Consider the following 1,146,319-nt stretch of genomic DNA (forward strand, 5'->3'; position numbering starts at 1 on the left):
CATCCTGAATTTAGCAACACAAAGAACACCACAGATAAGAGCTCCTGGAAGCTCTAACTATTTCACATAATATTGCTGTTTTCAGTCACTGGGAAAGAAAGTAGGCTATCTATCCTGCCAATTAAGACAGCCATTGGAAAAAGAAGTACTATCCTATTGAATTGTCTCTAACCTATTATAAAGCAGTTGAGTACATGAAATAGCACTAGGCATGCTAAACTATGTAACTATTCTACAAATTGTAGTATTGGAAGGGAAGATCTCAAGAGAAGGAGATACAGAATTTAAAGGATTATAGCAATCTTCCCTAACCCTTCCAGAAGATTATCAATTCATATTTTATTTTAGTTATCTAATATACCTGTATAAGATCACTTCTCAGTAGTTTTCATTCAAGGCTGGAAGTCCAAGATTTCCTGCCTTTCCTCATGACTCAGACCTCCAGCACTCAGATTTATCTTTGTTTCTATTCTCTGGACCACTTTCTTTGGGTTGTGGGGGCGAAACCCATGCAGGGGCCTCACGGTAGCATGGTGGTTAGCATCAATGCTTCACAGCTCCAGGGTCCCAGGTTCGATTCCCGGCTGGGTCACTGTCTGTGTGGAGTCTGCATGTCCTCCCCGTGTGTGCGTGGGTTTCCTCCGGGTGCTCCGGTTTCCTCCCATAGTCCAAAGATGTGCGGGTTAGGTGGATTGGCCATGCTAAATTCCCCGTAAGGTTAATGGGGGGATTTTTGGGTAATGGGTATAGGGTGGATACGTGGGTTTAAGTAGGGTGATCATTGCTCGGCACAACATCGAGGGCCGAAGGGCCTGTTCTGTGCTGTACTGTTCTATGTTCTATGTTCTAAACACAGGGAGAATGTGCAAACTCCACACGGACAGCGACCCAGAGCCGGGATCGAACCTGGGACCTCGACGCCGTGTGGCAACAGGGCTAACCCACTGCGACACCGTGCTGCCCTGTAATCCATGTCTGACCAGAACCTGTTTAAGCGGGATTTCCTCTGACTCACACTATACTGATTAGTCTCTATATCTTCCTTTAATTATTTTCTTCTTTCATTATGGTTCATATGGGTGGCACAGTAGCACAGTGTGTAGCACTGTTGCTTCACAGCGCTAGGGTCCCAGGTTCGATTTGCGTCTTGGGTCACTGTCTGTGTGGAGTCTGCATGTTCTCCCTGTGTCTGTGTGAGTTTCCTCTGGGTGCTCCAGTTTCCTCCCAAAAGTGCCGAAAGACGTGTTTGTCAGGTGAATTGGACATTCTGAATTTTCCCTCCGTGTACCCGAACAGGCGACGGAATGTGGCGGCTAGGGGCTTTTCACAGTAACTTCATTACAGTGTTACTGTAAGCCTACATGTGACAATAAAGATTATTATTATTATTATGACTGGAATGAACAAGATGAATCCAGCTCAGCTTTGAATTCAATGATTTGATACTTTGCTGGTTGTATTTCATTCAATTGGCAGCATCGCTATTTCTGAAAATGTGAACCGACTGACTTGTTTTAAGAATAGAAAAACAAATGAACATGTAAATTATGTCATTCAGACCCTTGAGCCTCATCTACCATTTGATAAAGTCATGTTTAATCTGGTTGTGGCCTCAACTCCACTTTCCTGTCTTGGTTTCAGAACGTTTGGCTCCCTTGTCAGCAAAGAGTCTACCTAATTCAGCCTTAAAAATCTAAAATGATTCTGCCTTCACTGCTCTCCGAGGAAGAGAATTCTATGGGTTAACGACTCTCTGAGAGAAAAAAAATTCTCCACATCTCCAACTGAAATGGAAAACCCCTTTGTTTTAGACTGTGCCACCTAGTTCTAGGGGGGGATTTTCCATGCCCCCTCCCGTGGCGTGTTTCTCAGCGGTGGGAGATGGTCCACCATTGGCTGGCAGCGGGATCTTCTGGTCCTGCCACTACCAATGGGATTTCCCATCAAATCCACCCTCCGCTGCCAGGAAACCAGCGGCGGAGGTTTGACCCGACGGGACTGGAAGTTCTCACTTGCGCGAACAGTCGGAAAATCCCACAGTTCAAAGATGTGCGGGTTAGGTGAAATGAAAAATGAAATGAAAATCGCTTATTGTCACGAGTAGGCTTCAATTAAGTTACTGTGAAAAGCCCCTATTCCGGTACCTGTCCAGGGATCGAACCATGCTGCTGGCCTGCTTGGTCTGCTTTAAAAGCCAGCGATTTAGCCCAGTGAGCTAAACATGCCCCTGGTTGGATTAGCCTTGCTAAATTGCCCCTTAGTGTCCAAAGGTTAGATGGGGTTATGGGGATAGGATGGGGGCATGGCCTTGGGTAGGATATTCTTTCGGAGTGTCAGTGCAGACTTTATGGACTGAATGGCTTTCTTCTGCACTGCAGTGATTCCATAAACACAAATTTTTAAAAATCAGATGTTACAAGGACAGTGACAGCAAAATGCCCTGGGTGATTTTAAAATCATTTGACCACATTCTAAATTAAAACATACAAGCTTTTTTGGTGGCGTAGTGGTATTGTCGCTGGACTAGAAAGCCAGAGTCTCAGGATAATGATCTGGGGACCCGGGTTTGAATACCACCATGGCAGTTGATGAAATTTAAACTCAATAAAATATCTTGAATTTAAAAAGTCCAATGGCAACTGTCATAATATCCACTCATGTATATAATGAGATGCAGACAGGCAGTGATTGACACATAGGATGACCAATAAGCACACAACACAGTACAGCCAATCACCAGACAGGACACTACCACTATAAAGCCAGAGGGCACTAGGTTTCCCGCTCTCTCGGGACCCAGCTACTGAGACAGTCAGAGTCCACGAGTTAGCAAGTGCAAACACCATGCGGTAGCTAGTAAGTCTGGTCAGGCTACTACAAGGTCACCAGTCAGATCAGTATAGTGTCGACCCACAGCTGAATATGTATAGCAGTTCCATAGTTGAATAAAATAGTGTTGGATCTTCTCCAGTGTAGACGTCTGATTCTAACTTCCCTGCATTGAGTGCAGTCCACATCGAACCAACCTGCCTAACACATCAGTAACCATGAATCGATTGTAGTAAAAACCGATCTGGTTCACTAATGTCCTTTGGGGGACAAAATATGCCATCCTTACCTGGTCTGGCCGACATGTGATTCCAGGTCCACAGCAAGATGGTTGACTCTTAAATGCCCTCTAAAATGGCCTAGCAAGCCACTCAGTTATATTCAACAGCTACAAAAACACACATGAAACATGAACTCTTGTCTTGTGTAGGAATTTGTTAAATCCCTTCTGGAAATCTAATCTAATCTACATCCTCTTTATTCATGTTCCTTGTTACTTCTTCAAATAATTCTGAAAACAAGTTAGTCAAACACAATTTCCCTTTCACAACACCATGCTTACTCTGCCTGATTGTATTAATATTTTCTCAGTTTGCCACTACAGCCTACTTAATAATATATTCAAGCAATTTCCCTAAATAGATCTTAACCAAACACCCTGTGGTTTCCTGCTTTCTGTCGCCCTCCATTCTTGAAAAAGGGAATTATATTCACTATTTTCCAATCTGATGAGACCTTTTCAAAATATAGGGAATTTTAGCAAATTAAAACCAATAGAGCTACTATCTCAGCAGCCATTTCTTTAAGATTCTAGGATGAACTCAATCACTACCTGATGCCTTGTCAGCCTTTATTTCTAATAATTGCTCAGTATTCTTTGCCTGGTGATTGTAATTGTTTTAAGTTCTTTCCTCCCTTTCATCTCTTGATTTACAATTATTTCTCGTATGTTATCTGCGCCTTCGACATTGAAGATAAACATATAATACTAGTTCAATGCTTCCACCATTTCCTTATTTCCCATTATTAATTCCCCAGTCTTCCTTAGGTGGAGATGCCGGCGTTGGACTGGGGGGGGGGGGGGGGGGGGCACAGTAAGAAGTCTCACAACACTAGGTTAAAGTCTAGTCTAACAGTACCATCACCTGACGAAGGAGCAGCGCTCTGAAAGCTTCTGATTTCAAATAAACCTGTTAGACTTCTCACCATCTCTTGAGGATCAACATTAAATTTCTCCCTTGTTCTTATTTTTTCATGATGTGGAGATGCCGGCATTGGACTGGGGTGAGCACAGTAAGAAGTCTTACAACACCAGGTTAAAGTCCAACATGTTTGTTTCAAACACTAGCTTTCGGAGCACCGCTCCTTCCTCGGGTGAATTCTTTGCTGTTCAGTTATTCTTTATTGTTTTTAGATTCTGTCCAATCTTCTGATCTGCCACTAATCTTCGCACAGTTGGACACTTTTTCTTTCAATTTTATATTATTTTTAACTTAATTAGTCAGAAATGATACATCCATCCCTCAGAGTCTGGAATGTATCTTTGCTGAATGTTCTGAAAAGTATCTCCTTAAATTTCTTCCGCTGCATCTCTATTTGTCTATCCCTTAACCTAATTTCTCAGTGCACTATCGCCAGCTCTGTCTTCATACCCCAATAATTGCCCTTATTTAAGTTTAAAATACTATTCTTAGATCGACTCCTCTATTCCTCAAAATTAATGTGGTATTCAATCATGTTATGATCACTGCTGCCTAGTCACATTTACAATTAGGCCATTAATTAACCCAGTAATATTTGACATTTCCAGGCCTAGATTAGTCTGCTTTGGGTTTCATTGGCTAGTTTTTGAGAAAGGCATCAATGCCTTCCTTCTCATGGTCAGCCATGGCTCAGGGGTAACACATTCACCTTTAGTCAAAGGTTGTGAGTTCAAGCCCCAATTGAGAGGTTTAAGCACATAATCGACTGATACTTCAGCAGAATACTGTAGGAGTATTGCACAGTGAGTTGAGTCGTATTATAGATGAAACATTAAACCAAGGCCCCAACTGGTCTCTCTTGTGGATGTAGAAAACTCCATGACACTATTCCTAAGAAGAGTAGTGAAGGTCTCCACTGTGTCCTGCACAATATTTGTTTCTCTGCCAACACCACAGGAAAAAAAAGAATACCTAGTCATTATCACATTACTGTTTGCTTTTGAAAATAGACTGCCATGTGTCCTATATTACAACAGTGACTACATTTAAAAGTGCTTTGGCTTAATAAGGGCTTTGGAAGTTCCTGAAGTTGTGAAAAGTACCATATAAATGCGAGTATCATTGCTTTCTCATTATTGCAAAAGCAGCTGGGCAAAACTGATCATACAAATAATCACATAAATAATCAGATCAGCAGGTACTTCAAATACCTTAGGCATATACGCAAAAACTGTAAAGTATAACCAGAAATCTGCATTGATAAAACTGGTATAACTTGCTTAAAATATTTACAAGCACGAAAATTGATTCTGCAAACTCATTGCTTAGGTTAGAGTGCCGTGCTTGTAAAATAATGAGGCAAAAGAACTCCCATAACAATAAAATTGCCAAAGATTTAGAATACCAGGGACCAACATGCCCATTGCAATGTTTTTGTATCGGAGTTTTTCAATATATGGCACCCTACATATTTTGCATGATTGCTTCAAACAGGAGCGGTTTATTTAACACGAAACAGGGCTTACCTTATAGGTTGCGGAGCAGCCATGAATGCACATAGTTTAGTGGGAACATTGCCAAGCACAAGATATTTACTCACTATCTTCAGTTGATCAATAAACAATTTTCAGCAATTATTACATTCCGACAGCAACATTGCCAGTGCACATTTACTTCACAAATATATCTTTTCCTCAAGCTCATTATTATTTTTATCTTTGCCAATACAATTTATAACAACATCCACAGAGTTTGCTTTGTAAACAATGATGTAATCCCAGTTCTGGTTAACAACAGAAACACAACCCACCTGGGATAGTTGTTTCTCATTCATTTGCTTCAGAAAATGTATGGTTTTTGATGTATAAGTATTATACAATTTTATTATCTGGTAACCACACCTCAAAATGCCAACAATTTATCGGAATAATCCAAAGGCAAAGCAACTTACCTTGAGCCTCCAAATAAATCCTGGTTTCAAATAAGCAAGAGACAGCTTTGGTTACAAAAAGGTAGCTTAACAAGTCTTGTCTTGTCAACAATATTGAAATTGTCGACAACGAATGTTCAAAGCAACAGCAAATATTGTGCAAGCCTTCATAGACCATATTTAAAGACTGTCTAAAATATAATCCTCATCAAGCCGTTACAAATGCCTGAGGTCTCTTGGACAAGAGTCAAGGATCTTTCTTTCTGTTTCTATTGTTAAATTAAAGCAAACATGATGAGTTTATGTCTTAGCTGGGGATTATTGCTAAAATGGGCCAAAACTATCTTTTTGATACCAATTTGATGAATATTTTTGCGAGCTGGAGGCTAATTGTAGGCACGTTTTAAATAAAATGTTTGAAGTTGTTGAAGCAAGAGAGGAAATTGCTGAGGCCTTGACAGAAATCTTTGGATCCTCACTGTCTTCAGGTGATGTCCCGGAGGACTGGAGAATAGCCAATGTTGTTTCTTTGTTTAAGAAGGGTAGCAAGGATAATCCAGAGAACTACAGGCCGGTGAGCCTTACGTCAGCGGTAGGGAAATTACTGGAGAATTCTTAGAGACAGGATCTACTCCCATTTGGAAGCGTATTAACGAGAGGCAGGACGGTTTTGTGAAGGGGAGGACATGTCTCACTAACTTGATAGAGTTTTTCAAGGAGGTCACAAAGATGATTGATGCAGGTAGGGCAGTGGATGTTGTCTATATGGACTTCAGTAAGACCTTTGACAAGGTCCCTCATGGCAGACTGGTACAAAAGGTGAAGTCACACGAGATCAGGGGTGAGTTGGCAAGATGGATACAGAACTGGCTAGATCATAAAAGACAAAGAGTAGCAGTGGAAGGGTGCTTTTCTGATTGGCGGGCTGTGACTAGTGGTGTTCCGCAGGTTGGTGGAATTGCGGTTAGCGATGATGACTGACAGAGGATACAACAGGATTTAGATAATTTGAGACTTGGGCAGCAAGATGGCAGATGGAGTTTAATCCGGAAAAATGTGAGGTAATGCATTTTGGAAGACCAATACAGGTACGGAATATACAGTGAATTTGGAACCCTCATGAGTATTGGATTGGATTTGATTGGATTGAATTTGTTTATTGTCACGTGTACCGAGGTACAGTGAAAAGTATTTTTCTGTGAGCAGCTCAACAGATTATTAAGTACATGGTAAGGAAATAAAAGAAAATACATAGTTGGGCAACACAAGATATACAATGTAACTACATGAGCACTGGCATCGGTTGAAGCATACAGGGTGTAGTGTTAATGAGGTCAGTCCATAAGAGGGTCATTTAGCAGTCTGGTGACAGTGGGGAAGAAGCTGTTTTTGAGTCTGTTCGTCCATGTTCTCAGACTTCTGAATCTCCTGCCCGATGGAAGAAGTTGGAAGAGTGAGTAAGCCGGACGGGAGGGATCCTTGATTATGCTGCCCGCTTTCCCCCGGCAGCGGGAGGTGTAGATGGAGTCCATGGATGGGAGGCAGGTTTGTGTGATGGACTGGGCAGTATTCACGATCTCTCTGAAGTTTCTTGCGGTCCTGGGCCGAGCAGTTGCCATACCAGGCTGTGATGCAGCCCGATAGGATGCTTTCTATGGTGCATCTGTAAAAGTTGGTAAGGGTTAATGTGGACATGCCAAATTTCCTTAGTTTCCTGAGGAAGTATAGGCGCTGTTGTGCTTTCTTGGTGGTAGCGTCAACGTCGGTCGACCAGGACAGATTTTTGGAGATGTGCACCCCTAGGAATTTGAAACTGCTAACCATCTCCACCTCGGCCCCGCTGATGCTGACAGGGGTGTGAACAGTACTTTGCTTCCTGGAGTCAATGACCAGCTCTTTAGTTTTGCTGGCATTGAGGGAGAGATTGTTGTCGCTACACCACTCCACTAGGTTCTCTACCTCCCTCCTGTTTTCGGACTCGTCGTTATTTGAGATCTGGCCCACTATGGTCGTATCATCAGCAAACTTGTAGATAGAGTTGGAGCCAAGTTTTTCCATGCAGTTGTGTGTGTACAGGGAGTAGAGTAGGGGGCTAAGTACGCATCCTTGCGGGACCCTGGTATTGAGGACTATTGTGGAGGAGGTGTTGTTGTTCATTCTTACTGATTGTAGTCTGCTGGTCAGAATATCGAGGATCCAGTTGCAGAGTGGAGAGTCAAGTCCTAGGTTTTGAAGCTTTGATATGAGCTTGTCTGGGATTATGGTGTTGAAGGCGGAGCTGTAGTCAATACATAGGAGTCTGATGTAGGAGTCCTTGTTTTCGAGATGCTCTAGGGATGAGTGTAGGGCCAGGGAAATGGCGTCTGATGTGGACCGGTTGCAACGGTATGCGAATAGCAGTGGATCAAGGCGTTCTGGGAGTATGGAGGTGATGCACTTCATGATCAACCTCTCGAAGCACTTCATTACGACTGAAGTCAGGGCCACCGGATGGTAGTCATTGAGGCACGTTGCCTGGTTCTTCTTTGGTACCGTTATGATGGTGGTCTTCTCGAAGCAGGAGGGCACCTCGGAGTGTAGTAGGGACAGGTTAAAGATGTCTGTGAATACCTCTGCCAGATGGTTCACGCAGGCTCTGAGTGCATGACCAGGGATCCCATCCGGGCCCGTTGCCTTCCGAGGTTTCACTTTCAGGAAGGCCGATCTAACTTCGGAAGCTGTGATGGTGGGTATGGGTGAATTATGGGCTGCTGGGGCACTCGACAGCGGATTGTTGATTACCTGCTCGAACCGAGCATAGAATGCATTGAGTTCACTGGGGAGGGGTGCGCTGCTGCCAGAGATACTGCTCGGCTTCGCTTTGTTGCCCGTTATGTTGTTTAGTCCTTGCCACAACCGCCGAGTCTGTCTGTGACTCTAACTTGGTTTGATATTCTCTCTTGGCATCTCGGATAATTGACAGTCAGAGAGATCTTGCTGTACAGGTCCACAGTTCACTGGAAGGGGCAAGACATGTGGAGAAGGTAGTCAAGAAGGCATTGTAGCCACTGTAGCCACCTAAAATGGACACTGAACTAAACAAAATGGAGAATCGCTAAGACTGCAGGGAAAAACAGTTTAGCCAAGGCAAGCAGCCTGCAAACACTCATTAGCATTTTGCAAGCAGCAAAACCAGTTTCTGGCCAGGTGGAAGATCTCAAACCAAAGGTGATAATGGCAGAACGTTTTACATACTAATGAGGCAGTCCAGATCTAGGCACACACAATGGCAACATTTGGGTTTGAATAAGATACTTGAGTGGATGTCCAGACAGAGCGGCACCAGAAGTATCCACTATAGAAACCGCCCCCACCATCGAGAAAGACCCTCACATTGGAGGAATTCAAAAGATATCGATTGGAAGCGATCCAATCGATACCTGAAGGTAAAGCCCGCCCAGGAAAAGGCAAGGACATTGGGGACCCCTATAAAAGTAGACCCCCACACATGGTCCTGTCTGTTGTTTCGTGCTCCGGCTTTGACCAAGACCTTGAACGTGTATCCTGACTCCAGCCGTTGAGCACCAGCCGCCGAACCGTAAGTGCCAATACGACGCTCGCTACACGAACCAAGCCCGCTAGACCCCCAGTGACCAGCACGCTTTCTGAAGGTTGCAGACCAAGACCGGGATGAGGGCCTCGCTCCCTGACCTTGCCTGTTCCTGTGTAGTTAAGTATTCTGATTGCTTAGTTTAGTCATAGCTTAGTCCCTTAGTGTGTGCATGCGTATTTATTATAATTGTATAATAAATATTGATCGTTTGGAACTTACTAATCGGTGTATCGTTTTATTACTTTGAACCTGACCTTGAGATATTTGTGAGTTGTCTATACGGCAACTGGCGATTCCTGAGCTGAAAGATACATAGACAGAGCCTAGTGGTGTTAAGCACACGGCCTTTAACAGAGGCAAGTTAATACACCCCAATAAACGCGTTTTACACCCATAGCAAAACGTGCAACAGCATATGGCATGCTTGCCTTCATTGGCTGTGACATTCAGTGTAAGAATTGGAAATTCATGTTGCAGCTGTATAGAACCTTAGTTAGGCCACACTTGGAGTATAGTGTTCAATTTTGGTCGCCACACTACCAGAAGGATATGGAGGCTTTAGAGAGGGTGCAGAAGAGATTTACCAGGATGTTGCCTGGTATGGAGGGCACTAGCTATGAGGAGAAGTTGAATAAACTTGGTTTGTTCTCACTGGAACGAAGGCGGTTGATGGGCGACCTGAAAGAGGTCTACAAAATTATGAGGGGCATAGACAGAGTGGATAGTCAGAGGGATCAATTACTAGGGGGCATAGGTTTAAGGTGTGAGGGGCAAGGTTTAGAGGAGATGTACGAGGTAAGTTTTTTACACAGAGGGTAGAGGGTGCCTGGAACTCGCTGCCGGAGGAGGCAGTGGAAGCAGCGACGATAGTGACGTTTCAGGGGCATCTTGACAAATACATGAATAGGATGGGAATAGAGGGATACGGACCCCGGAAGTGTAGAAGATTTTAGTTTGGATGGGCAGCATGGTCAACGCAGGCTTGGTCGGCCGAAGGGCCTGTTCCTGTGCTGAACTTTTCTTTGTTCTTCGTTCTTTGTTCTTTGTAACTACTTGCACCACTTTGACAATATAACTCTGTTCAATTAAGGTTTGTCTGGAGTCCGATAATGTATCACATACTCACCCAGGTGGAACGGCAACTACAGATTGAGCAGGGAAGGATGCAAAGGGGTCAGAGTTGGGGCAAGAAGGTCATTAATAGGTTAGAGCTAGGAGAGATTGGACAACGATGTTTAGGGGGCAAGTCAAAGGAAGCATAAATGGTAGTGCAAAGGACTAAAGGAGGTTCTGATGGGGCAAGGGCAAGGGAGCAGGACTAATTGGATAACTCGTTTGAGATGGATTGAATGGTCTGCTTCTGTGCTCACAAAGGGTTTTTGTTTTGCTAAAAATTAGATTTTTATATGGTAATATTCCCATATTTCAGACCAATAAATATTTGGACACAAGTTCCAACAAACAATTTCAATACAAACCGTTAATTGACTCAGCCCTGCCTCTGGGGAAAGCAGGGAGCAGAATCTAATTCTGACGAGTAGAGACTGCCCTTGTGTTATATTATGATAGTTTGTTATGAATTACATAAGCCTGGGAACAGTTTCATTGGCATATAATATGGATGCACTGGTAGTAATCTTCAAAGAATCCTTAAATTCTGGAAAATTCCTAGAGGATTAGAAAATTATACAAAAAATGGAAGGACCAGTTGATGTAATAAATTTGCATTTCCAAAAAGCTTTCTACACAAAAGACTGCTCAATAAAAGCAAATTACTGCGGATGCTGGAATCTGAAAGAAAAACGGAAAATACTGGGCATTATTGGCCGGTTTGATAGTATTTGTAGAGAGAAAAGGGAGCTATTGTTTTGAGTCTGGATGACGCTTTATCAAAGCTAGAGAGAACTAGAGATCAGGGGCGAAATTCTCCGACCCCCAGCAGGGTCGGAGAATCGCCCGGGGCCGCCGAAAATCCCGCCCCCGCCAATTCCCAGGTGCGGAGAATTTCTGAGCGGCGAGCCCCCTGCGGCAATTCTCCGGCCCGCGATGGGCCGAAGTCCCGCCGCTGGGAGGCCTCTCCCGCCGGCGAGGTTTGAACCACCTCTGGTGGCGGCGGGATCGGTGGTGCGAGCGGGCCCCCGGGGTCCTAGGGGGGGCACTGAACGATCGCACCCCGGGGGATGCCCCCACGGTGGCCAGGCTCGTGATCGGGGCCCACCAATCGGCAGGTGGGCCAGTGCCGTGGGGGCTCTCTTTCCCTTCCGCCGCCGCCATGGCCTCCACCATGGCAGACGCGGAAGAGAATCTCCCAGCGCGTATGCGCCGGGGCGTCACCACCGGTGCATGCGCGAACCTGTCGAAGGCCTTTCGGCCAGCCCCGGTGCCAGGCGCCGGGCGTCAAAGGCCGCTGGTGCCGGTTTTGGCACCAGTCAGCGTGGTGTCAACGGCTCCGGCGCGGGCCTAGCCCCTCAATGTGAGGGCTTAGCCCCCAAAGGTACGGAGAATTCCACACGTTTGGGGGGGCCCGACGCCGGAGTGGTTGGCACCACTCCGCTACGCCGGGACCCCCTGCCCCGCCGGGGAGGGGAACAATGGTGAGAGAAAAACTGATCAATGGAAGAAATGAAAATAAAAATTAAAAATAAGTCTGGAAGGCTGTAATGTGTTTAATCGGAAGATGCGGTGCTGTTCCTCAAGTTTGCGCTGGGCATCACTCAAACATTGAGGCCCGTCACGCCAACATTGAGGGCATTTAAAAGTTTATTGGATAAGCATATGGATGATAATGGCATAGTGTAGGTTAGATGGCCTTTAGTTTTTGACTTCCCATGTCGGTGCAACATCGTGGGCCGAAGGGCCTGTACTGCGCTGTATCGTTCTATGTTCTATGTTCTATTGCAGCAGGCCAAGGATGGACATGTGGATGTGAGAGCATGAGGGGAAGATGTGTTTGGTGATGTAATCATGCTAGATTTGGCAGAACTGGCGGAGGATGATTATTTGAATGTGGAGGCTGGTGGGGTGAAAAGTGAGGACAAGGGGGACTCTATCCTAGGGGAAGAGAGGGGGTGAGCGCAGAAGTGCGGGAGATGGGTCGGACACGGTTGAGTACCCTGTCAACCACAGTGGATGGGAAACCACGATTAAGGAAGAATGAATACATGTCAGCAGGCGGAGCTGTAGTTGAGGTAGCTGTGGGAGTCGGTGGGTTTGTAATAGAACATAGAACATAGAACAGTACAGCACAGAACAAGCCCTTCGGCCCTCAATGTTGTGCCGAGCCATGATCACCCTACTCAAACCCACATATCCACCCTATACCCGTAACCCAACAACCCCCCCCTTAACCTTACACTTATTAGGACACTACGGGCAATTTAGCATGGCCAATCCACCTAACCCGCACATCTTTGGACTGTGGGAGGAAACCGGAGCACCCGGAGGAAACCCACGCACACAGGGGGAGGACGTGCAGACTCCACACAGACAGTGACCCAGCCGGGAATCGAACCTGGGACCCTGGAGCTGTGAAGCATTTATGCTAAGCATAATGGATATTAGTGGACAGTCTCTCCCCAGAAATTGAAATACAAAGGTCAAGGAAGGGACGTGTCAGAGATGGATCATGTGAAGGTGATAGAGGGGTGGAAATTGGAAACAAAATTAATAAATTTTACCAGGGTCCAGACACTCAGTACATGATGGCACTGAAAGAGTCATCGATGTACCGATAAAAGAGTTGTGGAATGGAGCCAGAGTAGGACTGGAACAAGTAATGTTCTACATACCCTAAAAAGAGACAGGCAAAACGGGGACCCATGCGGGTACCCATAGCCACACCTTTGGTTTGGAGCAAATGAGACATGTTAAAACAGAAATTGTTCAGTGAGAGCACAAGTTACGTGCCAGCCAATGAACAACCACCTGGCCTTAGTGTCAACAAAGAAATGGAAAGAGGTGGGACATAGGCTATGACAGGTCAGCAGTCACCAGCACGTAGATGCTATCGGGCAGTTCAAAGGGTTGCCAGCGGTATGCTTGAGGGCAGTGGAGGGCTGTGTCAAAGGATGCATCAATTGGATCAACTGGACAACGAGAAGCCAGAGTTGGGATTGGCGAGCATTTGATGGACACTCTTTCAGCATTGTGTGCAGGTAGGAGTTTGGCTGGTATGGGGGAAGGTGTGTGCGTGTGTGTGTCGGGGCATGTGGGTGTGGTGTGTGTCATCGTTCCTTGCAGCCACCAGTCCAGAGGGCATGGTCATGAAAAGGGCTTTATAAATCAAATAATTCTTTCTTTCAGGAATGATTTAATTACACAGAGAATAGTTAGAATGTGAAAGTCACTAGGTGGGATTCTCCGGCCCCCAGCTGTGCATTTCACGGCGGCAGGAGACGGCGCGCCATTCACTGGCAGCGGGATTCTCTTCTACCACCGCTGTCAATGGGAATTCCTGATGTCCATCAATAGAGTTACAGTGAGCTTTGCACACGAGCAGTGGGAGAGACCATGGGCGAAATTCTCCGACCCCACGCAGGGTCGGAGAATCGGCTGGCGGCGGCGTTATTCCCGCTCCCGCCGGGTTTTTAAATCCCCGACCGGCCAAAAACCGGCGTTGTGCAAATCCCGCCGGCAGCCTCTGAGAACAGCTGGCGCCGGCGGGATTTCATTATAATTTTAGTTTCACCAAATCTCCGGCCCAGATGGGCCACGGGTCACGTCGGCGAAAAACAAAGTACCTTTAAAATGGCGTAAACCATTGATGATGGCGTTTGTGGGGTGGTGGGGTGGTGGGGGGAGAGTACCGGCGTTTGTGGGGGGGGGGGGGGAGGGGGAGAGAGAGAGAGTCCCGGCCGGCGTTGGGGGGGGGGGTCCCGGCGTGGGGGGGGGGGTCCCGGCGTGGGGGGGGGGGGGGTCCCGGCGGTGAGAGAGGGGGGGGTGCCGGCATTGAGAGAGAGGGGGGGCGGCGTTGGAGGGGGGTAGGGGTGGTGGGTGCGGCGTTGGAGGGGAGTAGGGGTGGTGGGGGCGGCGTCAACGCACCGTCGCCCCCCCCTCTGCATGCCGCTGCCCCCACCCCACCACCCCTACCCCCCCACCACCCCTACCCCCCCTCCTCACCACCCCTACCCCCTCCTCACCACCCCTACCCCTCCCTCTGAAGGCCGGTACCCACGCATCCCCCCCTCCCTCTGAAGACCGGTACCCACACCCCCCCCACTCCCTCTGAAGGCCGGTACCCACACCCCCCCCCCCCTCCCTCTGAGGGCCGGTACCCACACCCCCCCCCCCTCCCTCTGAAGGCCGGTACACATACCCCCCCTCCTCCTCTGAAGGCCGGTACCCACACCCCTCTCCCTCCCTCTGAAGGCCGGTACCCACACCCCCCCCCTCCCTCTGAAGGCCGGTACCCACACCCCCCCTCCCTCTGAAGGCCTGTACCCACAGCCCCCTCCCTCTGAAGGCCGGTACCCACACCCCCCTCCCTCCCTCTGAAGGCCGGTACCCACACCCCCCCCTCCCTCTGAAGGCCGGTACCCACACACCCCCCCCTCCCTCTGAAGGCCGGTACCCACCCCCCCTCCGAAGGCCGGTACCCACACCCCCTCCCCACGCCGGTACCCACACACACCCCCCTCTCTCCTCCTCCCCCACTTCCTTCCTCCTCCCCCCTTCCTTCCTCCTCCCCCCCTTCGTTCCTCCCTCCTCCCCCCTCCTTCCTCCTCCCCCCTTCCTTCCTCCCCCCCTTCCTTCCTCCTCCCCCCTTCCTTCCTCCTCCCCCCTTCCTTCCTCCTCCCCCCCTTCCTTCCTCCTCCCCCCCTTCCTCCTTCCCCCCTTCCTTCCTCCTCCTCCCCCTTCCTTCCTCCTCCCCCCTTCCTTCCTCCTCCCCCCTTCCTTCCTCCTCCCCCCCTTCCTTCCTCCTCCCCCCTTCCTTCCTCCCTCCTCCCCCCCTTCCTTCCTCCTCCTCCCCACCTTCCTTCCTCCTCCTCCCCCCCACCTTCCTTCCTCCTCCTCCCCCCACCTTCCTTCCTCCTCCTCCCCCCCCACCTTCCTTTCTCCTCCTCCCCCCCACCTTCCTTCCTCCTCCTCCCCCCTCCACCTTCCTTCCTCCTCCTCCCCCCCACCTTCCTTCCTCCTCCCCCCCCACCTTCCTTCCTCCTCCTCTCCCCCACCTTCCTTCCTCCTCCTCTCCCCACGCCGGTACCCGTCCTCTCTCTCTCAAAGCGCCACTTCTGCAGCGCATTAAAATGACGCGTATCGCGTCGGTCTGATGCTGGCCCCTCCGGGAACGGAGATTAGCGGCCTAAAAGAAGGCCCCGACGACGGAGTCATCTGCACCACTTTTGCTCGCCGGAAATCGGCGTCACGACGGTCCGCGGAGAATTTCGCCCCATACCTGGAGTGAGACGCAGCCAAAGTGAGTTTGAAACTCAGGGGGCGCGATTCTCCGACCCCCATGCCGGGTGGGAGAATCGCGGGAGTGCCGGGCGATTCCCGCCATGCCGCCCTGGCACCCGCACGCGATTCTCCCAATCCCCCCAAAAAGGCGTGTCGCGTTTTACGGCAGGCCGCTCGGAGAATCGCCGCTCTCCGTTTCTAACGGTTGAGCGGTGATTCTCCGGCCCGGATGGGCCGGGCGGCCTGCCAATCCGACCGGTTCACGCCGGCGCCAACCACACCTGGTCGCTGCCGGTGTGAACAGCGTGCGACCGCTGCGTGTGGGTCTTGTGGGGGTGGGGGGGGTGGAGGGCGGATCGAGCACCAGGGGGGTGCTCAGGAGGGGTCTGGCCCACGATCGGTGCCCACCGATCGTCGGGCCAGCATCTCTGAAAGACTAACTCTTTTCCCTCTGCCGCCCCGCAAGATCAATCCTCCATGTCTTGCGGGGCGGCAGAGGGGAAGACAGCAACCGCCGGCCGTGTCATTCAGGCTGCGCCGCTTTGACGCGGGCACCAAGGCCCGGCGCACAAAATTGATGCGCCGCCACTCCTAGCCCCATGGGGGTGGGAGAATAGGGGGCGAGGAGCGGCATCCGACGCTGGAGCGAAACCCTTTGGGAGAATCGCGCCCAGGGAATTTGAAACAGAGTGAGAATTTGGTGCAGAGTGGAAAGAGATGCTCGAAGGGTAAGCAGTGGGTAAGGTCAGTAAGTGGTTGCAACTTTTATCACTTACAGTTTAAAAATACTTCTTGTGGTTTATAATCTGTAACGGCTATAATTGGTGGTAACGAGGACAAGGGAAGAGGGGCCCCAGAGAGTTGGATATAATCCAATATGAAGCATCTTCCAAATCTTTAATTTAAAGGGGTAAGTCATGGCAGGAGAGCTCAAAGCCTTGATTTATTTCTCTTGCTTCATGTGGGAAGCTGGGAACATTTTCCGTGCCCGGGACCAGCAGATGTGCAGGGTGCCTCTCGCCACAGCACCTGGAAGTCTGGGTGTCGGAGCTGGAGTGTTAGCTCGGGACACTGTCGAGCATCCGCGAGGCAGAGAGTGTCATCGATAGCACGTATAGAGAGGTGGTCGCACCACAGCTTCAGACTCCACAGGCAGGAAGGCAATGGGTGACCACCAGGCAGAGCAAGAGAGCTAGGCAGGCAGTGCACCAAACTCCTGTGGCCATTCCCCTGAAAACAGACATGCCACTTTGGCTACTGTTGAGGGGAATGACCTCTCAAGGGAAAACAGCAGCAGCCAAATTCACTGTACCACGGTTCGTCCTGCGGCAGAGGGGAGGAATAAAAAGTGCGGGAATGTAATAGTTATAGGGGATTCAATTGTAACAGGAATAGATAGGTGTTTCTGTGGCTTCAAACAATACTCCAGGATGGTATGTTGCCTCCCTGGTGCTAGGGTCAAGGATGTCTCGGAGCAGGTGCAGGACATTCTGGAGGGGGAAGATGAACAACCAGTGGTCATGGAACACATTGGTACCAACAACATATGTAAAAAAAGGATAAGGTCCTAAAAGCAGAATAGAGGAAGTTAGGAAGGAAGATGATTTGAATTTGATTTATAGCTTTAGCTACAAGTGAGACAATCACCAGGCAGGAATGTTCCCTTCCAGTCAGGGAAAACTTCAGCAGCGAAGGGCATTCAGCCTCTGATCTTCAGATAACCGTTCTCCAAGGCAGCCTTCAGGACACACGACAACGCAGAATCGCCGAACAGAAACTGATAGCCAAGTCCTGCACGCATGAGTATGGCCTCAATGCGAATTCATGTTTCACTACATTTAATTACATTTAACCCACCACCATTTGGCCTAGGCTTGCAAAATCTATCAACTGTCCTGGCTTGAGACAATTCACACCCCTTTAACCTATGATCATCCCTCTCTCCAGTCGCACCATCTGGCCTTGTAAAGATTTAATTACCTGCAAAGAGTCGCATTCAAAGTATCATCTTACATCATTGGCTTTGTCTTTATATGCTGTATTTGTGTAACCTCCTCTTCATTCACCTGATGAAGGAGCTGTGTTCCTAAAGCTAGTGATTCCAAATAAGCCTGTTGGATTTTAATCTGGTGTTGTGAGCCCACCCCAGTCCAATGCTTGTATCTCCAATCATGGCTACCATCGATACCGCAAACTGCCGGCTCAAAGTGGAGAGGATCTCGAAGAAGATCGCGCATATAGACACTGACATCGGGGGCGCGATTCTCCCAGACAGGGAGAAATCGTAAGGCTGGCGTCAAAACCGGGCGGGTTTAACCCCAGCCTCCCCCTCCCCGACCGGGAACCGATTCTGGTCCCCGGTCGGGGCTAGTATGCCGCGGCCGTGAACTCCGGCATCGCGGGCTTAATGAATTTCGTTAAGCCCGCTTGCCAGAGTTTGCGACGGCTGACGTGTCGCATGACGTCAGCCGCGCATGCGCGGATTGGAATACTCCAACCCGCGCATGCGCGGATGACGTCATCGCGCATTTGCGCGAAACCCGCGCATGCGCAGTCCGGGATGCCCCTTAGCCGGCCCGCGAATTAATACAGCGGGGCGGCGGAAGGACAAAGAGTGCGCAGGAATCGGGCCCGCTGCCCGCGATCGGTGCCCACCGATCGCGGGCCCATGGCACCCTTGGCACGGCCGTGGTACTGCCGTGCCAATCGGTGCCATGGTTGCCAAGATCGGGACTTTACGCCCGTTTTTACGAACGGCCAGACCAGGTGTGTTTGCCGTTCGTAAAAACGGCCATAAAGGGCTTGGAATTCGGCCCATCGGCCAGCTGAGAATCGCTGCTCGCCGTAAAAAAACGGCGGCAGCGATTCGTGTCGAGAGTCGGGCGTGGGGGAGGGAGAATAGCGGGAGGGCGTCGGACTAGCGTGGCCGTAAAAATTTACGACCCCCGCTATTCTCCGCACCGTCGTGAGTGCGGAGAATTGCGCCCCAAGTTTCTACAAAGATGCAAGAATGCAGACAAGATCTCGGAAGGAATACAAACCACACACCCACTGAAGTCAGACTGCGCTGTGAGACTCTGCCGTCGCACCTCTCTCACAGTCCTCAACCACCTCGTGCACCAGCTCTACAGCAGACGCTGCAACCTGGAAACCGAGATAGAGTTCATATTCTCATCTTGCGCTCAGGACGCAGCAGACCAGCTGCGGGACACTGCCAAGCAGATGAGACAACAGTACTACACCCCTATATGCACACCAAGAACTGGAAGCTTGAGAAATTCGGCAGCACATCACTTTGAGTCCTTTGTAGCCTCAAGCCAATGGAAAAACCAAAACAGGTGTACATATTGTCAAATAATTGTTGAGGAAATCAATGGACAGCCAGTCTGAACCATATCTCGTGCTAGTAAGTTACAGATTGTCGCCATTGTCACATGGTAGATTGCCAGCAGAGTTACTCATGAACAGAACCACTCTTCCATACTTGGTAAAGACGGAGGAGAATGCAGAAAATGCAAAACATTAAGGCAAAATAAAAGTAGAACTTTAACACCTCTGAGTAGTGATGTCATTATGAGAGTAGAAGATTCGGGCAATTGATCAGGAAAAGCCATTGTACTTGAAGAAGTAGCACCTCTTTCCTACAATGTACAGATAGAGGAAAGGTTGGTTTTATGAAGAAATCGTCACGCACTCTTGAAAACCAGAGAAGACTTTCACAACAACATGATGGATGACAAATCAATGTCAGAATCAACATTAGCTGCAGTTTCAGATAGTTCAGATAGTTCCCGAGCATGAGAATGTCATGGAGAACAAGTTCTGAGCAGCAAGGTCAAACTTTGAGAAGATCAACCAGAGTCAGAAGAAAACCTGATCGACTCAAGTTGTAGATTTGGACTATTTGGACATACAATGCTTGCTGTTCTTGTGTGTATATATATTTGTTAAACCAGTTTTCAAAATTCAAAGAAAAAACTAATACTGATAGACTCATAGGCTCATGTAAAAATGCTGATAATAATGTATTCATTTCTTTCATCAAAGGAAAGGGGGTGAGGTGATATCATGGTTGTGTTGTAATTCACTGAATGACCACTAGGAGTCTCATTAGCAAATAAGTGAATGTTAGAATCAGGTGGCCTCTCAGACTGGCTGGAGGAAGCTGGAGAGAGGTTGCTTGTGCTTGGTCTTACTGTTATTCATCTGCTGTTTTGCATACAGTTTACCCACAGTTAATGTTCATAAATTGTTTATAGCTTTAGCTACAAGTGTTATTGTACTATAAATCAGGCCATTTGTCAAGAACACTATAGATACCATAAGGATGTTTCCACTTGTGGGAGAGAATAAAATCATGAAGGGTTTTCATAGAGTAAATAAGGAGAACTAGCTTCCAGCAGCAGAAGGAGTGTTAACAAGAGGACATAGAAGTAAGATAATTGGCAAAATAAGAGGCAAAGTGAGGTGCAATTATTTTACATAGTGAGTAGTTATAATCTAGAATTCAATACTTGAAGGAATAGATTCAACAGTAGCTTTGAAAAGGAAATTGGATGATAATTGAAGAGGAATAATTTGCAGGGCTGTGGAGAAAGAACTGGGGAGTGGGATAAAGTAGAATTGGCACAAGGGGCCAAATGGCCTCCTTCAGTGTTGCATCGTTTTATAATTCAATGATTTCTTTACTTTCCATTACAGTCTGTGTCCAATTTTAATGGGTATATATTTGCCTTTCTGATTTCCTTTCTCTTCATATCTTTTTAAAAGCTTTTGCTGTTAGCTTTGATATGTCTTGCAAGGTTTTGTTTCACTTTTGCATCTCTTATGAGATTTGGGTAATGTTTTGAGGTTTTATCAGCTCTTGATGTCCACTGGATTTCCATTTTTCCTTTTATTTAATCCCTTTCTTTAAGTTTGATACCATCTATCACTTAATTTGTTGACCACTGTGGGTGTAACCAAGGTGATTGGATGGGATGAGAGGCAAAAGAGTGCTGGCTACGTGGAGCATGGTAGGTGTGGAACCAAGTTAGAATACTGAGGTGTCTCATTAAGAACATATGTTAGAGGATGGAATGGACAAGAGTGGTGAAAATTGAAAATAAATAAAAGACATGAAGAAGAGACCATACACCATAATCATAGTCACAAAACATGCTTTTAGTGATTATGGGCAGAGCACTCTTGGGCAAGGTGAAAATTAAATTGAAGACATCCAAAGATGGAGCAATGTGCATGGAGCACACTGACTTCTAGATTAACGGAACAATAGATATTTGTGCCAGTTACAGAGTGCTAATTATTTTGACTTAGGTGGGGAGGTAATGACAGCAATGTGTATGATGATTGGCAGAACTAATAAGGTAGACCCATTGGCAATGTCAATGTGAATTCAGCCAAGTAGAGGTAACATTGGGGTGAGGAGTAAAGTTGGGAGAGGATCAGGGGTTCAAGAGATGTGTCTGATGAAGTCAATGAGTTTGGTAAAAGCTTGGAGGAGCCACAAAGTGATATGGGTTGGAACAAAGTCATTGGAAGCTTCGGGAATGTCTGATACAAAGGAAAAGAGAGAGAGGAATTGTTTGAACAGCTATTCTGTTGTTCATGATTTTTGAGAGGGGGAAATCCATGATCTGCTTATATTTGATGCTGGAGCAAAATATAGGGCTGTACGAGGAAGTAGATCACAGCTTGTCATTAAAAAATGAAAACAAGGATTGTGTTCACCCTTCAGGAGTAATCATAAGTGATGAAATCATAGAATTTACAGTGCAGAAGGAAGCCACTCGGCCCATCGAGTCTGCACCCTACCCGAGGTCAACACCTCCACCCTATCCCCATAACCCAGTAACCCCACCCAACACTAAAGGCAATTTTGGACACTAAGGGCAATTCTTCATGGCCAATCCACCTAACCAATTTTAATGGGTTGAAGGAGAGGTGTTGCTTTAGCTGGTTCATGTTGTGTTTGGTCCCTTATACTTTATGATGAACTCACCAAACACTTTGATCTGACCAAACCAAGAACCTTTAATTGTGTATCATGTGGTAGGATGACAATCTCATACATAGCAAGCTATCATGTAGTCTTGCTACTCCTCTGGAACTTACATCTTGTGCTGACCAATTACATGTACATCTTATTACCCTCTCACTCTTGTTCTGTAGATGGCCGGATGCGCCTCTCTTTATATACAAGTCCCAGGTCACATGACCTTGGTCTTGAGACTGCATGGTGTGTCTGTACCACCACCTGCTGGTTGGTATTCTCAAACCATCCAACTATGATATGGCCCAAAGGCAGATCATAGAATCACAGAATTTACAGTGCAGAAGGAGGCCATTCAGCCCATTGAGTCTGCACCGGCCCTTGCAAAGAGCACCCTACATAAGCCCATACCACCATCCTATCCCCGTAACCCAGTAACCTCATCTAACCTTTTGGACACGAAGGGCAATTTAACATGTCCAATCCACCTAACCTGCGCATCTTTGGACTGTGGGAGGAAACCGGAGCACCCGAAGGAAACCCATGCAGACATGGGGAGAAAGTGCAGACTCCACACAGACAGTGACCCAAGCTGGGAATTGAACCAGAGACCCTGGAGCTGTACAGCAACTGTTCTAACCACTGTGCTAACGTGCTGCCCTTGAGTTGAGTAACCACAGTTCAGTAATTCTGGAAGTAAAGAACCAAACCAGTCATGCAGCAGCTTCACTCCAGCCTGTAGTCTGAAGGATTATGGAGATTAAAATGTACAACAAGTGCATGAGGAAGTAAGGCTTACTCCCCAGTCCAATATAACATGTTATCATTCTGCAATGTTTTTCTGTCTACCTTGCCATCCATATCTCTAAGTAAATGACTTTTTCAAAAACATTATATTCCATTGGCCAGCTAATCAGTTTCCAAGAAGTTTTCAAAATTGGTAGCCTCAGTTTTCAACTAAAACAGGTCCTTATTTCAATAAAAGTTGCAAGATCCTGCTGCATGTCAGGTGATATTAAATATAGGGTGACCCAACCCAAAAACATTCTCCTCTCAAAGTCCTTGGGTGCAATTCTCCCAAAAGGAGACAAACATCTGACGCCGTAGTGAAACCCGGAGGGCGAAATTCTCCGCACCTGCGGAAAGTCTAAAACCGTCGTAAAAATCGGGAGCGTTTTACGACGGCCGCGAAGGCTTCATTTCCCGACGGATTCACTTCCTGGAAATGGGCTAGTAGCGCGGCCGCGTCAATTACGTGCGTGATGACGACGGAACGCGACGACGACACGAACACGCCCACGTGACGCCGCCCGACGCCGTAAAAATGCGCGGGCGACCACAGAATCTGTCGGGCAGGATGTCAGAGCCGAGGAGAGCTGCTCCTCGCTTTGTTGATGCAGACGTCGAGGCGCTGCTCGATGCCGTGGAGCAGAGGAGGGGCATCATCCACCCGCGGAGAGGGCATCACCAACCTGCCAGCGCGGTACGCCAGGCCTGGCGTGACGTGGCTGCTGCCATCAGTGCTGTGGGGCAGACCCCTCGCTCTACAGAGCAATGCAGGAAAAGCTACACAACCTCACCAGGGCTGCCAGGGTAAGTGCCATGAGGGTGCCCCCTAGTCACAACCATCCCTCCCCCTTAACTTAAGCACCCCCCCCCCCCCCCCGGCACGGGATGGGGGGGGGGGGAGAGGGATTGGGGCAGAGTTATTTGAGGATGGTTCATAAAGTTGTCGCAGACCCAGCGCTCTGGCCCCGAGGAGAGATGCAATCGTCTTATGACAACTTGCCCCCCACAAACTGTGCCAGTATCTGAACGGACTGCCGATACCTACCGTTTTGTAATGATCTACCTATGTTCCCTCCCCCAACAGGCCAAGGCCGCTCATAACCACCGTGAGCGGCACAAGACTGGAGGGGGTTCGCCCAACCTGCACCCCCTCAGCACCTTTGAACAGAGGGCCCTGGACCTTGTTGTGGGGGCCTGCCACCCGCGATATCGCGCAATGCGAGGTTGGCGGAACTGCAGCAAGTGAGACAACCCTCCCTGACAAACACTCACCCCTCCCCCATCCTCTGTCCCTTCACACACCCTGCCCACTGGGACACCTCCCCCATCCTCTGTCCCTTCACAAACCCTGCCCACTGGGACCGTCCAGCGGCCTGCCGAGCAAATCGAAATAACCCGTCTCATTCCCTTCCCTAGGACGTGATGCCGAATGACCAGGGCCGTCTGCCTCCAGACGGAGACAGGAATCTGCCCCCACCTCACCCGGGGCCTCGCAACAGAGGGTGCCCGATCAGCGGGCAGCCCCATCCGCCCCAACCCAATCTGCGGACCAGGACGCACAGAGGGTTCGAAGTCCACCACCACCAGAAATGGCCAGGGACAACCCTCCTGTCGCTGAGCAGCCCCACACCCTGGAGGAGGCCCTAAACATTGAGAGCGTCGGGCTTGCGGCACTGCTTTCTCCCACCACATCCATCATCCCAGAGCCACACACCCCGGCGGGCCAATTTAGTGATGAGTCTCCTGGGGCACAGTCTGGTTGGCACATCACAGCTGAGCAGGTACAGCAGGTGGAGGTCGGAGCAACAGAGGGCCCGGACTCGCGGAGGCCAGACCAGGCCCAGGATGCAGCTGGCTCCCAGACGTTTTCTGAGTTCCTGGAGTTTATCAACCCACCCGCACAGCCGATGCCTCAGGAAACCCAGGGAAACAATGGCGGGAGGAGGGCTGCCTTCCTGGCTCTGCAGACGCTGTTAGAGGAGTCGAACCGCGTCCAAGAGCAGGGAGTGGTGCCGCTCATGGCAGAGACCCAGTCCGACACCGCACGGATGGCATCCGCGGTGGAGGCAATGGGTCAGGTTATGCAAGACGTTGGGGTTAATGTGCACTCATCATCCTCGGCCCTGGACAGGGTTGCCCTCTCACAGGCAGCAATGTGCCAGAGCCAAAACGACATTGCCGGCGCCCTGCGGTCCATGGCCGAGTCTCAGCAGGTCATGGCCCAGTCCCAGCAGTCGATAGCACAGTCCCAGCAGTCGATAGCACAGTCGCAGCAGTCGGTCGCGGAGACCATCAACCGCCTGACACATGTGCTGGATGGCGTCGTGCACACACAGGTTGAGATCGCACAGTCCCTGGCGGGAATGTCTAACTCCCTGGACTCCGTCTCTGCAAACCTTCGGATCCTGGTGGATACCGTTACAGGCCTCCAGGACTGGCAGCGCCAGGTGTTGGTGGTGCGACGTGGCACCTCCCCGCTCGCACCTCTGTCCCAAAGTGAGGCCCGGGGGCCACCGGGCTCCCTGAGGGAGGAGGAGGTTTCGGGGCCCGTCCCATTAACTCCATCACGGGACGTCCCGGAATTCTCGGCCTCCCCCCGTCCCATCCCTGGTGCATCGGGTGGGCAGCAGGCAGAGCAGGGTGGCACAATGTCACCCGAGACGCCCGCAGAGCAGCCTGGCCCATCAAGGCCTGGTCGCCCCAGGAAACGCTTAGCCAAGGAGAAACGAGTCGAGGGGGGCGACTCGCAGCAATCCTCCTCCACTCCTGCTGTATCATCTGGGGATTCACTTAGACGTAGTGGTAGGGCCCGTAAGGCAACTAAGATAGACACTGAGTAAGTTGGCACGGGTGAAGGGCACAGTTTAGTTGTAGGGGCTAGGGCACCTGCAAATAATTGTTAATATTAAACGCACTGTTCCACCTTACTTGTAATACCGTGTGATTGTTCCACAGCCACAGGAATCGTGATGGTGACCGAGTGTCGCTGGGGGTGATGGGTGGTGAAACCTCGGTGCCGGGTGTGCAGTCCCTGCCCCTACCCCCCTCCCACAGCTAGCCCACGCGGGCACGTGATGGAGTGTCAGTGACAAACTCAGCGGCCACCAAGATGGATGGTTCAGCTATTGCCATGGGTCAGACTCTCTCTAACGATTCTGAGCTCACAGCTCTTCGCAGAGCGGGCTGTCATCATTCCACATGGCACTGATCACACCCGCTGACACAGCCATCAATGTTGTGCCATTCCGTCTGTACCCAGTGATAAGCGTCATGTCGAAGTGGAGCAGTGTACATTGAGGGGGGGAGGGTTGTGGTGGTGGCAGTTGTGTGGTGACCCTCTGCATGACTAGCGATGCAGGTGGTGGTTTGGTGTTAATCGGGGACGTCACATGCGATACGTTAACCGTGTTGCCACCAGGGCGTCGCGTGCCCGCCGTCCTTGCCGGGTCCGTCGTGCCGCCTCCTGGACATCACCAGCACCTGGGTCGTGTCTGCGTTCTGCGCCCGCCACTCCGCCAGCCTCCTCCTCCTCCTCCCTCGCCGCCTCCTCCTCCTCCTCCTCCTCCTCTGTGCTGGCACCACTGCCACAAGCTTCTCCCTCCGCCTCCTGCAGCAGGTCATCTCCCCTCTGCATCGCGATGTTGTGCAGCGCACAGCAGACCACTACAATGCAAGCGACCCTGTCGGCCTGGTACTGCAGGGCCCCTCCGGAGCGGTCCAGGCACCTGAATCTCATCTTCAGGAGGCCAAGGCAGCGCTCCACCACACCCCTGGTTGCTGCATGGGCCTCGTTGTATCGTGTTTCTGCATTGGTCTGAGGCCTCCGTATAGGCGTCATCAGCCAAGACCTCAGCGGATAATCCCTGGCGCCTAGCAACCAGCCCCTCAGCTGGGGGGGACGTCCCTCAAACATCGCAGGGATGAACGGCTGCGCTAGTATGTAGGAGTCATGCACACTCCCTGGGAACCTTGCACAGACGTTCATGAACCTCATGTGGGGGTCGCATACCACCTGGACATTAATGGAGTATGTCCCCCTTCTGTTTGTGAACACTTCCTTGTCCACAGCAGGCGGGCGCATGGGGACGTGAACACAGTCGATTGACCCCTGAACCCTCGGTATCCCGGCCACACTGGCAAATCCACGGGCTCGTGAGTCTTGACTTGCTTGGTCCTCGGGAAAGGTGATGTAGCGGTCCGCGATGGCATAGAGGGCGTCGGTCACATCCCGGATGCACCTGCGCACCGATGACTGGGAGATCCCGGAGACGTCCCCGCTCGTAGACTGGAAGGAGCCGGTCGCATAGAAGTTCAGAGCGACCGTCACCTTGATGGCAACCGGGATCGCGTGTCCTCCCCCCGTTCCACGTGGGGCAAGGTGCAACAGGAGTTGGCAGATATGTATCACCGTCTGCCTACTCAGCCGGAGTCTTCTCCTGCAGGTGATGTCCGGCATTGTTAGGAAAGAGACCCGGACACGGTACACCCTCGGCTTTGGTCGTCGCCTCTGGCGCCGTGGCTGCACCCTCACTCTCTCCTCTTCCTCTTCCTCCTCCTCCTCCTCCTCCTCCTCCGCCCCCCCCCCCCATGCTGCTCGACGACTGGCAACTCCTCGGCCCTTCCCTCTGCTGCTGCAGCTGGCCCTGCAGCCACTGCGGGTTGTGGGTGTGGATGCTGCTGCATCTCCAAATCCAGTAGAGCGGCCCCAACCACTGCGCAGAACATAGCCGTTCTGTTCCCATGCATCGTGCTAACCTACAGAAGGGTGGTGGGAGGCAGAGAAACGGGACATGTTAGACGGACGTTAGTCGACACCTCGGCAGCCGCCAGCCATGGGATACCAGTGTGTCCCGGTGGCCTGGTCGCGCTGCTGACACGCGGTCAGCCTAACCCCTGGTCACTTTCTGCATCCAACGGCCAGTAAACTATGGCCTCCTCACGGGTGCGTCAGTGGTCTGTGTCCGGAAGCCACAGGGGAACCAGCGGCCGTGTCCTCGTCACCTGCACACCATGGCATGGTGGCAGACATTTTGTTACGGGCTTGGACGGCTCACTCTCTACCTAACCCCCCCCTCCGTCGCCCCCCACTGCCCCCTCCGTCGCCCCCCACTGCCTCCTCCGTCGCCCCCCACTACCCCCTCCGTCTCCCCCACTGCCCCCTCCGTCGCCCCCCACTGCCTTCCCCCGTCTCCCCCACTGCCTCCCCCGTCGCCCCCACTGCCTCCCCCGTCTCCCCCACTGCCTCCCCCGTCTCCCCCACTGCCTCCCCGTCTCCCCCCCACTGCCCCCTCCGTCTCCCCCACTGCCTCCCCCGTCTCCCCCACTGCCTCCCCCGTCTCCCCCACTGCCTCCCCCGTCTCCCCCCCACTGCCCCCTCCGTCTCCCCCACTGCCTCCCCCATCTCCCCCACTGCCTCCCCCGTCTCCCCCACTGCCTCCCCCGTCGCCCCCACTGCCTCCCCCGTCTCCCCCACTGCCTCCCCCGTCTCCCCCACTGCCCCCCCCGTCTCCCCCCCACTGCCCCCATTCTGGACCCCCTCCCGTTCCCAGGGATGCCTTCCCCGTTGTGGCCAGACTCGAGCGGTGCGCTGAACGGTGCGCTGAGCGGTGCGCAGAGTGGTGCCCTGACCTCCTCCAAGCAGTCGTCAGCCAGGCCGACTGGTTGACGAATTTAAAAAGCAGGTGTGTTTCACGACGTCCAAACAGGGCGCCATGACGTCGGGACTTCGGCCCATCCGGGCCGGTGAATAGCGGGGGGGCTCTCAGTGGCGATTCTGGTCGTGTCAGGGGCGGGAAGGAGGCGTCTGTCGGGAAACGCGACTCCGACAATTTGCGGGGTTCGGAGAATAGCGGGAGGGCGTCGGAACAGCGTCGCCGTAAAAATTTCCGACGCCCGCTATTCTCCGAACCGTCGTGAGTCCGGAGAATCGCGCCCGGAGTGTTTCACTCCGGCGTCGGAGGCCGTTAGGAGGCGCAGGTTAGGTGGATTGGACATGTTAAATTGCCCTATTCCCCCCCCCCCCCCCGGGGGGCTAGGAGTGGCGGCGCGTGAATTCTGAGCGCCCAGCCTTGACGCTTGCGGCGCGCCAGGAATGACGCGGCCGGCAGCGCCTAAGTGACATCAGCTGCACATGCGCAGGTTGGCCGGCGCCAACCCATGCATGTGCGGTTGCCGTTTTCCCCTCCGCTGCCCCGCAAGACATGGCGGCTTGATCGTGTGGGGCGGTGGAGGGAAAAGAGTGCGTCTTTTAGAGACGCCGGCCCGACGATCGGTGGGCACTGATCGCGGGCCAGACATCTCCTGAGCATGCCCGTGGTGCTCGATCCTTCCTCCGCCCCCCACAGGCCCCACACACAGCGGTCGCGCGCTGTTCACGCCGGCAGCAACCAGGTGTAGTTGGCGCCGGCATGAACCGGTCGGGTTCGGCAGGCCGCTCGGCCCATCCGGGCCGGAGAATCGCCGGTTGCCGTGAGAAACGGCGAGCGGCGATTCTCTGAGCGGCGTGTCACAAAACGCGACACGCCATTTTGGGGGGGTGGGAGAATCGCGAGGGGTGCCAGGGCGGCGTGGCGTGATTCACCCGGCCCTCCCGCGATTCTCCCACCCAGCGTGGGGTGCGGAGAATCGCGCCCCATATACAAGGTAACATGAATCACATGGCAGTTCTTAAAGGAGCTGCTACAGGCCAATTTGAAAATCAGATCAAAACCTGAGATTTATGATACCATACAAATAACGGCAGCATAGTGATTAACGCTTTTGCTTCACAGCTCCAGGGTCCCAGGTTCGATTCCTGGCTTGGATCACTGTCTGTGTGGAGTTTGCACGTTCTCCCCGTGTCTGCGTGGGTTTCCTCCGTGTGCTCTGGTTTCCTCCCACAAGTCCAGGAAGACGCGCTTATTAGGTAAATTGGACATTCTGAATTCTCCCTCAGTGCACCTGAACAGGCGCCGGAGTGTGGCGACAAGGGGCTTTTCACAGTAATTTCATTGCAGTGTTAATGTAAGTGTACTTGTGACACTAATAAAGATTATTATTATAAAACCAGAAAATGCTGGATAAACTCAGCAGGTCTGGCGGCATCTGTGGAGAGAGAAACAGAATTAATCTTTCTATTCCATATGACCCTTCGACCTGTGAAAGAGTCAGATGGACTCGAAACGTTAACTCTGTTTCTCTCCACAGGTGCTGCCAGACCTGCTGAGTTAATCCAGCATTTTATGTTTTCATTTCAGCTTTCCAGCATCCCCGGTGTTTTGCTTTTACCTGAGCTTTCTAAGATGTTTTGGGACTGTCTTTTAATTTAGGATTTAAAAAAATGAAGGGGAATGTGTGAAGTCTGAATAACAGATCTGAGTCATGAGGCTGGTAAAGATTGAAGGGCAGCCCAGGTTGTTTTGCTGGAATAAAAGGTGTTTTTAGACAATGGAAAAAGCAACTGTGATGATGATGGTTGGACTGCTCATCACCCAAGTCCCAGGAAGGTGTTGAGAATGTCAGGTTGTAAATAAACATGCTTTAAATTGTCATTTACTTCCAAGATAAAAGAGAATTGGAGTCTCAATATCAACTAATGAGCATTTCCACCTTGGTATAAGGGCCATGTGATTCATGTTACCTTGTATATGGACTTTGAGAGGGGAATGTTTTTGAAGATATCACTGAAACTCCCAGACGCAGACAGTCTGCCAGATCTGAGGGAGAAGAAGCAGCTGGAGACCAGAAGTCTCTTTGGTTCACCATGCAGGAATGTGGGTGGGAGCTTGCTCTCAGATTGAAAAGACCAAATTCATGAGGAGTTAAACCAAGGCTGAAGAATTTGCCTAGCTTGTGCTGGAGGGAGAATCACCAAGAAAAACCCTCATTGTCAAAGTCAGATCTGGGGACAAAAGTTACGTGGTTGGAAAGGGAAAGAAATAGAAATAAACCCTCAAAAGCATCACGATAGCACAGCGGTTAGCACTTTTGCTTCACAGCGCCAGAGTTCCAGGTTCGACCCCCGGCTTGGGTCACTGCCTGTGGGGGTCTGCACGTTCTCCCCGTGTCTGTGTGGGTTATCTCCGGGTGCTCCGGTTTCCTCCCACAAGTCCCGAAAGACATTGGACAGAATTGGACATGCTGAATTCTTCCTCTATGTACCTGAACAGGTGCCAGAATGTGGCGACTAGGGTCTTTTCACAGTGTTCATAATAATAATAATAATCTTCTTTTGTCACACGTATGAAGTTACTGTGAAAAGCCCCTAGTCACCACATTCTGGCGCCTGTTCAAGAATTGAACCCGCGCTACAAAGATTGTGTTTAACCATAAGTGCGTTTGGCCGATTTGTTACAGTAAAAGTCTTCAAATGTGAAAGTTGCTGCATCATCCTTCCACACATCAACTGGATGTTCAAATATCTTTTTTAATGATAATGGCTTTTACGAGGATTGTACAAGCTTCAGTGCCATGGATTGCTTTGTAGTCAGGAGAAGACTTTCGGTGGAACCTTTCATCTTTTGGGCAGCACAGTCGCACAGTGGTTAGCACTGTTGCTTCACAGTGCCCGAGACCCAGGTTCGATTACCGGCTTGGGTCCCTGTCTGTGTGGAGTCTGCACCTTCTCCCCGTGTCTGCGTGGGTTTCCTCTGGGTGCTCTGTTTTCCTCCCACAAGTCCTGAAAGATGTGCATGTTGGGTGAATTGGGTAGTCTGAATTCTCCCTCAATGTTCCTGAACAGGCGCCGGTGGCAACTAGGGAATTTTCACAGTAACTTCATTGCAGTGTTAATATAAGCCTCGTGTTACCAATAAAGATTATTATTATAAGAATTCCTGGCCTCCAAAATACTTTGCCACCCATTGCCGACAGCTAACTGGCAATCCAGCCCACTACCCCAGGATGGTCTCCTCCTTGCTTGAGGTTTAATTTCCTGAACAGCTCCACACAGGAGCCATTGGATTTTATTGAGCAGTTGCGGCTCCTCAAACAAATTTCAATGAAGTATGACAATGGTAATGGTCGCGGTTTCTCGAGAGTGTCATCGGGCGGATGGTGCAAGCATTCACCAACCGGCCACCCAATGTGCGCTATAATTGAAAACTGGCCGTATTGTTTTGTTAAACCACTGACAAATTGTCAATATAAAAACATCATGTTGGAGAGGAGATGTGGTTGCTACTTTAGGGTCAGTAATGACCACAATATTGGAACAAAACATTATAGCTGTTTTAATGAAATTGAAGCTTTCAGCAGCAGAATGGTAGCACTTATTTTACAAAGTATTTTAGCAGTCAACTGGGGCTCTTCTGTGGTTTTTGGTGAATACAGACTTCTGTTTCTGAGCTTGCTTCTGTTCTAATTATACTCTTGGGGGGGTGAGTCACCAACTTTGTACGTTCTCAGGCCAACATGTCAGTCTTTAATTGTTTGTCTGCTCTAGTGTTTAAATAACAAATTGGCACTGTTTAAATGAGCGATTGGTCTCAGAGTTGAATGCTGTTTTGTTGTTGGTGCCTGAGTCAAATCAACATTTCCCCAAGTAGTAAAAGCAAAATACCGCGGATGCTGGAAATCTGAAATAAAAGTAGAAAATGCTGGAAAAACTCCACGGGTCTGGCACCATCTGCAAGGAGAGAAACAGAGATAATGGTTCAAGTCTGTATGACTACTTAGTCATACCAACTAGAAACGCTAACTCTGTTCCTCTCTCCATCTTTGCTGCCGAGCTGATGAATTTACCCGACACTTTCTGTTTTTTATTGTCCAAATAAATTTACAATAACCTCTTTTGCATTTTAAAAATTATTTTGTGGGATTTTGGGGCCAGTGACAAAGACAGCATTTGCAGCCCAACTCTAAGTGGTATTGAGAAGGTAATGCTAAGCTTCCTTCTTGAACCACTGCAGCCCATCTGGTGCAGATACACCCATATTGCTGCTGGGAAGAGAATTCCAGGACTTGATCTCATTACAGTGAAGGAATTGCAATATAATTCTTAGTGAAACTGGCATGTGGCTTGGAGAGGAACTTGCAGAAGATGGTGCTCCCATCTATCCAGCTGTCGGCATCCTTTGAGATGGGATAGGTCACAGGTTGGAAGGAGCTGTCGAAGGCGCCTTGATGAATTACTACAGTGCATCTTGTATTTAGTGCATATGCATCCAGGATGGAAGAAGTGAGTATTTAAGGTGGTGGGTAGGGTGCTGATCAGGTGGGCTGCTTTGTCCTGGATGGTATTGAGATTCTTGAGTATTGTTGGGGTTGAATTCATTCAAGCAATTGAAGAGCATCCAATCATTCTCCTGACTTGTGCCTCACAGATGGAGGACAGGCTCTGGCGAGTCAAAATGTGAGTTACATAGCTCAGAATTACCAGCCTCTGACCTGCTCTAGAAGCTACAGTATTAATATAGAGCAGCACGGTGGCACAGTAGTTAGCACAGTCGTTTCACAGCTTGAGGGTTCAATTCCCAGCTTGGTCACGATCTGTGCAGAGTCTGCACTTTCTCCCAGTGTCTGCATGTGCTTCCTCTGGGTGCTCCGGTTTCCTCCCACAGTCCAAAGATGTGCAGGTTAGGTGGGTTGGCCATGCTAAATTGCCCTTAATGTCCAAAAAGGTGTGGTGGGGTAATTAGGTTACTGGGTTACTGGGATAGGGTGGAGGTGTGGGCGTGGGTAGGGTGCTCTTTCTATGGGCTGGTGCAGCTTCAATGAGCTGAATAGCCTCCTTCTGCACTGTAAATTCTATGATTCTATGATGCTATGAATATGGTTGGTTCAATTCAGTTTCTGGTCAGTCGCTGAATTCCCCGATTATCAACTGCTGAGTGGGGACCTGTCCAGGATCTCACAAAGTTCAGTGCACAGCTGCATCGTGCCCTCACGGAGGCCCTTTATGCACAGTCAACGCAATACATCCACTTCAATGTGGACCCAGCCCACCAGGATGCCCGGGCAGCTGGGTTCGCCGACGCCGACGGTATGCCCAGGTCCAGGGGGTGATTAAGGATGCATCAAAAACAGAAAATACTGGACTATCTCAGCATGTCTGACAGCATCTGTGGAGAGAAAAGGGAGCTAACGTTTTGAGTCTGGATGACTTGTTGTCAAAGACCAGGGATGCAAGTCCCTGCAGATGAGAGGCCGCTCCACAAACCGAAAGGGGTTCCACTCGATGAATGTGCAGCTGATATGTGACCACGAACTGCTCACCATGCATGTCTGTGCCCGGGCAATGTAAACATTGTCCTTCATCCTGGTACATTCAATGATTCCGGTCATGTTCGAGATGCCCCCCTGGCTGGGGGTTTGGCTCCTTGTTGACAGGAGTTACCCACTGAGGACGTGGTTGATGACACCTATCTGGAGACCACAGACTGACACCGAGTCCCACTAGAATGATGCCCATGCAGCGACCAGGGGCGTGTTCGAGCAGTGCTCGGCCTCCTGAAGATGCGGTTCAGATGCCTGGATCACTTTGGGAGGATTGCCTGCATTATGATGATGACCTGCTGCGTCCTCTAGAACATCGGGCAGCAGGGGGCTGACGTGCTGGAGGACAAGGATCAATGTCAGGCCTCGTCCTACGAGGAGGATGCGGGGAAGGTGAGGATGGGCAGGACATGGGAGCCAGACAGGCACGGGAGGCCGCATGACATGTGTGCCAGGGCCAACACACATGGGACACTCTGACTGCCTGCAGGTTCACCGACTTGGGGTGATTGCCCAGGGCACGGACACTGCATCCCATACCCACAGCATCCCCGCGGGCTCCTCCCCCACCCTGGCCACACACCCCCACCACACCCACCTGCAACCCTCTCCATGATACATATCGGCCGCAGCACTACGTGGGTGCAGGCCCTGGGTTGGCAGTAACAGGGACTCTGGTCCATGGGATGGATGATGATGACAGCCCGCTCTTGCGAAGGACACTGATACTCTGCATCATTTTACAATGTCTGACTCCAGACCACGGTCACAGTTTCCTCCATTTGCCTGAGTGATCCCTGCCAGCGAGCTGGCCATTCCAGCACATGGTACGGTCCCATCAAATCCCTGGGCTGGTGGTGATGGGGACGGTGTATGTGTGTGTGGGGGGGGGGGGGGATCCCAGCCCACCCCACCACAATGTCTCCCCTTCCCCCCTCCCTCCACGCCCCCTCTCTGACCAGACCAGATCAGCCCACCCCTCATGCCCATCAGACAGAGCACCGAGGCAGGTTGTAACAGTGTTAACAAGTGTTTAATATGCACAGATATATACAGATATGTGCCCTCGCCCCTAAAACTAAACTGTGCCCTGCATCCATGCCAATTTAATTGGTATCTAAGTTTCTGGCATTAGGGGCCCTAATGCTAGGATGAGTTGGGTCCCCAGATGGTACAGGTGGCCTGCTGTGATTCCTGCCCTGTGACCTGGGTCCCCATTGGTGGCTGTCTTCTGGGATGACCGGGTTTGGATGGGCCCGGCTGCTGCTCGGGTGTTCCAGGTGGCGTGGTGCTGCCCTGTTCTGCCCGCTGCCAATCAGATGCACCAGGGACAGGAGTGAGGGAGTCTAGGCTGCTGCATTGTTCCGACACCTCCCCTGCGGGAGTCACCGGCATGGGGCCCATCACCTCCTCCTTCCTCGGAGTGCTCGCTGGCCTTCAGCTACTCCATGGGACGGAGGTGCGAGTGGAGCTATCCCCTGAGGCTCCCCCACCACTTGGTGCTGACAGGCCAGACGCCCGCTCTGGTCTCGACCAGGGTCAGGATGCTCGCGGCCATGGAGCACAGGGACCATCGCCTTCTGGGACTTGCTACATAACGCTGTGACTGTGCCACCATCATCTGGATCTGTGTTACATCAGCCAGCGACTGCACCATCATGCTCTGGAACTGGGCCACCCCCCTCTGTGTCAGCAGATGTTCCCAGCCATGGCCTGCTGTGACTGGGCCATGCACAGGAGTGCCGCTGCAATGTCAAAGTGACTCTGGTACATGGTTGCCTTAGAGATGGCAGCCCTGTCCTGGGTCTTGGCCAGTGCCTGCACAGAATGCCCCAGATCTTGGACATGCTAACCCATAACCAGAATTCTCGCCCCCAATGCCTCCAACATGGACGCCACCTCTGCAATGTTGGCCTTGGTGGCACGCATAGTCAGCACCACCTCTTGCTCCTCCAACTGCGCCTGCAGATGCTGGATACTTGCCGCCAACCCCTCATGCAGTCCCTAGCTCTGCGACTCCACTATGGATTGGACTCTCCGTTCCAGAAGCCTGAAACCCATCTAGATGGCAGTTAGTCCCTGAGGTCGGGCCGCCCTCCGACCATCCGCCCCTCGAGTGTTCCTACCTCCACCTGATATACCAGAGCATGTATATGGTGCGCACCAGAGGGTGTCCCAGGACCCTCCTCACTAAAATGCCCAACCGAAGTGAGTGGCCCTGGGTTAGTGGAGGGTGTTGGAGATAACTGTGACGATAAGTCTGTGTCATCCCTGGACTCAGGCTCCGGGGTGTCCTGGGTCGTGTTGAGGGCTGCCGTCTGTGCTGCTCTCCTCATCGCTGCTTGGCGCACGGGAGGCTCAAGCTGTGGCACTGGCTGGGGGCGGGGGACACCAGAAGGACCCGCACCGTCACCAGCAGGTCCTGCAAGACACAAGACAAGTTGCATGATTAGACCGCAGACCGGCGGGGGGGGGGGGGGGGGGGGGGGGGGGGGGGAGAGAGAGGGTAGTGGGTGTGAGGGTGAGTGTGATGTGGAGATGTGGGTTGGGGTGAAGGTGAGGGTGGGGATGTTGTGGGAGTGAGGGTGGGAATGGTGTGGGGGTGAGGGTGGTATGGGGGGGGAGAGGTTGACACACATGGCATGGGAAACTCAACTCAGCGGAGTTTCACTTCCTCGCCCATGGCCGACCTCCACCTCGGCCACTTCCCTTTCCTCTGAGCCGCCGATCATGACCAGGGCCCTGTGCTCAGCTGCAGGTCCGATGGTCCCCCTCCAGTTTTCTCCCACTCCCGGCGGTTATGGGCAGCCTTCTCCTGGGTGGGAGGTGTGGGGGGGGGGGGGGGGGGGGGGGTGGAGAGAGAGAGAGAGGGGGAGAGAGAGAACAGAAAACAACAGTCCAACGCATGGAGCCCAGGGGCTGGGTAGTTGGTGACCCCAGTGCCCAGGGCACCTGACCATGGCGGCCCGTATGGGTGCCGGTATGTGGTGCAAGGTGGGGATTCAGACACCCTCCGAGTTTGGGGGGTATGGATGTGTGGCATGAGGGTTGGTGCCAGGGGCATTGTGCTGCCTATTCATCCTGGCCGCACTAAGGAGGTTGTGCATTTTCTATGGCATTGCAGGCGGGCCACTCTGTACTCCAGTCCGGATGGTGTTGCTCATAATGCTTACCGTCGTTGCCACCTATACCCAGGCATGGAGAACGGCGGTGGCTGGCAGCCTCCTTCCCGGGCCAGAGTACAGAGAGGCCCGTCTCTCCTCCACCGCGTCCAAGAGGGTCTCGAGCTCGGTGTCAGTGAAACACAGTCTTGTTGGCTGGGATGGTGTGTGTGGGGAGTGCAGTGGGCATATGCGGCTGCAACTTGTCAGCCTACTTAGTGTCAATCGCGAATCCAGCGAATCCTACACCGTTTCTCATTGGATTTGATTGTGTTCCACATGGGGCTGGTGCTAGCCCCTTAACAGTGGCAGAATCGGTCCAGGTTGTCACCAGTTTTGCTGTCATGGAAGTCCATGAATCCTGCCCCGATGTCAAAACTTTGTCTCAGCAATGGAGAATCCAGCTGAGTATCTGTGAGCAGGTTATTGCAGTACAAATGTGCCTTGGTAAAACTGTTTACAACACTTTCCATGCCTTTGCTGATGATCGACAGGAGGTTGATGAAGCAGTACTTAGTCAAAATTGGATTTGTCCTGCTTTTTAGTTAGGACATACCCGAATAATTTTCCACATTGTTGGATAGATGCCAGTGTTGTAGTTGTACTGGCTAGGGGCTAGCTTGGCTATCGGTGCTGTTAGTTCTGGAACATAAGTCTGCAGTACTGTTGCCGGGATGTTATCATGGCCCATATCCAGTGCCTTCAGCTGAGAGACCAAACGCAGACTGGGTGATCGCTTTGCTGAGCACCTTCGGCCTGTGCGTGCAGTAGCACAGTGGGTACCAATGTTGTTCCACAGCTCCAGGTTCGATTCCCAACTTGGGTCACTGTCTGTGTGGAGTCTGCACGTTCTCCCCGTTTTTGCGTGGGTTTCCTCCGGGCGCTCCGGTTTCCTCCCATAAGTCCCGAAAGACGTGCTGTTAGGTAAGTTGGACATTCTGAATTTTCCCTCTGTGTACCCGAACAGGCGCTGGAATGTGGCGACTATGGGTTTTTCGCAGTAACTTCACTGCAGTGTTAATGTAAGCCTACTTGTGACAATAAAGATGACTTTATTTTCAGGATCCTGACCTTACCGTTGCTTGCCATTTTAACACAAGCCCATGCCCACATGTCCGTCCTTGGCCTGCTGCAATGTTCCAGTGAAGCTCAACGCTAACTGGAGGAACAACATCTCATCTTCTGGTTAGGCACGCTACAGCCTCTGGTCTCAACATCGAATTCAACAACTTCAGATGATTAGCTCTACCCCATCTTGGCCCCTTTGTTTTCATTCCATTTCATTTTAATTGTCTTTTACCATTTTGTTCTTCCTTGTCTTTCTTTATATATATTTACCCCCCATCTTATCCCCTTTCCTTACCTTTTCTCCCCTTTGCTCCCCCTTTCCCTCCCCCCACATCTACATCTGTCACAGGTTACCCTCTGATGTTAGTTTCTCTGCTGTTTGGCCTTTCATACCTTTTGTTCTCTCTGCGGACTGCCATTAGCACTCTTTCCCTTGGTTTCTGTGGCTATTAGTACTCTGTTCCCTTGGTTTCTAATGCTTAGATGAGTGTCATGTCCAGTAACGGCATGGTATTGTTTGAACTTTCATATATTCCTTTTAAACATTGGACGCAAACAAGCGGTTAAGATGGCTGCTGAAAATCATGTGACTTCTAGCATTTGGACTATGCACTGTATCAAGTCTCTGTTGAATACCAAATTAATCATAGACATAGGTGTTAGTACCTCACAGTTATTTGTGGAATTCAGACATCTCATTGTTTAAGGATGGACCAACATCTGACAAATATGGAGCTTCCAGTCTGCCTTTCTCCGTGTTTAATATCGGATAAAAGGAAGGTTCAAACTCAATGGCCACTATTACATTCCTATTGCATCATAATGGCATCCCCTATCCAAACCAGTGGACTTCAAAAGTGGTAACCCAGTACTCATGTAATCAAATCTGTTTTCAGTGCACCCTTATTACGCTGGGAACCAGCACGTCCATCAGGCCCGCCAGTCATCAGCCAGATAGAGAAGCCAACTCTAAAACTAGCTGCAAGTCATTAAGCAGCCAAAGTAGAGTTTGCCTGAGAAATAACTCCTAGATATTCAACTACAAGAAACATCACAACCTCCTGTGAACCCCACTTCCATTTTAAATCATTAAATGCATTTAAGAAAACACAGGCTTTTTGCATGGGAGACTGTAAATCGTAAATCAGAAACCTCAGTAATAGTAATCTGTAAAAGTGCATTATCTTTATCTTCACTATGTGTGCATGTGTATGAATGTGTGTACATGAATGTGTGTGTATAAGTGTCTGTATATGTGCATGTATGTCTGTGTGTATATGTGCATATATCGATGTACGTGTGTGTATGAGTGTGCATGTGTGCATGTGCTTGGCTGTGTGCATGTGTGTGTGAGTGAATGCATGTGTTTATGCGTGAGACTGAATCTGTGATTTTGCATTAATTGGGTGAAAGTATGTGCGAATAACCAACTTCTTTATTTTAAACTCACCAAAGCTTGCTGCTAAATTATTTAATTGGAATAAACAATCCAAGGATAAGAAAATACATCTCTTTCCATAAGTAACATACTGATTATGAGCGGTAAGAAAGCACATACATTTTGTCCATGACAATGAGCTAGGCCAAACATCAATGCGAACAAAAGATCCCTGGATCGTTCTGTCTGAAAGGCAGCAAGGATGGATTAAATTGGGTCTGAATGATTAAAATAAAGAAAGTTTTTCCAAATACTCTGGGTTTAATTTGACTCTGTGGGGAAATTTAAACCACAATTCAAATACATGAAGGATACATAAAGCTAAGGATTTGCTCTCACGACCCAACTGATAAAATATTTTTTTTTCTTTCAGATAGGACATCTGGTGGAGGTGAGTCAAGTCTCTTGAAGAAAATTGAATGAAGAAGTATTGTGGATATTGGATCAGAGAGACATAACAAAAAAAAAAAGTAAATCGTTTTGACCCTGAAATTCATGAGCAGGGACGAACCCGCTATAATATAAATGAAGAGATTTCCAGAATGTTCCCATGAATGGTTGCCAGGTTGTGTGTTATCTGTGTCCTCTTTTACCTCAAGAATCCTGTAGAAGCTCATCCCATTCTGAGGTCCCTGGGAGGATGGGATGGGAGTGTCAAAACAGAAGCTCCTTATGCCAGCTGTGTAGAACGGGTCACGTCCATGAGCATTGTTCCCTAACATATAGTTTGGTGAGGGGCCTGCTATGACTCCGGTTCAACTGAGCACCTGCTTGAAGGAGGAAATTCACTACAGGACATTGTCATAACCAACTGTTGGGATTCAGTAAAATGTGAATATTCTCAGTGCTTCTTTTTCTTTTAGTGGGTATTACAATCCAATGTAGAATAGGGCATTTAGTTTCAAAGTTAGCAAATGCCTCCCAGAGTAAACTGCATATTTTAATTTCATAATTGAATATCATTGGCTGCCTGTGAAAGTGGGACAGATCTGTTGTCTGGGGCTGGAAAGTCAGGTGAAACCTAGTACTGTTAGAATTCTATCCCATATTTACCCTTTGTGAGAAATTCCTTCGAGGGGACGAGCAAGACTTAAAGCTAGGGTTCTGCCAGGTGGAATGGTAGGCCTAACATACGATGAACGTCTGAGGATCGTGGGATTATATTCGTTGGAGTTTAGGAGGTTGAGGGGAGATCTAATAGAAACGTACAAGATAATGAATGGCTTGGATAGGATGGACGTAGGGAAGTTGTTTCCATTAGCAGGGGAGACTAGGACGCGGGGGCACAGCCTTAGAATAAAAGGGAGTTACTTTAGAACAGAGATGAGGAGAAATTTCTTCAGCCAGAGAGTGGTAGGTCTGTGGAATTCATTGCCACAGAGGGCGGTGGAGGCCGGGACATTGAGTGTCTTTAAGACAGAAATTGATAAATTCTTGATTTCTCGAGGAATTAAGGGCTATGGGGAGAGAGCGGGTAAATGGAGTTGAAATCAACCATGATTGAATGGTGGAGTGGACTCGATGGGCCGAATGGCCTTACTTCCACTCCTATGTCTTATGGTCTTATGGTCTTATATTCTCGAGGAGTTTCCGGGAGCAGGTGAGAATATCTCCATTATGCTTTCAGTGGAACATTTAACAGGCCAAGAGTCCTGCTGAAACTCTAGCCAACAACCCCAAGGCTTTGGAAGGCAAATATAGTTGGTTGCAGGTCAATAGGGGCTGTTTAGCACACTGGGCTAAATCGCTGGCTTTGAAAACAGACCAAGGCAGGCCAGCAGCACGGTTCGATTCCCGTAACAGCCTCCCCAAACAAGTGATGGAATGTGGCAACTAGGGGCATTTCACAGTAACTTCATTCAAGCCACTTGTGACAATAAGTGATTTTCATTTCATTTTCATATTTATCCCTCAATTAAGTATACCCTCTCCTTTCTACCTTTATGCTAATTTTGTATTGGTCTATATTGGATAATAAAGAATGAAAAAAGTAGAGAACAGCAAAATTTAAATTTAAAAGAGACAGTCAGAAGGACAACAGGACTGGCAATGTAAGCAAAGTGTTTAATGTTTTTATATGATATAAAATTGTGTTTAGGTACTTTGATGTCTGTATTGTGTTATTATTGGAATGCTGGCATGACTTTCATCCTCTTTGAGCAGGATTTTTAAAAAGATATTCTGGTAGCCGAGAATAATTTTCTCAGAACCATAAGATAGTTTGAAGGTTATTATGCTCAACATCCATTTTGTTTTAATTGTAGTTCTGTGAAACATCGTGGGATGTTGTTCTACATTAAATGTACGTTATAAATTCAAACTGTTGTTGCTGTCAAAAGAAAATTGATTATAAGCAACTACTTAATTAACTTCAAATGTGCGAATCTTCATATTTTATTACATTACATTTTCTCAGAGATCAATGTGCAAGCTTTACCAACTAATCTCCTCTATTGCCACATAAGATTCCTTGAATTGTACTGCATTTTCTCCCCCTTACCCAATTTTGATCGCTTGCCTATTCCCAGACATCTATCCATCTGCCCACATTGTGTTAACACAACTCAAAGGTATATGGATTTGAGATAATAGAGCCACAATTATGGGGTTTCTGCCCACGTGTGAGGATACAGACCTAGGCCGGGATTCTCCCCTACCCGGTGGGGCGGGGGGTCCCAGCGGGACGAAGCGATGTGAATTTGCCACACCTTTAGGGGCTAGGCCCACGCCGGAGTAGTTCCCGCTCCGCCGGCCGGCGCGAACGGCCTTTGGTCGGAGAATTCCGCCCCTAGTTCCAAACTCAGAGACAGGGATCATTAGCTGGGGTGGGTTGTCAATGCTCACAGGGATGCTTTAGCAACACCCACCCTGATCCACCTTAATAAGGCAGAGTGACCCAGATCTCCTCTTCCTGAGGTCCACCAGAAACCTTCTGGGCTAAAGAAGAAATACATTTTGCACGACTTCAGCTCAGAAGTGAGCCACTCTGCCTCTTCAAAAAGAAATACTTTCATTTTATATAGCACCTTTCATGATCACCTCAAAGTGCTTCAAATCACTGAAGTATTTTTAAAGTAGAGCCACAGCTGGAATGTTGTAAACTATGGCAGCCAACTTTCACACAGCGATGTGGCAACGATGGATAATCTGCTTATCTGATATCAACTGAGGGATAAATATTGACCTGGGATCAATTGCCTTTGCCTTCCAAAGCTTTGGCATGTTGGCTAGAGGTTCAGCAAGACGCATGGCCTGTTAAATGTTTTGTTCAAAGCATAATGGAAATATTCCCAGCTCCTCCTGAAAATCCTCTAGAATATCCACCTGACAGAACCCTAACTTTAAGCCCTGCTCGTCCCCTAGAAGGAATTTCTCATAAAGGGGTACACTTGGGTTGGAATCCTAACAGAACTAGGTTTCACTGACTTTCCTGCCCCCAACTATAGATTTGTCCCACTTTTGCTCTAGAATGTCAGATTTAACTTCCCTAGTGAGCACTGAACTCAAATTTATAACTGTAATAAACAATTGCTCTCTGAGTTATCTCTCGGAACTGAAGCTGAAAATGTTTGAAAGATTGATACAGGCTGAATTACATTTTACAACATTGAGCCCCTTGTGTTGATCTGGCTTCAGAAGTGTTATTGTTACCAGAATTATCAGTGGGGTGAAGCCCCGTGATAAATCATGCATGCTTCAAATGGAACATGGCAACACAGACAATCAGGTCACTGGCAAAATAAAATCAGATCAAACAGACGAAAAGGTTGTTTATAAACCTTCCGGATGGGTACGATCCCATATCTCTCATTCCTCCCTCACTTATTTCATGGGAGCAAATGTCTTGTTTTCTCCTCTCCTTTTTCAACATCTCTTTCCTCCCTGAAAGAACTCTCAGCTCCCTGCAGTGAGAAAGAAAGCATTCAACAATCATTCGGCTCCACCTTAACTCCGGGACATGAAAGGAACTTACCTTTATACAGTCTTAAAGATCTTAAGTTGCCATGCTGTGTGGAGCAAAGTCGGATGACTGGAGGTGCTGCCAATCATCTGTTTTACTCATAGTTCAACATTCTACAGTACCGGTATTTACTTTATTTTTAAAATCTGTTTAAGGTTATCCCTGTATCAGATAAAAGTAAGGTTCTATCCTGCATATGAACTCTACAGAGCAATAAATCCCTTTGTACATTTCCAACCTATACACAGTTTATATTCTTAAACACTGTACACTTTTGCTTTTCTTTCCCACCTTTTCTCCCCTGTTCTCCTGAGGCACTGATGCTGGTTGGAGTGTGGTTTGTTAAGAACATTGCCCAAGTAGCCATTCTTCATGCATGAACTTCAACAGTCACTGTCAACTATACAACAGTGAAGGTTTCACAGCCAAGCCTGATCATCTCCTTGCCTGATCGTACTGTTCACAAGCTACTAGGCAGCAATATTGAACCTGATTTTTTTTTTCCTTTCAAAGTCCCTTTGCGCTGAGGCCAGTTGTAACACATCAATTGCCGTCCTTCTCTAAATCAGCCCCGACAGGGAATGAAGTGGAATGGGATATCATGGGAAATGTGTCTGCATCTTGCGGTGAGGCTTACCACCGATTTACTGAACCCACCTCAATCTTCCTGTGTGACTGGCTGCCTTTCCCAACCTGCTGCTTGCAAATGTCAGTGGAGAGCAAAGTGCGATTCCACAGACAATTTCTCTGCACCATCCACGCCAGTCGCTTCCTAAAATTGTTATGTCAATGGTGGCGGTCGGCGGAATTGTACCAGGCCCTTCGAGGCAGGTTCGGAGGAGTGGTGGTGAGAAAAATTAGAGGAGAATGCGTCATGCCAGTTAACCGGCATGTTCCCAGGGCTGGGCTGAGTCCAATGTCAGTATCCCACATGGCAAAAGCAGGAAGCTGTATCGTTAGGCAAATTATGGCAATTTTCTACCGAAATTCCCAACATGGCATAAGCTCCATGCTGTGTCGTCACCTTGGGCTCAACTCCAGGGCCAGCATTTTACATCCCTGTCCCTGTGTGTCGTCACTGGGCAGATGCGATGGGACATTTAAATTGCTGTTTACTTTGGCAGGACCATCATATCCCGCTGTGCAGGAGAACCCGTAAAATCCTGGCCCAGAGTTTTTGGCAGGGTTTACTCCCTGAGCCTTCAACTCTCCTATGCCAGCCACAAGGAATTGGCGCTATTTCCCCATACATGGGAGTATGGCTCATGAGTGCCAGGCCATGTCGACATGCCTGCATATGAAAAGAAAAATCATTGGAAATATTCAGGAGACCAGGCAGCATCTGTGGAGAGAAACGTTTAGGTTGATGACCTTTCATCAGAACAGAAGAAAGAAATGTAAAAATGTATATGCTAGAAGAAGGGACAAGAGGCAGGTAGAACAAAAGGGAAGGTCTGTGAGAAGGTAATGGGCAGGGGGAATTAAAGAACAAAATATTTTTTTAAAGTTCATTTACGGGATGTGGGCATCGCTGGCTAGGCTAACATTTATTGCCCATCCCTGGTTGCCCTTCAGAAGGTGGTGCTGAGCTTCTTTCTTGAACTGCTCAAATCCCTGAAGTGTAGGTACACCCACAGTGCTGTTAGGGAGGGAGTTCCAAGAATTTGACCCAGTGACAGTGAAGGAATGGCAATATATTTCCAAATCAGGATGGTGAGTGACTTGGAGGGGAACCTCCAGGTGGTGGTGTTCGCAGGTATCTGCTGCCTTTGTCCTCCTAGATGGTAGTAGCCGTGGGTTTGGAAGGGGCTGCCTAAGGAACCTTGATGAATTCCATTTTGTAGATGGCACGCATGGCAAAAGCCAACAACAGTGATAATAGATATAATAAAGGGATAAGGTGTGAATGTCTATATTGCAAACTTTGAATGTAACATGATGGGATAAAGGAAAAAACAAGCCAACCGTCTCTCTCTACTGATGTGGCATGGCCTGCTGAGTATTTATTTTAGCTTTCTGGTGCCTACAATATTTTGCTTTGCTTTACTGAACACACTGCTTGTCTGGAGGCCAAACCTTCTCCTAGTTCCCTTGAAGCACCTTAGCACGGGTCTGCGAGGGACCAGGAGCGGAATTCTCCGACCCCCCGGGTCGCCGGTCGGCGGGCCCCCCCGGCGATTCTCCGGCCCGCGATGGGCCGAAGTCCCACCGCTGATAGGCCAATCCCACCGGCGGGAATCAAAACACCTCTGGTGCCGGCGGGATTGGCGGCGCGGGCGAGCTCCGGGGTTCTGGGGGGTGGCGGGGGGCGATCTGACCCCAGGGGGTGCCCCCACGGTGGCCTGGCCCACGATCGGGGCCCACCGATCGGCGGGCGGGCCTGTGCCGTGGGGGCACTCTTTTTTTCTTCCCCACCATGGCCTTCACAATGGCGGGGGTGGAAGAGACCCCCTCCCCTACGCATGCGCCGGTATCGTGTCAGCAGCCGCTGACGCACCTGCGCATGAGCGGACTTCCGCTGGCCGGCTAAGGCCTTTTGGCCCAGCTGGCGTGGCACCAAAGGCCGTTCGCGCCGGTCGGTGAAGTGAGAACCACTCCGCCGCGGGCCTAGCCCCTCAACGTGAGGGCTTGGCCCCTAAAAGTGCGGAGAATTCCGCACCTTTGGGGAGGCCCGACGCCGGAGTGATTGACGCCACTCCAATACATGGGACCCCCCGCCCCGCCGGGTAGGGGAGAATCCCGGCCCAGGTTTCTGTGTGTCATCATGAAGAAACTGATTCTTTGTTGGATTTTGGTTTATTGTCACGTGTACCGAGGTACAGTGAAAAGTATTGTTCTGCGTACAGTCCAGACAGATTGTTCCATACATGAAAAACGTAGGACATATGACAGATACACAATATAAATACATAGACATCGGGTGAAGCATATGGAGTGTAGTGCTCCTCAGTAGAGAAGATGTGTGAAGAGATCAGTTCAGTCCATAACAGGGCCATTCAGGAGTCTGGCAACAGCAGGGAAGAAGCTGTTTTTCAATGTTAGTGCGTGTCATCAGACTTTTGCGTCTTCTGCCCGATGGAAGAGGTTGGAAGTGAAAATAACCCGGGTGGGAGGGGTCTTTGATTATGCTGCCTGCTTTCTCAAGGCAGCAGGAGGTGAAGATAGAGTCAATGGATAGGAGGTGGGTTTGCGTGATGGACTGGGCTGTGTTCACGATGGGGTCTCCCACCTGCAACAACTTATTTTCTGGTGGCGGAGGTGGTTCACCATTGGCTGCTTAGGGGATCTTCCGGCCCTGACTATATCGCCGTTGTTTTGCGTGGCTGGCCCCTCCAGCCATTATGGAACCCGCCGTAAAGAGGTTTGTCTTCGGAGGGATTGGAAAATACCACAGTTGGCCCTAAAATCCCACCATTTCACTTTTTGGCATTGCCGCCAGCCAGTGATACAGGCTGAAAATGAAAGCTCTCTTCACCCCCATTACATGGCTGCATTACATCAAATTGATGGACACACTGAGGTTACTAGTTCAGTACTATATGACTATTGCTCCCATTATATGCATTCTGATAAAAAAAATATAATAAGCCTCTTGAGAATGCAAGTCCTTTCTGTTTAATGAAACATTCAAACGTTTTTACTTCGTGATAGTTTCTTCTGTATTCCTCACAAAAATCAATTCTGGTAGAACCGGTTTCCCCTTAGATTGAGTTATCCAGTGTATACTCAAGGATGTGTAATAACATCATAATTTGAGCACTTTAATGTTTTTTCTCACAATCCACACTTAATGTCACTGGTTTACAACCATATGTGGCTAAAGGCCACATCCATCCGCTTACAAACTTCAGTTTTACACTCTTTACGAGTCCCTAGCCTTTCCAAATTGTTTCCAGCCCGGTCACCTGGCTTCTTGCCATCTCAATGAAACTTTCATTTGCTTGCTGCCTTGACCCTTCTCTGTGCTTTCTCTTCATAAAATGGATGCCTTGTTCTACTTTTGTACCACTCATTCTAATCGTTGAAACTATTGTTCATTACCTTGACTGATTTTATGCTTGTTCAATGTAGACAACAATCAACAATTTTATCATAATTTTTAGCGATCTTTAACATTTGTTACAACACAGTTGTTAGAACTAGGTATGTTTCAGTGAATGGGAATAAGGCAGCAAGGATGGGGAACTGATTAAAGGACAGAAAACAGTTAGTGCTTAATTGCTGTTTTGTGAACTGGATAGGTGTTAACTTCAGTGCCCCCACCCCGTACTGACTCCCACAAGAGTCTTTGAAACTATGGATTTCCAAATTAATATAAAATAGTTGAATTTGGTTGTTGGGGACGCAATAACAAACGTTTTGGACAATACAATGTAACTAACCGCGAACATCTTCAGGAAGATATAACCAAGCGAATAGATTAGACAGACAGCTGTCAGTTGAAATTTAATATAAGGAAATATGAGTGATACTTTTTGTGAAGCAGAGTAAGGAGAAGAAATATACACTAAATAAGAACACTTTAAAGTGAGAGGGTAAGTTAATGAAGTTGTTTAAACAATGTTGTTGTGTGGCCCTCATGGAACCGATATAACACAGAAGGGGGCCATTCGGCCTATCTTGTCTATGCTGACCCAAAGATACCCAGGTGTCCTAACCCTATCTTCTTACGCAGAGCCTATAGTCTTACAGTTTACAGCACTTGAAGTGTAGATCCAGGTACTTTTTAGGAACTTTGCTTCCACCATCTACTCAGGCAGCGAATTTCAGACACTGACCAGCTTCTGCATGAAAATATTTTTCCTTATAACCCCTCTAATCTTTCTGCCACTTAGTTTGAATCTATGACCCCTGGTTTTTGAACTTTCTGCCAAGTGAAATAAGTTCCTCCTGTCTACTCTATCTCTACCACTCACAATTTTGTATACCTCAATCATGTCACCCCTCAGCCTTCTCTGTTCCAAGGAAATCAACCCTAAACTCTCCAATGTCTCCTCATAGCTACAATTCTCCAGTCCTAGCAACATTCTAGTAAATCTTCTCTGCACGCTTTCCAGAACAATTATGTCCTTCCTGTAATATGGTGACCAGAACTGTGCACAATATTCCAGTTGTGGCCTCACTAGTGTCTTGTACAGTTTTAACATTATATCCCTGCATTTGTATTCTATTCCTCTGCCAATGAAGGAGAGCCTTCTTTACTATCTTATCTACCTGTACTGCTACCTTTAGGGACCTGTGCACATGCACACCAAATCTCTCACTTCCTTTACTTCTTTCAGTATATTCCCATTTATTGTGTGTTCTCTTTTACTGTTTGACCTCCCTAAATGCATTACCTCACACACTTATCAGAGTTGAACTCCATCTGTCACTTTCCTGCCCACTCCACCAACCCACCTATATCATTTTGGAGCTTACAGCTATTCCCTCCATGGCCAGTTTTTGTGTCATCTGCATATTTCCCAATCATGCCTCCCATGTTCAAGTCCAAATTGTTAATGTATAAAACAAACAGCAGGGGTCCCAATGCCGAGCCCTGCGGAACACCACTTGAAACAGCTTTCCATTCGCAAGGGCAGTCATCGAACATTACTCTTTGTTTCCTGTTACTGAGATAAATTTGGATCCAATTCACCATATCACCCTGTATCCCATAGGCTTTTACCTTGTCAAAGGCCTTACTAAAATCCAATGACCTACCCTTAACAAAGCCATGCTGACTATCCCTGACTAGTCCATGCCTTTCTAAGTGACAGTTGTTTATCTGATCTCTCAGGATTGATTCTAACAATTTGCCCACCACTGAAGTAAGACTAACTGGCTTATAATGGTTTGACAGTTCCTTCATTTCCTTCTTAAACAATGGGACCACATTTGCATTTTTCCAGTCCTTCAGCACCTCCCTTTTATCTAAGGACGATTGAAAAACAATCTGCAGAGCATCTGCTATTTCCACCCTGACTTCCTTCAATATCCTGGGAAACAATCCATCTGGCCCTGGCGACTTAGCCACTTTCAAGGATTCCAACACCTCTAACACTTCCTCTCTTGTAATGATTATTTTATGCAATTTCACACTGCTCCTCTTGGATTACTATATCCCCATCATCCCTTTCCTTTGTGAATACGGAGACAAATAATTTGTTTAAAACTCTTCCCATATCCTCTGCTTCTTCACACAAGTTCCCTTATTCATCTCTGATATGTCCCACTTTTCCCTTAACCAATCTTTTGCTCTTTATATACCGGTAAAAAATCTTTGAGTTTTCTTAAACCTTGCTTACTAATACTTTTTCATGCCCCCTCAGTACTTTCTATACTCCTCTAGGCTATCTGAAGCGTTGAGTTTTTTGTAACTATCAGAAGCTTTCTTTTTCTGTTTAATCTTCCCTCTATTTTTCGAGACAACCATGGTGGTCTAGATTTGGTAGTGCCATTCTTATTTTTGATGGGGAAATGTCTGCTTTGTATCCTAAGGATCTCACTTATGAGTGCTTCCCACTGATTTATCCTTTAGCAGTCTTGTCCAGTCCATCTCAGCCAAATCACTTCACAGTTTTGTAAAATTTGCTTTCACAGTTAAAAACTTTAACTCCTGATTTATCTCTGTCCTTTTCCATGATAATACTAAATTGAACTGAATATCCCGATATGGTCGCCCACTGTCACTTCACCCACTTGTTCATCTTCATTTCCAAAGACTAAATTCAGAATTGTGTCACCTCTTTTTGGGCTTGACATGTATTGTTTAAAAAAACCTGGTCACAGCGATTAGTTTTTCACTATCAATGCCCCTTATAATGTTTGAAACCCAGTTGATATGGGATAGTTAAAGTCTCCGATTATCATTGCCCTCTTATGCCTACAGGCAGAAACGTTTCTGTATATATCTTCTATTTCCCTCTCATTATTTGGGGGTCATTAGTGTAATCCTAGTAGTGTGACTGCCCATTTTTTACTACTAAGTTCAACGCATGAAGCCTCATTTGTTAACCCATTTAGTATATCATCCCTTCTCACAACTGTAATTGGTTCTTTAACCAATAGTGCTACCCCTCCTTTTTTGTCACCCACTCTATCCTGCCTGAAAACTCTATATCCAGGATATTGAGCTGCTTGTTTTGCCCATCCTTTAGCAAGGTTTCCGTTATGGCAATGACATCCTGCTGCCATGTATCTAACCGTGTCCTTCGTTCATCTGCCTTAGAATCATAGAATCCCTACACTGTAGAACGAGGCCATTCAACACATTGGGTACGATTCTCCGCCCCCCACGCTGGGTGGGAGAATAGCGGGAGGGCCTCCCGACATTTCTCACACCCTCCCGCTATTCTCTCCCCCCCCCCCACGCCCGACCTACGCCACGAATCACCGCTCGCTGTTTTTTACGGCGAGCAGCGATTCTCCGAGGCCGATGGGCCGAGCGGCCGGGCCTTCACGCCCGTTTCAACACGGCAGCAAACACACCTGCTCGCTGCCGTCGTGAAACGGGCGCCAGATGCCCGTTTGGGGCATCCGGGGGCCCGATTGGCACAGCAGTACCACGGCCGTGCCAAGGGGGGGCATAGGCCCTCTTTTCCCTCCACTGCCCAGCAAGTTCAAGCTGCCACATCTTGTGGGGCGGCTGAGGGAAAAGACGCCAACTGCGCATGCGCGGGTTGGCGTTGTCCAACCTGCGCATGGGCGGCTGACGTCATCGGCCGCGTCAGCCGGCGTGACGCTTGACGTGCGGCCTTGACGACTGTCGTCAAGGCCGTGCCACCGTGACGCATGGGGCCGCGCTCCTTGCCCCGCCTGGGGGGGAGAATCGGCCCCCAGAAGCGGGCGTGAAGGCTGCTGTGGGTCACGGCCTGTCCCACGGCAGCCTTTACGATTCTCCGCATTTGCAGAGAATCTCGCCCATTGAGTCTGCACTGACCATTCAAAAGAGCACCCTACCTAGGCCCACGCCCCCACACTAACCCCATAAGCCCACCTAGCCTTTGGACACTAAGGGGCAATTTAGCATGGCCAATCCACCTAGCCTGCAGACCTTTGGATTGTGGGAGGAAACCAGAGCACTCGGAGGAAACCCATACAGACACAGGGAGAACGTGCAAACTCCACACAGTCACCCGAGGCTGGAATTGAACCTGGATCCCTGGCACTGTGAGGCAGCAATGCTAACCACTGTGCCACCATGCCACCCCTCCACCCCCACCCTGTGCCTTGCTTGTGTTAGTACTTGCATTGAAGTATAAACAGTTCAACCCCGTCAATTTCCTTTGTTGAATGCTTTTTAACCCTTGTTTCTTTTGATGTGCAATAAAGCAAGTGAATAAAGCACAGTGAATGAAGATTCCATCTTCTGACTAGGGTGAATCTTTCATTTACCTGCAGGCAATACAATCTGACTCTACTGACATTACAACAATGGTTGTAAGATATCAAATGGATTCTCTCCTCATCCCTTTTTTCTTAAAGTGTTTTAGAAAGGATTTTTACATACGAACATAAGAACTAGGAGCAGGAGTAGGCCATCTGGCCCCTCGAGCCTGCTCCACCATTCAATGAGATCATGGCTGATCTTTTGTGGACTTAGCTCCACTTTCCGGCCCGAACACCAAAACCCTTAATCCCTTTATTCTTCAAAAAACTATCTATCTTTACCTTAAAAACATTTAATGAAGGAGCCTCAACTGCTTCAGTGGGCAAGGAATTCCATGGATTCACAACCCTTTGGGTGAAGAAGTTCCTCCTAAACTCAGTCCTAAATCTACTTCCCCTTATTTTGAGGCTATGCCCCCTAGTTCTGCTTTCACCCGCCAGTGGAAACAACCTGACCGCATTTATCCTATCTATTTCCTTCATAATTTAATATGTTTCTATAAGATCCCCCCTCATCCTTCTAAATTCCAACAAGTACAGTCCCAGTCTATTCAACCTCTCCTCATAATCCAACCACTTCAGCTCTGGTATTAACCTAGTGAATCTCCTCTGCACACCGTCCAGTGCCAGTACGTCCTTTCTCAAGTAAGGAGACCAAAACTGAACACAATACTCCAGGTGTGGCTTCACTAACACCTTATACAATTGCAGCATAACCTCCCTAGTCTTAAACTCCATCCTTCAGACAATGAAGGACAAAATTCCATTTGCCTTCCTAATCACCTGTTGCACCTGTAAACCAACTTTCTGTGACTCAGGCACTAGCACACCCAGGTCTCTCTGCACAGCAGCATGCTTTAATATTTTATCGTTTAAATACCAGTTTAAATACTGGTCTCAACCAACCGGTCGAGAGGCACATGACTGACCAGGGCCAATGGTAAGCCGGTGTTCTGCACCAATGGCAGACAGCTATGCTAATCATACCAGCACATTCACCCCTTGCGGAGAAAGAAGTCGGGGGGGGGGGAGAACTGGTGGTATGAGTAGTAAGGAGAAACAAAAATGTATCCTTGGCTTCCCACTGGCCCAGACATTTAGCAACAGTACATAATATCCATACAAGGTCCATGGTGGTGTTGAAGTTAAATGGACTCGATCAGCCTTCTTGTTGCCCGTGACGTCCTGGCAGACCGCCGCAGGGGAGTTGGTGATGTTGGTTCAGCCGATGGTGGTAGTTCAGCTGATGTCCTGGACTCCGGGGGCGACGGTCCTTGAACTGTCTCCGTACCCCGGGCTGGTGGTGGAGACACCATGGATGGGGAAGGGGTGGCCTGGGTGGGGTGCTGGGGGAAAAGGGGCAGGGGGGTGGTCTGTGGTGAAGGGGGGAAGGCCACACGCCGGCGGGTGCCAGATCCCGGAAGGAGACCGTGTCCTGCCGACCGTTGGGGTACTCCACGTACACATACTGCGGGTTAGCGTGGAGTAACTGGACTTGTTCCACCAACGGGTTGGACTCGTGCACCCGCACATGCTTCCGGAGCAAGATGGGTCTGGGGGCAGCCAGCGACGTTGGGAGAGGGGATCCGGAGGACGACTTCCTGGGGAAAACAAGAAGACGTTCATGAGGTGTCTGATTAGTTGCGGTACAGAGGAGTGAGCGGATGGAATGTAGGGCATCGGGGATAACCTCTTGCCATCGGGAAATAGGGGGATCTCTGGACCGGAGGGCCAGGAGGATGGTCTTCCAGATGGTACCATTCTCCCGTTCGACCTGTCCGTTACCCCGGGGGTTATAGCTGCTAGAGGCAATGCCCCTGCTGAGCAGGAATTGACGCAGCTCGTCGCTCATAAAGGAGGACCCCCGATCGCTATGTATGTATGCGAGGTAGCCGAACAGGGAGAAGATGGAGAAGAGGGCTTTAATGATGGTCGATGTGGTCATGTCGGGGCAGGGAATGGCGAAGGGGAAGCGGGAGTATTCATCGATCACCGTCAGGAAGTAAATGTTGTGATTGCTAGAGGGAAGGGGCCCCTTGAAGTCTATGCTGAGACGTTCAAAGGGGCGGGATGCTTTGATCAGATGTGCGCGCTCGAGGCGGTAGAAGTGCGGTTTGCACTCTGCGCAGATGTGGCAGTCACGGGTTACTGTCTTGACTTCCTCGATGGAATAGGGCAGGTTGCGGGTCTTTATGAAATGATATAAACGGGTCACCCCTGGATGGCAGAGGTCCACGTGGACCGCGTGGAACGGAGGCGGTCTATCTGCGCGCTGGTGCAGGTACCGCGGGACAGGGCATCAGGAGGCTCATTGAGCTTCCCAGGACGATACAAGATATTGTACTTGTACGTGGACAACTCGATCCGCCACCGCAAGATCTTGTCATTCTTAATCTTGCCCTTCTGTGCATTATCGAACATGATGGCTACTGACCGTTGGTCTGTGAGGAGGGTAAACTTCCTGCCGGCCAAATAGTGCCTCCAATGTCGCACAGCTTCGACTATGGCCTGGGCTTCCTTTTCCACTGAGGAGTGGCGGAGTTCGGAAGCCTGGAGGGTTCTGGAGAAGAAGGCCACGGGTCTGTCTGCTTGGTTCAGGGTGTCCGCCAGAGCTACTTCTGATGCATCACTCTCGACCTGGAAGGGGAGGGACTCGTCGATGGCGCGCATCGTGGCCTTTGCGATGTCCGCTTTGGTGCGGCTAAAGGCCTGGCAGGCCTCTGTCGACGGCAGGAAGGTCGTGGTTTGAATGAGGGGACGGGCCTTGTCAGCGTAGTTGGGAACCCATTGGGCGTAGTAAGCGAAGAAACCCAGGCGGCGTTTGAGGGATTTAAGGGTATTGGGGAGAGGTAGTTCCATCAGGGGGCGCATGCGTTCGGGGTCAGGGCCTATCACTCCGTTACGCACTACGTAGCCGAGGATGGCTAGACAGTCGGTGCTAAACACGCACTTATCCTTATTGTAAGTTAGGTTAAGGAGTTTTGCGGTTTGGAGGATTTTTCAGAGGTTGGTGTCATGGTCCTGCTGGTCGTAGCCGCAGATGGTGACATTATCGAGATACGGGAAGGTAGCCCGTAATCCGTACTTGTCGACCATTCGGTCCATCTCCCATTGGAAGACCGAGACCCCATTGATGGTCTGGCTGTAGTCGATGACCATCCGTTTTTTCTCCCCAGTCCAGACCACCAGCCCTTGGGCTCGCTAGGGACTGTTGCTGGCCTCGATGACCGCTTCCTTCAGCAACCTATGGACCTCGGACCTGATGAAGGTCCGGTCCTGGGCGCTGTACCGTCTGCTCCGGGTCGCGACGGGTTTGCAATCGGGGGTGAGATTAGCAAACAAGGAGGGGGGGTCCACTTTGAGGGACGCGAGGCTGCAGACAGTGAGGGGGGGTATAGGGCCGCCGAATTGGAAGGTCAAGCTCTGCAGGTTGCACTGGAAGTCCAGTCCTAGGAGTGCCGGTGCGCAAAGGTCGGGGAGGAGAAGGAGTTTATAATTTTTTAAAACCTTCCCCTGGACCGTAAGGTCCTTGATGCAGCACCCGGTGATGCGGACGGAGTGTGAACCTGAGGCTAACCCGATTTTATGTTTTACAGGGTGGACAGGGAGCGCGCAGTGTCTTACCGTGTCAGGGTGTACGAAGCTTTCCGTGCTCCCAGAGTCCAGCAGGCAGTCCGCCTTGTGCCCGTTGAGGTGGATTTGCGTTGTCGTCTTGGCGAGCGTGCGTGGACGTGACTGGTCGAGCTGAATGGCCGCGAGCCGTGGAGAAGATCCATAGTCATCGTCGTCGGCCGAGTAGGTGCTGGCAGGACCTTGTGTGCCAGTCCAGGATGGCGGCCCCCAGGACCCGCACGTGGAGTCGGGGCCCCAAGATGGCGGCGCCCAGGACCCGCACGTGGGGTCGGGGCCCCAAGATGGCGGCGCCCAGGACCCGCAAGTGGAGTCGGGGTCCCAAGATGGCGGCGCCCAGGACCCGCACGTGGTGTCCGGGGCCCAAGATGGCGGCGCCCGCAGGACCCTCGTGGTTGCTGTGGGCGGGGTTAGCGGTGCCGGCGGGCCGATCGCAGCGGCTGAGAGTTGGGGCAGAGAGGCGCGCAGGCCAGACGCAGGGGCCCGGGGGCGGGGGGGGGGGAGATTGACGTGGTGCGCTGGAAGGGCCCGGAATGGCCCGGAGGAGGAGATCCCCGGTCGCTGCATGGCACAGCAGCGACCGATTTGGCCTGGCAGACCGTCGAAAAATGGCTCTTCTTCCCGCAGCTCTTACAAAGGGCGGAGAGGGCCGGGCAGCGCGGACGGGGGTGTTTGGCAAGCCCACAGAAATAGCAGCGGGGCCCCGCGGACTTGTCGGGGCGTCCCGCGGCACAGGCCTGAGGGGGACCGGGAGTGGTGGATGGCGGTGGGGAAGCGTGCCAGGAGGCCCAGGGCGCTGCAGTGCGGCTGGGGACATAGTCGCGGACGTTTAAGTCGGCGACCTCCAGGGAGGTGGAGAGAGTCCGTGCCTCAGTTAGGCTGAGGTCGTCTTTTTCCAGCATCCACTGGCGGATTGCGGCGGACTGCATCCCAGCTAAGTAAGCATCTCTGATTAAAAGTTCCATGTGCTCAGTGGCTGAAACTTCGAGGCAGGCGCAATTCCTCCCCAGGACAGCGAGGGCCCGGTAAATATAATCTGAGGACTCACCGGGGAACTGTTGTCTGGTAGCCAGCAGATGTCGGGTGTACACTCGGTTTACCGGCTTAAGAAATTGTCCTTTTAGCGTATCCATGGCCACGTCATATTCCTTTTCTTCCTCTATCATCGCGTAGGCCGCCGTGCCCACGCTGGAATGGAGAATATGAAGTTTCTGTGCCATGGTGGGAGGGCTGCTTGCGGTCGCCAGATAGCTATCGAAACACGCCAGCCAATGCTTGATGATTGCCGATGCGTTCGGAGTTTGCGGGCTGATGCAGAGGCAGTCGGGCTTGATCCGGAGCTCCATCTTCAAATTTCTAATATATTAAATTGATGTACCATCAATTGAACGTGAGACGAGTTGCTGAACAAAATTATGGCTTTAATATACTAGATGTTAAGCCCTGAGGTCGATTCCAGTAGAAGGACGACTGCCGGGAGTACTGGGTATTTATACCCTGCCCTGGAGGCGGGGTTAACTCAGCCTCACAACCAATCGGGGAGCTGTCACATGACTGGTCTCAACCAACCGGTCGAGAGTCACATGACCGACCAGGGCCAATGGTAAGCCGGTGTTCTGCACCAATGGCAGGCAGCTATGCTAATCATACCACCACAGTCCCCAACTCCAAATCATCTATGTAAATTGTGAACAATTGTGGGCCCAACACGGATCCCTGAGGGACACCACTAGCTACTAATTGCCAACCAGATAAACACCCATTAATCCCCACTCTTTGCTTTCTATTGATTAACCAATCCTCTGTCCATGCTACTACTTTATCCTTAATGCCATGCATCTTTATCTTATGCAGCAACCTTTTGTGTGGCACCTTGTCAAAGGCTTTCTGGAAATCCAGATATACCACATCCATTGGCTCTCTGTTATCTACCGCACTGGTAATGTCCTCAAAACATTCCACTAAATTAGTTAGGCAAGACCTGCCCTTTATGAACCCATGCTGCGTCTGCCCAATGGGACAATTTATATCCAGATGTCTCGCTATTTCTTCCTTGATGATAGTTTCCAGCATCTTCCCTACTACCAAAGTTAAGCTCACTGGCCTATAATTACCCGCTCTCTGCCTACCTTCTTTTTTAAACAGTGGTGTCACGTTTGCTAATTTCCAATCCACCGGGACCACCCCAGAGTCTAGTGAATTTTGGTAAATTATCACTAGTGCATCTGCAATTTCCCTAGCCATCTCTTTCAGCCCCATTAGCTTGCCCATCACTACCTCCTTAGTGTTGCTTTCAATCCCTTCTTTACTGAGGTAGAACAAAAAAAAATGCTTCATACTTATGTCAGACCTTTCATATTCTCAGGATAGCCCGAAGTGCCTTGCAGAGAATTTATTACTTTTGAAATGCAGCTACAGTTTTAAGGTAGCTGAAAATGGACAAAATTGGTGTGAAGCCAACAAAGAGGTAATTGATTAGTTCATTGTTGTTGGCTGATGGATAAATATTAGTCAGAACAATAACAGATCCGGTCTGCTCCTTTTTGAATGGGACCATGGAATCTTTTGCATCTGCAAGGTAAGAGAGAGGCAAAAATAGACATTGGACCACTAGAAAATGTGGCTGGAGAAGTAATAATAGGAAACAATGAAATGGCAGATGAACTGAATAGTTACTTTGTATCAGTCTTCACGATGGAAGACACCAGTGGGATGCCAGAGCTCCGGGAGAACCAGGGGGCAGAGGTGAATGCAGTGATCATTACTAAGGAGAAGGTTCTGGGGAAACCCAAAGGTCTGAAGGTGGATAAGTCACCTGGACTGGATGAACTACACCCCAGGGTCCTAAAAGAGATAGCTGAGGAAATTGTGGAGGCATTAGTGATGATCTTTCAGGAATCACTGGAGGCAGGAATGGTCCCAGATGACTGGAAGGTGGCTAATGTAACACCACTGTTTAAGAAGGGAGGGAGGCAGAAGACGAGAAATTATAGGCCGGTTAAGCCTGACTTCGGCCATTGGTAAGATTTTAGAGTCTGTTATTAAAGATGAGATTGTGGAGCACTTGGAAGTACATGGTAAAATAGGACTGAGTCAGCACAGCTTTGTCAAAGGGAGGTTGTGTCTAACACATCTGTTAGAGTTCTTTGAGGAGGTAACAAGGAAGTTAGACAAAGGAGAACCAGTGGATGTGATTTATTTAGATTTCCAGAAGGCCTTTGACAAGGTGCCGCATAGGAGACTGTTAAATAAGTTAAGAGCTCATGGTGTTCAAGGTAAGATCCTAGCATGAAAAATGAAATGAAATGAAAATTGCTTATTGTCACGAGTAGGCTTCAATGAAGTTACTGTAAAAAGCCCCTAGTCGCCACATTACGGCGCCTGTCCCTGGAGGCTGGTACGGGAATCGAACCGTGCTGCTGGCTTGTTTAGTCTGCTTTAAAAGCCAGCGATTTAGCTGAGTGAGCTAAACCAGCATGGATAGAGAATTGGCTGACTGGCAGAAGGCAGAGAGTGGGGAAAAAGGGGTCTTTTGCAGGATAGCAGCCGGTGACTAGTGGTGTGCCTCAGGGGTCTGTGCTCGGACCACAACTTTTCACAATATACATTAATGATCTGGAAGAAGGAACTAAAGGCACTGTTGCTAAATTTGCAGATGTTACAAAGATCTGAAGAGGGACAGGTAGTATTGAGAAAGCAAGGGGGCTGCAGAAAGACTTGGACAAGCTAGGAGAGTGGGCAATGAAGTGGCAAATGAAATACAATGTGGAAAAGTGTGAGGTTATGCACTTTGGAAGGAGGAATTTAGGCATAGGCTATTTTCTAAATGGGGACATGCTTCAGAAAGCAGAAACACAAAGGGACTTGGGAATCTTTGTTCACGATTCTCTTCAGGTTAATGTGCAAGTTCAGTTGGCAGTTAAGAAGGCAAATGCAATGTTAGCATTCATGTCAGGAGGGCTAGAATACAAGACCACGGATGTACTTCTGATGCTGTATGCAGATTTGGGCCCCGTATCTAAGGAAGGACGTGCTGGCCTTGGAAAGGGTCCAGACGAGGTTCACAAGAATGATCCATGGAATGAAGAACTTGTCGTTTGATGAATGTTTGAGGACTATGGGTCTACACTCGTTGGAGTTTAGAAGGATGAGGGGGATCTTATTGAAACTTACAAGATACTGCGAGGCCTGGATAGTGTGGATGTGGAGAGGATGTTTCGACCTGCAGGTAAAACTAGAACCAGAAGGTACCATCTCAGACAAAAGGGATGATCCTTTAAAATGAGGAGGAATTTCTTCAGCCAGAGGGTGGTGAATCTGTGGAACTCTTTGCTGCAGAAAGCTGTGGAGGCCAATTCACTGAGTGTTTTTAAGACAGAGATAGATAGGTTCTTGATTAATAAGGGCACCAGGGGTTATGGGGAGAAGGCAGGAGAATGGGGATGAGAAAACATCAGCCAAGATTGCATGGCGGAGCAGATTCGATGGGCCAAGTGGCCTAATTCTGCTCCTATGTCTTATGGTATTATGGTCCATTGCCTGAAAAGGAAAGCCAGCCTTTCCTTTAGCGTCTTATTGGAAAAGACGGCAACTCCAGCATTACAGCATCCATTGGCACTGTGTAGAAGCATCAATCTCGATGGTACCAATGAGCCAAGTCGACAGCCTGGGCCATCATGGTTCATGAATCTTACACCTATCCACTTGGCTTTGATTTGAATTTTGGAAAATTTTGGTCTGAGTAGAGGAAGATAGGAAAAATTAGTATTAAGCTAGATTATCAGGGCAGCACGGTTTGATCCCGGCTCTGGGTCACTGTCTGTGTGGAGTTTGCACATTCTCCCTGTGTTTGCGTGAGTTTCGCCCTCACAACCCAAAGATGTGCAGGGTAGCTGGATTGGCCATGCTAAATTGCCCCTTAATTGGAAAAAATGAATTGGATACTCTACATTTGAAAAAAAAGCTAGATGTCAAATCCATCTGCTTTTATGTTTCCTTTCTTGGGGTTAGGTCCTAGGAAGCTGAAGACAATATTAAATGCATTTACATTGGTCATTAAATAGATGTGAATTCAATATTTTTATTTGTTTGCTATGTAAATTATATCATTAGCATTTCACACTAACATCAGCATCTCATGCATGATAATGTGGTCGACACATGAGAACATCACCAATTGGAAATTCTCCTCCAAGTCACTCACCATCCTGACTTGCAAGTATATCATCATTCCTTCACTGTCGCTAGGCCAAAATCCTGGAACTCCCTCCCTAATAGCACTGTGGGTGTATCTACACCACAGGGACTGCAGCAGTTCAAGAGCTGGAAGCTCACCATCACATTCTCAAGGGCAATTAGGGATGGGTACTAAATACTGGCCTAGCCAATGATGCCCACATCCTGTAAATGAATATTAAAAAACCTTGGTGTACAGCACACAATTTCAACATTTGCAGATGATACAAAGCTTGGAAGCATTGTGAACAGCGGGGAGAATAGTGCAGAACTTCAAAAGGGCATAGACAGGTTGGTGGAATAGACAGACAAGTGGCAGGTGGAATTTACTGAAGGGATGTGCAAAGTTATTCATTTTGGTAGGAAGAACAGAGACAATATAAAATAAAGAGCACAATTCGAAAGAGAGTCCAGGAGCAGAGGGAACTGTGCTAAAATCATTGAAGGTGGCAGGACAGATTGAGATCAATCAATCACACAGCATCCTACCATTTAATAATAGAGGCATAGATTCCAAAAGCAAGAAGCTTATGTTGAACTTGTATAGAACAATATTTCAACATTAGCTGGAGTATTGTTTCCAGATTGGTGCCACACTTTGGGAATAATATGAAAAGCATTAGGGAGGATACATAAAAGATTAATAGAATGATTCCAAGGATGAAGAATTTCAATTACATGTACAGATTGGAAAGGTTGGGACTGTTCTTCTTTACAAAGAGAATGAAGAGAGGAGATTTGACAGAGGTATTCAAAATTATGAGGGGTCTGGACAGAGTATAAACTGTTCCCATTGGTGGAAAGATGGAGAACGCAAGGGCACGGATTTAAGGTTATTGGCAAGAGAAGCAATGGAGTTATGAGGAGAAATCTTTTCACACAGATAGTGATTGGGATCTGGAATGCACTGTCTGAGATGTGTGATGAAAGCATGCACAATTCAGACATTTTAGAGGGAATTGGATTATTATCTGAAAAGGAGGAATGTGTAAGGCTTTGGGGAGAAAGCTGGGAGTGACACTAGGTAAATTGTTCCTTCGGAGAGCAGGCAGAGGCAAGATGGTTTGAATGGCTTTCTTCTTGTGCTGTAACCATTCTGAAATTCTGTTGTCTCCGACAGCCTGCCATTATAAATTAGCATTTTTTCAGGCTGCATTTATTTTTAATATAACTCACCTCAAAGTAATTTGTTCACATGCTGGCAGTCTCTTGGATATTGGTGACCCTGATAGTGTTTCTTTGGAGTGATATGTGCACATACCAGACGTTTCAAGGGCCCATGAGAGCAATCAGAAAGGGATAAACTGATTTTGCTCTCATGAGAAACATATTAGGCAGCTCATGGCTGTACAGGAGATCACCGAGCATTGTACGGCTCAGAGGAAATCTACTTATAATAATTTCATCAGTTTTCATAAAGCTTCTGGTCTAATGCCCCATGCATCCTTCATGTAGGATGCTGTGGTCGCCCAAAGTTTGGTCCTATCCAGCTTCACTATCCATGAAAGAGCAAGTGGGAGATTCACTCGAACTATTGCTCCTGAAAAGGTAATAAAGCAATGTTGTCCAATGTCACTCTGCCTTTTGGATGGCAACAAGTAGGCTGAGCTTTCCTGAAATGTGTTCCGTGTTATAGATGACATTGTGTTGATGAAAGACATACATCAGGATCGTGTACGTTTCATTTGTCATCAATCCTGGCTTCAAAAACATGATGTTGGGAAGTGCACAAAATAAAATGTCAAAAACAAAACTTTCCTGCGGGAGAGAGCATGCCTTCTAGGTCCCCATAAATCAGTCTTACAACACCAGGTTAAGGTCCAACAGGTTTGTTTCAAATGGCTAGCTTTTGGAGCACTGCTCCTTCCTCAGGTGTCTCCACATCAAATATATAAATGTTATACCATTAGTGTTCACAGCCCCTTCCAGAAATTTCTGCATTCATCGGTCCAAAAAAGACATTTCTGAAACACTTAATTTTTTTTTCAAGTTCAGTACAGCTGATGACATATTGGCTAAAGCCACATAACAGTTCATGACAACTTCAGGCCCTATGGCACTCCCATATTTTCTCCCACTTTTCCCATACGCATTTAGTGAGGTCATTAAGTTTCAGTTTTCAAAGAAAGCAAACTGAATTGTGGAATGTGCTCCCAAACCAATCTTAAAAATCCCAAAGTCCATTAATAATAGAAAGCAATTTAATGTCTTCAGTTGCCTTGAAAAATGACTTTTGTCACCGGCCTTCGTTTGAGTGAATTAATCAGTTGTATGTTTGCTTTTTTAAAAAAATATTTTATTAGGGCATTTATAATTTTTAACAACAATTTTCAAGAGGAAAAACAACAAAGCAAATAACACCCAACCAATTAACAACCACACCCAGCCAATATCCCCCTATCCCACTATCTATTTCCCACCTCAATCAACACCCCCCCCCCCACCCCACCCCCCACTTTCCCTTTTTGTATCTGCTGACAGCTTAATTTTCTCCAAAGAAGTCACTAAACGGCTGCCACCTCCAGGTGAACCTTAACATGGATCCCCTCAGGGCGAACTTGATCTTCTCAAGCCTGAGAAATTCGTCCATGTCACTTTCACATACCCCCGAGTTTGGGGGCTCCGAGTCCCTCTATGCCAATCAGATTAGTCTCCGGGCTACCAGGGAGGCAAAAGCCAAAATATCAGCCTCTCTCGCCCCCTGAAATCCCGGATCTTACGACCTTTAATACCGTGGACATTGCATCGGCAAATCATTGCCAGTATCCCCTAAGCTTTGGATATGCCCAAAACATGTGGCCATGATTCGCGGGCCCTCCCACACACCGTCCAAACCTATCCTCCACCCTTTCACGGAACCTATTCATACAGGCCACAGTCACATACACTCTGTGGACCACATTAAATTGTATTAGGCTGAGCCTGACACATGACGAGGATGTGTTAACCCTACTCAAGGCATCCTCCCACAATCCCACCTCTAATTCCTTGCCCAACTCTTCCTCCCATTTTCCCTTTACCTCCCCTATTGGTGTTCCCTCCCATTCCATGAGCTCTTTATAAATTTCTGAGACTTTCCCCTCCCACTCCCATTTTCAACACTATCTTGTCCTACATCCCTGGGGCGGTAGGGGCAGAAAGATCCAAACCTGGCTCCGTGCAAAGTCCCTCACCTGCAGGTATCGGAACCCATTCCCACCAGGCAGTTCAAACTCCTCCTCCAAGCACAGAAAGCTGCCGACCACAAACAAGTCCCCAAACCGTTCGATCCCAGCCCGCTGCCACCTCCAAAAACCCCCATCCAGCACCCCCAGTGCAAACCGGTGATTGCCACAAATTGGTGCCCACACTGATGCTCCCTCCACTCCCATGTGCTTCTTCCACTGTCCCCATACCCTCAAAGCTGCCGCTACCACCTTGCTTGTGGAGTACCGAGCTGGCGCGAATGGCAGAGGTGCCGTTACCAGTATCCCTAAAATTCTGCCCCTACATGTCGCCTCCACCTGCTCCCACGTATGTTTGCTTTTAAGTTATCAACTCTTTGGAAGCTATGTCAGCTATTTGGAAGTTGTTCTTTAGTTTTTACAATATTTGCAGCTTTTTGTCATCTGTTCGATTTTTAAGTTCCTGCTCGGACGTAAAACTGACATTCAGAACAGCTTCCTGTACAGAAACCAGTAAAATCAAGTTAAATGAAAATTGAGTAGATTCTATAAAATATTTCTAATCAACAAAGCCTGTTGTGTGCCCACATTGTAAGTTGTAAATCTTTCCAGTCATTTCCAAATTTTTGGAGTATATCAAGGCTGTGGATTCAGTACAGAAGGGATTCACTAAGATGTCCTGCTGTTAACACCTCAATAATGAATTCCAGCATTTTACCACTGACAGGTGTTAGGCTAACAGATCTATAGTTTCCTGAATCCTGTCTTGGTGATACATTTTCAGCTTTCCAATTTCTAATGCTGATTTGTAAAATTTTCCCAATCTTCTGCCCCATGACTAACCTTTACAGAATTGTATTTCTTTTCTTTCAATTGTACACCATCCTTAATTTCCTTAGTTAGCCATTCGAAAGTGCATCCTTCTCATAGAGTGTTTGGCTGAATTTTTCTGCAGAGCGATCTGATTGGCTAGCAGCTTGTGCAGTCACAGCAGTGCTGGAAGAGAGCAATGGGTACTGCTGGGCCTGCAAGAAGGTCCACGGAGAAGTGTCTTTGACACTGGACAAGGAGAGCTTGGGCTTTCGTACGCGGGGCCAGATCCGGCACTCTAGGAAGGTAGGGGCTAGGTTCTGGAAGCCAGGCAAGGAGGCTCAAAATGGAGGGGTTACAATCTCAGAGGGATGTCCCTGATGCAAACAGAACACCTCTCAAAGGAGGTATCTAACCTCCCCTTCCTTCCCGCCCTTTCTCCAAAGGAGAAAAAACAACCTTCCCACTCTCACCTACCTTCCATTTCCCAGCATATTATGACAGTAAAGATGGATTGAGGCCCTTAGTTGCCACTTTGGGCAGTTAAAGGCCTCAATAAGCCTAAGGGTGGTCGGCCCACCTTGTACCCTATCTAATACCTCCCCTATTATGGGAACCAGGGTGGGAGTGGGTGGAAAAGAGGTGGACAACCTCTTTTATTTTATGTGCTCCACCACCAAACACGACCAGGGGTTGGGAGATGGGGACTGTAAAATTCCATCCTTAATTTCTCAATGGAATATATTTTTGTTGAAAGTTATGAAACATCTTAAATGTCTGTTGCCTCATCTCTGTTGTCTTACCTTTTAACCTATTTTCCTGGTTTACTTTAGCCAAATTTTTTTTTGTCCCCTTGTAATTGTCTTTATTTAAGTTTAGGATACTAGTTTCAGAGTCAAATTTCTCACTCTCAAACTGAATGTGAACTTCTATCATATTATGGACACTCCTAGCTAGAAGAACCTTTAATATGAGTCATTCATTAATATGCATAGAAGGGTGATTAACAAAATTGAGGCTGAAGGACTAGGAGTACCAAGGTCCAATTGGTTAAAAAGTTGGCTTAAGGACAAAAAACAGCAAATTGTGGTAAATGGTTATTTTTCACACTGGAGGATGGTAGACAGTGGTGTTCCCCAGGGGTCAGTGCTTGAAGCACTACGGCTTTTGCTACATGTATACATGTAAATGACATGGATCTTAGAATAGAGAGTAAAATCTCCCAATAATAACAAATATGGAGGAATGGCAAACAGTGAGGATGACATGAATTGACTGCAATGTGAACTAGATAGGCTAGCAGAATGGGCAGACAAGTGGCAGATGGAATTTAATGCAGAGAAGTGTGATTTGATGCATTTTGGCAGAGGAGAGATGGAGAGGCTCTATACCTGAATGGCGCTGTTCATAGATCATAGCATTTACAGTGCAGAAGGAGGCCATTCATCCCATCGAGTCTGCACCGGCCCATGGAAAGATCACCCTATCTAAGCACACATCTCTACCCTATCCCCGTAACCCAGTAACCCCAGGACACAAAGGGCAATTTAGCATGGCCAATCCACCTAACTTGCACATCTTTGGACTGTGGGAGAAAACCAAAGCACCCGGAGGAAACCCACACAGACATGGAGAGGACGTGCAGTCTCCACACAGACAGTGACCCAAGCTGGGAATCGAACCTGGTATTCTGGAGCTGTGAAGCAATTGTGCTAACCACTCTGCTACTGTGCAGTTCTGAAATATGTGCAGGAATGAAGGAACCTGTGGGTACTGATGTGTTGGGCAGGCTGGATCGATGTGGACTGCACTTGATGCAGTGTAGTGAGAGACAGACTTCCAACACTTGATGAGATGCAATACGATTTTATTTAACATCTAAATTATTATACATGTTCAACTGTGGATTGACACTATGCTGACTTGACTGGTGACCTGATGCTAGCCTGACCAGACTTACTAGCTACCACGTGGTGTTTGCACTGGCTAGCTCATGAGCTCTGACTGTCTCAGAGACTGGGTCCCGAGAGAGTGGGAAAACTGGTGCCCTCAGGCTTTATAGTGGTCGTGTCCTGTCTGGTGATTGGCTGCTCTGTTCTGTGTGCTTACTGGTCATCCTGTGTGTCAATCACTGCCTGTCTGCACTCAATTATATACATAGATACTATGACAGGTACATGTGCATTGATTTCTGAAGGTTGTCAGATATATTGAGAGACTGGTCAGCAAAATATATGGGACACTGGGCCTCTAAAATGGAGATATTGAGTACAAATACAGGGAAGTTATCCTGAATATATATTACACTCTAGATAGGCCCCAACTAGAGTATTGTGCCCAGTTCTGAACACCACATTTTAGAAAGGTTGTGAGGGTCCTTGAGGGAGTTCAGCACTTGCTGCAGGCGCAAATCCCATAATGGCTGCTAAATCACACGAAGGCCAAAAAAGGGATTAGCGCCAACAAGAATCCCGACGTGATCTTCCTCACTCCCCTGCCAATGACATGATCAGATTCATGCCCATGAAGGAGGTGAACCAGATTAACATATTTTATTATAACTTAAAATATGACTAGCAGGCTTAATGCAGCTATTCCCACCACCATCGTATGATCCCACTCACCCGGCATGATGTCACGCCAACACGAATATCTACTGGTTTTCAGAAACAAAAACCAGTCGTGGTGACCTCACCAGAGGTGCACAGTGAGGTATAGCCTGCAGGTGGTGTGGAACATTGCCTCCCTGGCACTGCTCCTTGCAGTACCAACATGGCTGTGCCAGGGTAGCAGTGCTTAGATAGGGCCCCCTGGAGAGCCCCATGGGGGGGGGGGGTCCCTTATGTGTGGGTGGAGGTTGATGCTTGTGAGGAGGGCATTAGTTGGGAGGTCCCAGTGAATGGGAAGGAGGGCCACCCTAATCCAAAGGTGGGAGGGGCTTGTTCGATACTTGTGGGAGCCATATTAGGCCTGAGCCTGTGAAGGGGTGTGGGGACGGTGCCAGTGACAAGGAGGGGGAGTGGTGCCTGTGATGAGGAGGGTCAGTGGTTCCTGAGATGAGGAGGGGAAATGGTTCCTGTGATGAGGAGGGGGAGTGGTGGCTGTGAGGGGAATGGGGAGTGGTGCCTGTGATGAGGAGGGAGATGGTTCCTGGGATGAGGAGGGGGAGTGGTGGCTGAGATGGGGGTGGGGAGTGGTGCCTGTGATGAGGAGGGGAGTGGTGCCTTTGATGAGGAGGGAGAGTGGTTCCTGTGATGGGGATGAGGAGTGATGTCTGTGATGAGGAGGGGGAGTGGTTCCTGTGATGAGGAGGGAGAGTGGTTCCTGTGATGGGGATGGGGAGTGATGTCTGTGATGAGGAGGGGGAGTGGTTCCTGTGATGAGGAGGGGGAGTGGTTCCTGTGATGAGGAGGGGTGGTGCCAATGATTATGAGGGGGGTGGTTCCAGTGATGAGGCGGGGTGGTGCCAGTGACGAGGAAGAATACTGGAATTGCAGAGGTGTCGCTCATGAACCTGCTGTTCTCTCTTTGAGTTCATCCTCCAACCTCTGCAATTCTGCCATTGCAGCTGCCTGTTTGCAGCCTGCCCAGACTGCTGCTTTCTTGCTGAGATGGTGCAGTCTACAATTGAGTCTCTGTGGCGCAGAGCTGCTGGAGGGGATCCTCTATAACTTTCTGAGGTTTGATCTACTGAGACTCATGACCTTCCACCTGCTGCTGCAGCAACTGGGATAGCACATGTAAGAGCACAAGGACAGGCAAAGGTGCAAAGAAGACAGGTGCTAAGGGAAAACACAAGGTGATTAATTGACATATATATGCAATTTGGAATTCCAGTGGCGACATGTAGGAGGAGGTCACACGTTGGATGGCTCCTGCTTGAGGCTTGATTTTTTTAGAATTTAATGCCCGGTTCCAGGCAGAAACGATGACCGAGGTGATGGCGTTAGAACTTGAAAAACAGTTTGCAAAGCACATGGAGGTGATGAGGAAGGAGATGATGGCAGCATTGAAGGTGCTGGTGGAGGAGGCGATTGCTCCGGTGAAGGCGGCGGTGTCGAGGACACCGGCCAAGGTGCGAGACCAGGGGGAGAAACTGAAGGGAGTGGAGGACACCTTGTCGCAACACAGCAATCATCTCACCTCGATGGGTGAGGAGCTGCAGAAGGTGTTGGAAGCCTAAGTGGAGGACCTGGAAAACAGATCTCGGCAACAAAATCTGAGGGTGGTGGGTCTGCCTGTAGGGGTGGAAGGCTCAAGGCCGATGGAGTATTTTGCCAGGATGTTGGTGGAGCTGTTGGTAGAGGGGGAAGATCCTTCCAGGTATGAAGTGGACGGGCTCATAGGGCATGGAGGCCTAAATCAAAGGCGAATGAGCCGCCAAGAGCAGTGATTGTTTACTTCCGTAGGTACCGTGTGAAGGAGAAGGTCCTGTGCTGGGCAAAGCAGAAGCAGGAGGTGCAGTGGGCTGGAGCTGGTATACGTATATACCAGGACTTTACTGTGGAGTTGGCGAGGAGGCAGGCGGCCTTCAGCACTGCATAACATAAGGGTGCAGTTTGGCATAATGTTCCAGCTAAGTTGAGGGTGACCTCAACTCCAAAGACTTTTATTTTAAGACGTTGGAAGCGGCGGAAGCATTTGTGAAGGCAGAAGGACTGGGGCAGAAGTGAGAAATGGGACTGAGGATTGATCTTGGACTGAAGGTGGCGGGGGGGGGGGGGGGGGGGGGGGGGTTGGAGGAGTATATGTAGCTCTATTTTTCACTGCATGATGTTATATGTGTTAAATGAGTTGAGGTTGCCTATTCGGACAAGGTAGGAGTCGGAATTTTCGTTTACAATGATGGCTCTTTGGGGTTTGTGTTTACACTGGGGTTGTGTGCTGAAGGGAATTTCTTTGTTTTCCTGGGACTGGGTTTGGGGGGTGAGAGGGAATTGGAGTTGAGTGGGAACTGGGCAGGGGCCTCCACGCTGGCTAGCTCAAGCTGGCCAGTGAATGGGAGCGTGGTGGGGGGAGAGCCTGCGGTTTTGATGGGCCTCAAGGTGTGAAACGTTGGGGGAGGGGATCGATACTGGGTGAGGTGTTTTCGAGAGGAAGTGGATGGGAGGATTCTGGGAGGGGGAGGGGCTCGATGATGGGTGAGAAACCCCCTGGTTAGGATAGTTATGGGGGACAAGGTTATGCAGGAGGCGGAGGAGGCGTCAGTAGAGGAGCTGAAAGCTAAGTGGGAGGGGGAACTGGGGGAACAGATCGAAGACGGGACATGGGCTGATGCCCTGGAGAGGGTTAATTCTTCCTCCTCGTGTGCGCGGCTTAGTCTCATCCAATTCAAGGTGCTGCACCGGGCCCACATGACTGGGACGAGGATGAGTAGGTTCTTTGGGGGTGAAGACAGGTGTGTCAGGTGCTCGGGGAGTCCAGCGAACCATGCCCATATGTTCTGGGCATGCCCGGCACTGGAGGAGTTCTGGAAGGGGGTGGCGAGGACGGTGTCGAGGGTGGTGGGATCCAGGGTCAAGCCAGGATGGGGACTCGTGATTTTTGGGGTTGGTGTGGAGCCGGGAGTGCAGGAGGCGAAAGAGGCCGGTGTGCTGGCCTTTGCGTCCCTAGTAGCCCGGAAAAGGATCTTGCTACAATGGAAGGATGCAAGGCCCCCAAGCGTGGAGACCTGGATCAATGACATGGCGGGTTTCATTAAGCTAGAGAAGATCAAATTCGCCCTGAGAGGGTCGGTACAAGGGTTCTTTAGGCGGTGGCAACCTTTTCTCGACTTTCTGGCTCAACGATAGGGTACGGGGACAGTAGCAGCAGCAACCCGGGGGGGGGGGGGGGGGGGGGTGGGGGGGGAAGGGGGAGGGAAAAGGTGTGGGGGGGGGCGGACGATGACTATGTTTGTTTATTTAATTTAAATTTATTTTTAAGTTCTTCTGTTGTTCATTAGGGTTGGGGGGGGGTGGGGGATGGGATACATGCGTCGATACGGTCTGGGGGTGATACAGTTATTATGGGTTATTTTGTTGCATTTCATTGTTTGTCGTTACGTTTTATATTTTCTGTAAAAAATTCCAATAAAAATTATATTTTTTAAAAAAAGGATAGTTATGGGGAATATGAGGGGTTTTGCAGGCTAGAGGTTTTCAGTGTCACCTCGAGGATAGTGTTCGTCAACTTGGAACTAGGGCCCCTAGAAGGCACTTTCGGGGGGGCCGATCGGCCCGGACAGCAGGCGGGTGTGGGGGCAGAGGTTGTTAACCTTCGCCGAGATAATTGCCCAGAGCGGGGGCCTGTTTCGGTGGAGGTCAGCTTCTCCATCCTGTGACACGGCTTGGGGGGGCCCTACTTGAAGTTCACAATTCATGGGAGCTGTTTATTATGCACTTCCGAGAATTGGTCACCATTGAGAATTAGGTGGGGGTTGGGTTCGGCGGTATTGCTGTCTTTGGTCACACTGTTTATGGATTGATTGTTAATTTGTGTTTTTTACCTGGATTGTATGGGTGGGTGTTTTGGTCGGTATATTGAGGGGGGTGCGGTTTGTGTGTGGGGAATTGTTATTGTATTTGTTTTTGTTTGTTTTTTCTTAGGTTGTTTATTGATGAAAATTAGGAAAATGAGGAGAATAAAAAGATTTTTTTTTAAATGTATGCAATTTGACCTGATTTGGCCAGGATACAGACAGATACAGGCTGAGTCTTCGTCATTCATGGTGGGAATCACACATTCTGAATTCTTTGGCTGTGGGAGGAGGGGAGCATCATACACTCCAATTAAGTTAAATGATTGTGATTCTTAGAGACATTTCAAAAGAAAACATACAGGATGTAAAGACATTTAGTGTCATAAGCAACCTGACCAGCTGTAAACCACATGTCCAGTATAAAAGTGGACACTGGCCAATGGTTTTTGAGTGGGGAATTAGAACATAAGAACGAGGAGCAGGAGTAGGAAAGTCAGCCATTCGTGCTCACTCCGCCATTTAATATGATCTTGGCAGATCTCCTCTCGGCCTTTACTTCACTTTCCTGCCCATTTTCCATATCCCTTAAGCCCATTACTAATTAAAAATCTGTCTATGTCCTCCTTAAATTTACACAAACTCCCGGCATCCACTGCACTCTGGGGTAGTGAATTCCACAGATTCACAACACTTTGAGGGTTGTTATTACTGCTACCTAATGTAAATCTGAACCTGAAAAGAATAGAACAGTGGCCGTGATTCCCCGTCGGCCGATGCCAAATCAGGGAACGCAATTGGGCGTAGAATCGGTTCCATCGCCGAAATCGCAGCAGGCGACAATTTCACGCCAAATCGCAATTCTCCGTCGCCTCAACAGCTGTGTTAATGCGTTCCAGATCGCACGTACAGTAAACGCTGTTGGCGTATCATTAGTGGGCCCAATCCGGTATTCTCTAGAGCCTCCGCGATTCGCCAGCTCAAATGGGCCAAATTCCCAACGGCGAGGTTCCATAAGACATGGTGCTAAATAGCTGGCTTTTAAAGCAGACCATGGCAGGCCAGCAGCATGGGTTCAATTCCCGAACCAGCCTGCCCAAACAGGCGGTGGAATGTGGCGACTAGGGACTTTTCACAGTAACTTCATTTGAAGCCTACTTGTGACAATAAGTGATTTTCATTTTTTTCATTTCAGATATTGAAGCAGAAGTAGGCCACTAGGCCCATCGAGTCTGCTCTGCCATTCAATCATGGCTGATCCCCATTCTCCTGCCTTCTTCCCATAACCCCTGATCCCCTTATTAATCAAGAACCTATCTATCTCTGTCTTAAAGACACTCAGTGATAACGTCTTGCCGCAATTTCTGATTATTTTTCAATGCCTACCGATTTTCCTGCCAAAGGCGTTTTTCACAGAGATTGAGGGAAGGATTACTTCATTCATATGGGGAGGGTAGGACATATGGCCAGAGTTAGAAAGGTGTTGCTACAGAGGGGAAGGGAGGCAGGGGGTTTAGGTCTTCCGAACCTGATGTATTACTACTGGGCGGCGAATGTGGAGAAGGTGCGGAGCTGGGTTAGAGGGGTTGATTCCCAGTAGGTCAGAATGGAGGAGAGTTTGTGCAGGGGGTCGGGATTGAAAGCACTAGGAGCAGCGACGCTCTCGATAGCCCCGGGGAAATACTCAGGAAGTCCGGTAATAATAGCTTCTTTGAGAATTTGGAGGCAGTTTCGCCACTACTTCAGGTTGGGCAGGGACAAGGGAAATGCTGATTCGGGGGAACCACAGATTTGAGCCAGGGAGGTGAAATCAATCATAAAAATCATAGAATTTACAATGCAGAAGGAGGCCATTTGGCCCATCGAGTCTGCACCGGCTCTTTGAAGGAGCACCCTACCCAAGCCCTCAACTCCACCCTATCCCCATAATTCAGGGCAGCACGGTAGCATTGTGGATAGCACAATCGCTTCACAGCTCCAGGGTCCCAGGTTCGATTCAGGCTTGGGTCACTGTCTGTGCGGAGTCTGCACATCCTCCCCGTGTGTGCGTGGGTTTCCTCCGGGTACTCCGGTTTCCTCCCACAGTCCAAAGATGTGCAGGTTAGGTGGATTGAACATGCTAAATTGCCCTTAGTGTCCAAAATTGCCCTTAGTGTTGGGTGGGGTTACTGGGTTATGGGGATAGGGTGGAGGTGTTGACCTTGGGTAGGATGCTCTTTCCAAGAGCCGGTGCAGACTCGATGGGCCGAATGACCTCCTTCTGCACTGTAAATTCTATGTAACCCAGTAACCCACCCAACATGAAGGGCAATTTTGGACACTAAGGGCATTTAGCGTGGCCAATCTACCTAACCTGCACATTTTTGGACTGTGGGAGGAAACCGGAGCACCCAGAGGAAATCCACGCACACATGGGGAGAACGTGCAGACTCTGCACAGACAGTGACCCAAGCCGGAAATCGAACCCAGGACCCTGGAGCTGTGAAGCAATTGTGCTAACCACTATGCTAACGGGTGGGATGGAAATTTTCGGAAAAGACACTCAGTAATTTGGCCTCCACAGCTTTCTGCGGCAAAGATTTCTACAGGTTCACCACCCTCTGGCTGAAGAAATTCCTCCTCATCTCTTTTGAAAGATCGTCCCTTTAGTCTGAGATGATGTTCTCTGGTTCTAGTTTTTCCTACAAGTGGAAACATTCTCTCCACGTCCACTCTACCCAGGCCCCGCAGTATCCTGTAAGTTTCAATATGATCCCCCCCTCATCCTTCTATACTTCAATGAGTACAGACCCAGAGTCCTCAACCGTTCCTCATATGACAAGCTGCTCATTCCAGGGATCATTCTTGTGAACCTCCTCTGGACCCTTTCCAAGGCCAGCACATCCTTCCTTACATACGGAGCCCAAAACCGCTCAGAATAATTCAAATGGGGTCTGACCACAGCTTTATACAGCCTCAGAAGTACATCCCTGGTCTTGTATTCTAGCCCTCCTGACATGAATGCTAACATTGCATTTGCCTTCCTAACTTCCGACTGAACCTGCATGTTAACCTCAAGAGAATCGTGAACAAGGACTCCCAAGTCCCTTTGTGCTTCTGATTTCCTGAGCATTTCCCCATTTAGAAAATAGTCCATGCCTAAATTCCTCCTTCCAAAGTGCATAACCTCACACTTTTCCACATTGTATTTCATCTGCCACTTAGCCCATTCTCCTAGCTTGTCCAAATCCATCTGTAGCTTCCTCAGAAATCCATGCTTCCTCAATACTACCTATCCGTCTACAGATCTTTGTATCATCTGCAAATTTAGCAACAGTGCCTTTAGTTCCTTGTTCCAAATCATTAATGTATATTGTGAAAAGTTGTGCTCCCAGCACGGACTCCTGAGGCACACCACTAGTCACCGACTGCCATCCTGAAAAATACCCCTTTATCCCCATACTCTGCCTTCTGCCAATCAGCCAATTCCGTTATCCATGCCAGGATCTTACCCTTAACACTATTGGCTCTTAACTTATTAAACAATCTCTTATGCAGACCTTGTCAAAGGCCTTCAGGAAATCTAAATAAATCACATCCATCATAAATCATAGTCCACTGGTTTTCCTCTGTCAAACTTCCTTGTTACCTCCTCAAAGAACTCTCACAGGTTCATTTGTGCTTTTAAAAATTGTGAAACAAGCGCGTCGCTGCTGAGGGAGAGAGAGCGGGTACGGAAAGTGTCCAACATCACCATAATTTGCTCACAGTTGTGCCACTGGCCAGTGGATTTCTGCCAGGGGCAGTAGTGGGGGGTGGCCAGGATGTGGGCTGTGGGGTCAGGGTGATCAGGCACGGAACACCATTCCCGCAGCCTGCAAGGCAGCCATGCAGTGCGCACGGCGCTGACTGCTCACTGTGAATTTAGGGCCAGGGGTCGTATGGGTCATCCCCAGGCCACTCCCCAGCTGCCCTCTGGCCCCAGCTGACACATCAGCGGAATAGGATCGCTCCAGCGCAACGACTGCCAACTTGTTGGCTGGGGTGGTGGGTGTGGGGAGTGCAGTGTGTGTATCAGCTGCAGCTGGTCAGCCTTCTGTGTCAAACATGAATCTGGTGAAACTGGCACCGTTTTTAGTGGAATTGATTGTGTTACATGTGGTGCCCATGCTAGCCCCTTAACAGTCACTTAATCGGTACAGATGCAGCGCCAGTTTTTCTGTCATGGAAGTCCATGAATCCTGCCTGGGGTCAACACATAGTCTCAGGAATGGAGAATCCAGGGTCCTGGTCATTGTTTGTTGTCTGTAATGGTTTTCCTGTAGATTCATTAATTCAGGTTCTCTGCTGTTCCAGAAATACAGCACAGGGGCCTACTGCAGAATGAAGGCATTGTGACTACTGCTGGGCATTAACCTGATGATTCATTACTAGTGCTAATCTATCAGTTGAATTTTAAGAGACCAGAAACCCTTTTGGCTCTGGCATATGACAGTAACGACATACAGCATCCGAAAAACAATGCACATGGAATCAATGACACCCTGAACCATGTAGAATCCTGCAATCCCAGTAAAGCCATGTGCTCTGTCTGTCTGCTGTCACCATAGTTATATTTTTGGTGACCTCCAATGCAACAATGGACAACAAACAAAAATGTTGCATATATTTCCAGTTCCAGCATAGGAGGAGTCAGCCACATAAAGGTTCATCATCACAGTCACAGGCGATGAGGTTGTACTTGTGGTTGCAGCAGGCAGCAGATTTTTTCTTTTATTCTCCTTGGGATGTAAGCATCACTCAAGTGGCCAGTATTTACCTTTAATGAAGCTAAGATGTCTCACACATTTCACCTTGCTGAGATTCAAGTCGGAGCATTGCTCCCTGCCTCCTGCTGAGAGCCCTTTTCCCCTTGTCCCTTTCCCAATATCTTGCTGTGCTCCAAGTGGCTCGGATCATTCTCCAAACCACACTGTATTCTAAGGGGAATACCTACCCATGCCGCCTATGTATAACTGGTTTGTGCAGTAACCTTGGTCAGCCAGAAGTCCTTCGGCACCGCCATTCTCTGTAGTCGTCTGCAATTAGCAAGAACAACGGGAAACATCAAACCTTTGCGAACAGCCAGAAGCAATGAACCACCAACTAACCTGTAAATAGTTGGCGTTCCCTTTCAATAGTGCTTGTGTGATCCTTCCTTTATTTAACACGTGTTGGGCTGTGGAGGCTAAGAGAAGGCGTCGGCTGACGGGTTGAGCTACAGAATGGCATTGCTTGATTGATGCTATCATCTGCCTGCTCGGCATACTTCCAGCAGTGTTAGCTGCACCCTCACCAGTCTGACATCTGGTACAATTTGCAGCAGAAATGTGGGTATATATCAGACTCTGTTTTCATCCCCAGATTCCATCAGCAATGCCCAAACAACTGATCCCAGCTTGTGTGCTATGATACCCCAATAATTCTAAGAGGTGGATGAATATCTAGTTAAGAACCAAAATGAAAGCCATAAGGACAGGTTTATCTTCAATTGATGCAATATCCAATGGCATGTGATGTTTTCAGTGCTGCTGGAACAACAGACATGCTATCTGTCAAGAACATCTGGCCAAGTTTGAATAATGAACCTGTAAGTGAAGATAGATAATGTAGGCTTTTATTAAAACCACTTTCGGAGGGAAGGAAACTATTTCAGACTTCTATATCAGAAGATTTGATCAAAGAGATTGCAGGTGGCTGGTGGAAAAATGGGCCAAATGACCTTCTCATTTTATAATCACTTATTATCTTCACAGGGAAAGATGTGAAAAAGAACAATATTGGGTAACTGTCCAATTACTTCTCCAGCACAGTGCTCTCCTGCTTTCGATGTTGGGATTCGGGATTAGCACAATTTTCCCTTGTGGATCACTGCTCCAGGAGCATCAATAAGGTGCAATATAAACCAAAGATTGGATGAAAGCCAATTAATGCAGTAAATTACAATCACACTGCAGGCCAATCAGCTGAGATGGCTATCCAGAAGTGGTTCTAATTGGTAAACTATTGATCAGTAAAAATCAGAATTTACTGTCAGAACTGGATGGGTTCGAGGATGTATGAAGAGGTACTGGAGGCCAATGATAATGGGGAGGTTCGAGTGGGGACGATCTGGGAGGCATTGAAGGCGGTGATTAGAGGGGAGTTGATCTCCATCCGAGCCCATAGGGGGAGTTGGTGAGAGTGAATAGGAGATACGCGGAGGCTCCGGAGGAGGGATTGCTGGGGGAGCGGCGTAGTCTTCAGGCCAAGTTCGACTTACTGACCACCAGAAAGGCAGAAGCTCAATGGAGGAAGGCACAGGGAGCGGTTTATGAATATGGGGAGAAGGCGAGTAGGATGCTGGCGCATCAGCTCCGTAAGTGGGACGCGGCCAGGGAGATTGGTGGAGTTAAGGATAGGGGAGGGAATGTGGTGCGAAGGGGGGGCAGACATCAATGGGATCTTCACAGGGACTTTTACGGGGAATTGTATCGGTCTGAACCCCCAGCGAGGGGAATGGGACGCTTCTTGGACTGGCTGAGATTCCCGAAGGTGGAGGAGGGGCAGGTGGAGGGACTGGGGGCGCCGATTGAGCTGGAGGAGCTGGTCAAAGGGATAGGGAGCATGCGGTCGGGGAAGGCGCCGGGGCCGGATGGGTTCCCGGTCGAATTCTATAAAATGTATGCAGACCTGCTGGGTACCCTGTTGGTTAGGACCTTCATCGAGGCCAGGGAGGGGGGTGCTTTGCCCCCGACTATGTCCCGGGCGCTGATTTCCTTGATCCTTAAGCGGGACAAGGACCCCCCACAGTGTGGGTCATACAGGCCGATCTCGCTGTTAAATGTAGACGCCAAGCTGGTGGCGAAGATCTTGGCCACAAGGATAGAGGACTGTGTGCCGTGGGTCATCCACGAGGACCAGACAGTGTTCGTGAAGGAAAGGCAGCTGAACACCAACATCCGGAGGCTCTTGAATGTCATTATGATGCCAGCGGTAGCGGGGGAAGCGGAGATAGTGGTGGCTCTAGACGCGGAGAAGGCCTTTGATAGGGTTGAGTGGGGGTACTTGTGGGAGGTGCTGGAAAGGTTTGGGTTTAGGGAGGGGTTTGTCAGATGGATGAGGTTGTTATATGAGGCCCCTATGGCGAGCGTGGCCACGAATAAGAGGAGATTGGAGTACTTTCGGTTATACCGAGGGACGAGGCAGGGGTGTCCCTTGTCCCCCTTGCTCTTTGCGTTGGCGATCGAACCCCTGGCCATGGCGTTGAGGAAGACGAGGAACTGGAGGGGACTGGTGCGGGGTGGGGAGGAGCACCGAGTGTCGCTTTATGCGGATGACTTATTGCGCTGGCAGGTGATGAACGGCCCGATGAAGTCCCCGACGAACAGGGGTCCTGAGGCGCCGTCCAAGATGGCGCCAAAGATGGCGGCATCCACGGGACGCACTTGGCGGGCGTAGTTAAAGATGGCCGCGCCCAAGGGTCGCACATGGTCTGCTGGGAGGAAGATGGCGGTGCCCACGGGCCGCACGTGTTCTGCTGGGGGGAAGATAGCGGCATCCACGGGCCACACGTGGTCTGCGGGTACGGAAACGGCGGCGCCCACAGGTCGCACGTGGGGGGTGCAGGAACAATGGGCCTGGGTACAGCGGCGATCAACCGGGCCTGACACACGGCAGCAAAATGTCCCTTTCCGCAGGCCTTGCAGGTTGCTCCGCACCGGGCAGCGTTGTTGGAGGTGCTTTGTCTGCCCGCAGAAATAGCACTTGGGCCCCCCTGCGGTTGGCTGGCTGTCGCACGGCGCAGGCTTGGGGTTGGCTGGGGGCGGCCGCTGATGGGACCCACGGTGTCCATGAGGGCGCTGTGCGGTCGGGGGCATATGACTGCGTTGCGGGAGGCTACCGTTAATGAATTCGATAGTTGCCTGGTCGCCGCGAGGTCAAGCATACCCCCTTCTAATAGGCGCTGACTGATGTATGCCAACTGCATGCCCATAACGAAAGCATCTATGTCGAAAAGGAGGCCCAAGCCATCGTAGAAGCTGTGCGGCATTGGAGGCATTACCTGGCCGGCAGGTCGGTTGCCTTCATGTTCAATAATACACAGTGGGGCAAGATCAAAAATGATAAAATCTTAAGGTGGAGGATCAAGCTTTCCACCTACAATTACGAGATTTTGTATCGCCCCGGTAAGCTCAATGAACTCCCCGATGCCCTATCCCGAGGTACATGTGCCAGCGCACGAGTGGACTGACTTCTGGCCCTACATGACGGCTTCTGTCACCCAGGGGTCACCCGGCTCTTTTACTTCATAAAGGCCCGCAATCTGCCCTACTCTTGAGCCCATCGATCTTTACCGTCGTCTACGCGTTTGAGAGGTTGTGCGGCCGGGACTGGTCAAGCATGATGGAGGCGATTTGTGGTACCTGTTGGTAGGCCCCGGGCTGGCCGGCGGCGGTGGCAGGTGATGAACGGCCCGATGAAGTCCCCGACGAGCAGGGGGCATATGCCGTGCAGTCGGGGGCGTATGATTGTGCGTTGCGGGAGGCTACCGCTAATGAATTCGATAGTTGCCTGGTCGCCGCGAGGTCAAGCATACCCCCTTCTAATTAAGAGTTCTGTGTGTTCAACGACCGAAACTGCCAGAAACCGTCTAATGACTCAGCGGGAAGTTGTTGCCGCGTGGACTGGAGGTGCCTGGCGTAGAGTTTGTTGATCGGCCGGATGTAGTTTCCTTTCAGAAGCGCCATGGCTTCAGTGTAGTTGGGCGCGTCCCGGATAAGGGGAAAAATATTGGAGCTCACCCTTGAGTACAGGATCTGGAGTTTCTGTGCTTCTGTGGGCTGCTCTGTAGCTGATCCGATGTATGCTTCAAAACAAGCTAGCCAATGGGTGAAGGCCGACGTGGTGTTGTCTGCTTGAGGGTGCAGCTGCAGGCAATCTGGCTTGATGCGTAGTTCCATCATTGTAAAATCTCTGCTTAATAAATTGATGCACTATCAATTATGACGAGACGAGAGTAGAGAGTAATCAAAGCTTTATTAAGCAGAGATGTGTTGCCTCCTGCAGCTGCTGCCGCAATGTGCTGCAGCTCGGTGAGCACACACATTTACACTAACAGTGGTGACTACCACACATGTTACAACAGTCAAAGGTGACTTTTTCTGAACACAGAATAGAGTTGGTCACCCACTAGCACATCAGTTCAGGTGCCAGTCTGCTTCCTGGTTTATTTTCCAGGCATATGACTCCTCCCATAACCTCAGTACCGACCCCTCTGATATTAATCTGACCTTCACTTCCTAGTATCGTAACCTCCTACAAATCCGATCCCTCTTCGGGTGGCTCAACAATGGCAAACTTCCTAAATAATTTAGACATCCCTTCTGTAGATGTGTACAGTAGTGAAGACTTCAACAGCCCCTCCCCTAGATGAGAAATTGTAACAAATTGTAGGATTGATGCAAAGTGGCAAAGCATAATGCCCCGACAGCTTCCCGATTGATTTTTTAAAAATATATTTTTATCGATCACTTTTTAATGAATGCAATAACAAACCATAAAGCAAAACAACCAATGAAAAACAACAGCATCAGCGCAAAGCCCCTCCCCCCACTTAACAGTTGACAGTGACGAGCTCTTTAAAGAACACAATAAACGGCCGCCATCTTTTGCCGAACCCCTCACTTGCACCCGATAACGTATATATAATTTTCTCAAGATGCAAAGACTCCATGAGATCACCCAGCCCCACCTGGGCACTAGGTGGAGAAGCTGACTTCCACTCCAACAGAATCCTGCTGCGAGCGATCAATGAGGTGAAGACAAAGACATCCGTGCCCATACCCATCTGCAAGTCCGGCAGGTCTGACACCCCAAATATGATCGCTAGGGGACTGGGCTAAAAATCCATCTGTAAAATCTCCGACATGGTACTGAAGAAGGAGACCCAAATTCTCACCAGCTCAGGATGCGCCTAGACCATGTGTACATGGTCTGCCGGGTTCGCCCCACAGCGCTGACACTTATCTTCCACTTACTTAAATACCCGACTCAACCAGCCCTAGTTAACTGTCCCGAGTGTACCATTTTCAGCTGTATCAAAGAACAAAGAACAGAGAAAAGTCCAGCGCAGGAACAGGCCATTCGGCCCTCCAAGCCTGTGCCAACCATGCTGCCCGTCTAAAATGAAATCTTCTACACTTCCTGAGTCTGTATCCCTCTATTCCCATCCTATTCATGTATTTGTCAAGATGCCCTTTAAACGTCACTATCGTCCCTGCTTCCACCACATCCTTTGGCTGCGGGTTCCAGGCACCCACTACCCTCTGTGTAAAAAAACTTGCCTCGTACATCTCCTCTAAACCTTGCCCCTCGCACCTTAATCCTGTGCCCCTTAGTAATTGACTCCTCTACCCTGGGAAAAAGTCTCTAACTACCCACCCTGTCTATGCCCCTCATAATTTTGTTGATGAGCCAGTCTTGTGCGTGAAGAAGTGGTGTTCACCCTTTGCAATGCCTTAGACCATACCTCCTCCTCCAATTCCACCCCAATTCCTCCTCCCACTTGGTGTTAATCCCCACCAGGGCTGCAGTATCCTCTGTCATCCACCCATAAATTCCTGAGATACTCCCTTCTTCCAGTACCGCGAGTGTCAAAACCTATTACAACAGTGAGGATGGCAGCGCTCCTGGAAACAACGGAGAAACCTCCCTCGCAAAGTCCTACACCTGAAGACATCAAAAACTTTCTGCTTGTGAAAACTCAAACTTCTCTGACAGCTCCCCAAGCCTCGCAAATCATCCCCCCAGAAACAAGTTCCCCACGCCTTCTACTCCCTTATCCACCCAGTGCCGAAACCTGGCATCCAGTCTTGCCGGTTCAAGCATTCGGCCCATCGAGTCTGCACCGGCTCTTAGAAAGAGCACCCTACCCAGGCCCACATCTCCACCCTATCCCCATAACCTAGTAACCCCACCCAACACTAAGGGCAATTTTAGACACTAAGGGCAATTAGCCTGGCCAATCCACCTAACCTGCACATCTTTTGACACGATTGTCATAAATCGGTGCCCGCTTCAGCATCCTTCCAAATTTAAAATGCAGAAATTGACACCAAATTTCCCTTGATTTTTTAAAATAAAATTAGAGTATCTAATTAATTTTTTCCAATTAAGGGGCAATTTAGCGTGGCCAATACACCTAGCCTGCACATCTTTGGGTTCTGGGGGCAAAACCCATGCAAACACAGGGAGAATGTGGAAACTCCACACGGACAGTGACCCAGAGACGGGATTGAATCTGGGACCTCGGCACCATGAGGCAGCTATGCTAACCATTGCGTCACCATGCTGCCCCCCCCCCTCCCCCCCGTTGAAAAGTTCTTTGCTCAACTTGCACCCTGCCTGCTAGATAAGTTCAATGACTCATTGTCTCATGGGTCTCTCTCCCCTACATAAACTCAAGCCTCCATTTCACATATTCTCAAAAAAGACAGGGACCCGGAAGAGTGCGGCTCTTATCAGTTTATCGCTCTCCTAAATACAGATGTAAAATTCCTAGCCACGGTGTCGGCACACAGTTTGAAGCCATGCCTCACTGACATAATCTCTGAGGACCAAACTGGATTCATAAAGGGTCGCCAATTATCCGCACACGTACGCTGTCTCCTCAACATCATACTTTTCCCAGATGGCTAAACTGCCCCTGAGGTGGATGTCTCTCTAGAAGTAGAGAAGGCTTTTGACCGAGTGGAATGGGAGTACGTGTTTACAATCTTGGGGAGGTTTGGGTTTGGCCGGGGAGGCATGTGGAGCAGTGGTTCGCACTGGGACTGCAGCGCTGAGGACCCGGGTTCAAATCCTGGGTCACTGTCCGTGTGGAGTTTGCACATTCTCCCCATGTCTGCGTGGGTTTCACGCCCACAACCCAAAGATGCGCTGGTTAGGTGGATTGGCCACGCTAAATTGCCTTTTAATTGGAAAAGAAAAATAATTGGCTACTCTAAATTTTTTTTAAAAAGAAAAAAATAGGTTTGGATTTGGCCAAAAATCTATCTCATGGATGCGCCACCTCCCCCACCACAAGTGTTCACACTAACTCCTTGCTTTCAGAGTACTTTCCCCTGTGCAGGGGAACCTGTCAGAGATGTCCCCTGTCCCCACTGCTTGTCACTTTAGCAATAGAATCCCTATCAATAACCCTGAAGTCGGCCATGCTGCTGCAGGGCATCCTTTGAGCTGGTGCGGAACGTCATGTATCCTTACAAGCGGATGACCTCCTTTTATCTATTGCAAACCCTGCTCCCGGTGTCAACGACATAACAAACATTCTCAGCACCTTTGGCACTTTTTCCGGCTATAAACTAAACATTAACAGAAATTTGCCTTCTATACATTTCCCTCAGATGTATAAAATTCCGAGAGGCATGAACAGGTTGGACTCAGTTCCCCTCAGTTGAAAGGTCAATAACAAGGGGCCATATTTTTAAGGTGAATTAGAGGGGAATTGAGAAAAGCATTGTTCGCCCAGAGGGTGGTGAGAATCTGGATTGCACTACCTGGGAGAGTAGTTGAGGCAGGAAACTTCACAATCTTTAAAAAGTATTTGGGTGAGCACCTGAAATGTCATAACATTCAAGGCAATGGGCAAAGTGCTGGGAAGTGGGATTAGTGTAGATTAGATTAGTTTTTTTGTCGATGCAGGTTCTGCCATGGTAAATAAGGAAATATTCTCATTCATCTGGACGTGCAGAGCAATACTTCAGAATGAGAGATGAGTTGGTGGCTCAGCTCTTCCTAATTTATCGTATTATTATTGGGTGGCCAATATCCAGAGAATCCAGATGCAGTGTCATTCAAGTCCGATCTGGTGACTTATGGAGGCACATTCCCACTGCTCTTCCTCTCTCTCTGCCTTGGTCAGTGCTCAACACTCCTTTTCCTCCTTGAAATTCACTTTCAGAATATGGAAACAATTTCATCAGTGATTTAATCTTTCCGCTCTTCCCTACTGGGCCCTATTTGCAATAACCACTTGTTTTTCCCCGCCATTCTCGACTTGCCGTTTTCCTTGTGGAGGTGGAAGGGGCTCACGCATTTTGCGGACCTGTTTGAAGATGGAAATTTTGCCAGTTTCAGCGATCTCACGGACAAATTTAATTTACCTGAATTTAGTCTCCATCGCTATTTTCAAGTCCATGGTTACACCCGCGTGTGCTTTTCACCCTTCCCTCAACCACCCATGATTACATTGTTGGAGAGGATTCTGTCTGTGCCCCAAACCAGAAGGGGTTCTATCTCAAGGCTGTATGATCTTATGATATCCTCCAGGCCCCCCAGAAAGTGAGAAGGGATTGGGAGGCTTAGCTTGTGCTCATGGGTGACAGGTGGGAGGAGGCCCTGTCTCGGGTCAACTCCACGTCCCCCTGTGCTCAGTTAAGCTTCATGCAATTTAAAGTTCTGCACACAATTCCCTTCACCAAAACCCGAATTAGCGGATCTTCCCCCAATACAGACAAGTAATGCAACAGATGCTTGCTCGGTCCCACTTTCCACATCCAAAGGTTCTGGTCCTCTCCAAAGCTGTTCAGCTCCTGGTCATCTTTTTTGACACCCGTTCCAATATTCTCAGCGCCGGCCCTAGGGTTGCTGGCGCCCCGGGCAAGTTGAACTTTGGCGCCCTTGGGGGGGGGGGCAGGGCCGAGGGCCGGGGGGGGGCGGGGGGGGCCGAGGGGTGGGGGGGGGCGGGGCCGAGGGGCGGGGGGTGGGGACGAGGGGCGGGGGGGCGGGGGGGGCGGGGCCGAGGGGCGTGGGGGCGGGGCTGAGCGGCGGGGGGGGCCGAGGGGGGGGCGGACCCGCAGGGGGGGCGGACCCGAGGGGGGGGCGGGGGGGTGGACCCGAGGGGAGGGCGGACCCGAGGGGGGGGCGGGGGAGGGCGGACCCGAGGGGGGGGCGGGGGAGGGCGGACCCGAGGGGGGGGCGGGGAGTGCGTACCCGAGGGGGGGCGGGGGAGGGCGGACCCGAGGGGGGGGCGGACCCGAGGGGGGGGGGCGGGGAGGAGCGGACTGAGCGGGGGGGCGGACCGAGCGGGGCGGACCGGGGGGGGGGGCGGACCGAGCGGGGGCGCCTTGGGGGAGGGCGGCCACCGCGCATGCGCTGGTTGGCACCGGCCCAACTGCGCATGCGCGGGACCTGAGTCTCTGGCGCCCCCCGGCACATGGCGCCCCGGGCAACTGCCCGAGTTGCCGGTGCCTTGAGCCGGCCCTGAATATTCTGGATACTAACCTGCAACCCTGTCCTTGAACAGCCACATTCGGAATCTCACCTACACCAACTTGTCTCACTAAGATTGAAGGAGACGTTGTCACATTTGCTTCATTAAGAGCTCGCAGGCATATTATATTAGCCTGGAAATCCCCCAAGCCATCCAGTGCTCCAACCTGGTGAGAAGACTCAATGTCCTTTTTATATCTGGAGATGTTCAGCCGAGAATTTGTTTTGTAGATAGCAACCATTTGTCTCTTCCTTTTTCAAGGAGTTGATTGCTGTTGACTGCTAAGATTACTGTTTTCTTTTTGGATAATTTTGTGTGTACGTTGGGGCGGGGGGTGGGGGGGATGGGAGTTCAATTTAGGAAAATGTATTGCGCCATGTTTCCCTGCTCCCTTCCCATTTGAAAATCAATAAAAAGATTATTTTTAAAAAATGGCTGGCAGGCTGCCGATTTTGTCACCCGTACCGCTATCCTGTATTATGTGGGTGAGCTCAGGGTGGGAAAGTGGTGGGATCGCCACTCACCCTATTCTATGTGACCCTCTGCCACAGGAAACATCAGGGGCATATAAATTACAGCTCCATATCTGTTCATATCTGCACCCTTGGACTTAAGGGAAAAAAGATGAGGAGCGGGATTCTGCCATAATCGGCGGGGCTGGCATATCCAGCGGGAAGGTGTGGCGTGAACTACTCCGGCGTCGGGCCGTCCCTTCAGGTGTAGACCGGCTCCGGAGTGGTTTGCGCCGCAGCAGCCAGCGGCGAAGGGGCTTGGCATCACGCCAACTGACGCTGAAGGGCCTCCGCCGGCCGGCGCAAGTTGGCGCATGCGCGGGAGCGCCAGCGTGTGCTGGAGTCATCCCAGCGCATGAGCGGGAGGGTTCATGTCCGCATCGGCCATGGCGGAGGACCACAGCGGCCGATGCGGAGGAATAGAGTGCCCCCGCGACACAGGCCCGCCCGTGGATCGGTGGGCTCTGATTGCGGGCCAGGCCCCGTGAGGGCACCTCCTGGGGCCAGATCCTCCCGCCTCCCCCCCTCCCCCCCGAGAACCCCAGAGGCCGCCCCCGCCGCCAGGTCCCGCCGGTAAGGACCTACACTAATTTACGCTGGCGGGACTGGCAAAAATTGGGTGGCCACTCGGCCCATCGCGGGCCGGAGAATTGGTGGGGGGGGCCACTTCCAGCGACCGCCGACCGGCGCGGCGCGATTCCCGGCCCGCCAAATCCCCGGCGCCGGAGAATCCGGCAGCCGGCGGGGCGGGATTCACGCCACCCACGGCGATTCTCCGACCCAGCGGGGGTCAGAGAATCCTGCCCGAGGAGTCTACTGAGGAGAATAAATAAATAAATAGTTTCAAGAAGGAGACAGATATATTTCTGATATTAATAAAATGGGTTAATGGGATATGGGCAACAGGTGAGGAGGTGGATCTGAGACCAGGAAGTGATCAGCCGTGACTTGAATGAATGGCGGAACAGGCTCGAAGGGCTGAATTGCCTACTTCTGCTCCTAATTCCTATGTTCCTGTGGGAGAGTAATGGGTTTAATGGAGGCGAGGCCAACAAAGGTAAAGGTGAGGTGCAGAAAATGTCTTGATGAACAGAGGTGTGAAATGTCATGATACATCGTTATTATTTTACACAACATATCAAATTATTATTTAATGAGAGATGTGGTTGAAGCGTGTTGCAGCATTTTTCATCACAATTAGCAGCATGGCAAGTAAGGGACATCAAACCGGTTCAAGTTCAATCACTAAATCTGTCCCCATTTTGGCGTGTCATTTTTACCAAGGTTGGACGTTCAGTACAGACATGATACACAGATGAAAGATTAATAGCATGGCAAGTAGAATCTGTGTCCAATGTACATACATTGAAAAAAGTCTATCTTCAGTCATTTTCTGGGATGCTATTCAGGATTTGATCTCTGGCTCTTTTCAATGTTTGAAGGCCTGTTTATTCATCTGAACAGTTCACCTTATTTTGCTGCCGAAACGATTCATTTTTAGCCAGCATGTACTAAAGCCAGCATTCTCTGGCAACAATTTAGTAGGTAAGTCGACATCACGAGACTGACCTCAGCTTGGAAACCTCACCTCTGAGGCTTGGAAACATTTAGAATGGAAAAAAAATAATTCTTGACACATAGGCGGCTTTTCTGAGGTTGAGGCAACAGAACCTACACTGTGCTTCCCAGTAAGTTCAGTAAGCTGAACTTTGCTGTTACCTCACACTATTTTGTCACAAACCTAGAATGTAAGCGTATTCCTTTCTCTTCAACTCTTAACATTGCAAAGCCGAAGGAGGAAAAACAAGATGAATGATATGATAGGAGTTCTCCTCGTACAGTTTCTTTGTTCATCTCGGATGTAAGTGTATGAAAGTTAGGTTCAAATCCCCCAAAACATTTGTGTCAATTTTCCAAATTATTGTTCCTGAAAAGTAAAAGAATCTGACACTTCAAACAAAGTGTGCAGAATTAAAACCATGTGTTGTTATCACAAAGGCTTTGTGACCTACATTATCCAGACTCCTCAGGGTTATAAAGTGATTACAGATTTGTTCACAGTATATCCAAATTGTCCTACTTTCCCTGCTTTTGCCTTTCTGTTTGCAAACTTCATTGAAAACAATGAGAGATGAGAAAAGCAGTGTACTGTTACAATAGCTGGGATGGTAACTTGATACTGCTGTAGATATGGGTTCAGACTTTAGGGCAATATACAAGTTTCTCTGCCATACTGTAATGGCTTCTTTATAGTTACCATTCAACCTGGTAGGTAAAAGTGAAACAAAACCTGCACCGAGCCAAATGAAACTGTAAAACAATTTATAAGATGCCTTTAGGGTTATGTATTTTCCAAAACTTGTAAAGCTACATGGCTCCTACAAGCATCTGTAACACAGATTTGCATCAAACTGTTATTGGTTTACTTTAGGTTTTGTATGTCCATTACCCATTTGGCGATTACAGCCATTTTCCCCCTCCCTTCCCCCCTACATTAATACTGTTTGCTTTTCTCTGCCGACTGGGAAGGCTTCCCCATGCTGCAGAGCAAATGTACTTCCTGAGTCACCAATAGCAGCCAAGCCCTTTGTCAGGGGAGTGACCATATAAACTGATAATCCAAGCCAACGCAAATTTGGCCATTGCAAGTTGGCCCAGCCAGACCTCTTTGTAAAATGGTTTCATTTGAGTGTTGTTTATAAGAGACGGCACAGTCCATTTTGCTTAAAGCCGGATATCAACATTGTCGGTACAGCAGGAATAAGAAAAGTTTGTACTATGCCCATCCCAATATTCCTCAGCATGCAATCCTGTGAGTTAACAATAGGGATTGTGCTGCCTGGTACCCATACACATTGATCTTGCTAGAGTTCGTGGGGTCAGTAGAAGAGCACCTAATTGGACAGGCAGGCACATATTCCACATCGTAAGGACATTGCAAAATATGGCCAAAGTCTATGGCTGGAATTTTCCATTCTGGAGTCTAACTTTGGAGGCCGGAGTGGAAGCAGGAATGGTTTCTGCTGGGAAGTGGGCGGGGGTGCGATGTCTGGCCATGCACGATCTAGCGCTGGTCAGCTCGTCATATTTGCAACCATGAGGAGCACAACAAATCTGGCAGCAGGGGCAAGCAGGAAGTCACTGCCCCCACGTTAATAATAATTATTAATAATAATAATCTTTATTCTCACAAGTAGGCTTACATTAACACTGCAAGTCACCCCGTGGGGTTGAAGGTCCAAGCGCCATATTTAAAGGGCACCCAGAGAGCCATTTACTTACTGCAAGCCAGGAGTTGTATCAACCAAAATGTCCAGAGAAGATGATGTGTGGCTCCATGGTTTTTTAAAAATTAATTTACAGGATGTGGATATCGCTGGTTAGGCCAGCAGTTATCATCCACTCCTAATTGTCTTTGAGAAGTTGGTGGTAAGCTGCCTTCTTGAACCGATGCAGTCCCTGAGGCGTAGGTACATCCACAGTGATGTTAGGGAAGGAGTTCCAGGATTTTGAGCCAGTGACAGTGAAGGAACGATGATATATTTCCAAGGCAGCGCAAGCAAGTGGCTTGGAGGAGAATTTTCAGGTGGTATGTTTACTGCCCTTGCCCTTCCAGGTGGCAGTCGTCGTGGGTTTGGAAGGTGCTGCCTTAGGAGCCCTGGTGAATTCCTGAAGAGCAACTTGTACATGGTGTACATGGCTGTCATGTGTCAGTGGTGCAGAGAGTGAATGTTTACGGATGGGGGCTCCTTTGTCCTGGATGGTGTTGAGCTTGTTGAGCGTTACTACAGCTATACTCAGTGGGGAGTATTCCATCATGCTCGTGACTTGTGCCTTGTGGAGGGTGGACAGTGTTTGGAGAGTCAGGAGGTGAGTCACTCGCGACAGGATTCCTAACCTGTTCTTGTATCCATGTTATTTATATGGCTAGTCCAGTTTAATTTCTGGTCAGTGGAAGCCGCCAGGATATTCATAGCAAAGCCTCCCTGCAGATTCTCCTCCACGCCATCCAAGAAAGGCAGGAGTATCTGTATTCCATGGATGGTAGCAGGAGGCCTTCTCTCCTGATCACAGTGGCCTGGGCGGATGTTGTTATGAAGGTTGGCACCTGTGGGACCACAGGAGAATTGCCCAACAGGGTAAAAGGGTAAATAATGTGCTGCTCTCTCCACCAGAGTAAGCGGTACCATCTACTCACTGATAAGTGATACTCATAAGGGCATCAGGCAGTGTAAATGTGTAAGGGCACAGGAATATCAGACGGCTTTCAGTATGAGTTGCTGGATTCTGCAGCAGATAGGACATGTGCACTGAATGTCGGCCAGCCACTTCACGCTGTCAATGTTCTATCAGTCGCAGGACATCCTGCTTATTATTCACTTACCGGGGTGGGGGAGGACTCAGGAGCTGTCATTGGCATGCTTGCTCCTAAACTGCTCATGCACCCATAGGATGATCTTTCTGTCTTTCTGCAGACATGATCACTTGTAACAGGAGGGAGTGGTAAGGCTGGAGCTGGCCTGACTGACATCAGAATCCTTGCCCCTTTCTAGGAGGAGGTTGCTGAGCATTCCAGAGAGGAGCAGGACTGTGCCTGCCCTGAAAGAAAGCTAGGATGTGTCAGAATTCACAGAGGAAGCACTGTCACTGCATTCACCTGCACCATCCATCAGTGCAGATGTATTCACCTCAGTGGATTAAGATCCTGCAGCAGGCTTAGAATCACAATTTGGTGAGTACATCACTGACACAAGCCTGCAGAGGAGAGGGGAACTGACACCCCAGGTCCCAGGACAGCTGGAAACCAGGCCCCTGCTCAGCCCCATGCCGATGACCAGCATCTGAGCTTGGCCAAATGAGGCCTGATGAAGATTCAGAGACAGGCAAGGAACACTATAGAAGCTGTTTCAGGGTTGTAAGAGTGAAGCTCTGAACTGTCTTCTGAACAATTGAAAACCAGAGGCTCCCTTCATGTCTGGAAGAAGCTGTGATAGGTGTGTCCAATCATTTCTGGCTATCCTTGGTGATTTGACATTTTGAGCTAACTTGCGTTTAAGGCTGAAAGTAAGGAGGACACGGGCAAGTTAGCTTTGACTGCATGAGGGATTGAGTGAAGGATTAAATCATAGAATCCCTACAGTGCAGTAGGAGGCCATTTGGCCCATCGGGTCTGCCACAGCTCTCCGAAAGAGCTCCCCATCTGGGCACATGACCACACCCTATCCCCGTAACCCTACCTAACCTTTGGACATGAAGGGGCAATTTAGCATGGCCAATCCACCTAACCTGCACATCTTTGGACTGTGGGAGGAAACCGGAGCACCCAGAGGAAACCCATGCAGTCACAGGGAGAATTTGCGCACACCCGAGGTCGCAATCGAACCTGGATCCCTGGCGCTGTAAGGCAACAGTGTTAACCACTGTGCCACCGTGCCGTGGGATTCTGAGTGGAGATAAAAAAAGGTGTGTGTGCAGTTGACTAAAGTCTTTGTGAGACCTCACATGGAGATTTGATTGGTCTGCCTATCTCCTGATCAAGGTGCTGGACTTGATTGAAGGATCTGTCCCCAGGCATTAATTGGAAATATCTTACTTTTCCCCATGTTGAGCTGATACCCCAAAGAGAGACCAACTTCTCCGAAATCCCCATGATCCTGTCAAAAGTCCAAAATATACAGCAGGAGATCATCCACATACAAAGAACTCAGTGCCCCCCCCCCCCCCCCCCCTCAATACCCCTCCACCCCTCGAGACCCTAAATGTCATGGCCAAGGGCTCAATTGCCAGGACAAAGTGCATTGGGGAGAACAGACAGCCCGGCTTGCCCCCTGGTGCAAACCCAAAATACTCCGAGCTGACTTTGTTAGTCTGAACACACACCTTAGGTGCCTTATACACCAGCCAAACCCAGTCCACCAAACTCAAACCGCCCCAACACCTTGAATAGGTATGCCTACATCACCCAATCAAAACCTTTCTCCGTGACCATCGTCACAATCACTTCCACTTCTCGGCCCATCTCGAGCATCATAATTACATTCAGTAACTTCAGACATTTATCCACAGCTGCTGCCATTTCATAAATCCCTTCTGTCCTCACCTACCACCCCTGGCACACAATCCTCTATCCACACCGCCAGTGTGGTTTTCTTTGTGTTGCTTATTTCAGGATGGTCGGCGTAGTGTTCACAAAGACCACAAAATAGCTTTAACTTAAACAAAGCTATGAATTTATTACCACCGCTAACTTGGATTCGACATGTACTCCTAAAGAATACACAGTTGATCAATAACATCTAAACTACACTCATCTACAGCTAACCTCACTATTGATATAAACTATGATCAGCAGTCACTTACACTATCTGTACTTCTGACTATCACTAGCTAACTCCTGCACACTTAGCATCACTGTCTTATATAGTTGTAAATGTAGCTCACTCTAGTGGCTGCTCTTGACACTACATTAACCCTTGCAGTTCTGACAGCTATGATAATACCACAGCCAGTACCGAATAGGCGCTGGAATGTGGCGACTAGGAGCTTTTCACAGTAACTTCACTGAAGCCTACTCGTGACAATAATCAATTATTATTATTATTATTATTCACCAACAGCTTTGCATCTACATTCAACAATGAAATCGGGCAGTTTGACCCACATTGCTCCAGGTCCTTGTTTTTCTTTAAGATGAGTGACATTGAAGCCTGAGACAAGGTGGAAGAAAGCTCTCCCCTCATCATTGACTCATTATACATCTCGACTAACAGGGCCCCCAGTTCCAACCCAAACATCTTGTAGAACTCGTTAGGAACTCATCCGGACCCGGGTTGTCTCTGTCTCCATTGACCCCACACAATCTTTACCTCCCTCAGCCCGACTGGAGACCCCAGTCCCTGCACCTTCCACCACCCTTGAGAACACAAGCCCATCCAAAAATCATCTCATACCCTCACAATCACTGGAGGCTCTGAGTTATACAATTCCCAGTAAAAAGCTTTGAATACCCCATTACCTCCTCCGACTCTGTTACCATTGTACTGCCGCCATCTCTTATCCTCTCAATTTCCTTCACTGCTGCCTGCTTCCTCAACTGATGTGCAAGCACCCTGTTGGCTTTCTCCCCATACTGCACCCCTGGTTGTGCGCAGTTGTCTCACCGCCTTTCTCGTGGACACAAGCCCAAACTCCATCTGGAGCTTCTGTCTCTCCTTCAGCAGTATATCTGGTCAACCTTCAAAATGACCTCCTTCAACCCCAACCTTTCAGCTCGCTTCCCCCTCTGTTTGTGCGCCTGGATCGAGATAAATACCCGCCTTACAACCGTCTTCAGCGCCTCCCACAATGTGGATGCGGAAACTTCCCCTGTCTTATTCTGCTCCACGTAGTTCTGGATAGCCACCCCAATCTTTTCACAAACCTTCTCACCCACCATTAACCCCACCTCCAACCTCCACTGTGGCCATTGGGGCTCCCTTTCCCACCCACAACCCACCCAATGCAGCATGTGGTCAGGCACCATGATCACCGAACACTCCAATCCAACCACTCCCACCAACAGCGCCTTGTCCAAGTCAAAGAAGCCAATCCAGGAATACAGCCGGTGGACGTTTGAGAAGTACAAAAATTCCTTTGTCCCTCAAACCGCCATGGGTCTTCTCCTGCCATGCGTTCCATTAACCCCAACAGCTGCTTTACCATGGCTGACACTTTCAGGGCCCTGGGACACAACAGGTCCGACCTAGGGTCCATATTAAACCCTATTAAACACACCCACACATAATCAGCAGGTGCATGTCCGGGTCCGTAATATTTGCCAAAACCCACCTCAAAAAATTTCAATCGTCCCAATTTGGCACACACACATTCACCAGCACCAGCCCCCCACTCACCATCACCCCCACCCCAGGCAGCTCGGCCAGTGTCCGGCCCGACATCCGCAGTCGTGCCTCTCCATGTCCTACCTCCTGTATCTCCCTCATCGGCCACAATGCCGGTTTCACGATTTTTAAAAGCACAAGTGAACCTCGCCATCAGGAATTCAGCCCATTGGAGGTGGAGAATCGTGGAGGCCCCAGAGGCCCCGCTAATGATATGCAAATAGTATTTACTGCATCTGCGTTCTGGAACGCATTGCGCCACTGTCGAGGTGATGGAGAATTGCGATTTGGCGTGAAATCGGCGCCTGCCGTGATTTCGCCATTGGAACTGATTGTCTGCCCAATCGAGTTTCCCAATTTAGGCGTCGGCCGACAGAAAATCCCGGCCATTATATCCTGAAATATACAATTCCCAGTCCTGATTTTTTTCTACTATGACGTTTGTCCCAACATGGACCATGACACTTCCATTTCCAAGTTCCTCTGCAGCTACCATGAGTTATTCCTTACTCTGGCACCTGATAGGCAACCCATCCATTCGAGATTCATGGCCTTGGCTGCAGAGGATGGATCTATCCCCCTAATTATAGAGTCCCCTGTTATTGCCACATTTCTATTCTGTTCTTCTGTGCATCTCCACTCTTCACAGCTTTCTGAGCCACAATGCTTTTGTGTTCATTGCGGCTGGCTTCCCTACAGTGTTTCTCCTTGTCCTTCTGGGGAGCAAGTCCATAGTACGTGTTGAATAATTGGATAGTGCCATCAAGTCCTCCTTTCCAACCATTCCTGAATCATCACTACGTGGCTCCCTATCAGTCACGCCCTCCCTTTCCTGAACCAGGGGTGTGACTATATTCTGGATAGAACTGCCCAGAAACTCCAGAAAAGGCTGAGAAATTGTCGTGGCGCCAGGTGGCACAGGGGTGTTCCACATAGTTATGGTGGCCTACCAGCATCTGTGACATCCCTCTCCAAAAATTAAATATCCTCTCCGTGCTCAGCTCCCTGCTCAGCACAACGCGTGCCATCCTCCCACAGCTATCAAGATGTAGTAATGTTCATATTTCACAAAGTTTGTAGTGAGATTAACTCCAGAGATTATCAAACGTTCCACAGATGGCTTATTGGGAGCTTCGGGGCAATTCAACAACCTTGTGGGGAGCCCTGATTACATGGATTGCAGGTTGAAGAAACTGGGGTACAAAGTTGGGCTTCGTCTTTATACCACAATCCCACTTGGCTTAGTTACGAAATGATACTAGACCACCCAAACAGGCTGCAACCTTTGAATCTTTTTCAATGGGTACCTTTCATATTTATGGGCTCACCCAACAGCTGAAAAACAAAATTTTGGCGGTTTCTTTTGCATCCAGACTAAATATTCAACAGAAGGATATAATTGTGTAAGATGATAATCCATCATTCAACAATACACAAGTGTTTTAACTTAGTACACTTAAACTAGTAGTAACTGAAAAAATTGCAACTGATGTCCTGAAGCTTCTCATTTTGCAACATATATTGCATCATGAGGTTAGATAATTACAACCAGGATAGTTTTGTTCCTTTCAGACTGATCTTTTGGGATAATTCAGTAATTCTATCCCTGAAGGTTGCAGCCGCAGATTAAAGGGGCTTGTTTCCCAATTTCTCTTCCTCCCTTTAGCTACCATGATAAAATGAATGCATGAAGAATGGGATTTTTTGCTTTATATGAAAGAAACATTCAAATGTTTGCTGGCGAATGGGATTGGAATTGGCAGATCAGGTGCCTTTCATGCAGCAGTGCAAACTCGATGGGCCGAAGGGCCTGCCTTTTCTGCACTGTATTTTTCTATGATTCTGTGAAATTAAACAGAAAAAAACCTTCATCCAACATCAAAACAATCCTTTCTTGCAGTGTCTGTATTTGTTTTTCAGATTGAGTTTTCAAAATAGTTATTTATTCTTCCCTTTAGGTTTGTTCTTTTGAATTCCCAGCCTGATAACTTTTAACCCCAGAAATATCTTTCACAGTGAATCCTGCGGATTCTCCATGTAGCCCTGTGATTCTCCCTGGGTTTCCTCCGGGAGCTCCGGTTTCTTCCCACAAGTCCTGAAAGACGTGCTGTTAGGTCGATTGGACATTCTGAATTCTCCCTCAGTGTACCCGAACAGGCACCAGAGTGTGGCGGCTCGGTTATTTTCACAGTAACTTCATTGCAGTGTTAATTTAAGCCTACTTGTGACAGTAATAAAGATTATTATTATTAGCTCAAGCGAGGCAAATCTTCCCACTTCATTTTAAGCCCTCATGAATAAAATCTTTTCCATCCAAATGCAAGCTCCCACTTGTGTAACTGTGCAGGGAACATGGAGACATGCTGCCTTTATCTGCTCCATCACTGTCTCTCTCAATGTTAGTAAGGTATTTGTTTTGGTATAGACAAGAGTTGAAATGATTGTTTGGGCAGGCTAGTTCTGGACTTAACAGTTCCAAATTATTCCAAACGATCAAGTTTATTTTACTTAGCGTTACTTGATTCCTGCTGCTCAATGGTACTCACAAATTATGTAAACGCGCTGGCTATTTTCTTTACTTCTTCCATATTTTAGACAGCAGAATAAGTTAATATTAATTCCTTGAAATGCAAGTTCGATAGATTTCGTTCAGTAAATAATGTTTTGAGATACAGTATCACAGATAACATCTGTAGCATGCTTCAGAGGAAAGGGTGGCTTTGGTCATAGGATTCTCAAAGCTTACAACCAGTGAACATCCATCCTGTCTTTTGTAGAAATCATGATAGAGTTGATGGGATTAGTCAACAATTCCATTGTCATTGTATCATAGGATGTCCAGGATAGTAAAAGGTAAATTTGATGTATTGTGGTTTATGTTCATACATATAAACATACACAGAAAATAGAAACAGAAGTAGGCTGTTTGGCCCTTCAAGCCTGCTCCGCCATTCATTATGATCATGGCTGATCATCAAATTTAATATCCTGATCCCGCCTTCCCCTCTACACCCCAAGATCGATATCATAGAATCATAGAATCCCAGCAATGTAAAGCTTAGATTTGACCCACTGGTTGTGGAATCACTTAGCTCTATTATTTATTGCTTCTGCTGTTTGGCATGCAAGCAGTTCAGGGTTGTAGCTTCACCAGATTAACACCTCATTTTTAGGCATGCCTGGTGTTAATCTTGGCATGCTCTCCTGCAATATTCATTGAACCAGGTTTGCTCTCCTGGCTTGCTGGTAATGGTAGAATGGGGGATATCCATGAGGTTACATATTGTGGTTGGGCACAAATCTGCTGCTGCTAATGGCCTATAGTGTCTCATGGTTACCCAACCTTGACTTGATGCCATGAGACTTCATGGGGTCCGGAGTTGATGTTGAGGATTCCCTCACAACTATATACCACTGTGCTGCCACCTCTGTTGGCTCTGTATTGCTGGCAGAACAGGGCATACCCAGGGATTGTGATGATGATGTCTGTGAGACAGTACTCCCAACTTTGGCACTGACCCCGAGATGTTCGTAAGGAGTACTTTGCAGGGTCGACAAGGCTGAGTTTGCCATTGTCGTTTCCTGCCCTCACTTTGAACTAGTGTCTCCTCGTAATTGACCCGACAACTAAGGGGAACAGCTGTTCCCTAACCACCCTGTCCATGCCCCTCATATCTATTGTCTCGGCTGTATAATTTATAACAAACTGTCAGCTCTTTTAAAAAATGAACAGAGAGTCTTTAAACTTGGCTTCCAGAAGTAACATGGCTTCTCTTGTGGATTCCAACTACTTGCAACAAGATACGTGAAAACCTTCAACAATATAATTGAATCTCCTAAAATGTGTGAAAAGGAAAAGGAAATAGGAATATTTCTTCAAAAGCCTTCAATGCTTTCAACTTCTTTGCATTGTAGAACAATGACTAGTGTAAATTAATATAGCGCCATTTTGAGCACTATAAAACGACTGCAAGAAGCCATTTGGATGTGACAATTTTGAAAGACACGACCAACAGACAGCTTTCAGCTGAAACACATGCAATTGCTGGGGTTCCCTGTCACCTAGAGCTACAGAAGAAGGTGCGCAAAAGAAAAATATCCCAATTCTGCAAAAGAAAAGTGAGGCAGTAGGAATCTTCAAATGTGGTACCTGCAGAATCCATACAGAAAGGAGACCTACACTCACTCCCCAAAGCTCTGACCTGCTGAGTCCACCTATACAGGCAACCTCCAGGCAGTCAACTATAGAAGCCATTGCAGCTGCCTTATCTGACTTCAAATTTCAAACCCTTTACTTAGGAAAGAAGGAATTCAAAGCAATGAGCCCGCAGCAGTATTTTACAGAAACTGACTTGAAATCTCATCTTTAAGTATCTTTATCTGCTTTTGATCTTTGTGTCTGTATTTTCTTGTTAATATTTCAGCAATAGTCTGTATAATAAACCAACCTTTATCTTGTTTACGAAGCTTGCCTGCCAGCTTATTTTTAAACTGAGCCATTCATAAATTAAAAGGATTAAATCATAAACACACACATATTCTGAGCTCACGGACTGTTTTAAGGAAATGCCATTATGTGATTGTGAGATTCCCTCCTAGTACAAACACTTGCTAATTAAGTTAAATATATATATAATATATATACATACACACAAATATTTCTCATTATCAGTGAGCTTAAGTCTCAGATTCACAAAGCCAAGGGCTAGACACTCTGAAACACAACAATGTGAGATGGGGCTGCTTTTGATGTTTAACCAGCTGAAACCATACAACTTGCCAGACCTGTTTCCTACAGAACTAGGGTCACCCTATCGACACACACATCCACACAGCATTTTCCGGAACCGAGTTAGAGGTTTCTTTCCACGTGCTTTGTGTATACTCTGAATAGATTTTTTTGTGATGGGGAAATCGATACTCCTGGGGATTGTAGGGACAGAATATACTGCAATAGTGATATTGGACCACGTGCCACATTGTGTGAATGTGTGACTGGGGCCAAGTTGAGCCCAGCAGCCCCAGTGGAGGTTAGATTGGGCGCTCCTGGCGGATAAGAGGTTTTGTGAGAAGACAGCCTCAGGCATAGAGAGGTATGTAGAGTTTAACCAGAATGGGGAAGTTCCGCCTTCCACATTTTGGGAAGCACTGCAGGCAGTGATCAGAGGGGAGGTAATTTTGCATAGGGCCCACAGGGACAAGGTTGGAAGGGTGGAAAGACAGAGGTTGGTTGATTCTATTCTGGAGGTGGACCGAAAGTACTCAGCAGCCCCAACGGAAGAGCTGTTAGCGGAGAGAAAAAGGTTGCAGGTGGAGCTCGTTATGGTTTCGCCAATGAAGGCGGTGAACCAGCTGCGTCTCTCATAGGGTGTATTTTACGAGTATGGGGAGAAGACCAGCCATCTGTTCACTCACCAGTTGAGATGACAGGTGGTTACATAAGAGGTACCGAGGTTAAGGCCAAGTGGCGAGGGCTGGTGACAGCACCGGACAAATTCAATGGACATTTCAGGCATTTTATCGGGGGCTGGACAAGTCCGAACCCCTGGCGGAGGTTTCGGAGATGGGGCAATCCTTAGATGTGCTGGACTTCACGGTGGTGGAGAGGGCAAGGGGACAAGGCTTGGAGGCACATTGAAGATTGCAGGAGATAATGGAATACATTGGATCTATGAAATCAGGGAAGGCATCGGGTTTGGATGGTTTTCTGGTGGAATTTTATAAGAAATTTGCAGCTTCACTGGCACCACATTTATTGGGGATGTACAATGATTCTTTGATGCAGGGAGAATTTCTGGCCACACTATTGCAGGCATCCATCTCGCTGATCATAAAGAAGGATAAGGGTCCTGTGGAATGTGAGGCTTACAGGCCCATATCCTTGCTGAACACCAATGTGAAGGTGTTAACAAAGGCATTGGCGAGGAGCCTGGATGGGTGGCTTACCGAGATGGTCGCCAAAGATCAGACTGGCTTTGTCAAGGGGCGATGGTTGTCAATTAATATTAGGCACCTTTGAATGTCGTCATGGCCCCATCTAGTGGGAGGGTGCCAGAAGTAATCATCTCTATGGATGCAAAGAAGGGATACCGTTTGGAGGGGCTGGTGCTGCCAAACTCAATGTATCACTACTGGGGGGGAATGTAGAAAGGTGCGGCAGTGGTGGAGCGGGGGGGGGGGGGGGGGGGGGGGCAGGGACGGGTAGGGGAAAATGGAGGAGGTTTCCAGAGTTGGAGGGTGTTTAAAGACACTGGTCACTGCCCCTCTCCCGCTTTCCTCGGCCAGGTATACAGCGAGCCCGGTAGGGGTGACATCCCTTAAAATTAGGAATCAGCTTAGGTGGCAGTTCAGATTGGGGGCATGTTGGTATTGTTGCCAATCTGGGGAAACCATAGATTTGCACCATCAGGGATAGACACAACTTTTAGGATCTGGAAGAGGGACGGGGCCGAGGATCAGGAATCAGTTTGTGGAGGTTAGGTTCAGGGGGCTTGGAGCAGTTAAAGGAGAACTACCAGCTCCCAAGGGGGTGCAAGTTTAGATATATGCGAGTGAGGGACCTTGTTTGCAAAGAATTCCCTTCAATCCCTCAGCTGCCGAGTCACACCTTGACGCACATATTGATTGTTACCATGCGATACACGGTAGCAAAGTGATTAGCACTGTTGCTTCACAGCACCAGGGTCCCAGGTTCAATGCCTGGCTTGGGACACTGTCAGTGCAGAGTCAGCACGTTCTCCCCGTGTCTGTGTGGGTTTCCTCTGGGTGCTCCAGTTTCCTCCCACAAGTCTTGAAAGACATGCTGTTAGGTGAATTGGACATTCTGAATTCTCCCTATGTGTACCTGAACAGGTGATGGAGTGTGGTGACTGGGGAATTTTCACAGTAACTTCATTGCAGTGTTAATGTAAGCCGACTTGTGACAATAATAAAGATTATTATTCTTATGATGCGCTAGGGGAAGGGAAGGTTTCATATATATATATGGGTGGTTGCAGGATAGAGGGAAGGCACCATTAGCAGCAATAAAGGGGAAGTGGGAGAAGGAGCTGGGAATGGCACTGAGGGGAGGGGCCTGAAGTGAAATATTGCATTAGGGAACTCGATCTCCTCCAGTGCCAGGATGAGCCTGATATATTTCAAAGTTGTGCACTGGGCTCGCATGACGAGAGCGCATATGAGTGGGGTTTTCCCTGATATGGAGAATAGGTGTGAGAGGTGCTCAAGCGGACCAGCGAATCACGTTCATATGTTTTGGGCCTGCCTAAAACTGGTCGAGTTCTGGGCATCGGTGTTTGAAACTATGTCGGTGATTGTGGGGGTAAGGCTGGAGCCGTGCCCACTGGTGGCAATGTTTGGTGTATCAGAGCTGTCAGAGCTGCTGGTGGGGAAGGGGCCGATGTTGTGGCCTTTGCCTCTCTGATTGCCCGGTGACGAATCCTACTTGGATGGAGGTCGGTTGTGCCACCCTCGGCTTCAGCGAGGTTGAGGGACTTGGCAACGTTCCTGCAACCGGAAAAAAATTAAGTATACCCTTTGGAGTTCGTAGGAAGGGTTTCACTCAACGTGGAGGGCGTTCATCGCTGTCTTTAAAGATCGGTTTGCCGGCAACAACTAAAGACAGATAGGGTAGAGGAGGGGGGGAGGCGGGGTGGACTGGGGGTTTGCTTTGGTGTTATAACTAGTTCGTTTCCAAAGATATAAAAATGCCAAACTGTTAGTAATATGGTTGCGAGTATTTTATATGATTGTGGAATTTTTTGTATTGTTTCAAATAAAATATATATTTTTTAAAAGATGTTTCTTCCTTCCGAATACATGAACAAATAAGAAGTCTTACAGCAACCAGGTTAAAGTCCAACAGGTTTGTTTTGAATCACTAGCTTTCGGAGTGCAGCTCCTCCATCAAGAAGGAGCAGTGCTCCGAAAGCTAGTGATTTGAAACACACCTGTTGGACTTGAACCTGGTGTTATAAGACTTCTTACTGCGCCCACCACAGTCCAACACCGGCACCTTCACATCATAAACAAATAAGCTTGGCTGATAAGTCTTCAACAATGCCCTCTAATAGCTCGTCTTAATTCAGCTATCAGCTTAACAAATTTGTGTGTTGATATGTTGATGAGCTATATCATAGTTGGATGGTGTGCGACCTCCAACCAGCAGGTGGTGGTACAAGCACACCATGCAGTCTCCAGACCAAGGTCATGTGACTTGGGACCCGGCTATAAAGGTAGACACATCCGGCCATCTAGAGAAGAAGATTGAGAGGGTAATAAGACATACATGTAATTGGTCAGTGCTAGGTGTAAATTCCAGAGAAGCAAGACTCCATGATAACGTGCTCAGTATCAGATTGCATTTTACCACACGAGACACAATAAAAGGATCCTGGTTTTTTGAACATATTGAAGTGTTTGGTGAGTTACTTCATAATGTACAAGGGACCAAACACGACATGGTACCACTAGTGCTGAAGACTTTAAGTTGGCAATGGCAGTGACAACATTAGACTTTCGGCTTGAAGACCGGTCTGGTGAACTGCAACCTGAGGTGACCCAATGCATAATAAAATACTGATGCTCGAGATGGACAGACTGAGGGCCCCCTACCAGCTTCAGATATCCGGTAACGTAGGTGAGAACTAGTGTCTGTTCAAACAGCAATTCGAACTTTATGTTTCGGCCGTGGGCCTATAGCCCCAGCCTGATGAAAGGCGAATCACGTTGCTGCTAACATTGACTGGTTTACAAGCGCTCGAGCTGTATAACTCGTTTGTCTTTGAACGTGAGGGACCAAACACAACAATTTGCATCAGGATTTTGGCTTGGGTCCAAGTTTTCATTGTCAGGCAATCTTGGAGTTATCTCAACAGGAGAAAGGGACGCCACTTATCTGAGATAAATGTAAAGAATTCTATTGCATTATGTGAGGGTGAAGAGGGGAGTTCCACCACTTTTTCCACCTGACATATATTTCTCAACCTACACAACTAAAACACTTTAACTGGTTATTTATCAGATTCTTATTTGCAGAATCTTTCTGCACAGTGGTTTCTCTCATAGCACCAGGGACCCGGATTCAATTCCGGCCTTGGGTGACTGTCTGTGTGGAGTTTTCGCTTTCTCCCCTTGTCTGCGCGAGTTTGCTTCGGTTTCCTCCCACAGTCCAAAGATGTGCAGGTTAGCTGGATTGGCCTTGCTTAATTGTCCATTAGTGTCCAGGATGCTTAGGTTAAGTGGGTTTTGAGGATAGGGCACGGGAGTGGGCCTAGGTATGATGCTCTTTCCGAGGGTCAGTGCAGACTTGAAGGGCGAAATGGCCTCCTTCTATGCTGTAGGCATCTACGATTCTACAATTCCCTACATTATAAAATGAGAATGCTTCACACATGCTTCAGTAGCAGTGAAGCAATTTGGAATGTCTTGAGGTTGCAAAAGACGCTATGTAAATGCAAGTTCCTTCTTATTCAACAAGCCATAGAATATGCAGCAGCATAAAGCAGGGCTGCATCCTGGTGTCAACTTGCTTTGACATATTTTTCTCCATGCTACTCCTATACATTTCTTAGTGACTCAAATGAGAGTGTCCACCTGCATGCCAGAGCTGAAGGCAAACTGCTCAAAGTGGCAAGACTGCACGCCAAGACCAAAGTGTGTAATGCCCTAGCCCATAAGTAGCTGTTTGCTGATGATGCCGTAGTGGCATCCCATATCGAAAGTCACTTGCAAAAGCTTGCAGATTGGATTTCCTGGGCCTGCAAGAGCTTTGGATTGACAATCAGCATCAAGTTGACCGAAGTTATGGGCTAGGAAGTAGAGATGTCACCTTCAATCAGCATTGACAACTTCACTGAAGAGGTAACCTACACTGGATCAACAATTACCAGTAACCTGCCCCTTGAAGCTGAAATCAGCACCAGGATTGCCAAGGCTGTAACAGTCATGTTGAAGTTGTAAAGTAGAGTGTGGACCAACAGCAAAGTAATCGAAAATACAAAGATCTGTGTGTATCAGTACTGTGTTCTCAGCACCCTCTTTTCCAGTAGCAAGGCATGGACAATGTATGCAAGCCAAGGACAGCAGCTGAGCAGCTCACACCTCCGCTGCTCAGACAAATCTTGGGCATCTCCTGGCAAGATAGAGTGCTGAACATGAAAGTACACCAGCATTCTGCATGTTTACCCTCTTGATTCAGCGGCGACTCTGATGGATGGGTCATATGAAAGGATGGTGGCTGCATCAGGAAGGACATGCTTTATGGTGAGCCTGGTATCAGCATGAGGTCAACAGGTTGCCCCTGTCTGCAATAAATGGTGAGACTTCAAGTTAACCGAGATTGGAGTTGTGCATGGGGAATCCTCACTGCCGACTGGAGTGCCTGCAGACACGCAGTCAGGAAAGACAAGTAAAAAACAGGGGGAAAAATAAATTACCCTATGACGGAAAAGAGATTCCGCCGGATGGAAAACAACATCAGTCAACCTAAGACCAACGCTATTCATCTATGCCAGCTGTGTAAGGAACAGCATGGTGGAGGCAGGTTAAATTGAAGCATTCAAACAGCCATAACTAAAGCTAGTCTCAGTATTGGTGATCATCAATTGTTGTAAAAACCCATCTGGTTCACTAATGTCCTTTACGGAAGGAAATCTGCCATCCTTACCTGGTCTGGCCTACAAGTAACTCCAGATCCACAGCAATGTGGTTAACTCTTAAATACCCTCTGAAATGACCTAGCCAGCCACTCAGTTCCAGGGCAATTAGGGATGGGAACCAAATTCTGGCCTTGCCAGAGACACCTACATCCCATGAACGAGTAAAGAAAAAAATTCAGAAGGGAATTAGTTACCTGAAAAGAAACAATGTGCAGGGTTATGGGGTGATGGTGGCACGAGGTGAATTTCTCATTCAGAGAGTCAATCAGACATGGTGGGCTGAATGGCCTCCTTCTTTGCTGTAAAAATTCTGTGATTCCATACAAAGTTGACATTCAATTTAGGTGCAGTCCATCGCCACCTGAGATATACAGATGGCCAACGAACTAATTATAAATCCGTTTGCATGCTGCATTTTCAAATCTTCATTTATGATATATGTGCATCACTGGCTAGGCCAGCATTTATTGTCCATCCCATTCGGGTGGTGGTGAACTGCCTTCTTGAACTGCTGAAATCTCTGAGGTTTAGTCACACCCACAGTGCTGTTAAGGAGGTAGTTCCAGGACTTTGACCCAGTGACAGTAAAGGAACATCAAAATATTTCCAAGTCAGGAGGGTGAGTGACTCGAGGGGAACTTCCAGGTGGTGAGATTCCCAGATATCTGCTGCCCTTTCCTTCTGGATGATAGTGGCCATGGGTTCGGAAGGTGCTGCCGAAGAAACTTTGGTGAGATCCTACAGTGCATCTTGTAGATGGTACACCCTGCTGCTACTGTGACTCGATGGTGGAAAGGGTATTAATCAAGTGGTATATTTCGTCATGGATGGTGTCAGGCTAATTGAATATTATTGGAGCTGCACTCACCCAGGAAAGTGGAATATTCTGCCACATTGTTGACTTGTGACTGAAACATTGTGGACAGACTTTCTAGAGTCAGGAGGTGAGTTACTGGCTGCAGGATTTCATGTGACTGCTTAATACACAGCACAAACCCAGCACCATGCTGTTAGAAAAATGTGCCAAATTATTTTTCTATAGACCAGCTGGGTTTATACTTTCTTGGCCAAGGAGACCATTCCAGGAACATAAGATTGGCAGAGGGAAGGATTGGAATTTGGGGCAAGACACAATTCCGCTTAATCCCAACCTCCTTTTGTTCACTCAATGTAAAATTTCAATATGGAAAAGAGACATCGTCCCTCCTTGTCCACCCCTACCTTCATGTTGATGCTACAAGATAATGCTGAACCAGAGAGATGGGTAGCATGGTGACGCAGCGGTTAGCACTGCTGCCTATGGAGCTGAGGACCCGGGTTCGATCCCGGCCCCAGGTCACTGTCTGTGTGGAGTTTGCACATTCTCCCCGTGCTGCCTGTGTGGGTTTCACCCCCCACAATGCATGGATGTGCAGGATTGGCCATACTGAATTGATCTTTAATTGGAAAAAAATAATTGGGTACTCTAAATTTCTTTTTTTTTAAATCATAGATCGTAGAATTTTAGATCATAGAATTTACAGTGCAGAAGGAGGCCATTTGGCCCATCAAGTCTGCACCTGCTCCTGGAAAGAGCACCCTACCCAAGGTTAACACCTCCACCCCATCCCCATAACCCAGTAACCCCACCCAACACTAAGGGCAATTTTGGACACAAAGGGCAATTTATCATGGCCAATCCGCCTAACCCGCACATCTTTGGACTGTGCGAGGAAACCGGAGCACCCGGAGGAAACCCACGCACACACAGGGAGGATGTGCAGACTCCGCACAGACAGTGACCCAAGCCTGAATCGAACCTGGGACCTTGGAGCTGTGAAGCGATTGTGCTATCCACAATGCTACCGTGCTGCATGATCCAGTCATTCTTGTGTTCCATGATGCAAGTACAGCTCTTAATACCACTTCATGGATAATGATGTTTACCAATGAATGAAATAATTTCTCACAAAATTGCTGGTTCCTAATTCTTGCTTCTTTCTAAAAACAAGCCTGTGAACTCCAGCCAGTCAGGTGCCCAAAGTGCAGCACACAGAGCATTTTAAATGCCCTGAGAACCCAATGCCTCATGTAACTCAAACAATACCCGAATCTGGAATCGAGTTAGGGTGGGACCAGGCCATTTAAGGATGGCAAAGGTCCTATTAAAAGTTAAGTTTGAGAAAATCTTAAAGACCTGCACTTACATGGTAAAGTGTCTATTGACTTTACATTCAGTTTGAACGTCCTCTATACAGAATAACTCTGTGCCTATTATCCCCATATTCACAATAAAATTCAACTAATTCAGACATAACACACAATGGTGCCTAACAGGAAACAAAGATTCCTAAGATACATGTTACGCATTTGACTGCTTCAAGACTCTTGTAATTGATAGTAATGAATGTATTCACAGTCAAACTGGACTTGACACTGTCAACTGCTACCTCATGAAGAGAACACTTCATAAAGTAGCAGTGTTTAATCTGCTGAATAACTGACGTGGAGTCATTCATGGAGTTTTTTGTATGTTATACTGGCTTCTGCATTTCTCTCGATTTTTTTTGTGAAAGAACAAGTATAATATTTAGGATTCCCCTTCACCCTAGCTAGGTAGGCGGTGAGGAGGGAGTGTGGGGGTTTGGGGGTGGGGAGTAGGCACCATCGGGATTGGGGGTTGTAAAACACATTAAACACCTTTTTGCACAACCATTATGATGCCTCAGTCATTTTATTCTGCAATGTGGGCTGACCCCTGAACCCTTTCCCATCTTTCCAGGCATCCCCCCTTCCCCGTGGCACTCATCCACCCTCCGGCCGTGGACATGGCCACAGAACTGCGTCCCATCCCCTGGGTGCTCGGATGTTGGCTGCTGGGTGTGTGGTGTTGCTTCCTGCAGTGTTAAGGCACAGTGTTCATGCATCAAGGTGTGATGGGTTGCTAGGCAATGACTCCAGCATGTTCCATGGCCTGCCCACCCAAGGGGATCCACTTGGGTTGTGTGAAGTGCTCACTTAACCACAATTGCGAATTCCCTATTAGCGATAGCCTTCAGCCACAAGGCCAGAGGCTTCAGCACTTGCTGGGGGTTATGGGTGGTTGTTGGGGCAGACAGGCAGGAGCAAGAGTTGCCCCAGGAGCAGGCACACACGATCCAGAGGTTGGTGTGATGTTGCCTTGAGTAGTTGCCCACCGGTTGCCCAATGCCTCCCCCCCCACCCTCCACTGGTGGCCCACCCCTGCAGAGGGTCCTCCACCCTCAGCCGAGGGTCTCCCAATCCCCACCAAGCAGCACCCCTGGGCTCTTTGCCTGTGAGAAAAGATGGCTTGCTCCCCACAGAAGCCCCTCCGCCAGGTTCACGTTTTTCAAAAGGAGTACTAATCGGTGCCAGCATGACTACCAGCTGGGGAGGCCGTTGAATGGCAGGAAGCCACTGGATATGCGGTGGCTCCTGTTAATTGTACGGCAATGTGGCTTAAGTGGTGATAATTTGTTTGTTGCCACGCAACGGCAAGATCCCTGCTTCACCTATGGGAGCAGACCGGGTTGCATTGCAAACTATCTGTCGCCTGGTGCGGTTCTTGTTCTTGGCCTCTCCTACTATTCACTGACCTAATTTCGCTTGAGCGAGAGCATAACGAGGCTGGAGAATTGTGCCCTACACATCTGCCAGCATATTCAAAGGGAGAAATAGAGTTAATGGCCAGAATTCTCTGTTTCAGAGACGATGGGCTGGATTCTCCAATTTTGAGGCTATGTCCGGGGCATGTGTCTAATATCATGACCAAAAGGTCGGCGGCGCCCCTGCAGAGGGCAGCAGAGCAGAGCTTCTGATTGGCTGTTCCGGGGAGATTTGCATACGTGCAGTGCGGTCAGCGTAAGTTGAAGGTGGTTTGTGAAGGGGCTGTTCTCGAGTGACAGCTTTACCCGAAACACTACTTACGTAGTGTCTCCCACCCATCCTCCTCCTCTAACCAAAAAAAAAGCTCTGTCCGTTGGATTGCTAAACTAACAAGTGGTTTATTTTTATTTTTCAGTAGCTGGGAAGTTAGTTCTGTGGGAATGGAGGCTAGGGCAGTTGAATGTTCCTCCTGCAGAATGTGGGAGGAAAGGGTCACCTCTAGTGTCCCTTCTGACTACATCTGCGGGAAGTGCACCCAACTCCATCTCCTCGAGAGCCGCATTAGGGACCTGGAGCTGGAGCTGGATGAACTTTGGATTATTCGGGAGGCGGAGGAGATTATTGAGAGGAGTTATAGGGAGGTAGTCACACCTCAGGTAAAAGAAAAAAGTAGATGGGTTACCGTCAGGGGAGGGAGAGGGAACCGGCAGGCAGTGCAGGGATCCCCTGTGGTCGTTCCCCTCTATAACAAGTATACCGTTTTGGATACTGTTGCGGGGGACGACTTACCAGGGGTAAGCAATAGGGCGCAGGTCTCTGGCACAGAGTCTGTCCCTGTTGCTCAGAAGGGAAGGGAGAAGAGGAACAGAGCACTTGTCATTGGGGACTCCATAGTTAGAGGAACAGACTGGAGGTTCTGTGGGAACGAAAGAGACTCACGGTTGGTGTGTTGCCTCCCAGGTGCCAGGGTTCGTGATGTCTCTGATCGTGTTTTTGGGATCCTTAAGGGGGAGGGGGAGCAGCCCCAAGTCGTGGTCCACATAGGTACCAACGACATAGGTAGGAAGAGAGATGGGGATTTGAGACATAAATTCAGGGAGCTAGGGTGGAAGCTGAGAGCTAGAACAAACAGAGTTGTTATCTCTGGGTTGTTACCCGTGCCACGTGCTAGCGAAGTGAGAATAAGGAGAGAGAGGAGTTGAACACGTGGCTACAGGGATGGTGCAGGAGGGATGGTTTTGGTTTCCTGGATAATTGGGGCTCATTCTGGGGTAGGTGGGACCTCTACAAACAGGATGGTCTTCACCTGAACCAGAGGGGTACCAATATCCTGGGGGGGAGATTTGCTAGTGCTCTTCGGGGGGGGGGTTTAAACTAATTCAGCAGGGGGATGGGGACCTAAATTGTAGTCCCAGTGTACAGGATGTTGAGAGTAGTCAGGTCAGGGATAGGGTTAAAAGTTCGAAAGAGGGCACCGGCAAGCAGGACGCTGGTTTGAAGTGTGTCTACTTCAACGCCAGGAGCATCCGGAATAAGGTGGGTGAGCTTGTAGCATGGGTTGGTACCTGGGATCTCGATGTTGTGGCGATTTCGGAGACATGGGTAGAGCAGGGACAGGAATGGTTGTTGCAGGTTCCAGGATTTAGATGTTTCTGTAAGAACAGAGAAGATGGTAAAAGAGGGGGGGGGGGGGGGGGGGGGGGTGTGGCATTGTTAATCAAGGAAAGTATTACTGCAAAGAGATATGGACATGTGGTTGTATGCTAGCTTCCACGTGCTCCTGGATACAGGGACTGCTGCTTCCCACACCCAGTATGGAGGTCCAGAGCAGCTACCAGCAGTAAGACGGTTGGAAAGCAGGTTGGTGCTCCTCAACTGCTCTCACAATGCAGATTTGACCTGCAGTTGCATTCACACCGGCCCAGCCCATTGCATTATGCCCCCCATCCCCCGCCCCCCCCCCCTCCCCCAACATCTCAGATAGAGAAATGGTAACTGTGGCTCAGTTGATGACACCCCAGCAATTGAATCACAAGTTTCCAGGTTCAAGTCCCACTTCCAGAGATTGAACACAAAAGTCAAGTTCAGTATGAAGTTCCATTGCAGTGCTGAGGAACTAAACCAAGGTCCCATTGGCCTGTCGGATGGATGTAAAAGTACCCATGGTACTATTTTGAAGAAGAGCAGGTGAGCTATCCCTGGTGTCCTGACCAATATTTATCCCACAAGCAACATCAGAAAAAAAGATTAGCATGGCCATTATCACATTACTGCTTGTGGGAGTTTGCTGTTTGCTACCTTTCCTACATTACAACAGCGACTTCACTTAAAAACATTTCATTGGCTGCAAAGCACCTTGAGATGTCTGGTAGTCATGAAAAGCACCGAATAAATTTATTCCTTTTATCAGATTCCACATGGCCTCAGAAATACCTCGAAGCCATGATTCATATTACTCTCCAGTTTGTCATTCAAAGCCTCAAATGCAGATGTTTCAGCTTCCATTAAAGTGGAAGCACTATCTGGTTCCTCACTTCTCCTTGCCAATGGAACCTACTACATATTCCACTCAAGCACCTCCGTCTCTAGTCGTTCTAACAATGTTTTCATCCCCCATGCAATGTTGTTGCTGAGCGCTGCAGAATATTCTGACATTAAGCTCCCTCGAGCCGGGTGGCGTGGTGGAGCAATGGTTAGCACTGCTGAGGACCCGGGTTCGATCCCGCCCCCAGGTCACTGTTCACGCAGAGTTTGTACATTCTCCCCATGCCTGCGTGAGTTTCACCCCCACAACCCAAAGATGTGCAGGGGAGGTGGATTGGCCACACTAAATTGCCCCTTAATTGGAAAAAAATGAATTGGGTTGTCTAATTTTTAAAAAAAATTAAGCTCCCTCGAACCTCAATATCTGGTTAATAGGTGAGCGGAGCGGCCACAAGATAAAAGGGGCTCCCGCAGGACAACGAAGTCGGGGCTTTTTTCAGGGGGTCTCCGCAACGGGAGGAGGCGGGAAGGGAAAAAAAATTAATAGTCCCGCGAAATCGGTGGCAGGGGAACTGGGCCCTCAGCAGCGGAGGGATCCGGCGGTGGCAGCAGCGGCAACAAACACTGCCCCCCCCCCCCCCACACCCCCCAACAGCACCAGAGCGCAGGGCAGGACCGGAGCAGCGACCCGGACCGAAGCGGGGCCGAGCATGCAGAGAGGAGGGAGCGGAGGAGCGGCCAATGACCCAACCCCCCCCCCCCCCCCCCCCCCCCCCAAGCGGGAGAACGCAGGGTGCGACGAGCGGCGGCCCGGACCAAGCAACAGGGACAGAGCAGCGAGGACAGCAGCGGGGACCCACCCCCCCCCCCCCCAACTGGCAGTGACCACCACGGGGCAAGAATAAAGAGGCCTCTCTCCCTCTCTCTCTCGACCTTGTGTGAGTGAGGGAAAAGGAAGGAAAAAAGAACTATTGCAAAAGCAAAACTCTGAAAAGAAAACTTTTGAAGAGAGGGGAGTGGGGGGGAAAAAATATTATTATTTTTCTTTTTGCACTCTTTTTTTCTCACCCAAAACAAGCCCACCTGAGAAGAGTTTTATAAAAGAGAAAAAATAAAGTGGTAAAGGAGAGAAGGGAGAAGAGAAGAAAAAGGGAAGAAACAAAAAAAAAATAGGGGGCGGAAAAGGAAAACAAGGGGAAAAGAAAAGAAGGAAGGGAAAGGGAGAAAAAATGCCAGAAGGGAGCCAAAGCAGAGGGAGAAGGGGCACCAAAGGCAAACGGGGCAATGGGCGAGCCAGTTCAGACGAGCGAATCAGCACACGAAGCGGCAGAATAGAAGTATCGCCGCATCAAATTGAGCTGGATAGACAGGTGCATTCTCCCCCGGGGCCAGGAGGGAGCTGGGACTGGAAGGCAGCCTTTACCTAGGCGCTGAGGGAGCATCAGCAGGTAAACAAGGCAGAGGCAAAGGCAGACATAGAGGCCGCAGTGCAGGCAGCAGTGGCCAAGGCCCTGACAGAGGTGCAGCAGGCCCTGGCCAGAGCAGAGGAGGAATTGGATGCCCAAGGGGAGAAACTGGAAGCCCATGAGCCGACCATTAAGGAGCTGGAGAAAGCGGCGACTGACATGAGCGACCGGGTCACGGCCCCGGAGAGGGAGGTGATGAGACTGGGCACAACACAGGGGAGCCTGAAGGGCAGAGTAGACGACCGGGAAAACCGCTCGAGAAGGCAAAATGTCAGGATAGTGGGCCTGCCAGAGGGGATCGAGGGTAGAAACCCCACAGCATACGTGGCCGAGATGCTGGGCAACTTAGTCGGGAGGAAAACCTTTCCTAACCCACCAGAAATGGACAGAGCACATCGGTCGCTGCGCCCGAAGCCCAAGGCAGGGGAACAACCGAGAGCAGTCATTGCTAAACTGCACCGGTACCAGGATAGGGAAACAATCCTGCGCTAGGCCAGGAAGAATAGAGCCTGCAAATGAGAAGGACACGCCTTTAGAATTTACGAGGGTATTGGGGCAGATCTAGCCAGGAGACGGGCAGAGTTCAATAGAGCGAAAGCAGCTCTTCACAGGAGCAATGTGTGTTTTGGTATGCTGTACCCAGCGAAACTCTGGGTCACATACCAAGAAAGAGAATACTTCTTTACAGCCCCCGCTGAGGCAAACAAGTTTGTCGAGGAACACGGGCTGGAAAACCACCAGCAAGGGTAGGGATGAGGGCCCCCTGGTAAGAGGCAACAACACGCCGACGGGGGGGGGGGGGGGGGGGGGGGGGGGGAGAAGGTGAGGCAATGCCAGGCCCCCCCACCACAGCAAGAGCACCCTGAACAAAGAGCAAACCACTGCCCGAGGGACCGCTCCAGGTGGGAGGCCAGTCCCCCGCATGAGGGAACGAGAGTATTGGAGAAGGGAGACCAGGAGACCAAGCGAGAGGGGTGCAGGGTAGGATGGGGGAAGAGCGGTCAGAAAACCGCAGAGGCCAGGCAGGGGAGAAGCGAGACAGTAACTCCCGAGAGGGGGGGCCACCGTACTAGCACGAAAGCTAGCGCCGGGGGCACGCAACAAAGCAGGGCCGCGGCACACCCCCAACAGGGGGGAAGGCGTCAGGCAGGGGATGGGGGGACCACCCATCAGAGTCGGGAGAGCAAACGGGGACAGGAACAGGGGAAAGAGGGGCAAAGGAGGGGTTTACGGGGGAGGAAGGAAAAGGGAAAGGCCGGGGGCGGGGGGTACACAGGAGGCGAGAGACCGGGGAGGGGGCATGCAGGGAAGGAGGGACAAACAAGGCTAGAAAAGGAACAGGGCTACAAAGTGCCACAACCAAGGGCTCGAAACAAGGAACCACTGCAAGCACCCACCCAGTACGGCCTCTGGGCGAAGGGAGACCCCAGAGTGCAGGGGACTACCCGCGTGGCAGATGCACAGTGGGCGGCCATGGCGGGAGCACCCGGGGCAAAGGGAAACCCCGGAGCGCAGGGACCCAACCGCATGGAGAGAGCAGCGACGGCGGCCATCCTGGACGGCCCCCTAACAAAGGGAAACCCCGGAGGGCAGGGGCGCGACCACCAGATAAGTATGGTTAATCCCACAGGAGTGAGGGGACAGAAGCCCCCCACCAGGATAGTCACCTGGAACGTAAGAGGACTCAACGGCCCAGTGAAGAGATCTAGAGTCCTCACCCACCTCAGAAATATGAGGGCCGACATAGTCTTCCTCCAAGAGACGCACCTGAAGGAACAGGACCGACTGCGGGTAAGAAAGGGCTGGGTGGGACAAACCTACCATTCCTGCTATGGGACAAGGTCCAGGGGGGTGGCGATCCTGATTGGCAAGAGGACGATGTTTAGGGTGACAAAGACGGTTACAGACCCAGGGGGGCGGTATGTCATGGTCAGCGGGGCCCTGGATGGGGCACCGGTAGTACTAGTTAATGTGTACGCGCCCAACTGGGACGACACGAGCTTCATCAAGAAGACCATGGCAGAAATCCCGGACATAGCGACGCACCGACTAATCATGGGGGGGGGGGGGGACTTCAACTGTGTACAGGATCCAAAGACAGACAGATCAAACCCCAAAACGGGGAAAACCTCAAGCATGGCAAGGGAACTCAGTCACTTTATGGAGCAGATGGGAGTAGTGGACCCCTGAAGGTTCGCCCACCCAGGGGAGAAGGAATTCTCCTTCTTCTCCCCAGTACACAACGTATACACCAGAATTGACTTCTTTGTGGTGGGGAAAACGGTGCTTCCAGGGATAGACAAAGTGGAACACTCCGCAATTGTGATATCAGACCACGCTCCACATTACATGGCCGTGTGCGGCTGGAGACGGGCAGGGCCCAACGCCCCCCATGGAGGTTGGACGGTGCCTTACTAGCTGACAAGGACTTCAACGAAAGGATAGTGCGGGCCATAGCAGAGTACACGGAGAACAACCAGAACAGGGAGGTCTCACCCTCCACGTTCTGGGAAGCGCTAAAGGCCGTACTAAGAGGGGAAATCATCGCTTTCAAAGCGCGAAGATAGGGAGGAAAGGGTGGCTAGGCAGCAGCTGGTCGACTCCATACTGGAGGTAGACCGTAAATACTCCGGGGCCCCGACCGTAGAGCTCCTGGCGGAGTGGAAAGAGCTACAAAGGAACTTTGACCTGCTCTCCACCAGAAAAGCAGTGCACCAACTCCGCCAGGTGCGTGGGACCCTGTACGAACACGGAGACAAAGCCAGTCGCCTATTAGCACAGGCCTCAATCTCGCTGATACCTAAGAAAGACAATGACCCAACAGAATGTGGGTCATACAGACCCATCTCACTGCTGGAACGCAGATGCCAAAATACTGGCCAAAATCCCAGCCAAAAGGCTAGAAGACTGTGTACCTCAGGTGGTCACAGAGGACCAGACGGGCTTCATCAAAGGTAGACAGCTTACCTCGAACATCAGGCGCCTGCTGAACGTGATAATGACCCCCTCCGGGGAGAGAACACAAGAGGTGATCGTCTTCCTAGATGCAGAAAAGGCCATCGACAGAGTCGAATGGAAATACCTCATAGAGGTACTGGAGCGGTTCGGGCTTGGAACAGGGTTCACCTCCTGGGTAAAGCTCCTATACAGCGCTCCCATGGCGAGCGAACGGACCAACAATACCAACTCCCAATACTTCCAACTGCACAGGGGCACCAGACAAGGATGCCCACTGTCCCTGCTGCTGTTCGCCCTAACGATCGAACCACTAGCAATCGCACTCAGAGCAGCAAAAAGCTGGAGGGGGATCCGAAGGGGAGGCAGAGAGCACAGAGTGTCACTCTACACAGATGACCGGCTCCTCTACATTTCGGACCCACACAGCAGCATGGACGGAATCATCGCGCTCCTGAAAAAGTTTGGAGCCTTCTCGGGCTACAAACTCAACATGAGCAAAAGCGAGATCTTCCCAGTACACCCACAAGTGGGGGGTGGGGGGGCAGCACTAAAGGGGCTGCCGCTTAAACAAGCCCGACACAAATTCCGCTACCTGGGGATCCAAATAGCCCATGACTGGAAAGGGATCCACAAATGGAACCTCACCAGTCTGACGGTGGAAATAAAAAAGGATCTGCAAAGGTGGAACACACTCCCACTCTCCCTCGCAGGGAGAGTCCAGACGATCAAAATGAACGTACTGCCCAGGTTCCTCTTCCTGTTTAGATCCATTCCAATCTACATCCCCAAGGCCTTTTTCAAAGCGCTGGACAAACTAATCATGGCGTCCGTATGGGGGGGGGGGGGGGAAGCTAGGATCCCAAAGAAGGTCCTACAAAAAACAAAATCCAGAGGGGGGGCTAGCCTTCCCAAACCTACAATTCTACCACTGGGCGGCGACGGCCGAGCGAATAAGGGGATGTATCAAGGAGGCAGAGGCCGAGTGGGTGCGCATCGAGGAGGCCTCCTACGTTGGGACCTCCCTCCGGGCCCTCGCCATGGCAGCACTCCCATCCCCACCCAAAAAACACTCCAGCAGCCCGGTGGTGATAGCCACCCTCCAATCCTGGAACCAACTGCGGCAGCAATTTGGCCTGACCAAAATGTCGGACAAAGCTCCCATCTGCAACAACCATAGGTTCACACCAGCACTGACTGACACCACCTTCAAAAGGTGGGGGCAGGACGGAGGGACACTGACAGTCAGGGACCTATACACGGACGGCAGGATCGCAACACTGGACGAACTGACAGAGACATTTCAACTAGCCAGGGGGAACGAGCTAAGGTATCTGCAGCTTAAAAACTTCCTACGAAAGGAGACAAGGACGTACCCACAACCGCCACGACAGACACTACTGGAAGAACTACTGGACGCAAGCATATTAGACAAAGGAAACTGTAGTGACATGTATGACCGACTGATAGAAAGGGCCGACACCGTACTGGACGCAACAAGAAAGAAATGGGAGGACGACCTGGGGATTGAGATAGGGTGGGGACTCGGGAGCGAAGAACTGCATAGGGTCAATTCCACTGCCACGTGCACAAGGCTCAGCCTGACGCAGCTAAAAGTGGTACATAGAGCCCACTTAACGAGAAACCGTATGAGTAGGTTCTTCCCGGAGGTGGAGGATAGATATGAACGGTGCCAAGTAGGCCCGGCCAACCACGCCCACATGTTCTGGTCTTGCCCCAGACTTGTGGAGTACTGGACAGCCTTCTTTGAGGCAATGTCCAAAGTGGTGGGGGTGAGGGTGGAGCCATGCCCGAAAGTGGCGGTCTTCGGGGTCTCGTACCAGCCAGATCTATTCCTGGGGAGGAGGGCGGTCTCCCTTGCCTTTGCCTCCCTGATTGCCCGCCGTAGAATCCTGTTTGGCTGGAGGTCAGCAGCACCACCCAGAGCTGCAGACTGGCTGGCTGTCTGACCTCTCGGAATCTCTCCAAATGGAGAAAATCAAATTCGCCATCCGAGGGTCAGACGACGGCTTCCACAGAAAGTGGGAACCATTCACGCGACTGTTCCGGGACCTGATTGTGGCCAACGAACAAGAGGAAGAATAGCCAGGTAGCCAAGAATCAGGGGAAAGTAGTCAAGAATCAGGGAAAAGTAGCCAAGGCATGAAAGGGAGAGATAGACCGGGAGGGAGGGAGGGGGGGGGGGGGGGGGGGGGGGGGAGAGAGAGAGAGAGAGACAGTTTAACCTGAGGAAAGAAAGGCGAACCGTGGGGGGGAGGGTGGGGGGGAAGAGAGGATAACCAGCGAGGTGGGGGGGGGGGGGGCAGGGAAATGGGAGCTGGAAGGAAGGCACGGGATACCAAAACGAGCATGACATCTCCAGGAGCGGGGAACGAGGAAAATAAAGACGGAGGATGGGAGGAGTGGCAGAAGCGGAGGCGAGCGCGAGACGGCAGCGAGATCCGTCCAGGAGAAGCAGGCGACAACAACACGAAACACAGCCAAGTATCGCACACTGTAATTATCTCCCCGGCACCCAAATGTATATTTGCCTCCCCAATCCCCCCTCCCCGGCAAACAGTCGCCTACTTACGTGTTGTAAATAATTTTGCCAGGTGTACAGAGCTGCCGCTGTCGAGCTGGTGCACAATACCCCACCAGTTATTCTATTTTATTTTTTATTGTATTTTTTTTTTACTATGTACTATTTTCTTCTCTTTGGTATGTTTGGGTGTGCCCTTCTCTTCTATATATGTGTGTATATGTTTCTTATCCTGTGTACATAACGGTAATTATACCTTGTTCAAAAACCCAATAAAAAAAACATTTATTAAAAAATGTCTGGTTAATACATCCCATGCAGAGTCCTCATATTCCTCTGGTGCTCCACCTGCCTGTTTGTACAAGAGAGATAAGAACTCTACCCCTTTTTGAAAAAAAAATTAAGACTCAAGATTTACAAATGGACAAAGCTGGTTAAAATTTGCCATTCAGAAACTGAACATTTAAACATTTCGCAGAGAAGGCTAAACTGAATCCAAAGTTTTTTGCACGACAAATAACCCAAACCCCTATGTATATTTTGAATATATTATTTCCTGATATGTTTCCAATTCTGGCGAAAAGACGCTGACCTGAAACGTTAACTGTTTATTTTGCCACAGACGCTGCCTGATCTGCTGAACATTTTAAAGCATTTTCTACTTTTGTTTTGGATTTCCAGAATCCACAGTGTTTTGTTTTTGTAATAGAGACTATTAGTTGCTTTGGTCTGTAAGTGTCTGTCCTGCGTTTACGATCTACTTTGGCATCAGACTGCAAAATACAGAAAGTAAGTTGCTGCAACTGGGAAAATTATTCACCCTTTGGCTTTTAACATTCTGCCTTTGCAGCATTACATACGTGCTCATGATTTTCATCAATCATTTGTATTTTAGACCAGATTTCGTAAAGTGCTGCATTTAGTGCTTTGGTTTCAGATTTCCAGCATTTCTACTCTCTTTACTTTTTATGTCCTTCACTGGTTAATGTGTTCTTTATTCAAATGACAAATTGATTTTCTGTCGATGTGAATTTGGACTGTGTCATAATTTAAATCATTCCTCTTTCGATCACGTGGGACTCTTTAAAAATTGGAAAAAATGTGTCAGCACCACTTTGAATACTCTGCGTGTTTATTTACGTTGTATCGGGTGTTGTACAACGGGCTTTAGTATTATATATTATACAGCTGGCATCCCACAATAATTGGTCATTGTTAGAATGGTTGGTGGTTCAATCATTTAATGGCTCTGCAAGTTTCCTTTAACGTGCTGGTTCAAGGCATTGCCTGGGCCACATTAACTCAAATACAGTGAAAATAATAATAATAACTTTAAACACAATGGCTAAATTCTCCGGTCGCTGCAATTCACTTTTCCCGCCAGCAGCACATCCACGCCCGCAGGCTTCCCGCTGGCGTGTGGTGGTTACAATGGGAAATCCCATTGACAAGTAGCGGGAAAATAGAATCCAGCCGCCGGTGAACGGCACGCGGCCGAGACGCACACGGCTGGGGAGCGGAGAATCCAGCCCAATGTGACTAAGCAGATAGCCATCTCTCTCTGCAGTTCACGATTGTGTAAAAGTTTTAACCTTGCTGCTGAAACATTGGAGCTTTCTTTTAAAAGACTCAACAGGTATCAGAGAAACACATAAATTAGTTCCCTTAAGGAAAGCCAGACTAATAAGGGAAACAATACAAATTACTTAATCCCAGCCATCTGCTTCATCATTGAAGCATTAATTTGTCATGGATAAATTAATTTCCTTTCTCTATGTTGTATAAACATGCTCTCCAATGTCGAAGAATCACTCAAACTGGAGCCTCAGGACTTTCTGTTATGGTACAGTACAGATAATCTAATTGCTGCAATGTTACATTTTGGCAAAGGCAGCTTCACAGGCGCACAGGATTCTGAGCTGGAGAACCATTACAAATGCCTGAAACAAAAGCGACAGCAAAAGTTTACATATTTATTATATACGTGCACACATACATATATATATATGTGAAAACTGTTTCCTGCACGGGGAGAGCAGCAGGGTTCTAATAGATTCAGTATTTAATTCAACCTAAGCTCGAGTTCACCATTGGGGAATAAAAGGGACTTTATTATTAAAACATGGCTTGTAATTCATTAACAGGAAAGTTCAAGTTAACACTGCTTCTAAAAGCAGTTCCATAAAGCAGCATTTCCTTCAAATGCACTAAATAGACAATTATGTGAAAACCGATACAAAGTACAAGAAAGGGCTCTTTAACCATCTGAGTTTGCTTAACATATATTCACATAAAATGATTTTAATAGGTGCCAATAGATCAGATTCCATGGAATTGTCCGAACCTGCCAAGCAGTATAATGAATGGGGCGTCGGAAAGGAGGGTTTGTTTTGTTTTTCTTTTTTCATTTAAAGAAGTGTGACTGGAAGCAGATATTGGGGTCACCCATCAAATTGTTTCCTGTTAGTGACCTGGAAAGATTAACATTTGTAATGTTTTCTGTCTGACACCTCTCTGGCTACGGGCTCTACTTCCTGCTAAACTCATGTCCTGAATGCACCCATGTGTATAATAATTCTGTCAGTTCAGCAGTGGCAATCATTGGTGTAATGACTTTGTCAAGTTCCAGGTGCTGGATGATGGTGATATTTGTTGCATCATGAAAGTGACCCACTGCACTTTAGCCTGAAGAACTGATGCTGCGGAGGAGGCGGCAGGGAAGAAGAAAAAAACACAATGGCACTGAAATACTTTGGGTCTAGCTCTGCCAGCAGATATGCTGCTGATGTGTGGCAGAACAATGCGAGTCTACCACTTTTAGCCCCCACTACACCCCCCCCCCCCCCCCCCCCCCCCCCCCCCAATCTCACCACTGATACCACCCCCGGCAATACAGAAGTTCATGGAGAGGTCACTTCAATTAAATGGCAGTGAGAACCCAGAAGGAAAAAAACAGGGATCCGGCTTCGATCCTAGCCCCGGATCATTGTCCGTGTGGAGTTTGCACATTCTCCCACCGTTTGCGTGGGTCTCACCCCCGCAACACAAAGATGTGCAAGCGAGGAGAATTGGCCACTCTAAATTGCCCCCTTAATTATTCTTTGACTTTTCTCACGTTCATACCTTTGGTCGTTTCTCTTGTTTTGTGATATCACTATGTCAGTTCCCCTTTGAACCTTGCAATCGACAGAGAAAATGCTGAAATGATTCAGCAAATCAGGCAGCATCTGTGGAGAGAGAAATGGAGTTAACGTTCCAAACCATAGAACTTTCTTCAGACAGAAGAAAAATCTGGAGGTTCTGAAGAATGGTCCTGAAATGTTAATTCTGTTTCTCTCTCCACAGTTGCTGCCAGGCTTTCCAGCATTTTCTGTTTCTATTTCAGACTTCTCGCATCAGCAGTATTTTCCTTTTGATAAAGCCTCCTTTGAATTTCTATGTACTTCCTCTATGTTTCCTTCTAAGCTGCAGGATTGTCATTTTCCAGGCTTTTTTACTTGCCTGCATCCTAATTGTGCAGAAGATACCTCAGTCGGGTCTATAAATTTAGTGTCTGTTTTTTGGACACTAACGAGCCTCTAAGCCACAAGCATGGTGGGCAGGAAGAACGCATGCATCTCCAACCTCTATTTCTTTCTCTCTGAAATTACCTGGGAAGTCATAGCGACGCTAATGGTAACGTTCTCTTCATTGTCCCTTCACTGGATGGCTCTTTGAACCATTCTGGCTTGATGGCAATGAGGCCCAAGGCCTATTATTGGTGGCACCTCGGGCCTCACCAGTCAGGCCTCACTGGCTTTTATGCTTCTTTGCACACCAGCCAATGACTTGCCCTTCATTTTTAAAAAATGGGCAGAAGATCATTGACTGGGAAGAGCATAAGTGAAAAATTCCAGCCAACACATCGCCTCTTGTTTAAACTCATTTTCCTCCCCCCATGTAAAGCTTTCAAAGTTCAAGTTTGGAATTCTTTGCTCATACATTCCTGATTTAAATGTTTTTCTATCAGACTCTGTCTGATTGAATAATCTTCACAAAGGGTATTGCCACTCTTTTGGGAGTACAGTAGTAAGCCATTAATTCCTGCAGTAGGCAGCAACTGGCTACACTGATAATTATATTGTACATGCGCCAAGGCTTCTGCTTCAGGGCAATCTTTGCAAATCAGTTTTCTGACTTCAAGTACTTTATTTTAGGGCTGTGCGTGGGAGGTCAGGATTTTTCAAGCTTGCTGTGTCTGGAATGAACCAGCAAAAGTGCTTTCGTAGAAGCGTGAGAGAAATTCAGTGAATATGGCTGACGTGGCCATTTTCACGCCTCTTAGTGACTATTGGTAAGGTATGCAGATTACCATCCTGTAAATTATTTTCCTTATTTAGCATTGCATATGCGCAATTTACCAGTGTTCGTTCAATGTAATACAGGCAATACAGAAAGGTTGTGCTACCTGCTTATTTGAATGATTGCTGAATGCTGGCAGCATTAATTACACTGTTCATAATGATGCACGAATCAGAAAAGGGTCCAACATTGTAACTGCCAAGCTCCCCTTGAAGCTAGCCTGAACTTTTAAAAGGCAGCTTTCCATTATAATGCAGGTGTCCATTTAAGGGCTAGTGGGTTAGAGCCGAGGTGCTGGCAGTTGTGGAGGAATTTAATCTCTATTACGGTGAAATATGCCACACTGTGGGCCAGTGCAAGTTGCACTGGAGGTCCTGGTGGAGAGCTGGACGATGAAAGGCCATTGACCTGATTCATTAACTCTGTTTGTCTCTGCACAGATGCTCCCAGACTTGCTGAGTATTTCCAGCATTTTCCGTTTCAATTCATACGTCTCACCTCATCCTCACGGACCTAGCACTACTACAAGTCTCACACCCACATCTCACAGCTTGCAGACAATGGCAGCTATTCAACCATGGCAGCCACATCAGCTAAACAGGTTACACAACACCCACCAATACACTTTCCTCTCACTCACAGGATGAAATGGCACAAAGTCAGAGGCAACAGGAGTAAGCCAGAAGAGGTTTAGTGTGCCTACATGTTCTAACCCCATGGCAGAGAAGAGCAGGCATGTTCAGGGAGCCCATGGTCAGTGGCAGGGTTGAAACCAGCCAAGATAATGATATCCTTAGAGCATGGGATCTGCATGTGGACAGTCACTGGACACAAGTGGGCTGCAACCAGGGCAGGGGCAAGAAGAGCACCACTGCTGCCAGCTCACCAAAGGGTAGGGTTGCACACCAGTCCTGCTGTGGAGGATATTGAAGAGCATGGGGCAACCTAAAGAAGACTATCGGTGCGTATGCACAATTAAATGCCTGGTACATTGGCACACCTGTCAGAAAGCCTGCCATCAATGTCAAGGAGCACAGACATTGCAGAATCGCCGAGCAGAAACTTATAGCCAAGTTCCGCACACGTGAGTGCGGCCTCAACCGGGACCTTGGATTCATGTCGCATTACGTTCATCCCCCACCATCTGGCCTGGGCTTGCGAAATCCTACCAACTGTCCTGGCTTGAGACAATTCACACCTCTTTAACCTGGGGTTACCCCTATCTCTGGATCTGTAAAGACTTATTTAACTGCAAATGTTCGCATTCTAAGCATTGTCTGGCATCTTTGAATTTGTCTATATATATGTTTCTGGTACATACCTCTTAATTCACCTGAGGAAGGAGCAGTGCTCTGAAAGCTAGTGTTTGAAACAAACATGTTGGACTTTAACCTGGTGTTGTAAGACTTCTTACTGTGCTCACCGCACAGCAACGCCGGCATCTCCACACCATTCCAGCATAGAGGTAGTGATTAACTCTATCAGACCCAACCATGATGTCGCAAGATGTTACCGTTCCTTCACTGTCACTGTGTCAAAATTCTGGAACACCCTACTTAAAAGTGGTGTGGTGCACCACAAAGACTCTAGAGATTCATGAAGTGGTTCACCACCACCTTCTCAAGGGCAATTAGGGATGGGCAATAAATGTTGGTCTTACAATGCCCACAACCCACAAATTGACAAGGATTGCTAAGGTGCCTCCCAGAGAGCACAAACCAGCTGTCCTCTCTGTTGCAAGGGTGTTTTTTTTTAAGAAAAAAGATACAGGGTGGGAATTAGCAGCGGTTCATGCCAGCGCACAGGTTTCCCAGCAACCAGTGGTGCAGTCAAAGGGAAATCATGTTGACAATGGTGGGACTGGAAGATCCCGCTGGTGAGCAGCCTCCGCTACCTAAAAACATGCGGCAGGTTGGTGGGTAAATCCTGCCCACAAATTTCAAATGCCTCTTTTTCTGGCTAGATTTTACTGACCTGTAATCCCATTGAGACAATGGAAGGACTGCCAGACAGCAGAATATATAACATACATTATGCCCAATTGGGATGAAAAGGAACAGACTATCAAGCCCCCGGGAAGCGCAAAATATCCCGGGCGGAATTCTCCGTTGCCCGACACCAATATTGTAATTGGCGATCGGGTGGAGAATCCATCCTGATGCCCAAATCGAGGCCGGCACCGGTTTGACATCAGTCAGTCATGCTCTGCCCCCTCGGATGTGGCGTAATCACGTCACGCGCTGAACGCCATTGCAACGGTGTTGGGGCATCTTCGGCAGGCGTTCCCACGATGCTCCGCCCCCGATGGGCCACAATGTGGAATCACAGTAGTGAGACCAGCCGAAAGACAGTTAACTGTACATTTTGATTGTATATTTTCCCTGCAAACTAAAAAAGTTATTTAGCTCTATTCTTGAATTCTACCATCTATACTAGTGTGCGTGTGCGTGTGTGTGTGTGGCCCAATGAATATGTATGATGTGTGAATAAGAGTTACGATTTACCTTGTTTTTGTTTAATTTGGGAAGAAGAGTCAATAAACCTATCTCATTCTTTGATTTAAACTCCAAAAACCTGTCTGACCAATTCTTTATAATCTGTAAGCATACATATTGCAGCATCTGCAGTCCTGATGAAGCACATCCTCACTAAATTCACAACTAAATCCTGTTTGTGGAGTGGTAAATCAGGAGAGGCATTTTTTGTTCCTCCTCATGTAGTCGTCACATCTCTCACTAAAATAGAATTCATCTTTCCAACACTGCCAGTGCCCTTGCTATTGTTTGTCAGCCCACCCTATTCAAACAATCACAATTGGAAAATGGGCCTTCTCATTTTGTCAGGTACTTTGAAGATCAGCCTTGATTCATTGGGTCACAATCATCTCAGAGTAAGAAGGTTGTGGGTTCAAGATTCACTCCAGAGACTTGAGCACAGAAATCATCTAGGCTAACACTCCATTGCAGTACCAATTGGAATGCTGTAGTGTTGTGTTGGATTTATTGTTGGGTCCTTTAAGAAATCAACTAATACATTGGTAGGAAATAAAATGATTTTTAGAAATACTCAGCCTGCAAAAAGTCTAATCAATGTCTGGACGATGAGTGAACTGTTGAACCCTTAAGGTCATAGATACTAACCATGTTTCGATGAATATTCCACGTAGGATATACCTAAAGAAACAATATATGGATATGCCATTGTACTCAAGACATATTTAGCAAAATTGAAACTCTCAAGTAACATTGAAAGACTATTGACTAGTCATGACATAAAGGCTTTAACCGTGAGAAAGCGCGTGGGAAATTGTACTGTGTCAGGGAAATATTGATTGATCTTGAGTAAGTGATTAATGTTTAATTAACTAATCACCTGTTGAGTGATTGACAACTTTCTGAATGAATCCCGGGGGGGAGGGGGGGGGGGTGTCTCAGCTCAGAGTTAGAACCAATGAAAACAAGTAAGGGACTAAACCACAGATAAGGATTTCCTTAAGAATATCATAGTTTGATTAATTTTTGAGCAGAATTCTAGCCTTCCAGAATTCTTGAAGCATATGTTGAAATTACTTTTATTTCAAAGTATTCTCTTTACATTTTTCTTGTGTTTATGTTTTAATGCTTTTTTGCTATGTCTTGACAAGTTTATGTATTATTTTGATCTAAGTTTTGATTCAGTTCTTATGCAAGTATATTATGTGAATATTTAGTAATAAAATAGTGTTTTGGACTTCTCCAAATAACCGGACTGGTTACCTTATTTGAGGAGAAAAATAAAAGATCCTACATGTTGGAAGGGCAGTCTCTTAAATGAGAAAATAAGCCAAAGTCTCACCTGCTCTCCCGTGCAAACGTAAAGATATCCCATGGCACCATCTTGAAGAAGAACAGGCAGGGTTGTTAACCATATTGTGATGAATGGAGAATTTTTTTAAATACAGATTGTTTTATATATATAAGAACATAAGAACTAGGAGCATGAGTAAGCCACATGGCCCCTTCTGCATGCACCGCCATTCAATGAGATCATGGCTGATCTTTTGTGGACTCAGCTCCAATTTCCGGCCCGAACACCATAACCCTTAATCCCTTTATTCTTCAAAAAACTATCTATCTTTATCTTAAAAACATTTAATGACGGAACCTCAACTGAATCACTGGGCAAGGAATTCCATAGATTCACAACCCTTTGGGTGAAGAAGTTCCTCCAAAACTCAGTCCTATATATACTTTGCCTTATTTTGAGGCTATGCCCCCTAGTTCTGCTTTCACCCGCCAGTGGTGTTGACCTTGGGTAGGGTGCTCTTTCCAGGAGCCAGTGCAGACTCGATGGGCTGAATGGCCTCCTTCTGCACTGTAAATTCTATGATAATCACAAGCTGGAAATAGGACTTGACCAGGTTAACGTCTTGTGTCAGGGGCTGGTTGAATGTGGCACTGGATAGTGTGTCCACAGTTGTTTGAAGAGTGCCCTGGATGTACATAGTCAGCATGAGATGCAAGTGGAATGTCTGCCTCTATGATCACTTTCAGCCCAACAGTGTGGTCAGGTAACGTATTGCAAACCCACATGACTGCAAGAACCTCTTTTTGCACAATTACATACATCTCTGTGTCTGATAGCGTCTTAAATAACTCATGTACTGGTCAACAACCATCCAACTGATGGAACAGAGTTGCCCTTAATTCTGTTGATGACGGGTCCGCTGCAATTGTGTTTGGCAGGGATAGATCACAATAAGCCAGGATATCTCATGAGAGCAGCATGTCTTTGATTTGATGGAATGCTCACACCAGGGGCAGGATTCCCCAACCCCCGCCGGTCAGAGAATCACCGGGGGCCGGCGTGAATCCCGCCCCCGCCGTCTCCCAAAGTCTCCAGCACCAGAGATTCGGCGGGGGCGGGAATCGAGCTGCGCCTGTCGGCAGGTCCTCCCCTGCGAATCTCCAGCCCACGATGGGCCGAAGTCCCGCTGCTGTCATGCCGGTCCCACCGGTGGGAATCAAACCACCTACCTTACCGGCGGGACCAGGCGGCGCGAGCGGGCTCCGGGGTCCTGGGGGGGGGCACGGGCCAATCTGGCCCCGGGGGGTGCCCCTACGGTGGCCTGGCCCGCGATTGGGGCCCACCGATCGGCGGGCGGGCCTGTGCCATGGTGGCACTCTTTTCCTTCCGCATTCACCATAGTCTTCATGATGGCGGACGTGGAAGTGACCCCCTCCCCTGCGCGGGAATGACGTCAGCAGCCGCTGACGCTCCGGCGCATGCGTGGAATTCCGCCGGCTGCTGAAGTCCCTTCGGCCCCAGCTGGCGTGGTGCCAAAGGCCGTTCCTGCCGGTCGGCGGGGTGCCAACCACTCCGACGTGGGCCTAGCCCCTCAAGGTTGGGGCTTGGCCCCCAAAGGTGCGGATAATCTGCACCTTTGGGGCGGCCCGACCTGGAGTGGTTCACGCCACTCCATCCCGCTGGGACCCCCCCCGCCCCGCTGGGTAGGGGAGAATCCCGGCCCTGGTGTGCATCCCAACACCTTTGGCCTTTTCCAGTAGGTGTCACCGGAGATCCGTGATTTGTGCTGAGTTCGGCAAGAATTTCACGAGCAGGTTTACTATGCTCAGGAACCCTTGGACATTCACTGATCATCGTAATTTTAAGACCATAAAACATAGGATCAGATGTAGGCCATTCAGCCCATCAGGTCTCCTCCAGCAATCAATGGGATCATGACGGGTCTGATATGATAATCCTCAATTCCACTTTCCGCCTTATCCCCATAACCCTTGATTCCCTTACTGATCAAAACTCTGCCCATCTCAGCCTTCAACATCCTTAATGACCCAACCTCTACTGCCTTCTGTGGTATAGAATTTCACAAATTCAATACCATTTGTGAGAAGAAATTCCTCCTCATGTCTGTCTTAAATAGGTGACCCTTACTCTTTGATTATGGCCTCTTGGTCCAGACTCTCCCACAAGGGCAAATAACCTCTCAGCATCTACCCTATCAAACCCCCTGTGAATCCTATATGTCACATTAAGGCCACTTCTCATTGGTCTCAACTCCAATGAGTACAGGCCCAGCCTACTCAATTTCTTCTCATAAAAAATCCCTCCATACCCTCGATTAACTTAATTAACCTTTTCATTGCTTGCAATGTCAGTATATCTTTCCTTAGATATGGGCACCAAAACTGTTCACAGTATTCCAGGTGTTGCCTAACTAGTAACTTGTATAATTTTAGCAAGACTTCCCTATTTCTAGACTCCATTTCCTTTGAAATACAGGCCAACATTCCATTTGCCTTCGCAATTACCTGTTGAGCTTGCATGCTCGCATTTTGTGACGTGTTTACGAGGACCCCCAAATCCCTTTGTGCTGCAGTTTTCTGCAGTCTTTCTCAATTTAAATAATATTCAATTCCTTTATTCTTCCTACCAAAGTGCATAACTTCACATTTTCTTACAGTATATTCCATCTGAGGAGTTATCTCCCACTCACTTAATCGGTCTACATCCAATTTGTAGATTTTTTCTATCATCCTCACCACTTGCCTTCCCACCTATTTTTGTGTCATCTGCAAACTTGGCAATAGTATTAATATATGTTATAAATAATTGTTGCCCCAGCAGTGATCCTTTGGCACTCCATTAGTTTCAGGTTGCCATCCTGAAAATCCTCCTCTTGTCTTCATGGAATCATAGAATCCCTACAATACATAGAACATAGAACATAGAACAGTACAGCACAGAACAGGCCCTTCGGCCCTCAATGTTGTGCCGAGCCATGATCACCCTACTCAAACCCACGTATCCACCCTATACCCGTAACCCAACAACCCCCCCCTTAACCTTACTTTTTATTAGGACACTACGGGCAATTTAGCATGGCCAATCCACCTAACCTGCACATCTTTGGACTGTGGGAGGAAACCGGAGCACCCGGAGGAAACCCACGCACACAGGGGGAGGACGTGCAGACTCCACACAGACAGTGACCCAGCCGGGAATTGAACCTGGGACCCTGGAGCTGTGAAGCATTTATGCTAACCACCATGCTACCCTGCTGCCCCCTGCTACAGAAGGAAGCCATTCAGCCCATTGAGTCTGCACCGACCCTTAGGAAGAGCACCCTACCTACTCGCCCCCACCCCACCTCCATATGCCCACCTAACCTTTTGGACATTAAGTAGCAATTTAGCATGGCCAGTCCAGCTAACCTGCACATATTTGGACTGTGGGAGGAAACTGGAGCACCCGAAGGAAACCCAGGCAGACACGGGGAGAGCGTGCAGACTCCGCACAGTCACCCAAGGCCAGAATCAAACCTGGGTCCCTAGCGCAGTGGGGCAACAGTGCTCACCATTGTGCTACCATGCTTCAATCAGTTAGCCAATCCTCTATCCGTGCTAATATATTATCCCCAACACCATCGACTCTTAACTTATAAAGTTGGATTTTGTGCGGGACCTCACCGAATACTTTTTTGAAATCCAAATATATTACATCTACAGGTTCCCAATTAACTATTCAGTTCATTACCACCTCAAAAAATTCTATTACATTTGTCAGGCATGATTTCCCCTTCATGAAGCCATGCTGACACTGCTTGGTTACAGGATGTATTTCTAAATGTTCTGCTATTACAACCTTTATAATAGACTCTAACATTTTCCCAATAACAGATGTTAAGCTAACAGGCCTATAGTTACCTATTTTTTGTCTCCCTCCCTGTTTGAATAAGGGTGTTACATTAACAGCTTTCCGATCCTCTCGGATTTTAGATTACTGGTGGATGACTACCAGTGCATCCACTATCTCTGTAGCTACTTCCTTTAACATACTGGGATCCAACCCATCAGGTCCCGGGGGCTTATCGGCATTTAGCTCCATTAGTTTCCCTAGTACTTTTTTTCTCATGATTGTTATTGTATTTATTTCATCCCCCCGTCTGCCCCATGATCATTTAGTATTTTTAGAATGTTTTATAACCCCTACGAGACCTACGGGGAGAATCCAATCGATCTCCCCATGGGGCTTGTGTAATACAAGCTCCCACGGTGAGGGGTGGAGGCTCAACAGCGGGTCTCGTTAATTCCCTGAGATAAAAGCTAGCCCAGAAGGGGGCCGGCATCTTCGGATGGGCCCAGCTAGGATGAGGTGTGCATTTCACCGCTGTGCGGTCTTCCTGTGAATAAGGAAAATTTACTTGAACTTAACTTTTCGGGACTTCACATTGATTACCATACTGGCGATGAGGTCAAAACGGAACTACAGGTGGTGCTGCTGAACATTCAGACCATGGCTGCATCTCACCACAGAGGAGCAAGTTTAGCACTGGTTCAAAAATGCCGCTCGGCACTTTTGACGCAAGTATAGAAGACTGGGCTCAGTATGCTGAGCGAATGTGTTATTTTTTCAGGGTGACCGCCAGAAGGTGATTCTCCTGACCACGTGCGGGGCTCCCACTTTTAGTGTCATAAAGAGCATATACAACCCTGCAGCCCCAGACTGTAAGACGTTTGACGAGTTGGGGTGGCACTAGTGATGGACCACTATGATCTCAAACCGTTGATCATTGTACAAAAATATCAGTTCAATATGGCCAAGAGAACCCCAGGAGAGTCCGTTACTGAGTTTCTAGCACACCTACGTAAGCTGGCTAAGCACTGCAGTTATAGACCATACCTAGAGGAGACGTTAAAGGACCGCCTTGTGTGCAAAGTTAGCAACATGGCGACCCAGCGGAAATTGCTGGCTGCTCCATCTTTGGACCTGAAAAGGGCCGTTGAAATCTCCCTCTCGCCGGAAAGCGCAGAGAAAGGAGTCCAGGAGCTCCAGGGTGCATCAGAGATGGAGGTGACTAGCGTAGGACACCCCCTATTCAGACAAGTGGTGCCCCAGAGGACAAAGCCTCTGGGACCCAGGCCTTGCATGAACAGCGTCGGGGCTCGGCCCATTGGCCAAGGGCCACTGCAACCTGTCTCCCCTGAACCACTGAGTGTCATCGAGAGCACCCTCCAAAGGTTTTCACGGGTGGGGGGTTTACTTGGATGATGTCCTGATCACCGGATTCACCGAAAAGGAGCATCTGAGCAACTAGAGGAATATCTCTGCTGATTTTCACGCAAAAGCGGTCACGTAGTTAAGAGTACCGAGGGACGGCTTGCACCCAATGGAGGAGAAGCTGCTGCCAATCAAACAAGTTCCAATACCTGAGAATGTGACCAAATTTGTTTTTTAATTCATTGACAGGATGTGGGTGCTGCTGGTTACGCCAGCATTTATTGCCCATTCCCAGTTGCTCTTCAGGAGGTGGAGAGTTGCTTTCTTGAACCGCTGCAGACCCTGAGGTGTAGGTACACCCAGTATGCTGTTAGGGAGAGAGTTCTAGGATTTTGACCCAGTGACAGTGAAGGAACAGTGATATATTTCCAAGTTGGGTTGGTGAGTGACTTGGAGGGGAATCTCCAGGTGGTGGGGTTTCCAGATATCTGCTGCTCTTGTCCTTCTGGATGGTAGTGGTCGAGGTTTTGGAAGCCAGGGAAGGAACCTTGGCGAGTTCCTGCAGTGCATCCTGTAGATGGTAAACACGACTGCCACTGTTCGTTGGTAGTGGAGGTTGGAATGTTTGTGGGTGGGGTAGTAATCAAGCGGGCTGCTTTTTTCTGGATGGTGTCGAAGTTTTTGAGTGTTGTTGGAGCTGCACTCATCCAGGCAATGGAGAGTATTCCATTAAACTCCTGACTAGAGCCTTGTAATTGGTGGAAAGGCTTTTGGAGAGTCAGGAGGTGAGTTACGTGCGGTAGGGTTCCTAGGCTTTGACCTGCCCTGGTAGCCACAGTATTAATATGGCAAAACCAGTTCAGTTTCTGATCAATGGTAACCCCCCATATTGTTGATTTTGGAGGATTCAGCAATGGAAATGGCATTGAATGTTAAGGGGAGATGGTTAGACCCTCTCTTGTAGGAGATGGTCCTTACCTGGCACTTTGTGGCATGAATGTAACTTGCCACTTATCAGCCCAAGCCTAGATATTGTCCAGGTCTTGCTGCATTTGGACAAGGACTGTTTCATTATCCAAGATGTGGAGATGCCGGCGCTGGACTGGTGTGAGCACAGTAAGAAGTCTCACAACACCAGGGTAAAGTACAACAGGTTTATTTGAAATCACAAGCTTTCAAAGGGCTTCTCCTTCAAAATCTTTCCTCGAAGCATTGTTATTGCTCGTCCTGGTGTGACTCTTCCATTTCATTGAAGGCTTTTTGTGTGAAAATTCACTGGTGATCCTCTGTATGTTTATAGGGTTTTGATCTGCACATTTTCCTGAACTGGTCCAGCCTTTTACACTGGAAGCATCCTGCTGTGCCCGCAGAGCACTTGCTGGGATTTTCCATTCTAGACCTTAATCCGGTGGAGGGCGCCGGAAGTCAGAGGATCTCCTACAGCAGACCTTAGCCGGAAAACCGGCTGAATTGTGCAAAGTTGGCCTCATAATTATGTAGTCAGGAGTTTCTTGATGAACAGCGCGGCACATTAGGCAGAAGTAGTGCAATATTTAAAGGCGCCATGACAGCTACTCATTCATTGTGCCAGGACTTTGGACCTTGACATGGCTGCCAGTAAACAGGAAACACCAGCCTCAAGGTTCAGCGACGTGTCGCTGGACACACTATTGCTAGTGGTGGAGGGCAAGATGGACGTTCTTTTTCTGAGGGATGGGAAGAGGAAGCCCAACCACCTCACCACACCTCCATGGGAGGAAGGCGTCAGAGTGGTCACTGCCAATTCCATTCAGACCATCCTGCAATGTCGGAAAAGAATGTATAACCAAATCCAGTGAACACACTGGTCCCGATACCCACCTCATTGAATGGAAATGGACCACCAGCTGAGCTGCCCATGCATAAAAGCCCTTCACAAGGTGCTTCGGTTTTGCCTCATGGCCCACGACAGTCTATGTGGTCTGCTGGTGAGGAGTCAAACATGGGATGCTGACCAACCCACAGGAAAGACACAAATCTTGGGCTTGGGGGTGTGGTTGGCAGAGAGGGCAACTCCAGATGCTGTTGCCTTTTCTCTGTTGTCCTTGTCCTTGTTGTCCTTTGGGGGAAGCACGATAGCATAGTGGTTAGCACACTTGCAACTCCAGCATCCCAGGTTTGATTCCCGCCTTGGGTCACTGTCTGTGCGGATTCTGCATTTTCTCCCCGTGTGCGCGTAGGTTTCCTCCGGGTGCTCTGGTTTCCTCCCACAGTCCAAAGATGTGCAGGTTAGTTGGATTGGCCATGATAAAGTGCCCTTAGTGTCCAAAAAGGTGATGTGGGGTTATTGGGTTATGGGGCTAGGGTGGAGGCACGGGCTTAAGTAGGGTGCGCTTTCCAGGAGCCGGTGCAGACTCGATGGGCCGAATGGCCTCCTTCTGCACTGTAAATTCTATGATTGTCCTTCCAGCTGCTGGAGCTTGTGGGTCTGGAGTACCTTTGCCGAAGTACCTTTGTGGTTCAGCAATTCATCTGGCTCATACAGTTGCCAATCGGTTGGTGGTGCTCACAAACCATCTTCTATCTTTACGCAGGACAGCACACATCAGGTGCAAGAGGGAGAAGATGGTTGGGGGGGGGGGGGGGCATGCCTGATGTCTGCCCCCGCACGTGGCATGAAGAGCGGGCTGCCGAACTAGCAGGGGAGGACCGTGACCATGCATGTGTCAAATCCCCCAAGTGAGGAAGCTTAACCTCTGCACATTAGAACCTAAGGGTGAGGCTATGTGAATTGCAGGAGGCAGCCCATGTAGCTATTCATTCTCTACTCTTTCAATGACATGTGCCAGCAGGAAGGAGGTGAGACCAGACCCCAATCCTGAGCCAATCCCCAATCTGCAGAGGACAAAGGACACTGATGACAAATTCTCTCTTGCAGAGCCATTACAGCATTGCCCTGGACCATCTCCCATCCCAGAGACACTCAATCCAATGGGTCATTCATCTAGTAAAAGCAGCGTCTCACTCTCATGATCACATCATGGACATATGTCCACAGGAAAAGGAGGCAGAGATAGCTAAGGTCCCTAGCATTCAGTGGACTCCCTCCCTGATGAGCCCACTAGAGTCACCCACCCTTATCCTGACCACCCCCCAGATCCGCTTACATCTCGATGTCCCATCAAACAATCCACACCTGCCCTTCACCTTCCCACCTAACCACATCCCAGTGTTCTCCTTTAACTGGTAATGTTTCCTCCTATTACCAGACTCCTCAGTGTGCACCCCAGGACTCCACCATTAGAACCGACCCCTCCCTCTAAACCCTCACAGCCTCACTGTGTCCTACTTCCCACTCCTTTTCCCCCTCATCTCCCCCACTTCAATCCTCACTCTCCCCCACTTCCCCCTCACTGTCCTCCACTTCTCTCCTCACCGTTCCTCACTTCCCCCCACAGTGTCCTCTGCTTCCCCCGTTTCTATCCTCTGGTTACCCCTCAATGTCCTTCGCTTCCCCCCTCATTGGCCTCTGCTTCCCCCTCACCGACCCCTGCTTCCCCGCTCACCGACCTCTGCTTCCCCCTCACTGTCCTCTGCTTCCCCCCCCTGTATTCCATTTCCCTCCACACTGTCCTCCGCTTCCCCCACACTGTCCTCTGCTTCCTCCACACTGTCCTCTGCTTCGCCCCTCACTGTCCCCCAATTCTCTCCTCACTGTACCTGGATTTCGGCACTCACTGTCCCCACATCCCCTTCTCTGTCCCCCACTTCCCCGCTCACTATCCCCCCTCACTGTTCCCCACTTCTACCCTCACTTCCCCACTTCTTCCCCTCACTGTCCTTCGCTTCCCCCCTCATTGTCCTCTGCTTCCCCCCTTACCGACCTCTGCTTCCTCCCTCACTGACCTCTGCTTCCCCCTCATTGACCTCTGCTTCCCCCCCGTATTCTATTTCCCTCCACACTGTCCTCCGCTTCCCCCTCACTGTCCTCTGCTTCCCCCTCACTGTCCTCTGCTTCCCCCTCTGTATTCCATTTCCCTCCACACTGTCCTCTGCTTCCCCCTCACTGTCCTCTGCTTCGCACCTCACTGTCCCCCAATTCTCTCCTCACTGTACCTGGATTTCGCCACTCACTGTCCCCCACATCCCCTTCTCTGTCCCCCACTTCCCTGCTCACTATCCCCCCTCACTGTTCCCCATTTCTCCCCTCACTTCCCCACTTCTCCCCTCACTGTCACCGGTTTTCCGCGCTCATTATTTCCCACTTCATCCCTCACTGCCCTCACGTCTCGCCCCACTGTTTCATCCTTCAGCACCCCCATCCCACTGTCTCCCATTTTCACAGCCCGTGCACCATCTCCCGGTCCCTTCCATCACACAACTCCCCCTCCCCCACCCCCAAGGCTTCATTGTTACATTTACACCCCCCCCCACCCCCGGCATCATGCCCCTCTACCCCCCATCCCAGCATACCAAGCCTCCCCCTTGAATTGTCCTCTGTTCCCCTCCTCGTGCAACAGCAACTCCCGACCCATCCACTGAGATCTATACAGATCTGTAAATAAATAAAAAGTTTTTGCCAGTAACAGTCTATGGTACCATTCTCATAGTAACAGACAAATCATAACGAATCCCTATCTAGACTCCAAACTCAAAACCAAATATGATGGCAGTGGACAAAGTGTAAAGACCCAGAAAAACACCAAGAGAAGATTATAGACCTGAAAAACCACCAAAACCTTGATGACTCACCTGAGAATGGAACATCACAAGTGACAGTGAAGGAACGGTGATATATTTCCAAGTCAGAATATTGCGTGATTTGGAGGGAAACCTCCAGGTGGTGGTGTTCTCATGTATATGCTGTCCTTGGAGGGAGTGAACATTTGTGGAACGGGTGTCAATCAAGCGGGCTGCTTTATCCTGGATGATGTCGAGCCTCTTGAGTGTTGCTGGAGCTGCATTCATCCAGGCAGGTGGAGAGTATTCCATCACAATCTAAAGCTATATTATTGAAGCAGCAACACACCCAGAGCTGACAGGAAGCATTGAGTCCATAGTGCCTCTATTAGAACTGTTTCAAAGTGATGAAGGCCTGCAACAGGCTCAACACTGGGACAATTAGAAGAAGAGGTTCTCCAGATACAGAATAGTTTAAGATTTGCCTAAGAAGGATCAGAAGGATTAGGTGAATACATTACACAAGAGCAGATGGTGTTATTGCAAGACAGGACATCAATGAGGCTTTGAGTTCAGATGAAGAAATCCTTCAGGCATTTGGTTCATGCTTCAGTGTTGAGTAAGTCATTGAGTGAGCAAAATTTACCAAGAGGAGGCAAAAACTGAATGAACCTTGGGATTTATTTATAAATGACCTGTACAGGCCCTTGGAAAATTGTAACTATTGGATTCTCAAAGATGAATTAATACACAATCATACACTAGTTAGGAGTCTTGGCTAAAACCCTATCAGGTCTTTTGCAAATAAAAGAAAATTTATCTCTTACACAGGCAGTACAAATTGCACAAAAGACCAAGCTTAGGAAGCGAAACAGAATGGTTGTTCATCTCCATTGGGGGAATAAATAAATGAAGCCATCAACATATCAGATCAAAAAGTGAAAGCACAGTGAGGCAAAAATCCATAGAATTGGGAAAAGTCAGTTGAAACACCATCTTGAAATGCTCTTGAAATGGCAGGAAAATCCTGCAGAAACAGGAAGAATGCCCATCGGGGGAGCTGAGTGCCACAACTGAGGGAAGATAGGACATGTTAAAATAATCTGGAGGTCCAAAGCTCCTATAGCTCATCGGAAGTAGGAGATAGCAAGAAACCAAGTAAAATCCAACAAGCGGTAGAGCCACGGAGCTTTCCGAGGAGAAATTCATGAACCAGAAAAGAATACTGGAGGATCCAATTAGAAGCTGATAGTCACTTCACAGACTTGGAGTTAGATATTGGTGCAGGTGTTTGAATATTATCTGATGAAGTGAAATGGCCTAAAAAATATCAAGTTATAGCCATCCTCCATCCAGCTGTAAAGTGCAGGAGGGACTCCTTCTACTTCTTTCGAAATCAATCACTAACGAGTATGATTATCCACCTGAGAAATACCCGTGTTACTGGTCATGGGTTCTTTGGGTCCTTGGATGGATGATGAGCCCAATCCTCGTGCTGCATTTTTGACCGCACATTTGGTAGGTGTTTCTAGATGGTGACATTGGTCTTTGGACTCTCGATCGCTGGTATTCCTTTCTCAGCCTCCTTTTCCAGGCCTCCTCTTACCTTCAAATGTCCTCAAAGAATTGTGTCCCTTCAGTCAGGAAGTTCCTCCAAGTAGGTCTCTTCCTCCAAGTAAGGGTCTCCCAGGCATTGGCATCGATGTTGCACTTCTTGATGTAAGCCTTCAGGCTGTCTTTGAGGTGCTTCTTTTGTCCCCCTCTCATTTGGGAGCCTTCCATGAATTACAAAAAGAAGATTTACTTTGGCAGTCAGGACTCTAACATCCTGAGCACATGGCCAATCCAACAGAGTATGTTTCGAATGATCATGGCCTCGATGCTGGTGCTCTTGGCTCCTTCAAGGACATTGATATTAGATTGCCTGTCTGCCCAGGCGATGCAAAGAATCAGTCTCAGACAGTGTTGATGGTATCTCTCCAGGGCCTTCAGGTGGCATCTGTATGTAGTCCAAGTTTCTGAGCCGTATAGAAGAATTGGGAGAATGACTGCCTTGTACACATGTATCTTGGTACCAACAGTCGTCAAAGACTGTCATCCTTAGGTGTCTGAAGGAGATGCTCATAGATTGGATGTTGGATATCTGCATCAATACCAGCCTTAGAGGAGAGGTGGCTCCCAGGTATGGTGAGGACTGTTGCCGACACCTTGTTCTGGAGGAGTTGGAGGTTGTTGGTGAATTTCTCTGGACAGCCGGCCTTTGACAGGATCTTCTGTAGAACGTCCAGACTGACTGAATGAAAAGCCTCGATCAGATCAATGAAGGACATGTATAGTGGTTGATGTCGTCGAGCAATGAAAATCATGTCCACTGTTCCACAGCTTAGTTGGAAGCCACACTGGCTTTCTGGAAGGATTTCCTTATAGATTGGGAGGAGATGGGTAGCGAAGATGTGTGCAATGATCTTTCCAGGGATGGAGAATAGAGAGACTCCTCAGCAGTTGCCACAGTCCGCTTTGTCTCTTTTCTTGAAGGTGGTGGCAATGACAGTATCCCTGACATCAGCACAAATATATTCTCTGTCCCAGATTTTCAGCAACAGCCGATGGAGATGATGGGGGTCTATTCTCCTCCAAGTTTGAACATCTCCGCTGGGATCCCATATACTCCTGTGGCTTTTCCACTCTTCATGTGTTAATGGTGGCTTCAACTTCGTCCGCTCTTGTGAAGTCCAAGGTCATCTTTGATGGGGAGTTGGGGGATTTCCTCGAACACGGTTTAGGAGTTCTTTGAAGCAGTCTCTTCATCGAAGGCTGATGTTTTCTTTGTCTCTCAACAGGTTTCCACCCTTACTCTGCACCGGTTTGAAGCCCAGGGTATTGGGTCCATGTATTGCCTTGGTGGCACTGAAGAAACCCCAAGTGTCATGCTTGTTGGTGAGGATTGCAGCTTCTTAGCTTTCTCAGATTTCGCTAGTTCTCCTTTGCGCCTCCGCCTTGGCTAATTGATGAGCCCTCCTCTTTGCATTGCTGGTTATGCCAGTTTGCCAGGCATGGAGAGCTTTCCTCGGCTTTTCGATAAGGTCTTGGCATGATCGTTCTCGTCAAACCAGTCTTGATATTTCTTGGTCTTGTAGCCAATGATTCTTCGCAGCTTGAGATGATGGCTGCCTCCAATTTTCCGACACTCCAATAAAATAGAGCGGCATGGTAGCACAGTGGTTAGCACTGTGGCTTCACAGTGACAGGAACCCGGGTTTGATTCCTGGCTTGGGTCACTGTGCAGAGTCTGCACATTCTCCCCATTTCTTGGTGGGTTTCCTCAGAGTGCTCTAGTTTCCTCCCACAAGTCCTGAAAGACGTGCTTGTTAGGTGAATTGGAGATTTTGAATTCTCCCTCTGTGTACCCGAACAGGCGCCGGAATGTGATGACTCGGGGATTTTCACAGTAACTTTATTGCAGTGTTAATGTAAGCATACTTGTGACACCAATCAAGATTATTATGGACATTTTGCAGATTTTGGAGAAGGCAACATTGGAAGCTCACCAGCTTGCTTGGCTCCTGGCAGGGTCACCCATGACGGTAATGTCAGAGGAGAGGAACCAAACAAAGCCCAATCCAAAACAAGTCCACAATGGCAGATCAGGCGGAAGAGTCTCATAGGGCTGGATTCTCCTCTTTTGGGGCTATGTCCAGAGAATCGGTGGCGTTTTACGTGGGAAAAATTGGCGCGGTCCCAGCACCGAACCTCCAACTAGTGAGGGGCTAGCAGCCACGCCACGTACAACGCACGGCCTTCCCAATATAAATGCCTGGAGAATTGCCAAATCCATGACCGTGCATGTGCACGGCACTGACCTGTAGCGGTTGCGCCGTACAACACAGCGCCTGCCGTGCGCGGACCCGACCTGCCAGATAGTGGCCCCCTGGCCACTCCTCGCCACCCCGGGCCACCCCCCCCCCACCCCCCAGACCCCCCCCACCCCCCAGACCCCCCAGTCCTCATCAAAGCCCCCCCCCCCCCCCCCCCCCCGGCCAGCAGCACGGCTCCCGCCCGACTGTTGGCAGTGCTGGACACGGTCCGCAGCCGTCAAACCGGGTTCCCGATCACTGGGACCATGAGTCAACTGCGCAGTCGAGAACTCGGCCCATTGTGGGGGGAGCATCGGGGAGAGCCCTCAGGTAACATCTTGAGGCCGTCCCAATGGCTTGTGGCGTGCTCCTCGATTATGCGATTTTGGAAGGAAAGGGAGCATCCGAAATCAGGCGCCACCCCCCTATCCCATTGTAAAAGGGATTCTCTGGGTTGGCGGTTGGGGGGGAGGAGTATCGGTACCTTATTGCCGCCAACACCTCATGCCAGATATCTTGGTTGAGCAACATGAAGGGAAACCCACATTTTACATTCAGTGCCATGAAGCCAAATGCCTTTAAACACTCATATTTTACTAATTAGAGCATTAATGCAGTTGCGGAAAACAGGGAGGCTCCATGGGGAATAAAATCACACAGAGATGGTGGCAAAGGTTAACATCAAGGATATTGAAATATGTCACATTGCTGCCATTTCCGGAGAAGGCTTATACAAATAACGGCAGTGTTCGCCTAATGTTGCCACATCTGCTACTTATGCTGTAGTTCAATCACCTTCACTGCATTACTGGTACTTACTGTGCTGCTTCTTCCCCTTAGCAGCCAGCAGCATTGAAACACCCTCAAGTATAAAAAGGCAGAATCTGCTCAGTTATTTATTTCAAAAGAGGAAAACCACCTCTGTATTCTCCTGTTAGCAGCTTCCAGTTCACTTCTCCAACAAAGCAATGTGATTCTTCCACTAACAAACCAGCAAAAAAGCGCTCCCTGAATTTATTCTTTGGACAGTGAACATTTTCTGGTAAAATTAAAGAGGCAATTGCATTACAGCAATGTCATATGAATTGAGGGTGTTGCTGCGATTGTCCAAACCCATTAAATTTTGCTCTGCAAATTTTATTTGCTGAGCAGGAGCTCCCACTTCAGGGAGGTAAATTTAATTTTGTGCTGATGCCTGTCTGCACAAATGGCCCATGTGATACTGAAAACAATTTCCGATAGTAAAAAGGGGACAGTGGTTAATTATTATCACTGTAGTTTGGGGAGACCGAACAAGCCTGGCCAGCTTTCACAATTCCATAGCTCCAGAATTATTCTCCCATTTTAGCTATTATCATCTAATCATGCATTTAGCATGATGTATTTGTCTTTTTTAATCATAAACAAGCTTCTGGTCCTTTTTTTAAGGACCAGGCTCCTCTTAGCTTCACTGAAATGCAAGTGTTTAAAATGTTTTCTTGTATTTTTAAACAGCTTCCAGATACCTGTTTAAGGACTGCTGGTTAGGCTAATGTTGATCTGGGATGACTGGGCATGTTGATGACTGTTTTCAACCCGTCTACTAACACGAACCACTGTTAGGACACTGATTTGATGTACAATTTGAGTGCCCTGATATATCCATAAGTCCCAGTTTGACAACCAGTGCATTTCCAGGGAAAATTGGGCTCCAGAAATCATGACCTGTACTTGATCCTTCCAATGATGATGGAACATCCAAAGAGTGTGCATGATAATGTCGATTTCTCCCTCTATTGGGAAAATTCAACTTTGTGGAGAGTCGAGATGAATTGGGATTAGTTTCCCTGGAGAGGATTAAATGGAAACTTGATGTAAGTGTTCAAAATTATGAAGGGTTTGGATACAGTAGAAAGGGAAAACCTGATTTGACCAGCGGAAGGGTCGCTAGCCAGTGGATATGGATTTGAGATGATTGGCAAAAAAACTCTAATTGGTGAGTGACAATTTTTTTTTATTTGCAGTGCTTAGTTATGCATTGGAGAACATGGCTTGAAAAGGTGGTGGAAGCAGATTCAATGTACTAACATTACAAAGGGAATTTTAAAAATATAAAATAAATATTTGCATTCACAACCACCAGATGACTCAGATTAAGTACTTCTTGAAGTGTAGTCACTGGTGCATTGTACGAAACGGGACAACCGCTATGCACATAGCCAACTGCCACAGACTGCTATGCGATAATGACCAGGTAATCTTTTTACAATGTGGATTGAGGGAAAAACAAAGGCGAAAATTGAACAGCTACAGGGTAAGAGAGGGCAGTGGGACTAATCAGAGAGCTGATTCAGAGAGCTGGCAAAAATATATATATAGATAAATAGAAGATAGGAGCAGGAGAAGGTCTTTTTGCCCTTCGAGCCTACTCCGCCATTCATCACGATCATGGCTGATCATCCAACTCAACAGCCTAATTCTGCTTTCTCCCCATAGCCTTTGATCCCATTCTCCGCAAGTGCTATATCTAGTGGACTCTTGAATATATTCAATGTTTTAGCATCAACTATTTCCTGTGGTAATGAATTCCACAGGCTCACCACACTTTGGGTGAAGAAATGTCTCCTTATATCTGTCTGAAATGGTTTACCCTGAATCATCTGACAGTGACCCCTGGTTCTGGACAAACCCATCATTGGTAACATCTTCCCTGCATCTACCCTGTCTCGTCCCATTAGAATTTTATAAGTCTCTATGTGATCCCTCCTCATTCGTCTGAACTCCAGCAAGAACAATCCTAACCTAGTCAATCTCTCCTCATATGACAGCCCTGCCATCCATGGAATCAGTCTGGTAAACCTTCGCTGCACTTCCTCGAGAGCAAGAATATCCTTCCTCAGAGAAGGATACCAAAACTGCACACAATACTCCAGGTGTGGCCTCACCAAGGCCATGTATAATTGCAGCAAAACGTCCCTGCTTCTATACTCGAAACCTCTCGCCATGAAGGCCAACATACTATTAGCCTTCTTTACCGCCTGTTGCACCTGCATGCTTACCTTCAGCAACTGGTGCACAAGGACACCGAGCACCCGCTGCACACTTCCCTCTCCCAATTTACAACCATTCAGGTAGTAATATGCCTTCCTGTTTTTGCTTCCAAAGTGAATAACCTCACACTTATCCAAATTATACTGCATCTGCCATTGATTTGCCCACTTGCCCAACCTGTCCAGACCATGCTGTAGGATCGCTGCATCCTCGTCACAGTTCACCCTCCCACCCAACTTGGTATCGTCTGCAAACGTTGAGATGTGACATTTTGTTCCCTCATCCAAATCATTATTATATATTGTGAATAGCTGGGGTCCCAACACCGATCCCTGTGGTACCCCACTAGTTACTGCCTGCCAATTTGAAAAGGACCCATTAATCCCTACTCTTTGTTTCCTCTCTGCCAACCAGTTTTCTATCCACCTCAATACAGTTCCTCCAATACCATGCGCTTTAATTTTGCATAATAATCTCTTATGCAGGACTTTGTCAAACGCCTTCTAAAAGTCCAAATATACCACATCGACTGGCTCCCCCTTGTCAACTGTACTGGTGACATCTTCAAAGAATTCCAACAGATTTGTCAAGCATTATTTTCCCATAATAAATCCATGCTGACTCTGACTGATCGTGCCACTGCTTTCTAAATGTTCCGCTACAAAGTCCTTGATAATGGATTCAAGAATTTTCCCCACTACCGATGTCAGGCTTACTGGTCTATAATTCCCTGCTTTCACTCTACCTCCCTTTGAATATTGGAGTGACATTAGCTACCCTCCAATCTGCAGGGACAGTTCCAGAGTCTATAGAATCCCGGAAGATGACCACCAATGCATCCACTATTTCCAGAGCCACCACCTTAAGCACTCTGGGATGCAGATTCTCAGGCCCTGGGGATTTATCTGCTTTCAATCCCATCAATTTTCCCAGCACAATTTCTCTACTAATGTTGATCTCAATCAGTTCTTCCCTCTCATTAAAACTTTCATTCTCCAACATTTCTGGTATCTGATTTCTGTCCTCTTTTGTGAAGACAGAACCAAAGTATGTATTCAATTGCTCAGCCATTTCTTTGTCCCTTATTATGCATTCCCCTGTTTCTGTCTGTTCGGGGGGCTACATTTCTTTTTACCAATCCCTTTCTCTTCACGTATCTATATCTTAGTGTCAGTCTTTCTGTTCTCTGCAAGCTTCCTTTTGTACTGTACTTTCCCCTTCTTAATCAATCCTTCATCCTTCTTTGCTGAATTCTAAATAGCTCCCAATACTCAGACCTATTATTTTTCTTGGTCAATCTGTATGCTTCTTCCTTGGATTGGATACTATTTTTAATTTCCTTTGTAAGCCATGGTTTGGCCCTCTTACCCCCTTTGCTTTTGTGCAAGACAGGAATGAACAGGTTCTGTAGTTCCCCCACGCGTTCCTTGAATGTTTACCATTGCCAATCCACTTCCATCCCTTTAAGTAACTCTTCCCAATCTATCAAAGCCAACTCACGCCTCATATCTTCATAGTTCCCTTTATTAAAATTCAGCACCCTTGTCTCCGAATCAACTACTTCACTCTCCATCTTGATAAAAAATTCTATCATGTTATGGCCACTCACCCCCAAGGGGTCTCGTACAGCCAGATTGGCAATGATCCCCTTCTCATTACACAGTGCCCAGTCTAAGATGGCCAGCTCTTTAATTGGTTCCTCAACATATTGGTCAAGAAAACCATTCCATATACACTCCAGGAATCCCTCCTCTACGGCATTGTGGCTAATTTGATTTGCCCAATCTATGTGAAATAAGACGGGTTGAATTACCTCTTTCTGTGCATCACCATTCTCAGAATTTCTGAGATCCAACAATTTTACATTCCGAGTGAGCAGCCACATTCAATCAGTCCTCAGAGTTGTAGCCCTGTTCCTAGCCCATATTAGTTTTGTTTGTTGCTGGGTTGTTGGGTGGTTGGGGTGAGTGGGGAGATGGGCACTGCCTCGGGTCTCTACCCTTGCATTTTTGAAGTTGACCAGAACAAAGGCAATAACTCTAATAATATTCCAATGAATATTATTCCTCAAGAAAGAAAAGATAATAGGTTGTGGGAAGGCAAGGTTAAATTTTGAGTTCAAAGAAACAGATACATTTGGAAAATAATAGTAATAATCTTTATTGTCACAAGTGGGCTTACATTAACAGCGCAATTAAGTTATTGTGAAAAGCACCGAGTCACCACATTCCGGCGCCTGTTCGGGTACACAGAGGGAGAATTTAGAATGTCCAAATTACCTAACAGCACATCTTTTGGGGCTTCAGGGAGTAAACCAGAGCACCCAGAGGAAACCCATGCAGACACGGGGAGAACGTGCAGACTCCGCACAGTGACCCAAGCCGGGAATCGAACCTGGAACCCTGGTGCTGTGAAGCAACAGTGCTAACCACAGTGCTAGCATGGAATGCACTGCCTTTAAGAGTGGCAGTGGAAGAGTAAATAGCAATTTTGAAAGGAAAATAGGGTAGATACTTGAATAGTAAATAAATTACAGGACTGCCGGGAAAGAGCAGCGGAATGGGACTAATTGGATAGATTTTTCAAAGGGATGTACACGATAAGCTGAATGGCCTCCTTCTGTGCTGTATGATTCTTTGATTCGGGTTTCAATGTAGGACTAGGCACAACATTTTTGTGGCTAGATATAATTTGGAAAATTCACAGAACTATTGCTGAATTCAGCCGGATTCAGACCTCTGCTGCAGGATTTCCAAGATGAAAGTTTAGTTACATTTTTCATACCTTCAATGTATTGCTGTTGGCTGAACCAAAGTGTTGCACACTTCAATAAGAAATGTTCTCCAGGAGTGTGATAACAGCTGGAAGCCTAACAATTCTTACATTTATTTTTTTATTGAAAAACACATAAAACAGCAAGTTTCATATGAGTGATGACCTCTCCTCAGAAAACTGTGAGCTCCCAGGGCTTGATTCCAATTTTCAGTTATAGTGTAGCGGGGGCTTGCGTTCCCTGTGAAATGTGAGCTGCCTGATCCAGTCAGGAGTCACTCAGCTAGGTGATTGTAAATCTACCTGATATGTAGCACATGGATTCAATTCAAATCAGCTAGATGCAAATTGAAATAGTCACATTCATGTAAAGGGAGTAGCTGCCTCACTCATTTTTGGAACTGAATAAATCAATATGTTCCCATGTGTAACACTTTCACTGAAAACACGACCCAGAGTTTAAAAGGTTATGCATCCAGACACCCCCTTATTCTATTTTTTCCGTAAATTTAGAGTACCCAATTCTTGTTTTTTCTAATTAAGGGGTGGTTTAGCATGGACAATCCACTTACCCTGCACATCTTTGGGTTGTGGGGGTGTGACCCACGGAGGCACGGGGACAATATGCAAACTCCACAAGGCCAGTGACCCGGGGCCGGGATTGAACCCGGGACATCAGTATCGTCCCTGTCTACTCAACCTCTCCTCGTAATCCAACCCCTTCAGCTCTGGGATTAACCTAGTGAATCTCCTCTGCACACCCTCCAGTGCCAGTACATCATTTCTCAAGTAAGAAGATCAAAACTGAACACAATACTCCAGGTGTGGCCTCACCAACACCTTATACAATTGCAGCATAACCTCCCTAGTCTTAAACTCCATCCCTCTAGCAATGAAGGACAAAATTCCATTTGCCTTCTTAATCACCTGTTGCACCTGTAAACCAACCTTTTGCGACTCATGCACTAGCACACCCGGGTCTCTCTGCACAGCAGCATGTTTTAATATTTTATCATTTAAATATAATCGCTTTTGCTGTTATTCCTACCAAAATGGATAACCTCACATTTGTCAACATTGTATTCTATCTGTCAGACCCTAGCCCATTCACTTAACCTACCCAAATCCCTCTGCAGACATCCGGTATCCTCTGCACTTTTTGCTTTACCACTCACCTTAGAGTCATCTGCAAACTTGGACACATTGCTCTTGGTCCCCAACTCCAAATCATCGATGTAACTTGTGAACAATTGTGGGCCCAACCCTGATCCCTGAGGGACACCACAAACTACTGATTGCCAACCAGAGAAACACCCATTAATCCCCACTCTTTGCCGTCTATTAATTAACCAATCCTCTATCCTTTCTACTACTTTACCCTTAATGCCATGCATCTTTATCTTATGCAGCAACCTTTTGTGTGGCACCTTGTCAAAGGCTTTTTGGAAATCCAGATATACCACATCTCCCCGTGGGTGATGGCTCCCTGTTATCTACTGCTCTGGTAATGTTCTCAAAAAATTCCCCTAAATTAGTTAGACCTGCCCTTTATGAACCCATGCTGCGTCTGCCCAATGGGACAATTTCTATCCAGATGCCTCGCTATTTCTTCATTGATGATAGATTCCAGCATCTTCCCCACTACCGAAGTTAAGCTCACTGGCCTATACTCCTTTTTTAAACAGTGGTGTCACGTTTGCTAATTTCCAATCCACCAGGACCACCCCAGAGCCTAGTGAATTTTGGTAAATTATCACTAGTGCATTTGCAATTTCCCTAGCCATCTCTTTTAGCACTCTGGGATGCATTCCATCAGGGCCAGGAGACTTGTCTACCTTTAGCTTGCCCATCACTACCTCCTTCGTGATAACAATCATCTCAAGGTCCTCACCTGTCATAGCCTCATTTCTATCAGTCACTGGCATGTTATTTGTGTCTTCCACTGTGAAGACCGACCCAAAAAACCTGTTCAGTTCCTCAGCCATTTCCTCATCTCCCATTATTAAATCTCCCTTCTCAGCCTCGAAAGGACCAATATTTACCTTAGCCACTCTTTTTTGTTTTATATATTTGTAAAAACTTTTACTATCTGTTTTTATATTCTGAGAAAGTTTACTCTCATAATCTATCTTACTCTTCTTTATAGCTATTTTAGTCGCTTTCTGTTGCCCCCTAAATATTTCCCAGTCCTCCAGTCTCCACTAATCTTTGCCACTTTGTATGCTTTTTCCTTCAATTTGATACTCTCCCTTATTTCCTTAGATATCCACGGTCGATTTTCCCTCTTTCTACCGTCCTTCCTTTTTGTTGGTATAAACCTTTGCTGAGCGCTGTGAAAAATTGCTTGGAAGGTTCTCCACTGTTCCTCAACTGTTTTACCATAAAGTCTTTGCTCCCAGTCTACCTTAGCTAGCTCTTCTCTCACCCATTGTAATCTCCTTTGTTTAAGCACAAAACGCGAGTATTTTATTTTACCTTCTCACCCTCCATCTGTATTTTAAATTCCACCATATTGTGATTGCTCCTTCTGAGAGGATCCCTAACTATGAGATCATTAATCAATCCTAGCTCATTACACAGGACCAGATCTAGGACTGCGTGTTCCCTCGGAGGTTCCATTACATACCGTTCCAGGAAACTATCATGGATACATTCAATAAACTCCTCCTCGAGGCTGCCTTGACCGACCTGGTTAAACCAATCATCATGTAGATTAAAATCCCCATGATAACCGCTGTACCATTTCTACGTGCATCAGTTATTTCTTTGTTTATTGCCTGCCCCACCATAATGTTACTATTAGGTGGCCTATAGACGACTCCTGTCAGTGATTTTTTCGCCTTACTATTCCTGATTTCCACCAAAATGGATTCAACCTTATCCTCCATAGCACCGATGTCATCCCTTACTATTGCCCGGATGTCATCCTTAATTAACAGAGCTACACCACCTCCCTTACCATCCACTCTGTCCTTCTGAATAGTTTGATACCCTCGGATATTTAACTCCCAGTCGTGACCATCCTTGTTTCTGCAATGGCCACTAAATCATAGTCATTCATGATGATTTGCATCATCAACTCATTTACCTTATTCTGAATACTACGAGCATTCAGGTAAAGTACACTTATGTTGGCTTTTATACCTCTGTTTTGAATCTTAACACCTCGATCAGTAACCTCTCCTAAGTTATATTTCCTCTTAACTTTTCTCCTAATTTTCCTTGTCGTTGAACCCATATCTTCATGTAACAACCTGCCACGTCATTTACCATTTATGTTTTTACTTCCCGTTTTATTCCTTTTAGTATTACTGAGCCTATTCACTGAGCTCCCCTCAGTCACTGTACCCTGTACTGTGGCCCTTTTTGATTTTTGACTCTGACTTCTCTGCCTTACACTTTCCCCCTTACTGCCTTTTGTTTCTGTCCCTGTTTAACGACCTTCTGACTTCCTGCATTGGTTCCCATCCCCCTGCCACATTAGTTTAAATCATCCCCAACAGCTCTAGCAAACCCCCCCCCCCCCCAGGACATTGGTTCCTGTCCTGTCCACGTGCAGACCGTCCGGTCTGTACTCGTCCCATCTCCCACAGAACCAGTTCCAATGCCCCAGGAATTTGAATCCATCCCTCTTGCACCATCTCTCGAGCCACGCATTCATCCTATCTATCTTGACATTCCTACTCTGACTAGCTCGTGGCACAGTTAGCAATCCTGAGATGCTACTTTTTAGTTTAACTCCCTGAATTCAGCTTGTAAGACCACATCCCGTAAAATAAAGTGTATAATTCTAAATGGGGTACAGGAGCAGTGAGGACTGGATGTATATGTGCAAAAATTATTGAAGGTGGCAGGAGAGGCTGAGAGTGCAGTTAATAAAGCAAACAGCAACTAGGCTTCCTTAATAGGTGCATGGACTATAAAAGCAAGGTAGTAACATTAAAATTTCATAAGACATTGGTACATCCTCAACTGAAGTATTGTATCCGCTACCGGGCACTACACTTTAGGAAATAGGACAGAATTAGAGAAAATGCAGAAAAGATTCACAAAAATGATCCCAAGGGCTGATGAACTTCAAATAGATTGGAGAAGTTTGGACTATTTTCTTTAAATAAGAGAAGACTGAGAGCAAAGTTGAGAGAGGTATTCAAAATCATGAGGGGCATGGACAGAGTAGATAGGGGAAAAGATTTTTCCAATGGTTTCCAATGGTGGAAGGATCAAGGAAAAGAGGAGACAGATTTAGGGTTATTGGTAAAAGGAGCGATGAAAATATGGGGAAAAAAATGATTTCACGCAGCGAGTGGTTAGGATCTGGAATGCACTACCTGAGAGTGTGGTGGAGGCAGGTTCAATTGAGGCTTGCAAAAAGGAATTGAATTGTGATCTGAAAAGATAAAGTGTGCAGGGATACAGGGAGAAGGCAGAGGAATAGCATGAAGTAAGTTACTCCAAGGGAGAGCCAGTGCTGACATGATCAGCCGATTGACCTCCTTCAGCGCTGTAACAATTCTGTGATTCTGTTATCGTGCCAAGGCTACCTTGGCAGTCCCTTTAAAACCCATGACCTTTATCAACTAGAAGAACCAGGCCAGTAGGAACATGGAAAAAGATACCTCTTGCAAGTTCCCCTTCAAGCCAGACGTCATTATGACTTGGAACTACATTGCCATTCCTTCACTGTCTCTGGGGCAATTCCACCTCACCGCCACCTTCTCAAGGACATTAGTGATGGACAGTAAATTCTGACCTTTTCTGTCTCATTCATATTCCAGGGCATGGTTACAATTGCATACTGCTATGTTTTGCCACATACTATTAAATAAACTCAATAAACTAGCCTTCACAACTCAAGTTCAGCAACCTTCTCAATTTTGGTTACTGGTTAATCATTGCCATCTGATTTGCATTGGGAAAATAATTCAGGAAAAGACAAAATATGTATAATCACAGAATTTATCGTGCAGAAGGAGGCCATTCGGCCCATTGAGTCTGCACTGGCCCATGGAAATAGCACCCCACTGAAGCCCAAACCTCCACCCTATTCCCAGCAACCCCACCCAACCCTTTTGGGCACGAAGGGGAATTTAGGCTGGCCAATCCACCTAACCTGCATATCTTTGGACTGTGGGAGGAAACCAGAGCACCCGGAGGAAACCCAGACAGACACGGGAGAAAGTGCAAACTCCACACAGACAGTGACCCAAGCCGGGAATCGAACCTAGGACCCTGGAGCTGTGAAGCGACAGTGCTAACCACTATGCTGCCATGCCGCCCAATCAATAATGATTGTGAAGTATACAAAAGTAACTTCTATTTCTAAGTGCAGAATGATAAAGGAATAGGAACAGTTTTAAGTTCATGCCCAAACTTTGAAATGGTGCACCCAAAACTCAAAATCAGATCATATTAGATATAGCAAGAATTGCAATGCGGCGGGATTCTCCGTCCCGCCGAACCCGTTTTCTGATGCGGCGCACCCCTGCCGGCAACGGGATTCTCGGTCCCGATATCTGGCCAATGGGGTTGCCCATTGTGGGCACCCCCATGCTGTCAGGAAATCCATGGGCGTGAGTGCGCTGCCGGCAAAACAGAGGTTCCCGCCGATGGAAAACCCATGGCTTTAACACTGAACTTTGGGACATTCCACTGCATACCTCTCTCCAGTCAGAAAGAAAATCAGTTAACATCATCAGTAAAGAACAATCAGGTCAGTCAGACATAATTAACAGCACTCTTCCACCACTCTGATATTCAAGAAGGAATGAAAGATTGTGGTCAGAACTTCGAAAAAAAATTAATTTAGGGGATGTGGGCGTCTCTGGTTAGCCAGCATGTATTGCCCATCCCTAGTTGCCCTTCAGAAGGTTGTGGTGTGTTGCCTCTATGAACTGCTGCAGTCCTTGAGGTGTAGTATACCACTGTGCTATTAGGGGGGGAGTTCCACGATGTTGCTCCAGCGACAGTGAAGAAACAGCAATATATTTCCAAGTCGTGGTGGTGAGTGACTTTGAAGTATCTGCTGCTCTTATCCTTCCAGATGGTAATAGTCATGGGTTTAGACGGTGCGGTCTAAGCAACCTTGGTGAGTTACTGCAATGGAAGTGAAGGGTGTAGATTACACAGAATGACACGGGTTGACCCTGATGTATTACATCGGGCCCATGACGAGTGGTGAGATAAAATATATGGAGATGTCATCCACATTTTCAAAATCAGCAATTGACATACATATGAATTCTCTGCTCCCCATAACATTTCCGACAGCTCGTGGGCAGGCGGGTGGGTGGAGAGAAATCCACCCATTGGATTTTACCTGCCCCTCCTGCCGCTTCAAATCAACCAGTGGGAAGCATAAAATCCATCCTTATTTACTTCTGGGAGTTTATGTGTGGCATCTTGCAATTATCCTCACATCACTGTGCAGGGATGCCTGCAGTGGGCAGGAGAGTCCGCTGCCGCCGTTGTTATTTATGCTGGCGAATACCCTTCGGGGCTTGGCCGAGTGGCAAGGGATTGTGAGGGGGACAGAGAGAATCGGGTCTCGTTGTATGCAGACAACCTGCTGTTTGTGTCGGACTCGCTGGAGAGTACGGGCAGAATTATGGGCCTGCTGGAGAGTTTGAGGCCTTCTCCGGATATAAGCTGAACGTAGGGAAGAGCAAGGTGTTCCAAGTTAATGCAGCGGGGTGGGGTGGCAAGAGAGCGGTTTACGTATTTTGGGATTCAGGTGACGCATTGTGGGCCATGGTGCACAGGTTAAACTTGACAGCATTAGTAGAGGAGGTTAAGGGGATCTCAAGAGGTGGGAAGCTTTGCACTTGTCTTTGGCAGGGAGGGTGCAGGTAGTAAAGATGAATATGCTGCCAAGGTTCCTGTTCGCCTTTCTGACCCTCCCAATCTTTCTTCCTCAGGCCTTCTTCCAGAGGATGAAGACACTGACTTTCGAGTTTATATGGGCAGGGAAGGTACCGAGGGTGAAGAGGACTCTGCTCCAGAGGCAGGGACAGAAAGGGGGGTTGGCGCTCCTGACCTTATCTTCGGGGTGGGGGGGGGGGGGGGGGGGGAATCAGATTGGAGGAGGAGTTTATCAGGGGTTCTAGATTGAGGGCCCTAGTGACCGTCAGCCCCGAAGAAATATACGGGGAGTCCGTGGTGCAGTCGACTATCACGATATGGAACTAGGTGAGGAAGCATTTTAAGTTGGATAAAATGTCGGTGCAGACGCCACTGTGTGGGAACCACAGCTTTAAGCTGGGGGGATGGATGGGATGTATGGGAAGTGGAGGGAGAGACAGAAGACCATAAGGCCATATGACATATTTTCCCCATTCCCCCTGTGCCAACTCATCCAAAAGCAAACCTCCAACCGTCACCCTTTGGCTTACCTCCTCCATGCCAACTCGGACAGTTACCTGACAGGTTTGATACCTCCTGAATAGATTTGACTGGGTTTGACACCTGGACAGGTAACAGTTCTTTGGCAGCTGGACAACTCTTTTACAGATTGACATTTCCAATGAGTTTGTGTGCAAAAGGTATAGAATCATATTCACTTTTAACAATCCCACAGGGTACCCTACATTTCACAAATAAGACCATAAGACATAGGAGCAGAATTAGGCCACTCGGCCCATCAAGTCTGCTCCGCCATTCAATCATGGCCGATATTTTCTCATCCCCATTCTCCTGCCTTCTCTCCATAACCCCATATCCTCTTATTTATCAATAACCTATCTATCTCTGTCTTAAAGACACTCAGTGATTTGGCCTCCACAGCCTTCTGCAGCAAAGAGTTTCACAGATTCACCACCCTCTGGCTGAAGAAATTCCTCCTCATCTCTGTTTTAAAGTTTTTAGTCTGAGATGGTGTTCTCTGGTTCTAGTTTCTCCTACAAGTGGAAACATCCTCTCCACATCCACTCTATCCAGGCCTCGCAGTATCCTGTAAGTTTCAATAAGATTCCCCCTCATTCTTCTAAACTCCAACGAGTACAGACCCAGAGTCCTCAACCGTTCCTCATACGACAAGTTCTTCATTCCAGGGATCATTCTTGTGAACCTCCTCTGGACCCTTCCAAGGCCAGCACATCCTTCCTCAGATACAGGGTCCTAAACTGCTCATAATACTCCAAATGGGGTCTGACCAGAGCCTTATACAGCCTCAGAAGTACCTCTCTGGTCTTGTATTCTAGCCCTCTTGACATGAATGCTAACATTGCATTTGTCTTCTTAACTGCCGACTGAACCTGCACGTTAACCTGAAGAGAATCGTGAATAAGGATCCCAAGTCCCTTTGTGCTTCTGCTTTCTGAAGCATTTCCCCATTTAGAAAAAAGTCTATGCTTACATTCCTCCTTCCAAAGTGCATAACCTTAAACTTTTCCACATTGTATTTCATTTGACACTTAATTGGCCACTTTCCTAGTTTGTCCAAATCCTTCCGCAGCTCCCTTGTTTCTTCAATACTACCTGTCCCTCTACAGATCTTTGTATCATCTGAAAACTTAGCAACAGTGCCTTCAGTTCCTTCTTCCAGATCATTAATGTATATTGTGAAAAGTTGTGGTCCCAGACCCCTGAGGCACAGCACTAGTCACCGGCTGCCATCCTGAAAAAGACCCCTTTATTCCCACTCCCTGCCTTCTGCCAGTCAGCCAATCCTCTATCCATGCCAGGATCTTACCCCAAACACCATGGGCTTTTAACTTATTTAACAGTCTCCTATGCTGCACCTTGTCAAAGGCCTTCTGGAAATCTAAATAAATCTTGTCGACTGGTTCTCCTTTGTCTACCTTCCTTATATTATGGGAGGGAAGGTTTGTGGGGCTTGGCGAGCTGCAGGAGAGGTTTGAGCTGCCAAGGGATAGCGAATTTAGGTGAATATGGCACTTTGCGCAAAAGGAGTAGCGGACATTCGCCCAGTTACTGGAGTACATGTTGTTGGCACAACCGCTGCTCTCTGACAATTTGGGGGAGAATAGGATTGGGGACATATACAGGTAGTTGGGGGAGCAGGGCAAGGCACTGGTGGTGAGGATAAAGCATAAGTGGGAGGAGGGAGTTGGGAAGGATGGGGACTCTGATATGAGGTGATACGTTAGATAAGCTTGGCTCAGTTTAAGGTGGTGCACAGGGTGCACAAGACTCAGGCGAGGATGAGTGGGTTCTTCCAGGGGATAACCGATGGTGTGAGAATGGCGGGCGGAGGCAGTTGTGCAGTTGTGAGAAGCTGGAGAGCTTTTGGGAGGCTTGGAACGTTATCCAGGACAGTGGGGGCTGAGGTCAGCCCGGACTCAGCTGGCGATCTTTGGGGTATCGGAGGAGCCGGAGCTGCTGGAGGGGAAGGGGGCTGATGTCATGGCCTTCGCCTCTGTTTGCCCGGTGAAGGATCCTGTTGACTTGGAGGTTGGATATGCTACTGAGGGTGGTGGCCTGTCTGGGGTACTTGTACGACTTTCTCTGGCTGGACAAGATTAAGATTGAGTTGAGGGGGGTCAGAAGAGGGTTTTGAGGTACGGTGGAGGCTGTTCATGACTTTATTTGACGAGCTGTTAGCCGCGAGGTGGGGCGGGGGCGGGGGAAGTTGAGGGGAGGGACTGAAAGCGGGAAAACTGCACAAACTGTAAACTATGATTTGATGGACTGTGTATCATGTTGATGTCAAGTATGTTTAGAATAAAATCTGATTTTTTATAAAACCTCACATCACTGCATCAAGAGCATCAACCAGAAACATATCACTGAACTGATGTATACTGATCAGGCCTCTAGAACTAGATGTTTCAGGCCATTCCTGAACTCCCTATGTGCAAGGTCTCGTAGACAGCATGCATGTGCCCCATCTCACTCTGCATCTTCAAGGATGGATACTTGCCAATGAAAGGATACCCACTGAAAAGAAGGCTTCTGATTCTAGTGAGGAACCCAAGCACTGAGGCAGAAGAACATCCATAACATGAGCCAGACTGAAACAAGAGTGGCCTTTGAGCAGATTATTGATCTTGACAAAATGAGATTCATGTGCTTCGATTTAATATACCCCTGTCTCCTGGATAATGGTGGTGTGCTGCACTTGACACAATCATGTGCTGTGGAGTGGGGAGGCCCTGGCTGCTGCAGGCATGGCGGAGCACAAGGCAAACCCAGACAACGAGAAAGATGCTGAAGCCATAGCACCCTGATGGGCATGTGGGGCTGGATTCTCCATTTTTGAGGTTATGTCCCCAAGCCGGCGTGGGAACGGTAGCGTTTTACGACTGAAAGTCCAGCGTAAAACGGCCACCGATCCTCCATTTGGTGGGGGGCTAGCAGCCGAGCAGCTTAGGGCACCCAGCTCACAGCTGCTGATAAGGCCCAGAGAATTGCTGGGACAAGTGCATGGCGGTGGCCTGCAGCGGCAGCGCTGTGCAACATGGCGCCGGCCACTCGCGGACCCGGCCTGCAAAATAGTGCTCCAGCTTTGGCCGGCTCACAAGCCTTGGATCTCCCCCCAAAAGTGCCCCCAGCCCGCGACAAAGTCCCCCCTGCCCGCGGATCGACACTCCCCCGACTGTGGCGGCGTTGGACTGTGTCCGCTGAGTTCTCTGCAACGCCGAGTTCCCGACGGATGAAAGCACATGTGACTAACGCCGTCGGGAGCTCAGCTGGTTGGAGGCGGAGCATCGGGGGATGGGCCTCAGCCGCTTTGGAGGAGGCGGGGCATCGCGAGAGCGGCGCCGCCTCCGATTTGGTCAGAAACAGGTATCCTCCGGCTGATCACCAAATGCGATTTCGGCGTTGGCGACCAGAGAATCACACCCGTGGAGTCACATTGAGGACATAAAGGTACAGGCATAAATGAGGCTTGCGAGTGAAAAATACTCATGTGCTTCAGCTGTTTCTTCCCACATCAGCTATCCAGCCAAATAAAGATCTACATCACATTCCACCAGGTAACATGCCTCAATGACTGCCGCTCAAGAGGTTGGTCATGAAGTGCATCAATTCCATACTCCCAGAATGCCCAGATCCACTGCAATACCACCGCAACCGGTCCACAGCAGATGCCATTTCCCTGGCCCTACACTCATCCCTAGAGCATCTCGACAAAAAGGAGTCCTACATCAGACTCCTATTTATTGACTACAGCTCCGCCTTCAACACCATAATCCCAGCCAAGTTCATAGCAAAGCTCTAAAACCTAGGAAATGCCTCCTCACTCTGCAACTGGTTCCTTGACTTTCTGACCCACAGAGCACAATCAGTAAGAATAAACTACAACATCTCCTCCACAATAGTCCTCAATACTGGAGCCCCGCAAGGCTGCGTACTTAGACCCCTACTATACTCCCTCTACACACATGGCCATGTGGCAAAATTTGGTTCCAACTCCATCTACAAGTTTGCTGACAATATGACCATAGTGACGAGTCCGAATACAGGAGGGAGATAAAGAACCTAGTGGAGTGGTGTAACAACAACAATCTATCCCTCAATGCATGCAAAACTAAAGAGCTGGTCATTGACTTCAGGAAGCAAAGTACTGTACACACCCCTGTCAGCATCAACGGAGGCGAGGTAGAGATGGTTGACAGCTTCAAATTCCGAGGAGTGCACATCAACAAAAATCTGTGCTGGTCCACCCACGTCAATGCTACTGCCTAGAAAGCAGAACAGTGCCTATACTTTCTCAGGAAACCAAGGGAATTCGACATGTCCACACTCACTCTTACCAACTTTTACAGATGCACCATAGAAAGTATCCTATCTGGCTGCATCACAGTTTGGTATGGCAACTGCTCGGCCCAGGACCGCAAGAAACTTCAGAGAGTCATGAACACAGCCCAGTCCATCACACGAACCTGCCTCCCATCCATTGGATTTGAATGGATTTGTTTATTGTTTCTATCTACACCTCCCGCTGCCTTGGGAAAGCGGGCAGCATAATCAAAGACCTCTCCCACCCGGCTAACTCACTCTTCCAACTTCTTCCATCGGGCAGGAGATACAAAAGCCTGAATCCAAGCACAAACAGATTCAAAAACAACTTCTTCCTTGCTGTTACCAGACTCCTAAATGACCCTGTTATGGACTGACCTGATTAATACTACACTCCTGTATGCTTCACCTGATGCCCATTTCTGTGTATTTATATTGTGCACCTTGTGTTGTCCTTTTATGTATTTACTTTTTATTTTATTTTATTTTCATGTACTAAATTATCTGTTTTAGCTGCTCGCAGATAAATACTTTTTACTGTACCTCGGTCCATGTGACAATAAACAAATCCAAATCCATCACTAAAACCAATCACCTCCATTATAAATCCGGGCTCCCTCAGCCACTTACAACTGATGTTCCTGCAATGTGAAAATGGTGAACACACACGTCATACTTACTCCCAGCCAGCCCATAACTTGACTCATTTCATTCATTCAGCACCAGAGGACCACTAGCACTGGATGGGAATGTATAGAACCAAATCAGACATTTTTTACATTAAGCATCACACACACACAAAATCATTAACTGTCAAATCACTCATGAGGACCAATTGTATCTTGTGTTTTTTCTTAAATCATTTACATGTACACCTATGTGGGGCGCCCCTTCACTGCTAGCTGTGGTAGTGGCTAGCTGCCAGCTTTGCTACCCCGTGACCTGGGATGACCTTGGCATCTGTCTTCTAGCTGCCTGAGCATGGTAGCACAAATAGATATCACTGTGGCTTCACAGTGCCAGGGTCCCAGGTTCAATTTCCCGTTGGGTCACCGTGTGTGCGGATTCTGCACATTCTCCCCATGTGTGCGTGGGTTTCCTCCGGATGCTCCGGTTTCTTCCCACAGTCCAAAGACGTGCAGGTTAGATGGATTGGCCATGATAAATTGCCCTTAGTGACCAAAAATGTTAGGAGGGGTTATTGGATTACGGGGATAGGGTGGAAGTGGGTCGGTGCAGACTCGATGGGCTAAATGGCCCCCTTCTGCACTGTATGTTCTAAGTTCTAAGAGCCTGGCAGGACTCCTGCTTGGATGTGTCACAGCAACTTGAGGTTCTGCCTTCACTGACAGAGGCTGAGGAGCTCCTGTCCAAAGATGAAGCATCCTGAGAGTAGCCCGCAGATCAGACACAGATGTGCACCTGAAACTCTTGTGTCAGGTACACTTGTACCTTTCTGGAGATCTCAAAGGACGAGGACTTGATTGAGTCTCCAGGCACCTCGCCCTGACCGCCCTGACCACCCCACCACTTCTAACCTTGACTTTGCTCCCTTGCGTCAAGGTGACGGTATGGAGGTCTTAGGGCATATCCAGCGTGCAATACCTGCTCTGCTGAATCTTATTGTCCAGGAGAGTCATCAATCGCTCGATGGAGGAGACTATCCATACAGAAGAGAGGAAGCTTGCAGTAGTCCTGATCTTAATGGACACATCAACTGTCCGAGTCAAGGTATGGATGCCCTCTGACAGCTCAGTCAGTTATCACGCACTTCACATTGTATGACCAGTATCTGCTATCTTATGTATGACTACAGAGTTACATCATTATTCTGCAGTTTAACATGGTTGTGGCCTTTCATAGGAGAAGTGGACTGGAGGAGAACATATATGGATGACTACAGAGTCACATCTTCACTCTGAGGTTTAACATGGTTCTTTCATAGGAAAAGTAGACTGGAGTAGAACATATAGGGAGTCATCACTGAACCATGGGGACACCCTGGAATCTGGTAGGTAGTTTTCTACTGTGGTTTTCCCACAAATGGATGGATCATTGGTGGCAGATGTGATGAATGTAGGAATTTCAGATATATTGTGTGATGTATGCAGTAAGGGTTAAAAGCCTATGTTTGTGTGCTAGTTTGCTGCAGTACTGCTTTAAAAAATCCTGGTTTGCAAGACTTCTGGGCTTTTTGGAACCAGAGGTGCAATTAACGTATCGTAAAAGTTTGGGCTAATGTACTTTTATTTACCCCTGTGGGGTAGTTAATTAGAAACATTTTGTTCAGCTAAGTAAGCTGATGTAGTTAAAGGGAGAAGCCAGGGGATGAAGCAGTTGGGTGTTGAGTTTTCAGTTTACTTTTTAGCTGAGAAGGTGTTTGAAGAAATACAGCCAGAGATTCTGCATTATTCTGACAGGGTATCAGGTATTTTTCTTTAAGGCACTCAAAATATCCCTCTTTCTCAGAGTGGAGTATTCAAGACATCTCTTTACAGCAAGTATTCCTGAATGCTAACTGTGTATAAAAGTGGATTGGGATCTAAGATGGTTTTGCTGTTTGAGTGGAAATAAAGATCTGCAGTTAATTCTGTGACTGTGCTGGTTAGATTGTTTAAGGGGTAATTGCAAGCTATTTTCTTGACTGATGTTAAAGCTATTTTAATAATGTGCTAATAACAATTTTAAAAAATATCCCATATCACTATTTTGCGCAAAATCACTCATGGAGTGAGGTATCCTTTTTTCACAGTCTTACAAAATTAGAATAAAATATAGAGATTTCTGTCCAGTATCCTAGCCACTGTTGGGATCTGGTGTGGATCGTAATACAGAATACTGGAGAGAATCACTGATCGCTGAATGCTGGAGATATCTTTGCTATATGGAGGCTGGAGAGGGTCATTGCTGTCTGGATGCTGGAGAGGGTCTTTGCTATATGGAGGCTGGAGAGGGTCATTGCTGTCTGGATGCTGGAGAGGGTCATTGCTATCTGGATGCTGGAGAGAGTCACTGGTATCTGGATACTGGTGAGGGTCGCTGGTATCTGGATGCTGGAGAGAGTCACTGGTATCTGGATGCTGGAGAGGGTCATTGCTGTCTGGATGCTGGAGAGAGTCATTGCTGTCTGGATGCTGGAGAGGGTCATTGCTGTCTGGATGCTGGAGAGGGTCATTGCTGTCTGGATGCTGGAGAGAGTCACTGGTATCTGGATGCTGGAGAGGGTCATTGCTATCTGGATGCTGGAGAGGGTCATTGCTGTCTGGATGCTGGAGAGGGTCATTGCTGTCTGGATGCTGGAGAGAGTCACTGGTATCTGGATGCTGGAGAGGGTCATTGCTGTCTGGATGCTGGAGAGAAGCATTGCTGTCTGGATGCTGGAGAGAGTCACTGGTATCTGGATGCTGGAGAGGGTCATTGCTGTCTGGATGCTGGAGAGAAGCATTGCTGTCTGGATGCTGGAGAGAGTCACTGGTATCTGGATGCTGGAGAGGGTCATTGCTGTCTGGATGCTGGAGAGAAGCATTGCTGTCTGGATGTTGGAGAGAGTCACTGGTATCTGGATGCTGGAGAGGGTCACTGGTATCTGGATGCTGGAGAGGGTCACTAGTATCTGGATGCTGGAGAGGGTCATTGCTGTCTGGATGCTGGAGAGAGTCACTGGTATCTGTACGCTGGGGAGGGTCACTGGTATCTGGATGCTGGAGAGAGTCACTGGTATCTGGATGCTGGAGAGGGTCATTGCTATCTGGATGCTGGAGAGAGTCATTGCTGTCTGGATGCTGGAGAGGGTCATTGCTGTCTGAATGCTGGAGATATCTTTGCTATATGGAGGCTGGAGAGGGTCATTGCTGTCTGGATGCTGGAGAGGGTCTTTGCTATATGGAGGCTGGAGAGGGTCATTGCTGTCTGGATGCTGGAGAGGGTCATTGCTATCTGGATGCTGGAGAGAGTCACTGGTATCTGGATACTGGTGAGGGTCGCTGGTATCTGGATGCTGGAGAGAGTCACTGGTATCTGGATGCTGGAGAGGGTCATTGCTGTCTGGATGCTGGAGAGAGTCATAGCTGTCTGGATGCTGGAGAGGGTCATTGCTGTCTGGATGCTGGAGAGAGTCACTGGTATCTGGATGCTGGAGAGGGTCATTGCTATCTGGATGCTGGAGAGGGTCATTGCTGTCTGGATGCTGGAGAGAGTCATTGCTATCTGGATACTGGAGAGAGTCACTGGTATCTGGATGCTGGAGAGGGTCATTGCTGTCTGGATGCTGGAGAAAAGCATTGCTGTCTGGATGCTGGAGAGAGTCACCGGTATCTGGATGCTGGAGAGGGTCATTGCTGTCTGGATGCTGGAGAGAAGCATTGCTGTCTGGATGCTGGAGAGAGTCACTGGTATCTGGATGCTGGAGAGGGTCATTGCTGTCTGGATGCTGGAGAGAGTCACTGGTATCTGGATGCTGGAGAGGGTCATTGCTGTCTGGATGCTGGAGAGAAGCATTGCTGTCTGGATGCTGGAGAGAGTCACTGGTATCTGGATGCTGGAGAGGGTCACTGGTATCTGGATGCTGGAGAGGGTCACTGGTATCTGGATGCTGGAGAGGGTCATTGCTGTCTGGATGCTGGAGAGAGTCACTGGTATCTGTACGCTGGGGATGGTCACTGGTATCTGGATGCTGTAGAGGGTCACTGGTATCTGGATGCTGGAGAGGGTCATTGCTGTCTGGATGCTGGAGAGGGTCATTGCTATCTGGATGTTGGAAAGGGTCACTGGTATCTGGATGCTGGAGAGGGTCATTGCTATCTGGATGCTGGAGAGGGTCATTGCTATCTGGATACTGGAGAGAGTCACTGGTATCTGGATGCTGGAGAGGGTCATTGCTGTCTGGATGCTGGAGAGAGTCATTGCTATCTGGATGCTGGAGAGGGTCATTGCTATCTGGATGCTGGAGAGGGTCATTGCTGTCTGGATGCTGGAGAGGGTCATTGCTGTCTGGATGCTGGAGAGAGTCACTGGTATCTGGATGCTGGAGAGAGTCACTGGTATCTGGATGCTGGAGAAGGTCACTGGTATCTGGATTCTGGAGAGGGTCATTGCTGTCTGGGTGCTGGAGAAGGTCACTGGTATCTGGACGCTGGAGAGGGTCATTGCTATCTGGATGCTGGAGAGGGTCATTGCTATCTGGATGCTGGAGAGAGTCACTGGTATCTGGATGCTGGAGAGGGTCACTGGTATCTGGATGCTGGAGAAGGTCACTGGTATCTGGATGCTGGAGAGGGTCATTGCTATCTGGATACTGGAGAAGGTCACTGGTATCTGGATGCTGGAGAGGGTCATTGCTATCTGGATGCTGGAGAAGGTCACTGGTATCTGGATGCTGGAGAGGGTCATTGCTATCTGGATACTGGTGAGGGTCGCTGGTATCTGGATGCTGGAGAGGGTCACTGATAGCTGGATGCTGGAGAGGATCATTGCTATCTGGATGCTGAAGAGAGTCACTGGTATCTGGATGCTGGAGAAGGTCACTGGTATCTGGATGCTGGAGAGAGTCACTGGTATCTGGATGCTGGAGAGGGTCATTGCTATCTGGATGCTGGAGAAGGTCACTGGTATCTGGATGCTGGAGAGGGTCATTGTTATCTGGGTGCTGGAGAGAGTCATTGCTATCTGGATGCTGGAGAAGGTCACTGGTATCTGGATGCTGCAGAGGGCCATTGCTATCTGGATGCTGCAGAGGGTCATTGCTATCTGGATGCTGCAGAGGGTCGCTGGTATCTGGATGCTGGAGAAGGTGATTGGTATCTGGATGCTACAGAGAGTCACTGATAGCTGGATGCTGGAGAGGGTCACTGGTATCTGGACGCTGGAGAGGGTCATTGCTATCTGGATGCTGGAGAGGGTCACTGGTATCTGGACGCTGGAGAGGGTCATTGCTATCTGGATGCTGGAGAGGGTCATTGCTATCTGGATGCTGGAGAGGGTCACTGGTATCTGGATGCTGGAGAGGGTCATTGCTATCTGGATGCTGGAGAGGGTCACTGGTGTCTGGATGCTGGAGAGGGTCATTGCTATCTGGATGCTGGAGAGGGTCGCTAGTATCTGGATGCTGGGGAGGGTCACTGGTATCTGGATGCTGGAGAAGGTCATTGGTATCTGGATGCTGGAGAGGGTCACTGGTATCTGGATGCTGGAGAAGGTCATTGGTAGCTGGATGCTGGAGAGTGTCACTGATAGCTGGATGCTGGTGAGGGTCACTGGTATCTGGATGCTGGAGAGAGTCACTGGTATCTGGATGCTGGAGAGGGTCGCTGGTAGCTTGATACTGGAGAGGGTCACTGGTATCTGGATCTGGAGAAGGTCATTGGTAGCTGGATGCTGGAGAAGGTCATTGGTAGCTGGATGCTGGAGAGGGTCACTGGTATCTGGATGCTGGAGAAGGTCATTGGTAGCTGGATGCTGGAGAGGGTCACTGGTATCTGGATGCTGGAGAAGGTCATTGGTAGCTGGATGCTGGAGAGGGTCATTGATAGCTGGATGCTGGAGAGAGTCATTGGTATCTGGATGCTGGAGAAGGTCATTGATAGCTGGATGCTGAAGAGGGTCATTGATAGCTGGATGCTGGAGAAGGTCACTGATAGCTGGAAGCTAGAGAAGTCCATTAGTAACTCAACGCTTGCAGACTGAGTCTTAAAAGGAGCTTGCTGGGTGAATTGTTGTGAAAAACTGTTATGTAAATGAGGACTCTGGCGGCTGGTGTTTCTTTACAAGATGGGATCATTCAAATCTCAAAAATATTCCCGCATTGGTTGGAATACAAGTCTACAGAAGCTAGGTATCCTTCAGCACCTCACCAGATAATCTATTCTTAATGTGGTCTATTCAAATAAGGATAGGCGATATAATGACAGAGCATCACAATCACATCAAAAAGTGAAGCATTGAATATAACTCAGAAAACAGGTTACTGTTGATCAGCTCCCTAATCCAGACATCCAGAACACAGTTACCACCTCAATCAAGGTTAACTAGCTCATTACAGATTTGGGATTAAACCTCAGGACTTTTCCAGTTGGTAAGGCTCAGTTCCACATTGGCTAGTGAATTTGCCTGCTCAGGGAGCACAACCAAGTAAATAAAATATAAAGTGACATTTTAGGCATGTGGGCTGGTTCCAACACCCTGAATGTTACATTGGCAACAATGCTTTGCAGTTGGGAAGTTTTCAGAGACTTTCAAAGCAGGTTGAATTTTATTCCCTGGAATATAGTCAAATGCACAATTAATTTGTGTACTTTTCTACTTCAGCGTTAGAAAGTATTCCATATTATATGCTATGGATATTCAATATTTCACTAGCAGTTGAAACACTTCTTTAGAAATCAACAGCAATTATTTGCTTGTGGGTGTGATTTTCTGTCTCCATGCTGTGAGAACAAGCCTACATCTCCAACAATGTCTATTAGAAGCAGAGACACAGCTTTTTGACAAATGGTGGAAAAACCTTGGGGAGTGTAGGCCAAAGGGTCTGACAGCTCATCTTTGACAGATAAAGCTTAATTTCCAGAGTCCTTTTAGTGTCATGGGAGTGTACCTTTAAGAAATGGGTGTTTATCAAGTAGCTGCAGTGATGTCCGTGTGTGGGTCAAGCTGGCTGTCTGTCTTTCACTTTCGTTTGAGCTGGGTGCCACAGTGCGCTTTGGTTTCATTTTCAGAGTTGGAGAGCTGCATTAAAAGCAAGCAGCTTTAAAAGGATCTCTCTCTCTCTACAAGCTAAAGAATGTCTTCAGCTCATTGATGATTCAAAGTAATACCTGTTTTCGTAGAGAATTTAAAACCGGCTGTCATTGTTTTAAAAGATTTTGGGCGGAATTCACCCCCCCCCCCCCCCAACACACCGGGTGGGTGAATCGCCGGGGCGCTGCGCGAGTCCCACCACGCTGCCCCGGCACCTGCACGCAATTCTCCCATTCCCCCCCAAACCGCCGCGGCGAGATTCACGGCTGGCTGCTGGGAGAATCGCCGCTCGCCGTTTGTAATGGGCGAGCGGTGATCCTCCAGCCCGGATGGGCCGAGTGGCCTGCCCAATACGACGGGTTCCCGCCGGCGCCATCCACACCTGGTCGCTGCCGACGGGAACAGCGCGGGAACGCTGGGGGGACGGACTGTGGAGGGGGGAGGGGTGATCCAGCACCGGGGGGTGGCCTCAAAAGGGGTCTGGCCCGCGATCAGTGCCCACCGATCGGAGGGCCGGCCTCTCTGAAGGAGGAACACCTTTCCTCCGCCGCCCCGCAAGATCCATCCCACAATATTGCAGGTCGGCCGCGAGAGGACGGCAACCACGCATGCGCGGGGTTGGCGCCGGCCACCTGCGCACAGCGTGGGTGTCGTAATTTTAATTTACGCGACGCCAGGGCCCGGCGCGCTGAAATGATGCGGCCCTGCTCCTAGACCCAGGGATGGAGAATAGGGGCGGGGAGCGACCTCCGACGCCGGAGTGAAACACTCCGGGTTTTACTCCGGTGTCGGGACTTAGTCTCTCGATGGGAGAAATTTGTGCTTTAAACTTACGGATGTGTTTGGGAAGTTATTAAGGGTTTTCTATAGAGTATTGTATCAGTGGAGTTACGTGTGTTGGTAGTGTGATTAACTGTTTACTGTGCGTTTATAACTGTTAATTGGATTCATAGAATAAACATTGTTTTGGTTTAAAAATACTTTAGATCTCTGTTGCATCACACCTGTAAAGTGGGCCCTTATGCTCCCCATAACCAAAATCTGTTAAAAGTTGTGGGTCAGGTGAATTCCATGATATACTTTGGGGTTCTCTAAACCCTGGCCCATAATATTAGATAAGTCGATATTTAGTTCTTTCTCTTTCCAGCATTTCAATTTTTTCAGTTTTTCAGTGTATTTTTCATTGCCAAGGTGCTCCTCTTCAACTTCCATCTGAAGGCTCTGCATAGTTTCTTCAGACTGCTTGCTGAGACTTGACAGCTCCCAATTCAATTGTTCTCCCCCCCCCGACAAATCCAATATGCTGCACATCTTTGGGTCGTGGGGGTGAGACCCACGCAGAAACGGAGAGAATGTGCAAACTCCACACGGACAGTGACCCGGGGCTGGCACGAACCCGGGTCCCACAGTACCGTCTATTATATCTCAGTTTATAAGTATTCCACTGCTTAGTTTCTTCTAGAAACTTCTTCAATCTTGAATTTTTCACACTCAATTCTTCATTGGACTTCTTATACGTGTTCTTAGTTTCTAGTTGGTTTTTCATAGAATTCAGCTTGTTCTCCATTGTCTTCTCCTTCTTAATTCTCCTTCTTCCCAACTTAATTTGTAAATTCTTGGAACTTTTTGCCATGTTTGCTGTCAGCCATTTTCTCTGTTATTTTAAATGGGCGATTTTGAGCCTGTGTAAGCTGGCAGTGAGAACGGTGAAGCTGGCATAAAATTCAGCGAGAATTGGAACATGTGATTCTCTCCAAAGGTAATACAATTTCTAATTTTCCAGGTTCCTCACCGGTGACATGATGATATTCTGCTCTTCTTATTGAGCCGTTCCTCAGAGTCGAGGATGACTTCTTTCCACTCTGGGGAGGTGGGTTCTGCAGTGGCTGAATAGACCAATCCTGGATCCTCAAATACTGCCGCAGGTTTGGGAGGTGGTGTTTGATGAGGTGGGTGGAACACTCTGGATTCTGTGCTCTCTTTTCACTGTTTATGCTTGGCCTCCGCGTCCTCCACCTTGTGATGCTTGAGGTGAATGGTGCCTTCGCGGATGCTTGTTCTCCAGTTTGTGCATTCTAAGGCAAGCAATTCCCACATGTCGATGGGGATGTTGCATTTATTTAGGGAGGCTTTCAGAGTGTCCTTGTAGCATTTCCTCTGCCCTCCCAGTGATCGCTTGCCATTGTGGATCTCGGAGTAGAACACTTGTTTCGGGGGTATTGTGTCAGGCTTGCGAACAATGTTGCCCACCCATTGATTTAAGGTGTCTGCTGTACATTGTCCATGTTTATGGTGCATACAGGAGGGCAGGGACCGAGGCTGCTCTGTCAACCATGAGCTTGGTGCTGAATTTGAGGTTCTACGGTGTCCGAAATCTAGACTGGTGTTTTGGAGTCAATGCTGGATTTCATCGTCAATATCTGCTTGCGCCGAGAGGAGGTTCCCGAGATATGGGAAATGATTCACATTGTCCAGGGTCTCAACTTGGATCTCGATGGTTGGGGGGCAGCTTTGTGTGGCAGGTGTGGGCTGGTAGAGAACCTTTGTTTTACAGATGTTTAGTCTTGGGTCTATTCTTTCATATGCCTTGCAGAATGTGTCACCGATGGTTTGTAGCTCAGCTTCTGAATGTGCGCACACACAGGCATTGCTTGCATATTGCAGACAGTCATAGAGGTTGGGGTGATCTTGGTTCTGGCCTGGAGGTGTTAGCAATTGAACAGTTTCTTGCTTGTCTGGTACGTTAGTTCCACTCCAAAGGAGAGCTTCAGGGTGTTGTGATGGAATGTTGCTGTGAGGAAGATGGAGAATAGCATTGGCGCGATGACGCAGCCGTATTTGACTCCAATTTGCACATATATTGGGTCTGCGGTGTTTCCGTTGGTGAAGATCATGACTTGCATGTCATTGTGGAACAGGCGGAGAATGGAGACAAATTTCTGCAGGCAGCCGAATTTGAGGAGGCTCCACAATCCCTCATGGTTGCTAGAGTCGCAGGCACTTCAGAAATTAAAGAAAGCCATGTACAGAGGTTGATGCTACTCCCTGGACTTTTCCTCGATTTTTGTGAGTGCTGAAGATCATGTCCATGGAGCCTCTTGATGGGTGGAAGCCACATTGAGACTCAGGGAGGACTGCTTCAGCCACTGGGTGGAGAAGGTTGAGGAGCATTCCTGCAATGACCCTTCCCGTGGCAGAGAGTAGGGAAATCCCTCTGTAATTTCCTCATTCGGACCTTTGTCCTTTCTTGAGGGTGGTCACAATTAAGGCGTCTCTGAGATCACCCGGTATATTCTCTTCCTTCCAGACAAAGGTGATGAGGTTGTGGATTCTTGTCAAGAGTGCCTCTCCGCCGTTTGTCAATACAGCTGCAGGGATTCTATCTGCGCCAGAGGCCTTGACATTTTCCAGCTATCAGATGACTTTTTCAACCTCACGACGAGCTGGGATTGTGGTGGGATGATGGCGAGGAATGGGGAGAATGTAGGCCCGAGTCCTACCAGGTCAGATGGTAATGAAGTCTGGCATGAGTCAGATTTGAATTTATGCTGGGATGTGAGGAGCAAATGATCTACTGGGGGGTGGCAGGGGAATGGGGTTGGAGGTGGTGGAAACAGAGGGCGCCATGATAAGTGTGAAGAATCTGTGAGGTGGCTAGGTGAGAGATCATTGTGAAGGTGCGAACAGTGTGTGAAGATGTGCAGCGGTATACACTAGAAGGCAGACTTACCCTGGTGTATGAAAAGGGCAATCTATCTTCTTCCGGCACTGTTGCACTGTCCTCTTATTCAGCGAGCTGGCACGCACTATTGCGGCCACTGCATCCCAGGCAGAAGTGGTGACCTTGTTTTATGGACATCTGTGGGAACGCGGGTAGAGGATGTCATGCCTGTGCTCCACACTACCCAGGAGTTTGGTAAGGTCTCTCCAAAAATCTTGGTGCTGTCTTCCTGGTGGCCCTCCCCCAACTGGTCTTAGGACAAGTACTGGAAAGCTGTTTAAAAGGAGTGCCCCACTGATTACAGAGATTACATTTTCCCGTAGTAAATGAATCAGAGGCAAGCCATCAGAGCGGGGCGTGAATCACGTGGGTATATAAAAATTGTTTCTCAAGAGGATGAATATTCGAAGAGTTTTCCCGCTCTCAGCGTTAGCGGGATTCTCACAGGTTGTCTCACCGGAACCGACACTTTGAAGAAACATGGTAAGATTCCACCCAATGTCTCCTCTGGAGCTTTATTTATTTTTGCTGATTATTTTTTTAAGTACTTCCTTTGCTGATCCCTCTTTATGTTCAATTTCTATCTTCTTTTGGAAGTCTTTAATTTATGCATTTCTTCCGAGGGCAATGTCCATCATGGTCTTACTGGATTCACAAATGGAACCTTCAGTTCTACTTGTCTTAATTTCAGCCAAACAGTTCTTTGCCAATTTTACTTCCCAAATAATTTTTGCAGGATTATTATCTTTCATTTAGTTTGGCTTTTCCATTTTCTAATGCTTTATGTTTTAGTGTTGGGTTCGTTTTCCTGTCTCATTTCTGGCTCTTCTTTTTCTTTTGTTGCCCTTCCTTTGGGGTCTGTCATTGCCGTTATTCTGGGGTCTTTTGTGACCTCCTCTTTAAGGACTTTGTTGCCTGTGGACCACTTTTGAGAGTTGCCCTCTATTACTAGTTGAGTGACATTACTAATAGACCACTATGTCCTCCCCCCAGGAGGACATGAACAAATTTGCAAAATGGGGAAATAATCGGTCGATAAAATTCAACACAGATAAATGTGAGGTAATACATTTTAGTACGAAGATTAGGGAGGTCACATGTTACTTGGAAGGGCAGCACGGTAGTATTGTGGATAGCACAATTGCTTCACAGCTACAGGGTCCCAGGTTCGATTCTGGCTTGGGTCACTGTCTGTGCGGAGTCTGCACATCCTCCCCATGTGTGCGTGGGTTTCCTCCGGGTGCTCCGGTTTCCTCCCACAGTCCAAAGATGTGCAGGTTAGGTGGATTGGCCATGATAAATTGCCCTTAGTGTCCAAAATTTCCCTTAATGTTGGGTGGGGTTACTGCGTTATGGGGATAGGGTGGAGGTGTTTACCTTGGGTAGGGTGCTCTTTCCAAGAGCCGGTGCAGACTCGATGGGCCGAATGGCCTCCTTCTGCACTGTAAATTCTAATTGGAAGGTCCAAGTCCAGGTGGGTTTGGGGAAATATCTGTTTTTATTCTTTCATTGGATGTGGGTGGCATAGGCAAGACCAGCACCTGTTACCCATTCCTAATGGTGCTTGAGAAGTTGGTGGTGAACCGTCCTCTCGATATGTTGTGATCCATCAGGTTTGTCTTTTTTGTTGTGGTTTGGTATAACTGTGTGGTTGCCAGGCCATTTCAGAAGGCAGCTCAGAGCCAACCACATAGCTGTGGGTTTGGAGCCACATGTAGACCAGGATGACTGATTTCCTTCCCCAAAGAACATTTGTGAACCAGATGGGTTTTTACAGAAATTTCTGATAATTTTATTCCCACCATTATTGAGCCTAGCTTATTTGATACCTGTAAGAAGTCTTACAACACCAGGTTAAAGTCCAACATGTTTGTTTCAAACACTAGCTTTCGGAGCACTGCTCCTTCCTCAGTGCTCCGAAAGTTAGTGTTTGAAACAAACATGTTGGACTTTAACCTGGTGTTGTAAGACTTCTTACTATGCTCACCCCAGTCCAACACCGGCATCTCCACATCATATTTGATACCTGGTTTATGAAATAATTTAATTTGCTGGCTAATTAGAAATTCCACCAGTTTTCCAAGTGGGATTTGAACCTGTGCCCCTAGCGTATTAGTCTAGGACTCTGGATTGCTAGTCCAGGGGTGATATCATCATCTTCCTAATATCTCAGAGTGCAAATGCTGAAAATTGTGTCACGGACTAGCAAGACCATAAGAAAAGCAAACCAAACATTCGGCTTTAATACTGGGCGAATGGAATTGAAAAGTAGGGAAGTTATGCTCAATCTGTATCGAACTTTGATTCGACCACACTGAGAGTTCTGACTACAGTTCTGCTTCCTAATTATATGAAGAGTATAGGGGGACTGAAGATTACAAGGACGATACCAAAAATGTGTGGTTATAAATATCAAGGCTGGGTCTCCTTTCTTGATAAAAGAAGGCCGAGGGGGAGACCTAATGAAGTCTTTAAGATTATGAAAGGTTTTGAATGGATAGGGAAATAATGTTTCCCCTTGCAGGGAACAGCATAATTAGAGACGATTAACGCAAGATTGTCACCAAGAAAACCAATAGGGAATTCAAAAGAAACTTCTTTGCTCAAAGAGTGGCGAGAATGTGGAAGCAATGGTTGAAGTGAATAGTATAGATGCATCTAAAGGGAATTCGAAACAGATTTGAAGGATAAGGGATGAGGGATGATTATGTTGGTAAATTTAGATCAGGAAAGCTGTGAGGAGGTCTATGCATCTGAGTAAATTAAAAAAATTAGACTTTGCGACAGACGCGCGTTGCTGCCCTAGATTGTAGTGTCTCTTCTGAGACAGAACTAATTATATATCATCTAATTTCTTTGACTAATTATCTCTAATCAACTCAAATTAGTGATTATGGTGTCTAATTAGACTGGAGTATGAATAATTATAGGTTTAATTATACAAGTTGAACTTTCTATACTTAAAATTCCAGTGCACTCTTGGAGTGGGGAGTTGGGAACAAAAGAGGCAATTAAGGAATTTGTAACTACTTGGAAATCAGTAGTGCATGATTAAATATCTCAGATTCCTTCTGAGAGACCTGACTTACTTCCCCATGCTGATCTTAAAGAAAGATCTTTAATTAGTTTGCTTTATAAAGTACTGGTTAAAGACTTACTTGTCTCTCAATAGTTTTATTGGACATTTGCATCTATTGGCGTAGACTAGATTATCGTAAAACTATTTCGGAGGCGGCATTATTTTTCTGTTGCCTGAAGAACAGTGATTGAAGATGTGCATTTCCCCTATGAGTGCAGTAAACTCAGACTGTTTTCTATCTTGTTGCTTGAAGCCAATAAAACCTTAAACACAGAGTCATAGAATTGCACAGCACAAAAGGAGGCCATTTGGCCTTTCGTCCCTCTGCCGGCTCTTTAAAAGAGCTAATCAATTAGTTCCATTCCCGTGCTTTTTCCAGAGAGCCCTGCAATTCTATTTCCATTTTCGTGGAAATATTCAATTCTCTTATGAAAGCTATTATTGAATCTCTGTCCAAAGCTTTCAGGAAGTGCTTTTCAGGTCTTAACAACACCCATACTATTAAGTTTCAAGTTGTTATCCCTACAGCAGATCTCCATTTAGGGTGCTTTTTTTTGTGAGGAAGAGGGAATTATGCTCGCTAAAGTGATTTAGAAGGTAGTATGGCAAAGTCTCACTTGAAATGCTAGACGGACATAACAGTAACTATACATTAAATAAAATCATTGCTCGACAAAGCGTATGAGATGGTTCTAAGAAACACAATAAGGCATTATATAAATGAGATATTTTTTAATTTTTAAATCTCTCACATACTCCCAATAATTCATATTTTCACTTCAAACTTCCAGTCTTTCTCAGTTTGATGTTTTGTTTTTTTCTCCAGTAGCTTGTTGCATTTTGCTGCCAGTTTTTTAAAAAAGAGATGAAAGAGAAACACATGCTTCAGATGGGCTAGTCAATTATTATTAAGTATTTAGTAAGATGCACATATTTTAAAAATATCATGCCTAAATGAAAACCTCGGATTTTTAATCCCATGCTCCCGAAATTCCAGTCTGTCATCTGACACACAGTTCTTGCTGTATATGCTACAAGAGGGTGAGAAAATGGCATGAAACCTGGTGACATTGGATTCCACATTATTCAAAGGAAATTTCGATGGGGTGAGGGTTTTGGGAGGCACACATGAATCTACCGCCTGCTTCCCTCACATCAAGGGGCTGCGGCTAGGAGAATCTTTACACTTCCTTGGGAAAATTTTACTTAGCTCACCTCCTGATAGGTCCAACAAAGTCGATGCAAATAGCAAATTTGTAAGTTACAGAATTGGACCGCTATATTTCTGCAGAGGTCCTTTCAGACTTTCTATTTTGCCCCTGATCAGTTATACAATGAAAAACTGTTACTATTAGCTGATGAAACAAGGACTGGAGACATAGGTTTAAGGTTTTGAGCAAGTGACATGGGGTGGATGGGAGGAGGAAATTATATATACAGTTATCAATTCTGACTAGAAAGGCGTTTTACAGCCAGATATCAGGGAGTTGGAATTGACCAATTGTCAATTTCTGCCTGTTTTACTTGTGGGATAGGAACTATGGGTCCTTTCCAGCTGTTTATTTGAAAAAAAAACTCCAAATACTGAGGGTGAGAAGGATGAGACTAACACATACTTGCTAAATTGCCAACCTGAACAAGAGGGAAAGTCTTTAATTTGGCAGCATGTAATACTTGTGAATGGACATGCTGTTCCTGCCTCAAGAACATAAATCAGTTATTTTATCTTTTCATTGAAAAAACCCACTAAACCACATGCACCAGAGCTGAATGATGCCCTTTTTAAATACCCATCATTTAACTTAATGGAAAATGAGCTTTTCAACTCAGTCAGATGGTAACCACAAGTAAATGTCAAGAAGTCAGCACTTGTAGAAAGTCTCCCTCGTTCTTCAATGTATTTCTGTGAGTTCCAGAAGTGTCTCTTATAAATTAGCCATTGCTTCTTTTATCCCACAGGCTGTTAAGTCCCTGCACTTTATGGTCACATGAAAAAGAACGGATCTACGAAGTGCTGTGGAAAATAAACTAAGGGAAAGTGAAATTTCGAATTGGAATATTTTTCAACATTGAATACAGCCCAGTTGGATTACACACAATATATAGCTTATTTCTAGGCTTGTTTAGAATCATAGCCTGCACCCACCCTCTGAAAGAGCACCCTATTGCTCGATTGGGATCAAGGGTTATGAGGAGAAAGCAGGATTAGGCTATTGAATTGGATGATCACCCATGATCATGACAAAAGATTTGAAGAGCCAAATGACTGCCTCCTGCTCCTATCTTCTATGTTTATATGTTTCCTACTGAGGTGCACACCCCCACTCTATCCTCATAACCCCACCTAAACATTTGGACATTATGGGGCAATTTAGCATGGCCAGTCCACCTAACCTGCACATCTTTGGACTGTAGCAGGAAACTGGAGCACCCGGAGGAAACCCACGCAGATACGTCAAGAACATATAAACGCCACAGTCACCCAAGGCCGGAATTTAACCCAGGTCTCTGGTGCTGTGAGGCAGCAGTGCTAACCACTGTGCCACTGTGCCGCCTCTATTTAAATATTTGCTACATTACAGAGACATAGTATGGTCTTTCTGATCGTCAGATTGTTTTATGCTAAAATATATCCCCACTGCTGGCGGGGGGGGGGGGCTTCGGAGAGGGCTGGGGAGTCTGGTGGGGGGTGGTGAGTGGGGGTCCAGGGGGACACTATTTGGCTGGCCGGGTCCGTGCACGGCCGGCGCCGTGTTGTACGGTGCGACCGCTGCATGCGCGGCCACGGACCCGGCAATTCTCCGACAATTTATGTCGGAAATGCCGCGGGTTTTTCTAGACGCAACTGCTAGCCCCCCACCGGGCGGAGCATCAGCGCGGCATCAGGGCGCAAACCTTTTCATTGTAAAACCAGACACTTCCCACAGACATAGCCTCAAAATCGGAGAATCCAGCCCTCTGGCTCTTCATCCACATCATGAATACAGATCAGAATTAGTTCAGGCTGTGCCACTCCTCTAGCTGCAGTTTGCCAACCTGAAAATTATTCAGACTTTCATAGACATAGAACAGTACAGCACAGAAACAGGCCCTTCGGACCTCGATGTTTGTGCCGGAGCAATGATCACCCCACTCAAACCCAGTATCCACCCTATACCCGTAACCCACAACTCCCCCCTTAACCTATTATAGGACACTACGGGCAATTTAGCATGGCCAATCCACCTAACCCGCACATCTTTGGACTGTGGGAGGAAACCGGAGCACCCGGAGGAAGCCCACGCACACACGGGGAGGACGTGCAGACTCCACACAGACAGTGACCCCAGCCGGGAATCGAACCTGGGACCCTGGAGCTGTGAAGCATTTTATGCCTAACCCACCATGCTGCCCAAACTTTCTTCTCTGTTAGTTAGCCAATCCTCCATCCATGTTAATATATAGTCCCCAATGCCATGAGCTTCTATCTTTTATATGATATCCTATCAAATGTCTTTTGGAAATCCAAATATATGACATTTCCTGGTTCTCCTTTATTCACCTGCTCAACACCTCTTCAAAAGAGACATTTGTCAATTTCTGCCAACACAAAAAAAATGTTTACAAAGATGTTATTGTTTCTTTGCATTCTCTGGTTAATACAAATCTAACTCAACATATTTTAGTTAAGAAATGTGATCAAGTAAACATATCAATATTGTTTATATTTCTCAGTGACTAGCTTGATGGGAATGTGGGAGGAAATCCTGGAAGTGTGAGATTTTGCTCTTCCAATTTGAGTCTTATTTTATAATACTGGAATTTTGTTAATGGATCAAAGTCATGCATTTATTTTTCTTCTCTCCCCTGCTGAAAGCACTGGGTCATGCTTGTATATGTTTCACTGAGTAATAGCAGGCTTCCTGAATATTTTCAGAGTGGGTATTCTTTATGCTCAAGTGTCAACGATGAAGAGTATTAATAACCAAAGCCTGGAAAACATGCAAGGGCTAACTTAATATTCCCAGTGGGGAGCGATGCAGATTGAAGAATCAGGGCTTTATCTCTTAAGTTACAGTCCCTGCAACTTTCCAACTGGGAGCATACAATCACAGATTTAACCAAGCCAGTCTCTAGTTATTCAACAATAGCATATAAAAACTGAATGTGAATGTTTTACTGGATAGACTGTCAATAACAGATTCAACTCCAAACAAACTAACTGATCAAAATTATTCCGCAAGATGAATGCCATGAAGGTCAAACACTTTGCTTTTCCAGATAGGGTCTCTAATGCTCAGTAACTCTACACACTTCAGTCAGATAAAAGGTGTTGCTATGGGAATCCACATGGGGTCCAGTTATTTCTATCTTTTTTGTAGATGTAGAACACTGATCCAGCTTTCCCAGGCCCTGAAATGACCTCTCCTTCTATTACATTTGATGATGGTTGGTGCTGTTTCCTGTGCTTAATCCCAATTGAAAAATTACCGGAGCTCCCCTTTGCTACTCCCACACCTCATCTTTAGATCTCTGATTCTTTCATTCCTTTTCTAAACTTTCACTTCACCATTTCTGGAAATGGATTTTTGATAGTCACGTAATATAAGTCCCACCTTTCTCCCAGTTTCGCAGTATCCAATCATTCTGATAATTCTACTTTCTCCACTGGAGCTTCTCAAATGGTCTTCTGGAACCTCACCCAAATTGTAAATCATCTATAATCATGATAGCTTTGACATATCTGTCTCATTCTCCACTACAACACCCTTTTCTTCGCCTTGCATTCTCCACATTAACTTCATCAAGCACATTTTACGCCTACTTTCCAGAGACTATTTTGTCTGGGATATCCTTATTTATTCTTCTATCCCCCTCACATCCAGGTTCCTTTGCCATTAGTACTTTACTCTACACCCAACTGCTGTTCCCCTCCCCTTTCACAGACTAACATCCAAAAACCCAAGCATTTCTCCCACGGGTAAATAATTTACATGTATATCTTCTTCTCTGATATAATGGGTTGGATTTTCTCATTCTGGAGAAGAGGTGCTCCTGCCGGAGTAGAATCGCTCATGGTCCCTGCTGGCACTAGGAGCGGTGTCCTTGAGCGATTCAGTCCCAATCTCTGTGTACATTTATGCATGGAGGGAAGCTTGCAGAATTCTTTGGGAAACACGGTATCGGGCTGCCATTTTGAGCAGCCGGCCCAATATTGAGGTCCGGTTCTTGGACCCCACCTCACCATAATGCAAATTCTTGCTCCCCCACCTTCTGACAAGTAGAAGCATCCTCTCCAACCCCCCCACCCCCCCACCACAGCACGCATGCATGATGGTGACCCACCCAACCCCCCATAAATCCCCCATCAAATACGTCCCAGCCCCGTCAGAGCCCACTACAAATCTCCCATCAAATACATTAATGGAGAACAGATTACAAAAGCAAGGTTACAGTAGGCGTCAAAGGCTTTTAATTGAATGTTACATTTTTGGAGATTTTTTTTAAAGTAAAAACTTTGGACGCTCATCAATGTACGCAAAAATTGTGATGATGCAGGTCTGTTACAGTTTATTTGAATCCATTCATTTTTCTTGCTGGCTCTGCTTCAGCTTGTAGTGAACTTCTGGTAGATTCCTCAAGCGTTCAGCAGCCTGCAGGTTAAAGAATGATTCGGTTACAGCAAGTAATGATTAAAATGACACAATAGATTAATTAAAGTGCAATTTAGGGACTGACAGGAGATTATGAACATAATACTGCTGGAAAATCATTTTGCCACCTGCTCCAGTAACATCTGTCAGGTGTAGATTATGTGCAGCCAGTAATTTGTGAGTCTAATATGGTAACGTTTTCAAATCTATGCCTAATCTCCTCAGCCTTTCATCTATCCAGGTGTCTGTAGGTGACTGTGATGTGTACAACACAGGTCACAATGTATGGCAGAAGCTCGAGACTGCAGGCACTACTTGAAGCATTATTACAGTATCTGCTACAAGGCTTGCTGACAGTAGTAATGAAAATAGAGAGGAGCATCACACACTATTGTGTAATTTCCAGGCTGCCTCCTCTGATTCCACTAGTTAACTCTTCCTAATTTGATACCATCTATAAATTTGATTGCTTTGCAGTTTTGAGTCCAAGTCATTGATGAAAATTAGAAACAGGAGTGGACCCAGCATTGATCTTTGGGATTTATCACTTTACTTTCCGCTTCTCATTAAAACTCCATAGAATTCATAGAATCCCTACAGTGCACCAATCCTCCAAATGAGCACACTACCTAGACCCACTATCCCCGCAATCGTGCTCATCGATCTTGGTCAATCCACCTGACCTGCTTATCTTTGGACAATGGGAGGAAACCGGAGCACCCGGAGGAAACCCACGCAGGCAAGGGGACAAAGTGCAAACTCCACACAGTCACTCAAGGCCAAAATCAAACCCGGGTCCCTGGCGCTGAGGCAGGAGTGCTAACCACTGTGACACTGTGCCACCCTGTAATAAGTATTTTTAGCTTTCACCTCTTCTGTCAACTCATTATTGACACCCTCTCCACAAGTTGAAGTTTAACTATCAAATTGTTGTTTAGAATGTTGTCAAATGCCTTTGGATTTCGAGGTGCAATATGCTGAGTGGCTTATCTGTTGCACTGCTTTCTCGGAGGAAGGCGAGGAAATAGATCAGAAAGAAACACCTTCTTCCAAATCCCTGTTCACTGACATTCCATTTCACTAGTGGGTGGGATTTTCCAGTCCCATCGACAGTGGCGACTGTCAGAGGATGTGAACAATGGGAAACACCGTTGACAGCGGCAGAACCAGAAAATCCCGCAAATGGTGGGCCGCTTCCACCGCTGCAAAACATGGCACAGGGGTGGAAATTCTACCCATTATTTTACATGGGATTGAAGTAAGATTAATGGGTATGTGGCTGCCCATACCCCACACACAGGCTGGAATAAATACTGCCCCATATTAGAATGGTTTTGAGCCCTTTTAATTTGTCTACAGTCTTCACCTAATTGATATCAATCTTACCGACTCTTATTTCAAACTTTTTTTTCAATTCATTTATAAGATATGGAGGTTGCTAGGAAGGCCAGAATTTACTGTTCATCTCCATTGGCCCTCGAGAAGATGCTACTGAGCTACCTTTTTGTAGGGCTGCAGTCACAGAGACCAGGACATTTCATCTCCTGGTGGATGCAGCAAGCTATTTATATCTATTATATCTCTAATCATGGATCGTAATATCCTGCCGGGCAGGAGAGACTGCAAAATCCTGGCCATGGTGCAGGTATCCCCACAGTTTTGTTGGGTAGGGAGTTCCGCATTTTGATGATGAAGGGGAATGACATATTTCAAAGTCATGATGATGAGCTGGCTTCTTGAACCGCTACAGTCCATGTGGTGTGGGCACGTCCACAGTGCTGTTAGGAAGGGAGCTCCTGGACTTTGGCCCAGTGACAGTGAAGGGATTGCGATGTAGTTTAAAGTCCGGATGATGTGAGGCTTGGAGGGAAACCTCCATGCATGTTCCCATGCACCTGCTGCATGTGTTCTTCTGGGTGGAAGAGGTCATGGGTTTGGAAGGTGCTGTCAAAGGAGCCTTGTTGAATTGCTGCAGTTGTATGGGTCCTTCCTGTTCATCCCCTTATTCCCCTTTCTTATACTTTGCTGTTATCATTTTGATCCATGGATGATTCAGACATGTATCTTTAAGTCAAGCAGGATGGAGAATAAGGAATTCGGACGTTACAGGAGAGAACACTCTGCTGGTTTGAATAAGATACCTCAAACTTTTTGGTACGAGAGAAAGAGATAGGGTGGTACTTGGTTTGATTGATTGACTGGTGGCCAACAAATTGGCCAAAAGGCTGCACTCTGCCTGGTAATAGGTGGTGCCGGGATCCTATCCCAGTCGGTGGTTCTGAGAGACCTCATGGAGCGGTTAAGTCCTAGACACACAAAGACAAGGACCTGCTTTCTCTCTCTCCAGGAATGCTGTGGATGTTTTATTTCTGAAGCTGCAAATAACCTGTATGAATGAATCTACAGAGAAACCATTGCAGGCTACAAACAAAGACAAGGACCTGCCCTCTCGCTCTCCAGAAAGGCTGTGAGTGCAGTATTTCTGAAACTACAGAGACCTGAATGAATCGACGATAAAAAGCTTAAACTGAAAGCAAAGGTTGAACAGTATGATGAATGGAGGATTTTAGGAATATTGGCTTCTAAATATTGGCACAATTTAAGAGTTAAAAGCCTGGTATTATAGTGTGCTTGACTGCAGTGGTCAATTTTTTCTTTAAAAAGGTTTGGTTTTGTAAAGGCATGGGAGCTTTTAGGAGCCAGGTGGTGAAACTGATGAAAGGAATGTGGTTTTTCAGTCTGGGCTAAAGCACTGTGGTTTGAAAGGGGAATATCCCTGGCGAATCATGTACTTTCAGTCTGCAGAGTTAATTTGCATTTCAGCTTGGGGAGTTGATGTTGTTTTTTAGTGTAGCCAAGTGATGCAGACAGTCAATTTTGTGGAGGAGGCTTTGGAGAGAAAAGAGATGAAGTCTGATCTGTCTGACACTGAGCCCACAATTCCCTCAGCAGGATAGTTAGAAACGAGTAATAATATTTTAAGCAGAGCACCCTTGTCTAGGGATAAGGAAGAGACTGAAACACACCAGGTTTTTGAAGATAATCAGCCAGTCTGACGGGTTCTAATAGGAGACAAATCTGCTTTATAAAACAAGTATTACTCTATGCTACTAAGATAGATCGAGGGCTGTATGTTTATTTTCTTTTTGTTTCAATGGACATTGAGTCACAGTGTTTAAGAGGTAGTTGTAACATGTTCTTTTCAAGTGTGAAGTTAAAATTTTAATATTGTATTCATAATAAAGTTTTGTTTTAAAAATACTAAAGCCCAGTTTCTTCATGCAATCACTTCTGGAATGAATTATTCCTTCCACACTGTCTTACAAATAAACTAAATATAGCAGTTTTGATCAAGTACCCTTCTCAGATTGTAAAAGAGGAGAAAGATTCCATAAACAGCCACTTGAAACAAAGCCTCTATTCCCTTTTACTTATGATTTTCACCCCACCCCCCCGTGATGTTTGTCTTGTGTCTGTGTGTATAGGGATAATAGTTATCCAGTTGTATTTGCTGCATATTTCATTATAGTTCTTGTTATTAATAAAATGAATTGTGTTTCAACTTACAAGCCTGGTGGCTGTAATTATTAGGCAGCAAGGGTCAAAGACTTTGGGTATTTTTCTAAGAATTATTGGTTAATTCACTTGTGTTATGACTCCGGGCCAAGTGGGGCTTGAATTCACCGCACACTAGCCCAGGGTGTTGCAACACAGCACATCTAAGCATCAATACTGGAGGGATTAAATATTTAAAGTGGTGGATAGGTGACAATCAAGCCGATTGCTTTGTCTTGGACGGTGTTAAGCTTATTGAATGTTCCTGGACCTGTATTCATCCAGGCAAATAGAGAATATATCATCACACTCCTGACTTGTGCCTTGTAAATGGCAGAGAGGCTTTAGGAGTCAAAAGGCAGGAACCTAGTTCTCAAGTCTTCCTTTGTAAATACTTAAAGAAGCAAGCACTGAAACATTTTGCTCAGATAGAAGCCAATCTGCATCTTTTATGTTTTGTGCATCATCACTGACAGTCTCTTACTGTTTCGAGGCCAGTACACTCCACAGGAAGAGAAAATGAAAGTGGACAGTTATGCTTATTTCAGTGTATATTCTGCGATGTGACTGTTAATGTATACAAAGTGAACTCTGTGCTCATTCTCACCTGTTCAGCTGTCAAATCTCTTTGGGCCTGCGCTAGCAGCTCATACCCCACCATGAATTTCCTGATTGTTGCAGACCGCAACAATGGTGGATAGTAGTGAGCATGGAGCTGCCAATGGGAATTGTCATCAAGAATGGACTGTCCAGTAGGGGCTCCTGTTGAAATATAATTGTATTATTAACACAACAATGGCAAGTACTGTATATCAAGGTGTGATCTAGTACAACTCGACATTTCTAAATCGCAAACCACCAAACTGTGGCTCAAGTGAGATTAACAAGTTAGTGTCAAATTAATAACCATTTTATGCTGCATCCCCATGTCCATTTGGAATTACAGTGAACTGCAACAAAATGATTTATTTTAATAATACACCAGGCATCATTTTTTAAAATAAAATTAGAGTACCCAATTCAAAAGAGAAAATGCTGGAAAATCTCAGTAAGTCTGGCAGCATCTGTAGGGAGAGAAAAGAGCTAACGTTTCGAGTCGTATGACTCTTTGTCAAAGCTTTGTGTTATGACTTTGTCAAAGTCATAGGACTCGAAACGTTAGCTCTTTTCTCTCCCTACAGATCCTGCCAGACTTGCTGAGATTTTCCAGCATTTTCTCTTTTGTTTCAGATTCCAGCATCCGCAGTAATTTGCTTTTATAGAGTACCCAATTTTTTTTTTCCAATTAAGGGGCAATTTAGCGTGGCCAATCCACCTAACCTGCACATCTTTGGGTTGTTGGGACGAAACGCACGCAGACACGGGGAGAATGTGCAAACTCCACACAAACAGTGACCCAGGGCCGGGATTTGAACCCGGGTCCTCAGCGCCGCAATCCTAGTGCTAACCACTGCGCCACGTGCCCCCCCAACAGCCATCATTTTTAAAGTCAGTAAGTATTGGTGTTCTCTCAGTGGTAGGACATTGTTTTATAAATATTAATCTATATGTTCATCTTGAATCTAAATAACTCATCCTCCCTGCTTCATTGGGAAGCTATGGACTGACTTTAAAAGTAGGGCAGGTGCACAGCAGAAAGGGGGAATGACAAGTGTGTGTGGACCTGCTAGGGTAAGGCTGGGACCATTTTAACCCATTGGTTTTCAATATCATCTCCAAAGACTGACTCTCATCTATGCAGGAGTGGAATTTAGTCCATTGCCGGGGACAATTCCTCTGGGTGCCCAGTCCTAAGATGTAAGGAAGCCTGTGGCAAAGGAGATCTGTACTTTGCTGAGCCTCCTTTGGTTCTGAAACAATCCTGCAGACAATTTTCCACCTTGCATTCAGCACTGTGGTCGGCATTTTCCATTCTGGAGACTAAGTGCCGTAACAGGTGGGAAAGACGATGTGATTCCCACTGGGCAGCAAACGGATCGATGAACCTGTGTGATCTTCCACTTTTTAGTTAATTAATTATGCATAGCGAGGAACTTGGCGAGTCTCGTGGTGGAGCAGGCAGGGGTTCCCTCACCCCGCCATTACTCCATGAGATCTAGGACCCATTCACCTTATCGAAACGGCACCTGGGCAGACATACACTCACTGTAAGCCAGGTGTTGTGTCGTGCAGGTACTCCATGGCGCCTAAAATGCCCTAGTCCTCTGTTTCATCATTCAGTAAGGCCACCCTGGGGATTCTCCTCCAGACTGCCAGGAAAAGCTTCTCGGGATATGAGGAGTGGTTGAAGAATCTGAGTCTGGACTCGATGGAGTTTAGAAGGATTGGGGGGGGGGGGGGGGGGGGGGGGATCCCATTGACACTTACAGAATACGGAGAGGCCTAGATAGAGTGAACGTGGAAAGCATGTTTCCACTAGTAGGAGAAACCAGAACCTGAGGGCACAGCCTCTGACTGAAGGGACGATCCATTAATACTGAGATGAGGAGGAATTTTTGCAGCCAGAGGGTGGTGAATCTGTAGAACTCATTGCCACAGAAGGCTGTAGAGGCCAAATCACAGTGTCTTTAAGACAGAGATATCTAGGTTCTTGATTAATAAGGGGAACAGCGGGTATGGGGAGAAGGCAGAGGAGAATGGGGATGAGAAACATATCAGTCATGATTGAATGGCTGAGCAGACTCAATGGGCGAAATGGCTGTATTCTGCTCGTATGTCTTATTGTAAGCAGGAGGCCCTCCCACCTGTCCATGTTGGCTTGGGAGGAGGTCGCGAGGGAGGTCAGCACGCATGGCAAAACAAAAGGGCCACAATGTAGTGCAGGAAAAGGAGGAACGATCTGCTGCGCTCTGCCAGAGTGAGTGAAGCTTTTACTCACTCAAATTCACACTCTCATAAGGGCATCAGGTAGTCAAAGTGTCGAGAGGCCACACATGACCAACATATGGGGCATCAGCAGCGAATGTCCGCCAGCCACTTCAACATTGCCATCATGTGTAAGATTCTGCACAAAGAGTATCTTAATACCTTATTGGCAAGTGCTCAGCATGCACAACAGACATAGATGCTTCTAAACTGTTCTGTTATCTTGGAAGTAGGCAGTCCCCGAGTTGAGGACATACTGGACCGAAGGTGGAAGAGTCCGTCCATGTTTTGTCTGATGTAGTGGTTCCAGCAGCGAGCTCCATAAAGTCTCCATAGGAAGGGTGGTGGCCATCTTGAAAACCCCGCCCAGCATTTTCTGCTGGATTTGTGCTCAGACCTGCATTCTGTCACAGCTGTCACTGAACAGAGAGACCTTGTCCCACCCGAGACTGGAACCACAACATATGTGCCATGCAGTGCCCTCTAAAATGGCCCATTTAGCCCCAGGACAGCACTTCAATATGCCCCAAGAGCATGGCCTTAGCCTCAGGACAGTCTCTGACCCTTCCTTGGACAGTCGTAAAACTCTTTCCCCGGAACAATTTTTCACTACTCCACTCTGTTACATGACCACACCATATTCCTATCCCATTCACACCTCTCCTTTCTTGTTCCCCCACCCGCCCCCAGTCCAGCCTCCATCAACACACCCCCCCAACTCGACATCCCTGCCACCCCCCACCTCTCCTCTAGTGCTTCGCCCACAATGCCCAGTCAAGCTTCCGTCTCACCCCTATCTACTGGACTTGCCTCCTGTGTCTAGTGTGATGAATGAAGGGATTTGTTAAATATGTTATTTCATAGCTTGCTGTAGTAATGTTATTCATAACCTTGGGTTCAAACGCATACAGGCTGTATGTCCACTCAAGCTGTAATTAAGGTGTCATAAAAGGTGAAGTAATCACTGATTTTAACTATTTACTTGTTTACAGAGAGATGGCTAATGCAATATTGTTTTGATTGCTAGAGGTTCCCAGGGGTTTAAATGATTTGAGACATTGTATTTAGTCCTAGCTAAGTAGGTCATGGGACATTTTAATAATAATAATCTTTTTTAGTGTCACAAGTAGGCTTACATTAACATTGCAATGATGTTACTGTGAAAATCACCTCATCACCACACTATGGCGCTTGTTCAGGTACACGGAGGGAGGATTCTGAACGTTCAATTCACCTTACAAACACATCTTTTGGGACATGTGGGAGGAAACCGGAGATCCCGGAAGAAACCCACGCAGACGCAGGGAGAACGTGCAGACACAGACAGTGACCCAAGCCGGGAATCAAACCCGGGTCCCTGGCCCTGTGAAGTTAACCACTGTCCAACTGGGATACAGATGATGCAATTAATCAGAGGAACCAAGACTGTCTGAAGTTTTGCAGTCTGTTGCAAAAATTTTAAATTGAACAACACTTGGTCATAGGATTCTAGTCTGACAAGACAGGATTTTCAGGTTGTTCCTGAAAGGTCTCTCTCCAAAGGTCTGCACAGAGAACAGCAAGTAACCTGATTTGTTAACTTTATTTATCAGTGGATTTTGAACTGTATTTTGTTGTTTCGTTGGAAAATATATAGTGGCAGGTGTAGATAGTGAGGTGAAGATTTTTTTCCTTTTATTTAAGAACTGTTTAGCTGTTTATTTGATGTTAATGTGTAAATTCTGTGTTTACATTAAAGTTTATTTTAACATAAAAGAGTCATCGCTCCAGGGGTGAAGTATCCTTTCCTCACAATTTTATAAATTTCAAATTGTTTGGGGTCTGGTCCGGCATCCTAACACCAGCCTTGGTGGAGCCTGTGCTGCAGGCACCTGGTTTTTTTAATAATAATCTTTATTATTGTCACAAGCAGGCTTACATTCACACTGCAATGTTGTTACTGTGAAAATCCCCTTGTCGCCACACTATGGCGCCTGTTCGGGGACACTGAGGGAGAATTCACAATGTCCTATTCATCTAACAGCACGTCTTTTGGGACTTGTGGGAGGAAAGCAGAGCACCCGGAGGAAACCCACACAGACACGGGGAGAACGTGCAGACTCCGCAGACAGTGACCCAAGTCGAGAATTGAACCTAGGTCCCTGGCGCTGTGAAGCAACAGTGCTAACTACTGTGCTACCATCCCACCAGTCTTAAAAGAAGGCAAAAGCAACGTCTACTGAGTTCCAGGTCCTGGAGGAATAGAAGCTCGCCAAATGCACGTCACTTAGAAGTTGGGAAACAGGCCATTCTAAATAACCGCTGGTGGGGCACTTAACTTGGAGGGGGTGTGTAATTCCCTTGAACTGGCCTTTTAATAGCATGTATGAGATGCAAATGTGGTTCCCAACATAGATCATCGGGAAACTCGACCTGCCTTTGACCTGCCATCAAAGTCAGGAGAACAAAATTCCAAATTAATATTCCACTGGCGAGAAACAGACTTTCCCAATCGTGTCAAAGCCCGCCACCATTCCCACCGCCATGAGTGAGTCGCGCAACCTTGTGTTAAAATCGTGCCAGGATCCAAACAAAGTCAGCAGACCCCAATCATCTGTGGTGAACGCCTCACATTCTTTCGGAAACCTGGGAGTTAAACTGGTCTTGGGCAAGACCAGCTCAACCCCCTCCTCATTCTCATCAGCCACAGGGGAATAAAGTCAAGGTTTCTTCATACATTGTAGGGGGCAAACATTTAAAAAAATTCAACTTTCAAACAATTCCACATTCGCCTCTGTGGAACTGAATAGCAGAGGCCAAATTAACTGATGAACATTGTAATAAATCAAGAAGGGAAACACTGTGTAAACACTCAAATCCCTGATCAGCAGAATAGCCTGGGCTAATGTGAAGTAGTTTATGTATTACTGTATATTACTTTACCCAAATGAACGCTATATCCATTTCCAATTGAGAATAGAACCACATTTCCTAAATTGAACTGTCAGACATTGAACAGTGAGTGTTACAGCCACCACCCACCTCAATCATTTCCTTCCAAGAAAAACCTGTGGCAGTCCTAGAACTGCACCAAGCATTCTAACTCTCTTAAAATCTTAAATACGAACAGAAGGTAAATCAGGAACTAAATAAAGTAAGTTTTAGCTATAGTTCCAGTTTTTTCAATCCTTTTATCCACTCCACGGGCGGCAGGGTATTACAGTGGTTAGCACTGTTGCTTAACAGTGCCAGGGTCCCAGGTTCGATTCTGGCTTGGGTCACTGTCCGTACGGAGTCTGCACGCTCTCCCTGTGTCTACGCGGGTTTCCTCCGGGTGCTCCGGTTTCCTCCCACAAGTCCCTAAAGACGTGCTGTTAGGTGAATTGGACATTCTGAATTCTCCCTCAGTGTACCCAAACAGGCGCTGTAGTGTGGCGACTCGGAGCTTTTCTCAGTAACTTCATTGCAGTGTTAATGTAAGCCTACTTGTGACAATAAAGATTATTATTATGGTCCTCAAACAGCAGTCTAATCCTAGATCAGGGTATTAAAAGTCCCTTCTTATTTAATGAATATTTAACTGATCAATTTACTTGGTACATCTCACATGGCAGCCTGCTTCATATTAGAAAATTGACATGTTTTAAACATTTTTGGATCACGGATTTCAATCGTTGTGTAGTGTTTGAGGCATCTATTTCTTTGTGAATTGTAACATAATGGAAGTCTGCACTCACACAGATCATAACAAGATTTCTTTAACCTTACCATGCCACCCCATAGAGTAGGGAAAAGAGACTTCAAATAGATTGTCATATTTTGTCAAGAGTCTTTTCATAATGGAAGCAAGACCTAAAAAAAAGGATCATATGAAAGTAATTAGTTCAAATAATAGATCTCCATCTGCAACATTTTGACATGAAATAAGGCAAGTAAAAGCCTCATTGGATCATTTGTGTAATTCCCCCTTCCCAAATCAAGTAATTGGATTTGGGAGACTCACTTATAGCTGGAAGTTAGTTCCTTTAATTGCCTCACAAGAAGTTAAGACCAACTGCTTTTACACAAGTTTCTGCCCATTTTAACTCGATGCAATGTCATGAGAATCATTGTATCTCCTAACACCAACTTGAAAGCATCCTAGCGATCTTCAAGTGTATTCATATGTGTCAGGCAACAGGATAGGGGTTTCTCAACAGCCTGCACAAGAACATGCACCCTTTGCGATTTCAGCACCACCAAATGCAGCCAGACTAAAATTATTTCTGCTAACTAGAGAGAGTCCAGGGCGAGAAGTGTAAAAATCAGACCCTTCAGGAGTGAAATTAGGGATCACCTCTTCACACACAGGGCAGCAGAAGTTTGGAACTCTCTTCCACAAATGGCAATTAAATCTAGATCAATTGAGGACCTTAAAACTGAGATGTTAGATTTTTTCTAACCAAAGGTCTTAAGAGAAATGAGACAAGGGTGGGGATATGGAGTTAGATCCCAGATCAGCCATGAATAACAGACTAGGATTGAGAGGTTAAATGGCCTACATCTGTTCCCGAACCATTGTGCACGTAAGAAGGTTCCACAAACAGCAGGCGGCTGGAGTCACACCTGGGGTTTTTGGATAAATCGTTTCAGTCTAGGATGCTGCTGCATGGGTTTCTCATGGTAGTGTCCCAGGTTCAGACATCTTCAACTATTTCACCTCCCCTCCATCATAAGGCTATAACTGGGAATGTTCACTGACGATTACTGTGTTTGGTTCCATTTGCCATTTCTCAACTAATTAAACAGACTGCACCAACATCCAGCAAGGCCTAGACACATTTAGGCTTGGGGTGACAGCAAATGGCAAGTTTCATTTGCACCATACAAGTGCAATGACCATATCCAACAAGTGTTCCAACCGGGATGGGAGAAGTGTGCATATTATCTGGCACCACTACTTCAGAGGTTATACCATTAGTTTTCAAGTTTAATGTACTCACCACCAAAACGGTCAATTGTTTGCCTTTACTGTTGATACCCAGAATAAAAGGGGCTTTATTCAGGCTTCTTTCAATAAACTCAGCATCATTCATTTCTTAGAAAGCAAAGCTTTTTAACAAGTTGCAAGAATTGGCCAATTGTTACCTGGGATTATAACTATCCATCTCTTCTTAAAACTTCCCCAGAACACACACACAGACAAATAATTAACACATAAGTCACTCCTGCAGAGATGGGCGGTTAGAAGAACTTCAGAATGAGCAGGTGGAGGGTCTGGGGGCGCCAGTTGAACTGGAGGGGCTGGTTAATGCGATGGGGAGCATGCAGTCAGGGAAGGCACCGGGACCCGATAGGTTCCCGGTTGAATATTACAAGAAGTTTTCAGACCAGCTGGGCCCGCTGCTAGTGAGGACCTTGAATGAGGCAAGGGAGGGGAGGGCTTTGCCCCCGACAATGTCCAGGGCATTGATCACATTGATTCTGAAGCGGGATATGGACCCCCTCCAATGTGGATCATATAGGCCGATTTCGCTCCTCAATGTGGATATGAAACTGCTGGCCAAGATATTGGCTAGGAGGGTGGAGGACGTGGTGCCACAGGTTATTCACGAGGATCAAACGGGTTTTGTGAAGGGGAGGCAGTTGAACGTTAATGTGCGGAGACTTCTCAATGTCATAATGATGCCGGCGGTGGACGGGGAGGCGGAGATAGTGGCGTCGATGGATGTGGAGAAGGCCTTTGAAAGGGTGGAGTAGGGATACCTTTGGGAGGTTTTGAAGAGGTTCGGGTTTGGTGAGGGATTTATTAGGTGGGTGAGGCTGTTGTATGATGCCCCGGTGGCAAGTATGGTGACGAATGGGAGGAGGTCGGAGAACTTTCGATTGTACCGGGGGACGAGGCAGGGGTGCCCCCTGTCTCCCCTGCTGTTTGCGTTGGCGATCAAACCCCTGGCCATGGCGCTGAGTTTGTAAAGAAACAGTTTTCCTAACGCAAGGAAATCTAACTACTGCCCTGACATTCAATAGCATCACCATCGCTGAAACCCTGGGGGTTATTGCTGACCAGATACTATACCAACCACCAAAATGCCATGCCTACCAGAGAAGTTCAGAGGCTGGGTATTCTGTGTCGGATAACTCACCTCCTAGTCCCCAAAGCCTTTCCCTCATTTAAAAATTACAAGTCGAGAGTGTAATGGAAAGCTCTCCATTTGTGCGGATGGATAAAGGTCCAACAACACTCAAATAGCCAGGACAAAGCAATCCACTTAGTCAGCAACATTCCCTTCCTTCACCATTGGCATAACATGGCAGCAGTGTATCATCTACAAGATGCACGCAGCAACTCAGTAAGGCTCCTTCTTCAGCACCTTCAAAACTCACAAAGTCTGTCACCTGGAAGGTCAAGGGCAGCAAGTGCATGGGAACAGCATCACCTTTAAGTCCAAAGATAGAACATAGAACAGTACAGCACAGAACAGGCCCTTCGGCCCTCAATGTTGTGCCGAGCCATGATCACCCTACTCAAACCCACGTATCCACCCTATACCCGTAACCCAACAACCCCCACCCCCCCTTAACCTTACTTTTATTAGGTCACTACGGGCAATTTAGCATGGCCAATCCACCTAACCCGCACATCTTTGGACTGTGGGAGGAAACCGGAGCACCCGGAGGAAACCCACGCACACAGGGGGAGGACGTGCAGACTCCACACAGACAGTGACCCAGCCGGGAATCGAACCTGGGACCCTGGAGCTGTGAAGCATTTATGCTAACCACCATGCTACCCTGCTGCCCAATATGCAGGTTCAGTAGATTGACCATGCTAAATTGACCCTGAGTGTCCAAAAGGTTAGGTGGGGTTACTGGGGTATGTGTATGGGGTGAGGGAGTGGGCCTAGGTCGGTGCTCTTTCAGAGGGTCGGTGCAGACTCGATGGGCCGAATGGGCTCCTTCTGCACTGTAGGGATTCTGTGACCCCCCCGCCAAGTTGCACACCATCCTGGCTTAGAGCCATATCGCCGTTCCATCATTGTCACTGGATCAAAATCCTTAAACTGACTAGCTAACAGGACTGTGGGTATATCTACTTTGCATGGACGGAGACAGTTCAAGGCACCTCATCACCACCTTGTCAAGGGCAAGAAGGAGTGGCTATTAATGTCGGTTTTGCCAGTGATTCCTGTATCCTGTAAATTAATATTTTAAAAGACTAAGCAATCTGTTTCTTTGTGGTCTTGTTTGAGAAAGGAGAGTTGGCCAGGACACGGGATGAATTCCTCTGCTTGTTGTTCATACATTGTGAGCACAATCATGGTATGCCATGATTTTATTGGTACTATATGAAAGGAGGCATGCCAGGGTAATCAATAAAGTTTGCCAGTTACTAATAAGACTGTTAAATGTTATTTGGATTAGTAAAAACAAGCTTAACGTTAGCTTAAGACTCAGAAAATGCAAACCTTGCAGCTAAGTAACATACTAATTATACCAAAAATAACACCACTATTGGAGGATAAATTAGATTATTTGTACATTGTCACTATCTCCATTGCAAAGCAGATATTGGGTTACAAATGGCCACCATCTGGCGCAGTGGTAGCACTGCAGTCTTACGGTGCCGAGTTCCCAGGTTCGATCCCGGCTCTGGGTCACTGTCCATAAGACCATAAGACATAGGAGCGGAAGTAAGGCCATTCGGCCCATCGAGTCCTCTCCACCATTCAATCATGGTTGATTTCAACTCCATTTACCCGCTCTTTCCCCATAGCCCTTAATTCCTCGAGAAATCAAGAATTTATCAATTTCTGTCTTAAAGACACTCAATGTCCCGGCCTCCACCGCCCTCTGTGGCAATGAATTCCACAGACCTACCACTCTCTGGCTGAAGAAATTTCTCCTCATCTCTGTTCTAAAGTGACTCCCTTTTATTCTAAGGCTGTGCCCCCGCGTCCTAGTCTCCCCTGCTAATGGAAACAACTTCCCTACGTCCATCCTATCCAAGCCATTCATTATCTTGTAAGTTTCTATTAGATCTCCCCTCAACCTCCTAAACTCCAATGAATATAATCCCACGATCCTCAGACGTTCATCGTATGTTAGGCCTACCATTCCTGGGATCATCCGTGTGAATCTCCGCTGGACCCGCTCCAGTGCCAGTATGTCCTTCCTGAGGTGTGGGGCCCAAAATTGCTCATAGTATTCTAAATGGGGCCTAACTAGTGCTTTATAAAGCCTCAGAAGTACATCCCTGCTTTTATATTCCAAGCCTCTTGAGATAAATGACAACATTACATTTGCTTTCTTAATTACGGACTCAACCTGCAAGTTTACCTTTAGAGAATCCTGGACTAGGACTCCCAAGTCCCTTTGCACTTTAGCATTATGAATTTTGTCACCGTTTAGAAAATAGTCCATGCCTCTATTCTTTTTTCCAAAGTGCAAGACCTCGCACTTGCCCACGTTGAATTTCATCAGCCACTTCTTGGACCATTCTCCTAAACTGTCTAGATCTTTCTGCAGCCTCCCCACCTCCTCAATACTACCTGCATTGAACCTCTGCACTGTGTCCTCAATTACTCCCAGAAACTCCTGCCATTGCTGTTCTACTGTCTTTCCCACTAGGCTCTGCTTCCAGTCGATTTTCGTCAGTTCCTCCCTCATGCGCCTGTAATTACCTTTATTTAACTGTAAAACCTTTACATCTGATTCAACCTTCCTTCTTTCAAATTGCAGACTGAATTCTACCATATTATGATCACTGCTTCCTAAGTGTTCCCTGACTTTAAGATCTTTTATCAATTCTGGCTCATTACATAACACTAAGTCCAGAATAGCCTGTTCCCTCGTGGGCTCCATCACAAGCTGTTCCAAAAAGCCATCCTGTAAACATTCAATGAATTCCCTTTCTTTGGGTCCACTGGCAACATTATTTACCCAGTCCACCTGCATATTGAAGTCCCCCATGATCACTGTGACCTTGCCTTTCTGACATGCCCTTTCTATTTCGTGGTGCATTTTGTGCCCCTGGTCCTGACCACTGTCAGGAGGCCTGTACATAACTCCCATTATGGTTTTTTTTGCCTTTGTGGTTCCTCAACTCTACCCACACAGACTCCACATCGTCTGACCCTATGTCGTTTAGTGCTATTGATTTAATTTCATTTCTAATTAACAAGGCAACCCCGCCCCCTCTACCCACCTCTCTGTCTTTTCGATAGGTTGTAAATCCCTGGATGTTTAACTGCCAGTCCTGAACCCCCTGCAACCATGTCTCTGTGATGCCTACCACATCATACCTGCCAGTCACAATCTGGGCCACAAGCTCATCTACCTTGTTCCGTACACTGCGGGCATTTAAATATAGCACCTTTAATTCCCTATTGACTGTCCCTTTTTGTTTTCTTAGTGTGGTGGACCTTGGTTTACTGAGCCTTTCCATACACTGTGTCATATTTTGTGAGATGGGGACTATCGTAACCTCTCCTGAGCTCTGTCTTTTCGTGATTTTTTGTAATCCTAAGCAGCTACGCTTCCCACTGATTCCTTCACCTCTTGGTTCCCTGACTTTCCCTTCCCCCCCAAGCTCTAGTTTAAAGTCCTATTGACCACCCTATTTACTCTTTTCGCCAGAACACTGGTCCCAGCTCGGTTCAGGTGGAGACCATCCCAACGGTATAGGTCCCCCCTGTCCCAAAACTGATGCCAGTGTCCCATGAAAAGGAACCCCTCTTTCCCACACCACTCTTTCAGCCACGTGTTAACTTCCCTTATTCTTGCCTCCCTATGCCAATTTGCACGTGGCTCGGGCAGTAATCCGGAGATTATGACCCTTGAGGACCTGTTTTTTAATTTGAATCCTAACTCTTTATAATCTCTAAACAGGTCCTCTTTCCTAGACTTGCCTAAGTTGTTGGTACCGACATGGACCACAACAACTGGATCCTCCCCCTCCCTCTCCAATATCCTTTCAAGCCGGTCAGAGATGTCCCGCACCCTAGCACCGGGCAGGCAACATACCATGCGGGACCCTCTATCCTGCTCACAAAGGATACTATCTATCCCTCTGATAATAGAATCCCCTACAACTACAACTTGCCTATTTACTTCCTCCCCTTGAATGGCCTGCTGAACCATGGTGCCTTGGTCAGCTGACTCATCCTTCCTGCAGCCCTGTTCGCCATCCACACAGGGAGCAAGTGCCTCGTACCTGTTGGACAGTGTCAAGGGCTGAGGCTCCTGAGTTCCTGACTGCTGGTTCCCTTTACCTGCCTGACTTGCAGTCACACCCTGCTGTCCCTGGCCACTGGCAGAATTTAAACTATTTACTCTGACAGGTGTGACTGCCTCCTGAAACAAAGTGTCCAGGTAAGCCTCCCCCTCCCGGATGTGCCTCAGTGTGTGAAGCTCAGACTCCAGCTCATCAACTCTGAGCCGGAGTTCTTCGAGCAGCCAACACTTACTGCAGATGTGGTCGCTGCAGCTCGCAATGGGATCTGTCAGCTCCCACATCAAGCAGCTTAAGCACATCACCTGACCAGCCATCTCTAATTAATTAATTTGTTTAATTTAAGTTTACGAGTTTTAAATTTGGGGCAGATTGGTTATCAACCAATCAGATCACAGCTTCTCTCTGATGTCACGTTTGAAAAAAACTGTCACTCAAGAACAGCCCCTTCACAAACCACCTTCAACTTACGCTGACCGCACTGCACGTATGCAAATGTCCCCGGAACAGCCAATCAGAAGCTCTGCTCTGCTGCCCTCTGCTGGATGCTTGACTTCCGTCGAACTCCTCGGGTCACTGATGCAGGTGCACCTTCAACTTACGCTGACCGCACTGCACGTATGCAAATGTCCCGGAACAGCCAATCAGAAGCTCTGCTCTGCTGCCCTCTGCTGGATGCTTGACTTCCGTCGAACTCCTCGGGTCACTGATGCAGGTGCACCTTCAACTTACGCTGACCGCACTGCACGTATGCAAATGTCCCCGGAACAGCCAATCAGAAGCTCTGCTTTGCTGCCCTCTGCCCTCTCCGTGTGCAGTTTGCACATTCTCCCCATGTTTGCGTGGGTTTTGCCCCCACAACCCAAAGATGTGCAGGGTAGGTGGATTGGCCACGCTAAATTGCCCCTTAATTGGAAAAAACAAATTGGGTACTCTAAATTTTTTTAAAAAGAAAAAACAAATGGCCACCATTGCTGTAATCACTGACCTACAATGGCTCCCAAACCAGCAAAGCCTCAATTTTCAAATTTCCATCCTTATTTTCTAATTCCTCCATGGCCTCACCCCTGCCTATATCTGTTACCACCTCCAATTCTCACCCTCTGAGATCTCTGTGCTCCTGCTTGTCTAGCCTCTTGAGCATCCTCCAATTTCAATCACTCTATTATTGCTGTGCCTTTAACTGTTAAGGCTCCTCGCTCTGAAATTTCCTTCCCAAACCTCTGTACCTCACCAACTTTTCCTCCTCCTTTAAGAAGCCCCTTAACATCCGGTTCTTGACCAAATTTTTAGCCACCTATCCTAATATCTCCTTACATGGCACCTGGTCAAATTCTCTTCAATAATGGCCTCCGTTAAGAACCCTGGGATATTCTATTTCTTTAAATGCGCAGCATAAAAGCAAGAATACATAAGGAAAGCAGCAAATTCTTATAATGACCCATGACAGTCACATTATAAAGCAAACTAAACTTTAATTCTGCTTTTGGTATTGGATTGTATTCATTAACAAAATTTACATTCTGCAAAATATATTAAAAAGAGGCAGTTTAGCCAACTCTACTAGAACATTTTTATTATTCCTTGTTTCATAGATTTATGCAATTAACTAAAAGCAATGAAAAGTTTGCGCATTAGGTTTCTTTACCCCCTCCCCCCCCCCCCCCCTCCCCGCACCCACACACACACACACACACACACACACACACACACACACAAAAAGTGGCTCATCTTGAGTTGGCCCTATGCTCAGGGTGTCATCCTAAAGATCTGGTTGAAATCAGAAATTCCCAACACTGGCAACAACTCACAAGCATATATCCTATGACTTTCATTACATCATCTTACATCAAAAAAAATCCAAAATGCAGCACTGCTTTGTCAGTTAGCTGGAGAGTTCATTGCATATCCAGAAAGAAGTATTTCACGGTCATGGGTATTGGGTGCGTGTCACTATGTCAAGGATGGTAAGTACACAACAATGATTTTATAGTATGTAGGGTTCAATTAATTTATGTACATTGGTTACTCATGCCTTTGTGTCTTAACTCGCTTCATGTTTTTATTTTGCTCCCATCGTAATGCAATATATTACAAAATGTTCCAACCCAAGTTAAGGAATTAATTTTAGCTGCAAGTATCACTGGAAAGACACTAACTATACAATTAACTCCTTTAACCTACTTCACCTTATGAGAAACTCTTATTTACAAGTGACGTTTTTTATATGCACAAGAAATAAAAATAACTTTCTTACTGTCTCTTTCTTTATCAGACAAGTCTTGTAAACGAAGAATGTGTCTTCTTGGAAGAAGTAAAGTCTGAAAAGGCCACATCGCCCAATATGGTACAACGACCAGCCAATCTTCATTTTCAACCACAATACGTTCCTTCAAAGCCAAAAAAGAATTAAAAAAGCATTAAGGATTGTTTATTTCACTCAAACCACATAATTACAATTGGGCAGTTATAGGCCCATCATAGATTACTAACTTTCACTGGGAACATTAAAGAGGCAGAATTACATCCATGTGAGCATCTTTCCCATTTGCAAATTTAAAGGAGGTTGAACTTCAATTGTGAGGTCATTAACCCTTACATTACCTGCATATTTCCAGCCACTGACTGCAGCTGAGCCAGAATTGACTTTCTATTTGAATGCACTGAATTTCTGTTCCACGTGCTCACAGTCACCAAAATCACAAACTTCTACCTGTGATATCACCCTTCGCCACTCATTTGATGCACAAACGACAAAATGAATTCTCACCTCGAATGTGCCAATTCAGCCTTCGACCGACCGAGGAAAAGAGTATTTGAGGTTCAGGATCTTAAAGCCAAGACTAAAGTCATTGTTACCAGGCAACAATGATCTCCTGCTTCGCTATGCTTCAGGTTTGGATGATCTACAGCAGGCACCTCAAAGCACTGGAAAAGTACCAAGAGTGGTGCTTTAGCAAGATCCTACCTGTCGGCTGGAAAGAAAAGTGGTTCAACAGCAGCCCCCTCTCCCAAGCCAACTTGCCCAGCTTGAATGCTCTAATCACACAAAATCCAGCTCCGTTGGGCAGGACACATCATTCATAGGCCTAGGACCTGAATCCCAAAGCAACTTTTCCACTCAGAACTTTGTTGTGGCAGGAGACTCCCTGAGGAAAGCGAGAAAGCTTTATGGATGTCCTCAAAGCAATCCTGAAGAGCTCAAACACACCCGTCAACTCATGACAGACCCTGGCTCATGGGCCACCAAAATGGAGAAGGCTCAGTCAGGAAGGTACCAAACACCTCAAGGGAATTCATTGGGAATGTGCAAAGGTGAAGTCATGGTGTCAGATGGAATGCACAAATCTCCAAACAATCCACCTACCCCTGACCTTGCATGTGGCAGAGTCCGTACATCACACATTGAACTTATTGACCATCTCAGAACTCACTGAATTGGAATGGAATGAAGTCATCCTTGATCCCAAAGCACTGGCTAAGCACTAGCTAAGCACCCAACTACTTGAGAATTCTCCAACCCAACATTAGATCTACCACTCTCCATAAATTTCAGTTCATCCATAGCCCTGATCTATATCCCAATCAACCATCATCACCTCTATGCTAGCTAACATACAATAACTCCCTGTATAGTAATGTCACAGATTTAAAATTCCTGCCCCTTTATCGCTGTCGCTCCATGACCTAGCCCTTCTCTGGGCGTGATTCAGTGGACATGCTGCACCCGAAGGGCAGCTCACCGCGATGCAGCATGGCTGATAAAAGCTGGGAGACGCCGCTCCCGGGATCTACCCGGCTTACAACGGCTCGTGAGATCTAATGCATATTAAAGCAAAATAGCTAGTCTCACTTTAACGTGCAGATTCCTGAGTTATTTGAGGCGTGGGATCAATCTCCCTCGTCTCAGAGGTCTCGGGCAAGCACCATTCAGTATTGGTTTCCAGAAACAAGGGCCAAATGGAATGGCACTCGTGGGGGGTCTCCCAGGGGGTTCGGGGGCCCAAAGGTGCATGCCTTTTGGGCAGGGTGTCACCCTGGCACTGCTGGTGCCACCCAGGCACTGCCAGCCTGGTACCCTGACAGTGCCATCTGGGTGCTAGCCTAGCACTGCCGAGGTGCTATGTTGGCATTTTTTGCGCGGGTGCGATTGGGTCAGGGATGCCTCGTGTAGGTGTTGGGGGTGTGGGGGGGGGGGGGGGGGGGGGGGGGAAGGGGTGGTGGTGGAGGCAGGGACCTTCTCATAGTTGGGGCTAGTGGAGGGGGGGGGAATTGGGGTCGCTTCAGGAGCCTCAGAGATCGGGACGTAATTTTAAAATGGCATGTCGATCTCTCACTACACTGAGGAGTTCCGGCGAGCGGACCTCCTGAGTATACAAAACAAGGCTATATACTGCCTCAGCTGCACGTTCCCCTTTGAGGTTCCTTGTCTAATGTGAATTGTGTTTTACAGCCTTGTGTTTCTCGGCACTGCGAATGCCGGGAAACAGCTAAACGCGCTCACTATGAGACTTTGTTCCCATTTGGTTAAATCGCAGCCGCTAACTCGTCCTCTAATCTTTCAATCCCCCAAAATGCTACATTCCTTCCAATTCTGAGGCATTGCTGATTTTCTTCAGTTTCACTGGCAGCTGAATCTTTTAAATGTCTTGGCTCTATGCTCTGGGAATTCCCTCCCTAAACCACTCTTCCTCATCCAACTCCATGAAGACGCTCTCTTTAAAACCTATCTCTTTGTCACTGGTTCCAAATCTCCTTGCATGGCTCGGTGTCAAATTCTGCCTGATTACACTGTTATAAGAGCCTTGGGACATTTCGCTATGTTAAATGCAATTTGCTGCTGTTGATGCAAAGAGAGTATTTTTCTCTTCCTCACTCAGTCATGTGTACAGAAATAAGTGGAACATCCTGCAAACAGCAGAATTGGGGAAAGCATCTAAAAATAAATAATGAATGACCCTCAATCTCGTCCTCTTCTAGCACTAGCACATCAAGGAATTAATCATGAAATTCCTCTGAGTGAATAAAAAAAACACAACAGTTTAAAATAGTTTTAATTTTGTAAATTAAGGGGAGAGAAACATCTTGAAACACAAACTAAACACTATTAACAAGCTCTCTCAGGAGCTTGCAATATGGCTTCTCGAGTTATTATGGTGTACAAGTCGACGCATTTCAACTTAATTAAGAGGAAGACATTTCACATGAATTTAGGGAAATGGACTACAATGCTAAGTGTAAACACAGAGGGCGCGATTCTCCCAAAACGGGAGAAATCGTAAAGCTGGAACCGATTCTGGTCCCCGGTCGGGGCTAGCAGCCCGACGCCGTAGGCTCCGGCATGACGGGCTTAACGAATATCGTTAAGCCCGCTTGCCGGAGTTAGCGCCGGCTGACGCGTCATATGACGTCAGCCGCGCATGCGCGGATTGGAAGACTCCAACCCGCGCATGCGCGGATGACGTCATCGCGTATTTGCGCGAAACCCGCGCATGCGCGGGCCGCGTTGCCCCTCAGCCGCCCCGCGAATGGATACTGCGGGGCGGCGGAAGGAGAAAGAATGCGCGGGCATCGGGCCCGCTGCCCGCGATCGGTGCCCACCGATCGCGGGCCCATGGCACCCTTGGCACGGCCGTGGTACTGCCGTGCCAATCGGTGCCATGGTTATGAAAAGCGAGTTTGTGACGCCGTTTTTACGAACGGCCAGACCAGGTGTGTTTGCCGTTCGTAAAAACGGCGTAAAGGGCTGGGACTTCGGCCCATCGAACAGCTGTGAATCGCTGCCGGCCGTAAAAAAACGGTGGCAGCGATTCGGGTCGGGAGTTGGGCGGGGGGTGGGGGAGAATAGCGGGAGGGCGGGAAAAATGTCGGGAAGGCCCTCCCGCTATTCTCCGACCCGTCGTGGGGGTCGGAGAATTTCGTCCAGAGGCTTCAGAATACTGCTGACCTGATCAAACGGGTATCAGAAGTCTGCACAGTCACCCAGCTGGGATTTTCCTGAAATTGGACAATTAATGGCTAGAGGGTGGGCTTGTCATCTAATTAAGAATGGCAAGTGGACTCGGAAAGCTGAAGGGCCACCAGGAGTGAAGAGACACTAGAATACAAAAAAAAAGGCACCAGGCTGTTATTTCAGGTAAGTGAGAGAGGGAAAATTCACTTGGTGCCCACACCATCAGGGCCTAAACATCCATGGTTTAGGGAGGCAATTCCCAGAGCATAGAGCTGAGACATTTAAAAGATTCAGCTGCCAGTGAAACTGAAGAAAATCAGCATGTCCTCAGAATTGGAAGAAATGTAGCATTTTGGGGGATTGTAGGATTAGAGGAGGAGTTAGCGGGTGCGATTTAACTAAATGGACATCAGAATTCACAGATAATCTATGCAACAGAAAAAACTAAATGGACATCAGAATTCACAGATACTCTATGCAACAGAAAAAATTTCTTGGACTTGCACCCAAATGATGGACAACTTTTCAGCTACCTGTTCGGGGCTACATTGAAACCTGGGTCTCCAGCAGTGATTAGCAGTCTGTGACACAAGCTGTTACCGGACAGCAGGTGGCACAGTGATTAGCACTGCTGCCTCACAGCTTCAGGGGCCTGGGTTCAATTCCGGCCTCGGGTGACTGCCTCTGTGGAGTTTGCACTTTCTTCCCGTGCCTGCGTGGGTTTCCTCCAGGTGCTCCAGTTTCCTCCCACAGTCCAAAGATGTGCATGTTAGGTGGACGGGCCATGCTAAATTGCCCCTTGGTATCCAAAAGGTTGAGTGGGGTTACTGGGTTACGGGGATAGGGTGGACGCATGGGCTTAAGTAGGGTGCACTTTCCAAGGGCCAGTGCAGACTCGATGGGCCGAATGGCCTCCTTCTGCGCTGTAAATTCCATGACTCAAACAGCTCAACAAGGCCACATAATTCCTGGACAATTGGCGTTTGAAGGGAACTTGAAATGATCGACAATTTGGAAATCCAGCTCATTCATAAAAAGGACCATCAAAAGAGCCTATTTGAATGAAATTAATAATAATAATCTTTATTAGTGTCACAATTAGACTTACATTAACACTGCAATGAAGTTACTGTGAAAATCCCCTCGTCGCCACACTCCGGCGCATGTTCGGGTACCCAGAGGGAGAACTCAATTGTCCAAATCGCCTAACAGCACGTCTTTCGGAACTTGTGGGAGGAAGTTGGAGCACCCGGAGGAAACCCACGCAGACACGGGGAGAACTTGCAGACTCCTCACAGACAGCGACCCAAGTGGGAATCAAACCCGTGATGCTGGCGCTGTGCTCCGTGCCGCAATGGTTTCTACCATGTAAAATGCAGCGATATGAAGACAATCAAAACTGCTTCTGAGGCACCGTTGAAATGTATTTTTAAATAATTGATCACAGTAGATATCCATGAAAATAGAAAGCTACATAAAAATCATGGTTCAAATGCATAATTATTAAAAATAATTATTTCTAGCTAATGATGACAGCACCGCACAACTTAAATAATAATCTATCCGCTGTGCCTTCACTGAAAAGATTTAAAAGATAGTGAAAAGGCACCTAACAGCTTCAAACAAATGGGCCGGGATTCTCCGTTACCCACAGGTGCGATCAGGAATCCTGATCCAGTCAAGGAAAAATGGGTTTAGCGCCATTGTGAAGATTTGATCACCTACTGACATCCTCAGCATGCTACCCACCTCCCGTTGGTATGAGGATGCAAAGCAAGCATTTAAGTAAATTTTAATGTCATTAATGGGCTCGAACCCAGAGTCTCTCACCCCCATTATGCTCCCACCTGAAAAGCGGGAAATTCACCAGGTGGGCTTTGATGCCCAAGCTTGGCCCTCGTGCAGTGGACTCCGGAGGTGGGCCAAGTGGGTTAGAGCATAACTGAGGTGCCCTGACCAACTTCCAATGGAAGGTCCCCCTCCCCCCCATAATGCAAATACTGCCCCCCCCCAACCCTGCTGACAAGTAGGGACATCCTACTTCCCCCACTGTGAAAAAGAAGTGAAAGCACTTATCTCCTTTTAATGTGGTGAGGACCTGTCAATCATAGCAAGAGTGTTTACAAACATTGTGGTTAGCATCAATGGAGGGTACATGAGATGATTTCAACCGTGAAAGATAATAAAAAACAAACTCCCTAAGCAGCTGTGTCTGGACCAATAAAACAATCAATCACTAACTAGTGAAATGTATTGCTGTGTGAAATTGAATGGTAGTTTTGCAGTTCAAAGGCTGACAAGGTATTTGAAGCCTTTGAAGAGTACCTGGCTTTCGAAGAAGCTTCTGACACTTGTCACAGCTGTTGTTTTAAACACTTTTGTCAGAGGCAGCAGATGTTCGGGAAAGGTAAGCAAAAATGCAGTGATTCAGCTTTCAGGCAGGCGTGACTGATGGGGGTGTCTTTTGGGAAGGGGGCGGGTCGGTCTCTGATGGGGGAAGGAGGAAGAATGTGGGTGTCTGATGGAGGGGGTATTTTGAGGGGTCTCGGTTGGTGTATCGAGATGGGGGGTCTGCTGGGGGTGTGGTCTCTTCGGGGGGGGGGTGGTCAGATCACCCGCATGGTGTGTGGGTGGGTGGTGACCCTTATTCGTTATTGGAGGGGAGGGCTGCCCCTACTGGTCAGTGGGGGGGGGGGGGGGAACACCAGAATTTGCTTTGTGGGTGGGAGCGGGGCATGCCACCAGACCATGGTATCTGGCCACGCAATCAAAATGGCGGCCCGATACCGGATTCCACCAGAAACCGTCAAGCCGTCCCACATGCACGACTTACCAAGGTAAAGGCGAGTGATTCGCATTCCGGGTCCCGCTCCAAGCACCAGTGGAGACCAGTAGCGATTCTCCGATAGTGGGAGCACTTAGACTCCCAAACAGAGAATTCCTGGCTGTGGTCTCTGTTAGAGAGTCAGCAACGCTGGAGCAATTACTTTCTTGGTGGAATTTTATTTTCAAAGTTATATACCAAGATCATGTTTGTCAAGATAATTATCCTCAGTGCCTTAAAAATTTTCATTTAAAAAAAGTTAAACGATATTGATATCTCAGAAACTTTTCAATGCTCATAATTATAGAGATATATAGCATTAAAGGGGGAAGGGTTATGACACAAATAGGGCAACTTGGCTCAGAAATTCAGCCACTTTCAGTGAACAATTACATTTTAAATCATTGTGAATTTTATTGTAGCAGGCCCACGCAATACAACTAAAATATGTCAGCACCCAAAATGTATCTACTTATATTACAAAATCACAGACTATGGAGATGTCACAATAATTCTTCACCACATGATGAACAGATGCAAGAATAATTAAAATGCATTTGCATTAAAGTTTCATCAAAGAAACAAAATGGTGCCAAGTTGTTGGGGGGAGGATTGTCGATCGTCCTTAAATTGACCAAAATAAAAACAGGAAGGCGCATGTTATGTTTCTGCTGGTAGGAAATCTGTCAAAATCATTAAAGTGGTGGAAGGAGGGCATCAGCTGTACTATTTCAAACAAAACCTTTGGTAATGGTTCCCACAGTTTAAAATCAAGAACCTAAAATGACTCAGTCAGATAAGAGATCAAAAGTGAAAAGCAGTCTGCATGCATGTGTTGTTAGCAGATTTGGTATTTTCCAGCATCTTAGGGTCAAGCAGGTTACAAGTACTGACTTGCAGTGGTGTTTGTTTCTTGTCTCAACATACATTCTTTGGTCGCTTTTGACAACTTAAAGACCACTACACATTTCACAGAAATGGGATAAAAATGTAATTCTTCTTTACTGAAGATTAGCTTGACTCTTTCTCTGCTGGCGGAAAGATAATTTATTGACTCATGATAAGCTGCCTCATGCATCGGTAGGCACGGAAGCTACTTAATCTAAAACAACGAATGTCAGCACTAAACATTTACAGATTAGATATTTCATGGACGCCGTTACCTGTAGGACTTTTAAATTAGCGCACTCCCTTCTGTTTGGTCCACATCTGAAAGCGACAGTGTGAAACTCTCTTGATACTTCCCTTCCTCAACAATACAACTTCACCACTTACTACAGAGGATGAACTCATAATCTGAATAATTCTTATTCTCTGTGAGCAATATAAAATTAAATTACACCCTGCAGAATTAAATAGAAAAATAGAAAATGTTGGAAATGTACTATTCATTGATCAGCATTTGTCACTACTTGCACTAATCCAGCTTTTACCATATCAAAATATGTTAAAATGCTTTAGACAATGTATTATTTGTTGAAATGCAATGACTGTTATGAAGTCAACTCATGGTTTCCAACTAAATCATCTCCATCTCCATTTCAGGCAAACAAAGGCTCCGGGCCAGGAAATTTTAACAACATAATCGGCAGGTTGTGTAGAAATTTCCTGCAAATCGCTTTTGTAATCTTCCGGCCATTCACGCCAGTGGGATCTTTGGTTTCGCCGACAGCCAACCCCCACTGGAAGTTCCCTGGAGGCAGGGATGCAAACAACGGGAGACCCTGTTGATAGAGGTGGGACCAAAAGATCCCGCCGCAGACTAACGTCAGACGCCTCCGCCACCATAAAACACCGTATAATCCGGCCCATTGAAATGCAAAATCCAGCAGAAATGCTGAAGAAAAAGCAATTATGGCACTTTTTCAATTTTTAAAACAAGATTTTGATGCCACAAAAATGTAGATACAAAAAATACCTTGCCGGTCTCAATGTGGAGAGGTAAAAGTTATTGGCAAAGAGAAATCATCCAAAAAACACCAGAAATATAATTTGGATACTGTTGCACAGAATATTTTAGGTGTAACTTTGTAGTCTGTTCAGAACTGGTGTAAATTTAGAATATTAGTGTACAATGCACTTTTACATGGGGATGGGACATTGTTGGCTGAGAGTGTCAGTTAAGATTTCACGGAATCGTTACGAACAAAAGTGCAGAAATTTGAAAGCAGTGTACAAATCAGATACAGGTCAGAATTTCCTCAGTATTTTGCGCCAAAAATCTGCATTTCACCGTGCTCTTAATTTTTTCAGCATCTTAAAGTTTTCAAGTAATTCCAGGTCGCCCTGTCTGTGTGAATTTCAGTGATATGGTTTGGAGATACCCAGCTGGCTTAAAAAGGAAACTAGTTTCTTGAACAGATGCAAGGCATTAAAATCTTTGAACTTCTTATAAATGTTATAACTGTATTGTTGTTCACCCAAGTAAATACTTGGGTGAAATCGTCTTCTGCACCTTTGAGTGATTGCCATTTTAAGTTGAAAAATGTATACAATCCCAAAGGCCATTAACAAATCAGCATTCTCCACCTAAAATTCCATATTCTTAAATGAGTTGATTAATTTTTGACTTTGTTACCGAAACATTGCAGCTCTTTTCAGAAGGAAATAAAATATCCGAAAGGAAGTTTAGATTTCTCTGAAATGTGTGCCTTCAGTTCCTTGTTGTCAGAAGCAAAGGAGTTGAAGCTGAACAAATGCAAGTTTTTCTTCATGTTTTTCCACACAATCCATACTAACTGAGCCAATGCCACGAATGGCATGCGCCTCTTCTATATCATAACTATATTACATTAAATAATAAATATTATTTTCCTGTAAAAAAAATGATCTAATTTAGTGGATCGGATTACATCCACGTTAGCTGATTCAGTGAGAAGACCATGATCCAATTACAGAAGTAATCTGTCCATTTCAATTAGCAATTGATTTCTGATTGAGCACAGGCTTGTAATAGACCAGCACTTCGGCTACTAAATCTGGACTTCACATCAGTTGGTAACTAATTTATTGTGAAGGAAGTTAGGGTCAAATTAGTGTCAAATAATTTATCAATGTAGCAATGGCACACAAGCACTTCCTATTTATTTTTTAAAAAGGAAGGACACCCTTTACATGTACACATGAGTGCCCTCACCATCAGAAAATATCTAGAAGCTGCAGAAGCGTACCTCGGAATATAAGGCAGCATTTTGCAGACAGTGCAGAAAATAAAGAGCAGAGGTCCCTCACAGCAAGCTGTCCACTGAGGGTGAAAAACATTAAAAGGTTGGTTTTCACAAGAGGAGATGAGGAAACAGAGTTCCAAGCAATCCAGGGAAGAATCTTCATGCACTGCCTACTCGCCAGTTATAAAGTGAAGTTGGTTTAACACCCAAGAGAAAATCACCTGCATGGTGACCCAAAGCAGTTGGAGATGGGTGAATAAACATTCAGGTTTTCGTTCAGCATAGACATTTGTATATATTTTTTAAAATAGTAGAAACAAAACACGGTCCAAACAAAAGGCTTACGACAGACGATTACTGCATTTCACACTTAGTCAAAATGAACACATGCAGGGAGGCACCATCTGAAGTGACCCATGACAAAAGCCTAGAAACAGGAAAGGCATGGTGAGCAGAACAATTTACAAACATACTAAAATTACTGAGCAAAATGCTCTTGTTCCTGGAATGAAAGTCACTACACAATTGAGCTCTATTCATTCTCTTAGCCTCTTTATTATAACTGTAAATAAAGTGAAGGAAATGTACACGTAAAGTCACACCTAACAAAATAAAGACAGATTTTAAGTATGAATAGCATTTTATCAAGACATTAAAACCAACCTTTTTTTGAGATTCTAACTTGGCATACTCCAACAGCATTGGCATCCGGTGGGTGTTGTAATGGTCCCGTTGTGTCTGATCAGCTATTCTTGGCTCATTGGGAAGAAAAGTACTTGCCCATACCTGAAAGATGTAAAAATAATTCTTCTGTGAAACCAAACAACAGATCTGAAATATGTTAGCTTGTGAAGGTGTCTGAAGACAAACAGAACCAACTAATTTGATCACTGACATTTAGATTCTTCATATAAATACACAATAACCACCTCACCATTCTAATCCCATTTTCTAGCACTTGGTCCATAGCCTTGTATGCCTTGGGATCACAAGTACACATCTAAATACTTCTTAAATGTTATGTGGGTCTCTGTCTCCACCACCCTCTCAGGCAGCGACTTCCAGACTCCCACCACCCTCTGGATAAAATCATTTTTCATCACATCCCTCTAAACCTCCTGCCATTTAGCTTAAATTTGTGACCCACTGTTATTGACCCCTCTACCAAGGGGAAACATTTGTTCCTATCTACTCTATCAATGCTCCTCATAGTTCTATACATCTCAATTATGCACCCCTCAGTCTCCTCTGCTCCAAGGAAAATAATTCAAGTCTATCCAATCTCTCTTCATAACTAACACTCTGCAGCCCGGTAAACATCCTGGTAAATGTCCTTTGCACCCTTTCCAGTACTATCACATCCCTCCTATAATGTGGATTCCAGAACTGCACTCAATACTCTCGGCCAACCTAACATTTATACAGTTCCAGCATAACCTCCCTGCTCTTAAACTCTATGCCTCGGTAATAAAGACAAGTATACCATATGCCATCTTAACCACTGTATCCACCTGCTCTGCTACCTTAAGGGACCAGTGTACATGCACACCAAGGTCCCTCTGATCCTCGGTGCTTCCCAGGGTCCTGTCGTTTATCATGTATTCCCTTGCCTTGTTTGTCCTGCCCAAGTGCATCACCTCACACTTATCCAGATTGAAATCCATTTGTCACTGATCAGCCCATCTGACCAGTCGTCTATATCCTCCTGCAATCTAAGGCTATCCGCCTCACTATTTACCACCCCACCAATTTTCTTAACATCCACAAACTCACTGATTAACCTTCCTACATTCATATCTAAATCATTTATATAAATCACAAGCATCAAGCGTCCCAATACTGATCCCTGCAGGACCCCACTGGACATAGGCTTCCAGTCAGAAAAACACCCCTCGACCATCAACCCATTCAGCCAATTCGCCAAATTTTCTTGGATCCCATGGGCTTTTACCTTTACTATCAGTCTCCCATGTGGGAACTTATTAAAAGCCTTGCTGAAATTCAAGTAGACCACATCAAATGCAGGAGGACACACCTGGAGTATTGTGTGCAGTTTTAGTCTCCTCATCTGAGGATGGATGTTGCAGCTATGGAGGGAGTGCAGCGGAGGTTTACCAAGCTGATTTCTGGGATGGCGGGATTGTCATATGAGGAGAGACTAAAACAGTTAGGATTATATTCACTGGAGTTTAGAAGAGTGAGGGGGAATCTCATAGAAACTGATAAAATTCTAACAGGATTAGACCGGGTAGATTCAGAAAGAATGTTCCCAATGGTGGGGGAGTCCAAAACTAGGGGTTCATAGCTTGAGGATAAGAGGTAAACCTTTTAGGACTGAGGTGAGGAGAAATTTCTTCCCCAGAATGGTGAATCTGTGGAATTCACTGCCACAAAAAGTAGTTGAGGCGAAACATTGTGTCATTTCAAGAAGGAATTAGATATAGCTCTTGGATCTAAAGGAATCAAAGGATATGGGGGGGAAGGCGGGATCAGGGTATTGAACTTGAGGATCAGACATGATCATAATGAATGGCAGAGCAGGCTCGAGAGGCCGAATGGCCTCCCCCTTCTTCTATTTTCTATGTATTTTTTGATGTATAGAGCTGTGCCAGAAATTATCAGCACTCCAGCTATGGCGATAAATTCCCAAATGGTAATTTTCCAGTCAGATTATAACATGATCGAGACCCGGGTGGTGGGTGGGATTTCCCGCTCCCGTTTCCAGGAGCAGGATCGGCGGTGGGCATGGGACAATCCACTTTGAGTCCTAAAACAGGATTCCCCATTCCGATTATCCCTGCAGCCCCCCCCCCCCCCCCCCGCCCCACCCCACCAATGTCGCTGTGGGAAACCTGACATTGGACCTCAGAAACGCCATTTGAATGTATTTCAATCTAATTATCAGGCCTTTACGCCTGATAGTACCCCACCCAGTTTGATTGTCCTTCACGTTGGTTTAAGGGCACGCCAAAGTGAATCACGACAGGTCCCCCCACAACATGCACCTGCTCAGAACAACCCCACGATGTGCGCAGCTGAGTATATCCTCCAGAGTTGAGGGTCATTTCGGAGCCTTACCCTGGCACGGCCTCCCTCCCCCCGCATTGCCTGCGGGGGAGGTGGGGGTTGTTCCGTGAGGGGTGGCTATTCTATTTTTATTTTTTAAAGTGCGCTCTGATCTTGTAAAAATTAAGTTGCTGGTGGGGTGGGTTCTGATTGAGATCAACCTTTTTTTAAGTAAGCCCCGAACCGATGGCTTCCATGCCATTTTTCCCACCTGCTGTGCCACTGTGCCAAACAAAAATTAGAAGATTTGATCCCAAATCATTGTCACATCTTGTCATCCAGCTTTATCTGCAGAGAATTGACAGGGTCTGAATATTTCAGATGGTGGGATTTTCCTTCCCGCCATCTGGAGAGTCTGCAAGGAACATACCCCTGCTGACTCCTACTGCCGCATAGACATTTCATGCATGAAGGAGTGTTTATTGGCAGCAGGCATGATTTCCACCCCTCACGCGGGAGGAAATCTTGTCTTAGGTAACTAGTGGCCAATCTGATTGGCCAGCAGCTCTCTAGTCCCTGCAGTGGCAGGAGCTGCAATGGGCAGAAGAGGAAGTGCTTCAACAGGCCGGAGCCTAAATCCCGGGAGCAGACAGCAAGGTAAGTTCTGGGGGTTCCAGCGTAGGCCTGAGGCGGAGTGGAACTTGGGCGTTTGGGGTTTCGGGAGAGAGGGCGGGGTGGGGGGAAATGGAGTCCAGCAGCCACCGGACCTTAAGGGGATGGAGCCCAAAGTCACCTCCTCTTCCTCCCAAGATCTAAAATCATTCATTTTCGGGCTTCCCCCATGCCAGTAACCCCTCCCATTGTTGCATTATAGGTTCAATTGACATTTCAATGGTGAGATCTTGAGACTTATGCTTAAAAAAGAATCATATATCATTCAACTTTGAGGCAGCACGGTGGCCCAGTGCTTAGCACTTCTGCCTCACGGTGCCGAGGACCCTGGTTCGATCCCTGATCACTGTCTGTGTAGAGTTTGCACATTCTCCTTGTGCCTCCATGGATCTCACCCCGACAAACCAAGGATGTGCAGGCTACGGAGACTGGCCACACTAAACTGTTCCTTTATTGGAAAAAAATCTAAATTTATTTTAAAAATGAAGGAAGCCATTCGGCCTATTGAGTCTGCACCGACCCTCTGAAAGAGCACCCTACTTAGGCACATTGCCCCGCTTATCCCTGTAACCCCACTCAAACTGCACATCAATGGACACTAAGGGACAATTTAGCGTGGCCAGCACATCTTTGACTGTGGGAGGAAACTGGAGGACCCGGAGGAAACCCACGCAGACACTTGGAGAATGTGCAAATTCCACACAGGCAATCAGCCAAGGTCGGAATTGAACCCTGGTCCCTGGCACTGTGAGGCAGCAGTGCTAACCACGGGGTATATGTGACCCTATACATCATACGATGGGCAGTGCTATTCCCTAGTCTCCCGAGCACTATTACGTAACATGCAGGCACACACACCATACAACACCCACCAGTCTAAAAAAATGCGGCTGGGCAGGAAACTGCCCTTAAGTGGCCAATTATTGGCCACTTAAGGACCTCAACAGGGGCAAGTGTGGGAGGCCCATCTGAAATCCTGCCCTCTCCAGTGCAAAATTGCTGCGAGGTCAGGGCAGACTGAAACCCAGAGGGAGTCAATTTCTTCAAATTCACGCTACTTTTACTTCAACCCGGCCTGAAAACCAGACCGTGGGCAGCGTGAAATTCAGGCCATTTGGCTGTGAGAGGATATACACTTAATTTTTAAAGAAAGCAGGTTAAAATGCCAGCGGGAGTGGTGGTATAAAACAAATCGTACAATTAAGAAAGACTAGAACATTACTTGAAGAAAATAATTTATTTGAAGAAAATAATTTATTTGCAGACATAATCTTTTATTAATTTTGTTGTTTTATATTTTCCTTCAACATCCTGTTAAATTTACTTCGATGAATTCTACAGCTTCTTTCCTCAGAAACTTAACACTAACCCAAAAAGGTTACACGTGGATCTGTTAAATTAAACTAGAGACTTTGAAGTAAGTAATTTCCTATGTATGATGATATCCAGGTGCACTCAGAGTCTGTGCCAACATGCAGATATCCAGGTGCATCACACGCACACTATGCGGGATCTGCATTTAATTTCAGGAGAATGAGTACATATTCCCCTGCAATGGAATTACCATAGCCCTTTCACACCAGCAGATCTAGTCAAATCATGACTCACTTTCTCACATGGAGAGAAAAATAACAGTGAAGAATTGTAATTTTCAGGGTGGGGAGATTTTCTCGGTTTCTCATCAAGACCATAAAAATGGAATATGTTTCTATTTGTCAGTCTATGCAGGACTATTTCTGTTCCTTTATTAATTTTAATGGAATCTGGCATTTCAGATTTGCCCAAGTGTCAATCTTGGATGACACCAAGACTGGTATTTAAGTAAGTTGTCTAGAGGTAGAGACTCTATAGGGATATGGGCAGGTTAAGTGAATGGGCAAAAATTTGGCAGATGGAGTATCATGTGGGCAAATGTGACCTTGTCCACTTTGGCAGAGAGAATAGAAAAGCAGCATATTACTTCAATGAAGAGAGATTTCTGAACTCAGTGCTACAGTGGGATCTGGGTATCCTGGTCTTCTTTGGCGATCACTCGCTAATGTGTATGATTGCCCACCTGGGAAACTCTGTGTCACTGGTTATGGGTTCTGTGGGTCCTTGTGTGGCTGATGATCAGACAGTCGCCTCTCCAACCGCACACTTGGCAGGTGTTTCCAGGAGGTAGGATTGGTCCTCAAGATCACTGGCAGTCCTTCCTCAGGCTTCTTAGAGGTCGTCGACGAAGATTTGCTTTGATAGTCGGGACTCTGGCAGCCTAAGCATGTGTCTGGCCCAGCAGAGCTGGTTTTGGATGATCATGGCCTCGATGCTGGTGCTGTCATCCGCATACTGCATCCGCATACTGCAGTGCCACAAGCGATGTCAGTGGTGTTTCCTTCTTGGGTTTCAATCAGTTGAGGTTGGAAAGTATTTCATCCATCCTGTAGACAATGCTCACTCCACTGGGAAACTTGCTCTTGACAAGGTGGAGGCTGGCAGCGATGAAGATGGAGAAAAAGGGTAGGGGCTATCACACATCCCTGCTGGACTCCAGTATTGACCTCGAAGATTTCTGTCTTTTTTCATTGGTGAGGACTGTCGCTGACATCTGACCGTAGAGGAGTCAGAGGATGTTGATGAATTTCTCTGGACAATCGTTCTCGACAGGGTCTCCCATAGCCCTTCCCGGTTGAGTTAAAAGCCTTGGTCCGATCGATGAAGGCCATGTCGAGTTGCTCCTGGGATTTCTCTTGAAGTTGTCAAGCAGTAAAAATCATATCCATTGTTCCACAGTTTGGCCAGAAGCCACACAGGCTTTCCGGAAGAATCTCTTCAGAGACTGGAAGAAAGCGGCTATCGAGGATTTGGCAATACCTTCCCGGCGATGAAGAGTAGAGAGATTCCTCGGTAGTTCCCACAGTCCGCTTTGTCCCCTTTCTTGAAGATAGTGACGATGAAGGCATCCCTGAGGTCATAAAGGACTGCTTCTGTGACCCAGGTTTTCAGGAGCAGCTGATGGAGATGACTGGTGATCTTTTCCCACCCACTCATGCAGCTTTTCTGTTCTTTATGTGTTTAATGGCGGCTTTGACTTCATCCACGCTTGATGGGAGTCCAAGATCATCTTTGATGGGGAACTGAGGGATTTCCTCGAACACATCCTCACCTATGATTGTATCATGGTTTAGGAGGTTTGAAGTGCATCAAAGGCTCATGTTTTCTTTATCTCCAAAAGGATTCCGTCCTTACTCCGTACTTGTATGAGGCCTAGGATGTTGGATCCATATGTTGCCTTAGTGGCACTGAAGAAGTCCTGGGTGGTATGCTTGTCAGCGAGGAGTTGCAGCTCCTTTGCTTTCTCAGTCCACTATTGGTTCTGGATTTCTCTAGTTCTGCTGATGCTGTTTTGCCAGGCGCGGAGAGCTTTCCTCTTTTTGTCGATGAGGTCTTGGATGGTGTGGTCGTTATCGGCCAACCGGTCTTGATGTTTCGTGGTCTTGTAGCCGACGGATTCTTCACAGCTCAAGATGATGACGGTCTTCGGCTTTTTCCAGTTTTCCTCCGCTCCATTAGAATGAACATTTTAGAGATTTTGGGGAAGACATTGTTGGACGTTCACTCACATGCTTGGCTCTTCAAGCTGCTCAACGTTGATCTTTTTTCTGAGTTGTTTCTTCATCTTCCACTGCCTCTGGTGAAGTTTGATAGACCTGGAGGAGTGGACGAGCCAGGGATCATTGTAATGAGGGCATCCTTTTGGTCTCGGGAGCAGACGATGACGTAGTCAATCATGTGCCAGTGCTTTGATTGTGGATGCCTCCAGAAAGTCTTGAACCTGTCTTTTTGGCGGAACAGTGTGTTGGAGATGACAAGCTGGTGTTCCGTGCATTTGCCGAGTAGGAAAACACTGTTAAAGTTCCAATTCCCAACTCCTTCCTTTCTGATGGTTCCTTTCCAGAGATGGCAGTCTTTTCCCACCCTGGCACTGAAGTCCCTAACGAGGATGATCATATCTTCCTGAAGAATGTTGGAGTAAAAACTTTCTTTGGAATCATCATTAGCACCAAGGATTGGGGCGTAGGCACTCACAACTGTTACTTGCTGATTCTTGGTGTCCTGGTCCATGAATCATGAAAGGTTAGTCTGCAGACCAGCAAGTGATTGGGTAGGCACATGAATTGTTGGCACTAACTGCAAGGGGAATGGAATATAAAAGTAGGGAGGTTTTATATAGAATATATAGAACAGTACAGCACAGAACAGGCCCTTCGGCCCTCGATGTTGTGCCCAGCAATGATCACCCTACTCAAACCCACGTTTCCACCCTATACCCGTAACCCAACAACCCCCCCCCCCTTACTTTTTAGGACACTACGGGCAATTTAGCATGGCCAATCCACCTAACCACGCACATCTTTGGACTGTGGGAGGAAACCGGAGCACCCGGAGGAAACCCACGCACACACGGAGAGGACGTGCAGACTCCGCACAGACAGTGACCCAGCCGGGAATCGAACCTGGGACCCTGGAGCTGTGAAGCATTTATGCTAACCACCATGCTACCGTGCTGCCCATATTTTGCAGCAGCTGTACAGAGTTTTGTGTGCCCACATCTAAAATACAGTGTACAGTTTTGGTCTCCTTATTTGAAAAATATATAATTGCGTTAGAAGCAGTTCAGCTAAGGTTCACTTGAATAATCCCTGGGATGGGGGCTTATCTTGTGAAGAAAGCTGGAACAGGTTGGGCCCATACCCATTGGTGTTTAAAAGAATGAGAAGTGATCTTATTGAAGCATATAGCATTACTTCCGGTGGCGGCCATGGAGTGAGTGTTCGCACATTTGGTGGCTCCCACTCGTGGCGCTTTTCTTGGACCTTTTCACCGGTTAACAGGTGTATGAGAGGCGGAAAAAAGGTGCAGAAGGGTGAGTGGAAGAGACTGACCCTCTGGTGTATGGAGCTGAGGGCCAGAAGCGGTCGTAAAAAAGGGAATCAGTCGGTTGGAGCTGATGCGGCGCCTGCAACGCACTTAGAGATGGCGGAGGGGCAGGGAGCAACCCTGCTGGCTCAGCGGTCAATGGACCAGCTGGTGAGCTCCTTGAACGGGAAGTTCACCCAGCAACGGAAGGAGAGTCTGGAGGACCTGGCCCAGGGAGTGGATTCGATCAGAGCAGTGGTCGATCGCGTGGAAACAAAGCTGGCGGCACAGGGTCAGGTGATCCAGAAGATGGAGGAGGTGGTGGAGGAACATGAGGAGCAGTTCGCCTGGATGGGGCTGATGCGGGACCAGCAGGGTCGGCTACAGGAGAAGGTTGAAGACCTGGAAAACCGGTCACACAGGCAGAACATAAGGATCGTGGGCCTGCTGGAGGGGAGTGAAGGAGCCAATGATGACGTGTTTGTGCGGAGGATGCTGGAGAAGCTGCTCTGAGAGGATGTGTTTGCACAGCCTTTGGAGGTGGATCGAGCGCACAGCGTGCTAATGAGGAAGCCCCAGGGAAACGAGCCGCCGAGGACAATGGTGGTGCGGTTGCACCGGTTCCTGGACAAGGGGTAAATTATGCCGTTCAAGGTGGTGGGAGGGAGCTATCGATATTTGGGTATCCAGGTGGCGCGGGAATGGGAGCAGCTGCATAAACTGAATTTGCATCGGCTGGTTGATCAGATAGGGAGGACTTTCAGAGGTGGAATGCGCTCCCTTTGTCATTGGCGAGGTGGGTTCCGACAGTTAAAATGACGGTCCTCCCAAGGTTTTTGTTTGTTTTTCAGAGCCTCCCAATTTTTATCCCCAATGCGTCCTTCAAAAAAGTGAATGCAGTGATCTCGGGATTTGTTTGGGCAGGTAAAACCTGTGGGTGAAAAAAGTGCTGCTGGAGCGGGGGCGTGGGGGACTGGCTCTTCCGAATTTAATTAATTACTACTGGGCAGTGAATATTGCGATGGTCATGTAATGGGTAATGGGGGAGGGGTCAGTGAGGGAGCGGGTGGAGACTGCATCATGTAAGGATGAACATTGATAACGGCACCTCTGCCATTCCCGCTGGCTCGGTGCCCCACAAGCCCGGTAGTAGTGGCAGCCCTGAGGGTGTGGGGACAATACAGGCAGCACATAGAGTTAGAGAGGTGGTTGGTGCTGCACCGATATGTGATAACCACCGGTTCTCTCTGGGAGGGCTGGACGTGAGGGTTTAGGAGGTATCAGCGGGTAGGGATTGAGAGATTTGGGGATTTCTTTATTGATGAGGGTTTCCCGAGCCTGGAGGAGGAGCTTTGAGTTGCCAGGAGCAATGGGTTTCGGTATCTGCAGATGAGGGATTTTGTGCGGAGGCAGGTTTCGACCTTCCCGCGCCTGCCGCCCCAGGGGCTACAGAATAAAGTGGTGTCGAGAACAGGAGTAGGAGAGGGGAATGTCGCAGTGATCTATAAGGAACTGATGTAGTGGGAAGGAGCCCCGATAGGGGAGGTGGAGAACGTGGGAAGATCTGGGTGGGGAGTTGGGTCCAGGTTATGGGAGGAGTCCCTGAGGAGTGTTAATGCATCTCGTTGTGCGCCAGGCTCAGCCTGATACAGTTTAAGGTGGTCCACAGGGCACAGATGACTGTGGCCTGGTTGAGCAGGTTATTTGAGGAGGTGGAGGATAGATGAGGGCGCTGTGCAGAGGGTCCTGCGAACCATGTCCATATGTTTTGAACATGTCCAAGGCTGAGGGGTTTCTGGCAGGGATTTGCTGATGTCATGTCAGATGTCTTACAAGTGAGGCTGGTGCTGAGACCAGAGGAGGCGATCTTTGGTGTGTCGGAAGACCCAGGAGGCCAGGGGGTGAGAGAGGCTGACGTCCTGGCCTTTGCCTCCCTGGTGGCCCAGAGACGGAAATTACTAGGATGGAGGGACTCAGAACCCCCAAAGTCTGGGGGTATGGGTTAGCGACAAGGCAGGGATTCTCAGACTTGCAAAAATTTAATTCACCTTCAGGGGTTTGTTGCAGGGGTTTGCTCGGAGGTGGCAGCTGTTCATCGAGAAAAATTACACTGTCAGCGGGGGGCGGGGAGAGACATGGGTGCGATGAGTAAGGGCAGGAGAACCAACAGAAGGGTGGCTGGGGAAGATGGCACTGTTTGTGTAAGCCATGTTGGCTGGGGTTTGTTGGTCATATTGTTGTGTTTTTGTTTTTGTTGAAATTTGATGTTGAAAATTGTTAAAATAAAATATTTTCTAAAAAAAAAAAGAAATACATAAGTTCGTGAGGGGATTTAATAGAATGGATACTGGGGGACATGGTTTAAGAATAAGAGGCCTCCCTATTGAGATGGAAGTGAGGAGAATTCTCAGAGGGTCATTAGCCAACGGAATTCTCTTTTCTAAAACATAGTCCAGGTTGGATCAATGAACTTATTCAAGGCAGAGTTGGACAAATTTTTAATAGACAAGGGAGTCAAGAGTTACCGGGAGGGGGTGAGGGTGGGGGCAGACAGGAAAGTGGACTTGAGACCACAACCAGGTAATCCGTGATCTTATTGAATGGCGGAGAAGATTCAAAGGGCTGAATGGCTTATTCCTACTCCTCAGTCTTCTGACTTGGTTCTCGGCTGGTAAATAGGTTTCCAGCACTGGGTAGTCCCAGATCAGCAGTATACTGGTCCATAGTAGTGAGCCCATTGAAATCAATGGAGTCACACTAGAGTGTCTGCAGCTTCTCCTGCAGTTCACATCATTGGAAACCCAAGTGGGCTCCAGAGACTACAGACCAAAATGATCCAAAACAGCAGGTCTTTGAAGCAATAACAAGACTGTTTGAAGATAAGTTGATTACTGTCAGACCAACACTAAGAAAATACTTTGAACAGAATGTACTCCTCCTCCTCCAAGATTATATTTACAGAGATTCAGCAAATAGTTCACAAAAATAGATTCTTTCATAGGGGACTATTGAAAAACTTGTTTAAAAAGTTTCTTTACAGAGCAGACCAACAGTCAACACAAACCTTGGTTCCATACCTTGTTTGAACCCTTTTGGTACATATTCTGTTCCCCTCTACATTTTCCGGTTGTTTTTTTCGCTGCCTGTTTACAGAAGTAGAAAACAACCCAAAAAAACTCTGCTTACAGCCTTAATTGTTTCCAAAATAATCACATCTATTTCCAATGTCATGGTGAAGTGGCCCATCAAAAATGAACCAATTTCTCTCTTCCAAAAGCTCACTCATTTGCTGTTTATTTCCAGCTATCCTTCTTTTCACTGCTTAAACATATTTTGGATTGTTCTCAAATATTCATAGTTACTCATTTTTCTCATTTCACTGCAATTCCTATTTCTGTTCAGTCTTTGCTGTGTTATTCTTTTGCTTCATTCCCTCCGCATTTTACTTGCTATCCTAATTAATTTTTGTATCATTTATTGATATTTTTGCATTGTTTTTTTAGTTCCCTTTCTCTCTCTTTTCAACTCTCCAAAGGGAACAAATCACTGAACACGGCACAAAAACACAATGACTGCTGAAATTCTTAAAATGTCATAAAGAATATACATAACAATCAATACAGCCACTGGATTACTTTAGTGGAACATCAGACACAACAGGACACAGCCTCCAGTTAAACAACGGAAAGACCAAAACCATCTTTGGCTCTTGTTGCTGACTCTATCGGCGGAAATGTCCCATCCCACCTGTGGCAGGTTTTGGTGATGGGCAGGAGCGAAGAATCTAGCAGGAGCCAAAAGATCAGACACCCACCGGCGTAAAATCACACTGCAAATCTCCCAATGATGGGTTAATGGCAGGTCAGTCTTCCTGCTGGCTAGTGGCATGAACACCATTTGCATTAATTTGCGTTTCATGAATGCTCATTAAAACAGTTGCCCACTGGCATCCCGTCAGATTTTCCAAACTTGCGTCCAGCCAGAGTGACGTGCACAAGTTAGTCTTCAGTTCGCAAGCGATTTTGAGGTCAATGCAACAGGAGAAGTGCTGCTCCTGATGCGCTGTTCACTACTCTGCACTCTGACGAGATAGACTGGCTCTTGCCCTCTATGTCGAACTGGTCTGCATGGACAGCACTGTGCTGCTGGACCCATGGACCCTCCTATGTCACCAAGTCAGCTCAGTACAGCGCCTGGGGTTGGGGAGTACAGGGGTCTCCTACCCCCAGGTGCCACACACCAGTGTATATCTGGACAGGACTGTGCTGCGGGCCTCATGTAGTCACGACAGCAAAGGTCAGACGTTCGATCAGGGGAGTGCAAGGTGAGCCTGACGAAGACAAATGGGGTAATATGGAAAAAGGGTTATGCAAAGAAGGGTGGGGGGATGGGCCATGATTCATGATGGCAGGCAGTGTGGCAAGGAGATGGATGAAGAAGATGAACAATGAAAGGCAGAGGGAAGACCACAAACAAGGGAGTCAAAGTGATACCATATTCTTTATTGGAAGGGAATGCATGAAGACTCCAGGTGGAGTGGTAGAAGTCCAAGTGAGGCATGGACACCTCGCAGGTGATGGACTCAAGATTCTCCAAAACTATTCTGTCTGCATCCTGTTCTGTGATAAACTTCGTGGCAGAATAGTAGCACAGTGGTTAGCACAGTTGCTTCACAGGCCCAGGGTCCCAGATTCCCGGCTTGGGTCACTGTATGTGCGGAGTCTGCACGTTCTCCCCGTGTCTGGGTTTCATCCGGGTGCTCCGGTTTCCTCCCACAGTCCAAAGATGTGCAGGTTAAGTGGATTGGCCATGCTAAATTGCCCTTAGTGTCCAAAAATGTTGGGTGGGGTTTCTGGGTAATGGGTATAGGTTCGAAGTTTGGGCTTAAGTGGGGTGCTCTTTCCAAGGGCCGGTGCAGACTCGACGGGCCGAGTGGTCTCCTTCTGCACTGTAAATTCTATGATTCATGAGCTTATAATTCCCAATTTAGAAAACGTACACTGGTTTCCAGTCCAATCAGTCCATCACCTCACAATCTCCATAACTCGATCCAACACAAGCCACAATAATCCTATGACTCGAGCTTTTACTCCTCCCCCTTTCTTTCCTCCAGTAGATGTGTCTTTGGTCACCTCGGCCCCAGGCTCTGGAAATCGCTAACTAAACTCCTCCCATTCCTCCTCCCAGCATCTCCAGAACCTCTGACAATTGGCAGCAGGGTAGCATGGTGGGCAGCAGGGTAGCATGGTGGTTAGCATAAATGCTTCACAGCTCCAAGGTCCCAGGTTCGATTCCCGGCTGGGTCACTGTCTGTGTGGAGTCTGCACGTCCTCCCCCTGTGTGCGTGGGTTTCCTCCGGGTGCTCCGGTTTCCTCCCACAGTCCAAAGATGTGCGGGTTAGGTGGATTGGCCATGCTAAATTACCCGTAGTGTCCTAATAAATGTAAGGTTAAGGGGGGGGGGGGTTGTTGGGTTACGGGTATAGGGTGGATACGTGGGTTTGAGTAGGGTGATCATGGCTCGGCACAACATTGAGGGCCGAAGGGCCTGTTCTGTGCTGTACTGTTCTATGTTCTAATTTTTCAGTTGCTCTCGTCTGAGATTTCATTCCTTGGCTTGCGGTCTATTTTCCCTACATCTCTGAAGTGCCTGAACACTTTGAGCACGATTTAAAAAAAAAGAAAGTGTAGTTTTGGGCATGAATAGCAGGGTGTTTCTCGGAACCCGCAGCACCGAGAATGATCCCGCTATTAAACGGGACTCTGGGGGGGTTTTTTGGCTTCGGTTGGGAAATACTCCTTCTGAGACCGCACTTACCTCATTTTAAATGTCACCCCAATCTCAGGACCCGTCCACCATGGCCTCCGGACACCCCACAACTTACCTTTTGGAGGCTCCTCGAGCCTCCCTCACTTCTCAGGGCACCATTTTTAAATGAGCCGTTAAATATATTAATCTGGACCTCACTCAGCGAGGGCGAGATCCCGATCACAACGTCTCGCGAGATCTCGCAAGGCATTCTGAGTGTTGCAAATCTCTCGAGACGCCTCTCGTGAGATTTAAGGCCTCATTGTGTCACCAAGTCGGGTGCGACTAGGCTGTTCGATCGTGCCCAAGATCTAAGTTCCCGTTTGCTATATGAATGCAACATGTCAATGTTGTAAGGGCATTATATCCCCTTTTAATAACCTCCAATTGATTCTGCATCTTTGGCTTTCTGCTGTAGTACATTCGATAGTCTCAGAACCTTTTAAGTGAAGGCTTTTGTTTGGCATTTGCTTTTAATCCATTTGGTTCCAATGTTAAGCGTTTAGAACATAGAACAGTACAGCACAGAACAGGCCCTTCGGCCCTCGATGTTGTGCCGAGCCATGATCACCCTACTCAAACCCACGTATCCACCCTATACCCGTAACCCAACAACCCCCCACCCCTTAACCTTACTTTTTAGGACACTACGGGCAATTTAGCATGGCCAATCCACCTAACCCGCACATCTTTGGACTGTGGGAGGAAACCGGAGCACCCGGAGGAAACCCACGCACACACAGGGAGGACATGCAGACTCCGCACAGACAGTGACCCAGCCGGGAATCGAACCTGGGACCCTGGAGCTGTGAAGCATTTATGCTAACCACCATGCTACCGTGCTGCCCACTGTGTCGCCATGTTCTCGGTTCCTTTGCCCGGTAGATGATCATTCTGTCATTCTGGCCGCAGCAATGAAAGCTCACAGGAAGTCCTTCTTTTATCTGTACGTGACTTCAGAGCATGGGAATTCCAAAAGAAGTTAAGAGTGTAGCCTTCCTCAGTCACTCAAGCAGGTCAGTTCAATTAGTCTGAGGAAGGGAAATAGCACACAGGCTCCCTCTGGTGTGTGAAGCAATCACTGTCCACTACGCTTTAAAATATAAAAGGCCTTCACATTTTTAGACTTTGTTTTATTCACTTATGGGAAATGGGCATCATTTGTGGGACACGGTCAGCATTTATTGTTCTTCCCTATTGGCCTTTGCAAAGGCAGTGGCGGTTCAAGAAGAAATTTCACCGCCACTTAAAAGAGTTTCAATTGACGTGAGGATGGGTGTACCACCTTGCTCACTGGCCATTAAATCACAGCCAGGTCAGGGGCAGGCAGATAGGCAGTGAGAAAAGGACCCATGGGGCTTCACAGCAACCCCCCCACAAGCCTACTTGCCGGGGATTGTAAAATTACATCACTAGCAAAAGTACATTTATTGTCAAATCCTAATTTCCCCAAGGTGATGGTGTGAGACCTTTCCCTTGAACAACTGGAGTCCTTGTACTGATAACAAATCTATCTGAAAAGCTTAATAATAAAAATGACAGACACTAAGCAAAACACAGGCGATTTTGTTCATTCCTTTGAATAACTGAAAACCAACTGATTAAAAATGGTTTTAGAGTGGTTTCCCACAAAAACAAATCAGTAAACCATTTTTTTTGCATGATTATTTCTGTTCATAAATTGTTTGGAAATTCTACATTGGCTACATTTGTTTATCCTGTGTTACACATTACTGTATATATGTTACTCCATTATGTTTCTTGGAGCTCACCGCTTGTTCCATTGCTGTTTTTTTCCATCTCTAAATCTATAATTCAACATCAAGGAGATGGTGATTACAGAGAATAGTAACTTCCGAAATAGAAGCTTTATGGCTTTCAGCATTGGGATCATACTGCCACCTAGTGATTAAACTATGAACCATAAAAACTGTGGGCTGGATTCTCCACAGCCCCGTACCGAAATCGTGTTTGGCGCGAGGGCAGAGAATCAACTTTCGCACCAAAACCGGATCCGGCATGGTTCTAACCACCTATTGCCGTTTGGCAACCTCGCGTGGTGGCTGCGGACTCAGTCCGTGGGCGCTCTGGTGGGGGGGGGCGGGGGGATCGGGCACCGGGGGGGGGGGGGGGGGGGTGGAGGAGGAGGGTGGCGTCCCTTAGGGAGCCTTATGGCGGCCAGGGGACAGATCGGGCCGGGCGGATCTTCGTGCGTGCAGCCAATCAGGGGGGGCCTACATTTTCCAGCTGCCTCCACGGTCCGGGTCTGCCGATGGAAGAGGTTGCAAAAGAGAATATCCCGGGTGGGAGAGGTCTTTGATTATGCTGCCAGCTTTCCCAAAACAGTGGGAGCTGCAGATAAGAGACAATGGATGGGAGGTAGAGTCCGGTGTTGGATTGGGACTCGGCCCGGCCGCTGGAGGCTGCCGCCGTGCGCTTGCGCGGACTCCAGACCGGAAGTGCGGGGGTCCGTATCCGCTGTTAAAGCTGCGAGAATCATTCCGGGTCCCTGCTAACCCCCTGAAGGTGAGTGAATTTGCTTTTATTTTTTTTGAAGAAACTTGGGAGTGAAACGCCAGCGTTTTCACACCAGCGTGGGGACATAGCCCCATTTTGGGAGAATCCAGCCCTGTATACAAGGTCCTACCGATTTATATAGACTAAATAAGTCAAATTTACACAGAGCAGCGGACATTAAATATGAAGCAGGGGACAAGGAGAAACTTGGTGCCGGAAGTGCAAAGTGTGTGTACAGCTACATGTGTGACCGTGAAGGGAATTGAAAGCACTCAAGAGAATATTGAAATAATTTACCAAGGAATGGAGAGTCAACAAAACCTGGAGAGGGTAGGGTGATCAGAGTATGGGAACTGAATAGACCGGGATGCTGCCTTTTGTCATTTCAATGAATGGTCATCTGTGGAGGGTTGAGACAGCAAGGTCGGCAAAGTGAGCATTCAGGAAGCTGAGACTCAAGGTGATAAGAGGCGTAGACTCAGGTTTTAACAGCAGTAAGGAAAGGTACGGACAGAGTTGGGCAAAATTGCAAACATAGATAAAGCACTTATGGTAACAACGATTATGAAGTAGTGCGCCCACCATCCCAGATTTGACTTCAGAAATTCGGCATGTCCACATTGACTCTTACCAATTTGTACAGATGCCCCATAGAAAGCATCCAATTTGACTGCATCATAGACCGGTATGGCAACTGCTCAGCCCAAGACCGTAAGAAACTACAGAGAGTGGTGAACACAGCCCAGTCCAACTGCCTCCCATGAATTGACTCTATCTACAGCTCCCACTGTTTAGGGAAAGCGGGCAGCATAATCAAACACCCTTCCCACCCGGGATATTCTCTCTTGCAACCTCTTCCATCGGGCATGATATATAAAAGTCTGAGAACAGGCACTAACAGGTTCAAAAAATCCTTCTTCCCCACTGTTACCAGACTCCCGAATGACCCGATTATGGACTGAACTGATCCCTCCACCCATCTTCTCTACTGAGTAGCACTGCACTTTGTATACTTCAACCGATGTCTGTGTCTATGAATTTATATTGTGTGTTTCTGCATGGCTTATGTTTTGGATGTATGGAACAATGTGCCTGAACAATACTTTTCACTGTACCTCGGTACACGTGACAATAAATCTAAATCAAATCAAATAACTCAATACATTGAGATGCTGCATCTCCTGACAAACTGACCACTGGGGATGATGCTGAAGTTATGATCAGTGGAGCTTTATATCTCACTTATTGCTGCTGTAATATTTAAGTGCTCTCATTACCTCTGTGAAATAGAGATCCCAAAAGGAGTATGAAGAAAACTTGCATGCAGTACCGAAGCTCAAAGGGGCTTATTTCAGAAGAGATCTGATGCTTTTGTCTTTCACGGCCCATCTGCAGCTCAGACATGCTTTTGTAACCTCTAACTTTGACTTCAGTTTCAGAACAAAATGATGGAAAATGGGATTAGGCAGGTGACTCGCTTTGCAGCCGGAGCAGACGCGATGGGCACAGTGGCCCACCATTGCTGGATATGTCTTCAGCTGTCTAGGATACGAGATCTGGGTCCCGCTCCCTAAACCTCTTCAATTCTCTTCTATCTCTTTGGACAAGCTTTTGGTCATTCGTCCTCAGATTTCCTTACGAAGCTCAGTTTCCAATTTCATCTGATAACGTTTCTGAAAAACTGCTGTACAAGTGAGTGTATTGAGATGGAGTGATAAAGTGGAATGTGGGCCCAGAAAAATGGATAAAGGTGAGACCAATGGAATAAAGGAATGACAGGCTTGGTAAGTAAGTAAATACATTGTAGCTTATCAGATCACAAAATTGAAGAAAATTGAAACTTGCACTAATTTATTATTCCATGCAGAAGCTTTGGGTGGAATTCCTGCCCAAAATGGAATGGAATGGAATTTGTTCACATAGCCACTACACAGACGTACATCAATCCACTGCAACAGGGAACATTGCAAACCATTAGTAGCACACACAGCCGCCGTTCTTCATCAATGCCATTGAATAATGCCTTAAATGTAGCGGCCCTCAGCACTGTCTGCCCAGGTGAATCAGGCTAAGGCACTACATGAACAAATTACTCCCCCAAAGCCTATTACCTAAGTTTTCTTTAGAAGGATAATTATAAACATCCTATAAAGGAAAATAATTTACATCTGTTAAATCCTCAAAAAAGATGTCAACATTTTACATCTCTTCTCAATGTCAAGTACTCTCAGGTCAGATATTGATTAATCACGGAGTCATGTTTTCTACAACTTCCTCCAATGGCAAGTGATTAAAGATGCTGCCTGGTTTAGATCAACAAGCCTTAATTCCATTTCCCAGGCTCTGTTGGGGCACTGCAATGACCCCTGGTGCCCCAGGAATGGCAACAATAAGAAACACCTCTCAGCACTTGTGGTTAAGACATACGCATAAAGAATAGCCACCTGAAAAATGTGTGTTAAACCTAACCTGAGAAAAGAACCCTTCTCTGTACGCCAGCAGTACTTTCATTTCTAATGCACTCATTTTTGTGGCATCTAAAAGGCACACCAGTGTGGATACATTTCAAGTTTCAGGCCATTTATTTATTCACTCAAGGGATATGTGCTTCGCTGGATAGGTCAGAATTCATTTCCCATCCTGACTGTCCTTGAGATGGTGATGGTGAGATAGTGATCTTGAACCGCTGCAGCTCATGTGGTGTAGGTATATCCACTGTGCTGTTAGGGAGCGAGTTCTGGGAATTTGACCCATCAACAGTGAAGGAACGGCGATATATTTCCAAGTCAGGATGGTGAGGCTTGGAGGGGAATTTTCAGGTGGTGGGGTTCCCATGTGACAGTTACCCGTGTCCTTTTAGGTAATAGTGGCCATGGGTTTGGAAGGTGCTGTTTAAGGAGACTTGGCAAGTTCTTGCAGAGCATTTTGTAGATGGTACACACTGTTGCTACTGTGCGTTAGTGGTGGAGGGAGTGGATGTCAAAGGTGGGATGGGGTGCTAAATAAGCAAGCTGCTTCCTGGTTTGTGTCAAGCTTCTTGGGTGTTGTTGGAGCTGCATTTATCTAAGCAAGGAGAGAGCATTCCATCTTACTCCTGACTTCTGCCTTATAAATTTTGGACAGGCTTTGAGGAGTCAGGAGGTGGCTTACTCGCTGTACGATTCCGAGCCTCTGACCTGCTCTTGTAGCCACAGTATTTATAAAGCTCGTCCAGTTCAGTCTCTGGTCAATGGTAACGTCCAGGAGGTTGATAGTGGGGAAATTCAGCTATGGTAATGCCATTGCATGTAAAGGAACAAAGGTTAGTGTGGTGAATGAGAGTCACACGGTATTATAATCTGTTCCAAGTATATATATGTATCAATATTGTAAGTGCAGTTGCACTACCTGACCACCAGGGGGAGTAGCTCTGGGAGTACTCGAGAGTTTGTACTGGGCTCCCCCCTTGGCTCCGCCCAGATCTCCTCCCCCTGGAGCTGCTGTATAAAGATCCGTGCCACAGGGTCAGCCAGCCAGTTCACCGAAAGTTCAAAGGCTAACAGGCTGGCTCGGGGAAACCGCTATTCTAATCCTACAAGCACGTGTCCGTAGAATTGATGGTTCCATCAATTTAATATACTTACGAAACAGTCGAAGTAAATCATGGAAGCAGCCCTCAAGCCCGGACGCCTAGAACTCGACCCGCAGGATGCAGAGGCTAAAGAAATTTTTTCCCACTGGCTGAGATGTTTTAAGGCCTAACTGGCAGAAGCCAGCACCACTGGAACAACGGAGGAACAAAAACTCAGCCTACTTCACGCGAGGGTAAGCCACAGAATCTCCACACAGCTAAATCCGGCCGGTTCTTACACCGCAGCGCTGGCGATATTGGACAAAATGTACGTTAGGCCCATTAACGAGGTTTATGCACGCCACATGTTTACAATTCGCCGTCAGCGGCCTACAGAAACGCTAGCCGAATTTGTACGGGAACTGAACAACATTTCTAATGACTGTAATTATCAAGTCGTTACCGCGGCTGAACATAGGGAGCTTGCTGTGCGGGACGTTTTCATAGTGGGCCTTAGATCTAACTATGTGCGCCAAAGACTGCTAGAAAAGGGGGCCCAGGACTTAGATACTAATGTGGAGGCTGCTACCACTATGGAAGTCTCCTTCCGCAGCCTCACATCGTTTCCTGCGGACCCCGTGACCTCACCGTGGACCCCCGACTAACAATCCCCCAGGCCCGTGCCACACGGCCCCCCGGCTACCGCGCTGCCGAAGCCAGTTACTCTGCTGCCCCAGCCAGCTACTCAGCTGCTCCTGCCAGCTACTCAGCTGCCCCAGCCTGCCATTTCTGTTGCCAAAGCCAGCACCCGCGGCAGCACTGCCCAGCCCGATCCGCGACCTGCAGCAGCTGCGGGAAGAAAGGCCACTATGCCAGAGTGTGCCTCGCGAAAAGGGCCCCAATTTCTAACTCCCCAGTAGAGAGAACAAATCGCTCCCAACACCAGCGGGCCCGCGTACCCGAAACGCTGCGGCCTACGCCTCGACTCCACCCCCTCCTGCCACGTGCGATCCATGGGGGCCGCCATCTTGGCAAAACCCCCACCATGCGGCCGTCCACGTGCGATTCATGGGGGCCGCCATCTTGGACGCCATCTTCCTCGCCGCTCACCACGTGCGATCCACGGGCCCCATTTGCATCTCCATGCTCAGAAAGCTCATCTGAAGACTACGGCATCCCCGGGCACACATCTCGCGGCCCGCAACTCAGCGCAGCGATCCTGCATCAAGCTCGCCAGAACGTACCGGCATCTACTTGACCGGACGTCCACTCGGAAGACTACGACTTTCCCGGGTACTCATCACGCAGCCCGTAACTCAACGCGGTCACCCTAGATCAATCCCGCCCCAAGCACCTACGAAGTTCGATGGCAGAGGTCCAGATCAACGGGTACAGCACGCCATGCCTCTTTGACTCCGGGAGCACCGAGAGCTTTATACACCCAGAGCTGGTAAGACGCTGTTCGCTTCCTATTTTTCCTGTGAGCCAAACTATCGCCCTCGCTTCGTGTTCCCACTCAGTCCAAATCCAAGGACGCACCGTCGCTACGCTCACAATTCGAGGCGCTAGTTATTCAAAATTTTAACTTTATGTCCTGCCTGACCTCTGCGCGCCACTCTTATTAGGCCTGGATTTCCAGTGCAACCTCAAGAGCCTCACCCTCAGCTTCGGCGGGCCCCTGCCCCCACTCACTATCTGCAGCCTAGCCACGCTGCGCATCTCCCCCCCTCCTCTCTTCGCCAATCTCACTCCAGATTGCAAACCAGTAGCTACTCGCAGCAGGCGATACAGCCTACAGGATAGGGTCTTTATCCGATCGGAGGTCCGACGGCTGCTCAGTGAGGGGATCATAGAGGCCAGTAATAGTCCCTGGAGAGCGCAGGTGGTGGTCGTCAAGACCGGGGAAAAAATTTGCATGGTCGTCGACTATAGCCAGACCATAAATCGCTTTACGCTCCTAGACGCGTATCCCCTCCCCAAAATTGCAGACATGGTTAACCAGATCGCCCAATATCGGCTATTTTCCACGGTGGATCTGAAGTCTGCATACCGCCAGCGCCCAATCCGCCCGGAGGACCGCCACTACACGGCGTTTGAGGCCGATGGCCGCCTCTTCCATTTCCTCCGGGTTCCCTTCGGCGTTACGAACGGGGTTTCGGTGTTCCAACGAGCAATGGACCGAATGGTAGACCAGTACGGGCTGCGGGCCACATTTCCGTATCTGGACAATGTTACCATCTGTGGCTATGACCAGCAGGACCACGACGCCAACCTCTACCGTTTTCTCCAGACGGCACGGAAATTAAACCTCACTTATAAGGAGAAATGTGTTTTAGCACAGACTGGCCATCCTCGGCTACGTCGTGGAGAACGGAGTCCTGGGCCCAGACCCGGACCGCATGCACCCCCTCTTAGAACTCCCCCTCCCTCAAACGGTGCTTGGGGTTCTTCTCATACTACGCCCAGTGGGTCCCTCAATATGCGGACAAAGCCCGCCCACTCTTTTAAGGCCACACGATTTCCCCTGTCTGCTGAGGCGCGCCAGGCCTTCAGCTGCATCAAGGAGGACATTGCCAAAGCAGCCATGCGGGCGGTGGATGAATCCACTCCTTTTCAGGTTGAGAGCGACGCCTCAGGAGGTAGCTCTAGCAGCCACTTTAAATCAGGCAGGGAGGCCTGTTGCATTTTTCTCCCGTACCCTATCTGCTTCAGAACTCTGACACTCCTCTGTCGAGAAGGAAGCACAAGCCATCGTGGAGGCTGTTCGTCACTGGAGGCACTACCTCAGAGGTAGGAGGTTCACCCTCATCACCAACCAACGATCGGTTGCCTTTATGTTTGACAACTCGCAAAGGGGCAAAATAAAAAATGATAAAATCCTTCGGTGGAGGATCGAACTCGCCACCTATAGTTACGATATTAAATATCAACCGGGGAAGCTCAACGAGCCCTCGGATGCCCTATCCCGCGGGACATGCACCAGCGCGCAGATCAGCCGTCTGAAAGCCATCCATGTTGACCTCTGCCATCCAGGGGTCACCCGGCTCGCCCACTACATCAGAGCCCGAAACCTGCCTTTCTCCAACGAGGAGGTAAAAGCGGTCACCAGGCCCGATCTGTGCACAGTGCAAACCGCACTTCTATAGACCAGACAGGGCCCACCTGGTCAAGGCTTCTCGGCCCTTTGAACGCCTTGCGATCGATTTCATGGGGCCACTCCCCTCCATTAACAAGAACATTTATTTCCTCAACATTATCGATGAGTTCTCCCGATTCCCTTTTGCCATTCCCTGCCCCGACATGACCTCCCACACAGTCATTAGGGCCCTGCATAGTGTCTTCACCCTGTTCGGTTACCCCAGCTACGTGCACAGCGACCGCGGTTTGTCCTTTATGAGCGACGAGCTGCGTCAGTACCTGCTCGACAAGGGCATCGCCTCGAGCAGGACTACCAGCTACAACCCCAGGGGGAACGGGCAGGTGGAGAGGGAGAACGCGACGGTCTGGAAGACCGTCCTACTGACCCTCCGGTCTAGAAAACTCCACGTCTCCCAATGGCAAGAAGTCCTCCCAGAAGCGCTCCACGCAATCAGATCCCTCCTCTGTACAGCGACAAATCAAACCCCTCACGAGCGGCTCTTCATTTTTTCTAGGGGCACTACCACGGGGGTCTCACTTCCGGCGAGGCTGAGGACACCAGGCCCGGTTATCCTGAGGAAGCACGTCAGGGGGCACAAAACTGACCCCCTTGTTGAAAAGGTGCGCCTCCTCCATTCCAACCCCCAGTACGCATTTGTGGAGTTCCCGGGCGGTCGCCAGGACACAGTATCCCTTCGGGACCTGGCACCCGCTGGATCCAGCCCCCCCCCCACCCCCACTGAGGAACCCCTTACCCCATTCCCTATGCTGCCACCCCCTCGCGCCCCCGATCCCGCAAGCTCGCCCCACCGGTTCCACGCACCAGCACCAGCCCGCCCCCAGCGCCCCCAGTCTCCGGTCGAGCCAGAGGTGTATGAAGTTTGGACGATACCCGCCCCGGAGTCTGCCATCGTACCCCAGCTCTCAACACCCACCCAGCCACCACAAGAGGCTCCAACCCCGGTGCTCCGCAGATCGAAACGAACAATTCGTCCACCGGACAGACTAACTCTGTGAGCCACCACCCCTGCCGGACTCGAATTTTTTCACAGGGGGTGAATGTGGTGAATGAGATTCACACGGTATTATAAACTGTTCCAAGTATATATATGTATCAATATTGTAAGTGCAGTTGCACTACCTGACCACCAGGGGGAGTAGCTCTGGGAGTACTCGAGAGTTTGTACTGGGCTCCCCCCTTGACTCCGCCCAGAACTCCTCCCCCTGGAGCTGCTGTATAAAGATCCGTGCCACAGGGTCAGCCAGCCAGTTCACCGAACGTTCAACGGCTAACAGGCTGGCTCTGTTGTAAGTATATTAAAACCGCTATTCTAATCCTACAAGCACGTGTCCGTAGAATTGATGGTTCCACCAGTTAGATTCTCTCTTGTTGGAGTAATTGCCTGTCACTTGTGTGGTGAAAATGTTGCTTCCACTTGGTCAGCCCAAGCCTGGATACTGTCCAGGTCTTGCTGCACTTGAACATGGACTGCTTCATTATCTAAGGAGCTGCGAATGGGTCTGAGCATTGTGCAGTCATCCGCAAACATCCCCACTTTTGACCTTATGATGGAAGGAAAATTATTGATGAAGCAGCTGAAGAAGTTTGAGCCGAGGACACTACCCTGAGGAACTCCTGCAGTGATGTCCTTGAGTTGAGATCAGTCACCTCCAACCAGCACAACCATCTTCATCTGTGCTGGGTTTCACTCCAACCAGTGGAGAGTTCCTTTGATTACCACGGACTCCAGTTTTACCAGGGTTTTGGCCATACTCGGTCAAATGTGACCTTGATGTCAAGGGCAGTCATTCTCAATTCACCTCTGGAGTTCAGCCCTTCTGCCCATTAGTGAGGTCAGGAGCGGAGTGGTCCTGGTGAAACCCAAACTGAGTGTCAGTGAGCAGGTTATTGCTAAGCAAGTGCCGCTTGGTAAGTTCTGTTGATGACCCATTCCATAATTTTACTGATAATCGAGAGTAGATTGATGAAACAGTAATGGTTGGGTTGGACTTGTCCTTTTTTGTGTCCACAGGGCATGCCTGGTCAATTTTCCATGTTGCTGAGTAAATGCCAGTGTTGTAGCTGTACTGGAACAACTTGGCTAGGGATGCAGCGAGTTCTGGAACACAAGTCCTCAGTACTATTGCCAGAATGTTGTCAGGACCATAGCCTTTGCAGTATCCAGTGCCTTCAGCTGTTCCTTGATATAACATGGAGCGAGTCAAATTGGCTGGAGTCTGAAATCTATGATGCTTGCGACGACAACATAGAGCATACAGTGCAGAAGGAGGCCATTTGGCCCATCGAGTCTGCACCGACCCACTTAAACCCTCACTTCCACCCTATCCCCGTAACCCAATAATTGGTCATGAAGGGCAATTGATTATGGCCAATCCACCGAACCTGCATGTCTTTGGACTGTGGAGGAAACCGGAGCATCCGGAGGAAACCGACGCAGACACAGGAAGAACGTGCAGACTCCGAACAGACAGTGACCCAGTGGGAAATCGAACCTGGGACCCTGGCGCTGTGAAGCCACAGTGCTAACCACTTGTACTACCGTGCTGCCCGACAACTCGACACTACTGGCTGCAGGTTGTAGACTTATCTTTTGCACTAATTTTCTGGGCTTCCCCATCATTAGGGACAGGGATATTTGTGGATAATTTGTCCACCACCTTTCCCGACTGCAGAGCTTAGATCTGATCACCGGTGTTGTGGAATTGCTTACTTGCTTTTGCTTGCTGTTTATGCTTTTTGGCATGCAAGTAGTTCTGTACAAGGTCTGTGCAGTGGTCTGTCTTACTGATATGGTTATGGACAGGTGCATCTGTGGCCAGCAGGCTGAGAATGAAGTGAAGCATGTTTTTGCCTCTTGTTGGTTCCCTCAGACACTGTCAGGTAGCTATGTCCTTTAGGACTCAACCTGCTCGGTCAATAGTGGTGCTACTGAGCCACTCTTTGATGGATATTGAAGTTCCCCCATCCACAGCACATTCTTTGTCCTTGCCACTTGATGGCGTACTGATTATTCAATCAAGGTGGGGACAGTACATATTAATCAGCAGGAAGTTTCCTTGCCGATGTTTGATCTCGGCTGAGGCTTTGGCCATTCGGCAATTGTACTGAGTGCTACTCCAGAACCTGCCGCATCCTAAGGCAGCTCCCATATTACTAAATACTATATACAAGACCTAGTGGGACAGGACTAGGGGATGGTGACATCTGGAACTTTGTATTGATTCCATGAGTACGAACTGTCTGTGAAACAGCTCTCCTAATTTTGGCAGAACATAGAACATAGAACATTACAGCGCAGTACAGGCCCTTCGGCTCACGATGTTGCACCGTCCTGTGAAACCACTCTAAAGTCCCTCTACACTATTCCCTTATCGTCCATATGCCTATCCAATGACCATTTGAATGCGTTTAGTGTTGGCGAGTCCACTACTGTTGCAGGCAGGGCATTCCACGCCCTTACTACTCTCTGAGTAAAGAACCTACCTCTGACATCTGTCCTATATCTATCTCCCCTCAATTTAAAGCTATGTCCCCTCGTGCTGGACATCACCATCCGAGGAAAAAGGATCTCTATGTCCGCCCTATCTAATCCTCTGATCATCTTGTATGCCTCAATTAAGTCCCCTCTTAACCTTCTTCTCTCTAACGAAAACAGCCTCAAGTCCTTCAGCCTTTCCCCATATGATCTTCCCTCCATACCAGGCAACATTCATGTAAATCTCCTCTGTGCCCTTTCCAATGCTTCCACATCCTTCTTATAATGTGGCGACCAGAACTGCACACAATACTCCAAATGCGGCCGCACCAGAGTTTAGTACAACTGCAACATGACCTCATGGCTCCAAAACTCAATTCCTCTACCAATAAAAGCTAACGCACCGTACGCCTTCTTAACAACCCTCTCAACCTGGGTGGCAACTTTCAGGGATCTATGGACATGGACACCGAGATCTCTCTGCTCGTCCACACTACCAAGAATCTTACCATTAGCCCAGTACTCTGCCTTCCTGTTATTCCTTCCAAAATGAATCACCTCACACTTTTCTGCATTAAACTCCATTTGCCACCTGTCAGCCCAGCTCTGCAGCTTATCTATGTCCCTCTGTAACTTGTAACATCCTTCTGCGCTGTCTACAACTTCACTGAATTTAGTGTCATCTGCAAATTTACTCACCCATCCTTCTACGCTCTCCTCCAGGTCATTTATAAAAATGACAAACAGCAACGGCCCCAAAACAGATCCTTGTGGCACACCACTAGTAACTGGACACCAATTAGAGCATTTCCCATCAACCACCATTCTTTGTCTTCTATCAGCTAGCCAATTTCTGATCCAAACTGCTAAATCGCCCTGAATCCCATGCCTCTGTATTTTCTGCAATAGCCTACCGTGGGGAACCTTATCAAACGCTTTACTGAAATCCATATACACCACATCAACTGCTTTACCCTCATCCACCTGTTTGGTCACCTTCTCTAAGAACTCAATGAGGTTTGTGAGGCACGACCTACCCTTCACAAAACCATGTTGACTATCTCTAATCAAATTATTCCTTTCCAGATGATTATACATCCTATCTCTTATAAACCTTTCCAAGACTTTTCCCACAACAGAAGTAAGGCTCACTGGTCTATAGTTACCAGGGTTATCTCTACTCCCCTTCTTGAACAAGGGGACAACATTTGCTATCCTCCAGTCTTCTGGCACTATTCCTTTCGACAAAGATGACTTAAAGATCAAAGCCAAAGGCTCAGCAATCTCCTCCCTAGCTTCCCAGAGAATCCTAGGATAAATCCCATCCGGCCCAGGGGACTTATCTATTTTCACACTTTCCAGAATCGCTAACACCTCCTCCTTATGAACCTCAAGCCCTTCTAGTCCAGTAGCCTGTATCTCAGTATTCTCCTCGACAACATTGTCTTTTTCCTGTGTGAATACTGACGAAAAATACTCATTTAGCACCTCTCCTATCTCCTCGGACTCTACGCACAACTTCCCACTACTGTCCTTGACTGGCCCTACTCTTACCTTAGTCATTCTTTTATTCCTAACATACCTATAGAAAGCTTTAGGGTTATCCTTGATCCTACCTGCCAAAGACTTCTCATGTCCTCGCTTGGCTCTTCTTAGCTCTCTCTTTAGAGCCTTCCTAGCTAACTTGTAACTCTCAAGCGACCCAACTGAACCATCACGTCTCATCTTCACATAAGCCTCCTTCTTCCTCTTGACAAGTGTTTCAACTGCTTTAGTAACCCATGGTTCCCTCACTCGACCACTTCCTCCCTACCTAACAGGTACATACTTATCAAGGACACGCAATAGCTGTTCCTTGAACATGCTCCACATTTCCATTATGTCCATCCCCTGCAGTTTTCCTCTCCAGACGATGCATCCTAAGTCTTGCCTCATCGCATCATAATTGCCTTTCCCCCAGCAATAACTCTTGCCCTGCGGTTTATACCTATCCCTTTCCATCGCTAAAGTAAACGTAATCGAATTGTGGTCACTATCACCAAAATGCTCACCTACCTCCAAATCTAACACCTGTCCTGGTTCATTACCCAGTACCAAATCCAATATGGCCTTGCCTCTTGTTGGTTTATCTACATACTGCAGCAGGAAACCCTCCTGCACACATTGGACAAAAACGGATCCATCTAAAGTACTCGAACTATAGTGTTTCCAGTCAATATTTGGAAAGTTAAAGTCCCCCATAACAACTACCCAGTTATTTTCGCTCCTATCCAGAATCATCTTTGCAATCCTTTCCTCTACATCTCTGGAACTTTTCGGAGGCCTATAGATAAGCCCTAACAGGGTGACCTCTCCTTTCCTGTTTCTTAACTCAGCCCATACTACCTCAGTATTCGAGTCCTCACCAAATGTCCTGTCAGCCACCGTAATACTGTCCTTGACTAACAATGCCACCCCTCCCCCTCTCTTACCACCTTCCCTGAGCTTACTGAAATATCTAAACCCCGGCACCTGCAACAACCATTCCTCACCCTGCTCTATCCGTGTCTCCGAAATGGCCACAACATCGAAGTCCCAGGTACTAACCCATGCCACAAGCTCACCCACCTTATTCCGGATGCTCCTGGCATTGCAGTAGATGCACTTTAGACCACCTTCCTTCCTGCCGGTACACTCCTGCAACTTTGAAATCTTACTCATGACCTCACTGCTCTCAGCTTCTTGTGTACTGGAGCTACAATTCAGGTTCCCAATCCCCTGCTGAACTAGTTTAAACCCTCCCGAAGAGCATTAGCAAACCTCCCCCCGAGGATATTAGTACCCCTCTGGTCCAGGTGTAGACCATCCCGTTTGTAGAGGTCCCACCTACCCCAGAATGAGCCCCAATTGTCCAGGAATCTGAAACCCTCCCTCCTGCACCATCCCTGCAGCCACGTGTTCAACTGCTCTCTCTCCCTATTCCTCGACTCGCTAGCATGTGGCATGGGTAACAACCCAGAGATAATAACTCTGTTTGTTCTAGCTCTAAGTTTCCACCCTAGCTCCCTGAATTCCTGCCTTACATCCCTATCCCTTTTCCTACCTATGTCGTTGGTACCTATGTGGACCACGACTTGGGGCTGCTCCCCCTCCCCCTTAAGGGGCCTCACGGTAGCATGGTGGTTAGCATCAATGCTTCACAGCTCCAGGGTCCCAGGTTCGATTCCCGGCTGGGTCACTGTCTGTGTGGAGTCTGCACGTCCTCCCCGTGTGTGCGTGGGTTTCCTCCGGGTGCTCCGGTTTCCTCTCACAGTCCAAAGATGTGCGGGTTAGGTGGATTGGCCATGCTAAATTGCCCGTAGTGTAAGGTTAATGGGGGGATTGTTGGGTTATGGGTATACGGGTTACGTGGGTTTAAATAGGGTGATCATTGTTCGGCACAACATCGAGGGCCGAAGGGCCTATTCTGTGCTGTACTGTTCTATGTTAAGGATCCCGAAAACACGATCTGAGACATTGCTGACCCTGGCACCTGGAAGGCAACACACCAACCTCGAGTCTCTCTCGTTCCCACAGAATCTCCTATCTATCTCCCTAACTATGGAGTCGCCAATGACTAATGTTCTACTCCTTTCCCCCCTTCCTTTCTGAGCAACCGGGACAGACTCTGTGCCAGAAACCTGTACCCCATGGCTGACCCCTGGTAAGCCCCCCCCCCCCCAACAGTGTCCAAAGCGGTATACCTGTTACTAAGGGGAACGACCACAGGGGATCCCTGTACTGACTGCTTACCCCCAGCCCCTCTCACCGTCACCCATCTATCTTTATTCTTTGGCGTAACTACCTCCCTGAAGCTTCTATCTATGACCCCCTCTGCCTCCTGAATGATCCGAAGTTCATCCAGCTCCAGCTCCAGTTCCCTAACACGGTTTTTGAGGAGCTGGAGTTGGGTGCACTTCCCACAGATGAAATCAGCAGGGACACTGACGGTGTCCCTCACCTCAAACATTCTGCAGGAGGAGCATTGTACTGCCTTCCCTGACATCACCTCTAGATTTAAAAAAAACAAGAAAAAGAAAAAGAAAGGAAGAGCTTACCTGATATTCCCTCAAACCCTTAGGTTAGAGGAGGTGGAAGGGTGGGGGACACTGCAAGTGTAGTGTCTCGGATTTAGCAACCACCCAACTTGTTACAGGCACTCACCTTCCCGACAGGCCTCTGCTCCCGCCGAAAATCTGGAGGCCGCTCCCGCTTGGAAGGGAAGCAGATTTAAAGGCACTCACTCACCTTCCTGACAGGCCTCTGCTCCCGCTTCCCAACGACCGTGGGATTTTTTTGGTTAGAGGAGGAGGTGGGGGGGGAAACACTGAGGAAGTGTTTCGGGTTTAACTGTCACTTGACAACAGCCCCTCCACAAACAACCTTCAAATTAGGCTGACCGCACTGCACGTATGCAAATTTCCCCGGAACAGCCAATCAGTAGCTCTGCTCTGCTGCCCTCTGCTGGATGCTTGCTTTCACTCGAACTCCTCGGGTCTCTTTCGCAGGTACACCTTCAAATTAGGCTGACCGCACTGCACGTATGCAGATTTCCCCAGAACAGCCAATCAGTAGCTCTGCTCTGCTGCCCTCTGCTGGCAGAAGCCCCCAGGACCCGGGGACTTTGCAGGGTTGACAGCACTGAGCTCTCCATTGCCGTTTCCACTGCCTAGGTCTCCTTTGAGACTTTTTAGCAGACTGACATTGAGTGGCTTGCAAAATCGTTTCAGAGGGTCTGGGGTCACATGTACACCAACTAGTAAACATTAGAAAACCAATGTTGTTTTACAACAATCGACAAAATCATCATCAGACTGCCGTGGTGTGACTTAAACCCGGGTCTCCAGGGCTCTGGGCTACGAGTCTGGTCGTAATACTGTCTCCCTGCCTCCCTGTGGTAGGATTTCTACACCTGCAAAGGGGGTTTCGTTTCATCCCATCAAATTGGGATGGATTCCATGGATGAAAGTGCATTGTGCTAACCCACAGTAAACTCCTCTTCCAACGATCAGACCACTCTGAAGATAAGCAAATGCATTCATTTGAAATGTCTCCACATAATTAGGACAAATGATTTTTCACCTTGTAATGTCCCTTGATAAATTCCAAAAATGTCTCGACTTACCACAGTGGCACTTGGGCAGTAAATGATAAAATATACTAACGTTGGATTTTGATGGATATGAACAATAACAAATCACTTGAACTCCATGAATTTACTATATATGTACAAGAATATAAATAGAAAGAATAATCTCCCACAATTGTTCCGATCACTTAAGATAAAAGGATGATTGCAATCAGCTAAGTAGAAGAAAAAAAGATACTTGCATTCATATAACACCTTTTACAATCTCAGAATGTCCCAAAATGCCTTACGGTCAACAAGGTCATTTTGGAGTGCAGTCGTTGTTGTCATGTAGGAAATGAGGCAGCCAATTTGTGCACAGCAAGCTCCCACAAATAACACTGTGACAATGGCTAGGTAATATGTTTTTGTAATGTCGATTGAGAGATAAATATTGGTCAGGCCACCAGAGATAACTCCCCTGCTCTTCTTCAAAATATTGCCACGGGATCTTTTATAGCCACTTGAGACATCATGTTGGTCCTTGATGTAATATCTGATCAGACAATGCAGAACTCCCCGAATAAAGCCAAAAGAGTGGCGGATTTTTGTAGTCAAGTCTCTGGAATGGGGGTCGAACCCACAGTCTTCTGACCCAGACTTGAATTCTGCCCACTGAGCCACGGCTGACAACTATTAGCTATCAAAATAATCAAGAGCAGTAATCTTCTAGGAACACTATCATCTCAATATTCCCCTTCAAGACTTGGACACACATCACTATTACCATTCCTGCACTGTCACTGGAGGAGAATTCGAGAATTCCCAGTTTAACACCACTGAGAATTACCATCGACACAAGGATTGTTAATGCTTCAAAGAGAAGATCCACCACCACCACTGCCTGTGGTAGTTGAGTCGGAAAAACATTAGGGACCGTCAAGCGGCTATTGGATAGGTACATGGATTACGGTAGAATGATGGGGTGTAGATTAATTTGTTCTTAATCTTGGACAACAGTTCGGCACAACATCGTGGGCCGAAGGGCCTGTTCTGTGCTGTATTTTCTATGTTCTATGTTCACCACCACCTTCTCTGTGCAACTAGAGATGGCAATACTTCCAGCCTTTCCAGCATTACCCATATTCCAAAAACTAAAAGAAATCCAAATGGTACAGTTTTTCACACTGCAGGCAGTTACTAAATTACAGCACAAGAGCATTGAAATCCCATAAATCGCTACATTTAAGGGGAAACTGGTTTCAGTCACTATTTCTTTGTACTAAAACAGAATGTTGAATCTTTTCTTATTCAAACAATGCCAAGGACCCGGGTTCGATTCCCGGCTTGGTCACTGTCTGTGCGGAATCTGCACGTTCTTCCTGTGTTTGTGTGGCTTTCCTCCAGATGCTCCAGTTTCCTCCCACAAGTCCGGAAAGACACGCTGTTAGGTGAATTGGACATTCTGAATTCTCCCTCTGTGTACCCGAACAGGTGCCGGAATGTGGCTAGCGGGGGCTTTTCACAGTAACTTGATTGCAGTGTTAATGTAAGCCTACTTATGACACTAATAGAAATCAATATTATTTTGGAATCAAACAGGGTTAACACACTTCATGACCCTAATGAAAGGTGCATGATGCATAAATACCTTCTGAAGAGCAACTAGGGATGGGCAATAAATGCTGGCCTAGCCAGTGATGTCCACATCCCGTAAATACGAGGTTCACAATTTGTACTAGGCCTTACCTGACAATGCGGGTGAGGGTTTGAACATCCCATCATAGCACCTTTATTTTCAAAAATCTGAAATCAAAATATTGACCAATTCTGTGAAAAACAGTGACAACAAATCAGTTACCATTTCATTAAAGTTACATCTGCGACGCATGCAAGTATTCTTTTCAGCTGTTTTTTCTCAGACATAAAGAACTGGATCAGAAAAAAATGTGCTCCTAAGAATATTTGGTGTTGTTAAATCAGGTTTTGGTTCCTGATCATTTCTACAAGGATCCTGCAGCCATTTTTGAAGCCCCTCAAGCTGCCCTGAATTGGTGAAAATGCAGGCCCTAGTTCTTACTGAAGATTTTATTGCTTTAGTGGTGCATCTCCTCCATTGCAATCTTAATTCCTCAATATTGTTTCACTCAAGTAGTTGCTATTCAGCAGTTTCTGGGGGTGCAATCTAGCGGCCCTGTTAGCCGTGGGCGCAAATCGCATAATGGTCACTAAATCCTGCAAGTGAACAAAACTGGGATTTTCACTGGCCCCTCACCGGTGACGTAATCAGGTTCATGTCCAGCATGGATGCAAACCTGATTTCCATAGATTTAAATACATTTTAATACAACTAATCGGGCTTGATGCTGTAGCATCCGCCCATGACGTATCCTTCCCCTCCCCCCTCCTCTGTTAAGCAATGGGTTAAGAGACATTGCAATTAGTTGTCTCATTTATGTAAAGTGTCCAATGATTGACATTGATATGTAAAGGGGCTTCAGGTGGCCTCTGGGTCTTGTGATGTGTAGGGTTTTGTGCAGAGTCACTTGGAACAAATAAAAAGTGTGTTGGTGAAAAAGGAGCAGAACTTTTGCCTCTTCATACCACAGCATCTAATACGTCTAACATCCTCTCCCCAGCTGGCAATGTGATCCTTGCCAGCACTTCTGACATTGCATAGGGTGCTGGTAAATTGGGCAAAAAAAGGCGTCTGTGGAGCCAGCGAGTTTCACACAGCTTTTCTCGCCTGCTCCAACACAAATGTGCAATTCTGGGAAAATTGCACTTTGGATCTCACCAACTTACTGATTGATACCAGTCAGCATCCAAAGTAAAAATTCACAGCCCTAGCCCGGCAATTTCATTAGAACCTCAGCAATACAAAACAAAATGCCAAATAACTTTGGCTCAGGTGATTTATGTACCATCTAAACTATGTAAAAACTTTGAAAAGTCATTTTATTTTTCTTTGCCGCTCCAGCTTCATGGCTGTTGGTAAATGTTATGCCTGGTTATAAGAAAAAGATTGCATTTATGTGGTATCTTTTATGACCTTAGGATGTACCAAAGTGCTTTCCAACTAATGAAATACTTTTGAAGAGTACTTTTGCACGATTGTAATATGCTCATATAGTATTCTTTTTTTTGAAAATATTTTATTAAGGCATGTATAATTTTAACAATTTTCAAGAGGAAAAAATAAAGCAAATAACACCCAACCAACCAACAATCAATCCCAGCTGACATGGCTTACATACACAATTCCCTAATCTCCCTTTCCCACCAACTTTTTCCCTCATCAACCAGCTTCCCATGCCTCCCTCTTTCCCTTTACCCCCATTGTTTCTGCTGACAACTTAATTTTCTCCGGAGAAGTCACTTCCGGGCGAAACCTCGCATCGATTCCCTCAGGGCAAACTTGATCTTCTCAAGCCTGGGAAAACCGGCCATGTCACTAACCAATACCCCTGATTTTGGGGGTTCTGAGTCCCTCCACACCAATAAGATCCATCTCCGAGCTACCATGGAGGCAAAGGCCAAAACATCAGCCTCTCTTGCCCCCTGAACTCCCGGGTCTTCCAACACACCAAAAATCGTCACCTCTGGACTCGGAACCACCATTACCTTCAATACTTTTGACATGACATCAGCAAATCCCTGCCAAAATCCCCGAAGCCTCGGACATGATTCGAGGGCCCTCCCGCACACCACCCACACCTATCCTCCACCCCTTCAAAGAATCTGCTCATACGGGCCACAGTCATATGCGCCATGTGGACCACCTTAATTGTATCAGGCTGAGCCTGGCACACGATGAGGACGTGTCAACTATGTTCAGGCACCCTCCCACAACCCCGCCTCTAATTCCCAGCCCAATTTTTCTTCCCACTTTCGCTTCATCTCCCCTACAGCAGCCCCCTACCTTTCCATGAGCTCTTTATAAATTTCCAAGATCTTCCCCTCCCCCACTCCCATTTTCTTTTTTTTTTTTAATAAACGTTTTATTGAGGTATTTTCTTTGGCAGTTTAACAACAACAAAATCCCCAAAATAAATAACAAGAAAAGAAAAAAGTATATACATAGTGCAAATTCCGCCGCACTCTTCTACAGGTCCTGCCATTTCTTACCCCCTCTACTCTACACTAACCTAACTTACCCCCCTACGCTACACTCACCTAACCCCCCCTCCCTTCTGCTGAAGTTTAATTCTCTGCGAGGAAGTCGACGAATGGTTGCCACGTCCGGGCTAACCCTAACAGAGACCCTCTCATAGCAAACTTAATTTTTTCCAGACAGAAGCCTGCCATGTCTGAAAGTCAGGTCTCCGATTTCGGGGGCTTTGGGTCCCTCCATGCCAGCAATATGTGCCTCCGGGCAACCAGGGAAGCAAAGGCCAGAACATCTGCCTTTTTCTTCTCTTATATTCCCGGATCCTGCGATACCCCAAAAATCGCCACCTCCGGACTCATTGCCACCCTCGTATTTAATACCGTGGACATGGTGTCGGTAAACCCCTGCCAAAATCCCCTCAGTTTTGGACATGTCCAAAACATGTGGACATGGTTCGCTGGCCACCCCGCACACTTTATACATCTGTCCTCCACCCCAAAGAATCTGCTCATACGGGCCACAGTCATATGCGCCATATGGACCACCTTAATTGTATCAGGCTGAGCCTGGCACATGACGAGGACATGTCAACTCTGTTCAGGGCATCCTCTCAGAACCCCGCCTCTAATTGCCTGCCCAATTCTTCTTCCCACCTTCGCTTCACCTCCCCTACCGGGGCCCCCTCCCATTCCACAAACTCTTTATAAATTTCCGAGATCTCCCGTCCCCCACTCCCATTTTCGACAGTACCTCGGCCTGTATCCCCTAGGGTGGCAGGTGCGTAAAGGTCGAAACCTGTATCTGGGCAAAGTCCCTCGCCTGCAGGTAACTGACCACATTCGCACAGGGCCGCTCAAACTCCTCCTGCAAATCCTCCAAGCACGGAAAGCTGCCATCAATAAACAGGTCCTCAAACCGCTCGATCCCCGCTCGCTGCCACCTCCGAAACCCCCCATCCAGCCCCCCCATGTGCAAACTGATGGTTGCCACAAATAGGTGTCCATACCGATGCCCCCTCCACTCCCATATGCTTCCGCCACTGTCCCCACACCCTCAAGGCACTACTAGCACAGGACTTGTGGAGTACCAAGCCGGCGAGAACGGCAGAGGTGCCGTTACCAGTGCCCGTAAACTTGTGCCCCTAAATGAGGCTGCCTCCACCCGCTCCCACACCAACCCCTCCCCCACTACCCATTTACGAACCATTGCTATGTTCGCCACCCAGTGGTTCTGAAATTCGGTGGGGCCAGCCAGCCCCCTCCCCTCGACCCCACTCCAGAAGCACCGTCTTTACCTGCGGGGCTTTACCTGCCCACACAAACCCCAAAATCACCGCATTCACCCTCTTAAAGAAAGCCTTGGGGATAAAAATAGGCAGACACTGAAATACAAACAAAAACCTTGGGAGAACCACCATCTTTACCGTCTGCACCCTCCCCGCCAGTGACAACGGGAGCGTGCCCACCTTCTGAAGTTCCCCCTTCATCTGCTCCACCCATCGAGCCAAATTCAGCTTGTGTAGCTGTTCCCACTCTCGAGCCACCTGGATACCCAAATATTGAAAGCTCCCTCCCATCACCTTAAACTACATCTTCCCCAATCTCCTCTCTTGTCCCCTTGCTTGGATGACAAAGATCTCACTCTTGCCCATATTCAATTTGTACCCCGAAAACCGGCCAAATTCCCCTAGGATCCCCATAATCTCTCCAGTCCCCCCCCTTAGCAGGTTAGAAATATACAAAAGTAGGTCGTCTGCGTATAGCGAGACCCTGTGCTCCACCCCACCTGTACTATCTCCTCCCAGTCCTTTGACGTTCTCAGCGCCATCTCTAATGGCTCTATGGCCAAGGCAAACAACAGTGGGGAGAGCGGTCATCCCAACCTCGTCCCCCGGTGCAACCTGAAATAATCCAAGCTCACGCTCACCACCGGTGCCTGGTATAGCAACCGGACCCAGTCCAAAAAACCCTGCCCAAACCGACCCAGGACTTCCAACAAATACTCCCACTCCACCCGATCAAAGGCCTTTTCCGCATCCATGGCGACCAGAACCTCCACCTCCCTCCCTCGGAGGTCATCATTATCACATTCAGCAGCCTTCTAATGTTCACTGCTAAATGCCTTCCTTCACAAACCCCATCTGGTCCTCCCCTATCACGCTTGGTACACAATCATCTATTCTCGAGGCCAAGATCTTGGCCAATAGTTTGGCATCTACATTTAGAAAGGAGATTGGCCTGTACGATCCACATTTCTCCGGTCCTTATCCCACTTCAGGATGAGAGAAATCGAAGCCTGTGGTATGATTGGAGGGGGTATCCCTCGCTCACTAGCCTCATTAAACGCCCTTACCAGCAGGGGCCCCAGCACTCCAGAAAACATTTTATAGAACTCCACTGGGTACCCATCCGGTTACGGGGCCTTGCCCAACTGTATCACCTCCAGCCCCTCCACCACTTCCACCAGTCCAATTGGGGTCCCTAGACCCTCCACCAGCTCTTCTTCCACCCTCGGAACGGAAACTCCTGTCCTTCCAAAAACCGCCTCATCCCCTCCACCCTGGCCGGGACTTCCGACTCATATAACCTACAGTAAAAGTCCCTAAACGTCCCGTTCACCCTCACCGGGTCCAAGATCGTATTACCCCTCTGTCCTTCACTTTCCCAATCTCCCTCGTCACCCACCGTTTCCTTAGCTGGTGTGCTAGCATCCTACTAGTCTTCTCCCCATATTCGTACACCAACACCCCCCCCCCCCCCCCCCCCCCCCCCCCCCACCCCCTCTCAACTGCCCCACTGCCCTCCCTGTAGATAGCAACCCAAACTCCATTTGCAGCCTCTGCCGCTCCTTCAACAACCCCACCTCCGGGGCCTCTGAGTACTTCCTGTCTACCTGAAGAATCTCCTTCACGAACCTATCCATCTCTGCCCGGTCTGCCTTCTCCCTGTGTGCCCCTATCGATATAAACTTCCCTCTCACCGCTGCCTTCAACGCTTCCCAAAGAGCTGCTGAAACCTCCCCTGTATCGTTTACCTCCACATACCTCCAAATGGCTTCCCTCACTGGCTCACCCATCTCTTCCTCCGCTAACAGCCCTATATCCAACCTCCAGTGCGGGCGTTGGCCCACCCTCTTACTCACCCATAAGTTCACCCACTGCGGGGCATGATCCAACACCACTATTGCCGAGTACTCAATGTCCACCACCCCCGTCAACAACGTCCTGTGCATAACAGAAAAGTCAATTCGGGAGTACACTTTGTGTACATGGAAAATAAATGAGTACTCTTTCGCTCTCAAACCTCCATGGATCCACCCCCTCATGTGTTCCATAAACCCCTTTAGTTCCGTCGCAGCCGCCGACACCATCCCTGTCCTCGAAGTCAACCATTCCAGCCTTGGGTTTATAACCACATTAAAGTCCCACCCCCCCATAATCAGCCGTTGCCAGTCCAGATCAGGGATCTTCCCCAATACCCACCTCATGAACTCTAAATCGTCCTAGTTCGGTGCATAAATGTTCACCAGCACCACCGGCATCCCTCCTGCTCTCCGCTCACCATAACTTATCTGCCCCCCGAGCCCACCACTATACTTCCCACTTCAAACGCCACCCGCTTCTTAATCAGAAACACCACCCCCCCTTGTTTTGGAGTCTAATCCTGAATGGAATACCTGCCTTACCCACCCCTTCCTCAGCCTAGTTTGATCCACCACCCTCAAGTGTGTCTCCTGTATCTTTGCCACATCCTCCTTTAAGCTTTTCAAATGTGCAAACACATGGGCCCTCTTGACTGGCTCAGCCAACCGTCTCACATTCCATGTGATCAGCCTGGTCAGGGGGCACCCCGCTCCCCCTCCCCCCTCCCGATCAACCATAATCCTTCCTGAGCCAGCCTCCTGCCCGCGTCCTGCACCTCCTCAGGCCCGCTGCCATCGACCCTCCACATGTCCCCTTTCAACAACCCCTCCCCCGTCAGCAGTCTACCCCACCTCCCCGCCCCACCCCATAACAAAATAACAATCCCAACCCCCATCAACACACCAACCACCTGCTCACCTCCCACTGCCCTTCCGTGAACTTGCCTGCCCAACTAGCCTGGTAGCCCCCACCCATGGCGTCTAACATCCTAACTCCCACTGTTTTCCCCCCCCACCCCCTCAATCATTCTCCCAGTGCAAACTTTACAATCCCCACCAAACATAAAGAAAAGAGGAACCCACCAACCCTCATCAAGAACTAAACAAACCCAGAACAGCACAACGGGCCCTAACCCAGTGCAAAAGTGGTTCATACAAACCAGAGAAAAATCCAAAATACAAACAGGAACATCTCCTCCAGAGTTCAATGTCCTCCTTCGCCTGCCAGTCCATTGTCTCTCACAAATTACATCGTTGCCTCTGGCGACCCATATGTTCCCCACAAGCGCGCTGGGTATAACATGCCGAACTTCACCCCCTTCTTAAATGAGGGCCGTCTTCACCTTGTTGAAGCTCGCCCTCCTTTTGGCCAGCTCTGCACGCAGGTCCTGATTAACGCGCAGCTCACTGCCTTCCCAAGTACAGCGCCTCATCCACCTGGCCCACCTCAAAATCCGCTCCTAATCCAGGAACTGGTGCAGGACCACCACCATCTTCCTCGGCGGCTCATTCCCTTGCGGCTTCCTCGTCAGTGCCCTGTGCACCAGATCTACCTCCTGGGGCCGAGCAAATGCCCTTCACCCAGAAGCTCCCCGGACATCCGCACCACATATGCGCTGGCGTCCACTCCCTTGCTGCCCTCCGGCAGGCCGACAATCCTGACGTTCTGCCTGCGCGATCTATTCTCCAGGTGTTCCACCTTCTCCTACAGCCTCCTTTGTTGATCTTGCGTCAACCCCATCTCCGCTGCCATCAAGGCGAGCTGCTCCTCATACTCCCCTGCCGCCTCCTCCACCTGCTGGATCGCCTGGCCCTGGGCCTCTAACCTCATTTCCATGCGGTCAATCCCCACCTTTATCGTGTGCACCATGCTGGCCAAGTCCTCCAAGTTCTCCTTCCTCAGCTGGGCAAATGTCTTGTGGAGGAAGCCCACTAGCTGATCCATCGACCACTGGGCGGGCAAGGTCGGGCCCTGACTCTTCACCATCCTCCCCTGTGTCGCAGGCACCACACCAACCTTCGACCGTTGTTCTCTCCTTTTTCGACAACCTCTGGCCCACAAATCCATACACCGGTGGGATATTCTCTTTTTCCAGCCCTCCTGCATCTTTTACAGACTCTCAGCTTCGTCTTTAGCTGGGGAAAAGGTCCAAAAAGTTCAACACGAGTGGGAGCCATCAAATGTGCGACCACTTACACCATGGCCGCCACCGGAAGTCTATGCTCATATGGTATTAAGTGATGAAAGAAAGTATCATGTGATGTAAGCTATTGTAGTACACTCGGTGTATTGTAGTCTACTATTGTTTGATGCCGATTACAACTCTCATGATGTATCACTAACAAACAACGTTGAAAACCCTAACAGCCAACAGCCAGCTTAAAATTCTAAGTCAATCCCCATGCTCCTCACGATTAGGCCATGGGAAGGACAAAGCATGAAATAACCACTTTCTCTCAGGATTTTGTATGTTTTTGTGGCCATGTCATTTCCAGCTACTTACACTAACCTGACTGAAGCAGCAAGCTGAGAATGGAGAAACAAAATTATTAAATCAATTGCATTAGTTGACATTGTGGTAGTTACTATCTTGGAGTTATCCAATTGCACAATTTTGCTGAATACTTGCTTCTCATTGCTATATTATTTACACAGACGATTTCCTTTGGCTAATATATGTAAGCCATTAAGATTTTAGAGCACAATCAAAGAACAAAGAAAGTACATCACAGGAACAGGCCCTTCGGCCCTCCAAGCCTGCCCGCCTAACCTAAAACCTTCAACACTTCCGGGGTTCGTATCCCTAATCAGTTTAGATAATAAATAAATTACCTATCCATTTAATTTCCCACAAGACCCCCTTGACATATTTCTACACTTCATAACCCCGAATCACATTTGCCGAATCAAACATGTCTGGTTCCTTTTAAAGCACTTCACTTTCTAGTTTCACCAACTTTGCTGGTAGTCTATTCTTTCTAACTGACAAAAGCTTGCTTGCATTGTAATTTTCTTTCCACCATCAGATTGACAAGGTGTCAAGCCTGTTGAAAGTTTGAACAGCAAGAATTTCTACTTGCATAGCGCATTGAACAGAGTAACTGTCACAGTCGCTTTACAGGAGCGGTATCAAACAAAATTTTGACATAGAGCTTTGCAAGGAAATCTTAGGATAGGTAGCCAAAAACTTGATCAAACATGCAGGCTTTCAGGAGTTTCTTAAAAGGAGGCGAGATAGAGACGATGGAGGTTCTTAACTGAACAATCATTCTGTTGCTCGGGGGAAAACAGTACATGAAACAAGAATGGAGAAACACATTAAAAGGGGTGCAGAAGAACACTGGCATATCTACATATTTTCTTAAAATAAATTTAGGAGTACTCAAATCTTTTTTTCCATTTAAGGGGCAATTTCGCATGGCCAATCCACCATTGCGCCACCGTGACGCCTGCTGCATATTTACTTAAAACAGTGAAATTAATGGCTTTCTGCCTCTGCTCACCTGTACCCATTGATATTTTGATCCTAGTTCTACCATGAGTTCCGCCCACTTGTCAATCACGGCTCTGATTTCTGGAATGGACATCAACGGCAGGGTGATGTCGGAATGTGGATGGAAGCACATGACCTTACTGAAAGAGAATATGCAACTGAGTACGGGACACAAAACTATAATTAAAGAACTGTACCATCCCTGTAATGTGCAGCACTTAATTACTGCAAGACAATTATTGCAATACCAGGCCGAATTGGGCGTCTAACAGTTCACTTCTGCGATATCCTGAAATTGCTGAAGGATAAGCTAAGGCTCCTTCAAAAGGCACCTTCCAATTTCATGACTTCTATCACCTAGAATGGTCAGGGCAGCGGACACATGGGAGCACTACCACCTGCAAGCTCCTCTATAGACCACACACCATTCTGACTTGGAACTATATCGCTGTTCCAGCACTGTCACTAGGTCAAAATCATTCCTAACAGCATTGTGGGTGGTACCTACACCACATTATCTGCAGTGGTTCCAGAAGGCAGTCCACTACCACCATCTCAGGGGTGATTAAGGGTGGGCAACAAATGTGGGTCTTATCAGCAATGTTCTCGTCCTGTGAACAAATAACATTTGTCAACAAAAGGGGCAATTTTACAAATCCATACTCCCTATAATGAGTTCTCCCACCAGGAGTGAATATCAGGAATTTGATTAAATCCTTAATTTTTTTCTGAACATTTTCCAATCTGCTGACCAGCCATTAACCTTTGTGGCACTGTTAAGCTTTTTTCTATTTAATACCGTCTTTAACTCCCCCACTTTCCCAGTCCGGCAGATCAGATGGCCTGCATCTTCGGATCTTAAAAGAAGAGTTGGAAGAGATAGTGGATCAGTAAAGGAATCAAGGCTGGAGGGGGGAGCGAGGCGGGGGAGGGGTGTCAGGCAGGAAAGTGAAATTAAGACAGCAATCAGATCAGCCATTATCTCATTGAATTGAATGGTAGAGCAGGCTTGAGGGCCCAATGGTCTACTACTGCTCCTACTTCTATTTTATGTTTTAAAGGTCTTATAATAATAATCTTTATTGTCACAAGTAGGCTTACATTAACACTGCAATGAAGTTACTGTGAAAAGACCCTAGCCACCACATTCCGGCGTTTGTTCGGGTACACAGAGGGAGAATTCAGAATGTCCAAACTACCTAACAGCACGTCTTTTGGGACTTGTGGGAGGAAACCGCAGCACCCGGAGGAAACCCGCGCAGACACGGGGAGAACGTGCAGACTCCGCACAGATAGTGACCCAAGCTGGGAATTGAACCTGGAACCCTGGCGCTGTGAAATGATAGTGCTAACCACTGTGCTACCATGCCGCACAAGGGGAGGAAGGTGACAATTATTGGCATCTAGTCTGGCAGCATAGGAGGAAGTATGGGTGGTCCAGCTGGACATAACTGGCATGCATTTGAAAGCTGGCATATGCGAGGAAGCTGACCCCATGTTTTCAAACGATGTGGCATGTTGCTGGACAGCATGTAGAAGAGGATGAAGAGCAACAAAGAACAGGGGCTGGATTCTCCGCTGTCGGGATTCTCCGTTGCACCAGCAGCCCGAGGATTTCCTGACTGCGTGGGGCTGCCCATAATGGGAAACTCTGTGGGCCGGCTGGCGAGACGGAGAATCCCGGGGGCGCACCGCACCAGAAATCTGGTACAGCGGGACGGAGAATCCCGCCCCAGATCTTTAAAGGACTCTGCCATGATGAAGAAGAGTTGGCAGGAAAGCCATTGCAAGAGATGTTCTCCAGAGAATTAGTTTGGAACCAATTAAGGTCAGTCCTAAGGATTGCAGGTGCCAGTAGAAGCCGGTGGGGTCAACAATGTCAAAGGTTGAGGAGGGATGTACCAGTTACAGTTCCTTATGACTTTAGTTAGGCCTGTTTTAAGGCTGTTGGGAGGGAAGGAACTGCTTTGTAACAATCTAGCTATTGCGCTGGAAGGTGGGGTCCTTGAGGTTGCAAATCTGATCTTGCAGAAACTGAGTTGCAGAAACACATTTGACAACACTTTTAAAGGACTCAAAGAACAAAGAGATGTTGGATTTTATTTGGCGGGAGGATGTTTTAAAGGTGGTGCAATGATGGCATTTTTGGGTAGGAAAAACCTGTTGATTTATCGTGCCTGTCCGACACTATGATGCCCAGACATTTCTTCCTTAACCCAACCTCCCCCCACAATACCATGTCACAAACAACCTGGGGATGGCAGAGGTGGGATTATTGTGTGTGTACCTAAGAATTTGGGGCAAGAGGGAGTTTGTTACCATTAACTGATTAACATGTTAACAGACAAAAAGATCAGATTTGCAACCTCAAGGACCCCAACTTCCAGCGCAATAGCTAGATTAGGTATTTGGCATGTTTGCCTTCATCCACCAGGGCATTGAGTACAAGAGTTGGTAGGTCATGTTAGGCCACATTTGAAATATTGCGTGCAGTTCTGGTTGGTAAACTACCAGAAGGATGTGGATGCTTTGGAGAGAGTGCAAAGAAGGTTTACCAGGATGCTGCCTGGTCCGAAGGGTGTTAGCCATGATGAGAGAATTGTTTTTGTTGTAAAGACGGAGACTGAGGGGAGACCTGATTGAGTTCTACAAAATTATGAGAGGTATGGACAGGGTGAATAGTCAGAAGCTTTTTCCCAGGATGGAAGACTCAATTACAAGGGTGGTCCAGTATGGGTTCAAGGTAAGAGGGGGAAAGTTTTGGGGAGATGTGCAAGGAAAGTTTTTCACGCAGATGGTGGTGAGTGCCTGGAACACGTTGCCAATTGAGGTGGTGGAGGCAGGCACGATAGCAACGTTTAAGATGTATCTTGATAGATACATGAACGGCCGGGGAATGGAGGGATACAGATCGTTTGGGCAATAAGTAGTCTGGATCGGCGCAGGCTTGGTGGGCCGAAGGGCCTGTTCCTGTGCTGTTATGTTCTTTATTCATAAACTACTCCAAAAGCAGAGAGGTTGGATTAAACATATATAGAGAGCACTCTCATGAGCACTGTCCACTGTCTGGTCACCATACTATAAAAGGGACATAGGAGGATTGGGCAAAATACAAGCAAGATTTACATGCATAGTACCAGAATTAAGGGAATACAACTGTTAGGAAAGACTGGGTGAGTTTCTCCAGTTCCACAGCCACGTCTTTCTCAGTGGTGTGCCATCCGCTGGCGGTGGGATTCTATACTATCACCGCTTGTCAACGGGATTTCCCAATGAAGCCATCCCACGTCACCGGGAAACCCGCAGGTAGGGATTAATTTCTGGCAGAAACAGAGAATCCAAAGTGCTGAAGAATTCCTGTCACTGTATAGGCATTGCCCTTTTCTCTAGGACAGAGAAAAGCTGAGAGATGGGCTGAAAGAGGTCCTTAATTTTCTGAAGGTCTTTGCTAAGGAAGTATTAGAAAAGGATTTTTCCATGTGTGAGCTCCTCGGGATGGCTGAGGAGGGGAGGTGCTACTAGCCATAAACATACAATGGTCATTGGTAAATCTGGAATGGAATTCAGAAGACACGCCCTCACTCAAAGCGGTGAGAATGTGGATCTCAGGTCCATATCAAGTGATGACTGAAGGTCGGACGGACAGAAGGAAGGAAGGCAAAGCAAGGGAGGGCAAGGTAAGGAAAGGCAATGGAGGGCGAAGCATGGAAAGAAAGAAGTCACACCTAAAGAATAATAATAATCTTTATTATTGTCACAAATAGGCTTACATTAACACTGCAATGAAGTTACTGTGAAAATCCCCTACTCGCCACACTCTGGCGTCTGTTCGTGAATGTCCAATTCACCTAAGAGCACGTCTTTCGGGACTTGTGGGAGGAAACTGGAGCACCCGGAGGAAACCCACGCAGACTCAGGGGAATGTGCAGACACTCACCCAAACCGGTAATCGAACCTGGAATCCTGGAGCTGAGAAGCAACAGTGCTAACCATTGTGCTATCGTGTCGTCCATAAATGGACATGCTTCAAATTCATGGTACAAAAATGCTGATCTTCATTACAAAAGAATCAAGGATGTTTTACAGTTCAATAACTGACACTAACAATTCAGTAACTGAAGTCAGATTGGTTGTCAACTATGTTCCATGATGTACAGAGGGAACCTTCTGGAGAATTCTCTGTCATTCTCTATCCTTTTTGTCCACTAATTCAAAACACAACTACCTTGTTTAAAAGAAGCTAAAACAGTCAAAGACACAAATTTTACATTGATACTATATATATTCACAGCATCTCCACTTTATAGATTCTCATAGAATAGGTATTTACCAAACTCCTCTAGCAGCTTTTGTTTGAAACAGCGGGTGCTCACTGAGACCTATGGGTTTAAAAGAAAGTAAGGTATTATTTAAAAGAAAGGAGCAGAATCCAAGGAAATCATTTATATTGAGTATTTAGATTACTTTAATAACATTGTGACCCACCCATTACATAGACCCCCACCAGAGACCCACTCATTAGAGAGACCCTCACCAGAGACCCACCCATTAGAGAGACCCCCACCAGAGACCCACCCATTAGAGATCCCCACCAGAGGCCCACCCATTACAGAGACCCCCACCAGAGACCCCCCACCAAAGACCCACCCATTACAGAGACCTCCACCAGAGACCCCTCCGATAAGAGAGACCCCCATCAGAGACGTCCTCCCTATTACAGAGGCCCGCTGCCTGGAAGCTAGAGAGCAGTCCAGACAGAAACAGTGAAAGCATCACTGCTTTAAAACTCACCTGTGCCCTACACCTGCTGGTTCAGGCAGAGAAAGCAGCAGTTGTAAATTCCCAAAAAGCAAAATCCACATCAGCTGTGTTTAACCCCCCCCCCCATCCCCCCCCCCCCATTCCCCCCCTCCCCCCCCCCCCAGATCTTTGATCTGCAAGACTTTTTGACTCACATCAATGTGAAATTGGTTTTACTAGACTGTGATTGACATCTTGCATGCAGCCAGCTGTCCAGATTGTTTAATTTCAATTCCCTTCACCCTTCAATGGATTTCAAGTACCCAGCTGTGAAACTAACCGCCATGTTTCTAAACATCCAGCTATGATTGATAGCTCTTGGACTACATCAAAAGCAGTGAAGTGCTCTCACTTCCTCTTTTACTTTGCAGAAAAGCATTTGCATCTTCCCATTGGCACGGGCTGCAGATCTCGATACCGCCGCCAGCAGGTGTCTGGAGCATCTGAATGGGATTGGCGCTGATGACGCTGGATTATCCACTGCATTGGAAACTGCTACTGGCGCCGGGCGGTGAAGAATCCAGCTAGTGATATCAATGTAAGATATTCCGTTCTTTCTCTCTCTCTGACTGTGCCCCTTTCCCTCTTATCTCCTACAAAGAAGACCTGAAACCCGAGTCAGAGCTCGGAAGCAATTATTTTGCCGATTGTTGTTGATCAAGGATGGCAGGCTGTCAGAATCTGAGATTATAAGGGAGACTTTGAGAAGAGGAGCTTGGAGGGACCTTCGATCTAAGATCCAATGGAAAATGCAGGAAGAACTGAGCAAGACCTTGACCAGTTTGAAACTGAACATTGAGCTGTATTATCCACCAGTACTGGTAAATCAGAAAACTGGGGCAACAAGGCTGATGATTGGGACTGGATTCAGATGGAGAGCGACCAATGTTAGGATGGAGGACGAGGAGCAACGTTTGGATTCTGTAGCTGTACACGTGGAAAACATGGCAGGCCATTAGCATTGTATTCCGCAACTAACGCTAGGATGGAGGTGAGAACTATTCTTTGGTCTGGCACTGAGAAATCAGGGCTCGTGTTTATTGCTGGGAGAGCTGTGATCTACCTAACAACACAAAGATATATGGTAATGTGAGAAAACACCTCCAGGTGATTAACAATAAAATTCCAAATGCAAATACAAAATCATTTAAACCATAGAAAGATTTTAGAAACATTACAGTAGGTGAGAATAAGATGGAGTTTGAAGTACCTGGGTCTGGAGCATCTGGTTGTAGGCTTGGGAAGTCATTATCAAACACATAAGTACTTTCGTACTCTGAGTTCACCTTTACAATGTGAAATGAAACAAGAAATTATTCTCTGACATATCTACATTAAGCATCATTCAAATGATCAACTTTATAATGAATGTTTCCTTTGGGAGGTCAAATGCAAACCTTCCATCAGACGATATGATTTAGAGGAGCTGTGTCACCATGCAACATTAAATAGAGTGATAGCAGTTACAGGAATTACTGAGAGTTCTATTTCTGTAAACGTTTGAAGCTTTGAAAAAAATCTTGTAAAGTTAATCACACAAATGTACGAATGTTTAAGAAAGTCCTGCCTGCCTTGGGCTGCAATCCAATCCAGGCCAGCAGTCCTTCAATGCTTGGCACTGCCATTGACAAATGTGGCTGGTAATGCACAAAGCCCAGGCCCAAGATCAGCAAGGCACCTAAGCCACAGGTGGTGATGGGGGAGGGGAATTATGGGTTGCAGTTCTTGCAAGGTGGGGGGGGGGGGGGGGGGGGGGGGGGGGGGGGGGGGAGAGCAGCAGCAAGGACAAGGGTGTGAATCTCAATAATTCCCACCAATCTCTGCCTCTCGATGCCAGATCTCTCGACCAGACACTGAGTCTAGCCACGGGCTATTTCCCTCGAATCTCACAAGAAGCCCAATACGGAATTTGTGCTGCCGAGATTTTGGTTGGTAATCATAGAATTTACAGTGCAGAAGGAGGCCATTCGGCCCATCAAGTCTGCACCGGCCCTTACAAAGAGCACAAAAATCAAGCCCACGTTTCTACCCTATCCCTGTAACCCAGCAAGGGAGGGCAAGGCAAGGAAAGAAAGAAGTCACACCTAAAGAATAATAATAATTATTATCACAAGTATTATCACAAGTAGGCTTACATTAACACTGCACTTACTGTGAAAATCCCCTAGTCGCCACACTCCAGCGCCTGTTCGTGAATGTCCAATTCACCTAACAGCACATTATTCGGGACTTGTGGGAGGAAACCTAAACCCACGCAGACACGGGGAGAACATGCAGACTCTGCACAGACAGTGACCCAAGCCGGGAATCAAACCTGGGATCCTCGAGCTGTGAAGCAATTGTGCTTACATTATGTTACCGTGCTGCCCTGCAATGATCCCTGTGCCCCTCCCCCCCTCCGACGATGCGATCAGGTCACGTGCAGGAAAGGTGCGGGCCTGGTTAGCATATTTTATCATAAATTTGAATGTAATTGTAGAACTTAACGCTACTACTTCAGCTCTCACTATACCGCCCCACTCAGCCGGCATGACGTCATGCCGGCATGAATCACTACTGCTTTTCAAAAGTGAAAACCAGTCGTGATCAGCACTCTGGGGGCACACAGCTAAGTATAGCCCCAGGTGGTGAGGGATATGCCCTCTGGGAAGCCCCACTGGGGGGGGTTCCTCTTACGCGTGGGGTGAGGAAACAAAGAGGACATGACCCAGTGCGGGGTTGGGGGGCTGGTCTGGGGACGGATGCCCTGATGCTTATGGAGGGGGGTCTTCCGTGGTCAATTTGCCATCACTGTAACAGTCCACTCAATCGCAGCAGTGGAAACAATTATTGTTTTTATCTTTTAAATTTAGAGTACCCAATTATTATTTTTTCCAATTAAGGGGCAATTTAGCGTGGCCAATCCACCTACCCTGCACATCTTTGGGTTGTGGGGGCGAAACCCATGCAAATACGGGGAGAATGTGAAAACTGCACATGGACAGTGACCCAGAGCCGGGATCGAACCTGGGACCCCGGCGCCGTGAGGCAGCAGTGCTAACCACTGCGCCACCGTGCTGCCCCCAGGAAACAATTATAATAACTTCCAGACTACCTGTTGAAATAATAGTCCTATGTAAACTAATTTCAAAGAGGCAGGACGGCAGTCATAGTGACCAAGGACCTAATCCTGCTCTATGACCGATACTTCAATGTGGAAAACATGAAAAGCATGTCAGGTACTAGGGTTCATCTCAACCAAGTTTATTAACTACTAACACTAATTTAAATATCATATGCGCGCCATCTATACATTACCTCTCCATTTGCCCTTGTTGCTCCAGGACAGAGAGGGTTAGTGGGATCATGACGTGCAATGTTCACCTCTGTGGGTTTCTCAACCTGTCCCTTCCAAGGACGTTTCATCCGGTGAGCAGAGACCAGGATCCACTCATCACGGAGAGGATTGTAGCGGATGTGCTGGTGTTCTTGTTTTAGAAACAAATTGAAAATGGTGATAACTACATTATTTATTTATTTCTCCTTGCTGACAACTAATTATTATTGCACGGCCAGTGCTTTCAGAATGCTGCTAATAATTTTATTTTTAATATTAATTCCGTAGTAAAAATGTTACTGGTAGTCGTTTGTTCACATTTTTTAGTTTCACATTCTACAAAAGTTTTAGAATTGTTCTTTTACTTCTGCTACGGTTAGAGTCACAAGAAACACAAAATAAGAACCAACTGTTGCTCAAGTCAGAAGCGTTTGTTCACCTATTTTACTTTTCAATATCAGTTCCAAAACTTGTGATTAGTGTTTTATACCGGGAATTAATTTTAGCTTTGGCCTAATCACATTCAGTTTAGTTGTAGATTTTGTAAGAATTTTAACTTTTCTCTCGGAGTAGTTAGTAGTGATGGATGTTCTTTTCAGGTAGAATATGGAGGTGACTGTTTGACCCTGAACTTAGTTTCTGATCCTTTTTCCTCTCCATCACTATACCTGCAACTTCCACCTCTAATGTAGTCCATCTCCACCCCACCCAGCTCATCTGCTGCTGAAGTGCCTATCTATGCTTTGTTACCTTTAGACATGACTATCTGAATGCTCTCCTTGCTGACTTTCCAGCTTGTTCTCTTCATAAATGTCAGCTGAACAAAAGCTTTGCTGCCTGTACCCTAACTCACACTGCACATCACCCTTTGTCAAAGCTTTGACAGTCATCGGACTCGAAACGTTAGCTCTTTTCTCTACCTACAGATGCTGCCAGGCTTGCTGAGATTTTCCAGCATTTTCACTTTCGTTTGTTTGCTGAGGTAGGTTGGCCCCTGCTTTCATGCTCACTTTCAAATCCCTTCATTGCCTCATCTCTCCCTTTCTCTGTAACTTCCTCCAGCCCTCCAGTCTTTGTAAGGTCTCAGCACTCTTCAGTTCTGGTCCTTTGCACATTCTCAAATATAATCACTTCACCATTGATGGCCATGCCTCCAGTTGTCTAGGCCTTAAGTTCTGGTGTTCCCTCCCTAAACTTCTTTACCTCTTTGCCTCTCTACCTTCAAGGTGCACCTTCAAACTGATCTCTTTAACTAAGCAACTGGCGATATGTTCTAGTCACATCTCTTTATGTGGTTTGCAGAGAAATTATATTGGATAATCACTCCTCTGAAGTGCCCTCGAGACGTTTTACTATGTTAAAGGCACTGTGTAATTTTTAATTGTCGTTGCTGTAACTACAGGACTTTCCCCTCTTATAATATATTCTGACTGCAACAGATCACTCTTGCTAAATGATACTAGAGGGTTGTTAATAAGTTCACCTAGGTTTGATGAGAAAGCACAACAGAACTTCCGCAGGAAACTAAGGATATGGGGCATTTCCACATGGACTTTTACCAACTTTTTACAGATGCACCATGGAAAGCATCCTATCTGGTTGCATCACAGCCTGGTTTGGCAACTGCTCGGCCCAAATCCGCAAGAAACTTCAGAGACATGAACACAGCCCGGTCCATCATACGAACTCGCCCCCGTCTACTGACTGTCTACACCTCCCACTGCCTTGGGAAAGCGGGCAGCATAATCAAAGATCCCTCCCACCCGGATTATTCTCTTTCAACCTCTTCCATAGGGCAGGAGATACAAAAGTCTGAGAACAGGCACTAACAGGTTCAAAAACAACTTCTTCCCCACTGTTTCCAGAATCCTGAATTACCCTTTTATAGACCGAACTGATCTCTTCACACATTTTCTCTATTGAGTAGTAGTGCACTCCGTATGCTTCACTCGATACCTGGGTCTATGCATTTACATTGTATATTTATGTATATCCTATGTTTTCTCATGTATGGAATGATCTGTCTGGACTGTACGCAGAACAATACTTTTCACTGTACCTCAGTACACGTGACAATAAATCAAATTAAGACAGAGAGTTCTAATAATCTCTTACAATAATCTTTATTTGTGTCACAAGTGGCAACATTGGAGTTGACTTATCAAATTCAGAAGTGTCAGAACAATAGACTGGCATGGTTGAGTGAAATTCTGCATTCTGCTCAGGAATCCCAGTGTAGCAAATAACGTTGAAAACTAGTAGGACAATCATAAATTCAACAGTTACAGCAGTGGTAGGGGATGGGTTGGAAACTCTACAAAGTTATCTTAAAACACACATTATATCCCTCGTAATATTGAGCTTGCATGATCAGTAAATTAAAAAGTAATGCAACAGGGCTGTCACATCTCAAAGATATTAACCGATTTATGCAAATTAACTGGGCTATGGTGAGAGGGGACAGACGACAGAACGGCAGAGCATGGGGGATGGAACATGAACAGATTCTTGACATTCTTGAGCCACATTGTGTAACACAATCACATATCAGGCACTTGCAAATGGTTTCTTTCAGCATAGAGCATATTAATCATATCATTGAAATAGGGGAAGGGGTTGATCGACTTTAATATTCGCGATATCCGTTCTTGACACTCCACGTTACAAACTTTCGTATTTTGGCTTATTGTCCTGTTAGCTCCCTTTAAACAAAGCTACTCAAGTTGGGGGGGGGGGGGGGGGGGACGTGTTCGTGCATTACCTTATCCAATTGTGCAACAGTGAAATGTAAGGTCTCATTCTTTCCGCTTTTAAATTCAGCACCTTATTTTTTAACTTTCCCTGTCTCTTTATTTTATCTTTCTTAATCTAATTTTACTTTCCACTTTCTTTGTTCCTCTTTCTGTTCCTCGCTTTTAACACAAAATCAACCCATTCTAAAATTAACACCACTTTCTCAACCCTGGTACTTTTTATTTAACAAGCCTTTAGATTGGTTAGGGAGATGCTCTCCTCATTGGGACCCAGGTGCCTGTTGTCAGCTTCCAGAAACTTGGCACACAAAAATGTTAAAAACGTAACTGTGTTCAAGGGTTAAGTAAACGTGATGCTTTTTGCTACAGCAAATTTTACATCCAAATCAGCAAACAAAAGTTCCAAGTAAACAGGCTAAACTGGAAAAAGCACAAGCAACACAAACCCCAAATAAATTGGTCACAGCAGAAATAACTCATCTCTGCATAATGGCAGCTTCTGCTTTTCCAGTAGAGTAAGTAAATCTTTATGTAAGTTACCACTGGGCTCGAAAAGCTCCTTGCTAGTGACGTGAGGCTCCATACGAATTCTTACACTGTCAATCACCGACCCCTCCCCTGCAGATTCTCTGGAGATCGGTTACCGCAGAGCCAGATTCGTGTGATATTTATGGAATTCGTTTCATTGCAAGCAATGGTAACGATTGTTTAAAAAACTATGCAAAAGGAACTCGTCTCCAGCTTTTGTCATAAAGACTTTTAAACCTACTTCCCAGGGTGATTTTTTTTCACCTACTGATCAGGCCAACCATAACTAAACCCTTAATAAATCGGATCTCAACCCTCTTTACTTTTACTCCCCATGTACACAAATGACTAAAATCTAAAAGTCGAGGTTGTTAAAAAAAAATCAATAAAGTTAATGAGCTGATAGCCTTTAGAATTAGAGGGCCAGAGTATAGAGATAGAGTTACAGATGTGGTCTATCCCTGGTGTACATCTGGAATACTTTGCACAGTTCTTGTCGCCCACGCCTTAGAGAGAATATATTAATTCGTCTGGGAGATACATCAGAATGCAATCAAAAATCCAAGGATTGGATCATGAGGAAAGGTGGAATGATTTTATTTTGAGGTTTTCAGGATTCTGAAAGGAATTAGCGTAGATATAAGACAAAAAACTTAGCTGGCTGGGAATTCTAGGCCACGGGACATTCAGAAAATAAATTAGGAAAGACTTTTCATTGCAAAGAGTGGGAGACATGTAGTACTCTCTCCCACAAAGACAGCTCAATTAGAAGTTCTAAAATTAAGACCAACTTTTTTTTTACTGAAAAATGGTTTTACTCATTCCTACCTTTTCAGTCTGCTATGACTGAAAAGGTAGGAATGAGTAAAACCATAGGGGTTGAAAACTAAAAGCTGATTATTTTAAATTAAAAACAAAACTGTGCTGGAAATAATCAACATGTGTAGTGGCATCATCTGTGGGGGAACAAACAGAGTTAACATTTCCGGTCTATGACCTTCCCGCCTCAACACTGCTCTACATTTCTTGATGAGTCTTCGAAGTCTGGCTTTATGCAGAGTGCAGAGTTCCTCTTAGAGTTTGTCACAGCGCTGTGGAGTGGGGTTTGGGCAGGACATTCCCCTTTTTAGGACACTGGCTGTAGCATAGTACGTTTAAGAACCCAGTGTAAAATGTGAGTGAATGGATGACGAGGTGAGTGCAACAATAGAAAGGACAGAAATCCTACAGTGCACGAGGCCGTTCGGTCCATCGAGTCTGCACCGACCCTCCGAAAGAGCACCCTACCTTGGCCTACTCCCCGGCAACCCCGTACATTGATCACGGCCAATCTTCGCCTACCTAACCTGCACATCTTTGGACTGTGGGAGGAAACCTAAGCACCCAGAGGAAACCCACGCAGACAAGAGGAGAACGTGCAAACTCCACAGAGACAGTCACCCGAGGCTGAAATCGAACCCGGGTCTCTGGTGCTGTGAGGCAACAGTGCTAACAACGGCCACCCTGCCGTCCCAGTGGAATTTCTGTTAAAGCTGGGCTTCGAAGACCTGGCAAGAAGTGTGGAGCAGTGTTGAGACAGGGGGAAAGTTTGAATGAAATGGCATTTGGATGATGACTACAGCGTCTTGAAATATTCAATCATATCCAGGTGGGTGAGCTAAGTGTGTGAGTGGGTAGGGTGGTGAGGCAGTAGGTGGATGAGATGGTCGATGGGTAGGGTGGCAGGTGAATGAGATGGCAGATGGAGGATGTGGTAGCTAGGTGGATGAATGGTAATTGGGGGTTGAGGGGGATATCTAGGTGGTCAGGGGACCAAAGGTGATGCTTGGGCGTAGTAATGCATGGGGTGGAATGCTGAGTATTCAGCTCAGTACATCAAACATATCCAAAGTCTCTGACTCGAAGTCTGTCGGAAACATTTGCAGAGGTTCTTGGGGAGAAGGATATTTTTTGTAATAAATTTTATCTTGATCTTAAAGTTACAAAGCCACTGCGCAGATTTTAGTCCATCTCATTGTTTGCTCCCCAAACCAATTGAAATTGAATCCAATGCAAGGTCTCCACAAGAGAGACACACAATCTAAGATGACAAGAAAAGGCATTGCATCTCATTTTGGGCTTGAATCTGACACATGATCCATCAAAAGTTGATCTTCAAGAGTAATTCCTACAGGGGTCAACACTTCAGGACTTCTCGAGAATCTCAATGCACATCTTAGGTTGTATGGCCAGTCTTCCATAATAAGGAGACTGAAACATTTCCAGCATTTTTTTTGTTTTCATTTTAGATTTCCAGGATCTGCAGAATTTCGCTTTTCTTTGAGATCAGTGGGGGTGATAGATGTACAGGATAGGAAGCAACCGGCTGAACTCTGCAACAGTTGAGTTAAGTTTTACAGCTCCAAGCAGTAGAACATTCATGCTTGCCCTGAAACGGATGGTGCTTGAAATAATTATCGTCAAGCCTAGTTGCGCTCTTTGTGATGAGAGAATCTCGGAATAGCTTGCAGTCGGCCTCATGATCAACCCCCTGGTTCCGCTCCCGGACTATCTACCGCGTTGATTGGGCGGGGAGGGGGCGGGGCAGTTAGGGAAGCCTCGGGATCCAATTGGTGGATTGCGCGGTCCGTCAGGGAAAGAGGGCGGGACTTCCGGCGGGTGAGACTGCGCCTTGGGCAGTAGGCTATTTGGTCGGTCGGTTGGTTGGTTAAGGGTGGGGGTGACGAGAAGAGGAAACTCTTATGCAGCTGGTGGGCGGATCGCAAAGTCTGTGCACAGAGTCGGGCCGGGTGTAGTGTGTCAACAGCTGTCCGAGGCGCCCCGCTCTCCGACCCCGCTGTGTTGTCCGGGGCGCCCCGCTGACCATGAAGCTCGCGATGTGCCGCACCGTTGCTCTGGTGACCCTGGCCGTGCTAGGGGTCTGGATGTTCCGCGCGTGGCTCAGCAGCAAGCAGCACGTGTTCAGCCAGGAAGAAGTGGCCAAGCTGGCGAAGCAGTATTCAGGTATGTTATTAATAAAGCTGCTGACTGCACGCAGCAAGCTGTGGGTGTGTGTGAGAGAGAGAGAGAGAGAGAGACGGTAGCACAGTGCTTTGCACAATTGCTTCACAGCGCCAGGATCCCAGGTTCGATTCCCTGCTGGGTCACTGTCTGTACGGAGTCTGCACGTTTCTCCCCGTGTGTGCGTGGGTTTCCTCCGGATGCTCCGGTTTCCCCCCACAGTCCAAAGCTGTGCAGATTAGGTGGATTGCCCTTAGTGTCCAAAATTGCCCTTTGTGTTAGGTGGGGTTACTGAGTGTGGGTTTGGGTAGGGTGCTCTTTCGAAGAGCCGGTGCAGACTCGGTGGGCCGAATGGCCTCCTTCGGCAGTGTAAATTCTATGAAAAACCTGAGACTGCGGCTGCATAAAAAACCCACGTTCCCTGTCTGTTCAAGCTGCATTGACAGTTCAAAAATCAGGACCACTCCAATTACTATTTTGCCAATCTACTTTATCATCATAAAAAATAGCAACAAAATATTGCGGACGCTGGAAGTCTGAAATAAAAAAAGAAAATGCAGGCAGCCCTGGCAGCATCTGTGGGGAGAGGGAACAGTTAACTTTTCCAGTCGGCATGACTTCTTCAGAGCCTTTACCACCAGCTGAGGACTGCAGGTATCCATCCCTGACAATGCAATATCAGCAATAACCTGTTCAATGTTCAGTTTAGATTCTGTAGAGGCCATTCAGCTCCAGACTTTGTTACAACTTTGATACAAATGTGGACAAAAGAGCTCAATTCCAAAATGATAGGTGCTGTCCTTGGGGATCAAGTGCTTGTTTCATAGCTCTGTTGTCCCTGAGATTAAGTCCCATTGCAGACTCTTATGTATACAAAGCCAGGCTAAATTTCCAGCGCAGTATTCAAGAAGTGTCTTTTTAGTCGAGATGTTAAACTGAGGTCCCACCTGCCCCTCAGTTCCTTGACTTTGGAGAAGGGTAGCAGAGAAACTGATTATTTGATCATTATCTTATTGCTGCTTGTTAGTACAAGATAGAATAAATACAATAGCAAGAAATTATCTTGGATTAGAAGATGTAGAATCCATATGAGTGCAGACAAGAAATAACAAGGGGGAAAAGACACTGGTGGGTGTAGTCTACAGGTCCCCCAACAGTAGCTATACTGTAGAACGAAGAGTAATTTGGGAGATAATAAAGGCAGCACTTTAATCATGGGTGATTAATCTTTATGTAGATTGGGAAAATCAAATTGGCATAGGTAGCCATGAGGAATAATTCATAGTGTATTCAGGACAGTGCCTCATTACACAGATTTACCTCCCCACTGCCACTTTTGACCCCTCCACTCCAGCATTTGGCTTACAACTTCCTGCTGGTTACTGTCAGAGGCACTTCTAGCTGGTCTCCCATCTTCTACTCTCCATAAACCTGAGGTTATCTAAAACTCAGCCTGTATCCTAACTCGCACCTTGTCCCTTTCAGCCATCAAACACGTGCTTACTGACCCACATTGGCTCCTGGTCTGACCAACTTCAATTTTAAACATTTTCATCCCTTTGTTTTCGATCCTTCCATGGCCTTACATACTCACTGTCTCTGTAACCACCTCCAGCCCTGCTACCCTCTTGGGATCATTACACTTATCCAACTTGCCTCTTGTGCATTTCTAATTTTAATTAATATTGACAACTGTATCTTCCTTAACCCTGTAATTCCCTCCCCAAGTGTCTCTTTTCTTTTTTTGAGATACTCCTTTAAAGCCTTTGACCAATATTCTGGTCACCTGCCCTTATTTGACTTAGCAAATTTTGTACATGCTTAAATATCTGGGGTTGTTTTCCTATGTTTAAAAAATATATTTATTTTATTCCAAACAATACATAAAATTGCACAAACAAGACACACTCCTATATTACAAACAGTTTGTCATTTTTTATAAGCTAATTATAACCCCAAGGCACCCCCCCACTCCCTTATTTGCTGGCGCCAAACAGACCCTTAAAGACAGTGACGAACAGCCTCCACCTTGAGTGAAGCCCTTCCTCAGACCCACAAAGGGCATACTTTATTCTTTCTAGTCACAGGAACTCTGACATGCCTCCCAAACACTCTGAAGTCCTGGGTGGCACTGCCAACCACCATCCAAGTCTATTCATTGGCAGGTAATCAGAGAGGTGAAGGCCAAGACATCGGTCCCCTTCCCTCCAGCAGCTCAGGCAAATCCAACACCCCAAAAATTGCCACCAATTGGCATGGCTCCAGCTTCGCCCTCACGATCATCAACATGGTCTCAAAGACTGAGGCCCAGAAGCGACCAGGTTTGGGCAGGGCAGGACCAGAGCAGATGTGAGTGATTCGCTGGCCCCCTTAAAAAAAACTCTTGCGTTCATCATCCACATCTAGGAAGAACCCACTCATGCGAGCTTGGGTCATGTGAGCCCATGGGGAACTTTAAATTGTATCAGGCTTGGCCTGGCACAAGAGGAAGTAGAGTTCACCTGATAGTGTCTCATTCAGCCTCCATCCCCCCCACTTCCAGGACCAGGCTAATTTCTTTCTCCCACTTACACTTTATTGTTTCTGATGGAGCCATCCTCATCTCCAGCAACCACCCATATATATCTGAGAATCCTCCCTTCTCCCAGCTCCTCTCATGATAAAAACCTGTCCATCAGTGTGTGACTCTGCAACCCGGGAAGTGAAGGGAGCCCTTCGCAAGCAAAGTCCCGCACCTGCATATATCTAAACTCGCTGCCCGGGAGTTAGTATTTTTCCTTCAACTCCTCCAGTCCTATGAAGCTACCCTCCACAAACGCATCCCTAATCCTATCGACCGCCTCCCACTTCCAAATCCTATAAATCGCACCTATCCCCGACAATGCAAATCTGTGGTTACCACAGGTTGGTGGCATGGTGGCACAGCGGTTAACACTGTTGCTTCACAGTGCCAGTTCGATTCCCAGCTTGGGTCACAGTCTGTACGGAGTCTGCACATTCTCCCCGTGTCTGTGTAGGTTTCCTCTGGGTAATCTGGTTTCTTCCCACAAGTCCCGAAATACATGCTTGTTAGGTGTTTTGGATATTCTGAATTCTCCCTCAGTGTGACGACTGAAGGTTTTTCACAGTAATTTCATTGCAGTGTTAATGTAAGTCTACTTGTGACACTAATGAGGATTATTATTGTTACATGCCCCCCAATCCGAATGCCGCCTAACTGATTCCAAATTTTAAGTGGTGCCATCCTTACCAGGGTTCAATATTGAGTGCAACAACTTGCCTCGTGCCCCTGTACAGTCAGAAATATCCTAATATCACCATATTTGTCCTAACATTAATTTGTTCACTTAAATTGATACTGTTGGTCTGTTTCCAAGTACTTGGCATTTTGTGCATCTCCCAAGAACAGCACAAAAGGACTGCAGGGGAAGATTGATAATTCACTCAAGCACCAACATTTCATTACTTATGGAATCATAAATATGATCCTGTTCCATCTAATCTGGCACGGTAGCACAGTGGTTAGCGCTGTTGCTTCATGCCACTGGGGACCCGGGTCCGATTCCCGGCTTGGGTTGCTGTTTGTGGAGAGTCTGCACGTTCTTGTGTGGGAGGAAACAGGGCCACCCGGAGAAAACCCACAAGTCCCAAAGGACGTGTTTGTTAGGTGAATTGGACATTCTGAATTCTTTCAAGTTTCCCTGAACAGTCGTAGTGTGGCGACTGGGGGATTTTCACAGTAATGTCATTGCAGTGTTAATGTAAGCCTACTTGGGACACTAATAAAGATTATTTTTATTAAATATTCCTGTGCAGGGTATGCTAATGAAATGTGAGTAGCGCACTTGGAATATAGCACATTTTTGGTTTTGCATTTATTTATCTTTTTCTATGCGAGCAAGCAGGTAGCATTTTCAATTTCATAGAATTTACAGTGCTGAAGGAGGTAATTTGGCCCATCAACTCTACACCGGCCCTTGGAAAGAGAACCCTATCAAGCCCATGCTTCCACCCTAACCCAGTAACCCCACTTAACCTTTTGGACACTTGAGGGCAATTCAGCATGGCCAATCCACCTAACCCGCACATCTTTGGACTGTGGGAGGAAACCGGAGCACCCGGAGGAAACCCACGCAGACATGGGGAGACCGTGCAGAATCTGCACAGATAGTGATCCAAGCTGGGAATTGAACCTGGGAACCTGGAGCTGTGAAGCAACAGTGTTAACCACTGTGCTACCGTGTTGCCCCCCACAACATGGGGTATGACCAATGTTGAACCTTATTTTATTTGCAGTGTCACGGGGTTTTTTTTAATGGTTGATGCAGTCTCTGCATTGAGAGGAAATATCAACTGATCGGAACTTGAAATTATACTTGAAAATAAAATAGACAATGTTATAATTTCAATTAAACAATAAAAAATGCACAAGTAGTGTTCAATAGCAATTGGCAGTTTTAGCCAAATATTTATAATAAAAATTATCAGTGCACAAATTAGTGTTCAGTTAATTTTTTTCTAATAATGACAATTGCAGATTTAGTAAACTAAAGATTGACATTATCCTGGAAACCTCGTGTTAAAGATAATGGAAATTTCTGTCCTATTTTTGGTTGTGTTTCTGTGCAAATCGTACTTTGCTCTATGCCATCCTAATTTGTAAAGGATCTGAAGGGCTTCAGTATTCCAGTAATAAAACAATTAGGTAATGTTGACTCTTTACTTTTGAACAAAAATACACGCACTTAATGGTCCATGAATTCAATATCTAGGGTGCATTGAACGTTTCAAACAGTTAGTCAGCAGTTGGTTAGATTGACTCTTCCAAAATAGCCTCATGGTCTATTTAAAGTGCCAATTTTCTTGAGTACATAATTGTGAGCAAAGCTTTTTCTGTATTTAAGTAGTGGAAATAAAAGCCATCGCTATCTTTGGGAAGTGCCGATGAATTTCTGGTTGTGTGCTTCTAACACTTTGGTCAGCTTATAAATTGTAATGTTTTTATTATTTTACAGGATGTGAGTGTTTGTTGGCTTGGCTAATATTTATTGTTCTTAATTTTGTTTTTATTCATTCATGGGACGTGGGTGTCGCAGGCTGTGCCAGCATTTATTGCCCATCCCGAAATGCCCTTGAGGGGGTAGTTAAGAGTCAACCATATTGCTGTGGGTCTGGAGTCATATGTAGGCCAGACCAGGCAAGGATGGCAGATGTGTAGGTTCGAGGGGAACTTGAAGGTGGTTGTGTTCCTATGTATCTGCTGCCCTTGTCAGAGGCCACGACATGGAAGTGCTGTCCAAGGAGCCTTGACGAGTTGCTGCAATGTGCTTTTTATGTGGCATACCCTGCTGCCACTGTATTGATGTTGTCTGGGGTGCCAGTGAAGTGGGCTGCTTTTTCGTGGATGGTGTCGAGCTTTTGAGTATTATTGGAGTTGCACTCATCCAGGTAATTGGAGAGTATTCCATTGCACTCCTGACTTGTGCCTTGTAGATAGTGGACAGGGTTCTGGGAGCGGGTGAGGGGGGGGGGGGGTCCAGGAGATGGGTTAATCGCCTCTGACCTGCTCTTATAGCCACAGTATTTATATGGTTGGTCCAGTTCAGTTTCTGGTCATTGGGATTTAGTAAGGCAATGCCATTGAATATCAAGGGAAGATGGTTCGGTGTTCTCATTGGAGATAGTAATTGTCTGGCATTTGTGTGTGGTTCAAATGACACTTGCCACTTAACAGCCCAATTCTAAATATTGTCCAAATCTTGCTGCATATGGACATGTACTGCTCCAGTATAGAAGGAGTCTTCCCATTGATTCCAGTTTTGCGGGGGCTCTTTGATGTCATACTTTATCAAATGCTGCCTTGATGTCGAGGGCAGTCACTCTCAACTCCATCTTAAGTTCTGTTCTTTTGTCCATGTTTGGACCAAAGCTGTAATGAGATTAGGAGCTGAGTGTCCCAACATTTTACATAATGTTTATCCACAGCCTTTTTTTTTTTCTCTCAAAATGACCTCTTGTGCCTTCTCCGACCAAGTTGTCTTTGCTTTTTAAATTCTCTGCCAGACCACATTGGCAACCTATCAATTACTTACTGCTTAATAACAGTTAACTGCAGCACACCATGAGAATACAACGATAGTAACTGCAATCCAGGAAGGCACTTCAACTGGTTCTCTGATAGTGTGCCTGGAGCAAGTAATGAAAATTTGAGTAAGGAATAGTGCGAATATTTATGCAGCACCTAATTTGCTTAACCACAATAGAACATAGAACAGTACAGCACAGAACAGGCCCTTCGGCCCTCGATGTTGTGCCGAGCAATGATCACCCTACTCAAACCCACGTATCCACCCTATACCCGTAACCCAACAACCCCCCCCTTAACCTTTTTTTTTTTTTAGGACACTACGGGCAATTTAGCATGGCCAATCCACCTAACCCGCACATCTTTGGACTGTGGGAGGAAACCGGAGCACCCGGAGGAAACCCACGCACACACGGGGAGGACGTGCAGACTCCACACAGACAGTGACCCAGCCAGGAATCGAACCTGGGACCCTGGAGCTGTGAAGCATTTACGCTAACCACCATGCTACCGTGCTGCCCAATTGCAGCAACATCTGAGCAACATCAGGTGTTGCCTCACCTGCAGATATTCACATATGAGTAATTTATTTATAGTAACCTAATGTACTATGTGTCAGTGACTGAAACAAAGCCCTGCATCTTTTTTCAGAATTGTGCAGTAAATTACTGAAAGTGAGAAATGCTTTAATGAAAGACGTTTATTGGAAACAGATTTTTTGAATCATAGAAATGTAAAATTGTGCTCTATTTCAGGTCTTAATCATGAGCAAGCATTCACCAAAGTTGTGGTTGAGTTGAGAAAAAAGTACCCTGGTCACATACTTCCAGATGAGGACCTGCAGTGGATCTTCGTGAATGCTGGTGGCTGGATGGGTTCCATGTGCCTTTTGCATGCATCCTTAACTGAATATGTGATGCTCTTTGGAACAGCAGTGGACACTGGGGGACATTCAGGTATTGTATGATTCTTTACTCAGTTGCATTATGTTGGGAAAATTAAAAATAAAATTTCGGTATTGGGTTTCTAGTTTGAGAATTTTATTATTATACATGAAAATTAACTTGTATTAAAATAATGATGGAAAGGGCAGCATGCAGTGGTTAGCACTGCTGCTTCATGGTGCTGAGGTCCCAGGTGCGATTCCAGCTCTGAGTCACTGTCCGTATGGAGTTTGCACATTCTCTTCATGTTTGCATGAATTTCGCCCCCACAACCCAAAGATGTGCAGGGTAGGTAGATTGGGCATGCTAAATAGTCCCTTAATTGGAAAAAATGAATTGGGTACTCTTTTAAAAAAAAAAAAAAAAAAAAAATATTGATTGACATCCTTCCATCCGTGAGAGATGCAGCATCAGAATTTGGTGAGGTCAGTTGAAATCAGCTGCACATCTTTGATGGCTGAACAAGTGGGTTCTGGAAAGGCAAAGCCTGCAGAAGTTGCCCCTTTTCTGGTGATGCCGGCAGATAATCTTAATTGTCACAAGTAGGCTTACATTAACACTGCAACAAAGTTACTGTGAAAAGCCCCTAGTCGCCACATTCAGGGGCCTGTTTGGATACACAGTGGGAGAATTCAGAATGTCCAAATTACCTAACAACTCGTCTTTTGGGACTTGTGGGAGGAAACCGAAACACTCGGAGGAAATCCACATAGCCAAGGGGAGAATGTGCAGACTCCGCACAGACAGTGACTCAAGCTGGGAATCTAACCTGGGACCCTGGCTCTGTGAAGCAACAGTGCTAACCACTGTGCTACTGTGCCGCCCACTCTGCTAACATTAAACTGGCATCTGCTTTGGAGCTTTAGCAGCAGCATGTCATCATGGTGGCAAATTCCTGCCCACTGTTTGTGTCACAATTAGAGATTCACATTTGCTGTGATTGATGTTGAGACCTTTGAATTGGAGCCCTTGGTAGGGGCTATCTCCCTGTATAACATATCCATTGGGGATGCAGCCATCCTGTTCGTATGCCCAAACCAGTGAAGCTGTCTATACTTGATTAGCGCTAGCATGGTTTCCCTAGAAAGGGCCACGCCATTGGTGACTTTTTGTCTTTCCAAGTGATGCAGTGGATATGTCATAAATACCGGAGATGGAAATTATTGAGCCTTTATTTTTGGTATACGTAGGTTGTCGAGGCTTCCCTGCTACACAGCAGTAAGCTGAGGGTACAGGTCTTGTACATAAGCATCTTACTATCAGATGGGAAGCTCCTCAACATATCAAGACTGAAAGCCAAGAGTGGCATGTGCTGATCAGAGAACCTCTGTATGTTGATGATGAACCTGGATCACCTGTCCTACGCTTGTCGTGTTCTCCCCTCCCCAATCAACGTCAGGAACTCTATTTATGGGACAGAGTTGTGTCCCTGCCTGTGATTTTAAAAAGTAGTAAAGCAAACTGAAAGCTATTGAGCTGCAGTGAGATAAAAGATGAAAGAGATAAAATAGGTCTGAGGATACCCTGAGGATACGTATTCTATTCCTGTCCAGGTCAATCAGATCTGACAAAGTAATTGCATTAAAAACTTAAAGTTTCCAGGAGTTAAGGTGAGTAGATGAGCCATACAGAGATTATCATAGAATTTACAGTGCAGAAGGAGGCCATTCGGCCCATCGAGTCTGCACCAGCTCTTGGAAAGAGCACCCTACCCAAGGTCAACACCTCCACCCTATCCCCAAAACTCAGTAACCCCACCCAACACTAAGGGCAATTTTGGACACGAAGGGCAATTTATCATGGCCAACCCACCTAACCTGCACATCTTTGGACCGTGGGAGGAAACCCACGCACACATGGGGAGGATATGCAGACTCCGCACAGACAGTGACCCAAACCGGAATCGAACCTGGGACCCTGGAGCTGTGAAGCAATTGTGCTATCCACAATGCTACTGTGCTGCCGTACATTTGTATTTAAGTAGATGACCTTACTCAACATGGTTGGGGTGCTTCAATTGCAGCACAATGGTTACTACTGCTGCCTCATAGCACCATGGACCCGAGTTTGATTCTGTCCTTGTCCTTCTGTCAATGTGGAGTTCTCCTGTGTCTGCATGGGTTTCTTCCGGGTGGTCCGCTTTCCTCCCACAGTTCAAAGATGTGCAGTTTAGGTGGAGTTACAGGGATAGAGCAAGGAATGGGCCTATTTAAGGTGTTCTTTCGAAGGGTCTGTGCAGACTTGATGGGCCGAATGCCCTCCTGTACTGTGGGGATTGTATGGAAATGGTTTTTGTTCTGTTGGACGGAAATCAGCGAATGTGATTGCTATTCTTTATTGCTGTCCAGGCACATTTGGTGGAAATCAAACTGGATGTTGCATAAATAACTGATCGAGTTTAGTTGTGATAGTCCCACAATCAAATTAAACCCTATTTCTAGAGTTGCATGAATAAAGGACCCTTGAGCAAGATGCTGGAGGGTGTCTGTGAAATCATATCACAATAAGTAGCATTACATTTGGGGGACCATATTGTCAAATAAGTGAAGATATAAGGTAATGAGCTAGAATTGTTAAAAATTGCACACAGAAGGTCATTGTGTTTATTCAGCTGCTGTCTCTTTAACTGGAAGTGTCTACTCTCCCGTGCCCTTTCTCTTCCTTTCTTTTCTTTCCAAATATTGTCATATTCAATGATATAATTTCTGTTTCATTCTTCTAATAAAGGATTTCATATACTAAAACTCCTCATTAAATATATGCATGATTATCATTAAAATTCTTTCTTGGAACATCTTACATTAAATGTGCAGTAGAAATTCCTGTTCTCCAAGCTTCATAGTTCTCTGCATCTAATGCACCTGCATTCATTTCCCTATCCTGCTCAGTTGTTTCTTGTTCTACAGTCTGTCCAAATAATTTATGATAGGAAGCAGAATTTTCAGACGCATCTTTGAGACACACAATTATCCATGTCCCATCATTTCTTTTAATTGCCCCTACTCTTTTTCTTTGTCCTTTCAATATCACCCACAAGTCCAAAATCATCCTGGAGAGTAATTACAATCTCTGCTTTCTTTTCTCCTATCAAACCTAGCCTTAAACTCCTGCCACCTGTCACTTTCTAACATCATCTCGGGTGCTCAGAACCACCTTTGGAGACCATCCACTCTGCTTCCTCAGCTCTTGGCCACTCCTGTATCTTATCTTATCCGCAAGTCTAGCTTGGCCTCATTCCCAACCTTCATTTCTGTCACCATGTGTTAGCTGACATTGCAAATCAAGTCTCTTCTTGGCACTGTCCTTTTCGTTACAAACTACCTTCATAATTCAACTCCTGAAAAAAAAAATCACTGAGCCTCTCTGGATTACCTCCCTGCCATCCGTAAACCCCTTAGAGTTTAAAGGGATGAGTTTCCTCTCTCTCTTTAGAGTGAGTTTAGGAATATACTTTTCAAATCTCAACAACTTTTTATACAGTGCCAGTAACATAGCAAAATGTCCCAAAGTACTTCATCTGCAAATTGGTCTGAATATACTTTTCTGCCAACGTTCTGATTTCAGATTCTGTTTGCCTTCCGATAACCACTTGGGGGCAAGCACAGAGATGTGAATTATTAAGACAAGGCAAAGCCCGTTAAGCCCCAAAAATACATGTATTTTCATTTTAATAGACTCTTGGCCTGGTATTTGGCAACATAAAGAAGCCAATTACACGACTGTCAATCCCAATTCTCTGTTTCGATTAATTTTATAATCACCTCTAAACTTAAGATGGAGGAGTAGGCACTCAATTTTCAGGGACTATCATCTAGCTCAAGGTGACTTCTTTGATTGCAAGATGTTTACCTTTCTATAATATTATACAACCAGCTAGTTCCCCTCCATTGTCCCTCTGATTCGGACAATGAGTCAAATGGAAAGTATGAAGAAAATTTGCGGTTTTTGTGGTGCTGGACTTTAATATATTTGTCGTCTTGTACAATGTTTATTTAATGTTGTGTTTCATGTGTTTTTCACGTTTGAAAGAGAGATGAGGCTGTTGTAAAATTGCAGCTTGTTGACCCCACACCTTTTCTTGCAAATACTTATCACTTATTTTTACATGAAATTTCAGGTCGGTACTGGGCTGAAGTGTCCGACACTATTATCTCAGGAACTTTTCAGCAGTGGAAAGAAGGGACAACTAAAAGTGATATATTTTACCCAGGTTAGTTTTTCACGATATAGGGAAGCACTTGTCCCCGTACCATCATTGCAATTACAGTGAGTGTTCTGTTGATCTTTCCTAACCGCATATGTATTTGGCAGTGTGCAACATAAAAGTTTTCTTCATCCCGCACAAAGACAATTTGATAAATGGCCTCTTGGTGCGATTATTCTATGATTCTACATTAATTGTGATACCCTGGAATCAAAAAATAATACTGCGCTGCTATTCAGTCCCTTGTTCATTTGCTGACTATCCAATTAGTTGCATTCCTTTGCTCGTTCTCCAGGATTGTACAACTGTTCCTTTTTAATTCAACTCTGGTTCTTCTGCCAAGCATAATCAGGCCAACAACAACTTACATTTACATAGCAAAAATATGTTGGCGCGTCACGAGTGATTATCAAACAAAATTTGATGAATCCAAATAAGGAAATTAGAACGTATACTCAGCCAAAGAGAGTTGGCTCTTTGGTACCAATGAGGTTGCAATGCAAACCAGAAAAGCGCAAGATTTCCAGAATTGGAGGAACGCCGGAATCTTGGTGGATTATAGGGTGTGTGGGGTTTACAGAGGGAAGGAATACATGGAAATATATTCATAGATTAATTATTTCAAACAGCACTTGAAGAAAATAAACTTGCAGAACTACAGGATTGACTGGATTGCTCTACAAAGAGATGGGATAAGCCGAATGACTGTCAGTATCATAATAACTGTTAGAATGGGTAATCATGAAGAACTTTGTTGCCTAGGTAAAGTGGAAAGGCAGTAAGAAGGAATATATTTTATAAAGGCAGTCCTTTCTTCCTCTTTTCCCATGTTATACAGGATTGCCGCAATGCTCTTTGATCACTCCTTCATAACAACCATCATGTTTAGATTTGGCAAGTCATTTCACTGTCATCTGACCTTGCTGTCACTAATCCTACACATTTATCCAGGCAAGGGACCAGCACCAATTGACATTGGCTTGCTTGCATCAGTAGCTGGATTCTTTCACAGCCAACTTGAGGTCTTCTGGGAGAGCAACCCACTGAGCTGCTTTTCTAAAGGCAATACAGAACTGTATTTTTAGTTCATAATTTGGCTTCAACACTGTTCAGGATAGTTAAAGTTTTTAAACTTTGTGCTTTCAGCACGGCAGAACAAGAACTTGATCAACAAATCCTTTCAGTAACGCAAAACTAAGTTATTAGTAAAGGAACCTCATGAAATTTTTCTGGACGATACCTTGCGAACCAGTCTTCTACAGTAATGTTTTCCCCCAATTCCAGTTTAGGCTTGTCAGATACTGTAACTGATTTGACTCCAGGTTTTTTTTTTTGCTAACTCCAATGTTAGACCATAAGACCGTACGACATAGGAGCAGAATTAGGCCACTCGGCCCATCGAGTCTGTTCCTCCATTCAATCATGGCTGATATTTTTCTCATCCCCATCCTCCTACTTGCTCCCCATAACCCTGGAGGGCATGTCTTACAAAGAAAGGTTGAGGGAGCTAGGGCTTTTCTCGCCGGAGCAGAGAAGGAAGAGAGGTGACTTGATAGAGGTGTACAAGGTGATGCGAGGCATGGGTAGAGTGGATAGCCAGAGACTTTTCCCCAGGGCGGAAATGGCTGTCACGAGGGGACATAGCTTTGTGATTGGAGAAAGGTATAGGGGAGATGTCAGAGGTAGGTTCTTTACACAGCGAGTGGTGGGTGCGTGGAATGCACTGCCAGCACAAGTGGTGGAGTCTGAATCATTAGGGACATTTAAGCGACTCTTGGACAGGCACATGGACAGCAGTAAATTGAAGGGTTGTAGGTTAGGTTGATCTTGGGTTAGGATAAATGGTTGGCACAGCATCGTGGGCCGAAGGGCCTGTACTATGCTGTACTGTTCTATGTTCTAACCACTGATCCCCTTATTAATCAAGAACCTATTTATCTCTGTGATTTGGCCTCCACAGCCTTCTGCGGCAAAGTTTCACAGATTCACCACCCTCTGGCTGAAGAAATTCATCCTCGTCTCTGTTTTAAAGGATCGTCCCTTTAGTCTGAGATTTAGTCTGAGATTATGCCCTCTGCTTCTAGTTTTTCTGACAAATGGAAACATCCTCTCCACGTCTAGTCTATCTAGGCCTCGCAGTATCCACTAAGTTTCAATAAGATCCACCTCATCCTTCTAAACTCCAACAAGTACAGACCCAGAGTCCTCAACCATTCCAGTCCTCTTCATTCCAGGGATCATTCTTATGAACCTCCTATGGACCCTTTCCAAGGCCAGCACATCCTTTCATACAGGGCCCAAAACTGCTCACCTTATACAGCCTCAGAAGTACTTCCCTGATCTTGTATTCTAGCCCTCTCAACATGAATGCTAACATTGCATTTGCCTTCCTAACTACCAACTGAACCTTAAGAGAATCGTGAACAAGGGCTCCCAAGTCCCTTTCTGCTTCTAATTTCCTAATCATCTCCATTTAGAAAATAGTCTTTGCCTCCATTTTTCCTTCCAAAGTGCATAACCTCATACTCCATCTGTCACTTCATTGCCCACTCTCCTAGCCTGTCCAAGTCCTTCTGCAGCCCGCCTGATTCCTCAATACAACCTGTCCCTCTACAGATCTTTGTATCATCTGCAAACTTAGCAACAGTGCCTTCAGTTCCTTCTGCCAAATCATTAATGTATATTGGAAAAAGTTGTGGTCCCCGCACAGACCCCTGAGGCACACCACTAGTCATTGCTGCCATCCTGAAAAAGACCCTTTTATGCCCACTCTCTGCCTTCTGCCAGTCAGCCAATCCTCTATCCATGCCAGGATCTTATCCTTAACACCATGGGCTCTTATTTAACAGTCTCCTTTGCGGCACCTTGTCAAAGGCCATCTGGAAATATACACTAGTTCTCCTTTGTCAGACATTACCTCCCCTTGATGAAGCCGCGCAATTTTATCATGCACTTCCAAGTACTTCGCGATTTCATCGTTAATAATGGACTCTAAAATCTTACCAATGACTGAAGTCACGCTAATGGCCTATAATTTCCTGTCTTCTCTCTTCCTGCCTCCCGTGATTCCTGAAAGATCACCACCAATGCCTCCTCAATCTCCTCAGCTCTCTTTTAGAACATTGGAGTGTAGTCCATCTGGTCCAGGTGATTCGTTCACCTTCAGACCTTTCAGTTACCCCAGAACCTTCTCCTTAGTAATGGTCACTGCATTCACCTCTGCCCCCTGATTCGCCTGGAGCTCTGGCATTCCACTGGTGAATTCCACCGTGAAGATTGATGGAAAGTAACTTTTCAATTCCTCTGCCATTTCTTTGTTTCGTATTATTCTCCAGCCACATTTTCCAGTGGTCCAATGTCTATTTTTGCCTCTCTCATACCTTTATTATATTGAAAAAATTATCTTCCTTTATATTACTAGCTAGCTTGCACTCTTATTTCATCAGACCCCACTTTTGCTTTTTTAGTTCTCCTCTGCTCACTTTTAAAGGCTTCCCAATTCTCTGGCTTCCCACTAATCCTCACCACTTTGTCTGCTTTTTCTTTTGCTTTTATGCTGTCCTTGACTTCCCTCGTCAGCCATGGATGCCTTGTCCTCACCTTAGCATGTTTCCTCCTCCTTGGGATGAATTTCTGTTGTGCCTCCCGAACAACCCTGAAAAACTCCTTCCATTGCTGTTCCACTGTCTTCCCTGCTAGGCTCCTTTTCCAATCAACTCTGGCCAGCTCCTCCCTCATGTCTTTGCAGCTAGCCTCATTTAATTGTAATACCGTTACATCTGATTGCAGCTTCTCCCTCTCAAACTGCAGGGTAAATTATATCACGTTGTGGTCACTGCTCCCTAAGGGTTCCTTCACCATAAGTTCTCTAATCAAGTCTGCCTCATTACACATCACCAAATCCAGAATTGGCTGTTCCCTAGTAGGCTCTGTCACAAGCTGCTCCAAAAAATCATCTCTTAGACATTCTACAAATTTCTTGGGATCCACTACCAACCTGATTTTCCCAGTCCACCTGCATATTGAAGTCCCCCATGATTATTGTAATATTGCCTTTTTTACATCCATTTTTATCTCCTGATTTATTTTTTGTCCCACATCCTGATTATTGCTAGGGCGCCTGTACATAACTCCCATTAGGGTCTTTGTACCTTTGCGATTCCTCAATTCTACCCACAGAGATTCCATGCCTTCTGATCCTATATCACTCCTTGCTATCGATTTAACTTCATTCCTTACTAACAAAGCAACCCCGCCCCCATTGCCCATCTGCCTGTCCTTTCGATAGGACACATATCCTTGCATATTTAGATCCCAGCCCCGATCACCTTGCAACAACATCTCTGTGATGCCCACAACATCGTAGCGGCCACCTTCAATGTGCGCAACAAGCTCATTTACCTTGTTCCGTATATTGGATTGGATTTGTTTATTGTCACGTGTACCGAGGTACAGTGAAAGTATTTTCTGCGAGCAGCTCAACAGATCATTAAGTAGATGGGAAGAAAAGGGAATTAAAAAAAATACATAATAGGGCAACACAAGGTATACAATGTAACTACATAAGAATTTTTTTTAAAAAATGTTTTTTATTGAGTTTTCATATTTTATATCCAACAAATTACAAATTATTAGAAAAAAAACACGCAAAAATGAACATGTATATTTACAGGTAAGCATCTTCATAATAACAACTGTGGCCGCCCCCTTTAGCCAGCATACATATTTTACATTCCCCAATATGGCCGAGGCACATGTTTATAGGCATTTATTTACAGTTTGGTTTTGGGCCTTAGCTTGCCATCAAACCCCCATAACTAACCCGTAGCCCTCTTTTCCCCCCCCCCGGCTACCTTCCCCCGTCCCCCGATTCCTGTCCATTTTCCCCTGATTCTTGGCCACCCGACTATTCCTCCTCTTGTTCGTTGGCCACAAACAGGTCCCGGAGCAATTGCATGAATGGCTCCCACGTCTGTGGAAGCCGTCGTCTGACCCTCGGATGGCGAATTTGATTTTCTCCATTTGGAGAGATTCCGAGAGGTCGGACAGCCAGTCTGCAGCTCTGGGCAGTGCTGCTGACCGCCAGCCAAACAGGATTCTACGGCGGGCGATCAGGGAGGCAAAGGCAAGGACGTCCGCCCTCCTCCCCGGGAATAGATCTGGCTGGTCTGAAACCCCGAAGACCGCCACTATCGGGCATGGCTCCACCCTCACCCCCACCACTTTGGACATAGCCTCGAAGAAGGCTGTCCAGTACTCCACAAGTCTGGGGCAAGACCAGAACATGTGGGCGTGGTTGGCCGGGCCTCTTTGGCACCGTTCACATCTGTCCTCCACCTCCAGGAAGAACCTACTCCTACGGTTTCTTGTTAAGTGGGCTCTATGTACCACTTTTAGTTGCGTCAGGTTGAGCCTTGCGCACGTGGAGGTGGAGTTGACCCTATGCAGTGCTTCGCTCCAGAGGCCCCACCCTATCTCAATCCCCAGGTCGTCCTCCCATTTCATTCTTGTTGCGTCCAGTACGGTGTCGTCCCTTTCTACCAGTCGGTCATACATGTCGCTACAGTTCCCTTTCTCTAGGATACTTGCGTCCAGTAGGTCTTCCAGTAGTGTCTGTCGTGGCGGTTGTGGGTATGTCCTTGTCTCCTTTCGTAAGAAGTTTTTGAGCTGCAGGTACCGTAGCTCGTTCCCCCCCGGCTAGCCGAAATTTCTCTGTCAGTTCGTCCAGTGTTGCGATCCTGTCGTCCGTGTATAGGTCCCTGACTGTCAGTGTCTCCCCGTCCTGCCTCCACCTTTTGAAGGTGGCATCAGTCAGTGCTGGTGTGAACCTATGGTTGTTGCAGATGGGAGCCTTGTCCGACATTTTGGTCAGGCCAAATTGCTGCCGCAGTTGGTTCCAGGATTGGAGGGTGGCTGTCACCACTGGGCTGCTGGAGTGTTGTTTGGGTGGGGTTGGGAGTGCTGCCGTGGCGAGGGCCCGGAGGGAGGTCCCCATGCAGGAGGCCTCCTCCGCACGCACCCACTCTGCTTCTGGCTCCTGGATCCATCCCCTTACTCGCTCGGCTGTTGCCGCCCAGTGGTAGAATTGTAGGTTTGGGAGGGCTAGCCCCCCCCCCCCCTGGATTTTGTTTTTTGTAGAACCTTCTTTGGGATCCTAGCATTTTTACCCCCCCCCCCCCCCCCCCCCCCCCCCCCCATACGAACGCCATGATAAGTTTGTCCAGCGCTTTGAAAAAGGCCTTGGGGATGTAGATCGGAATGGATCTAAACAGGAAGAGGAACCTGGGCAGTACGTTCATTTTGATCGTCTGGACTCTCCCCGTGAGGGAGAGTGGAAGTTGTTCCATCTTTGAAGGTCCTTTTTTACTTCCTCCGTCAGGCTGATGAGGTTCCATTTGTGGATCCCTTTCCAGTCATGGGCTATTTGGATCCTCAGGTAGCGGAATTTGTGTCGGGCTTGTTTGAACGGCAGCCCCTTTAGTGCTGCCCCCCCTTTGCGGGTGTACTGGAAAGATCTCGCTTTTGCTCATGTTGAGTTTGTAGCCCGAGAAGGCTCCAAACTCTTTCAGGAGCGCGATGATTCCGTCCATGCTGCTTTGTAGGTCCGAGATGTAGAGGAGCAGATCATCTGGATAGAGTGAGACTCTGTGCTCTATGGATCCCCGTCCAATTTTTTGCTGCCCTGAGCACGATTGCTAATGCGAACAGCAGCGGGGACAGTGGGCATCCTTGTCTGGTGCCCCTGTGCAGCTGGAAGTATTGGGAGTTGGTATTGTTGGTCCGTACACTCGCCATGGGAGCGTTGTATAGGAGCTTTACCCAAGCGGTGAACCCTGTTCCAATCCCGAACCGCTCTAGTACCTCCTATGAGGTATTTCCATTCGACTCTGTCGAAGGCCTTTTCTGCGTCCAGGGAGACGATCACCTCTTGTGTTCTCTCCCCGGAGGGGGTTATTATCACGTTCAGCAGGCGCCTGGTGTTCGAGGTAAGCTGTCTACCTTTGACGAGGCCCGTCTGGTCCTCTGTGACCACCTCAGGTACACAGTCTTCTAGCCTTTTGGCTAGGATTTTGGCCAGTATTTTGGCGTCTGCGTTCAGCAGAGATATGGGTCGTATGACCCACATTCCGTTGGGTCTTTGTCTTTCTTAGGTATCAGCGAGATTGAGGCCTGTGCTAACGTGGGTGGCAGTGTGCCCCTAGCTAGCGAGTCTGTGAACATCTCCCACAGGTGCGGGGCCAGCGCGGTCGTGAATTTTTTGTAGAAGTCCGCCGGGAATCCGTCCGGTCCCGGCGCCTTCCCCGTCTGCATGGACCTAATGCTGTCCATGATCTCTCCCGAGTGCTAGTGCTTCCAGGTCCAGTTTTCTGCCCTCTCCCACGACTGGTATGTCCAGTCCATCAAGGAACCGGTTCATCCCAGCCTTCCCCGTTGGGGGCTCTGAGGTGTACAGCTCTTGGTAGAAGGCCTTGAAGGTTTTGTTAATCCTCTCTGGTTCTGTTTCCAACGTGCCTCGAGTACCCCTGATTTGCGCAATTTCTCTGGTGGCTGCCTGCTTTCTCAGCTGTGTGCCAACAGGCGGCTGGCTTTGTCTCCGTGTTCGTACAGGGTCCCGCGCGCCTGGCGGAGTTGGTGCACTGCTTTCCTGGTGGAGAGCAGGTCAAAGTTCCTTTGTAGTTCTTTTCTCTCCGCCAGGAGCTCTACGGTCGGGTCATCGGAGTATTTACGGTCTACCTCCAGTATGGAGTCGACCAGCTTCTGCCTAGCCACCCTTTCCTCCCTATCTCTTTGCGCTTTGAAGGCAATGATTTCCCCTCTCAGTCCGGCCTTAAGTGCTTCCCAGAACGTGGAGGATGAGCCCTCCCCGTTTTGGTTGTTCTCCGTGTACTCTGCTAAGGCCTGCGCTATCCTTTTGCTGAAGGCCTTGTCAGCTAGTAAGGCACCGTCCAACCTCCATGTGGGGCGCTGGGCCCTTCCCGTCTCTAGCCGCACGTCCATGTAGTGTGGAGCGTGGTCTGATATCACAATTGCGGAGTATTCCACTTTGTCTATCCCTGGAAGCACCGTTTTCCACACCACAAAGAAGTCAATTCTGGTGTACACGTTGTGTACTGGGGAGAAGGAGAATTCTTTCTCCCCCAGGTGGGCGAACCTCCAGGGGTCCTCTGCTCCATAAAGTGACTGAGTTCCCTTGCCATGCTTGAGGTTTTCCCTGTTTTGGGGTTTGATCTGTCCGTCTTTGGATCCTGTACACAGTTGAAGGTCTCCCCCCCCCCCCCCCCCCCCCCCCCCATGATTAGTTGATGCGTCGCTATGTCCGGGATTTCTGCCATGGTCTTTTTGATGAAACCCGTGTCGTCCCAGTTGGGCGCGTACACGTTGACTAGAACTACCGGTGCCCCATCCAGGGTCCCGCTGACCATGACATACCGCCTCCCTGGGTCTGTAACCGTCTTTGTCGCCCTAAACATTGTCCTCTTGCCGATCAGGATCGCCACCCCCCCTGGCCCTTGTCCCATAGCAGGAATGGTAGGTTTGTCCCACCCAACCCTTTCTTACCCGCAGTTGGTCCTGCTCCCTCAGGTGCGTCTCTTGGAGGAAGACTATGTCGGCCCTCATGTTTCTGAGGTGGGTGAGGACTCTAGATCTCTTCACTGGGCCGTTAAGTCCCCTTGCGTTCCAGGTGATTATCCTGGTGGAGGGCTTCTGCCCCCTCGTTCCTGTGGGATTAACCATACTTATCTGGTGGACGCGCCCCTGCCCTCCGAGGTTTCCTCTTGTCCAGGGGGCACCCGCCATGGCCGTCCACTGTGTGTCCGCCACGCGGGTAGTCCCCTGCACTCTGGTGGCCCCCTTCGCCCACAGACCGTACTGGGTGGGTGCTTGCAGCGCTTCCTTGTTTCGAGCCCTTGGTTGTGGCACTTTGTAGCCCTGTTCCTTTTTTGGCCTCTTTTGTCCCTTTGTCCCTGCATTTCTCCCCCCCCCCCCCCCGCCCCCCCCGGTCTCTCGCTCCCTGTGTGCCCCCCCACCACCCCGATCTCTCCCTTTTCCCTCCTCCCCCATGTACCCCTCCTTTGCCCCTCTATCCCCTATTCCTGTCCCCGTTTGCTCTCCCGACTTTGGTGGGTGATCTCCCCCCCCCCCCCCCTCCCCTGCCTGGCGCCTTCCCCCCTGTTGGGGGTGCGCTGCGGCCCTGCTTTGTTGCGTGCCCCCGGCGCTAGCTTTCCTGCTAGTACGGTGGCTCCCCTCTCGGGGGTTGTTGTCTCGCTTCTCCTTTGCCTGGCCTCTAAGGTTTTCTGCCCGCTCTTCCCCCATCCTACCCTGCACCCCTCTCGCCTGCTCTCCCTTCTCCAATACTCTCGTTCCCTCGTGCTGGGGCCTGGCCTCCCACCTGGAGCGGTCCCTTGGGCAGTGGGTTGTTTTTTGTTCTGGGTGTTCCTGCCGGGAAGGGGGGGGGGGGGCTGGCATTGCCTCGCCCCTCCCCACCCCCCACCCCCGTCGGCGTGTCGTTGCCCTTGCCAGGGGCCCCTCGTCCCTACCCCCCTGGTATTTTTCCAGCCCGTGCTCCTCGACGAACCTATTCGCCTCAGCAGGGGCTGTAAAGAAATATTCCTTGTTTTGGTATGTGACCCAGAGTTTCGCTGGGGACAGCATACCAAAACGCACTCTGCTCCTGTAGAGAGCTGCTTTCGCTCTGTTGAACTCAGCCCGTCTCTTAGTTATGTCTGCTCCAAGATCCTCATAGATTCGTATCGTGTGCCCTTCCCATTTGCAGGTTCTATTTTCCTCGGCCCAGCGCAGGATTGTCTCCCTATCGCGGTACCGGTGAAGTTTGGCTATGACTGCTCGGTTGTTTCCCTGACTTGGGCTTCGGGCGCAGCAACCGATGTGCTCTGTCCATTTCCGGTGGGATGTGGAAAGTGTTCCTCCCCACTAAGTTGCCCAGCATCTCAGCCACGTATGCTGTGGGGTTTCTACCCTCGGTCCCCTCTGGCTGGCCCACTATCCTAACATTTTGCCTTCTCGAGTTGTTTTCCTGGTCATCTACCCTGCCCTTCAGGTTCCCCTGTGTTGCGCCCAGTCTTGCCACTTCCCTCTCCAGGGCCGTGACCCGGTCGCTTATGTCGGTCGCTGCTTTCTCCAGCTCTTTAATGGTTGCCTCATGGGCTTCCAGTTTCTCCCCTTGGGCATCCACTTTCTCCTCCAATCTGGTCAGAGCCTGCTGCACCCCTGACATGGCCCTGGCCACTGCTGCCTGTGCTGCGGCCTCTGCGTCTGCTTTCACCTCTGCCTTGATTGCCTGCAGCTGTTCCCGCAGCACCTCGGTAAAGGCTGCCTTCCAATTCCAGCCCCCCTCTAGCCCCAGGGGAGAGGGCACCTGTCTGTCCGGCTCTTTTTGATGCGGCGATACATCCGTCCCGCCGCTTCGTGTGCTGATTTGCTCGCCTGAGCTGGCTTGCCCTTTGTCCCATCTGCTTCTGGTGCCCCCTCTCCCTTGGCTCCCTTCTGCCGTTTTTTTCTCCCCCTTCCCTTTCATCTTTTCTTCTCCCCTTGTTTTTCTTTTTCCCCCCCTTTTCCGCACCCTATTTTTATTTATTTTTTTACTTTTTATTTATTTTTTGTCTCTTCCTTTCCCCCCCTCTCTTCCCTTCTTTCCTTTACCACTTTATTTTATTTATTTATTTGTTAATTATTTTCCTCCCCCCCCCCCCCTCTTTTATGCAACTCCTCTCAGGTGGGCTTACTTTTGATGGGAGAGAGTGTAAAAAGAGAGAAAATAGTATATATACCCCTCACCCCTCTCTCTTTACAGTTTTTTTAAAAAATAAAAGTCCTTTTTTTTTCTCCCCCCTCCCTTTCTCCTCACTCACCCAGGAGAGAGAGCGAGAGGCTTTTGCCCAGTCCCTTTGTCCTTGCCTCGTGGTGGTCGCTGCCGGTTGGGGGGGGGGGGGGGGGGGGGGGGTTGGGTCGGTCCCCGCTGCTCAGACCCCGCTGCTCCTTTCAGGCTGCCGCACTTCGCACCCCGCGTCCTCCCGGTGGGGGTGGTTAGGTTGCTGGTCGCTGCCGCCGGCTGGGCCCCGCTTCGGTCCAGGCCGCTGCCGCACCGCTCTTGGCCGGGGGGGGGGGGGGGGGGGGGGGACCTGCCGCCGCCGCCGAACCGCTCCTGCTGCTGCCGAACCGCTCCTGCTTCCGCCGAGCCGCTCCTGCTGCCGCCGCCGAGGATCCTCCGCCGACAGGTTTGTTGGGGGGGGGGGGGCATCCCTTCCCTTCCCTTCCCTTCCCTTCCCTTCCCTTCCCTTCCCTTCCCTTCCCTTCCCTTCCCTGCTCTTTGCCGCTGCGGAGAGAAAGGCCCCGACTTCGTTACCTTGCGGGAGCCCCTCTCCGTGCGACCGCTCCGCTTGCCGACCGGAAGTGTTCTCCTCACAAGAAATTTAGAACGAGTAGAAGTTAAGTAAAAAGTGGATCTGTTGGGAAGAGCTCAGAGAGTCGCCTCGCTCCGGCGCCATCTTCTTTTCACGCTACTGTGCGCATTTAGGTACAACACCCTTGATCCTGCATTGACCACCTCCCTGCTCACACTTGTCACCTTTTTTGCTGTGCCTGAGGGTGATGTTGTTCTCTTATTTTGGTTCTCTATTTTCCCTTCAGTCATTACACCTTGTAAGCTCCCATTCTGGTTCCCCCCCTCTTGCCATACTAGTTTAAATCCTCCCAGCCAGGATATTGGTGCCCCTCCAGTTTAGATGCAACCTTAGGTCCTACCTGTCCGAGAAGAGATCACAATGGTCCAGAAATCTGAAACCCTCCCTCCTACACCACCAGTTTAGCCACATCTTTAGCTGCACTATCCTCCTATTTCTAGCCTCACTGGCACGTGGCACAGGGATTCATCCTGAGATTACAACCCTAGAGGTCCTGCTTTTTAGCTTACTGCCTGAACTCCTTCTGCAGGACCTCATCAATCTTCCTGCCTATGTTCTTAGTACCTATGTGTACTACGACCTCTGGCTGTTCACCCTCCCCCATCAGGATGTCCTCTGTTCATTCAGAGACATCCTTGACCCTGGCACCAGGGAGGCAGCATACCATCCTGGAGTCTCTTTCAGATCCACAAAAGTGCCTATCTGCCCCTTTAACTCTTGTTCTCCTGCACTTTGCCCTCCCCTGCTGAGCAACAGAGCCAGTTGTGATGCCACTGTTCTGGCTGCTGTTGTTTTCCCCTGATAGGCTGTCCCCGTCAACAGTATCCAAAACGGTATACCTGTTGCTGTCTTATTGATTCATCTGACCGGTGGGTTTAATCCACAAAGGAAATAATTGTTTCAACTTTGAGAAGGAAAATGTAGATGGAGAATTCTGCAAGAAGGTAGCAAGGTACAGTGAAAAATATTTTTCTGCGTGCAGCTCAAACAGATTATTCCATACATGAAAAGAAAATACATAATAGGGCAAACATAAAATACACAATGTAAATATCAGGCATCAAGTGAAGCATACAGGAGTAGTACTCGGTAGAGAAGATGTGTGAAGAGATCAGATCAGTCCATGAGATGATTAAACTTAAGCATTGCTCTATCATAGAGAACCCTGATGTAAATGGAGATGTCCATTTCAACTTGGTAAGTTACCCCAGCTCAGGCATTTTCAGGATTTCAGCTCCCTGCTGATAAGTTGTCTATGCTGTCTGGGATACTCTAGTATAGTGGTTAAGCTATGGGCCTATTTTGAGGTCCAGATTAATATTCCAGAGAACATGAGTTAAAATCCCAACACAGCAACTTGAGAATTTGAAAATAAAAACATTGCTAAAAGTGTCCCTGAAGAGCTGGATTGTCATGACAATCCAACTGGCTCATTAATGTCCTTTGAGGAAGGAAACCTGACAACCTCATCATCTAGGCCTGTATGTGACTCCAGTCCTTTGCCCACCTGTTTAACTCTTAACTTCCCTCTCCTCTGCTGCATGCAGTGGTTCAGCACAGAAATCTCATGACAAATACAGATGGACAATAAATATCAGTGATGCCTGCAATAAATCTTAAGAAAGAAGTTGAAGGCCTTTCATGCTGTCTAGATAAGGCACAGCCAAATCTGAACACCAAGATCTATTAATGTCAGCAATTCACAACTGGGAGAAAACCACTTCACTGGGATGGGAATGCATCTAAGTTAAGTGAGTTGGAATCAAAAGTTGGCAGACAGTGGCTGAACAAAGGCCACAAAGAAGAAGTGTCGCACCAATGTCAAGATATGTTCCCTTGAAGAGGAAAGGTAGGACAAATAAACCTAGAGTGCCTTTGATGACGAGAGAGATGAAGATGAAAAGGAAGAAGTGCATGTATGACAGATGCTCGGTTTTAAAAATACAATGGAGAATTAGGCTGAATATAGAAGACCAAGAGGGAAAGTTGCAGAAACTAATAAGAAAAGCAAGAGGATAGCATGGAAAGAGACTGACAACTCATTAAATGGAATTCCAAAGTCTATTTTAAGCACATATATAATAAAAAGGTGGCAAAAGAATGGCGTTGATTCAAAATTAAAAGACGGGACTAGCACATGGAGATAGGAGAAATAGCAGAGGTATTAAATGAGTACTTTGCATCTGCTTTTACAAAAGAAGACAATGCTACCCAGACTGTGGTGAGAGGTGATAACTGGTACACTAGAAGAATGTACAATTGAGAAGATGGTGGTATTAGAAAGGCTGTCTTAAAATTGATACGGTACCAGGACCGGATGCGATGCATCCAAGGGTACTGAGGGAAGCGAGAGTGGAAATTGCAGAGGTGCTAGTGATGATCTTCCAGTCTTCTTAGACACCTGGGGTGCTACCAGAGACAAGGCAGCATGGTAGCACAAGTGATTAACACAGTGACTTCACAGCGCCAGGGTCCCAGGTTCGATTCGCAGCTGTGTCCCTGTCTATGCAGAGTCTGCACGTTCTCCTCGTGTCTGCGTGGGTTTCCTCCGGATGCTCCGGTTTCCTCCCACAGTCCAAAGACGTGCAGGTTAGGTGGATTGGCCATGATAAATTGCCCTTAGTGACCAAAAAACGTTAGGAGGGGTTATTGGGTTGCGGGGATAGGGAGGAAGTGAGGGCTTAAGTGGGTCGGTGCAGACTCGATGGGCTGAATAGCACTGCTGCCTACGCGCTGAGGACCTGTGTTCGATCCCGCCCTTGGTCCATGTGGAGTTTTCACATTTTCCCCATGTCTGCTAGGGTTTCCCCCCCAGAACCCAAAGATGTGCAGGTTAGGCCCCTATTGGAAAAATATAATTTGAGTACTCTAACTTTTTTAATTTATAAACAAAAAAAAAGTAATCGAAGATGACAGCACATGTTGAGAGTGGTTAATAATGCATTTAGTTTCTTGGGTTTTAATTGGCGCATTGAGTGCAAGAGGAAGGAGATCATGTTAAACTTGTATAATATACTAGAGGCCTCATTTAGAGTACTGTGTCCAGTTCTGAGCGCATACTAGAGGAAGGATATGAAGGTATTGGAGAGAGTGCAGAGGAGATTCACAAAAATGATTCCAGGTATAAAGAGCTGTAGCTATGAGGATAGATCGGGGAGGTTGGGACTGTTTTCCTTGGAGAAAAGAAAGCTGAGAGGAGATTTGATAGAGGTATTCAGGATCCTGAGGAGTATGGATAGGATAAATAGTGAAAAATTGTTACCACTCAAGGGAGCATCAAGAACCAGAGGGCACAAATACAGAAATAATTGGCAAAAGAAGTAAAAGTGATGTGAAAAGAAAATCATTCAGAGCTTGGGCAGACTTTCTGAGAGCATGGTGGAGGTAGGTTCAGTCGAGGTATTCAAAAGGGAATTGGATTGCTTTTGGAAAAGTGAGATGTGCAAGGTTACGGGAATAAGAAAGGGGAGTGGGATGAGGTAGAATACTCTTTCAGAGAGCCAGTACAGATGTGATTTGGTGAGCGGCCACCTGCACTGTAAAGCATTTGTATATAAATTTGTGATAAATTAAAATGTTATTAAGAATTTTCACTTCTGGCAGAGCACATCATCTGCCCCTTGTAGTCAATGGGCTGATATCAGACCAGTTTTACAATGGCAGGCAATCAATCTGCTCTATGTACTCCATAAAGATAGAATCATAGAATTTACAGTGCAGCACATTCGGCCCATGAGTCTGCACCGGCCCTTGGAAAGAGCACAAGCCCACATGTCCACTCTATCCCCGTAACCCCATCTAACCATTTTTGGACACCAAGGGCAATTTAGCATAGTCAACCCACCTAACCACATCTTTGGACTGTGGAGGAAACCGGAGCACATGGAGGAAACCCACACAGACACGGGGAGAACGTGCAGACTCCGCACAGAGAGTGACCCAAGCTGGGAATCAAAACTGGGAACCTGGAGCTGTGAAGCAACTGTGCTACCCTGCTGCCCCTATAGAATGCTTGGACACTCTTAATTATGGCCATGACTAATTTTGACCTATGCCAACCAATACAAAATCTCCAGATTTGCTGTTTCAAATGAAGGACGACACCAGATTCAAAGTGGGTTGTCTGTTCATCCTTGATATTGGCCGAAGAATTCTGCTCAGCCGGTCTAAACTAGTTTCTTTTTTTTTTTCGTATTCCTGCAGGTGACACTATAATCCATTCTATAGGCGAAGCCACATCTGTTCGCTGGAGTGCTGGAACTTGGATGGTTGAATATGGCCGAGGCTTCATTCCGTCCATGTTGGGATTTGCACTGTCCGATACAATCTTCAGTACACAGGATTTTCTTACTCTTTACTATACAATAGCTGTCTATGCAAAAGCACTTATTTTAGAAGCCAATACTTACCTCGCAGGCGCTGGGTTCTTTTGAAGCTCACAGGAGAGCCTTCTGTAGTGTAAACACGTCTGTTGGTGTCTATTTGACGTCAGTGTATATCACCAAAAGGCTGAAAATTATGTTCATGTTCCTCAACCCCTGAAACGTCACTTTTTTTTATATGCCACAACAATTTTTCAGACACAATTCCGACCTTTTATGTACTCTAAATTGAGCATCATTTCCAAGTCTTATGTAAAAGACAAAATCTAAAGTATGGAATAATAGATCTTCAACTGTTTGCATAATCTCACTGTGATGTCAATTTAGCTATGTGTTTTGATGCTTCTTTTATAACTAGTTTGAATGGTAATTTGAGAAGTCCAGGGCTACAAACATTTGTTAACCCCCGGAGGTGAATTTTGTGTTACTTAAATCTAAACCTGAAGGTAAAACTCGTTCCTTTTTGGGTTCAGCTGGGCATCTGGATGTTTAATTCTACAAATTGAAACTATTGAAGCAGGCAGATTTACAGATCTATTACTAGGTTAGATTGTTAATGGGGTTTAATTATTTAATTTTGTGTCAACTATATACAAACTCATTTTAATGTCACTATTTTCCACATCATGTTTGAATTTTTAATATTTTTATAAACAATCACTTATGGCAGCTTGAGCTGTGATAAGGTGCATAATGTGAATATCTTTAGATACAAAAAAATGTCACTGGTCTTTTAATTTATTTGAATCGGATTGGAGTTGTAGGCATTTTATGGAATTTCAGGATCCCAAACTGGTCAGACGCATTTCTCATATTGGTCCTGGCAGTCAATAGGAGCCCAGCTTCATCTAATGTTCATTCGGGCGAATGCCTTACTCTTCCACTGGTGCATTCCGATCTCTCCAGTGCTGAACACTGTTCCAAACACACACACACACCTCCGCCCCCAATTAAACCTCCAAACTGCCCAATTTTAATAAAAGCAAAATACTGTTGATGCTGGAGATCTGAAATAAAAACCAAATGCTGTAAAAATTCAGCAGGTCTGGCAACATCTGTGGAGAGAAACAAAGTTAACATTCAAGCGCTCGTGCGGTTGTTCTTTCTTGTTTGTAGTGTGAGGTGTCAGCCTCTGTTCAACCAATAAATGGGAAAGCTTAACAAAATCCCTAAGTAATGTGTGTGTTATGGCTTTTGAGGGTGGGGGTCTGTGTCCAAATTAATCTTCATCTAAACAGTAAAACCTGTCTAAAATATGCTGCTTCTGGTTTGGGGCCAATTTAATATAAAATTTATTTTACTTCGGGAATCCTCAGTACTGCATGCCTCAACTTGGGACAACGGTGTAATAATTCAACTGTAATTTTTATTCGATTGGGATATTTATCTTAAAACACGGATCAAACATTTAGATAACAGCGCATGGATTGTAGTGGTGTATGGATATATTTTTTAAGCACCATCTTCGTTAACAAAAACAGAAGTCTTAAACTGTTAAACAAAATTAACTGTACTTTACATGAAATTTACAGCTGATTCTTAAATTGTAACTACACTTGACCTTGCTGCTGTTTGGTTATTTTTGAACCTCAAAAGGTGTCCTCCAGCCTTCTACTAGTAATCCTACAAAAGGTCATCACCGACAATGTTAACCTGTTTTGCTTCCAACATCGACCTGTTGTGCACTTCCTGTGTTTTCTGTTTTAATTTATCATTAACTTCAACTGCTCTTTTGACACTTTGGCTTTGATTTTTAAAGTGGTCTTGGATTGGTGCACAAGGGTGTTCTTGGCCAGTGACCAATATGGCATGCTGAGGCGCAAAGAGATTTGATTTTCTATGCCTTATTTACATATTCAGGGTTTGGTGTGTCCGTAAGCCTGGTGGGTATCCATGCCTGGCTGGTAGTGGGAGCAAAAATTCAGACTACAGGCTAATTGCCACTGGGATCCACAAACGTTCCCCCATGCCCTAATAGGTAATGATGGGGACGGTCCATGGTTTGCACGATGGAAGAGTGGGGTGGAAACCTGGAGCAAGAGAGGTCCAAGATTTCCTGTGTCCTAGCTCACAGGAAACTTCATAATTAAAGTAATTAAAACATGCCATTTCTGACCCTTGATCCATTTGGCAGAAGATTTGGCCTGGCTGGGATGGCAAGGTTGTTTCGGCCTGTGGTTAAAATGGCAGGGTTGGGTCTTGACGATTTTCTTGGGACCCAACTTGCATATTTCAAAAGAACCCCACCAGCATAATTTTGTAATGGGTTCTGTGAGGCAGGGAGTTGACATTGAAGCCTTTGTGTCTTCTCTGATAGTAAAGAACTCTTTCCCTCTTGTCTGCTACTGAGCAGTGCAGACAAAATAGTGCTGCTACTGGAAGCAAATTCAGAAGATGTGTTGTGTATGGAATAGAGTTCATGTCCTACAATTATGGAATATAATTATTGCACTAATTTATATACATATAGCAGAACTCTGGAATTCTCCTAAGTCAGTCAAATTATTTGAAGTTGAGTTCTTTTCTGGGAATGTTCAGTGGAATGTTTAGGATTTTTGGCTGTTCTCTATTTTACTTTGTACTTGGTATAAAGGAGTGGAAGAAAGGTGGACAGCACGGTTGTGCAGTGGTTAGCACTGCTGCCTCACAGCACTATGGACCTAGGTTCAATCCCGGCCCTGGATTACTGTCCGTCTGCATTGGTCTCACTCCAACAACCCAAAAATTTGCAGAGTAGGTGGATTGGCCATGCTAAGTTGCCCCTTTAATTGGAAAAAAATAATTGGGTACTCTAATTTTATTTTTTTTTAAAAGAAAGATAACTGAAATGTGATCTATCTTTGTGACTTCTGATCTAGCGATGGCACTTGCTTGTTAACCAAACATTATTTTTGTAAATATTCTTCAATTATTTAAATAACTTGTTGTTCCAGTCTTATTTTTATTTGAAGTAAACTGATATATTAATGCCTGAAATAAATAATGAATGTTGGGTATAAGTGACCTTTCAGTAACTGTTATTTGCATTGCCTTGTAGTCCTACTCTTTGAGGACTGTAATAAGATTACTGTTTTAGTAAGCAAAGCTAGAATGCTGTTGTGATCTCTCTCTTCCACACACCCCCCCCCCCCCCCCCCCCCCCCCAAAGTATATTGGAAGTACTGTATCGGAAGTGGTCAATTTACTCTCATTCCAATCCATTTAAAATGTACAGGAAACCACTTCTGTAAATGGCTTATTATAGAAAGCAAGGGATATCCTAAATCTTTCCTTTATTGGGATATTTATTTGAGGTAGTTCTATTAATACGAGCTTTAAAAGAATGAGTCACCTATCACCTCATTTCACAATATATTAACTCTGGCAGCTGGATCTGTACATAACCCTAACCAAGTTTCTGTAACGGTCTCATCTAATGACAAGTGGAATAAATTTAGAGTACCCAATTATTTTTTCCAATGAAGGGGCAATTTAACGTAGCCAATCTACCTATCCTGCACATCTTTGGGTTGTGGGGGTGAAACCCAGGCAGACACGGGGAGAATGCGCAAACTCCTCACGGACAGTGACCCAGGGCCGGGATTCAAACCCGGGTCCTCAGTGCCGTAGGCAGCAATGTTAACCACTGTGCCGTCCACTATAGTTGGCACATCTGACCTGAAGAGATTGGGGAAATGAGGGATGCACTTTGAAGCTCTGCATCAATATTTGGCCACTAGATTTTGACCTACTAAAGCTGCAATAACTGTACAGTTGATTGTTTATTTAGCATTAATTTGGTTGTTTTTAAAAGATATTTCTGTTCCAGTTCATATTTTAAAAAATATTGCTAAAGGAATTCAGTACTATGGTGATTACTCAAACATCTTTCCTGAACTTTGAATAGGGTTGCATCCAATGCCACGTAATTCATTAATTTTATGCACTGCCCCTAAAGTTTTATATTCTAAAGTTTGCATATGGAAGGTTTTTGATGCCTTAACATTAAAAACATGACTCCTTAAGCTTACCTATGTAACTGCATGTGAGGGCTGTTTACAATATGATATCCTTCTGCACAGTTGGCTATACAGTGAATGTATTCAAATCATTGGCTTTGACTTGAAGCTTTTAATGTGTTGTTTGAAGCTTATTTGAACTTCAAAAATTGTTAAAAGTAGAAAAATGTTGTCATTGATTATGTAAAGTGCCACAACGAGCCTTACCCAATTATTTATTAACATATTCTACTCTCAAAGTTGTCATATTTTAGCATACTGCAAATCAGTTTGTCTTAAATTTGAATTCGAACTATTTATGTATTTAACAGGCAAGCTTTGAAATTAAATATATAATCTGCTTTAATAAATGCGTCTTGATCACCGTGTTCTGTGAAGTAACAATGCTTACCACTGTGCTACTGAATATGGTGGAATACTCGCACACAGCCCTAGGGTGCAACTGCAACATTATAGAAGACCCACACCAACCAAGATAGAATTGGTGCTCCTACTGTACTTGATATCCACAATTCAAGCACATATGATCCACAGGGGCCACTGCAGCAACTCACCAAGTGTACTTTGATCAGAGGCCTCCTCTCCTTGACTTCTATCAGTGAGCAGGATGAGCGAAATGATGTGGGGAATACTATCAGTTTCCAGCCATGTTTAACCTGATTTGGACATATACAAACCATTAACTTTCATTGTTGCTTGGTCAGTATTATGGAATTATCTACCTAATATTAGGATCCAGCACCAGACCCTAATTTCTGTTGGGATACTGGACGAGAAACCCCAAACAATTTATAAAACAGGGAAAGATACTCACTCCAGGAGTGATGACTGACCAACAGGTATCTTTTATGTTAAAACAAACTTTAAACACAGAATTAACCACATTGAGATCAAAGAAATAATTAACAGTTAAACAGTTCAATAAAATGAAAAATGTTAACTCACTGCATCTGCCATTATTGCGATCCTGGACCAGGCTCCCAACAGTTGCTAGGATACCAGACATCAACCCCAATATTTTATTTAATTTGAAAGAGTGTCAGGAAAGGATCTTCGCTCCAGGAATGATTTCACATGCAAACAGGGAACCAGTATATTAAAACAAACTATTTTTAACATAGTATTAATAAATTTAAGCATATAAATACAAACAGCTTTGAATTACCTGTTACACAATGGTAATTCTCAATTACACAATAATCCTTAACTGCTGTCTTTGAGTGTGATTCTTCGGAAAGATTTATAAGCATGGTAGCAAGCGGAAATGGCTGCCGCTTCCCAGTGCATGTTCTGGAAAGGCTGGCAATGCTATTCAACGTTAATTGGTCCACCTGCTGCTAACAAGGGCAAACATGCTTTAAGGAACATTTGCTCAGCCAGCTCGCATCAATGGGGCCGAGCAGAAAGGCCCCAAGATTCCAGGATGCAGATCTGGGGAGGCTCCCAGACACAGTGGACGCCAGGAGGGATGTCCTGTTTCCCCCCCAGAGGGTCAGCCATCAGGCAGCCAATGTTTCCTGGGATGAGGTGGCAGCGGCTATGAACGCTGGGAGTGTGGCCTGCAGTGTCGGAAAAAGGTTAACGACCTATACCAGGCAGCATGAGTCAGTAGACACCAACCTTGCAACATTTCTGCTCCATGCAAGCATCCACCCCCAACTCTCCATGCAACCTTAACTCCCACCCCCAACCCTTTTGTCATGCACCACTCCCCTCATCATTGTAAACCACGCATCTGGATAATGATGCCCTTTTTGTGCCTCCTCGAGAAAAGCTCTTCCAAAATCGCTGAGAGCGGGCCCAGACTGGTGATGGTATGCCGGACATAAGAATCCTCACCCCCTTCGAGGAGCAGACCATGGAAGTGACTGGTGTGACTGAGGACAGAACGGTCACCAATGCAGAGGATGGCAGATGCCACAGAGGTGAATACCCCCCCCCCTCCCCTGAGTTATTGCCTTACTGACTGACCCATCCCTCCCACTGGCCATATGTCTATTCTCCTGCAGGTTCTCCAGCCGATGGTGCTGGCCCAACCCGGTTGGCACACTCTCCAGCCTCCAAGGAAAACACCTTGGAGGAAAGCTTCGAGTAAGACACCATAATAGTCGCGGCACAGTTAAATCTGGGCAAAGTGGTCGACCAAATGAAAAGGGATTTCCACAGATGGGACATGCTCCCGCTGACGCTGGTGCGTCATGGTGAAGATGATGGTCCTCCCAAGACTGCTTCTCTTTTTTCAATGACTTCCTATTTTTGACCCAAAGGCTCTTTTTCAGAAAAATAAATGCGCCGATTACAGGTTTTGTATGGGTGGGGAAAGTCCCGAGAGTAAAGACGGCACTTCTGGAACGGGGTTGCGTGGGGGGTGGGCCTGGCCCTCCCGAGCTTTATTAATTATTACTGGGCGGCTAACATATCGATGGTCAGATAGTGGGGGAAGAGGTCAGCTTGGGAGCGAGTGGAAGCGGCATCGTATAAGGGCACGAGTTTGGTGGCTTTACTAAGGGTGTGGGGGCAATGGAGGGAACACATGGGATTAGAGGGGGCGTCAGTGTGGTCTTTGATCTGGAACAATCACCAGTTTATCCCGGGGAGGCTGAATGGGGGCTTCAGGATATGGCAGCAGGCAGGGATCGAAAGATTTGGGGATTTATTTATCCAGGAGGGGTTTCCGACCTTGGAGGCACTCGAGGAGGAGTTTGAGTTACCAGGTGGGAATGGGTTTCGATATCTTCAGGTCCGGGATTTTGTCCGGAGGCAGGTTACAAACTTCCCTCGCCTCCCCCTGAGGAGACTGCAGGATAAGGTGATGTCAAAAACTGGGGTTGGAGAAGGGAGGACTTTGGAGATATACAAGGAGTTAATGGAGTGGGAAGGGGCCCCGACCAGGGAGGTGAAACAGAGATGGGAAGAGAGCTGGAAATGGAAAAGTGGGAAAAAGCCTCGAAGAGTTAATTCATCCTCATCCTGTGCCAGACTTAGCCTGTTCCAGTTCAAAGTGGTCCACAGGGCTCACATGACAGTAGCCCGGATGAGTAGGTTCTTTGAGAAGGTGGAGGATAGGTGTGGGGGTAGTCCGGCTAACCATGTGAATATATTCTGACCATGTCCGAAGTTGAGGGGATTCTGGCAGGGATTTGCAGACGCTATGTCAGAAGTCATGGAAGGGAGGGTAACCCCGAGTCCAGAACTAGCAATATTTGGGGTATCGGATGATCTAGGGTCCATGGGGGGGGGGGGGGGGGGTGGAGGCCGATGTCCTGGCCTTCTCCTCCCTGGTGGCCCGGAGATGGATTTTGCTGGGATAGAGGGACTCGGAGCCCCCAAAGTCAGGTGAGTGGGTCAGCGATATGGCAGGGTCTCTCAGCCTGGAAAAAAAATCAAGTTCGCCTTGAACCTCAGGGGTTCGCCCAAAGATGGCAACCGTTCACCAAAGAAAATTAAACGTCAGCACTGGGGTGGGGGGGAATAAAGGGGGAAGACAAAAGGCGGCATGGCAGTGTTAAATAAGGACAGGGAACTCAGTATACGGGTAGCTAGGAAATAAGGCGCGGGCAGTTAGGGACATTGTGTTTTTTTGGGGGGGTTCTTTTTTTAATATATATATATATATATACATGTGTCAACCCACGTGACTGTTTTAAGAAATGTTAATGTGTTAAACTGAAAATTTTAAATGTTTCAATAAAATATTTTCTAAAAAAAAGTGGCACAGCTGTCAGCCCCAACCTCCACCAGCACAGATACACTCATAGCGGTGGGAAATGTTAGTGGTCAGGTTTCTGGGCCACATTCTGGTGAGCACCTCACTGTTGCTGATGTCCCAGACAATACAAAGCAATCAGATGTCTGCAGGATCCCAGGACCCAGCTGGATCCCAGCCTGATGCTGAGCCTGTGGAAGAGGTCATCCCAGAGCTGATGGAGACATTAGGGTGCGGCCGGCATATTTAGAGGGAGATGTTAGCGACACTCCAGCAGATCCATAGCTGCTTGGGGAGTCCCAGAGGCTACGGGCACAGGAGGTGTCGCCAGCAATGGGTGGCACCGAGGCCAACACTGCTTGGATGGCGACTGCAGTGGACAGCCTGGTGCACGACATCACCAGCACTAGTGAAGGTGTCCAAGGTGCCGCACAGTTGGTGACGGCTATGTCTGAGGGTTTTGGCAGAATATCCGACTCGCTGGGGGATGTCACCCAATATCAGGCTGACCTTTCTAAGGTTTTGTGGGACATGTCCTGTTCTCAGATGGGAATGGCCGAGGCGCTGCAGAGCTTGTCCCAGTTGCAGGTGGGCATTGCCAAGGCACTGCAGTGCATGTCCATATCACTGAGGGGCGATGCTGAGGGTGTCGAAAAAATGGTGCAGACCATAGGTAACCACCAGGGCTGGCAGAATCAGTTGATGCAGGGGCAGCCGGGACTCGAACCAGCTGCCCCTCTGTCCCAAGGTGAACCCCAGCGTCCTATGGGCACCAAGCGGGAGGAGGGAGTGCTGGGTGCTAACCCGGACCCGTCCCATGGAGTGGCGACGGTGGCCGTCAGCTCCCCCAATTTCCACCCCTCTGATGAAGCCGTATCTCACAGCCAGCACCAGGGACAGGGCGTCACGGCTGTGTATGTGCCACCAACACGTGAGCCAGGGCCCTCCAGCCTCAGAGCCCCCAGAGGACGGCCACCAGGGGCATTGAAGGCCACGGGATGAAGTAAGCAGCTGGTTGCTTCCATCTCTGATGCGCATCCTGGGGACATACCTAGACGAAGCGGTAGAGCTAGGAAGGCAAAGCACATCGAGGATCACTGAGGGCACCGGGGGAGGGGGGATGGGATGGGAGGGTGGCATCGGGAGAGTATTCACAATAAACATCTTTGTACACAACCAGTATGTCTCTGTCACTTTATTCCGCAATGCGGGCCGACCTCCGACCCTTGGCCCATCTCTCCAGGCATCCCCTCCTCCCATGGCACTCACTCAGCCATTGGTCCCGGAGATGTGTCCCATTCCCTGGGTGTTCGGATTTTGGTTGCTGCATGTGTGGTGTTCCCTCCCATAGTGTTCAAGCACGGTGTTCATGCATCAAGGTATGATTGGGATCCTAGGTAATGATTCCCACATGTTACATGGCCCGCCCACCCACGGATGTGGGTTTTGGAGAGGGTGCAGAGGAGGTTTACCAGGATGCCTGGTCTGAAGGGTGTTAGCTATGTAAGAGGCTAAATAGACTTGGACGGTGTTCATTAGAACAATGGAGGTTGGGGGGTGACCTGATAGAGGTCTAAAAGATTATGAGGAGCATGGATAGAGTGGATGGACAGGCACTCATTCCCAGGGTGGAGGGGTCAGTCACCAGGTGGCATAGGTGTAAGGACCGTGGGACAAAGTTTAGAAGAGATATGCGAGGCAGTTCTTTTACAAAGAGGGTGGTGAGTGCCTGAAACATGTTGCCAGGGGAGGTTGTGGAAGCAGATACATTGATTGCGTTCAAAAGGCGTTTCGACAAATACATGGATAGGATGGGTATAGAGGGATACGGTACTAGAAAGTGCTGAGGGTTTTGGCCAAGGGTGGTTGATGACCGGTGCAGGCCTTGGGGGGGGTGAAGGGCCTGTTCCTGTGCTATGTTGTTCTTTGTTCTATCCCAGTACCCTCTGTCCTTGTATGATTCCAGCATCCACAGCACTTCTCTTATTTTGGATAGACTGAGTTTGGTTTTCTTTGAAACATGGAAGGCTAAGTTTAGATTTTCCACCAGCAAAAAGATCAGAAATTCGGGGCATAGATTTCAATGAACTGCTAGGATTAGAAGGAAGTTGAAGGAATTATTTTTTCACCCAAAGGATGTGGGGGGCTGGAGCTCATTGGCTGAAAGGGCATTTGCAAAGGTTCTAACCTACAGCGCTGCAAACAGAGCTGGAAAGTGCACTCTGGTGAATGGCTTGTTTTTGGTCAGCAGAGACACGATGGGCTAAGTGGCCGCATTCTGTGCTGAGATTTTCTGTTACTAGTATTTTATTTTTTGTACCTGTCCACCAGGCTCTAAATCAGTCTGTTCCCCCAGTTCCTTATTTCCACCAATTTATCCTTTATACCCAGGGATGACCTCACACTTTCCCACATTGGAGTCCATCTGCCTGTTTTCAGTTCTTCGTTACCGTGAAGACAGGCTTGTACGAGAAACCTGGTGATGCACCGTCAATTACCACAAAGACGAGAATAGTGGAACAATCGAGGCTTTATTGAGCAAGATGTTGTGCCTCCTGTAGCTGGAACCAGAATGGCTGCAGCATCGGAGAGCACACACTTTTCTACGCCGCCTGCTGGGCGGAGTCAGCAGGCAGGGATTTACCGTTGTTCCCTTAATATACGGGCAGTGCCGTAATATATATAATATGCCACCAGTGGTGACTACCACACCTGGTTCCTATACTTTCAGGAGTGCTGGACCTAACTGTAGCATGTATTGCCAGTTTTTATACTCTATGCCCCGTCCAATGAAGGCAAGCATTCCGCATGTTTTCTTGACTACCTTGTCCACTTGTGTTGCCATTTACGGCATATTTCCCCTCTATATTTTGCTCACTGCCTCTGTTGTTCGTAGTATACATAACCGATTTGGAGGAAAATGTAGTTGGTCTGATTCGTAAGTTCGCAGATGACACCAAGTTTGGTGGAGTGTGTGTGTGGAGGCACAACATCTTGCTCAATACAGCACAGATCACTGTGGAACACCATTAGTCACAACCTTCCATTCAGAAAACACCCTTCTACTGCTACCCTTTGCCTTCTGTGACCGAGCCAGTTCTGTATCCACCTTGCCAGCTCACCTCTGATCCCATGTGACTTCACCTTTTGTACCAGTCTGCAATGAGTTACCTTGTCAATGGCTTTACTGAAGTCCATGTAAACATCCACTTCGCTCCCCTCATCAATCATCTTTGTCACCTCAAAAAACTCGATCAAGTTAGTGAGGCACGACCTCCCCTTCACAAAAGCATGCCGTCCATCGCTAATGAGTCCATTTGTTTTCAAATGGTTATATATCATGTCCCTGAGAATTCTCTCCAATAATTTACCTACTACCGACATGAGGCTCACCGGCCTGTTTCCTGGATTATCCCTGGTACCTTCCTTAAACAGCGGTACCACATTAGCTATTTCCAGTCCTCTGGGATCTCACCTGTAGCCAATGAGGATGCAAAGATGTCAGTCAAGGCCCAGCAATTTCCTCCCTTGCTTCCCTCAGAATTCTGGGGTAAATCCCAAATGGCCCAGGAGACTTATCTACCTGAATGTTTTTGACCCAGACTGTCCACACATCCTCCCCAAGAATCATCTTCCACAAAGTGCTTTTCTTTGGTAAACACTGATGCAAAGTATTCATTTAGTACCTCGCCCATTTCCTCTGGCTCAATACATAGATTCCCCCCACTGTCCTTAAGTGGTCCAATCCTTTCCCTGGCCACCCTCTTGCTTTTTACATATGAATAAAAAGCTTTGGGATTCACCTTAAACCTAACTCAGCAGGGTTGGCAGCATCTGTCAGGCGAGAAACTGAGTCAGCATTTCGAGCCCATGGAATTTGAACCCCAGGGGCTGGATTGACTCTTTATAAGAACTGAAAGGAGGTAAAATATAGAAACTGCAATGAAAAGCAGCAGCTTTAAGAACAAAAGGCCTCATGAGAGAGGAAGGGAGGTGTTTTGCAACAAGGCGACAGATGTATAGAATATAAAAAAAGGGTAGTTTAGATGGAGGAGAAAAGTCAAAATGTAAAGTTATCAAACTCACTGTTGAGTCCCGAGGGCTGCAAATTGCCCAACCGAAAGAAGGGATTCTGCTCTTCCAGCTTGCGCTGGGCTGCACTGGAGCATTTACAGAGATGACCTCACACTTTCCCACATTGGAGCCCATCTGCCTGTTTTCAGTCCTTCGTTACCATGTGCGACAAACCTGTTTCCTATACTTTTAGGAGTACTGTGGGTGCACTGCCTGTGTGTGACGTAGCGGTTAGCACTGCTGCCTCACAGTTCCAGGGACCTGAGTCCAAATCCAGCCTCGGGTGAGTGTCTGTGTGAAGTCTGCACTTTCTCCCCGTGTCTGTGTGGGTTTCCTCCGGGTACTCCGGTTCCCTCCCACAGTCCAAAGATGTGTAGGTTAGGTGGAATGCCCACTGTGAACTTAGTGCTATAGGTCATATGGATTTTCCCCCTGGCCACCCCGTAGGTACCCTCTGGTCCCAGCCAGTGCATCAATGGGATGAGCATGCTCCAGCCTCTTGAGAGTCAATCCCGACCCCAGTGAATCCGACACCGTTTTTCATTGGAATAAGTCGTGGTCTACATGACGCCAGTGCTAGCCCATTAACGGTTCCTGAATTGCTCCAGGAGCAGCGCCAATTTTGCTGCCATAGGAGTCCACCGATTCTGTCCCGGCATCAACACTTAGTCTCTGAAACAGAGAATCCGCCCATGGGACAGGATTCTCCATCCACCATTTTCTGCAATGGCGTGCCCCTGCCTGCAGCGGGATCTTCCATCCCGGAAGCCGGCCAATGGGATTTCCCATTGTGGGAACCCCGATGCCGTCGGGAAATCTATGGGTGTGAGTGTGCTGCCAGCAAAGGGGAGGATGCCGCCGACGGAGAATCCTGCCCATGGTCTTTTCCATCTGAGCGCAAGCATCCTAGAGATTTTTGGCCAAAATCCCAGATTTTTGGGAAGGGGAATGTACAGAGGCAAGTTTATCAGAGTGAAAAATTGATAAAGTTCATGGTTGGGAATTTGGTTCATGTAGTAAGTAACAATCAATTTTTTCTTCATGCTTAAATTAAGAGTCAAGTTCTGATATAGAACTTTTAACCTTCAAGTAAGAAGCTTATCTTACCCAGTGCACTTAATTATCACGTGAACCAAATTCCCATCTATGCACTCTGTCTACATCTCACTCAAGGTTAAATTTAGATTAAGAGTTAACTCACTTGAAATGTAAAAGTTCTATGCCAGAACTTGACTCTTCATTTAAATCACAGAGGGAAAGATGTGCTTCTTTTTCTACTTTTTTTGGCCCCCAGCGGTTGATGAGTTTTCCTGACTCCAAGCTAGGATCAGAGGTAATCATCTCTGGATTAGGAGGCAAACCATCAGTGAAGGGAGACTTTGGCTTGAATAACACAGAGACCAAGTAAGTCTATTTGGGAATTTAGTTCAAAGTGGAAATTTGGTGTATAGGGGCGAAGGGGTGCTTTCAGTAAAGTTTACTGCAAGAAGTAAAGGTGTTGAGTGAAGAGTTTGGTGAGGAATGGGGAGGTGCTTTTCTCTTCTGCACTTTATCAACTTCCAGTATTTGACTTCACGGTGCAGCTGAAAGGAGCAGGTAAGTTTTACCAGTATTGTAAATACGGTATTGTTTTGTCAGTATTGTAATGTTTACCAGAAGTAGCAAAACCTATTGAGAAGTGTAGGCTTTACTAATTATCAATTAATTAGCAATTATTAATGAATTGGGACATATTGGAGGTGGCAGGGCAGGTGATGTGGGAGCTTCTGGAACCCGTGTGATCCAGGGCAAAACACATCTGCAGTTAGTGTTTGTGACTGCAGGAACTTCAACCCCGCGCTATTGAGTTGGAGGCTGAGCTGCAGACACTGCAGCACAACAAGGAGGGGGAAAGTTACCACTAAACTTTACCACTAAACTTTAAGGCCTCCTGGTTTTGTCAGTGTTAAGGGACCGGAGGGTGTGACTGCAAGTGAGGCAGGTAAGCAGACCGAGAGGGCAGGAAAGCAGGAGTTTCAGTCTTTGCAATTTTCCAACAGGTTTGAGATTTTTTTCAGCTTGTTTGAATGAGAGTGGGGTTGCACTGTTGATGAGCTGGCTAGCCATAGCACCATGGTACAGGAGACCATTCAAATGGGAGGAATTACAAAGAATATAGTAGCAGTAAGGGACAGTGTACTCAGAGGAATTCACACCACTCTCTGCGGCAAAGAGCGTGAGTCGAGGTGGATTTGTTTACTATCCGTACCAGGGTTCAGGCCTTCTGCTCAGGGATGGAGTGGAGCTTGCAGTCAGAAAGGTAGGATCCAGTCATTGTGGTCCATGTAGGTACACAGGCAGGACAAAGAAGGAGGTTCTACATAGCCATTATGTTGAGCTTGGCACGAAATTAAGAGGCAGAACCTCAAAGGTCATAATCTCAGTATTTCTATTGAGCCACATATAAATCGGCATAGGATAAATCAGATCAGGAAATATGAAGATCACTAGACCAAATGTAATAGGAACAGGAAGAGGCTGTTCACCGCTGGAGCCAGCTCTGCCATTTAATAGAATCATGGTCGATCCGACATTCGTACCTTGTGTTGCCCTATTATGTATTTTCTTTTATTTCCTTTTCTTTTCATGTACTTAATGATCTGTTGAGCTGCTCGCAGAAAAATACTTTTCACTGTACCTTGGTACACGTGGCAATAACCAAAAATCCAAATCCAAATCCATTCCTCACGTCCAATTCCTGCCCTTTACCTGTAACCCTTGATTCCCTTATTGATCAAGAATCTATCTATCTCAGTCTTAAATATACACAAGGACTCTGCCCCCCATGTCTCTCTGTAGCAAGGAGTTCCAAAGATTCACAACAGATGGCCGTAGTGAGAAGTGACAGAGAAGGAGCCTGGGAAGTCAGCTCGTTCACCACAACTGAGAAGGAATCATGGAGGAGGACCTGGTGCCCAACAGGAGGAAGGGCATCCAAAAGAGGGCGGTAGTGAGAAGTGACTGACGAGTACCCAGTGTCAAAGGACAGTAAATCCCCCAACATTATATTGCTGCAGTGTTTCCATCCTTAACTCCTCCTCAAACCAAAAGGAGAGAGAGAGAGACAGAGACCGGCTGTTAGATAATTGTTTGTGGCTTAGAAACAGCAGAGCCTCAGCAGTGTGCATCATCTTGATCAGAAAAGATCGCAGGGCCTCTGGGAAAGCTTGCGAAATGTGTGATATGTGAGATGTGGGAGGTTTTGGATCCACAAGACATCCAGGACAGTTATATCTGCAAGGAGTGCCAGAGGGTAGCAGTCCTTGAACAACATGTGGCTGATGCGCACCATAGAAAAGGGAAAGAGATTTCTGGAACAGTCATACCAGAGGGTAGTCATTCCACATCATAATAGGCAGGGGAGGAGGAGTGTAGGGATGGCAGGAGAGTGTGTGACCTTTCATCAAAAGATCCAGGACCAGCACTTCGGGTTGGTGGCAGGGTCAATGGAAATGCCGATTCGTGGGAACCATAGATTTGAGCCAGGGAAGTGGGATGGAAATTTTCGGAGATGGGAGGAGAAAGGAATTAGGACACAAAAGGATTTGTTTCTTGGGGGTCGACTTGCAGGATTGAAGGAGCTGGGAGCGAAGTATGGGCTGGAGCAGGGGGAAATATTTAGATACTTGCAGGTTCGAGATTTTGCCAGTAAGGAGATACAGAGCTTCCCAGTAGAGCCGGCGTCCATATTGCTGGAGGAGGTGGTGACGACAGGGGGACTGGAGGAGGGGGTAGTATCAGCGGTTTACAGGGATATTTTGAAAGAGGAGAAGGCGCTGCTGGAAGTGATCAAGGCAACGTGGGAGGAAGAGTTGGGAGAAGGTATGAGGGAGGGATTCTGGTGTGAGGTGCTCCGGAGGATGAACACCTCCACCTCGTGTGCAAGGTTGGGGCTGATACAGCCGAAGGTGGTATACAGAGCACACCTCACAAGGGCAAGGATGAGCCAGCTCTTTGAGGGGGTAGAAGATGTATGTGAACGTTGCGGGGGTGGGAGGGGCACAAACCACAATCATATTTTTTGGACCTGTCCAAAGCTGGAGGATTACTGGAAGAAGGTTTTTAGGGTAATCTCTAAAGTGGTGCACGTGAAACTGGTCCAGGGCCCTCGGGAGGCCTTATCCGGGGTGTCGAACCAGCTGGGGTTGGAAACGTGTGTGGAGACAGATGTTGTAGTCTTCGCATCGTTGATCGCCCGAAGGCGGATCCTGTTAGGGTGGAGATCAACCTCTCCACCCTGTGCCCTGGCGTGGCAGGGGGACCTGCTGGAATTCTTGACTCTTGAGGTCAAATTTGAACTGAGAGGAAGGATGGAGGGGTTCTACAATTCATGGGTGTTATTCATTATGCACTTTTGAGAATTGGATTACATCGAACATTGGTGGGGGGGGGGGGGGGGTGGGCATGGAGGTTTGGGGGCAAGGGGACTGTATGTGTTAATAGTGACTATGGATGACTCCTAATTCCCTTTTGTCATTTGTTTATGTGAACATGCGGGATAATGTTTGGGGGTTTGGTGGGAAGATTGGATCGTTGTTATTGATATGGTGATTGACATTACATTCGTTACTGATTGTTGTTTAATGTTGGGTGCAAATGTGGGAGAAAATGTGAAAAAGGAGATTAAAAATATATTTTTTTAAAAAAGCTCCAGGAAACCCAGTACTCCTTGGAGCTACATAATCGGTGTGAAATTTTAGATGTCTTTGAAGTGAGCAACACGACTGAATCAGGCGTAGATAACTCAAGGGAAAACCATCGTACCATCGTAGAAGCTACTCAAGAAAAAGAAAGGGAGGCCAGTAGGCAGATTAGAAAATTATAGTAGTGGCTGACTTAATTGTTTGAGGGATTGACATTCCAGTTTGCTGTGAGGATCATGAGTCCCGTTTGGTCTGTTGGCTTCTGGGTGCAAGGGCTCTGGATATAATGGATTGGCTGGACAAACTTCTGGAAAGGCAGGGGAAACAACTAGAGGTTGTAGTCCACGCGGGAACCATGAACATAAGCAGGAACAGTTTCAGGGAATAGGTTGAAACGTAGGACCTCCAGGGTAGTAATCTCAGAAATACTACCGGTGCCACGAGCTTCACCGTTTAGGTAAAGGCAAGTGAGAGAGGTAAATGTATGTCTTCAGATGGTGTAGAAAGCAGGGGTTTAGATTTTTGGGACATTGAGGTCAGTTTTGGGAAAGGGAAAAGCTGTTTAAAAGTGATGGGCTTCATTGAGCCAAAATGGAACCTATCTCCTGGCTGACAGAGTAAATAGTGTAGTGGGGTGGATTTAAACTTGTAAGGTGGTCAACTAATGGCTAGTTTCAGAAGTCCAAGTGAGGGTAAAAAAGAGATGTTGGGTAACAGCAAAAAGGAAATGAGGGAAGGCTTGAGTGTTGACAGTGAACAAAGAAATGGTCACCGCTCAAAGTGCAAGAAAGATATAATGACAGGGTTCAATTGTATGTATGGAAATGCATGGAGTATAGTGAACAAAATTGGGGAACTGGAAACAGAAATTGTTCTTGCAACACATGGCATAGTAGCATTGACAGAAATGTGGCTCAAGCCAGAACAGGACTGGATACTTAAAATCCCGGGTTATAAAGGTTTTAGTAGCAATAGGGCGGGTAAAAAGGGAGGAGGTGTAGCAGAATTGGTCAAAGATAGTATCATAGCCCTTGAACGAGATGCAGTTCCTGAATTAAAATCTATTGGTTGGAGGTGAGAAACAGGAAGGGAGCGATGGCCTTATTTGGTATTTATTATTGATCTGCAAATAATGGGGGATTATAGAATTTACAGTGCAGAAGGAGGCCATTCGGCCCATCGAGTCTGCACCGGCACTTACAAACAGAAGCCTACTGAAGCCCACGTATTTACCCTATCCCCATAATCCAGTAATCCCCATGTAACATTTTTTGGACACTAAGGGTAATTTAGCATGGCCAATCCACCTAACGTGCACATCTTTGGACTGTGGGAGGAAACCGGAGCACCCGAAGGAAACCAACGCAGACACGGGGATACTCCGCACAGACAGGGACCCAGCGGGGAATCGAACCTGGGACCCTGGAGCTGTGAAGCAACTGTGCTGACCATTCTGCTACCATGCTGCCCACGGGAAAAAGTGAAAGAGAGCATTTGTAGGTATATTTTGGAAACATGCAGGGCAAGTAGGGTTGTGATAGTTGGAGATTTCAATTACCCTAAACTGGACTGGGAAAAGGGTAGAACCTTTCTGGAACAGTACATTTACAGTCCTACCAGGGAGCAAGCTGTTCTGGATCTGGTCCTGGGAAATGAGGCAGTGCATGTGGAGAACGTCAAAATGGGAGGAGTAGTTGGGAAATAGCGATCATAGTATAATATGATTCAATATGAATTTGGAAAAGGATAGAAATCAGTCACGGATTAAGATCCCAGACTGGAAAAGGGCAAATTTTAGAGGTCCAAAAGTTGAACTGGAGCAGGTTGATTGGAAATACATTTTGGTGGATGAAACAGTGGATGAAAAATGGGAGACTATTAAAGAAGAGATGAAACAGGTACATGTTAGGTACGTACCCTGAGAAATAAATATGGGGTATCCAAAGCTAGAGTATTCTGGATGACTTAAGAATATTGATGATAAAACAAGGAAGAAAAAGAGGCACATGATGCATGTTGGAATAATAATAGCAATAAAAATCAGGATGAGTATCTCAAATGCAGGATGGAGGCTAAGGCTGGAGTATGGAAGGCTAAGAGGGATGGCAAACAAATAACAAAATATTCTTCAAACATATTAATGGTAAAAGATTAGTGAAGGATAGAGTGGAGCCCATAAGGGACAAGCAGGATAAACTGCTCACTGAAGCGGAGGGTATATTCGTAGTACTAAATGAGCACTTTGCTTCTGTCTTTACCAAATTAGAAGATGGTGACAATGGCCCAGTTGTAAATGTGTGGGTGTTGAGCAACTGAACTGTATAGTGATAGATAAAGAAAAGGTGCTAAACATGCTGGCAGCACTCCAGATAGAAAAGTCACCAGGCCCGGATGGGATGCATCCAAGATTGCATAGAGAGGTAAGGGAGCAAATTCCAGAGCTGTTGACAGACATTTTCCAGGCCTCTATGAACACAGGATTAGTCCCGGGAGACTGGAGGATTGCATATGTGATGCCATTGTTTAAGAAAGGAGCAAAGGATAACCCAGGAAACTACAGAACTGTCAGCTTGACATCAACAATGGGAAAACTGATGGAGACTGAATACTGGATGAGATAAATATACACTTAGAGAAAGATAAGTTAATTCCAGACAGTCAAAATGGCTTTGTCAAGTGCAGGTCATGTCTGACTAATTTAATTGAGTTCTTTGACGAGGTGACACAGGCAGTTGATGAAGGTAGTGCTGTGGATGTTGTATATTTGGACTTTCAGAAAGCATTTGATACGGTGACACATGACACAGGTTGGTTAGCAAATTAAAAATGTTTGGGATTGATGCGTCCTTGGCAGCATGGATGAGAAGGTGGCTAAGAGATAGGAAACAAGAGGGTAGGTATAGATGGGCATTTCTCAGACAGAAGACGAGTTGAAAGTGATGTTCCCCAGGGCTGGGGCCCTTGCTTTTTCTGATTTATATAAACAATTTAGAGTGGGTGTTGAGGGCAAAATCTCTAAACTTGCAGATGATATTAAGCTGGGAGAATAGTGCATTGTGGGGATGAGGTTGAGTGACTTCAGAGGTACATTGACAAGTTGGCCAAATGGACAGACACCTGGTAGATGAACTTCAATGTGGCAAAATGTGAAGGAATGCATTTTGGTAGAAGAAACATGGGAAAACAATGTAGACTCAATGGTACAACTTTGGGGGGTTGTTGCTCGTTCTGGTCAGCGTACTTTACACTCAATTGGCTCTGTTTTATTACCTTGCTCTAGAGTCGCCAGGTATCTTTATGATACCACCACGAGGTTCAAGTTCAAGTGCTGATCAATAACTCAATACACCAGTTAGTAAGGTTCAAATCAAAACACATTTATTATATACACAGTCAATCGCTACTCATGCATAAATACTACAAAACTAGACTACTTCTACCACTAAAGGCCAATACTTATCTTTTGGAAAAGGAACCCACTGGGTCAGTGAACAAAGGCCCCTTGTTTAATCCTGAGACTGCAGGCTTCCAGGTGGTACGGACTAAGGGTCAGGAGCGCCTACCTCGTAGCGTGCGTTGACTGGACACTTACTTGGGTGGTGCAGCTGCAAGGCAGTTCAGGGTCAAGTGTTGTTTCGGTCTGCTGCGGGACCCTGCCGAGAAGTCTATCAAGAGAAACTGCCAAGAGACCGAATTGAACTTGGGACCTGTCTTTTATAAGCCCCAGGGGCTTCTCGCCCTTTTGGGCGGACCCCATACCTGACTCCAATCGATTGGATCACGTACCAATCGATCGGTTTGAATTCCCCAATGCTGAGGCTGTTTCCTGATCGCTGGGCGGTCCTTGGGTGCTCGTTAGCCTCTTTTATCTTGGACTCCTGCTGGCGCCGAGAAGTCTGGTTTTACCTCGATTATCCTAACTGTTGCTATTGTGCCTGGGAATCGCTCATTAATATTCAGATTGCTGGTTTCAATGCTCTCTGCTTTCTGCGAGTCGAATATACAGGAAAACTTTGCAAACTACTTGCTTCTCTGAGCCTGTCCATTTTTCCCTGCGTTCTTTGCGAATCTCCATTTTGAACTCGGCAAGTGGCCAACCCAGGTGGCTACAGGGTACAGGAGCGGAGGGACCTTGGGGTTCAAGTGCATAATTCTTTGAAGGTGACCAGGCTAGTTGAAACAGTTGTCCAGAAGGCTAATCATCTTGGGTTTATAAATAGAGGCACAGAGTATAAAAGCAAGGAAATGATGCTACACTTCTACAAATCATTGGTCAGACCACATTTGGAGTATTGTGTTCAGTTCCAGGCACCTTATTTAAGGAAGGATGTTAAAGCCCTGGAGAGAGTGCACAGGAGATTTATTTGAATGATACCAGGAATGAGGAATTTTAGATACAAGGAAAGATTGAAGAAATTGGGCTTGTTCTCCTTGGAGCAGAGAGGATTAAGTGGCGACATTATTAAGGTGTTCAAAATTCTGAACAATTTTGACAGGGTAAAGACGGATATTCTGTATCCACTAATTGGTATGTCAGTGACTAAGGGATTACAATGTCAAGATGGTGAGCAAGGGAGCTAGGAGTGAGATGAGGAGAAACTTCTTCACTCAAAGAGTTGTTGTGGTTTAAAATGTGCTGCCTGGGAGAGTGCTGGCAATGGATTCCATAGGAGGTTTCAAAAGAGAGCTTATACTTGGAAGTGATGAATCTAGAGGGCTACGGAGATATGGCTGGAGAATGGGACTAGCTAGGTAGCTCTTTTGGAAGCAGGTGCAGACACGATGGGCTGAATGGCTTCCTTCTGTGCTGTAAATAACAAACAAACAAACAACAAATAAACTCCTTATGAAATACTTTGCATGTATTAAATGTATTTAATATTATTCATAGGGTATGGTTACTGGACAAGCCTGATATTCATGCAACTAAGCCAACGTTGTCTACCTCAGACACTGCAGTAAAGGATGTCCTGAGGCATGGTACATTGGTCATTGCGCGACAATCGCCAGGCAGGAATGTTCCCTTCCAGTCTGGGAAGACTTGAGCAGTTAAGGGCATTCAGCCTCTGATCTTGCGGCCTTTAGGACACACAAAGCAGAATCGCCTATAGAAACTGATGGCCAAGTTCCGCACGCATGAGTACGGTCTCAGCCGGGATCTTGGATTCATGTCTCACTACATTAACCCCCTACCAACTGTCCTGGCTTGAGACAATTTGCATCTCTTTAACCTCTGACAATCCCTCTCTACAGTCACACCGTCTGGACCTGTAAAGACTTATTTACCTGCAAAGACTGGCAATCAAAGTATCATATTGCATCATTGGCTTTGTCTCTATATGCTGCATTTGTGTAACCTACCTCTTCACTCACCTGATGGAGCTACGTTCGGGAAAGCTCGTGATTCCAAATAAACCTGTTAGACTTTAACCTGGGTGTTGTCAGACTTCATACTGTGCTCACCCTAGTCCAACACCAGCAGCTGGACATTATGACACTAAATGGAGGATCGCGTTAAAGGGGAGGGAAGTGGAGGGAGGGAACTCAAAACATCCCTCCAAAAAACTGTCGGCAGAAGTGGAAAACTCAGTTCAAAGTCATCAAATCAATTTTATAAAAGGGAACCCCCCCCCCCCCCTCCCCCACCCTCGTGGAGGCAAATCTTCCACAATTCAATATTTTTGGGAGGTTATAGAAAGTGATTTTAATTTGTCAGGCGCGCAGTGCCCTGGATCACGAAATGGTTTAGAAGTTGGGATGAGAATGAAGTGTCTGCCCTCACCCCCGGATAGCTGCTGCAAGTTGCCCCCCCCCCCCCCCACCACCCGGGTTGGAGACTCGGATGTCGGTCTGGGATTCCCCTGCAGACAGACAGCAGACAGGGCGGGGGCGCTCCTCAGCGAAGCCTCCTCTTTAGGCGGGAGGCGAAGCGGACTCCACAGCCCCGGCGGAGAAATAGCCGCTGAGTGGGATGGAGGAGGAGGATGTTCCGCTGAGAGGGATGGAGGAGGGGGATGGAGGCGGCGCCCGTGGGGAGGTCGGTAGATGCGCTGAACACGGCAAGAAGCTGGCCTATTTCTGCAGGCCGGACAAACAGAGAGTGTGCAGCAAGTGTGCCATAGTGGGCCCACACCGCGGGCACACGGTGGTGCCGGTGGAAGAAGCGCTGAGCGAATTGAAGGTAAGGTGGATGCAGACGGAGGACCCGAGTTTGTTCAGTGAGACCCCGTGCATCGTTTTGAACTCTAACAGATTCCTCCTGCCACCCAGCAGATTCCTCCTGCCACCCAGCAGATTTCCTCCTGCCACCCAGCAGATTCTTCCTGCCACCCAGCAGATTCTTCCTGCCACCCAGCAGATTCCTCCTGCCACCCAGCAGATTCTTCCTGCCACCCAGCAGATTCTTCCTGTCACCCAGCAGATTCATCTAGCCACCCAGCAGATTCCTCCCCCTGCCCAGTAGATTTTCTCCTGCCACCCAGGACATTCCTCCTGCCACCCAGCAGATTCCTCCTCCTGCCCAGCAGATTTTCTCCTGCCATCCAGGACATTCCTCCTGCCACCCAGCAGATTACTCCTGCCACCCAGCAGATTCCTCCAGCCACCCAGCAGATTCTTCCTGCCACCCAAGACAATCCTCCTGCCACCCAGGTCATTCCTCCTGCCACCCAGCAGATTCCACCAGCCACCCAGCAGATTCCTCCTGGCACCCAGTAGATTCCTCCTGCCACCCAACAGATTCCTCCTGCCACCGAGCAGATTCCCACTGCCACCCAGCAGATTACTCCTGCCACCCAAGACATTCCTCTAGGCTCCCAGCAGATTCCTCCTGCCACCCAGCAGATTACTCCTGCCACCCAAGACATTCCTCCAGCCAACAACAGATTCCTCCTGCCACCCAGCAGATTTCCTGCTGCCACCCAGCAGATTTCCTCCTGCCACCCAGCAGATTCCTCCTGCCACCCAGCAGATTCCTCCTGCCACCCAGCAGATTTCCTGCTGCCACCCAGCAGATTCCTCCTGCCACCCAGCAGATTCCACCTGCCACCCAGCAGATTCCTCCTGCCACCCAGCAGATTCCTCCTGCCACCCAGGAGATGTAGACAGTTCTAGAAAGGCTCCATTCATTTCCCATTCCTGGATTTCCTGAGAAGGTCGTCGTGGACCTGCTTCCTGGACCATTCACAGTCATCATGACATGTCAGGGCGCTCCCGTGACGTTAAATAGGGAACTTTGACTCTGATGCAGGTGGAATTGATCAATCTAGATATTTTTTTAAAAAGTATTTTATTATAAAAATGTGTAAAAACAAACACAGTACCACATACAACAATACACCTCACAACCTCACAATCCACAGTTTGTACAGTTTTTTCCCTTTTACGTACCCTTCTCCCCCCCCCCACCTTCCGCAACATTGTCATGAAGAATCCCACCCTGAAGCCCTCCGCTGACCCCCTCAATTCCAATTTGATCTTTTCCAACCGAAAAAAGTCATACAAGTCCCCCCAGCCAGGCCGCCACCCTCGACGGCGTATCCAACATCCAATTCAGCAAGATCCTTTGGGCAGATAGAGAGGCGATGGCCACAACATCGGCCCCCTTCTCCTCCAGCAGCTCCAGCATTTCCGATACCACCGTTGGGTCCAGCCCAAAGTTAGGCTCGGCCTGACCTCCACCCCCAGAATATTAGATAATATCCCAAATACCACTACCCAATAACTCTCCAGTTTCTCGCAATCCCAGAACTTGTGCCCTCGCCCACACTTCTCGCACTCATCAACCACTTCTTGGAAGAACCCACTCATCCTCGCCTGGGTCATATCACCTTGAACTGAATCAAGCTCATCCTCGAGGTTGATTTCACCTTACGCATCGCTTCGCACCACAGTCCCCAGCCTATTTTCTCCCTCCCCCAACTCCTCCTCCCATTTGTTCTTGATCCTCACCACTTAGACCCCCCGTTACCCAACCACCCATATATGTCTCCAATCCTACCCTCTCTCGACCCATCTGAGAGCAGTAGTTGCTCCAATGGGGTATACCCGGCAACCTGGGAAACGTCCTCCACTCCTTTTCGTGCCTGCATGTATTTAAATTCACTCCCCCTAAGCAACTCAAATCTGTCTCGCAACTCACCCAGATATGCAAATTTCCCTTCCAGATACAAGTCCCACAGCCTCACCAGCCCTGCCTCCCTCCACTTCCCATACATCCCATCCATCTCCCCTGGCTTAAACAGTGGTTCCCGCACAGTCGTGTCAACACCGACATCCCCTCCAACTTGAAGTGTCTCCGCAGCTGATTCACATCCTAACCATCGACTGTACCATCAGATTCTCTGTACACTTCCTCGGGGTTATTGGTAGCGGAGCTGTCACCATAGCCTGAGACTGGATCCCTACAGGATTCCTCCTCCATCTTGACCCACCCCACATGTACCTCCCTAAACCATGACCTTTTTCTGTCTCTGCCTCTGTAACAGGGCCTTCTGTACCCTTGGCACGTTCTCCACCCATATAAAGTCCAAAATCACTGTCTCCAATTTCCAGAAGATGGTCTTCCGTAGAAAGATGGGGAGGGTCTGGAAAACGAGCAGGAACCCTGGCAGCACATTTATTTTTACAACCTGCACCCTCCCTGCCAGTCTCAAGTGTAATGTACCCCATCTCTTAAAATCCCCCCCAATCTCCTCCACCAAATTGTCAAATTCCACCTGTGCATCGTAGCCCATTCCCTCGTGACCTGATTCCCCAAGTACCTGAACCTTTCCCTAGCTACCTTAGATAGCAACATTCCTAAGTTGGCCCCCTGCCGCATTCACCAGAAATACCTCGCTCTTCCCGAAGGTCCCGAACCTCTCCAATATTCCAATCATCCTGCCCATACTCTGCAACGGCTCCGACACGAACAACAAGTCGTCTGCGTACAACGGCACCCTGTGCCCCCTGCTCCCCCTCAATCCTTTGCCACTCTACCAACTCCCAAAGGGCCATCGCCAGCATGAACAACAATGGCGACAACGGACATCCCTGTCTCATTCCTCTATGCAGCACAAAACTGCGTGAACTCAGCCCGTTTGTACATACATTTGCAACCGGAGCTACATGTAGCAAGCGCACCCACGTCACAAACTTCTGGCCAAACCCAAACTTACCCAAGATCTCAAATAAATACCTCCACTCCACCCGATCAAAAGCCTTCTCTGCATCTATAGAAACAAGACCTCCAGCACCCTCCCCACTGTCGGAGTCATAACCTCATTCAACAGTCTCCTGATGTTACTGGAGAGTTGCCTACCCTTTACAAAACCCATTTGATCCTCAGCAACCACCCCTGGCATGCATCCCTCCATCCTCACCACTACCAATGTAGCCAGCACTTTCACATCTGTGTTCAATAGCGAAACGGGCTGATTCGACCCACATTCCCAATGGATCCTTCCCGTTCTTCAGGATTAGCGTAATCAACGCCTGTGTGTGTCTCTGGCAGCTCCCCCTTTTCCAACGCCTCACTAAACATCCTCAACAAATGCAGTGCCAACTCTGTTGTGAACACCTTATAAAACTCCAGCAGAAAGCCATTCGGCCCTGGAGCCTTCTCAACTTCATCCCCCTAATGCTGTCAATCACTTCCTTCAGCCCTGGTGGCTCCTCCAATGATTGCCCCTTCTCTTCCTCCAACCTTGGAAACTCCAATCCATCCAGGAATCGTCCCAAAATTCCATTCTCTCCGCCCTGTACAGCTTCTCGTAGTACGATCAATTACACAAAGACGAGAGTTGAATGCAATCGAGGCTTTAATACACTAAGATGTGTGGCCTCCTACAGCAGCTGGCGAAATGATTGCTGTACAGGGAGCACACATATTTATACTCCGCCTACTAGGCGGAGCCACCAGGCAGGGAACTACCCCCGTACCTGTAGTACAGGGCCTTACCACAAATCACCTAATATATATATCAGTGGTGACTACCACATTCACCCCCTGTTAAAATTGAGTCCGAATGGAGTGCAGTGATTCGGGGAGGACTTCCTGCCAGCGGGAGGCCGGTAGATTTCTGGACCGTAGGGCCAGCTGGATGGCCCTCCAGACTGTCCCATTCTCCCTCTCCACCTGCCCGTTGCCCCGGGGGTTAAAGCTGGTTGTCCTGCTCGAGACGATACCCTTGTTGAGCAGGAACTGACGCAGCTCATCGCTCATGAATGAAGATCCCCTGTCGCTGGGTACGTAGGCGAGGAAGCCGAACAGAGCGAAGGTGGTGTTGAGGGCTTTGATGACAGTGGTAGACGTCATATCAGGGCATGGGATGGCGAAGGGGAATCTGGAGTACTCATCGACCACATTGAGGAAGTACGTGTTACGGTTGGTGGAGGGGAGATCCCCTTTGAAGTCCACGCTGACGCGTTCAAAGGGGCGAGAGGCCTTCACGAGGCGCACACGGTCTGGCCGGTAGAAGTGCAGTTTGCACTCCGCACAGACCTGGCAGTCTCTGGTGGTTGCCCTGGCTTCCTCGACGGAGTAGGACAGATTGCGAAGTGGTACAAACGTGTGACTCCCAGGTGACAAAGATTGTCGTGCAGAGTCCGGAGTCGGTCCACCTGTGCACTGGCACATGTACCTCAGGATAGGGCATTGGGGGGATCGTTGAGCTGACTGGGGCGATACAAAATCTTCTTAGTTGTAGGTGGGGAGCTCGATCCTCCACCTCAAGATTTTATCGTTTTTGATCTTGCCCCGCTGTGTGTTGAACATGAAAGCTACTGACCGTTGGTCAGTGAGGAGAGTGACTATCCTGCCGGCCAGGTAATGCCTCCAATGCCGCTCAGCTTTAACGATGGCTTGGGCCTCTTTTTCGACGTCGGGGTGCCGAATTTCGGAGGCATGAAGGGTTCGTGAAAAGAATGCCACGGGCCTGCCTGCCTGGTAAAGGGTGGCAGCTGGAGCGACGTCTGATGCGTCGCTCTCGACTTGAAATGGTAATGTCTTGTCGACTGCGTGCATCGCGGCCTTGGCGATGTCGGTCTTAATACGGTTGAAGGCCTGGTGAGCCTCGGCCGTTAGGGGAAAAAGAGTGGATTGGATGAATGGGCGGGCCTTGTCCGCATAATTGGGACCCACTGGGCATAGTAAGAAAAGAACCCCAGGCAACATTTGGGGGCTTTGGGGCAGTGGGGGAGGGGGAGTTCCATGAGGGGGCGCGTGCACCCCAGAATTCCGTTCTGGACCACATAGCCCAGGATGGCTAAGCAGTTCGAGCTGAACACACACCTCTCCTTGTTGTAAGTTAGATTGAGGGGAGTGGCGGTGCGGAGAAATTTGGCACAGTTGGCGTCATGGTCCTGCTGATCGTGGCCGCAGATGATGGCATTGTCAAGGTACAGGAAGGTGGCCCGCAGCCTGTACGGTTGACCATTCGGTCCATCTCCAGTTGGAAAACCGAGACCCCATTGGTGACGCCGAAGGGATCCCTGAGAAAGTGGTAGAGGCGGCCATCTGCCTCCGAGACTGTGTATGGGCGGTCCGCCTTACGGATGAGGAGCTGGTGGTAGGCGGATTTTAGGTCCACAGTTGAGAAGACCCGGTACTGTGCAATCTGATTGACCATATCAGATATGCGTGGGAGGGGGAACGCATCGAGCTGCGTATACCTATTGATGGTCTGGCTGTAGTCCACGACCATTCTGTGTTTCTCCCCAGTTTTCACCACTACCACTTGGGCTCTCCAGGGGCTGTTGCTGGCTTCGATGATGCCTTCCCGAAGCAGCTGCTGGACTTCGGACCTGATGAAGGTCCTGTCCTGAGCGCTGTACAGTCTGCCCCTGGTGGCGACGGGTTTGCAATCTGGGGTTAAGTTTGCAAATAGGGAAGGTGGGTCGACCTTTAGAGTCGCAAGGCCGCACACAGTAAGGGGTGGTAGGGGCCCACCGAATTTCAATGTTAGGCTCTGGAGGTTGCACTGGAAGTCCAGGCCGAGTAGTAAGGCAGCGCAGAGGTTGGAGAGGACGTAGAGGCGGAAGCCGGTAAACTCCACGGCCTGGGCAGTGAGAGTGGCGATGCAGTACCCCCGGATCGCCATGGAGTGGGACCCAGAGGCCAGGGAGATTCTCTGATTGGTAGGGTGCACCGCGAGGGAGCAGTGCCTTACCGTATCGGGATGTATGAAACTCCCGGTGCTCCCGGAGACCAGCAGACAGGAGATCTTTTGCCCATCGATTTTCACGTTTGTCGAGGCGGTTGCTGGGTTGTGTGGGTGAGACTGGTCAATCGTGACCGAGGCGAGACGCAGCTGGTCATCGATGGCGGCAGATGATGGGGTGCCCGGGGGGCATGGGGCCAGGTACGATGGCGGCGCCCACAGGCTGCACGTGGTCCGAGGAGGGGAAGATGGCGGCACCCACTGGCCATATGATGGGGGGGTCGGAACAATAGCGGCGATTGAGAGGGCCTGGCACACCGCAGCGAAGTGCCCCTTCTTGCCGCAGGCCTTACAAAGGGCGCTCCGGGCCGGGCAGCGTTGTCAGGGGTGTTTTGGTTGCCCACAGAAGTAACATCTGGGTCCCCCTGGTTGGTTGGCGGGCGTGCGGCAGTGGCATGGGGTTGGCTGAGTGAGGTCCCCGATGGGGCAGCCGTCTGCGGAGTCCACGATGCGTAGGAGGGGGCCGCGCGGCCGGGGGTGTAGGCCTGGATGTTGCGCGAGGCGATCGTCAGTGAGAGTGCAAGCTTTTTGGTTGCCGCGAGGTTGAGCGTGGCCCCTTCTAAAAGGCGCTGCCGGATTTAATCTGACCCGTAACAAAAGCGTCCCTTATAAGCAAGTTCGAGTGTTCCGTGGCCGTGACAGCCTGACAGTCACAGTCTCTGACTAGGAGGATTAGAGCACGCCAGAAATCTTCTACTAACTCACCAGGGAGTTGACTACGAGTGGAGAGGATGTGTCTGGCGTAAAGCGTGTTAGTCCGCTGAGCGTAGTTTTCTTTCAGTAGCGCCATGGCGTCGTCGTAGGTCGGCACGTCCTGGTTAAGCAGAAAGACGTTGGAGCTCAGCCGCGTGTAGAGGATCTGAATCTTCTGAGCTTCAGGAATTGGGAGTAGCGCAGCCACGATGTATGCTTCGAAACAGGCTAGCCAATGTTGAAAGTCCTTTTTGGCGTTGTCTGACTGTGGATCCAGCTGCAGGCGATCCGGCTTGATGCGGAGGTCCATCTTCTGAAAACTTTGGTGTATTAAATTGATGCATGATCAATTGCACAAAGACGAGAGTTGAATGCAATCGAGGCTTTAATACACTAAGATGTGTGGCCTCCTACAGCAGCTGGCGAAATGGCTGCTGTACGGGGAGCACACATATTTATACTCTGCCTACTGGACAGAGCCAGCAGGTAGGGAACTACCCCCGTACCTGTAGTACAGGGCCGATTCACAAATTACCTAATATATATATCAGTGGTGACTACCACACCCCCGAAACCCCTCAATTATATTCCCCGGCTATGACACTACCTTCCCCTTTCAGTTCGCACCTTTAAAATTTCCCCAGACATAGCCTGCCTCCTCAGCATACGGCTTGCCTTCATTCCATATTCATATTGCACACCCCTCGCACTCTGTAGCTGCCCCACTGCCTTTCCCATTATCATCCTATCAAACTGCCCTGCAACCTCTTCCTCTCCGTCAACAACTCTTTAGTGGGGTTCTGCCCTCCTCAACTATCTCATCCAACAACCTCCATACTCCTTCCTCTGCCTCTTATCTCTGTGCACCTTGAACAAGATAATCTCCCCTTTGAGCACCACCTCCAATGCCTCCCAAAACGTAACTAACGACACCTCCCTATTCTGGTTAATCTCCACGTATTCCCCACACGGCGACCTCGCCTTTTCACAAAACCCCTTCCCTGCCAGCAGGCCCGAATCTAGCCTCCATCCCGGCCTTTGTACCTTTCCCGCACTAAGCCAATGCAGCGCATGATCGGATATCACAATCCCTGCATACTCTGCCCCCATCACCTCCAACAACACCACTTGGCTCACCACGAAAGAAAATAAATTCTCGAGTACACCTCATACACGTGTTTGATGAACGAGTACCCCCCCCCCCGCCGCCCCGGGTTCTTAAACCTCAACAGATCTACCATTCCCATACACTCAATAAACCCTCCCAACTCCTTCCCCATCCTCCCCCTTCCTATTGACTTGGGGCTGGACCTGTCCACACTCTCTTCCATCACGCAGTTAAAATCTCTACCCATAATCGATTGGTGCGAATCCAGGTCCGGGATTGCCCCCAACAAACCCCTCACACACCCAACATCATCCCAATTTGGCGCACATAGGTTGACCGGCACCACTGGCATCCTCTCTCCAGCACCCCACTCACAATCACATACCTTCCCCCAGGTCCCACACTTCCTTGGACCCACAAAATGGCAACCTGCGCAACTTCGAGTGAAATACTTGTCCCACCCATCCATTCCTTCCTCAACCTAACCTGGTCCTTCACCCAGTGGTGAGTCTCCTGTAAAAAGATCACCTCTTAATCGGCCCAGATGTACCAAGTTACAATTCTTACTGGGGGCTTACGCCTCCACTCCCCCTTATCGTCTGCCGTCATCCCCCTCAGGCTCTGGCTCCTATAATACCACCCTAAATCAGGCCCATCCAGGATGGCCCCCCATTCCGTCCATGACCACGCTCAGTCTCCAACTCTGCCACATTGTAATTCCCCCCGCCCTCACCTGGCCACCTCCCGTGGTCTGCACCCCCACCTCGCCTCCATTCACCAGCATTACCGGCCAGCGTGGCAGCTCCCGCTCGGAGGTCCTTCGAAGGTCCCTCTCGTAGGTTCACCATACACACCCCTTACCCGAAAGAGAAATCGCAAATCGACCCCTCCAAAAAGAAAAAACACCGCAGACAACACGGGGTGTTGGGGGGAGGGCGGGGGGGGGGGGTACCCCCTGTTATGGGCCAGGGTTTAGAGAACCCCAAAGTGTATCATGAAGTTCACCTGACCCATAACGTTTAATAGATTGTGGTTATTGGGAGCACACGGGCCTACCTTACAGGTGTGATGCACCAGAGATCCACAGGACTTTTAAATTAAAACAATGTTTGTTTATGAAACTATTTAACACCCAAAAACCATAACCTCCAACCTTTGCATATACATCTCCCCCATTTCACACAAACTCTCAGTTCTCCCCCAGGTTATGGTCCCTTATAAAATCATTGGCTTCTTCTGGCATTTCAAAATAGTACTCCCGGCCTTTAAAAGTGTCCACAAGTTTGCCAGATACAACACCCCAAACCGAATCTTCGTTCCGTACAATACCACCTTGGCCTTGTTGAATCCTGCACGCCTATTTGCCAGCTCTGCACCAATATCTTGATATATTTGAACACGATTCCCCCTCCCATACACAGTTTAGCTTCAATCCAGCTCACCGTAGAATCTTCTCCCCTGCCCACCTCTGGGCCTTTTCCAGGACCCCCTCGTCCATCAACCCGGCAGCATCCTTGAAGCATATTTTATGGTGCTCATTCCTTCCACACCCTCTGGCGGCCCCACAATCTTCAGGTTCTGCCGGTACCTGTTTTCCTGCTCCTCCACCTTCACCCTCAACAACTTGCACAGGCCCTCCACCTCTGCCCCCAAGGACACGATCCAATCGCTCTGGGCGGATACCACCTTCTGCACCTCTCGTATCTTCACCCCTTCTTCATCAAGGCACTTCTCTACACAGTCCATCGATCCTCGCAGAGGTGCAACTGCTCCCTCAATAGCCTTCGAAAGGTCACCATGCATCTCCTTCCTTTGCTGGTGAAATTTGTCTTTAATGAAGGCCATCAACGGTTCCATCTAGGCCTTCCCCATTGGTGACAACCCTTCCAACTCTGCCATTCTCGCAATTGTTGCTGCTCCACAAATCCCCTCCAATTCCGTAGCCAGGTCTTTAACTGTTTTTTGCCGGTTCTGGCAGCCAGTAGACATGCCAATCTTGGAGAGAACCTCTCCCTCTACACCGGCACCATTTTCCTGCCGGAGGTACACCGCTAACGGGTATAAAGTGTCCAAACCAACGCCTTTGAGAAGGAGCTGCCCTGTGTGCGACCACTCACTCCATGGCTGCCATCGGAAGTCTCAATATAGATATTTTTATGTCATAATGACTTAGTTGACGGTAGGACCACACCAGAAAAGACAGTGGCACACTGGTAAAAGTCCTTGGGCTAATAATCCAGAGACCCAACTACTGCTCTTGGAACATGGGTTCACCGGCAGCAGCTGAAGAAATTTAAATTCAGTTAATAAATCTGGAATGTAAAGCTAATCTCGGTAATGGTGATCTACTATCAACAACTGTTATTTTGAACAAAAAAACTAGTTTTTAGATGTGGTCCGCTAATGTTCTTTTCGGGAAGGAAATATGCCATCCTGGCCTGGTCTGGGCTACATGCAACTCCAGACCCACAGCAATGTTGTTGACTCTTCACTGCCCTCTGAAATGGCCCAGTAAGTCATTCAGCTCAAGGGCAATTAGGATGGGTAGCAAATGTTTGCCCAGCCAGTGACACATGCTTGTTGGTAATGTTCTTCCCCAGCAGAATTTTCATGCATTTTTTGTGTTTCAAACAGGAACTGTTGTCTGCACACTTGATCGAGTTAGAAGCAGAGAGTTCGGAGCAGACCTCAAGATTCGAAGATATTGAGCGCAACATGACAGCAGCCCAAGTAAGCAATTCTGGGTGCGCACAGATATTTATCTCCAAACTCCCCTTTGCACTGGTTCCATGGGTGTACCCTTCATTACCTTACAGGCCCCACCTTCTCAGCCTTGCTTCTCAGCTGAGATCAGTGGTGATCCTCAGGTTAAATCGCCATCCATCAGGCGCTCCCCCTCAAAGGGGAAAGCAGCCTATGGTCATTTGCGATCATGGCAACTTTACCGTACCCTACACTTCTTCATATGAACCCAGCCAACGAGTAGCAGCAGGATATTTGATTTTACAAGGTTATATTAGGATTGAAACAAAAACAGAAAATACTGGACGATCCCAGCAGGCCTGACAGCATCTGTTCAGAGAGAAGGGAATTAATGTTTTGAGTCTGGATGACTCTTTGTCAAAGCATTTTAGAGCTGAGTTTGACACACACTTTCCTGCAATGATTTGGACCAGGAATTCTGCCTAACCTTTTCTCCTCTTCCCCAGGGGCACTTCAATAACATTCTACCTCTTGAACCCAGCAGATATTATCTAAATTAATAAAGAGTAAGGAACCTAGCTAATCTATCTGACACCAGATGGGACATTCAGGCACCATGTTGTGGAAGAGGGTTTATCACATTATTTGTACCTATGGAGAGGGGCAGGAAATGTGATTCAGTAAATGATGGGTTACTGAGACATTGAGATCAGATTCAGTGGCTAGTTGTACTAATTCGCTAGTTGTGCACGAGCCCCTCAGACCAAGCCTAAATTGTGAATTGTTATCTTCCTCTGTTCCAGGAAGAAGCTGAGAAACTCCAGCAGCAAGTGCAAGAAGATTTTGCCACTTTGCGGAGCTTCCTAGATTCTGAGGAGAAGGTTTTGATGGTGTGGATAGACACTGAGAAACAGCACGCCCTGCAGGAGTTGGAAAGGCTAAAAGCAGAATGCTTGCAGAGGACTAAGCACTTGAGTTTGCTGGTGGGCCCCCTCAAGGCAGTGCTGCAGACCACCGACCTGAGTGACGTATTGAAGGTAACCCATTATGAGCCCAAGGGCGGATGCCTGTTTATTTTTCCTGCCCTTTTTTTAAAAAATCCATTCACTACAAGAAATGAAACAAAATGCTTTTGATTTTTCTGCATCTATTAATTTAGCAGCAGACATTGCATCTGTAATGTGCTGTCCCTGGGAATGGGAGAGGCCAGGGAAGGAGAGGAAGAGCCCAGCTAGGTATATCCTCTGATATCAGAATTTGGCTTGAACATAACCTTATTTCCCATTCAAGAGGTGAAGTTCAACATCTGGCACCCTGTACTGGCAGAGAAAGGATGCCTTTGCCGCCCCTGAATTTGAGCCCAAATCTCGGATGTTGTGCGAACAATATCCTATCCAGGATGTGTAGCATTCTGATTTGGACATTTACAACCATCGCTGGGTTAATAATTTCCCATCAATGCCATTGTGGGAGCACCTTCACCACAAGGAAGTCTGAATTTTAAGGCGGAGGACACCATCTTGTCACAGGAAGAAATGCAACTGAGCCACAATTGCCCCCAAACCTTTATTAATAAAAAAAAATGAGAACAAGATTTGACTCTTCCACCTCATCAGAGGGATGAGATTTTCATTCTGTATTGGCAGTCACTGATGCTGAGAGCTTTCAACCTTTGTGTTCTGTATCAGTCAGTTGCTTCTCCTGGGTGGTTGCCGGGGAAATGGTGCAGTCACCTGGGCTTTTTCACAATTCCACTCTCAGTTCTCTCAATTTATTTTCTTCTTGTTTCAGGTGCTGAACATTTCCTCTGATGGGTGAGATTAAAGCGTAATCGCTGCATTTTGTTTCATTTCAGTTTATGCCTTTATCTTTTCACCTGCCTTTCTTTCTGTTTTTATCTGTCATGTACCACTCTGCCTCCCCCCTCACTTATTTTCCGACTCTCTCTGTCTATTTCGGTGTCCTTGCTCACTTACACAGTCGCTTTATCTGTCCTTCTAACTCTTTTTGCCTCAGTTTCTCCGTGCATCTCAGGGAAGCTGTTCCCATGTTTTCTGCAACATTAATCAGCTAATTGTTTCATTACAGTCCTTGTGAAACAGTGAATGAGCCCATTGTGCGTTTTGAGGCTGAGAAATTTTGTGGTCCACTGCAATACAAAGTTTGGAAGAGGATGTTTCAAATAATTCTGACAGGTAATTAAATATATTTTTTAAGTATTTGTATTCCAAATGTTCAACTTTTTACATTTTACAACAATGAACCCACCCAACACATTAAACACGCCCCCCCCCCCCCCCCCCCCCCCCCCCCCCCCCTTCATCCAAATCTCCCCCGGCCGCTAGGGCAAATTTCACCTTCTCCAGGGCTAAGAACCTGGACAGGTTCCCCCGCCACGCTGAAGCATAGGGGGGAACAGCTGACCTCCACACCAACAGGACCCGCCTGTGAGCAATCAGTGAGGCAAAGACTAAAATATCTGCCTCCGTGCCTGTCTGGAACTCCAGCAGGTCCAATACCCCGAATATGGCTTCCAGAGGACCAGGTTCCTCGTCTACATGCTGGAAACCACACTCCAAAACCTTTCCAACTTCGGTCATGACCAGAACATATGCACCTGATTTGCAGGACCTCTCCCACACCTCTCACAGATATCCTCCACCCCCTCAAGCAGCCGGCTCATCTTGACTTTGTCAGGTGCGCCCTGTACACCACCTTTAGCTGTATCAACCCCAGCCTTGCGCACTAAGTCGAGGCATTCACCCTCCGAAGCACCTCACACCACAGTCCCTCTTCCAGTGCCGCCCACCATGGATACCTTACTGTCCTCCAAAATCTTCCCAGAAATCGCGAAGAAGACACCCCCCACCACTGCTGACACCTCCAACAATGAAAAGGCAGGTGCTATCAGGAAGGTCAGGAAAACCTCCCTGAGAACGGCACCTGCATGTACTGGAAATGCCTCCCGTGCATTCCAAACTTCTCATTCAGCTCTCCAAGCTTACAAACCGCCCTCCCAGCAACAGATCCTTCATCCACCTGATCCTCCTATCCCCGGTCCTCGCATCCATCCTCCTCGGCTCAAATCCGTGATTTGCCCCGATCGGCATCCCCCCGACCCAGCTCCCAACCTAAAATGTTGCCGATCCTGCCTCCAAATCTTCAGCGTGTCCACCACCACCAGACTCACCAAATTCTTCCCTGGAGCCATCAGGAGTGGCATCCACATCAGCGCCCGACCCTCTACATGAACCCGCCTCCATCTTTATCCACAAAGCCCCTGCCTCCCTATTCTATCCCTGAACCTTCTCTGCATTCGCTGCCCAACAATAGTACATCAGATTTGGGAAGCCTACCCCCCATATGACTGCTGTCCCCTCTGAAGCGCCATCTTCCCTGTCCATACAAATGAAGAGATCAGCTTGTACATCCCCTTGAAAAATGCGTGAGGCTAAAAGACCGGCAAGCACTTGATGTACCATCAATTGGACTCGTAACACGATGAAGATCCAAACTGTGGCTTTAATCTGCTAGTTGTTAGCCCGGTGGTCGACTACAGAGAAAGGCCGACCGCCGGGAACTTTGGGTACTTATACCCCGCCTCGGAGGCGGGGTCTACTTGCCTCTCGACCAATTGGTGAGCAGTCACATGACTAGTCCCGGCCAATCGGACGAGAGGCACATGACCAGCCAGACCCAATGGGAAACCCATGCTCTGCACCAATGGCAGTGCTCACATTCATACCACCACAGCACTGAAACAAAAACAAAAATCGCCCTAGAATGTTCATCTTCACTGCCTGTACCTGGCCCGCCAACGACAGAGGAAGATTATCCAAGCTCGACAAATCAGCCTCCACCCTCCCCACCAAGCTAGAGAAATTCAACTTCCGAAGACCTGCATTGTTCCGGGCCCCTGCATCCCCGGATACCTGAAGTGAGATGTTGCCACACGGAATGGTAACCACCCCCCACCCTGGCTTCCGCCCCTGGAGAGGAAACCACAAAATACTAACTTTTCCCCAAATTCAACTTGTACCCTGAAAATGCCCCAAATCTTTGCAGCGAACCCATTATATACCCCACCGAGGAGCCCAACTCCAAAATATATGACAACAAATTGTCCACGTTGAATGATACCCTATGTTCCACCGACCCGCAACCCCCCCCCCCCCCCCCCCCCCCCCCCCCCGACTATCCCCTTCCACAACTCCAAGCCTCTCATCACAAGGGCCCAATCTACAACAAAAACAGAAGGGACACATGTGGCACCCCTGCTTCGTTTCCCCAGTGCAATGAAAAATTAAATAATGTTTGGGCAGCGCAGTGACACGGTAATTAGCACTGCTGCCTCACAACACCAAGGGCCCAGGTTCGACCCTAGCCCCGGGCCACTGTCTGTGTAGGGTTTGCACATTCTCCCCATCTGTGTGGGTCTCACTCGCATCACCCAAAGATGTGCAGAGTAGGTGGAATGGCCACACTAAATTGCCCCTTAATTGGAAAAAGACACTAAATTGGGCACTTTAAATATTTTTTAAAAAAAATTTCTCCCACTTTCATCTCAGATTCTAATAGGACGAATGTGAAGGCAGCCTTTGACCAGATTCCCATTTGTTTTTTCTGTCTGATGTTTGCTGACCGATTTCTGTTGTGCTTTTATTTTCCATTCAGTGCCTGAAACTTACACCTTTGACCATTCAACTGCTCACCCTCACCTTGAAATCTCAACAAACCGACGGTCAGTGATTCCTCGCCATGAAGCTTTGCCAGTTGATTACACAGATGGCCGATTTGACGGCTGCCTTTGTGTTCTTGGCGCTGAGGCAATTTCGATGGGGAAACACTACTGGGAAGTGACCGTCAACAAGAAGTCCAAATGGGACCTTGGAGTTGCTTACAGCTCTGTAACCCGGCATGGGAATATTATCTACCGGCCTAGCAGAGGCTTCTGGTGTTTGACATTGCGTGATGGCTATCGTTATGAGGTCTGTGATGAGCATGACATCCAACTGGAAGTCCAGCACAAACCACACCGTATTGGTATCTATGTGGATTATGAGGGTGGGTTGGTGTCATTCTTCAATGCTGAGATGATGCAAATACTCCACGTCTTTCGAACTCGTTTCACAGATCAGCTTCTGCCTCTGTACAGCCCATGTTCAATGGAGGAGGCGGTCCCGGGTGACCAGCGGCTCACCATTTTCAAATTAAATGTGTGATATCAATGAGGCGCGTATTCCCTGTTTTGTGCTGTCAGGCTTGATCTCTAAAGAGAGTCTCACTACTCATTGTTCATGGATATTGGTCCCAAATAAAGGTTTGTTTTAATTTTGCATATCTCTGTTCCTTCTCCCCTGTGTTGATGCTCGTATTAGTGTGTGATCAGGAAGGTTTTGCTTCCCCCACAGTCCCAGCTGACTGTACAGTGACACATTGGTTAGCAGTGCTACCTCATCGTGCCAGGAACCTGGGTTCAGTTCCAACTTTCGGTGACTCTGTGTGGAGTTTGCACCTTCTGTCTATGTTTGCGTGTGTTTCCTCCCATAGTCTAAAGATGTGCAGATTAGGTGGATTGTCCATGATCAATGCACGGGGTTATGGGCATAGGGTGGGGAGTGGGGATAGGTAGAGTGGTCAGTGCAGAATCGATGGGCTAAATGGTCTCCTGCACTTAGGGATTCTATGAAATGTCATTCTTTACATTCTGAATGCTTCATCTCGGCAGTCCATTCTTCATGTGAGCCAATCTGGTAATTGATCACTGGGTATTTAACAATGGAAGTAATAACTCTCAAGCTGAGTCTTATCCTCATATGCTCACTTTTCTGTTGGTACCCCTGGTTAGTGATCAGGAGCAAATCACTGCCATTAACCCAGGAGCACTGCAGATGGTATTCATGATACAGTCTCATGGGGATTAGTTAACTTAACACAAATTGGGTATGGAACCTAGATCATTCCTTTCCTGGGACACTTAAGATCACAGCAGGCAGGGAAGTTACCAACAAAGAGTGGGGACCCAGAGCACGACTTCAGAGAACAGATGTCACAACGGTACATTGGCTTAAGCATCTGATGGAAAGAAGGGCGGACACAGTAATAACTAGTTGAATGATGTCCAGAGCGTGAGACAGAGTGGTGTGGTTGACTGTCTTGTTGCGCAAATGGACTTGGTGGTGGAAAGCTGAAATTAAAATGCAACTTCCCCTTCCCTATGCCATAGTTTGAGGAACCGGTTCATGAAAGGCAAACAACGTGGACTTGAATTTAACCAGCAGTGGTGAACAATGTGCCCAAACATGAACATGGGACTTTGAGATTAGACAGAGACTCACTTCCTCAACAATTGCACTTCTCGCGCACTCACACACACACACACACCCAACCACCACCACACAGCCACGTGAACAAAACTCACAGAGTTAAATTCCATTGCTGGGATCAGCTAATTCAGCAAAAACAGACTGTTTATTAACCAACTGTAACTAGTTAACCAGACTCTTAACAATAATTCGCAAAACGCAATTAAAGGCACAATTTATTAATGCAACTATGGTTTAGTTAATAACAAGAAGCGGAAGTCACACAATGAGCACACAATTCAGTGAGGCAGCTCTGCTGGGGAAATAGGTGGTTCTGCAATTGGAGGGGTCAGTAACTGGTAGGAGACGGTGGGATTGTTTCTTGGAGGGCTGGTAACTTTGGTGTCTGTTGACACAACAAACCCTGAAAACATTTGATGGGCGGTATGTATTCCTGTAATTGTTAAAACTGGTTTCAGCCACATCCGGAGGGAAAATTATTCAGGGAGACCTGGTTAACCAGATTAATCTGGTGTTGTAAGACTTCTTACTATATTCAGCAAGAATAATACCTATGCAGTGGTTCGCTGAGGTAAAATGTACAAATGTGTACAGTGGCTGCCGACAGATTTGGCGTAAACTATGACAGCACTCCTTAGTCATTGTTAGATTAACTTGGTGAACACCTGTGGGACCAAGCACCAGCAGAGACCAGCAATTTCAGGAAAGGAGAGAAGGAAATTTGCAAAGGTCTAATCTAAAAGAATGGATCAAGATACCACTTTTTAAAATTCCATATGTCAAAACAGCTGGTCATGCAATCATATTTATGAATGGAAGTTTACAGTCACTATAAAAAAATCACCCACATTAATTGGAAGTGCTCCATCACATGGCCACGGTGAACACTATCAGATCCTGTCCGGTGTATGTGCATTTGGGTGTGGTATTGGTGGAGGGAAGGGGTTGGGGGACAGGGTTAGTTTACTGACAGTGTCTACAGATTTTTCTTTGTTTTGTCTTGCTGATGGGCTTGGTGGCCATCTTGGGTGGAATTGGTGCCTGTGCTCTCTGTAGTTGTTGGTTGAACCCTCCTGGTGGAAATAGCTGACTCTGGATCGAGGGGGAGTGTGGTTGGGAGGCTCCCAATTTGGTTGGTCACCTGGAATGTAAGGACCCAATGAAAAGGTCAAGGGCATTTTCTCGCCTTAAAAGTTTGAATGCTGGGCAGCACGGTGGTGCAGTGGTTAGCATTGCTGTCTCACGGTGCCGAGGTCCCAGGTTCGATCCTGGCTCTGGGTCACTGTCTGTGTGGAGTTTGCACATTCTCCCTGTGTTTGCGTGGGTTTCACCCCCACAACCCAGAGATGTGCAGGGTAGGTGAATTGGCCACACTAAATTGCCCCTTAATTGGAAAAAAAGAATTGCGTACTCCAAATTTATTTTTTAAAAGTTTGAATGCTGATGTGGTGTTTTTGCAGGATGTTCAAAAGGGACCAGACAATGTTGCAGAAGAGGTGGGTGTTGTGGTATTATCATACATGAAGGTAATGCAAGGGTTAATGAAATTATACAGACAGCCACTAGAGTCCCATAACTATGTAAGGGATGACGCTGAGCCTTGGGGTGAGAAGGTGGAGAGATGATAGAAAGATAATAGTTCAATCTGGTTGTGAGTTAGATGTAGAGAAGAATAGTTTCTGTGTTATGAATCAACTATTTGTTTCTTCGGGATGAGTGTTGAACCCAGTTAAGTTAAGTAGTGTTAGTGAAATAGTTTTGTTTGTCAACAAGACTCGTTCTTTGGATCTACACTTCGGGTCAAACCATAAGGGTGAAGCAAAACAGAGAACAACACATGGTACCAGGTATGTTGCCTAAAAACTAGAATACAGGTAGATTAGAAAGAATAGCATAAACGGACGAGAAGATTGAAAGAAGCAATCAATCCTCTACACCTGAAGAAAATCCGAGCAGAAAGACCTATTGAGAGATGGAGAGTCAACGGAGACCGGATCATCTCCGCACAGATGGTAAATTATGTAAAAACTGGGTGTTCTTCAAACAGCAGTTTGAATTTTTTCTTAATGCTGCCATGCTTGAAAATGTCTCAGAACAAAGGAAATTCACACTGCTCTTAAATTTGGCTGGACCTCTGGCTGCAAAGCTGTATCACTTATTCTATTTTGAGAATGAGGATGAGAGTGGGTCAAGTATTTCACTTGGGTTTTGACGTTAAGGCCCGTGGAGGGGGGGGGATTTTTCATCAATGAAAGGGTCAATATTCAGCCTCTAAGACCTTGGCGGATCCTAATGGCAGACATGTGATTGTTAGTGGGTCCAGGGCAAGCACCTCGGTCATCTTAGTTAATGTCTAGCTGCCAAATTTGGACGATATTTTTTTAACAGGTTGCTAGTCTCCATTCTGAATTGAATTTGCATCAGCTAATCTTGTGGGGTGGCTTAAACTGTTCCAGATCCGAGGTTGACACACTCCAGGCCCAAATTTCTGACCCCATCAGGTGTGACAAAAACATTGTTGGTTTTCATGGAGCAGATGGGGGGGGAGGGGGGAGCAGATGGGGGGGGGGGGGGGGGGGGGGGGGGGGTTAGCAGATCCATGGTGTTTTTTGCACAGGGGGAATAAAGATTTTTCTTTCTTTTCCCCATGCCCATCAGGTTTACTCACGTATTGACATTTTGTGATGGGTGAAGAGGGCAGGGTATTCGGCGATTGTGATTTCTGATCATGCACCACATCTTGTGGATTTTGTGCTAGAGTCAGGTCCCTCCCAACACCCGCCATGGAGATTGGATATGGCATTGGCGGACAAAAGATTTTGTGGACACATGTCCTCCGCCATTGGGTAATATATTAAATTTAATAAAAGTAAGTCTATCTCACCTTCTACGTTTGGGAAGCCCTTAAGGTGGTCATCAGGAGGGAGATGATTTCCTACAAAGCACTGTGAGGGTGGAGCGGCAGAGGTTGGTGGGGTCTATCATTGAGGTAGACCATCAGTACTCACTTGCCCCTATTTCCTGCAAGTAGGAAGAAGCAGCAGGCCCAATTTGAATTACTATCAACTGGTAAGGCAGTGAGCCAGCTGCAACATTCAAGAGAGGCATTTTATGAGAACAGGGAGGCCAGTCGCCTTTTAACATATAAGGGCAGGTGGAAGTTTGGTTTCCTCTCCACCTATAGGCGACGTGACTTTTCATAGAATCCACAGTGCAGAAGGAGGCCATTTGGCCCACTGAGTCTGAAAGAGTACCTTACCTAGGCCACGCCTCCACCCTATCCCCGTAACACCACCAAACCTTTTGGAAACAGGGACAAATTTACATGGCCAATCCGCCGAACCTGCACTTCAAAAGAGCTTTGTGTATCTTTGTGATCACTATACCTTCCATCCTGGAAACCCCTCACAAAGATCACCACATGGTACCAGGTCATGTATTCCCGAAAAGCAAGCAGTAAGAAAGAATAAAAGATATAAGCGCCTAGTTGAGGCCATACTCGTGTGCGGAACTTGGCTATAAGTTTCAGCTCGGTGATTCTGCATTGTCTCACATCCTGAAGACTGCCTTGGAGAAAGTTTACCCGAAGATCAGAGGCTGAATGCCCTTGACTGCTGAAGTGTTCCACGACTGGAAGGGAACATTCCTGCCTGGTGATTGTCACATGCTGTCCGTTCATCCGTTGTCACAGCGTCTGCATTGTCTCGTCAATGTACCACGCCTCAGGACATCCATTCCTGCAGCGTATGAGGTAGACAACATTGGCCGAGTCGCATGAATATGTACCGCTTACCTGGTGAGTGGTGTTCACACGTGTAATGGTGGTACCCATGTCGATGATCTGGCACGTCTTTCAGAGATTGCCATGGCAGGGTTGTATGGTGTCATGGTCGCTGTTCTGAAGGCTGGGTAGTTTGCTGCAAACAATGGTTTGTTTGAGGTTGCGCTGTTGTTTCAAATGGAGTTTGGATTCATGTTGCATTACTTTAATCCCCCATCACCTGTCCTGGCTTGAGACAATTCACACCTCTTTAACCTGGGATTACCCCTCTCTCTGGATCAGTAAAGACTTAATTACTTGCAAATTCTCGTATTCAAAGTATTGTCTTGCATCTTTGACTTTGTCTATATGTATGTTTCTGGAACCTACCTCTTCATTCACCTGAGAAAGGAGCAGTGCTCCGAAAGCTAGTGATTTGAAACAAACCTGTTGGACTTTAACCTGGTGTTGTAAGACTTCTTACTGTAACATTAAGAAGGTCTACAAGATGTAAGAAACCTCCAAATAGATTACATTTGTAAATCTGTAAATCTCACATTCGCTCTATAATTGTTGACATGCTGTAGAATACTGCAAGCAAGTACATGTATAGCCAATCAACCTGGTATGAAATAAAAACTGGAAGTTTTTTTTCTCAAAGAAAGGGGGATGTGACATTATACCAATTTACAGCATGTGAAGGGTAAATGTCATGTTAAGCCTAGTCACTGGAGGGAGATAAGGGACAGAACTATAAATTGCACTGGCTCTTGGGCTTGGGGAAGAGATCATGGGCTGGATTCTCCGCAGCCATTTCCGTGCCAAAATCGTGAAACGCGATCGGCTGGAGAATAGGCTCTGCTGCCGAAATTGGCTTTGACGCCGGTTTGCCGCCGATTTCCAATTCTACGGACCCCCAAAGATGACGGAATCGTGGTGCCCGCTGCACAGTCCGGAGAACCGCATTAGGTGCCACGACGACTGATTCTCTGGGGGCTGAGCAATTCTGCAGCCCAGATGCCCGAAGTCCTGATCATGGTTCTAATCATGTATAAAAATTTGTGAAGTTGTCGTGCTGGCTGATGCAGCGGCTGGAGGAGGTAGGAGTTGGCGTGGGGGGACTGCGGGCTCCTGTAATGGCCACCTGCCGTGCTCTCTGCAGGGGTGGGGGGGGGGGATGACATGACAGGGCGGTGCCCACACCACATGTGCCATTATGGTGGCCATCTTGTTGGCCACCCACTCTGGCCCCCTGGATGAACGCAGGGCTAACGGGCGCATGAACAAGACGAGGAGGAGGAGGTGGTAGTGGTGGTGTCAAGGAGGTGCTGATGAGGTGTACCAGCACCGCATGTTCTTTCAGGAACCCCCGGACCGGGCATGCAGGAGGAGGCTGCAGATGAGCCGGGAAACCATCGCCCATATCTGCTACATAATGGCACACCGGCCACTGCGTGGGACAGGGGGAGGACACCTGCTACCAGTGGCCATCAAGATGACGGTCGCCCTCAACCTCTACTCCACGAGGTAGTTCCAGTCGGCAAGTGGGAACCTGTCCGGCATCTCGCAGGCATCGGTGCACAGGTGCATCCGCGCCAAGACGGATCCAGTTCCCCGTAGACTGCACCCACCAAGATGCCAGGGCAACAGGGTTCGCTGCCGTCGCCGGGATTCCCCAGGAACAGGGGGTCATCAATGGGGTGCACACCGCCCTGCGTGCACTGGCGGATAACAGGCCGATGTTCACAAACAGGAAGAATTACCATTCCATGAACGTACAGGTGGTCTGTGACCACCAGATGAAGATCCTAGCCCAGTACCCGGGCAGTGTGCATGACTTGTTTATCTTGGCTTAATCATTCATCACAGACGTGTTCGAGGGACACTGTGTTTGCTGAACATAACATTAACTCTTCACATGCTGTACATTTGCACAATGTCACACCAAGCAGAGGCAAAGACGAGGATATCTGTCTTCAGCCCTGTGTGCAGCAACAGCGAGTCTGATACCCCGAAAATGGTCATCAGCGGACAAGACTCGAGATCGACATTAAGAATCTCTGACATAGTGTTGAAGAAGGAGATTCAAAAGCTTAATAACTTGGAACACGACCAGCTGTGGGGCTGGTTGCTGGGCGACAGGGGTTACCCATTGCGGTCGTGGATGCTGACGCCTATATGGAGGCCACGGAGCGACGTGGAGAACTGCTACAATGATGCCCATTGAGCGACCAGGGGTGTGGTGAAGAGGTGCTTTGGGGCACTGAAGATGTGCTTCAGGTGCCTGGACCGCTCTGGAGGGGCCCTCCAGTACGAAGCAAGGAGGGTCGACCACATAGTTGTGGTCTGCTGCGTCCTGCACAACATCGCGCAGCAGAGAGGTGATGTGCTGGAGGAGGATGAGGGGCAAGGGCAGGCCTCATCAGATGATGAGGAGGAGGGGAAGAGGGTCAATGGGTGGGATGTGACGCTGGGCATGGATGAGAGGCTGCGCTATACCACCAGCAGGCGCAGTGAGCATGGGGCGCTTTGATCGACGCACGTTTCTCCAACTGGGGGGTTGCTGGGCAGGGGCACGGACAACAAATTACCGCAACCCCTCACAACCAACCACTCTCACCTCCCACAACACCAAACAAATTCACCTCCCCACCACCAAACACACTCACTTCCCACACCACCAAACCACCCGCATGCACACCACCCCTCCATTATATACACACCTGCGGCACAACGAGCTGGGGCACTGGGTTGCCAGAGACAGAGGGTCTGGTCCATGGGATGGAGGATGATGACAGCCGCTCTGCGATGAGCTCCGAGCTCCACATCGTTAGACAATGTCTGGCTCCTGCCCACAGTAGCATCTTCCACCTCGGTGATCCCTGCATGCGAGCTGGCCGTCCATCACATGGTCACGTTAGATCGCTGGGGACAGGGTGATGGGGATGTCCGGGGATGTGAGGGATGGGGGGGTTGCACGGCGCACATACTGGGCCTCATTCTTCCACCATCCTTCAGCCACAGTGGCCATCACTTACCGACCCACCCCCGCATCCATTAGACAGAGCACACAGGCTTACATCGGTGAAAACATGTATTTAATGTGTATAGGTATATACAGTCTGTGCCCTAGCCCCTATAAGTAAACTGTGCCCTGCACCCCTGCACCCGTGCCAACTTAACTTGTGTCTATCTTTCTGACCTTACGGGTCCTGTCACTATGCCTAGCTGGTTCCCCAGACGGTATAGTAGGGGTGGAGATGGACTGCTGTGACCCCTGACCCGCGACAAGAATCCTCGTTAGCCACGTTTCCTGGGGCGGCACAGCCTGGATGTGGCCGGACGCTCCTCGGGCGTGCCGGCTGGCATGCTGCCACGCTGCTCTGCCCGCTGCCCACCAGATGCACCAGGGACGGTAGGGGGAGGGGGGGAGTCCAAGGTGCAGCGCTGTTCCAGAACCTCCCCTGCAGGAGACATCACCACGGTCCCCAGCACCTCCTCATCCCTCAATGTGCCCGATGGCCCCCGGGCTCCTCCATCGGAAGGGGGTGTGAATGGAGCCAAACCCCGAGGCCCCTCTGACACCTGGCACTGCCAGTCCAGGAGGCCTGCTCTGGTATTAACCAAGGGCTGAACGTTAGTGGCCATGGAGCTCAGGTAGTGGGCATCCCTGTGATGCTGGCCATCACCTGGGCAATGGCACCAATGCTCTCAGCCATGGCCTGCTGAGACTGGGCCATGGCCTGATGAGAATGGACCACAATGCGGAGCGCCGCTGCATTCTGCAGCTGGTTCTGGCATTTGGCTGCCTCTGAGTGGGCAGCCATGGCCCCCGCCTGCTCCAGGCCTTGCATAACCTGACCCATATCTGACACCTTCTCCCCCAGTGCCTCCACCGCGGACCCCACTCATGCGGTTTTGGCCTGGGTGGCGCACATGACCGGCACCACTCACTCGGAGCAACGGCTCCTGCAGGCGGTTGGGCTCCCACCTGCATCTGCAGGTGCTGGAAGCCGGCTGTCATCACCTTCTCTGGTCTCTGGGTCGCTGACTGCACCTGATCTATGGGTGGGACTGGATATTCCAGGAGCCAGGGACCCATCTGGGCGGCAGCTGGCCATTGGGGCCAGGCTGCTCCGACCATCCAGCCCCTCGGCTGCTCCCACCTCCACCTGCTGAAACGGAGCGACTGTGTGGTGCGCACCAGTAAATGTCCCAGAAGCCTCCTCACTAAAGAGCCCAGCAAAGGTGGAGGGTGTTTGGGATAGCAGTGACGGAAAGTCCAAGTCCTCACCAGACCCAAAGTCCGGCATCTCCTGTGTCGTGTTGTGCTGTGTGTCTGCCTCCTGTGTGTTGGTTTCCTGTGTGTCTGTCTCATCTGTGTTTGTCCCCTGTGTCGTGGTGTGCTCTGTGTCTGTCCCCTGCATTTCCGTCCCCTGGTCGTGGTGTCGTGGCTCGTCTCGGCCGGAGGGCTGTTGTTCCGGCTGCCCTCCCCGTCAGTGCTTGGGTCCCTGGGGGAGCACCGGCCCTGGCACTGGCTGAGGGCAGGGTGCGCCGGCTGGGCCAGGACCATCGGCGGCTGGTCCTGCAAGACACAAGATAGCATGTATGGTTAGACAGATGGACGGGTGAATGTGGTGATATAACCACTGTAGATATGTGTGCTTGCAGTAGGGGGATGTATGGCCGTACCTGTAATACAGGTTTCTCCGGTAAGCCCCTGCCAGCTAGCTCTGCCCACAGGGAGCTTGTGTATAAATATGCGCTAGCTTCACTGAGATACTATTCTACAGCCGCCGCCGGAGGAATAGCATTTCACAGCAATAAAGCCTCTCTTGTACTTCACTCGAGTCTTTGTGTACAATTGTTAGCGCCACAGGGTGATGGGGGGTGAGGGGCTGGACTGAGTGAGGGAGGGGGTCTGGGCTGGGATCGAACGCAGGACCTCGGCATCGTGAGGCAGCAGTGTTAACCACTGTGCCACCTAGCCATCCTACAACTTGCATTTATTTATTTTCTGACAAATTTAGAGTACCCAATTGTTTTTTTTTCCAATTAAGGGGCAATCTAGTGCGGTCAATCCACCTAACCTGCACATCTTTGGGTTGTGGGGGTGAAACCAACACAGACACAGGGAGAATGTGCAAACTCCACACGACAGTAACCCAGGGCTGGGATTCGAACCTGGGTCTTCAGTGCTGTAGGTAGCAGTGCTAACCACTGTGCCACGTGCCGCCCTTACAGCTTGTATTTATAACGTGATGAAATGTCCTAAGGTGCATCATCGGGGACTTATTAAACAAAGAATGACACTGATCCACATAAGGATATTAAGAAAAATAACTAAAGGTTTAGTCAAAGAGAAAGGTTTTAAGGAGTGTTATAATGACACGGAGGAGACTGACACAGTAAACGTAAGATAGATTATTTTACAAGTATTTACAATCATAGATCATAGAATTTACAGTGCAGAAGGAGGCCATTCGGCCCATCGAGTCTGCACCAGCTCCTGGAAAGAGCACCCCACCCAATGTCTACACCTCCACCCTAACCCCACAACCCAGTAACTCCACCCAACACTAAGGGTAATTTTGGACACCAATGGAAATTTAGCATGACCAATGCACCTAACCTGCACATCTTTGGACTGTGGGAGGAAACTGGAGCACCCAGAGGAAGCCCACGCACACACGGGGAGAATGAGCAGACTCCGCACAGACAGTGACCCAAGCCGGGAATCGAACCTGGGACCCAGGAGCTGTGAAGCAATTGTGCAAACCACTATGCTACCGTGCTGCCCACTGGTTTGCATAACGCAGCATCTCACTCCAAGTGCAATTGTAGCTGGGAGGGCTTATCTCACCCTGATCGGGGCCTGCTTTTAACCTTTTCTCATAATGAGCCCCAGGTGGTAGGCCTCTGCCTCCTACCCAGGGAGCTCATACTCCACGAGTCCCATGGGGGGATCAATGAAGTTTTCCCATGGTCCTTGTGGAGGTTACGACAGTTATAAAGGAGGAAAGCGAGGCACAGAGGGAGGGTGTTTCAGGGTTTGGAACCTAGACATCTGAAAGCACAGCCACCAATGGGGAATCAATTAAAATTTGGGATACACAAGAAGCCAGATTTAGAGGAATCCAGATATCTGGGAGGGTTGTGAAGTTGGACGCAAACAAAGACAGGGAAGGGTGAGGCTATTTGAAAACAAGGATGAGAATGATGAGATCATTTGATTTAAGGTGTTGATTAAGAGATAGCAAAAACACAAGAATTTGGAGTAGGGGTAGACCATTCAGCTCGTCAAGCCTGCTCTGCGATTTAATAAGATTTGATTGTGGCCTCAATTCCACCACCATTCGGCCATGACCCTTGACTCCCACGTCAATCAAAAATCTATCTAACTCTTTGTTATAATTTATTTTGGGGGGGGAGAGTTCATTTCTTGTTTTGTTTTGGTGTGGAAACACACCTTGTTTGTTTTAAATTGCGGGGAGAAAATTTGTTATTGTTATTGTTATTAAAAAACTTGAATAAAAATTATTTTAAAAATAAAAATCTATCTAACTCTTCCTGGAATATATTCAAATAACCAAATATATTCAATGACACAGCCTGTGCCGCACACTGGAGATTAACAAAAATTTTAGTTCATAATGATGTAAGCAGGATGCTACAAGCAAATGTAAAGAAAGACACAACCTGCTTTGGGTTAGTGATCTTGCTGCCAGCTCAGTAGAGCAGGTTAAGATTAGGAATGGTCAGTCCTTGGTATTTTTGGGCAGGCAAGTAACCTGAGTGACTTTAACTGCGGACCTCCCCAGTTTCCACTGGGGTGGGGTCGGGTTAAATCAGCTCATTTATTTTTGCAGTCCTTACATTTGTTTAGTTGGCATTTCACCAGCAGATGGCATCCTTGTCCTGTTAGAAGCTTCAAATCTATTACTCGTAAAACCAGCATTCAGAAGACATTTTTAAAAAGCAGTTTTCTCAGGAATCCTTCAATCAGCTCCAACTTTGGGAGAAGATTGGTGGAAACCCTGGAAAATCCATATACATGGGGTTTCAGCTGGTCTGCCAAATTTACAATGGCTGATCAGAAGAATTCTTTTTTTAAATCTTTTAAACCTTTATTATTGTCACAAGTAGGCTTACATCAACACTGCAATGAAGTGACTGAAAATCCCCCAGTCGCCACACTCCGGCGCCTGTTCGGGTACACGGAGGGTGAATTCAGAATGTCCAATTCACCTAACAGCACGTCTTTCGGGACTTGTGGGAGGAAACTGGCGCACCCGGAGGAAACCCAGGCAGACACGGGGAGAATGTGCAGACACAGCACAGACAGTGACCTAGGCCAGGATTCGAACCTGGAACCCTGGAGCTGTGAAGCAATAGTGCTAGCCACTGTGCTGCTGTGCACCCGCCTCCCAGCACTCCACCCTTGCTCCCCACCGCCAACCCGACCCCACCTCCCAAGGAAATTCCCAGTGATGGGGTTTTGTTCTTCCAGATTGGCCATTATCCTAATTTGTTAACCTCATGTTTTCAAAGCCTGCCAATACTGGCCAACACGTTTGATTTGCCATTGTATTTGTTGCTTTTAATTTCTCAAGAAAATGATGGACTTTGTATGAAGTATGCCAGAAAGGAACTCTTGTAATCATTTCTCACAATTTACTGTTTCCTTTTTTTCCAAGATGACTGGTTTCATTATGACATCCACTACTTCCTGACTGCAAGCACCCGATGAGCTGGCTCGAATTCAAGCCACCTCTATGAGGGCAGTTAAGGATTGGATTCTGCACTCATCACTCAATGGGCAGACAGTCCCAATGAGTTAATCTGTGTCACTAACAGACTAAACCAGCATTGTTTAAAGATTCAGATGAGTAATCATACAGCTGGTAAAAGTACTGTGTACTTTACCCTTTCCCATTTAAGTGCACTGTATATGCCACATGCTTAAATAGAACCAGAAAGTCACAGCATTCAGAGTGACGGACACCGTTTAGTGCCAGCACCTTGTTTTTTAAATTATTTATAAGCTTTTATAAAGTACTTGTTGCAGTTTATTGTGCTTTTTTTAATGTACAGTTTGGAAAAGAATTGTGAATTGTGAAAATCTGCAATGAAAATAGCAAATAGAAATGAACAGTATCTGAAAGAGAAAGAAAGATTACAGTTTAAATTGGATTAGTTTGTTGATGTGTCTCATCCAGAATGCGAATCTAGCTACACTGTCAGATTTGGAAATTTTATACTGGAATTATGTCACTCGGCCAGTACACCAGAGGCTTGGATGAATAATAATAACACATATTCAAATTCTATCATGGCATTTTGAGAATTTGAATTCAGTTCATGTACAACCACGAATAGCAGTAAGTGTGACAGGTCACATAAAGTCAAACTCTTTCAGGGTGCGGGGAGGTGCTTTGCATGGAGGCAGTGGCCCCCAATCCCAGCTTAAACGTTGGGGCTCGCCCACTTCTGCAAGCCCATTTTGGATTGACCAGTTGGGCATGTATAGCCCGTCAACCTATTGCTTAACTTGGATTGTGACTTTGCTGTCTATTAAGGAAGAGTTCCTGCCTCCAGAAGCTGGTAGCTAATCAGATGGCTGGTAGCACTCCAGACCCAGCAGATAGACTGGGAGAGAGGGGTACTACTGGGACTAGAGGCAGTCCCTAACAAAGAGGAGTCACTATGGCAGGTTCTCCAAGTAAGTCTGGGATTTCAATGAGGCCAGGCTGGCTGGCACTGGTGAAGTGGGCAGGGTTGAGTTTAGTGGAACAGTGATGGGGAACACACTGGGGAAGGGGAGCCTGACGGGGTGTGGCGGGGGGAGGGAACTACCTTGGGAGGGATGACAGGCTGCCTGAACAGTTCACAGTCCCCCGAGCTGGCAATAGGACCGCTAGGTGCTTAATTGGCCTGGGAACTTGGCATGTTGGTAAAACAACAGCAGTGAAGGGAGGAAGCCCATGGATGTGGGTGCCAAGGGTCAAGTAGCGGTGGTGATAAGCAATAGGCACAACCCCAAAATGGTTCCAGATTTCTGCCTCAGTCCTGGGGATTGCAGGGTGGGGGCTGCGGGAGTGCTGCTGCGTAAAGCTTCACCTACTACATTCTTCAGGAAAGGAAATCTCCTACCAGTGGCTCAAGTAGAGGGCCTACCATCTGCTACTCAGAGCAATTATAGTTAAGAAATAAACGCTGGTGCCCACATCTCGAGAATGATTTTAATGTTTAAATTTTGGATTGACCTGTTGGACATTTACAAATTAAAAGAAGACTTTGGGTGGGATGTTTTAGCGTCGCCCACCAACGAGGATCATCTGGTCAAACCGAATGTCAGGGGACTTTTGATGGGCGACCGAATCTCCCGTAGTGAATCTCGCCACGACTGAGCTGAAAATTCCCGCCTTTGTTGCTTTACTCAGATATCGGAATTAGGACAGTTCAGAGAAACGTCTCATCCAAGGTGCTGAATAATCTAAGCGCCATTCATTTTACACCAAAAAAACCTTCTGAAACGTCTCTGTGAATTACTAATACGCATTAATTAAGTAAAATCACAACAGCTTCATTTAAACTTTTGCCAATTTCCTCCCTTTTACCTCTTCTCCGAAAATGATTTGACTCCAGCCTGGGATATAAATACATTTATGCTGTATAACTTGCCCAAGTGATCATTTACTCACATATAAGCTTTGATAATGATTGTCAGCAATTTAGTCCATCATCATCAATAATATTGCAGCCAAGCTCCCATCCTCTCCTCAACCAACATGAACAAATATGCCCTACCAAAGTGAGTTGCTGAATAATGGTATGGAGCAGAGATCCTGAGCACTTTTTCTTTCTCTGAGCTAGAAATGCTGATTGTAGCCATTCATTCCGTGGCCCAGGCATAGCTAAGATTGGATAACTGTCACGATTGGAAATTGAAATTGTACACCCAACCCAGTGAGTCATTGGGCGAGACGCATTGTTTTTTTCTTACATTTTAATCTTCTGCTCTAAAGTGCAAAAACTATTCTTTTCGCCCGAAACTATTACTGCAACCCGAGATGCTTGTAAATGTCAGTGGTGCCTGCAGCTAGGCCATAATAGTTAAAGCTGTGGATCTGTTAAAGCTGTAGAGAAAGAGTTGTGACAGTCCCATAAGTGCTGAGTATTACAGTTTCTATACAAATATACTTTTCTTTTAGTGCTTAGTGTGTAATTTTTCTTTGTAAACTAAATTGTAACTGAAAAAAGGCCATCGATATCAAGCTTCAGTCTCACTGTACTACACGTGACAGGCAGGAACTTTAATAATTGGGATCTGATGTCTGCTCTTTTAAGCTCTCCATCTTCTTTTTTAAACCTCGGAGGATTTTTTTTCCCAATCTGCTTGCAATAAAATCTTCTTTGACAGTACAAACTTTTTTTTCTATATATATTTATGTAGCACCTTATGTGATATTTCAGGGTGTTTCAAGATGAATTACTTTTGAAATATAGACACTGTTAGGCCGATAAATATGGAGTCAATCTATCCACAGCAAGATACCACAAACAGCACATGAAGCGATCAATTATCTATTTTTTGTAGCTGTTTTTGAGGTACAATCATAAAGCTCCATCAAATAGTGCCACTGGCTTGTTTATGTTCACCTGAACTGGCAGACTTTGATTTAATCTTCCAACAATGCAACACATCTTCAGTGTTGTATTGATGTGTCAACGTGGATTATGTTCTCAAGTCCTGGAAATGTCACATTTAGCCCCAAGAAGAGCCATCACTAAGGCCTCCTATTTCCACCTCCATAACATCACCTGACTTCAGCCTTGTCTCAGCTCATCTGTTCCTGAAATCCTCATTCAGTTCTTTGTTACTTCCAGACTCAATTATTCCAAGGTACACCTGGTCAGCCTCTGACATTTTACCCCCGTACACTTGATGTTGTCCCAGTCACTGCTACCCCTGTCCTAACTCACACCAAGTCCTGTTCATCTATCACTCCTGTGCTTGCTGAACCACTTTGACTCTCAGTCAGTTAATGCCTCAATTTTCAAACTCCCATTCTTGTGTCAGATCCCTTCATGGGCTCACCCCTCCCTATCTCTGTAATCTCCTCCAGCTCACAGCCCTCCGACACATTTGCGTTTATCTGAATCCAGCCTCTTGAGGATCCCTGATTTTAACTGGTGGCCATGCCTTTAGTTGCCGAGGCCCTAAGCTCTGGAACTTACTCCCTAAACGTTTCTGTCTCTCTACTTCTCTTTTTCACTTTAAGATGCTCCTTAAAATGTACTTATTTGACCAAGAGTTTGGTCATTTGGCCCATTAGCACCTTATTCATACAAACATCCATATGAATTAGGAGCAGGAGAAGGCCATTTGGCCTCTCGAGCCTGCTCCGCCATTCAATAAGATCATGGTTGATTTTATTGCAACCTCAACTCCGCTTCCCACCTACCGATAACCTTTCACCCTCTTGTTAATCAAGAATCTAAGTAGCTCTATCTTAAAAATATTCAAAGATTCTGCTCCCATTGCCGCTTGAGGAAGAGTGTTCCAGAGACTTGTGACCCTGTGAGAGAAAATAATTCACCTCATTTGTTTTAAATGGGTGACCCCTACTTTTAAACGGTGACCCCTCGTTCTGGATTCTCTCAGAAGGGGAAACATCTTTTCTACATCCAACCTGTCAATGTCCCACGATGTCTAATATGTCCTGTGAAGTGCCTTGAGATGTTTTATTATTTTAAAGGTGCTATATAATTTTAAGTTGTTGTTGTTGAAATCCAATCAAGGATCCCACTCAGATCCATAACTTGCCTTTCTCTTTCGTGTGTCAAATGACCCATGGTATAAATCTAATGTTCACATTTTTAATATGTATCCAAACAACAGCTTGTAGCTAATTCAAATGTTATACTCTCCATTTCAGTGAAAGGATCTCAAATCCTGAAGATTCATAAGGTGATTTACAAGTATATATTTTTTTCTCCCACGAGCCCTGTTGTTTAGTTTAAGATTAATAATTCTGCTCTAAGTTTCTACACAGGAGATCGATGTGATAATCCTGGAAATGGATTTTGTGGCACACATGAAAAATTGAACAGTTGTATTGAAAGAGGACAATTAAAAAAATAAAACAGTGACGTGAACAAGAAATTCAAGCATCATAACGCTTGTAAGCAAAGTTTAAGTGGTTTATAACAGATGTCTGATACATAAGGTGAGATTGGGGTACAGTAATATTTGGGATGGCAGTAAGGTGAACTTCCAATCTGATCTGTTTCCATTATTCCAGTATCTTCCATCCATTTAACACATGTAACATTCACACAATGCATTTTTATTTAACACTTTCTACAGCAGTAACTGGATTTCACAGTACTGAATTGTTTGTAAAACAATTATGGTTTTGGGAAGACCCATCTGTGGTCATGAAATGCACGACATAAATGAAAATCCTTCTTTATATCGGATTTTTGACATTGAGAAATATCCCACAGTATTTCTCAAATTAGGATAAGGAGAATTAATTGGGAAAGCTCAGAACGTATGACTACATGGTTTGTAAAGAGCAAGTGTCGTGATTAGATTTTCAAAATGAGTGAAAAGGGAGTGAAAGATACACAGTTAAGCAGATAGTAGGACCTAGGCAACTGAAAGATTTACTACCGATGGAAGGGCAAAGTGAGAGGGATAGACAACAGGTGAGTCCATGGAATAGACTTTGCAGGAAAGGATTTGGTGCTGCTGCTGATTGCAGTGGTAGGGCGAGGAAGAGCCAGGAAGGGACTTATAAACAATAACAAAGCTTTTGAATTGGTGACTTGGGGAACAGGATGCAACATAGGTCAATGCAGATGGCAATAATGATCATGCACGTCACAGTGCGGCTGAGAATACCCATGGCAGTTTTTGACAAGTTGGAGATTATGGAGGATGCAGCCAGCATTGGGAATCTAGGGGTGGTGAAGACAGCTTTCAGCGTCAGAGTAGCAGTGACAGAGATGAAGGTAGGCGTACTTCCCAAGGTACAAAGAAGCAGTTCTGTTGAAGGATAGCATATGGAGGTCAATTTGCTGCTCATGGTGGGTCAAGATTATGAATGGTCAGGTTCAGCCTGAGAGAGTGACAGAGGCGGGCGGGAGCATCAGTGCCAAATGAGTAAGATTCCCAAAGATAACTGCTCTGTCTTTCCAATATTGAGGTAAAGGAAGTGGTGGCTTATCTAAGACAAAGTTAGACAAGCAACCCAGGACAGAGGCAGTTAAGTGGGGAGGTGGTGTCGTAGTGGTATTGTTACTGGACTAGTAATCCAGAGACCCAGGGTTTCTCTACGGACCTGGATTTGTATTCCACCACTGCAGATGGTAGAACTTTAATTAAATAAAAATCTGGAATTAGAAGTCTAACGATGACCGTGAAACCATTGTCAATTGTTGTGAAAACCCATCTGGTTCACTCATACCCTTTCAGGAAGGAAATCTTCCATCCTTACCAGGCCTGGCCTACGTGTAAATCCAGACCCAGAGCAATGTTATTGACTCTAAAATGACCGTTGAAATGGCCCAGCAAGCCGCTCAGCTGTTTTCCACCATGAAAAAGGTCTCAAAGGAATGAAGCGGATGGACCATCCAGCATTGGCATAGGCACTGGAAATGTCAACAGCAAAACCAGCCCTGTCAACGCTGCAAAGTCCTCCTTACTAACATCTGGGGCTTGTGCAAAAACTGAGAGAGCTGTCTCGCAGACTAGTCAAGCAATAGCTGGATATAGTCATTCCCACGGAAAATACCTGTACCATCACTATCACAGACCCAGCAGAGGTGGTTGCAGAGTGTGATACAGTTAAGAGGGAGTTATCCTGAGAGGCATCGACACCGGACCCATGAAGTCTCACACCATCAGGTCAAACATGGGCAAGGAAACCTCCCACTGTTCACCACCTATCAACATCATCCACCCTATCCCCCCCTACCCCAGCTGATTAATCAGTACTCTTCCATGTTGAATACCACATGGAAGAAACACTGAGGGTGGCAAATGCAGGGAATGTGCTCTTCAGTGTCCATCACCAAGAGTAGCTCGGTATCGCCTCGACTGACTAAACTGGTCAAGTCGTAAAGGACATAACTGCTAGATTGGGACTGCAGCAGGTGGTGATGGACCAACAAGAGGGAAAAACATACTTGACTCATCCTCACCAATCTGCCAGCCACAGATGCATTTGTCCACTTTTGTATCGGTAGGAGTGACCACCGCACAGTCTTTATGGGTCCCATCTCCACTTAGAGGATAACTTCCATCATGCTATGTGGCACTGCCACCATGCTAAAAGGGATAGATTCAGAACAGATCTACCAACTCAAGACTGGGCATCCATGAGGTGCTGTGGGCCATCAGCAGCAGCAGAATTGTACTCGACCACAATCTGCATCCTCATGGCCCAGCATATCCCCCATATGATTGCAATCTAACATTACTACCACAGCAGGGGATCAACTCTGGTTCAATGATGAGTGCAGAAGGGCATACTGGAAGCACCAATAGGCATGCCTAAAAATGAGGTGTCAAACTGGTGAAGCTACAACACAGAATTATTTGCACGCCAAACAGAATAAGCAGCCAGCGATATACAGAGCGAAGAGATCTAACTACCAACAAATCATTTCCAAGTTCTGCAGTCCTGCCTCATCTGGTGGACAACTAAACAACTCACCAGAGGAGGAGGCTCCTCAAAAACACCCATTCTCAATGATGGAGGAGCCCAGCACATCTATGCAAAAGATAAGCCATTTGCTACAATCTTCAACCAGATGTGATGGATGATTCATCTTACCCTCTTCTGGAGGTCACCAGCATCATAGATGCGCGTCTTCAGCAAATTTGATTAACTCCACGCAATTTCAAGAAATGGCTGAAGGCACTGTATACTGCATAGGCTATGAGCCCTGACCATATCGCAGCAATAGTACTGTTGCTCGTTCTGGGTGAGTGTGCTTAACACTCAATTTGGCTCTGGTTTGTTTATTAGCTTTGGAGTCGCCAGGTATCGTTAAAATACCGCCACAAGTTTCAAGGTCAAGTTCAAAGCAATAAATCCATACACCAGTTAGTAAGTTCAAACAAGACACGTTTATTATATTACAGTAATCTACCAATCATGCATATAAAACTATAAGGCTAGGCTAATCCTACCACTAATAGGCCAAATACTTATCTGGATAAGGGGACTGCCGGATCAGGGAACAACGGCCTCTAGCTTTGTCCCGGGTCCGCAGGCTTCCAGTAGTCATGGACTAAAGGGGGTCAGGAGTGTCTACTCTCGTAGCATTCGTTGTATGACACTTACGTGTTGGCAGCTGCTGTCCAGACCTCTCCTCCTCAAGGTTCTTCTGCTGCAACGGTGTTCTGCTGGGAGGGCTGGCTGGTCAAGGAGAGGCTGGCAGAGAGAGAGAGCTGGGGTCGGGGTCTCTGTCTTATACCTCTCTCAGGGTCTGGGTGGACCCTCTATTCACTCGCAATCGATTGGGTCTCTTCCCAATCGATTGATTTGAATTCCCCAATAACGGGGCAGTTCCTCGATCCCTGGGCGGTTCTTGGGACTTATTGTTTTGGACTTCTTTTGGTGCCGAAAAGTCTGGCCTTCCATTTAATGTATCGATTTGTGTTAACTTGTTTCCATTGTACCTGGGAATCGCCCAGTATCGCCTCATTAGTATGCTAACTTGTTTTCTTTCACAGTGCTGTCTGGTTTCTGCAGTAGCTAGAATACACAAGTGCTTTGCAAGCTGCTTGCTTTTGCAACATGTCCATTTTCCCTGCATTCCTTGCAATCTTCCATTTTGTGTTGGGCAGTGGTCACCCCAGGTGGCTACAGTACTCAAGAAATTGCTGCACCCATAGAAAGCTGGTTCAAACATGGACAGAAGAACTGAACTTCAATGGGGAGGTGAGAATTACTGCCATTTAGATCAACAGTCTATTAAGCAGAACTTGCTCAGGAATAGTATGCTACCCGATGCTCAGTTTGGGTTCTGCTAGGGCCACCCAGCTTCTGACCACATTAAACCCTCGGATCAAACATGGATAGAGTAACTGAACTCCAGAGGAAGGTGCGTGTGACTGCCCTTGACACCAACGTCACATTTGACCAGGTATGGCATCAAGGAGCCCTAGCAAAACTGGAATCAATGGGAATCGGGGAAACCTCTCTGCTGGTTGGAGTCAGACCTGGCACAAAGGAAGATGGCTGTGGTGGTTGGAGGTCAATCATCTCAGCTCCAGGACATCACTGCAGGAGTTCCTCAGGGTAGTGTCTGAGTCCCAACCATCTTCAGATGCTTCATCAATAACCTTCCTTACATCATAAGGTCAGATGGAAGGGGCTGGTTTAGCACAGTGCTGGCTTGTAATGCAGAACAATGCCAGCAGCGTGGGTTCAATTCCTGTACGGGCCTCCCCTAACAGGTGCCGGAATGTGGCGTCTAGCGGCTTTTCACAGTAACTTCATAGGAGCCTAGTCGTGATTAAAATAAAAATAATAATAATTATTATAATAATTATTATTATTATAGATGTGGGAATGTTTGCAGATGACTGCACAATGTTCAGCACCATTCACAACTCCTCAGATAATGAAGCAGTCCATGTCCAAATGCAGCAAAACCTGGACAATATCTAGGCTTGGGTTGACAATTGGCAACTAATATTTGCACCACACAAGTGCCAGGCAATGACTATAGGTGGCCATAGAACCCCTACAGGAGAAGAGGCCTTTCAGCCCATAGTCTACACCAACCCTCTGAAATAGCAGCCCACCCAGGCCCATTCGCCTGCACTATCCCCACAACCCTTTAACCCCATCTAATCTTTGAACACTAAAGGGCAATTTAGCATAGCAATCCATCTAACCTACACATCTTTGGACTGTGGGAGGAAGCTGGATAACCCCGAGGAAACTCACACAGACATGTGGAGAACATGCAAACTACACCCAGACAGTCACCCAAATTGAACCTGGGTCCATGGTGCTAACCATGTGCAACCTTCACATCTTCAACCAGAAAGAATCTAACCATCACCCTTGACATACAATGGCATTACTATGTGACGCACGATCAATCACTACCGAAGCGAGATTGTAGGGTGGGGATCCAGTGGGGGCCAGATCCCGGAGGGAGACCATGTCTTGTTGGCCGTCGGGGTCCGCCACATAGGCATACTGGGGGTTAGCATGGAGGAGATGTACCCTCTTGACTAGTGGGTCTGACTTGTGGGCCCGTACGTGTTTGCAGAGTAGGACAGGTCCGGGGGCTGCCAGCCATGTTGGGAGCGAGGTCCCTGAGGAGGACTTCCTGGGGAAGGTAAGGAGACGTTCATGAAGTGTTTTGTTGGTAGTAGTGCACAGCAGTGATCGGATGGAGTGAAGTGCATCGGGGAGGACCTCCTGCCATCAGGACACTGGGAGCTTCTTGGACCGTAGGGCCAGTAGGACGGCCTTCCAGACCGTCCCGTTCTCCCTCTCTACTTGCCCGTTTCCCCGGGGGTTGTAACTGGTCGTCCTGCTGGAGGCAATCCCCTTGCTAAGCAGGAATTGACACAGCTCGTCACTCATGAAGGAGGACCCCCCATCACTATGGATGTAGGCGGGGAAACCAAACAGAGTAAAGATGCTGTGGAGGGCTTTAATGACGGTGGCAGCCATCATGTCGGGGCAGGGGATGGTGAAAGGGAACCGGGAGTACTCATCAATCATGTTTAAGAAATACGTGTTGCGGTCGGTGGAGGGAAGGGGCCCTTTGAAATCCCCGCTGAGGTGTTCTCTGGGGCGGGAAGCCTTCACCAGATGCGCTTTCTCTGGCATCTAGAATTGCGACTTGCACTCCACGCAGATTTAGGTGTGCGGAGTGCATTTTTGTAGATGTAGTGCCAATCAAGGGGGCTGCTTCAGCCTGGATGGTATAAGGTTTTTGAGTGTTGCTGGAACTGTACTCACCCAGGCAAGTGGAGAGTATTCCTGATTTGTGCCTTGTGGATTGTGGACATCTTTGGAGAGGCAGGAGGTGAGTTACTTGCCTCGACGTCGGTACTCATTAACGGGCACAAGACATCCTGCTTGATCGACTCTAGGAGCACGGAGAGATTCATCCATCCCAATACGGTGAGACACTGCTCTCTCGCTGTACACCCGATTAAACAAAAGATCTCCCTGGCCTCTGTGTCCCACTCTGTGGAGATCCGGGGGTACTACATAGCCAACCTCACGGTCCAGGACATGGAGTGCAATAACTTCCGACTCTACGCCCTCCCCCATCTCTGCGCTGCCACACTCCTGGGACTGGACTTCCAGTGTCACCTGCAAAGTTTAACGTTCAAATTCGGCGGCCCCATACCACCCCCCCCCCCCCCCCCCCCCACTGTCTGTGGTCTCGCGACCCTCAAGGTTGACCCGCCTTCCCTGTTTGCAAACCTTACCCCCGATTGCAAACCCGTCGCCACCAGGAGCAGACGGTCCAGTGCACTGGACCGTCTGCTCCTGGTGGCGACGGGTTTGCAATCGGGGGTAAGGTTTGCAAACAGGGAAGGCGGGTCGACCTTGAGGGTCACAAGACCAGAGAAAGTGGGGGGGGGGGGGGGGGGGGGGGGGTATGGGGCCGCCGAATTTGAACGTTAAACTTTGCAGGTGACACTGGAAGTCCAGTCCCAGGAGAGATGGGGGGGAGGGCGCAGAGTCGGAAGTTATTGCACTCCATGTCCTGGACCGTGAGGTTGGCTATGTAGTACCCCTGGATCTCCACAGAGTGGGACACAGAGGCCAGGGAGATCTTTTGTTTAATCGGGTGTACAGCGAGAGAGCAGTGTCTCACCGTATTGGGATGGATGAATCTCTCCATGCTCCCAGAGTCGATCAAGCAGGATGTCTTGTGCCCGTTAATGAGTACCGACGTTGAGGCAAGTAACTCACCTCCTGCCTCTCCAAAGATGTCCACAATCCACAAGGCACAAATCAGGAATACTCTCCACTTGCCAGGGTGAGTACAGTTCCAGCAACACTCAAAAACCTTATACCATCCAGGATGAAGCAGCCCCCTTGATTGGCACTACATCTACAAAAATGCACTCCGCACACCACCAACATAAAGTGGCACCCATGTCTACCATCTCCAAGATGCACTGCACGAACTCACCAAAGTTCCTCAGGCAGCTCCTTCCAAACCCATAATCACTACTATATAGAAGGACAAGGGCAGCAGATATTTGGGGAAAATCACCACCTGGAGGATTGCCTCCAAGTCACTCATTATCCTGACTTGGAAATATATCGCCGTTCTGTAGCCACCTGGGTTGGCCACTTCCTCACACAAAATGGAAGAACGCAAAGGTTACAGGGAAAAATGGACAGTTGCAAAGAGACAAGCAGTTTGCAGAATCCCATGTGTATTCTGGCTGCTAAAGAAACCAGACAGCATTGTAACTACCAAGTTTGCATATTAATGAAGCGATTCCCGGTGATTTCCGGGCACAATGGACACAACAGTTAACTGCAATTGCTACATTCTATAGAAGGTCAGTCTTCTCGGCGCCAAAGGGAGTCTGAAACAATAAACCCCAAGGACCGCCCAGTGATCAAGGAACAGCCCCGTTATTGGGGAAATTCAAATCAATCGATTGGGAAGAGACCCAATCGATTGCAAGTTTATAGAGGGTCCGCCCAGAAGGGCGCGAAGCCCCTGGGACCTATCAAAGTCAGGTCCCAGGACTGATTCTTTCTTCTTGACCAGCCGGCCCTCCCAGCAGAACACCTTTGCAGCAGAAGACCTTGACCAAGAGAAGGAGAGGCCTGGTCAGCAGCCGCCATCAAGTAAGTGTCATACAACGCACGCTACGAGAGTAGACACTCCTGACCCCTTTAGTCCACACCAACTGGGAAACCTGCGGACCCAGTGCAGAGCAAGAGGCATTGTTCCCTGATCCGGCAGTTCCCTTATTCCAGATAAGTATTGGCCTATTGGTGGTAGGAATAGTTTAGTCTTAGTATTATATGCATGAGTAGTAAATAACTGTGCTATAATAAATGTCTTGTTTTGAACTTACTAACTTTTGTATTGAGTCAATGATCTGAACTTGAACCTGAGCCCTGTCGCGGTATCGTAACGATACCTGGCAACTCCAGAGCTAAATAATAAACAGAGCCAACTGAGTGCAAAGCACACTCACCCAGAACGAGCAACATTTAGTGGCGACTCTGGTGGGATTCGACTAGAAGTGGCCCCCACACTCCGAGCGAACCCAGCAATTTGAATCAGAAAACCAATTGGAACAAGGAAAAACCACAAGTGTTCAAATAGTTCACATCAATCCTCATAATTCAGAAGTGTGTTTTTGCATGCGTAACTAACAGGGTTATAAGGTAAAACCGAGACATTTTTGTTGCGACAAATTGTCGGGAGTTTATACTTTGGAAAATAGCGAAAACCGTACCCGTATTGTATAACACCGCCTTAGCATCACTTGTTCTAAATTTAAGCGAGAGCATTGAGAAAGAGATGGTCATGCAGGCAATGGAACGCCTCATGCACCCCCAAGAGTTTGTGGTCACAGCGACCAGCAGAGTAGGTCAGTGTCCCGTTTGGGAACAAGAGATCAGGAAGTACCTCAAAGGGAAAGGATGGTCCCTTTGGAGCAAATTCTGTTCGAATGAGGAATCAGGCCCCGGGAATATAGGACATACTTGGTGGGAGGACCTGAGCGCAATTCACAAAAGGAATCTAGGTAAAGCACGTAAGCCGATGGCAATTGTGTCCTGCTTGGCACAATTGCGAGGCACAGAGGAGGTCGTCAGGACGCTCCGAGCAGAATTAGAGGAAAGGCATCGCATGAGTAAAGTGGATGTCAGTGATATAGAGAGAGAGAATTTAGAATTAAGAAAGAAGTTGGCAGATAAGGATAGAGAGGTCGATGATGCCAAGAGGGCACACCAGTCTTGTCTAGCCCATCTGAGCAGCTCCCAGGTACAATACGAAAAAGCCTATCAGGATGTGCAGCAAAAACCTTTGGAACGCAATTAGAGGAAGAGAATGGCCCAGATTGGCAGGAGTTAAGCGAGACAGCGCAGCGATATGTTCAGGGAACATGTGCGCTAGAAACGCAGCAGAAAAAGAAAGCGCCCCAACCCCCCAGAGATCAGATAGCACCCACACCAATGAACCCAGTCACCACCCAAAGGAAAGCAACCACAGACGGCGCACCCGAGATCACCTACACCACCCCCTTAACCGTGACCCAATTAAGGGACGCCTGCGCAAAAGTCACACCGTTCCTCCCCAGTTCGGACACCCACCATTTCTTTGCGATGGTAAAACAGCAGGTGACCATGTACGGCCTGGACGAAAGAGAGCATGTTAAGCTCACGGTCTTGTGGTTAGACACGTCCGTGGTAGCAGCCCTCCCCGACCCACAATACATTGGAGGAGGTACCTTAGAGCAGATGCATACCGCGATACTGGATGCAATCGGGTACAATAGAGGAGACCCCGTTGAAGGCCTGAACCGGTGTCGGCAGAAAAAGACCGAGCACCCCACAGCGTTTGCAGGATGGCTGTGGATTCATTTCACCACAGTTTTCGGTGGATTGGATCACGCTCACCTATCCGCAGAGGACATGGCCAAATGGACCCGCACCGTTATCTCCCACGCCACAGATGCAGGTCAGAAAGCCTGTTCTAATTATGACCCCACAGAAGAGGCACATAATGAAAAGTGGGTACTTAAGAGATTGTCCCATGCTTGGGAGCAATCTGTCCACGGCAAGGCAACATTTAAGAACCCCGAAAAAGCTCAAGCTGCAGCAGATATTCAGGCAGTGAGAGCGCAACAAAACCCCGCATGGGTAAATGAGGGAAAGAGCAACCCCCCACAGAAGTCACAGGAATGTTTTAACTGCAGTTAGGGCATTTTGCTAGGGAATGCAATGCACCACAAAAATCTCAGAGAGGCCAGCAGACGGGCACTCTGAACAGGAACAGAGCGAAGCCTATTCGCAGCATTGGGATGCAGTCAGGGCAGACCAATGTGGACGGAACAAACTGACGGTGTTCGGGCTCCCCCACTTGGGTCTGTGACACCCTCTGGGACAGATCCGGACGACCGGTAGTCACAGCGAAAATTCGGGGACAGCCCATAGAGTTACTCTGGGACACAGGAGGGTCCCGCATGACCATTAATCGGATGTAAAGTAAACCCCAGAAAGGCCCAGATATTGGAGAATAAAGTGATGTATTTGGGAACTATCATCACGCACGGCAAACGCGAAATCGAGTACAAAAGAATTGACTCGATCACCAAATTGCCCCTTCCACAGAACGTTTCAGCCCTCCGGTCATTTTTAGGACTAGTCGGTTACTGTCGGAACCATATCAATGGTTTTGTGACATTAGCAGTCCCACTTTCAGACCTCCTTAAGAAAGGGGCCCCCTGGGAATGGCTTCCGCAGCATACAGAGGCTGTGGACGATTTAAAGAAAGCCCTTAGCGCAGCCCCTGCACTCCAAGTTCCAGACCCGCTTTCCCCCTATGCAATTGAGATAGCAAGCACAGATCTGACCCTCTCGGCCGTGCTCCTTCAGGAACGGCACGTGCAGCTACGACCAGTGGCTTATGCCTCCAGACTTTTAGACCCAGTAGAGCAAGGATTTTCATCCTGCAAAAGGAACCTACTTGCAGTATTCTTATATAGAAGGACAAGGGCAGCAGATATTTGGGGAACATCATCACCTGGAGGATTGCCTCCAAGTCACTCATTATCCTGACTTGGAAATATATCGCCGTTCCTTCATTGTCACTGGGTCAAAATCATGGAACTCCCTCCCTAACAGCACCTGAAAATCAGCCAGGTACCAGCCTCCTGTACCAGCCTCCCTGAAAAGACACCGGAATGTGGCGACTAGGGACTAATTTCATTTGAAGGCTGCTTGTGACAATAAGCGATTTTCATTTCATTTTCATTTTTCATTTCCATCACTGCAAGTCATCTTTTTGGATGAATGCTAAACACACCAATGTCAACCTCTCTATTTATTTTAATGAAGACATTAGCATTTTTACACAAAATAAGCTAATGTTTCTATTAAAATAATGGAGAATGGAATATGTTAAGAATTTATACCTTGCCAGTTATTCTATTTTATTTTTTATTGTATTTTGTTTTCTTACTATTTACTATTTTCTTTCTTTGGTATGTTTGGGTGTGCATTTCTCTTCTATATATGTGTATATATATATGTTTCTTATCCTGTGTACATAATGGTAAATATACTTTGTTCAAAAACCCAATAAAAAACATTTATTTAAAAAAAAAAGAATTTGTACCATAAGTATATGTGTGTGCAGCTGGATGTAAATCGCTGTATAGTGAATGAGTAGTTTTGTGACCAGTAAATTAATAGACAATAAGATAATTATATACCAGGACATCCTCAGGGATAATCAACACTTGTACAGTGAACAATTCAAATTAAATAGAGGCCGGGTCCCAAGCTGAACTTGTTCCACTACTTACTTGATCTTCTGTTTGCAAACAAAAGATCTACAGATCAAAAAGGAAGCTAGGAGCTAACTTGGGATGAATCATCATTCATTACACTTTGGAATGTTACAAGATAATGAAACAACTCCCAGTACTTTACACGCAACATCTGTAACGTGTAACATCTGCAATACTGACTTCTTTGTTTTGTAAAACAGATGTTTTATCACTTCAGTCTCTTTCCAAGGCTGCAGTCAGCCTCTGATGCCATGTCCAAGTGGCCATTGTTTAAAGTCATAGCTGGGATCATTTTCATCAGTGGGAGGAGTATCACATGTGAAACCTGTTCTGTTTTTGCCAAGTTTTCCCCACACATACACACAAATAAACTCAATCAAATGCACTTCATGCCTGCATGAATAGCCATGCCTAAATGCAGATGCACACATATGCACACATCCATTCCATCAGCTACCGAACGCTGCCTTTTCTAATTGAACCACTAGACAAGTCCTTCGCTGCACTTTTCTAAAGGTGACTCAGAAAAATATTGAAACCTCAAAAAAAAGATGTAAACTGCCAAATTTGCAATGTTGCATTGATTAAACATTAATGTTCTCGTGGTACAATAATGACAGTTCAAAAAACTAACAGAAGAGTACTGAGCTATCCTCCTCTCTGTAGGATTTTAAATTCTAAAATATTATGGGCCAGATCTTCCAGATAATTGGAGACTCAAGATGAGAGTTGGGATCAAACAGACGTCCAACACGTTGACCTCTGTGGGACCTGCCAGGGTAGTTTAAACGTTGAATGGGCCATTCCACAGCTTCCCGGACCCGCAATGAATGCCTCTGACTCTGAGTTCCAATTTAATTACCTGCATAATTACCCTGGAAATGTTAGATAGGAACATCTGAGTCTAACTCTCGTGAAACTATTGATCTGACCCCCCCCCCAATCACTCACACTGACAACCCCCAGCCTCCCTATCGATCTCCAATTACCCCTCTGATCTCCCGAACAATACCCTTTGACACCCCCCTGTTCTTTCCTAACCAAAGCCCCCGACCCAACCCAATAAGCCCCCCCAGCCAACACTGCAACTAGACCTGACTACCCTCCCAATTCCAACCACCGGACTATGCCCACCACCTGACAACTGTAGTTCATGAAAGAATCTAACTAGACCCCTATCTGACCAACCCTCTCAACCAAATTCACCCATCGATCCACTCACCCATCAAGCCACTTCACCCACCCACCACTGCCACCTCATCTGTTTCCCACCCCATCACTGCCCTACCCAGCTACTACCCTACTTACTGGCCATTTCACGCATCTCCAAACCTGACCAGCTAGTACCCGACCTACTGGCCTCCTCACTCACCTGCCAGCTCACCCACCTGCCACCCTACGCTCCTACCACCCTACTAACCTTCCACCCTACCACTGGCCACCTCATCCACCTGCCACCTCATCCACCTTCCACCCTACCATTTATCTGACCCACCTTACTAACCTACATGGAGTCCCCAGGGGAGGATCTACTCAGGGAGAGGCAAAGACGACAGGCAGAACTGGGGGCCCTACCCACGAGTAGGGCCGTGGAACAGCTTAGGAAGGTGAGGGGTGCGGTGTACGAGCATGGGGAAAAGGCCAGCAGATTGTTAGCGCAGCAACTCAGGAAGAGGGAGGCGGCCACGGAGATAAGTAGAGTGATGGATGGGGAGGGGTGCAGAGTGGAGGACCCGGCAGGATTGAATAAGGTATTCTGGGACTTCTATAGCAAACTGTACACTTCGGAGCCCCCGGAAGAGCCGGAGGAGATGAAAAGGTTTCTGGACGGGTTAACATTCCCAACAGTAGGTGGGGGGCGAGTGGATTAGCTGGGGGCCCCGATTAGAGTGGAGGAGGTATTGGGGGGCATAAAGGCCATGCAGTCGGGGAAAGCCCCGGGGCCGGATGGATACCCAGTAGAGTTTTATAGGAAGTTCTCTGAGTTAGTGGGTCCGGTCTTGGCGAGGGTTTTTATGAGGCAAGGGACAGAGGGACCCTGCCGCCGCCGATGTTGCAAGCCACTATATCACTGATATTGAAGCAGGGTAAGGACCCGGAAGCGTGCGGGTCATACAGGCCAATCTCCCTGATCAACGTAGATGCCAAGCTCCTTGCAAAGTTACTGGCGGTCAGAATTGAGGACTGCGTACCGGAGGTAAACTGGGTTCGTGAAAGGCAGGCAGCTGTCGGCCAACTTGAGAAGATTACTTAATGTGATAATGATGCCCCCGACAGGCAGGGAGGTGGAGGTAGTGGTGCCGATGGATGCCGAGAAGGCCTTCGACCGGGTGGAGTGGGGCTATCTATGGGAGGTGCTCGGACGGTTTTGGCTCGGGGAGGGACTGGTGAATTGGATCAGGCTATCGTATCAGGCCCCAAAGGCCAGCGTCAGGACAAACAGAGAAGTGTCAGAGTATTTTACACTATACCGCAGGACCAGACAGGGCTGTCCACTCTCCCCGCTGCTGTTTGCACTGGCCATAGAGCCGCTGGCGATTGCGCTGAGAGCCGCAAAGGGATGGAAGGGGATGGTTAGGGGCGGGGTGGAACATAGGGTCTCTCTCTATGCGGACGACCTGCTCCTGTACGTGTCGGACCCATTGGCCGGGATGGAAAGTATACTGGAAACATTGAGGAAGTTCGGCCAGTTCTCAGGGTACAAATTAAATATGGCCAAGAGTGAAATGTTTGTGGTGCAGGCAAGGGGCCAGGAGAACAGATTGAGAGGGCTACCATTTAGGCTGGTTGAGGAAAATTTCCAGTACTTGGGGATCCAGGTGGCGCGAGACTGGGGCAGGCTCCATAAGTTAAATATGGCCAGGGTGGTGGAGCAAATGAAGGGAGAGTTTCGGAGATGGGATGCACTCCCGCTGTCGCTGGCAGGGAGGGTGCAGACTGTAAAGATGACAATCCTCCCTAGATTCCTCTTCATTTTTCAGTACCTCCCGATCTTTATCCCACAGTCCTTCTTCAAAAGGGTTAACAAGGTGATCATGAGCTTTGTCTGGTCGGGAAATCCCCGCAGGTGAAGAAGGCGATGCTTGAGAGGAGCAGCAGCGAGGGAGGGCTGGCATTGCTGAGTCTGATTAACTATTACTGGGAGGCTAACATCGCTATGATAAGGAAGCGGATGGTGGGTATGGGGTCTCTCTGGGAGCAGATGGAGGCGGCCTCGTGCAGGGGCACCAGCTTGGCAGCCCTGGTCACGGCTCCTCTACCGCTGCCGCCGGCCAGGTACTCCACCAGTCCGGTAGTGGCGGCGTCCCTGTGGATATGGGGCCAGTGGAGGAGGCATGTAGGGGAGGTGGGGGCGTCTGTCTGGGCGCCAATCTGCGACAACCATCGGTTTGCCCCCGGGAGTATGGATGGGGGGTTTCGAGCATGGCGGCGAGCAGGGGTGGGGAGGGTGGGTGATATGTTCCTGGAGGGGAGCTTTGCAAGTCTGAGGAGCTGGGTCTGGTCTTGTAAGGGGAAATGATTTCAGGTACCTGCAGTTGAGGGACTTTGTCCGTAGACAGGTCCCATCCTTCCCACGCCTCCCCCCAATGGGGATCCAAGCCAAAATAGTCTCTAGGGGGGAAGGCGGGGAGGGTAGAGTCTCTGATATTTATAAGGTGCCCATGAAGGGGGAAGGATCCCAGACGGAGGAACTGAAACTCAAATGGGAGGAGGAGCTAGGCGGGGAAATTGAGGACGGGCTGTGGGCGGAAACCCTGAGTAGGGTTAATTCGACCGCAACATGTGCCAGGCTCGGTCTGATTCAGTTTAAGGTTGTTCACCGGGCCCACATGACGGTGGCTCGGATGAGCAAATTCTTTGGGGTAGAGGACAAATGCGCTAGGTGCGCAGGAGGACACGCACACGTGTTTTGGGCATGTCCGACGCTTAGGGGCTACTGGGAGGGATTTGCGGGGATCATGTCCCGGGTACTAAAATCAAGGGTGACGATGGGTCCAGGGGTGGCAATCTTTGGGGTTTCGGAGGACCCGGGAGTCCAGGGTGAGAAAGAGGCCGATGTTTTGGCCTTTGCTTCCCTGATAGCCCGTTGACGAATATTATTGACATGGAGGGACTCAAAGCCCCCGAAGACTGAGTTGTGGCTTTCGGACATGTCGAGTTTTCTGGGTATGGAAAAGATTAAGTTCGCCTTGAGGGGATCTGTACAGGGGTCGCCCGAAGGTGGCAACCATTTATTGACTTCTTTGCGGGAGAGTGAGCATCAGCAGGGGGGGTGGTGGGGGAGGGGGTGGGGGCTGGGGGTGGGGAGGTTAGAGTAGAGTGGAGTAGGAGGGATAAATTGGCGGGAAGTGCCGATGGCAGAGGAGCGGGCTTGTGCAGTATGTTACGATTTAAGTATTGATTGTACGTGGATGTTTGCACATTTTTGCCTTTTTTGCTTTCTTTCTGTTGATGTCTGTAACTGTTTACAAAGCCAAAAACTACCTCAATAAAACTGTTAAAAAAAAAACAATCTAGTCGTGTGTGCAACTTAGTGGATGAGGTTCAAGATCATTCAAAAGACAGCTAAACTACTACTGCAAGAGCTCAAGATAGTTGTCTTGTCAATGCAGGGTGATCAACAATGTTTTTAGGCAAATCCAAAACTTGAAGGTCATGAAATTAAAAATGGAAATGAATACGGACACAGCAGTATCGCTGATACCTGAGACAATTTATCATCAAAAGTTGAAGTATCTGCCTTTAAAACTGTCAAATGCGAACCTAAGGATGTCAGAAGAGGTTGTAACATTAAAATAATGCATTATGGTGAAAGTAGAAGCAAATGGGCAGGCGCCGAAGTTGAATCCTCACATTGTCCATGGAATTTTTCCTGCTCTATTTGACAGAGCATGGTTGGCTAAGATTACTGGGAAACAATCAATAATTAGTGGATTCAAAGAGCAACTTGCAACAACTTCTGAAGAAGTATGAGAAGGTGTTCGAAGATTCACTAAGCTCTGTGACTGACGTTGAACTATACCTAAAAATCAAGCCAGATAGCACAAACAAATGTCTCAATACTCGAACCATACCATATGCCACTAAAGTTGGTGAAGAACTAGAATGATTAGTCAGGACAGGAATCAGCGAACCTATTGTTACAAGTGACTGAGTGACACCAACCATTCCTATATTAAAACGGGATGGTTCAGTGAGAATTTATGGAGATTTTAAAACTACTATTAACCCAGTTTTATGATCAGATCATCATTCACGTCATCCCTAAATTCCTTGGTCATTATGCTTTAAGGAGAGGAACAACTGATAGCATTTGCTTCATGCAGTCTTACCAGGGCGTAAATGAATTATGCTCAACTAGTAAAAGAAGCTTTGAGCATTGTTTACAAAGTAAGAAGATTCCAGTATTACCTTCATGGGAGTAATTTTACCCGTTTGATGGATCATCGATCCTTGAGGCCGTGTAAAGTATACATTCCTGGAAGCCAGTAGATTGCAAAGATGGTCATTGATATTGTCAGCACACACTTATGGGCCGGAATTCTCTGTCTGTTGCGCTTCACTTTTCCAGCTGGCAGCGGGATATCCCATTTACAAGCGGTGGGAGTAGAGAATCCCACCTCCAGTGAATGGCGCACTGTTGAGAAACACGCTGGGAACCGGAGAATCCAGCCTATGATATCCAGTATCGCAAGTCCGATCAGCATGCAAATATTGGCGCTTTATCATGATTTCCGTTACAAATCACGCATGACCCAGAAGAAAATATTGCCAATATTTTGTATTTCTCACTCGTGGAAAGCTTGCCTGTGGCTTAATCTCAAGTTCAAAGATATACAAGAACCAATCCAGTGATGGGAAGGTGATGGGCCTGGTCCAAAAAAACTCACTTGAGTTCTATTATAGAGAATCCATGTGATTATTCCCCTGTGTTTGCATAGTAGAGTCCTTGACCAACTGCACGAGGGAAATCCTAGTGATGAGGGTGAAGGAATTGACACAAACTTAATTCTGGTGGCCAGGATTAGATGCTCAAACTGAAGAGAAGGTTGGGCAATGTCAATCTTATGCAAAACTAAGGAACACTCCACCATTGCAACCATTACATCCATGGGAATGGTTGACTTAGCCATTGCGGAGAATACACACCGATTATGCTGGTCCACTGGAGGGTCACATGTTCTCAAAGTAGCCAGAAATTGTGATATTGAAGTCAATGATGCTGAGCAGACCATTGAGCGCACCATTATCACTGACCATCTGCTCTGGTGTTTGAAATCTAGTTTTGCCTAGTTTTGAAATGAAATGAAATGAAATGAAAATCGCTTATTGTCACAAGTAGGCTTCAATGAAGTTACTGTGAAAAGCCCCTAGTCGCCACATTCCGGTGCCTTCCCGTACCAGCCTCCCCGGACAGGCGCCGGAATGTGGCGACTAGGGGCTTTTCACAGTAACTTCATTGAAGCCTACTTGTGACAATAAGCGATTTTCATTTCATTTCATTTCATTTCAAAACTAGGCAAAACTAGATTTCAAACACCAGAGCAGATGGTCAGTGATAATGGTGCGCAGTTTACTTCAAAGGAGTTTGAGGTGAGCGACAGTTCCATGCTGGAAATAATTGGCTCCAAGCTTTGCAGAATGCCTTGTGCTGGTTAGGTGCTGGAACTCCTCCACTTTTCTTGACTCTCTGGCAGGTTTTCCAATGCATTTCATTCTGCATGCCAACCAGCCTTCTACTACTGTCGGCTCCTCCACTGAAGTGCTCTGCTGCAGAGCACGTGAAATGTTGCCCTTTGGCAAGCAGGCAGCTGCTCTAACCTTACCCTGGCTGCAGCCAACTTATGCCCAGTGCCTCACCAGATACAGATCCTGCCTCTGATTTATTGTCGAAGATGTGTGCAGTGTCAGTATCTACGTTGTAGCTGTGAACGTGAAATTAATTGATTGTGTATCTTCACCGTCATTCTCTTCTTGGTCTTCTTCCACTGCCTGACCAGATTGCACTTCTTGGATATCCCCCACAGTCCAAGGATGTGCAGGTTGGGTGGATTGGCCATGCTAAATTGCCCGTTAGTGTCCAATAAAAAAGGTAAGGTAGGGTTACGGGAATACAGCAGGGCCTGGGTAGGGTGCTCTTTCGGAGGGTCGGTGCAGACTTGATGGGCCGAAAGGCCTCTTTCTGCACTGTAGTGATTATATGATTCTATGAATGGAAACTCACAAGTAGTCTAGTTCAGGAACACCAAATTCCACCAAAAAGGAATAGGCATCCACTACAGTGACGGTCTTATTGAATTATATATATACATAACATCTCGCGTGATTTTGTTTTGTATAAATATTAATTGTTGTTGTTGCACTAATGAAGTAAAGGGGGAGGGGTTATGTGTATCTGGGAATACGTTCCTGCTGGCTCTGTGTCACGTGATGTGCAGTGATGTCAGCAGAGTGTTTGCACGGGCTTGGTGCAGATCACCATCTTGATTGTATGAGCAGCACCCTAAATAAACCTCTTATTGTGGTTTACAAGAATCCAAAGTGTGGGCACCTCCATACCTTATCTCTTTGTGGCAACAAAGAAATATAACATTCTCCTATCAGGATCTTATGTGGTATCTTACAGGTTTGTTTTTTCTAAGTGCTAATTCTAATGGATTCATATCTGTATCACAGGCCTCTCTTTTATTGCTGACACACAGGCCCTGATAAAGGGGCTGGTTTAGCACAGGGCTAAATCGTTGGCTTTGAAAGCAGACCAAGGCAGGCCAGCAGCATGGTTCAATTCCCGTACCAGCCTCCCCGAACAGGCGCCGGAATGTGGCAACTAGGGGCTTTTCGCAGTAACTTCATTTGAAGCCTACTCGTGACATTAAGCGATTTTCTTTTTTCATTTTCACATTTACAGGAAAGCGGGGAGTGTTCAGGCGAGGCCAAAACTGGATAAAGAACCCAGCAAACCAGGTGATGCAGCGGTCCTGCCAAAATTAAAGTCTTGATTCCATTAATAGATTCAATTATGTTTCCTGCCTGGTAGCAAGCCACATGGACAGCCTGTCTGGGTGGTAGATAAATCCACTAGAGGCACAGGGCCGCAGTCTGAAACCCTTGCTGATTGATGGAAATCATGAAGGTGGAGGGAAATGGAGCTGGTAAGAATGGTTGACAAGTGATGTGGAAGAGCTAGAGAGATTGGGATGTAGTTGGGAGGGGGAGAGTTTTCTGCAATTGGCAATGCCAGAGATGAGGGGTAGTTGGGGAAGTGGGAGTGAGGGGGTGGGGATGTGGCTTTGTTTTTGGTGGAGTTATTATACATGTCAGTAATGAATTATTCACATTTACCATGATATTAGAATTACACATCCAGTCAGAGATGGCCTTTCAATGAAACACACAGTGCTGCAGTGCAGGGCCAATGGGGGGGCTCCTTGTGGAGAGGTGACTGTTGTGGTAGAAACACAATGGGAACACCAATCAGAGCCTTGGTAGCTATAAATTTGCTGATAGGCTCATTCAAATTTATTGAACCGATCATCAGACAATACAGTACAACATCAGGCTCTGATTGGTGGACTCCCCTTTAGAGTGGGAAAATAGTTTGCCAGACTTTGAGAGGTCGTGGAGACTTAGAGCAGTTCAGGACTGGATCTCCTGAATTGGTGTTTCTGAACTGAAGGTGCACAGCAACAGCCAGGCTTCTAGCATTCGGTCTGGTGGGCAGCATGTGAGTCGAGGGGAGCAGCTGGGGAATTCCGGGTGGACAGGTGGATGGGCAGACAGGCAGGTAGGCGGTGGGTGGGTTCAGAAGGGCATTGGCACCATTGGCGACAGGACTCAATATCATTGGGGGCAGGGCTCAACATCACTAGGGGATAGATAAAATTTATAGTGCAGAAGGAGGCTATTCGGCCCATCAAGTCTGCACCAGCTCTTGGAAAGAGCACCCTACCCAAGCCCACACTTCCACCTTATCCCCATAGTCCGGTAACCCCACCCAACACTAAAGGCAATTTTGGACACGAAGGACAATTTATCATGGCCAATCCACCTAACCTGCACATCTTTGGACTGTGGGAGGAAACCAGAGTACCCGGAAGAAACCCAGGCACACACGGGGAGAACGTGCAGACTCCGCACAGACAGTGACCCAAGCCGGGAATCGAACCTGGGACCCTGGAGCTGTGAAGCAATTGTGCTAACCACTGCACTACCATGCTGCCCAAGGATGGAGCATGACGTGGGGCCCCCACAAATTGGGGGCCTCCCAAAAGCTTAAGTCAGCCTTTGCATCCAGTGATACACAGCTCAGTGTGGTGCAACCCATATAGAAATATAGAGAAATGCAGCACAGAACAGGCCCTTCGGCCCACGATGTTGCGCCGAACTTTTGTCCGAGGTTAATCATAGAATTTTGGACAATTTTTCATGGCCAATCCACCCAACCTGCACATCTTTGGACTGTGGGAGGAAACCGGAGTACCCGGAGGAAACCCACGCAGTCACGGGGAGGATGTGCAGACTCCACACAGACAGCGACCCAAGTCAAAATCAAACTTGGGACCCTGGAGCTGTGAAGCAATTGTGCTATCCACAATGCTACCGTGCTGCCCTTAAGAAGTTAACCCACACTCCATTATTCTACCCTAATCCATGTACCTATCCAATAGCCGTTTGAAGGTCCCTAACTTTTCCGACTCAACTACTTCCACAGGCAGTGCATTCCATGCCCCCACTACTCTCTGGGTAAAGAACCTACCTCTGACATCCCCTCTATATCTTCCATCATTTATCTTAAATTTATGTCCACTTGTAATGGTGTGTTCCACCCGGGGAAAAAGTCTCTGACTGTCTACTCTATCTATGATTCCCCTAATCATCTTATAAACCTCTATCAAGTCGCCCCTCATCCTTCTCCGTTCTAATGAGAAAAGGCCTAGCACCCTCAACCTTTCCTCGTATGACCTACTCTCCATTCCAGGCAACATCCTGGTAAATCTCCTTTGCACCTTTTCCAAAGCTTCCACATCCTTCCTAAAATGAGGTGACCAGAACTGCACACAGTACTCCAAATGTGGCCTGACCAAGGTTTTGTACAGCTGCATCATCACCTCACAGCTCTTAAATTCAATCCCTCTGCTAATGAACGCGAGCACACCATAGCCCTTCTTCACAGCTCTATCCACTTGAGTGGCAACTTTCAAAGATCTATGAACATAGACCCCCAAGATCTCTCTGCTCCTCCACATTGCCAAGAACCCTATCGTTAACCCTGTATTCCGCATTCATATTTGTCCTTCCAAAATGGACAACCTCACACTTTTCAGGGTTACTACATCTGCCACTTCTCAGCCCAGCTCTGCATTCTATCTATGTCTCTTTGCAGCCGACAACAGCCCTCCTCACTATCCACAACTCCACCAATCTTTGTATCATCTGCAAATGTACTGACCCACCCTTCAACTCCCTCGTCCAAGTCGTTAATGAAAATCACAAACAGCAGAGGACCCAGAACTGATCCCTGCGGTACGCCACAGATAACTGGGCTCCAGGCTGAATATTTGCCATCCACCACCACTCTCTGTCTTCTGTCAGTTAGCCAGTTTGTTATCCAACTGGCCAAATTTCCCACTATCCCATGCCTCCTTACTTTCTGCATAAGCCTACCATGGAATGGAAATGGAAATCGCTTATTGTCACGAGTAGGCTTCAATGAAGTTACTGTGAAAAGCCCCTAGTCGCCACATTCCGGCACCTGTCCGGGGAGGCTGGTACGGGAATCGAACCGTGCTGCTGGCCTGCTTGGTCTGCTTTAAAAGCCAGCAATTTAGCTGAGTGAGCTAAACCAGCTCACTGGTTTAGGGGATAAGGGGAACCTTATCAAATGCCTTACTAAAATCCATGTACACTACATCCACTGCTTTACCTTCATCCACATGCTTGATCACCTCCTCAAAGAAGTCAATAAGACTTGTAAGGCAAGACCTACCCCTCACAAATCCGTGCTGACTATCCCTAATCAAGCAATGCCTTTCCAGATGCTCAGAAATCCTATCCCTCAGTACCCTTTCCATTACCTTGCCTACCACCGAAGTAAGACTAACTGGCCTGTAATTCCCAGGGTTATCCCTATTCCCTTTTTTGAACAGGGGCACGACATTCGCCACTCTCCAATCCTCTGGTACCACCCCTGTTGACAGCGAGGACGAAAAGATCATTGCCAACGGCGCTGCAATTTCATTTCTTGCTTCCCATAGAATCCTTGGATATATCCCGTCAGGCCCGGGGGACTTGTCTATCCTCAAGTTTTTCAAAACATGCAACACATCTTCCTTCCTGACAAGTATCTCCTCAAGCTTATCAGTCTGCTTCACGCTGTCCTCTCCAACAAAATGGCCCCTCTCGTTTGTAAATACTGAAGAAAAATACTTGTTCAAGACCTCTCCTATCTCTTCAGACTCAATACACAATCTCCCGCTACTGTCCTTAATCGGACCGACCCTCGCTCTAGTCATTCTCATATTTCTCACATATGTGTAAAAGGCCTTGGGGTTTTCCTTGATCCTACCCGCCAAAGATTTTTCATGCCCTCTCTTAGCTCTCCTAATCCCTTTCTTCAGTTCCCTCCTGGCTATCTTGTATCCCTCCAGCGCCCTGTCTGAACCTTGTTTCTTCAGCCTTACATAAGTCTCCTTCTTCCTCTTAACAAGACATTCAACCTCTCTTGTCAACCATGGTTCCCTCACTCGACCATCTCTTCCCTGCCTGACAGGGACATACATATCAAAGACACCTTTATCAAGGACACCTTGGAAAGACACCACTGTCTTAATGACTCCTCTGGTTCAGTGTCAAACCTTTTCTGATCATACTCCCATAAAGCACCTTGACTTATTCTACAACGTTAAAGGTGCTCTATAACAAGTTCCACATTTCACTTGTGTCCTTCCCTGACAGCCCATGTTCCCAACTTCTGCACTTCAATTCTTGTCTGACAGCATTGTATTTACCCTTCCCCCAATTATAAACCTTGCCCTGTTGCCCTGATATAGATCAGGAAAAGAAAATGAATTGAATGTATGTAGTGCCGGTAACATCCTCAAGATGTCCCAATGCACTTTACAGCCTATGATTTCCCTCAGAACTATAATGTCTGCTATAGTGTAGGAAAAAGCAGCAATTAATTTGTGTTCTGCTATGTCCCACAAACAGCAATTAGATGTTTGAGTAGTTAAGCTATTCTTGGCACTGTTGGCTGAGGAACAAATGTTGGCCCGAGCAACCATAGAATTTTCCAGCAATCAGCTGCAAATCATTCCCTGACATGCCATCAATGACTTCGGGCTTACTGGCTATGAACATTCCTATTGAAAGTTGCTGCTGGCATACTCAGAGGCTCCAAACTGAATCAAGCCTAGCATAAAGTTTATATATTCTAAAACAAAACAGATCCCTGGAGTGATTTTGAGGGAGTAATCTCGTCTCGTGGTTCAGATGACAATTCCAAGCCTGTTTTGTGATACCATCTTTCGATCTTGATTCGCATACCCCCATATATGTATTATTCTTATTTGATTTGCGGCACAATTCACAAACCTGATAAAATGAATCAAACTGTTTTCAGTGTAAACATGACTACTGTTCTATGCAAATTCATCACAGAGGGATTTCCATATGATTCAAATTGGCAGTAACATTCTCAAGTGCTTATTTTTTTGGACCTATTATATCAGACTCTGTTTGCAGCATACAGATAAATGTACATTTTCAGCCTCAGTGGAAAGATACATACAATGTGAAATACGTGTTTTTTCTCTCCAATGTTTTCCTTATGCTTCTACAAATTTTGACTCCTGCCCTGTTGGTGCCTTGTCCAAGTACATGTTAGTTGTCTGCGTGCTTAAGTTGTGAGCATCAGCAGGCCACTCTTCCGGTACAATTTTTCAGCTTCATTCTGCTCAGATCTGACATACATGCTTCCCACAGGAGTTAATCGAGAGCGATCAAGAACATGAGCCTTAGCTCCTCTTCCCAAGTCCTGGTAGAATCCATAGAATTCCCACAGTGCATTCAGCCCATTGAGTCCGCACCGACCCTCCAAAAGAGGCTTTGGCCCATGCTCCTGCCCTATCCCTGTAATACCACACATTGATCATGGCCAATCCACCTAACCTGCACATCTTTGGATAATAAGGGCAATTTTCCTTTTTGTAGCATGGCCAATCCACCTAACCTGCACATCTTTGGACTGTGGGAGGAAACCGGAGCATCTGGAGGAAACCCACACAGACAGAGGGAGAACCTGCAAACTCCACACAGTCACCCCAGGCCAGAATCGAACCTAGGTCCCTGGCACTATGAGGACTCCCTATCACAGTCCAGACTAATTCAACACATGAAATTGAGGTTATCCTGTTATATGGGATAAAGGAAGGATTCATGTATTCCTAGCAGGAAAGTTGGACTCAAAGGGAGTGGATGGAGACAGGTGCAGCCTAAATGCCCAACCTATGTTTCCTTTGAACACAGCTCCAAGCTGGGAGCACCAAATCTGGAAACTTATCTTTATTTGGACTTTTGTTCAAATCCTTCATTGACCTCATCCCTTCCCTATCTTTCCAACCTCTTCCAGTCCTATAAACCCTTCAAGAATTTGGCTCTTCTTCAATTTGCGCCTCTTCGACATCCCTGATTTACACTGTGTTGCTATTGGTGCTGTGCCTTAAGCCATCTAGACCAAAAGCTATGTAATTCCGCCCACCCACACCCTCCCCCCCCACCCCCCCCAACCCCCCCCCCCCCACCCCCCACAAAATAACTTCACGTCTTCTCTTTCTTTACTCCTTTAAGATGCCTATTAACAGTAGTAGAGGTGAGAAACATCAAGCCAGAAAGTGGGATTAATGTAGATTTAGTTTTGTTTTGTCGGTGTGGACTCGATGGGCTAAAATGCCTCTTCTGTATGACATCTGACTATGACTCTAACACTTACCTGACTAGGATTTTGACCACTGTCTTAATGACTCCTCTGGTTCAGTGTCAAACCTTTTCTGATCATACTCCCATAAAGCACCTTGACTTATTCTACAACGTTAAAGGTGCTCTATAAATTTAAATTATTGCAGATGCAACATATCACTGTAGTTCTTATTTTGTGAACCATTTTAGGAGTTTTAATTATGTAAATGAGACTTTCTAGCTTTCACTCGACAATGCAAGATGCTACTTGTCTTTCCTTTATTCTTTTCATGGGTTGAGAGTGTCACTGGCAAGGCCATCAGTTGTGGCCTATCCCTAATTGCCTTTGCACTGAGTAGCTTGCTAGGCACCTAAGAGGACAGTTAAGAGTCAACCACATCGCTGTGAACCTGACGTCGCATGTCGGCCAGACCAGGTAAGCATGGCTGATTTCTCCTCCATGAAGGACTTTAGAACATACAGTGCAGAAGGAGGCCATTCGGCCCATCGAGTCTGCACCGACCCACTTAAGCCCTCACTTCCACCCTATCCCCATAACCCAATAACCCTTCCTAACCTTTTTGGACACTAAGTGCAATTTAGCTTGGCCAATCCATCTAACCCGCACTTCTTTGGACTGTGGGAGGAAACCAGAGCACCCGGAGGAAACCCACGCAGACACAGGGAGAACATGCAGATTCCGCACGGACAGTGACCCAGCAGGGAATCGAACCTGGCGCTGTGAAGCCACAGTGCTATCCATTTGTGCTACCATGCTGCCCGAAAGTGAACCAGATGGGTTTTTATGACAATCAATGATAGTTTCCTGGTCACCATTACCGAGACTAGTTTTATATTCCAGACTTATTAAGTGAGTTTGAATTCCACCAGCTACCAGTGGTGGGATTTGAACCCACGTCCCCAGAGCAATTGATTGGGTCTTTGGATTACTAGTCTTTTCATTCTCACTATGCCATTGTCTCCCTTATATGTCCAGCTGGAACATACTATTATAACAATTTTTACAGATGCACCATAGAAAGCATCCTATCAGGCTGCATGACAGCCTGGTATGGCAACTGCTCGGACCAGGACCGCAAGAAACTCCAGAGTCGTGAACTCAGCCAAGTCCATCACATGAAACCGCCTCCCATCCACTGACTCTGTCTACACCTCCCGCTGCCTCGGGAAAGCGGGCCGCATAATCAAAGACCCCTCCCACCCTGGTTATTCTCTCTTCCAACCTCTTCCATTGGGCAGGAAATACAAAAGTCTGAGAACACGCACTAACAGGTTCAAAAACAGCTTCTTCCCCACTGCTTTCAAACGCCTTAATGACCCGCTTATGGACTGAACTGATCCCTCTACACATCTTCTCTACTAAGTAGTGCTGCATTTAGTATGCTTCCCCCGATGCCTGTGTTGATGTATTTACATTGTGTATTTATCGTATGTCCTATGTTTTTCATGTATGGAACGATCTGTCTGGACTGTACGCAGGACAATACTTTTCACTGTACCTCAGTACACGATGTGGCCATCTGGGATGGCCACTTACAAAGGGAAATATGGCCACTTGCAAAGAATCACGGGAAATATGGCCAATGCAGGATCCAGACGAACTCAGAGCTTAAGTGTATATTTGCCACTAGATAACCAGACACGATCGAAACCCCCAGCCAATTTGCATTCTAATGGCCCATTTCCCCAGAACAAAAGACTTGTACTCAGGTATCAGATACAGATAGACTCATCGGTGCCACTCCCTTTACCCAGGAAGCCCAAACAGCCAAGGTCAACGACCGATCAGTACACGCCCAGCCATCAAGGCACCCGCCCCATTATTGGCTAAAATTATTAGGTCCAAAGCTAAGGACCGCCCAAAAGAGCGCAAAACCCCCGAAGGAGAAAAAGATACTCTGCCATGTGTTCAGTCTCTCTTGGCCCCGGTTTACGCCTAAAACCTATTGCAGCACCGTGACCAGAAGCAAGTTCAAGACCAACGATCGCTACCAGACGGATGAGCCCAGCAGAAACAAAGTCACTTCTCCAGACCCAGCCACGCAAGATCTGAACAAAGGCCTGTTCCTCTGCATAAAGCCAGGTGCATGAAGTTAAGTGCAGGTTGGTGTAGTGTTAGGTGTAATTTAGCTTGTCGTGTTTTATGTTGCATGTCGAAGTAATTCTTGTGTGTAAATAAACTATCATTGAACTTGAACTAACTAACTGGTTGTTTGGTCTTGTGGTGGTATAATTTGATACCTGGCGACTCTGAAAAGCAATATCATCATTAATAACTGTCATATCAGTATCCAGTTAAAAGAGCAACATTATTGGCATCTCCGGTGCGAATTGGCAACAACGTGTCAATAAATCTAAATCTAAATAAATTTAAATCTAATATCAATCAATGTATTCTTTAAAATAAATCTCATTGATTTATAGGACTATTACTTAACAACAATAAAATTCCATAGCACTATAGAGAAGCAATATCCCATTGATATGAATGTCTGAGTCAAATGATCTCTTTCACTACACAACTATAATCTCCATCACTGCATAACTATAATTGATATGTGTAATATCGTGGAGGTGGATTACAGATATATACTTGCCTTCTCACAAAGGCATTTAAAATAGTCAAAAGGCTGAACAGCAATGACTGAAATTTCATTGTGAAGGTGTATCAATCAGAAAGGAAGTGCAGTATTCTTTCTGATTACAGAAAACATCACTAAGTACAATTTTTAATCTTTACATTGCACATTGTTTATATACAGTACTAAAATGTGATTATTCAGGAATCCAAGAAGCTATGAGCTGCAACATGTTATGCCTTTTGTTTGCAAAACTATTCATTGAAATGTTTAAAGATTACATGGAACAGTATTTTGCGGCAGTAAGAGCGCTGTTTCATTGAGTTGTGGGATATTGTTTTGTACCTGTTGTCATGATATGCAAACATACAACCAATGAACACTCAGAATAGGACACAACCAATGGGCAGTCAGGACACTCAGAGGTGGCATCACCACAAGGGGGCATGACATAAGCACTATAAAAGGGATGAGGCACTCACACCCTGCCTCTTTCCACAGACAGACATCTTGAGAGTTAGTTGATCAGCAGCATCACACCCCAGCACGTGGCTTAGAACAAGCCGGTACAGTTAGACTGAGTTACTACAGTTAGATTAGCAGAGAGTCAAACTCATTTGAGAACTATGTTAATAGTTCAATAAACACGTTGAAATAATTTCAGAGTCTGGAGCATCCTTTAGTTAAGACTGCATCAAGTAGCAGCCTGTGTTATCCGAAGCAGCATAACACAACACCTGTGGTGTGCCACACGTAAGTTCTTGATTTTGACTTGATCATCACTTGGAGATGGAACAGTGTCAGATTTCCAGCATTTGCTGCTTTTTTTAAATCATAGAATCATAGAATTTACAGTGCAGAATGAGGCCATTCAGCCCATCGAGTCTCCACCGGCCCTTACAATCCACGTATCTACCCTATCCCCGTAACCCAGTAGCCCCCACTTAACCTTTTTGGACACTAAGGACAATTTAGCATGGTCAATCCACCTAACCCGCACATTTTTGGATTGTGGGAGGAACCCACGCAGACACGGGGAGAATGTGCAGACTCCGCACACACAGTGACCCAGCCGGGAATCAAACCTGGGACCCTGGAGCTGTGAAGTAATTGTGCTAACCACTATGCTATTGTGCTGCCCCTACCTGGTTTATCAGCATAAAAAACTCCAAAGTACACGCACAAATCATTCAAAGAGTGATGTCTGTCTGATTTAACACCATGCCATAAAATTATTTAATTGTCCTTAATCTCTTATTTTTTCCAGCCTCTTGTAATATTAATGATCGCAAATGGATCCACTATTCATTAATATGTATGCTAAGTATGTACTGTATATACAGACTGCTTTATTCACCCACACTATCTATGTAACCACTTTTGTAAGAAAGCGCAGATTATTTCCCTGTAATTTTGCACTTCTGATTTCAGTCACTCTTTGTGTTCTCGCACCTGGAATATCACAAGTTATTATTCTTCGTTACCGCCGACCTCCCTCACCTGTGCACTCAGCTCATCATGACCTGAAGCTAAAACTGTTTTTATGAGTTGAAAAATAACAGATGGTGAGTGAGCGAATGAATTACAAATGTGTACGGAATCCATTCATGCTTCATTTGAAACTTGAATATGTATGAGTGGAGGAAGCAAGAACAACACGGACCACCTACACATCCGTAGGTCACATGAATATTATAGTCTATATGGACAAGTATGAGCTGATTGAAGAGATATATGGAGAATAGCTAATTAAGGTTTTCTTTTAGATACATGTGGATAAGGGAGTGCATAAAAATGTTATCCCTATAGACCTACAGAAGGCATTTGATAATGGTCCACAGAAATGTTTCTTTCAGCAAAAATGAAAGTGCATAGAATTAGATGTAATGTTGAGAATTGGATTGGATTGGATTTGTTTATTGTCACGTGTACCGAGGTACAGTGAAAAGTATTTTTCTGTGGGCAGTTCAACAGATCATTAAGTACATGAAAAGAAAAGGAAATAAAAGAAAATACATAATAGGGCAACACAAGGTACACAATGTAACTACGTAAGCACCAGCATCGGATGAAGCATACAGGGTGTAGTGTTAATGAGGTCAGTCCATAAGAGGATTGTTTAGGAGTCTGGTAACAGTGGGGAAGAAACTGTTTTTGAGTCTGTTCGTGTGTGTTCTCAGACTTCTGTATCTCCTGCCCGATGGAAGAAGTTGGAAGAGTGAGTAAGCCGGGTGGGAGGGGTCTTTGATTATGTTGCCCGCTTTCCCCAGGCAGCGGCAGGTGTGGATGGAGTCAATGGATGGGAGGCAGGTTTGTGTGACGGACTGGGCGTGTTCACTACTCTCTGAAGTTTCTTGCGGTCCTGGGCTGCGACGTTGCCATACCAGGCTGTGATGCAGCCGGATAGGATGCTTTCTATGGTGCATCTCTAGAAGTTGGTAAGCGTTAATGTGGACATGCCGAATTTCCTTAGTTTCCTGAGGAAATATAGGCGCTGTTGTGCTTCCTTGGTGGTAGCGTCGACGTGGGTGGACCAGGATTTTTGGAGATGTGCACCCCTAGGAATTTGAAACTACTAGCCATCCCCACCTCGGCCCTGCTGATGCTGACAGGGGTGTGTACAGTACTTTGCTTCCTGAAGTCAATGACCAGCTCTTCAGTTTTGCTGGCATTGAGGAAGTGATTGTTGTCGCTGCACCACTCCACTAGGTTCTCTATCTCCCTCCAGTATTCTGACTCGTCGTTATTTGAGATCCGGCCCACTATGGTGGTATCATCAGCAAACTTGTAGATGGAATTGGAACCAAATTTTGCCACGCAGTCATGTGTGTACAGGGAATAGAGTAGGGGGGTAAGTACGCTGCCTTGTGGGGCCCCGGTATTGAGTACTATTGTGGAGGAGGTGTTGCTGTTTATTCTCACTGATTGTGGTCTGTGGGTCAGAAAGTCGAGGATCCAATTGCAGAGTGAGGAGCCAAATCCTAGGTTTTGCAGCTTTGATATGAGCTTGGCTGGGATTATGGTGTTGAAGGCAGAGCTGTAGTCAATAGATAGGAGTCTGATGTCGGAATCCTTGTTGTCGAGATGCTCTAGGGAAGAGTGCAGGGCCAGGGAAATGGCGTGTGCTGTGGACCGGTTGCGGCGGTAACGGTATGCGAATTGCAGTGGACCAAGGCGTTCTGGGAGTATGGATCTGATGCGCTTCATGACCAACCTTTCGAAGCACTTCATTATGACTCAACTGAAGTCAGGACCACTGGACAGTAGTCAGAGGTAGTAGAGGGCCGGGTAGGTAATGAGTTAGGAGATAGAAAGTAGGAACATAAAATACTGTTTTCCAGTGGATCTGGTAAGTGATGTTTCGTAGGGACATAGGGACTTGTATGGGGCCTCGGCTTCTATCCTGCATGTTAATAATTTGGATGAAATAAGCAGATTTTGCACATGACATTAGTTAGAATCATAGAATCATAGAACTTACAGTGCAGAAGGAGGCTTAGAACTTAGAACAGTACAGCACAGAACAGGCCCTTCGGCCCTCAATGTTGTGCCGAGCAATGATCACCCTACTCAAACCCACGTATCCCCCTATACCCCTAACCCAACAACCCCCCCCCCCCTTAACCTTACTTTTTAGGACACTATGGGCAATTTATCACAGCCAATCCACCTAACCCGCACATCTTTGGCTGTGGGAGGAAACCGGAGCACCCGGAGGAAACCCACGCACACACGGGGAGGACGTGCAGACTCCGCACAGACAGTGACCCAGCCGGGAATCGAACCTGGGACCCTGGAGCTGTGAAGCATTTATGCTAACCACCATGCTACCGTGCTGGCTATTCAGCCAATCGAGTATGCACCGTTCCCTGGAAAGAGCACCCCAGCTAAGCCCCACGCCGCCATCCTATCCCCTTTATCCCCGTAACCCAGTAAGCCCACCTAACAATTTTGGACATGGGGGGGGCAATTTAGAATGGCCATTTCACCTAACCTTCACATCTTTAGACTGTGGGAGGAAACCGGAGCACCCGGAGGAAACCCACACACACACCGGGAGAACATGCAGACGCCACACGGACAGTGACCCAAGCCGGGAATCGAACCTGGGACTCTGGAGCTGTGAAGCAACAGTGCTACCCACTGAGCTACCATGCTACTTGTGTTAGGAGGCATGATAAGTTGAATGGAGAGGAGCAGAAAATTACAAAAGAATATTGGCAGAATAAGTGAATGGGCAAAGCTATTGCAGTGGTCTTCGATGTCGGGAAGAGTGAAGTCAGCATCTTTGGATCTGAAAAAGGTAAATCAGAACATGTTCTTAATGATTGAGAGAGTCGGAGCCATGGATCAGCAAAGGGATTTCACCATCTATGTACAGACATCATGAAAAGCAAGTGCACAGAGGCAAAATGTAATCAAAGGACAAAGAGAATGTTAGTCTTTCTCCAGAGGGAGTTGGAATGCAACAGTGAGAATGTAATGCTTCAATTGCACTCACGCCTTGGTCAGACCCCACTTGGAACAATGCATTTGGGCACTGAACCTTAGCTAAGGGATATTGGCTTTGGAAAAGGTACAATGCAAATTCATCAGAAGGTTATCAGGGTTTCGAAGGTTATATTGTGCAGATAAGGCACAAATTATCTTGAGTTCAGAAAGTTGAAAAGTAAACTAATTGATGTGTTTGAAATGATAAAGACGTTTGATAGGGTAAATGCAGACTGAGAAACTATTTGCTCTGGTGTGGGAATCCAGAGGATGTCACAATTGTTAAACAAGAAGTCATCATTGAAAATAATTACATAAATGGTGATGGAAACTTGTGGATGCGTTTCAGCACGCCAAAGTTAAAGTCCGGTTTTGGGCGAGATCGTATTCAATGGCACTTTGTGCCAAAATGTAACCCTCACGAGAACCTTGACATTACTGGCTCCCTTGCCATCTGACTCACCTGACCCATGCCTCAGCTGCTCGCCGCTGACAGGGGGGGAGCTGCTTTTAAGCACGCCCTCACTACTTACTCCCAGTCAACACACAAGCATGGCAGCGTGCAGAACTGCTCCTCGCTCTGAGGATGGCAATCTCACAAGGCTTCTCGACGCTGTTCCCCGGAGATGGTCCAAAAACAAGCAGCAGGGCCATCAGTGCTGCCTGGCAGGCAGTGGCAGCGACTGTCAGTTCAGGCAGCATGACCCGAAGAACCACAGTCCAATGTAGAAAGAAGACCAACAAACTCCAACAAGCAGCAAGGGTAAGTTACCGCCTCTCTCCTGGCATCAGTTCCGCCTGCCACACCTCAAATTTCCAAACCATCCCACCCCCGCAATTCACTGGCTGACACCTTACACCCTCCCCACATCCGATTTTTGTGCTTGTTCCTCAGAACCCTCAGCACAACCCTTTGATGTCAAAGTATGGTGCCCACACATGCCATTTGCTATGAACCGCCCTGACCCATCAAGCATGTGGCTTTGAGGGGTTGCCTGAGGAGAGAGCAGTCACCGAAAGCGAGGTTGGTATGCATCGCAGAGCTGAGGCTCACTGAGTTAAATCGCTAGTTTTTAAAGCAGACCAAGCAGGCCAGCAGCACGGTTCGATTCCCGTACCAGCCTCCCCAGACAGGTGCCGGAATGTGGCGACTAGGGGCTTTTCACAGTAACTTCATTGAAGCCTACTTGTGACAATAAGCGATTTTCATTTCATTTCATCCCATTGACTTGTCTCAAGTGAGTTGTTCATGTCAGATAAATGATCCTTCCCTCTCACTGACCACATGTCCATTGTCTCAGAGGATCTCCATCTGGTGAGGCTGGGCCATCCAGAGTCTTACACCCCTACCACCCAAGAGAAAACCTTGGAAGGGAGCTCCGAGGGGACCACTGGTGAAGTGTCACAGCTATCACCCGCACCTTCCAACAGCCCAGAGACACACACAGTGGTGGGCCATATTAGTGCACAGGCTTCTGGGGTAAAATCTGGTGAGCACCGCAGAGTTGCTGATGCACATAAGGTAGAGGCAGGAACATCCAAGGGAGACAGCAGTCGGAGATCTGCTGGATCCCAGATCACAGCTGGGCCACAGTCAGATGCCGCGCCTCTGGACAAGATTCTCCTTGAGCTGATGCAGATGATAGGATGTTGCCATGAAGTTCAGGATGGGGTGTCAGTCACATTTCAGTGACTGCAAGGCTGATTGGAGGAATCCCAAAGGCTTCAGGCACAACAGATGGTGCCGCCAATGTGGGCACCAAGGCCAACACTGCCAAGGTGGTGACTGCAGTGGAAAACCTGGAGCACAATGTCCGCATCTTGAGTGGTTGCAGCCAACGCATGGCTCTGTCTGTGATGACCATGGCTGAGGGCCTCGACATCATGTCCCAGTCACTGAGGAATGTGCCCCAGACACAGTGGACATTGCCGAGGCACTCCAGAACATGGCCCAGTCACTGAGGAGCGTCACTGAGGGTGTCAAAACCATGGTGCAGACAATGGGGAGCCTCCAGGACTGGCAGTGCCAGGTGACTCAAATGCTTCTGGAGCTCACTCCAGCTGGGATCCCATGGAGTCCCCCAGGGCTCTCCGGGCACCAGCAGGGAGGAGGAAGCGCTGGAGGCCAACCTGGGGCCTGCCACCAAGGAGACTACATGATCTTCAGTTTTCTGAATTCCCCCTCCTGACATCAGCGTATCTCAAGGGCAGCAGGCACAGCAGGGTCGCACAGCGACACATGTGACAGCAGTACATTTGCCAGGGCTGATGGACACCGCATCATCCTTTGAGAATTTGGTCCTACTCTCATGTCAGACCCTCATCACAACCTGTCCTCCATCCTTCAGCTCCTCCTTGGGCTTGTCATCCAGCTCCTCTTTGTCCACCTTCTTCATCTCAAACGAGGCCGCATGTCCCTCCGCTTTCCTCTCCTCCAGTATATTGCCTTGTTGCTGTGCCAGATTCTGGAGGGCGCAACAGACCACCACAAAGCGGGACATCCTCTGAGGGTGTATTGCAGGACACAGTCAGAGCGACCAAAGCAGCGGAACCGCATTTCCAGCAGGTCAGTGCATCGCTCAATGAAAGCATGGGTGGAAATGTGGTCCTCATTATGGCGGATCTCCGCCTCAATCTCAGGACTCTGCACTAGTGTCATCAGCCATGTCCTCACGAGCCAATCTGTCATCCTCGGGTGCTCCTCGAAAATATCCGGAATCTCCGAGTACCCCAGGATGTAGCTGGCATGCACCTTCCAGAATAACGGGCACACGTGTGCATGATCCTGAGTTAGTGGTCGCAGAAGATTTAAGCATTTAGGGAATGGAGCCCCTTCCTGTTAACATAGGGCATTCCCTGAGGCCCCGGTCCTTGCACTGCGACATGAGTGCCATCGATCGTCCCTTGGACATCCCGCCGATGGCAGCATATCCTGCAGCCTAGGCACCTTGGTGGGCCTGTCCAGCTCCAAGGTGATACAGTTGGATGCCCGGGCATCTGTGTGGAGTTTGCACTTTCTCCAGTTGCTCCGGTTTCCTACGACAATTCAAGGATGTGCAGGTAAGGTGTATTGACCGTGCTAAAAGATTGCCCCTTAATGTCCAAAGATGTGCTGGGTAGGTGGGGTTATGGGGTTACTGAGATACGATGAGGGATTGGGCTAAATGGCCTCCTTCTGCACTGCAGGTATTCTATGAATTCTATGAATATAGAGCATCCGTCATCCCCTTGGATTCACTTATGCGTGGAAGATTTGGATATGCCACAGGTCCCAGCTCAAGCCCTGTCTCTTTTAGCTAATATCCGCAGTTCAGGAATTTGGCTCTTTGAGATCATGGAAGTGTCTTCCTGTTCACTTGTTGGTGGTACATCTTGAGAAACTAACTCAGTATCTGTCTCTGTTGGTATGATGATTCTGTAGTGATAGATTCAGTAATTGCTGCAGTCGTAGATCTCAGTTCTGGTGTATCACTGTCCATACTCTCCAATGTGAATATTTCTGGTAAAGACCATGTACATTCACTTTGTGAAACAAATAACTGGTCAGCGCGTTAATGCCTAACTTGTTCATTGTCTGTTTGAACTGTGTAAGATATCGGAACTTTCTTGGCAAGAATGATGGTTGGAGTCCATTTTCCACTTGCAGTATAATTTCTATAATTTCTAGCCAGAACACGTTCCTTTACAGTTAAAGACTCCACTCTTGATAATTCTCCAGCCCTACAGATTTAACATGGCTGAAAGAACCCTGATAGAATTCCTGTCCAGGCTCAGGAAACTGGCGGAATACTATGAATATGGGAAATCCCTTCCTGAAATGCTACAAGACCAATTCGTATGCAGGATAAACAACGCCACGACACTGAGAAAGCTACTCGAAGAACCCACTCTCGGCCTTAAAAGAGCCAAACAGCTGGCGATGTCCCTGGATAATTTCGAGAAAGGAGCCCAGGACTTTCAAGGGTCAATGGACAGTTGCATGCTCAGTGTTAGGCAACCCCCATATAGAAGTACCAGTTTCCCCATCGAGAACACTCATATGCCTCACCTACCGCCTGTTCACCACTTAGTCATGACACCCAAGAATATGGATTGGCGGCCAAGAAATCCCAGAATATTAGGGAAGTTTCCAGAGGATTTCATGGCATTGCTGCAAAGCTGCTGTACATGTGGCTGGAGGACAGGCCTACGGCAAGGCTGCCAGAATCGACAGTATGCGTGCTGCCCAGGCCGGAAGCCAAAGCCACCTCAGTCCCAGGCCTTACAAATCCACCAGCCTGGACAGGACAAAATGACACAGTTGAACTGTATCACTGACCTTAACGTTTCCCCAAATAAAATCAAACTCCAGGTCAAAGGTCACTCCCTGGAAATGGAGGTGGACAGAGGAGCTGCAGTCTCCATTATTGGGGAATCAACATTCAGGTGCCTCTGAATGGGGATCGTACCCCTGGGTCTGTGCAGCATCAAGGTGGGTTGCCCACATATGGGGGGGGGGGAGAAATCTCTACGGATTGTAGGAGGAACTGTGGCCCCAGTTACCCATGGGCAATAAACAGTCCGACTCCCTCTGATAGTCATATGAGGACCAGGGCCTAGTCTTCTGGGCAGAGACTGACTCCAACGGACGCGCTTGGATTGGGGACATTTTCAAAATGGGGACTGGCGGTCTATAAGAGGTTATCGGAAAATGCCCCAAGGACGGCCTCAGAAAAATCATGGGAGCATGGGCAAAAATCTATGTCCTACCTAAATATTCAGGACATGACCAGTTCCCTATGCTTTGCTCACCAAGGTGGAGACCAATCTCAAGATGTCAAGAGAGTTTTGGCATCTACTCCTGGTGAAATTTGTGGAATGGCCCACAAGGCCACTCAGTCCTCAAGTCCGACAAGTCGATTCACCTTTGTGGAGGCTATAATTGTCAACAGAGCCTCCTGTCTGGACCGGCATCCCATCGAAGACCTCTATGCAAGACCACCTGGAGACCAAGCTTGTTATGAGCAACGCGCATCTTCAGCTAGAGCTCGATAAGGGGCTGGTTTAGCTCACAAGGCTAAATTGCTGGCTTTTAAAGCAGACCAAGCAGGCTAGCAGCACGGTTCGATTCCCGTACCAGCCTCCCCGGATAGGCGCCGGAATGTGGCGACTAGGGGCTTTTCACAGTAACTTCATTGAAGCCTACTCGTGACAATAAGCGATTTTCTATTTCTATTTCTATTTTTCTATAAGGCTTCCAGAAAATATGTAACTATCAATATCCATAAGGATTTGTATAAATACACCCGCCTGCCTTTTGGAGTCTTGTTGGCGTGCACCATTTTCCAGCAGAAAATGGAAAATATCTTTCAAGGGCTGCCTAAGATGGCAGTGTACAAAGATGATGAGTTAATCAGAGGAGCCATTTGGAATATTGTGTATAATTCTGGTCGCCACACTACCAGAAGGATGTGGATACTTTGGAGAGGATACCAAAGTGATTTACTCGGATGTTGCCTGGTATGGAGGGCATTAACTATGAGGAGAGGTTAGATAAACTCGGTTCGTTCTCACGTCTGTTCCCCACCTAACCTTTTGGAACAACGGAGTTTGAGAGGCAACCTGATAAAGGTTTACAAGATTATGAGTGACATGGACAGAATGGATAGTCAGATGCTCTTTCCTAGGGTAGGAGAGTCAAGTACTAGGGGACATAGGTTTAAAGTGCGTGGGAAAAGTTTGGAACAGATATGTGATGCACGTTTTTTACACAGGGTGGTAACTATATGGAGCACGCTGTCTGGGGAGGTAGTGGAAGCAGGAACAAATGCGGCATTTAAGATCATTTAGACAAATATATGAATAGGGTGGGAATGGAACGATACGGACTCCGTAAGTGCAGATGGTTTTAGTTCAGATACCATGGTGGGCGCAGGCTTGGAGGGCCGAAGGGCCTGCTCCTGTGCTGTATTGTTCTTTGTTCTTTGAGCCACCGATAAAAAAACAACTTGCACAACTGGAAGAGGTCCTTTGACCATTCTGTAACACGGGCGTCTACCTCAAGCAGAAAAAGTGTGTGATCTAGGCAGCCAAGGTAACATACATCAGGTACCACATTGATAAAGACAGCCTGCACCCTGTAGCTGACAAATGAAGGCCATAAAAGGGGCAGGTCTTGTACTGTGGGGGAAGGTAACTCTCCAAGGAACTTTGGATACAACTCCCTTAAAGAGTATTCACTTGGCTCACTGCAAGATCCACTGTGTCAAGGCCACGCTTTGTCAAGGAATGCACCAATTCTCATCCATGTGATGCCCAGCCCAGAAGACCAGAGAATCACGGGGGCCCAAGAATATGATGCTCGGCCCATTAATAGGATGCAAATGGATCTAAATTATCCATTTGCATCCTCCCACTGGCACGGGGTGCGAACCTTGATCCCAATGCCAGCAGGGGACCAATTCATCGGAAGGGGTTCGGTGCCGTTTTCTACCTGCTGCTGTTAGTGGAGTTTCCAATACAGGAGCGAATCCAACCCCTTATCTTTCTGAAATTTTGCTCATTGGCTTTTTGTGTGAGAACAAAATGGATATGTGGCCCCAAGTTCGGGCAAAGAACAAATAACAAAGAAAAGTGCAGCACAAGAACAAGCCCTTTGGCGTTCCGAGCCTGCGCTGACCATGCTGCCCGTCTAACCTAAAACATTTTATATTTCTGGGGCTCATATCCCTCTTTTACCATCCTATTCATGTATTTGTGAAGACAACCCTTAAACGTCACCATCGTACCTGCTTCCACCACCTTCTCTGACAGTACGTACCAGCCACTCAATACCCTCAGTGTAAACAAACTTCCCTCGCACATCTCCTCTAATTTTTGCCCCTCACACCTTAAATCTATGACACTTGTAATTGCATTATGTAGGGGGTACCATGGATAGATGATTGGTTAGTTAACAGGAAGCAAAGAATAGGGATTTATTGATCATTTTGGGGTAGGCAGGCTGTAACTAATGGAGTGTCAGAGGGATCAATGTTGGGTCCTCAACTATTTACAATCTTTATCAATGATGGGTAGAAAAGAATGTTGTGAAAAGGACATGGGAAGTTTCAAATAGATATAGATAGATTAAGTAAGTGGGTAAAAATTGGCAGATGAATATATTGTGGGATAATGTGACCTTATCTACTTTGGCAGGAAGAATAAAAGAGCTGCATATTATTTAAATGGAGAGAGAGTGCAGAACCTGCTCGTACAGAGGGGTTTGTCTACCCAGGTACATGAATCACAAAATGCGCGTATTTGGGTGCAGCAAGTAATTAGAAAGGTCAATGGAAAGGTGTCGTGTATTACAAGAGAATAGTATATAAAAGTAAGGATGCTTTACTGCAGTTGTACAGGGCATTGGTGACACTACATCTGGGGTACTGTGCACAGGTTTAGTCTCCTTACTTAAGAAAGGATATAATTGCACTCGAAGCAGTTCAGAGAAGATTCATTTCGCTGATTCCTGGGATGAAGGGGTTATCGTGTGAGGAAAAGTCAGACAAGTTAGGCTGGCATCCATTGGAGTTTGGAAGGATGGGAGGTGATCTTACTGAAATCTTAGTAAGGTCCTGAGCGGATTTGATGTTTCCCCTAATTGGAGAGACTAGAACACAGTTTAAAAATAAGGAGTCTCCTGTTTAATGTGTAGATGAGGAGAATTTATTTCTCTCAGAGCGTCATTAGTATATGAATTCTGTGCCCTGGAGAGTGGTAAAGGCAGGTTTATTGAATATTTTGAAGGCTGAATGAGATATTCCTTTATTGTTTGATAAAGGAGTCAAAGGGTATAGGGGGTAGGCAGGAAGGTTGAGTTGAGACCTAGAGCAGATCAGCCATGATTTTATTAAATGGAAGAGTAGGTTCAATGGGATGAGCGGTCTAGTTCTACTTCTGATATGTTTGTTTATATTGGTGCCTATGTTCAATTCACTCCAGGTAATATCAAGAAATAGCTAAAGGCATTGAATAAAGAAAAGGCTGTGGGCCTTGACAACATCTCAATTGTTGTAGAACTTGCAACCTAGAGAAAGTCATGTCCCAATTCTATGCTGTACCAGAAAAACTGCAACACTGGCATCTACCTGACAATGTAGAAAATTGCACAGGTAATTCCTGTCCTCTAAAAGATGGCCACTCCAATCAGAAAAATGCACTCTCGATCATCAGCAAAGTAATGGAATATGGTGTCGACAGTGCTATCAAAGAGCACTTACACCATGTACTCAGCAATAACATGCTCACTGATACTCAGTTTGTACTTTGACAGGGCCACTGGACTCCTTGTTATAGCCTTCGTCCAAACATTGAAGAAATAGCTGAATTCAGAGATGAGACGAGAGTAAGTACACTTGATATTAAGGCATCATTTGACCGAGTGCCAGCAGAACTGAAGCCAAAAGGAATTAGGGGAAAACTCTCCCCTGGTTGTAGTCATACCTAGCACAATGAAAGTTAGGTATGATTATTGGAGTCCAGTCATTTTAGCCCTATGACCTTGCTGCCAGAATTCTTCAGAATAGTGTCTTAGGCCCAACCACCTTAATAATAATAATCTTTATTAGTTTAGAAGTAGGCTTACATTAACACTGCAATGAAGTTACTGTGAAAATCCCCTAGTCGCCACACTCCAGCGCATGTTCGGATACTCTGAGGAAGAATTCAGAATTCGCCTAACAAGCACGTCTTTCGGGACTTGTGGGAGGAAACCCACGCAGACAGAGGGAAAACGTGAAGACTCCACACAAACAGTGACCCACGCCGGGAATCAAACCTGGGTCCCTGGCACTGTCAAAGCAACTGTGCTAACCACTGTGCTACTGTGCCGCCCCTCAGCTACTTCAGCAATGATCTTCCACCCCATATGTTGATGTCAAAAGCAGTCATTCTTATCTCACTTCTGGAGTTCAGTTTTTTTTGTCCATATTTGGAGGTCTGGATTTATATGGGCCCAGTGGAACACAAGCTGAGCATCAGTGAGCAGGTTATTGCTCAGTGAATGCCTCTTGATAGCACTGCAAATGATACCTTCCATCACTTTGCTGATGATCAAGATCAAACTGTTGGGCAGTAATTGTTGGATTTGATTTGTCCTGTTTTTTTTCAGACAGGGCAATTCTGGGTGATTTTCTACAATGTCAGGTAAATGCTAATGTTGCAGTTTGGCTAGGGGTACGGCTAGGTCTGGAATACACGTCTTCAGTATGACAACTGGAATGCTGTTTGGACCCATAGTCTTTCCCATATCCAGTACGTTCAGCCATTACTTGGTATCGCATGGACCAAATCAAATTGTCTGAAGACTGGTGTCTGTGATAATGGCTACCTCAGGACAAAATGATGATCCACTCAGCACCTCTGGCTGAAGGTGAGGAATGCACAGCTTTGATCGGCCTCACTGGTTGTGGGATCGCTGAACTCTGTTTATTGATTAACTATTATAACATTCATTTGGCATTTTTCTACAATGAAGGTGCTATATAACTAAAAATATGAATGGTTATAGTCGTTGTAATTATAGTTAGAAAAACAGTTGGCTAGAAATGCTTAACATTCCACTCCACTGTCAGAAACACAGGAGATGGGCGCCTATATCAACACCGGCAATCCAGAGGTAACCCCCTTCAAACATGGGGGCATTTTGATAACGTACCCTGCTCTCCATCAAGGAAAGCAAGCTTGTCTGCCCAAAGAGGTAATTATCTCAAATTTTCTTCCTTGCTACTCCTTTATTGGTGCTCTCAGTATCCATTTACTGCTTGAGTATTGGCAAAATGGGAACTCTGTAAGGCCCTGTATGGAAAGTATACTGCTTCAAGCAGGCTACTGGCCTTGACAGAAGGTATAACTGGCGAGATTTCTGGAGAAGCCTGGGATCCAATTCATCCTCCTCTCAAAGTGAGGTTACGCATGATGGAAGTAGGAGACATTTGCCCATTCCCTCTCCATCAAAATTTCTCCTGAGAGCGAGAAAGATGGGGAAACACTGCTGACGCGGGTTCCAGCTGAAATATCTTGCCTCTCCCCTCTCACGATACCAGATTTCTACCTTCAAAATGTTTGGCTTTCTAGACCACTGTGTGCAGCATGCACTTTCTGCCGATCACACTTCTTGCTAGTTATTGGATTTGCCTGTCACGCTTCAAGCATCACACTCAACTTTCAGTGCCACAACTCAAACAAGAAATATAAGAAACAAGAGTCACTTTACACAAGAACTAAAATAACTGTAACATCTGAATGGCCTTACCAGTCACATTTATAAAAAGACAGAGTTATGACCTGCAGCTTGAAGAATAATTAAGCAGTTACCTCATTCAGTATTTACTTAACAGTAATTAATATTTATGGCTGTAACATGTGACACAGTTTCACCTTAGCCTCAGGCCATCGCAGTTTGCATTACATGATATAATGTTCCTGTCATTATAAAACAGCATATCATCTGAAATAAGTAATGTGCATATTTACTTTTTCTGGGATTGAAAAAGGGGTGACCACTTGGTGCACACCCTGCAAGATTTGCCTCTCCATTGAGTCAAAGAGTTAAAATCTACTCAGGCAAGAATTTGGATAGCACGTGCCTGCTTATGAAAACAGGGAGCAGGCAACAATCCCTGCAATGAACAGCTAGGCCCAATTAGATTCAATGGAGAGCTGTGGAGACATGCTACGTGTGGCCTGGTAGTTTTCTGGCAAAGGGAACATCATTTCTGGTCACTGCAATGATGTCAGTCACCCTTAGGTAGGTCCTGTGATAGGAAGGAGTCTATCAGGGTGCAACAGGGTGCTGTCAAGGGCAGCACGGTAGCATGGTGGTTAGCATTGTGGCTTCAAAGCGCCTGGTTCGATTCCCCGCTGGGTCATTGTCTGTGCAGAGTCTGCACGTTCTCCCTGTGTCTGCGTGAGTTTTCTTCTGGTGCTCCGGTTTCCTCCCACAGTCCAAAGACATGCAGGTTAGGTGGATTGGCCATGCTAAATTGCCCTTAGTGTCCTAAACCATTAGGAGGGGTTATTGGGTTAGGGGAATAGGGTGGAAGTGAGGGCTTAACTGGGTTGGTGCAGATTCGATGGGCCAAATGTCCTCCTTCTGCACTGCATGTTCAATGTCTGCAGAGCTGCTTCTTTGGCTCAGATCGGAATTCTTTAAGAAGCTTATGTTTTTGGTGGTGTTCTCCAGGGGTCCCTTTAAAACCCATTGGTGAGGTTCCTTATAAACCTATTTATCCTAGAGCAGACTCAGAACCAGCAGTATTCAAGGCAACCCAGTTTCAGGGAGGAGTCCTAGAACAGGTATTATGTTTCCCATTAACAACCTAACAATTGCTCTCGGCACCTGTCTGCATTTCCTTAAAAATAAACAGGCTCCATGGTTTTAGCATGTGCTGATCGGATACAGGCCACCCCACTATTAATTTGCTATGCTTTATGCCAGCTTTAACCCTAAAATAGTGACATGTATATATCAATTCCTACCTTCATGCTCTAAGCATTTCATTTCAAACTAGTGACTTATGGTAGCATAATGTAGGAGCAAGATGGGCATGAGGTGGCTCTCACTAGGATACTCCACTTTTAGCCCTTCCCGCTTAGTTTCAGGGGATATTTTTGTTCAGAAAGCCACATATTTAATGGGATAAAGAACCTACATAGGGGAAATGTCCATATATCCCAGCGGAAAAAAGCTGAAAGTAGAAGTTTGTTGACCCAGTTGGAGACTCTCAGGGCTCGTTGGTGGTAAAAATGGTGGAAGGAGCCTCTAGGACTCTGGCCATTCCACTAACGGCAAAACTACTTACGAGCACCTTGGCACCAGAATTTGACAAACATGGCGGGTTCTACTGGGGGGCTTCTGCAAATCAGTGGAAGAGTCCTTGGCTGCCATCCTCTTGATGTTGGAGAGGACCAACCAAATGGGAAAGGTGCATAGAGTCACGATACAAGGCATGGAGGTGGCCCTTTTGAGGCATTGTAACCAGATTTCCTCTCTGGAAGCAGAGATATCTCTGATGGCCAATGCAAATAATGCGCTGAAGACCAAAGCGAATGATTTGGAAAATCGTTCCTCAGGCACAACATCCGAAATGTGTGGCTGCCGGAGGGGGTTGAAGGCCCAACTACCAGAGTATTTTACAAAGATGTTTGTGTAGGTGGTGGGGGAGGGTGGACTCACGCCCCCTCCCGAGTTGGACAAAACCCTCCGGATACTCCAACAGAAGCCTCCTCCTGACGAACCATTGCGAGCAGTAACCATGACGTTTCACAGCTTCAAAGAAAAAGAGCAAGTCCTGAGATGAGCAAGGGAGCATTGCGACTATAAATGGGAAGGCTGCTCCATTAGGTTTTGCTAGGATGTGTGAGCTGGTGAAGAAGCTGGCTGCATCCAACAAATCCAAGATCACTCTGTACAAAAGCAGAGTCCAGTTTGGGGTGGTGAACCCAGTGCGGCTAAGAGTGACTTTTGAGGGAAAATACTTTTTTTTTAAATTTAGAGTACCCAATTCATTTTTTTTCCAATTAAGGGACAATTTCGCATGGCCAATCCACCTACCCTGAACATCTTTGGGTTTAGGGGGTGAAACCCATGCAAACATGGGGAGAATGTGCAAACTCCACATGGACAGTGACCCAGAGCAGGGATTGAACCTGGGACCTTGGCACCGTGAGGCAAAAAGGTTAACCCACTGCACCACTGTGCTGCCCCCGGAAAATACTTTTTTAATGCACCGGGGGAGGAGATTTCTTTAATGAAGAAGCATGTGTTGGGCATGAGGTGATTGAGGTATATTTGGACATTGGGGCTGGACATGTTGGATATGTGGGGGTGGCACCTTTTTACCTTGCCAGATCTAGATTTTGCTATCTGGGAATGCGGATGGCCCACGACTGGGCCTTTCTTCATAAACTAAATTATACTCGTCTGGTTAATGGGGTCAAATCTGACTTGCTGAAGTGCGATAACCTGACCCTGTCCTTAGCGAGCTGGGTTCAGACTATTAAAATGAATGTGCTTCTGAGAGTTTTGTTTCTTTTTCAATGTCTCCCCACTTTTCTCCTCAAGTCCGCCTTTGTAAAAGTTAACAAATTAGTTTCCCTCATTTATTTGGGTGGGTAAGACCCCAAGGACCAAAAGGTCATTCTTCTGGAGACATAGGCAATTAGGAGGCTTGGCTTTGCCCAATTTATTGTTTTACTATTGGGAAGCCAATATTCAGAGGGTACTGTTGTGGTTCAGTGATCTGGGTTCCATATGGGGACAAATGGAGGCGCGTTCCTGTAAAGGTTCTAACCTTGGCACCACATTGCTACCCATTCTCTCTGGTCAGCTTTTCCCTGAATCTGGTAGTGGTGTCAACTATGAGAATGCAGTTCAGACAGCATTTTAAACTCAGTTCCATGTCTTTGCTGGCTCCTATCTGCAGCAATCACCTTTTTTTGACAGCAGGTTTGGACTCGATATTTAGGTCATGGGAGGGGAAGGGTTTGGAGAGACTTGGAGATCTGTTCATAGCGGGAAGGTTTGCCAGCTTTAAGGAGCTGTCGGAGAAATGTCAACTCCCTTGTTCCAGTCTTTTCAGATAATTTCAGATTCACAATTTTTCACATAATGCTTTTCCCTCTTTCTCCTTGGCACCGCCGTCCTCCCTGTTGAAGAGGATTTTGTCTTTGGCCGGGTCTGGTGGGGGGGCTGCTTTGTGCATATATGGCCAGATCCTATCAGTGAGGTTGACTCTGTTAAATGGGGTAAATGTGAAATGGGAGGTTGAGTTGGATCTTATTCTGGATGATGAGGTATGGAGCGAGGCACTTCACAGGACTCCACATATGCTCGGCTTAGACTCATCCAATTCAACGTGGTGCACAGGTTTCATCTGATTAAAGTGAGGATGAGCTGCTTCTTCTCTGGGGTGGAGGACAGGTGCGAGAGTTGTTCTTAGGTCCGGCTAACGACACCTGGTCTTGTCCCAAGTTAATAAGCTTTTGGGTCACTTTCTTCACCACCATAACAGAGATACTCAATGTTGATTTGGAACCATGTCCGCTGGTAACAAGACTTGCCGGTGGTCCAGGCGTGAATGAAGGCGGATGTCCTTGCTTTTGCCTCCTTAATAGCCCGTAAAGGGATTCTGCTTGGGTGGAGGAATCCTAAGGAGCTAGTCACCATCAGTTATTAAGGGATGTAGTTAAGTTCTGTGGGGTTACGTTAATTTGTGTATTTGTTTGTTTGTCTTCCTCTTTGATATTGTAACTTGGTTAATTGTTTTATATTATTTTATTTATCATGAAAATAACTTAATAAACATATTTTGAAGAAAAACATTGCATTTCAAACTGTCACAATTTGCCACAGAGGCAAAAACATCTTCAAATGTTTAATTCTTTAGATCTACAGCCAGAAATGTTCATCCCTTTAATTGACCTCTGGAGTTTCGGAGACACTACATGTGCCGACACCTCTGCACACGAGCACCGGAACGGACAGTAGTTCAACTCAAATTCATCTTCACAGCTAAACATCACAACTGCATTCCAGATTGCCCATCAGTAATGTTACAAGAGCTCTGCCAATGTCTCGTGAAAGATATGTATGAACGATTTCCAGATTTGGCTTCCGATAATGATTAGAAACTGTCTGAATTTCGCTGTTTCGCTGGCTGACGATTTCACCTGAAACCCATAGGTATCTCCGCACAGCCTGAGATCTGTTCTAAGGATTCCCTTTCATTTTGATTAAAGTCTTTGCCTCCTTTACTGACTCGTGAAAATGACATGAGACTCGGCCGCTTGGGTACAAACAGATCTCTGGTACAGGATTCAAATAATTATAATTATTCTTTTATACCTGAGCATAAGTGGTGAGAATCAGCAGAAAAAACAACCAGGAGGGGCGGGGGGGGGGGGGGGGGGTGCATGCAGCACAGCCAACATGATCTTGCCTCAATGTGATGTCCGCACTCATTGACTTTCCAGCAGGGGTCACTGGATGTCAATCAGGACTGGAAATCCTGGCTGACATTGTTTTCCCCCTTCCCACCAGATGTTGGGAGGCAGGGACTTTTATTGCTGTTTGACTGAGGGAAGTGAGCACAACCCAGGAATCTAACGGGCCGCCCCTGTGCTAGCCCAACGCTGGGTTAGTCCATTTACAGGGCGATTCATCAGTGAGGGCCTAAATATTCGCTACATGTCTACATGCTTTGCACAACACGCATTGGTAATGTAGATACCCTGCATAACAGGATGTATTATCATGCTTAGACTGTCACAACACACTCCGATTTCGTTACTAAAATCATGCCAAAATATATGTCTAATCTACACACACACACACAACAACATCTATGAAAATAAACGAATCCAAAGCTATTTGTATAGATTTCCCATCAAGCCGGGATCACATCCTAGACCACATCTGGCATTATTTGTATCAATAGTTACGCCCTGTCTTTCTCCCCCTCCATATTTATTTATTTGTATCCGACTGTGTTTAATGTACACGCCTCAATGCAAATACACACTCAGCATAAACTCTGCTTGGATTAATTACTGAGGCAGCAGCGAAACTTGTTGCGTAATGGGTTTTTTTAATGCTCTGTTCGTGGCTGCGAGTGGTTTATTAATGTTTAACATACATGTCATCTGTGGGACAAATAAACAAATCTCCAGCTACGGCTATTTTGCGGGGAGGAGGGGGAGTCGATGGCCATTTCGCTCTTGCGTTGGTTTCTGTCAGAGAAAGCCATCTGCTTTCTCTATTTATGAACTGTCTGGATGTTTGATGTTTAAATATCTCAGCCCCCTTCACCCAGCGATCTCGCACTTTACAAGTTCCAACCTCACCCAATGCTCTCGGTGTAAGTTTCCCATATGGTGAGGGATCAATAGGTCTTGCGGCTGTCACAACACAGTGACTTCCCCACTCTCCCCTCCATCGACACTCCCATAAATATATATATGTTCACTATCAGTCTTCCTGGGTCTCCTATCTCAGGGGCAGCCTATGTATAGAAAATCTATAATGAGGGTCCAACATTAAAGGAGTCCAACTCTCGCGGTGCTCATTTCTACCCTTGCCATAGGCTGTTGTCCACATCGTTTTAAATAAAACCGGGGCGTGGAGGGGGAGAGATTGTTCTTTAGGCTCCTTTTCCAGTATGACTCTTCTTCTACTTTCGACAGACAGTCCTTACTTTATCTGGTGTCAAGTTTGTGCGGAACCATTATCACCTCTGAATAGGGGCAGTTGCACATCCGCTGAATTGACCACACCAAAACAACAACAACAACACAAGAAATAAAACTCCACATTGAATCTGTGCGGATTCCAGGGATACCTGAGGTTTCCTGTCCACTGGGATAGGGGAGGGAGAGAGGTGTGTCCACACTGGAGGTGGGAGCCCGGGTGGCAATGCAACCTCCTCCCCCCTCCCCCCCCCCCCGCCGCAACTCACTGTGTTAGACTGCTGTCTATTCTATTTATCAACAAATTGACGTCTATTTAGCAAATGGGAGCAGAGGTCTGCCTCTGTCAGACCAGGTTACGCAAGCGCCCCAGCGCTTTCGAGCCACTTGTTGCAATTCCAGGGCGATATTTAATGGGTTGGCAGTAAATATGCGTGTGTGATATCTGCCCAGCTGTATGTTTCGATGCATGTTGCATGTTGTGAAAGGAAGGCAGCGAGTCCCCAGCGGGATTGGATCGGGAATATCGAAATCAAAAAGGCAAATCTGGACTGTGCGAAGGGAATGACTCATGTGGATTACGAGCGAGGAAAGTAAAGCATTGCAAGAAACACACACACACACAAAAAGAAATAGATCATGGTTGACAACGCGACTATAGTGGCTAAAGCAACATTGGTGAGGGTGCTTTTTTTAAAAGAATAATTTCTATGTAATATATACATTTTCTCTCTCTCTCTCTCTCTCTCGTTCTCTGGTCTCAGGTCGCCTGGAGGCGTAACTCGGCAGCCCTCCCTCTCTCTGTAAATATTTTAATCAGGTTTGGCGGTGGGGGGAAGCGATTTTTACAGAGATAAAGTGTTGCTAAACAGGAGTCGTGACAGGATCTGCAACTCGTCAAAGAAGGGGAGAGAGACACAGAGAGAGAGAGCAAGAAAATGAAAGGGGAGATTGTTTAATCTGGGAAAAGAACAAGCGATTGGATTTTTAAAAAATAGATAAATACAGATAAAACAGGAGGCAGGACTTCAGAAAAATAAGCACTAAAGCCGATCGACAGATAAAAGACGGGCGATTGTTGGGGTTTGCTCCGTGTGTTGAGTTTTGTTTCTCTCGCGAAGGTAAATTCTACATTCTTAAAAGAAACATTTTTTAAAAAGTCAGCGACGATAAAAACTTGTGATGAAAGATCGCTGGACACAGAGTGAGAAAGTGTGGACACGGTGGGCAGCGAGCTGAATAAATGAATGAATGAATGAAAGAAAGAAAGAGGGGAAAGTGCATGTTTGCCCCCTCAAAAGAATCATTAACCCCCCCAGGCACATGTTAAAAGGAAGTTTTCAGGGGATCCAACTAATCCGACCTTTATCCGGTTTTGTTTTTCGAACCAGGAGGTGGATGGGCTTCGATTAAGTTATAGGAAATGCATTAAATGTAACGTGGAGGGCTGGCTGGGTGGGTAGGAGGGAGGGGGCAGGCTAGCCTTTGACTATTTGGCAAGAATCGCAACAGCTTTTGCTGAGGCTATGTCTGCTGGTTGCAAAAAGATCACCGGGGGAGATCTAGCAGTTTGGTAAGAGTTTTTGTTTTGGGAAAAAAAAGGGAATGATACTTCCTGTAGCCGGGGAGAGCGAAATCCCAATGTAACCCCATTCTGGGATTCGGAGATCGGACCTTCCATTTCCAAACGACGATCTGTATCCTGTAATTCATTAGTGAGACACTGTGGTCTGTAGTTTCTGCAGAGCTCAGTCCTGGAAGTGTGTTTTTTTTTGGGGGGGGGGGGGGGGGGGGGGAGGGAGCAGGTTGCAATATGCTGGAGTCACTGTTTTTGAAGACCATGTTCATTGAGGCGTTAGGATCAGGTAATATTTAATTGAGTTTATTACGAAGAGTATTGGTTTTCGTTGCAGAGTGCGTACCAGCGAATAACAGTCAAACACACTCAATCGTTTACCATCAAATATTTGGGGCTACTTTTGGAACCCCCGCCTTCCACCTCCCCCCCCCCCCCCCCCCCCCCCCCAAAAAAAATAAATGAACTCTTTCTTTGCCAGAAGAAATCACAGCCATAACGATTGGGAATCGATTGTCCGCGAGTTGCGTTCAGAGAATGAATTGGTCTTATTTCGTGTTGGATTGAAGGGAGTGATCTGCCGGCGTTTGCATGCAATCTTTTCCACAACTGAGATTGATATGTAAGAACGTGTGACCCTGGGAGAACGCCACCGGTTTGGGTTTTCTTCAACACAAAAATGGTGCATATTAAAGTTTTATCGAACGCTTGAGGATTTTTGAAAGTGTATTTATGGAATAACTCTTTGAGATTTTAGTTTCCAATCTCAGAGATAAATGCAATCGAGTTCTGCCATTCTGATAAGTTAACTATTCATTAAAGTTCAACTTAGTTTCCTTTCTTTGAGTGTATTGCAGTTTGGGGTTTAAAAAGAAAATTAAAAAAACAGCAGGGGTTGCTGTGAATTGCTTTTAAATACAGGTTGCGGGCGAAGTTTGGTGAAAGTTGTGTGCATGACTTTTGTTTTTGTTTTACTTTGTACCAGCACCAGGGTTTAGGAGCCTCTAATGGACTCAGCCTGATCTCTTCTGGAAGTGCACACTACCAGGCTCCTCAGGGCATGAAGCTGGAAGCGGTGATGGAAAACCTGCAGAGGCAACAGCAGGCCAGGCTGGAGCTGGAGGAGAGGCAGAGGAAAGAGAGGGAGAGAGATGTGATCCGAGCCGGAGGTGACAGCCAGCAGCAGCAACAAGCCATGACCGCAGCCGTCCACCAGCACCTGGCAGCAGCCCAGCAAGCAGCCGCCCTGGCAGCGGTCCGAGCCGCCGCCATGGCCGGATTAGGAGACGCCGGCCTCGGGTCGAGCGGGGCCCACCGGCCGCTGATCGCAGCGCAGCGCCGCCGCCTCCCGTCCGCCCTCTCCGACTCCGAGGAGGAGGAGCTGCGGCGCGATCCGGAGCCCGGGGTGGACATGGGGGGAGAGCTGGCAGAGGAGGGGGACGAAGAGGAGGAGGAGGAGGAAGAGGAGGAGGAGGAGGAAGAAGAGGAGGAAGGGATGGAGGACAGTCAGCTCCACCGCCCTGCCGGGATGCCAGCCCCCGGGCACACTCTCAAAGGGACCCCAGTCCAGCTCTCCAGGTTCGGCCAACATCACTACCACCTCCCCGGCCAATCTCACTCCCCAGCCGGGATCCCCCAGCAGGCGCAGTCCCAGCAGCAGGAATGGACCTATGAGGAGCAGTTCAAACAGGTAGGCGAACCTTTGCCCTCCACTTTGTGCTGTGTTTTGACCTGTGAGTCGCCTCATGCAAGGGGCACGAGTGTCTGTGGGCACCGAGGATCCACCTCAACTGGCAACTTCCTGGAATGTGACTGGCTGTTGGGGTGTGTTTGTATTGGGCCATTGCCGGGATCTATATATGCACCCCAACACCCTCCTTATTCGAGATTATATCGTGTTTTATTGTGGGTGAACTGGCCCTCGAGTAAGCGAATATCTAAGCTCGTGCTTTTTGCTGACAGTATTTTTGATACAAGTCATATCCCAATTTTGGACAATTTAGTTTTAAAGTGGTGTATCTGCAATTGGAAGAGATGGACAAACGTTGACATGTAGATATAACAATTAAAGTGTGTATATTAATTGCACTTGTAGACTGGGAGTGCAGACCAATGACTTTAAACTGCCTGTAGTTTGTGCTGTATCATGTTACTTTATACCAAAGCTAATAGAGGCTAATAGAGTACAGGTAAAATGTCTGTATCATGTACTTGCAACAGGCATTTTCCCTTTATTTCATGTTTCCTTTCACTTGAACCAGCTTATATCATTGAATGTTTGCTATTGAGGACAGTGTCAAAAGAATGTTATGCCCTCCAAAATAAAGCTCATTGTCAAATGCAAACATTTTTCACTGAAAAGTCAAACTAAGTTGCAGTTAATTTTCTGCCTTTGAGTTTCTGTCACCAGAAGTCCATAGTGCACATTGCAAAAAACATTCCCTCTCTTCTGTGCCGCCGTGTTGATCAAGTGGGAGATCTGTGGCAATAAGAACGTGCCACTTCTACCATGATAGTTTCAATGTTATTTGTGGTGACTTCACATTCAATCTTTAACACTTTACCTCCTGCACATTAGAACAGGAATCAACATTTTCATCTTTTGCTACTGCTCAGGGGAGTGGGGATATTGCAGACTTACTGTTAAAACAAACCATTTGATTTATGATGCATAACAGTCAGGTTATCTGAAAGTGATACCCCCAAGTTCAACCTGAGTTTGGTCAAGAAAGGTGAGGGTCACTTCTGACTGAATTGGAAGGAAGTCTGAAGGAAGTGACTCAGATATCCATTGTTATTTCATAACAGTGAAAGTGTGAATTCACCAGACAGTTTGTGTCAATTTGTTGAAGCTTCCTTGATGGCCCAGCAAATTTATTCAGAGCAAGAGGGCTCCAGGTCTTTGCTAAATTTGTTTGTCTCAGCCATTGTGCAGTTTAGTGTGTTACATTCTTTACAGTAACCCTCAGCTAAGAAAGGGATGATTGGCCAGGAATCCAGGAAACTGTTGATGGAATTATACATACGTGGACATTGTATGAGGACAGAATAGGGTGGCTGTCATGCTTTACTCAGCCAAGTGGACTACCAACAGTGTCAATGCTTGCACATGAATATTACAACTTGAATGAGGTGCCAGAGGGTGATGATGTCGGTGGAACTCTTGCACAACAAAGAATCATCATTTACAGAGGAGTAGGGAAGGGATGGCATTATCTTTTAAAAAACACAAATGTATTTTTCTCGATCTTAATCTTGTAGTTTTGAATTTCATTCAGCATTTTAAACAAAATGTTTCATGTTGTGGACAAATCCAAGGTGGTTTAATGTTACATTACATAAAGCCTGTGCCTGGATTACTGCTTGCGGTCTATAAAACATGTTAAAGGAGATTGTATCCTAATATTATGATGGAATCAGTTCAACCAGACCTTCAACTACTTGCAACATTTTCATCCATACAGTACAGCCCAGTAAGCTGGAATATGCTAACCTTTCAGAATGGATGCATGCTGAAGCCCAAATGTGTGCAACCTGAATATATATAAATCACTTTTGTCCGTCGGATTTTATCATTCCCTGACTCCTTTGCATTTCTGCATGTCAGCCTATTTTATACACAAGTATAGCTAGATGCTACCTTTGTTCTTGTTTGTACAACGCAGCTTTACGTAATTCTCAACAGTTTTCTGATGATTCTGCTACTTCCACATAATACATATTACCCAGTAATCGTGATGTAAGTTAGTCACCTGTAAACCAACCGAAGTTCACTGAAAATAGTGGTGTGGTTGAGAAACTTAAATACACGGGCATATATGCCAAATATCAAAGAATGTCTGTGTGCCAAGTAATAACACCCCAATCTATTAGTTGTGATCGCTGAGAAAACAAAGCAGTTCCAGCAGGTCACCAATTGTGGTTCGTCACGTCAGAAGCAAAATGTAGATTTTGGAAAGCTGAAATCAAAAAAAAGAAAAGTAAATGCTAGTAATAATCAGAAGATCAGTGGAGAGAGGAACATAATTAACATTTCAGGTCAATTACTTTTCATCAGAATTTATACTGTAGTCTGTATGTATTAATGAAACAGATGCATTTCAATAACTTTTGAGTGTACTTGTTATCAGTCAATGTTAATGCAGTTAACTTACAAGAGATTTACTGCATTAAGGAGTTAAGTTAAATTAAGAACAATTGGCGTGAATTTTTTATTTGCATTTTGTGACACCAGTCCAGATCAGCTTCAAAGCAAGACTAGATTGGAAGTGAGATGATCTCAAATGAATTTCAAATGAGAAGTGAAAATTTCCTTTGACCAATTCATTCAGTTCGAGGTGCTTTGTAAAAATATGTTATACTTGCAGGAAAGTGTTACCCAATCATATATATAAACGTGATTCATAATAGTATATGTGAAATCCCTGCTATTTTATTCAAATTTGCTTTAATTCATCTTTGCATTCATTTTTGTATATCTCAATTTATAATGTAAAATCGGAATTTTTATGATCTTCAAAAGTACTTCACTTGGATAAGACAAAACAGTAACCCATAATACCATAAATGGATGTTGTGGCAATTATACAAGTTGCCAGTGGCTACATAGAACACACACATGCTTGGGATTGAAGGAGTCAATTGAAAAATTACATACATCTAACAAAAACAGCAGTCTGGCTCTGTGTCTGCTTACTGCACCTTGTGCTCTTAAGCCTTATGCATCAGAAAGTCAAAGCTTTGATTCTCGGTCTGCACCATGATAGGTGAAGCTTAAGTGCAGCAAATGTCTTCAGTGGGCTGTTGGGGGGAAATATCCAGGGTTTCTGTTTCTGATCGCTATCCAGTGACCCATACTGCAAAACAATGATTGGACACCAGATCAAGAAAGGGTTGGAATCGGTTGTAGTAGCCCCCCCAGCCCATAAACAAATTGGGTGCTGAAGCTGTCACAAGTGATCTGTAGAGATGGCAACATGAACAAGGTATCTGAGGATGCTTGAACTATAGCTCAGTGAGAGTCTCGGGCAGCACGGTGGCACAGTGGCTTAGCCCTGTAGCCTCACGGCGCCAAGGTCCCAGGTTCGATCCCAGCTCTGGGTCACTGTCCGTGTGGAGTTTGCACAATCTCCCTGTGTTTGCATGGGTTTTGCCCCCACAACCCAAAGATGTGCAGTAGGCTAGGTGGATTGGCCACGCTAAATTGCCCCTTAATTGAAAAAATGAATTGGGCACACTAAATTTATTTTATAAATAAATAAGTGAGAGTCTCTAGGACAACGGGGGTGAAAAGCCAATAAAATAACATTAGGTAAATAAAAACAATTCCACTTTACCTTGCATGTTTCGGGGCTACGAGGACCAATGATTTAAAGGGGATTGTGATTTTAAAAAATGCGACACAAAGATTTAAATAAATATGCATTTGAATTAATTACGGGTTTCCCATTTCATCTTTTATATTACTAGGCAAATAAAGAATGACGACTAAGGCCGTTAACCATAGCCATCAAAAAATGGTTTCCAGCAGTGTGGAACTACTTTCCCATCTGCTTCTAATTTGCAAAGTACCAGGTATCAATTATAGGCTGAGCTTAATTTGACATGGAAAATGGAAGCACTAACAATCTCTGATCATTAGTATTATTTTGCAATACTTTTCCTCCTGACCTCTCCTTAGTATGCATTGTTCATCAGGCTCATTTGGAATTGCTTAAGATTACATGTGAACTGTTGCTTAAAAGTGAGCATAGCAAGAGGGTAATTGTTAACAGAAGTTTGGCTTTTGCGCACACGTATCTACTCCTTGTATTGGGAACAAGATTTTACATTCAGTGTTGGGTGTTGGGTCTGCAGAGTACAAGATAAGGACTGTTTGTAAATTACACATTATAAGTAATTGACCCAAGGGAAGTAGGAGAAGAAAGTGGATTGATTGTATTGTATTCATTCCCTTTTTATTGGGCAACACAGTTAGTGCTTAGAGATATCAGTACATGTATATATATTATATATATATATTGAACAAAATTACAAGTTCTGGATTGAAGTCAGTCACATTGATGGAGCAAGCCCAGTGTCACGATGTGTTGGCTCGGTGATTTTATTCCCTTACGTTTTGTCCCTCCTTTCTTAAAAGTACTGAAATTCGATGGACCATTCTCCATCGGCTGCAGTTGCATTATGTTACCTTGCCCAAGTGACCATTCTTATTGTGTGAGCCTTAATTGTGCATGTTGGTAAACAAATTGACTGTGTGGGTGTAGAGGATAGAGAGGAGGGGGTGCTGCGCAACCAGAAGAATGTAAGCAGCTCCACATCAAATTTCATCGCATATCCAAATACATCAAATAGTAAGCAAGGTGTCATTTCTGGAAATCATGAAATAAAAGCTGAAAAAGCCAAAAAACTCGCAGCAGGTTATTGGGCTTCTTTGAACAGAACAGACAAGTAGAGGTCCTGTGGCTGATATTTCCTCTTCCTAGCCCGGGGTCGCTGTGGCCCATTATGATTTTCGAACGGATACCCAACTGAGAAAAATGAATTGCAAGGCCTTTCTACTCCAAGCTGAGTCTGTGAGCAATTAAAGTGCACTTGAAGAAGTTGACTGTTTCTGATTCAAACAGGGTAAAATGGCATAGAGATGTTGTGACAAAGGCATTATGTTACATTAATTTTGACAGTGGATGCATCACCCACAGAGCGGCTATTGCTGATATTGTGGCTGCAGTTTAATCACTTCACCATTGGTGGCCATGGTTTCAGTTGTCTGGGCCCTAAACTCGGGAATTAGATCCCAAAGCCTCGCCACCTCTCTTTCCTCCTTTTAAGACATTCCTTAAAACCTACTTCTTTGACAAAGCTTTTGGTCATTTCCCTCATGGCTCCTTCTGTTGCTTGGTGTAATTTTATTATTTTCATCCAACTTTATCAATGCAAATTGCTGTTATTGTAAGAAATAAGGTAAGAAATAAGAGCAGGAGCAGTCGATTCAGTCCCTCGACCCAGCCCTGCCATTCGATAAGATCATGGCTGATTGCATAGTGGCCTCAACAGCACTTTCCGCACCAACCCTCTTAACCCCTGACTCCCTTGTAGATTAAAACTCTGCCTCATTCAGAACTGAATACATTTATTGACCCAACCTCCACTGCTCTCTGAGGTAGAGAATTTCTAAGATTAACAACACCCTGAGAGAGGAAATTTCTCCTGATCTCTGTCTTAAATGAGAGACCCCTTATCCTGAAATTGTGCCCCCCAGTACTTGATTCCTCCATGGTGAGAAACATTTTCTCAGCAACCACTTTGTCAGCCCTCTCAGAATCTTATACAATTAATCGGCCTTTTATCTTGTTATGAATGCTTTGTGCATTCAGATTTTAAAAACCCCAGCTTAAAAATCCCTGAACAGGACCTCTATCTTGATATGGCCTATGTCATTGGTAATCACATGGGTTAAGTCAATTGGACCCTTCCCTTCCTACTCCAAGTTCCTCTCCAACACTGAGAAGACATCTTCCTGCGGGCATCGGCTAGGCGGCACAGCCTTCAGGACTCAATGCTGTAGAGAACAGTATCAATGCCCTGAACTGTACAGTCCCTTACAACCACTATATTCCTTTTACTCCCCAAACTTGAATGGCCACATCCCATGGTGTTGTGGTCAGTTTCCACCTCCTCCTTGCAATCCCAGCTCTCGTCCACACAAGCTGCATAAACTTCATACCTATTGGACAACTGCAAGGGTCGGGGTGCCTCCAGCATTGCCTTCTAGACCCCCATACCTGTCCCTGACCACGGACTAAATCCGATGTGTCTATCTGCAGGGGAATGACTGCCTCCTGGAACAAGGTGTCCAGGTAACCTTCCCCCTCACTGATGCATCACAGTATCCAAAGCTCAGACTCTGGGCAGAAATCCCTCAAGCTGCAGACATTTACTGCAAATGTGGTTACTGTGGATCAAACTAACGTCCACCAGATCCCACATGTTACTGCTGCAGCACATTGCCTGCCTTGCCATGTCTATTTTATTCTGCTTAACTAATTAGAGTTTCACATTTTAATATAATATTTATGATTATTTGTAGTTATAATTCATTGTTTCATTTTTAAGCTACAACTATAATCTCCTCAGCCCTAGTTTATACTACTGTCCCAGTTCAGAGAAACAAAAGTATAAATCTCAACAACATAGTGGTGGCACAGTGGTTAGCACTGCTGCCTCACAGCACCAGGGACCCAGGTTCAATTCTGACTTCATGTGACTGTGTGAAGTTTGCACTTTCTCCCCATGTCAGCAAGGTTTTGCCCCGGGTGTTCTGGTTTCTTCCCACAATCCAAAGGTGTACACGTTAGGTGGATTTGCCGTGCTAAATTGCCCCTTAAGTGTCCAATGGTTCGGTGGGGATAGGGCACGGGATTGGGTCTAGGTAGGGTGCTCTTTCAGAGGGTCGGTGCAGATGCGATGGGCCAAATGGCCTCCTTCTGCACTGTAGGAATTCTATGATTCTATACCTGTTCACCTACTTGCTGCCTCAAGACCACACCTCTCAGGTCTCGCTGTCCCCCATTATCCCACTCAGACTGTTCCTTGTCTTGTTAAAAGCCAGAACAGCACCTCTTCCTTCAACACATGTAGTCTCTCACTCACCAAAATCCCGGCTTAAATGCTGTATTGAAGTTGATTTGGCCTCCATGCTACCTCCTCTGAATGGGATATGCAGCATCTTCAGTGTACACTGGGATGAAGCACTTCAGCAAGGCCCTTGCTATTCATCGCTTCCTGCTGAACTATGGGTATTCTCTCATTGCTTTTGAAAGAGGAGACAGGGACAAAAGTTGGCACAAAACTCAAAATGAAAATAGATAATAAGAATATTGGAATAAATTGGGGTTTGGCACCAACAGTGTGTTGTTTAAATTAAAACTGCTCCCATAACACAGCTACAAATACATATTTGTCCTGAATTTAGTCTCAATCCAATGTTTTCCTAGCTGACCTCGCTTCTTCCATCATCTATAAATATCAGGTCATCCAAAATTCTGCTACCATTATCCTATCCCACACCAAGCCCTATTTATCCATCACAATAATGCTGCTGAGCTGAGAGGCTGCCGTTACTTCTGACCAATTTCAGGGAATTGTAGGGAGCTGATGTCTGTGACTGAAGCTTCTTATTCTCCAGCTGAGTCCAGTGTTACTGACATCCGGTTTTGTGTCTGAGTATCAGGATGCGGATGACCAAATGAAGATTTTCTTTTAAGCCATTTACAAAGCCCTCGCAGCCAGAAAATGGCCATAAATGGTGACTCCTAGGCAACTGTGCATAAATGTGCCCAGTTCCATATCTGTTTAGTGGTGAATCGACCTCGCAGTATCAAAGCGATTCCATTTAATTCTACCAGCAGACTTTGGCATTGCTGCAGAACCAATTTAGAAAGCAGTTGTGCAACATGTTGTAAGAAAGATTGACCCATCTCTGATCAATAAATATAAAAAAGGTATTAAATCTGAGTAATCTACCTCTGTTTTGAATGCTGGTGTAAACATACTTCGGAAGTTACACGCAGATTTAAACAGTTTCATTCCGTTAACGGAGATTTTTAGTGAGATGTTTTTAACATTTTCAAATAGTACTCTCTTTAATTCCAGAAAAGCAGCAGACTTAACCAATCTGTCTTGACTGGGCTATGCTGAGCTTTGTTTTCTTTCAAATCGTACTTGGAGAGTAAACACATGCAACTAGTTCTCTGTGCCCACATAACTAAAACTTACTGTGAAATTGTGGTACCATATTTTTGTGTGTGATTGATTCCGCTGTCAGTCCTGGTTCAGGGATCTGCTGCTATTTGCCCTCCTCTAGCATTTCTCACAGATATCTCTATCTCAGTGTTTTATATCACAGGAGAAAAGAACTAGAAAAGAATAAAATGGAGAGGGTCGGGATGGATGGATGAAACAAAAGCCATGGTTGGACAGCTTATAGGGGGCACCAAAAACATGACTGAGGTGGAGGGTCCAAAGGCTTGTTTATGGAAATGTTGGGATATAGGCAGATAGAACATGGTCAAGATGGGGGTGACAAAAGCCAAAGCTGAGTGCTTTTTTGTTAGCTATAGCAAAAAGTCTGAAAGTGGAGAGAGTTATCAATATTGCTTCACAGTACAGAAGTGGCTGAAGAGATTGCCTCCAATGATGGAATGGAAGATGTGGTGGTAAGGAGAAGCCCAGTGTTAAAGCCAACGGATAATTTCTTTGGCCACATAAGATCGGAGATGATCGCTCAGGTTGGGTGGGGTGTGAGGCCATAATAAAATTTGAATATCAGGGTGAGATTTCAAAGTTAACTTGCTGGGACATGGGTAGCCACTGGAGCTCCGGTAACATTGGAATGAGGGAAGTTGAGGGGATCGTGTGCAGTGCGGCACATGGGATGAGACATTTTGAATGTGTAGAAGCTTGTGTAGGGAACCCAGTTTGGGAACATGAGAAAAGTTGAGTGTTGAGGTAACGAAGGCGTGGACTTTTATTTCAATGGATGGGGTAGTGGTGGTGGCAGGGGGGTAACAGTGAAAATTGCAGTCTTACAAATGGAACACTGTTGGAAAATGAGCGGAACACAAGTTTCCTTGTCTCACGGTCAACCTGATTTGGCAGATGAAGGTAAATGGAGTCAAGAACAGTGATGTTGGTGGCAGTCAAGAACTGGCTCCAGTTTCAGCAATATTAGGTTAGACAAAATGTTTGTGCATTCAGGTCTTGATGGACAGGCAGTTGAAGAATATAGCAGGAGCTTTTGGATGCATGGAGGAGGCATATAGAGATATTCTTGCCAGCTGCAATAAATGATGTTGTCCATAGCTAGTGTATAAACAATGAAGAGAAGAGACCCAAGGATAAACCACTGATCAGATGGTGCTTGTGACATAGAGCGTAATGCCTTCAACTTCAGAGAAAGGAAGTTATTTTGAAAGGCCCTGTAAATATGGTGGGGTCTGCACTGGAGGGAAACCATTTGGGGGCCAACTGCTGGGATTTCTGCATGTAAGTGTTGGGGCCTATATAATATTTAGTGCACCAATGATTTGTAAGCCCCTTTCGATAATAAAAATAATATGTGATCCTCTTTGTGGTAGCAAAGAGAGTCAGTCATCCTTGATTGATCTTCTGTGCACACACAGGGAGGGGGCCACAGATAGAGCAAGTGACATGTTTTCCTAAAGATGACATCCCAAACGATTCCCAAGGATGAAAGATGACGGTCTGGATTCTCCGCCCCGCTGTGCCACATTTCTGTTTCAGCACGCCAGCGGGATGCTCCATTACGCCGGCTGTTCAATGGGATTTCCCATTGTGGGGCAGCACCACGCTGTCGGGAAACCCCTGGGCTACTAGCAAAACGGAGAATACCGCTGGCGGAGAATCCAGCCCAGGATCTTTCACCAAAGGTAGAGGAGTCTAGAACTAGAGGGCATAGGTTTAAGGTGAAAGGGGAGAGATACAGAAGAGGCCAGAGGGGAAATTTCTTCATACAGAGGGTGGTGAGCATTTGGAATGGTCTGCCAGAGGCAGTGGTAGAGGGGGGTACAATCTTTTCTTTTAAAAAGCAGTTACATGGGCAGGGTGGGTCTCGAGGGATATGGGGCAAATGCAGTCATGTGGGACTAGCTTAGTGATAGAAACTGGGTGATATGGAAAAGCTTACTTATTCTAAGTAAAGTGAAGGGTCATCAAGGAAATCAACAATAAGTGTTGGATGGTGACTGGGTGGGGGCGCATGTCACAAACAAACACAATTTTCACCTTGTACCTACAAACTCTGCCTTTTATGGTAGATGATCAGGGTTGGGACTGCTGAATGTTTTTCTTCACACTCAGAGACACTAAAACCAATTGTATTGAGCCCCCTATGACCATCAGAAGCAATTGTACTGGTGCCTCACCAGTCTTTACAGCTTGGTTCTATATCAGACATTTACCACTGATCTGACTTGATTCGTAGCACGGTAGCACAAGTGGCTAGCACTGTGGCTTCACAGCACCAGGGTCACAGGTTCAATTCCCCACTGGGTCACTGTCTGTGCAGAGTCTGCACGTTCTCCCCATGTCTGCGTGGGTTTCCTCCGGGTGCCCCGGTTTCCTCCCATAGTCCAAAGATGTGCAGGTTAGGTGGATTGGCCATGCTAAATTGCCCTTGGTGTCCAAAAGGTTAGGAGGGGTTATTGGGTTACGGGGATAGGGTGGAAGTGAGGGCTTAAGTGGGTCGGTGCAGACTCAATGGGCCGAATGGCCTCCTTCTGCACTGTATGTTCTATGTTGGCAGATTTTGGCTTTGTTTAAATGGCACTGCAGCTCCTTACCCAAAATGGCTGTTGTCAAGCAGCTTTCCGGATTCGAGCTGGCCTCAATAACGAGCTACAGAGGCTGCCGGGCCAGCAGTATAGAAAGTGCGTTGGGTTGGCAGGGATGGTGAAGACAGGGTGGTAATGGGCCCGATTGTTTTTGTGGACCTGGAGTCTTCTGCTCCTCTCCTGCCCAAAGAAAATATAATTTAACACTGATCTTTTTAGGACCTCAGTGACTTCATTACCAGTGAGACTGATCAGAGTGCATTCAACACAGGCCCCATCCTATTCTGGCCAGAAATTAGGAGAGTCCGATATCTCGTTACACGTCTTTGTGTCAAATTTTGTATTAAATTGCTTCTCAAAAATGCCTTGGGATGTTTTATTATGTTAAAGACACTTAATAAGTGCAAGATGTCATTAATTGTTTTTGATATATATCACAGGACTCCAGTTTCAATATTAAAAGGGACCTAACACTTGAAACAGGCGGGTATGTCAGCCACCCAGCGGTAGGCCCCCGTTAAAGTGTCAGTGGGCAGAATGTCAATGTTAATGTAGCGATAAACCCACAAATTCCAGACCATTACTGCCCTATTAAGTGCTGACATCAGCAAGTTATACTTGACCCCAGCCATCAAGGGGACTGTACCCAAGATATTCAAAGGATCTGTGTGGTCAGGAATTTTGTTTGTAAAACAAAGGCCTGAGTTCATAACCGTGCCAACATGATGACATCCTCACTGAGTGTTGATATCTTCAGTTCAACCAATTCCCATGTGCTGAAGCAAAGCTTCTGAGGAACCGAGAATTACAGGGAACAGGAAAAACAGCAATTTGATCTCTATTGACAAAATTTGATGCCAGATATTCCAGGCTGGTGTAAACACCAACACTTCCAGCTGCTGAATGATTGCAGGGGTTGCATTAGAACTTGGTTAGAGTTTTGATTCAGGTTGGGACACATGCACTTTTCGTGTTGTGATGTCCTCAATGGTTAACAATAGCGAGTCGTAAGAGATTAGAAGCAGTAAATGAAAGCACTGAAATGACCTGGGAAATGAATTTGGACAGAATCACTCCACCGTGAGAAGATTCAGACAAGCACTACTTATTGGCAAGAAAATAGGAAATAGGGTTGGGAAATGTTCTGATCCGGCTCGCAGCCAAAAAAATTAGATCTCAAGATGTCTTATTTTTATTACTTTCTGATAAGAGGGCAGTAATAGAAATAACATATGCTTACATAAACATACGAACTTAAGAACTAGAAGCAGGGGAGTAGGCAATTGAGCCCCTTGAGCCTGCTCTGCCATTCAATACGAACATGGTTGATCTCACCACATATGCACATACCTGCCCGCTCCCCATAACCACTCATCTGCTACTAATTAGAAACCTGTTTGGGGGGGGGCTCACGTGATGTGAGCGTAGGAATGGGGTCGCTCATCTGTTAATCCTTTTTTTGTCCTGGTGCACAATGTATAATTGTTTAACCCCGGTATGCATGATCTGTGCTATGTTCCTGGAAGATCCTGGCTAGACTTTGGTGATGGGGAGCAGAGTTAAGGCAAGAAAATCCTTGTTCGATTGGAGTGGTTGGAGGAGGCCAGCGTGGGTCCCAGATCGCAGTGGCCATTTCGCTGATGGGGGGGGGCCTATACCATGGCGATTGAGATGATGATGTGGAGATGCCGGCGTTGGACTGGGGTGGGCACAGTAAGAAGTCTTACAACACCAGATTAAAGTCCAACAGGTTTGTTTCAAACACTAGCTTTCGGAGCACTGCACACCTGAGGTTTGAGATGATGGCTGCCATCATCTAAATATGTGGTGTAATCCTTGCCTTTACAATGAAGGAGTACTTCTTTTTCGGCACCCTTCGCTATAGTGAGGGTGGAGGGTGTAGTGGGGGAAATGGGGGTGGTGGGTGTAGTGGCGGCAGTGGGGGTAGTGGGTCTGGTGGGTGTAGTGGGGGCAGTGGGGTGGTGGATGGAGTGGGGGCAGTGGGGGTGGTAGGTGTAGTGGGGGCAGTGGGGTGGTGGGTGTAGTGGGGGCAGTGGGGGTGGTAGGTGTAGTGGGGTAGTGGGGTGGTGGGGGTGGTGGGTGTAGTGGGTGCAGTGGGGGTGGTGGGTGTATTGGGGGTAGTGGGGGTGGTAGGGGCAGTGGGGGTGGTGGGTGTAGTGGGGGCCGTGGGGGTGGTGGGGGCAGTGGGGGTGGTGGCGGCAGTGGGGTAGTGGGTGTAGTGGGGGCAGTGGGGGCAGTGAGGGTGGTGGGCGCAGTGGGGGTGGTGGGTGTAGTGGGGACAGTGGGGGTAGTGGGTGTACTGGGGCAGTGGGGTGGTGGGTGTACTGGGGCAGTGGAGTGGTGGGTGTAGTGGGGGCAGTGGGTGTACTGGGGAAGTGGGGGTGGTGGGTGTAGTGGGGACAGTAGGGGTGGTGGGTGTAGTGGGGTAGTGGGGGTAGTAGGTGTACTGGGGCAGTGGAGTGGTGGGTGTAGTGGGGTAGTGGGTGTAGTGGGGCAGTGGGAGTGGTGGGTGCAGAGGGGACAGTGGGAGTGGTGGGTGTAGTGGGGGCAGTGAGGGTTGTGGGCGCAGTGGGGGTGGTGGGTGTAGTGGGGGCAGTGGTGGTGGTGGGTGTAGTGGGGGCAGTGGGGTGGTTGGTGTAGTGAGGTGGTGGGTGTAGTGGGGGTGGTGGGTGTAGTGGGGTGGTGGGTGTAGTGGAGGCAGGTTTAGGCTGTTTTAGCTCACTGGGCTAAATCGCTGGCTTTTAAAGCAGACCAAGCAGGCCAGCAGCACGGTTCGATTCCCGTACCAGCCTCCCTGGACAGGTGCTGGAATGTGGCAACTAGGGGCTTTTCACAGTAACTTCATTGAAGCCTACTCGTGACAATAAGCGATTTTCATTTCATGGTGTACTGGGGACAATGGGGTGGTGGGTGTAGTGGGGGCAGTGGTGGATTGCAGATGTTTCCCAGGGAATCCACAAATTAATGTGAAAGTCATGATGAACTGGGCTTGGTGTGAGTCCTGAGTGAAGTGCAAAGTTCGCCAAACGTTATATTATGGTTAGGCCAACTGTGCAATGAGAAGCACAACGTTTCTGTTATCAGTTAATAATCACTTTCTTCATTAAAGCACCATTGACATGCAGTGCTTTTAGATACTGTTATGATTTAGATGGGGGAGTGTGGCTGTGACCCGAATCAATTTGAAAAAGGGTCCTCCAACCAAAATACTTTGAGAACTACTGTCTTAGAGAAGTGTAGCATTGGAGAAATGGGGAACCTAACCTCTGATGGACAGTATAAGAGGACGGTGTGTTCTTATGACCAAAACATTTTGTGAGAACCTATCAGTTAAAACCCAACAGTTCTGGAATAACAGGATGCATTGCTTAATGGAAGGCGCAGAAGTCTTTACACGGAGCCTGGTTCATGTGTGGAATTCTCTGTTGCAAGCAGTCGTTAGATAGAGTTCGTAAATTCTTTTCAATGTGGATCAGTTGCTTGAGAAAGAGAAATATTAAAGGAAATGGGAAGACGCAGGAGATTGGAATGAGCCTATTAGAACCACAAATGTGGAGGCTATTTGTTTCATCTCCTCTGTGCTGCCTCTTTTCTCGCACCATCCAAATGAATGCCACTGCCTTGTTCTCTTTCCTTCTTCAAATGTTCATCCACTTTTCCAAGTGTCCTGCGCACATTTCATGCTGGAACATTCCTCTGCAGAAAGAAACTCCTCATACTTCTCACTCCCCTACAGGAAAGGGATTCAATGTCAGTGGGACAACCTTCACGAAGGCCAGGGGGGGAAAATCACTGATTGATCTCCCCATGGACTTCGTAGAATATGAGTTCCTATGGTGAGTGATGGAGGCCTGCCCAATTGGGGCTCACCAACCGGGCCTTAAATATTGACCCCCAGACCTGAACATGCAGTTCCCGATAGTCCTGGGCTGGAACATTTGTTTTGTACACCATGGCTGCGTGCTGAGAAAGTGTGGAGTGAAGGCTTGTGCTCGCACCTGTAATACATACGCAACAATTATTGATTAATAAAGGGATCAGGGGTTATGGGGAGAAGGCAGGAGAATGGGGATTAGAAAATATCAGCCATGGTTGAATGGCAGAGCAGACTCAATGGGCCGAGTGGCCTAATTCTGCTCCTGTGTCTTATGGTCTTTAGGTCTTATAGTATGTAAATAATGCCACTGAGTGCTGGGGTCTATGGCTGCAGAGTTTAAGTTGAGCAGGTGCTATTTTTTAATCTCTGTGCTACTGGAGGCACAGTGTCAGTGCTGGAAAATAATATGATTGCTGGAGCGAGCTGCCAAAGCCAACTGTTTGTTTGGCTGAGTGGAGGATGAGCATCTTACTTGCTCTCATGACTCACCACTACAGATTTTGTATTCCTGACGTGCATTCTCTACCAACACTGGGACAATCCGTGGTTGCCCTTGTGCTTGTTTATGGGATGTGCTAGTGACCTGGAAACAGCCCCTGCAATGTAAATGGGGTGAATTCCACAGCCTCAGTGAGTTGAAGCCTACTGAACAAAGTGAATCTGAATGGTAGAGGCTGGTCAGTATTGTTCAGTTATATCTGAGAAAGTAATGGGCTGATTGTGAGGGTGTTGTCGAAATTTCTTTCTGTTTAACTTCACTGTTGTACTCTCTCACTCATGGCCTCTCTAATTGTCCGAAAGCAGCAAAGAATGACCCTTTGTCAGATGTAATTAGCCCCACGCTGTGATGCTACGTGGTGGAGCCCTGTTGAAATTGTACCGAAGTAAATAATCACATTAGGACCCCTCCCCCTTTCTGACTTGCCTTTGACATAGATCCTAATATCTCAGGTATCAGCCATCAGTCACTGCATGCCCACATCAAGAAGAGCTTCATCTTGGTACATATGTTTTGGGGCACTATTTTCTCATATATCAAGATTACCGGACAAGCTTAATCTCAGTACATATGTTCAGTAGCTAACATTTTCTCAGATGCAGCATCCTTAGTTACCAAGGTCAGAACCCACAGTGAGATTTTAGGCCTCAATAGTTCTGCTTGTCCTTTATTCAGTTTGGAACACAATATACAAATTAACTAACATGAGAACTGTATGCAGATTTAAAACTTCAACTATTTGGTTGGGTGTTGAAAATGGGGGTGTGTGTTGCCTTTTTTTATTTGTTCTTAGGACAGGGATGATGTTGGCAAAGCTACATTTACTGTTCAGCCCTAGTTTCCTGGAGAAGGTGGTGTAAGCCTTCCTCTTGAACTGGTGTAATCTTTATTCACATTGTATTCCTACAATGGTGTCACATAGGAAATTTGATGAACCTTCCCCAAATGGGGAAATATTTCCCATAGAGTGTTAGAATGGTGGCAGCTTTCATTGTAACTACCTGTACCACAGATAATTGCTACATGTGCATCTGATTCCACCAGCCAACCTATCTAAATAATGTTCTTGAGGGTATTCATGTTTGCAAATGGTTTTTATCTTGAACAAGTTTCTTCCTTTGCAAAGATACTGATCCTTTCAATATAAGGATGTTGTATTACACCCTGCTGAATGGAAAGGGAGTTTTTTTAAGGTTTATGTGGGAGTAATGTGACCATTTATAAAAGTGATGTGAAATTGGAACTCTTGATAATCCACTATTGATTATCACTTGTGGAGAGATTACCTCACAATCCGTAACCCCTCATTGTGGATATCAGTGCTCATTTATCACACAGGCCATCACTGTCAGTCACGGCTCCTGCTTTAAAAAAAAGTCACAAAGGAAATTAAATCTGCCTCAGAACGTATTTCATTTAACTTCTACTCGAAATGCATGCTCTTCAATATGAGTTCCGTAAGCAGTTGGTTTCAGTTTCCAGTTTCATTCTAACACACTTCCAGGGAGAGGGATAATATAGAAGCTGGGTATAGCTCTATCTCCTACACCTCCACAACTTCACTCAGCTCAACCTCAGGAGAATACCCCTTTACACCAACGTGACAGTTTTCCATCTTTCACTCGGGTCATCTTCAGAGACGTTGATCATTTATTAACAATATTATTTATGTTGTGGATTCATGAAAATTTAGAACTGGATTGAAGCTGCCAAGCTTATTCCATACAAAAGCCATGAAAGCAGCAAATTAGCTACAATTTGGACTGGATATGACTTAGATCCTGCAGGTGAAAGGCCCGCCATTTGTATTTTATAAAATGTTTCCAGTTGATTGGGTGATTTGAATATTGTAATGCTGTGCTGAAGTTTGTGACCTTGAATTTAAAGTTTGATTTTCAGGTCTGTGTCCTGGAAGGGGAGAGGGGCACATACCTTCTGGTCCAATCATCCGGGAGGTGTGCCAATTAAGAACTCATCTCACAGTCAATTAAGGGGGGTGGTTGGCTGCGGAGGTGGGAATGCAATGCAAAGAGAAGCCTTTGCTTCATCTGCAATGACAGTATTGCGGGGGTGAATGACACCCATGAGGGTGCAATAAAATGAATGCAAAAGGAAGCCCACCCCCCACCACCACCGATCGTAGGATTCTGATGGTAAATGCGACCATTCTCGTTTCACTCTGGGGGGTATGCTATTTTCAGTACTTATTGATAAGATTAGCATCCTGTAAACATTCGCAAGTATATATTATTACAATTCCATCCTTAGGTTACAGCTGTCATGGAATTAAAATTCCTTACTCTATCAGATGTGTTACTGAGTCCTCATTTTGTTCTATACATTGACAGTAATTGTATAGCTGCTGTACTAAATGCCTGTTCATGTGCATCTGTCATGTTCAAAGTGGTTTCCACTTAAGTTGCATAAAATAATGCAATAGAAGGCTTATCAATAGATTGATTATCCTCAGTAACAAATACATTGCTATTTCAATTTAAAAACTTGCACATGGTTACTTTACTGCAATGAAGTAATATTTACAGTGTGGTTGAAAAGGTTGGAGTTCAACCATTGGCTCAATATATTTACAGTGCATGAAATTGTGTGGTGAAAAGAAGGTAAGGACATGCATCTGATTTGTTGAAAGGAGAGAATCTGAATCTTGACGCACAGCACGTAGTGTATTTTACCTCACAGTTTCAGAGTTTTAACTCTCTCCACAGCCCCACCAGGCCAGCTGCACTGTTCCAAATTATATTTAGGGTGGCACGGTGGCACAATGGTTAGCACTACTGTCTCACAGCGTCAGGGACCTGGATTCGATTCCAGGTTTGGGTGACTGCCTGTGTGGAGTTTGTACTTTCTCCCCATGTCTGCACGGGTTTCCTCCGGATGCTTCGATTTCCTCCCACCGTCCAAAGGCTTGCGGGTTAGGTGGATTGGCCATGATAAATTGCACCTTAGTGTCCAGGGATGTGCAACTTAGATTATGAGGATACGGCGGGGTGGACGGGGGAGTGGGCCTGGTGGGGTGTTCCTTCGGAGGATCGGTGCAAACTCTGTGGACCGAATGGCTCCCTTCTGCACTGTAGGGATTCTATGATTTAAGGTGTCAATGTTCAGATATTTTCAGTGAATTATGGCAAAGAAGCAGCATCATTCCCAGCTCTCTATCTGTGGAATTCTATTATTCTGTGTTTGGGATCAAGCTATTGCCTATGCTGTTCATCAATTTACTTCAAGGCTCCATGAGTACTTTTTTGATATTTAATTCCGCATTGTGCATGCGACCAAGACTGGGCCATGACTATTTGTTCTATTCTGCATTACCATTAGAGGAGGGCTGAGCAGTTTGTTTCCGTGGCGTGGTGCAGCCTGAGCTGGGTCTTAACTGTATAATGTGATCCTGTACCTGTGACTTATATTTTCTGGCCACAGACCATCCCCATTGGCAGAGGAGGTCCATGTAGACTTGCAATTTGACGGATAACGTATTGGAGGCTCTGAGTGAATGGGTTGACTGCCGGAAAAAATGGTATCAGGGCACCTATAATGTTTGTTATTGGTGCTGCAGCACCACATATGGTGAAATGAAACATCGTGATCTTTAAAGGCACCAGGGACATCAGGAAAATCTATCCTGAGGCCTGGGATATTTATCTAGGGAGTATCTGATGAAAAAATGAAAAATGAAAAATGAAAATCGCTTATTGTCACGAGTAGGCTTCAATGAAGTTACTGTGAAAAGTCACCACATTCCGGCGCCTGTCCGGGGAGGCTGGTACGGCAATCGAACCGTGCTGCTGCCCTGCCATGGTCTGCTTTAAAAGCCAGCGATTTAGCCCAGTGAGCTAAGCCAGCCCCTGGTCTTTACAGTACGGAAAGATCCCAGGTTTGAGAACTGCGGTACCCTTGGAATAAGGAGGGGAAGGGCCAGCCAGTTTTTCCCAGCCAGTTCACTGTTTGGCACGCTGCTTTGGAAACATGGGTTCATGTGCATGTGAGTGTGAGTGTGAGTGTGCAAAGTATTTCTGGGACCAAGTTTAGTTTTGGTGTCTGCTGAAGTCGAATAGCCTGTCAATATTTACTGTCAAGCCTTACACATAAGTGATTGTCATTTGAGTGAGGTACCAGAAAGGTGCCTGACACCCATGCAGCTGTAGCTCTGCAAGTTGTCAAGGGGGGACAGATGAGAGACGGCAATGGCATTTGAAATGTTTTAAGAGAATCACTAAATATGTTTAATCAAGACCATATGATACATTATAGGTGTTAACATTTCTCTCTCCCTTTATATGGCACTGTGCCATATAATATGTGGCATAGTTTTATCACCACTATTAATAAAAGTTGTAAATAAAAATACCACTTGGAAAAAGATATGGAGTAATAATCAACGAAAGATATTAATTTCATTATTGCAACATTAAAACGTTTCATATTCCTCAATGGGTCAGCATATTTAATGTAATTAAATGTCAAATTGCTGATTAGAACATAACATTACGGGGTACCTTAAATTGGAACTGAGATCAGAATCGTTTTACAAGCTGGAAATGATGCCATCTGATACTACTTGCATCTGCTAGATACCAGATGCTTGGTGTCTAATATCCTCTATCTTAAACAGAGTTGACAGATACACGGTCCTACAGCACATTTAGAATGAAGCAACTCAGAATGCACTCTGATTTGTGTTTGGGGTATTTACTCACTTCCTCAGTGTGTTAGCAAACGTCCTTACCATTTGCAATCTCTTGCTTCCGTGGCTGCACCTTTTAGATTGTGAGCTGCAAACCAACTACAAACGACAAGTCAGCAAGTACATGTCTGCTTAATATGAACTGCTGGCCAGAAATACTACGGGAAACTGAGTGAAATGGGATTCAAAATTGGGGCGGCATGGTGGCATAGTGGTTAGCACTGCTGCCTCACAGGGAGACGGATTCAATTCCAGCTTTGGATGACTGTGTGAAGTTTGCACATTCTTCCAGTGTCTGCGTTGGGTTTAATCCGGGTGCTCCAGTTTCCTCCCACAGTTCAAAGATGTGCCGTTGAGGTGGAGTGGCTATGGTAAATTGTCCTTTATTGTCGAAAGATGTGCAGGTTAGGTGGGTGCGGGGTTATAGGAATAGTGCAGGGAAGTGGGTCTAGGTCAGATGATCTTTCAGAGGGTTGGTGCAGACTCAATGGGCTGAATGGCCTCATTCCACACTGTAGGAATTCTATGAAAATTGAGCACCTTTGTCTGCCATTGCATTCCCGTTCTGCAGCTGGTATAACCCAGCCGGTAGTTGCCTGATGCAGTTAGGAAGCTCATTAACATACGATTATGTAGCACAATGGTTAGCACAGTTGCTTCACAGCTCCAGGGTCCCAGGTTCGATTCCCGGCTTGGGTCACGGTCTGTGCGGAGTCTACACGTTCTCCCCGTGTCTGCATGGGTTTCCTCCGGGTGCTCCGGTTTCCTCCCATAGTCCAATAATGTGCTGTTAGGTGGATTGACCGTGCTAAATTGCGTTCAGTGTCCAAAAAGGTTGGGTGGGGTTACTGGGTTACGGGATAGGGTGGTGGTGTGGGCTTTGGTGGGGTGCTATTTCCAAGGACCAGTGCAGACGCGATGGGCCGAATGGCATTCTTCGAGACTGTAAAATCTATGATTCTATGATGAAGATTATAGCCCTATGACTTACAGATGAAAATAGCATTTTAATGTCCTCTTCAGCAGAGTTCCCATTATGGATACCCTGCTCAGTAAAATCTGATGGACAAGAAGCTGAGGCCCTAAAAGTAAACTTACCTTTGTGGGGCCAGGAAAAGCAGGATCGCACAGACTTTGGGTCTCTGCTGCCCCTTTCCCATCTTATCTAGATGCCAGTCACAGGCATCAGGCTAGTTGACTTTCTAATGCCTGTTTTGGGAATAAGAAAAAGTTTTCTGGTAGGTAGTAAATGAGACAGCATCAAACATATCTTCCACGGAGACAGGTAGTCTGTGTGATGCCATCGGTTTCCTGCACACTCCTGTTGCCCCGGCAAAGGTTTTAACTTTTGAGCAGGATTATATTAAGTAATATTGAGTTTAAGGTCATCAGTCCGTGTCATCTGCACTGTTCCCAAAGAAGCCAGAATGAGTTGATGACTAGCGAAATGATTAAGAGCCACTGGAAAGTAAATAATCAGAAAAAAGTGTTGTTGAAGTCAAATAACATTTCTGAAATCAAATTGTACGTTCCTGATCAGAAACAAAGTACCAGATAGAATGTGGCCACTGCCACACAGAGTAGGAGAGAATGGCACCCCAGGCATCCACTGCGCATCTCCTACTGTTGACTTAATTATATTGCTTGGAGCGTAGAAGTGGGCTCCCACCTGCCCTCTTAAGCTGCGGCTTTCTTTAGCAAGGGAAGGTTAAATATGAATGGTGAAAAATAAACTTGCAACATTAATAAAAAAGCTGCAGTCAGGGAAGTATTGCGAGACAGAGAGCTGGAATGTGGAAGCTTAGTTAAAAATAGCCCAACAGCTTTTGATAAAATAATAGCCCTGGTGAAAAAAAACTCAATGGGAAACCTCCATGGTGAATTGTAGACAACTGAACAGAGTTTGGGAAAGTTGTGAATTTTCTAAGGAGTAAATCGCAAACATCTGTTCGATCTTAAAAGGCTGTCATTTTCTTTCCACCGATTTTCATCTAACTTTGTTTCTTCCCTTTCATTTTGGTTTCTCTTATCTTGTTTTCTCTTAATTTACCTAGCGATAAGGCTTCTAACCTTACCTCTGAAAGCATTAGTGAGTTACTTGACAAAAAAGGACATTGCAGCCAAGCTCTCTCATGTCTTCGCCCAACTTCTACACTTTTGCAACGGATGGTCTGTTCTTTTTCTCGTTTAGCCCAAACATTGAGGTCAAATTACACCAGAACACTTCCAGGACATAGGCAGTGTTAATTTAAATGAATAACTCAGCTCAGACTAATGCCTTCATCTGTTTGGCCCACACTAAATGACCAAGCCATCAGGAACATAAGCTTTTAATTGTCTTTGAAGCTTCAGCCAACTTTTGAAAAGATTATTTTATTAAAATTATTCATACACAAGCCTTGCGAAGCCTGCGACTGCCCGGTTGCAGTATTTCTGATAGGAATTCTAATTCCTGTCGCTCCAATGGGAATTCTAATTTTGTTTCTCCCAAAAGTAACAACCCAGCTGCCCTTTAGATGTCAAATCAGGACCAATGGAGTAATGCATTCCAAGTGCATCCTAATGGTACATTTTTCCAAAATGACATACAAAGGCAGCATATTAACAGATGTGATCTATAAGAGAACTGGAGGCCTGTACCTCATAAACATGATCATCTTACCAGGCAGAGCTTGGAAATCTCAATGTATTATGCCACCCGTGAGCTGCATACTATTAACTCTTTAGGGTCTCTAATGTGACATTTATTGGCAGTTCAGGATTTAATTTCTTGACAAGATTTTAGTCAGCAGTTTCTTTTTTTACCCACTTGGTTACAGCACTGACCAAGTGGGACTGTTGGTCCTCAGCGGAAGCTCGAGAGGTTCCCCTTTGCTATTCTGCACCTCTGAAAGTCTTCAACTTGCTAATTCTGAAGAACTGTCTAGCCTACGAAACCATGACTAATAATCCTACAGCACAGAAGGAGGCCATTTAGCCCATCATGCCTGCGCTGGTTTCCTGAAAGCGCTATCCATTTAGACCCAATCCCCTTCTCTTTCTCCATAGCCTTGCACATTAGTCCTTTTCAAGTATTTATAACTGTCCCTTTGAATCTGATTTCACAATCCTTTCAGCCAATGCATTCCAGATCATCAGAATTCACTGCATAAAGGAAACTCTCATTTGGTTGGAATTTAAGTCCTCTGGTTGCTGACACTTCTTCAGTGTATTATTCTGTTCTTATTTATTCTATCTAAAGCTACCATAATTTTGAAGCCCTTTATTTAATCGCACCTTAACCTTCTCTACTCCAAGGAGAACAATTCCAGCTTCTCTCTTCCTTCCTCAGAACTGATATAATTCTGGTAAATTTATTTTGCACCATCTCCTGGTGAAGGGATTTTCAGGGAGTGTTTGGAAGCAATGGGATGCTCATTCATGGATTTAAATCTCTTTATTTTCTGTTTTTTATCATCAGACCAGGAAGAGCATAGCTTTTACATCAAGGAGTATCTCTTTGTAACTATTTGACTTTCAATGTGATGCATCAGGAAAGACAAAATGATAACTCGCAAAGAAATACACATGGAGTAACAGGTGCCAGGAAATCTGTTTGAAGAATGCACCAACCAAGGAGTGCAGATGATATCATAAATCACAAAAGTGTAACTTGAGCAGGGCACCAATGTCATCGGAAACCCAAGAGCCTGTTATAGTCTTGCACATAGAACTATTTTTCAAAAAAATAATATATGCATTTTTTCTCCCTCTCTCAGCATTCATTTATAATATTTTACAGAGTTGTGATAGTGTTAACGTTTTTATCTAACTGTGTGCAAATGTCAATATTAGGCTCTCAGTATTGTACAATCGATTGTGAAAATGATTGAGTATATTGTGTATTTGCAGTGCTAAGTGTCTTGGGGTATTTTTCTACATGAAAGGCAGGATATAAATATAAATTGTAATTGTTATTGTAGAAGTGACTCAAATACATTATGGGATTGATCCAATGTATTGTGAGATTGGATCAGTGTATTGTTGGATTGATTTCAACATTGTAGAATTGACTCAGTGTATGATTGTTTCATTTTAGTGCTGGATTGCCTCAGTATATTCTTGCAATAATGAGAGGGTTTTATTCATTAGTAAGATTAACAATGTAGGAAATAAACTTGAAACATTTAATTTTTCCCACCCAAGATTGTATTACAGCACCATATTTGTTCTCAGGACATTGTCAATTAATATACTGCCATTGAAGTATTTCTGTAGAGCAGTCATTATTGTAGCATACAAAATGCAGTGGGCAATTGCCATACCAAGGTGTGTTGCAGCCGGATAGGATGCTCTCTGGAGACATCTGTGAGAGTCGATGCAGACATGCCAAATTTCTTTAGCTTCCGTAGGAAGTCGAGGCATTGTTGGGCTTTCTTAACTGTTGCATCAATGTGAGTGGACGAGGACAGTCTGTTGGTGATGGTGATCCCCAGGAACTTAAAGCTATCAACCATCTTCACTTCAGAGCCATTGATGCAGACAGGGGAGTGTGTCATACTACACTTCCTGAAGTCGATGATCAGTTCCTTGGTTTTGCTGACATTGAGGGAGAGGATGTTTTCGGTACACAATGCAACCAAGTGATCTATCTGTAGTCTGACTCACTGTTGTTTGAGATACAGTCCACCATAGTCATATCATCCACAAACTTACAGATGGAATTGGAGTTATATCTTTTCACACAGTCGTGTGTATAGAGAGTATAGTAGAGGACTGAGCACACGACCTTGCGGGGCCCCGATGTTGATGATTATTGTGGAAGAGGTGCTGTTACCTATCCTGACAGATTGAGGTCTGTTGGTGAGGAAGTCAAGGATCCAACTACACAATGAGAGGCCAAGTGCAAGATTGCAGTTTGGTTATTAGTCTTGTCGGGATAATGGTGTTCAAGGTGGAGCTATCATCGATAAACAGCAGTCTGACGTAGGTGTCCTTGTTGTCGTTGTGTTCGAGTGTTGATTGTAGAGCCAGGGAGATAGAACCTGCTATGGACCTGTTGCGGCAATAGGCAAACTGTAAAGGATCGAGACCGCCTGGGAAGCTGGTGTTGATCTGTCTCATGACTAGCCGCACAAAGTATTTCATGATGACAGATTCAGGGCCACCGGTCGGTAGTCGTTGAGGCAGGCTACCTTGTTCTTCTTTGGTACTGGTATTATGATGGTCTTCTTGAAGGAGGTGGGAACCTCAGAGCGGAGAAGTGAGGTGTTGAAGATCTCTGTGAATACTCGCCAGCTGATCTGCGCAGGCACTGAGTGCTCACCCAGGGACTCTGTCGGGTCCTGTCACTTTCCACAGGTTCACTTTCTTTTTAAAAAAATTTAGAATACCCAATTATTTTTTTCCCAATTAAGGCACAATTTTAGCATGACCAATCCACCTAACCTGCACATCTTTGGATTGTGTGAAACCCATGCAGACATGGGGAGAATGTGCAAACTCCACATGGACAGTGATCCAGGGCCGTGATTCGAACCCGGGTCCTCAGCGCCACAGTCCCAGTGCTATCCACTGTGCCAAATGCTGCCCTGGCATGTTCACTTTCAAGAACACAGCTCTTACCTCTGAGGCTGTAATAGTGGATATGCATGTATCCAGGGCTGTTGGGGTGGTGGCACTGATGTATTGGTTGACTGTTCAAGCAGGCATAGAACTTGTTCAGTTTATTGGGGAGGGATGCTCCAGCGCCAGAGATTCTGCCTGGCCTTGCTTTGTAGCCTGTGATCTTGTGTAAGCCTTGCCATAGACGTTGTGGGTTTGTGTCATTGGCCTGGAACTCTAGTTTGGTCCGGTATTGTCTTTTAGCATCCCTGATGGCACCTAATTGAGGCGCCCTCAAGATGTGGGTATGAATCTTACTTAATGTAGCCAGGCACAATGCAGGTGGGAGGTGACCGCCTTGGACCATGAAGCAACCAGAAAAGAAGCCCAGCCTCCACCCAAAAAGCCATTGGAGGCAGGTACTGTTTCGCTGGCGATGGGAGTACGGGGGCATGGGTTGGGGGGTGGGGGGTGCAATCCTGCCAACACCATTAAAATTCCTGCATTGTGGTTGAAATAGCTATTGGCTAATTTATGGAATTAATTGGTTTCCCCCCTTCCCAGTCAGCAGGCCACTACCGTTCCTGCTTCGGGGGACATTCATGCGTGCCATGGTGGTGAGAAGATATTGAACTTCCTTCCCAATATTTTCTGCTAACCATTTACCAGTCCTCCTGCCTCCTCACTCATCTCCTGAGGGCTGCTAAATTTCAACCTCCACCAATGAGGCACTCCCTCCGTACTGTACTGAAATATCAGCATAGACAAGATGATGTGTGGGACTTTCTGGCCATTATCACCAGCGGGACGTTCCAATGCTGCCGAAGGTGCAGCCCACCGAGGGGTGGATTCAATGGAAAATCCCATCGACAGCACTGGGACCAGAAGATCCTGTCGCCGACCAACGTGGCCTGCCTCCTGGCACTGAGAAGTACAGCATGGAGTGAGGGGGGGGGTACAAAAATTGCCCCCCCCCGCCGCATCCTGAAATCTCTGACAGTGCTGTACTCGCTTAGCACTGAAATGCTAGTCTACATGATGTGATTAGGTCTAGGATCCATGACTTTCTTACTAAATGCTATGATTGAACCAAAGTTGATGAACTTAAAGCTGCTCTAAGTTATTTCTTGCTTTTATTGAGAATTATTTCCACTAGTTAGCAGGAAATTACCAGTTTACTGCATGGTTATCCAATGTGGTTGCACTAAATTGGACAATCTCGTTAAATGTGAAAAGTGTTCCAAATTTCAATATCTTTTGCATGTTGCAGTGTTTGCATGTTGCAGGGGCTGTTTAGCACACTTGGCTAAATCGCTGGCTTTGAAAGCAGACCAAGCAGGCCAGCAGCACGGTTCGATTCCTGTAACAGCCTCCCCGAACAGGCACCGGAATGTGGCGACTAGGGGCTTTTCACAGTAACTTCATTGAAGTCTACTCGTGACAATAAGCGATTTTCATTTTCATTTCATTCTTAACTTCAGTCCTGAAAGGTTTGGCTCTAATATTTAGGCTGTTCTCTAGTCCTGGATTCCCGAGCGAACTCATTGAGGTCAGGATTTTCCAGCATTTCACGCTGGCAGGATCTTCCACTTCTACTGACAGTGCACCCGAGCCATGGGATTCCAGGTGCCATGGGGAGCATTCAACGGGAAATCCCATTGACAACAGTGGGACCAGAAGATCTTGGCGCCAGCCAATTTTGGGCCACTTTCGCGAAATACACGAGTTGCATGGAAAATTCCTCCCAGAATTTCAATCTAGAATGATCATTTCCCTCAATATGTTGGAAACTTCAATCTATTCAGCTCCTAATCATCTAAATTCTGGGGAATACAACCCGATTCTGTGTAATTTTTCTTCATTATATAACCCTCTGAGTCCAGCTATCATTCTGCTAAATCTATGCTTCAGTCCCTTCAAAGCCATCTTCCTAAGGTGCGGTTCCCAGACCTGAATTAAATACTCCAGATGTGGTGTAACCAGGGGTTTATGTAGCTAAATAATTACTTATCTCCCCTTATATTCTAGTTGTCTAGATATAAAGGCCAATATTCCATTCGCATTTTGATTTTTTTTCCATTCCTGTCCATTTCATTTTAATAGGCCCCTATGTCTCTGTTGGCCTTCACTGCTTCTTGTTTTTCAACATTTAAAATCTGTTTTATTCTTCTTGGGTTCAAACTGCATGACCTTGCACAAGGCTGAATTTTGTAATTTCATACTTTCATCTACGCGCTTACAATGCCACCTATCTTTGTGTCATCTGCAAACTTCGACATCCTGCCATCTAAGTTATTAATAAATATACTGAATAGCTGAGGTCTCAAACACAGATCCTGGTGGGACACCACTAGTTACATCTGGCCAATTAGAGTGCCCTCCCTATTATCCCTACGCTCTGTTTCCCAGCCAGGACAATAGGTTGTCTGCACTTCCATGAGATTCAACTGTAGCTAGTATTCTCTTATGAGAGGCTTTATCAAATGCCTCCTAAAAGTCCACATAAATAAAATCCAAAGGTATTGCCTTGCCCACTACTGCAGCCATCTATTCAAAGAATTGTCAGGATTGTCAGGAATTACCTACCCTTTTCAAAGATTGGTAAGACTTGTGGGACCTGTTTATTAACCACTCAAAACCCACACACTTGCACAGTTAAAATCTGGCCCAGTAATTGCTGACAGTCTCAATACAGGTAATCTTCCCATTGTCATCATCAGGGAATGTATGCATCATTGACGGGATAGATTAAAAAAAAGTGGGTAAAGGGAAAAAGTTTAATTGAGTATCAATTCATCTATAGATTTTGTAGAATGTTTTTGCCATTTCCCTTTATCAACAAGTCCAAAAATGAAAAAAAGTATTTTTATGTTCTTCTACATTGCAACAGTGACTTCACTTCAAAAGTTCTCCTTTGGTTTTTGAAGCGCTTTGGGACATTCTGAAACCATAAGAGGGGCTATATAAGTGCAAGTTTTTGTTTTTTCCTTCATAATTTCATCAGAGTGGTGTAATGTCACCATGACTTTCACGTGAAGCAATTTTAGTCACTTCAAAGTATTCATTTTCATATCCTCAGTGATTTCTATTTATCACATTTTCACATCAATTGTGGTACAATTGTCAGCACTGTTATCATTTGCCAAACAAAACTGAAATTATGCGCACATTTTAATGAAAATAAATGAAACGTTTTGAATGATAGAGGAACTATTTATTTTAATTGTGAGCAAAGGGGTTTGTTAAAATGTTGCATCTATTGCAGTACTATAAACACTGGAGTAAGTTGCTTCTATGCAGAGACAACAGATTTATTTTATGAGTGGGCCTATCCTTGCAAGACAAAGAATAATGGGACTACTCAATCTAGACTTCTTTAAATGTTCAGTTTTAAAAATAAAGCTCGAATGAAGGTGCGATGATAGTTACCTGAGTCTCTTCAGCAACATTCAGCTTATTTATTCTTAGTAGCTCCAGAATCTAGCAGTAAAGCATTGGGGCTCCATCCTGGGAAATGTGCCTGATCTCCGTAGCTCTAGCGTAAAGTACTAGACTTCTATCCAGAGGAATCAAGTATTAATCCCTGAGCAGCCTGAGGCTTAAACTTGGAGATGTTTATGGCAAAGATTTTGACATCCTTTTCTAAAATCCTTATCCAGAAGTGAATTAAAAGACAACTCTTCATTGGGCCAACTCCCATTCCCACTCAGCTAACCTGTAAGCACCTTTTTATTTTGTTTTCACAATGATGTCAGCCGAGGAGCAGTTCATTCTGTTAACATTCTTTTAAATGTTTGTTTTAAGTCATTTCCTCTTTTCTCTCCTGGAAGTGCTGACTCTGCTAGGGTGGGTGGGGGAAATGTGGTAACCTGAGACCAGGTCAACTCTGATTCCTTGCCCAAGTGTTCAATCCAGACAGTGAGCAACAGCAAATGTTTGAGGTCTCACAGCCAAGCATGAGAATGTCCTCACCTGATATCCTGTCAATTATTGCAAATAGAATCGGCAACCTTGGGTGATATCTCCCCTCAATAGCCAAAGGTGCTGAGGTCAGTTGTTGTCTCCTGCCCGGCCCATTTGGTGAAGGTTACACAGTAGGGAACTTGGAACCTTTCTGACCTCCATGCTTCAGTTTCACAATGAACAATTGGGAGTACAGTAATAACATTGCTTTTAAAGAATTTTAAAGGGACAATCTTCATACAATAGGAAACAAACTGCTGCCATGAAAGGGTATACTTCATGAATGTACATTGCTCAATGTCCAGTACTCCAAAAGGTGTTCCTAGGATGTGCTGCTTCATGGTCTGGTAACATATAATGGAGATTTGAGCAAGGTAGTCATAAAATCGTTCATCAAATCTGGCCTTTACAATTCAGCCACGATACGAAGGCAGTTGTAGTTTGTGCAGCATAGTTAGTTAAATCCCAGAATTGCACAAGATGTCAACACAGCAAAATTATGGACCGGATTTTTAAAAAATTCATTTATGAGATGTGGGCATCACTGGTTAGACCAGCATTTATTGCCTTTCCCTAGTTGCCCTTCAGAAGGTGGTGGTGAGTTGCCTTCTTGAACCGCTGAACTCATTGAGGCGTAGATACACCCACTGTGCAGTTAGGAAGAGAGTTTCAGGATTTTACCCATCGACGGGGAAGGAACGGCAGCGATATATTTCCAAGTCAGGGTGGTGTGGTTCCCAGGTATCTTCTGCTCTTGCGCTTCTAAATGGTAGTGGCCATGGTGTTTGGATTCTCTGTTCCTGAGTCTAAATGCTCCCACCAACGGAGAATCAGGACATTATTGTACTGCCGCTAGGAGCTCCAGGGAGGTGTGATTCAATCAATGCAAATGGGCCAGCACGCTGCCCACGTGCATCCCACCCGAGTCTGAATTCCCCAGGCATGTAATTTGCTGGGGCCGGGATCCCCATTGTGAGCATGCCAAGCTGGAGCAGCCCTTCAGCTCTCTACTCACCCCAGACTCTCATTCCTGCCAAGGAGACAGCTACTAAAGGACCTGCACCACACTTCCATGATGCAGACATCCATAGGATGTTGGACGCCATTGAGGAGAGGACGGACACTCTTTCTCAGGGTGGGGTAGAGACTATTGTTGTGAATAAAGCCTGGATGAAGTGGGAGGTGCAGTGAGTGCTGGCACCTTCACCAAGAGGACCGGCATGTAATGCAGGAAGAAGATGAATAACCTCTTTGGAATGGTTTGGGCGAGTAACCACCTGGATGACCCTGCTATCATTCCTGTCCTTGACCCCTTATATCTGCCCCCAAACCCTTCTCTGCCTGGAGCACTCCGCCTATCAGCATGCCCTCAGAAACCCACCTCGATTGATTGATTGATATTTATTGTCACATGCACTGAAGTACAGTGAAAAGTATGTTTCTGCAGCCAAGGTAACGTACACAATCCGTATATAGTAGACAAAAGAATAATTGACTGAGTACATTGACAAATGGTGCATCAAAAAATAGTGATTGGTTACAATGCGGAACAAGGGCTAAACAAGCAATACATGAGCAAGTAACCACATTCAGTAACCCCTAAAACATGCCAGGCCCTCTGGCCAGATTCCTTACTCACATACGCCACTAGCTAGAAACACCTCCCATAAAACTGGCATGCTGGCAATGCACTATGTCCTTTCTGTGTCTCCAAGAATATATGGGCCTCAATTGAAGGGAGCGCTGGAAGATAGGCGGGAGCATACCCGACATACGGTCCAGACCCCCTTTGAAGGGAAAGTCGTGGAACCCATGGGGGAGGCTGAGGAGTGAGCAGTGGCTGGCATGGAGTATGGCATGTGCCGAAGAAGTGAGAGTCCAGTGCAACTTTATCCCGATGTTCTTTCTCAAGTAAGTCTTTCATCTCCCACAGCTCGGACCTTCCAAGAGTTGACCCATGTCCTTCGTCTTCCAGGATGCCTATCAGATGAGAACTGGCTGCCCGGGGTCATGGCCCTCCCCTCCAGACCTTCAGAACAACCCTGGAGCAGACGTCTGGGTAACCACCACCAGTCTGATTTGCCTTGTACTGTTGTCCCACCGGTCGGAAGGTTGTGCTATGGCTGGGTCTTGAGCTGGTACAATTGGAGGTGGAGGGGGTTCAGGGCATTGGACCCATGGATGCCCCAGAGGTATCCACCCTGATCGAGAAGTCACAGGCCAAGGGAGACGCAGTGTGAGACTCCTAGTATGGCAGCATGCCCAGTCTATGAGCCCAAAGCTTGCTCCATCATGCCCTGCTGCCCCCCCCCTGCCAAATAATGAGGTGTCCCACTTTACCGCCAGGGATCACCTGGGCAGATGTATCAAAAAGACAGGAGTCAGACTTTGTCACACAATGAGGAGCACCAGAGCTTATCTCACAGAGGATGGTCATCACCATCCTCTGTCCTGTAGACAAAACTCCCTGATACGGCCAACCTATGCCCAAAATCCTGTTGTAATGCTGAGATGACCCTGGGAGGGGAGAGCGGGAAGGGGGAGTTCTGGTCGTGGGAAGGAGTGAAAGACTAAGGGGAAGTTGGGGTGAATGGCTCAGGGGAAGATAGAGTGAAATGTTGAGGTGAAGGTGGGGTGAAAGGCTAAGGGGAAAATGGGGTGAAAGGCTAAGCGAAAGGTGTGGGTCAAAGGGTAAAGGGAAGATGGAGTGAAATGCTAAGGGGAAGATGGGGTAAAAGACTATGCGGACGGTGGGGTGAAAGGCATTGGGGAGGATGGGTGAAAGGTTGAGGTGAAGGTGGGGTGAAAGGCTAAAGTGAAGATGGGTTGAAAGGCTAAGGTGTGGGTGGGGGGGGGGGGGTCATGGGACAGAAGGGACTGAAGGCAAGGGGGTGGGAGCAATGGCAATGGAGCTGCTGGTATTTTGGTCTCCTAGTAGGTGAATCGGGAGCTGATCAGATTCTTCCTGGTTCGATGGCTCTAAAGGACTTGTTCGAAGGCCCGTTGAGTCAGCTCCCGGCCCTCTCCTGACTCATCCTGAACATCGTCCTCGTCTTCCTTGTCTGACAAGGCCTGCCATTCTTTACCCTCCTCCAGGATGCCTCCCCATTGCTGTTTAATGTTGTGCAGACAGTGCAGGCCACCATGATGTGCGTAACTCTCTGGGGCTGTATTGAAGAGCCCCGTCAGAGTGCTCCAGGCAGCAGAAGTACATCTTCAACAGCCTGATGCACCGCTTAATGATGCTCCTGATTGATGAGTGAGCATTGTGAATATGCCTCTCTGCCTCGGTCTGCTGCATCTGCACGGATGTCATCAGCCATGACCTCAGTGCCTTGTCACCGACTAGCCAACCCCTCACCCGAGGGAGGCGCCTCAAACTTGCTTGACATCCACCAAGTGCACTAAGATGTATGTATCATGTATGCTGTCTGGGTATCATACACAGACATGCATGATGTGAAGATGGTGATCACCAAAATAAATAATTAAAGAGCCCCAAAAAAGCAAAAAGGAACCAACAAAAACAGCAAACAGGAAAAAAGGATACCAGGGAGGACAATGCCTCCGGACAGTGTACATCAGTCCCCAGCCCCCCCAGTCCTCAGTTCGAGTCCAGCTTCTCTGCCTGGACGAAGGCCCAGGCATCCTCCGGGGAGTCAAAGTAGAGCTGGCGATCTTTATAAGTGACCCAGAGGCGTGCCGGCTGTAACAGGCCGAACTTCACCCCCTTCTTGTGAAGCACTGCCTTTGTCCGATTAAAACCAGCCCTTCTCTTCGCCACCTCCGCACTCCAGTCCTGATAAATCCGGATCTCTGCATTCTCCCACCTGCTGCTCCTCTCCTTCTTCGCCCATCTCAGCACACACTCACGGTCAACGAAGCGGTGAAAACGGACCAGCACCGCCCTTGGCGGCTCGTTCAGCCTGGGCTTCCTCAGCAGCACTCGATGGGCACCCTCCAGCTCCAAGGGCCCTTGGAAGGACCCCGCGCCCATTAACGAATTCAGCATCAAGGCCACATAGGCCCCCAAGTCCGAACCTTCCAGCCCCATCCGGGAGGCCCAGGATCCACAAGTTCTTCCGGCGGAAGCGGTTCTCCATCTCCTCCATCCTCGCTTGCCATTTCTTGTGAAGTGCCTCGTGCGACTCCACCTTCACTGCCAGGCCTAGGATTTCATCCTCGTTTTCCGAGGCCTTTTGCCGTACCTCGCGGATCTCTGCGCCCTGAGCCGTCTGAGTCGGCATAAGCTTGTCCAATGAGGCCTTAAGCGGTTCCAGGAGCTCAGCTTTCAGCTCTCTGAAACAGCGCTGAAGCAGCTCCTGCTGCTCCTGCGCCCACTGTTGCCACGCTGCCGGTTCCCCGCCCGCCGCCATCTTGTTTTTCCTGCCTTGCACCTTTCTCTGCTCCAAAGCCGATTGTTTTGACCGCCCCGCTCCTGGTCCAGTCCATCCACCGGCAGATGATCGCAGCAAATGTGTTCCCCCACCGGGAACAGTCCAACCAGCGCCGCTACGGGCCCTTAAAAGAGCCCAAAAGACCGAAAAAATCGGGAGCCACCGAACGTGCGGCTTAGCTCCGCATCACAGCAACCGGAAGTCGAAGATGGTGATCACACACCAACTGCATATTCTGGGAGTGGAACCCTTCCTGTTAATGAAGGGCACGCCCTGTCGAGCTGGTGCTCTGAGGGCTAATAACTCACTGGACCTGGGGCATGCCAACTTTGGCAGAAAATCCAGTAGCCCGGGTATCCTGATGAGCCTAGTCCAGGTTAAAATGGATGTACAATAAGAAGTCTTACAACACCTGGTTAAAGTTCACCTGTTGGACTTTAACCTGGTGTTGGAAGACTTCAAACTGTGCTCACCCCCAGTTCAACGCCGGCATCTCCACATCAAAGTGGATGCAGGTAGCTGCCTGGATGCATATGGCATCCATCACATCTCGGATCCATCTGTGCGCAGACATTTGCGAAATCCCACACATGTCCGCGCTCAAGCCCGGAAACGAGTCAGAGGCATAGGAGTTGAGGGCAGCTGTCAATGTGACGACCACTGGGAGTGGGTTTCCTCCTCCTAGACCCCGCTCTGCCAGGTCCGTAACCATCTGGTGGCAAACGGTATCCTTGGTGAGGTGGAATCAACAGCAGCTTATATGATCCGGCAACGTCTTGAAGGACCAGCGCCAACAGTACCCTCTCCCTCGGCCTGGTGGGCGACCGACACTTGAGCCTCACTGGCTGCTGTTCCGGGACAGGCTCCTTTCCTACAAGGTCTTCCCTGGGTTGGCCCTGGCACTCTTCCCACCCTGTATCCGCACAGCAACAGCGGCCAGGTCGAGAGCTAGCATGGCAGGCTAAGTTCCAAATTCCATTCTGTGCAGGGGAAGAGACAGAGACAGTCAGCAAGGTGAGGCTTCCCCTGACCATCCAAATCCCCCAAATTACATCGCCACCTGAGTTTGACTGCTTAGCTTCCCCACCATTACACCCCTTTCCCTTCTGGATCATAGACTTGACTCTGCAGCCTTGTCGCCATCAGTGCCTTGCACCCAATCCTTGATGTGGAAGTCTCTATCCTCATCACTCATCCCTGCCAACTGGGGTGCCTTGGCTGCCACAACAGGTGTTAGCATTGGGTTCTGTGGGCCCTATCCTGGTTCTCCTTGTGGGGTCCACTGTGGGTGTCCTCATTGAGTGAGCCTTGTGCCTTCCTGCCTGAACACTGGCAGCTGATAGTGTGGTGGAGACGTTCACTCTGTTTTACGGCAGGTTTACGGCTCTATGCTATGAGACTGATGTATAGGCACATCCTACAGATGGGAGTCACTGAGGGTCCCTTTGCTGGGAGCTTGGCTGCAGTCCCTAACCCCCTGCTCCCACTCAAAGGCCATGGTGCCAGGATACTGTTTGTAATCAAGTCCTACCCATGTGAGTCCCGGCTGGGAGGGGTGGAGCATAATGGGGGGGCGGGGCGTTGAAGATTCAGTCTTCCTGCCCGTTAATCGCATTCAAATGAATACAGAGGAGATGTTTACATATTCCCTCTGGCATGGACATGGATTCTGCTGTGGCCAGCAGGGCAGGATGCCGCCCCATGCCAATCTCATTATGGGCCGATGTGGAATTCCCCCCCCAATCGTGATTCCCGATCTTAGCAGCAGGGAATGGAGAATATAATAATTATAATCATTATTATTGTCACAAGTAGGTTTACATTAACACTGCAATGAAGTTACTGTGAAAATTGCCGACTCGCCACATTCCGGCGCCTGTTTGAGTACAAAGAGGGAGAAATCAGAATGTCCAATTCACCTAACAGCACGTCTTTCGAGACTTGTGGGAGGAAACCGGAGCACCTGGAGGAAACCCATGCAGACACGGGGAGAACGTGCAGACTCTGCACAGACAGTGACCCAAGCCGGGAATCGAACCTGGGGCCCTAGTGCTGTGAAGCAACAGTGCTACCCACTGTGCTACCATGCTATCGGCCTATATGTCTCAGAGAGCGTTCTTGCACAAATAAAAGTTTAATATCCCCCTTGGACCAAACATGATGAATGCACTTTAATAAATTGAGGAAAGAAGCAGTGGGTTCTCAGTGTCTCAGGTTTGTAAACTCACGTCAGCAGCCAGTTGACAGTTTCTATTTAGGAGCTGAATGAGAAGTATCAGGGTCTGTCATGTATAATTTAATTCACAGATGTACACAAGTGCATTTGGCGTTAAGATCAGATTTCTGGCCTTTAGATTCCTGACCTGTGTTGTCATTTATAGAAAATCTCTCTGTTCACCCTAACCCACAGATCATTGTTCCATGCAGGAATGAAAGCGCCTTTAATTTCCTTCATGGCCTTAAATTAGCTGAGAATGGCAGCTTGTAACTGTGGCTGGAAAAAGCTTAAATAATAAAAAACTTGCCATGTTAATCTTCACCTCACAAAGCAAAATGCTATTTCGCTTTACAGCAATTTGAGTTCCGTTTTCCCTCAGTTTCAGGTTTACCGCAGGGAGTTCTGTCCAATGTCAAGTGAGTAAACAATGGGTTTCCTTGGTACCAGAGAACCATACCGGGCCTTGGATTCCTCTGTGTTTCCAGAGACAAATCGGGAGCATAGATAAATGTTTGCCGCCAGTGTCACATATGTTGCATTTGCCATTTTAGTTCTGCTCACATACTGCACCCCCCCCCCCCCCCCCCCTCCATGACCCCATCTCCTGTGACCTTTTCTCATCAGTAGAACATGCTGAACTTCCCTCTGATATCAGGAATGGCCCATGACCAGAAGCAGAAAACTGTAAGCACGTGCTTGCGCAGCGGCGCTAAAATCTGCCCTGAGGTAGAAACAGGGCAACTTTGATGTCAAAGGAACTGTTACATATTATTGGACTGTGTGTATTGGACGGGTGAACATTGTGGAATGTATCTTCCTTTAAACAAGTGTTTGCTGCTATGTTTTCTATGCAGGTGATCATACAGCGCAAAGTCTTCAAGAACGTTTACAATACTGTTGGCAGAGTTAATACCATTTTGTTGTAAAATAAGCCATTGCATGACTGGGAATTTGTTTTGATTCTTCATGAAGCTAGTATGGTACTTTATTGCTTATAACTATATGCACTATTTTATAACTTTGATCAGTCATGAAAAGGGTAAAAACTCAGACATGAACCAACAATCAAGCATATCATGTAATGTAAAATGCAACAGGAACATTTGGACATAGAACATAGGACTTAGGAGCAGGACCCTTCAAACCTGCTCCTCCATTCGAGAAGATTATGCCTGATCCATTCGATAAGATTATGGTTGATCTGACTGTAGTCACAACTCCACCTCCCTGACTGCGTCCCCCCTCCCTCCCCAATAACCCTCTCTTGTCTATCAAAAATCTATCTAACTCAATCTGAAAGATAGAAAATAGGAGTAGGATTAGGTCATTTGGCCTTTGAGCGTGCTCAGCTATTCATTATGGTCATGGTTGATCATTCAACTCAATAACCTGTTCTTGCTTCCCCCCGCGCCGCCCCAGCCCCCACAATATCCTTTGATTCCCTTTGCCCAAGAGCCGTATTTAACTGTTTCTGGTGCGGCGCCCCCCTGTCGGCAGCAGGATCCTCCATCGCGCCAGCCAGCCAATGGAGTTTCCCATTGCGGGCACCCCCACGCCACCAGGAAATTTGCGGGCGTGAATGTTCTGCCAGCGAAGCGGAGGATCCCACCGACAGAGTATCCAGCCCACAATGTTTTGGCCTCAACTGCTTTCTCTAGAACATAGAACAGTACAGCACAGAACAGGCCCTTGAATTCCACTGGCTCACCTCTCTGCGTGAAGAAATTTCTCCTTATCTCAGTCTTAAATGGATTAGCCCGTATCCTTAGATTGTGGCCCTTGGTTCTGGACTCCTTCGCCATCGGGAACATCCTTCCTGCATCTATCCTCTCTAGTCCTGTTAGAATTTTATAGGTTTCTATGAGATCCCCACTCATTCTTACAAACTCCAGCAAATATAATCCTAATCGACTCAATCTCTCCTTACTCATCAGTCTCACCCTCACCATCACAGGAATCAGTCAAGTAAACTTCAGTGTACACCCTTTAAATCAAGAGCATCCTTCCTTAGATAAGGAGATCAAAAGTGCTCATGATATTCCCGTACCAGCCTCCCCGGACAGGTGCCAGAATGTGGCGACTAGGGGCTTTTCACAGTAACTTCATTGAAGCCTACTCGTGACAATAAGCGATTTTCATTTCATTTCATATTCCAGGTGTGGTCTCGCCAAGGCCTTGTATAATTGCAGCAAGCCATCCTTACATTTGTACTCGAATCCTCTCACTATAAAGGCCAACATACCATTTGCCTTCTTTACCGCCTGCTGCACCTGCATGCTTACCTTCAGCGGCTGGTATACGTGGACTCCCAGGTCTTGTTGCACATTCCCCTCTCTCAATTGATAACCATTCAGATAATAATCTGCCTTCTTGTTTTAGCTTGGAAAAAGACCCATTTATTGCTACTCTTTGGTTTCTGTCTGTCAACCAGTTTTCTATCCACCTCAATACACTACCCCCAAACTCATACGCTTTAATTTTTCATGCTAATCTCTTATGTGGGTTTTTATTGAAAGTCTTCTGAAAGTCCAAATAAACCACGTTCACTAGCTCCCCATATCAACTCTACTGGTTACATCCTCGAAGAATTCTCATAGATTTCCCTTTTGTAAATCTATGCTGACTCCATCTGATCCTGCCACTGTTTTCCAAGTGCTCTGCCATGAAATCTTTTATAATGGGCTCCAACATTTTCTTCGCTAGCGACGCCAGGTTGACTGGGCTATAATTCCCGGTTTTCTCTCTACTTCCTTTTTAAAATAGTGGGCTTACATTAGCTACCCTCCAGAATCTATAGAATCTTAGAAGATGACCAAGTTTACTTTCATGCTTTGTTTTCATCTTCTTTTGTCCATAAGACCATAAACTCCAATTGGTAAAAACCCAACCAGTTCAACATTTCTTCATTAGATAACCCCTTCATCCCAGGAACTAGTCCAGTGAACCTTTTCTGAACTGCTTCTAATGCAGTATATCCTTTTTCAAATAAGGAGACCAAAACTACCCATGGTATTCCAGATGTGGTCCCAGCAAGGCCCTACACAGTCCAGCTGCAGTAAAACCTCCTCCCTATTTTTATATTCCATTCCCCTCACATTAAATGTCAACATTCCACTTGCCTACCTAATCACTTGCTGCAGCTGCATACTAACTTTTTGTGATCCATATACAAGGACACCCAGATCCCTCTGTACCAACAGGGTTTGCAATCTGTCTCTCTTTAAATAGTATACTGCTTTTCTGTTCTCCCTACCAAAGTGGACAAGTTCACATTTTCTCACATTATACTCTCCATATGCTAATTTCCCTCCCACTCATTCAACCTATCTATATCCCTTTGCAGACATTTTTGGCAGAATTCTCCCATTTTGATATGAAGTGCCATGGCCAGGGTGGGAACGTGGAGTGTTTCCTGTTGTGGTGACCGGGGGGAAAACATGCCAAATTGTATGGCCCAACCTCATTAATTATGCAACTTAATTAAGTGGCAGAGCAGTCCTGGATGACGTGTCGTCTGTCGTTGTGTCCAGGTGCCATATTGAAAAGGCACCCAACATCACTAACCCACTATTGAAGAAAGAAGGTTGGCTTCTTAACACTGAAGATGGGTCTCCAGGATCATTCTGAGGCTGGAAATGGACCCCCTCCAGGACGCCGAATCTAGAAGGTCCACCTGCAGGTGCACCTGCCTATCAACCGCTTTGGTGTTCCGGGATTGCCAGAGGCCTCCATCCTGAACTCTGGAGGCAGCCCGAAGCATTGTTCAGATGAATCCCAACATCTGCACTCCACATTGTATCAAATGTGTTTCACACCAGTGTGTTTCCCGCTGACATTGTGGAGAATCCGCCTGGATTCTCCCTTCTGGGGACTAAGTCCTCACGCCAGTGGGAAAACTGGCTCCAACCACTCCGGCGTCAACAGCCACCAAAAGTAAGGAATTCTCTGAACTTCCAAATTCTCTGAACCTTTGAACTAGGCGGATGCCAGAGGGGTTGGCGGCGCTCTAGTCGGCGCCGAAGGGACAGTGCGAGTTTGCGCATGTGCGGACCGGCCAGCGTATTTCTGCGCATGCGTAGGGGTTCCCTTCTCCGCGCCAGCTCCGGGCAATATGGCGGAGCCCTACAGGAGCCCGGCGCGGAGGAAAGAAGCCCTCCCACGGAACAAGCCTGCCCGCAGATCGGTGGGCCCTGATCGTGGACCAGGCCACCGTGGGGACCCCCCCCCCAGGGTCAGATCCCCCCGCACCCTCTGAGGACCGCCCCCGCATACTCACCTGCTAGGTCCCGCCGTGGTGAGGTGAGTAATTCACGCCGGCGGGACTGGCCAAAAATGGACGGCCGCTCGGCCCATTGAGGTCCAGAGAATCCCAAGTCATTGTTATATATTTTAAATAATTGAGGTCCCACTCCATTGGTCACAGCTTACAAACCTGAAAAAGACCTGTTTATCCATATTCTCTATTTCCTGTCAGCTCACTAATTCTTTATCGCTATGAATATGTTAACCCTGACACCATGAACTCTTATTTGGTGTAGTAAGCTATGACATGGCACCTTATCAAATTCCTTCTGGAAATCCAAGTACCCACCACATCTACAGGTTCCCCTTTAACCAACTTGCCTGTTCCTTGACTTTTTCTGATCCCATTATGATTTTCTAAGTATCCTGTTAGAAGCTCTTTAATAATGGATTCCAGAATTTTCCCTCCGTCAGGCTAACTGAACTATAGATTTCTGCATTCTGTTTCCCTCCTTTCTTGAATAAAGGTGTTACATTTGCTACTTTTCAATCCGCTGGGATCTTTCCAGAATCCAAGGAATTTTGGAATATGATAACCAATACTTTATTATCTCTGCTGCCACATCTTTTAAGACCCTAGGATGCAAGCATTATCTGCCGACAGATCTAACGGTTTTTCCAGTAGCTTTTCCTTGGCATTGTTGATTGTTTTAAGTTCAACCCTTCCTTTCACCTCTTGATTTTCAACTATCTTTCAGAAGTTTTTTACAGTGAAGACAGACCAAGCTCTGACATTTCCTTGTTTCCATATCAATTCCTTTGACCCACTCTCTGGTGGACCAACACTAACTTAGTTAATTTTGTCTGGTTGAGTACTTGTAGAAACTCTTACTTTTTATATTTTGTGTTCGCTTCCTCTCCTATTCTAATTTCTCCTCCTTTATTTAGTTTTCAGTTATTCTTTGCTGGTTCTTTAATTTGCTCAATCCCTTGAACAACCATTAACCGTTGCCAATTTGTTTAATGTTTCAATTTGATTTTGCTTTTCTTATCTTCCTTATTTAACCACAGATGATGCTTTCTTCTCCGAACATTTTTCTTTCTCACTGGGATAAATCCTTGCTGAGAGTTATTAAATATCTCCTGTCAATTATGCCACTATTTTCCTCGTCCACTTTAGTCCAATCTATCTTCATATCCTTATAATTACCTTTCATTAGGTTTAAAACTTTAGTCTTAGACCCACACCTCACACTTTCAAATTCTATCATTTTATGATTGTTATCACCAAGTGGCTCCTTTACTATGAAGCTATGGATTAACCTTGTATCATTGCACATTACTTGGTCTCGAACAACCTGCTCTCTGTTGGTGCTGGTGCATATTTATCGATGGAATTGGCCCGAACATACTTTATGAATTAATTTTTCAGGCTGCCTTTGCCAATCTTGATTTGCCCAGTACCTTTTTTACCCATCCTGTTTATTTCTTCACGTATCTACTGCGAACAGGCCGACAAACTGCCTCTGCAAGAGTCCTCTTAACTTTCCTATTTCTTATCTCTACCCAAACTGATTCTACACCTTGCTCTTTCAAGCTCACATCACCGCTCATTACTGTACTAAGTCATCCTTAATTAACAGGCTATACCACCACCTTTTCCTTGCTTCCTATATTTTTGAAATGCCAAATACCATTTGTATTCAGGTCCAAGCCTTGGTCATCCTACAACCATGTCACTGTGATGGCTATCAGGTCATACATAGTTATTTCCATTAGTGTTAATAATTCAACCTTTAACTCTGACATTTTACCATTTTTATAATTTCTCGCCTTATTTGCTGTTGCTCTCTAAGTTGTACTCTCTGTCCTTTCCTGCCACACTCTAGTTATCACTACCCAAACCACTACCCTACTATATTACTTTGTCATTTCTGCTTATTTACTGCATCGCCCTTCACATGATCTCTTCCCCTCACCGTTTAGTTTAAAACCCTCTCTACTGCCCTATTTATACAACTCACCATAACACTGGCTCCAGCATGGTTCAGGTAGCTCCCACTTTCCCAATATTGGTGCCAGTGCCCCATGAATCAAAAACAATTTATTCCACACTAGGCCATCTCCCCAATTTTATTTGCCCTATGCCAATTTGCTTGTGGCTCAGGTAGTAATCCAGATATTATTATCTTTGAGGTTCTATGTTCTTTCAACGATCTGTCTGGACTGGATGCAGAACAATACTTTTCATTGTACCTCTGTACATGTGACAATAAACCCAAATCCAAATCCAAATCCAATCTCCTTTTTAACTTGGTCCCTGGCTGCACATCATCCCAAAGCAGAATCCCTTTTGTAGTCCTATCTACGTAATTGGTATCCACGAGAACCACGACAACTGGATCAATGAGAACAAAGAACAATACAGCACAGGAACAGACCCTTCGGCCCTCCAAGCCTGCACAGACCATGATACCTGCCTAAACTAAAACTGTATGCACTTACCGAGTCCGTATCCTTCCATTCCCACCCTATTCATATATTTGTCTAGGTGCCCCTAGAATGCCCCTATCGTACCTGCTCCCACCACCTTCCAGGCAGGGTTCCATATATTCACCTCTGTGTAAAAAAACCTGCCTCGCACATCTGTTTTAAACTTTTCCCCACGCACTTTAAACCTATGTCCCCCTCGTACTTGACTCTCCTACCCGAGGAAAGAGCATCTGACTATCCACTCTGTCCATGCCACTTATAACCTTATAGACCTCTATCAGGTCGCCTCTCAACCTCCGTCGTTCCAGTGAGAACAGACCGAGTTTAAATAAACTCTCCTGATAGCTAATTCCCTCCATACCAGGCAACATCCTCGTAAACCGCTTCTGTACCCTCTCCAAAGCATCCACATCCTTCTGGTAGTGTGGCGACCAGAATTGTACACAATATTCCTAATGAGGCCTAACTAAGGTCCTGTACAGCTGCAACATGAATTGCCAATTTTGATATTTAATGCCCCGACTGATGAAGGCCATCATGCCGCATGCCTTCTTGACCATATGCGTTGTCACTTTCAGTGATCGGACATGCATGCCCAGATCTCTCTGCCTGTCAGTCCTTTTAGAGTTCTACCAATAATTGCATAATTCCTACATGCATTGGGCCTTCTAAAGTGCATTACCTCACACTTGTCCGGATTGAACTCCATCTACTATTTCTCCACTCAAGACTCCAACCAGTTTACATCCTACTGTATCCTCTGACAATCCTCTTCACTATACGCAACTCCACCAATTTTTGTATCGTCTGCGAACTTACTAATTAGACCAGCTACAATTTCTTCCAAATCATTTATATACTCCACGAACAACGAAGGCCCCAGAACATCGTGGGCCGAAGGGCCTGTTCTGTGCTGTATTTCTCTATCTAACTGATCCCTGTGGAACACCGCTAGTTACAGCCTTCCATTCAGAAAACATCCTTCTACTGCTACCCTCTGACTTTTGTGCCCAAGCCAGTTCTGTATCCCACTTGCCAGCTCTCCTCTGATCCCAAGTGACTTCACCTTTTGTACCAATCTACCAGGAGGTACCTTGTCAAAGGTTTTTCTGCAGTCCATGTAGACAACATCTACTGCCTTTCCCTCATCTATCATATTTGTTAATTCCTCGAAAAACGCGATCAAATTAGTGAGGCACGACTCCCACTGCAAGTTCCTTTCCATCCCTAAGCAGGCGTCCTGAACTCTGGCACCGGGCAGGCAACACAGCCATCTGGACTCCTGCTGTAAGCTGCAGAGAGCTGTGCATATCCTCTTGACTATACCACCCCTTACTGCCATTACATTCTATTCACTCCCCCAACTTGAATGGCTACTTGTACCACAGTACCATGGTCAGTTTGTTCATTCAATTTGCAATCTTAATCTTAACATGTTTTTAGTCACTTCAAATCAGTGAGCAGTCATGATCGTTGCAGTAAAAAGCACATGGTTACTTTGAGTGGTGCACATGGAACACAAGGCTGTTTAAAGTCTTGTCTTCTATAATGAGAACAGGAATAATCATTTATCTGATGGTAAGGGATCCACTGGGGAAGAGTAATTGTAACATGATTGAATTTCGCATTGAGTTTGAGAGTGACATACTTAAGTCTGAAATTTAATTATTAAACTGAAATAAACCAGTTACATAGGTACGAAGCTGAGTAGGCTAAGGCAGATTGTGAAATTCATAATTATCAATATATATACCATTGAGAAGGAAAATAGCAAGGAAGTCTTGTACAGTCGCACATGGTTTTGCTGAGACTGTACCTGGTGACTGGTCCACAGTTTTGCTTTCTGTATCTCAGGAAGGATATACAGGGTGTAACTAGATGCAGCAACGTTCAGTAGATTGACTTCAGGGATGAGATGGTTGTCTTATGAGGAGAGATTTAGTGGAATTGGTCACTATCTGTGCGGAGTCTGCACAATCTCCCCATGCCTGCGTGGGTTTCCTCCGGGTGCTCCGGTTTCCTCTCACATGTCCCAAAAGACGTTCTGTTAGGTCATTTGAACATTCTGAATTTTACCTCTGTGTACACGAACAGGTGCTGGAAAATGGTGACTAGGGGATTTTCACAGTAACTTCATTGCAGTGTTAATGTAAGCCTACTTGTGACAATAAAGATTATTATTATATTATCTGGAGTTAAGAAGAATAAGAGTGTATCTCATGAAACATGTAAGGTTCTGAAAGGGCTTAACAGAGTAAATGCTGGGAGTTTGTTTCCCCTGACTGGTGAGTTTAGTGCTATGGGGCATAGTCGCAGCAGAAAGTCCCGTGCTCATAATTGCCAAAGCAGTTAAAATGTCATGTAACAACATAGGAAATACAACCATGAGTTGGCCACATGTCCCCGAGAGCATGCGGCACAATTCAATAAGGACATGACTAATCTTTGAACTAAACTCACTGTGCCATCATATCTATATCCTTTGATGACCTTTGGGGCCAGACGTTTATCGATCTCAACAACTGAGGATCCACAGTTATCTGTAGTCCAAAATTCCAAAGATTCAGTCATGTAAATGTAGAAATTTCTCGTAATCTCTGTCCGACATTACTGCTGTTGAAAAGTCCATGAGAACTCCAATTATCCAGACCAAGCCCATTATTTGTATCTCACTGTTCCCACTCCTCGCTTGCCAAGGCCCCTTTATCCTCTCCCCTGCCAGGTATTTTGCTATCCTTAAATCTTTCAGTCTCTTTATCTCCCACCCATCATTTGAAAGCATACTGACAACCCATCTCTTTGACCAAATATTTATTTAAATTTAGATTTATTTATCATGAATGTATTTTATTACAAACATGTATCAAAACAGGTTACAGTGAATAAACGCCCCGGGAAACATACTTCCCAACAATCAACTTTACAGTCTGCACAGTATTCTCCCTCCCCCCCCCCCCCCCCCCCCCCCCCCCCCCCCCTCCTCGCCCTGTAACAAACAGCCCCTCAAGCACGGTCACAAACATCCCCCACCTTTCCTCAAATCCCCCTGAAGAGCCCCTTAACTCATACTTAATCTTCTCTAACCGCAGGAAGGCGTGAATACAGATCACCCAACCAAGCCGCTACCCCCGGTGGCGATACTGACCGCCATGCCAGCAAAATTTGCTGCCGTGCAATCAGAGAGCAGAAGGCCACAGCATCAGTTTTCCTCCTCTCCATGAGCTCCGGCTTTTCTGAAACCCCAAATATCACCACCAAAGGGTGCGGGTCCACTCCCTCCTCCACTATCCTGGCTAAGACCATGAACACTCACGCCCAGAACCTTCCCAATTTTTCGCAACCCCAAAACATGTGCCCTTGATTCGTTGGCCCCCACCCACACCTCTCACACTCATCTGCTACCCCCTGAAAGAACCCACTCATTCTCGCCCACATCATATGCACCCTGTGCACCACCATAAACTGTATCAGGCTCATCCTTATACAAGAGAGGTCCCATTGCATATTCCCCAATTGATCTCCACTCCCAACTCTGCTTCCCATTTCTCCTTGATCTTCACCACCTGCTCACCTCCCTGCTCCCCCAGCCACTTGTATATAGCCCCAATTCTTCTCTCCCCTCCTACATCCGGAAGCAGCAGTCGCTCCAGACCTGGCAACCGAGGGATCCCCCTCCAGACATTTCGCGCAATGTCCACAACCTGCAGATACCTGAACTCACACCCCCTCGGCAGCTCTACCCTCTCCCTTAGCTCCTCCAAACTGGCGAACCCTTCCTCCAAAGACAGCTCCCTCACCTTGACCAGCCCCCCTTCCCTCCACCTCCTGCATACACTATCCATCCCCTCCGGCTCAAACCCATGATTCTCATACAGTGGCTTTAGCACCGACATCCCTTATCCCTGATTCCATATCTTCACCGTGGACCTACTCGGAGCTATTGGCAATGCTGCCGTTATCATAGCCCTCAAACTAGACCCCTTACAAGATTACTCCTCCAACCTAACCCACTCTACCCCTTCAACCTAACCTACTCTACGCAGAGGGTGGTGGGTGCCTGGGACGCATTGCCGGTGGAGGTGGTAGAGGCGGGCACGATAGCATCATTTAAGATGTATCTAGACAGATACAGGAATGGGCAGGGAGCAGAGGGATACAGATCCGTCGAAAATAGGCGACAGTTTTAGATAGAGGATCTGGATCGGTGCAGGCTTGGAGGGCCGAAGGGTCTGTTCCTGTGCTGTCATTTTTCTTTGTTCTTTGTTCTCCTTCCCACCACCACTGCACCTTTTCCACATTCGCCGCCCAATAATAATGAAGCAAGTTAAGCAACACCAATCCCCCCCCTGCTGCCTCTGCCTCTGCAGCAGGAATATTCATTTTCACCACTTGGACCCTTCCCGCCAACGTTACGTGCAGTGTATCCCACCTCTTAAGATTGTCCCTGGCCTCCTTCACCAGCTTCGTTAAGTTCCACGTATGGAGCCCCGTCTATTCCCTCGCTACCTGAATCCCCAAGTACCTAAACCTATCCCTCGCTACCATAAATGGCATCGCCCCTAAGTTAGCCCGCTGTGCCTGCTCATTCACCGGGAAAACCTTGCTTTCCCCAACAATCAGTTTGTGCCCCAAGAACCCTCCAAACCTCCCAGCAGGCCCATAATCCTTTCCCATACTCTCCAACGGATCTGAAACATACAGCAAGAGGTCACCAACATAGAGTGATACCCAATGCTCCCTCTGTCCCCTCACAATCCCCACCCACTCCGCCCACCCCCTGAGAGCCATCGCCAATGGCTCTATGATTTAAATTTATTTATTGTCACATATGCTGAGGTACAGTGAAAAGTATTGTTCTGCGTACAGTCCAGGCAGATCATTCCATACATGAAAAACATAGACATATGATAAATACACAATGTAAATACATGGACATAATAATAATCTTACAAGTAGACTTACATTAACACTACAATGACGTTAATGTGAAAATCCCCTAGTGGCCACACTCTGGCGCTTGTTCGGGTACACTGAAGTAGAACATAGAACAGTAGAACATAGAACAGTAGAACATAGAACAGTACAGCACAGAACAGAACAGGCCCTTCGGCCCTCAATGTTGTGCCAAGCCATGATCACCCTACTCAAACCCACGTATCCACCCTATACCCGTAACCCAACAACCCCCCCCTCCCTTAACCTTACTTTTATTAGGACACTACGGGCAATTTAGCATGGCCAATCCACCTAACCCGCACATCTTTGGACTGCGGGAGGAAACCGGAGCACCCGAAGGAAACCCACGCACACAGGGGGAGGACGTGCAGACTCCACACAGACAGTGACCCAGCCGGGAATCGAACCTGGGACCCTGGAGCTGTGAAGCATTTATGCTAACCACCATGCTACCCTGCTGCCCCGTAGAATTCAGAATCTCCAATTTACCTAACAGCATATCTTTCGGGTCTTGTGGGAGGAAACTGGAGAAAATCCATGCAAACACGGGGAGAACGTGCAGACTTCATACAGACAGTGACCCAAGCCGGGAATTGAACCTGGGACCCTGGTGCTGTGAAGCAATGGTGCAGCTACCATGCTGCATAGGCATCGGGTGAAGCGTACGGAGTATAGTGCTTCAGCAGTAGAAAAGATGCGTAGAGAGACCAGTTCAGTCCATAAGATGGCCATGCAGGAGTCTGGTAACAGTGGGGAAGAAGTTGTTTTTGAATCTGTTGATGCATGTTCTCAGACTTTTGTATCTTCTACCCAATGGAAGAGGTTGATAGAGAGAATAACCTGAGCAGGAGGAATCTTTGATTATGCTGCCCTCTTTACCAAGGCAGTGGGAGGTGCAGACAGAGTCAATGGATGGGAGATGGGTTTGTGTGATGGATTGGGATGTGTTCATGACTCTGTAATTTCTTACGGTCTTGGGCCGAGCAGTTGCCATACCAGGCTCTGGTGTAGCCGGAAAGGATGCTTTCTATGGTGCATCTGTAAAAGTTGGTAAGAATCAATGTGGACATGCTGAATTTCCTTAGTTTCCTGAGGATATATAGGCGCTGTTTTGCTTTCTAGGTTGTAGCAACGACATGGGTGGACAAGGACTGATTGTTGGTGATGCGTACACCTCGGAATTTTAAGCGGTCAACCATCTCCACCTCAGCACCATTGATGCAGACAGGGGTGTGGACGATACTTCTCTTCCTGAAGTCAATGACCAGGGGCAGGATTCTCCGACCCTCCCGCCGGGTTGGAGAATCGCCGGGGACCAGCGTGAATCCCACCCCCGCCAGCTGCCGAATTCTCCGGCACGGGTATTTGGCGGGGGCGGAAATCGCACCCGGCTAGTCGGTGGCCGCTGGCAGCCCCCCCCCCCCCCCCCCCCCCGGCAATTCTCCGGCCCACGATGGGTGGAGTGTCCGCCCGTTCTATGCCGGTCCCGCCGGCGTAAATTGGAGTTGGTCCCTTACAGGCGGGACCTGGCAGCGCGGTCGGGCTCTGGGATTCTTGGGTGGTCGCGAAGGGATCTTGTCCCGGGAGGTGCCCCCACAGTGGCCTGCCTCTGCAATGGCCGGCGTGAAGATGAACCCCCTGCGCATGCACAGGGATGACGTCAGCAGCCACTGACGCTTCTGCGTATGTGCGGACGCGCGGCGGCCGGCGGAGTCCCTTCGGCCCCGGCTGGCGGGGCGCCAGAGGCCTTCCACGCCGGCCGGCAGGGCGCAAACCACTCAGGCGCTGTCCTAGCCCCTGAAGGTGCGGATGATTTCGCACCTTTGGGGTGGCCCAACGCCGGAGTGGTTCCCGCCACTCCACTGCACCGTTTCTGCCCGCCCCGCCGATTCCTGGAGAATCCTGCCCCTTATCTGCCCTATTCCTGACTCAGCATACCTTTTCCTATTGCCTTACTGTCTGGGTCCTTAAATGTTTGTTTACATTGAAGGTATATGTTACTATGTAAATGCAAGTTCCCAAACTGGACCTGGGCCCTCGGGAGACTATATTCGGGGTGTCGGACCAGCCGGGGTTGGAAACAGGAAACATGTTGTAGCCTTCGCCTTGTTGATCGCCCGAAGGCGGATCAACCTCTCCACCCTGTGCCCTGGCGTGGTGGGGGGACCTGCTGGAATTCTTGACTATTGAAAAGGTCAAATTTTACCCCGCAAGTCTGGGGTAAGACCAGAACATGTGGTCATGGTTGGCCGGGCCTCCTTGGCACCATTCTCATCTCTCCTCCACCTCCGCGAAGAACCTACTCATACGAGTTCTTGTTAAGTGGGCTCTTGTGCGCTGATGTGCCAAATACATCTGTCTGGACAATCCTCAGCTTGGAATGTAAAAGTCACCATAGACCCAGATGACCACAGGCTGCATTCCCCTTTGAGATTTAACCCCCTTTGTTGGTTTAACCTGAGGATCACCACAGCTCAGGCGAGGATGAGAAGGTGGAGCCTTCATGAATATCCACATTCAGTACGTGAACTGAACCCACCCTGCTGGCCTCACTGCATCATGAAAGAGCTATCCAGCTAACTGAGCTAAACTGGCCAATTGAACTAAACTCAGCTTGTAGATGGTTTGTGGGTTCAATATCTTGGGCTGGATTCTCCGTTTTTGGGACGAAGTCCCCACGCCGTTGTGAAAGCTGTGGTCTTTTATGCAAAGAAAGCTGGTGTCAAAAGGCCACAGATTCACCATTTTGTTGGGGGCTAGCAGGCAGCAGTCATAGAGATCGCAGCTCCAGCTGCCGATACGGCCCCCAGCACGTCCGGGTCAGAGGCTGCGCAATGTGCACAGTGGCATCCTGCAGCGGCCAGGCCGTGCTCCATAGCGGACTCAGCCCATCGACCTGGACCGGCAAAATAGTTCCCCGCATCGGTCACCGCATGCCCCGGACCGCCCGCCCACATTGTGCCCAGTCCCGAATGAAGCTCCCCTCTGCCTGCTAATCGGCCCTCCCCCAACTGTGGTGGCCCTGATCTGAGTCCGCAGTTGCCATGCGAGCGTCCCGGACGGTGAGACCACAGGAGTCCCACGCTGTCGGGAATTTGGCCGGTCGGCAACGGAGCATTGCGGGGCGGGCCTCAGGCAACGGCCTGAGGCAGTGGATACTAGTGAGTACACCGATATTTGCGGCCGGAGAATTTAATAACTGCCGCCGCTCCTGATTTCGGTGCCAAAACGGTTATCCGCCCCGTCGCCGAATGCGATTTCAGCGTCGGGGAGCGGAGAATCCAGCCCCCTGTCTTTCAATAATAATCAACATAAGTAAGGAGCGGGCCAAATCATGTTCATATAGTCATGCACAATCCCATCTAGACATACAGTTTGAAAAGAATAAACATGATTTGGAACAATTTAAAAATGGCCAAAAATGAACAGAAAAGCATTTTGCTTCATGATAATGAAAGACTCAAATAGTGGGAGACACCAGTTAGAAATGAGGAAGGAAGTCAAGCAGAACCGTTTCACCAAAAGTTAATATGGTTGTGGTATAAATTACAGGAAAGGCCTGGAGTAGGCAATGTAAATGGATTGTACAAAGAATCAAATCTAATTCTGTAGGAAAGCAATTGAGGGACATGGTGAGGAGTTACATAATATTGCATAGTATTTACAGCATAATAACCAGGCCTTTGGCCCATGCCAGTAATTATACTCCTCATGAGCTTTCTCCCACCTTTATTCATCTAAATATCCTTTTGTTTTCTTCTCCTCTCATGCATTAATCTAGCTTCCCCTAAATGCATCCATGCTTCTCACCTCAGCTAGTCATGTGGTGGCGAGTTCCACGTACTAAATCAAGACATTTCTCCTGAATTCCCTGTTGGAATTATGAGGAACTTCTATCCATGGCTCTGGTTGGCAATGGTTTCATGGTTATCATTAATTCCAGATTTTTATTGAATTCAAATTTCACCATCTGCAGTGGCAGGATTTGAACCTGGGTCCCCAGAACATTGTCCAAGCTCTCTGACTTACTAGCCGAGTGGCTGTAACACTACACCACCAGCTCTCCTAATCTAATGGCTGCAGTCCAAGACGAACTACACACATGGAGATCATGAATTAAAAACTCAACTGTACCAAGTTGTGAAATTGAATTCAAACAATGAGGAAATTTGTGGCTCAACACCAAAAGAGTGTTTTCTTGAAAGCTGTTGGATTTTTACAAAAAACTGTAGACTCATTAATGTTCTTTTAGACAAGGGAAGTTCTCACTCTGCCTGGTTTAACTTTCATGCGGTTTCAGTCCTGCACGATGCAGTCATCCTCAACTCTCCTCCATGAGAAATAAATTCTGACTTGCCAGTATTACATACATCTCAGGAGCAAATAGAAATTGAAATTCTGTCTTTGCAGAAGCTCCTCACAGAAGGCGCTTCCTGTTTCTAATTAGACCAATTCAGATCTGGTCTGATTTATCTCTTTTACCAAGTTGCAATCAATCCCTGACTTCATACAAATGCTCTGCCTACAAGTGAAGCTGATAGCAGACACAGAACAGACAATGGAAGATAGCTCATCCTTCAGGAGTTAGAGCTCCTGAACCCATGGATTGAGCTGGTCACATTGGCTGGTGGGGGGGGGGAAGAATGTGTAAAATTGGGCGCCAATGAATGGCCACTCAACAGCCACCTCCCACCGTTACTGGAAACATACCCATAGCAGTGGTGGCTGGCATCAAGTGTCCAAGAGACCAGGTAAAAAGCTGGGCTCAGCCGAAAGCAAGAAGCTAAACATTCCAAAGCTTAATGTTACTAAGTCATTCAGCTGAAAAGATCCTAATTTGATGACTGAATGCTCATCTGCACCTGCTTTAATGAGACTAGAACAGGAATTAATAACATGAAGCAAGTGGCAATTTATAGCTGGGAGAGGTTACAATGTAGGCCCTCATCTATTACTGATTTCCTTCAAGCAGATCTTATTTCTAAGCATTTTGTGATTCTCAGGAACCTTCCTGTTCTGCATGATTCCCTGATATGATGGCTCGGTGGTTAGCACTGCTGCTTCACAGCACCAGGGATCCGAGCTTGGGTGCCTGACTGTGTGGAGTTTGCATGTTCTCTCCGTGTTTGCATGGTTTTCCTTCAGGTGTTCCGGTTTCCTCCCACAGTCCAAAGATGTGCAGGTTTGGTAGATTGGACATGCTAAATTGCTCCTTAATGTTCAAAGATGTGCAGGTTCGGTGGGGTTTCGGGGATAGGGGCGGGGGTTGGGTGGGGCAGTGGATAAGGGTAGAGTGCTCTTTCAGAGGGTCGGTGCAGATTTGATGGGCCATATGGTCTCCTCCTGCACTGTAGGGATTCTATGATATTGAAGAATCATTTTGTGCTCTAGTATATAAATGGGGCCTCTTTCCAATCTTAAATGTTTCATTTTTATTTGGCTTGATGGGACAGACTGAATTTTTGACCTGTGGATCCTAGCTGACCAAATACAGACATGCAAATACAAAGTGTACATCATTCATAAACACGACACCCAGAAATGTTTGGGCTTTCACACTAAAATGTGACTATTTAATTTTAAAATTCTAGCAACAAAAAGAGTGGTGAGGGACTATTCCAGAAAATTGTAACCTTAGATGTTCCCAATAGTACTGAAATTCAAATTGTAAAAATGTCCAGACTTTACTGAGAGGCAACTCGACTGTGCAACTTTTAATGTACATATGAAGATATAACTAATATATGGGGCTCTGAGGCATTGGGGTTTCTGCAAGGGAGGTGCGTTATACTTAAAGGTAATGATGACGGTAAGGGTGCTGTAAGTGTGCTGATAGTGAGTGTGTGCATTGATGATAAGAGTGTGTGTGTGTATATATGCGTGTGTATCTTTGGGAGAGTGTGGGGACGCGATTCCCCGCTCCCCACGAGGCGTGGGAGAATCGCGGGAGGGCCCCCCCGACAGAATTCACGCCCCCCTAGCGCCCCCCGCGATTCTCCCCCCCCCCCCCCCCCCGCCGGCTCGGAAGAATTGCCGCTCGCCGTTTTTCACGGCGAACAGCGATTCTCCGACCCGGATGGGCCGAGCGGCCTGCCGTTCGCGAGCGTTTCAAGACGGCGGCAACCACACCTGGTCGCTGCTGTTGTGAAACGGGTGAGAAATGCCGTTTGTGGCTTGTGGGGGGGAGTACAGGGGAAAGAGCACCACGACTGTGCTCGGGAGGGGACAGGCCCATGATCGGTGCCCACTGATCGTCGGGCCGGCGTCTCAATTGGACGCACTATTTCCCCTCCGCCACCCCGCAAGATCAAGCCGCCATGTCTTGCAGGGCGGCTGAGGGGAAAGACGGTCACCGCGCATGCGCGGGTTCGAGCTGTCAGCGTTGTGACGCCAGCCGCGCATGCACGGGTTGGAGCCGGACAACCTGCGCATGTGCGGCTGACGTCATTAGGTGCTCCGGCCACGTCATTCTCAGCGCGACGCCCCCGCGGGTGAGATTTACGGAGCGCCGCTCCTAGCCCTGCTGGGAGGGGAGAATAGGGGGCGAGGAGCGGCCTCCGAGGCCGTCGTGAAACTCGGCCGAGTTCACGATGGCCCTCTCGATTTTTCCCGGGAGCGGAGAATTCCGCACTATATCTTTGTACAGATGGTGGATGAGTCTGTGTGTGCATCTGTGGGAGATAGTGTATTTACATGTGTGCGTTTGTATATGTGCTGACACTCAGAGAAGGTATATGCTTATGCGGAGTGCGTAATCTTGTATGTGTTGCTGTTGGGAGTACTGTATATGAGTGATGGTGGGAGTACTATGTGTGTGTTGATGTTCGGAGTACTTTGTGTCTGTGTTGGTAGTAATGTGAGTGTTTTGATGTTGGGAGTACTGTGTGTTGCTGTTGGGAGTATTGTGTGTGTTGCTGTTGGGAGTATTGTGTGTGTTGCTGTTGGGAGTATTGTGTGTGTTGATATTGGGGTACTGTGGCTGTGTGTGTTGATGTTGGGAGTACTGTGTGTGTGTGTTGATGTTGGGAGTAATTTGTGTGTGTTGCTGTTCGGAGTACATTGTGTGTGTTGCTGTTGGGAGTACTGTGTGCGTATGTTGATATTGGGAATACAGTGTGTGTGTGTGTATGTGTGTGTTAACGTTGGGAGCATGTGTGTGTGTATTGCTGTATGGAACTACTATGTGTGTGTTAATGTTGGGAGTAGTGTGGCTGTGTGTGTTGATGTTGGGGTACTGTGGGTGTCTGTTGATATTGGGGTACTGTGGCTGTGTGTGTTGATGTTGGGAGTACTGTGGGTGTTGCTGTTGGGAGTATTGTGTGTGTTGATGTTGGGAGTACTGTGTGTGTGTGTGTTGATGTTGGGAGTAATTTGTGTGCGTTGCTGTTCGGAGTACATTGTGTGTGTTGCTGTTGGGAGTACTGTGTGTGTGTGTTGATGTTGGGAATACAGTGTGTGTGTGTGTATGTGTGTGTTAATGTTGGGAGTATGTGTGTGTGTATTGCTGTATGGAACTATTATGTGTGTGTTGATGTTGGGGTACTGTGGGTGTGTGTTGGGGTACTGTGGCTGTGTGTGTTGATGTTGGGAGTACTGTATGTGTATTGATGAGGGGAGTACTATGTGTGTGTGTTGATATTAGGAGTGTTGTGGGTGTGTGTTGATGTTCAAAGTACTATGTGTGTGTTGATGTTGGGAGTGTTATGTGACCGTGTGTGTTGGTGGTATTGTGTGTGTGTGTGTGTGTGTTGGTGTTGGGAGTATGTGTGTGTGGCTTTTGGGAGTACTATGGGTGTGTGTTGATGTTGGGGTACTGTGGGTGTGCATGTTGATGTTGGGAATACTGTGCGTGTATTTTGCTGTTGGGAGTACTGTGTGTGTGTTGCTGTTGGGAGTACTGTGTGTGTGTTGATGTTGGGAGTACTGTGAGTGTGTTGATGTTGGGAGTACTGTGGGTGGGTGTGTTGATGTTGGGAGTACTGTGGGTGGGTGTGTTGATGTTGGGAGTGCTGTGGGTGGGTGTGTTGATGTTGGGAGTACTGTGGGTGGGTGTGTTGATGTTGGAAGTACTGTGGGTGGGTGTGTTGATGTTAGGAGTACTGTGGGTGGGTGTGTTGATGTTGGGAGTACTGTGGGTGGGTGTGTTGATGTTGGGAGTACTGTGGGTGGGTGTGTTGATGTTGGAAGTACTGTGAGTGTATTTTGCTGTTGGGAGCACTGTGTGTGTGTTGATGTTGGGAGTACTGCGGATGTGTGTGTGTGTTGATGTTGGGAGTATTGAGAGTGCGATTTGTTGTTGGGAGTACTATGTGTGTGTTGATATTGGGAGTACTGTGTGTGTGTTGATGGGAGTATTGTGAATGTATATTAATGTTGGAGTACTATGTGTATTGATGTTGGGAGTACTGTGTGTGTGTGTGTTGATGCTGGGAGTACTGTGAGTGTATTTTGCTGTTGGGAGTACTGTGTTTGTGTGTTGATATTGGGAGTACTGTGGGTGCGTGTGTGTGTTGATGCTGTGAGTACTGTGAATATGTTTTGTTGTTGGGAGTACTGTGTGTGTGTTGGTGTTAGGAGTACTGTGAGTGCATTTTGCTGTTGGGAGTACTATGGGTGTGATTTGATGTTGGGAGTACTGTGTGTGTGTTGGTGTTAGGAGTACTGTGTGTTGTGTTGATGTTGCGTGTACTGTGTATGTGTTGATATTGGGAGTACTTCATGTGTGTGTTGATTTCGGGAGTACTGTGCTGTGTGCGTGTGTGTGTTGATGTTGGGAATACTGTGTGTGTTCCTTTTAGGAGTATTGTGGGTGTATGTGTTGATGTCGGGGTACTGTGGGTATGTGTGTTGATGTTGGGAATACGATGTGTGTTGATGTTGGGAGTATTGTGTGTGATTGTGTGTGTGTTGATGCTAGGAGTACTATGAGTGTATTTTCCTGTTGGGAGTACATTTTGTGTGTGTTGATGTTGGGAGTACTGTGGGTGGGTGTGCTGATGTTAAAAGTACTGTGGGTGTGTGTGTGTGTGTTGATGTTGGGAGTATTGAGAGTGCGATTTGTTGTTGGGAGTACTGTGTGTGTGCGTTGATGTTAGGGATACTGTGAGTGCATTTTGCTGTTGGGAGTACTGTGGATGTGTGTTGATATTGGGAGTACTGTGTGTGTGTTGATGGAAGTATTGTGAATGTATATTAATGTTGGAGTACTGTGTGAGTGTGTGTGCTGATGTTGGGAGTACTGTCGATGTGTGTGTGTGTGTTGATGTTGGGAGGACTGTGGGTGGGTGTGTTGATGTCAGAAGTACTGTGGGTGCCTTTTGCTGTTGCGAGTACAATGAGTGTGTTGATGTTAGGAATACTCTGTGTGTTTGTTGATGGGAGTACTGCGAATGTATATTAATGTTGGCGTACTGTGTGTGTGTTGATATTGGGAGTACTTTGTGTGTGTTCCTGTTGGGAGTACTATGGGTGTGTGTGTTGATGTTGGGAGTACTGTGTGTGTTGATGTTGGGTGTATTGTGTGTGAGTACTGTGAGTGTATTTTGCTGTTGGGAGTACTGTGGGTGGGTGTGTTTGATTGGGAGTACTGTGGGTGTGGGTTGATGTTGGGAGTACTGTGTGTGTGTTGATGTTGAGAGTACTGTGTGTTGTGTTGATGTTGGGAGTACTGTGGGTGTATTTTGCTGTTGGGAGTATTGAGAGTGGGTGTGTTTGGTTGGGAGTACTGTGGGTGTGTGTTGATGTTGGGAGTACTGTGTGTGTGTTGATGTTGAGAGTACTATGTGTTGTGTTGATGTTTCAAGTACTGTGTGTGTTGATGTTGAGAGTACTGTGTGTTGTGTTGATGTTTAAAGTACTGTGTGTGTTGATGTTGGGAGTACTGTTGGTGTGTGTGTTTATGTTGGGAGTACTGTGTGTGTGTTGATACTGGGAGTATTTCATGTGTGTGTTGATGTTGGGAGTACTTTGTGTGTGTTGATGTTGGGAGTACTGTGAATGTGTGTTAATGTGAGTACTGTGTGTGCTGATGTTGGGAGTACTCTGTGAGTGATGATGTTGGAAGTACTGAGCATTTGTTAATGTTGGGAGTACTGTGTGTGTGTTGCTGTTGGGAGTACTGTGTGTGTTGATATTGGGAGTACTTTGTGTGTGCTATTGTAGGATGTATTGTGTGTTTGCTGATCATAGAAGAGTGCATATGTGTTGATGGTGGATGTGTTATGATGGCAGGCAAGTGCAGACATTTGTGCTGATAGTGGACTATGCATGCATGCCTGTGTGTGTGCATATGTTTGTTGATGGTGAAATAGTTTATGAGCAGGATTTTCCTTGCCTCTGTGGCATGTCAATGGGATTTCCCGTTGATCAACCCTCTGCTGCTGTGGAAGTGCGGGGATGGGGGGGGTGTCATAGTCGGCGGTTCGGAATCCCACCGGCGCAAATGGCCGAAAAATCCCGCCCTATATGTTTGTGCTGACATGTGGTAGGTGTGTTTTGTGTGTGTGTGTGCAGGTAGGGGGAGCAGTGTGTGTGCAGTTTAAGCAATTATCACTGGTCACTGCCTCTGGATCATGAAGAGTAAGAGATGTTTCTGTTGTCATTTTGAAACTAGATGATGCCAAAATTGGGAAGTGTTCCTGTTTCCAAATGACATATCATAAAGATATTCTCACACCCGTAACCTGTCAAACCAGAGAAAATTTGAATGAAGTACAAGTTGTGCCCTGGGTTATTGGGTAACCAAATGCTGTAAACAAGAAACAAGAATGTTGAATTTTGTTATTTGAATGCCATTTAAACAGTTGAAATCATGAAATATTTTTTATCTTTTAAGTTACACTCATTTTCTATTTCATATAACATCTGGGGAGAGGTAAGTGGCTGATGGGGTGGGGCAGAGGGTCAGGTCAAGATCAGGTTTGACCCTGGTGCTCTCCTAGCAGTGAATAATCTCCCTAAATTCAAGAGAGGATTTGCTCCTTGACCGTGGTGATGAGGGCAATCGCTAATGCAACACCAACAACTTGCATTTATAACACGCCTTTAATGTCATAAAATGTTCTGACACACTTCACAGGAGAGATTGTCAAGCCACCCCAATTCCCTGTAAAACCATGACAATACATCCCTACTTTTTATTCTATTCCTCTTGGATTAAATTACAACATTCCATTTACCTTTTTAACCAGCACGTTATTTTGTGTTTAAGTCAGAAATGACGACATTTGCAGTCCTTTCAGTTATTTATTCATGAAATTTCTGTGTCACTGGCTAAGCCAGCATTTATTGTTTATCTCTAATTGCTCTCCAGAAGGTGATGCCAAGCTGAGTTCTGAATGGCTGCAGTTCATTTAGTGTACATACATCCACAGTATTGATAGGTACGGAGCTCTGCTTCTGCTGCATTGGAAGCCGAGACATTAGCCTTTAAACATGGTCAGTTCCATAAATGATGGTGAGCAACAGTTCCATGCTGGAAGTAATTGGTTCAAAGCTTTGCAGAAAGCCATGTGCTAGTTAGATGCTGGGACTCTTCCACTCTTCTTGACTCTCTGGCAGGTTTCCCAATGCATCAAGCATTTCATTCTGCATGCCAACCAGCCTTCTACTACTGCAGGCTCCCCCACTGAAGTACTCTGCTGCAGAGCACGTGAAATGTTGCCCTTTGGCACGCAGGCAGCTGCTGTAACCCTGCCCTGGCTGCAGTCAACTTATGCCCAATGCCTCACCAGATGCAGACCCTGCCTCTGATTTATTGTCGAAGATGTGTGCAGTGTCAGTAACTGTGAAATCATAAAATTTATTGTGACACTGCTTCCAGATTCTCAAGACTAGATTCCTGACATTGAGCTCAATGGCTATTTGTTCTCACTGTTGTGGAGGGCTTCCTAGCCTCCTACGGATGTAAGATATCTTTCCTCCTTTCCCACCAAGAGCTCCAGTGCAGAGTTGGAAAAACTGGGTGCCTGTTCTCCCATGTTCAGCAATTCTTCTGTCATTCCCAGCCCACACAAGATGCGCAGTACATGCTCCAGCCACAATACACCCGCTATTTGAGAAGTATATGCTAGCATTAAGCAGAGCAGGTTGGCTTTTTGTGCCACCTACCATCAATTTGTGCAACATAATGGTTAGCACTGTTGCTTCACAGCGCCAGGGTCCCAGGTTTGATTCCCGCTTGGGTCACTGTCTGCATGGAGTCTGCACTTTCTCCCCGTGTCTGCGTGGGTTTCCTCTGGGTGCTCCGGTTTCCTCGCACATGTCTTGAAAGATGTGCTTGTTAGGTGATTTGGACATTCTTAATTCTCCCTCAGTGTACCCGAACAGCTGCTGGAGTGTGGCGACTAGGGGATTTTCACAGTAACTTCATTGCATTGTTAATGTAAGCCTACTTGTGACACCAATAAAGATTATAATAATTATTTTGGTCTTCCTGCTGACATGTGTAGCCAATCAACAGCACACTTTGTGCTGGTTACACACAGAAATCATTATCATTATAATCATTATTCATATGAGAAGGCAGTACAAAGATGTTCTGTTATCTGTTCTCGAGATCCCAGCACCCATTTTCATGGGTGATCTAATTTAGCCTCCATTGTGCATTTCATAAGATGTACATCTTGGGTAGAGTCTATGAAACAAGGGTACTTGAGAACGATATCAGCAGATTCTGTAGCATTTTGCACTGACCGTTCGATTTTCACTGGCTTCAAAGGACTCTATGAACCACATACAACAAGTAGAAGCCACAAAACATATAAAGCATGATTGTGAGTAGGATTCAAATCTAAATTATCAGCTTACCAGTCCAGAGCAACTTTAGTGCCCCAATCACCACTTGACTGAAATTAGCTAATTCAGCACAGGCCAGGGATCAAACGGTGCACCTTCCTGTCCAGTGTGACCCAACTCCACCCAAAATAATGAATGCATTTATTATCTGGGCCACGGGAGCAGCCTGCACTATGATCCCGGTATGATAATGTGGGAGATTAGTGATTGAGCACTTGGCAAACACATCTGAAATTGCACACTTTACTATAATAGCAGGCACTTAGCAATCCATGGTGTGATTTTAGGTCCTGTTTGGAAGGCATTGGTAATAATGGAATTAATTGCTACTTTTTTTCAGCAACTGCCTTTAAAAAAGTAATTGGAATCATAGAAATCCTAATGCTGTAAACTGCCCTTTTCTTATAAAGGTTCATATTCATATTTGCCTGAAAGTCAGAGAACACAAAGAAAGGCTCTTCTTAACCTTTGGTAATGTTCAATGTGCTAACAACTGCCACTAATATCCTTTGCACATCCACACACACGTATCTGTGGTTAATAAAGTCTGTCAGGCTGATGAGAAGTCCACAAATGAAATAAATGTATCTATTGTGTATTTAAAGCAATGGTCAGTCTGGTGGCATGACAGCTAGCTCATAGACCTACTCAAGAAGTCAAATGATCTTATAATTGAAGGGATGTAACTACAGATTAATGTCAAGTTGTGCAGCACAATTAGAGAGCTGATCAGGGCAAAACCTTCTGCAATATATAAAACGCTTATATATTCTCTTGAAGCTACATATGTTGGACAAGAGACCTAAGTAAACAAAGCCATATGGAGTGTAATAATTTAATGTAAAGCGTGGGATTGAGGCAAACAAAGCCATCCTGCCTGGATACAAGCAGCATTCTCCTTTAGCAATTCCCTATTTCCATTGCAAATTCCTCACAAATGTGTTGATGGGTTGTGTGCCAAAGTGTTCAAGGATTAGGGATTTGTTGCCACATTTTTAAAGAAATATAGATAACAGCTGCATTTGAGTTTGCGGCATTTAATTTTGATCCCTTCACTCTAGTAAATACTTTGAAAGCAAAACTTCCTTTTTGATGTTTGACACACAGCACAGTGGGGATGAACATGATGTCTGGGCCGGAAATCAGGACCAGTCTGACTTACGTTTGCTGGATCGGGCTAAGAGTCCTTGTGAAATCTCAGAATTCTCCCTTCCATAAAACAAAACGTCCAAATGTTCATGCGATGGATCTAGCCTCCAGTTCAACGTGCTAAGGTCAATTCAGGTCAAACCAAATGAAGACTGTTTCACACATCTGCACAGCAGGCCTGCTGTTCGAATATCAGTTACATTTGCCTCTTGTGGAATGTCCAAACTTTACTGTTTTTCTTCTGTCATTTTTGCTGGAAAATTGAATATTTGAGATGATTATTAAATTGTTGAGAAATTTGTGGAAACTTCAAGTCAACTTGCTCCATTGCGCCTAGGTACAGATCAGCGTTGATTAAGAGAAGGAAAGATTTGCATTTATATAGCACCTTTTTCATGACCATAGGATGCCTCAAAGCTCGTTACAACCAATGAAGTACTTTTCAAGTGTCGTCACTGTTGTAATGTAGGGCAAGCAAGGGGCAGTATATTCTCAGCAAATTTCCACAAACAGCAATGCCACAGGTAATCTGCATTGTGTGACGCTGACATTAGGGGTAAATATTGGCCTGGACACCAGGGCCAGGATTCTACAACGCCTCCTGGTGGATGCAATAGGCCACTTAAATTGCTGTTTACTTTGTCGGGACAGTAATAGATCGCCGGGAGGAAGGGGCCATGAAATCCTGGCCCAGGGATAACATAGCATCACGAAAGTATTTTAGATCTGGCCAAGCAGAGAGATGGGGGCCTCGGTTTAGTCTCTCTTGTGAATAAGAGCACCTCCAACATTGCACTGTTCCCTTGGTCTGACACTGGAGTGTCAGTCTTGATTTTTGTGCTCAAATCCTGGAGTGGGACTTGAAACCAGAACCTTGGGTGGTATTCTCCACCAGCGTGATTCTCTATTTTGCCGGTGCCCCAATCTCTGTGAAGCTGGGCTTGTCAGTGTGATTGGTCCCCCGCCCATCCCAAATGGCAGCGCAATACATACCTCTCTTTTTAAAAATGGCAAAGTGTGGAAACCCCGTTGACCGGCCGGCGTAATGGAGAATCCCGCCTGCGGGTAGAGGCTGAAAAGTGGTGTGGCGGGTGGAGAATCCAGTCATTTATGACTCAGAAATAAGAGTGCCACCAACTGAGCCACAGCTGACACCAGAGCGCGGGATGGGTCACCTGTGACATGTGTGACAGGGAATTTAACTGTGTTTCCAATGTCTGGATTTTGGTGTCCTTCAGAGATTAAAGGGGAATCACATAAGAGTGCCAATTTTCTACTTGTGGATGCCAAAGAAGCAGGACCTTTCCAGGGAATAATTTAAATTTCCTGCACCAGGACCTGCACTCTCAGCATAAATCAATGCCCCTGGTGGGCATCCAGGGAAACTGGGGCATTGTAAGGTTGGCACTGACAGGGTGACATGGAGCAGTGCCAAGGGGCGGGGTATGGAGTGGCCGGGACACCATGTGGGCAGGGCCTGAGGGAGGCATGAAGGGGCGGGTCATGAAAGGCCACCCCTTGGGAGGGCTGTTATGCTGGCAATCAATAGTCAGGGAGCAGGGGAGGGGAGAGGGTGGGGGGAGGACAGATAAAGCCGGCGATCAATGTTCCGGGTGGGGGAAAATTTCACTTTGAGTTTGTGCGCCCCCGTCTTTGTGAAGCTGGGCTTACCAGCGCGATTGGACTCCACCCATCCCAATGGCAGTGCAAAACATGCCTCTCTTCATAAAAATGGCAAAGTTTGGGAAGATCTCTTCGGGAAAGCTACCTGTTTCTCTGGCCACCAGTTTTCTGACTGAAGCTGATACACTGCCATTTTGGGGGGAAATTCATAGAACATAGAACATAGAATGATACAGCGCAGTACAGGCCCTTCGGCCCATGATGTTGCACCGACATGGGAAGTCAAAAACTAAAGGCCATCTAACCTACACTATGCCATTATCATCCATATGCTTATCCAATAAATTTTTAAATGCCCTCAATGTTGGCGAGTTCACTACTGTTGCAGGTAGGGCATTCCACAGCCTCACCACTCTTTGCGTAAAAAACCTACCTCTGACATCTGTCCTATATCTATTACCCCTCAATTTAAGGCTATGTCCCCTCGTGCTAGCCACCTCCATCCGCGGGAGAAGGCTCTCACTGTCCACCCTATCTAACCCTCTGATCATTTTGTATGCCTCTATTAAGCCACCTCTTAACCTGCTTCTCTCTAACGAGAACAACCTCAAGTCTATCAGCCTTTCCTCATAAGATTTTTCCTCCATACCAGGCAACATCCTGGTAAATCTCCTCTGCACCCGTTCCAAAGCTTCCACGTCCTTCCTATAATGAGGCGACCAGAACTGTACGCAATACTCCAAATGCGGCCATACCAGAGTTTTGTACAGCTGCAACATGACGTCATGGCTCCGGTACTCAATCCCTCTACCAATAAAGGCCAACACACCATAGGCCTTCACAACCCTATCAACCTGGGTGGCAACTTTCAGGGATCTATGTGCATGGACACCGAGATCCCTCTGCTCATCCACACTTCCAAGAATTTTACCATTAGCCAAATATTCCGCATTCCTGTTTTTCTTTCCAAAGTGAATCACCTCACACTTCTCTACATTAAACTCCATTTGCCACCTCTCAGCCCAGCTCTGCAGCTTATCTATGTCCCTCTGTAACCTGCAACATCCTTCCACACTGTCTACAACTCCATCGACTTTAGTGTCGTCTGCAAATTTACTCACCCAACCTTCTGTGCCCTCCTCTAGGTCATTTATAAAAATGACAAACAGCAACGGCCCCAGAACAGATCCTTGTGGTACGCCACTAGTAACTGAACTCCATTCTGAACATTTGCCATCAACCACCACCCTCTGTCTTCTTTCAACTAGCCAATTTCTGATCCACATCTCTAAATCACCCTCAATCCCCAGCCTCCGTATTTTCTGCAATAGCCGACCGTGGGGAACCTTATCAAACGCTTTACTGAAATCCATATACACCACATCAACTGCTCTACCCTCGTCTACCTGTTCAGTCACCTTCTCAAAGAACTCGATAAGGTTTGTGAGGCATGACCTACCCTTCACAAAACCATGCTGACTATCCCTAATCATATTATTCCTATCGAGATGATTATAAATCGTATCTCTTATAATCCTCTCCAAGACTTTACCCACAACAGACGTGAGGCTCACCGGCCTATAGTTACCGGGGTTATCTCTACTCCCCTTCTTGAACAAAGGGACCACATTTGCTACCCTCCAGTTCTCTGGCACTATTCCTGTAGCCAATGATGACATAAAAATCAAAGCCAAAGGCTCAGCAATCTCTTCCCTGGCTTCCCAGAGAATCCTAGGATAAATCCCATCAGGCCCCGGGGACTTATCTATTTTTACCTTGTCCAGAATTGCCAACACTTCTTCCCTACACACCTCAATGCCATCTATTCTAATAGCCTGGGTCTCAGCATTCTCCTCCACAACATTATCTTTTTCCTGAGTGAATACTGACGAAAAGTATTCATTTAGTATCTCGCTTATCTCCTCAGCCTCCACACACAACTTCCCACCACTGTCCTTGACTGGCCCTACTCTTACCCTAGTCATTCTTTTATTCCTGACATACCTATAGAAAGCTTTTGGGTTTTCCTTGATACTACCTGCCAAAGACTTCTCATGTCCCCTCCTTGCTCGTCTCAGCTCTCTCTTTAGATCCTTCCTCGCTTCCTTGTAACTATCAAGCGCCCCAACTGAAACTTCACGCCTCATCTTCACATAGGCCTCCTTCTTCCTCTTAACAAGAGATTCCACTTCTTTGGTAAACCACGGTTCCCTCGCTCGACCCCTTCCTCCCTGCCTGACTGGTACGTACTTATCAAGAACATGCAATAGGTGTTCCTTGAACAAGCTCCACATATCCAGTGTGCCCAACCCTTGCAGCCGACTTCTCCAACCAACACATCCTAAGTCATGTCTAATGGCATCATAATTGCCCTTCCCCCAGCTATAACTCTTGCCCTGCGGGGTATACTTATCCCTTTCCATCACTAACGTAAAGGTCACTGAATTGTGGTCACTGTTTCCAAAGTGCTCACCTACCTCCAGATCTAACACCTGGCCTGGTTCATTACCCAAAACCAAATCCAATGTGGCCTCGCCTCTTGTTGGCCTGTCAACATATTGTGTCAGGAAACCCTCCTACACACATTGTACAAAGAACGACCCATCTAATGTACTCGAACTATATCTTTTCCAGTCAATATTTGGAAAGTTAAAGTCTCCCATAACAACTACCCTGTTACTTTCGCTCTTTTCCAGAATCATCTTCGCCATCCTTTCCTCAACATCTCTAGAACTATTAGGTGGCCTATAGAAAACTCCCAGCAGTGTGACCTCTCCTTTCCTGTTTCTAACCTCAGACCATACTACCTCGGAAGAAGAGTCTCCATCTAGCATCCTTTCCGCCACCATAATACTGTCCTTGACTAGCAGCGCCACACCTCCCCCTCTTTTGCCCCCTTCTCTGAGCTTACTAAAACACCTAAACCCCGGAACCTGCAACAACCATTCCTGTCCCTGCTCTATCCATGTCTCTGAAATGGCCACAACATCGAAGTCCCAGGTACCAACCCATGCTGCCAGTTCCCCTACCTTATTTCGTATACTCCTGGTTTTGAAGTAGACACACTTCAAACCAAGTACCTGAACACTGCCACTCTCCTGCGAAGTCAAATCTGTGCTCCTGACCTCTATACTCTCAATCTCCCGTACCCCAAAACTACAATCCAGGTTCCCATGCCCCTGCTGAATTAGTTTAAACCCCCCCAAAGAGCACTAACAAATCTCCCCCCCAGGATATTGGTGCCCCTCAGGTTCAGATGTAGACCATCCTGTCTATAGAGGTCCCACCTTCCCCAGAAAGAGCCCCAGTTATCCAGAAATCTGAATCCCTCCCGCCTGCACCATCCCTGTAGCCACGTGTTTAATTGCTCTCTCTCCCTATTCCTCGTCTCACTATCACGTGGCATGGGCAACAACCCAGAGATAACAACTCTGTTTGTTCTCGCTCTGAGCTTCCATCCTAGCTCCCTAAAGGCCTGCCTGACATCCTTGTCCCCTTTCCTACCTATGTCGTTAGTGCCAATGTGGACTACGACTTGGGGCTGCTCCCCCTCCCCCTTAAGGACCCGGAAAACACGATCCGAGACATCACGTACCCTTGCACCTGGGAGGCAACATACCAAACGTGAGTCTCTCTCGCTCCCACAAAATCTCCTATCTGTGCCCGTGACTATTGAGTCCCCAATTACTAATGCTCTGCTCCTCTCCCCCCTTCCTTTCTGAGCAACAGGGACAGACTCCGTGCCAGAGGCCCGTACCCCATGGCTTACCCCTGGTTGTTGGGAAATCAAGGGCTGGAGGGCATAGACTAAAACGTAGAATCAGATCTTACGAGTGAAAATAAGCAAAGCCTCTGCACATGAAGAATAGTAGAAATTCAAAACTTTCTTCCACAAATGGCAATTGATGTTAGGTCAATTATTACTTCACAAATTTTCAATCTTTGTCTTTGAGAATAGTAAGGAGTCAGCCACATAGCTCTGGTCTGGAGTCAAATGTAAGCCAAAGTAGGTAAGGAGGGCAGATTTCCTTCCATGTAGGATATTACTGAACCAGATTGTTTTCACAAAGATCAATGATAGTTTTGTGTTAACCATTACTGAGACTAGATTTCAATTCCAGATTTTCTTAATTGAATTTATTTTAAATTCCACCAACTGCCTTCATGGCATTTGAAGCCATAATCCCCAAAGTAATATTAGTTTGATAACATTACCACTATACAACCGTGACTAGTAAGGTTAATCCCATGACAGTGAAAGAAAGACAATTTAGTTCCAAGTCAGTATGGGTGTGTGGCTTGGACTAGGTGGTGTTCCAATGCAGTTGCTGCCCTTGTCCTTCCAGGTGGTAGAGGTCCAGGTTTAGAAGATGGTTTTGAAGGTGCTTGGGTGAGCTGCTGCATTTCATCTTGCATATAATACACACTAATGCCACTGCAGCTGCGTTAGAGGGTTTAGAAGACAGGGAAGGGACCTAGAATCACTACAGTGCACAAGGAGGCCATTCAGCTCATCCAGTCTGCACCAACCATCTGAAAGTGCGCTCTACCTAGGGCCTCACCCCCTCCCTTTCCCCGTAATGGTCAATTCACCCAAATTGCACAGCCTGCACATCATTGGACACTAAGGGGCAATTTAGGAAGGCCAATCCACCTGCAGATCCTTGGGCTGTGGGAGGAAACCAGAGCACCCAGAGGAAACCCATGCAGACATGGGGAGAACGTGCAAACTCCAAACAGACAGTCACCTAAGGCCGGAATTGAACCTGGCACTGTGAGACAGCAGTGTTAACCATTTTGCCACCCTACTGTTTAAGCTGATGGCTTCTTGAGTTTTGTTGGAGCTGCACACATCCTTGCAAGTGGAGAGAGTATGTCTTCACACTCCTGACCTGTGCATTCAATAGATGGCAGACAGGCTTTTTTGGGGGGGTTGGGGTGTCTGGTGGTGGGTTATTTGCCTCAGGACCCTCAGGCTCTTGTGGTAATATGCATCACTGTAAATACTCAACGGATTAATGTAAATACACGTAGATTAGCTAGACACTAGAGGGAGCACCAGAGACATGACACACAGACATTCAACCAATAGGTCAGTAAGATAGGACACGACCAATGGGCATTCAAGATACACACAGAGGTGACACTACCACAGGAGGGCATTACACCAACCCATATAAAAGGACACAGCACATATGATCTTCTTCTTTCCAGTGGAGACACTCAGCGAGTACACAGGGTTGATTTGAAACACATCACACCCACCACGTGGATTGCAGCAGACTGGTTCGTCAGTCTGAGTAGCTATAGAAAGATTAACAGGAGAGTCGAATCCAAGTAGGAGAATTGTTAACAGTTTAAGGGGCTGGTTTAGCTCACTGGGCTAAATCGCTGGCTTTTAAAGCAGACCAAGCAGGCCAGCAGCACGGTTCGATTCCCGTACCAGCCTCCCCGGACAGGCGCCGGAATGTGGCGACTAGGGGCTTTTCACAGTATCTTCATTGAAGCATACTCGTGACAATAAGTTATTTTCATTTTTCATTTCATAAAGTTATCTCCAAGTCTAAACATTCCTTTGTCAGAGTGCACATCAAGGAAGCAGCTTATGCTACGTCAAGAGCATAACAAAACAGCTCTGACCTGCTTTTGTAGCCACAGTATTTATATGGCTGCTTCCGTTCAGTTTTGGTTCATCCACAGGATGTTGATAGTGGGGATTCAGCAATGGTATTGCTATGAATGTCAAGCATAGATGGCTCGATTCTCTTTTGTTGAAGGTTATCATTGTCTGTCACATATGTGGTGTGAATGTTACTTGTGACGTATAAGTGCATACTAAAATGTTGTCCTGATATTGCTGCATATTTCCATGGACTGCATCAGTATCTGAGGAATGATGAATGTTGCTGAACATTTCTTCAGCGAACATTTAAGATGGAAGAAAGTTCATTGATTGTTGGGCCGAGGGTACTATCTACCCTGATGAACTCCTGCGGTGATCTCCTGGGACTGAGATGGTGGTTGTCCATTTTCCTTGCTTCTAGGTATGACTCCAAATAGTGGAGAGTTTCCCCGCTGATTCACATTGACTCCAATTTTGCCAAGACTCTTTGATGCTATACTCATTCAGATGTTACCTTGACATCAAGGGCAGTTGCTTTCACCTCACTTCTTCAGTTCAGCTATTTTGTCTATGATTGGCCCAAGGATTTGATGAAATCATGAGCCAAGTGGCCCTGGTAGAATCCAAACTGAGCAGGTTTGCATACACCAACAATCCCACATCTGGGGCGAAATTCTACGACCCCACGCAGGGTCGGAGAATCGGCCGGCGGCGGCGTTATTCCTGCTCCCGCCGGGTTTTGAATTTTCCGAGCAGCCAAAAACCGGCGTTGTGCAAATCCCGCCGGCAGCCTCTGAGAACAGCTGGCGCCGGCGGGATGTAATTTAATTTTTAATGTCAACAAATCTCCGGCCCGAATGGGCCGAAGTCCCGCCAACATGGCCACGGGTCACGTCGGCGAAAATCACAGTAGGTTTATAACGGCGTCAACCATTGATGATGGTTGACGCCGTTCAGTAACCTACATTGAGTGCGGGGGTAGCGGCGTTGGGGAGGGGTGGATTGGGGGGGGGTTGCGGCGTTGAGAGGGGGGGTTGCGGTGTTGAGAAGGGGAGAGGTTGCGCCTTTGACGGGGGGGTTGCGGCGTTGACAGGGGGGGTTGCGGCGTTGAGATGGGGGTTGCGGCGTTGAGGGGGGGGTTGCGGCGTTGAGGGGGGTGTTTGCGGCGTTGAGGGGAGGAGGAGAGGGGGGAGAGGGGGGAGGAGAGGAGAGGGGGGAGGGGGAGAGGGGGAGGGGAGGAGAGGGGGGAGGGGAGGAGGGAGGGGGAGGAGGAGGGGGAGGGGAGGAGGAAGGGGGAGTTGCGGCGTTGAGAGGGGGTTGCGGCATTGATGGGGGGGTTGCGGCGTTGGGGGGGGTTGCGGTGTTTGGGGGGGGTTGCGGCGTTGAGAGGGAGGGTTGCGGCATTGAGAGGGGGGATTGCGGCGTTGAGGGGGGGGGTTGCGGCGTTGAGGGGTACCGGCGTTGAGAGAGGGGGGTGGTACCGGCGGCGTTGAGAGGGGGGGGGTACCGGCGTTGGAGGGGGGTAGGGGTGGTGAGGGGGTAGGGGTGGTGAGGGGGTAGGGGCGTTGGAGGGGGTAAGGGCGTGGAGGGGGTAGGGGGGGGGGGGGGGGGGGTTGGGGGTAGGGGCAGCGGCGTGCAGAGGTGGGACGACGGATGCCCGGGCCAACGCACACGCCCCCGCACCTCGCCCCCCCTGCACGACGCTGCCCCCCCTACCCCAACCCCCCTCACCACCCCTACCCCCCCCCAACCCCCCTACCCCCCTCACCACCCCTACCTCCCCACCACCCCTACCCCCCTCCAACGCCGTACCCCCCCCCCTCTCCTCCTCAACGCCGTTACCACCCCCCTCTTCTCAACGCCGGTAACCCTCTCAACGCCGCAAAACCCCCCCTCAACGCCGCAATCCCCCTCTCAATGCCGCAACCCTCCCTCTCAAAACGCCGCAACCCCCCCAACACCGCAACCCCCCCCCAACCCGCAACCCCCCCTCAATGCCGCAACCCCCTCTCAAACGCCGCAACTCCCCTCTCCCTGCCCTCTTCCCCTCCTCCTCCCCCTCCCTCCTCCCCTCCCACCTCTCCTCCCCTCCCCCTCTCCTCCTCCCCCTCTCCTCCCCTCCTCTCCTCCCCCTCTCCCCCCTCTCCTCCTCCCCTCTCTCCTCCCCCCTCTCCCCCCCCTCTCCTCCCCCCCTCTCTCCTCCCCCCCTCTCTCCTCTCCCCCCCTCCCCCCCTCTCCTCCCCCCCCCCCCCTCCTCCTCCTCTCAACGCCGGTAACCTTCCCCTCTCTCTCAACGCGCCACTTCCGCAGCGGGTGAAACTGACGTGTATCGCGTCAGTCCGCTGCTGGCCCTTTCGGGAATGGAGATTAACGGCTTAAAAGAAGGCCCCGACGCCAGAGTCATCCGCACCGCTTTTGCCTGCCGGAAATGGGCGTCACGCAGGTCTTCGGAGAATTTCGCCCCTGATCTTCATTTTATCATTAACAATCGTGGCCACAATGCAAATATGAAAGCTAACACAAAATAAACACTCCAAACCAAATTTCTAAATTATATTGCGCCATTTTAAAAATAAATTTAGAGTGCCCAATTCATTTTTTTCCAATTAAGGGGCAATTTAGCGTGGCCAATCCACCTACCCTGCATATCTTTGGGTTGTGGGGGCGAAACCCACGCAGACACAGGGAGAATGTACAAACTCCACACGGACAGTGACCCAGAGCCGGGATCAAACCTGGGACCTCGGCCCCGTGAGGAAGCAGGGCTAACCCACTACACCACCGTGCTGCCCGTATTGTGCGATTTTACATACAACGTCTAGTTGACGTTGTGCGTTCCCTTAGTGGCTGTCTTCCATGTGCTTTTGCCTGTCCAAGTGCTCCCATGAAACCCTGTTCCAGTGGCTGCAGCCACTAGCCAGTAGTGGAAGGCTAGGCTTTCAGTGTTGTAGACTGCGGATGACCTTGGAGGACAACCTCCTCCAGCTGTTGCTCTAAAAGGCCTGACAGCAAACTTCACAATTGCTGTCATGCAACAATCAGGAAGGTGCTGCCTACGCTTTAAGACATATCATGTGCATGACGGCATGGTAGCACAGTGGTTAGTACAGCTGCCTCACAGCGCGAGGACCCTGGGTCCAATTCTGGCCTTGGGTGACTGGATGGAGTTTGTACGTTCTCCTCGGGTCTGTGTGGCTCTGGTTTCCTCCCACAGTCCAAAGATGTGTGGGTTGGGAGGATTGTCTATGCTAAATTGCCCTTAGTGTGCAAAGGTTAGGCGGGGTTATGGGGATAGGGTGGGGGACTGGGGGTAGGATGACCTTTCAGAGGTTGGCACAAACTCAATGGGCTGAATGACCTCCTGCACTGTAGGGATTCTATGAATAAAAATGAAATCTGAGGGGTATTGGCTCCAAGCATTGTGCAAAGCCCTGTGCCAATTGGTGCCAGACTCCTCCATATTCATTGATTGCAGACTTTCTGGCAGGCTTCCCAATGCACTAAAATTTAATTATGCATAGCCATCAGTGTTCATCTGTAGGCCATCCCATTGAAGAGCTCATTTGAGTCCTTTGTAATGGAACTCGTGTACGATTTACCCTCTAACAAGCTGGAACCTGTGTTATACTTGCTCCCTGCCTTGTCTAGTGTAGCATCATGTGTAGATTCCTCCCCTATGCTGTTCTTTAGATTATGCGCAGTATCTGTAGATGTGAAACCAAGTTACGGTGCATCTTCATTATCATTGTCTTCTTCTGTGCCTCCACTGTTTGGCAAGGTTGCACTACTTCGGTATCCGAAAGGAGAAGGCATCAAGGGTGAAATGTTGGTGTGGAGAGAGAGGGAAGTCAAGAGGTAAATGCTGACACCACCTGCAGGATGTAAATCAGAAGAGTGTGTGAAATGAAGAAAAGGTGGGATGTGAGAATTAGGTACAATGATGCCATCATCTTCAATGATTTCAGCCCTGCCATTGGCTACATCCTCAGCAATGTCCTTTTGCCAAATGGCAGCATCATTTCTGTTATTGGAGTTGGAGCGCTGAGGCATTCCTCTGCTGCCACTTGTTCTACACCATTTCACCCTGTTCGAGTCAGAGAAGTGTGCTGATGAGTATGGTGAAATTTGTTTGGTTTATGTAGCTGTCATGGTTGAATAGTTTTTTTTAATAAATTTAGATTACCCAATTATTTTTTCCAATTAAGGGGCAATTTAGCGTGGCCAATCCACCTACTCTGCACATTTTTGGGTTGTGGGGGCGAAACCCACGCAGACACGGGGAGAATGTGCAAACTCCACACGGACAGTGACCCAGAGCCGGGATCGAACCTGGGACCTCAGCGCCGTGAGGCGGTTGTGCTAACCACTAGGCCACCGTGCTGCCCCATGGTTGAGTAGTTGACTGAATGTCCCAGGTATAAGATGTGGGTGTAAGGTTTCCAGCAGTGCTGGCAGTGGACCATTTAAATGTAAGATATAGGCTGGTTTTGTCACCCCTACCTCCCTTCACCAAAATGTTTGAAGACAGGTTCAGAGGGAATGATGATGATATCAACAAGATCCTGACCAGTTAGTAAACTCAAAACTGAGACACAGCCTTTTCTTGCTGAGCCATATTATTGATTTTGTTCAGTGTCAACACTCCCCATCCATGTCCAGTGTCCCAGTTATCCCCTATGTATATGTGCTTGAATATACACGACCTGTTTCCTTTAGCAACATGATTGACATTAACTGCAATAAGTCTCATAAAATGTAGGACTTATCACTTGAAGTGAACGGTACAGTGGTCCAATTGAAGTTAGATACTGGTGTCGAAGCCAATTTAATCAGCATGACTGATTTTAAAAATCTAATATGTGGGACTTCGCCTGCCTGGCTCCTTCACACTTACCCCAACCTGGCTCCCATTTTACAGGGGGCCAGTGGCGATGGAGGTCGGTCAGCCTACTCTTGGGTTTGTGAGTCCCTTAGTAGCCAATTTCATGGCCATCAAAGTGCCTCATCCCACTCTCATCACTATCTGCGGAACGGGGAGGTCTACACCGGTCAGGGTGCCCAGCTGGTGTTGGATTCCCATCAGAGGAATCCCTCCAGGGTAATACCACTCCTTTAACCCTCCCCCTCTAGTCACTTTATCACAGTCGTCCAGCACACCTCACTACTGCCCCCACCCCTCCCTCCTGACTGTGATCTACCAGCTTGGCATTGTTGATACCCCAGACTTACCTGAAGTCCAGCCTCTATCAACTACCTAAGATGGGACTTACTCTCCCGACGAAGGAAAAGTCTTGCCCTGAGCCAATTAACAACCCTCCAAGGTAAATCCGCTGCAAGGCAGCCCGTTTTGGTGGGTGGGCTCCCGATTGATATATTATTTGGCGGACGCGGAGAATATGTTTCCCCATATGGTCCTGCCCTGTGAGTCCTGATTGATAGAGATGTTTATTGGGTGAGCAATGGGAGTGAGCAGCGTCTGAGATTAATAGAGTTGGCAGGGTGTGGCATTTTAAGATGCACTCACTGACTTTGACTGCCTTTATGAAAACACTGAACTTCATGTGGCACTGTTTTCTTGTCCTCTGGGCTTGACCTCTTGCCTTAACATTCATGTGGGCAGCACAATAGCACAGTGGTTAGCACAGTGGTAGCACAGTGGTTAGCACAGCTGCTGCACAGCTCCAGGGTCCCAGGGTCGATTCCCGGCTTGGGTCACTGTCTGTGCAGAGTTTGCACTTTCTCCCCGTGTCTGCGTGAGTTTCCTCTGGGTGCTCTGGTTTCCTCCTACAGTCCAAAGATGTGCAGGTTAGGTGGATTGGCCATGCTAAATTGCTCTTCGTGTCCAAAAAGATGTGGTGGGATTACTGGGTTACGGGGATAGGGTGGAGATGTGGACTTGTGTAGGGTGCTCTTTCCAAGGGCCGGTGCAGACTCGATGGTCCGAACGGCCTTCTTCTGCACTGTTAATTCTATGATTCTATAATTCTATGAATCACGGCTTTCCATTTCCATTGCCTGCTAAGCAATTGAGTCTCCCCTCCCTCCCTTTACATTTACAGGGTCCAGAACGTGTCTCCTCCTTTCCATCTTCTCTACCAATGTCTCCAATACTACACCTGAGAACCGCTCTTACGTTTTGTCATTCGTCAATGTCAGGGTTACTGCATGTGTGACAAGCAGCACCTGCTCCTGCCATGGTGCATCTTCCCTGTAAGTGGGGCAGGCTAGCTTTAAGCAGTGTTAGCCATTCACTCAACTGGTTCCTTGCTGATGCTTCCAGCCATCCTGTAGTGTAGTTCATGTTGCTGGTGGGATGCTTAGGTAATTGAAACAAGCAGACAGCACGGTAGCATTGTGGATAGCACAAATGCTTCACAGCTCCAGGATCCCAGGTTCGATTCCGGCTTGGGTCACTGTCTGTTCGGAGTCTGCACATCCTCCCCGTGTGTGCATGGGTTTCCTCCGGGTGTTCCGGTTTCCTCCCACTGTCCAAAGATGTGCGGGTTAGGTGGATTGGCCATGATAAATTGCCCTTAGTGTCCAAAATTGCCCTTAGTGTTGGGTGGGGTTACTGGGTTATGGGGATAGGGTGGAGGTGTTGATCTTAGGTAGGGTGCTCTTTCCGGGAGCCGGTGCAGACTCGATGGGCCGAATGGCCTTCTTCTGCACTGTAAATTCTATGTAAATTTGGCAAGTGTGTCTACCTCACAATCACCAGGCAAGGGCTAATTGCACATCACAATCCCCATACATTTTTTTTGGCAGGGGCGGGGGAGGGGGGGGGGGGGGGGGGGGGTGCCATTTAGAGCCCCCAGTCTTTACCAACAATAAGTTTGATACAACCAGCCCAGATGGATAGTAGTAGAGTGGGTGAATCTTTAGTTATGTAGAGCAGAAGCACTCTTTGCTGGACTAGATCCAGTCAGCCAGTCAATCCATTGGCATCTGTCCAGTGCTTGTATCTCACTTTACTTGCCGTGTGGTTTTAAAGATTACAGGGCTGGTGTTTTGTATAACAACCTGTCTGCCTGGCATACTGCCTGAGCCTTAATCCAGCTGGCAGCCTATTAGCCCAGAATTAACAGTGCAAATGTGATTTCGGCACACTCAGAAATTATTGGAAGATATTTTTGAGTTGCTGACCCATCTTTGATTGTGCAATGCGTGCCAATGTTCCGTACTTAAAAAACAGCATTTATCTTCTGCCCCTGATTTGAAGCAAGTTTGTTTTCCGATCTCCTGAGAGCAGCCCTTTAAAGACTAACTAAGGAACATTACAACATGTGAGAAACTGCCACTTTTCCTCTGCCACTTTTGCAACGTAAATGAGGTATTGATATTCTCATTCATAACTAAGGATAAAATAGTTGGGCGATTGACCAGATGCTGTCTGAGCTCAAACAATCAGACGACGGGGGGAATCGGTCCCTCACTCTTGGCGGGAAATGTGGTGGGCGGACAATGCCGTGGGAAGTGTAAACTTGTGTTCCCGACAGCTGGAATCAATGGCTGCATCTTGCGGTCCTGCCCGACCGTCATGGTGGGATAAGGGCGAATCCTGCCAGTCGGGATGCTCTTGTCCATCCCATTGTCAGGAATTAACCCCACTGACGCCAGTCTGAAACACATCCTTGGATGCTGGAAGTTCACGTGCCGCAGTGTGTGGCTGGAGCTTCGATCATGTGGATCCTCCAGCTGCAGGTGGTTCCGGGATGTAGATCCTCCGGCTGCAGGTGGTTCCGGGATGTGGATCCTCCGGCTGCAGGTGGTTCCGGGATGTGGATCCTCCGGCTGCAGGAGTTTCCCGGATGTGGATCCTCCGGCTGCAGGTGTTTCGGGGATGTGGATCCTCTAGCTGCAGGAGTTTCCCGGATGTGGATCCTCCGGCTGCAGGTGGTTCCGGGATATGGATGCTCCGGCTGCAGGTGTTTCCGGGATATGGATCCTCCGACTGCAGGTGTTTCCGGATGTGGATCCTCCGGCTGCAGGTGGTTCCGGGATGTGGATCCTCCGGCTGCAGGTGGTTCCCGGGTGTGGATCCTCCGGCTGCAGGTGGTTCCGGGATGTGGATCCTCCGGCTGCAGGTGGTTCCGGGATGTGGATCCTCCGGCTGCAGGTGGTTCCCGGATGTGGATCCTCCGGCTGCAGGTGGTTCCGGGATGTGGATCCTCCGACTGCAGGAGTTTCCCGGATGTGGACCCTCCGGATGCAGGTGTTTCCGGGATGTGGATCCCGGCTCTGGGTCAGTGTCCGTGCGGAGTTTGCATATTCTCCCCGTGTCTGCATGGTTTTCATCCCCACAACCCAAAGATGTGCAAAGTTGAACACGCTAAATTGCCCCTTAATTGGAAAAAAAAAATGAATTGAGATGTGGATCCTCCGGCTGCAGGTGGTTCTGGGATGTGGATCCTCTGGCTGCAGGTTGTTCCGGGATGTGGATCCTCCAGCTGCACAGCTGCAGGTGTTTCCGGGATGTGGATCCTCCGGCTGCAGGTGTTTCCCGGATGTGGATATTTGAATTGCAGGTGGACGGCTGAATGAGGTACTGTTGGGCGATGTTAATCTCTGTTGAGTGGTAGTGGATGGGTAGATAGGTAGGAGAATAATGGAGGGGTAGGGACATTGCGGAGGCCTAGAAGGGGGAAGAGGAGGTAGTGGGTGGTAGGAGAAAAGGTTGGATGCAGGAGAGTTGTGGAATATGTGAAGCAGTTTAAGGAATGGGAGGGTGGGAATGGATGCTTTTCAGTATGGACAGTTGGGCGGGTGGGGTGTGTGTGGAGGTGTGAATGGACAGTAACATGAACTACAGATGTGAATGGACAGTGGGTGTGTGTAGGTGAGAATGGACAGTAGCATGATGTGCAGGTGCGAATGGACAGTGGGGATGTGTGCGGAGGTGTGAATGGACAGCTTGGGGGTGTGCAGCTGTGAGCAAGCAGTGAGAGATGTGTAGGTGTGAATGGACAATGAGGGGATGTGCAGGTGTGAACAGACAGTGAGGGGATGTGCAGGTGTGAATGGACAGTGGGGATGTGTGCGTAGGTGTGAATGGACAGCTTGGGGGTGTGCAGCTGTGAGCAAGCAGTGAGAGATGTGTAGGTGTGAATGGACAATGAGGGGATGTGCAGGTGTGAAGAGACAGTGAGGGGATGTGCAGGTCTGAACTGACAGTGAGGGGATGTGCAGGTGTGAACGGCCAGTGAGGGGATGTACAGGTCTGAACGGACAGTGAGGGGATGTGCAGGTGTGACTGGACAGTGAGGGGATGTGCAGGTGTGAACGGACAATGAGGGGATGTGCAGGTGTGAACGGACAGTGAGGGGATGTGCAGGTGTGAACGGCCAGTGAGGGGATGTGCAGGTCTGAACTGACAGTGAGGGGATGTGCAGGTCTGAACTGACAGTGAAGGGATGTGCAGGTGTGAACGGACAGTGAAGGGATGCGCAGGTCTGAACTGACAGTGAAGGGATGTGCGGGTGTGACTGGACAGTGAGGGGATGTGCAGGTCTGAACTGACAGTGAGGGGATATGCAGGTGTGAATGGCCAGTGAGGGGATGTGCAGGTGTGAACGGACAGTGGGGTATGTACAGGTGTGAATGGACAGTGGGGACGTGCAGGTGTGAACAGACAGTGGGGGATGTGCAGGTGTGAACAGGCAGTTTTGTGGGTGTAGGTGTGAGTAAACATAGAAGTGCAGGTGTGAACCGGCAGTCAGGGATGTGCAGGCGTAAATGATCAGGGTGAGATGTGCAGGTGTGAACAGACACTTTGGGGATGGTCAGTTGTGAATGGACAGTTGGGAGATGTGCATTGTGAATGAACAGTTGGAGGAAGTGAAGGTGTGAATGGACAGTTGGAGGATGTGAAGGTGTGAATGGACAGTTGGGGGATGTGCAGGTGTGAACGGACAGTGGGGAATGTGTAGGTGTGAATGGACAGTGAGGGGATGTGCAAGTGTGAATGGACAGGAAGAGATGTGCAGGTGTGAATGGACAATACGGGGTGTGCAGGTGTGAACAGACAGTGGGGGATATGCAGGTTTTAACAGATAGTGTGGAGATGTGCAGATGTGAACGGAATGTAGGAGATGTGCAGGTGTGAACAGACAGTGGGGGGGGGGGGTCTGGAGGTGTGAACAGGCAGCAAGGTGGGGGATGTGCTGGTGTGAACGGGCAGTGTGGGGATTTGCAGGTGTGAACGAACAGACAATCGGGGATGTGCAGATGTGAAAGGCCAGTTGGGGGGATGTGCAGGTGTGAGCAGACAGTGGAGGATGTGCAGATGTGAAAGGCCAGTTGGGGGGATGTGCAGGTGTGAGCAGACAGTGGAGGATGTGCAGATGTGAATAGCCAGTGGGGGATGTACAAGTGTGAACAGATGGTGGCGGTGTTGGAGGTGTGAGGAAACATAGAGAGCAGTGCAGGTGTGAACGGGCAGTAGTGGATATGCAGGTGTAAACGATCAGGGTGTGATGTGCAGGTGTGGTCAGACACTTTGGGGATGGTCAGGTGTGAATGGACAGTGGGGATGTGCAGGTGTGAACAGACAATCGGGGATGTGCAGATGTGAAAGGCAGTTGGGGGGGTTTGCAGGTGTGAACGGACAGTGGGGGGTATGTAGCTGTGACGGACGGGAAGGGTTGTGCAGGTGTAAAAGGCCAGTTGTGAGGATGTGCAGGTGTGAATGGACAGTGGGAGGATGTGCAGCTGTGAACAGATAATCGGGGATGTGCAGATGTGAAAGGCAGTTGGGGGGGTTTGCAGGTGTGAACGGACAGTGGGGGGTATGTAGCTGTGACGGACGGGAAGTGTTGTGCAGGTGTAAAAGGCCAGTTGCGAGGATGTGCAGGTGTGAATGGACAGTGGGAGGATGTGCAGCTGTGAACAGATAATCGGGGATGTGCAGATGTGAAAGACCAGTTGGTGGAAGTGCAGGTGGTAACGGGCAGTGGGGGGGATGTGCAGGTGTGAACAGGCAGTGGGGGATGCATAGGTGCGAATGGAAAGAGAAGGAAGTGCAGTTGCGAATGGACAGTAGGGGAGGTGCAGGTGCGAACGGACAGTGGGAATGTGCAACTGTGAACGGACAGTGGGGGATGTGCCAGTGTGAACGGACAGTGAGGGGATGTGCAGGTGTGAATGGACAGTTGGGAGATTTGCAGGTGTGAACAGACAGTGGGGGAATGTGCAGCTGTGAATGGACAGTAGGGGATGGGTATGTACACGTGTGAATGGACAGTGGGGGATGTGAAGGTGTGAATGGACAGTGGGGGATGGGTATGTACACGTGTGAATGGACAGTGGAGGATGTGAAGGTGTGAACGGACAGTGGGGGAATGTGCAGCTGTGAATGGACAGTGGGGGATGGGTATGTACACGTGTGAATGGACAGTGGGGGATGTGAAGGTGTGAATGGACAGTGGGGGATGGGTATGTACACGTGTGAATGGACAGTGGAGGATGTGAAGGTGTGAATGGACAGTGGGGGGATGCGCAGGTGTGAATGAACAGTGGGGGATGTGGAGGTGTGAACGGACACTTGGGGAAGTGCAAGTGTGAACAGGCAGTGGGGGATGTACCGGTGTGAATGGACAGAGAGGGAAGTGCAGGTGTGAACAGACAGTGGGTGATCTGCAGGTGTGAACGGACAGTGGTGGAGGTGCAGGTGTGAATGGACAACGGGAAATGTGCAGGTGTGAACGAAAAGTGGGGGATGTGCAGGTGTGAAGGGGCATTCGGAAGATGTGCAAGTGTGAACGGAAAGTGGGGGATGTGCAGGTGTGAAGGGACAGAGGGAAAATTGCTTGTGTGAGGGAACAGTGGAGAATGTGCAACTGTGAGTGGACACTGGGGTGGGGAATGTGCAGGTGTGAATGGGCAATGGGATATGTGCAGATGTGAATGGACAGTGGGAAACGTGCAGGTGTGCACAGACAATGGGATATGTGCAGGTGTGAATGGACAGTGGTGGTGGTACAGGTGTGACTGGACAGTGGGGGGATGTGCCGGTGTGAACAGACAGTGGGAAATGTGCAGGTGTGAATGCACAGTGGGGGGATGTGCAGGTGTGAATGGACAGTGAGGGGATGTGTCGGTGTGAACGGACAGTGGGGAATGTGTAGGTATGAACGGACAATGTGGGATTTGCAGGTGTTAATGGACAAAGGGGGACGTGCTGGTGTGAATGGACAGTGTGGGATTTGCAGGTGTGAATGGACAGTGTGGGATTTGCAGGCGTTAACGGACAGTGGGGGACGTGCTGGTGTGAACAGACAATGGGGGATATGGAGGTGTTAACGGACAGTGGGGAGATGTGCAGGTGCGAATGGACGATGGTGGATGTGCAGGTGTGAATGGAAGGTGGTGGAGGTGCAGGTGTGAACGGACAGTGACAGGATGTGCAAGTGTGAATGGAAGGTGGTGGAGGTGCAGGTGTGAACGGACAGTGACAGGATGTGCAAGTGTGAACAGTGGGAGGGTGTGCAGGGGTGAACAGACAGTGGGGGCTGTGCAGGTGTGAACGGACTGTGAACGGTTGTGCAGGTGTGAACTGACAGTGGGGGGATGTGCAGGTGTGAACTGACAGTGAGGGGATGTGCAGCTGTGAATCGACAGTGGGGGAGGTGCAGGTGTGAACGGACAGTGAGGAGAAATGTAGGTGTGAACGGACAGTGGGGTTTGTGCAGGTGTGAACGGACAGTGGGGGATGTGCTGGTGTAAACGGACTGTGGTGGATGTGAAGGTGTGAACCGACAGTGGGGCAGTGCAGGTGTGAACGGACTATGGAGGCTGTGAGGGTGTGAACGGACAGTGGAGGATGTGCAGGTGTGAATGGACAGTGGGGGGATGTGCAGGTGTGCAAATACAGTGAGAAATTTGCAGGTGTGAACGGCCAGTGGGGGAGGTGCAGGTGTGAACAGGCAGTTGGGGATGTGCAGGTGTGAACGGACTGTGGAAATTCACAGGTGTCAATGGGCAGTTTGGGGATGTGAAGGTGTGAACAGGCAATGGTGGATGTATCGGTGTGAATGGACAGAGAGGGAAGTGCAGGTGTGAATGGACAGTGGGGGGATGGGAAGGTGTGAATGGACAGTTGGGGGGATGTGCAGGTGTGAATGGTCACTTAGGGAAGTGCAGGTGTGAACGGGCAGCCGGGGATGAGCAGGTGTGAACGGGCAGTGGGGGATGTATCGGTGTGAATGGACAGAGAGGGGAGTGCAGGTGTGAACAGACAGTGGAGGATGTGCAGGTGTGAATGGACAGTGGTGGAGGTGCAGGTGTGAATGGACAGTGGGGGAGTGCAGGTGTGAATGGACAGTGGAGGATGTGCAGGTGTGAATGGACAGTGGTGGAGGTGCAGGTGTGAATGGACAACGGGAAATGTGCAGGCATTTGTGAAAAGTGAGGGATGTGCAGGTGTGAAGGGGCATTCGGGAGATGTGCAAGTGTGAATGGAAAGTGGGGGATGTGCAGGTGTGAACAGACAATGGGATATGCACAGGTGTGAATGGACAGTGGTGGTGGTACAGGTGTGACTTGACAGTGGGGGGTTGTGCCGGTGTGAACAGACAGTGGGAAATGTGCAGGTATGAATGCACAGTGGGGGGATGTGCAGTTGTGAATGGACAGTGAGGGGAGGTGTGAACAGACTGTGGGGGATGTGCAGCTGTGAACGGACAGTGAGGGGATCTGCAAGTGTGAACGGACAGTGTGGGGCCGTGCAAGTGTGAACGGACAGTGCGGGATGTGGAAGTGTGAATGGACAGTGGGGAATGTGCAGGTGTGAACGGACAGTGCGGGATGTGGAAGTGTGAATGGACAGTGGGGAATGTGCAGGTGTGAACGGACAGTGCGGGATGTGGAAGTGTGAATGGACAGTGGGGAATGTGCAGGTGTTAACGGACAGTGGGGGGATGTGCAGGTGTGAACAGACAGTGTGGGGACGTGCAAGTGTGAACGGACAGTGCGGGATGTGGAAGTGTGAATGGACAGTGGGGAATGTGCAGGTGTTAACGGACAGTGGGGGATATGGAGGTGTTAACAGACAATGTGGGATTTGCAGGCGTTAACGGACAGTGGGGGACGTGCTGGTGTGAACAGACAATGGGGGCTATGGAGGTGTGAACGGACAGTGGGGAATGTGCAGGTGTTTTTTTTCGTTTTGTTCTTTTTTTGGAATATGCAGGTGTTAACGGACAGTGGGGGACGTGCTGGTGTGAACAGATTATGGGGAATATGGAGGTGTGAACGAACAGTGTGGGATTTGCAGGCGTTAACGGACAGTGGGGGACGTGCTGGTGTGAACAGATTATGGGGAATATGGAGGTGTGAACGGACAGTGTGGGATTTGCAGGCGTTAACGGACAATGGTGGAGGTGCAGGCGTGAATGGACAACGGGAAATGTGCAGGCGTGAGCGAAAAGTGAGGGATGTGCAGGTGTGAAGGGACATTCGGGAGATGTGCAAGTGTGAACGGACAGGTTGGGATTTGCAGGTGTTAACGGACAGTGGGGGGATGTGCAGGTGTGAACGGACAGTGGGGGGTGTGTAGGCTGTGAATGGACAGTGGGGTATGTACAGGTGTGAACGGACAGTGGGGGGTGTGTAGGTTGTGAATGGATAGTGGGGTATGTACAGGTGCGAACGGACAGTGGAGGATGTGTAGGCTGTGAATGGACAGTGGGGTATGTACAGGTGTGAACGGACAGTGGGGTATGTACAGGTGTGAACGGACAGTGGGGGGTGTGTAGGTGTGAACGGACAGTGGGGGGGTGTGTAGGTGTGAACGGACACTGGGGGATGTACAGGTGTGAACGAACAGTGTGGGATTTGCTGGTTTGAACAGACAGTGAGGGATGTACAGGTGTGAACGGACACTGGGGGATTTGCAGGTGTGAATGGACAGTGTGGGATTTGCAGGTGTGAATGGACAGTGTGGGATTTGCAGGCGTTAACGGACAGTGGGGGACGTGCTGGTGTGAATGGATAGTGGAGGCTGTGCAGGTGTGAACAGGCAGTTAGGGATGTGTGTGAACGGACTGTGGGGGATGTGCAGGTGTAAATGGGCAGTGGGGGGTGTGCAGGTGTGAACGGAAAGTAGGAGATGTGCAGGTGTGAATGGATAGTGGGGTATGTACAGGTGTGAACGGACAGTGGGGGATGTGTAGGTGTGAACGGACACTGGGGGATGTACAGGTGTGAACGGACAGTGGGGGATGTGCAGGTGCGAATGGACAGTGGGGTTGTGCAGGTGCGAACGGACAGTGGGGTTGTGCAGGTGTGAATGGACCATGGGGGATGTGCGCGTGTGACCGGACAGTGGGGAATGTGCATGTGTGACAGACCACGGGGGAGCTGCAGGTGCAGTAGGGTGGCATGCAGCTGTTAACAGACAGTGGGGGTATGCAGCTGTGAACGGACACTAGGGGGTGATGTGCATGTGTGAACGGAAAGTGGTTGTGTGAGCAGTTGGGGGTGTTGGGACTGTAGGTATGAATAGTCAGAGGGGTTTATGCAGATGTGAACGGAGAATGGGTGGTATTCACAGGTGTGAATGGACAGTGGTGGGGCATGCACTTCACAGGTGCGAACAGAGAGTGGTGGCGGTGGGATTCACCGGTGTGAATGGATAGTGCTGGGGCGTATGATTCACAGGTGTGAACGGACGTTGTGGGGTTGGGATCCACCAGTGTGAATGGATAGTTCTGGGGCGTATGATTCACAGGTGTGAACGGACCGTTGTGGGGTTGGGATCCACCAGTGTGAATGGATAGTTCTGGGGCGTATGATTCACAGGTGTGAACGGACCGTTGTGGGGTTGGGATCCACCGGTGTGAATGGATAGTGCTGGGGCGTATGATTCACAGGTGTGAACGGACCGTTGTGGGGGTGGGATTCACCGGTGTGAATGGATAGAACTGGGGCGTATGATTCACAGGTGTGAACGGACCGTTGTGGGGGTGGAATTCACCGGTGTGAATGGACAGTGGAGGAGAATTTGCAGATGTGAACGGGTCCTATGAACATTGAGTGGCTTTGCATGCCACTGCATTCCCATTCTGCAGCAGGTATAACCTAGCCAATATTTGCCAGTGGTTGAGGCATTTGCCTGATGCAGTCAGGGAGCTCATTAACATGTGATATTTAGAGTCTTATGACTTGCAGATGAAAATAGCATTTTAAAAACATTTAGAGTTAATTGTTTTCCAGTTAAGGGGTAAATTTAACACGGCCAATCCACCTTCCCTGCACATGGGCTGTGGGGGTGAGACCCATGCAGACACGGAGAGAATGTGCAAACCCCACACGGACAGTGACCCGTGGCTGAGATCAAACCTGGGTCCTCAACGGCGCAAGGTAGCAGTGCTAACCACTGTGCCACTGCGCCGCCATACTGAGTGAATTGTGGCTAGGAAAGGATGATGAGGGTTAAAGTGGGCAGTAGACGGCGGTGGGGTGAAATTTCAGCAATGATGGGAGAAGGAACGCTGGCAGTTGTTGAAGTGGATCTTACATAGAACTTACAGTGCAGAAGGAGGCCATATGGCCCATCGAGTCTGCACCGACCCACTTAAGCCCCACTTCCTCCCAATCTCCGTAACCTACCCTATCCCCTCCTATTCTTTTTGGTCACAAAGGGCAATTTATCATGGCCAATCCACCTAACCTGCACATCTTTGGACTGTGGGAGGAAACCGGAGCACCCGGAGGAAACCCACGCAGACACGGGGAGAACGTGCAGACTCCGCACAGACAGTGACCCAGCAGGATCTCACCTGGACAACTGAAGGGAAACCCCAGCATGTAATACTTACAATTAACCCCAGCATGTAGTCATGACAATGCTCGGACATTGGACCTTGTCAAGGGCAAAGGCTCAGCGTGCACAGGGGACTAATTGCACATGGCTCACAGGGTCTTTGGCAAATACGTTTGCCTCCCTGCACAAGAATGATTCTGGGGGACATAGGTCCAGCCTGGGCTGTCCCCTGAAGATGGGGGGTGCGTGGGGTGCTCACACAGTTAATTTTTCTTTTATGGGATGTGTGACTAGCTGAGCCAGCATTTATTGCCCATCCCTAATTGCCGTTGGATTGAGTGGTTTCCTCGGCCATTTAAGAGTAACTGCTATGGGTCTGGAGTCACATGTAGGCCAGATCAGGTAAGGGCAGAACATTTCTTTGCCTAAAGGACGTTAATGGACCAGATGGGTTTTTACAACAATCGACAATGGTTTCATGATCATCATTAGACTTTCAATTACAGATTTATAAAATAATTAAATTCAAAAACCATCTGCCTCGATGGGATTTGATCTGTGTTTTTGGATTAATAGTCCAGTGACAATACCGCCGCACCACTGCATCCTCTCAATGAGTAAGAATCAAAATGAAACTTTTCAAAGTGAAAGTGAAGCACCCTCCAGAAAGGTGAGCTGATGTGCATTGAAGGAATAGACACAAGGAGGAATGGAAGCTCCTGCACTTGCTCATGTTCTCAATGCCAGGCACCCCATCCTTTCGACCACAATGTGAGCTCTGTGTGACAGAGTCTGTACCTGCTACACTGTCATCTCTGTACCTGCAGACCAGATGGACTGCAGCATGACAATGAGGTATCAGCACTTCACGTTGAGAAGCCCTTTATGTTTGGGCAGCAGCAGTAGTAACCTGCCCACTGAGGCCCATCACCCAGTCCCCACTCTGTGAGGTAAGTTGGAGCAGTAGAAGGTTCACTTACCCTGGCGGCACAGGTGCATCCTTTTCCTGCACTGGAAAGGAGGGGAAGGTTGATTATTCAAACAACATCTGCACATTCTTTTTTTGTAGGCCCTTAAATTGGAGTTATACTGTTAAGAGACAGTCTTTAACTGCTTTTTCTTAGATTCTCAGTGGCCAGCTACTGATGCATGTCTCATTCTGCATCAAAGTCAGCGTGTCAAATTTGCTGTGACTGACAGCCTGAAACCCCCAAAAGCTGGTGGCTTCACTGAATATACAGGTAGATGAAGACACAGCAGGTTGAATTAACACTTAAAAAAGTAAACTTAAATTTGGCACAGCATCTTAATTAAGGCCATAAAGCTTATGCTCTTGAACTGTTTTTAAAACAGTCGATATTTAAAGGTGTATGGTCAGTGCGCACATAAATCCTGCAGGACAGAAGAGCCACTCCAATAAGTTTAATGATGTCTATTCGAATACGTGATACTTACTAATACATAAATGTAAAAGCAGCACTTAGACTTGTCAATTGCTGAGTACTACCTGTGCCTTTCTCACCCACAACTCCCTGATTGAACCATTCTAGTCAGGCTTCTGCCCCTCCCATTGCATGGAAACTAACCTAATCAAAGTCACAGTCAACATTCTGTAACTGTTATCCTGATGTCTTATCCCTCTTCTTTTCTGTGAATAATATATCACCTTTCGAACAGCCGAACCCTCTCCAAACCTCATGGACGCGATTCAGTGACCTCATTGCACCCGGTGCGAATCCAAGCACAACAGGTGAATCGCGCATGAGCTCCAAATCGGGCTTCCCGCCGGTCACAAAATCTTATGCAATAACCTCCCTCCCTCTGCCCGATGAGACCCCAAGGCGAGATCCAGATCTGAATATTTAAATAAACCTTAAATACCTGGGCACCAGATTCACCTGGTGCCCGGGACTCACTGGGAGACCTTGCCAGGCGCCATTTAGTACTGGTCCACACAAACGTGGACCAGATGTAATGGCACCTCCTCTGGTGTCTCCCAATCCATTGGAGACCGCAGGGTGGTCGGGGACAGGGCAGGATGGCATCCTGGTACTTCCGCAGTAAATGGGCCCCTTGGCACTGCCAGTTTGACACCCTGGCAGTGTCCCAGCACACTGGCATTGCCAAGGTTCCCGGGTGGCACAGCCAGTGTGCTAGAGGCACTGCCAGGGTGCCAGACTGGCACTGCTAGGGTGTCCAGGTGCCAAGTCGCATTCCCTGGGGTCGAGCCGAGGGGGCAAGCCAGGTAAAGGAGGGGTGAGGGGAGATTCCCAAGTTTAGTCCCAAGGTTGGGGGGGAGAGGGGGGTTCAAATGTGGGGGTGGCGGGGTAGATCGGGGTAGCCTTCCAAAATGGCGACATGCTCGCCAGCAGCAAATCCCTCTAAGTGCAGCCTTGGCGGAGAGAAACCTTCCCAGGCCGAGAAAAAGGCAAAGCGCCGTTGGATAGCGGAGTGATTTCTCGGCGCTCCAGCCGTCAAGAAGCACCCCGCTAAACTGAGCCATTACAGAGACTTTATCTTGAGTCCGCTGAATCGCGCCCCTTGTCTCCAGGTCAGTGGGAATAACTTTGCTTGATCCCACACCTAATTACCCAATCTCAGTGCAGCAACTCCAATAACAGGCTCTTTTTTTCATGCAAATGCTATTATCTTTGAAATCACATGAGAAACTCTCCTTGCTGTTGTCCTTTTTTCTCATCAACATGCTAGGCCTTTCTCCTAATTTATATGTTAAAATTAATGATTCTGGGATTTCCGACCCAATTCCCCATGCCCCCAATTTTCAGCAGGTTACGAGTGCGGCCTCCTGACCTGAAGCAGGCAGTACTCTGCATTCTAAATCTGGCTGGCTCCTTTTTGGGGATAGGCATGTCCTAGTCCTCTGCTTTTTCATGGCGTTGGGTTGAGGTTTAAAGGACTCATGATTCCGAGGTGGTGTTAACCATATTCGGATGAGAGAACCTTTCGAAAGGTAAGTTCCCAATTTCTTACCCATGCCCCCCATGTCGTGCTATGCACCCCACCCACAACTCATGACCCCCTATTCCCTCCATACGAAGCTAGCCCCGCTATACGGCCTCCATGACCATCACACGTTCCAAGCCAAGCTATGGCACTTCCAGTCACCCACTATATAATCTGTATAGGACCAATTACCCCAATATTGACAATAGGATGTGTTAAAAAGGTTTTTAATAATTTGTAAATTCATTCATAACTTTCCGCTTTCTGAAAATAACTCCTTGTCAAACATCTGGACTCTTTAAAGTATCAATAGCAGGAATGGCTAGCACTTGAAATCTCTTTATCTTGTGTAAATAAACATTGTGCAATTGACAGAAATCAGAGACTAAAACTGTCAGTGAAGCAATGTTTCCCCGACAGATTTTTCAATACTCTAATGCCTGGATTCTCAGCCAAAAATGCACAATGAAGTTTTGTTGAGTGCATTTTCTGCGATCGGTGGAAGTGAAAGCAGTTTCTTTTCAAGAAAGTGGGAAGTTATGAATGAATGTTTGTTTTTTAAAAGTTTTTAAACACATTCTATTGGCACAATAGCATTCATTGGTCCCATACAGGGTATAAAGTGAATTAACGGGCATGGGACTGCCATAGCTTGGCATGGAGTATTTGTGGGGCCATGGGTGGAGAGAAATGGTTTTACATGGAGAGTATAAAGGCCCATGGGGATATGAGTGGGGGCATGAAGTGGCATGGATAGGGCTTGTGCAGTGTGTGGCAGGTGAGGGGGAGGCATGATGAGGGCCTTTCTGTTTCTATTATAACTAGGATGAAATCTCAGAGCACCACAGGAGGCCTTTGAACAATCCACCTCTGCACCCGGCAACATCTGTGACTGCCTCCAAACTCTTTTCGGCGTGGTGGGCCTGACTGCTGTTAGCATCTGCTCCCCTTGGATCACAATTCAGTTTTTGCTGACACTTTCTCCCAAGACAAATTGCACTGAGCTGGGAAATTTCCCAACTCCCGCGACCTGCTTCAAAAATGGAAATCCAGCCCTAAGTCTTGGATGAGACACACATCCTGCAGAAAAATATTGAGAACGCCACCACCATCATCAGTGGTCTCTCCTTGTCATCGATTACATCCACCCCTCTGTGGTTCAAACCCCCCCCCCCCCCCCCCCCCCCCCCCCCACCCCCAGCCTTAGTCTTCAAGCTCAAAATTCCTCTAATTCTGGTCTCTTATGCTACTTCTTATCTTCACCGCATTGGCAGCTCTGCCTTTAGATTTTTATTTCCCATGCTCTGGAATTCCCTCCCTAAACCCCTCGACCTCCCTCTTAATACTTAAGACCCACATTTTGATCAAATCTTTAGATGCCCCTCTTAATTTTGCTTTGGCATTTTTACACTTCAGTGGTACATCATCTTTCAACCTTTGTTTTCTATATTAATGCTGCTATGCAAGTTAAAATTGCTGCTGCTGTTGGCTAAATGCTGCACTAGGGCTCCACCAGAAAACCTCTGCTCCCTAGCTTAACTTAACTGGGACGTGAGGATGCCGGCATTGGACTGGTGTGGGCACAGTAAGAAGTCTTACAACACCAGCTTAAAGTCCAACAGGTTTATTTGAATTCACTAGCTTTCGGAGCACAGGTCCTTCATGAGGTGAGTGAAGAGGTGGGTTCCACAAACACATATATAAACAAAGTCAATGACACAAGATGATACTTTGAATGCGAGTCTTTGCAGGTAATTAAGTCTTTACAGGTCCATACGGTGTGACTAGAGAGAGGGATAATCACAGGTTAAAGAGGTGTGAATTGTCTCAAGGCTGGACATGAATCCAAGGTCCCTTGACTGCATTCAGTCTCTGATCTTCAGGTAAACGTTCTCCAAGGTGGCCTTCAGGATGCACGACAATGCAGAATCACTGAGCAGAAACTGATAGCCAAGTTCCGCACGCATGAGTACTGCCTCAACCGGGACCTTGCATTCATGTCTTACTACATTCACCCCCCACTATCTGGCCTGGGCTTGTGGAATCCAACCAACTGTCCTGGCTTGAGACACCACATCTCTTTAACCTGTGATCACCCTTCTCTCCAGTCACATCACCTGGACCTGTAAAAACTTAATTACCTGCAAAGACTTGCATTCAAAGTATCATCTTGCATCACTGACTTTGTTTATATATGTGTTTGTGGAACCCACCTCTTCGCTCACCTCATGAAGGAGCTGCGCTCTGAAAGCTAGTGATTCTAAATAAACCTGTTGGACTTTAACCTGGTAGTATAAGACTTCTTACTGTAACTTAACTGGGGTAGCAATATGTTGGTGACGGTTCTGGTTGATTATCAATGTGCGGCAAGCACTAAATCTAACAGTGTACACATGGGGCGAGGCCAGGAGTGTTTGTTCCAGCTCCAAAAATGGCTACTGAGTAATTTACTGGGGGTGGCAGCTGCCCATTGAGAGTGTGAGTTGCCAGCAACAAAGGAAAGAAGCGCAGGTAATATTGGTGGAGAAAAATTACATTCATACATCATCATGAGCATTGGCCTGGTTAAGTTTCTATTTTATGCACAATGATACTCCATCTCTTTAAAAATGTTCCCAAAGATTTAGAAGTGTAGCCAGCTTTTGAAAGTCATAATTGACCCCGCCTCCACCACTCAGAGTCACTCTGGACCCTAACTGACAGGTTGAAGGCTGAGTAGCACAGATCAGGAAACTGCAATCCAAAAATGGCAGTAAGAAAAGGCATCATGGACGTGTTTGATGATGAGTGAGGAGACATGGAACTCTTATAAGAAAGGGTTCCAGTCATTCCTTAAAGCCAATCAGACAACAGCAGACCTGCGTACTGAGACCATTCTCAGCTCAGTTGGGAGGAAAACATTCATGTTGCTGCAGAATTTAGTACACCCAGCTAAACCTGGAGACAAGTCATATGATGAGTTAATGACATTTCTTTCCCTGCCCACTATTAATAGCTGAAAGCTTTGTAACAAACAAGTTTGCCTCTGGATGAAAGATTGCAAGGATGCTTACCAAAATGTCAAAACATACTATAGGAATCGGAATTATTGGTCCATTGTAACCCAAAACTGAAGCTGCAGCTTGCTGGCAATTGTCTCTCATATGATGCCTTCAGACAAAGAGCGACCAATAGCATTTGCTTCCAGGAGGTTGACTAGCACTGAGTCCAACTATGCTCAACTTGAGAAAGAAACTCTCAGCATTATTTTTGATATTTAAAGATTCAACCATTATATATTTGGCCGTCAATTTACTCTATTGACCGACCATCATCCCATAACAATTTTTGGACTGTATAAAGGGATCCCTTCGCTCACTGCTAGTCGATTACAATGTTGGACGTTAATCTTATCAGCACATGATTATGTCATTGACTATTGTAGGCCTGAGAAGCACACAAACTCACACGCTTTGTCAAGACTGCTGCTGCAAGATCAACAAGACCAAAAAGTTAAGCACAAATCTGATGAACACTTAACTGTTCCATGTGGAAAGTGTTCCGGTAACATCTGTCAGGTTTGAACATTTACCTGAACAGATTTGGTGATGGTTAAGATGTCGGACATGAATCAGAAAGGCACTCTAACACAAGAGCACAGGAAGAATCTAGGCCTTAAATCCCTTTTTACCAGGCATCTTGAGTTGGCAGAACAAAATGGAGTTTTGTTGTCGGGTATTGGAGTACTCATTCCGCTGTGTCTACGAAGTAGAATCGTGGAACATCTGCACGTGGACCATCCTGGTGTAGTTAGAATGAATGTGGAGATGCCGGCGTTGGACTGGGGTGAGCACAGTAAGAAGTCTTACAACACCAGGTTAAAGTCCAACAGGTTTGTTTCAAACACAAGCTTTCGGAGCACTGCTCCTTCCTCAGGTCCTGAGGAAGGAGCAGTGCTCCGAAAAGCATGTGTTTGAAACAAACCTGTTGGACTTTAACCTGGTGTTGTAAGACTTCTTACTAGTTAGAATGAAAGAATTGGTGAGAAGCCACTTCTGGTGGCCCGGATGGGATGTGCAAACAGAGGAAAAGGTGGGGTTATGCTCATCCTGCGCTGCGCTGCGTTGAGAAATTCACCTTTTCATCCTTGGGAATGGCATTTCAGGCCATGGCAAAGAATCCATGTCAATTATGCAGGACCAGTCAAAGGACACATGTTTTTGGTCTTGGTTGATACACATTCAAAGTGGCTGGAGGTTGCCATCATGAATTCGACAACTACAGAACAGACCATAGAATGGATTGATGAGGTATTTGCAAGGTTCAGGTGACCTGAGCAACTCGTGAGTGATAACAGTACTCAGTGCAAAGCAGCCGAATTCGAAGACTACCTGTGTGGAATCTGCCATATCAATTCTGCCCCCTACTATCCAACTACCAATGGTTTAGCTGAATGTTTTGTACCATCCCTCAAACATGCAGTGAACGTTTCGAGTGTTAACGGCTGTCAACGTAAACGTGGCATTAGAGAAACACTGTGCATTCTACAACACAAAGCTCACGGCTATACTGATATCAAAAAGGAAAGTACGCACACAGTTCAACATTTTGCCTGCCCCTTCAACTTCAGTGACAATCAGGCAACAACATCAGATACAAGTGGCTAGAAGGGAACAACATTCCAAAAGATGAGTCTTTGACCATGGGGAGTGTGTTATTGTGAAAATTACACCTCAGGTGAAAAATGGACTCCAGCAATTGTATTAGCCAAAATAGCTCCAAATTCATATGCTGTATAATCTGATGATGAACAATTTTGGTGTCGGCATGCTGGCCAATTATTGTCTGAGAGTACAGATGTTTTCACCACAGAATATTAACAGTGACATGTGTTGGTCGTTCTGGGTGAGTGTGCTTAACACTCAATTTGGTTCTGTTTCTTACTTAGCTCTGGAGTCGCCAGGTGTCGTTAAGACACCGCCACAAGCTTCAAGGTGAAGTTCAAAGCAATAAAACCATACAACAAATAGTAAGTCCAAACAACTGAGTATTATAATAACTACCAATGCACACGCTAAAGGGATTAAACTTATTCCTACCGCTAAATAAACTAATACTTATCTCGAAGGAACTGCTGGGTCAGGGAACAAGGCCTCTTGCTCTGCTCTGGTCTGCAGACTTCAGGTTGGTATAAGTTAAAAGGGGTCAGGAGTGCTTATCTCTGGTAGCGATCGTTGTGAGGCACTTACTTGTTGGCGGCTGCTGTCCGAACCCTCTCCTCTCTCTCGTTCGAGATCTTCTTGGCAAAAGCTGATCCACGGAGGAGTGTTGGTCAAAGAGAGAGAAGGGCTGGAGGGCTGGATCAGAAGACTGAACAATGTGTGGGGCCTGTCTTTTATAGGTCCCAGGGGATCCGCACCCCTTTGGGCGGACTCCCTTACCTGCTTGGAATCGATTGGGTCTCTTCCCAATCGATATGTTTGAACCCCCCAATCATGGGGCAGTTCCTCGGTCACTGGGGCGGTTCTTGGGACTTATTGTTTTGGACTTCTCTGGCGCCGAAAGGTCTGGCCTTCCATTCAATGTATCGATCTGTGTTTAACTTGTTTCCATTGTATCTGGGGATCGCCCGGTATCGCCTCATTAGTATGTTAACTGGTTTCTTTTCACAGTGTTGTCTGGTTTCTGCAGCAGTCAAAACTGATTTCTGCAGCCGTCCCAATATACAAGCGCTTTGCAAGCTGCTTGCTTTACAACATGTCCATTTTCCCTGCATTCCTTGCAATCTTCCATTTTGTGTTGGGCAGTGGCCACCCCAGGTGGCTACACATGCCCGACTTGAGGACTACAACTGCCAAACTTACTGAACCTATTACAACAGAATCATCCGCACAACCAGAGACAGTTCCTGAGTTGGTTTCACCAGATGTAACACCGACCAGTGTACAGGAAGATACTCCTAGTGCCCTTGAGAGCCAAGTTCCTGAACGGCATGTTCTGCCAAAACGAGACAGACGTCCACCCAAGAGACTGTCTTGCTCGTGTACATGTGTACCCGTAACGTAACAGTGTTAATTATGGCATAGTGTGTTGGATCTGTGTTAAAGTGTTTGATTAAGTAAAAATGTTGGGGGCACTAAAGGAGAAAAGAGGGAAGAGTGTTATGTATCCGAGTAATACCATTGTCACATGTTAAGCAATTACATTGTCAGAGCATTTCGCTATGATACACAAACTTGATGTGGGCCACCTCTGATTCTTTCTCTCTGTGGCTACAACAAAGAATATAACAATGGAAATAACAAGAATCATCACCAACTATTGCCACCCAAACAAATTGGATCGAGGTGATGATCTGAGATTATTGAACTCAGTATTTTGTCTGGTATTTTGTAAAGTGCACAATTAAAAGATGAGGGGTTGGATTCTCTGTCAGTGGGATCCTTCCTTTCGCCGGCAGCACACTCATGCCCGGGGTATTTCCCAACGGTGTGGGGGTGCCCACAATGGGAAACCCCAATGGCCGGCTGGCGGGACAGAAGATCCTGCTGCCGGCAGGGACGTGCCACACCGGAAAACGGGTGTGGCGGGACGGAGAATCCCACCCCACGTTCCTCCTGCTTACAATGAGTTTTCTTATAACAGTGAAGTAGGCTGAGGACAGAGAGGGCAGATTGGGAGTTAAAATGAGGAATAAAATTATTGGCGACAGGAAGCTGGGGTCACACTTGCAAAATGAATAGAATGTTTTGCAAAGTGGTCAGCTCAGTTGACGTAGGGAAGAGAAGAGTCAGGTTTTGGAAATTAAGGTGAAAAAGAAAGATTTGTATTTATACAGAGCATTTCACGATGACAGGATATACCAAAGTGCTTCACGGCCAATAAAGCTTCTCCTGTGGCTCTTGTGAGCTATCTAACAGGCAACTGAGTCATTCAGATCAGCGGTATTTAAGATTTGATTGCTGGTTTCATTGAACTAGCTGATCTTAGCTGTACTTTAGCAGGGGGTGTTCATTGTGTTTACTGGTCCTGGGATCAACCAGGCTCTCATCTCCAGATCATCATGCACTGATGTCTGCTGGAATGTGCATTTCTGTCCTCATAACTTGTGTGATGGTAAAGCCTGCCATTAGTTAGTGTCTGGTCTTAGAAATGACGAGTGCGCCTGCAGTATTATAATTCAGCAAGAATAATTGCCTTTAGCAAATCGAAGTGTAAATTCGGAAGAGGCAGGAAACTGAGGCATTGAGTATTAAACAGGATACTTGACGTTTTCTTGGTGAACGGGATAATTAAGGTCATTTTTTTTTCTTCAGGCCCTTGAATGTGCTGCAACACAGAGGCTTTGAATGATAATATTTATCTAAGAGCTTGCTGCTGACTAATTTACAATGGCAGGCTAAACCCTAATTACAAGATGCATTAGATTATGAAGCTGCCCACTCTGTATTTGAGATCCGCCTGCTCCTGCTGTTCTAGCTGATATCAGGGAGTGTGACTGTCAGAAAGAAGAAACTGATGGGTCAGAGAGGTTAAATTGAACAAATCCGGTCATTGACTTTCTGTCTTCTTCACCATCGACTAATATCATTATCCAGAAAACGCAGGTCCAGTGACTTGTTTGTTGCGTGGGTGATGGTGGTGGTGTTGGTGGTGGAAGGGCTGAAAGAGGAGGGGGAGGGGAAGGTCGGACATGTTTCCAAAACAGACCTCCCACTGAGCACCTTTTTTTCCCTGAACTATTGTTGAGTGGCTGACTCTGGGGCCAAGGATCAGGAAGCCTTTGGTACAGTGTGGACTTGAAAATGACTGAAAACAAACAAAGGCTTAGTGGCCTGATCGCCGGAGACAGGGAGTGGGCATGTCAGCGAGCATTTGTAAAAAACATTGGGTCTGAAGAGGATTATTGCACATGCAAGGAGATGCAAAATTGGTTCAATTAGATATTTTTATCTGTTATAATTCATTTTGTGAACTCCCGGCAATGGTTTGTCTACTTAAATTACCTGTTTTTTTTGTAGGGCGTGATATAGTTGTTGGCTGCCCTCATGATTGACCCTAGTTAGTGACAGCCTCCATCCAACATATTACACCATGGAACAAAGCACAACCGAGTCACAGTAAACCATCAACATCCTTGGAAATATACTTTACCATAGCAATCAGAGAGTAAATAGGAGCAGATAAAGGCAAAATGTTGTGGTTGCTGGAACCTGAAACAAAAAACAGAAAATGCTGGAAAAACTCAGCAGGTCTGGTAGCATCCATGGAGAGAGAAAATAGAGTTATTGTTTTTAGAAAATATTTTATTCAGGCATTTATACTTTTAACACTTTTAAGCAGGAGAGAAAACATTACCAGTGATTTTGATTCACAGCAGATTCCTGGTTGACTTCTTCCACTCACCAATCCAGTAGCATTTAGGCCAATAATGACACCCTAATCGAGTGCCTGACTGAGATTGTGTAATTCTGCAAGGACCAGGAAGTGAATCTGCAACTTTATGGATTCTAGCGTTTGGCATTCGGAGCTCATTCACTGACTCCAGTATTATTCCCAATTTAGATTACTCAAAAGGCACAAGACTTCATTTCTTTGTCATTAGGGGCAGCATGGTAGCATGGTGGTTAGCATAAATGCTTCACAGCTCCAGGGTCCCAGGTTCAGTTCCCGGCTGGGTCACTGTCTGTGCGGAGTCTGCACGTCCTCCCTGTGTGTGCGTGGGTTTCCTCCGGGTGCTCCGGTTTCCTCCCACAGTCCAAAGATGTGCGGGTTAGGTGGATTGGCCATGCTAAATTGCCCGCAGTGTCCTAAAAAGTAAGGTTAGAGGGGGGGTTAAGGTTAAGGTTGGGTTACGGGTATAGGGTGGATACGTGGGTTTGAGTGGGGTGATCATTGCTCGGCACAACATCGAGGGCCGAAGGGCCTGTTCTGTGCTGTACTGTTCTATGTTCTATGTTCTATTATTTAGAAGCGGCAGTTTCAGTGCCTGAAGAGTTGCTTTTATGAGGGAGGTTGTATCTGAGTCAAAGGGCTCACACAGATGTAGGAAAAGTGCTATGTGGGAATGACTTCAAAGCCTCCAAATGATCCAAGGTGTTCAGATGATCCCCGAAAGAAAACCAGATCTTGAGTGGTTTATGAATGTCACCTAAACCCTGAGGTCAGGTCACAGTTTTTCTTAATCCCTTCAATCTCTTATTCTGAAAGCTGACATCATTTTTGTTGTTATTTGCAGTGGACAAAATTCCAAATCTTACAACATTCCAGTGTTTCCAAGAATGGATGAATTACATTCAGGTGTTATACTTGCTTTCTTGATGTCATTCAGGTCAATTTACAAGAAAATATTTTGTGTAAATTACAGAAATGCCATGTGGAGTGCATGTCTATCTATGTCTGCCTCTGTCTATCTGCTTTATCATATCATTCAGATCCTCTTTATTATAACGGATATATCTCTCTTCATAACCAACCCATTCTTTATTTCAAGTTGAGGGTCTGCTGGTATCAATCTGGGGCCTAAAATGTTCAGGATGGCAAATGCTGGCATCCCTACCAACAACGACGGGCCCGCTGCCATTTGATGCTCAATTGAGTCTTGATTGGTAGCAGGCGGAAATTCCATCCATGCATGGTCAGAAGTCCCACGTGGGAGACCTGTCGGCCAGTCCGATTGGCCGACAGCTCTCCAACCCATTCAGGCAGAGCATTCCAGTGGCTGGAATGTGTACTTCAGTGCCATGCCTGAGACTAAGTCCCAGGACTGCAGTTCTGGTAGGTACCTGGGGTGGGGGGGGGGTTAGGGAATGTCCTGGAGTGTCGTGAAGGGGTCGATCTCGCTGTAGGGGGGAGGGAAGGCCGTAGATCTCTGGTCCCTGAGGGAGGGTAGCCCTAGACTGAAGGGGTGTTCTGATTGAGATCCGCCCCCCTTCCCCTTCTGTTTTATGTTTTCACCCTCAGTCATTGGGAACCCAGCAGCCTAAAAACTAAGGCTGGGTGGGAAAAGGCCCTTAAGTAGCCACTTAAGGCTCACTTAAGGACCTTAATAGGAGCATGGGCAGGCTTCCTCTCTAAGGCCCTGCCTACCCCACTGTGAAGTTTTGCCTGGGCTCCCCCAACTCCCCACCTCAGAATCTGTTTGGAGGGAGTGTAAAATTCTGGACTTAAAACTTTAAATCTCAAAAGTTATTTTTTGCTCCCTCACCCACTATCTGCTGCCCACATCACCCTAGCCGCCGCCAACTTTCACCACCATAAGGACTGTGTTGCTAGTGGTGCATCTGTCTGGTATGTTAGAGCGCAGTAACACAAGGATGGATTTTGCAGACTCACGCCGGTTTAATTGAAGCTGGGCAATTTGTAAAATAAAATGGGTGCCCTGCCTGCCGCCTTCCTCCTCATCCCAATCCGTCTTCCATATTAGCGTAGGCGGGGAAGGCGTCAGACAGCCTATTAATGGCCATTCATAGGTCTCAGTCTTTCGTCCAACATATATTACATGTGGCTGGGAAAAACAGAGGTTAGGCAGACAGCCCAGCAGCTTTCCCTGCGTGGGCTCTCTGGCCTCTAAAACATGCCGACCCCCAAACAATGCTTCATCCCCTCGGTTAGATCTTCCAGCCAAACCCATCCAAAATCTCTGGAATTACCTAAAGCCAGAGATCTGGACCCTTTTGCAGGACTGCTTCAAGTCCGAGCAGTGGCCACTACTCGGTTGTAACTACAGAACTGCCACCAAATCAGGTGGGCAGGTTGACCACAGACCTTTCAGTCATGGGAGTGGGAAGGTTGCCGATAGTGGAAAGAGGTAATTACAGTCTTGGTAAAATTCGGCCCATAGCGTGTAGGCATTTCCATGTAATTCCTACACGTTGAGTTACGAGGCTGAGTTGGGTAATCTTGGAGGAGGATGTTTGTTCACCTCCAGAGTTACTGACATACAGAAGTATTGGCAAAGTTCAGGTACTCATTCTACCCTTCAGGGTGTTATCTGATTGTGGATTGAATTTCATATGTAAAGGTGCTAGAACCCAGACACAGCTGATTCACCTGAGGAAGGAGCAGTGCTCTGAAAACTAGTGTTTGAAACAAACCTGTTGGACTTTAACCTGGTGTTGTAATAATAGCCAGTATTCTTACAATAGCCAGTATTCATGTGTGAGGCTACATTAAGCAAGATTTGGTTTGGGCCCATGTCAGACTCCTTAGATAAACAGTATTGTGCATTGGGATAAAGGTGTTTGTGCTCAGCTGAAAGCAACAAGTGACTGGTCTGAAATTATAGAGCAGACCAACATTATTATCATTCTTCAGTATCATTCAATGTCATTTCATTAAACCACACCAAGCCTCTGCTTTCACTGTGACAGTCTTCCTGTAATAACAATACAAGACCCACGGGGATGACCCAATTGACCTCCCAGTGGGACTTGTAGAATATGAGCTCCCCTGCTGATGGAAATCAACCCTTAAACGCCGGTCTGGATTGCGACCAGCAGGATTAGTAATTCCAGTTGGGATTCACGTGCTCTATGTCGCGTTGTGGCCTTTCCTTTTGTCGAGAAAATAAACCTATGTTTGGAACACCTTCTCAGGTCTCCTGAAGATTTTATACTTCCCCCCTCTGGTTTAGCTCACTCGGCTAAATCGCTGGCCTTTAAAGCAGACCAAGCAGGCCAGCAGCACGGTTCGATTCCCGTACCAGCCTCCCCGGACAGGCGCCGGAATGTGGCGACTAGGGGCTTTTCACAGTAACTTCGTTGAAGCCTACTCGTGACAATAAGCGATTTTCATTTCATTTTCATTTCTTCATCAGTCACGTAAATTCACTCTCACACATAGAACAAGGGAATCCCTACTATTCATCAAGTCCAAGGTATTTACTTGATTTTCAGTCTTAAGGTGGATGTTTCCTCCAGTTTCTTCTAGTTGTGCTTCATTTGAATATAAAACACACTCTGCTCATGCGAGGTGCAGTGTGCGGCTACGGTACCTTCCATCTCTGCACTCTGAGTCCGAAATGGTCTTCAGTGACCAACTTGCAAGCAGGTCATCTGCTTGTGTGCAGCCAGCATCATTGTTCCCATCATGAGCAACAGCAAGAAACCACAACAACCAACAAACAATACCATCGCAGAAGCACAACCAGAAAAAAACAAGGATGAGTCAAAGAAACAGATATCACAAATGGTTAATTGGTCAAAGTGGCAGGCAGTTAGGAAGGTATGAAGGAGGAGAAAAACTGAAGAAGTTGAGGGTCTTTTTAAGTGAGCGAATTCCAGAGCATCAGACTTAGATAGCTGAAGGCATCGCGTCCAACGGTGGAATAAAGAGGATGAAGGATGCAAAAGGTGACAGTGATAGAGGAAGGCAATGATCTGGGAAATTGAATGGCTGGAGGAGGCCATTGGTATAGAGAAAGAGACAATGGCATGGAGGCATTTAAATTCAGTGATGAGAACAGTAAATTGGAGGCATTTAGAACCAGAAACAAAATGTTCGTCCAAACTCGCCATTGTAGCCAGAGATCCAAATGGCATCCTGATCTCCGAAGTCCCCAAAAGAATCCCAACCTCCTCCCCAGCCCAAACGCAATATGAGAGTGTACCCCCAACACCCACGCCAGGCAATCCTGCCAAATCGCACAAGTGCTGAAAATGCCAGCTTGGTAGTGCCAACCTGGTACCCTGGTGCTGCCCATGTCAGCTGGCAGGCTGGCATTGCCAGGGTATCCAGGTGGCACCAGCTGTGTCAGGGCAACATCCTGCCCAAAGGGCATGCGGCTGGGGGCCTCCGATCCCCTTGGACACCCCCACGAGTGCCGTTCTGTCTGGTCCTCGCTTGCCCGAAATCTCTGAGGTGAAGGGAATGAACCCCAAAGCCTCAGGTATCTCGGGAATCTGCACATTAGATTTGGGCTTTCTGCCTTGCTCTAATATGCAGATTTGCGGGATTCACCTCGCAATGTCTTGCAAGATTGGATTGAATCTTGTGAGATATTGCGAGCTGGGTGGATGCCAGGAATGTGCACTCATGGCTTTCAATGGCCATGCTGCGCCGTGGCGAGCTGCTTTTCGGGCACAGCGTGGCTGTAGGAACACGCCCTTTAGCTTTATCTACCCTGTCTTTTTCTGTTAATATTTTAAAAAATTAGAGTACTCAATAATTTATTTATTTTTCCAATTAAGGGGCAATTTAGCCTGGCAAATCCACCTACCCTGCACATCTTTTGGGTTGTTGGGGTGAAACCCACGCAGACACAGGGAGAAATTCCTGTTAATATCTTGAAAATTTTGATCAGATCACCTCCTAACCTTCTAAATTCTAGCAAAAAAAGGCCTAATTTGTGTAATCTCTCCTCGTAATTTAACCCCTGCAGTCCAGGTATCATTTTAGTAAACGGTACAAGCAAAAGGAAACACCCTGCTAAACGTGCCCAAAATGGGCCTGTGTTTTCACCCATTAGATTCCACCCAGAAAGGTTAGCATTCCATGAGCCTTTTTGATTTTTTTCCACACATGTTTGCTGCATTTTAAAGATCTATGCAGCTGATCCCCAAGTCTCTTTGGACATCGACTGTACTGAACCCCTTCGCATTTAGAAAGTGCCATGCTCTGTCCTTTTTTTTGTCCAAAATGGATAACCTCACACTTGAATTCCACCTGCCACAATTTTGCCCAATAATAAATAACAGCTGTACAGCCGGACTGATTTGCAACTGATTTTTGATTACATTTTTGCCATTTGGACTTGGACTCGAGGGAACCAAGCCATGGGGAATGATCTGGATGAGAGAGTGGAAATAGCTTTGAAAATAAAAATTGGTACAACTGGCCGCTGTCTTGGATTAAAACTTGGACTCAGTGATTAAGACATATTCGGGCCTGAGATTAAACATCACTCTACTATAGAAAGAAAAAGACTGCATTTATTTCACAGCTTTCAAGATCTAAGGGCATCCCAAAGCACATTACAGCTAATTGAGTACAGTTAGTGTGCAATGTTGCCAATTCGGCTCGGAGACGGCAATAATGTTGCTCTTTTAACTGGATACTAATATGACAATTATTAATGATGATATTGCCTTCAGAGTCGCCAGGTATCAGATGATACCACTTCAAGGTTTTGCCGGATATCGATCAAAGACCCAACAACCAGTTAGTTAGTTCAAGTTCAATGATAGTTTATTTACACAAGAATTACTTCGACATGCAACATAAAACACTACAAGCTAAATTACACCTAACACTACAACAACCTGTACTTAACTTCAGGCACCCGGCTTTATGCAGAGGAACAGGCCTTTGTTCGGACCTTGCGTGGCTGGGTCTGCAGAAGTGACCTAATTTCTGCTGGGCTCATCCGTCTGGTAGCGATCGTTGGTCTTGAACTTGCTTTTGGTCGTGATGCTGCAATTGGTTTTGGGCACAAGCCGGGGCCAAGAGAGACCGAGCGCCGGGGCCAAGAGAGACTGAACACATGGCAGTGTCTCTTTTTATCCTTCGGGGGTTTTGCGCGCTTTTGGGAGGTCCTTAGCTTTGGACCCAATAATTCGGCAGGCTTCGATTACTGCCTTAGATTTTGGCCAATAAAGGGGCGGGTACCTTGATGGCTGGACGTGTCCTGAGCAGTCATTGACCTTGGCTTTTTGGGATTCCTGGGTGAAGGGAGTGGCACTGATGAGCCTGTATCTGTATCTGATACCTGAGTACAAGTCTTTTGTTCTGGGGAAATGGGCCATTAGACTGCAAATCAGCACGGTAGCCTTGTGGATAGCACAGTTGCTTCACAGCTCCAGGGTCCCAGGTTCGATTCCGGCTTGAGTCACTGTCTGTGCGGAGTCTGCACATCCTCCCCGTGTGTGCGTGGGTTTCCTTCGGGTGCTCCAGTTTCCTCCCACAGTCCAAAGATGTGCAGGTTAGGTGGATTGGCCATGTTAAGTTGCCCTTAGTGTCCAAAATTGCCTTAGTGTTGGGTGGGGTTACTGGGTTATGGGGATAGGGTGGAGGTGTTGACCTTGGGTAGGGTGCTCTTTCCAAGAGCCGGTGCAGACTCGATGGGCCGAATGGCCTCCTTCTGCACTGTAAATTCTATGATAATCAGTTCTATGAAATCGGCTGGGGGTTTTGATAGTGTCTGGTTATCTAGTGGCAAATATACACTTAAACTCTGAGTTGATCTGGATCCTGCATTGGCCATATTTCCCTTGATTCTTTGCAAGTGGCCATGTTTCCCTTTGTAAGTGGCCATCCCAGATGGCTACAGTGATCATCATGATAAACTAAGTGTTGTGTCTACAATAGCTTCAGTTCTCTTTCCATTTGATGTTAAACTATTTCAACACCATTTATGCACTTTGCATGCTTCTCTATTTTTCATACACCCAATATGTTATATTTACTGATACTGTATTTTACTGGTCCACTTACATATTGAATCTGAATACAGCTTGCACTTTATCAGCTGGCTGTTCAGATTAAATTTCTCTGTCGCTTTTAGTTTAATATTCATCGTAAATCTTGGGTTGACAGATGTGAAATGACATGTTTTTAAGAACTTACTTTAAATATTTCCAGTGAGGAACACACAATATCGCAAAGAGCTTGTTCCCCTAATGTTGGGCATGTGATCAGGTCAGCAGTTTACTCCAGAGATTGAGGCCTTTGGAGGGAATCCTGTTCTTTTTTAACCAGCTTTCTTGAAACCAGAAATGAGTGGTTAACCATGTGCTTCCTTTAACATCCATCACAAGGCTGTCTGGTTTGGAGCCGTGTACGTGAAAGGGAATGACAGCGAGCATTAAGCAGCTGCTGACGGCGTGATTGTGAAAACCACTGTGGCATTACCTTGACAAGCATCCCAGTCCATTCTCATCATTGCATCAGGCACTTCCTGAATCAGGAGAATTAGATTGATTCAGTGAGTTGCTGAATAGCACATTACATTTTCTGTGTCTGCACAGAACTTGAAAATACCTAAGAAGTTGAATATTGGCAAATCAATTCAGAAGTCAGTAACTGTACAGGAAAGGGTTATGTTCTTTGTTGCAGCCACAAAGAGAAAGAATCAGAGGTGGCACACATCGAGTTTATATAATATTGTGCTGGGGGTTTATTTATAAGATGCTGCTCAAACAATGGTGAACTCCACAACAGACTGCAAAATGCTCCGATGGTGTCATTGTGTAACACATGGCATTACACCAGCCAATGATGTTACTCTGTTACATAACACTCATCCTTCTTTACTCCTTTAGTGTTCCTGGCATTTTAATTTAAACAAACACTTCAATACAGATCCAACACATTATACCATAACTAACATTGTTACGTTACGGATGCATGTGTACATTAGTAAGACCGTCTCTTGGGTGGATGGCTCTCGTTTTGGCAGAGGTCGATATTCAGGAACTTGGCTCTTAGGGGTACTGGAATGTCATCCTCTACTCTGGTCGGCGTGACAATGAACTGTCTCTGGTTGTGTGGATGATTCTGCCATAACAGGTTCCATAATCCCGGGAGGTGTAGTCCTCAATTTTGGCATGTCCCTGTCCATTCTCTCTGTGGTGAAAACATCTGGCACCAAATCTGTACTCGCACTACGTGCAGACAATAATTGGTCACTGTGCCAACCCAAATTTGTTCATCGTCAGTTTGCACAGTATATGAAATTACACCTATATTGGCTAAAAACAATTGCTGGAGTCCATTTTTAGCTTGTGGTGTAGTTTCCTGCAAGGATACGTGCGCCACGGTCAAAGACTCCGGTTTTAGAATGTTGTTCCCTTCTAGCCACTTGCATCTGATGTTGTAGCCTGACGATCTGACGTTGATGGGTGAGCAGGTAGACTCGCAGCGCAAGAGCAGACTAGCTGTTTCTGTGCCTTGCTATCAATGCCCGGGCAGTGGCAGAGTCGCAGGCCTGCAGGTTCGTATTCCATAGCCTGTTTCAGTGCCTCCTACGCAGTCTCAGCAACTCTATCCACTACAATGGTCAGTGTGTTGAAAAATTTGATCCTCCATTTGAAGTAAGCCCCCAGTAACTCACAGTTGTTCAATATTCCTTTTCTCTTTTTGAAAACCCTTTTACTGGCACTAGCGGTTGTCATGAACAACCAGATGATTCGACAATGCCCGCTACAAACTGTGCGGTGTCCAAGTATTCACTTGTGAGTTAGTTTTACTTGCCAACGATTTTGCCTTGGATTACAACGATATTTCTTCCGACTACAATCTCAATTGTGTATGGGCGTGGATACCCGTCAATGATTCCATCATCTGGCTTGTATCTGAGGTGGCACATGTCGAGTTTGTATAGGGCGGAGAGGGCCTAAACAGGCTGGCAAAGTGGCACAGCCTCCTGGGTATATGTCCTCAAGGCCTCATTAGATGGTTATAATGGCAGATATTTCAATTTCTGATGGTATATCGATTCAAGTATAATTGATATAGCACGGTAGCACAGTGGTTAGCATAGTTACTTAAAAGCTCCAGGGTCCCAGGTTCGATTCCCGGCTTGGGTCACTGTCTGTGTGGAATCTGCACGTTCTCCCCATGTCTGCGTGGTCCTCCTCTGGGTGCTCCAGTTTCCTCCCACAGTCCAAAGATTTGCTCTGTTGAGCTGCTTGCAGAAAAATACTTTTCACTGTATCTTTGTAGACGTGACAATAAACAAAATCCTAATCCTAAAATGTGCAGGTTAGGTGGATTGGCCATGCTAAATTGCCCTTAGTGTCCAAAAAATAGCTTAAGTAGGGTTACTGGGTTATGAGGTTACGGGGATAGGGTGGACGAATGGGCTTGGGTAGGGTGCTCTTTCCAAGGGCCGGTGCAGACTCGATGGCCCGAATGGCCTCCTTCTGCACTGTAAATTCTATGAAATTCGATGATATCCACTTCCATCTTAATGGAATGCCCATTTAATTTTTCCAGTTCTATACTATCATCCACTAAGTATTTATAAATGAACATGCCTGTTAACTGGCACATGGTAGACTTTATTGGTGATCCATTGGTAAATAGATTACTTGGTACATGAAATAGGAAAATCTCAACATCAATGTCTGGTCTGTGTTGAGTTTTGTAATCTTATCCTGGTACAAGTGAAGGCGCTACAGTTAGCTCAGACTCCCTAAGGCGGAGAGGCAAAAGCTCTGCCAAGATTCCTTTTGCTGATCATTACTGAATGCCTTCTACTAGAAAGCGTGCATACCTAAACATCGGGTGATGGCCGGATCAGATTTTTCGTGATGATCCCTATGGATTGAAAAGACTGTTAATGATTAGAATCCAGGCCCCTGTGCTGGCACATTGGAACATACCCAGCACAAGACATACTGAGCTGTGTCATGCTGTCTGCTGAACATATTAGAGTGTGGGGTAACGAATAACTTTGCAGAATGCTTCACATTTTGACAGTCTTCTATTATGCTGCAAAACATCTCAGGCCTCTGTGATAGCTTAGTATATTAATCTGGTAGCTGTTGCTTTATATTGGCATTTGTTTATCTTGGATTCCAAGAGACAGCCATCAGTGTGCCAGCTCCCAACGGTTGCAATAGTAAATCCACACACTAATTCCAGTGGCAAAATTGCGGATCGAGTATTTTTGCAAGTGTACAATTTTACGATCTGTAGAAGGCAGGCAGATTAGCAGTGCAAGTGGCAGGAACAAAGCCCACTTTTCACGCAGTCAGGTGGTGAACCAGCGTGTGGTTCGGGTCGGGAATGGATGGTGAGGGTGAACGAACCACTCTCTGAAAGCACTGCAGCCTTTATGGTAAAGGTACTCCCATTCTTCTGTTAGGTAGGGAGTTCCAGGATATTGAAGCGGTAATGATGAAGGAACAGCGATATGATTTATGCTAAATTGCCCGTAGTGTCCTAATTAAAGTAAGGTTAAGGGGGGGTTGTTGGGTTACGGGTATAGGGTGGATACGTGGGTTTGAGTAGGGTGATCATGGCTCGGCACAACATTGAGGGCCGAAGGGCCTGTTCTGTGCTGTACTGTTCTATGTACTCTTCTATCTAAAACTTGCAGATGCCAGTTTGTCCATGAGCTGCCCATGTCCTTCCAGGTTGTAGAAGACAGAGATTTCTGAGATGCTGTCAAAGAAGGCAAGGTGAGTTATTAATGCAGTGCATCTTGTAGATAGAACACAATGCAGGCATGGAGTGTCGATGGTGGAGGGAGTGAATGTTGAAGAGAGAAGAAGGGCTAGCAATCAGGCAGGCTGTCTTGTCCTAGGTGGTGTCGAACCTCTAGAGTGTTGATGGAACTGCACTCATTCAGGCAAGTGGAGAGTATTCCATGACACTCCTGACTTGTGCCTTGTACAGGATAGATTTTGGTGAGTCAGGAGAGGAATTCCTCGCCACAGGATTCCTAGCATCTGACCTGCTGTTGTAGCGATGGTATTTACATACCTGGTCCAGTTCAGTTTCTGGTCAGCGCTCAGTCCCAGTATGTCGATAATAGGGAATTCAGTGACGGTAATGGGAGGCACGGTAGCACAATGGTTAGCACTATTGCTTCATAGAGCCAGGGTCACAGGTTCGATTCCCGGCTTGGGTCACTGTCTGTGCCGAGTCTGCACGTTCTCTCTGTGTCTGTGTGGGTTTCCTCCGGGTGCTCCAGTTTCCTCCCCCAAGTCCTGAAAGACGTGCTGTTAGGTAATTTGGACATTCTGAATTCTCCCTCCATGTACCCGAACAGGCGCCAGAATGTGGCGACTGGGGGCTTTTCATGGTAACTTTATTGCAGTATTAATGTAAGTCTACTTGTGACAATAAAGATGATTGTTATTGAATGTCAAGGGGAGATGGTTAGACTATCTTTGGAGGTGGTAATTTCCTGACACTTGTGTGGTACTTGCCACTTATCAGCCCATGTCTCAATTTTGTATATGTCTTGCTGAATTAATTCATGAATTGCTGCATTATCTCAGGAGTTGCAGATGGAACTGAACATTGTGAAAACATTAAAGGATGCCCCCACTTCTGACTTTATGTTGGAAGAAAGGTAGTTGATGAAGCTGCAAAAGATAGTTGAACAAAGAACATTATCCTGTGGAACTCCTGCAGTGATGTCTTGGGACATGATTGACCCCCAACTACCACAACCATCTTTCTTTGCTCGAAGTATATAACTCCAATCAGTGGAGAGTTTTCCCCCTGATTCCCATTGACACCAATTTTACCAGGGTTCCTTGATGCCATACCAGGTCACATACTGCCTTGATGTCAAGGGCAGTCACTCTCACCTCACCTCTGCAATTCAACTCTTTTTTTGTGTGTTTAAAGCAGGTTTGTTATGGTCAGAATCCAAATTGAGCATCCATAGGCAGGTTATAGCTGAGTAAATGCTCCTTGATAGAACTGTCATCGACACCTTCCATCACTTTTCTGATGGTGGAGAGAAGACTGATGTGGTGGTAATTGCCTGGATAGGTTTTGTGCTGTCTTTTGTGAACAGGATTTATCTGGGCAATTTTCCATTTTGTCAGATAGATGCCAGTGTTGTAGCTAATCTGGAGCAGCTTACCTCGAGGCATGCTTGATCCGGAGAACAGGTTATCAGCACGATAGCTGGGATGTATCGGAGTCCATAGCCTTTCCTGTTTCTACTGTGCTCGGGCATTTTGTGATATTGCATGAAGTGAATCAAATTGGTTGGAGATTGGATTCTTTGATGGTCAGGGCCTCAAATCTGCTCAGCACTTCTGGCTGAAATTATTTCAAATGTTTTAGCCTTGACCTTTGCACTCACTGGGGATAGTGGGTGTTAAGGCATCCACTATCCGATTAGCCATGATCACATTAAATGTCGGGACAGGCTCGCTGGACTGAATGGCCTGTTCCTATATTCCTATGTTTCTATCGCTGGACTTGGCCATTGTTGACAGTGGAGATAAGAAAATAAGAACTAGGAGCAGGAGTAGGCCACCTGGCCCCTCGAGTCTGCTCCACCGTTCAATAAGATCATGGCTGATCTTTTTGTGGACCCAGCTCCATTTAGCTGTCCACTCACCGTAATCTTTTATTCCTTTACTGTTCAAAAATCAATCTACCTTTGCCTTAAAGACATTTAACGAGGTTGCTTCAACTGCTTCATTAGGCAGGGAATTCCACAGGTTCACAACCCTTTGGATGAAGAAATTCCCCCTCAACTCAACCCTAAATCTGCTCCCCCTTATTTTGAGGATAGGCACCCTAATTCATGGATAATTTTCCTTTCGTTATTTGTTGAATTGTCCCTCACCATTCATGTCTGGACGTGACAGGACCGCAGAGCTATCTGACCCATTGGTTTGGGAATTGCTTACCGCTGGTTCAGCTCAGTTGACTGGACAGCTGGTTTGTGATACAGAACATGGCCAACAGCGCAGGTTCAATTCCCGTGCCGGCTGAGGTTATTCATGACGACCCTGCCTTCTCAACCTTGCCCCTCAAGGTGTGATGATCCTCAGGTTAAATCACCACCAGTCAGCTCTCGCCCTCAAAGGTGGAAAGCAGCCTATGGTCATCGGGACTATGATGAATTTACTATAGCATAGTAGCTGCTTCTGTTGTATAGTATGCATAGTCTCCCGTACTGTAGCACCTCATTATTAGGTGTGACAGGTGCTGTTCCTAATATAGATAAGAACCAACTGTTACATGTAGAACCATCTGGAGAATTACTGAGCAGGTCACTGGTTTAATCTCTAATCTGCTGCATGAGTAGACCTAAGGCTACAATGCCATGTGTGGGTATGGTATAGTGGAGGGAGGGAAGTGGCCTTGATGCCTCTTCAATGTTACTATTTGGTGACTTTTCAAAAGAATTTGTGTCTATACTGGTGATGGGAATCATTATTTTGCTTAACGCTTCCCATTTTTGCATAAACTGCTCACATTAACAATTAAGGTTTCTGAAAGAAGGATGGTCATTTGGGTGAGGTACCAGATGACACTGCTTGCCATTGAACCATATTCAGCAAGAAATCAATGCAATCATTTGATCACGGGGAAAACTTGGGGAAAATGTGTTAAACTTTGTGGCAGAAAACTTCTATCCAATGCTTCACTGGAAAATTCAACATCACATGTGGCTGGACGGTTGATATGCGTTCTGTCTGCTTTTTGGATTGAAAATGGGTCCACAGGAGCCAGGTGGCCTACTCCTGCTCCTAGTTCTTATTTTCTTATCTCCACTGTCAACAATGGACTAGAAGTGGGTCTGTCTGTAAGATGCCTTCTTAAAGTATTCTGGACCTGTTCTGGAGAAAGGAAAGAGGATTTAAATCTGTTTATGTATCAGGAACCTCTTCTGGCGCAAAACTGACTGAAGTTCAGATTTTTGTGGGGGTGAACTTGTAATTGGAGAAGGTTTCCTGTACAATTAGAGACACTAGGGGCAGCAGTGGAGATGGGTCAGATTAAGACATCCAAAGTAGCCAACAGTGAGGCTGCTGGTTGTCCCGAGGGAGAGAATTGTGATTTGTCTCCCACTGCAGCTCATGGAGCTGGAGACCGGACATTCATGAGGAACAGGCGGCAGGTCCTCCTCCGAGCATGGCAGTAGAAGACAGCAGGAGTGTCATCTCCCTCTGCCTCGATTCCCTCCTCTCTTACCTCCTGCATTACTCTCCCCACAATTAGCTGTCTACTGTCCTTAAGGTCCACACCTCTCTCTCTAGGGCTGTCTTATGGTGAGCGCAGCAGACCATCAGTGACTTCGACCCTTTCAGGAAAGTATTGGAGGACACATCCACTCCAGTCACCGTGTCCAGTGCCCTTAGAATGTACGATGCCCAATCAGTTGTGAATCATTTGTACTGCATGGGAAAGGAGGACATCTGTTAATTGGGTGTTGCACCAGTGGGCAGTGGTCTGTGAGATGCTACAAACGTCCACACTGAAGAGGGTGCAGATGGCAATGACCATCAATCTAGAGAGTATCCTTTGGCACTGGTTCTCAGTCTACTGCAGTATCTTTGTGTCTGCCTGTAAATCCAGGGTCCTATTTCCCTCTCCTTCGTACCTCTCACCCCTTCTGGTCTCCTGATACCTGACGTTGTGCCCTTGCTGAGCAGGCAGCAGGTCTTCATCTCCAATGGCCTAGATTTCCGAGGGTGCAGCACCCATTTCCAGCTGTACCTTTTCTGGTAACAGGTGGAGCCCACTGCTCTGATGCCTGCATAATGCCAGATGATGCAAAAACTAGAAAAGGTCTTAATTTGAACTCCACCCCTGACCTGTGAAGGGTGTTGCAACTTTGACTTTAAAGTGATAAGCCCTTTCAGCATTCACTTACTTCCACAAACCTTCCTGTCTCCATGACTTGCCCCCAAACTAGTCCAGCTGGTCTGAGGCAGACATCTCCTAAATGCTTGCTGCCTCCAGCAAATTGAAAAAGCTTTACAGAGATGGGCTTTTAACAAGCCTTTATGTTAATTTACCAGGCTGGTGGAGCAGATGGAGGAGGAATTTAAAAGGTGGGACATGGTGCCGCTATCGTTGGCGGGTAGAGTGCAGTCCGTCAAAATGACGGTTCTCCCGAGGTTCTTGTTCCTTTTTCAGTGTTTGCCCATCTTTATCCCTAGGGCCTTTTTTAGAAGGGTGACTAGCAGCATCATGAGCTTTGTTTGGGCGCATGGGACCCCGAGGGTGAAGAGGGTCTTCTTGGAGCGGGGTAGAGATGGGGGGGGGGGGGGGCTGGCGTTACCCAATCTCTCGGGGTATTATTGGGCGGCCAATGTGTCGATGGTGCGCAAGTGGGTAATGGAGGGGGAGGGGGCAGCATGGAAACGGATGGAGAGGGCGTCCTGTGGAGATACAAGCCTGGGGGCCCTGGTAACGGCGCCGTGGCCGCTCCCTCCTACGAGGTATATCACGAGTCTGGTGGTGGCGGCTACCCTCAAGATTTGGGGGCAGTGGAGGCGACATAGGGGAGAAGTGGGGGGCTCGATGGAGGCTCCGTTAAGGGGGAACCATAGGTTCGTCCCGGGGAACATTGATGGGGGATTTCAGGGTTGGCACAGAGCGGGCATCAGACAGCTGAGGGACCTGTTTATTGATGGGAGGTTTGCGAGCCTGGGGGAGTTGGAGGAGAAATTTGGGTTCCCCCGGGGAACATGTTCAGGTATCTGCAGGTAAAGGCATTTGCTAGGCGGCAGGTGGAGGGATTCCCTTCGCTTCCCGCGAAGGGGGTGAGCGACAGGGTGCTTTCGGGGTCTGGGTCGGAGAGGGGAAGATATCTGATACCTACAAGGTTATGCAGGAGGCGGAGGAGGTGTCAGTAGAGGAGCTGAAAGCTAAGTGGGAGGGGGAACTGGGGGAACAGATCGAAGACGGGACATGGGCTGATGCTCTGGAGAGGGTTAATTCTTCCTCCTCTTGTGCGCGGGCTGCACCCGGCCCACATGACTGGGACGAGGATGAGTAGGTTCTTTGGGGGTGAAGACAGGTGTGTCAGGTGCTCGGGGAGTCCAGCGAACCATGCCCATATGTTCTGGGCATGCCCAGCACTGGAGGAGTTCTGGGAAGGTGCTGGCGAGGACGGTGTCGAGGGTGGTGAGATCCAGGGTCAAGCCAGGATGGGGACTCGCGATTTTTGGGGTTGGGGTGGAGCCGGGAGTGCAGGAGGCGAAAGAGGCCGGTGTGCTGGCCTTTGCGTCCCTAGTAGCCCGGCGAAGGATCTTGCTACAATGGAAGGATGCGAGGCCCCCAAGCGTGGAGACCTGGATCAATGACATGGCGGGTTTCATTAAGCTAGAGAAGATCAAATTCGCCCTGAGAGGGTCGGTACAAGGGTTCTTTAGGCGGTGGCAACCTTTTCTCGACTTTCTGGCTCAACGATAGGGTACTGGGACAGTAGTAGCAGCAACCCGGGGGGGAGGGGAGGGGGGGGCGGACAATGACTATGTTTGTTTATTTAATTTAAATTTATTTTAAAGTTCTTTTGTTGTTCATTGGGGTTGGGGGGGGGGGTGGGGGGATGTGATACATGCGTCGATACGGTCTGGGGGTGTTACAGTTATTATGGGTTATTTTGTTGCATTTCATTGTTTGTCGTTATGTTTCATATTTTCTGTAAAAAATTCCAATAAAAATTATATTAAAAAAAAACAAGCCTTTATGTAACATAATTGTCTTCAACAAAAGGGCAAAGTAGCAACTCCATGCTATACCACCCGTCCCCTATCTACCCGGCCCTCATTAAACTGTCCGGAATGGAGGTGTGATGCTTGAATGCACAAAGTCATGACCATTTTATCCAGCTGCCCACCTCCAATCTGTGAGGATATATCTGTGCGTTCCTTGCTGTGGAGAGAGTGAGTGATGCAGGGTGCTGTGAGGTGCTGATTTAATGGGAAATTGAGACCTCTAGTTGACATTAACTATAGGATTAGGAGAAAAGGAATGCTCCCTAAAATGTTTACCTCCCAGTAAAACGTATTTTGTTTACAACCTGATCAGCACTTTGATATCCATTTTACATTGTCCTTACTACTGTTTTAAAGAGAGACTGCTAGAACTGTATAGGTGCACAGTTGCTGTTTGTGGTGACCCTATGCCCTGCCATGAAAACATTGTAAATGAGAAGTGGCAATCCTATCCCATTGCTCGGAAAATATTTTGAATAAATAGCTGATTAACACCAGCAGTACAGTGTACATTTTGCATCAAGCAAGAAAACAAAATGCTGTCTAACAAGCAACAATCGAAAGTTTGCAATATTAGAAGCTAACTACGAGATCACATTACATTCCCTATGTGTAAGATTGACTGCTGTTGTCATAGCAAAACCGTTTGGAGAATTTGCTACCCTGCCACCCACCCGAACAGGCATTTCTCCCTCTTCCTTTCCTGGCGTTTTCTATGATATAATTCTGTAGGTGCTGACACTAATCCAGTATCTTGCCCAAATCACTGCAGACAATTAATGTCGGCAGACTGCGCCCCAAACCCAACCCTGGCTTTCCCTGATTGGACAGCACGGTTAGCACTGTTGCTTCACAACTCCAGGGTCCCAGGTTCGATTCCTGGCTTGGGTCATTGTCTGCGTGGAGTCTGCGAATTCTCCCGTGTCTGCGTGGGTTTCCTCCGGGTCCTCCGGTTTCCTTTCACAAGTCCTGAAAGACGTGCTGTTAGGTAATTTGGACATTCTGAATTCTCCCTCTGTGTACACAAACAGGTGCCGGAAAGTGGCGACTCGGGGCTTTGCACAGTAACTTCATTGCAGTGTTAATGTAAACCAACTTGTGACAATAAAGATTACTATTATTATGAGCACACTTTTTGTTCTGGGAGTCACTAGGTAGCGATCAGAAGTGAGAATTCTGGGCAACTTAATTCTCATCCTTATGTTGCTGAAACCAATTCTTATCAGGGCCACAATAATTCCATCTAAGGGGAGTGAATTCAGAGCAGGAGGTGACCTATTCTGGGGCCCTTGCAGCATTCAACTCACTACTGTGGCATTAACTCAACCATGAGCCTTTCTCGGGGATTTTTGAAACATGATTTTACAAAGAAAAAATTGACAGCTAATTATGAAAAGCAGTTGTGTAACCTCCTCCTGCAAAGCCCATGGGTCCATCACTGTAGTTCTGACGCAAGAGCCCAAAAGATCTTTTGTCCTGTTGTGCTTACTCATTACTTTTGCATCTTCCCAGTCTCTTTTTTTCTTATGGGCCTTCCATTGATACCCTATTTGATCAAATTTATCTCCCTTTGTTCTCGACAAAAGCATATTGTAATAATGCAACTGTTGCTTTATAATTAGATAAAAAAGCCACTGTACTGCTGCTGTACAGAAACCGTGTAGTCAGTGAGATTAAGCCAAAAAGCTACATTTGCATAACTATGCCGTTCTAGAAGGCTCTTATTGGTGTGAATAATAATGTTGCTTTGAGTACGGCTGCTGTACATGAGTGCTTACATTGGCTATTTATTGTGTCCTGTCGCTTGTGTAATTTTATTGATATTGCAATTATAAGCCACAGATGAATGGGCTGATAAGTTCTTGCCATTGTTTGTAATCTTTGAGGCCTTTCAGGCTTTAGATTTCAAAACTATGAATTAAAAATTGTTTTCAAAGATGCCCAAGTCTGTGCTTCCAAGGGTGGAAGCACAGACTGAAGAAAATACATTTTTAAAGTGACTAATAAACTGCCTGATAGCTCAGCTGGCCCCTTTGTTGTCTCATAAGGGTTACAGAATGAAAAGGCTGCAACTTTGATCCTTGGTCTTCGGTGAGTTAGCTGATCTCAGTCAAGATTGTGCTAGAAATGGTCCAAAATTAAACAAGGCAATGTCTCTATCTAATGAACTCCCCTCCTAACCATTTCCTGGAAAGTGCAGGTGAGATGGATGACCAGTGCGAAGAGATCATGTTCAACTCTGAAGCTATCCATAGTAATGTTTTCGCAATACCCCTGACTAAGGCAGAGAACAGGTAAACAATGAGTGCAGCATGGTGGCACAGTGGTTAGCTCAGTTGCTTCACAGCTCCAGGATCCCAAGTTCGATTCCCCGTTTGGGTCACTGTCTGTGCAGAATCTGCACTTTCTCCCTGTGTCTGCGTGGGTTTCGTCTCGGTGCTCTGGTTTCCTCCTACAGTCCACAGATGTGCAGGTTAGGTGGATTGGCCATGATAAATTGCCCTGAGTGTCCAAAAAGTTTAGGTTGGATTACGGGAATAGGCTGGAGGCGTGGGCTTAAGTAGGGTGCTCTTTCCAAGGGCCGCTGCAGATTCGATGGGCCAAATGGCCTCCTTCTGCACTGTAAATTCCTCACAATTCTACAAAATTAGTGATCAAGACTTGGAAGCGGTAAGGTTTTGCCCTGGGATTATCATTGACCAGAAACTGAACTAGATGAGCCATATAAATACTATGGCTACAAGAGCAGGTCAGAGGCTAGAAATCCTACAATGAGTAACTCACCTCCTGACTCCCTAACGCCTTTCCACTGTCTACAACGCACAAGTCAGAGGTGTGATGGAATACTCTCCACTTGTCTATATGAGTGCAGTTCCGACACTACTCAAGAAGCTTGACACCATCCAGGAAAAGCAGCCCGCTGGCACCCCTTCCACAAATAATCTCTCCCTCGACCACCAACACACAGTAGCAGCCGTGTGTACCATCAACAAGATGCAGTGCAGGAACTCACTAAGCCTCCTTAGGCAGCACTTTGCCCAGCCCAATCACTTCCATCCAGAAGGGCAAGGCAGCAGACAAATGGGAACACCATCATCTGGAAGTTCCCGCCAAGGCCACTCACAGTCCTGACTTAGAAACATATTGTCATTCCATCATTATCACTGGGTCTTGGAAATCCCTCCAGAACAGCAGTAGCAGCGTACCTACACCACATGGACTGTAGTAGTTCAAGAATTCAGCTCACTACCACCTTCTGAAAGGTAATTAGGGGTGGGTAATAAATGCTGGCCCACCCGGCGATGCCCACATCCCATGAATGAACTTTTAAAAATTGTCGTGGTCATAGTTGGTAGGTTTGGAATTGATGAGTGGGATGAAGTGAATGAAAAGAGGAAACCAGTAATCAGAAGAGATTTAATCATACAACATTACATGAATGTCAAACTCACTAGGAATTAATCGCTTAGCATGCGGAGAGAAGGGAGGTGATTGACTTCAAACATGTTACTTTGATACTTGGGAGAATGTTGGAGAATTATTTTCAATTAAGTCCTTCATGAGATGTGAGCATCACTTGAACGGTAAGCATTTGTTGCCCATCCCTAATTTCCCTTGAACAAAGTGGCTTTCTTGACCACTTCAGGGGGTAGTTAAGAGTCTGGATATGGAGTTGCATGTAGGCCAGACTGGGTAAGGATGGCCGATTTCCTCTTTAAAAGACATTAGTGAACCTGATGGGTTTTTACAACAATCAATGATAGTTTCACAGTCACTATTCCTAAGACAAACTTTATATTCCAGAGTCTTCTGTTAATTGAATTTAAATATCACAAGCTGACATGTGAACTCCCATTCCCCAGAACATTAGCTTTGGAACATTTAGGTCCAGTGATATTACCAGTATGCTACTGTTTCCCAAGAATAAGAACCACAAAGGAGAAGAGAGGGTAAGATTATCAAAATGACAATGAACATAGAACATACTGTGCAGAAGGAGGCCATTCGGCTCATCGAGTCTGCATCGACCCATTAAGCCCTCACTTCCACCCTATCCCCGTCACCCAATAACCCCTCCTAACCTTTTTTGGTCACTAAAGGCAATTTAGCATGGCCAATGCACCTAACCTGCACGTCTTTGGACTGTGGGAGGAAATCGGAGCACCCGGAGGAAACCCACGCAGACACGGGGAGAACGTACAGACTCCACACAGACAGTGACCCAGCAGGGAATTGAACCTGGGACTCTTGCGCTGTGAAGCCACAGTGCTATCCACTTGTGCTACAGTGCTGCAAGTATCAGAAGACCAGGGATAAAGGTGGGAACTGGAGGAGAGAGTCAGGTCACATGGGATGGCATGTGGTGCTGGGGCCAGGAAGACCAATGAGTAAATTGTGCAGCCAGGCTGGGTGACCTGAGTCCTGAGGAATGAATGACATTAATAGGTCAGGTTTCTCTCTGATTCCAAGCTGTCAACATTCTTAGGACCCACATTGGTGTTTCCAACTTCAGCTGTGTGATTGTAGGGAAACTCTGAATGGAAATGATGAGAATTAGTAGTGGGGAAACTCAAATGCAATATATTGCAGTGATTTTTAGCATACCGTTGCTCCCTGGGTATAACCAGTTTAACAAAATGTTCTCCTTCCCCACTTTCTATTCTGTTATTGAATATATTCAAGAGGAGGCTAGATATAGCACTTGGGCAGAATGGGATTAAAGTCTATGTGGAGAAAGCAGGATTAGGTTATTGAGTTGGATGATCAGCCGTGATTGCGATGAATGGCGGAGCAGGCTCGAAGGGCCAAAAGGCCTCCTCCTGCTCCTATTTTCTATGTATCTATGTCCTATGTTCGCCATGAGTCAGGGGAGCATACCAGTGACTGAAAAGGGGGGGTTGACGGGTTTGTCTACTTTGTCAGTGGTTTACTAAAAACTGCATTAACTTTAAGTTCCCAATCATTATTTTTTACTTCTACAAAAGTAGCCAAATGTGTTTCATAATCAAGTTAAAATTAATGAAGTAACCTACTGTGTGCAGTCAAAAGTACTACACTCAAGGGCTACTGGCATGGTATCCGCTTTCATTTCCTTTTCATTTCATGGACGAGGATGTTCAGTTTTATAAACATGAAAATACAAATGAGTGCTGTAGAATTGTTAACGTAACTTGCAAGAGTCAATTTTCAGGATGTTTTGAATTTTTCCAAATGGTGTGAATTGAACTTCAGCCTGACAACCTCCTCCTGTAACAGCGATGTCAGCTAGAATAGTAATGATGATGGATTCTCCCATCATTTCTCCAGATGAGTGATCATAAAAGAGGCCAATTGTTCACGTCTAGCTTGGCGTAGTCTCATATGTGATGTTAAGCCAATTCTTGATTTGCAGATCCAATTGCAAACATTTCATATGAAGGCAATGATGGCCAGTACAGCGGTACAGAGACAGGGGCGGGATTCCGCACCTTCAGGGGCTAGGCCCGCCCCGGAGTGGTTTGTGTCCTGCCGGCCAGCGGGGAAGGGGCTTGGCACCACGCCAACCAGCGCCGAAGGGCCTCCGCTGGCCGGTGCGAGTTGGCGCATGCGCGGGGGCGCCATGGTGTGCTGCCGTCATCCCAGCGGAGGCGCGGGAGGGTTCGTCTCCGCATCAGCCATGGCGGAGGACCACAGCGGCCGATGCGGAGGAATAGAGTGCCACCATGGCACAGGCATGCCCGCGGATCGGTTGGCCCCGATCGCGGGCCAGGCCACCGTGAGGGCACCTCCCGGGGCCAGATCCCTCTGCGCCCCCCAAGAGCCCCGAAAGCTGCCCGTGCCGCCAGGTCACGCCGGTAAGGACCTACTCTAATTTATGCCGGCAGGACTGGCAAACAAACGGGCGGCCACTCGGCCCATTGCGGGCCAGAGAATCACCGGGGGGGGGGGGCCACCGCCAGCGGCCGCAGACCGGTGCGGGATTCCCGCTCCCCGCCAAATCTCCAGCGCCGGAAAATTCGCCCCCCAGCGATTCTCCGACCCGGCAGGGGGTCGGAGAAACCCGCCCAAGGTTGCAAAGTGACCACTGCTGAAACCTCAAAGTTAGGGGTATTTGACATTTTGATAGAACGAAAGGAAAAGAAGATGCGGTAGCTGTGTTAATAGCAGCACAGTAGCACAGTGGTTGGCACTGTTGCTTCCTGAAGGCAGTGGGCGGGCGACAATGCAGAAGCACCGAGCAGAAACTTATAGCTAATTTCCACACACATGAGTACGGCCTCAACCGAGACCGTGGATTCATGTCGCATTACATTCACCCCCCACCATGTGGCCTGGGCTTGCAAAATTCTACCGACTGTCCTGGCTTGAGACAATTCACACCTTCTTTAACTTGTGATTATTCCTCTCTCCAGTGGCTCTGTCTGAACCTGTCGACTTAATTACCTGCAAAGACCAGCATTCAAAGTATCGTCTTGCATTTTTGACTTTGTCTATATATATGTTTCTGGAACCCACCTCTTCATTCACCTGAGGAAGGAGCAGTGCTCCGAAAGCTAGTGAATCGAAACAAACCTATTGGACTTTAACCTGGTGTTGTAAGATTTCTTACTGTGCAATTGTACAGGACATTGGTGAGACTGTGGCTGGATTGCTTAAAACAGTTTTAGTCTCTTAATAAGGTAGAATATTGCATTTTGGTATGTGGGACTCCTCCATTCAAACCACATGGACAACACAATGAAGCTGAGTTCTGGTGAACCTGCTCTTGATGTCCGTCTGCGGCATCTTGCCAAGAGTTTTGTCGTGTCACTTGGTGTTGTAGATAGATCTTAAGCAATGAAAAATAATAGTGGCAGCTGCTTAAAGAGATAATAACTCACGTTATGTAGAAACTTATTGCAAAGTTTTAAAAATAAATCTGATGGTATCTCCTCTGCCCAATGGTTCCGCATTTTAAATGTATTATCAGGTAGGTTCCAGCTATCATACCTCATCTGTACCAAGTTTAGAGTAGAAAACGTAACAGTTGTCTTCAACCCTCAGAGACTGTGAAGGGAAAAGAGAAGCCAGGTGTTCTGTTTCTGATTATTAGTCATCGATCTCCATTTGAAAAAAAAACTTTACGTGGATGTCAGGGCAGAGGGATTTCCAAATACGTTCCCACATTTCCACATAACTTATGTGCAGATTTATTTGAGCTGAAGCAGTCAGGTGGCAAATTGTAACCTCCCTCCATCCATTCATGCCCGACTACAGCACCAAAAAATGCCAACTCCAAATCATCAGCATCCTGGGGTCACCACTTGCCAGAAGCTAATCGGACCAGCTATATCCACACGTGGCAACAAGATGTGACCTCCTGACCTCTCCAAGCCTTTCCACATTCTATAATCCTTGCATTAGAAGTGTGATGGATTACTCACAATTCATCTGGATGACTGCAACAACATAAAAAGCTTGACATAATTCAGCATTATCAGCCCATTTCATTGGTATCAATGCCATTGGACAGAACTCACCTGACCCTGGAGTGATAAGTTTGGAATGGTGGGGCGGAATCCCGTTGGCATGGCTTCCCAATCCATTTCCACCACCAGAATACAAATTAGCTGCCTAAACCAGGCCCCTGCATATACCTATATTGTTGGTGCCTATATGCACTAAGTGTAAGGGCTGGATTCTCCGCCGGTGGGATGCTCCATTTTGCCGGCAGCCAGGGGAGTTCCCGACGGCGTGGGGCTGCCCCACAATGGGAAACCCCATTGTCCAGCCGGCGTAACGGAGAACCCCGCCGCGTGCTGAAACAGAAATATGGCGGGGCGGAGAATCCAGCCCAATGTTTCCCACTTAGTGTTGGAGTAGTTGGATTTCATTTTGGACAGAGATTTTAAAACAAGTGCAATTGGTTTGCCTTTTTGTAATATGCATGCTCCAAGACTTTTCTGTGCGACATCTATCTCCAGGTTAGTTGTCCCCCGAGGATCGCAGATTTGCAAAGTTGATGCTTCTGATGACTGTCTCAGTGTTTCAAAAGGTTTGGCGGCTTTCTTTCCCCAAGAAAGCAACATTTCTCAACATTTCCCTTCGTGATGAAGATTTTTGTGTGGAATTGAATATCTATGGAGACAAGAAAGTACATCTTCAAAGAGTTATCTAACGAATTGGTATGGCCTTAATGTCTTCTATTTTACTTGGATCAGGACATTTGCCAGTACTGGGATAAATATAACCAAAGAAATTGATCTGTTGTATGTTGATATCCCATTTCAGACTGTTGAACACCAATCCTTCATAATGTGCCATATGCATTAACAAGTGCAGATTATGGTCACATTCTTGCTTTGTTCTTCCCATCGCAGCTACATCAACTGTGATGCAAATGCATCCTGGCACAGTACATGTTGCAGTCCATGTGAACTTGAAAGAGATCCTGGCTAACAGATAGCCTGAAAATAAGTAATTGAAAACAGATTTGTCCATACAGGGTACGAAATGTATGAAGCTCTTGGGACTTTTCTGCGAAATACACTGACCAATAGCAATACTTGGCGTCAAGATTCGAGAAGAATTTTGCCCCTGCGTTATTTTGTCTCTGCGTTACCTATTGAAATGTGAGTATTTTGTAAGGACAACAAAACAAAGGCATATTTAAACGGCGTGGATCGAGGTATACTCAAAATGAACCCTCCTTCTTTATTTTTAAAAATGTTTTCAAATTAAGTGGCAATTTAGCATGGCCAATCCATCTTTTGGGTTGTGGGGGCTGAGACGCATGCAGACATGGGGAGAATGTGCAAATTCCACACGGACAGTGACCCGGGGCCAGGATCAAACCCAGGTCTTCAGCGCCATGAGGCACCAGTACTAACCACTGCACCGCCATGCCACCCTTCTATCCTTCTTTATAACATGTGATTAAGCTGCACCAATTTATATGCCCTTGTACTCTCCTAATAATTTAACCTTTCTCCATTTTGTCTAGTTCAACCTTCAGTTTGTCTTGTACATGGATTGCTTGTCTGATTCAGATCCACCTGAATCAAGAGTATCTACATACACTGCTCAAGCATGTTGAAGTTGGATAGTAGATATGTTGCATTCCAATTCAAACTGGGGAATTTTGGGGGAATTTTGCCAGAATCCTTTTGAACTTCTTCTGTAGATCCTGGTATGGGCATCACTGCTGATGCTTTCACCCACTTTACCGAAGCTCTGCCAGAGAAGATGAGTTGTGGTGGGAACGTAGAATGGAGTAATGGCGTCTTTACCTTTTATTCAAATTATTGTTCATCAATCCCAAAGCCACCTGATCGAACTGCAACCTACTCTGGCTCAATATTTATGATTTCTGTCGCTCCCTTGCTCGTTATTGGGCCACACGCATCTTTCCCAACTGAGCTAATCGGATCTGGCCTTTGCATTATGCTGTCCCACTCAGAGAACTGTTATATGCGCTGCAATCTCAACACGAGGGATCCGTCTGCTTACCAGATCTTTACTTCGGTACTCGCTTTGTACTGTGTCACCAAAGCTTTTCTCATAGTCAGCATAGTATGTTTTGAACAAAACGTTTAGGGTCTTCTCATGCCACGTCGCACAACCTACGGTTGCTCACCATGTTGTACCTGTGTTAAATCTTGCTGCCACCTGTCTTTTGACCGCTGAACACCATGTCATGTTAATACAATAATGCAATATCTTGGGCCGATTTATTGTACAAGACACAAGGCACGAATTGTCCAGAAGGGATTGGGTAAATATAAGAACATAAGAACTAGGAGCAAGAGTAGGCCATCTGGCCCCTTGAGCCTGCTCCGCCATTCAGTGAGATCATGGCTGATCTTTTGTGGACTCAGCTCCACTTTCCGGCCCAAACACCATAACCCTTAATCTCTTTATTCTTCAAAAAACTATCTATCTTTATCTTAAAAACATTTAATGAAGGAGTCTCAACTGCTTCACTGGGCAAGGAATTCCATAGATTCACAACCCTTTGGGTGAAGAAGTTCCTCCTAAACACAGTCCTAAATCTACTTCCCCTTATTTTGAGGCTATGACCCCTAGTTCTGCTTTCACCAGCCAGTGGAAACAACCTTCCCACATCTATCCTATCTATTCCCTTCATAATTTTTTAAAAAAATATTTTTATTCTCCTCCTTTTTCATAATTATTCTCCCGAATTTACACCCACCAACAACAAACAATAACCAACAACAAATATCTCAAACCCCATAACAATAACAACGATCCAATCCTCCCAGACATCAGCCCGCATGTTACCATAAACAAATGACAAAAAAGGAATCACGTATTACCCATAGCCATCTTTAACATACATAGCCCCCCTCCCACCCCCCCAACCCACCCACCCATCCCCCCCAACTAATGTTCGATGTTATCCAGTTCTTGAAAGTCCATAATAAATAGTGCCCATGACTTGTAGAACCCCTCCGAGCTTCCCTTCAGTTCGAACTTAACCGTCTCAAGTGTCAAGTATTCCAACAGGTCCCCTCGCCACGCCAGCATACAGGGTGGAGAGGCCGCACTCCATTCCAGCAGGCTTCGCCTTCGGGCGATCAGCGAGGCGAAGGCTACGATATCTGCCTCCGCACCCGTTTCCAACCCTGACTGGTCAGCCACCCGAATATGGCCTCCCGGGGACCCGGGTCCAATTTCACATGCACCACCTTGGAAATTACCCTAAACACCTCCTTCCAGTGCTCCCCTAGCTTTGGACAGGACCAAAACATATGAACGTGATTAGCGGGGGGCCCCCCTCAACGTTCACACACATCTTCTACCCCTTCAAAGAATCGGCTCATCCTCGCCCTCGTGAGGTGTGCCCAGTATACCACCTTCAGCTGTGTCAGCCCCAACCTTGCACACGAGGTGGAGGCATTCACTCTCCGGAGCACCTCACACCAGACCCCCTCCTCTATAACCTCTCCCAACTCTTCCTCCCACTTTGCTTTGATCCTCTCGAGTGGTGCCTTATCCCTTTCCAACATAGTTCCGTATTCCGCTGACACCGTCCCCTTCCTCAGTCCCCTTGCCGCCAGCACCTCCTCCAACAATGTGGAGGCTGGTTCCTCCAGGAAGCACTGTATCTCCTTCCTGGCAAAGTCCCGAACCTGCATATATCTAAACACTTCTCCCTGTTCCAGCGCATACTTCGCTTCCAGCTCCCTCAATCCTGCAAATCGACCCCGAAGAAACAAATCTTTTAGGGTCTTAATCCCCTTCTCTTCCCATTTCCGAAAGCTTCCGTCCCACCTCCCTGGCTATTCCTTTCATAATTTTATATATTTCTATAAGATCTCCCCTCATCCTTCTAAATTCCTACGAGTACAGTCCCAGTTTACTCAACCTCTCCTCATAATCCAACCCCTTCAGCTCTGGGATTAACCCTGTGAATCTCCACTGCACACCCCTCAGCACCAGTAAGTCCTTTCTCAGATAAGGAGACCAAAACTGAACACAATACTCCAGGTGTGGACTCACCAATACCTTACACAACTGCGGCATAACCTCCCTAGTCTTAAACTCCATCCCTCTAGCAATGAAGGACAAAATTCCATTCGCCTTCTTAATCGCCTGTTGCATCTGTAAACCAACTTTTTGTGACACATGCACCAGCACACCCAGGTCTCTCTGTACAGCAGCATGTTTAAATATTTTATCATTTAAAATAACAATCCCTTTTGCTGTTATTCCTACCAAAATGGAAAACCTAACATTTGTCAACATTGTATTCCGTCTGCCAGACCCTAGCCCATTCACTTAACCAAATCCCTCTGCAGACCTCTGGTATCCTCTGCACTTTTTGCTTTACCACTCATCTTAGTGTCGTCTGCAAACTTGGACACATTGTCCTTGGTCCCCAACTCCAAATCATCTATGTAAATTGTGAACAATTGTGGGCCCAACACGGATCCCTGAGGGACACCACTAGCTACTGATTGCCAACCAGAGAAACACCCATTAATCCCCACTCTGCTTTCTATTAATTAACCAATCCTCTATCCATGCTACTACTTTACCCTTAATGCCATGCATCTTCATCTGATGCAGCAACCTTTTGTGTGGCACCTTGTCAAAGGCTTTCTGGAAATCCAGATGTACCACATCCATTGGCTCCCCGTTATCTACTGCTCTGGTAATGTCCTCAAAAAATTCCACTAAATTAGTTAGGCATGATCTGCCCTTTATGAACCCATGCTGCGTCTGCCCAATGGGACAATTTCTATCCAGATGCTTCGCTATTTCTTCCTTGATGATAGATTCCAGCATCTTCGCTACTACCGAAGTTAAGCTCACTGGCCTATAATTACCCGCTTTCTGCCTATCTCCTTTTTTAAACAGTGGCATCATGTTTGCTAATTTCCAAACCACCGGGACCACCACAGAGTCTCGTGAATTTCGGTAAATTATCACTAGTGCATTTGCAATTTTCCTAGCCATCTCTTTCAGCACTCTGGGATGCATTCCATTAGGGCCAGGAGACTTGTCTACCTTTAGCCCCATTAGCTTGCCCATCATTACCTCCTTAGTGATAACAATCATCTCAAGGTCCTCATCTGTCATAGCCTAATTTTCATCAGTCACTGGCATGTTATTTGTGTCTTCTACAGTGAAGACCGACCCAAAAAACCTGTTCAGTTCCTCAGCCATTTCCTCTTCTCTCATTATTAAAACTCCCTTCTCATCCTCTAAAGGACCAATATTTACCTTAGCCACTTTTTTTTGCTTTATATATTTGTAAAAACTTTTGCTGTCTGCTTTTATATTCTGAGCAAGTTTACTCTCATACTCTATCTTACTCTTCTTTATAGCTTTTTTAGTAGCTTTCTGTTGCCCCTTATATATTTCCCAGTCCTCTAGTCTCCCACCAATCTTTGCCACTTTGTATGCCTTTTCCTTCAATTTGATACTCTCCCTTTTTCCTTAGATATCCACGGTCGATTTTCCCTCTTTCTACTGTCCTTCCTTTTTGTTGTTATAACCATTTGCTGAGCACCATGAAAAATCACTTGGAAGGTTCTCCACTGTTCCTCAACTGTTTCACCATAAAATCTTTGCTCCCAGTCTACCTTAGCTAGGTCTTTTCTCATCCCATTGTAATCTCCTTTGTTTAAGCACAAAACACTAGTGTTTGATTTTACCTTCTCACCCTCCATCTGTATTTTAAATTCCACCATGTTGTGGTCGCTCCTTCTGAGAGGATCCCTAACTATGAGATCATTAATCAATCCTGTCTCATTACACAGGACCAGATCTAGGACCACTTGTTCCCTTGTAGGTTCCATTACATACTGCTCAAGGAAACTATCATGGATACATTCTATAAACTCCTCCTCAAGGCTGCCTTGATCGACCTGGTTAAACCAATCGACATGCAGATTAAAATCCCCCATGATAACTGCTGTACCATTTCCACATGCATCAGTTATTTCTTTGTTTATTGCTTGCCCCACCATAATGTTACTATTTGGTGGCCTATAGACTACTCCTGTCAGTGACTTTTTCGCCTTGCTATTCCTGATTTCCACCCAAATGGATTCAACCTTATCCTCCATAACACCAATATCATCCCTTAACATTGTCCGGATGTCATCCTTAAATAACAGAGCTACACCACCTCCCTTACCATCCACTCTGTCCTTCCGAATAGTTTGATACCCTTGGATATTTAACTCCCAGTCGTGACCATCCTTTAACCAGGTTTCAGTAATGGCCACTAAATCATAGTCATTCACGATGATTTGCGCCATCAACTCATTCCGAATACTAGGAGCATTCAGGTAAAGTACACTTATGTTGGCTTTTATACCTCTGTTTTGAATCTTAACACCTCAATCAGTAACTTCCCCAAGTTATATTTCCTCTTACCTATTCTCCTAATTTTCCTTGTCGTTGAACCCATATCTTCATGTAACAACCTGCCGCGTCGCATACCATTTATGTTTTTACTTCCTATTTTATTCCTTTTATTATTACTGGGCCTATTCACTGAGCTCCCCTCAGTCACTGTACCCTGTACTGTGGCACTTTTTGATTTTTGACTATAGCTTCGCTGGCTTACACTTTCCCCCTTACTGCCTTTTGTTTCTGTCTCTGTTTTACTACCTTCTGACTTCCTGCATTGGTTCACATCCCCCTGCCACATTTGTTTAAACCCTCCCCAACAGTTCTAGCAAACACCCCCACGAGGACATCGGTTCCAGTACCGCCCAGGTGCAGACCGTCCGGTTTGTACTGGTCGCACCTCCCCCCAGAACTGGTTCCAATGCCCCGGGAATTTGAATCCCTCCCTCTTGCACCATCTCTCGAGCCACGCATTCATCCTATCTATCCTGAGATTCCTACTCTGACGAGCTCGTGGCACAGGTAGCAATCCTAAGATTACTACCTTTGAGGTCCTACTTTTTAGTTTAACTCCTAACTCCCTGAATTCAGCTTGTAAGACCTTGTCCCATTTTTTACCTATATTGTTGGTCCCAATGTGCACCGCGACAGTTGGCTGTTCACCCCCCCCCCCCCCCCCCCCCACCCAGAATGTCCTGCTGCCGCTCCGAGACATCCTTGACCCTTGCACCAGGGGGGCAACATATTATCCTGGAGTCTCGATTGCATCCGCAGAACCGCCTGTCTATTCCCCTTACGATTGAGTCCCCTATCACTATAGTCCCGCCATTCTTCTTCCTGCCCTGCTGCACAGCAGAGTCAGCCATGGTGCCATGAACCTGACTGCTGCTGCCTTCCCCTGGTGAGCCATCTCCCTCAACAGTATCCAAAGCGGTATATCTGTTTTGCAGGGAGATGACCGCAGGGGACACCTGCACTGCCTTCCTACTCTTGCTCTGCCTTTTGGTCACCCATTTTCTATCTCCCTCTTTCACCTGCGGTGTGACCAACTCGCTAAACGCGCTATTCATGACGTCCTCAGCATTGCGGATGCTCCTAAGTGAGTCCATCCGCAGCTCCAGAGCCGTCAAGCGGTCTAACAAGAGCTGCAGCTGGACACACTTCTTGCATGTGAAGGAGACAGGGACAGTCGACGTGTCCCTGAGCTCCCACATCACACACGAGGAGCATGACACGGGTTTGGGATCTCCTGCCATGTCATGGGTTTATTTATTAATGATGTGGAGATGCCGGCGTTGGACTGGGGTGAGCATAGTAAGAAGTCTTACAACCTGATGTAAGACTTCTTACTTTATTTATTAAGACTCGGCACCTGAGAGCAGCTATACATAGGTCTAAAACTTGAAGATATCAGAGCTGTGTGTGTGCGCTCTGCTCAAAGCGAAAATTAACCTAAGACTGGATCACGTGACACATTCCCCTTCTAGTGATGTCATGTTGGCAACTCTTAAAGGCATATTAGCGAACCCAGTTGAGCCATTATTACAACCCAGCAACTTCATGGTCACATTTTTTTCTATTTGTTCATGGGATGTGGGCGTCGCAGGCTGTGCTCGCATTTATTGCCCATCTCTAATTGCCCTTAAGGGGCAGTTAAGTGCCGAACCCTAACCCATTGCTGTGGGTCTGGAGTCACATGTAGACCAGGCCATCTGCCTGGGATGGCAGGAACGTAGGTTTCCTTCCCTGAAGGACATTAGTGAACCAGGTGGGTTATTCTGATAATCTACAAAGATTTCATGGTCATTATTAAACATTTTTAATTCCAGATTTTTGTTGAATTCAGCTTTCATCAAGTGCAGTGGCAGGATTTGAACCTGGATCGCCAGAGCGTTACTCTGGGTCACTTGTCCAGTGGCCATACCGCCACCTCCAACCCTCCCCACTTTGACTGGAACTGGCTTTTCTGTTGTTGTAGAAAACTGAATTCAAATCCACAAATTGTCCGAATGCAATTCTCAGCTTTACAGCAGATTCTCTATGTTATTAGTACAGACCTCAGGATTACCAGTCCAGCAACATAGGTGGTTGCGGTGTGTTACAGATCACTCAGGGATTCCACATTGCGTGGCAACATGCACTTTTACCTGCACGTTGCAATTTGAAGCTTTGAATTGTAATGGGATGGTGAGTCCAAAACTTTCCTTCTTTCACATGACTGACCAGGAATCTCTCTCACTCTTACCACCTGCCATTAATGTATGCTCCCACACTAAAATTATGCATGTGAAAATCAACCTTGCGCATCATCACAGGTACTTTTCGGGCAGCACGGTGGCACAGTGGGTTAGCCCTGCTGCCTCATGGCGCCGAGGTCCCAGGTTCGATCGCGGCTCTGGGTAACTGTTGGTGTGGAGTTTGCACATTCTCCCCGTACTTTTGTGGGTTTCGACCCACAACCCAAAAATGTGTGGGGTAGATGGATTGGCCAAGCTAAATTGCCCCTTAATTGGAAGAAGAAACTGAATTGGGTACTCTAAATTAAAAAAAAAATCACAGGTACTTTTCAACCAATTCATCACCTCTGGCTGCCAGTCCTGAGCAAATATTATCCCTCAGCTGCACATCATGGTGACAATTACAACAGACAAGTAGCTGGAGAGGATCTACTCTAATCCATGCCTGCCCTTAGCCAATGACCACCGCAACCCACCAGCGGTATGTTTTCTTGCACATTTGGTTTAATCCACCGCACCGAGGAATAACAGCTGATGATCTATGGCTAAATCTCGAAATCTCCTGCCCCTTCCTTACCTTAAATCTATGCCCCCTGGCTATTGATCGCTCTGTTAAGGGGAAAGGTACTTTCCTATCTATCCTATCTATATCACTCATAATTGTGTACATCTCAATCTCGTCCCCCTCAGCCGTCTCCCCTCTAAGGAAAACAACCTCAGCCTAACCAGTCTCTCGTATAGCTGAAATACTCAAACCCAGGCAACATCCTCGTGAATTTCCTCTGCCACTTCTCTAGTGCAATCACATTCTTCCTTTAGTGTGGTGACCAGACATGCATTCAATACTCTAGCTGTGGCCTAACAAGCCTTTTTTTCAGCTCCAGCACAACCTTCCTGCTCTTATATTCTATGCCGAAATCAAATAAAGCCAAGTATCCCACATGCCTTCTTAACCACCTTATCTACCTGTTCTGCCGTCAGAGATCTTCAGATATGCACCCCAGGGTCCCTCTGGTCCTCTGTACTTCCTGGCATCCTACTGTTCATTGTATATTCCCTTGTCATGTTTGTCCTCCTAAAATGCATCACCTCACACTTTTCAAGATTAATTTCCATTTGCCACTGTTCTGCCCATCTAACCAACCTATCTATATCATCCTGTATTCTCAGACTTTCCACCTCGCTGTTTACCACACCACCAATTTTCATGTCATCTGCGGACTTAGTGATCATGCCCCTCCACATTCACATCCAGATCATTAGTGTATAGGCAAGGGACCCAGCACCGATCCCTACAGAACATCACTAGGCACAGGCTTCCAGTCACAAAAACAACCTTCGGACATCACCCTCTGCTCCTGCAATGAAGCCAATTTTGGATCCAATTTGTCAAATTGCCCTGGATCCCATGGGCTTCTACCTTCTAGATCATTCTCCCATGCGGAATCTTGTCAAAATCCTCATTGCACACCTAGTCATCCCCTCGAAAAATTAAATCAACCCAATTTGTTAGACAAGGCTGCATGGGCCATTTTAAACCATTTCTGGACTAGCCAAGGCCTCTGTGCTGCTAGCCAACATCAGTGGGATTGCCAAGACCATCCAGGCTGCAGCTGTGGTGCAGTCGAAATACTGACTTACATTGTCAGGGAGTGTCCGCTGACTAAACTTGAAGGTAGGCTTGCAAACTCCATCTATTCACTTCTAGCCTGCCTCTTTGAATATGCACATGCTAAATAAATATGAATGCATTTTCCATGGCTCTCAAACCATCGAGAGTGACTTAAATATGAAGCTTCTGGCTTAAGTTCAGAAGCTCCCTGCTGCTCCACATTAATGGAAGTGCTATGCTTTATTTTTGGCTTCCTTTGGTAGCTGAGGAAGATTCTATGCATAAGTGTTGACAACAACCACAACCAGGGGCTGGTTTAGCACATTGGGTTAAATAGCTGGCTTGTAATACAGAACAAGGCAGCAGTGCGGTTTGAATTCCCGTACCGGCCTCCCCGAACAGGCTCCGGAATGTGGCGACTGGGGGCTTTTCACAGTAACTTCATTGAAGCCTACTTGTGACAATAAGTTATTATTATTAACTAATTTTTAAAGTGCAAAGGGATGATTTTCAAGACGTTTCAAAGCTTAATCTCTTTGAATTCCTTAGCTCTACCTGTACTTGTATACTTTTGTGGAGCCGAAAAACCCCATCCTGAAATTGTGGTAGGGTGAATCTTAAGCCCTTGATAATATTCCAGTGTATGAGAAACTTTCTGGCTAGCCATTATAGGCTACTGGTGCCTCGTAAAATTAACAGCCTGTCGCTTTAGTGGAAACAATTATTTTGCCGACAGTGCTTGGGAGAGTCGTCTCCAAAGAAAATCTCAGTGCAACCTGTGGCCTCAGTGTAGCATAATAATTTGATATTTGCATTGTTGTACTGAAAGGACTGAGTCAGCATTGGGAAGAAATGGCCTTGGAGGGTTCATGTTTTAATGGTGTGGTTTTTGCAAAACCTGTATATCGCTGTCAGTCACTTATCCAGTATGTGATGTGTTGGCTTGCTGATAGCCCTTTGCACTCTTCTACTCAGTTCTTTCTTTTTTTGAAGGCATCAGCATTTTGCCAGTTTTGTGACTGCTGAGTAGCATTGTGATCCCAGTCGTTGGCTGCTGGAATTAAACCAGTCACCGGTTTAACTATCAGTGACATCTGGCTATTGTTTAGCATTCATGCAGGTCACTGAGCATGCCTAATGGAAGGGGATGGGCCCCTGCTCGGAGTCACCTGATAACTGTGCCTTTTTAAAGAAAGATGCTTTTAATGGAAAGTTGACACCTGTTTGGACAAAGGCCGGTTGGCCTGCCTTGGCACTTAGGGTTGATGTTTTGCAGTGGCCAGTGTAACTCGAGTACTGTGAGGGCATTCTGCATTTAAACATTAACCCTTTAATCCTTTGAAGACAGCAATGCTGTTTTTATGCCACAAACAATAACAATACAAGATTTAAGAGTTTCCCATTTTCTTCAGGGTACTGTAGGGGTGTGGCCCCATTCAGTCTGCCACTTTGTTCTCATGGTGTTGGGTTATATAGAGTTACAGTCTCACTGTGAGAAGAACAACAACCAGGGTGTTCTCAACAAGCGCTCCTGTCCGCCGCTTGCACTCAGCCCCACTCGTGGAGCATAAAGCAGCTTATCTCAGAACTCTAACCATACCTTTATGTATTTTTTTCTAATACATGCATCTATCCTTTTCTTTCTTCCTCTTTAACCAAAGCTGTTACCAATCTGGTTTTGAGATAGTTGGCCATAAAATTCTAAAATGTAAACTGCATACACACACACACAAAAAAAAATCTGGATTTTTAGATGGGATTCTATTTTGCATTCCTCCTTACGGTCAAATAGTGTATAGACATTAGCAAATCTTCTGTAAAACAAACACGCCTAGGCTCCCTCCTTAATCTCACCCCAGTCTGGGTTTGGATGTTTGCAAATTTCTGAAAACCTATTTTTTTCAGACTACCACACATGTTCAAAGACTGATAACACCTGCTAAAGAGCAGCAAAGCAACAGTAGTGGTGGGAACTCATGGTATTCAGAACAAAGGCAGGTTTTTACTTGATTGGTAGCATAACTCAGGATAATTGGGAGATAGCTTTGTTCTTCCAGAGGAGTGGGAAAGCATCTATTTCAAACCTGTTTTACTGTCACAGCAGGTAAATGATTACACATTTGTAATAATAGCTGGTGTTTATTTAATAATTGTTCCTGGATTGTTAATTTTGTCATGGACAGTTCAACACTTTGTTCTATAATGGCTTGTAACATCCTTAATGATATGTAGCTGTATGTACTTTTGCATTTGTAACTGAGCTACATAGACTAGGAAGATTTGAGTTTTGACATTCGCCTGTGGTGAATGTGCTGCTCCCATGAAGGGTGACATCCTGATGGGCACTACAATTGGCCTCTGCCCCTAAGCTAAAGAGTTGGAAGAAAACACGCTCCTTGGGCGGCACAGTAGCACAATGGTTAGCACTGTGTCTTCACAGCACCAGGAACCTGGGTTTGATTCCTGGCTAGGGTCACTGTTTGTGCGGAGTCTACACATTCTCCCTGTGTCTGCGTGGGTTTCCTCTGGGTGCTCCGTTTTCCTCCCACAAGTCTCAGAATACATGCTTCTCCCTTAGTGTACCCGAACAGTGTGGCAACTAGGGGATTTTCATAATAACTTCATTGCAGTAGAAGCCTAATTGTGACACTAATAAAGATTATTAATAATCCTAATACATTGCTTCTGCTGGAAAGTGCATGAGTATGGATAAAAGTTGACTCAATCACTGTGCTCGAGTTCAACATGTTACTGTTTAAATGATGCTGGTTCATATGCTGAGCTCAGATATGTATAGTGTCTTAAGATGTCAGCCTGTTCCATCTTAACATTTTGCCTCTTGGACAAACTTTGCTGAATGCAAATAAGGGTGCTTATAAAAAGAAGTTCACCTAATTTTAGCATGCAGAAAAAGATCTCAGCCATGACACTGGTCATTTTCTGGCATGTACTGACATTGGATGAGCTTACTTACCTTTGGCATTTGCAACATTCAAACAGGACTCTGATCGCGTTGCACGTGCAAGAAAAATTGTTGGGCTTAAGCCTGCACGAATGCTCAACCGTAAATAGGCAGTCAGATGAACCAGAGTGAAATGACAGCAAGTTCCTGTGCTTTATGATTCTGGTGGTGAGATTATTTTTTGCCTCTGTGGGAATCTTTCAGCAATTCAGTGATGAGAAATTCGGGGTATGTGAAGTATGTGATGTATGTGCAATATCAAGAGTCCACTACATTGAGATACTACACAAAGTAATTACTATGGGAGGTGTAATTACATTGCAGCAAACTGGGAAGCCAAGAATGTTGTAGCTTAATTTTGTGATAATCGGGTAAGCCTTCATCTTCCCACCCCTTAAACCTTGCTTTACTTGGAACGTTGACCCTCTTTGCTTGCTGACCTATGTTGGCTTCCAGCTAAGCACTGCCTCGATTTTAAAATTCTCACCTTTATTTTCAACTCCTGCCCTGGCCTCGCCCCTCCCTACCTCTTCTGCCTGCTAACCCTCTGAAAGGTCTGTGCTGCTCTAATTCTGGCCTCTTGAGCAGCCCCAATTTCAATTGCTCCATGACTGGTGGTTGTGTTTTCAGCTGCCTCAGCCAGAAGCTCTGGAATACTTCCGCACCTTTCCTTCCTCCTTTACGACTGAGAATGAGGGCAACTTTGGCAATTAAGGCCTCATTTACTGCCCAACCACATGTGCCTTCAGAGGTTGGTAATGATCTTTCTCTTCAAATAATTGTTTTCATAACAGATGGTTTGTGTGTAGATCATGTGGGCCAGATCAAGCATCTTAGACATAGGTGAGCCAATTCAGCCTTTATGACAAATGCAAATTAAAAGAAAGAAAGACTTACATTTATAAATTCCTCTTCATGAGTTCCGGGAACCCCAAAGTGCTTTACAGCCACTGAAGTACTTTTGAAGTGTATTCACAGTTGTAATTAGGAAACGCCACAACCGGTCTTCCACAAACAGCAATGAGATAATGACCAGTTTTTTTAAATGTTGAATAAGGGATAAATGTTTGCCAGAACACCAGGGATAACTCCCCTCCTCTTCTGCTTTAATGCATCATCTGAAAGTCAGCCTCCATTCTTGTGCGCAAGTCTGAGAGTAGGAATTGAACCCACAACTTTAGATTTAGAAATGGGTCTGCCAACCAACTGAGCCAGGGTTGACCTCCAGCGGAATAAATGAGACAGATTAGCTCAGAAAATTGAAGCGAAGCATTGCAAAACTAGAGAGAGAGCATCACAGGCATATGGAGAAAGTGATTGGAAAAACAGAGCAAGTGCAAACAAGAGAAAGAATCAAGATCAGCAGTGACAGAGTTACAAGAGAGAGAGATTTTACTTTTGTTCATGAGCAATGCCATTCCCTATATGTGTATTGCTTCACTGCAATCTACAATTAAGTGAAGAGGAAGCAGCAGTAATTATGGCATTAACTGCATTTGTAGATTATGTACATTGGACAATGGGGCTGGGATTGGATGATAGGCCAGCGCCGGGTCGAAGAATTGCCGGTGATGGCGGAAATTCGCGCCACGCCGTTCCAATGCCGGGACGCGATTTTCTGGCAAAATCCACGTGGCAATTCTCCGCGATCAAGCGGCAGAGTTCCTGCCGAGTTCCGCCAGCGTGGTTCACACATGGTACCACCCGGCGGGTGCTCGATCCCGCAGCCGCTGTGGCTGTCCTGGTGGGGGTGGGGGGGGGGTGTTGGGATCAGACTCCGGGGGGGGGGGGGGGGGGGGGGCCTCCACGACGGCCAGGCCCGTGATTGGGGGCTTCTGACCCTCTTCCACGCTGGGCCGCTGTGTTGCTACGGCATGTTGCACGTGCTGGCGTGGAAACGGCCACCACGTGCATGCGCCGGTGCGAAAACGCCCAGTTCCGGACATCACAGTCCTCACCTCTGATGAGGAAGGGCTCTGGGGATGAGGAACAGGTCCAGGTCAGAAATTTATGTTTCGAGGCAGTTTAAAAATCTGAGGGCAGATACAATAGGAAATATGAGATGCTGTAGTTGGATAAATTTTAATTTTATTAGTGAAAGAAGAAAGCATTTATATAGGGCTATTTCTGATATTCCAAATGCTTAACAACCAACAAAATACTTTTGAAATATACTCACTATTGTACTGCAGGAAACACAGCAACCAATGTGCACACCGGAAGGTAGCACAAACTGCTTTGCATTAATGGCTAATCTGTTTTTGTCTTGATGATTGAGGGATAAATATTGGTCAAGATACTGGGGATAACTCTTCTGCTCTTTTTTGGAAGAGATCTAATAGCACTATTAAGTACTGCTTAACATCTGGGCCAGAATTCTCCAGCCGTTTATTGGCGGCGGAATTCTCAGCTCCCGCTGGCAGCCCATCCCTATCCGTGGGTTTCCCGGTGGCATGGGATGGTTTCAATGGGAATCCCCATTGACAGCAGCAGGAACAGAGAATCCCGTCACCACCTCCTGAGAAACACGTGACTGGGAGGATGGAGAATTCTACCCCTGATTTGAAAGAGGAAGACAGTTTACTGACGAGACACCAATTGTCACTAATTAAGGACAATCTTTGAAAAATGGTGCCTGCAACAGTGCAGCACTCCCTCCGTACGCCACTGGAATGTCAGCCTAGATTTTATGCTCAAGTCTTCAGTGGGCCTTGAGGCACACCTCAATTGAAGGAGCAGTTTATTTGAGAAATTGAGGAGAAAGAAGAGGACAGCATTCAGAAAAGAAGTAGCTCGGGCAGCACAGTGATACAGTGGTTAGCACTGCTGCCTATCAACACAGAGGTCCCAGGTTCGACTGACCGTGTGGAGTTTTCACATTCTCCCCGTGTTTGCGTGTGTTTCGCCCCCACAAACCAAAGATGTGGAGATGCCGGCGTTGGGCTGGGGTGAGCACAATAAGAAGTCTTACAACACCAGGTTAAAGTCCAACAGGTTTATTTCAAACACTAGCTTTCGGAGCACTGCTCCTTCCTCAGGTGAACCTCACCTCACCTGAGGAAGGAGCAGTGCTCTGAAAGCTAGTGTTTGAAACAAACCTGTTGGACTTTAACCTGGTGTTGTAAGACTTCTTACTGTACAAACCAAAGATGTGCAGGCTAGGTGGATTGGCCATGTTAAATTGCCCCTTAATTCGAAAAAATGAATTGGGTACTCTAAATTTTTTTAAAAGGGGCAGCACGGTGGCGCAGTGGTTCGCTTTTTTCCCTCACGGAGCCGAGGTCCCAGGTTTGATCCTAGCTCTGGGTCACTGTCCGTGTGGAGTTTGCACATTCTCCCCGTGTTTGCGTGCGTTTCACCCCCACAATCCAAAGATGTGCAGGCTAGGTGGATTGGCCACGCTAAATTGCCCTTTAATTGGAAAAAAAATTAATTGGATACACTAAATTTATAAAAAGAAAAGAAAAGAAGTAACTGAAATATTATTGATAAAATTAGAGACAGACGAGTTTGAAGCTAAGAGTTGAGAGTTGGATTAGACTACAGATACTTGAACCGTTCCCTCATTTTTCAAGAAAAAATCTCTGAATTCCTAATGCTGGTGCTTCTTTAAGGAAAACTTCAAATCTAGTTTATCTTTATGGCTTGTTCATTTACCAGGATTTTATTTGCAACAAACAATATTTTACAGCCATATAATTGTCAGTTATAAAAGTTAATGATTGTGGTATGAAACTGTGCTGAGGCTGTGCATGTCAAGGGGTTTATAATCTGGGTGGACACAAGAATAGGATGATGGACAATAAACTTTAAGGAATTTTACCTCGTGGCTCATTTGGGGAAAGAATTTGCTGAGCTTACCTACTTTTTCTGCCTGGCCGCAGTGAATGTTTAATGTCACCCTCTTCCTGTGCAGGCTGATGTGTGTTTCCAAGGCAAAGCGTATTAATGCACATTACAAATGCTGCCAATGTTAGGTGGCAGGAGGGAGTGGAGGTGACCTGCCACCTCCAGAGGCTGACTATAAACATGGCAAAGTAGTCAACTGTCTTCCTCCTTAGCTGGAGCTGGCAGGTGAGTTTAAAGAGCAGGGTGTTGTAAAATGCAGAGGAAGATAGCTGCAACAAAGTGATAGTTTGGTTTGCACTGTGATAACTCACATTGCTGGAGCACTGCTGTTGATGCTGCTTTAACCTCAGCAGCAGTGCTATAATGTGAGACTGCCCGGCCACTGCTTGGGGAGAGGTGGAGTGCCAAAATTAACATGTGTAGAATGGGCATCCTTTGTCGTGAATTTAAAACTCCTGGAATCACTTGAGAAACTGTTGAATTCTACAATAGAGAATGATAGGGTGAAATGGCCGTTATCATCTATAATTGTCTTGTGATTTGGTGCACTGAGAGGTGAATATGGACCAGCTGCTGCCACCATTTTTCTTGCTGCAGGCAGACTGACAGCTGGCAGTGCAAGTCGTCAGTCCAATATTCTTATCACCGATCTACAAAACCTTGGCAGCCTTTGGAAAAGGCCCAGAAAGCAGAGCAAGGGTTGTGATCAAGGGTTTCGTTTAACTTTGTCTCCCAAAGGATGAGGGCAAAAAAAGCCTCCAACTCCAGAAGGTTCTTCATGTTGCACAGTTGCACAGTATGCACTAGCAGTTAATAAACCACAGCCAGGAGGCTATTCTTACCCAAACAAATGCTCAGAATCTGCTTTACCCAAGAGAAGAGGCAGGATTGAGGATATGGAGGTGCATAGGTATGTTCAATTGTGGAGTGTGGAAAATTTGGGGGAATCATAAATGACAGTGAAATGCACATGCTCAAACGTTCCAGCAAGGGTCATGACTGCTTTCTTAATAAAAGAACATCGAAGGAAGAGTCTAAATTCAATTGCGACCAAGTGATGAGTGAGGTGATTTCAGGTAGGGAAATGGTAAAGGCTCTACAGAAGATCTCAGTACTCCTCGTTTAAGGAGTGTGGATTCTGTAAGTAGAACGTAGAACTGTACAGCACAGTACAGGCCCTTCGGCCCACGATAAGTGTCCCTTTTCTTTTCAGTGAGCCCTTCTGGACACACATCTTGGATTAGGGCAGATTGAGCTTGTCTGGAGCCCCACATGGTGGAATAGCTGGCAAACACAGTCATGGCTTGCGCATGAGTGATCGCCATTTAGGTGAGGTATTTGAAGTTAATAAACATGCAGTGCACGTATTAAGGAGGACAGGGGATAAAGGAAAGATTTTAAAACTGCAGGGAAAGAGAAAAACTTTAAAAAAGGAATCACTACCTATCACATTTTAGTCATGAGTCTGCTCAAGACAAATTACTATGTAGTATGTCTAATTTCTTAGCCAGTTTATTGCAAGCTGTGTGACATGAATAAATTGGGTTTATCATTGAAGTTGGGATATGATGTTTGTATAAACAAGAAGAAATGTTCACAAAGTTCAAACCTTTGAGTTTTCTATCCAGTGTGCAATGATCTTACATTAACTCATGAAGAAGGACTGCACGTGTTATTTAGTGGAAGCAAAGTCTGTTAAGGCCTTCGAGTTTCTTTCTTAACTGACCCAACAAGCTTCTTCTTTCAGCAGGCACTATATACTAAAGCACAAACAAAAATAGCAAACAAATAAGACCATAAGACCATAAGACATAGGAGTGGAAGTAAGGCCATTCGGCCCATCGAGTCCACTCCGCCATTCAATCATGGCTGATGGGCATTTCAACTCCACCTACCAACATTCTCCCCGTAGCCCTTAATTCCTCGCGACATCAAGAATTTATCTATCTCTGCCTTGAAGCCATTTAGCGTCCCGGCCTCCACTGCACTCCGCGGCAATGAATTCCACAGGCCCACCACTCTCTGGCTGAAGAAATGTCTCCGCATTTCTGTTCTGAATTTACCCCCTCTAATTCTAAGGCTGTGCCCACGGGTCCTCGTCTCCTCGCCTAACGGAAACAGTTTCTTTGCGTCCACCCTTTCTAAGCCATGTATTATCTTGTAAGTTTCTATTAGATCTCCCCTTAACCTTCTAAACTCCAATGAATACAATCCCAGAATCCTCAGCCGTTCATCATATGTTAGACCCGCCATTCCAGGGATCATCCATGTGAATCTCCGCTGGACACGCTCCAGTGCCAGTATGTCCTTCCTGAGATGTGGGGCCCAAAACTGGACACAGTACTCCAAATGGGGCCTAACCAGAGCCTTATAAAGGCTCAGTAGCACATCGCTGCTTTTATATTCCAACCCTCTTGAGATAAATGACAACATTGCATTCGCTTTCTTAATCACAGATTCAACCTGCATGTTTACCTTTAGGGAATCCTCGACTAGCACTCCCAGATCCCTTTGTACTTTGGCATTATGAATTTTCTCACCGTTTAGAAAGTAGTCTATGCTTGGATTCTTTTTTCCAAAGTGCAAGACCTCACATTTTCTCACGTTGAATTGCATCAGCCATTTCCTGCACCACTCTCCCAAACTGTCTAGATCCTTCTGCAGCCTGATATGTGTGCTATTTAGATTAAAGCACATATCACCTTAATATAAATCTTTGCTTTTATTCCCCAGCCTATGCTGAGCTAAGTAACCCAGCAGAGATGGCTCTAAGAGGAAGATGGTAGAAGTGAATCGGTGGACCTGTGGGAATTGCTATTGATCTCGAGTCCCTTATCCAACGTTCCTGATCATGGCCTCCGTCCACCGTTTTTCTCTTTAGTCTCACAATCGAGGGGAATTCACCTTCACATTTGCTTGCTGCTGAGCAACTGTTGCATATAAGACTGAAAAGTCTGAGACATTTTAATTCATTAATTGCTGCCCTTATACAGAAACTTGTGATTAATTCCGCTGTCATCATACCTTCATTATACATTTCTCCGGTGATTTTCTACCTTTGTCCATCCATAACCTTCTATGACTTTGTCCTTTTTCTGGCAAAGTCATAGTTTCTACTTAATCTCCTGGAAAGGGGCGGGGGGGTGGGTGGGGTGGGGGGGCTGCTCTGGGGAAAGCGGGTTGGAGGCTATTTAATTATTGCAGCTCTCTCAATACAATTTAAATTCTGAACTTAGCATGAAGAAATGCCTAGATTGGGTTGTTAATGATAACCATCATTCACATAGAGTTCAAAGTGCATAAAATATCTTGGGTTGATCAGTGTTGCCTACATTTGATGTTTGCCTTCGAATGGACTCTATGACTTCAAGGTCAGCAGTAAGGTCAGCTCAAAGGACACACAGGCCTCTGAAAAACTGACTTCCTATCTGTGGACTGACAGAGAAATCTGGGCAGAGGGGGAATGAATGAATCAGATATAAACCTGTTTTTTCCCCAGTTTCTCGCAATATGTTCTGGTCTCTTCTTTAAGCAACCTATGGAGACAATCAAGGCATCTTGCAAAATTAGGGTTGGAATCATCTTTCTCAAGTAGTGTTACCCAGTGTGGCATCGCCGAAATCTGCCATCAAATAGTCAGTGAGTCGGAAAACACTGCTCATGGCTGAATGACCACAACTCTCTACCGGTGATGGGGGCTGGGGGGGGGGGGGGGGGGGGGGAATTGGTGAACTATCAACTTTATAGTGCACAGATACACAGAATGGTTAAGATAAACTATTAAAACGTTTTGTTTTTATCTCGGATTAGAGAAGGAAAAAATTTGCGAGAGTTGGAAAACTCGAGAATGATCTTCACAAACCTCGTTGATAGTGGGGGTGACAGGTTTAAAGCTACATTAGTTCAGCAGGTCAGCAGCTTTGCTTATTTCATCCTTCTTTGTGGCTGGATGGCAATGCTTTATACATAGGGAGGACGGTGTCTGTATTCTTATAAATGCTACTTCATCAGGAGCACTACCCCAAGCAGGTCAGTAATGGGCATTTGGCCCTCTGAGTGCATCCCTCTCTATCAACCTAACTCTCCAATTGCATTTTTAATGGTCTCCATAATGTTGCTACCTCGCGCGATGGATTATTTCAAATGCGTATTGCGCTTTAAAGACATTGGGTCCTTAGGTTGCTTGCGCTAGACAAAAGGCGTAAAATGATTGCCGTTCTAGTTTGGAGTGCCAGTAGAGAGAGTTGTAAGCGTTGCCCTAAATTTGTCTTCGGAACTTATTGGGAACAAATGCAGTGCATCTCAACAGTCCTTGCACCCTTTTAGATTCATCAATCTCAAATGGGAAGCAAGCCCGCATGTAAGTTCAGCAAGGGAGGGGAGAGACAAACAAAAGGAGGAAACCGTGGGTCAGTGATGGACATCAGTATTAATGTAGAGGCAGGAGGTTTCATTACAGGTATCAAGCAGTCACTGTTTGGACTACCGTAGAGTTTTAACAAATGATATGTACATTCATTGGCTGACTAGGCCAGTATCTATTGCCCATCCCTAATTGCTCTTGAGAAGATAGTGGTAAGCTGTTTTCTTGAACCGCTATAGTCCATGTGGTATAGGTGCTCTCACAGTTGGCAAGGGCGTTCCAGGATTTTGATGCAGCAACAGTGAAGGAATGGCGATCTAGTTTACATGCAGGATTTGTGGCTTGGAGGGAAACTTGCAGGTGCTGGTGGGCCTCAGCAGGATCCTGGTCTCCAGCAGTCCTCCGAGCATCAGTAACCTTGGCTGTCACTGCCTCCTCTTGCTGTGCAGCTGGATCTGTATTGTGCTGACCAGCTTGGTGACCCTAAACCTGCTCAAGAACTAAGTCCCACCGAGGAGTATATCCCTGCACTGATGGCGGGTGTAGGTGAACGCAATGAAGGTCCTACATCTTGTGGGTCCCCAGCATCATCGTTTGTGTTATATGGGGGCTGGTGCTGATGGGCTGGCTGGTTGTGCCCATCAACCTTTTCTTTCTGGTGGCTGTACTAGAGAGAAGGGATAATTAGTGATCGGCTGGAGGATCACCTACATTAAATAGCACTCAGTTTTGCCGAGTGGATGGACCTTCACTGGTTTGTTGAGAGACACTGACCATGCCTTCGGTGCAGGAACATTCTGTGTTCTTGCTGGCCAGCTCTGCACAGGGGTTGAATAGCCTGAACTCTGGCATTCCCTCTCCTCTCTGAGATTCCTCCCTGTTTTTGTGGGCGATCTGGTGCTGTGTAGGCAGTGTGGACAGACTATGAGCAGGATGGATGCTGGAGCAGATGATAAGCATGCCTGTATATTGTGTGTGATATGTGCTCCTATGCAAGGGCTGAGGACACGGTTTGTGTGGCACGATGGCACAGTGTTTAGCACTGCAGCCTCACATCACCAGGGACCCAGATTCAATTCCATCCTTGGGTCACTGTCTGTGTGGAGTTTGCATGTTCTCCCAGTGTCTGCGTGAGTTTCCTCCAGGTGCTCCAGTTTTCTCCAACAGTCCAAAGGTATGTAGCTTAGGTGGATTGGCCATGCTAAAAAAATGTCCCTTAGTGTCCAAAGATGTGTAGGTTAGGTTAAGGGGTTATTGAAAGAGGAAGGGGGAGTGGGTGAAGTGTTCTTTCAGAGCGTCGGTGCAGACTTGATGGGCCGAATGGCCTCCTTCTGCACTGTGAGAATTCTACGAATTCTATGTTCTCATGCATAGCTACTCTTGTGGGCAGCAGAGTCATGGGTTTGGAAGATGTTGTCAAAGAAATCTTGTTACGTGGCTGCTGTGCAACTTGTAGATAGAACATAGAACAGTACAGCACAGTGCAGGTCCTTCAGCCCACGATGTTGTGCCGACCATTTATCCTAATCTAAGATCAACCTAACCTACACCCCTTCAATTTACTGCTGTCCATGTGCCTGTCTAACAGTTGCTTAAATGTCCCTCATGACTGACTCCACCACTCTCTGTGTAAAGAACCTACCTCTGACATCCCCCCTATACCTTCCTCCAATTACCTTAGAATATGTCCGCTCATGACAGCCATTTCCACCCTGGGGAAAAGTCTCTGGGTATCCACTCTATCCATGCCTCTCATCACCTTGCACACCTCTATCAAGTCACCTCTCTTCCTTCTTCACTCCAGTGAGAAAAGCCTTAGCTCCCTCAACCTTTCTTCATAAGACATGCCCTCCAGTCCAGGCAGCATCCTGGTACCCTCTCCAAAGCATCCACATCCGATGCTACGCACTGTTGCCATTATGCTTCAGGGGTGGAGGGAGTGAATGTTTAAGGTGGTGCATGGGTGTGAATCAAGCAGGTTGCTTTCATAGGGCTGGTGTTGAGCTTCTCAGTGTTGTTCATGGTTAAGTGTTTTTGGGGCTGCATTCATCTAGGCACATGGAGAGTGAAGTGTTGAGCAGTGTAGACTTGCGAAGCTAAAATATGCCACCAACATATGGGCCTCACTGTAGCATGGTGGTTAGCATCAATGCTTCACAGCTCCAGGGTCCCAGGTTCGATTCCCGGCTGGGTCACTGTCTGTGTGGAGTCTGCACGTCCTCCCAGTGTGTGCGTGGGTTTCCTCCGGGTGCTCCGGTTTCCTCCCACAGTCCAAAGATGTGCGGGTTAGGTGGATTGGCCATGCTAAATTGCCCGTAGTGTAAGGTTAATGGGGGGATTGTTGGGTTACGGGTATACGGGTTACGTGGGATTAAGTAGGGTGATCATTGCGCGGCACAACATTGAGGGCCGAAGGGCCTGTTCTGTGCTGTACTGTTCTATGTTCTATGTTCTAACACTGAAGAAGGTTTAACTCTATTTTATTAGCTATTTATAAAATAATAGACATACGAGAACTGTGGGTTTAAACAATGCTAGTTTAACTAGAGACCTGTGCCTGTCCGAACCAGTTGAATCTCTCCACACGTGGTGTGAGTCTGTACTAAACCTGATGAGCTCTTGTGCTTCTGAGAGGCAACATCCAGAATGAGTTGGAAAAGTGATGCCCTCTGCCTTTATAGTGTGTGTGTTCTAACTGCTGATTGGCTGTGGTGTTTGTGCATATTGATTGGTCCTAGTGTATGTCCCTCAGTATGTGTCTGCACCGTGATATACTGGTGTATATTATGACAGAGAATATTCCATAACACTTATTATTTGAGCCTAGTAGATGGTCGACACACTTTGGGGAGTCAGGAAGTTAGTGGCTCACTAACTTGTAGCCACAGTATTTATATGGCCGCCCCAGTTCAATTTCTTGTCAATGGTAGCCCCCAGGATGTTGTTAGTGGGAATTGAGTAATGGTAATGCCATTGAATGTCAATTGTAGATGGTTAGATTCTTTCTCATTAGAGACTTTCATTATATGGCATGCATGTCACTTGCTACTTATTAGTCAAAGCCTTGATGTTATTCAGGTTTTGCTTCATCTGGACACAATGTGTCAGAGTCTGAAGAATCACTATGGTGCTGAATATTGTGCAATCATCAGTACCCATCACCACTTCTGACCACATGATGGAGTAAAGATCATTGAAGGGTAGCATGGTGGCACAGTGGTTAGCACCATTGCCTCACAGCTCCAGGGACCCGGGTTCAATTCCGGCCCTGTGTGACTGCCGTGTGGAGTTTGCACATTCTCCCTTGTCTGTGTGGGTGTCCTCTGGGTGCTCCAGTTTCCTCCCACAGTCCAAAATGTACAGGTTAGTTGGGGTTCCAGGGCAAGGGGGGTGGTCCCAGATAGGGCATTCTTTCAGAGGGTCAGTACAGACTCAATGGGCCATGTGGCCTCCTTCTGCACTGTAGGGATTCTATGAAGTAGCTGAGGATGGAAAGGGAGACACTGGTGAAAGTGTGCAAATAATTTCCAGTACTGAGAGTGTATACAGCTGTTTTCTAGCTAAGTTTAAGGTTGATGTGTATACTTGATAGAAGTCTTTAAGATTATGAGAGAATTTAATTGGGCAGTCCTAGAGAAGACATTTCAAGTGTGGGACAGGAAAGCCAAAACTAAGGGCCATAAATCTAAGGTAATTATGAATAATTCCAGCAGACAATTTACCCATAGAATGGAACTGACTAGAACGAGGAGTAGTTGAGGAAAATAGAATAGATGTATTTAAGAATCTAGATAAACACTTGAGTGAGAGAAAAGTAGAAGATATTTTAATGGGGTTAGATGAAGAATGGCTCATGTGAAGCATAAACATCAGCAGGGACCTGTTGGACAGAATGGTCTTTTTCGGTGCTGCAATTCCTATGTAATGCTCTGTAATATCATGACATCTCTCCCGCTGAGACTCAGTGTCCACTTCCTTACAGACTATGATGGCGTCTTGTTGTAGTATCTTGGAGATGTACCTACATTAAATTGCTGGGCTGTGTTCTCTGCCCCATGACGCCGGCAGCACGATCAGGTGGAGAAATCAAGGTTCGTGGCAGGTGTTGAAAGGACCTCTATGCTCGGTGCTCCCGGGTTTCAGGGAGGTCCATCTATCTAGGTGATCTCTCTGAGGGGTCTCCCTAGTCAGGGGCTCTCGATGTGAGGTCCCACAATTCAAGGGGTCTCGGGGGGGGAGGGGGGGGTCTCCCTATCCATATCTCTGTGGGATTCCCTTTACTTAGGGGGTCTCTGGGGGATGTCCCTCTATGGGGTCTCGGGGGGTGTTCCCCTATTCAGAGAGTCATCGGTGGCATGGGCAGGTCGGGTCACACCTGTACTTGGGGGAAATGGCAGCACCCCTAAAATCCAGAGGTGGGGGGCATGCAAGGGGGTCTGCTTTGATGTGGGAGGGGCGCTGTAGGGGGCTGCTTTGCGATGCTGGGTGGGGGGAGGGGGGGGGGGGGGAGTGGGATCTCCCTATCGGGTCTCCTGCTCAAAGTAGCGGCCCGATAGCAGGGCTCCCTCACCTCGCATTCTTTGCCATGCAAACATTTTCATGGCAGGGGTTGGCCGCCTTTAGCTCAGTGGGCTAGACAGCTGGTTTATAAGGCAGAACAAAGCCAGCAGCACAGGTTCACTAGAATGTGGCGACTAGGGGCTTTTCACAGTAACTCCATTGCAGTGTTAATGTAAGCCTACTTGTGACAATAAAAACATTATTTATTTATTTATACTGAATTGCTTCCTGATGCAGTTCTAATTAACCCCCGGTAGGAGAACATATTCTCCCTAATGGAGAATCCTAGCCGCTATCTTAATCCAAATTGTTATTTTTAATCCCAATATTCCGTTTGCTTACGAAATAGTGTCATGGACCAGGGTTTAGAGAACCCCAAAGTGTATCATGGAGTTTACCTGACCCACAACTTTTAATAGATTGTGGTATGGGGAGCACACGGCCCAATCTACAGGTGTGGTAGAGTAGAAATGGAAAAGTATTTTTTAAAGCAAAACAATGTTTATTCTATGAACTCAAGTTAACCTTTTTAAAATATACAGTGAACATCTCAGCAACCATTAATTCAAATACAACCCCCAAAGAATACAACACTAAGTAATCCTGAAGCTGTTCTTTTAACACCCATAACACTTTTTAAAAACTTTAAACAGAAGTACATCAGGTTAAAGTCACTACTTAGAGCAGTTATTAGTTTTAAATCACCAAAGGATCGATTTACAGTCTTTAGATTAGAGAGAGAGAGACTAATACCCTTTCTGGCTGTGACTGCAGCTATCCAGGTCTGAAAACGAAACTAAAACACACCCTGCAGCAAACAGCCTGAAACAAAAGTACAAAACTGATGGACAGCCCAGTTCCACCCACACTCTGACATCACTGATAAACACCATTTCTTAAAGGTACATGTCTTAAACACCTATTTCTTAAAGGTACTCTCACATGACTATAGTTTCTCAACATTGGGAAGATGGGTCCATTGTTGCTCCCAGTCCCTTTTCTAAGTCTAAGTGGGGTAGCACGGTGGCACAGTGGTTAGCACTGTTCTCTAACAGTGCCAGGGACACAGGTTCAATTCCCACCTCAGGTGACTGTGTGGAGTTTGCATGTTCTCCCCGTGTCTGCTTGGGTTTCCTCCGGGTGCTAAATTTCCTTCCACAATTCAGAGATGTGCAAGTTAGGTGGATAGGCCAAGCTAAATTGCCCCTTAGTGTCCAAAGGTTAGGTGGGGTTACAGGGTTGCGAGCAGTGGACCTAGGTAGAGTGCTCTTTCAGAGGGTAGGTGCAGACTCGATTAACCGAATGGCCTCCTTCTGCATTGTAGGGATTCTATGATTCTTCCTGTGCTCATTCTGTTTCCTTCATGTTTTAGCTATGCCGCTTCTTCCTTCAAAAGGTATACAATAGTCAGTATTACATTTCATTTGTTGTTTGTCTGCTCACTTGCATAACAGTTCGCAATACTCCTGTAAATTATTAGCTACTTTGACTACTCCCTATTTTAGTTTTGTCTGTAAATTTAACAAGCTTACAATTATTTTGGAGATTAAGATCATGGCCGGGATTCTCCCCTACCCGACAGGGCGGGGTGTCCCGGCGTGTTGGAGTGGTGTGAACCACTCCGGCGTCGGGCCGCCCCAAAGGTGCGGAAGTCTCTGCACCTTTAGGGGCCAAGCCCTCACATTGAGGGGCTAGGCCAGCGCCGGAGTGGTTCCCACTCGGCCGGCTGGCGTGAATGGCCTTTGGCACCACGGCAGCCAGGGCCGAAAGGACTTCACCGGTCGACGTAATTCCGCGCATGCGCCGGAGCGTTCGCAGCTGCTGACGTCATACCGGCACATATGCAGCGGAGGGGGTCTCTTCCGCCTCAGCCATGGTGAAGACCATGGCGAAGGCGGAAGAAAAAGAGTGCCCCCACGGCACAGGCCTGCCCGCCGATCGGTGGACCCCGTTCGCGGGCCAGGCCACCTTGGGGGCACCCCCCTGGGGTCAGATCCCCCCCCCCCCAGGACCCCGGCGCCCACCCGTGCCGCCAATCCCGCCGGTAAGAGAGGTGGTTTAATCTACGCCGACGGGAGAGGCCAGACAGCGACGGGACTTCGGTCCATTGCGGGCCGGAGAATCGCCGCGGGGGACCCACCGAAACGCCGACCCAGCGGGAGGGTCAGAGAACCCCGCCCCTTTTATCCGGACATGAAATAACTGTACTTGTTAAGTACTCTTTAGGTGATTTTAATTGAAGGATTTTCCAAGACCAGTCCAGTTAGTACAGCTTCTGTCATTTGCTCTCCTGCTTTTAGTTTTGTGGCTTGCACTGGCAGAGCTGAACATTGCTGTCAAATGGAGACGTATTTTCTTTATCAGTGAAAACATTGTTTAACAGCTGCACACTTTCACTTCCATGCATTCCATTATTGCAGTTGTGTATTCATACAGTCACACTTGCATGGGTCCCCAATGCGGTTGAGAACCTGTTACTCTATAGTATGCATCACAGAGTGGGAGGCATATGAAGATAACTTGTTATCTTTGTGTCATTGGCAGGAATCTGGTGGAATGGATCAACCCTTACAAAACATGCCCAATTTTCATTCCATTTTGTTTTTACATTCGTCATAGAATTCCTGCAGTGCAGAAAGATACCATTTGGCCCATCGAGTCTATACTGACTCTCTGAAAGAGCATGCCACCAAGGCCCACTCCCCTCCCCAATCCCAGTAACCCCATAGCCCCAACTAACCACCCCACCTCGAAGAACACTGAGCAACACCCTGTGCCCAGCCTACATCACACTACCTGCATGTGTATGACTAGCAAAAGCAATTTGCATTTATGTAGCACCTTTAATGTAGTGAATCATTCCAAGTTGCTTTGCATGAGTGTTAACAGCAAAATTTGACATAAAAATATAGAATCCGGACAGTGCAGAAGGAGGCCATTTGGCCCATCTAGTCTGCACCGACCCTCTGAACTCTACACAGGCCCATTCCCCCACCCTGTCCCCATAATCCCATCTAACCCTTGGACACAATTTGAGCATGGCCAGTCCACATCACCTCACATTTTTGGACATTGCGTGGAAACCGGAGCACCCGGAGGAAACCCACACAAGCACAGGGAGATTGTGAATGGTGACAGAGTGGTTAGCACTGCTCCGTTTCCTTTCACAGTCCAAAGATGTGCAGGTTAAGTGGATTGACCAGGTTAAATTGCCCCTTAGTGTCCAAAAGGTTAGGTGGAGTTACCGGATTAAGGGGATAGGTGAGCCTCGGTGGGGTGCTGTTTCAGAGGGTCAGTGTAGATTCGATGGGCCAATTAGCCTCCTTCTGCACTGTAGCGATTCTATGATTCTATGATTCCACACAGTCACATAAGATCGGAATCAAACCTGGGTCCCTGGCGCTGTGAGGCAGCAGTGCCAACCACTGTGCCACCTTATCGTCCCATATATGGAAATAATAGAATAATAGTAGAATAATAAAACATGATGAATGAGTTCAAATATGATGAGCATTTTAAAGGCGGAGAGAGTGAGGTAGAGAGTTGAAGAGATTTAGGAATAGGTAGCTGAGGGCATGGCTGTCAGTGGGAGAACAATTAAAATAGGATTGCACGAGAGAACAGAATTGGAGGAGTGCAGGTTTGTAGAGCAGGAGGTGATATAGATAGGGAGGGAGAAGGCCATGGAGGGATTTCCAAACACGGGTGATGACTTTAAAATGGAAGTGTGCTGGTCTTGGAGCCATTTGTAGACCACAAACGAGTCCGGACCGAATAGTTGGAGGAAAACCTGGTTTATTAGCACGCACTAGTATGTGCAATATACGCCAGAGCCCAACCGGGTCTGAACTGTTGGTACCATACCTGGCCGACTTAATGTAGGCCGGAGATTTCTACCCGTTCGTTGGCGGTGGGATTCTCTGGTCCTGCCGGCAGAGCACACCGCGCACCCCGCCCCCCCCGCCCCCTCCCCCCCACCCAGTGGATTTCCCAGCTGCGTTGGATGGCTTCAATGGGAATTCCCATTGACAGCGGGGAGGATCCTGCCGCCAGTGAACGGAACACCGCCTGCCACCACCAAGAAATATGTGGCTGGGAGGCCGGGAAATCCAGTCCTCCAACTAAATGTTCCCCTCCTGGAAAATATTTGGCTGCAATGTGAAGAAATCTTCTTTTTCTCTCCAGTCTGTGTCTTTTCATGACACTTAAGCACAGAGGGAGTCACAAGGGCTTTGTCACATTGATCATATTTGAAAGTTTCTTCACTGTGTATCAATGGATGTCTCTGCATGGAAAAGGAAGTCCAAAACAAAGCCTTAAACAACTTGCACTGGAATGGTCTCTTTGGCGTGTGTCTTTTCATTGTTCCTGTACATATTTCTGTGAGCAAATCATTATATGCTGATATATATCATAGAATCCCTGCAGTGCAGCTCGTCATTTGGCCTTTCGAGTTTGCACTAACCCTCTGATTTTCACAGTAACTTCATAGCAGTGTTAATGTAAGCCTACTTGTGACAATAATAAAGATTATTATTATTAGAAAGATAACCCATCTAGGCCTCATCCCTGCTCTAACTCCGTAACCCAACTAGTCTTTGGAAACTAAGGGGCAATTTACCACAGCAAATCCACCTAACCTGCACATCCTTCGCACTGTGGGAGGAAACCAGAGCACCCGGAGGAAACTCACGCAGACACGGGGAGAAATTGCAAACTCCACCCAAGGCCGGAATTGAACCCTGCTCCCTGATGCTTGAGGCAAACGTGCTAACCACTGTACCACTGTGTTGCCCATCTACTGTGGCACATTACGTTTGGACCGCCATGGCCTTTCCAGGGTTAAATCTTTTAAATTGGTCAGATATTAGTGCATTTTTGTGCTAAATTCACATGTAGAAGCCAATTGCTGCAATGCTGCCACATATTGTTTGATGGGCTCACTGTTTCTTTGGGATCTTTGATGGAATGCATGTCAATCAAACATCGTACTTCTTCGGCCTGAAGTAATGTTTGAGAGCACTTACTGGCTTGTCAAATGTACACATATCGTCTTTGAGCTGCTCGAATATTGACTAGCCTTCTTCCCTGAGACAAGGTACGAATATCTCTTTCTTACAGACAGCTGCTATATCAAACTCTCCATCCCTGTAGTAAACAAGTAGATCTTGAACCCCAAAATCCATCACTCCCACAACATGAGAGGGAATCCAGGCGATGAAATAAATGGTTTTGGAGCTGTAAAAGAACCTATTCGCAACAATCCTTATTGCCACTTTAGTTATGTTTTCACCAGTTTGCTGTATGTCTTCGGTGTCTGAATTGTCTTCATATAAGGCAGAGATGACACCAATTCCAAAACTACAATAGGTTTATTTACAATACTTTAAAACATCTCAGATCTGTCAGCATTTTGTACACACAAATTATCTCAGCCCAGAGTCTCCCATCTTTTTGGAACTTTATTCATTTTCTTAGATCACTACCTCCACCTGTGTGCTTCAGTAATCCAGCATAGTGAACATGGATCATCGAACTGACTAACATATTCAAACACAGATCAATCAAACCATTGAACAGGATAAAATGGATACGGTTGGATGCTCATGTCAAGGGGCAAAAATGATGGCACAGTTATGAACAGTCTACTTCTGCCTTAAACAATTGCCAGGAAGAGGGAAGGAGTGGGGCAGGGGTTGGGGGGGGGGGGGGAGTGGGGGAGTTGTGGAAGATTGCAATCTATGCAGGGGACTAAGACAATGGGCTGGTTTCTCCCAAAATAAGGCTATGTCCCCCACGCTGGTGCAAAAACGCTGGTGTTGCACTCTCCAGTTTCTGGCAAAAAATAAAAGGGGATTCATTTACCTGCAGGGGGCTAGCGGGGACCCGTCGTGAAGCTTGCAGCTTTAGCTGCGGATACGGGCCCCCGCGGACCAACATGGACAATGTAGGCCTCCCCGATCGGCCGCACGCCGCTGCATTGGACCGGCCAGCCGGCAGCCCATAAGGCTCCCCCCGGCACTCGATGTCCCTGCCCCACACCAGAGCGGCCATTGACTGAGTCCACAGCCACCGCACAAGAGTCCCGAACGGCCATACCACATTAGTTCCACGCTGCTCTGAACTCGGCCGGTCAGGAGTGGAGTATCGCTGGGATGGCCTCTGGCATTGGCCCCCAGCCGCGTGGCATAATCCGCGGACGAGCGATTCTCAGGCCTGGAGAATCACGGGAGCGGTGCCGAGCCCGATTCGGTCGGGAACTTCGATTCACCGCCCCCCGTGCCAAATGCGATTTCGGTGCGCAGCTGCGGAGAATCCAGCCCAATGATTTGGTCTTCCCAATATTTGGTTGGATGGAATTGCTGCTCATTCAGTATTGGGTTGCAGACATTTAGCAAGCCAAATTAGAGACCGAGCATTATGCGAGTAATGCCATTTTAAAAATTATTGCATGACAAACAAGTTTCTAACATGAGAAGCATTCAACAACTTGTAATCTCCAGCACTAAAGATATGCAATTGCAGGTGTGAAAGATACGAGAGGTTGTGAGATTACTTCCCATGGCTTCTGTCACTTATGCTGCTCCTAGTTAAAGATGTACTGCTCGAGGGCAGCATGGTGGCGCAGTGGATAGCACTGCTGCCTCACGGCGCTGAGGTCCCAGGTTTGATCCTGGCTCTGGGTCACTGTCCGTGTGGAGTTTGCACATTCTCCCTGTGTTTGCATGGGTTTCACCCCCACAACCCAAAGATGTGCAGGCTGGGATTATTTGGCCACGCTAAATTGCCACTTAATTGGAAAAATTTAATTGGGTACTCTAAATTTATTTTAAAAAGACGTACTGCTCTGGCCTGGACACGATAACTATCATCATAGTTATTGTAGAATCATAGAATTATCATAGCATTTACATTGCAGAAGGAGGACATTTGGCCCATCGAATCTGAACCGGCCCTTGGAAAGAGCACCTTATCCAAGCCCACACCTCCACACTATCCCCATAACACAGTAACCCCACCTAACCTTTTTTGACACTAAGCGCAATTTAACATGGCAAATATGAGCTCATTTTGACTGTCAGACTGTGGACTGCCTTATCTTGACACTCTTCATCATGTGGCCATAACTGATTAATTTACCTTATCTCCTGGGTGATAGCCTGCACTACGGGTGTTCGCATTTCACCCAGGATTCTCAATGGAAAGAACATCTATATGGTGATAATTCACTGCTATTCATTGGAAACATTATCACCAGAAATTCTTTGTGAGATTTTTTTGATCAACTGCAGGAACTCTGGTAGAAAATTGGCAGAAATCCCAGTTACACATTTATTCAAAAACTCTGTCACTCTTCTGTGGAAGTTATGACGATCATTCAGGAAAGCCCTGGAGGAAACTCCCAAAGCACGATATGTTAGGATGAATTAATTAATATTTTCTGGAGCCAGGTGGTAAGAAACAAAAATAAAGAAAATCAAGGATAGCTCTGTTCATGACTCAAATGTTTTCCAACCTATTTATCTTTTTTGAAGTCAAATCACTATTGTAATTTGGGATTCAAATTATACACGGTAAGCTGCTATATAAAAGAATGTGCTAATGACCAGGTAATTTGTTATTAGCAGAATTTGATATTGGTCAGGGAGCTGGAAAAATACCAAATATCCTTAAATATCCACTCGAGAGGGCAGATAAGAACTCACTTTAGCATTCAAGGATGGTGGGTGTGATTTACCTACCACATAACACCAGAATTTGAACCGGACGTGGCAGTGGATCCCGACAAAGGCCTCTTCCAGGATTCCCAACGGTTGTTATGTCTCATGAGATCGAAGGAGATCTGGATCCCACCGACAATGCGCGGGATTGCAGACTTAATTGCAGACTTAACTCTGCTGATACCAGATCGAACCGGCTGCCAGGATCTACCGTCCTCACTGAGGAGATGCCAGCTGGCCCAATTTAGCACTGGCCCCACAAATGGGGATCAGGCGGAATGGCACTTGGCGGGGGAGGTCTCCCAGATGATTGAACTGCCCCGGGTAGTTGGTATCTGGGCATGTTGGCACCCTGGCATTACCAGGATGCCCATGTGGCACTGCCAAGCTGGCATCCCCTCAATCGCCCCCTGCCCCCTCACCGGGTGTTGACAGTGGCCAGTTCCTTGAAATACATGACAAATGGCTGCCATCTTATGTAAAACCTGCCAATCAAACCTCTCAAAATACATTTAATTTTCTCAAGGTACAAAAACTCCATGAGATCCCCCAGTCACCCCGAGGCGCAGGGTGGAGAAGCTGACCTCCACTCCAACAGAACCCACCTCCGAGCAATTAGCATGGTGAAGGCCCAGATATCTGCCCCCGCATCCAATCTAGCCAGTTCAAACATGTGCTTACCCCTAATCGGAGGCATCTTCAACTCTCTCCCCTTAAAGTGCTGCTGTAATTGCCTCCATATTTTTTATGTGGCCACCACCACATTGCCTGAAAATTGTCCTGGAGCAAATGGCAGCAGCGCCGTCCTTAACGCCTGCAGCCCTGTCCCCTTACATGACCTGGCCTTAACCCTTATCCAGACGTCCTCCCGATCCCCGTACCAGCCCAACACCTTCTCCACGTTCACCGCCCGGTAATAATACATCAGGCTTGGCAGTGCCAAACCGCCAGACTGCTGGTCCCTCTGTAGGACCCTTTTCCGAATCCTTGCCACCTTACCCGCCCATATAAATGACGGGATCAAAATTTCCACCCCCACAAATAACGCCTTTGGTAGAAACATCCGAAGGCACTGGTATAGAAACAAAAACAATGACAAAATATTCATCTTCACCGGTTGCACTCGCCCAGAAAGGGACAGAGAAAGACTGCCCCACTTCTGTAAATCCGTCTTAACCTTACTCACTCAACTCGTAAAATGTAGCTTCCAATCCTGAGCCACCTGAATCCCTGAGTACCTAAAATGAGAGCTCGTCAAACAAGACGGCAATACCCTCAAGTTAATCCCCCCGGCAGAGTGACCCTCGGGACTCGGGATTAGGGTCTTCCAAATACTTCCCACCCACGTCCAATATCTTATTCGCCAACCGCTAACGCTCCTGCTTTTTTCCAAATTCAATTTGTACCCGGAGAAAGCCCCTAACCGTCTAAACAGGCCCCATTATGTCCCCCATTGCGGGTCCGTAATGCACAACAAATGATCATCAGCATAAAGCGACATACTATGCTCCTCCCCTTCCCTCATTATCCCCTTCCATTTATCCGAACTTCTCAAAGCAATGGCCAATGGCTCAATCACTAATGTGAATAGGAGGGGGGGGGGGGGGGGGGGAGAGGGCACCCATGCCTTGTTTTCCTATTCAACTGAAAATAACCTGAGCTAACATTCATCCGAACACTAACCCTTGGTTCCTTGTCCAACAGTTTGACCTACAACACAATCTTAGGCCCTATCCTAATGCCACAAACAAGTGCCCCCATTGTACCCTGTGAAAAGCCTTTTCAGCATTTAATGCCACTGTCACCTCGTGTTCCATTCCCCCCCCCCCCCCCCCCCCCCCCGCCGTCTCCCCTCCTGTGCCTGAGACAGGACCATGTTCAGTAGGCACCACAGATTGAAAGATAATCGCCTACCCTCGACAAAATGCCATTTGATCCTCCCCGACTACCTGCGGGAGACACCACTTCAACCTGAGTACTAGCACCTTCACCAGAATCTTTGTATCCGCATTTACAAATGAAATTAGCTGGTATGACCCACTGCCCATCGGGTCCTTGTCCTTATTCAGAAAAAATGAAATGGACGCCTGATTCATTGTCTCCGAGAGCGACCCTCAGGCCACTGATTCCTCAGGAATGGCACCAATCGGTCTGCAAACCTATATAATTACACCGGAAACCCATCTGGCCCCGGTGACTTCCTCAATTGCATACTCCTGAATTCCTCCACCCTTCCCCCCACAATGACTCCTCCAACTTATCTCAGTCTTCCTCTCTACCCTGGAACACTCCAAAAACTCCACAGTGTCCGCATCATCCACCAACGGCTCTGAACTCTACCACTTCTATAAAACGCTTCAAAGCCTCTGATCATCTTCTCCAGTGCCAAAAACAGCCCCACCCTCCCAAGCCCCTTGAACCTGGTTAATTTCCCGGGAAGCCGCCGACTGCCTCAACTGGCATGGCAGCAGATGGCTGGCCTTCTCCCCGTACTCATAAACTGTTCCCTTCGCCCATCTCAACTGCCACACCATCTTATCCGTGGACACCAGATCAAATTGTGCCTGCAACAGCTTCCTACTGGACAGAAACTCGGGACTAGGGTCTTCCAAATACTTCCCACCCACCTCCAATATCTTATTCGCCAACCCCTAACGTTCCTCCCTTGCTTCCCGATCCACCTGTGCCTTGTGTGTAATCACTTCCCCCTCAGCACCACCTCTAGGGCCTCAATACTACTGAGGGTGAAACATCCTCATTCTTGTTAAACCCTATGTATTCATCCAACATTCTGACCATCCACAAAAACCCAGGTCCGCTAGCAGCCCCACATCCAAACTTCATGCCGGACAATGGGCCCGCCCCCTCTCCAAAGCCACCTCCACCAGGTATGGAGCATGGTCGGTAATCACAATCGGCGAATACTCCGCTTTCCTCACCCCCGGTAACAACGACCTCCCCATTATTAAAAAATCAAACTGAAAGTAGATTGTGTGCACCAGCGAGTTAATAGAGAACTCTGACTCTGTTTTTTGGTTAGATCATAGAATTTACAGTGCAGAAGGAGGCCCATCGAGTCTGCGCCGGCCCCTGGAAAGAGCACCCTCCCTAAGCCCATACTTTCACCCTATTCCCACATCTCCACCCTATCCCCGTAACTCCACCTGACCTTTTTTGGACCCTAAGGGCAATTTAGCATGGTCAATCCACCTAACCTGCACATCTTTGTGGGAGGAAACCGGAGCACCCGGAGGAAACCCACTCAAACACGGGGGGGAAAGTGCAGAGTCCGCACAGACAGTGACCCAAGCCGGGAATCGAACCTGGGAACTTGGAGCTGTGAAGCACCTGTGCTAACCACTGTGCTACCGTGCTGCCTGAGATCACACCCAACAGTATAGCAATACTGAACTGTTCTTCTCGACCATGTGTTCAGGTCCCTGGAATGGAACTTGAAGCTACAGCCTTCTGATTCAGCTGATAACACAATCATTACTATGGCTGACTTGTACAACCCATGTGAATGTAAATTCCGCCGTTCCTCCAAAAGCCAAAGCTAAAATTGACCTAATTAGTCACAACATCACTAGGAAAACTGTCGGTTCTCAAAAGTGTCAATTTAAAGCTACAAATGCAGCCTAATTAAAGGCTCCTTAACTGAGAGAATTCTTGAAACTTTTAAACATAGCATTTTCAAGCAGCATAAACTGAATTTTAAGCGACCATATAATAAAAATTATTATTTATAACAAACGTACAACAGGTTGGGCCAGGTTGCAGGCCCAGTTGTCATGGTAATGTTTGGGGGAGAATCTTTCTGATTCTATGTTAGGGATAGGTCAGTTAAATTGACTTAATACTGGAGCAGTGTATCGATTTGAAGAATTGCTCCTGAGAAACAAAGGTAATGTTTTAATAATTTTTAGCTGAGTCCTGAAATAAAAGAATATAAGAAAAATATTGAAAAAAATGAACAGCTGCAAACCATGTACAATTTATCCCACAGTGATTCATGAGGTATTATGATTATGGGTTGAATCTAATGCCCAGAACAATGGTGCATTCCATCAGCCAGAAGGTCGGGAGAAACCCCACCGTGGCCATTTTTGGAAGCACGAAAGGCATTAAATTTCAATCAGACAGTTAACTGAGTTTCAGTGCCTTTAAAGGTGAAGAGGGCTGGCAGATCTTCAGTCCCAGAAGGATCACTGGGAGCAGCAGCCTTGGAGGAATTCAGGTAAGTGGAGTTGTGCTTAACAGGGCTACTTTAGGCAGGAAGAAAGGAAGGGAGGAAGGAATTGACGAGGTGCCTTTCATGACCTCAAGACATTTCAAAATGGTTCACAACCTTCTGAAATTATTTTCAAATGCTGTCCCCAATGCTGTGTGCAAAAATGTGAATATCAAGGTGATCTGTTTCAGTGATGTTAGTGGAGGGACAAGAAACCAGGATTTAGCCCATTCTGATCACCACCTATCTGGCAACACTTCCATCACATGGACTGCAGTGGTTCAAGAGGATTCACCACCTTTTCAGAGTATCACAGGATGGGCATTAAATGTCTGAGACTCCTGAATCCCAAGAGTGAATTTATTTAGAAAGAAACCGATAATAACATACAGATAGTTAACAAAATCAAGAGTTGCAACTGAATATGAAGCTTATTAACAATATTTGTTGGCCCTTTCAATTAGTCCTTCCATTTTGAATGAAGTATTGTTTGCATAGAGAGCTGCAGCATTTGTAGAATTCATTTAGAAATCGATGTTTTAGTACATCAGGTAATAGAAACAGAGACCTCCAAACTCAATAAATGCCTGGCCCTCGATATCATGGCTTTTTCTGGCACCTGGAATTTGTTTTAATCAGTTTTGTGTGATTGTATATTTGTCTGTGAAGTGCAATTCCTGCTCTGGCTGCTATTGCAAGACAAAATGAAATAATAAGTTGATGCAGTGCCCCAGCAGCTTAGTGCATGGGAGCATTAGGTGATGTGCTAGTCAACCGAAAAGACCAGAAAGCAAAAATGTGCTTGCAGTGGGCCTCAGTCCTCGGACGTAAAAAATACAAAATAAAGAATTGCAGTTATATAACAGTTTTGACAAGCTTGGGATGTTTCAAAGTACTTTACAGCCTCTTCAGTAGTAACTAGTGTTATGTAGAAAACATGGCAGCTAATTTGCGCACAGCAAGGTCCCAGAGAGAGCAATGATGTAAATGATCAATAATTTACTTTTTGGTAGTTTTGGGCAAAGGATAATTACTGGCCATTACAGTAGGAAGAACTCCTGTGCTGACATTACTTTTTTCACTATGTAAGGAGATATACTGATGAGTGTTGTGAAGAATGTGAGGTTTTATAAGATGATTATGTTTTAAACTGTCTCTTTTAATTTCAGGCAAAATAGAGTACTGGAGAGGGACATGTGATATCCTACTAGCTCTGCCTGATGATAAAATTATATAATCTGGCTCTGATGGGGACTGGGGGCCGAGGTTAAGCTCTCAAGGGAGTCGACAGCTCTTGTGAACAACAGGGGAAAAGGCAGTTCTCTGTTAGTCACCAGGCAGAATGCAGGTGGGAGTACATTGAAGAGCTGGAACCTGGGGAAATTTAAGGCTGCAGCAAGATTCACCCTACTGTAGTTGGGCGAAGGTGTCGCTGGAGTGGGTCTTACTGCTGAAAGTTGGTTTTAAGAAAATGATTTTTGACAGGGACGGATATTAGGAGTCAATGGAATTGGGGGAGTGGGGGGGGGGGGGGGCGTGCAAAGTGAGCCTTTTGTAGGCTGGGAGTAACTTTGGACTGGTTTGTGTAAAGAAATTCCATGAAACAATATGGGGTCCAGAATCAATGTTGAGGCAACAACATTGTATACTACTGTGCTGCCACCTCAGCTGGGTCTCTCCTGCCAGTGGGGCAGGACACACTCAGGGTTAGTGATGGTGGTGCCTGGGACATTATCTGTAATGTATGATACCTTCAGCGTGACTATGTCAGGCTGTTGCTTGACTAGTCTGTGGGACAACTCGCCCAATGTTGGCACAAGCCCCCAACACAACAGCTCTGAGTTTGTTCTAATTTGGAGCTTTTGTTATGCCCAGATAAAGAGATAGTTTGTCAAATGTTTGCCAAGACAGATAACCTTGATTTGTCATTTTTAGTATTTCCTCCACCTCCGGAAAATATGTAATATAAGGTGGGGAGAGGTTTCGCTATTGTTGCATCATTCTTATGTAATTTGTATGATCAAATACCCCTCCCTATTTATGCTCAGGCCACCCCCGTAAAATAGAAAAGGGCGTGCTTACACATGCCAAAAGCATGACGGGAGAATTAAATTAGAAGTTTAGTAACATTTTTGTCCACTTCACGAAATATCTATAAATATAAAATCCTTCACGTAGCAAAGTGCTTCCCAGACTACTTTCAAACATGGCTCCATGTTAACACCTAAAAATGAATGTGCCTCCAGACACCGACATAAACATAGTAGCAATAAAGCAAAAGAGCAATCTTCAGTGCTGTTCTTAAATGATGATTTGTTCCCTTCTCTTTCCACCACAAGGTTCACCCCAAAAGGTTTTTTTAATAATTTGTTTGCCATTTCAGTGAGTGTATAACTGTTTAAATGCTGCAACAATGAAAGACATGCACTGACAGGTTTTCTTGTAATTTTAAAAGAAAAGAGATTAGTATTTATTCCACATAACACCCGAGCTACATAAAAATAATGTTAATGCCCTAACTCTCTCAAAAATGCATTCAAGAATTCACACATGAAAATGAAAATCGCTTATTGTCACGAGTAGGCTTCAATGAAGTTACTGTGAAAGGCCCCTAGTCGCCACATTCCGGCGCCTGTCCGGGGAGGCTGGTACGGGAATCGAACACTGCTGCTGGCCTGCTTGGTCTGCTTTAAAAGCCAGCCCAGTGAGCTAAACCAGCCCCAAGACATGCAAGTAAGTTACAAAGTGCGAGGGTAGATTAAATTGCTGAAGGGCCCAAAAAATGTAAATCGTATAACATACGAACTAGGAGCAGGAATAGGCCGCGCAGTCCCTTGATTGTGTCCCTGATACAGATTGTGTAGACTGATGATGGCTTACATGGTTTGAGTCTGGGCCTGATGGCTTTTCTAGATTCTGCACCGAGACGATTTGAAGATGTCAACGGACCGTTTCTGGAGTCAGGAGCTGCTAGATAGATGTTTAAGGTGCTGCCTGTGGTGTGTGGCTTGTCAAAAAAAGACAGGACAAATCAAATTTGTTGTAAAACTGGAGAGAAAGAGTGCCAACTTATAATAACTTAGGGTCTTTTTTGGTCTCATTCCAACTGACCTGGACAGAAGCAGTTTCTTAAAACACAAAGGTAGCTTGCTCATCACATGATCTCTTCTCACAAACTGGCTAGTTACCTAAACACGGTCATAGAAAGCTGGTTCCAAGTCCAGTGTTTAAAAATTATTAGATTCTCTCGTCGCTGGAGTTGCTTTCTCAACAGGGGTCCATTGTCTAAAATGATTGCGTCTAATGTCTTGGTCCACATCTAGCGGAATATAATGTCCAGATGTTTTGTCAGTGATTCAGGAGATGGGTCATTCAGACTTGTCCAAGCTGATTCTGGTAGGCTACCTCTAGACGGCCAAGCTCCTTGCTGATTTTTAATTTGTAGGCAATCACTCTGCGAATATTTGGCCATCTTGGAAGCTGTCTTTAAATCACTTAAAAAGCTGTTGTTCAGACATTATATAAACTTTTATTGCAGTTCATAATTATTAAAACTTGCGTTTTATGGATCAACTTAGAATAAATACATCATTTTAAAGTATTTTGTAAAAATGCAAATATTTTACTTAGTCACCAATACTTACTTCAGTTGAGCCGCTCCATCTCATGACCCTTGGCCAGGAAGCAGCAGGTACTGTTGTTGTTAGCATTTGTATTCAGCCTAACTGATCTGTAGCCATATCACACCAAGGTTCCCTAAAGGGCATCTAGTCATTATTGATTTTAAAGTGAGATGAGTCAAATCACATACATACATACACGCAGAAACACACACACACAGACAAAGACACAGATATACACACAAAGACACACTTACACACTTACGACCTTCTCTGACCCCCACATATGCTCCTCTCAAGACCCTACACATGCCCTATATAAGCCTATCTCTTACCCCTATGTGCCCTATAAACGCCCCCCCCCCCCCTTCTGACCCAAATGAATGACAAAAGTTAGAATGCAGGTACAGCAAGTGACTAGGAAGGCAAATGGATTGTTGTCCTTTATTGAAAGGGAATGAAGTAGGGAAGTCTTGCTGCAACTGTCCACAGCATTGGTGAGACCACACCTGGAGCACAGTGAATGATTTTTGCCTCCTTATTTAAGGAGGGCTATACTTGTATTGAAAATATTCAGAGAAGCTCCACTGGGTTGATTCCTGGGATGAATAGGTTGTTCCATGAGGAAAGGTTCACCAGATTGGGCCAATATTAGTAGAGACCACCATATTGCTGTCTTTTCAGTCAATGAAAATTCCTCTCTGAAAATCAAAATAGATGAATAATCATAAGTTTTAAACATGGGGAATAGATTTCAAATGTCTGAATAGAGTTGGGGCCGAGAGACTGTTCCCGCTGGTTGGGGAACCTAAAAACCAAGGGCACAGTCTCAAGATAACCATCAATCATTTAGGACTGAGATGAGGAGAAACTACTTCTGTCAACGGTTTATGAGTTGAAGATTGTGGATGTCCCATTGTTGAATGCCGTTAAGGCTAGTGTAGACAGATTTTTGGTCTCTTAGGGAATCAAGGGATGGGGAGTGGACGGAACAATATAGTCGAAGCCCGAGATCAGCTACGATTGCATTCAATGGCGGAGCAAGCTCGACAGGTAATATCGACCATTCCTGTTCATATTTCTTGAGTTGCATCCCAACCCCTCCCCCCAACAGATTGTTTTGCGGCGGCCAAGCCAGCCAGCCATTTGCCGGCGGTTGGACTTTCCGGTCCCGCTGCTGTCAATGTGGTTCACCGTTGTTTGCACCCTCTGCTGTCAGAGAAGAACCCGTGGGGATGGGGGGGGGGGGGGGGGGGGGAACAAGCAAGTTAAATCGATAGAACTGTAAAATAACAAGAAAGGAGCGAAGAAGAGAAAAGCATTTTTTTAGCACTTTATCAAACCTCCCAGGAAGGGATTTTCCAATTTTTTTCAAAGGATATTCTCCGGCCACTCCCGCTTGGCGATCGGAAATTTGTGCCCGAGGTCAATGGATGTTTACATGGTCCGCATCCCGACTCCTGCCAGCACAGTCATCGGGAATGTTGTCATATATTGAGACCTCTCCAAAAAAAAATTTTCCTACGTGTTTCACACGTGCTCGTGGTGGCATGTCTCCGATTCATATATTGAAATACTGTCTAGATTGGCTCACCAGGAAGCTTCAGGGAGCTAATTAGTCATCTAGCTTCCCCTTGTGGCAGGCAAGGCGTACCCAATGCATGTGAAGACTTTACAGTCAGCTTCATCGTTAGATGGCATCCTCATCCCCACAGCTATCATGGGTTGTGGATTAAACAAGCCTTCCAACTGGAACAGCCAGACAATCCAGTTTCCCCATTCCCGGCGGATTTTGAGCTCACGTCGCTAATCTAGCTGATGGCTAATGTGGGCTGAAATACACCCCCAGTGGAGTGTCTTGAAAGTGTAGTGATTTTATTATGCTCAAAGCAAGACTGCATAAATAGTAGCAACTGAACAATTCAGTTGACCTTAGTGGTGCTGGCCATGGGAGGAATGCTGGCTGTAACGCTATTCTTCAAAAAGTGCCATGGGATTTAAAACATCTAAATGAACAAGCAGACTGGGACTTTGTTCAATGTCCCATCAGAAGGACATGTCTCCAAACATGTCGCACTGTGCCTCAGGGAAAAGAAAAGGATGACAGGGTAAAGTTCTGTTACTTAAAAAAGTTTTTCATTTATACTTACACTTTAATATAATAGTTTGGGGTTCATATTAATGTAATATAGTTCCTGATGTTTGATTAAATTTATTCTGGCCATGTTTATTTCAGTGTCACAATAATTGAACTGAAGAAATGAGCCAGTCAGCCTAAGAAGACAGATGTTGAAAAAATGAAAAATGAAAATCGCTTATTGTCACGAGTAGGCTTCAATGAAGTTACTGTGAAAAGCCCCTAGTCGCCACATTCCGGCGCCTGTCCGGGGAGGCTGTCAGTTTAAGGGCTAACATTTGTGTTCATATTCTCAAAGGGTTAATATGATCGTGGTTACATCCAATGATTCTGTGACAAACAATCACAAGGTGCAATGAATAAACAGAAACCCAAGTTGCTGTTTAATGATGTGTGTGAATTATCCACATGCAACACAGCGAATACTAATTATGTTGGATTGAACTGGATATATCAGAGTTTGTTAAAAATTAAACAAGGGGATGAAGGAAGGGCTCACGTACCGGAGGTATGACTTTGTGTTTAGATGTAAAGGATCTCAGTCATTAAGTTCACATGAATAAAAATACTGGTATAAGAGTGCATAAAGTATAGATCACATTTAAAAGTCGTTGGTGAATAGTATGGCTCAGGGCAGAATAACTGTCTAATTTAACAATTTATAAAGTGGTTTTGAGTTAGGCCTCCCTACCCTTTTCGATTTTCACTCCCCGCTCACAAGACACTGACATGTGCTGAGCGACAGTTCATCGATCAGTGGGTGCCCTACAGTACACCAACAAGGTTGTTTTTCTGAAGTGGCAAGCTATTTGAACATAGGGGGCATCACACCTGAGGCCTTTATCTGAAACACTCAGCTCCTGACCTCATTACAGACATGGTCCAAACAAAAAAAATCTGAACTCAAGAGTTGAGATGAGAGGGACTGCTCTAGATGTCAACACAGCATTTGGCGTCAAGGAGTCCTAGCAAAACTGAAGTCAATCGGAATAAATGGGAAAACTTTCCTCTGCTTGGAGAGCCAATACTGACTTGGAACTATATTATTGTTCCTTTATTGTCAAGGGTTAAAGACGCAGAACTCACATCCTAAAGGCATTGTGGATGTACCTACACCACATGGACTGCAGCGGTGTGAGAACGGAGCTCACCGCTACCGTCTCAAGGACAGTTAGGGATGAGCAATAAATGTTGGCCTAGCCAGTGGCACCCATATCCTGTGTAAGAATATAAAAACTTACGCATGATAGTGATCAGCTGCAGGAACCTCGAATAAATGTTTGTCTCCCCTTAATCCAGTGGAATTAGATTCATTGACAGTGCAGCTACCACCAACCCAGATCAGCTAACTTGGAGCAAACTTGGCAATCTAAGCCGAGTCCTTCCTTGTCTGCATAGCTTGGTCCCATTCTACTAACTGACTGAGCTTACACAAAACAAACAAAACAAAATATCATCTGTTAGCAAGACTGTCAAGTTCTGAAAATGTTTGCAATGGAATAAACCCTTGCTTCCAAGTTTGTTTCTAAGTTTCAGCACAGAAACGGCTCTGCGACCCATCGCCTCTGCACCAGTCAAAAACAACCACCTAACTGTTCCAATCCCATTTTCCAGCACTTGGTCCATAACCTTTTATGCCTTGGGATCGCAAGTGCACATCTAAATATTTCTTAACTGTTATGAGGGCCTCTGCCTCCACCACCCTTTCAGGCAGCGAGTTCCAAACTCCCACCATCCTCTGGGTAAAAAGGTTCTTCCTCATATCCCCTCTAAACCTCCTGCCTCCTACCTTAAATCTATGCCCCTAACATAGGACATAGAACATAGAACATTACAGCGCAGTACAGGCCCTTCGGCCCTCGATGCTGCGCCAACCTGTGAAACCCCTCTAAAGCCCATCTACACTATTCCCTTATCGTCCATATGCCTATCCAATGACCATTTGAATGCGTTTAGTGTTGGCGAGTCCACTACTGTTGCAGGCAGGGCATTCCACGCCCTGACTATTCTCTAAGTAAAGAACCTACCTCTGACATCTGTCCTATATCTATCCCCCCTCAATTTAAAGCTATAAATGCCCCTGGTCATTGATCCCTCCACCAAGGAGGAAAAATTATTTCTGTCTATCTATGTTCCTCAAAATGTTATAGATCTCAATCATGTCCCACCTCTCCTGCTCCAAGGAAAACAATCCCAGTCTATCCAATCTCTGGCATGTTGCAGTACTGAGTCATTTTTTTTGGTTAAATAATTTTTATTCAAATTTTTCAACTACAAATTTTCTCCCGACAATAAAATAAACAGAGTATAAAAATAAACAGAAAGAACCCCCCCACCCCAATACAAAGCAATAAATTAATAACAACACAAAAAAAAAGAAAGTAGCAGACAAACAGTCGCAAAAACAAACCCCCTTAACAGATCCCTAACCCCCCTCCGGGGTTGCTGCTGAGAATGACCACCCTCTAACCCTCCGCCAGAAAATCGAGAAAGGGCTGCCACCGCCGGAAGAACCCTTGTACCGACCCCCTCAGGGAAACTTGACCTTCTCCAGCCTGATTAACCCAGCCATGTCATTAACCCAGGCCTCCGGGCTCGGGGGCTTCATGTCCCTCCACTGCAAAAGAATCCTACGCCGGGCTACTAGAGATGCAAAGGCCAGAATGCCGGTCTCTCTCGCCTCCTGCACTCCCGGCTCCGATGCTACCCGAAATATCGTGAGCCCCCAGCCCGGTTCCACCCTGGAGCCGACCACCTTGGACAGGGTCCCCGCCACTCTATTCCAGAACCCCTCCAATGCCGGACACGCCCAGAACATGTGGTATGGTTCGCCGGGCCCCCCGAGCACCTCCCACGTCTGTCCTCCCCCCCCCAAAGAACCGGTTCATCCTGGCCCCAGTCATGTGCGCCCTATGCAGCACTTTCAGCTGTATCAAGCTGAGCCGTGCGCAAGAAGAGGACGAATTCACCCTCCCCAGTGCGTCCGCCCACGTCCCCTCATCGATCTCCTCCCCTAGCTCCACCTCCCACTTCGCTTTCAGCCCTTCCACCGAGGCCTCCTCTTCCTCCTGCATCACCTGATTAATTGCCGAGATCCTACCCTCGCCGACCCATGTCCCCGAGAGCACCCTATCCTGCCATCCCCTAGGCGGCAACAGCGGGAACTCCGCCACCTGCCGCTTAACAAACGCCCTAATCTGCATATATCTAAAATTGTAGACCCCACTTCCCCTCCAACTCCTCTAAAGTTGCAAACTTCCCATCGAGGAAAAGGTCCCCCATCCGCCTGATGCCTGCCCTATGCCAACTCAAAAACCCACCATCAATTCTCCCTGGTGCAAAAGCAGTGATTGCCCCGTATTGGGGCCCACACTGAGGCCTTCACTGCCCCCCTATGCCGCCTCCACTGTCCCCAAATTTTGAGGGAAGCCACCACTACTGGACTCGTAGAGTACCTTGACGGGGGAGTGGGAGCGGGGCCGTCACCAGCGCCTCCAAAGTTGTGCCCACGCAGGACGCCGCCTCCAACCTCTTCCATGCGGCACCCTCCCCCTCCATCACCCACCTATGGATCATTGCCACATTTGCAGCCCAGTAGTATCCACACAAGTTGGGCAACGCCAACCCACCTATCTCCCTGCCTCGTTCTAGGAATACCCTCCTCACCCTCGGGGTCTTGCGCGCCCACACGAACCCCAGAATACTCCTGTTGACCCTCCTAAAAAAGCCTTCGGGATCGATATGGGGAGGCACTGGAAGAGAAACAAGAACCTCGGGAGCACTGTCATCTTAACTGACTGGACCTTACCCGCCAAAGACAGTGGCAACGCGTCCCACCTCCTGAACTCTTCCATCTGTTCCACCAACCTCGAAAAATTTAGCCTATGCAGGGCCCCCCAGCTCCTAGCTATCTGGACCCCAAGATATCTAAAGCTCCTCACCGCCCTCTTCAATGGGAGCTCTCCTATCTCCCTCTTCTGGTCCCCCGGGTGCAGCACGAACAGCACACTCTTCCCCACGTTGAGCTTATAGTCCGAAAAATCCCCAAACTCCCCAAGTATCTTCAGCACCTCTGGCATCCCCTCCGCCGGATCCACAATGTACAGCAGTAAATCATCCGCGAACAGCGACAATCGGTGCTCCCCCCCCCCCCCCCCCCCCCCCCCCCCCCGCACAATCCCCCTCCAGTTCTTCGAGTCCCTCAGTGCCATGGCCAAGGGCTCAATCACTAACGCAAAGAGCAGGGGGGACAAGGGGCACCCCTGCCTCGTCCACTGGGACAGCCAAATGTCTTCCGACCTCCTCCCATTCATCACCACGCTCGCTACCGGGGCACTATACAGCAGCCTCACCCAGCTAATGAATCCCTCACCAAACCCAAATCTCCTCAACACTTCCCACAGGTAGCTCCACTCCACTCTATCGAAAGCTTTCTCCACATCCATCGATGCTACTATTTCTGCCTCCCCATCCGCGGACGCCATCATCATAACATTGAGTAGCCGCCGCAGTCTCCCCTTCACAAACCCCGTTTGGTCCTCGTTTTACAACATCTTCCACCCTCCTGGACAGTATCTTGGCCAACAACTTTGCATCCACGTTGAGGAGCGAGATTGGCCTATAGGACCCACATTGGAGGGGGTCCTTATCCCGCTTCAGGATTAGTAAGATTATTGCTCTAGACATCGTCGGGGGCAAGGCCCCCCACCCTCGCCTCATTCAGGGTCCTCACAAGCAGCGGGCCCAGCAGATCTGAAAATTTCTTTTAAAACTCCACCGGGAACCCATCAGGCCCCGGTGCTTTCCCGGTCTGCATGCTCCCCAGCGCCTCTATCAGCTCCTACAACTCGATTGGGGCCCCCAGACCCTCCACCCGCTCCACCTCCTCCACTCTTGGGAACTCCAGCTTATCCAGAAAGCGGTCCATCCCGCCCACCTCCCTAGGGGGCACCGACCAGTACAGCCCCTCGTAAAAGGATCTGAACACCCCATTAATGTCCCTACCACTCCGAACCAGGTTCACTCCTGCTTCTGTGGCTCCTCCTATCTCTCTCGCTGCCTCCCGCTTCCGGAGCTGGTGGGCCAGCATCTGGCTTGCCTTCTCCCCGTACTCATATACCGCCCCCTGCGCCCTCCTCCACTACGCCTCCGCTTTCCGGGTGGTTAGTATATCAAACTCCACTTGGAGACTGCCACACCTCCTCAAAAGCCCCTCCTCCGGGACATCCGCATACCTCCTGTCCACCCGTACCATTTCTTCTACCAACGTCTCCTTCTCAACCCTCTCTCCCCTCTCCCTGTGCGGGGGGGTCGTAGAATCCTGCCCCGCGTGTATAATGAGCTCCTGGTCAAAGCCTGTCAGTTCCCCCGCATATGGGTTATGTTATGATGATCATAACATTGATCGTGATGGATTGAGTAGATCGTCAAGCTAGCTGCATAAACTGGATAAGTAAAAGCACAAATTAAAAACTGATGTCAAATACGAGATCTGGTGACGAGATGCATACAAGTAAACTAAATTCTGCAAGAGCCACAAGGACGTTCGCTACTTACAGACGAGACAGTGCAATCTCAAGTCCAGCGCTGGGGAGAGATTGACCCAAGGGAGTCCCTCAGTGATTCTCTTCTTTCAGAATAAACAAACTACATTTCTTTTCCTTCCTATTTAACAGCTGTCTAGGATGTATTAGGGTGAAAACCTAATCTAACTGCTCTTGGTTGCTGGTCTGCACATAAACTCTCTGTTTCCCAGAGAACTGAAATTGTTTTAAGTCAATTTCATGCTGTGAACAAAATGAATTCCGCGAAGAAAATCACACTGAAAGGTAAATGTAACTGATCAGCCCACTCCAACACGTACCACATTACATGACTCCATCCTCACACACATTGAGTTTCATAGCATTACATGGAATATACAGTTCTGCAACAGGACTTCTGTCTGAACCAGCCCATTGCAAAATGTGGATAGTATATTGAGATGGATGGAAAACTGGTTGTTGGCAGACAGGAAACAAAGAGTAAGAATAAGCCACTTTTTTTCCAAATGGCAGGCTTTGACTAGTGGGGATTGATACTGGGACCCCAGCTATTCACAGTGTATATTCATGATATAAATGAGAGAATTAAATGTAATATCTCCAAATTTGCAGATGACACAAAGCGGAAGGGGGCGGGGGCCGGGGGGAGTGGGGGGGGGGGGGGGGGGGGGGGGCTGAGATGTGAGGAGGATGAAGAGATGCTTCAGTGTGATTTAGAGTTGAGTGAGAGGGCAAATGAATGGCAGATGTTGTATAATGTGGATAAATGTGAGGTTTTCCACTTCAGTAGCAAAAAAGGGCAGAATGGTTATAGATTCAGGAAGAGGAATATGCAATGAGAGCTGGGTGTCCTTATACACAATCGCTGAGAGTAAGCATGCAGTTGCAGCAGGCAGCTAAGAAGGCAAATGGTATGTTGGATTTGAGTACAGGAGCAGGGATGTATTATAGAATCATAGAATTTACAGTGCAGAAGGAGGCCGTTCAGCCCATCAAGTCTGCACCGGCTCTTGGAAAGAACGCCCTACTTTAGCCCACGGCTCCACACTACCTCCGCAACCCAGTAACCCCACCTACCTTTTTGGACACTAAGGGCAATTTAGCATGGCCAATCCACCTAACCTGCACATCTTCGGGACTGTGGGTGGAAACCAGAGCACCCAGAGGAAACCCACGCAGACACGGGGAGAACGTGCAGACCCCACATAGACAATGACCCAAGCTGGAATCGAAACTAGGACCCTGGAGCTGTGAAGCAACTGTTCTAACCATGGTGCTACCGTGCTGCCCTAACTGTCTTGTTGCAATTATACAGGACCTTGCTGAGACCACACCTGGAATATTGTGTGAAGTTTGGTCTCCTTATTTGAGGAAGGATATTCTAGCTATAGAGGGAGTGCAGTGAAGGTTACCAGACTGATTCAAACGATGGTGGGACTGATGTATGAAGAGAGATTGAATCGGTTAGGATTATGTTTGCTGGAGTTTGGAAGAATGAAGGGGGATCTCAAAAAAATCTATAAAATTCTCACAGGATTAGACAGGGTAGATGCAGGAAAGATGTTTCTGATGGCGAGGGAGTCCAGAACCAGAGGTCACAGTCTAAGGATACGGGGTAAACACATTTAGGACTGAAATGAGGATACATTTTTTCACCCAGAGAGTGATGGGCCTGTGGAATTCTCTCCCACAGAAAGCAGTTGTCCAAAACATTGTGGGCGACATTCTCTAATCCCGCGGCAGAGTGTCAACGCCATCGTAAACGCCGTCGCATTTTACGACGACGTGAACGGGTTGACCCGACGACTAATTCTGTCCCGCAAAAGGGGCCAGCATGGCACTGGAGCAGTTCACGCCTTTCCAGCTGCTGATCCCGGCGTGAACTGGGCGCCGCAGAATCCGCGCATGCGCAGTGGCACCGCCGCCAACATGTGCATGCACAGTGGCTTCCTTCAACATGCCTGCCCTGACGCAACATGGCGCAGGACTACAGGGACTGGTGCGGAGGAAAGGAGGACCCCAGCCAGAGAGGCCGGCCCGCCGATCGGTGGGCCCTGATCACGGACCAGGCCTCATCGGAGGCCACCCCCTGGGGGTCGGAATCCTCTCCCTCCCTCCCCCAGAGGCCGCTCCCCGACCCTTCCACGCCGAGGTCCCACGGCTGAGAGCAGGTGTGGATGGCGCCAGCGGGACTCGGCGTTTTTATGATGGCCGCTTGGCCCATTCCGGGCCGAGAATTGGAGGGCCGGCTGCCTATGGCAGCCCCTGACCGGCGCCGCGCCAACCCCGGCAGCTCCATTGGCACCCCAACCACGGCGGCGCCAATGGTGCCGATTCTCCGCTCTGCAGAGAATCGCGTGCCGGTGTCGAGGTGGCGTGGCGCGATTCGTGCCGGTCACAGGGATTCTTCGGCCCGGCCCCGGGCAGAGAGAACCTTTTCAAGAAGGAGCTCTTGGGGTGAAAGGGACCAAAAGAATGGGATTAGGCTATTCAGTTGAATGATCATCCATGATCATAATGAATATCGGTGCAGGCTCGAAGGGCTAAATGGCCTCCTCCTACTCCACACACACACACACACACACACACACAGATACACAATTCAAGTTTAGGCAAATTAATCTACTTTTCAATTACATCACTTTTGCTCTTGAGTTTTTTTTAACAGCCTTATTAACCTGCGCCACTATACTGTTCATGATTTCAGTGTTTGCATTGGTGAACCTATTGTTCCTCTATCATTTCAATTCTTATTTTACCCCGTCAAGGCTGTGAGTCTCTATCGTTGAAGGGATCTGGTGACTAGTTTGCAGACAGCGCTTCCCGTGTCCCCCCCAGCTAGGCTTGTGGCGACATAACCACCAAAGGAGTGCCCTTTTAGAGTGGCAACTGGAAAGTAGGTGGGAGCAGGTCAATTCACAGATTCAGCACAGGAGGTGACTGTGAGGTCCCTGGTGGCATCACATTAGGTGTCAGAATGCATGGGGGACTCAACCCTGAAGACGAGTGAAATTGGAATTAAACCCCACACTCAGGTAGCACGTTGAACACAAGATGGCTGGAAGATCAAGGCCACTGCTTATAGAAGTCTGGCTGTCAGATATAAGTGTATGGGTGACTGGTTGGTCAGGATGGAAGGCTTGTTTAATCCACAGCCCATGAGAGCTGGGGGAATGAAGGTGCCCTTTAAGGATGAAGTTGATTGCAAATTTCAGTCTTCACATGCACCAGGTGAACCTCATCTGCCACAAGGGGAAGTCAGTTGCCGAATCAGCTCCCTGACTCTTACTTAACGAGTTAAATGTGCTAATTTAGTCAGCATTGCAATACATGTGTGTGCCACTGACTGATGCCCAATTGTTAATCCCTTTAATCACATTTTGATTTGATGTTTTAATGTTTCATTTGTTATTTGATTTTCTTGAAGACAGGTTTTCTTTAAGGGGCTGCCCTACTACACTGTACCTCCGATTATTCAATTTAGTTTAATTGGTTTAAACCCAAAGGGGAAAGAGGGTGAGGCCACTGTCAGGACTCCTCATTGCTTACTTTGATGTTCCCATCCTTTCGGCTTTTGATTCGGGAGAATCGTGGAGCCAATCAAGCTGGCAATTCTTTTGATTGCAAGCAAACAGCAGCAGCAACATTGATGTGCTCCTGCATGCGCCCAGGACCAACATCCTGCAAAGGAGGGGAAGGCTGGACCTACTGTGAGCAGGGCCACAAATGGTGGAGCTTCGGAGGAGACACTACCGGCCATGGGTATTCCTCCACAGAACTTCCTACCACCAGATGTCAGAGATCCAGTGTTGGAGGAGACTGCGTCTGTCCCGGAAGATGGTGGACAACTTGTGCCATGTGATGCAAGAGTTGGCATCACATGGACTCGGTGGTCACCCTGCGCAGGAGGAGGAGGAAGGGCTTCAGACGATGGTGAGGCCCGCAGGGCTAGAGATGCCCTCATAGCCTCTCGGTGTGGGATGTAACAACCTCTCCCACCATGGAGTCTGACATCCACTCACTACTGTGGTGCCTGAGGGAGGTCACCATGATAGTGGCTACATTCCTGTGCAGGGCACTAAAGCGGTTGGCTGGACACTGTAGGAGAATGATGATGACTTGCAGTGAGGACACAGCAATGCTCCTCTCGTCCTCGGTGAAATATCATACTCCTGCCTGACAGAGAGCTGTACGCGACCTGCCAACGTACAGGCTTATCTTGGGGCCCAGAGAGGCTGGATGACACATATCAGCTGCTGCTGCTTCCTCCGAGTTCAGCGTTTCTGGTGATTTTCTCCACCTACTGATGAGATGGACAGACTCTCTACACGTTTTCAGTCTTTGGCATCCTCGTCACTAGAGAATGCTGGAATATACGAGAGGTCTGAGCATTGGTGTTGGCCAGGATGGGGCGGAGGAGGACTGTTTGGTCTGTTTGGTCAAGCACCGGCGCGGCTTTACTGCATCGTCAGTGTGGGAAGTGGGAGAGATATAGCATTGCCATTGTCACACTGCAGAGGGATGAAGTGCCAAGTTTGCACAGGGGTTTGTGGCGCATGGCTCCATGACAGGACATTGTGGGATAACAGCATGGGTCAGCAGTTATTTTTAATGTTTTAAAAAAGATTTGGAGTACCCAATTATTACATGCCAAGTGTGGGAAGCCATGAATTGGTTGGGAGAGAGATGGGCATGGAAGTGTGATAGGTGTGAAGGGGTGCAGCGGCAGACATGAGGAGACAGGTTTATCTTGGCTGCACAAAGAAGGTCATCCATCTTTTTCAGTACTGTACCCCCATCCTCTTACGGAGAAAGCTGGCGGTAACCATCGTGCCGTCAGCCTCCCAGACAGGGTGGTGACCTTGCTTGCTGGGCGTCTAGCCGATTGCGGCAGAGGATGTCACGTCTCTGCTCTACACCATCCAGAAGTTTAGTGAGGGCTCCCTCCGTGAAACATGGTCCTGTCTTCTGGGCAGCCATCTCCCCAACTGGACTTATAACACCTGCTGGGGAGGCATTTAAAAGGAGCTGGTTGCAGAGATTAAGTTTTCCCAGGGCGAGCAAATCAGGGGCAAGCTGCCCCAAACGTGGTGTGAATCACGTGGAAAAAAAATTCTGTGGAAGAGGTGAATATACAGTGAATTTTCACACCATCAACAGGATTCTCCCTGGTTTTCTTGCTGGGACCACCGATGCCGTGAAAAATTATTGGAAAATTCCACCCAATATGGCATTAAGCAATATTTGATGTGCCAACACTGATCTTACCTGAGCATTGTATTTGCATTTTATAAAGGCAATTTTTTTCGTTTTATGGGATGTGTTCTTCACTGGCAAGGCCAGCATTCATTGCTCATCCCTACTTGCCCTTTAGAAGGAGGTGCTGAGTGGTCTTCATGAACCACTGCAGTCCATTTGGTAGCGGTACATCCACATTGCTGCTGGAAAGGGGTTTTGAACCCACCACAGGGAAGGAACGCTGATATACTCCAAGCTGGGATGCTGTGTGCCTTGCAGGGGAACTTGCACGTGATGGTGTTCCCAAGTGTCTGCTGCCCTTGTATTTCTAGCTAGTAGAGTTTGCGAGTTTGGAAGGTGCTGTCAAAGGAGTCTTGATGAACTGTTGGAGTGGATCTTGTAGGTGGTACACACTGCTGCCACTGTGCACCAGCGGTGTAGGGATTGAAGTTGGTGGATGGGGTGCTTCACTCTGGATGATGTAGAGCTCAAGTCTCGTTGGAGGTCCATACACCCAGGCAAGCTTAGGTGTAAAAAAATAAAGGCAATTGAAAAATTTTAGTCCAGTCCTTAAACCATGTGTTGGTAAACTAAGGAAAGTAATATAAAAATCAGGATATTCAATCCTTTTCCAAGGTTTTGAATGTTTTGCCACTTTGGCGCCTTCCATCATCTACACATTGAAACAGTCACCACGATGGTTGTCCTTCTCCCGCATGAAGCAGCTCACTTAAGTTACCTCAAATTCTAAACTGCATTTCTAAACTGTTTTAATAACAGTTACATGTGCAACAAAGTTGGCCACTGACCATGTTGTACTTTGTAACCTTGCTATGTCCACATATTGGTCAAATTAATTCACCAAGAGAGCAAACCTTGATTTGTCACTTCTAGTATTTTCTCCACCTCTGGAAAATATGTCAATGAGGTGGGGAGAGGCTTAGCTATTGTTACATCATTCTTATGTAACTTTTATGATTAATTACCCCTCCTTATTTAAGCTCAGTTCACTTGTGCACAATATAAAAAGGAGTGCTGACAGCATGCCAAAAGCATGATAGGAGAATTAAATTAGAATTTGTATTAGATTTTTGTCCACTTCACAATATGTTTGCAAATATAAAATCCTTCAGGTAGCACAATGCTTCCCAGAACATTTTCAGATGTGACCCCATTTTAACAGTTGAAAATTAATGTAAGTTCAGACACCAACATAAAGCAAAAGTAGCATGGTAACACTCAGTATATAATTATTAGTAAAGTCGCCATAGTCCCAGATGACCATAGGCTGCTTTCCCCTTTGAGAGGGAGTTCTGACTGGTGGTGATTTAACCTGAGGATCACCACACCTCAGGCAAGGGGCAAGGTTGAGAAAGTGGGGCTTCATGAATAATCGCAGCCTACGGGAATTGAACCCTCGCTGATGGCCCCACAGCACAAACCAGCCTTCCAGCCAACTGAGCGAAAAAACCCCCTTGAAATTATTAAAGTCTATGTGTTATAGATAAACACACAATATTATAGGATTATAGTAATTGCCATCGAGGGAGTGTTCAAAACACGGTTCAATGAGCTGATAATCAGCTTAGAAATCCTTCCGCCTCGACCCCACTATTACCCAACTAAAAAGAACTTATTACATAAGTAAATCAGTGTTACAACATATTACACAAGTACGTCAGTTGTACAGACTTTGAATAATGCTGAACAGAGATATCTGTTGCCAAAACATTTAGTCTTGCACCCATCAGGACGAATTTCAAAGGAAAGGCAAAGTATCTAAACAAAAATGATCAACAGAAAAAAGCAAGTCATTCCATGCTACTATCGTGCAGTAGCTACGTCAGTGGCATTTTCTATTGACGGGATGCTCAAACGTCAAAAAAAATGTTTAGCCTACTACGCTTTGAGAAATGTCATGTATGAATTTCAATGTCAGTGTGATGACAGGTGTGTAGGCCGAACATCCCAATGATTGGATATGTTGCTTCAGTTGTTCATAATAAACAGACTACAGACCGTACTCAAGCAGCCTGAACTTGCAATACCCAAATGAAACATCTCCTGTTCGATGTGATTATGTGATTGACCAACACTTGCTGAACAAACCTGAGTGTGCTATTGGCTACCAATTGAAGATTATCAGTCGAGCTTGCAATGTGGCTCATGTATGTTTGCTCGAAGTGGAATGCATTCATTTGCAGGGATCTGTTCTCTGCAAACAAAAGGAATATGTTCAGGCCATATGCCTTTTTACAATTACTCAGGAGCCATGGGAGCCCATAATTCCCGTGAAAATGCTGAGACCAATTGGCGTTGACTTGATAATCAATCAGTGCAACTGGGGCTGATTTAGCACACTGGACTAAATCGCTGGCTTTTAAAGCAGACCAAAGCAGGCCAGCAGCACAGTTTGATTCCCGTACCAGCCTGCCCGGACAGGCGCCGGAATGTGGCGGCTAGGGGCTTTTGAAAATGAAATGAAATGAAAAATGAAAATGAAATGAAGATCGCTTATTGTCACGAGTAGGCTTCAATGAAGTTACTGTGAAAAGCCCCTAGTCGCCACATTCCGGCGCCTGTCCGGGGAGGCTGGTACGGGAATCGAACTGTGCTGCTGGCCTGCCTTGGTCTGTAGTACAGTAACTTTTCACAGTAACTTCATTGAAGCCTACTCGTGACAATAAGCGATTTTCATTTCAACTCCCATAGTACAAATCTTTGCGATTGTTTGAAATTTGTCATTCTTGTCTTTGTTGTAATGAGTAATGAAGTGCCTTCAGAAGCATGTCTCTCTTTTGAGTAAAAATGTGAGTTTCTACAGTACTCGGTAAAAATGTTTTTATTTTATGTACTCATCAGTATAATACTTCTTCGGAGCTGCACAAGCTGATGGCCCTCGCCCATGAAGCAGCAGTTACTATTGATTTGCATTTGTATTCAGCATTACTGAACTTCAGCAATATCAGACCAAAGTTCCCTTAAGGCCGTCTTGATATCATTGATTATAATGGAGGGCAAGTTGGCTAAACTTTTAATTTTCCACTGAAGATTTCAGCCTGTTTCCTCACATCAACCCCCCCCCCCCCCCCCCCCCCCCCCCCCACACACACACACACACTGTAATCAGCCCCTCTCACACACTTTAATCAGCTCCTCTTTCCCCATGCACACAGACTGTGATCAGTCCCTCTCCCCCTCCACAAACTCGGTCATCAACCACTCTCCCCCACAAGCACTGTGATCATCACCTCTCCTCCACACACTCTGTAATCTCCCCCCCCCCCCCGCCCCCCACGCATGCAGACTGTAATCAGCTTCTGTCTTCCACCAGTGCACACACTGTAACCAGCGCCAACCTCTTCTCTTACAACCCCTCTACACACACAGCCTGATGGCCCAAATCCCAGCCGGAGCCTGAACCAGTGTGCACCCATGTCCCTGCAGGTGCCATTTCTAAATGGTGTTGAGAAGAATAAAACCCCAAGTTCAAGAGCTGAGGAAGGCAAGGGTTGGCTGGACACCACCTGAGCACCAGTGTGGGGTGCAGTCGCTGAGGAAGGCAAGCTCACCCCCCCCCCCCCCCCACAGTCGCTGCTTTTGTGACCCCAAGTGGGGTCATGGCCCAGATTTTGGGAACCACAAAAGTAGCACGTGCTTGTCACACTGGAGATTACATATGTTGGTGTGTTAAGATTATGAGAAAAAGAAAGCCAATAATTTCCAGCTGGTTGCATGTGACCTGTTGCTGTGCAAATGTCTACAAACATCCCTCGCCAGCAACAATTAACCTCTGATTGACCTGAGTCTTTAAAAGGCTTCAAGTAATACAGTTCTCCCTCAGTAGCAGAATAATACTTTGTGAAATCTTGTCCTGATGGTCATCATTTCACTTACTGTTACTATTACTATGAGGGATCACACGCATGTATTTTTCTGTCATGATAATTCTAGAAATTGCTATTAGCACCAGCTGAGCAGCAATCTTATTTGTAGCTTTTTTTGAAAATGGGCAGTTGAACCATACATGTTCAAAAGATAACAAGAAACAGGAGCAGGAGTTGGCCATTCAGCCCATTGAGCCTATTCTCCTCTCAATAAGATCATGCTTTATCTGAATGTGGCCTTAACTGCATTTCCTGCTTGTCTTCCATCATCCTTCATGCACTTGCCAATGAAACATTTTTCTAAGTTAGCCTTGAATATGATGATCCCTGGAATGGCGGGTCTAACATATGATGAACGGCTGAGGATCCTGGGATTGTTTTCATTGGAGTTTAGAAGGTTAAGGGGAGATCTAATAGAAACTTACAAGATAATACATGGCTTAGAAAGGGTGGACGCAAATAAACTGTTTCCGTTAGGCGAGGAGACGAGGACCCGTGGGCACAGCCTTAGAATTAGAGGGGGTAAATTCAGAACAGAAATGCGGAGACATTTCTTCAGCCAGAGAGTGGTGGGCCTGTGGAATTCATTGCCGCGGAGTGCAGTGGAGGCCGGGACGCTAAATGGCTTCAAGGCAGAGATAGATAAATTCTTGATGTCGCGAGGAATTAAGGGCTACGGGGAGAATGCTGGTAGGTGGAGTTGAAATGCCCATCAGCCATGATTGAATGGCGGAGTGGACTCGATGGGCCGAATGGCCTTACTTCCACTCCTATGTCTTATGGTCTTATGGTCTTATAAATTCAATGGGCCCATCTGCCACTGCTCTCTATGGAAGGGAATTCCAAAGACTAACTATCCTTCGAGAGATGAAATTGCTCCTCATTTTTGTCTTCAACCCTTATTTTTAAACCTTTTCCCCTTGTTCTAGATTCCCCCATGAAATGGCATAATTTCCTAAGATCTACGCAGTTAAATACCCAGAGAATCTTAGATGTTTCAATTGAATCACATTTCATCCTTCTAAATTCCATTGAGTATAGACCCAATCTGCTCAACCTTTCTCTATCCCAGGAATCAACCCCTTCATCGCAGGAATCAGCCTGGTGAACATCTTCATTGAATGCCAAGGGGTGGTTAGGCTGTCTTGTTGGAGGTAATCCTTCCTTTAAACATGTATGGTGCATATTCAACAGCCCAAGCCTGGATATCATACAGCTGTTACAACATGCATGCATGGACTACTTCATTATCGAAGGAATTACAGATTGAGTTGAATAATAATAATAATTATTATTATTTGTGTCATAAGAAGGCTTACATTACACTTCAATGATGTTACTGTACAATGCAATCATCATTCCTCTGACCTGAGAATGGAAGCAACGGGCGGGATTCTCTCAGCCCAGGACGGGGCCGGAGAATCCCCGCGACCGGCGCAATTCGAGCCATGCCGTCCCGACGCCGGGACGTGATTCTCCGCAGAGCGGAGAATCGGCGCTACTGGCGCCGGGGTGGTTGGTGTGGCGAGCGGTCTCCCCGCCGATTCTCGACCCGGGATGGGCCGAGTGGCCATCGTAAAAATCCCGAGTCCTGCCGGCGCCGTTCACACCTGCTCTCAGCCAGCGGGACCTCGGTGTTGAAGGGTCCGGGGGCGGCCTGTGGGAGGGTGGGGGGGGAGGGGGATGTCCGACCCCAGGGGGGCCTCCGATGTGGCCTGGCCTGCGATTGGGGCCCACCGATCGGTGGGCCGGCCTCACTGGCTGGGGGCCTCCTTTCTTCCACGCCAGCCCCTATACTCTACGCCATATAGCGTCAAGGCCGGCATGTTGAAAGGAGCCACTGCGCATGCGTGCGTTGGCGCCGGTGCTACTGCACATGCGCAGACCACGTGGCGCCCAGTTCACGCCAGGATTAGCAGCTGGAGCGGCGTGGTCCACTCCATTGACGTGCTGGCCCCCTGTAGGGGCCAGAATTGCTGATCCTGAGGCCGTCTTGACGCCATCGAGAAACGCGACGGCGTTTCCGACGGTGTCAACACTTAGCCTCAGGATCACAGAACTCCGCCCAACGTGTTTGATAGGCAGTTGAAGATAGCTGGGTCTAGGACGATGAGCTGTGGGCTCATGAAGTAAAACCCAGGAATTGAGATGATTGGCCATCAATAACAATAACCATTTTCCTTTTTTTTATCAGATACAACACCATCACTGCAGAGTTTTCATCCAATCCCTATTGAGTTCAATTTTATTAGCGCTCCTTCATACCTTGCAGTCAAGGGTAAGAGCCCTCAGCTATTCAATTTGTGTCTATGCTTGGAACAAGGCTGTAATGAACTCTCGGGCCAAGCATTACTGCTAGAACAAATCTTGAGCATTGCCGAGCAAGTTCTTCTTGAGAGATGATTTTTACTTGATAACACTGTTGATCGACTCCTTCCATGACTGGGACTATGTTGATAAGACAGTAATTTGACTGTTTGGATTTATCCTGCTTTTCTGTGGGCAATTTCCAAATCATCGGGTTGTAATTGTACTAGAATAGCTGAGGTGGATGGTGCGTTATTTCTGGAGCACAGATCTTCAGCACTACAGCTGAGATGCTATCAAAACTAATAGACATTGCTGTGTCCAGTGCATTCATCCATTATTTGATATGGCATGGTGAATCAAATTGGCTGATTAATGCCATTTGTGATGGTGGGAATGTGGGAATCACATGAGGCAGACATTTGTGGCCTGAATATACTTTAACCTTGTCTTGTGAATTCATGTCTGTGCTGCGCCGTTGAGAGCAGGGGTGTTCTACTGTTGGATGATTAATTGACCACCACTATTTTTTTTTAAAATAATTTTTATTCAAGTTTTTCAACAACAAATTTTCTCCCCACAGTTAAAGTAGACAAGGTGTGGTTCTACACCGAAACAAGAAAAGAACTCCCCCCCCCCACCAAAACAGAATAATAAATAATAACAAACAACAATACAAGAAAGAAGAAAATAACAAGCCCACCGTCGCAAAAACAAACCCCCTTAACCAGCCCTGAACCCCCCCCCCCCCCCGTACCTCCCCCCCCCAGGTTGCTGCTGAGACTGACCACCCTCTACCCCTTCGTCAGGAAATCAAGAAAGGGCTGTCACCACCGAAATAACCCCTGTACCCTGTACCGACCCCCTCAGGGCAAACTTAACCTTCTCCAGCTTGATAAACCCAGCCATGTCGTTGGCCTCCGAACTCAGCCCAGGCCTCCGAACTCGGGGGCCGCGTATCCCTCCACTGTAACAGAATCCTGCGCCGGGCTACTAGAGACGCAAAGGCCAGAATGCCGGCCTCTCTCGCCTCCTGCACTCCCGGCTCCGAAGCTACCCCAAAGATCGCGAGCCCCCAGCCCGGCCTAACCCTAGACATGACCACTTCAGACAAAGTCCCCTCCACTCCCTTCCAAAACCCCTCCAAGGCCGGACATGCCCAAAACATATGGGTGTGGTTCGCTGGGCCTCAATTGACCACCACTATTGATGTAAAAGCGAAATACTGTCGATGCTGGAGATCTGAAATAAAAATATAATGTTTCGGAACAATCAGCAGCTCTGGCAGCATTCGTGAAGAAAGAAAAACAGTTAATATAACAGTATTAAATGCTGGCCTAGCCAGCAACGCCCACATCCCAAGAAAAAGACTATTTCTTGGAGTGCCCTAGGAGTGCAGGGCCTTGTAGAGTTCCGTTCTAGTGGGATTGCTCACATTCTGTGTCCAAGTGAATGGTGAGAAAGTGAAAAATAATATCCTAACAATAATAGTCATAATTTCACTAATGAATTTTAGATCTCCTTATTCAAATGTTTAAATAAATACAGTATGTCAGAATTTAAAATAATCACAGGGCGCCATGGTAGTACAGTGGTTAGCACTGCTGCCTGACAGCTCCAGGAACCCGGGTTCAATTCCCGCCTCCGATGGCTGGCTGTGTGGACTTTGCACATTTTCCATGTGCCTGCGTGGGTTTCCTCCGGGTGCTGCGGTTTCCACCCACGGTCCAAAGATATGCAGATTAGGTGGGTTGGCCATGCTAATATTGTCCAAAAAGGTTCGGTGGGGTTACGGGGATAGGGGCGGGGGTTGGGCCTCAGTAGGGTGCTCTATCGGAGCAAAGGCTAGTGCAGACACGATGGCCAAATGGCCTCCTTTTGCAGTGTAGGGATTCTATGATTCTATGAGTCCTTCTTCGGAATGGGTTCCAAAGATGAGTCTCATTAGGCTTGAAACATTAACACTATTTCTCTCTCCACAGATTCTACCAGAGTACGTTCTGTTTTTATACCATGATTTGTGACTGGATGTAGCAGGGCTGCAGAGCTCTAATCTGATCCATTGGTTGTAGAATTACTCAATTCTGTCTAGCATGCTGTTAACGCTGCTAAGCATACATGTAGTGCTGTGTTCAAAGCTCATTGAACCAAAGTTGATCATTCAGCCTAATAGTAATCGAGGACTGATAGATATTAAGGTCCCTCACCCAGAGTATATTCTGTGCCATGTTTAGCCTGAGTGCTTTCTCCAAGTAGTGGTGGTGGTAGTGAAGTAGTCCTGATTCAGTGAATTAGATATCAATCGGAAGTCCACCCCTGGAGATGGAAAGAGAGGGAGAAGTTTAAAAAGGAAAGGGGAGAGTGAGTATGGGACCATTTATAGGATGGGATGAAGATACATGTGACACTTAGATAATGGAATAAGGACAGCAATTTCTATTGATGCTAAAAACCTGTGATCCTGTTCTGCTACCACTCAGTTACTTCTTTTCCTTTTGGAATTCATGTGGTCAGGAAATAAGTAAACAATGAGTGGATGACTCGACGAGTATCAGTGCAGCTGGGACACCCACAGTTGTGCTGTAGCACTGACAGGTCTGGCAGAAAAAACATCAAACAGAAGGGGATTGGCTCTTTTGCTCTTCCTTCTAACAACTGATCTTTGTTTTGCCAAACATACTGGAAACAACCTTGTGGGCCACACTCCTATCTTCATCAAACTTGCCTGCTTCTTTACAGGCCTACAGTATGTTGAGGCTACCAGAGAATTCTGGTGGGTGCCAGCTTACCAGAAACAGCTGGAAGAAATTCTTGAGTCGTTCTCCTTGCCTCAGCAAATTCCCAAGACTTTTTGGAATAGCAAGAACACCCAACGTAAATGATCCATGCATCAAAATCTACACTTCCTTACCCTAATTAGAACCTCAAATTCACCACAAACGTCGATCATGGATTTTCAAGGCCCAAGTGTCAGTAGGCTGTTTGACTATAGGGAGCATCACAGTGAAGTCTAATTCAGTCATTACATGTAGACTTCCTGCAAGTATAACAAAGGGAAGAGAATAACTAGGGAAAGAGTTAGGCCCATTAGGGACCAAGGGGGCAATCTGTGGGTGGAGCTGGAGGACATTGGTAGGGTGTTGAATGAATATTTCACATCCATCTTCACCCAAGAGAATGAAGATGTAGGGATGGAACTCGGGGAGAGGGACTATGAGGTTCTTGAGCAAATTGACAGAGGGAGTGACAAGGGGCGGGATTCTCTGAAAATGGGGCTATGTCCCCACGCCGGTGGGAAACCCGTGCCAACGACTCCTGCATCAATGGCTCCCCAAGGTGAGGAATTCTCACCTTTCTAGAGGGCTAGGTTGTCGCCGGAGTCGTCCCTGCTGCTCCATCCAGCACTCCGGCGCGAGTTTGCGTGTGCGCGGAACGGGCGGTGTGATCTTGCGCATGCGCGGAACAGGCGGCGTATTTCCACGCATGCGCGGACCAGCCGCTGTATTTCCGCACATGCACGGTTCTCTTCTCTGCGCCGGCTCTCAGGCAATATGGCGGAGCCCGACAGGGACCCGGTGCGGAGGAAAGAAGGCCCCCACGGAAACAGCCCACCTGCAGGATTGGTAGGCCTCGATCGCGGGCCAGGCCGCCGTTTGGGCCCCTGCCAGGTCTCGCCGTGCATGAGGTGAGTAATTCACGCAGACGGGACAAGCCAAAACTGGGCGGCCATTCAGCCCATCGGGGCCCGGGAAATCACCAGGGGGCCGGTGTCAATGGCCCCCGACCGGCCTGGCGGGAATTCCGCTGGCCCCTGAAATACGGCGCTGGAAAACAGGGCATCAGGGTGGTGGGGTGGGATTCGCGCCTCGCCCCCGGGGTTTCTCCGTCCCGGTGGGGGGGTCGGAGAATCCCAGCCAAGGTATTTGAGGTGTTGGCAGGCTTAAAAGTGGATGAATCTCCAGGTCCGGATGAATTGTGTCCCAGGCTGCAGTGGGAGGCGAGGGACAAAATTGCAGAGGCTGTGAACCAAGTTTTTTATTTCTCTCTGGCCATGGCAGAGGTGCCAGAGCACTGGAGAATAGCTAATGTGGTCCCACTATTTAAGAAGAATTGTAGAGCTAAGCCAGGGAACTACAGACCAGTGAGTCTCATGTCAGTGATAGGGAAACTATTGGAGAAATTTTGAAGGGCAGAATCGATCTCCACTTGAAGTGGCAAGGTTTGGTCAGGGATAGTCAGCATGGCTTTGTCAGAGGGAGGTCATGTCTAAAAAATGTGATTAATTTTTTTGTGGCGGTGACCAGCTGTGTATATGAGGGTAATGCTGTTGATGCTGTTTGTATGGAACTCAGCAAAGCCTTTGACAAGGTCCCACATGGACAACTTATAAAGGAGGCAAATGCATATGGGATACAGGGCAATTTGTGAAAAAGGCATATGGGACACTTACCTTTATCAATCGAGGCATAGTTCGCAAAAGCAGGGAGGTCCTGTTGGAGTTGTATAGAATTTTGGTATGGCTACAGTTGGAGTGTGCCGTTCTGGTTGCCACATTATAAGAATGATGTGATTGCATTGGAGGGGGTGCAGAGGAGATTCACCAGGATGTTGCCTGGGATGGAAAATTTAAGCTTTACAGCTCCATGGTCCCAGGTTCGATTCCGGGCTTGGGTCACTGTCTGTGCGGAGCCTGCACATTCTCCCTGTGTCTGCATCGGTTTCCTCCGGGTGCTCCGGTTTCCTCCCACAAGTCCGAAAGGCGTGCTTGTTAGGTGAATTGGACATTCTGAATTCTCCACTCTGTGTACCCATACAGGTGCAGGAACGTGGTGACTAGGGGCTTTTCACAGTAACTTCATTGCAGTGTTTCTGTAAGCCTATTTGGGACAATAAAGATTATTTTTAAAAAAAGGTTGGATAGGCTTGGGTTGTTTTCGCTGGAACAGAGAAGATTGATCGAGCTGTACAAGATTATGAGGGACATGGACAGTGTGGGCAGCTGTTCCCCTTAGTTGTCCTCTTAGGTCAGTCACGAGGAGACACAAGTTCAAGGTGAGAGGCAGGAAGTTTAGTGGGATTGTGAGGAAAAGCTTTTTTACCCGGGGTTGGTGATAATCTAGTATGCACTGCCTGGGAGGGTGGTAAAGGTGGGTGGTGGGTTGCCTCGCATCCTTTAAAAAGAACCTGGATGAGCACTTGGCATTTGATTTGATTTGATTTATTGTCACATGTACCGAAGTACAGTGAGAAGTATTTTTCTGCCTACATAGTACGTATATAGAAGACAAAAAGAATAATCAACAGAGAACATTGACAAATGGTACATCGACAAACAGTGATTGGTTACAGTGAGGAACAAGGGGCCAAACAAATACATGATCAAGAGCAGCGTAGGGTGTTGTTCTTACAGGGAACAGATCAGTCCGAGGGAGAGTCGTCGAGGCGTCTTGTAGCTGTTGGGAAGAAGCTGTTCCTATGTCTGGATGTGTGGATCTTCAGAATGTTATGACTGTCATAACATTCAAAGCTATGGACCAAATGCTGGTAAATAGCATTAGGTAGGTAGGTCAGGTGTTTTTCACGTGTCAGTCCAGACTCGATGGGCTGAAGGGCCTCTTCTGCACTCTGTGATTCTGTGAACAGTGAAGTCGATTGTGCTGTCCTTGCCAACCTTACACCTATGATCATTTAAATCTGCCCAGAGAACTGTATTCCTGTAAGTTGTCATATCTTGAGGAAAAAAGGAAGTGAGGGTAGAAAATTGGAAGTAAAAAGGCTAGCGTAGAGAGGTAGCTTTCCCAGTGTTATTCTCCTGATACACTATTTGCTTTAGCAGTTAACAACTCTTTGGAGACAAGCTATCTTTATATAAATTGTGTTTTGTTGGCATTCAGACCCAGCTCTGACAGCTCATCCAGGACTGGCAGACTTCCAAGAGAGTATGTACACCAGGACAAGGGCTATTTGTTTCTGCTTTGTAACTAAATACCACTGCACTTACTAATAAGTATAAATAGACAATCATTTTCTAACAGGTTATTTGACCCTATTTGTTACTGTATCTTGTAGTCTATGAAACAAAAAAACTTGGTTGAAATCTACCTTGGTTTTTGCTTTTATTACTTACAATTTTATTTGTGGGTTTGAATTCATCAAAATGTTCCCAAAAGTGAACATTGAGCCTTCCCACTTTTTGGTGAAGTATTTTTTTTCTTTCCCAGGACATGAAACTAAAATGCCTTTGGTTCATTCTGAACATGTTCTTCCCTGACCAGTTTGCGATTGATCTCATTTTCTCTCCACTTCTTTTCAGTTTACTCCCCAGAGCACAGTCCCAAAGCCATCAGTTAATTGACAGACATTCTGCTCTTCCACTGTTAGTCTTGCTGTAAAAGGTTATCCCTTGGTGAATGAGATGTAACCTGGATTTTAATACTCTCACCGCCCCTGCAAAACTAACTTTATATTTGCGGAACGTCAAATTTCTCTATTTTGATTTTAAAAATCCACACATTTTAAAAATATTTGAAAGGATGTTTTTAATATTTTCATTTTTATCTTAATCCAATCGCTGTGATTTATTTTGCCATCTGAAAATTTAAATGGAAAAAATAAAGGCTATCCAATGCTTTTAACTTTGCGTTTTGTCGTGAGATTACTGTGATTGTCAGCCTGTCCTGCCCGGTGACATCACTGACGCTGGACACCTTACAATCCCCTTGATTTGACTTGGCACCAGATGTAATCTGCCAATGGGGAAGGGGCAAACTACGTCATGAGCTTTGGGGAAGTTTTCTTTGATGTCAGTGGTGAGAACTGCATCTGCACTGCTGATGGTAAAGTCCAGTCCATTATACTGATAACATGCTTAACATAGCCTCAGAGGAGCAGCTTCTGGTTGCACCATTTTGACTTCTCCTGACTTTTATTGTTTTCGCATTTAGTTAATTTTTCACTCAATCTGGAAATAGATAACTACAATGGCGATTACTGGTATGCTCATAGAATTTCAGTGCAGAAGGAGGTCATTCTGTCCATCGAGTCTGCACCGGCCCTTGGAAAGAGCACCCAACCTAAGCCCATACCCCCACCCTATCCCTGTAACCCAGTAACTCCACCTAAACATTTTTGGATACTAAGGGCAATTTAGCACGGTCAATCTGCCTAACCTGCACATCTTTGGACTGTGGGAGGAAACCGGAGCACCCGGAGGAAACCCATGCAGACAAGGGGAGAAAGTGCAAACTCTGCACAGACTCTGACCCAAGCCGGGAATCAATCCTGGGATCCTGGATCTGTGAAACAACTGCACTAACCACTGTGCTTTAAGATGGGGGACAAAATCCCAAGGAGCTTCTCAGGATCATCATCTTACAGTATGATGCGAGACTGAAGAACCACATAAGGAACTGTTAGAACAGATGACCAAAAGTTTGAGAAAAGCTGTAGGTCTTAAGGAGCGTTATAAAGGAAGGAAGAGAGGTAGAGATATAGGGGGGTTTATGGAGGAAATTCCAGGTTTAGCGCCTTGGCAGCTGATGGCATAATTTAAAACCAGGAATGCTTGGGAGGAAAGAAAGGGATGAGTGCAGATATCCGGAGGATGTAGGGGTTGGAGAGGATTACAGAGAAAAGGAAAGGCAGAGCCACAGAGGGATTTGAAAACAAATATGAGAATTTTTAAAGTCAAGGCATTGCTAAACTTAAGTGAGTGTGGTCGATGAACACAAGAAAGTGATGCATGAATGGGAATTGGTGTGAGTTAGAACATGGACAGCAGAGTTTTGGATGACTTCAAGTTGACAAATGTGGAAGGTGAGGAAGTCAACATTGGTCTTGAGGTAGTAGACAAGGGTTTCTGCAGCAATGGACAATGCTGGAACAGATTCAGGTGATATTATAGAGTTGGCTATAGCAATGGGGTATTGACATGGCTGAAAGCTCATGCCAGATTTGGCATCAAGGTTAAAAACAACCTGGTTCATCTTCAGAGACCTGTTTGGGAGTGGTGTCAGTGCATAGAGAACAGAGGTTGTACCACTGATTGAATGCAGGGGCATTGGTTTTTCCAATATTTAGCTGTAGGAAATTTCTGCTGATCCATTATTGGACGTTGGACAAGCAGTCTGACAAAGTATGGACTGTGGAGGGATCGAGCTGGTGCTCATTATATTACACTGTAGTTCATAACAATACATACAGCCAGGATAGTTCATTTCATGCCTATTACTTCCAAACATCCTAGGGAATGGACATGATATTGACTATATATGCTTGTAATATTTTAGAATGATAGAGCAGAGTAGGAGACCATTTAGCCCATTGTGCCTGTGTTGGATGAATTTCAATAGGAATGAAAATTTGGAGAGGCGTCTAATAAGCGGCTGAGCTGATATTGCACTTTTTATGTATAGTCAAAATTACCCTAAATCTCTTTCATTGGGAATTTACCTTTGGCATTTAAATCATTGGTGGAAATAATTATACTTGAATCCATTACTGAATATATTCTTTCTCTGGTTGATAACTGAAACTTTCCCATATTCTCTTTGGGCTCTGAAGATTTCCTCTATTATTAACTTGAAGGTGGTCCCAAAGTACCCGACTGCCACTTCGCACCTCATTTGACTCGACACCCTTCATGTGTGAACTTTGGCTGTGATCGACAGGAGGCTGTTCACCAAAGAGGATAAAACAACCAAATTGATACTGTGCTCGCCCAAAACTGCATGCATTCACTTTTCAGTCGGCATCAGTGGGTGGCTGCTTTCTACACCAAACCCGTTCAGATGATGGTACTTTGGCCAACCATTAGAATCTGCCCAATCAGGATCGATTGCTAAGCCATTAGGCGAGCTGCACAAACATCAGAGATGGCTCAGAAGAGTCAAACTTGTTTCCCGATATCTATTTTTCTGTTCATTTAAATTGTAACTAATATGTTATAAACAGGATGTTGAAAATAACAGAGAGTGAATTGAAACATTCCTAACACTGTACCCGGTTAGCTGGCTAACCTTGAACATTTGGCTAGCCCTTTTAAAGGCGACTGCAGCTGACATCGGAGTATGACCTGACTGGCCTTAAGCTGCCAAAAAAACGCTCCCACTAATTCCTTTTGAATATATTTCCAGTGGTTACTAAGTAGCTAAGGTTTTAATTACCGTGACCAATATATTCCATTACTCCAGCAATTGCCCTGTGTATCTGATTGTTCTTACTTTTGGGGGTTTTTAGAATGTGAAGCTGCCTCATCTGAACAGATGACCTTGCAACTCTCATGCTGGTACAGGATGTCAATGTTGACCCCTTGCCCTTGAGCAGTAATGTAACTCTCTTCCTCCTCCCACTGCCTTTATACAGTTACACTGCTGTCGATTGTTATTTTATTTGCACCAGCAAGCAATTTTCTTTGTTTATATTCCATATTATAAACCATCCATGTCTGAAAAGAAAGGCTGGGGAATGGCTTCGAAGTCCTTGCCACTCTGACTCCGCAGGAGTGATTCCACAACCATTGCCTCAGTTTGGAAGTGATACTCAGAAGGAACCCATTTCAGCAAACCACAGGAACCCAGCCTGCAATTTTCCATCCACTAATGTGCAGCTAATCACAAGATCCATTTAACTCGCAATGAAATCCCACAAACAGCAACTAGATCAACGGCTGACTAATTTATTTTGACTGAAAGAGGAATGTTGCTTCTTCTCGAGGTGCATTGGCATCACAGACTGAAATCCATAGTCTGCCAACATTTACGTGCTTGCTGAACCGGGCATGACCTGCTGAAATGGTCATCCTGATAATGCAAACCTCTAAATGGAAATAATCTAAAGATGGGAGTCGAAGAAAACATTTCTAATTAGAATTGACAGGGTTTGAGGTTATAAGGAACTTGTGGAGGTTTCCTACGGGTTCTCCGGTTTCCTCCCACAAGTCCTGAAAGACATGCCGTTAGGTGAATTGGACATTCTGAATTCTCCCTCTGTGTACCTGAACAGGTGCCGGAGTGTGGCAACTAGCGGATTTTCACAGTAACTTCATTGCAGTGTTAATGTAAGCCTACTTTTGACAATAAAGATCATTATTAATTGGAATTATTAGTCTGCATGTGAAGACCGGTCAGCGTATTCTGGCGCATGCGCAGGGGGTTGTCTTCTCAGCCATGGCGGAGCCCTACAGGGGCTGGCGTGGAAGGAAGGGGTGCCTCCCAGAGTTGGATCCCCCCCCGAGGACCGCACCAGCAGACTTACCTGCCAGGTCCCGCCGTGTGGGACCATGTCTAATCCACGCCGACAGGACTGGCCAGAAACGGTCAGCCGCTCGGCCCATCGGGGCCAGGAGAATTGCCAGGGGGGATGCTGCCAATGGCCCCCGACCGGCGTGGCGTGAATCGCGTCCCCACCCTAAAACTGGCAGCGGAGAATACGGCAGCTGGCGTCGGGGCGGGATTCGGGTCGCCCCCCGGATTCTCCAACCCGGCGGTGGGTCGGAGAATCGCGCTGACAAGCTTTGCAACTCTCACTTATATTATCAAAATTTGAGTTAACACCAAATTGGGAATTACAGTTTATATTATGTTAGTGAGGTAAGTGGGATCAGGCCAGTTCTCCAGGCCTCCCCATCCGCTTGGAAATGGAACACACTATTATATCCAATAAGAAACACAGCACAGAGATAATAATAATAATCGTTTATTGTCACAGGTAGGCTTCAATGAAGTTACTGTGAAAAGCCCCGTGTCGCCACATTCTGGCGCCTGTTTGGGGATGCTGGTACAGGAATGGTGAAACCCCTTTAAATGAAACAAATGAGTTTGAGAGATAAGCAGTTTAGACATTGAAACTATAGGTCCATTCACATGGTCTTAAATAGACTAGTGGCAAAATGCCCAAATTCAGTTTGTGCCCCGTGTAAATATAACATTGGTTGTCGAGAGGGTATTGGGTACATAACAAAACTTATAGTTATCACGTTTATTTAAATAAAGATAAACTATTTTGTTAGATAACAAAAATCTTCATCAAACACGCATTTCCATTTCCAAATCCAGTTGCTAGTTGACAACGTTAACAAATACTAACAAATAAAATGAGCTGGCAGAATATGCATTTTAATACATAGGGGCTTGTGCTTAAAATAAAATTGGATTATTGTATCTGTGAATGGTGAAATTAGTCACCATATAAACAGGCAATGTGGAGAACATAATGGTGATTGGTAACACTGAACTAGGAATCTAAAACTAGACATCTTCATCCTTGCTGGCAATCTCGCCTGCCAAGTTGGAAAATTACCCCTTAGAGCCAGTGCTAACATATTCCCTGATTGCTGTTGTTCTCAATATTGGAGAAGACATCAAAATATCATGGCTTCCACTGCAGCCTCAACTGAGAGTAAATGTTGGGTCTGATGTCAAGGGAAAAGAGGTTGCCCCACGGCTCCCTTGCCATGGGGTGAAATTAGGACCTTTAACCTTTGTGTCTTAAAGCCTACCAGGAGGTTCTGAGTAGCAGGATTGCACTGATTATGCGTGTTGTTCTCCCGGGCTTTGGATCTCTGTGACCCACTGTCTACTGCCATTTTCATGCGCTGGTGGGGCTGGTGGGCAGCTGACCTTGAAGGAGCCAGAGGGAGGAAAATTCTGGTTTAGATGGTGGAGTGCCAGTAGGCCACATCTTAATGTTCACTCATTCTTGGCTGAGATCCCATCTGATTTCCAGCATAGCTGCTCTGCTACCTGAATTTCTAAACCGAGGTGACAAACACACCTTCAGGCCATTGCTCTGCTATCCATGCCAGTATTGCTGTGAATGGAGTATGTAACCATGGAACTGCTTTCAGAGCAGCACCTTGCTGTAACTTTGGGTGTGAGGAGTAAGGAGCAGCCTAGCCGAAGATCTTTTAAAAAAATGCACCCATGATACTGGTCCCTTAATGGTGGCCCTATAATCCGGGCCTGTTAGGGTGTGGTTTCTGGAATAGAACGAGGGATTGGGCCTATGTGGTGTGGTCATTCAAAGCGTCGGTGCAGACTTGAAGGGCCGAATGGCCTCCTTCTGCACTGTAGACCATGAAAGCAGTCAGTCTTTTTTGGTCTGATCATTGTTTGAATTCAGTCTTGTGGGGCCCACATATAGCCCTGTACTGCAAGAATATATGTGTCGGGAACTTCCGGTGGCTGTGATGGATCAGTAAGCCACACATCTGGGAGCTCCCGTTTTAAAGAGATTTTTCGGCTCTTTTGAGAGCCCAAAACGGAAATTTTTCGACGTCTCCCGGTGGGGGAAGGTGTGCTGAACGACTTTCCCTGCAGTCCATGACTCGAACTCGGAGTGGAAAGGGGGAAAAAACAGCAGCAGCTCCTCAGAAAAAACGGGGGAAGGGATCCAAGATGGCCGCCGACAGAGCTCCAGAGCAATGGAGACTCTGGGCCCAGGAACAACAAACTGATCTCCTGCGCTGCTTTAAAGAATTCAAGGGTGAAGTACTGAGCTCTCTGCAGGAAACGAACAGAAGGCTGTCAGAGATTCAGTCCACCCAGGGTGCTGCCATCAAGAAGTTGCAGACGCAGGCCATTGAACGAGAGGAGGAGGCCGTGGTCCTCGTGAGTAAGGTGGAGGGGCACGAAGCACTCCACAAGAAGTGGCAGGAACGCTTTGAGGAGCTGGATCACCGCATGAGGCGGAAAAACCTGCGGATCTTGGGCCTTGCAGAGGGGCTGGAGGGATCGGACCTGACAGCCTATGTGGCTGTAATGCTGAATTCGCTAGTGGGGGCCGGATCTCTCCATCTGCCCTTGGAGCTGGAGGGAGCGCACAGGGTGCTGGCCAGGAGGCCCAAGGAAGATGAACCCCCGCGTGCGGTGCTGGTGAGGTTCCACCGGTTCAGTGATCGGGAGTGCGTGCTGCGCTGGGCCAAGAAGGTGAAGAGCAGCAATTGGGAGAATGGGGTAGTGCGGATCTACCAGGACTGGAGTGCGGAGGTGGCTAAGCGGCGGTCCGGATTTAATCGGACGAAAGACGTGCTTTATAGAAAAAAGATAAAGTTCGGAATGTTGCCGCCCGCGCGCCTGTGGGTAACTTATTCGGACCGGCATTATTATTTCGATTCCCCGGAGGAGGCGTGGGCCTTAGTGCGGACGGAGAAACTGGACTTGAACTAGGGGTTGGGGGTGGCGAGGTCGGCTGTAAGATATTAGTGCTGGATTCTGCTGTTGCTGTGTTCTCTTTTTCTTCTGTTGTTTTCTTCTTGTTTTAGTACTTTTGCAATTTTGATATGGTTATTTACGGAGGGGTTGTTCTGCTATGTTTTTGTTTTTGTGCTGTGGGACATTGTCTGGGCTGTGTATCTTGAGGGGAGGGTCGGGGGGGTATTTTGTATTCTATGCCGGAGTGGGGGTATGGAGTGGGGCTGATATTTGGGAGCTGCGTTAGAAGGGTGTGGTGGGGCAGTGCAAAAGCGCGGGCTTTCCTCTGGTTTCCCGTGCTGCGGGGCTGGGGGGTGGAGATGGTGACGGGGAGGCGGGGCCTTAACTGGTTCTTCCCCGCGCTGGAGCGGTGCCAGGAGGAGGGATAGATTGGGGGATGATCCCACTTCGGGAGGGGTCGGGCTATTGGCGGGAGTTTCCGGGGTCAGCAGAAGTTAGCTGACCCACGGAAGTACAATGGAGGACGGTTCACGGCTGGGAGGGTTCCTAGCCTGGGGGGGAAGGGAGGGGGGGGAAAGGGGAATACCAGGTTGCTGCTGGTAGGGTCAAGAAGGAGCTGGGGGGGGCTGGGGGGACAGAGGTGAGGGGTTGTCGCTATGGGGACGGGGTCGAGCAGGGGGTGCTGGCCTGGGGCGGGCAGTCAACGGGCTATGGCTAGCCGACGGGGGAGGGGGGCGGGACGCCCTCTGATCCGGTTGGTCACCTGGAATGTGAGAGGGTTGAATGGGCCGGTGAAGCGGTCGAGGGTACTGGCTCACCTGAAGGGGCTAAAGGCGGATGTGGCAATGCTTCAGGAGACCCACCTGAGGGTGGCGGACCAGGTCCGCCTGAGGAAGGGATGGGTGGGGCAGGTTTTCCACTCGGGGTTGGATGTGAGGAACCGGGGAGTGGCGATTCTGGTGGGGAAAAATGTGTTGTTTGAGGCATCGGAGGTGGTGGCGGATAAGGGGGGTAGGTATGTGATGGTTAGGGGCAGGCTACAAGGAGAGAAGGTGGTACTGGCTAGTGTGTATGCCCCAAATTGGGACGATGCGGGCTTTATGAGGCGTATGTTGGGACGGATCCCGGATCTGGAGGCGGGAGGTCTGATCATAGGGGGGGACTTTAATACGGTGTTGGATCCTTCACTGGATCGGTCCAGCTCTAGGACGGGTAGGAGGCCGGCGGCGGCCAAGGTACTGAGAGGGTTTATGGACCAGATGGGTGGGGTGGATCCATGGTGGTTTGTAAGGCCGAGGGCACGCGAGTACTCTTTCTTCTCCCACGTACATAGGGTCTACTCTCGGATAGATTTCTTCGTGGTGAGTAGGGGACTGATTCCGAGAGTGGAGGAGGCCGAGTATTCGGCCATTGCAATCTCCGACCACGCTCCGCATTGGATAGAGTTGGAGATGGGAGAGGTGCGAGACCAACGTCCGTTGTGGCGGTTGGATGTGGGGTTGTTGGCGGAGGAGGAGGTGTGTAGGAGGGTCCGGGCAAGTATTGAGGGGTACCTTGAGGTGAATGATACGGGGGAGGTTCAGGTGGGGATGGTCTGGGAAGCCCTGAAGGCAGTAATTCGTGGGGAGCTGATATCCATCCGGGCACACAGGGAGAGGAGCGAGAGGAGTGAGAGGGATAGACTGGTGGGAAAGATGCTGGAGGTGGACAGGAGGTATGCAGAGGCACCAGAGGAGGGACTGTTGGGGGAGAGGCGCAGCCTGCAGGCTAAATTTGATTTGCTGACCACTAGAAAGGCGGAGGCACAGTGGAGGAAGGCACAAGGGGCAGTGTACGAACATGGTGAAAAGGCGAGTAGGATGCTGGCTCATCAGCTCCGCAAGCGGGATGCGGCTAAGGAGATTGCTGGAGTGAGAGATAAGAATAGGAATGTGGTGCGGAAGGGGGTAGAGGTGAATGAGGTCTTCAAGGATTTTTACGGGGAACTGTACCGGTCGGAGCCAACGGGGGAGAGGAGGGGAATGGAGAGGTTCCTTGACGGGCTTTCTTTCCCGAAGGTGCAGGAGGAGAAGGTGGAGGGGTTGGGTGCGCCGATTGAGCTGGAGGAGCTAGTTAAGGGGATCGGGCAGATGCAGTCAGGGAAGGCACCGGGGCCGGATGGGTTCCCGGTGGAATTTTATAAAAAGTTTGTGGATCTAGTGGGCCCCTTGCTGGTGCGAACACTCAATGAAGCGTGGGAGGGGGGGACTTTGCCCCCGACGATGTCACGGGCGCTGATCTCGTTAATTTTAAAGAAGGACAAGGACCCCCAGCAGTGTGGTTCATACAGGCCCATATCTCTCCTCAACGTGGACGCTAAGGTGCTGGCAAAAATCCTGGCCACCAGGATAGAGGACTGTGTGCCAGGGGTTGTGCACGAGGACCAGACAGGTTTTGTGAAGGGAAGGCAGCTGAACACGAATGTGCAGAGATTGCTGAATGTCATTATGATGCCGGCGATTGAGGGGGAGGCAGAGATAGTGGTGGCACTGGATGCGGAGAAGGCCTTCGATAGAGTGGAGTGGGGGTACCTATGGGAGGTGTTGGGGAGGTTTGGATTTGGTGAAGGGTTCATTAGATGGGTAAGGCTGTTATATGAGGCCCCGATGGCGTGCGTGGCTACGAATAGGAGGAGGTCGGAGTACTTCCGGCTTTACCGAGGGACCAGGCAGGGTTGCCCCTTGTCCCCCTTGTTGTTTGCACTGGCAATCGAGCCGCTGGCGATGGCATTGAGAGATTCAGAGAGGTGGAGAGGCTTGGTGCGAGGTGGAGAGGAACATAGGGTGTCGTTGTATGCCGACGACCTGTTACTGTATGTGGCGGACCCGGTGGGAGGGATGCCGGGAGTGATGGAGTTACTAGCCGAGTTTGGGACCTTCTCAGGTTATAAATTAAATTTAGGCAAGAGCGAGGTGTTTGTGGTGCACCCTGGAGACCAGGAGGAAGGAATTGGTAGGCTCCCGCTTAGGCGGGCAGGGGAGAGCTTTAGGTACCTGGGGGTGCAAGTGGCCAGGGACTGGGGGACTCTCCACAAGCATAACTTTACCAGGCTGGTAGATCAGATGGAGGAGGAGTTCAGGAGGTGGGACATGCTGCCATTGTCGTTGGCGGGGAGGGTGCAGTCCGTCAAAATGACAGTGCTTCCGAGGTTCTTGTTCCTTTTTCAGTGCCTGCCCATATTTATCCCCAGGGCCTTCTTTAAGAGAGTGACTAGCAGTATTCTGAGTTTTGTGTGGGCACATGGGACTCCGAGAGTGAGGAGGGTGTTCCTGGAGCGAGGAAGGGATGGAGGTGGGCTAGCACTACCCAACCTTCTGGGGTACTATTGGGCAGCCAATGTGTCAATGGTGCGTAAATGGGTGATGGAGGGGGGAGGGGCGGCGTGGAAAGAATGGAGATGGCGTCATGTAGAGGTACGAGCCTGGGTGCCATGGTAACGGCACCGTTGCCGCTCTCCCCTAAGAGGTTTACCACGAGCCCGGTGGTGGCGGCGACCCTAAGAATCTGGGAACAATGGAGACGGCATCGGGGGGAAACAGGGGCCTCGATGGAGGCTCCACTGGGTGGCAACCATCGGTTCATCCTGGGGAACACGGATGGGGGATTCAGGGGGTGGCAAAGGGCGGGCATCAGCAAATTGAGGGACCTGTTTATTGGCGGGAGGTTTGCGGGCCTGGGGGAACTGGAAGATAAATTTGGCCTTCCCCAGGGGAACATGTTCAGATACCTGCAGGTAAAGGCGTTTGCTAGGCGACAGGTAGAGGGATTCCCTTTGCTGCCCTCGCAGGGGGCGATGGACAGAGTGCTTTCGGGGGTGTGGGTAGGAGAGGGGAAGGTGTCTGACATCTATAAGGTAATGCAGGAGGTGGAGGAGTCGTCAGTGGAGGAGCTGAAGGCTAAATGGGAGGAGGAACTCGGGGAGCAGATAGAGGACGGGACTTGGGCGGATGCCTTGGACAGAGTCAACTCTTCCTCCTCATGTGCGAGGCTTAGTCTCATCCAATTTAAGGTGCTGCACCGGGCCCACATGTCCGGGACTAGGATGAGTAGGTTCTTCGGGGGTGAGGACAGGTGCACCAGATGTTCGGGGAGTCCTGCGAACCACGCCCATATGTTCTGGGCATGCCCAGCACTGGAAGAATTCTGGAAGGGGGTTGGCGGGGACGGTGTCGAGGGTGGTTGGATCCAGGGTCAAACCAGGGTGGGGACTCGCGATTTTTGGAGTTGCGGTAGAGCCGGGAGTGCAGGAGGCGAAAGAGGCCGGTGTCCTGGCCTTTGCGTCCCTAGTAGCCCGTCGAAGGATTCTGTTACAATGGAAGGATGCAAGGCCCCCAAGTGTGGAGACCTGGATCAGTGACATGGCGGGATTTATAAAATTGGAAAAGGTCAAATTTGCCCTGAGAGGATCAATACAAGGGTTCTATAAACGATGGCAGCCTTTTTTGGACTTCCTGGCTCAAAGATAGGTAACTGGGTCAATAGCAGCAGCAACCCGGGGGGGGGGGGGGGGGGGGGTGCATTATTGTAGTGTTTATTCTGTAACTTTATAGTGTGTTAATATGTGTTGTTGTTAAAATGCTGGGTTGTTCATGGGGATGGGGCGAATGTATATGATTGTTAATATTATTGTTATTTTCGGTATTTTACTAAGGTGCGTCAATGTTGTATAAAATCAAAATTTCTCAATAAAAATGATTTAAAAAAAAAAAAAAGAATATATGTGTCGTACAATACATCCACCGCAGACCATGCCAGAGGCATGAATGGTGGGATGTCTATGGAATCCCATCATTAATGCTCCAAATTGATGCCAGGAATAGTATAAGGTGGCTGGAACAAATATCTGTCCCCACCATAACCACCTTGGCTTTAACTCAAAGATCAGTTTACCTGCAGCGGATGAGAAGGTAGCTCACCCTTCCTTAACACAAACTGCAGACAGGAGCTGAGAAAGCGACATACACCAGATCTCCATAAGCCATACAGCACCAGATGTGAGCAAATTGTCAGCTCCTGCCTGCAGTGCAGTGTGTACTTTGGAAGCATTCCAATAATAAGTTTGGTTTGTTGCCAAGTGCCCTGTTATTCATATGGAGGAAAATTGCCTGTGACACTGATATAATTTTTACATGATTTGATATGACCTGAGGTTGTAATGAGTGATGGTATTGATCGGGTGTGTTTAATTGCTTCTCTTTCTCAGACTTCATTGTGTACTGAATAACCAATTGCTGCTGTCACTTCAACACTGTAAATATTTTACAGTTATTAATGCTACTTTTCTACTTTAAGACATTACTCAGTTTAAAACATATGAAATGTTTCCCCCTTGTTTCCTGCAGCCGCCAGCTCATGGTTCTAGTACCGTTTTGCAGTCACAGAGAGATTTATAATACTTTGCCAAAGTGGCCCACTCTTCATATATGAGCCTTATGAGTGTTGACACCACACCTTGGCTCCTGAATTTAATCCCAGAGGATGCTATCATTTGGCAGGAAGAATCTTGTGAAGCTCCTGGGTGTGGGAAATAAGATGGGTGGGGCACATAATTGAATGCGAGGCAAAATATTAGCTTCCCACTGGTGGGATGAAAGTTGGGTATGAAGTTGTCGGTGAATGCATTGAGATGGTTTAGCGACCATGAAGGGGAAAGGCTGACTGAAGGAGAGAGGGATGTAGGGAGGGAGGGAGGTGTACCGCCCTCTGAAGACTCATGGGGGACAGAAGGAGGACGCTAGGCTACACAAGGCAGGTCAATGTCTACAGATGGTGGGTCTAGCATGAATTATGGAGAGATCAAGGGTCAGGGAAGGCCAGTGATGAGCCTGCGAATTAAGGGCAGGTTATGGATGATAGAGCGAAGGTCAAAGATGACAGATGGCAGGTCGAGGTAACATGGGGCAGTTCCACTATGTTGGATGGCTGGCTGATGGTGATGAGAGATTCTCTAAGGTGAACGATAGTTGGTCAAAGGTGATGGAAGTCGGTTGAGGAGTCACCGAAGGCCGGGCAAGGACGATGGGGCGATGTGCCAGGCATGCCCAAGACATCCTCAGTGCAATCAGATTCCAGCCAGAATGAGGCCTCTTGATCTCCTCACTGTCCCTTTGTAAATGCCAGCAAATCCAAGGATTACAAACCCCTCACAAACAGCCAGACTGATGTGACTGGATGATAAGGAGTGGATGCCTATCTGGCAGCCGTTTAAAGATCGCTGAGGTGAGGGCGATGCTGGTAACTTCCTACTGACTTCCTGCTTGTTCTTGTTGCATATGCAGCCCTCTCTCCTGCATACCTGTTTGACTCGCTGCTGCATGATTATGTGAGGCCAGCTGCTCTGCCTCTGAGCGCAGGTTGCTCACTTCCGGTCATGCCGTCAGGACGCTTGATGGGAGAATAAGATTCTGCCCAGTGTTACACAGGCATTGTTATCATAATATTGCAGACTGGTTATAGAATAGAAGGAGGCCATGTGACCCTGAGTGTCAGTGCTAGCTCTCTGAAGGAGCAATGTAACTAGAGCCTATCTCTACCTTCTCTCTATGGCCCTGTGCATTCTTCCTTTTTAGATTATAACACAGTTCCCTCTTGAATGCCTCGATTGGCCCTGCTCTCACCACCCTGTCAGGCAGTGGATTCCAGAACCTAACCATTTGCAGCATAAAAAAAGGTTTCTCCTCATGTTGCCATTGCTTCTTTTGCCAGTTACCTTAAATCTGTGCCTTCCGGTTCCTGATCCTTTCACCAGTGGGAACAGTTTCTTCTTGCTTTTGTACTCCATTCCCATAAGAATAAAGCCAAGGATACTGTGAACTTTATGAACCATTTTCGCAACCTGTGCTGCCACCTTCAATGGTTTGTGCACATATGCACCCAGATCATCTGGTCCTGCACGAATGTACACACATACGAATAGATGAACAAGGAACAAATCTGTTCCACCATTTAATCAGATCATGACTAATCTGATAGTAACCTCACATCTGCATCCCCCTACCCCCAGTAAGCTATCACCCCTTTGCTTACTAAGAATCTATCCACCACTACCTTAAAAATAGTCAAAGACTCTGCTTACACCGCTTTGTCAGCAAGACAGTTCAAAAAATTCACGACTCTGAGTGAAAAAAGTTCACCTCATCTCTGTTTTAAATGGGCGAACCCTTATTTTTGAACACTGATCCCGAGTTCTAGATTCTCCCGCAAGAGGAAAATCATTTCCACATCCAACCTGAGACCCCTCAGGATCTTACATGTTTCAATAAAGTCAACTCTTACTCTTTTAAACTCCGGCAGATATATCCTAGCTTGTCCAGTCTTTCCTCATAGGCCAGCTGACCCATTCCAGGTATTAGTCTGGTAAACCTTCTCTGAACTGCTTGCAATGCATTTACATCCTTCCTTAAATAAGGTGACCAATACAGTACACAATACTCCTCATGTGGTCTCACTAGTGCCCTTACAACTGAAGCTTATCCTCCCTACTTTTATAATCAATTCCTCTCGCAATAATTGATAACATTCTATTAACCTTCCTGATTAGTTGAAGGGCAATTAGGGATGGACAAGAAATGCTGGCCTAGCTACCGATGTCCACATCCTGCAAATAATTTTTTTAAAACCTGAATACTAGTCTCTTGTGATCCATGTACTTGGACATCCAGATCCCTTTGCACCTCAGAGTTCTGCAATCTCTCACCATCTAGACAATATGCTTCTTTTTTTCATTCTTCCTGCACCCCCTTTAGAATTGGACCTTCTTTTTATATTCTCCCTCCGCATTCTTTCTACGAAAGCGAATCATGTTTTACTGCATTAAATTTCATCTGCCATTTGTCTATCCATCCCACCAGCCTGTCAATGTCCTTTTGGAGTTTGATACTATCCTCCTCACAGTTCATTTATATCAGGAAGAGCTGGAATACGAACACCGATCTCTGAAGAACTCAACAAGAAACATTCCTCTAGTCCAAAAAATGTCCATTAACCAGTACTCGGTTTCCTGTCACTCAGCCAATTTGGTATCCATGTTGCTACTGTCCTTTTATTTCAAGAGCCATAAATTTCCTCACAAATCTTATTGTGCGCCACTTTTTCAATTGCCTTTTGGAAGTCCATGTACACCACATCAACAACATTACCTCAACATCAACCTTCTCCGTTACCTCACCAAAAAACTGAAGCAATTTAGTTGAACAAGATTTGTCCTTAAGGAATCCATACTGGCTTTCCTTAATTAACCCACATTTAATTTGGCCACAAATTGTTGTTTCCATAAGCTTTCTCACCTCTGAGGTTAAACATACATGACTGTAATTGCCGGGCTTATCTTCACACTCATTTTGGAACAAGGGTGTAGCACTTGCAATTCTTAGTCCTTTGGCACCCCACCCCGAGCGTCAGGAACATTGGGAAATTATGGACAGTGTCTCTTCAATTTCCACTCTCTCTTCCCTGAATATCTTTGGATGCATCTCATCCACTCCTGGTCTTATCAACCTTAAGTACAGACAAACAGCCCATCTAGTACCTCCTCCTTAAGAAGTATAACCCTTCATGTGTCTGGATTACCTCCTTTTTCATCATGACCTGTGCACCAACTTCTTCCTTGGTGAAGACAGTTGCAAAGTATCCATTTAATACCCCAGCCATGCCCCCCTGCCTCCATGTGTAATTCCCCATTTTAATCGTTAATTGGACCTCCTCTTACAGCCCTTTTACTATTTATATGCCGATAGAAGGTGCTTAGTTTCCCTTTTATCTTTGCTGTCAGTCTCTTTTTATTCTCTCCCTTTGCTTCTCTAAAGTGCTTCCTCCCATTCCCTCTGAACCTTCTTTGTTCAATCTGGTTCTCCAATATATTATCCACCGGATGTCTGTTATAAGCACACTTTTTCTTCTTGACCTTGATCTCTACCTCTTTTATTACCCAGGGAGCTCATGATTTGTTTGCGTACCTTTCCCCTTTGTGGGAATGTACCTTGACTGTATTTAAACTATCTCATCTTTAAAGAGATTTGGTTACAAATTTTCCTGCCAACATTTGATTCCAATTTATCTGGGTCAAATCCATTCTTATTATTATTCCCGCACGTGATTGTCAATTATCCTTTCCCACAATCCGTCTCCATCTTCTGATATGATGATCACTGTCCCTAAATATTATCCTACTAATATTTAAAAAAATAAATTTAGGGTATCCAATTATTTTTTTCAATTAAGGGGCAATTTAGCCCGACCAATTCACCTAGCCTGCACATCTTTAGGTTGTGGGAGTGAGATCCACGCAAACATGGGGAGAATGTGCAAATTCCACAAGGACAGTGATCTGGGGCCAGGATCGAACCCAGGACCTCAGCGGCGTGAAGCAGCAATGCTAACCACTGAGCCAATGTGCCGCCCATATCCTACTGATACTTAATGCAGATGGCCCAACTCAACCTCAAGAACCAGGCCCAGCAGTGTCTCCTTTCTCATTGGACTGGAAACGCACTGTTGTAGAAACTTCTACAGGATATCTTGCCCCTCTCTGTCCTTTACACTCCTACTATCCCAGCCTATATTCAGACAATGTCTGTCTCCAATTACAATGACCCTATAGTTCTTGCACCTCTCTGTAATTTTCTTGCAAATTTGTTCCTCTTTTTCTTTCCCAATAGCTGGTGGCCTATGTACTACATCGAGCAATGTAATTACAGCTTTTGTTTCTTAGCATTAGCCTAATAAATTATGTCCTTGATCCCTCTGGGGCATCTTCTCCCTCCATCATTGCAATGTTCTTCTTCATCAATACGGGCACCTCTCCCCTTTTTCTTCCTTCCCTATCATTCCTGAACACCTCTATATCCAGGAATATCTAAAACCCAGTCCTGCCCTTTTTGAGCCAGGTCACTGTTCTTGTCATGACGCATATTTCCACATGGCAATCGGTGCCTGTAGCTCATCAATCCTATTTTCCACACTCTGCATTCACGTCGTGCACAGTTTTAGACTTTATTACTTCCCCCCTTACTCTGAACTCACAAAATCACCTATTATCAATGAGGATTATTGGAATACAATCCAGGCTGTTTTAGCCGTCCCCTCTATAGGTTAGGAGCTTAATGTGTGATCTGTATTGTCCCAACTGCCACCCTAACCAAGATTAATTAACTCAGTGGAGATCATTATGAGATCTTTTGCTTTGACTCACCTTGTGTTGAAGAGACTGGCAAAGTTTGTAACATTTGCCAGTACTCTTTATAAATGTTACTTTGAATCAGGTTGAGGATAACCCAAGTTATGTTGGGGTAAAATTTCCCTCCATGTGGTTTTCAGTTGGCTGTTTACTTCACAGTGATGGAGCAGGTGCAGTCCATTGGGAAACAAATGGCCTGGGTCCCAGCCCGTGGTAATATCGGGCATTTTGGCTTCACAAAAAATGATCATCAACTCATTATCTCATTACTGTTCGTGGGAACGTGCTGTGCACAAATTAGCTGACATATTTCCCACGTTAAAAGGGTGGCTACATTTCAGTAATACTTAATTGACCATAAAACACTTTGGAATGTCGTGAGGCAATCAACTTTGCTATATAAATGCAAGTCTTTCCTTTCTTTCTTTTTAATTTCCAACATAAAATAAACTGGCAACACCCCACTACCTTTGGTGACAATGAAGAATGGCCACTTGGGGTGGGATATGGGAAGATTGTTGGAAATAGTATGTACGTACAACAAAAATGACTTTAGGGGATGAGAGTAGAAAATTAGGGGAGAATTAAGCATGCTGGATGAAATAAAGTGTATTTGAGGCGGAGGGTGCATTGCAAAGTTTTTTTTTAAATTTAAATTACCCAATTATTTTTTCCAATTAAGGGGCAATTTAGTGTAGCCAATCCACCTACTCAGCACATCTTTGGGTTGTGGGGGCGAAACCCACGCAGACACGGGGAGAATGTGCAAACTCCACACAGATAGTGACCCAGAGCCGGGATCGAACCTGGGACCTCAGCGCCGTGAGGCAGCTGTGCTAACCACTAGGCCACCGTGCTGCCCTGTGCATTGCAAAGTTAACGTGCGCCTGCCCAAAGTTTCTAAAGACCATGCCATCCTGTTTATCTTAGTCCTATTGAATATGGAGTTCCAAAGGAAATGAAAGGATTCAGTATTTAAACATAAATAGTCTATTGTATTTTGCTGCATACTTGGTATCGCTAATCTGCTGGGAAAGTATGAAATGATTACAACAACCGCAGTAAAGGTCATCAAAGGGGAATGATGCTGAAATAGGAAGGTTAAATGATTATGATTATCTGTTACAGGGAAGGGTGTGACACAAAAGGCAGTTTGGGACAGAAAGTATCATTACTTCAGCAGAGTACTTTTCACCAATTACAGTGAAAAGGAAACCAATCATATCTATCCAGACACCTCTGCTGGAGAAACCTATGAATAGTTTGTCGCTACCTACAAAACAACAGTAACAACAAAAAATGCACATTTCACATTGTAAAATGCCCCAGGGAACTTTACAAGGGTGTAATCAGACATTGTAAAACAGACAGATTTCAGGAGGAAACTTCGGAATATTGGGCTGAGGCAAATTAAGGCATTGCTGCAATAGTGGAGTGATTAAAATTAGGAATGCACAAGAGGCCAGAGTTGAAGGTGTGCTGAAGTCGAGGAAATTTGTAGATTTGGAAGAAAATACAGAAATCAGGAGGGCACGTTCATGAAGGGATTTGAACATAATTCAAGCATTGTCAGGCTGAGAGCACAGGTTAGCGAGCACAGGGGTAATGGGTGAACTCAACAGTGTGTGTTAAGATCCATATGGCAGAGATTTGGAGCTAAGTTTCTGGAGGGTTGAAAATGGGGATGTTGGGCAGGACAACCTTGGAATAGTCGCAAAGTAACAGACAGATGGACGAGGGTTTCAGCAGTAGAAAGACTGAGGCAGGGGAAGGACGTTTAAAAGCCTCACCATCATTTGCAAAACTCAGTTCAAGAGTGTGATGAAATGCTCACTACTTACCTGAATGGGTAGAGCCACAACACTAAGCTATAGGGAACACTGAAGCAAGTCACCAAACCTTCTTCCACAGCACCTCCCAGGCCTGTATCCTCTGCTATTGAGAAGGTTAAGTGCAGTAATGTCATTGGAACAGTATTGCCTTCCAGTTCTCCTCCAAGTCACACAGCATCCTGACTTAGATTAAATTCAAACGCACTAACGCAACCATGACTGGCTATTCAGCAAGGACTACAGATTGAATTTAGGATGTTACAAATCTCTTTGTAGAAAATACAGATAGTTTGATAGATTAAAGGAGGAGATTACAAAGAAGGATATAGGCCGGAAATATCCGAGCCCGCGCCGGGTCGCAGAATCGCGGGAGCTCGGACCCACAGCCGCGGTGGCCGTCCTGGTTGGGGGGGGGGGGGATCAGACTCCGGGGGGCTGGAGACTCCACAGCGTCCAGGCCTGCGATCGGGGGATCCCGATTGGCAGGTACCCGCGATCTGGAGGGGGCCTACCTCCTTTCGCCCGGGCCCGCTGTAGGGCTCAGCCATGTTGTGCAGCACGGAAACCGCCACCACGCGCATGTGCCATGCGGAGACAGCCGCCGCGCGTATGCGTTGGTGCAGCCCCTGAGGGCCGCTGAATCGCTGGGCCAGGAGGCCCGTTGATACCGGCATGCACCACTCCGGTGTTTATGCCGGCGTCAACACTTCGGCGGAATTTCGGAGAGTCCCGGCCAGAGATGAATTTTATGCTCCACTGAATAACGGTAGCACAGTGGGTAGCACTGTAGCTTCTCAGCGCCAGGGTCCCAGGTTCGATTCCCACTGTCACTGTCTGTATGGAGTCTGCATGTTCTCCCAGAGTCTGCGTGGGTTTCCTCCGGGTGCTCCAGTTTCCTCTCACAAGTCCCGAAAGACCTACTGTTAGGTAATTTGGACATTCTGAATTCTCCCTCTGTGTACACGAACAGGCTCTGGAATGTGGCAATTAGGGGCTTTTCACAGTAACTTCATTGCAGTGTTAAAGCAAGCCTACTTGTGACAATAATAAAGATTAATAGTATTATTACCATATGGTAATACTATCCAGCAGAGGGCAGCAGAGCAGAGCTGCTGATTGGCTGTTCCGGGGAGATTTGCATACGTGCAGTGCGGTCAGCGTAAGTTGAAGGTGGTTTGTGAAGGGGCTGTTCTCGAGTGACAGCTTTACCCGAAACACTACTTACGTAGTGTCTCCCACCCATCCTCCTCCTCCAACCAAAAAAATGTTCTGTCCGTTGGATTGCTAAACTAACAAGTTTTTTATTTTTATTTTTCAGTAGTTGGGAAGTTAGTTCAGTGGGAATGGAGGCTCGGGCAGTTGAATGTTCCTCCTGTAGAATGTGGGAGGAAAGGGTCACCTCTAGTGTCCCTGCTGACTACATCTGCGGGAAGTGCACCCAACTCCAGCTCCTCAAGAGCCGCGTTAGGGACCTGGAGCTGGAGCTTTATGAACTTCGGATCATTCGGGAGGCGGAGGAGGTTATTGAGAGGAGTTTTAGGGAGGTAGTCACACCTCAGGTAAAAGAAGAAGGTAGATGGGTTACCGTCAGGGGAGGGAGAGGGAACCGGCAGGCAGTGCAGGGATCCCCTGTGGTCGTTCCCCTCTATAACAAGTATACCGTTTTGGATACTGTTGCGGGGGACGACTTACCAGGGGTAAGCAATAGGGCACAGGTCTCTGGCACAGAGTCTGTCCCTGTTGCTCAGAAGGGAAGGGAGAAGAGGAACAGAGCACTTGTCATTGGGGACTCCATAGTTAGAGGAACAGACAGGAGGTTCTGTGGGAACGAAAGAGACTCACGGTTGGTGTGTTGCCTCCCAGGTGCCAGGGTTCGTGATGTCTCTGATTGTGTTTTTGGGATCCTTAAGGGGGAGGGGGAGCAGCCCCAAGTTGTGGTCCACATAGGTACCAACGACATAGGTAGGAAGAGAGATGGGGGATTTGAGACAGAAATTCAGGGAGTAGGGTGGAAGCTGAGAGCTAGAACAAACAGTTGTTATCTCTGGGTTGTTACCCGTGCCACGTGCTAGCGAAGTGAGAAATAAGGAGAGAGAGGAGTTGAACACGTGGCTACAGGGATGGTGCAGGAGGGAGGGTTTTGGTTTCCTGGATAATTGGGGCTCATTCTGGGGTAGGTGGGACCTCTACAAACAGGATGGTCTTCACCTGAACCAGAGGGGTACCAATATCCTGGGGGGGAGATTTGCTAGTGCTCTTCGGGGGGGTTTAAACTAATTCAGCAGGGGGATGGGAACCTAAATTGTAGTCCCAGTATACAGGATGTTGAGAGTAGTGAGGTCAGGGATAGGGTTAAATGTTCGAAAGAGGGCACCGGCAAGCAAGACGCTGGTTTGAAGTGTGTCTACTTCAACGCCAGGAGCATCCGGAATAAGGTGGGTGAGCTTGCAGCATGGGTTGGTACCTGGGATCTCGATGTTGTGGCGATTTCGGAGACATGGGTAGAGCAGGGACAGGAATGGTTGTTGCAGGTTCCAGGATTTAGATGTTTCTGTAAGAACAGAGAAGATGGTAAAAGAGGGGTGTGGGGTGTGGCATTGTTAATCAAGGAAAGTATTACGACGGTAGAAAGGACGTTTGAGGACTCGTCTACTGAGGTAGTATGGGCCGAGGTTAGGAACAGGAGAGGAGAGGTCACCCTGTTGGGAGTTGTCTATAGACCTCCGAATAGTTCCAGAGATGTAGAGGAAAGGATTGCAAAGATGATTCTCGACAGGAGCGAGAGTAACAGGGTAGTTGTTATGGGGGACTTTAACTTTCCAAATATTGACTGGAAATACTATAGTTCGAGTACTATAGATGGGTCAGTTTTTGTACAGTGTGTGCAGGAGGGTTTTCTGACACAGTATGTAGACAGGCCAACAAGGGGCGAGGCCACATTGGATTTGGTACTGGGTAATGAACCCGGCCAGGTGTTAGATTTAGATGTAGGTGAGCACTTTGGTGATAGTGATCACAACTCGGTTATGTTTACTTTAGCAATGGGCAGGGATAGGTATATACCGCAAGGCAAGAATTATAGCTGGAGGAAAGGCAATTATGATTCTATTCGGCAAGATTTAGGATGTATAGGATGGGGAAGGAAACTGCAGGGGATGGGTACAATCGAAATGTGGAGCTTTTTCAAGGAACAGCTACTGCGTGTCCTTGATAAGTATGTACCTGTCAGGCAGGGAGGAAGTTGTCGAGCAAGGGAACCGTGGTTTACTAAGGAAGTTGAAGCACTTGTCAAGAGGAAGAAGAAGGCTTATGTTAGGATGAGACATGAAGGCTCAGTTAGGGCACTTGAGAGTTACAAGTTAGCCAGGAAGGACCTAAAGGGAGAGTTAAGAAGAGCGAGGAGAGGACACGAAAAGTCATTGGCGGATAGGATCAAGGAAAACCCTAAGGCTTTCTATAGGTATATCAGGAACAAAAGAATGACTAGAGTAAGATTAGGGCCAATCAAGGATAGTAGTGGAAAGTTGTGTGTGGAATCAGAGGAGATAGGGGAAGCGTTAAATGGATATTTTTCGTCAGTGTTTACACTGGAGAAAGACAATGTTGTCAAGGAGAACACTCAGGTTCAGTCGACTAGGCTAGATGGAATTGAGGTTCAAAAGGAGGAGGTGTTAGCAATTTTGGAAAATGTCAAAATAGATAAGTCCCCTGGGCCAGATGGGATTTATCCTAGGATTCTCTGGGAAGCCAGGGAGGAGATTGCAGAGCCATTGTCCTTGATCTTTATGTCGTCTTTGTCGACAGGAATAGTGCTGGAAGACTGGAGGATAGCAAATGTTGTCCCCTTGTTCAAGAAGTGGAGTAGAGACAATCCTGGTAATTATAGACCTGTGAGCCTTACTTCGGTTGTGGGTAAAATGTTGGAAAAGGTTATAAGAGATAGGGTTTATAATCATCTTGAAAAGAACAAGTTGATTAGCGATAGTCAACACGGTTTTGTGAAGGGTAGGTCATGCCTCACAAACCTTATTGAGTTTTTTGAGAAGGTGACCAAACAGGTGGATCAGGGTAAAGCGGTTGATGTGGTGTATATGGATTTCAGTAAGGCGTTTGATAAGGTTCCCCACGGTAGGCTATTGCAGAAAATAAGGAAGTATGGGATTGAAGGTGATTTAGCGGTTTGGATCAGTAATTGGCTAGCTGAAAGAAGACCGAGGGTGGTAGTTGATGGCAAATGTTCATCCTGGAGTTCAGTCACTAGTGGTGTACCTCAAGGATCTGTTTTGGGGCCACTGCTGTTTGTCATTTTTATAGATGACCTGGAAGAGGGTGTAGAAGGATGGGTTAGTAAATTTGCAGATGACACGAAGGTCGGTGGAGTTGTGGATAGTGCTGAAGGATGTTATAGGATACAGAGGGACATAGATAAGCTGCAGAGCTGGGCTGAGAGGTGGCAGATAGAGTTTAATGCGGAAAAGTGTGAGGTGGTTCACTTTGGAAGGAGTAACAGGAATGCAGAGTACTGGGCGAATGGCAAGATTCTTGGTAGTGTAGCTGAACAGAGAGATCTCGGCATCCAGGTACATAAATCCCTGAAAGTTGCCACCCAGGTTAATAGGGCTGTTAAGAAGGCATATGGTGTGCTAGCCTTTATCAGCAGGGGGATTGAGTTTCGGAGCCACAAGGTCATGCTGCAGCTCTACATAACTCTGGTGCGGCCGCACCTGGAGTACTGCGTGCAGTTCTGGTCACCACATTATAGGAAGGATGTGGAAGCTTTGGAAAGGGTTCAGAGGAGATTTACTAGGATGTTGCCTGGTCTGGAGGGAAGGTCTTACGAGGAAAGGCTCAGGGACTTGAGGTTGTTTTCGTTAGAGAGGAGAAGGCTGAGAGGTGACTTAATAGAGACATATAAGATAGTCAGAGGGTTAGATAGGGTGGACAGTGAGAGTCTTTTTCCTCGGACGGTGATGACCAACACGAGGGGACATAGCTTTAAATTGAGGGGTGATAGATTTAGGACAGATGTCAGAGGCAGTTTCTTTACTCAGAGAGTAGTAGGGGTGTGGAACGCCCTGCCTGCAACAGTAGTAGACTCGCCAACTTTAAGGGCATTTAAGTGGTCACTGGATAGACATATGGATGAAAATGGAATAGTGTAGGTCAGATAGGCTTCAGATGGTTTCACAGGTCGGCGCAACATCGAGGGCCGAAGGGCCCGTACTGCGCTGTAGTGTTCTATGTTCTATGGTTTCTGAGGCGAGGGGAATAGCATAAAATTGAATGGGTGGGATTTCCCACCCACCCTCCCAGGGACCCACCTTCACAAACCCAGACGTAATTTTACACTTGGGTGGGCAGGATCTCGGGCGGCAAACCCGCCCATTCACCTATTAACGCCAATTAAGGGCTTTATCCCATCCTGCCTCAATTTCTAGACTGATAGGATCGGGTGCACGTTGGGTGGGAAAATAAAATTTTCCTCATCTCAGGCAGGAAGGGGGTGGCGCCTCACATTGAACGCCCCCTCAGAATTGGAGCGCCCTCTCTCCGGGAAGTTGGAGCTCTGGGACAACTTCTCCCATGGCCTATCCCCTGACGCCACGATCATCCCTACCCTCGTGGCCACCCTTGGCACATACCTTTCATCCCAGGTAGAGCACTGCGTTACTGCTTCTGGCCACTGGAGCGCTGTGCCTGGCCGGGTTAAAGAACTGAGAGATCTCGCGCTTTGGGTAACTCCAGTGCAAACGCATTTGAGAAAGTGGCAATTAAAATGCCACTAAAATATGCAAATCTGGATCTCACCCATCGGGGGGGGGGGGGGGGGGGGGGGGGGGGGGGGGGGGGGGGGGGGGGGGGGGGGGGGGGGGGGGGGGTCCAGATCGGCATGCCGATCGTATTGGTCGTATTGGTCACAACGAGCCTGTTAGATTGCGCCCAGTTGTTTTATTGTATTGTTAAGCATTGTTCAATGGGTAATTGTAAGTTGGTTTCTTGTATGAAGTTGAAGTTATTTTAATCCTATGTTAGTAATAAAGTTTATTTTAATTTCCATATCCCTATTTGTTCACTCCTGGAGCGAAGAATCATTTCCTCACTGTCTAATACATTAAATTAATTATTGGGGTTTCTCTCCAATATCCTAAGAAATGTTGGGGTCAGTTCTGGGATCGTAATTTCAAAAATTATATATTACCCTTGGAGAGAACAGATCATTGACTCATCCAACTAATATTAAGCTTAAAATAGGATATTCTGCAGACATGTGCTTGTAATTCCCTGCATTCAGAAGGTTCAGGGGTGAAAACATTGAAGTGCTTAAAATTATAAAGGGGTTTGATAGGTTAGAGAACTGTTACGCCTGGTAAAATAATCTAGGAGAACAATAAATTGTATAAAGTGCTGTTAGCAGAGTAAAATGTCCCCAGGTGCTTGGTAGGAGTGCTATCAAACAGAGTTTGACATTAAACCACAGAAGGAAATATTAGGACAGATGACATATTGTGCAAACAGGCATAATGTTAAAATTATACTATGGGCGTGATTTATCAGCTGTGTTGCGCTCTCCCTCAAGTGCAACGCGGCCAGTAGATCCCAGGTGAGGCCTCCTGCAAGCTTCCATGGAGCCTTTGGGCCCCACGGCATATACCCAAGTGCAGCGAGGCATCGGAATCCGAATCCCACCCAAACAGGGCTTGACCAAATGGCACGCCCTACCTAGGTTTTAAACCCAAGTAGGCAAGCGTACCCAATATCTACCAGCCTTTCCAAGGAGGCTGCAGCCAGGCACTGCTCAGTATTGGTCGACACAGACGTTAACCAGGCAGAACGGCACCCGGGGGGGGGGGGTCCCCTGGGGGGGGGCTAGTGATAATGCAGAATGGCTTCCTGGCCCTCCCCCTGTATTGCAGGTACCTTGGCATTGCCCAGCTGGAACCTTAGTACTGCCAAGATGGCAGGAGCACTGGCAGGATGCCAGGGTGGCAGTGCAAGGGTGCATTGGTACCAGGGTAGCACTGCCAAGGGTCAGGACCCAAGGGAGGTCATGCCCATGAAAGGAAAGTGGGGGGTAAGTAGGGGTCTCTGGGAGGCTGGATGGGTGATGGATGGGGGTCCAGTTAGTAGGTGTGCGGCCCCAGGCAACTCCATAGCGGGGTGTCCTCACTTGGGGAGGTATGGGGTAGTGCCTTTGTGTGTGTGGGGGGGGGGGGGGGGGGGGGTGACATTGCCCATGGGTGGGAGGTGAGAGAGACCCACAAGCTCACTTCAAGATCGGACCACCCTTTCAAATTGGCGGCTTGATCACTGAGTTCAGCTCCCCAATGCTGAAAAAAACTCTAAGGACGGGATTTACCAATCACCCTGCCACGTGTTTTACGGTGGCAGAGGCAGCCCACCAGCGGGACCTACAAACCCCGCCATTGTCAAGGCGATTTCCCAATGACAGCACCCCTCGTCACCGGGAAACCCGTGCGCTGGCATGGGACTGGAATGTCCTGCTGGTGTAAACAGCCGGTAAATCCCACACTAGTGAGAAACTCTCCAGGGCCCCAAAAAAGTGACTAAGGACGGGATTTACCGGGTGTTCACGTGGTGGGAAATTCCTGTCCCACGCCATGCACGGGTTTCCTGGTGACGAGAGGTGCTGACAACACAAAATCCTGTTGACAACGGCGAGACCAGTAGGTCCCACTGGTGGGCCACCTCCCCTGCTGAAAAACATATGGCGACGTGGTTGGTGAATCCCACGGGAAGTGGGATAAAACCTCTGTTATTGAAACCATGAATGGCGGTCTCTGACGACACATTTAATTTGTAAAGCTGATTTCCGAATGGGGGCCTTTTCCATCAGCATTTCAAAGACTGTCATTGTTATTAAATGGCTCATTAGTTCTGTGCATAGTGCATACTGGATGGGTTGGCAAGGAGTGGCATGGGAGCATGGAGAGAACATGGAGGGCATGGGAACATGGAAGTGGCATGCAGAGCATGGTGGGACCATGAGTGGGTGGGGGGGTGAGGGCTGGGGGGGGGGGGGGGGGGGGCACAACAACCTTCAATACAACTGAGCAAAGTTCCAGAGAACCTAGGTGACCTCGGCATTTGCCCACCACTGTGGCCACAACTGAACTGCTCCCAGGGTCACCTTGATCCCGCCCCGCCTACCCCGAACTAAAATAACACTGGGAAGAGAAGACTCGACGGGCCAATTGACCTACTTCTGCTTCTCCGGGACAGACCGCTCAGGAGAGATGTTCAGAAGCACTTCTTCATGCAAAGGGTGGAAGAGGTTTGGAACTCTCTCCCACTAACAGCAGTTGAAGCTGGAAGAGTTGTTAATTTTAAATTTGAGATAGATATATTGTTGTTAAGCAAAGATATTAAGTTAAGAGATGTGGGCCAAAGGCAGGTAGAGGGAGTTAGGTCATGGATCAGTCATGATCTCATTGAATTGTGGGACAGGCTCGAGGCGCTGAATGGCCTACTCCTGTTCCTATGTTCCTCTGATCGTATGGTTGTCATTTATACAGAGAACGATGTTCCGCATTGGGAAATTTCCCAACTTGAGCTTCCTGCCTCATTTGCAACACTCTGGCCCTTTGTTGTCAAACTTAATTGTGGCGACCAGTATTGATAGTGTGTGATTGAAAAATGAAAGGGAGAGAGTAGAAGACATCTCCTGAGATAAGAGGGAAAATGTCAATATTGTAAAGAGGCTCATTGTGTGTCTTCTCTTTTCCATCATTAATGCCTGGAATCACCCCAAACTCTTCCTTTTTTCCCCTCAATGTTTGCAACATACATTATGGTTCAGTTGGGAACACTCATTCCTCCATATCACAAGATTGCGCCTTTAAGTCCCATACCAGGACTTAAGCTTAAAAATCAAGGCTGAAATTCCAGTGCAGTGCTGAGAGAGTGCCGTACTGTCAGAGGGTCAGTACTGAGAGAGTGCCGCACTGTCAGAGAGTCAGTACTGAGAGAGTGCCGCACTGTCAGAGGGTCAGTACTGAGAGAGTGCTGCACTGTCAGAGGGTCAGTACTGAGAGAGTGCCGTACTGTCAGAGGGTCAGTACTGAGAGAGTGCCGCACTGTCAGAGGGTCAGTACTGAGAGAGTGCCGTACTGTCAGAGGGTCAGTACTGAGAGAGTGCCGTACTGTCAGAGGGTCAGTACTGAGAGAGTGCCGCACTGTCAGAGGGTCAGTACTGAGAGAGTGCTGCACTGTCAGAGGGTCAGTACTGAGAGAGTGCCTTACTGTCAGAGGGTCAGTACTGAGAGAGTGCCGTACTGTCAGAGGGTCAGTACTGAGAGAGTGCCGCACTGTCAGAGGGTCAGTACTGAGAGAGTGCCGTACTGTCAGAGGGTCAGTACTGAGAGAGTGCCGCACTGTCAGAGGGTCAGTACTGAGAGAGTGCCGTACTGTCAGAGGGTCAGTACTGAGAGAGTGCCGCACTGTCAGAGGGTCAGTACTGAGAGAGTGCCGCACTGTCAGAGGGTCAGTACTGAGAGAGTGCCGTACTGTCAGAGGGTCAGTACTGAGAGAGTGCCGCACTGTCAGAGGGTCAGTACTGAGAGAGTGCCGCACTGTCAGAGGGTCAGTACTGAGAGAGTGCCGCACTGTCAGAGGGTCAGTACTGAGAGAGTGCCGTACTGTCAGAGGGTCAGTACTGAGAGAGTGCCGTACTGTCAGAGGGTCAGTACTGAGAGAGTGCCGTACTGTCAGAGGGTCAATACTGAGAGAGTGCCGCACTGTCAGAGGGTCAGTACTGAGAGAGTGCCGCACTGTCAGAGGGTCAGTACTGAGAGAGTGCCGCACTGTCAGAGGGTCAGTACTGAGAGAGTGCCGCACTGTCAGAGGGTCAGTACTGAGAGAGTGCCGTACTGTCAGAGGGTCAATACTGAGAGAGTGCCGCACTGTCAGAGGGTCAGTACTGAGAGAGTGCCGCACTGTCAGAGGGTCAGTACTGAGAGAGTGCCGCACTGTCAGAGGGTCAGTACTGAGAGAGTGCCGTACTGTCAGAGGGTCAGTACTGAGAGAGTGCCGTACTGTCAGAGGTGCTGCCTTTTGGATAAGACATTAAACTAAGTCTCCATTTGCCTGCACGGGTGGGTGTAAAAGAACCCATGACACTATTTCACAGAAGAGTAGGGGAGTTATATCTAAGGTTTTGGCCAATATTTATTCTTTGCTTATTATTAAATTGCTGGTTGTGTGGGCGCTTGCTGTGTGCAAATTGGCTGCTGGATTTCCCATGTTACAAGAAGGACCACACTTCCAAAGTGCTTGATCAGTTGTAAAGTGCTTTGAGAGTTCTGGGGCTGGTTTCTCCGCACCCTGACGCCAAATTCCCGTCTGGCACAGGGGCGGAGAATCCAGTTCCACGCATGGAATCGGAACCGGCGGCAGTTCCTCGATTCTCCGTCCTCCGAGAAGCGACGTTCCTGGGGAGTAAGCCGCGCTGCGTATCCCCTACCTGCGGCCATTGCCAGAGGCCCCTCCAGTATTTTCCGCCTCCAACCCGCCGAAGTCCCAATGGCGTGGACCACTCATGGTCCTGCCATTCAGGATACTTGGGTGGCCGGCTGCGGAATCCGACCGTGGTTGCCATGGTCGGGGGCGGGCCGATCGGAGGACGGGGGGGGGGGGGGGGTCATATGGGACCTAGGTATTTTCGAGCGGGCGGTTTGGTCGGGCACTTGGCCGATCGGGGGCACTATTTGCGCGGTCCAGCTCCGCGGTCTGAGTCCGCAGTGGAGTACGGTCCCTGCTAGCCCCCTGCAGGGCTGTGAATATGTGGCCTTTTGATGCCAGTTTTTCTGGCATAAAAGGCCACAGTTTTCACGACAGAGTGGGGGCATAGTCCATGAAACGAAGAATCCAGACCCTGGTCATCATGAAAATGCAAGCCTTTTCTTAAATCCTTAATGATCTTAAAAAATATCAGCTGAATTAGTGCTGTGATTCTACAGGATATTATTTACAGTGCATTTGTTAATATAATTGAATAAAATCCTCATGTACATTCATCCAACCAGATCATTCACCTACTTAATTTAGTGACTTCCTTAAACTAGCAAACATGGGAATTTTACAAAAGCAAGAGAACCAGTATGGTTAAACGTTCCTTGTAGCCCAATCTCAAAGCATTGAGAGTTTTACCAAGTTTAGGATGGGTGTGTGCATATGGGTGTGTATGAGTGAATGCTGGTATACACATCTTATCCTAATCACCTTGTAAAATGAAAAGAAAATCTGTATGTTTAGGAAGCTAAAGTATCCATCTCTCCTTATAATCTGCTGACAGACTTTTGATGAACTTCTCTTTTATTGTTTGACTTTTAAAAAAAAAACCAAATCAGGAGGGGGGGAAAAAAAGCTTTGCATTATAACCAGCAGACACATGGGAGTTAGTCACGTCATTGGGAACACGTGTAAAGACTATCAATCACTAAAAGAATGTCTGAAGCCTCCCAGGAGAGACCAGACAAACCAGCCAGCATTTATTGGGAGGGTGGGGTGGGACAAGGAGACAAAAGCTTGGCTTTCAAAGTGCAATTGTTAATAAAACATTTTTGAAACATTGCATTCCTTAAAGAGACAGCATAGCTCAGTTGGCATAAAAGGGCTGTAGCTTGACCTCTCCTGTTGTGCCTATTCAGTAGCCACAAATACTACACTGATCCTCAGTGCTTCTTTGTCTGTGTGACTGCTACCCCCCACTGACTTAGCTTTTTAAAACGTTGCTAAACCTTTTCCTATTTTCTCTGCACCATATCCACGGAATGTACATTCTACTCAAATTAACAAAGTGATGCAATCAGAAAGCTAAAGTTGTTTCCAAGAGCCATTTTGTTAAAAGGACAGTGCAGTGGATCCCTCTCACTATCTGTTTAGCAGCTAGATTAAGCGATGAAGAATGAAAAGTCTCTGTGTCAGAAATATGTTTGAACGTCGGCACATTACCGCTTTTCAGGCTACATAGATCATAGATCATAGAATTTACAGTGCAGAAGGAGGCCATTCGGCCCATCGAGTCTGCACCGGCTCCTGGAAAGAGAACCCTACCCAAGGTTAACACCTCCACCCTATCCCCATAACCCAGTAACCCCACCCAACACTAAGGGCCACTAAGGGTAATTTATCGTGGCCAATCCACCTAACCTGCACATCTTTGGACTGTGGGAGGAAACCGGAGCATGACCTGCATAAAACCGGAAACCAAGGATTTGGGGAGTTCATTGATGGCAGTATTAGCAGCGCACTCTGGTGGGATCGACCCCTCCGCATAAATCATTGGGGAATGTTAAACACGAGTTACAAACCAAGCCATTTAAATTCACCTTTTCTGGGACCTTTTTCGCTGGTTTAATGGTAAATTCACCAGATTGGACCCTCCTGCAAAACTAGCCATGGTCAAAATGGTGACATTCCGCTGACTGTGCTGCTTTCAGAACTTTCTTCAAATGGCGTTCATCTCCGTAGATATGGAGACACTAGTCGGCACTTTTAACAGTAATTTTAACAAAAAATACTTCATTTACTAAGAAATTGACGAGTGCACACCAATGAAATTATTAAACTGGGGTAGTTTTTAGGTTCTTTTAAGTGATTTTGAATCAAGTTAATCGCAAGTGGTGGAATAGATAATCTTATCAAAAATGTTTATTACTGCATGGATATTCATCCATGTTCAGCTGCACTAATAAAACCGCACCTGATTACCACTCTTAACATACATTGATGATTTTTTTATTGCAAAGAGAAATTAAATAAATTATTGTGATCTATTATGCTGCCCAATTGCGCTGATTAATTGTAGATTTTGGGTGCGATTGAATGGCCACAATGTACCCGAAAAGCAGCTTGCTGCACGCAGCATGTCCGATTGAATCCGGAAAACTCCGCTCTCGGGATCTACCTGGCTCGCAACGCCTCATGAGATCTAATCCAGTCATTTTCAAACCCAGAGTCGTGGCCCTGGCATTCTGATCGTGGGGCCATGCATTGCGGTGATCCCCATCGTGGTGATCCCCATCGTGGTGATCCCCATCGTGGTGATCCCCATCGCGGTGATCCCCATCGCGGTGATCCCCATCGCGGTGATCCCCATCGCGGTGATCCCCATCGTGTTTTCATGCATCGCGGTGATCCCCATCGTGTTTTCATGCATCGCGGTGATCCCCATCGTGTGGCCATGCATCACGGTGATCCCCATCGTGGGGGCCATGCATCACGGTGATCCCCATCGTGTTTTCATGCATCGCGGTGATCCCCATCGTGTGGCCATGCATCACGGTGATCCCCATCATGGGGCCATGCATCACGGTGATCCCCATCATGGGGCCATGCATCGCGGTGATTCCCATCGTGGGGCCATGCATCGTGGTGATCCCCATCGTGTGGCCATGCATCGTGGTGATCCCCATCGTATGGCCATGCATCGCGGTGATCCCCATCGTGGGGCCATGCATCGCGGTGATCCCCATCATGGGGCCATGCATCACGGTGATCCCCATCGTGTTTTCATGCATCGCGGTGATCCCCATCGTGGGGCCATGCATCGCGGTGATCCCCATCGTGGGGCCATGCATCGCGGTGATTCCCATCATGGGGCCATGCATCACGGTGATCCCCATCGTGTTTTCATGCATCGCGGTGATCCCATCGTGGGGCCATGCATCGCGGTGATCCCCATCATGTGGCCATGCATTGTGGTGATCCCCATTGTGGGGCCATGCATTGTGGTGATCCCCATCTTGGGGCCATGCACTGCGGTAATCCCCATCATGGGGCTATGCATCGCGATGATCCCCATCGTGGGGCCATGTATCATAGCATTTCCCGATCCCCCAAGTATTGCCCATTACGCGACCAGCTTTTAGAAATGCTGGCCGTGACCGCCTTGCAAAATGCTAGCCATTCCGCACATGTGTGCTCCCTCAGTAGTGCGCAGCCCCGGAGCCCAGAGGGACAGAATGCCTCCTCGTGACATCAGTGCGCTGACCCAGGAGCAGATTTTTTTATATCACTGGAATCTTCCTGCCTGTTGCGGCAGTAGAGAGCAGGTCATGCGTCCAGAACACTAATGTCACTTTTTGTGGGCGCAAGAGAGATTACTCCATTTTGTAGCTGCCAACAGTGCTGGTGTGAACTCCAGAGCCTCTGGTGAACAACCCATGAAGAAGAAGCTGAAAACAGGAACAAAGCAGGATAAAGATGATTACTTGAGGTCTGGGTTTATTAATTTTGCAACTGTAAGTATGATTTCAAAGTTCATGTGTATTATATGCACGGAAGCATTGGCAAATGAAAGTTTAAAACCCTCAAAACTTCAAAGACACTTGAAGACTAAGCATGGTGAGTTTGAGGATAGACCTCTTGATTTTTTTCATTGGATGCAGTGAGATCTTAAATCATCAGTTGAAGTCCTGAGCAGAAATGTAATATTATTGAATAACAATGCAAGTGAGGACCAAGCAGGCTCACCTGTAAAATTAAAGGTGAGTGAAAATGGTGGGTCACGAAGGGCGGCCCGTGTGGTCGCGAAGGTTGGTTGGCGTGGGTCCTGAAGAATGGCCGGTTCATAAAACTGCGTTCCGGGCAAAAATGTTTGCAAAATACTGATCTAACGTGATCTTGCATGGGCGGGGTCACTTTTTAGCAAATCTGCATATTAAAGCGAGACAGCTAGTCTCACTTTCATGTGCAGATTCCCTGGTTCCCTGATGTGTGGGATCAATCCCCTTCGCTTCGGAGACCTCGGGCGAGCACCTTTCTGTACTGGTCTCCACAAAAGGGGACCAGACAGAACAGCATTCGTAGGGGTATCAGTCCGGCCCCGTGGGTCCCGTGTGGGTTACAACACATTACTTCTTGCTAGATTACTGGAAGCATTGGGATCTCACTGTGACTCCAACCTAAAAGCAAGGGGCTGAGGCATTTAAGTGTTGGTATCATTGGATTTGATTTGATTTATTGCCAGATGTACCGAAGTACCGTGAAAAGTATTTTTCTGCGGCCAAGGTAATGTACACAGTACGTACATAGTAGACAAAAAGAATAACTAACAGAGAACATTGACAAATGGTACATTGACAAACAGTGATTGGTTACAGTGTGGAACAAGGGGCCAAACAAAGCAAACACACGAGCAAAAGCAGCATAGGGCATTGTGAATAGTGTTCTTATAGGGAACAGATCAGTCCGAGGGAGAGTTTAGTAGCTGTAGGAAAGAAGCTGTTCCTATGTCTAGATATGCGGGTCTTCAGACTTCTGTACCTTCTGCCTGATGGAAGGGCCTGGAAGAAGGTAATGACTGGGTGGGAGGGATCTTTGATAATGCTGTCTGCCTTCCTGAGGCAGCGAGAGGTGTAGACAGAATCAATGTGGGGGTGGCAAGCTTGTTTGATACAATCATATCCCATGCTTATCCCAAAGACCTTGCTGTCTCATTGGCAGTTTTCCCACCTATGAAAATACTTCGACATAAATGTATTCGATGTAAAGTACTTTCAGATGTCCAGAGGACCCGACATCAAGAAAACAAATTATTTTTTTGTTCGTCACTACATCAGCAGCCACAACCTTTTCAATGCCAGTGTTGTAAAGTCAATGGACTAGTATCATCAGGTGGTTTGGCAGGTTTCTGTAGCATGAGTAACATTGGAATGGCAATGAAATGTCTGTCACTGCGCCCAGCCCAGCCCACCACAGTAGTGGCCAGGAGTGCAGCTCTCACAACACAGGCCATTTGCCTGAAAAGATCTTGAACAGCCATTTCAGAAGCCCAGGTGCTAACTATCAAACAACTGCACAAAAATAAACTGCTCAACCGTACAGTTGTTCGCCTATAACTCTCGATATAGGAATTCTCAAAACAATCTAAACAGGATACATTTCACAGGCTGAGGGAGATGGCTTCAGCTGTGGTTCAATTGGTAGCACTCCCGCCTCTGAATCGGAAGGTTGCATCTTTATGGTGCCACTTTAGAGACCTGAGCACATAATCTAGCCTGACACTGCAGCGCAGTACAGCACGAATGCTGCACATTCAGAGGCACCGTCTTTCGGATCAGAGTTTAAATTAAGGCCACCCCTGCCATCACAGGTAATGTTGCCTGCATTGCATTTGTGGTGTAAAGTACTTTGGGCTGGTTTAATATTGTGAAAGACACTATCTAAATGTAAGCTCTTTCCTTCATTCAAAACCAAGAGTTATAACAGTGAAAATATGGTAAAATTGCTCTTCTGAAGCCCCAGGCAGGATTCTCCGTTGCCCGACTCCGATATTGTAATCGCCGAGCATAGAATCATCATAGAATTTACAGTGCAGAAGGAGGCCATTCAGCCCATCGAGTCTGCACCGGCTCTTGGAAAGAGCACCCTATCCAAGCCCACACATCCACCCTATCTCCATAACCCAGTAACCCCACCCAACACTAAGGGCAATTTTGGACACTAAGGGCAATTTAGCATGGCCAATCCACCTAACCTGCACATCTTTGGACTGTGGGAGGAAACTGGAGCACCTGGAGGAAACCCACGGAGGAGAACGTGGAGACTCCGCACAGACAGTGACCCAAGCCAGGAATTGAACCTGGGACCCTGGAGCTCTGAAGCAATTGTGCCAACCACTATGCTACCGTGCTGCCCTGTGATCCGGCGGAGACTCCCTATTTACGATTGAATCGAGGGCGTCGCCAGTTTTCAGATGCTCCACCCCCTGTAAAACAGCATAATCGAGGAGTACACCATTGGGACAGCCTCAGGACGTTACCTGAAGGCTCTCCCCCAACGCTCCGCCCCCCAATGTGCCTAGTTCCCGACGACACAGGACACGTGAGCTCTCACTTTTCGTGTACCCGGTGTGGCGGCTGCGGACTGTGTCCAGCGGCGCCACAGTCGGGCGGGACCCATGCTGCTGGCCGGTGGCATCTTTGGCGAGGGTTGGGGGCACTGGTGGGGGATGGCCTGGGGGTGGCAAGGGGGTGTCCAGGGGAGGCGCTATCTGGCAGGGTGGGTACATGCGCGGCCGCGCCACGTTGTACGGCATGACCGCTGCAGATCGTCGCGTGTGTATGTGCGGCCACGGACCCAGCAATTGTCCAGGCGTTTATATCGGGAAGGCCGTTCATTTTATGTGGTGCGGCTACTAGTCCCTCACCGCTCGCAGAACCGTTGCTGGGGCCTCGCCGATTTTTTAGTTGGAAAAACGACACTTCCTCTGCACATAGTCTCAAAACCGGAGAATCCAGCTCCCTATCTTTCTGTATTAAAGTGTCTGTCTGAATCTGTCCAATGTTTAAAGGGACAACAGTAGAACTTTGATTACAGTACCATCTAAAGAGATCCATCAAAGATGCTAAAAGACAGTACCGGACCAAGCTCGAGTCCCAGGCTAGCAAGAAGGACCCCCACCGGCTATGGCACAATCTGCAAGACATAACGTGCTACAAGATAAAGACATATAAAATCGCCAGCTCCAACGCACCCCTTCTTGAAGAGTTCCACGCATTCTATGCCCGCTTTGCGCAAGAGGTCAGCGAGAGCGAGCCCTCCACCCCAAAAGCCTTGGATGAACTTGTATCTGAGGTCACCATTACAGATGTCAGAATAGCCTTCTTGAAGGTCAACCCACGGAAAGCCACTGGCCCGATGGGGTACCCGGGTGAGCACTCAGTTCTTACCCGGATCCGTTGGCGGGGTATTCGCAGACATCTTCAACCTCTCTTTGCAACAATCTGAGCTCCCTATCTGCTTCAAGAAGATGACTATCATCCCTGTACCAAAGAAAAGCCAAGTAGCGTGCCTTAATGACTATAGTCCAGTGGCTCTGACATCCATCATTATGAAGTGCTTCGAAAGGTTACTCATGGCACGAATCAACTCCAGCCTCCCCGATTACCTTGGTCCAGTACAGTTCGTCTACCGCTGCAACAGGTCCACAGCAGATGCCACCTCCCTGACCCTGCACTCAACACTGGAACACCGAGACAACAAAGGTACCTATGTCAGACTCCTATTTATCGACAACAGCTCAGCCTTCAGCACCATTATTCCTAGGAAACTCATCTCCAAATTCCGTGGCCTGGGAGTTGGCTCCTCCCTCTGTGACTGGATCCTGAACTTCCTAACCCACAGGCCATAATCAGTGAGGGTAGGCAACAACACCTCCTCCACGATCCTCCTCAGCACCGATGCCCGACAAGGCTGTGTTCTCAGCCCCCGACTATACTCCTTATACACCTATGACTGTGTGGTCAAATTCCCTTCCAACTCAATTTTCGAATTTGCTGATGACACCACCGTAGTGGGTCGGATCTCAAACATTGACGAGACAGAGTATAGGAATGAGATAGAGAATCTGGTGAACTGGTGCGACAACAATAATCTCTCCCGCAATGTCAACAAAACAAAGGAGATTATCATCGACTTCAGGAAGCAAAGTGGAGAACATGCCCCTGTCTACATCAATGGGAACGAAGTAGAAAGGGTTGAGAGCTTCAAGTTTTTAGGTGTCCAGATCATCAACAACCTGTCCTGGTCCCCTCATGCCGACACTATAGTTAAGAAAACCCACCAGTGACTCTACTTTCTCAGAAGACTAAGGAAATTTGGCATGTCAGCTATTGCTCTCACCAACTTTTACAGTTGCACCAGAGAAAGCATTCTTTCTGGTTGTATCACAGCTTGGTATGGAGCCTGCTCTGCCCAAGACCGCAGGAAACTACAAAAGGTCGTGAATGTAGCCCAGTCCATCACGCAAACCAGCCTCCCATCCATCGACTGTCTACAATTCCTGCTGCCTCAGAAAGGCAGCCAGCATAATTAAGGACCCTAACACCCCTGACGTACTCTCTTCCATCTTTTTCCATCAGGAAAAAGATGCAAAAGTTTGAGCTCACGTACCAACCGACTCAAGAACAGCTTCTTCCCTGATGCAAGACTTTTGAATGGACTTACCTCGTATTGCCGTGGGCAGCACGGTAGCACAGTGGGTAGCACTGTTGCTTCACAGGGCCAGGGTCCCTGGTTCGATTCCCGGCTTGGGTCACTGTCTGTGCGGAGTCTGCACGTTCTCCCCGTGTCTGCGTGGGTTTCCTCCGGGTGCTCCGGTTTCTTTCCACAAGTCCCGAAAGGTGTGCTGTTTGATGAATTGGACATTCTGAATTCTCCCTCTGTGTACACGAACAGGCGCCGGAATGTGGCGACTCGGGGCTTTTCACAATAACTTCATTGCACTGTTAATGTAAGCCTACTTGTGACAATAAAAATTATTATTATTAAGTTGATCTTTTCCCTACACCACAGCTATAACTGTAACATTACATTCTGCAGTCTCTTCTTCCTTCCCTATGTATGGCATGCGTTGTCTGCAGAGCATGCAAGAAACAATACTTTTCACTGTATACTAATACATGTGCAAGTTAATAATCAAATCAAATCAATTCAAATCACATCTCACTTTATATGAACATGCCATGGTGGATCAGTGATGAAATGTGCGGCCTGTTATGAAACTAAATCGTACTGACCACATCAATTCCAGCCCCTGTTCTTGCCCTGTTCGTAGTTGTTAGCTGGGGCTTGATTCTCCTCTGCCCATGGCCAATAGCAGAGTTCCTGATGTGGTGGAGAATCCAGCACCTTCCAAAAAAACAGGATTCCCGTTCCGATTCTCCAGTTCCCCTCTGGCGGTAGCATCGAGGTTTGTGCCCTGTGCCAGCAGGAGGATGCAAATAGGTCAAATTGACCCATTTGCATCCTATTAACAGGTGGGGCACTGGATTCCACAAATCTCCGGTCCTCTGGGCCGTGATTCATGTGGCAAGAATCGCTGCAGGTATTTGCCAGCATGGCCGTGGCGCGGCAGACCTCTTTTAGGGAGTTGCCCCAAAGTCCTTGGGAGGAACCTTTCCCCAACCCCACTAGACACTTTCTCTGAGGAAAGCACTTACCTTACCTTTGCGGTGGTCCAATAGCTGTCAATCATAGCTAGATGTTTATACACATTGTAGTTAGTTTTATAGCTGGCCATTTGAAATCCACAGAAGCGTGAAGGGATTAAACAATCCAGACAGCTTGGTGTGCGAGAGCTGTCAATCACAGCCTAGCAAAGTCAATTTCACATTTGATTGGACTGAAAGCCTTGCAGATCAATGATCTGAGAGAGTTTAAACCCAGCTGATGTGGTTTTCCCTTTCTATGGATTTCCAGCTGCTGCTTTCTCAACCTGAGCCAGCAGATGCATTGCACAGGTGACTTTTAAAGCCATGGGGCTGGATTCTCCTCAGTCCTGCACCAAAATTGCGTTTGGCGTAGGGGAGGAGAATCAACTTTCACGGCAAATTCAGGCTCGGCGCTGGTCCAGCGATTCTCCACTACCTGAGAATCAGCGTGTTCTCGGAGTACTCCATGTGGCTGTCGGTCCATTGCCAGAGTCCTGCCCAGCGTTCCTCCGCTCCCAACTGGCCGACAGCGTCGTTCTAACCACCTATTGCTGTTCAGGAACCTCGCGTAGCATCGACGGACTCGGTCCGCGGCCGCCCTGGTGGGGGGCGGGGGGATCGGGCACCAGGACGGGGAGGGGGGGGCCTTATGGGCGGCCGGGGATCTGATCAGGCTGGTTGGATCTTCCAGCATGCGACCGATCAGGAGGGCCTACATTTTCCAGCTGCCTCTGTGATCTGAGTCCGCCATGGCGCTCGGCGTGGCCGCTGGAGGCCGCCCCCATGCGCATGCGCGGACTCGAAAGTGGAAGTGCGGGGGCCCGTATCCGCAGCTAAAGCTGCATGTATCACTCTGAGTCCCTGCTAGCCCCATGCAGGTGAGTGAATTAGCTTATCTTTTTGTTAGGAAACTCCGGGGTGTGAGGACATGGCCCCATTTTGGGAGAATCCAGCCCATGATTTTTGTGAACATGCATCCATAATTATTTTCCGAGTAAAAGACATTACAGGGGTAGGTAGTGGTTCAAGAATGCTAGAACCGCCTGTTACATGGTTGCAGGTCTCACGTTATTGAGTACTTAATAGTATTGATCCTTGTATGCTGGTCCTTGTTCCTTAGTGTTAGCTGCTTGCTTGGTGCACTATTTTCCTTTGGGCTGGCGGTTTAGGGCCAATGATGTTGCTACCTGTTTTGAGTAAAACTGCACCACATTTAGTAGTTTTTGTGTATTATTTTTTTTACAGACTATTCAAACACCTGGAGATTGGGAATTATGCTAAAATCTGTTTTCATTCAATTAATTCAATCAAGCAAATGGCTTAGTTACAAGACACACTCCTGCGGAATTTGAGGAGCTGTTATCTTTCAGATGAAATATTAAACCAAATCTTCTCTCTTTGGTGGATATAAACAATTCCACAGCATTAAGAGCAGTGGAGTTATCTATGGTGTCCTTGTGTTTTAGGTTTTCTTTCTAATGACTGCAGTTGGAGTCTTTTGGTTATAAAAGACTTATGGTCCCTCATGGCAGACTGGTACAAAAGGTGAAGTCACACGGGATCAGGGGTGAGCTGGCAAGGTGGATACAGAACTGGCTAGGTCATAGAAGGCAGAGAGTAGCAATGGAAGGGTGCTTTTCTGATTGGAGGGCTGTGACTAGTGGTGTTCTGCAGGGATCAGTGCTGGGACCTTTGCTGTTCGTAGTATATATAAACGATTTGGAGGAAAACATAACTGGTCTGATTAGTAAGTTTACGGACGACACAAAGGTTGGTGGAATTGCGGATAGCGATGAGGACTGTCAGAGGATACAGCAGGATATACATCGTTTGGAGACTTGGGCAGAGAGATGGCAGATGGAGTTTGATACGGACAAATGTGAGGTAATGCATTTTGGAAGGTCTAATACAGGTAGGGAATATACAGTGAATGGTAGAACCCTCAAGAGTATTGACAGTCAGAGAGATCTCGGTGTACATGTCCACAGGACACTGAAAGGGGCAACTCAGGTGGAGAAAGTAGTCAAGAAGGCATACGGCATGATTGCCTTCATTGGCCGGGGCATTAAGTATAAAAATTGGCAAGTCATGTTGCAGCTGTATAGAGCCTTATTTAGGCCACACTTGGAGTATAGTGTTCAACTTTGGTCGCCACACTACCAGAAGGATGTGAAGGCTTTAGAGAGGGTGCTAAAGAGATTTATCAAGATGTTGCCTGGTATGGAGGGCATTAGCTATGATGAGAGATTAAATAAACTCGGTTTGTTCTCACTGGAATGATGGAGGTTGAGGGGCGACCTGATAGAGGTCTACAAAATTATGAGGGGCAGAGATAGAGTGGATAGTCAGAGACTTTTTCCCAGGGTAGAGGGGTCAATTACTGTCGTGATCTGCACATCTGCACATACACCAGGGACTACAGCACAGATCTAACAGCCACAGCATCACTAGAGGGTAGCATCAGAGACGGGTATAAAGGGTCTGACCCAAGGGAGGATCTGCCTTTTTTAGAAGCACAGGGCTAGTGAGCAGCAGCACACACAAAGACAGCTCAGCATAGGCAGTTTACCTTAGCTTCACTGGTGATACCTCTTGACTGTATTACATCTAGTTGAGCTCTGGAAACAGACAAACCCTCTGAATAAAGTATTTGTGTTAACTGAAAGTCTACAATCTTTATTCAGACTTCAGAGAATGACATATGGTACCAAGAATGATTTCAGCAAGCTAGCTAGACACCAGCAAGAGAAGAGAACTTAAACTAGACATTCGACCAAAGAAGGCCTCGCAGCATTTGGACCCTTCGGATACCAATTGGCACGATGGACCCAATCCAAGCTCCACGCCTGCTCAAGACCACTGGTAATCTGCATTCCAATTGGCAACTCTTTATACAACAGTTCAATCTATATCTAGAAGCTAAGGATCTGACCTCAACGACTGATGCTAGAAAGATAGCCTTGCTCTTATCCCTGGCAGGGCCGCAGGCATTAGAAATATCTAATTCCATTACCTACCTGGAAGGAGAGGACAAGGGCAAGCTGGAAATAATCATCAAAAAATTTGAAACCCACTGTCAATCTGAAGTCAATGGGTTATTTGAAAGATTCAAGTTCACCTGGCAGTTTTGTGACTGATTTAAACTTACTAGCTCAGTCCAGAAACTTTGAAAACCTCCGTGACTCCCTCATCAGAGACCAGATAGTCAATGACATATCTGATGAGGGACCCAGAAAATCTTTATTAAAACGAAAAGACCTAACCCTAGAAACGGCCATGCAAAGATGCTCTACACATGAAAAAAGAAAAGAAGAGGATGAGGAATTTACTTACCAGGACCAAGGCCTTCACCACAAGGTTGAGCCCGTCAAAGTGGGGGCCCAGGCTTCCAGAAGATGCTTCTCTATGGGCAATCCCGCGCGCGCGAACCTGGATGCAGGCCACACGCATGCGCACTTCTCCCGGAAATTCGACACGGAAGAAGGACCTACTACGCATGCGCGAGCGTGGAGGGACAGCGTCATGACGTGTCCCCGCTGGGACTTCGGCCCATTGCGGGCCAGAGAATCGCTGGGGGAGCCCGCCGACCGGCGCAACACAATTCCCGCCCCCGCCAAATCTCCAGCGCCGGAGAATTCAGCAGCCGGCGGGGGCGGGATTCACGCCGTCCCCTGAAGGGGGAATCCTCCGCACCTTCATGGGCTAGGCCGGCGCCGGCGTGGTTTGCGCGCACCAGCCGGCGGGGAAGGGGCTTGGCGCCGAAGGGCCTCCGCTGCCCAGCGCGAGTTGGCTCAAGTGTGGGAGCACCAGCGTGTGTTGGCGTCATCCCAGCGCATGGGCGGGGTTTTCATCTTTGCTTCGGCCATCGCGGAGGACCACAGCGGCCGATGCGGAAGAATAGAGTGCCCCCACGGCACAAGCCCGCCCGCGTATCGGGCGGCCCCGATCATGGGCCAGACCAACGTGAGGGCACCTCCCGGGGCCAGATACTCCCGCGCCACCCCGAGGACCCTGGAATCCTCCCGTGCATCGAGGTCCTGTCGGCAAATACCTGGTGTAATATACGCCAGGGGGCTGGTCGGAAATGGGTGGCCACTCGGCCCATCGTGGGCCGGAGAATTGCTGGGGGGGGGGCCGATACCAGTGGCCGCCGACCGGCGCAGCGCGATACATGCCCCCGCCAACTTACCGGCGCCCGGGAATTCGGCAGCCGGCGGGGGTGGGATTCATGCCACCTCCAAGGCGATTCTCCGACCCGACGGGGGGGGGCCAGAGAATTCCGCCCTAGTAATTTCAAATTCTAGGAGAAGAAACACTTCAAAACACCCCGATTAAGAAATTGGCCCTGTTTCCAGCCCTTGCATTTTGCCTCAGAGGTGTTTCAATACAATACTACAAACTTTGCTTTCCCTGTGAAAGTGATTCCAGCCATGCATGATTATCTGCACCTTAAATTATGAAAGAATGTGTCCCACTGCACCTTTAGTCTAATTCCTTGGTCTGAATCCTCCGCTGTCGGGATTCTCCGTTGCGCCAGCACCCCGGGGATTTACCGACGGCATGGGGCTGCCCACGATGGGAAATCCCATTGGCTGGCTGGCTACCCAGAGAATCCCGGAAGTGCGCCGTACCAGAAATCTGATGTGGTGGGATGGAGAATCCCGCCCCTTGTCTTTGCACGTCATAAATCTATTCTGAGGGTTCAGACGGGAATCTCCTGCTGCGTTCGCCTGGTGATTGGAGAATCCTGCCCGAGATCAATGGTTTTTCTATTGTCGCCCGTGGCGTTCTTGCGGCGGGCAGGGCAGATGAATCCGCCTGGCCCTCCCATTCGCACCCAGGCACTTTGGCACTGCCAGCCTGGCACCTCAGCACTGCCACCTAGGCACCCTGGCAGTGCCAGCCCACCAGGGTGGCACTGGTGGGTTGGCAGGGACACTGCAAGGGAGTCAGGCTGGCAATGCCAAGGTGCAGGTTTCCCATGCCAGGGATCAGGCCCAGGACGGTGCCTTGCCCTGTATGATGGAGTGAAGAGGGCTTGAGGACCCCATAAAACATAAATTGTGTACAATGGAGGGGGCCGGAGGGGTGGTGGGGTGGCTGAAGGGGGTCGGAAGTTAGGGACGGCATTTTAAAATGGCACTCTGATCTGCAAATACGCTTCCTGCACTGGCAAGTGCAGGAAATAAGGAAAGGGCGGCCTCTGTTTTTGACCTGTTAAATTGCGCCCGATGTTTCAATTGTTGGGATTGTGGTGATATGCATCACTATAAATACACAAGGGGTTAATGTAAATACACATAGACTAGATAGACACTAGAGGGAGCACCAGAGACATGACATACAGACATTCAACCAATAGGTCAGTAAGCTAGGACACAACCAATAGGCATTCACGATACACACAGAGGTGACACTACCACAGGACGGCATTACACCAACCCATATAAAAGGACACAGCGCACATGCTCAGCCTCTTTCCAGTGGAGACTCTCAGTGAGTACAAACGGATGATTTGAAACACATCACACCCACCACGTGGATTGTAGCAGACTGGTTCGTCAGTCTGAGTAGCTATAGCAGGATTAACAGGAGAGTCGAATCCAAGCAGGAGAATTGTTAATAGTTTAATAAATGTGTTAAAGCTATCTCCAAGTCTGACCTTCCTTTGTCAGAGTGCATATCAAGGAAGCAGCTTATGCTACGTCAAGAGCATAACAAAACAGGGATCACACCTGGAGTAACGATTTAATGAACCAGGACTGTTTTCCATTTTCTCTTTCATCCGAAATTAGGGTTAGGGTTAGGGTTAGGAGTAAGTTTGTGGGAAGCAGGGTAGCATAGTGATTAGCACAATTGCTTCACAGCTCCAGGGTCCCTGGTTCGATTCCTAGCTTGGGTCACTGTTTGTGTGGAGTCTGCACTTTCTCCCCGTGCATGCGTGGGTTTCCTCCGGGCGCTCCGGTTTCCTCCCACAGTCCAAAGATGTGTAGGTTAGGTGGACTGGCCACGCTAAATTGCCCTTGGTGTCCAAAATTGCCCTTAGTGTTGGGCACGGTAACTGGGTTATGGGGATAGAGTAGAGGTGTGCTGTTGGGAAGGGTGCTCTTTCCAAGAGCCGGTGCAGACTCGATGGGACCAATGGCTTCCTTCTGCACAGTAAATTCTATGAAATCAATGCTACTCAGGAGTAACCATTTTCTATTATATATTTGTTTAACTTGAGGAGTAAATTGCCCTTAGTGTCCAAAATTGCCCTTAGTGTTGGGTGGGGTTACTGGGTTATGGAGATAGGGTGGAGTTGTTGACCTAGGGTGGGGTGCTCTTTCCAAGAGCCGGTGCAGACTCGATGGGCTGAATGGCCTCCTTCTGCACTGCAAATTCTATGATTCTATGAAAACACTGGTGGTCCATCCAATCCCATTGTGTAGAAAATGGGAAGTACCTCATTTTCACTCATGTAACATGATGCTGGACTAAAAATAACCCATCTGTAGATTATGCAGTGTCAGCAGTATTTTCAGAAGTACTGGAGGAGAGAGAATTTTGCTGTATGGTGGCAGTACGGCACTTTTGGCAGTAACTGCAACTAGGTGACCGAATTTGGCCATGTGCACTGGTACGGTATCGTTCATATTCTCAGAATTCTCATTGGTCATTTCCAGTGCTGCATTACCGAAACAAAAAGCTCTCATGGACTCCTCCAACAGCTAGAAATCAATTGTTTAACTTTTGTTAAAAGTTTGCCTCAGTTTCTGGTGCAAAAACGTAACGATGCAGATAAGGAAGTCAAAGCCTCACTCTGCAGTGGAATTCACTGATCCCCTGTCACAGTGAGTCAAACCGATCAAAATGGTCCCAAGTTTGAATCCTGTTTCTGCTGGGTTAGCTGATTTCATCTGGGGCATTGGTTCGAGTGTTACAATGGGTCTCAATGCACGTTCGTACGGGTGGGTGATTCGGAGGCTGGGGGAGGGGGAGTTGGGTGGGTATGGACACAACAGGGATAGCGAGAAAGAAATCAGCCAGGGTTCCTACTTATTCAGTATCCAGTGGATCCTGTGGAAATTGAACTTATGTGATGCTCAGGCAATGACAGGCTCACACGGAGTATTGGGGGGGGGGGGGGGGGGGCACTGTTGTGGGATGAAGAGAGGATGCCATGTAATAAAAACAGAAAATGCTGGAAAAAATGCAGGATTAACATTTTGAGACCAATATGACTTTTCTTCAGAACTGGAGGAGGGCGGCATGGTAGCACAATGGTTAACATTGTTACTTCACAACGCCAGACGTTCTCCCCATGTCTGCGTGGGTTTCCTCCGGGTGCTCTGGTTTCCTCCCACAAGTCCCAAAAGACGTGCTTGTGAGGTGAATTGGACATTCTGAATTCTCCCTCTGTGTGTACCCGAACAGGCGCCGGAATGTAGTGACTAGGGGCTTTTGACAGTAAATTCATTGCAGTGTTAATGTAAGCCTACTTGTGACAATAACCTGTTCATGCTGCAGTGAATACCGTTTGGCTGAGCGTCAAATTCTCCGTCCTGGCTGACAGCGGTGGTGGGGCGAACTTGGATCGGAGAATCCCAGTTGATATATTTTTATTTGTCTGCTAAATTAATTGATAACATTTACATTTTTAATTAATTCACAGAATGCAAATATTATTGTATTGAACATCCCCAATTACCTTGAGAGGTGGTGTTGAGATGGTTTCTTGACCTGTTGCAGTCCATGTTGTGCAGGCACTCCAACTGTGCTGTAAGGGAGGGCGTTCCAGAATTTCAACCCAGTAATGATGAAGGAATGAGAATATATTTCCAAGTCAGGATGTTCTTTGACTTGGAGGGGAGCTTGCAGGTGTTTCCATGCGCCTGCAGCATGGAACCAGGTGCAGAGCTCATGTTTTTTGAGGTGCTGTGAAAGAAGTCTTGTTGAGTTGCTGCAGAGCAGTAAAGTAAAGTAAAGTAAAAAGCAAAGTCACCATAGTCTGCTTTCCCCTTTGAAGGGGAGAGCTGACTGGTGATGAATGAACCTGAGGATCACCACCTCTCAGGCGACGGGCAAGGTTGAGAAGGTGGAATCTCAGCTGGTACAGGAATTGAACCCATACTTTTGGCTTTGCATCACAAACCAGCTGTCCAGCCAACTGAGCTAAACTGACTCCATCTTGTAGATGGTGCACACGGCAGCACTGATACAAGGGTAGGGGATGGTGTGAATGTTTAAAGAGGTGAAAGGGGTGCCAATCAAATGGGCTACTTTATCCTGATGCCAAGCTTCTTGAGCACTGTTGGAGCTGTACTTATCCAGACAAGTCTGGTACACAACCGAATTGTGCCTTGTGCACAGGTTTTGGGGAATTAGGAGATGTGTTACTTGCTGCAGAATTTCCAGCCTCTTACCTGCTCTTGCAGCCACAGTTTTTCTGCGTCTGGTCTAGTTAGGCCTCTGGTCAGTGGTAACCCTCAGGATGATGATAGTAGGGCTTTCAGCAATGGTAATGCTGTTGAATGTCAAGAGAAGGTGGTTAGATTCTTTCTAGTTGGAGATGATCATTGTCTGTTGTTGGTGGGGCATGATTGTTACTTTTATATAGATTATATAGAACAGTACAGCACAGAACAGGCCCTTCGGCCCTCGATGTTGTGCCGAGCAGTGATCACCCTACTCAAACCCACGTATCCACCCTATACCTGTAACCCAACAACCCCCCCCCCCCCCCCCTTAACCTTACTTTTTTGGACACTACGGGCAATTTAGCATGGCCAATCCACCTAACCCGCACATCTTTGGACTGTGGGAGGAAACCGGAGCACCCGGAGGAAACCCACGCACACACCGGGAGGACGTGCAGACTCCACACAGACAGTGACCCAGCCAGGAACTGAACCTGGGACCCTGGAGCTGTGAAGCATTTATGCTAACCACCATGCTACCGTGCTGCCCCAGTGACAAGTTACTTGTCACTTATCAGTGCAATCTGAATGTTGTCCAAATCTTGTGTGTGGGCATTACTTCGGGAATTGTGAATGAAAATTAAAATTTCGATATCACCAGTGAACAATCCGACTTCTGAATTTATATTGGAGGGAAGGTCATTGATGAAACAGCTGAATATGGTGGGGCCAAGACCCTAGAGTGATGTCCCGGGACTGAGATGATTGATCTCCAAAATCACAACATATTGGTTTGTACTAGGTGAGACACCAGCCAATGAAGTGTTACCCCCTGATTCCCATTGACTTTAATTTTGCTGGGGCTCCTTAATGCCGCACTAGGTCAAATATTGCCTTGATGTCTAGGGTAGTGACTCTCATCGGACTGAGTGTAGAAGATTTTAGTTTAGACGGGCAGCATGGTCGGCACGGGCTTGGAGGGCCGAAGGGTCTGTTCCTGTGCTGTACTTTTCTTTGTTCTTTGTTCTTTGTTCTGGAATTTAACTCTTTTGTTCAAGTTTGGTCCAAGACTTTAATGAGGTCGGGAGCCAAGTGGTCCTGGCTGAACCTAAACTGATCATCGCCGAGCAGGTTATTGATGAGAAAATGCAACTTGATAGCACTGCCAATGACATTATCACTTTATTGATGATTGAGAGCAGACTCATGGGCTGCTAGTTGACTAAGTTGGAATTTGTCCCTTTTTGCGGATATGTCACACTTCGGCAATTTTCAACATTCTTGGGTAAGATGCCAGTATTGAAGTTGTAACAAAACAGTTTGGCTCGGGGCGTGACTAGTTCTGGAATACAAATCTTCAAGCACTACAACTGGGATGTTGTCAGGGCCTTTGCTATATCCAATGGGTTTAGCTGTTTCTTGATTTCACATGGAGTAAGTGAAATTGGAAGACTGATGTGGAGACCTCAGGAGGAGGCCAGTTGTATTGTCCACTGAGCATTTCTGGCTGAAGTTAATTGCCTTGTTTTTTGCACTCAGTGCTGTGTTCCTCTTATCATTGAGAATGGGGATGCTCATACAGCCTCCTTAACCTGTTGTTTAATTGTCCATCACCATTCACCACTGAATGTAGCAGAACTGCAGAGCTTTGACCTGATCCATAGATTGTGCAATTACTTGGCTGCTTCTGCTGTTAAGCGTGTATGTAAACATGCATTGTTTCTTCAACAGATTGACATCTCATTTTTAGTCATACCTGCTGCTGCTCTTGGAATACCCTCATACATTCCGTACTGAACCAGGGTTGGTCCTCTGCTATTTGATAATGGTGGAGTGAGGAATATGCCAAGACATGAGGTTACATATGGTTTTGGAATGCAATTCTGCTCCTGATGATGACCTTAAAATGCCCAGTTTTAAGCTGCTCGCTGTGTTCTGAATCTACCCCTTTTAGTGGTACTGCCACACAGCCGTGTGTTGGGTGTCCTTAATGTGAAGTCTGAACTTTTTATCTATGAACACTCCATGCACAATTTAACATATGAATGATTATCTTTCTATACCATATTGACTAAAAATACATAATGCACAGGGTTCTCCTGGTATTTCTATCACTTTAACTTCAATAAAAAATTGATTTTCAATTCAAATGCAGTAGCCAAATCAACAATACCGATCAAACTATGCTGAAAATTACAATTCCAGTGTTTGTACCTTCACAGTGATTTGACCAGACCTGAAACACAAATGTATCTTCTGGCAAAGATACTATCGTGTTTTCTGATGAGCAGGTTTCTGAGGGTGGAAATTGTTTGCAAGGTAGTAAGAGGCAGTTTTCCTGGTGTAGCTACAAGCTCACAAGAAAAAGGCATCATTGTAGTTTAATTTGATTTTACATGCTGTGCAATATTTTTTTGTTTCTAATTAACTGACACAAGGGGTTATGGAGGAGGCCCAACCCAAAGTGGTTCATTAGTGCTTTTTTCATCTCTTCTTGTATTGCATGTTGTGGGAGCTGAAGCAATTAATTTAGATCTTGGGACCAAGACCGCTGGAGTAGAATTGCTCCTGGTCTCCACTGGCACTAGGAGTGGGACTCAGTTTGTGATTCGCTTTCCTTTGCCATGGTGGCATTCCATTGGAATCCCAATATTGAGCCGCCATTTTGAACAGGCGGTCCAATACCGAGGTCTGGCGGCAGGCCCTCCTGCCCCATTACACAAATTATGCCCCGCCACCTCTGCTAACAAGTAGGAGCACCTTCCAACCCGCTCCAACCCCCCCCCCCCCAGGAATAACTGATTACCTTCCCACAACACGCATGAATGAGGGTGACCATCCCCCCACCATCAGGCCTCCCCCCCCGACCCCCATCAGAGACCTCCCATCAGACCTCCCCATTAGAGCTACCTGCCAAGAAAACTGAAGAGCAGTAGGTTGAAAAATCATTGCATTTTTGCTTACCCTTTCCTAACATCTGCTGCCTCAGACAGAGGTGTTCAAAGCAACCACTGTTGCAAGTGTCAGAGGCTACCTGGAAACCCTAATTTACTTAAAATGGCTTGAAATCTCTTGACAGCCTTTGAAATGCAGATCTTCCATTCAGCAGCTAAGTACTTTGATTTCCTTTTTTCACAGCTGCCTTCAATGTGGTGAGGGGCTGTAAACTATAGCAAGTGTTTCTAAACATTGTGGTTAACATCAAAGCAGAGTAATGGGATGTATTAAAGGGTGAAGGGAAAGATCACTGAACAAACCATCAAGCAGCTATCTCTGGAGTGATAGAATTGTTAATCACTGGCTAATACAATGTATTGATGTGTGAAATTGAATGGAAGATCACATTTCAAAGGCTGTCAAGGGATGTCAAGTCCTTTGAAGTGCATTGGGCTTTCCAAGAAGCCTTTGGCACTTGTAACAGCTCCTGCTTTGAACATTTCTGTCTGAGGCAGCAAATATTAGGAAAGGGTATGTTCGGGCGGAATGGGGGTGGGGGCTGTGGTCTCTGATGTGGGGGTCTCTGTTGGGTGGGCCTAATGGGGGTCTCTGTTGGAGATGTGTAATGGGAGCTCTGATGGGGTCCGTGTGAGTCTGATGGGTTCTCTGAAGGGGGTCTCTGATGGGGGTCTGATGGTGAGTTTCTGTTGGCAGTTTGATGGGGAAGTCTGATGAAGGGGACTCTGTTGTGGATCCAATGAGGGGGTCTCTGTTCATGCTCTCTGTTCAGGTCTCAGATGGGGGTCTGATGGGAAGCCACTCTTGGGAGTCTGATTGGGGAGGTCTCTTTTGGGGGGGCCTCCATTGGGGGGGTATGTGTTGGGGGTCGGATGGGAGATCAGACTGATGGGGGTTCTGATGGAGTGTCTGATGAGGGGATCTCTGGGTCTCTGTTGGGGGCCTGATGTGTGGATCTGATGGTAGGGGGTCTGATGGGGGGCTGGGGAGGCAAAATCGGTGATGTGGTTGGTCCCTTTGATGGACTTTAGGGACCACTTATGTTCAACACTTATTCCCTTGACCACTGTGGGGTCTACCGAACCAGGGCCACGCTTAGAAATGCTTGGACCTGTGCACACACGCATGAATCCTGGGCTGGGATATCATGGGGGCATGGAGAATCTAGCTTCCAGCCCATTAATCATATGCAAATGGGTTCAAGTGATCCATTTGCATTCTCCTGCCAGCACGGGGCATGTAGCTTGGCACCGCCGCCATCGGGGACTGGAGCGTTAAATGACCCCAATCCTATTATTAGCCCAACGCTTGAATCTCCGCCAGATCGGGAACCCCACTATTGGCAGCAGGTAGCGGAGAATCCACCCCCGAATGATTACAGGATACATTCCCACCAACTGCAGATCAGTACATATCCTTTGAAATTGTGTTGGGTTTCCTGCACTGATTTTTCAACCCGGAGACCTTTATGATCCGTATGATTTGGTGTCACACCGTGCAATGCATCATCATTGGCGTAATTTTCCTCCAATTTTGGCCTGCTATGCATCCCCAGTTATAATTGCTCCACCATTGCTGGCTATTTCTTCGGTTGCCGAGGCCCCAGGCTCAGGAATTCCCTTCCTGCACTCTCTCGTTTTCCCCTTTCTCAGAACATATCTCTTTGATCAAGATTTTGGCCATCTGACCTAATGTCCTTCGTGGTTTGGCCTCATATTATGTTTTGTACAGCTTCTGTGAAGTACCTTGGGATGTTTCACTATGTTAACGGAGCTATATAAATATAAGTTTTTGTTGTTGGGGTTTGCTTCACAGGAACAGTTAGACAATGAAAACATTTTAGCTGCACCGAGGATGTTCCCATAATGAGGCTTCCATTTGTAACTGGGGAGATTGCTGCACCTTTTATTTGTCTGTTTACATAAGGAACAAGGGCCATGTCATGAATAATGTAACAAAGCTGGGACTTTCATTCCGTTGTTTGATTCAGAAAAAACAGACCCTGGAATGAGAGGAAAAGACCAGTTAATGGGTTAGCGATTTACACATTATTCGTTGAGTTTGAAGCAAAGATTTCCATCTCAGATTGTTCCATTCCAATAAACTTCTGCGCACCAATAAAATCTAATTCTGCAAAGTCACAGGATTGTTGAACTGAAGTGAGTGACCAGAAAATTCAGGTAACTGCAATATGGAATGCAAGACAACAAGTTTACGGCGGGGGTAGGTGGTGATGGGCAGGTAGGGTGTGAGGATGTTGGGTGGAGGTTGAATGCAGAAATTGCACTTTCAAATCAATGGCAATGAGCTGAAACTAACTTTTCTGTTTCTGTTTTTGTTCTATCTTTCTAATTTAGAAAGTTTGATAATTCATCCGTCCTGAGCTTAACAACTGGAATTGAATCTCGGCATTGCATTATGTAAGATATGTCCTCTGTAACGGGGACAGTTAGCACTATTTGTTCTTGGGATAGTGGCATCACTTTCCAGGCCAGCATTTGTTGCCCATCCCTAATTGCCTTTGAGAAGGTAGTGGGTCGACCGTTTTCTTTAACCTCTGCAGTCTGTATAGTGTAGGTACACCCAGAGTCCTGTCAGGAAGGCAGTTTCAGGATCTTAACCCAGTGACAGTGCAGAAACAAGGATATGGTTCCAAGTCAGGATGGTGAGTGGCTTGGAGGGGGGCCTTGCAGGTGGAGGTTTACATAGGATTATATATGGTAGATGGCACTGAAACAGGCCATTTCCCCAACCAGTATCTATTGGGGCTGATTTAGCTCACTTGGCTAGACAGCTGGTTCGTGATGCAGAGCAAGGCCAGCAGCATGGGTTCAATTCCAGTATCGGCTGAGGTTATTCATGAAGGCCCAGCCTTCTCAATTTTGCCTCTCGCCTGAGGTGTGGTGATCCTCAGGTTAAATCACCACCAGTCAGCTCTCACCTTCAAAGGGGAAAACAGCATATGGTCTCTGGGACTATGGCGACTTTACCATCTGTTGGTGTTTATGCCCCAATTGAGCTGCCTCCAATCTTTCCTCATCTAAATCTATCATCATAACCATCTCTTCCCTGCCCCCTTATATGATTGTAAGACTTCATTTTACATGCATCCATATTAGTCACTCCAACCACTCCTTGTGGGAGTGATGCGAGTTCTGACTTTTTAACCACTCTTTTGGATAAAGAAGTTTCTTCAGAATTCCCTACTGAATTTCTTGCTATCTTATATTGATGTCATCATGGAATAATAGAATTCCTACAGTGCAGAAGGAGGCCTTTCAGCCCATCGAGACTGCATTGACGGTGCAGACTCGATAGGCCGAATGGACTCCTTCTGCACTGTAAATTCTCTGATCCTCGTAAATTAACCTCCACACCTGGACACTAAGGGGTAATTTAACACGGCCAATCTGCCTAACCTGCACATCTTTGGACTGTGGGAGGAAAGCGGAGCACCTGGAGGAAACCCACGCAGACACGGGGAGAATGTGCAAGCTCCACACAGTAACCCGAGGTTGGAATTGAACCCGGGTCCCTGGCACTGTGAGGCAGCAGTGTTAATAATTGTGCCACCATGCCCTCCTGAATTTATGTGCCACTCCACAAGTGGAAACATTCTCTCAATGTCTTTCATAATTTTACCAAACCCACCAAATCTTGATATGTGGGCCTTGTGTAGCTGGCAGTAGCTCCAGCATAAGTTGCTGCATTCTCTGAGGATTTCACGTAGTTTGGTGACATTGAATCATGAATGTTGATAGAACATAGAACATAGAACAGTACAGCACAGAACAGGCCCTTCGGCCCTCAATGTTGTGCCGAGCCATGATCACCCTACGTATCCACCCTATACCCATAACCCAACAACCCCCCCCTTAACCTTACTTTTATTAGGACACTACGGGCAATTCAGCATGGCCAATCCACCTAACCCGCACATCTTTGGACTGTGGGAGGAAACCGGAGCACCCGGAGGAAACCCACGCACACAGGGGGAGGACGTGCAGACTCCACACAGACAGTGACCCAGCCGGGAATCGAACCTGGGACCCTGGAGCTGTGAAGCATTTATGCTAACCACCATGCTACCCTGCTGCCCATTGATCTCAGATCATGCTGATCTCAGCATGCTGATCTCAGATCCTTTCAAATAGGTAGGTTTCTGATTCTGATTACCAATGTAATTTATTCGACAGAGTCACTGGCTTGTCAAGAATAATAAGCCAATCAGAAACAAATTTAGTGAAATGGAGGATAAAATGAAATGAAAATGAAAATCGCTTATTGTCACGAGTAGGCTTCATTGAAGTTACTGTGAAAAGCCCCTAGTTGCCACATTCCGGCGCCTGTCCGGGGAGGCTGGTACGGGAATCAAACCGTGCTGTTGGCCTGCTTGGTCTGCTTTAAAAGCCAGCGATTTAGCTCAGTGAGCTAAACCAGCTAAACCAGTGAGCGAAACACACGACAATAAAAAGTGAATGAGGAAAGTTATTGAAAAGGAAGAAGTTGTCTGGAAGATCTATTGTCATTAACAATCTTTGTACTCCACTAAGAACAATATAAAAGTAGCTATTGAATCTTCACATGATGAATTTTTCTCCTCTAACTATATTTCCATAAAGAGCAAATAAGTAGAAGTCTAGGGTGTCCAGTAGTGAAGAAGGGAAAGGAGGAAGATAACATGCTGATCCAGATGCTCGTGATCCAGTGTAAAAGGTATCATTATTTCAATGAAGCTATGCATTCTTATTCAGTTCATTCCACCCGAATAATATTACTCCTTCAGAGGCATAGGGCACAATTTAATGGAAATAGAAGCGTCCCATCTTTGATGCATTTAGTGGGATGTTTCCCAGCACTTCCCCGATATTGAACGGGCCTCGGAGCGGAACGCCCACCAAGCTCGCCAGTGCAGAAATCGATTGGAGCACCATTTTCAAATGGCGCCCTGATGTCTCGATCCCCCTCCCCCCATGCCCCTACTACCAGTTAGGGTCTTCAAGTCCCTGCACTCTACCTCATCAAGGCAGGACGCCACCGGGTCTGATCGCTGGCGGGGGCAAGATGCCACCTGGACATCTTGATACTGCCAGCCTGGCACCTTAGAATTGCCCCTGACACCCTGGCAGTGCCACCTGGGTACCCTGACATTGCCATGGTGGCACTAGGGTGGCACTGCCAGGTTGTCAGGCTGACAGTGCCACGGTTCCCGGGTGGCAGCGGGAGTCCAAGGGTACCACTCTGCCCAGAGTCACACCACCTGGTGGCTCCCAATTGTCTTGGAGATCTCCCAGGTGCCGTTATGCCTGGTCCATGTTTGTGAAAACCAGTGCTAAATGGGGAGGTCTCCGATGCAAGGCCGTTCAATCCTGCGTCTTAGGTAACTGTGGCACAGGCATATTTAAGTGAGCCGTCACGCCCGACGCGGGACATGATGAGGCCCGTAAATCTCAAGAGAGGCGAGATTTATGATGCTCATTGTGCCTTGCGAAATCCCGTTAGATCTCGCGAGGCATAATGAGCGTCGTAAATCTCGCCTCTCTTGAGATTTACCGGCCTCGTCGTTTCCGCGGCGGGCATGACGAGGTCGGTAGATCACACCCATAGCTTTGATTTTACTTTAATTTTCATTCACTTTTCTTCCTCTCCAGATGGAATGACTCCCATAGAGTTCTGATGCATTTGCAGTCCCCAACAATCCATTCCATAAGTGGTCATCCTACTTGTGTGCACTCAGATAGTGAGAGGTTGCAGAACATATGAATCGGCAGAATGTCACAACTGATATTGTTGCGGACTTAATCCGTTTCTCCAGTGTTGGTTGACCAACTTCCTGAAACTGCCACTGAGATAGATAGCACCGTGTGGCACCTTCAGAACATAGACTGCAGCAATTCAAGAAGGTGGCTTATCACTACCTTCTCAACGGCAGTCAAGGATAGGCAATAAATGCTCACCTTGCTCACAATACCTTTATCGCGAGCAAGAATAAAACATGGGGCACGATTTAACCAAATGAGAACTATGCCCCATAGTGAGCGTGTTTCACCGTGTGTTTCCTGGGGCTTGCAGCGCCAAGAAACACAACACTATCTAACCTGATTTGGGTTAGATACAGGGCTACAGCGGGCAATGCGCAGCCAAGGCTGCACTTAGTCCCATTTCCTACACTGAGGAGCCCCGCCCGCCGACACACCTCAGTGCAGGGAGTGATTGAGACGCCACTTTTAAATCGTATCCTGATCTCTTGAGCAACCGATGAAACCCCAAGCCCCAATTCACTGTAAGGGTGGTCACCCCTGTCATAATATACGCCAGTATATGATGGTGCAGACACACAAACTGATAGACATACAGTAGGACCAATCAACATGCATAACACTGCAGCCAATCACCAGTTAGAGCACACTCACTATAAAGACAGAGGGCATCAGTTTTCCCGCTCATTCAGGATGCAGCCTTTCAGAAGGACAGAGCTTACAGTTCACAGCACAGATCCTCACCATGTGCTGAGTGATTAGACTGGTTAGGATAGGCACAGGTCTTTAGTTAATCTAACATTGTGTTAACCCACAGTAAGAGTATGTTCAACAGTTTATAGTTTAATAAAATAGTGTTGTACTATTTTAAGTGTCGGTGGCCTGTATGTGTTCCACGGATCCAGAGCACCCAACACATCAACCCCCTCAGCCCTCGCCCCAACCCCACCCCCCCACCCCACCCGCACCCTCACCCCCTCACCTACACAGGGCACTCCCCGCCTGATCACGTGTTTTATTTTGTCCTGATGGATGTGATAAGATCGCTTCTCTAGCCCCTTAATAACTTATGTATAATTTACAAGTCAAATAACTGTAATTCCTTTTGCACTAAATCATGTAAAATGGGGGACGTTTTCAGTTAGAATTGCTAGGGGGCAGGTCAAAAAGGGTGGGTAAACTGCCAGGCGTGCAGAATTACTGAAGAAATAAAGGGGGAAATAGTCGGCAAAACTGTGCAAAGAAATGCTAGCTTGGCAACTTGGCAGTATTTGCCTGGCAGTGCTCCTGCCAGCTGGCAGTGCCAGCCAGGCACCATAGCAGTGCCAGGCTGGCACCAAGGTTGCACTGCCAGGGTGCCAGGTTGGCAGTACCAACATGCTCAGATGGCACCAGCAGTGCCAGGGTACCACTCTGCTCAGAGGGCATGCACCTGGGGGCTCTGATACCCTGGGAGTCCCCCACGAGTGCCTTTCCATTTGTGGAGACCAGTACTCAATGGCGCTCACCCGAGGTCTCCAAGGCAAACGGGATAGATCCCAACGCCTTGATTACCTCAGGGAACTACATATTAGAGTGAGACTAGCTGTCTCTCCCTAATATGCCAAAAAGTGATCCCACCCACAATGGGCAGGCTTCGTATTGCGATGTCTCGCGGAATCGCATTAGATCCCACGAGGCGTGGCGAGATGGGTAGATCCCTGGAGCCGGGTCTCCCGTTATTTACCGCCCATGTTGCACCACGATAGCTGCTTTTCGGGTACATCATGGCTGGCAGATCGCGCCCATGGTGTTCTGACAAGCTCTGAATTCAGTAGGAAGGCTTGCTCCTGAAGCAGGCACTCGGGTTGATATTTCCTTCCCCTTTATTTCAAGGATACTCTGGCCAACTATAGTCCTGCCAAAACTGAAATTCGTTAACTCATTGCTGGCGCATCTCAAATTAACATCTCAACCAAAAGACAGATTAACCTGATGTCACGTTAATCACGTGACGTCACTGGCTAACAAGATTCTGATTATAGGGCAGCACGGTGGGGCAGTGGTTAGCCCCGTAGCCTCACAGCGCTGAGGTCCCAGGTTCGATCCCGGCTCTGGGTTACTGTCCATGTGGAGTTCGCACATTCTCCCCGTGTCTGCGTGGGTTTCGCCCCCACAACCCAAAAATGTGCAGGGTAGGTGGATTGGCCACGCTAAATTGCCCCTTAATTGGAAAAAATGAATTGGGTACTCTAAATTTATTTTTAAAAAGAAAAAAAAAAGATTCTGATTATTGTTGCATGCTGGTCACTTGACACCACAGATCAGCCAGATTGTAACATTGGTTATCACTAATCATGTGACACAATGGATTAAATACATTATTGGAAGCAACATCTGACGTACATTTTGCCGACTATAATAGCTCCCCTTTTATTCCTTCAGTAATTCTGCACGCCTGGCAGTTTACCCACCCTTTTTGACCTGCCCCCTAGCAATTCTAACTGAAAACGTCCCTCATTTTACATGATTTAGTGCAAAAAGAATTACAGTTATTTGACTTGTAAATTATACATAAGTTATTAAGGGGCTAGAGAAGCGATCTTATCACATCCATCAGGACAAAATAAAACAATGCCATTTCTCAGTTTAAGGTCATAAACACACACATGTTCTCTCAGGTTTATTCAGCCACAACATTCACCCAAAGGATGGTCCCTGCATTATCTTTATCCTTCATTATAACAGTGACAACGATTTATTTTACAAGTTAACGAGCATAACCTTCTAAACACAGCTGTATCTGACTAAATTGAGAGCTGCAGGAGGCAGGAACTATTTGACACTCACCGATAAAGCGGGAAACAAGCTGTAACTATGCATTATTGATGGCAAAGCGACATAAAGAAATTGCTTTTGATCGTCATGTATAATTCATGACAGCACATGGTGATTTCTCTACTTCCACCTCCATTTTCTTAGATAAAAGACTTTCTCATTCACCATTCATTCCCCACCTCCACTACATCATCCACTATAAAAATAGCGTAATTATATATTAATGAGATAATACTCTTATATGAACTTATCTACCCTTTCAGCAGCAGCAAAGGACCTGTCAGGCCGCTCAAGGCCTCTGGTTAGTGAGATCTGAGGTATTCTTTTATGGGAACACTCGTGTAAAATGTTGCAACTGGGATATATAATGAGAGTACTGGGCATATGTGACATTTCTCTGTTGCAACGTAAGGGGCAGGGGGGCGTTTAAAAAAAAATGTTATTAAAGAGAATAATGTACACCTGGGAGTGATTACCAGGCAGGAATCTAATTGAGGGTTTGAATGGTTTCTATAGCGAATAATGGATACCTAGGGGTGATTATTGGCCAGGAAGGGTTCAGCTGACATAGAGCAAATTATGCATGGCTGTGAGTGACTGCTAGTCAGGAATCTAATAAAAAGGTTCATATAACACCATAAATCTTGATGGAAGTGAAACCTGAAGAATTTTCTCTCTGGTTCCCTGTACCCTGAATTTAAATGAACACCTCAGAATCACTCTGCACAAATTCATCCCACAGTTTAGCATTGGCGTCGGGAAGGGTTTCGCTGCATTTGTTTTTTTAGTTAGCTTCCTGTGGCAGAGGCAGTGTGAAAACTGTCCGGTGCATCTCTCGCTCTGTGCTGATAATCACAGAAAATGTAATCAATGACGCAGGATCATTACAGGGCTTTATTGAGAAATGATCTGCTGTTGGTCACCAGGATGATGCATGTTCAGTGTGTGTAACACGAGAATACTATTGCAGCTGTAGTTTGTTTCCCCAGATAAAATCTGTCACAAGGGAAATCGTACAGTACTCTGTAAAACTTAAATCTGTCAGCTTTGTAATCCTTCAGGCTTTCCCAACGAGATATTTGTTAATAGCATTTAACAGTGGAGTAGATTTATCAGTAGATCAATACTTGCAAAGAAAATTAGACATAAAAAAGGAAATACACTGATTAAAAAATAGGAGGCAGCCATAAATCACAGGACGCTCCTCATAGTCAATCTGAAGTATTCCTTCTTTGTATTTGCAATTCTGTTTCACTAAGATACTTTCAAAATACAGCTGTTCCGCCCCCCAGCCCCAGCACGTTCCAATCTTCTCCTCCCTCTTACAGGCACTGATTTATGCTGAGGTTTCTGTAAGCCTTCCATCTATGAGCCCAGGCCGCCAGTTGTTCCAACAGGAGGAGTGGGGTTCATTTTGCAGCTGGGTTATCCTATCTGCACCGAAAGACTGGGCACATGCAGCAGATAGTCTTTCACAGTGAACAGGGAAGGAAACTCCGGCTGGCCTTTTCTCACTCACGCAGGGCCACGAGACCAACTAGCACCTCAATTATCATCCCAGTTGAGGATTAGCTAACTCAGAACGCATCAGCGGTTTGAGCGTCCTCATCTCTTACAGCTCTGCTGTAAACTGGGAAGTGCTATTCCCATGAATTAATTCAGGGAGGTACCAGCCCCCACACTCTCATTCTTGCCCAGAAAATCACAGGTGTTCATGCAGTGTAAGACGGTCACTATTGATCAGGTTTAATTTTGATCTAGTATTTCAGGCACTCCAGTTGTGCTGTGTAGTTGTCGTATATCAGTAATAATCTCAGTCGTCAGGAATTACCTTTAAGATCGAACAACACAAACCATTGCATTTAATCTGTACAGTCTTCAAACTTGGCAGAAGGAATGCATTAAAGCACCTGTGATAAGATGTTCAACAATTGGAATCTTGTCATTACAGCTGTTACATAACAAAATGGTACTAACCTGTAATTTATGATGTCTTTTGTACTATGATTGATTCAATTCAGGTGTTACTTATGATTGGTTCTCTTGTTTGACAGCCATCCTGTAGAGATAGGACATGTTAGAATTCTAAAATAAAAGTGGAAAATGCCAGGAACGAAAGCTGGTCAATTGCCATCCAGAAAGACTAGCATTTTTTAATGGATCACCTGCAAAGGAAATGCAAGTAAGTTATTACTAACCCAGCGGTCAAGAATTTTTGCAGTATAAGTAGTACAGACGCAGTGCAAGTCAACGAGAATTGGAGCATTGCCAAAGAGAAATCAGCCAAGATCTAGCTGTGCCCAGGGTATAGAGTTATGAAAGGAGCCTGTTTAGGGCACAAATGCTGTCTGACACATCATGACATGGAAGGAGATAGAGTAGTGGGTGGGGGGGGGGGGGGGGGGGGGGGGGGGGGGGATCTCTATGCAGAACATCTTTCCATAATGCTGTCACTTGGGTGTGAGGATGAATCATGCGGTATAGGTGCTCAGCCGCAAAGGAGGGGCTTACATGGAAGCTCAGGTCTTAGCTGGAAATCCAATCAAAGTGTTGGCTCCATTTGTAATATTAGTCCCCTTTTAAAGCAAGTCAATTCGTACATTAGACAATTGTAGAATCTTTGAGCACAGAATGAGACCATTCTGCTTGTTATGTCTGTGCTAACTATTTGAAAGAGCAATCCAGCTTCATCCCACATGCTGCTTTTCCCCTCCTTTAATCATGTAATTCCTCATCCTGATGCATCTGTCCAGCTCCCTCTTCAAATTATTTATGGCATCGTCACTATCTTTTCAGTTAGAATGTTCCAGAATCCAAACACTTTCTGAGTGAAAACATTTCTTGTCATCTTCCCTCCAGATATTTTGCAGATGAATTTGAATTCATGTCCACTAGTTATTCACAGAAGGACTAACTGCTGTATCAAAACCTTGAACCAAGTCGCCTCTTAACTGTCTTTCTTCCAAAGAGAACAACCCTAACTTATCTTACCTCTCCTCAAATCTGAAGGCCAGGATTTTGCACCCGCATTTGCCATGGGTGCCAACGGTGACATGAGCGAAAAATCCCTCATGAGACCAAAAGCGAGATTCTCGTCAGCGAGGTCTCGCGATGTGATCATCCCCTCCACCTGCCATTCCCGCAATGAAGTTCCTGCCCAGGAAGATCAGAAACATCATTTACGTACATTAAAATGTCATTCCTTTCCCATTGTTCATAACCCCACATTGGGATTTCCTCCTTCGTTGATGAGACATTGTGAGATTGGTGAGGTTTGCAACAGGTCTGGCAATGTGAACCAGGCAAAGAAACCACACAGGGGCGGAAAGATAAATATAGCCCCCAGGGGGAAGAAGGTCATGCCCTGGAATTGTTTGGGCACTGGCCCATGGCACTGCTCCCTGGCACTGCCTCCTGTACACCGCTTTTCTCACCTGGTCCAGCACTTGAAAGAAAAAATGAAAAATTCCACCCGAGGTCTCTCATTCATGGTGACGTCTAGTAATCCTCCTCTGTAACCTTTCTACGGCCATTGCATCTTTCCTGAAATGTCCACGAAACATTCCAGTTCAGCCCAAACCAGTTATTTGTAAAGTTCCAGAATGAACTCTTTACTTTTAAGTTCTGTTCCTCTGATTACGAAGCCAAGGTCAATTGGACATTCTGAATTCCCCCTCTGTGTACCTGAGCAGATGCTGGAATGTGGTGACTAGGGGCTTTTCACAGTAACTTCATCGCAGTGTTAATGTAAGCCTACTTGTGACAAAAACGATTATTATTATCAATTACCCAACATACTTTTTTTAACCACCTTACACTGCTGCTTTTAAGGAATTGTGTACAAGAACACTAAGGTGTTCTAACCACAAAATGGTGCCATTTATAATCCATGACCTTTTGATATATCGGTCCTCCCAAACTGCATCATTTAATGCTTTTTCACACTGAATTTCATCTGCATGTTTGTGGCACCTTCCTATCATGCAGAGGGTGGCACGGTGGCTCAGTGGTAAGCATTGCTGCCTCACAGGGATAGGAATCCAGGTTCGATTCCAACCTTGGGTGACTGTGTGGAGTTTGCACTTTCCCCCCATGTATGCGCGAGTTTCTTCCGGGGCTCTGGTTTCCTCCCACAGTCCAAAGATGTGCAGGTTAGGTGGATTGACCATGTTAAACTATCCCTAAGTGTCCAAAGGTTAGGTGGGGTTACAGGGATAGGGTGGGGGATTGGGTCTAGTGAGGGTTCTCTTTCGGAGAATCAGTGCAATGGGCCAAATGGCCTCTTCCTGCAATGTAGGATTCTATTATTCTATATGCCATCTTGAAGCTAGCAACTATCCTCATTGCGATTTATTTCTGTACCATGTTTCGTATGGCAATGTTTCACTGTTTTATTTTAGCTGCCTTTCTTTTCCCATTGCTGTCCCGATGCCATGCATCATTTATAAAATACATTCCTGGGATTTGGGAATTGTTGAGCAGGCTGGCATTTATTACTAAGCTCTGGATTCCCTTGAGGAGCTGGTACTGAGTCTCCTTCTCAAATTGCTGGAACTTGTGATTTCTTCGACATTGCTCCAAGCTCTTTGTTATTGCTGATCTGTAACTGGCTGGTAGGAAATAAACAAAAGTAATGGGGTGTGATTCACTCTCCTGTATTCTCCCCATACTTCATGGTGCACTGTTTCCCCGCTCGTTGAGATTGTGGGAGAAAGGTTTGCTCTTGTAGTGCCACTTCAGGTCATGCAGACTTGTGTCTGTAGTGATATAATTGAAGAAAGCCACACATCGACTGGACACTTAATGATCCACGGTCCTGTCAGCCCCGAGGGAATCAGTATCCTCTCTGCCTCATTGCTTGAAGCAGTGCCATGTGAACACATTTTTCCCCACTGTAATTCCAGCTGAACTTTGTGTGGGTGGTAGATAGCGCAATTGTGCGCCCGCTTGAAGTCCGTGCTGACATAAATGGGACGGTGAAGTCAACAATGCAATTTGAAAGCAGTGTTGCCTGGAATACACCGTGAAGTACCCATTGTCTCCTTTCCCTCCTTGATGGTACACTGCAAATGACAAAGCTATGATGTTGGCACATTTGTCCAAGAAGGCTGCAGGGCATCCAATTCAGACTACAAAGACAGCACAGGTTTCTGCAGAAAGTTTTCTCCAAAAACAAAGCAGGTGAAATCCAGGACACTACGTTCTGCGATATGTCATTGTGACTGTAGTGAGCTATGTTCACGGGACTATCGCTGGTCTGTATGTACCTTCCTCTGATATCAGGAAATTAAAGCCAAACATGTGCTTTGGAACTGACTGTTTAAACATAAGATGACAATTTTGATAAGGTGTACGGTCTTGCACAGGTGCTTTGAATTCAGTCGAGTATGCCCCAGGACATCGCAGCAGGATCCCTCAGAGTAGTGACCCGGGCTGAACCATCTTCAGCTGCTTCCCTCCAGCTTCTTGATGATTGCACAAATTACAAGCCTGTTCAAAACTCGTAAGATACTGAAGCAGTTGGTGCCGCATGCAGCAAGACCTGGACAACATTCATTCCAAATAAATGCCAGACAATGGCCATCTCCAACAAGAAAGAGTAGCCACCTCTTCTTGACATTACCTTCATCTAATCCCCAATATCAACATCCTGGAAGGTCAAGAGTGGTCAAAAACCGAACAGAAACAGACATATTAATATGCAAGAACAGGTCAGGGTTTGGACATTCTAAGAGATGTAACAATATATTAATCAAATACCCTGGGCTGGATTCTCCGAGACATCATGCCAAAACCGTGAAACGTGATCGGCCGGAGAATCGGCTCCGACGTTGAAATCGGGCTTGACGCCGGTTTCGCGCTGATTTTGGATTCTCTGGACCCCCAACCAACAGAATCGCAGCTCTCGACACCCCGATTCTCCGGGGCCTCAGCAATTCTGTGGCCCAGATGGGCCGATTTCCCGAAGCCGTGGTTCTAACCACCTATAAAAAATCGTGATACCGGCATGTTGCTTGAGGCGGCTGAGAGAGGAGGTAGGAGTTGGCGTGGGGGGAGTGCGGCCTCCCGTAATGGACACTGGCTGTGCTTTCTGCAGGGGGGGGCGGCGACGAGGGCCCTGCATTCTGCGGGGGGGGGGGGGGGGGGGGGGGGGGGGCGTGTCGAGGGCCCTACCAGGATCTGGGGGGAGGGGGGGAACAGGCCAAGCAGTCAGGAAGCCCACAACATGACACGGTGGTGCCCACGCAATGAGCGCCTTTATGGCGGCCATCTTGTTGGCCACCCACCTGGGTGCTGTGTAAACACAGTGTTAACGGCCTTATGGGTGGATGCCGCCCCCCTCCCTGGCCACCCCACCGTGGTGAACACCCAGGGCCACACTGACGGCAGCCCCCGGTGAGGGCAGTACCATCAAGCGGTGGCCCTGGCAGAATGGACGGGCTCAAGGAGCGGGGGCTCCGACAGGGTGGGGGTTGGGGGGCATGCGTGGCTGGGGTGCGCGGTGCCAAGCGGGGGCGACCATGTAACCCATGGTACCTGGTTGTGCACGGATGTATGCATCATGATGACATGTTTTCCCCTCGCCCTCTGCAGAGTATCATGTTTGTTATCCACCCAGCGATGTTGGCCGTCGTGGCGGGGTCGCTGCCCTGCATGCAACCCTATGGCAGCATCAGCGCAGGTGGCACAGAGAGGAGTCGGCGGCTGCACCAGAGGAGCTGGTCGCAGAGGGGCAGGTGGCAGCCGCTCAGGAGGAGGTAGAGGAACAGGATGAGGAGGAGGAGGAAGTGGAGGAACAAGACAAAGAGGAGGGGGAGGAAGTGATGGTGGTGCCAAGGATGCGCCGAATGAGGCCCCGCGTGTACCGGTGTCACATGTCCTTTGAGGAACTCCCGGACCAGGCATGCAGGAGGTGACTGCGGATGAGCCGGGCGACTGCCGGACTCATCTGCCACATGATGGCACACCTGGCACCGCGTGTGAGTGGGGGAGGACATCTGCTACCGGTGGCCGTCAAGGTAATGGTCGCCCTGAATGTTTATGCCACGGGGTGTTCCAGTCGCCGAGTGGGGACCTGTCTGACATCTCACAGGCATCGGCGCACAGATGCATCCGTGCCGTCACTGACATCCTGCATGCCCTGGCGGAGTGCTACATCCAGTTCCCTGTGGACCGCGCCCACCAGGATGGCCAGGCAGCGGGCTTCACAGCTGTCGCCAGGATGCCCCGGGTCCAGGGGGTAACTGATGGGGTGCATATCGCCCTACGGCCACCGGCGGATAACAGACTGCTGTTCACCAACTGAAGGGGGCACCATTCAATGAACATTCAGGTGGTCTGTAACCACCAGATGAGGATCCTGCACGTCTGCACCCGATACCCAGGCAGCATGCATGACTTCTTCATACTGGCCCAATCTGTGATCCCCGGCATGTTCGAGGGCACCCCCCATGGCTGCGGGGCTGGTTGCTGGGCGATAGGGGTGACCCGTTGTGATCGTGGATGATGACGCCTATGCAGAGGCCACAGAGCATCGCGGAGCACTGCTACAATGGTGCCCATTGTGGTCGAGCGGTGCTTTGGGGTCCTGAAGATGCGCTTCAGGTACCTGGACCGCTCTGGAGAGGCCCTCCAGTACAAAGCTTGGCGGGTCGGCCGATCGTTGTGGTTTGCTGCGTCGTCCACAATATAGCCCAGCAGAGGGATGATGTGCTGGAGGGGGATGGGGAGCAAGGGCAGGCCTCGTCAGACGAGGAGGATGAGGAGGACAATATATATGTCTGCTGCACAACGAGCTGGGGGCACTGGGTTGGCGGTGACAGCCATGGGATGGAGGATGATGACAGCCCACTCTGCGATGAGTTCCGAGCTCCATATGGTTAGACAATGACTGACTCATGCCCACAGTAGCACCTTCCACCTGGGTGATCCTTGGATGCGAGCTGGCCGTCCATCACACGGTCCTGTCGAATAGTGGAGGAGAGGGTGATGGGGACTGTCGGAGGAAGGGGGAAGCTGCACTGCCAACCCACTGTACACCCCTCACCCACACTGGCCATCACAGACTGCCCCACCACCACACCCATCAGACAGAGCACAGAGGCAGGTTTGAACGGTGATAACAGGTGTTTAATGTGAAGAGGTATATTCAGCCAGTGCCCTAGCCCCTGTAACTAAACTGTGCCCTGCACCTGTGCCAACCTAACTAGTGTCTAACTTTCTGGCCTTACGGGCCCTAACTATGTTCAGATGGTACAGCAGGAGTGGAGGTGGACTACTATGACTACTGCCCTGCGTCTAGGCTCCCCGTTGGTGTTCGTCTCCTCAGGTGGACTGGCCTGGATGGGGCCAGCTGCTCCTCAGACGTCCCTGGTGGCATGGCACTGCCCTGTTCTGCCCGCTGCCCACGAGATGCACCAGGCACAGGAGGTAGTAAGCCCGAGATACTGCGGTGTTCCGGGACCTCCCCTGCAGGAGTCACCGGCACAGACGTCAGCATCTCCTCCTCCCTCGGGGTGCCCGGTAGCCCCGGGCATCCCCATGGAACGGGAGTGCGAGCGGAGCCAACCCCCAAGGCCCTCCCCGACACCTGGCGCTGCCCATCCTGGATGCTCGCTCTGGTATCGACCAGGGTCTGTATGTTTACGCCCATGGAGCACAGGGAGTGGGCCATCTCCCTCTGGGACTGCACCATCTTCCTCTGGTTCTGTGCGACGTGGCCAGCACCTAGGCAATGGCGCCGATGCTCTCAGCAATGGCCTGCTGTGACTGGGCCACGCTGAAGAGTGCTGCTGCAATCTGCAGCTGGCTCTGGCGCATGGTTGCCTTGCATAACCTGACCCATGTCCGACACCGTCGTCCCCATTGCCTCCACCGCACAAGCTGCCTGTGCGGTTTTGACCTGGGTGACCGGCACCACTTCCAGCTCCTGCAGGCGGTTGGACTCCTTCACCTGCGTCTGCAGGTGCTGGAAGCCGGCTATCATCCCCCCCTCTAGTCCCTGGGTCTCTGACTGCATCTGAACTATGGGTTGGACTGGATCTTCCAGGAGCCCAGGATCCGTATCGGTGGCAGATGGTTGCTGGGGCTGGGCTGCCTTCCGACCGTCCGGCCCCTCGGCTACTCCTACCTCCACCTGATGTCCCCTGGGTTGTGGTCGCCTGTGTGTCTGTCCCCTGTATGTCTGTCTCCTGTGTGTCTGTCCCCTGTATGTCTGTCCCCTGTGTCGTAGTCCCTTGTATGTCTGTCCCCTGTGTCTTGTTCTCCTGGTTCGTCTCGGGCAGAGGGCCGGTGTTCCAGCTGCTCTCCCCGTTGGTGCTTGGGGTCCTGGGGGGCACTGATCCTGACACTGGCTGGAACGGGAGGCCCCAGATGAGCCGGGTCCATCGCCAGCTGTAATACACAAGACAGCATTTATGGTTAGACAGGGGAGTTGTTGATATTGGGTACTCACGCTCGCTGCCCTGAGGTGGTTGTGCAGCTTTTTTCTGCGCTGGTCTGCAGTCCCGGCCACCACCCTGACGGCGCTGACGGCATCTGTTATCTCTTTCCAGGCACGGCGAACTATGGCACCTGCTGTACTCTGGTCCGGGGTACAACACCAGCCTCCTCTCTTCCACGGCATGCAGGAGGGTCTCCAGTTCACCCTCCCAAAAACGTGGCGCTGCTGTCCTGACGTCCATCTTGCCTGTGACGCTGTGCGTGGGGGGGGGGGGGGGGGGCAATAATTAAGTTTAGCCACAGCGTCGCGTCAATAATGGAACCGGCGAATCAGCCGCCGGGCCCTTGGGCGTTGCACGATGCGTCCGTGCTGGCCCCTTGTGGGTCATTGAATAGCTCCACCTAGGGGCCCGATGTCGCTGTCGTGAAACTCCACGGTTTTCACGACGGCGTCAACACTTAGTCTCATTTTGGGAGAATCCAGCCCCCTATACTTGGCTGGACAAACAGCTTCAACAAGTCAAAAATTTCAACACCGTTCAAAAGCAGCCTATTTGATTGCCATTCCAATTACCATGCGTGATACCGTGGCTCCTTTAAGCGGGCAGGCTCAACAGACCACGTGACCGGCTCGGGACCAATCGGCTGCGAGAGCATGAACCCTGACCAATAGGGAACATGCGCAGGGCCCTGCGAGCAAAGCCACGGGCAGTATGGACCCTGGAGCTGCAGTGTTTAGACCTGTTACATTGAGTTCTGTGTCTGTTACGTATCTGCCTTTGCCTTTTATCAATAAACCCCTTGTTAACTACTGGAAGCCTCCTGTGTATGTCTCCAGCCACCACACCATGCCAACGTTAACGTTCACTCTCCCCACCACGGTAGCATTGTGTACTATCTGCGAGATGCGCCGCAATGATTCAGTGAGGCTTCTTCAATTGCACCTCCTGAACTGGTCAGCTAGAAAGGCAATGGCACCAAACGCATGGGAACACCGCCATCTGCAAATCACAAACAATCATGACTTGGAAATGTATCGCCATTCCTTCGTCACCAAAATCCTGAAATAAACCTAATTGAGAGAATTTGCGAGCACATTCACCACAAATACAGCAGTGGTTCAGGTAAACGGCTTGTCACCACCTCCTCAAGAGCAGTTATTGATGGGCAATAAATGCTGGCTTTTCAGTGAAGCCAAAATCCCGTGAATGAATAAAAGAAAGATATTATTACTGGTTATTTGAATGTGCGATTGACTGCGACATGGAAGTTGCTTGAGGCTAACGGTGCATGCTGGCTGCAATTTGCATTAAATATTGATTGCATTCGCTGTCAGGAAGCTAATGCCCTGCAGTCCCTGATACTTGGTGAACAGTCTTGACCGTTTAGTCCATCAGGGCTCATTAGAAGGTGGAAAGTCTGTAACACTGAGCTGATCGATAGCTGTCTTTTGGGCTTTAGGAAGATTGGGTCAGTAAAAAAAAAAAATCAATTTTCACTTTATTGATTTTAAAGATACATACCATCAAAAAGAAGAATTAAGCATCAATTTAGCTGATGCTAAAAAAGCCAGACATAAAGATGTATCATGAATCGGCATCATAGATTTCTTGTGTACATCTTTATTTTCCCTTTTTCAACATCACAGTGCAAACAATGTCTTCAGTATCATTTGCATAAGATTAATATCCAAATGGTTGTCATGGTATGATCTGCGTGGCTAGGTATATTTTTCTTTGCACTCAGTCACCCAGATCTAATTCTCTTTCATTCAGAGGATTTTCAATATGGCTGCTAAGTTTACAGAACCGAAATTGAGCTCACTGCAGCCGGAGACAATGCACCCAAAGTGAGCGAATAATAAAACCTGAGGGGAAGCAATCTCAAGATTTCAAATTGTTGAGCTGGAGAGAAGTGCAAAATAGGAGAGAAGGGATGGGGAAGGTGGGCAATCGCAGCTGAAGAGGCAGGTTCGGACCCACAATTTGAGTTAAAGCTTAGGATTGGTAAAATAATTTGAAGGCTTTGTTTCCAGAGTGGAGCCTTGCCTGTACTGAGGAAATCATGGTCATGATATGGTAGCTCTATTTTTGACATGGCATTCACTCACTACCAGTGAAGCTCTGCATCAGGAGTGCGTCCTCACAAAACAACCCTGGAAAGCCCCAATTGTGCGAAGGTGTCAAAAATGGGTGCGAGTTGCCCCATGGAACCAGCTCATCTGTTATCCCAAATCTAAAAGGCCTTAGCAGACCTTGGTCTGCTCTACACTTGGCTAAGAAGTATAAAACCGGCAAAACTTTAAAATTATGTTGTTCCCTAATATTGCTGCTGGGCTTCTTCAGGGGAGTGTCCCAGCCCCAACCATCTTCAGCTGCTTCATCAATGATCTTTCCTCCAGCATAAAGTCAGAAGTGGGATGTTCACTGATGATTGTACAGAGGTCAGTCCCATCTCGACTTCTCAGGCACTGAGGTAGTCTGTGTCCATTAACATTAAGACCAGGGCAACATTCAGGTTTGGGCTGATAATTGGCAAGCGACATTTGCACCATATAAGTGCGGGTTAATGACCAGCAACAATAACAGAGAATCAATTTTCCCTTCGGCATTTAACAGGATTACCATCAACATCCTGGGGTTACCATTGATCAGAAACTGAACTGAACCCCACCACATAAATACCGTGGCTGCAAGAGCAAGTCAGAGGCTGGGAATTCAGACGTGAGTAACTCTTAAGTCACCAAAGTCTGCCCATAAGGCACAAGTCATGAGTGTGTCAGGAGTGAACCTTATCACCAGCCAGGACAAAACACCTGCTTGATTGGCACTCCATCCACCACTTAATTCATTCACTCCCTCCACAACCAGCACACCGTGGCTCTGGTGTGTACCATATCAAGATGCACCAAGGCTCCTTCAAAAACATCTTCCAAACTGGTGACTTCTATCACCTCAAAGGACATGGGCAGCTGCTATATGGGAACACCACCATATGCAAACTCCCTTCCAACTCACACACTACCCTGACTTGGATATAACACCATTCTTTTGCCATGAGTGGATGAAAACTCTCTCCCGAAGAGCAGTATGGCTATACTTGCTCCACAAGAGCTGCAACTTTCGAGAAGATGACCGTCACCTTCTCAAGGATAATGAGGGACAGCTAATAAATGCTGGCTTTGCCAATGATGCCTGCATCTGATGAATGAATAATAAAACAAACAGGATGTTGTGGCAAAAGAGGTGCATTATCTCATCATAGTAGCACGATGGGCAATACTACTTACTTTGCTAAAGACTTGGAGATCATGCTGTAGATTCTGCATCACAAGAGCAGAACCGATTTGAGACCGGTGATCCAGTAAAATGGTAGGTATCAGTGACATGGCGGGAAGTTATCAACACCACTGCTACAGTCACTCAGGTGCCTTGCACCTTACTGAAAATGAAGCTTATTGGTTTCAGAAGGCAGGAAAAAGTAAGGGTTACTGTCACGTTTGCATATATTTCTCTGGGGCATTAACAAGTATGGGGAAAACTTAAGCTGGATATAACTTTGTCTGCTACCAGGGAGGTATTATTTAAACGATTCTACATCATTATTTCCATTTTGACACAGTCTGTCCTTAAGGTAACTCTGAGTGGAAAAATTTTCTTGCAGGCATGCCAACAGCTGAGAAACAGCAAACATGGTCAGGCTTCCAGGGTGAAAACTTCACCGAATGTGAAGGGGTTTCTTACTAGCAACGTGGCTGCAGAGATTAGCTCTTCTCCCCAGTGTTTCTCCTTCCAAAGATGTGGATATCATCAACCTCTGCACAATGAATTAATTGTGGTTGCTTACTGTTTAATGATGTGGAGATGCCAGCGTTGTACTGGGGTGGGCACAATAAGAAGTCTTACAACACCAGATTAAAGTCCAACAGGTTTGTTTGGAATCACTAGCTTTCGGAACGTAGCTCCTTTGTCACCTGATGAAGGAGCTATGCTCCGAAAGCTAGTGATTCCAAACAAGGCTGTTGGACTTTAACCTGATGTTGTAAGACCTCTTCCTGTTTAATAAAAGCAAATTACTGCGGATGCTGGAATCTGAAACGAAAGGGAAAATGCTGGCAAATCTCAGCAAGTCTGGCAGCATCTGTAGGGAGAGAAAAGAGCTAAAGTTTCGAGTCCGATGACTCTTTGTCAAAGCTAACAGACAGAGAAAGTGGGAAATATTTATACTGTGGAGTGAGAATGAAAGATGAGTCATAGCCACAGAAACCCAGGGAAACCGGGTGCTAATGGCAGTCCCCAGAGAGGACAAAAGATGTGAAAGGTCAAACAGCAGGGAAACTAACATCAGAGGATGAACTGTAGGTGTGGGGGGAGGGGAAGGGGAAGCAAAGAGGAGAAAGGTGCAGGAAAGAAAGAAATGGTAAAAGACAGTTAAAATGAAATGAAAACAAATGGTTCGAGGTGGGGCTGATCATCTGAAGTTGTTGAATTCGATGTTCAGGCCGGAAGGCTGTAGTGTGCCTAACCGGAAGATGAGATGTTGTTCCTCCAGTTTGCGTTGTGCTTCACTGGAACATTGCAGCAGGCCAAGAACAGACATGTGGGCATGGGAGCAGGGTCTTTTGTTAAAAACAGGTCTTCCTGTTTAATGGTCATTGCTGTGCCTGATGATATTTCTGCATCTAGATAGCACCTAAACATTAATTGAGTACAAATCCTGTCGCTTTATGTTGGCTACGGGCAGCACGGTAGCATTGTGGATAGCACAATCGCTTCACAGCTCCAGGGTCCCATGTTCGATTCCAGCTTGGGTCACTGTCTGTGCGGAGTCTGCACATCCTCCCCGTGTGTGCGTGGGTTTCCTCCGGGTGCTCCGGTTTCCTCCCACAGTCCAAAAGATGTGCAGTTTAGGTGGATTGGCCATGATAAATTGCCCTTAGTGTCTTAAATTGCCCTTAGTGTTGGGTGGGGTTATAGGGTTATGCGGTTAATGGGTTATGGGGATAGGGTGGAGTTGTTGACCTTGGGTAGGGTGCTCTTTCCGGGAGCCGGTCCAGACTCGATGGGCTGAATAGCCTCCTTCTGCACTGTAAATTCTGTGAATTAACATGAAGAGCGCTGATGTCCCCATAGTTGCCATCTTTTGATGGTTTTCAAACAATGTTTTACCACCAGTCAATATAGCTACTGCCACTTATGAAGATAAATGGCTTGAATACATTCAGTGAACCGCCTCATGTGCAATAAAAGAGCCATACTTGTTCCAGATGTCTGCGACAATCGTGCAGAAGATTGTACAACATTGTCTCATGAATTGGAGGCAGCACATCAGGGTATCTCTGACATGTTCAAGTATACATGGTGTTGATCTGCAAATGTGCGTATGTAGACAAAAGACCTCAGTTGTTATTGCACCTGCATTTGCTGTGCCCTCACAAACTCACCATCCTCACTAAAACCATTTGGGAGGGAGGCAGATCCCAAAGGAAAATCCATCTCAGCACTTTGTAAGGTGTTGTTGAAATGGCAACAGCAAGTTACTGAGAATAATGAAAGAAATCATTAGACCTTACTGCTGCTCCAGATGACAGCATGGACTGGGGAATGAAGCTGGTGCTTTTCTGATCTGTCGGGATCAGCTACTCTGTTGTATAAAACCGCTGAACCATTGAGAATGCTGATTCTTGCTTTCTTATGTCCTTAAATAAACCTTTTCTAACAGATCTGCACCTTGGAGGATTGCAATGGTTGAATGTCTTCTGAGATATTTTCTACATCTACACAACAGGAGTCAGTTTGGCCGATGGTTATACAACTAAATTATTAATTGCAACCTAGTGCTACAAGCTCATTATTTCTTAATGTAATTTCATTTTGCTTCTCTAAAGTTCAAATTAATAAAAGGTTATTTTGAAACTAATAATGGATCGATTGCATGCAGAAGTGCAATAATATATAGCTGGGAGAGATAGCAGAGTAATTGTCAGATTCAACAAGGGTTACATGGTTGTTAGTTCCCCGAGAGAGTTCAGGGTTCTTTAGGATTCCCACGGCAAAGGGTGGATGAATAATATGTTGCAATGGAATTATCCCTGAGGCACTCAGGAAATCCCTCCCTTTTTGGCAAATCCGCATATTAGAGTGAGACAGGTAGCCTCACTCTAATGTGCAGATTCCAAAGGTACCTGAGACTTTGGGATTCATCTCCTTTGCCTTGGAGACTTTGGGTGAATGCTGTTCAGCACTGGTCCCCACAAATAGGGACCAGGTGGAATAGCACTCAAAAAGGTCTCCAGGTGATCGGAGGCTTCATGCTTTGTGCCTTTTTGGCAGGGATGTGCCCTGGCACTGCTGGTGTCACCTGGGCAATCTGGCAGTGCCAACCTGGCACACTGACAGTGTCACCTGGGCACCTTGGAGATTGGAAATGGTGTTCTGATCTCTCGCTACACTGGGGAGTTCCGGCGAGTGGAGCTCCACGCTGTACAAAATGGGGCTATGTGTGACCTCGGCTGCGCGATCCCCAATCTGGCCCCTTAGGGGCTGGTTTAGCACAGGGCTAAATTGCTGGCTTTGAAATCAGACCAAGGCAGGCCAGCAGTACGGTTCAATTCCTGTACCAGCCTCCCCAAACAGGTGCTGGAATATGGCGACTAATGGGCTTGTCACAGTAACTTAATTTGAAGCCTACGTGTGACAATAAGTCATTTTTCATTTTTAAAATTTCATTATACAATGTGAGTCGCATTGAATAACCATGGGCTGAATTCTCCGGCATCGGGATTCTTGGCGAAACGGAGAATCCGGATAGCGCGCTGAACCAGAAATCGGGTGAGGCGGGATGGAGAAACCCGCCCCATATGTTTCTTGGCACTGCGAGCGCCAGAAAACATGTGGCTAAAGGTGCTCGCTCGGGGACTTTGTTCCCTTTTGGGAGAATCGTGCCAGAGTCTCTGTACCGACATCCTAGTTTGTGGTTATAAGAGATGACTAATAGGCTTCACTTATTAACTTAACCTTAATCCATATGACATAGCTGTTCACTGCATTCTGTGTACATCGCTCTTGTTTTATTTACACTGGTCGATATTTCTGAGTAGTAATGAAAATTACTTTTTCCTTTGTGATGAACTGCTTCTGCCAGTTCCAGTGGAAGTATTTGAAATAGTTTCTGGATCTCACCTCCCATTGCTGAAAGACCACCGTCAATGGTCCTTAAGATGGGTGATGGGTCCCCTCACTTGTTCGCATACATTTTATTTATTATGCAAACTAAAGTAGTATCTACAAAACTAAAGTACTTGAAATAAAAACAGAGAACAAATTCCAGCTGTTTGTTTTCTGTTCTTATTAAAATTGAGTCACACTTTAAAGGTGCGTTTCTCCATTATTCTCGTAAAAGATTCAATGACACCAACCAAATTATTGGAAAAATCATGGCTTGTGCCCATACCTAGAAAATATATCTTACTATCCTTATCTCTTGCTTGTCCTCCAGTGGGAAATTAATCTCTTATGATTTTGCTCTATTTTTTTATCACATTCAATAGATTGGATCTGTTTGATTTGAAAATTGTAACAAATTAAAATTTCTTTTTATTCCACATTGGCTTTTTACCCTTTTTACTTCCCTCTCCCTTACACTTATCTCAGGAATAGATTGACACCGTGCTGTTCTACCATTCCACAGACACCAGGATTCATTCGAGAGGTCTTTATTCTGTGTGAACATTGTCAGGGAATATGAGCAGGCAATTTGAACATATGAACAATGTTAAGTCTGATTCAGCCCAAAAGGTGATGCCCACAAATATGCACATCGAGCCACAGGCACCTGATTTAAATTAGGGCCCGGACGTTTGTTGCCAGGATCAGGTTGGAACCGAATGGGGTGGGGCGGTATGGTACCGCTGTGCCACGTGCGGCCAAGGCCCACCTCCACAAGGGTGGTAGGCAGAAAAGTGAAGTTGCCCACGTTGATAATGGCGCGCATTTAGGCAAGAGTTCACTTTCTGAGGTCTCAAATGTACTGTTGGGGTGGGGCGTTGTCGGGTGCTGTGTAAAGCTGAACTGCTTCAGCTTGTCGGAAACGAGATTGGCCACTTGGGGGAAATTTATTTGAATGGAGAAGTGGAAGTTTTGAAAAATATCTATTCCACAGCAATGAGATTTTAATAACATGAACATTTTCACACATTATCCCAGGTTCTATCTGTTCTGGCTAATTTGAATAATCGAGCACTTTCATTTTTTTAAACTATTCACAAATCGCAGCCACAACAATGCTTGGGAGTTGGCCCCGAATGTGGCCATCTTCCCAGGTGTGCCACCTCAATTCCCATTCCCTCAACCACCACTAATTGGCCACTGCTCCCAATCCACACCAATTTGTTCCTCACCCGACCAAAATCTGAAGCTTTGCCTGCTTCCTGTCAGTGGGGTTTTGTCTCCGGGAGATGAGCCCACCTCCGGAATCCTCTCTCCTCAGCCAGGATCTGGCCCTCGGAGCAAAAACCCAGCCAATCTTAATCTCATGGCTGATGCACTGAAGCCCCTACTATTTAGATTGGCTAATTTAACAGAGACTGGAGATTAAATCTTGGGCCTTGCAGATCTGTAATATTAAACAATTTACTGAATTACTCAGTCTTCAGGGAAACTGCAAAGTTTATTTCAAACAATACTTTATGCCGCTGACTTGCTTTCATAAAGTACGTCAATTCTATCTGGCTGCCAGTCCATTTGCCCTGAAAAACAAGGCAGATGGCAGATAATTAAAATAAAACACCCTCGGGCTATCTGAGGGCTGCCTGACCTGATTTGTAAGTGGACCTCAAGATGATCAGCCAAAACGCCCACCTGCAACTGGACACGGAAGCCTTATTAAAATATCGGTGCAAATTAATTCTGTCTGTCGTTATTTAAATCAGAGATCAAAGCTAGTAAGAGGATCCTGACACAATTCATGGTGATCATTCCCCTGGATATAGACCACCTATCGTTACAGATGCATGTGTCATCAAGAAGCCCTCCAAAAAACTGAAGTCAATGGATATCAGCACAAAGGAAGACGATTATGGTTGTTGGAGGTCAATCATCTGAATCCCAGAAATGCAGGAGTCCCTCAGGGTAGTGTCCTCAGCTCAATCATCTTCAGTTGCGTCATCAATGACCTTCACTCCAGCATAAGGTCAGAAGTGAGGAATGCTCACTGATGATTGAAGAAGATTGCACTATCTGCAAGTCCTCAGATACTGAAGCACTCCGCGTCCATATGCAAGACCTGACAATATTCAGGCTTGGATTGAGGCAAATAACATGTGCGCCACACAAGTACCAGGCAATGCTTATCAATAACAAGAGAGTATCGAACTATCTCCTTTTGACATTTAATGGCATTACCATAACTGAAACCCCATTATCAACATTGACCATTGACCAGACACTAAACGGGATCAACCATATAAAAACTGTAGGTACAAGAGCAGGTCAGACGCTGGGAAATCTGCAGAGAATAGCTGACCCCCTGACTCCGCAAAGCTTGTCCACCATTTACAAGGCACAAGTCAGGAGTGTGATGGAATATTCTCCCCCTTCACTGCACTCCCTCTATAGCTAGAACATCCTTCCTCAGATAAGGAGACCAAAATTGCACACAATATTCAGGTGTGGCCTCACCAAGGCCCTGTATAATTGCAGCAAGACATCCCTGCTCCTGGACTCTAATCCTCTCGCAGTGAAGGCCAACATACCAAATTACCCCCTGCTATACCTGCATGCTTACCTTCAGCGACTGGTATACGAGGACACACAGGTCTCATAGCACGTTCTCGTCTCCTTATATATGGCCATTCAGATAATAGTCTGCCTTCTTGCTTTTGCTCCCAAAGTGGATAACCTTGCATTTATCCAAATTATACGGCATCTGCCATTCATTTGCCCACTCACTCAACTTGTCCAAATCACACTGAAGGAACTCTGCATCCTCCTCACAGCTCACCCTCCCACCCAACTTGGTGTCATCTGCAAATTTGGGGGTATGACATTTTGTTCCCTCATCTAAATCATTAATATATGTTGTGAATAGCTGGGGTCCTAGCACCGATCCCTGCGTTGCCCCACTAGTCACTGCCTGCCAATTTGAAAAAGACCTGGGGCGCGATTCTCCGCTGCCCATGACGGGTCGGAGAATAGCGGGAGGGCGTCCCCGACATTTTTCATGCCCTCCCGCTGTTCCCCCCACCCCCCACGGCCGCCCCACGACACGAATCGCTGCTCGCTGTTTTTCCGGCGAACAGCGATTCACCCCAGGCCGATGGGCCGAGTTCCCAGGCCTTTATGGCCGTTTTTACGGCAGCAAACACACCTGCTTGCTGCCGTCGTAAAAACGGCCGCAACATGCCCGTTCTGGGCATCCATGGCCCCGATTGGCACGGCAGTACCACGGACGCACTCTTTCTCCCTCCGCCGCCCCGTAGGATCAGTCTGCGGGGCGGCCGAGGGAGATGACGGCTCCGCGCATGCGCGGGTTGGAGCCGTCCAACCCGCGCATGCGCGGCTGACGACATCGTGCACATCAGCCGACGTGACACTTGGCGTGCGGACTTAGCGATGGTCGCTAAGGCCGCGATGCCGTGCTTCACGGGGCCCCGCTGCTAGCTCCGCCCAGGGGGGAGAATCGAGTCCCGGGAGGGGGTGCGGAGGCTGCCGTGAAACACGGCCAGTTTCACGGCAGCCTTTACGATTCTCCGCATTTGCGCAGAATCTCGCCCCTGTTAATTCCTTCTCTTTGTTTCCTTTCTGCCAACCAGTTTTCTATCCATTTCAATACACTACCCCCAATCCCATGCATTTTAATTTTACTTGCTAATCTTTTATGCCGGACTTTGTCAAAAGCCTTCTAAAAGTCCAAATCCACTGGCTACCCTTCATTAATTCTACTAGTTACATCTCGAAGAATTCCAGTAGATTTGTCAAGCATGATTTACCCTTCATAAATCCATGCTGACTCTGTCCGATCCTGCAACTATTTTCCAAGTGCTCTGCTGGGAAAATCTTTGTTAATTGATTCTAGAATTTTCCCCACTACAGTTGTCTTCACCAGTCTTTTTCTCTTCATGCACCTATAGAAACATTTATAGTCAGTTTTTATGTTTCCTGCAAGCTTATTTTTGTACTCTTTTTCCCTTCTTAATCAATCCATTGGTCTTTCTTTGCTGAATTCTAAACAGCTCCCAATCCTCAGAACTGTTGTTTGCCTCGGCCAATTTGCATTCTACTTCCCTAGATCAAATAGTATCCTTAATTTCCCTTGTAAACCATGGATTGGCCACCTTTCCCATTTTACTTTTGTGCCAGACAGGAATAAACAATTGTTGCCATTCCTAATGTCCTCTTTGAATGTTTGCCATTGTCTATCCACTGTCATCCTTTAAGTAATATTCCCCAATTGATCATAGTCAACTCATGCCTCATTGTATCACAGTTTCCTTTGTTAAGATTCAGGACCCTAGTCTCAGAATCAACTACTTCACTCTCCACCTTGATGTAAAATTCTGGCATATTATGGTCGCTCATCCCCAAGGGGTCACGCCAATGATTCTGTTCTTTTTACACAGTACCCAATCTAGGATGGCCTGTTCTCTAGTTGGCTTCTCAACATATTGATCCAGAAAACCTTCCCGCAGACACTCCAAGAATTCCTCCTCTACGGCATTGTGGCTAATTTGATTTTCCCATCTATATACAGATTAAAATCAGCCATATTTACAGTTATTCCTTTATCACATTCATCTCCAATTTCCTGTTTAATGCTATTCCCAACAATATCACTGCAGTTTGCGGGTCTTTATATGATGCCCACTATCTTTTTTTGCCCCTTGTTGTTTCTCAGTTCTACCCATACAGATTCCACATTGTTAGGGCTAATGTCCTCCCTCACTATTGTGTTAATTTCCTCCTTGACCAGCAATGCAACCCTATCGCCTTTTCCTTTTTGTCTATCGTTCCTAAATACTGAATACCCCTGGACATTTAATTCCTATCCCTGGTCACTCTGCAGCCATGTCTCTGTAATCCCAGTTATATCACATCCATTCACCTTTATTTGTGCAAATAGTTCATCCACTTTATTGCGAATGCTCCACGCGATGAGGCACAAAGCCTTGAAGAGTGTTTTTTAACAGTACTAGTCCTGCTCCCAATATTTTTCACTGTGGCCCTGTTAAAATCTGGCTCTTGGTTTATCTGCCTATCACCTTTCTTATTATCTTTCTGTCTTTTTCTTTTGTCCTTATTTCCCCCCCTTGACTCCTTGCAAAGGTTCCCATCCCCCTGCCATATTAAAAACCCTCCCCAACCACTCGGGCAAATACTCCCCTGAGGGTATCAGTTCCGATCCTGCCCTGGTGTATGTAACTCATCCAGTTTGTACTGGTCCCACCTCCCCCAGACCGGTCCCAGTGCCCCAGGAATCGGAAATACTCCCCTCCCACCATTTCGTCAGCCACATATTTACAAAGAATAAAGAACAAAGAAAAGTACAGCAAGGGAACAGGACTTTGGCCTTCCAAGCCAGCGCCGACCATGCTGCCCATCTAAAATAAAATCTTCTACACTTCTGGCATCTGTATCCCTCTATTCCCATCCTATTCATGTATTTGTCAAGATGCCCCTTAAACGTCACTATCTCCCCTGCTTCCACTCTCTCCTCTGGCAGCGAGTTCCAGGCACCCACTACCCTCTGTGTAAAACACTTGCATCGTACATCTCCTCTAAGTCTTGCCCCTTGCACCTTCAACCTATGCTCTCCTAATAATTGACCCCTCTACCCTGGGAAAAAGCCTCTGACTATCTACTCTGTCTATGCCCCTCATAATTTTGCAGACCTCTATCAGGTCACCCTTCAACCTCCTTCGTTCCAGTGAGAACAAACCAAGATTATTCAACCTCTCCTCATAACTAATGCCCTCCATACCAGGCAACATCCTGGTAAACCTCTTCTGCACCCTCTCTAAAGCCTCCACATCCTTCTGGTAATGTGGCGACCAGAATTGAACACTATACTCCAAGTGTGGCCTAACTAAGGTTCTATACAGCTGCAACATGACTTGCCAATGTATTTGGGGTGGAAAATAAATGCTGCCCTATCCAGCGACACCCACATCCGATGAATGAATTTAAAAAAATTGTCCACTCACTGGTCTTCCTCCCCAAGTTGCCTTAATTCATCCAACCCCCCCCCCCCCCCCCCCCCCCCCCCCTCCAACTTCCGCCTGCCACTCATTGAGGAAATAATCTGGCTTGATCTAATGAAGGATCAATCTGATTTCCTGTGAATTGGCTAGCTACCTGTGAGCACTTATTGAGCATTGGCTGCTCGGCAATCACAGTCAATGAAGCCAACACTGAAAATAGTTTCTGCCCCTCGTGCCATTCAGTGGGTTTCATCCACTGTTTTCCAGATGGGCACCATAAATGATGGTATGCCCAGTAACCTTGTCAATCAGCTCCCAAATATGTGTATCCAAGGTGGATCTTTGAGGGACTTGAGGAACAATACATGTCTTTCCTGTGCTTTGAGAGCCAATATTCTTGAGGGGCTGCTACTTGAACATCTTCTCATGTGTGCAACCAATCCACTTACCTCCTTGCTACCCTTAGTGAGGATAGCCTTGGTCTCTATTTGGTCAATTTAATCAGCATTGCGGACATTCCCCTACTCCCACGTGCTGTTCAAATTGACAGCAAACATTACATGAAAGGATTACTCGGGGTTTTGGTTCCTGACATACAATAAAACATGTTCAAGAATCTTCAAACTACGCTATCCAGTGACCCTCATGGTGTTTGTGTTCTCCTGATACGATGTGTATACTCTGTCCCAACTTATATAAGCCCAGCAAAGGTAGAGAAATCCTTCAAGTGTGCTTTAGATATTACTGTTTAGCCAGATGAAACTGTGCCGTTTACCATCACAGAGTTATATTTTTCACAGCTTATCTGGGCAGGTGAATCCTAACTACCAACAAAATGACTTGCAATGCTGTCAAAAGCAAACAGAAAGATTCAAGTTCAGAGTAATAGATCTACCCTTGCATGTATTACTCCTGAGTGAGCACGGCTAATCAGTTATCTTTGGGAACACCCTCGGTCTGATTGAGGGTTACTGAATCCAGGTGATCCAAAATAACTTTTGTTTTTTTCATATATTTGGGATCTCTGTGTCACTGGCTAAGCTAGCATCTATATTGCTGTAGTAATCCAGGAGACACAGCCTTGAAGGTTAACTTATGTTTATTTACAACTACGAAGTAAAACCACTACAATAGCGTACAACAACAGCTGGCCCCGCCCAGGGTTACCAGATTAGCCAGTCCAGGTTCGGGCTGGCATTTAAAGGGCTGAGTTAACAAGTCCCAGCCTCCGCCCGTTACCAGGGAAACTCTTACTCCACGAGCCCCATGGGTCGATCTATTATTGATTCCTTGTGGTCCTCATGGGGATTATCACATCCCCACGAACTCCCAACCCCCTCCCCCCACCAGCCAATTGTGAATGTTCTCCCTTGCTCCCATGACGATGGGGCTTTCTCTGCCCCTTTGCATGTGATCATGTGTCTACCGGATGTTGGGCCAGGTCGGGCGGTCTAGAAGGTGGGGGATCATTTCTTCTGCGATGAGCGTCGTAGGGCTGCTCCTAGTAGCAGTGACAGTGACTTCTGCCGATGGTTCTGTCACCTCCATTTCTATTTCGGAGCCTGAAACCTCATTGTCTTGCTGACTGACTCTCGGGTCCAGTATGGGTTGCATGGCCTGTCTGGATGCTGGTACGAAGAACGTTACATAGAACATAGAACAGTACAGCACAGTACAGGCCCTCTGGGCCACGATGTTTTGCCGACCATTTATCCTAATCTAAGATCAACCTAACCTACACCCCATCAATTTACTGCTGTCCATGTACTTGTCCAAGAGTCGCTTAAATGTCTTTGATGACTCTGACACCATCTCTGCTGGCAGTGCATTCCACGCACCCACCACTCTCTGTGTAAAGAACCCACCCCTGACATCTCCCCTACACCTTCCTCCAATCACCTTAAAATTATGTCCCCTTGTGACAGCCATTTCTGCCCTGGGGAAAAGTCTCTGGCTATCCATTAAAAAGTACTGATTCTCCAGGAGTAGTTTCCTCAGTGGAAGAGTCCTTGCTTCTGAGGTGGTCTACATGCTTTCTTGAGGTCTTCTCACTGGTTTTGATCTTGTATCAGGCCCCGTTTTCACTATTATGATCCCCGGGATCCAAGGGGAGCCGTCTCTGAAGTTACGAACGTGGATGGTGTCTGCTGTCATGGTTTTTTTTTTCTGGGTCTCTTGCTTTGACTCTGCTTTCTGTCATAAGTTAGGGAACATTAAGCTGCATCTGGTCCAGCAGTACTACTCCTTTTGTTTTATATGTCATGGTCCTATAATTAAAAGGGAACCCCATGCTAGTTTTACCTCGAGCAAGCCTTTTGTTTCCCTTTTTTACGCTGCTCAATCTAAATGGATGGACATGCATCGGATGGCCTTCACTAGTTCCAGAGCCACCGTGGAGAGAGACTCTGACAGTCATTTGTCACCCAAGGAATACCGATTAAGATCCTCGTAACGGAAAATGGGACCCTGTACATCAGTAGGGAATTCTAGGTGTTTATGAAGACTAATAAAATGAATCATATCTATATGGCACCATGTCACCTATCTTCCAATAGCCTAGCTGAACGGGCAGTCCAAACATTTAAGAGCAATGTAAAAAAGTAAAAAAAGGCTTACTCGAAATAAAACTAGCACGGTTCCTTTTGTTTTTATAAATGTTTTTTATTGGATTTTTGCACAGAGTATATTTTGCCGTTATGCACGGTTCCTTTTTAATTATAGGACCATGACATATACAACAAAAGGAGTGGCACCTCTGGCGAGATAACATACCTCTGGAGCCGCATCGACAAGGATGGCCTACACCCCATTGAAGACAAGCTAAAGGCCATAAAAGTTGCCTGACACCAAGAAACATACCATTGGGAGTGGTGTATGGGAAAGGGATTTCAAACATGATGTCGCCTCTGGGGACTGGGGGAAAGGTCTACAGCATAACATAAATGGTTGGAGAGATCAGGAGTTGATTGCCAGGGGAAGGGCACGGAAGCTCAAGAGTTATTTTTGGAGCTAGGAGGAAAGCTTAAATATTAAAAGACCTCAACTAGCCCCCTGTGGATGGCCATTACGCTGCTAAAAACCTGGTAGTCAAAGTAATGGCAACTTTGAGAGCATGGGGGTCATGTCAGGTAATCGGTGACTGCTATTTTAACCCATGTATCCCAGTGTCATGTAGCATTGAGGGTTAAAATGGATCTCTATGTAACTTTTAGGAGTATTATTATTGAAATTTACAACTTAAGTACTTCAATAGGATATAAAATATATGCAATGTGACGTATAAATGGGTTTTCGCACAGCTATAGCAGGATTTCAGGACTAAAATGTGCTTCCCTGATGACTCAGTTGCAAAATTCACTGCACTCCGGGGCAGGTGTCTTTGTTGTATAAAAACTTCATTGAAGTCAGTGGAAGTAAAAGTTAAGGGAAGAGTAAATGGCCTGGCAATTCACTCTCAGCTGTTTTATACAAGTGCACAAAGTGAACATCTTCATTGTGAAATTGTGATCCAAACCAAGCAGCTCCCAGGTGGGACTGCGCTGAGTTGACTGATTTTCACTACAACTAACCTCGATGGAAGGGAGACTTGGTCAGAGATTGTACTCATTGCGATTCTTCATGGTTAATACATGTATGAGAATAATAGGTAACATCACGATTGAGGCTGTCATGTTGTATTCCATGTCTGCTGACCTCACACATAAAGGATAATAACCAGGGTAATGTACCAAGCCAAAGCCGAGGAGGGGAAAAGGTAAAAATTAGATGGCAGAAAAACCTAAGTGAAATGCAATAATATTAAACCCAAGGCTCTCTTAACAGAAACATTGTCGCTCATTGTTTGGAAATAGAAACTGAATTGTTTCAGCCTGGAAGCCCTACAGAGATTACCATGAATAAATAATGTTCTTTGGTTCTGTGCTCTCTCTAATTTATCCTTTTGACATTTGGTATTTAGAATTGGGGCAGAAATAGACAGAGGCTTACAGCCAAGCAAATTCAGTCCTTGTAGGCCCATCAATTTTAGCCAGTTAATCCTTGTCATAAAGGTCCTCTTTGGGAATGTCCTTTGATAGTTGTGATTGTTCTCTCATAACAAGCAATGTGCACTATGATAGAAGCAGTGGTATTTGGACAACTGACCTGATTTCAAACATGAATATGTGAAACAGACTACTAGCATGCTCAGATTGTTCACCTCATGTACAGTGTGTGAACTGTTTCCTTCGCACAAAATGCTTGAAATGCACAGGGAGGGGCTAAAACCGATACCTGAATAGCGGAACCCTTCAACGTTATTGATGGTGAATCCAACCTGAAAAGTTAAAATGCTGTTTTCATTCCAGTGTTTGCGGGTTTCTATTACAGGACTCAAGCATTCTTGTTTCCTTTTACCTCTTTCAATCACTGTTGCAATGCTTCACTGCCGGTGGATGGAAAACCGAACTGGACAAAGGCACTGTCTGGAAAATAGGCCAGATGATCTGACTCATGAATAATGTCGTAAATAATAGGGTGGTAGGCTTCCCCTGCCCATGACTCGCTTCATAGTTATTTGTAACTTCCTGTGATCAGGTTCTGGTGAATTAGGAGCTTGTACTGGAAGAGGCTGCCTGTGAATTTAAAGTAGCAAAAACATTGCCCCCCCCCCCCCCCCCCAGCCCAAGCTGTAGTAAATGCTTAAGAAGGAATTTACAAGGGCAGTTTATATTGGTGAGAAGATGTTGTTGTTTAACCATCTTTCCTTGTGTACCAGTTTTTTCTCTCTCTGCAGCAAGGAACAGCTGTGCAACACATGGTTTGATTTGCAGCAAAATTTAATTTGGGCCTTATAATCTGCAGCGACTAAAAACCCTGTCAGGCTGCGAGTTGTAAATTTTACCTTTCTCAGGCAATTTAGCAGCTTGTCAAGGCTATACGGTGCTTATTATTTTAGTAGCCATGGTAACTAAATGTTTTTGTCTCTGGCACTTAAAACTTTGACCCTAAAGCAGAGGGTGCCCACCCTGAAGAAGTTAGAATTGAACTGGACTTGTATGTCCACTGATAAAGAGGGGGGTTGGGAGCACTTACAGACGTAATTCAGTATTCTTCACCGATTAACATTATAGCTGCAGAATGCCACAACTTTGTTAACAATAACATTTTTGAAATACTACGTTTTAGCCACCCTCCTGGATTATTACATAAAGGCATCACTCAGTGCAGTATTGAGCCACATAGAGCTTCAAGTTGCTTTGATCAGCCTTAGCACCCTCTGGTCTAGGCAAGAAATCAGCCAGGGCTCTTAGTATTAACAAACAACAGGCGTTGATGGTAGGTTTGGTTGTGTCAGCAATTTGCTGCTCCACTCCCACCATAGTCTACCAGACTGACGAGGTAGCCATGGATCACGTATGAAGATTGACACTTGCAAGAGGGAACAGGTGGGTTGCCAACATCCGTTGGAACAGAGGTAGAGAGAAAAACATAAATTCAATATTAAACACTGAACTCAGCTTTCCCACTGAAAGCATTCCATATTATTTCATTTCATTTTAAACTGGATGAAGACATCAGCCTCATGTTGTTATTCTGATATAAACACCAATTGCCCACATGGGATTGTGGAAACATGTTGTGGATTCATTTATTTTGAATGCACATGAGAACACTCATACAATGATAGAAGACTTGAAGACATCAGCAGCAGAGCTGTGTGAGTGCGCTTTGCTCAGAGGCAAAAGTGAAAATAAGATTGGATTGCCGGACACAATTCTGTTCTAGTGATGTCATGCTGCTATCCTTTGAAGGCATATTACAACACCCCACTTTCTTTTTAAAGATACTTTTCCCCTTCCAGAGAAGGATAACTATTTACAATACATGTTCATGTTTAGTTACCATTACGTAAGTGCAGAGAGAACTGATGAAGCAATGAGTCTCTGAAGCAGGGATTTTCAAACTTTTTTTTTGACCAGGACCCACTTTTACTAACTGGCAGCCCTTCGTGACCCACGGCAGCTGACTTAGTGACAAACACCATGGGTGAAATTCTCCCCTACCCGGCGGGGCGGGGGATCCCGGCGTAGCGGAGTGGCACCAACCACTCCGGCGTCGGGCCTCCCCAAAGGTGCGGAATTCTCCGCACCTTTAGAGGCTAGGCCCGCGCCGGAGTGGCTCCCGCTCCGCCGACTGGCGGCTACGGCCTTTGGCGCTATGGCGGCTGACGTCGGGGCTGGCCGAAAGGCATTCGCCGGCCGGCATGAGTCCGTGCATGATCCGGAGCACCGCTGACGTCACCACCGGCGCATGCACGGTAGGGGGGGTCTCTTCCGCCTCCGGCATGGTGGAGGCCGTGGCGGCGGGGGACGAAAAAGAGTGCCCCCATGGCACTGGCCCGCCCGCCGATTGGTGGGCCCGATCGTGGGCCAGGCCACCGTGGGGGCACCGCCCGGGGTCCGATCGTCCCGCGCCCCCCCCAGGACCCCGGGGGGGGGGGGGGCGCTTGCACCGCCAATCCCGCCGTCACAGAGGTGGTTTAAACCACGTTGGCGGGATTGTCCTGTCAGCGGCAGGAATTCGGGCCATCGCGGGCCGGAGAATCGCTGCGGGGAGCACGCCGACCGGCGGGGCGTGATTTCTGGCCACGGCGGGGGTGGGAATTACGCGGCCCCGGGCAATTCCCCGACCCTGCGGGAGGACGGAGAATTCCACCCCATGTTTTCTTACCTTTTATGTGAAAGGGGAGCCTGCTTGGTCCTCGATCTCACTTGAATCAGGTGCAAAGGACGAGAGGACAATGCACAGGTGCAGACTTCAGTCAGTTCCAATGTGCCGTCTTAATCTTTAAGTAACGGAGAATCCAACCTTGCACATGTATTCATTATGAAGGCAATAGTAACAAAATATGCATTTTACTCAGCGCTGGAAACTCCTGGGAGATGCTACACCAGAATGCTGAGTCTCATGGGCTTTGGCATGTTTTTAATGTGGTATCATAGGTGAGCTACAGCAGCATAATCTTTTAATTTGGAGTCAGCTCTAAGTTAATAACTGACTCTGGGGTCTCAAGTTCAAAAATAACTTTTCACCCACCACTTCTCTTTCAAAATCTGAAATGTCTCCTCTCATTTGTCAGTACTTCCCTGCATATAATACACATGGGCTTTGTATCCTTATTTGCATTGACACAATTGACAAAACCATACTTCCTGAAATCCTCTTTTTACTGCTTTATTCCCGAGTTAGGTTTCTTCTTTGTAGGTTGTTAATCAGAAGCCCTGGGGCTGTGTGCAGAGCAAATACTAGTACTGACCTGTCCTGCCCTGGACTCTCCTGATCAGCAATGTCCAGCAGATTCTGTTGTGAGATCCTGCCCAATAGGTAAACTGCCTATTTGAGTCTCTGGCTGTCTCTTCCTTTTAAGAAACCCATTCATCTTTACAGTTCACTTGCCTTGCTTGCCAGAAGCTAGAAAATAGAACCAACATTGTTCCGTGATTTGACGCCAAAAGCACATACTTGGAGGGCGCTTAATTTCAAGTGTATGGCAGTTGCCGCCATTCTCTTTTTCTTGTTTGAAATAAGTATTTTATTTTGGACACGTAGACACCAGACATCCCAACATAACCAATAGTGAAGAACATTATTTCAGCTGGTATCACAATCTAGCTTCAAAATTCCATTATTTTTCTAGAATGCAATTTCATTATAATTGATGTCAAAATACTGAATTTCTTCAAGATAGCAATTTTGAGACATGACACAGAACTTCATTGCTCAAGAAGGTACAACACTGAAGCCTGCATTCGCCACACATTATGCTCTCCTGCACGAATACCAAAATGAGCTATACACTTTTCAGGGTTCATGTCATTTTACACCAAAGTTTGGTTGACATCACAATAAGGGAGTCCATCTCAGTAGAGACAGGCACTTATTTACAAAATTTGACTTCCAATACTAAAATAAAACGTAAAAAGCTGTGGACAAAACTCCTGAGAATAACCAGGTTGACTGCCATTTCTGAGCCTGGAGTGGGATGGGGACAGGGGAAGGGATGACATTCTTAGATCCTGTTCCTGGTTGCCTTTGCGATCTTGTCCTAGACATGTCATTCACATAGATGTTTAGAGTTCAGCGAGTTGGAAACAGGTGGTGTTAATGCCAGAAGATGAAGCAGACACACTGGGCGGGATTCTCCGACCTCCCGCCGGGTCGAAGAATCGCCGGGGGGGCAGCGTGAATCCCACACCCGCCGGCTGCCGAATTCTCCGGCACCGGAGATTTGGCGGGGGCGGGAATCGCGCCACGCCGGTCGGCGGCCGCTCGCAGTGGCCCCCCACCCTCCCGGCGATTCTCTGGCCTGCGATGGGCCGAAATCCCGCTGGTTCTATGCCAGTCCCGCCGGCGTAAATTAGGCTAGGTCCCTTACTGGCGGGACCTGGCGGCGCGGGCAGGCTCCGATGTTCTGGGGTGGGTGCGGGGCGATCAGGCCCCGGGGAGTGCCCCCACGGTGGCCTGGCCCGTGATCGGGGCCCACCGATCCGTGGGCGGGCCTGTGCCTTGGGGGCACTGTTTTCCTACGCGTCGGCCTTGACAGCCTCCGCGATGGCCGACGAGTAGGTGAACCCCCCTGTGCATGCGTGGGGATGACGTCAGCGTGGACCCGCGCCGGCTGGCGGAGTCCCTTCAGCCCTGGCTGGCGTGGCGCCAAAGGCCTTCCACGCTGGCAGCCTGCGCACAAACTACTCCGGCGCCGGCTTGGCCCCTGAAGGTGCGGTGGATTCCGCACCTTTGGGGCGGACTGAAGCCAGAGTGGTTCACGCCATTCCATCCCGCCGGGACCCCCTGCCCCGCCGGATATGGGAGAATCCCACCCGTAATCTTAGCAGTCAGATTAAATGGGCTGCTTGTCCTGCCTGGACACTTCTTTGTGGCTTGCCAGTCAAATGGTAAAACAGCAAACTGGGTGTGCGGCCCCGAAATTTTAAATTAAACTGTTCAATAGTTTTAGGTCATATAAACTTCCTTCGCCACATTTACTTCAAAAATAGATGTTTATCCAATGTCTGGAATTTACTATGTTTTCAGAACCGATAATATCTCAGTCATTATGGGTTGAAAGGGGTGTCATTATGTTGAGGGTCTTGTGTTTGGAAAGCCATTGTCTCAGCAGAACCATGGATTCCTCAAGCAAGGTTGGCTTATCAAATGCAATTGGCCTTCCTGTAGCTCTCTTTGAAATGAGTCTGACCAGTCACAGGTTGTCTGTTAATAGATCTTTAGACATAACAAGGTGTGACAATTAACAAAACTGAGAACAGAATTATTTTATTCTGGAGATAACTTCCAGACTGAGGGTCAACTCTCTTAATTGTTTTTGATTGGCAGAAAAGTCCAGTTTAAAATAAGACATAGCAATAAGGATGACGTTTTAAAATCTATACGATGTTGGACTTGAGGTGTTGCCATGGCTTTAATATCCTCTATTTTACTTGGATTGGGGCATTTGCCAACACTGAGATAAATAGATAGATAGATAGATAGAACAGTACAGCACAGAACAGGCCCTTCGGCCCTCGATGTTGTGCCGAACAATGATCACCCTACTCAATCCCACGTATCCACCCTATACCCGTAACCCAACAACCCCCCCCCCCCTTAACCTTACTTTTAAGGACACTACGGGCAATTCAGCATGGCCAATCCACCTAACCCGCACATCTTTGGACTGTGGGAGGAAACCGGAGCACCCGGAGGAAACCCACGCACACACGGGGAGGACGTGCAGACTCCGCACAGACAGTGACCCAGCCGGGAATCGAACCTGGGACCCTGGAGCTGTGAAGCATTTATGCTAACCACCATGCTACCGTGCTGCCCATAATGGAACTGAAGGAATTGACTTGCTGCACATTTATGTCACATTTCAGACTGATAGTCACCAGCCCTTTATTACATGCCTTTTGCATCAATAAGTGCAGATTATGGTCATGTTCTTGCTTTGCCCTTCCCACAACAGTGATTCAGTGCATCCTGGCACAATACATGTAATGCAGTCCATGCGAGCTTGAAAGAAATCCTTGCTAACAGATAGCCTGAAAGGGAGTAATTGAAAACACTGTAATCCAAACAGTGTATGAAATATAGTAAGCTCTTGGAATTTCTCCATGAGATGTACTGACCAGTAGCCATGCTTGTCATCAAGCTTCAAGAAGAATTTTGCATATGAAAATATTGGATTTATCCCTAACACAGATATTTTGTGAGGACAACCTTTCAAAGCTGTGTTTAAAAGTAATAGATTGAGGCATATTCTCAATTATGTCTTTTATGATACATGTAATTGAGTTGCACCAATATGTGTACTCATTTGTTCTGCGAATGATTCCATCTTGCTCCATTTTGCCTGGTTCAAACTTCAATTTGTCTTGTAAGTGGATACTGCACTTTAATGGTGGAACAATTGATAGATTTGCATTCTCCTGCAAGCATAATGTTGCAGCTCACTTGAAACTGGTAATTTTGACAAAACCTTCAGAATATTTTGATGTTAGGTCCTGAACTGAGGTAATAAGAGCAGTTTCTGAGGTTGATCGGCCATTTAAGATCTGGTTGATTCCATATATTATCGCCAATGAAATGTCATGGCATGCTGGTAGACCTGTGATCGACCTGGAGAACATTGGTGACACCCACTCTACACATTCACTCTAGGATTATGGATCCTGCACATGCAAGTCATGAACCATTATATGCTGACGATTGTGCAGTCGTGGGTTTGTCATGGCATTCCATGTCTGTGGCTACATCTCTTTTAGAATTTGCAGGGGTAACATGTTGGCATTGCCCTGGGGCCAATCTTGGCCAATGACATTCTTCAGGCAGATAATTTGAATCTTGGCAAACATTTCAGTGTGATGGCACCTATATTTTCCATAAGACTGACAGTGAGAAACTCGTATTTGTCACTCATTATCTCATTGTGCATATTGTCATTTGCTTGTTTGCCAATAGCCATGTGTATATGTTTTTGACAGGATACTAAATGATCAAGGGCGGTATTCTCCCAACGGGAGTCTAAGTGCCGACGCCGGAGTAAAAACAGTGTTTTACTCCAGCGTTGGCGGCCGTTCCCAGATCTTTATTCTCCCCCCTCCGTGGGGCTAGCAGGGGCGTTGCACAATTTACGGCGGTGGGGCCTTGGTGTAGCGTCAGAGACCCGGCGCTGCGTAAAAGACGTGGCTCCTTGGTTCACACGCATGCGCAGCTGGGTCAGCACCAACTAGCTCATGCGCGGTAACCTCGCGGAGCGCTCCGGCCCCTCACCAACATGGCGCCGGAGTTCTGGGGCTGGCCGCGCAAGGAAGTAGGCCCGGGGGGGGGGGGGGGGGCAGGGAGGCTGGCCCATCGATCGGTGAGTACCGATCGCGGGCCAGACCCCATCGGAGCCCCCCCCCCCCGTACGGAGCGCCCCTCCCCCCCCACCCACAGGCCGCCCCCCTCCCAAGCCTATGCGACGAGTACCCGCCGGCAGTGACCAGGTGTGGACGGCGCCAGTGGGACTAGGCAGTTTACGCACGGCCGCTCGGCCCATCCGGGCCGGAGAATCGCCGCTTGAGGCAATTCTCCGAGCGGCCCGGCGCGATTCTCGCGGCGCTGGTATCGGGGGGAGGGGTGGGAGAATCGCGTGTGGGGGTCGGGGCGTGATTTGCACGGTGCCCTAGCAATTCTCCCACCCGGCCGGGGGGGTGGGGGGGGGGGGGGGGTGGAGAATACCGCCCATGATTATTTTGCTTGAAACAACCTGGAATGTATGGTATGTTGGTATCAGTGTCATGGTCTTTGTAGCTATATCAACCTTTGTTCTAGTGCACTATTGCTGCCACACCTCCTAGGTTTGGGTATTCTGGTGAGTGCACTAACAATTGGGGTGAGAGGCTTTGTTAACCTGCGAGGATTGGTTCATTGATTCATGAGTATTTCTTTGATGCTATGCATTTTGGGCTTGTTGAGCAGATTTGCTGTAATGCTTCCTTGGGAGAGGATGTAATCACCAATTTAAAAATTCTGCCACACTATGTAGTCTTTTCTTTGCATCTGCTGACAAAGTTGCCGATGGATTCTGTAGATTGTTGTCAAAGTGACAGAACTCTAGTCAGTGAATACGGACATTTAACCTGATTCTGAACTAATCTTTCAATGTAGTCTAAATCTTTTGGGGATCTTTCAGCTCTTTTTCTTTAATCCTAATATAGTCATCCTGTGTAGATGTTCATTCCCAAATGCTAGATGAATTTTTATGTCTTGCTTGTCTGGTTCAGATAACCTGAATCAAGGAACCATAGCTTGTTAGCTTTGTATGCTGTTTGAACATTTTGAATTTGGATAGTAGGTCAGCTGCATCCCAATTCAAACTGGAGAATTTTGTCAGCATTCTGGAAATATTCCTTTGACCTTCCTTCTCCTATAATACCTGGGGTAAGTGTTACCGTGGCCGAGTGCTGTCGAATGCTGTTTCGTAGCTCCGCCAGTTACAAGCGCAACGTTCCCTGGCCCAAATTTCATGACTCTTTTTTGAACTCTCCCCTTTGTTCTATCCATCAGGTCCACACTCTGGTCACTCATCTTTCCTGACTGAGGTAACTTGCTAATGGTTCTCTCGATGCATTGCCCCGCTCACTGAGCTGAAATGCAACGCTCTGCAATTGCACCATAGAATCATAGAAGCTAGGGATCCATCTGCTTACCAGCTCTTTATTTCAGCACAAACTTGGTGCTATGTTTCTAAAACTTATGCCCACAGTCACACAGCGACTTCAGTGCAATTGACCAAACTGTCGAGGGTCTCCTGATGCCATTTAGCACAAACGCAGGCTGTTTCCCATGTTGTACCTGTACTGAATCTTGCTGCCACCTGTCTCACCGCCGCTCATCACCATGTTGTGTTATTGTAATGATATAATACCTTGGGCTTATTTTCTGTACAAGGCACCAATCATTCATAAGGGATTGGGGAAACATGTTGTGGGTTCATTTATTTAGACTAGGCCCGTTTACACACAGGAATAAAATTTGAGCACTGTTTGTGCTCGCTGCTCAATGCAAAAGTGAAACTAAGGCTGGATCACATGATACACTTCCCATATGAAGTCATACCATTATCCCATAAAGGCATATTACAACAATCCCAAGCTATTTGTTTGTCACCTCAGAATGATTCGGGTAAATTGCACCCGAAAATGATTCCATAGCCTCTTCCAATATTGATTGTGCAACTTGCTATAGGAACATTTTACTCTGCCTGGTTAACACATTTTCAACCATACTTCTAATTTGATTAGTTTGTGCCATGAAGTTTTGTGGAAAGTGGAAACACCAGAAAGCAAAATCTGTCCCATGCAAGGTAGAAGTAAACCTTCAGTTTAGAACTTTGATATGCTTCGGTGTCAACACAAAAAAAATTATTTTAAAACTTTTTAAATTGTCAAGAACAAAGTTTTGTGATGTGACCATATAAAGAAAACTACGAGGAGATAGATTTAGTGCAGCAGCATTCAACAAACATATTTGTCTGTTCCAAACTACATTTTGTTCTGATCATTTTGTGATAATGTGTTGTTCAATACATATTCTATTTCTCAACACTCATGTGCCATACTTACCTTATGTTTAATTACTTATCTATCCCAAAATATTTTTGAAAATTATCTTATCAAATTAGTATTTGAATAAATTAGCATATTCGCTTTCACTGTCTCTCTATGGAGCTTATTCCATAATTTTACTACTTCTGTGAAATACAGTAATGGGTGGAATCTTGGTTCCTCTAACCCATGGCAGGTTTGGTGGTTGGTAATTAAGCCCATAGCGGGAAGGCCTGTGGACAGCCTCTCCATCCTGCCACAAATTGAGACCTTTGAGTGTGCTTGTCTGCTCCATGGGGAATCCCTTGTCCAAAGGTGTTTTGTGCCTGATTGAGGTACCCAGCATCCCTTGCCTTTGTTGTTGACTCCCCTGTATCCCCACTGTCATAATATAAACATCAGTATATGATGGTGCAGAGACACACACTGACTGACACACTGCAAGACCAATCAACACACATAACACAGCAGCCAATCATCAGTTAGGGCACGGTCACTATAAAACAAGAGGGCACTAGTTTTCCCACTCATTCGGGATGCAGCCTCTGAGACAGACAGAGTCCGCAATCAGTAGCATGAACATCCACCATGTGCTAGCAGTATAGGCTGGTCAGGTTAGGCATAGGTCTTCAATCAATCTATCACATTGTCGACCCACAGTGCAAGTATGTTCAACAGCTCCTAGTTAAACAAAATAGAGTTGTACTATTACAAGTGTTGGTAGCCTGTCGTTGTTACTGCTAAGGTAAGCGCAGTCTCCACTGATCCAGAATACCCAACATATCACCCACTACACCATGACCCCCACCCCGTGAATCCTTCCCGCCATCATTTCTGCTCTGGCTTCTGACGCCTGGATGGATGTATTTCCAGCAGCAGCCACACATTCCCTGGTAGCACTTCCATTTAAAATTGCTGCCTGCCTCTTACCAGATGCAGATGGGACTTCTGTCCTGGGGTTCAAAACCTGGGTAAATGTCTGCCACTGGCATGTCAATTCGCTTATTGGCATGTAGTACTAGTGAGTATTCCTGGAAAGAGGCAGCAGGGAAGACTCACCAGCTCTCCAGTGGTGACCAAGATTTCTGTTGCCTAGGCTCAAGATCCTACACAATATTTCTTGATTATCCATTTGCAGCACAGTTCATGTCCTCTACTTCTAATGTTCTGGGTAAAAACAATTGCAGAAATCTCACCTCCTTTTCCGACAGAACCATTGTTGTTAGGTGAGAAGTGGGTGTGCTGTGAATCACATGATTCAGCAGGGTCATTTGAAATTCAAATTGAGTTTAAATATATCCCATTTTGGCTGTTCCAAGCGACTTAATTTGCAATGTAATGTAGGAAGCATGTATTGATGGAGTAAATATGCCAGCTTTTCAAGGGCAGGTAAGGTCTAAGTATCATGATCTAAACATTTTTGAAATCCCCAGCCCTTTAAACATGAGAAAACAGACTGAAGCCGATATGTAAAGTAAAAGACAAATGTTCTGATGAACTGCTTTGATTGACAGGCCATCTGGTGTAGATTAAAAAATACATTTCCACCTGCTCGTCAGTTTCAATTGAGTTCTTTGCTGACATTTCCCAGGGGTTGTTATTACTGCTAAAGCCATTATGAATGGCCGGTTGAGTTTCTAAAGCTCCAAACACACTTATCTGAGCAGGGAGTGCAGGAGGCTGAGTTCATAACTTAATTAACAACAAAAAGAGGATAACCGGCGATTATCTGTATTTATAGTGGTTATGAAATGGAAGTTTTTTTGTGACAGGCTGAACAGTTAAGTGGGTGTAAAATCTTTCAATGACTATCAGAAAGCGGAGTTTTCATTTATTACCAAGTGTGAGTGAGATGTCTATCAGATTTTTAAAAGTTTATTTTTCTTTCATCTCCACATGACTTCCAAGGTGGATACAATGTGAGTGGCTATGGAGATGGCATGGCAGTATGAGATGGGTTTGAGTGCACATGGGGATACGAGGTGGCATGAGTCTCTGGAAGCCTGGCATTCCTGGAGCTACCATTGGTAATGTAAGAGGTTCTGGTGCCAACCCAGAATGCACTTCATAATTATGAGGAAAGGCTTCATCTTGGCTCTCTGCCTCATTTCCTCAACTGTAGGTGTTGGCTAACTCACTATAATAGTGCCTGAAGATAGCTGGAACTGGGACATGCCTGAATTGGAAAGTCTGCAGGGATCCCAATTATTAAACAGGCCAATGGGACAGTTTGGTACAACCATTTCTCTCCTGGGCACTTCCTCCTCATCCTGAAAATAACCTGAACCACCTTTGTTTTTTGGCTGCACTCCCATTTCTGCCTCCATTTCCGCTCCTGCATGCAGACAGCGCAAATAACCCATGACAGAAAGATTGCAAGATTCTATGTTATGACAGATGCAGTGCCTATTAGGTCCACAATGAATAATCCACTGATAAAATTTAATACCATGCATTATCCATTGAAAATCACAAGATAGTCATAGAATGTGGGAGCTCACTAATCTATGGTGGTTAGATATGCGTCAGGGTACAAGGAATGCCATCTGAGTGACTGTGAAGCTTCTAAGTATCAAGATAGAGCTGATGTGACAGTTCTTTTTCTTTAAACTTGGTTCCGCTTTGTTTCAGCTTTGGTCCAGCAAGGAAGGTGCAGCATACTGCAGAAAAAAACTGTCGGAGAACTGCTCCAAAATATAAGCATGGTCAAGGGTACAATGCACTTAACAACTAAATAAGATGAAAGCCAAATTGTTTCAATTCAGCCAGAGATGGAATAGCTACCTTGCAAGAAACGGTGGGCACTGAATACACAGGCTGACACGTTTATACAGGCAATTTTGGAGTTTGCTTAAGGAGTGATGGTAATCGTCTTGGAAAACAATTGTGTTTGGGACAAGTTATTTTCCGGAAACAGAGAAGACTGTTGCATTGAACTGTGCCATGGAACAATTTTCCACATGACTGCTTTCTATTATTACTTGGACTAGTACGATTGGCGCAGTGCCGGGGACTGAAGCTTATTTGTGAACAATCAGGGCTGAGGATGTCTTAATGATAAGCTCTAATGTGCGATCGGGTGACAATCATTTGACTCATTTGGCATGTTTTCAGCAGTGGCAAGTTCTCCAGTACTTTTTGAGCCTGAAGGGCAAATTTGTTTGAAGTTGCATAAGAACAATGAAGGAGCAAAGACTGTTTCAAATGTAATTCAGTGTAGAGACGTATTGGTGGTAGAAGGGAATCCTGTTTGACCCCGCCATGGATCTCGAAGGATTCAGATGTTGGCCTGTCACAGCTGACCTTACACATCATGTTGTCTTGGAAAGATGAGATCACACTGAGCAGCTTCAGTGGGCAAACAGTTTTCTCCAGAAGCTTAAATAGACCACTCCAGTTCACATGGTTGAATGCTATGGTGAGATTGATGAAGGCAATACATAGTGGTATTTTATATTCATGGCATTTCTCTTGAGCTACCAGACTGAGAAGTTCATGTGAATTATAAATCCTCGAGTTCTGAAAGCATACTGGAATTCATGTTCAGTCACGAACTGCAGCCTGACAGGACAACACGGGCATCTACTTTTCTATGATGCTTAGCAGCTGATGCCTCGATAGTTGTTGCCCCAGTTGTACAGGGCCACAGTCCTGCCTCATGCATTTTATGGGTTATTGCCCCTATTCTCCAGCGAAGATGGAGAGATTCATACAGATGAACTTATATATGGGTGGCACAGTGGCACAATGGTTAGCATTGCTACCTCACAGCTCCAGGGACCCAGATTCCGTTCCAGCCCTGGGTGACTGTTTGTGTGGAGTTTACACGTTCTCCCCGTAGATTTGTTGGTTTCATCCGCGCGCTCCGGTTTCCTCCCACAGTCCAAAGATGTGCATGTTAGGAGGGTTGGCTATACTAAATTGCCCCTTAGTGTCCAAAGGGGCTGGTTTAGCACACTGGGCTAAATCACTGGCTTTTAAAGCTGACCAAGGCAGGCCAGCAGCACCGTTCAATTCCCGGACCAGCCTCCCCGAACAGGCACCGGAATGTGGTGGCAAGGGGCTTTTCACAGTAACTTCATTGAAGTCTACTCGTGACAATAAGCGATTTTCATTTCATTTTATTTTCAAGATGTGCAAGTTTGGTTGAGTTGTGGGGATGGGGCGGGGGAGTGGGCCTGGGTTGGGGTGCTCTTTCGGAGGGTTGGTGCAGACCCGATAGGCCAAATAGCCTCCTTCTGTACTGTGGGGATTCTGTGTATTTTATATATTTCAGTGTTGCAGGAGTGCCAGTTTCCTGTGCTTGATGAGTTCAGGTGGCATAGCATCATTACATGGAGCTTTGCCCATAGAAAGTGAGTCAATGGTTTTGCTAAACTCTTCTACTATATGTTCAATATCCAGCTCTGTCATGTTCGGGAGGCTCTTTATAGCGTCTAGACATTCCTCGGTAACAGTATTCTTCCTAGAGTATAACAGCCATCTGTCCAACTGTCCACTATGGTTAGTGATGACCTATCCTGCTATTGTTTTCAGCCAAGCCATTTTCTTTGCTGATGGACCTGTTGCCTTTTTTGATCCCATCAATAATACCCCTAGCATTTCCTGACGTATGAATATTCCAGCAAAGATGTAACAATGCGCACCACCTCATAGTCTGTTGGACTTTGCTTCAATTCCAATATCTCCTTGTGTCACCATTGGAATATACAATCGAGTCACTAAATAGTTCCACCTGGCCTGTCAAAGGAGATGTAGAGTAGAGGTAGGCTAAGTGGGTAAATTGTGATAAAAATTGTCTTTGCACATTTGGGATCAACTCAGATTCATCACAATTTTGCACTAACGCCAACAATAGGTCTAATTAGAAAGAGAGCACTTTAGCTGAAATACTCATCAGCTGCATAAATCTTTACAATGAAATTTGTTGCTTAGTCACTGTTTGTGTGGAGTTTGCATGTTTTCCCCGTGTATCTGCGTGGATCTCAGCCCCAATGAAATTTGTTGCTCAGTTGAATCTCAGTATATTTTGACTGTCAGTTTATCGGTCAATGCCAATTTTAATTTTTCATGGTGGTTAAATATGTGAAGGTAATAGTAGCAAATTCAAAGATAACAGTAGTGTCGCAGAGGTTTGTATATCCCCCATGTTTATATCCCTCAAAAACCGATTCAATTTCCTTTTGAAATCATAGATGTTCCTTCAGCAACTAGTGTTTATGTTCCAAGTGAGCTAACTCCACCCTTTGCCATTGAACCCTATCAGCAAAACAATCTATTCGTTTCTTCTTTATGTGCTTAATGCCATTGGCCTCACCGACTTCTTTTTTGTTTAAAAATTTAGAGTACCGAATTCTTTTTTTCCAATTAAGGGGCAATTTAGCGTGGCCAATCCACCTACCCTGCCCATCTTTGGGTTGTGGGGATGAGATCCACGCAGACACATGGGGAAAACGTGCAAACTCCACACAAACAGTGACCTGGAGCCGGGATCCAACCCAGGTCCTTGGCACTGTGAGGAGCAGTGCTTCTTCAAAAGTTGAAGTCACACAGGATCAGAGGTAATCTGGCAAGATGGATGCAGAACTGGCTAGGTCATAGAAGGCAGAGAGTAGCAATGGAAGGGTGCTTTTCGGATTGGAGGGTTGTGACTAGTGGTGTTCCGCAGGGATCAGAGCTGGGATCTTTGCTGTTCGTAGTATATATCGATGAGTTGGAGGAAAATCTAACTGGTCTGATTAGTAAGTTTGCAGACGACACAAAGGTTGGTGGAATTGCGGATAGCGATGAGGACTACTAGAGGATACAGCAGGACTTAGATAATTTGGAGACTTGGGTGGAGAGATGGCAGATGGAGTTTAATCCGGACAAATGTGAGGTAATGCATTTTGGAAGGTCTAATACAGGTAGGGAATACACAGTGAATGGTAGAACCCTCAAGAGTATTGACAGTCAGAGAGATCTAGGTGTACAGGTCCAAAGGTCACTGAAAGGGGCAACACAGGCGGAGAAGGTAGTCAAGAAGGCATACGGCATGCTTGCCTTCATTGGCCGGGGCATTGAGTATAAGAATTAGCAAGTAATGTTGCAGCTGTACAGAACCTTAGTTAGGCCACACTTGGAGTATAGTGTTCAATTCTGATTGCCACACTACCAGAAGGATGTGGAGGCTTTAGAGAGGGTGCAGAAGAGATTTACCAAGATGTTGCCTGGCATGGAGGGCATTAGATATGAGGAAAGGTTGAATAAACTTGGTTTGTTCTCACTGGAACAACGGAGATTGAGGAGCGACCTCATAGAGGTCGACAAAATTATGAGGGGCATAGATAGAGTGGATCGTCAGAGGCTTTTCCCCAGGGTAGAAGGGTCAATTACTAGGAAGCATAGGTTGAAGGTGCGAGGGGCAAGGTTTAGAGGATATGTAAGAGGCAAGTTTTTTTACACAGAGGGAAGTGGTTGCCTGGAACTCACTGCCGGAGGAGGTGGTGGAAGCAGGGATGATAATGACATTTACGGGCATCTTGACAATTACATGAATAGGATGGGAATAGAGGGATATGGACCCCGGAAGTGTAGAAGATATTAGTTTCGCCGGGCAGCATGGTTGGCGCAGGCTTGGAGGACTGAAGGGCCTGTTTCTGTGCTGTACTTTTCTTTGTTCTTCGGTTTTTGTTCTGGTAGCAGTTTCTCATTCTAATCATTCCCGGTAAATAAAATTCTCCTTTATTCCCTATTGGATTTATCTTTTATATTTGTGGCCCCTAGCTTTGGATTCCGCCACCAGTTGTTCATTCTTTCTGAGCTATAACTTCATGAATCCTGATACTTTTCTTGGACCTTACAAAAGTGGCTATGCTTTATATGTGAGCGTAGATATTGGGCGGGATTTTCCACTCCCCGCTATGTGTTTCATGGCAGAGGGAAACGGTCCACCATTGGCCAGCAGTGGGAAACAGGATTTCCCATTTTATATACCCACGCCAGCGGAAAACCTGGGGTGATGATTCTGGATAGGAGCGAAAGTAACAGGGTAGTTGTTCTGGGAAACTTTAACTTTCCAAATATTGACTGGAAACACTATAGTTCAAGTAATTTAAATGGGTCCGTTTTTGTCCAATGTTTGCAGGAGGGTTTCTTGATGCAGCATGTAGATAGGCCAACAAGAGGCGAGGCCGTATTGGATTTGGTACTGGGTAATGACTCAGGACAGGTGTTAGATTTGGAGGTAGGTGAGCACTTTGGTGATACTGACCACAATTCGATTACGTTTCCTTTAGCGATGGAAAGGGAAGTGGTCGAGCGAGGGAACCATGGGTTACTAAAGCAGTTGAAACACTTGTCAAGAGGAAGAAGGAGGCTTATGTAAAGATGCGACGTGATGGTTCAGTTAGGGCGCTTGAGAGTTGCAAGTTAGCTAGGAAGGCTCTAAAGAGAGAGCTAAGAAGAGCCAGGCGAGGACACGAGAAGACTTTGGCAGGTAGGATCAAGGATAACCCTAAAGCTTTCTATAGATATGTCAAGAATAAAAGAATGACTAAGGTAAGAGTAGGGCCAGTCAAGGACCGTAGTGGGAAGTTGTGGGTGGAGTCCGAGGAGATAGGAGAGGTGCTAAATAAGTTGTTGAGGAGAATACTGAGATACAGGCTACTAGACTAGAAGGGCTTGAGGTTCATAAGGAGGAGGTGTTAGCAATTCTGTAAAGTGTGAAAATAGATAAGTCACCTGGGCCGGATGGGATTTATCCTAGGATTCTCTGGGAAGCTAGGGAGTAGATTTCTGAGCCTTTGGCTTTGATCTTTAAGTCATCTTTGTCTAAACGAATAGTGCCAGAAGACTGGAGGATAGCAAATGTTGTCCCCTTGTTCAAGAACGGGAGTAGAGATAATCCCGGTAACTATAGACCAGTGAGCCTTACTTCTGTTGCGGGAAAAGTCTTGGAAAGGTTTATAAGAGATAGGATGTATAATCACCTGGAAAGGAATAATTTTATTAGAGATAGTCAACATGGTTTTGTGATGGGTAGGTCACGCCTCACAAACCTCATTGTGTTCTTCGAGAAGGTGACCAAACAGGTGGATGAGGGTAAAGCAGTTGATGTGGTATATATGGATTTCAGTAAAGCGTTTGATAAGGTTCCCCATGGTAGGCTATTGCAGAAAATACAGAGGCATGGGATTGAGGGTGATTTAGCAGTTTGGATCAGAAATTGGCTAGCTGATAGAAGACAAAGGGTGGTGGTTGATGGGAAATGTTCTGACTGGTGTCCAGTTACTAGTGGTGTTCCACAAGGATCTGTTTTGGGGCCGCTGCTGTTTGTCATTTTTATAAATGATCTGGAGGAGGGCGTAGAAGGATGTGTGAGTAAATTGGGCAGAGAGATGGAGTTTGATACGGACAAATGTGAGGTAATGCATTTTGGAAGATCTAATACAGGTAGGAAATATACAGTGAATGGTAGAACCCTCAAGAGTATTGACAGTCAGGGCAGCACGGTGGCCTAGTGGTTAGCACAGCTGCCTCACGGCGCTGAGGTCCCAGGTTCTATCCCGGCTCTGGGTCACTGTCCGTGTGGAGTTTGCACGTTCTCCCCGTGTCTGCGTGGGTTTCGCCCCCACAACCCAAAAATGTGCAGAGTAGGTGGATTGGCCATGCTAAATTGCCCCTTAATTGGAAAAAATAATTGGCTAATCTAAATTTATTAAAAAAAAAGAAAAAAAAAGAGTATTGACAGTCAGAAAGATCTAGGTGTACAGGCCCACAGGTCACCGAAAGGGGCAACACAGGTGGAGAAGGTAGTCAAGAAGGCATACAGCATGCTTACCTTCATTGGCCGGGGCATTGAGTATAAAAATTGGCAAATCATGTTGCAGCTGTATAGAACCTTAGTTAGGCCACACTTGGAGTATAGTGTTCAATTCTGATCGCCACATTAGGGTGCATCACACTTAAACCTCAACTTCTACTCAGCCAGTGCCCGAACAATAGCTCTTTGCAGTCGGGATTACTGAATAGCAATCTGGAGTGGATTTCTTTTTTTTTAATAGTTTTTATTGAAAAATTTTGTATTTATATAACAACGAACAGCAATAAAATACCAACAATAACAATAACAGTCATAAACATTCGCCCAACCTCAATGAACAACAAAACATATTAACAACAAATTAAATTAACACAATATTACGTTAAATAACCATAGAAAAAATAGAAAAAATAAAGAACACCCTCCTTTCCCCCCTCCCCCTCCCCTTCCCTCCTCCCTTCCCCCCTCCCTCCCCCTTTCCCCCCTCCCTTCCCCCCTTCCCCCTTCCCCCCTTCCTTCCCCCTTCCCCCTTCCCCCCCTTCTCCCCCTTTCCCCCCTCCCCCCTCCCTCCCCCCTTCCCCCTCCCCCCTCTCTCCCCCCTTCCCCCTCCCTCTTCCCCCCTTTCCCCCCTCCCCTTCCCCCCTCCCTCTTCCCCCTCCCTCTTCCCCCTTCCCCCCTTCCCCCTCCCCCCTTCCCCCTCCCCTTCCCCCTTCCCCCCCTCCCCCCACTCCTTCCCCCCCTCCCCCCTCCTTCCCCCCTCCCCACTCTTCCCCCCCCCCCCTCTTCTCGAGACATTAATGATGATCTTTCAGGAATCCTTGGAGGCAGGAAGGGTCCCAGAGGACTGGAAGGTGGCTAATGTAACACCACTGTTTAAGAAGGGAGGGAGGCAGAAGACAGGAAATTATCGGCCGGTTAGCCTGACTTCGGTCATTGATTTTAAGATTTTAAGAGTCTGTTATTAAAGATGAGATTGTGAAGTACTTGGAAGTGCATGGTAAAATAGGACTGAGTCAGTACGTCTTTGTCAAAGGGAGGTCATGTCTGACAAATTTGTTAGAGTTCTTTGAGGAGGTAACAAGGAAGTTAGACAAAGAAGAACCAGTGGATGTGATTTATTTAGATTTCCAGAAGGCCTTTGACAAGGTGCCGCATAGAGACTGTTAAATAAATTCAGGGTAAGACCTGGCATGGATAGAGGATTGGCTGACTGGCAGAAGGCAGAGAGTCGGGATAAAGGAGTCTTTTTCAGGATGGCAGCCAGTGACTAGTGGTATGTCTCATGGGTCTGTGCTGGGACCATAACTTTTTACAATATACATTAATTATCTGGAAGTAGGTACTGAAGGCACTGTTGCTAAGTTTGCAGGTGATACAAAGATCTGTAGAGGGATAGGTAGTAGTGGGGAAGCAAGGGGGCTGCAGATAGACTTGGACAAGCTAGGAGAGTGGGCAATGAAGTGGCAAATGAAATACAATGTGGAAAAGTGTGAGGCTATGCACTTTGGAAGGAGGAGTTTAGGCATAGACTATTTCCTAAATGGGGAAATGCTTTGGGAAGCAGAAGCACAAAGGGACTTGGGAGTCGTTAAGGCTCATTAACCCCATTTGTAGTATTGTGAGCAGTTTTGGGCCCCGTATCTGAGGAAGGATGTGCTGGCCTTGGAAAGGGTCTAGAGAAGGTTCACAAGAATGATCGCTGGAATGAAGAACTTGTCATATGAGGAATGTTTGAGGATTCTGGGTCTGTACTCGTTGGAGTTTAGAAGGATGAGAGGGGATCTTATTGAAACTTACAAGATGCTGCGAGGCCTGGATAGAGTGGACGTGGAGAGAATGTTTCCACTTGTAGGAAAAACTAGAACCAGAGGACACCATCTCAGACTAAAGGGACAATCCTTTAAAACAGAGATGAGGAGGAATTTCTTCAACCAGAGGGTGGTGAATCTGTGGAGCTCTTTGTTGCAGAAGGCTGTGGAGGCCAAATCACTGAGTGTCTTTAAGACAGAGATAGATAGGTTCTTGATTAATAAGGGCATCAGGGGTTATGGGGAGAAGGCAGGAGAATGGGAATGAGAAAATATCAGCCATGATTGAATGGCGGAACAGACTAGTTGGGCCGAGTGGCCTAATTCTGCTTCAATGTTTTATGGTCTTAAGTAAGAACAGATTCATGTTTGGAAAAGATGTGGATCTGTATCCTAGAATTTTCAAAATATTTACATTGGGATATAGAATGAGTTTAGAATAGTGTTGGTTATTTGATTTGGAATGTTGTTGATTGTTTTAGAATGTTGTGGATTGTTTCAGCTGCTGTGGTTGAATTTGTCACTGTTTGTCAAAATGTGAGCAGAGTTTTCAGAGCAGGTTGTTAGATATGGCTTAATCTGAAGCGTTCACAGTGAGATGGAAATTCTTATTAAAAAGACTTTTTGTTAGCTTTGCAGTTACCGAGCATCAACCAGACAGGGAGATATGAAGCAAAAATTGCATAAATGTAATAATGTTGAGTTAAAACAACATGATGGAGATATGCTCTATATTAAGTGTCCTCTTCACTTATTTAACACTGTTGTAATTCCCTTGACTGAGATCTTCCAGCTCAATATTGGAACTTGCACTCAGGACGTTCTGGTCAGTGTGGATCAGCTGCACGTAGTCTTTAATATCCAAGTTATTAAAGAACCTCTTGAATACATGTATATTTTGCTACACTACCACAAGTATATTGTCCTTTAGGTGAACAAGTTTCACTTGATTTAATTCTTCCTCTTTTTTTGCCTAATTTTTAAGCCGCAGCTATTGATGTTCATCCCATTCCTGATAGTGCACAGCTTGTCGAGATCAATTTAATCACAGCCGTTATCATCTTGAAAATTGCAATAACTTATTGCAAACACACCCTGTAATACTCCGTCTACCAGTCACATAATTGATAATATGGATTTACTTGTGTTATAAATGCTTATAATGTGAACAGTATTCTCTCCTGGTGATCATCTATCAATTATTGCTTCATAAAGTCATAACTCTTAATCATTCAGTGAGGGCAGCAACATACTTTGCCAACCTGAATCGTCATGGCCATTAATATCTGTTCAGGGAAAATAAAGAATAAAACTTCACCATGGCTTAATTGTAGATTTCACAAAAATAGTCTCTACTATGGTGTGTTTAGAATGTGATAACAGATGCTCTTGCAATATATAGCATCTTATCTCCCAAGATAAGATTAAAACCTGGTCATGACTGCAGCTCACCACCACCTTCTGAAGGGCAACTAGAGAGGGGCCATAAAAACTGGCCAGCAACGCCAACATCCCGTAAATGAATTTTTAAAAAGTTCCCCCCAGGCATTATTATACAAGAATCAGAGACAGGTCTGAACAATAATTATTGGTTATTCCATACTTTACAAATAAAAAAGTGACCCATATTACAATGGAATCATTTTGCATCTATCTCAGCCCAGTTCATATTACACCTAAAGGTAGATCTCATACCCTTGGGTATGAAGGTTCATGCCCCACTCCAGGACCTGAGTACACAATCTACCTGACTGACAGCTCTGAAGATGTGTTGTATTGTTTGGATACTGCTTTCAGGATGAAATGTTATTTTTTTTTTAAATTTAGAGCACCCAATTAATTTTTTTTCAAATTAAGGGGCGATTTAGCGAGGTCAATCCATCTAACCTGCACATCTTTGGGTTGTGGGGGTGAAATCCACACAGACGCGGGGAGAATGTGCAAACTCCACACGGACAGTGACCCGGGGCTGGGATTGAACCTGGATCCTCAGTGCCGTCGGCAGCAGTGCTAACCACTGCACCACCATGCTGCCCAGGATGAAATGTTCAATCAATAGGCTACCTGTTTAGTTAAATGTACTATTTGAAGAAGAACACGCTCATCAGTGATGGCCAGGAGGGAGGGCACCAGTGGTGGTCAGGATGGCAAGTAACAGCAACAATCAGCAGGGGTGAGGGTGGCAGCAAATTATTTTCTACCATCAGAAGAGACTAAATTAATAGATTGGTTGAGGAGGGTGAATGGGATGGGATGTGAGGGAGGGTGGCGAGGTGGTGGTTGGAGGGAATTGAGGTCATGATGCAAGGCAAATGGTGCTGGTGTTGTGGTGCATAGTTTTAATCTGTTGTCATGCTCTTCCCATAGCTAAATATTTTTAACAAACTTATCTTTTTTGGTGCTGACATGCAGTAGTTCCTTCAAGGACACACGAGAGATAGGAGCAGGAGTAGACCATAAGGCCCATTGAGTCTGCCACACCATTCAAGATCTCCGGCTTAAAATCCAGTTTCCAGCTTGTTTCCCATTTCCCTTAATTCTCTGAGAGATCAAAAATCTGTCTCAGCCTTAAATGTGTTCAATGATGGAGCATTCACAATCCTCTGGGATGGATCATTCCAAAGCATCACAGCCCTTTGAGAGAAGAGATTATCTCTCATTCCAGTCCCAAGATGAAGCCAGGCAGGCAGGGAAGCTTTCTGATTTGCCATTGGGAGGCCACCTCCAGGCAGATATACTGTTGCATGACGCCTCCAGTGACTTGTTGGACAACTGGTAAAATTACCATCAGCCTCTATCAATCGGCCATAATAGGCTTTTAACAAGGTCAACTGGCTACTCGCTGCTTGCGGCAGGTAGCTGTGTTGCCCCACCCCCTCATCCGTCCAGGAAAATGGTCAGGGGGAAAGGGGGGGCGGGATGAAGCTGGAAAAACAGGATGCTGAACAACAGCGTGAACCTATATGTCCGCCCAGCTTCATGCCCATCTCTGTCAGTCCCTAAAAGTTCAGCCCTATGATTCTATCTATCGTGGGTTGAATTTATATGTATTTGTCAAATCCAGATGATGAATTTAGTAGCCTATATGAACACCATGAGCATTATACTGTTGCCGCCTTAGGCTGTTCATTTCACTTCAAATTATGGGAGATGCTCTAATTTTCCAGATTATCCGGGGGAGACCACAACAAGGGAACATACTCTTCAAACTGGGCCATTTAAGGTTGTTGTCAGGAATCAACTGTCACATAAAGGATGATGTAAATCTGGAACTCTCTCAATAAAGCTGTTGAGGAATTGAAATTGAATTCTTCAAAACTGAGGTTGATAAGATTTTTGTTGGGCAAGGGTTATTATGAGTTCTGGAACTAAGATGCACTGATGGAGTGAAGACATAGCTCAGCCAAGATCTAACTGAAATGCAGAATAAACTCAGGGAACCGAAAGGCCTAATCTTGTGCCTATGTTGTACTAAAAAGAAGTTAATAACCAGCCAAACTTCCCATGTTTTATCGTTTAACTATTGACTCAAGTATGCATGTGTGAAAATTAGAAGTAGGTAGGTTCAGATTAATTAGTGAAGGACCCCAGTCTGTCAACAGGCTCACACCTGAAGATCAACCCTTTGGGGATGAAGAAGTTTTGGTAGGCTGTCATCAGTCACAAAATATCATCCAAATAGGAGTTATCACCCTCAGGGGAACAAGAGATAACATTCCATGAATAAGGGAAACCGAACATTTTGTCCTTTTATTCTCAAATGTGAAAGAAACTGACTGAAGCAGCAGTGGAGGATGGGGGTGGGGGCTGCGTGAGGAATCTTCCATGATGGTTTTGAGGTGTAACTTTTCAACTTCCTGACCAAAACATCGATGCTTGGTTCAGCTGAGAGCTGAACTCCTAGCAATCTCTGCTTTACCACACAGTACCTGAAGGAAATGGAGAGCTGAACTCCTGGCAATCTCTGCTTTACCGCACAGTACCTGAAGGAAATGGAGAGCTGAACTCCTGGCAATCTCTGCTTTACCACACAGTACCTGAAGGAAATGGAGAGCTGAACTCCTGGCAATCTCTGCTTTACCACACAGTACCTGAAGGAAATGGAGAGCTGAACTCCTGGCAATCTCTGCTTTACCACAGAGTACCTGAAGGAAATGGAGAGCTGAACTCCTGGCAATCTCTCCTTTACCGCACAGTACCTGAAGGAAACATGTTACATCAGTAACAAACAGGAAAATAAAGGATAACATTATACAGAGGAAATTTTACAGTTCACTTTTTAACAGAAAGGCTGAATAATACATAGAATTGCCTTTGTGAAAATTAACCATCCCAGTAAATGAGGCTGTAGGGAGCAGGAGACTGTAATTTCCATTGATGATTTATAACATGTGTAATTTTGCAATTAGAATTGACAGTAAGGAATTAAGTTGAGCAGCAAGCAAAAATATTCTCAGACAAATTATAAAATAATGAGGATAACCGGATCCTGGGGTGAAGCATTTTCTCCTGTGGATAGTTTGCTCTCTCCAGAACCATCCACATTTGAGTGACCAATTTGAATTCTGCTCCTCTAGGGTCTAACTGCTGTTGTAATGTAGTAAAACACTTAGTGCTGCCAATACAGCATCAACTCATTGCCACTTAATCCAGCCTATCAACTCAAGTACCCACAAAGCCTATTACTAGAGCTGTTTCATCAAGTGTGTTGCTTCATGTTAGCTTATACATCTCATTATGTCAGCTCCCTCGCTATAGCTTCTGGCTGAGAATTGAACCAAGACCTGGCAAGCAGCCATTTGGCTCAGTACCAGCTGGAAGTACGCTATACTCTAATTAACTCCATGCTCCTGAGCATCCTCTGAGGCTGTGTGGGCTTGTTTTGATAATACCATGAGCACTGAGTGGCAAATGCTTGGGTTAGGGAAGATTAATACTGCAGTCGATATTGTACATCATTTTCAGTGGAATACATGATTGTGCGGGAAGTTCGATAGCCTTCCTTATACTAATTACAGTCACCAAAATCAATTTTGTTTGAGATTTTTATAATATTAATTGTTATCCCATGGTGTTATTTCAGTAATTTGGAGGATATACTATTAACAAGGAAAGGATAATTATATTGCACAACACGGAGTGTATCAGGCTGCTGCTAAAGTATAATTGTGTGTAAATGCTGTGTCCTTTTATGGGCTTAGAATCTAATTACTATGCCTTTCGGAGAGGAGTTGGAAGCTAATTGCTTTTTTGCAGATTCTGAGGTCAATTAGAGGTCAGAATAAACTATCACGAGATAGCTGGCTTGTTTTTAATACTTTTCATTACAAAATGTGACACCTAAAACACACTGAATGGATTTCACAATTTTAATATATGCTGGTGGATCTGCTGCAGCATTGCTTATAGTTAGATTACCAGTTACGTTGGATTTGTGTCTCATTAAGTGCTCAAAGTCCAATGGTTGTTAAGTACACACAAGTTCAAATCAAGCAGTGCTTAATCGTTGATTGATCAGGGAACTTGACAGATTAAAAAATGCTAGTAAAGTGCAGTCTATTGGTCAGAAGAATCCACCTTTTGGGAGTTGTCTTTTCTGTGTTTTAAGTGTGATTGCGAATGCTAATCGAGGACAGCTTTTTAAAAATTAATTTCTCTTAGTGACCAAGGTAGAGCCATGGTAATTAGGAGCAGATGTAGGCAATTCAGCCCCTCGAGCCTGCTTCGCCATTCAATCAGATCATGGCTGATCTCTATCTGGTCTCAAATCCACCTTCCTACCAGTTCCCCGTATCCCTTTAACCTATTTTTAACATTAGAAATGTTTCTATCTTCTTTCTGAAACCATTAAATGACTCAGACTCCATCGCACTATGGGGCAGCAAGCTCCACAAATTCACCACCCTCTGCGAGATGTAGTTCCTCCTCTTCTCAGTTCTAAATCTACCGCCACTCAAACTATATCTGTGACTGAAGTCCTGAAGATCTGACTCATGCTTCGCTCATCCTAAAGAATTGTTTGTCAGGTGGAGCCTAAAACTAGCCTTTAAAACTCACCTGCTAAACAAGTAGGGTACCTAAAGCCTGTGCGCACAGCTGAAGAATAGCCCAGCTTCATTAGTGTTGGTTATTTTGCAGGTAGCCTTGAGATGTAGGACATTGGTGCCTGGAATTGAGTCTTGTTCTGTCCATTTTATACCCATGAAGCGGTACAAGGTACGGTAGTACAGCGGTTAGCACTGTTGCTTCACAGCTCCAGGATCCCAGGTTCGATTCCAGGTTTGGGTAATTGGCTGTGCGGTGTCTGCACTTTCTCCCCATGAGTGCGTGGGTTTCCTCTGAGTGCTCCGGTATCCTCCCACAGTCCAAAGATGTGCAGGTTAGGTAGATTGACCATGCTAAATGGCCTTTAGTGTCCAAAAAGGTTCGATTGGGTATGGAGATAGGGTGGAGGTGTGGGCTTCTGGGGTGCCCTTAGGTTTTTTTGAGGAGATGGAGGACAGGTGTGGGCGCCGTGGGGGAAGTCCTGCAAATCATCTGCACATGTTCTGGGCGTGTCCGAGGTTGAGGGGCTTTTTGGCAGGGATTTGCGGACGTCATGTCTGAGGTCCTGCAAGGGAGGGTGACTCTGAGTCCGAGGCGCTATTTGGAGTATCGGAAGATGCAGGAGCCCAGGGGGGAGAGAGGCCAATGTTTTGGCCTTTGATTCCCTGGTGGCCCGGAGACGGATTCTGCTGGGATGAAGGGACTTGGAGCCCCTAAAGTCGGGGGTATAGGTAAGCAATATGGAGGGGTTTCTCAGGTTGGAGAAAATCAAATTCACCTTAAGGGGTTTGTGACAAGGGTTTGCTCGTAGTTGGCAGCCGTTCATCGACTTATTTAAGGAAAATTAGTCTGTCAGCAATGGGGGATTGGTGGGGGAGAAAGGGGGGAGGCATGGAAATGATGAATAAGGGTAGGAAAACCAATGAAGGGAGGGCCGTGAGACCGAGTGTTTATATAGACCAAGTTGGTTCGGGTCTGTGTTTGGGGTGGATGGCTATGTTATTGTGGTTTTTTTTGTCTTTGTTGGATTTTTCCTTCTAAAAGTGTTAAAATTATAAATGCCATAATAAAATATTTTCTAAAGTAATTCACAGGTCACAAATGACAACTACGTGGATTAGTAGGTTTTTTGAGGGAGTAGAGGATGATGTGGCCGCTGCATGGAGAGGCCCGCAAATCATGCCCACATGGTTTGGGCATGTCGAAAGCTAAAGGGGTTCTGGCAGGGGTTTGCAGACGTAATGTCCGAGGTGTTGGGGATAAAGGTGGGCCTGAGTCCGGAGGTAGCGATATTTGGGGTGTTGGAAGATCCGGGGGTGCAGGGTGGCGAGAGGCCGACGTTTTGGTCTTTGCGTCTCTGATAGCCCGGAGATGGATTTTGCTTGGATGGAAGGACTCGGAGCCACCGAAAGCGGGGATGTGGGTGAGTGACCTGGCAGAATTCCTGAGGCTGGTGAAGGTCAAGTTCGTCCTGAGGGGGTCAGTTAATGGGTTCGCTCAGAGGTGGAAGCTGTGCATTGGCTTCTTCACGGTGATTGAGCAGTCAGCAAAAGGGGAGGAGGTAAGGGGTAAAGCAGAAGAGGGCATGGTTTGGGAGCGGGGGCGGGGGGAGTGGTGTTGATTATTTATAATGTTGTATAATTTTATTTCTACTCCTGTTTGATTTTTTTAATGAAAATGCCTGAATAAAATATTTTTAAAAAAGTAGGGTGCTCTTTCCAAGGGCCAGTGCAGACTCGATGGGCCGAATGTAACTGTAAATTCTATGAATTCTATGAAGGTCCAATTTCTACTGCCGTATCTCCGCCACCATTTGTTATTGTATCATGAATGCTTGAATGGACATTTGTAATTAAAGGGCCAGGGTAAGGTATCTCGCAAATAATTATTTTGTGTTTCATTTTATTTGCAAATATTAGTTTAAACTCTTGGACCTAGGTTGCAATATATCCCTCATTAAATCACCAGAACTGGAGAGGAGCAAGTTTGGACAGTAATATTTTAGATAAGATTTCTTTAAAAGAGAATGGTGCTTGGTCAATGTTGGTTTTGGTGTGGGGATTGTTGGGCTGAAAAATGGAGCAGATGGCAGGTATTTGTCCAAGCTCCTAATAAAAAGAATGTTAGGTTTGGGATTACAGTGTATTGCATGATGCATAATCCTTTAATTTTAAATATTAAATTGATGTTAAGCTAATTGGCAAAGAGCAAGAGCTGAGAGTAGGTGATTTTATTTTTTTTAACATACTGACTTAGTGGTCAGCCTGAAAGGCGTATGAAAGGTGATGCGATAAAAACGTTCCAAAGGGAATTGGGTGTACCCTTGAAGGGCAAAAATATGCATTGCTGGGAAAGGCAAAGAAGAAAGGGAAAGATAGTGGCACTAATTGGTTCGCTCTTGCAAAGATCTGGTGGAGGCATAATGAGCCACTTGTCCTCTTTCTGGCCTGTATCATTCTATGATTCTGTGGCAATTTGCCACTTTGGTGAACCTCTATATAAAATTATACAGTCATGCTCTTTCGAATAAACTGGGAGTAAACATGACAATGTTGCTGGTCAGCTGGCCAAAAGTAAATTCTTGAATATTGCTTCTTGTTCATGCAAATCAATGACTGCTTTGTGTTCCAAAAATGCACTCAACATTATTCCCACATTTCTGGGTACAATCTGCTGGCCGTGTCCTGCCCGAACGGGGACGCGACACCGTCGGTGGATGCCGGGAGAGGCCTCTTCTGGGATTTACCCGACTCGCCATGCCTTGCGAGATCTAACGGGGTCTCACGAGACGCCGCGATCTGGATGCCACCCATTGTGGGTGGGATCAGTATTTGGCAAAGCTGCATATTAGAGTCAGTAGCTAGTCTTGCTGTAATATGCAGCTCACCTGATCTACCTTCGGCCTTGGGATCTAATCCCTTTGCCTTGGAGACCCGAGGTGAATGTTGTTTACTTTTGGTACCCACAAACAGGGACCGGGCAGAACGGCACTTGAGGGCGTCTCCCAGGGGATTAGGATTGCCCAGGTGGTTAGCCTATGGGCAGGGTGGCACCCTGGTGCTCACAAGGTGCCCTGGTGGCCCTGTCTGACTGGCAGTCCCAGGCTGGCATTGTACCTGTTCTAGGAATTGGTCCTGGGGCTGCCTTGCCCGTGTGAGGTGGGGTGCCGGGGGTGGGGGCCCGAGGACCTCCTTAGAGGTGAGTGGGGTTTCATGGGGGTCGAGAGATTGAGATACCATTTAAAAATGGAAGTCCGCTCTCCTTCTGCACTGTGAAGAATAGGCGAGTGGAGCTCCTCAGTGCAGGAAATGGGACTAAGTTCAGCCTCTGTGGGGCATTCCCCACTGAGGCTGCAGATCGCAACAGAGTCCCATTCGATAGCATGGTCTTTCTCGGTGCTGCAGTTACCAGCAAACACCTGGCTAAACGCGTTCGACTCAGGACTCTGTTACAGTTTAGTTAGATGGTGCCCTATATCTTTGAATTAGGTTTGTTTTTATGAATGTAATGAATCACCACCATTTTGAACCAGTGGAAACTGCTCTCTGTAGGTAAGGTTTGATGGCAAATAACGTATCAGGTTACAAAGTAATACGAATAAAAGTTTTACATTTCAGGTCAACGATTGTGTTAGAATGGTCAGAAAAGTTTTCTCTCTTTAATTTTATGCACAGAGTTAAATTTGTAAGCAACTAGGCCTCTGTTTAGAAGTTAATGTTAAGTCTGACCGTATGATGATTTCCCCTTTTGAATTGGAGGAGGCAAATAAGAGATGACTGCAAAGAAACATATAGGATACAAAATTGAATGGAAAATGTTCTCTCCCGTGACTGAACAGCTCCAATGCCTCGGGATATACATGAAAACTAGCCAGTTGGACAACGTAGCAGAGTGCAGCCAACTCCCGCAGAAGCACGTCCCAGCACCTTAAGGAGAGGAAGCAAATAAATCAAACCCATGTTCGAACATTGATATTTGGCTATTTCAGCATTCAAACCCCAAACCTTTACTTCTCAGATATTCAATCCCTTTACAGATCCAGGCCTGGTTTTTAATTGAACTGAAGTTAGACCCTAGTCCAGAGAATGAAAATCTAATTTTCACCATGATGTTTTCTGCCCTTCTGTGCATTAGTGCATTTCCTTTCTGTAACAGTATCTCACCATCTCTTTAGCTCACCGAACATCTTCATAAAGCTTTCAGGTCAAATCTTGACATACTGCAAAGCTGAGATTGGAGAAAAAGAATGGCATTCTGAAATTTAGCTATTTGTGTTGAAATGTCATGCCAATCCCGATAATTGTTCCTCATGAATGGTTTTTTATAACCTTAGCATTCCCACAACCTGGACTCCAAGAGAAGCCTCATGTAAAAGTGTCCTGAGTTCAACCTTGACACAACAGTAAATTGTTTTTAGCAGCCTTTGCACTGGTTTCCTTGCTCCGATTCACCGGCACTCAGTATAAACAGTGCTAAAGATTCCCTTTTTAAAATGTAAACGATGTTAGTTGCAAATCAAGTTCCCATAATCCTTTCATTCATTCAGTTAGTTCACAAAAGGTCATCCACAAAACAAGCCACCACCAAGATTAATTCATTATTATTGTGAGTTTACACTAATTGCACTTGCATGTATGCTCTGACTATGAAGCTGATTCTTTTGGCTGCAATGATGCTTGCGCTTCAAATTTACTGAGGAACTAACTATTTTATCCCAGTACAACAAGCAAATGATTCAGTGTATTTTTTAGAAATCATTTTTCCGTCATTTAGAATCAGGTTTATTAAGTAATTACATGGTAGCACAGTAGTTAGCACTATTACTTCACAGCTCCAGGGACCCGGGTATGACTCCCGGCTTGGTTCCCTGGCTGTGTGGAGTCAGCACGTTCTCCTCGTGTCTGCATTGGTTTCCTCCAGGTGCTCCGGTTTCCACCCACAAGTCCCAATAGATCGTGGGTGGGATTCCCCCTTCTGGGGACTAAGTCCCAACACCCGCCAGAAAACGGGTGAGAATCACTCCGGACTTTTTCCTCGAAGGTCCGGGGTGATTCTCTGTTTTCAAGGGGGCTAGCAGGGCCCTGGCGTGTGTTCCACAGCACCAGCTGCTGACGGGGCCCTGCAGTTAGGCTCGTGCGGCCGCGCATGTGCATGGCGGCCGGCCACGAGTCCATGCATGCGCACAGCAACCGGCCGCGGGTCCGCGCATGCGCGTGGCAACTGTCCTCGCGCCGGCCCCCGCGCAACATGCCAAAGCCCTACAGGGTCCCGGCGCAGAGGAACATAGGACCCCCCCGGAATGACGCGCCCATCGATCGGTAGCCCCCGACCGCGGGCCTGGCCACCGTGGAGACCCCCCTGGAGTCGGATTCCCTCACCCCCCCAACCACCAGGATGGCCCCCTTAGCCAGAACGCCAAGGTCCCGCCGGGTGGATTGGCACTATAATTTAAAATGTTTCTTTCTTTAATGATAAAACCATTAATCAAACTCAATCTATCTATTTATTTTTTTCTTCTTGAGTTTATGGCTCAAAGGCAGGTCTGATCCACAGCCTCCACCACAGGTAGGGCAAAGAGGCAAGTTCCAAATCCACCCCAGCTGGAACAGGTTGAAACCCATGATGTTGGCACAAATCTGATACACACTGGCCATCCAGCCAGCTGGCCCCTCTCTGGAGTCCAAGTTACTATGGCAATGTACACTTTTACATGCATGTTGTAGCCTGGAGCCATGGATAGCAACAGTAGAGGCTCCAATTTCTTTCCATCACATGGCTGACCAGGAATCTTTCACACTCTGACCACCTGCCACTGGCAAATGTTGGAAGGAATCACAAATTGATACTCAACCTGTTTGGCCACTTATGAACTCAACCTTCCTTGGCCATCAAGACCTGGAGTGGAACTTGAACCTGGAGCTTCTGGTTCAGAGGTAGGGACACTACACACTGCGCCACAAGACCACCTTTCAACCTATCACTCTGAGATATATTAAGCAATATTATTTCAAGCAAATTTTTTTTACAAATCTGTAAAATGCTGCCCGGTTGCATTGGTTCAAGGCAGATTTCGCATTTTGTGACATGTAAGTGAGTTTGAGTGGAAACCCGAGGAAAAAACACTTCTCAAAAAGAATGCAATTTGTTGCTGGATTGCCTGTGTGCACCAAAAACAGAAGTTCTTACGGTACTGAACTAATTGTAGAATCTCTACAGTGCATAAGGAGGCCATTCTGTCCATCGAGTTTGCACTGATCCACTCCGCCCTACACCCCTATCCTGACTTGCACATCCCTGGACACGAAGGGGCATGATGAATCCACCGAACCTGTATAACAGTTGGGGTTCGAGAAAGAAAACTATCAGTTTTGCAGTTTATTATTTGTTGCTAATTAAAAATCCAGTTGCATCTCAAAATCCTGTATTGGAATTTAATTTTATATTCATCTCCTAAAACCTTATTTTGTCATGGCTCTCATTTGCTTTTTTTTCTAATTTTTCATAAGAATGTAAGTTCAGAAGAAATAATAGCAGGAGTAGACCATTCGGCCCCTCGAGCCTGCTCCACCAGCCAATAAGAACATATCTGATCGAATGTGGCCTTAACTCCGCTTGACTGCTTGTTGCTCCTAGTCTATCAAAAATTTGTCTAACTCAGCCTTGAATATAATCAATGACCCAGCCTGCACTGCTTTCTGGGAAGGGAATTTCGCAGGCCAGCAACGGCAGCTTTTTGAGGGTCATCATATTGCTGTTTGCAGGAACTTGCTGTATGAAAATTGGCTGCAGCATTTCTCTATGTTACATTCGTAACTTCACTTTATTAGCTGGAAAGAGATTTGAGCTGCTCCAAGGTTGTGAAAGACACTCTATAAGTGCAAGTCTTTCTTTTCCCTTTTGCTTACTCGGTGCGTCAGCTGTGGCTCACTTGTAGGTAGCACTCTTACCGTTGAGACAAAAAGTTCTGGTTCAAACCCCACTCCTGGGCTTGAACACAAAAATCTAGGCTGTCACTCCAGTGCAATACTGAGGGAGGGCTGCACTGTCAGCGGTGCTGTTTTTCAGATGAGATGCTAAACTGAGCTCCCACCTGCCTTTTTGGATGGATGTGAAAGATGCTGTGGCACTAATTTAACATACACGCCGGCAGCCGGAATCTCCCTCTCCTGTCGCTGAGTAGGAAAAGGAACAGCATTGTGAGATGATCAACACCAAGTACTCCTCAAATTCATACACAATTCCCGGTTGGCCACATCTCGCCATTTCTTCCCAGGAATTCAAATTCTATATATATTGTGAAGTCACCATTGGCACAAGGAGTGCCCCATTCCATAGATACAGTCCACCATCACCATCACACAGCAATCATGGTTGATTAATTAATGCTACCTTACCAGTGTCATGCACATTCAGAGAAGGATTTTGTGAACAGCCATTGCAATACAGAATATTGGGCTTTCCTCTATTAGATTACATGGCTTTGGAGTGCATCCAACATTACCCATTGCTTTTTATTATATCCGGGAGCACATGCAACTTTACAGTGTGTCCATAGAACGGTACTGATTTGGAAAGCTGTGCTGGAGTGTATTGTTCATGATTACATCTGTTGCATCAGGTTGTCCTGGAATACATCTAGTTAAATGTATTCCAGCTTGAATTGAATACAATGCTCTGGAGAGTGTTCAGCACATCATATTTGGCTTGGGATGAACCTATTGAAAGATAAATGGGTATCAGTTTCCATTAAACACAAAGGACGCTGACAATTGGCCACGCCAGTCAAAACAGTGCAGTATGGTGTATATAGTGTGTATTGGGGAATAATTGACCTGAAACATAAAACTTCACTGTAATTCTGAATTTACATGTTAGCAGGTAGCTTCCATAGGTTAGTTCACAAAGCTGATGAAGGGAAAATACATTATCATAAGATAATTAAATGAAGATTGTTCATTTGTTTTTCCATTTTTTCCCTCCTCCTCCCCACCTGAAGATACTGACACTCTTATTGAGATGTGGCTCCAAGGGAACTGCCAACTGTCCAAAACCTTCATCTAATTAATCATGTTTCCTAACTATGGGCAGCCATGCTCAATGCTATCTTAATCCATCCTCCCTGTGCCCTTTCAGCAAGTGTCATGCAAAGCTGTCTATTGGGAGCTTTATCTAATTTTTCCCGTCCTTAACTCAGGGAAGCTGCCACATTTGAACTCAGCTAACTCATGGTAACCTAAAGATTGAACTTGTAACCTCACTTCACGTTGACCTCCCCAACCCCACGTCAGAATTATTTCCCTTTGTTAACCTCACCTGGGGTAGTTCTAAGGATGTCCAGCATTATTTGATACCTTATCTCCAATCGTATGTCAAAGTCAGCCTGCAGTTAGATTATTGGGGAGTCACACCCAAAGCATAGTCCTGTCTTGACTGCCATTCACACACGCACAGGCAAATACTTCCCAGCTGGAATCCTGACTGATTTTTCCCACCGTAGCCTGGGATACAGGCCGATTGCTACTCTGATTAATGACAGCTAATATTTACATCCTGGGATGCTTTTACATTACAGTGGGCTTTGGGCCTTGAGAGAGAAGCCAATGTTCTTATATATTTACAACTAATTAGTTCTGTGTATGCATGATCAGCTTGCACTATTTTGTTGAATACACATGCACAAATGTACATATACTGATGTCCTGATGCCATGACATTTGGATCACAATGTGAATTCCACCTGCAGCTGTCACAGCTTACATTATCCATTGGTATTGCAGAAAGCAGTGACACGTTAATAGACACAGGAAAAACAGAGGCCTCCATGTTAAGTAGTTGTGGCATCAGCGTGTGCGGGTTCTCCGGTTGCCGGAGAATCGCGACCCGGCGTCGGAGCGGCGTGGCAGGAATTCCCGCATCACCGGCTATTCTCCGACCCGGCGCGGGCTCAGAGAATCCCGGCCCTAGACTTTGACCTGTTCTAGTAGGCACAGTATTAATATGGCTAGTCCAGTTCAGGTTCTGCTCAATAGTAACCGCCAGGACGTTGATTGTGGGGGATTCAGCGATGGTAAATCCATTGACTGTCCTGGGCCCATTAAATAAATCTGCTTGTGCCATCCTGTGCAATCTCTTTCGTCCAGGACCAACCTGCCAACTGGCTCAACGTAGCAGCTTGCTGAATTCCTCAATCCCAGAATCGGTGTGCTGCAGCTGGACAACCGTTCGGTGCCCAGAGCTCATTTAAATAAGCTTTGAAGCTGACATTGATGAATGGCTTGCTATGCACAGGAGGTCAGGCAGCGAAAAAAAGGTTAATGTTTCATTGGAATGGTGACTACATACAATGGGCGAATTTTTTGCCCGTGTTCGCCCGGCGACCAAAGAATCTCGCCCGAGGTCAATGGACTACTCCATGAAATGAAATGAAAATCGCTTATTGTCACGAGTAGGCTTCAATGAAGTTACTATGAAAAGCCCCTAGTCGCCACATTCCGGCGCCTGTCCGGGGAGGCTGCATCTCGCCCGTGACGTTCTTGCAATGGTCGGGGCAGAAGAATCCATCTCAATTTATAGTTAAGAGGCATCTGGTTTAAGAGTGATTGCAGGATGCATATCCTTGGGGTTTATTCTCTTGTGGTTAGCACTGCTGCTACATAGTGCCAGGGACCCGGTTCAATTCCGGCCTCGGGTGTGGAGTTGCACTTCCTCCGGGTGTTCCATTTTCCTCCCACAATCCAAAGATGTGCAGGTCAGGTGGATTAGTCATGCTAAATTGCCCCTTCATGTTCAATGGGTTAGGTGGGGTTATAGGGTTGTGGGGATAGGGCTGGGGGGCTCTTTTAAGGGATTGGTACAAACTTGATGGGCCAAATGGCCTCCTTCTACACTGTAGGGATTCGATGATTCTATGATTTACAGACATGCTCATCACATTGATATAAGCTTTGGCTCGGTGGTTGTATTTCTCTAAATCACAAGAAAGATTTTCTCTTATGTAGCAGCTTTCACATTCTCTGGACACCCCAAGGAGCTTTCCGTCCAGTGAAATACTTCTGTAGTGCAATTGCTGTTGTATTATTGGGAAACACAACACGCACAGCCAGTTCCCACAAATAGCCATGAGATTAATGACCAACTCATTGTTATTGGTGATGTTAATTGAGGGATGCACGTTGTCACAACATTGGGAGAATTTGCCAGCTCTGTTTCAGAAATTGCCGATTTGTACTGCCCACCTGAGGGGGGATACAAGACTTCTGTTTAACATCTCATACGAAAGACAGTGTAACACACCCTCAGTATTGTACTGAAGTTTCAGTCCAGATCATGCACCCAGGTCTCTGAAGCAAACCCACAACCCAAGTGAGTGGCCAGAGTACTACCGCAGCACCAGCTCTCCGGTTTTGCTTAGCATTTCTTGCAAACTGCAAAGTTCAAACTGCATATTTACTTGCAACAAAAATCTGCGATTTTATTTCTTGTCATCAAGTTTGATTTTTTTAATGTTTTAGAATGTGGCAGGAGTTGAGAGAGACACCCATTGATGTAGTTAATGTGAGTTTACTCCAGCTCCCACCCAGTTAATCTCTGATACTTTAATATAATTGTGTTAGCTGGGCCCCCAAGGGGCAATCCTTTGCAGGCCACAAGACCCACTCAGGGCCTATTGCATGGGAGCATGCGAATCCGATCAATGGGGAAAAAGTGTGGGGCCCTGGGAGCAGGGGCCTAGGCAGTGTGGACCCAGGGATTCTGAAGTAAAGTTCTGAATGAGTTACCTCTGTGCCTGTATGTAGTTAGACCTCATTGTTGTTTCCAATAAACCTCTTCATTATACAAGGAGCCACCTCGGTGATACCTTGCACTATTACAATAATGGTATTTAATAGAGTTCTGTTTAGTAGAATATATACCAGTTAATGGGCATCCTGTAACTGACAACTGTTTGTTGGAAAAAGATTGTTAGATATTGATGAGTTCACTTGTTTTTTAGAATTTATTCAAAGGGAGTGTCTGGATAAAGGAAATATTTTGCTTATCATGATGTGTCCCAATTTAAAAGTTTCTGTTTTATTACAAATTACATTACATTTTTTTCAGATTACATTTATGAGCTGCAAGTATCTTGGCAATCTATTGGTTACTAAGGTGAAGGTCTAATCAAATTGAATTCTGCAAGCTTAATGCTATTTGCTGCAAGCTCATCAGTTTATTAAACACTGTTGAAGCATTTTGTTGGTGACTGTCTAAAATAATTACTAGAATTATTGACTTATAAGGAAATATTAAGAATGTTGAACTTATGAACCAAGCAAACAGGGAAAGGTTGAATAGAAGGGAATTCAGATAAAACTGAAAGATTGGGTATTCTGTAAAGAGAAGCCTCTCTCACATCTACCATCACTTCAATCGGGAGTGTGATGCATTATGCAGAGCATGTCTTTATGGGTGCAATACAACAACACTCAAAAGACTTGACACCATTCAGGACAGAATATTTTGCTTGATCTGTGTCCCTGATACTTGACTCATTATTCATTCTTCCACCACCAGCGCTGTGTGGCTGCAGTATTTATGAGTCAAGTCACCAAGCTAACTTAAGGAGCACATCAATAAGCAGAATATTGTACAGTGAAAAGTATTGTTCTGCGTACAATCTAGGCAGATAGTTCCATGCATGAAAAAACATAGGACCTACGATAAATACACAATGTAAATACATAGACATCGACATCAGGTGAAGCATGCGGAGTGTAGAGCTACAACAGTAGAGAAGATGTGTAGAGAGATCAGTTCAGTCCATAAGAGGGCCATTCAGGAGTCTGGTAACAGTGGGGAAGAAGCTTTTCTTGAACCTATTAGTGCGTGTTCTCAGACTTTTGTATCTTTTGCCCGATTGAAGAGGTTGGAAGTGAGACTAACCCGGGTGAGAGGTGTCTTTGAATATGCAACCAACTTTCGGAAATGAAAACAGAAAATACTGGATATGTTCAGGAAGTCAGGCTTCCAGTACGGTATACAGTAATTGTACTTCCTGCATTCCATCCTTATCTCTTCTCCTCCCTTCCAGAATCCTTACTTTATGCCCTTGTGTGGTGCAGCACCTACAACAAGAGCTGCTGGATAGAAACTCCCAGTCTCCATTTTCTCAGGACAGCTAGAGATGAACAAAATGGAAGAAAATTATCAAGGAAATCCCATGTAGTGTGCAGTTTAAATGATCTAAAGCGACAATTGTGACAAAAGAGTTAGGGATTGACAGAAAGATCTAAAAGAGTGCTTATGACAGATGCCAGGTGAACAATGCAAACAGGAACCAAGCTGAATGTAGAAGGTTCAGAGGGGATGTGGCAAAGTAAATAAGAGATGCTGAGAGATATTATGAAAAGAGACTGGAAGCTACCATTAAAGGGAATCCACAAGTCCTCTAGAAGCCCCATAAATAGTGAAAGGATGGTAAAATGGGAAGTGGGGCTGATTAGACTCCAAAAAGGGAATTTCTGGTTGAGGTATTAAATGAATTGCATCTGTCTTTACCAAGGAAGAAGATGTTGTCAAGTCATGGTGAAAGAAGAGGTAGTCCAGGCACCAAAAGGGTTTAAAATTGATTAGGAGGAGGTATTAGATAGGCTGCCTATAACTTAAAGTTGATATAGCAGTAGGACTGGGTGAGGTACATCTAAGGATACTGAGAGATGGGAGAGAGTAGCAACTGAGGAAGCACTGGCCATATTTTTTCAGTCTTCCTTGGGTTCAGGTGATGCCAAAGGACTGGAAATTGCAAACGTTACACTGTTGTTCAAAAATGGGTGTTAAGCTAAGCCCAACAACTATAGTCAAGTTGTGAGCAAATCTTTGGGGTAGAGGACAAGTTCACATGTTTTGGGCATGTCCTAAGCTTAGGGGTACTGGGAGGGATTTGCGGGGATCATGTCCCGGGTGCTAAAAACAAGGGTGGTGATGAGTCCAGGGGTGGCAATTTTCGGGTTTCAGAAGACCAGGGAGTCCAGGGGGAGAAAGAGGCCGATGTTCTGGCCTTTGCTTCCCTAATAGCCCGGCGACGAATACTGCTGGCATGGAGGGACTCAAAACCCCCAAAGACCGAACTATGGCTTTCGGACATGTCAAGTTTTCTGGGTATGGAAAAAATTAAGTTCGCCTTGAGGGGATCTGTACTGGGGTTCGCACAAAGGTGGCAACCATTCATCGACTTCTTCGCGGGAGAGTGAACATCAGCGGGGGGGGGGGGGGGGGGAGGGAGGGAGGAGGAAGAGGGGGGAGATTAGAGTAGAGTAGGAGGGATAAATAGGCGGGTAGTGTCTATGGGAGAGGAACGGGCATGTGCAGTATGGTTTGATTGAAGTATTGGTTTTACGTTGATGTTTGCACATTTTTGTTATCTGTAACTGTTTACAATGCCGAAAAATACCTCAATAAAATTGTTTGTTAAAAAAAAACTATAGTCAAGTTGGTTTAACTTCACTGGAGGGGGAGCTTCTAGAAACAATAATTGTGGGCAAATTTAGATTTGTTAAGTGAAAATTATGTTCAACTAACTTGCTGGAGTTTTTTGAAGAGGCAACAGAGAGGGTTGATGAGGGTAAGGATCCTGTTGTGGTGTACATGGACTTTCAAAAGGTGTTTGATATAATTCTGCACAAAATACCAAAATACTTGTGAGTAAAGCTCATGGAATAAAAGGAACAATAGCAATATGGATGCAAAACTGCCGAGTGACGGAAAACGAGGAGTAGTGGTTAATGTATGATTTTTGGACTGTAGGAAGGTTTGTGATGGAGTTTCCAGGGCTCATTGTTGGAACCCTTCCTTCTCCTGATATTAATTAAAGCACCAGACATTGATGTTCACAGCACAACTTCAAACTTTACATGCAATATAAAACTTGGAAACATTTGTGAAATGTGAGGAGTATAGACTTCAAAAGTCTATACAGGTTAGTGTAATGGATGGACACGTGGCAGACAAAATTCAAAGCAGAGAAGTGTGAAGTTATTCATTTTGGTAGGAATAACACGGAGAGACAATGGGCGATATTTCCTCCAATATTGGCAAAGGCCGATGTCAGGCGGGAAAAGCAGTCTTAAGGCCGCCGATGGCAATGGCGGCTCTTGCTGCCACATAATGTGGGGCTTTGACATAAAAGAATACAGGCAGAGGTTCCATGTCGTATTGCTGGCAGGCGCCTCAGATTTGCCCACCCTTCCAACAACTCAGCGAATCGACGATCCTGGCACCATAATTAAAGGCCACCCGAGCATACAGCCAGCACACCAGGAAACAATCCTTACCCAAGTATAGCATGGCACCCCTGGCATCAAAGTGCTATTACCTTGACACCACCTGGCATTGCTCTGGCACCCTCTGGCATTACCTTGGTACCTCCTGACCATACCCTAGCAGAACCCTCTCCTCCCGACCACAGTACTCACCTCCAAGCAAGCTCTGGAGTACTACTCGCCAGATGCTTGCCTTCTAATACCAGGCACACTTCACGTCATTCTGACATCACGCCGCTGTGGATGGACCTTTTGATGTGGGGGTATGATTCCAGCATGTAGTCCTGATAATGATATGTAAATTTATTACAGAGAGGTTGAATGGCAGAAAACACAGCCCTCAGGTGAGGGGGGAATGGACAGTCTCTTCCTGTTTTTATGTCGACATGAAATGCGACTTTAGCCTTCTCATGATATTTTCCATTCTCGTCATCAAACTCGCTTGATTATTGTTGGGGCGTGGCCATTGAATCTCAAGAGAAATCCCTCGCGAGATTTGCGATGCTTGAAATGTCTTGTGACATTCAACGGAATCTCACAAGGTGTGGCGATTTGGATCTCACTCTCACTGGTCAAGATCCATACGTACGTGTTTAAATGATCCATTTAAATATGCATTTGCCGGATTCACCCAGGGCCCGGGATTCACCAACCTCCCAGTGTGGCCTTAACCAGATGTCATTTGGTACTGGTTCCCAAAGTCGTGAACCAGTTATGATGACACCTAGATGACACTTGTTGGGGAGTTGAGGCCCCTAGGTGGCTTGGGACAGGGCAAGGTGGCACCACTGACACTCCCCCTGACACATGGTCACCTTGGCACTGCTAGACTGGCACCTTGGTACTGCCACCGTGTCACTGCCAGAGGCACCACAAGGTTCGCAGTGCCACAATGCCCAGGTTGCCCGTGGCAGAGGACATGCCCTGTGGGGGGGTGGGGGGAGGGCTTGCCCATAAGTGCTGGGGTGTGGGGGGGCTTGAGGATGCTGTAAGTGGTAAGTTGTGTGAAATGAAGAGGGTCCTGAGGCTCTGGTGGGGCACTGAAGTGTTCGAAACATTGGCCTGCCTTTAAAAATGGCGCCCTGATCCACGAGTAGCTGAGCTCACCAGTGCAGGAAAGAACTTAAAGAGTAGCCTTGATGGGGAATCATTCGCTAAGGCCATAAAGACTGGCAAAGTGACCGTGAATGGGATCTTTCCATTATTGAAACAAGTCCGCTGAGTCACAGCCATTGGGCGAGATTCTCCGCAAATGCGGAGAATCGTAAAGGCTGCCGTGGGACAGGCCGTGACCCACGGCAGCCTTCACGCCCACTGCCGGGGCGGATTCTCCCCCCCGGGCGGGGCTAGGAGCACAGCCCCGTGCGTCACGGTGGCGCGGCCTTGACGACGGTCGTCAAGGCTGCACGTCAAGCGTCACGCCAGCTGACGTGGCCAATGACGTCGGCCACGCATGCGCAGGTTGGATAACGCCAAAGCGCGCATGCGCAGTTGCCGTCTTTTCCCTCAGCCGCCCCGCAAGACGTGGCGGCTTGATCTTGTGGGGCGGCGGAGGGAAAAGTGTACGTCCGTTACGGACGCATGGCCCCCTTGGCTCGGCCGTGGTACTGCCGTGTTAATTGGGCCCCCAGATGCCCCAAACGGGCATCTGGCGCCTGTTTCATGACGGCAGCAAGCAGATGTGTTTGCTGCCGTGTTGAAACGGGCGTGAAGGCCCGGCTGCTCGGCCCATCGGCCTCGGAGAATCGCTGCTCGCTGTAAAAAACGGCGAGCGGCGATTCGTGGCGTGGGTCGGGCGTGGGGGGGGAGAATAGCAGGAGGGCGTGAAATATGTCGGGAGGCCCTCCCGTTATTCTCCCACCCAGCGTGGGGGGCAGAGAATCGCGCCCATAGTATCCTAGGCTTTGTTAATATGGGCATAGACTACAAATAGAAGGGAATAAAAGAAGGATGTTATGTTAAACTTTCCCTAACTAGAGTAGAACATCCAGCTTTGCGCACCATACTTTAGGAAAAATGTTCAGGCATTAGAGAAAGTCCAGAAAAGATTCACAAGAATGGTTCCGGAGTTAGGAACTTCAGTTACACAGATAGATTGGAGAAGAAAAAATTGAGAGGAGATTTGATAGAGAAATTTTTAAAAACATTTTCTTTCAGGGCACTTTGTTTTCACTGCTGCCCAGCCCTAATTGCCCTTCATTTTGGTTTACTAGGTCATTTCATAGGGCAGTTGCGAGTCAACCACATTGTTGTTGGTCTACAGTCTTGTGTAGGCCGCACCAGATAGGGATTGCAGATTCCGTGCCCCTAAAGGACATTAGTGAACCAGATGTTTTTTTAAAGTGAATTTAGAGTACCCAATTCATTTCTTCCAATTAAGGGGCTATTTAGCATGGCCAATCCACATACCATGCACATCTTTGGGATGTGGGGGTGAAACACGGGGAAAATGTGCAAACTCCACACAGACAGTGACCCAGAGCTGGGATCAAACCTGGAACCTCGGCGCTGTGAGGCTGCAGTGCTAACCACTGCACCACCGTGTTGCCCCCCCCAGATGGGTTTTTATGACAATCGATGATATTTTAATGGTCACTATTACTCAGACTAGCTTTATATTTTTTATTTTTTTATAAATTGAATTCAAATTTCACCAGATGGCATGGTGGGGCTTGAACTCTTGACCCCAGAACCATAGTTGAGGTCCCAGAATCACTAACCCAGTGACATTACCAATACACCACCATCTTCCCTAAATTCAAAGTCATGAGGCGTCTGGAAAAATTCGGGAAAAAGTGGGTACAGTGGGCGCGACTGGAAAATCACGTCCATGATCTTCTTAGATAGCCCTTGAAGACAGGGGTTAAGTAACTTTCTTCCATCCTGGTTCTGTGCATTTCAATATGGCTAATAAATTCTGATGCACCATCTGTGGACTCTACCTCTCCTTTAAAAGGTGGAGATGCAGGTTAAGCTATCCTATGCAAGAATAGGGTCTTAGTGGTGCATGTCAAATAATTTAAAAATATTATTTGCTGCAGGAGAGCCTGAGGATCAATGCATTGCCAATCCTCACATCTATGCTCTTGTTTTATTTAACCTACGTTTCCAGAGCCTCTGAGCACCTTGGTGCACAAGACCAACTCTGCAAATTTAACAATCTGCAGCAGGAAGGCATTAATCTGACTGATCTACTTGCTTATATTTTCATGGATTTTCTTGGCAGGTTGAGATGTTTATATTTATGATAATACTCTTGACTGTAAGGCAGAGGATTGTGGGTTCAAATCCCACTTGTGAACATGAGCATACAAACTGAGCTGACACTCAAGTGCAGTCCTGAGGAAGCCTCCAGTACCAGGCCTGTTGTCAGTTGGATAAGCTGTTTAACGGTTTGCCTGTTCTAGTTCATTTTAAGAGAACATGGAGTTCTCTGGGCTAATTATCCTCACTCGATCAAAATTGCCCCAAAAACTAGTTACTCTTCCTTCTTCTCATTGCTTTTAGTCTTATCTTAATTTACTGTTTTCCTAGTTCACGTGCTTAAGTACAAATGTGTGAAAACACATTTGCCTGCATAACTTATTTCATTCTATGAAACACATCCTAGAGACATGAGGGTAGATTTTCTGGCACCTTCCTCCTCGGGAATCATCGCTGGCGGGATGGAAAATTTAACAGACATTTAAAGGTCCGTTGACCTTCCGGTCATGGAAGTGGGCGCGACTGGAAAATCACGTCCATGATCTTCTTAGATAGCCCTTGAAGACAGGGCCACCCTGGTTCTGTGCATTTCAATATGGCTAATAAATTCTGATGCACCATCTGTGGACTCTACTTCATGTTGGGTATGTGGTGTTTGAAGGGGCGGCCAAGTGAGTACCTTTAGGGTCGGTGCACTCCTTTCACTCACTAGATTTGGTCTCCATACACTCCTGCCTAAGTTCCTCAAGGTGCTCGATGACTCCTCAAATGCACCTCCACTTTGGGTGGTTGCAGATCAGGGATTCCCACGAAATGATGGGAATGTTGCATCTTTAGGGATGCTTTGAGAACATATTGAAATCTGTTGCTGTAACAAAATGTGGAGGAAAGCACATGTTTCCAGAACCTGGAGACGAGTATGCAAACAGTGTACCCACCCACCAGAGCTGACTCTGGGTGATTACTGCCTTGATGCTGGGAATATTGGCTTGGGAGAGGATGATAACATTAGATTGCCTATGGTACCAACCAGTTTGAACGTTTTTACAGAGAGTGGGCTGAGTTTTATGAGGTGATTTGGAACCCACGATTGGGGTAAGATGCAGATCCTGAGCCCACGGAGGTCAGTAGTGGGGCCTCCTTATGACATTTTTACCAACGGCGGCCTCGTAATTAGCTGCCCGTTGGCAGCATCCAATTAAGAATGGTGGGTAAAATGCTGAAGCTCTGGTCCAATCACATCCAGTAGCTGTGAAGCCTCAGCAGTGCCACTGGGAGAGGTAGTCACTGCTGAGAAATGCAGGCGATCCTGACAGCTAGGCAGTCAAGAAATGAAATAATTTCACGGGAACGAGTGTCTGAGGGGAGACCCCTCTGGGGAGGCCACTTCTCTGCTTGAGGCCCTTTCTTTGTTCCATCAACCATCATCCCCCCCCACCCCGGCTGCCAATGGGATGCCCCCTCCATTTAGCTTGGTGGCATCCCCGTGCGGCGGAGCATAGGAGAGTGTGCAAAATGCCAACGACAACATAAAATGACCCCTTAAGGACCGTTTGATTATATAAATCAGCTGCCCACTCCTTGCTGGAAAAATGTTCCGATGGCCGAAGGGTTTTGAGGAGCTGATCTGACCCACTCCCTGCACTTCCTAACCCGCCTCCAAGGGACTGGTAATATCCTGACCAGTATTTACCCACTGCATTGAGGTGCTTTCTGTAGGTTGATTGCTTCTTGGGAGCATGTAGAAGTATGGAGATTGTTGCTGCCTTGTAAAACGTCCCCTCAGTCCTGGGCTTGAGATCCTGGTCCCCAAATACTCCTACCCTCAGTTGGCCCATATTTTGAGCTGGCACAATGAAAATGATGGTGAACTCTGTCTTCGTTGACAGGAGACTCGCACGATACGGAAAGTGGTCACATTTTCCAGGCTTTCAGCAGGGCCGAGAGACAAGAAAATATATTATTTCAGCACAAGTCTTTGCGAGTAATTTTCACTCTTGGCTTTAGTGTAAAGTGGCCAATATCAGATCAATACATTGACTTAAATTGAAATGAAAATCAAGAGAGATGTATTAGGATAGCTGAGTTAATATTACCCATTTTACTCACCTCCTTTATTGTTAAGAACTCTTCAAACTATGTAATAGTTTTTAGAGAGTGGTGTGTGCCGAGGTTCAAGGTAATGTATTGGCACTGTTGCTTTTACAGCTTGAATATGGGAAAGCTGTGTGTGGCTGCACCAAGCAAATGATTGCAATTGCCTGAGACATTTCACACAGAGGAGAGTTAACCTATAGGGTATTATGTCTCACAGAGAATGGACCTCTGAACACTCTCCAACAGCACATAGACCTAATGCACTAAGCTGTGCAATTAGAAACCTCAGAGAGATTTTTGAAGGGCCTACGCTAAGTGAATGATTTTAATTGTGAGCTGCATTGTGACAGGGTTTGCCGTGTGTCTGCTAATGGCCGTACGACATGGCACAGCAGGCATGATTTTTAAAAAACGTTTGTTTACTGGATGTGGGCGTCGCTGGTTAGGTAGCATTTATTGCCCATCCCTAGTTGCTCGTCAGAAAGTGGTGGTGAATTGCCTTCTTGAACCACTGCAGTTCCTGAGGTGTAGGTGCACCCAGGTGGCACGGTAGGACAGTGGTTAGCACTGTTGCTTCACAGTGACAGGGACCCGGGTTCGGTTCCCGGCTTGGGTCACTGTCTGTGCGGTCTCTGCTTTCTTCCGGTGTCTGCGTGGGTATCCTCCGGGTGCTCCAGTTTCCTCCCACAAGTCGTGAAAGACATACCTGTCAGGTAATTTGGACATTCTGAATTCTCCCTCAGTGTACCAGAACAGTTGCCGGATTGTGGCGACTAGGGTCTTTTCACAGTAACGTCTTTTCAGTGTCAATGTAAGCCTTCTTGTGACAGTAATAAAGATTTTTTTTAAAGTGCTCTGAGGGAGGGAGTTCAAGGATTTTTGACCCACTGCAGTGAATGATCGACAGTATATCTCCAAGTCAGGACGGTGAGTGACTTGGAGGCGAAACCTCAGGTGGCGAACATCTCAGGTATCTGCTGCTATTGTCCTTCTAGATGACAGTGGTCATGGGTTTGGAAGGTGTTGTCTAAGGAACTTTGGTGAGTTCCGACAGTGCATCTTGTAAATGGTGCCTACTGCTGCCACTCACTGTTCGTTGGTGGTGGAACGAGTGAATGTTTTTGGAAGGGGAAGCAATCAAGCAGGTCACTTTGTCCTGGATGGTGTCGAGCTTCTTGTATATTGTTGGAGCTGCACTCATCCAGGCAAATGGAGAGTATTCCATTACACTCCTGACTTGTGCCTTGTAGATGGTGGACAGGCTTTGCGGGGGTCAGGAGGTGAGTTACTCTCCGTAGGATTCCTAGCCTTTGACCTTCTCTGGTAGCCAAAGTATTAATATGGCTAGTCCAGTTCAGTTTCTGATAAATGCTAATCCCCAAGATGTTGATTATGGGTGATTCAGCAATGGTAATGCAATTGAATGTCAAGTGGCGATGGTTAGATCCTCTCTTGTAGGAGATGGTCATTGCATGACACTTGTGTGGCACAAATGTAACTTGCCACTTGTCAGCCCAAGCCTGGATATTGTCCAGGTCTTGCTGTATTTGGACTTGGACTTCTTCATTATCTGAGAAGTCGCAAATGTTGCTGAACATCGTGCAGTCATCTGCGAACATCCCCACTTCTGACCTTGTGATGGAAGGGAGGTCATTGATGAAGCAGCTGAAGATGGTGGAGCCTAGGACTCTGTCCTGAGGAACTCCTGCAGTGATGCCCTGGAGCTGAGATGATTGACCTCCAACCACGATAACCATCTTCCTTTGTGCCAGGTATGACTTCAACCAGCAGAGAGTTTCCCCCCTGATTCCAGTTTAGCTCGGACTCCTTGATGCCATATTCAGTCAAATGCTGCTTTGATGTCAAGGGCAGTCACTCTCACCTCACCTCTGGCATTCAGCTCTTTTGTCCATGTTTGAACCAAGGCTGTAATGAGGTCAGGAGCTGAGTGACCTTGGTGGATCCCAAACTGTGCAGGTTTTTGTTGAATAAATGCCGCTTGATAGCGCCGTTGATTACTCCTTCCATCACTTTGCTGATGGTGGAGAGTAGACATAGGGCAGTAATTGTCTCAGTTGGATTTGTCCTGTTTCTTTTGTACAGGTCACTACCACATTTCCAGGTAGATGCCAAGATTGTAGGTGTACTGGAACAGCTTGGCTAGGGGTGCGGCAATTTCTGGAGAACAGATCTTCAATACCACAAAATTGCCGGAATATTGTCAGGGCCCATAACCTTTGCTCTATCCAGTGCCTTCAGCCATTTCTTGATGTCATATGGAGTGAATCAAATTGGCTGAAGACTGACATCTGTGATGCTGGGGACCTCCGGAGGAGACCGAGAAACTTCTGGCTGAAGATTGTTGTGAATGCTTCAGCCTTGTCGTTTGCACAGATATGTTGGGCGCGTCCATCGTTGATGGATATTGAAGTCCAGGGTATATTCTTCACCCTTGCCACCCTCAGTTCTTCCTCCAAGTGGTGTTCAACATGGAGATGTACTGTTGCATCAGCTGATTGTGCATAGTCTGTGCTAATCAGCAGGAGGTTTCCTTGCCCATGTTTAACCTGAAGCCATGAGACCTCATGGGGTCCAGAGTCGATGTTAAGGACCCCCACGGCAACTCCCTTCTGACTGTATAACACTTCAGTACAGCAGTGCCACCCGCCCCAATAGCCTTGGACACACTCGTACCGACTATTACACTCTTGGAGGTAAGTGCTGCATTCTTGAATGTAAACCCGCGGAAAGTGACGGGTTCCGATGGAATCCCTGGGTGAGCACTCAGTGCCTGCGCTGACCAGCTGGTGAGTGTATTCGCAGATATCTTCAACACCTCACTTCTCCGCTCCGAGATCCTTACCTGCTTCAAGAAGACCACCATAATACCAGTACCAAAGAAAAACAAGGTAGTGTGCTTCAACGACTATCAATCTGTTATCATGAAATGCTTCGAGTGGCTGGTCATGGGACGGATCAAAACCAGCCTTCCAGATGGTCTCAATCCATTGCAGTTCGCCTACCGCGGCAACCGATCCACAGCAGATGCTATCTCTCTGGCCCTACAATCAACTCTTTAACGTCCTGACATCAAGGACACCTACATCAGACTGCTGTTCATAGTCTCAGCTCCGCCTTCAACACATTATCCCAACAAGACTAATAACCAAACTCTGCAACCTTGGACCTGACCCCTCCCTGCGCAGCTGGATCCTCGACTTCCTCACCAACTGACCGCAATCTGTCAGGAGATAGTGTTGAGGACTCCACAATAGTCCTCAACACCTGGACCCCGCAAGGATGTGTGCTCAGTCCTCTACTGTACTCCCTATACACACATGACTGTGTGGCAAGATTCAACTTCAATTCAATCTCTAAGTTTGCGGATGATATGACTGTGGTGGGCCGTATCTCAAACGATGATGAATCAGACTAGAGAAGGGAGATAGATCACTTGGTTGCACGGTGTACTGAAAACAACCTCTCTCTAAATGTTGGAAAGACCAAGGAACTGATCATCGACTTCAGGAAGCGTAGCATGACACCCCCCCCCACCCCCTCCCGCCCCCAGCCCCCCAGTCTACATCAATGGCTCTGAAGTAGAGAAGGTTAATAGCTTGATGCTCCTGGGGGCCTGGGGGGTCACCATTACCAACAGTCTGTCTTGGTCCACCCACGTTGATACAACAGTCAAGAAAGCCCAAAAACATCTCTACTTCCTACGGAAGCTAAAGAAATTCAGCCTGCCTGCATCGACTCTGACAAACTTCTACAGATGTGCGATAGAGAGCACCCTATCCGGCTGCATTACAGCTTGGTATGGCAACTGCTCGGCCCAAGATCGCAAGAAACTACAGAGTGTGGTGACCTCAGCCCAACGCAGCACACAAGCTTGCCACCCTCCCATTGATTCTGTCTACACCTCCTACTGCCTCAGGAAGGCAGACAGCATTGTCAGAGACCCCTCCCACCCAGGCTTTGCCCTCTTCCAGACCCTTCCATCAGGCAGAAGATACAGAAGTCTGAAGACCCGCACATCCAGACATAGGAACAGCTTCTTCCCCACAGCTACTAGACTCCTCAACGACTCTCCCTTGAACTGATCTGTTCCCTGTAAGAACACTATTTAGGACACCTTATGCTACTTTTGTTTGGCCTTGTTCTGCACTGTAACCAATCACTATTTATTGATGTACCATTGTCAATGTACTCTGTCGATTATTCTTTTGTCTACTATGTACGTACTGTGTACATTTCCTTGGCCTCAGAAAAATACTTTTCACTGTACTTCGATACATGTGACAATAAATATCAATCAATCTATGCCACTACCTCTGCTGCGGCTGTCTTGCCAGTGGGATAGGACATACCCAGGAATGGCAATAGCGGTGTCTGGGACATTGTCTGTAGGGTATGATTCTGCGAGTATGATGATGTCAAGCTGTTGCTTGACTAGTCTGCTCTCCTAACTTTGGCATAAGACCCCAGATGTTAGTAAGGAGGACTTTGCAGGGTCGACAGGGCTGGGTTTCTGCTGCCTGGGTCGATGCCGGGTGGTCCGTCCAGTTTCATTCCTTTTTCATGTTTTCATAGCGGTTGAATATAACTGAGTGACTTTAAGAGTCAACCACATTGCTGTGGGTCTGGAGTCACATGTCGGTCAGGTCAGGTAAGGATCGCAGATTTTCTTCCACAAAGGACATTAGTGAACCGGATGTTTTTTTCCGACAATGGTTTCATGGTCATCACTAGATTTTTAATTCCAGATATTTTATTAAGTTTAAATTCCACCCGGGTCTCCAGATTATTACTCTGGGTCTCTGGATTGCTAGCCCAGCGACAATACCACTATGTCACTGCCTCCCCAGTGCATTGAGGTGACCTGTTGTTAATTGGGAACCAACAGCCCAAGGAATTCTTCAACTTTTCGCATACAGATCACCATTTCTTCCGTGTTCTATGTTATCATGAAAATGTAGCTTTGAATTAAAGCCACTTCCTCAGATAGAAAAGCAGCAGATTAATGACCCCATTACAACTTTGCACTGTGTCATTTTCAGCCTTTGTACTGGGGTTGGAGGTACAGGTTTATAAGTATCACCTTTGATTGACAAGTCCTAGCTCACTTAAAACAGAATTAAGTGCTTTCCAATCACCTCCCTTCACTTTGAGTAATTTTGAAGAGATCAGTTGGAAATTGACAGCACTTAACTCTGTTTGAAGTGGTTGATGTTTATAAGCATTGGTTGGAGCACTTCAGAGTTACTCAAGCATGAGGGACGATGAATGGAACAAAGGTGACAGCTCGGTGTGTGTGGAACCTGTCAAACACGGCCTAGTAAGGGAAATGAATGAATGGCTTGCAGCTCAAGGATCTGAAGAGTTTAAACGCAGCTCACTGCTTTTCTCTTTCCAGGATTTGACACGAGGGCGGGATTCTCTGCCAGCAGGATTCTCCATTTTGCCGGCGCCTGGGGGTTTCCCCACGGGGTGGGGCTGCCCCACAATGGGAAACCCATTGACCGGCCGGCGTAATGGAGAATCCTTCCGGTGGGTCGAGGCTGAAAATTAGCATGGGGGGGGGGGGGGGGGAGGAGAATCCAGCCCAAGGTGCTTCCTTTGTCTGAGCCAGTAGGTACATTGCCCCGGGATTGTTACAACAGTACCTATTTTCACTGCCTCTGTCTGAACTGCTCTAAGAACCATTTGCATGTGCCCGCTGGCAGGGGGCACAAACCTTGGTCCAGACCCCAGCGGGCAGGCGCCAATCCTGTTTTTTTCACTAACGCAGGATTCTCTGCCTCACCGGGAACTCTGCTACTGGCGGCGCAAGATGGAGAATTTTTCCCAATGTTAATAAAATCACATTAAGTAGATGTCATCTTTTGATGTTAATTGGTTCTGCCTCATGAACTGAAGCGGAAAATATTAAATAGTGGCATACTGAATTTGCTGTTTGATATAACTTTTCCCTCCTGCAATATTTAAACTGAAGTATTTAATAATGTAACTAAGGAAATGGTCACAGCCACAAAGAATATCTGTAGACCTTATTCACTGGAGAGTTCTGGAACAAGGTTGAAGCCTCTGAAGATGCTGCTTAGCCAAATGAACATGGAGGATTTATTTCCATTGATTGCCTCCCCCCATGGTGGCATGTATTGCTTTTGTGTCTGTAAAAATAATAGCCTGGAAATTGCAGTGAGTAATGTTATCATACAAGTGCTTAATGGAACTTATATCAAATGCCTCTCTCCAGTTTAACAGGAACATTAACCTATGGGTCAGTGGTTCACTTAAAATAGCATAGAGCAAATTTTGCTACAAGCATAATAAGTGTTTATTCCGTAACATCAATGATTGCATTTTGCCAAACTGTAATTTTATGTAAAAAGACACCATGGAGCTTTGCTGGAGGCAAGCAGGAAGAACAGAACTTGGGTCCCAGTATCCAAAATTGTATTTTCAGTCTGTGTTGGTATCCAGCCAAGTTACATGATTAGAGAACAACCTTGTAATTCCTACTTAGGAAGATAAAGGGTGTCTGTGCTGTCAAAATGTGAAAGAAAATTATACATCTTTCAAGTTATACCGTGATCTCTTGTCACCTTTGCACATGACTTAAATCTCTTTGAGGGCCTCTTACAAAGGCTCCGTTAGTAAATGCACCTCTCAATATGGTACTCAGCAATGTTAGCCAAGTACGTAGCAGAAATGATTCCCCCAATCTTCACTGAATTCTCAGTCAATGTCTGGAGTAGGATTTGTCTGTAGTGCCTCAAGAGTCAAATGAAGTCCAGCTAGTTTCCCAAACTCTCCCCCTGCCAATACTGTGAGTATACATGTACCACATGGGCTACAGTGCATCACTACGTTCTCAAGGGCAATTCGGGACCAGAACGGCAAATTTAAAAAGTGAGTTACCACCATATTTATAAAGAAAAATTTCTTCTGGTTTTCAATTACAAATGCTGCACGCAGTTCTGTAGATTGTGTACAGAGGAATTTACTTCTGTATTTGTGCCTCTTTATTCGATAGATGTGTGGAAATGCCTGGAATTCTTGTCACTTTCTGGTGGAATTTCTTAATCAGCAGTGAATAGGAATGAGGCAGAAATTCCAATATTTACTGTTGTTGGCGAGGGGTTAGCTTGCAAATAAAGCAGAGACATTCTGACTTGGGATTTGAGATTACCCCCAATTCATTAAACTTGGAATCTTGTCAACTGATCAAATAGAGATCAATGCGGGCTGAATTCAAACTATGTTACAGAAGAAAACAAAGTTGAATTGTGAGAGCTAAATGGTTTAGGGATTATGCCATGCAATTGTTCCAGAGCTCAGTTCAGATGGATGGAATAAAGCTCCCCCTTTTTATGGTGGTTGTAAATATCAGCCTCAGGCGCTTCACACAGGGCAGCACGGTTAGCACTGTTGCTTCACAGCATCAGAGTCCCAAGTTCGCTTTCCAGCTTGGGTCACTGTCTGAGTGGAGTCTGCACGTTCTCCACGTGTCTGCGTGGGTTTCCTCCGAGTGCTCTGGTTTCCTCGCACAAGTCGTGAAAGACGTGCTGTTAGGTGAATTGGACATTCTGCATGCTCCCTCTATGTACCCGAACAGGTGCCGGAGTGTGGTGACTAGGGGATTTTCACAGTAACTTAATTGAAGTGTTAATGTAAGCCTACTTGTGACACTATTAAAGATTATTATTATTACTATGACATATTTTGTACCGAGTAGTGCTATACTCTGTATGCTTCACCCGATGTCTGTGCCTATGTATTTACATTTTGTATTTATGTATGTCCCATGTTTTTTCATGTATGGAATGATCTGTCTGAGCTGTTTGCAGAACAATACTTTTCACTGTACCTTGATACACGTGACAATAAATCAAATCCTAGCCAATAAATCAACTCCAGGGTATGCATCTGCAGCCTAAAGTTAATATGGTTGCAAATTGGTTGTTTTTTTTACTGGCACATCATTTTTTTGCACTAATATGTTCCTACCAACTGGGAAAGTGAGCAAAAGCTAACACACCAATTCTAAAACAGTAACACTAGCCAGAATCCTTTGCAGACGATGGGGTCTCATCAGCGCTGGCTGCAGACCTGGCGAGAGTACCACCTTATCGCTTCCCGAGAAGGCCTGTTGAATTAAAGCCCACTCAGGCACTAACAGTAGGTTACTCCTCAGGATTAAGGACCCTGGAGCAGAGGTGCCGCCCACCAAGAGTTACCAGCTGGCTAGTGGCTGACAGCTGTATTGAACACCAGTGCCATTGGGGAGACAGTGACTGCCACAGGTGGAACAGCCAACCTAGGCCTAGTATCATTGCTGGATCTCAGACCACAGGTGAGTGATGTGGGAGAGTCATGAGGAAGGGGAATCAGCAGCCAGGGCAAGTAGCTGGCTCTTGGCAGCCCTGCCCCCCCGCCCCTTCCAAATATGGGATCACGTGTTCAGGCACAGAGTGCCTTTGAACAAGTGACCCACTCTTCCCTGGAGCCCGAAAGCAACCTTGCATGGGTTTTCTTGGTCATTTTCCCCACATAGTGAGCCCCCCCTGTTACTAGATTGATACCAGTGCCCGGAGAAGGACACCCCTAAGTAGAAATTAATTATCCATTTAGTTAATTGGTGGTGGTGCAGGAGCGCCATCCACACTCGTCTGGCAACAGATGTAATCGGATTGGGGATGAGAAGGTGGCGAGGTCCCCACCTACCACATTCCCATCTGATTAAATGACTCCGCTCCCCTACTATCAAACTTAAAATGGGGGAGGGCAGAAGGTTCTAGCCCCTACCTCAACAAAGCCACTGACAGATAACAAGCAGCCTAAATGAAAGCCTTCAGACATAGAAGACAAGGGGCGGGATTCTGTGATCCTGAGGCTAAGTGTTGCCACCGTCGGAAACGACGTTGTGTTTCTCGACGGCGTCAACACGGCCTCAGGATCAGCAATTCTGGCCCCTACAGGGGGCAGCAAGGCACTGGTGTGGTTCGTGCCACTCCAGCTGCTGATCCCGGTGTCAACTGGGCGCCGCGGGATCCGTGCATGTACAGTTGCACCGGCGCCAACGGCACATGCGCGGTGGTACCGGCAGCAATGTGCGCATGCTCAGTGGCTCCCTTCAACGCATCGGTTCCGATACAACACGGCTAGGGCTACAGGGGCCGGCGCGGAGGAAAGGAGGCACCCAGCCAGAGAGGCCGACCCGCCGAATGGTGGGCCCCGACCGCGGGCCAGGCCACATCGGAGGCCCCGCCGGGGTCGGACCCCACCTCCCCCCCGCCACAGGCAGCCCTTGACCCTTGCACGCCAAGTTCCCGCCAGCTGAGAGCAGGTGTGGACCACGCCGGCAGAACTCGGCTTTTTTACGACGGGCCGAGAATCGGCGGGGGGGGGGGGGGGGGGGGGCCTGCATAGAGCGGCCCCCACCGGCACCACACCAGCTACGTTGGCGCCAATGGCGCCGTTTCTATGCTCTGCGGAGAATCACGTGCCGCCACCGGGACAACGTGGCACGATTCGCGTCAGTCACGGGGATTCTCCGGCCCGGCCCTGGGCTGAGAGAATCCCACCCCACGATTGAGAGAAAGTGCAACGAGATACAGGTTTGGCAAAAATTAAATTGCAAGTATATACTTCCACAGGACAAGAAATGCAAGGAATTGTGATAGGAGTGGAATTAGAAAATGAAAGAAAGCAGGTGTGACGCTAAAGGTGGGAGATTTATATTTTAATGGATGTGGAGATTGGCTGTCTCAAAGAAAATTGTTTTCTGGCACGATCCGGTGTAACTTCTGGCACATTAAAGCCCATCATTATTCTTGGTGTAAAATTGCAGGAAATGCATCACCCAAAAATCCTGCTCTTGGATAATTGTGGCTTGAATGTTAATTGCCACATGTTAGCCAAGCCTAGATATTGTCCAGGTCTTAAACATAGAACATAGAACAGTACAGCACAGAACAGGCCCTTCGGCCCTTGATGTTGTGCCGAGCCATGATCACCCTACTCAAACCCACGTATCCACCCTATGCCCGTAACCCAACAACCCCCCCCCCCCTTAACCTTACTTTTTAGGACACTACGGGCAATTTAGCATGGCCAATCCACCTAACCCGCACATCTTTGGACTGTGGGAGGAAACCGGAGCACCCGGAGGAAACCCACGCACACACGGGGAGGACGTGCAGAATCCGCACAGACAGTGACTCAGCCGGGAATCGAACCTGGGACCCTGGAGCTGTGAAGCATTTATGCTAACCACCATGCTACCGTGCTGCCTTGCTGCATTTCGACATGGACTGATTTAGCATCCATGGACTTGCGAATGGTGCTGAACATTGTGCAATCAACAGAGAACATCCCTTCTTCTGACCTTATGATAGCAGGAAGATCGTTGATGAAGCAGCTGAAGATGGTTGAAACTAGGACACTACCTTGAGAAACTCGATCTATATCTTTGATTTAGATATGGGTACCAAATGTAATATTTCCAAGTTAGCCGATGACACAAAACTAGGTGGGAATGTGGGCTGTGAAGAGGATGCAAAGAGGCTTCAAGGGGATTTGAATAATGAGTGGGCAATAACATGGCAGATGGAATATGAATGCAAAGTGTGAAGTTATCCACTTTGGTTAAAAAAGCCAGAAATGCAGAGTATTTCTATGGATGGCAGGGTGGCACTGCTGCCTCACAGCTCCAGGGGCCCGGGTTCAATTCCGGCCTTGAGTGACTGTCTGTGTGGAGTTTGCACTTTCTCCCCGTGTCTGCGTGGGTTTCCTCCCACAGTGATCATTGTTCGGCACAACATTAAGGGCCGAAGGGCCTGTTCTGTGCTGTACTGTTCTATCTATCTATCTGTCCAAAGAAGTGCAGGTTAGGTGGATTGGCCATGATAAAATTGCCCCTTAGTGTCCAGCAGTTGGGGGGGAGTTAAGTGGTTATGGGGATAGGGCGGGGGAGTGGGCCTAGGTAGAGTGCTCTTTTGGAGCGATGGTGCAGACTTGATGGGCCGAATGGCGCTGTAAGGATTCTATTTCTTAAATAGTGAGAGATTGACAACTGTTGATATCCAAAGGGAGTTGGATGACCATCTTAATGAGTCATAAAAAGCTAACATGCAGATGCAGCAAACAGTTAGGAAGGTAAATGGTATGTTGGTCTTCATTGCAAAAGGATTTAAGTACAGGACTAAGGAAGTCTTGTTGCAAGTATAGATAGCGCCTTGGAGTGTCTGCGCCTGGAATATTGTGTACAGTTTGGGTCTTCTTACTGATGGATATACTTTCCATAGAGAGAGGTTCACCAGACTAATCCATGTGATGGCAGGGTTATCCTACGAGGAGAGGTTGAGAGATTGGACTTGTATTCTCTGGAGTTTAGAAGAATGAGAGGCAATCCCATTGAAGCAGACAAAATTCCTAAGGGGCTCGACAGGGTAGGTGCAGGAACGATGTTGCACTGGCTGGAGCATCTAGAAGCAGTCTCAGAATAAGGGGCAGGCCATTTGTAACTGAGATGAGGAGGAATTACGTCACACAGCTGGGCAGCAGGGTAGCATGGTGGTTAGCATAAATGCTTCACAGCTCCAGGGTCCCAGGTTCGATTCCCGGCTGGGTCACTGTCTGTGTGGAGTCTGCACGTCCTCCCTCTGTGTGCGTGGGTTTCCTCCGGGTGCTCCGGTTTCCTCCCACAGTCCAAAGATGTGCGGATTAGGTAGATTGGCCATGCTAAATTGCCCGTAGTGTCCTTAAAAGTAAGGTTAAGGGGGGAGGGGTTGTTGGGTTACGGGTATAGGGTGGATACGTGGGTTTGAGTAGGGTGATCATAGCTCGGCACAACATTGAGGGCCGAAGGGCCTGTTCTGTGCTGTACTGTTCTATGTTCTATGTTCTACAGGGTGGTGAATCTTTGGAAATCTTTACCCCGAGTTAGAGGCTCAGTCATTAAGTATGTTGAAGGCAGAGATCGATAGATTTCTAGATTGTAAAGATATCAAAAGATATAGAAGATTGCGCAGGAATGTGGCATTGAAGTAGATGATCAGCCATGATCATTTGGTTCAAGGGGCCAAATGGCTTACTCCTGCTCCGGTTTGCTATGTTCCTACCTTAAATAGCCTGTTCTGCAGTCAGTTTCTGAATAGAATAAGAAAACAATTCTGTATGGCCTCCACACTCCAATTGAAAATTTGAATGCCCAGTCTGTACGAAGATTAAAGGCCCCTGGTTTATGCTCTGCCTACACTACAATTACTATTAGGGGGCTTAGCAACAACTCACACCTGACCTTGTTTCTTAGTTCCACCCAAACTGTTTCTATTTCTTCTTTTTCTGAGCTCAGGTCCTTTTTTTCTACTGTCTTTGTTATCAGGACTTACTCTCCTCCTTTTTCATGTTGTTTGTCTCATTTAAATGTCAAGTATGCTGAGAGCATAGGAGCAAGAGTAGGCCTCAATTTAGTCCTCAACTTTGGTCCGTAGCAAGGTGGATGAGCAATGAGATTCAACAACAGCCTTGTTAACAGTAATTAAATGAGGTCAGCTGGAGTTTTCTAGACTGCCTGATCCAGTTTCTCGAACAGGCAGGGGGCAGTTTAATTGCCTGGAATTGAGCACCCAGTGTCAGGCCAGAATAAGTGTGGGTGTGGTAGTGGACAGCACTTCAGGCAGGACTAGAGACCTTCCTTCCCTGGCTGTAGAAACAGCTGAAGACCCCCTTGTAGAGGGATTCTGCCCCCACGGTAGGGGCCTGGCTGCATGCACTATTGTTATTTAAAATTTCCCCAAAAATGGAAGGTCCCTATTTACGTGTCTTCTGTCTTACCATCCATTGCTCAACCATTCTTTGAGAACCCATCCAACACCTTAATTGTCAGGAACTTGTCTCCACACTCAGGACCTGTGTGTCCTTGTACACCAGTCACTGAAGGTAAGCATGCAAGTGCAGCAGCTGGTAAAGGAGGCAAATGGTATGTTGGCCTTCATAGCGAGAACACTCGAGTGCAGGAGCAGGGATGTCTTGCTGCAATTATACAGTGCATTGGTGAAACTACACCTGAAATGAAATGAAAATTGGTTATTATCACGATTAGGCTTCAATGAAGTTACTGTGAAAAGCCCCTAGTCACCACATTCCGGCACCTGTTCGGGGTGGCTGGTACGGGAATTGAACCGTGCTGCTGGCCTGCCTTGGTCTGCTTTAAAAGCCAGCGATTTAGCCCAGTGTGCTAAACCAGCCCCTAGCTAAATTGTGTGCAGTTTTGACCTCGTTATCCGAGGAAGGATGTTCTTGCTACAGAGGGAGTGCAGCGAAGGTTTACCAGACTGATTCCTGGGATGGCAGGACTGACGTATGAGGAGAGATTGGGTCAATTTGGATTATATTTATTGGAGTTGAGAAGAATGAGGGGGAATCTCATAGAAATCTACAAAATTCTAACAGGACTTGACAGGGTCAAGAAGGATGTTCCCAATGGCAGGGGTGTCCAGAACCAGAGGTCACAGTCTAGAATACAGGGTAAACCATTTGGGACAGAGATGAGAAATTTCTTCACCCAGAGAGTGGCGAACCAGTGGAATTTCTACCACAGAAAGCAGTTGAGGCCAAAACATTGAATGCTTTTAAGAATGAATTAGATACAGCTCTTGGGGCTAAAGGGATCAAAGGATATGGGGGAAAAGTGGGAACGGGCTACTGAATTGGGTAATCAGCCATGATCATAATGAATGGGAAAGCAGGTTCAAAGGGCCAAATTACCTACTCTTGCTCCTATTTTCTATGTGTCTATGCCAATTAAGGGGGTGCCTCCGTGAAAATCCCAATGTGATTATTTTCCCCGGGGTGCAGGTTTGGGATGGGAAAACAATCCAAATTCAGGCCCCCCGAGAGAAAATCGAACCCACAACCACCGGAGAACAGGAGTGACGCACATAAAAGCCAGCTGTTTCTGTAATAGCATCAATTGAGATATCCAGATAAACATGGAGATAGAAGCAGCTACCAATCATTGTTTGCTCATTAAATTGCATTTTCACGTTTATCTGTGACAGAAGCTTATTAACTTGTATAGAATTTTAATAACTGTCTTGAGTCAATTTTGGTGTCAAAATCAATGAGTGTTATGTGTGCCCGATAACCCAGGAAGAGGACCCTAAATTACTGAATTATTAAATAAATTACGAAATAAATAAGGTCCCAAATTTAGACTGAAAGGAAGGATCCTCTGCAGCTTTTCAATATTAACCATGTGAGGGTAATTGCTAATTACTAACACACAATATCAGATCCAGTGTTGTTTAATGTATCTCTTGCTGGATATGTATGGTGCTCTTTTATTGGTGGGTAGTTCCTGCTTTTATAAACATATTGGAACATGTGATTTAATTTCTTGATGAGCTGGTGGCAGCTGTTATTTGTAGCTCACTGTGAGCAGTGTGTCAAATACTTTGAAAAAAAATTTAAATTAAGGGGCAATTTAGCGTAGCCAATCCACTTACTCTGCACATTTTTGGGTTGTGGGGATGAGACCCACGCAGACCCAGAGAGAATGTGCAAACTGCACAGGGACAGTGACCCAGGTTCGGGATCGAACCAGTGTCATGAGACAGTGGTGCTATCCACTGCGCCATCGTGCTGCCCCTGCATTATGTCAAATGCAAAGTTCATACAGTTAGTTTAAGTAACAGTGTTGAAAAGAATTATTTCTGTCACAATGCATTGGTAAGTTTTAAGCATTCATTTCATTCTGCAAATGTTAATGGGTTATTCAGGAATAAATTAGAAAATGTATAATTTAAGTTTATTGGTCTGAGTAATTTATAACCTGCAGCACTGAAGGCATAAGTGGCATAAAATTATGAAAATGTTTTATTGATGCTTCCCTCCCATACCCACAAGACAAGTTGTAGTTTTGTTGTTTAAACGGGATTGGGGCAGGGGAAGGGTGGGTGGAGTGGTGTAGTGCTGCCCTCTGCTCTCGGACAAAATTCAGGTGTGAGTGAGGCCTACTTAACATGTTGCAGTTGCAAACCAATTATATCACCAGCACTGCAATGCAATTTTATCTCCAGGAATCCAGGGGCTAATCTAGCAAGGGGCAATCTAAGAGTGGCCAGAAGGTATCCTCTTTGAGAACATCTTTTCAGCTGATGGGAAAAGGAGGGCTCCGCAAGGAATCCTGAATGCTCCCTAGCTCCAGGCCTCTCTCTCCCACCCTGCAATGGAATCTTTTGGTGACCCACTCCCCCACCACCATTCTGTTTGGTGCTTGCTGGAGTCTGGCCCCTATCACAATTCCTGCAGCTGCTCATTAACCTTGACACAGGTCGTTCAGCACTATTTAACTGAAGCTGAAAGCTGGTTAAAAGAAATTGAGCTCCACTATCCAAACACCATCCATTTTGGCCCACGAACCTCTGATTTCCACCTGAGGTTAAAGCAAGAGATCGAAGCAGTTTGGTGTGGCTGTGCTTTTCCAGAGGTCACCAATAAGGGCTTCAGACTTCCAAATGTTTAATTGTTGGAAACTCTGGCTCATCAACGGTTTAATTTTAAATTTTCATCTTTGAAAGTATACTCGCTCTTTTGTTGACAAATGTGGCAGCCTATTTGTGGACAGCCAGGCTCCACAAAAACAAATGAGAGCGATGTCCACTTAACCAGTTTTGATGATGTTGGTTGAGGGATGCATGTTGGACAGTGCCCTCACTGTGGGATCTCTCAGATAGTGCATGAGACCTTTGATGTCAATTTAAAGGATAGATGGGAAGCACTTGCATGTGTAATGGAAGCGACTCTGTAGAACAGCACCTTAGCATGAATCAGAGTAATCCAGTTCTATTGCTTTGCTATCCTTGCAAGCCACCAATCTTCTACCCTCCATAAACATGTGACCGTCCAAAATCTGGCTGCTGATATCCTAACCAAGCCACCCTCATCCATTACACCCTGTGCCTGCTGACATACCTGACATGCCAACGCCTCAATGTTGAAATGGTAACTTGTGTGTTTAAATCCTACCATGGCCTTGCTCTTTCGTATCCCTGTACCTCCAGAGCCATCTGAGAACTCCTGTGTTCCTCCAGCTCTGGCCTCTTTCCCATCATGCACTTCCTTTGCCTCACCATTGGCAGCCATCCTTCAACAGGCTGACACCTGAACACTAGAATTTGATCCCAAAACCTAGCAGCTTTTCCACGTTCCCTTCTTTAAGACCCTCCCTAAAACCTACCCTTTTTACCAAGAACCCTAATATCTCCTGTTTTGGCTCAATGTTAACTGTTATATAATTATGCTCCTGCGGAACACCTTAAGGTGATTCCCTGCATCATTGGCACTATACGAGTATAAGTTGCTGTCTTCTGGAGAGGAGAGGAACAAACTTTGGGATAAAGCTCAAATCCCAATGAGCACATAACGGTGCTGACATTGTTACCTTTCCTGCTGCAGCTTTCTTACACTTTAAATTTGCTGTGAATCAGCTGCTGAACTCCTGTAAATAGCTGTGCGCATGAAATGCAGTTAGTATGCAATCCAAGCTTGAGATTTTAAGGAAATATTCTCCGTTGTGAAGAACAAGTAACTCTGCATACCATACATACATAGGCCTGTGGCGGTTCAACTCTAAGTTTGTCGTAAGGATGAAGCTGCAATGCCAATGTGAAAAGAGCCATAAATTCAGTAGCTTGTGATATTTACAGACGAGTCTGGCTGTTCTACTCAAACTATAAAACCACTTTCAGTTCTGAGGTCATTACATAATACAATTACACTAATATTGGATCAGGTCCAGTAACTCTGGAAGTTGGCCAGTATACACAGCTATTAGAATAGTGAACAGTCAGAAAGTCAATAAATCTCTCTCAATGATAACAATTTTGATTGGTTTTCGCACATGATGGTGCAACAAAAAAGATAATCTCCAGTTTCATTTATTTTGTTGTGTTGTTCCCATTCCTGTTCATAGCATCCTGTATCTGTCGGATGTGCCTGGGCTTTTGCAAAGTCTGCAGTCTTTTCGAAACACTGCGTGACGTCTCGAGTCGTCTATCGTTCCTGGAGTGCTTTGTATGCCGTGTCCAACACTTGTTATATAAAGAGACAAGATTGCTTCATTGCCTCAAATAACCTTTACAGGCATTTCTTTAATTTGGCTGCAGATAGAATATTATGTTCCATTTTGGCTGCCATACATTTGGAGAGGATATCAAGACCATGCTGCGGTTGAAGTTCAACCAGAAAAAAAAAGTTTTTTTCACCAACAAGTTAAAAAAACAACTGAAGATGATACAGGGCGGCATAGTGATGCAGTGGTTCGCATTGCTGCCTACGTGCCGAGAATCCGGGTTCGATCCCGGCCCCGGGTCACTGTCTGGGTGGGGTTTACATATTCTCCCCATGTCTGCGTGAGTTTTACCCCCTCAACCCAAAGATGTGCTGGGTAGGTGGATTGGCCACACTAAATTGCCCCTTAATTGCAAAAGAAAATAGTTGGATACTCTAAATTTTGAAAAAAAGATGATTGGCAGGATTCTTCGGAAACCGGCGGGGCGGGTAACTCTGGCACGAAGGTTTGGCATGAACCACTCCGGCGTTGGGCCGCCCCGAATCCTCCGCACCTTCAGGGGTTAGGCCGGTGCCGGAGTGGTTTGCACCGCGTCAGCCGGCGCAGAAGGGGCTTGGCGCCACGTCAACCGGTGCCGAAGGGCCTCCGACTGGCGCGAGTTGGCGATGCGCGGGAGTGCCAGCATGTGCTGGCGTCATCCCAGCGCATGCGTAGGGGTGTTCATTTCCACGCTGTCCATTGCGGACCGTTACAGCGGCCAGCGCAGAGGAATAGAGTGCCCCCATGGCACAGGCCTGCCCGTGGATTGGTGGGCTCTGATTGTGGGCCAGGCCACCATGGGGGCCCCCCTGGGGCCAGATCCCCCCCGCACCCCCCCAAGGGCCCCGGAGGCCGCCAGTAAGTACCTGTCGTAACATACGCCGGCGGGACCCGCCGAAAACGGGCGGCCACTTGGCCGGAGAATCGCCAGAGGGGGGGGGGGGCACTACCAGTGGCTGCCAACCGGCGTGACGTGAGAATTCGGCAGCAGGCGGGGGCGGGTTTCACGCTGTCCCCCCCCCCCCCCCCCCCCCCCCCCTCCGACCCGGTGGGTGTTCGGAGAATGCCGCCGCATATGTTGATTGGTGGTCAAACAGTGTTCACCAATATGTATGGCAAAGGATCATTTTGATTGCAAGTAGCTTAAGAAAAAGGTGGGATGGTTTCAATTTGTCTGATTGTTGCCATGGTTGTGAGTACATTTTTTTGCTGTAGTTCAGGGCTCGTCTTTCGTGCCTTCATTTGTGGAAATGTGGTTACCAAGGAAACATTAGTTATTTGGTGCAGTTCATAGGCAAGAGGATAAAACAGCTGTCCTCCATTTCAGTATTTAGATTGTTCTACAATACCCATATAAGGAATGAAAGTAGATGTGTGAAAACTAGCTGTTAAAGTTGTTTTTTCATTGACTGAGGTGTGCAATTATGATTCTGAGATTAAGAGTGGTAGTAGATACCAACACTATAATTTCCTCTGGAAACTTCGAATGTGATACCAGTCAAAAAATAGAAAGTAGGATGGGGTTTTGCAGGTATGCAAGAATGGGAAACATCGTGGACTGGGTCACTAAGTTAGATGGTAGTTGAAATTTAGTTTCTCGAAGGTGGGCTTGAATTTAGAGAATAACTCAGTGGCAGGTTGGACCTCATGTCATCAGTCTTTGATTCCTATTTTTAATATACTTACATGCTAGGTATACTCATTTTATTTAAACTTTTGTAATTACATGCGGTGACTGGAGATATACACTGGAGGCTTCCAGTAGTAAACAGGAGGAGTTTAAAAATAATAATCTTTATTAGTGTCACAAGTAGGCTTACATTAACACTGCAATAAAGTTGCTGTGAAAATTCCCCAGTCGCCACACTCTGGCGCCTGTTCGGGTACAAGGAAGGAGAATTCAGAATCCAAACAGCACGGGCGCGATTCTCCGCAAATCCGGCGTGCCGTGAAGGCTGGCGTGAAACTGGCCGTGTTTCACGCCAGCCTCGGAGCTCCGTCCAGGGACACGATTTCCCCCCCCCCCCCCCCCCCCCCCCCCCGGGCGGGGCTAGTATCAGGGCCGGGGGAATCACGGCGACACGGAGTTAGCGAACGTCGCTAACTCCGCCCGCCAAGAGTCACGGTGGCTGACGCGCACGATGACGTCAGCCGCGCATGCGCAGGTCGGACGGCTCCAACCCACGCATGCGCGGATGACGTCATCACGCAGACGCGTCAAACCCGCGCATGCGCGGGCCATCATGCCCCTCAGCCGCCCCGCGGACTGATCCTGCGGGGCGGCGGAAGAACAAATAGTACGCGGGTATTGGACCCGCTGCCCGTGATCGGGGCCCACTGATCGCAGGCCCATGCCACATGGTGCGGCCGTGCCAATCGGTGCCATGGTTGTCCGGGATGGGCACTTTGCGGCCGTTTTCACGAACGCTGAAAGCAGGTGTGATCGGCCGTAAACTCCGCAGTATTCGGCCCATCGTCCTGCGGAGAATCGCTGTTCGGCGTAAAAAACGGCGAGCAGCGATTCGTGTCGGGGGCAGCCGGAGGGGGGGGGGAGGATAGCGGGAGGCCGTGAAAATTGTTGGGAAGTCCCTCCCGCTATTCTCCGACCCGTCGTGGGCAGCGGAGAATCGCGCCCGTGGTCTTTCAGGACTTGTGGGAGAAAACTGGAGAGCCTGGAGAAAACCCACGCAGACACGGGGAGAACATGCAGACTCTGCACATAAAGTGACCCAAGCTAGGAATCGAACCCGGGACCCTGGCACCGTGAAGCAACAGTGCTAACCACTGTGCTGCCATGATGAAAAGCAACGGTAGTTAGATAATAGGCACAGAACACTATACAACAGATCTTTGCACTTCAGCACCCTGGTCGACACTGTGTGGGATCCTGCTCCCAGGGCCCCGCACAAACTCCCCATTGGCCAGGGTTTGCATGCTTCTATGTGATTTGCCCTGAGCTGGTCACATGGTCTCTGGAGTCCATCCTCTTAAAGGGGCCATGCTACCACACTTCATAGTAAAGTAATCGGTGCACAAGAATTCTGGGGCACCTGGTTCACGTTTGTTTAATGCTGGCCTTCAGCAGTAAGCCTTATACACGATTCCCCAGAAGGGAACAAAGTCCCCTAGCGAGCGCGTTTAGCCGCATGTTTCACGGCACTCGCAATGCCGAGAAACACATGGCTCTTCAACGCGACTCGCGCTGTATAAGGGGCTTGAACGGAGAATGCGAAGTCGGAACTCCCCAGTGTAGCGAGAGAACAGGACGCCATTTTAAATGGCATCCCGATCTCCGAGGCCCCCAAAATGATCTACGATCTCCCCCTCCCAGCCCGATCGCACTATGGGAGGGTCCCAACGCTCCTCCCCCCCCCCCCCCCCCAATACCCACACCAGTACCCCCTCCCGGATCAAATTCCCGCATTAAATGCCAGCTTGGCACCTTGGCAGTGCCAACCTGGTACCTTGGCAGTGCAAGGCTGGCACACAGGTGGCACCTCCATGGTACCAGGCTGGTATTGCCAATGGCCTCTGCTCCCCTGGGAGATCCCTCTTTGTGGGGACCAGTGCTGAACGATGTTCACCTGAGGTCTCTGAGGCGAAGGGGATGGATCCCAAAACAGGGCCCCGACCAAATGGCCGGCCGATCATTGGGCATCGAATAAGAGCCTAATTACTTTGCATTTGCTGATAGGCTCATTTTAAGCCTACTGGCAGGCAAAGTAGAGCAAAATCAGACTCTGATTGGTGAGTCTGAAAGAGTGGGAAAAGACTGGCCCAAACCATATGAATAGTTACCCTGAGGCGGGCGCTTGCAAGCTGGTTTGTGACTCGACCCAGAGCAGACCAGCAACAGTCACTATGAGGTGGGCTCAGCCGCCAAGGGGAGCAGCAGGTGAGACGAGTAAGCGACTCCACCCAGGACTGAGGGCAGGCCAGCAACAGCAAGGCGCCAAAGCCACTGTGAGGTGTCATGAGAATGTCACTTTAAGAAATGTTTGTCTGGTCAAGTTACTGCAGTGGTGTCCGAGTTTGGGTGGAGCTGGGCTGTCTGTCAGCTTTTAGTTTCACTTTGAGAAAAGCTTGGTTGTGTCTGTGTTTTTTGGTTTCATTTTAGTGTTGGAGCTGCAGCCAGCCAAAGAATGTGTAATGTTGATCCTTCTGCCATGTAAAGACTAGGGCGAGATTCTCCGCAAATGCGGAGAATCGTAAAGGCTGCCGTGGGACAGGCCGTGACCCATGGCAGCCTTTACGGCCACATCCGGGGTCGATTTCCCCCTGGGCAGGGCTAGGAGCGTGGCCCCGTGCGTCACGGCGGCCTTGACGAAGGACGTCAAGGCCACACGTCAAGCATCACGGTGGCTGACGTGGCCGATGACGTCAGCCGCACATGCGCAGGTTGGACAACGCCAACCTGCGCATGTGCAGTTGGCGTCTTTCTCCTTTGCCGCCTGGCAAGACGTGGTGGCTTGATCTTGCTGGGCGGTGGAGGGGAAAGAGTGCGTCTGTTTTGGACGCTGGCCTGATGATCGGTGGGCACCAATCGCGGGCCTGTCCCCTGCCGAGCACAGTCGTGGTGCTCACGTGCCAATCGGGCCTCTAGATGCCCCAAACAGGCATCTGGCGCCCATTTCACGATGGCAGCGAGCAGGTGTGTTTGCTGCCTTGTTGAAATGGGCATGAAGGCCCGGCCACTCGGCCCATCGGCCTCGGAGAATCGCCGCTCGCCGTAAAAATTGGCGAGCAGCGATTCGTGGCGTGGGGCGGTGGGGGGGAGAATAGCGGGAGGGTGTGAAAAATGTCGGGAAGCCCTCCCGCTATTCTTCCACCCGGCGTGGGGGGCGGAGAATCCCGCCCTAGCTCTTGATCATTTGGTAAATTCAGAGTGATAACTGTTCTCAGTAGTGAATTTAAACTTTATGCGCTTCTGTTAAAATGTTTATCATATGGATGTTAAAGGCAAAGTTTAAGGATTACTTAGTGTTGTATTCTTTGGGGGTTGTATTCGAATTGATGGTTGCTAAGATGTTCACTGTAATTTTTAAAAAAGGTTAACTGAGTTCATCGAATAAACATTATTTTGCTTTAAAAAATACTTTTCGATTTCTGCTGTATCACACCTGTAGAGTAGGCCATGTGCTCCCCATACCACAATCTATTAACAGCCGTGGGTCAGGTGAACTCCATGATACACTTTGGGGTTCTCTAAACCCTGGCCCATAACAGAGGCGAGGTGATTTGCCGAGTGGAGCAAGCGAGGTGAGCAGGCGACTCGACCCAAGGCAGATCAACAAAAGCGAGGCTAAAATCAAGCCATGGTGAGGTGAGGTCAATAGCTGAGCAGATGAGGTGAGCAGGTTTGAAACTCTATCCAGGGCAGACCAGCAACAGCAAGGCATAAGGCGAACACCCCAATTCAAACCTTATCCACGAGGAGATGGCAAGTGAGGCAAGAGGATGACTTGAAGATCCCAAGTGAGCGAGATTGTGTGAATGGGACAGTGTGAGGGATGGAGTGATATTGTGAGACAATTGGCATGGGGGGGGGGGGGGGGGAAGAGTGTGACGGTATGGGGGAAGGAAAGTGTGCAAGGGGTTTAGGTTGCAGGCTTGCAGGGAGGGAGAGTGTGTGAGGATCGGGTTGAATTTTGGAGGCAGAGTTTGTGATGAGGATGGTGGTCCATGGACAGAGAGAGTTTGTTAGGTGGAGTAGGGAGGGGCATGAGGTTGGGAGGGGGGGGGGGGGGGGGGGGGGGGGGGGGAAGGCGCCCCCCGAAATGAAGGTGAGTGCTGGGTCCCACGAACTGTAAATCCGTCTCTGACCTATCAAGTGAAACCTATCAAGTGAAACCTAATGCCCATGCCTGCATCTCCATCACACAGATATAAATTATTGATGCCCCCATAAGATACCCTTTAGATGCAACTCAAGTGGATCAGAGCAGGTTGTTCAACCATTTCCTGCACTGTACCCAGGTTCAGCTATGGACTCCATGCTTGTCTCCTCATTCAGGCTGCCTTGGTGTATCAGGAGGATCTCCTATTGCCATCTGCAGAAAGAGCTGCTCCTGTATAGACAAGTGCTGAATAGAACCCGGTCGAGATCTCCAAACTGAGGCCGTTTGATCACGCGTCGTGGGTAACTGCAGCGCCGACATATTCAAGTGAGCCTAACTGCTCATTTCAATATGCAAATCTGTTTCACGCATCACTGAGGGCAAGATCCTGATCGCGATGCCTCGTGAGACATTGATTTAACCTGAGTCTCACTACACCTCAGGCGAGGGGCAAGGTTAAGAAGGCAGAGCGTAACGAGCATTGTAAATCTCACGAGAGGTGTCTTGTGAGATTTTCTGGCCCATCGTGTCCCGAATTGGGTGCGATGAGGCTGTTACACCATGCCCCCTATGTTCATTCACATTTTATCTATTAGCTCCCCTGGCGGTTTGGATGATAATTACACTGCTGGAATTAGCTGTGACCGAACAGATCAGGAAAATCCCAATGTCCAAGTTCGCTGTTTGTACTGAGTCCTCTGATCAGCAGGAAGGAGGCCGGAATGGGCGTGAGCAGTTCTGGGCTACAGAAGGGTCAGATCAGCAGGTTTGTGATTGCTATCCTGTATGTGCAGATAATGGCCAGTAGATGAGGTTTGACCATGATCTGACCCATTGTTAAATCATTGCCAACGTTGAAATGTCTGGACCATGCCTAAAGAGTGGGCACTCAAGACGCCTGGGCTCATGGAACCTTGCTGCAGTATCAGCCAGAGCTTTGACAAGATGCAAGGTAGGAAGCTTAAATGGAGGAGGTCGGGCAGCAGCAACTAAAAATAAAAAACCAACAACTCCACCACTTAATCCTTCCACATTTTACATGGAGACCACGGTTACAATAGAAAATAAAGTTGCCTGTGTTGGAGAAAGTGAAATTGTGGCATTTAACTCATTTGCTAAACATGAAGCAGACAAGTTTAGCCTTTGCACTATTTACTTCTATAGAAAACAGGATATGCCAAAGTCAGGCTTCTCAGGGCAAGGCATAGATTTCCCGTTCCTTTGATAGTCATTGACTGAATATTTTGAGAGGCAATACAAAAAGACTGTTATATCGCCGCAGTTTTAGTTTGGATTCTTGGAGACTGAGTCAAATCCCAGAATCTACAACACTAAATGGGTCTTCCATATCGTGTGTGCGAAATCATAGGCTGGAAATTTCTTTTGAGTGACACCTACCTGGCTGCCATACCGTAGCCAACTTTGGTGTACAAATGAACATATGAACATAGAAGCTGGATTAGGCCTTTGGTCTTTCAAGCAAGCCTGGCCATTTGATAAGATCATGGTTGATCTGGTAGTGGTCTCAACTTCAATTTCCTTTCTGCCCCCCATAACCCTCGACTCCTTTGGGATAGAATTCCTTCCACACTTCCGGTGAAGTTATGGTGGGGGCGAGGCAGAGAGCAGCCCTGAAGAAATTTCTGGCCCCAGATTCAAAAATAAATCTTTGGCTATCAGTGGTCCCGGTACAGAATCTTGTACAATGGGGATGCACATTGAGATTCTTCACACAATTTGTGGCCAGTCATTTTCCAGTGAATCTAAGGAATGCAGCTTACAGTCTGAGATGTTTTGAGCAAAATAAATAAATGAATTGATTATATTAATGTAAAATTGATACATTAAATTGAATATCCTTTTAATCTCTATTGCCTCAAACATTGTAATTTAAAAACACTTCCTAAAATGGATCATGGTAACTTTCTGTAACGCAGAAGGTAAAATCTTCTTTGCCGGCGGGATTCTCCGTTCAGCCGGCAACGCACCCATGCCAGTGGGTTTCCCAGCAGTGTGGGGTGGCCACAGTGAGAAATTACATTGGCCGGAACGGAGAATCCCACTGCCGGCGACAACATGCCGCCGAGGATCACGCGTCTGGGGATGTGGCGAATTCACCACAACTGAAAAACATTCACATTGTTTAAGAGACACAAATGAGGGAGTCTTAACACCCGGGCAGTGGACTGTGTGGGCCAGCTCCCTGGCAAGTGTTAGGAGAGGCCTAGACCATTTAAAAGTCTGGCCCGTATTAACATAGATGCATTGAGCCACCCTCGTGAAATAGATTTCCAGAAGTAGCTCACTGTGTTCCAGCTGATGAATATCTGGGGTGGTGGGGGTGGGGAGGGGCTGACATGAGGGTGTGGGGGAAGAGGGGTAGGGGTGGGAGAGCCTGGAGGCTGACCAGGCAGCACGTAGGTACATTGTTGAGGGAGTGGTGAGGTTTTCGCAAATACAGATAGTGGCGGAGCCTGGTAGCTGGACTGCTCATCGTGGGGCCCCCAGAGAATGCTCCTGCTCCTCCAGAATGCGCAAAGATAAATTTTGCACTTAGCTTTTCAGGGACGTCTGCTGCTTGCTTCTACCAAACTGACTGTCCGTGTCAGTTGCTCCATTCAGCTCAGTTGGCTGGACAGCTGGTTTGTGATTCAGAGGGAGGCCAACAGCGTGGGTTCAGGCTACCGGCTGAGACTATTCATATGGGCCCTGCCTTCTTAACCTTGCCCCTCGCCTGAGGTGTAGTGATTCTCAGGTTAAATCACCACCAGTCAGCTACCCCCTCAAAGGGGAAAGCAGCCTATGGTTATCTGGGACTATAATGACTTTGTCTGCTTAAAATTCCTTAGGTCCCCGATCTAATTCATAGGACCTCAATTTACATATTATATTGCAGACTCTCTCGCCAAGGTAAAGCCTCAACCACCCAGCAAAACTGTGGTGGAGGCAGTGGCATCGTGGTCAGTCGTTGGACTAGTAATCCAGAGATCCAGAATAATGATCTGTGGACCTGGGTTGTAATCCCACCATGGCAGGTGATGGTATTTAAACTCCATAAAATATCTGGAATTAAAAAGTCTAATAATGACCATGAATCGATTGTCGGAAAACTCCATCTGGTTCACTAATGTCCTTTAGGGAAGGAAATTTACCACCTTACCTGGTCTGGCCTACATGTGTCTCCAGATCCACAGCAATGTGGTTGACACTAAACTGCCCCCTCAGGGGCAATTAGGGATGGGCAATAAATGCTGGCACAGCCTGCGACACCCACAACCCATAAAGTAATTTTTAAAAACTGGTTATGGAGAAGGGAGCACAGCAGTACAGTTTCTGCTTGCATTTCAGCTCTTTTTCTCGTTGATTATTGCTGGATACAGGGAGTTAAGTTTTTTCCGATAAAACAAGAAATTCCCTGGAACCATTCCCACTCTGGTAACTTTGCCAGAATTGCAGCGGAAACCTTATTATGCACCTTTATTTTGCAGACTACGAAATGTTGTACCCTTTTGATATAGACTAAATTTGTGTTACCATTAATGTTCATAAATCCCAAGCTGTTTTTGAATCCTATGTGATTGAGACAAAGATAAGCTTTTCCTTCATGTTGTTCTTGCCTTCAACCTTTGGCATGGTTGATCACACTATCTTCCTCCAAGGCCTCTTCACTGTCGTCCAGCTGGGTGGGATTGCTCTCACCTGGTTTCAGTCTTATCTAATTGTAGCCAGATATTCACTTGCAATGACTTTCTTCTTGCTCCCATGCCATTACTCCTGGTGACCCCCAAAGATTGATCCTTGACCCTTCCCCTCCTATTTCCCATCTACATACTACCCCTGGGTGACATCATCTGAAAGCACAATACAGTATTAGTTTTCACATTTGGGGCTGATGACACCACCTCCACCTCTTCATTACCTCCTTTGACTCCTCCACTTGCTACATTATCGGAGCGGTAATCTAACATCCAGCACTGGATAAGCAGAAATTTTCTTCCAATTACATCTTAAGAATACTGAAGCTGTTGCTTTCAGTCTTGGCTCCAGACTTCTTGGGCTGAATTCTCCGCCGCCGGGATTCTCCGTTTTGCCGGCAGCCCGGGGGTATCCCGACGGCGTGGGGCTGCCTCACAATGGGAAACCTCATTGACCAGCCGGCGAAACGGAGAATCGTGATGCGGCAGGATGGAGAAACCTGACCCATTTCTCTTCCATCCCTTTCTCTGGTAACAGTCTGAGATTGAGCATGGTCTTCTCAACCTTTGATGTCACCTTTGACCCTGAGGTAAGTGTCTGAACAAATATTCACACCACTGTTAGGACTGCCAATTCCCACCTTTGAAATATTGCCCCTTTTGCCCCTTGTCTCAGCTCATCTGTTACTGAAACCCTCCTCCATACTCTTGGTTGCTCTGGACGTGACTACTCTAATCTAGGGAATTCACTGGTCGCTGAACCGCATTGGCTTCCGGTCGAGCAACAGCTTGATTTTAAAATCTTTCCATGACCTTGTCTCCTTCCAACTCTGTAATCTCCTTCAGCCCCATTATCCTCCATGATATCTGAGCTTCTATAATTCTGATCCCCTCAGCTTCCCCAATTTTAATCGCTGCACCATTGGTGACCATGTCTTCAGCTGTCCTGATTCTAAGCTCACACCCTCCCTCAACCTCTTCATTGCTCTATCTCGTTTTTATCCTTTAAAACAATCCTTAAACTGACCAAATATTGCCCTATCTGGCTCAAGATGTATTTTTTTTTTCTATTGTTTGTGTGAAGAGCCTCGGGGCATACTATTTAAATATAAGGTAAAAACATGCAAATATATGAGCTAGGAGCAGGAGTAGGCAGGAGCCTGTACCATCATTCAATAAGACCATGACTCATCTGATTTAACCTCAACTTCACATTCCTGCCCATTTCTGATAACCTTTCAACCCCTTGCTCATCAAGAATCTATAGTTCTGCCATAAAAATATTCAAGGGGCGGGATTCACCGTTCCCTGATGACGATTTTGTAATCGGCGATCGTGCGGGGAATCCCTCTGATGCCGAAATCGGGGGCGGCGCCTGTTTGATGCAGGTTTTGCACCCTCCGTCCCCTCTGAAATGGTGTCATTGCATTGCGTGGCGTGCACCTTGGAAGAGCATTAGCGTGTCACCTGAAGGCTCTCCACCGATGCTCCACCCCCCGGTGGGCCGAGTTCCTGACTGTGCGGTAGACGTGTGGTCTCAACGGTCAGGAACCCGACGTGACGGCTGCGGACTGGGTCCAACGCCGCCCCAGTCGGGCAGGAGCCGTGCTACTGGCAGGGGTGGGCGGGGGCTTCTGGAGGGATTGGCGGGGGGTGGCCAGGGGGTGGCCAAGGACTGGCAGGTCGCGTCAGCGCCATGTTTTGCAGCACGAACGCGGCAGGTCGTTGCCGTGCGCATACGCGGCCACAGACCCGGCCATTCTCCAGCTGTTTTTATCGGGGAGCTAGGAGTTTTAGGTGGCACGGCTGCTGTCCCCTCACCGGTAGCAGGATTGGCGAGGGGTAGGCACCGATTTCTTTGGCGTAAAAAGAAAAAATTCTCCTTATCTGTCTTAAACAGGTGACTGCTCTTGATCATCAGCAAAGAGATGGAAGGTGTCGTTGACGGTGCTACCAAGTGGCACTTACTCAGCAATAATCACCTCATTACCATATAGTTTGAGTTCCGCCATGTCCACTCATTATAGCTTTGGTCCAAATATGGACAAAAGAGCAGGATTCAAGAGGTGAGAGTGTCTGCCCTTGATATAAAGGCAGTATTGACCGAATGTGGTTTCAAGGAGCCCTGGCAAAACTGGAGTAAATGAGAATCAGGGGGAAACTGTCCACTGGTTGGAGTCATACCTAGCACAGAGGAAGATGGTTGTGCTTGTTGGGGACCAATCATCACAGTCCCAGGACATCACGGCAGCAATTCCTCAGGGCCAGAGTCCTCGGCCCAAACAACTTCAGCTACTTCACCAATGACCTTACTTTCAGCATAAGGTCAGAGATGGGAATGTTTGCAGATGATTGATCAATTGAACAAAGTTCAGCTACCACTTGTGACCCCTCAAATCCTGAACCATGCTGTTTAGTTATAAGTAACATTCACCCCACACAAATGCCATCTTCAACAAGAGGGAATCTTCCACTATCAATATCCTGGGGGTTACCATTGACCGGAAACTGAACTGGACCAACCAGATAAATACTGTGACTGCAAGGTCAGAAACTGGGAAGTCAGTGGCAGCTCACTTCCTGGCTCCTAAAAGACTCTCCATCATCCACAGGACATAAGTCGGGATTATGTTGGAATATTCTCTATTTGCCTGGATATGTGCTTCAACAGCACCCAGGAAACTCAGCAGCAACTGCAGCTACCCACCAAGGCTCCTTCAACTGTTCCTTCCAAACCTAAATCTACTACCTAAACAAATAAGGATAGCAGATGCATGGGAACACCAACACTTCCAAGTTTCTCTCCAAACTGCACACCATTCTGTCTTGGAATGACATCTCTGTTCCTTCACAGTCGGATAACAATCGGATAAATCACTGTCTGCGGTATTAGCATGTGGCCTGGATTCTCAGTCCATTCTAGAGACTCGGTGGGCGGAATTGTCTCTTCTGGGAACTAAGCCCGCCGGAAAACGGGCGGGAATCACTTGGGACTTTTTCCTAGAAAGTCTGGGGTGACTGTCCGTCTTCAAGGGGACCAGCAGGGACGAGGCATGTGTCCCACAACTCCTGCTGCCGGCGGTGCCCTGCTGTCACGCCTGCACAGCCACACATGCATACGGTGGCCGGCCGCGGGTCCACGCACGTGCGGTGTGGCCACCTTTGCGCCGGCCCCCGCGCAACATGGCGCCGCCCTATAGGGGCCCGGCACGGAGGAACATAGCACCCCCCCCCCCCCCCACAATGAGCACGCCAGCCAATCGGTAGCCACCGATGGTGGGCCTGGCCACCATGGAGGCCGCCCAGGAGTCGGATCCCCCCCCCCCCCCCACCCCCCTCCAGGACTGCCCCCGCAGCCAGAACGCTGAGGTCTCACCATGTGGGACCACATGTGAACCATGTAGGTGGGACTCAGTGGAACTCGGCGGGCACTTGGCCTGTCGAGCGAGGAGAATCGCCACGGCGGCAGCTTTCAACGGCCCCTGACCGGCGGCGCGTTGATCATGCATGCACATCTGGCGGCAATTCTCCGGTTGCCGGAGAATCGCATGCCGCCATGGGAGCCTATTTTGGGTAATTTTCCACCCCCCCCCCCCCCCCCCCCCCCCCCCCCCCTGCTGGGTGCAATTTCAGCGCAGAGGGTTGGAGAATCCCGCCTGGTGCTCCTGCTGGCGGAGAATCGCTACTGGTCTCCGCTGATGCTCGGAGCAGCCACCAGGTGCAAGTCCCTCACCTTCACCATGCTCATTTACGCCTAGCGGAGAGCTTGCCAGATCCAAGAATTCTGGCATCGGGCTGCCATTTTGAGTGGGCGGCACAATACCGAGGTCAGGGGACATTCATCCCCACAGCGCAAAACCTGTACCCCCCCCACCCCTCACTGACAAGTAGGAACATCCTTCCCCCCAATCCGGGAATATCAATCACACACCCCATAGTATGCAGGCATGACGGTGATCCAAAGCCCCTCCACCAACTGCCCCGTCGACCCCCCCTATCAAAGATGCCCAACAGAGACCCCCATCAGACCCCCCATCAGAGACCCCCAACAGTGACCCCGAATCAGAACCCCCATCAGGTCCCCAACTGAGACACCCCAACAGAACCTCCATCAGAGACTCCCTTCAGAGACCCCCTTCAGTCACCTCTGTCTGAAAGCTGAAGAGCAGTCCGGGCAATGGAGTGAAAAATCACTGCATTTTTACTTACCCTTCCCTGACTCTTGCTGCCTCCGATAAAAATGTTTAAAGCAGCAGCTGTTAGAAATGTCGGTGGCTTCTTCGAAAGCCAAGTACACTTCAAAGGGCTTCAAATTCCTTGACAACCTTTGAAATGCAGATCTTCCATTCACATAGCAATATATTGCATCAGCTAGTGATTGACAGTTTTATTACTTCAGAGACCAGTGTTTTGTGGATTGTTGAACTATCTATCCCTTCATGTGTGAATGGACCTCAAGTATCCTGCTTTGAGACTAACGACAATGTTTATAAACACTCTTGTTCCTCACAACATTAAAAGCAGCTAAGTGCTTTCTGCTGTGAAAAAGAGGATGTGAAAGCACTTAGCTGTGGAGGTCGGTGCATAACAGGAGGGGGGGGGGGGGGAAATCAGTCTTCCAGATCGTTAAATCAATTTGAAATGGATGCCTGAGCAATGCAATGGGTGCCAAACTGGTATTGGACATCGCTAATTGGCTTTACTCTATTTTAATAGACTTGGTAACCTTCTTTGGCAGTATCTTCCAAACCCACGCTCTCTACTGCCTAGAAGTACCAGGACAAGGGTAGCAAGCAAATGGGAACACCATCGCCTACAAATTCCCCTCCAGGTCTCACACCAACCCAACCTGGGAATATATTGATGTCCCTTGATCTGTACTTAACAGCACTGTGGGTGTATCAACACCATGCAGACTGCTACGCTTCGGAAAGTGGCTGACCACCAACTTCTCAAGGGAAACTGGGTGGCTAGAATATTCCATGAATGAATGAAGTAAACCCTCTCCATTTGAAGTCAGTTGACCCCTTTGCTGAAATACTAGACAGAGGGCACTACAGAGTGCTGCTGAAATCAGCAACAGGAATTTCTCGGCTAACAGTTTATAGAAGTTAGTCATTGCTTTTTAACATTGTGACAAAAAGAAGTGGGCGGAATTCTCCGCTCCCCACGCGGCGTGGGAGAATCGCGGGAGGGCGTCCCGACATTTTTTGCGCCCCCAGCGATTCCGTGCGGATGACCTCACAAATGTGCCATTTTGCGGGTCATTTCTGGCGCGACAAGGCCGCGGCCGTGAAAGACGGAGGCCCGCTACTAGCCCCCTGGGTGTGGGTGAATTAGGTGCGGGGAGCGGGCCCCGAGGCCGTAGTGAACCTCAGCCGATTTCACAGCGGCAATCCCGATTTTTATCGGGAGCGGAAAATACCGCCCAGTGTCCCTGTTTAAAGTTAAACTACCAGCTTCATTAGGGGCTGTTTAGCACACTGGGCTAAATCGCTGGCTTTGAAAGCAGACCAAGGCAGGCCAGCAGCACGGTTCAATTCCCGTACCAGCCTCCCCGAACAGGAGCCGGAATGTGGCGACTAGGGGCTTTTCACAGTAACTTCATTTAAAGCCTACTTGTGACAATAAGCGATTTTCATTTTTTTTTTCATTTCATTTAATTATGTCACAGTCATCAAAGAGTTAAAAAAAAGTTTCACTCATGGTTGCTTTGTCATCCAAGCAGTTAGCTCGAGGGAGGGATTGAGCCATTAGATTCAAATACAAACATACTGGGTGATTTATTCAGATATGTGTCTGATTGGCATTTTTTTTTACATTTAGCAAACCGTTATTTAAATAATTGCTTGAGTCTAGTTACTGTTTTCAGGGAGATTTATTGGACTGTATTTTTTTTGAATCAATGAATTCAATTTGGAGCCTTTGAATGGAGGTTGTCTGATTGGAACCTCTGCAGAGAATAAGATAAAGTGGATAACTTCTGTAAGTGGTGCGGAAAACTACAAAAAACAGCAACATAAAGAGTAGATTATGGTTATGGTTTTCGCCCTAGAGTTATGAATAATTTATTATTTTTGACTGTATGAGAAGCTAGCTTTGAATAACTTCTACGATACATATATATGATGTGACTGATGCCGCTCTTGTATTGGTTGAAGAGTTTGGAAGATAAAACAGAAAACAAAGCCCAGGGTAATTCCTGGATCCAAATGGACCCAAGTCAAGGTTGTGAATTTCCATTTTCCTCTCCTGGCAATAACCACAACCCTTTAATGAACCGGCAAACTTTCAATTCCATTAATTTCAATGGGACAAAAATCAAGCAGCCTCTATAGCATTATTCAATCCATAGCCCAGGCAGCAGAGATGAAAGTTTATCCCAGTGGGTTATTCACTTTGGGACATGTGGACACAACATTCTCTTACACAGAGTTATTTTTAGATAGTATCAAATGCATTGTCTTTTTAGAAAAAGGTTTATTTTTGTTCATTATCCTGACTTACCCGGATATTGGGGCAATTCCAAACATTTGTGAGGATATAGGTATGGGATGGGGCTAAACTTGTAGCTAATTCAGAAATACGGAAATCAAAAATATACTGAGTAAAAGGGTAAGATGGCCGATAAGAGAGCCAGCATGAACGTAAATGGCCAAATGGTTTCCTTCTGTGCTCTAACTGTTTATGATTTGAGGAAATATTTTGCTTCTGTGCGATAAATTCCAAGTGATTCTATGTAAAGCTCATTGGGATGTCCTTGGAAAGTTGCAACCGTGAAATCATTCTTTCCTTCCGAATCAGCGTAGCAGGATTTGGATACTGTGGTCAACTACAAACAAAACTGCACCATGATGAAATTATACCTGATGGGTGCTATGAAGGCACAAACTCTGAAAGGTGAGAGGAATTTCCTGGACAATTTAGCCAACACCAGTACTAAGAGATCTCAGAGAGTGTAATGAGTGGAAAACATGTTGCCTTAACAAAGTTTACATATCTCTTTTGCAGGAAAGATAATTTGAGACTCTTTAACTGAGGCTATTTCAGTCCTGCAATCATTTGCAGAGTTGGATAGCTCAGGTGGCTGGATGACTGGTTTGTGATATGGAGCGACGCCAACAATGCGGTTCAATTCCCATACCATTGAAGTTTTGAAGAATGAGGGGCCACATCATTGGAACATATGAGGTCCTGAAGAGACTTGACAGGGTGGATGTTGAGACGCTGTTTCCCCCGGGGGGAAGACGAGAACCAGGTCACACAGTTTAAAATTAAAGGGCGGAATTTACCGAGCAACCCGCCATGCTTTTCACAGTGGAAGGAGTCAGCCCACTAGCGGGTTCATCTGGTGCCACCGTTTATCAACCAGGTTCCCATTCGATGCATCTCTGGCTGCCGGGAAAGCCGCGCCAGGGTTGCACTGTCAGCGGGAACGGAGGATCCCGTCGGTGTGAACGGTTGGAAAATCACATCCCAAGTGTCTCCCATTTAAGATGGAGATGATGAGAATTTTTTCTCTCAGAGGGTCACGATTCTGTGGAACCCTCTTCCCTTCAGAGTGCTGGAGGCAGAGTTATTTTTTTAACACCAGATTAACGTCCAACAGGTTTGTTTCAAATCACTAGCTTTCGGAGCATTGCTCCTTCCTCAGGTGAATGATGAGGTGGGTTCCAGAAACATATATAGACAAAGTCAAAGATGCAATATGATACTTTGAATGCAAGTATTTGCAGGTAATTAAGTCTATCGGTCCAGACGGAGCAACTGGAGAGAGGGATAATCATAGGTTAAAGAGGTGTGAGTTGTCTCAAGCCAGGACAGTTGGTAGGATTATGCAAGCCCAGGCCAGATGGTGGGGGAATGAATGCAATGCAACATGAATCCAAGGTCCCGGTTGAGGCCCTACTCACGTGTGCGGAACTTGGCTATAAGTTTCTGTTCGGCGATTCTGCATTGTCGCAGCATCCTGAAGGCAGCCTTGGAGAACGCTGAACCAAAGATCAGAGGCTGAATGCCCTTGACTTCGGAAGTGTTCCCCAACTGGAAGGGAACATTCCTGCTTGGCGATTGTCGCATGATGTCCATTCATCCATTGTTGCAGCGTCTGTATGGTCTCGCCAATTTACTACGCTTCAGGCCATCCTTTCTTGGAGCGTATGAGGTAGACAACGTTGGCCGAGTCACACGAGTATGTACCACCCCCCAGGTACGTGGTACATACACGTGCAACTCGGCCAACATCGTCTACCATGAGGGGCCAAATGGCCAATTCCTGCTCCTAATTCGTACGTTCATGTGTAAAACCGAACAACCTAATTTTGTACTTCTAATGCATTTATGCAAATGGCATGAAATATTGGGTGCAATTGAACGGCCTCGTCACCCCTGACTCGGTGATCTTGCAAGACTTACAACACTCAGGATGCCTGTCTGCCGAGATCTCGCAAGACATCACGCTCTGGATGCAGATTTCCATACATAAGTGCTTCATTCAAATATATCTGCACCAGAGTATCTCAGGATTGAATGCCCATGCCTAGGAAACCTCACTGTGGCGTTGTTTCGCACTGGTTTCCACAAATGTGGGCCAGGCATAACAGCACTTGAGAGAGGTCTCCCAGGCAATCGGAGGTCCCCAGGTGGTTGGGCTCTGAGCAGGGTGGCACCCTGGCACCCCTTATGCCACCTGGGAATCTTGACACTGCCTGCCTGGCATATTGACAGCATCATCCTGGCAGGGTGTCAAGCGGCAATGCCAAGGTGCCAGGTTATCTATGCCAGGGATCGGGCCCAGGGGCGTCCTGCCCTTACGAAATGTGGTGAGGAGAGGCTCGAGGACCCCCTAACAGTACGTTGGGGGAGAGCTAAAGTTGTCAGTGCAGGAAATGAATGTAAGTGCAGCCTTGCTGCGGCGTTCCACACAGAGGTCCCCCCCACCCCTCCCTCCCAAAAAAACAAAGTCCTGTTTGATAATGGCGTCATTCTTGGTGCTGCAGGCTCCGAGAAACTCCCGACTATTCACGCCCAAAATGGGACTCTGTTTCCCCCCCCGTTAAATCGCACCCATTGTTTCTTTTAAAATCCATTTGAATTGTTTGCTTTCTTGCCACCCTCCTTTATTTTAAATCCCATTCTGTCCTGAGTATATAATGTGGTTTTGTTATCCTTCTTGAAACACAATAATTTGATTAAATAAAAAACAAACTTTACAGTTGACGTCTGGAGGAAATGTCAATGTTTCCCATGTCCAGCTAGTTAGAGTTTCCTCTGTCATCTGGAACCTCACGCTCTGTCATTTAGGGTCTGATGTGACGCTTCCTGTTAAAGGCAACAGCTGGAGGAGATGTACAATAAAACTCCTACTTTTAACTTCACAATGTTTTGTTTAAGTTTATGATGGGAACATTGTAAAGCAGGAGTCTGTTTTATTATTTAAATACAATTGTATGTGCAAGTTATTTTTAACATGTGTTCATTATTTCTGTCTTCTATTTTTACTATTTAAAAAAAGCTGTGTAGGAGGCTGTTGTATCCACATGTCCTATAGTGAATAACCCACTGGAGTAAACATTCATCTACAGTGCCTAGGTTGTAATCCAGCAAAGTGGATTAAATAATGCAAAAGAAAAGCTGCTTCATTTTTGTCGCATGGAAATTAATAAAAATAAAACTCAGGCAGGTTCATTAAAGGGTTTGATTATTACCGGAGATGAAAATGAAAATTTACAACCTCGAGTATTTGTTCATCCCAGGGGAATGATTGGTTTTTGTGTGCCTCCTTTTAAAGTGCTTTTACATGTGGTGTTTCTATAGTTCGATTCAGGGAGAAGTAACATCCGTGCACCAACACTGGCTCGGTCCCTTATCACGACAGCAGAATCACATTTTTATGATTCTATAATTCAGCAGTTGGAATAATAAAACTTGGATAAGTCATGGTTTGGCATGCTGCGAACTTCAATCCATTCTATATTGTGTCATTCTGTAGTCCCTCTTTACCCCTTTTAGAATTGAAGAAGAAATGTGCAAGGACAAGAAGTGAAATGTCATATTACTCCAGTGTCACCCTCGGCGTGCATGTACTCCTCCTGCAAGCCCTAACAATGAGCTGGGCCTGTTGTAGTGAACACTGTCTGGTGGTGATTGGTTTTGCTTTGATGAAACTGCAGAACTGGTTGCATTTGTGCAGCGTCCAGCCTGTTTGTTCGAAAATTTATACAAAGCAATGCAATTAACTTTAGAAAGATCGCACTGCAAACTTTAATGCCCCTGAGTGCATAATGGAATGTCAGTGCTCCACCCACGTGTTCTGTCCAGGAGCACCAAAGACCAAAATGTCTAATAAAAGCAGGCTGTCAATTACAAACTAGGTTCTCTTCAACAAAAGTAAAGTTAATATCCAAAATAAAAACAGAAACTGAGGAATCTCTCCCCAGCTTACTCGTTTCAAATTTATCTTCCGCTTGTTTCTCACGTTCATCGATCAGTTTGGTGTCCAATTGCTGCCACCTCATTATATCAGAGTAACAAATCAACTTTATCAAACGCACTATAAACTGAGGTACTGGTCCTCGGTCTAAGAATACAGGATTTTACCACACATTTGGTCAGCAAACAGCCTATTTACCAGCGGAGATTGCAAACCAGCCGTAGGAACAATTTCACTGTTCTGTTCGAAGAACACAATAACAAGCATGGGATAGAGCATACACAGTCGATACCATCGTAGACTCTAGCCAATCATTTAATCTCCTGTAGAGTACATTCTACATAAATTTTTCCTGGCTCTCAAAGGAAATCAAGCATTCATCCATCCTCATATTTCCACTATTCAACCAGACCTACTGCCCTCTGCACACAACATTCCATCTCCCAGCACTAGAAACAGGAACTTGCATCGTGCCAATGGAGTATTTCATCATTTCTCTTTCTACCCTTCCCAATAAACTCTGATCCTATTCCCCATTAGATATTTATCCAGTTCCTCTTAATCCCATGTGTATTGCTGCAGGCATTCCTTGTGAATCAATATTCAAAAAAAGACATTTGTTTAAAGGTACATTCTTGAAAATTGTCTTGAAACTTAGAATTGAGCATGTAACTGTGAAATAATGCCGAAACTAAATGGCGAGGGACAGCAGCCCCAAACAATTGGATTCAGACTGGAAGCTGCGAATGGAAATGCAAATGAGTGTTTTACAGTTTGTGATCTAATTAGGCACCTTGTCTAATCAACTAATTAAAGAACACAGGTCATTAAACTCCTTCAGTGTTTAGTGGCGATGTCAGTAATTACCTGGTGGGATTGCAGAGAGGCTTATCTGCACAGTTTTAAATTAATGATGTTTCCAGTTCTCTTGTTTATGCAATGCATGCTTAATCCATCCACCGGAAAACCAACAACAAGCAGCAGGTGCAGGACCAGCAGTTCAACAGTGAATGTGATATTGCAGCCAAGTGGAGGGTGGGAGGGAGATTTGATTAATATATGGAAACATACAGAAAGACCGGATTTCTCAAAGCAGTGGTATCAGCAATACAGCTTGTTTTTTAAAAAAATGCTGGGTTAACAAATGCACAGCTTGGTGTGGTGGAGGCATTGAAAGCAGCTAGGTCCCAGGCTTAGCCCTTTGACTGTGATGAAGGAAATGATTCCACCTCGACCATGATATTCCCAGATTCAATCCCATCTAGGCACTGAGATATCTGATGCCGAGCAGCAGAGTAGCAGGTACACGATAATTTCCACTCAATGTCATGTGAGCGAGGAGCGATGAAAAAGTTGGCAGGATTCCTATTCCCAATCATTATTCACTGATTCCATCAGGAACATGTGTGAATATGGATGTTTCGAATGCATCTGCAGGTTTCCAATTACATAGGCAGATGTCATTGTAGCTGCTCAGTGCTGGAAAATAGGAGAAAATAATAAATACAAATGAAATGTTAAAAAAAAAACCCCAATGGGCTGGATTCTCCAATTTTGAGGCTATGTGTCTAATCTTACGACCAAAAAGTCAACGCCGCCCCCGCACCGATGCTCCGCCCGGTGGGGGTCTAGCAGCAGCGCAACGTAAGCCTTTACCTGCAGGTACGGATAGAGAATTGCCTGGTCTGTGACCGTACCGTACAACATGGCGCCGGCCGTGTGCAGACCCAGCCTGCCAGATAGTGCCCCCCGTAACCTCCCTTGACACCCCCGGACCACCCCCCACCCGTCCCCATAGCGCCCACCAAAGCCCCCCCTGGGACAGCGGAATGGCTCTTCCCCCCCCCCCCCCCCCGCAAGGTTCCCGTAAACTGTGAGCATATGCCATCGGGAAGTCGGCTATATCAGGGGTAGAGTCTCGGGCAGGGCGTCCTGAGGTCGTTCCATGGCGTGCGGCGTATTCAGCAGTGATGCCATTTTTGAGAAGGTGGAGCATCTGAAAGACATTGCCGCCCCCAATGTCGGTGTCAAAACGGATTCTCTGGCCAGTCGACAAATGTGATTTTGGCATCGGCGCGGAAGGGGCTTGGCGCCACACCAACCGGCGCCGAAGGGCATCCAATTGCCGGCGCGGGTTGGCGCATGTGCGCGAGTGCCAGCGTGTGCTGGCATCATCCCAAACCATGCGCAGGGGGGGTTATCTCTGCGCGGCCATCGCGGAGGTCCACAGCAGCCGACGCAGAGGAATAGAATGCTCCATGGCATAGGCCCACCCGCGGATCGGTGTCCCCAATCGCAGGCCAAGCCACTGTGGGGTCAGCTCCTGGGGCCAGATCCCCCCACGCCCCCCCCGAGAACCCCGGAAGCCGCCCGCACAGCCAGGTCCCGCCAATAAGTACCTGTTACAATTTACGCCGGTGGGACCGGCCTAAAATGGGCAGCCACTCGGCCCATCACGGGCTGGAGAATCACCGGGGGGCGGGGGGGCCGCTGCCAGCAGCTGCCGACTGGTGTGGCGTGATTCCCGACCTGCCAAATCCCCGGCGCCGGAGAATTCAGCAGCCGGGGGGGCAGGATTACACTGCCCCCTGGTGATTCTCCGACCCAGCGGGGGGGTCGGAGAATCCCGCCCCTTGTCTTTTGTTAAGACATTAAACCAAGGCCACGTCTGCCTGTTTGGGTGGATGTAAAAGATCCCATGGTACTATTTCAAAGATGAGCCGGGAGTGATAACTGGTGTCCTGATTAGGTTTTATCCCTCAATCAGCATCACAAGAATAGATTATTTGATCATTATCCCATTGTTTGTGGCTTTGTGCATATTGGCTGCCACATTTCCTACATTGCATTACATTCAAATTAAATGCTGTCTGGATGGAAAACCTCAGTCGACTTGGTGTCAAAACAAAGAACATAATTTTATGCCGCTGTTCAGAGAGACTTGGGTGTGCTAGTGCATGAGTCACAGAAGGTTGGTTTACAAGTGCAACAGGTGATTAAGAAGGCAAATGGAATTTTGTCCTTCATTGCTAGAGGGATGGAGTTTAAGACTAGGGAGGTTATGTTGCAATTGTATAAGGTGTTAGTGCGGCCACACCTGGAGTATTGTGTTCAGTTTTGGTCTCCTTACTTGAGAAAGGACGTACTGGCGCTGGAGGGTGTGCAGAGGAGATTCACTAGGTTAATCCCAGAGCTGAAGGGGTTGGATTATGAGGAGAGGTTGAGTAGACTGGGACTGTACTTGTTGGAATTTAGAAGGATGAGGGGGGATCTTATAGAAACATTTAAAATTATGAAGGGAATAGATAGGATAGATGCGGGCAGGTTGTTTCCACTGGCGGGTGACAGCAGAACTAGGGGGCATAGCCTCAAAATAAGGGGAAGTAGATTTAGGACTGAGTTTAGGAGGAACTTCTTCACCCAAAGGGTTGTGAATCTATGGAATTCCTTGCCCAGTGAAGCAGTTGAGGCTCCTTCATTACATGTTTTTAAGGTAAAGATAGATAGTTTTTTGAAGAATAAAGGGATTAAGGGTTATGGTGTTCGGGCCGGAAAGTGGAGCTGAGTCCACAAAAGATCAGCCATGATCTAATTGAATGGCGGAGCAGGCTCGAGGGGCCAGATGGCCTACTCCTGCTCCTAGTTCTTATGTTCTTATGTTCTTAAAACTAAACTGACCACCATAGATACAAATGACGTACAGTTTGTGGATGAATACATTGTTATTACCCACACAACATCAGATTCACAAGCCACACTTTTACCTCTTCAATTCTGCAAACAAAACCTCAGCCTGTCTTTGCATGTTGCCAAAACAACACTCATATCAATCCACACCTGGTCAGCTAAATATTCCTTCTCCCATATTTATTGAAGGAGAGACTCTGGAACATGTTGTGCACTTCCCATATCTTAGCAGCCGCCTCTCTCAAAAGGTCTTCATTGATGAGGATATCCAACACTGGATCATCTGGACCAGCTCAGCCTTCTACAAGCTATGACGGAGCTCCTCAGTGCAGGAAAAGATTGCAACACCATTTTTAAATGGAACCCCAATTTCTCGGTTCCCCAAAGTTGTCCTTGGACCCTCCCACATCCCAACTCACCTGGTCCTCCCCACCCCCTCACCCCACTTCTTCCTGGCAGGCCAGTCGTGAGCCCGATCCCCAGCATGGGCAAAATGCCAGCTTGGCACCTTGGCACTACCAGTCTGTCACCCTGGAAGTGCTCCTGCCAGCCTGCCACATGGGCACTGAGTGCCAGGCTTGCAGCCCCAAAGTTCTTGAGTGACTTCAGCAATGGCAGAGTGCCCAGATACTAGCCACCCGGGGGCCTTCAATTGCCTGGGAGACCCCACCAAGTGCCGTCCTGCCTGGTCCTCATTTGTGGAGACCAGTGCTAAATGGCGCCTGGCTGGGTCTCCTCAGCAAGACCAGCAAATCCCGGGAGCCGGTTCGATGTGGCGTCGGCAGAGAAAGCTCACTTAACTTTGCAAGTCTGGGTCCCGCTATTGTGGGCGGGATCCATATCACAACGTCTCGCAAGATCTCGTAAGACCTCACGAGATGTAACGATTGTTGGGTTGTCCGGAAGAGGCCACGGTGGCACAATGGTTAGCACTGCTGCCTCATTGCGCCAGGCACCCAGGTTCAATTTCAGCCTTACGTGACTGCCTGTGTGGAATTTGCAATTTATCCTTGTGTCTGTGTGGGTTTCTTCCAGGTGCTCTGGTTTCCTCCCACAGTCCAAAGATGTGCAGGTTAGGTTGGATTGGCCATGCTAAAATTGCCCCTTACTGTCAAATGGCAGGTTAGGTGGGGTTATGGGGATCGGGTGAGGCAGTGAGCCTAGGTAGGGTACTCTTTCAGAAGGTCGGTACAGAGTCAATAAGCTAAATAGCCTCCTTCTACAGTGTGGCAATTCTATTCTATTTTAAGGCATCTCTCGGATCTGCCAACCGCGTCCCATCCCGATTCCGGCAGGATGCGGCCGATACGTTTTATTAACAAAGATTCCTGACTGCCAACAGACGTCCTTGTGTACAGAGCAATCGTCGTCAATACGATCCTGTTCATCAGTGAGATCTGGATTATTTATCAGCGACACATGAGTGTGAGAGAGAAATTTCATCAGCAAAGCCTCTGCCTCCTCCTTTGGATTCATTGTGAGGACTATTGAACAAGCACTAGTGCCCTTCCACAAGCTTTCAGGCAAAAAGTGTAAAATCAACTACAATGGACTGGACAGTGGAAACTCTCTCCCCCACCAGGTCCTATTTTCGGAACTACCAACTGGTCAACGTTCCAAGGGATTGTGGTGTTCTTTCCCTGGTGGTCTAGTGGTTAGGATTCAGCGCTTTTACCGCCGCAGGCCAGGTTCAATTCCCAGCCAGGGAATGACGCTTTCTGGGAGGCACGGCAGCACAGTGGTTAGCACCGTTGCTTCACAGCATCAGGGTCCCAGGTTCGATTCTGATTCCCTGTGTCTGCGTGGGTTTCCTCCGGGTACTACAGTTTCCTCCCAGAAGTGCCATTAGGTAATTTGGACATTCTGAATTCTCCCTCTGTGTATCCGAACAGGCACTGCAATGTGGCGACGAAGGGAATTTCACAGTAACTTCATTGCAGTGTTAATGTAAGCTTACTTGTGACAATAGAACATAGAACAGTACAGCACAGAACAGGCCCTTCGGCCCTTGATGTTGTGCCGAGCAATGATCACCCTACTCAAACCCACGTATCCACCCTATACCCATAAACCCCCCCCCCCAGAGCTAACATTCATTACATTACGTAATATAAGCTAGACCATTTACTCCTATAGCAAGTAATAATCTATTAAACTACAATCTACACTATACTAATACTTGTCTCATGCACTCTGTTTTTAGTTGTACTCTGCTCTCTCCTGCACTTTCCCAGAAGCCTGAGAGTCAGTCCTTTTTATAGGTCTGTTCCCAGCTCCATCTAGTGGTCAATAATGATATTACATTAACCCTTTATATACTAGACATTCTACATAATTTTACAGGGATGACAAAGAAAGTGCTTCAAAGGGATTCCGAAGATCTCTTGAAGCACGACAGGGAAAATCTTGCTGCCTATTGTTCAGAATGGCAGCAATCTGCTTATCAAGCTGCATCACGCTTTGCATTGCAACATTTCAATGATGAGGCAGAGCAGCACAAAACAGGGCACCCTGCCCTGTGCCCAAATATTTTCGACAGGTAGAGAATTGGCCTCTTCGGTCTCCTGAAGTTCCGTGGCAGAAACCCGTGACTTTGAGTAGACATCACCCTTGAATCGAGGGGCAGTCCATATGGCGACATTACTGACTACACTTCAAAAGTACTTTGTTGGCTGTAAAATGCTTTGAGACATCAGATTGATTTCAATGTATAGATGAGGGTGTTTTTTTCTTTTATTAATATGGGCATCACTGGCAAGGCTAGCATTTGTTGCCCATCCCTAATTGCCTTTGAACCGAGGGTAGTTAAGAGTCAACTACATTGCTGTGGGTCTGGAGGCACGCATAGGCCAGACCAAGTAAGGAAGGCATATTTCCTTCCCTAAAGCACATTAGCGAACTAGATGGGTTTTTGCAAAAATCGATTGGACTTGTAATTCCCGATGTTTATTGAATTTAAATTCATCATCTGATCCATAGAATCATAGTATTTACAGTACAGAAGAAGGCCATTCAGCCCTTCGAGTCCGTACCAGCCCTTGGAAAGAACTCCCTGCCCAACCCACGACTCCACCCTACCCTTTAACCTAATAACCCCACCTAACCTTTTTGGGACACTAAGGGGCAATTTAGCATGGCCAATCCTCCTACCGTGCACATCTTTGGACTGTGGGAGGAAACTGGAGCACCCGGGGGAAACCCACACAGACACGGGGAGAAAATGCAAACTCCACACAGACAGTCACCCGAGGTCGGAATCGAACCCTGGTGCTGTGAGGCAGCAGTGCTAACCACTGTGCCACCATGCCGCTCTTACTGTCATCTGCTGTGGTGGAATTCAAACCCGTGTTCCCAGAGCAGTACCTTGGGCCTCTGGGTTGTTCATCCAGTGACAGTACCACAATGTCACCGCCTCTCTACCTTGGAGTAGGCTGCCTGGCTTTTGTCATCTCCAAGAACAGGACATGTGTCCTGTGAATCCTTGAACACCTATGAGAATATTCAGAAGAAGGAAAAAGAATGAGGTATAAACAGATACACATTTAAAAAAGCATTTTGTTAAATCAATTTTTATAGGAATTTCAAACCGTGGGGGCCCAGTTCTGCACTGTAAAGAAAGGCTTTGCAATACTTGCATCAGGACTGTCCCAGTGACCTCAAATAATATATAATAAGCTTTTGTTACTGTGGTCACAACTTAAATATCAGTTGCCTTACGAATGTCAGATGTGCTTAGATATATGTATTTCACAGAGAAATTATGTTGTACAATTCTTCCACCAAGCCCCTGAGTAATGTCCATTATTGAACTGTTTGAGTTCCAAGATTGATGAGGCCTAATACACTACTAACTATTCACTTATTATCTCTGGGGCCTGATTTCTGGTGCCCTGCTTTTCAGAAGGTCATTCCTGTTTTTTTCAATCGCATTGATTGCATGGCATATTTAGTGATGTCCTTTCACCACTGTAGATGGCACTTTACAAAGATAACATCTGACATGGGCGGAATTTTAAACTTATTCTTGCTTACATTATGGGGATGTCACCAACCAGGCAAAAAAATAAGGACCACTGATCGGCAAGCCTCTACAGGCAAACTACATTGGGGAAAGTCATATAGCATTGTGACGTCCCATTTCAATATCCTCCTCATTCAGTAATATCTAAATCTGAACCACGGGGTAGAATTTAATATAAGTTTTGGAATCCTAGCCCGGTGACTGGAAAGCCAGCAAGAGTCCCACATCACCTATGTTTGGGATGGCCTGTCATATTAAGTGCCAGCAGCAAGCCTTTCCCAGGATCAAGGACCTGAGTGTTTAAATTCCTCCACCCGTTCCCCTCCCCACACCACCACACCCCACAAGCTACTGGCCAATCAGAGTTTGGCAGCTGTGCTTTGCTTGACAGTGCCACCAGAGAGGCAGAGGCTGATTGCGCCCAACCAAGGCCCTGGAGTACCAAGGGACCTAGGCCACAGTTGAGTTGGTCACTGAGGGGGGCGGAGTCGTGGGTGGGGGTCATGGGGGATAGGGCCGACAGAAAGGGAAGAGGGATGTCTTCCCAGTGCTGGGTCCCTCAACGTTAGGTCCCACTGAGGACCTGGCAAGGAGGGTTCTACATCCCCTCACCTTCCTTCAGGTGTGCCCCATTCGTCCCCCCCCAACCCAACCCTGGTGCCTACAAGCAGTCCACTTGATTGGCATGCCATCTATTGCCTTAAACATTCACTTGCGTCATTACTGGTGCATAGTGCCAGCAGTGGGAACCATATGCAAGATGTACATTGGCAATTTATCAACCCTCTTTCGACAACACCTACCAGTGTGCAACCACTACCACCTAGAAGAACAATAGCAGGTGAGACATGGGAACACCACCCCCTGCAAGTTCCCCATCTCACTTGGAATTAAATTCTAGTTTGTTTGCTGTCGTTGGGTCAAAATCCAGGAACACCCTCCCTAACAGCACCGTGGGTGTACTTACAGCACATGAACTGCAGTATGTGGTTCAGTACCACCTTCTCAAGGGCAATTAGGGATGGGAAATAAATGTTGACCTAGCCAGTGATGCCCACATCTCGTGAAAGAATACATTTAAACAAGCACCAACAGGACGTTTTTGGAGGATTTCCCTCATGCTAAGTCCACTGACTGCTGTTGGGTGAATACCTTCAGTGACAGGATGAGATCTTTAAGTGGAGATTCTTGCGGCTGCATGGTGGGAAGGCCAGCCATGAGCCTTCCTGCTCTGGACCTAATAAGGACAGAGGTAGGAAGATAGAGGTGTCTCCACCTCCCACCCGATTGAATGCACCCGCCCCTATACCGGCCACCAAACTCACCTTGGAGAAGAGCATTAAATTACACAATATTGCCTGTGGCTATTCCAATAAAACAGAATATTAACGTAGTGTGCCTATTGCTCTTAGTCAAAGTTGCACCCACATTATTCACTCGACCATCAGGAATTTACATTTAAGAGCACAAATAAAGGGCAGCACGGTGGTGCAGTGGTTAGCACTGCTGCCCCTCAGCGCCGAGGACCCGGGTTCGATCACAGTCCGTGAGCAGTTTGCAAATTCTTCCCGTGTCTGCATGGGTCTCAGTCCCACAACCCAAAAAGATGCGTAGGGCAGGTGGATTGGCCATGCTAAATTGCCCCTTAATTGGAAAAAAATAATTGGGTATTCCAAATTTATAGAAAAAAAAGCACAAATGATGTCATTCACTGAATGTTTTTATCAACACCAGCCTTGGATATGAGTGCAGTGTCGGACGCAGACCGAGGAAGAATCATTGGGCTGGGTTCTCCGATTTCCAGACTAAGTGCTGACACCGGCATGTGAACAGTGGCGTTGTACGCCAGAAAAAATGGCACAACAGCTGCACCGATCCAGGGATCAGTGAGGGGCTAGCAGCTTTGCCAGGTAAAGCGCCCGGCTCCCACGCTGGAGAATGGCCGGGTCCATGGCTGCGCATGCGCACGGTGGCGGTCTGCAGCGGCCGCGCGGTGCAACATGGCACCGGCTGCTACGCGGATCCAGCCTGCCAAATAATGACCCCCAGTAACACCCCTCGCCACCCTGGGCCACCTCGCACCAGTCCCCCCAGCCTTGCCGAAGCCCCCCCTGCCAGCTCCCCCCCCCCCCCCCCCCCCCGTCGACTGTGGCGGCGTTGGACACAGTCTGCAGCCGCCACGCGAGGTTGACTAAAAAATAGCATAAGTGTTCTGCACCGTCAGGGGTTAAGCATCGGAGGAGTTTCTTCAGCCAGAGGATGGTGAATCTGTGAAACTCTTTGCTGCAGAAGGCTGTGGAGGTCAAATCACTGAGTATCTTTAAGACAGAGATAAATAGTTTTTTGATCAATAAGGGGATCAGGGGTTATGGGGAGAAGGCAGGAGAATGGGGATGAGAAAAATTTCAGCCATGTTTGAATGACGGAGCAGACTCGATGGGACGAGTGGCCTAATTCTGCTCCTATGTCTTATGGTCTCATGGTCTTATGGGAGGGCCTCAGGTGACATCCTGAGGCCATCCCGATGGCATGCGTTTTTGAAGGGGTGGCGCATCGCATAAACAGCGCCGCCCCCAATTTCAGCACAAACGGGAATTCTCCGGCTGAACGCCAAACGTGATTTTGGCGCCGGCGATCAGAGAATCCCGCCCCATGTCTGTCAATGGATGAGTACTTTGGGTAAAAGGATTTATGTGACTCAGAATTTCACAAGCACCATTAACAACAGAGTTCTTGATATTAAATACCAGTAATCATATGAATGTGTTAAATCTACTTACTGTGCTTCAGGGGTTCATTTGTCTTTGCACAAATGTTCCACAAAAGTATATTAGCACATGTCAAACATGATACGTTTGTTAATTAACCTGTTACATGAAGCTGATTAGATACATTTCTGTAAATTTAAAGTTACTTGTAAACCATGATCGAATCAAATGCTTGAGATTGAATAGGCTGAGTTGTACACCACTCCCCCTCCTCACACCCACTACCCCCATATCCATAGGTTATTTTGAGTAAATTTTATTCAGTTGAAATTAATAAAAGGAATCACTTTTTGTTTCACTTATTTAGGGGAAGATGGTGGCCAAGTGGTAATGTCACAGGACAAGTAATCAAGAGGCAGCGCCGGCCCTAGGGTTGCTGGCGCCCGGGCAAGCTGAACTTTGGCGCCCTTGGGGGGGGGCGGGGCCGAGGGGGGCGGGGCCGAGAGGGGGGCGAGAGAGGGGGGCGGGGCTGAGAGGGGGGGGGCCGAGAGAGGGGGGCGGGGCCGAGAGGGGGAGGACCCGGGGGGGGGACCCGAGAGGGGGGCGGGGGAACGGACCCGAGGGGGGGGGGGGCGGGGGGGGAGCGGACCGAGCGGGGGGGCGGACCGAGGGGGCGGGCGGACCGGGGGCGGGGCGGACCGAGGGGGCGGACCGAGGGGGGGGGGCGCCCTGGGGGAGGGCGGCCACCGCGCATGCGCTGGTTGGCACCGGCCCAACTGCGCATGCGCGGGACCCGAGTCTCTGGCGCCCCCTAGCACATGGCGCCCCGGGCGACTGCCCGAGTTGCCGGTGCCTTGAGCCGGCCCTGTCAAGAGGCCCAGGTTAATGCTGTGGGTACATGGGTCTATGGTAGCGGGTAGAATTTAAGTTCAGTTAATAAAACCTAGAATTCTAAAGCTAGTCTCAGTTCGGGTGACCATGGAACTCATTGATTGTCATTAAAAACCCATCAGGGAAGGAAATCTGCCGTCCTTTCCTGGTCTGGCCTTCATGTGACTCATACCCACAGTAATAACTGATCCTCTGAAATGGCCTAACAAGCACTCAGTTCAAGTGTAACTAGAGCTAGGCCATAACTACTGGCCTTACCGGCGACACCCATATCTCATGAACAAATACATTTTTCCTGAATGTTAGCAGAAAAATAAATATCAATAATCTGGTGAAAATAAATTGATCTGACTGCATTATTCAAGCAGTAAAGTTATGTTAAATATATTGGGCCAAATCCTCCAGTCCCTGAATCATCGGCGATGGTGCAGAAGTCTGATGTGCAGACCCACATGGGAATAGCCCAGGAAGTTTAATCTTCTGTTGGGTAATTCCCCTGTTCTCCGGGACCCTCCACAATTGTCTCTGACTCTGTTAGACTCAGAGACTTAGGGCATTTCCTCAGCACTTACCTCGATAGTTATCCAGGAAATGTTAGCCAGATTAAAACATAGTCTAACACCTGGGTCCTCGACTTACGCCTGACCACCTTCAACCTGACTATCTCCCCGACCATCCGATTACTCCTTGGTCCCAGACCTCCCTGCCCCCAGGCCCAACCAGGCTGAATAAGAACCCCCTCTACCTGCCAACCATCCAACTACACCATCTGACCAGAAGGACTGAACATCCATCCCAGTCACCCAACTAGACCCTCAACGAGACCTGATGTGACTTGCCTCAGTCTTCACATTCCTAATGTGTCTCCAATGCATGAAAAGACTGCGTCAATTTTAGTAAATGCAGAATCCACTGGATGAGTAGTGATCTGCTCTTATCTAATAAGATCAGTGTGAGACACTGGGCTTTATTATTATAGAATGGGTGAGCTGGCAATCTTGAATGAGCACTCAGGAACCTGGAACCTTTTCACTAAAGGTAAAGGACCATGGGGGGACACGGTGGATATGGCAGTGTGTGGGACGATTTTTGGAGGACCAAGAGGAATGTGCAAGCTATTCTGGCCCCAATGGAAATCACATTAAGAAATGTTTTCCTACACGTTTCTAGAACATTTTTCACCAGTTTCTTTAAGAGACACAAGTTGACGACTCCATGCTTGGTTGTTTCCACAACTGTTTCAGGACTTTTATATAGATATGTTAATGAGGCTTCTCTGAGTTTTGAACAGGAGTGCAGGCTGCCGAAATTGGAAACTTGCTTGAAATTCACCTCTGGTGGAAAGTGTCTGGCAGGTGAGCAATGAATTCTTTCATCTTGCTGTCACTCCATTCTCACAGTGTGGTGAGACAGAAGCACCCCCCCCCCCAAGCTATTTTATCTCAGAAGATAGAACAGTTGAATCTGCTGTTGGTTTCCCATCTTGATTTTCTCTCTGTATTTCCCAGAGCACTACTGACTCCATTTCTTCTGCAGTGTTTCAGACAAGTGGGCTACATTTCATGTGTAAGCCTGGATGGTAAGCTTCGCTTTGTTAGTCTGATTGTGGGAGGAAAAGAGGTTCAAATTCAATCATACAATATATATACAAATACTTTCCAGCTAGAGTGACTGAGGATCAGTTCTGTAGCCTTGCTGACTCCATAACGCACTACCACATAGGGCCATACATTCACCAATGGAGATATCAGGGGTGCTAATTCTCTTCAAATCATTCAGGACTATAAGTAAAAGTAAAGTCCCCATAGTACCAGAGGACCATTGGCTGCTTTCTGCTTTGAGGGGGAGTGATGGCTGGCAGTGAGTTAACATGAGGGTCACCACACCTCGGGGAGGGGCAAGATTGAGAAGGCGGGGCCTTCATGAATAACCTCAGCCGGTACGGGAATTGAACCCGCTATGAGAACAGTATAACGTATTAAAGAGACGGTGCCTTTTTCCCTTTTTGAAATGAATCATTAGATAGTGAAAATAAAGTACAGCATGTCACTCTGGAAATGACAGATGTGAGATTATTTCTGCTGTCCTCTGGCCAAAAACACATGCTGAACTTGAAAGCTCAAAAGACTTTGACAAGATCCAACAAATTGTACACAATTCTCAAGGAGATTGGTGTCCAATTAATTCCTGACCAGATCTGGCAGAGAAATTTAAAAAAACAATGAACTTTATTTGAATAATGTGAAAAGCAAATTACACAGAAGGGAAGATCTCCTTTGTGGAATATGTGTAACAAAATTATAAACCTGTTTTGAAAGAACAGTTCTTAATTTTTGCCAGTTGTGATCAACAATTTCAGTAACTGGTAATAGCACAGAGAAACAACAATGATAAAAACTTGTATTTATATCGCACATTAATGTCATGAAACATCCCAGGGTGCTTCATATGTATAGTGAGAAAAGTTGATACCGAGCCACATAAGGAGACAAGAGAATAGGTGACCAAGAGCTTGATCAAATATGTAGGTTTTAAGGAATATTTCTTCAAGGAGAGGGAGGTAGCAAAGCAGAGATTGTTGAGACACAGAGAAGTAGATGACTTACTTTATTATTAGTGAAATGCAGCAGTAGATTTTCAATTTAGTGTCTTGGTGTAAAACTGGTGCTGAGAATTTCTGACCATTTCAGAAAATTGGATAGTGTTTATAACTGGCAACTAATCAGCAATGTTTCTACATTGCAACAATGACTACACTTCAAAAGTAAAGAGCATTGAAACATTCTGTGGTTGTGAAAAACACTGTATAAATACGAGTCTTTCCCTTTCATGCAAAATTTCCTTCAGCACAACAACTTGGAAACCTATCCCACATTTCTTTCCAGATCAATGTGGTGAAACTCAAATATTTGCATTCATTAGTTCATAGGTTGGAAACTCCAGTTCCAGATAAACTTTGGGCCTCCGATGTATGCGCCAGCGAGGAAACGGCCACACAGACGTAGTTTGGGCTTTTTACTCTCTTCAAGCTGGGTTCTGGACCTGCATGTCTGCACAGAAGAAAGAAAGAGAGAAAAGTGCAAAACGGCAAGCCAGATGACCTGGAAGAGAGCGTCATTATTAAATAGATGTCTCAAGACCAGGACATAGAATCGGGACAGGTGTCAAATGGTAGTCCTAAGCAAGGGATAAAGGACATAGGTCCAGCTAAGTCAGGTTAAAAGAAAGGGACAGAGAAATAGGCTGCAAATTCAAGAAATAGCTACAGGAAGCAGGCTTTCAGTAAAGTAGACCCAAGAGGAGCCCTGAAGATCTAAGAAGGTAGCCCAAAGGCTGGTGATTCTGTGCTGCTGGCCTGTGGGGCAAAGATACTGCTTTGGAGTAGTGATGTTCTGTTTGGCATGGCCACAGATTTGAGATCGTGTTTGGAAGGTGAACCTTGACTGCACTCGGAGATCCAGGATAAAGGAATCTCAGAAGGTGAGACTGACACCATGCGAGGTGGGTCGTCGTTGAAGCCGGCCAAGTGAAAGTAATGTTGGAGAGAATTTCAAGGCAAGGTTTTCAAATGTGAGATCGGAAGCCTCAGTAAGATTAGTTGGCTCACAATGTGACAATTATCTGAATGGGTTGTTGAGAAATCTATGGAATCTGTTTTGGTCACATCTGCCATCCATTGTAGTGTGATGTGTCTGGCCACAGTTCACCTGTTAATTCACATATACACTTAGAGTGTTAGAGTTTAAGATAATCTTGTGAATGGTTTTAACTTTCTGAACTTGTATACTCACGTTTCTTTTTGTTTGTCCCAAACCCATGTCATTTTGTGACTTTACTCACCGGGAATGCAATATGAACCTCAAACTTTATCTACTGGAAACAAAGGTTATTAGTCCCTAATAGGGGTTGTATTCGTTGGTCCTCCAGGCACGTGTTTTTCGATGAGGTGCCACTACTTATCATCATAACGGAGAGATTCAATTAATCAGGAATGAAGGGTGGCATGGTAGCACAGTGGTTAGCACTGTTCCTTCACAGCGCCAGGGTCCCAGGTTCGATTCCCAATTTGGGTCACTGTCTATGCGGAGTCTGCACGTTCTCCTCGTGTCTGCGTGCGTTTCCTCCGGGTGCTCTGCATTCCTCCCACAAGTCCCGAAAGACGTTCTGTTAGGTGAATTGACATTCTGAATTCTCCGGGCGCGATTTTACCGAGTTACGAAAACTCGGGAAGCTGGCATCAAAAACGGGCGCGTTTGACGCCAGCCTCCGCCCCCCCCCCCCCCCCCCCCCCCCCCCCCGACCGGGAACCGATTCATCTCCCCAGTCGGGGCTAGCATCGCGCGGTCGTGAACTCCAGCATCGCGAGCTTAACGAATTTCGTTAAGCCCGCTAGCCAAAGTTAGCGACGGCTGACGCGTCAGATGACGTCAGCCGCGCATGCGCGGATTGGACGACTCCAACCCGCGTATGCGCGGATGACGTCATCACGCATATGCGTGAAACCCGCGCATGCGCGGGCCGTTATGCCCCGCAGAAGCCAGCGTGTCCGTAAAAATTTACGTCACCCGCTATTCTCCGAATTTTCGTGAGAGCGGAGAATTGCGCCCTCCCTCTATGTACCTGAACAGGCGCCGGAATGTGGCGACTTGGAGCTTTTCACAGTAACTTCATTGCAGTGTTAATGTAAGCCTACTTGTGACAATAATAAAGAATATTATTATTATCCGCTGGTGGAGGGATTCCTTCTTCCTGCTGTTTGTCATTGGGATTTTCCATTGAAGCACCCCAGACTGCTGGGAATCCCAAGAGTGGGGGCGCACCACCAGTGGGAAAGGAGAATCCCAACAGGTGGAAAATTCCAGCCCATGGGTGGGTTCAACAAAGAACAAAGAGCAAAAAATGTACAGCACAGGAACAGGCCCTTCGGCCCTCCAAGCCCATGCCTACCATGCTGCCCAACTAAACTACAATCTTCTACACTTCCTAGGTCCGTATCCCTCTATTCCCATCCTATTCATGTATTTGTAAAGATGCCCCTTAACTGTCACTATCGTACCTGCTTCCACCACCTCCTTTGGCAACGAGTTCCAGGCACCCACTACCCTCTGTGTAAAAACTTGCCTCGTACATCTCCTCTAAACCTTGCCCGTCATACCTTAAACCTATGCCCTCTCGTAATTGACCCCTCTATCCTGGGAAAAAGTCTCTGACTCTGTCTATGTCCCTCATAATTTTGTAGACCTCTATCAGGTCGCCTTCAACCTCCGTCATTCCAGTGAGAACGAACTGAGTTTATTCAACCTCTCATCACAGTTAATGGCCTCCATACCAGGCATCATCCTGGTAAATCTCTTCTGCACCCTCTCTAAAGCCTCCACATCCTTGTGGTAGTGTAGCGACCAGAATTAAACACTATACTCCAAGTGGCCAAGTTTCTCCCGGTGCAGCATGCCGTCGGGATTCTCCGTTTCGCCGGCTGGGGTTTCACATTGTGAGGCAGGAAAGCCCGGGCTACCAGCAAAGCGGAGAATCCTGACGGCGGAGAATTCAACCCCATATCTCTCTCCACGGCACTTGATCTGGCTAAAGATATGGGCGGGATTCTCCAACCCCCTCCCCCCCGCCGGTTCAGAGAATCGCCGGGGGGCGGCGTGAATCGCGTCCCTCCAGCTGCCGAATTCTCCAGCGCCGGGGATTTGGCGGGGGCAGGAATCGCACCACGCCAGTCAGGGGGTGTTGGCAACGACCCCCCCCGGCGATTCTCCGGCCCACGATGGGCCGAGTTGCTGTCCGTGTTCGGCCAATCCCGCCGGCGTAAATCACAACAGGTACTTACCGGCAGGACCTGGCTCTGCGGGCGGCCTCCAGGGTCCTCGGGGGGACGCGGGGGATCTGGCCCCGGCGGGTGCTCCCACGGTGGCCTGGCCCACGATCGGGGCCCACCGAGCCGCGGGCAGGCCTGTGCTGTGGCGGCACTCTATTCCTCCGTGTCGGCTGCTGTACCAATCCGTGATGGCCGACGCGGAGATTAACCCCCTTGTGCATGCGCTGGGATGACGCCAGCACATGCTGGCGCTCCCGCGCATGTGTCAACCCACGCCGGCCGGCGGAGGCCCTTCGGTGCCCGTTGGCGTGGCGCCAACCCCTTCCGTGCCAGCTGGCACAGTGCAAACCATTCCGGGGCCATCCTCGGCCCTGAATGTGCGGAGGAATCCACACCTTCGGGGTGGCCCAATGCCGGATTGGTTCACGCCACTCCTTCGCGCCGGAGTTGCCCGCCCTGCCGGTTTTCGCAGAATCCTGCCACATAACAGTAAGTACGTCAACTAATTGTTTCATGAGTATGATTAAGCCTCTCAACTGTTGATGACACAAATAAAAACTGGGTGCTTGTCCCGGGTATCTGAGCCCATGTAAGGCTGGTTACCGCCTTCAGGAAAGAGGGAAGGATAGAGAGGGGAGAACATTGGCAGGAAAAAAAAAGGAGAAAAAATATTGAAAAGGGTAAGTAAAACAAAAAGAAATGCAACAGTCGAAAAATATTGCTAGTGTTGGCAACGTGATTCTCTGAGGGTACTGAAAAATCTATGAAATGGTCTGGTGAGATAGTAATAAATTGCATTTTGAGCATTTGATTTATTAGAGTTAGCGATTAAAAATTACATTAAATTAAATGAAATAATTTAAGTTAAATTTTAAAAATTAGCAGCACCCTCGCATCTGAGTCAGAAGGTCAAGCATTCAAGACTAAATTTAGAGATTTAAGCACAATCCAGGCTGACACTGCCGTGCAGTACGAAGAGTGCTTCACTGCCAACAGTGTTGTCTTCAGATATGTTAATCTAAGGCCCATCTGCCCTCTTAGATTAATGTAAAAGATTGCAGGAGAGAAAGTGAATGCTTTTGGTGTCCTGGCTAATATTTATCCTTCAATCAACATCACTTATACAGACTATGTGCTTTATAACCCTTAGTTACTTGTGCGCACATTGGTTGCCATGCTTACGTTTCCAATAGTGACAACATTTAAAAAAAAACTTAATTATCTATAAAGCACTTTGATCGCATCCCGATGGCATCAAAGTTACTATACAAATGCAAGTTCTTTCTCACTTCTAATTCATACCTTTAATTTCGACAGTTATAAGCTTCAGTATTTATGCATGCGTTAAGCTTCGGTAGTTTTATCACAGCTTTTCTCTGTGGATTATTTTACAGCTTTAACTGAGAGGATTTGGCAAGGTGCCCATCGCTGTCAGCAGGGAGGGTCATAGGTCAAGGCATGCAGTAAAGTAAGCTGTGACATATAAATTGCTGTTTGACAGAATGACTGTGTAAAGTGACTCCTTGACTGTTTTACTGTTGGTTAGTGGGCATTTCTGGTTTTAACAAGGCAGGAACTAGAAAACAGGCTCCTGTGCCTTTAACAGTTTTCTTTAACTGAGCAAATACATTGTGTCTGTTGTAGTAACTTTATACATGGTCTTATTGTGAGTCACTGAACACTGGGGAGGTCCCACCAGATTGGAAACAAACTCATTAGTACCGACATTCAAAGATGATGGCAGGTCAATTCCAGGAAGCTTATTAGTTTTACGTCAATATTTGGTCAAATAATGGAATAATTTGGATCAAACAATAGAATCATTAGCAAGTGCTAGCTAATAGAAGGAAAAGGTCTTGTCAATCACTCCCAGCAATATAGAAAGTGGATTATGGTAAGCTATGTGATATGGTTGCCTCGATTTCATGATTAGCACTATTTAAAGATCAGCATTAACCTGTTCAGAAGTGATTTCAAATTGCTGCTAAAACTGAGCCTTTATAAAAACCTACTACCAGCAAGCTATTGACGGTACTCGTCAGAAATGTTATAAATAAAAGGAAAGCCTGAAAATGGATAAGATAATTTGAAAAATGGAAATAATGGGCAGATGTCAGGGGTATAGGAGGTTGGAAGGGTGGTTGGGGGTGGGGGTAGCTGTTGAGGTAGAATGTAGAACTCATAATATTCTGAATCAGAAACACAATGCAAAGTCATCAACCTCATGGATACCAGACTAGGAGGCAGATTATGTTAGGCGAGATTCCCACTGATCTACTGAAAAAGCAGCTGAAATGTGTAAAAGAATTAAATTGAAAATTGATGTAAATACCGTATATTGGAAGAAAAAATGTGTTCGATACTTTATGATCTGCTATGAAATTGCTAAAGGTGAGATCGAAAGACTAGAGTGTTAGGAGCCTTGGCATTTGCCATGTTTAAGCAATAATTAACAAAGGAAAGTGATTTATGAACAATCCTGCCAATATGTAGACTACTGTGGAAATTTTAAAAAGTGCTCAATTACTACTCACCTGTTACACACCATTGTATAATGTGACATTCATATTTCTGCTTCGATATCGACTTCTTAACTCTGTGCCTTATTTTACAAATAATACATCAATGGATGTTTTCAGAAAAGCAGACAAGGAAGATATCAGGTGCACCCTTGCTGGAGAGTTTAATTTGTTTTGGTAGAGCTATGCTTCTTATATTGATGTCAAATTTCTTCATACACTGGTTTAACACAGTTCTTAATATATTAAAAATTAAGTTAATAATCATGGTGGGAGGATATATGTATTTTTAATCTTAATCTTTATTATTGTCACTCGTTTAACACTGCAATGAAGTTATTGTGAAAAGCCTCTAGTTGCCATATTCCGGCTCCTGTTCGGGTACACAGAGGGAGAATTCAGAATGTCCAATTCACCTAACAGCACGTCTTTCAGGACTTGTGGAGGAAACCGGAGCGCTCGGAGGAAACCCATGCAGACACTGAGAGAAAATGCAGACTCAGTACAGACAGTGACCAAGCAGGAATCAAACCTGGGATTGTAGCGTGTTAAGCAACAGTGCAAACCACTGCCAGTTTTTCCACATTATAAAGGAAATTGGGCAGCATAGTAGCATAGTGGTTAGCACAGTTGCTTCACAGTCCCAGGTTCAATACCCGGCTTGGGTCACCGTGCAGAGTCTGCACATTCTCTCCGTGTCCGCATGGGTTTCCTCCCAGTCCTCCGATTTCCTCCCACAAGTCCCGAAAGACGTGCTACTAGGTAATTTGGACATTCTGAATTCTCCCTCTGTACCAGAACAGGCACCGTGTTCATTGAAGTGTTAATGTAAGCCTACTTGCAACAATAAAGATTATTATAGAAAGAGGCAGAAGACCTCCAATTGGTTGTAAACAGGTTGAACTACTTCCATATGCTTCAAACATTTGCTGTCATATGTAAGAAGCTGCTCTTTATTCATTCTAACATATAATCAACGAGAAAATGACCTTCTAACACTCGGTTTGATTATACTCTCCCCCTCCTCTTCCTTTTCATATATTTTCTTTATCCCAATATTTTTAATTATTAACAGTGGGAGTTCTACTGGTTTTTAGTGTACACAACATCAGAGCCAAAGGCTTAAAAAGCTGCACTAAGTTGCCATTAAGCGTGTGGTAAAAAATATGCTTTGAAGGGAATTCTAGTCAAAGAACTCCCTTAAATGAATAAGGAATGGTGCGAGGTTGGAATTAATGCCACCACTCTTGCTTTTGTTGCAGAATGTAAGATATTATAATGCCAACACCCTGTCAAAACAAACCTTCATGTCAAAAAACCAGACCACATGTTACATTCTGTTGACAACCTTCTCTTGACAATCTCTCCACTAACAAATCCGTGGGTGTATAGGTGTCCATTGAAGAATTTATGAACTGAAACAGCAATAACCAAATGTGAGCCGTTCGCACCAAAAATGCAGCTTTCTAATAAATTAGCAATCTGAGCTGGCCCTGAAGGGGCTTTTAAATATTCAAGATCTGAAAAATCAGCACAAATCCATTCTCCTCCATTTCTACAGTGGGATTCAAAACACTTTGATGGAAGAAAAGAAAGAGAAAGTTTGATTTTATAGCATACCTGTTGTAAATTCGGATGTATCTAAGCTGGCTGCAGCCAGTAAAATCGTTTTTTTTAAATGTGGCCACCACTGGTCTGTAGACAAACCCAGTGACCGATTTGTGGACAAGAGAGGATGAATAACAGCAATGAGATAAAGAACAGGAGGTGAGGTGGTTTTCAGATGTGTGTGTATTAACTGGCAGCGGGTGGTGTGTTGGCAGTGATCGCCCGGAGGGGACAGTCCAAATTTTGCATGTAACTGGCGTTCTGCCGGCATACACAGCACACTCTGCATGGGCAGCTTGCCAGATTGGAAGCAGATGATCAGGTTTTGTGGCCGCCCGTAAAGGGATTGCAGCTTTAGCTTCCAGGAAGATGAATGTCAAGAACGTGGAGCTGCGTTTCTGTGGGGCGACATGAGTACAGAACCTACAGCAGCTTGAGTTCCATTCAGGTCGAAGTGAGTAGACCTAGCTGCCAGGAAGACATGAGGCAAAGGCTACTCTGCCCTTATGAGATAGTGGGTGTTGGGAAAATTCCTGTCTTTGCACACCTGCCTTAGGAGAAAGTGCCTGTAAGACAGCATCTTAATTTCCAGGGGTGGGAGAGGGCTGCAGTCTGGTCAGCCAACCCAAGAAAGCGGCCAGAGGCAGCCACAGATTTTGCAGACTGCCAAGGAGGGCTGTTTAAAAGACTTATCTTGTTGTTATAGGACTTTATTCCACTTATAATTAAAAATGGAAGACTCACTAGCCCTTACCACTCACAGCCCCTCACTCTCCACACAATCCCTATTCCTTAACCATGCCCCTTAATGCCCCTCCACCCACTCCATATTGCCCCTTATTCCCCCAATTCTAGGCTGTGCTCCCCCCAACTGCCCCCTCTTGTTCCGAGGCCAAGCAATACCACTCCCCACATGCCCCTTCATGGGTCCTTATGCCCCCTATGCTAAGTTTGCCACTTCCATGCCGAGTGACTGTATAGAAGCAATGAAACCATTTGTGGCAAAAAGATGTGCCAAAAAAGCTTTAAAATTAAATAATTAATTCATAACTTTCCACAAAGTAAAAAAACTACTTTTACTACAGGGTAATATAAGTGGCAATCAGCTAGACCTTTAAAAGTATCAATAGCAGATACTGCAAGGACTTAAACACCTGAGCCCCAGGGGAATCATTGCTTGATTGACATCTCTATCTCTCTGATATCCGCTGTCAATCCCACAATGTTTATTTACACAAAATTAAGCGGTTTGCTGTACTTTAATGGATGCCTGGGCTCTCAACCCAGGGTGCATAAAGAGGCTTGGTAGTGAACGCAGAAATCCATTAATCTGCTGAAACATCTCTGGGTGGGTCGAGGTGCATAGCTTGGCACAGGGGGCATGATGGGTCATGAGGGATGGCTGGAGGGACAAAGCTTGGCATATGGGGCACAATGGACCATGAAGGGTGGTTGTAGGGGCATAGCTTTGCATAGAGGGCATGAGGGACCATTCGAAAGTTTCACACCTTTTGATAAATATTCTGCTTTTTTATTCTTACGACCAAAGTGAATAACCTCACACTTCCCCACATTATACTACATCTGTCATTTTGTTGCCAACTCACGTAATCTGATTTTGTCTCTTTGCTGTCTCTCTGTGTTGTCCCCACAGTGTATCCACCTAGCTTTGCATAATCAGCAAACTTAGATACATTACTCTGTCCTTCATCTAAGATATTAATAATATAGATTCCAAATAACTGAGGCGTCTTCACTGAATCTTTCAGCCCTCCACTATTCACATACAGCCAACCTGAAAATGTCTCTTTTCAGTCCACTCTTTGCCACCTGTCCATTCGCCAATCCGCTAATTATGCCAATACATCATCCACCAAAGTCCATGAGCCCTTATCTTGCCTATTACTCTTTTGTGTGGCAGCTTATCAAATTGGAAACCCAGTTATACAACTGGTAAACTAAATCCAGGCATACTGGTCCCCTTTTATCTACCCTTCTACAGTAAGTTCCATCCACAAAAAAACTTTCAATAAATTTGTCAAACAGGATGTAAAACCGTGTTGATTTTTTTCGAATCATACTATACTTTTTAAAGTGCCTTGTTAAGACTTCCTTGGTAATTGCTTCTGACATTTTCCCAATGACTTATGGCTAACTGACCTGCCGTCCTCTGTTTTCTCCTTCCGTCCTTCATTGAAAAGTGGTATTCCATTTACCACCTTCCAAATCACCTGGAGTTTGTGATGGATTGGAATGGATTTGTTTATTGTACCGAGGTACAGTGAAAAGTATTTTTCTGCAAGCAGCTCAACAGATCATTCAGTACATGGGAAGAAAAGGGAATTAAACAAAATTCAAGAAAATACAAGAAAATACATAATAGGGCAACACAAGATATACAATGTAACTACATAAGCATTCGCATCGGATGAAGCATACAGGGTGTAGTGTTAATGATGTCAGTCAATAAGAGGGTCATTTAGGAGTCTGGTGACAGTGGGGAAGAAGCTGTTTTTGAGTCTGTTCGTGCGTGTTCTCAGACTTCTGTATCTCCTGCCCGATGGAAGAAGTTGGAAGAGTGAGTAAGCCGGGTGGGAGGGATCCTTGATTATGCTGTCCGCTTTCCCCAGGCAGCGGGAGGTGTAGGTGGAGTCCATGGATGGAAGGCAGGTTCATGTGATGGACTGGGCGGTATTCGCGACTCTCTGAAGTTCCTTGTGGTCCTGGGCCGAGCAGTTGCCATACCAGGCTGTGATGCAGCCCAATAGGATGCTTTCTATGGTGCATCTGTAAAAGTTGGTAAGGGTTAATGTGGACATGCCGAATTTCCTTAGTTTCCTGAGGAAGTATAGGCGCTGTTGTGCTTTCTTGGTGATAGCGTCGACGTGAGTGGACCAGGACAGATCTTTGGTGATGTGCACCCCTAGGAATTTGAAACTACTAACTATCTCCACCTCGGCCCCATTGGTGCTGACAGGGGTGCGTACAGTACTTTGCTTCCTGAAGTCAATGACCAGCTCGTTAGTTTTGCTGGCATTGAGGGAGAGATTGTTGTCGTTACACCACTCCACCAGGTTCTCTATCTCCCTCCTGTATTCGGACTCGTCGTTATTCGAGATCTGGCTCACTATGGTCGTATCGTCAGCAAATTTGTAGATGGAGTTGGAACCAAGTTTTGCCACGCAGTCGTGTGTGTACAGGGAGTAAAGTAGGGGGCTAAGTACGCAGCCTTGCAGGGCACCAGTATTGAGGACTATTGTGGAGGAGGTGTTGGTGTTCATTCTTACTGATTGTGGTCTGTTGGTCAGAAAATCGAGGATCCAGTTGCAGAGTGGAGAGCCAAGTCCTAGGTTTTGGAGCTTTGGTATGAGCTTGGCTGGGATTATGGTGTTGAAGGCGGAGCTGTAGTCAATAAATAGGAGTCTGATGTAGGAGTCCTTGTTTTCGAGATGCTCTAAGGATGAGTGTAGGGCCAGGGAAATGGCATCTGATGTGGAACGGTTGCGACGGTATGCGAATTGAAGTGGGTCAAGGCGTTCCGGGAGTATGGAGGTGATGCGCTTCATGATCAGCCTCTCGAAGCACTTCATTACAACTGACGTCAGGGCCACTGGGCGGTAGTCATTGAGGCATGTTGCCTGGTTCTTCTTTGGTACCGGTATGATGGTGGTCTTCTTGAAGCAGGTGGGGACCTCGGAGTGGAGTAGGGATAGGTTAAAGATGTCTGTGAATACCTCTGTCAGCTGGTCTGCGCAGGCTCTGAGTGCACGACCAGGGATCCCGCCCGGGCCCGTCGCCTTCCGTGGGTACACTTTCAGGAAGGCTGATCTGACTTCGGAAGCTGTGTTGGTGGGTATGGGTGAATTATGGGCTACTGGGGCACTCAACAGCGGATTGTTGGTTACCTGCTCGAACCGAGCATAGAATGCATTAAGTTCATCGGGGAGGGGTGCGCTACTGCCAGAGATTCGGCTCGGCTTCGCTTTGTAGCCCGTTATGTTGTTTAGTCCTTGCCACAACCGCCGAGAGCCGGGAACGACGACACTTTCACATCTCAGTTGAAGAGTGATGCCAGTAAGGGCGGCATGGTAGCACAGTGGGTAGAACTGTTGCTTCACAGCTCCAGGGTCCCAGGTTCGATTCCTGGCTTGGGTCACTGTGCAGAGTCTGCACATTCTCCCCATGTCTGCGCGGGTTTCCTCCGGATGCTCCGGTTTCCTCCCACAAGCCTTGAAAGATGTGCTGTTAGGTCATTTGGACATTCTGAATTCTCTCTGTGTGTATCTAAACAGGTGCCGGAATGTGGTGACCAGGGACTTTTCACAGTGACTTCATTGCAGTGTTAATGGAAGCCTACTTGTGACAATAATGATTATTATTATTATGTAATGGCCATTCGGGTTGCCAACTCTGGTTGAACATATTCAGCAGATGTCAACATGTGCCCTGCTATTGGTTAGCTGCCATACCCACGTTAACACTGAACTGATGTACAAAGTTAAAGGACTCACCTTTACCAGATTGGATGATTCTTGCTAATTGGTCACCCAGCCTTTTGGCCTATCTCCCAATATTTTCATAACTTGTGAACAAAAGGGTTCAAAGATTGTTTTGATTGGATGGCAATTTTTTATTGCACTGATAATTTTTCTTTTCACAGCAGTGTCCTGTGAGTAGTCTTTAGTTCTTGTGGACTACGAGGGTTCCCAAGTCTAATATCCATCAGCAAAGCTACAGTCTGCATCTCCAAAGTATTCTCACTCCTCTGGCTAAAGGAAACTGAATGGAGATTAAGAGCCCACGGGATCAAAACAATGTATGCCACTGAAAATCTCCTCTCCCCCCCAAATCAATGTTCTTCTGTAGATCACAGGCAGTCTCACTGTTCAGAATTAATCTGCATCAGGTATAACTTTTAGGTTCAGAATGTGATGCGAACTGGAGCTTATTTTCATTTATTTTATCTTTCAGCTTTACGAATTGGATGATGATCCGAAGAGGAAGGAATTTCTGGATGATCTATTCAGTTTTATGCAAAAAAGGGGTGAGTACAGCCGGAGGAAGCTAAATCTGTGCATGTGTGTGTATCTGTGTTATCTATGTCTATGTGTGTTTGTGTCTTTTTCTTATTCTGTGATTACGTGGACTCGATTTAATGATTCCACACGATTGGTTTTAGAGGTGGAGGGGCAAGTTAAATTCCATGGTCAAGCTGTAAGCTGCTTATCTGCCTCTCTTGCCACCAACGCAGTTTACATAGCGTGATGGGCTCTTTGTCGGATGGCCTGCCCACCAGCAGCCCAACTGAAGCCCTTAATTGGCAATTAATTCCCATTCAAGGGCCTAAGACCATCGCCGGTGGCATTTAGGCATTTAAGAGACCCATGCCAAGTGGCCAGCCTGGCCACTTTGCTTGAGTGAGCTGGTGGTGAGCAGGGATGTATCCCTCCCGAGCCCATCTGAAATCCTCCCCATCCTCCAAGTTGTAACTCCCACAACCCCCCACCAGCTTGCCTTCCCCCAAGGAACTCTCAAATTCAAGGCACTTCTGGATTGTCACAGTGCTAATCCCACTGTTCCCCTGGTTGGGGCTGTTTTATCTCAGCCACGTTCATTTTAGTATTTTTGGTGGGCCTTTGGTGAAACTCAAGCTTGGGTCAGGAAGCCTGCTTCAGGGAAGTGAGGAAAATTGGCGGCAATTGAATCATGATTTGCCGAAATTACGAGAAAATCAGTGGGTGAAATTCTCCGCCTTGTGACGCCGCAAACGCTAACCACAATTGGGCGAGGAATCAGGCATCTGCCCAAAATCGAAGTTTGCGCCCGGCGCCAACTCGGGCGCCATGCTCTGCCCTTGCTGCTAGCGATAACTATATTTGTGCCCCATGCCAATGGTGGCATGCAAAACCGGCTTTTGCACGTATTCAAATATGATTAGTGGGTTGGACACAGTATGCTCCGCCTTTCCCCGATGCCCCGCTCCTCTCAGGCGGAGGTATCATGGACGTGAATTATTGCAAGTATTTACAAATGTGGACTGGTCATCATGGCTGCAGAGGGGCAGTGAGAGGCTAAAATACATTCAAAAACTATTGAAAACTGTTGGGCCTACTGGAGGATTGCTGCCCAGGCCGGCGACAGTAGCATGTCTTGACTTGGTGCCAAGCCTCTGGATTTGGGGTTCTTCCCTCAGGATCGGGGTGGCCTGGCTGAGATCACCGTTGCTGCAGTCTGTCTTTTAAATGTGCCTCTTTGGTGCAACTTACAGGGTCCTAGCTGCTCACACTGCTGAGTGCTGCTAGTGCCCTTTAAATGCTCAGAAGGCCTCTGGTCTTCTGGGAACCCACCCAGGCCACCCCTCTGGACACCCCCATACCCCAACCCTATCACCAAGGGCCAAGCACAATCAGGGGCCCACCAGCTGTTGGCACTACCCAGCAGCGCTGCTCCACTGCAAAGGAAGCAGGGGATCAGCAGAACTCACCCCAACCAGAGGACACAATCCAGCACCATGGCCTTTGGAACCCTCCCTGTTTCTTTGCCCCTCTCAGGGCAGGGGACTCACCAGTGATCCCCACCCCTCCAGATCAGCAATTGTCTTCTCCTGGTGAGACTGGCAGCGCTGAATGCCTCTGCCACCCACATCCCAAGCAAGAGTGAAGGCTTGCATCTGAGGTCCAGCCTGGGGCAGAGGGTGTCCCTCCCCTTCGTACTTGTAGTGAATATATTACTGCTACCATTCGCCATTGTATTACATTACATTACATTGTATTATGTTGATGCCCTTGTGGTCTCCGCCTATGGCTCCGCCACTCAGTACAGAGCGGTCGCAGGCAGGCACAGTTCCCGCTGATTAAAGCCATTGTTCACTTCAACTCTCCGTCTCATGTGAATTGATGGTTGCATTAGCACTGGCATGGAAATGTGGGTCCACCTCGGACCCGTGACCTTGGGTGCAGGTGTTCTCTTCATGGTAGCTGCTGTGAGTGTGTGGTAAGTGGAGCGCTTAAAAACAGCTCCCGCTGCTAGTCTCTTTGGCACTAACTCTGGCCCCAACGGTTAGAACGCCCGCTGGGCCGGGAATTGCTCGGAATTACCATTAGCATGTCCTGAATTGCTCCCCGAATAGCACCCCGAAAGGGAACGTGAACCGCACGCAATTCAGTCCCGGCGTCAACACTTAGGGCGGAATGCACCGGCTGACCACGCTGGCGGGATATTCCGGTCCCACCGAGGGCACACAGGTTTCCTGGCGTTGAGGGGTGCAGTCAATGAGAAATCCCGTTCACAATGGCGGGACAAGAAAATCCTGCTGGCAGGCCGGCTCCTCCACAGAAAAACATGCAGTGGGTTGGGTAAATCCCGCCCTTAGTCTCCCAAACGGAGAATTTTGTCCAGTGTAATTAATCTGCTTTTGAAGTTTAAACCTTGCTCCTTCAGGCGAAATCCAATTATAAAAATGGAATCGAATACTATTACTTTGTTTTAAAAACGTATTGACTTGTTTGTTGATTAACTTAAGATTCTAGTCTTATTGAGGACCTCTGTGTGGCATTGCAATATGAAAGTTTAGCATTAAGATGTTAAATGTATTAAAAAATTGTCAACAGCAGATTATCTGCATGGTGAGAACTTCATTCAAATGTAATGTGTGGGCGTATGTGCTTGTGTGTGATGATCTCACACACCTGAGCCACTGTGAGAGCTTATCATTTGTAATAAAGAGTGCAGAATGAGCTTAATTATTTTGTACAGAAGAAAAGTTTCAGACAAAATGCCCTTTAGTAATGGTTACAGCAAATTGATTTTGTTTCTCTGGTAAGAGATAGAAAAGTATGTTTTTCTTTCTGTTTGGCCTCTCACCTTCTGAAAGCAACACCTGTCTCGTTGCTGAGATAAAACTTTCAGCGCACTGGCTTCCATTAAAGTTCCCTTCATGTAGCTCCCCAAGTATTACTCCTTCTGTGCTGTGTACCTCTATTGTTCTTCCATCCATCTTCCATCTAGCAGTTGAGCTCGAGACAGTGATCAATTAGGATTTCTACTGCTAACCATTATCACCAATGCCTGATCTACTGGACATGTCCAGCATTTTATTATGCTAACCACTGTGCTACCAATTGTGTGCCACCCTTAGTTGCAATCAATTTCATTTTTAAAAAATGTGTTTAATTGTAAACATGTATCAAAACAGGTCACAGCATATAAACACCCCGGGAAACATTCTTCCCAGCGTTCAATTATAGGGCGGGATTCTCCCGCAACTGGCCGGATGGCCCGACTCCGGCGCCAAGAGCGGCTCGAAGCATTCCGGTGTCGGGCTAACTGGAAGGTGCGGAATCCTCCGCACTTCCGGGGGCTAGGCCAGCAGCGGAGGGGTTGGCGCTGCGCCAACTGTTGGTGAAGGGCCGGCGTGAGTTGGCGCATGCGCAGAACCGCTGGCGTGGTTCCACACATGCGCAGACCAGCCGGTGTGTTCCTGCACATGCGCAGTCAGATTCTGCTCCGCGTCAGCCATGGTGGAGTCCTACAGAGACCAGCGTGGAAGGAAAGAGTGCCCCCAAGGCACAGGCCCGCCTGCAGATTGGTGGGCCCCGATCGTGGGCCAGGTCACCGTGGGGGCCCTGTCACCCCCCCCCCCCCCCCCCCCCCCCCCCCGAGGACTCACCTAGCCGGCCTACAAGTCAGGTCCCGCCGTGATGGACTACAGGGCTGGCCAGTAAATGATGGCCGCCCGGCTCATTGGGACCCGGAGAATTGCCGGGGCGGCTGCTGCCAATGGCCCCCGACCAGCGCAGCGTAAACCCCACTCCTGCCCGAAAACTGGCGCCGGAGAATACGGCAGCCGGCATCGGAGTGGCGGGGCAGGATTTGCGCCGTCCGCCGGGGATTCTCCGACCCGGCGGGGGCTCAGAAAATCCCACCCATACAGTCTGTACAACCAATTTTTCTGATGTACAGCCCCTGTGACTCAGTGATATCCTGCACTAGTGAGTCCTGCAAATGGTCAGCCACTTCACATTTTCAAACTATCCCTCTGCTCAAGCTGCCAAGTATTGCCTTTTCAGTAGCCATGTTATAGACAGCAGAATCCAGAAACCCGTTTAACTTTCATTCTGTAAAGTAGAAATACAGAGATTCTCTTTTGAAACAATTGTACCTCAGTTAAAATACACTGATCAGAGATGGTGCACAAGATGGACTCCACATCATAAGACTAGGGTTTCCTGTACTATCACTATCTCCTGTTGAGCTACACCTCAAAACTGAACTCTACCAACTTTCAAAGTCCTCTGGCCTCACATAGCTTGGGAGTTAACTAATGCACATGGTCTTAAAATTCAACTTTTTTTTTTTTCTTTTTTTTTAAAATAATTTTTATTGGAATTTTTTACAGAAAATATAACAAAAAGTATAGCAAAAAGCAGTAATATGCAACTAACAGCCCCATAACACCCACAATTCCCCCCATACCGTAACATCACATGTATCACATTCCCCCACCCCCCCCCCAAACAAGAGAACTTAACCATAAATTAAAATTAGATAAATCAAATTTAAATAAAATAAGCTAACATAATCAACGACCCCACCCCCCCCGGGTTGCCGCTGCTACTGTCCCAGTACCCTATCGTTGAGCCAGAAAGTCGAGGAAAGGTTGCCACCGTTTAAAGAACCCTTGCACCGATCCTCTCAGGGCGAATTTAACCTTCTCAAGCTTAATGAAGCCCGCCATGTCATTGATCCAGGTCTCCACGCTTGGGGGCCTCGCGTCCTTCCATTGTAGCAAAATCCTTCGCCGGGCTACTAGGGACGCAAAGGCCAGCACACCGGCCTCTTTCGCCTCCTGCACTCCCGGCTCTACCCCAACCCCAAAGATCGCGAGTCCCCATCCTGGCTTGACCCTGGATCCCACCACCCTTGACACCGTCCTCGCCACCCCCTTCCAGAACTCCTCCAATGCCGGGCATGCCCCGAACATATGGGCATGGTTCGCTGGACTCCCCAAGCACCTGGCACACCTATCTTCACCCCCAAAGAACCTACTCATCCTCGTCCCAGTCATGTGGGCCCTATGCAGCACCTTGAATTGGATGAGGCTAAGCCGCGCACACGAGGAGGAAGAATTTACCCTCTCCAGGGCATCAGCCCATGTCCCATCTTCGATCTGTTCCCCCAGTTCCCCCTCCCACTTCGTTTTCAGCTCCTCTACTGACGCCTCTTCCACCTCCTGCATAACCTTGTAGATATCGGATATCTTCCCCTCCCCGACCCAGACCCCCGAGAGCACCCTGTCACTCACCCCCTTCGCGGGGAGCGCAGGGAATCCCTCCACCTGCCGTCTAGCAAATGCCTTTACCTGCAGATATGTAAACATGTTTCCCGGCGGGAGCCCAAATTTCTCTTCCAACTCCCCCAGGCTTGCAAACCTTCCGTCGATAAACAGGTCCTTCAGCTGTCTAATGCCCGCTCTATACCATCCCCGAAATCCCCCATCCATGTTCCCCGGGACGAACCTATGGTTCCCCCTTAACGGAGCCTCCATCGAGCCCCCCACTTCTCCCCTATGTCACCTCCACTGCCCCCAAATCTTGAGGGTAGCCGCCACCACCGGACTCGTGGTATACCTCGTGGGAGGGAGCGGCCACGGCGCCGTTACCAGGGCCCCCAGGCTTGTATCCCCACAGGACGCTCTCTCCATCCGTTTCCATGCTGCCCCCTCCCCCTCCATCACCCACTTACGCACCATCGATACGTTGGCCGCCCAGTAGTACCCCGAGAGGTTGGGCAACGCCAGCCCCCCCCCATCCCTACTCCGCTCCAAGAAGACCCTCTTCACCCTCGGGGTGCCATGCGCCCAAACAAATCCCATGATGCTGCTGGTCACCCTTTTAAAAAAGGCCCTAGGGATAAAGATGGGCAAGCACTGGAAGAGGAACAAGAACCTCGGGAGAACCGTCATTTTGACGGATTGCACTCTGCCCGCCAGCGATAGCGGCACCATGTCCCACCTTTTAAATTCCTCCTCCATCTATTCCACTAGTCTGGTGAAGTTAAGCTTATGAAGAGCCCCCCAACTCCTGGCCACCTGCACCCCCAGGTACCTGAAACTCTTCACTGCCCTCCTGAAGGGGAGCCTCCCAATTCCCTCCTCCTGATCTCCCGGGTGCACTACAAATACCTCGCTCTTTCCTAAGTTCAGCTTATAGCCCGAGAACCCCCAAATTCCGCTAACAGTTCCATCACCCCCGGCATTCCCCTCTCTGGGTCCGCCACATATAACAGCAGGTCGTCCGCATACAGCGATACCCGGTGCTCCTCCCCCCCCCCCGCACCAGACCCCTCCACTTCCCTGACTCCCTCAACGCCATGGCCAGCGGTTCAATCGCCAGTGCAAAGAGCAGGGGGGACAGGGGACACCCCTGCCTGGTCCCACGATAAAGCCTAAAATACTCCGATCTCCTTCCATTAGTGACTACACTCGCCATCGGAGCCGCGTAAAGCAGCCTCACCCATTTGATGAATCCCTCCCCAAATCCAAACCTCTCCAGCACCTCCCATAGGTACCCCCACTCAACTCTATCAAACGCCTTCTCTGCATCCAGCGCCACCACTATCTTTAAAATTCAACTTAAGACCTTTTTGATCAGCATGGTCTCCGATCGTTGCAATTCACTTTTCCTGCCAACAGTGCACCACTGCCCATGGGTTTCCCGGTGGTGTGGGGTGATTCCAATGGGAAATTCCATTCACAAACGGCGGAAAGATAGAATCCCACCGCCAGCGAACGGCGCATGGTCGAAAAACATGCGGCTGGGAGGACAGGGAATCCAGCCAGCCCCATATCTCAGAGGGTCTTCATCTTAGGCAGTGGAGCTCTCAGGAGAGTAGCATTAGCATTTCAACTATTTGTAAAATTCCACTTTAAATTGCAGAGTCTCTAAAATATAAACAAGTAAAACTGCTTCAATGCCTTCCATGTCAGTTAAGTATGTCTTATTCCTCTCCATTTACTGTCCATAACCTAGCAGCTACTTGGGAGAGGATGATCCCAATCATTTTTTTGTGGAATTAATTCATTTTCATCAGACACTTTACTGCACCATTTTCCAGTTTAATGTTTCTTCCTTAGGACCTCGAAACAGTCTCAGACCTGCACTCAAATCATCAGGGTATTCAAATCAAAACTCAAAGTCATATCATCAATACTTCAGACATACCTCATTGCTTTTCAAATAGTCTTTTTTTAAAAAGAAAACCAAAATGTCTGAATGTAGTTTGGTGTTCATCACTGATATCGGCCACTCTCCATTCCTTTTCCATGTCTTTTCGCGTAAAACAGCAACAGCTTTTATTTCTTGAAAACCAATTTATTACAAGAGGAAATGTATAATGTTTTATAATAACATAAAACATACGACTCTAAGCTACCTAAGGAGGTATTTGGTCAGATGACCAACGACTTGGTTAAAATGGTAGAGTTTAAGGAGTGTAGAGAAACAAGAAAGGGAGATAGAGAAGTAATTCCAGAGATCAGGGCTTGAAGACAGCTGAAGGCACAGCCGCCAATGATGGAGCATTTAAAATTGGAAATACTCAAAAGGTTAGATGAGTGCAGGTATCTCAGAGGGTTGTGGAGCTGGAAGGTATTACAGAAATAGGGACAAGTGAAGCCATGCAGCCATTTGAAAACAAGGCGTTGCATGGTCGAGACCAAAGGTTGGTGAGCCCAGGAGTAATAAGTGAAAGTACCTGGAGGTATTGTCACTGGACTAGTAAACTAGAGACCCAGGGTAATGCTCTGGGGACCTGGGTTCAAATCCCAGCACTGCAGATCTTGAAAATTGATTTCAATAAAAATCTGGAATTAAAAGCCATTGTTGATTGTTGTAAGAACCTATCTGGTCCGCTAATATCCTTTAGGGAAGGAAATCTGTTATTCTTACCTGATCTGGCCTAAATGTGACTCCAGACCCACAGCAATGTTGTTGACTCTTAACTGCCCCTTCAAAGGCAATTAGGGATGGGCAATGAATGCTGACCCAATCTGCGACGGCCACATCCATGAAGAATAAAAGAAAACCTGGGGCGGAATTCTCCGCTCCAGCGCGGCATCGGGAAGGCCGTCGTGAACTCGGCCGAGTTTCACAATGGCCTCTGAGGCATCTCCTCGCACCCTATTCACCCCCCCCCCCCCCAAGGGGGCTAGGAGCGGTGCTCCGTACATCTCGGCCGCCGGGCCTTGACGCTTGCGTCAAGGCGGCACGCCGAGAATGACGTGACGGCGGCGCCTAACTGACGTCAGCCGAGCATGCGCAGGTTGGCCGGCTCCAACCCGCGCATGCGCGGTTGCCGTATTCCCCTCCGCTGCCCCGCAAGACGTGGCGGCTTGATCGTGCAGGGCGGTGGAGGGGAAAGAGTGCGTCTCTTGGAGACGCCGGCCCGACGATCGGTGGGCACCGATCGCGGGCCAGACCCTCCCGAATACGGCCGTGGCGTTCACTCCCCTCTCCGCCCCCCCCCCCCCCCCACAAGCCACAAACAAAGCTTTGGCGCCATGTTCACGACGGCAGCGACCAGGTGTGGTTGCCGCTGGCGTGAACAGGTCGGGAACGGTAGGCCGCTCGGCCCATCCGGGCGGGAGAAGCGCCGGTCGTCGTGAAAAACGTGCAGGTTAGGTGGATTGGCCATGATAAAGTGCCCTTAGTGACCAAAAAGGTTAGGAGGGGTTATTCGGTTACGGGGATAGGGTGGAAGTGAGGGCTTAAAGTGGGTCGGTGCAGACTCGATGGGCCGAATGGTCTCCTTCTGCACTGTATGTCCTATGTTCTATTTCCTTAACTGGTGTCTTCCTTTCTAATCTTAGGTGTCTCAATGCTCCATCTAGGTAGGTCCCCGGGCAGTGCATCAGAAGTGGAAGCGGCCTGTTGCATTCTCCGCTCTGTTACCTGGGTCCCCTTTGGTGGCTGTCCTCTGGAATGACCGGGCCTGAATGGGCCCGGCAGTCTTCTGGATGTCAAAGGTGGCATGGTGCTACCCTGTTCTGCCCGCTGCCCATCGGATGCAACAGGCACAGGTGGGGAGGGGGATTCAGAGCTGCTGTGTTGTTCCAGCACTTCCACTGCTGGCATCACTGGCACAGGCCCCATCACCCCCTCCTCCCTCTGGGTGCCCGGTGGCCCCCAGAGTGCTGCTTGGGATGGGGGTGCGGGCTCCACCATCACCTGCTGCTGCCTGCCATGCAGGCATGCTCTAGTCTTGACCAGGCTTTCGATGCTCACGGCCATGGAGGACAGAGATTATGCCACATCCCTCTAGAATTGTGCCAGGTCCTTCTGTGAGCGACTCAGGCTGTGACTGGGCCAAGCTCTGGAGCGCACAGCAATGTCTATGTGGCTCTGGTACATGGCTGTTTGTGATGGGGCTGCCCTGTCCTGTCCATCAGCCAGGCATTGAACATCCTCACCCATAGCCGTGGCATTCATACCCCGTCATATAGTCCCTGGACCTGCGCCTGCATCTCCAACACAGAAGCGCTGGTCCTGTCTGGATGGCAGCTGGTTGCTGGGATCGGACCAGCTTCGACCGTCCGCCCCCTACGGGGGTTCCTACCTCCAGCTGATATACCTCTGCATGTGTGCGGTGCGCACCAGATAATGTCACAGGAACCTCTTCACTAAAATGTCCAATTGAGGTGAGTGTCTGGGGGATGGTGGAAGGTGTTGTAGACAGCAGTGCCGTGAAGTCGGTGTTGTCCCCGGCTATGTGCTCTGGGTGGGTTGCAGGGTTGCAGCAGGGGCAAGGGTCCCTGGATAGTACTGCCTCGTTGTCAGGCGAGTCGCGGGATGAGGTGAAGGATGAGGGACACCAACCGGTTCTACCTTGTTGGGAGGTGACGCTGCAAAACACAAGTCAAGACGCATGGTGAGATCATGGGTGGCCCTAGTGTGAGGGGAAGAGGTGACTCAAATGCCATGGCGACCTCGCAATGCATTGGTGGTTCACTTTGTTGTCCCATGCTGTCCTCCGCCTCTGTGACTGCCCGTACTGCCACCTTGCTGACCAGGTCCATCACCCTCTGCTCCGTGACAGTGAGGGGCCTTAGGTTTGGCAGACCCCCAATGGTCTTCTCCAGCTCCTGCTGGTTGTCAACTGCCTTCTCCTGGGGGGATTGATAATGGATAGTGTGAGACACGTAGACACGGGCACCACAGAGGGTCCGCAGGTGCTGGCCTGCTTGAGTAGAGCACCCAGCCATGGCAGGTGGTATGGGTGTTGGCATGTGACACAGGGTGGGGCACACATGGATTACCGGCAGATGGGGTTCGATCACCCGCTGTGGGTGGTGGGGCATAACAGCATGTGGGACAGGGATGGTGCCAGGGACACCCTGAGGAGGTAATGCAGCTTCTTTCTGCACTGCTGTCCGGTCCTCACGATGGGACCCACGCGCTAACAGCCTATGCTACCTCTGCCCAGACCCGGTTGACGTTGGCGGGTGGTAGCCTTCTTCCCACCCCAGAGAACAGGGTGTCCCATTTCTCCTCCACGGCATCCAGCAATATCTCCAGCTCTGCGCCTGAAAAACCTCGGGACTGCTCTCCAAGGTGCCATCTTGTTGGCTGGAATGACAGTGTGGGTAGTGGAGTGGAGTGCTTATCTTCTGCTGTGGCTTGTCAGGCTCTTGAGTCCCATTGACGACCCCAGCAAATCACACGCCGGCGTGCGATGGAATTGCAGTGGCTCCACGTGGTGCAGGTGCTGGCCCATTAGCCAGTCCTGAATGGCTCCAGCAGTCACACCCCCATCGGGACCATGAAACACCCACCATTCAGTCCCAGCGTCTTTGTCCCAGTCCCTTTGACTTGGACTGTTGCCAGAGAGAGAGATGGAGCCATTGGCTCAGGCACACCGTTTGGAGCAGGGATTGAAAACAATATTTTCTTTCTTCCCAATATTTAATTGGAGGAAATTTCTGTTCATCCAGCACTTCTGGGCTAACAGCTAGGCTTTTGGTGAATATTCAAAATTTTCAGTGAGTACTGGCAGTTGCACATGGTGCAGTCCATTCAATTGTGGAGGATATTGCAACCAAGTTACATCCTGCTTTTGTGCAACTTCCACACATTGCATTGGAGGTAAATCAGACAGGAGGGTTTCTGTTGAATAAGATGTGCTTACATAGATCTGATAACTGTGTGGTAAAGAAAAGTTGCTCGGCTTGAACGAGAGGTGCACCAGAAGCGTGGGATAATGCAACTGCAGAACTTCTCAACGTTTAAAATACCTGAAACAAGAAGCAGGAGTAAATAAACAAATTTCTTCTCTGACATGCAATAAAAACATCACTGATGATGGGGACAGCTATTGTGTTTTGGAACAACATCATTAAATAGCTGCAAATTTGATTGCACTTTCCACTTCCTGAGTCTGAAAGTCTTTTTCCCAGCTATTTCACATGAGTTTTAATTGTAAAGCCTATAAGGACTCTGCCTGCTCCGTGTTTGTCTAATCTTTTCTGTTCAAATACTGCTGGAGGGCAGGCTCAGAGCAGAGAGGAAGGTGACATCCTGGCATTATGTTCCACTGGCAAGGTGTAATTAATTTTCAGTTTTATGGAGCTCAGGACAGATTTGCTCCTTTTCCCACAGATTAAGCATTTGCTCCTTCTGAATCCCTCACCCTATAACAGTGATGTTAGACTTAACCCAGTGAAACCTGCAGCTCTGACCAAGTGGACTGACTTATAAACAGGAGTTGTCAGAATATTAAAAGATGAAAATCAATTAAAATATCGGCTTCTCTGGAAAATTATAATGGAACTTTTTTTTGTGTTTGCGGATCAATATTGCTCGTTGCTCTTCAGCCTTCATTGTACTGCTGATAGGGCAGACAACCAGCTTAAATCCAAGGTCAGAGCAAAGGGTGACGATCCGACAAATTCCGAGGGAGGATATTTAAATATTGCCATTTTTAGCTTGTCTGAAGTAGATCTAAGAATGCTATTGTTTTTTTAAAATATAAATTTAGAGTACCCAATTCCTTTTTTCGCAATTAGGAGGCAATTCAGTGTGGACAATTCACCTACCCAGCACATCTTTGGGTTGTGCGGGTGGGACACATGCAGACACGGGGAGAATGTGCAAACTTCACACGGACCGTGACCCAGGCCCAGTATCGAGGTAGCAGTGCTAACCATTAAGAATTGTTAAAAGAATGAGTGAAACTTTTATTAATCTGGGCGCATGCCTTTCCCTGCTGGCGGAAGAGATCCCGATAGGTCAGCAATATGAAAATTACATGGCTGGGCAACGTGTGATCGCTGAGAACTCACCCAACTGTGGCCAAAATTAAAATGCCTACTCTGAAAGCAAGTGATGTTGGTAGCAGCATTTGACTTGAAGGCAGGGAAGAAAAGCATCTCCTAACTTGAGGTTTGTCCCATCTCTGGGGTGCTACCTCGGAGGCATGTGAGTGCCATAATTACCAGACAAAATAAAAGCAAAATAATGCGAATGCTAGAAATGGAACCACAGAACCAGTGAATTCCTACAGCACAGAATGAGCCCATTCTGCCCATTGAGTCTGTACTGACCCTCTGAAAGAGCACTCTACCTAGGACCACTCCCCCGCCCTATCCCTGTAACACAATAGCCTCACCTAACCGGCACATCGTTGGACACTAAGGGGCAATTTAGAATGGCCAAATCTGAACTAAAAACAGAAAATGCTGGAAATATTCAACAGGTCAAGCAGCATCCATGAAGAGAGAAAAAGGGTTAATAGCCCTAATATTTACTGGAGTGGAATTTTCAAGTCGGTGGTGGGAGGAGTCCTGAGCAGGTAAATATTGTGGAATTTTAACTCCGCAGTGTGGGTGTTTTTTTAAATTTATGGAATTGGGAGTTGGGATCAAGAGATAGGGTCAGTGGGTTGGTGATTGTGATGGGAAGTTGGCGATGATGGTGGGATGGTCACTGGTCATGGGGGATGCAAGTCAGTCATAGGAGTAGAGTGTTGATTATTGTGAGCGACACAGTGATAGTGAGTGGGGGGAGGAGTGGGGTCAGTGATGTAGGGGTATATTAGTGATAAGAATGATGGCGATTGTCAGGGTTATTGATGGCAGAATGGTTACTGACTGTGGAAGAGGGTTAATGATCATGGGGCAAACCATTGATGGGGCATCATCATTGATATCAATGGATGTTGGTGATGATTTGGAGATGGGTCAGTGATCACAGATGCTTAATAATCACAGGGAATGGGCACAGTGATGGTGAATTAGAGTCAGTAATGTCAGGGAGTTGGGTGATTACGAGGGATAGTTTAGTGACTACATCCTACTCGATCCCCCCTCACAGGACAATCCTGTCATCGCAAGAACCAATCTAATGAACATTTGTTGAACTCCCTCGAAGGCATGTATCATTCCTTAGGTACAAAAGCCAAAACTGTGTACAGAAATCATCGTGTGGTCTCACCATAGCTCTGTATAATTCCAGCCATACCTACTTATTCTTTAAGTACTAAATTCAACCCCTTTGCAATGAAGGCCAAAATGCCATTTGCTCTCCTAATTATTTGCTGTACCTACATTTTAACATTCTGCGTTTCATGTACAAGGAGTCCCAAATTCCTTTGAACATTAATATTTAATAATTCCTCACCATTTAACATATTCTTCTTCCCAAAGTCAATAACCTCACATTTTCGCACATTATATTCTATTTGGCATCTTGTATTCACTCATTTGACCTATCCATATCCTCTTGCAGACTTCTTGTGAATGCCTCGCAGCTTTATATCCACCAAACTTTGTATCAACAGTAAGCTTGGATACGTAACACTCAGTCCCTTCATCTATTTCATTAATATACATTGTAAATAGCTGAGGACCCAGCACTGATCCTTGTGACACCTCACTGGCAACAGCCTGCCAACCTGCAAATGATCTATTTATTTCTACTCTCAATATCCTGTCCATTAACCAATCCTCTACCGTTGCCACTACATTGCCCATAACATCATGAGCCTGTGTGTAACAGCCATTCATGTGGCCCCTGATCAAATACCTTTTCAACATCCAAATATACTAAATCTACTGGTTCTCCTTTATCTACTCTGCTAGTTATATCTTTAAAAGCTTCAATTAAGACCATAAGACCATAAGACATAGGAGTGGAAGTAAGTTCCATTCGGCCCATCAAGTCCACTCCGCCATTCAATCATGGCTGATGGGCATTTCAACTCCACCTACCAGCATTCTCCCCGTAGCCCTTAATTCCTCACGACATCAAGAATTTATCTATCTCTGCCTTGAAGCCATTTAGCGTCCCGGCCTCCACTGCACACCGCGGCAATGAATTCCACAGGCCCACCACTCTCTGGCTGAAGAAATGTCTCCGCATTTCTGTTCTGAATTTACCCCCTCTAATTCTAAGGCTGTGCCCACGGGTCCTCGTCTCCTCGCCTAACGGAAACAGTTTCCTTGCGTCCACCCTTTCTAAGCCATGTATTATCTTGTAAGTTTCTATTAGATCTCCCCTTAACCTTCTAAACTCCAATGAATACAATCCCAGGATCCTCAGCCGTTCATCATATGTTAGACCCGCCATTCCAGGGATCAGCCGTGTGAATCTCCGCTGGACACGCTCCAGTGCCAGTATGACCTTCCTGAGATGTGGGGCCCAAAACTGGACACAGTACTCCAAATGGGGCCTAACCAGAGCCTTATAAAGGCTCAGTAGCACATCGCTGCTTTTATATTCCAACCCTCTTGAGATAAATGACAACATTGCATTCGCTTTCTTAATCACAGATTCAACCTGCATGTTTACCTTTAGGGAATCCTCGACTAGCACTCCCAGATCCCTTTGTACTTTGGCATTATGAATTTTCTCACCGTTTAGAAAGTAGTCTATGCTTGGATTCTTTTTTCCAAAGTGCAAGACCTCACATTTTCTCACGTTGAATTGCATCAGCCATTTCCTGCACCACTCTCCCAAACTGTCTAGATCCTTCTGCAGCCTCCCCACTTCCTCAGCACTACCTGCCTGACCACCTAACTTCGTATCATTGGCAAACTTCGCTAGAATGCCCCCAGTCCCTTCAGCCAGATCATTAATATATATGGTGAACAGTTGTGGGCCCAACACTGAACCCTGTGGGACACCGCTGGTCACCGGCTGCCATTCCGAAAAAGACCCTTTTATCCCAACTCTCTGCCTTCTGTCAGACAGCCAATCCTCAACCCATGCCAGTAGCTCACCTCGAACACCATGGGCCCTCACCTTACTCAGCAGCCTCCTGTGTGGCACCTTATCAAAGGCCTTTTGGAAATTCAGATAGACCACATCCACTGGGTTTCCCTGGTCTAACCTACTTGTCACCTCCTCAAAGAATTCTAACAGGTTCGTCAGGCATGACCTCCCCTTACTAAATCCATGTTGACTTGTTCTAATCCGACCCTGCTCTTCCAAGAATTTAGAAATGTCATCCTTAACGATCGATTCTAGAATTTTACCAACAACCGAGGTTAGGCTAATTGGCCAATTGATTCATCAAAAGTGATTTTTCTTCTATAAACCAATTTGACTGTGCTTAATCATATTACAATTTTCTAATTGTCAGGTTACCTGTTTCTTAATAATAGATTCTAGAATTTTCACAATGACCGATGTCAGACTCACATTGTTCCTTATTTCCTCTCTTCTTCCTTTTTTGAATAGCCGTCCTGTATTTGCTACTTTCCAATCCTTAGGAACTATTCCAAAATCTGAGGAATTTTGGAGGATCATAACCAATGCAGTCTCTTCCTCTGCAATCATCCCTTTTAAAACCTTTGGTGGTTAGTCATTGGGTTCTGGTGATCTGTTGGCTTTCACGCCCTTTATTTTTCCTGAACCTTTTCCTTACTAATATTATTTACTTCAATTCATTACTCCATTAGACCTATAGTTTTCCACTATTTTAGGTTTCTTTGTGTCTTTTGCTGTAAAGTGGGAATATTTCTTTAACATCACTGCCATTTCCTTATTCCAAAATTTGTCTTTGCTACTTTTAGAAGCTTTTGAAACTTGTTTTTATATTTCTTGCTGATGTAACTTAATTTTCTATTTTCTCCCTCGTTATCAATTTTTTGGTCATCCTTTGCTGGTTTCTAAACCTTTCCCAATCTTTGGGTTTACGCTACAATGTGGAAATATTATAACCCCCTTCTTTTCATATAGCAGCATCTCTTTAGATAGCCATGGATAGACCATTTTTCCTGTGGAGTTTTCAATGCCGTTTCTCAGCGGGATATGCATTTATTGAGAATTATGTAATTTTTTTTACATACTTTGTTTATCTACTGTCATCTTTTATTCGAATTTCCAAATTCACTTTAGCCAGCTCACACAACATGCCAACGTAATTGGCTTTTTTAAAGTTTTAGATTTGTCCTTTAGCATATCACTCTAAAACTTGATACAAATTCAATCATTTTACAATAACTCTTCCCCAAAGGATAATTCAGTGCTCAACTTATCACCTGGGAACAGATTGTTCACCCACACCCAATCCCACTTCTGTTAACATTGTCAGGCTCAAGGCAGGTTGGATTCTGGTTTGAGATTTTATAAGTTTTAACATCATACCTGATTCAAAGCCATATATTTCTGCAGGTTAAGATTATACCTGTCGTGTTATTGACCCTGGGGTAACACGTACTGCAACTGGATGCAGTTAGACTGGAAAGCAGACACCAAACTTAGACGTTGGTTCAATACGATTTATTGAACTTATGTAACAAGGCACACAGCCTGCTGTGGGTTGACACTCTACTACTCTAAGTATGCTAACTCTAACTAACTGGACCAGACTAGCTCTAAGCCACGTGTAGAAGGTGCGAACTGATATATATACCCTGACTGTCTCTACAGTTGTCACCAGTGGAAAGAGGCGGAGTTCTCATGCCTTGTGTGTTTTATAGTAAGAAGCCCCCCCTCTAGTGTTCTGTCTAGTGATTGGTTGTGTTCTGTCCTGTGTGTTGATTGGCTAACCTGGGTGTCTGACACTGTCTGTCTTTACCTCATGATGTGCAGGAGCGCATATTATGACATTCCCCCCTTTTTTTTAAATGTTGTCATTTTCTTAGAGTATATACGACATATGTACAGATATAACTGTTTACAATGAGTGAATGCATATGAACATGTAAGGTGTCGAGCGTGCAGATACAGAACAATATGTACAAAATAAATGTCTATAAGTCCAATCTCTGGGGTTGGCGTCAGATCCTTGTCGATCGCCTGAGAGGTGGAGGTGGGGATGACGGCGCCTTGACAGGCAGGATTGTAGCCAGACTTGTGGCCTCATGGTGCGAGGTTTCCGGAAAAGGCATAACGACAGCTGGAAAAGTGAGATTCGGTGGTGGGCCTGAAGTTTGCGCAGTGCCCTTCTGTTGCGCCTGACAATGGAGCCATCAGCCATGCGAACGACGAACGACCTGGGAGCAGCCTGTCGAACAACAACAGCTGGAGCGGACCAGTCTCCATCAGGTAACTTGATGCGAACAGCATCTTCCAGAGAGAGCTCAGGCAAATCAGTAGCATGAGCATCGTATGTCAGCTTTTGCCGGTTTCTGAGTTGCTGCACCTTTTGCAGCACCGGGAGGTGATCCAGGTCTGGTAAATGAATGGCCGGAACAGTCGTCCGCAGGTCTCGGTTCATAAGGAGTGCTGGAGACATACCGGTGGACAGAGGGGTTGCCCTGTACGCCAACAGCGCAAGGTTAAAGTCAGAAGCTGAGTCCGCAGCCTTGCAGAGCAATTGCTTGACGATATGGACCCCTTTTTCAACCTTCCCGTTAGATTGCGGGTAAAGCGGGCTGGAGGTAATGAGCATTGCGAAGTTGGACCACTCTTGGCTGTGGAAGCAGGGACCGTTATCGCTCATGACAGTGAGCGGAATACCATGCCTGGCAAATGTCTCCTTGCAGGCCTTGATGACTGTCCTTGATCGGACAGTTCCACCACTTCCGGGTAGCTTAAAAAGTAATCGATGATGAGCACATAGTCACGCCCATTGGCGTGAAAAAGGTCGATTCCCACCTTAGACCACGGAGAGGTCATGATCTCGTGTTGCTGGAGTGTTTCTTTGGGCTGAGCAGGCTGGAAACGCTGGCAGGTTGCACAATTGAGGACCATGTTGGATATGTCCTGATTGATTCCAGGCCAATAGACTGCCTGCAGGGCCCTGCACCTGCATTTCTCGATACCAAGGTGTCCCTCGTGGATGTTTGAGCACTAAGCTCTGGAGGCTGCGAGGAATAACGATACGATCTAGCTTGAGGAGGATCCCTTCGACAACTGTTAGGTTGTCCTTGACATTAAAGAACTGGGCGCATTGCCCTTTCTGCCAACCATTTGCAAAATGATGTATGACCTGCTGCAGAAGAGGGTCCTTGGCAGTCTCTTCTCGAATGCTGACCACTCTTTCATCTGGGCCAGGAGGATGCTGGCACACAGTTGCACCTGTGCCTCAATTTGGCAGATGAAGTCGACCTGTTCACAGGGCGAGGTGATGGCATGCGACAATGATTAGCTCTTTGCCTGGTGTGTAAACCAACTCGAAATCATACCTGCGGAGTCGAAGGAGAATGCGCTGAAACCTGGGCGTCATGTAATTCAAGTGCTTGTGAATGATATGGACTAAGGGTCTGTGGTCAGTCTCTACTGTGAAAGTTGGTCGACGTAGTCATGTAACTTTACAATGCCGGTTAGGAGGCCCAGGCACTCTTTTTCTATCTGAGCATACCTCTGCTCAGTGGGCGCTATGGCCCTTGATGCGTAAGCCACTGGAGCCCAGGACGAGGAGTCATCCTTCTGGAGGAGCACTGCACCAATGCCGTCCTGGCTGGCGTCCGTGGAGATTTCCGTCTCCCTCTCCGGGTCAAAGAACGCTAGTACCGGAGCAGTGGTGAGCTTTGCCTTTAACTCGAGTCAATCTGCTTGATGTGTGGGTAGCCACTGGAAGGCAGTTGACTTCTTCACCAGATGCCTGAGAGCCGTGGTGTGTGATGCGAGGTTGGGAATTAACTTTCCCAAAAAGTTAACCATACCGAGGAAGCGTAGTACCGCCTTCTTGTCTTCCGGGGTCTTCATGGTGTTGATGGCCTTGACTTTGTCCGAGCCTGGTTGCACACCCTGCTGGGATATCTGATCGCTCAAAAACTTAATTGGTGACATGCCAAAGGAGCACTTGGCCTTGTTCAACTTGAGGCCATTGGCATGGATGCGTCAAAAGACTTGTTTGAGGCGAGATGTGTTTCCTCTGGGGTCGTGGACCATATGGTTACATCATCTATGTCGACCCGCACACTCTCAATACCCTTCAGCATCTGTTCCATGATCCTGTGGAAGATATGTGAGGCTGAAATAATACCGAATGGCATATGGTTGTAACAGTACCTTCCGAAAGGTGTATTAAACATGCAGAACTTCCTGCTGGACTCGTCCAGTTGTATTTGCCAGAAACCACGCGATGTATCTAGCTTCGTGAAGAATTTGGTGTGTGCCATCTCACTGGTTCGCTCCTCCCGCTTTGGGATCAGGTAGTGTTCCCGCATTATGTTCCGGTTAAGATCTTTGGGATCTATACATATGCACAACTCTCCTGAGGCTTCTTCACACAGACCAACCGAGCTGACCCAGTGAGTCGGTTCCGTAACATTAGAGATTATGCCCTGGTCTTGGAGTTCCAGCAGCTGCGCCTTTAAACGTTCCTTCAGAGGAGCCGGCACCCGGCATGGTGCATGGATCACAGGCGTGGCATCAGGCCTGAGCAAGATTTTGTAGCGGTATGGCAGTGTACCCATCCTACTGAACACATCAGGTATTGTGACAGGATTTTGTCAATGTTAGCCTGAAGATTTACATTGGCAGAGGACATGGCATGTACACGCGGCACGAGATTGGGTAGCTTGCATGCATGGGCACCAAGCAGGGATGCCTTGTCAGGCTTGACAATTTTGAATCACAGTGTGTCATTGATGGTCTTGTTGGAGACATGCAGGTGACAAGACCCTAATGCAGTAATGGCATTGCCATTATAATCAAGAAGCTGGCAGGCCAGCAGAAGAATTTTTAGTCGCCTTTTACATAAGAACATAAGAACTAGGAGCAGGAGTAGGCCATCTGGTCCCTCGAGCCTGCTCCGCCATTCAATGAGATCATGGCTGATCTTTTGTGGACTCAGCTCCACAACTGCGATCAAGATCTGCTTGAGATATGAGATTGGCTGAAGCACCAGTGTCCAACTTGAAATGGATGCTGCATTGGTTAACGTAAACGACAGCACGCCATTTATCCACAGAATCCACATTGAGGATAGATAGGCGTGGTGCTGAATTTGAGGAGGCCTTGTCACACGTAGTAATGATGCCCACACGATATGAGGACTCCAGGCAGTCGTCCTCTGGATCCGTGGTGCTGCCAGGATCAGAATCCAGCAGCCCGTAGTGCACACATCTAACGCGTTTGCGTTGGAACTGGGATCTTCGGGTCACGACTGGTGGTGCAGACCTGCACAAGGCTGCATAATGTCCAGGCTTTCCACAATTTAAACATTGTCTGCCTCTTGCAGGGCATTTCCGCTTTAAGTGGGCAGTGCCACAGTTTGGGCACGTCATGATGTTGATGTTGTCATGCTCAGTGTGGTCTTCAGCCGCTTCGTTCTCCCGTCCGTGGTGCGCATGCGTGGGACTCCGGGAAAAGCGCGCGAAATGGCAGCCTTCAACGATACCAAGACGCCGCACCCGGGCGATGGTCTGTACATTCTCTGCCTCATGGGAGGCAAGTTTCATAGAATTTGCAGTGCAGAAGGAGGCCATTCGGCCCATCGGGTCTGCACTGGCTCTTGGAAAGAGCACCCTACCCAAGGTCAATACCTCCACCCTATCCCCATAACCCAGTAACCCCACCCAACACTAAGGGCAGTGTTGGTCCTGTTCTGCCAATTTAAGGTGGGAATAGCGACTTTACGCCTGTTCATGCACTTTACACGTCTCAATAGCGACTGGCAGGGTCATATTTTTTATTTTTCAGAGCTGTCCCGCAGGGCGTCGGAGTGGACCCCAAACACGATCTGATCCCTGATGAGGGAATCAGCGGTGTCACCATAGTCGCAGGACTGTGCTAATATATGGAGATGAGTTAGAAAGGATTGGTAAGGCTCATCCTTACCCTGATGGCGTTGCTGGAAGACAGAGCGCTCAAACCTCTCGTTCGTTTCGACTTCAAGGTGACTGTTGAATTTGGCTAAAAGGTCTTGAATTTGGTCTTGTCCTCACCGTCGGCAAAAGTGAGTGAGTTGAAAATTCGGATGGCTTGGTCCCCCGCAGTCGATAGGAGCAGCGCGATTTTTCTGGCATCGGATGCACCCTCAGGCCTGAGGCCTCAATGTAGAGACTGAACTTCTGCTTGAAGACCCTCCAGTTGGCACCGAGATTGCCGGAGATCCGTAGCTGTGGAGGGGCCTGGATCTTCTCCATGCCGCTGGAAGGCACTCGCTGGTCGTCACTGAATTATTCAAGGTAAATTACTTAGATGAAGTAGACTCCTGGTATCATGTCGTGTTATTGACCCTGGGGTAACACGGACTGCAACTGGATGCAGTTAGACTGGAAAGCAGGCATCAAACTTAGACGTTGGTTCAATATTATTTATTGAACTTCTGTAACAAGGCACACAGCTTGCTGTGGGTTGACACTCTACTACTCTAAGTATGCTAACTCTAACTAACTAGACTAGACTAGCTCTGAGCCACGTGTAGAAGGTGTGAACTGATGTATACACCCTGACTGTCATTGCAGTTGTCACCAGTGGAAAGAGGCGAAGTGCTGATACCTCATGTGTTTTATATTAGGAAGCCCCCCCTCTAGTGTTCTGTCTAGTGATTGTTTGTGTTCTGTCCTGTGTGTTGATTGGCTAACCTAGGAGCCTATCACTGCCTGTCTTTGCCTCATGATGTGCAGAGTGCATATTATGACAATATCCAAGCTTTGAGGTTGGTGAACCTTCGGTTGAGCTGCTATTGATAACCAGTGCAGTTCTACCAGAAAGGTATCAACTTGAAATGTTAACTTTATCTCTCCACCAATGCTGCCTGACCAGCTGACTTTTTCCGGCAGTTTCCGTTCCTATTTGTGACATATAATCAGACCTTTCTGGCTACTGTAATTGCGTTGATAATGATTATATTTTACTATCTTCTTCTTTGGAATCAGTAGTGGATATTCCAAAAATCAGCAATAGTGTGGGAAGGAAAGTTCTCACCTTCTTTTGAATGAAGGCCAAGCTAGAAGAGGACCTATATCCAATGCAAAGCACGCATACGTTCATAAGATATAGGAGCAGAATTGTGCCATTTCACCCATTGAGTCTGCTCTGCTATTCGCCCGTGACTGATCAAATCCTGGCCTTAACTTCATCGTCGTGCCTGTTCTCCATAAACCTTCAACCCATTACCAATTAAAAACCTATCTAATTCCTCCTTAAATTTACTCACTGTCCCAGCATCCACCCCACTCTGAGGGTAACTGAACTGTAGCCTTACTCCTCATCTGAGCTAACATTTTCATAAGGGGAGGAAATTGGGGAATATAAATATATATGAAAATGTAATCATCACTTCCTGAAACACAATTACTGCTTTCAGATTGATGATTTACCTGTTAACACTTCCAGATGAGTTATGCTCACAGGCATTCAAAAGAAGTAGCAATATGAATAGTAATATTTATAAGTGTCCCTTTGACCTTTCGGAGTGAGAGCATAACATCTTCCTGTTATTCTGCTTCCATTGATTCACTCCTCACAGGTACAGGGTTCAAAGAGGCAGCAACAGAAGTATTGCAAAGCCAAGAATTTCCATGTGATGGCCCTTGGTCTCAAAGGGAGGGAGCAATAATTTCATGAAATTGTTAATAATTTTGTGTACCTTCGGGTGCAAAGAATTTATTTTCTAGGAGAAATGTACCGTACATCATAGGTCTGAAATAAGCTGCGTACCAGAATGGGTCAATATGGCAAGTAAAAAGGGTATTGTAAATCAAACCAATCCTGCCCCAGCTGTCTCCTCACATGTTTATTTTGCAGCATAAGCTAATGGATAGCAATCTGGAATTGGAACATTTACCTCCCAAGTTTAGGGTCGGCAAGGACAATAGTAGTCGCACCATAATTGCTGCCCTAACTGAAATGAGCTAGTTTAGCACAGGATAAAAATTTAATTGTGGGCACGTATTAGTACAATGCGCTAGTTATTGTACTTCCACATTTAAGATTTGGAGGAAATCTAAGTCAAATTGATGTAACAAATAGGTCTTCTGGTTGTTTCTGTAGTATCAGGATCTGGCATATGTAGGACTAACATGGCACTGAATACAGAACCACCCATACAGTGATGTAAGAGAGCACGTGATCCACAACTAGGAGTCAGTCTAGCGTTGGACAGAGCTTTGTGCACAAGTAAGCATGGAGACAGCTCCTAGCTTGAACCCTTGACTGTATATATGTACATCGTTTTTGTAGTTAATAAATACATAAAGTTAACCTATTTAAGACTGTGAAGACATTATTAGGTCCCACCTACATTAAGACTACCTTTCACCCAATTTCCTGTAATGATCCTGTAGGATTTTGCAGATGGTGGCCAGATGGTGGGGAGTGAATGTAATGTGACATGAGTCATGAATATGGTCAGAACATTGTCTGTTGTGCACAGCTGAAGGGACATGCAACTCCCTCTTCTCATGCAGTATAATTTTCTGCTCGCTTTAAATTTGGCATTCTTGTGAATCTATTCTGATGCACAGTGGCCAGCATTGCTGCCTTATGGCGCTGATGACCCGGGTTCAATCCTGGCCCTGGGTCACTGTCCGTGTGGAGTTTGCACATTCTCCCATGTCTGCATGGATCTCACCCCACAGCCCAAAAGATGTGCAGGGGTATTGCACATCTGTGAAAGAAGGGCATTCAGCCTCTGATTTCTGGGTAAGCGTTCTCCAAGGCGGCCTTCAGGACGCGCACCAACCCAAAATCGCCGAACAGAAACTTATAGCCACGTTCCGCACACATGAGTACGGCCTCGACCGGGACCTTGGATTCATGTCGCATTGCATTCAACCCCCACCATCTGGCCTGGGCTTGCGAAATCCTACCAACTGTCCTGGCTTGAGACAATTCACACCTCTTTACCCTGAGGTTACTCCTATCTCTGGATCTGTAAAGACTTAATTACCTGCAAATGCTCGCAATCAAAGCATTGTCTTGCATCTTTGAATTTGTCGAAATAGATGTTTCTGGAACATACGTCTTCATTCACCTGAGGAAGGAGCAGTGCTCCGAAAGCTTTGAGACAGACCTGTTGAACTTTAACCTGGTGTTGTAAGACTTCTTACTATCTCCCAGATCGCTCTGCTTCCTTCTCGAATTACAGCCTCCTGAGAATCTCCAAAACTAATCACTCCCCCGGTGATAGCTGCACCTTCAGCTGCTAAGGCTCTAAACTGTGGACTCTTTAAACTTCCCTTCCTCTCTTCACCACTTTAAGACACTCATGAAAACATAACTCTTTGAGCAAGTCTTTGGTCATCAGAATGTCTCTTTATGTGACCCAATATCAAATTATTTTCTGATAATGCTGCTATGTAGTGCCTTGAGATGTTTTATTGCATCAAAGGTTCTATAAATATGCAAGTTGTTTTGTGACAGCCTTACTCTGGTATTATGCAATACTTTCATATAACAAATGCTTCCTCCTCTGATTTACTCCGAAGAAGGAGTTATAAATGTGAGTGTCTTGTTATGATTGAAATTTCCTTGCTTATCCTCAATGGTAGTACACAAACAATTGCTTTAACAGACATATTGAACCTTAAAACAACTGTGGTGTTATTTTTATGCATTCATGGGATGTGGGCATTGCTAGCAATTATGGGTAGTTATTGCCCATTCCTAATTACCGTCGAGTAGGTGATGGTGAATCACCTTCATGAACCAGGGAAATTCATGAGGTGTAGGTACACATTCCAGTTCAGGGAGGAGTTCCAGGAATTTCACCCAGCGGCAGTGAATCCATAGAATCCCAACAGTGCAGAACGAGGCCGTTTGGTCCATCCAGTCTGCACTCCTCTGCTGAAACAGCACTCTACCTAGGCCTAACCCCACAATCCCGTGCATTGATCATGGCCAATCCACCTAACCTGCACATCTTTGGACTGAGGGAGGAAACTGGAGCACCCGGAGGAAACTCACGCAGACACGGGGAGAACGTGCAGACTCTGCACATACAGTGACCCAAGCCGGGAATCGAACCTGGCGCTGTGAGGCGGCAGTGCTATCCGCTATAGGAATGGTCGATATAGTTCCAAGCCAGAATGATGTATGGCTTGGAAGGGAACTTGCAGGTGATAGTTTCCCATGAGCATGATGCCCTTATCTTCGAGGTCAGGGGTCGTCAACTCATGAATCCAAAGCCAGATCTGTAGCATCTCATTTGCGGCTGTCAAGCTTTGCCAGTTTGTTTGCATTGTCACGAAAAAAGGATAAAATAAAATGAAGTCAAGAAAAGTAAAACTGTATTTTTACTGTGGGGAGAAAAGGCTAATCTAAACACCTATATAAATATGCAGCAGATCTGAAAGAAAAATAAAAAATTCATGCACAAAACATGATGATTCAAAATTAGGTCTATTTTATTTTTGTTTGTTCTATCAATAAATACATTTTTAATACATGCATTTTATTTATCATATATGTAAATTATGTATTCTGCCATGTGTTTGGTTTAGAAATGTCTTGTGTTTCACGATATTTTTATTTTAGGTAATTTTTAAAAATTAAAAACGCTCTTCATGTTAAAAAGGTTGGCACAATAGGTGAATCTTGGAAGAGACCCAAATTGGGCTCGCGCCGGGCGCCAGACGATCGCGAGTCACCCTTGCTGGGTGTGATCCAGATAAAGATATTTAAATGAGCCACGATGCTCATTTAAATATCCTGACTCTGTATTCACCCAGTGCCCAGGAGTCAACGACTGCAGCGAGGCCTCAATAGGGCGCCGTTTAGCACTGGTTTCCACAATCGTGGACCAGGCGGCTGGCACCTTGGGGGGTCTTGCAGACCATTAGAGCCCCCAGGGTGATTGAGGACAGGGCATGGTAGTACACTGGCACACCCCCTTGTACCTGGGCACCTTGGTAAAGGCGCCCTGGCAGCATAAACCAGGGGCTGGTTTAGCTCACTGGGCTAAATCGCTGGCTTTTAAAGCAGACCAAGCAGGCCAGCAGCATGGTTCGATTCCCGTACCAGCCTCCGCGGACAGGCGCCGGAATGTGGCAACTAGGGGCTTTTCATAGTAACTTCATTGAAGCCTACTCGTGACAATAAAGCGATTTTCATTTTCATCACCCAGGCACCCTGCCAGGTCAGCACTGTCAGGGTGCCAGGTTGGTACTACCAAGGGTCAGGGCCTGGGAGGCCATTAACATGAAAGGGGGATGAAGCAAGGTCTCAGGGGGCCAAAGAAAGGTTGGGGGTTTGACGGAGGGGCAATCCTGAAAATGTGGGGTCCTGAAAGCGGGAGGTGTAGAAATAGGGGCAGCCATTCAAAATGGCACCCCAATCTGTGAAGAACCTGCCCCGCTTGCGAGCTGAACTCCCCAATGCAGGATATTTGTCTAAGTGTGGCCTCGACAGGGAGAAACTCCCCAAGGCCCCCCAAAAAGCTAAGTGGTGTTGAATAGTGGTGTCAATCTCAACACTGCTGCCACTGAGAAACGTCCTTCCAAATGTGCCTAAAACTGGACTCTGAAATGTTTTGTGTGAATCGTGCCCCATATGTTTGGAAGATATTATGTGGGGAGCCACTCTGCAGTGCACCTTATAGATGTTCCACAGTCATGGTCCAGTGGATAATGCTCTTACCATTAAGGAGGAAGATTGTGGGTTCCCATCCCATTCCATGCCTTGAGTACAAAAAAATAATCAAAGCTGGAAATCCAATACAGAACAAGCAAAACAAGAATTCAAAAAAGTTTTGCCAAAGTGGATTAAAACTTTTCTGAGTTTCGAATCATTGAGCGTACAGACCAGAAGACGTGGGAGCAAAAGTAGGCCATTTGGCCCATCGAGTCTGCTTTGCCATTCACTGCAATCATGCCTCATCTGATATAATCCTCAACTCCACTTTCCCGCATTATCCCCGTAACCCTTGATTTCCTTACTGAATAAAAATCTGTCTGTCTCAGCCTTGAAATGGGCCCAGCCTCCACAGCTCTCTGTGGCAAAACATTCCACAGATTCAGAACCCTCTGAGAAAAGGAATTCCTTCTCACCTCTGTCTTAAATGGGTGACTCTTTACTCTGAGATTATGCCCTCTGGTTATCGACTCTCCCACAAGGAAAAACAATTTCTCAGCATCTACCCTGTCAAACCCCTGAGAATCCTATTTTTCTCAATAGGGTTGCCTCTCATTCTTCTAAACTCCAATGAATACAGGCCCAACCTACTCATCCTCTTCTCAGAAGAAAATTCCTGCACACCCGGGAATAACCTCGTGAACCTTCTCTGGACTGCCTCAAATGCCAGTATATCTTTCCTTGGATAAGTGGGCCAAAACTGTTCACAGTATTCGCGGTGTGGTCTAATTAGTGCCTTGTATACTGTTAGCGACACTTCCCTATTTTTATACTCCAATCCCTTTGAAATAAAGGCTGACATTTCATTTGCCTTCCTGATTAGAGCCAGACCTTTCAGTAGTGAAATTAGGGAATAGTTCTACACTCAATGTGATAGAAGTTTGGAACTTTTTTCCACAAGCAGTAATTGATGCTCGATCAATTGTTAATTTTAAACCTGAGAGTTGTTCTGTGCTGTACTGTTCTATGATAGATCTTTAAGGTGTTAAGCAACCACTGGACCATGACTCTTAACTGCTTCTGAAATGGCCCAGCAAGCCACTCAGTTCAGAGGCAAATATGGATGGGCAACAAATGCTTCCATCCACATCCCATGAAAGAACAAAGAAAAAGTGGGATTGAGGTGGGTATTTGGAGTTAGGATCACAGATCAGCCACGATCTGATTAAACAGCCTTGAGGGACTAAACATGCTAATCTTGTTCCTATGTTCATATGAGTCCAACACCTTGCTATCTTCACACGAAAGCTAATCAATAAGATTGTTGTGTATGAAGATTGTTTACTGCATGCGTACAAAAGAGAATAAATAAGCCTAATATCTGTACATTCTCAGTGTACAAGAATGATTGTCAACCTGTTCGTCAGTGAACACAGAATGTGAGTCACAGCTCTGTGGCTGTAAGGGGAGGGGGGGAAGGGCAGCAGGAGGAGGGGTGTTATTTATCAAACCCACAAATGACACACTAATGAACAATAAATTGACAGCCATTCTGTCAGACACAGTGATTGTTTAGTGTTCTGGAATTTTCTGGGTCAGTTCCTGAGATCCATATATCACCAGGAACAACGCAAGAAAAAATGGTCTATGATAAAATAACAAACTGTGAGTGCAGGATGTGATAAAAGAAAGCCGTGCAGGCACAGAGAGAAACCACGAGACTATGCTCATTGCTGAGGAAGCAAGCAGAAGAGGCCCATTTGATATAACAAGGCAGTGCGAAGAAAGGAAGTCATAAATGTAACCGTGCGACATTATTTCAATTGAGAGACTGTAGATCTCCATTCCTTAGCCTGTTAAAGCTTGTTTCAGATAATTAAAGGATGTAAATATGCATGGGAAAGGAGCTGGAGTTAGCCATTCATAGCAGCTGCAGTCTCTGATAAACATCTTTTGTGTCTCAATTGATATATAGTCAGGAGTTATCTTAATAATATGCCTTTGTGGTATTGTTTTGAGGACTGGTAACATAGGAGGTGACACATATAAGTCTTAATAGATGTGAGACTTCAATTTACTTTAAAAAAAATCTTCACTGCTTGCTTCATTGTAGAACAGCAAGACCCTGTAAGCCTGTGACAGCAAAAGTTTGAACAGTAAACAGTGCAGCAGCATGATCCTTGCTTAGACATAGAACATAGAACAGTACAGCACAGAACAGGCCCTTCGGCCCTCGATGTTGTGCCGAGCCATGATCACCCTACTCATGAAAATCAAACCTTAATTATTGCAGTAGATAAGAATTCTATTTCATGTTAGTTTGGCATAAAAATTGCGGTGTTTACAGCAAAAACCTTAAAGGGAGCATGTTGTAGCTCTAGAAGCAAATCAATAAATCAAGTGAATTTTCTTTCTATTTTCAGACAATTTAAGATGTGGGCCGGGATTCTCCAATTCCACGGCCAAGTTCTGACGCCGGCGTGAAAAGCGGCGCGAGCCACTCCGGCGTCAACGGGCCTCAAGTGGCAGGTATCTACCCCCTCCTGGGGGCTTGCACGGTGCCGAAATGGTGTCTGAAGCTCCGGCGCCTAAATGCCTGCGCATCATGGCCGGTGTGAGTCCACGCATGCGACCATGGTCAGCATGAGTTTGCACATGCGTGCCACGCCGGCGCGAGTTCGCGCATGCGAGTGGGTTCCCATCTCCGCGCCGGCCCCGGGCAATATGGCGGAGCCCTACAGGGGCCGGCGCGGAGGAACATAGGCCCCCACCGAACTAATACGTAACCCACGCCGGCGGGGCTCGGCCGGTCGAGGCCTGGAGAATCGCCGAGGGGGACCGCTTTCAACGGCCCCCGACCGGCACGGCGGCGATCCCGCGGGTGCCCGAAAATCGGCGAGCCGGTGTCGGGGCGGCGTGGCGCGATTCTCACAGCCCCTGGCGGTTCCCCAACCCGGGGACAAGTTAGAGATTCCTGGCCCTGATGTAAAAAGGGTATAAGAATAAATGAGACGCCGGGAATAATTTCTGTAAACTGTGTGCCTTTAAGGTGCTTTATAAAAGTTCCCTCCCTCTTTCTGACCTTCCCCACAATGGAGGCAGCAAGATCGCCTCTGAGTTCTCCAACAATAATGTTAGTTTCTGCTTCCACCGCAACCACCAATTAGCCACCATTACAAAACCACTCCTGAACTTAGCTTGCTTCCGGCCTCAGGCCGCCACACCCCCTAATTACAGGCTGACCTAAATCAAACCAGCTGCATCGGGATGCTTGCAACTTTTCCAGATCAATTTAATTGTAGCTGGGCCCTCCAAATGGCTCCAACCTCATTCCTGGAATGGGAAGACCGTCACTGCATTCTGCCAGTTCAGTTGCACAAAAATGAAGATTGATCTCAGTTGCTCCCTGAGTAGAGCGAATGGAAGACTCCTTACTCTTCATTGTTTCATTCTCAGTGAGCAGTGGCCAAAGTTCCTGGATTTTGAAATTGTGAAAATTCCCATGAGTTAAATTACAAAAACATGTAAGCGGCATTTAAGAAAATAAACCTTTCCATGAACATTCTTTGAAGTCAGCTGCATTATTTTTGTAGCAGCATCTCAAAGCTTCATGGTGCTGTCATAGAAAACAAATATTATAATTGTCAAATAATCCATGGATTAGTAGGATTGACCACCGCCCCCAGATCCATGGATCCATCAGCTGAAATGATGTGAATCCTGTATATAGGATATTGTACCTCAACCTTGACCTGAGTATTGCATCCTTTTCTGGATGTGGCACTTTGTGGTGAAGACATTGGAGAGAATGCAGAAAAGATCCACAAGATTGGTGAAGATGTTCAGTTATGAAAGTAGATTGGAGATGTTAGGACAGGTTTCATTGGAGAACAGGAGGCTGAGAGGAGATTTGATAGAGGACTTCAAAATCACAAGGGTCTGGGCAGATTAGATAGGGGGAATTTTTCCCACTCTTGAAAGGATGGAGAATTAGAGGGCATAGATTTAAAATAATTGGTAAAAGAAGCAAAAGGAGGAAAAACCTTTACCTGCGAGTGGTTAGGCTCTGGAACTAGGAGCAGGATCTTGATGAGGCTGCAGAGCTTCCCAGAAGGAAGAATCAATAAAACTTGGAAAATGACAGATATTGGTCCAAACTGTTCTTGTGTACAATAAAATGGAATTCCGTTTCGGACCAGTGCTTGTCATTTCTGCATTTTACTGTTTTTTTGCTTCTGGGAGGCAAGAGACCTGCATTGTGTCTTTTCAGCAAAGCCCTCCAAGCCACAAGACAGTCAGGCAGTGACGAGGCCAGCAACGGGCCTTCCCCTGGAATCCAGAACCTGGGGGCGGTGGTCAATCCTACTAATCAGAGCCTGGTAGCATTTGTGCTCAGCAGCGCCACAGGGGAGGTAATGGCTGCCGCAGGAAAAACACCTACTGAAGTCCTAGGATCACGGAGCCGCCAAAGCCAAAGGAAGGTGATGCGGGATATGGGTGAGTGTGGGAAGGGGGGGGGGGGGGGGGGGGGGGTTGTGGGTGGGATATTGTGGTGGCGTTTGTAAGGTGGTGATCACAGGGAGAGGGTTGTAGGGGGTTAGCAGTAAGACAGGAGGATGGCTTCCCAATGTTGAGTCCCTCGATCAAGCACAGGATGCCTTTGATAGAGGGAATCTCTCTGGAGGTGACAAGCTGACTGCACGGTTTTTGTTGCCATGCATGCAGTAAGACAAAAGGCCTACCTGCAGTTGAATTAATACCCATAGTTGTGGGGTGTGGCCCTTCAGTGGTCATTAATTGCCACTTAATGACCTTGAAAGGCGGCAGGGCAAGAAGATCAACAATTGGCCTGCCTGCCCAGAACTTAATTTGGGTGGAATGGAAATATGGCGTTCACGCATTCCACTGTCCTTCCTAATTACAGTCCCTTCCCACCTCCAAGCTTGCCACCAGTGAGAGGAGAAGATTCCACTTCTTCCACTTTTGGTCTTTTTCAATCCTTAGTTGAAGCACAGGGGCTAATTATAGCTTTCCAAATGCAGCACCAGCTGACATCAGCCGACTTATCAGAGATCTGGAATTGTAAAGGATGCATATGCAGGATTGCAGAACAATCCCAACCCACGTACAGTAAAACGCATGTGCAGACACACCTAGCGCCTACTGATGAAGCCGTGCTACTCTCCAGCTCTCCAGCTCCTCCAGGCACAGTGTTACAGTGTCTGGAAGAGGTACTGCAACAACATGCCTATAATTAAGTGTAGGAAGCTGGGGTGAAGGTAAGGGTCTCAGGGAGGTAGAGGGTAGGTCTGGGAGTCACAAGGTGGGGGGGGGGGGGAAGATTTGGGGTTCCAATGGATAGGCTGGTGTGGGAAGGAGGTCAGAGGTGTCTAGGCCTTGAGTATAGGATGCCCCTAGCCAGAAGGAGGCTTCTGATGGTCCAAAGAAATAGGTTTAATCACTGTTTTAGTGGAGTTCTCTGAACTAACCACAGAAGACTCAGGGACAGGTTACAATTGGTTATTCATGATTCATGCACAGAGAGCACTACCCCAGAGAAAAGTCCAGGGTAGCACTCTCCTCTAGTACAGCACTCAACCAATACAGTGTGGATTATTGTTCAACCTTTTACTTTTATTTGATTCTTGGACACAGTGGTCAGAGGGAGTAAAATTAACTGTCTTAAGGTTCATTTCTCTATGGAGTATGTGTCAGTGCCGCGATCATTTAAAAATATTCTCTTACCATTCAGACCATATAAACCATTTCATGTCACGCTGTTTGTCAAGTAGCTGAGCAAGTCTGAGAGTCTTTCTGCAGTGCGGCTATGCATTTACCTTGTATGTTAGTTCATTCAAAAGTTACAAACCACTTCTTCACTCTCACATGAAAGTTCCAATTCTTGGGCAGCACGGTAGCATGGTGGTTAGCATAAATGCTTCACAGCTCCAGGGTCCCAGGATCGATTCCCGGCTGGGTCACTGTCTGTGCGGAGTCTGCACGTCCTCCCCGTGTGTGATGGGTTTCCGGTTTCCGGTTTCCTCCCACAGTCCAAAGATGTGCGGGTTAGGTGGATTGGCCATGCTAAATTGCCCGTAGTGTCCTAAAAAGTAAGGTTAAGGGGGGGGGGGGGTTGTTGGGTTACGGGTATAGGGTGGATACGTGGGTTTGAGTAGGGTGATCATTGCTCGGCACAACATCGAGGGCCGAAGGGCCTGTTCTGTGCTGTACTGTTCTATGTTCTAATTCCACTTTAATCCTCTGTTGGAATCTTACAATCGTAATCCATCTTTGTATCTGGGGGAGGTTAATCAGGGCTATCGGGGTTGTGCTGTGTATTTTACCAATCAAATTCACCGTCCTGGTTTCGAATGAGTTTAAAAGGGTGCCGGACTCAATAGTTCTTCCAGAATCTTCTCAGAAAATCAAAAGGGGGTCTCTGTCTCAGGATATTTGCTTATTTGCCCCTGTATCGTGCCAATGTCTTAGGTTTGGCCAGATTATCAAATTCAGTTCTCTGATGAAGATCCAACTGAAGCTGGAAATGAGAAGTGGCTACTTAAGGGCCTTAATTAAGATAATGGCGGGCTTCCCCCCTAAGACCCTGCCAGCCCCAGAGTAAAATTGGTTCCAGTTTGGGAGGGTTCCCAGAAGGAATGCCATCCATGTATTTTCACGCTCCCCCAGACTCAAAACTGCGGTGGTGGGGAGCATAAAATATTGGCCTATGATTCCATGACTTTATGGAGGGTTTAACAGATTTTGTGGGAATGAACTTGTGGTATGACGGCCAGCTGGACCAGCAGCAGCGGGAGAGTCCTATTTATGGTCTTGTAGTTAGTCGTGAGTAGTGGACAGGCACTACAGGCAATACCGGAAAGCAAAGTCTCAGTAATGAAAGGAACATGGGAAAACTGCTCTGCTGATGCAGGGTCTGTATGTTTAGCACTAAAACATTCAAGTGCCTTTATCTGTGAAGTAAAATAAGGAATCCTTGTGCCAAATTATAAACCTCACAATGGTCTTGCCCTAATTAACTCTGCAATTTCCTTCAAGCCCTTCAAACGCTGATCTCGTCCTTGTTGGTTGCAGAACTTTCAGCTTCCCAGGTCTAGTTCTGTGCAGCTTCCTTCACAAACATTCTCCACTTCATCAGCTCTGTCAAAATCTCTTCAACCATGCATTTAGCAAGCTCTCTTACTTTGTCTGTTACAGCATGATCCATTCTTGCCTATGTGAAATGTCCTGAATTAGTTTAGATGTTAATGGTACTATACAAATACAGACTTTTGTTATCATTAAGGCTATGAAGGGAGCTAAACCATAGCTGTTTAAGTGGAGGAATTTATTAACAATTGAAAAGTTACTCATAACGTGTTAGTTTGATGATTCAAAATTCACTGTCAAGTCATTCTGTCATTGAAACAGAAGAGTTTCTTCCTTCTTACCGTTTGTGTCAGGAATTTACTGAAATAAATGAGGAAAAAATCCTTGCACAGACCTGTTTTGCTGTCAAGAGGATTTGAACCGTCATAAATATTGTTCCTCAGTTGGGTAAGACATTGAAAATTTCATGATGCTTTGTTGCCCAGGAAGCACTTCTCTTTATTTCCTTCAAGCAGATTGACAACATAATTGTGATTGCAGATAATACCTTCTCCTTCATGTACCATGCTCGAAGAAGGCAGTGATAGCCAAGAACTTCCATTAGATTGGTCAATGATTACACTTGGCTTAATACTGTAGTGGTTTGTTGTTACCTTTGGCAGTATGGATAATCAGGAAACTCTCCCAATCTTAATGAAAATATTTGTATTGGTAAGAATTACAGACTGATTGTCAACCTATTTGATTATATTACATGTGATTCCATACAAACTTTGAACAACATTGTCATAAAGCATTTCTTCCATGATTTTTTCTTTGTTTACTGTTGTATGCCTCCATGGGGTGCGGACATCAGTGGCAAGGCCAGCGTTTGGTGGCTATATCTAATTGCCTTTGAGAAGGTGGTGTTGAACTAACATTTTGAACTGTTGCGGTACGTGTGATGTAGGTACACTCACCCTGCTGTTTGAAGGGGATCTTGTCTGTACAACTGAGTGGCTTGATGCACCATCTCAAAGGGCAGCTAAGAGCCAAAGTGGGGGTGGAGTTGCAGGTAGACCGGACCAGGTAAGAACGGCAGATGTCCTTCTCTAAGGGGCATCGGTGACCATTGTTTAATGATTACAACTACTGAGGGCAGCTTTTAATTCCAGATTTATTATTTAATTACATTAAATTCCAGCAGCGGCTGTGGTGGAACCCAAAGGATTAGCTTTTACCCTGGAATCCCCCTCCAGTGACATACACTTAAATTCATCCTTCTTAACTCCTCTGGGCTTTCACTCGATAGAAACTGGTGACTTCCAGCACTTCACCCAGCCAGCCAATCTGCAGGTGTGTGTGCAGGCAGTGAGTGTTGGTAATGTATTTGACCACAAGAGACATCACAGCTAAGCTTTAACCAACATCCAAGCACACATATAGAATCAAAGAAGACTGGTTCATTATCAGGAGCAGGAATGAGGTTAACCCTCACCACATAAGAACACAATGGCAGTATTTAACATCCTTCTGCCACCTCAGCTCAGATGAGTTAATTCTGCTCAAGTCAAAGATTATCTTATTTTACTGAAGCATATTAAGAAGAAACATAAGATTATTGATGATTTTTGTTCTCATTTGGTGCAACTTTATATTGAGATGCAATTTCTCTTGGGATTTGTATTACTTTGTGGACAAGTCTTAAGCTTGCGATTTTCCAGACTCCCCCCCCTGTCTTGCCATTGCTTTGGCCGCCAGCAGGATCTTACGGCCCTGCCAAAATCAAATTACAATTTGTATGGCACGAGACCAAGCAAGTCATGATACCCAGAGGTAAAGGAGGCCCAAGGTTTTCTTATTGACTCAGGGGGGGTGTTCCTACTTCCTCCAGACCACAGGGAATTTTTCAAAAATGCCGATGTTGCCTATTGCCAGCTTCTCCGACCATCTTGAAGACTGTGTGCGATCTGCAACCTTTTTTTAAAATTTAGTGCACCCAATTCATTTTTTTCCAATTAAGGGACTCTTTAGCGTGGCCAATCCACCTACCCTGCACATTTTTGGCTTGTGGGGGCGAAACCCACGCAAACACGGAGAGAAAGTGCAAACTCCACACGGACAGTGACCCAGAGCTGGAATCGAACCTGGGACCTTGGCGCCATGAGGCCACAGTGCTAACCCACTATGCCACCGTGTTGCCTTCAATCCGCAAACTTTTGAGTTAAAATTATATTGGGGTCTGAATGACATTATTAACATTAATAGGGTCTTTGCCTACCTGCAAACTGTAGCCTCCTGAAAATCCCAGGAGTTATCTTTTTTTCTCTTTTAACTTTTAGAGACCCCAATTCATTTTTTTTCAATTAAGGGGCAATTTAGCGTAGCCAATCCACCTACCCCGCACATCTTTGGGTTGTGGGGGTGAGACCCACGCAAACACGGGGAGAATGTGCAAACTCCAAACTCCAGAGCCGGGATCGAACCTGGGACCTCGGTGCCCTGAGACAGCAGTGCTAACCACTGCACCACCTTGCTGCCCCTAAACCCTAGGAGGTATGAGGTCAAAATGATGGGAATATTGCAGAAAGGCAATGGATTCTGTCTGGCTGTCAATTCAAACCCCACCTCCATATTTGCCACCAGGTGAGCTGGCTTAAAATTGGGGCTCAAATCTGCGCGCTGGAAAGCCACAGCCCACAAAACACACTGCAGGTCAGTAATTAACTGCGAGAGTGAAATCCTTCACTAGGGCCTGTCCAGTCAGACCAGAATGCTGCTTTTCCAGTTCAATCCATACAGTTTGGATGAAGGGTCACATCTCAGTCACTGAGCACACTTTCAGACTACATTGTATTTCCAAAATTTTCTTTTTGTAATTTTCGGAAGCCCTTCTGTTGACCTTAGTTTCAGAGCACAATCTGCGGCCATCAAATGATCTCAGACAAGTTGCAACCTCTGGTGAACCTTGGTGGACACTTGAATGATATTTGCAGCTGGGAGCCACACTTACAGTGAGTGGAGGTGAGAAGCTCAGGGTTGCCATATTTCAACTGCACTTTCAGTTGTGTTCCTGTGCGTGTGGCATCCTGCTGGGAGCTAAGGATTGGGGAAATCACCCTTTTGATGCATTATAATGGATTGACCTTTATGAGCTGTTGTGATGGAATGCCAATATTCATCAAATCATTGACAACAGAACTACTGAAGCAAAACATGCTCTCTGTGTAATCTTGGAACGTCCATAGTATTAATGGTCTAACATGGTACAGTAAAGTCCTGCCTTTCGCCAGGGTTATGTTCCCGCGATTTCTCATAAAGGGCACAATCATAAACATACTTTATAATGGAAGCGAATTAGATAGATTCCAGCCACAGCAAATTTACTTGCTTGCTGTACCTCTGAACTATGCTCTTCCAATCCTTCCTGAATAGTGGCAGCCCTCAAATTCACACGCCAAATGTAAAACAAAAGCATGTCCTTGAACATCAAAAACAAAAGCTCCATTAGCACAACATGCAATTAGAGTTTTAACTTTACCCAGCATATCAGTATTGTGCCTTGCCAGCATGTTATTGAGCAGCTTGGCTTTGAGTTTATTCACACTTCATAAAGATGTTGTGGATGCACTTTTAACCCTTTCACCCAAACAAATCTATATTTCTGTTTCAGCAAATTGAAACCTGCCGAGCATTAATCTATGAAATAGCTCACCAGCTGACTAATCAATCCCCCCCCCCCCCCACCCCCCCCCCCCACAATCTATATTGTGTTTTCAGTTTGATGACTTACTGTATCGAGGAAGTCAAACCCTTACTTTCCGGCACTATCCCTCAGTATGAGCCCTTGAAGGTGATAAACAGGTATTTTAAAGTGAACCTCAATAGAAATCTTTTTATTTAAGGATTGGGGAAATCACCCTTTTGATGCATTATAATAATTCAACTGCACTTTCAGTTGTGTTCCTGTGTGTGTGGCATCCTGCTCCTTAGCTCCCAGCAGAATTTCAAATAAACACATAACAAAGAAACACAAAAGTCTACTGCAGCAACAGGAAACAACCACACCCTCCCTACACCCCCCCCCTCCCCCCAACAAACACCCCACTCCCGGGAGTGTCCTGCCTTTATGAGATGGGGTGCAAGGGGCTCGAGGTCCTCTAATTGGTAAGTTGGGGCGTTTGGAGGGTGCGGAGGTCACGGTGGGGGATTCTGCACTGGCAACCTGAGTTTGTTAGGATATGAACCTAAATGCCAAGGCCCGGAGTTCCGGATCTCACCCAAAGATGTTGAGAATATCATTGACCCTTATTAGCATTCATTTAAATCTCATTAACGAGATTTATCCACGGGAATTATCCGGCTCCCCAGCGAGAAATCATGTGGGCGACATTTAGTACCTGTTTTCAAAAACGTGAAGCTAGCGCAGTGGCAGCTTGGGGGAAGTGAGGGATTTTGGAGGGAGGGATTTTGCTTCCGGATTATAACCCTGTATATGTTTCCATTTTTAAATACATACATTTTTCAGTTGCAAAATATCATGGCCTACACACTAAATCATGATTGCAAAGTTGGCTTTGCTTTATCACCTCAACATTTGATTAAGAATGTCATTTAAAAACAACAACAGAGAAGTAATATAATGCTTTAGATGGTGATGTGTTTTCTTAGACTCTCACAGACTATACTGTCCAAATTCAACACGGCAAACTAGAAAGTCACTGTATTAGATGATTCTATAGCACTTCAAGGACCTACACTTATCCCAGTGCTCAGATGAAAATATTATTCAAAATATGCTCTTTGCCAGGTCTATTTCTCCACTTGGCCAGGCCAGATCAGGACTGTTTTGGCTAATGGTCCAATGATGCAGGTCAGGTAGATTGGCCATGATAAAATTGCCCTTTTGTGTCCAAAAGTTTAGGTAAGGTTACTGGGTTAGGGCAGGGGAGTGGGCCTAGGTAGCGTGCTATTTCAGAGGGTTGGTGCAGACTCAACGGGCTGAATTGTCTCCATCTGCACTGTAGAAATTTTATGATTCTATCAATGTAAGCAGTTCAACCTGGGGAACAATAACCTGGGCGTGATTCTCCAACCCCACGCCGGGTCGGAGAATCGCCGGGGGAGGCACGATTCACGCGCCGCCGCCCCGACACCAGTCCGTCGATTCTCCGGTCACCGAAGAACTGGCGACATTGGCGCTGGTGCAGTCGACGCGGCGCGGGTCAGGGGCCGCTCTACGCAATTCTCTGCGTGCGATGGGCCGAGTGCCCATGAGTTAGGCCGAGTCCCGCCCGCACCATTCATGTGTGGTCCTACCCAGCGGGACCTTGGCGTTCATGTTGCAGGGGGCGGCCTGGTGGGGGGGGGGAGCGGGGATCCAACCCCGGGGGGGGCCTCCACGGTGTCCTTGCCCGCGATCGGGGCCTACCGATCGGTGGGTGGGCTTATCCTGGTGGGGGCCCATGTTCCTCCGTGCCGAGCCCCTGCAGCTCTCCACCATGTGCGTCGGGGCCAGCGCGGAGAAGGCAACTAGCGCGCATGCGCAAACTCGCATCGGCCATAACGCACATGCACGGACCCACGGACCCGCGGTGCCCATTCTGACACCGATATCGGCAGCCGAAGCAGCTTGAGGATCTCCAGTGCCATGCTGGCCCCCTATGCGCTGCAGGATCCCTGCTCCTAGGGGCCTGTAGACCCCTTTCGTAAAACGACATTACGACGGCGTCAACAGTTAGCCTCAGGATCAGAGAATCCCACCTCCTATGTATGGTTTGGAAGGGTGCAGATTTTCAGTGTAATTCAGCTGTGTATGATACCCAGCTATGAAAGCCATGAATTTTTATTATTTGTTTCTTTAAGCTGCATTTAATATTTGGATAGTGTATGTTGAAAGCTAATGCAGGGGAATTTCAGTAAATGACTTCCCAGGCACAGGGACCTCTGTATTTGAACACCTCCACACAGAGTGTCTCATGTGTGCTCTGTGCCCTGTATAATTTAACTTAAAATGGCAACCCTTGATGTTTACCACTGGCAAAAGGATGTTTTTGAAAACAAAATAAAAGTGTTGGCAAGTGAAGGGATGGGTGAGGATTTTCACTTCCTCTGCCTGATTGATATTGAGGAAGTTAGAAATTAGCATTGTGGTTAGCTTCTGAAGGATTAACTGGCCCACACACATGGGCAGTAATTAGTGCAAATAGAATGGAGGCTGCCTCCATTTTAATCCTGTCACACTGAAAAGATCCAGGCAAATGGGTTTCAGCCTTCAGTCTAAATGAACCGGATAAAGGTTTGTGGAGTAATGAAATAAGGCAGGGGAGGATCTGTGTTCTCAGCACTGATAATTAATGAAGTCAGTTGACAGATGTGAACACATAGACATGCAAATCCTTGGCAGCGAAATCCATCTCCAGGATGCCTTTTCTTTGGCGTTGTGAATGCTGGTTTTGCCTCCAAAATGACATCTGTTTGTGCAGCTGTACCGCATGCCATTTGGTAAGGGTGTTAGCGCAAGAAGATAAAGTTGCCATAGCCCCAGGTGACCTTAAGCTGCTTTCCCCTTTAAGGGGGAGAGCTAACTGGTGGTACCCGAGGTGAGGGGCAAGGTTGAGAAGAAGGGGCCCACATGAATAACCTCAGCTGGTACGGGAATTGAACCCACACTGCTAGCCTCATTCTGCATCACAAACCAACTGTCTAGCCATATTTCCGGGACTATGGCGACATTACATTTACCTTAGCGCAAGAATAGAGCATCTGCCAGAAGAATGTAGGTAAACATGTTGTGATGTCTATCCGTGTGTTAATGTTGAGGACAGCGATGCCATTTTGGAATTCAGTGTTACAGCTAATACTGGGCTAGATTCCCCGCTGCAACGGGAATTCCACTACGGGCAGCATAGAATCCAGCATCGGGCAGAAAACGGGATCAGTTCCACTCAAACCCCCGCTGCCATTGAGGTTCCCGCTCCGTGCTGGCGGAAGGATGCAAGTGAGTAATTAGGATCCATTTGCATCCTATTAACAGACAGGGTACCATATTCTCCAGCTGTCGTGATTCTCTGCTCCTCTGCCTGGGCATCACGTGGGTGAGAATTAGTGTGGTCCTGACAAAACATGGCCCTGATGCACTGGACCTAATTGATGCATTGGAGGGTCACCCTCCCGCCACCCCCCCCCCCCCCCCCCCCGCAACAATGCAAGACCTGCCCACTCTACCCCCACCAGATCTCCCCATGACAACCCACCAGATACCCCCTAATTAAATAGACCTCCACCAGAGACCCTATGATTAGAGAGACTCACACCAGAGACCCCCATAAGGTAAACCCCTGTCTGGAAGCCCCCTAGAAGAGAGACCTCTAAGTGGAAGCCCCGAGAAGTGAGGCTCTGCTTGGAAGACCCCCAGAAGAGGGACATCAGCCTGGAAGCTAGAGCGGAGTCCAGATAGAGGCAGAGAAAAAAATCACTGCTTTCAAACTCACTTGTACAATACACCTGCTGGCTCAGGCACAGGAATCAGTACCTATCAATACCTGAAAAGCGAAAAACAGTTAGCTGGGTATAAACCCCTTCAGACTTTTGATCTGCATGCCATTCATTCATTTATCTGTGAAATTTATTTTGCTGATCTGTGATTGACAGCTTTCACACACACCCAGCAGGCTGCATTGTTTAGCTCATCTCTCTTCATCCTTGAGTGGCTTTCAAGTTTTCAGCTGTGAAACTAACCCCAATGTTTATAAACATCAAAATATGATTAACATTCCCTGGACCACATCGAAGAGAGTTAAGTGCTTTCTGGTAGTTTCACAGCTGACTACTTTAAAGCCACTCTAGCATGACGGGAGATGAATGAAACAATGAAGTGTGTGTGTGTGGAAGCTGTCAATCACTGCCTAGGGAAAGCAATTTCACAGAGAGATGAATGAAAGGCTTGCAAGTCAAAGATCTGAAGGGGTTTAAACCCAGCTGATTAGTTTTCTCTTTTCAGGAATTGACAGGTGCTGATTCATGTGGCTGAGCCAGCAGGTGTATTGCCCAGGTGAGTTTTAGAGCAGTGACTTTTTCCACTGCCTCTGTCTGGATTGGTCAGTAGCTTCCAGTCAGGGATCTCTCTTATAGGGGCCTTTCAGGCAGAGGTTTCTCTTCTGAGAGGATGGGCACTTCCAGGCAAGGGTCTCTCTTTTGGGGGACTTTTGAACTGAAAATTAAATGAAAATCGCTTATTGTCACAAGTAGGCTTCAAATGAAGTTACTGTGAAAATCCCCTAGTCTCCACATTCTGGCACCTGTTCGGGGAGGCTGGTATGGAAATTGAACCGTGCTGCTGGCCTGCCATGGTCTGCTTTAAAAGCCAGCTATTTAGCCCTGTGCTAAACTAGCCCCTATTAAGCAGGGGTCTCTTCTGGGGGGCTTCCATGAAGGGGACTCTCTTCTGCGGGGCATCCAGACAAGGGTGTCTGTTCTCAGGGGCTTCAAGGCAGGGGTCTCTCTTATGAGGAGATCTCCCTAATTAGCAGGTCTCTGGTGAGGTTCTCTCTAATTAGCATGTCTCGGGTGAGGGTCTCTTTAATTAGCAAACCTCTGGCAGTGGTCTCCTAAATCTGGTTGGCTGGGGGTTGGAGGGATTCAAGTCACCCCCTTAATGTGGGGGGGAGGTTGACCCAGATAATCCCGGGAAGGGGGACGATGTTGGGGGGTCCTGCCGCCGGACTTCGCTATTGAGATGCCTGATCAAAATCCTGATAGCGGGATTCCCATGGGAATCCCTTGAAGACCTCGCCTTGCATAAATTTGCATGGCAAAAGATTGGAACTCGCTTCCTCATTTGCACCCAGCCAGAACGCAAATCAGGTGTGATTCAGCTTCGGGAGGAGAACATTGGGCTGGATTCTCCAATTCTGAGACTAAGTGCTGACGCCGGCCAGGGAACGGTGGCGTTTTACGACCGAAAAAAAGGCACTAAACAGCCACCGATCCTCCGTCTGGTGGGGGGCTAGCTTATAGTGGCCTTTCAGGCAGAGGTTTCTCTTCTGAGAGGATGGGCACTTCCAGGCAAGGGTCTCTCTTTTGGGGGACTTTTGAACTGAAAATTAAATGAAAATCGCTTATTGTCACAAGTAGGCTTCAATGAAGTTACTGTGAAAATCCCCTAGTCTCCACATTCTGGCACCTGTTCGGGGAGGCTGGTATGGAAATTGAACCGTGCTGCTGGCCTGCCATGGTCTGCTTTAAAAGCCAGCTATTTAGCCCTGTGCTAAACTAGCCCCTATTAAGCAGGGGTCTCTTCTGGGGGGCTTCCATGAAGGGGACTCTCTTCTGCGGGGCATCCAGACAAGGGTGTCTGTTCTCAGGGGCTTCAAGGCAGGGGTCTCTCTTATGAGGAGATCTCCCTAATTAGCAGGTCTCTGGTGAGGTTCTCTCTAATTAGCATGTCTCGGGTGAGGGTCTCTTTAATTAGCAAACCTCTGGCAGTGGTCTCCTAAATCTGGTTGGCTGGGGGTTGGAGGGATTCAAGTCACCCCCTTAATGTGGGGGGGAGGTTGACCCAGATAATCCCGGGAAGGGGGACGATGTTGGGGGGTCCTGCCGCCGGACTTCGCTATTGAGATGCCTGATCAAAATCCTGATAGCGGGATTCCCATGGGAATCCCTTGAAGACCTCGCCTTGCATAAATTTGCATGGCAAAAGATTGGAACTCGCTTCCTCATTTGCACCCAGCCAGAACGCAAATCAGGTGTGATTCAGCTTCGGGAGGAGAACATTGGGCTGGATTCTCCAATTCTGAGACTAAGTGCTGACGCCGGCCAGGGAACGGTGGCGTTTTACGACCGAAAAAAAGGCACTAAACAGCCACCGATCCTCCGTCTGGTGGGGGGCTAGCTTATAGTGGCCTTTCAGGCAGAGGTTTCTCTTCTGAGAGGATGGGCACTTCCAGGCAAGGGTCTCTCTTTTGGGGGACTTTTGAACTGAAAATTAAATGAAAATCGCTTATTGTCACAAGTAGGCTTCAAATGAAGTTACTGTGAAAATCCCCTAGTCTCCACATTCTGGCACCTGTTCGGGGAGGCTGGTATGGAAATTGAACCGTGCTGCTGGCCTGCCATGGTCTGCTTTAAAAGCCAGCTATTTAGCCCTGTGCTAAACTAGCCCCTATTAAGCAGGGGTCTCTTCTGGGGGGCTTCCATGAAGGGGACTCTCTTCTGCGGGGCATCCAGACAAGGGTGTCTGTTCTCAGGGGCTTCAAGGCAGGGGTCTCTCTTATGAGGAGATCTCCCTAATTAGCAGGTCTCTGGTGAGGTTCTCTCTAATTAGCATGTCTCGGGTGAGGGTCTCTTTAATTAGCAAACCTCTGGCAGTGGTCTCCTAAATCTGGTTGGCTGGGGGTTGGAGGGATTCAAGTCACCCCCTTAATGTGGGGGGGAGGTTGACCCAGATAATCCCGGGAAGGGGGACGATGTTGGGGGGTCCTGCCGCCGGACTTCGCTATTGAGATGCCTGATCAAAATCCTGATAGCGGGATTCCCATGGGAATCCCTTGAAGACCTCGCCTTGCATAAATTTGCATGGCAAAAGATTGGAACTCGCTTCCTCATTTGCACCCAGCCAGAACGCAAATCAGGTGTGATTCAGCTTCGGGAGGAGAACATTGGGCTGGATTCTCCAATTCTGAGACTAAGTGCTGACGCCGGCCAGGGAACGGTGGCGTTTTACGACCGAAAAAAAGGCACTAAACAGCCACCGATCCTCCGTCTGGTGGGGGGCTAGCTTATAGTGGCCTTTCAGGCAGAGGTTTCTCTTCTGAGAGGATGGGCACTTCCAGGCAAGGGTCTCTCTTTTGGGGGACTTTTGAACTGAAAATTAAATGAAAATCGCTTATTGTCACAAGTAGGCTTCAAATGAAGTTACTGTGAAAATCCCCTAGTCTCCACATTCTGGCACCTGTTCGGGGAGGCTGGTATGGAAATTGAACCGTGCTGCTGGCCTGCCATGGTCTGCTTTAAAAGCCAGCTATTTAGCCCTGTGCTAAACTAGCCCCTATTAAGCAGGGGTCTCTTCTGGGGGGCTTCCATGAAGGGGACTCTCTTCTGCGGGGCATCCAGACAAGGGTGTCTGTTCTCAGGGGCTTCAAGGCAGGGGTCTCTCTTATGAGGAGATCTCCCTAATTAGCAGGTCTCTGGTGAGGTTCTCTCTAATTAGCATGTCTCGGGTGAGGGTCTCTTTAATTAGCAAACCTCTGGCAGTGGTCTCCTAAATCTGGTTGGCTGGGGGTTGGAGGGATTCAAGTCACCCCCTTAATGTGGGGGGGAGGTTGACCCAGATAATCCCGGGAAGGGGGACGATGTTGGGGGGTCCTGCCGCCGGACTTCGCTATTGAGATGCCTGATCAAAATCCTGATAGCGGGATTCCCATGGGAATCCCTTGAAGACCTCGCCTTGCATAAATTTGCATGGCAAAAGATTGGAACTCGCTTCCTCATTTGCACCCAGCCAGAACGCAAATCAGGTGTGATTCAGCTTCGGGAGGAGAACATTGGGCTGGATTCTCCAATTCTGAGACTAAGTGCTGACGCCGGCCAGGGAACGGTGGCGTTTTACGACCGAAAAAAAGGCACTAAACAGCCACCGATCCTCCGTCTGGTGGGGGGCTAGCAGGCATTCAGCGTAGAGCACTTAGCTCTATCTGCGGATACGGCTGGCGAATTGACGATTCCTTGGCCGCGCATGCGCACAGTGGCGGCCTACAGCGGCCACGCCATGCAACATGGCACCGGCCGCGTGAGGACCCAGCCTGCCAAAGTGTGACCCCCTTTGGCCAGGCTCGCTACCCCCATACCTCACCCCGCCAGTGCCCCCAGCCCCCACCAAAGCCGTCCGTACCCGCGGACCGCACCCCTATCCCCCCCCCCCAACCCTGACTGTGGTGGCACTGAACTTAGTCAACACTCGCCATGCCGCGTTCCCGAAAATAAATACCACACAGGCAACGTCCTGAGGCCGTCAGGACGGCATGCAGCATACTCCAAGAGTACACCGTTTTGGAAGTGGCGGGGCATAGCAAAAGCGGGCCCGCCCCCGATTTCATGCCAGCATGGATTCTCTGCCCGATCACAGAATGCGATTTTGCCGTTTGAGACTGGAGAATCCAGGCCATAATCTCCCAAATGGAGATTCATGGCCACTGTCATTTTAACTCATGCATGCATTTCGAAGTGTGAAGAACCAGCCCACCTTGACCCAGGAATTAACATTTGTAAATAGATCATCAGCTCCTCGCTGCTGATGGTTTCTGGTGGCCCATGCTGCAATTGTAGAAGTGTTTCCAGAGTTGCTGAGGTTTACAGAGAATGTAGTGCCATGTGTGGTAGGACTTTGACCAGACATTAAAGATTTTACGCAAACCATTTACTGCCAGACGTGGATGGAGCCACGTGCATTCACCCTGACCAACTACAGGGTATCGCAAACTTCGATCTGTGGAGGCTCTAGTGACACCCCAAGAGCATCAGTGAACCTCAAGCATTCTCATAATGTTGATGTCCCCTTTTTGCCATGAATTAGGTACAAAGACAATCACATGTCCACAAGTCTTTTCTCGCTATATCTATGCATATACTAATGTGGTAACAATTTAAAAGTTCACTGATCAAAATATATATTATCTATATTTTTATAAATTGAGTGTATCCAATTCTTTTTTTCCAATCAAGGGGCAATTTGGCGTGGACAATCCACGTAGCCTGCACATCATTTTGGGTTGTGGGGGTGAGACCCACGCAGATACGGGAAGAATGTGCAAACTCCACACGGACACTGATCCGGGGCCAAGATCGAAACCCAGGTGCTCAGTGTCGTGAAGCAGCAGTGCTAACCACTGCGCCACTGTGCTGCTCTCAATCAAAATATATAGGTCCGGCAAATTTATCGCTATGCGCACACTTGCACACACACACACACACACGAGACCTTATTGTGAGCCCGCACCGACCGCAAAGGCAGAGAAAGTCTTCCATAGCAGCCTTAGAGCCATGGAGATCCACAGCACACAAAAGGCCCTTCAGTCCATCGCATCTGACAAAAACAACCACCTAACTATTCTAATCCCATTTTCCAGAACCTGGCCTATAGCCTTCTATGCCTGGGATCGCAAGTGAACATACAAACACTTATTAAATGGTATGAGGGTCTCTGCCTCCACCACCCTTTCAGGCAGTGAGTTCCAAACTCCCACTACCCTTTGGATAAAAATGTTTTCCTCACATCCCCTCTAAACCTCCTGCCCCTTACCTTAAAGCTATGCCCCATGGTCATTGATCCCTCCACCAAGGGAAAGGTTTCTTCCTGTCTACACTACCTGTGCCCCTCCTAATTTTATACACCTCAATCATGTACCAACTCAGTCTCCTCTGCTCCAATGAAAGAATCCCAAGTCTATCTGATCTCTCTTCAGAACTAAAACTCTCCAGCACAGGCAACCTCCTGGTAAATCTCCTCTGCACCCTTTCCAGTGCTGTCACATCTCTCCTATAATGTGGATTCCAGAACTGCGCACAATATTATAGTTGTGGCCTAACCAATGTTTTGTGCAGCTCCAGCATAACCTCCTTGCCTTGAAACTCTATGCCTCATCTAATAAAGGCAAATATACCATATGCCATCTTAACCACTGTATCCATCTGCTCTGCTACCTTAAGGGACCAGTGTACATGCATACTATGGTCCCTCTGATCCTCGGTGCTTCCCAGGGTCCTGAGTATTTCATGTATTCCCTTGCCTTGCTAGTCCTGTCCAAGTGCATCACCGCACACTTATCCAGATTGAATTCCATTTGCCACTGATCAGCCCATCTGACCAGCCTGTCTTTATCCCCCTGCAATCTAAGGCTATCCTCCTCACTATTTACCACCCCAATAATTTTTGTATCATCTGAGAACTTATTGATCAACCCTTCTACTTTCATGTCAAAATCATTTATGTGAACCACAAACAGTGAGGACACTGACACTGATCCCTGCGGGACACCACTGTACCCAGGCATCCAGTCAGATTACCCTCTGCTTCCTGCCACTCAGCCAATTCTGAGTCCAATTTGCCAAATTTCATTGGATCCCATTTGCTCTTACCTTTGCTATCAGTTTCCCATGTGAGACCTTACAAAAGCCTTGCTGAAGCCCAAGTAGACCACACCAAATGCATTTCCCACATCTACAGATAGGATAGATGCGGGCAGGTTGTTTCCACTGGCAGGTGACAGCAGAACTAGGGAACATAGCCTCAAAATAAGGGGAAGTAGATTTAGGACTGAGTTTAGGAGGAACTTCTTCACCCTAAGGGTTGTGAATCTATGGAATTCCTTGCCCAGTGAAGCAGTTGAGGCTCCTTCATTACATGTTTTTAAGGTAAAGATAGATAGTTTTTTGAAGAATAAAGGGATTAAGGGTTATGGTGTTCGGGCCGGAAAGTGGAGCTGAGTCCACAAAAGATCAGCCATGATCTAATTGAATGGCGGAGCAGACTCGAGGGGCCAGATGGCCTACTCCTGCTCCTAGTTCTTATGTTCTTATGTTCTTATCTACACACCTGGTCACCTCTTCGGAAAATTCAATCAAGTTGGTCAGACATGACCTCCCCTTAACAACACCATGCTGACTGTCCTTGATTAACCACTGCCTCTCCAAATGCAGATTAATTCTGACTATCAGAATTGCTTCCAATAGTTCCCCACCACTTAGGTTGAATTGAGTGGCCTGTAGTTTCCTTGTTTATCCCGTCCTCCCTTCTTGAATAATGATACCACATTGGCTATCCTCCAGTCCTCCGGCACCTCTTCTGTGGCCAGAGGGGAACTGAAAATTATTGCCAGCGCACCTGCTATTTCCTCCCTTGCCTTACTCAACAGCCTGGGATACATTACCTCCAACCCCGGAGATTTGTCTACTTTAAGCGTACCAGATCACTCAGAACCTCCTCTCTGCCTATGTTATTCTCTTTAATTTTATCACAGTCCCTCTCCCTGATTTCAATACCTATACCGTCCCTCCCACGAGTCAACACCAACACAAAGTATTCATTTGGAACATCCTCCGGTTCCAAACATAAATTACCACTATGGGCCTTAATGGGTGTAACCTTTCCTTGTAAAACAATTTAGCATTTTCCTTTATTTTACCGGCCGGTATACTTTCATATTCTCTTTTTGCTCTCCTAATTTCCTTTTTAAGTTCCCTTTTGCACATTCTATAAGCCTCTTGGGTTTCTGCTTTTTTGAGCTCTCGAGATCGGCCATAAGCCTCCCTTTTTCTCCTTATAGAGTCATAGAGTCATGCAGCACAGAAAAGGCTCTTCTGTCCATCGCATCAGCGCCAGTCACAAACAACCACTTAACCATTGTAATCCCATTTTCCAGCACAAGGATTTTTCCTTAATTTCACCAACCAATGGGCGGAATTCTCCGCTCCCGCGATGATTCGTGAAGGCCGTTGTGAACTCGGCCGAGTTTCACGACGGCCTCGGAGGCCGCTCCTCTCACCTTATTCACACCCACCCGGAGGGCTAGGAGCGGCGCTCCGTTATTCTCGGCCACCGGGCCTTGTCGCTGGCGTCAAGGCCCGGCACGCCGAGAATGACGCGGCGGCGCCGCCTAATGACGTCAGCCACGCATGCGCAGATTGGCCGGCGCCAACCCACGCATGCGCGGTTGGCGTCTTCCCCTCCACTGCCCGCAAGACGTGGCGGCTTGATCTTGCAGGGCGGCGGAGGGGAAAGAGTGCGTCCCTTTGAGACGCCGGCCCGACGATCGGTGGGAACCGATCGCGGGCCACTCCCCTCCCGAGCACGGCCGTGGTGCTCACTCCCCCCCCCCCCCCCCCCCCCCCCCCCCCCCCCCCCCCCCCAACAAGCTTCAAACCAGCTTTTGGCGCCGTGTTCATGACGGCAGCGACCAGGTGTGGTTGCCACCATCGTGAACCAGTCGCGAACGGCAGGCCGCTCGGCCCGTCCGGGTCGGAGAATCGCTGGTTGCCGTGAAAAACGGCGAGCAGCGAAATCTTCCGAGCGGGGGGTGGGAGAATTGCGGGGGGGGCGCATGTCGTGAGTCGCCCGGCCCTCCCGCGATTCTCCCACCTGGCGTGGGGAGCGGAGAATCGCGCCCGATATCTTTTCATGTCCCCTTTTTGCTCTCCTAATCTTTGCAGGCACCAAGAAAAACCCCGCTAAATGTCTCCAAGATGGGACTATGTTTTTGTCCCATCAAATGGCCCCTCCTCAGATCACACAAAAAAGATCTTAATTGACAGAAATTCGTTGTGGCTGCTGTGGGATCTTTACAGTTGTACGCTGAAGTAAGAATTCAATTGATGGCTATATGTTGTAATATCTTAATGTACTCATATCTCTCCAGTGTTCTGTATTTCTAGTAAAATCATAAACAGTTTGTAAAATCTGGGGCAGGATTCTCCGGCCCCCTTGCCGGGTCGGAGAATTGCTGGGGGGTAGTGTGAATCCCGCCCTGCTGCTCCGACGCAGGCTGCCGAATTCTCTGACACCGGTTTTCGGGCGGGGATTGCGCCGCGCCTGTCGGGGGCCGTTGGCAGCGGCCCACCCGGCAATTCTCCGGGCCCCGACGGCCGAGTGGTTGCCCGTTTTCGGCCAGTCCAGCTGGCGTGAAATGGACATGGTCCATCCCAGTGGGACCTGGCTTGGAGGAAAGCTAGCAGAGTTCCCGGGGGGCGAGGGGGGGGGGCACAGGCGGATCCGACCCCGGGGGAGGGGGGGGGCATGGTGGCCTGGCCCGCGATCGGAGCCCACCAATCTGCGGGTGGGCCTGTGCCATGGGGGCACTCTTTCCCTCTCCGCAGGCCTCTGTAAGGCATGGCCGGAACGGCGAAGAAATCCCCTGCGCATGCGCAGGAAACACGCCGACGGTTCCGCGCATGCGTCAACTCGCCCCGACCAACGTCGGCCCTTCGGCACCGGTTGCCGTGGCGGCAACCCCTAGCCCCCGGAAGTGCAGAGGATTCTTCAACTTCCGGGCGGCCCGACGCCGGAGTGGTTCGCGCTGCTCTTGGCGCCAGTGCCGGGCTGTCTCGCCATTTTTACCCCATTGTTAAAAATCAAATATAAAAAAGACTTAAATCCGTGCAATATTTCTCAACACAGACACTGCATTCTCAAAGTAGGAAAATATACCAATTTCTTTGCACCACTATCCTGAGGTGAAATTGATGTGGGCAAAATGGGTGATAACAAATCAGCAGCCTATTTGACAACACGTTTCCTTACCTTCCTTAATGCTTTTCTCTAATACTTAACTGAAATGATCTCCTTCACCTTTCCGCAACATGTAGTTTTCTTACCTATTGCTCAATGTAAATGGTAATTGTAATTTTTATTAGTGCCACAAGTAGGCTTACATTAGGCAATGATGTGATTGTGAAAATCCTCTAGTCGCCACATTCCGACACCTGTTCGGGTACACTGAGGGAGAATTCAGAATGTCCAACTCACCTAACAAGCACGTCTTTCAGGACTTGTGGGAGGAAACTAGTGCACCCAGAGGAAACCCATGCAAACACAGGGAGAACGTGCAGACTCCGGACAGACAGAGATCCAAGCCAGGAATTGAACCTGGGACCTGGAGCTGAGAAAACAAGTTGGTATAAACTGGGCTGTTTGCTGATTCACTACCACCTAGTTTGTGCCATGCCTTTTGTACCTGGAACACAAGAACATAGGAAATAGGAGCAGAAGTAGACCACATGGCCCATCGAGCCTGCTCCACCATTCAATATGGCCATGCCTGATTTTGGGCTTTGAATTCCACTTTCTGGCCTGCTTGATGAAGACAATAAATCAGTACAAAATTTAAATAAACTGCAGCTTTCTGTAAAAACTCAGTATTTTTCTGACTCCCCAAACAGAATAAAATTTGTCTACAAATGGTATTTGTTTTTTCCAGTTTGTCACATGTTATTATTTTTCAAATTAAATTTGACAGGAACAGTCCAATTCTCAGAGGCTTTCAGAAATGGATCTATAATCAATGCCACAGATAGCAAAGGCAATTTAATACATAGAAATTGACCTTTAAACTATGTTAAATACTGAACAAATTAGTTTCTGAAAGATTGAGTTCAGTAAAATCAACTCTCTTTGAGTCATAATTTCAAGAATAAAAGTATATATATTTTCCAGTACAGTATAATATTTACATTTACTGTTACATGTTCCAAGGTACTGTGAAAAGTATTGTTCTGCGTAAGGCCCAGGCAGATTGTTCCACACTTGAAAAACATAGGATTACGATAAATACACGAAATTAAAAATGAAATTAAAATCGCTTATTGTCACAAGTAGACTTCAAATGAAGTTACTGTGAAAAGCCCCAAATCGCCACATTCCTGTTCGGGGAGGCTGGTACAGGAATTGAACCGTGCTGCTGGCCTGCCTTGGTCTGCTTTAAAAGCCAGCTCTTTAGCCCTGTGCTAAACCAGCCCCATAGATAGACATCGGATGAAGCATATGGAGTGTACTGCTATGCAGTAGAGAAGATTCATAGAGAGATCAGTTCAGTCCAGAAGAGGGTCATTCAGGAGTCTGGTAACAGCAGGCAGAAGCTGTTTTTGAATCTATTAGTGCGTGTTCTCAGACATTTGTATCTTCTGCCTGATGGAAAAGATTGGAAGGGAGAATAACCCAGGTGGGAGGGATATTTGACTGTGCTCTCCGCTTTACCAAGGTAGCGGGAGGTGTAAACAGTCAGTGGATGGGAAGCGGGTTTGCGTGATAGACTGAGCTGTGTTCGCGATTCTCTTAGGGTCTTGGGCCGAGTACTTGCCATACTAAGCTGTGATGCAGCCAGATAGAGGGTGGGTTTCTCTGTCCCGACGCGCCAGATTTCTGGTTCAGCACGCCATCTGGATTCTCCATTTCGCCAGCTGATCAATGGGGTTTCCCATTGTGGGGCAGCCCCATGAGATCGGGTAACCCCCAGTCTGCCTGAAAAATGGAACATTCCAACGGTGGAGAATTCAGCCCAGGATGTATTCTATGTTGCATCTGTAAAAATTGGTAAGAGTCTATGTGGACATGCCGAATTTCCTTAGTTTCCTGAGGAAGTATAGGGCTGTTGTGCTTTCCTGGTCGTCGCATCAACGTGAGTAGAACAGGACAGATTGTCGATTTTGTGTGCACCTAGGAATCCAACGCTGTCAATCAGGGTGTTTTAAAAAAAATAAATTTAGAGTACCCATTTTGTCTTTCCAATTAAGGGGCAATTTAGCATGGTCAATTCACCTACCCAGCACCTCTTTGGTTTGTGGGGGTGAGACCCACACAGACATGGGAAGAATATGCAAGCTCCACATGGACAGTGACCCAGGGCTGGGATTGAACCCAGGCGCCCTCGGAGCCGTTAGCCAGCAGAGCTAACTACTGCGCCACCGTGCTGCCCTGGTGCAGACATGGACATGTACGACTCTTTGCTTTCTGAAGTCAATAACCAGCTCCTTAGTTTTGCTGACATTGAGGGAGAGATATTTTTCATTACATCATACCTCTAGGTTTTCTATCTCTCTCCTGTACTCTGACTCATCGTTGTTTGAGATCCGACCCACTACGATCGTGTCATCAGCAAACATGTAGATGGAGTTGGTGCCAAATTGTGCCACACAGTCTTGTGTGTATAAGGAGTATGGTAGGGGGCTAAATATGCAGCCTTATGGGGCACCGGTATTGAGGACTATCGTGGAGGAGGTGTCATTGTTTATCCTTACTAATTTTGGTCTATGGGTGTGGAAGTTAAGGATCCAGTTGCAGAGGGAGCAGCTAAGTCCTAGGTTTTGGATTTTGGATATGAGCTTGGCTGGGGGTGGTGGGGGGGGAGGGGGGGGGCAGTTCTTTAAGCCACCTAATTTATCTAATCTTGAATATGAGGATGTCTAAACCACTGGAAGGCCTTACAACTCTTTGCAAAGAATTTATGTTAACCACCGTTTTAAATCTCTTCCATGTAATGTTGGATCGATGGGTATTCTTGGGCCTCCCCACCCCTCCATCCAATTATGGAAACAATCTGCTCCTTTATAACCTCTCCCATGCATACAGGATTTTAAATATTTCTATTATATCGCACTGCAATCTGCATTGTTCTGATGAAAGAAGAAACACTTTTTGAAATATAGAACTTCCATTTATGTAGCATTTTCCATGGCCTCAGAATATCCCCAAAACGCTTTATGATCAACAAAGTATTTTGAGGTGTAGTCACTGTTATTGTGCAGTGACATGACAGCCAATTTTCACCCAGCAACGTCCAACAAACCTCTGTAAAATAACAAACCAGATAGTAAGTTCAGATGTATAGACCAAGAGAGGAATCACAAGTGCACGGGTGAAGGGTGAAGGAGATAATTCAGTCAAATAATGAACAAAAATATTAAAGAAGTTAAAGAAACATGGAGCAGGATTTGAAGAGCCCCTCCCCCCAAACGTTAACGAGGGGGGGGGGCACATAAAATATGAGGGATAACAAGCCCACTGCCTTCCTGCTTACCTTCGACTTGGAGCCCTTAATATGGTGGGTGGGCAGGGACAGAGATTGCCCACCGCCCACCATTTTTGAATGAATAATAAATGGGCAATTGAATTTGTTACTAAATCGACCCATATTTCACACCGTCCACACCATTAAACACTTAGCGTGGGCAGGTCACTTCAGAAAATCTTTTTGGAAAGGTGCGGAGGAAGGGCAGGGGCATTTGAGCAATATGTACTCCCCTTCCTCCACCCCCAAATTGAAATTCAGCCCATTGTTTAGTAAAATGGGAGAAGAAAATCTGAAAGAATGATCAAACATAATTGAAAATGGGGCATTGCTATGGCTGATGTAATTGTACAGACAAGGGAATTATACAACATCTACAACAAATGATACATTGTTCTTGAAACTTTCATTGAGCTTCGATTGACCAGTGTACAGTAACGTTTTACTGATAATTAGAGGCAATTAAAATAAAAAATAAGTCTGGAGGTAAATCTTTCCCTCACAATGGAAGCAATTTGAGGCGTTGAGACAAGAATATCATATGTGAAGTGTATTGATTATTAATCTTTTTTGGCATGTGCGTAATTTTCCACAGAAGTGCAGTGTTATCAAAATATAAAACAAGCCTATTGACAACATTAGGGTATCTCAACTTTGGACTTTTCAAATTAGCTTCAGCACTGACATTAGGAAGCATGGGAGAGGCTTGAGAGAATGTATTCTAATAAGGACCTGACATAATATCGTCATTTTTGTTGCACAGCTTTCCATAAAAGGTAGTGAGAATTTTTTTTTTTTTAAATAAATTTAGATTACCCAATTATTTTTTCCAATTAAGGGTGCAATTTAGCATGGCCAATCCACCTACTCTGCACATTTTTGTGTTGTGGGGGCGAAACCCACGCAGACACGGGGAGAATGTGCAAATTCCACACGGACAGTGACCCAGAGCCGGGATCGAACCTGGGACCTCAGCGCCGTGAGGTGGTTGTGCTAACCACTAGGCCACCATGCTGCCTGGTAGTGAGAAAATTGAAGAATAATATATAGCTGTCACATTAGCAAAATACGCAAAAAGACGTGATTGATCCACAGTGTCATAGTATAAACTGATGGTGATGAACTTTGGGTGGCTTTAGACATAAAATCAAACTTATCTTGACATGCATTTTAGTCAACCAATTAACACAACGCTTTTCATTTATCTATGCCCAATAAGTTCAGCATTGCTTAATTAACTTCATATAAATCGCAGGTTTAATCCAGATAAGATCAGTCAGCCAGTGCTTGAATGCAATAGTTAAGTCAGCAATAATATATTTGTATAATAACATTTGACTATATAGAAAATGCAGTTACAGCAATGGCGAACACTCAATAACTGTTAACCAATGGCCCTTAGCTATATAAAGGGTAGCGAGAGGGTTTTTCATGCAATATGTTAAAGCGATTTCTGTGCAAGGTGCTGGCAGTAATGAAATGTCTATTCAATAGAAAACAAACCTTGGTTAAGAGGTTAATGATTTGTTAATCAGCTGAAAAACACAAATCTCTTCAGATTTAGTTGCAAAGAACAGAAGGTTAACAAATTCCATAAACTCCACATGATGGTAATTGAAATGTTAGCATTTTGAGAGTAAAGTAGCAACCATGTTACTCAAACAATAATGTATTTTTTTGTAATTAATACAATTTGGAAATAGTATCATAGTTCTGATTACCAGTTGGTCTCCAACTGGTATTAACTTATTGCTGTTATATATTTTTTTTAATCTTCATTAATCATTCAATAGATATTGTGCACTCTATGTTCCCCTGATGGTTGAATGGACAAATACACACTCATTGTGAATCTTAGTCCTTCAGCACAGGAAGGTTTCTGTTTAATCCCTTTGCCCTCCTGAATAAGCTGATGTGGGCAGTGGTAGGAGTGCAATGATTGTCCTGAGTTCCACCAAGCGTGAGGATTGAAAAATCTATGTTCTTGATTGCTATCTAGTGAGTCCCACTGGAACGTTATTCACGCAGATGTCAGATATGCAGAAAATGAGCTTGATTGCGACAACCTCAAAATCCAGCAGCTTGCCACTGCTCACTGTCTGTACATGAAGAATTATCACTTGGGCAAACTATCAGTGGCCCAAGGAGCCACTGTAGGATAGTGCTTTCAGGAGAGGAAAGAAAAACTGGAAAATAAAGGTATTAAATGTTAACCACTCTGCTGCAATGTCTTCCGACGGAATTTATATTTGCGGTACAAAGGACTCTGGAATGATTAGAATCTCTCTATTTCCAAACATTCAAAAACCTTGTATGATTCAGGTCAGACATCCTCAATGTTTCTAAAATGCCACTCCACTGCTTATATGTAATGATGCTGTCACAAAAATTAATACTTAATTTTATGCAAATCTCAGCATGCACCTTTCATTTGTGAGTAAAAGTAATAAATATAAAATTGGTAATCGAGGGCAATTAATCGATCAAATATGCTTTTTCACCATGGAGCTTCATCCATTTGTGATATTATCTCACGATATGACCTGGAGCAGCACCTCCCAAGGGCCAGTGTTTTGCCATGACACCGATGCATAGATTTGGCGAATGCTCAACCCTCATGGTTGAAGGTGCTGCTCACCAATTCCATTCAGGGATACCATTTCCTAACCCATTTGGAACATTGCTTTGGCACTATGTATCTTTACATACTCATACATGTGAAATACAGCAACTGAAATGCAGCCACCTTTTTTGCATTAGATGTGTTTTATAACAAAGGATTTGAATTTGTATACCATCTTATTATAACCTTGTGACACTCCAAAGAGTTCCACGACCAGTCAATTTAGCTTGATGTGCAGTCAACGTTATTCCAAAGGTGAAGTTCTAATGAGCTTCGGAGTACAGACCAGAATGGAATAGGAGAATAGAATCACAGAATTGTTACAGTGCAGAAGGAGACCATTTGCCCAATTGTGTTCAATTTGATATAGTTAATACAGTTAGATCTGGCACGTGGGACAAAGGGTATCAAAGGATTTGGGGAGATTAGCCATGATCATAATGACTGGCAGAGCAGGCTCAAAGGGCCAAATGGCCTCCTCCTGCTCCTATTTTCTATGTTTCCATGTGTCCGTATCGGGGCAAGAGATTATGATCAGAAAAGAAATTTCACTCAGACGGTGGTGAGAATCTGGAATGCACTGCCTGGGAAGGTAACGGGGGCTGGAAAACTCAAGACCTTTAAAAAGCACTTGGATGAGCACCAGAAGCACCATCACATTCAAGGAAATGGGATAAGTGCTGGTAAATGGGATTAGCATGAGATCAGGGGTAATTATTGTCGGTGCAGACTCGATGGACTAAAAGGCTTTTTCTGCACTGTATGACTCCATGAGAGCGATTCATCCAAATTATTTCTGAGTTCATTTGTGGTGGGTTTGTCAGGGGGTTTCCCACCAGCTCTGCCAGCAAGTTCCCCATGGCTATTCAACGATACCTAGTTACTTTTTTGGGCCCGGGGAAGTTTCTCACCAGTTTAATCCACACTTAGGGTGTAAATCTCAGGCCTAGTTGCACTCTCACTCAAGCAAAACGAGGCTGGTGGATAGATGAAGAAGCAGAAAACGAGAGCCACGCCGGGCATCAAACCATTTGCGATGCAACCAGCCCGCTCCTGAAGACGGAATCGGGTCTTGCTGCATCATGGCGTGAACCAATTATCACCATTTAAACCCTATTTCCACACAAGTGACAGGAGCCAACCCATATTCAATGGTCTAGGGGGTATCGGGGCGGGGGGTTGAGGGCCTGGGGGGAAATGGGATGGGTGGGCTGGCCCACCATGCCAATCTTTGAACCATGTTTTCCCATACTGGGGGCAACCCAGCCCCTGCCTGTCTGCCCCACTGACCATCCACAACTCCCACTGATTGCGGAGGCCTCTGGCCGTACAGCAGATGCCTTTAGCTCATCGGGAATTGGGAATTGAGCACTTCATACATCCTAAGTGAATTCCTGTTGGTGGGCGGGCCATGTAGAATGTGGGGCTCATTGCCTAGCATTCCATTCATACCTTGATGCATGAACACTGTGCATGGACAACTGGAGATGGGTCCCAGCCCCGGGCACATGTCCGCTACCAGGCATGCGTGGGCAGGGCTTTTAATATGGGGGAGCGGTATGCCTGGGGGGATGGGACATGGCATTGGTGATCGGCCCAAATCACAGATCAAAGAGCCAGAGACGTCATACTGGCTGTGTTGAGGGTATTTTAATATTCCTCGTCCAAATGTGCAGCGCTGGCCCACTCTCCCAATGGTGTCGGCCCACGATCCCCACCTCCCCAAACCCTCACAAAAAACTCGTTCCCCCCCAACACACACTCCATCCTTCCCTCACGCCCCCCGCACCCCCCCCCCCCCTTCCCTCCCCACCAGTGACCTCAGTGATCTTCAATGTGCTTGGCCTTCCTTGCTCTACTGCTACGCCTTAGGTGTATCCCCAGAATTGGGCCAAGCTCTGAGAGCGGGACATGTCCCACAGCACCTCATCAAGGTCAGCCTGGTACTAGGTCATATCCCCCATCGAGTCGGACAGTCTGAATCCGGTGACCTTCCCAGTTACATTTTTTGGTTTGTCATACCCAGCACAGGATTCGTTCCCTGTCCTGGTACCGGAGTACCTTGGCGATTATCACCCTCGGCTGTTCCGCGGCTTTGGACTTTGGGCGAAGCAACCGGTGTGCTCTGTCAATTTCTGGTTGGTTTGGGGAAGCTATCCGTTCCCACCAGGTTGTCCAGCATTTGGGCCACATAGTCTGTGGAGTTCCTACCTTCGATCCCCTCTGGTAGGCCCATGATTCGTAGGTTTTGAAGCCTCAACCGGTTTTCCTGGTCCTTGATTTTCCTTTTCAAATTCCCCTGTGTCGTGACCAGTCTTGCTATCTCCTCCTCCAGTGCATTGACCCAGTTGCCCTGGTCTGTTGCAGCTAATCCAGCTCCTTGATCATTCTTCCTGGGCTACCAGTCGCCTTTTTACCTTGTCCAGGGCCACCTCCATGGTGGCCAGAACTTCAGCAATCACACCCTTCACCGCAGCTTAAATATCCGACTTTGTCTCTTCCCGATGCTCTCTCAATTCTCTTGAGAGAAACATCCCCCACCCATCACCTGGTGTGTGTGTGAGGGGGGGGCTTCTCGGGTGGTGGGCCGGTCCCTCTCACTATGGTGAAGCCCAAGTTTCGGCGCTCGGCGTCAGCCGGCTCGGTCATTTACTTGTCCTGGCTTTTTCCACTCCTGGCTTCCAAGCATCCTCTGGAGTGGCTGCTATTTGGTATTTTTCCCTTCTCGTTGTGTTGTTGAAGCGGTGTGGGGATGTGTTTTGGTGTTAGCGGGCATTGTACGAGCAACAAGAGCCTATTTTTCAGGTTTGTTGGAGGAGAGCCATCTGATGTGCGGTGTCTCCAGAAGTCCCTCTTTGTCTTATTTTAGTAACTACTTTAAATCTGTGCTTTCTCCTTCTCAATCCTTTCCTGGGTGAGGACAGTTTCTCCCTATCTACTCTGACCAGGCCTCATGATTTTGAAGAGCTCGATCAAATCACTTCTCAACTTTCTTTTCTCAATGGAAAGCAATCCAACATCGCCAATCTATTTTCATAATTGAAGTTCCTCATTCCAGGAACCATTCTCGTGAATCTTTTCTGTACCTGTTCCATTGCCTTCACATTCTTCCGAAAATGCAGCACCCTGAATGAGACGCAATAAGTCAAACTGTTCAACATGACCTCCTTGTTCATGTACTCTCTGCCCCCAATAGTAAAGTCCAGAATACTGAACGCTTTATTAACTGTGCTATCAACCTATCCTACCCACTTCAATGAATTCTGCACATAAAAGACCAGGTGCCTCTGCTCACACACCCCATTTAAAATTGTACGCTTTATTTTATATTGCTTTTCCATGTTCTTACTATCAAATCAATCACTTTACATTTCTCAGCTGCCACCTGACGGCCAATTCCACCAACTTGTCCATGTTCTTTTGAAGTTCCATACTGTCCTCCTCGCAGTTCATAATGCTTTCAAGTTTTGTATCATCTGCAAATTGCTCAGTGCATCAAAGTCCAGGTCATTAATATATATATATATATCTAGCAGGAAATATATTTATATATAACATATATATATCAGGAAAACCAGGGTCCCAACACTGACTTCTGGGGAACAATGCTAAAAACCTTCCTCTTGTATGAAAAACATTGATTAACCGCTACTTTCTGCTTTCTGTCAATCATCCAATTCCATACCCATGTTGTTACTGTCCCTTTTATTCCATGAGCTATACATTTGTTCAAACGTCTGTTGTGTGGCACAATATCAAATGCCTTTTGGAAGACCATGTACACCACATCAACTGTGTTTCCCTCATCAACCCGCTCTGTTACCAAAACATAATTTTCCCTTAAGAAATCCATGCTGACTTTCTTTAATTATCCCACATTTGTCCATGTGACTATTAACTTTCTCTTGAATTATTGTTTCTAGAAGTTTCCCTACCCCTAAAATTAAACTGATTGGCCAGTGGCTTATCTTTCCACCCTTTTCCAAACAAAGGTGTAATGTTTCCAAGTTTTCAGTCCTCCTAGACCACCCCTGAGTATAAGGAAGATTGGAAAATTACGGCCAGTGCCTTGGCAAGTGACAAATTCCATTGGGGACTGCCTGTAGTTCCAGCAGTGGCCACTGATCCTGCCAAGCACTGTAGAGTTATAGAGTTGGCAGACGTTTAATGGGCTGACAGTTCTCTGAGGTTGGACTTCCTGTGCCCGAGGGCCAGAAATCCTACATTCAGCATATAAACAGCCAATTTTGGAGAAAAAAAACTACTGTTCTTTTAGTGGGCAGGCTGTCACCGACTTGTTAGCAAGTGGTGCCATGATCACACCACCCCGTAAATTCCAACCCACCATGGTGCATTAGCCACTCTGGACATTTAAAATCTTAGCATTCAATATGCATTTTCTTTATCTATTCTTACTTTTCCAATTCATTATTTTTTTCAATATTGAACTGCAATTGTCAGCTATATGCACATCTTGCTAGCTTATTTATGTCCCCCCCCCCCCCCCCCCCCCCCCCCATATTTTGCCATATCCTACAATTGGGTGTCATCAGAAAACTGTGGCAATGTTTGTTCACGCCCTGACTACCTGACCATTATTAAGTATAAAGTAGTAGTCACCGCATAGCAGACATTTAGAACACTGCCTGTAACGCACAAAACTTCCTCTTGTCACCTCCTCTCCCCCACCCAACACTATTTGCCCGTCCAACCAGGGGTGTAATGCTGCCAGAGCACTGTTCTGGCACATCCAACTAGGGCCTAGGACAGGGGACTGTAGCAGTTCTAAACACCTGGGCTGGGGGGCTGGGGGGATCGGGGGGGGAGGGTACAGGCTCAGTATGTCAAATATCATTTCTAATCAATTGGATCAGAAATGGGATTAAAGACAGATAAGTACCTGGTCCTGATGGCTTGTATCCTAAGATCCCCAAAAAAATTAGCTACAGAGGTAGTCGATGCATTGATTATAATTTTCCAAAAATCCTTGGATTTGGAGAAGTACCGGAGGATTGGAAAACTGCCAACGTGGAACCCCTATTCAAAAAAGGAGGCAAAAAGCGAGTAACTATAGGCTGATTAGCCTAACATCTATTGTTGGAAAGATGTTGGAATTAATTATTAAGGAATTAATCGGAGCACATTTGGAAAATCATAATCTAATCAACCAACATGAGCATGAAAGGGAAATCATGTCTGATTAATTTATTAGAGCTTTTCAAGGAAGTCTCAACAAGACTGGATAGAGGGGGACCAATAGAGGTATTATATTTGGACTTCTAGAAAGCATTCGACAAGGTACCTCACAAAATGTTAAGTCATCAAATAAGAGCCCATGGTGTTAAGAGTTAATATTTTGGCATGGATAGAGAATTGGCTGATGGGCAAGAAACAGCGAGTGGGGATAAGGGATTCTTTTCAGGTTGATGACCTGTATCCGGTGAGGTTCCACAGGGAATAGTGCTGGGACCGTAACTATTTAAACTATATATTAATAACTTGGAGGAAGGAAGCTCCCTTCTTCCCCCCCTTCCACATCTCTGTAATCCCACCTAACCTGCACATCCATGGACAATAAGGGACAATTTAGCGTGGCCAATACACCTCACCTGCACATCTTTGGACTGTGGGAGGAAACCGGAGCACCCGGAGGAAACCCACGCACAGGGGAAGAGTGTACAAAATCCACACGGACAGTCGCGCAAGGCCGGATTTAACCTGGGTCCCTGGTGCTGTAAGGCAGCAGTGCAACCCACTATGTCACCTGCTATTTGGTCCTCTTATTTAAGGAGATATGTTATTACATTGGAAGTGGTTCAGTAGAATGATTCCCGGAAAGGAGGGATTATTTTATGAGCAAATGTTAAACAGGTTGGGTCTCTAGAACATAGAACATAGAACAGTACAGCACAGAACAGGCCCTTCGGCCCTCAATGTTGTGCCGAGCCATGATCACCCCACTCAAACCCACGTATCCACCCTATACCCGTAACCCAACAACCCCCCCTTAACCTTACTTTTATTAGGACACTAAGGGCAATTTAGCATGGCCAATCCACCTAACCTGCACATCTTTGGACTGTGGGAGGAAACCGGAGCACCCGGAGGAAACCCACGCACACAGGGGGAGGACGTGCAGACTCCATACAGACAGTGACCCAGCCGGGAATCGAACCTGGGACCCTGGAGCTGTGAAGCATTTATGCTAACCACCATGTTACCCTGCTGCCCCAAATTGGAATTTGGAAGAATGAGAGGTGATTTCATTGAAACATAGGGGGCTGGATTCTCTGTTGGAGGGATTCCCGTTTCGCCGGCAGCGCACTCACGGCAGCGGATATCCTGATGGCGTGGGGGTGCCCACAGTGGGAAACCCCATTGGCCAGCTGCCGGGACAGAGAACCCCACTGCCGGCGTGGCCACACCACACCAGAAAACGGGTGCAGAGGGACAGAGAATCCCATCCAGGATTCTTAAGGGGCAACTACAAGGTAAGATCCTGGGCGTGATTTATTGCTGGTGTCCTGCCAGAATACGGACTGGTCACAGCCAGTAGATCCTGGCCTCTCCCGGGATTCCCAACAGTTGTTATGCCTTGTGAAAGTTAACGAGATCTTGCGGGATCTCGCGAGATGTTGTGATCTAGATCTTGGCCACAGTGGGCAGGGTCCAGACTCGCATAATTAAGTGAGCTATGTCTCCGGCGGATCGAATTGCCAACCGGCCTTGCCAAGGAGACCCTATCGAGGCACTGTTTAGTACTGGTTCCACAAACGGGAACCAGCTGGAACAGCACCTGATTGGGGGAGGGGGGGCGTCTCCCAGGCGATTGAGGGCCCCTGGATGGTCAGCCTCAGATCATACTGGGGTTGGTTTAGCACAGTGGGCTAAACAGCTGGCTTGTAATGCGGGTTCAATTCCTGTACCGGCCTCCCCGAACAGGCGCCGGAATATGGCGACTAGGGGCCTTTCACAGTAACTTCATTGAAGCCTACTTGTGACAATAAGCGATGCTGCTGGGCACTGCTGGACTGGAACCCTGGCAGTGCCACCTGAGTGTCATCCTGGAATTGCTAGGGTGCTCAGGTGGCACTGCCAGTGTTCCAGGCGAGCAGTACCAAGGTGCCAAGCTGGTATTTTGCTCATGGCAGGGATGGGGATTTGGCCCGGGGATGCCCTGCCCGTGTAAGGTGCAGTGTGGGTGCCGGGGGCCCGAGGACCCTCTAATAGGTGAGTTGGCATGTTGGGGGGTGTCCAGCATTGATTCGGGAGTGGTCAAGAGGTTGGGGCACTATTTAAAAATGCTGCCCCGATCTCTTCCTGTACTGAGTAGCTGCGCTTGCTGAAGCAGCTCTGATGCTAGCAGGAACTGATGCTATGTGCAGCCATGGGGGGAGGGTGGGGTTAATCCCTGCTGGGGTCTGAAATAGCAACAAAGTGATGTTAGGTGGCAGGGGTCATTCTCAGCACTTGTAGCATTGGGAATGACCCCGCTAATCCTGCGCAGAACAGACTGTGATTTTTGAAAATTAAATTGTGCTCCACATCTGGAGTACTGTTAGCAGTTTGGTCCTCTCATTTAAGGAAGATATTATTTCATTGGAGGCGGTTCAGAGAAGATTCACTAGGATGATCCTTGGTATGGAGGAATTGTCCAATAAGCAAAGGTTGAACACGTTGGGACTCTACTCATTAAAATTTATAAGAATGAGACGTGATCTCATTGAACCATATAGGATTCTTTTTTTTAAAATAAATCCCCCAATTAAGGGGAAATTTCGGGGAATTAAGGGGAAATTTAGTGTGGCCAATCCACCTACCATGCGCACCTTTGGACTGTGGAGGTGAGACCTACGCCTACAGGGGGAGAATGGACAAACTCCAGATGGACAGTGACCCAGGGCTGGGATTGAACTCGGGTCCTCAGTGCCATGACGCAACAGTGCTAACCACTGCATCACTCTGCCACCCCAAAACATATAGGATTCTTAAGAGGCTTAACAGGGTAAATATTGAGAGGATGTTCCCCCTCATGCGAGAGTCGAGGCAGGAGGACACTGTCTCAGAATAGGGGGCTGCCAATTTGAGACTGAGATGAAGAGGATTTTCTTCTCTCAGATGGTTATGAGTCTTTTGAACATAAACTTGTGGGGACAAAGTCCTTGCGTATATTTAAGGCTGAGATAGATAGATTCTTGATCAGCAAAGGAATCAAGGGCAGGAAAATGGACATGAGGAATGTTGAATCAGCTATGATCTTATTGAATGGCATAGCAAGCTCGAGGGGGTGAATGGCCTATTCCTGTTCCTATTTCTTATGATCTTAAGGTCTAAATGATCGCAAGTTCTACAATTCCATTATCATGTTCAGATGGATTCACCCAGTCTCAAGGGTAAATCTCAAGAAGTGCAAGTCACTGGTGCCTCCATTTAGAGCAGTCAGAGTTTAGGACCTGACAGACCGGCTTATAAAAGTCACAATTTTCAGGCTGAGAATTAAAATTTCTTGAAGGTAGGTCATCAGGTCAATTTCACTCGTTGTTGCGCTGCTGCTGGGGTGGTCAGGGAGTTGGGGCATTTGGGGACTGAGGAAGGAGGCATTGGGTGAAGGGGTGGGGATGGGTTTGGAGAGGATGGGGGAGGCTTTTGGTTGGGACGTTTGAGAGGGTGGGGAGATTGTTGGAGGGAGGTTGAGAAAGAAATTGATGGCTCTAATATTTTTCACTTAAAAAGCATAGGTCTCTGACTTCTGGAGGACAATTGATTGATACATAATCAAGCAACGTAATAGTAGATTTAGAAATCATATGGCCAACGCACTTTCTTCAACCACTGATACCTCAAAATCTGGCATCACGTCTCTGCGCCCAACATCGGCCTGTTTATTGAGCCACATTTTATTTTATCCTATATGCTAATATCCTTGCCTTGAGTGCCTTATGCGTTACCTTATCACATTACATTTTGTTTATTTCTAACTAAGAATTCTATAAAATTGGTGAAGTTTAAGTTGTTATTGAGGAATCAGTGTCAATAGCCCCGGTTAAGTTGTAACTAATTTCAATCGGTAGTAATCTCCCAAGAAATGAAGGAGTTGACCTGCTTTTCCACAATTCCTTTTGGAGGAAGTATGCTACATTTGACACCCTTCAGCTGCCAGCTCAATTTTCCATTCAGCAGAATTTGTGACATATATAGTGAGAGCCTCCTTTATTTCTTAACTCGCTTCTGTCAGGATCCTCCTAAATAAAGCATTGATCTCAGTTTGAGCGACTGCTTTCGTGCCAACTCTGCTAACATTAACCTCACTGTTTACAGCCCAAAACCCACATCCTCAGCAAAAACATGAGGTAAAGTACTTATTAAGTACTTCTGCCATTTCCTCACTCTTTCCCTTTTATATTCAGATTAGCCCTATCCCTGTATGGACTATTCCCTTACTACTGGTGGGCCAATACAAAGCATTTTAATTGCTTATTATCTGTTTTGTCAATTTTCCATCATAATTCCTTTGCACCGTTTTAACCTCACTTTTTGTAGTTTTTGTCCGAGTTTTATTTTTCAATTACCTGTCATTTAAACTTGAACATTTCATTTTAAGTTTTCAATTTCCTTTAATTTCTTTCCGATCTCTGCTAATGATAAATTCTTAAGATTATTTACATTTTTTTGACATTTTTAATTGCTAAAGCCCCAAACGTAGGGACCGATGGCTTTAATTGTGGACTCCCTGCAGTGTGTGCAGTTGTCAATGGATTCAGAGTAAAACAAAAATAGAAGAAAGCATTTCTTTGAGTCATTGTATTTGTCCCTGGAATTAATAAACAAGGTCTTCATTCAGGAAGCGACCAGACAAGATGGTTAATTGGATGGTGTTCCATTGGTTTGTATGTTATTCTTTATTTGTGCTGCAGCAGGTACTAAGCAAAACTAAAAACCCCTCCCCCATCACCCAAAAATAAAAAAGCTTTTTGCTGTGCACATGGAAGAAAATTGGGCTCCAGAAATTCACGAAGTGGGACGATCGAGAGATAAGACTGAAGGAAATTTTCTCAAAAGCTGCTGTGCTGATTATTACTGAGCCTGACTGAATGCCATCAAGATATAACTGCTCTCACAGTAGCAGCATAAGCTTCTAATTCTTCTCATGCTTAATGATGGTGGCTTTTGGCAACCCTTCTGACCCCAGTAATTAAGGTAATATCGTCAGACATAGGGAACCAGATGGAACAGTTTAAGGAGCTGCTGTAACACGTAGTCACAGGGCAATGTCCCAGCTGAAATCTTCAATGCAGGATTTTATCACTGCAATTGCACAACAGCATCCTGAATATTAATGGGAAATCCCATTGACAAGCGGCAAAAAGAGAGAATCTTGCCACCAGCTATACGGGCGACGCCGAGAAAAATGGTGGGGGACAGGAGAATTCCACCCTTTATGCTAGTTTACCCTTCCTCGGTACCTCTCTCCTCCACTCTCTTGTCTGAACCATTTCTCAACTAGGATGTATGCCATGCAAACAGTCTGTGATTCTTCATTTGCCCTCTCCTGTTAAATGTACCGACTTACAGCGGAAATAGAAATGGTGCATGTTTAAATATGTACAACACATTGCTCCATGGAGTGTCTCAGGTGACCAGCACAGATGGAATAAAGGAAAGTTAGATACGTACATGAAAGAGAAATAAATGGAAGCATGTGTTAGATGAAATAAGGCATTTGTGCAATATGAACGTTGACATGTTGGGTCAAATAGCCTGTTGAAGGGCAGCATGGTGGCGCAGCCCTGGGTCACTGTCCGTGTGGAGTTTGCACAATCTCCCCGTGTCTGCGTGGGTTTCACCCCCACAACCCAAAGATGTGCAGGGTAGGTAGATTGGACACACTAAATTGCCCTTCATTGGAAAAATAATAATTGGGTATTCTAAATTTATTTTTTTTAAATCGCCTGTTGACGTTGTGTAAGATTCTTTGTAGTTCAGTATAACTGCGTGTACATAAGCTGAGGATGTCTGGAGTAAAAATATACAACAACAGGTATGACTATTTCAGTCCATTTGGTCAACTCCACTCTCTCCTGAATCTTGTTCTCAGGGCCGAGGCAGAATTTCCCAGTTCAGCTGATCAATATCTTTAGCATCTGCATCATCTTAATAAAAGTCCTTCTCTCTTCGCTCGTATAAACAAGCTACACGTGTACAGTGATGTCCTTCCTGTAATAGGATGGCTGGAAATATTTTGGATGTGGAGTAACCAATACCCATAGTTGGTTCATTATTACTCTTTATTTTATGAACTATATAATTCAATATCCTGTTTGTTTTATTTACTGCTGGTGCACACTACAGATAGCTTCAATAATATTTCCACACTGTCACCTTTTTGTGAATATTGCAGATTTGGTTTATATTCCCTTTGAACATTAGCCATGGCTCAGATGGTAGCTTACTCACCCCTGAATCACACCGTTCGGGGTTCATTTTCCACTCCACGACTTGAACACAAATCCTAAAGCTGACACTCCGGTGCAGTACTGAAGGAGCATTGCACTGTCAGAGAGATACTGGGCGGGATTCTCCATCTGTTCACAGCAGCGGGATTTTCCAGTCCCACTGCAGTGAATGGGAGATTTCGCTGAACGCCAGATTCTCCGTCCTCGCCAGCAGCGATAGCGGGGTGGACTCGCAACGCAGAAACCCGGCCGCCGTCTTTCAAATGACAGGTTAACCCAAGACCCCACCTGCTTGGGTGGATGTTAAAGATCCCATGGTGCTATTTTGAAGAATAGAAAGGGGAGTTATCCCTGATGTCCCAGTCAATATTTATTCCTCTATCAACATTACTAAAATAAACTGATTAGCTTTGCATTATCATATTGCTATTTGTTGGAGAGTAGTAAGCACAACTTAGCTGTCATGGTTCCTTCAGCGTACATCATTGGCTGTGAAGCATTTTGAAATGGCTGGTGACTATGAAAAGCGCAATATAAATGCAAATCTTTCTTTATTTCTGTCATCTCATATTTCTGCTGTTGTCAACATTGAATTTCATTTACCATCTTCAGCTCAATTTGCCAATCTATTTTGACCTCTGGCTGCCTGATCTCCCTTGCCTGTCTCGGTAATATATTCACCCAGTAAGGGTCCACTCTTCGCTTGGCTAAATTCAGGATTACAATTGACCGTTGCACTCTACAAGTAGGACACACCAGTAGTTCGAAGTACCTTTTACAATAGGAGTCTGTAATATTCCACTACAGATAGTTACATGCATTTATTCATAGACTTGTACAACTTTCCTGCTCAATATTACAATGAACAGTAATCCCACTGTTTGTAATCAATAAGACAGCAATGGAAGTGGGGAGTGAAGATGAGATGTTCTTGAGGAACAGATAGAGTTGCTCACTTGTAGTCGTTAAGCAAAAAGCTAGGATGTGTAGAATTCTTTCATGTATTGCAATAGTGGCCGTGAATGATGAGAAATCTGCCAATAACTGAGTGCTGAGTCCTTTTTTCTAAATATTGGTAGTTGCTTGTGACCTGAATTGAGCCATCTGCTGAAGTATCATGTTGATTTCATCTTCACTCCTATGTGCTTTGTACATTGGTGTTTATCAAGGAATTGCGATAACAAATATAATACAATTGTTAATTTAGTAGATACAATAAATAGATCTGAAAAGTATATATTTTTAAAAAATCATTACTAAAATATCTATTCTGGAAATTTCACAATTTCCAGCCATATAAATCTTTGAAGTTCATAAATGAGCCTGTTTCCAGTGGGGTCCTGCAGGGATCAGTGTTGGGGCCCTTGCTTTTGTGGTTTATATAAATGATTTAGCTATGAATGTAGAAGGGTTGATCAGGAACTTTTGTGGATGATATGAAAATTGGTAAATAGTCTGGAGGAAAGCTTTTGATTACAGGGGGATATAGATAGGTTGGTTAGGCAGGCTGATCAGTGGTAAATTGAATTCAATCTGGATAAGTGTGAGGTGATGCACTCGGTCAGGACAAACAAGGCAAGGGAATACATGATAAGCGGCAGGACCCTGGGAAGCACTGAGGATGAGAGGGCTCTTGGTGTGCATGTGCACTGTTCCCTTAAGGTAGCAGAGTAGGTGGATACAGTGGTTAAGATGGCATATGGTACACTTGTTTTTATTTCCGAAGCATAGAGGGGGCGATTCTCCGCACTCACGACGGTGCGGAGAATAGCGGGGGTCGTAAATTTTACGGCCACGCTGGTCTGACGCCCTCCCGCTATTCTCCCCCCCCCCGCCCCCCCCCCCCCCCCACGCCCGCCTCCCGACACGAATCGCTGCCCGCCCTTTTTTTACGGCGAGCAGCGATTCTCAGCTGGCCGATGGGCCGAATTCCAAGCCCTTTACGACCGTTTTTAGGAACGTCAAACACACCTGGTCTGACCGTTCGTAAAAACGGCCGTAAAGTCGCAATCTGGGGAACCATGGCACCGATTGGCACGGCAGTACCATGGCCGTGCCAAGGGTGCCATGGGCCCGCGATCGGTGGGCACCGATCGCAGGCAGCGGGTACTTACCCCGCGCACTCTTTATCCTTCCGCCGCCCCGCTGTATCCATTTGCGGGGCGGCTGAGGGGCATACCGGCCCGCGCATGCGCGGGTTTCACGCAAATGTGTGATGACGTCATCCGCGCATGCGCGGGTTGGAGTCTTCCAATCCGCGCATGCGCAGCTGACGTCATGTGACGCGTCAGCCTTCGCAAACTCTAACAAGCGGGCTTAACGAAATTCGTTAAGCCCGCGATGCCGGAGTTCACGGCCGCGGGATGCAAGCCCCGTCCGGGGAGCAGAATCGGTTCCCGGTCGGGGGGGCGGAGGCTGGCGTCAAACCCGCCCGTTTTTGACGCCAGCCTCACGATTTCTCCCGGGTTCGGAGAATCACGCCCAGAGTTTAAAAGCAGGGAGGTTATGTTGGAACTTATAAATGTTAGTTAGGCCGAGAGTATTGTGTGCAGTTCTGGAATCCACATTATAGGAGGGATGTGACAGTACTGGAAAGGGTCCAGAGGAGATGTACCGGGGATTTTCTGTTTTTATTTTAAATGGGAAAAAGTCCCACAACCTCGAGGCAGGCCTTTACAACAGGCAAATATCGTTTTTTCCTTTCATTCATTTCAGAGATATAGGCGTTGTTGCACATAGCAGCCCCTGTGGCTGCCTGCAACCTCTTTCCCGGGTCCACTGGCCCAACTCCAGTTCCCACCTGGCCCCCGGCAATGAAGGAGTTGCGAATGGTGCTGACCATTATGCAGACATCCGCGAACATCCCCACTTCTGACCTTATGATGGAAGGTAGGTCATAGACAGGGCCGGCTCAAGGCACCGGCAACTCGGGCTGTCGCCCGGGGCGCCATGTGCTCGGGGGCGCCAGAGACTCGGGTCCCGCGCATGCGCAGTTGGGCCGGTGCCAACCAGCGCATGCGCGGTGGCGCTCGCCCCCAGGGCGGCCCCCCAGCTCGGTCCGCCCCCCCGCTCGGTCCCCCCCGCCCCCCTCGGGTCCGCCCCCCTCGGGACAGCCCCCCCGCCCCGCCCTCGGGTCCGCCCCCCCCGCTCGGTACCCCCCACCCCCCTCGGTTCCGCCCCGCCATCGGGTCCGCCCCCCCGCCCCGCCCTCGGGTCTGCCGCCCCGCCCTCGGGTCCGCCCGCCCCCCGCCCCACCCCCCCCGCGTGTCCGCCCCCTGCCCCCCTCGGGTCCGCCCCCCCGCGGGTCTGCCCCCCCTCGGGTCCGCCCCCCCTTGGGTCCGCCTCCTCCTCGGCCTCGCCCCCTCCTCGGCCTCGGCCCCCCCCCCCTCGTCGCCCCCCTCCTCGGCCCCGCCCCCTCCTCGGCCTCGGCCCCGCCCCCCTCCTCGGCGCCGCCGGCCCCGCCCCCCCAAGGGCGCCGAAGTTCAGCTTGCCCGGGGCGCCAGCAACCCTAAAGCCGGCGCTGGTCATAGATGAAGCAGCTGAAGATGGTTGGGCCTGGGACACTACCCTGAGGAACTCCTGCAGTGATATCCTGGAGCTGAGATGATTGACCTCCAACCACCACAACCATCTTCCTTTATGCTGGTATGAATCCAATAAATGGAGCGTTTTCTCCCTGACTTCCAGTTTAGCTGTGGCTCCTTGATGCCATATTCAATCAAATGCTGCCTTGATGTCAAGGGCAGTCACTCTCACCTCACCCCTGGCATTCAGCTGTTTTGCCCATGTTTGAACCAAGGCTGTAATGAGGTCAGGAACTGAGTGAACCTGGTGGAACGCAAACTGAGCGTCCTTGAGCAGGTTATTGCTGAGTAAAACCAACGAGAAAATGCTGATAATCTCAGCAGGTTTGTCAGCACCTGTAGGGGGAGAAAAGAGCTAACGTTTTGAATCCAGATGACACTTTGTCAAAGCTGATGCTGCCAGACCTGTAGAGATTTTCCAGCATTTTCTCTTTGGTTTCAGATTCCAGAATCCACAGTACTTTGCTTTTATAATCGCTGATCAGTAGCGCGTGTTGATGACACCTTCCATCACTTTGCTGATGATGGAGAGTAGACTGATAACATGATAATTGGTTGAATTATCAAATAAGGGGGTTGAATTTGTCCTGTTTCTTGTGTGGGGGGCTCACCTGGGCAATTTTCCGCATTGCTGGGCCAGTGTTGGAGATGTACTGGAATAGTTTGGCTAGGGGTGTGGCAAGTTCTGGAGTACATGTCTTCAATCCTATGACCGGGATATTGTCAGGGTTCATAGACAAATTCGTATTACTTTAACTAGTGTTATTTTATTTGTTATACTTTAACATAGGGCACGATCCTCCAGCCAAGTTGGGCCGGAGAAGCATCTTGCCTTGGCGCAGCGTGGCTGGTGAAAGCCAGGAGACCCCGCTCCCGGGATCTACCTAGTTTGCAACATTTGCAAGATTTATCACAATCTCGCGAGTCATTGCAAAGAGAATCTGCCCACACTGGGCAGGATCTCTTTTTAGCAAATCTCCATATTAGAGCGAGGCAGTAATCCTCACTCTAATGTGCAGATTCCCAAGGTACCTGAGGTACCTTCAATGGAGACAATTGGTGACCAAACTGAACGGCACTTGTGGGAGTCTCCAAAGGGATCGAAGGGTCCCAGCTGCATGCCTTCTGGACAGGATAGTGCCCTGGCACTGCGACTGCCACCTGTCACCATGGCAGTGCCACCTGTGTACCAGGCTGGCATAGCCAAGGTGCCTAGGTGGCACTGTCACCTGGCAGGGGGCCTCAGAGATCGGGATGCCAATTTTAAATGGTGTCCCAATCTCTGGCTACAATGGAAATTTCCAGCGAGCAGAGCTCCCCATTGTTAAAATGTGGCAATGTGAGGCCTCGGCTGTGCATTCCCCGTTTAGGCCCCTTATTCAAAGCGAGTCGCATTGAATAGCTATGTTTCTCTCAACACTACGAGTACTGCAAAACACGTGGCTAAACTCACTCGCTCGGGGACTTTCCCTTTTAGGGATATCGCGCCCATCGTCTTAATTTAACTAAAACCTATAGGAATCAAGGAGTATATTTTCCAATTTCACTAATGGTCGTGACAACGTCAGTCTGAATATAAAGCAAGTTTTTCAATTTTATATTCCAGCACATTAACAAAGAGAGGAAAATGCACTTCCTCAGTGTCAGTTTTTTTTAATGCAAAACTACAAACTTAAGTCAAAAACCTTTTCATGTTTTGTGTACTCTGGCATTTCCTGAGATATGATGGCAAGTTGCCATTGCTGAGCACTATACTGACTTACAGGAGCCAGCAGAATTAAAAAGGAGCTAATGAAAGGTGGCAGAACAGAACGCAGAGAGCTCAGGATCTGAATCTGTGAGTATGAGGCAGTTCTGCTCCCTGGTGACTTGCTTTGAGTTTGTCAGACTGCGGAAATCTTTCTAAGACAATTGGAAGTGGTAAACATTTGGTTGTTGTGATATGAACAAATAGAAAAAGTTGTTGTCGCTAATTGCTCAATTTGAATTCAATTGTATTGCATTGGTTAAATTTGTTTTTTTAACTCAAATAACATCTCAATTTTTACAAACCTTTATCCCAGCCTTCCAGATAAAATAAACTATAAAATGATCAGAAGTAAAAACGTTCACTCTTGAAACAGAGTTTATACTACCCCTGTGGATTTTACCTCATGGAGTAAGTATTTAGCTCCAAGACAACATTTAGATGATGGGGTACATTTTATCTTTTGTGTGGCACCTTATCAAATGCCAATTTGGAAATTCTTCTATGCTACATCTGCTGGCTCACCTTTACATATCCGATGAGTTACATCCTAAAAAGAAATCTTAATAAACTTGACAAACACAATTTCTCTTTAGTATAATCATGTTGACCCTGTGTAATTATATTATGGGTTTCTAAATGCATTGTTTAAAACAGGGGTGGGCAAACTACGGCCCGCGGGCCGCATGCGGCCCGCCTAAGGTCTTTATGCGGCCCACCAAGTCATTAAAAAAAAGATTTAAAATTTTTTTTTTATTTTTTTAAATTATTTTTTTCAGGTTAATGGGGGGGCTGTTGGGTTACTTACTGATATAGGGTGGATACGTTGACTTGAGTAGGGTGATCATTGCTCGGCACAACATCGAGGGCCGAAGGGCCTGTTCTGTGCTGTACTGTTCTATGTTCTATGTTCTATATGAGGCGCCCAGAATCATAACCGGGTGAAGTAATTATTTTACTTAATATACTATGCGGCCCTTTAAAATTGTGAATTTCTGAATGTGGCCCTTGCACGGAAATGTTTGCCCACCCCTGGTTTAAAACTTCCTTCCTCAAAGTTTTCAGGAAAATGCTGAAAACTTTTTCTCACTCATTTAAGTGATGTGAGTATTGCTGGTAAGATCAGCAAATATTGCCCATCTCCTGTTGCCCTTGAGAAGGTGGAGGAGAGCTGCCTTCTTGAACATCTGTAACCCATGTGGTGTAGGTCCACTCACAATACTGTGAGGGAGGGAGTTCTAGGATTATGATGTAGAGACAGTTGGGGAGATTTTCCACCCTTGTTTTCGGCAAGTGGAAATGGTGGAGAGGGCAGAGAACCGAGTGGGAGTCCCAAAATTGAATTTATGCAGCGGGATTGCTATGCTCGATTGTTCTCACCCCAGCCATGCAATGATGGGAACCCCATTTGAATACATTTAAATATGATTTGAGGGCTTCCCCACTGTAACATCCACGCATGCTGGAAAGTCCCTCCCGCAGCGTCATGACGTCATGTTGCATGAATTTATAAGAGGTTTTTTCGAACAGAAAACTGGTGAACAGAATCCGCTGGAGGTGCACAAGTAAGCACAACCCCCAGAGGGGAGCGGGCCATGCCTGGGTAGTAACTGGGGATAATGCCAATGTGCAGTACTGGTGTGGGGGAGAGGGGGGGGGGGGGTAGTGTTGGGCAGTGGCGGGGCTACGATGACTGGGGTTTCCATATCCAGGGAGTGGGAGGGAGGAGGGGTCTGTGTCCGTGGGGGGGGGGGGGGGGATCCATGGTGGGGGGCATTACATGATGGGGGAGGTTCCATGGTTTGGGGGTTCTTTTATTCTATTATCTTTTGATATTGGGGTGCCGTTTCTGTCAAGAACTGAGGTTGCTCATTCAGATCTCACCCCACCAGCGTAGGGTTGTGAGACCCATCTCCTTGATTTTTGTTGACTGTGTCAAACAATATAGCAGGAAAGGCTGGCAGTGCAGCCTGCGGGCTCCGTCGGCGGGATCCTCCATTTCAGCGGCAGCGCACTCACTCCTGCAGAATTCCAACGGCATGAGAGTACCCACAATAGGAAACCCGCCCTTAGTCAAAAAATTCAAACATTTTGCTCAGTGAAGGAACAGCGATCTAGTTCCAAGTCAGACTGATGTCAGGCTAACTGATCTGTAGTTCCCTGTTTTCTGTCTTGCTCATTTGTTGAATAGCACTTGTTGCATTTGCTAACTTCCAAACCAGGGAATTTTGGAACGTTGTAATCAGTATCTCTGCAGCTCGCTCTTTTGAACCCTTGGCATTGGGTCATCAGGTTTTCAGAAGTTGACAGCTGATAGTCCCTCAGGTTTCCCCTCTACATCAGGCGCGATTCAGTGGACTCAAGTTAAAGTCGACTGAGCAGTGTGTTTCGCAGGGTGTTTCACGGTGTCTTCAGTACCGACAAACACCCCGCTTTTCAATGACATTTTGCCATTTTTTGGGGCCTTGGGGAAATTCTCTCTGCTGTAGCTGCACTTAGAGGGAAAGGTTCTTTGAAGATCGGGGCACCATTTTGACTGGCTGCCCGATCTTCCCCCCACCCTTTCAGGCCAGCCCCCTGTTTTGGTGAACCCCCAAACCTTGGGGAGACCTCCGTGAATCCCACTTACCCCCCTCCCCCAAGTGCCAAGGACCCCTCCATCCCCGGGTCCACCCCTGGCACCCAGAAAATGTCACCTGGGCACCCTGGGCACTGCCAGAATGGCACAGCCAGGATGGCCATGTGGCATTGCCAGGGTGCCAGGCAGGCAGTGCCAAGGTACCCGGTTTTCGGGGAGTGCCAGAGTACTACCCTGCCCTGTCCCTGACCAACCGGAGGTCTCCAATGGCTTGCTAGACCTCCCCAGGTGCCATTATGACTGGTCCATGTTAGTGTGGACCAGCAGTAAATGGCACCTTGGTATTTAAATGAGCCGTACGGCTGGGTGAGATCCACATCACACCGGGCGGAACAAGTTGGGTGACTCGTGATCGGCCCGGCACGGCGCCCGATTTGGGCCTCGGTTGCAATTCACCCCTTGTACCCGGATTACCGCCGGGCGCAACGGGATGGCTGAATCGCACCTATTTTCTCTGCTGATATGAATTACTTTAATTTCCTCACTGTTATTAACCCCTGTATTTTTGTTCTGCAATTTGTGTCTTTTAATGTGAAGACATATACTAAAGGTTTGTTCAATGTTTCTGCCATCTTCTCATTCCCCATGGTCATTTCTACTGCCTCTGCCTCTCAGGGACCAATGTTTACTTAGATACTTGCCGAACTTTTCTGGCCATTCTTGCTGGTGGGATCTTCTGGTCCCACCGACGGCTGTCACCCACCGTGGATTCCCCAGCATTGAATGGTTCGAGCAATGGGAAAACCTGTTAACAGCGGTTGGACCCAACTGAGAGTGGTGGTTTTCAGTGTGATGGGCATTAAGGTAATGCTGAGGACTGGGTGCTTTTAACAGGCATTAACACCATTGAATGTTTTTGCCTGTCTTTGCCCAGGTCCAGCCTCTCAATATTACCATCAAAAGGGGCTTTTCTGTTGCTGGAGATGGATCTCTTTGAGGCACATTTTTGGACCAATGGTACAGTGCTAAGATTTCATTGAGGACTGTAATTCAACTCCTGCCTCTTGCAGGCTGCCCTAGCAACTGGGATGCTGGTTGAAGAGGCAGCAACTTGTGTCATGGAACTTCCTCCTGCAGTTTCTACCTCATCTCAGCAAGAACACATGCCCCTCTTAGGCTTCATCATTCTTCAAAGAAGGAGGACATGGTGAGCAGGATGTGTAAATACTCAATCTCAGAATGAAAAGGATGGATGAGAAGACTAGCCATAGAACGATACAGCGCAGTACAGGCCCTTCGGCCCTCGATGTTGCACCGACATGGAGAGAAAAAAAAAACTAAAGGCCATCTAACCTACACTATGCCCTTATCATCCATATGCTTATCCAATAAATTTTTAAATGCCCTCAATGTTGGCGAGTTCACTACTGTTGCAGGTAGGGCATTCCACGGCCTCACCACTCTTTGCGTAAAAAACCCACCTCTGACCTCTGTCCTATATCTATTACCCCTCAATTTAAGGCTATGTCCCCTCGTGCTAGCCACCTCCATCCGCGGGAGAAGGCTCTCGCTGTCCACCCTATCTAACCCTCTGATCATTTTGTATGCCTCTATTAAGTCACCTCTTAACCTTCTTCTCTCTAACGAAAACAACCTCAAGTCCATCAGCCTTTCCTCATAAGATTTTCCCTCCATACCAGGCAACATCCTGGTAAATCTCCTCTGCACCCGTTCCAAAGCTTCCACGTCCTTCCTATAATGAGGCGACCAGAACTGTACGCAATACTCCAAATGCGGCCGTACCAGAGTTTGGTACAGCTGCATCATGACCTCATGGCTCCGGAACTCAATCCCTCTACCAATAAAGGCCAACACACCATAGGCCTTCTTCACAACCCTATCAACCTGGGTGGCAACTTTCAGGGATCTATGTACATGGACACCGAGATCCCTCTGCTCATCCACACTACCAAGAATTTTACCATTAGCCAAATATTCCGCATTCCTGTTATTCTTTCCAAAGTGAATCACCTCACACTTCTCCACATTAAACTCCATTTGCCACCTCTCAGCCCAGCTCTGCAGCTTATCTATGTCCCTCTGTAACCTGCAACATCCTTCCGCACTGTCTACAACTCCACCGACTTTAGTGTCGTCTGCAAATTTACTCACCCATCCTTCTGCGCCCTCCTCTAGGTCATTTATAAAAATGACAAACAGCAACGGCCCCAGAACAGATCCTTGTGGTACACCACTCGTAACTGAACTCCATTCTGAACATTTCCCATCAACTACCACTCTCTGTCTTCTTTCAACTAGCCAATTTCTGATCCACATCTCTAAATCACCCTCAATCCCCAGCCTCCGTATTTTCTGCAATAGCCGACCGTGGGGAACCTTATCAAACGCTTTACTGAAATCCATATACACCACATCAACTGCTCTACCCTCGTCTACCTGTTCAGTCACCTTCTCAAAGAACTCGATAAGGTTTGTGAGGCATGACCTACCCTTCACAAAACCATGCTGACTATCCCTAATCATATTATTCCTATCTAGATGATTATAAATCGTATCTTTTATAATCCTCTCCAAGACTTTACCCACCACAGACGTGAGGCTCACCGGCCTATAGTTACCGGGGTTATCTCTACTCCCCTTCTTGAACAAAGGGACCACATTTGCTATCCTCCAGTCCTCTGGCACTATTCCTGTAGCCAATGATGACCTAAAAATCAAAGCCAAAGGCTCAGCAATCTCTTCCCTGGCTTCCCAGAGAATCCTAGGATAAATCCCATCCGGCCCCGGGGACTTATCTATTTTCACCTTGTCCAGAATTGCCAACACTTCTTCCCTACGCACCTCAATGCCATCTATTCTAATAGCCTGGGTCTCAGCATTCTCCTCCTCAATATTATCTTTTTCTTGAGTGAATACTGACGAAAAGTATTCATTTAGTATCTCGCTTATCTCCTCAGCCTCCACACACAACTTCCCACCACTGTCCTTGACTGGCCCTACTCTTACCCTAGTCATTCTTTTATTCCTGACATACCTATAGAAAGCTTTTGGGTTTTCCTTGATCCTACCTGCCAAAGACTTCTCATGTCCCCTCCTTGCTCGTCTCAGCTCTCTCTTTAGATCCTTCCTCGCTTCCTTGTAACTATCAAGCGCCCCAACTGAAACTTCACGCCTCATCTTCACATAGGCCTCCTTCTTCCTCTTAACAAGAGATTCCACTTCTTTGGTAAACCACGGTTCCCTCGCTCGACCCCTTCCTCCCTGCCTGACTGGTACGTACTTATCAAGAACATGCAATAGCTGTTCCTTGAACAAGCTCCACATATCCAGTGTGCCCAACCCTTGCAGCCTACTTCTCCAACCAACACATCCTAAGTCATGTCTAATGGCATCATAATTGCCCTTCCCCCAGCTATAACTCTTGCTCTGCGGGGTATACTTATCCCTTTCCATCACTAACGTAAAGGTCACCGAATTGTGGTCACTGTCTCCAAAGTGTTCACCTACCTCCAGATCTAACACCTGGCCTGGTTCATTACCCAAAACCAAATCCAAAGTGGCCTCACCTCTTGTTGGCCTGTCAACATATTGTGTCAGAAAACCCTCCTGCACACATTGTACAAAGAACGACCCATCCAATGTACTCGAACTATATCTTTTCCAGTCAATATTAGGAAAGTTAAAGTCTCCCATAACAACTACCCTGTTACTTTCGCTCTTTTCCAGAATCATCTTCGCCATCCTTTCCTCTACATCTCTAGAACTATTAGGTGGCCTATAGAAAACTCCCAACAGGGTGACCTCTCCTTTCCTGTTTCTAACCTCAGCCCATACTACCTCGGAAGAAGAGTCCCCATCTTGCATCCTTTCTACCACCGTAATACTGTCCTTGACTAGCAGCGCCACACCTCCCCCTCTTTTGCCCCCTTCTCTGACCTTACTAAAGCACCTAAACCCCGGAACCTGCAACAACCATTCCTGTCCCTGCTCTATCCATGTCTCTGAAATGGCCACAACATCGAAGTCCCAGGTACCAATCCATGCTGCCAGTTCCCCTACCTTATTTCGTATACTCCTGGCATTGAAATAGACACACTTCAAACCACAGACCTGAACACTGCCGCCCTCCTGCGAAGTCAAAACTGTGCTCCTGACCTCTCTACTCTCAATCTCTCGCACCCCAAAACTACAATCCAGGTTCCCATGCCCCTGCTGAATTAGTTTAAACCCCCCCAAAGAGTACTAACAAATCTCCCCCCCAGGATATTGGTGCCCCTCAGGTTCAGATGTAGACCATCCTGTCTATAGAGGTCCCACCTTCCCCAGAAAGAGCCCCAGTTATCCAGAAATCTGAATCCCTCCCGCCTGCACCATCCCTGTAGCCACGTGTTTAATTGCTCTCTCTCCCTATTCCTCATCTCACTATCACGTGGCACGGGCAACAACCCAGAGATAACAACTCTGTTTGTTCTCGCTCTGAGCTTCCATCCTAGCTCCCTAAAGGCCTGCCTGACATCCTTGTCCCCTTTCCTACCTATGTCGTTAGTGCCAATGTGGACTACGACTTGGGGCTGCTCCCCCTCCCCCTTAAGGATCCGGAAAACACGATCCGAGACATCACGTACCCTTGCACCTGGGAGGCAACATACCAAACGTGAGTCTCTCTCGCTCCCACAAAATCTCCTATCTGTGCCCCTGACTATTGAGTCCCCAATTACTAATGTTCTACTCCTTTCCCCCCTTCCCTTCTGAGCAACAGGGACAGACTCCGTGCCAGAGGTCCGTACCCCATGGCTTACCCCTGGTAAGTCGTCCCCCCCACAAGTATCCAAAACGGTATACTTGTTACTCAGGGGAACGACCGCAGGGGGTCCTTGCGCTGACTGCTTCTTCCCAGTCCCTCTTACAGTTACCCATCTATCTCCAGTCTTTGGTGTAACTATTTCCCTGAAGCTCCTATCTATGACCCCCTCTGCCTCCCGAATGATCCGAAGTTCATCCAGCTCAAGCTCCAGGTCCCTAACACGGTTTTTGAGGAGCTGGAGTTGGGTGCACTTCCCACAGATGAAATCAGCAGGGACCCTGACGGCGTCCCTCACCTCAAACATTCTGCAGGAGGAGCATTGTACTGCCTTCCCTGACATCCCCTCTAGATTAAAAAAAAAACAAGAAATAGAAAAAGAAAGGAAGAGCTTACCTGATATTACCTCAAACCCTGATCCCGCTGAAAGGTAAGCAAATTTAAAGGCACTCACTCACCTTCACGACAGGCCCCTGCTCCCGCTTCCCAACCACCGTGGGGTGGGGGGGTTGGTTAGAGGAGGAGGTAGGGTGGGAAACACTCACAAAGTGTTTCGGGTTTAACTGTCACTTGCCAACAGCCCCTCCACAAACCACCTTCAACTTAGGCTGACCGCACTGCACGTATGCAAATTTCCCCAGAACAGCTGATCAGTAGCTCTGCTCTGCTGCCCTCTGCTGGTTGCTTGCCTTTACTCAAACTCCTTGGGTCTTCTTCGCAGGTTCACCTTCAACTTAGGCTGACCGCACTGCACGTATGCAAATTTCCCCAGAACAGCTGATCAGTAGCTCTGCTCTGCTGCCCTCTGCTGGTTGCTTGCCTTTACTCAAACTCCTTGGGTCTTCTTCGCAGGTTCACCTTCAACTTAGGCTGACCGCACTGCACGTATGCAAATTTCCCCAGAACAGCTGATCAGTAGCTCTGCTCTGCTGCCCTCTGCTGGTTGCTTGCCTTTACTCAAACTCCTTGGGTCTTCTTCGCAGGTTCACCTTCAACTTAGGCTGACCGCACTGCACGTATGCAAATTTCCCCAGAACAGCTGATCAGTAGCTCTGCTCTGCTGCCCTCTGCTGGTTGCTTGCCTTTACTCAAACTCCTTGGGTCTTCTTCGCAGGTTCACCTTCAACTTAGGCTGACCGCACTGCACGTATGCAAATTTCCCCAGAACAGCTGATCAGTAGCTCTGCTCTGCTGCCCTCTGCTGGTTCATGCTGTGAATTTGGGGCCCATCATGGAGGGCACTGGTCTGATAGATAAGCTCTGCCACCTGTCATTGTCCTTCTGCAATCTGGTGGCTATGAGGGCCACATGTGCATGTCTGCCTTGCCTGACCAATGCTATGGTTTCTCTCCCTGCAGCCTCAGCTTCCTCGACCTCATCCCTCTTGATGTCCTCATTAGAGGAGAAGTACAGCTCTTCCATCTCGGCATCTGGAAATTCTCCCTGGTTAGCAGTGCCAGGTTGTTCAGGGCACAGCAAACCACAATGATCCAAGAGATCCTCTGCGGGGGTGTACTGGCATGCACCGCCAGATCTCTCGAAGCATCAGAATCGCATCTTCAAGATGCCAATTATCTGCCCTATCAAGGTTCTTGTGGTGGAATGAGCATTGTTGTACCTTCCTGGAGTTTGTGGCTGTCAGATGGGCATTATAGCCATGTCCTTTGAGGGTAACTTTAGTCACCGGGGAGCCAACCCTGGATGTTGTGTGATCCCTGGAAGACCCCTGGGATCTGGGATCTACTCAAGATGCAGGAGTCATGGCAGCTTCCCGGGTATTTCCCATAAATCTGCATGATGTGTTTCTGGTGGTCACAGGCCAGCTTGCATATTGAGCAAGTGGAAGCTCTTATAGCCGTATGACTGCCATTGATGGAAGCCTGTACCTGTGGGAGGGAATCTGGAAATCGAAGCAAGTACTCTGGCTGCCTAGCTAGATTAATCTCTGATAAAGTGCATGGAATTGTGGGCCATGGTAAAGAAGGCATCCATCACCTCCTGTATGCACTTGTGGGTAGAAACTTGAGTAACCCTGCAGAGGTCCCCAATGGACCCCTGAAAGGAGGCACGCAGATAGAACTTCAGAGTGGCGGTGACTTTCAGAGCTACTGGTAAAGGATGTCCTCCCTGTCCCTGTCATGTCAACTCATGCAGAATGTGGTAAATGTGAGCCACAGTTCCCCAAACATGTGGAGGTGGCAACGACACTAACTCCTGCCTATTTTCAGAAAAGACATGTATCATCTGTACAGCCTCGTCTTGAAAGTTGAATACATGCAGCGCTTCTATGAGCTTCATCCTCTGGGTCTGGGGGGCATGACTGCCCTTTGGTGATCAGGGTGTAGTTCCTTCTTTTGTCAAGGCTAGACCGCTGCAGCATTCTTCTCCGCCTTTCCTCCTGCCTGCATGCAATGATGCAGGCAACAATAAATATCTTCCATCTTCCTGAAGGTTTCCCTCTCTGCAGGAGCATTGAAAGAAAGACATGACTGACCATCAGCCTCCAAAGGTTGTCTTTTGTCATTGAGTCATGAGTTAGTGTCGGTTCAAGGGCCTCGTTCGTACATGTTCTCAGACTTCTGTATCTCCTGCCCGATGGAAGAAGTTGGAAAAGTGAGTAAGCCGGGTGGGAGGGGTCCTTGATTATGCTGTCTGCTTTCCCCAGGCAGCGGGAGGTGTAGATGGAGTCCATGGATGGAAGGCATGTTCATGTGATGGACTGGGCGGTATTCACGACTCTGAAGTTCCTTGTGGTCCTGGGCCGAGCAGTTGCCATACCAGGCCGTGATGCAGCCCAATAGGATGCTTTCTATGGTGCATCTGTAAAAGTTGGTAAGGGTTAATGTGGACATGCCGAATTTCCTTAGTTTCTTGAGGAAGTATAGGCGCTGTTGTGCTTTCTTGGTGGTAGCGTCGATGTGGGTGGACCAGGACAGATTTTTGGAGATGTGCACCCCTAGGAATTTGAAACTGCTCACCATCTCCACCTCGGCCCCGTTGATGCTGACAGGGGTGTGTACAGTACTTTGCTTCCTGAAGTCAATGACCAGCTCGTTAGTTTTGCTGGCATTGAGGGAGAGATTGTTGTCATTACACCACTCCACTAGGTTCTCTATCTCCCTCCTGTATTCTGACTCGTCGTTATTCGAGATCCGGCCCACTATGGTCGTATCGTCAGCAAACTTGTAGATAGAGTTGGCACCAAGTTTTGCCACGCAGTCTTGTGTGTACAGGGAGTAGAGTAGGGGGCTAAGTACGCAGCCTTGCGGGGCCTGGTATTGAGGACTATTGTGGAGGAGGTGTTGTTGTTCATTCTTACTGATTGTGGTCTGTTGTTCAGAAAATCGAGGATCCAGTTGCAGAGTGGAGAGCAAGTCCTAGGTTTTGGAGCTTTGATATGAGCTTGGCTGGGATTATGGTGTTGAAGGCGGAGCTGTAGTCAATAAATAGGAGTCTGATGTAGGAGTCCTTGTTTTCGAGATGCTCTAGGGATGAGTGTAGGGCCAGGGAAATGGCGTCTGATGTGGGCCGGTTGCAACGGTATGCGAATTGCAGTGGATCAAGGCGTTCTGGGAGTATGGAGGTGATGCGCTTCATGATCAACCTCTCGAAGCATTTCATTACGACTGAAGTCAGGGCCACCGGACGGTAGTCATTGAGGCATGTTGCCTGGTTCTTCTTTGGTACCAGTATGATGGTGGTCTTCTTGAAGAAGGAGGGGACCTCAGAGTGGAGTAGGGACAGGATAAAGATGTCTGTGAATACCTCTGCCAGCTGGTCCGCGCAGGCTCTGAGTGCATGACCGGGGATCCCATCCGGGCCCGTTGCCTTCCGAGGTTTCACTTTCAGGAAGGCCGATCTGACTTCGGAAGCTGTGATGGTGGGTGTGGGTGAATTATGGGCTGCTGGAGCACTCGACAGCGGATTGTTGGTTACCTGCTCGAACCGAGCATAGAATGCATTGAGTTAATCGGGGAGGGGTGCGCTGATGCCAGAGATACTGCTCGGCTTCGCTTTGTAGCTCGTTATGTTGTTTAGTCCTTGCCACAACCGCCGAGTCTCTGTCTGTGACTCTAGCTTGGTTTGATATTCTCTCTTGGCATCTTGGATGGCTTTGATGAGATCGTACCTGGATTTCTTGTATAGGACAGGGTCGTCTGCCTTGAACGCCTCAGATCTGTCCTTCAGTAGGGAGTCAATCTCGCGATTGAGCCATGGTTTCTGGTTGGGGAACGTACGTACTGCTTTCTTTGGCACGCAGTCGTCCACACATGTCTCAGCTGTACACTCCTCCTCATGTGATAATACAGATTCCAGATGGGTGCGCCCTCCCCAGTGCTATGTTCCACTCCTTCCAAAAGCCAGAGCAGCCTTCCCGAGCAGTGTTTTCTCTTAGCTTCACTTTCTGCTGTACCTTGTTTGAGGTTCCAAGATGGTGGTTCTCAAGTTTGGAGGGGAACTTCCAGGTGGTGGTGTTCCCATCTTAGGTATTGGACAACAAATGCTGGCCTAATCAGCAATGCTCACATCCTGTGAAAGAATGAAAAAGTGATATGTTTTCGAAGCAGCCAAGCAATAACACTGCTATAATGATAGCACTTAGTGTTATGTCCACAGACAGCTATCAAAACTGATTTTTTAAATTCACGGGCAAAAGCAGACTGGTAGTTTTCAATTCTTGAAACGGAGGCTATTAAAATAGTTTGATAGCTCGACAATTTCACAAACCTTATCCGTCTTATGAACATTTACATCTACTCTAAAAAATTTGGAACTCATAGATTATGGTATAAGAACCTCGCTACAGCAGAAAATGGGGTCTGTGTCCCTACTGGCTAAAATAGGGTCAGTCAGAAGTGTGACCAGGACTTCTGGATCCAGGTTATAAGTGACAATTCAGGGGCGGGATTCTCCGAACCCCCGCCCGGTCGGAGAATCGCTGGGGGGCGGCGTGAATCCCGCCCCCGCCGGCTGCCGAATTCTCCGGCACTGGTGTTTTGGCGGGGGTGGGAATCGCGCCGCGCCGGTCGGCGGCCACTGGCAGCGCACCCCCGGCGATTCTCCGGCCCGCAATGGATCGAGTGGCCGCCCGTTTTCGGCGGGTCCCTCCGGTGTAACTCACAACATGTCCTTACTGGTGGGACCTTGCTCCACGGCCAGCCTGCAGAGCCCTGGGGGGCAAGGGGGGATCTGGCCCCAGCGGGTGCCCCCATAGTGGCCTGGCCCACAATCGGGGCATGTACCATGGGGACACTCTTTCCCTCCGCGCCGGCCGCTGTCAACCTCCGCCATGGCCGGTGCAGAGAAGAACACCCTGCGTATGTGCTGGGATGCCACCAGCACATGCTGGCACTCCCGTGCATGCGCCAACTCGCGCCGGCCGATGGAGTCCCTTTGGCACCGGTTGGCGCGGTGCCAAACCCTTCCACGCCAGCTGGCGTGCCGCCAAACCTTCGGGGCGGCCCGACGCTGGAGTGGTTCACGCCACTCGTCAGCACTGGAGTGGCCCGCCCCAGGGTTCGCAGAGAATCCCGCCCCAGATCTGCAAAAAGTCCAGGCCCAAGTATATGGCTTACCAATGATGATGTGGTGAGGTGGGGTGGCGAATACGGGTGGTAGTGGCTAGCGGCTTTCTTTGGGAGCCCAGAGGAATACTCCTATTCCTCTTGGCCCCATGAAAATTAAATCAAATAGATTTGGAGTCTTTTTTTTTTACTTACCACCTTCCGCAAATGGACAATATTTGTTCCTCCAAATTTTTGTTGGCATTTACATATTAAGCGAGCCTATTGCTTCAAACAAACAGGCCATCCAAGTAGGCGGCAGCCGGAGCACTGACAGAAACATGTCTGAAACCATTTTCTGACCACAGTGCTCTGTTTATGTCAGGCCAGATAATTTAAAATGATGCCAACATATTGGTGTTTGAATTCCACTTTTGGCACCAGGAGAACTTCCTTTTTCATTGGCTTGTTGATTTCGGCTCAAGAGCGCATTGTTCTTTTTCTTGTCAGCCTCAAATTTCATTTTACTCTTTTGTTGACAATCTAAAATGTAACATATGATTTTCGATCATAAATACCATTCTGTCTCTGATATAAATGAAGGAGCACTTTCACACTGCCTGCATGGGAGCAATTAGGAAGCAATATTAACAACATTAATGCTTGCAACTTTTCACCTCTTCTTCAATTCCAATGTTTCCAGCTGCTTTCCTACAGTGGCTCGAAACCACTTGAGCATTGCTCTAACATTCATGACCTTGCTTGAACTCCCTCAGTGAGATTACTGGCTTGTAATTGCTTCTGGTTAACCATTATGCTGCAGAAAAATACTTTGAATTCAGGCTATTATTTCCCCCTCTCCATGGGTAGGGGCATGGCACATTATGAAGAGTTTGATTATTAATCTGGGTTTAAGGAGTGAAACAATTATATTTTTGATGGCTGGCCAACAGCTCCTACTGGAGCTGTAAGCGTTTGTTAACGTTAACTGAGGACCAGGTTGAACGTAGTTTGACAGCCTCCAAAATTTAATTATCCTGACTCACTTGATTCATACGTGAGGAATAGCTACTGGATTGAATTGCTGGAGCGTTGCCATGGCCTATAGAAATTCTGCACTTTGTAGGTTTCTGCCTGAAGATGAAAAGTTCAGACGTAAAAATTGCAGACAGCGTAAAAAAGGCATTGAAATACTCTGGATTCACAGCCCTTGAGCCTGCTACCATGGTGGCCCTGTTGAATTTTAAATGGAGGTTTAACAAGCCTCGTGCGATCTGTGGTTGAGCATATTTTTAAAAAATACTTTAAAAGAACAATGTAATGTGGCTGATGTCTTCCAGCCCAGAGTAAACATACAGGACCACAGAACCATCTGAGGAAATGAAGAGGATCAGAGTGTTTTGTAGTGATGTTTCACAGCTCAAAGACGGCTCATGACATTTAAAAAAGAATCTTCCTTCTGGAATCACAGAAAACATAGGACAAAAGAAGATTGTTTAAACAATCATGCCATGGAGATGGCCAGCTCCTCTAATCCCAATTTCCTGCCCTTTTCTATTCAACGAATATTCAATTCAGTTCTAAATGACATTGCTGTCTCTGCCTCAGCCTCTGCTGTTCAATCCATTTCACAGTCTAATGAAACCGTTTGTGTGAAAACATTTTCTTTAAAACCTCTTTGATAATTTTCTGTTTTTGTTTTGTTACATTGGTAGTTTCTCTATCCAGTTAATGTCAGGAAAGCTGTCACTGGCGCCGCACTGAACCATCCAGGGTACATTCAATCCCTGGTCTCTGCTAAATTAACTCATCTCAAATGAGGCAGCAGTGGGCGTGGAATCATTGGCCTTCAATGTTCTCAGGTCAAGCTAGTTTTCCAAGAACAACATCAATGATCCCTGCTGCAAAATACATTTATGTCAGGGTCGGAACTGGATGAAAATTAAAAAGGATGCAGACAAATAGAGAGACCTTATTTTTTGACGAAGAAGGCAGTTTAGCACAGTGCAATATCAAAATGATGTTGTTTGTGGACTAAACAGTTTGCTGAAGGCCACTGGGCTTCACATGGAGTCTCCCAAAGTTCATGATGTCATACTTTGAAAGAAATCAGTGCACTCAGACATGCAATGGTGAATAGGTAAATGCACTTTTTCTGCTTACATTGTTGCTGATGTAAAACCCAGGTTTGTTGTTGATGTCAAATCTAAATTGTCTCATCCAGGTGGTCATGTTTGACATTAAATCCTGATTTGATGTAAGCACTCTGGTTGTACCTGCAGAATTGGAGAAGTTAGGATTCTTTTCCTTGGAGAAGAGAAGGCTGAGACGGGATTTGGTAGAGGTGTGCAAAATCACAAGGGCTCTGGATAGAGTAGATAGGGAGAAACTGTTCCCACTCATGAAGGGATCGAGAACGGGAGGGCACAGATTTAAAAGTAATTGGCAAATGAAGCAATAATGATACAAGAAAAAACTTTTTCACACAGCGAGTGGTTAAAGCCTGGACTGCACTGCTTGAGGTGTGGTGAAGGCAGGTTCAAGTGGAACATTCAAAAGGGAAGCAGACTGTTATCAGAAAACGAAGAATGTGCTGGGTTACAGGAAGAAGGCGGCAGAATGGCACCAGGTGAATTGCTCATCCGGTGCAGACACGATGGGCTGACTGGCCTCCTTCTCCTCTGTGGCTCTGTGACATCGTTAATCTGGTCCAGTCATTGCTGTTTGATGGAAATATCTTTATTTTGCCATTGGATGGGCACTGCTGCACAATTCTTCCTTCCTGACAGGCAAACGGTGTAGCTGCAAGAGTTAATCCCTATTGTCATAGAAGTATCGAGAATCACAGCAATGTTTCACCCCACAATTGGGCCAGTATTGTTACAATCCAAATGAAAATTTTGAGGACATTACCAGTGCCGTAGATAACGGGGAGCCAATGGATGTGGTATATCTGGATTTCCAGAAAGTCTTTGACAAGGTGCCACACAAAAGGTTGCTGCATAAGATGCATGGCATTAAGGGTAAAGTAGTAGCATGGATAGAGGATTGATTAATTAATAGAAAGCAAAGAGTGGGGATTAATGGGTGTTTCTCTGGTTGGCAATCAGTAGCTAGTGGTGTCCCTCAGGGATCCGTGTTGGGCCCACAATTGTTCACAATTTACATAGATGATTTGGAGTTGGGGACCAAGGGCAATGTGTCCAAGTTTGCAGATGACACTAAGATGAGTGGTAAAGCGAAAAGTGCAGACGATACTGGAAGTCTGCAGAGGGATTTGGATAGGTTAAGTGAATGGGCTAGGGTCTGGCAGATGGAATACAATGTTGACAAATGTGAGGTTATCCATTTTGGTAGGAATAACAGCAAACAGGATTATTATTTAAACGATAAAATATTAAAGCATGCCGCTGTGCAGAGAGACCTGGGTGTACTAGTGCATGAGTCACAGAAAGTTGGTTTACAGGTGCAACAGGTGATTAAGAAGGCAAATGGAATTTTGTCCTTCATTGCTAGAGGGATGGAGTTTAAGACTAGGGAGGTTATGTTGCAATTGTATAAGGTGTTAGTAAGGCCACACCTGGAGTATTGTTCAGTTTTGGTCTCCTTACTTGAGAAAGGACATACTGGCACTGGAGGGTGTGCAGAGGAGATTCACTAGGTTAATCCCAGAGCTGAAGGGGTTGGATTATGAGGAGAGGTTGGGTAGACTGGGGCTGTACTCGTTGGAATTTAGAAGGATGAGGGGGGATCTTATAGAAACATTTAAAATAATGAAGGGAATAGATAGGATAGATGCGGGCAGGTTGTTTCCACTGGCGGGTGAAAGTAGAACTAGTGGACATAGCCTCAAAATAAGGGGAAGTAGATTTAGGACTGAGTTTAGGAGGAACTTCTTCACCCAAAGGGTTGTGAATCTATGGAATTCCTTGCCCAGTGAAGCAGTTGAGGCTCCTTCATTACATGTTTTTAAGGTAAAGATAGATAGTTTTTTGAAGGATAAAGGGATTAAGGGTTATGGTGTTCGGGCCGGAAAGTGGAGCTGAGTCCACAAAAGATCAGCCATGATCTCATTGAATAGCGGAGCAGGCTCAAGGGGCCAGATGGCCTACTCCTGCTCCTAGTTCTTATGTTCTTATGTTTAAAATGTATTGGCCAGTGCAATAATTAAGACAAATGCACTTATTTACAGATGCGTTCCTGACCCATTGAGTGATTAGAGAAAAGGGAAGTGCAGCCAGTGATATTCTCTTCAGGGAATAGTGAAAATTACCTCCACTCGAGTAATTCTTTTTAATGCACAATTGTCATTTACAAAAAGAAAAATGACCAACATAAAAGCAAAGGCATAAATCTAAAATCAGGGAAGTAAAGAGGAGACCTACTTGTTGACACTGCACTCCTCAGTAGATTATCTGACAATCAAACAACTGAACTACATTGCTGGAGAATTGGTGACATTCTTCAGTGTTTTGCCACTCTCTTGGAGCATCACTAATGAAGTTTTCCAGTAACTAGATGTATTTTTGCACTTCTCCTGCTATTGCAGAAGCTGGATTTTTTTCTGCAATGTCTTGTTACAGTAATTGAAGGGGGTATTTACGGATAGGTTCAAGTGACAAGAGGCCCAGGTTTTCCCAAGAAATTATGCCTTTTTACAGAACACCTTTTCACCACAACATGACAATGTACAGGATTCATTCGAGATAAAGTGCTGGCTCTGCACAGTGGAGCAATAAACATCTTTAAAAAGAAAACAGATCAGTGCAGTCCTGCTGAACAGCCTCATTGGACAACTCTGCCTGGCTAATGCAAGCATTTATGAATTTATTTTCAGATTTTCAACATGTATAGCATTTCAGATACTTATTCAATCCCTCTTTCATTTCAAACATTTCTTATGATAAGCTGAAAACACTTATTGAACTGAGTCTTCTGTCTCAGCTTCTATTTGGGGTGTCACCGGCATGTCCAATTTTCCAGTGGGTGATGGAAAACATGCTCCAAGGGCTCCGCAGAGTGGCTGTTTATCTGGACGATGTTCCTCTTACAGGAGCCACCGAGAAGGAACACCAGGGCAACATAGAAGAGGTTCTTTGATGGTTTTACGATGTGGGTGTCTGCCTGAAAGAGAGCAAGCATCTACCAGGCAAAAGAGGTGACATATTTGGAATACTACATCGATAAAGCCGGGTTGTACCCGGTGGAGGGAAAGGTCCGGGTCATCAAGGGAGCCCCGGCACCTGCAGGAAAAGCAGCCCACTTGATTGCCATTCCTTTTATACACCCACACCCTCCACTTCAAACACAAAGTGGCAGCAGTATGTACCATCCACAAGATGCACTGCAGGATTTCACCAAAGCTTATTTGGCAGCAGCTGCCACACCTGCGATCTTCACCAACTAGAAGGACAAGGGAAGCAGATGCATGTCAACACCGCCACTTTCAAATGTCCCTCCAAGTCACACAACAGCATAACTTGAAAATATGACTTGGAAACAGTTCCTTCACTGTAGCTGGGTCAAAGTCCTGGAACTCCATTCCCATCAGCCCTCTGGGTGTTACTACACCACATGGACTTCAGCGGTTCAAAAATGTCGCTCACCAACACCTTCTCACCAACACCTTCTCCAGGGTGATTTGGATGGGCAATACATTTTGGCTTGGCCAGTGTTGCTAACATCTAGTGAAAGATTGAAAAAAGCTTTATTTTTCTATCCCTTTCGAATTTAAAAAAAGTCTTCTGCAAGCTTATCTTGTTGATGGTGGTTTTGGTCAGTCCAGCTATCTATGGCTATTTGCTATTTCTATTTGTTTCTTAGTAGCCTCTGGTATTGGTTACTACATTATAGGTGCTAAATAAATTCAACTGACTGTGAAAGCACCAGTTATTGTTCATGTGATCCAACACACAAGTATGGTACAGAAAGCAGAATATTTTAAAATAATAATAATATTTATTAGTGTCACAAGTAGGTTTACATTAACACTGCAATGAAGTTACTGTGAAAAGTCACTAGTCGCCACATTCTGGCACCTGTTCGGGTACACTAAGGGAGAATTCAGAATGTCCAATTCACCTAACAGTACGTCTTTCGGGAGTTGTGGAAGGAAACCAGAGCACTCGGAGGAAATCCACGCAGGCAAGGGGAGCATGTGCAGACTACTCGGCCAGTGACCAAGCCGGGAATCAAACCTGGGACCCTGGCGCCATGAAACAACAGTGCTAACCACTGTGTTACCATGCCGCCCTATTTGAAAGGTGTGAAGATTTTCTAAGAGGTGTAGTCATACTAGAAATACAAAGCGATTGCCTGTAGGTAAAGTAAGCAAGCAGATTGAAAATTAGCAAATGTAACATTGCGATTCAAAAGACTGAGAGAGAAAACAGGGTAGTTCCGGACAGTTAGCCTGACATGAGAGGGTAGATTGGCATGGAGGGGCGAGGTTGGCATGGAGAGTATGAGTGGCCTTTGGAGATGGATGGAAGGGCATAGGTTCACATTGCAGGCCACTTTTCAAAAGATCCCCCATCCAGACTAGTCTTCATGTCACCTCTGAGGGGCTGTTAACCATGACTCATTGACCTAACTCTCTAAAAACTGCAAGGAGATGCCTATCCCCAAAATGGAGCCCACCAGGTTGGGGAGTGTGCAGAAACCTGTACCAGCCTGCACACTTATCCCGCCTTGACAAAAGGTTGTGCCACTGGGAATGGGGCCAGGAATTGAATCCCAGATGCCATTTATAAATGTCTGCGGATTCTTCCCGACAGTGAAAACCCAGCCCATTACATTGGGCGTAGTGAATATTGTAACCATAGATTAAAGCATGTCTACGATAAAAGATGCTGTTGACCAATTTTTGAAAGTCCTTTTTCGATGGACGTTTGGTGAGATGTCAGCACTTTCAATATGAAAATGATGCATTTCCCCAATGTGTCATTAAATATGACTCGAAAAATCTATGATGGATACTCAACAAGGCCTAATAAAGCAATGTGATGGCAGCTCTTGCTCAGATTTATTATGGCTTCATGAGAAATTGAAACATACTGGCTAAAAGGGAGTAACTCTATGACTGTAACAAACTCTCCAGAATAAAGTAAATTTGAATTGATTTATTTAGAAAAAAAACAATTTTGTAAAGTACTTCTGATTCTGTGGATCCAGAATGTTATACAACAATGTTACCACATCCTTTGCAACAATAAAGGTGCAGCTAATGTTGGAATGAAAACAAGGCAAACAAATGTAATGACATCTGAACCATTTCCGTACCAAAGTGTTTAAAAATGTATTTACAATTAAAGTAGGGCTGTAGATGTTTTGTGGAATAATTATCTGCCACCTCAGTATTGAAATCAATGTGTCATTGAAGATTCCAGCTGTGTACAGCTTAAAAGTGAATTTCTGTTGTATGATTCTGAATCCCATGAGACAGAGCTAGCTGAAAGGTCAGTGACCTTTACACTGGCCTCTGACCCTTCCAATCATTAATCATTGCCTGCCAAATGGCAATGATTTGTCACAGAAGCCTCAGAGTGTTAAATGTAGTCAGAATGGACAGTCTATTGTCAATAAATCTTCGTTATTAAATCATCTTTTTTGCAAGTGGGGTAAAACTGCACACTTTTCATTTTTAAGCTGATTCTCCAACGTGTTATGCCTTCATTTCTCTAATGTTTGGAAGGACGGGAATGGATGTGGGACCTGCAATAGTACACAGAGAATAGCACGTGATTAATAGGATTCTACAGGCTATTAGTATAAATTGATTACAGTTTCTGTCAAGATCAGCATTTTCTTTTGAATTAACCTGGTTTTGTTTCCTTATAATTACCCAAAACACAAGCACAATAAAGCATTTTCGAGTGACTTCAAAGACAAAACCGTTGGCATGTTTCAGTCATCGCTCAACAGAAAGTCCCTTTAAAAAAATGTCTTTGCAATTCAATCCTTTGTTTCTATGAGGAGATATATACTGTTCACATCTTTACAAATAAGCAACATTTCTAACTGTTGTTGCTTCTGTCAATGTTAATGAAATTTTGGTTACATTTCAGAAAGTGCTTCCTATAAATAATTAAATATATGTTTTTCAAACAAAATCAGATTCTATCCACTTTTCTGTTGTTTTTAAGCAGACGTATCGACTATTTTTATGTTTACAAATGAAGAATTTCAGGTTAAACATCTAATAGAGCAATGAGGAGCTTGTAACAGTGTCGTTTCTGGACAACCATGTTGGAACACCTGAGTTCCCAATTAGGTGTATGCTGTATCTCACAGTAAAACTGCTGTCGTGTGGACTTTCAAAACATAGCTTCAATTTTATTTTAGCTGTTTTCCTTTATTTATTTTTAAAATAAATTTAGAGTACCCAATTATTTTTTCCAATTAAGGGGCAATTTAGCATGGCCAATCCACCTACTCTGCACATTTTTTTGGGTTGTGGGGGCGAAACCCACGCAGACACGGGGAGAATGTGCAAACTCCACACAGACAGTGACCCAGAGCCGGGATCGAACCTGGGACCTCAGCGCCGTGAGGCGGTTGTGCTAACCACTAGGCCACCGTGCTGCCCCTGTTTTCCTTTATTAAAGTTTATTCATTTTTACAAATAATGCAACCAACCTTCAAAACTGGCACAGTACAGTATAAATGCTTCTGCATATATGAACACTGAAAATGACAGGAGAACACCAATGCAATTGGTTCAGCTTAATCATTAAACTTGGTGTCTCTGATTATACAGTAAAAAAGAACAACAAACGGATAAGCTAAAGGATGGGGGAGAAGAGGATAAGGCCATGGTAATGTGGCGCACAACATCACGGATAGCGAGTTCCCGACTGTACTACATAACTTATGGAAAACCTTGTAGGAGCAAGTCACACATAGCTGAGCCTGCATATTTGAGTCAGGGGTCCCATACCTTTCGGAATGCATCCGATTTAGAACACAGTATGCAAGTTTGGAATTCCATAGGGATACATTCCATGATAATTTTATGCCGATTCTAAATTGATGGAGATTTATCAATGCCACAAAGGTTATGATATTTTTTCAAAGCTTTTTTTCATTAGCGTCAATGATTCTCCTGTCTGGGAGCCCCAGAATTCGGAATAAAGAATCAGATTCTAAGGCGGTACCGAATGTCTTCTCCACCTCTTTCAGTGTACAAGAATAGTAGGGTTGTATTTTGACACAGGACCACACACAGTGTATGTAGTCTCTCTTGACTACCTTGCACTTTTGGCACAGTGAGGATATAGACAGGTCAAACCTGTGTCTCAAGCTTGGTGTGATATGCAGACGGTGTAACATTTTGAACTGAGTCTCCTTCGTTCTGATACAGGCTGAAATTTTATTGGCATTTTCACACTTATGAAATGAAAAATGAAAATCGCTTATTGTCACGAGTAGGCTTCAATGAAGTTACTGTGAAAAGCCCCTAGTCGCCACATTCCGGCGCCTGTCCGGGGAGGCTGGTACGGGAATCGAACCGTGCTGCTGGCCTGCTTGGTCTGCTTTATAAGCCAGCGATTTAGCCTTGTGAGCTAAACCAGCCCCTGGTTTCACCCCAGGTCTCTTCATTAATACTGACTGCAAAATATTTTTCCCAAGACCGCCGTGTTTTTAATATACTCACACAGGACACAATTTGCTGAATAATTACTTAGGTTCCACAGAAATCAGGAGTTTTTCCACGGGGAGATGGAAGCATCAAGATGCACAGTTGTCTTATTAGGGATAACGGTCTCTGAGTTGCAGATATTTTAAAAAGAAGTACCTTGGAATATCAAACTGTTGGCATAGCTGCTCAAAAGATGACATGGAGGCACCACTGAACATGTCTCCCAGCCTACAAATACCTCAGTCCCTCCAGATATTGAATCCATGGTCCATAAGACCTGGTGTTAAAACGGGTAACCCTGAATGGGAGAAAGAGTGGAAGTTAATTTTGATCTCCCTGCCAATTGACCCATTGACCCTCCATCCTCCAAACTCTTGGAGTATTGATAATTATACAATTTTCATACTTGACAGACCCGGCCTTGAAATCCCTGTAAAACAACAGGGCCTGTAAGGAGTACACAGACTGATTTGTGAAATAGCAACATGTCATCCACGTAAAGCGTGACAATGGAGCTTAAGGGAAGGGAAGAAATGCTCCATACATGTCATTGAATCCCCAGACTGGTCTGTTTTGTATAAATCAGTGTAAAAACCCTTAAATGCTTTGTTAATATCCTCTGTTTAATCATTCTATTACCCCTGAAATCTGGCACAGAGGGAATGGCCGTGGAGTGAGCCTTCTTCCTAGTCAAAAAGGCTAGGCATCTACTCTGTGTGTATCATAGAATCATTTACAGTGCAGAAGAAGGCTATTCGGCCCATTGAATCTGCACCGGCCCTTGGAAAGAGCACCCTTCCTAAGCCCATCCCCCCACCCCATCCCCGTATCCCAGCAACCCCACCAACCCAACCCAACCTTTTTAGACACTAAGGGCAATTTAGCATTGCCAATCCACCTAACCTGCACATTTTTGAACTGTGGGAGGAAACTGGAGCACCCAGAGGAAACCCACACAGACACGGGACAAAGTACAAACTTCGTACAGACAGTGACCCAAGCCGGGAATCGAACCTGGGACCCTGGAGCTGTGAAGCAACTGTGCTAACCACTATGCTACTGTGCCCCACCTTATATCGGTATGTTCCTAAATTCATATAACCTTTCTTTGGTAAACTTTAAATTCCTTTCAACCCACTAAGTAAGCAAGGAGTCAGTTGCTGCACAAATTGCATTAATTTCTTTCACAACGAGCGGTTAGGAATCCTGGGCGGGATTCTGTCACCCTGGGGCAGAGTGTCCACACCGTCGTAAACGCCATTGCGTTTTACGATGGCGTTAATGGGCTGCTCCCATGACTAATTCTGGTCCCTACAGGGGGCCAGCACGGTGCTGGCGCGGTTCGCGCCGCTCCAGCTGCCAATCCCAGTGGCGGCGGCGGCATCGCACACATGCGCAGTGGCTTCCTTCAACGCGCCGGCCCTGACGCAACATGGTGCAGCAAAACAGGGGCCAGCGCATAGGAAATGAGTCCCCCAGCCAGAGAGTCCCCACCGCTGATTGGTGGGCCCCGATCGCAGGCCAGGCCGTATCGGAGGCCCCCTCCCCCCCCCCCCCGGGTCGGAGCCCCCCTCCCCCCTCCCCCCCCCACCCCCTCCCCCCACAGGCTGCCACCCGACCTTTCCACGCTGCGTTCCCGCCGGCTGAGAGCAGGTGTGGACGGCGTCGGCAGGACTCAGCATTTCCGCGACAGCCGCTCGACCCATCCCGGCCCGAGAATCGGCGGGCCGGCAGCATGGAGCGGCCCGCGACGGGCGTCGTGCCAACCCGCTGGCGCCAATGGCGCCGATTCTCCACACTTTGGAGAATCGTGTGCCGGCATCAGGGCGGCGTGGCCCGGTCGCGGGGATTCTCTGGCCCGGCCCAGGGCTGAGAGAATCCCGTCCCCTACCCCCCTCCCTCTCTTCTTTGGCCAATTTTATCACCAACTGGCACGGCCACTCCAGCAATTTATGCCTTTTGTTGCCCGTAAATGACTAGCCCCCTGGCCTTACAGGTTTCTCACAGGATAGAGGGGCTTACATCAGAGAGGGAATTGACTGAGCTACTGAGCTGAAGAGATCAAATTCCATCTTTAAGTACGTGGTAAAGAAACGATCCTAATCCAGAGACGTGTCAAATGACCATGACCTCGATCGGGGGAGGGATAGTCGATTCTAGTATGACATTGTTAAGGAACAGAAAGAAAAGTGAACTCTTTATCCTTAGGATGCAGCGTTCTCCACACATCCCAATACTCGACTGCTAACACCTCCCTGCTAACATGTAAATAGCAACATAAGATGGGGCAGGAAACATTATACCAGCGATAGAATGATAGATTTCACAGTGATCTACAGATTGTTATTCCAAGTTATTGCCTTCTATGGAGTTCACAAAAACCAAGGCCTTAGCTGGATTGTTGAATGTCTTTACAGAATTTTCGGATACCACCATCGGTGTAGCAAGATAAAGCAGGATATAATTCATTCCAACAACCTTGAGTCTTTTTCTAACTCCATTGAAACCTCTGTGCTTCTGTTGCGTCGTCGCTGAGAGATCTGGAAAGAGACTCACGCCCCCTCATAGAGCCAGGACCCACTATGTCTCGCCGCTTCCAATATTCTTTGGCAATCTCCAAAGCAATTAAAAAGATTAATTTCAGGCCGGGGACGTTGATTGACTCTTGGGCTCAAAAACAGGATACGATATGCCCTTTCTAACTGAATACACCCAGTTTTTGTATCCAATTTATGAAAAGATGACAGCCAGCTCTCAAAAATTTAATAGGGAGCTTACCCTCCAGAACTTCTGGCAAACCAACGACCTGGACATTTTTCTTCTGGCCTCAGTTCTCCAGATCCTCCAGGATTTCTGACAGACCATGTCGCTGGTTTTCCAAGGATTGCAAGCAGGCCTCAGCTGAGGAAGTTTCATTTTCCGCAGTCCGGATTCTCTCCTCCGTTTCATTGAGCCTCTTATTAGTGTTCTGCAGTTCAACCTCATGAGCACTAATGTTCTGTGCTAACAAGCCAAGTTTATCGTGAATGACTTTAATGATGTCTGCAGTCATCATTTGCAATGCCTTTGAGAGAATCGGATCAAGAGCTCGCTCGAGGATCAAGTGGCCATATTGAGGAGCCGACTCCATCCCAGTTGCAGCTGACTGCTCCCTTTGTCCATGATTTTCTTATGATTTATCAGTATTTTGTCACCAAGACTTAGCTAGAAATCTTCTAAGGAGTGTTTATTCCCGGATTAGGTATGTGCTGCATACACAGAATAAATGAGAGGATTGAAGGATGAGTAGCGCCAGAGCCATGGAAGCGCTACTGTTCCAACCCCTGCATCATGTGATCCCTCATTTTAACTGTTTTTATTAAATGCACCACAGGAATTAATCTGGCAGTTACATTTTGCAATGTGGCACTGGGTGCCAGACTGGCACTGCCAGGGTTCCAGGCTGACAGTGCCAAGGTGCCTGGAGGCATGGGGAGTACCAGACTACCACCCTGCCCAGAGCCCGACAACCTGCTGGCGTCCAATCACCTGGGAGACCCCCCTTCCCCCCCTCCCTCCCCCCTCCCCCTCCCCCCTCCCTCCCCCTCCCCTCCCCCCCTCCCCCCTCCCCCCTCCCCCCTCCCTCCCCCCTCCCCCCTCCCTCCCCCTCCTCCCTCCCCCCCTCCCCCCTCCTCCCTCCCCCTTCCCTCCCCCTCCCCCCTCCCTCCCCCCTCCTCCCTCCCCCCTCCCTCCCCCTCCCCCTCCCCTTCCCCCCTGCGTGGCTGACATCACTAAGGCGCCGCCGTCACGTCATTCCCGGCGCGCCGAGAGTTACGGAGCGCCGCTTCTAGCCCCCCAGGTGGGGTTTAATAAGGTGCGAGGAGCGGTCTCCGAGACCGTCGTGAAACTCAGCCGAGTTCACGACAGCCTTCCCGATTCCACGCGGGAACGGAGAATTCCGCCCTGTGACTTTACTGCCTTTGCCATCCATTATATTTTTTTGTGACTGCTTGCAGTCCCAGCCGTGTCCTCTACTCAGTTCTGGCGCTGCTGGGACTGCAAGAACTGCTGGCCAATGTATTGGCCAGCAGCTCTCTAGGGATAGACTTCCATCCACTGATGGCCAGAGGTCTGACCCTCAGCCTGTTCAGGCTGCATGTGCAGCGTGTTATCCCTACAGAGAAACCTTTCATAAAGTTTCATTTTTTAAATAAAAAGTGAGTTTCTGATCAACGTTTCTTCTGAGGCAGTGCGCAGTATGCTCCCAACGTCAAACCCAGCCACTGTTTCTGCTGGTTGAGAGGTCTGGGACTAAGCTACATAGCTTCAAAGGTTTAGCCAGATCAAAGCATGGAAAAGTTTTCACATGGAAAGGGAGGTACAAGTTTTTGAACTCTTTTCTGCAAACAGTAGTTGATACGAGGTTAATTGTTGATTTTCAATCTGAGATTCATGAATTTTTGTTGAACAAAGACAGTGAGGAATTTTTGCAACAAAGGCAGATATATGGGGCGGGATTCTCTGATCATGAGGCTAAGTGTTGATGCCGTATAAAACGCCATTTTGTTTCTCGACGGTGTCAACACGGCCTCAGGATCAGCAATTGTGGCCCCTACTGGGGGGCAGCACGCAAGCTGCTGATCCTGCCATGAACTGGGGGCCGCGGGGTCCGCGCATGCGCAGTGGGGCCGATGCCAACGCGCGCTTGCGCAGTGGCACCGGCGCCAATATGCACATGCGCGGTGCCTCACTTCTCCGTGCCGACCCCGACACAACATGGCACAGGTCTACAGGGGCTGGCGTGGAATAAAGGAGGCCCCCAGCCAGAGAGGATGGCCCGCCGATCGGTGGGCCCCAATTGTGGGCCAAGCCACATCGGAGGCCCCCCAGGGTCGGACCCCCGACCCCCGCACAGGCCACCTCCCGATCCTTCCACGCCGTGTTCCCGCCGGCTGAGAGCAGGTGTGAACGCCGCCGGTGAGACTCGGGTTTTTTACATGGCCGTTCGGCCCATCCCGGGCCAAGAATCGCCGGGGTGGGGGGCCCCGTAGAGCGGCCTGCGCCGCGCCAGTGCCAATGATGCCGATTCGAGAATCACGTCCCGGCATCGGGGCAGCGTGGCGCGATTTGCACCCGTCGTGGAGATTCTCCGGCCCGGCCCGGGCTGAGAGAATGCCGCCCATGGAGTTAGGTTACAAATCAGCCATGATCTCACCAAATAGTGGAACAGTCCCAAGGGGCTAAATGTCCTACTCCACTGTTCGGATGTTCCGATGTGCAGTATTAAACATCAGTCTCTGCGTTTAGAAGAGAAACAAAATGGAGGCCACCAACAAACCAACTGATAAATGAGGAGAAGACGTACTCCAAGGAAATTATCCCCGGATTCTCCCTTCTTTTTACCTGATAAAAGAGAGGACAATTGTATTCCTAAAGTAATTCTACAAATCCTGACTGCATAGGTAGAGTTGATTATTTGCCATTTAAATTGCTTGTCCCTAACATTTCCTCCCTTTTAAAAAGAAGCATAGTATCAAATAGCAGTAAAAAATCAAAGGGTTACCTCTTGTTTTGTCATGGTACTTAATTAACTCACTGTAGATATCAAGGCTCACAAATGGGAAACAGCTGCTTGTTATGATTAAATTTCCAGTCGTGACATCATTTTCCCAATTTTTATTATTCATGTACGGGATGTGGATATTGCTGGCTAGCCCATCCCTAGGTGACCTTGAGAATGTGGTGATGGGCTGCCTTCATGAAATGCTGCAGTCCCCGTGGTGTAGGTACAGCCACAGTGCTGTTCGGGAAAGAATTCCAGGATTTCGTCCCAGCGACAGTGAAGGAATTTTGATATATTTTCAAGACAGGATGGTGAATGATTTGGCTTTGAACCTCCAAACTTCAAAGATCTGTAGAGGGACAGGTAATATTCAGGAAGCAGGGGGGCTGCAGAACGACTTGGGCACGCGAGGAGTGTGGGTGACGCGATAACACAATGGTTAACACTGTTGCTAAATAGCCCCAGGGGGTCAGGTTCAATTCCCAGCTTAGGTTATTGTCTGTACGGAGTCTGCACGTTCTCCCCATATCTGTGTGGGTTTCCTCCGGATGTTCCAGTTTCCTCCCACTGTCCAAAGATGTGCAGGTTTGGTGGATTGGCCATGCTAAATTGCCCTTAGTGTCCAAAAAAGGTTAGGTAGGTGGGGTTACTGGGTTACGGGGATAGGGTGGAGGTGTGGGTTTAAGTAACATGCTCTATCCGAGGGCCGGTGGAGACTCGATGGGCCGAATGGCCTCCTTCTGCACTGTAAATTCTATGATTCTGTGATTTACTGTAATCCTTTGCCTTGTCTGACCATGATAGGTGAGCTAAACATAAATAGGTAACAGGTGTCAGAATTTTCCGGCAGTTCTCACTGGTGGGATTTTCCGGTCCTGCAGATGTCAAACCCCTGCCATGTGTTTCCTGAAATAGGTGGTATTGTAGACAGCGAGGAAGGTTATTTGTCATATGAGGAACGGTGGAGGGCTCTGGGTCTGTGCTCGTTGGAGTTTAGAAGGATGAGGTGGGATCTTAATGAAGCTTACAGGATACTGTGAGACCTGGATAGAGTGGACGTGGAGAGGGTGTTTCCACTTGTAGGAAAAATTGGAACCAGAGGACACCGTCCTAAGGGACGATCCTTTAAAACCGAGATGAGGAGGAATTTCTTCAGCCAGAGGGTGGTGAACCTGTGGAACTCTTTGCCGAAGAAGGCTGTGGAGGCCAAATCACTGAGTGTCTTTAAGACAGAGATAGATAGGTTCTTGATAAATAAGCGGATCAGGGATTATGGGGAGAAGGCAGGAGAATGATGATGAGATAAATATCAGCCATAATTGAATGGCAGAACAGACTCGATGGGCCAAGTGGCCTAATTCTGCTTCTATGTCTTATGGTTTTATCAGAAATTGCAACGGGATCTTGATCAGCTGGGGAAGTGGGCCGAGAAATGGCAAATGGAGTTCAATGCAGATAAGTGTGAGGCGTTGCATTTCGGAAAGTCAAATCAAGGTAGTATTTTCACAGTGAATTGTAGGACTCTAGGGAGTATTGTGGAACAAAGGTACCTTGGAGTTCAGGTGCATGATTCTCTAAAGTCACAGTGAAGAAGGCTTTTGGCATGCTGGCCTTCATCAGCTAAGGCTTTGAGTTTAGGAGTTGAGAAGCTATGTTGCAATTGTACAGGACATTGGTGACACCGCATCTGGAGTATTGTGTTCAGTTTTGGTTGCCTTGCTATAGGAACTCAAGGGGCTGAGTTGTAGGGAGAGACTGGACAGGCTAGGATTTTCATGGCCTCCCTCCACCATGAAACGCACTGCACGGGTCATGGAAAATCCCAATGATTTAATAAGTTAATATAGGTTAAACTCATTGAAATCCACATTTGTTAACTTTCCTTTGGGTTCCAGTCCATTTGTTTGAGAATAAATTTGTTGACTGTAACTAAGGTTCCCAAATCATTGACAGTTCTTATCAAATAGGCAAACCTAGACAGACAGCAAAGGAGAACACCAAGCATAATAAAGGTAGCAGAGAAGACGAGATAAATCACAAAGTAATGATCAGGTTTAGTTTGGAAAACCTATCGATGCCAGGAAGAAGGAAAGACATTCCAGTTTTGGAGTTAAGATGAAGAGAAACAACGAGAGCTACAGTTGCTTGCATTTCATCATTGCTTTAAAATAACATAACTGCAAGAAATATCTGGTGAAAACGTTAGGGAGAGCACTGTCCTTTTACCTTTCTTAGTAATTTGAATCCTTTATACACTCATGCCAGGTGGATGGCTGCTTTCTCTGCTGGCCAATGAGCACAGGGCTCAACCCAGTTCCCACTAGGCTTAAATCCACAACACAAACAGCCAGTAATCTAACACCAATTGGCTAGCCTTTCTCAGAGGCCCAGAAGATTGTGTCAGAATGGAAAACTCTGGCTGATACAGTAGGGAATAGTCTTACGTGATGCAAACATATTGTAGAAAAATAACATTCACCCAGACTACAGGCGTGATTAAATGATCAACAGAGTCCGGTTTGGATGCAAATAGTGGGGTCTTTCTCGGTGCCTACAGCTATCAACGGGACTCTCGCTTTTTCTAGCCTTTGCTGGGAACACCTCACTGAGGCTGCACTTACCTAACTTCCTGCACTGCAATGCAGGAAGAGATCGGGGCGTCATTTAGAAAGGGCGCCCCAATCTCTTGACCCCCCTCGGACACCCCACTGCGGTCACCAGAACCGCCCGCCCCCACCCCCCTCCTCCCCCACCGCTCCACTGCCCAATCTTATCTCTTAGGGGGCCCTCGGGCATCCCCGCACCCTACCTCTTCGGCATCCCTGGGCCCGATCCCTGACCTGGGCACCCGGGCACCTTATCACTGCCAATCTGATACCCTGGCAGTGCCCCTGCCAGCCTGGAAGCGCCACACGAGAATGCTGGCAGCGCCAGAATGGTATTGCCAGGGTTACCGGCTGGCAATGCCAAGGTGTCAGGCTCGCAGTGCCAAGGTGCCTGAGTGCCACTGGGAGTGCTAGGGTACCACCCTGTCCAGAGCTCAAACACCGAGTGGTCTCTGATGGCCTGTGAAACCTCCCAGGTGCCATTACACCAGATTCACGTTTGTGCGGACCAGTGCTAAACCCCTCCATGGTGAGGTCTTCCAGGCATGAGCATTCGTTCCCGGGCCTCGGGAGAATCGGGCGCAGGCTTTTAAAACAGTCTGATGACTCAGTTAAATATGTTTATCTGGGTCGTGCACAGTGAGAGCGCGATTCAGATCTCGACGTCTAACAAGATCTCGTTAGATCTCATGAGGCATTCTGACCATCGCAAAGCTCACTAGAGGCCACCTGCGAGATTTAATGACCTTGTGGCGTCATCGAGTCGGGCGTGATGAGGCCATTTGATCACGCCCTACACTTGACCCAGGAATGATGGATGATATTTCTGACACAAAAAGCAATATGTATCTACTTTTGAGTGCTTTTGATTTTTGAGTGCTGTTGACTTGCCGCTTGATTAGCATATAGCACATCTAAAAATGGAGAAGTAAAGCCATAATTGGAGTTGTGGCTTGTCAAATTGGAAACTTTCCTTCTGTATTTAAGTTTCCAACATCTAAATGATGATGGGCGGCACAGTAGCATAGTGGTTAGCACTATCGCTTCACAGTGCCAGGGACCCGGGTTTGATTCCCGGTTTGGGTCACGGACTGTGTGGAGTCTGCACGTTCTCCCCGGGTCGACGTGGGTTTCCTCCGGGTGCTCCAGTTTCCTCCCACAAGTCCCGAAAGACGTGCTTGTTAGGTGAATTGGTCATTCTGAATTCTCCCTTGGTGTACCCGAACAGGCGCTGGAGTATGGCGACTAGGGGATTTCCACAGTAACTTCATTGCAGTGTTAGTGTAACCCTATTTGTGACACTAATAAAGATTATTATTATAATTACTGAAGCATTGCAGTCATTGATAAGTAGTTGTGTAGAATTGCAAATAGCTGGAAGTCTTGCAACAGACAATACATGTTAACGTAGAACAGTACAGCACAGAACAGGCCCTTCAGCCCTCAATGTTGTGCCGAGCCATGATCACCCTACTCAAACCCACGTATCCACCCTATACCCGTAACCCAACAACATCCCCCTTAACCTTACTTTTATTAGGACACTACGGGCAATTTAGCATGGCCAATCCACCTAACCCGCACATCTTTGGACTGTGGGAGGAAACCGGAGCACCCGGAGGAAACCCACGCACACAGGGGGAGGACGTGCAGACTCCACACAGACAGTGACCCAGCCGGGAATCGAACCTGGGACCCTGGAGCTGTGAAGCATTTATGCTAACCACCATGCTACCCTGCTCAGGTCACAATTTATATGCAATAATTTAATGATCTAAATTATTGTTCATTTTTAAAAATTCTTTCATGGGATGTGTGCATCGTGCCCATCTCTAATTGCCCATGAATTGGCTTGCTAGGCTATTGTCCCTGAACTGAATATCTCAGGTGACAGTTAAGAATCTGGAGTCACATGTAGACCAGACCAGGTAAGGACGGCAGATCTATCTCCTTAAATGACATTAATGAATCAAATAGATTTTTACAACATTCAATGATCGTTTCTTAGTCACCATTCCTGAGGTGAGCTTCATATTCAAGATTTATTAATTGAATTTAAATTCCACCTGCTGCAATGGTGGGATTTTAACCCATGTCCCTTCCTAACAGCAGTGTTTATGTGTTGACATCTCATGGACTGCAGCAGTTCAAGTAGGTGGTTAACCAACACCTTCCCAAGGGCAATTAAGGATGGGTAATGAATGTTGGCCGAGCCATCGATGTCCACATCTTGTTAAAGAATATTTAAAAATCCCTAGAGCATTAGCCTGGGCTCCTGAATTACTAGTTCAGTGACATTGCCACTGCACCACCATCTCATATGCTACAGTACAATTAGCTTCAATTGTACAGGGCACGAGTGAGACCACATTTGGAGTACTGTGTACAATATAGGTCTTCTTATTTAAGGAAGGGTGTAAATGCATTGGAGCAGTTCAGAGACGATTTACCAGACTAATACCTGGGATGGATGGGTTATCCTATGAGGACGGAACAGGCGAGGCTTGTATCCACTGGAGTTTAAAAGAGTAAGAGACAATTGATTGAAACATATTAGATTCTGAGGGGTCTTGACAGGGTGGATGTGAAGGGTGTTCCCTCTTGTGGGAGAATCTAGAACTGTTAAAAATAAGGGGTCACCCATTTAAAACGGAAGTGAGGCAAAATGCATTTCCCTCAGAGGGACATAAGACCTTGAAACTCTCTTCCTGAAAAGGTTGTGGAAGCAGAGTCCTTATTTTTAAGGCAGAGGTGATAGATTCTTTGTCAGCAAGGGTTTGGGGGTAGGGGGAAGCAGATTTACTATCAGATCAGCCATGGTCTTATTAAATGGTGGAGCAGGCTCGAGCAGCTGAATGGCCTCCTCCTGATCCTTGTTCATATGTTCATATATGTTTGATAAACAATCAAAATTATGAAAGTTTGATATAGCGGGTCTCTCACAATATCGCTGAAGGCTGGTATGATAGTTTTTGACGTTAACTAATAACAGAGCCGATCCCTTTAAAGATTCTGGTCCCAGAATTCTGTGCTGGTTCTGCCCAGGACATGAGTAGCCTGGAATATGATCTAAAACCAGGTTCTGGTGAGATTCAGGCACCAACCAGAACAAAGCAAACGTTTCGGCACCCCATTCTTATCATAAACATTCACTCCCTCCATCACTGGTACGATGGCTAAAGTGCCTGCTGTCTGCATGGTTCACAGCTGCACCTTGATAGGGCTTCTTTAGCGGCACATCCCAAATCCATAACCTCCGACACTTAAAAGAACAAGGATATAAATGCATTGGAACATGGGGCGGAATTCTCTGATCCTGAGGCTACGTGTTGATGCCGTCGGAAACACCGTTGCATTCCTCGACGGTCTCAACATTGCCTCAGGATCAGGCTCTCCAGATCTTTATACCAAAGGCCTTTTTTCGGAAAGTGGACACAATCATCTCTGACTTTGTATGGGCGGGGAAGGTGGCGAGGGTGGGGAAGACCCTGCTACAGAGGCAGAGGCAGTGGGGGGGTTGTCGTTGCCAAACTTGCTTTATTATTATTGGGCAGCGAATGTGGACTTGGTGCGGCGGTGGGAAGGAGAAGGGGGAGAGTGGGTTAGGATGGAGGTGGAATCTTGTAAGGAGTCTAGTTTGAGGGCTATGGTGATGGCAGCATTGCCAATGGCTCCGAGTAGGTATTCAGGGAGCCCAGTGGTGCCGTCCACGGTGAAGATATGGGATCAGCTGAGGAGGCATTTTAGGGTGGAAGGAATGTCGGTGCTAACGCCGCTGGGGAGAATCATGGGTTTGAGCCGGGGGGAGGGATGGAAAAAGGAAAAAAGTCTGTGCAAACAGTATAATTGATTGTTAGGAAGAATGTTTCCTGGGGTGTTTATTTGCTGTAACCTACTTTGATACAAGTTTGAATAAAATGCGTTTGAAAAAAACCAAAATAACACTGCCTCAGGATCAGCAATTCTGGCCCCTACAGGAGGACAGTGTAGCACTGGAGCGGCCCACGCCGCTCCAACTGCTGATCCCGGCATCAACTGGGCGCTGTCATGTCTCCGCATGCCCAGTGGCACCGGCACCAACGCTCGCATGCGCATTGGCACCGGCGCCAACACACACATGCGCAGTGGCTCCCTTCTCCGCACCGGCCGTGACACAACATGGCGTAGGGCTAAAGGGGCCAGTGTGAAAGAAAGGAGGCCCCCAGCCCAAGAGGCCGGCCCGCCGATTGGTGGGCCCCGATTGCGGGCCAGGTCACAACGGAGGCCCCCCCTGGGGTCGATCCCTCCCTCCCCCCCACAGGCCGCCCCCGGACATCCACGCCGAGGTCCCGCCGGCTAAGAGCAGATTAGAACGGCGCCGACGGGACTTTTGTTTTTTGCTACGGCCGCTCGGTGCATCCCGGGCTAAGAATCAGCGGGGGGGGGGGGGGGGGCGTGTAGAGCGGCCACTGACCGGCGCTGCTCCGACCACGCTGGCGCCAATGGCGTCGATTCTCCACTCTGCGGAGAATCGGGTCCCGGTGTCGGGGCGGTGTGGCGCGATTCGCGCTGGTCGCGGGGATTCTCCGGCCCAGCCCCGGGCTGAGAGAATCCCGCCCATGATCTTCTTTAAAATCCACTTCAAGTTTCCCACCATCGTGACTGGGACCCATTTTTTAAATTTCACAGGATGTGGGTTTCATTGGCTAGGTAAAAATTTATTGCCCATCCCTAATTGCCCCCCGCCATTCCCCCATCATTGTTGGGTCAAACTCTCTTTTTCTCAGTCTCAGCATCTCAAACTGTAACTATTGTTGGCGCCCTACTTCCCTGGATGTTCCTTGACCTGCCCAATATCTAATTAAATTGCAGCTAGTCCAGTCATCAAATAGAATAAGCTTGCTGCTTTATCTCAGTTGCAGGGTATATCACATATTCTCTCTTAATTTACTTTGGCATCTGAAGGCAGTAGAATAACCTCCATTTGGCCTGTACTACAAACTGCCAAACAGATGTATTAAATAGCAAATGGATATGTGAACAGAAGCAATGACAGATTGCAGGTTTACAGTGGTCAAAGGCTTAAATAACCCTTCACAAATTCAATGGAAAAATAACAAGTTGTCATGTCTGCTAAGTTGAACTATCGGATATAAAGACAACCAAAAATATTTATATTCTGCAGCTATTGTATAAAAACAAGCTGAACTGTTTTTAGTGGAGTGTGCCTGGCTCTTTACAGCATTTCTGTCAGAACTAACAAATCACTGCCAAAAAATGTTTCATATCTTAAATGCTAATTTTTTGAGTCAGCCTATTTACCATTTATAACATAATTGAACATGCTTACATTCTGAATGTGCCTGGCAATCTGAGTTGGCAGTTTTACCCCATTCTTATCGAACCTCCAGTTTATTGTGTGACATGTCATGGGAGATCAAAGGTAAGTTGTTAAACTGTTACTATTCAGTAAAAGCTGGTTACACAACCCACTTCTCCTGAATTCAATGGGAAGGAAGTATAAACAAGATATCTAACAGGCAGCCTATCCACTTTGCCCAATTTTCTACCTGTTATCAAAAGTCTGTATCGACTCCTTTGCCTGCATTACGTATTCAGTGATAGAATCAAGGAGGTGTACAGCACAGAAAAGGCCTTTTGGCCCATTGCGCCAGTCAAAAACAAACATCTAAGTATTGTAATCCCATTTTCCATCACTTGTTCATAGCCTTATACACCTTGGCATTGCAAGTGAACATCAAAATATTTCTTAAATGTTATGAGGGACTCTGCTTCCATCACCCTTTCAGACACCGAGTTCCAGACTCTCACCACCCTTTGGGTTAAAAAGATTTTCCTCACATCCCCTCTAAACCTCCGACCCCTGACCTTACATCTATGCCCCCTGATCATTGACCCCTCCACTGGTGGGGGGAAGGGGGGAAGTTTCTTCCTGTCTATCTATGCCCCTCATAATTTTATGCATCTCAATCATGTTCTCCCTCAGTCTCCTCTTCTCTAAGGAAAACAACCCCAGTCTATCCAATTCTTTCCATAGCTAGAACTCGCAAGGCCAGGCAACATGCTGTTAAATCTCCTCTGCACCCTAATAAAACGAAAGTCGAAATGATCTTTTCGTGCTGCAGTCAATCTTTCCAGGTATCATTAGTGCTGCAGCATCTCGGTTTTCTGCTTTCTTGCTTCCTTATTTTATGCTGCAGAATCACTTTTGTGCTCTGACCAACTCAACTTCCTAAATTGCAAATACTTCTGCAATTTAACTCCCTATCAAATCAAAATGTAATCTAAATATTGGGCGCAATATCCCACCAGAATCCGGATGGGATGTGGCCGTTAGGTCCCGGTTGAAGCCCCTCCTGGGATTCCCGACAGTCGTCACACCTCGTGAGGTCGAACAAGATCTGGATTCCACCCACAATGAGTGACTTTAAAAATTCACTGAAGTCTGCCGACACCAGATGGAACTGACTCCCAGGATCTACTAGCCTCACTGAGGAGACTCCAACTGGGCACCATTGAGCACTGGCCCTCAGAAATGGGGACCAGGTGTACCAGCACTTGGGGGAGTTTCCCAGGCCATTGGAGACCTCTGGGTGGTTGGTATCTGGTGGGGTGGCAGCCTGGCACTACTGATGCCACCTGGGCACCTTAGCACTTCCAGCCTGGGACCCTGGCAGTGCCAGCTGGGCACCCTGAAAGTGCTACCTGGGTGCCGGTCTGGCACTGTCAGGGTATCCTGCTGACACTGCCAGGCTGCAGAGATACTGCTAGAGTGCTAGACTGGCAAGGTCCCCCACCTGCGTGTTTCTCGGTGGCGCGCTGTTCGCTCGCTTGTCAATGGGATTTCCCATTGATGCCACCCCATCCCTCCATGAAGCTTGCGAGGGTGTGCTGCCAGAGAGTCCCATCGGCTGGAGAATTACTGCTATATTTCAAATATTTATGGGCAGATTATGTCAATGGAAGCTGCCTCGCAGGACCAGGTGAGGGAGAGCTGGCTGGGACCGACAATGATTGAGGACTTGTGGGGTGAGGCCCTTTGAAGGGTGAACTCCACTTCCTCCTCTGCTGGGTTCAGCCTGATTCAGTTGAAGGTGGTACATAGGGCTCACCTAACTAAGGCTAGGATGAGTGAGTTCTTCGCGGGAGTGGAGGACAAGTGTGAGTAGTGCTCTCATGGGCCTGCTAACCACACCCACATGTTCTGTTTGTGTTCAAGGATGGTAAGCATTTGGATCTCCTTCTTTAACACCATGTCAGCGATTCTCAAGATTGATCTGAAGCCTTGTACATGGGCGGCAATTTTCGGGGTGTAGGACTCGCTGGGGCTGCAGGCCGGTGTGAAGGCAGATGTTTTGCTGGGATGGAGATCTTCCACTCTACCCAGAGCCTTGGCCTCATGAAATTTTTATATCTGGAAAAGGTCAAGTACACCGTTAGGGGGTCAGTGGAGGGATTCTACCTGAGGTGGTGGCTATTCATTTCCTATTTTAAAGAGTCCATCACCACCAGCTCCTAAGGGCAGGATAGTTATTATAATTGGGGCTGGGTTATTTTTGTTGTTCTTTTGTTGGGTGGGAGTTAGTAGTTGGGTCGGGTACTTTTTTCCTATTTTTCTTTTGTACGATATTTAATTATTGTTACTCATTTTCTGGGCTGTTTGATGTTAATGTCATGTTGATTTGATTTAGATGTAATGTCACGTGTACTGAAGTACAGTGAAAAGTATTGTTCTGTATGAAGTCCAGGCAGATCATTCCATTACATGAAAAACATAGGACACACGATAAATACACAATATATAGACAGTGGTTGAAGTATATGGAGTGTAGTGCTACTCAGTAGAGAAGGTGCATGGAGAGATCAGTGCACTCCATAAGATGGTCATTCAGGAGTCTGGTAACAGCGGGGAAGAAGCTGTTTTTGAATCTGTTAGCGTGTGTTCTCAGGCTTTTGTATCTCCTGCCCAATGGAAGAAGTTGGAAGAGAGAATAACCTGAGTGGAAGGGGTCTTTGATTATGCTGCCCTCTTTACCAAGGCAGCGGGAGGCGTGGACAGAGTCAATGGATGGGAGGCAAGTTCACTGGGCTGTGTTTACGACTCTCTGAAGTTTCTTGCGGTCTTGGGTCAAGCAGTTGCCATACCAAGCTCTGATGCAGCCAGATAGGATGCTTTCTATGTTGCATTTGTAAAAATTGGTAAGAGTTAATGTGTAGATGCTGAATTTCCTTAGTTTCCTGAGGAAGTATAGGCGCTGTTGTGCTTTCTTGGTTGTAGCGTCGACATGGGTGGACCAGGACAAATTTTTGGTGATGTGCACATCTTGGAATTTGAAGTTGTCAATCATCTCCACCTCCCCGTTGATGCAGACAGGGGTGTGTACGATACTTCACTTCCTGAAGTCAATGACCAGCTTCTTAGTTTTGCTGATGTTGAGGGAGAAATTATTGTCGTTACACCACGCCACTAGGTTCTCTACTCTATCTCCCTCCTCTCCTCTGACTCATCGTTGTTTGAGATCTGACCTAGTACGGTCGTGTCATCAACAAATTTGCCACACAGTCATGTGTGTACAGGGAGTATAGTAGGGGCTAAGTATGCAGCCTTATGGGCCCCGGTACTGAGGACTATTGTGGAGGTGGTGTTGTTTATCCTTACTGAATGTGGTCTATAGGTCAAGCAGTCGAGGATCCAGTTGCAGAGGGAGGAACCAAGTCCTAGGTTTTGGAGTTTTAATATGAGCTTTGCTGGGATTATGGTGTTGAAGGCAGAGCTGTAGTCAATGAAAAGGAATCTGAGATAGGAGTCCCTGTTGACAAGATAGATGCTCTAGGGATGAATGTAGGGCCAGGGAGTTAGCGTCTGCTGTGGACCAGTTGTGCCGTATGCAAATTGTAGTGGGTCAAGGTGTTCTGGGGGTATGGAGTTGATGGGCTGGATTCTCCCGCCCCGTCCGTCGCAAGAACAGGCGAGCCACGTGGAATGGAAAAATCGATTTAGCTTGGGCGGGGTTCTTCGGTTGCCGGGCGAAGGCAGCTGAAGAATCCCGCCCAATGTGTCTCATGACCAACCTCTCGAAGCAATTCATAATGATAGATGTCAAGGCCACCAGACAATATTTGTAGAGGCACATTGCCTGTTATAAACGTGTTGTTGTGAATGAAAAATTTTCAATAAAAATATTTTTAAAAGATAGAAATTTGTTGGTGCTAGGACTATGTTTCAGGCACAAACCAGGCATCTGAGCGTTCAATATGACAGATATACAATGTGCATTCATTCCGTCTAGGACGCATGCTGCCTGCCATGTTAGTAAAGACAGAAAAAGGGGTGTAGAATACTGGGCGCGATTCTCCGCTCCCCAGGCCGGGTGGGAGAATCGTGGGAAGGCCGCTCTGGAACCCCCCGCGATTCTCCCAACTCCCCCAACTCACGGCGACCCGCGATTCTCCGGCCCGGATGGGTCGAGCGGTCTGCCGTTCCCGACCTGTTCACGCTGGCGGCAACCACACCTGGTCGCTGCTGTCGTGAACATGGCGTCAAAGGTTCGTTTGTGGCTTGTGGGGGGGCGGAAAGGGGAGTGAGCACCACGGCCGTGTTTGGGAGGGGACTGGCCCGCGATCGGCGCCCACCGGTCGTCGGGCCTGCGTCTCCAAGGCCCGGCGGCCGAGATTTACGGCACGCTGCTCCTAGCCCCCCTGGGGGGGGGGGGGGGGAGAATAGGGGACGAGGAGCGGCCTCCGACGCCGTCGTGAAACACTCCGGGTCTCACAACGGCGTCGGGGCCTTGCGGAGAATTCCGCTCACTGTGTCTGAAACAGATGATTGTCCCTTGTTACATAAAAGGTTAAACACCTCTCTGAAGCCTTCTTGACAAGAGACCTCTTTACAAGGCAGGCAGCGTTGGAGCATCTACATTCAGGAAAACGTACCTGCAATTGACTGAAACAAACATACTTAAGGGACAAAAAGAAAATACTGCAGATGCTGGCACTCTGAAATAAAAATAGAAAATGCTGGAAATATTCAGCACAGCAGGCAACATCTGCAGAGAGTGCGAGAGAGAAGCAGAGTTGCCGTTCTCACCAGTGGAATCATTGGTTCCACTGACATGAAGCTCTGCCATGAGTTTCCCAGTGGCAGGGGGTGGATAGAAGGGGAGACCCCTTTGACGGTCCCGCCAACATTGCGAAGCACAACATGGGGACACGGAAAATCCCACCCAGCAATTCAGGTTGATATCCTCATTAGCTCTGTTTCTCTCTCCACAGATTCTGCCGGACCGGCTTGTGTTATTATTATTAATAATTCCAGAATTTACTGATTTTAGTTTAGTACTTAAGTGATTGCTTGAAGCTGCCATAAAAAATAAAGTACTTAATTGGGCAGGGAGGCACAGAGATGCCTCAGATCACTGTTAATCTGGTTTCATCCCAATTCCACCGCTCCCATTTGATTGCTTTCCACCCCCTCCTGATTTCTTTCTCCCTCCTCCAACCTTTTTGAGGATTGTCTGCCCAATTGAAGTGAAGTCAGGTTCCCAGTTGCCCCTTTGCCGGAGGGCCATGTGAGCAGCCAGCACCTCCTGCTGGTCAGTTATCCAAAAGTCAAAATCACCAGCCCTGCCTGAAGTGCCACGGGAGATGTACACCTTGATTTTTAAATCTCATCCTGTTTTTCAAATACCCCCATGGCTTCGCCCCTCCCTTTCTCTACAATCTCCTCCACCCTACATCCCTCTCAGATATCTGCGCTTCCCAAACTCTACCCTCTTGAACATGTCTGATTTTAATTGTTCCACAATTGGGGGGTTGTACCTTTAGTTAAATGAAGTCCTCAGCTCTGGAATCCCTTGCTTTAAACTCCCTGCATCAATACCTCATTTTGCTCCATTAGTAATAATAATAATCACTTATTGTGACAAGTAGACTTCAATGACGTTACTGTGAAAAGCCCCTGGTCGCCACATTCCGGCACCTGTTCGGGGAGGCCGGTACGGGAATTGAACCCGTGCTACTGGCCTTGTTCTCCATTACAAGCCAGCTGTTTAGCCCACTGTGCAAAACTAGCCCCTCCTTAAAACCCAAGGGCCTGTGCCTGTACTCTATTGTTCTTGGTTCTTTGTTATTAGTTACCTTAGCGTAGTTGGTCACCTAATGTAATATCTTCTTTTGTAGCTTGGTATTTTATAATGCACCCGTGAAGCAGCTTGTGACATTAAAGGCACAATATAACAGAAGCTGCTTGATGTTATAAAATTAATGTAGAATGCAAGATCTTGATGAAATTACGCTAATGTAACTAAGAACAAAGAACCAAGAACAATACAGCACAGGAACAGGCCCTTCGGCCCTCCAAGCCTGCGCAGACCATGGTACCTGCCTTAACTAAAACCGTCTGCACTTACCGAGTCCATATCCGTCCATTCCCACCCTATTCATATATTTGTCTAGATGACCCTTAAATGCCGCTATCGTACCTGCTCCCACCACCTCCCCAGGCAGCGTTCCATGTACTTACCATCCTCTGTGTAAAAAAAGTGCCTCGCAGATCTGTTCTAAACTCTTCCCTGCGCACTTCAAACCTATGTCCCCTAGTACTTGACTCTCCTACCCTAGGAAAAAGCATCTGATTATCCACTCTGTCCATGCCACTCATAATCTTGTAGACCTCTATCAGGCTGCCCCTCAACCTCCGACGTTCCAGTGAGAACAGACCGAGTTTATCTAACCTCTGCTCATCGCAAATACCCTCCATACCAGGCAACATCCTAATAAACCGCTTCTGTACCCTCTCTCCAAAGCATCCACATCCTTCCGGTAATGTGGAGACTAGAATTGTACACAATATTCCAAATGAGGCCTAACTAAAGTCCTGTGGAGCTAACTTTTCAGAACAAGGTGAGGGGCGTTGGACCGCTTTTATATTATTCACAATCAAGCATAATTTATTTTTGATTGAAGGACTGTTCTTCAAAATGTATCCATTTTAATTGCTGGTGATGTTGCAGTAACTGCACCTACTGGAAACGGGTCAGTAGAGCTACGTTAACATTGCTTGGGCAGAACAGGGTTAATCCAGGGTGTGAGCTTTGCTTCTTTTGTCTTTGTGCTGACGAGGAAATTTTAGTGTTATCTGTGATTACTCTCTGTTAGAATGATACATGACCCATCAACGCCGGCATCTGCTGACAAAAGTTATACTGGTCATGGAATTCTTTTGCTTTTTATTGTTAGTGAATTTCAGGTAAAATACATTTGATTGAATATTGAAAACAGATAAATCTCTTTTATCAGATGCTGATTCTGGGTTTTTTTAAAGCCAGACAAAAATCACTCAGCCACCATTCTTTAAAAAGAAACTTCTTCCAATTAAATCACAGGTATCTTGCACTTGCTTGGTTTTCAGGCCTTTGTTGAGGCTGTGAGATAGATAATGCTCCCAGCCTCATAAGGATGAAAATTTCAATATGTTTAATTATATCAAGACAAAACCTCTCGGCAGTAGTTTTTGTGCATTTGAATAATGTAGCCAGCTATCTCAGAACATCTTCCCTCACTTTGCTATATCCGGCATTTGTTTCTTATGGAGCATTATTTAAAAGATTGCCGTGTATTCTAAGATATTGGCAGCTTATTTTAGTTCATTAATCTGGTCCTTGCCTTCATTCAGTGAATGTTGTTAAAATGTTTTGTTTTGAGAGGTCAGTGGCTCTATATTAGACAACAGCTTCCATCTGCATCCTCGAAAGGTGATGCAAGATTAACATTTGTGGCTCAGTACAGTGTGATCGATCTGTTACCAATTCTCCGTGAAAATGTGTCCTCATGGCTTGTGCTCAGGGATGTGCTTTTGTATCTTGCAGCACTGTTTCAATATAAGATGATGAGCTGCAGGTTTTGCCATTTGGGAATATCAAGAATGGCAAAATCAGTGTATGCACCAAGGTAATTAACCACTTTTCAGTGATTCAAAGTTAGGCCGGGATTTTCCAGCCCTTCCTGCCAGTGGGATCGTTTTCCGGTTTCACTGTCAGCGTGCCTCCCCCCCCCCCCCCCCCCCACCCCGAGTGATGGCGGGTTCCCCAGCGGTTCAGTTGGCGAGCAACACAAATGGCCATTGACTCCAGTGGGATTGGAAGACCCACCGATGGCCAATGGGGAGCCACCTCTACCACCAGAAAACTCGCCGCATGGGAGGAGGGGTGGGGGGTGCGGGGTGGAATTCCAGCCTAATTTTGAATCCCTGATAAATGGTAAATACACTACTTTGCCATTCCTGATAGTCCCAAATGGCAAATTGGTGCAAATCTAAGTGCATTGCATAATATTGTTCAGAGAGATTAATGACTTTGTGGTGTTTTGTGGTGGAATGGTAGCATCCCTACCTCTGAACCAGAGGCTCTGGGTTCATGTCTCACTCTGGGGCTTCATAGCCATGGAAGGTGCATTCATAATATGGACAAAGAGTTTGATTACCCATCTGCAAATCCTTCCAATATGCCCCTCACAAGCGGTAAGAGTGGGAGAGTCTGCTGGCCGGCCAGAACCGGCAGAAGGCAACAATAAACCATGCAATACGTTTCCAAGTATAACAATGTACCAACACAAGAAGCCCATAATCGCCAGTAACCTCTAAGGGCATGGTCCGTGAAGAGAGAGAATTGACTCTCAATGTTTACACCAGCACACAGATTGTGGCATAATTCTTTGCATGAACCATGGAAATTCCTTGCTGCCATGCATTTGATTTTGAGGGTCTGAAATACAAGAATCAAATATTTAAACTTAAATTGTCAAAAAATAGACAAAAGGGCTCAACTATTTCCACAATGACAACATTTTCTCATTCGCATTTCCCGAACAAACACAGGAACATCGCCTGATCGCCTGCCAATAGTGAGTAGAATAGGTCTCTAGCAAACATGCAAGAATTATTCAGAAATGGCTGTGTCCAGACTCAGTGTGTGGGAAAATACTCATCCTTGCTCCCTCACCGGAACCTACCACTGACAACAGTAGATTTGAAATATTGTGCTTCACCACTATCCGGCCCATGCTGAAGTTAATAATAATAATCTTTATTATTGTCATAAGTAGCTTTACATTAACACTGCAATGAAGTTACTGTGAAAAGCCCCTAGTCGCCGCACGCCAGCGCCTGTTCGGGTACACAGGGAGAATTCAGTATGTCCAATTCACCTAACAAGCACGTCTTTCAGGACTTATGGGAGGAAACCCACGCAGACATGGGGAGAATGTGCAGACAGTGACCCAAGCGGGAATCGAACCTGGGGCCCTGGTGCTGTGAAGCAACAGTGCTAACCACTGTGCTACCGTGCCGCCTACCTTAGTACAAGGGAGTCAAATTTTATCATCTACGTTTTATGAATCCTTGTTTATTTAATTTTCATGAAACTATTTTATATTGATTTGCTAATTACTTGAATGCAGATTGTAAATTTATCAAATATGTGTTGGTTAGATAAAATGTGTTGATCTCCACAGAAATGCATTAATTTAAACTTAGTGTTGATTTGTTTTCACACATAGGAATTTGTTTTAAACACAACTATATTTGTAAAGGTTGGTTATATCAGTAATCAAATTGAATTGGCAGGACATCTGATAGCAAATCTTTCACTCATTGCACCCCGACTACACCTACACATCATACCCAAGCCACTCTGCATTTTGTACAATTTTAGCAGTTCACCCCTTGATCTGGCCCTTGTATTCATTTATCGTAAATTGTCAAAAGTTTTCTTCTGAGAACTTAATGGCTCCATATTAGATAACAACTTCCATCTGCATCAAGAAAGATGGTACAAGATTGACATTTTGCTTTAAAAATGGAGAGCAGTTTTAGCCTCCATATTTTGGCAGCAAATTTTGGACCAATTTATTTTCAGTAAAGAGACTTCTGGATGAGAAAGGGTGATGGAGGCAGAGACCTCATAATATTTAAGAAGTATTTAGATCTTCACTTCCGATACCATGGCATACATGGGCCGAGTGCTGGAAAATGGGATTCGAATAGTGAGGTGGTTGTTTTTGACCAGCACAGATGCGATGCGATGAAGGGCCTTTTCTGTGCTGTAGAACTCTATGCTCCAAATCTGCTTCCATTCTGAAATTGGAAATGCTAGAGTTGCCAACATTAGTAGAGGTGTGCATTGTATGACTTACTATAGATGCAGAAAGTTCACAATATGAAGTTGTTGAACTTGTAGTGTGCCTAATCAGAAGTTGAGGTGCTGTTCCCCCAGTTTGCATTGGGCTTCACTGGAACATTGCAGCAGGCCAAGGACAGACATGTGGATTTGAGAACAGGATGGTCAGTTGATATGGCCCCACCCTGCCCTGTTCATCCTGACCCTTCAAACTTCTCACAAGGACCTGCCAGCCTCGCCTCGGCACGACCCCAGAATCATCTTTTCCTCTGGACTCCACCTCAGCACATTGCCCTCCCAGCAGTGGCCACCGACCATTGTGGTACTGCTGGGACAAGAGAACTGCCAGCTCTCTGATTGGCCTGCAGATTCACAGAGGCAGGGCTTTGTTACTGATGTGTTTAAGGTCTGCCTCAAGCAAATTAATAACCGGGCAAATGTTAAATTGCACTGCAGCAAGCCGGTCAAGTGGGGAAGGGCTCGGTCCTAACTTTTACATCGGTGACAGGAACACATCCAGTCAAAACATTTATTTTCAGAGACACACATTACAAACATGCACCTCCAAACCCTATGACCACCGTTTTGGTCTGCTTCCCCACATGGGGGCACAAGTGAACCCCCAGTTAATACCGCTATATGAAAACCAAAACACAATCAGGTAATATACAATTAACACCCGGGTGGTGATGGTGGGACTAGAGCTGGCAGTAAATTCTCTGAGGTGCGGTCTTGAAGAGAGAGGACATTGCTTGTAAGAACATTGAAACTGGAGTTGGCCAGTCAGATTGCGCTATATTTTGTTCTTCTGGATGGAGGATTTTTTTTAATAAACAATTTTATTGATGTATTTTTGGCATTACAAACAACAACAGTATAAAAACAATTTACAAAGAAAAAGAAACACAGTATAATCACCGACTCCCATCCTGCCAAGATCCGCCTAATTGACCCCCTATTCTACACTAACCCCCCCCCCCCCAGCGCGAAGAAGTCAATGAATGGTTAGCACCTCCGGACGAACCCGAACAGTGACCCTCTCAAGACAAACTTAACCTTCTCTAGTTCGAGAAAGTTTGCCATGTCAGTCAGTCAGGTCTCCGACTTTGGGGGCTTTGAGTCCCTCCAAGCTAGCAGTATCCGTCTCCAGGCTACCGGGGAAGCAAAGGCCAGAACATCTGCCTCTTTCTCCTCCTGGATTCTCGGGTCTTCCGACACCCTAAAAATCGCCACCTCTGGACTCATTTCAACCCTTGTTTTCAAAACTCTGGACATGACGTCCACAAACCCCTGCCAATGTCCCCTAAGTTTTTGACAAGCCCAGAACATGTGAACATGGTTCACTGGTCCTCCTGCACATTTTGCACACCTGTCCTCTACCCCAAAGAATCTACTCATCCGGGCCCCTGTCATGTGGGCCCGGTGGACCACCTTGAATTGGATCAAGCTGAGCCTGGCACATGTTGCAGTCGCGTTGACTCTGCTCAACGCGTCTGCCCATAAGCCATCCTCCATCTCACCATCAAGCTCTTCCTCCCACTTATGATTTGCTCCTCGGTCTGCATCTCCTCCACCCCCAGGAGTTATTTGTAGATGTCCGAGACACTCCCCTCTCCCACCCATCCCCTAGACACTATCCTATCCTGGATCCCCCTTAGTGGCAGGAGTGGGAAGGATGATACCTGCCTGCGCAGAAAGTTCCGCACCTGTAAATATCTAAATTTGTTTCCCCTTGCCACCCCAAACTTCTCCTCCAGCGCCCTCAAGCTAGGGAAGCTCCCCTCTAAGAACAGGTCCCCAATCCTCTCAATTCCCGCCCTTTGCAATACTCGAAACCCCCCATCCAAGCTCCCCGGGGCAAATTGGTGATTGTCACATATTGGGGACCAAACCGATGCTCCCACTGCTCCAACGTACCTCCTCCACTGACCCTAGATCCTCAAGGCCGCCACCACCATGGGGCTGGTGGAGTAACTCACCGGCGGGAATGGCAGAGGTGCCGTTATCAATGCCCCCAGCCTGGTGCCCCTACATGAAACTGCCTCCATCCGTTTCTGCCCTATCCGTCCTGTCCCTATGAGCCCGGATCGAAATCAGCTCCCCTCTCACCACTGCCTTCAGCGCCTCCCAGACCACCGCTGCTGAGACTTCCCCTGTGTCATTAACCTGCAGGTAGTTCTGCATGCACTTCCTCAGCCTCTCGCACACCGCTTCGTTTGCCAACAAGCCCACATCCAACCTCCATTGCGGGCGCTGGAAGCTCTCCTCACTGACCTGCAATTCCACCCAGTGTGGGGCATGATCCGAAACAGTGATGGCCGAGTACCCCGAGTCCACCACCCCCACCAGTAAATCCCTGCTCAAATTGAAAAAGTCAATCCGGGAATAAACCTTGTGAACATGCTAATAAAAAGAAAACTCCTTCCCCCTTGGCTGCCTAAACCTCCACGGGTCATCTGTTCCATGAACTCTATCAGTTCCTTTGCGCTGGCACCCTCCCGTTTTCGAACACGACTGATCCAGACCGGGGTCGATGACTGTATTAAAATCCCCTCCCATAACCAACTTGTGCGAGTCAAGATCAGGTATCTTCCCCAGCACCCTCTTTATAAATTCCACATCATCCCAGTTTGGCGCATACATGTTAACCAAGACTACCTTCTTTCCCTCCAGCTTACCGCTAGCCATGACATAATGCCCCCCCCCCCACCCCGTCCGAGACTATACTGCCCACCTGAAATTGCACCCTCTTGTTGATCAAAATCGCCACCCCTCTAGTCTTGGTGTCCAGCCCCGAATGAAAGACCTGACTGACCCAACCCTTCCTTAGCCTGACTTGATCCTGCACTTTCAGGTGTGTCTCCTGTAACATTACCATGTCCGCCTTCAGACCCCTCAGATGCGCGAACATACGTGCCCTCCCGATAGGCCCACTCAACCCTCTGACATTCCAGTTCAGCCTAGTTGGGGGGTACCGTGCCCCCCCCCCCCCCACCCCCGGCCGATCAGCCATCTCCCTTCCTGGGCCCATCTCCAGCCCATGCACCGCGCCTCCATCGGCCCGCCTCCTGGCAGCCCCCACCCCCGACCTCCTCTCTGTCCTGAAACCAAAGTCCCTCCCTCGTCAGCAGAATAACTCCCCCCCCAGCAACACCACTTTGTAACCTAACCCCTGCCATATATTAATCATATGCACACTCCCCACTGTGCTAGACTAGCTCACCCAGCTAGCCTGGTGGCCATCGTCTCCGGCGCCAAGAAGTCTCCCACCTATTGTTCCCCCACTCCCCTCCCTCCCGCCCATCAAAACCACTTCCTTCATCAAACCAACTCCAAAAATGGGCAGCACGGTAGCATTGTGGAAAGCACAATTGCTTAACAGCTCCAGGGTCCCAGGTTTGATTCCGGCTTGGGTCACTGTCTGTGCGGAGTCTGCACATCCTCCCCGTGTGTGCGTGGGTTTCCTCCGGGTGCTCCGGTTTCCTCCCACAGTCCAAAGATGTGCAGGTTAGGTGGATTGGCAATGATAAATTGCCCTTAGTGTCCAAAATTGCCTTAGTGTTGGGTGGGGTTACTGGGTTATGGGGTTAAGGTGGAGGTGCTGACCTTGGGTAGGGTGCTCTTTCCAAGAGCCGGTGCAGACTCGATGGGCCGAATGGCCTCCTTCTGCACTGTAAATTCTATAAATAATCACCCAATTACCATAAGAGACAATCCAAAATGAAAAACTCACAAAGAACCCCCCCAATAGTGCAATTCAAAGTAATAAAAAGTAAGAAGCCCCACTAGACACCCCTACCAAAACACCGAAAACCCATAGAAACCGAATAACTTTTACTTCCCCCCCCATCTTCAACCAAACGCAAATGCAGAAGGGAGATGACAATCAAAACGTATAAACTTCACTCAAAAAAGTTACAACTTAAAACAAAAAATTCTTAGTTCAGCACCAGCCCTTTCTTCTTGGCAAATTCCATCGCGTCTTCGGGCGACTCAAAATAATGGTGCTGGTCCTCGTGCGTAACCCAAAGACGTGGCCCAAATTTCACCTTCTTCTTGAACAGGATCGCCTTAATTTGATTGAAGCCTGCCCTCCTTCTGGCCACCTCCACGCTCATATCCTGATAAATACGCAAAATGCTATTGTCCCATTTGCAGCTCAGCGTATGCTTGGCCCACTGGAGAACACACTCCTTGTCCAAAGATGTGTGGAACCAGACCACCATCGTCTTTGGGGAGTCCCCCAGCCACGGCTTCCTCACCATTGCTCTGTTCACACTGTCCACCTCCAATGGTCGGGGAAAAGCCCCCTCCCCCAGAAACTTCTGAAACATACTTGCCACAAACGCGCCAGCATCAGCCCCCTCAGCCCCCTCCGGGAGACCGACAATTCTTAAATTCTGCCGGCGAGCTCTATTCTCCAAGTCTTCTACCTTCTCCAGCAGTCTTTTTTGCTGATCCTTCAGCATCCCCACCTCCAGTTCAACCACCATTTGGTGCTCCTCCTGGTCCGCCAGCGCTTTCTCCAGCTTCTGAATCATCCGATGCTGGGCATCCAGTCTGCGCTCCAGCCGATCGAACGATTCCTTTATCGGGTCAAGACAGTCCCGCTTCTGCCTAGCGAAGCCCTCTTGGATCATCTGCATCAACTCATCTGTTGATGGTTGGGCCGTCGCAGCAGGGGTCTGAACATCAGCCATATTGTCTTCAGCCACAACCTCCAACCAGCCCTTGCTTATCTTCTTATTTCTTCCTTTTCGATCCCTTGGGGCTCTTCATTCCATACACAAATGTGTGGATCCAGTGCCAAATTGTCTGCGCCATCAAAGCCAGTGCTCAAAACCGCAAAAAAGTCAGGGGAAAAGGTCCAAAATTCCGGCCAGAGCGGGAGCCACCAAATTTTCAGCTTACTCCCTCATAGCCACCACCGGAAGTTGGGTGGAGGATTTTTTGAGGTGGAAGAACTTCCTTTGATCCATTTTTCTTATTGCCAAGTTGTTGACCCTCTCATTTGTGCGATGCTCAAAACCAATCTTTCCCTCTGATCTTTGTCAACCATTTGATTGAATAGATTGTATTGACTGCCAAAGCTATTGCACCAATGTAATAATGCTTGTATTTATCGAGTACTTCACCACACGGAAACATCCTAGAGTGCTTATAGCACAGTACATTATTTTGAAATGTTGTGGTTGCTGTTATAAATAAAACAAATTCATCCCCCACCATAGTTTATCATTTTCTCCCTTAACCACTGCAATCGTAAAGTGTGTCCCCATGAGCGGTCTCCGTAGGAGTATGTAACTTTAGCCTCCACTTTACCTGAGGAATATGTTAGCTGCTCCTTCTTCTGTCTATTTTGAAAGTTTTATATTTTAAATTTTCCATCAGATTTACCCACGATCGTGGGCTGGATTCTCCGTTCCCCAGCATGATTCTCAGCGATGCGCCATTCACAGGCGACATTCTCTCTTCCCGCCGCTTGTCAGTGGGATTTCCCATTGAAGTCACCCTATGTCAGGAAACCTACGGGCGGGGGTGCACTACTGGTGGGAACAGAGAATCCCAACAGCCGGAGAATTCCAGCCCGTATGTCATAAATAAGGACAGGACACCATCAGCATGAGGATGCAGATAGAAGAATAATTTAAAGTTTGTTCTCGCACAGACAAAATGTACTCAAGCCCAATTGAATGTGTGAAAGCAAGCGGTTTCAAATCAATACTTCATTGAAATTGATATATTTTTACTCAATTGAAACAAATAATTTTTTTGTTTTCTTCAATTCACTTCTCTGCAACAGGGCAAACTAGAAGAACATAGAACATAGAACAGTACAGCACAGAACAGGCCCTTTGGCCCCCGATGTTGTGCCGAGCAATGATCACCCTACTTTAAACCCACGTAACCCGTATACCCGTAACCCAACAATCCCCCCATTAACCTTACACTACGGGCAATTTAGCATGGCCAATCCACCTAACCCGCACATCTTTGGACTGTGGGAGGAAACCGGAGCACCCGGAGGAAACCCACGCACACACAGGGAGGACGTGCAGACTCCACACAGACAGTGACCCAGCCGGGAATCGAACCTGGGACCCTGGAGCTGTGAAGCATTGATGCTAACCACCATGCTACCGTGAGGCCCTGAAGAGTTTAATTATTTTACAGGAGTGGCACAGGGGGTAGCACAGTGGTCTTATACTGTTAATGTGCTATTGGCAATTTAAAATGAGAAAAATAACCCAACCTCTATGACAGTTCCAGTAATTGAATTTCTAGTTGTACAGTGGCAGCAAAACTGAAGGGGAAGGTATTATGCATCGTGGGTTTCCTCTTGAACAATGTTATGTCCAAAAACAGTGGTATAAGAGAGGCAGAAAGAGCATAGAAAGCAAATGCAACCCATCAATAGATGACACTCTCCTTCATGTTCGCCACATCAACGGTGTTGGGATGGGAAAAGTACATTTCAGAGGGAGGTAAGATCCAGAACACACAGCACTGGAGGAAAAGTCAGAGTCTGGCCCCGTGAGAATAAGAACATTACTAAGTGGAGGTCTAATAGAGTTGCTGCTGCAAGGAGCTGTTCAATTCCTCTTTTACAGTTACTGTTGCTGATATAGATATATAGTTATAGCAGACAAAACCCAAGACTGAAACATATATTACAAAGTTTGTTGTCAGTTATTAGTCAGATAATTCTTTTATGGATCATTTAGTGTTATTAAATCCAGGAGGTACAGATTTATTTCAGGAATAGGTACGAGTGGATGGCGCAGGTCAAGTGTGAAGTGTAAAAGTATATTCTTTTGGAATAGATTTTTTTCGAAGAAAACAAACATGATGTTAGCATTGAAAGTGAATTGGTTAAAATAAAATGTGTTACTTTCAGCAGAAAATGTGTTAGTTTGAGTAAAAAAAACATTGTTTCAATTGAGTAAAATTACATCAATTTCTGTGAAGTATTGATTTTATACCACTTGCTTTCACACGTTCAATTGGATTTATCTAATGCATTTGTACTGAAACCAATAAAGGTGCAGAAGTTAAACAAGACATTGCAGACATAGATTTCCAGCTTATTCCCATACTGAACTCTGCATGTAGATCATGGCTTTCTTAGAACAATTTATTCCCAATTGACTCACTCAACAAAAAGAGACAGTAAGGAAGGACAGATTTTCACCACGGAGATTAGTATCTCGAGTTAGGAATTTTCCCGACTCAGCTCAGTTTATAGGACCTGGTTAGTTCCAATTTTCACTCTGCTTGTGAAAACAGCATCAACTAGTTTGCCTCAACAAGACTTTTGAGTTTAGTTTCAATATTCAGAAAGCATTCAAATATGATTAATTTGCATATCCAACTTATTGCTAGCAATGTAAATTAGCTTCATTCACCGTCTCTCCTTTATAAGTTTTGCAATGGCTACAGTTGATTTTGAAGTCTTTCAAAAAACAGAAACTATTTCACCTGTAATTAAGATCTCTATAAAATCAAATGAACGGGTCAATACTGGATAAAAACATTATTTTATTTGATATAATTTACCTTATACTGATAAGTTGGCCCTCCATATTAAGGGAGACACATGCAGGAGACTAGAATATATGATTTAACTGTGACTTTCTTTCTAAAAGAGTTAGCAATCATGTCGTTAAGCTACATATTCCCTTTGGATGTTGCACTAGCCTTATCACAGCTTTGAGCCAAGCATGGACAAAAATGTTAACTCCCAGAGGTTAAGTGACCGATGGCCTCAAATCAAGGCAGAATTTCAACAAGCATGGCATCAGGGATCCCAAGTAAAATTGAGGTCAATATGGTGTCTAAGAGAAAAGCCTTTAGTAGCTGGAGTCTGACCTGACACAAAGGAAGATTATTGTGATTGTCAGAGGCCAATTATTTCAGTCCCAGGACATCGCTACATGAGTCCCTTGGGGAAGTGTCCACAGTGAAAGCATCTTCAGCTGCTTCAACAATGGCCTCCTCTCTTTAATTAGGTCAGAGATGGGGCTACATTCTGATGATTCCCTATCACTAAGCTTTATTTACATCTCTTCTGATAATGAAGCATGTCATTAGGACCTGGGCAACACTAAGACATGAATTGAGAAATGGCAAGTAACATTTGTGCCACATAAGTCCCAGCTAATGACCATCTCGAACAAGAGAACGCCCTGACATCCCTCATACCTTCAGTGGCATTGCCATCATTGACCAGAAACTTCAATGCACCAATCATATCAAACCATGGCAACAACAACAGGGCAGAGAGTAGTTATTCAGCAGTACTTGGCTCTTCTGCTGACCCCTCAAATACTCTTCAAAATATGCACCACACAATGTAAAGAAAGAGAATGGACATTGTGACTTCTCCACCTGTGGTAGCTGGGAAAAATGATGGAGGTGGTACTGGGGTGGCATTAGAAATTCTTACAGGAATACAGTCATTGACCTTTGTTATTTTAAATAATTTAAGAACGTCGGTGGTAGAAGGAGCAAATGTTTTTGGAAGTGGTGCCAATTAAACAGCTGTTTTGTCCTGAATGGTGTCAAGCTTCTAGAGTGTTGTTGGAGCTGCACTCGTCCAGGCAAGTGGAGAGTATTCCATCACACTCCTGGCTTGTTTCTTCCAGGTGATGGACAATCTTTGGGGAGTCAGGAGGTGAATTACCCGCCGCAGGATTCCAAGACTCTAACCTGCTCTTGTGGTTTTCCCAGACCTCTTTGATGCCATACTCGGTCAAATGTTGCCTTAATGTCAAGGGCAGTTACTCTCACCTCACCTCTGACTTTCAGCTCTTTTGTCCATGTTTGAACCAAGACTGTAATGTGGTCAAGAGCTGAGCCACCCTGGCGGATCCCAAATTGAGTGTCAGTGAGCAGGTTATTGCTAAGCAAGTGCCGCATGATAGCACAGTTGATGACCCCTCTGATCACATTACTGATGATCAAGAGTAGATGGGGTGGTAATTGTTCGGGTTGGACTTTTCCCGTTTTTGTTTACAGGACAAACCTGGCTCTGCTGGAAGTAACCAGAGTAGGCAGTTCTTGACATAAATCAGAGTATAATACTCATTTGATGCCAGCGCTGCCATTTTGGGGCTCAGTGCTCCAGTTAATACTGCTCCTTAATCATGCACAATTCAATATGTGCTCAGCAACAGAAAGGACCTTCCACCAGCATTATCTAAGAGGATCACCAAATACTTTCACATAATCTAATGGTTTATTCTTGCTCGTTTGCAGTTGTAGAGAATTTCCAGAGTCCTATAAATTTGCTACATCTGCAGGGAGAGGTGTGGCACATGCTGAAGTCCTAACTAAGGATACTCATTCCCACATATAGGGAAAGTCATACCCTTGGACCACAGCATGGCAGGGGACAAATAACAAAGAACAAAGAAAAGTACAGTAAGAAGTCTTACAACACCAGGTTAAAGTTCAAACACTAGCTTTCGGAGCACGTAAAGCTTACCGGCCTGTAATTCCCTGGATTATCCTTGCTACCCTTCTTAAACAAAGAAACAACATTGGCTATTCTCCAGTCCTCCGGGACATCACCTGAAGATAGTGAGGATCCAAGGGCGCGATTCTCCGCAAATGCAGCGAGTCGTAAAGGCTGCCGTGAAACTGGCCGTGTTTCACGGCAGCCTCCGCGCCCCCTCCCGGGACCCGATTCTGCTCCCCGGGCGGGGCTAGCAGCGGGGCCCCGTGAAGCACGCATCGCGAGCTTAGCGACCGTCGCTAAGTCTGCGCGCCAAGCGTCACGCCGGCTGACACGCACGATGACGTCAGCTGCGCATGCGCGGGTTGGACGGCTCCAACCCGCGCATGCGCGGATGACGTCATCACGCAGATGCGTAAAACACGCGCATGCTCGGGCCATCATGCCCCTCAGCCGCCCCGCGGACTGATCCTGCGGGGCGGCGGAAGAACAAATAGTGCGCGGGTATCGGACCGTGGTACTGCCGTGCCAATCGGGGCCCTGGATGCCCAGAACGGGCATGTTGCGGCCGTTTTTATGACGGCAGCAAGCAGGTGTGTTTGCTGCCATAAAAACGGCCGTAAAGGCCTGGGAACTTGGCCCATCGGCCTGGGGAGAATCGCTGTTCACTGTAAAAAACGGCGAGCAGCGATTCGTGTCGTGGGGCGGCCGTTGGGGGGGGGGGGGTGGGGGAGAATAGCGGGAGGGCGTGAAAAATGTCGGGGATGCCCTCCCGCTATTCTCTGACCCGTCGTGGGCAGCGGAGAATCGCGCCCCAAATATTTCTGTCAAGGCCTCAGTAATTTCCTCTCTAGCCTCCTTCAGTATTCTGGGGTAGATCCCATCAGGCCCTGGGGACTTATCTACCTTAATATTTTTCAAGACGCCCAACACCTCGTCTTTTTGGATCTCAATGTGACCCAGTCTATCTACACACCCTTCTCCAGACTCAACATCCACCAATTCCTTCTCTTTGGTGAATACTGATGCAAAGTATTCATTTAGTACCTTGCCTATCCTTCAGTGGGCCAACCCTTTCTCTGGCTACCCTCTTGCTTTTTATGTACGTGTAAAAAGCCTTAGGATTTTCCTTAACCCTATTTGCCAATGACTTTTCGTGACCCCTTCTAGCCCTCCTGACTCCTTGCTTAAGTGCCTTCCTACTTTCCTTATATTCCACACAGGCTTCGTCTGTTCCCAGCCTTCTAGCCTGACAAATGCCTCCTTTTTCTTTTTGGCGAGGCCTACACTATCTCTCGTTATCCAAGGTTCCCGAAATTTGTTGTATTTGTCCTTCTTCCGCACAGGAACATGCCGGTCCTGAATTCCTTTCAACTGACATTTGAAAGCCTCCCACATGTTAGATGTTGATTTACCCTCAAACATCCGCCCCCAATCTAGGTTCTTCAGTTCCCGCCTAATATTGTTATAATTAGCCTTCCCCCAATTTAGCACATTCACCCTCAGACCACTCTTATCCTTGTCCAGCAGCACTTTAAAACTTACTGAATTGTGCTCACTTTTCCCGAAATGCTCCCCTACTGAAACTTCTACCACCTGGCCGGGCTCATTCCCCAATACCAGGTCCAGTACAGCCCCTTCCCTAGTTGGACTATCTACATATTGTTTTAAGAAGCCCCCCCCGGATGCTCCTTCCAAACTCTGCCCCATCCAAGCCCCTAGCACTAAGTGAGTCCCAGTCAATATTTGGGAAGTTGAAGTTTCCCATCACAACAACCCTGTTGTTTTTACTAGTTTCCAAAATCTGTCTACCTATCTGCTCCTCTATCTGCCGCTGGCTGTTGGGAGGCCTGTAGTAAACCCCCAACATTGTGACTGCACCCTTCTTATTCCTGATCTCTACCCAAATAACCTCGCTGCCCTCTGAGGTGTCCTCCCGTAGTATAGCTGTGATATTCTCCCGAACCAGTAGTGCAACTCCGCCACCCCTTTTACATCCCCCTGTATCCCGCCTGAAACATCTAAATCCTGGAATGTTTAGCTGCCAATCCTGTCCTTCCCTCAACCAGGTCTCTGTAATGGCAACAACATCATAGTTCCAAGTACTAATCCAAGCTCCAAGTTCATCTGCCTTAGCCGTAATACTTCTTGCATTAAAACATATGCACTTCAGGCCACCAGACCCGCTGATTTCAGCAACATCTCCCTGTCTGCTCTGCCTCAGAGCCATACCTGCCCTATTCCCTAGTTCTCCCTCAATGCTTTCACCTTCTGATCTATTGCCCCGGTACCCACCCGCCTGCCATACTAGTTTAAACCCTCCCGTGTGACACTAGCAAACCTCATGGCCAGGATATTTATGCCTCTCCAGTTTAGATGCAACCCGTCCTTCTTATACAGGTCACGCCTGCCCTGGAAGAGCTCCCAATGGTCCAGATAACGGAAACCCTCTCTCCTACACCAGCTGTTTAGCCACATGTTTAGCTGCTCTATCTTCTTATTTCTAGCTTCACTGGCACGTGGCACAGGGTGTAATCCTGAGATTACAACCCTCGAGGTCCTGTCTTTTAACTTTATGCCTAGCTCCCTGAACTCCTGCTGCAGGACCTCATGCCCCTTCCTGCCTATGTCATTAGTACCAATATGTACAATGACCTCTGCCTGTTTGCCCTCCCCCTTCAGGATGCCCGCTACCTGTTCGGAGACATCCTGGACCCTGGCACCAGGGAGGCAAGATACCATCCTGGAGTCTCTTTCATTCCACAGAAGCGCCTATCTGTGCCCCTGACTATAGAGTCCCTTATGACTATTGCTCTTCCCCGCTTTGACCCTCCCTGCTGAACATCAGAGCCAGCCATGGTGCCACTGCTCTGGCTGCTGCTGTTTTCCCCTGATAGGCTATCCCTCCCGACAGTATCCAAAGGGGTATACCTGTTCGAGAGGGGGACAACCACAGGGGATTCCTGCACTGACTGCCCCTTCTGGTGGTCACCCATTTCTCTGCCTGCACCTTGTGTGTGACCACATTTATATAACTGCTATCTACGACGCTTTCCACCACCTCCATGCTCCTATGTGCATCCAACTGCTGCTCCAACCGAACTATGCGGTCTGTGAGGAGCTCTAGTTGGGTGCAGTTTCTGCAGATGAAGCCATCCGGGATGCTGGAAGCCTGGACCTGCCACATCGCACAGTCAGAGCAAATTAAATGTAAATTTTAAAAAAAAAGTTACTGTTAACTATGTTTCCTAGCACTAGATTTCTACTATAAATGTGAAAGCTAAATACAGTGCTCTCCAATCTCTGGCTTAGATATCCCTCTGAATTATAATTAAATAATTAAGTAATTATATTTAATTAGTTTAACAATGCTTAATTTTTAAATTTAGTGTAGATTCCCAACCAGCCAATCAGGTCACAGCTTTACTGTGATTTCACTTCAGTTTTGGGTAGATGTGTCACAGGGCAGGACAAATAGCTGGAACAGGGAGAAGGAGAAGGGCTCTGAGCAAGAGATCATGGGCACGATTTTCCCAAAGGGAGACTGAATGCCCATGGTCTCTGAGTGTTTCACTCCGGCGTCGGAGGCCGCTCCTCGCCCCCTATTCTCCACCCCCGGGGAGGCTAGGAGCGGCGTTGCGGGAAACTCGGCCGCCGGGCCTTGATGCTTGCGTCAAGGCGGCACGCCGAGAATGACGCGACGGCGGCGTCTAAGTGACGTCAGCCGCGCATGTGCAGGTTGGCCGGCTCCAACTCACGCATGCGCGGTTGCTGTCTTCCCCTCTGCTGCCCCGCAAGACATGGTGGCTTGATCTTGCGGGGCACGGAGGGGAAAGAGTGCGTCTCTTAGAGACGCCGGCCCGACGATCGGTGGGCACCAATCGTGGGCCAGTCACCGCCTGAGCACGCCCGTGGTGCTCGATCCTCCCTCCGCCCCCCGCACAGGCCCCACACTTACCAGTTGTGCGATGTTCACGCCGGCAGTGACCAGGTGTGGTTGGCGCCTGCGTGAACCGGTCGGGTTTGTCAGGCCACTCGGCCCATCCGGGCCGGAGAATCACCGGTCGCCGTTTTTCATGGTGACCGGCGATTCCGCGACACGCCATTTTGGGGGGGGTGGGAGAATCGCGGGGGGTGCCAGGGCGGCGTGTCGTGATTCGCCCGGGCCTCCCACGATTCTCCCACCCGGCATGGGGAGCGGAGAATCGCGCCCCATATCTGTCCAGGACAGGGTCAGCATTGTGTGTGGCTATGAAGGAGATCATGGCCATGAACCTTTATTGTGTCTGGCTCCTTCCAAGCTGGAACCAAAAGGCAAAATGCTGGAAAATCTCAGCAGGTCTGGCAACATGTGTAGGGAGAGAAAAGAGCTAACCTTTCGAGTCCAGATGACCCTTTGTCAAAGCTCAGAGATTTTTGCATTTGTCCTGATGAGTACAAGGTGAAAAGCTTCGGCAACATTTCTCATTTCAGCAATTTTTAAGTTCTGTACCACAAAGTGACTGATATGTAAGATTGTGACATAATTTAGGGTACTGGTTAGGCATGGATTTGAAGCTTGCTGACCTACTGCACCAGGCCCCTGCACCCCTTCCATATTGGACACTTAGAGAAAATTGAAGCGTTGCAATATGGGGACACATCCAGAGGTACAATTTGTACACCAATCCTCCTAAACGACACCAGACTCCTAAACGACCTCTTACGGACTGACCTGATTAACACTACACTCCTGTATGCTTCACCCAATGACCGTGTCTATGTATTTACATTGTGTATCTTGTGTTGCCCTATTATGTATTTTTTTTCTTATCTTTTCATGTACTTAATGATCTGTTGAGCTGCTCGCAGAAAATTACTTTTCACTGTACCTCAGCACAGGTGACAATAAACAAATCCAAACCCAAATCCGATCGAACTTGTGAGCGTTATATTTTCTGAAGAACAAAACAACTTAAATATATAGAGCGGGATTCTCCATCCCGCCGGCCCCGTTATCCGGCACGGTGCACCCTCACTGGCAGCGGGATTCTCCATTCCTGCAGCCGGTCAATGGGGTTTCCCATTATGGCCACCCCACGCCGTTGGGAAACCCGTGGGCGTGGGTGCGCTGCCGGTGAAGCAGAGCATCCCGCCGACGGAGAATCCCGCAGATGACCTGCATAATTTAAAACTCCAAAACTTTATTTCTTTCTTTCGATTCACTTGGAAAGATAAAAGATGATTGAATGAAAAGGAAATAATGTCCGTGCCAGTGTGATTTATAAACTCTTCTTCAAGGAAATCCCTGCGTGTACCAAGATTTATACAGCCAGACATATATTTAATGAACTAGTCTTTCTGCTATTATCATAAATCCACAGCTTACTATAGGGCTCTTTCAGCTAACCTCGGGTTAATTAGAAAGGCCAAGTGTACAAAAGAACCACTTACACACACATTATCAGGTTCAATAATCTGCTTTCTGTATTGATACATCATCCCATATCTCATGATATCTGCAGTGCAGTTTCAGCATTTACAATCCCGGCAAATGTGAAGGTTTTGTTCAAAGGCTGAACATTAGATGGTGTGATCTATTTGAAATTTCTGTGCCAAAGTATTGCACTAATTAGAGGGGTTGGAAGTGCTATCGCAAGACATCAATAAAGACAAGAATGCTATTTGTACACTTGGATTTAGGGCTAGATTTTCCTGATGCTGCCTCCGTAGGGTTGGATGGAGCCTCCGCTGCCTTGATTTCACCATGACCAAAACCCAGATTCCTAGGTTACAGATCATTATATATTCACAATGAACTCTCAGCAGAATTCCCATGAACAAGTGAAAGCCTCCTGCCTCCGCCTCCCACCACTCCCCCCACTCGCCCCCCCCCCCAACCCTCCCCCCCCCCCCCCCCCAACCAGCCCCCCACCCCTCGCACGCTTCTCCCAAAAAAAGGTTTTTACTCCTGTAGAACCATTGCTGGAGCACCCATGGATGACATCAATAAAGGGGCCACATGTTCACAAAGACTAGGCCTACACATTAATTAAAGGATTCAACGGTCACTGAGGCCTTCACCAGGTAAGTCATTAGAAGGAAATGAGATCTCTACTTGGCTTCCACTTTCTACGTTTCCCAACCCTGTGTTACCTTGGGCAGCTACCTTAGATTTGCTGTTATGTTCAGACAGCAGTCCAGGGGAGCAGTTGGAACACCGATGGATGGGAGGTAAATGGACTGGAGATGCAGGCTTTGACACCCCCACAATCATTCATTGTGTGGAAGGGTTAGTGAGTGATATCACTGGCAAATGCAGGGAGAGGATATTCAGTTAAAGGTGGTAGGCACCACTGCCTAATTTCCCCACTTTTCTCTGCCGATGTTTTCCACTCTTGATTTTTGAAGATGGGGAAATGAGTCCCTCAGTACAGAATCTGTAGCCTCTGACCTGCATTTGTAACCGTGCGGTGAAAGTGATTGGTTCAGTTAAATTCTTGTGGTTGATATCATGGTGCTAATATGGGGGAATGAGGTTCTAGTGTCATTGAAGATCTAAGGAGTTTGGCTGAGCTTTTTCAAATTCAAGACCACGTTTACCTGCCACTGTGAAATACATATCTAATGTATGCTTGTTACCACTTGTCAGCTCTGTACCACTTGTCAGCTAATAAAGAAGCACTTTAAAATTGTAGAGTTGCCAATATATTTAAAAAAATAATTTTCTTATTAAGGTTTTGCAAAATGTTTCATAATAAATAGTAATAATCTTAACACAGCAAATTAGTGAACATTAACATAGTGCAGAAAGAGAATATACAACAGCAATCAACTAGACGTTACCCCACGCGCCTCAGTTCTCCCCCCGGGCCTCCCCCATGGTTCGCTGCTGCTGACGTTTAAATTTTCCCCGAGAAGTCAGCAGACGGTATTATGCCCCAGCTCAACAGCAGCAGCTCTGTACACCTGGCAAAGTTATTTGCACACATATGTAGGCATCCGTTCGTGGTGTTGTCCCTTGCTTCTCCCGGACGGGGTTCGCTGCCATTGTCGTCTCTTACGCAATTCCGCTTCTGCGGCCCTCCCGTCTTCCCTGTTTTCTCTGTTCCTGTGGATGCCAAGTTTGTTAACAATTCCCTGCCTCCCCCCTCCCTGGCTCTCCTCTATTGTTCCCTGTCTCTTCCCTCTACGCCCCCCCCCCCTCTCCCCGCTTCTGCCCCCCCCCCCCCCAGCCCTGTGGTTTGCCTTTCCTTGCTCTTAGGTTTAGCTGTCCCTCTCCCCCCTCTCCTGGTCTATCTCTCCCTCTCATGCTTTGGCTGCTTTCCCCTGATTCTTAGCTACCTGGCTATTCTTCTGCTTGTTTGTTGGCCACAAACAGGTCCCGGAACAATTGGGTGAATGGCTCCCACGTTCTGTGGAAGCCGTTGTCTGACCCTCGGATGGTGAATTTGATTTTCTCCATTTGGAGAGATTCTGTGAGGTTGGACGGCCAGTCTGCAGCTTTGGATGGTGCTGCTGACCGCCAGCCGAACAGGATTCTACGGCGGGCAATCAGGGAGGCAAAGGCAAGGGCGCCCGCCCTCCTCCCCAGGAATAGATCTGGCTGGACTGAAACCCCGAAGACCGCCACTTTCGGGCATGGCTCCACCCTCACTTTGGACATTGCCTCGAAGAAGGCTGTCCAGTACTCCACAAGTCTGGGGCAAGACCAGAACATGTGGGCGTGGTTGGCCGGGCCTCCTTGGCACTGTTCACATCTGTCCTCCACCTCTGGGAAGAACTTACTCATACGGGTTCTTGTTAAGTGAGCTCTATGTACCACTTTTAGTTGCGGCAGGCTGAGCCATGCGCACGTGGAGGTGGAGTTGACTCTATGCAGTGCTTCGCTCCAGAGTCCCCACGCTATTTTGATCCCCCAGGTCCTCCTCGCACTTCATATTTGTTGCGTCCAGTACGGTGTCGGCCCCTTCTACCAGTCGGTCGTACATGTCGCTATAGTTTCCTTTATCTAATATGCTTGCGTCCAGTAATTCTTCCAGTAGTGTCTGTCGTGGTGGTTGTGGGTATGTCCTTGTCTCCTTTCGTAGGAAGTTTTTTAGTTGCAGGTACCTTAGCTCGTTCCCCCTGGCTAGCTGGAATTTCTCTGTCAGTTCGCCCAGAGAGTTGTCAATATTGTGAATGTTGCTGAATGGTGCGGAATCAAAGCTTATTTCCCCAAACTAATGGATTGGATTGGATTGGATTGGATTTGTTTATTGTCACGTGTACCGAGGTTGTGAGGGAGGAGGGTGGTCATGGGTAACAATCAAGATGGTTTAATTGAGGATGCTGTGCTGAGCAGCTTTTTATAAATTATTTGTTCATGGGATGTGGGCATCGCAAGCTGTGCAAGCATTTATTGGCCATCCCTAATTGCCCTTGAGGGGCAATTAAGAATCAACCACTTTTGCTGTTGTTCTGGAGTCACATATAGGCCAGACCAGGTAAGGATGGCAGATTTCCTTTCCTATAGGACATTAGTGAATCAGGTGGGTTTTTACAACAATCGGCAATGGTTTCATGGTCGTCATTAGACTTTCAATTCCCGATTATTATTTATTTCAAATTTTACCATCTGCAATGGCGGGATTTGAACCTGGGACACTAGAGTACTCTGGGTCTCTGGATTACTAGTCCAGTGAGATTACTACTATGCCACCACATGAGGTCCTGGGACTGACCCCCAACAAAATTGTTCAGTGACAGTGTCTGCGTGGAAGTATTAAAACCCTTACTGTTGTCACTTTCCTTTGTTAATGGTGCCCTGGAATTTCAACAAAGCCTAGACAGCAACATTGAGGCCCCAGTTACAAGCATAGTGAAAATCGACCCAGAACTGAATCACTGAATTTCTCATTTTTAGTTGACTGTTTTTAAGGGAGTTAAGGGTTATGAGGGGAGGAGTGTGTGTGGAAAGATGCCAAAGTGGAGTTGCAACAGGAATGGCAGAGCAAGCTTGAAGGGCTGAATGGCCTACTCCTGCTCCTAAGTCCTAAATTCTGATATTCATTGATCATTGTTTACCAATTTGAGCATTATTACATATAGTTGGCTTCCACTCATGTGTAACATGATTAAACCAGACCAGTTCTATAAAATTGATAATATTGGTAGAATCTCATATTGCTAATTCTGGTGAGGTTGAATGGATACACCCATTAGTTTATATTGCTCTAGTAGAAGGATTCCCATAGTTTAACTGTGGAAATAAAGAATATAAGGCTTCAGATGTGAAGTGATGAAAAAAGAAGAAAAAAAATAACAAAATAAGAGATGTAACTAAATACCGAGGAGCCATCTAGTTTGATTTATTTTTCACACACCCAAACAATTTTCTAAAACTCAAAGTTTAGTGTCACCTAATCAATTCTTGTTTTGTCTCATCTCTTTTCTTCTTTACACTGGGTGGTGCCCTGCAGTTTGGGCTGGGACCGCACACCTGAGGTTCTCAACGAAAGCAAGTAGGAGCTGAATATTCCAGATCTAGTTCCCTTTAAATTATGTTGAACTGAATACAGCAGAAATTGTTATATTCATTATCTTTGCAACATCAATACCACTGGAAGAGGAGTAAATATTTTTCCTTTTTGACAGAAAGTGAGCAATTAGGTGTTTTACTTCGTCAAATTAATTGGCCTACAGCTGTGGGATGTCTGTCGATTTGTTGAAGCTAATGTAATTGATTGTGGATATTTTTTTCATTTACACAGGGACTCCAGTGAATCGGATTCCCATCATGGCCAAGCAGGTGCTAGATCTGTACAGTCTGTATAAGCTTGTCACTGAAAAAGGTGGCTTAGTGGAAGTCATCAATAAGAAAATCTGGCGTGAAATCACCAAAGGCCTCAACCTCCCTACCTCTATTACCAGTGCTGCTTTCACCCTCAGAACCCAGTAAGTAAAAGGAAAAAATGTTTAATAGTTAGTATTACAATCAGATCTGTTTGAAAAATATCCCTGGTAAAGGAAAGTCACCTGCAGTAAAGCGGGGGTGATTATTTAACCTACTGTATCAGGATAATAATCCATGGTTTTCTTCGCCTGCGGTTGTCCACTCAATGAACTGCCAAACTCAACTGGGCCACCAAGGGACGCAGAAAACAAAATGAAACGACTTTAGGAGAGCATAATTCAGAAATCAGATGCACAGTTTCAGGCAGTCAACGCAAAATCATTGTTGACAGATGCAGTGTGCTGATTGACTGTCTGCCTTTAGATCTGGAGGCAATGGATATAATGAAAAAAAACCAGAAGAGAAGGTGCAATTAAAAACTATGAAGATTCGAGAAATCACCTGTCCACTTTAACCATATGAATATAAGACAAAATTTAAAAAATACAAGTTTTCTTCATATATTGTCTTCAACATAATGAAACATCTCAAAGTGCTTCCACAGGAGCATTGCAAAACAATAATTTTTTCAATTTAAAGTACCCAATTAATGTTTTTTCCAATTAAGGAGGAATTTAGAGTGGCCAATACACCTAGCCTGCACATCTTTGGGTTATGGGGGTGAGACCCACACAGACATGGGGCGAATGTGCAAATTCCACGTGGACAGTGATCCGGGGCCGGGATCGAACCTGGGTCCTTGGCGCCATGAGGCAGCAGTGTCGCCGTAAAACAGTATTTGACAAAGAGACGCCTAAGTAGAAATTAGGTCAGATGGCCAAAGAGAGGTAGATTTTAAGGAGGGTCTTAATGGAGGAAAGTGAGTTAGAGTGGTAGAGAGGTTGAAGTGGAAATTCCAGAGTTTAGGATCTTGTTAGCTGAAGGCGCGGCCACCACTCGTGGAGCATATAAATCCAGATGCACAATAGGCCAGAATTAGAGAAGCGCAGGAGGATTGTGGGACTGGAGGAGATTACAGAGCTAGGAAGGATCAAGGCAATGTAGATTTGATGACAAGGGTGAAAGTTTTAAAATCAAGACATTGATAGATTAATATTTGGGATGAATCCTTTCATCATAGTTATTGAAAAGGACCCCATCTCACGTGTTTATCTTTCAGATGTTAACTGACACACTATGAGATTTCAACATTCAATATTTTTATCACAGATTTCCAACATTGGTAGATTTTCTTTTATCCAAGATGAAAATACTATCCACTTAGCAAGCCAGCAACCAAATTAAATTCCATAACATGTGAGCCCACAGGGCCAGCATCTTCAGTTACAGAAATAGTGTTCCAACATCAAAAATGGAGACATAGAGGGTGCAAGGTCGGGCGGTAGCATGTGGAGAAACCTGCAAGGCTGTGTTATGTGGAGGCCCAGATAATATTAATGGCAGGATCTCTTTAAATATCCTGTTGCAGTCTCTGGCCTGATAACTGGACAGATTGGCCGGAAGGTGGGAACACAAATAATTGGCAGCGGGCACAGTCTCTCACAGCTAGATGGGGGAAAGCTCGTGCCACAGTCAATGGCTGGGATTGTGATGGGGGGGGGAGACGGTGTGAGGTTAGGGCTGTGATTGGGATGGAGGGGCCTTGGACCTGTGATCAGGGCAGGGGGAGTCTGTGAGGTTGGAGTTGTGATTGGAAGGGGTGGGAAGATACGGTGAGGTTAGGGTCTGGGGGCTGTGAGGTGGGGACTAAAATCAGGAATGAACAGGCTACAGTGAGGCAGCAATCAGGAAGGGAAGGGTTTCCATGAGGTGGAGGCTGTGATTGGGGATGATTCAAGGGTTGTAACAAGGAGTCTGTGATTCGGAAAAGTTGAGAGTCTGTAAGGTGGAATCTGCAATCAAGAAAAGCTGGGGGGGGGGGCGGTGGAGGGAGATGGGAGCTGCAATTGGGAAGGTTTTAGAGTCGATGAGATGGAACTGCGTTTTGGAAAGTTTTGGGGTGGGGGTTGTGACTGGGAAGAGTTGGGACTCTGTGAAACGGGGCTGCCCCACTCTAGTCCCAGTTTAATATTGCCAATCAGGTCCTGCTGGCAGCATCGGTTCATGAGCTGCCTGTTTAAATCAGGATCTCTCTTCCTTCTTGCGGTGTCGTGCTTGCTTGCTCAAAAGAGAAATTTAATTGGGGTTGAGGATGGAGGAAGCAGATTCGTGGGGGTAGGTATATGCGTCTTCAATTATTCAAGCTCCTCCTGGAGTCTAGCCATTCAATTTCCACCAAATAGGAGGAGTTGTAATGGAAGGCACAACATAAATTTATGCCAAGAAGGAGGAAACATACTAACGGAAGTTGAGGCAAACATATCTGACACGGGAAGCCAGGGACAGAATAAAAGAAAAGGTAAAAGCATACAATGTGGCGAGGATTAGTGAGAAGCCAGAGGATTGGGAAGCCTTTTAAAGCAAACAGAGGACAACTAAAAAAGCAATAAGAGGGGAGAAGATGAAATATAAGTGTAAGCTAGCTAGTTTAATAAAAGGAGATGGCAAGAGTTTTTTTTTAATATATTTAAGGTAAGAGAAAGGCAAGGGCGGACATTGTACCACTACAAAAGGAGGCTGGAGAGGTAGTAATGGGGAACAAAGAAATGGTGGAGGAACTGAATAGGTACTTTGCATCAGTCTTCACAGTGGCAGACACCAGTGGCATACCAGAACTTCAATAGAGTCAAGGGGCAGAGGTGAGTAAAGTGACATTACAAAATAGATGGTGATGGGGAAACTGAAAGGTCTGAAGGTGGATAAATCACCCAGACCAGATGGACTACACCCCAGGGTTCTGAAGGAGATGGCTGGGGATATTTTGAAGACATTGGTGGTGATCTTTAGGAATCATTGGAATCAGGGAGGGTCCCAGTGGACTGGAAAATGGCTAATGTAAATCCCCTTTTAAAGAAGGGAGGGAGACAGAAGACAGGAAATTATAGGCCAGATAGCCTGACTTCATTCATTGATAAAATTTTAGAGTCCATTGTTAAGGACTCTAAACAAGAGTCTTTTTCAGGATGGCAGCCGGTGACTGATAGTGTTCTACAGGGATCAGTTTGGACCACAACTATTTATGATATACATTAACGATCTGGAAGAAGGAACTGAGGACATCGTTGCTAAGTTTGTAGATGATACAAAAATATGTTGAGTTGAGGCACAGGTAGTGTTTAGGAAGTGGGGATGCTGCAGAAGGACTTGGTCAGGCTAGGAGAGTGGGCAAAGAAGTGGCAGATAGGACACAATATGGAAAAGTATGCTGTTATGCACTTTGGGAGGAAGAATAGAGGCATACACTATTCACCCAATGGTGAAAGGCTTCAGAAATCTGAAGCACAAAGGAACTTAGCAGTCCTAGTTCAGGATTCTCTTAAGGTTAACAATTGGCAGTTAGGAAGGCAAATACAATGTTAGCATCCATTTTGAGTGGGGTAGAATACAAGAGCAGGGATGTACTGCTTAGGCTGTATAAAACGCTGGCCAGATCCCATTTGTAATATTGTGAGCAGTTTTGGGCCCCATATCCAAGGAAGGATGTGCTGGCCTTCGAACGGGTCCAGAGGAGGTTCACAAGAATGATCCTGGGAATGAAGGGCTTGTCATATGAGGAGCAGTTAAGGTCCGTGGGTCTGTACTCGATGGAGTTTAGAAGGTTGAGAGGGGATCCCATCGAAACGTACAGAATACTGAGAGGCCTCGATATCAGGAGCATGGAGAAGATGTTTCAACTACTAGGAGAGACTAGAACCCAAGGCCACAGCCTCAGATTGAAGGGATGATCCTTTATAATTGAGATGAGGTGGAATTTCTTCAGCCAGAGGGTGGTGAATCTGTGGAATACATTGCCGCAGAAGACAGTTGAGGCCAAGTGGCTGAATGTCTTTAAGATAGAAATAGATAGATTCTTGATTGATAAGGGGATCGGGTTATGGGGAGAAGGCAGGAGAATGGGGGTGAAAAACATATCAGCCATGATCGAATGGCAGAGCAGACTCGATGGACCAAATGGCCAGATTCTGCTTCTGTATCTTATGGTCTTATATTTTGTCTGAATGAAGGAAATTGAAAACAAATTGAATTTAATGAAATAGCTTGTGTAAAATTATGGCTTCATTGCTGATGTGTTATTCATGAGTTTCTGTTCCTAACAGTGCAGGCATCTGTACTGTACTTTAGCTTGGCACATGTTGAAACAGCCTTAATGATCATGCCTATTATAGATAAAGGCCACACATACATTGTTCAAAAGGTATTTGTTATAGACTAATTTGTTGTGCCATTTCAATTTAGTGAGTAAACATTGATGCAGAGACCAATGTTTGTATCATATAAGTTAAGTACTAGTCATTTCCAGACCTGAAACTGGTGTCCTGCAGGATGGAGAAAGCAAGAGTAAAATCTTTGTTGAGCAATGGGGGAAATACATGACAGGCCTGTTTGGAAACTTAAAAAAAATCTAGAGCAAGAAAAGGCTGTTCTGACCAATAAAATTGGTTGCTTCCAATCAAATCTTTGTCTGTTTATTGGCATACTAAGACTTTGATTGCAAAGTCAATTTCAAATCCTGTGAGCTAATTTGCTATTAATTCCAAGGTCCCAAATGTTCTTTAAAGCCTCATACTAGGGACATTATATTCTTTCTTAAAGTCAAAGGGAATAATATATACTTGCTAATCCTTGTTTATTATTTTAGTTATCTCCTATCTGGTAAATTGATAAACATAGTTATTGTTTCTGAAATCGCAGTGACCATTCTTGCAGTATCTACAGGTGAATCCTCACAAATTCCTGTCACATGCTTTAATCATTTTCACTCCTATGACTCCATTATAGGAGATTCTACACATGTAGTTTGGTATGTAATGTACAGCAGAATTTCCAGTATTTGGGGTGACTTCAATGGAATGAAGATTAGTAAAGGAATATTGGCCAGACAGTGACCCATCAGAGATTGTCAATTTTTAAAATTATAATCTTTATTCGTGTGACAAGTAGGCTTGCATTAACACTGCGATTAAGTTACTATGAAAATTCCCTGGTTGCCACACTCTGGCACCTCTTTGGGTACACAGAGGGAGAATTCAGAATGTCTAATTCACCTAACAAACATATTTTTCGGGACTTGTGGGAGGAAACCAGAGCACCCGGAGGAAACAAACGCAGACACGGGGGGAACGTGCAGATTCCGCACAGACAGTGACCCAAACCATGAATCAAACCCGAGTCCCTGGCATTGTGAAGCAACAGTGCTAACCACTTTGCTACTGTGCCATTTTATACCCCTATGAAGGTTTAAAGTTCTGGCCTCCCAGCAGGAGAGGTCCACCTAACCCAAAAATCCACAATATTCCATTGGAGCTTTAATTTCCTTCATTCAGGCAAAATTATCGCTCACAATTTCATTTGCTGACAAGAATCCATCTAGTTCTCTTGTGAAACCCATTGGGGTTTTCTTGTTCCACAACTTGTGCCAGTGATCCATTCTACATACTTAAAACCATTTTAGTAAGAAGATTTCTCCTGGATTTCCTCTTCTTGATGTCTTTAATTTGCAGGTATAATCCCAGGTGCTGAAATCCTGTACACAGCAGGAAAATGTACTTCAATCCAATTTGTCAGAACAGTTAACAATCTTGAGTATTTGCATTATGTATCTGGTCGAATGTCTCTGTTTGAGAGAAAAGTATCAGAGAATAGAATCATAGAACCACAACAGTGCAGAAGGAGGCCATTTGGCCCATCGAGCCTACACCGACCCTCCAAAGGAACCCCCCACCCAGGCCGCACCATATCACGATAAACCCACCTAATCTAAATGATGCTGCTTGTGGGGCACTCTGATACTACGAAAAGAGGCTGGATAAATGCAAATTTTTATTTTCTTTATCGATAATAACCTAACTGATCTATAATTTCCTAATTTATGTCCTGTTGCTATTTAGCATATTAGGCCTTCGTTATCTTCAATTACAGAAATATAGCCTTGTATTGAACCCTGAAAGAAATTACTGACAATATCAATTATATAATCACATACATTTCCTGACCTTGATCCTAATTCTCACCCTTAATCTTCCCTTAGATCTTTAGTATGCCACCTGCATTTTGCTCAGTTTAAATATTTATCTGCTTGCTGTGAAAAACCTGCTGCTCCATTGTCCTTTTCATATAAACACTGGGCGGGGTTCTTTGTCCCGCTGCACCAGAATTCTGGTGCAGCGCCCTCCTGGGATTCTCCGTCTTGCCAGCCGGCCAATGGGGTTTTACACTGTGGGCTGCCCCACGCCGTCGGGAAATCCCGACAGTGGAGAATCCAGCCTGATGTTTCTATCCATGAATATCTTCTGCACGGTAGGGCACGGCAGGGGCAGCACGGTAGCATGGTGGTTAGCATAAATGCTTCACAGCTCCAGGGTCCCAGGTTCGATTCCCGGCTGGGTTACTGTCTGTGCGGAGTCTGCACGTCCTCCCCGTGTGTGTGTGGGTTTCCTCCGGGTGCTCCGGTTTCCTCCCACAGTCCAAAGATGTGCAGGTTAGGTGGATTGGCTATGCTAAATTGCCCTTAGTGTCCTAAAAAATATAAGGTTAATGGGGTTGGGGTTGTTGGGTTACTGGTATAGGGTGGATACGTTGACTTGAATAGGGTGATAATTGCTCGGCACAACATCGAGGGCCGAAGGGCCTGTTCTGTGCTGTACTGTTCTATGTTCTATGAAACCGCCATCAGAATCTTACATGTTTCAATAAGATCACCTCTCATTCTTCAAAACCCTAGTGCTCATAGATCCAACATACTCAACTTTTCCTCATAAGACAAACCTTTCACCCTAATAATCAGCCTAGTGAACCATCTCTAAACTGCTTCCAAGGCAAATATATCCTTCCTTAAGTAAGGAGACCAAAATCTATGCAGTACTCCCAGTACAGTCTCACCAATGCCTAGTACAGTGGTAACAAGACTTTTTATAAAAATCATTATTATATACTTTGTTCTGTTTGTACTCAATCCAATTTTCAATAAAGGCCAATGTTCCATTGATCTACACAATTCCTTGCTGTACTTGGATGCTGACCTTTTTGTTATTCATAGATAAGGACACCCAGACCCCTTATAAATAATATTCTGCTTTTCTATTCTTCCCACCAAAGTGGACAATGTCACATTTTCCCACATTGTACTCCACGTGCCAAATATTTACCTACTCATTTAAACTATCTACATTCATTTGGTAGAATAGAACTTGATTTGCTGAAAAATGAAACATGTCGAAGTTTTTTGTCTTGCACTCACCTGGACACGACACAAGAATACCAATTTAAGGGGAAAATAACAATTTATACTGAATGAGAAGAAAGTGTTGATTGGTTGGCAAATACACTCAGATTGGTAGAAGTCTACCATGTAGAATGCACCAGGTGACTGAACTGCCAAGCATTTTTTGAAATTTAAACCAGGCAGTTTGACCCTAATAGGTTGAGGCATTGCCCTGAGGAATGAACCAGCGAATGACTATCACTTATTTTAAAGCCTAAACGAGTGCACCATTTCCTCTCCGTTCTCTCCACCTGGTCACTTCAGATTCCTCACTCGCCCCTGTTATCAGGGCCTGCCGGTGAGAATTCAGGATTACTGGTAACCCTCAACTGCTGGCTCCTCGGTGTTGGGGACTACCTAAAGATACAGCAATGGTCACTACTCCCCATTACTGATTATTTGATTGGCTGACAGCTCTCTTAGGCTGCACCTCTCTGGCCCACCTCAAATAAATTAAAAACCTGAAATGTCTGCTAAATGCTACAGGACAAGTTAGACATGCATAGGATGGGCTCGCCCCTGAACTTTAATAATAAATACAATAATCACTTATTGTCACAAGTAGGCTTCAATGAAGTTACTGTGAAAAGCCTTTATGTCAAGGTTGGGGAACAAACACTGACCCACTCCACATAAAATTCAGCCTCTAGTCAAACCTACCCCCAAAATTCATTATTCACCCAAAAGCTTGTTAAAGAAAGCTGGCTACCTCAACAGTACAATGCCCCACTAGTTCAGTATGACTTTAATCATTCCCCAGAGTAGCCATTTTTAAAGATTGTAATTTAGTCGACACATCACACTAATGTTGTAAAAAGGGCTATTTCTGAGAATAAGCTAAAGGTTTGCTGTTAAGAAAGTGCAGTGGAAAGTTTAATGTAAAGTTCACTATGTTTTGTGAAGTGTTTCATGTTTGTGGTGGATACAGTCCCTGAATTGTCATGGAGTACACATGGGTGTGAATGAGAATGAAGAAATATGAACAATTTTTCAAAACGTATTTGTACCTAATTATTTTTTAAATTGCCTTCCAGATATATGAAGTACCTATATCCATATGAATGTGAAAAGCGAGGTCTGAGCTCACCTGGTGAGCTACAGGCAGCTATTGATAGCAACAGACGAGAGGGTCGAAGGCAGAGTTATGGATCAACATTGTTTAATTACTCCCCTGTGGGGACGCCAACTATCTTATCCTCTCCTAAGATACAGATGCCTACCATAGCGATATCCACTCATAATGGCAGCCATATTAGCCATGGATATTCTATAAAGAAAGGTATTGTGTTTAGATTTTTACATAATAAAACTCTGATCTAATACAATAACACCGATTTAACGGCCCCGTTGCACCTGACTTTGTGTCAGGAAGAGGCCTCTCGTGAGATTTGCGACACTCAAAACCCCTCACGACATTTAATGGACTCTCGCAAGATGTCACGATCTGGATCTTGCCCTCATTGGGTGAGATCCAGATCAGCACACTGGCACTGGCAGGGTGATTGGGTTGCACTGCCAGGCTGTCAGAGGCTCTGCCAGGATGGCACTGCCAAGATGCTTGATTGGCACTGCCAGGGAAGGGCTCGGGGGTGGGTGGATTACCAGGTGGAGAGGCGGTGTTCCCGGGTCCTCCCCAAGGTTGGTGTGGGGGTGGGGTGTGAAGTTGTGCCGTAAAGTGGGGGCTGCAACCGCCTAGAAACAACCCGCTGAACGCATACAAAATGGGACATAGATTTTTTTCCGGTTAAAATTCGGCCACAATCTTTAAAAGGCACTGTGTCACACATTTCTATCCAGATGCTGGGTGAAATATTCCAGGTACTCAAATTGTTTTGTCCACTGAGTTAAACATTTTAAATGGATTTACTTATTTGCAGTAATTTGCTGTAATTTGGACCATGGACTTCTTAGTCAAGAGTTCATCTTATTGATGGACAGAATTCAGGAGTGAGAATGTATATTCATACAATCCTAATAAGTATCTGTGCCATAACAACTCTAAAACGAATCCTTGAAATAATCATGTGAGGAACAATATTTGGTGTCAGCCATATCAGTTATCTTACTTCTTTCTTGTGTGCATATATATATATATATATATAGATATGTACATAATATACAAAGAATGTTTAGGTTGTTGCTGTGTAAGGGCAATGCAGTTTTACACCACAACACACTTTGTTAATAACTGTCATTACTAAATGCTTTTCAAGATTAATTTTCTATAACATGGAAAATAATGCATATTGAGGAGGGGGTCGTAACTTAATCAAAATTTCAGCTGTTAGAAACAGTAAAAATAGAATGATCTAAAGAGACATCAGAATACTCAGATCAGGCCAATGGCACCCAAGAACACAAGAAATAAAACTAGACCATTGGTCGTCGAGCTTGCTCTGCCATTTAACATGATTTTGGGCTGATCTTGGGCTTCAACTCAATACACCTTCCTGAGGAGTGGGAGGAAACCAGAGCACCCGGAGGAAACCCACGCAGACACGGGGCGAATGTGCAGACTTCGCACAGAGTGTGACCCAGCCGGGAATTGAACCTGGGACCCTGGAGAGTGAAGCTACAGCGCTAACCACTGTGCTACTGTGCTGCCACATAGTTCTCCAGATATGATCATTCCAAAATCCTGTACAATCGCAGCAAGACTCATGTATTCTTGAGCTCTAATCTTGTTCCAGAAAGGCCAACAAGCCATTTGTCTTTTAATTGCTAGCTGCACCTGCATGGGCAGCACGTTAGCATAGTGGTTAGCACTATGACTTCACAGCGCCAGGGTCCCAGGTTTGATTCCCGGCTTGGGTCACTGTCTGTGTGGAGTCTGTACATTCTCCCCGTGTCTGCGTAGGTTTTCTCCGGGTGCTCCGGTTTCCTCCCACAAGTCCCAAAAGATGTGCTTGTTAGGTGAATTGGACATTCTGATTTCTCCCTCTGTCTACCTGAACAAGCGCTGGAATGTGGCGACTAGGGGCTTTTCACAGTAACTTCATTTTAGTGTTAATGTACTTGTGACATTAAAGATTATTTTTTTTAATTTTATGCTAACTTTCTGTGTACAAGCACATCCAAATCACTTTGAAAATTAATACATATAAGCTTCACAACTTTTCAAAAAATATTATCTTTTCTATTCTTATGACCAACATGAATAACTTGACACTTTCCTACATTATGCTCCATCCGCCACCACCTTGTTGCCCATTTGCTCAGCGTGCCCATATCTATTTTCAGCCTCTCTGTGTCCCCCTCACAGCTTATCGTCTCTCCTAGCTTGGTATCAGCAGCAAACTTAGATACATTACCCTCTGTCACTTCATCTAAGTCATTAATGTGGATTGGAAATAGCTGAGGTCCCTGGAGTGTTCCTTTTGGCACTCCACTATTTACTGCTTGCAAACCTGAAAAATCCCCGCTGATGCTCACTCTCTGCTTTCTATCTGTTCACCAGTCCTCTACCAATGCTAAAATATCACCCGAACGCATGAGCCTTTATCTTGCTATTAATCTTTTCTTGGCATCTTGTCAAATGCCTTCTGGAAAACCAGATTCGCCTAGATTACCTTACGAGGTACGTCCTCAAAAAAACTCTAATAAAATGGTCAAACAGGATTTCCCCTCAGTAAAACCATGTTGGCTTGTTTTAATCATACTATGCTTTTCTAAGTACATTGTTCAGACTTCCTTAATAATAAATTCCCAACAACTGGCGTCAGACTAACTGACCTGTATTTCTCTGTGTTTTCTCTCCTTTCTTGAGAAGCAGTGTAACAATTGACATCTTCCAATCTAATGGGACTGTTCCCGAATCTAAGGAATGTTGGAAAACTATAGCCAGTGCATCCATTATCTTTGTAGCTATCCCTTTTAAAACCCTAGACCATCAATTCCTGGGGATTTGCCAGATTTTAGTCCCTTAAACTTTTCTTAATTTTAAAAATTCATTTGTGGGATGGGGACGTCACTGGCCAGCATTTATTATTCATCTCAAGGTGCCCTTCAGAAGGTGATTGTGAGCTGCCTTCTTGAACCGCTGCACTCTTTGAGCTGCAGGTACACCAACAGTGCTGTTCACCAATATTAATTTCCTAAATTTCCTCACTTTTTAACCTGCAGGTTACTGTCAGTTTCTGGAATGAAACTTGCATCTTCTACTGTGAAGACAGACAGAAAATACTTGCTCAATGCCTCGGCTATTTCCTCATTCCCCTTGATACTTTCTCCTGCCATTGCTTCTCAGGAACCATGTTTACTTTAGCTACTCTTTTCCTTCTTACATGCATATAACAGCCCTTAAAATATGTTTTATATTTCTTTACTCTCATATTCTATATTTTCCTTTTTTATCAACTTTATGGTAGCCCTGTGCTGGTTTCAAAAACGTTCCCAATCCTCAGACTTGCTACTGTTATTTGCAACATTGTAAGCCCCTTATTTTAATCTAATGCAATCCTTAACTTCCTGAGTAAGCCATGGATGGACCTTTCTTGCTGAGTTTTTGATTTTGAATTATTCCTTGAAAAGTTTCCCACTGTTCATTTATCTCCATACCTGTTAGTCTATTTTCCGAATTAACTTTAGCCAATTCTCCCCTCATCCTGTGTAATTGACTCTGTTTATATTAAAGATGTTTTACAATTTATTGACGGGGTGTGGGTGTTGCTGGCTAGACCAACATTTATTGCCTGTTGAGAAGGTGGTGGTCAGCTGCCACCATGGACTGCAGCAGTCAATTTGTCTTTGTATTTCTAAATCTCTATTCACTTGAACCTTCCTCTGTTAGTTTAAATCCCTGTCCACAGTCTCAGTTCAAGGAATAGACCACTCTTCCCTGAGTACTGCTGCTGTTGCCCCATGAGTCAAAATCTCTTCTTCCCACATTATCCTCTGAGCCGTGTGCTTAATTCTCTAATCTGCTTGACTTCATTTAATTTCATTTATGCCAACTGGTGCATGGTTCAGGTAATAATCCAGAAATGATTACCTAAGATGTTCTGCATTTTAATTTTAACCTTAACTCCTCAAATTCTCCCAGCAGAGCATCATTTCTGGTTCTACCTTTGTCATTGCTTCCCACGTGGACCACAACAACTGGATCCTCCCCCTCCCATGCCAAGTTCCTCTCCAGTCATGAGTAAATGTCCTTAGCCTGGCACGGGCAGGCAAAACAGCCTTCAGAGCTCCCCATTGTGGCTACAGAGAACAGTATCTATCCCCCACATTTTCTTCACTCCCCCCATTTTAATGGCAGCCATCACCATGGTACAATGGCCAGACCTCACATCTACCATCCAGTCCTTCTCCTCATCCACACAGGTAGCAAGCACCTCATATCTGTTGGACAAAGTGAGGGGCTGAGGCTCCTCCTTTACAACATATTGTTTCATCATACTTGCCTGACACCTTCTTGTCCATGACCATTGACCAACTCTAAGGATCTGCCTAACTTAAGGAGTGTGACTACCTTCTGGTAGTCCAGGTAATTCTCCATCCCCCTGACGGCCTGCAGTGTCTGCATCTCAGACTCCAACTCAGAGACTCTGAGCCCAAGTTGCTTAAGCTGCAGACAGTTACTGCAGATGTGGTTGTCTAGTCTTGCAAAGCATTTCTCAGATTCCCACATGCTGCAGTCCTGACACACTGCCAGCCTGCCATTTCTGTCCAACCTTGGGCGGGTTTCTCCGACCCCCCCGCCGGGTGGGAGAATCACCGGTGGTCGGCGTGAATCCCGCCCCGCCGTCATCCTAATTCTCCCAACCCTCAAAAACCGGCCCGGCATGAGTCGCGCCGCCCACCTCGGAGAATGGTGGGGTCCAGCGCGCCTCAGTGGGCGCCGGGGCTGCACCCACCTAGCTGGCAGACAAGGAAGATGACTCACTAATTTCTAGAGGCTTTATAAAGAGGAGTACCTCTTTGAATTGATGAAATGAAATGAAAATGAAAATCACTTATTGTCACTAGTAGGCTTCAATGAAGTTACTGTGATAAGCCCCCAGTCGCCACATTCCGGTGCCTGTCCAGGGAGGCTGGTACAGGAATCGAACCGTGCTGCTGGCCTTTAAAAGCCAGCGATTTAGCCCAGTGCGCTAAACCAGCCCCTGATTTGATTTGATTTATTGTCACATTTACCAAAGTACAGTGAAAAGTAATTTTCTGCGGCCAAGGGAACGTACACAGTACGTACATAGTAGACAAAAAAAGAATAATCAACAGAATATATTGACAAATGGTACATCGACCAACAGTGATTGGTTACAGTGCAGAATAAGAGGCCAAAGCAAATACATGAGCAAGAACAGCATAGGGTATCATGAATAGTATTCTTACAGGGAACAGATCAGTCTGAGGGAGAGCTGTTGAGGAGTTTAGTAGCTTTGGGGAGGAAGCTGTTCCTGTGTCTGGATGTGCGGGTCTTCAGACTTCTGTACTTTCTGCCAAAAGAAGTCTGGAAGAAGGCAAAGCCTGGGTGGAAGGGATCTCTGATAAAGCTGTCTGCCTTCCTGAGGCAGCGGGAGGTGTAGACAGAATCAATGTGAGGGTGGCAAGCTTGTGTGATGTGTCGGGTTGGGTTCACCACACTCTGCAGTTTCTTGCACACCTCTGCACCAAATTCCCACCTGAACCAAATTCCCAACTACATGTATACTTCTCACCCCGGCAGCGTCTCCTCTCCCGACATCCTTATTATTATTCTATGGTTGATATGTATAATATTGATGATTTTTAAAGTGTTGGGCCATCACTGAGTCAATTGCCAAAGCTGGATTAAGAATTCCTGCGGTGCTGACCCCAACTGTCCACAATCCATTTAAGCACAAACGTGTTGTAAATGCATGCAAAAACATAACCAAAAAGTATCTGCATGCCATTTCAATGATAAAGAAAATCATATCATGACACATTGCACGTTAGTGAACTTATTTAATTTTGTCACACAAATCATGCTTACATGGTGTGCCTGAAAGAGCCCAGGAGAGCACACCCTGTAGGCCTGTGTTTTATTCAGTGCCTGACCATTGATCCCGTGTGCGTTTGCAGAGCTGAATGATGATATCAAATAGTTCGAGGGATGAAGGTCTTCAGTAACATGGAGGCCTGGAGTACCTGGAATTATTCTTCTTAGAACACAGAGGGTTAAATAGAGATTAAGAGGCTTTCAAAATGATGGGTTATTTTGAGAGAGTAGATGGGAAGTATCAGTACCAGAGGATTTATGATCATTGGCAACCTGAGAAGGATGAAAACAAATTTTGAACACAGCAAGTTGTTATGATCTGAAATGTACTGCTTGAAAAGGAATTAGATTTGGTGGTAACTTTCATAACATAATTGGCTGTATACTTGAAAAGGAAAGAAATTACATGGCTATGAAGAAAGAACTAGGCAGCGGGTCTAATTGAGCAGATCGTTCAAGGACCCAGGATAAATTCAATAGGAAGAATGGCTCATTCTTCAATAGGTTCCATCTGTGATGTATCATTCAATGATTCTGTGAAAAAATATACCAGAACTGTGATCCAAGCCGGCACAGGTGACTGGATTCTCCGTTCCTGAGACTAAGTGTTGACGCCGGGACAGAGTTCCCAGCAACCATGTGCCTTTCTCACAATTTTTAAAAGCACAAGTGAACCCATTGGAGGCAGAGGATCATGGAGGCCCCGGAGAATACCGGGTCAGGCCCGCTAATGATATACTAACAGCACTTACTGTACATGCGATCTGGAACGCATTGATGCCGCTGTCGAGGCAATGGAGAATTGTGATCTGGCGTGAAATCGGCACCCATTGTGATTTCGGCGTCGGAATCGATTTTCCGCCCAATCGCGTTTCCCAATTCTGCCATTGGCCGACGGAGAATCCCGGCCAGAACTTTGTTAATTTTCATATATGTAGCAGAATTTAAAAATTGCAGCCTGTAAAATCAACGGTGCCAACTTTCAGTTGCGATGTTAATCCAAACAGATATAGAAGATGGCATGGTACTATTCGGAGTACAGGAGGGAGCACTCCCGCAGCCCTGAATAGTGTCTGTCCTTCAACCAGCATGGAGTATCTATAGTCATTTACCTGATTGCTGTTTATGGGACCTTGCTGGGCACAAAATTTGTTGCAGCGTGTTTGGAGATTTACCTTAAAAGTACTTTATTGCCTGTGAAGTGATTGGAGTCACCCTCAGGCCATGAAAGGTATTATATTAATGCTTATATTCAAAGAATACTTAGGTCCTTTATCAAGCACACTCATTTAACATATGAAATTGTTCGAGGAATTTTATAAATTGGATACAAGTATCCTATTAGGAAAACTATTACCATTGAGCCGGAATTTCTTTTGAACACCGTTTGTTCGACTTGAAATTGGCCATAGAATTGTTATGGGCTTGTATTCAGCTCATTGTTGTGGAAAAAAGCACAGTGCCCTTTGTAGAATCACAGAACCTTTACAGTGCAAAAGGAGGCCTTTCGGCCCATCAAATTGGTACTGCCTCAAAATGAGCATCCAATCTAGTCCCACTCCCCTGCCGAGAGTTTCTAGGGAATATGTGAGCAGGGAGAGCAACTGGGTATCTCCTTAAAGGATCAGATTGAAGAATTCTTCATAAGTCACACAAAGTCTGAACCAGAAAATGTAAGTTAAATATTGAATTCAATGTCCTTTCAAGTTCAGAAAGTGAAATAGAGAGAAAGGGGAGCTGCCTATATTCTCTCTGCACCCAACAAAAGCAGGCAGCGGATGTAAGGAATTTGAAGATGGTTTGTGTTAAGTAATGGATATATGAAGAATTGAGTGTGTACTTCCATCTTGGCACATTCCTGAATAAACAGAGCAACGGAATCATTGATCATTGTCCCAACTGATCTAAAATTGATTTTTGCACTTTGCTGATCCAAACGGATTTAAGGAATAATAATAATCGCTTATTGTCACAAGTAGGCTTCAATGAAGTTACTGTGAAAAGCCCTTAGTCGCCACATTTTGGCGCCTGTTTGGGGAGGCCGGTACGGGAATTGAACCCGCGCTGCTGGCCTTGGTTCTGCATTACAAGCCAGCTGTTTAGCCCACTGTGCATAATTGAGTGCATAAAAATGACAAATATCCTCAAATGTTTTTTAATGGCAATGGACGTGATTTAATGGGTGGTTTCTGATCTAACCGGCCCACCCCCATTGGCAAAATCAAGATCCTGCCATGGCGTGGTGAGAAACCAATAATTACCACTTAAGGCCAATCTCCATACAATTAACGGAAAAGACCCCGATATAGGGGCTGGTTTAGCTCACTGGGCTAAATCGCTGGCTTTTAAAGCAGGCCAGCAGCACGGTTCGATTCCCGTACCAGCCTCCCCGGACAGGCGCCGGAATGTGGCGACTAGGGGCTTTTCACAGTAACTTCATTGAAGCCTACTCGTGACAATAAGCGATTTTCATTTCATTTCATTTACATTTCATTTCATATAACGGCCTCCCATGTTCCAACCGTTTCCCCAGTTCTGTCATGTGGGTGCCGATTAACACACCTTTTTAAAAATGTGCAGCTGGCAGAATGGCTGCTGCAGGGACCCGGGAAGTGAGTAGTCATCTTCGCTCCCAGACAATAAGCTTGGGCACTGGGGTTGTTGCCTCGTTGCTTGTGGGGGTGGGGGGATGGGAGCCCAGGAGGCCAGCATCAGTCAGGATGGTCTGTAATCGGTGGGGGTGAGGGGGTGCCCCCGGGGGGGGGGGGGGGGGGGGGGGGGGGTTTGGGTGTCTCAGCACCACTGGTCTGCCATGCCACCACTTTGATCGTGTGTGCCTGTTATGGGGGAAAACCCAGCCTCTGCCTGTCTGTCCCACTGACCACCCAGAACTCTCACTGACCGCGGAGGTCATGACCGCACGGCTGAAAGCTGTTGCTAATAGAGAATTGGCAATCATAGTTAAGTAGTTAAGTGTGCACTCCACAGCTCCCAAGTGGATCCATGTTGGTAGGTGGGCCATGATAGCATGTTGGAGTGATTGCCCAGCATCCCAGTCAGACAGCGATGTTTGAACACTGTTCCGGAGCACGACTGGAAGCAATACCACAAACTCAGCGGCCAGCAACTGAACACCCAGGGACTGGGCCCCAGCACCGGGGCCATTTCCACGACCAGAGTCTGGGTGTGTACACTGGTGAGGAGATCAGTGCCTGGTGCTGGTAATGTTACGTGTGGGCGTTAGGGTACAGGGTGTGCAGTCCGGTGACCAGCGGCCCCCTCTGTAGCCAGAGGTGCATTGACAGGGCATGTTGGGTGTGTGTGCGTGTGTGCGTGCGTGCGTGCGTGCGCGCGCCCTGGGATGGACGACACTGCTGCTCTCCCGTCTTACACCCTCTCCGATTCCTTACAGATATTACACGAGATGGCTGATATCTTAGACCCCCACGGAGGCCAGACTCTGGAGACGGTGGCAGCAGAACTATTGACAGAGGCGCACGATGGAGGCCCATGTGCAGGGCCCTGCCCCACAACCTGAGGATCTGGCCGCCCATCAGGTCAGGGAGGGACCCAGGGATAAAGGCAGGCAATGGCCTAGGTGTACAGGCACCCTTGTCCTTCGAACCGATGACAGACAGCATGTGCTGCTGAAGGCTCCGTCTCAACAAGGAGATGGTGTGGCACCTGTACCATGTCCTTTTGGACTTGGCACCATGTTGAGGAGGAGGATAATCATTCCCATTGGTCGTAAAGGTCACAGCAGCCCTGAACGTTTACATCTCAGGCTCATTCCAGGGCTCGAGCTACAGCCCACAAGTTCATTCATGAGGTCACAGATACCCTGTTTGCCCCGGTAGCAAGCTATATCAACTTTGACATGGACCAGGGCCAGGCCCGGGCAGCAGGATTCTCTGCCATCACAGGACGGCCCAGGTCCAGCAGCTAATAGATGGCACCTTGAACTCACCAGGCTGCCAGGGAGTGCCCTACATTAACAGGAAGGAGTTACACTCTCTGAACGTCCACCTCATCTGCGATTGACACATGGAAGATCATGCATGTGTGTGCATGCTTCGCAGGGAGCGTGCGGGACAGCTACATCCTGGGTCAGTCGAACATCCATGGCCTCTTCGTGGACCATCCCAGGATGGCCGGTTGGCTCTTGGTGGATAAGGGGTACCCACTGAGTACCTAGCTAATGATGCCAGTATGGAGGCCGGTGACCAATGTGGAGACCCGATACAACGAGGCCCATGTGGCCACCAGGGCTGCCATTGGTTGGAGCATCGGACTCCTCAAAATGTGCTTCTGATGCCACGACAGCTCTGGTGGTGCATGCAGTACATCCCCTAGAGGGTCGCCCACTTTGCGGTGGTCTGCTGTGCCATCCACAACTTGGCACAGCAGCAGGGTGACATGCTGATGTGGAAGGGGAGGAACATGTGGCGACATCTGAGGAGAAGGGCAAGGAGACACCAGACCTGGAAGGGCTGGACGATGAGGCTCGGGAGGACCCGCAGGACCAACCGGAAGAAGGAGGACAGGCCACAGGGGTGAGGGTCTGGCAAGCCTGGAGGGCCAGGGAAATCCTCATCCTCGCCCCGTGGGACATAGGAAGTGGCCTCATCCGTCATCGCTCCCCCCTCCCATCCCTTCTTCTCCCTTCCCCCAACCCCTCTCCTTCCCCCCCCCCCCCCCCCCCCCCCCACACCATTCCTCCCCCCCATAGCTATCTCTGCCCCCTCCCTGTTTCACCCTCCCAGGATTTATGTAACATTACTTCAGGGTGATGGAACTGTATCGGCCCTCTCAGTGGGTCGCTATCGAATGCAGGAGGGTGATGATAACGCACTGAGACCCACCCACTACTGCCCCTCAATCTATGCCATAGCCTGACCGCTGAGTGCTCGCTGCTCACTCACACCCATCACCTGTACGTGGTGTGCCTGGTAAGGGGTGGGGAGGGTGGAATCCAGGACCTCCATGCCCAGGCGACTGAGACAGAGGATTGGTGGTCGGCATTGCGGAAGAAAGTGCAACGTTTTTGAATGCGGTACATATGTGTCCCCAACTGTTCCTATCCCCCGATGTGCCGCCGTACCTTCCCCACCCCTCCCAACGTCTCTGACTACCCCTTCCTCCCTCACCCCACCCCCCCCTCTTACCCCGCTTAACCCCCTGTGTCCTCTCAGTGATCCTCGACCTGCTTAGCCTCCCATGCTCTACCGCTGCATCGATGTGTGTCCCCAGGATACACATCAGAGGTGGAGGCAGCCTTCAATGCCCCTTGCAGGTGTCCCCTGGGTGTCCTGGGGCAGAAGGACCTTGGTCCAGTTGTTGGCGGCACACGCCCCGCCATGCCACACTGTTACGGGGACTGAGTCCAAAACGCACTGTTGTCAGGGGTGTGGAACCCGCGGGAGCTGGTGGCTGCTGTCGCCACTCCATAGGGTGGCTGAAAGTTGGCAACCAGCACCCAGTCCTCCCAGCTGATGCCCATAGGTCCCTGGTGTTCACCTCAGGAAGAAGGAGCAGCTGGATTGAGCCCCGACTGCCTCTTGGTCATCTGGCTCTGCCACCCTGGCGGCTCCCCAATGTCTGCAGCATGGTGTCAACACCCTCGGCGACCCCCTCAGTGACTGGGACGTGCTCTGGAGCACCCCAGCAATGCCCACCTGCGACTGGGAGAGGTCCCATAGTGAACGTGACAGGCTCTGGAGTGCCTTGGCAATGCCCACCTGAGATTAAGACATACTCCGCAGTTCTTCATCAAGGTCCACGTGGTACTGGGACATTCCCCCAGCAACTGGGACATGCTTTCAAGACCCTCAGCCATGGCTGTCATTGACTGAGCAACGACCTGGACACCACCACTCATGCATCGATGTCATGCACCTGGCTCTTGATTGCGGTCGCCACCTGAGCAGTTTTGGCTTCGGTGCAACGCATTGCTGGTGCTATCTCCTGCGCCCGTAGCCACTGGGACTCTTCCAATCGGCTCTGGACCTGCTGGAGTGTCGCTGATATCCCACTCTGAATATCATGGGCACACACTATGATCTGTATCAGCTCCGGGTACACCTAGTCCAGAGGCTCAGCATCTGACTGGGACCCAGCTGGGTCCTGGGATCCAGCAGACCTCCGAATGCTGTCTCGCCTGGACGTTCCTGCCTCCATCAACTGTGTGGTGCTCACCAGAATGTGCCCCAGGAGCCTGTCCACTACCGTCGGCCACCTCTGCACTGCTGGAGGGTGGGGATGACAGCTGTGCCACGCATACGGTGGCCTCCTCGGCGCTACCCTCTGAGGTGTTCTCAGGGGAGACATGGTGAGGACCATCCTGGTTGGCCCGACACTGTCGGATGGAGATCCTGTGGGATAATGGATATGTGATCAGTGCAATGGATGGGTCAGTCTGGAAGGCATTAATAACTCACCTGTGACATTTCATCTGGTTGGGGGCCGGTGGATCCTCATCTCTGCGCCGTACATCAACTTTTACGTCTGTCCAAGGCCACCCCTGCGGCCTCCAGGATCCGTTCCTCGGAGGGGGTGAGGACTCTGATTGCCAGCTCCCTGCCATCTGTCTGGGCCCTCTCCCGTCTGTCGTGGGTCAACTTCTCTTGCGGGGACACAGAATGGGCGTCGTTAGCCACACACTTTATGTATGGGCGGCATTGCTGGACTTGGGTGGGCCAGGACACAGTATGGTGTTGGGCGGGGACAGTGCCAGGTGTATGCTCAGTGGGATGGTGGGGCGATGGGGACGGTGTCAGGGGCCGATACCAACCCACTGTGCAGCCCAGTAGAGTTCATTGATCTTGTAACGGCACTGGTGACGCTGCCCTGAGCTGACGATCGCTGCCACTTCCTCCCAGGCAGCATTGGCTGCCCTGTGGCTGACCATCCGAACCGCGCAGGGGACCAGGATATCCCATCTGGTTTCGACCACGTCCAACAATCACGCCAAGTTGGCATCCCCGAATCGTGATGCTGGTCTCCTCGGTGGCATGTCTGCGAGCTGTGTGAAGTTTGCTATGTGGTTTAAGTGCTGCTCATCCTTGCTAGCGGTGAACGCGGCGGGCGCGGTTCCAGAAAGTCAGCCGGCGGGACCATTATTTGCGGCCCATAGGGTCTGGTTCCGTGGAACGATTAATGTTTGATACCAGTGTACGCCTCGCTGGGTCGAGCGTCGGGAAGCTCGCGGCTGTTCCCACTCCCAACTCCCACACTTAGAAACATAGTCATTAAATCATGCCCAATGTCTGTGTAGCTCCCACTAGTTAATCAGAAGCATTTCAAGCAGGATTCCTGATCTGATCCAGAGACCCAGAGGCACCCAGAAGCTGCTGCTGAGGAATGGGGCACAATAATACCCCGACCACACCTCCAGTATTAGAATTCTTATCCACTTCAAGGGGTGGTGCTGGTGTTAGAAATGAATCTATCCAAACCTCCCAGCAAACATTTTCAAACGACATGGCGATTTTGATTTGAAGGATTGCAGATCAGATTTTGTTTCATTTTCATAATCCTACAATATCTTACTCTTGTAAATCTCTTAGCTGGACTGGACCCTGGTGATATTGAAAATTGAGATCTGTTCATGGGTTTGGTGGACTTCTTTGCAGCTTTTTGTATTTTAGTAATGGATTACTTACTTCTCTCTTTTGTCCTAGAAGAATCCATGCCCTCAACAGCAGGACACAATCGAATAGCAATCCCACTCGGTCTCGCTGGTCATCATGTGAGCACAGCCCAAGCTGTTGCAGCTCAGGCAGCCTCCGCGCAAGTAGCAGCAGCTCAGGCCATGGCCCTCGACCAGCTGCGAGAGAAGCTGGACTCAGGAGAGCCTCCCGAGAAAAAGGTGTCAGTCATGGCAGAGGAACAGCAACGGCTCATGCAGCAAGCATTACAGCAGAACCTGTTGGCCATGGCAACGCAGATCCCTATGAACATTAAAATTAATAGTAGAGGTAAGGCGAGGAGATAAAATTTGTGCTAGAATGCCAGATGTTGCCAAAGGTTTCTCACTAATACTCTGCTTTGTTGTACATTTCCACCATTATGGAAATACAGTGAACAATTTCACCTCATTCACTTGGGGCCTTCAAATACCTTATTGCTACATTTCTGTTCTTTATTCATTTCTATGATGTAATTCCTGTTCCCTTGTCATTTCCCCCTTGTTTCTTCAGAGTTCCAACAGTACATTGAGGATAAACATTGGCAAGTCATGTTGCAGTTGTGTAGAGCTTTAGTTAGGCCACACTTGGAATAGTTTTCAATTCTGGCCACACTACCAGAAGGATGTGGAGGCTTTGGAGAGGGTACAGAAGTGGTTTACCAGGATGTTGCCTGGTATGAAGGGCATTAGCTATGAGGAGAGGTTGGAGAAATTTGGTTTGTTCTGAAATGAAAGAGAAAACGCTGGAAAATCTCAGCAAGTCTGGCAGCATCTGTAGGGAGAGAAATGCGCTAACGTTTTGAGTCCGATGACTCTTTGTCAAAGCGGTTTGTTCTCACTGGAACGACCAAGGTTGAGGGGCTACCCCGATAGAAGTCTACAAAGTTATGAGGGGCATGGACAGAGTGGATAATCAGAAGCTTTTTCCCAGGGTGGAAGAGTCAATTACTAGGAGACATAGGTTTAAGATGCGAGGGGCAAAGTTGAGAGGAGATGTGCGAGGGATGTTTTTACACAGAGGATAGTGGGTGCCTGGAACTCGCTGCCAGAGGAGGTGGTGGAAGCAGGGACGATAGTGACGTTTACGGGGTGTCTTGACAAATCATGAATAGGATGGGAATAGAGGGATATACAGAAGTGTAGAAGGTTTTAGGTTAGACGGGCAGCATGATCAGCGCAGATTTGGGGGGCAACGGGCCTGTTCCTGCACTGTACATTTCTTTGTTCTTTGTTCTAATACCATCCTTGTACATTTAGTTCCATTGTGTCAAAATCAAGACCCATCTCCTTGATTCTTAATTTCAATAATTACTTCCCTCAGCCCTTACCTCTCCTCTACAATCTACAAGCTTTTGAAATTTAAATCTTGCCATTACTTTCTGGTTGAATTAGTCGCCCCATTACTCTTCCTGTCTTTCCCCATGTACGCACAAACATTGCTCTAAGTCTTTTCAAAATTAAATATCTTCTGAATATGTTGATATTCTGTACAAAATTTACATTCAAGATAAAGTACCATATAATTTGTCCACATAATCAGATAATGTTGCATGTGGTAAATATCTGGCAACATACACTAAAAGCCCTTCTCAATCTTGCTTGATGTGATTGTTAAATTACTTTTGACATAAGATTGTAAAGTCTCCAGCTTTCCTTCTTTCCTATGAATAGGCCTGCTGAATGTATTACTTTTTAATTAATGTTTCATTCCCAACAAGGTGAGATACGCCTGTGCTGTGGAATAAATCATCCACATTTTATACTTCGCATCAGCATCGATAATTCATGCCACAAGCTAGATCTGAGGAAAGTCTTCAGTGGCCTGCTCCAGTCGTGCCTTAACCCACATGGGGCATCAGCTGCTACAAGACATTATCCAAATGCCAGCCATAAGAGCAGGCTCATATATCTAGAGTTCAGCACCTACTGTGATTGGGCTGTTGAACTTATGTTGCTGAAGATCCACAGCCATAGAATCCCAACATTGCAGAAGAGGACCTTTCGGCCTATCGAGTCTGCACTGACCATCCACAGGAGCACCCCACCTAGGCCAGCTTCCCCAACTAACCTGCATATTATTGTACACTCAAGGGCAATTTAGCATGGCCAATCCATCTAATCATCTCCACCTGGAGGAAACCTATCTGATTGATATACGGTGTGTTGAAGTGTTGTTCGGATCAGCATGGAAAAGCACTCACATATTTACTATGCTGTGGCCTTGCAAGTTTTGAGGACCTTCTGCCTGCCAGATGAGTGTGCAAACATGTACTTATGTGTAGTCTAGTGACCAACATTCTATTTGAAGGTTAACAGAATCTTACCAGAGGCCATGGGCAGGATTCTCTTCAGCTAAATTGGGACAGGCAATTGGGCAGAAAACTGGTTCCAACGCTGAAATCGCGGCCGGCGCCGATCTGACTCCAAATTGCAATGCTCCAGCACCTTGACAGTGGCGACAATGAGTTCCAGAGCGCACGTACAGTAGACACTGTTTGCATATCATTAACGGGCCTGACTCAGTATCCTCTGATGGGCTGTGTTCCCGAAGGCATGGTTCACTTGTACTTTCAAAAATCGTGAAATCAGCATGGAGGCTGCTCAGTGAGACAGAGCGGGTATGGAAGGTGTCCAACACGGCATAGTTTGCTGACAGTTGTGTCGCTGGCCGGGGTGCTTCTGCCAAGTTTGGGGGGAGTAGTGGAGGATGGCCAGGAGGTGAGCTGTGGGGTCGGGGTGGACGGGCATGGAACACCATTGCCGCAGCCAGCAAGGTAGCCATGCAGCAGCGCATACCGTTAACAGCCCATTTTGAACCTAGTGTCACGGATCATATAGGTTTCCCCCCAGCCCCAGCTGACCCATCAGCTGTATGGGCATGCTCCATCACAACCAGTGGCAGCTTATTGGCTGGGATATGTGTGTGTGGGGAGTGTAATGTGTATGTGCGGCTGCAGCTTCTCAGCCTCCCGAGTGTCATTCACGGACCCAGCGAATCCTGCACCGTTTTTCATTAGAATCGATTGTGCTCTATGCGTTACCCTTCAACGGTAGCGGTATCGGTCCAGATGTGGCGCCCGTTTATCTGCGATAAAAGTTCACAGATTCTGCGTTGGTATCAACACTTAGTCTCAAAAACAGAGAATCCCGCCGCTGTGTCCCCAAGATAGCTTGCCTGACAAAGGAAATTCTATTTTCTGTGGCAGGCTTGGTAGGTCTTCCCAGTACCTGCGGTACTTTTTGACATTGATAAGTCAGTCTGGCCCACTAGTAGCCACTTGCTCATTAATTATGACTGGAAGGTCAACTCCATACAATGCAAAACCGATAATATAATCCTGAATGGATAGATAAGCAGCAGAAAACTTCTCAGTGCTCTGTATGTTTTAACTTGGGTAAGCTTCAGAATTGACCCTACACAAAGTTTAGTGTACATGGGCTTGACTCAGTGGAGTTAGGTATACTGACTTTCTTCAATCTTACCTTGGGTAATAATACAAAATAATGGAAGAATTTGGAGGGCGAAAGTCTGATGGATCCTGCTGTGAAGAACACCTTCATGATACTGGCCATGGTTAAAGACTAAATGAGGTGGTTAATCCCAATGTATTTGAAGGATTCTACAGGCTTTCATAACCCATGTGATGAAGACCACATAACCCACCAAACCTGTGTATCCCACTGGAAGTCAACCCAGAATTAAAAGCTGGAGATCTGGGTCAGTTTCCCCATTTCGGAGATGTATTCTCTCCAGAGCTGAATTGCGGAAGCGCAAATCAAGAAGTGATTCTCAATCCTTAGCCATGCAAATTGATGCATCACAAGGATTGTATGGGAATCCCTAAGGAATCCTGCTTTTGGGCTGCCGTTTTCAGCACCCCTCCCCCAACACAATTAAGCACCCATCAATGCAATTCAATCCCCCGCAATGCAATTCAGCCCCTCGCAATGCAATTCAACCCACACACCCACACTCCCCCGGGATTTTCTGGGTCACCCCCACCTTCATTACCGAGGTGACCTGACCCCACCACTACCCCCCGAGACACACTAAATAAAGATAACCCCCCCCTACAGAGATCTGCTAAATAGCGACCGCCCCCCCGAGACCCCCTAAATAAAGAGACCTCCAAGACCTCCTAAATAAAGAGATTCCCCCAGAGACCCCTAACTAAAAAGAATGCTCCCAGACCACCTAATTAAGAGGCCCCCACAGAGACACCTAAATAAAGAGACATCCAACAGAGAACACCTAAATTAAGGGACATACTCCACAGAGACTCCCTAAATAAAGAGAGCCCCTCAGAAAAGAAACCCCAGACAGGAAGCCCCCCAGTTGAGACACCTCTGTCAGGAAGCCTGCCCAGAAGAGAGACCCCAGTCTCACCGTTGGCTAAAACAGAGGAAGCAGCTCCTCTAAATTCCTGGAAAGAGAAAACCAGCAAGCTGGGTTTAAACCCCCTCAGATCTGTGATCTGCAAGGCAGTTATTCATTTCTCTTTGACATTGATTTTACTCGGCTGTGATTGGCAGCTTCCATACACCCCCGCTGTCAGCATTGCTCCATTCATCTCTCGCCATTGTTGAGTAACTTTGAAATAATCAGCTGGGAAACTAGCATGTTTTTAAATATCAAGCTTTGATTGACAGCTCCTGGACCACTTCAAACAGTTAAGTGCTGTTAGTTTCACATGTGACTAGTTCAAAGTCATTCAACAGTGAAGGGAAATGAATGGAAAGCACTTAATTCTGTTTGAATGTTCTCTTCTGGGGGGCTTCCTGACAGGGGTCTCTCTTCTGAGGAGTCTTTGGGGGGGACTATGAGGGGGTCTCCATGTGAGGGTCTCTTAATTTAGGCGGCCTCTGTGAGGGTCAGTTTATTTAGGGGGGTCTGTCGTGGGGTAGGGATGGGCAGGTCCTGCATTGTAGGTGGGAGAGTGGCCCTCTGATGGACTTTGGGGGCAACTCCCTGAAGAGTTATCCCCTTGGCTCAACGCGAGGTCCATAGTGTCAAATATACTCTTGTCAGGGCGAACACTGATTCTCGCCCTCGTGATTCCTAGCCCAGAGAACTGGAGAATCACGAGGGCCTGGAGTTTATGCTGCCCAGCCCACTAATAGGATGCAAATAAGTCTTAATGACCCATTTGCATCCTCACGCTTGGCACAGGAGGTGAACCTAGATCCCAACCCAGAGATGGGCTGGAGAATTGGAAGGATGCCAATCCCATTTCCCCCCTCTGTGATGCTGAATTATCCGCTGTATCAGGAACTCTGCTACCGGTGACGTGAGGCGAAGCATCAAGCCCCTGGCCTCCACTTGGCAGAACTGTCTGAAGTGAGGTTCAAAGCCTGCATCCACTGGCTTCCAAAAACATGCTCCTCCCGATACTGGTTAACTGGTGTGTGTGCCTACACGGCAAAAGTGTGCACACTACTTTCCACGAAGGGAAACTTCACCTGTGTGAATTTTCTGGAGCATGGCTTGCAGGTAGTTAAGCATGGTAAAGGGTTCCCCTTTATTTTAACAAAACAATCATAGCCACAAAAACAAAATTTAGAAATGAAGAAAAAAGGTAATGCATTTCAAAGAACTAAAGATTGAAAAACCTGCTCTACTAGAAACATAAGGCAGAGGAAAACCCAAATAAGATAAATGAAGATTTCATAAAATTATTATTCTGAACTTGATATGAAAACAAAAATTGAGAATATCAGGTAAAAAGGGAAGTTACTCATTTTGTTTTTTAGGAATAAACATTTTTTTTAGATTGAACCATAACCTATTAAAAAAGTTCTTTAATTGGCTGATATCTAACCAAGACTTATAATAAAACATTATATGAAAACACTGGGTGTCATTTTAGATGATTGACAGTGAGTGGATTTTGCCCATCACACTTTCAATGTCACCCGTCACAGCAGCTATCACCTCCACTGTTACTGGCAGTGCCATGGCTCATTGCTGTTTAGCTGCAGATCCCTCTGCCACAAGTCACATGATTGGGTTGCAGTCTCCCTGGTGATTATTTCTGCACTTCTACTCTTGACCCTTCAACTGCTTTCAGATTGTGAGGCTGCTCTTCCAGCATCAAGGTACAGATTAATTACAGCTTCCTCTAAGCAGCCATTGTCTTTGGCCCCCCCACCACCAACTCCTCTCCTTTGCTCCAGATTCCAACCCCTCAATGGCCTCTTTTTCTGACAACCTGTTTCACACTCAGGCTCCCAATGTTGGACTCATTTTTATAATAGGGCAGAATTATATTGTATTCCGTTTCAACAATCATTCATGAGATATTATCAATAATAGCAATCTGCATTTATATATCATCTTTAGTGAAGTGAAAGCTCCCAAGACACCATATTGGAGCTTTATCAAACAAAACTTGGCACAGAACCACACACAGAGGTATTAGGTAAGGTGACCAAAAACTTGATGAAAGAGATACATTTTAAGGAGTGAACAGTGGAGAGTCTTAGGGAGAGAATCCTAGAGTGTGGTACCCAGGCACAGGCAACATACTAAAACCAAGGATGCGTAGAGATCTCAGATGATCATACGGTAGTTACAGAGATGTTAATAGGTGGGGCATGGGGTGGGGCAGGGGGGGTTATGAGCCATGGGCAGAGTTGAAAACAAGGATGATCATTATAATCATTTTAAATTGAGGTGTTGCCAAACTCAGAGAACGTGCTCGACCAGCTGTATTGCACCCGAAGGGGAGCGTGACGTGTCTGGTAGATGCTGATCTTGCGAGGCGTCACGCTCAGGATGCCGCCGACAATGGGTGAGACCAAATCTCACAAGCCTAAGTAGGTTTAAAACCCTCTTGGGCATGCTGGCTCAGGATCTATGGGGCCCCCGGAATCTACCGGCCCGCCCAGGGAATCCCCAGCTGTGCGCTGTTCAGTACTGATCGACACAAACGTGGACCGGGGATCCAGTGCCCGTTTTTACGACGGCAGCAAGCAGGTGTGTTTGCTGCCGTGAAAAAACGGGCGTAAAGGCCCGGCCGCTCGGCCCATCGGCTGCGGAGAATCGCTGCTCGTCGTAAAAAACGGCGAGCGTCGATTCGTGACGGGGGTCGGGCGAGGGGGGGGGGGAGGAGAATAGCGGGAGGGCGCAAAAAATGTCGGGTGGCCCTCCCGCTATTCTCCCAACCGGCGTGGGCAGCGGAGATTCGAGCCCCATATTACCAAAGAACCAAGCTGCCATTGGTACAGCAGCCTCGCTGCCCATTGGCTCAGGCAAGTCATGTGTCTCTCTGCCAATTGGTTGTGGCTGGTCACGTGACTCCCCGCCGATTGGCTGAGAGGCTGGTAGCTCTGCCTACAAGGCAGGGTATAAGAGCTCGTACTGGCTGGCAGTCGCCTTTCTCTGTATGACCACTACCGGGCTCACATCTAGCGTATTAAAGCCTGTTGTTTGGAACTTCATTACGACTCGAGTCCAATTGATTGGGCATCAATGTAATACGCTAGATTTTGAAAATGGAACTACGGGTTAAGCCAGAATGCCTCCGGATCAGCCCGCATGCTGCAAACGCATCAGCAACTTTTAAACATTGGCTGGCGTACTTCAACAGCTACCTCACTACTACAGGAAATCGCCCAACAAAGGAGTAGAAACTCCACATCCTCCACTCGTGCATGGGCACCGCCATTTACTCGATGATATAGGACGAACTGGACTATGATGTCGCCATGGATCTCCTAAAAGGACACTTCATCAGGCCAGTAAACCAGGTCTACGTGTGGCACCTCCTGGCAACAAGGCAACAATTCCCCGGTGAGTCCCTCGATGAATTCTATCGGGCCCTCATTGTCCTAGGGAGAAACTGCGCCTGCCCGCAGGTCACTGCTGCGGAGCACACCGAACTCTTGATCAGGGACGCCTTCGTGGCAGGCATGCAGTCACCCCAAATACGGCAGAGACTTTTAGAGAAGGACGCTCTCAGCCTCACTGAGGCACGGACCCTTATATCCTCCTTGGAGGTCGCTGACCGCAATGCGCGTGCGTATGCCCCCGGCCGCGTGGCAGCCCCGTGAGCAGCGTGGCACACCCCACTCGGGCCGCACGGGGCCCCCCCCTGCACTCTTCTAGGGCCCCGTGCGGCACGCGGACCTCGCTGCCTCCACCCCCCACTGCCATGAGTGATCCACAGCCGCCAGTTTGGGCCCCCGACGCCACGTGCGAGCCCCGGGCGCCACCGTTTTGGGCCCCCACTCCACGTATGACCCCAGGGCGCCGCCATCTTGTTCTTCCCCACCACGTGAGGCCGACGGGCGCCGCCATCTTGGATCGGCACGGAGGACCCCGCAAGTGATTATTCCGTCTTGGATGACGACTCCGAGTTCCTGCCACAACTCGCCTCGGTGACACTGGATCAGACACGGCCCCGCACGCTTTCCATGGTGACACAGATCCACCTCAACCGTCGCGAGACGAGCTGCCTGCTGGACTCCGGGAGCACAGAGAGTTTCGTCCACCCCGACATGGTAAGACGCTGTTCATCCCGTTCATCCCGTAAAGCACGAAATCGCTCTGTCATCTGGTTCGCACTCCGTCCAAACCACCAGGTGCTGCGTAGGTGATTGATGAGAACTCCCGCTTCCCGTTCGCCATCCCCTGCCCCGACATGACCACTTCAACTATCATCAAGGCCCTCCACTTCATTTTCTCCCTGTTCGGTTACCCCGCGTACATCCACAGCGACCGGGGGTCCTGTGCGGCCCGCGGACCTCGTCAATTCCTCCTCAGCAGGGGCATCGCCTCTAGCAGGACGATCAGTTATAACCCCCGGGGTAACGGTCAGGTCAAGAGGGAGAACGGTATGGTCTGGAAGACCGTCCTACTGGCCCTATGGTCCAGGTGTCTCCCACTGGCAAGGCGTTCTCCCAGACGCCCTCCACTCTAATCGGTCTCTCCTCTGTACTGCCAGGAATCAAACACCTCATGAATGTCTTCTTGTTTTCCCCAGGAGGTCTTCCTCTGGGACCCCACTCCCGACCTGGCTGTCCACCCCTGGACCCATCCTGCTCCGGAAGCACGTGCGGGTGCACAAGTCCGACCCGTTGGTTGAAAGAGTCCAGTTACTCCACGCGAACCCACAGTAGGCGTACGTGGAGTATCCCGACGGACGACAGGACACGGTCTCCCTTCGGGGCCTGGCACCCACCGGAATGTGGCTACACCTCCCAGCACCAACACCCTTCCCCCAGTCCCGACTGTCCCCAGCGCCCCCGCAACCCAGCGCACAGGAACCCCTCCCCCCGGCCCAGCTACCGCCAGTTCCGACCAGGGGTACGGACACAGGACCGCGACCACAGCTCCCGGAGTCACGGACGACCACCGCTCCAACATCACCGGCGCCGCTGCGCAGGTCCGGCAGTACACCAAAGGCACCCATCCGGCTGATCGAGTCAATTTGATGGACCTTATGGACTTTCACATTCTGCATATGTTCCTTGCCTGTGTTTTTTTTTTGTTTTGTTCTCATTATTATTACGGTGGTTATTGTTGGTTTTTTTCCCTTGTACACTGTATACAGCATGGTTTTCTTACACGTTCGTCGCGGGCCAGTGGGCAGCCATAGTTACCTCGGTACTACCCGAGAAGGTCTCTAGTCATACTACCAGTTTTACAGGCCCCCCCATCCCCCCCATCTCTCCCGCCACTCCTTCCCACCCCCCTCCCCTTCTTTCACAACAAGGGGTGAATGTGGTAGTATGGCTAGAGAGATCATATTACCAAAGAACCAAGCTGCCAATGGTACAGCAGCCTCGCTGCCCATTGGCCCAGGCAAGTCATGTGCCTCTCTGCCAATTGGTTGTGGCTGGTCATGTGACTCACCGCCGATTGGCTGAGAGGTTGGTAGCTCCGCCTATAAGGCGGGGTATAAGAGCTCGTACTGGCTGGTAGTCAGCCTTTCTCTGTATGACAGGCAGTGCCAGGGTGCCCAGGTTACACCTTGCCCAGAGGAAAGCATCTGGGGACCTCCGATCCCCTGAGAGATCCCCACGAGTGCTGTTCATCTGGTCCCCGTTTGTGGAGACCAATACTGAATGGTGCTTGCCTGAGGTCCCCTGAGTACCTGCCTGGCACTTTCAAGGTGCCTAGGTGGTTGCCAGCTGGCAGAGGCACTGCCAGGAAGCCAGGCTGGCACTGCCAATGTGCTAAGCTGGCATTTTATGCACAGCACTGATCGGGCAGGGGTGCCCTGCATAGGTGTGTGGGGGTGAAGAGGACTCCTTTACGATGAATTGGAGCTTGGGGGCATTGGGGGTTTAGGTCAGGGGCTCAAGAGATCGGAATGCATTTAAAAATGGCGTCCCGATCTCTCCAGGCACTAAGTTTCGGTGAGCGGGGCTCCTCAGTGCAGGAAAAGGGACTATAAACAGTCTCGACCACGCATTCCCTGCTGAGACCCCGTATCTAACCACAGTCATCTTAGATGTCATTGTGTTTCTCGGTGCCACATTGTTCCCATTTGATTACATCGCACCCTTAGAAACCTTTCTATTAGATCGTGCCCAAGGTCAATGTGCAAAATTCTAACAAGGCTGGACAGACTAGATGCAGGACGATGTTTTCCCTGAATCTAGAATCAGGAGGCACAGCATCGGGGTACGAGAAAGACCATTTAGAACTGAGATGAGGAAACATTTCTTCACTCAAGGGTAGTGAACCTGTGGAATTCTCTACACCAGAAGGTTGTGAAGGCCAAGTCACTGAATATATTCACGAAAGAGATAGATAATTTTTTAGATTTTAATTGCATCAAGGGCTATGGGGAGAAAGTGGGTATATGGCATTGACAACCATGATCATATTGATTAGGGAGCAGGCTCGGCGAGTCAAATGGCCTACTCCTGCACCTATGTGTCTACTTTTCTCTGTTTCTGTTGTGCATAGTTGTAATGCATAAACGTGATACCGTAAGAGTTAGGATACTGGCAGCAGAGTATTGGTTATGATCAAACTTATGGAAAGTGACAGGTGAGAAGCCGGATATGTGATTCAATTAATTAATGGAATTTGTTTTTTGTTTAATAGACGTGATTAAGACGATTTCATTTCAAAACGGTAACTTATTATGCAGAGAGGCGGACTTTGAAAGGTGCACAGAGACTCAGTACACAATCACTATGCTTTTGGTTCACTAAAGAGGCATTACTTAGCTTTGATTCCACAAAATTATTTGGGGCAAATGGATAATGTAAGCATAGGAGAACATCTAATGCACAGCAACCATAATTAGATTCAATATAAGCAATAAATAAAGACAGGTAAGAATCAAAGAGAAAGGTACGAATTGGGAAAAACAGTAAATTGCACCAGATGAAGAGGGAACTAACCCATAGAAATTGGAAATAGAAATTGATATCACAACACACAAAAAATAGGAAATTGGAGATGATTAGTAGAGACCAGACATGTTCCAACAAGGAATCAAGGGCATGTAACAGAAACTAATGTTCCTTAGGTGTACAGAGAAACAAGACAAATTTTAAACATTTGCAGGGTGAGGGAATAGAACTAGCTGAGTTGCTCTTACAGAGGGCCGGCATGGTAGTGATAGGCAGAATGGCCTCCTTCTGTGCTGCAACCGTTCCCTACTATTCTATGAAAATATCTGGAGCTAATCATACAAAAGGGTATCCAGGGAGGAACAGAAAATATAGATGGAAACAAGAAAGATTGGAAAGGAAACAGAGGCATGAGAAAGCACCCTGCAGTTAATAAAGTGAATAATGAAAAAGATTTTATTGACACATAAAACTGTGAAAGCATTGTTAAAGAAAGTTTAAGATGGGTTGGAGATGATAACGAAAATCTCATGGTGAGTGAAGGTGGAGACATAAAATGGGTACTTTGCTTTGTTTTTTACACAAGGTGATAATCAAAATGAACAGGTATAAAGGGGATTACACATTTAGAAATAATAACTATAGGGAAATAAAAGGAAGCAGCACTGAAAAATATAGTGTGGACTGCAAAGTGAAAACGGGCACTTGCCCCTGATGACACACATCCTCGGACATCAAGGGGGATCAGAGGGAAAATTGAAGCAGCCTGAACCGGGGTAACTACAGACCAATCAGCTGAACATTACTGTGGGAAATGAAGAAAATCACGTGTATTTATTTAATGTCTCTCTTATCTTTAGAATGCCCCAGAGCCTTTCCTCATAGTTCAGACCCACAACACTGTGGGTCAGCCTTCTTGCCAGTAATTGTCAAGGTTTTCATTAAAGCAAGTGCTTAAAGATTTTAGCCTTAAATTTGACGTCACTTCTGTTCCCTTTTCATTCTATTTTTTTTTTAAATTCTCAGTTCATTTCTGTTCACCTTCCGAGGGTTGTGATCTGAGGACTCTACAACTCACTAAAGAAGCATGCAGCATTTCTGTTATTTTAAAGGCTTATTATGTAACTTTCCCATTTCTTATGCTCCATGCGACACCCTCAGGCTCCTTCAGCCTGGTCGCTGCTCTTCCTGTCATTTGTTGTATTTTCACTGCTCTTTCAAAGGAATGAGGGAGGCTAAGTGATACTTTCTGTTGGTACCTGGAAACATCCGGGGCGGGATTCTCCGACCAACCCGCCGGGTCGGAGAATCGCCGTGGGGGGGGGGGGGGTGTGGTGGCGTGAATCCTGCCCCCGCCGGCTGCCGAATTCTCAGAGACCGGGGATTTGGCAAAGGTGGGAATCGCCCCCCTGGCCATTCTCCGGCCCATGATGTACCTATTTTTGCCCGGTTCCACCGGCGTATGTTAGGTCAGGTATTTACTGGCGGAACCTGGCTCCGCGGGCGGCCTCCGGAGTCCTCGGGGGGGGCGCGGGAGGATCTGGCCCTGGGGGGGGAGGGGGGGTACACCACGGTGGCCTGGCCCATGATTCGGGCCCACCAATCCACGGGCGGGCCTGTGCCGTGGGGGCACTCTATTCTTCCGCGCCGGCCGGTATAACGGTCCGCGATGGCGGTCGCGGAGAAGAACCCCCTGCGCATGGACTGGGATGATGCCAGCACATGCTGGCGCTCCCGCGCATGCGCCAACTCGCGCCGGCCAGCGGAGGCCCTTCGGCGCCGGTCGGTGGTGCGCTAAGCCCCTTCTGCGCCGGCCGGCGTGGCACAAACCACTCCGGCGCTGGCCTAGCACCTGAAGGTGTAGAGGATTCCGCACCTTCGGGGCGGCCTGAGGCCGGAGTGGTTCACGCCACTCCTTCGCGCCAGAGTTGCCCGCCCCGTCAGTTTCCGAAGAATTCCGCCCCCTGTGTAGATGTTAACACTCTCATCTAATCACATTCACGTCCGCCTGGTGTGCACCCTTGATTCAGGTCTCGTATGAGGGAGGAGACAATTTTTGATGCAGCAAGTTACCGCAACGCACCATCTGAATGAATAGTGGAAGAAGATTCAATAGTGGAAGAAGATTCACTACTTGAAGGGAACAAAAGAGCAGGAATATCAGTCTAACTGCAGAGCTGTTTCAAAGAGTCTGTAGGTCAAATGGCCTCCTTCTGTGTTGTAAAACTGTATAAATTCTACCTAAATGTGGCGCCAGGCTGTATCCCTACTTCATATAAGCTATGTAATTGCAAGTGGCAGCACAGTAGCACAGTGGCTAGCACTGTTGTGACAGGGTCCCAGGCTGTGCGGAGTCTGAAAGTTCTCCCTATGTCTGCATGGGTTTCCTCTGTGTCCTCCCATTTCCTCCCACAAGTCTCAAAAGACATGCTGTTAGGTGATTTGGACATTTAAAATTCTCCCTCAGTGTACCCGAACATTCGCCGGAGTGCGGTGACTGGGGGATTTTCACAGTAACTTCATTGCAGTGTTGATGAAAGCCTACATGTGACTATAATAAAGATTATTATTATTATTCAGTGGCTGAGTTTCAGATACGTTGCACACCAACGGTAAAGATGTTATGGGCTGCATTGTCTGATCGCGAATGCCGAAATCGCGTTTGGCATCGGCCGGAGAATCACCGTTTATGCCGGAATCGGGGGCAGTGCATTTTTGCAATGCTCCACCCCCTCAAAAACAGTGTCCTTGTGGAGTACGTCACCTCAGGATGTCACCTAAGGCCCTCCTCTGATGCTCCTCCCCGATAGGCCGAGTCCCGGACGGCATGGGACACGTGCTTACATCGTTCGGGGACATTGCATGGCAGCTGCGGGTTGAGTCCAGCGCCATCACAGTCGGGGGAAAGCCATTCTGCTTGCAGTGGGGGCTTCGGCAGGGGCTGGGGGCATTGGTGGGGGTGGCCCGGGAATGATGAGGCTGTTTACAGGAGGGCAGTTTTTGGCAGGCTGGGTCCACGTGTGGCTGGTGCCAGGGGGCTTCACACTGTGCGTTTGCTAGCATCCCACCGGATGGAGGATCGGTGTGTGGGCGGCGCTGACTTTCTGGTTGTAAGGCCAGATGGATCCTGTGGTCATAGCCGCAGGACCGGAGAATCCAGCCCCAGGAATCTGAAACCTATCGTCCGAAAGATTACCGTACCGGCGCCAAAGAGCAGCGTGAACCACTCCGGCGTCAGGCCGCCTGGAAGTTGCGGAATCCTCTGCACTTCCGGGGGCTAGGCCGGCACCAGAGTGGTTGGCGCTGCGCCAATCGGCAGTGAAGGGCCTCCACTGGCCGGCGCGAGTTGGCGCATGCACGGGAGTACCAGCATGTTCTCGTGCATGCGCAGAACCGCTGCCGTGTTTCCTGCGCATGCGCAGGGGGTTTCATCTCCGCGCCAGCCACGGCGGAGCCTTACACAGACCAGCGCAGAGGGAAAGAATGTGCCCACGGCACAGGTCCGCCCGCAGATCGGTGGGTCCCAATTGCGGGCCAGGCCACCGTGACCCCCCCCCCTGGGGCGGGATCCCCTCGCACCCCCCCTGATGGCTCCACTAGCCGCCCTCCAAGCCAGGTCCCGCTGGTATGGACCATGTATAATCCACGCCAGTGGGACTGGCCGAAAACGGTTGGCTGTTCGGCCCATCGGGGCCCGAAGAATTGCCGGGGGTGGCACTGCCAAGATCGGCGTCGCTCGATTCCCGCCCCGCCCGAAAATCAGCGCCGGAGAATTCGGCAGCTGGCGTCGGAGCGGCGAATTAGAAACAACAGGAGCGGGATTCTCCGACCCGGCAGGGGGGGGTCGGAGAATCCCGCCCCTGTTGTTTCTAATTATTCTTCCTTCTGAATATGTAGCGATGGGATATCTTATGTGAGACCTACGCTGTGGAATTCACCCAAAGACTAGATATACTCACATTTTGAACTCAGCAGAAATCTGGTGTGCTTGTTTCAGTTATGACACAATTAATGTGTTGTATGAATCAAATAAATCATGAGTAAATTTACAGGTTTCTTTTCATTGTTGCTCAACAACCATTCAACAAGAAAAACAGTGTTGATGTTGGAGCAATGTGTTAAACCTGACTGAATAACTCAGGAATAAATTTGGTGGTGTGAACAAAATGTTAGTGCCATTCCATCATTCAGAGCGAACCAAGTTATTACTCTTTAGTGGCAATTAGCGTGCACACCGATTCTAATGCTCAGAGCAATTACATCCCTCACCAGAAGTACTAGGGTAATTGGCATAGGAAATAGAAACCACCCTACTGGCGGAGTGGATAATACTCCTCTGAGGTTCGGATGTAAGACTGCTATTGGACAGAGTAGAGAGAGTTTTATTCCATTATTCCACGTATCACTTTGTAAAGCACACTGGGATATTTGTTATAGTTGAAGCGCTATATAAAAATAATAATGTTTATTAGTGTCACAAGTAGGCTTATATTAACACTGCAATAAAGTTACTGAGAAAATTCCCCAGTCACCACACTCCGCGCCTGTTCGGGTACACTGAGGGAGAATTCAGAATGTCGAAATCACTTAGCAGCACGTCTTTCGGGACTTGTGGGAGGGAACCGGAGCACCAGGAGGAAACCCACGCAGACATGGGGAGAATGTGCAGACTCCGCACAGACACTGACCCAAGCCGGGAATCGAACTCGGGTCCCTGATGCTGAGAAGCAACATTGCTAACCACTGTGCTACCGTGCCACCCATATAAATGCAAATGATTATTTCTATTGATGATGCGTCCAATGTGTGATATCTGAAAAGTGTACAGCTGAGTGCTAGCACCAGAAATACAAAGTTCTGCTTTTCACAACACTGACAGTCTTCAGGTTTTTGGGTGCAAAAATGAATTTTAATTGTACCCAAGTTACAGTTCATTCAAAACATTTGCTACGTAGAAAATATTGTTTGAAGTAGGAAGTTTACATATTTCAGTAAATTTGTTTGCCTTACAATTGCCATTGGTATCACCTACCCTTTTGACCTACAAGTTTGTGAAACTTTAAAACTAATCTGGAGAGGAACTTTCCTTTTGTTAAGAAGCCTGAGTGAGAACCATGAGGCAGGACACCACCAAAGTCAAAAAGAGGAGGAGAAATTAAGAATAAGTGATTAAATGGCAATCACTAGCCAAACTTTGTTTTTCAAAGTTTATAGAATATGAGTGAAAAGGAAGATTTAAGAAGGTAGAGAATTCCAGTAATTGGGTCCAATTTCACCGTAATAAAGAGCAGTTCCAGGCAAATACGGAGGGGAAAGAAAAACACTTGAATTAGTTGTTAAGAGAAACTTAGTAATCAAATATCCCAGTCCTATCAGGTCCCAGGAGCCAGCTTATCATCTCTAGTTTACTCACTGAGCTATCTTGCTTTTTGGCACTCATATTGGTATTTCTTCTTCTTGCTTTCTCCAGCAGATGACAGACAAGAAACTGCATTGAACCTGTCTACAAATGGCATTAGCAGCATCAACATGTCAATAGAAATAAATGGAGTTGTCTACACAGGTAAACAGAAGGCTGTTTTCCGATGTAATTGCAAGCAGGAAATCCAATAACTTATAGCAGTGCAGTGGCGTTAAGTTCTATACACAATTTGATGTCTTTACTATAAAATCCATTCTAATGAAGTGGCAGTCCGATGCAGTTAAAAAAGTTAAATATCTTGAAATTGCCCTTGTTGATTTGTGGTCGATTGTGCTCATTGTCTTAGATTGAGAAATAGACTGCTGCATCCAGACTGTGTCGCTGAGCTGAGGGTTTAATTACCATTGTGTAAGCACTGGCAGTTCAGAGCCCTCTCTGCCGTGTTCACTTGCCCTTTAATTCAAACCTGTTCCTCAGGGAACAGATGGAAACATGGAATTAAATAGGATTGAATGGGGAGGTAGGGGGATGGAAGTAGAAATAGGAGATGGATACTTACGAAGGAATGTTGTGCTAAACATTGGAGCAAAAAAAGAATAAAATACTACAGCTAAGATAGCTGTTGGGATCAATACATACCAGGAATCTTGACCATAAAAATAAGTAGCCTGTGGAAATGTAGCAATAAATTCACCATCTTCCATAGCCTGAGGCAAAATGTTATACTTTGAAGTCTGTGTTGAGTCCATGCTAACTACAACTTACTGTTTACAGACCCCATTTGTATTTCCAGTGATTCTGCAAAGTGTAAAAGCAGGCTGGTGTTTACCTTGTTTATAGTGCAGGATGGATTCCAGCATTAGTTGTAACTTTGCAGCATTCGCGCATCCCCAAGATTGGACATGCATAGCAACTTAAAAGCTGTGATTGCAGGTTTAAAGCAATTGTGGCTACAATTTTTGGCATGCTGTTTGAACCGTCATTTTCATTTTGGGTGAATTGCAGCTTTTCTGAGACCAATGTCCTTTGCTGGCCTGCATCCATTGGTTAGAAAACTCAGGCCACAAGAAAATAGCAGCCATTGACATTTGCCATTAGTGGCACTTTGCCAACGTCTGTGACATAGAGCTATGTATCAACAACACGCAGTTTTATCCTGTGATACTTCCATTGTACAAAGCAGGACAATGGATGAGTGTTGGCTGGCAGAAGACCCACCCTGTCGCTGCTGAAAGGAAAATCTAGCCCACAGAGTCTTGTTTGTGTTGTGTGAAAGTACCTCTAATGGCAGCTCAATGTTACGTACATATAGGCCAGCATTTTCTGGTCCCGCAAAGGAAAATTTAATGGACTCGGCAACAGTCCGTGGACTTCAGGCAGGTGAAAAATTCCAGCCTTGAGATCTCATCCATCAGCAGCATCAGAGGGGCTGAAGGAATTAACTCCACTATTGCCAGTTCTGATCTGACTGGGCATCTTCATCCATTTGTAACCTTTTCTGTTCCAACTCAGTCCTAACATTGTCCAACTATCACATCCTTGATTTTCCCTTCCATCTTGTTGCAGGTATCTAAGGCTTCAAACCATATTCCTGGGCTGGATTCTCCACCGCACATCGCCTGTAGCGGAGTTTCTGATGTGGTGGAGCATCTAGCATTGGGGAACAAAGGGATGGTGCTGGGCACCGATCTGTTTCTGATGCTCTGGACCCCTGCTGGTTGCAGCATGGAGGTTTGCTCTGTGTCAGCGGGGGGGGGGGGGGGGGGGGGTACAAATAGGTCAAATTGATCCATTTACATCCCATTAAGGGGCTGGACACTGGATTCTCCATGCCTCACTGATTCTCCGGCCCTCTGGGCTGAGATTCACACAGGCTTTGATTGGTACAATATTTTCCAGCTTGGCCCTCACGTGATGGACCTCGGGGTGGGCCAGAGCAATAGGTATTTAAGGTAGGTGCCCCCAAGTCCACCGGAGGACCCACTCCCCCCCCCTCCCCCACAATATAAATTCTGCCCACCCCACACTGGTAATGTTTATAAACATCTTGGAGTTTCACTTCCTCTTTTTCTCAGCAGAAAGCACTTAACTGCTATTGAGCTGTCAATTGTAGCTAGATGTTTAGAAACATTGAAGTTAGTTTCACAGAGGGCACTTGAGATCCATTCAAGTGTGAAGGGAAATTAAATTAAACATTCCAGACAGGCTGTCAATTACAGCCTGGTAAAAGCTTTTTCTCTTTAAAGTGCATAGAAGCCTTATAGATTAAAGGATCTGAGGGGATTTAAACCCACTCGCTTTCTATGCGGTTACAGCTGCAGCTTCTGCCGGAGGCAGCAGGTATAGGTGGCAGGTGAGTTTTAAAGCAGTGATTTTTTTCCTTATGGGAGGGGGTCTCAGTTATGGGGATCGCGGATATGGTGGTATCAATTGTGGGGGGTGTCTCTGGTATGAGAAAGTCCCTGTAATGGGTATCTGTGGTGTGGGGGTATCTCTGATATGGGTGGTCTCTGATATGGAGGGGTCTCTGATATGGGGGCTATCTAGTCAGGGTCTCTGGTGGGGGGTCTTTGATGGAGGAGGTCGTGTCACTCTCATGCATGCATTCTGTGGGGGGGGGGGAAATGACCCAACAATTTCTGTGATGGTGGAGGGGGGGACCTGAATTGCATTGCGGGGGTGGAGGCTCAGCCGCTGGAACTCGCTATTGGGCCGCCCGCTCAGAATGACAGCCCAATAGCAGGATTTGTGATGTAATCCATGGCAAGGGACAGTGGATCGTCTTTGGGCACCACTTCCACCATGAGTGCAAACCGGAGGCAACTCGGTTCCAGCGGGAGACCATAGTCTCCTGAAAGGAAAGTCCTGCCCCTTATATCCCTCTTGATTCTTTACAGTAGAAGGACAACCAGGCATTTCAGCTGATGAGTCATGAACTACAGTAACTGTTTGGAATTCGAAATATGCTTGAAGGTTAAAGATTTATGAGTTGATAATTGATTAAAACACAAAAAAGCATTGAGGCCAGGCTATAAAATTCCTATAAATTGGAAGACTGACAATGTTATCTCAGAATCCTATCGTGGGATATGAGCTCACTTTATTTGCAGCCTGAGTCATCCCAACCATCCATAAAATCTTTAATGCCTTTTAAAATAAACTTGTTGCAGAACACATTGGGAGTAGCAAATTTGAAAAGACTGTGATTAATGTCTCCACAGGCTACAGTCGCATCCATTTTTAATACATAGTCATATTTTTCTCAGAAAGCAATTCGTTACTCTAAACCCTCCTTCCAGACCAGCTATTAGTTTTGTTTATTTAATTTATTTGTTCACGCAATGTAGGCATCAGTGACAAAGCCAGCTTTTATTGCCCGTCCCTGATTGCCCATGGGAACGTGATGGTGACCCCCTTCATCAACTACTGCTTCCATTTGGTGTGTGACTCGGGAAACTTATTGGGAGTGGTGTTCCAACGCACCTGCCAGCCTTGTGGTGGTAGAGGTCGTACGTTTCAAAGGCAGTATTGAAAAAGCATTGATGAGATGCTGTCGTGCATCTTCAGCTTGGTACACACTGCTGCCACTGTGCATTAGTGGGGGAGGGAGTATATGTTTAGGGTGGTGAAAATGGTGCTGATCAAAATGGCTGCATTGTCCCAGCTAGTGTCAAGCTGGAGCTACACTCACCTGAGCAAGAGGAGAGAATTTTATCACACTTCTAACTTGGCCCATGGACAATGGAAAAGCTTTGCGGAATCTTTTACCACAGAATACCCAACTTCTGACTTGTCGTTGCAGCCACAGTATTTATGTGGTTGGTCCAGCTAAACTTCTAGTCAGTGGCAACCCTCAAGATGTTGAAGACTTGGAATTCAATAATGGCATGCCATTGAATATCAGGGGCAGATAGTTAAATTGTTTCTTGTTGAAGATGGGCATTGTTTGTCTATTGTGTGGCTATTGAGCCAGTCCTGACCACCTGACCATTCCCTGACCTGACCTGACTATATCCCCAACCCAACCCGACTACCGCCCAAGAATAATGGGATTAAGGGTTATGGTGTTCGGGCCGGAAAGTGGAGCTGTCCACAAAAGATCAGCCATGATCTCATTGAATGGCGGAGCAGGCCCGAGGGGCCAGATGGCCTACTCCTGCTCCTAGTTCTTATGTTCATATGTTTTTGTGTTCAATCAGGCTCGTCTGCATTCCCAATGACCAGTAAATGGCAGAACCCTTAAGGGCAGAAGGGTCTGGGTGCACAGGTCCACAGGTCACTGAAAGTGGCAGCGCAGGTGGAGAAGGTAGTCAAGAAGGCATACACCATGCTTCACTTCATCAGATGGGGCATTGAGTGTAAAAATTGGCAAGTCAATCTGCAGCTGTATAGAACCTTAGTTAGGCCACACTTGGAATGTAGTGTTCAATTCTGGTTGCCACACTACCAAAAGTTTACAGAAGAGGTTTACCAGGACGTTACCTGGTATGAGGAGAGGTTAGATGAACACAGTTTGTTCTCACTGGAATGACGGAGGTTGAGGGGCGGTCTGATAGAAGTCTATAAAATTATGAGGGGCATAGACAGAGTGGATAGTCAGAAGCTTTTTCCCAGATGGAAGAGTCAATTACTAGGGGACATAATTTTAAGGTGCGAGGAGCAAAGTTTAGAAGCGATGTGCGAGGGAAGGTTTTTACACAGAGGGTAGTGGATGCCTGAAACTTGCTGCAGGAGGAGGTGGTGGAAGCAGGTATGATAGTGACGTTTAAGGCGTATCTTAACAAATACATGAATAGGATGGGAATAGAGAAATATAGGCTGCAGCAGTGTAGAAGGTTTTAGGATAGATGAGCAGTATGGTCGGCACAGGCCTGGAGGGCCGAAGGGCTTGTTCCTGCACTGTATGTTTCTTTGTTCTTTTGTACCCGACTACCCTTTCGACTGTCTGACCATCCCTGACCGAACAACCCCACCCCAGCCTGAAGAAAAACCCCAACCCGACTACTCACTCACCCACCTACCCAACCATGGCTTACAAAAGAAACTAAGGATAGTATTAGATCCAAAGCGGAGTTCTTTAAAGTTGTTGGAAGAGGCAGCAAACCTGAGGATTGGGGAAAGTTCAGCAAAGGAGGACAAAGAGATTGATTAACAGGGAGAAAATTGACTGAGAGTAAACTTCCAAGTAACGTAAAAATGGACTGTAAAAGCTTGTATGAGTAAGAAAATGAGGAGTGAAAATATATGTAGGTCCCTCACAGTCCAAAACAGTAGAATTTAAATAGAGAAAAATGTAGAGCAATTAAACTACTTTAGTTCCGTCTTCACAGAGGAAGACACAAATAACATCCCAGAAATGCAAAGTAATCAAGGGTCCTGAGTGATGGAGCAAATTAAGGAAATTGGTATTACTAGAAAAATAGTGTTGGAAACATGAATGGGACTGAAAGCTGATAAATCTCCAGACTGATTCCTGTGATGGCCGGATTGTTGTATAAGAATAGATTGGGTCGACTGGGTCTCTACTCACTGGAATTTAGAAGAATGAGAGGGGATATAATTGAATCATATAGAATTCCAACAGATCTGGACAGACTGGATGTAGGAACATTGAATTGTCTGACTGGGGTGTCTAGAACAAGGGCTGGCAGTCTTAGGATATGGGGTTGGCCATTTAAGACTGAGATGAGGAGAAACTTCTTCACTCAGAGAGTGGCGAACCTGTGGAATTCTCCACCACTAAAGGCCGTGGAGGGCAAGTAACTGAATGTATTTACAAAGGAAATAGATAAATTTCTAGACTCTAAAGGTGTCAAGAGGTATGGGGAGAGAGCGGGAGTATGGCATTGAGGATCAGCCATGATCATATTGAATGGCGGAGCAGGTTCGATGGGCTGTATGGTCCACTCCTGTTCCTATTTCTTGTTTCCTTCTCTATCCACCTCACCCACTTAGCCACTTAACACAGGGGCTGGTTTAGCACAGGGGGCTAAATAGCTGGCTTGCAATGCAGAACAATGCCAACAGCATGGGTTCAATTCCCGTACCAGCCTCCCAAACAGGCGCCGGAATGTGGCGACTAGTGGCATTTCTCAGTAACTCATTGAAGCCTACTTGTGACAATAAGTGATTATTATTATTAACGACCTCATCCATCTGTCCGTACCCACCTACACGTTACTCACTCATTCATTCATCCACTCACCCATTCATTCACTAATATCCTTTTTTTTTTAAATACTTTTTATTGAAGAAATTTTTCAGAGTACAAACATTTTAACCCCCCCTACATTTAAATTATATCAAAACAAAGTCAAACCCCCCTACTTAACAAGAATCCCCCCCACCCCCTACCCCCTACCCGCGCGCCCCCCCCCGCCTCCCCCCCCCCGCCGACGAACCGGCCGCCAGACCATCTTGTCGTTTCTGGCAATGTCCTCGGGCAGGCCTTGCCCGTGACACCACCGATACCGTGTTTCCTTCGTTGTTATCCCCCCTCCCCCCCCCCTCCCCTCCCCCACACCCTCCCCCCCCCCCCCCTCCCTCCCGCCCTCCCCTCCCCTCCCGGGTTGCTGCTGTCACGACCTCAGTTTCTATCTCTGATCTAAGAGGTCCAGGAAGGGTTGCCATCGCCTGAAAAACCCCTGCACCGACCCTCTCAGGGCGAATTTGATTCTTTCCAATTGGATGAAGTTTGCCATGTCGTTTAACCAGGTGTTAACACTTGGAGGCCTTGCGTCCCTCCACTGAATCAAGATCCTCCTCCGAGCCACCAAGGACGCAAAGGCTAATATTCCAGCCTCCCTCGCCTCCTGTACCCCCGGCTCCACCCCAACCCCGAAGATCGCAAGTCCCCATCCTGGCTTGACCCTGGACCCCACCACTCTTGACACCGTCCCTGCCACCCCCTTCCAGAACTCCTCCAGTGCCGGACATGCCCAAAACATGTGTGCATGATTCGCAGGGCTTCCCGAACATCTGACACACCTGTCTTCACCCCCGAAAAACCGACTCATCCTTGTCCCCGTCATGTGGGCTCTATGCAGTACCTTAAATTGAATGAGACTCAGTCTCGCACATGACGACGACGAGTTGACCCTCTCTAGGGCGTCTGCCCACGTCCCATCCTCTATCTGTTCCCCCAGCTCTACCTCCCACTTGTCTTTCAACTCCACTACTGGTACCTCCTCCACCTCCTGCATAATCTTATAAATGTCCGAGATCTTCCCCTCCCTGACCCAGACCCCTGATAGCACCCTATCACTCGCCCCCCCTGTCGGGAAGCACGGGAAACCCCTCTACCTGTCGTCTGGCAAATGCCTTCACTTGGAGGTACCTGAACGTGTTCCCCGGGGGGAGCCCGAATTTCTCCTCCAGCTCTCCCAAGCTCGCAAACCTCCCCTCTATAAACAAGTCCTTCAGTTGCCTAATGCCCACCCTCTGCCAGCTCCGAAATCCCCCTCCTGCATTTCCCGGTGCAAATCTGTGGTTCCCTCTTAGTGGTGCCCTTATCAAACCCCCCACTTCCCCCCTGTGTCGCCTCCACTGCCCCCAGATCTTGAGGGTGGCCGCCACCACCGGGCTCGTGGTATACCTCGTGGGAGGGAGCGGCCATGGTGCCGTTACCAGTGCCCCTAAGCTTATGTTGCCACAGGACGCCCTCTCCATACGCTTCCAAGCTGCCCCCTCCCCTTCCATCATCCACTTTCGTACCATCGATGCATTTGCCGCCCAGTAATATCCTGAAAGATTGGGTAACGCCAGCCCTCCACTATCCCTACTCCGCTCCAAAAAGACCCTTCTAACTCTAGGGGTGCCATGTGCCCACACGTACCCCATGATACTACTCATTACCTTCTTGAAAAAGGCCCTAGGGAGGACGATGGGCAGACACTGGAACAAAAACAAGAACCTCGGGAGGACCGTCATTTTAACTGACTGCACCCTCCCTGCCAGCGACAGCGGCACCATGTCCCACCTCTTAAACTCCTCCTCCATCTGTTCCACCAGCCTAGAAAAGTTCAGCTTGTGGAGGGTCCCCCAGTTCTTTGCCACCTGCACCCCCAAGTACCTGAAACTTTTTACTGCTCTTTTGAAGGGGAGCCTCCCAATTCCCTCCCCCTGGTCTCCCGAGTGTATTACAAAGACCTCACTTTTCCCCAGATTTAATTTATATCCCGAAAAGTCCCCGAACTCCGCTAGTATTTCCATAACCTCCGGCATTCCCCCCTCCGGGTCTGCCACATACAGCAACAGGTCATCCGCATAGAGCGAGACCCGATGCTCCTCCCCTCCCCTTGTCAGTCCCCTCCACCCCCCTGAACCCCTCAGTGCCATCGCTAACGGTTCAATCGCTAATGCAAAGAGTAAGGGGGATAGGGGACATCCCTGCCTAGTACCTCGATGGAGCCCAAAATATTCTGACCTCCTCCCGTTTGTTACCACACTCGCCATCGGGGCCGAATAGAGCAGCTTTACCCACTTGATAAATCCCTCCCCAAACCCAAACCTTTCCAACGTCTCCCACAAGTATTCCCACTCCACCCTATCGAATGCCTTCTCCGCGTCTAGCGCTACCACTATCTCCGCCTCCCCCTCCACTGCCGGCATCATGATCACGTTTAACAATCTCCGGACATTTGTGTTAAGTTGGCGTCCCTTCACGAACCCCGGCTGGTCTTCATGGATTACCCCTGGCACACAATCCTCTATCCTGGTTGCCAGGACCTTTGCTAACAGCTTGGCATCTACATTTAAGAGGGAGATAGGCCTGTAGGACCCGCACTGGACCGGGTCCTTGTCCCGCTTCAAAATCAAGGAGATCAGGGCCTGCGACATTGTTGGGGGCAAAACCCCCCCCTCGCGCGCCTCATTAAAGGCTCTCACCAGCACTGGGCCCAGCAAGTCCACAAATTTCCTGTAAAACTCCACCGGGAACCCATCCGGCCCCGGCGCCTTCCCCGCCTGCATCTGGCCTATCCCTTTAATTAGCTCCTGCAGCTCTATCGGCGCCCCCAACCCTTCTACCCGCTCCTCCTGTACCTTTGGGAACCTCAATTTGTCGAGAAAGTTCTCCATTCCCCCTCTCCTCTTCGGCGGTTCAGACCTATACAATTCCCTGTAGAAGTCCCTGAAGACCCTATTCACCTCTTGCCCCTTCTGCACTACGTCCCCACCCCTCTCTCTCACTCCCCCAATCTCTCTGGCTGCATCTCGCTTACGAAGCTGGTGTGCCAGCATCCTGCTCGCCTTTTCCCCGTACTCATACGCCACACCCTGCGCCCTTCTCCACTGCGTCTCCGCCTTCCTAGTGGTCAGTAGGTCGAACCTGGCCTGTAAACTGCGCCGCTCCCTCAATAGCCCCTCCTCTGGTGCCGCCGCATATTTCCTATCTACTTCTAGGAGCTCCCCCACCAGCCTCTCCCTTTCCTGCCTCCCCTTCCTCTCTCTGTGTGCCCTTATGGAGATCAGCTCTCCTCTAATCACTGCTTTCAGGGCCTCCCAGACCGTCCCCACCTGCACCTCACCCGTGTCGTTCGTACCCAGATAGTTCTCAATGCCCGTTCTAACCCTTCTGCACACCTCTTCGTCCGCCAACAGCCCCACATCCAGGCGCCACAACGGGCGCTGATCCCGCGCCTCCCCCAATTCCACGTCCACCCAATGTGGTGCATGGTCCGATATCGCAATGGCCGAGTACTCCGTGTCCTGCACTCTCGGTATCAGCCCCCTGTTCAATACGAAAAAGTCTATCCTGGAGTACACTCTGTGGACGTGGGAGAAAAAAGAATACTCCCTCGCCCTAGGCCTACCGAATCTCCATGGGTCTACCCCTCCCATCTGCTCCATAAACCCCCTTAACACCTCTGCCGCTGCCGGCCTCCTATTCGTCCTGGAACTCGATCTATCCAGCCCAGGGTCCAACACCGTATTAAAGTCCCCTCCCATGATCAGGCCCCCTGCCTCCAGTCCCGGGATGAGGCCCAGCAGGCGCCTCATAAAGCCCGCGTCGTCCCAATTCGGGGCATACACATTCACCAGCACCACATTCTCTCCCTGCAACCTACCCCTCACCATCACATACCTGCCCTCCTTGTCTGCCACCACTTCTGCCGCCACGAACGACACCCTCTTTCCCACCAGAATCGCCACCCCCCGGTTCTTGACATCCAAGCCTGAGTGGAACACCTGTCCCACCCACCCCCTTCTCAGGCGGACCTGATCTGCTACCCTCAAGTGAGTCTCCTGCAACATCGCTACATCAGCCTTCAGTCCCTTCAGGTGCGAGAAGACCCTTGATCTTTTAACCGGCCCATTCAGCCCCCTTACATTCCACGTAATCAATCGGATCGCTGGGCGACCCGTCCCTGCTCCCTGTCGATTAGCCATGTTCTGTCCCTTGCTCGCCCCGGGTCATCCCTCCCTTTCTGACCCGTTTCCCATAGCGATGGCCCCCCCCCCCAGCTCTCCCCTTCTCGTCCCTGGTCTTTCCAGCAGCAACCCGGTATCTCCCACTAACCCTCCCTCCCCCCCCCCCCCCCCCCCCCTCCCCCCCCCCCCCCCCCCCCCCCCCCCCCTGGCTAGGACCCCTCCTAGCCGCGATGTGCCCAACATCGTACTCCCGAGAGTCAGCTGATCTCCGCTGACCCGGCTGCTCCTGCCACACTCCGACTCCTCCCGGTTCGAGGGGGGGGGAGGCCCCTCCCCCCCCCCCCCCCGCCATTCCACTCTGACCCCGCTCCAGCGCGGGAAAGGCCGCCATTACTGGCCACGCCCCACTCTTCTCCCCTCCTCTCTCTCCTCCATCCCGCGCGCGGGAAAAACAGAGGAAAGCCCGCGCTTTCGCCCGGCCACACCCCGCCCCGCCATCTTCCACTCCCCCCATCCCCATCCACGCCCGTGAAGGATCCCCTTAAAACCCCAGAGATAAACCCGCATGATCAACCCACTCCCCCCCCGTCCCGTCTTCCCAACTTGACAATATAAATACCCAATGGCAAATAAATACATAAATACTTAACTACATACTTACATAACAAAATAATTAAATAGCTATCAACTAACAATGTGCTTAACCATCACCCTCCATCAAACAGTATAAATAACCACAGATAACCATAACCAGAGAAGGAAGAAAAAACAAAAAAAAAAAGGGACCAAACACCCGAAGAAAAAGGGGTAAAAAGGGTAAATGACTAAGGGAAGTTGGAAACGGGAAGAAACACACCATAAGAAGAAAACGACCCGCAATAGAAATTTCAACAGTTCAAATATACAGAAACACCAAACAACTCGAAACCTTCAAGATATTCAAAAAGTCAAACGTTCAAGAAAAACCAAACAATCCAAGAAACTGTTATCCAGCTCCGACCTGGCCTGAAAAGATAAGGGCCACTTGCTCAATCAAGAGTACCCAGGCGGCTACGACCGCCGGTGCTCCCAGGTTTTAGTTCATGTCCAGCTTTTCTTCTTGTACAAAGGTCCAGGCCTCCTCTGGGGACTCAAAATAATGATGTTGGTCCTTGTAGGTGACCCACAAGTGCGCCGGCTGCAGCATTCCAAATTTGATCCTCTTCGCGTGTAGCACCGCCTTCGTCCGGTTGAACCGGGCCCGCCGCTTTGCCACCTCCGCATTCCAGTCCTGGTACACCCTTACCGTCGAGTTCTGCCACTTACTGCTTTTCTCCCTTTTTGCCCACCTCAGGACTTTCTCCCGGTCACATAGCCGCTGGAACCGCACCAGCACCGTCCTCGGGGGCTCGTTTGCCCTAGGCCTCCTGGCCATGACCCGGTATGCCTCTTCCAGCTCCAGGGGCGCAGGACCGGCCCCTTCCCCCATCAGGGAGCTCAGCATCTCCGCAACATATCTCGGGAGATCCGACCCCTCCAGGCCTTCTTCTAGGCCCAGGATCCTCAAATTTTTCCTCCTCATCCGAGTGTCCAGCTCCTCGAAACGGCTCTGCCACTTCAGGTGGAGTGCCTCGTGCACCTCCACCTTTGCCCCGAGGACCGTGGCCTCCTCCTCCCTCGCGGTCATCTCCTGCTGCAGCTCTCTGACCGACGCCTCTTGGGTCGCCTGGGCTCCCACCAACCTGGTGGTCGTCGCGTTCATGGACTCTAAGAGCTCCACTTTCAGCTCCGTGAAAAAACGGAGGAGAGCGGCCTGCTGCTCCTCCGCCCATTTCCTCCATTCTTCCGGTGCGCCGCCGGCCGCCATTTTGATTTTCTTCCCCCGCTTTTTTTGGGGAGCTGCTGCCACTTTTCTTGCCGCTCCACTCCGAGTACCGACCATAAAATCGGTCTAGTTTTCCTCAGGGGACCTTCCCCCACCGGGATTCGTCTTTTCAGCACCGTTGGGGCCCTCCAATTGGCCCGAAAACACCTTTGTCGCAGGAGCTTCCAAATGTGCGGCTTAGCTAGTCATAGCCGCAACCGGAAGCCCATTCACTAATATCCTGTTAACTGGATCGTCAACTTACTATACAGCAGGGATGGCACGGTGGCACTGTGATTAGCTCTGCTGCCTCACGGCGCTGAAGACTCGGGTTCGATCCCGGCCCCAGGTCACTGCCCGTGTAGATTTTGCACATTCTGCCCATGTCTGCGTGGATCTCACCTCCGCAAACCAAAGATGTGCAGGTTAGGTGGATTAGCCACACTGAATTACCCCTTAATTGGAAAAAAAGAATTGGGCACTGCAATTTTTTTTTAGCACTTACTAGACAGCAAATAGTGTCATAAAAAAGGGGACAGCTCCTGTCTTCCCAGAAACGACTCCATTCCTGTTCTTGATGCCCCTATCTGACATAAAATCTCTGGGCGCGATTCTCCGCTGCCCACGACCGGTCGGAGAATAGCGGGAGGGCGTCCCCGACATTTTTCACGTCCTCCCGCTATTCTCCCCCCCCCTCCCACGGCCGCCCCATGACACGAATCGCTGCTCACCGGTTTTTACGGCGCACAGCGATTCTCCCCAGGCCGATGGGCCGAGTTCCCAGGCCTTTACGGCCGTTTTTACAGCAGCAAACACACCTGCTTGCTGCCGTCATAAAACCGGCCGCAACATGCCCGTTCACGGCTTCCAGGGCCCCGATTGGCACGGCCGTACCACGGCCGTGCCAAGAGGGGCATGGGCCCATGATCGGTGTCCACCGATCGCGGGCAGTGCGTCCGTAACGGACGCACTCTTTCTCCCTCCGCCGCCGCGAGGGAGATGACGGCCCCGCGCATGCGCGTGTTGGAGCCGTCCAACCCGCGCATGCGCGGCTGACGTCATCATGCACATCAGCTGGCGTGACGCTTGGCGCGCGGACTTAGCCATGGTCGCTAAGGCCGTGATGCCATGCTTCATGGGGCCCCGCTGCTAGCCCCGCCCGGGGGGGAGAATCGGGTCCTGGGAGGGGGCGCGGAGGCTGCCGTGAAACACGGCCAGTTTCACGGCATCCTTTACGATTCGCCGCATTTGCGGAGAATCGGGCCCTCTGTCTTTGTAGCTTCCATTCACCCAGCATCCACAGCCCTTTTTGGGAATAGAGTGTGTGTCCGACATTGCCCCCGTCCCTCCCCCCAGGGAAAATAGCTTTTTTGCACTTATTAAATCCCTTTGCCATACTATAAAACTCCCTTATTTGACCTTAGATTCCCTATTGACAATCAAAACTTTTCTTGGGGCTATTTATCTATCTATCAGCATATGTTTATGTACCTGCGTATGCGTATGTTCATGTTAAATAACAATATCTTTGCATTATTACTAAATTTTGTATTTCTTCAGGGGTTCTCTTCGCACGAAGGCCAATCATTCCCGTGATGTCTGGCAGCAATGGGAATAGCAACAACTCTCAGGGCATGCCTAGTCCTGCATTAGCAGCACAAGCCCAGCCTTCCTCTTCCTCATCTCATATTCACACTCCGACCAGTTCTGCACCTTGAAGCCTCAACAATATACAGGAGACCACATGAGACAGGCCCTGAAGACTCTGGTGTTTTTTTGAGTGTTTTTTTTTGCAAGGAAAGTTTGCAATGAGAATATTGATAACTTTGCAGGTGAAGTGATGGAAAAAACTCAATCATGCATGAGGGTCACATTTACTATATTGTACAGATAATCACTGTTGGACTGGACTCCACTCAATTTTTTTGAAAGAAAAACAAAATCAGTGATTTTAACTTTGCGTATATCTGTTGCTTTCTGTAAGTGGGTTGACACTTATATTTTAAATGGACATCCACACGACCATAGACTCTTCAATGAAGATGGTGATGAGATTCAGGATGACCATTTTGATTGGGCGCACTTGTCTGTGTATAACTGGTTTTGTTCTGCAGAAAGGTTCAGTTTTTGGAAGATTTATTAGGTGTGGCCAATAAAGAAGGGGAAAAAAAAAGGGAAAAAAAGATTAATCGATTGATCATATTTACATCTTAATAATGTTTCATGATCGAGGGGGATTAATTAATTTGTTTCAACAATCAGTTGTTTTCAGGAAAAAAATACCATATACTGTAACTCAGCTTTTACCAAAGAGAGGAATAATTTATCAGGATATATGGCATCATATCACAGGGCTGAATTCAACTTTGAAATAAATATTTTAAAAAATATAAAGGAAAGGATGAACATTTTACAATATTGAAGAAAGGGAACAGTTTTAAATGGGCTGGCTTAAAACACTGTATATTTATAGTGTTTTGTGTCGATGACATTGAATCATTAGAGGAAGTTGAATCTTTGTAGGAGCACAAGAGAGAGAAAACAGCTTAGGGAACTGTTCATATGGTACCAGGTCTCGAAAGGAAATTGCCATATCAGGCAAGAATCTTGGGAATACATCTGGGGCCTGACCTTTTACAAAGCTGCAACTGTGTTACAGGGATCAATTCTGTCTTATCATCCATGTCCTGTTGTTCACAATGATGGCTGCACGTCTGTCCCTGCGCAGCGATAATATGGAGATTTATGATTAAGTGCACAATGAGAAAGAAAAAAAAGCAGTGGGGCAGTTTTATCAATTAAGTGGCTTTATTGAATAGGGCCAGATGATCATGTTGACAGTGATGCACTGACCCAGGCTGTTGAATGGAGTCAAGGGGGAGGTGGAGGTGTGTCTGGTCAAATTAATGCTGTCAGAATCCAACAGCTCATTGCAAAGGTTTGTCAAGTCCATGGAATTTAGTCTGAAAGAAGTATCTTGCTGTTATATTGATTTTTTTTTCTTGACTTCTGATATACTCAAATGGCAACCTCTGCCTCTACCCCTGAACATTTGCTATTCACAGATGCAGCCGATTACCTCGTGAATCTTCTAATTAACATTTAATGAGAAAGAAAAAGAGAGATGCTCATAATATACCTCATAGAAGTCATTTTATTTAATTTGTATTTTTATTGTAAAGCCACTTGTGAAGCATTTATTTTCACCAATCACTGTTTTTTTTTAAATTTTGTATTGTACCAAAGAAGGGAATATTCTATTGTACACCTACCTCATTATTCTGAATAGCAGATTGTCAACTCCCAGTCACATCATTAGGATTCTTGCAGGGTGTTAGGAAGGGAACAAGTTGCCATTAGCTGGAATTCTAGCTGTCTGTGAACCAGGTTTAATGATGGCTTTTTTTTTTTGCTGTGTACCAAAGATCAAACAACACATTTCACCATAATTCATTGCTGGTAAATATTACTTTTGTCCATTATGTGTTGTTCACTTTGTTTAGGCTTTTTTGCAATGCTCCGCAGTAGGGCTTTAGATTCCAAAATGGCTTACTAGCTGTGTATGAAACTATTTTTTTTCTTCTTCTTGACTGATCCAGTGCATTAAGAGAAAGCTGGATTGTGGTGCTCAGGGGTATCAAACAAAAAAATAAATAAAATAAAATGATTTTTTTTTTTTGCATTTGACTTCTAGTACATTTAGAAAATGCTGCTTACTCGGAGAATTTCTCTCTCCAATTTGATGCCCGTGAAATATGCACAACTGGAAAGTATATTAGACTACACGATCAACCAAACAGCTTCTGACCACTTAGGTTTTCCACCAGTAAAATATGTGATTACCAATCATCCATCATCATCAACAGCAGCACAAAGTTTCTTACCAATGGAGATTTTTCTATTCACCCATAGGAACAATTAATATTAGGATTGTTTGACTATTAGGAAAATAAATAACATTTGGTGAAGTCTACTGAACTACCCACATTTCCTTATTCTGCTTCCCCACCTACCACCCCCCTCCCCCCTCTCCCCCTGACCTCCCACTTCACTCCCCCCAACCACCCCCAACCCCCCACTCCCAACTTTCTGAATGAATTTATGTATGCGTCTGTAATATCCTTACTCAGTAATGAAACTGTTTCAATAAATCCTGAAACCACCTTCTGGATTTGAATTTTAGAAAGGAAAGAGATGCTATATAAACAAATACACTGTCGAGAGTATGTTTGTGTTAAAATGGTGTTTTGCTTTGGCATTGGAGTTATTCTTTGTAAACCGGTCAGAAATTAAACTATAAATTGAAAGAGTTGTTTCCAATGTGTGCAAATTTCTGCAAGCAGTTATCATTTTACACACTAACAGTTGATGAGAATTAATTTCTCAATGGGTATGAAGTGATACTTGTCCTTTCAACTGGCAATTATTTCTTCAGACCGTCGACAAGTTGCAGTGTAGGAACTCATCCAAGGTTCCTTAGGCAGCCTCTTCCAAATCCACAACTATTAACATCTAGGAGGACAAGGGCAGCAGATACATGGGAACACCACTGCCGAGAGGTTCCCCTCCAAGCCACTCACCATCCTGACTTGGGAATATATTGCTGTTCCTTCACTGTCACTGTGAATGGGATACCAATTTAGATGGTCACGAAAGCTGTTCATTTGCGTGCTGCTGAATGGTATGGCTGTACATTTTGGAATCTTTTGAGCGGCGAGCATAGTTCACAGGCTGTCAAATTCCCGAAAATGAATGCTGCTGGTGTTGATGCCAGGAGGTGAAAGGCCAACTATTTTGCTGCTGTCTTCCACAGGGGGACAGAAGGAGTTCATAATGTTGCACCTGAGGGGCACAGTTCAGAGACGGATGGCCTGCTGGAAGAGACTGAGAGGCACAGATTGGGGTGATGTCTGATGGAACAGACTGAGGGGCACAGATTGGGGGTGGAGGCCTGATGTATATGTCAGAGGGGCACAGATTGGGGTCAGTCTCTGATGGTGCAGTCTGAAAGGCAAAGGTGAGGCGGTTCTGATGCATCAGTCTAAGGGGCACAGATTGGGGGGTGTCTGATGGAACAGTCTGAGTGGCACAGATTTGTGGGGGGGGGTGGTGATGGAACAATCTGAGGGGCACATATTGGGGTGTTGATGGAACAATCTGAATAACAAAGATTGGGATGGGGTGGCACGGGGGCACAGTGGTTAGCACTGCTGCCTCACCGTGCCAGGGACCTGGGTTCAATTTCGACCTTGGGTGACTGTGAGGAGTCTGCACGTTCTCCCCGTGTCTGAGAGGGTTTTCTCTGGGTGTTCTGGTTTCCTCCCACAGTCCAAAGATGTGCAGGTCAGGTAATTGCCCATGCTAAATTTCCCATTAGGGCGGGGTTACAGGAATAGGACGGGGGTTTGGGCCTGGGTAGAGTGGTCTCTCGACAGGTCGGTGCAGACTCAGTGGACCGAATGGCCTCCTTCTGCACTGTAAGGAATCTATGATTCTATGATGAAGCACATGATGAAGGGCACAGATTGGGCTGAGGGCTGAGGGAACAGCCTGAGGGGTAAAGTTTGGGGAGGATGCATAGAATCATACATAGAAAATAGAAGCAAGAGGAGACCATTCGGCCTTGCAAGTCTGCTCCGCCATTCATTATGATCAAGGCTGATCAAGTTCAATACCCTGATCCCGCCTTCACCCCATATCCCTTGATCCCTTTAGCCCTAAGAGCTATATCTAATTCCTTCTTGAAATTATACGTTTTGGCATCAACGGTAGCACAGTGGGTAGCACAGTTGTTTAAGGGCAGCACGGTGGTGCAGTGGTTAGCACTGCAGTCTCACGGCACCGAGGCCCCAGGTTTGAGCCTGGCTCTGGGTCCCTGTCTGTGTGGAGTTTACACATTCTCCCCGTGTTTGCGTGGGTTTGGCCCCCACAGCCTAAAGATGTGCAGGGTAGGTGGATTGGCCACGCTAAATTGCCCCTTAATTGGAAAAAATGAATTGGGAACTCTAAATTTATTTTTAAAAAAGCACAGTTGTTTCACAGCTCCAGGGTCACGAGTTCGATTCCCGGCTTGGGTCACTGCCTGTACGGTGTCTACACGTTCTCCCCGTGTCTGCGTGGGTTTCCTCCAGGTGCTCCGTTTTCCTCCCACAAGTCCTAAAAGGCGTGCTGTTAGGTGAATTGGACATTCTGAATTCTCCCTCCATGTACCCGAACAGGTGCTCGAGTGTGGCGACTAGCAGATTTTCACAGTAACTTCATTGCAGTGTTAATGTAAGCCTACTTGTGACATTAATAAAGATTATTATCAGCCCCGTCGCCTGTCTGCAGCTGCAACTAATGTGACATCCCAAATATGCCCACTAAAGGCCAGGGCTCCAGCTCAATCTTCAGAATCGCCGACAGGTGCTGAAGAAGAAAACCCAAAAATCCACGAGTTTGGGACAAGACCAGAATACCACAGGCAGCACAGTAGCACAGTGGACGAGCAACACGGTACAACAGTTAGCACTGCAGTCTCACGGCAACGGTACAGTTGCTTCGCAGCTCTAGGGTCCCAAATTCGATTCCCAGCTTGGGCCACTATCTGTGTGGAGTCTGCATGCTCTCCCCGTGTCTGAGTGGGTTTCCTTCGGGTTTCCTCCCACAGTCCAAAGATGTGCGGGTTAGGTGGATTGGCCATGTTAAATTGCCCCTTAGTGTCCAAAAAGGTTAGGTAGGGTTACTAGGTTACGGGGATAGGTTGAAGGTGTGGGCTGGGTAGGGTGCTTGTTCCAAGGGCCGGTGCAGACTCGATGGGCCAAATGGCCTCCTTCTGCCCTGTAAATTCTATGAGTCTATGATACGTGCAGGTTACCCGGACTTCTTGAACAGCCCTCATATCTGTCCTCCACCCCTGCAAAGAAACAACCTATTCTGGACTTGGTCAGGTGCACCCTAACAACAATCATAAGTTGGATCAAACCGAGGAACTCCACAAGGACGTGGAGTTCACCCTGCGAAGGGCCTCACTCCACACATTATCAACCAATATGGACCCCAACTCCTCCTCCCACCGAGCTTAACCCCTTCCACTCACATTGAATCTACCCACAAAAACTATGCATAAATACCGGAAGTGCTCCCCTCCACCGGCCCCAGGAATTCTCTCCATTAGAGGGGTTGGCGGCACCACGGGGAATGTCGGGAAAATCTGTTTCGCGAAATTGTGAACTTTAAGATATCTGAACCTGAGAGCCCAAACATTTCCGTCAAAAAAAAAATTCCTCCAGACTGGCAAACCACCACTTCAGGAACAAACCCCTCACTGTCTCCAGCCCCTTTCCTCCCCCCCCCCCCCCCCCCCACCCGAAATGTGGCACCTAATCTCGCAGGTTCAAACAAATGGTTCAAATAAATGGGAACCAGCTTCGACACTGACCCCAATTTAAAATGCTGTCGGAATTGTCTCCATATCTTCAAAGTGGAACTGACTGGATTTGATGACTACTTTGTCAGTGAGAACAGGAGCAAGGCCGTCACTAAAGCCCCCAGACCAGACCTCCCACATTACTTCGATTTTATCTGCACTCACATAGCTCCCGGATCACTACACCAACACAACAAATCTGCATTAGCTGCCAAGTAATAACATATCAGGTTAGGCAACTGCAGGCCCCCCACCTGTCTGTCCCTTTGAAGCACTGCCCTATCTATCCTCAAGGTCTTGCCCGCCCACATGAAGGACAGTATAAACTTCTTGACCCTCCCAAAAATGATTTAGGAAGGAAAACTGACAGACTCTGGAACAGACACAAAAATCGTGACAAAATGTTCACTTTGATTGACTGGACTCTGTCCACCAAGGACAGGGGAAGGTTATCCCACCTTTACAGGTCAGTCTTGACTCTACTTACCAGGCTAGTCTAATTCAGTTCACAAAGTTCAGTCCAAACACAAGCCACTTGGACCCCCAGATATTTAAAACTGGAACCAGCCATGCAAAACGATAGCACTACTAGATTGGCTCCTCGCTCTGGGGGGGGTGGGGTGGGAGGTCACCAGAAAAAAACTCACTCTTTTCCACGTTTAGCTTATATCCTAAAAAAGAAGTCAAAGCACCTCAGTAGTTCCATTATATCATCCATGGTGGGGACCGGGTCTGTCATGTAAAGTAAAAGGTGATCAGCATGCATCGACACGCTATGTTCGACCCCTCCCCTCATTATCCCTCTCCGCTTACCCAAAGCCCTCAAAGCGATGGCCAAAAGCTGTATCACCAACACAAACAGGAGGAGTGGAGGGGGGTAACATAAGGCACCCCTGTCTCATTTCCCTATTTAGTTGTAAGTACCCTGAGCTCATGGTATTGGTGTGGAAACTAGCCGAGGGAGCTTTGTACAACAGGCGTACCACAGGCGTCCAACACAAAAAACTTGGTCCCCAACCCTAACCTCTCCAAAACCACAAAATGACAATCCCATTCTACCCTGTCAACTTCCTTTTCAGCGTCTAACGAGACAATTAAATTTAGCAAGCGGCACACACTTTAGGAGTGCGCCCCGCCACATATCTACAGCCTGAGGCCCACCTCGCGATGCTCCATTCACGACCAGATGAATTCCCGACGGCATGGGACACGTGTGGTCTCACCTGTAGTGAACTTAATGTGGCGGCTGCGGACACAGTCCGGTGCCGCCACAATTGGGGGGAGGGCCGATCCACAGGCAGAGTGGGGGGGGGGGCTTTATTTGGGGCTAGGGGCACTGTGGGCGGGTGGTCCGGGGCGCGTGAGCGGACGAAGGGGAGTACTATTTTTGTGGTCTGGGCTGAGTCCGCCATGAAGCAATGCGCGGCAGGCCGCCACCGTGCACATGCACGACAACAGACCTGGAAATGCTCAGGGCCGTATCAGCAGCTAGAGCTGGGAGCTTTACGCTGCCTCCCTGCTAGCCCCTAGCAAAACAGCAAATTGGTTTTGCGCCAGTTTTCCTGCCGTAAAACACCACCATTTTCATGCCAGCGTGGGGACTTACTCACCTGTGATCTTTTGATTTATCCGTAACTCTCAATCTTGCCAGGTACTCCATTCCAAAATGCACTCCGCTTTTATGCACTTTTAAATGCACTTCACCCTATTAAACTCAGCAATCCACAGTAGCTCGGCCTCAACAACTTGGTAAATTTGGATGCTGTTTCCTTCCCACCTCGTGTCATGATTCTCTTTGGCCCATTTTCAGGACCTACTGCTCTTTCTGGAAAATGTGAAAAATGAACAATAACTGCAGTGGTGGCTCATCCACCTGACACCTCTGCCAGAGTGTTCAGTGGACCCTATCCAACTCAGGAGGGGCCATCTGTTAATCCCCTATCCTCCCCCCCCCCCCCCCCCCTCCCCCGCCACCAACAACTTTTTGGAAAAGTACTTGGTTGGCCTTGGGCAACCCCACGATCCTGAGGTTCTGTCTCCTTGACCGGTTCTCCAGGTCCTCGACCTTCACCGTCAGGGCCATTTCCTCTCCCCCCATCATCGACACCTCGACTTCCAGCGAGGCAATCTTGTCGCTACGTCGCGACAAAATACCTTCCACCTTTAACAATTCTCCATCCTCTTTCACAGCCTCCGAAGTCCGACTCCAACTTCCCTCTTATTGGGTCCAGTGCCTCCTCTCTTTTGAGGGTCTCCATCATCTCCCTTCCTTGCCTTTCAAAGTGTTTACCAAATTGCTTTTTGAATTCGAGTGCCATTACCCCAGTCAGCATTTCCACTGTAATAGGAGCAGCCACACCCGCTGAGATCACCTCCGCCATCTTTCCTCCCAATGAGCTTCGCACTCTCAATGACTCCGTCAAACGCCTACCATTTGTACCCTTCTTTCGAATAGTTTATTTTGTGGCTTCCATCGTCCTTCGTCAAATACAATTAGATGGGTCAGTTTTGTCCATCAATTCCCCCTGGGAATTGGGCAAAAAGGATCAAAAATCAAGGATCTTAACAGGAGCTACCTTATATGCGACCTTCTCCTACATGTCTTCCCTGGAAGTCAACCAGTGCAGTATTTTTGACAGCTGCAACCTAAGCTTTATGTGTCATTTGGAAAGAGCATCAAGGTCCTCCTCATTGACCATTGCTGGCTTGTTGTTCACAACGTTAAATTTGTGGATAGAAAGTGATGGACAATAAGAACGCTCCATATATTCCAAGGTGCACGGGTGAGGCTTCCCCTCTGACAACGCATTCATCGGATGTTCTTTTCCTGTCATGCCATTTGAGATATGAATTTGGCTGTAAAATGATCTTGCAGCAATGAGACTGTGCATCACTCCTGCATGTCTGGATTCACAGTTTTAATTCAGTGGCAGCAATGCAGATTGGGTTGGGGGATGGGAGGGGTGAGGGGGGGGGGGGGGGGGGGGGGGTCATGCGGCGGGGAAATAGGCTGTGTTAAAATGGTGTGGCCAAGCAGAGGTTGCTAGGTTGTTAAGCGGCCCTGCCCCCATCATTTTCACTGCCCAGCTTCTGAAACTTCAATGTGACTTGTTGAGTTCAATGGGAACAGACGGTTGGTCAAATTTATTTGCAGGACAATAAGATAAATGTGGGACTAGGTTGCAGTGAAGATAATAATGAAACGATAACGTATTGCCAAGGAAAGTAAGGTAGTAACATGAAAAATCAAGAAAAAGAAATGGGAACAAGCAAATTGATGTAAGCTGAACAGTAAGGAGGGGTTTTGTTGGTAATATTTGTAACAGATAGAACATGAAATAACATAAAGGGTCGCACGGGATAAAATAGATCATCTGAAAGATGAGGGCCTGTTGGAGTTCATCAATTATTTCTTTTCATCAGTAATCACAGGAGAAATATGTGCCAACATGCCGGAGGCAGAAAGCAAATTCTCATGGGGACCAGCCAAGTATCTGACAAATACAGAGATAAGAAGGTTATTAGATGATTAGGAGCTTTCAGAGCCAATAAGACCTATCTGTGTACCATGTAGCCAATGCAACTAACAGGAAAAAAGAGAAGAAACCTTTGTTGAGATTCTCTGCAGTTCATGCAAACCTGGAGTGGAATTTGGAGATCTGGAAGTAAAGTATTCAATAAGGCTTGACATTGAAGACAGGAATTATGATGCACGATTAACCTGTGCCCATTGAATGTAGCACAGGCAGCGTCAAACATTGTGCTGGTGGACCCCTTCCGCAATGGCGGTGTGCTGCCGAGTACTAAATATGCAACATGCACAGCCACAGTTTCAGTAGGAAGATCACCTTTGTGTGAGGCAGGTATCAATTACCATAAAGCCAGCACACCCCTGTTAAGTGGGTGGTACACTCTGGCTGTAATATAAGTTCATAAGATATAGGAGCAGAATTAGGCTATTTGGTTCATCGAGTCTGCTCTGCCATTCAATCATGGCTGATCTCATCCTGGCCTTAACTCCACTGTCCTGCCCATTCTCCATAACCCTTCAGTCCATTACCAATTAAAAATCTGTCTCACTCCTCCTTAAATTTACTCATTGTCACTGCACTCTGGAGTAGCCAATTCCACGGATTCACAAGCCTTTAGGAAAAGTAATTTCTCCTCAACTCCATTTTAAATTTGCTACCTCTTATCCTCAGACTATGACCTCTTGATCTAGAATTCCCCACAAGAGGAAGCATCCGACCCACATCTACTTTATTCATACTTTTTTCATCTTGTATACGTCAATTTGATCTCCCCTCATTCTTCTAAACTCGAGAGAGCATCGGCCTAAACATCTCGGGCGAAATTCTCCGCCCCCCACGACGGGTGGGAGAATAGCGGGAGGGCCTTCCCGACATTTTTGCCGCCCTCCCGCTATTCTCCCCCCCCCCCGCCGAAGTCCCGACCCGAATCGCTGCCGCCGTTTTTTTACGGCCGGCAGCGATTCTCAGCTGTTAGATGGGCCGAAGTCCCAGCCCTTTCCGCCGTTTTTACGAACGGCAAACACACCTGGTCTTGCCGTTCGTAAAACCGGCGTCACAAACTTGCTATTAATAACCATGGCACCGATTGGCATGGCCGTACCACGGCCGTACCATGGCCGTGCCAAGGGTGCCATGGGCCCGCGATCGGTGGGCACCGATCGCGGGCAGCGGGCCCGATTCCCGCGCACTACTTGTCCTTCCGCCGCCCCGCAGTATCCATTCGCGGGGCGGCTGAGGGGCAACCCGGCCCGCGCATGCGCGGGTTTCGCGCAAAAACGCGATGACGTCACCCGCGCATGCGTGGGTTGGAGTCTTCCAAACTGCGCATGCGCGGCTGACGTCATATGACGCGTCAGCCGGCGCTAACTCCGGCAAGCGGGCTTAACGATTTTCGTTAAGCCCGTCTTGCCGGAGCCTACGGCGTCGGGCTGCTAGCCCCGACCGGGGACCAGAATCGGTCCCCCGTCGGGAAGGGGCGCGCTGCCGTAAAACCCGCCCGGGTTTTACGGCAGCTTTACGATTTCTCCCGTTTTGGGAGAATCTCGCCCCTCATTCAGCTAGCTGGGGAAGACATTAGCACCAGGCAGAAACCAGAGTAATGAAGTAACAAACCAAAGGCAGGCGGCAGGATCCTCCATTCCTGAGACTTGACGTTGGGACAGGATTCCTGGACTTCTCCAACAGCAAAACTGGCATCACATCTGGACCAATTCAGCAACGATTGAGGGGCTAAGTTTACAGTGGGCAGTTAGCAGCATGCACATTTTCATGGCTGCCTTGTAAGCTGTGGCAATACTGTTCCGTGCCCACCGACCCCGACCCCACGTCCCACCTGCTGGCCAGCCCCCGCTACTCCCCCCAGCCCCGGCAGAAGCCAGTGGCGCAACTGTCAGCAAACTATGGCAATGTTGGACACTTTCTGTACACCCTCTCTCTCCCTCAGTAGCCACGGCAAGGCGCCTGTTTCATGATTTTTAAAAGCACAATTGAACCATGCCGCCATGAATTCCCTCCAGTATAGGCAGAGAATCGCGGAGGCCCCGGAGAATACCGGGTCAGGGCCGCTAATGATAGGCAAATGCCGTTTACTGTACGTGTGGAGTGGAACACATGAACGCCGTTCTTTTTTTTAAAACTTGTTTTTATTCAAAATTTTACAGAATTTTTACAAAACCACTACAAAAGAAGGAAAAAAAAAGAATTAACAACTTAACAAAACAAGGTGGGATAACATTAACAAGATCCGTCTCCGGGCTACCAAGGAGGGAAAGGCCAGGATCCCGGCCTCTTTCGGCTCCTGCACTCATGGATCTTCTGACACCCCAAATATCGCTACCCCCCAGACTCGGCTTTACCCGAGTGTCCAAGACCTTGGACATAGCCTTTGCAAAGCCTCTCCAAAATTCTGTAAGTGCCGGGCATGCCCAAAACATATGGGCATGGTTTGCTGAGCTCCCTGAACACCTCACACATCTGTCCTCCACCCCAAAGAACGTGCTTATTCTTGCCGCTGTCATGTGCACCCGGTGGGCTACCTTAAACTGAATCAAGCTAAGCCTGGCACAAGATGAGGAGGAATTGACCCTGCCCAGGGCGTCTGCCCACAGGCCCTCATCCAGCTCCTCACCCAGCTCCTCCTCCCACTTGCCCTTCAGCTCTTCCACCAATGCCTCCTCCACCTCCTGCAGCTCCTGGTATACGTCTGATACCTTTCCGTCTCCTACCCACATGCCCGAGACCACCCTGTCCTGTATCCTGCGGGAAGGTAGCAGCGGAAATTCCACCACCTGCTTCTTCAAGAGAGCGCAGACTTGCAGGTACCTAAAGGTATTCCCCGGCAGGCAACCTGAATTTCTCCTCCAGCGCCTTCAGGCTAGCAAAAGTCCCATCTATAAACAAGTCCCCCATCCTTTTGATACCCGCTCTGTGCCAGCTTAGAAACCCTCCGTCTATTCTACCCGGGAAGAACCTGTGGTTGTTTCGTATCGGGGTCCAGACTGAGGCCCCTACCACCCCCCGTGCCTTCTCCACTGACCCCAGATCCTCAGTGCCGCCATCACCACCGGGCCCGTGGTGTACCGTGCCGGCAGCGGTGCCGTTATCAGTGCCCCCAAGCTAGTATCCCTGCAAGACGTCGCCTCCAGCCGCTTCCACACTGCCTCCCCCCCTCCCCCTCTGCTACCCATTTCCAAATCATGGATATGTTCGCTGTCCAATAATAGCTGCAGAAGTTGGGCAGCGCCAGTCCCCCCTACCCCCGACTGTGCTCTAAGAACAGTCTTTTAACCCGCGGGGTCTTGTTTGCCCACACAAATCCCGTGATAATCCTGTTCACCCACTTGAAGAAATGAAATGAAAAAAAATGAAAATCGCTTATTGTCACGAGTAGGCTTCAATGAAGTTACTGTGAAAGGACCCTAGTCGCCACATTCCGACGCCTGTCCGGGGAGGCTGGTACGGGAATCGAACCGTGCTGCTGGCCTGCTTGGTCTGCTTTAAAAGCCAGCGATTTAGCCCAGTGAGCTAAACCAGCCCCTGTTGGGACTGGACTTGGGAATGAGTTTGGGAAGGAACTGGAACTGGAAGATGAACAAGAACATGGGGAGGACCATCATCTTCATGGACTGCACCCTGCCCGCCAAGGAAAGCAGGAGCATGTCCCACCTCTTAAAGTCCCCCTCCATCTGATCCATAAGCCGTGTTAGGTTGAGCTTGTGCAGGGCATCCCAACTCTTAGCCACCCGTATGCCCAAGTAGCGAAAGCTCCTCTCCACCATCTTGAGTGGGAGCTCTCCCAATCTCTTTCCCTGGCCCCTCGCATGGATCAGGCTACAATAGGCTACAAAGATGGTGCCGGAGCGAGGCGACTCTCTGCAAGCTCTCCCCAACAGATCCACTTTTAACTTAACTTATACTCGTTCGTAAAAAAGGACCTGCAAAGATGGAACACACTCCCATTCTCCCTCGCAGGAAGAGTCCAGACGATCAAAATGAACGTATTGCCCAGGTTCCTCTTCCTGTTTAGATCCATTCCGATCTACATCCCCAAGGCCTTCTTCATAGCGCTGGACAAACTTATCATGGCGTTCGTATGGGGGGGTAAAAATGCTAGGATCCCAAAGAAGGTCCTACAGAAAACAAAATCCAGGGGGGAGCTAGCCCTCCCGAATCTACAATTCTACCACTGGGCGGCAACAGCCGAGCGAGTAAGGGGATGGATCCAGGAGCCAGAAGCCGAGTGGGTGCGTGTGGAGGAGGCCTCCTGCATGGGGACCTCCCTCCGGGCCCTCGCCACGGCAGCACTCCCATCCCCACCCAAAAAACACTCCAGCAGCCCAGTGGTGACAGCCACCCTCCAATCCTGGAACCAACTGCGGCAGCAATTTGGCCTGAACAAAATGTCGGACAAGGCTCCCATCTGCAACAACCATAGGTTCAAACCAGCACTGACTGACGCCACCTTCAAAAGGTGGAGACAGGACGGGGGGACACTGACAGTCAGGGACCTATACACGGACGACAGGATCGCAACACTGGACGAACTGACAGAGAAATTTCAGCTAGCTGGGGGGAACGAGCTACGGTACCTGCAGCTCAAAAACTTCCTACGAAAGGAGACAAGGACGTACCCACAACCACCACGACAGACACTACTGGAAGACCTACTGGACGCAAGTATCCTAGAGAAAGGGAACTGTAGTGACATGTATGGCCGACTGGTAGATAGGGACGACACCGTACTGGACGCAACAAGAAGGAAATGGGAGGACGACCTGGGGATGGAGATAGGGTGGGGACTCTGGAGCGAAGCACTGCATAGGGTCAACTCCACCTCCACGTGCGCAAGGCTCAGCCTGACGCAACTAAAAGTGGTACATAGAGCCCACTTAACGAGAAACCGTATGAGTAGGTTCTTCCCGGAGGTGGAGGACAGATGTGAGCGGTGCCAAAGAGGCCCGGCCAACCACGCCCACATGTTCTGGTCTTGCCCCAGACTTGTGGAGTACTGGACAGCTTTCTTCGAGGCTATGTCCAAAGTTGTGGGGGTGAGGGTGGAGCCATGCCCGATAGTGGCGGTCTTCGGGGTTTCAGACCAGCCAGATCTATTCCTGGGGAGGAGGGCGGACGCCCTTGCCTTTGCCTCCCTGATCGCCCGCCGTAGAATCCTGTTTGGCTGGCGGTCAGCAGCACCGCCCAGAGCTGCAGACTGGCTGTCCGACCTCTCGGATTCTCTCCAAATGGAGAAAATCAAATTCGCCATCCGAGGGCGGGGGGGGGGGGGGGGGGCTACGGGCTCGTTACGGGGGTTTGATGGCTAGCTACGGCCCAAAACCAAACTAAATAAATGCCAATAAACATGTTGGGGAATGTAAAATATGTATGCCGGCGAAAAGGGGGAGGCCACAGTTATTACTACGAAGATGCTCACCTGTAAATATATATGTTAATTTTTGCGTGTTCTTTTTTTTTTCTCTCTCTCTAACAATTTGTAATTTGTTCAATTTAAAACATGAAAACTGAATAAAAAACATTTATAAAAAAACTTATACTCGTTCTAACCTTTTAAAAATTAATTCTAAAGCTAACATTATTACTAACCTCTCTCTTTTCAAAAACAGCTTCTTCCCCACTGTCACCAGACTCCTAAATTACCTTCTTATTGACTGACCTCATTAACACTACACCCTGTATGCTTCATCCGATGCCAATGCTTATGTCGTTACATTGTATATCTTGTGTTGTCCTATTATGTATTCTCATTTATTTTCTTGAATTTTGTTTAATTCCCTTTTCTTCCATGTACTGAATGATCTGTTGAGCTGCTTGCAGAAAAATACTTTTCACTGTACCTCGGTACACGTGACAATAAACAAATCCAATCCAATCCAATCCAATCACAAAAAACTTGCTTTTCTCGACATTCAACTTATACCCCGAGAAATCCCCGAAATCTTTTAGGATCTGCATGACCCTCCCATCCCCTCCACCGGATCTGAAATATACAGGAGCAGGTCATCCGCGTACAGTGAAACACGATGCTCCTCCCCTCCCCGAACCAGCCCCCTCCAGTTTCTAGACATCTTCAGCGTCATGGCCAACGGCTCGATTGCCAGGGCAAACAGCAGGGGGGAGAGAGGGCACCCCTGCCTCGTTCCTCGATGCAGCTTAAAGTACACGCAGTCGGTTCGTGGACACACTCGCTATGGGGGCCTGATACAGTAATTTGAGCCACCCTATGAATTCTTCGCCAAATCCAAATCTGCCGAACACTTCCCATAGGTACATCCACTCCACCCGATCGAAGGCTTTTTCCGCATCCATTGCAGCCACCACTTCTGCATCCCCTCCTTCCGAGTGCATCATGATCACGTTCAGGAGCCTCCGCACATTCGTGTTCAGCTGCCTGCCCTTGACAAACCCCGTCTGGTCCTCATTAATCACACCCGGGACACAGTCCTCAATTCTAGTGACCAGGATCTTGGCCAACAGTTTGGCGTCCACATTAAGGAGCGATATCGGCCTGTAGGAGCCACGTTGCAACGGGCCCTTCTCTCGTTTAAGGATGAGAGAAATCAAGGCCCGCGACATCGTTGGGGGAAGGGTTTCCCTTTCCTTAGCCTCGTTGAAGGTTCTCAACAATAGCGGGCTCAACAGCTCTGAGAATTTCCAATAGAATTCTACAGGATATCCGTCCAGTTCCGGGGCCTTGCCCGACTGCGTACCCGCCAAACCTTTAACCAATTCCTCCAACTCAATCGGGGCCCCTACCCTCTCTACTAGCTCCTCCTCCACCTTCGGAAACCTCAGTTGGTCCAAGAATTGCTTCATCCCTTCCCTCCCCTCCGAGGGTTCTGACTCATACAATTTACCATAAAAATCCTCGAAGACCTCATTGATCCTTTCCGAGCTCAGGACCATGTTAACCCCCCTATCCCTAATTCCCCCAATTTCCCTGGCCGCCTCTCTCTGCCGTAGTTGATGCGCCAGCATCCTACTTGCCTTCTCCCCATACTCGTACACTGCTCCTTGTAACTTCCACAACTGAGCCTCTGCCTTCCCTGTGGTAAGTAAGTTAAACTCCGCCTGCAGGTTCCGGCGCTCCCATAGCAGCCCCTCCTTGGAAGACTCTGCATACCTCCTGTCCACCCTGAGTATCTCCCCAACCTCCCCCTCTCCATCCTATCCCTCTTCTCCCTGTGGGCTCTGACTGAAATTAGCTCCCCACTGATAACTGCCTTCAGCACCTCCCAGAGCACACTCACTGAAACCTCCCCTGTATCATTGGTCACCACATAGTTTTGGATTTTCCTCCTAATCTGCCCACAGACCTCCTCATCCGCCAATAGTCCTACGTCCAGTCTCCATAGAGGGTGTTGGCCTCTCTCCGCCCCCAGCCTTAACTCTATCCAGTGCGGAGCATGGTCCGAGACCGCAATGGCGAAGTACTCTACCCCTCCACTCTCGGGATTAGCGCCCTGCTCACCACGAAAAAATTGATCCGCGAGTACACTCTGTGGACATGGGAGAAGAAAGAAAACTCCTTCGACCTTGGCCGAGCGAATTTCCACGGGTCCACTACCCCATCTGGTCCATGAACCCCTCAGGACCATGGCCGCTGCCGGCCTCTTACCCGATCTAGACCTAGACCGGTCCGGGGCCGGGTCCAGGACCGTGTTGAAGTCCACCCCCATTACCAGACTGCATGACTCCAGGTCCGGAATTTTACTCAACATTCGTTTCATAAAATCCACATCGTCCCAATTTGGGGCAGACACGTTCACTAGCACCACCTGTGCCCCCTGCAGCTTGCCACTCACCATAATATATCTACCCCCTTTATCCGCCACAATACTCCCTGCCTCAAATGCCACCCATTTGCTCACCAAGATTGCGACCGCCCTGGTCTTCGCATCCAGCCCTGAGTGAAAGACCTGCCCCACCCATCCCTTCCTCATCCTAGTTTGATCAGCGAGCTTCAGATGCGTTTCTTATAGCATGGCTTTAGCCCCTTTAAGTGCGAGAACACATGGGCCCTCTTGACCGACCCATTCAGGCCCCTCACATTCCACGTGATCAGCCTGGTCGGAGGGCTTATTAACCCCCCCCGCTGCCAACTAACCATCCCCTTTTTTAGGCCAGCCATGTGTCCGCGCCCCCCGCACACTCCAGCCCCCCAGACGGAGGCTCCCCGTCCCAACTCCCCCTTTGACTCCGAAAGTTGCTTCCCCTACAGTCAGCAAAGCAACATCCCAGCCCTCCCCCCGCACCACCCCCTCAATCCCCCTCTCCCAAGTCAAGCATCCGCTTAACCCCACTCCTCCCCCCCCCCCCCCCCCCCCCCCATTGCACTCCCGTAACTCAGCTGACTCATGCTGACCCCGGCCGCTCCCGCCTCTACCTCCAATCCCACTGTTGGCTCCCTCTATGGGTCTCCAACCTCCCCCCCCCCCCCCCCCAACCAAGTGAGGGAAAGAGAGCCCCCCGCCCCTTATTCCCGTGTGTCAAGAAAGAAAAGCTCAAGCAAACAAACAATCTTCGGGTGCTATCCCCAACGATGAACAACTCCCCCCACCTCGCAAACTGCTCTCGCTGTCCGGTCCGTCCCGACTGCATGTGACGCAGCTCTATACAAACAGCAAACAGACCCAGAACATTGAGGGCCCAGAACAAAGGGGCAAAAAAAAAAGAAAACACGGGGGAAAACCAACATAACACAGCCCCCTCCAGCCCCCACCGCCCCACCGGTGTGCCCCAACAACATACAGCAGCCCATTAATTCAAGTCCAGATTCTCGTTCTTAATAAAAGTCCACGCCTCATCCAGCTTATCGAAATAATAGTGCCGGTCTTGGTACGTGACCCACAGCCTCGCCGGTTGTAGCAGCTGGAACTTCACCCCTTTACTGTGGAGGACCGCCTTGGCCCGGTTCCATCCCGCACGCCTCTTAGCCAGTTCTGTACCCCAGTCCTGGTAGATACGGATCTCGCAGTTCTCCCACTTACTGCTTTGCTCCTTCTTTGCCCATCACAGGACACATTCCTTGTCAGAGAAGCGGTGGAACCTTACCACCGTAGCTCTCGGCGGCTCGTTCTCCCTCTGTGTACCCAAACAGGGCCACAATGTGGCGACTGAGGGCTTTTCACAATAACTTCATTGCAATGTAAGCCTACTTATGACAATAAAGGTTATTATTATAAGGGTGGTTGGAGGAAAAGATCTTGCCTTAAAAGTACTTTAATTTGGGCAGCACGGTTGTGCAGCGCTTAGCACTGCTGTTCCACGGCGCTGAGGTTCCAGGTTCGATCCTGGCTCTGGGTCACTGTCCATGTGGAGTTTGCACATTCTCCCCATGTTTGCATGGACTTCACCCCCACAACCCAAAGATGTGCAGGGTAGGTGGATTGGCTGTGCTAAATTGCCCCTTAATTGGAAAAAATGAATGGGGTACTCAAATTGTTTTAAAATATTTTCATTTAGATAACTTACTATATCCAAGATTACACAACGTCAGTAGGGATCTACTTTTCCTCTCTTAGGCTCTTTCTAATTTCTCTGGGTGACACCGTTATGACATAGCTCCTTACACACATGCTCAGTAGCTATTGTTAGACTAGCATTAGTCCCCAGTGCAAAGTTCTGCGTTTCACCCATCTCCCTTTGTCACTCATGCCCACTTTGCCAAACTCTGCGTTTCTACCCTTTAATCTACAATTTATCATTCCCCATATTTCTTCCTACATTATTACATACATAATTTCCTATACCTCCCCACAAAGTCCCTGCTTTTAAAGACATAGGGCATGATCGAAAAGACTCATTGTGCCCGGTGACACAACGAGGTTGTTAAATCTTGTGAGAGGCTTGGAATGCCTCGTGAGATCTAGCGAGATCCAAACTCATTCCCTTGTTGTCACTCTCTGTGTTTTTCTCATGAATAGTTCTTCAGATGTGGCATCCTCTGGGGAATCAAGGTATGCAGTCAATCACTCTAATGGTTCCCTGGTCATTGAAATCAAGTCACTCCTGTTTCCTTGCGTGACACCTGTTTCTGTCTGGACCAGATACGATCTTGGTTGTTGTTCATTTCCATTACAGTACCTTCTCACTGCTGCTCTCTGAGTCACACCATCACTCCCTTTAAAAAAGTGGGAAGGTCATGCACACTGTGTCATTGGTTTAAAGGACGGGCTTGACTTGCTCTGTAACTTTCTTCCCTTTGTCTGGCACAACCATGGTTCATGGTAGCACAGTGTGTAGCGCTGTTGGGACCAGTGTCCCAGGTTCGATTCCTGCTTGGGTCATTGTCTGTGCGGAGTCTGCATGTTCTCCCCGTGCCTGCGTGGGTTTGCTCTGGTGCTGTTAGGTAATTTGGACATTCTGAATTCTCCCTCTGTGTACCCGAACAGGCGCCGGAATGTGGCGACTCGGGGCTTTTCACAGTAACTTCATTGCGCTGTTAATGTAAGCCTACTTGTGACAATAAAGATTATTATTATTATTTTGTATCAACGTTGGGGAAGGAATGGAAGTTGGGTTCTTAGTGAAATGTCATTCTAATGATATAATACCTTGGGCTTATTGTCTGTGCAAGACACAAGACATCAATCGTTCATAAGGGATTGGGTAAATATGTTGGGAGTTCATTTATTAAGACTGGGTGCATGAGAACAATTATGTATGGATATAAAGCTTGACAATATCTGAGCTGTGTGAACTCTGCTCAATGTAAACGTGAAACTGAGACTGGATCACATGACACATTTTCCTTCTAATGATATAATGGTGAAATCCCTTAAAGGCACATGGTATCATCCCCTTTTTAAAGATACTTTCCCCCCTTCTGAAGAACTACAACAATTTACAATACATGTTTATGTTCGATGGCCATTATATTTGTGCATAGAATTGATGAATTTATGAGTCCCTAAAGTGTAGAGGTAATCTACTAGTATGCCAAAATCTTGTGATAGCAACCTTGTCTGGATGTTTCTTTGATTGCTCACAGTGATCTGTGGAATCTGTGGAATTGTCATTTTTAGATCTTTTTCCTGGTTGCACTTGGGATTTTGTCCTAAATGCAATAAGAATGTATGGTTGCTGAGGAGCTGAAATGGATCTGATATTTCCTCAGTTACAGCTCATTGTTATGCTTTTGAATTCAATCGGTCCACACTTAGGCCTTCTCATGGACTGGACAGAAAGAGGAGGACAGAATGGGCTTGTTCTGCTGTTGTCCGTGAATATCAAAGGTGATGCAGTTGGAGACCATGGGCGGACTTCTCTGTAGCCCAATTCCAAAATCGGGAACGGCGACTGGGCAGAAAATGGCTTCCGACACCGGAATCGGGGCAAGCGCCGGTTTGACGGCAGTTCACGATGCTCCACCTCCTCCAAATCGGCATCACCAGGACGTGTGCCGCGCGCAATTGCAACGGCGTTGGCACGTCATCAGCCGACCCACCATGCTCCGCCTCCAATGGGCTGAGTTCCCAATGGCGCGGGCCTCGTGTGGTTCCAGCGGTCATGAGCCTGGCGTGCCGGCGTGCGGAGAGTCCAGCGCTGCCACACTCGCCAGGATCCGTGCCGCTGGCCAGGGGGGCTTCTGCTACGGCTGGGGAGAGTGGTGGGGAGTGGCAAGGGGGTGGGCTCTGAGGTTGGGGTGGGTGGGTACACAGTCCAGCACAGCCGGCGCCATGTTTTCCGGCATGTCCGGTGCGTGTGTGGCGGGTGTAGGTGTGCACGGCTGCAGCTTGTCAGGTGGGGGATGGCGCGGGGGTTGAGATTATGGGATGCAGTGGCCATGCCCCTGGCAAGTCCCTCCCCCCCATGCAGTTGGTGAACCTGGAGGCAGTCAGAGCATCCCGTGCGCATTGGTCCTGGCGCACATATCGTGCCATGGTGTAGACTTTCAGGGCATCCGTCACCTTGACGGTCATCGGGAGCGGGTGTCTTCCCCCATTCTCCCACGGTGCCAGGTAAAAGTTTAAATTTAAGTTAAAAACATTTTTTATTTAAAAATTTTAATGCATCATGATTTGGCAGATATATCACACTGTTCCCCTGCTCAGCCGGAGTCATTGACGGGAAGCCCGATTCGCCAGGTCCCCAAATGACACGCGCTGCTGGTACATGTGAGGCCTCATGCTGTACCTCCTTTGCACCTCCTCCTCCCCCTCAGCCTGTTGGGAGGCTGGCTCTCCATCCTCAGTGGCTGCCTCCTGACCCTCTAGGACACGCTCCGCTGCTGCAGCTTCCTCCTCTTCGAGCAGCCCCAGGTTGTGCAGCCGCAATACATCCCCCAGGGCTGCAGCGACTAGGAGGAATGCTACCATTGCTGATTGTATTCCAATATCCATTGTCTGCAGGTGTGAAAGGCAGAAATGTTAGCATGGTGTGTACCCCCATGCCCAACCAAGTCCAACGGGCTAGACAGTGGCTCCAGTTGGCACTGCGGACCCTGCCACCGCACCCTTAAACCCGATGGTGCCCGGCACCTTGGGGCCTCTAGCCATCCTACCCATCCCTGCGGCCAGGGGTATTGTCGACTGGCACTTTCCATGCCAGACATACGTTCTGTGTTCCCCATCTAGCGACCCCCCCGTCGAGGCTACTGTGGTTGGTGGCTTTTGGGGGCCATGTGATACTCTGCCGGTGGATGGCGGCTGGTTGGAGGGAGTTGCTGTTTGGCAGAGGATGGGCTGCAGGGCTCTTGGGGTGAAGGTTGTGGACTGGGGTGAGGGGATGATAGGGTTAAGGGTGGGGCTGGGATGCAGGGGTGGCGCGGCGGGAGTGTGGGGGCTGGGCTTAGTGGTTGGGAGCACCCATACGGCCAGTGGTACTCTGCAGAACCGGGCGCCAAGGTGGGTGGTCAGTGGGGTGCACAGCAAGATGGCTGCCTTGTCGGCCACGGCAATGAAGACCCATGCCTGGGCACCACTGCAGTCCCATTGGGGTTCACCCCGGTCCCAATCCTGACCCCCTCCGGCAGTGTCAGGACCGGCAACCCACGGTCACGCCTCTCCTTCATCAGCCACGGTTCCTTTTTCGTGATTTTGGAAAGCACAAGTGAACCTAGTCATCAGGAATTCGCCTCAGTGCAGGCGGAGAATCATGGAGGTCCTAAAGAATATTGGGTCAGGCCTGCTATTGATATGCCGATGGTGTTTACTGTACATGCAAAGTGCAATGCAGTATGGCGCTGCCAAGGCAAGGGAGAATTACGATTTGGCATGAAACCGGTGCCCTCCACAATTCTGGTGTCAATACCAATTCTCCGACCAATCAGCTGATGGAGTATCCCACCCAGTATCCAGTGTCACTATGGCTCCTTCGACAGCACCTTCCAAACCAACCCACCTCTGCTAGAAAATGGCAGCAGGTGCACAGGATCACCACCACCTGTGAACTGTGATTTCCCCTCCAAGCCACACACTTTCCTGACTTGAAGGCATATCGCTGTGCCTTCACTGTTGCTGAGTCAAAATCCCTTCCTACCAGTACTGCGGCTGTACCTTTCCCACATGAACCACAGCGATTCAAGAAGGTAGCTAATCATCATCCTTCAAGGGCAATTAGGGATGGGTAATGAATACTGGCCTGGCCAACAATCCACCCATACAGGGAAAGAATAAATGTCGCAAAAATCACCTTAAATATCAAATTAAATTAGGCCAATAGAGAGGTACAAGCGGCTCAGGAAAGAGAAAACCTTTGCCTGATAAAGGTTAAATTAAAGCAGTTGACTTTGCCCTAGGGAACTGGACCCAGTACAATGTGGCTGAGTAGTAATGAAGAGATAGCTGAATTGGAACATCATTTTGTGACAAGATTTCTCAGAAACTGATTATCTGGTCAACAAGACATGTTGTTAAATACGTTTGTAACTGTTACTGCATCAACTGAAATGAACAAGGGAGCTTAGGGCGATAAGCTCTGTTGCTATTTTTGCAGGAGATAATTGACAAACTACTTGACATTTGGATCCTCGGTTTAAGGCACAGTGGGCCTGATGTTTCCCTTTTTAGTAAGAAAAAGGAGAAAAGCATGCTTTCCTTCAAAAATCGATGAAATATTTCCAAAATCACTTCAATAATTGGGAAAATGAAATTTTGTTATCAGCAATGAAAATCTAGCAGGAGATCACACAATAATAAACTTTAAATGCATTTGAGCAGGAGAAAATAGTTAAATGTCACTCGTTTAATATTGAGGCTGCACAAATCCTGGCACCTCATAGAATCATAGAATTTACAGTGCAGAAGGAGGCCATCCGGCCCATCGAGTCTGTGCCGGCTCTTGGCAAGAGCACACCTCCACCCTGTCTCCGTAACCCAGCAACCCAATCTAACCTAAGCGCAATTCAGCATGGCCAATCCACGTAACCTGCGCATCTTTGGACTGTGGGAGGAAACCGGAGGAAACCTACGCAGACACGGGGAGAACATGAAGACTCCGCACAGACAGTGACCGAAGTGGGAATCGAACCTGGGATCCTGGTTCGAGCTCTTATTATGTTGAGACAAAAGGGGCAGTTTTTCCTCTGTTGTGCCTGGATGTAAATAGCCATATTTGGGTGAACATGCATGAAGATTCGACTGATGGGATTCAATCAAAAGTGTTCCAAAGCAGAGTTGCAATCTTCCTCAACTAGAATTCATCTACAAGCATTACTCAACCAACTTTTTGGGGTTTCCAAGTGCTACCAGCGACGATCTGCCTCAACACTTGGCAAGAGCATCCCCCCACCCAGAACACCAGAACTAAAAAAAAAATTGAAATAGATCACTCCCTGCCGAACAATTCCCTAAGATTAAGGAGACGACAGATGGGGGGTGGGGAGGAGGGTGGGGGCAGGCGGGATTGGAGTCAGTGATGTAAGGCAGTGTTTTTCAAACTTTTACCAACCGGCCAACATTCGGGACCTATGCTGGCTGGTTTTTTTATTAAAAAATTTCCAATAAAGGGGCAATTTAACATGGCCAAACCTTGCACATCCTTGGGTTGTGGGGGTGAGACCCATGCAGACACGGGGAGAATGTGCAAACTCCACTCGGACAGTGACCCGGGGCCATGATCGAACCCGGATCCTCGTTGCCGTAAGGCAGCAGTGCTAACAACGTGCCGCCCCATGACAGCTATCCTTCGTGACCCACGACGGCCAACCTTCGCTACACACCATTTTCGCTTACCGTTAATGCGTCAAGTGAACCTGCTTGGTCCTTACAATCTCACTTGCTTTGTCATTCAATGTTGCCTTTCTGCTAAGGATTTTGGCTGATTATTTAAGTTCTCGCTGTATCCTTTGGAAAAAATCAATAGGTTTGTCCTCGCACTCACTATGCGTAGTCTTCCAGTTTCTCTGAAGTTTTGATGGTTTTAAACTTTCATTTGCCAGTACTTTCCTGCATGTAGCACACATTGGCTTTGCATACAGATTTGTATTGGCACAATCTTTTTACTGCTTTGTTCTGATTTTAATCTTTTCTTTGCTTAAAACAATCCATCTTCAGGTCGTCACAGTCCTAATGCCTTGCTTGTTCACAGCTATAAATGGAGGAATCTCTCCTCCGGGAGTTCGTGCCAAAAGCACAAATGTACAGGGTGCGTACCATCGTTGTACATGCCAGGTGCATGACCTGCTCTCTGCTGTCACTTCTGGCCAGAAGTCTGCATTGTTCTATTTAAAACCCAGTTGCAGCCGGCATTGTTAATTTAAAAGCTGATTTACTTTGCGACCCTCCCAACAACCGTCCGTGTCCCACCCAAGGGTTGTGATCCGCAGTTTGAAAAGCCCTGCTGTAAGGAACCTGCTGTGGATGCAACCCATGGATTTCCAGCCTGTTTCTATAAGATCTTGGTGGGACAGTATGCCCCCAGCATCTTGCTTATTACTTCTTGTTAAGTGTGTAAATTTTAGACCATTATCTGTTAACCATAGCTGTTGTGTTATGCTTCTTCGTGTAGCATAAGCTGCTTCCTTGATGTATACTCTGACAAAGGAAGGTTCAGACTAGGTTTAACACATTTATTGAACAGTTAACAATTCTCCTTCTTGAGTTCGACTCTCCTGCTGATCTTACCAAAGTAACTCAATTTAACTAACCAGTCAGCTCTAATCCATGTGGCGGGTGTGATGCTTCCTGATCTGCCCCTGTCTCTCTGAGTGTTGCCTATGGAAAGAGAATGAGCATGGGTGCCCTGTCCTTTTATATGGGTAGCCTCCTTGTGGTAGTGTCACCTCTGGATGTGTCTTGATTGCCCATTGGTTGTGTCCAATCTTACTGACCTATTGGTTGAATGTCGGTGTGTCATGATGTCTCTGGTTCTCCCTCTAGTCTTTATTTACTCCTAGTTTATCTACATTAACCCCTTGTGCATTTACAGTAATGCATATCACCACAATAGCCATCTTTGTGAAATAATGAGTTAGTGTTGAAGACAATGGGCAGGATTTTCCATTTCGCGACGGGCAGAGAATCACACAAAATTGAAACATTGAGGTTTTCACCCGCCTCCTGTTCCTCACTGGCGACAATATTGAAATTTGTACCCCGTTCCGGTGGGCCCATAGAAAACCAACATTTACATGGATTTAAATCTAATTAGTGGATTGGATACAATCTGCTCCACCCTCCCAGGTGGAAGTCACATGGATGCGAATTGATGCAAGTATTTACAAATGTGGCCTGGGCGCTATGGCTGCTGAGGGGAGTGAGAAGATAAGGAAGCCTTTAAAACCTCTTCAAGATTATCCCATTTGCTGGAGGTGGCTGCCTAGGTTGGGGGGAGCAGTGGGAAGTGACTTGATGACAGGTGCATGGGCTTGGGGTGTCCACCTCACGTTCAGGATGGCCCAGGTCCGACTGCCATTGCTGCAGTATGTGTTTTAAATGCACCGCTTTGGTGCTACATACAGGCCCTTGGCTGTTCACTCTGAAATGAAATGAAATGAAAACCACTTATTGTCACAAGTAGGCTTCAAATTAAGTTACTGTGAAAAGCCCCTAGTCACCACATTCTAGCGCCTGTTTGGGGAGGCTGGTACGGGAATTGAACTGTGCTGCTGGCCTGCCTTGGTCAGCTTTCAAAGCCAGCGATTTAGCCCTGTGCTAAACCAGCCCCAGACGACTGCTCACTGTGTCCTGTAAATATTCAGTGATCCTCTAGTCATCTGGGAGCCTCGCTGACCCCAGCAGAATCAATAATGGGATGGGTGTGACCAAGCTCAATCAGTGCACAGGGGCTGGTTTAGCTCACCAGGCTAAATCGCTGGCTTTTAAAGCAGACCAAGCAGGCCAGCAGCATGGTTCGATTCCCGTACCAGCCTCCCCGGACAGGCGCCGGAATGTGCCGACTAGGGGCTTTTCACAGTAACTTCATTGAAGCCTACTCGTGACAATAAGCGATTTTCATTTTCATTTTCAGGTGCTGCCACTCCTCAGCGCACTCATCAGAAACACAGCCTCACTGCAGGGTAATAGCAGAGCTCACACCAAATAAAGGACACGTGCACTGTGGTCTTTGGCACCCTCCCTGGCATACTGCCTCTCTCAGGGCAGAGGCTCACCAGTGACACTATCAGCTAGCCCACTCCTCAGGGCCACCAGCTGCCTCCAATCCCTGCCTGTCCACCATGCCCCTGCTCTGTCCATCCTGCCCCCAGTCAGCTTGTCACAACGTCTGTGTCACACTCAGGACTCACATCACACTGCACCTATGCTCTCAGCAAACGCACAATTACCTCGATCACCGCCATCTTTAGGACCTACCCACACACAAGCCTCGAAGCATAGAGGCGATTGGTGGCACAAGATCACCTTCTCAACTGCACAACCAGGCGTCACCTTGCTGGTGGGCTGACACACGGCCCACCCAATGAGAACACCCACAGTAGACCCTGCTGTGGGAGACAGGACAGGGGCCGCAGAGCCTAACACTGACGTAGATTGCGGTGGGCACCAGTAGCCCTGTTGACAGGGATGGGTAGTGAGGGTAGAGGTTCCCCACATCACAGGCCCAGTGCCATTCTCTGATGGAGACGGGATTGCAGCGCAGATGGCAACATATTGGGGGAACTGGCTGAGGCGTGGTGTGGTGTTGGGGGGTCATGTTGAGGGTGGTGCTGAAGTACAACTCAGGGTCATCATGTGACCTGTTGGCATTGGCTGGGCAAGGAAATATGCATCTTGCTAATGTCGTCTCTTTACCCGCCTGCAGAGAATGAATTTCGGAGTACAGCCAAAAATGCTCGCTATCCTACCTGGCTGCAGATGCTGTTGTGGTTGCAGGGAGGCTGGAGGCACAGGGCCTGCTCGGGGAGGACCCTGCACAAAAGGAGCCTGCCCAAGAAGAGCAGGGTCAAGCCAGTGAGGTGCAAGTGCCAACCATCCAACAGGCCAAGGAAGTGGCGTGAAGGAGGTGCTGCACCAGGGCACTTGTTTACTGTCGGTGCCTGTCCTTCCAGGAGCTGCCCGACCGTGTGTGCCACTGAAGACTTTGGCTAACCACTGAGACTGTGCGACACCTGTGCCAGATGGTTATGCACCTGGCACCATAGGGGTTTGGAGAAGGTCTCCCACTCCTGGTGGTTGTCAATGTGACGGTTGCTCTGATGTTTCATGGCTCTGGGTCTTTACAGGACTCGAGCGGGGGTTTGTGCAGTATCTCGCTGTGACGGATGCCCTATGCACACAGGCAGCCAACAGTATCATCTTCAGTTTGGACAGTTTGGTTGCATGGTGTACCGAAATGTTGGAAAGACCAAGGAACTGATCATCGACTTCAAGAAGCGTAGCATGACACACACTCCCATCTGCATCAATGGCTCCGAAGTGGAGATGGTCGATAGCTTTAAGTTCCTGGGGGTGACCATCACCAGCAGTCTGTCCTGGTCTATTTACGATGCCCTATGCTGCTCTTGCTCATGTATTTGCTTTGTTTGGCCCCTTGTTCCACACTATAACCAATCACTGTTTGTCAATGTACCATTTGTCAATGTTCTCTGTTGATTATTCTTTTGTCTACTATGTACATACTGTGTACGTTCCCTCTGCCGCAGAAAAATGTTTTTCACTGTACTTTGGTACATGTGACAATAAATAAAATAAAATAAAATCAAACCAGGCACACCAGGATGCCCAGGTAGCAGGATTAGGCACCATCGCTGGCAAGGCCTAAATCCAGGGGATGATGAATGGTAGGCGTGTCCCCCTATGACCGCCGGATAATCAGGGGGTGCCCTTCATGAACAGGAAGGGCTTCCACTCCCTGAATGCACAGTTGGTGTGTAACCACCAGCTGCACATCATGCACGCCTGCACCCGATAATAATCTTTATTATTGTCATAAGAAGGCTTACGTTAAAACTCAAATGAAGTTACTGTGAAAATCCCCTAGTCCCCACACTCCGGTGCCTGTTTGGGTACATTGAGGGAGAATTCAGAATGTCCAATTTACCTATCAAAGAAATGGTAGAGGAACTGAATACAGTAGTCCCCCTTTATAACGCGGGTGTTGGGGTCCAAGACAGCCACCCGCGTTGTAGCCGAGCCGCGGATATCCATGATGGGGGTTTTAAATTTATTTAAAAATCTATGCTAGTGCTACCCATTGTGAGTCTACGGGGGGGCGGGGGGAGAGGTCAGACCCCCGTAGACTCACAATGGGAAGCGCTAGCATAGATTTTTAAATAAATTTAAAACCCCCATCGTGGATCCAATTAAAATTTCAGCGGCCGGCTCACTTTGATCCGGAGAGGGAAGCTGCTCTCAGTGAAATCAGCCGGCCGCTGAAATTGACACTGCCCGCTGCTCTCTCCCTCCAATCCAACTTTTAAGTTTTAATGTTTCTGATTGGAGGGAGAGAGCAGCCGGCAGTGTCAATTTCTTTTTTTTTCCTCCGGCTTGCCCCCTCTCCCCCCACATCCTCCAACTAGACCCCTCTCCCCCCACACCCTCCGACTCGCCCCCTCTCCCCCCCAACACCCTCTGGCTCGCCCCCCCTCCCCCCACACCCTCCGGTTCGCCCCCTCTCTCCCCACACCCTCCGGCTCGCTCCCTCTCCCCCTCTCCCCCACACCCTCCTGCTCTCCCCCACAGCGTCCAGCTCGCCCCCTCTCCCCCCACACCTTCCGGCGCGCTCCCTCTCCCCCTCTCCCCCACACCCTCCTGCTCTCCCCCACAGCGTCCAGCTTGCCCCATGTCCCCCCACACCCTCCGGCTCGCCCCCTCCCCGCACCCTCCGGCTCGCCCCCTCCCCCCCCTCTACTCCCCCGTCCCCCAGCACCCGCAGGGCCCCCTCTCTCCCCCAACAACCCGCAGGTCCACCCTCTCTCCCCCACACCCCCAGGGGGGTCTCCCCCACACCCACAGGGGGGTCTCCCCCACACCCGCCCACACCAGCTCCCCCCCAACACCCGCCCCCCACCTCTCCCCCCCCCAATACCCGCAGGGCCCCCCTCTCTCCCGCAACACCCGCAGGGCCCCCTCTCTCCCCCACACCCCCAGGGGGGTCTCCCCCACACCCACAGGGGGGTCTCCCCCACACCCGCCCCCCTCCTCTCCCCCCCCAACACCCGCCCCCCCTCTTCTCCCCCCCAACACCCGCCCCCCCTCTTCTCCCCCCCCAACACCCCGCCCCCCCTCTTCTCCCCCCCCAACACCCGCCCCCCCCTCTTCTCCCCCCCCAACACCCGCCCCCCCTCTTCTCCCCGCCCCCCAACACCCGCCCCCCCTCTTCTCCCCCCCAACACCCGCCCCCCCCCTCGGCAGTGTCAATTTCAGCGGCCGGCTGATTGTTTCAGTGAGAGAGCAGCTTCCCTCTCCGGATCAAAGTGAGCCGACCGCTGAAATTGACACTGCCGGCTGCTCTCTCCCTCCAATCCAACTTTTAAGTTTTAATGTTTCTGATTGGAGGGAGAGAGCAGCCGGCAGTGTCAATTTCAGCGGCCGGCTCACTTTGATCCAGAGAGGGCAGCTGCTCTCACTGAAATAATCAGCCGGCCGCTGAAATTGACACAACTGACAGTTGGGGTCCATAAGCCCCCCCGCGGTATATCGCGAACCGCGGTATTGCGGAGCGCGGTATAACGGGGGACTACTGTAGTTACTTTGCATCAATCTTCACGGTGGAAGAAATCAGTGGGATGCCAGAGCTCCAGGAGAATCAGGGGGCAGAAGTGAGTGCAGGGGCCATCACCAAAGAGAGGGTTCTGGGGAAACTGAAAGGTTTGAAGGTGGATAAATCACCTGGTCCAGGTGGATTACACCCCAGGGATGAAAAGAGAGAGCTGAGGAGATTGTGGAGGCATCGGTGGTGATTTTTCAGGGATCACTGGAGGCATGAAGGGTCCAAGAGGATTGGAAAGAGGCTAATGTAACACCACTGTTTTAGAAGGGAGGGAGGCAGAAGACAGGAAATTATAGGCCGGTTCGCCTGACTTCTAAGATTTTAGAGTCAATTACTAACGATGTGATTGCGGAGTACTTGGAAGTGAATGATAAAATAGGACTGAGTCAGCAAGGCTTCATCAAGGGGAGGTCATGTCTGACAAATCTGTTAGAGTTCTTTGAGGAAGTAACAAGGAAGCTAGACAAAGGAGAACCGGTGGAAGTCATCTATTTAGATTTACAGAAGGTCTTTGACAATGTACCGCATAGGAGAGTATTAAATAAGTTAAGAGCCCATGGTGTTAAGGGTAAGATCCTGGCATGGATAGAGGATTGGCTGACTGGCAGAAGGCAGAGAGTGGGCATAAAGGGGTCTTTTTCAGGATGGCAGCCGGTGACTAGTGGTGTAACTCAGGGATCTGTGCTAGGGCCACAACTTTTCACAATATACATAAATGATCTGGAAGAAGGAACTGAAGGCACTGTTGCTAAGTTTGCAGATGATACAAAGATATGTAGAGGGACAGGCAGTATTGAAGAAGCAGGCGGGCTGCATAAGGACTTGGACAGGCTAGGAGAGTGGGCAAAGAAGTGGCAGATGAAATACAATGTGGAAAAGTGTGAGGTACTGCACTTTGGAAGAAGGAATGGAGGCATAAACTATTTTCTGAATGGAAGATGTTGAGGAAATCAGAAGCACAAAGAGTCTTTGGAGTCCTTGTTCACGATTCTCTTTAAAAAAAATTTTTTAGAGTACCCAATTATTTTTTGTTTTCCAATTAAGGGGCAATTTATCATCACCAATCCACCTAACCTGCACATCTTTGGGTTACAACATAGAACAGTACAGCACAGAACAGGCCCTTCGGCCCTCAATGTTGTGCCGAGCCATGATCACCCTACTCAAACCCACATATCCACCCTATACCCGTAACCCAACAACCCCCCCTTAACCTTACTTTTATTAGGACACTACGGGCAATTTAGCATGGCCAATCCATGGGGGGGTGAAACCCACGCAGACATGGGGAGAATGTGCAAACTCCACACGGACAGTGACCCAGGGCCGGATTTCAAACCCGGGTCCTCAGCGCCGCAGTCCCTGTGCTATCCACTGCGCCACATGCCACCCAATTCACGATTCTCTTCAGGTTAACGTGCAGGTTCAGTCGCAAGTTAGGAAGACAAATGCAATGTTAGCATTCATGTCAAGAGGGCTAGAATACAAGTCCTGGGATGTGCTTCTGAGGTTATATAAGGTTCTGGTCAGACCCCATTTGGAGTATTGTGAGCAGATTTTCACCCCGTATCTAAGGAATAATGTACTGGCCTTGGAAAGGGTCCAGAGGATGTTCACAAGAATGATCTCTGGAATGAAGAGCTTGTCGTATGAGAAACGGTTGAGGACTCTGGGTCTGTGCTCATTGGAGTTCAGAAGGATGAGGGGGGATCTTATTGAAACTTACAGGATATTGTGAGGCCTAGATAGAGTGAACATGAAGAGAATGTTTCCACTTGGAGGGAAAACTAGAACCAGAGAACACCATCTCAGACTAAAGGAGGATCCTTTAAAACAGAGATGGGAAGTGATTTCTTCAGCCAGATGATGGTCCAGCAGAGGGCAGCAGAGCAGAGCTTCTGATTGGCTGTTCCGGGGACATTTGCATACGTGCAGTGCGGTCAGCGTAAGTTGAAGGTGCACCTGCATCAGTGACCCGAGGAGTTCGACAGAAGTCAAGCATCCAGCAGAGGGCAGCAGAGCAGAGCTTCTGATTGGCTGTTCCGGGGACATTTGCATACGTGCAGTGCGGTCAGCGTAAGTTGAAGGTGGTTTGTGAAGGGGCTGTTCTCGAGTGACAGCTTTACCCGAAACACTACTTACGTAGTGTCTCCCACCCATCCTCCTCCTCTAACCAAAAAAAAGTTCTGTCCGTTGGCCTAGTTTCAGCCGTTCAGAGGAGGAGGAGCAGTCTCTGGGTGAGTATAAAAACTCACTTTAACCCGGGGATCGAGGCCTAGTTTCAGCCGTTCAGAGGAGGAGCAGTCTCTGGGTGAGTATAAAAACTCACTTTAACCCGGGGATCGAGGCCTAGTTTTGGGAGCCGTTCAGAGGAGGAGGAGCAGTCTCTGAGTGAGTATAAAAACTCACTTTAACCCGGGGATCGAGGCCTAGTTTCGGGAGCCGTTCAGAGGAGGAGGAGCAGTCTCTGGGTGAGTATACAGACCTAACGGTAACTTCCTGTTTTCCACTTTTTTTTTCAAAAGTGACATCAGAGGGAAGCTGTGATCTGATTGGTTGATAACCAATCTGCCCCAAATTTAAAACTCGTAAACTTAAATTAAACAAATTAATTAATTAGAGATGACTGGTCAGGTGATGTGCTTAAGCTGCTTGATGTGGGAGCTGGCAGATCCCATTGCGAGCTGCAGCGACCACATCTGCAGTAAGTGTTGGCTGCTCGAAGAACTCCGGCTCAGAGTTGATGAGCTGGAGTCTGAGCTTCACACACTGAGGCACATCCGGGAGGGGGAAGCTTACCTGGACACTTTGTTTCAGGAGGCAGTCACACCTGTCAGAGTAAATAGTTTAAATCCTGCCAGTGGCCAGGGACAGTAGGGTGTGACTGCAAGTCAGGCAGGTAAAGGGAACCAGCAGTCAGGAACTCAGGAGCCTCAGCCCTTGACCCTGTCCAACAGGTATGAGGCACTTGCTCCCTGTGTGGATGGCGAACAGGCTGCAGGAAGGATGAGTCAGCGGACCAAGCTGATTCAGCAGGCCATTCAAGGGGAGGAAGTAAATAGGCAAGTTGTAGTTGTAGGGGATTCTATTATCAGAGGGATAGATAGTATCCTTTGTGAGCAGGATAGAGGGTCCCGCATGGTATGTTGCCTGCCCGGTGCTAGGGTGCGGGACATCTCTGACCGGCTTGAAAGGATATTGGAGAGGGAGGGGGAGGATCCAGTTGTTGTGGTCCATGTCGGTACCAACAACTTAGGCAAGTCTAGGAAAGAGGACCTGTTTAGAGATTATAAAGAGTTAGGATTCAAATTAAAAAACAGGTCCTCAAGGGTCATAATCTCCGGATTACTGCCCGAGCCACGTGCAAATTGGCATAGGGAAGCAAGAATAAGGGAAGTTAACACGTGGCTGAAAGAGTGGTGTGGGAAAGAGGGGTTCCTTTTCATGGGACACTGGCATCAGTTTTGGGACGGGGGGACCTATACCGTTGGGATGGTCTCCACCTGAACCGAGCTGGGACCAGTGTTCTGGCGAAAAGAGTAAATAGGGTGGTCAATAGGACTTTAAACTAGAGATTGGGGGGGAAGGGAAAGTCAGGGAACCAAGAGGTGAAGGAATCAGTGGGAAGCGTAGCTGTTTAGGATTACAAAAAATCACGAAAAGACAGAGCTCAGGAGAGGTTACGATAGTCCCCATCTCACAAAATATGACACAGTGTATGGAAAGGCTCAGTAAACCAAGGTCCACCACACTAAGAAAACAAAAAGGGACAGTCAATAGGGAATTAAAGGTGCTATATTTAAATGCCCGCAGTGTACGGAACAAGGTAGATGAGCTTGTGGCCCAGATTGTGACTGGCAGGTATGATGTGGTAGGCATCACAGAGACGTGGTTGCAGGGGGTTCAGGACTGGCAGTTAAACATCCAGGGATTTACAACCTATCGAAAAGACAGAGAGGTGGGTAGAGGGGGCGGGGTTGCATTGTTAATTAGAAATGAAATTAAATCAATAGCACTAAACGACATAGGGTCAGACGATGTGGAGTCTGTGTGGGTAGAGTTGAGGAACCACAAAGACAAAAAAACCATAATGGGAGTTATGTACAGGCCTCCTGACAGTGGTCAGGACCAGGGGCACAAAATGCACCACGAAATAGAAAGGGCATGTCAGAAAGGCAAGGTCACGGTGATCATGGGGGACTTCAATATGCAGGTGGACTGGGTAAATAATGTTGCCAGTGGACCCAAAGAAAGGGAATTCATTGAATGTTTACAGGATGGCTTTTTGGAACAGCTTGTGATGGAGCCCACGAGGGAACAGGCTATTCTGGACTTAGTGTTATGTAATGAGCCAGAATTGATAAAAGATCTTAAAGTAAGGGAACACTTAGGAAGCAGTGATCATAATATGGTAGAATTCAGTCTGCAATTTGAAAGAAGGAAGGTAGAATCAGATGTAAAGGTTTTACAGTTAAATAAAGGTAATTACAGGCGCATGAGGGAGGAACTGACGAAAATCGACTGGAAGCAGAGCCTAGTGGGAAAGACAGTAGAACAGCAATGGCAGGAGTTTCTGGGAGTAATTGAGGACACAGTGCAGAGGTTCATCCCAAAGAAAAGAAAGGTTATCAGAGGGAGGATTAGGCAGCCATGGCTGACAAAGGAAGTCAGGGAATGCATCAAGGCAAAAGAGAGAGCCTATAATGTAGCAAAGAGTAGTGGGAAGTCAGAAGATTGGGAAGGCTACAAAAACAAACAGAGGATAACAAAGAGAGAAATAAGGAAGGAGAGGATCAAATATGAAGGTAGGCTAGCCAGTAACATTAGGAATGATAGTAAAAGTTTCTTTAAATACATTAAAAACAAACGGGAGGCAAAAGTAGACATTGGGCCGCTCCAAAATGACGCTGGTAATCTAGTGATGGGAGACAAGGAAATAGCTGAGGAACTTAATAAGTACTTTGCGTCAGTCTTCACAGTAGAAGACATGAGTAATATCCCAACAATTCAGGAAAGTCAGGGGGCAGAGTTGAATATGGTTGCCATCACAAAGGAGAAGGTGCTAGAGAAACTAAAAGGTCTGAAAATTGATAAATCTCCGGGCCCAGATGGGCTACATCCTAGAGTTCTAAAGGAGATAGCTGAAGAAATAGTGGAGGTGTTAGTTATGATCTTTCAAAAGTCACTGGAATCAGGGAAAGTCCCAGAGGATTGGAAAATCGCTGTTGTAACCCCCCTGTTCAAGAAGGGAACAAGAAAAAAGATGGAAAATTATAGGCCAATTAGCCTAACCTCGGTTGTTGGCAAAATTCTAGAATCCATCGTTAAGGATGAGATTTCTAAATTCTTGGAAGTGCAGGGTCGGATTAGGACAAGTCAGCATGGATTTAGTAAGGGGAGGTCGTGCCTGACAAACCTGTTAGAGTTCTTTGAAGAGATAACAAATAGGTTAGACCAAGGAGAGCCAATGGATGTTATCTATCTTGACTTCCAAAAGGCCTTTGACAAGGTGCCTCCCGGGAGACTGCTGAGTAAAATAAGGGCCCATGGTATTTGAGGCAAGGTACTAACATGGATTGACGATTGGCTGTCAGACAGAAGGCAGAGAGTTGGGATAAAAGGTTCTTTTTCGGAATGGCAACCGGTGACAAGTGGTGTCCCGCAGGGTTCAGTGTTGGGGCCACAGCTGTTCTCTTTATATATTAACGATCTAGATGACGGGACTGGGAGCATTCTGGCCAAGTTTGCCGATGATACAAAGATAGGTGGAGGGGCAGGTAGTATTGAGGAGGTGGGGAGGCTGCAGAAAGATTTAGACAGTTTAGGAGAATGGTCCAAGAAGTGGCTGATGAAATTCAACGTGGGCAAGTGCGAGGTCTTGCACTTTGGAAAAAAGAATAGAGGCATGGACTATTTTCTAAACGGTGACAAAATTCATAATGCTAAAGTGCAAAGGGACTTGGGAGTCCTAGTCCAGGATTCTCTAAAGGTAAACTTGTAGGTTGAGTCCGTAATTAAGAAAGTAAATGTAATTTTGTCATTTATCTCAAGAGGCTTGGAATATAAAAGCAGGGATGTACTTCTGAGGCTTTATAAAGCACTAGTTAGGCCCCATTTAGAATACTGTGAGCAATTTTGGGCCCCACACCTCAGGAAAAACATACTGGCACTGGAGCGGGTCCAGCGGAGATTCACACGGATGATCCCAGGAATGGTAGGCCTAACATACGATGAACGTCTGAGGATCGTGGGATTATATTCATTGGAGTTTAGGAGGTTGAGGGGAGATCTAATAGAAACTTAAAAGATAATGAATGGCTTGGATAGGATGGACGTAGGGAAGTTGTTTCCATTAGCAGGGGAGACTAGGACGTGGGGGCACAGCCTTAGAATAAAAGGGAGTCACTTTAGAACAGAGATGAGGAGAAATTTCTTCAGCCAGAGAGTGGTAGGTCTGTGGAATTCATTGCCACAGAGGGCGGTGGAGGCCGGGACGTTGAGTGTCTTTAAGACAGAAATTGATAAATTCTTGATTTCTCGAGGAATTAAGGGCTATGGGGAGAGAGCGGGTAAATGGAGTTGAAATCAACCATGATTGAATGGTGGAGTGGACTCGATGGGCCGAATGGCCTTACTTCCGCTCCTATGTCTTATGGTCTTATGGTCTTATGGTAAATCTGTGGAACCCTTTGCCGCAGAAAACTATGGAGGCCAAATCACTGAGTGTCTTTAAGACAGAGGTAGATAGGTTCTTGATTAATAAGGGGATCAGGGGTTATGGGGAAAAGGCAGGAGAAAGGGAATGAGAAAAATGTCGGCCTTGATTGAATGGCGGAGCAGACCCGATGGGCCGAGTGGCCTAATTCTACTCCTATGTCTTATGGTCATATAGAGGCAAGTCGGAATTTTGGTGAACTATATATATTGCTGTGTCCTGACCCCCTAACTCTCACCTATGCGCTGCATCCATGCCAACTTAACTGGTGTCTAATTTATTTATTTTACATTGCCTACTGCTCCTTATGGGTGCGACCACAGACAGCACATCAGACATGCAGGCGGCCTGTTGCATTTCTTGTCTCTGACCCATGATGCCTGTGTCTGTTGTCCTCTAGACCTGGATGGGCCTGACCGACCTTCAGGTGTCACAGGTGATGATATGCCAACCTGTTATGCCAGTTGCCCATCAGATGTGCCAGTGCCAGGTCGGAGGAAGCGCTAAGGTGCTCCCGCATCTCCCCTGCGGAAGGCACTAGCATGGGCTCCTTCACCTCCACCTCCCTTGGGATGCTCGATAGCCCCGAGCTGTTCCATGGGAAGGAGGTGAAGCCAGCGTGAGTTCCGTAGGCTTCACCGTCACCTGGTGATGCTAGTCCTGGAGGCTCACTATCATCTAAACCAGGGTTTTGATGCAATCGACCATGCAGCATTGAGACTGGAATATGTTCCTCAGCGAGTGAAGCACACTGCTGAAGTGGCTGGAAGAGGTGTTGCAGCACCATGCTAGAGACTAAGTCCCAGGACTGCTCTTCAAGCAAGTACCTGAGGTCCTGGGGAGGGGAGGTTAGTTAATGGCCTTAGGAGTCGGGAGATGGACGATCTCATTGTTGGAGAGGTCGGTCTGGGTGGGAGTGAGGGCCGGAGCTCCCAGATCTCTGAGGGGAAAGGCTCCCCCCCATTCTGTAGGGGTCTTTCAATTGAGGTACCGAGCCAAGGTCAAGGGCGAAAACCTTTTCAGTTTTCTGCCCTCAGTCATTGAGCACCTGTCAGCCTAAAAATTATGGTTGGTTGGGAAAAGTGCTTTAAGTGCCCTTAATTGGGGGATGCGTGGCCTTCCCGTCTGAGGTGTGTCTGCAAAGCTGTAAAATTGCCTCAGGTTTGGGGTGGATGGCGTCCCAGAGGAAATTCCACCCATGCAATTTTACTCTCCCTCCACCTCAGAACCCGCCTGCGTGTTAAAGTGCTTGAAACCATCTTCGTACTCTGTTCTACTTTTGAATGTTCTCATGATGAGCTAGCCTGTACTGCTGTTTTGTTGGGATTGGAAAATTTGAAAGAGTAAAGTTGACAGTTGCAAGCAATTTGCATATAGCATCACATTAGCATGGATCGTCTTGCATTGATGCGATATGTTCCTTTCACTGAACTATAAAAATCTAGTTTTATCGAGCCATAAAAGTTAATAGGAATGGAAGACTTTTAATTGAATGATCTAGCTGTGGGAAGCTCAGGAACTTTGTGACCCCCCCCCCCATCTATCTCATGTTAACTCTTCATTGGTGTTACGGTCTATAGTTATCTCACACTTTTTCATTAGTTTACCTATCATACCTGTCATACAGCAATGATATTCACCGTTGTCTGAATGACTGATGAATTAAAAAAAGGAAACACATTCCTCAAGCTAGTAATGATTGAAGAGGCACTCTGTAACCATTTTAAAAAGTAACAGCTAAAATAATTATGATTAACTTTAACATCCATTCCTGCCGTTGATTATTTTAGAAAGGCTCCATTAAGATATTGAATGCCAGTGACATTGTCGTTGAGGAAAGTTACTGAGTGCAATAGAGTGAGGAAGTGGAATAATTAACGGATAGGTCAGAATTTTTATATTTGCTGATTCACCCTGCTTTATGACCGCTTTTACTGATGTGAATCCAATTCTGTCACATGGTCAGCCTCACAGAAGCTTGCACTTTGGTCGAGAAAGGTAGGCAAAACTTTGCTCTCCTTTACAGTCCCTGCCACTTCTCCCATCCATGTTTAACACGGGCAGTTATCTATATTGTGAAAATGATACCAGCCATTTGCCAACACCAAAAGAGTCAGTTGCAAAGGTGTTACTTACAACATGTTAAGCACGCTGGCTAATTCGGGCTATGTGTGTCTGTCTGCTGAAAAGGTACATGCTGGACAGCATGATGGCGCAGTGATCGCTCTTATTATTAACAATCATTTTGAGCAAAATTTGAATCCAGTCAGCTGTTTGTTGTTTACTCCAGTCCTTTTCTCTCTTGGTATCTCTGAAAGGCGACGTATTGTTTGAATTGGTAATTGAGTTCAGATCAGCCCTCCAGCTGACAGACTAGAGTTTGTCACTGAAACGCAGAATATTGCAGGGATTCTTGAGTATTGAATCGGGCTCATGTACTTGATGATACATTCGCCAGCCTATTAAAGTTTAACTGTCCAATGCTTATTGTGGGCTAATTGCATTAGCGGGCTAATTGCATTAGCACCAACAAGGCCACAATAGGTGATGCAGATTGTATCTGGTTGGGTATTCTTGATGCTCACAGTAGGCCCCAAAGACTTGGGGCGGAATTCTCCGCTCCCGGGAAAAATCGGGAGGGCCGTCGTGAACTCGGCCGAGTTTCACGACGGCCTCGGAGGCCGCTCCTCGCCCCCTATTCTCCCCTCCCGGCGGGGCTAGGAGCGGTGCTCCGTAACTCTCGGCCGCCGGGCGGCACGCCGAGAGTGATGCGACGGCGGCACCTATGTGACGTCAGCCGCGCATGCGCAGGTTGGCCGGCTCCAACCATCGCATGCACGGCTGACGTCACGACGGCTGACAGCTCGAACCCACGCATGCGCGGTGGCCGTCTTTCCCCTCAGCCGCCCCGCAAGACGTGGCGGCTTGATCCTGCGGGGCGGCGGAGGGGAAATAGTGCATCCGATTGAGACGCCGGCCCGACAATCGGTGGGCATCGATCGTGGGCCTGTCCCCTCCTGAGCACAGTCGTGGTGCTCATTCCCCACCAGGCCCCCTACAAGCCCCAAAACGGGCATCTCACGGTGATTTCACGACGGCAGCGACCAGGCGATTCTTCCGAGCGGGGGGTGGGAGAATCGCGGGGGGGGCGCCAGGGGGTCGTGAAATTAGTCGGGGGGCCCTCCCGCGATTCTCCCACCCGGCGAATCGCGCCCTTGAATTTTCACAACACTTGATGTGTTAGGCAGGTTGGTTCGATGTGGACTGCACTCGATGCAGGGAAGCTAGAAACAGACGTCTACACTGGAGAAGATCCAACACTGTTTTATTCAACGATAGAACTGATAAACATATTCAGCTGTGGGTCGACACGATACTGAACTGACTGGAGACCTAGTAGTAGCCTGACTAGACTTACTAGCTACCGCATGGTGTTTGCACTTGTGAGCTCGTGAACTCTGACTGTTTCAGTGGCTGGGTCCAGAGAGAGCGGAAAAGCTAGTGCCCTCTGGCTTTATAGTGGTAGTGTTCTGTCTGGTGATTGGCTGCACTGTGTTGTGTGCTTACTGGTCATCTTGTGTGTCAATCATTGCCTGTCTGCACCTCATTATATGCATGAGTGGATATTATGATATTAATCAAATTTTTAAGCACAAAATGCACCAAAAAATAGACAAGAATGATCTGAACTGCACTAGAAACAGCATAAGATTTCTTGGACCATTCAGGAATGCTGGCAAAATGAAACCAGAAATATTTGTTGATGGGAGAGGAATGTTCCCAACTGTATAATGGGAGAGAAATACTTTTCTTCTTTATTCTTTCATAGGATGCGAATGTTATTGGTGAGGCCAGCATTTGTTGCCCATCCCTAATTGCCCTTGAATGGAATGGCTTGCTGGAGGAGACATTTCAGAGGAGTCAACCAATTTCTATAGGTTTGGAGACACAAGAAGGCCGGATCAGGTAGGGACAACAGGTTTCCGGCTCTGAAGGACACTAGTGAACCAGATTGGTTTTTGCAACAGTCACGGTTATCAGGCAAGCTTTACATTCCAGATCCATTATGTGAATTTAAATTCCACCAGCTGCTGTGGCAGGATTCATACACGTGTCCCAGAGCAGTAGACTGGGCCTCTGGATTGCTAGTCCAGTGACATTACCACTATGCTGCCAGCTCCTCACACATGGCAGCCCACCATAAGTCCATTATATTGTTTTGATCAGAAGGGGAAGAGAGGAATAGCTTTTTGTGCAAAGGATAAGCAAAGACAGATTAGTGGCTACTGGAGGGACCGTACTTTTTCATGCATAGTGTATGTATGAGAGTTTAATGAGACGGGATATTGTGTAACACAGCCAAGAATGCTGCTGACTTTGCCTTTCAACCCCAAGATTCATGAAATCACGATCCAGCCCAGCTCAATTACTACATATAGAAACAGAAAATGCTGGATAAACTCAGCAGGTCTGTGGAGAGGAACGTTTTGAGTCTAAATTACCCTTCTGCAGAATGGAATGAATTTGTACATTCTTCCTCCTCAGCTGGAGAGAAAGGAACAGAATAGATGTTGTCCCTCCTCCTGTCCTCCTCTCTGCTTTTGTTCTCCCGTATGACCCGCAAGAAGCAAAAACAGCGCTAATGGTAAAGGGTGGCAAAGGTGTGCGGACAGTAACTGTGAGGAGATAAGGAGGTGCAGAGTGTGACATGAAGAACAGAAAGAGGTGGAGTGAAATATGTTTCAGCAAGTCCAAGTGAAGGAAAATTGTGAAAGGTGTAAAACTGGTGTCTGAATCAATATAGTCTCAAACCCATTATCACCCAAAGTTAAAATTACCCCCATTTACGGAATTACATTGGTTTTTCAGGTACAGTTAAATTTAAATAGTTTGTGTTTGATCATCAGGATAGTTGTTTTAGATTATTCCCTTGGATGACGGTTGGCCGTAATATTTGCTAATTATACTGCCTCGGTATTTATAGGGGCACATGACATTTTAATTCATCAGAATCAGTGTAAGATGATTCATTTTGAATTGGGAGCATTTTCATGAAGATCAGCAAAAAGAAAACATGCATAAAATATTGTTGTGCCAACAATGTTAACCTTATAATGTGGAACCCAAATATGCTCATACATTTCTTCCACCTAGCGAATTTCCAAGCTGTGGTTTCAATGAGAGGGACATAGCTAGTTAATGGCTTCTCCAGTGACTGAGAGAAAATCAACTGGTGAGTTGCCCTAGGCTACATTCTTCTAGTTCCTAGTGACTGATTTTGTTTAGCACAGGTAAGTGGCAGAAAATGAAAGAATTTGATGTTGGCTGCAAGGCAACAGGATCCTCCTGAAAGGATAGTTTAAGATTAGCCAAATGGATATCTTCACTCAAATTCATGAACATAAGAAATTGGAAGACATCTAAAAATCAGCTGTTCCAATGAAACCTAACCATAGAATCATGGCCCCCAGAGGATAAATCAGGACTTAGTTCCTCAAAAACATTTGCGACACGTCCTTTCCAACCTCTGAAGAAAATTGCAAGTTCCGTGGCTTTCCAACAAGACCGATGTTGCTCAGATACTTTGCTCAACTGCTCTCCCTTATGAGTGATTAGGTATTATGGGCTGGATTCTCTGTCGGCGGGATCCTCCGTTTTGCTGGCAGCACACCCGTGCCTGCGGATTTCCCAATGGAGCGGGGGTGCCCACAATGGGAAATCTCATTTGCCGGCTGCTGGGACACAGAATTCCGCTGCTGGCGAGGGCACCAGAAAACGAGTGCAGCGGGACAGAGAATCCCGCTGTATACCTTTACAATAACATGACACCTACATGACACTTTTATCAATAAGCGTACCTGGCCTTCGCGGATGCGTCACCATTGAGATGCCCTCGCATGCTGAGCAGTAACCAGCTCAATCAGTGGCTACCAAGCTGCTGGCCCAATCATAGAATTTTCATAGAATTTACAGTGCAGAAGGAGGCCATTTGGCCCATCGAGTCTGCACCGGCTCTTGGAAAGAGCACCCTACCCAAGGTCAACACCTCCACCCTATCCCCATAACCCAGTAACCCCACCCAACACTAAGGGCAATTTTGGACACTAAGGGCAATTTATCATGGCCAATCCACCTAACCTGCACATCTTTGGACTGTGGGAGGAAACCGGAGCACCCGGAGGAAACCCACGCACACGGGGAGAATGTGCAGACTTCGCACAGACAGTGACCCAAGCCGGAATCGAACCTGGGATCCTGAAGCTGTGAAGCAATTGTGCTATCCACAATGCTACTGTGCTGCCCAATCATTGGGCTGGGAGCTTTGAGAAGCAGGCTGCCAGGTCTCTTAATTGGACACTGCCAGTAATATCCTGCCCCATGTTCTGCTGTTTGTCGGCACAGACTTGTCATCCGCTTTCAGGCCCAGTGGTGGAACAGCCAGTGGTTTAGCAATATTCTGGCCTACATCCAAAATCCAGTCAAGCCACCTCAACACTTTCAACTTTAGAATCAGCCACACACTGTAATCATGGGATCATCAACTGGAATGAAGATATATTCTGTGATTAACCTTGTGGAAGCAGAATTAGCACAGAAGGAGATGAAGTGCCTGGAAAACATTTTCAGGTAGAACGTGTTGAATTTTCTCTGTGTCTAATCCTGCCATTGGATGCTGGATAAAAGGCTAAACCAAAACTAAGTTTGCCCTCTAAAAAGATGCCATGGCATATTTCAAAGAAGTGCAGGGCAGCTCCCCTCCACCACCAGTGAACCGGTAATATTTGTCCCTCAACCAACATCATTAAAACAAATTATTTTGTCATTATCTACCTCATTGTGATTTGTGGGATCTTGCTGTGTGCAAATTACCGGCTGCATTTTCTGTGTTGCAACAATGACCATCCTTCAAAAAATGTACCTTCGGAAGTCAAGGGGTGAAAATTGGGCAGATAGCAAAAAATATCATTCAGTTTAGCTGCCGTGGTTTATGACACCATCTGAACAGGTTAATTTTCTGCTGACTTTTAAATCACTCTTCCTATCCATCACGCTGTATATTTAATCAGTTGACTTGTAAGGGTTATGCCCTGAATTGTTTAACATGCAATAATTTGTTAAGGCAAATTACGTGCATTGTTTATCAGTCTGCATCATTACTTAATAACTGAGGCGCCATCTCCAATGGAAATAAAGCAGCTAATCACAAGTATGGGAGGTAATGAAAACAGCCAATTAGTGTAAACACGTTAAAAGCTTTGCATGACAAGAGCCTGATTCCCAGAAAGCACTGCAAGCAATTAAACTAATGATGTCAAGGCTGTTCTGCATTCAGCTGCTAAAATGAAAAAAAAGATTGCTTAATTAAAGGATGAGTGTTGTGTTTAATTAGGAGCAGTCAAGATTTGTGAGCTGGCATGTTTGTTTAGTGATTTGCAGTAATAGAGTTATTATTGAGTTTGAAGACTGTTACATTACACCACAGAATAAACAAAAACAAATTAGCAGTGTTCCTCTGTAATGAGCTGTCCTGCCAAGGTTAGATTAATCCCCGTCTTAAAAATGTAGTGTTAATTTTATGCATCACTGCTGCTCACAGTAAAAATCAATCTAACCACAATAAACTAGTGAAAAAAAACATCAATTTGCTTATTTTGGAAAATCACAGTTTAGCACTTAATGGTTTTGCTCTAATGCTGTCTTACAAATAAATAACTTGTTTCGATTTTGCACTGATTAATTTTTGAATGGATAATAAATGCTGCTGCCTACTATGTCGGAGCTTGTTTAAGGAATCAGTATTTACAATATACATAGCCTTCTCTAGCCAATTCTGCTGCAGTTTACCTTCCTGAAGTAAAGACTGCAATATATGAATTCATTATAATGTTAGATTTAGGGAAGCCTGCCACAGATCTCAAATTATTTAAATGGAGTAGTGAAAATAATTCTGCCCATTGACCTGGTTATAATGTGATTATTGGGCAGAGGCTAGGGTTGGAGTTTATGAGATCTGTACCATCTGTTCCAAACTGATTACAGCTACGAGAAGCTGGTAATCTAGATCCTTCACCTGCCTATCAAATTTCAATTATACAGAACAATGCTACTTCTTCTTGATTCTCTCCCCAAGCCGAGACAGATGAAGTACATATTTACCTCTCTTTCCAAAGCTGTTTGTTTTCCTCCTGGACCCGTTCACTTGCCTGTCACCAAAAGCTTGAGGGGCATCACTCCATATCAAACATGACTGACCAGGCTACTCTCCCGCTCTTACCGCTTGTCATAGGCACATTGGAAGGATTTACGGCCACATTCTTAATGTGGACCTGAAGTGGAGGTTGAATACAAAATTTCTGGGCTAGAGGTTGGGTCATTACCCATTGCATGACAAGACCATGCAATACCACAAGAATAGAATCATAAAATCCCTACAGTGCAGAAGGAGGCCATTGAGTCTGCACCGACCCTTTGAAAGAGCACTCTACCTAGACCCATGCCCCGACCCTATCCCCGTAACCCCACCTAACCTGCACATCTTTGGACTGTAGGAGGAAACCGGAGCACCCGGAGGAAAGCCACGCAGCCGCAGGAGAACGTGCAGATACCGCACAGACAGTGACCTGAGGCCAGCATTGATCCCTGCCGATGTCATATAGCAGTGCTAACCACTGTGCCGCCATGCTGTCTCGTTATACCATTTGTTATTTTGGGGCTGACACTGTAAACACATTCTTGCTGAGCTTACAATCTGCAGAGATGGGGTACGTCATGGCTTCAGGTCACTAATGCAAAGTCCAAACTGAGCCAGATCAAACGAGGGACAGAAGTGAGGGATTACTTTATGTTGCTGATGAATACTTTGAAGTTTTTACTTTCACCACTACTGGCGGAAGTAATTGATAGAACATTGCACTCACTTGCTGGACCCTCAAGTGTTCACAGCCCGGAAATTGACTGTGCCCTGTTTCCGAGCACAAAATCTGTGGCACACTGACAGTGCACTTTACTGGCTTCAATAACTTCACCTTACCCTTGTACAACAGTCACAAAAAAGTCTAGCTGCATCCCTGTGGAGTTTGTGTACGCAGTTAGCTGCCTTTTTGTTGCTCAGAATTGCACATTGGCAATGGAGAATATTTTGGGTTGGATCAATATTAGGAGAACTGAATATTTTAAATTAAGAGCAGAATTAGGCCATTCGACCCATCAAGTCTGCTCCACCATTCAATCATGGCTGATATGTTTCTCATCCTCATTCTCCTGCCTTCTCCCCATTACCCCATATCCCTTATTAATCAATAATCTATCTATCTCTGTCTTAAAGACACTCAGTGACTTGGTCTCCACAGCCTCTGCGGCAATGATCCTCCTCATCTCTGTTTTAAAGGATCGTCCCTTCAGTCTGAGGCTGTGCCCTCGGGTTCTAGTTTCTCCTACTAGTGGAAACATCCTCTGCACGTCCACTCTATCTAGGCCTCTTAGTATTCTGTAAGTTTCAAAGAGATCCCCCCTCATCCTTCTGAACTCTATTGAGCACAGAATCTGCACAGTTATATTGATGACCGCACCTTTCCACATTTGGGATTACATTCCTGCCCACTTCAATTTGTGAATTAAATATGCAGTGTGATGTGTGGAATTATTGGAACACTCAAGAAAACTGGATGATACCAGAAAGTACTTTATTCTGGAACATTCCTTATAAAGTAACATTTCGTATATTTCAAAGAGTTTTAACCTCAGTGGCCTCACAATTCCTTGTGCAGGAGAGGGCGGACTGCCTGATTTCTGATTCCAGGTTCTGGAAATTATTCTGACCCTAGATTTGGGATTAGGTCTGCAGTTTTGTGAGAGGGCAGATGGAAATTCTGCTCACTGCATATATGGTGACAGAGCCATCTGAAGCAAATTCAGCTTCATGTTTTACAGAATCTCTTTGACTAACAGGTAGAACCATGGAACCACAGAATTCCTACAGCACAGAGGGAGCCTTGAATCAGTACTGACCTCTGAAAGAGCACCCTACCTAGGTCCACTCACCCGCCTTATTTCCCCTAACCCCACCTAACCTGCACATATTTGGACACTAACGTGCAAAATCCACCTAACATGAACATCCTTGGACTGGGGGAGGAAGCAGGAGCACCCGGAGGAAACCCACGCAGACATGGGGAGAAAGTGCAAACTCCACACAGACAGTCACCCAAGGTCGGAATTTAACCCGGATCCTTGGCGCTGTGAGGCAGCAGTGCTAACCGCTGTGCCACTATGCCACCCCATGCAGATGCTCTGCAAAATTTCAATGCCAACACATGTACTGGGAGGATGACATCATAGGCAACTCATCAATGCTCTTTCAGCAACAGTTCAAAACCCGCGGCCTCTATCACCTAGAAGGACAAGGGGCACGTGGGAACACCATCACTCACAAGTTCCCCTCCAAGTCATAAACCATCCTGTCTCGGAACTATATCGCCGTTCCTCCGCTGTTGCTGAGTCAAAATCCTGGAACTCCCTTCCCACCAGCACTGTAGGTGTTTCTGGACTGCAGCAGTTCAAGAGGGAAGCACACCACCACCTCTTCAAGGGCAATTAAGGATGGACAATAAATGCTGGCCAGATCAGCGATGCCTTCATTCCATGAAAAAGATAAGGGAGAACCTATTGGAAATTTTGTTTTGCATTACTTTGCAGTTAGCTATCAGGTAGAAACATTAGGAATGAGAATAGGTCATTCAATCCCTTGAGTCTGTTCTGCTATTCAATCAGATCATGGCTGATCAACTTAATCTGTCTTCCTGTATTGCGCATTTCTTGCTTCCTCTGTCCAACATAAATATACCTATCTCAATCTTGTAAACTTTCACTGTCGCGTCATTCATAGTCTTTTGAGGGAGCACGTTTTGGATTTTTACTGCACTTCATGTGATCAAGTGCTTCTGATTTCACTGCTAAATGGGCAGGCTTGAACTTTGAGAGTTTTCACTGCAGGGCGTGGGGGGGGGGAGGGGTAATTTCTCAGTATCCATCTGATCACATCATTTTGCCTTTTAAACACTTTAATTAGATCACCTCACAAACTTTTAAACTGAGGGGAATAGAGTCAGGTTTATGCTGTCTGCAAAATGCAATGCTTTAAACCCTGTTGTGGTTCTGGTGCTTTTGCACTGTACTGCAGCAACCTCCATCCCATTCCACAAGGTCAATATATCTTTCCCGAGATGCGATGCTTAGAACTGAACAATGTATTCCAAATAGCATAGGAAATATGTAATCTGATCTTAACACCCAGTCTTGAAAATGATTGCCCTGATTAGTGTCTTGAGGTCAAAATAGAATTAAACATGTGTTTCATTTAATTTATTTTTCCAAAAAAAAAATCGGGATGTAGCTTTTCGAAGGCATGCTGCATGATTACGTTACTGCAGGGCTTTATTACACCGTATTTCTCTTAACAGTGCCAAGTGCTAATTGCAGATAATGTTAAAACTTCAACAACATTACCAGCACAAGTCACCGCTGGCCATTAATGGAAAATACTTCAGAAACAACCAGTAAATATTATAGGTTACAATAGCAGTTTCTTAATTAATTTTGAAACTAAAACATGGGATGAGGTCCAACTCCTGTTCCATCAGGCTGCCTCAGGATTAAAGGGTAGAAATGAGAGCCATTGTGTTAGAGTATAACAGCTGTGCACACTAGCGTAATCTAGTTGTTTTCTGGTCTTAGATACAGGCAATTCATTGACATCAGCTCCTAAAGGCTTTACACAATGGCACCAAGAAACTTCCAGAACAACCTAAGAATGCAATTCAGGATTAAAATACAGTAGGTTAGGGCAACAAAAGCATCGACCTGTTATTTTTCAAACTTTACAATGTGGTTGAAATTATCTCCGTATGGCTGAATACTGCAAATAAAGACCAGGAGAGTTACGAGTGTAATCTCCAGTGTGTCTCCATTAGCTGATCTCTGCTCAGGGAGCAATTGAGATGCGATTTTTCTCAATAAACATGGGCAGTGAAAGAGATCAGCCAGCATTCTGGGCACTGCCCCACTGGTGTAGTCTAGCAAATGTGGACCTCAGATGAAAACAGGTCTCAGTTTGTTTGTGGCTTACTTGACCCACTTTGTCAAATAGCTTTCTAATCCTTAGGCTGGAATTTCTTTGAGCATCCAGCCCGGCATGCAGGTGCAAGAGTGGCAGAGCAGGTTTTCTGATCACCCGGCTAACCCACTGAATGACCCCAGGGAAGTTGTCAGGGTTAACCTATGTAAAGCTGACACTTCTGGAGTGTGCATGTTCTCTCCGTGCCTGCGTGGGTTTCCTCCGGGTGCTCTGGTTTCCTCCCATAGTCCAAAGATGTGCAGGTCAGGTGGATTGGCCATGCTAAATTGCCTTTGGTGTCCCAAAAAGGTTAGGTAGGGCTGCTGGGTTAGGGGGATAGGTTGGAAGTGTGGGCTTAAGTGGGGTGCTCTTTCCAAGGGCCGGTGCAGACTCGATGGGCCAAATGGCCTCCTTCTGCACTATAAATTCTATGATTCTTGCTCCTGTGTCTGAGAGTCCGTCATCGTGAAAGGATGAGTGGGGAGGAAAAGGACAGACATTGCAGCAACTCTAGACAGTTCTGAAAATGGTCCTGATAAGATAGCAAAGTTTACCCCATTGTTCTGAATTCCCACCATCACCCTTTAAGATGTTTCTCGTGTTTAGCAATGCACTTAAATACTGCCCTAAATGGCATCCAAGGTTGGCTTGGCAGCAATGAGGAAACATGTGATGCATTTTGTCACACTGTTACTAATGGCTCATTGAAATACAGCCAAGCATATACAAGGACCTGCAAATTTGATGGGCCATCAATTGGACTGATATGTGATATGACATAAAAGATTATGTCAACATGTTGTAGGGACATTTCATAGAATTCCTACAGTGCAGAGGAAGAACACCCTATCCATCGAGTCTGCACCGAGTCTCCGAAACAACGCCCCACCCACGCCCAATCCCCACCCCATCCTCACAACCCCACCCAATCCCTGGACACCAAGGGGCAGCCTAGCATGGCCAACCCACCCAACCCGCTCATTGCCGGACCTTGGGAGGAAACCGGAGCACCCTGAGGAAACCCATGCAGAGACGGGGAGAATGCGCAAATTCCACACACATAGCCACCTGAGGCCAGAACGGAACCTGGGCCCCTGGTGCCACGAGGCAGCAGCGCCAACCACCGTCTCACTGTTTCGCCCAGAAGGCAAAGGTTTTCAAGCTTTTTTTGAATTATTTGGGGTCCTTTTTTCCTTCCTCCATTTGAAAAACAAACTTCACAAAAATCTCCGGGTCGGCTATGTTTAGTGAGATGTAAGTTTACAGCTTTTTGAGATGTCAGATAATCTGGCACCATTGTAAATACGGGAATTCTTTTGAAACTTCCCGCAACTGTCAGCAATGTTTCTGTCGAACAAGAGCGGGTCCATGCAGTGAAGTTCTTGTGCCATACTGCCAACTCCTGAAACCATTTGGAAGTGCTGGGTTTCCAGAGGCTGGCGATCAAGGACTTGAAACAAACAATACTTTATTCACTTGCTGAGCAGCTAGTCCTTGCTTGTACTCTGCCCACGTTCCAGGGAGAACTCCTGCCATCCCGTCACATGACCCTATTAGTAGCTACATCATCATGTGGCCACATGGCCTACTCAGCTAACACAGGGGATGCAGCCAATACAGGAAATTGGACCAACTGCTCTGTTGACCACTGCGGGCAATGGTGCCATAGGTCCCTCCGCCATTTTCTTCTGTCCTCTAGGTCCAAAGAGTGCCCTTTATTCGACACAGCCCTTGTGTGGTAACTCCTCGACATCACCCACTGAAGGAGAGCGTCTTATTCTGATCTAGGAGTACTTTCTTCACTGACAATACTGCTGTAAAATGGGCAGAAAGGGCCAAATTGTCCATCCCCAAGCAGGGAGCCACCTGATGTGTGACCACTCACTCCATGGCTGCCACCAGAAGCCGCATCATTCTTTTATTGCAGTCGTTGGGTAAATGGATATATGCCACTGAATGAACAGTGACTGTTACAGAAAAGAGGCATAAGATATTGGAAATACCTCAAAAAGATTGATAAAATAGTAAAAGTTATTTCAGACAGAACATTAAATCATGTACATACTGTGTAGAATCTATAACTAAGATATTAAGTATCGTTTTATTAACTCACAGGGGAGAGGATTCCAATTGCAATACAAGTAACGGAATCATCTACTGAAAATAGAATTTTATAGGAGGTCACAACAAGATTTCTTGCTGAAGCAACTGATAAAGTGCAAAGAAATGTATCTTCTCATGCAATGGAATAGAGAATTATAGAAATGCAATCTCTAGACTGCAGTTGAGAAAGTTCGTCCATGAGAGCCAGGTTTAATTTCTTGAGGGAGGACAACCTTTCAGGCGCCTTGTATGCAGTGTTCTGGGATGTTGGTTACATCTTGTTAGGTTTTAATGAAGTCTTTGTAGTCTTAAGTAATTAACTGTAAGTCTTTATTAATTGGTAGAACTATTTACAAAAATATAGGGCACGATTTTACCGAAAGATTCCTCAGTGTCATTTTAGCCCTGTTTGGTGGGTGTTTCTCGCCGGCGTTTTGGGTGAGTTCCACACCGGTATTCACCCACACTTAGGGCGTGATTTAATGATTTAAAAAACAGTTCCATTGTGGGCGGGTTTAGTGCGGTGTTTCCCAGCGCTTGTTGCCATCGAACGGAGTCTGTTATTTTTTTCAGGCCTCAGCAGGGAACGCACCTGAGAGGCTGCACTACCTTCATTTTTAAATGGTGCCCCGATCTCTTGATCCCACAACATGATCCCGGAGCCACCCCAACACCCCACTTTAACTGTTTGGGGGTGATTGAGCCCCCTGCACCCCACCTCATAAGGGGAGGGCAGGCACAGGCTCAATCTCCAGTGCGGGGAAAATGGCACCTTCCACTACTAGGCTGCCACTTGTGTGGCACTGCCATGGTGCCCATGTGGCACCACCAGGTTGGCAATGCCACGGTGCCTGGGTGGCATCAGCAGTGTCTGGGTGCCACCCTGCCCAGAGGCCGATCACCCAGGGGCCTCCAATCACCTGGGAGAAACCCCCTTCCCCGGGAGCCCCCCCACTTTCCCCCCAAGTGCCATTCCGCCTAGTCCCCGTCTGTGGATACCAGTGCTAAACAGTGCCCGGCTGGGGTCTTCTCAGTGAAGGGATTCAACCCCAGGGGCTGGTTAGATCTGACGAAGACATGTTTATGTGTGCCTAACTTTCCATAGATACCGCGTGAAGGAGAAGGTCCTGTGTTGGGCAAAGTAGAAGTGGGAGGTGCAGTGGGCTGGAGCTGGTATATGTATATCCCAGGACTTTACTGTGGAATTGGCGAGGAGGCGGGTGGCCTCCGGGCGAGTGATGGCGGCACTGTATAACAGCAGGGTGTGGTTCGGCGTAGTGTACCCAGCTAAGTTGAGGGTGACCTACAACTCCAAAAACTTTTATTTCGAGATGGTGGAAGCGGCGGAGACGTTTGTGAATGCAGATGAACTGGGGCAGAAGTGAGAAATGGGTCTGAGGATTGGTCTTGGATTGAGGGTTGGGGGTGAAGGAGTGTATATAGATCTATTTCTCATTCATGTTGTTATATGAGTTAAATGAGATGAAGTTGCCTATTTGGTCAAAGTAAGAGTTGGGGTTTCCTTTTGCAATGATGGTTGTTTGAGGTTTTTGTGTTTACACTGGGGTTGTGTGTTGAAGGGGATTACTTTGTTTTCCTGGGACCGGCAGGGGGGAGGGGATTGGAGGGGAGTGCTGCCTGGGCAGGGGCCTTCACACTGGCTAACTCCAACTGGTCAGTGAGCGGGAATGTGGTGGGGGGAGCAGCTGCGGCCGTCAGAGCCTGGTAGAATAGGTTTTGATGGGCCTAGAAGTGTGAACAGTTGGGAGAGGGGACCGATACTGGGTGAGGTGTTTTCGAGAGGAAGTGGATGGGAGGATTCTGGGAGGGAGGGAGGGGCTCAATGATAACAATGGAACGGGGTGGGCCAAGCCCAATGGGCAGGGCCTGGAGTTTTGAGGATGGTAGATCGGAGGGTGGGTGTCGGGGGGGGGGGGGGGGGGGGGGGGGCATGATTTGGATAGTTACGTGGAATATGAGGGGTTTGCTCGAGTGAGGCTTTTCAGGGTCATCTCAGGGGTAGTTCATGAACTTGGAACCAGGGCCCCCTAGAAGCCTTTATCGGGGGGGTCGGACCGGCTCGGGCGGCGGGCGGGCGCGGGGGTAGATGTTAATCTTCACCTCGCTGATTGCCCAGAGGCGGGTTCTGATGCGGTGGTGGTTAGTTTCTCCACCCTGTGACACGGCTTGGTTGGGGGTGGGGGGGTGGGGGGGCCTAATTGAATTTTTTTGACTCTCGGGTAGGTGAAGTCTCAGCTGAAGGGGATGAAGGAAGGGTTTCACAATTCATGGGGGCTGTTCATTATGCACATCCGAGAATTGGTTGCCATTGAACATTAGGGGGGGGGGGGGTTTACGGATTGGTTGTTAATTTGTGTTTTTTACCTGGAATGTACCGGTGGATATTTTTGTCTGTATATTGAGTGGAGTGCAGATTGTGTGTGGGGGATTGTTATTGTATTTTTTTTGTTTGTTTTTTCCTTTCGTTGTTTATTGATGAAATTGTTGAAAATGAGGAGAATAAAAAGATTTTTTAAAAGAAGTAAGAAATTGCAAGGGAAAGAAGTCCCTGGTGGGAGGAATCTATTGGTCCCCTAACAATAGATCCAAAGTAGGATGCAGTATTAACCAGGAAATACCGGGAACTTGTAAGAAAGGTACGGCAATAAACATGGTTTATTTTAATATGCAAATGGACTGGATTAATCAAATTGGCATGGCAACTTGAGGGAGAGTTTAGAGTATTAGAGATTGTTTCTTGGAATAATATTTTGTTGAACCAACCAGAGGTTTGGATTTAGTATTGTGTAATGAGATGGGACTAATTAATGATCTTTTAGTACATGATCCTCTGGGGAAGAGTGATCATTGCATGTTTGAAGGCAATAAATTTGCGTCCCACACTGGTATTCTTGTGTTAAACCAAGGTACGTACATAGGCATGAAGACAGATTTGGCTCGAGTGGGCAGGGAAGGATGGGTGGAAATGCACCCATGGCTCAGCATGGTAATATAAAGACTAAAAGATACAATATTGCAAAGGTTAGCGGCAGGCTGGAGGTTTGAAAATGCTTCAAGACCAACAAAGGGTTACTAAAAATGTACTGAAAAGACCAAAGGTAAATTACAAATGAAATCAAGCACTAAATATAAAAATGGATAGCAAAATATTCTACAAGTATATAAAAAGGAAGTGAATAGCTAAAGTCAATGTTGGTCCCTTAGAGGATGAGACTGGGGAGTTGATAATGGGGAACATATAAGTGGCAGAGACACTAAAACAATATTTTGCCTCAGTTTTCATGGTGGAGGACATTAGAACCATTGTACGAGTAACAGGCAATGCAGAGGTTGTTGAAAAGGAGGAACTTAAAACAATTGCCATCACGAGAGAAAAAGTACTGAGTAAACCATTGGGATCAAAGGCAGACAAACCCCCAGGACCTGATGGCCTACATCCTAGGGTCTTAAAGGAAGTGGCAGCAGAGAAACTGGAGGCATTGGTTATAATACTCCAAAATTCCCTGGATTCTGGAAAGGTTCCAATGTATTGGAAAAAGGCTAATGTATTGCTCCTGTTCAAAAAGGGAGAAAGGCAACAAATAGGAAACTATAGACCAGTTAGTTTAACATTTGTCATTAAGAAATTGTTGGAATCTATTATTAAGGTAAGTCAAAGCACATTCTATCAGAGTTAGTGTGCCTTATGAAGGGTAAATCATGTTTCACTAATTTGCTTGAGTTCTTTGAAGACCTAACAAACAAAGTGGATAATGGGGATCCTGTAGATGCAGTGTATCTGGACTTCCAGAAGGTGCTGCACAAAAGGTTAATACAAGGTAAGATCCCATGGGGTTGGGGGTAATACATTAGCCTGGATAGAGGATTGGCTAATCAACAGAAAGCAGAGAGTGGGAAAATGGGGCTTATTTTAGATGGCAAGCCAGGGTTTGGTTCTCGGGCTCCAGCTATTTATAATCTATATTAATAACTTGGATACAAGGATAGAATGTACTGTAGTCAAATTTGCAGAATCACTAAAATGTGAGAAAGCAGCTTGCAATGAGAAAATAAGACATTTTCAAATAAATATGAATAGGTTAGGTGAATGGGACAAAATGTGGCAGATGGAATTTTTTTTCTTTTAAATATTTTTTTATTCTCCTTTTTCACATTTTCTCCCAAATTTACAGCCACCAAGAATAAACAATAATCAGTAACAAATATGTCAATCCCCATATCAATAACAAGATAGAACATAGAACAGTACAGCACAGTACAGGCCCTTCGGCCCACGATATTGCGCCGTCCATTTATCCTCATCTAAGGTCAACCTAACCTACACCCCTTCAATTTACTGCTATCCATGTGCCTGTCCAAGAGTCACTTAAATGTCCCCAATGACTCAAACTCCACCACCTCTTCTGGCAGAAAATTCCACGCACCCACCACTCTCTGTGTAAAGAACCTGTACTCCAGGGTTTTCCTTTGTTTGGGGGCCATCAAAAATGGCTGCGGTCACCATTCTCACCATGAGGCCGGACCCATGCACTCCAGGGATTCCAGGGGACACCCAACATGGCCACCAACTGTGTGTACGCCATGTGGGTGAGCCCCTGCATTCTGCGGTGTTTCTTTGTTCAGGGACCCTCCAAAGTGGTTGCTTGCGATGCCTATGTGTGCCAAGTTGCCACGTGTGGCCTGTTGTAGCCAGCCTAATGCCCTTGCTATCTTTGTTCCTATGTTCCCCCTACGGTACTTCATCCCCTCCCCTGTCCTCCTCCCCCCCCTCACACTCTAGAGTTGCCCCCCCCCCCCCCCCACCTTGTTCCCTTCTCTTTGTTTCTTCTCCTAGTCATCCCTCTGTTGCTGATGTTTAATCCCCCACCTTTGCCAGGCACTCTCTCCCTTGCGGGATATGCTCCACGGCCTCTCTTTCCTTCATGCTTCCCGGTGCTAGATTCCCCGTTAGAGAGGTGGCCCCCTTCCTGGGGTTGGTTATGTGCCCTCCCTCGCTCATTCTCTGTGCTCCCTACCTGCCATTCTCCCTAACCTTTCCTGCACTCTGCTGCACTCACTATTTCTTTCCTCTATTTCACTTCCCGTCCATAGAACGAGGCAATGATGCAGTCCCACACAAAGTGTTCATCGAGTTTGTAATTTATTTAGTAAATAAATAAAGTCTCTTTGGATGATCTTTTCACCGCTGCCCCTGCTGCCTTTTCTCCAGCCCGTTCTCCAGGACATATTTGTCCGTGTCTGCAGGGGCCGTGAAGAAGTGCTCCCTGCCTTGGAATGTGACCCAGAGTTTGGCTGGATACAGCTTCCCAAACGTTATGGTACTCTTGTACAGCGCAGCTTTTGCTCTGTTGTACTCTGCCCGGCACTTGGCCAGGTCAGCCCCAATGTCCTGGTAGACCCTATTTGCCTTACCCAGCGCAGAATTCTTTCCCGGTCTTGGTACCGGTGTATTTTAGCGATTATCGCCCTTGGTTGTTCCCCAGCTTTGGGTTTTGGACAAGCGGCCGGTGCGCTATGTCCATTTCTGGTGGGTTGGGAAGCTATCCCTTCCCACCAGATTGCCCAGCATTTGGGTCAAATAGTCTATGGGGTTCCGACCTTCAATCCCCTCCAGCAGGCCCGCAATCTGTAGGCTTCGGCGTCTCGATCGGTTTTCCTGATCCGCACTCTTTCCCTCCAGATACCCCTGCGTCACGACCAACCTTGATATTTACTTTTCCAGGGCAGTGATCCGGTTTCCCTGGTCTGTTGAGGCCTCCTCTAGCTCCTTTATGGTGCTTTCCTGGGCTTCCAGCCGCCTCTCCGCCTTGTCCAGGGCCACCTGCATGGTCGCCAGAGTTTCCACAGCTGCCACCCTGCCTGGGTATCGTTTTTTGTCTCCTCTCTGTGTTCTCTCAGTTCCCTCGAAAGAAACGTCCCCCAACCAACCCCTTGCGAAGGACAGGGTGTGGGGGGTGGGGTGGGGGGGGGGGGGGGGGAGTGGGGGGTGGGGAGGGGGGATGGGGGGGTGGGGGGGGTGCGCGGGAGTTACTCCTTGTGCGGCAGGTTGGTCCTTTGCGCCCTTGTGAGGTAGGTTGGTCCTTCGCGTCCTTGTGCAGCAGGTTGGTCCTTTGTGCCCTTGTGCGGTAGGTTGGTCCTTCGCGCCCTTGTGCAGCAGGTTGGTCCTTTGTGCCCTTGTGCGGCAGGTTGGTCCTTTGCGTCCTTGTGCGGCAGGTTGGCCCTTCGCGCCCGTGTGCGGCAGGTTGGTCCTTCGCGCCCGTGTGCGGCATGTTGGTCCTTCGCGCCCTTGTGCGGCAGGTTGGTCCTTTGCGCCCTTGTGTGGCAGGTTCGTCCTTCGCGCCCTTGTGCGGCAGGTTGGTCCTTTTCACCCGTGTGTGGCAGGTTGGCCCTTTGCGCCCTTGTATGGCAGGTTGGCCCTTTGCGCCCTTGTATGGCAGGTTGGTCCTTTGCGCCCTTGTGCGGCAGGTTGGTCCTTTGCGTCCTTGTGCGGCAGGTTGGCCCTTCGCGCCCGTGTGCGGCAGGTTGATCCTTCGCGCCCGTGTGCGGCAGGTTGGTCCTTCGCGCCCTTGTGCGGCAGGTTGGTCCTTTGCGCCCTTGTGCGGCAGGTTGGTCCTTTGCGCCCGTGTGCGGCAGGTTGGTCCTTTGCGCCCTTGTGCGGCAGGTTGGTCCTTTGCGCCCTTGTGCGGCAGGTTCGTCCTTCGCGCCCTTGTGCGGCAGGTTGGTCCTTTTCACCCGTGTGTGGCAGGTTGCTCCTTTGCGCCCTTGTATGGTAGGTTGGCCCTTTGCGCCCTTGTATGGCAGGTTGGCCCTTTGCGCCCTTGTATGGCAGGTTGGTCCTTTGCGCCCTTGTGCAGCAGGTTGGTCCTTTGCGCCCTTGTGCGGCAGGTTGGTCCTTTGCGTCCTTGTGCGGCAGGTTGGCCCTTCGCGCCCGTGTGCGGCAGGTTGGTCCTTCGCGCCCGTGTGCGGCAGGTTGGTCCTTCGCGCCCTTGTGCGGCAGGTTGGTCCTTTGCGCCCTTGTGTGGCAGGTTCGTCCTTCGCGCCCTTGTGCGGCAGGTTGGTCCTTTTCACCCGTGTGTGGCAGGTTGCTCCTTTGCGCCCTTGTATGGCAGGTTGGCCCTTTGCGCCCTTGTATGGCAGGTTGGTCCTTTGCGCCCTTGTGCAGCAGGTTGGTCCTTTGCGTCCTTGTGCAGCAGGTTGGTCCTTTGCGCCCTTGTGCGGTAGGTTGGTCCTTTGCGCCCTTGTGTGGCAGGTTGGTCCTTTGCGCCCTTGTGTGGCAGGTTGGTCCTTCACGCCCTTGTGTGGCAGGTTGGTCCATTGCGCCCGTGTGTGGCCGGTTGGTCCTTTGCGCCCTTGTGCGGTAGGTTGGTCCTTTGTGACCTTGTATGGCAGGTTGGTCCTTCACGCCCTTGTGCGGTAGGTTGGTCCTTTGCGCCCTTGTGTGGCAGGTTGGCCCTTCGCGCCCTTGTGTGACAGGTTGGTCCTTCACGCCCTTGTGTGGCAGGTTGGCCCTTCGCGCCCTTGTGTGGCAGGTTGGTCCATTGCGCCCTTGTATGGCAGGTTGGTCCTTTGCGCCCTTGTGCGGCAGGTTGGTCCTTTGTGACCTTGTGTGGCAGGTTGGTCCTTCGCGCCCGTGTGCGGTAGGTTGGTCCTTCGCGCCCTTGTACGGCAGGTTGGTCCTTTGCGCCCTTGTATGGCAGGTTGGTCCTTTGCGCCCTTGTATGGCAGGTTGGTCCTTTGCGCCCTTGTATGACAGGTTGGTCCTTCGCGCCCTTGTTTGGCAGGTTGGTTCTTCGCGCCCTTGTACGGCAGGTTGGTCCTTTGCGCCCTTGTGCGGCAGGTTGGTCCTTTGCGCCCTTGTATGGCAGGTTGGTCCTTTGCGCCCTTGTGTGGTAGGTTGGTCCTTTGCGCCCTTGTGTGGCAGGTTGGTCCTTTGCGCCCTTGTGCGGCAGGTTGGTTCTTCGCGCCCTTGTACGGCAGGTTGGTCCTTCGCGCCCTTGTGTGGCAGGTTGGCCCTTCGCGCCCTTGTACGGCAGGTTGGTCCTTTGCGCCCTTGTGTGGCAGGTCAGTCCTTTGCGCCCTTGTATGGCAGGTTGGTCCTTCACGCCCTTGTGTGGTAGGTTGGTCCTTTGCGCCCTTGTGTGGCAGGTTGGCCCTTTGCGCCCTTGTGTGGCAGGTTGGTTCTTCGCGCCCGTGTGCGGTAGGTTGGTCCTTCGCGCCCTTGTGCGGCAGGTTGGCCCTTCGCGCCCTTGTGCGGCAGGTTGGTCCTTCGCGCCCTTGTGCAGCAGGTTGGTCCTTCGCGCCCTTGTGCGGCAGGTTGGCCCTTCGCGCCCTTGTGCGGCAGGTTGGTCCTTCGTGCCCTTGTACGGCAGGTTGGCCCTTCGCGCCCTTGTGCGGCAGGTTGGTCCTTTGCGCCCCTGTACGGCAGGTTGGTCCTTCGCGCCCTTGTACGGCAGGTTGGCCCTTCGCGCCCTTGTATGGCAGGTTGGCCCTTTGCGCCCTTGTATGGCAGGTTGGTCCTTCGCGCCCGTGTGCGGCAGGTTGGTCCTTCGTGCCCTTCTGCGGCAGGTTGGTCCTTCGTGCCCTTCTGCGGCAGGTTGGTCCTTTGCGCCCTTGTGCAGCAGGTTGGTCCTTCGCGCCCTTGTGTGGCAGGTTGGTCCTTCGCGCCCTTGTGTGGCAGGTTGGTCCTTCGTGCCCTTGTGTGGCAGGTTCGTCCTTCGTGCCCTTGTGCGGCAGGTTGGTCCTTCACGCCCTTGTGTGGCAGGTTGGTCCTTCGTGCCCTTGTGAGGCAGGTTGGTACTTCGTGCCCTTGTGTGGCAGGTTGGTCCTTTGCGCCCGTGTGCGGTAGGTTGGCCCTTCGCGCCCTTGTGTGGCAGGTTGGTCCTTCGCACCCTTGTGTGGCAGGTTGGTCCTTCGCGCCCTTGTGCGGCAGGTTGGTCCTTTGCGCCCTTGTGCGGCAGGTTGGTCCTTCGTGCCCTTGTGAGGCAGGTTGGTCCTTCGTGCCCTTGTGCGGCAGGTTGGTCCTTTGCGCCCTTGTGTGGCAGGTTGGTCCTTCGTGCCCTTGTGCGGCAGGTTGGTCCTTTGCGCCCTTGTATGGCAGGTTGGTCCTTCGCGCCCTTGTGCGGCAGGATGGTCCTTTGCGCCCTTGTGTGGCAGGTTGGTCCTTCGTGCCCTTGTGCGGCAGGTTGGTCCTTTGCGCCCTTGTGTGGCAGGTTGGTCCTTCGCGCCCTTGTGCGGCAGGTTGGTTCTTCGCGCCCTTGTGTGGCAGGTTGGTCCTTTGCGCCCTTGTGCGGCAGGTTGGTCCTTTGCGCCCTTGTACGGCAGGTTGGTTATTCGCGACCTTGTGCGGCAGGTTGGTCCTTCGCGCCCTTGTGCGGCAGGTTGGTCCTTTGCGCCCTTGTGCGGCAGGTTGGTCCTTTGCGCCCGTGTGCAGCAGGTTGGTCCTTTGCGCCCTTGTGTGGCAGGTTGGTCCTTTGCGCCCTTGTGTGGCAGGTTGGTCCTTTGCGCCCTTGTGCGGTAGGTTGGTCCTTTGCGCCCTTGTGTGGCAGGTTGGTCCTTTGCATCCTTGTGCGGCAGGTTGGTCCTTTGCGCCCTTGTACGGCAGGTTGGTCCTTTGCATCCTTGTGCGGCAGGTTGGTCCTTTGCGCCCTTGTGCGGCAGGTTGGTTCTTCGCGACCTTGTGCGGCAGGTTGGTCCTTTGCACCCTTGTGCGGCAGGTTGGTCCTTTGCGCCCTTGTGTGGCAGGTTGGTCCTTCGCGCCCTTGTGCGGCAGGTTGGTCCTTTGCGCCCTTGTGCAACAGGTTGGTCCTTCGCACCCTTGTGCGGCAGGTTGGTCCTTCTGCCCTTGTGTGGCAGGTTGGTCCTTTGCGCCCTTGTGCAGCAGGTTGGTCCTTTGCGCCCTTGTGCAACAGGTTGGTCCTTCGCACCCTTGTGTGGTAGGTTGGTCCTTTGCGCCCTTGTGCAACAGGTTGGTCCTTCGCACCCTTGTGCGGTAGGTTGGTCCTTTGCGCCCGTGTGCGGCAGGTTGGTTCTTCGCGCCCTTGTGCGGCAGGTTGGTCCTTCGCGCCCTTCTGCGGCAGGTTGGTCCTTCGCGCTCTTGTACGGCAGGTTGGTCGTTCGTGCCCTTGTGCGGCAGGTTGGTCCTTCGCGCTCTTGTACGGCAGGTTGGTCCTTCACGCCCTTGTACGGCAGGTTGGCCCTTTGCGCCCTTGTGCAGCAGGTTGGTCCTTCGCGCTCTTGTGCGGCAGGTTGGTCCTTTGCGCCCTTGTGTGGCAGGTTGGTTCTTCGCGCCCTTGTGTGGCAGGTTGGTTCTTCGCGCCCTTGTGTGGTAGGTTTGTCCTTCGCGCCCTTGTGCGGCAGGTTGGTCCTTCGCGCCCTTGTGCGGTAGGTTGGTCCTTGCGCCCTTGTGCAACAGGTTGGTCCTTCGCACCCTTGTGCAGCAGGTTGGTCCTTTGCGCCCTTGTGCAACAGGTTGGTCCTTCGCACCCTTGTGCGGTAGGTTGGTCCTTTGCGCCCGTGTGCGGCAGGTTGGTTCTTCGCGCCCTTGTGCGGCAGGTTGGTCCTTCGCGCCCTTGTGCGGCAGGTTGGTCCTTCGCGCCCTTCTGCGGCAGGTTGGTCCTTCACGCTCTTGTACGGCAGGTTGGTCCTTTGCGCCCTTGTACGGCAGGTTGGTCCTTTGCATCCTTGTGCGGCAGGTTGGTCCTTTGCGCCCTTGTGCGGCAGGTTGGTTCTTCGCGACCTTGTGCGGCAGGTTGGTCCTTTGCACCCTTGTGCGGCAGGTTGGTCCTTTGCGCCCTTGTGCGGCAGGTTGGTCCTTCGCGCCCTTGTGCGGCAGGTTGGTCCTTCACGCCCTTGTGTGGCAGGTTGGTCCTTCGCGCCCTTGTGTGGCAGGTTGGTCCTTCGCGCCCTTGTACAGCAGGTTGGTCCTTCGCGCCCTTGTGTGGCAGGTTGGTCCTTCGCGCCCTTGTGCGGCAGGTTGGTCCTTCGCGCCCTTGTGTGGCAGGTTGGTCCTTCGCGCCCTTGTGTGGCAGGTTGGTTCTTCGCGCCCTTGTGCGGCAGGTTGGTCCTTCGCGCCCTTCTGCGGTAGGTTGGTCCTTCGCGCCCTTGTGCAACAGGTTGGTCCTTCGCACCCTTGTGTGGTAGGTTGGTCCTTCGCGCCCTTGTGCGGCAGGTTGGTCCTTCGCGCCCTTGTGTGGTAGGTTGGTCCTTCGCGCCCTTGTACAGCAGGTTGGTCCTTCGCGCCCTTGTGTGGCAGGTTGGTCCTTCGCGCCCTTGTGCGGCAGGTTGGTCCTTTGCGCCCTTGTGCAACAGGTTGGTCCTTCGCACCCTTGTGCGGCAGGTTGGTCCTTCTGCCCTTGTGTGGCAGGTTGGTCCTTTGCGCCCTTGTGCAGCAGGTTGGTCCTTTGCGCCCTTGTGCAACAGGTTGGTCCTTCGCACCCTTGTGTGGTAGGTTGGTCCTTTGCGCCCTTGTGCAACAGGTTGGTCCTTCGCACCCTTGTGCGGTAGGTTGGTCCTTTGCGCCCGTGTGCGGCAGGTTGGTTCTTCGCGCCCTTGTGCGGCAGGTTGGTCCTTCGCGCCCTTCTGCGGCAGGTTGGTCCTTCGCGCTCTTGTACGGCAGGTTGGTCGTTCGTGCCCTTGTGCGGCAGGTTGGTCCTTCGCGCTCTTGTACGGCAGGTTGGTCCTTCACGCCCTTGTACGGCAGGTTGGCCCTTTGCGCCCTTGTGCAGCAGGTTGGTCCTTCGCGCTCTTGTGCGGCAGGTTGGTCCTTTGCGCCCTTGTGTGGCAGGTTGGTTCTTCGCGCCCTTGTGTGGCAGGTTGGTTCTTCGCGCCCTTGTGTGGTAGGTTTGTCCTTCGCGCCCTTGTGCGGCAGGTTGGTCCTTCGCGCCCTTGTGCGATAGGTTGGTCCTTGCGCCCTTGTGCAACAGGTTGGTCCTTCGCACCCTTGTGCAGCAGGTTGGTCCTTTGCGCCCTTGTGCAACAGGTTGGTCCTTCGCACCCTTGTGCGGTAGGTTGGTCCTTTGCGCCCGTGTGCGGCAGGTTGGTTCTTCGCGCCCTTGTGCGGCAGGTTGGTCCTTCGCGCCCTTGTGCGGCAGGTTGGTCCTTCGCGCCCTTGTGCGGCAGGTTGGTCCTTCGCGCCCTTGTGCGGCAGGTTGGTCCTTCGCGCCCTTCTGCGGCAGGTTGGTCCTTCGCGCTCTTGTACGGCAGGTTGGTCATTCGTGCCCTTGTGCGGCAGGTTGGTCCTTCGCGCTCTTGTGCGGCAGGTTGGTCCTTCGCGCCCTTGTACGGTAGGTTGGTCCTTTGCGCCCTTGTGCGGCAGGTTGGTCCTTCGCGCCCTTGTGTGGCAGGTTGGTTCTTCGTGCCCTTGTGTGGCAGGTTGGTCCTTTGCGCCCTTGTGCAGCAGGTTGGTTCTTCGCGCCCTGGCGAGACCCGAATTTCGACGCCTCGTGTGTCTGCCTGCTCAGCCATTTGATTCTCACGGCTTTTTCCACTTCTTGTTTCTGCACGGCATTTGGAGTGACTGCTGTTCGGCATCTCCCTTTGCGTTGATATTGATTGATGTGGGGATATTTGTTTCCTTCGTATTAGCGTGCTATTTCGGGTGAAAAAGACTATTTTCGGGTTCGTAGGCGGAGAGCCACCTGATGTTCGACTTCTCAGCACATCCCCGACACCGCAAGTCCCTGGCAAATGGAATTTAATGTGGATGAGTGTGAGGTTATCCATTTTGGTCAGAGGAATAGAAAAGCAATTAATGACCTAAATGGGGAGAAACTTCAAAATGCTTTGGTGCAGAGGGATCTGGGTGTCTTTGTGCTGGAGCGGAGTAAGTTAGTATGCAGGTGCAGCAGGTAATAAGAAAGGCAAATGGAATTTTGGCATTAATTTCTAATGGAATAGAGTATAAACGTTGGCAGGTTTTGTTGCAACTGTATAGCACATTGGTGAGATCGAATCTGGAGTACTGCGCACAGTTTTGGTCCCCTTATTTGAGGAAGGATGTAAATGCAGTAGAGACGGTTCAGAGAAGGCCACTAGATTATCCACGGATGATGGACTTGTCTTATGAAGCGAGATTGATCAGTTTAAGCCTATACCGGCTGTAGTTTTGAAGAATGAGAGAAGATCTAATACACAATGCTAAAGAGGATTGACAGGGTAGGCATAGAGCAGATGTTTATCCTTGTTGGATATTCTAGGATACGAGGGCATAGTTTTATGCTAAGGGGCGACAGATTTAAAACAGAAATTAGGGGAAATTACTTCACCCAGACAGTTGTGAATCTGGGGAATTCTCTACCCGAGAGAGCAGTGGGCACTGGAACAGAAAACAAGTTTAAGGAGGAGATCGGTTTTAATTAGTAACTGGATGAGGGGTTATGGGAGTGGGTGGGAAAATGCAGATGGCATCAGCTACGATCGTATTGAATGGCAGAGCAGGCCTGAAATGCCTACTCCTGCTCCCAATTCTTACGTTCTTTTGTTCTTAAGTTATACTTACACTGTTGCTTGCTCATAGTAAACAATGGAAATCTACCACCACAATCTCCAAATGCTCAAAATACCTCTATTGGTTTCAAAAATCAGAAACTTAAACAATGATTGAATTATCCAGTGGCCACAGTCAATAACTACCCTTGTTCTTTTTAAAGTTATGTTGTAAGCATGGTGTGTAATTGCAAAATAAACCATGAGTCACACTAAGATGTCCAGCTTGTTTTTATATCCAAGCCTTCAACATCTTGTAATTTTGATGAAAATAAGTTTTAGCCTGCCATGTTTTTCAATCTGTTCACAGCTGTTTGAAAGCTAACAATGGGAATTTAATTATTCTTCCTGCACCTGTCATCTTGTCAATAGCCTGTTTGCATTATACAAATATCTACTGATTTCCACCCTGCTGCATTTAAATGTGAATCATACTGTCTACTTTGATGAGGCATTCAGTGACTAACCAAACAAGTATTTTAATGAAAATGTGCTTTAAGCTGGAACTCCCATATCTCCTCCATTTCTAAAGTGATCTCAAAATCGATTGTTTTGCTCACATGGGATAAATGCTGTATAATCTTCGTCACTGTCTAAAAACAAGGGGTGGCCCATTTCAGACAGAAATGTGGAAATGTTTTTCACTTAGAGGGTTGTGAGTCTTTGCAACTCTCTTCCTCAAATGGAAGTGGAAGCTTTTGGATTTGGATTTGTTTATTGTCATGTGTACCGAGGTACAGCGAAAAGTATGTTTTGCGAGCAGCTCAAACAGATCATTTAGTACATGAAAACAAAATAAAATAAAAAGAAAATACATAAATGGGTAACACAAGGTCCCAATGTAAATACATAGACAATGGCATCGGGTGAAGCATACAGGTCAGTCCATTAGAGGGTCGTTTAGGAGTCTGGTAACAGCGGGGAAGAAGCTGTTTTTGAATCTGTTAGTGCATGTTCTCAGACTTTTTTATCTCCTGCCCGATCGAAGAAGTTGGAAGTGAGTAAGCCGGGTGGGAGGGGTCTTTGATTATGCTGCCTGCTTTCCCCAGGCAGCGGGAGGGGTAGATGGAGTCAACGGATGGGAGACGGATTCATGTGGTGGACTGAGCGGTGTTCATGACACACTGAGGATTCTTGGTGCAGTCTTGGGATGAGCAGTTGCCAGATCCGGCTGTGATGCAGCCAGATAGGATGCTTTCTATGGTTTAAGACAGAGCTAGATAAATTCTTGATAAATAAGGGGATGAAAAGTTATCTATCATAGGTAGGCGGGAGTGTGGGGTTGAGTTTACAATCAGGTCAGCGCCATGATCTTATTGAATGGCAGAGTATGCTCAGCACTTTTATTGGAGAGATTGCTCATGGGGAAGTGAAAGATGAAAGCTGATGATATAGTGTGCAATTTATGTTTCATAGACATTGAGAGTAAAGCAATCACTCATTGACTGTAACTAAAGGTTGGGGAGATGATTATGCATGTCTGACATGCTTTGTACAGGGCAAGATACGGTTGACTCTTCTTTCATTGCTTGGTCAGGTTATAATACTTTGAATTGCTGTATGTGCTTTTGTATGGTTGCCACTGATTCCCCGGCATGCTTCCTGCGCTGTTACTGTGCTGCTCTTCTTTACAGCCAGTGTCTCTAAAAATGAAATCGTGCTTCATTAGCAAACTGGTGGGCTCTCAGTTATTCTGTCAACCTTACAGATTGTGACTTAGATGTTCTCTTGGGGCAGTAGTGCTGGTCGCTCACATAAGTGGTTCAAACATCTTCCATTCAAGAATGTGCTCATACTGCCCTGCATCGAATTATGTGACAGGATCACCGAGTGATGAGCTAGATATTGGACCTTTCACCCATGAACTCACGTCTACATCTGAAATCTTCCCAAAAGCAGTCTGAGAGACACTTCAACAAGCTAAGCCCAGAGGTGAATTAGTATGATGCTTTTCATTAGAGACAGCAAGTGAATTTACATAACAGCCAAAGCAAATATTACTTACTCAGCTCTGTTCCAAAAAATTAAAAAGAGCGTTTCAGCACTTTCATGGGCAGACTTACCTGTTTTTGACATTACCTTTCCTTTCTCTTATGTGTAAAACCTAACCTATAGAATCATGGAACCATAGAATTTTTACAGTGCAGAAGGAGGCCATACAGCCCATCGCGTCTGCACCAACCTCTGAAAGAGCACCCTGCTTAAGCCCACACCCCTGCCCTATTCCTGCAACCTCGTAACCTACACACTTTTAGAAACTAAGGGGCAATTTAGCATAGCCAATCCACCTCACATGCACATCTTTGGACTGTGGGAGGAAACTGGAGTACCCAGATAAAACCCACGCAGACATGGGGAGAAAGTGCAAACTTCACACAGACCTCTTAGATTTTAATTTCTATCGCCAGAGGCCAGGTCTGAAACTTGCAATCACCTGTTTTAAGCTGAACTGGCTGCTGAGCCATGCAATATTTCTGGTGATTCAATAGAAGTGGAGGGGTGAACTCCTTTCCTGTTTCTCAATTCACCAGGAAGCCTGGAAACAAAACTAACAATTAATTAATAACATCGGGAACTGAAAGCTGGTCTCGGCAATGCGACTATCATTGATTGTCATAAAAACCCATCTGCTTCACTAATGTCCTGGAAGGAAGGAAATCTGCTGTCCTTACCTGGTCAGGCCTACATATGACTCCAGACCCACAGCAATGTGGTTGACTCTTAACTGCCCCTCTGAAGTGGCCCAGCAAGCCACTCAGTTCAAAGGCAACAAATGCTGGCCTTCCCTGTGACGCACGGACCCGAGGAAAGTAGAAATAAAAAAGAAGCATTTTCTGCACACAGTTCATGCTGACACACAATAATGGAATTATCTGCGTCAAAGCAGATATAGTTTGTTTTATTTTAGCCATCCATAATTAATCGCTTAATGTTCTTGGATGAAGTAGACACCAATGAGGCTTGTTAACTCAATAATAAAAGAAACCACTTAACCATCTCAGTGCTGCAGCCTGTGGATTTTAATGCCGTGCAAATTCACTTTGTCTTAAAATACAATAACTACATTCCTAAATCTATTTGTGAGGCATTCACTTCGGATAAACCCAATAAAAAACAAACAAATACATTTTATTTTGTGTGTCATGTTATGCATTGAAACAACAAAGAAAATGTATATAAGACAGATGTTTCTCTTTAATATAATGTCCAGATCAAATTGCATGTGGTCCCCATGGTGTTTGGAGTTGGTGCTAGAATTCTTGTAAAGCTGACAGAATAGTTAAACTATATGCATATAAAACATGTATATCTCCATGTATAAAATATCCATGTCTCATGAGATGACAACTCTGTTTTCACCACAGTCCTTATTGGAGCTGTGTCTGGTTACAATGGTTAGAAACTCAGTAAAAGCTGCCCTAGGTATCTGAAATGTAATGCTGGTGCAGAAACTCTAAGTAGTTTAACTTCCACTTTCATTGATAGGACTCTCCTGCTTGTTGATGAGGTCATTGTCATATGTTTTTATTCTTAAGTCAGGAATCAGAACATTGAAATTAGTCTGGGCCCATTTGCAACGCTGTGTGATGAAGGAGGGCAGCACGGTAGCATAAGTGGCTAGCGCTGTGGCTTCACAGCACCAGGGTCCCAGGTTTGATTCCCCGCTGGGTCACTGTCTGTGTGGAGTCTGCACATTCTCCCCGTGTCTGTGTGGGTTTCCTCCGGGTGCTCCGGTTTCTTCCCACAGCCCAAAGACGTGCAGGTTAGTTGGATTGGCCATGCTAAATTGCCCTTCGTGTCCAAAAATGTTAGGGGGGGTTATTGGGTTATGGGGATAGGGTGAAAGTGAGGGCCTCATATTTAGCAGTGGGACCATCTACACAGATTCAGTGCAGGCCTTCATATTATTGAAATGCTATGCTTTGCTTTCATTGTATGACACACACCGTTTTCGACCCCGACAACTAACTAATGCATTATTACTGACAACCACTGCTCTTGGGTCAGGCATAAGTAAGAGTAAAATTTCATCTCTCCATGTAACAGCTCACAAACATAATTCTGAACTTCCTTTGCCCCGGTTGCACTCTCTTCCCCTTTGCATCTCCACAATATCATAGAGAACAATTGTTCTCAACAGAGTTGTGCAAATCTCGCACTTGCTAAGTGAATGAGAAGCGTCAATAGAATGTCCACACAGTTCTCAGCTTGATCAGCAGAATGTGGTTCTTTGCAATCAGAAATTTTACACAAAGCTGTGGCTGCCGCAGAAAGGGTATTCAGAAATTGTAAAGGTCCATTATATGAATTGGGGAGCACAAGAATTAATTCAGTGTATGAGGACTTGATTCCTGAAAATAGGTGACTCTTAATTTGAATCGGAAAACCAGATTCAGCATTTTGCAGAATGTTCCATGTTTTTTTCTAATAGTGCTGAAAACAACAGCTGTCTTGAATTTGATGGATGCATGGTAGGCTTCAGTTTGGACATGCTGCCAAATAATTGTTCAATAGCATGGCATCATACATGTCAAAAACATTGTCCAAAACACATTTCACAAGCAATAGCAATCCATTTGCCCAACTGGGGGCAAAGATATATCGAGGATGTATAAAGTTGTTCATTTTATTGCTGAAATGGAAATAGAGGTTTTGTCTTCAAATAAGCTATCATACATCTCATGTATTTCAGATTCAGCTGCAGCTGAATTCACCACAGTAAGGGTTGACATTGGGAGCAGCACTCATACCTGATTAGCAATGAACATGTATGCCAGAGCAGGATATGGATATCATTGACAAGACAGGTCACTTCTGAACATGAGGTCATATCAGAAATCACAGCAAAATCCTCACCCAAATGGCACCAAAATCAGCTGTGTTGGCTGAGGCTCCACTGCGACATTAACAGCTTGACCTCTATTGGGGAATTAATGGCAGGTCTGACTAGAAGGAATCAACACCCCGATGACCTTATTCTCCCCGAAGGAAAGCTCCGACTGATTTACTCTAAAATACTTCAACAAAAACATTCCAGATAGTGACAAGCTTTTAACAAGTGGCTCACTTGGTAGCTTTGTCATCTCTGAGCTAGATGATTCTGGGTCCAGGCTCCAATCCATAATTTGAACATATGAGCTGGGGTAGACACTTCCAGTAAAATGACGAGAGAGTGCTGCATGATCATCTTTTAGACGAGGAGTTAAACCAAGGTCACCTCTTCATGTTCAGGTTGTTACAGATGGGGAGAAATATGGGATGGGTTTCCTCTTTTCTCACCTTTCACCTGACTGCAACAAGATGTATTTTTGACAAGGAGCATTTTAACCCCTCTAATTCTGCAACTTTAAGGAACAGGCGTGGAACAGGCTTTTGTGTAAGTTTAAAGTTTTTTAAAAATTCAGCTTTTTCCCCATACATCTTACATCTAATCACAACGATCAGTCATTATACGAGATGTTCATGCACAAGAAACAAATGATTTCTGAAGATGTAACAGGCACTTAAATTATTTAAAGATGAAAGAAATAGGTCACCTCTTTAAACAGTTCTGGTGGCTGAAATGTTGCAGAACTGCAGGATTCTTTCTTGGTAAATTGGAGACAATGGGGGTTTGAAGATTCTGACTTTTGCCGATGAAATTGTGGTCCTGCAGTAACAATTTATAATCCTGTAGGTAAAATCAACTGGCCTCACTTCAGTGGTCTGAGATGATGCTTTCATCATTGCATCCCTTTGTAGATCGGGCATCCCGATCAAGTCTGCCCCCAAACTTCTTAACCAATTGAATAACCCAAGAGGGATGAAATACAATGGATGAAACTTCATAGATTTAACTCTGTAGCTGTGGAAGGTAATAGCCAAAACCCCAGCATATCATTCTACCTGGGTTTTGCAGATGATCATTTTATAACCCCTCAGCTAAGTTGTTCTGCTGTCTTTAGGTTTTCCTCAAGACGATCAATTGTACTTCATCCAGCTTGTTTACAACATAATTTATCAAAGCTGCATTTTTTTTCAATATGAGCTTGTACGTGAGGATCATTGCTTTTATTTTCCAGATCTGCAGTCCTGACATGGAGCTTTGCCCGTGAGAATATATATCAGGAGAATATGGGGGCAGCACACATGTAATTTCTTGAAATGTGTCCCTAGTTTATTTTTATTCTTTCACAGGTATCTCTGGATAGGTCAGCATTTTTATCACCCATTCCTAATTGAATTTGAGAAGATGGTGCTGTGCTGCCTTCTTTAACTGCTACTGTCTATCTGTTGTAGGTACACCTACTCCCTCTCTTGTTAGGGAAGGAATTCCATTATTAAAAAATAATTCTTCATGGGACGTGGGCGTTGCTGGCTGAGCCAACATTTATTGTCCATTCCAAATTGCTCTTGAACTGAGTGTCTTCCTCGGCATCTTCAGAGGGCATTTAAAGATTCAGGGTCTGGAGTCACCAGTCGGCAAGACCAGCAGATGTAAGGTTGGCAGGTTACCTTCCCTAAAGAATACTAGTGAACCAGATGGGTTTTTACAACAATCAACAATAGTTTCATGGTCATAACTAGACTTTTAATTCCAGATTTTTATCGAATTCCACCACTTGCCATAGTTGGTTTCAAACCCGAGGCCCCAGAGCATTATCCTCAGTCTCTGGATTGTCAATGGCAATGCCACTACATCACCCCCTACCCAGTGACAGTGAAGGAACACTATTTTACTTCCAGTTCAGGATGGTCCATGGCTCTATGTGGTGGAGGTCCCAGGTTTGGAAGGTGCTAATGAAAGAGTCTTGCTGCAGTGCATTTTGTAAATGACACACTGCTGCCATTGTGCATCTGTGGCTGCGCCTCTGTGCCAACAGCGTTAGCCTGTTCATTTTGATTTTCTCGGTGGAAAAGAAACTAATTCAGATAGCTCGAGGCTTCACAATTTGGTATTCATGTTTTCAATCTGCAATTTTTTTTTCAGTACCTGACTTATAGCTTCATTGAAACCTTTAATGGTAATTTAAAGCTATTTATGGGATTTGTTAAGTCATATCTTAATTTAAAATCACGAATACAATCACAGCAAACCTGTTTTAACACATTCTTGTATGATTCAGCAGAGAATCTGTTGAATGTAATACTGGTTGATTACTGCACTGACTGTATTAATGTAGTGCATTCTTCTTGCACTGGTCAAGGAGCAGTTTTAAACAGATAGCTCTTAACTGCTGTAAGAGGCTCTGTTATGATTTAAAAGCAAGAACTGAACAAGGTTTTGCTTTGCTATAAAGCATGTCATATACACGAGATTAAGACTAATTATATGCACATTCCAAATTAATTTAATGCTGGCTCTATATTGTGCGGCACCTGCATGCTCTGTTGTGTTGTGAGACAGATTCTGTGTTCTGCATCAAGAAAAGTGCATTGATACAGTCTCTACGCAATTTATTTAAAAAAAATTAAAGAAATCATTATGTAGATTTTATTTTGATATGTTTTTTAAGTTCAGCATGGGGTGTGGCAGGATGTTATGTGATGCAATAAGCGGTGCATCCTTATCTACAAGTTCCTCTATTATCTTGCTGCACTATCTCATTCATTCTTATGTCCTTCTGATTTTCTGGTCTCAGGAAACTTCTGCATTTCCCTTGCAATTTGCACGAACCAAGCCTCCACCTTTCCCAGCCCGACTCTCTGAAACTTCCTCCCCAAAACCGTCACTCTCTCTATCTTCCTCCACACCGCTAAAAAGTCATTGTTAATGATGCCTTTGAAGATTTCTCCTGACCCTCTTGTTCCTTTTATCCTCTGAAATTGTAACAAATTAAACTCTCCTGATACCATAATCATGCTTATCACTTTAAAAAAAAAATTAATATCTTTTCCAAATGTAATGTGCACAGAATTGGCCACAGCAGTGTGAAATTATAGTACATTATTATTGCACAAAACAATACGCCTTGCGAGGCATTCCAATCTTTTAACAGCTCTGCTGATAACAGCTTCATTTGGACTGAATAAAACAGTAACACCAAATTATTTTCTTTTCTACCTTAGTTAGCAGACAGCCACTCATTGGATGCACATTTCAAGCACAAATATGCATTGCCTTAAGTCAATCAACAGTATATTTGCCTTTCCACATAATTTGTCTATATTCCTTTTAATTTTATCAATCTTTCCATAGCCATGGTTTTATGTTATCTGCAAATTTTATGATGTTTGTACAAGAGCCTTATCCATGTTCCCATGATGAGTGCAAACAGTAGGATTTTCTGGTCAAGTACCCATTTTCAAAAACAGCAAAATCTAACAGAATGCTTTCTATTTGTCATCACTGCTACAAGATGGAAACCTTTTTGCACATGGACCTTTTTTTGTCAGAATTTAGATTACAGAGCAATCTGATAAATGTGTTAACATTTTGAAAGAATAGAGCAATAGGTTGTATCCAGTAGCTGATTGATCAAGAACAAGAAGCTTGGGATACTAGATTAAATGTGAGAAATTTGGAATAGAGAAAGCTTTGTACTTCCAGGGTTGATGGTTAAGCCAGGAACTATTTCAAGATTAGAATGGATAAGTGAATGAAGAAAAAGGAGGGTTAAGGAGAATGAGAACAGGGTAAGTAAATGTGATTCAGATTCTTTTGGGCATGTTGGGGTAAACAACAACGTGGGCTGCTTGGGCTAAATGATCTTATTCCATGTTGCAACTTTGCACATTTTTATGTTAAAATTTGTAATTCTTGTTAATATTGTCATTGGTATAAAAGTGTTTCTGAAGATTTCTTCCATTGTCAAGTCTCCAAGAGCCAGCAACTGACAGGTAATCATTCATCATAATCTGTGAAGCTCAATGATTGACTCCAGCTGTGATGTCCAAGGTCAGTAAAAAAAGCCCATGATAATCATTACCCTCTGACCCCTATCATAACATTAGTCCCACATGGCACTGGCTCAGAATTGCTGTCTAATTGTGACATTTATAAGAATTAAATCCCTGATTTTATCTTGGGCAGGGATCGGGGGCGCGATTCAATGGAAAATGTCCAGTTTTGGGCGCGTTTGACGGGAAGTTTCGCAACGGCCACGTTGGCGAGATCACGACACCTATTCAAAGGTACTTAGTGCAGAAAATGACCCCCTCGAGATTCTCGACATTACTGGCTGCCTCGCTGCCTGATTTGCAAAACTCAGCAGCTCGCCGCTAACAAGGGTGAGCTGCTTTTAAACGCTCCCTCACCACTCACTCCCAGTCAACACATAAGCATGGCAGTGCCATCTCTGGCCTCTTCGGCTGCCACAAGCAACGCCTGTTCTTAAGTGTTTGATTGTTGGCAGCTGCCTCTATAGTGCTGACACTCCTACAGTTCAGGTACACTGTTCAGGCATCAAAGCTTGCTGGGCATGCACTGCACTAATCGTCCTCTGAGACATGATGATATGTGTTTTTTTTTATTCGTTCAGGGGACGTGGCGTTGCAGGCTGTGCCAGCATTTATTGCCCACCCCTAATTGCCCATAATGGGGCAGTTAAGAGTCAACCACAATGCTGTGGGAAATGTAATAATGGGGGTGGTTGCACCCCCCTTTCTTGTGGTTTCTGTATTTTTCTATTTTTCTATTGAAATTAAATTGTTGCTTTTTTCGGAGCAGTGAGCTCTTCGGTGTTGGAGGTATAACATTTAAATTTATTGCACTCTGTTGGTTATGCTCTGTGCAGTGCATGAGAGACTGTTGGGCGCTGGGGTGGGGCTGCGAGGTGGTTTGAGAATGCTCTGTATGGTAGCCATTTTGGGTGATGTTTTTTGCATGAAGTTGGGTGTGGGGTGCGGGGGATGGACTGTGGTGGAGGTTTGGAAAGAAGCAACTGGGGTTGCAAGTGAAATGGGTAGATGAGTGGGGTTGGTAAGTTTTTGGGTTGGGGCTTGAGGGTGTGAGTTGCCACGCTCGCAAACAATTTTTTAAAAGAATATTTAGAGTGCCCAATTCATTTTTTCCAATTAAGGGGCAATTTATCGTGGCCAATCCATCTAATCTGCACATCTTTGGGTTGCAAAACCCACGCAAAAAAGGGGAGAATGTGCAAACTCAATGTAGTGATGTGCATCACTGTATATACACAAGAGGTTAATGTAAATACACTACAACTAAGTAACCACTAGAGGGAGCACCAGAGATGTCATGATATGCAGACACGCAATCAATGGGTCATTAGAACAGGACACAACCAATGGATAATCAGGACACTCAGAGGTGACATTACCACAAGGGGGGCGCTACACGACCCATATAAAAAGGACAAGGCACACAGGCTCTGCCTCTTCCACCGGCAGAAACCAAGAGAGCAGGACAGGGTTGATTATCAGCAACATCACACTCTAGCACATGGTCGAGAGCAAGCTTGTATAGTTAGCAGAGTAGTCTGAGTTACTAGAGGCAGATTAGTAGAATATCAAACTCATTTAAGAGCACTGTTAATCATTCAATAAATATGTTACACTTATCTCCGAGTCTGGAGCATCTTTCAGCAGAGCCTACATCAAGTAGCAGTTTATGTTACTCGAGGTAACATGACACAATACTCCACACGGTCAGTGACCCAGAGCCAGGATCGGACCTGGGACCTCAGCACCATGGGGCAGCAATGCTGCCCTCCATGCTTCCCTCGCTGGCAAATAATGTGAGTGAATGGAAGTGAAGTGGGGAGGGCCTGCGGTTGTTTGGCAGTGTGAGAGGAGGGAGTAGGGAGGTGGGGATGAGGGGCGATGGGGGCTGGGGGTGGGGGGGAGGCTATGTGGCAGTTGTGGAGGGTGTGTTTGGTCATGGACAGGACAGGGAGCCATCTTGGGTGAGCCCGATTCAGAGTGGGTGTGGGTGGGTGGAGCCAAAGGGTGATGATGGTGGACACTCGGAGGGATAGGAGGCGGACGCCTCCAGTGAGAATTGTGACATGGAATGTCCCCGTGCTAAAAGGGTTATGTGGTCCCGGGTATTCGCCACTTGAAAAGTTTGAGAGCAGAGGTGATTTGCCTGCAAGAGACTCATCTCCGGATGAAAGATCAGATGAGGTTGAGGAATGGGTGGGTGGGGCAAGTATTTCACTTGGGGTTTGACTCAAAGACAAGTGGACGTTGCCATCCTGTTGAACAAGGAAACAGGGACCCATGGGGGAGGATTGTGATTGTGAGTCGGGTGCTAATGTGGGGGTCCAGTGATGTTGATAAATGTGTATCAGCCTAATTGGGACGATGCCGGATTCATAAATAGGTTATTAGGGGCGATTCTGGACTTGAATTCTCACCAGCTGAATATGGGGGTGGTGGATTTTAATTGTTATTGGAGCCAAGGGTGGATAGGTCGAGCCCTAATGATGGGAAGGTCAAGAATGGGGAGGGTTGACAAATCGTTGGAAGGTTGGGCACTAGGGAGAAGGGGAGTATCCCTTCTTCTTGCCTGCCCCGGGAATTACGTTTTTGTGATGAGCCAGGCAGTGCTGAAAGTCGAGGAAGGTGCGGAATCTGGGGGAATAGTGATTTCAGACCATGCTCCTCACTCTAAATGTGGGACTTCATTCAGAGCAGGCCCAGAGGCCAGGGTGGAGGTCGACAAGGGGGTCTGTGGAGGTATCAGCAGCCATGTTTTGGAAGACCTTGAAGACGGTGATCCGGGGAGTAATTATTTTGTTCAAGGCCCATAAAGATAGGATGAGGAGGGTGGAGTATCGGTGGCTGTTGGACAGGTGGATAGGAGGGACTCTGCAGCCAACCACAAAGGAGTTGTTGGCGGAAAGAAGGAAGTTGCAGGGGCAGTTTGACCGGTTGCCGACAGGAAGGGAGGTGGGTCAGATGCGGTGGGCAACGGGGTGCAGTATGGATATGGGGAGAAGGCGAGCCGCATGTTGGCCCACTAGCTGTGGCGACAAGCAGCATCGAGGGAAATATTTCAGGTGAAGGCGGAAGTGGGAGGCGTGGTGTCAAACCCGGAGATGATAAACAAGGTGTTCAAGACCTTTTATGAGGGGCTATATAAGGCCGAGCCAGGGGTGCAGGGGTGGGCAGGCAAGGTGGAGGTTGAGGGGGGAGGGGGTGGAGGAGGCAGATATGGGTTGGTTTTTAGATGGGGTAGACTTCCTGAAGTTGGAGGAGAAGAGGAGGCACTGGAGGAGCCGTTAGAGCTAAATGAGGTAATGGAGTGCGTTGAAATGACGCAGTCGGGTAAGACACGGGGGCCGGATGGCTTACCAGCAGAAATTTATCAGCTGTTCATGACGGACTTAGCCTCCCTTCGTTTGTGCATGTTTAACGAAGCGGTGGAGAAGAGGGAGTTGCTGGCTACACCGGCACAAGCGTTGATTTAGCTGATACCGAAAAAGGAGAAGGATCCATTGGAGAATGGGTCCAATAGGCCCATCTCACTTCTGAATGCAGTTGTGAAAGGGGGCGCGGTGCCAGAGGTCATTGTGTCAATGGACGCAGAGAAGGCCTTTGGCCGGGTAGAGTGGAGGCATTTGTTTGAAATTCTGGGGAGGTTTGGGTTTGGGCCGAGGTTTGTGGTGTGGGTTTGGTTGCTGTATGAGTCCCCCGTGGTATGTGTGCAAACGAATGAGATGGAACGAGGCAGGGCTGTCCATTGTTCACATTGGTGATTGAGCCTTTGGCGATGGCACTTCGAGCCTCGGCTGGGTGGCGATGGTTCGAGGTGGGTGGGGTGGGATGTAGGGAGCACCGGATGTCGTTATATGCCAATGACCTGTTGTTAATGATGGACCCATTAGAAAGTATGGGAAGAATCATGGGCTTACTGGAGAGGTTTGGGTCCTTTTCAGGCTTTAAATTGAATGTTGGGGAAAGCAAAGTATTCCCGGTGAATGCTGCGGGGCGGGAGGCGAACCTGGGGGATCTTCCATTTAAGTGGTGAGGGAACGGTCCTGATAGGGCAGCACGGTAGCATAGTAGGGCAGCACGGTAGCACAGTGGTTAGCACTGTGGCTTCACAGCGCCAGGGTCCCAGGTTCGATTTCCCGCTGGGTCACTGTCTGTGTGGAGTCTATACGTTCTCCCCATATCTGCGTTGGTTTCCTCCGGGTGATCCGGTTTCCTCCCACAGTCCAAAGATGTGCAGGTTAGGTGGATTGGCCATGCTAAATTACCCTTAGTGTCCAAAAGAAGGTTCGGAAGGGTTATTGGGTTGCGGGGATAGGGTGGAAGTAGGGGCTTACGTGGGTCGGTGCAGACTCGATGGGCCGAATGGCCTCCTTCTGCACTATGTTCTATGTTCTATGGTACCTGGGGATCCAGGTAACGCATGAGTGGGCCACGATCCATAGATGGAACTTGATGGGGTTGGTGAAGGAGGTTAAGGGGGACCTTCAAAGGTGAGGTACTCTGCAGCACATTGGCGGGGAAGGTGCAGGTGGTGAAGATGAACACCCTGCCAAAGTTCCTGTATGTGTTTCAGTCTCTCCCGATTTTCGGAGTGTTGATGCGATAATCTCAGAATTTGTGTGGGAAGGGAAGATGCCAAGGGTGAAAAGGACTCTGCTGCAAAGGCAGGAAGGAAGGCTGGCGCTCCCGAATTTGTTGTATTATTATTGGGCAGCCGATGTGGAGAATGTTCACGAGATGGAAGTGGTGAATGGGAAGGGGCGCGAGAAGGAAGTTCTGGAACTTGGTGATTCAGTGCAGGAGAGCGGTTTGGTGGGAGGGAGGGAAGGTTAGTTAGAGAGAGATTTTGCAAGCATGGATGGCAGCGACTGGCAGACTTGGGAAGTGGGAGAGGCAGCAAGCTGATGGGTTGGGGAGCAGGAGAAGTAGCAAGTTGAAGATTTGGGAAGTGAGAGAGGTGTAAGTCCGAGGATTGGGAAGTGGGAGAAGAGGTGAATGAGAGGTAAATAGTGAAGATTAGTGGATGGGATTCTCCGTTGGTCGATGCCGAAATCGCGAAACGCTATTGGGCAGAGAATTGGTTCCAATGCCGAAATCGTGGCGGGCCCGATTTGATGTCAAATCGTGATTCTCCGTCACCTCGACAGCGGCGCCAATGCATTCTGGAACACACGCACAGTAAACACGGTTTGCATATCATTAGCAGGCCTGACCCAGTATTCTCCGGGGCCTCCGCGATTCGCTGCCTCCGATGGGCCGAGTTCCCGACGGCGCGGTTCACTTGTGCTTTTAAATATCATGAAACCAGCTTGGCGGCTGCTGAGGGAGAGAGGGGGATGCGGAAAGTGTCCAACATCGCAATAGTTTGCTGCCCCGGCCAGGGTCAGTAGTGGGGGGTGACCAGGAGGTGAGCTGTGGGGTCAGGGTGGACAGGCATGGAACACCATTGCCGCAGCCAGCAAGGCAGCCATGCAGCTGTGCATGCTGCTAACTGCCCACTGTGAACTTAGTGCCACGGATCGTTTAGGTGTCCCGCCAGACCATCCCCTGGTCCCAGCCGACCCATCAGCTATATGGATGCGCTCCAGGACAACCAATGCCAGCTTATTGGCTGGGCTGAGTGTGTGTGGGGAGTGTAATGTGTATGTGCGGCTCCAACTTGTCAGGCCCCCCCCGAGTGTCAATCATGGACCCGGCGAATCCCGCACCATTTTCCATTGGCGCTGGCGCTAGCCCCTCCACGGTAACAGATTCAGCCCAGGTGCGGCGCCAGTTTTGCTGTTGTGAAAATCCACGAATTCTGCATTGGCACCTACAATTAAGGCACGATCTTACAGCCTCGTTACGCTCGTGCTCAAGCGTAACGAGGCCGGTGAATAGCGGGAGGCCAAAAACGGGAACTGCGACAGGCACCAAGTTTAAGATGCAACCGGCCTGCTCCCATAGGCAAATTCGGAATCTCGCCGGAGCATGGCGAGAAACCAATTATCACTTAAGCTCTATTTTCATACAATTAACGAGAGCCACCCGTCATCCTACGGCCTCCTGTCATTCATCAGCCTCCCCAGCAAGTGCTCACACTGGCGCCGATTAGTACACCTGGTGGAAGGGCTTGCATGGGGAGCCGAGAAGGGGAGTAGCAATCTTTGCTCAAAGGCAATGAGACCAAAGGTACTGGGCTTGCCACCCCAGAGCTTGGTGGGGGGGTGGGGGTCTCTCCGTAGGGGTGGGCTGCCATGGGAGGGTGGGGGGGAGGCGCTGGAGGAACAAATGGGCGGGCAATCGCTCGGGGCACCACCATGTCAACCCCTGGATCCCAACCCCATTCCTTGGGTAACTGCTGTCCCTGCCCTCCTGCTGCACCGATCACCCAGAACCCCCACCGAATGCCGAGCTCTCTGGATGCGCTGCTGAAGGCAATCACTAATAGGGAATTGGCAATCGTGGTTAAGTGAGTACTTGACACATGCCAAGTGGGCCTCCGTGGGTGGGCAGGCCATGTAGCATGTGGGAGGCATTGCCTAGCGTTCCGATCGCACCTCGATGCCTGGACACTGTCTGGGAGTCCAAACTACACACACAGCAGCCAACATCCGAACACCAAGGGGATGGGACACAGCACCCGCGACATGACCATGGAGGGTGGGTGGGTGCCACGGGGAGGGGTCGAGTTGGCTGGAGAGACAGGCAAAGGGTCCGGGGATCAGCCCGCATTGCGGACGAAAGTGACAAAGGCATCATAATGTTTGTGCAAAGAGTTGTTTTATGTGCTGTATAATACCCCATTCCTGATAGTGCCACCCCCTAACCCGCGCGGCCTCCAATTTCGCGCCCTCCCCACCCGCTACCTAACCCCTCTCCCCTTCCTTGGTGCCCTCAATGATGCTCAACATGCCTGGCCATCCTAGCTCTACCACTACGTCTTGGTGTTTCCCCAGGGTGCTCATCTCAAACAGAGGCAGCCAACTGCTTACCTCGTCCTGTGGCCTTCGATGCCCTTGGCGGGCGTCTCTGGGGCCGGAGAGAACATGCACAGCCGTGCCACCTTGTCCGGTGTGCTGACCCCGAGACGTGGTCTCATCATGGGGGTGGATCCCGGGAGTGCTGGTGGCCACCGTCGCTGCCCCAGGGGGCGGGACTGGGTTGGCACTCAGTGCCCTCTCCTCCTAGTTGGTGCCCATGGGGTTCACTTTGGAACGGAGGGGCAGTTGCTTCGGACCCCAGCTGCCCCTGCATCATCTGGCTCTGCCAGCCTTGGTGGATCCCCAGAGTTCACACCATAGTGCCGACACCCTCGGCGATGCACCTCAGTGACAGAGACACAACCACCAGTGACTGGTACTGGGTGACAGTCCCAGTGAGGCAGACATATCCCGCCCCCCCCCCCCCCCCACAATCGTCTGCGCAAGGCCTTGGACACCTTCACTCATGGTGCCAAGGTTGTGCACCAGGCTCTCCACTGCGGTCGCCACCCGAGCAGTGTTGGCCTCAGTGCCACTCATTGCTGCTGCCAGCTCTTGTGCCCGTAGCCTCTGGGACTTCTCCAATCAGCTTTAGATCTGCTGGAGTGATGTTGACATCTCCCTCTGAATGTCCAGGTTGATCCCTATCGTCACCATCAGCCTAGAGGTTCCTGCCTCCACCAGATGTCGAACAGCAGCAATGTTCTTACTAGATTGTGCCCCAAAAGTCTGACCACTAAAATTTTCCATCGAGGTGTGTGTATCTGCACTGGTGGAGGGTGGGGATGACAGCTGTGCCACCACTTTATCAGGTGCATCCTCGCAGCTCTCCTCCGAGGTGTTCTCCCCGGAGTCAGAGGGCTGTCTGGGATGGGCTGGCGCCATCGGCTGCTGGACCTACGGGGGAATGCACATGTGGTCAATAGGAGGGATGGGTCAGTCAGTAAGGCAATCAGAACTCACATTTGACAGGTCCTCTGGGTGGAGTCTGGCAGCCTCTGCGGCATCCGCCAGCCTCCGCATTGGTGACCACCCTGTCCTCGGCCACACCAGTCACCTCCAGGACCTGCTCCTCGAAGAAGGTGAGGATTCCTAGGTGCAGCACCCCTCCGCCAGTCTGAGCCCTCTCCCACCGATTATGGGAAAGCTTTTCCTGAGGGGACACAGAGAGGGCATCATTAGCCATATGCGTGGTGCACAGTTGTGGGGGGGGGGGGGGAGTGGGTTGGAAAGGGAGAGTTGGGGTGGAGAGACGGTTGAAGAGGTGGGTGGAGGGAGTGCTGAAGGGAAAGAGGGATAGAGGGAGTGTTCAGGGTCACCTGGGTGACCTTGGGGATTTGGGGTGGGGGGTTGGTTTCTCCTCATCCGTGCTGCCTGGTGTAGATTGTTGACCTTCTTCCGACACTGTAGGCCTGGTCACACTGCCCGAGCTGACAGCTGCTGCCACCTTGTCCCAGGCTGCCTTGTGGCTCACCCTCTGGGATCCTCGGGGGAACAGGACATCCCTCGTGGCCTCCACCGTGTCCTGGAAACTCCCCAGATCAGCATCCCCGAAGCTGCAAGCAGGCTGGGGTTGGTTGAGCAAGTGCAGCTTAAGTGCTGCTCGACCACGTTAGCGGGGGGCTGGCGAGTACAGTCCCGGTGAATCAACTGACGAGCAGGCATTCAGGGCGAGAAGCCTGCGAGGCCTCGTTAAGTGGATCAATTAACATTGAATAGTGTTGCCGGCCTTGCTGGGCCGAGCGCCGGGAAACCTGCGGAAATTCACGCTTGCGACAGCACTTGGAAATGGAGAATCCCGCCCGGGATTTTTTACATTTATTTTAGTTTGAAAGTAATTTTATTTATGAAGGTAGGACTTTAGCAAGGTAAAGTATTTCTTCTTTTAAAAATACTTTTATTCTCCTTTTTCACATTTTCTCCCAAGTTTATACTCAACAATAAACAATAATCAGTAACGAATGCAATGTCAATCCCCATATCAATAACAACGAACCCATCCTCCCACCAAACCCCCAAACAGTAACCCGCATGTTAATATAAACAAATGACAAAAAGGAATCAGGAATCACCCATCGTCACCATTAACTACAAATTCCTCGATTACTTTTTCAATTTTGTCACAGAACCCTCGGTCCCCAACAGTCCCACATCTAACTTCCACCCTGGTCTCTGTACTACCCGCTTCTCCAGTACCATATCCACCCAATGCGGAACATGACCTGATATTGCAATTGCCAAGTACTCCAACCCTTTAACCACAGCCAGCAGCACCTTCCCCACCATGAAAAAGTCGATCCGCGAGTACACCTTATGGTCCGCTGAGAAAAATGAGTACTCCTGCTTCCTTGGGTGCAGAAACCTCCATGGGTCCACCCCTCCCATTTCCACCATTAGCCCAGCCAGCGCCTTCGCCCCCCTGATGGGACCAGCGAGCGCGGCCGTGACCTGTCCCTATCTTGGCTCCTGCACCAAGTTCCAGTCACCCCCCCACTATCAGTTTGTGTGTGTTCCAGTTGGGGATGGCCCCACACACCTTCGTGATTCGCACATCCATCGTCCCAATTGGGACCATACATACTTACCAGCGCCACTAGCCACCCCTCCAGCGCCCCTGTCACAATCATATACCTACCTCCCTGATCTGCAACCATCTTCTCCATCTGGAATGGTACTCGTTTGCTGACCATTATCGCTACCCCTCGAGCCCTTCCGTCGAATCCAGAGTAAAACACCTGACTAACTCAGCCCTTTTTATGTCTCATTTGATCCTTCTACCCTCAGGTGAGTCTCCTGCAGCATTGCTACATTGGCCTTCAAAATTTAAAGATGCGCAAGCACCCTTGATCTCTTGACTGGACCTCCTAATGCCCTTACGTTCCACATGACTATCCTAACTGGGGTCTCTCACCCCCCCTTCTTATCCACCATCATCGTATGACCGGGCCCTGCCCCATGAGCCTGACCTGTCCCTTTCCATTACTAACATCGAACCCTCTTTCCCCCCCCTCCCAGAATCCCCCACCCACACTTCTCCTTGAAAAAAGTCTCACCCAGTATCAATCCTCACCCCCCCCCCCCCCCCCCCACCCCACTTGCTCGCCTCGTAGGCCCATCAAAACCAGCTAACCAGGCTCCGATGTCCTCAGCCCTCCTCTCACCTCACCTCTGTTCACTAGCTAGCTCGTGTGGGTGGTCCCTCCCCAAAATATCCATACTGTCCCCTCCCACCCAGTCCCAGAAGAATAAGAAAAACAAGCTAACCCATACAATTCAATAAAATTACATAAAACCATTGCAACAATAAAAAAGGAACACATGCCAATCAAACCAAACAAAAACTTAAACTCTATAACAATGTGAAGTCAAGTAAGTTACAATACAGTTTAGTGAAAAGAAAGTTATCACATTTATGCATTTTCCAGCTCCCCAATCAGTCTACAATCTCTCTTCCAGCTCCACTCCTCACTTCTGTCCCAAGCCTTCTGCCTTCATGAACGCCTCAGCCGCCTCCACCGTTTCAAAATAAGAAGCTTTGTCGTTGTACGTCACCCTCAGCTTTGCCGAGTATACCATACCAAATCGCAGTCCCTTGCTTTGCAGTGCCGCCTTCACTCGGCTGGTAAATTCGAACTCTAGCATCATCCCACTGCACCTCACGCTTTTGCTTCGCCCAGCTTAACACCTTCTCTTTCATGTGGTATTTATAGAAGCAGATAATTACTGCTCTTGGCGGCTCATTTACTTTGGGCTTCGGCCTTATTGGTCCAGCTCATACGGGAGGGGTTCTCACCCTCCTTCATCAACTCTGCCAGCATCTTAGCAAAGTACTCTGTCGGCTTCGAGCCCTCTGTCCCTTCGGGCAATTCCACAATTCTCAGATTGTGCCGCCTCGAGCAGTTCTCCAAGTCCTTGAGCTTTGCTCGGAGTCCTCTGCTGACCTCCACCAGCTTCCTCAGCTCGTCCCCCATCGAGGTGAGCTGGTCGCTGTGCTGGGGCACGGCCTCCTCCAAGTCCTTCATGTTCTCGCCCTGCTCTCTCACCTTGGCCGATGTCTTTGCCACATTCACCCTCACCGGGGCGATTGCCTCCTCCACAAATGACTTCAGTGCGACCGCCATCTCCTTCCTCAAAGCCTCCATGTGCCTTGCAAACTGCTTCTCCAGTTCCACAGCCATTACCTCAGTCATCGTTTCCACCGTAAGCAGTGCGGCCCCACCATGCGGTCCGGCATCCGCCATCTTGTCAATGCTTTTGCTGGTCCTCTCATTCGACGGCGAACCCGCGTTTCCTCCCTTCTTCACAGCTGCTTTTCGCACCCTTTAACGACTTATTATTTTTCTTTTTCTTTCTTCAATCTTAAAAAATGTTTTTTTAAAAAGAAAACATTTATTTTTAAAACTCCCCTAGGTCCAGACTTCTTAAAAACACATTTTAAGTGGGAGCCACCTGATGTGCAACATCCCCATTACATCGCATCCTGGATTCGGGCCTGCCGCCTCTACAGCCTCGTCTTGAGTTCTGCTCCCCCCCCCACTGCTCCAAATGCCACGTACCCCAGGCCCGATGCCTCAGCTCCGGCTGCCCGACACTCGATGGTTCCCAAACCGGCCCTGCTTTACGCCTGGGACAGCCCCTTAAGCCGACAAAAATCGGGGGGGGGGGGGAGCGAAAAAATGGGTAAACCCCCGAAAGTGACGTAAACAGCGGACACAGGTGGGAGCTCCTCTCGATGCGGCCGACCCGCTCGCGAACGCCACGGGAGCTTAAGGTAAAGTATTTCAATACAAAATATATTATGTTCTAATTTTTTTTTCTGATGAGAAATAGCAAATAGAACCTAATTACAACTTTTACATTGGCTACACTGGAAAAAAATTTAATTTGTTTAAAATTTAATTTGAAGTTGCAGTTTAAAAAAATGCAAAGCAAGGACTTAGTATTGTCAGTACTGTTTCTCTCACTTCACAATCCTCTGATTTAGTATTGCATGTTAGCCTTTAAAGAGATTGGAGTACAACTATAAGGAAGTCTTACTGCAGATATATAAGATCTGGGTGTCACCACAGCAGCAAGGTAGCACAATGATTAGCACTGTGGCTTCACAGCGCCAGTGTCCCAGGTTTGATTCCCAGCTGGATCACTGTCTGTGCGGAGTCTGCACGTTGTCCCCGTGTCTGCTCCAGTTTCCTCCCACTAGTCCTGAAAGATGTGATGTTAGCTAATTTGGATATTCTGAATTTTCCCTCCGTGTACCTGAACAGGCGCCGGAATGTGGTGTCTAGGTGCTTTTTACAGTAACTTGATTGCAATGTAAGCCACTTGTGACAATAAAGATTATTATTACTGTATACTGTTACCACACCCAGTACTTTATACTCTTTACCTACCAAAGAATTGGGAATTCAATTAAGTTTCACTAAGCCAATTCCTGGGATGATGGGAGTCCCATACGAAGAGCAGTTGTGTAGATTAGGGGTGGGATCTACTGGCCATGCTGTGCCGCGGCGCTACGTGGCCGGTAACTGCTAGCAGATCCCGCTCTTGGGATCTACCCGGCTTGCTCTGTGAAGCCAGCCAATTGTGGGCAGGGTCACTTTTTGGCAAATCTGCATATTAGAGCAAGACAGCTAGTCTCACTCTAATCATGGAATCTCTACAGTGCAGAGGGAGGCCATTCAGCCCATCGAGTCTGCACCATCCCTTGGAAAGAGCATCCTACTTAAGCCCACGCCTCCACACTATCCCCATAACCCAGTAATCCTACCTAACCTTTTTGACACAAGGGGCAATTTAGCATGGCCAATCCACCTAACCTGCACATCTTTGGACTATGGGAGGAAACCAGAGCACCCGGAGGAAACCCACGCAGACAAACTCCACAGTCACCTGAGGCCAGACTTGAACCTGGGTCCTTGGAGCTGTGAGGCAGCAGTGCTAAACATTGTTGCTCTGGGCCGCTCCATAGGCAATTCCCTGAGGTAAGAAAGATATTTCAATCTATCCCCTCTGCCTTGGAGACCTCGGGCAAGCGCTGTTCAATGCTGGTCTCTCCAAATGGAATGGCACTCGTGAGGGTCTCCCATGAGATTGGAGGCCCCCAGGTGCATGCTCTCTGGCCAGGGTGGCAAACTGGCACTGCTGGTGCCACCAGGGCAATCTGATACTGCCAGCCTGACACCCTGGCAGAGTCTCTTGGATGCCAGCCTGGCACTGCCAAGGTTTTAAGATGGCACTGCCAGTTGGCAGGGGCAGGATGTCCAGAGAAACAAGGTTCACAGTCTCAGAATAAGAGGTCTGTCACTTAGGAAGAAAAAAGTCCTCAACTCAAAAGGGTTGTGAATCTTTTGAATTCTCTACCTCAGAGGAGGGCGCGTTGCTCAGTCAATGTGTATATTTAAACTGAAGATTAATAGATAATGAGCAAAGCAAGAGACATGAGGATAGTACAGGAGGGTGAAGTTGAGGCAATAGATCAACCCTGATCTTGTCAAAAGGCAGTGTGAAGGTTTGAATGCCTGCTCACACTCCTATTTCTTATGTTCTTATATTAGGCATAAATCAGCACCTTTGGGAAAGGAGGAACTCTGGTTTCCTGTTCATTTATATTGAGTGAACCAATTCCAATTGCAATACAACCACTGTTCTTTTCTCAGTTTCTCCGTTCAATAACCATTGATTTTGATTGACTTTTGACCTATACAGTGAATTCGCACACCACCAGGCACATGTCACAGAATATTTCTGTCTGTTTCTGGACTTGTCAAGTGATCTGCCAATAATAATTACCAATGCTACCAAGATCATTTTCTTGACCTAACTCCTTGACTACATCGCTGATACAGTTAAGTTAAAGTATTTAAATCAAATGTCACCGGAGGAGCATTTCAGAGTAAAGATATAAGTTAATGAATCTAAAAGAAAGGTTTTATTATAACTCAAGGAACAATTGAAATGCCCGGGGCCATGTCACAAGTCTAAACAGGACAATAAATAACTGATGGATGTGGCCAAGTGCAGATCTTTCCAAGTACAACTTGATTAACACTGTCTCAGGATCAGTGCTAATCAAAAACATTAATTTAAACCAGACCAGTTCAGAAATTTTAAAATAATCGAGAAGAATGTAAATTCATAATTCAGACTAATTTAAAGTTGAAGCAAGAGATTTAAAGAGAAATGAAAGTGAAAATCGCTTATTGTCACATGTAGGCTTCAAATGAAGTTACTGTGAAAAGCTCCTAGTCGCCACATTCCGTCACATGTTCGGGGTGCCCGGAAAGTGGGAGTGTGAGTCAGAGCGGTTATTTTAAAAGACCGGAAGCTGAGAGTCAGAGCGGAGATTCAGTAAGAGTGGGAGCTGAGAGTCAGAGCGGAGATTCAATAAGAGCGGAAGTTGAGAGTCAGAGCGTAGATTCAAAGAGGATGGGAGCTGAGAGTCAGAGCATAGATTCAATAAGAGCGGAAGCTGAGAGTCAGAGTGTAGATTCAGTAAGAGTGGGAGCTGAGAATCAGAGCGGAGATTCAGTAAGAGTGGGAGCTGAGAGTCAGAGCGGAGATTCAGTAAGAGTAAGAGCTGAGAGTCAGAGCGGAGATTCAGTAAGAGTGGGAGCTCAGAGTCAGAGCGGAGATTCAATAAGAGTGGGAGCTGAGAGTCAGAGCGGAGATTCAGTAAGAGTGGGAGCTGAGAGTCAGAGCGGAGATTCAGTAAGAGTGGGAGCTGAGAGTCAGAGCGGAGATTCAATAAGAGTGGGAGCTGAGAGTCAGAGCGGAGATTCAATAAGAGTGGTAGCTGAGAGTCAGAGCGGAGATTCAGTAAGAGTGGGAGCTGAGAGTCAGAGCGGAGATTCAGTAAAAGTGAGAGCTGAGAGTCAGAGCGGAGATTCAGTAAAAGTGAGAGCTGAGAGTCATAGCGGAGATTCAGTAAGAGTGGGAGCTGAGAGTCAGAGCGGAGATTCAATAAGAGTGGGAGCTGAGAGTCAGAGCGGAGATTCAGTAAGAGTGGGAGCTGAGAGTCAGGGTGTAGATTCAGTAAGAGTGGGAGCTGAGAGTCAGAGCGGAGATTCAGTAAGAGTGGGGGCTGAGAGTCAGAGCGGAGATTCAGTAAGAGTGAGAGCTGAGAGTCAGAGTGTAGATTCAGTAAGAGTGGGAGCTGAGAGTCAGAGCGGAGATTCAATAAGAGTGGGAGCTGAGAGTCAGAGCGGAGATTCAATAAGAGTGGGAGCTGAGAGTCAGAGCGGAGATTCAGTAAGAATGGGAGCTGAGAGTCAGAGCGGAGATTCAGTAAGAGTGGGAGCTGAGAGTCAGAGCGGAGATTCAGTAAGAGTGGGAGCTGAGAGTCAGAGTGTAGATTCAGTAAGAGTGGGAGCTCAGAGTCAGAGCGGAGATTCAATAAGAGTGGGAGCTAAGAGTCAGAGCAGAGATTCAATGAGTGGGAGCTGAGAGTCAGAGCGGAGATTCAATAAGAGTGGGAGCTGAGAGTCAGAGCGGAGATTCAATAAGAGTGGGAGCTGAGAGTCAGAGCGGAGATTCAGTAAGAGTGGGAGCTGAGAGTCAGAGCGGAGATTCAGTAAAAGTGAGAGCTGAGAGTCAGAGCGGAGATTCAGTAAGAGTGAGAGCTGAGAGTCAGAGCGGAGATTCAGTAAGAGTGGGAGCTGAGAGTCAGAGCGGAGATTCAATAAGAGTGGGAGCTGAGAGTCAGAGCGGAGATTCAGTAAGAGTGGGAGCTGAGAGTCAGGGTGTAGATTCAGTAAGAGTGGGAGCTGAGAGTCAGAGCGGAGATTCAGTAAGAGTGGGAGCTGAGAGTCAGAGCGGAGATTCAGTAAGAGTGAGAGTTGAGAGTCAGAGTGTAGATTCAGTAAGAGTGGGAGCTGAGAGTCAGAGCGGAGATTCAATAAGAGTGGGAGCTGAGAGTCAGAGCGGAGATTCAATAAGAGTGGGAGCTGAGAGTCAGAGCGGAGATTCAGTAAGAATGGGAGCTGAGAGTCAGAGCGGAGATTCAGTAAGAGTGGGAGCTGAGAGTCAGAGCGGAGATTCAGTAAGAGTGGGAGCTGAGAGTCAGAGTGTAGATTCAGTAAGAGTGGGAGCTCAGAGTCAGAGCGGAGATTCAATAAGAGTGGGAGCTGAGAGTCAGAGCAGAGATTCAATGAGTGGGAGCTGAGAGTCAGAGCGGAGATTCAATAAGAGTGGGAGCTGAGAGTCAGAGCGGAGATTCAATAAGAGTGGGAGCTGAGAGTCAGAGCGGAGATTCAGTAAGAGTGGGAGCTGAGTGTCAGAGCAGAGATTCAATGAGTGGGAGCTGAGAGTCAGAGCGGAGATTCAGTAAGAGTGGGAGCTGAGAGTCAGAGCGGAGATTCAGTAAGAGTGGGGGCTGAGAGTCAGAGCGGAGATTCAGTAAGAGTGGGAGCTGAGAGTCAGGGTGTAGATTCAGTAAGAGTGGGAGCTGAGAGTCAGAGTGTAGATTCAATAAGAGTGGGAGCTGAGAGTCAGAGTGTAGATTCAGTAAGAGTGGGAGCTGAGAGTCAGAGCGGAGATTCAATAAGAGTGGGAGCTGAGAGGCAGAGCGGAGATTCAGTAAGAGTGGGGGCTGAGAGTCAGAGCGGAGATTCAGAAAGAGTGGGAGCTGAGAGGCAGAGCGGAGATTCAATAAGAGTGGGAGCTGAGAGTCAGAGCGGAAATTCAGTAAGAGTGGGAGCTGAGAGTCAGAGCGGAGATTCAGTAAGAGTGGGAGCTGAGAGTCAGAGCGGAGATTCAATAAGAGTGGGAGCTGAGAGTCAGAGTGTAGATTCAGTAAGAGTGGGGGCTGAGAGTCAGAGTGTAGATTCAGTAAGAGAGGGAGCTGAGAGTCAGAGCGGAGATTCAGTAAGAGTGGGAGCTGAGAGTCAGAGTGTAGATTCAGTAAGAGTGAGAGCTGAGAGTCAGAGCGGAGATTCAGTAAGAGTGGGAGCTGAGAGTCAGAGCGGAGATTCAGTAAGAGTGGGAGCTAAGAGTCAGAGCGGAGATTCAGTAAGAGTGGGGGCTGAGAGTCAGAGCGGAGATTCAGTAAGAGTGGGAGCTGAGAGTCAGAGCGGAGATTCAATAAGAGCGGAAGTTGAGAGTCAGAGCGTAGATTCAAAGAGGATGGGAGCTGAGAGTCAGAGCATAGATTCAATAAGAGCGGAAGCTGAGAGTCAGAGTGTAGATTCAGTAAGAGTGGGAGCTGAGAGTCAGAGCGGAGATTCAGTAAGAGTGGGAGCTGAGAGTCAGAGCGGAGATTCAGTAAGAGTGGGAGCTGAGAGTCAGAGCGGAGATTCAGTAAGAGTGGGAGCTCAGAGTCAGAGCGGAGATTCAATAAGAGTGGGAGCTGAGAGTCAGAGCGGAGATTCAGGAAGAGTGGGAGCTGAGAGTCAGAGCGGAGATTCAGTAAGAGTGGGAGCTGAGAGTCAGAGCGGAGATTCAATAAGAGTGGGAGCTGAGAGTCAGAGCGGAGATTCAGTAAGAGTGGTAGCTGAGAGTCAGAGCGGAGATTCAGTAAGAGTGGGAGCTGAGAGTCAGAGCGGAGATTCAGTAAGAGTGAGAGCTGAGAGTCAGAGCGGAGATTCAGTAAGAGTGAGAGCTGAGAGTCAGAGCGGAGATTCAGTAAGAGTGGGAGCTGAGAGTCAGAGCGGAGATTCAATAAGAGTGGGAGCTGAGAGTCAGAGCGGAGATTCAGTAAGAGTGGGAGCTGAGAGTCAGAGTGTAGATTCAGTAAGAGTGGGAGCTGAGAGTCAGAGCGGAGATTCAGTAAGAGTGGGGGCTGAGAGTCAGAGCGGAGATTCAGTAAGAGTGGGAGCTGAGAGTCAGAGTGTAGATTCAGTAAGAGTGGGAGCTGAGAGTCAGAGCGGAGATTCAATAAGAGTGGGAGCTGAGAGTCAGAGCGGAGATTCAATAAGAGTGGGAGCTGAGAGTCAGAGCGGAGATTCAGTAAGAATGGGAGCTGAGAGTCAGAGCGGAGATTCAGTAAGAGTGGGAGCTGAGAGTCAGAGCGGAGATTCAGTAAGAGTGGGAGCTGAGAGTCAGAGTGTAGATTCAGTAAGAGTGGGAGCTCAGAGTCAGAGCGGAGATTCAATAAGAGTGGGAGCTGAGAGTCAGAGCAGAGATTCAATGAGTGGGAGCTGAGAGTCAGAGCGGAGATTCAATAAGAGTGGGAGCTGAGAGTCAGAGCGGAGATTCAATAAGAGTGGGAGCTGAGAGTCAGAGCGGAGATTCAGTAAGAGTGGGAGCTGAGAGTCAGAGCGGAGATTCAGTAAAAGTGAGAGCTGAGAGTCAGAGCGGAGATTCAGTAAAAGTGAGAGCTGAGAGTCAGAGCGGAGATTCAGTAAGAGTGGGAGCTGAGAGTCAGAGCGGAGATTCAATAAGAGTGGGAGCTGAGAGTCAGAGCGGAGATTCAGTAAGAGTGGGAGCTGAGAGTCAGGGTGTAGATTCAGTAAGAGTGGGAGCTGAGAGTCAGAGCGGAGATTCAGTAAGAGTGGGGGCTGAGAGTCAGAGCGGAGATTCAGTAAGAGTGAGAGCTGAGAGTCAGAGTGTAGATTCAGTAAGAGTGGGAGCTGAGAGTCAGAGCGGAGATTCAATAAGAGTGGGAGCTGAGAGTCAGAGCGGAGATTCAATAAGAGTGGGAGCTGAGAGTCAGAGCGGAGATTCAGTAAGAGTGGGAGCTGAGAGTCAGAGCGGAGATTCAGTAAGAGTGGGAGCTGAGAGTCAGAGCGGAGATTCAGTAAGAGTGGGAGCTGAGAGTCAGAGTGTAGATTCAGTAAGAGTGGGAGCTCAGAGTCAGAGCGGAGATTCAATAAGAGTGGGAGCTGAGAGTCAGAGCAGAGATTCAATAAGAGTGGGAGCTGAGAGTCAGAGCGGAGATTCAATAAGAGTGGGAGCTGAGAGTCAGAGCGGAGATTCAATAAGAGTGGGAGCTGAGAGTCAGAGCGGAGATTCAGTAAGAGTGGGAGCTGAGTGTCAGAGCAGAGATTCAATAGAGTGGGAGCTGAGAGTCAGAGCGGAGATTCAGTAAGAGTGGGAGCTGAGAGTCAGAGCGGAGATTCAGTAAGAGTGGGGGCTGAGAGTCAGAGCGGAGATTCAGTAAGAGTGGGAGCTGAGAGTCAGGGTGTAGATTCAGTAAGAGTGGGAGCTGAGAGTCAGAGTGTAGATTCAATAAGAGTGGGAGCTGAGAGTCAGAGTGTAGATTCAGTAAGAGTGGGAGCTGAGAGTCAGAGCGGAGATTCAATAAGAGTGGGAGCTGAGAGGCAGAGCGGAGATTCAGTAAGAGTGGGGGCTGAGAGTCAGAGCGGAGATTCAGTAAGAGTGGGAGCTGAGAGGCAGAGCGGAGATTCAATAAGAGTGGGAGCTGAGAGTCAGAGCGGAAATTCAGTAAGAGTGGGAGCTGAGAGTCAGAGCGGAGATTCAGTAAGAGTGGGAGCTGAGAGTCAGAGCGGAGATTCAATAAGAGTGGGAGCTGAGAGTCAGAGTGTAGATTCAGTAAGAGAGGGAGCTGAGAGTCAGAGCGTAGATTCAGTAAGAGAGGGAGCTGAGAGTCAGAGTGGAGATTCAGTAAGAGTGGGAGCTGAGAGTCAGAGTGTAGATTCAGTAAGAGTGAGAGCTGAGAGTCAGAGCGGAGATTCAGTAAGAGTGGGAGCTGAGAGTCAGAGCGGAGATTCAGTAAGAGTGGGAGCTGAGAGTCAGAGCGGAGATTCAGTAAGAGTGGGGGCTGAGAGTCAGAGCGGAGATTCAGTAAGAGTGGGAGCTGAGAGTCAGAGCGGAGATTCAGTAAGAGTGGGAGCTGAGAGTCATAGCGGAGATTCAGTAAGAGTGGGGGCTGAGAGTCAGAGCGGAGATTCAGTAAGAACGGGAGCTCAGAGTCAGAGTGTAGATTCAGTAAGAGTGGGAGCTGAGAGTCAGAGCGGAGATTCAGTAAGAGTGGGAGCTGAGAGTCAGAGCGGAGATTCAGTAAGAGTGGGAGCTGAGAGTCAGAGTGTAGATTCAGTAAGAGTGGAAGCTGAGAGTCAGAGCGGAGATTCAGTAAGAGTGGGAGCTGAGAGTCAGAGCGTAGATTCAATAAGAGCGGGGGCTGAGAGTCAGAGCGGAGATTCAGTAAGAATGGGACCTGAGAGTCAGAGTGTGGATTCAGTAAGAGTGGGAGCTGAGAGTCAGAGCGTAGATTCAGTAAGAGTGGAAGCTGAGAGTCAGAGCGGAGATTCAGTAAGAGTGGGAGCTGAGAGTCAGAGCGGAGATTCAATAAGAGTGGGAGCTGAGAGTCAGAGTGTAGATTCAGTAAGAGAGGGAGCTGAGAGTCGGAGCGTAGATTCAGTAAGAGAGGGAGCTGAGAGTCAGAGCGGAGATTCAGTAAGAGTGGGAGCTGAGAGTCAGAGTGTAGATTCAGTAAGAGTGAGAGCTGAGAGTCAGAGCGGAGATTCAGTAAGAGTGGGAGCTGAGAGTCAGAGCGGAGATTCAGTAAGAGTGGGAGCTGAGAGTCAGAGCGGAGATTCAGTAAGTGTGGGGGCTGAGAGTCAGAGCGGAGATTCAGTAAGAGTGGGAGCTGAGAGTCAGAGCGGAGATTCAATAAGAGTGGGAGCTGAGAGTCATAGCGGAGATTCAGTAAGAGTGGGGCTGAGAGTCAGAGCGGAGATTCAGTAAGAGAGGGAGCTGAGAGTCAGAGTGTAGATTCAGTAAGAGTGGGAGCTGAGAGTCAGAGCGGAGATTCAGTAAGAGTGGGAGCTGAGAGTCAGAGCGGAGATTCAGTAAGAGTGGGAGCTGAGAGTCAGAGTGTAGATTCAGTAAGAGTGGAAGCTGAGAGTCAGAGCGGAGATTCAGTAAGAGTGGGAGCTGAGAGTCAGAGCGTAGATTCAGTAAGAGCGGGGGCTGAGAGTCAGAGCGGAGATTCAGTAAGAATGGGAGCTGAGAGTCAGAGTGTAGATTCAGTAAGAGTGGGAGCTGAGAGTCAGAGCGTAGATTCAGTAAGAGTGGGAGCTGAGAGTCAGAGCGGAGATTCAGTAAGAGTGGGAGCTGAGAGTCAGAGCGGAGATTCAGTAAGAGTGGGAGCTGAGAGTCAGAGTGTAGATTCAATAAGAGTGGGAGCTGAGAGTCAGAGCGGAGATTCAGTAAGAGTGGGAGCTGAGAGTCAGAGCGGAGATTCAGTAAGAGTGGGAGCTGAGAGTCAGAGCGGAGATTCAGTAAGAGTGGGAGCTGAGAGTCAGGGTGTAGATTCAGTAAGAGTGGGAGCTGAGAGTCAGAGCGGAGATTCAGTAAGAGTGGGAGCTGAGAGTCAGAGTGTAGATTCAGTAAGAGTGGGAGCTGAGAGTCAGAGTGTAGATTCAGTAAGAGTGGGAGCTGAGAGTCAGAGTGGAGATTCAGTAAGAGTGGGAGCTGAGAGTCAGAGCGGAGATTCAGTAAGAGTGGGAGCTGAGAGTCAGAGCGGAGATTCAGTAAGAGTGGGAGCTGAGAGTCAGAGCGGAGATTCAGTAAGAGTGGGAGCTGAGAGTCAGAGCGGAGATTCAATAAGAGTGGGAGCTGAGAGTCAGAGCGGAGATTCAGTAAGAGTGAGAGCTGAGAGTCAGAGCGGAGATTCAGTAAGAGTGGGAGCTGAGAGTCAGAGCGGAGATTCAATAAGAGTGGGAGCTGAGAGTCAGAGTGTAGATTCAGTAAGAGAGGGAGCTGAGAGTCAGAGCGGAGATTCAGTAAGAGAGGGAGCTGAGAGTCAGAGCGGAGATTCAGTAAGAGTGGGAGCTGAGAGTCAGAGTGTAGATTCAGTAAGAGTGAGAGCTGAGAGTCAGAGCGGAGATTCAGTAAGAGTGGGAGCTGAGAGTCAGAGCGGAGATTCAGTAAGAGTGGGAGCTGAGAGTCAGAGCGGAGATTCAGTAAGAGTGGGGGCTGAGAGTCAGAGCGGAGATTCAGTAAGAGTGGGAGCTGAGAGTTAGAGCGGAGATTCAGTAAGAGTGGGAGCTGAGAGTCATAGCGGAGATTCAGTAAGAGTGGGGGCTGAGAGTCAGAGCGGAGATTCAGTAAGAACGGGAGCTCAGAGTCAGAGCGGAGATTCAATAAGAGTGGAAGCTGAGAGTCAGAGTGTAGATTCAGTAAGAGTGGGAGCTGAGAGTCAGAGCGGAGATTCAATAAGAGTGGGAGCTGAGAGTCAGAGTGTAGATTCAGTAAGAGTGGGAGCTGAGAGTCAGAGCGGAGATTCAGTAAGAGTGGGGCTGAGAGTCAGAGCGGAGATTCAGTAAGAGTGGGGGCTGAGAGCCAGAGCGGAGATTCAGTAAAAGTGAGAGCTGAGAGTCAGAGCGGAGATTCAGTAAGAGTGGGAGCTGAGAGTCCGAGCGGAGATTCAGTAAGTGTGGGAGCTCAGAGTCAGAGCGGAGATTCAATAAGAGTGGGAGCTGAGAGTCAGAGCGGAGATTCAATAAGAGTGGGAGCTGAGAGTCAGAGCGGAGATTCAATAAGAGTGGGACCTGAGAGTCAGAGCGGAGATTCAATAAGAGTGGGAGCTGAGAGTCAGAGCGGAGATTCAGTAAGAGTGGGAGCTGAGAGTCAGAGCGGAGATTCAGTAAGAGTGGGAGCTGAGAGTCAGAGCGGAGATTCAGTAAGAGTGGGAGCTGAGAGTCAGAGCGGAGATTCAGTAAGAGTGGGAGCTGAGAGTCAGAGTGTAGATTCAGTAAGAGTGGGAGCTGAGAGTCAGAGCGGAGATTCAGTAAGAGTGGGAGCTGAGAGTCAGAGCGGAGATTCAGTAAGAGTGGGAGCTGAGAGTCAGAGCGGAGATTCAGTAAGAGTGGGAGCTGAGAGTCAGAGCGGAGATTCAGTAAGAGTGGGAGCTGAGAGTCAGAGCGGAGATTCAGTAAGAGTGGGAGCTGAGAGTCAGAGCGGAGATTCAGTAAGAGTGGGAGCTGAGAGTCAGAGCGGAGATTCAGTAAGAGTGGGAGCTGAGAGTCAGAGCGGAGATTCAGTAAGAGTGGGAGCTGAGAGTCAGAGCGGAGATTCAGTAAGAGTGGGAGCTGAGAGTCAGAGCGGAGATTCAGAAGAGTGGGGCTGAGAGTCAGAGCGGAGATTCAGTAAGAACGGGAGCTCAGAGTCAGAGCGGAGATTCAATAAGAGTGGGAGCTGAGAGTCAGAGTGTAGATTCAGTAAGAATGGGAGCTGAGAGTCAGAGCGGAGATTCAGTAAGAGTGGGGGCTGAGAGTCAGAGCGGAGATTCAGTAAGAGTGGGAGCTGAGAGTCAGAGCGGAGATTCAGTAAGAATGGGAGCTGAGAGTCAGAGCGGAGATTCAGTAAGAGTGGGGGCTGAGAGTCAGAGCGGAGATTCAGTAAGAGTGGGAGCTGAGAGTCAGAGCGGAGATTCAGTAAGAGTGGGGCTGAGAGTCAGAGTGTAGATTCAGTAAGAGTGGGGGACTGAGAGTCAGAGTGTAGATTCAGTAAGAGTGGGAGCTGAGAGTCAGAGCGGAGATTCAATAAGAGTGGGAGCTGAGAGTCAGAGCGGAGATTCAATAAGAGTGGGAGCTGAGAGTCAGAACGGAGATTCAGTAAGAGTGGGAGCTGAGAGTCAGAGCGGAGATTCAGTAAGAGTGGGAGCTGAGAGTCGGAGCGGAGATTCAGTAAGAGTTGGAGCTGAGAGTCAGAGAGTAGATTCAGTAAGAGTGAGATCTGAGAGTCAGAGCGGAGATTCAGTAAGAATGGGAGCTGAGAGTCAGAGCGGAGATTCAGTAAGAGTGGGAGCTGAGAGTCAGAGCGGAGATTCAGTAAGAGTGGGAGCTGAGAGTCATAGCGGAGATTCAGTAAGAGTGGGGGCTGAGAGTCAGAGCGGAGATTCAGTAAGAGTGGGAGCTGAGAGTCAGAGCGGAGATTCAATAATAGTGGGAGCTGAGAGTCAGAGTGTAGATTCAGTAAGAGTGGGAGCTGAGAGTCAGAGTGTAGATTCAGTAAGAGTGGGAGCTGAGATTCAGAGCGGAGATTCAGTAAGAATGGGAGCTGAGAGTCAGAGCGGAGTTTCAGTAAAAGTGAGAGCTGAGAGTCAGAGCGGAGATTCAGTAAGAGTGGGAGCTGAGAGTCAGAGCGGAGATTCAGTAAGAGTGGGAGCTGAGAGTCAGAGCGGAGATTCAGTAAGAATGGGAGCTGAGAGTCAGAGCGGAGATTCAGGAAAGAATGGGAGCTGAGAGTCAGAGCGGAGATACAGTAAGAGTGGGAGCTGAGAGTCAGAGCGGAGATTCAGTAAGAGTGGGGGTTGAGAGTCAGAGCGGAGATTCAGTAAGAGTGGGGGTTGAGAGTCAGAGCGGAGATTCAGTAAGAACGGGAGCTCAGAGTCAGAGTGTAGATTCAGTAAGAGTGGGAGCTGAGAGTCAGAGCGGAGATTCAGTAAGAGTGGGAGCTGAGAGTCAGAGCGGAGATTCAGTAAGAGTGGGAGCTGAGAGTCAGAGCGGAGATTCAGTAAGAGTGGGAGCTGAGAGTCAGAGTGTAGATTCAGTAAGAGTGGGAGCTGAGAGTCAGAGCGGAGATTCAATAAGAGCAGAAGCTGAGAGTCAGAGTGTAGATTCAGTAAGAGAGGGAGCTGAGAGTCAGAGTGTAGATTCAATAAGAGTGGGAGCTGAGAGTCAGAGCGGAAATTCAGTAAGAGTGGGGGCTGAGAGTCAGAGCGGAGATTCAGTAAGAGTGAGAGCTGAGAGTCAGAGTGTAGATTCAGTAAGAGTGGGAGCTGAGAGTCAGAGCGGAGATTCAGTAAGAGTGGGGGCTGAAAACTGTACTGGTCTGATAATGCCGTCGCGCCGTAACCTTTCTATTTCGTCATCTACTTTCTTCCTTAATGCAAAAGGTACCGGCCTGGCCTTACAAAATTTCGGAAGGGCTTCTGGGTCCACGTGCAAAGTTGCTTTGGCGCCTATGATTTCCTCCAAACCTTCCTGGAAGACCTCCGGGTATTTTTGGAGTACTCCACTCAACTGCCCGCTTCCACTCTGGAAAATCTTCATCCAATCTAATTTAAGGTCTTTCAGCCAGTTCCGTCCAATTAAGCTCGGTCCGGAGCCCTCTACTATCGGCAACGGTAATCTGAGCAATTGTTTCTCATATTCCACAGGTACATGAGTCGTGCCTAGAACTTCCAGGGGTTCCCCCGTGTAGGTTTTAAGTTTTGTCGATGTTTTTGTTAGGGTTAGTGGCTGGAGTCCATCTTTGATTTTTCTAAATGCTGCTACTCCCATTACTGATACGGCCGCACCCACGTCTATTTCCATTATTGTCGGCCGCCCGTTCACCCGTGGGGTAATCGTAATGGGTTCTGCTTTCTTCGTTGTAATATTATATAATTGTTCCCCTTCGGAGGAGGATGGGGCGTCTAGGTTGTGTTCTTCCCTGCATCCCCACCTGCTATTCCTCTTTTGCCACCTCCTTCTAGGGTATCTGTCGTTGTTACCCCACTCTGTCTGGTGCCAGAAACGGTCCTTCTCTGTTGGGGGAGCCTCAGCCGGTACTTCCCTCTGTCTCCAGTTAGTCCTGGCAGACTTGGGGGTAGTTCTGGGGTTTTCCTTTTTCCCTCTATTCCTCAGGTTTTTCCTGAGAGCGGCTATCTGGTAGCAGGACCCGTTGTGGTAGTCCCTCTCACAGGTATCTACCTCCATTGGCGTGCCCTGTAGTTCCTGCGCCCCACTTGCTGCCTTTTCTAGGGACAGTGCGAGCTGTAACACCTGCCTGCAGTCTAGCTCTGTTGCCGCCAACAGGCGTTTCTGTATTGTGAGGTCGTTTATACCACACACTAACCGGTCCCGAAGCATTTCATTTAGCATCGGGCCAAACTCACATTTTTCCACCAGCCTTCTCAGGCGGGTCTAGAAATTCGTGACTGACTCCCTGTCTTCCCGCTTTGCTGTGTAGAATCTGTACCTACGCAAAATGAGGGGTGGTTTTGGGTCGTAGCGCTCTTTCACCAATTCCGTCACTTCTTGGAAAGTTTTTGTGTCCGGCGCATCGGGATAAGTCAGACTACGTATAATGGCGAAAGCGGAGGGTCCGCATGCCGACAGCAGGATAAGCCGTCTCCTTTCCAAACCTGTGACTTTGCGACCTTGTTGCTACACAATTTGGAAAAATCCCAGGATATTCGTCCTTCAACACTTCACTTGTCTGATTTTCCACTGGCTTATAAACCACAGTAGGCATCACTTCCACCTGTGTTCCAGCTATTTCATTACCCAAGATAAACTATATTCCTGGACAAGATAGTTTCTCTATTACTCCTACTACCACTTCACCACTCTTCAGTGGACTTTCCAATCTTACCTTATATAATGGAACACTACTCCTCTCACCCTGAATTCCACATATTACCACCTTTTCTGGCAACATTCTTCCCAAACTACATAACTCCTCATCTCTTACCATTAAAGATTGACTAGCTCCCGTATCTCTTAAAATTGTGACTTCTTTACCTACTCCTCCTGATACACATGAGTAAACTTTACCCACACAAGTAAATTCTTTTAAGAGATCTAGCACTTTCTTATCAATCACCTCTTGATCAGGCTGTACAGTTGTTTGCACCTCCTTCGCTTTACTTTGGCTTTCCTTGACCACTTTAACAAACCCCACTGTCTTATCCTGTTTTACCACGTCAGCCTTCCCAGTGCTTTTCTTCAACCTGTGATTTTACATGGCCTAGTTTATTGCAGTGAAAACATTTGAAACTTTTCATTTCTTTTCCACCTCCTGGATTTCTTTTTTAATCTGAGGTGCACTCTCCTTATTATCTCCCATCAGATCACCTTTACCTTGACCACTTGAGTATTTCTCATGTCCCTAGTTTCTATCCCTCACAGGCTGAAACTGATGTCAAAAACCAAGCTTTGATTTATGAACTAATTCATAATCATCTGCCATTTCTGCTGCTAATCTCACAGTTTTAACTGCATCAGGAATTGAATTTTTAAACTCCTCCAAAAGTATAATTTCGCTGAGAGCTTCATACGTTTGGTCTATTTTCAAAGCCCTTATCCACCTATCAAAATTACTCTGTTTGATCCTTTCAAACTCCATGTATGTTTCACCAGGTTCTTTCATTAGATTTCTAAATCTTTGTCTGTAGGCTCAGGCACTATTTCAAATGCACCTAAAATGGAATTTTTCACCTCCTCATACGACTCAGATACCTCCTCTGGTAGTGATGCAAACACTTCACTAGCCCTACCTATCAGCTTTGTTTGAATCAGAAATACCGACAATCCTGTGGCCATTTCATTTGTTTAATTTGTAACTGAACTTTTTGCCATTTCCGACGAGTCAAACTGTATCTCGGGCAACTTTAAATGCTTAGTCACCGCCATAATTACCTTAATTTTGTCAGGTAATGTTAACTGCAATGTTTTTGCCAAATCTAACAGTCTGCTTTTAGTCTCTGTCTGTAAGGTACTGCGTGTGACTGTCTCCACCCTCATAAACTTCAGAGCCTCTGAAAGAGTCCACAACACACTCCCCACTTAAACTAGAATACCACACCTGATAAGCAACCACACCCTTCACTGTCTTTAAGTTCACTCAGCCAATCCTATAAATAGACTTCTATCTCCCTCGAGCCCCCAATTTGTTATGGGCCAGGTTTTAGCGAACCCCAAAGTGTATCATGGAGTTCACCATAACTTGTGGTGTGGGGAGCACACGGCCCACTCGACAGGTGTGGTAGAGCAGAAATGGGAAAGTGTAGTAATCCACGGGAGGCAGGAGTTCCATCACCACACCAATATTTATTTACAATAACGATATTACAGGAGCAGCTACAAACAGTGCTGCTAGCAGTCCAGTCAACTTAAGACTGCTCACAAAGCCTACACAGGTGATCATATGGGCCCCCTCAATGAGCTATAATTGAGGGAGCTCATACTCCAATTGGCCAACCAATAAAGCCAATTGGAGTTCATTACACCCCTCCCCCCCAAGGTCCGAGGAATTCCTGCCAGCTGGCATTCCTCTGAGCTTCTTCCTGCTCCTCATGTCTGGGTCTGTCACCTCTGTGTCGTCCGCCGGGTCTTTCTCCGAAGTGGGCAGGGTGTACCTTATAGGTGCCCGTCTTTTCCTTGACGACCTCCTTGGAAGTTGTTCTTCCTCCACCTCGGGGAGAGGTGTCAAGGCGGCCTCGTCGAGTGTGTCCATCTCCGACTCTGATGACTGGATGACGGGGTCTGGAGAAATTGCTCGGGGCTGGGGTGTGGGTATCCTTTCCGTCTGGGCTATCCCAGCTTGAGGCGGTCCTGCTTCGCCTGCCTCCAGGTGTGGTTCCGCTGCCCTTATTTGGTCTAGGTGTTTCTTCAGCACCTTACCTCCTATTGAAACCTCATAGGATATGGGCCCTGTTTGGGACTCTACCGTGCCTTTGACCCACGTTGGTCCATTCCCATAATTCTTGACCCAAACCGGTGCCCCCACCTAGAAATGTCTCTGCTGCCGACTATTATCATGCCCCCTGCGTTGGGCCTCCTGTTGTTTCTCCACTTTCCCCGTTAAATTTGAGAAAAGGATACTCAGCCTCATTCGCAGCCGCCTTCCCATTAAGAGTTCAGCTGGCGGTATGCCCGTTGTGGAATGTGGTGTGGTCCTGTAATCAAACAGCCAGCGGGAGAGCTTTGTGTCTATTGACGCTGCCGGCTGCTTCTTGAGTCCCGCTTTAAGTGTCTGGACCGCTCTCTCTGCCAGGCCGTTGGTCGCTGGATGGTAAGGGGCAATTTTGATGTGACGGACTCCGTTTTCCTTCAGGAATTTTCCAAATTCCCCACTTGTGAATGCCGTTCCGTTGTCCGACACCAATACCTCCGGAAGTCCATGTGTTGCAAACAAGGCCCTGAACTTTTCAATTGTCGATGCTGTGCTTGCCGTGTTTACCCGGTGGACGTCCAACCATTTGGAGTGGGCGTCCACTATCACCAAAAACATTGAGCCCATGAAAGGGCCGGCGTGGTCAATATGAAGGCGGGTCCACGGTCTGCCTGGCCATTCCCACGGGTGCAATGGCGCTGCTGGTGGCACTCTTTGCCCCTGTTGGCACTCCTGGCACTGACGTACCAAGGCTGCTCTGTCTGTGTCCAAACCTGGCCACCAAACGTAGCTTCGAGCTAGCATCTTCATTTTAGACACCCCTGGGTGTCCGTGATGTAACTCAGTTAAGATTGCCTGACGGCCCTGAGCTGGGACGATTACCCAGGCTCCCCATAACAGGATACCGTCTTCTACGGTTATTTGGTCCCTTCTGCTCCAGTATGGGTGCATCTGGGGCTCCACTGGTCTTTCCAGTTCCCCTGTTAGCAGTAAATGTTTCATCTTGGCTAAAACTGGGTCTTTTTGCGTCCACAACCGAATATGTTGTGCGTCTACTGGTAGGGTGTCCAAAAAATTTAGAGTCATTACTGTCTCCTCTACTTTTGGTATTTGCGGCGGAGTGTCCGTGAGGGGAAGTCTGCTCAAAGCATCTGCATGTGCTACTCGTGTTCCCGGTCTGTGCTCCAGAACGTATCTATATGCCGCCAGTAGCAACGCCCAGCATTGGATTCTAGCTGATGCAATCGGGGGTATTGACTTGTCTTCTTTTAATAACCCTAATAACGGCTTATGGTCCGTCACTATGGTGAATTTCCGCCCGTACAGATACTGGTGAAATGTTTTTACTGCGAATATCATCGCCAGCCCTTCCTTCTCGATTTGGGCGTACTTCCTCTCAGCCATCGCCAAGGTCCTCGAAGCATAGGCTATTGGCCGTTCTTCCCCATTCCTTCCTCTATGGGCTAAGACGGCTCCTACCCCATACGGGGATGCATCACAAGTGACCACCAACTCCTTCCTTGGGTCATAATGCTCTAGGACATTTTCGGATGACAGCTGTTCCTTAATGTCCCTAAATGCTCAGTTTTGGCAGGTGGACCATTTCCATTCTTGCCCCTTTTTTAGTAGCTGGTGGAGGGGTTCTAGGATGGATGCCCTATTTTCAATAAATTTTCCATAATAGGTTACCAACCCTAGAAATGATCGTAACTCCTGAACCGTGGTGGGAGTTGGGGCTTCTTTTATTGCCCTTACTCTGTCTTCTAATGCATGTAAGCCTGACTCGTCTACTTTATATCCCAGGTACGTCACTTGTGGGGCCAGAAAAACACATTTTTCCCTTTTTAGCCGTACGCCTGCCTTTGCGAAACGCCTGAGCACTTCCTCCAGGTTCCTTAAGTGATCCCTGTTTGTCCTACCCATGATTAAGACATTGTCCAAATAAATCGCCACCTGCGGTAGTCCCTGCAGAATATTTTCCATCGTACGCTGGAATATAGCGCAGGCTGATGACACTCCAAAAGGTAGCCTAGTATAACGAAAAAGGCCCTTCAGGGTGTTGATCGTAGCAAACTTCTGGGAGCCCTTGTCCAGTTTTAACTGCAGGTAGGCGTGGCTCGTGTCTAGTTTCATGAACAAAAGCCCACCTGCCAATTTGGCATATAGGTCGTCTATTTTCGGGATTGGGTATTTGTCCAGCAGTGCGTATTTGTTTACTGTCTGTTTGAAATCTCCACAGAGACGTATCGAGCCGTCTGGCTTCAAAATTGTTTCCACCGGCGCTGCCCATTCCGAAAACTGTACTGGTCTGATAATGCCGTCGCGCCGTAACCTTTCTATTTCGTCATCTACTTTCTTCCTTAATGCAAAAGGTACCGGCTTGAGAGCCAGAGTGTACATTCAGTAAGAGTGGGAGCTGAGAGTCAGAGCGGAGATTCAATAAGGGTGAGAGCTGAGAGCCAGAGCGGAGATTCAGTAAGAGCGGAAGTTGAGAGTCAGAGCGGAGATTCAGTAAGAGTGGGAGCTGAGAGTCAGAGCGGAGATTCAATAAGAGTAGGAGCTGAGAGTCAGAGTGTAGATTCAGTAAGAGTGGGAGCTGAGAGTCAGAGCGGAGATTCAATAAGGGTGAGAGCTGAGAGCCAGAGCGGAGATTCAGTAAGAGCGGAAGTTGAGAGTCAGAGCGGAGATTCAGTAAGAGTGAGAGCTGAGAGTCAGAGCGGAGATTCAGTAAGAGTGGGAGCTGAGAGTCAGAGCGGAGATTCAGTAAGAGTGGAAGCTGAGAGTCAGAGCGGAGATTCAGTAAGAGTGGGAGCTGAGAGTCAGAGCGGAGATTCAATAAGGATGGGAGCTGAGAGTCAGAGCGGAGATTCAGTAAGAGTGGGAACTGAGAGTCAGAGCGTAGATTCAATAAGAGTGGGAGCTGAGAGTCAGAATGTAGATTCAATAAGAATGGGAGCTGAGAGTCAGAGCGGAGATTCAGTAAGAGTGGGAGCTGAGAGTCAGAGTGTAGATTCAGTAAGAGTGGGAGCTGAGAGTCATAGCGGAGATTCAGTAAGAGTGGGAGCTGAGAGTCAGAGCGTAGATTCAGTAAGAGTGGGAGCTGAGAGTCAGAGCGGAGATTCAATAAGAGTGGGAGCTGAGAGTCAGAGCGGAGATTCAGTAAGAGTGGGGGCTGAGAGTCAGAGTGTAGATTCAGTAAGAATGGGAGCTGAGAGTCAGAGCGGAGATTCAGTAAGAGTGGAAGCTGAGAGTCAGAGCGGAGATTCAATAAGAGTAGGAGCTGAGAGTCAGAGCGGAGATTCAGTAAGAATGGGAGCTGAGAGTCAGAGCGGAGATTCAGTAAGAGTGGGGGCTGAGAGTCAGAGTGTAGATTCAGTAAGAGTAGGAGCTGAGAGTCAGAGCGGAGATTCAGTAAGAATGGGAGCTGAGAGTCAGAGCGGAGATTCAGTAAGAATGGGAGCTGAGAGTCAGAGCGTAGATTCAGTAAGAGTGGAAGCTGAGAGTAGGAGCTGAGAGTAGGAGCTGAGAGTCAGAGCGGAGATTCAGTAAGAATGGGAGCTGAGAGTCAGAGCGGAGATTCAGTAAGAGTGGGGGCTGAGAGTCAGAGTGTAGATTCAGTAAGAATGGGTGCTGAGAGTCAGAGCGGAGATTCAGTAAGAATGGGAGCTGAGAGTCAGAGCGGAGGTATAAAAAGAGTGGCAGCTGAGAATCACAGCTGAGATTTAAAAAGGGTGGAGCTGAGATTCCGAGCAGAAATTTAAAAAAATTGGTGAGGATGGGCAAACTGACCACAGCAACGTGAAAAAGCAATAAGAGGGGAGATGAAATATGAATGTAAGCTAGCTCGTAATATAAAAGAAGATTCCAAGAGTATTGGCTTGTTATCCTCTAGACGTAGCATAGGCTGTGGAGGCTTGTACCGCTCTCTGTCTCTTGGTGTTAGGCCTCAGCATAATCCTGCACTCATGGGTTGGGATGTCATATCTGCTGGGCTGAAGATCCTCAAATCTAAAGAACTCATCCGCGTCGGTGTTGTATTCTGCACTGTAGAACACATCTCGTTGCGGTTCGGATTTGGTACTGTGGTCGCCATCTTGAGTGATGAATCCTTCGTCTGAGTTGTAGTCTTCTAGGACCATATCATCACTTTTTGTGTCAGAGCTGGCATTGGGCTTGCGATGTCCAAAGAAGAAATCAAGGTCGGAGTCGTAGTATTCAAGGACTGTATCATCTCTTTGGGTGGTGCTAACTGCTTGTTGCAGGGTTCTGCGGAGGTTACTTTCAGCTACTGGTTGAATTTCAGGCATTGTGCTGTCGGTCCAGGTGAAAGAATCAGGTTTTACAGCTTTACATTTTTTTTCCGTGTTTTGGGACATTTCCCCTTTAAGTGGTCGTAGTCCTGGGCCTCTGACGTCATGAAGCATGTGACATAGTGCGTTGGAAGCTGTTGCGCATGCGCAGATCACTGCTCCTTTACTTTGCGCATTTCTCTCAACTGCGCATGCGCGGTACCTTTTTCAAGATGGCTGCCGATCAAAATTGCCGTTCTCTGCTCTGGGAACTCGGCCTCGTGGTAAGTACTGGCACCTCTCTTACCGTTTTCTGTTGGTTTGTTTGTGTTTTCCTCACAATATTTACCGAATTTGTCCAGGACTGCCTGGAAGCCGCTCCTGTTTTGCCCTTTGGAGAACTTGAATGTTTTGAAGATCTCTTCTGCTCTGGCACCTGCGATGGTGAGCAGAAGCTCTGTCTTTTCAGCATCGGCCACGTCTTATAGGTCGGCTGCTACCAGAAGGATCTCAAACCTTTGCCTGAATGCACGCCAGCTTTCGCGGAGATTGCCATGGCACTTGAGCCGCAATGGAACCGGAATCTCGATCATCTTGCCTGGGTGTTGTTGTTGGTTGTCACTGTTTGCTGAGTTGTAACTATAAGGATTGAAACAGTCACTCGCTGGTAACATGTCTTGTTATGCTCTAGACATAGCATAGGCTGCTTCCTTGATGTGCACTCTGACAAAGGAAGGTTCAGACGTGGAGATAACTTCAACACGTTTATTAAACTATTTACAATTCTCCTACTTGGATTCACCTCTACTGTTAATCCTTCTATAGCTACTCAGACTGATGAACCAGTCTGCTACAATCCACGTGGTGGGTGTGATATTCAATCAACCCCGTGTCTGTACTCATTGAGTATCTCCACTGGAAAGAGAAAGATCATGTGTGCTGTGTCCTTTATATATGGGTGGGTGTAATGCCCCCCTGTGTTAGTCTCACCTCTGTGTGTATCGTGAATGCCCATTGGTCGTGTCCTATCTTACTGACCTATTGGTTGAGTGTCTGTATGTCATGTCTCTGGTGCTCCCTCTAGTGTCTAGCTAGTCTACATGTACTTACATTAACCCCTTGTGTATCTACAGTGATGCATATCACCACAAGTATTTTTGGATATATAAAAGGTAAGAGAGTGGCATGAATGGATGTTGGACCAATCTTCATGGTGGAAGACACCAGTGGCATACCAGAACTTCAAGAGAATCAGGGGACAGAAGTGAGTGCATTGCCATCACGAAGGAGAAGGTGATGGGGAAGCTGAAAGGTTTGAAGTTGGATAAGCCATCCAGACCGGATGGCCTACACCCCAGGTTCTGAAGGAGATGTCTGAGGAGATTGCGGAGACATGGTGATGATCTTTCAGGAATCACTGAGTCAGGGAGGGTCTGAGGGGACTGGAAAATGGCTAACGTAACACCCCGGTTTAAGAAGGGAGGGAAGCAGAAGACAGGAAATTATAGGCTGGTTCGCCTGACTTCAGTTGTTGGTAAGATTTTGGAGTCCAATATTAAGGATGAGATTGCTGAGTACTTGGAAATGCATGATAAAATAGGACTGAGTCAGATTTGTCAAGGGCAGGTTGTGTCTGACAAATCTGTTAGAATTATTTGAGGAGGTAACAAGGAAGTTAGACAAGGGAGAACCAGTGGACATGATGTATTTGGATTTCCAGAAGGCTGTTGATAAGGTGCAGGAGTCTGCGGAATAAGATAAGAGCCCACGGTGTTAGGGGCAATGTACTGACAGGCCGAGAATGGTGATAAAGGGGTCATTTTTAGAATGGCAGCTGGTGACTAGTGGTGTTCTGCAGGGGTCAGTGCTGGGACCACAAGTATTTGTGACATACATTAACATTTAAAAAAAACATTTACTGTGCCCGATTCATTTTTCCCAATTAAAGGGCAATTCAGCATGTTCAATCAACCTACTACCCTGCACATCTTTGTGTTGTGGGGGCAAAATCCAAGCAAACACGGGGTGAATGTGCAAACTCCACACGGACAGTGATCCAGAGCCGGGATCAAACCTGGGACCTCAGTGCTGTGAGACTGCAGTGTTAACCACTGCGCCTCCATGCGCCCCGTGATATACATTAACGATCTGGAAGAAGGAAGTGAAGGCATTGTTGCTAAGTCTGCAGATGATACAAAGATATGTAGAAGGACCGGTAGTGTTGAAGAAGCAGGGTGACTGCAGTAGGACATGGACAGGCTAGGGGAGTGGGCAAATGGAATAAAATGTGGAAAGGTGTGAGGTTATGCACTTGGTAGGAAGAACGGAGGCATAGACTATTTTCTAAATGGGGGAAGGATTTGGAAATCTGAACCATTGAGGGACTTAAGACTCCTAGTTCAGGATTCTCTTAAGATTAACGTGCAGGTTCAGTTGACAGTTAGGAGGGCAAGTCTAATGCCAGCATTCATTTTGAGAATACAAGAGCAGGGATGTACTGCTGAGGATTTATTAAGCCCTGGTCAGACCCCATTTGGAATATTGTAAACAGTTTTGTACCCCATATCTAAGGAACAATGTGCTGGCCTTGAAGGGAGCTCAGAGGAGCTTCACAGGAAAGATCCTGGCAAGAAGGGGTTGTCATGTGAGGAGTGGTTGAGGACTCTGGATCTATATTCGATAGAGTTTAGAAGGACGAGGGAGGATTTCATTGTAACTTACAGAATACCGAGAGGCCGAGCTAAAGTGGACGTAGGGAGGATGTCGCTACTAGTAGGAGAGACTAGAACCCAAGGTGACAGCCTCCGACTGAAAGGATGATCCTTTAAAACTGAGATGAGGAGGACTTTCTTCAGCCAGAGGGTGGTAAATCTGTGGTCTCATTGCCACAGAAGATTGTGGAGGCCAAGATAGATAGTTTCTTGATTACTAAGGGAAGGGGCATTATGGGGAGAAGGCAGGGGAATGGAGATGAGAAACATATCAGCCATGATCGAATAGTGGAGCAGACCCAATGGGCTGAAGGGCCTAATTCTGCCCCTATATCTTATGGTCTAATGATGCCTATCCCTTTAAACAAAAAAGTAGCAGCAACAAATAAACATGGACAATATATTTCATAAAAAGCCTGATCTAATTTTAGTTTATTACAAATCTTTAAATCTGCCTGCCTTCCTGTCCACCTCCTTGACTTACAGTTATGTTTTCGTGCCCCATTTCTCTATCATAAATTCTTGGGCGGGATTCTGTGATCCTGAGGCTAAGTGTTGACACCATCGGAAACGCCATTCCTTAAATGCCCTCAGGCATGGGCTGGGGGTCACTGTCTGCTGGCCCAGACAGTGACCCCCACATCCCATGAACAAATAAGAAAAAAAAATGATGGAGTAGATGTAAACACTCTATCTAATTGCTCTGTATAACAGTCATGACCTGAAGGTTCTAAAAATTTCCTGCTCTTTAAACATGAAGTAAAAACAGGCTGCTTTTCAAAAAAAAACTCTTCTGGACTTCTTTGAGTGACAACCCACCTGCTGTAGGTTGAGAAAGAAATTACCATCCGGTCATGCAGCTTCAACCAATTTCTTTGTTGACCATTCCCCTATGTAATTATGAATGTTTGGCTGAATTCCAAAAGCCACAATTATCTTAGCAGATGGTTTGAGTTCATAGTTTGATTTATAGTTTAAAAGGCAATTAAAGAATTAGCTGTCTTAAATGTGGAGTCTACATGGAAGTTTTGTGAATTTTTATAAGAAATTAAACATTGAAGGAAATATAAAAGCTCTAGAAAAAGAAAGAAAATCACTTATTGTCACAAGTAGGCTTCAAATGAGGATGTGGATTTTTCTCTCTATCAAGTATATATTAGTGACAGCTGTATCAGATTGTTAGAAGTTACTTTTTCATCTGCGCATGGCTCCAGAGTGTGATGGAATGGCCAGCTCACATGCTCACATGTGGGCAGGAATCAGACATTGTCAAACGATGCCGATCTCCAGAGCACGTCGCGAAGCGGCTTGTCATCACCCTCACTCCCATGGATCAAACTTGATGTTACTGCCAACTCAGGACCCCACCTTGAAGTATGGCAGGTGTGTATCACGGAGGGGTGTGGGGGGGGGGGGGGGGGGAATGTGAGGGAGTGTGGGTTGCCCCTGGACATTTCTCCTCCCTCCACCACCCCAGTCAATGAACCTGGATGTGATCAGAGCGTCCCGTGAGTGTTGGCCCTGGCACACAAATCGTTCGGCCTCCCATGCCTGCCTGGGCTGCAGTCCTGCCAACCCCCACTCCCTGCATCCTCCACATTGGACAAAGCCTTGCAATCCTCCTCCTCCTCCAACACATCGTCCCTCTGCTGCACGATGTTGTGGAGGACGCAGCAGGCCACCACGATGTGGGTGACCCTCTCAGCATCATAATGGAAGGCCCCTCCAGAGCAGTCCAAGCACCTGAACCGTACCTTCAGGAGCCCGACGAACTGCTCAATCATGCTCCTGGTCACTGTATGGGCGTCGTTGTAGCGGACCTCTGCATCGGTCTGCGGCCTTCAGATAGGCGTCATCCGCCACGACTGCATTGTATAACCCGTGTCACCCAGGAGCCAACCCCCAGTTGGGGGTGTTGTCTCGAACATGTCAGGAATCGCCGTGCCAGGATGAAGGCGTCGTGCACGACTGTAATTGAGCAGAACTGCTTAATTTCAAAACACTACCGATGCACAACATTGGAATTTAAGCCCAACATCAGCAGTGGAATAATTTCCACATGCCTGGATTAGTGAAGGCCCAACAACATCCAAGAAACCTGAAGCCATCCAAGACAAAGCTGACCACTTGATTGGCTCCCAATCCACAAACATTCACTTCCTCCATCACTGACACACACTGGCAGCAGTCTGTACCTCTACAAGATGCACTGTAGGAACTCAGCAAGGCTCATTAAGCAGCACATTTTAACCCACAACCACTATCATCTAGAAGGTCAAAGGCAAGGGCAACAGATAGGAACACCACCACCTGGAAGTTCCTTTCCAAGCCACTAACCATCTGGACTTGGAAATATATCACCTTTCCTTTACTGTCACTGAATCAAAATCTTAGAACTCCCTCCCTAACAGCACTGTGGGTTTATCTACACCTCAGGGACTGTAACGGCTCAAGAAGACAGGTCACCACCACTTTCTTAAGGGCAAAGAGGGATGGGCAACAAATACTGGCCTAGCCAGCGGTGCCCATATTCCGTAAAAGAAAAAACAACCCAGGGCAGCCCAATTCTGTAGAGGGGTCCCCGCAAGCTTTGCATATGCAAAGAGACTAACACCTTCTTCATGGAATGGACTCTGGACATCTCTTTTCTGCCTTAGCCAATATGATGAGCATATAATGAGCATTCAGGGGTTGCCATTTTTGAGGCTGAGCCATCCACTTTGAGGGTGAGAAACTGAATTTATTTTAGGCCAAACTCTGATAGTATAGATAATAAGCAACATTGTGAATTTTACCCAGTTGTGCTCAAATCACCATCTAAGAACCAGGGGAACTCTGTCATCATAATAATCGCTTAATGCCACAAGTAGGCTTCAATGAAGTTACTTTGAAAATTCCCTAATCGCCGCATTCCAGCGCCTGTTCAGGGAGGCCGGTACGGGAATTGAACCCGCGTTGCTAGCCTTGTTCTGCATTACAAGCCAACTGTTTAGCCCACTGTGCTAAACCAGCCCCTAAATATTTGGAAAAGATCAATAAAATCATTCCACATTGAATGCAGGCCATAACATCAATTATGCTCTCAATGGTGTATCTTATAATAATATATAATATGGGGATTTATATTGTCAATCAGGCTGATCGAAGCTTCAAAACAATTAAAACTCTTACAGACTCTATTTATGCCATTTACTTTAATCTTCAAATTGCATTTTAAGTGATTAACTCACATAATAACATTTAAAACTTTAAGTGTGTAGAATAAGGCAGGATTCTCTGCGATCGGCGCGATAGCCCGTCGCCGGCGTCAAAAACAGCGCAAAACACTCTGGCACGTCCGGGGGCTAGACCGGCGCCAGAGAGGTTGATGCTGCACTAACTGGCGGCGAAGGGACTGCGCGAGTTAGCGCATACGCAAACTGGCCGGTGTATTCTGCCGCATGCGCAGGGGGGTGTCTTCTCCGCATTGGCCATGCGGAGCCCTACACGGGCCGGCGCAGAAGAAAGAAGTGCCCCCACGGCACAGGCCCACCCGCAGATCGGTGGGCCCCGATCGCGGGCCAGCACACCGTGGGGGCCCCCCCACGGTGGGGTCGGATCCCCCCGCGCCCCCCCCTAGGACCGCACCAGCCAACATACCTGCCAGGTCCCGCCGTGTGGGACCATGTCCAATCCACGCCAGCGGGACTGGCCAAAAGCGGCCGCTCAGCCCATCGGGGCCCGGAGAATTGCCGGGGGGGGGGGGGGGGGGGGGGGGCGCTGCCAACGGCCTCCGACCAGTGTAGCGTGACCTCCATCCTTGCCTGGAGAATATGGCAGCCGGCATCGGAGCGGCGGGGCGGGATTCATGCCGCCCCCCGGGATTCTCCGACCCAGCGGGAGGTCGGAGAATCCCGCACATAATGTCCAAGGTCCAACCATCATTGCTTCATCATTGACCTTACATTCATCATAAGGTCAGAAGTGGTGATGATTGCACAATTCTCAGCACCATTCGTGACACCTCAGGTACATGTCTATGTCCCAATGCTACAAGACCTGGACATTATCAAGGCTTGGGCTGACAAGCGCCAACTAACATTTTCATTCCATACAATTATCAAGTAACAGCCATCTCCAACAAGAGGGAATCTAACCAACGCGACTTGACATTCAATGGCATTCCCGTCACTGAATCCCCTACCATCAACATCTGAGATTTACAATTAAGCAGAAACTCAAAGTGGACTAGTTATGTAAATACCTAGCTGGTCAGAGACTAGGAATCCTGCGGCGAGTAATTCACATCCTGATTCCCCAAAGCCTGTCCACCATCTATAAGGCACACATCAGGAGTGTGATTGAATACACTCTGATAATAATAATACTTTATCAGTGTCACAAGTAGGCTTGCATTATCACTGCAGTGATGTTACTACTGTGTAAATTGCCTGGTCACCACACTATGGCACCTGTTTGGGTACATTGAGGGAGAATTCAGAATGTCCAATTCGTCTAACAAGAATGCCTTTTGGGATTTGTGGGAGGAAAACGAAGCACTGGAAGAAACCCATGCTGACACGGGGAGAACGTGCAGACTCGGCACAGACAGTGACCCAAGTGGGAATCAAACCCTGGTCCCTGACGCTGTGACGCAACAGTACTGTGCCACCGTGCCCGGATGAGTGCAACTCCAACAACGCTCAAGTGACTTGACACCATCCAGAACACAGCAGCCCCCTTGATTGAACATTCACTCCCTCCACCACTGATGCACAGATGCAACAGTGTGTACCATGTACAAGAAGCGCTGTGGGAACTCACCATGGCTTCTCAGGCAGCACCTTCCAAACCCACGACTACTACGACCTAGAAGGACAAAGGCAGCAGATACCTTGGAACCCCAACACGTGTCACTTACCATCCTGACTGTTATAGGCCAGGGTTTAGAGAACCACAAAGTGTATCATGGAGTTCACCTGACCCACAACTTTTACTAGATTACTAGATTGTGGTATGGGGAGCACAAGGCCCACTCGACAGGTGTTGTAGAGCAGAAATGGAAAAGTATTTCTTAAAGCAAAACAATGTTTATTCTATGAACTCAAGTCAACCTTTTTAAAACATACAGTGAAAATCTTAGCAACCATTAATTCAAATACAACCCCAAAAGAATACAACACTAAGTAATCCTTTAAGCTTTCCTTTTAACATCCATAAGACTTAAAACACTTTTTACCAGAAGCACATCAGGTTACAGTCACTACTGCTATTAGTTTAAAATCACCAGGATCGATTTACAGTCTTTAGATTACAGAGAGAGAGACGCTGGTGCACCTTCTGGCTGTGACTGCAGCTATCCAGCTCTGAAAACAAAACCAAAACACACCCTGCAGCAAACAGCCTAAAACAAAAGTAAAAAGCTGACAGACAGCCCAGCTCCACCCCTCTCTGACATCACTGCAGTAAACACCCATTTCTTAAAGGTACTCTCACATGACATGACTTGGAACTATACCACCATTCCTTCACTGTTGCTTCTTCTAAATCCTGGAACTCTCTCCCTAATAGCAGGAACTGGAGCACCGAGGGGGAAACCCATGCAGACGTGGGGAGAAGTCACCTGAGGTCAGAATCGAAACCGGGTCCCTAGCACTATGAGGCAACAGTGCTAACCACTGTGCCACTGTGCCACCATGCCATGAGCACCATGCTGAATGGGCAATAAAAGGTGGCCTAACTAGGATGCCCACATCCCTTGAATGAATAATGCTTTAACAGTCAGTAACAAGATCTGTAAATATATATATTTAAAAAAAAAATCTTTTTATTGGCTTTTCTCATATTTATAAACGGTTGTATATATACATCGCATTTTTCTTGCCCGCGCTAATTTCATTTATTATACAGAGAGGCTTATTGTGCCCTTTGTTTAACTGACCCTATGTACATTTCGCCGCCCTCTGGATCGGTCTATTGTTCCTTCCTCTTCCCCATTATTCCCCCCTTTCCCCCCCCCCCCCCCCCCCCCCCCCTCCCCACACCGCCCCTCTCCCCTGGCTTCGGCTGTGTTTTTCTTTTCTTTTCCGGAAAGAAATAAAATAAAAGGGGGTGTGGCCTCCCCATCTGTAATTGCTGTGTAATCTGTAATTGTTTGAAACAGACTTGTTAAGGGTTTGCATCAATTGTGAAGAGATCAATAGTAATTTTTTTTTATAAATGTTTTTTTATTGGGTTTTTGAACAAGGTATAATTAATTACCGTTATGTACACAGAATATGAAACATATATATATATATATATATACACATATTTAGAAGAGAAGGGCCCACCCCAACATAAAACACAATAAAATGTGAAATAGAATAACTGGTGGGTTTTGTGCACCAGCTCGACAGCGGCAGCTCTACACCTGGCAAAATTATTTACACCACGTAGGTAGGCGATTGTTTGCGCGGGGGGGTGGGGGGGGGGGGTGGGGGAGGGGGGGTGGGGAGGTGGTGGCGGGGATTGGGGAGGCAAATATACATTTGGGTGCCGGGGAGATAATTACAGTGTCCGATACTTGGCTGTGTTTCGGGTTGTTGTCGCCTGCTTCTCCCGGACGGGTCTCGCTGCCGTCCCGCGCTCGCCTCCGCTTCTGCTGCTCCTCCAGTCCTCCATCTTTATTTTCCTCGTTCCCCGCTCCTGGAGATGTCATGCACGTTTTGGTATCCCGTGCCTTCCTTCCGGCTCTCGTTTCCCTGCCCCCCCCCCTCCCCTCTCTTGTCCCCCCCGCTCCACGGTTCACCTTTCTTTCCTCAGGTTTAGCCGTCCGCCCCCCTCCCTCCCTCCCTCCCTCCCAGTCTATCTCTCCCTTTCATGCCCTGGCTACGTTCCCCTGATTTTTGACTAATTTCCCCTGATTCTTGGCTACCTGGCTATTCTTCCTCTTGTTCGTTGGCCACAAACAGGTCCCAGAACATTCACGTGAACGGCTCCCATGTTCTGTGGAAGCCGTCGTCTGACCCTCGGATGGCGAATTTGATTTTCTCCATTTGGAGAGATTCCGAGAGGTCGGACAGCCAGTCTGCAGCTCTGGATGGTGCTGCTGACCGCCAACCAAACAGGATTCTACGGCGGGCAATCAGGGAGGCAAAGGCAAGGGCATCCGCCCTCCTCCCCAGGAATAGATCTGGCTGGTCTGAAACCCCGAAGACCGCCACTTTCGGGCATGGCTCCACCCTCACTCCCACCACTTTGGACATTGCCTCAAAGAAGGCTGTCCAGTACTCCACAAGTCTGGGGCAAGACCAGAACATGTGGGCGTGGTTGGCCGGGTCTACTTGGCATCGTTCACATCTATTCTCCACCTCCGGGAAGAACCTACTCATACGGGTTCTTGTTAAGTGGGCTCTATGTGATCAATAGTAATTTTATTGGCTAATATGAAATATTGGTCCATGTGACCTAGCAACCCTTGAATTGGAAGCAGTACCAACAGGCTAGTAGTTAAGACGGGAGTTTTATTGAACAGTTTAATGTCTTTTGGTCATTTGAAATATTGGACTTGAAGATTGCTATCATCCCTTGTGTATGAACCTTAAAGCAAATTAACAACATTTATCAAATTACCCCAAATGAAGAAATTACCAACACAGTTTCATTCTTTGTAACTTTTACTTTAACACAAATAAGAATCAATGTAAATTAAGTATGAATTAACAGGAAATTAAACACAAATAGGAGCTACAAGCAGGACAGTTGGTGGGTGAAGGCAATTAGCACACATAGAGCAAGCAGACAGAGGCAGAAAGCGGAATACAAGATTTGTTTGAGATGGCAGCAAAGACCTACAAAGCTCTGTTTGGCTGGAAGCAGGACAATAGCACTCCAGAGCGTTGAGAGTGGTGATGTGTGAGAGTGCTAAAAGGGGCTGATCCTAAAATGTGATTTGGAACCTAGGCATGCAAAAGAGCTCAGAAATTGCATCAGAGGACCAGGCAGTGAATTGAATGTTGTTGGTTGTGAAGGAGCTCTGGATAGCTGCGTCATCAAGACTGACGTGATCCAAGTGAGAGAGATTAATAAGAATCTTTATTGTCGCAAGTAGGCTTACATTAACACTGCAATGAAGTTACTGTGAAAAGCCCGTATTCGCCACACTCCAGCACCTGTTCGGGTACACTAAGCGAGAATTCAGAATCTCCAATTCCACTAACAAGCATGTCTTTTGGAACTTTTTTTGGGGCGGCAAGGTAGCACAGTGGTTAGCACAGCTCCAGGGTCCCAGGTTCGATTCCTGGCTTGGGTCATTATCTGTGCAGAGTCTGCATGTTCTCCCCGTGTCTGCATGGGTTTCCTCCAGGTGCTCTGACTTCCTCCCACAGCCTAAAGATGTGCGGGTAGATGGATTGGCTATGCTAAATTGCCCTTAGTGTCCAAAAAGGTTAGATGGGGTTACTGGGTTACGGGGATAGGGTGGAGGTGTGGGCTTAGATAGGGTGATCTTTCCATCGGCCTGTGCAGACTCGATAGGCAGAATGGCCTCCTTCTGCACTGTAAATTCTATGATCTTTTGGGAGGAAACCATGCTTGTTAGGTGAATTGGACATTCTGAATTCTCCCTCAGTGTACCCAAACAGGTGCCGTAGTTTGGCAACTAGGGGATTTTCACAGTAACTTCATTGCAGTGTTAATGTAAGCCTTCTTGTGACACTAATAAAGATTATTATTAATATTATATATTTAAAAGTCAGGATGGTGGTCAGGGGGGTAACTTGCAGGTGGTGGTGTTTCCAGGTATCTGCTGCCCTTGTCCTTCTAGGTGGTAATGGCCATGTGTTTGGAAGGCACTGCCTAAGGGGCCTTGGTGAGTTCCTGCAGTGCATTTTGTAGATGGTGCATACTGCTGCTCCTATGCTTCGGTGGTGGAGGAAGTGAATGTTTGTGGAAGGGCTAGCAATCAAGGGGGCTGCTTTGTCCTGGATACTCTCTTGAGTGTTGTTGGAGCTGCACTCAACCAGTCAAGAGGAGAGTATTCCATTTACACTCCTGACTTGTGCCTTGTAGATTGTGAACAGGCTTTGGGGGGGGTCAGGAGGTGAGTTACTTGCTGCAGTATTCGTAGCCACGGACCAACTCAGTATTTATATGGCTAGTCCACTTGGGTTCCTGCTCAATGGCTACTTCCAGGATGTTGATAGTGGGGGATTCAGTGATGGTAATGCCATTGAATATCAATGGTTGATGGTTGGATTCTCTCTTGTAGGAAATGGTCATTCATTACCTGGCACTTGTGTGGCATGTATGTTAGTTGCCGCTTCTCAGCTGAGCCTTGATATTGTCCAGGTCTTGTTGATTTGGACATGGACTGCTACAGTATCTGAGATGTCACGAATGGTGCAGAACATTGTGCAATCATCAGCTAATATCACCACTTCTGACCTTATGACGGAAGGAAGGTGAATGATGAAGCAGCTGAAGAAAGATGGTTGGACCTAGGACAATGCCATTATTCTACACACTTAAAGTTTTAAGTATTATTAAGTGATTTAGTCCTTTAAATTGCAATTTAAAGATTAATGTGAATGGCATAAAGAGAGTCATAAAAGTTTTAATTGTTTTACAGATGCAATCTGTCTGATTGACAATATAACTACCCATATTATAAGACACACCATTGAGAGAGTAAATGACGTTATGGTTGGAACCCCAGGCTGGTCATTGTGAAATGATTTTATTGAACCTTTTCAGATATAGAGATTCTCCGATTCTTAGATAGTGGTGTCAGCACACCTGGGTAAAATTCACAATGTTGTTTATTATCTATACAAACAAATGTTGGTCCAAAATAAATTCAATGTTTCTCAGTCTCAAAGTAGATGCTTGTGCCTCAAAAATGGCAGTCAATGAATGCTCATTGCATGCTCACCATATAGGTCAGGAAAGATGTGTCCAGAGTCCATTCCAGAAAGACTGTTGGCGGGATTCTCTGGTTTTCCAGTCGCATATTTCTCGCCAGCAGGAGGCGGCATACCATTCGCTGGCGATGGGATTCTCTGTTTCCCCTCCTGCCAATGGGAATTCCCATTGAAGCCACTCCATGCCATCGGGAAACCCATGGCACTTATAGAATTGGGCTGCCCTGAATGTTTTTTTTCACTGAACAGGGTGTGGGCATCATTGGCTAGACCAGCATTTGTCACCCATCTCTCGTTGAAGGTGGTGGTGAGCTGCCTTCTTCAACCACAGCCATCCCTGAGGAGTAGGTACACCCATAACGCTGTTAAGGAGGGAGTTCTAGGATTTTGACTCAGCGACAGTGAAGGAATGGCAATATATTTCCAGTGAGCGGCTTGGAGGGGAACTTACAGGTAGTGGAGTTCCAAAGAGTGAAACTGTGTTGGTAATTTCTTAATTTGGGTGTCATTTGATAAATTTTGTTATTTTGCTTTAAAGTCCCCCCACAAGGGATCAAGTCCAATATTTTAATTGATCAAATGCCATTAAAGTATTCAATTAAACTTTAAACTGTTTGATACATTAGGTAAAGGGCACATTTGATCTTCAGCCCTGATGCTTGACAGTTGCAATGTCTAATGAATACTGGCTGTTTAGTCAATCATATTTCTGTAGCACCGTAGTCACATATTGACCACTGCTGGTAAGGATGACAGATTTCTTTCCGTAAAAATCATGAGTGAATTAGTTGTTTTTTTGCATCAACCTGACAGCTTCATGGCCACAGAAGCTGATACCAGGCTTTCTTTTATTTCCTGACTTTTTAAAACTGAAATCCTCAAAGTGCCATGGTGAGATTGACTGACAACTGTCCACAACTTCTTATGTTTTGAAAATAACATCCTGACTACCGGACGTTCTAAATGGTGGTTTATATTTTTAATCACCACTTTTGCCATTTGGTCAAATAATGCAGTGAAGAACATCTCAGAAGTTGGGAGTCAAATGTGTAATACTGTCATCTGCTCAAAAAAACATCCGTAAAAACCTTGGCAGCTCAATACTTTTAGCAACTTTCCTTTAAAGGTACATATTTACATACAAAATTGTACATTTCTAAGACTGAATGGCTGAATTCTCCATCTCAAAATATGACAAGGATATGATTTAGATTTTTTTAGATTTAGATTTATTGTCACGTGTACCGCGGTATAGTGAAACGTATAGTTCTGCATGCAGTCCAGGCAGATCGTTTCGTACATGAAAAACAGAACATGTGATAAATGCACAATGTAAGGTCATAGACATAGACATCGGGTGAAGCATACATGGTGTAGTACTACTCAGTGAAGAAGACGCGTAGAGATACCAGTTCAGTCCATAAAAATGAAATGAAAATGAAAATGAAAAACCCATAAGAGGGTCATTCAGGAGTCTGGTAATAGCGGGAAGAAGCTGTTTTTGAATCTTTTGCTCAATGGATGAGGTTGGAAGAGAGAATACCCCGCATGGATCTATGGAAGTATAGACAGAGTCAATGGATGGGAGGCGAGTTCATGTGATGGGCTGGGCTGTGTTTAGGATTTTCTGTAGTTTTTTACGGTCTTGGGCCGAGCAGTTGCCATGCTAAGCTGTGATGCAGCCAGGCAGGATGTTTTGTATGATGTATCTGTAAAAATTGATAAGAGTCAATGTGGACATGCCAAATTTCCTTAGTTTCCTGAGAAAGTATAAGCACTGTTGTGCTTTCTTAGTCGTAGCGTTGACGTGGGTGGACCAGGACAGATTGTTGGTGATGTGCACACCTAGGATCTGAAGCTGTCAACCATCTCCACCTCGGCACCATTGATGCAGACGTGGGGGGGGGGGGGGGGGGGGGGGGGGGGGTGTACGATACTTTGCTTCTTGAAGTCAATGACCAGCTCCTTACTTTTGCTGAAATCGATTTTATTGCTGCAGAGATTGAAATTTTCATGAGTAGATAAACAACATACAACAAACATTTGTGTCAGTGAATCAGGCATTTTGAATTTAAATTAAAAGTCATAATTCAGTTGGAAGCTGAACAAAATCATTTAAAATCTATGCCACGTGTTGATCAATTACTTAAATCCTTTGGGAGTTTGAATGCCGACATACCAGTGAGTGAATAGCCTAGCTCAGGTCTCATGATATTGCACCTCATGCCACCTTACCATACCTTGTAAAGTAATAATAATAATCTTTATTAGTGTCACAAGTAGGTTTACATTAACACTGCAATTAAGTTACTATGAAAATCCCCGAGTCGCCACTCTCCAGCACCTGTTCAGGTACACACAGGGAGAATTCAGAATGTCCAAATTACCTAACAGCACGTCTGTGGGAGGAAACTGGAGCACCCGGAGGAAACCCATGCAGGCACGGGGAGAACGTGCAGACTTTGCACAGACAGTGACCCAAGCTGGGAATCAAACCCGGGTCCATGGCACTGTGCAGCCACAGTGTTAACCACTGTGCTACTGTGCTGCCCATGTTCATTATTTTCTGAGAAAATAAGATGAGAGGTTTAATACATCGACCTTTGGTTTGTAATGGTAATGGTATTATTGTGTGAGTAAGGTGATTGTTAATTATGAGGTAACATAGCCAGGATTCTCTGAAAATGGGGCTATGTCCCCACACCCGCCGGGAAACGGCCACGAAGCACTCCAGACGTTTTTCAAAAAGTCCAGAGGGATTCTCCGATTTCAAGAGGGTAGCAGGGCCCCAGTGTGCACCCTGCAGCTCCTGCTGCCGATATGGGGCCCTGCACGTCCGGCCGCGTGTCCATGCATGCGCAGGGCGGTCATTTCCGCGCCGACCCCCGTGCAACATAGCAGAGCCACACAGTGGGCCAGCACGGAAGAAGATAGGCCCCCCTGATCGCACGTGCCCACCGATTGGTAGCCCCTGATCGCGGCCCTGGACGCCGTGGAGGCCGCCCCTCCCAGTGTCTGGTCTGGCCAGGAAGGCCAGCACGGCTGCGAGTCTCAGCTCCCGCTAGGTTGAACCAGGTTGGAACCACGGCGGCAGAACTCGGCGGGAACTCGCTGGTCGACCACAGAGAATCACCGTGGGAGACTCTTTCAACGGCTCCCGACTGCCGTTGCATCGACCGTGCGCACGCGCCTGACGGAGATTCTCCAGTCTGCGGAGAATCGCGTCCCGGCATCGGAACTGATCACGGGTCTGAGACCCCATTCTCCACCCCAGCGCCAAGGGCAATTTTGGCGAGGAGGCTCGAAGAATCACGGCCCACAACTCTGAAAAGAGCAAATGAGGAATAAAAATATATAAACTGGATTATCCGGTCCCCCAACCCCGTGTTTTCCTGGAGGGTGACATTCCCTGGCAGCGAGATTCACTATTCCAGCTGCTTGTAATGGGATTTCCCATTGAAGCTACCCTACACCTTTGGAAAACCCACAGGCAGGGATGCGCTACAGTAATTGGGGATTCAGGAACAATGAATCGCGATGGCTGGTGAATTTCGACCTGGCTTCAGGACTGCAGGTGAACTTCATAGATCTCTGTATTTGGACCACTATTGTTCATCAATTTTCTCAATAATCTAGAGCAAGGTTTAATTGAACCCATCCTTAAATTCATGGGTACTAAAATAAATGACCACTGAATGTTAATAGTTCAGATCAAATCAATAAGTGGCCGGCTAAATTCGATAAATTAGGTGAATGACATTTATATGGTTAACATCAATTGATCTTAGCAGGCACAATCTCATGTATTTTGGGTTAGCAAACTTAAGTTTATAGAATGCATGAGTGCATCAAGACAGAGACTTGAGCGCGATTCAGTGGACAGAAGTTAAAGTCCGCTTTTGGGTGCATATGGTTGCTGCAGTGCCGAGATTCATCCCATTATTCACTGGCACTTTGCAGTCTTTTTGGGCTCCACGTGTTTCTCCCCCACCGAGGCCACACTTTAGTTGATCACCATTTGAACAACAGCCCCGATCTCTACACGCCTCCTCTTTCAGGAACCCCTGCTTCACCCTGCCAACCTTCTTTAAGCCCCTGGACCCTCCCCCTCACCTCCCCCTCTGATTGGCAAGACCGCCCCCCCCTCCCTGCGCCTGATCCCTGGCCATACAAATCTGGAACCTGCGCACCCTGTCACCTGGGCATCCTGGCAATGCCAGCCTGGCATCCTGGCAGTGACCGTGGCACCCTGGCAGTGCCACCTGGGCACTCTGGCAGTACTGGGTGAGAAAACGTTCTGATGAATTCATGCTCCTCTTTACACAAAACATATCAATAATAAATGGAAACCTCTCCACTGACTCTCTTGACCCCTTAACTGCATCTACGTTGTCGGAATCCATCTTAAAGACCGTTGACTTCCACCTCCATAGAATTGCCTATCTCTGGTTCTACTTCACACATTTAGAACATAGAACAGTACAGCACAGAACAGGCCCTTCGGCTCTCAATGTTGTGCCGAGCCATGATCACCCTACTCAAACCCACGTATCCACCCTATACCTGTAACCCAACAACCCCCCCCCCCCCCTTAACCTTACTTTTATTAGGACACTACGGGCAATTTAGCATGGCCAATCCACCTAACCCGCACATCTTTGGACTGTGGGAGGAAACCGGAGCACCCGGAGGAAACCCACGCACACAGGGGGAGGACGTGCAGACTCCACACAGACAGTGACCCAGCCGGGAATCGAACCTGGGACCCTGGAGCTGTGAAGCATTTATGCTAACCACCATGCTACCCTGCTGCCCCTAATTTGCTGCTGAAACCTCCCTTTGTGCCTTTTTCATATTTCGAGTCAACAGTTCTAATGCTGTCCTCCCACATAATCCACCGTGCTCTCACCTCCTGCCCTGAGCCTATTGTGTTGGCCTGGATGTGATTCTGGCCAGTGTGGCTGCCCACCAATTACATTTTATTAATGATAATTAGCTCCCCGTCTCTTGCCTGCAGGCTGCTAATCCGCCCCAAACTGACCTCTCTCAAAATGGCTCAGGGTTGTGATCCTGGTGGGGGAAATGGCACAGAGGCTGTGGTACATAATTGCGGGTCCGTCCACCTCTGATTCAGACCCCTACCTCTTTTAAAACTTCAGCCCCTCACTACTGCACTTAAATCCAGTCATAACTTGCATCCTTATTTTCTCTGTAATCGGCTCTAGCCATATAACCCCCTTGAACTCTGCAGCCCTCTGACTTTAGCCTCTTCTGCCCTCTTGCCACCCCCTCTCCCCAACATAACTCCATATTGATGACCATGAATCTGCCTTTCTAGATCCAATAATAACATTTCTTCCTTAAAATTTTCTATCTCTCCAACTCCTCCTTAAAACCCTTCTCTCACGAAACATTTGATCATCTTTCCTAAAATCGCCTTCTGAGTTTCAGTGTCCATTTTTATCTGATCTCAGCTTTCTGAAGTGGTTTGGGGTCATTTTCCCACATTAAAAGAGCGATATAAATGCAAGTTGTTGTTACATCTTTGGTCCTCTTTACTTGAATTTAAGAACTTGAAATAATAAATGGGTTCACTTTATTTCATTTAATATCCCAAATGCCTGCGTGCGGCCCTTCTTTATCCTTTCTCTTCCTAGACTGTGGAACCTAATTTGTAAAATGATTCTGGTATCACATCCCTTGTGGGGACCAATTGCTCCTGGCATTCAGCCTCATGGCTGTGTGTGCACATTCAGAAAACTGGTCATTTAGAGGTTTTTTGCTAGTCTCTGAGCCAATCGTTCCTCTAACCTTGGCAGTCACAAATCGTGACACACCATGCAGTGACACACCAGGCAGGCGGTCCACCACCAATATTTTCTCTCACATGGCCATGCAGCAATCTTGAAGAGACTATTCAATGCAGCAAACAGGCTGTGGACATCAGAGAAACTCCGAGACGACATTGCTCTGAACTTTTATTCAGTACGCTTTCTCCCATTTCCTTGCAATTTACTCGAGCAATGCATGATTATCAGAGCTGAACACAGTGGGGTCAGTTCTCAATTTCACCGCCTGGATGATGACCTGGAGGAGTGGATTATTCACCCACTCTGGAACTCACTTGATTTTTGGGATGAAATTTGAGCAGTTGTGATGATAGGTGGATGAAGCAATTGGTCAGATTGCTGCTTGGCTGGTAAAATTGAAAATTAACTTCTGTTCGTAAAGTGTGATTTCACTAATGCATTGCAGTAGTAGAGAGAAAGAGACTGTGTTGAATTCTGCATGATAACATCTGGAAACCTGTCTCCTCATGCTATGGGCATATATCCCACTATTTTATCAGCTTATAAAATTGCTTTACTACGTTATTCTTAGCACCACGGCATAATTTGTATGTACTTTTGCTTTGCAATAATGTTAATGCAGCACAGCAATAGATGACACAGCAATCCAGTGGGTCACCTGTATGTATTCCTTAATTACTAGATTTCAAATACAATTTGTAAGAACTCCTAGAACAATGATGAAAAAAATAACTTTTTCAAGTAAAATGCAACCAGTGTAACCTTTTCCCTGTTGGGTGATCTGTGCAGGTGGTTTTGGAGGTGGAGGTTAGGGTGCTTGAGGTGATGAAGGGCCCATCATCAAATTACCACGATTTCAAAGCTAGACCTTGAATTGCAGGCAGTAATGACACTACCTTGACACTGTAATCTCAAGGTTCAAACAATCTCAAGTCTTTTATGACCACATGAAAGTCATAAGGTATATTATTAAGTTCAAACATGTCTTTTATTGGATTAAAAGTATTATCTTGAATCTTATTGTCAGCGGTTTTTCTCATGCAATGTAATAATTAGTGACTGAAGCATGTTGATCGCCTGATTATGATAAACTAAGCAGCAGCAACACCCAGAAATAAACGCTGGGTGAATGCAGCTGCTGGGGGATGGCTGTGAGTTTGTAATTTATTGAGGCTATTTTGTCTAGAATAGTGGGACCTAAAAAGGAATTATCTGCTGCAATCCTGGTGGTTCCTTCTAACATCGACACTGATGGAGTTTGTGTAATGACTTGGAGGACATATAACTTGTCTGGTCCCAATGGGTGCCTGCACTTCTGAAGGTGCAGTCAGAATCACAGAATCACAGAGAAGGAGGCCATTTGTCCCATTTTGTCCATGCTAGCTCTCAGCAAGAACAATTCACCTTGTGCCTCTCCCCTACGTTTTCCCTGTAGCCCTGCGCATTTTTACTTTTCAGACAATGATCCTTTTGAAACCCATGATTGAATTTGCCTCCACCACACTCTCAGGCTGGAGTTTGTAGATCCTAACCACTCGCTGTGCAAAGAAAAAGGTTTTCCTAATGTCTCCATTGCTTCTTTCGGCAATTACCGTAAATTTGTGTCCTCTGGTACACCAATCTTCCACCAATAGGAACAGTTTTTCCTTATCCACTCTGTCCAGACCCCTCATGATTTTGAATACCTGTCAAATCTTTTTTTTTTGCTGGGTGTCGCTGGCTGGGTCAACATTTATTGTCCATCCATAATTGCCCTTGAGAGGGCATTTTAAGAGTCAGCCACATTGCTGTGGGTCTAGAGTTACATGTAGGCCAGACCAGGTAAGGATGGCAGGTTTCTTTCCGTAAAGGACATGGGTGAACAATGTAGGTTTTCACGACAATGATTGTCATTAAACTTATAATTCCAGATTTTAATTCAAATTTGACCATCTGCTATGGTGGGCTTCAAATCTGGGTCTACGTTACACTGCGTTTCTGGATTATTTGTCCAGTGATTACACCACTATGCCACTGCCTCTCAATCTTATCTTCTCCAAGTAGAACAACACCAGCTTCTCCAATCTATCTATGTGATGGAAGTCCCCTGTCCCTGGAACCATTCTCATGAATCTTTTCTAAATCCTCTCTAATGCCTTCACATCGTTCCTAAAATGTGATGCCCAGAGCTGGGTGCAATACTCAAGTTGTGGCCAAACCAGTGTTAGGCTTATCTAATGTATTGGGTTATGTGGTGATCAGATATAGCGTCAGGTATACCTCTGGGAAACCCACTTCACTACAATACTTCTCTGCCCCAAACAGTCAAATAAACAATGCTTAACCGCTTTTGGGTGTTTGCCTGACACCCCATTCTGCCCCATCTTTGCTCCAGGACAAGGAGGAGAGGGTAATACAATTATTTTCCAGGGGATAGTTGCTGTCCTCACAGTGGAGACATGTGCATTGTGGTGATCCACCACTGTATATATACGTGTGTGCCTGTATTAGGGGATGTACAGCAGTACCTGCTATTACAGGTTTGCCGGTCAGCCCCTGCCGGCTAGCTCCGCCCACAGGGAGCAGTATAAATATTCATGTGTTCGCCTGAGCTGTCATTCTACAGCTGCAGTCGAAGGAATAACATCTCACGGTAATGAAGCCTCTCTTGTACCGATTCGAGTCTTTATGTGCAGTTGTTAGCACATCAATTTATTACCATGAGATTTCCCGCATCATGGACATCAGAATTAAACCCGACCGATTGCAGCTGGATCCGCAATCGCCAAACGCCAGAAAAGAGTTTAATCACTGGCTGGCTGTCTTCGCGGCCTACATCACCTCAGCGGACCCTACACCATCGGAAGCTCAGAAAATTTAACTCCTCTACTCAAGGTTGAGCTCCAGCGTGTTCCCGCTGATACAGGATGCGCCGAACTATGCCCGCGCCATGGAACTTTTCAAAGGAAATTACGTCCAGTCAACGAACACTCTGTTTGCGAGGCATGTACTCGCCACTTGCGTCCAGCTACCGGGTGGTCAATTGAGGACTTCTGGCGCACCCTTATCCCTCTAGTACGGGACTGCGAGTGCCAGGCCGTCACGGCCACAGAACATTCCAATCTCCTCATGCGAGATGCCTTTGTGACGGGTCTTGCATCGGACGCCATCTGGCAACGAATGCTGGAAGGGGCCGCGCTCGATCTAGCGGTGACAAAGACTTTAGCGCTCTCTATGACGGTCGTTTCCCGTAATGTACAATCCTACGCCGCCCACCGCGTGGCCCACCCATCCTACCCCTCGTGGACGCCCCAACCGACCTCCCCGACTGGGGCCGCTCCCTCTCAGTATGCCTGCGCTGCTCGCCGCACCGCGTAACCTGGGGGTCCCCGCTGCTACTTCTGCGGCCAGCAGAAGCACCCCCGCCAACGATGCCCGGCCCGCGCCGCGACCTGTAAATCCTGTGGCAAGAAAGGCCACTTTGCAGCGGTGTGTCAGGCTCGCGCAGCTGCCGCTATCGCTCCCGACCTCTCCCCCCTTCCTCAGCCGATCGCGCAATGGGCCCCGCCGTCCGCTGCTCCCGGGGCCACGTACGACCAGTGGGCGCCGCCATATTCCCCCCCAAGGTCCACGTGCGATCAGTGGGTGCTGCCATCTTGCCCCGCCCGCACAATGTGCGTTGCATGGGCGCCGCCATCTTCTTCCCCGCAGGTACTTCGGACGCCATCATTTTGTCCTCCCCTCGGGACTGGACCACAGGACCCGGGTCGCTGCTGCTACTCATCGGACTCTTCGGACGATCACCCGCTACTCACCTCCATGACGCTCGATCAATCCCGTCCTCGCAACCTGGCTACCGCTTCAACAACGGTGCTCATCAATGGCCACGTGATCTCCTGCCTACTTGACTCCGGGAGCACCGATAGCTTCATCCATCCGGACACGGTAAAGCGCTGCTCCCTCGCGGTCCATCCCGCCAACCAACGGATCTCCCTGGCCACCGGATCCCACTATATCCTGATACGGGGTTTCTGTCTGGTCAATCTCACCGTACAAGGCGTTGAATTCAGCTGTTTCCGCCTGTATGTTCTCCCCAACCTCTGTGCGACGCTTTTACTGGGCCTGGACTTCCAATGTAACCTCCAGAGCCTCACCCTCAAATTCGGTGGAGCCCTACCCCCACTCACCGTTTGCAGACTCACGACCCTCAAGGTTGACCCTCCCTCCCTCTTTGCCAATCTGACTGCAGATTGCAAGCCCGTCGCCACCAGGAGAAGATGGTACAGCACCCAGGACAAGACCTTCATCAGATCCGAAGTCCAACGGCTGCTTCGGGATGGTATTATCGAGGCCAGCAACAGTCCCTGGAGAGCCCGTGGACTACAGCCAGACCATCAACCTGCACATGCAGCTCGACGCGTACCCACTCCCACGCATATCTGATATGGTCAATCAGATTGCACAGTACTGGGTCTTCTCAACAATTGACCTGAAATCCGCCTATCACCAGCTCCCCATCCGTAAATCGGACCGTCCCTACACTGCCTCCGAGGCGGACGGTCAACTCTATCAATTTCTTAGGGTTCCCTTCAGCGTCACTAACGGGGTCTCGGTATTTCAACGAGAAATGGACCGAATGGTTGACCGGTACGGACTGCGGGCCACGTTTCCGTACTTAGACAATGTCACCATCTGCGGCCACGACTTGCAGGACCATGACCCCAACCTTGCTAAATTTCTCCACAGCACATCTCTCCTCAACCTCATTTATAACAAGGAGAAGTGTGTATTCAGCACAGACTGCTTAGCCATCCTCGGCTACGTTGTCCAAAACGGACTACTGGGGCCCGATCCCGACCGCATGCGCCCCCTCATGGAGCTTCCCCTCCCCCACTGCCCCAAGGCTCTCAAACGATGCCTGGGGTTATTTTCTTACTACGCCCAGTGGGTCCCACAATACGCGGACAAGGCCCGCCCACTGATCCAGTCCACGCAATTTCCCCTCACGGCCAGGGCACAACAGGCCTTCGCCCGTATTCGCTTAGACATAGCCAAGGCCGGGATGGACGCAGTAGACGAGACACTGCCCTATCAAGTAGAGAGCGACGCTTCAGATGTTGCCCTTGCCGCCACTCCAAACCAGGCAGGCAGACCCGTGGCATTCTTTTCCCGCACCCTCCATGCCTCCGAAATTCGACATTCCTCTGTTGAAAAGGAGGCCCAGGCTATCATTGAGGCGGTGCGGCACTGGAAGCATTACCTGGCCAGCAGGAGGTTCACCCTCCTCACTGACCAATGGTCGGTAGCCTTCACGTTCAACAACACGCAGTGGGGCAAGATCAAAAACGACAAAATCTTGCGGTGGAGAATCGAGCTCTCCACCTATAATTACGAGATCTTGTATCGCCCCGGCAAGCTCAACGAGCCCCCAGACGCCCTCTCCCGAGGTACATGTGCCAGCGCACAAGTGAACCAGCTCCGTGCCTTGCACGAGAGCCTTTGCCATCCGTGGGTCACTAGGTTGTACCACCTAGTCAAAGCCCGCAACCTGCCCTACTCCGTCGAGGAAGTACGGACAGTCAGCAGAGGCTGCCAGGTCTGTGCGGAGTGCAAGCCGCACCTCTACCGGCCAGACCGCACGCGCCTGGTGAAAGTGTCCCGCCCCTTTGAACGCCTCAGCGTGGATTTCAAAGGGCCCCTCCCCTCCACCGACTGCAACACCTACATCCTTAGTGTGGCGGATGAATTTTCTAGGTTCCCCTTCTCCATCCCATGCCCGGATATGACGTCTGCCACCATCATCAAGGCCCTTGATTCCATATTCGCTCTGTTCGGTTTCCCCGACTATATCCACAGTGACAGGGGATCCTCATTCATGAGCGATGAGCTGCGTCAGTTCCTGCTCAGCAGGGGTATTGCCTCCAGCAAGACGACCAGCTCCAACCCCCAGGGAAACGGGCAGGTAGAGAGGGAGAACGGGACGGTATGGAGGGCCGTCCAGCTGGCCCTACGGTCCAGGAACCTCCGAGCCGCTCGCTGGCAGCAGGTCCTCCCTGATGCACTCCACTCCATTCGGTCACTGCTGTGCACCGCGACTAACAACACACCCCATGAACGTGTTTTTACCTTCTCTAGGAAGTCTACATCTGGGGTGTCACTCCCGACTTGGCTCGCAGCTCCAGGGCCGGTCCTACTTCGTAGGCATGTCAGACTCCACAAGGCAGACCCTCTGGTGGACAGGGTACGCCTGCTCCACACAAACCCCCAGTATGCCTACGTGAAGTTCCCCGACGGCCGCCAGGATACAGTCTCGCTCAGGGACCTGGCTCCCTCGGGTGCCGATCCCACGCCCACACACCTCCCCACCCACGCGCCACCCTCCCCTTCCCCGGCGCCCCCAACATCAGCCCCACCAGTTCCATCCCTCGTTACCCTGCCCACACTAGAGGACATGGAAGATTTCAGCACACTCCCAGAGTCGTCCAGCCACTGGCCAGCAGCCACATCGCCACCACCGATGCTGTCGACGCCGACACCACCTGTGCAGACGTCGCCACCACTGCTGCGTCGCTCTCAATGAACCGTCAGACCGCCGGTCAGACTCAACCTATGATGGGCACCGGGTTGCAAGATGGACACTTGATTTTTTTCCCCCTCCCCCTCTGTAAATAAATCACGGATTATGTATAATAGTTTCACATCACCCCCGCCGGACTCATTCTTAACAGGGGGTGAATGTGGTGATCCACCACTGTATATGTATATGTATGCCTGTATTAGGGGATGTACAGCAGTACCTGCTATTACAGGTTTGCCGGTAAGCCCCTGCTGGCTAGCTCCGCCCACAGGGAGCAGTATAAATATTCATGAGTTCTCCTGAGCTGCCATTCTACAGCTGCAGTTGAAGGAATAACATCTCATGGTAATAAAGCCTCTTATGTACCGATTCGAGTCTTTATGTGCAATTGTTAGCGCATCATGCATCTAGCTAGAGACCAGGCCAGGACACCACATGCAGGATTCTCCCGCCTCCCAGCCACGTGTTCCTCAGCGACGGGAGGAAGCACGACGTTTGCTGGTGGTGGGATTCTCTGCTCCTAAAATGGGAATTCCCATTGAAGCCACAGGAAAACCCATGGAAAGGGGTGCGCTGCCGGAGGGACCAGAGAATCCTGCCAGTGTGAACAGCCGGAGAATTCGGGCCCTCATCACACTCAACACTCCAGTATACTGCAAATCCAAACTGAGCTGGAGAAATGGATCCTGGGATTAGACTGGAGAGATAATTTTTACCTTGGGTGATAGCATAAAGCAAACAACATGAGCTTGACCATCAGCTAAAAAGCTCTCTTGATGTTCATATTCTTCGAGAGGAAAAGAATCGATAGATTGAAACAAAGGGCAGACTTTTGGGTGCTGACTCGAGGGACAATTGGCTAAACCCTAAAAAGTGGCATTGGGTTTGAAATCTGATATGATCCCATCAACTTGAAGAGAGATTGGATAGACTTGGATTATGTTCCTTGGAGCAGAGGAGACTGAGGTGGGGCATGATTGAGATGTATAAAATTATGAGGGACATAGATAGAGTAGACAGGAAGAAACGTTTTCCCTTGGTGGAGGGGTTAATGACCAGGGGGCATTGATTTAAGGCCAGGGGCAGGAGGTTTAGAGGGGATGTGAGGAAAAACCTTTTTATTTCATTTCATTTCTCCAGAGGGTGGTGGGAGTTTGGAATTTGCTGCCTGAAAGGTTGGTAGAGGCAGAGACCCTCATAACCTTTAAGAAGTATTTAGATGTGCACTTGTGATCCCAGGGCATACAAGGCTATGGGCCAAGTGCTGGAAAATGGGATTAGAATAGTTAGGGAGTTGTTTTTGACCAGCGCAGAAGGGCCTTTGCTGTGCCTACTATGATTCTATGACTTCTAGGTTTAACCCAGGCAGGTTTACAGGCAAGGGGGGGCCTCAGTGAAGCTAATGTCTAAGCAATTGCAACGTATGAATACCTAGTTAACTGAGGATTTGGCCCAACATTCTGGCTTCAACAGCCAGTGCATGGGTTTTCTGAGAAAGCATGTGGAACTCACTTGGGTCACCCAGGCAAGAGAGCAGCGGGAGGTGCTTGTTCAGTGAAACTGACAGGCAAGGAAACACTTACAGAATGAAACTGAATACCTGCAGACTTGCCAGGTGACAAGTTGGCACTCACAGACGTCTTCTGAGAGTGTTTTCACTGCTTGAAAGATGATTTTCAACTTCAAAATCTTCTAATCTGTTGTAGATTTTATTCACCCTGATCTGTACTTTCCTGCTGTCAGCCTTCACCGCAGCACGGGAGCTGCTGATGTAGCTCTACTTGGGACCTCTGATGAGAAGCAGCAATGATGTGGAGATGCCGGAGTTAGACTGAGATGAGCACAGTAAGAAGTCTTCCAACACCAGGTTAAAGTCCAACAGGTTTATTTGAAGTCACTAGCTTTCGGAGTGCTGCTCCTTCATCAGGTGAATCACTTTGGGTGACTGTGTGGAGTTTGCACATTCTCCCCATGCCTACATGGATTTCTTCCGGGTGCTCCGGTTTTCTCCAACAGTCCAAAGATGTGGCAGTTTGGTGGATTGGCCATGCTAAATTGCCCAAAGGTGCATAGGTTAAGCTACGGGGTTGAGGGCGTGGGGCAGGGGAGTGGAGTTCAGTCCCAGCTCTATTTAGGTGCAACTCATTTGGCCTGTACAAATGCCATCTCCCCCAGAGCCTGTACTAATGTCCCAAGAATCTGAAGCTCTTCCGTGCATCATCTTTCCAGCACACATTCAGCTACTTTATCTCTCTATTTCTGTCCTCATTTGCACGTGGCACTGGGAGTAAGCTGGAAATGATTATTTTGAGATCCTGCTTGCTCATGCCCTACCTAGCTCTCGGAATTCTGACTTCAGTACCACATCCTTCTCTCTGCCTATTTTGTTTGTGATGGTGTGGACCACTGGCTGTTCACCTTCCCCCCACCCCCCCAGTTTGGTCTGTAGTTGCTCAGTGACATCCTTGACTCTGGCACCAGGGAGGCAGCATACAACCCTGGATTTACCCCTGCAGCCTCTGAAACACCTATCTATTCCCTTAACTATCAAATCATTTACCACTATTGCTCTTCCAATCTTCCTCCTACCTCTCCTGTACATCTGAGTCACCCATGGTGCCATGGACTTGGCTGTAGCTGCGCTGCCCATATGCACCATTGTTGTCATCAGTATTCAGAACTGAATACTAGTTGGAGAGCGGGGTATACTTAGTGCACTCCTGCACTACCTAGCAATTTCTATTTGACTGCCTGGTGTTCTTGCCCTGCATATTTTAAATTGCAGAATGACTACATCCCATAAAGGTACTATTCACAAAGCTCTCAACCAGTCTGGATGCGCTGTACTAATGCCAGCTGTTGCCCTAGTTCCAAATCCAGAGCTTAAGCTGGTTCAGTTGGTGAAAATTCCTGCACAAATGGTTATCCAGGATGGGGAAGTATTCTGGAGTTCCCTTCTAGCACAGGATGTACATTCCAGAGGTCAAAACAGCCTTGCCATTTCTCAGTTAACTAATAACATTGCTGTCGCTAATAAATCTTACCACTGCAAATAAACCTTTATCAATACTAATAAACCTTACGACTGTTAAGAAACCTTACTAATAATAATGAACATTAATAATGCTGATAAATCCTTATAATTCTTAATACACCTCACCAGTAGTGCTAAGCTTTATTTTAAAAAAAGAAAGATAAATACTCCCTAGTCTAGATAAAATAAATAGTATATACTTACCAGTCAATCACCTAACTGCTGCCCTCTGATTTCCCATTTTAAATTTTCTTCCTGAAGGGGGCTGGAAACAGGCTGTTCCTGGCCTCGCTCTTTTCCATGGCCTGAAGACTCAACTCTCATCTCCTGTGCATTGTTTCTACCCCTGTTCCTAGCCTCGCTCTTTCCCACTACTTGCTGACTATATTTTAAACTTAGGTAAATGTCAATTGTCCTTTTGTCTCTTTGCTAACATAAAGAAGATTAAAAGTTACAATTAATACTTTTCACTTTGTGCAGTTTATACTCCTCTTGGCATAAAGCTGAAGTGCCTCCAGGAGATGGTTTCACATCACTTGCCTAAATGCACTCAGATTATTTAAAATCTATTAGAAAGTCAACATTGCATCGAATTGTGTGAATTGTATTAGAATCAAATCCTCTATCGAGTCATCAGGCCGGATGCATTCCATTTTTAACCAATCTTTCTATTATTATTTTGAAGCATCCACCAAAACATATATTTATGACCAGCCTGTACTGGTGAACCTTTGAGGGGGAATGTGTTGCGATAATGTCACTGGAGTAGAAATCCAGAGGCCCAGGCAAATGCTTTGAGGACATTGGTTCTAATCCCATTATGGCAGCTAGTGAAATTTAAATCCAATGAATAAAATCTGGAATCGAATGCTACTCTGCCAATGAACTATCTCCAATTGTCCAAAAAACCCAATTCGTTCAGAATGTCCTTTAGGGAAGGAAATCTGTCATCCTAACTGGGTCTGGCCTACGGGCTTAACTTTTAGCTGTCATCTGAAATGGCCGAGCTAGCCACTCTATTCAATGGTAATTACGGATGGGTAACAAATGCCAGACTTGATAGTGACACACTTTCCATGAAACAATATATTTAGGAAAACGTGTACATGTTGGACTAGTTTTGATGATTGGACAAAAATAAATGTGATCATTTAGGAAACTGCATCTTGACAGATAGAATTTGCATGCGCTGAATATTTGTATAAATACATTTAGGATATGATGCAAAAAGCAATGCTGCTAAATTTCTGGGCCTGCATCGAGTACTTACCATGTTGTTGATATATAACATCTGTATTCAGAATCAGCATGTTTGTGGGTCGATAATATACAAATGGACAGTTCACCTCGATATCCATTATCTGTGGATGAGATGTGATATCATGGTTGATCGTTTGGGCGTCTTATTCTCCCTTTTCCAGGGCAGCACGGTGGCCCAGTGGGTTAGCCCTGCAGCCTCACGGCGCCGAGGTTCCAGGTTCGATCCCGGCTCCGGGTCACTGTCTGTGTGGAGTTTGCACATTCTTCCTATGTCTGTGTGGGTTTCACCCCCACAACCCAAAGATGTGCAGGTGAGGTGGATTGGCCGTGCTAAATTGCCCCTTAATTGGAAAAAATGAAATGGGTACTCTAAATTTGTAAAAAAAAAAATTCTCCCTTTTCCTATAGCAATTACTGTGACAATGTTGATGACAAGTCGAAGAATGTTTAATATGACAAGATTTTTAGAAATGTGTTAATGCGCAGATTCATAGCTTTTCCTTTTGTAAATACCAGGCAAGTGTGTCTGGTATTCACAAACAAGATTGTGATTTATTCACAACGGTGTTTACATGAGATCCCCCCCCCCCCCCCCCACACCCACCATTCCTTCATTGGTAGTTTAGTTCCCCTCTTAGTGTTGCCGTCTGCCCTGAGTGCCACATACTGTGTTCCACTTCATTCTGTTGGGGGCTTTTACTTTTTATTGTTTAATGTTGGCAGAGGGGGCCTGCGTGACCCTTCCCCTTCTCCCCTTGCCCCCATGTGCTTCATTTTATGTTTCCCTTGGGTTCCCTTCCATCCCCTCCCGCCGCCCATTTCTCTTGTGCGTGCCTTCCCTTGTCTTCCACCCTCTCTCCCCCCCACCACCCCCCCCCCCCCCCCACCCCCCACTCCCTCAGTCGTCCTAGTCGCTGTTAGCCTCAAACAGGTTTGAAACAGGCTGATGAATGGCCCCCATGCTTTGTGGAAGCCCTAGCCCGACCCTCGGATGGTGTACTTGATCTTCTGCAGGTGGAGAAATTCCAACAGGTCTGCTAGCCATTCTGTAGCTGTGGGTGGTGCTGCTGATCACCAGCTGAGCAGGATTCTCCAGGGTGTGATCAGAGATGCATAGTTTTTCTGATGAATTACTGACATGTGTTCAGTGAGAGTCCACCAGAACGGTTACAAACTTAGTCGCCCATAATCCAGTGCTGCACCCTTCCCCCATTCAACCAGCCCCTGCTTGTGTCTTAGTGTGGAGGATTAGCGGTGAAGATGCATTTTGGCTGCTTTCATAAAAATGTGCATGCCTATCAGGACGTTACTGACTTTGCCTCACTCTCAAGTTTTGTGTAAAATTTGTGTTAACCGATGCTGGGTTCCTTTTATAAACTGCTCGGTCAGACAATGTCATAATATCCACTCATGTATATCATGAGATGCAGACAGGCAGTGATTGACACACAGGATAACCAATGAACACACACGACACAGAACAACCAATCACTAGACAGGACACCACCACTATAAAGTCCACAGGGCATTAAGGCTCTCCCTCTCTCACAGGACACGGCTAGGGAGATAGTCACAGTGCACAGGCCAATGAACATCATCACCATGTGATAGAGAGCTAGTCTGGTCAAGCCAGTAGGAGGTTATCAGTTAGGTTAATAGAGTGTCGACCCACAGCAGATTATGTGCAGCAATCAACAGGTTCAATAAAACGGTGTTGGACCATCTCCTGTGTCGGAAGCCTGTTTCTCGTTTTACTGCATCCCGTTGCAGTCAATGTTAGACCAACATAGATAACACATCAGACAACACCTATGAAGTTGCATTTACGCTCGTTGTTTCTTTGTTGATGTTCGGGAAACAAAAAAGAGACTGTTTATTGGGAATGGATTGCTCTCTATAGCTGTAGACCAAGTGGTCAGGTGATGACACATCTATTTAACAGGTTACTTGACGGAAGCGTTCGAGTCCTCCCTGGAGCATGGACAGAGTACAAGCATGTAACCGCTGCTCTGCAAATGAATAAACTATTGTTCATTACAAGTCCTTTGTCGCTATTCTTTGGGAACCCAGCACTTGTACAATAGTCATTGTCAATTATGTTAAGAAAGCTCTCTCCTGAGCATTTTATAAGAATAAGGACTTTTTAAAAAATTCATTTTAAAGGATGTGGGCATCGCTGGCTGGGCCAGCATTTGCTGCCCATCCCTAATTGCATTTGAGAAGGCGATGGTGAACTGCCACTGAACCACAGCAGTCCATTTGGTGTCGGTACATCCACAGTTCTGTACGGGCATTTTATTTCCAAGTCACAGAATCTAGAATCATAGAATTTACTGTGCAGAAGGAGGCCATTCGTCCCAACGAGTCTGCACTGGCCCTTGGAAAGAGCACCCCATCCAAGCCCACACCCACATCCCCACTCCATCCCCATATTCCAGTAACCCCACCTATGGCTTTTTGGACGCTAAGGGCAATTTAGCATGGCCAATCCACCTAATGTGCACATCTTTGGACTGTGGGAGGAAACCGGAGCACCCGGAGGAAACCCATGCAGACATGAGGAGAAGTGCAGACTCCACACAGATAGTGCACTGTCCTACAGGATGCACTTTAGGAACGCCGCAAGCCGGGGATCGAACCTGGGACCGTGGAGCTGTGAAGCCACAGTGCTAACCACTGTGCTACCGTGCCGTCCAGGATGATGAATGGCTTGGAGGGGAACATCTAGGTGTTGGGGATCCCATCAATCTGCTGTCCTTGTTCTTCTAAATGGTAGTGGTCTTGCATTTGGAAGATCCTGCCTAAGGAGCCTTGATGAGTTCCTACAGTACATATTGTAGATACTCTGCTGCTACTCTGAGTCAGTTGGGGAGGGATTGAATGTTTGTGAAAGGGTTGTCAATCAAGTAGGCTGCTTTGCCCTGGATGGTTTCAAGTTTCTTGCGTGTTGATGGAGCTGGACCCATCCAGGCAAGTGAGGAATATTCCATCACACTCTTTATTTATGCCTTGTAGGGGCAGCACGGTGGCGCGGTGGATAGGTCCCAGGTTCGATCCTGGCTCTGGGTCACTGGCCGTGTGGAGTTTGCACATTCTCCCCATGTTTGCGTGGGTTTCGCCCCTACAATCCAAAGATGTGTAGGCTAGGTGGATTGGCCATGCTAAATTGCCCCTTAATTGGAAAAAATGAATTGGATATTCTAAATTTAATTAAAAAACAAATAAAAGTTATGCCTTGAGATGTTGGACAGGCTTTGAGGTGAGTTACTCGCCACATGAGTCCAAACCTCTGACCAGCTCTTGTAGTCACGGTATTCATATGGCTAGTCTAGTTCAGTTTCTGGTCAATGATAACCCCCAGGATGTTGATAGTGGGAGATTCAGTGATGGTAATGCCATTGAATGTCACAGGCTGATGGTTTAATTCTCTCTTATTGGAGATGGTCATTGCCTGGCACTTGTTTGGCACAAATGTTACTTGCCACTTGTCAGCCCAAGCCTGGATATTGTCCAGGTCTTACTGCATTTAGATATGGTCTGCTTTGGTGTCTGAGGAGTCGTGAATGGTGCTGAACATTATGCAATCATCAGCAAGCATCCCCACTTTTGACCTTATTATGAAAGGAAGGTAATTGATGAAGCAGCTGAAGATGGTTGAGGCGAGGACTCAACCCTGAGAAACTCCTGCAGTGATGTCCCAGGACTGAGATGACTGATGTCCAACAACCACAACTATAATCCTTTGTGCCAGGTATGACTCCAACTAGTGGAAAATGTTCCCCATGATTCCCATTGACGCCAGTTTAGCTAAGGCTCCTTGATGCCATACTCAATGAAATGCTGCCTTGATGTCAAGGGCAGTCACTCCCACCTCACCTCTGGAGTTCAGCTCCTTTGTTAATGTTTGAACCAAGACTGTAATGAGGTCAGGAGCGGAGTGACCCTGGCACAGCGCAAACTGAGCGTCAGTGAGCAGGTTATTGCTAAGTGAGTTCTGCTTGATGGCACTGTTAGTCACTCCCTCCTATCAATTTACTGATGATTGAGAATGGACTGATGGGGCAGTAATTGGCAGGGTTGAATTTGTCCTGTTTTTTGTGTACAGGACATACCTGGGCAATTTTCCACATTGCCGCGTAGATACCAGTGTTGTAGCTGTACTGGAACAGCTAGTCAAGAGATGCAGCAAATTCTGGAGCATAAATCTTCAGTACTACTGCTGGAATATTGCAGTATCAAGTTCCTTCAGCCATTTCTTGATATCGCGTGGGGTGAATCGAATTGTCTGAAGAGTGGCATCTGGGACAGCCTTGTCTTTTGGATATTTGTGCTGGGCTCCTCCATAATTGAGGATGGGGATATTTGTGGAACCTCCTCTTCTAGTGAATTGTTTAATTGTCCACCACCATTCACAACTGAATGTGGCAGGGCTGCAGAGCTTAGATCTGATCCGCTGGTTGTGGGATTGCTTAGCTCATTGTATTACTTGCTGCCTATACTATTTGACACACAAGTGGTCCTATGTTGCACCTTCACAGGTTGACATCTCATTGTTTGGTATGCCTGGTGTTGCTCCCGACATGCTCTCCAGCACTCTTCATTGAACCAAGGTTGATCCCCTGGCTTGGTGGTAATTGTAGAGTGAGGTTACAGATTATGGTTGAGTACAATTCTGCTCATGATGATGGCCCACAGCACTTCATGAATGTCCAGTCTTGAGCTGCCAAATCTGTTCTGAATCCATCCCATTTGACACAATGGTAGCACCATACAACACGATGGAGGGTATCCTCAGTGTGAAGGTTGGACTTTGTCTCTGACCAATGCTGTCATGAACAAATTAATCTACGGCAGGCAGATTGGTGAGGATGAGGCCGAATATGTTTTTCCCTCTTGTTGGTTCCTCACCACCTGTCGCAGACCCAACATAGCAGTTATGTCCAGTTCGATCAGTAATGGACATTGAAGTTCCCCATCCAGACTGCATTTTGTGCCCTTGCTACCCTCAGTGCTTTTTCCAAGTAGTGTTCTCAGGTGACAGTGGACGGTACGTGGTAATCAGCAGGAGGTTTCCTTGCCCGTTTTTGGCCTGAAGCCATGCAACTTCATGGAATCCAGAATCAACCTTGAGGACTCCCGTGCCATCTCTGCTGGGTCTGCCGGTGGGACAGGATATACCCAAGGATGGTGTTAGAGAATGTTTGAGACTTTATCTATATGGTATGATTCCATGAGTATGAAATGGTTTTTTTTACAACAATGGTTTCATAGCCCTCATCAGACTTTAAATTTCCACCATCTGCCATGATGGGATTTGAACATTGGTCCCCAGAGTATTTCCCTGTGTATTTGGATCACCAATCCAGTGACAATACAAATGCACCATCACCACTTCCCCTTACAGATTCTTATCCCTTGGAAACTGCCTCAATTCTGAATTTAGGTTTATTCATGGAAATTTATGTACATTAAAAACCATACAGATTAACAAATTAATTACCAGTTTAAAAAAATTCACCATTCAGCAATCGTGCAAGCAAGAAAATTGCATCACAATAGCTTAAAATTATCCATCTGTTAATTTTAAGAAATTATACATTTATGTTTAACTGCTTTAAAACGATAACATAATGGCAAGAGCTGGCTGTTAATGGACAAATTGTGAGAGGGTACTGGAAGATTAGAAAAAGGGCTAATGGCAAGTTATAATAATCTTTATCAGCGTCAAAAGTAGGCCTACATTAACATTGCAATGAAATTACTGTGAAAATCACCTCATCGACACATTCCAGCACCTGCTCGTAGACACTGAGGGAGAATTCAGAATATCTAATTCACCTAACAAGCATGTCTTTTGGGACTTGTGGGAGGAAACTGGAGCACCGGAGGAAACCCATGCTGACACGGGGACACCAACGCAGACAAACCCACTGATGGGCAGCACAGTAGCACAGTGGTTAGCACTGTGGCTTCAAAGCACCAGGGTCCCAGGTTTGATTCCCCGCTGGGTCACTGTTTGTGTGGAGTCTGCATGTTCTCCCTGTGTCAGCATGGGTTTCCTCCGGGTGTTCCGGTTTCCTCCCACAGTCCAAAGACGTGCAGGTTAGGTGGATTGGCCATGTCACATTGCCCTTAGTATTCAAAAAAGTTAGGAGGGGTTATTGGGTGAAGAGGGAGGGTTGGGTGGAAGTGAGAGCTTAAGTGGGTTGGTGCAGACTCGATGGGCTGAATAACCTCCTTCTGCACTGAATGTTCTTTGCACATCTATGTACATGGAGAGAACATTCAGACTTTGCACAGACAGTGACCCAAGCCAGAATCGAACTTGGGACCCTGGCGCTGTGAAAAAACTGCTAACCACTGTGCTAAAGTTGGAGGAAGAGTCTAACTGGCAGGAACCTGGTGAGGTGTTTGGGACCAAATGGAATGAAAATGAACCAATGGATGTTCATCTTCTGCTTTCCTGAAACTCACCCTCCATTTGCCTGCTAGACCTTGCGATGTCCCAATATTGTCAAAACATCCACATCTTCTTCAGCAAACCCCATGCTCAATAATCCAATTTCAGTCACGCTGGACACAAAAGTTCACTCCACTCCCAGGTCTCAGGCTAATCCCTCAATGCTCACAAATTCCCCGACTGCCATCTGAGATCTACTAATCCAGAACTGCCCTATTTCTCCAAAACGTTATTCTTTCTCAGCAATTCCTACAAATTCAACCAGAATGGGGAAATAATAATAATAATCTTTATTAGTCTGACAAATAGGCTTACATTAACACTGCAATGAAGTTACTGTGAAAATCCCCAAGTCACCACATTCTGTGTTCAGGTACACAGAGGGAGAATTCAGAATGTCCAGATGACCTAACAGCACGTCTTTCGTGACATGGGAGGAAACCGGAGCACCCAGAGGAAACCTATGCAGACACAGGGAGAACGTGCAGACTCCGCACAGACAGTGACTCAGCCAAGAATTGATCCTCCAATGGCGTTTGAGGCAGAGTCTAGGAATATCTAAGTGGATAGATTCTTGATGAGCAAAGGGGTGGACAGGTTATCAGGGGGAGGCAGAAATGTGAAGTAGAGGTCAAAATGAGATCGACCATGATTTTATTGAATAGTGGAGGAGGCTCGAGCGGGTGAGTGGCCTAGTCTTGTAACTTCATTGCAGTTAATGTAAGCCTACTTGTGACAGTAATAATGATTATTATTATTATTGCTGTCCGAATAAAATTTTTAAAGCGCAACATGTAGCTTCAGATGAGCATCTTCATTTTGGACACTCCCAGGTGTCCATTATGCAGGACCTGCAATATGGCTTCCATGCTTTAGCTCGAGCCAAGAACAGGGGCTTCCCACAGGAGAATGCTGTCCTCCATGCTAAGCCCTTGTTGCTTAGTCGCAAAAACCCGCAGCTCCCCAGGCCATCTTCTATGACCCCCCCCCGTGCAGGATGATATGACTTAACTTCACTAAGGTTGTGTCTTTTTCTCTCCACTCACGAACCTGCAAGGCTGTGACCGGCAATGTGTCCGTAAAATACAAAACACCAACACGACTTTGTCTGCTACTGGTAGGGATGGGGGAGGTGCATGTCAGCAATGGGCGTCAGCTGAAGGCATCCGCGTGTGCGATTTGCACGCCCGGGCTATACTCGAGCACATATTGATATGCCGGCAATATTAGCACCTATCGCTGTATCCTGGCCATCGGTATTAGTGGGATTGCCTTGTCTTCCTTGAACAAGCCGAGCAACGGTTTGTGGTCTGTTACAACCATAAACTGCCATCCATAAAAATACTGGTGTACTGTTTTGACTGTGAACACGATGGCCAGCCCTTCCGTTACGATCTGAGCATACCTACACTCTGCTTTGGCCAAAGTCTTTAGTGCATCGGTTATCAGCCTCTCTGACCCGTCGTCCATTTGGTGGAACAGCACTGCCTCGATGTCATATGAGGAGACATCACACGTGAGGAGGAGAGGTCTGGAAAGTCAGTAATGTGTTAGCAGCCTGGAGGTCGACATCTATCGCTTTACCCTGGAAAGTGCCTCTTCTTGCTGCATCCTCCATGTCCAATCCTGATTTTTTTCAGGAGTACATGTGAGGTTGGGATGAATTTGGTGTAATAATTTACAAGTCCAAGTAACAACCGTAGCTCGGTTGTATTCTTTGGCGGCGGGGGGGGAGGGGGGGGGGGGGTCTGTTGCAAGCTATCCTTGTCGACCCTATAATCTCTTTCACGTGCAATACATACTTGCCCCTTTTCAGGCGGATGCCTGCCTCAGAGAAAGGGTGGAGAAATTATCCATGTGTTCCTTGTCAGTGGCTCCATTGATCAGGATGCCGTCCAAGTAAACTGCCCCCGTTGGGAGCCCTTGGAGGATGCACTCCATAGCCCACTGAAAGGTCGCACAGGTGGATGATATCCAGAACGGAAAACCCCTGTGGGTTTTGATGGTCACATTTCTCCTGTATGCTACATCCAGCTCCAACTGGAGGTATGTGCGGCTCATGTCTAATTTGGAGAAGGAGTGACCTGCAGTCAAATTTGCACAGAGATCTTCCATACACAGAATCGTATACCTGTCCCAACGAGAGGCCTTGTTCACCGTTAATTTGTAATCACCAAACAGGCAGACTGTTTGATCTGGCTTCAGCACCAGGACTACAGGCACTGCCTACTCCGCGAACTGCACAGGACGAATAATCCCCAGGCTTTCCAGCTAGCTGAGTTCATCATGCACTTTCGATAGCAGGGAACTGGGGGGACCTTGAAATACTTTGGTTGAGCTTCCAGGTCCACGTAGATTTTGGCCACAGCTCCCTTTATTTTTCCCAAGCCGTCCTGGAAAACGTCTGGGTATTTCCCCAGGACCTCATATGAACCACCCCCCCCCCCCCCCCCCCCCCCAGTGTCCCACTTGAAAATACACTTCCAGACCCCATGGAGCTTCTGTAGCCAGTCCTAGCTCAACAGCCTGGGCCCATTCCCTCATACCACTATCAGTGCAAATGGACGGATTGTTGCCCATAGGTAAACGGAGTCCTCATCATTCCCATGTTGGCCAACGGTTCTCCTGTGTATGCTGCCAAATGTGCCTCAGTGTCTCTTAGATCCAGGCATTGGATCCCTGTATGGATTGCAGTATATTTGCTGTCTTATGACCGAGACAGCAGCCTTGAGTCAATCTCCATCTCTAGCAGGTGGTCACTAACCTGGACGGTAATTTTGTTGAGGGCTACTCTTCATGCGTCAATGCAGTTTAGTTGCATGCACTAATCCTCCTCGGGTTGTACTAGGTGTAAAGTCCTGGCTTTGGGTCGGTGTGCCCCCACCTCCCCCCGACCAGGGGGACGCCCTTGCTGGCGGTTCCAGTGTTCCTGGTTCTGCCAACCACAGGTGCAACACCGCTGGGAATCCTCCTCCTGGGGTTCAGAGGAGACATAGGCACTCGGCCAATGGGTCTGGCCCAGTCGCTGCTCTGGTGTTGGTTGGGTCCCACAGATTCTAGTTTTAGAGGGGTGTTGGTCGCCGGTACGAGGGAGCACCCAACACTATTCACCTTCATATTTAGTGAGCCCTGGAGTTCCTGGACTCCTTTCTCCATGTTTTCACGTGAGAGGGATATCTCTATGGCCTTTTTGAGGTCCATAAATGGTCAGCCAGCTTACATTGTGCCGCAATGTTGTTTATGCCACACATTTCCTGAAGGGATGGTCCATACTTGAACTGCTTGTCCAGCTTGCGTAGGCATGGCAAGATATTCATGACCAATGCTCCGGAATTTGCCTGGCCACGTCGAACCTGTACCTCTATACAATCACCAACAGTTTGGTGTCATATTGGTCCGCCACAAGTGCTAACTGCTTGTCGAAGGAAGAGTTGCAGGGCCGGTCAGGCTTTTGATGACGCTAAAGGAAGGGGCTCCGCAGGAGGTCAGGAGTATCACTCATTTGTGGTCGTCTCCCGTAATGGCATGTGCCTGGAAAAAGTAGCACATCCGCTCAGTGTACTGTGTCCAGTCTTCTACGCCTGCGTCGAAAGCTTTGAACATCCTGAGGAGCGGCATTTTAAATTCGTTCTGACCTTGATCCCTTGCAGCGAAACGCAACCGTGGTCAGGACATCCAGATACGCAGCCTGTAGTCCCGTTTTTCTTCATCTCCAGTATAATATTCGCAGGCGTCTCAAGAAGGCTTAAACTCAAAGATTTATTTTGTTAAAGAAAGGCAAGGCTGCAAAGCAGCGGGTAGTATATCCAGTCTCAGCTGGGACCATCCGAAGGTGCCGGTTCTAATCCTGGCCGGCTTTAATCTGTCTGGTTCAATGAGCCCCGCTGTCATGCCTCTGCCCCTCAGCGGGGGCACTCGTATTCCACGAGCCCCATGGGGAGATCAATCCGGTCATCCCCGTGGGCCTCATGGAGGTTATTACTCTAGTGCTTTGTCGTGGCAAAAATCCTACACCTGAGTTATTTGGCTCTGTCTCACATCAGTCATTCTATTTCCCACTGTGCCATCAGGGTAAGGAAACAAATTTTATAATAGGCATTTTACTTCAGATTTCTTATCAGTTATTTTATCACCTGTTATCAGCTATTTTGTTTTGCTTTGAAATTCACCAGCAGTTTTTGAAAATTATTTCTCAATGGTTTTCGAGCACGATATTATGAAGTAAAATCAGGTGGCTAACCACAGCAGACAACAGCTTGTAATCGTGGTGTCATATAAAAAAAGAATTGTACCCTTAATTATTTCATCTTTGTGCAACTGCCATCTTCAAAAGGTTAAACCACAAATTATGTTTCACATTGCAAAGGTTAGAAGTGTTAAATCAGGGGTTTTAAAAATAATTTGAAGGCTGAATTTCAGGCAGGCATCAGGCTGTACTTCTGATCAATAAAATGTCAGAATACTCATTACATCAATGCTGCTAAAAGGAGAAAAATTGCAGGATTCAAAAGGCATGAAGGGTTCCATTATGCTGCTACAATAAATGGTGACCTTTGGGCTACAGATTTATTTATTGTGTATCCCTGTTTCCAAATGTATTCTACTTTTACTTCTGCGGACAGCCCATCATCTTATATCTCTATCACGTTACTTGCACTGAGTGGGGATGTCTCTTTTTATATTGCAGGCTCCGTTCCCAAGCTTATATCATCACAATGCTACAAAGCTGTGTGGATTTTATTCGCTGGAATGCAAACCATTGAACTCGGTTTTGGAAGGTAGCCAGACATGCAGTTGAAGTTGAGTTAGGCTATCTCCCTGAAGGGTAATTATAGCAGGTTTCCAGGGACATATTTGCATTATGCTCTGTGTGTATTTGAGAAATAGCTCCTGGCAGTCTCCAACCTGTTGAAAAATATCATTGAGTAAATAGTATTATTAATAACTTAATTTTTGTTCACTTTGGTTTAATTATGAGACCCAAATACGTTTTTTTATATCCTTTGCAGAAAAATATTGCAATTAAATTTTATTGGGAGCAAAATGATAAATTTGATCAGACATCTGGCAAAGGGTTCGTATATCAGGGCTGGAAGACAAAGAGTCAGGAGTCTCGACGGAACTTTGGTGGAACCTTTTCAGTGCATTGGAATAGGGTTGTTGTTATGTTACTAGGGAAGGTCTACAAAGCATGCAGGATAAATCAGTTTGAGAGACAGGGAATTGTGAGACATAGCGAAAAGGGGGATGTGTTTCATATGCAGTAGCATATGTCCTGTGGTGATGCCTGCGATGAGTCAAAGGAGCTGATGTATTCTAACAATAGTTATTTTGTGTTAATGCACAATGTACTGTCAGGGTCACTGATTTATGATGAATACATTATCAAAATTCAGTTTTAATTTACATTTGTTGTCATTTAGAGATTCTGCAACTGTTGCTTTTTCTGTGAAAATGACAACTCTGATTATGTTTATATTTATGAATGATTGGTCTTATTTTATATACTCCGTTAATTTTTATACCATTTCTTTATAAAGCTGGTGTTACCCATTAGTTAGATATCCAAGGTATAACAGATGAAAGGTAGGAACATAGAATCTCTCAAATGTAACCTGCCCCTGTCGCCCCTTCAAAAATATCATTATACCCAAGCGCTGGCATCCTTTACCATTATCCTAATTCACACCAAGACCCATGATCCATCATGGTCACTGACCCACGGTGGCTCTCAATTTGCGGTGCCTCGATTTTGAAATAATCAGCCTCGTGTTCATGTATCTACATGGCTTCAATCCTTCCTATCTCTGTAAATATTCTCCAGCCCAACATCCCTTTGAGAACTTTTGGCCTCTTGTGTATGTCGCATTTCCTTCAGCCCATTTGCAGCCACGCCTTCAGCTGTCTGAGTCCTAAACTCTGGAATTCCCTCCTTAAACTCTTTAGCCTCTCCCCGCTTTTAAGGCAATTCTTCAAACATGCCTCTTCGAGCAAACTTCACATCACTTTTCTTAATGGCTCGGTGTTCTTTTACTCGGTGTTAATTTTATGTTTGATTTTTCGACTGTAAAGCACTTTCCCACAGTAAAGATGTAATCACAATGCACTATTTGACTAGGGTAGACAAACAAATTGTACAAAGATTGTGCATTTAACCCGAATCCAGGGTTATCTGCTGGAAAGTTTCTTCTGCTTTCTGCATTGTATCTTCATTCACACATGTAAAATTGCCATTTAAGTAAAATAGTGTTGCCATTGGAAACAAAGACAAGCATGAATCAGAACCTTGAAATGAGGTGGGAAGAAAAGGTGAGAAATTGGGATGGGGTGGTGGTTACTGGTGGAAGAAATAAAAAGGAGCTGAATTGACAGGCAATAATTAACCCAGGACACCTCATTGATTGTACAGTGTGTGTATGTTAATTAAATCTCTTGCACTGCTGGGGTCAGTAACTCATCGAAGCCAATTATGCCATCAGTGCTCCTGTTTAAACAAATATCCATTAATCACTGAAAGCGTAGAGAAAAACCTAAAGGATGTTGGAACTAATCATAATTCTGTGTGACTGCCTTTTTAAAGGATTTCTTGTATCAGCACTGCCACTTAATCATCACTTTAATCCAAATTTGAATGCTAGACTGTGTATCTAATTGCTGGATTTTGCTTGCAGCTCAACTCAATATTTTGGCTTCAAATCTGCAGTTGCAAGGACGATTACGAAATGAATGGGTGATAAATTGAGCTCAGTAGTGACTACTTTTTGGGTGCTGAAAGTGGCCTGCACATTCCAAAATGTCTGCGAAGTTTGTGTGCACGTTTTTGCCTCGAATCACCTGGATGCTATACTGGTGAGGGCATTAGTGTACGTGCTGTGAATGCCTACTGGAAGCCTGCAGAACAAGCAGACTATAATGTCAATCAACATCCAACTTTGGAGTTCAGTGTTCCAGCTAACATCTCTTCTTAATCCCACATAGCTAGTTCAACAGTGGAAAGATCATCAACTACTTTCAGGTTAGTTGCTTCATCTGGCTGTTGCTACAACTCTGGAAGTGTCTGGTGCTTTCAATAGTTGATTCAAGTTGCAGAAGTCCTCAAGGTGCCGTGTCACAGGTGCTGAAATATTTTCAGCATATTTCAAGGCTGTTGCGTTACTCTCATTCCTAACTGACCCTTGTGAAGGTGGTGGTGAACAGACTACTTGAACCACTGCAGTCCATGTGGTGTAGGTAAAGCCACAGCGCTGATAGGTGGTTTCAGAATTTGATCCAGTGATGATGAATGAAAGATTTGGTCAAAGGGGTAGGTATTTTGAGGAACATCTTAAAGGAGGGGTGAAAGATAGAGTGTCAAAGATTTAGGGAATAGATGCCAGAGTTTAGGGATGGATGGATTTGTTGATTGCCATGTGTACCGAGGTACAGTGAAAAGTATTTTTCTGCGAGCAGCTCAAACAAATCATTTAGTATGTGAAAAGAAAAGAAAATACATAATAGGGTAATACAAGGTACACAATGTAAATACATAGACACAGGTAACGGGCGAAGCATACAGAGTGTACTATTAATCAGGTCAGTCCATAAGAGGATCGTTTAGGAGTCTGGTAACAGCGGGGAAGAAGCTGTTTTTGACTCTGTTAGTGCTTGTTCTCAGGCTTTTGTATCTCATTGCCGATGGCAGATGTGGGAAGAGTGAGGAAGCCAGGTGGGAGGGGTCTTTGATTATGCTGCCCGCTTTCCCCAGGCAGCGGGAGGTGTAGATGGAATCAATGGATAGGAGGCAGGTTTGTGTGATGGACTGGGCAGTGTTCACGACTCCCTCAAGTTTCTTGCAGTGTTGGGCCGAGCAGTTGCCATACCAGGCTGTGATGCAACCAGATAGGATGCAGTCTTTGATGACCGGTAAACGTTGGTAAGAGTCAGTGTGGACATGCCGAATTTCTTTAGTTTCCTGAGGAAGTATAGGTGCTGTTGTGCTTTTGTGGTGGTAGCGTCGCTGTGGGTCGACCAGGACAGATTTTTGGAGATGTGCACCCCGAGGAATTTGAAACTGCTAACCATCTCCACCTCGGCCCTATTGATGCTGACAGGGATGTGTACAGTACTTTGCTTCCTAAAGTTAATGACCAGCTCTTTAGTTTTGCTGGCATTGAGGGATAGATTGTTGTTGTTACACCACTCCACTAGGTTCTCCATCTCCATCCTGTATTCTGACTCTTTGTTATTCGAGATCCGACCAACTATGGTTGTGTCGTCAGCAAACTTGTAGATGGAGTTGGAACCAAATTTTTCCACGCAATCGTCTGTGTATAGGGAGTATAGTAGGGGGCTAAGTACGCAGCCTTGCAGGGCCCCGGTATTGAGTACTATCATGGAGGTACTGTTGTTTATTCTTACTGATTGTGGTCTATGGGCCAGTTGCAGAGTGAGGAGCCAAGTCCTAGGTTTTGGAGCTTTGATATGAGCTTGGCTGGGATTATGGTGTTGAAGGTGAAGCTGTAGTCAATAAATAGGAGTATGATGTAGGAATCCTTGTTGTCGAGATGCTCCAAGGATGAGTATAGGGCCAGGGAGATGGCATCTGCTGTGGATCGGTTGCGGAGATATGCGAATTGCATCCTGGGAGTCTGGAATTGATGTGCTTCATGACCTACCTCTTGAAGCACTTCATTACGATTGACTATTGGACGGTAGTCATTGAGGCACGTTGCCTGGTTTTTCTTTGGCACCAGTATGATGGTGATCTTTTTGAAGCAGGTGGGGACCTCGGAACAGAGTAGGGACAGTTTGAAGATGTCCGCAAACACATTTCCCAGCTGGTTTGCGCAGGCTCTGAGTGCACAACCAGGGACCCCAACCAGTCCCATCACCTTCCGAAGGGTTCACTTTCAGGAAAGCCAATCTGACTTTGGAAGCTGTGACAGTGAGTATGGGGCTGCTGGGGCTGTCAACAGTGGATTGATTGTTTCCTGCTCGACCCAAACATAGAATACATTGAGTTAATTGGAGATACTGCTCAGCTTCGCTTTGCAGCCGGTTATGTTGTTTAGGCCTTGCCATTACCAACGAGATTCTGTAACGCTAGACTGTGACCCTAGCTTGGTCTGATATTGTCTCTTGGCATCCCAGATGGCTTTGCAGAGGCCGTACCTCGATTTCTTGTATAGATCCAGATCGCCTGACTTGAACTCATCAGATCTGTCCTTTGGTAGGGAGATAATCTCCCGATTAAGCCATGGTTTCTGGTAGGGGAACATACGTACTACTTTCTTTGGCATGCAGTTGTCCACACATTTGCTGATGAAGTCTATGTAGTGGTGGCATACTCATTTAGGTTGGTCGCTGAGTTCTTTAATATGGACCAGTCCAGTATCTCCAAGCAGTCGCGTAGGAGCTCTTCTGTTTCCTCGGACCAGCACTGCATGACCTTCTTAGCCGGATACTCCCATTTAAGTTTCTGCTTGTATGCCAGCAGAAGAAGCACCATCTTATGGTCTGATTTTCTAAAGTGCGGTCGGGGGATAGAATGGAAGACGCCCTTGAATTTTGTGTAGCAGTAGCCAAGAGTGTTGTCGCCCCTGGTGGGACAGGAGATGTGTTGGTGGAATTTTAGCAGTACACTCTTGAGGTTGGCTTTGTTGAAGTCCCCGGCCACAATGAACAAGGCCTCCGGGTGTTCTGTTTCATTGTTATTTATAGCTGTGTACAATGCGTCAAGCGCCTTCTTCACTTCCGTCTGGGGTGGGATGTAGGCTGCTGTAATAATGGCTGAAGTGAACTTATGTGGAAGGTAGTAAGGGCAGCACTTCAGTCAGGTATTCCAGGTCCAGGGAGCAATAGGTCGCCAAGGTTACCATATCCAAGCACCAGGAGGAGTTGATGAGGAGGCAATCCCCTCCACCCTTTGCTTTGCCTGATGACGCCGTGCAATCCGCCCGGTGAATTGAGAAGCCTTCAGGTTGTATGGCACAGTCCGGTGAGGCAGGAGTGAGCCATGTCTCTGTGAAACAGAGCACACAGCAGTCTCTTACTTCCCTCTGAGAGGTAAGTCTGACGTTAAGTTAATCCAGATTGTTTTCGATCGCTTGGACATTTGCCAGGAGTATGCTGGGGGGTGTCATGAAAACGCATTGCTTTAGTCTCACCTGCAGACTGCCGTGTTTCCCTTGCTTCCTTGGTCGGTGGCTGCGGCTGGATGGTCCCGGGATCTGATAAGAGAAGTCTGACCTTGTGGAACTAGGTGTTTGCTCCTGGTGGGGGCCAAGGCCCTGGTTACGTTTCCGGGGTCGCGTCAGGCAGGGTCCCAGGCACTGCTTGCAGTAGTGGGGTTGCTGGGGGACATGTTTGCGGTCTGGTCGGGTCCCAGCATTCTGCAAGTACGGGAATACCTTGTGGCAAGTTCAGGTCCTCGCATGGGGTCTCCGCCGTTTCGGGCGTCTTGTGTCACAGCAGTGGCTTCCTGAAGCAGGTTGGGCTGAGTCTGTGCTCTGCTCCCTCCTTGGGTTGGGCCTTGGAGTAGGCCTGGTTGGGTCTCCATGTGGATTCTTTCCTCCATCCTCAGGTGATTAGGATCGCTGGGCGGTCCTCTCTGGGTTGGGTCTAGAATGAGAATTTTACAAGTGAGGTATTGTCAGAGTTGGAGCCAGAACAGCAAGCCCAGGGTTGTAGGCTGAATGGGACTTGATTTGAGTTAAGATGGCCATCAGAGGTTTGGATGAGCTCAGGTTTATTGACGGCAGAAGATGGGAGGTGAACCAGTGGAGCACTGGAAGAGCCAATATTGGCGATAACAAAGGCATTGATGATGGTTTCAGCGATCGAGACCCGAAACGCCAAAACATTCCACAGTGCCCAAAATAACAACGAGGAATGACTGTGAAAACCCAGCAAAAAACATCACTATTCACTGCATAATTCTGCAGTGTGGAAAGAACTAAGAGGCGCTATTCTCCGCAAATGCGGAGAGCCGTGAAGGCTGCCGTGAAACTGGCCGTGTTTCACGGCAGCCTCCGCGTCCCCTCCCCGGGCCCGATTCTGCTCCCCGGTCGGGGCTAGCAGCAGGGCCCCGTGAACCTCGGCATCGCAGGCTTAGCGAACTTCGCTAAGCCCGCGCGCCAAGGGTAACGGCGGCTGAAGCGCACGATGACGTCAGCCGTGCATGCGCGGGTTGGACGGCTCCAACCCGCGCATGCGCGGATGACGTCATCACGCATATGCGTGAAACCCGCGCATGCGTGGGCCGTCATGCCCCTCAGCCGCCCCATGGACTGATCCAGCGGGGCGGCGGAGGAACAAAGAGTGCACGGGGTTCGGACCCGCTGCCCACGATCGCTGGGCACCGATCGCGGGCCCATGCCACCCTTGGCACGGCCGTGGTGCGGCCGTGCCAATCGGTGCCATGGTTCTCGAGAACGGCACTTTGCGGCCGTTTTCACGAACTGTGATAGCAGGTGTGTTGGAGTTCGTGAAAACGGCCGTAAAGGCCTGGGAACTCGGCCCATCGGATAGGGGAGAATCGCTGCTCTCCGTAAAAAAATGGCGATCAGCGATTCGTGTCGTGGGGCGGCCGTGGGGGGGGGGGGAGAATAGCGGGAGGTCGGGAAAAATGTCGGGAAGGCCCTCCTGCTATTCTCCGACCCGTCGTGGGGGGCGGAGAATTGCGCCCTTTTTAGTCTGGACTTGGAAACGGTGGAACTGATAGATCCTGACCTGCATGTGTCTGAGTTCATGGTGCTAGACTTAGATTTTTTAATTGTTAAAAATTCATTTATGGGATGTGGGCGTTGCTGGTTAGGCTAGCATTTATTGCCTAGCCCGAGGTGCCTTTCAGAAGGTGGTAGTGAGATGCCTTCTTGAATTGCTGCAATCCTTCTGGTATCGGTACACCCACTGTGCTGTTAGGGAGGGAGTTCCAGTATTTTGTCCCAGCGACAGTGAAAGAACGGTGATATATTTCCAAGTCAGGATGGTGAGTGACTTGGAGGGAAACCTCCAGGTGATGGAATTCCCAGGTATCTGCTGCTCTTGCCCTTCTAGATGGTAGTGGTCGTGGGTTTGGAAGGTGCTGTCTAAGGAACCTTGGAGAGTTACCACAGTGCATCTTGTTGATGGTACACACGGCTGCCAATGTTCGTCGGTGGTGGAGTGTTTGAATGTTTGTGGAAGGAGGAGCAATCAAGCGGATTGCTTTGTCCTGGATGGTGGCAAGCTTCTTCAGTGTTGTTGGAGCTGCACTCATCCAGGCAAGTGGGGAGTATTCCATTACACTCCTTACTTGTGCCTTGTAGATGGCGGACAGGCTTTGGGGGTCAGGAGGTGAGTTACTCGCTGTCGGACTCCTAGCCTTTGACCTTCTCTGATAGCCACAGTATTAATATGGCTAGTCCAGTTCAGTTTCTGATCAATGGTAACCCTCCAGGATGTTGATTGTGTGGGATTCAGCGAAGGTAATGCCAGTGAATGTCAAGGGAAGGTGGTTAGATCCTCTGTGGTAGGAGATGGTCATTGCCATCTGGCAGCCAGAGAGCAGCTGATGGCACAGTTGCTCAGAGATTGATCACCTCTGGTCCTTATGAGTGCTCAGGCCTTACCTACTTAGGATTTGTATTAATGACTTGGTTGAAGACATTGACTGATCTATTAGCATAGATAGAGAACTGGCTAACTACCGTGTAACAGGGTATTGGGGTAAATGGGTGATTTTCACGTTGATTAACTGAAACGTGGAGGGCAGCAGGGATCAGTTCTGGGGCCCCAATTATGAATACAAAGGGCCAAATTTTAATTCCCAGGTCAAGTGTGCAATGATGGAAAAATTCCTGGCTTAGCAAATCCAGCCTTTAAAGATAGTTGTCCCGATGTTGACCTTTCAGTCCAGGGATGTGGGGGCTAGAATAGGAGAGGCAACCCTGGAAGAAGTGAGGAGGCTGCTTGATGTGGAGGCAGGCTGGACAAAAAGACTGGCTTGGGGCTCCAGCCAAAAAAATCCTGAAGATTCAAAGCTCTGCTCCAGCCGTCACCCCTCACTCCACCCCCTCCACTTCCCACACATGAGTCACCCATGCCAAAACATGCCACATCATGCCATGTCCCTAACTTCCACAGTCCTTCATAGCTCCTATATCAACTTATGCCCTTGTACCCACCCCATGGCCCTTTATTGCCCCAATACCAACCCATGTCTCTGTATCCCCCCTGACACTTTATAGCCCCTTTTCCAACCTATGGGCACAATTTAATCACCATTTTGCACTGGCACGGACCCTGGGCACGCCCGGTAATAGTGGGAAAGGTCAAAATCTAGATTCACACTGGGCACAAACCAATTTATAAGTCACCTGGTCCTGCTCCTGGTGGCAAGTTCCGGATCTCACCCAGAAATGGCGAGCATATCATTAACCCTCATTTACGTTCATTTGAATCTCATTTGCGAGATTTAAGCTGAATGTAACATCCTCCTAGGAATTACCTGACCTCCCAGTCATAATTCACGCGGGCATCTTTTAGTACTTCTTTTTAAAAGCGTCAAGCTGGCTCAATGGCTGCAGCGGAGTGTGAAGGGGGGGTTGGGGCGGGGGCAGGACACCCTTCAGGGTGGAATGGTGACATTTCCTTGTTGTTTAGTTGTTAGTGTGATATGTTTGGTGTTGCATGGTTGATGCCCCGCTGACAGTGCTGACACAGGCACATCACCCTCGAGTGGTGTAACACAGACGCTGGGAGGGTGGAACAGGGCAATCGGGGGGGATGGGGGGGGGGGGGAGGATACCCCAGGTCCTGGGGTAATAGAAAGTAGTGGCACAGTCAGTGGGTGATGTGGTGCAGTCCCAGACAGCGATGGTCCACTCTCTGTGCTCCGTTGCTGCGAGCATGCAGATCCCGGCCGATACCAGAACTGGCCTCCAGGACTGGCAGTGCCAGGTGGCAGGAGCGCCTCAGGGGATGGCCCCACTCACACTGCCATTCCGTGGAGTAGCCTGGGGCCTTCGGGCACCCAGATGGAGGAGCAGGTGATGGAGCCCATATTGGTGACTCCTGCAGGGAAGGTGCCTGGACGCCGCAGCACCTCGGACCTCCCCCAACCCCTCCTGTCCCTGGTGTTTTTGGTGGGCAGCAGGCAGAACAGGGCAGCAGCACGCCACCTGGGACACTCGAGCAACAGCAGGGTCCATCCAGGCCCATCGCCTCACAAGACGGCCTCCAACGGGGACCCATGTTGCAGGGCAGGAAACACAGCAGCCCACCTCCACTCCTGCTGGACAGTCTGGGGATCCTTAAGACATAGCTTTAGGGCCTGTAAGGCCAGGAAGTTAGACACCAGTTAAGTTGGCACGGGTGCAGGACACAGTTTAGTTATAGGGGCTAGGGCACGTATCGTTATATATCTTTGCACGTTAAACATCTGTTCATACTTTTACAACTTGTCTCCGTGCACTGTCAGATGGGTGTGAGGGGTGGGCTGGTCTGGGCTGGCCAGAGAGGGTGTGGGGGTAGGGGCGAATGGGCGGATGTTGTAGGTAGCTTGCACTCCCCCCCACCACCGTCACTCCAGGGATGTGATGGGACCATGTGATGGAATGGCCTGCTCGCATGCAGGGATCACCAAGGTGGCCGGTGGAAAGTGCTACTGTGGGCAGGAGTCAGACATTGCCAAACGATGTGGAGCACCAGAGCTCATCGTAGAGCGGGTTGTAATCATCCTCCATCCCATGGACCCGGCCTGGTGTTACTGCCAACCCAGGGCTCGCATCACGTAGTGCAGCAGATATGTATCACGGAGGGGTTTGCAGGTGGGGTTTTGTCCGGGGGATTGGGTGGGATGTGGTGTCCGTGCCCTTGGCCAATCCCGAATGGTCCAGGCACCTGAACCACGTCTCCTGGATACCAAAGCACTGATCGATCATGCCTCTGGTTGCGTCATGGGCGTCATTGTAGCGGGTCTCTGCGTCTGTCCGTAGCCTCCTGATAGGCGTCATCAGCCACGACTGCAGCGGATAACCCAAGTCACCCAGGAGCCAACCCCCCAGCCAGGAGCATCTCGAACATGGCAAGAATCGTCTAGTGTGCCAGGATGAAGGTGTTGTACACTGCCCGGGTACTGGGCACAGACGTGTATGATGCACAGCTGATGGTCACATATCAGCTGCACGTTCTTCAAGTGGAACCCGTTTCGGTTTGTGTCGAGCGGCTTGTCACCTGCAAGTGCTCCTAGGGGGACATGCATCCAGTCCATCACCCCCTGGACCCAGGCGTCCCATCGATGGACCCCCGCTGCTGGCATCCTTTGGGCTTGGTCCACACTGAAGTGGATCTATTGTGCTGCCGACACATTCAAGTCCTCCGCGACGTCGTGGATGCATCTGTGACCTGTACACAAAGCTCTGTGAGATCCTAGATAGGTCCACACTCGGGGTGGGGGGTGGGGTATTGTTTTGGGAGGAGTTGACACATGTATCATGGGGAACCGCAACACAACAGGGACTCACTTCCTCTCCCATGGCCGACATCCATTATGTAGTTTAACACTGATAAGTGCGAGGTGATTCATTTGGGGAGAAAAAAAATTGAATGCCGATTACAGGGTCAAAGGCAGGGTTCTGAGGAATGTGGAGGAACAGAGAGATCTTGGGGTTCATGTCCACAGATCTCTGAAGGTTGCCACTCAAGAGGATAGAGCCGTGCAGAAGGCCTATAGTGTGTCAGTGTTTATTAACAGGGGGCTTGAGTTTAAGAGCCGCGGGGTTATGCTGCAACAATCCATGACCCTGGTGAGACCATATTTGGAGTAATGTGTGCAGTTCTGGTCACCTCACTATAGGAAGAATGTGAAAGCATTGGAAAGGGTGCAAAGGAGATTTACTAGGATGCTGCCTGGTTTTCAGGATAGGTCTGATGAGGAAAGTTTGAGGGAGCTAGGACTTTTCTCTTTGGAGCGGAGGAGGATGAGAGGCGACTTAATAGAGTTTTATAAGATGATGAGGGGGATAGATAGAGTGGACATTCAGAGACTATTTCCTCAGGTGGATGTAGCTGTTACAAGGGGGCATAACTATGAGGTTCAGGGTGAGAGATATAGGAGGGATGTCCGAGGTAGGTTCTTTTCTCAGAGAGTGGTCAGGGTGTGGAATGGACTGCCTGCTGTGATAGTGGAGTCGGACACTTTAGGAACTTTCAAGTGGTTATTGGATAGGCACATGGAGCACACCAGAGTGACAGGTGGGATAGCTTGATCTTGGGCTCGGCACAACATCAAGGGCCGAAGGGCCTGTTCTGTGCTGTACAGTTCTATGTTCTATGTTCCATCCCGGCGACTTCTCTTTCTTCGGGCCTGATGACGATGTCCAGGGCCCAGTGCCCAGTCACGGTGAGGGATTACAGGCCCGAAGGCCCCTATCCTGTTTTCTCCTGCTCCCGGTGATTATGGGCAGCCTTCTCCTGGGGGTGGTGGGGGGAAGGGGTTTGGGGGTGGGGAGGTGGGTGGGGGGGGGGGGGGCAAACAGAAAACAACGGTGTTAGACAGTCCAACACATGCAGCCGAGGGAGTGGGTAGCTGATGAAACCCGCCATGGCAGCCGGTATGGGTCTCGACATGTTGGGCAGGGTTGGGGTTCGGCTGCCCTCCGGGTGGGGGGGTGGTGAGGTCATGGGTGTGTGGGATGGGGTTGATACCAGGGGCACAGTGCTGCCTACTCACTCTGGCCGCCCTGAGGAGTTTGTGCCATTTCTTCCTGCACTGCCAGCTGGTCCAGATGGTGTTGCCCACGATGCTGACTGCCTCTGCCACCTGCGCCCAGGCATGGCGACCAAAACTGGCTGGTCGCCTCCTTCTGGAGCCGGAATGTAGGTCGCCACCCCTCCTTTACGGCATCCAGGACGGTCTCCAGCTTGGCGTCCGTAATTTGTGGAGCTGCTCTCCTTGCTACCATCTTGGTGGGTGGGATGGTGTGTGTGGGGACTGCAATGTGCATACGCGACTAAACATTGTCAGCCTCCTGAGTGTCAATCACAAATCCAGCAAATCCGGCACCGTTTCTCATTGGAATCGATTATATTCCACATGGCACCAGTGCTAGCCCCTGAACAGTAGCAGAATCAGTCCAGGTGCAAAGCCAATTTTGCTGTTGTGATTTCCATGAATCCTGTGCCGGTGCCAACACTTAGTATTAGGAAGGGAGAATCCAGCCCTGGATCTTCAAGCAGTCCTGCAGCAAGAAGCAGGAGAGCACAAAGCACACACAACTCGCAGCGCAGCCACTTCGGAGGTGTGAAGTGCTCACATTACTAGAATACCTATTAGCAATAGCCTTCAGCTGTGCAGCCAGTGGTAGCCATGGTCAGCATGGGTTAAAGTGACCTGCGCCACATGACCACGGACGGGGCTTATGGGGGTGTTTGGTGGGATGGAGAGGCAGCATCTGGAGCTACCCCCGTTATATGTATACACAATCTGGGGGGTGGCATGCTAGAACTGTGGATACACAGCCCCTCACCCCCTCCCCTCACCCCTGACTGGGCCTGACCCCCTGCTCCCTCGGGGGCTCCTGACTGTCATTCTCCAGAGGTGACAACCTGTATGTGGGGATAATTAAAGTCTTTGAGTGAAATATGGCTTTAACTCAGGGTTTGCTCCTGTAGCCTTTCCTCGAAGCACCATATTCATGACCGATGACAGTACGGGATCATTTCTAGTGTGCTTCTTAACTTGTCCTGCGGTTACAGGAGTGTTAGCCACTTGCTCGAAGTAGATAATGTTTCCACGCAAATTGCTTGGTGACAAACTATTTGGTAAGGGTAGTTGGGAGAGTCCCGCTGCGTTTCCATGAAGATTTGACTGACAATACTTGATGGCGTATGTGTGTGCTGACAAGACCAATGCCCACTTCTGCATCCTGCTCAATGTCATTGGCTGGCATGATGGTACAGTGGTTAGCACTGCTGTCTCACAGCTCCAGGGACCCGGGTTCTATTCTGGCCCTGGTTGACTGTGTGGAGTTTGCACATTCTCCCCTTGTCTACGTGGGTTTCATCCGGGTGCTCTAGTTTCCTCCCACAGACCAAAGATGTGCAGGTTAGGTGGATTGGCCATGCTAAATTGCCCCTTAGGGTCTAAAAGGTTAAGTCGAATTATGGGAATAGAGTGGAGGCGTGGGTTTAAGTAGCATGCTCTTTCCAAGGGCTGGTGCAGACTCGATGGGCTGAATGGCCTCTTTCTGCACTGTAGGTTCTATGATTATATGAATCCTGATAGAGGTTCAAGAATGATTGTTAGTGGACAATAGTCCATCAGGTAAGTGAATTTCCTCCCATACAGGAATTGATAGAACCGTTTTATGCCAAGAGTGATTCTTGGGGCTTATTTATCTGCACATATTTGCTTTCGATCTTAATCAAGGTCCTGGACATAAATGTTATCGGCTTCTCTTCAGCTGTGGGCCTTATGTGGGAAACCACCACCACCTCAAACCCATAAGGTGATGTGTCACATGACAATTGCACTGGTAAATGTGGATCAAATTGTGTCAGATCTCTGACTTGAATAGCGCCTCTTTGGTTTGCACAAAGGCTCTCTCACATTGATCCCTCCATTTCCACTTTTTATTGTGACAGCAAATTATGTAAAGGCTTTATAATAGTCACCAGATTAGGGAAAAACTTTCTGTAATAACTTAGTAAATCAAAGAAAGATCAAAGTTGGTTCACAATCTAAGGTGCAGCTGCCTCGGTAATGGCTTTGACATTCGAATTGCAAACACTTTGCAATGATGAAATGTCCCAGATATTCGATAGAAACATGGAAACATTCTCATTTGTCTTTTTGGACTCTGAACCCATAATCTTCTAATCTCTGGAGTGTGCCATCAAGGTTGCAGAGATTTTCTTCCTCATTCTTTCCAGTAACAAAGATGTCATCGAAGTAACACTGGAATCTGTCTAATCTACTTAAAATTTGGTGCATAGATTGTTGGAAAAAAGCTGGTGCAAAATGGTAGTCGTTTATATCAAAATAATCCTTTGTGTGCTTCAATCGTCAAGAAATGTTGTGAATCTTGATCTACATTTATTTGAAGATATGCTTGACTGAGGTCAATTCACTGAAGTGTTGGCCTCAGCATCAATCACGGACTTAGGGTACTGTTCTGCACACATTACAGGATTAATAGTGCAGATCCATCTTTTTTCATCACAGATATGATCGGCGTGGCCCAATCACTCATGTTAATGAGTTCAAAGACTCCCTTTCTGACCAGCCATTTTTATTCTACCTCTACTTTGGGTCTGATTGTGTATGGGACTGACTTAGCCTTTAAGCACCTCGACTGACTCTCTTCCTTGATCTTCAAATTTACTGAGATCTCCTTCATGCTTTCACGGTTGAAGACAATGGTTTGTTTCTTCAAGATGTTGGGTCAACCTGATTCGGAATCTGTCATGAGATTTACCTAAAACCAATCTATTCTCATGTTTTCCAGCCAAGTTCTTCCCATTAGTGCTGGATAATTTCCTTTGACTTTCTGCAAGGACAAATCAGCCATCTGTCCGTTTAATTGCACTATTACATCAATACGGTCCCTCAATGGAACCACTTCTCTCGTAGCGGTTCTTAGCATTATCTTCGAGGGTTTCAGAACAATATGTCAGAGATTTTCTTGATAAACAACTGCCACCTCCATCTTCACCGGCTGGCCGTCTGCTAATGGAGTGGCCCAACATCGGTTTGTTTCACCAGCAATAGCTCGCACATTTCATGACAGTTCAACTCTGGACTGTGAATTGAGTTCCTTTCCACTGTCATTTTATTTTGCAGTATGTTTTCTTGCTGAGTTCCATGCTATATTTCAAACATAATACTACCGAAAACACTGGAAAATGTTCAGATTTAGCAAATAGAATAGAATAGAACAGTACAGCACAGAACAGGCCCTTCGGCCCTCGATGTTGTGCCGAGCAATGATTACCCTACTCAAACCCACGTATCCACCCTATACCCGTAACCCATCAACCCCCCCCCCCCCCCTAACCTTACTTTTTAGGACACTACAGGCAATTTAGCATGGCCAATCCACCTAACCCGCACATCTTTGTGTATGGGTCGCTGAGAGTCGCTGACTCTTAATTTCCCCTTAAATATCCACAATTGTTTGGACTGATTAGGGGCACGATCCTCCCAAAGGGAGACAAAGTCCTGATGCCGGAGTGAAAACCGGAGTGTTTCACTCCGGCTTTGGAGCCCACTCCCATCCCCCTATTCTTCCGCCCTAGGAGCAAGGTCGCGTCATTTACGCGTGCTGGGCCTTGAAGAGATCTAGGGCGGTATTCCCCCCCCCCCCCACGCCGGGTGGGAGAATCGCCGGGGCGCAGTGCAAGTTGCGCCACACCGCCCTGACACCCGCACGCAATTCTCCCAACCCTCCTCCAAACCAGCGCCGTGTAAATGCGCGGCCGACGTCGCGTAAATGACGTCACCCGCACAGCGACCAGGCATGGACGGCACTGGCGGGACTGTCAGGTTTTTAGCCGGCCGCTCAGCCCATCCGGGCCGGAGAATCGCCGCAAACGGCGAGTGGCGATTCTCCGAGCGGCCCAGCGCGATTCTCGCGGCGCTGGTTTGGAGGAGGGTTGGGAGAATTGCGTGCGGGTGTCAGGGCGGTGTGGCGCAACTTGCACTGCGCCCCGGCGATTCTCCCACCCGGCGTGGGGGGAAGAATACCGCCCTAGATCTCTTCACACATCAAGTCTACTGAGTAGTACTACACTCCTGTTTGTTTCACTCAATGCCTGTGTCTATGTACTTATATTGTGTATTTTATGTTTGACCTATGTATTTTCTTTTCATGTATGGAATGATCTGTCTAAGCTGTACACAGAATAATACTTTTCACTGTACCTCGGTGCATGTGACAATAAACAAATCCAAATCCAATATTTTCTTTTATATGGACAATTGCAACCAATTAATCTAGTTTGGTACTTCCGGCCTGCATTTGTTAATCATTCATATTTGATTCATTTGATTTGATTCATAATTAATCATATTACACACAATCAAATCTGAAAATTTATCACCTTTATTTCTATGAGATAAAGATAAAACAAAGCAGGCAATAAGCGTGATACTTCCAGCCCGGAGAAATACCTTTTTATCTGTGCAAAGCAATTAAAGACACTAAAAATCAGACTCAGACCTAGATAATGTTATTGACAGGGCTCTCTGTCTCTTGAGTCATATTGAATAGAAAATCTCTTAGTCCAAAGAATTGTCCGAGGTCATGAAACACAACTTGGAATCTCAAAAACCTCAGAGTTTGATGAGTGGAAAGGACAACACTGGGTGTAATAATAAACCTGAGGCAGATAGAAGGTGTGTCAACACAAAGGGCCACAAAGTCAGCAGGGAGCCTATTGCTATCAAAATGTCATGACATAAATAAGCAGGTGAAACCACTGTTGACAAGGGCAGTGGAATGTTCTGGGGCTATGAATAACCGAAAAACAATTATCCTTAATGGGTTATGAGTGGCCTCTCAGTGTAACCTCAGGTATCTCCTTGATATCCTGGTCAGTCGGAATATTTTCTGAGGTCTATATCAAAATAAATATGTGATTGTCACTCTTCATGATCAAAGTGATTGAAAGTCATTTTTCAAAGTGTGGGCATGCCTGACAGGTCGCTATGATAAATGAGGAATAAGTCATATTCAGTTATTGGACAGCTTTTTTTTAACTTACGTTTTTCTCATTTTGGGCAAATCTTTCTCCTGTGATACTTCTGTATTCAACAGAAAGTAAGGACAGAGTTTTAGGTTAGCAAAATAGAGTAAAAAGTATATAATAAAACAGCCGAATATAAAATATCAATCATTTTCCCAATTATAAGTTACTTTTAACCCAGTGAAATAATACTGTGCATGGATTTTGTCAAATGGTTGCGTAGAGTTGTTCTTTGTAACCTAAGGAAGATTACCAATACATGCTAAAGCTCTTTGAGGAGTTAAGCCCAACATTAATTTCAGAAACTTTACCAATTTCATAGTGAGAGATGGGTAGAAAGCTTCATAGAAGTTCTGGGAAATCATGGGCTGGATTCTCTGCCCCGCCATGCTGCGCCACTTTTCTGCCCAGACCCGCCGGCGGGATTCTCTGTTCCGCCCGCCGGTCAATGGGGTTTCCCATTATGGGGCAGCCCAAGCCGTCAGGAAACCGCCCGGCACCGGCAAAACGGAGAATCCAGCCCCATCAGTTTTGGGGCTGGGAATAAGTGGCCGCCTCAGGCTTGTTTTAATCAGAGATATTTCGAGAATCCTGCTTGTGAAGGAGTTCAAGCAGCCACGAATAAATGCCAAATTCAAGATTCCTGCAGGTCCAGGCTTGTACCTATCCCCTGGAGAATGAGCTCCACGGAAACATTTATATTGATGAGGCTATTACTGCATTCCTCTACATACTAAGGCACACATTGGAAAACAAATTGGACAAACATTTAAGAAACGTCAGCTAGAATGGGCCATTTACAGGAATACTGGACAATCTGGAGCCCGTTCATGGCTCCTCAAGCCCCAAACACCTCCAAAAACTCCAAAAGCTCCAAAACTTAGGACTTGGCTCTCCACTCTGCAACTGGATCCTTGACTTTCTGACCAACAGACCACAGTCAGTAAGAATGAACACCAACACCTCCTCCACAATAGTCCTCAACACCGGTGCCCCGCAAGGCTGCGTACTTAGCCCCCTACTCTACTCCCTGTACACACACGACTGCATGGCAAAACTTGGTTCCAACTCCATCTACAAGTTTGCTGACGATACGACCATAGTGGGCCGGATCTCGAACAACGACGAGTCTGAATACAGGAGGGAGATAGAGAACCTAGTGGAGTGGTGCAATGACAACAATCTCTCCCTTAATGCCAGCAAAACTAAAGAGCTGGTCATCGACTTCAGGAAGCATAGTACTGTACACACCCCTGTCAGCATCAACGGAGCTGAGGTAGAGATGGTGAGCAGCTTCAAATTCCTAGGGGTGCACATCACCAAAAATCTATCCTGGTCCACTCATGTCGACGCTATCACCAAGAAAGCACAACAGCGCCTTTACTTCCTTAGGAAACTAAGGAAATTTGGCATGTCCACATTAACCCTTACCAACTTTTACAGATGCACTATAGAGAGCATCCTCTCGGGCTGCATCACAGCCTGGTATGGCAACTGCTCGGCCCAGGACCGCAAGGAACTTCAGAGAGTCGTGAATACCGCCCAGTCCATCACACGAACCTGCCTCCCATCCATCGATTCCATCTACACCTCCCGCTGCCGGGGGAAAGCAGGCAGCATAATCAAGGATCCCTCCCACCCGGCTTACTCACTTTTCCAACTTCTTCCATCGGGCAGGAGATTCAGAAGTCTGAGAACACGGACGAACAGACTCAAAAACAGCTTCTTCCCCACTGTCACCAGACTCCTAAACGACCCTTTTATGGACTGTCCTCATTAATACTACACCCTGTCTGCTTCATCCGATGCCAATGCTTATGTAGTTACATTGTATATATTGTGTAGCCCTATTATGTATTCTCATATACTTTCTTGAATTCTGTTCAATTCCCTTTCTTCCAATGTACTGAATGATCTGTTGAGCTGCTTGCAGAAAAATACTTTTCACTGTACCTCGGTACACGTGACAATAAACAAATCCAATCCAATCCAATCCAAGATAGTACGCCTTGCTTTAAGTGGCTCTTCTTCATTGTTGACTCCACCAAAATTTGTGCAGGTAGTGGAAGAGCATGTTATTTAAATGGTTCCTACAGGTTTCACATGGATCTCGTATACCATACCTGACAAAGAGGTAGAAAGTGCAGCAAAGACTCCTGGGCCGGACGGAGGAGTGTGAGGAGTTTGAGGGGGGTGGAGCAGGGGGAGGAAGGGTGCAGGAGGATGGGCGATGCTATCAGAAAAATGATTTGGGTTTCCACCCTTCTTCTCCCCAGAACAGAGCCCAATATAAAATCAGTTGTTAAAGAATCAGTTTATGAGATTTTTAAACTTTTGTTGGGTGCACAGATCAGCAAAGTTGATATTGTTCAAAATCATGAGCGATATTAATAGACTAAAATATAAAGAAAATGTTTCCACTGCCAGCGGCACACAGATTAAAGGAAATAAAAACTGGAAATGCTCAACAGGTCTGCCAGCATCTGTGGAGAGAGAGAGAAACAGAATTAATATTTCCATCAGAAATATAACGTGAAATCTTTCATCAAGTCGCCTTGACTTGAGAGCCCTTTAAAAATGGCAGGTGGGTCTCAATTCTGCCCCAACCCCGGGCTGTCTAACTTTTGGGGTCACCTTTAATGGGGGGGAAGATGGTTCCTATAGAATCTCACATCTGCCCTACCTTATCAGCTCCATTGTGGAGATTGCTGTCGCCTACTCCTCTACAATTTTCATGCAGTTGAGCCAGGTTTTTAAAGAGTCGTGGTTCATGGCCCATTGGGGGACTCGTGAAGCTTAGTGTGCATCAGCGGTCCTTCTAAAAGGTAAGTTCAAAAGATCTCTCTCATGCCAAGAATCCCAAGTTATTCAGATGAGAGCCCAGAAAATATTGAAATACGAGAACACTTGCTCGCCAGAGGAAACATTGATTGATTGGCTCAGACTCACTGGGGTTAGCTTCACGATGTTTATTGCCACAAGTTAGATGGTTTCAAGGGCATGTGATTCGTGGTTTTTGAAACATCAAAGGATAATTGACACTTTTATTAGCTTCTCCAACCTTTTTCTTCAAGCAAAGGAGAAAGTTATCCATGGATTAGATTTTTTGAAAGCTTATTTTTTAGATCTGCCATTATACACTATAGTGTTGATTGGATCTAAAAAGTTTACAGTGCGCCTTGGGGCAATGAATTGCCAGAGTTTGGCATGGGGACATGAGAGACCTAAGAGGGCGGGTGGAGTATGAGGTGGCATGGGGAATGTTTGGAGGATGGGGAGGATGTTGTGAGGGATAAGGACTGGAGGATCTTTGTTTTTCCTCACCTGGGACAAAGTCCCATGTCACAGAGGTGGGCCTTTTAAACAGCGCACCTCACAGCCCACCTCAGAACCAAGCAACCCCCTTGGCTGTCCTCACACTCAGTCCCGGGTCAGCTGGCCAGGCTCCATTCTGTACCCGTGCCCTGGCGGGCACTTTCTCCCGAGGCAGGCATGCCGAGCCAAGAATTTTCCCGACTCCCTCACCCGCCACAAGGATGAAAATTCAGGCCATTAGCTCAGTTTCTCTCTCCACAGGCCTACTGAATATTTCCCAAATGTTTCTGCTTTTATTTCAGATTTTCACCAACTGCAGTATTTTGCTTCTGTATTTATTTATTCTGATTTATGGAACTGACAAAAGAAGCAAAAGGAGATGAGAAGACTTCTTTGTTGCAGCATCTGCATCCCCTGAAAACGTGATGGATGCAGATTCATCTTTTAAAGGAACTGGATATACTTGAAAAGCTAAAGAAATGTAGCACTGCAAGATGGTGGGGGTGTGGCTGGGGGTGGGGATGGGAGAGTCAGGCAGAGGGACTATAAAGATCTGGTACATTATGATGGGTCAAAGAGCTTCCTCCTGTGATTTAAGAGTAAATTGTTCTCGGATCAAATCTAAACAACGATTTACGGGTTAAGTAAAGTTGCCATAGTCCCAGATGACCATGGGCTGCTTTCCTCTTTGAGGAGGAGAGCTGACTGGTGGATTTAACCTGAGGATCACCACACCTCAGGTGAGGGGCAAGGTCTGAGAATGCAGACCTTCATGAATAACGTCAGCCAGTACGAGAATTTAACCCTCGTTGTTGAATAGACCAGTTGTTCAGCCAACTGAGCTAAACCGCTCCCCACTTACGGTGTAAGGATTGCTCTGCATTACATTTCTGGAGCATGTTTCCAGACTGCTAAGAATATTGACCCTCTGGTTGCGATTAAGGCCGAGTGCATCAGGTGCTTGGAGGTATGAATATGTCCTGCGGGAACCTTCATTTTAATACTGAAATCCATGCTGTGTGGAAACCACCAGGGATGCCCAATTGCCAGATCAATTTAGCAATAGCCCAGTACTGGTCCAATTCTGGGCTGACTGTCGCACTGCTAAACCTATCCTGTTGAGCCTGTTCTGTGCCTGAATAATATCATGATCATATAAGAATGCTACCCTTTAGTTCTTAAGGCATGTCCATTTTGTTTATTAGCACCTTGAATTGAATATGGTTTCTTTAAATTTTTTGTACTCTCTTCCTCACCGATTTTGTTCTGTTTCAGATTTTTTGCCAGTTCAAGTGGCTTCAAATTGCACTGAGTTCAGGTTGAGTGAGCTTTCTTCACAGCCTGTGAAACAAAACATATTACAATTGAATACATTTGTGGGCAGCTTGGTAGCACAGTGGTTAGCACTGTTGCTTCACAGCTCCAGGGTCCCAGGTTCGATTACTGGCTTGGGCAACTGTCTGTGTGGAGTCTGCATATTCTCCCCGTGTCTGTGTGAGTTTCCTCTGGGTGCTCTGGCTTCCTGCCCCATTCCAAAGATGTGCTGGTTAGGTGGGTTGGCCATGCTAAATTGCCCTTCATTTCCAAAAAGGAAATTTTGGGGGTTACAGGGTTACGGGGATAAGTTGGAAGTGTGGGTTGAAATGGGGTGCTCTTTCCAAGGGCCGGTGCAGACTCGATGGGTTGAATGGCCTCCTTCTGCACTGTACATTCTATGATTTACACAACTGAAATTGGCCTGGATTTTGTGGTCAGTGGAGAAGTTGAGGTGTGCATCACTGACTGGGTTAAAAAAAACTCTGGCCTGGAACTTGTGGCCAGTGGAGAATTGGAAGTTGTTTTTTTAAATTCACTTTACGGGATGTGGGCGTCGCTGGTTAGGCCAGCATTTATTGTGCATCCCGAGTTGCCCTTCAGAAGGTGGTGGTGAATTGCCTTCTTGAGCAGCTGCAATCCCTGAGATGGAAGTGCGCCAACAGTGCTGTTCGGGAGAGGGTTCCAGGAGTTTGAACCAGTGACAGCGAGAAATGGCAATATGGGGCGGGATTCTGCAAAAAGCAGCAGGGCGGGCAACTCCGGCGCGAAGGAGTGGCCTGAACCACTCCGGCGTCGGGCCGCCCCAAAGGTGCGGAATCCTCCACACCTTCAGGGGCTAGGCCGGCCCCCGAGTGGTTTGCGCCTCGCCGGCTGGCGCGGAAGTGGCTTGGCGCCACGTCAAATGGCGCCGAAGGCCGGCACAAGTTGGCACATGCGCAGGAGCGCTAGCATGTGCTGGCATCATCCCAGAGCATGCGCAGGGGGTTCATCTCCGCATCGTTCATCGCGGACTATTACAGCGGACGACGCGGAGGAATAGAGTGCCCCCACAGATCGGTGAGCCCTGATCGCGGGCCAGGCCACCATGGGGGCATCCCCCCTGGGCTAGATCCCCCGAGGACCCCGGAGGCCGTCCGGTGAGCCAGGTCCCGCCGGTAAGTATCTGTTGCAATTTAAGCCGGCGAGACTGGCCGAAAACGGGCGGCCGCTCGGCCCATCGCTGCCAACGGCCCCCAACTGGCGTGGCGCGATTCCCGCCCCCGCCAAATCCCCGCCGGGAGAAAATTCGGCAGCCGGCGGGGGTGGGATTCACACCGCCCCCCCCCCCCGGCGATTCTCCGACCCGGCGGGGGGTCGGAGAATCCCACCCATGTTCCCAAGTCAGGATGCTGAGTGACTTGGAGGGGAACTTGCAGGTGGTGGGTTTCCCAGGTACCTGTTGCTCTTGTCCTTCTAGTTGGTAGTGGTCATGGGTTTGGAAGATGGGCCAGGCTTTAGAAAACTCAAAGGTATATCATGGAGTTCACCTGACCTACAACTGTTTATTGATTTTTGTTACGATGAGCACAAGGGCCTGCCTTTCAGGTGTTATTCAACAGAGGCCTTAAGCACTTTTAATCAAAAACAGTTCATTCAATGAATTTAGTTAACATTTTTATAAACACACACTGTAAGCATTGTTATCAACTACAAACATAAATAACCCACACAGCTACAGTACTCTATGTATAACCCTCAATATATTACTGTTAAGCTGTTCCAACTTATAGCAAGATCCTATAAACCTGAAAACCCTTTTCAAAGATGTGGCCCAGCACACAGCACTCAAGATCTGGTTTGGAAGCTCTTGTGTCCTTTCCAAAATAGCAGGTTTGAATTTCTTCCAGAAAACAATTATTTATTTTCCAAGTTATCAAGCAGTCTGGAAACAGCTTTTAAACTGAAGGTAGAGACATTCCAAGATACTTGTCTCTCTGAATACAGAGGCCAAATGTGAAAACGAAAGCAAAACACTCAGAGCTACCAAAACAAGCCCAAACCAAAATGAAAATAAAACTCAGAGCCACAGCCCAGCTCCACCCACACAATGACATCACTGAAGCCATGTGATAGGACAAAAACATTTCTTAAAGCGACACTCCCATGACAGTGCTGTCTAAGGAACCTTGGTAAGTTCCTGTAGTGCATCGTGTGGATGGTACACACAGCTGTCACTATTTGCCAGTAGTGGAGGGATTGAATGTTTGTGGAAGGGGTAACAAACAAGCGGCTGCTTTGTCCCAGAATGGTGTCGAGCTTCTTCAGTGTTGTTGCAGCTGCACTCATGTAGACAAGTGGGGAGTATTCCATTGCACTCCTGACTTGTGCCTTGTAGATGGTGGACAGACTTGGGGCAGTCAGGAGGTAAGTTTATCGCCATATGATTCCTAGCCGTTGACCTGTCTGATAGCCACAGTATTAATATGGCTAGTCCAATTCAGTTTCTGATCATTGATAAACCCCAGGGTGTTCAGCGATGGTACTGCAATTGAATGTCAAATGGCAATTGTTAGTTCCTCTCTTGTAAGGGGATGGTCATTGCCTGGCACTTATGTAACTTGCCACTTGTCAGCCCAAGCCTAAATATTGTCCAGGCATTGCTGTATTTGGACATGGACTGCTTCATTATCTGAGCAGTCGCGAATGGTGCTCAACATTGTGCAGTCGTCTGAAAACATCCCCATTTCTAACCTTATGATAGAAGGGAAGCTATTAACGAGGCAGCTGAAGGTGGATGGGCCTCGACCCCTGAGGAACTCCTGCAATGATGTCCTGGAGCTGAAACGATCGACCTCCAACCACCACTGATGTGTTAGGCAGGTTGGTTCGACGTGGACTGCGCTTGATGCAGTGTGGCAAAAGACAGACCTCTAACACTGGAGAAGATCCAACACGATTTTATTCAATGTTATAACTAATATACATGCTCTGCTGTGGGTCGACACTATACTGAACTGACTGGAGACCTAATACTAGCCTAACCAGACTTACTAGCTACCGCATGGTGTTTGCACTGGCTAGCTCGTGGACTCTGACTGTCTCAGTGGCTGGGTCCAGAGAGACTGGGAAAACTAGTGCCCTCTGGCTTTATAGTGGTAGTGTCCTGTCTGGTGATTGGCTGCTCTGTGCTGTGTGCTTACTAGTCATCTTGTGTGTCAATCACTGCCTGTCTGCACTTCATTATATACAGGAGTGGATATTATGACAACCACAACCATTTTTCTGTCAGATATGACTGCAACCAGTGGAGAGTTTACGCTCTGATTCCCATTGACGCCAGTTTTGCTGGGGCTGCTTGATGCCATACTCGGTCAAATGCTGCCTTGTTGTCAAGGGCAGTCACTCTCACCTCACCTTTAGCATACAGCTCTTTTGTCTATGTTTGAACCAAGGCTGTAATGAGGTCAGGAGCTGAGTGACCCTGGCAGAACCCAAACTGAGCGTCCGTGAACAGGTTATTGTTGAGCAAGTGCTGCTTGGTAGCACTGTTGATGACTCTGTTGATGACTTTACTGATGATGGAGAGTAGACTGATAGGGAGGTCTTTGGCTGGGTTGGAGGTTCCTGTTTCTTGTGTACAGGACACACCTGGGCAATTTTCCATATTGCCAGGTAGATACCAGCGTTACAGCTGTACTGGAACAGCTTGGCTAGGGGTGTGGCAAGTTCTGGAGCACAAGTCTTCAGTAATATTGCCAGAATATTGTCAGAGCTCATAGCTTTGCAGTATCCAATGCCTTCAACCTTTTCTTGATATCATGTGGAGTGAATTGTATTGGCTGAAGGCTGACATCTGTGATGCTGGAGACCTCCAGAGGAGACTGAGATAGATCACCCACTCGTCACTTCTGGCTGAAGATTTTTGCGAATGCCTCAGCCTTGTCTTTTGCACAGATGTGCTGGGCTCATTTATCATTGAGGATGAGGATATTTGTGGAGCCTTCTCCAGTGAGTTGTTTAATTGTTCACCACCATTCACGGCTGGATGTGGCAGGACTGCAGAGCTTAGATCTGATGAGTTTGTTGTGGAATCGCTTAGCTCTGTTACTTGCTGCTTATGCTGTTTGGCACACAAGTAGTCCTGTGTTGCAGCGGACAGTTACAATTTAAACATATTGACTTAAACAAGTGAGCCGAGTTATAGTACAAGCATCAGGATTGATCCTGCATGGTAAAATGGATTGGGTCAGCTGGATGCATGTCCTGTGCGCCAGCTGGTCCAATCAATTTTATGATTCTTTACTGGTTTATTAAAATAAGCTACTCTTTTTTGAGTTTTCATCATGCAAACAGTGCACAGCCCAGATTGCATTTGCTAGGTCCACAGCAGACTGTTCCGACAACAGATGATTCAATATCTTTTAAGCTTCTGGTTGAATCAATCTCTTGAATTGAATGGCCTCATCCTGAAAGGTAAAAAAAAAATGTATTGAACCAACTGCTGTTAAAATGCGCATCTAGTACAGCAACTGAAGGCCAACTGTGCAGGTCTTTGGTAATGGAACGCAGGAAGCTGCACTTTTAGGATGCTAAATATATCAGCTTACTAAACCCCTGTGTGGAATGTGTTGGTTTCGTGGTCATCACCTGGTTTGATCAACACAACCAGGTGGAGCACCAAACATGAGCTAGTTACCAAAGGGGGAAAACATTTAACCAAAATGTTTAACTTTGTGAACATAGTCAGCTCAATGGGTTCATGAAGTGAGCACACAGTGTTAACATAGAGGCCAGGAAGATCCTCAGAGTGGATCATTTGTTTTAACCAAGTTAGCTGATCATAGCTGGATTGGAATTAGAAGTGCTAAAGTCAGTGTTTTTAAAACTTTTTTGCCCGGAACCAATTTTTACCAACCGGCCAACCTTCGGGACCCACGCCGGCCAGCCAAACTTCAGAGCCCACGCCAGCCGAACTTCGCGACCCATTCCGGCTACCCTTTGTGACCCATGCTGACAGAACTTCATGACTGACATTTTTGCTTACCTTTAATGTGACAGGTGAGCCTGCTTTGTCCTCACGATCTCACTTGCTTTGTTATTAAATGTTACATTTCTGCCAAGGGCTTCAGTTTAAGTTTTTGCTGCACCCTTTGAAAAAAATCAAGAGGTTTGTCATCGAACTCGCCATGCTTAGTCTTGAAATGCTGTTGAAGTTTTGAATGTTTGATCTTTCATTTGCCAGTACTTCCCTGTACATAACGCACATGGGCATTGAAACCTGATTTGCATTGGCACAATTAATCAGGCCATATTCCAAGAAATCAACTTTGTACTCCTTTTTTTCTGATTTCAGCTTCTTCTTAATGGGTTGTTCATCAGAGTCCCTGGAGCTCACACCAGCACTGCTTTTTCCTGCTGTGGAGTCTCTTGAGAAGCTCTCTCCAGCAGATTCATTTGTGAATCTCTGGTCTATTTGTATCTCTGGCTGTCTCTTCCTTATTCCAAACTGATCCATTTTCAGTTCTTCACACAGTCCTGTTGCTTGCTTGCGGTAGCTACAAAATGGAGAAATCCCTCCTTCAGGGTTTTGCGGCCAAGGCAAGGATCGCGTGGCATCAGTGTATGTATCGAACTCGAGACCACATCTGAAGCGAAGATTCTGCTGCTTATAATAGGAAATTTAGTCCTGGGACAGCATGCTGAGGTCAGGACGAGGCGGTATTGGGACAGCGCGCTGAGCTCAGTAGAAGGTGGCACAGGGACAGTGCACTGAGATCAGGAGAGGGCAGTACTGGGACAGCGCGCTGACGTCAGGAGGAGGTGGTACTGGGACAGCACGCTGAGCTCAGGAGGAGGCAGTACTGGGACAGCACGCTGAGTTCAGGAGGAGGCGGTACTGGGACAGCGCGCTGAGCTCATGAGGAGGTGGTTCTGGGACAGCACGCTGAGCTCAGGAGGAGGCAGTACTGGGACAGCACGCTGAGCTCAGGAGGAGGCGGTACTGGGACAGAGTGCTGAGCTCAGGAGGAGGTGGTACTGGGACAGCGTGCTGAGCTCAGGAGGAGGTGGTACTGGGACAGCGTGCTGAGCTCAGGAGGAGGTGGTACTGGGACAGCACGCTGAGCTCAGGAGGAGGTGGTACTGGTACAGAGTGCTGACGTCAGGAGGAGGTGGTACTGGGACAGCGTGCTGAGCTCAGGAGGA

General features: G+C 47.4%; 4 protein-coding genes and 1 long non-coding RNA gene across 14 annotated transcripts in view; 4 read left to right on the plus strand and 1 right to left on the minus strand.

Moving 5' to 3' along the window:
* Window positions 1–176,911: 176,911 nt before the first annotated feature.
* Window positions 176,912–260,262, minus strand: galt (galactose-1-phosphate uridylyltransferase). Of its 3 annotated transcripts, none has more exons than XM_038790631.1 (11): window positions 260,000–260,262; window positions 256,688–256,857; window positions 254,601–254,676; window positions 252,921–252,969; window positions 248,601–248,730; window positions 239,594–239,650; window positions 206,335–206,457; window positions 195,985–196,117; window positions 187,283–187,366; window positions 181,278–181,432; window positions 176,912–177,115 (listed from the first exon to the last, which is right to left on the minus strand). In XM_038790631.1, exons 1-11 carry the CDS (start codon window positions 260,040–260,042, stop codon window positions 177,047–177,049), a joined length of 1,089 nt encoding a protein of 362 aa, XP_038646559.1. In that variant the 5' UTR covers window positions 260,043–260,262; the 3' UTR covers window positions 176,912–177,046. The 3 variants fall into 3 exon arrangements, with proteins under 3 accessions (XP_038646559.1, XP_038646561.1, XP_038646560.1); XM_038790633.1 differs by having other exon boundaries at window positions 177,047–177,115; window positions 260,055–260,262; XM_038790632.1 differs by having other exon boundaries at window positions 177,047–177,115; window positions 259,906–260,046.
* Window positions 260,263–262,643: 2,381 nt separating this feature from the next.
* On the plus strand, window positions 262,644–293,024 carry sigmar1 (sigma non-opioid intracellular receptor 1). The gene is made up of 4 exons (XM_038790634.1): window positions 262,644–262,990; window positions 269,828–270,028; window positions 274,134–274,226; window positions 289,847–293,024. Exons 1-4 carry the CDS (start codon window positions 262,852–262,854, stop codon window positions 290,074–290,076), a joined length of 663 nt encoding a protein of 220 aa, XP_038646562.1. The 5' UTR covers window positions 262,644–262,851; the 3' UTR covers window positions 290,077–293,024.
* A 19,299-nt stretch (window positions 293,025–312,323) lies between these two features.
* On the plus strand, window positions 312,324–328,529 carry LOC119962700 (E3 ubiquitin-protein ligase TRIM62-like). The gene is made up of 6 exons (XM_038790635.1): window positions 312,324–312,666; window positions 323,121–323,216; window positions 323,993–324,226; window positions 324,981–325,003; window positions 325,278–325,384; window positions 327,864–328,529. The coding sequence occupies exons 1-6, from the start codon at window positions 312,457–312,459 to the stop codon at window positions 328,409–328,411; spliced, it is 1,218 nt and encodes a 405-aa protein (XP_038646563.1). The 5' UTR covers window positions 312,324–312,456; the 3' UTR covers window positions 328,412–328,529.
* Window positions 328,530–394,489: 65,960 nt separating this feature from the next.
* Window positions 394,490–974,170, plus strand: LOC119962701 (AT-rich interactive domain-containing protein 3A-like). Of its 8 annotated transcripts, none has more exons than XM_038790636.1 (8): window positions 394,490–394,760; window positions 396,644–397,348; window positions 780,035–780,107; window positions 919,072–919,255; window positions 927,609–927,853; window positions 941,215–941,511; window positions 958,006–958,098; window positions 971,732–974,170. In XM_038790636.1, exons 1-8 carry the CDS (start codon window positions 394,722–394,724, stop codon window positions 971,887–971,889), a joined length of 1,794 nt encoding a protein of 597 aa, XP_038646564.1. In that variant the 5' UTR covers window positions 394,490–394,721; the 3' UTR covers window positions 971,890–974,170. The 8 variants fall into 8 exon arrangements, with proteins under 8 accessions (XP_038646564.1, XP_038646567.1, XP_038646566.1 ...); XM_038790639.1 differs by having other exon boundaries at window positions 958,009–958,098; XM_038790638.1 differs by having other exon boundaries at window positions 941,218–941,511.
* Window positions 974,171–1,120,468: 146,298 nt separating this feature from the next.
* LOC119963702 overlaps window positions 1,120,469–1,146,319 on the plus strand; it is a 156,379-nt gene continuing 130,528 nt past the window's right edge. The window contains exon 1 of the long non-coding RNA XR_005460131.1: window positions 1,120,469–1,120,811. This is a non-coding gene — a long non-coding RNA (uncharacterized LOC119963702). The remainder of the gene's footprint in view (window positions 1,120,812–1,146,319) is intronic.

Source organism: Scyliorhinus canicula, chromosome 3 (genome assembly GCF_902713615.1).
Source record: "Scyliorhinus canicula chromosome 3, sScyCan1.1, whole genome shotgun sequence".
In the NCBI taxonomy this organism is placed as follows: domain Eukaryota; kingdom Metazoa; phylum Chordata; class Chondrichthyes; order Carcharhiniformes; family Scyliorhinidae; genus Scyliorhinus; species Scyliorhinus canicula.

What these genes read in the sequence shown, in the direction of transcription:
- sigmar1 (XM_038790634.1), top strand. Translation starts at nt 262,852, where the DNA reads ATGAAGCTCGCGATGTGCCGCACCGTTGCTCTGGTGACCCTGGCCGTG. An exon ending in GGACACTGGGGGACATTCAG is followed by an intron (nt 270,029 to 274,133) that starts GTATTGTATGAT and finishes ATGAAATTTCAG; the next exon opens with GTCGGTACTGGGCTGAAGTG. An exon ending in AAGTGATATATTTTACCCAG is followed by an intron (nt 274,227 to 289,846) that starts GTTAGTTTTTCA and finishes GTATTCCTGCAG; the next exon opens with GTGACACTATAATCCATTCT.
- galt (XM_038790631.1), bottom strand. Translation starts at nt 260,042, where the DNA reads ATGGAGCCTCACGTCACTAGCAAGGAGCTTTTCGAGCCCAGTG. An exon ending in GGAGCTTTTCGAGCCCAGTG is followed by an intron (nt 256,858 to 259,999) that starts GTAACTTACATA and finishes TTCTAAAACAAG; the next exon opens with AACACCAGCACATCCGCTAC. An exon ending in ACCAGATGCTCCAGACCCAG is followed by an intron (nt 252,970 to 254,600) that starts GTACTTCAAACT and finishes TTAAACCCATAG; the next exon opens with GTCTCAGTGAGCACCCGCTG.
- LOC119962700 (XM_038790635.1), top strand. Translation starts at nt 312,457, where the DNA reads ATGGAGGAGGAGGATGTTCCGCTGAGAGGGATGGAGGAGGGGGATGGA. An exon ending in ACCTGAGTGACGTATTGAAG is followed by an intron (nt 324,227 to 324,980) that starts GTAACCCATTAT and finishes TTCTTGTTTCAG; the next exon opens with GTGCTGAACATTTCCTCTGA. An exon ending in CTGAACATTTCCTCTGATGG is followed by an intron (nt 325,004 to 325,277) that starts GTGAGATTAAAG and finishes GTTTCATTACAG; the next exon opens with TCCTTGTGAAACAGTGAATG.
- LOC119962701 (XM_038790636.1), top strand. Translation starts at nt 394,722, where the DNA reads ATGGTTGACAACGCGACTATAGTGGCTAAAGCAACATTG. An exon ending in CAGTTTTATGCAAAAAAGGG is followed by an intron (nt 780,108 to 919,071) that starts GTGAGTACAGCC and finishes TCATTTACACAG; the next exon opens with GGACTCCAGTGAATCGGATT. An exon ending in TGGATATTCTATAAAGAAAG is followed by an intron (nt 927,854 to 941,214) that starts GTATTGTGTTTA and finishes CTTTTGTCCTAG; the next exon opens with AAGAATCCATGCCCTCAACA.